The sequence below is a fragment of the Sus scrofa genome, chromosome 17 (assembly GCF_054392235.1).
Source record: "Sus scrofa isolate SSC_HxYL_T2T_F1_AM1 chromosome 17, Sscrofa_HxYL_maternal_Yorkshire_Landrace_v2.0, whole genome shotgun sequence".
Lineage (NCBI taxonomy): Eukaryota > Metazoa > Chordata > Mammalia > Artiodactyla > Suidae > Sus > Sus scrofa.
In genome coordinates, this window is record NC_139399.1 from 28,386,608 (window position 1) to 29,265,811 (window position 879,204).

General features: G+C 40.8%; 1 protein-coding gene, 1 long non-coding RNA gene and 2 pseudogenes across 3 annotated transcripts; all 4 read left to right on the plus strand.

The window, feature by feature from the left end:
- The first annotated feature begins 9,281 nt into the window (after positions 1-9,281).
- LOC110257460 (large ribosomal subunit protein uL1 pseudogene) lies at positions 9,282-10,078 on the plus strand (annotated as a pseudogene).
- Positions 10,079-34,637: 24,559 nt separating this feature from the next.
- LOC110257461 (uncharacterized) lies at positions 34,638-625,451 on the plus strand. Of its 2 annotated transcripts, XR_002340074.2 has the most exons (5): positions 34,638-34,803; positions 130,997-131,087; positions 198,395-198,511; positions 344,861-344,925; positions 624,152-625,451. It is a non-coding gene; the product is annotated as an uncharacterized LOC110257461 (long non-coding RNA). The 2 variants fall into 2 exon arrangements; XR_014831931.1 differs by lacking the exon at positions 130,997-131,087.
- Positions 127,391-128,213, plus strand: LOC146395198 (small ribosomal subunit protein uS2B pseudogene; annotated as a pseudogene).
- Positions 625,452-701,588: 76,137 nt separating the features above from the next.
- SPTLC3 (serine palmitoyltransferase long chain base subunit 3) lies at positions 701,589-834,237 on the plus strand. Its single transcript, XM_003134257.5, has 12 exons — positions 701,589-701,991; positions 730,267-730,449; positions 738,499-738,653; positions 739,252-739,400; positions 749,649-749,773; positions 753,312-753,405; positions 767,711-767,816; positions 778,311-778,530; positions 785,946-786,072; positions 817,956-818,091; positions 824,778-824,910; positions 830,559-834,237. Exons 1-12 carry the CDS (start codon positions 701,887-701,889, stop codon positions 830,670-830,672), a joined length of 1,647 nt encoding a protein of 548 aa, XP_003134305.1. The 5' UTR covers positions 701,589-701,886; the 3' UTR covers positions 830,673-834,237.
- Positions 834,238-879,204: the final 44,967 nt, after the last annotated feature.

Here is an 879,204-nt window from a genome sequence, read left to right on the forward strand (position 1 = left end):
GAATAGAAGGTGGGGTTTTTAGGGGATGAGAATGATAAGGGTTTTGGAGATAGCCTTTGAAGACCTTGATTGCCATGCTGAAGATTTTAGACTGGGGAGTTCCCTGGTGGTCTGGTGGTTAGAATTCAGTGCTTTCACCACCTTGGCCCAGGTTCAATCTCTAGTCTGGGAACTGAGATTCCCACATCAAGCTGCTGCATGTTGTAGCCAAAACAAAAGAAGATATTTTAGATTTTATTGTATACGCAAAGGATCCCATTTGAAGTTTTTTCAAGAGGAGTGTGACATGATGCAGCTTGAGTTTTTATGCTTAAAATAAAAACCTCTGGAGGCAGAGAGAACTGTTTTGAAGAATAAGAGGCTTGGGAGTTCTCATTGTGGCTCAGCAGAAATGAATCTGACTAGCAACCATGAGGATGCAGGTTCGATCCCTGGCCTCACTCTGTTAAAGGATCCCGTGTTGCCGTGAGCTGTGGTGTAGGCCACAGACGCCACTTGGATCTGGCATTGCTATGGCTGTGGCCAGCAGCTACAACTCCCATGTGACCCCTAGCCTGGGAATCTCCACATGCCGCAAATGCAGCCCTAAAAAGAAAAAAAAAAAAAATAAGAGGCTTGAGGTCAGAGAGAAGTTATTCAGTTAGTGAAGCAGAGTAGCTGAGAAAAGATGGATCTGGGTTGTCTGTTGCACTTTAAAAGAAGAAAGAATGGAACTACTGGTAAAAGTCACAGAATTTCACAATGGTTGGTCATGGAAATAATCAAATAAAATGTGTGGTTCTGAGTCAGAGGATTTTTCATAATTTCCTTTTCTTCTCTGGAAACTCACTGGTACTCTCTAAAATTTCAATGTATTTGTTTTAAGAGAACTATAGACCCTGGTACAGTTGATGTACAATATGTAAGTTACAGATGCACAGTATAGCGATTCATAATTTTTAAAAGTTATATCCCATTTATAGTTATTATAAAATGTTGGCTCTATTCCCCGTGTTGTGCAGTCTATCCCAAATCTCTCATGTAGAATCTTGATTGACCCCAATATGTGGGGCCGAAAGGAACGCATGTATGGGGTCCAGCTCTACCAGTCAGGTGGGGGAGGGGAGAGGAAGTCCAGCCAATGGTGAGAAAGCCCACAGAAAGTAACAAACTCTTAGAAGGAACAGAGGGTAAAGTGAAGAATGGAAAAATGAAAACAAAACACAAATATGGGGTAACTTCTTGTGTTTCAGTGGCTGACTGCATGGTTGTCCTCCATTCTGCACCCTCCCCCACATGCACACCTTGATATGGCTTCATAGCAGAAGATATTTCCCACCCCTTGACTTGGGGCTGTCCCACATGTCTTGCTTCAGCCAGTGGGGTGGGGATAAAGTGACCTCATGAAAATTCTAAGTCATGAGAGGCCTTACGTATTTCTTATTTATTTATTAATTATTAGTTGATTTATAATGCTCTGCAAATTTCTGCTGTACAGCAAAGTGACCCAGTCATTCATCTATCTATCTATCTATCTATCTATCTATCTATCCGTTCCCTTTCTCATATTATTTTCCATCATGGTCTATCCCAAGAGACTGGATATAGCTCCTGTGCTGTACAGTTGGACCTCATTGCTTATCCATCGTGACTGTAAAGCCTAAGTATCCAATTCCCTCTTGAGCCTTGGAAAGAAGTCATTTGTTGATATAAGAATGAAAAGCACAACAAGCAAAGCTGCATCAGCTTCCTCATAGATTTACAGTTGAAGGGCAGAGGCACCTTGATCCATGGTCTGAGGCAGAGTTGCCCACCAGCTGAAGCTGGTCTATCATCACCTGAACATCGGTGGCATAAAAAAACAATTGTCTTAAGATACTGAGTTTGGGGATGGTTTGTTAATGTATCACTATTCTGGCACCAACTAACTGATACAACAGCCATGACATGAAACCTCAGAAGTATTTTTTTCAGTTTCAGGAAAGCTTTCTAATACAAATATGACAATCTACTACTTATACAAGAATGTACTTATGTGGTGACTCAAGGGTTAATACTTCGCACAGTTTCAGTGGAATGTCAATATTAAGGTATAAAATTCTGGGGAAAAAAAGAAAAATTAGGAGTTCCCTTGTGGCCTAGAGGTTAAGGATTTGGTATTGTCACTGCTGTGGCTCCCATTCAATCTCTGGCCCAGGAAGTTTACACCAGGGGTGCAGCCAAAAAAAAAAAAAAAAAAAAAAAAAAAAAAAGGAAAATTCATATGGCATGTCCATTTGGAAAAAATGCTGCAAATTAAAACTAAGAAAAGATGCTGAAGTTTTTGCTAATTTTTAATTTTTTGTCTTTGTAGGGCTGCACCTGCAGGCTTGGGGTCAAATGGGAGCTGTAGCTGCCAGTCTACACCATAGCCATCCCAATGGGGGATCCAAGCTGCACCTGTGACCTACACAACAGCTCACAGCAACACTGGATCCTTAACCCAGTGAGTGAGGCCAGGGATTTAACCCGCATCTTCATGGATAATAGCATCTGTTTCAGCTGAAACATGAAGGAATCCTCTGTTTTTTAAAGATACCCATTTTAGTCATTTTGAGCTGCTCTAACAAAATACCATAGACTAAGTGGTTTAAACAATGAAAATTTATTCCTTACATTTCTGGAGGCAGGAAAATCCAAGAGCAAGGTTTAGGCAGGGTTTAATTTCTGGTGGGGATTATTTTCCTGGCTGGCAGATGGCTACCTTCATGCCGTGTTCTCACAGGTGGAGAAAGATACATTTCTGGTATCTCTTCCTCTATTGTAAGGAGACAAGTTTTGCTGGATCAGGACTCCAACCTTAGGACTCCTTTTAGCATTAATGACCTCCATAAATGTTCTATCTCCAATGTAGTCTCAAGGAAGTTAGGAAAAAAAAAAAAAAAGGAGGTCCTGCTGTGGCACGGTGGGTTAAGGATCTAACTGCAATGGCTTGGGTCACTGCAGAGGTGGCAGTTTGATCCAGCCTGGTGTAGTGGGTTAAGGATCCAGCATTGCTGCAGCTGTGGCACACGTCACAGCTGTGGCTTGCATTCAACCCCTGGCCCAGGAACTTCCATATGCTGTGGATATAGCAACAACAAAAAAGAAGGTTAGAACTTCAGTATATGAATCTGGGGGGACACAGTTCAGTTCATAGCAAGACTTTAATCTGGGCTCAGTGGTTCTGAATTCTTCTCAAGTAGTAGCATATAGAAGAGAAATAACTAATAGCAATAATGATAAAATAGTGACATGATATTGTATATTTTTCACTACTTTATTTCCATAATAATTAATGTTTTATACTAAGGTGGCAATAGTTCCTGCCTTTAATGTTTAAATGAGGAAATTAAAATATTGTATAAATGAGGAGAATAAATGATTTGACAGGAAATAATTATGATGACCCAAGGAGAAGCTGAGAAAGCCTGAGAATTCATCCCTATATTTTTTTTATGATGATAATCTTTAGGATCAGAGAAGGGGAAGTTGGGACTTAACTTATGTAAGCCACTCCCATTTGGACATTAGATTTGAGAAGTCCTTCATGTTCCAGATGATCTATGAAACTGGTCATTCTAGAGATAAAGATACTGAGGTGCAAATTTGGGTTGGCTTGTTCTAAGTCACACGTAAATGGAAACCTGCTCCATCTTGCAAAGAACCTCCAGCTCTGACGCCTTGAGCAGACATTAAGGTAGTAATAACAGCTGTTAAAACTATCAATTTTCACTAGAAAATTAGTGAAAATTAGAAATAGCATCAACTAAAGACTGGTAATGAGTTCATATTTTAATGGAGACTGGGAGGTGAACGAAAGCTGAAAGAAAGGCATAAAGAAATACTGTGGGCATTTAGAAGTGAGAATAACAGGAGTTGTAAGACTAAAATAGGCTCATTCCTTCTGAAATTAAAAACTTTTGAAAAACTTTATACTGCATTCAATGGACATTGTCCATTCATTTCTCTGAACGTTGGAAATGACTTCTGAGAAAAACTAATATGTAAAAAAATAGGAAAAAAAATCTGGAAGAAACAAGTTTCAAGAATTGAAAAATCTTCGCATGGAATATACTATCCTAATTTATAATCTTATAGAAATTAAATATTTTATTTATTTATGTATTCTTGTATTTATTTATTTTTGCTTTTTAGAGCCATACCTGCAGAAGATGGAAATTCGTAGGCTAAGGGTTGAATCAAAGCTACAGCTGCCAGCCTATACCACATAGCAACTCAGGATCTGAGCCGTGTCTGTGACCTACACCATAGCTCACGGCAACGCCACATCCTTAACCCAGTGAGTATGTCCAGGGATAGAACCTTCATCCTCCTGAATACTAGTCAGAGTCATTACTGCGGAGCGATGACAGGAACTCTGAAGTTAACTATTTTTAGATATCTATATCCATATAATTTTGACCCATGCAACCATACTTTGGAAGTTACTATAGAATGTTCACCTGTATAAGAAGAAATGACAGTGTGGTTGACAAGTATAAATATAATAAAATTCATTGAGTTAAAAGAAAAAGAAATGACGCACTGACAGGAGACATTAAGATCCAAGAAGAAGGGGTCATGACAGACACGAGCTGTGGACAAAAGAGCCAGAAGTAAAGTCTGTCCCAGGATGACAGACCTAGAGAAAGGAAACCAGGTTGGAGCAACAAGACAATAGCTCTGGGGAAAGGTCTCCAGGAAGGAAAAATAAGTGATTGCTAGATTATCTGTTATGATATGCCACGTGGCGTAAAGAAAATTTCTGAAAGGTATATAGTAGATCTGATGGAATATTTGGAAAGGTAATGAGGATAAATACAGAGATAACTATGTCTAGTAGAATAATGGCAATTATTAATTCCCGGAAAAAACCAAAGTTGTATAAGGAAGGACATGAAATTATGATACAATAATTGGCTTAGTGAATAACATCTACTTAGGAATAATGAAATAAACAGATGTCATTGATTAAACGTCAGATAACTATATTAAGCATACGGAGAAAGTGGTTTTAAAGGACTTTATGAGTTATCTATTGTTGCCTAACAAATTGCACAACTACAAATGTAATAAATTCATTGAGTAATAAAAAACCCAATTACCCTCAAACTTTGTATCCTAACACAAATATTTATTCTCTTCACACTTCCTGTAGATCAAGAATTAGGGAGCAGTTTAGCAGGATGGCTCTGGCTCTGGGTTTCTCATGAAGTTAGAGTCTACGTGTTGGCAGGGTCTGCATCATCTGAAGACTTGGCTGGGCTGGAGGGATCACCTCAAGCTCAATCACAGTGTCAGAAATCTTCTGTTCCTCAGTGGATGCTGAAGGGTGCACCGTTCCTTACCATGTGGGCCTCTTCTCACAGCATAGCAGCCAGCTTCTCCTAGTGCCAGTTATCCGAGAGAGAGAGAGAGAGAGAGAGAGAGAGAGAGAGAGAGAGAGAGACCCTGATGGACGCAACAGTGCCTTCATGATACAGTCTCCAAAGCTGGACACTATCACCTGTTTTATTTCATTTGTCAGAGGTGAGTTACAGATTCCGGCCCACACTCAAGGGAAGGTGGATTAAGCCAAGTGAAGAACACCATAGAATCTGTGGACATAGTCTTTAACCAACTCCCTGCCTTCCTTCCTTGCTTTCTCTTTTTAGGGCCGCACCTGCAGCATATGGAAATTCTCAGGCTAGGGGAGAATCAGAGCTGCAGGCGAATGATACAGCCACAGCAACGCCAGATCCAAGCTGCGTCTGCTACCTATACCACATCTCACGGCAATGCCGGATTCTTAATCCACTGAGCAAGGCCAAAGATTGAACCTGCGTCCTCATGCATATTAGTCAGATTTGTTATGACTAGTATAAATGAGGAACTCCTGTGAACATATTTTTTAAATCCATGTAAACTTTTGATCAATTATAAAGTGTCGAGATAAACTCTAAATTTGATTAATCAAAGTAGTATAAGCCTTTTAACATGTAAGTACTATTAAAAATAGTTAAAAGAGATAGTGGTTGTCTCTGAGGAGAATTGGGGAGGTAAGGAGGGGGCAGAGATAGTGAATTTTTTTTTTTTTTTTGTCTTTTTGTCTTTTCTAGGGCCGCTCCCACGGCATATGGAGGTTCCCAGGCTAGGGGTTGAATCAGAGCTGTAGCCACTGGCCTATGCCAGAGCCATAGCAACTCAAGATCCAAACCACATCTGCAACCTACACTGCAGCTCAAAGCAACACCAGATCTTTAACCCACTGAGCAAGGCAAGGGATCAAACCCGCAATCTCGTGGTTCCTAGTTGGATTCGTTAACCACTGAGCCATGATGGGAACTCCCTATTTTTGTATTATTATTTTCACAGCTCACTTCATCACTGTTTTATTAAAAGCTTTGTAAAATTGAAGGCAAAGAAATAAAATGGAAAATAGATAAACCTTCTCACCGTGTATCCAGCATCATGTAATGCCATGTCTTATACCATCCAAAGCTTCCTTGTATAACATTAGCTTCAACTGTTCCATTGTTTGAGAATGAGAGGTCTAAAGAAAGAAAAGGGGGAGTTCCCATTGTGGTGCAGCAGAAACAAATCCAACTAGGAACCATGAGGTTGCGGGTTCGATCTCTGGTCTCAATCAGTGGGTTAAGGATCCGGCATTACCATGAGCTGTGGTGTAGGTCGCAGACACAACTCAGATCTGGTGTTGCTGTGGCTGTGATGAAGGCCAGCAGCTACAGCTCTGATTGGACCCCTAGCCTGGGAACCTCCATATGCTGCAGGTGCAGCCCTGAAAGACAAAAAGAAAAGAAAAGAAAAGGAATGTTAGAGAGATTCTTCTCCCCAACTGATTTTTCTGAAAGGAAGGGAAGGGGCAGGAAGGAAAGAATAAGGAAAAGAGAGGGGCAGATAGGATAGGGAGGGGGAGGAGGAGGCGAGAGGGAAGGGAAAATAGATACTGTACTGGTACTTGTGTTCTCCTTCAAAGCCACCATATATTGCAGCCCTTCAGTATACTGTGAAATAAGGTAAACATTTCTCCAAAGAAGATATACAGATGGCCAACAAGCACTTGAAACAATGCTCAACATCACTGATTATCAGAGAAATGTGAATCAGAGCTACCATGAGATACCACCTCATACCAGTCAGAATGCCCATCATTAACACGTCCACAAATAGCAAATGCTGGAGAGGGTGTGGAGAAAAGGGAACCCTCCTGCACTGTTGGTGGGAATGTAAGCTGGTACAACCACTATGGAGAACAGTGTGGAGGTACCTTAGAAAATTATACGTAGAACTACCATATGACCCAGCAATCCCACTCTTGGGCATATGTCCAGACAAAACTCTACTTAAAAAAGACACATGCACCCACATGTTCATTGCAGCACTATTCACAATAGCCAAGACATGGAATCAACCCAAATGTCCATTGACAGATGATTGGATTAGGAAGATGTGGTATATATACACAATAAATACTACTCGGCCATAAAAAAGAACAAAATAATGCCATTTGCAGCAACATGGATGGTACTAGAGACTCTCATCCTGAGTGAAGTAAGTCAGAAAGAGAAAGACAAATACCATATGATATCACTTATATCTTGAATCTAATATATGGCACAAATGAACCTTTCCACAGAAAAGAAAATCATGGATTTGGAGAAGAGACTTGAAGTTGCCAGTGGGGAAGGGGAGGGAGTGGGAGGGACTGGGAGCTTGGGGTAATATATGCAGAATGTTGCCTTCAGGATGGATTAGCAGTGGGATCCTGCTTTGTAGCACTGGGAACTCTGTCAATTATCATGGAACACATAATGTGAGAAAAGAGAATGTATACATGTATGTGTAACTGGGTAACCATGCTGTGCAGTAGAAAAAATATATAAAGAAATTTAAAAAAACAAAAAATTTAAAATGAATCTCGAGGGCGTTTCCATCATGGATCATAGGTAACTAACCCAGCTAGTATCCGTGGGGATGTGGGTTTGATCCCTGGCCTTGCTCAGTGGATTAAGAATCTGGTATTGCTTTGAGCTGTGGTGTAGGTTGCAGACATGGCTTGGATCTGGCATTGTTGTGGCTGTGGTGTAGGCCAGCAGCTACAACTCCAATTCAACTCCTAGCCTGGGAAATTCCATATGCACAGGTGCATCCCTAAAACAAAACAAAACAAAATAAAAAATAATTTAAAAATTTAAAAATAAAAGGAATCATGATAAATCAGTTATCAAGGAACTTGATTAATCTTTGTTGAATGAATTAATGAATTCCCAAAGACCTAAAGCTCAAATGCTTTCAGTTCGCCAATATTATGGATTTTCCCACAAGGATATGGGAAAGCAATTGCTATATTCCTAGGGAAAATTTTATCTGCAGTCTTTCTTGTTTCTATATCTATTTTATGCACATTTTTTTGGTTATGCCTGTGGTATGTGAAAGTTCCCAGGCCAGGGATGGAACCTGAGCCACAGCAGCAACCCAGACCACTGTATTGACAGGGCCAGATCCTTAACCCACTGAGCCACTAGGGAACTCCTGTTTTGTGAATTTTTTTTTTTTTTTTTTTTTTTTTACCATTTCTTGGGCCGCTCCCGCGGCATATGGAGGTCCCCAGGCTAGGGGTCGAATTAGAACTGTAGCTGCCAGCCTACACCAGACCCACAGCTAAGCGGGATCCAAGCCGTATCTGCAACCTACACCACAGCTCCCAGCAACGCCGGATTCTCAACCCACTGAGCAAGACCAGGGATTGAACCCGCAACCCCATGGTTCCTAGTCAGATGCGTTAACCACTGAGCCACGACGGGAACTCCCTTGTGCACATTTTTATCTTTGTTTCCATGGCACCAAATACTCCTTAGGGTATATAACTTGAAAAGGCATCTGTCCCTTGGCTAGGCTCTAGAGCAGGCAACTGTCCTGCTTACCCTAAGTAGATCCATGTAGGCTTTTCTCTTTCCCAGCCTCTCATCCTTATTCTATTCAGTGCTCTTTCTTCCTTCAGGCACCTGTGGTGACCAGGGAAGCCTCTTGGAAAGATGTGGGTTTTTTTGTTTGTATCTCTCTCCTATATGGCCACACACCTTTGTAAATATGTTAATTTTACAAAGTTTCACGCACCAAGGCATGCCATGTATATATTTACATTTTTTTTTAAGTGAGAATGTATATTCAGCACTGAGTGACAAAAATGAACTAGAGTGGGTTAAACAAATTGGGGGTTATATTTTTCTCATATAAGAATTGATCAGGCTCTTTTCTGGTTATCACTGCTCCAGGCATCATGAGCAGCATGGATGAGCATCACAACACCCTGTACGAGGCAGTTCGGGAGGTCCTGCATGGGAACTACTGCAAGTGCTGAAAGTTTCTGGAGATTGTGGAGCTTCAGATCAGCCTGAAGAACTATGACCCTCAGAAGGACAAATGCTTCTTAGGCACCGTCAGGATTAAGTCTACTCTCCGCCCCAAGTTCTCCATGTGTGTTCTGGGAGATAAGCAGCATTGTGATGAGGCCAAGGCTGTGGATGTCCTGCACATGGACACTGAGGCACTGAAGAAACTCAGCAAGAATAAGAAACTGGTCAAGAAGCTGGCCAAGAAGTACGATGCCTTTTTGGCTTCAGAGGCTCTATTCAAGCAGATTCCAGGGATCCTGGGCCCTGGCCTGAATAAGGCTGGCAAGTTCCCTTCCTTGACCCACAATGAGGATATGGTGGCCAAAGTTGATGAAGTGAAGTCCACGATCAAGTTCCAGATGAAGAAGTGTGGTGTCTGGCAGTGGCTGTTGGCCACATGAAGATGACAAATGATGAGCTGGTGTACAGCACCCACTTAGCTCTCAACTTCCTGGTGTCATTGCTCAAGAAAAATTGGCAGAACATCTGGACTTTGTACATTAAGGACACCATGAACAAGCCCCTGCACCTGTACTGAGGATCAGGTCAATAAACCATCTGCCACCATTTAAAAAAAAAAAAAGAAGAAGAAAAAAGAATTGATCAGGAAATAGGCTGTCTCTGTCTGCTTTTTCCTTTCCATGAAGCCATCTTAGGATGTAGTCTTCCAAACTCATCACTGTTGCCTCAGGGTTTCAGAATGGCTGCTGCACCCCTGCATTGCCTCCACATTCTATAAAAAGGTGGAAGCCAGTCAAGTCTCTCCTCCATTGAGTGCCTTTCTGAGAAGCCCCAACTTGTGACTTTCATTTCTTTCTCTTGACCAGAACTGTGTTATCTGACCACCCCACTCAATGTAAGAAAGACTGGGAGATATAAAGTAATTGTTTATGCAGGTATTGCTGTTTGTTTGTTCATTTTTAACCTGGATTAATTGCTGCTATGGCAACAATATGCCAAGACCTCAAGAACCACTCACTGAACCAAACCCATGATGCTGACTCAAATCAGGAATGATGATTGATTGTTTTTTAGGGCCGCACCCTCAGCACATGGAAGTTCCCAGGCTTGAAATCAAATTGAAGCTGCAGCTTCTGGCCTATGCCACAGCCACAGCTACGCCAGATCTGAGCCCTCTCTGCGACTTATACCATGGCTCAGGGCAACGCAGATCCTTAACCCACTGATCAGGGCCAGGGATTGAACCCTCATCCTCATGGATACTAGTTGGGTTCATTACCACTGAGCCACAACAGAACTCCTGTTTAAAGCCACTGAGTGTTAGGATGGATTATAATGCATCAAAGGTTAACTGGTGTAGTAGCTGCCTTAAATAAAATCAAGGCTATGTGTTTAGTAATGGAGAGCATAAAAAAGGCTCTTAATTAGGCAGCTAGTCTTCGTCATAGAGTAGGCCATTATTTTCCAACTCTATGGTATTCTGGGAGCTCAGATGAACTGATGTCTTTCTTAATTGATTTTTTTTTCAAAAATTCAATATAATGAGTTCCCGTCATGGCGCAGTGGTTAACGAATCTGCCTAGGAACCATGAGGTTGTGGGTTCGATCCCTGGCCTTGCTCAGTGGGTTAAGGATCCTCCATTGCTGTGAGCTGTGGTGTAGGTTGCAGATTCAGCTCAAATCCTGTGTTGCTGTGGCTGTGGTGTAGGCCAGTGGCTACAGCTCCAATTCGACCCCTAGCCTGGGAACCTCCATATGCCTCGGGTAGCAATCCTAGAAAAGGCAAAAAGACAACAACAAAAAAGAAATGAATATGATGATAATTATTTAACTATTATTTTATATTAAACTGAGAGATTCGGGATGCATATTGAGTGGGCACGTTCTACCGTTAGTGGGCAGGAGAGGAATGTACCAGCCTTGTGCCACCACAGGTTCTTACTCAGAGGAACCCCACCAACCATCATGGTGGTTTGGGCTATCATCCAGTTTAGGTGTTTTCATTTTTAGTCATATATTGCTCAAATCATGCCTGGGTAAGACTGGTATTTAGCTGGGAGGATAAAGAAATGCTGATTGGAAAAGCGTCAAGAGGTACGTAAAAATCCCATTAAGATTGTCTTTGACAGATCTGTGGGCTACAATAACATGTCTTTTTCTCATATAGCCTGGGAACTTTCCATGGCCTTGTAGGAGCCAATGCTAAAAAGGAAAAATAGAGCAATGATTATTATATCCATGTTGGCATATTATTTATTGAAATAAAGACAGCATATTTCTGCAGTGTTTTAGAAAGAAATATGTCTAAAGATGAGTCAGAAACCTCTCATATTTGTTCATTTTGAAACAACATGAAAATTGTAAACATAAACCATTAGATTTTTTTATGCAAAATGCAAGAATCCCAAATATCAGGTCCAAAAATTAGTGTTTTGTGGTGTCTATATTGAATTCTCTGATATGAAATTATATTTTAAGCTATAGTTTTATATATAGTTATTACCAAAACTAATTATGCTATATCTTTTAGATTAAAATATGTCAGTGTGTCTTTTAGTAAATGAGGAAATTTAAAAGTACTTTATATATAATCGATTAATATTTCAAATGCAATATATATGCATATGTGTACATGTATCTATACATATATCTAACTATGAGATCTATCTATATCTCATAGTTACTTAACTTGTCATTTGCTTAGTGTTGCTTCTTTAACACAAATGCATGAGGGTAAGAGATGGCTCCCTGGGTGACAGGGGGTATTGCCAATAGGACAGCAAAAATGTAACTCATGAAAGGAATTCTGTGTGGAGATGTGTGGCTTAAAGGGTGCTGGTGTCTTCTCAGACTCTGCCCTGTTTATCTCATTCATAAGCTGGGTTCTGCTTCGGTTTCTTGCCCTTGACCCAGGATGAGGCATTTGCTGTGTTAATTAACCCCCTAGGCAGCAGTAAGTCCACTGGCTGCCTACCCCCTTCCCCACCCACCACTCAGGGCTCAGTTTCCTCAGTCTTGGAACCTCACTTCCCCCACCCCCCGGCCGAGTCTTGCAGCAATGTGTTTCTCCTTCATTTCCAAAATGCCCTTCCTTAGCAAATCCTTTTTGTATTGTAGACTCTTCGGGAGTTGAGGGTAAAATTAATTTGGCAGGCATGATTCTTAGGAGAATTTATTTCCAATAAGCTGGCATCTGATAAAAAGGGATTAATCCAGTGGAGAAGTGCTGACATTTTCAGAGGGTTAAACAGGACAAAAAACTAAGATGGCCATCTTCTCGGTCTCGACCAGATGGGTGATGGACATCTGCAGTTCCAGACTTCGATGTTCTTAGCCAAAGGCCCATTTAAAATTAATTAGTATAAAACAATGATGCTCTGTCCAGATGCAGAAGGGCCTTCAAATAAGGAATTCCACAAGCTTCACATCTAAGTGCTGACCTGATTCACGATGGCTCTGCTCTGGGAATATCCCATCTGTAGCAGGCCTGATTTCCTTTTTTAGTACCAGGCTCTAGAGCAGAGAGGAGTCACGTGGTTTCTTCAGCTTCCCACCAAGCTGTAAAGAATAATTAATGAAGGGCCAGCCCTGGAACCTATTTTCAGCTTACTTAATATATAGATGCACAGCTGAGATTTTCCAAATAACAGTAAATTTACTTTCTTCAGCTAATTGGCTGTTGCTTTAACTAAGATTATTGCTGGTTAGTAATAATGCCCCGTACTACCAGTACTCTTCATTATTACAATGTGCCATCTCCAAATGCACACTTGTGTTGTTAATAACAGAGTATGACTGTGATTTCACAGCTTTTTAAGGGTCCAGGACCTGGAATTCAGGCTGCTGGTGTTCAGATGCCTTTTTCTTTCATTTTCTAACTGAGTTTAAGCCGGTTACCAAGCCTTTCTCAACTGGAAATGTCATCTGGAAAATAAGCATCATACTTGTTTTGCAATCATTAAGGAATGATATGGACAATTTGAAAAATTATTTCTGGAGTTCCTGTTATGGCTCAGTGCATCAAGAACCCAACCTAGTGTCTGTGAGGATGCAGGTCCATATCCTGGCCTCACTCAGTTAGTTACAGATCTTGCATTGCTACAAGTTGTGGCATGGTTGTAGATGAGGTCCAGATCAAGTGTTGTTGTGGCTGTGGTGTAGGACTGCAGCTGCAGCTCCAGTTCAACCCCTAGCTCAGGATCTTCCATATGCTGTGGATGAGGCCCTAAAAAATACAATAAAATACAATACAATAATGATTTCCTGTTCCACTGATCTATATTTCTGTCTTTGTGCCAGTACCATATGGTTTTGATGACTGTGGCTTTGTAGTATAGTCTGAAGTCAGGGAGCCTGATTCCTCCTGCTCCACTTTTCTTTTACAAGATGTCTTTGGCTAGTCTGGGTCTTTTGTGCTTCCAAACAAACTTTAAAATATTTTATTCAAGTTCTATGAAAAATGTCCTTGGTAATTTGATAGGGATTGCATTGAATCTGTAGATTGCCTTGGGTAGTATGGTCATTTTGATAATATTGACTCTTCCAATCCAAGAGCATGGTATGTCTTTCCATCTTTTTGTGTCATCTTTGATTTCTTTCATCAGTGTCTTATAGTTTTCAGAGTACAGGTCTTTTGTCTCTTTAGGTTTACTCCTAGGTGTTTTATTCCTTTGGATGCAATGGTAAACAGGGTTGTTTCCCTAAATTCTCTTTCCTATCTTTCATTGTTAGGATATAGAAATGCCATCGATTTCTGTGTATTAATTTTGTATCCTGCGACTTTGACAAATTCATTGATGAGCTCTAACAGTTTTCTGGTTGAGTCTTTAGGATTCTCTAGGTATAGTATCATGTCACCTGCAAATAGTGATAGTTTTACTTCTTCCTTTCCAATTTGGATTCCTTTTATTTCTTTTTCTTCTCTGATTGCCATGGCTAGGACTTCCAAAACTATGTTGAATAGTAGTGGCAAGAGTGGAAATCCTTTTCTGCTCCTGATCTCAGTGGGAACTCTTTCAGCTTTTTACCATTAAGAATGATGTTGGCTGTGGGTTTGTCATATATGGCTTTTATTATGTTGAGGTAAGTTCCCTCTATGCCCACTTTCTGAAGGGTCTTTATCAGAAATGGGTGTTGGATTTTGTCAAAGGCTTTTTCTGCATCTCTTGAGAGGATCATATAGTTTTTATTCTTCAGTTTGTTAATGTGGTATATCACATTGATACATTTGTGGATATTGAAGAATCCCTGCATCCCTGGGATAAATCCCACTTGATCATGATGTACAATCCTTTTAATGTATTGTTGGATGCGGTTTGCTAGTATTTTGTTGAGGATATTGCATCTATGTTCATCAGTGAAATTGACCTGTAATTTTGTTTTGTTGTGGTATCTTTGTCTGGTTTTGGTATCAGGGTGATGGTGGCCTCATAGAATGAGTTTGGGAGTGTCCCTTCCTCTGCAATTTTTTGGAATAGTTTCAGAATGACAGGTGTTGGCTCTTCTCTAAGTGTTTGATAGAATTCTTCTGTGAAGCCCTCTGGTCCTGGACTTTTTTTTGTTGGAAGTTTTTTAATCACAGTTTCAATTTCAGTACTTGTGATTGGTCCACTGATCTCTTCTATTTCATCTTGGTTTAGTCTTGGAAGATTGTACTTTTCTAAGAATTTGTCCATTTCGTCTAGGTTTTCTGTTTTATTGGCATACAGTTGCATGTAGCAGTCTCTTATGATCCTTTGTATTTCTGTGATGTCCGTTGTTACTTCTCCTTTTTCATTTCTAATTTTATTGATTTGAGTCTTCTCTCTTTTTTTTCTTGATAAGTCTGGCTAAGGGTTTATCAATTTTGTTGATCTTTTCAAAGAAACACCTTTTCATTTCATTGCTTTTTTCTATGGTTTTCTTCATTCCTATTTCATTGATTTCTGCTCTGATCTTTATTTCTTTCCTTCTACTAACTTTAGGTCTTGTCTGTTCTTCTCTCTCGAGCTGCTTTAGATATAAAGTTAGCTTGTTTATTTGAGCTTTTTCTTGTTTCCTGAGGTGGGCTTGTATTGCTATAAACATACCTCTTAGAAAAGCCTTTGCTGCATCCCATAGGTTTTGGAGTGTGGTATCTTTGTTGTCATTTTGCTTCTAGGTATTTTTTAATTTCCTCTTTGATTTCTTCAGTGATACATTGGTTGTTTAATAGAATATTACTTAATCTCCATGTGTTTGTGTTTTTTGCAGTTCTTTTCTTGTTGTTGATGTCCAGTCATATAGTGTTTTGGTCAGAAGAGATGCTTGATATGATTTCAATTTTCTTAAAGTTGCCAAGGCTTGATTTGTAGCCCAGGATGTGATCAATCTTAGAGAATGTTCTGTGACATAAATGTAGATCAGTGGAACAGGATAGAAAGCCCAGAATTAAACCCATGCACCTACAGTCAACTAATCTATGATAAGGGAGGCAAGAATATACAATGGAGTCCCCTTAATAAGTGATGCTGGGAAAACTGGACAGCCGCATGTAAAAGAATGAAATTAGATCACTTCCTAACACCATATACAAAAATAAACTCAAAATGGATTAAAGACCTAGATATAAGACCAGATACTATAAAACTCTTAGAGGAAAACATAGGCCAAACACTGTCCGACATAAATGACAGCAACATCTTCTCAGATCCACCTCTTAGAGTAATGACAGTAAAAACAAAAATAAACAAATGGGACTTAATTAAACTTAAAGTTTCTGCACAGCAAAGGAAACCCTAAACAAAACGAAAGGACAACCCACAGAATGGGATAAAATATTTGCAAATGAATCGAGTGACAAGGGATTAATTCTCCAAAATTTATAAACACTTCCTACCACTCAATACCAAAAAAACAAGCAATCTCATCAAAAACTGGGTAGAAGATCTAAACAGACAATTCTCCAAAGAAGAGATATGGATGGCCAAAAAACTCAAGAAAAGGGGTTCACCATCACTCATTATTAGAGAAATGCAAATCAAAACCACTATGAAGTACCACCTCATACCCGCCAGAATGGCCATCATCAGAAAGTCTAAAAACAATAAGTGCTGGAGGTGGTGTGGAGAAAAAGGAACCCCATTACACTGTTGGTGGGATTTTAAATTGATGCACCCATTGTGGAAAACAGTGCAGAGATTCCTCAGAAAACTAAATATAGAACTACCATTTGATTCAGCAGTTCCACTCCTGGGCATCTATCCAGAGACAACTGTGACTCAAAAAGACACATGTACTTCAGTGTTGATTGCAGCACTATTTGCAATAGCCAAGACATGGAAACTACCTAAATGTCCATCAACAGAGGAGTGAATAAAGAAGATGTGGTATATATACACAATGGAATATTACTCTGCCATTAAAAGGAATGAAATACCAGCATCTTTAGCAACATGGATGGACCTAGAAATTATCATGCTAAGTGAAGTCAGTCAGACAATGAGACACCAAAATCAAATGCTATCCCTTACATGTGGAATCTGAACAAAGGACAGACTGAACTTCTTTGCAGAACAGGTAATGACTCATAGACTTTGAAAAACTTACGGTTTCCAAAGGAAACAGGTTGGGTGGTGGGGGGATGTGTTGGGGGTTTGGGATGGAAATGCTATAAAATTGGGTTGTTTTGATCACTGTATAACTATAAATGTAATAAATTCATTGAGTAATAAAAATAATTATTTCCTTTTGGGTATATGATAGGATTCCACTTCCCCATCTTATCTGAAGTCAGGTGTGGTCATATGGCTTGAACTTGTGAGTGGAAGTGATTAGTGTACCTTCCATGCAGATGTTTTAGAAGCCATTGAACAGATTACTGTGTCTCCTGTCCCATGTCCATTCTCCACCCAGTGTAGGGTCATAACCTGAGTCCCTGAATGATTGTGTTGAACAGACTCCTCAGACCACCCATGATGGGCATGTAGCTTGAGTGACAAGTAACTTAGTTGATTCAAGCCTTTGAGGTTTTGTTTGTTTGTTTGTTTGTTTTGCTTTTTAGGGCTGCACCCACAGCATATGGAAGTTCCCAGGCTAGGGGTTAGAGCTACAGCTGCTGGCCTATACCACGGCCATAGTAATGAGGGATCCAAGGCGTGTCTGTGATCCACAGCTCATGCCAATGCCAGATCCTCAACCCACTGAGCAAGGCCAGGGATCAAACCCTCATCCTCATGGATACTAGTTAGATTCGTTTCCACTGAGCCACAGTGGGAACTCCCAAGCCCTTGAGATTTTGAGTTATGTGTTATTATAGCATAATCTAGCCTATCCTTATCTAGCTGTGGAATAACCCAACCAGTCAGGGTTGGTTTAATTATGTTGCTGTAACACATATACCCGTAATGACATTGTGTAGTTTCTTCTGTACGTACATCATGGGTTGACTGGGAACTCTTCTTCCGGGCATCCTCACTCAGGGACCTAGGCACAGAAGAGCTGGCATCTTGAAATGTCCTGGTGGTCATGGTAAAGAGGAAAGAGCATGGCAAAACCACTCATTAGCTCATGAAACTTCCTTTTTTTTTTTTTTTTTGCCCAGTAGCATTTATGAATATGGTTATCTTTTTAAAAATTTATTGAAATAATAGTTGATTTACATTGTTGTGTTAATTTCAGGTATACATTAAAGTGATTCAGTTATATATATACATATATATATATATATATATATGTCTTCTTTTTGACATTCTCTTCCAATGCAGGTTATTACAAGATATAATTTCTTTGGGCAAATAATGCACAGTACTTTCGCTCCCACTTGAGGGCCTCAACTAAGAGAGTGCAGGGAAGGGTGATACTATTTATACTTGGAGAACTGTTAAGTACTAGAAGTAATATATTATTTGGAGTGGATAAGCAATGAGAGCCTGCTGTATAGCACAGGGAACTATATCCAATCACTTGTGATGTAACATGATGGAGGATAATGTGAGAAAAATAATATATACATGTATAACTGGGTCACTTTATAGCAGAAGTTGACCAAACATTGTAAATCAATTATAATAAATTTTTTTTCAAAAAGCAGTAATCTGTTACTTACAAATCTTACATCTTTTGTCCATTATCTATGTCACCTAACATGCATATTACCTTTTCTATTACTAATTCAAAATTTTGTATGTTCATGGTAAATAGCCTGGGTACAGAATGTGATTTGTAAGCAACTTATATCTTAGTTCCACAGTTAAAAATATTTGATCATATATATCTCCAGGTGGAAATTTTTGTGATTTGGACAACTTTTATCAACTTATATAGAAAGTATTCATTAGAAAGAAGAAAAAATTGTGAACTTTATTTTCTAGAATATTTAATTATCAAGACCCTTTTGGAAAACATTAAGGCTTAGGATTCCTTTACTTTAAGATCAAGGGCATTTAAAGGAAAAGCAGTACAACTTCTCTAGTTTCCAACTTCCTTTATTGTAGTTTATCCAAAAAAGAAAAGCTCATTGTGATTATGTTGTAATGGAAGCTATAATCATTTGTGTATTGCCTGCCATGTATACCTCATTACCACTCTGCAGAGAAATGACTGTACACATTATTAAATTTGTAAGATTGACTTAATTGAAGTTTGGCCTGATTTCAAATATAAACGTTATTAATATATGCTCAAACTTATTAGCCGGTTATACATGTCACATTGGCTACTAATTTGATTTAAAAAAAAAAACAGAAGAAAAGTTAAAGGAATACTGTTCCTGATACCATTGCCATAATTTTTTCTATTCTGATGATGAATCCATCCAGTGATTGAATGTGTTCCTGTATATAACCATTCATCTAGAACTTTCGGTAATATGACTGTGATGCCTACACACAGAACCCTAAACTAGCTGAAGGCCAAGTTGCCTGTAGAAAATTGAATTCTGCTTCTTAGAAAATAGCAGGGACAAGCAGAATGTGAGGATCAAAGATTAATGGAGTATTGCTTGATACAAATGAAAACAGACAGGGGAAATGTAGTCTTTTGGGGTTCCTAAGGGGCTTATCAAGGTCCAGACTTTTGCTCTGAAATCCAGCTCTGGTACTTCTGCTCTGAGGTGCAGATGTTGCTTACACAGCCTTGGCTGGTTGAAAGTGACAGAGGTGCAGGTGTGGTAGAGTTTTATGGAGTTAATGAAGGGAAACAAAAGATACTTTGCCAGTGGTCACCAAGGTCTTGTAATATTTTTCACATATTAGTGACAGGAAAACCTGTGCATGTCTCCCAAAAATCTTGTGGCCAGAGTTCACACATGGTCTCATGCATCTTGTCAGTGAATTGTTTCCTTCTTGCCTTTGCTGCTTGGAAGCTCAAAATTGAAACTGTAACACAGTTTAAACATTTTTGCCCAACTGAAAACATTCTGGGGTATGGTTCAACCTTTGCTTTGCTTTATCTAACCTCATATACCACCTTTGTTAATCCTTTCAAGATGTTTTATGGAACCGTGCAGGGAATAAAAGAATGCATGGATTAATTCATTGACATTCTTAAGTGAAATACCAATCTTTAGGGTTCCAGTGATGAGACAAAGACTTACCAGGGGCCAAAATATTTCATAGCCTGGAGGATACACAAAGCGATAGCTATTGAGGAAGTTGTTGAAGTGGAATCTAGTTGGATTGACTGATTGAAAATCTCAGTGAAGTTTTGAGCCAGAAATATATCAGATTTTCAAGGAGAGAGTAAGAAGTATGGTCTAAATTTTTTTTTAAGAGAGAAGAGAAAAGGCCATTTGATTTAGGGGGAAAATATGTTGGAATATGAGTGGGAAAATATCTTGAGCATTAGCTTTGAAAGTGGAAACCAGTGTTTCATGGTGAAGAGAAATTGGGAGATGTTATCAATATCAATGAGCTACTTTGGGTAGCCCACAACTGCTGGAGTCCTGATGCAGCCTAACTAACTTGCCTAGTGAATTGGTTAGGGTGGGGGACAGAGGTGGATTTTGGGTGGTGGGGTCTATGACTCATTCTGAGTAAATACATTGTACTGAGGTGGGAAGAACACATCGTTATCTGCAGCCACTATGGCAATAGAGTTAAGCTCCTGAGGCTGGTGTTCCACCTACCTATTAGTCCATTGGTGATAGAGAATTCTCAGAGGTCTTTTGGACCATGCTTCTCAGAGATGGGAAGCTGGCTGGAGGATCTGATTAGGGACCAGTGGTTGGGAGGTTTGTAGACAAGGCAAATATTTTTAAGAGTCTGTTTTTAATAGACTAAGTGGCCATGGCTTGGACAAGGAACAAGTGTGTGTGTGTGTGTGTGTGTGTGTGTGTGTGTGTGTGTGTGTGTGTGTGTTGGTCGAGCCTCAAACCAAGGTGGAATTGTGATTTTGGAAGGTAGGCAGAGATGGAACCCAATCTCTGTATTTGGTCAGGAGATGGCATAGCAACTCTTGGTCCAACCACTTATTAGAGTACTTTACATATATTAACTCATTTAATATTTTTGATTCTGTGATGTAGATGCTACTGTCACCAGTTTGCTGAAGAGGGAATTGAGACATTAGAAACTTACAAACTTTCTCACAGTCACTCTGCTTCTAAGCCCAGGAATCTGGCTGTGGGACTGTCAACATCGCTGCCATACCACATCAGCCTTGCTCTCCTGAGTCCCTGCTCAGAATGGCATCAGTGCCCATGTGCTGCTCTCAGGATGTACCAAGGAGGGACAGAGTTCAGAAGATCCACCAGCAGCAGATACAGGCCGATCTCAGAGCAGCCCTTCCGCTCTCCACTATCACCTAACACCTAGGCCCTGTTCTTAAGCTTGGCTCTCAAACACAGAGTGAATTCCCTTTTCTGAAAAACAAAACCAATTTCATTGGTGGAGACTGACTACCTTCATCTTCCATCTAACTGGTCCATGAGGAATGGGTTCCTTCACTTATATATCTCATGATCAGAGATGGGGTCTTGGTCTTTTATTTAGGTTGACTCCTTTCTTCTGCTGTAACCTTCATGGCCACGAGTACGGCATCTCTGGTCAAGCTTCTAAAGAATAGTAGATTCCCTTTCATCCCATTTCCAGGGAAATGGGTCCCCTACTGACCTTATACATGTATAAGGCAGGGAAGAGCTCAACAGATCTTCTGCAGGACAAGTCTGTCTCTCACTTAAAACAAAAGTCAACAAAAATCTGTACCCAGTTCGTAGTTAAGCTGGCAGAAACTGGACTCATTAGAGCCCCTAAGTGCTGAGAGCATCACCAATTATCTCATGACTCTCAGAGCCTTGCTTTTGTCACTGACCACGGCCAGACAACCACCTCCTCGGCAGGGGAACCTCCCTCTGTAATAACTGGCTGTAAAGACCACTAGTCTCTGATCTGCAATGTACTCCAATTACCATTGACAAGATATCAGAAGAGGATCTACTATCAGTCAGGGGTATTGAAGCTTCAGCTGTGCTGTTTGAAAAGGTAAAGTTTAGAAAATGTTGATTTTACCCAATGAGACAACTGAACGGTAAGGTAAAAACAACGGAGGTGTAAATGTGTCAAGAGAGTGGAAAAGAAGAGAATAAGGTGACAGTGCCCCAAATGATATTCTTTCTCTCTGTTTATCTTCCTCTCTCTCTCCCTCCCTCCTCTCTCTTTCCCTCTTCCCTTTCTCTCTCCTCCCTCTGTCTCCCCCCGTTTCTCTCTCCCCCACTTCTCTCTCTCTCTGCCTCCCCTCTCTTTCCCACTCTCCTTCTCTCTCTCTCCACCTACCTCTCTCTCCTTCCCCTCTCCTTCTCTCTCTGTCTCTCTCTTTCTCTCTTTCTCCCCCTAAATTACTCTATATCTCTCTTCCCCTATGTTTATTTATTTTCTTTTTTCCCCCCTTTCCCCCATCCCAGGTAGATGGGATATATTCAGCATCATACACATCATTTCATCATTTTCTTGTGAGCCCCCTGTGTTAACTTTAAATTGTCTTTATCTTTCCCAGGATTCAAGATAGCAATTAACACCTATAACAGAAATTTAAGGGATGTCAGTTACCCAGGAATTCTAACAGCAATTAAAATGTTATCAGGATAAATTTAAACTCCAACTGAAGAAAAAGAAAAACAATATCCCTTAAAAATCTTCAGTGACATTTTCATGCTGGAAACCAAAAAAAACCCCTTCCCAGATCTCACGGGTGATGCTCTGTGCATAAAGAGACCTTTTTAAATAAATGTCACATAGGGCAGGGAGGGCCCACCTGTGTAGTAGAGCAGACCAGACAGTTTTTCAGAAACTCCAGGCCGCAGCACCGGATTCTCAGAAGAACAAGGATTTATATATGGTGCCTGCCTGGACAGTTGTAGCAGTTAGGATTCAGCCAGAAAAACAGAGCTACTGTGAGTTACATGAAATGAAGACTTTATTGTGCACATCAGACCTGATGCAGAAAAAAAAAAAAAAATGTGGCAAGGCTGGGGAAATACAGATCTGGAGGAGGAACCGGAGAATCAGCTGCTAACTATCTGTGCAGTGCTGGTGTGGATGACGGCAGAATTTGAAGGAAAGTTCTGTAGCCATGTTCAGGTCACAGGCTAGGATCCTAAAAAGAGCCCATGGAGGGGTCCATGGGAAGATGTGCTCCCTCGTAGACCTCACCTCTACAGCTGATGCTGGGAGCGGGGCAGAGGAGCAGGGCCAGGGGCTGGGGAGGTGGTGACAAAGCTGGGCCGGCCAGACTGTCTGCTCTGACAGCTGCCTCATCTCACCATCCTGACCTTTGATGGGTAAGGGCTTCCGTTTCATTTCCTGCTTCCAAATCTCACACAAGTTCTCTTTGGCCAACTCTAGGTGGAATCAAACAGAGGGAGGAGTCTTGGAAACACAGTTCCTGGTGTTAGACAGACTGACCCAGCATGCACCAGCCCTCTGACCATACGGTAGCTCATTGACCTCAAGCTATCTGGCTCTTTAGTATTTTAATAAACATGCCATGAGTTCTCATCACAAAAAGGCATGGTTTGAACTTTAAATAGCTCCTAGTTTAGAGGAATTCCCATTGTGGTACAGCAGAAACAAATCTGACTAGGAACCATGAGGTTTCAGGTTCGATCCCTGGCCTTTCTCAGTGGGTTAAGGATCTGGCGTTGCTGTGAGCTGTGGTATAGGTCGCAGATGCAGCTTGGATCTCGAGTTGCTATGGCTGTGGTATAGGGCAGCAGCTGTAGCTCCGATTAGACCCCTAGCCTGGGAACATCCATATGCCTCGGGTGTGGCCCTAAAAGGACAAAAGACAAAAAAATAAATAAAAAATAAAAAATAAATAGCTCCTAGTCTAGAGCGATTTGTGAATAAAAACAAAAAAATTAATTCAATGTATAGATATAGTATTTCACTTATGAACAAAATTATCAAGGAAGCACTGCCAAGAGGCAGACTCTAAGGGAGTCAGAGAGGGCTTTCTTGAGGTATACAGTGGTAGTTAATACAACTCAGCAATTCAGCCCTTAGAGAAATTAAAACATGTGCAAAGACTTGTATGTAACGGCATCAGAAATAATACCAAGTCAAAAAAAGTATAAATGTACTTAACGTGGTGAATGGAAAAAACACCTTTTAGTATATGCACACAATCAAATACGATGCAGCCATCAAAAATAACAAGGTACTGAGGAACGTAACAACAGGGGTGAACTGCGCAAGCATTACGCTGAGTGATAAATGGCAAAAATACCACACACAAATTGGTCCTTGCCTGGGGCTGGGAATTTGGAGGTTGAGAGAAATATTCTTACACAATTGTGTAAATGTATTAAAAGCCATCAAACTAGGAGTTCCCATTGTGGCTCAGCGGATTAAGGACCTGACTTTGTGAGGACCCCTGGCCTCGCTCAGTGGGTTAAAAGGATCCTGTGTTGCTGCAAGCTATGGTGTAGGTTGCAGATGTGGCCTGGATCTGGTGTTACTATTGCAGCAGTATAGGCCTGGTGCTGCAGCCCCAATTCAACCCCTCACTCAGGAACTTCCATATGCCACAGGTGCAGTCATTAAAAGAAAAAAAAAAAAAAAACACTGAGTTACACACTTACAATAAGGGATTTGTATAATATGTAAGTTTAACTTCAATAAAGCTGTGAAAAATGTTACTCTCACTTGCTAGACCATGGCAGAAACCCTGAGATGATAAATACATCCCAAACATGCTGTTGTGTGAATTCTTTGAAAACCTGGCTCTAGTATTTGGAGACCCACTCTGTTAGTTATGCTAATGCTAGTGGCTGTTACAGATAAGTTCCAATATCTCAGCGATGTAATACAATAAAAGGGTATTTCTTTATTGCTCTAAGTCTGAAATAGATGCTGCCCATTGGAAGTCACCTCTCCTTCAAATGCTTTGCAGGGACCTAGACACTTCCCATCTTGCAATTCTTCTAGGACATAGGTTCTAAGTCTGCTGTTCATTGGCCTCCAGCCGAGGGAAAATCAAGAGCACGTGGAAGTGACAGGCTTCACTTCCATTCACATTCAGTTGGCTGAGACTCCATCATCTGGCCACTCTTAAGAGCAAGAAAGTCTGGGGAAGTCATCTAACAGTGTGCCCAGGACAAAGAAGAAACATTTGATGAAATGCTGGCTGTGTTCAACCTCATCAGCCAGCTGCATTCCCCTTCTTAGCTCTTTTTACTTTGCTTTTTGGAGGTTTACATTTGTTGCACAGAGACACACTGGGCAGACTCTCCGATGCCCTCTCCAGTGACTGACAGATAGCCACGAGCATGGCCAGGCTGATCAGATAATACATTTTCTTTTGCCACATCATTACGCACAACTCTTACCTTTATCTGGAGTGGGCAGCAGAAGCCCAGGAGCAAGCTTGCCCTGATACCTAAACTGCTCTGTATTATAAATTAGACAGCAGCAGAAAACTACAAGCATCTGACCTCTCTGACACTTTCTTTTTCTTTGGGGACTTGGGGGTTAGGGTGTTAGGCTTGCTACTCTAACAATTGAAAGAAATGAGTGAGCTTAGCAGTTATAGAGCAGGCGTGATGATGACAGAACCGAGCAAAGTCCCTGTCTGAGCAAAGGGATGACTGCTATTTACAGAGCAGATCGATGCTAAGCGCATATGTTATCAATATTCCAGCTAATTAGAGTTTTCCACCCAGGGACCACTGGGAAAAGTCGTAAAAACAATGGTGCCCCCTTTGTTGACAGACCCTAACCTATTTCATGCTTGGCTCTACTAATTCCCTGCCTCATAAAGAAATTATCTAAGAAGGTTTATTAAAGTTTTCAGCATCCTCATAAAACAGTCTTAGTGTGGCGTGAAGAGGATATTGATGGATGGTCCATTATCAGCTGTGCGTGGGATAGCAAAAAAAAAAAAAAAAGCTAGATGCTTGTTGCATCTTCATGATGGAAGAGCAGAGGTACTTAATTACACTGAAGCGCTATTATCCCAGCAGCAATTCTGTTATCACTATAAACACTTGAAATCTTTAGGATGAACTGCCCTGACTTGATAGTGGTAATTGACTGGAAAGGAACATTGAAATCTGGCTCTGCTTGTATATTTGCAATTGTCTTAGGACCTCAAAAATCCCTGACTAAAACCTTCCAGGGTTGTCTCTCCAGCTTCAGTCCTGTGTGATCAGGCCCCGCCTTCCTCCCCATCCTGACCCCAGCTTCCCCTCAGTTATCACATCCCGGCCACCTAGGCCTTTTCTGTTTCTGAAGCACAACCCAGGGTGGTCCATCCCGGTGTATTTTGAACTTGCCTTTCTCGCCATCTGGAGTCACCTCCCCGGAAATTGACAAGACTGGCTCTTCCTTACCTCTTAGTTTTCAGTTGCAATGTCACTTCCTTGAGGTGACCTTTCTTTACTACTCAGTATAACATTATCCACCCCCCCCATTACATCATCCTGACTTATTTCCTTCATAAACAGTCTACCTTGCTTCTTGTCAGTCTCTCCCCAAAGAATGTTAATCTCGTAAGGGCAGAAGATCTTTTCCTGCCATGGTCACCATTATTCCTTGAACCCAGAACAGTGCTGGGTACATAGAAATATGGAAATAGACCAAGACCATCCCAGTGAGAATAAGCGAAGCCTATTTATTCAGAGCTTGTTATTGTAAGACAGTCAGACTCCATCACTTGAATTGGCCAAGACTCAAAGGCAGGCAGATGAGCGGGAATACTTGATAGTGGGAAAACAACAACAAACAAAAGAACCCCAGGAAGGCATCAGCTGTGCCCTGATCAAGGGTGTCAACATGGGGAAGCCAGAGGTGAGCTAATGAGCAATGGGGCAGCTTATGTGATAGGCTATGCTGGCCTCTTTGGCTTTCTCCACTTATTCTCAAGTTGGAAGAAGAGGCAAAAATTAGGAAAGCTGTCGATTATTGATCAAGTCCTGGATGTTTGTGGTCAGTGGCTGCAGAGGTTGTGGTTTGGCGTCCTGGGCTGGTTACTGTAAGTTGTGGGTTAGAGTTCTATCTTTCTACATGGTCTGGTCATTATCCATTAGAATTTTCAGTCTCTCAGCTTCAGCTCAATGCAAATTTGCTACCTTAAGGTCTCTCCCTGCATCTTCTGCAGTTTTCTTACAGCTCACACCTTTCATTTGCATACCCTCCTCTTTGTCCAGTAATGTCGCTGCTTTCTCTCTGGCCTCATCTCCGCATTAGGCTGCTGTTTATCTCAAATGTCTGGGGGCTCCCACAACAGCCAATACTATCTCACTGTTCCCCAAATGGGGAGGGTACCCAGGCACTAGTCAGTCTCCAATCTCTAGTCCTAGCCTTCCTCCTCATTTAACACCCAAGATTTCCCTCTCAACATCTATCTTCCTTCATACCTTCTCCACTGGTATCCCCTCTGCCAAATTCTTACATCCCTGCTATGCATGGAATTTCCATTGCATTTTTGTTTTTGTTTTTATGGCTGAGAGATGTGGCATATGGAAGTTCCTAGGCTATGGGTTGTATTGGAGCTGCAGCTGCTGGGCCTGCACCACAGCTACAGCAACACCTGATCTGAGCTGCATCTGGGACCTACATCACAGCTTGCAGCAATGCCAGATCTTTAACCCACTGAGTGAGGCCAGGGATCGAACCTGCATCCTCATGGATATTATGTCAGGTTCTTAACGCACTGAGCCACAGGGGAACTCCCTTCATTGTTTCTTTGCTGGGACTACAGCAGCTTTGGGTCTCTTCATAATGTTCCTGAAACTAATAGCATTTATGACTTGAACCTAGCTAGAACCCAGATTGGGACTTGAACCCATGGTTTTTAAATTAGAATCACTTACCTTCTGTCTGGACTTACTGAGGTTTGGGTGCCTTGTGTCTCAGCACAGAAGGAATTCAGAGAAAGAGAAAGTGATAGGCAAGAAATAGATTTATTAAGAAAAGATGCTTGTGAGAGATGCAAGCGGGTAGGCAAGGAGGCTCTGCCCCCAAGATTAGATAGGCAACATTTTTTATAATCCAAAGGAAACGGGGGTGGGAAAAGACCGCCTCTTCCTCTTTTACCAGTAGTAGCTCCTCACTGGTATCTTATAAGGTCAAATTAGGACTGTCAAGGTGCTTATCCAAATCAGCAGGCGGTTGGTCCTTAAACTCCTGCCCTTGGTCTGACCCTGAATGTAGGCTTCACCCCGTCCCCCACCCAATGACCTGAGGCCTATCTCATGCCTCCATTAATCAAGCAAGCCTGCCTCATTCTGATGGCCCTCCCAAGTGATCACCAACCTACAGTGATCTCCCAAAGCTCCCCAGGCTCCCCCCCTCCATCCCTACAACCACAATCACCACAACCACCCAAGCAACTATCCTACTCCATCCCTATCATTCTGACCACCCCACCATGCTTGGCCTCTTCTCATGCAATCCCCCACTCCATCTCTTGCTGCCATCTCAGCAAACATCACTGAGGATCTCCAAATTACAAGTAATTCCAAGTTCTAACAATTTGCTTCCCTGATCCTCTCTTACCAGCAAAAATAAAAGTTTCTCATAAAAGAAACTAAGTTCCTTTGAATTCTTGAGACTTGATGGTCCTCCGTGAGATATTAGCATAGCGAGCAGCCTTTTACTCACTCTTCCATGACTTCCTTGGAAGAGACCCTCTTTCTCACAGTAAAAGAATCTCTATGCTGTTAGAAAGCAAAAGCTTTAAAAAAGAAAAGAAAACAATACAAAAACATGCCAGAAAGGCTTAAGTTTCCTCACAGCCTTCCTCACCCCCCAGGCTTAAATGGCTTATTGCCATGGTTGGCCAATTAACTGAGCATGGCTTAGTCATAATTATTCTGATGTAAACTGTATATATGCTGTTCCTTGTTCTCTTTAGGATGTGAGGACAGCAATGTAGTCTGATATAGTTTATTTATAGAGCTAAGTCAGTGCTGGCTCACCAGGAGCTCTTAAATGCTATTGATAAATAATGCACCGATGGAGCTCTGGTTTGGAACTGGATTCAACCTGGAGTTCAAACACATTCTCCCTCTGGTTATAACCTCCTCATATGCTAGCAAAACGCATCCGTGAAGTTCTCCAGGAGTGACTAGAGAGTGAGAAACAGCCCCAGAGAAATAAAGTTTGTGCTTTCTGAGCTGTTGAGAATCTCTGTCCTAGCAACATCAATTTTCAGCTTAAGATGAGGCTTCTGTGGAAGGCACAGCCTGTGCCTTCTTTCAGCTGATTTGGAAATACAAAGACGGCTTCATAAAGAGGCTGATCATGGCATTGTGAGCACCAAGTGTGCAATTTATAGCTGGCAATTCAGAAGGAGTGATGTATTAGGTCGACTATGAGGAAGATGCAGTAGTTCTTATCCTTAATGAGCTTAGAGTTTAAGGTCCAATGAAACTACTGTCAAGTTCCAGAAACCTTAAAAAACTCCCAGAGTTCCTGCTGTGGTGCAGTGGGATCAGTGGCATCTTGGTAGAGCTGGAATGCAGGTTTGATCCCTGGCCTCACACAGTGGGTTAAGGATCTGTTGTTGCCTCTGGTGTAACTAGGGCTTGGATATGATCCCTTGCTGGGGAATGGCAGGGCAGCCCAAAAAAAAAAAAAAAAAAAAAAAAAAAAAACCCAAAAAACTCCCATGGCTTGTTTTTACTTACCTTTTATTGTCTTATCTCTCCCTGTTGCTGAGCTTACCATTTAGGATTGAGTGACATTCATCAAAATCCTACTTGCTTTTATTTATATTGTCAGTTCTACCAGGCGTGCTCTGTTTTCCCTCTTTCTCTAAGTGACTCTTACTTAGTCTATAAACTGCAGCTTGGGTGTACCATCCTCTAGGAAGACTTAGACTGAGTCAAGTGCATTTTTTTTTTTCTTTCCAGATCATTCTGAGAATGGTGCCAATGTGATCCTCAGCTCAGTGTACCACTAACGTTATCTTCTTGCTTTTCTTCTCTGGACTGTGAGATTCTCAGGGGTGAGAACTTGATCTTACTCATCTTTGGGCATTCAGGACCTGGTACAGAGCTTTAGTGATTGGAGGCTTCACACACTGTGATGAGTGGATGAACTGCTGGTTCTGGTGGTTGCTCCTGTAGGGATCCACATGCTCTCATAGGTCCACGTAACTTCCAGAGGTTTTACTTTACTGGCAGAATTGCCTCGGATAAAACTATATTCATTGCCATTGTGGCTAATATTTGGAGTCCTGAGTCACTTGTGCTATTTGAGAAGACAATCCAAGTTTTGCTTTTAGACATTTAATCTTGCGGAATATGACAATAACTCAGATGAGGAAAGATTGGAATTAGGATGATCAATAAGAGAGGGTAGGTGTTCCCACCATGGCTCTGTGGAAAACGAATCTGACTAGCATCCATCAGAAAGCAGGTCCGATCCCTGGCCTTGCTCAGTGCGTTAAGGATCTGGGGTTGCCATGAGCTGTGGTGTAGGCCGCAGATGTGGCTTGGATCTGGCGTTGCTGTGGCTGTGGCGTGGGCCAGTGGCTACAGCTCCAATTTGACCCCTGCGGGGAGCTGAGAAAAGGCAGGGACTCAAAACAAGGACCTTGCCTGATGGCAAAAAAAAACCTGAAGGCAGGTTCCTAACCAAGGAAGGGAGCTCACCTGAATGGTACAAGCCGAAGGTGGGCCTCTGGTCAGGATGAAAGCCTGCCTGCAAGGTACAAGCTGAGGGCAGGCCTCAGGTTACACAGCTCTCATTTTGATATTGATGGGGAAAAATTGGGGCTTTCCTGGGAAAACAATTTCCATGTTTGCGCTGGAGAGCATGGATTGTTTCTTGGGTGACCTAGTCTTTCCTGTTGTTTTATTTGTTATTCAGTTTTCCTCAGTCTTTCCTGATTATTTACTTATTATTCTTATTTCCCATTCTTATTTTCCTGTGGTGACTTGTGATTTAACAAAATTACAACGATAATATAATAAGAATTTCATCCTGAAGGACTTTCCCCTATTTAAATCCAACTTAGTTAAAACATAGTGTTTATCTAATAAATAGTTATATAGTAAACTTTAGAGTTAGGATTTTAATGAGCTTCATAAAAGTTAGACATATATCATCCAAAAAACCTAACTGTGAGTTTTGTCCCTGATTTTAAAAGCTTTTAAGTGATAGCTAGTTTAGTTAAGTTGGTTTATATTTACTCACACTATCTCCCTGCCATAATGCTTTGAAGATAAGCACCAGTCTACAGACAAGGTTTGTGAATGCCAAATTCTTGTGTCTATGGCCTCTTCAAAGTACTCACTAAGTTTAGTTAAGATAGAGCTCTTAAAACAGGATGCATAGCTGCTATACCATGTAATAGTTAACCAATGTACTTTTAACACTGGGATGTAATCTGTAGTGAAAAACTGTTTGTATAATCAACCACTGTTGCCAATAAAGTTTGAGCAGTCCAGCGCCCTGAAAGAAGGGACAAAGAGGCTGTCTCCGTATTTGTACATTCGCCAACGCTGTGTCCCTCTCCTATGGGGAAAAAGTGTACACTCCCTGGCTGCCGGAGCTGGCCTCTGGGAAGAGACCCCTGGCCTGGGAAACTCCATATGCCGTGGGTGCCGCCCTAAAAAAAAAAATAAGAGAGGGTAGGGTTCTTAAGTATCATTGTGACCATAGATTTAGAAAAATAAGTAAGCATAGGATCAAAAATAAGCAGATACATAAAATACATATAACACATTATATCTATAATAAATAAACATAAATAGAATATAGAAAGATAATATGTTTGGCTTCTTTTTTGTATTTTTTCTCACTTTCCTATAATTTATTGTTCTTATAAATACTTTGAGAATATTAAGGATACTCTGTTATGTTTGTGAACATTTGCTAAATTATTTGTCTTTTAATCTTATTTATAATTTTTTTTGTCTTTTTTTTTTTTTTTTTTTTTTTTTTTTGTCTTTCTAGGGCCTCACCTGTGGCATATGGAGGCTCCCAGGCTAGGGGTCTAATTGGAGCTACAGCTGCCAGCCTATGCCAGAGCCACTGCAACACCAGATCCGAGCCACGTCTGTGACCTACACCACAGCTCACGGCAACACCAGATCTTTAACCCACTGGGTGAGGCCAAGGATCGAACCCGAAACCTCATGTTTCCTAGTGGGATTCATTTCTGCTGTGCTGTGACGGTAACTCCTAATCTTGTTTATAATTTTTAAATTAAAAATATTTAAATGTAATTGATTGACAACATGGTGTTATATAATTTTTTTTACATTCTTTATGATTTTAAAGTATATTCTATAATGTAAAGGCCTTTGCATTTAAGACCCACCTTGCATGAAACTTTAGGATGAATTCCTCATTTTCAACTGGTCTGAGTCTTAAGGTATTTGCTTTGATTTGAGAAAGAGGAAACTTAGGAAGTCAGGATAGGCAAGAAGAAGAGTGTTGTGAAGTGCCTGTGATTGTTGGCTAGAACATGGGTATTTTCCCATTCTAGGAGAATATATATATATTTTTTTACCAACAATTCACAGAAGTTTCTATTCCTAAAGGAAGGCTAAATTTTATTGTTTTACCCATTATATGTTAAGCTGATGATATATATATATATCTTTTACTTCTCTGACCTATTGCTGTATTTTATCAGTAGATTTCCTAATAACAAGTCATCCTTGTATTCTTGGGATTAACTCTATCAAGGAAAAGTATTTTTAAAATATAAATATTGGCTGATATTTTATTTGGATTTTTAGCATCAAATATTTATGAGCAAAATTAGTAAGTGTTTCCTAAATTGGCATTATATGGCAACAAGTATTAATAAGGGGGTCTTTTTTGCAAACATTGTTTCTATGGTCAGGTAAGTATAAGAAATATATGCTGGAGTTCCCAGCATGGCTCAGTGGTTAGCGAATCCAACTAGGAACCATGAGGTTGCGGGTTGGATCCCTGGCCTTGTTCAGTGGGTTAAGGATCTGGCGTTGCCATGAGCTGTGGTGTAGGTTGAAGACATGGCTTGGATCCCGAGTTTCTGTGGCTGTGGCATAGGCCAGCAGCTATAGCTCTAGTTAGACCCCTAGCCTGGGAACCTCTATATGCTGCAGGTGCTGCCCTAGAAAAGACAAAAAAAAAAAAAAAAAAAAAAAAAGAAAGAAAGAAATAAAAAGAAAAGAAATATATGCTGTCAGTGATCTGAAATGATCAATTCTGTAGGCAAGAATTCTGATTAATATTTTTATAATTTGGAGGGTTTTTTGTTTTTTGTTTTGTCTTTTTAGGGTGTACCCTCAGCATATGAAAGTGCCCAGGCTAGGGGTCAAATTGGAGCTGTAGCCACCGACCTATGCCACAGCCACAGCAACGCCAGATCCAAACTTCATCTATGACCTACACTACAGCTCACAGCAATGCCAGGTCCTTAATCCACTGAGCCACTGAGCAAGGCCAGGGATCGAACCTAATCCTCATGGATGATTGTCGGGTTCACTACAGCTGAGCCACAGTGGGAACTCCAACTTGGAGTTTTTTTTAAATTGTTGGAAGATCTTTTTTTTTTTTCTTTTTTCCCCTATAAAAGTTTTGTTCAAACAACGTGTTAACAGAACTGTGGCAATAATGACAAAAGAAATAGACATGATCCTTGCCCCAGGTAATGTGGAAACAATTAGGTAGGTATATAGACCAGGAAATAGGCAATTGTGATACATTTTGATAAATGTTACAATAAGGGAGGCCAGGATGCTGTGAGAACACAGAATTTCCTATTCAAATTTGGTGTGTGTGTGTGTTTATGTATGTGTGTAGGAATATTTGGGGGAATTAATGTAGTATTCTCAAAAATATTAAAGCTTAAATTTTTTAATATTCCATAGTTCTAGTGCAACTAGGAAACATCTTTTGAAATAGGTTGGCTCAAAGTGTTGTCCATGTAAGGTTTTGCTATATGGGTTAATTATGCTTGGTCATTGAAGAGGAAGAGCTAAGTGGTTTTTTTTCCCCAGTACAGATTACATGAAAAATTATGTTTCCTTAAAGGATGTTTGAGCAGTTTTCTTGTCAAATCCTAGCAATTTATATTTTTTCCAGAAAATTTTAAATTTTTTGAAGTTTCTTTTTATTGTCATGTACATCTGACATAATGTTATCTCATAGGTTTAAATATCACTCTATCTATTGTTACGGTGCTTTTTGTTTGTTTTTGTCTTTTTAGGGCCACACTTGCGGCATATGGAGGGTCCCCGGCTAGTGGTGAAATCGGAGCTGTAGCCACTGGTCTATGCCACAGCCACAGCAACTCAGGATCTGAGCCTTGTCTGTGATCTACACCACAGCCCATGGCAGCAGCGGATCCTCAACCCACTGTGTGAGGCCAGGGATCAAACCTGCGTCCCCACGGATGCTAGTCAGATTTGTTCCCGGTGAGCCATGATGGGAACTGCACAGTGCTCTTATGTCAAATTGTGTTTGCTTGTGTTTTTCTCTTGTATTTCTTAAGCAGATAGAATAAATACTATATATTGAGTACTTACAATATATCAGGCAGGGGGGATTAATTGGCTGTCACACAGTTTATCTTCCTGTGAAAAAAGGTACTCTCTTTATTGCCATTTTTGAGATAAAGAATCTGAGGATCAGGGAGGTTAAGCAACCTGCCTCAGGTCACACAGTTTTGTAAGGGATGGAGCAGGGATTCACAGCTAGAAACGTGTGGACTTAGATATAGTTCTGATGTATCTCAAATTTATAAGTTTTCCCTATGTTTTCCCCAGTTGGAGGAGGTCATCAAGAAGACATGACCTCCTGCTACCCAGGCAATTAATCAGAGGCTCCTCACCCACTCCGTTGTTTTTGAAATGTACATTCTCGCCCACTGTTCCCGCTGTGGGAGCCATTTTTGAGGATGCAGCCTGGAGAGAGCATGTATTGTTGAGACCGTCTGGATGGAAAACGGGATGAACTCTATTAAGGCCTCTATACAAACCTTAAGATGCTGGCAGCAGGTGCTGAGAGCAACTCATTTTGTGACTGACGCTCAAGACAAGCCACGCCAGGTATGTAAGTTCCCCTGCTTATTTACCCTGTCCACCACCAATCTGAAGTGTCTGCCTCATGCTTAGGTCTCTCCTTGACCTCTGTGTCCAGGGACTAGTTTTTGAGCCAACACACACGCACGCACACACACACACACACACACGGGCACAGGCACATGCACACGCACGCACGCGCGCGCGCGCACACACACACACAATATATCTCTTGACTGTATTTATTAATTGTACTTTTTTCTCATACATTAATTGCTCTCTCTAGTTCTGTTATTTGTTCCTTCTGCTTTTCATCATATTTTTATTTTTATTAATTTTTTCACTCTTTCTCTTTTAATGTCAATACCAGTAAAGGATTGACTATATAACTGAGTGCAAATTGCAGTATTTCATATATTTGCATCTGAAATATTCTCATGTGTTGTTCTATGATCTAAATGTCCATGTGAAATGTTTATTTTCTCTGAGAAGCATGCAGAGCATTATTAGATTTCAAAGAATTGAAAATCTTTTTTGCTTCTTTAACAATTTCTAGTTTTATTGTAGTATACAACTTTTTATAGTGGTGAAAGAATGTGGTTTGTACTTTTCTGTTCTGTTGAATCTGTTGAGTTTTATTTTCTATTGTTTTCGGTCGTTTTCTTAAATAGTTTCTGTGGTCTTGAATATGCTATTGGCTATGGTCAATTTTTTTATTAAATCTAAAACTATTTACTTTTCAAAAGGAAAAATTAACCTCTTTATATTGCTAAGAAAAACTAGTACTTGGCTCAATTTTTGTTGTTGTTGAACTTGCCCTATGATGACGTTTGGCTGTTTTTTATTTATCTCGAATTTAGTGGTTGTTTTAAAAATAGTCATATTGTTTTAAATTATACATGTGGATAACTTTAACCTTATAAAATCTCTTCTTATCAGATAGATTGGCTCTCTTTTATACGTATATGGAAAAGGAATATGGCAAATATTTGTTTTCTCCCCTACATCCTGCACGGAACCTTTCTTTTTTTTTTTTGTCTTTTGTCTTTTTATGGCCGCACCCACAGCATATGGAGATTCCCAGGCCAAGGATCTAATCAGAGCTACAGCTGCCGGCCTACACCACAGCCACAACAATGCCAGATCTGAGTCTCATCTGCGACCCTACACCACAGTTCACGGGCAACACCAGATCCTTAACCCACTGAGCGAGGCCAGGGATTGAACCTGCAACCTCATGGTTCCTAGTCGGATTTGTTTCTACTGCGCCATGACGGGAACTCCCATATAACCTTTTAAAATTGTTAAAGACTAAGGTCATTATTCAATGATTACCTAGTTTGACCAGAAAGGCTTCCTCTTCAGAAATTGTTTAGTTCCAATATTCAATTGTGAATTGTTATTTAACAGTTGTTATTTAATCGATATGATTAAATTGTTTTAACATTTATCACAACTTATATCCCAGAGTTTGATTCATGCATCTTCTTAGTAATATTTTGAAGCAGGGTTCATACCTGTTATATTTTCTGAGTCATACAGAGCTGAGAGGGTCTCCCGGAAAATATCATATGCTTTAGAGATAGAACTCTGCTGAGTATGGAATACAGAAAATGCAGTGTTTGCGGACACATATCTAATCTGATTTACTAATCTGATACATGCAATATTGTAGAGATGTTTAACACCAGTCTGCCTGATTTTATTTGTTGATTTTGCCTTGCCTGAATGCTCCACGGTGTTTTGTTCCCCCCTCTTTATTCTAGAAAATAAACATCTGGTGTTGGTCTAGATGTAGTTTCTTTTAAATTCCCCTAGAGTTCAAAGAGGGCTTTCTAGATATTTAAAGTTGTGAGGTAAGCTTTATTTCAGAAAAATGTTTCTTCTTTTTTAATTGAGATTATTTCATTTGTTCTGATGCTCTGTTTTCTGTCCTAGGAACATTCTTGGCTTGAATTTATTTCCTCTACGTGTACTCATTTTTTTCCGTTCATATTTTTATTTTTATTTGCTTTTCGTCTTTATTCTGAAACAAGCTTTTTAACTCAATCCATTAAACAGTGCTTTGACTTTTTGCAGTGACCATAACATTCTTTACTGCTTTGCATTTTAATTGCATGAATTGAATTTTCCATTTCCACTTACTTTTAAATTTTATTTTGGTCAGCCTTTCTTGGATTTTTTTTATTTTAATTTTTATTAGTGTCCAGTCGATTTATAGCATTGTGTCAATTTCTGCTATATGGAATAGTGACCCAGTCATACATAGTACATTCTTTTTCTCATACTATTTTCCATCATGTTCTGTCCCAAGAGATTGGATATAGTTCCCTGTGCTGTACAGTAGGACCTCATTGCTTATCCATTCTAAATGTAATAGTTTGCATCTACCAACCCCAAGCTGCCAGTCCATCCCACTCCCCTGCCCCAACCTTGTAAACCACAAGTCTATTATCTATGTCTATGGGTCTCTTTTTGTTTTGTAGGTTCATTTGTGCCATATTTTATTTATTTCTTTATTTTTTAGGGTTGCACCTGCAGCATATGGATGTTCTCAGGCCAGGGGTCGAATCGGAGCTGTAGCCACTGACCTTCACCACAGCCACAGCAACGCCAGATCTGAGCCGTGTCTGCTCAAGGCAACGCTGGAACCTTAACCTGCTGAGCAATGCCAGGGATCGAACCCGCAACCTGATGGTTCCTAGTCAGATTCGTTTCTGCTGCACCACAATGGGAATTCCTGTGCCGTATTTTAGATTCCACATATAAGTGATATCATATGGTATTTGTCTTTTCTCTTTCTGACTTTTACTTAGTATGAGAATCTCTAGTTACACCCATGTTGCTGCAAATAGTGTTATTTTTATGGCTGAGTAGTATTCTATTGTATATATGTACCACTTCTTCTTATTCCATTCATCTATTGATGGATGTTTAGGTTGTTTCCATGTTTTTGCTACTATGAATAGTCCCGCAATGAACATAGGGGTTCATGTATCTTTTTGAATGAAAGTTTTATCCGGATATATGCCCAGGAGTGGGACTGCTGGATCATATGGTGGTTCTATATTTAATTTACTGAGGAACCTCCATACTATATCTAGTTTTCCATAGCGGTTGTACCAATTTACATCCCCACCAACAGCATAGGAGGTTTCCCTTTTCTCCACACCATCTCTGCATTTGTTACTTGTAGACTTATTAACGATGGCCATTCTGATCCATGTGAGGCAGTACCTCATTGTAGTTTTGATTTACATTTTTCTAACAATTAGGGATGTTGAGCATTTTTTCATGTGCCTACTGGCCATTCTTATGTTTTCTTTGGAGAAATGTCAATTTATGGCTTCTGCTCATTTTTCAATTAGGTTGTTTTGTTTTTTTTATTGTTGAGTTGTATGATTTGTTTGTTTATTTTGGAGATTAGGCCCTTGTCAGTTGAATCATCTGCAAAGATTTTCTCCCATTCTGTGGATTGTCTTTTCATTTTTTAAAAAAATGGTTTCCTTTGCTGTGCAAATGCTTTTGAGTTTAATTGGGTTCCATTGGTTTATTTTTATTTTTATTGTCATTATTCTAGGAGGTAGATCAAACAAGATGTTGCTGAGATTTATGTCAAAGAGGATTCTGCTTATACTTTCCTCTAGCAGTTTTATAGTATATGGCCTTACATTTAGGTCTTTAATCCATTTTGAGTTTATTTTTATGTATGGCATTAGTGTTCTAATTTCATTCTTTTACATGTAGCTGTCCAGTTTTCCCAGTATCACTTATTGAAGAGACTATCTTTCCTCCACTGTATGTTCTTGCCTACTTTGTCATAGATTAGTTGACTGTAGGTGTTTGAGTTTATTTCTGAGCTTTCTATCCTCTTCCATTGATTGATATTTCTGTTTTTGTGCCAGCATCATACTGTTTTGATGGATTTCTTTTGATCCCCCTTTTTGTACTTATTTTCCTAGTTCTGACCTATCGATACTTGCCTTCTTCTTGAAAAGAAATGAAGATATATATATTATATACTAAATTTTAAATTTTAGTATGGATTATAGAAATTATATATATATATATATATATATATATATATGAGTAAAAAAAAACACTTACATTAGTGTTTTCAGATTAATTGTCCTTGAATGAAGTGTTTAAGTGTTTACTAACTGAAAAAGTGATTGACTATCTTTATGGCCTACACTGTCCTTCCATAAAGCACAGCCAGAGATTGATTCAGACACTTCTCCCTGTCCCAAATTATTTTTTACTACCCCCATGCCCCACCTGGCTTATCTTAAAGGGACTCCTATTTCCACCAGTCTCACAAAGCCTATCCTTCTGCAACTAAACACTTGAGGACACACCCGTCTCTAAACCTTCCACTTGGCCTTCTGCACAGTGCATGCTGGGAGCTGTAGTATCCTAAGCATGCAAAAAAGAGGAAGCTGAAGGGGCCAGAGATGGAAGGAGGACCCTCAGGATGGCTCGGGAAATGATTTCTTAGCATTAGAGATATGGCCTCCCATCTTTCTGAGAGTGTAGTGCCTCCATCTAGGATGTCTGTAAAGGGTGAGGATGAATCTGTGTTTTTTGTGCCTTCTCAAAGTCTGTTTTTGAGGTAGGAGGTAGATGGGCTTCTGAGCTGAGAACAGCTAGGACTTATTAGGCTGAATACATTGGGCCTGGTTTCTCTTTTACACATCCGGGGGGAAAGTTAATGGCAGGAGCTGAGCTCTGCTGGAATAAAAAGATAAGATGAACACATCAGTTCCTCCTGGGGTCAAGGAGGCTTCCCTGACTATACATGTGCAGAAACACTCCTGGGGGTCAAAAAGGGAGGGGGCACCAGGCCATAATAAGTCCTGATAACCATCCCAGAACCGTTTAATCTAGAATCCATCTTGGCCAAAAGATATGCACACATATCAGGGAGAGCCCTGGGTCCTGTTAGGTATGAAAAAATAAAACAAGATAATTGGCCAAAGGAAACAAAGACCCAGAAGAACTGTCCTGTATAAGTGATTTAAATCACCTCTCTGGCACACTCCTCATTTAGAAGGATGCCCACACCTACGCTCCTTTGGGTGTGTGTTACTGCTTTGCTTCTGCCTTAGATAAATAGACTAACTCTGGGAGTGCTCTCCCACGTGCTGTACTGTGTCATATTGTACTATGTCTCTAATAATAAATGTCGTACCTGCTTTTACAGTCTTTGCCTCTTTAAAACATTCTTGCTTTCAACAGGGCAAGAATCAGGGCAATTCCACTTCCAGCCTCTAGCTGGTCTAGTGCCTAGGATTCCTGGCTAGGATACCTAGAATTCAACCATGCTGCCCAGGTTCAGTTCGTGAGCAGAGACTTAACATCTAGCTTCAAGCCATCACTCACTGCGGTCTTACTGAGATCATTTTGAATTTGTTCTGAGTGCAGAGTTAGTGTGGTGTAGTCTAAGAATAAAGCCCCCCCCCCCCCACCACACACCAGCCCCCTGTCACTGTAGTCGGTAGAAATTTCTCTCCCACTTGGTGTCACCTTCTCTTAACTTTTCTTTGTATTGCTACTGTCATTTTCCATCTTTTCCTTTAACTTGTTCCTACCTTTGGATGCGCTTATAAATGTAGACGACGTGTGGCTGACTACTTTACTTAGCTTGGAAAGCATGATCCAAATATCTTGGAAATCACATATGTATCTTCTAAGGAAACACTCCATAGAGAGAAAAATGTTAATTACATGCAAGCAGTAGCATTTGGATGGTCCCCTCCTTTACTGAATGTCACTGTCACTAAACACTGGGGAGGCCAAACCAGCCATTCACCCTCCTGTCAAAGAGCTGTTCGTCAGTCTTCTCTGATGGGCTGATTCTTTCTGCTCACAGTTTATTTATACTTCTGAACACCTCGAGTTTTGGGTACCTATTTTGGTAGACAGAAATTCTTTCCTTGGCCCCAAGGAAAAGCAGTGTAGTGCAACGCTTAGGGTTCAAATCTTGGTCTCTACACATACTGAAGCTCTGGTTTTCTAATCATTCTCTGTAGTGTTTCCTCAGCTGTAAAATAGAGGCAATAAAGTACCTACAACATGTGGATATTGTGATGATTTACTACCATTATTGTAAGTAATTCAACAGAGTAAAATGCTGAGAGGAGTATCTGGCATGTTGTAAACACTCAACATATGTTCCTTGATCTTATTAAGAGAACAGACTTTTTTTCTTGAATATTTTAGAAGTTATATACAACTGAAAACTTAAAAACCCAATTAAATGACTTTTGTCTGGAATACCTGCTCTAGTTTTTATTCTACCTTCTTTGCTTATTTCCAGTAAAGCTGTTGCCAAAGGCACTTCCCAATTTTTCTCATGATTTGCTATTTCTTGGGGTTATATTTCTCTCAAGCTCAAGTGGCAGCAAGGAGTGGTTCCTCTTTCCCTTCCTTCCTTCCTGCCATGCCGTGGGTGTGATGACTATCAAGTTTTCATAAAATGGCTCATTGTCATTCCTAGGACACCCACAGCAGTGATTAACCCAGCGTGAGTGTCTCATTGCCAGATACCCTGATGAGACGTATGCAAAACTTACAATAACTCCTTTCCTCTTCTCCAACCAATGCCCCCATTAGACAAGAAGAGGCTAGATGGTGCTGAGGAGTGGATGGTTGGGGAGTATTTAGAACTGCTCTGATATTTTAAAGGAGTTTATTGTCCTCTTTTAGGTTTGTATTTCTTTTTTTTAATTTTGTTTTTATTGGCATATAGTTGATTTACAGTGCCATGTCAATTTCTGCTGTACAGCATAGTGACCTGGTCATACGCATATATGCATTCTTTTTCTTATACTATCTTCCATCATGTTCTATCCCAAGAGACTGGATATAGTTCCCTGTGCTGTACAGTAGGGCCTCATTGCTTATTCATTCTAACTTTAATAGTTTCCATTACCAACCCAAACTCCCAGTCCATCCCTCTTTCTCCCCCCACCAGCAACCAAAGTCTGTTCTCTGAGTCTATGTCCGTTCTGTAGATAGGTTAATTTGTGCCATGTTTCAGATTCCACATATAAGTGATATCATATGGCACTTGTATTTCTCCTTCTGACTTCATATCATATGGCACTTGTATTTTGTTCTTTTTTATGACTGAGTAGTATTCCATTGTATATATTTGTATTTCAAAGGAAGTCCATCAAACCATCTGGCACTTAATGTCATATATAGAGAGCTGCTGGAGGCAAGTGGAGTGATAAGGGTGATTCGCTACATCTGTAGGACACAGGTTAGTAAGAATGACTTACCTTAGGGCTCTGAGAAAGGGCAAACCCCAGAGTCCTGCTCTGGCTTTCACTTGGTGGTAAGCATACCTGCCATGACAGTAAGTGAACATGGGATTAGATTTAACCACATACCATGGTTTGACTGAGACTGACCTGCTTTGAGCATTGAAAGTCCCATTTCTTGGGAACCCCCTCCATCCTGAGCAAACCAGTAGTGTCGGTTCCTCTGTGTGGAACTAAGCTACAGCTTTGTCATTTAGAACAAGCTACATCAACTTGGACACATCCCATGGCCTCCTAAAGCCTGATGCTTCTTTTATACAATGGAAATAACAATATCTGTCTCGTGGTATTGCAAGAATCAGTATGGCCCTGTGTCTTGTGTGGTACTGTGCTAATATCAAAGTGCCATCATTGAAGATGTCATTTCTTTGGACCACAAGGAATTACCTGGAGAATTCCAGAATGGAGGTGGTCATACAAGGCTGAGAGCCTGTGTCCTCGAGACATAGTGAGCATGGCTCCAGAACCAGCTGAGTTGGCAGAGAGATTTGAAAGAGGTTTGAGTGTGAGGGGATGAAAGTGAGGGGTCACAAAAATCCATAGCTTGGGATCCTCATGACTCCTTTTCTTTTTTTTTAGTTTTATTTTACAGTGAATTTTATTTATTTATTTATTTATTTATTTATTTATTTATTTATTTTCTGCTGTACAGCATGGGGACCAAGTTACACATACATGTATACATACTTTTTGCTCCCATTGTTGTGTTGTGATGTAAGTATCTAGACATAGTTCGCAATGCTACACAGAAGGATCTCATTGTAAATCCATTCCAAGAGCAATAGTTTGTATCCATTAACCCCAAGCTCCTGATCCCTCCCACTCCCTCCCCCTCCCCCCAGTCAGCCACAAGTCCCTTCTCCAAGTCTATGATTTTCTTTTCTGTGGAAACATTCATTTGTGCTGTATATTAGATTCCAGTTATAAGTGATATCATATGGTATTTGTCTTTCTCTTTCTGTCTTATTTCACTCAGTATAGGAGTCTCTACTTCCATCCATATTGCTGCAAATGGCATTTATCATTCTTTTTTATGGCCGAGTAGTATTCCATTGTGTTTATATACCACATCTTCCTAATCTAATCATCTGTTGATGGACATTTGGGTTAATTCCACGTCTTGGCTATAGTGAATAGTGCTGCAATGAACATGCAGTGCATGTGTCTTTTTTAAGGAAAGTTTTGTCTGGATACATGCCCAGGAGTAGGATTGCTGGGTCATATGGTAGTTCTATGTATAGATTTCTGAGGTACCTCCATACTGTTCTCCACAGCAGTATTTGCAGGGGGCTGTAGGCAGAGGTGTCCACCCAAACCTTTTCCTGGGGCCTAATTTGGCTTTTCTGTCAGAACCTTTCACATGTAAAAGGAAGGACCATTGTATGTAGAATCAATGGTATTTATTTATTTTTTGGCTTTTTACCGCCGCACCTGTGGCATATGGAAATTCCCAGGCTAGGGATCAAATCGGAGCTACAGCCGCTAGCCTATACCACAGCCACAGCAACGCAGGATCTGAGCCACATCTGTGACCTACACCACAGCTCACAGCAACATCAGATTCTTAACCTGCTGAGAGAGGCCAGGGATCAAATCCGCATCCTCATGGATACTAGTTGGGTTCATTACCATTGAGCCACAATGGGAACAGCCCCCCAGATACACCGCACACTCTTTTTTTCTTGTCCTATCACAGGTTGTTAGTATATTCTAAAGTAAAAGATGGTAGTTTATCTAGAGTATGAGTGTGGTGAATTCTCCTTCTTCAGTGCCAGGGAGTTGCCTGCCCTGACCCTCCTCTCTCATTCCTGCCCACCTTCATCCCAGTCCCACTATAAGATGTTGATCAGCATCCACATTGGAGGAGCAGCAGCGCAGCCACCAGCAGGGTAAGGAAGAGAAGGGAGGGTGTGTACAGCTCTCAGATAAGGATGCTCCCTCTATGTGATACTCACCAGATGTTATCTGTTAAACTCAGACAGCTGATCCTTGATTTAAAGATAATGTGTTTATTATTACACTAAACAAAGCCCATAAATCTCTATCAGAGGCTGATGAGATTTGAGGACAATAGCATATGTTGGAAACACCAAGGATCTGAGTTTTCTTCTTCCCCATAATCTGAAATTCTGATAAGAAATGGTGACCTTTTCAGAGAGGTTTCTGAGCAATGAACGATGCAAGTTTTGTTAGCCATTATCTGTGTCTGGAGTTATAGTTCCAAGTGGAAATCAGGCTCGACTTGGATAATCTACCAAGCAATGTGTTTTGGAGCTGGCTAAGTCTTGTCCTGAAGGCCTGTGTTCTTTCAGGCTTCTTGGGGGCCTGCAGTTGCACCAGGTCCACGTTCTGAGAGAGGGAGCTGGATGCATGTGGAATAGAGATTGCGTAAGGCCTCTGAAGCCCCATGATGGCTGTTTGCACAGCTGTAATCATTACAAATAAATGACTTCATAAATTTCAACAAATGAAATCATGTTATTTTATTTTGTCAGCCCTGTCTTTTCCTTGTGCCGCCAAGTTGCCAGCGTGTCATTTATTTTGGCTTATTTTTGTTGAAAGGAGATTTAAAGATGAGCCCAATTACAGCATCTGAGAGCACTGCTCTCTCCTACCCCAAACCTGCTTTTTTTTTTTTTTTCCTGTCAAAAGAAAAGAAGCTGAAAATATGAATAGTTAATGACCTGAAATAAGAGCAAGTCTGTATTAAGTTCCTGGAGCACATTTCTTTTCTTTTGTCAGGAATATTGAGGCATAATTTACATGGGATAAAATTCACATTTTATAGGAATACAGTTCTTGGAGTTTTGACAAGTAGGTAGTCATGCGAATATGTCCTTCACCGTCTCCCTTAAAAGTCCTATACATCTTTGCAGTTGATGCCAATCCCTATTATTGCTGTATTTTCTGTCCCTATAATTTTATCTTTTCCAGAATGTCATACAAATGGAATCAAACTGTCTGTAGCCTTTTCTGAAATCGAAATATAGTTGCTGTATGGTATTGTATAAGTTACAGGTGTACATTATAGTTATACAAATTTTAAGGATTATACTCTATTTATAGTTATTATAAAATATTGGCTATATTCCCTGTGCTGTACACTATGTCCTTGTAGCTTATTTTATACCTGATAGTTTTTACCTCTTCATCCCCTACACCTGTGTACCCCTGTCCCTCTCCTGACTAGTAACCACTAGTTTGTTCTCTGTATCTGTGAGTCTGTTTCTTTTTGTTTGTTTGTTTTCAGTATATAGGCTTTTGAATCTGGCTTTCTTTACTTAGCTGGATGTTTCTGAGATTCACCCATCTAGTACATGTATCAGTATTTCATTTTTTCTAACTGCTGAATACTGTCACAGTTTTGTATCCATTCCCAACTGAGGGACTGAGTTAACTTCAGTTTTGTATTATGAATAAAGCTACTCTTGGGTAAATACCTAAGAGTGGGATTGCTGGCTTAAATGGGAACTCTGTTTAGCTTTATAAGGAGCACCAAACATTTTCCAAAGTGTCTGTCCCCACTAGCAAATGGATAAGAGGTCTAGTAACCTGTGCCTTCTTCCCAGCTCCTGATGTTGTCAGGTTTCTTTTCTTAAAGCCATTCTAATTGGTGTGAAGTGGTATTTCACTGGCATTTTTTTTTTTTTTTTTGTCTTTTTTCCTTTTCTAGGGCCGCTCCTATGGCATATGGAGGTTCCCAGGCTAGGTGGTCTAATAGGAGCTATAGCCGCCGGCCTATGCCAGAGCCAGCTCACAGCAATGCCGGACCCTTAACCCACTGAGCAAGGCCAGAGATCGAACCCACAACCTCATGGTTCCTAGTTGGATTCATTAACCACTGAGCCACGACAGGAACTCCCCTTACTGGCATTTTAATTTGCGTTTTCTTAATGACTAGTGATGCTGAAGATTTTTATTTTTATTTTTATTTGTCTTTTGTCTTTTTAGAGCTGTACCTACAGCATATGGAGTTTCTCAGGCTAGGAGTCGAATCAGAGCTGTAGCTGCTGGCCTCCGCCACAGCCACAGCAATGCCAGATCCAAGCCATGTCTACCACCTACACCATAGCCCATGACAACACCAGAACCTTAACCCACTGAGCAAGGCCAGGGATTGAACCCGTGTCTTCATGGATACTAGTCAGTTTTGTTGATCACTGAGCCACTATGGGAACCCCTGAACATTTTAAAAAATGTGCTCATTGGCCATTTGTATATCTTCTTTGCAGAAATATAAATTCAAATCCTTGGCCCAGGTTCCTTTAAAAGTTTAGCAAGGAATTACCATAATATCTGGCAATTCCTTTTGTATGTATATATTCAAAAAAATGAAAGCAAGGACTCAAACATTCACTTGTACATCAGGGTTCATAGTAACATATTACAGACAATAGCCAAAATGTAAAAACCAACCAAATATTGATGAACAGGTGAGTGGATAAATAAAATGTGGTATATAAGGACAATAGAATATTATTTGACCTTAAAAAGGAATGCAGAAATTCCTGTTATGGCTCAGTGGGTTAAGAAACTGACTAGTATCCGTGAGGATACAGGTTTGATCCCTGGCCTCACTGAGTGGTCTAAGGATTCTGCATTGCCACAATAGAGCTTGGATCCCATGTTTCTGTGGCCGTGGTGTAGGCCAGCAGCTGCACCTCTGATTTAACCCCTAGCCTAGGAACTTCCATATGCCTCATGTGCGGCCCTAAAAAAAATAAAATAAAATAAAATAAAAACTGCAATTGTACAACATACATGAATCTTGAAAACATTATGCTAAGTAAAATAAGCCAGACATATAAAAATGAATATTGCATGATTCCACTTATATGAAGTACCTAGAAGAGGCAAATTCATAGAGACAGAAAGTATAATAGAAGTTACCAGAGGCTAGGGAGAAGAGCGAATGAGAAGTTATTGTTTAATGGGTACAGAGTTTCTGTTAGGGATGATGAAAATATTCCGGAAATACTGGTGAGGGTTATATGACATTATCAATGTACTTATTGCTCCTGAACTGTGCACTTAGGACTAAAATGATACATTTCATGTTATGTGTATTTCACCACCATAAATTCTTTGCCCATTTTTAAATATGTTGTCTTTCTATTTTTCAGCTGCAGAAATTCTTTATATATTCTAGTTCCTAGATCCCTATCCATCTGAAAGTATTTGTTGTCATTTTGTGACAGCATCCTTTGATGTGCAATTTTTCAAAATTTTGACGAAGCCTGGTTAATCTATTTTTTTCTTTGGTTGGTTGTGCTATGGGTTTCATATCTAAAAACCATTGCCTCATCCAAGGTGATGAATATTCACACTTATGTTTCCTCTAAGGAGTTTTAGTTCTTACATTTAGGCTTTTGATCCATTTTGAGCTGCTTCTTGTATATGGTGTGAGGTAGGGGTCAAGATTCATGGTTCGCATATGGCTATCCAGTTGTCCCTGCACCATTTGTTTGGAAAGGCCATTCTTTTTATATTAAATTGTCTCAGTGCCCTTGTTTGAGTTCAATTGACCGAAGTGTGTGAAAATATTTTTGGACTCTCAAGTCTATTCTGTTAATTTACATGTTTGCTCTATGCCAGTATCACATAGTCTTCAGTACTGTAGCTTTGTAGTAAATTTTAATGGAAAGAGTGAATCCTCCAACATTGTTCTTTTTTCTGTATTGTTTTGGCTATTCTGGATCTTTTGCACTTCCATATAATTGTAAGTATTAGCTTGCCAATTTCTATAAATATGGCAGTTGAAATTTAGAATCAAATTAGTTGACTCTATAGATCAATATAGGTAGTATTGTGATCATAACAGTATTGGATCTTCTAATTTGTGAACATGGGTTTTATTCTATTTATTTAGGACCTCTTTGATTTCTTGCAGTAATGTTTTATAGTTTTGGTGTATAAATTTTGCACTTTGTTGATAGACTTTATTCCTAAGTTTTTTATTCTTTTGATGCTACCTTAAATGGAATTGTTTCATAAATTTTATTTCTTGGAGGGTTCATTGCTAGTGTATAAAATAATATATGTTGATATGATTATGTATACTAATTATGTAAATATGATTATGTATATAGATCTTATATCCTGAAATGTGCTGAATTTATTTATTAGCTCTAATTATGTGTTTGTGACTGACTTGGGGTTTTCAACCCACTACCAGGTATAGAACTGGAAAAGCCACAAGGCCAATAATTCCATGTTATTTTGTAGATCCCCAGGCCACGCCCTCTGTAGGATATGAGCTACCCCAAGTAATTAATGCTCCACATTAAGTACTTATTTCTTTGACCACTAGATTCTCCCTTAAATTATTTGAGGTCTATAGGCCTTAAAAATAAAGCTGGCTAGAGTTTCCTTGTGGTGCAGTGGCTTAAGGATCTGACTTTGTAACTGCAATGGCTTGGGTTGCTGTTGTGGCATGTGTTCAATCCCTGGCCTGGGAATTCCACATGCCACAGGTATGGCCAAAAAATAAATAAAGCTGGCTAATTCAACTTGATTATATAATGCAAGAATTTGAATTTAGATATAAATGCAAAATTGAAACCTAACAGTGTGATTGGATTTCGTCAATTAATTTTAGAAGATGGGTGGATGGATTACTCTAACCTAGGCAGGGTACTGTCTGAATGCCTGACCACTCTCCAGAAGACTTAGAATTGCACTCCATTGGCTCCTTAAAGAAAGACATTCCTGGAGTGCCTACTATGGTACAGTGGGTTAAAAATCTGACTGCAGCAACTCGGGTTGCTATGGAAGTGTGTGTTCGATCCCCAGCCTAGCTTGTGGATTAAAGGATCCAGCATTGCTATAGATGTGGCACAGGAATTGAATTTCATTTGGGTCTTGTTCTCTGCATCTTCTCACCTCTTTTTCTGATCCTTATCATCTCTTTCCATTCCATGCTCTGTCCATTATGGTGGGAAACTGTGGCCCTTCATTTAACTCTTTGGTTAATGGCCCTTTTCCTTCCCTGCTGGGTCTAGGGGAAATGGGATGTAGCTAGGAAGCTTATTTTTAATCATACCTATGAGTGCATATTTTTGTGTAAAGCCCTATCACTTGGGGGAAGGGAAAAAACCTTCTCCTTGCCTCACTTACATAACTAGGAATTTATTCCTAAATCAGATTGTCTTTGCAAGGGTGACTTATTTCATGAAGTTCAGAAAACATGTAAAAATCGTGCAGAGTGGGAGGCTCTACTCTAGAAAGTAGTGGAACTACGCATAAAATACATGTGCTAATAGCTCTGGGCTGTCTTGGCCCACATTTATGAAATGATGGCTCTTCATATCTGGTCTATCAATTGACTGAATTTAAACTCTGATTAATCCAGACATGGATAAATTACATTCATCTTGAATCCAGATGGCAAATGTGCTTATGACTTCTGGTACTTGACTGCATTGCCATTCTAATAAAGTTGCATACAGCTGTTCACTGAATAATGTTGTGTTTCATATATGGGAGAGATGCGAAATATCTGGGATGTGAAGAATTTATTTGGAGTGTAAGTTCTTTGTGTGCCATTGCTAATGTCTAGCCAGAGGATATTCTAGCCATGATATATTTAGTTCAATAAGTGTGCCCTTCTCAAAAACTAAATCATATTGATGCATAATTTCTATGAATTACTGTTTCTGTTTCACTCTTGGTTACTTGTATTGCACCATGTTCTGAACTAGGAGTGAGGTCAAATCATACTATATATGGCAGACCTAGCTCAGGTGGGCAGAGCACATACCATTAATTTATTTATTTACTTAGTGAATATTTATTAAATGCCAACACTGTGCCAATAGCTCTGATTGGTGCTGCAAGATAGTAGCAAGGATAATGGACTCTGCAAAAACAAAGCTTTGCCTTGTGTTTGGATCAGAAGCTGTTAGAGGAACCATCAGTACAAATTTGGTAAAAAGCAGTTTCTGCAATGCAAACTAAAATGCTTTCTCTCTCACCAGAATTTTAATATATTATATAGAGATTCTTTGCCCAATATGGTAGCCACTAGCCACATGTAGTGCTTAAAATTGAAATAAGTTAAAATTAAATAACTTTAAAATTCAGTTTGTCAGTCATCCTAGCCTTATTGTAAATATTCAATAGTCACATATGTCTGGCGGCTACTGTATTGGATAACACAAATGTGGAACATTGCTATTATCACAGGACGTTTTCTATTGAGCAGCCCTGAAAGAGAAGATGGAATGAAGAAAAAAAATCAAACTAATGACTTCATTTACAGCTTAACATCTTGACACTATGTCCTACAAGAGACACATTTATGAGGGCAAGAAATTTTCTAAAACAGGTTTTACAAGCTTTTAAGTTACAAAAAGACAGACTTTGCATTTAATTGGAAAAGTTGTTACCTGGCATGTCCTCATTTTTTTTTTCTTTTGAGTGGTAGAAAGGATAGTGTGCCAATGCAAAACTAATAGTACACATTATGGTGGGGATTGCTGACTCCTTGCCAAAATCCATTCTCATCGTTTTTTTTTCCCCCCAGGGCTGCACCCATGGCATATGGAGGTTCACAGGCTAGGGGTCAAATCGGAGCTGAAGCCACCAGCCTGTGCCACAGCCACAGCAACACCAGATCAGAGCTAAGTCTGTGACCTACACCACAGCTCATGGCAACACCAGATCCTTAACCCACTGAGAAAGGCCAGAGATCAAATCTTCATCCTCATGGATGCCAGTCAGATTCGTTTCTGCTGAGCCACAACGGGAACTCCCATCGTCTTTTTTTTTTATATATACAATAATATAATAATATAATACTTCTTGGCTAACCATCTCCAATGCAGTGCCCATCCTCCGTTACAGCTGGGTGTGGTGATTTGATTCTCACCGTTGGAATGTGGGCACAAGTGACATCATTTCTGAACAGAGCCTTTCAACGGGCTGATGTGCTTCCTTCATATTTGTTTTTACTTGGCTACAAGCCACCTTCAGTAGCACGGCTTCTAATGTGTAGAAAAGAACACCAACCTAAGTAGGGCATGGAGAAAAAGGCTGAGAAGAATCCACGTCTTTAAGATTGTGTGGAGTCGAGTGGTCCAATAACTGAGAAGTCCAACTGGTACATAAAAGATCAATAAATTTCCACTTTATTTGGCCCAGTGCATTTTGGGACTTGTTTGTTACAGCAGCTAATACTACCCTGAAATACATTAGAGCAGATGCAGACTTAATTTTGCTTGGAAATATCCTTTCAGCTGCACATGTCAGCAACAACCACATTGTCATTAAAAAAAAAAAAAAAAAAAAAAAAGAGAGAGAGAGAGAGAGAGAGAACAAACTATAGCACTCTCCCTGAATAAACGTCACTTTTATCCACAATGAAATTGTTTCCTGGAGTTCCTGTCGTGGCTCAGCAGGTTAAGAACCTGACTAGTATCCATGAGGATGCAGGTTCGATCCCTGGCCTTGCTCAGTGGGTTAAGGATCCGGCGTTGCCATGAGCTGTGTGTAGGTCACAGACGCGGCTTGGATCCCACATTGCTGTGGCTATGGCATAGGCTGGCAGCTGTACCTCCGATTTGACCCCTAGCCTGGGAGCTTCCATATGATTTATTTAGCTGTGGCCCTAAAAAAAAAAAAAAAAAAAAAAAAAAAAAAGAGAAAAGAAATTGTTTCCTATCATTATAAGGGTATTGTCTTAGATTGGATTTCCTAGAAGTGAAGTCTGAGTTGGTATTCTCTTGTATGAATGAGGATTCTCAAGAGAAAAAAATGTAAAGAAAGCAGTGAGGGGAGTGAAATGGGGAAAGGGAAACAGCCCAGGAAAGATAAGGATTCAACTGGATACTAGCTTCAGCTCAATTCCACAGAGAGAGCTCTACAGGGTAAATCTCACCAGAGTTGTCCCTGCTTGAGGCAGTGTCAGTTTTTTGAGCCTCTGTATTAGTCATTGGTTGGTGGAACCCCCCATGTGTTTCTAGAAGGGCAGACTCTTCAGTGAAGGAAAACCTGTCATGAGAAGGTCAGTTGTGAACTGATTCCAGCCAAAACTCCCAAAGCTGGGGCGAGGCTGCACCAGCCAGGATGGGCACCTGTACAGCCCCATCACTGTCCACTACAGCTCCTTATCTTTAAATATGTGAATATAGACGTTCCCATCGTGGCTCAGTGGTAATGAACCCAACTAGTATCCGTGAGGATGTGGGTTTGATCCCTGGCCTTGCTCAGTGGCTTAAGGGATCCTGAATTGCTGTAAACTTTGGTGTAGGTCACAGATGAGGCTCAGATCTGGCATGGCTATGGCCTTGGCATAGACCAGCAGCTGCAGCTCCAATTTGAACCCTAGGCTGGGAACTCCCATAGACCGTGGGTGCAGCCCTAAAATGACAAAAGTAAATAAATAAATAAATCTGTGAATATGTGACCTGTGGTTCCCTCTCAGACAAGGCTGATGGAAAGATTCTCTTTGCAAAGGGAAACTATAATTTTTATGACTCCAAAGATAGCCCCGAGTTTTATAGAGCAAATTCTTTCATAGGAAGATGGACAGTCAGAAAGTTAACTTTCGGCATAAACCTAAAAGCTTGGACTATGGTCTGCATAACGAGGTGGAGGGTAACAAGGGAAGGACAGAAGAGCTTTCCCTGGGGATGCCGCAAAAGCCTGTCCCTGATGTGAGCAGGTGACACGAGAGTGATGGTGTGTGATGCTCCAAAGCCTGAATTCTAGAGCCAGAAGGCCTCTGTGGCAATCAAGGTTTGGTCTCTAATGTGCTGGGTAACACTGGAACTTGACCCTGTGTGTACCTCAGTTTCTTCTTCTATAAAATAGAGATAATGGAGTTCCCGTCGTGGCTCAGCAGAAACAAATCTGACTAGTATCCATGAGGATGCAGGTTTGATCCTTGGCCTTGCTCAGTGGGTTAAGGATCCGGTGTTGCTGTGAGCTGTGGTGTAGGTTACAGATGTGGCTCGGATCTGGGATTGCTGTGGCTGTGCTGTATGCCAGCAGCTACAGCTCCAATTCAACCCCTAGCCTGGGAACCTCCATATGCTGAGGGTGCAGCCCTAAGAAATAAATAAATAAATAAAATAGAGATAACGATGGACATTAAGATATAGGCTGTTGAGAGGGTGAGTACTCAAGTATGCAAAGGTCTTTGAATGCTTCTTGGAACATAGTCAGTGCCATGTAAGGGAGGCTCTGATTGGGAAGCTGGGTCTTGAGATGCAAGCATACGTGTCCCAGGTGCAGAATAGGAGAGGGCAAAGGTTAAACAAGCTCTGGGCCTCTGGAGGCAGATATTCTAGGATTGAACCCCTATTCCACCACTGCATAACCTTGGGAAAATTACTCAAATTCTTTACACCTGAGTCTCCTCATCTTTAAACTTGGAATAATGAAAGAACTCTTAGAGGTATGGTGAAAACTAAATAAGTAAACATTTTAGAATTCTGTAAACAATACCTACTATATAACATACTTTAAATGTTGTTATGTTGTTATTATCATTACATAGGGGAAGGTAAGAGAATCTTTTCAGAGGATGGAGAAATGTCCATGGGGACAGATTCACTGCTTATATTCAGGGGTTTCTGAGGTGAGTTTGAGGTTCTAAAGATAAATAGAAGATGAGGTAGAAATTCCTACCCTGTGAAACTAAGGTGCTATAACTTGGTCCCGTATGCATCATAAACCCATTGGACATTAAACATGTTTTCCCAAGTTTTTTTCAGAGTAAGGAAGTGGAACCAGCCAGCTATTGCTGTATAACAAATGATCCCATAATTTAGTGCCCTAAGACAAGTATTCATTTAGACCCCAGACTGGGGTCTGCTAAGAGATTGTCTGAGTCTCAGGCAAGCTCCTTCATGATTCAGTGCTTGTTTTCAGCTCAGCTTGTCAGCTCTGGTTCCAGGGCTGGAGGGGTGTTGGTTTGGGCACCTTGGTTCCCCTCCATGTGGTCTCTTATGGAAAGAGCTTGTTCTCATAGCAGAGCTAGGGTTCCCCCTGAGAATGCACAGAAGCTTCTGAATTCACTTCTGATGATTTTGATTGGCCAAGCTGAATCCCAGGGTGGAGCCTGGAGTCAGGGTAGGTGGGGCTTTTAGAGTTACAGAGGAATGTGTATGGATACAGGAAAGCCATTACTTGGGACTCTCAGTGAAAAGAGTCTAGCAAATTCTCCAAGGGTCACCTCTTTAATTCAAGAAAATGGGCAGAGGCAGAGCCTTGCTATTCCCTTTTGAGTGATCTACGTTTGTAAGGTCCTGGAAAGGGATGGCTTTTAAACACTCCAAAGAAGTGAGTCACTTTGATCTTGCAACTTGCCCTCTTGTGCCCCAGCCTGTCTTTTCTATATGTTTCAAAGATTGGTAGTTGGTGCCAGGAGGAGCTCTAGTTGGGGAAATGCCTACATCACAGAGGGCAGAGAGGCTCACACTTCCACAAAGGATTGAAAAAGAGGCTGTGATACTGAGGCCAGGAGAATCCATTGTTAAAAGGAAGGGGAAACTTTCACATCTAAGAGCAAAACTTTTTCTTTTTATGGTCACACCCGTAGCATATAGAAGTTCCTGAGCCGGGGGTTGAATCTGAGCCACAGCTGTGGCAACACGGGATCCTTTAACCCACGGAGCTGGGCTGGGGATTGAACCTATACCTCCAAAGCGACCCGAGCTGTTACAGATTCTTAACCCACTGTGCCGTGGCAGGAACTCCAAAAGCAAGTCTTTTTGAAAAAAATATTTAGTCCTCTCTATTCCACCTTTATCTCTTTATTTGGCAAGTTAGAGAATTAATATGACTTCTCAATTTACAGAACCAAAGAGGTAAGCTAGATAATGTTGACTAAATGCCAAATACTTAATAAAATTCAAAGTCATAATATTTGAACTCTGTATTAAGCCATACGTGCTTGATGTAATTTATACATGTTGTTAATTTTTTTTCTTTTTTGTCTTTTTGGGCCTCTCCCATGGCAATATAGAAGTTCCCAGGCTAGGGTCAAATCGGAGATGTATCTGCCACAGCCACAGCAACTCCAGATCTGAGCCGTGTCTGTGACCTACACTGCAGCTCATGGCAATGCCAGATCCTTAACCCACTGAGTGAGGCCAGGGATTGAATGTGAATGGATACTGGTTGGGTTCGTTACCACTGAGCCATAATGGGAACTCCAACATTGTTAATTTTCATGTAACTGTTTGAAGATATATCAGGATTGTGTATTTTATTGGGGACCACAACTCTGTAAGAATCAATTGAAGATTTAAAAAAAAAAAGATCAATGGCTTTGTTATACTGATACTTAATTGAGGAACCAAAATTAGGTTTTAAATCCAAGTCTCACCTGTGTCCCATGAGTTCCTCACTTGAACTCTTTAAACAACAATTTACTCATTTGTTACACGGAGGGGTTTCTATCACTGGATTGTTGCTTTTACAATATTCTTAGAATTTCTTGTCCCCTCAGTAAGAAGTCATTCTTTCAACCTTTAATCATGAAAAATAATTCAGTTTAATCTTTAAAGAGAAGAAAAAACTGTAAAATTTTTTTGGGAAAGAAAGTATAGCATTTTTTCCTTTGAATGCCCAGTTTTGGTCAGTGCATTCAGTGTCATCGGGCTATGTCTTGGTTTGGGTTGGCCCAGAAGCTGACCTGGAGAGAAGGATTTGAGTGAAAGGTATTTATCTAGGAAGAGAGCCCAGGAAACATTGGAGGGCTGTGAGGCAGGGAAGGGAAAGCAGCTAATAACAGGTGCATCATCGGGCTGGTTATCATCTGAGGTTACCTAGAGCTTAATTGCCCTGGAAGCCTGGGAGGCCGGAGAGATCCTACGACTGAAACATCGCACCTGTGAGGTGAGGGAGCTGCTGCATTTATACTCCCACTGCCATCGTCTGTGGCTGAGCACTGCTTCTAGCCTGTGTGTCAAAGCAGGTTCCTGCAACCAGAGAGAGATTTCGGGTAGGCATATGTGATTTGGAACATGACATGGCATAGGAACATGACAACTCAGAGAATATGGATTTTGACTTGCAACATGTGTTCCAGACTCAATCCTGATTTCCAAACCTCTGTTTTTTAACTAGCTGCTCAAATCCTTTTATGGAATATGAAATGGCAGATAAAACTGGTCAAAAATGGAGCTACTATGATTCCTGGGATGCTACATGTGTGTGTAAGCCTAGTCTGCTCCCTGTGGCCCTGAGAACCACCCCAGAGCCACCGCTGAGGAATGCAGAGGGCTCCCCAGAAAATAGCTTGAAAACACCCACTTTAGATTGTTAAAGGCTGCTTCTAGTTGTAGCCTCTGGTTGACATTTTTGTATTGAGCTGCCTTCTGCTGATACCTTCTCTGCTTCCTTTCCCCCTAAAAAGAAAACCAAGACAAGATCCTTCAAAACCTCATAGGGGAAAAAAAAAGCAATTAGAAATTGGATTTCATAGTGATAAGAACAACAACAAAAAAAAGACCGAGTGGGGGCTGAAAAACACAACAAAATGAAAAAAGCCACAGCTGATTGGAAGGCTATTTAAAACCCACATCAACTATTCAGAAAAGGGTAGCCATAGTAACATACCCAGGAGTACCATTCCCTGGGTGTGACTCCAGCTGGAGGAGGATGGCGGGGTGTGGGGGGCAGGGTTCTGTGGGCCAGGGGGCTCTCCCGGCACCCCCCCGCCCCCCGCTGAGACTGGGAAGGAGCAGCCTAACAGAAGCTGCGAATCTCCTTGGTGAACATAGAGGCTGAGCTATATTTTTGGCAACTTCCTTTTGGATTCTGAAGTTGGATTCTTTACGGATGACTTTAAATGGAAGCATAAAAAAAAAAAAAAAAAGCTTTGATAAAACTCACACCAGGGGGGAAAAAGCAGAAGACCACATGGAAACTGTGGGCGGGAGCTGCGATTGTGCCTTTTCAAGCAGTTCCTTAGATACTGCTGTGGGTCTGGGCTCTTATCAGATTGATAGTTGCATGAAGTCACCGAAACTGCCAGGGAGCCCATGAAAATCTGTAGAAGGTATGGGGGCCCACCCGGGGCCCCTGTGGTTGTCCCCTCTACCAACTGCTGTGCGTGTTGGAAGATAAGGACTTGTAGATGCTTCCTCTTCAGAGACCTGCCCTTGACCCACAGGTAGTGTCTCTGCAGGAACTGCCTGGGAAGCTCTGCCTTCCCTACAGCCCCAAACCAAGGACTGGTTGATACTGGATCTTGGCCCCTTACCTCAATTTAGGATATAACTGGGTTCCTTTCAAACTTCCCCATGGGCACAGCCTTAAACCAGATACCAAAGGAGACCATTTCCTTGCTCAGCTTCTTTTCTGCTCTACTTGTTTGCCTCACTTTCTTAGAGGTTTCTTCCAAGACCACCCTCTCAATAAAACACTTGCAAAATAATCTTTTCAGGATCAGTGTCGAGGGAACCTCTCCTACAACAGACATCATGAGAATAGCTCTGGAATAGGCATGAGTTCACCCTCCATCAAGCTCTGGTCTACGACCAGGGTGCTATGGGGCTGTGGGTGAGTGTCTGGATCTCTCAGAGACACAGTATACAAGAGTCAAGTTCAACTAGATCATTGTTCTTGTTTGTTTGATCTGAACCCACATCCCATCTAGCTCCTTCCCTTCCCCATTCTGCTTCCCTGCCACCCACTTCCAGGATTCCTCTGAGACCACTCCATCATTATATCACTTGCAAGAGTCCCAGACCGAGCCTTTGCTTCTCAGAACTCTGACTTAAGACACAGGCTAAAGTTGGAGGAGAAAAGGAATTCTTGTAGCCCAGTGGAAGCCACCAATGGGAGGTATTCAAATCCACTCCACCCTCTAGTCCCTTTCAGGAGAGCTACACATTGGATGTCCATAGAATTTCTAGAAAGTTCTTTGATACCAATGTCTGAAAGCCGTTGGACCAGGTCTCTAAAGTTGGGTCTAGTTCAACAGTTCTGAGAGAACTTTCTTTACTACTCACTGAATAATTGTTCTCCAGATGGTCTTGGGATTGGAGAAGGAATGGGGTCAGGCCACATATTAAAGAACATATGGTTGGTTGACGGAGGCCTTGAGCCCCACTAAGAAATTCTTCAAACCATTTCTCTAGAAGGGATATTTTCATCCTTGAGCTTTTCAAAGTCTGCCACTTTGAGGCTGTTTCCCTGAAAAAAACAACAAACAAACAAACAAAAAATACAGGGATTTTTTTAAATGCCAGAGTAGATGCTCTCGTTGCCCTGCCTAGATCTCCTTTACTGGACTTAGGCATCCATCCTCCAGTGGTCCTTAGCTGATGAGAGCCTCACCTGTGACAATGCTTGGGTACTTATCCCTTAGCCTCCATAACCCATCCACCAGAGGTCAGAAGTAGCCATGGCCAATGGATGAATAATGTTGAAATTCTCAAGCCTACTCCTTTGCTCCAGGTGAGACCATTTTTCCATGGTGGAATTCACACTCTGGGGCTCCTCATAGGCTTAAGCTGAGGCTAGACTTCAGTTGCAGCCACTTTGCTATGAGCTCCTTTCCCTCTTCACTCCTGCTTCTCTCTCTCCCTTGCTGGTTTCGTTTGGTAGCACTTCGCCAACAAATGATTTGCAAAACTGCTCCTGGGTAAGTCTTTGCTGCTAGAAAACGTGGCATGCTAATAATTCAGCTGGCTGAAGGCCACAGAAGGTGAGATTTGACTGGGGATTGAACACTACTGGATAACACTGAAGTCCACAGTTAACAAGTTGGGGGCCTTTGATTTAGAAATGCTTGGATTTCATTCCCTTTTCAAGTTTCCCAAATCTCTTTTCAAAGAGGGAAAATAAAGAGGGCAAGTAAGTAAGATTTCAAGTGTGTTTTCTTATTTAAGAAATTGGAGGTTTTTTTTTTTTTTTTTTTTTTTTTTCCTGCAGCCTTGTCCTTGGTGTTTGTAGCAAAAGGTGCTCAAATACTTATTTAATGTATTTGAATAAATATTCCAAAACATCTCATTCATGGACTTTTCTGAGTGTATTTGGAATACAATAAAGACATAAAAAATGGCTGGTTTAAGGGATAAGATAGAAGATTAACCTACTTTTAGGTTTATTAACTTCTTTTCATTGAAGTGGAACAAGTCTTGTTAAATACTAATTATCTTCCCCATTCTTTCACATTATGGTTATTTTTTTTCTTTTATAGAGTAGGATTCCTATAGAGAAATTAGCTGTTTTCAGAATTGTGTATTCAAATATCTATCATATCTAAGCTACAATTTCTAGGAACTGCATTATTACTGAATTCTAAATGCCCTTTTAAAACCTAGCTTTGACGTTTATTTAGACCATCTGCCGTCTCCCATCCTCTGGGAAGACCATGTGTGCTGCTGAATGACTAATGTGAATTCCTCTACCCTTTGCATGGTTTTCGGAGTGAGATGTGATATCAGGATCTTTGAGATGTTCAATGTGGCTGACAGTGTCTTTGCTGGCATCTTTCCCATCAAGGGCTAAGTATTTGTATTTCTTGGTGGAACAAGAGAGAAGTGAAAATTTCATTAGAGAAATTTGACCCCTTTTAACACCCAGAATATTTTTATTTTAATTCTCTTCCCACCACTTCACTTATAACCCTTGGTTGGTAGGGGAGGGACAGAGCTGGGTCTAGGATGAGGCCTCAAATGCAAAATGTAAGTGAGTGCCACAAAAACTCAGTGATAAAGATAAATAATATTTTAATGCCGTATTTTTATTGTAGTAAAAAACAGATAATGTGAAATTTACCATCTTAGGCGTTATGAAGTGTACAGTTCATTGGTGTTAAGCTTATTCACAGCATGAAGAAACAGCTCTCCAGAAATTTTCTATCTTGCAAACAAACTCTCTACCCAGTGAACAACCCCCCCGCCACACACAAACCCTTTGGTTACCGTTGCTGCTTTGTTTCTGTGAATTTGACTGCTTGAGATACCTCATGTAAGTGGAATCATGCAGTAGTGGCACCTTTGCAACTAGTTAATTTCACTTCATTTCATGTTCTCACGGTACATTCGTGTTGGAACATGTGACAAAATTTTCTCCTTTTTAAAAGACTTAATCATGATCCCTTGTATGTATATACCAGATGTATTTTTTTCATTCATCCATGGATGGACATTTGTGTTGCTTCCACCTCTTGCTTGTAAATAGTGCTGCTTTGAACATGGGTGGGAAGATATCTCTCTGAGACCCTGTTTTCAAATATTTTGATGTGTAGCCAAAAATGGGGTTGCTGGATCACATGGTAATTCTATTTTGAATTTTTTGAGGAACCTCCAAACTGTTTTCCATAGAGGTTACACCATATTACAACCCTACCAACAGTGCCCAAGAGGTCTGTTTTCTCCTTATCTTTGGCAACGCTTGTTATTATCTGCTTTTGCTTTGGGTTTTGATAGTAGCAACCCTAATGGGTGTGAGGTGATATCACATTATGGTTTGACTTACATTTCCCTGATGATGACTGATTTTGAGTGTCTTTTTATATGCTTGTTGACCATGACCATTTATGTATCATCTTTAGAGAAATGTCTTTTTAAGTTATTTGCCTATTTTGTAATCACATTATTTGGTTTTTTTCTTCTTGATTGAGTTGTAAGAGGTTTTTTTTAAAATGTATTCTGTATGTTAACCACTTATCAGATCTATAATTTGCAGATATTTCTCCCATTCCATAAACTGTGTTTTTACTCTGTTTATTGTAAATTTTGATGTATTATCATTTTTAAGTTTTACATATTCTCATTTGTCTATTTTTGCCTTTGTAACCTATTATTTTGGTGCTGTCGTATGCAAGAAATCATTGCCAAATCCTATATGTTTTCTTCTAAGAGTTTAATAGTTTTAGGTCTAACATACAAGTCTTTAATCCATTTGAGTAATGTATGTACCTTTTGAAAGATAAAGGTCCATCTTAAGTTTTTTGCATGTGGACATCCTATTTTCCCTTGTAAAGATGAGCAAGGCCAGGAATTGAACCTATGTTCTCATGGATACTGGTAAGATTCATTTCTACTGAGCCACAACGAGAACTCCTTTGTCTGGCTTTGATATTAGAGTAATACTGCCCTCATGGAATTAGCTAAGAAGTATTCTATCATCTTCATTTTTTTTGAAGAGTTTTTGGAGGATTGGCTTAATTCTTATTTTACTTTTTAGAGCAGCTTAAGTTTCACAGCAAAATTGAGAGGAAGGCATAGAGATTTCCCATATACTTCCTGTCCCACACATGCATAACATACTCCATTATCAATATCTCCTACCAGAGTGGTACATCTGTTACCAAGGATGAACCTACATTGACTCATCATAATAACTCAAAGTCAGTTGTTTCATTTGTGGCTCACTCTTGGTACTGTATGTTCTATGGGTTTAAACAAATGTACAATGACATGTACCCATCATTCCGATATAATTCAGAGTAGTTCCACTTTCCTAAAACTCCTATGTGTTCCACCTAATTGTCCTTCCCCATTGCCACCCTGCCCCAACCCCTTGAACCCGCTTATGTGTTGAGTTTTTTCATATTATTTTCCTTTTTATTTCTGTAGTATTGGTTGTAATGTCCTCCTTTCACTTCTGATTTTACTTATTTGAAAATTTTCTCCTTTTTTCTTAATCTAAATAAGGTTTGTCAGCTTTGTTGATATTTAAAAAAAAACTTTTAATGGATGTAATCATCATGTTTAATTTTACTGATTTTTTTTGTTTTTATAGTCACTATTTCATTTATATCTAGTCTAATCTTTATTATTTCCTCCCTCATTCTAGTTAGTTTTTTTCTTTTTCTAGTTTCATGAAGTGTAAGTTTACATTGCTGGTTTGAGATCTTTTTTCTTTTTTTAATATAGACAGTTGGTGCAGTAAACTTCCGTCTTAGCACTGTTTTAATTGCCTAAGTTTTGCTGTGTTGTGTTTTCATTTCCATTTCTCTTGTGACTTTTTTGACCCATTGGTTCTTTAAAAAATGTTGTTTAATTTCAACATATTTATGAACTTGCCAGTTTTTCTTATATAATTGATTTCTAGTTTCATTTCATTGCAATTAGAAAAAAGACAGTATATGATTTCGATCTTGAATTTATTTAGATTTGCTTTTTATCCTAATATATGATCTATCCTGTAAAATGTTCCATGTGCACTTGAAGAGAATATACATTCTGTTGTTGGGTGGAGTGTTCTGTGTATATTTGTTGGGTATTATTTGTCTGTCATGTTGTTCAAGTCCTCCATTTCCAAGTTCATTACTGAAAGTGAGATATTGAAATTTTATACTATTACCATGTTATTATCTATCTCTCCCTTCAGTATGGCTGAAGTTGCTTCATATATGTGGAAGCTCCAAGGTTTTATGCATAAATAAATATTTATAATTGTTTTTTCCACACCCATGGCATATGGAAGTTCTTGGGCCAGAGATCAAATCTGAGCCCCAGCTGCAACTTATGTCACAGCTGCAGCAATACCAGATCCTTAACCCACTGTGCCACAGTTGAAACGCCTATAATTGTTCATCTTCTTAGGGGATTGACAATTTATCATTAAATATTCTCTGTCTCTTATAATAGTTTTTGATATAAAGTCGATTTTTTAGTATAGCTACTCCTGCTCTGTTTTTGATAACTATTTTCATGGAATACTTTTTTCATCTTTTCTCTTTTGGTCTTCATGTGTTCTTATACTACCCTGGATGTTATAGCTTCTCACTTGGTCTCTGGAACACTCACAGAGGTATTCATGTGCTGCTGGTAACTTGGTGTCTCTGTGGGAGGAGAGTCTATAACCTCCTAGTCCACCATTCCACCAGTGTCTGAATCAGCATCTTTTTCAAATCTCCTTTCAGAAAGGCTTCAGCTTAGTAAGAATATCAGGCATAGCTCTCCCTTACCTGGGTCTTGCATTTAAACTTTATTTTGCTGTGAGAGTGAGAAGAATGAACAATATTTTAAAAAATCAAAATTCTTGCAGAAAATCTTCAAAAATTCAAATACAATATCAGAGTGTTTGTTATATTTTTAAGACAAAATTCTGAGACCACTGACCTCTTATGGGGAACGAATGTTCAGTGCAAGGGGTAAACAATTTGTGTGACTTAGTGAGTGGTCACTATTTGAGACTCACAAGCTAAAATGGTCACAACTGCTTGAACCTGGAATGGATGTAATCATCATGTTTAAAACAAGTGTGATAGAGGTTGCCATGCAAAGGTCGAGAAAGTAGAGAAAATAGATGCATTTACTAAAATACCAGAGGTACCCTTTTTCTTACTTAATATGTACAGACGGCCTATGGTCAATAGATAAGGAAGAATGAAGAGAAATCTCAAAGAAAAAACATTACAGATCCAAAGTGTAGGTTACACTGTGCATTCATGAATTTAATAGAGATTTTTCTTAGTCTTTGTACTTTTTCACTCAAAAATGAGAATGTAAATTTTGAAACCAAAAGGCAACTTTTCCTTTGGAAAAGGCATCTTCCATTTTGTAAGACGGTTTGGAGACAGGTGGTAACTGAAGATTTAAAGAGCAAACTGCAACTGTGTAAAAGCTATTGTGTGTTTAAATTGCCCCTAAATGGTAGATAAGGCTGCAGTTTTGTCTCATCCTCCCCAGGCCCTTAGGCCTCCGGGCTTCCTTTCTCTGGTTTCAGATCTCCTGAATCTGTTCACCTTCATCTTTCTCAAATCTACTCTCAGGAAGACTCCACCTTAGTTAGAATATAAGCCATTGCTCTTTGCTGTCTGGGGCCTGGCTTGTTAATCTTATTTTGCTTTGAGTGAAAGAATGGATTTTTTCCCTCTTAAATAGATTTCAGGCCTCTCTGAGGAGGCGATTACTGAGGGAGGGGCTTGCATGAGGGCAGGTGGGAGATGGCAACAAAGACCAACTTTGCAAAGGCTGACCTTGGGGCATTGGTGATATCGCAAGAACGACTTACATGAGATAATATTGGATATTGAGATGATATTCATAAGTTGACTTGAGGAGACTGTAGAGGGAGAAAATGTGGTAATTCTGTACCATTTCTGAGGCTTGTTTTCTAAATGATCTGAAGAAAATGAGCAATGGGTGTTTTCTAATAACTCCATGGATAGTTCAGTAGCAATGGAGGTATTTAAAACTGACAGCTTTTTAGGTGTTGTTAATGGTTCTCCCTGGCATAAGAACCATTGCTCAAAACATCTATCTATCTATCTATCTATATATATATATATTTTTTTTTTTTTTTTGTCTTTTGTCTTTTTAGGGCCACACCCACGGCATATGGAGGTTCTCAGGCTAGGGGTCTAATTGGAGCTATTGCCGCCAGCCTATACCACAGCCACAACAATGCCAGATCTGAGCCTCATCTGCGACCAAAGCCACAGCTCATGGCAACGCCAGATCCTTCCTTAACCCACTGAGCGAGTCCAGGGATTGAACCCTCAACCTCACAGTTCCTCTTCAGATTCGTCTCTGCTGTGCCACAACAGAAACTCCAAAACATATTTTTTGAACATAACCATTCATTCTTCCATTCAGAACATACTTAATGAGCTTTTAATATGTGCCAGGCACTGTTCCTGGCTCTTGGTTTACAGAAGAAAACAAAAATTTGTGGAAATCTATGTTACATGAGTATCATGAAAGATATATATATCTTTAGAAATATGATCTTTGATCTAAATAGTAGAGAATATGAAAAAATTCTGGAAAGAATGGAGCTGGGTATATTAGATTCTAAAAACTGTTTTATTTGCAGTATCAACTGGAGATCTTGCTTAACTGGCAATTGATTTTCCTAATAATGATGATTAACATAAGAGTAAAAATTTCCCTCTGAATCATCAAAGAAAATTAGATTGTTTAACACAGAACCTGTGTGGGATATATTTCTTAATTATTCAAAAATCTGTGTGTCTCAATTAATAAGGCAATGTGATTAACTAGAGAAGCTTGTTCCCTGGCCTAATGGGATAACCCTGAGTTTATTGTAAGGTGATTGCTCAAAGCCAGCAAGTCTGTAAAAATGTCTAGGAGGGTGCAAGAGGCAAATATATTTTAACTCTTTGTAGGTTGATATAAAAACCAATTGTAGGAGAAATTAAGACCTTCAAAAACTAGCCAGACTGGTCCTTAATGTTCAGAGCACTTATGCTAAAATGTGCAAAGCTACAAATTACAGAAAGCTACCTGGGTGTTATTTCTTTTTTTGATGAACCAGCAGAAAATTCTTCCCCCAAAAAGCCTTACCTTGGAAAAATAAGGTTTAGAAGAAGAGTATAAGCAGGTTGCTATTGCTCCAGGCTGTCTGGAAATAACCAAACGGAACATCTAGTTCATTGGGTAGCAAGCCAATCAATATCTTTTTTAGTTCAAAGTCCTAAAAGTTAGGAAACAGAAGCTGTGCTATGAGCAATGGGCCCACTGGGGACATAAAAACAGCAGGACTTGGGTTCAAATGGCCATAGCAATTTGCTCATTTCTTTTGTGTCCTGTAAGTGCAGCATATGCCTCATAAATCTTTGAAATTATTATGTGGTGTGTCACCGTATAGACACAGAATTCCTGATGACCGAGTCACTGTGACAGGTTTCTTTATAAGCAGGGTGAAGCGAACACTTGAGATGTTATCATGAGTTTTAGGCCCAGGGTACTTGGGGTAGAGAAGGTTAATAACAATAACCACAGGGAAGAAAACATTAGTGAAAGAAGCCACTTGTAGTCAGAACAACAAACATGGCTTTGGCTTAGAAAAGTTTAGAATGGAAAAAGAAGAATAAAAGGGCAGGGGAGAGAAAGGAGCAGCCTGTAGAACTCACAATAGAAACATATAACTCATTTAAAAAAAGGTGTGAATTCCCATCTTGGCTCAGTTAATGAACCTGACTAGTATCCATGAGGACACGTGTTCAATCCCTGGCCTTGCTCAGCGGGTTAAGGATCTGGCGTTGCCGTGAGCTGTGGTATGATTTGCTCAGATCCCTTGTTGTTGTGGCTGTGGCATAACCCGGTGGCTACAGCTCCAAGTGGATCCCTATTCTGGGAACCTCCATATGCTGCAGGTGCAGCCCTAAAAAGACAAAAGACAAAAAAAAAAAAGTGTTCTTGGTTTCTGTCCCAGAACGTAGGGAGCTTGGAAGTGATCACTCCATCCCATCAATAAGTAAAAAGCTGAACAAACTGAAAATCAACAACTCTTCTTAGCTTTATTAGAAAATTGAGGTTGTAGGGCAAACCACTGCCCCTGACATTTGAGAGATGGACCGGCAGATAACAGAGAATCACCGCTTAGCAGATCATTAAGCTATGAGCAAAAAACTTCTGCGGGAATAGGAGTTCCCACTGTGGTGCAATGGAATTGGTGACATCTCTGCAGTGCCAGGATGAAGATTTGATGCACAGCAGGTGCAGCAGGTTAAAGGATCTGGCGTTGCAGCAGCTGTAGCTTAGGTTGCAACTGCAGCTTGGATCTGATCCCTGATCTGGGAACTCCAGATGCCATGCCATGGGGTGGCCAAAAAAGAAACAAAACAAAAGAAAAACCAAAAAACCTCTGCAGGAACCAGTACTGGGGCAGAAAAACCTGAACTGCAATTTATGAATTGCTGGAGGTTCAGGGTGGACAAGCCTGAGAGCTAAAAATCCCAGGGGGACAGTCATGGGGATGAGGGTGGTGTACATTTGTGAGTTTTATCTCCAGGAGCCCTACCAGATCCCCATAGTGAAAATGGGGGAAAAAAAATCCCCTTGTACAGGAGGAAATAGCCAAAACATTCTGTTCTTCTTAACAAGGTCTGCTTTTAGGGCAAACTATTTTTTACCAGGGTCCCCATTTGATGAAAGTAACCTGGATTGCAAAGAGCTTAAAGAACGGTTGCCCTGGAGGGTTACCTAACTCACATTAACATTTGTTGGAGAAAGCCAATGATTTTCAGGGAGATATATATAGATACCCTGAACTTAACTTTGAAGAGTTAACTGAAACCACTGCAACACACACACACACACACACACACACACACACACATATATTTTTGCAGTGGCACAACTTAGCTTCAGTGTAGACAAGCTAACACATGTGCCAGTTCCAATTGTTTGGAAATGAGAATCTGGATTTTTTTGCTTTTGGAAAAACTGTGAAAATAAAGACGAGCTCCAAGGATTGCATGGCATGATTAGTATGCCTGTTCACCAAGAATAAATGGAGGAGTGTCTTCCACGTGGTATTTGCCAACCATGAGATCCTAGCTTAGTGCTATCCTATAGAGCTTTTTTGCAGTAATGGAAATATTCTATATCTGCACTGTCCAATATGGTAGCTACTAGCCATATGTGCTATTGGGTATTTAAAATATGGCTAGTGCAGTTAAGAAACTGAATTTTTTTTTTTTTTTTTTTTTTTTTTTTTTTTTTTTGGCTTTTTAGGGCTGCACCTGTGGCATATGGAGATTCCCAGACTAGGGGTCGAAATGGAGCTGTAAGCCACTGGACTACGCCACAGCCACAGCAACTTGGGATCTGAGCTTCGTCTGTGACCTACACCACTACTCACTGCAACGCCAGATCCTTACCCACTGAGCGAGGCCAGGGATTCACTCATGGTTGCTAGTCAGATTTGTTTCTGCTGAGCCACAATGGGAACTCCAAGAAACTGAATTTTTAAAAAACTATTTTATTATTTTGTTTTTGTCCATGCCCACACATGTGGAAGTTCCAAGGCCAGGGATCAAACACATGATAGCAGCAACCCAAGCCACTGCAGTGACAATGCTAGATCCTTAACCTGCTGCCCCATGAGGGAACTTCCAAGAAACTGAATTTTTAATTTTATGTAATTTTAATTTAACCATAGGAGGGTAGTGGCTACCATATTGGAAAACACATAGTCCATAGTCTAATTTCATACATATTCTAGACTTAGAGTGAAGAAACAAAGAATGCCCAGATCCCAAAGAGGATGTTTAACTAGTGTTCCCATCTTTTAAAAATGATTATTTTGAGGAGTTCCCTCATGGCTCAGTGGGTTAAAGATCCAACATTGTTACTGCTGTGGCTTTGGATACAGCTATGGCTCAGGTTCGATCTCTGACCCAGGGAACTTCCGCAAGTTCTGAGTGCAGCATGCAGAAAAAAGAAAAAAAAAAAGATTATTTTGAATTGAGTATTTATAACATTCTTTGGGTGGCAGGGCCTATTTCTTGAAATTTTTGAGACTGTGAGGTAAGGAAAGTTGGTTGATAATTTTTTGCTTCAAAATAGAATTTAGTAAAAACAAAACAAAACAAACAAACAAAAAAAACTGTAGAAATTGGGAGTTCCTGTCGTGGCACAGTGGAAACAAATTCAACTAGGAACCGTGAGGTTTCAGCTTCAATCCCTGGCCTTGCTCAGTAGGTTAAGGATCTGGTGTTGCCCTGAGCTGTGGTATAGGTCATAGACTCAGCTCAGATCTGGCATGGCTGTGGCTGTGGCATAGGCTGGCAGCTGCAGCTCCTATTTGACCCCTAGCCTGGGAACTTCCATATACCATGGGTGCAGCCCTGAAAAGACAAAAAAAAAAAAAAAGTAGAGTTTCTACCTCCCATGGTTCTCTGAGTCTCCCAAAAGTAGGTCCCACCGGCCTTCAGAGCCAAACATTCTGGGGGCTCATCTTCCAGTGCAGGACGCAATATGGAGCTCAAACTCATTGGTCCTTGGGGAAAACCTCTGCAGTTGTAATCATCCTCCTGTTTGGGGGTGGTCCACCCATGTGAGGGGTCTTGATTATTCTGCATCTCTCTCCCTCCTACCTGTGTCAGTGTGGTTCCTTCTTTCTGTATTTAGTTGCCAAAGACCTTTTTTGCTAGTCTTCCAATCTTTCTCAGTAGTTTCTCTGTAGTTGTAACTTTGATGTGCCTGCACAGGTAACTGAGCTCAGGGTCTTCCTCCCCCTCCATCTCAGCCATTCTGATTGCCAGTTCTTTAAATGAATTGATAAAACTTAGGTATTTTCTACTGGAAAATTCATAAAAGTGGTCTTTATACAAGGAGGAGGCTATTCACCATGTGAAAGTAAGATGTTTACCAAACCCTACATAATCTTAAATTACTCTGAATCTCTTTCACTTCAACATACAAACCACCTAGGGGTAGGATACTCAAATGAAAGTAAAGTATCTTTGCCTTAAGACTAAATTTTCAGCTACCCCCATGAATAGAATCGAGGCGCCAGAGATGGAAAAGTGGTTTGGGATTGTCATAAAATTGATTTCAGGCTCGACAGGGGCATGAACTAGCAAGAAATGTTCTCTGTAATATCAGCCAGATGCCCAGAGGAAATTAATATGTAGATGCCGAAAGCACAGCTAGACGCCTAATACTGAGTCAGACACAGAATTCTGGTGGCAGAGTGACTGGACAAGAGATTCTAATTAGGAAATGAGAAGAAAGGAAATGAATATGTTCCCCTGAGGACTTGACTGAAGGGTGAAGTTTCCATTCATTGCTTTGGGTATTGTAGTCAAAGCTGGTTTTGTGCCACCAGTCAGGGGAGAACTAGGGATGTGAGTGGGGTTGAAATGTGTTTGGGGTGGCATTTCCTGTACTCTCTCTACATTGTCTGATTTCACCGATATGTGAAATATGTGAAGAAAATTGGTTACAGGTTTTAAATTCTTTGGAAGAATAAATTGCGTATATTTGGAGAAAGGCAGCTCGATGCTTTTGGTTATTAATATTATCAGCAAGTTTGTGTGAGTCAAATGAAAATATATGCTATAACTCTTGAGGATGTGTTGTCCAGAATATATCACTGATTTACGTTCATACAGGCACTTCCTGGCCACTTTAATTCATCCAGCAAATATTTTAAAGCTCTTATTGTAGAATTCAGTGTTAGAATTCAGGGAGACCTTACCATCTGATAAGGAAACAAAGGTACAAGTAGGCTCCAAATCAGATGCAAAGGGTTGTGTATTAAAAGGCAAACATGAAATGCCCTGGGGATTAAGAAGAGGGGAAAAAAAAAAATCTTCAGCTATAGTGACTCCTGGAGAAAAATATGGCACTGTACCTAAAATCATTACCCACATCATTGTAGATATTATTGTATTTTTTCTTTTTAGGCCCACACCCATGGCATATGGAAGTTCCTGGGCTAGGGGTCGAATCAGAACTGTAGCTTGCAGGCCTGTGCCACACAGCCACAGCAATGAATGGCCACATGCAGAGCCACATCTGTGATCTACACTGCAGCTTACATCAGTTCTGGATCCTTAACCCATTGAGTGAGGCTAGGGATTGAACCCACATCCTCGTACAAACTATGTCGGGTTCTTAACCTGCTGAGCCATAATGGGAACTCCCATTGTAGAAGTAATTAGATAATTAGAAATAATTTAATTAGAAATAATTAAATAATTCTACCTGTTAAATCGGGACAAAGAGGGCTCTTATTTCATGAGTTAATTTTAGTCTTTATATACTAAAATCACTTTTCTAATCTTTTTAAGTACTAGAAACCTTTCACAAAGACTTTGAGAATCCAGAAACTTTTTCTTTTTTCCTAGAAAACTTCCAAGAATTTTAGAAAATGACTCACTAAATGTAAAGTGCTCTTCTAAAATTTCTGGAGACAGATTCCCAGGGAAGAGTAATTTTAATGATATCCAGGTATTAAAATAATGCTTTTTCCATCATCTTTAAAAATGAAGAATCTTATCTTGAGGATTTTAGGTTTTCAGGGTTACAGGTTTTCGAAAGTCATAAAAAAATAAAGGAGTTCCCATTGTGGCTCAGTGGTAACAGACCCACTATTATCCGTGAGGATGCAGGTTTGATCCCTGGCCTCGTTCAGTGGATTAAGGATCTGGCATTGCTGTGAGCTGTGTGTAGGTTACAGATGTGGCTTGGATCCCACATTGCTATGTTGCCATGAGCTGCAGTAGGTCATAGATGCGGTCACAATCCCATGTTGCTGTGGCTGTGGCGTAGGCCGCCAGCTGTAGCTCCAATTCCACCCCTAGCCTGGGAACTTCCATATGCCATGAGTGTGGCCCTAAAAAGACAATAAATAAATAAATAATAGAGAGTGACAGTGAGGTAGGTTTTACAGCGGATATAAAATATCACCAATACCAGAAGGTTGACTTGCACATTCTCCTGTTTGAGTTCTGAAGTAGATTTCCAGAGTTCGTTTCTCAGCTGTGAGTATAGCAGAGCTATATTACAAAACAGAAAACTAAGAGGAACTGGTCTTTGCACTCAATGTCCCCATATCATTTATTTATTCATCAACTATTTATTGGACACCTACCATGCCAAACACTGTGCTAAGCTTCAGGAATACAGAGATAAACAGGATTCAGTATTTATAACTTTACAATCTGGTTAGTTTTTAGAGAAATAAATATAATTCATTCATCAATATTAATAAAACTAGCACATAATATGTTCCAAATACTCTACCAAGGACCTTCCTTTCATTTATGAAGAAGATGGGATCTTAGCTTTCTCATAGGTAAATGAACAGGCACCTTGGGAAGTTACTTAAACTTGTCCATCATTCCGATTGCAGAGACTGGGCTCTTAAGCATCACACTATTTGTACATTTAAAAAAATTTATTTATTTATTTGTTTTTGTCTTTTTGCCTTTAGGTCTGCACCCACGGCACAGGGAGATTCCCAGGTCAGGGGTCCAATCAGAGCTGTAGCTGTTGGCCTACATCACAGCCTACGTCTGCGACCTACACCACAGTTCATGGTAAAGCCGGATCCTTAACCCACTGAGCAAGGCCAGGGATCAAACCCTCGTCCTCATGGATCCTAGTTGGGTTTGTTAACCGCTGAGCCACAATAGAAACTTCTATTTGTACATTTTTAAAGATTTATGTCTGGCTGTGATTATTTTTGCAGAGCAAGTGAGAAATTCTGCCTAGAGCTGGAGGGAGGAAAGAGAATTGGTTGAAGTTCTCCAGCATTGCTAGTGTTTTAGGTGAGCCTGAAAAGAGGGGTGGATACAGGCAGAGAGAACTGAGGTAGAAATTCAGGAACAGGAGCAAGGAGCAGGGAGCTTGGGATGGATCACTGAGGAAGCTGGCAAAGGAGGCCAGAGATAGGCTGGGAAAGTCAGCAGGATCCCAGTGATCTGACATGTCTTGATGAGCCATGCATTGAGCCAAGGCTTTGGAATTCTTAGGCAAAGTGTTTCACTGAAGCAGATGCTGAGACAAGGATTCAGGTGTAAATGACTTATTAAGGAAGCACCCCTAGAAGAAACTAATAGATTCCCAGGAGGATGGTGACAGAACCCCTCCCCCACCCCCCCGCCCCACCTTCCTCCACCTCAGAATGTGGCTGTTTGAATGGGACAGCAATAAACAACGGCCTGAACAGATTGTGGAAAACAACTGCCTGAATAGATTCACCACCTACAAAGATTACCTGCCCTCTGTATGTCAATTCCTGGTGCAACAATTGCTGGGTCATGGGACTTAACCCCTCCCCTCCCCTGAACTGTATAACCTTCCCTTTCTTTTTATTGTTCCTGCCACAAATACCCTCCACAAACTCCCATCACAGATTCCCACCATGGATCCTTTATAAGCTAGCATCTCCTTGCAGTCAGCACTGGCGGCATCTTGAGCTCAGCCCATCTATTTTAGATGCTTTAATAAATCTCTCTTGCTTGACCATCTTGGCCTTGGGTATTCCTTCTTTGGCAAACCTAACAGATGCAAGGTGGATGAAGAAGGACAGAGAAGGGAAAGAGGCCCATCAAGAGCTCATTTTCAGGGAATTCCCTTTGTGGCTCAGTGTAAACGAATCTGACTAGTAACCATAAGGATTTATGTTCGATCTCTGGCCTCACTCTGTGAGTTAAGGATCCTGCATTGCCATGAGCACGATGCAGGTTGCAGATGCGGCTCATATCCCACATTGCTATGGCTGTGGCATAGGCTGGCAGCTGTAGTTCTGATTAGGCCCAGAGCCTGACAACTTCCATGTGCCCCAGATGCAGCCCTAAAAAGCAAAAACAAAACAAAACAAACAAACGAAAAAACCCACTTTCAGATAAAACCCCAATCTCAGCTTAATCCCATGGAGCATATCTCAAAGTAAATTATGCATAAAGCCATATAATCTAGGATTTCTACGTCTCCCTGTAAGTCTTGGGCTACAAGCTGCCCTGGGGACATGAACTTCTAGTTCTCTGGGAATATGGGTGAAGCAGTTCCTATAGCCCAAATGTGGGCCTCTGGGGTACAGAACATGGGCAGAGCAAAGCAGTTGTCATCAGAATGACATTAGAATTAAAAATGTCATTCAAATGACATTAAAATGACACTGACTCAAAGACACTGAAACTCTTGAATTGAAAAACACTAAAATCTCCAGACAAAAGTAGTCTATTAAGCAGTGGTAGCAACACAGGCAGAGATGAAAGGCCCATAGAATTATAGGAGATCAGAACAGAAATCAACCAGAAGGTTCAACATTACCTAACCTGATGATGATATGAAGATGAAGAAACCCTGCTGCCCACATCATTATCAGAACCAAGTGAGAGTCCTTTTCTCCTAACTTCAAATAGAGCCTACTTTTCAGCCCACGTCTATAGCTTTGGAGAGGCATTCTATTCAAACCTTAATTTGGGACAATAAGGCAAAGGATTTCTTTCTTTTCTTTTTTCTTTTTAGGGCCACACCTGCAGGATATAGAAATTCCTAGGCTGGGATTGAATCAGAGCTGACAGCTGCCAGCCTACACTGCAGTCACAGCAACGCTGGATCCGAGCCACATCTGTAACCAATGATGTAGCTGGCGGCAACACTAGATCCTTAACTCACTCAGGGAGGCCAGGGATCAAATCCATGGCCTCATGGGTATTAGTCAGGTTCTTAACCTGCTGAGGCACAATGGAAATTCTGACAAAAGATTTCTTGATCACTGAGATTTAAAATTTTCTAACCTCCCTTGCAGTTGGATGTGGCATGTGACTGATTCCTGGGATGTGAGTAGAGGTGATGTGCCTAGAAGCATGACTTCCAGGACATAAACACACACACACACACACACACACACCCCTACCTCCTGCGTGGCCATCTATGTTATTTTTTTGTATCTGCTGGCCGTATAGGGAGGAGTCAAAGGACATAGAGAAAGGTAGCTGAACGCAATGGAAAGGTGTTCAGCTTGAGTCACTAGATGACTGCATGGAACAGTTCCTCCTTCCCAGCTCAGCCACCAGTTATCCCCATCGGACAATATCATGAGTAAGAAATAAACATTTACTTTAGTCACTGACTGAAATTTGGGAATTATTTGCGATAGCAGTGAGCCAATCCTGACTAATATATCAAATCATTGATCAAGCTTTATCAAGTGGTTTTGAGACACTGTAAGGCACCAGGCAGAGAGTAAGCAATCCAAAGATAGATAAAACACGGCCCTGCTGTAGGGTATTCTTTTGCATCATAGCAGGAGAGAGGGGACTTGAACAAATGAGGACAGGTCAAGGCCACCAGGGCTGTAGCAATTGGGAGCAGTAATAGAGCACTTCTGGTTACGTATGTCATGGAACGCTTCATGGAAGAGATGGCAGTGTTCCTACACTTTAAAGGGTTAATCAAGACTTTGATAAGGTGGTGGAATGAGGGTCCTCTACTGAATGAGGGATGGCCTGAGATAAGACAGAGTCCTCTTGGGATAAAACCTAGGAGGGTGGCAAGACATTGGCACCAAAGCTTTGAAGATTTTGTATTTTAAGCGAAGTAGTTGAATTAATTAGCTGTTGCAGCACAACAAGCAAACCTGAAATGTAGAGGCTTCAAACAACATGAATGATTTTTTATAGGCCAGGAAAATTTTTTTGCAATGGTTCAGGCTTGGCTGATCTTGGTTGTTTGTTGTCTTAGGCATCTGCCTCCGTCTGCTGGGGCAGTTGTCTCCAATCTCTCTTCCTAAAATTTCCTGGTAGAGTAGCTGGGATTATTCTTACAGGTAGCAAAAGACACAAGAGAGAATGCTCAAATGTGCATTTACTTTATAAACATGCTGCTTTCATCACATTTGCTTTTAGCATGGAATCATGTAGGTCACAGGGTCAAACCCAGAATCTGCACTGGAGGGCACTACCAAAGGGTATGGAAAGGAGGAAGAGTGAGAAACCGGGACTGTTAATGCCAGCGCCAGCCATAATTGGTATATCCACTCAAGGATGTGACTAAAGGACTCCGAATCTGAAACTGCCCCAGATTCAAATCCCATCTCTGAAAATGTCCGGGCTTTGTGGTCTTGGTTAAATGCCGTTTGACCTTTCTGTTCCCCAGCTGTCTCCTACAAAATATTGAGATAAAAATATGGCCTTTGGGGAGGGCAATATTTGGCTTGTTTGAGGCTTCAGTAAGCTAATGTCTGTAAAGTGTTTAGAGCAGTGCTTGTTATATGTTAAGCTTCCTCCTTTTAAATGTCAGTTGCTGTTGTCAGGTCAATTTGAGAAACGTGGTGCAATGAATATATTTCTAAATGTGAACCTAAGGAGATAAGGAGGTATGGGTCATGAGGTGTCCTAGAAAAAGATTTCCCTGAATATACCATTTTGCTTTATATTATTCTCGATAACAGTTACAATTTCTTTATTAACTGGTGACATCTCTGTAGACTGTCAGAGCAAAGATGGCCCTGGAGAAAGTGAAATAGGCAAGAAAGACTTTATTTAAGGCAACTGCAATAGCAAGGAGCCCAGAGCTGAGTCTGAACCCAGCTCTGATGAAACAAAAGACAGTAGGATTTTGGGGAGCTGGAGTGAGGGGAAGATCATGGTTACTAATTGGGCTTTATATGAAGGAAAATAAACTTTCTCATGTCTTCATGACAGGAGGTAATTTTACAAATTGGAACTCAGTTTGCCATTTTTATAATTTTTGCGTATATAAAAATGGCAAACAGGGAGATGGTATGGTGTTCTTTAAGAATTTGCTGCGGGAATTCCCGTTGTGGTGCAGTGGTTAACGAATCCGACTAGGAACCATGAGGTTGCGGGTTCGGTCCCGGCCCTTGCTCAGTGGGTTAACGATCCAGCGTTGCTGTGAGGTGTGGTATAGGTCGCAGACTCTGCTCGGATCCCGCGTTGCTGTGGCTCTGGCGTAGGCCGGTGGCTACAGCTCCGATTAGACCCCTAGCCTGGGAACCTCCCATATGCCGCGGGAGCGGCCCAAGAAATGGCAAAAAGACAAAAATAAATAAATAAATAAATAAAAATTTGCTGCAAAGAGAAAAGTATATCTCCTGCTATAGGATGTATAAGATATATATGAGTCTGTTTATGTGTGGTTGTGTATACTTTGATAATAAATATATAGATTGTTGTATGACATATAATGAATGATATATACTAATATATATATAAAACATGATCTGCAAGCAAAAAAAAAAACCGCAAAAAACAAATTGGAACTCAGGCTTCTACTCTTCCCACAGGGACTAGGGCATAGGGGAGCTCTCTTCCTGGTGGATTACATTTAAAAGAGAGGTTCCCCCTCCCACTCAGTGGGTGGGAATGTAAATTGTTACAGCCACTATGGAAAACAGTATGGAGGTTCTTTAAAAAACTAAAAATAGAATTACCATATGATCCTACAATCCCACTCCTGGGCATATATCCAGAGAAAACCATAGTTCAAAAATATACATGCACCCCAATGTTCATTTGCAGCCCTATTTACAATAGCCAAGACATGGAAGTCAATCTAAATGTCCAATGACAGATGAATAGATAAAGAAGATATGGTACATACATGCAGTGGAATATTAGCCACAAAAAAGAATGAAATAATGCCACTTGCAGCAACATGGATAGACCTAGAGATTGCCATACTAAGTGAAGTAAGTCAGACAAAGACAAATGTTTTCACTTATATGTGGAATCTAAAAAAAAAGAAAGATACAAATTTATTTATTTACAAAGCATAAATAGATTCACACACACAGAAAATAAATTAATGGTTAAATTAAGAGTTTGAGATTAGCAGATACACACTACTGTATATAAAATAGAGAAGCAATAAAGTCCTAAGGTATAGCACAGGGAACTATATTCAATATCTTGATATCTTGTAATAAACTATAATGGAAAAAAAATCTGAAAAAAAAATTTTTTTCTTTTTTTTTTTTTTGGCTGCCCCACAGCATATGGAGTTCTCAGACTAGGGATCAGCTCTGACCCACAGTTGTGACCTAAGCTGCAGTTGCAGCAATGCCAGATCCTTAACCCACTGTGCTGGGCCAGGGATTGAACCTACGTCCCTGTGGTCCCAAGACATTGCCAATCCCATTACACAACAGCAGGAACTCTTGAAAGTTTATTTATACGTAAGATGTGAATCACTTTGCTGTACACGAGAAACTAACATTATAAATCAACTATACTTCAATGAAAAAAAATTAAAAAAAAAAAAAGAGATGGTTCCCAGATCCTTGAGAAAGACATTTCTGGGTTGGAAAACTGGCACAAGGCTATTTAAGAAAAGATTTATATACCAAAGGGGAGAGAAAGGATTGATAATTACAAGTTTCAGAAGTCCATGCTTTAAGTAAAGGGAGGTCAGTGGACTCAAGTCTGGAAGAAGCCTGTCTGTAGTTTAGTCAAGCTGAAGAGAATGTTATGACCTTCTTGGTCAAGACAGTCCTTTAGAATTGCTATGTGCTCTGCCGCTTCCACCTTAAACACAGCAATTTAAACTCAAGTTCAGTAGCTGGCTAGTCAGCAAATTTATTTAACAGTATTTCTGGTGGGATTTTAAGCCTGTGATGAGTTACTACTTTAGACCCTAAACAGGGCCCTGGTGTCTATTGAAAATGCCTACTTTCTGGCCACAAGTTTTGTAAGCAAAAGTTTTATGTGAATCAAGACAAGGGCATTGAAAATTTTTAGACCAAATAGCATAAATCAGAACAATGAGCCAAAGGGAAGAAGGTATAACTTTTTTTTTTTTTTTTGCATTTAGTTGTAATGCATCTGTACATTCCTTTCTCAGCATAACATGTTTCTTAGAGCATATTTGGATTTGGATCTGGTGGTGCAGATGGTGTAGGGAAGTGCGATTCCTCTGGGGGTGCTGAGAAAATAAGGGGGTTGGGATCGGAATATAAAACGAGGAAGAGGGTTCCCTCTGTGGCACAGTGGGTTAAGAACCCGACAGCAGCAGCTCAGGTTGTGGTGAAGGCGAGGATTCGGCCCCCAACCCAGTGCAAGTAGGTTAAAGGATCCAGCATTGCCACAGCTGCAGCTGCAGCTGTGGCTTGGATTCAGTCCTTGGCCCAGGAACTTTGGTATGCTTTGGGTTCAGCCATTTCAAAAAGAGAGAGAGAAAAGCTCATGTGGATGGTAATGGAAAAAAGAGAAGCAAAAATAATATAGGCATGCCCCGCTTTACTGTACTTTGTTTTAAGTTTCACAGATACTATGTTTTTTACAAATTGAAGTTTTGTGGAAATTTGGTGCCATTTTTCAGTGTTTACTCACTTTTTGTCTCTGTATCACATTTAAAATTCTTACATTGTTTCAACCTTTTTCACTATTATTATATTTGCTATGATGATCTCTGATCAGTGATCTTCCATGTTACTGCTATGACTCACTGAAGGCTCAGCTGATGGTTAGCATTTTTAGCAGTATTTTATTTATTTATTTATTTTTAGGGCTGCACCTGGGGCATATGGAAGTTCCCAGGCTAGGGGCTGAATTGGAGCTGCAGCTGCCAGCCTACGCCACAGCCACAGCATCATGGAATCCAAGCTGCGGCTACCACCTACACCATAGCTCACAGCAATGCCAGATCCTTAATCCACTGAACGTGGCCAGGAATGGAACCTACATCCTCATGCATACTAGTCAGGTTGTAACCCACTGAGCCACAACAGGCACTCCTAGTAGTAATTTTTTAAAATTAAGGTATGTACATTTTTTTTTAAGAATAATGCTATGGAACACATAATATAGTGTAAGCATAACTTTTACAAACACCAGAAAACCAAAAATGTGTGTGACTTGTTCTATTGTGATATTTGCTTTATTGCAGTTTTCTGGAACCAGCCCACAATATCTCTGAGGTCTTACCTGTATTGATGGTGAGACCTAAGGAGTGAAAAAGGTTCCTTAAAGAGTAGAATGTACATCAAATTTTATATACATATTTGTCTCCATTCAAGTCTTCCACCCCCCAACCTGTACCACTTCTTTTGGAAAACCCAGTACCATCCCCCTCATTCATTTGAATAATTCTTCCCCTGGATTCCCATCAAGTGGTTCCCATGGATGTGGGCAACTCTAAGACCTGAATCTCCTGAGAGGGTTGTTTTTACCACCTAACATAATGCAAACAGAGTGGTGGTTAAATGATACGGAGAAAGATGAATGGGGCTTGGTAGGGTAACTAACTGTCCTGTGATGCAGGGGTTTCCCAGGAAGTGGGATTTTCAGTGCTAAAACCAGGATAGTCCCAGAAACATAAAATCGGGACAGTTGATCACCTTTGAATTCCAGATGAGTGATTCACAACCAAAATTATTCTGACTAGTAAGGTAGGAAATTATGGTGATCACCTTGCAAATAAAAATCACCTAAGGAGAAATTTGGAGATTTTTGCTTTGACACCTCACCCTCAAACCAATTAGTTAAGAAAAGCATATGATTTTTGGATGCCAAATGAAGAATTATAATTGTACAAAATGCAAAGGGGATGTGTCCAATAATCTCTATTTAAAAAAAAAAAAAACAAAAAAAAACAGAGTTCCTGTTTTGGCGCAGTAGAAACAAATCCTACTTGTAACCATGAGGTTGCAGGTTTAATCCCTGGCCTCGCTCAGTGGGTTAAGGATCCGGCATTGCCATGAGCTCTGGTGTAGGTTGCAGTCTCTGCTTGGATCCTGCATTGCTGTGGCTGTGATGTAGGCTGGCAGCTGCAGCTCTTATTCAACCCCTAGCCTGGGAAATTCCATATGCAAACTAATTAATTAATTAATTAATTAAATTATTTTAAAAATCTTCATGGGGATTCCCCTAGAAAAGACCACATCACACACTGATTTTCTCATATCCTCATCTCTTGATCTAAACTTTGCAGGTATACATAAACAGCTGTTTAGAAAGTATCACAGGAAGGAGTTCCCACCATGGTGCAGTGGGTTAAGAAACTGACTGCAGCAGCTCCAGTCACTGCAGAGGGGCGGGTTCAATCCCTGGCCTGGCACAGCGGGTTCAAGGATCTGGCATTGCCACAACTGTAGCATATGTTGCAGCTGTGGCTTGGATTCAACCCTGGATTTATTTCTTTCAACTTCCATATACTGCAGGTGTGGCCATTAAAAAAAAAAAAAAAAAAAAAAAGCACCACAGTAAATTGCAAAAAAACTGCTTTAAGGAGTAAATGGCGTATAAGTGAATTGCTAATATGTTGTGTGTCCACCTAGTTCTGTATTCAGATGGTAGCACTTCTCTAAAGCCTGAATCTTGCTTTGGGTTCTTTAAAAAGCAGAGCCTGAGATAAGGAGTTCCCATTGTGGCTCAGCGGATTAAGAACCAGACATAGCATCCATGAGGGTGCAGGTTTATTCCCTGGCCTCATTCAGTGGGTTAAGAATCTGGCATTACTGTCGGCTGCGGCATAGGTTGCAGCTGCAGCTCTGATTTGACTCCTGGCTTTGGAACTTTCATGTGCCATGGGTGCAGCTGTTAAAAGAAAAAAAAAAGGATTCTAATAAAATATTCCCCAAGTGGGACTTTTTTGAGGGTCTGTGAACCTGTGAGTTCTACATCCCTAGCTCAAAAGAAGAGCATGGTATGGTGGGATGTGCAAAAAAGGCTAAGGGGCAGCAATTGGAAACCCACACAAAATGATGGTTAGTATAACATGATGTTGACTATTTGACTAGAGCTTAGCACATGAACAATGCGTTAGCTAATACATACCGACCAACCAAGAGAAGGGCATCCATGGTGTTTCACAAAGAGTTTTGAAACAGGACTTGAATCTTCTGTTCTTCTGTTGTTCAGAGTGCTCTGTAGGGCCCAGAGGTTTTGCTGTGGGTGTATCTGTGTGCCTTTGTGGTTGACTGCACAGCAGACCACGGAGACTGAGGGAGACCTCCTGTGGCTTTATTGAAGGCTGTCTTCCCTGGAGCCCTCAAGAATAGCTTTAATAATCAGCTTTGACTTCATGCTTGAAAAGAGATCAGTACTGTTCTTGTTTGGCCCATCTTTTTTCTTTTTCCTTCCAGTTAAAAATGCTCTATTAAGTCATATGCAAAAAATTTTTTTACCCCGGGGCAGACAGTTTTCAATGAAGAGGGGAAAACAATTGCTGAGTGAAACTCACTGTTATAGTGGACTCAGACTTTCTAGGTGATGATCTCTATAGTCAAAGTTCAAAACCTTAGCTTTTGTTAAGCAGCCTGTGGGCAACTCCACTGATAAAAGCCTCTTATCTACATTCTCTGTAAAAGTTCACAGGGATGGTTCTCAAACATTAGCATATGCACAGTTCATGAAGATTGTTTTGAAAAAAACGTAGATTTATTTTCTGGTGGTGGTGGTGGTGGTGTGGAGCACACACTCGCACTCTGATTAACTCCTGGAGATTCTGCTGAGGATGAGCTTGAAGGATTCCTTCTTTTCTCATAGCCAGATTTACCCTAGTTGAGCCTCAACATCTTTGGAATTTCCCATCCTTGACTTGTCATTCTGTCCTTGTATTTGTACATTTGCTTAACTGACACATTGACAATCTGAACTTGACCATCTAGAGCCCTTGCTAAGAGTGAAAGACCAGCAATAAAAAAGACTGTGAAAGGGAAACATGCACCAATGTGGATGCCTCTCATAGATATTTTGTGGAGTATTTTTTGGAAAGAAGTCAGACCCAAAAGACCTCAGGGTCCATGATTCCATTTATATGCAGTTCAAGAGCAGTAAAATGAATAGATGGTAACAGAAAGCAGAAGAGTGGTTACCTCTGGCTGGGTGACTATACACTGGGAAGCGGCACAGGGAGCCTCATGGGATGTTGGAGATTATATCTTGATCTGGATTATGATATAGGATGTGTATATATATATGAAAAATCATGAAACTGTACATGTAAGACTTCAGTCGTGCACATGTTATTGTATATATGCCATATTCTAATTGATTTACACATAACACCCTCTGAGTGACCCCAGGTGGAGCAAATAGCCATGACCTTTTCATACTACTTTGAAGGGCTTCCCTGCTGAATTAAATATATAAATAGAGCAGTAGTCAATATCCTGTGATAAACCCTAATGAAAAAGAATGTGAAAAAGAATGTATATATGTATAACTGAACCATTTCTCTGTGTAGTAGAAATCAACACAACATTGTAAGTCAACTCTACTTGAATAAAATATTTTTTTTTTGAAAAAGGAGAGCAGATTATAACTGATAACTTTAGTTTACCCACTGGCTGATCCCTGAAATTATACTCTCATTTAAAAAATTTAACTCTTTCTTAAAGGCTGCCACAGAGCTGGAAAAAGTAATCTTTGGCATTAGCATTTGATCGCAAAATGTTAGAAGTAGCCTACAGTTTCTCAAATCTGGCTGTGTGTCAGAATTACCAGGGGATTATGTTAAAAATACAGATATGTAGGCTGTATCTTAGCATCCTGAGTCAGCACCTCTGGGAGTGGAGCTCAGGGATCAGTATTTATATGTCTTTATGTATTTTTATATATCTTAAATTTAATTTTAAAAAATGTGCTTTCTAACAGACTCACAGACATAGAGAACAGACTTGCGGTTGCCAAGGGAGAGGGGGGTGGTGGATGGATACAGTGGGAGTTTGGGATTAGTAGATGCAAACTTATATATTAGAATGAATAAACCACAAAGTCCTACTGTATAGCACAGGGAAATATATTCAATATCTTGTGATAAAACACAATGGAAAAGAATTTTAAAAAGAAATATATAAATATATATCTATATACATTATATAGATATACACACATATGTTTTATATATATGCATCTTAATCATTTTGCTGTACAGCAGAAATTTACACAGCTTTGTAAATCTACTACGTTTTTTTTTTTTTTAAAGTGCTTTCTAAAGTATGGAGTTCCTGCTGTGGTGCAGCAGAAACGAATCAGTCTAGGAACCACAAGATTGCAGGTTCGATCCCTGGCCTCACTCAGTGGGTTAAGGATCTGGCATTGCCGTGAGCTGTGGTATAGGTTGCAGACACGGCGTGGATCCTGTGTTGCTATGGCTGTGGCATAGGCCGGAAGCTGTAGCTCTGATTTGACTTCTAGCCTTGGGACCTCCATATGCTGCGAATGCGGCCCTAAAAAGACAAAAAAAAAAAAAAAAGTGATTATGACATGACCACGCTGGCCCCTACCTACTTGAGGCATTTGTAGTTGGAATTTGTCCAAATGATCTCTGGTGTGTAACAATGATGACAGCAGCTCCCAACTTCCTTGTATAGAGATTATTTTTCCAGAATTCCCTCCATGGATTGTGTCATTTGAGTCTTAATTCCATGGGGTAGGAAAAAGTGGCATCGCTCCTCTTTTTTGGTTGAGGAGATCAAAGTTCAGTGAAAGCAACAGACCTGCCCTTATCTCAGTGAAGGAAGAGCCAGGTCCCTCTTCCAGATCTCCACCTACTCTCCATTCTGAAGGGCAGGCTCTGTCTGGCCGCCCCTTGAAGACTCTCCTTCTTTTTTCTTTTTATGGCCGCACTTGCATCATATGGAAGTTCCCTGGGATAGGGGCAAATTGGAGCTGCAGCTGCAGGCCTATGCCACAGCCACAGCAGTACCAGATCCTTAACCCACTGAGCCAGGCCAGGAATCAAACCCATATCCTCATGAACACTATGTCAGGTTCTTAACCTGCTGAGCCACAACAGGAATGCCAAAGACTTTCTTGAATAGACAGTTTAATGCCTCCTGTGATACTCTAGCTTAGCTCAATCTTTCTAGCTATTTTTGGTGACAAATCAGCTTTTTTAAAAAAATCCTTTCTGTGTAAGTACTGTGCGCTAACCGATTGCACCACTATAGCACTGGGAACTATGTCTAGTCACTTATGGAGCATGATAATGTGAGAAAAAAGAATGTATGCATGTATGTGTAACTGGGTCACCTTGCTGTACAGTAGAAAATTGACAAAACACTGTAAACCAGCTATAATGGAAAAAATAAAAATCACTATAAATGAAAAAAAAATCCTTTCTGTTGGGAACCAATGCTTTTTCAAAATACAATAAAAATAAAAGGCTAGAAAAACAAAATGAAAAGGCATGTAAAACACAAGTGCGCATTTGAGTAAACAGTTATAATTGCATTTCAAAGAAATGGGTAAACATAACAGAAAAATCTCTTATAAAATTTCTAAGTGCTCACTCTCAAGATTTATACAGACTGGTAACCACATTTGTTGAGCAGCACTGGTCTTTGGACCACACTTTCTGTAGCTGTCGTTTGTTTCACCAACAGTCTTTGCAGCTTGAACATCTTTCCCTATAACTTCTCACCAACAGGTTCAAGTTCTGTTTTATGGAACCATGAGGCACAAGTCAGGCCCTCTTACATCACAGCATTCCTGATACATGAAGACAGTGGCTGTGTCTCCTAAAGAGCCTATGAAATTTTCCCAGTTTCTAGTTATTGATTTTTCTTTTCTTTTTTTTTTATTTTATTTTTTGGTCTTTTGCCTTTTCTATGGCTGCTCCCACAGCATTATGGAGGTTCCCAGGCTAGGAGTCTAATCGGAGCTGTAGCCTCCGGCCTATGCCAGAGCCACAGCAACACAGGATCTGAGCCGTGTCTGCAACCTACACCACAGCTCACGGCAACGACGGATCCTTAACCCACTGAGCAAGACCAGGGATGGAACCCTCAACCTGGTGGTTCCTAGTTGGATTCTTTAACCACTGAGCCACAAAGTGAACTCCAGTTATTGATTTTTCTAAAATGGAATTCCCTCATATTCCATTCACTTCCATGGTCTACCCACTTCTATTTCATCTGTATTCTCTAAAAAAAGCATCAGGAGTTGAATGGAGAACTTCAGATGTGGGAGTCTGTGCACTGCTTGTGAGAACTTTGGCTTTTTCCTCCTTCCAGCTTTCACAGTTTGGAGGCCATTCCATGTCTTGGATTTATGAGGACTCTCCTCACCATACCCTATACCCGCTGTCAATGTCAGTCACCTTAAGAAGCTCAGGTCTCGCAGGTAATTTCCTACTTCTCACCTGACTCCTAGAAAATAGCTCTTCATCACTTTCCTGATTGCACCACTTTCCTGATTGCATCTCTCATTATCCTCAAACACACTTGCTTTGTTCCAGCTACACCGGGATTCGCACTGTCAGGCATCTCTGCCTCAGGGCCTTTACCCAAGATATTTCTTCTCTCTGGAATTTTCCTTCCTGTGATATGCATGGACCACTCAGTTTTGTCCATCATATATTTTCTCAAAGAGCCCTCTCAATGAAGACTTCCCTCCCACCACCTCTCATTCCCATAATTTATTTCTCTTCCTTCCTCCCACCCCTCTTTCTTTCCATCCTTCTCTTTCTTTCCTTTTCTTTCCTTCCTTCCTTGCTTCCTTCCTCTTCCCTCCCTCTTTTTTCTCTCTAGCACTTTGGTCTGTCTCATTATTTGTACTTTGCATTTGAATTCAGGTTTTATACGGATATGATGTTTGCTCATTGCTATATTGTCAGCGCCTGTGACAGTGCCTCACCTATAATAGGAGCTCAGTAAACAGTGATGATTGAGCAAATGAATGATAATTGAATTGAAGAGATGTTGGGCTTTTACTTTGCATAATATGAACACTGTATACCATAAATACACCTTAAATGTAGACCAGCTTCTTGTTTTTTTTAAAGCAATCATATCTCACTCTCATGCATATCATACTTATGATCCACTGAAATTCCCAGCTCTTTTTCATAGGAACTTCTGCCAACCCAGGAGTTCCCTATTGTTTATTCATAGAATTATTTTTAAACTCCCACACATGGCCCTTTATAAACTTCATCTTGTTATTTTTGACTCAGCAGTCCAAGTCTGCCAAGAGATGATTCTGGATATTGATTTTGATATATCTTACATTAACATTCCCTACTAGCTTTGCTAAACTCTTTTATGTGACTTCATTTGTGTTCATTATAATGTTTAATCAGACAGGGCAAATTGCAGAGCTCTGTGGGTTACCAAAAGAGAAGTTGTGACAGATTGCATTTTCCAGAAACAGCTGCACCAAGACACAGACATGCTCTTGTACCGTGATGCTGACACTCCTCCCTTTAACCTGGACAGATCTTCAACTGCCTCAATCAAAAAAATAAGGGGGAAATAATGCTATGTGACTTCTAAATTTAAATTAGAAATGATTACATTGCTACTGCCTTGTTCTTTCTTGAGATGTGCACCTTGGAACCATGAGTTGACCTGTAAAAAGTTCTACACCAAAGCCCCCATTCTAAAGAAACCACATGGAAAGACCAGAGGGAGATAGAGAAGGAGCCCCGGATATTCAAATCTCCAGTTGTTTAAGTCTCTGCAGCCCTGTCACCAGACATGTGAGGGAAGAAGGCTTAAAGGTGATGCTAGTCCCCACTACCACCTGACTGCAACTTCATGACAACCTTAAGCTGGAACCATCCAGCCAAGTCAATCCCAAATTCCTGAACTACAGGATCCATAACAGAAAATAAATGATGATTATAGCTTTAAGCCACTAACTTTGGAACATAGCAATAAGTGACTTAAGCCTTCTGTGTTATGCAGGGTACCTGGATGAAATCCAGTTGTGTGGCAGTCTGTTCTTTAGACTCAGGTGTTGGGTATTAGGTTTGAGGAGCCCTCAAGGTAGGGAGAGAAGTTAGCATCCTCTGGAAAAACTTAATGAGTTGACTTTAAATTTGTGCTGAGTAGTAAATCATCAAAACATAGGATTGTCTGAGATAAGCTAGAATGATATAAATGAATTGAGATTGAGTGAAGATGATGGGAAAGCAAGCTTTAGGAGGTTGGGGTAAGAATAGAGATGGGTGAGTTTCCTGATGGCTCAGCAGGTTATGGATCTGGGACTGTCACTGCTATGGCTCAGGTTGCTGCTGTGGCAAGGGTTCAAATTCCTGGCCCAGGAACTTCTGCATGCCATAGGTGTGGCCAAAAAAAAAAAAAAAAAAAAAGAAATGGGCTCTGGTTCATGATTTTGCTTCATATGCTCCTACTTGCCGATTAGGGAGAAACTGAAATTTCCCTACTTCCAATTTGAGGGAAATTGTAAGAAACAACTGCTTTTGCACAGTGTTGAAAAAACTCTGCTGACACCAGCTCAATTTCTATATTATTTGAGTCTCTCCATGACCCAGTGCCTCCTGCCCACTTACCTCTGATTGTCAATAGGAAGATCATAGTGTGGTAACTTATGAGCTATACAGCAGAATGTTACCTTTCAATGTCTTTGCTCCAAATTTACATCCTCACATTTGAATGAGGGGAAAAAACCCACGTCTATCATTTACTCTGCTAATGTCTGATATAGCGCATCCTTTGGATCCCTGACATTTTATATGGGATTTCAATTGATTTCTTCTTGCATTTTGATTGTAGGCAGCCCAGGTGTATTCAAAGATACAAAGTCTATCTCAAGCTTTTCATTTAAAGTGATATTTTTCTCCACCTGTGTGTCTTTGCTCATCTTGCTGACATAACACCAATATTTTAAAGTCATTTTATTCATATTAATCACTTTCTCAACCCAAACTACAAATCTTCTAAATGTGTACTCTCCAAGGATAGACAATTTGTTAATGTCTTTTTACTCCCACATCTGTATGACAGTTTTCTAACCCGATTTAATCTCACTGTCTGAAAATGTGCCTGTTGGACATTTATTTAAGGGGTGGGACCCACAGAATAAAGGAAAGTAGTCACAATTGAGTTTAAATCCATTTATATTATGTTTAACAAGCTGTGACGGGTTGGTGCGCTCTTATTCTTTCTTTCCTGGTAGGTCTTGACTGTGCAAAAAATGTACACAACGATCAGTAGGCAAAAGAGAAGCAAAGAACAATACTGTTGATTTATGGCACTCAAGTGTCAGACAGCTTAATCCCATATTCAAATGAAAGCTGAGCTGCTCTTAGTTCTAGAGCCACAATGTGTTGTCACCCAGGTCCTATTCAGAATCTAAATGTTGATGCAATGAAGTGACTCTGATAACTCTTCCTGTTGGCCAGATGTCTGAGAATGGTGCTCACCTCTGGAAAGCAAGCCAGTAGTAGCCTTTCCTTGTGTGCTTAAAACATGGTAACAGTAAGCAGAATCAGCTTATTCATGTAGAGCATTAATTGAAGAGAGGGGGTGGAACCTTATACACTGCCTTTTGTAGCTAGATTCCCTGTGCCAACAATGCCTGACCCAATGTCATACTTTGATCCATCTCAATATCAACTTCTCCTATTTCTGTGGGAGGAGGAAGTTATTGAGTAGAGAGGACCAGAAACTCCTTTGTAGGCATTCTCCTGAATGGGGAGGGGGGGGTGAAATTACCTTGGGTGGGCCAAGATAACTCCTTGAGAAATGGGGCATGCCATTGGCCAGTCAGTTTGGGCTGCCATAACAGAATGCTGTAGACTGAGTGGCTTGAACAACAAACATTCATTTCTTATTGTTCTGGAGGTAGAAACTCAGAGATCAAAGTGCCACCATTGTTGGCTTCTTGGAGAGGCTCCTCTTCTTGGTGTCTTCACATGGCAGGAGGTGGGAGAGATTGATGGAGAAAGGGAGAAAGGGAGAAAGAGAGGGAGAGAGGGGGAGAGAGAGAGAAAGAGAGGGATAGATAGATAGAGATATCTCATGTGTCTTAATATCTTAATATAAGGGCACTAATCCCATCATGAGGGATCCACCCTCATAACCCAATTATCTTCTAAAGGCCCCAGTTCCAAATAGCATCCAGTTGAGTATCTGGGCTTCAGCCTATAAATTTGGGAGGAAACACATGCAGTCCATAACACCATCCTTCTTTTTCCCAGACTTCCCCAGATTTTTATTTCCTCTTATCTAAATGAGTTGAACAACTGGGTCAACAGTTGAGCTTGATTTTGACTGATTCTTTAGGACAGTTATAACAAGCCATCCCAGACTTAGTGGTTTAAAATCATAACTCTTCACTATCTCTTGTGAGTCAGTAGCTCAACTGGGTGGTTCTGCTGATCTGGATTGGGCCTGCCCACTCATTCCCCTGTAGTCAGTTAGTGGCTCAGCTAGAGGCCAGCTGGTCTAGGATGGCTTCTTATGGGACAACGTGGGGAAGTTTCAGAGAAGCAAGCACAAGAAAATCTCTGCTTGTGTCACATTTTCTCTTGTTTCATTGGCCAAAACAAGTCATATAATCAAGTTCAAATTCAGAATGGGGAGGAAATACACAATTCCAGTACATGGAAAATTCAGGGATCCTATTAATTGGGGCTGTGTATACAGTCAAGAGAAGCAATGTATCAGGACAGTCATGCTCTCAGCTCCTTGACTTTAGTGTCATCCCCATAGAATTTTATGAGATAATAGAAATGTTCTGTATCTCTGATGTCCAATATGTTAGCCTGGAGCCTTATCTGTCTATTTAGTTTACATCTAATTTAAATGAAATAAAACTAGAAAATGAGTTTAGTTATAATAGCCACATTTTGTGTCTTAATAGCTAATGGTGTTCTAATTACTGTTTCCAATACTTCACCCTAAATCAGTGAGGTGAAAAATTGTACTGCTCTACTTAGAAGTTCCTATCATGGGTCAAAATGGGCCATTAATTTAGTGTATTTGAAGCACCACTGTGCCCTATTAGGAACTGCTTTAAATTGATGAGGTCAAGCTCAGCCAGTTTATTCTTTGGAGGGACTTTCAGCAGCTACCACCGTGGAGAAGGTGATAGGTTTTCTCTCCATAGACCTGCTAAAAAGTTGCAGAAAAGCCAAGTCTCAGATCTGGTTAGCTCTGCCTCACCTACAGACATTAGCAAGCTGACTTAAGAGTCTATACACTCTGCTCTGCAGTCTCAATAAAAGCTCATCTCTACTTTCTGGTTATTTAATAGTAGCTTCCATAAAATATTCACCACAACGAAGGCAGCAATTACAGCTAGGCCTACAATAGGCTCATGCAACCAAGGGTCCTCTTTATTATCTGCTGAATGCAGAATCATTTTACAGATCGAGCTTAGGCTGCCATTCCTAGTTGAGAGGACTCCAGAGACCCTGACTTCTATGCCCTCTGTATGTAAGGGTCTGAATGGCTCTCATTTATTTCTAACCAACCCAAATATCCTGTGCACAGTTCATATCACCAGCATACACATTTCTAAAATCCATTGTGGGAGTTTCCATCGTGGCTCAGTAGTAATGAACCCAACCAGTATCCATGAGGATGCAGGTTCCGTTCCTAGCCTTGCTCAGTGGGTTAAGGAGCTGGTATTACCATGAGCTGTGGTGTGGGTTGCAGACATGGCTCGGATCCCGTGTCGCAGTGGCTGTGGTGTAGGCTGGCAGCTGCAGCTCCGATTCAACCCCTAGCCTGGGAACTTCCATATGCCATGGGTGCAGCCTTAAAAAGAGGAAAAAAATAAAAATAAAATCCACTGTGATCATTAAGGAAATTACTAGACTTACTAAAGAAAATTCATTTCTAACATCAATTCATTTCTAACCTAATTAACAAAACTTTAGGTGTTGTTCTGGTCTATCTGCATTGCTGCAGAACCAGTGGTAATCACAAAACACCCTAGAGGGTGGATCATTTCTAGAGGTACCAATGTCTGATGGTCAAGATTAAAATGAACATATGTGCATATATTCTCTCTTTGTACTGCAGTATCTTAAAAGCAAACTTCAGGCTACAAAATTTAAGGTGAAAACTCACAGTCCTACCTAGGGCTCAACTAAAATTATGTCAAAAATCCATCTTTTCCAAAAGGCTGGTTTATTTTTATCCTGTTTAAAATTTTTACGGGCAATTTGCAGTTTTAAAACATCTATGCTAGAAATGTGACAAATGTCAATTTTGTTAGTTACAAGTTTCAAAGTGTGGTTGGCGTTGTTTAATACATAATCAATTTTTGTAAAGGTTCCAAGGAAAGGTGGAAAAGAGGTGCATTTGTTTTTGTTTACAGATAATCTTTCAGTCCTTCTCTACACAATTTATTTTAGATTATTTACATTTTAGATTTTATTTATTTCTTTATGAATTTATTTACCTCTTTACACTTTGTGTTCTTCATCTATCAAAACCTTGAACACCTCGTTTAAAGTCTTCTCCATTAGTTGTAATTCTGTCCGTTTCATCTTAAAGTTTTTAATTTATACATTGGGTGAACTGTTATTTTATGCATACCATTTTATGACTGCTAAATTTACATAGCAAGTATATATTTAAACAATAAAACATGACACTTTAATTTGAGTCATCTTTCTTTCAGCAGGAATGTAAACTTTTGGTAATTTATTATTAATATTATTCAGACAGGGTACAGGATTGATATAATTTTGGAAGTCTTGCTGCTTAAGATCTTATTTTTTCTTCCTTCCAACAAATAGTGACTTGCCTGTATATAAAATGACTGGTTTACTGTCCTTGCCTTTTCTAGACTCTCCACCATTATCTTACTGGCACTTAGTTTCCTTTCTTTTGATGTAATTTGTGTTTCTAATCTTATTATGTGAATTTTTTGTTTATATATTTTTTATATTCTACTCATTCAAAAATGCATCTAACAGGTGTCCAGTTGTGGTTTTTTGGTTTTTTGGGTTTTTTTTTTACTGTTTTTGTTGGAATATGTGAGCTTTTTAAACCTTCATATTTGGGTAATTTCTTGACCTCATTTCTTTTAAACTTAGTCTTTATTGTATTTATTTCGATTTTCCTTTGTTTCCTCTCAGCAGATATTTTTATAACTCTGAAGCTGGATTTTTATTCTTTAGCTCCTTGTATGTGATTTTCTACCACATTGTTTTCATCTCTTTGTCTTTTTACTTTAAATTCTGAGGAAAAAAAAAAACCCCTCTCAATTCTGTCCTTTGCAGTCTCTGCCTCATCATGGATTAAATTCTCAGTGGTGCTGGATCTGCTCCTTTCTCTGGAGTGAGGATTTTTATTGGATTTTTCTATCATGAGTGTCCTTAAAAGCCTTCCCTATTTCCTCACTCACCTTTTGTACCCTATTCTGAAGTTTTTCCTTTGTCTTTTTTATTATGACTGTCTGTTACTGTTTTTTATAGATGAAGACATGACTATTGTGTCAACAGGGATTCAGTCATTCACTCAACTGTTATCTGCTGGATACCTATTTCATGCTCAGTAGCATCTTTATCAGTTACAGGCATTAGAATAATGATACAAATAATTATATATGACAAAAATCATAGGGTACCCTGAGAGTTTATAATCTGGGGGTAGGGAATGGACTTCTTGAGAAAGTAACATTTAAACTAAAACCTGAGTGAAGTGCAGGAGTGAGCTGGTGATAGAGAATTTGGCTGAGAGCCTTGTAGGCAAAGTGGGCACAAGAGGGAAAAAATTTGCTCCTTCCACTATGCTCATCCTCTTTTTTTTGACCTGCACCTTTGGTATGCAGAAGTTCCCCTGCCAGGGACTGAACTTGTGCGACAGCAGTGATAATGCTGTATCCTTAACAACACTTTTTTTTTTTTTTTTTTTTTTTTTTTTGCTAAGTCCATGGCTTGCAGAAGTCCGCAGGCCAGGAACTAAACTCAGGCCACAGTAGTGAAGGTGCCAAATCCTAACCACTAGGCCACCAGGAAACTTCTGCAGAACTTATAAAGGGATCATGTGTTGGCATTTTGTGTTTACTCTTGAGGAGTGTTCTTCTTTGCATCTGGGCACAAAGCCTGCAGATTAGCCTAAGCTCAGCTTTCTGTCCATGTTGGCGGTGGGGAAGCTCTTTCTCAGGTCAAGGGTGACCCCTGAGCTAACACTATGTGTGAAGCTCCCGGTCCTGATGTATGGATTTCATCCCATGTGACATTTCTGGACTGGCTGGTATCTCTTCCCCATGTGGCCTTCTCACTAAAATGGGCTGCAGCTTTGCTGGAGGGCTAGATACCAAGGCTCCAGGAAGCAGAGTGAGACTGATGAGAAGCATTTTTCTCTTCTTCTTTCCCATCAAGTAGAGCTTCTCTGTCTCAGGAAGCAACGCATGAACAACCCACTCTCAGTGTCTTTATAGAGAGAGGACATTCCTCCCAAATTCTGGAAGGAATTCTAGATCACTAGGCACCATTTATTTTGGTGACACGTGATCATTTTGTTTTGTTTTGGCTGCTTTATCTTCTGTGTATTTCTATATGCTTTAGTGGCATGGAAAATGTCATAACAAATGCTATTTTAAAATGGAAGCCTTTGCATGTATTTTTTATTCTGCAAAACTTCTTAGAACTAGTTGGTTTTAAAACCAGAGATTCTTTTGGATAACATCTTAGCAGAAACAAAAAAGCACGCATGTAGGCTAGGTCAGCATTTTTATTAACTACCACTTTAATTGTCAGATATGAATGTGTGAGGAGTTGAGTCAGAGTGAGAGATGGGGAAGAGAGGACATTGATGGGTATGCGAGTGGTCCCAGCCTGACCTTAAGGGTCTCACCTTCCTGGAGTCACAGCTCTTCTTTGCAAAAGGAGGTACTGGGAAAAGTCAGTGATTTTTGAATTCTGAAATGTTCTGGGGCTTTCCCAATTGAAGTGTGCGCTTGCATCAGCCACGTTATAGCACCTGAGAGCCTGTGAGAAATGCAGAATCTCAGGTCCCATCCAGAGATATTGAATCTGAAATTAACAAGATTCTGGGTGATACATTTGGTCAAGTTTGAGAAGCATTGATGTAGGCGGTCTGTGGTGCTCTAGGTTCCTCTGAGGGCTGTGGGAGAGGGAAAGAGAAGCTCCAGAGAAGAGGGGTTTTCTTCACTGTGATCCCCTTGACCTGTACCAAACAAGAAGTCTTGGTTTTTGCCTTAAAAAAAACAAAAAACAATGAGGAGTTCCTGTTGTGGCACAGCAGAAGCAAATCTGACTAGAATCCATGAGGAGGCAGGTGGGTTAAGGATCCAGCAGTGCAGTGAACTGTGGTGTAGGTCTTAGAAAAGACTCGGATCCCTTATTGCTGTGGCTGTAGCATAGGCTGGCAGCTGTAGCTCAATTCAACCCCTAGCCCCTACACCATGGATGCAGCCCTAAAAAGCAAAAAAAGAAAAAAAAAATTAATGACCTGTGTCCAGATATTTCCTTTGGGGAAAGATAGGTCCTTATACAGATAAGGAAATTGTTTGACTAGATGATCAGCAACATTTCTTTCAGCTTAAAACTTTCACAGGAGTTCCCTGGTGGTGCAATGAATTAGGATCCTGTGTTGTCAATCCTGCGTTAATTTCAGTCCCTGGCCTGGAAACTTCCACGTGCCGCAGGTGCAGCCAAAAAAATAAAATAAAATAAAATAAAGGAAAATTCACAAATACATTTTCTCTCCAAGACAAGAGAAAGGCATATTTATTATAGCAATAGAGGAAAACAATTAATATAATATCAAGCATGCAAATTTGATTTCCTGGAGCCTGGCAGTGTGAGATTAGCTTGAGCTAGGGCTGCCAAAAAGCCAGGAGAGTGCCCATGGCTTTCTATGGAGGGGAAGAAATTGATGCTGTCTAGCCCAAGACCTAGGACACAGGTTCATACCTGGATGCCCCCAGAACTCAAGGGAGGGGTAGGGCAGCTCCAACATTCCTGCGCTCCAGGCCAAATTTTAGGGAATGTCAGATTTTGGCATAAGGTGTAGGATTGTCAAATGGCAAATTATTTCATCAATGGTAAGATGTATTTACACTCATTTGGCAAGATGTATTATTAGTTCTTATTCAGTAACAACAACAATAAATTCATATATTCACTTATCACCTTTCCTTCTTCTCAGCTATGGCCAGAATAACATTGCAAAACCATCACTCCAAAACTCAGTGTCTTAAAGCATTATTATTCTTTTTAAAAATTTCTCACAAGTCTGTGGGTTTCCTGGGAGACTTGCTGGTCTGGGCTGGGCCAGCTCCTTTTCTGAGACGTGCTGGTAGGTAGATGGGGACTGGCTGGTCTGAGGTGGCTTCTGCTGAGGTGTCTCTCACATTTCTCCACTAAGCTAGCTTGTGTGTACCTGTGGCCCCAGAGAGCTCCAGAGAAGCAATAGAGGGAGCAGAAATGTCCCAGGCTTTTCCAGGCCTGGGCTTCCCTCACTTTGGTTACTTCCTATTGACCTAAACAAGTCACATGGCCCAGTCCAGAGCTACAGTGGGAGGGGCTGGAAAGTTACAGGACAGTGTAAGGAGGGCCTTGATTCATTAAATTGCATTTAAATGATTCAGTTAAGTATCAAGCTACCACACCCAGCCTTAAACAGGAATTGGCAGGAATTCAGCCAAAGAAATACAGCTCTCACTGCAAAATGGAGTCCTGGCACACCTCAGAGAGATGAATCTCAATGAACTGAAGCAAGAAATGATGAGTTCAAAGTGGATAAATGGATGGCTTCTTCGTATGCTGGTTAGATTAGGATAAAAGGGGGAAAAGCATATGGCACAAGTTCTATCTCTTCCCATTTCTGGTTTGGGAGACACCATGACCTTTGTCTCCTATTAGCCAATAAACAAAAGCTAAGTTTATGGTTGCTCAGCTGATTGATGACCAATTCCACTTTACTGGGTACCAGTGCGGCATTTACCAGTGACCTCTTATCTCTCTGTCAAGTCCATTGCCCAGACCTCCTGTCGTGTTCTGCCTTTAGAGTGCTTTTTATAAGCATTTGAGAAAGCTGTGTGGCTGGTGGGTGCTCTGCAAGGCACCTTTGTCTTTTGAATCTCTGATAGTCAGAAATAAGCAACCTGACCCACCTGCCCCTTTATTCCAGAGAAGGCTTTGCTGGAGTGGTCCAGACCTGGGAGGGAGAATCAGACTGAGATCTGTGACCTGCCCTAAGTGTGTCACAAATAACCCAAATTAATTTGAGTCTTGTTTTCCCTCCTCTCGGAGCCTGGAGCCTGTTGGGCAGGAAGGTTAATGCAGTGCAGTCTTATCTCTTCTGGGCAATTCTGCCGACCTGGAAGAGTTTTGCGTCTCCTCTCTGGGAAGGCAATGTGCTTCGCCACAGTGATAAGGAGGATGGGAAAGAGGTCAATCCAGGGAGATTAGGATGCCTACCAATGTCTGCCTGTGCCTTGCAGGGTTATTAAGAATCTGGGAAGAGAGAGGCTGCAGTTAATTTTCATTCAGAGTAACTCAGTCTTGGAGGGGTTCTTGTGAGCGATGCAAACAACTCTAAACAACCTTGTTAAAAAGACTTCATTCTGTGCATCCGGGGAGAGGGCCTGCGCTTGGTTTTCACCCAGGAGACAGCTCAGTCCCAATTCAGTCAAAAGGAAAATCAGATTTCTGTACTTTTCAAGAATCTATTGTAGGGAAAGGAAACATTTTCTTTGACTCCCTTAAGGTCTCTGGCTGGGTCTGAAAATTAAACTGACAAGAACAGATTAGCAGGAGAAAAGCATATAAGCTCATTTAGTACACATTTTCTGTGCCCTGGGAGGCCTCTGAAGGAGAGGAAGACCCAGAGAAACAGTTGAACCTGTGATGCATTTTTTTGGTTTTTGGTTTTTTTGGGGTTTTTTTTTTTTTTTTTTGGCCATGCCTGCAGCATGTGGAAGTTTTAGGGTCAGGGATCAGACCCGCACCACAGCAGTGACAACTTCAGATCCTTAACCCACTGAGCCACCAGGGAACTTCAAACCTGCATGTTTCTATGCTACATTTAGTGAAGAGTGGACAGCTGAGGAGAAATATGATGGCTCAAGGAGTGTGAGGTGAGCAGACTGAAGTGAGGGAGACCTAACAAGGCCAGTGCATTCAGAGTTTTCTCCTTTGTCATCAGAGATAAAGGTGCCCCTGGCCTCTAGGGGTAGGGGTTTTATGTCCTATTTCAGGAGAGAAGGGAAGAAGGAAGGTCAGAATATCCTTCCTGCCTCTGCTGTTTTCTCAAACTCCTTAAGCTTATATTCCATAGGCTGAGGTGAGGTGCCACAGTTTGGGGTACCACGTCCTGGACCCTATTACTTGTGAGCTCATCTTCCATGTGTTTGCTAAATTAGAATGACTTTTATCCATGACTTGGTTAAAAAAAGGGGGGGGTAGGAATTTATAACAACTCCCTCCTAACCTTTAAATTTTTTTTATTTTTTTTTGTGACAAACAGAAATTCCCACAGGGTTTGAATGCTAATGAGGTGCCAGAAAGTGCTGACAGGAGCAGTGTGTAGTTCACATCTAACTTCTGGGCAAACTTTTCTCTACAAAAGCCTTCATGGGAGTTCCCATCGTGGCTCAGCAGTAATGAACCTATATTAGTATCCATGAGGACTAGGGTTCAATCCCTGGTCTTGCTCAGTGGTTTAAGGATCTGACGTTGCCGTGAGCTGTGGTATAGGTCACAGATGCAGCTCAGATCCCGAGTTGCTATGGCTGTGGTGTAGGCCAGCAGCTGCAGCTCTGATTTGACCCCTAGCCTGGGAACTTCCATATGTTGTAGGTGCAGCCCTAAAAAAAACAAAAAAGGAGTTCCCATCCTGGTGCAGTGGAAACGAATCCGACTAGGAACCATGAGGTTGTGGGTTCAATCCCTGGCCTTGCTCAGCGGGTCAAGGATCCAGCGTTGCCGTGAGCTGTGGTGTAGGTTGCAGACATGGCTGGATCTCGTGTTGCTATGGCTGTGGCAACAGCTCCAATTAGACCCCTAGCCTGGGAACCTCCATATGCTGTGGGTGTGGTCCTAAAAAAACAAAAAGATCAAAAAAAAAATCCAAAACAAACAACAACAAAAAGCCTTCCTGTTCCATGTGCATAAAAAATAAGGAGGAGGAAACTCTTGGCTAGAAGTTGAATGTTGGCCCCTGACTCGATGTCCCTTCTCTACCTTCTATGACCTCTTTTCCAGATGTTTCTTCATAGCTTAGGATGTCATCCACCCTCCTATTAAATCCTATCTTCAGAATTTTAATTGTGGCTCAGCAGGGTCAGAACTTGACTAGTATCCATGAGGATGCAGGTTCCATCCCTGGCCTTGCTCAGTGGGTTAAGGATCCAGCATTGCTGCAAGCCGTGGTGTAGGTACAGATGCAGCTTGGATCCAGTGTTGCTGTGGCATAGGCCTTAGCTGCAGCTCCAATGCAACCCCTAGCTTTCCATTTGCTGAAGGCAACCCCTTGCCCCCCCCCCCTTCAATGGTAAAGATTAGTCTAGAGCCCTCAACAACCAGATCAACTGGAAACTAAGGGATGATGATGTTGGCCTTTTCTGACCCTTATGACCTCAATCAGCCAAAGCTTGGACCACCCAAGACCCTTCATGAGCATGCATGTACCCTTGTCATAAAATTGGCCCAATTTTGCTGTTTGTGGAGATATTTCTTTGGGAAAGATCCCCAGTGTTCTCCTTACTTGCTACAGGTACTAAATCCTTCCTTCTCTTGATCTTTGGCTTGGTTGTGTCTATTGGCTCAATACCCATTTTCTCAGGTAGCACCGTCAAGCTCTCTGCTTTAGAGGGCTTCCAAAAGAATGAGATGGAATGTGAAAAGTGAATGACTGAATGAATGGATGAAGAAGCGAAGGAATAAAACGTACTCTACCCTTTCTACAGCCAACTCCCACCAAATAAAAAAATAAAAAAGGAATTTCTATTACCTTTAGTACGGTGGTCCTCTAATCTCAGCTTAGGTCCAGGTTTCTCAAAGGATGATGAGAGGAGTTCCCACTGAGTCCTAACTAGTATCCATGATGACACTGGTTTGATCCCTGGCTTCACTCAGTGGGTTAGGGATCCGGTGTTGCCATGAGCTTTGTTGTAGGCTGCAGACTGGGCTCCGATCCTGCATTGCTGTGGCTGTGGTGTAGGCCTGCAGCTACAGCTCAGATTAGACCCCTAGCCTGGGAACTTCCATATGCTGTGGGTACGGCCCTAAAAAGAAAGCAAACAAATAAACAAGGGATGATTGGAACCAGGATCATGCTATTCAATAGGATAGTGAATTTTCCCATTACTGGAGTTTCAGGAAAGCTCATAACTGCATTCCCTCCACAGTCTCCGTGTGCATCCTTGGCCCCCACTAGACTGTTGGAGAGAAGCAATTCTAGAGCAGCATGATTCAGTAGCCAAATACTGTGAGCTACATATGTGGTTTTACATTTTCTAGTACACTTTTACTCTATTTTTTTAATTTAATTTAGTTAAACATTTTTCTTTGTCTTTTGTTTTTTTAGGGCCTCACCCTCAGCATGTGGAAGTTCCCAGTGTAGGAGTCCAATTGGAGCTACAGTTGCCAGCCTACACCACAACCACAGCAACACCAGATCTGAGCCGTGTCTGCGACCTACACCACAGCTCACGGCACAGCTGATCCTTAACCCACTGAGCAAGGCCAGGGACCGAACCCGCATCCTCATGGATATTAGTCTGGTTTGTCAACTGCTGAGCCACGATGAGAACTCCTAAGTTTCTTATTATAGTTGATTTACAATATTCTGTTAATTTCTGCTGTACAGCAAAATGACCCAGTTATACACATGTATACACATTCTTTATATTATCTTCTATCATGTTCTGTTCCAACCGATTGGATATATTTCCCTGTGCTGTGCAGTAGGATCTCATTGTCTATCCATTCTAAATGTAATAGTTTGCATCTACTATCCCCAAACTCCCAGTCCATCCCACTCCCTCCCCCTCAGCAACCCCAAGTCTGTTCTCCATGCCAGTGGGTTTTTTCCTATTCTGTAGATAGGTTCATTTGTGCTATATTTTAGATTCCACATATAAGTAACCTCATACAATATTTGTCTTTCTTACTTACTTCACTTAGTGTGAGAATCCATCCATGCATTCTGTCCATCTAGTTCCATCCATGTTGCTGCCACTTTTAAACAAAAGAAAGATTAGCAGTGTGTTATAGATTGAATTGTGTCCACTCCATGGTATGTTGGAATCTAACCCCCAGTGCCTCAGAATGTGACCTTATTTGGAGATAGGGCATTTACAGAGGTTATCTGATTAAAATAAGGTTATTAGGGGGCCTAATCCAGTACTATGCAGGCACATATGCATAGACGGAAGATGGTGTAAAGAGGCCCAGGAGAGAGGCCTGCATAGACCTTTCTTCATAGCCTCTGAAGGAACAGTCCCACTGACACTTTAATCTTGGACTTCTAGCCTCTTAAACTGTGAGGCAATCCATCTCTGTTGTTGAAGCTGCTCAGTTTGTGGTCCTCTGTGAAGGGCAGCCCTAGCAAACTAACGTGTGCAGTGAAAAGATTTTCTTTTTTTCCTCTTTCTTCCTTTCTCTCTTCCTTCTTTCTTTCCTTCCTTCATTTTTTTTTTTTTTCTTTTTATGGCCATACCTGTGGCATATGAAGTTCCAGGCTAAGGGTTGAATTGGAACTTCAGATGCCGGCATACACCACAGCCACGGCAATGCAGGCTCCAGGCCACATCTGCTAACTATGCCTGTGACAATGCTGCATCCTTAACCCACTGAGCAAGGCCAGGGATTGAACCCACATTCTCATAGACACTATGTCAAGTTGGGTTCTTAACCAGCTGAGTCACTGCAGGAACTTCAAGATTTTCTTTATAACTTATTTTACATTACCCATGTATCAAAAATATTATCATTCCACAGGTATTCAACATAAAAACATTTTACATTCTTTCCAAATCCACACTGTGTGTCAGACACAGCACATCTCAATTTGAATTCACCACATTTCAAATACCCAGGTAACGTGTAGCCTGGGGGTCCCACAGTGGACAGAACTGAGCTAAGCCCTGAGGAAGGGTCCTGTGCCCCCTCTTACGAAGCGGAGTAGGAGCTGGGAGCAGACTCCCCATGCCAGGGTGCTGACACTGGGAGACAGTAGGATTGGGGGACTTCAACTTCATGTCTGAGGATGCTACCAAACTTAGGTTTGGCTGCTTGCTCTTGAAAGCCAGTATTCAAGAGATTTCAGGAGGCCAACAACCTAGGGAGATGGCAGACTCATGTCCAGAACCCAACTCTGAAGATGCTGCTTGATCTTGAAAGTTTTTCAAGGGAGAATCAATTGGGGAGGGGGTCAGGCTCTTCGTTGTCTTTCACTGTGTGCAGATTTTCTTCGCATTGGCTGGTGATGGGGTAATAGGGAGGGGCTCCAGGAATCTTGTGCTCAGCCTGAAGTACCGTCCTCCACCTGGTGGGAGCCTTAGCTCCTGCAGAAGAACTCAAAGATATCCTTGAGTATATTTCTTGAGGAGGAACCCGAACCTTGCCCAAGGCTGCACTATTTTTTTTTTTCTTTTTGATTACTCCTCCTTTCTTTCTGCCTTCCCTGATAAGAAACTCTTTGAATCTGCCCTTTGGAGCTCAGGGAAGGTCAAGGAGGCCTGATGAAGTCTTTTTCCTACAAATAAGAAATGGGGCCAGAGAAGGGGTGGTGAGAAAGCATTCTTTCCTGGGAGGGTTCCACAGGGTCGTACTCTGTTTCAAGGATGGTAAATTTAAACAAAAAACTGGAATGAATATATATATATATATATATTCTACTTACAAAGGGTGCCTGTATTGTAAAACCCAGCAGCGAGCGCATTTCCTACTTGGACAAATTGGCCAATTCAATGTTAATACTTTAATCATACAAATGCAGACTTTGTACTAGCCATTTACCACAGAAACTGAGAAAAAGCCTGCCTCCTTTCAACTAAAAATTATAATAGTCTCTATATGAATATGTACAACCATTTGACAAATGTTTTCTATGGCACAGTGCTACATTTTATTTTCTCTAGTTAAGTCAGTAGGGTGGGTCTAGATCACTATTATATAGTATGTCTTCCTCATTTGTGTACCCAACTCAGGCCAACTGGCCAGCATCTTTATGCTTGGGTTAATCCATCATCTCAGATTTTTATTTGTTGAATGATGCTGGCATAAAGGAGCAAGGAATAAGACATTTCTAATGCTTCTTTTCTGTATCTTAAAAACAAACACTGACAAATTAATAGGGTTGATTTTGTCAAATTCTTTCTCCAAGAAAATAAGCACTAGATGGTGTTGACTTTAAAAAATTACACAACTTGAAAGTTTAGAGTTAAGTTTTATTTGGGGCAAAATTAGGACTTAAGCCTGGGAGACAGCATCTCAGGTAGCCCTGAGAAACTGCTCCAAAGAAGTGAGGGGGGAAGCTGGGGTATACAGGGTTTTTGCAACAAAGGGAAGTACTAAGAAGGAAAGATTTACAGATAACCAGATATATAGAGAAAGATTTATGGAAAACTGGTTTTTATGGGCTTACAGGAATCACTCCTTTGATATGCACCTCAGCTGTGGGCTAGTATCTTTTGTTTCATTCCCGAGTTCCCTCAGGGCTCACTGGCCCACCCTTGGGAGCAGCTGACTGTGACATCTTTGGTTTTGTCCACTCATTTACAGCCCAGGAGGCAGTATTTCAGACAGTTCTGAAATATCACCCCAAAGGGGAAATAATAAGATATAAATAAGTGATGAAGGTGAAGGGGGCGGTGCCTGCAGCCATGCAAGCATTTTACAGAGTTGGCTGCTGGTCTCGTGAAGGTTACTACTAGTCAATGAGGAGCAGACATCACCATGAAGGGTTTTAGTGTTTTTCTAGATATGAGGAGATGCAAGAAGTAGGCTCAAAAAATCTTCTCCTAAAAATATCTAACTATCTGAAGACCTGTTCTTCCAGTTTTCCTAGAGCACAGAGTGCCTCCCTCCGGGTCTCCACCCTGAGATCTGCTCAGAGGGTGCTGCAGATTGGCAGCTGCAGTGGCTTATATTTTACTCCATGTAGAGGCTGATGGCAAGTGCCAAACTTCAGTTCACAATGGAGTGTGATCTTGTGCTTCATAATAAGAAATATATATTTGGTTTTCATCTTATTTCTGTTGCAGAAATTCCACCCTTGTAACCTCCTAAGTGTGGAAAGAGATAAGGTGTCTTTTATTATGTGAATGGGGTGACTTTTGGACCAAGTTTAAGAATGGGGACTGGTTGCCAGTGGGCCAACCATGTGATTAGGGGGCTGGAACTTTCAGTTTGATCCCTAGACCTCCAGAGAAGGCAGAGGGACTGGAGGTTCAATCAGTCACTGATGGCCATTGAGTTGATTAATCAGTTATGGCTGTGTGATGAAGCCTCCATTAAAAACCCCCAAAGGGGGGGCAGTTGGGAGGAGCTTTCAGGTTGGAAACCAGAACACCTCTAAGTGTCACTGTAATGGGTCCCAAACTCCAGGAGATCAGAAGGTCCTTTTCTCCAGGATTGTGTATCTCTTCATCCAGTTGTTAACTGCATCCTTTAAAGTTCTTGGTTATAAATCTGTGATCTAGTAAGCAAATAGATTTCCTGAATTCTGTGAGCCATTCTGGCAAATTAATTGAATTTAAGAAGGGGGGTCTTGGCACCCTCTGATTGACAGCCGGTTGCTTGAAATCACAGGTAACAACCTGGGATTGGCATTTGAAGTGGGGGGCCATCTTGGACTGAGCCCTTCGCCTGTGGGATCTGATGCCATCTCCAGGTGGGTAGTGTCAGAATTGAGGCGATTGTAGAATACCAGCTGGTGTCCGAGAATTTCTTGGTGTTGTAGGAACCCCACCCACCCTTCCCCACATGGGAATTGGTATCAGATCCCTTATGGAACAACTGGCAAGGGGAGGGGGGAGTGGGATGATGGGGAATTTGGGGTTACTAGATGCAAAATATTACATTTAGAATGTATAAGCAATGAGGTCCTACTGTATAGGACAGGGAACTCTATCCAGTCTTTTAGGATAGACCATGATGGAAGATAATATAGGGGGTATAAGGGTTCCCCCTATGGCTCAGTGGGTTAGGAACCTGACTAGTATCCATGAAGATGCAGGTTTGATCCCTGGCCCCACTCAGTGGGTTAAGGATCCTGTGTTGCCATGAGCTGCGGTGTAGCCACAGAGACAGCTTGGATTGGGCATTGCTGTGGTTGTGGCCTAGGCTGGCAGCTGCAGCTCCGATTTGACCCCCTAGCCTAGGAATTTCCATATATCCACAGGGGCGGCCCTAAAAAGACAAAAAACAAAAAAACAAAAAAAGCAAAAAAAAGAAAGAAAGAAAGAAAGAAAGGAGTATATATACATGTATGAATGGGTTACCTTTCCGTACAGCAGAAATTGGCATAATATTGTAAATCAACAGTATTTCTGGAGTTTCCATAGTGGCACAACGGAAATGAATCCAACTAGGAACCATGAGGTTGCGGGTTTGATTCCTGGCCTCACTGAGTGGGTTGAGGATCCAATTAGACCCCTAACCTGGGAACCTCACATGTTGTGAGCGCAGCCCTAAAAAAGACAAAAGACAAAAACAAAAACAAACAATACTTCAATAAAAAATAAAAAATAGACCCCCCCCCTCCAGTAAATACCCATGCTCTCCGGGTTGTAGTCTAGCAGGGGAGGGAATTGTGAGAGAAATAGAATTCTTTTTTTTTTTTTTTTTTTTTTTTAAGGACCACACCTGTGGCATATGGAATTTCCCAGGCTAGGGGGCGAATTGGAGCTACAGCTGCTGGCCTACACCACAGCCACAGCAACACAGGATCCAAGCCGCATCTGTGACCTACACCACAGCTCGCGGCAACGCCAGATCCCTGACCCATTGAGTGAGGCCAGGGATCGAACCCACATCCTCATGGATCCTAGTTGGATTTGTTTCCACTGCACCACAATGGGAACTCCAGAAACAGGAGAATTCTAAGGCTGTTGAGAAGCGAGCTGAGACCAGCACAGGCCTTGTGGCTGGAGGGCCCTGGGCATTAGCCCTCTGCCTGCCTTCCCTCAGGCCTCTATCCCTGCTCCTCTTTTCTTCTTACTCTGTGAAATCTTGGCATAGACTTCACTTGCCATGTGTATTTCAGCTGAAAATTCTTTAACTTTTCTCTGGCCTGGACTGAACTCCAGAGCCCTCCACCAGCTTCAAACTGGACATTCTCACCCCAGGTCCCTCCAGCAGAGCAAAATCCTGGTGCCAAGAGCCTCAGGGTTTTCTCTTGAGCTTATCCTCCTTCTGGCTTTTTTCCTCCCTTGGTAATGTGGTTCCATTTATGGCTGGAAACCCAGCATCACAAATAACCCCATCCTCTTCCTCAAGTACCACCTTCAGCCAGCTGCTGAGTTTTATACACGCTATTGCTGAAATAGCACCTGAATATCTACTTCTTCTCAGTCACTGGAACCCCACTTCCACCTCGACCCCAACATTCTCACCTGGATCTCCCCACCCTCACCTCGGCCCCCATCATTCTCACCTAGATCACCCCACACCCACCTTGACCCTGGCCCCTCATCATTCTCACGTGGATCACACAGAACTTCTGCCCTTGGTTCTCATCCCTTCCAGTTTGTTCTCCACACTTCCAACAGAGGGATTTCCAAATGAGGTGGATGGGATTTAGTTCCTATGTCCCTCCTTCTTCGATAGTACCTGAGATAAAAGTGTGAACTCCATGGGCCTTCACATTCTGGCCTCTGCCTTCATTGTCTGGTGGACCTGTCTGATTCTGTGTGAGTGGCTCTTAAGTGAGGTACTGGATGAGCAGGATTCAGCATCACCTAGAAACTTGTGAGAGATTTGAGTTCCAGGGCCTACCCCAAACCTGAATCAGATACTGACCCAGAATCCTGTGTTTTAAACCAGGCTTCCAGGGGTTCTGATGCAGCTCAAGTTTAAGAACTACTCTCAGAGAACTCTATTCTATATCTTGTAATAATCCATAATGAAGAAGAATATAGACAAAAAAAAAATATATGTACATGTAACTGAATCACTGTACTGTATACCTAAAACTAACACAACATTGTAAGTCAACTGTGCTTCAATTAAAGGAAAAAAAGGAGTTCCCGTCATGGCGCAGTAGAAGTGAATCCAACTAGGAACCATGAGGTTGTGGGTTTGATCCACTGGCCTCGCTCAGTGAGTTAAGGATCTGGTGTTGCTGTGAGCTATGGTGTAGGTTGCAGACTTAGCTCGGATCCTGTGTTGCTGTGGCTGTGGTGTAGGCTGGCGGCTACAGCTCCGATTAGACCCCCTAACCTGGGAACCTCCATATGACTTGGTGTGGCCCTAAAAAGACAAAAAAGAAAAGAAAAAGAAAAAGAACTACCCTCAGTTGTATGAAGGGCTAGTACACATGCTTGGTCATGTCAACTAAAAAAATAAATCAGGACTTTGTAAGCAGAGACTTTCTTCTAAAGGATTGTTTCGAAGGGGAGAGGGACCAGTGTAATAGGGAAAACACTCTGTCCATAGAACTGCAAACAGCTCAAGGGTTAAGCAAAAAGGACGTTTTTTTTTTTACAGGCATACTTAGTTTTATTGGGCTTCATAGATAAATGCATTTTTTTTACAAATTGAAAGTTTGTGCCGACTCTGTGTTGAGAAAGTTTACTGTCACCATTTTTCCAACAGAATTATTTTTTAATTAAGGTTTGTTTTTTGAGTCATAATTCTATTGCACACTTAATAGACTATAGTGTAGGATTTCTGGTCGTGGCTCAGCGGTTAATGAATCTGACTAGCATCCATGAGGATGCAGGTTCAATCCCTGTTCTTACTCAGTGGGTTAAGGATCTGGTGTTGCTGTGAGCTGTGGTGTAGGTCGAAAGTGCAGCTGGAATCCTGCGTTGCTGTGGCTGTGGCATAGGCCAGCAGATGTAGCTCCGATTTGACCCCTAGCCTGGGAACGAACCTCCATGTGCCAAGGTGAGGCCCTTAAAAGGAAATAAAGAAATAAATAAGTAGTGTAGTGTAAACAAAATTGTTTTTTTTGTTTGTTTTTTGTTTTTTTGCCAAGCCCTGGCATGTGCAAGTTCTTGGGCCAGGGATTGAATCCACACTACAATGGTGAGCTGAGTCACTGCAGTGACAATGATGGATCTTTAAGCTACTGCACTACAAGGGAACTCCTTTTTTTTTTTAATGTGACTTTTATATGCACTGGGACACCAATGCATATAAAGCATGTGGCTTATTTATTACAATATGTGCTATATGGCAGTGGTCTAGAACTGAATCTGTAAATCTCTGAGGTCTGCCTGCTTAGAGAAGAACAGACAAAGCTGGACAGAACCTGGAGTGGGCAGGGGGGCATGGGCTGAAGCGGGAGGCATGACAAGATAGTATATCAGAGCATGTTCTATTCTCAGAAGGGGCTGTAAGGGGGGGGGTATCTGCTGATTCATGTTGAAGGGGGATCAAAGTTCAGGGCCCCAGGGGAAGGTGAGAATCTTTTTTTAAAATTTTTTTAAAATTATAGTTATTTACAATATTCTGTCAATTTCTGCTGTACAGCAAAGTGACCCAGTCATACATTTATATACATTCTTTTTCTCATATTATCTTTCATCATGTTCTATAATATGTGATTGGATATAGTTCCCTCTGCTATACAGAAGGACCTCATTGCTTACCCATTCTAAAGGTAATATTTGCATCTACTAACGCCAAACCCCCAGTCCATCCCACTCCCTCCCCCCTCCCTCTTGGCAACCACAGTCTCTTCTCTATGTCTGTGAGTCTGTTTCTGTTCTGTAGATAGGTTCATCTGTGCCATATTTTAGAGTCTTCACATAAGTGATATATAGTATTTGTCTTTCTCTCTTTCTGATTTACCTAAGTATGAGAATCTCTAGCTCCACCCCCGTTGCTGCAAATGGCATTATTTTGTTTATTTTTATGGCTGAGTAACATTTCAATGTGTATATATACCACATCTTAATCCATTTATCAGTCAATGGACATTTAGGTTGTTTCCCTGTCTTGGCTATTGTGAATAGTGCTGCAGTGAACATAGAGGTGTATGTATTTTTTTGAAGGAAAGTTTTGTCCAGATATATGCCCAGGAGTGGGATTGCTGGATCATATGGTAGTTCTATATGAAGTTTTCTGAGGTACCTCTGTACTGTTTTCCATAGTGGTTGTACCAATTTACATTCTCACCAACACTGTAGGAGGGTTCCGTTTTCTCCACACCTCTTTCAGCTTTTGTTATTTGTGGACTTATTAATGATGGCCATTCTGACAGGTGTGAAGTGGTACCTCATTGTAGTTTTGATTTGCATTTCTCTAATAATTAGTTATGTTGAGCATTTTTTTCATGTGCACTGAAAGGGGTGTTCACTGCAGGAGGCCATTCTGGAGGAAAAGAGAATGGGAGGGGGGGCCATTTCCTTGTTTTCCAGGAGCTTGAGGCTCAGGTCAGTTCTACGGGGTCCACTCTGAAATCTGACCCTTCACCCTGGCTCTTTCTGCTGTTTGGAGCATTCATGGCTGGTTCTCTTCACCCCGCCATGCAACTTCATCTGGGCCAGATATCATCTTGCTGAGTCTTCTTTCCCAGGCTACAGATGTCTTCTCTGCTCTACATCTCCAGCCCTGACGTGGTGCCCAGCACATCTATACATACTCAACAAACGAAGGAAAGTAGAAATGCTTCTTGGAAGATATGTCAGTTTAAGAAACTTCTCTTAGTGCCCCTCAAGAACGTTTGTCTTCTCTGTCTGCATTGAGAAGGCAGTCAGATGTTTCACATCCCCCCCTAAGATTGCCTCATCCAGTTCCTAAAAACCCCTCCATTTTATTGACCCCTAGTAGAGCTCTCTTTTTCCAAGCTCAGCTGCTTGGTTGATTTTTTTTTTTTTTTTAATTTTCTGTGTGTTCTGCAGGGCACGCTAGAGGTGTTACAGCGTTTCTAATGCACTACCTACGAGGCTGCAGATAAAGAATTTAACAGACCATGGGAGGGCCAATTAGAGTCAGTTAGAATGTAATTGAATTGCCTTGTATTTCTTGTCTGCATAGAACTTCTTTCTGGAAAGGAGACTGTGCTTCTCTTCAACCATGACTGGGGGAGGTCCCAGCCACAAGGACTCACAGGAGAGACCCTGATGCTAGATCTTGGGGGTAGAGTGTGAAGGAGGCTCCAGCTTCTTGGACGATCAGGGCACAGAAGCTCACTCATCTCAGCTCTGTCATTTCAGAAAGGCTGAGAAGGTGCTGACTTTCCTATTTCTTTTCTTCCTTTCTTAAGATAAGAGAGCTACTAAATTTTGACAGAGAATTTGTATCCATGTGAAATATCTCACCGTCCATCTCTAGGAAGTTGGAACACTCAACCTCTTGGAAAAAGTGAAAGGAGAGAATATGAGGGTCACATGTTCCTCTTCTAGGTCTCCAGAGTTTGGGGTTAGAGGCAGATGATCTATGGGAGGATTGATTCTGCCCTCTTTTCCTACCAACCATCCCCTGGAAACTGGTCTTTGGACCATTGGTGACAGGAGCCGGTGGTGACATAATTTCTCCTCTCTCACTACACCCAGTTTCCATTAGTCTGAGGACAGAGCTTATATGGGTCCCCAGAGGTTCAGTGGTTCATGACTGAGTAACTAGCCTCCCTCCATAACACAGCCTCCTATTGGTGCTCCCTCCAAGTCTTCTGGACATTTACCTCATGCCCCCCGCATGTTGGAGTCCCTGGGGCTCAAGTAAAAGATACCAGGGCTTGATCCTCACCCTGGGAAATTCTAATTTACTGAGTCTGATCAGGGGCTTAGTGGCTTAAAGTAACACACACTCACAATTTCATGGTTCCTCTGGATTAGGAGTCTGCTTAAAACTTAGGTGGAGCTTTTGCTCAGGGCCCCACAAGGCCGTAATCAAGGTGTTGTCTGGGCTTGTTCCTTTTTGGAGCTTAGGGATCTTCTTTCAAGAACACATAGTTGTTGGCAGAATTCCATTTCTTGTGGTTGTAGGACTTAGGTTTTCTTGCTGGCTCACTTGGGTCCACGCTCATGCTAGGTGATACCTGCAGCTCTTTGCTGTATAGCTCTCATATGACAGCTTACTTCTTTTTTTTTTCCCCCCTTTTTACAGCCACACCCATGGAATATGGAAGTTCCCAGGCTAGGTGTCAAATCAGAGCTGCAGCTGCCAGCCTATGCCACAGCCGAGGCAATGCCAGATCTGAGCCACATCTGCAAGCTTGCAGCAGTGCCAGATCCTTAACCCACTGAGGGAGGGATTGATAGCTGCTTACTTCTTGAAGGCCAGGGGGATAATCTCTGGGTTCAGGGGTGGCTCAGTCTTCCTTTTAAGGGCTTTGATTAAACCAAACCTACCTGATTAATTTAGGCCCACCCTGGAGAATCTCCTTTTCCAAAGAATCAACTGATTTGGGGTTTAAATTCCATCTGTAAGATCACTTCACCTTTTCAATACTGTATGAGCTAGAGGCAGGGGACAGATCCCACTCTCACACAAGAGGGAGGAATTATACAAAGACAGAGATATCAGAAGGTATGGTCATTGGGGGTTATCCTGGGGTCTGTCCCCTATACTGATGGGAGGGGGACATGGTCGAGGGTTGAACATGACATCAAGATTTGGTCACAGGAGGAGCACTGGTAAAGACAATGGCGTACTACTGGGCCTAAGGCCTGGCTGTTTTTTCAATTTCCTGGCTTCTAAAAGGCCATGCTTCTTACATGAACCCACAGACAAGCAGAGACAGATGCAGTAATGATGAGTTGTAATAAAAAATTACTCAAAATTTAGACAAAAGCGGACAGTAGTGGGGGCCTTGTTTCTTCAGTGCCCTATGGAGGTGCAGACTCATCCAGGGATTAGGCGAATGCTTGTCCTTTAACTCATGGTTTGCTATTGGTTAGCAGTCTCAGACTTATTCAAGGTACATACTGTCATGGAGCAGAATTATGTTCAGTGGAGATGAAAATGATTTCTGATCACTTGAATAGGTCACCTCAAAGGCTATGGTTTATAACCAGTTTTATATCTATCCCTGAAATCCTATCTTAACCTTGCCTTTATTAACTTACCTATACATACCTATCTTCTCAAATGTTCTTTGGGTTCTTTTCAACACTCTCTCAGTAATTAATGAGTTGAAAAAAATCTTTGAGATGTGTTCATTTTATTTATTTATTTTTTGCTTTTATTTATTTATTTACTTATTTATTTATGGGCTGCACCCACAGAATATGGAAGTCCCCAGACCAGGGGCTGAATCAGAATTGCAGCTGCCAGCCTATGCCACAGCCACAGCAACACAGGATCCCAGCCATGTCTGCAACCGACACCACAGCTCACCTGCATCCTCATGGACACTAGGTGGATTCATTTCCACTGCACCACAACAGAAATTTCCTGACATGTGTTCATTTTATATTTGCCTGAGCGTTATTATGTTATCTTGGGAAGATTATGCTTTAACAATGAGATGGAATGCTTCATCCACCAAGCAGGAAAATAGAGTTTAGTATTTGATTCTGAGAAATCAAGAGAAGTGAATTTTTAAATCCAATATTGTGGGGTGTAGTTCACAGCCTCCAAAATCCTCTCAAATTCTAAGAGGAAATAAATTTCCATGCCATGCCATGTTCTTTTGGGGAAAGGAAGGAAATAAATCCACTAGTAGCCACCAAACTTCTTTCTGTACACTTATAAAAGCCTGATCTATGGCCTGGAGGATTGAAAGAATAGTACTTAACTACCAGGTGTGGCAGTGATGGTAGCAGTGGTGAAAAACAGACTGGAGTCAAAGATTCATTGTGAGGGCAAAGCATACAGGTCAGAGCCCCTGTCACAGAAGCTCTGCTGAGAAATATCTCAGATTGAATGCTCACTGATATGGTGAAATTCCAACAGAATTCTTGAGTGGTGTTCAAGTATGATCTGACCTGGTTTTTGACATATACAGTATAATCCAATTAAATACAAATTTCATCTAGTAAATTTATGTATGAATGTATATGCCCTTTATTTTTTATAGTTTATACATTATATATAAAAAATGTATAGACACACACACACATGATTCCTATGAGTCAGGAGTCCAGGAAACCATGTTAAAATAGAATTTTGTTTAAAATAAGGGCATGCAAGTTTTGAGAGAGACTGTCTCTTCTAAGAAAAGTCCATGGATGTTGTAACATCTTATTTCATTGCTTAAAAGCCTCTTATTCTTAGCTCTTTTCTTAGTTGAGACTTAGGGAGTTAAGGACCAAAATAGTCCTTTCTATCTCAAAGTATAACTAATGTTAAGGAATCTAGAATGAATATCTAGAGTTAAAATGTTTTATTCAGCTAATACAGGATCAGGTGAATTGTAGCACAGAGGCTGAATTCAGAACAAGAAGATTTTGATTGTATTTTTAGTTCTACATTTTGGTTAATCATGTTAGTTCAATGCTTATTATTAAAGAAGTTTCTCCCCCTCACACCCCTTTTTAGGGCCACACTTGTGGCACATAGAAGTTCCCAGGCTAGGGGTTGAACTGGAGCTACAGTTGCTGGCCTACACCACAGCCACAGCAATGTGGGATCTGAGCCATGTCTGTGACCTACATCATAGCTCATGGCAATGCCAGATCCCTGACCCACTGAGCGAGGCCAGGGGTAAAGCCCTCATCCTCATGGATACTAGTTGGATTTGTTTCTGCTGTGCCCCACTTAACTCAGTTAAAGAAGTTTCTTAATCCAAGCTACAGTGGTAGATGCTAGTGATACTAGAGAGGCTGTAGTAAAATAACTTTTCAGCTATCTGCTGCTATAAAACCACCACTCATCTCCAAACTTGGTGGCTTAAAGTAGTGATCATTTTATTTCCTCATTAATGTGTAATCTGGGCTGGGCATGGCTGGGCATTTCTTCTCCTGGTCTCACTTGAAATATTTCATAAGGGTGCGATTGTTGAAGACTAAACTGGGGCTGGAGGATCCAGGAGGGCTCCACTTAGGAATCTGATACCTCCACGCTCCTCTTCATGGTCTCTTTTTTTCTCATGATCTCATCGTAAAGCCCAGCCCAAGCTTTATTACAGCATGGCAACCATTTCAAAGAGTGGGAATACCAAAAAGCAAGACTGTATCTACTTGCATCATGCCTGTTAATGTCCCATTGGTGATGGCTAGCCACATGGCCAAGGCCATACTCAGTGCCGGAGGAGAAAATACAACAGTGGGAGTTTCATTGGCTGCTACCAAAGGAACAAACTACCACAAATGGTTCTTTGGAACCTCTAGAACTCCAAACAACCCTTCAGGGCAAAGTGCAGAAGTCTTGCTTCAACAACAAGAATTTCACTTACAAGTACTGGGCACTAACAGTTAAGATTTCTATTGAGGAAAGTGTTTCACTGCCAGGAGAATATATATATTTTAAAATCATTGAACTAGATGATCTCTTGCAAGTAAAACATTTTATTATTTTATGACTCCAGGAGTTCTCAGGCCACTTAGTTGATCTGTCCTTGGATGACAGCAGACATTCTTATCTACTCCACTGGATACCTGCCAAGATGGATGCAATAATGTCTCACATCCTTTAGAGGTCTTCAATAGAGACACTGAGAGCATCCATTGAATTTCAGTTTGCTTTCTGCATCACAGCCTGCGTAGGAAATACCTCCTGCATTTAGAAAGTTAATATCCATAATTATGAACACTTATGAATTTAGAGCCAGGTGTTAACATTAAAGAAATCAGTACTGTGAACATACATTCATTTGATACATGCTCTCCTATGTATATGACTGTGGTGTCATTGTTCCTCTGTCAATAGCATGCACTCTGTTTTATTTCTAAAATTGTAGGTTTTTACGGATAACTATAACAACTCTCAGTTATCAAACCCTTATCACGTTTCAGGTGCTGTGCAAAGCACTTTCCATCTCCTCTAATTTCAGACAACCCTTGCAAAGTTGATATTATTATTATTCCCACTGAGTGAACAGGAAGGAAAATGAGGCTTGGAAATTGATCCATGTCCATGCATTAAAAAGTTAGTGACAGAGCTGGGATATGAAGCCAGAGCTTTCAGGCTATAAAACCAAGCTGCTTTTCCTCTGCCTGGCTGTGGTCCTCTAAGCTTCATCCCATTCCCCTTGCGATCAAGGAACTAAGCTGAGATGTGGGGTCTCAGTACACAGAGAAGGGATGCACCTGTCTGAACAAAGCTGGACTCTGCAGCTACTGTCTACAGCAGGGGTTCTCAAGCTTGGCTGCCCACTGAAATAACCCAGGGGACTTTTAACAAATGCTGATGCTTTGTCCCATTCTCTGCATGCCTGATTGAATTGGTCTTGGTACAGCCTGGGCACTGGGATTCTTAAAATCTCCCCAAATAGTTCTAACTAAGCAACCAGGACTGAGAACCACTGACTTAGAATGATCACATGGGGCTTTCAGGAGCCACTTCTGAGACCCAGCCTGTTTCATTTCATTAAAGATAAATTCTTTTGTATGGAATGTTCCCACTTTACTCCTTGAAAAACTCCTAGTCATGGCTCAAAACCCTGGCCCAGTGAACGAGAGGAAAAGAAAAGCCTGCAAACATTCAGACTGACATTATTGAAGAATCTGGACTTAGGATCATTAACTGCCCTTCCCCATGCTGACAGCTTATACCTGAAGGATACCAGCTGCTGGATTCTTTTTTCTTTTTTGCCTGTTCCATGGCAAATGGAGTTCCCAGTTCGGCTCTGCCGGATCCTTTAACCCACGGTGCCAGGCTGGGGATCGAACCTGTGCCCTGGTGCTGCAGAGACATTGCTGATCCCATTATGCTGCAGCAGGAACTCCCAGCTTCTGAATTCTTAGTCTGTGCTGTCTTCACCAGGCCTTGGTGGGCCTCCCACTTGCAGAAGAGGTGCTCCAGTCACACCAGTTTCTGGGGAGCCACTGGCAGGTGACTGGGGAGGTGGGAATAATGCCGCTCCATCAGCTTCATCATTTTTTCTGATCTGCTCCCATCAGACAAATGTAGTGAAGATGCAGGGGGCTGCAGAGCCAACAGCTGATAGACCAGTGAGCTTCATGCATGCCTTTCCTCATAAGAGGAGGTTGCCCTCTGTTTCTTAGGATGAGAACAGCTTACCCTCATCACTATATCCCAGAAAAGTGGCTGAAATTTAGTAGCCATGAGAAAGACCCAGACAAATGTTCAAAAAATGTATGTATGTATGTATGTGTGTGTGTGTGTGTGTGTGTGTGTGTGTGTGTGTATTTTTTTACCAAATATACTTAAATGAATGTTAAGTTCTCCCAACTTCTACCTTTTTTATTAAAACCTGTTGGGACTTATTTTTAAGAAATCAAAACCATCAGGTTAGCATTGGAAGCTTCTCTGTTTGGCTTACCATCATTTCATCTCATAAATAAATTACAAGCTTCTGGAGAAATGTATTCCCTTCTTTGTGATTCTGTCAACATCATTTTCATCATCATCATCTTGTCATGAAGAACTTACCATCTGCTGGACACCCTTCTAAGAATGTTAAACGTACATTTTTCACTTATGTTTTATATTTCATAACAACCCTAAGAGGAAAGTTACTATGATTATCCCCATTTTGCAGATTAGAAAACTGAGACATAGAGCATTGATTGATTTTATTTACCAAAGAGCCCTTTGTAAATAAGTTAATAAGTGAGAGGATATTGTCATCGGGTCCCAGGAGTCTAACTCTGAGGTCTAGGGTATTAACCTGAGCACTATGGCATTTTCTGGCATATTTGTAAGGGGCAAAGGAGCTATAGTTATCAACAGATGATGTATGATTTCTTTTCATTCATTACCCTCAAGAATTATAGACAGTTAAGCTTCTTTGCTAGGATTTCAAAAAGCAAATGTAGGAAAAAGAAACCTTCCATAAACATGTATATGTAATATGTATATCTAAAAATAAAAATTGAATGTCAGTATGGTTCACCTAAATGTTGACAGAGGTCATTTGGGGGGGGATGGGGTTATGGATGGCTTCCATTTCCTTCTTTGTTCTGATTTGAATTTTAAAAGATATTTGCTACACTTAATATGCTGTATCGCCATACACTATGTGCTGCTTTATTATCAGAAGGTACAAAGGCAGCTTATAAGAATTTCAGTCAAATATAAACTTTTCTGTAACCTCTTCTCAGGCTCTAATCCTAGATAGGTCAGAAAGCAAACAGAGAGAGCTGTGGAAGGAGGCTATGGAAAGGAAATAAACTTCCCAACTGCTCCCCCCTTCCTTAAGGCAGGCTTCTACAGGGGCAGCAAGCCCTGGCAAAGGCCTCTAACAGTTACAAGGACTGGACATTTTCATTACTGTTCTAATTTAAAGTCATGGGACATGTTATGACCTGGCTTTGACCAGATATGTCATGGGGCTGGCTAAGGTTTTTCATCCAGGGGCAAGGGAAGAACCATTACAGAATAGATTTTAAAAGAAAATAAGAGAGAGAAAAAAATAGTAACTTTCAAGATTAACCTACTCCTGCCACGAGTTACACTTTTTATATAATATTTATTATTTGTTTGAAATAATATATATGTGTATCTATATCTATGTAGGTCACTCTCTTCATATATATATATATAAATATAAAAAAACTACTTGATGTGTTAAAATATTTCACATTAGGTTTAATGAATACAATTTGCCTTTGGTATCTTTTAAGAGCCTACAAAAGGTCTTGGCTACTTTTATACACTTTCTGGATATGAGATCAGTATTTCTTCTGATTTTGGCAGTATGTTGAGATCAGCCTTGCAGAGACTATGATTGACTCGGTTATGTATCTCCAGTTCTTATAGGAGATGGAAAAAAATCACCAAGTTAGCTTATCACCAAGGAAGTCTCCTTATAACATTTGAGCTTGGCCTTGAAGGATGACCATACAGGTGGTCTATCAGAGTAAGAATGTGCCAGCATAGGGGCCTGTTTACGAGGCAGTGGGGTCAAAAGTGGAAAGCAGCTTCTACCATCCCAAACTGGACAGACCATAAAGTAGGGGAGCGAGCTTCTAAGCAGAAGAAAGAGCACAAGGATGTGTGTTTATAACGGGCAGATGATGCCATGCAGAACCCAAGAGGAGAAAGCCCCCTGCGGGATGCTCCAATCGATGGGATGGAAAGCCGGCTAATGGATGTGGTGGCGCCCGACCTGAGTGCCGATCTTCCGCATCTTCATCTGAGTCTGCGCAGCCTCCTCTTTGGTTTCATGCGCCTCCCTCCAAGACCGCCTGATTGCACGTTATAAAATCTCCCAAAGCAGATCAGGATGGCATGGAGAGATGAAATGGCTCCACCAATTGTAATGATGATTCCCCACATAGCCTTTTACATTGGAGTTAATCTTTTATTAAGAGACTACTAATGCTCGAGGGTCTTTCAGCTCGCGGTTACATGAGCCATAGGAAGCCCAAGCCCTTCTTGTGGGCCCCCGTCAAAAGCAATTGTCGAACATCTCCTTTGGAAGCTGGGACTCTCAGGAGGCTATAGTATTATTTTTCTTCTTGGTTGTATGTGATGAGACGTTCAGCACAAACTATAATGTTGGCTGCTTACTAAATCCCCTCTTTTTGTGCAGGCTGCTGGAAGAAACTCAAAGTTTGGGTGAAGCAGAGAGGGCAGGCTTCTGCCAGGAATTTAGAAGTTTGAGATAAGCTTGTGCTCTTTCAAGAAATCAGAGCAGTGAATGAAGATCAGGGGAGGGAAGGTATCTTGAGCAGGGAGGCTGGGAAAGGTATGCTGCTCAATGTTTCCAAAATACACGTGTCGAGGGCCTGTTGTTTGCAAAGCTCTACGCAGAGTCTGGACTCTGACCTTGAAGCTCTCATAGTCAGAGGAAGGTGAAAGCGCTCCGAAGTCAGAAGTTCAGAGGCCAAGCGTGTTTCTTGGGCTGAGAGAAGGTATTGAGTTAGAGGTGAGGCTGGGCACAGGAAGTGATCTCTGCAGTACCGTGATAGGGCCGGCTGGCCCTTGCAGGCCTGAAAGAACAGGTGCAGACATCACAGGATAATGGGCACAAGATCATCCAGCATATTTTGTGGCTGCTGGACACCTTCCCTGCAGGGGTGGAGAGCTCTTGAAAACAGGAATAAAGCTTTGGCACTCCTGGGAATTCAAAATATAAAGCTGGCGGTTTTCCACTTCCACTGTGGTGCAGTGGATTTAGAATCCAGCTGCAGCAGGTTGGGTTGCTGTGGAGGCACAGGTTGGATCCCTGGCCTGGTGTGGTGGGTTAAAGGATCTTGCATTGCTATAGCTGGCGTAGGTCACTGCTGCAGCTTAGATTCAATCCCTGGCCCAGGAACTCCATATGCCATGAGTGCAGCTATTAAACAAAAACAAAAATAAACCCCCATACTGGCTGGAATGGAAAGTTAGGTACAGTGTTCTTTTGGAAATTAAATGCTGCACACCTGTAAAGGCAGGGCTGAGTAATGGTTGAGAGTACTAGGAAGGAAGATTAATAAAGATTCCACCCCTGACAGTGTCCTTTCTGAGCAGGCTAACCCTGGGCATATTTCCTAAAGTCTCAGCATGTGTGTGCACGCACACACACGGGCCAAAGTAGCTTTCTTGCAGATGCTGAGAATTCAGGGAGATAGTCCCTTATAAGTACTTGCACATTATCTACACATGATAAATATGCAGTAGATTGTTCGCTAGTATCATCACTGTCAAACTCCTCTCCCATCCCTAAGATAAAGTAACAGAGTCATAAAAATCTAGTTCATGTATAAGCATTCAAAATAATCCTCCGTCTCTAATATGTGTTCCTGATTTCCAGTTTGTAAACCATGTGTGTGAGTTTGGGGAGATATTTGGAAGTTGGGAAAGGAGAGGTGTGGAAATTTGGTGGAATCTGGGAGAAGAGTGTCCCACAAACCAAATAGACTCTGAAGGGCTCTGAGTCTGAGAACTGCATGCACACGCACACAGGCACACACAGGGAGATTGGAGAATTGGAGGGAATGGAGCTTTAGCCACAATAGTCGTTCAAACAAATTAAGTTGTTTTTATTTTTTATTTATTTATTTTTTAGGAAAGGAAGGGATAGAAAGAGGGAAGAAAGTATAAAGAGTAACGATGGAAAGAAGGAAGGAAATGAAGGGAGGGAGATGGTAAGGGAAGGTGAAAAGGAGACAAAGGAGGAGGAAGACCAAGAGCGGGCATAGGAGTGAGGGGAGGAGGGAGGGAGGAAGGAGGGAAGCAAGGAAGGAAGAAGCAAGGAAGGAGGAAGCACGGAAGGAAGTAGGGAGGGATGGAAGGAGGGAAAGAAGGAGGGAAGGAAGGAGGGAGAGAAGGAAGGAGGGAAGGAAGGAACGAAGGAAGGAAATAAGGAAGGAATGGAGGAGGAAGAACAGTCCTGGCCTGTAATAGAGTGAGATTTCAACAAATGACCCAATTACCCTTCTCCCACAAATATCTAAGCCAAGAATAAATACCTGTCTGGAATTCTTATATAGACAGGAAACTTGGACTGAATGGCATTTAAAGTCTTTTCTAAGTTCATCTTTTTAATGAAACTTCAGATTTTGAATGATGTTTCTGGCTAGAGAATGCAAATATGTAAAGCGAACACTTACTGTTTATTTTTTTTTATTTTTTTTTAGCTATACTTTCAAATCCCAAAAAGGAAACAAAAGTATTTTCCAAAGTTGTTATATGCACAAAAATTAAGGGATCATTACTGCATGTCCAAGGCTGACAGACTGTTTCTTTCCACCAAATTCTTATTAACACATGACATTTACGATCTGATCCCTCTGGAATCCAGCCCTCACGGAACATTGAGTGATAGTTTCTTTATCAAAAATAGCAACCAAATGAAAATGTTCACTTAGTGCAATTTAGTGCTGCAACATTAGCCATAAGTGCTTTTTTTTTTTTTTTTCCCATGGAATTTAAAAATACCGCTTGTTTGGGGAATCTAGACCTTTCCAACATATGTGACCAATTACATGCCTCTTTTCTACACAGTTTGATTTTTCTCTGTTTAAAAGAGCAGCTTTAATTGCCACCTAGGTTTGGGGTCTTGCGGGTCCTGTTAATGTGGCTGTTGAAATTTATTATTATTACACTTAGAACACTTGTTACAGTATTGCTTTGATTGAACTTGCATTTGCCAACTTTACCCCACAACTCAAGGATAATGTGTGCTATTGATTCACTCAGATGGCTTTATCCAGAGAAGCACAGCTCAGATCTCTGTGTAGACTGGAAAGTTTACCATCTGGCATGTTTAGATTCTGCTATTGACCATGAAGCTCTGGGAATGCTTATAAGCACTGCTGTTTATTGTTGTTTTATCAATTTGGGTTGGTATTTTGTTTATTCTGGGATTCTATGGCTAAGGTTTCTCGAAGCCCCATCTCCCTGGCTTTGTGGTGGTTCTATATTCTGAATAGAAAGACTTTCCATAGGTGTGGTCTATTCTGTTGTTTTTCTCACAAGTATGATTTTTTTCTTTAAAAATTTACAATGATAAACAATACATTTTGCATAACTTCATTTAAAGATATTCGTTCACGTAGATCGAAAGCTGAGACCCACCACAGAAGAGCTTTCGGCACCAAAGGAACGTGGGTCTGAATTTGCTGTGAGTCATGAAAATTGATGAGGTGGAGAATTTCTGCTGGATTTTTATTTAACAGAAATACAAGGTGGCTAATTTGAAACAAATAAAAAATAGGAAGGTTGCTTTATGGGCCTTGCAAATGGGCAAATGACCTTTAAAATGAGGAATGACTTTGCCACGCTGGTTAAAGGCAGGACCAAAGCATTTTTGGACCTTTTTGAGGGAACATGTTGGATGAGTGACGTTTTTGAGGAGGTAGAAAATTCCCCAAGGACTAGTTCCATCAAATGAGGGTTGGGGAGTTTCCATGGTGGCTCAGTGGTGATGAGCCTGACTAGTATCCACAATGATGTGGATTCCATTCCTGGCCTCGCTTAGTGGGTTAAGGAAGCAGCATTGCCATGAGCTATGGTGTAGATTGCAGATGCTGCTTGGGTCCTGTGCTGCTGTGGCATAGGCCGGCAGCTGCAGATCCAATTGGACCCCTGGGAACTTCCATATGCTGCAGGTATGGCCCTAAAAAGCAAAAAAGAAAGAAGAAAAGCAAAGAAAGAAAGACAGAGAGGAAAGCAAGCAAGCAAGCAAGCAAACAAGCAAAAGAAAAGAAAAGAGAAAAGAAAAGAAAGGGTGAGTGTTGGGGTTTTGTCAAAGGAGAGTTTGTAGGGTAAGGCTGTGGACAATCTCAAGTTTGGTCTCCTTCCATTTAGATAAAAAGGAACGGAGTGGTATTGGGAGAGGATGGGAGTCCTGCCCTCCTGAACTTTAGCTCAGTTGCTTCCCAGCCCACCTGATGCAGAATTCCCTCAGATGTTTCCAGGACCCCACCAGGTCACCTGACTCAGCTGGGGTGGACTCCCTGACTCCTTAGAGTGGACCGCGTGTGAAGCAGAGTAAGGGCTAATATTCGCCTTTGGGGGAATATCACTCAGTTCTGACCTAAATCAGGCTGGAGCACCAAGAGATCAATGAATTTTGGAAAGCTCTCTCCCTGGTTCTGATACCATTAGTGCTGGGTATGCAGCTGGTATTGAGTGAATATTTGTTGAATGGTTGTGTCCCTGTCCATCTTGCCCCTCTCTTCTGTTATGTTGATCTCAACAAATCAGTGCTTTTATTATATAATATCCCCATATTAATCTCTATAACATCTCATTTTATGCAAGGTCAAGTTCAAACTCCCTTCCTTCACCTTTGGTATAGCGTCACATCCCTTAGTCCATCATTTATCAAAGATGGAGCAATCTTTCAAGCCCTGTATTCAAACCTGGCTTTTTATATGAAATTTTCTCTAAGATAATTTCTTATCTCTCTCTCTGAAAAAGTCACAACCAGGGCAGCCAGGCTGGGCTGCAGAGTTAACACCTCCCGACGAATCCTCATACAAAGTTTGGGAGTCTGTGGCCCAATTCTGGGAGCATTTCTCAAAAATTTGCCAATGGAATTAGTCTTGTTTGCTCAAAGTGGTGACCTAAGATCCAAAGGCTGTTACTGCAAACAGCTCACAGTCTGTTTTGGAATAAGCCTTTTCTCCCTTCCCTATCTCACCCTCTCTATCCCCCCCCCCCATACCTTGTGCTTCCTGGAGTTACTTCCCAGATATATTACCTGTGTACAAGTCCTTCTCTCAGGATTTGTATTTAAGGGAACCCTAAATAAGATGCATATACTGAAATACTTAAAAAAACCCCATAGATTGCCCAGCTTAGAGTTGTACCCATGACAGGGGCTAAAATTATATGTATTCAGTCAATATGGATAGGAGTTTCCTGGTGGCCTAATAGTTAAGGATCCAGCATTGCCACTGCTGTGGATTGGGTCACTACTGTGGTATGGGTTTGATCCCTGGCCTGGGAACTTCTGCATGCTGTGGGCATGTCCAAAAAATATATAGATACATAAATGGAAAATATACCCCATATCAATATCTGCTTTTGTCTCCTATGAGGCACTCAGATTTTATTGAGCTTTGTATTTAATTAATAATAAGAATGTGTTAGAGTCACTGTCCACTCCCAATGTGATTCTCTTGTAGCCCTGTTAGTGCCCCGCCCAGATCTCCTTTCCCAGCTGATGCTTACCTCTCACACCTGTTCTGCTGGCTGTCACAGGGACCCTTCCTGGAGAGTCTCCCTCAGCCAAGAGGCAACAGCCTCACCCACGAGGTCACATTTACCCTCCAGAGGTGGTCAATAATTGATTGACATGGAGCCACTACAGGCTAGTCCTTTTGCCTCAAAGGGGGCTCCATGGTGAAATCCACACACCAGAGCTCCTTGGGGGGTCATGTTGAAGGTTGATATGACACAAACTCATTCCTCCCCCACCCTTCTCCCCTTACAGCTCTCTGCCCTGGCACCCTCCCTCCATATATCACCTGAATCCAAATCCCTATTTCAGGCTCTGCTTTTAAAGCACTGAATTTAAGGCCATTCTTGATATCCATTCATCCTTTTTTTCTTACAGCACCTTTTCTCCCAAGACCCCTGGACAACTTACTAATACATTTCTCATATAATGTGATAACTCATATATACAATAAGTTTTAGAAATTAAAAAAAAAATTGAGTTCCCATTGTTGGCTCGGTGGGTTAAGAACCCGAGCAGTATCCATGAGGATATTCAATCCCTGCCCTTGCTCAGTGGGTTAAATGATCCAGCATTGCCGCAAGCTGCAGTGTAGGTCATAGATGTGGCTTGAATCTGGTGTTGCTGTGACTGTCGTTTGGCCTGCAGCTGCAGCTCCAATTCAGCCTCTAGCCTGGGAACTTCTATATGCCACAGGTGTGGCCCTAAAAGACCAAAAAAAAAAAGGGGGGGGAGTTCCCATAGTGGTGCAGCGAACCGAATCCGACTAAGAACGATGAGGTTGCGGCTTCGATCCCTGACCTCGCTCAGTGGGTTGAGGATCCGGCGTTGCCGTGAGCTGTGGTGTAGTTTGCAGACGTGGCTCAGATCTGGCATTGCTGTGGCTGTGGCTGTGGCTGTGGCTGGCGGCTATAGCTCTGATTAGACCCCTAGCCTGGGAACCTCCATATGCCGCAGATGCGGGCCTAAAAGGAGAAAAAGACCAAAAAAAAAAAAAAAAAAAAAAGAAGGAAATTTTATTTATGAAACAAGGTAACGCCTGCACCTGCAGCCATGCTTATCATTTTTCCCTCTCCCTCTTCAAAGTCTAAGAATGACATTTGGCATCTCTTTCAAGAAGTAGCCAAAGAAGATGTGGACTATGTTCATTATATGGAATTTCTCTAGGAGGCATATTTAAACATTCTTGGGGAAAATAGTCTGACTTTTCTGTTTCTCACCGTACAAATTTTACTGCAACATTGTACAGAGTGATAGTTAACATAGCTCAGCTAATAATTTATAAGAGGCCATTTTGAGGTTAGAATATTTTAGCTGCCTTGTTGCTTTTGCAATTGAAGGCAGCAGAATATCTAGAAAAACCAAAAACACCCTTTTAAATTCCCCAAGGCCTTGTTTAATGGAGTGTATACAATCAAATTTCAACAATCCATGGCTAGATTATCTATGGCAGTGCTTCTCAAACTTTAATGTACACATGAATCACCAGGGGCTCTTGTTTAAATGTATATTCAGGTTCAGTAGTTTGAGGGGAGTGCCTTACATTTTATATATAGGAACATCTCTCATAAAATAGTGATGCCATTGTCCATGGACTGAACTTTAAATAGCGAGGAGCAAGATCTTAAATTTTCTTTCACTGCTATGGTACTCTCCCCCATGCCCCCATAACCATATAGATACTATAATCTAAATGTAAGACTGAAAGTCTAACACTGAGATCCTTCATGACTATGCAGCATAAGCCAAGTTGTCTTCCTGACCTCTGATGATAAGCTCAGAGTCCAAGGACCTACAGTAATGTTGTACAAGATCTAAAATAGGAAAAATGTGGACTTTTAATCATTTAATTTTCCAGATGAGAGCAGGCTAAGGATAGATTTCTCCTGAATAATGTCCTTATCTAGCTTACAGAAAAGCACATCACCTTAAATGGTAACAGAAAGAAAATAAAAATATCAGAATCTGATTCAATACCAAAATCTGAATAGATTTATGACAAGGAGAGATTTAGTTAGTAATCAACAAACATCTCACAAAGAAAAGTACAGGATCAGATGGCTTCACTGGTGAATCTACCAAATGTTTAAAGAAAAATTTAGGAAAGGAAACTTTACAAACTCTTACAAAATATAGAAGAGGAAGAAACACTTCCCAACATTGGAAAAGATATTACAAGAAAAAAAAAACTAGATATGCATATCTATTAGGAACATAGGTTCAAAAATTCTCAAAATATAATACCAAACTGAATACAGAAATATAGATACATAGAGGATTATATACCATAATTAAATGAGATTTACCCCAGAAATGTAAGGTTGATTCAACACATGAAAATCAATCGAAGCAATATACCACATTAAGAGAATAAAAAACATGAACCACCTATTAATAGACACAGGAAAAGCACTTGACACAATCCAGAAGAATTTCATGATAAAAATATTCAGCTTACAAGGAATGTAAGACACACTGGTAAAGGAAATCTATAAAATCACCACATAGCATTATACTTAATACTGAAAGTCTGAAACGTTTCCCCCTGAGATCAGGACGATGACAAGTGTTCTTGTGCTCCTACTGAACACAATACTGGGGATTCTAGTCTGTCCAATTAGGCAAGAAAAAGGAATAAAAGGCATACAGAATACAGAAGGTGGTCACTTCTGTATTTGTAGAAGACATGATCTTTTCTAGAGAAAACACTAAGATAGAGACAAACATCCACTAGTGTTAATAAGCAAGGTCAGCAAGTTTCCAGGATACGAAATGAACATACAAAAATAATCTTATCTCTATACAGTAGCCATGAGTGATCTGAAAATCAAATTGTGAAAACAATTCCATTTATAATAATACCAATAAGAAATACCTAGGAATGAATTTCACCAAAGACATGTGAAACTCATACGCTGAAAACTTCAAAACATAATTGAAAGAAATGAAAGAAGGCATATGTAAATGTAAAGATAACTTATGGTCATGGATAGGAAGACTTTATTTGTTAATATGGCAATATTTCCCAAGCTGATCCTAAAAATCATGGAAATTTAAGGGACTCAGAATACGTAAATCTATCCTGAATAAGGACAAAGTTGGAAGGTTCACATTTTCCAATTTCAAAACTTAATCCAAAGCTACAGTAATCGATACTGTGTGGTAGTGGCATAAACATAGACAAGTAGGAGTTCCCTGTTGGCTCAGTAGGTTAAGGATCTGGTGTTGTCATTGCTGTAGCAAGAGTTTGATCCCTGGCCTGGAAAATTCCACATGCTATGGTGGAAAAAAAAAAAAAACAATAACAAATAAAAAATAGATAAATAGCTAAGTGGTATAGAAGTAAGGGTCCAGAAACAAACATGCATATTTAAGGTCAATTTATTTTTGTTAAAGGTGACAGAACATTTCAAAAATTGGGTTTTCCACAGGCGGTGCTGACACAACTGTATATCAGCACTGAAAAAAAAAAAGTTGAGGAGTTCCCATTGTGGCTCAGCAGTAAGGACCCCAACTAGAATCCATGAAGATGCAGGCTCGATCCCTGGCCTCACTCATTGTATTAAGAATCTGGCATTGCCATGAGCTGTGCTGTAGGTTGCAGATGTGGCTCAGATTCTGTTTTGCTGTGGCTGTGGTGTAGGCTGGAACTACAGCTCCGATTCTACCCCTAGCCTGGGAACTTCCATATGCTGTGGGTGGGGCCCTAAAAAGACAAAAAAAAAAAAAAAAAAATTTGGACCCCTCCCACACCCCATATACAAAATTTAACTCAAAGTAGATCAAAGATCTTAATGTTAAAACTAAAATTTCAAAACTTTCATAGAATCAGTAGTATAAATCTTCATATCTTGAATTAGCCAGTAGTTTCTTAGATATGATACTTAAGGCACAAGCAACCAAAGAAAAAGATAGGTGAATTAGACTTCATTAAAACAAACAAACAAGCAAAGAAACAAAAAACAAACCAACAAAAAACTGTGCTGCACAGGGGACATCATCATTAAAGTGAAGAGATATCCTACAGAATGGGAGGAAATACATGCAATTTACCTGTTAATGACCTAGTATTCAGAATATATAAAGAACTCTTGCAATGCAGCAACACAAAGACCATTATGGGGAAAAGATGTGAAGAGATGCTTCTCCTAAGAAAATATGCTAGTGGACAATAAATTTATGAAATGATTTTCAACATCTCTAGTTATTAGGGAAATATAAAAAAAAATCACAGGGAAATACCATTGCACACCAAGTAGCTTGTGTATAATAAAAAGCAAACAAAAACAAGTGTTGGTGAGGATGTGGAGAATTTCAAACCATCATACATTGCTGCTTGGAATCGAAAATGGTGTAACTACTGTGCAAAATAGTGCGGCAATTCCTCTAAATGCTAAATGTGGGGTTACCATAGGACCCAACAATTGCATTTTGAGGTATATGCAGAAGAGCATTGATGATGTCTGTTCACACAAATACTTGTAAAAGAATAGTCATCCTTTCCATGCTGCCCAAGCAGGTGTTCATACAGCATTGTTATGGGTTCCCATCATAACTTTAAGGGAAACTTTCACAATGTTGGGGGCCCCAAATGTCCTGCAAAGGAGGAAGATGTCCTCAAATTCCTTACAGCAGGAACCCACTTAGGTGGCACCAGCTTTGATTTCCAAATGGAACAGTTTATCTACCAAAGGAGAAGTGATGGCATCTGCATCTTAAATCTGGCGGGAATGTGGGAGGAGCTTTTGATGGCAGCTTGTGCCCTTGTGGCCATTGAAAACCTAGGTAATGTCAGTGACCTATCGTCTAGGAATCGTGACCCGCTAACTGGGCTGCATTTGCTGCTGCCTCTGGAGCCACTCCTACTGCTGGGTGCATCACTCCTGGACTATCCACTAACCAGATCCAGGCAGCCTCCTGGGAGCCCAGACTCCCAGTGGTTACTGATCCCAGGGCTGCCCACCAACCTCTCTCAGAGTTCTCTTATGTTCACCTGACCGATGTTGCTCTGTGTAACTCAGACCCTCCTCCACATTATGTGGATGTTGTCATCCTGTGCAACAACAAGAGGGCTCACTCAGTGGGTCTGGTATGGTGGATGCTCACCCAGGAAGTTCTGAGCATGTGTGGCACCATCTCCCATGAACACTCATGGAAGGTCATGCCTGATCTCTACTTCTACAGAGATCCTAAAAAGATTGGAAAGGAAGAGCAGGAGGCTGCTGAGAAAGTGATGACTAAGGAGGAATTTCAGGGTGAATGGACCACTCCACTCCTGAGTTCACTGCTGCCCAGCCTGAGGTTGCAGACTGGCCTGCAGGTGTGCAGGTGCCCCCTGTGCCCATCCAGCATTTCCCCACTGACAATTGGAGCCCTCAGCCTGCCACCGAAGACTGGTCTGCTGCTCCCACTGCTGGAGAGGAGCAATCACTGAGTGGTCTTAAGCTGTTCTTTCACAAACTTTTAAAATGCAAATAGGTTGATGGAAAAATCAACAATTTCTACAATTGAAAAAAGAAAAAACAACATTCACAAAGCTTTACTCATAGTAGTCAAAAAAAAAGAGGCAACCTAAATGTCCCTCAACTAATTATATGGATAAACAAATGTGGTATATCTATACAATGAAGTATTATTCAGCCATGATCTGAGTAATGGATGCACCTTGAAAACATGATACATGAAAGAAACTAGACATAAAAGGCCACATGTTGAATGAGTCCATTTATATGAATGCCCAGAATAGGGAAATCTGTTGAGACAGAAATAAATGTTGATCAGGAGCTTCAGGAAGGAAGAATGGAGGGTGATTGTTCTTTGGCAGGGAAATGAAAATATCCTGGAAATGAGATGATGAGGGCACAGTCTTGCATTGAATTGTACACTTTAACAGGGTTATATTTTTTGTACATGAATCATTTCAATTAAAGAATCAATGTGAGTTCATAGAAAAGCAAACATACCAAGCTTTCCACAAATATAAAGAATATTACAAAGCCTGTTATAACTAACGTTGGGGGGCATTTTTTAACCTACTGTTGTGTTAATCTGATGCCAACCATGGGCACAAATATTTGAACCTGAGGGCAAAAATCATCCCCATATTAGTGAAGCTGCATTATTCAAAAAGAGGGCAAACAGAATTTGTGTGCCCAGAGCTAAGAATTTATGAGGAAGAAATGAAACCCAAGAAATAAATGATATGAACATCAATATTATGGTTTTAAATTAGTTCAGCACTCCTGCTTGTGGTCAAAAAAGTTTGAAATCACAGTGAGTAAAATGAAAGAGAAGAACAACAATGTACAAGTTTAGATTTTACTTTGAGAAAATTCTCATTGTTACTTAATAACTTGTATACAAGTTCTACTTCCTTAGGTTGATCCAGATAATCATGGCTGTATCATATATCAGGGCTTCTCAAACCATCAACCTGGGGACCTTGTTAAGATGTAGATTAGATAAACAAATGAATAAATGATTGTTGAGAATCTCTGATTCTCTGTTTGGGGCATTGCACTTAGGCAGATGTTAGCATTATCCTATTTCATATCTCCTGCAACATCATAATGAGTCCTTGGAGTCAGAGCTTATCATTGGGAGCCTGGGGTGGGAGTGGGGGGTTCATTTGGCCTGGGCTGCACAATCACAAATCAGTCTAGTATGGGGCTTTCAGTATTATCTCCAAGTTACATTATCCATAAGATTAGGAGTGGGGTGCAGGAGTGCAAGCAAATATCTATCAACAACTTTAAAATTGTATCTCATGAAGAGACCACATCCCTAGTTCTGTATTAGTTTCCAGCCGCCACTGTAACAATTTACTGCAGACTTAGTGGTTTCAGAAAACACAAATTTATTAGTTTACAGTTCTGGAGGTCAGAAGTCTGAGAATGGGTTTTATGGGCTAAAATCAAGTTGTCGGCAGGGCTGCATCTCTTCTAGGAACTCTAATGGAGAGCCATGGCTTGCCTTTTCCACCTTCTAGAGGCTACCTGCATTGATGTGTGGTTCTTTCCAGCAAGGTCATCACTGAAACCTCTGCTCACCCCCCTTCTTCTCTGACTCTGACCTGACCCTCTTGCCTCTCTTCTGATTACACTGGGACGACCCAGGACACTCTCCCCATTTCTGGGTCCTTAATCACATCTGCAAAGTCCCTCTTACCAGTAAGACATTATATTTACCACTTCCAGAAATTAAGCCATTTTAGGGGCCAGTATTTCTACTTTGCTTTCTTTCTTTTTCTTCTTTTTTTTTTTTTTGCTCATCATTGACAAGTAGAAGTTCCCAGGACAGGGATAGAACCCCTGCCACAGCAGCAACCTAAGCCACTGCACCACTAGGAAACTCCTTGGGAGCTGTTATTTGACCTACAAGTACCATGATTGAAGGTGTAATTTCATTGCATGAGGCCCTTTATAAATGATAAATGATCTAGAAGTAAACCTTTAAAATATACCAATTTTTAAACAAGAATTTGTGGTATTTCTTCATTTTTAAATATCCTTGGTGTCTCTTTTGACTTTTGAAAGGTCCCACTTGGAGCAATGTGATTTCTTATCTCAATAATGGGAGAATTGCACAGTTGGGTAGAGCAAACCGGTGGTTCTCAATCTTGGCTACACATTTGAGTCAACTGAAGGGTTTTTTTTTTTTTTTTAAGTCCCAATGCCAAGGCTGTGTAGCAAATCAGTTAGGTCAGGATCCCTGGGGAATGGAGCCAGGCTTTAGTAGTTTTAAAAGCTCCCTTGTGATTCCAGTGTGTCCCAAACTGAGAAGCATTGTGTGCTATGTTCACCTTTCACTGCTAGGCTAACCTGTTTCTTCCTCTCCTCCTTCCCCATCTCTTCTTCTAGCCTATTTTTCTTGTTATCTGCAATTTTGTCTGTCTCCTTTATTGTAGTGTGTTATTTTGGTTACATCATATTCAACAAGGAAAGACATAAAGATGCTCTCATTCCAACTGATATGGTGCTGCTTAGTGTGGACAGTGCTGTTCTGGGAACAAAAAGATGCTTTGCCTTACTCCCAGGAATCAAATTCTCTTCTCTGGCCCTCAGTTTCCTCATTGGTAGAATGAGGGATTTGGAATAATACTCTCTATGATCTTTTCTAATTTGAACCCCACAATTCTAAATATAGAAAGAAGACTATGGTCTCATGGAAGGAGCTCTGGATCTCAAACCTAAAGGCTACATCTGATTTAATTGAAAGCAGCTTCTATGCATCACTCTTTGCATTTGTTTTGTTTTCCCTAGAGGCAGAATATGAGACACAGATTCAAGAACAAGTGATGTATTTAGGAGGGAACCTCAGGAAGCACCAGGGCAGCAAGGAAGGTGATTCAAGGTACATTCTTTTTTTTTCTTTTGTCTTTTTTAGGGCTGCACCTGCGGCATATGGAGGTTCCCAGACAAGGGGTCTAATCAGAGCTGTAGCTGCCAGCCTATGCCAGAGCCACAGCAACACAGGATCTGAGCCGAGTTTGCAACCTACGCCATAGCTCACGGCAATGCCAGATCCTTAACCCTCTGAGCAAGGCCAGGGACTGAACCTGCAACCTCATGGTTCCTAGTCAGATTTGTTAACCACTGAACCACGATGGGAACTCCGAGGTAGATTCTCAAGTCAGTGTCACTGTGGTAACTGGGGCTTAATTCTGCTGGGAACCCTGGAGTCCATGTCGAACATGAGCCTCAGAGTTACCCCACCAGAGGGGAGAATGTGCTGCAGGGAGAGGGCGCTGTATATGCATTTTCGGTTGTGGTCAGTCATTGCTTGATATCTGCTCCTGAGAACTGCTAATTCTCCAGTCCTTTCAGCTTGCTATGCATAAGGGCAGAGATGTGTGGGGGCAGGAGAAGCCCTCAGGCAAAGAGGTGCAAATGGAGACATTTAGATGCTGGGTCAGTGTGTACCACAGGGTTAGGGCCAAGGGGTTATGGACAGATGCTAATGTGGCTCTTTTTTTTAATGGAAATAAATTCTTCCTCTTTATGCATTAATTAAGGGCATTTGAGGAACAAATGTATTAACATTTCTGAAGTACTTTGGGAACCCTCCTCACCCTTTGGGAAAGCTACTGTAGGCAGGCAAAGTATTGCAACAAAGATATTCTCCTTGTAAAAAAGACTCTCTTGGATTCTTTTAGGAAACATGAAAAATGTAAACCTATTTGGGCGACATTTAGTTACATTCTGTTTCAGGCACTGATATTTTTTTTTCCTCAAATATCAGGAGATTAAGAAGCTAGATTTTTCAATACTGAAAGTAAATGAAGATAGATATACTTCAGGTATTGACAAATCCCTATGTAGGTATTAAGGAAAAAAGATATTGCTGGCATGCTGTGGGTCTTGTGTCCAAAACCAAAGGGAGAAAAGTATGCTTTTCATATCTATGCCAGACAGAACCTATAGACACCTTCCAGGAGCACACAGATTTACTTTCTCCCCCCTGAGTACAGAATGTCACAGCTATGCTCAGGCTCACCATAGTTATGTTCTCCTGACACCATGGACTCCCTTCCATACCTTACTGTAGAACCCTTAGCAAGAAGGGCTCACCATCTCTCCATCTAACTGTTCTAGAACGTACATGGTATCAGGACGTTGTTTTGTTTTGTTTTATTTTAGGACCACACCTGCAGCATAGGGAGGCTCCCAGGCTAGGGGTTGAATTGGAGCTATAGCTGCTGGCCTATGCCACAGCAGTCACAACACCAGATCCAAGCCATGTCTGCAACCTACACCACAGCTCACAGCAACGCTGGATCCTTAAGTCACTAAGAGAGGCCAGAGATTAAACCTTTGTCCTCATGGATGCTGGTCAGATTCATTTCCGCTGAGCCACGACATGAACATCAGGTGATTTTTTTTTTTTTTCAGTAGGATAACTAGCATAGATTTATCTCCACATTGGAAATCTCACTCAGAATTCCTACTCTATAGTTAAAGAATGATCAATGTTTTGGCTTCAGATCTATTATTCTTATCTCTTGGTATCATTTATCAGTTTTCACCAAGACACTGCTGGAAGGGCAGAGTCCATGAGCCGGATCCCACTTAATGCAGAATAGAAGGGGTGGAAGAGACTAGAAGGGGTGGAGAGGGTACAGTGGGTGGAGCATATACCCCCAATATGAATGAATTTGTGTCTTTAGACTGTCTGCAAATATGAGCATATATTCAGGGCCATCAAAACCACTCATCCTCATTTGAGTTGCATGAATGAGCCCCATCTAGACCAACAGAACAATCACTCAGTTGAGCTCAACCCACATCGCTTGTCCATAATTGCTTATTATGAGTAAATAAATTGATGATTATGAGTAAATAAAATGGTGAAGTTTATGGTGGTTTCTTACACAGAGATAGAACTCGTAATATGCTTTTTTAGTCAAAAAATAGGGGAAGACTTTGACATTTCAAATAGATTTCAAAGGTTATGTAGCCTTAGTTAAAATGTCTTGAAGGTTTGTTATAAATTCTTTGTCACATGTTAGGCCCATTGTGTATCAAATAGTCAGGGAATAGTGACACCTTTGCTTATGGAGACCCTGAGAGTGAGGTGCCTTTTCTGATCTTCTCAGCTTTCCCACAACAGCCAAGTGTTCAAAATCAACCTTCTTCACAAGGCTTGCCTTGGCCATCCTGGCTCTAATTATTTCTTCATGCACTAAACTCATACAACCATGAATAGCATCTACTTAGATGTTAAATTCACAGCCTCTCAGTCAATTTAATGTCTTACCACCCATCTAGATAATAGGCTTCTTGTAGGAAAGAAGATGCCTACACCTAGTATGGTATCTTTTATGTGGTTCAGTAGGTGGGAGGATCCACTCAAAAATGTAGGCATTTCAATGATCTACTATTTATTGTTCTTTAAGTTAACACATGGCAGGAAGGAAAGAATAAGGAAACAATGAAAAGTTCTAAGTCCATGGGTCTTTTCCTTTTGACTATGCATCTGTGTTCACTCCTTTTTTTTGTGCCCTTTAGTTTTGTAGTTTCCACACAGATTTTAGGAATGGTGGAGAAATACTCAATGAGTATTATCCTTACAATCATTACGAAGTGTCATTGCAATGCTGAAAATGGTTGTAGAAGTTACAGTGAAGTTCAAAAAGAAGACAGTGGGGTTGATGCCCTGGTACAGCTAAGTGAATAAATGCAGAAGACCTTCAATGCATTTTTGGGACTGAGTTCCAATGAGTTAACCTCATCTGCACTTTCTTGTTTTTCTTGGTTTCCTTCCTCGTTACACCACACTTGGGAGGCAGATGGAAACTTTAGTCCTCCTCATGGCCAATAATATCAACCCTACACAGAAGGATTTCCTTTCAATGTAGAGACACAATCTTGAACTTCAAGACAATTGGGTTTCAGGGATATTACATTTCTGGAGGCTGAGGCTTTATTGTCGTTGATCATTTTAAACCCCTCTCCTTGGTGGAGAATCTCAGGCACCTCCCATTGGGACTCAACGGGGTCTCTAGGAAGATGTAAACAACAAAGTATGAAAGTGCAAGAGGAATGTCAGTCCCCACTTTTCTCCATGGAATAAGATGCAAAATCCAGAAAATTTCCAAAGCTGACCTGGAAGAGAATCTGAAAACAAAGACAGAATTTCTTTAGACGATTAAATCCAGAGGCTGAGATGGATGCCTCTTGGAATAAGAACTAAATGATCTTCTTTCACACTTTCTTGATTTCAAGTTCAAAGTTTCAAAGATTCAAAGGTTCAAAGATTCAAAGGTTCAAAGGTGGTGGCTGGTTGAGAATCTGGGCTTTCTTACCCAACAGTTTGAATCAAAATATTCTTGATTAACTAATTAGCTGCATGGCTGTGAGTAGGTTACTTAACCTTTATTAGTATGGGTACCTTATCTATAAATTTAGTCCATAGATACTATAGCTTGTAGATTGCTTTACACATTTCCTAATAAATAACAATGATGCAGAAAATGTTATTTTTTATTCTGCAGTGTTACTAGCTTGCCTCAGTCCTTCAAGTTGTTAAGAAACTCCTTTTTTTACTAATGTCTTCTTGGCTCAGGCCTCCAGAAGCCAATCCTTATATAGAGATTCACTTAGAAGTGATTTATTATGGAATTACTCCCAGAAAAGCTGATGAAGGAATAAAGGAAGGTAGACAGGGATCAGGAAGAAGCTGATGAGGATGGGGAAATTTCAGGCAAATTCCCAGCTCAGCTTGAACCCAAGGGGACCTCCACAGTTCATCCCACCTTAGGACAAGGGAACTGGGGTTTTATGGTTCAGTGCAAAACGTCATTGTGAAGGCATACCCTGGGTGTGCTGGCATAATGGCTTTAGTGGCTTGAGATGTTCTTCCAAAATGAGGCACAGAGTGCTTCTTTATTAGAAGCAAAGGGCCCAGAATGAGGAAGAAGAAAGATGGACAACTGCCAAATATTTTTGAAAAAGAATAAGGTTTGTTCATATGATAGATTTCCATTCTACCATGTACTTGGTATGTTTAGGATGTTTAGGGACTTAGTGAGAGATGATAAGACTCTGTTTTCAGACAGAAATATGAGACTAGTCAAGGTGAGAATGCTTTTTTTTTTCTTTTTTTTTTTTTTTTTCTTTTTAGGGCTGTACCCTTGGCATATGGAGGTTCTCAGGCTAGGTATCCAGTTGGAGCTACAGATGCTGGCCACAGCAATGCAGGATTCGAGCCACATCTGTGATCTACATCACAGCTCATGGCAATGCTGGACCTTAGCCCACTGAGCGAGCGAGGTCAGAGTTGGAACCCACAACCTCATGGTTCCTAGTCAGATTTGTTTCCACTGCACCATGATGGGAACTCCAAGGTGAGATGTTTCTGATTCAGCTTTGCTTCCATGTGAATGCAGCATCAGGGATGAAGACCTTTTGAATTGTCTGATCTTTTATATTCACATTTTCAAAACAACGCTGACAAATACATGACAGGATCATTTTCATTTCTACTCTTTAATTCTAATTGATTTTAGAATTCAGACTGCCCAGAAATAGATCCTTAGGTACCAAATGACACAGCGTGTAAACACACAGCCTAGAGTTTATGTGATTCCTCAGGCAGCCTGAAGGGAAAGAATCAAGCACATGTCCTCTTTCACGGCTCTGCTCTGGTGGATGTGTGACTCTTAAGCTGCTTGCTCACTTTCTGCAATAATAATTATTGTAAAGGTCTCACCACTACAAGTTATGTTCCTACTAGGCATGTTTGCCAAGTATTTCATTTAGAATTCATGAGTTCCCATTTTGGTTCAGTGAGTTAAGAACCCAACATAGTGTCCATGAGGATGCAGGTTCTAACTCTGGCCTCACTCATTGGGTTAAGGATCTGGCATTTCAGCAAGCTGTGGTGTAAGTCACAGATGTAGCTTGGATCTAGTGTTACTGTGGCCATAGCTGTGGCATAGGCCGGCAGCTCAGCTCTGATTCGACCCCTAGCCTGGGAATTTCTATATGCTATAGGTGCAGCCCTTTAAAAAAAGAAAAAGAAAAAGAGTTTATAAATCAAATAGCCCAATAATATAGATATGATTCTCATTTTACAGTTGAAGAAGCCATCCTTACTGATTGGTCATGAAATATGAACAATCAGTTCATTAACTCTGAGGGAGCACAAATTCTGTGGAATGTAAGTTATGCTCCACAGCTCCCTTTGGGATCAGGCTGACATTGGGAATTTACTGGAATATTCTCTCTCCTTGCTTGGCTTCTTTCCTTCCACCAGCTTTCCTCACTCACCAGCCTTTCTAGAGCATGACTCCTTGGTAAATGATTTGCAGGGTTCCCATTGTGGCTCAGCAGTAACAAACCCAACTAGTGTCTATGAGGACGAGGGTTCGATCCCTGTCCCTGCTCAGTGGGTTAAGGATCCAGCATTGCTGAGACCTGTGGTGTAGGTCCCAGAGGTGGCTCAGTTTTGGCATTGCTGTGGCTGTGGTGTAGGCCAGCAGCTGTAGCTCCAACTCAACCCCTAGCCTGGAAACTTCCACATGCTTTAGGTGTGGACCTAAAAAGACAAAATTAACAACAACAAAATTAACAAAAAAGATTTGCACATGAATTCTCATCTTAGGGTAGCCGACCTAAGCCATTAGCTCAGGAGGATATTGTTACCGGTTGTAAGACCCAGGGAAAGTGGGTGATGCAACTTATTCAAGGTCACAAGTTTAGTTAGGGTGACAACTCACATATCAACTTAGGTTTGGCTCCTTCTCAAAGTCCTGTTTTGAATGCCACCACAGAGTGTCTCCCAGCAATCTGAGGTTACACCAACTGAGGTGTAACGTAACAGATAATGTTCCAGTATCATGACTCTGATCAGGTCTGCCCCATCCACCCCCTTCAACTCCACAACAGCTCTCTGATCAGTTACTCAAGAGACTGAGGCTTTCTGAGCATCTCTTATCAGAGTCAGCAGGATCTGGAAAGAGTGGAAGCAAACCGCCCTCCCCTGTTAGTCCGTTTCTGGCATCTCAGGGTTTTATTGTTATTATTTTTTATTTCTCCATTTGGGGAAAGAGTTTAGACATGGCCTCATAATGTAGAGAAGAGATGGCTATGGGAGGAGGGAGACTAAGGCAGGTATGGAAGGTGAACAGTTAGGTCCTACGTGGAAAATACAGACTCTTCTGAGATAAAACTGCGTTCTCTGTGCTCTGGCTTTGTCTGCAGGATGTGCACAGCTTGGCCTTCCTTTCCTTATACCCAAAAAGGAAGAGTGAGGGTTTACACCAAAGGAATAAATCTGAGGGAATTTCAGACTCTGTGGTCTCTAGATTGAAATTACTTAAGCACCCCCAACCCCAGCACTTTTACCTGTAAGAGATGATATTAAACTGCTTATGGATGTGGCTGATTCAAGACAAACCATTTTCTTGAACTACAGGAAGTCACCAAAAGGATATAATTCTAGTCCACCAGGAGAAAAATTAACTAAACTTGTTGAGAGAGAAAATAAGGGTTAGCTAATTTCCACATTAATTTGTATTCTGATCACATAGCCTTATCTCTAAATTGTATAATTAGGTCTCTAAATTCAGACCATCCAGGAAGCTATCTCAGTGCCCTCTCTGCAAAGAGAAAAGGGTAGGTTGCAGCCAGAATTGCTTATCTTGCTTTTCCAAAAAATTAGAAGAGTATCTTCTGTGAGAAAATGCAGGCAGAGGGGTGGTTGGCATTTTCTTGCCTCGCATCACTCTTCTCCAGCCCAGAGCAGCCTTCAGAAAGTCTATCAGCGCATCTACACCCAAGAACAAGGAAGCCACCACACCCATTTAATGTGCTCTGCAAAACATCTCCAGCTGCGTGAGACTCAGATCCAAGTTGAAACCAGCAGTGGAGTTCCCTGGTGGCATAGCAGATTAAGGATCCAGTGTTGTCACTACGGCAGCTCAGGGCAGTCCTGTGGTGCAGTTTCCATCCCTGGCCCAGGAACTTCCACATGCTGTGGGCATGGAAAAAAAAAAAAAAAAAAAAAAAGGAAAGAGAAAAAAAAGAAATCAGTACCAACTGTGGTGCTAGAGAGGTTTTTTTTAGAGTACAGTTGATTTACAGTGTTATGTCAATTTCTGCTGTATAGCATAGTGACCCAGCTACACACACATATATTCCTTTTCTCATACCATCTTCCATCATGCTCTACCCCTAGAGACAGGACATAGTTCCCTGTGCTGGACAGTAGGAGAGAGATTTGTTTTTCCTTCTAGTGCCTGCTTCTGTGCCTGCTTTCCAATCTGTTCCAGAAGCAGCTTCATCTCTTAATCACAAAAAGGATATGAATTCTGATCATTGGCATTGACACACACATTACTTGTATGGAAGTTACACCTACATACTCCAGTCATTTAGCGAATCATTATACATCTTGAATGGATTCCTGGGTGACTTAGAGATATCACATATGCACAAGACATATAAAAAATGTACTTATCTTAGCCAGACTCACCTGGAAACAGAGCCTGAGTCAAGGATTAAGTACTAAAGCTTTATTTGGATGATGCAACCTCAGGGCGGTAAGGATGAAAACAAAAGAAAGTGAAGCAGAGAAGGATGGAAAACAAAATGACTAGGTACTGTACTAGTCATTGCTTCCTAATGACCTGTGAACAGAGGCAGCACATTGCCTGGCAGACATGCCTGTTCAGCCCCATGCGGTGTCTCTGGATAGGATTTATAGACTCTTCCTATGGAACAGTCCATGGGAAGGAATAAGGAGAGGACACTTACTTGTCTGCTTCTTCTTGTGTTTTATTTTCCCCATAGATGACCCCAGAGGGGATCGGCTCACCCACACATCCAGGTTTACTTACCCAATGGCTTTTTTTTTTTTTTTTTTAAGGGCCGCACCCACAGCATATGGAAGTTCCCAAGCTAGGGGTCAAATTGGAGTTGCAGCTGCCTGCCTACACCACAGCCACAGCAACATGGGATCTGAACCGTGTTTGCAACCTACACCACAGCTCACAGCAACACCAGATCCTTAACCCACTGAGCAGGGCCCAAGGATCAAACCCGCATCCTCATAGATGCTAGTCTGGTTTGTTGCCACTGAGTCACAATGGGAACTCCTCCAATGGCTTTTCAGCCCCTCAGGATGACAGACCTCATACCCCGCAATGTGACTTTTCTCATTCAGCCAGATGTCATGAGATAAACCCAAAGCTCAGCTCTGTAGAATACCTGACATCCCTCTTGCAACTTGTGGTCAGGCCATCAAGGTCCAAGCAAAGTCAACCATTTGTACCATAACTAAGACAGAGCAAGTGCCTAAGGATCTGGGAAAGGCTGGCACCAAAAGAATATGAAGATACACATAACGTGTCAGATACAATAGTATAGAGTTAATAATTAATAAGGAATAAGTAGGATTTATGTTATGCTTGTTATAGTTTTAGCAATAGGTATATTCTCTTGAGCCATTTGCTGTGTGCTGGGCACTTTTTAGCCCTTTAAAGAGTGATGTATTGACTTTGTGAAAGATGGGCCATACTCCTTGCTCCTGTGGTTCTAGAGCAAAGCCTTCCAGCAAGAGACAGAGTTTATCCTGAGCACTTGACTTTGAATTTGGCCATGTGGCTTGCCAAAACCAATACAATGCAATGTGAGTGACTGTGTAACCACTCCAACCCTTAGGGGGCCCTGTATGCTGCACCTCAGCTCTCTCTCAGACCCTTGCCCCCAGGAGAACAAGTATGAGGCACAACTGGACAATGAGAGACCGCTCCAGAGCACAGATGAGCCATACTAGTTGATGCCATCCTAGACCAGCCAGACCTGATTGGCCAACCAGCTCATCAAAGATGAATAAGCACTGGCCAATATTTCCACACCAGATCTTCGCAACCTTCCAGCCAGCCCACACATTCATCAGCAAAAATACATTTTGATTGTTATAAATCACTGTGGTTTGGGGCATGCTTTTTGTGCTGTATTATTCTGGCCACAGAAGACCAGTCAGTCCAAAGCTTAACAGCAATCCTGTGAGGTAGGCATGCATTTAAAAATTTTAACAAATGGGAGAAACAGGAGAGGCTAAATGACTTGACCAAGATCACACATTAAGCACTTTTTTTTTTCTTTTTATGGCCACGCCTGTGGCATATGGAAGTTTCCAGGCTGGGGATCAATTCAGAGCTGCAGCTGTCAGCCCACACCATAGCCATAGCAACACTAGATCTGAGCTGTACTTGTGACCTACACTGAAGCTTTAGGCAATGCTGGATCCTTAACCCAATGAGTGAGGCCAGGGATAAAAATCCACATCCTCACGGACACTATATTGGGTTCTTACCCTGCTGAGCCACAAGGGGAACTCCACACACATTAACATTTGATTAGAACCCAGGTATATCTGATTCCATGGCTTTAATTGCTACACATAACTCTTATGTTTCTCTGGACCCTTTATCTGTACTCTTTGCTAACTAATGGCTTGGTAAACAATTTGACCATGTTGTCTTATTCCTTATAATGCTATAATTCCTCTTAATTCAATGCTTGGAGGGGCTGGGATTTTGTAATTAAGTATGTATTAAATAGACGAGACATTCAGAATGGAGATAGTATCAGAATATATGGCACAGCAAAGACATCAAAGGAAAGGCAGTTAAGCGGAGTTCCCAGAGTTCCAGTCATAGCTCAGCAGAAATGAATCTAACTAGTATCCATGAAGATGCAGGTTCAATCCCTGGCCTTGCTCAGTGGGTGAAGGATCTGGCTTTGCCATGAGCTGTGGTGTAGGTCATAGATACATCTTGGATCTGGTGTTTCTGTGGCTATGGTGTAGGCCAGCGGCAACACCTTTGATTTGACCCCTAGCCTGAGAACCTCCATATGCTACAGGTGTGGCCCTAAAAAGACAAAAAAAGGGGGGGGGGTTGTTCCCATTGTGGTACAGCAAAAACAAATCCAACTAGTATCTGTGAAGATGTGGGTTTGATCCTTGGCCTCCCTCAGTGGGTTAAGGATCTGGTGTTGCCATGAGCTGTGGTAAAGGTTGCAGACATGGCTCAAATCTAGCATTGCTGTGGCTATGGTGTAGGCTGACAGGTGTAGCTCTGATTTGACCCCTAGCCTGGGAACTTCCATATGCCATGGGTGTGGCCCTAAAAAGCAAAAAAAAAAAAAAAAAAAAAAAAAAAAAAGAAGAAGAAGAAAAAAAGAAAAAAAAAGCAATTAAGTACACATTTTACCCCAAAAAAGAAAGATGGGTGAGGCTTGTAGTGGAATGATGTGGACAATGACACCATCAGGCAACAGCTGCTCCCCTGGGTAGCACATGCCATGCTAGTCTGCAAGGGGTGTGTGGAGGTCTTTGAGGCTGAGGATTTTGCATCTCCTTTCTGGGAAAACTGATATCCCTCATTTGCTGTATCTGCTCTTTGAAATATGTGACCATACATTGATTGGTCTGATGTTTATATGTGGCTTAGGGGGTCGGTCTCATGCATTCATTTAAAGCCTTACCCCATGGACTACCAACTGGCGGGGTGAAGACCCAGTATTCTATTCAGTCAGGGGCCTCTGCCATGCTTACCCAGCTGGATTTGAAAACAAAGGAAACTGCATTTGAGTGTGAGGTCAGGCAGCAAGCCTGGACTCCTGAGGCACCAGGGTTTGTGTATCTGCCCCATCAGTGCAGCGGGGAGACGGGGCCTCATTCCCATTAGTGTTAATGGAGCCAATCGTATGAATCCACCACACAGTAATGTGGAGCCTCTTGTGTTTTGATATCTTAATGCATGAAATGACATCTCTAGGGAAAGGCTTGCCTCCTCTTAAGTGCTCGCAATTCCCATCAATGATAATGGAACAGAGACACACACACATACCCACTTTGCCCAGAAAAGTAGGCAAAATACAGAAAGTGATTCAGATGGGGGAGTGTCACAGGAAACTCATAGAAACTGCAGGAAGGGTCTAAAACATTCCCTCTTTCTGGGTTTGGTTAAGCAGTTTCATTGGACACAGACATCTTTCTCAGAACCTTCAACAGATAACTGGCTATGCTGTCCTCTCCAGGAGAAGGCGATATTTATACATGTTTGAAAATACCCTTTGGGACCTGGGGTGTATTTATGAAAAAAGGGAATGGATCCTAGATTGGATCTAGTTTTAGCTTTGCGTTGTATCGCTCTGTTTCCTGACAACAACTTGGAGATGCTCCTGTTTTGCCCCTCTGCTGCTCGGAGTCCTTTGATCCCACCCATTCTTTCACTTTAAGAAAAAACAAGTGATTGTTGCAGGACTCTCTATATTTTGCAGGTGCCCTTTTGTAAGACGCTTTTTTCCCAAATGAAACAATTTTCAAAACAAAAGAAAGAAAAGAAGGAAAGAGGGAGGGAGGGAAGGTGGGAAGAAAGGAAGAGAAAGAAGGAGGAGGGAAGGAAGGAGGGAAAGAAGGAGGGAAGGGAGGGAATGGAGAGGGAGCTGGGAGTTGCAGGTGTTCTCAAGAGACACTGAGGTTGGCGGTGGGGGGGCGGGGGGGTGGGAGGGTAAGATGAGAAAGGCCAACATGGGGCTTCCTTCCCTCTGTCCCCAGCTATGGAAGAGGTGACACACTCTCAAGGCTGCTCTGGGCAGGAGAATTTCAGTGCCAGACAAGAAAGTGCCCACTACGCCTCCGCCTGCCCTTCCTTCTGGAACATGCTTTTCTGTCTTTTAGGAAAAGCAAGATAACCAACTCTGGTCCTTTTTTTTCCTCTCTGCAGAGAGACCACTGATATAGATTCCTGGATGTTCTGAGGTTATTAATGAGACATAATTATACAATTTTGAGATAAGGCTGTGTGATCAGAATACAAAGTAATGTGAAAATCAGCCAACCCCAATGTAGTCTCTCAACAAGTTCGTGTGATTTTTCTACCAGTGAACCAGAATTGTGTTCTTTTGGCACCTTCCTATAGTTTAAGAATATGGTTTGTCTGGAACCAGCCATATATCTGTAAGCACATAATATTATCCCTTTTGAATGAGATTGGAAATGTGCTGTTGGGGCCCTTAAGTAATTTCAATCCAGAGACAACAGCATCTGAAATTCTCTCAGATTTATTTCTTTGGTGGGAAATCTCTGACTTGTTTGTTTCTTTTTAAATGTGGAGCAAATGAGTGCTGGGAGAGCTAATCGATTCTGTCGTTAACACCCACGAGGGGATACATTCAGCAGAGAGCACCAGGACATGATTCAGAGTGGGCCAAGGATGCTTCAAGGGGACAAGACAGTGAAGGGAAAAGAAGAAGCAGAAGGGGCATGTAGAGACAGACCAAGATGAGCTTTGCCCGACATTGTCCTTAGCGATGTTGAGAGGACAGAATGAGGTACATGTATCGTTCAGTTGAGTATGCACCACCGCATGATTTCTTCTGGACAGTGGTTTTTGCCCTTTTGAAGCTTAGGAACCTACTCTGAGACCCTCATAAAAGCAATGGACCCTCTTCTTGGGAACACACACTCACATACATAGCCAAGCTCCCACACAGTTTCATTATGTTAGATGTTCATGGGTCCCCTGATGTCCATCCATGAGCCCCAAGTTCAGAGAAACAGCCAAACAGAAGAGTTCAAGGTCTGAACTTCAGTCTGACTGGGGATGTTGGATCATGGAGAACAATGGTCTGGGCCTCTCATTACTAACAATCTCATATAGAATGTGAGTTTTTTGGTAGCAAGGACATATTGAGACTGGTGGAAATAGTAAAATACACCAATACAAGTTGCAATGGTTCTTGTTGAAAAGGTTATATCTCTGGGTGTGGGTAAGGATATTTTACGTTGACAGGCCTGTGTAGTATCACACAGAATGATTTTGGAGGTATCCCAACCTTTCCTTTCCATCCCTGTCTTACACACACACACACACACACACACACACACACACACACACAAAATCAACCTTCTTCCATGCCTGTTACTTCAGAATCACTTAAGCAGGATAGAATCAATAGGTCTTTAACCACATTCCATTATTGAAACATCAACTGCTTCTCCATGCTTAGCAGCCTCTCAATTGGTCTGGTTTCTTCACAGAAAAGCACCACCTTGAAATAGTACCCTCTGCTCTCACACCAACAAGGATTCTTCTTCCCAATCTTTCCATCGGCAAATGGCAGGCCTGAATGTTAGACCTATAGGGACAGAAAGAGAAGATTACTTTTACAGCTTTGAGAAAACAAAAATACAACAATTCAGTCCTTTATTTCATGACACCCCCCCCCCCAGAAATAAGCAAAATCTCTGCCACGTGACAATAGAGTGGCTATTTTTAGTAGGTTGTTACCTGTCAGATGTTAGGGAGAAGTTCTTCAAAAGGGGACATATTCTGATTCCTCAATCAAATAGATGCATTCTTTAGTCTGAAAGATGCAAACAACTGTCATATCAGTTATTACTTGTGTTAGTGCCATGTTTCCTAAAATAAAGAGTAATTTCTTGGTAAAAGTGGGTAGATCAGATGGAATAACTTCCTAAGTGCTTTTTATTTAATTTTTTAAAAATTTTGCACGTCACCATTTGAGTCTAGATCAAGACCAGCCTTGAATTACAGTATATTTGTTCTTAAACCAGATGAATTTCACTCTTGAAAGTCAGAGCACCGTTAGTAGTAGCACCCATAGGCCCACTTTAAAGTCCCCTAACAATTTAATCCCATCATTTCAGCCTGTCCATTTGCTCTAAATGATGGAGCAGGATACAACTGAGATAAGGGCCTTGCCCACAAATCCATTGTTCTTAACTGTGCTTACAAATGATTGTACCCGAGGACCCACTTTGTGACAGTCGCAGAGGTCTGATTATTCCTGTGGCCTTGAGTGGTAGCATGTGGGCCCTTGAATGCACCCAATTTGTGAAAATTAGTCACTATTAAATTCTTCCTCTGTAAACATTTCCCAATTCAATATGGACTCTTTACCAAAGATACTTAACCATGTGCCTTGCAGATACCGGACCTCTGTAGGTTATACTTAGTTACCTGGCATGGCTTAACCTCATTTATTCTTTTTTCGGCATTACTTCAAACTCTTTGTTGTGAAATATAAACATTAGTCAGTGCTCACAGGCAAGGAGCTCTTATTTTTATTTCTTCTTCTTCTTTTTTTTTTTTTTTTTTTAACATTTAGGGCTGCATACTCAGCATATGGAAGTTCCCAGGCTAGGGGTGGAAGTGGAGTTACAGCTGCTGGCCTACACCACAACCACAACAATGCCAGATTTGAGCCACATCTGCAGCCTACACACAGCTCATGGCAATGCCAGATCCTTAACCCACTGCATGGGGGCCAGGGATCAAACCTACATCCTCATGGATACTAGTGAGATTCTTAACCAGTTGGGCTACGACATGAACTCCTTTTTTTTTTTTTTTTTTTTTTTTTTTGAATAGCTGCACCTGTGGCATATGGAAATTTCCAGGCTAGGGGTCATAGGGGTTGAATTGGAGCTGCAGCTGAGGCCTATGCCACAACCACAGCAACACTGGATCCAAGCCACATCTGCAAACTACTCTGCAGCTTACAGCAACCTGGATCCTTAACCCAATGGGTGAGGCCAGGAATTGAACTTGCATCCTCACAGAGACAGTGTCAGATTCTTAACCTGCTGCGCCACAACAGGAACTCCAGGCAAGGAGTTTTCTGATGCAATTCTGGAAGATTTCCTGGCCCAGAAAACAGGGTATGCATTTCAAGGCACTTTTCATAAGAAAGACAAGACACCCATTCCAGGAGGTAACTGGTTAGAAATTTAAGTTAACCAGAGTTTTTCTCTTAAGTACTCCCTCCTTGCTTGGCTTCTGATGTGGCGAAGTGACAGCTGATGCATAGGAAACCATAAGATTTGATTAGCTGGTAAAGGTGGATGATGAACATCCAAGGTAGCTACAAATATCTAATGATTCTAGTACACTGTGATCTGTTAATGTCCATTGAATTTCTCTCCAGCACCACTCATCAACTTTGCTTTTTGTGGTCAGTTTTGTAGGGGAAAATGCCAAGCAAAGATCTATAGTTCTGTTTACCTGGGGTTCCTAATTTGCAGGTAGACTTGGCTTTGGAAAAGAGTCCCCAAGAGACTATGACCAGTACAGGTGAAGCTTGCAGTTCTAGACAGGGCTGCTGTATGTCTGCATGTGGATAGTGAAGTTTCTATTGTAGATCATACCATTTTTGATAAGAAGAAGCCGATGCCTTACATCCTGTAGATGGTTTGTTTCTAAGGTCAGATCTGAGGCTGTGAGCCAGTGGTAGAAGCCACGGCCTGTATTCAAGCTAACGTGCTTGCACTGGCTTCCAGCCAACACCGCCATGCTCTTGATATTTTTTTATGCCATATCCTTTCTAGGAAATGTTGGGTGTTCCAGAGTGATCTGGATCACTGAGAAGACATTGAACCATCCTAGTCAAGATACACATGAAATGACATTTTAGAAAATCAGACATTAAAAAGGAGAACTTGATAAATCATCTAATTCACGACCAAGACTGCAGCAAAAACACCCAAGCTGATAAGTTGTTGTTGACTGTCTCTGTCACTACATGTGTGCCTCTGAACACCCTCCCTTACAATTTTCAGCTTTATTCTAGAAAGAAGAAACCCTGCTTGAATTGTATTTAAAATAAGAACTGTGAGCTTGTAAATGATATTCTGAGGGATTCATCTAAGAGAAAAACCCATGGAGGAGCTTGGAGGATCATTTGACATGCTCATACCTTCTGCCCTTTGGACTTGTTTAGTCGTAATTATTCTAGCTAAGTTAAAGTTACTGTATTTGGAGCCCTTGTAGATATAGGTTAACATTTATTACTCAGCTGAAACTGTCATTAACAGTTAGTCCTGGAATCTCAGTGTTTGAGCCCAAGGAAGGTGTATCTCTTGTTTGGGCAGGGTCCACTGAGTGTCCACAAAATCCCCCAGGACAGTGGTCCTCCAGATAGTAATTTGGTGGTGCAGGCAGATGGGGGCACCATTTTTATTTTTTTATTTTTAAAATTGTTTTTATTAAAATATAGTTTATTTACAATGTTCCTTCTGTTTCTGCTGGATAGCATAGTGACCCAGGCATACATATATAGACATTATTTTTCTCGTATTATCTTTCATCATGTTCTGTCACAAGTGATTGGATATAATTCCCTGTGCTATGCAGTGGAACCTCATTGTTTATCCATTCTAAATGTAATAGTTTGCATCTACCAACCTCAAACTCCCAGTTCATCCCACTCCCTCCCCCTTGGCAACCACAAGTCTGTTCTCCAGGTCTGTGAGTCTGTTTCTATTCTATAGATAGGTTCATCTGTGTCATATTTTAGATTCTGGATATAAGTGATATCATATGCTCTTTCTCTTTCTTTACTTCACTTAGTATGAGAATCTCTAGTTGTATCCATGTTGCTGCAAATGGCATTATTTTGTTCTTTTTTATGGCTGAATAGTATTTTATTGTATATATGTATCACACCTTCTTAATCCATTCATCTGTCATTGGACATTTAGGCTGTTTCCATGTCTTGGCTATTGTGGAGAGTACTGCAGTGAACATAGGGGTGCATGTATTTTTTTTTTCAATGAATACTTTGTCTGGATATATGCCCAGGAGTATGATTTCTGGATCATATGGTAATTCTACATTTAGTTTCCTGAGGAACCTCCACACTGTCTTCCATAGTGCTTGTACCAATTTACATTTCCGACAACAGTGTAGGTGGGTTCCCTTCTCTCCATACCTTCTGCAGCATTTATTATTTGTAGAGTTATTAATGATGGCTCTTCTGAGAGGCGTGAGGTGGAGGGCACCACTTTTAGCTGCAGCATCAGGAACCAGCAGCCTCCTGGTTCAAGAGGCAGAGGAAGAAAAACACACACAGACTTTTCACTTCTTCACACACATCTCTGTCCCTTGTCCAGAACCATTCAAACACTTCCACCCACAGCAAAGGGGCAGGGATGTTTTACCCTTCCTGTGCTTCTGGAACCAGGAGGGTGAGGGCTAGAAATCACTATAATCATAACCCCAAAGTAAGATTTTTAATTCACTCTGGAAAACAGTTTAGCTTTCATCTTGTAATTCCTACATTGCCACAAAGGAAGCAAGAAACAGCACTACATTTCCTTTTGTTTGTGATAAACAGGACAGTGGCAGGTGCTTCCAGGTCCGGATTTATTGGTTCAGCCAGAGCTACTGCAATGCTGCATCCTTCCAGAACACTCAGCATCTCAGCAGGCCTTCTGAAGAATCCCAACTGGCTCCCACGCTGAAAGGAAGAAAAGGGAAAAGTAACATCCCAGCTAGCTCTGGTTGAAATGGAAATCTGCTCAAACTGAAAATAGAACTCTCCTGGGGGTTGTCTTTTAAAAAGAACGGCAGGGCCCGGTAGCTCTGGGTGACATATGTTGAATCATTTGAATTTTCTTCCTCTCTGCACAGCTTAGTCAGAAAGTAAAGGGGTTTGGAGCAGTAAAAAAAATAACAGAGAAAATGGAACTTTAACTCAAAAAGACAGCTCAGGAATTTCTCCCAAACCAGGGCAGCTATGGTATTTGTCAGCCCAGGCTACTTTCCTCTCTCCCTGTCTTGGTCCCGGAATATCATTTTCTAAAACTCTATTAAATGACAATCCTATAATATCCAACGCTATTATTGTCCCCCATCCCTCCTGCTTCATCTGAGTATCCTCTCTGGAAATGCGGATCTAGTGTTTGCTATTTGCTTTTTCTATCTATAGGACATTCAAGGTCCTTTTTCAAAGCTCTTAGCTCCCCAAGGCTTTCTCTGCATGTGCTCTGTGCTGTGCAATTATCACTTTGTAAAATACCATCCTTTTCTCTAGTAGCTCCTCTATGTGGCTGAGAACTTAATCACACATGGGGCTCGTTCAATAAGTGTTGCCAAGTCTGTTAAGTCATGTCTTCCTGGAGAGGTCAATTGGTCCTTGACACACCGTTTCTCTTTCAGACTCAAGAATCCCAAGTTGACGTTGCAGTTTCTGTGCTCAATAGCTGTTTGTTGGTTGGTTGCATAATGGTACCCCACCCATTCCAACTGGGGGTAACATGGCGTTTCTGAGGCATGTGTGTTATACATGAGGGTGCTTTCTGGTAATCAGTGATGGTGTGGTCCCATCTATTCCCTTCCAAATGGCTGCTGAGGCTGAGTCCACATGGGAGGCCAGGGGCAAAGCATGCATTGTGCTGTTCTTTTCCCTCGTTGTGTGGGGACCTCACTGCATATCTATCTCTGGGGCATTGAAGAGGTCTGGAGAATGGATCACCATTCCCATTTTTTCAGTCCGTCTTAAAATATAGTTATACTTCCATGTTCCTTTGCCACATGATCTTTCCTCCCATAAGAATAGGCAGAATACCCATCCCTGTCCTGTTCATTTTAGGTTCATATGACTTGTTTTGGCCAGTAAAGCATCAGCAGAAACACCATGGGGCAGAAGGCTTCAATATCTTTTATAGTTAGTTTAGCCTCTTGTGAAGAACTTGTCTGTGGTGTTTATCTGGTCTCAACATTAGGAAAACAGGTGGAACAGACATGAATGTGTTCTGAAGCTAATTGTCCAACCTAACCCACTTGAAGCAGCTGATCCCAATCTGGATTTACCAGAACACAGCTGAGCTTAGAGAAGCATAAGAGAGCACCTTCTTTTAAGCCTCTGAGATTTGGGGGCGGTTGTTATAAAGCTTGACCACAGTAAAAATCTAAGAGAGGGAGAAGCTGGGTGGTGACACATCTGAGTTCTGAGGTCCTCGCAGAGAACTGGTTGCTGGATGGGGGAAGGCATAGAGAAGACGCTGGAAGAAGGCCGTGTCCTCGCTACAAAGACCCCAGACAGTAAGAGAACATGGTCTCCTGAGAATGACCAGGTGGGATGGCTGCCCTTTGACATTGACTCTTCAAGTGATACATCTTCCCTGTTTGCACATGACCTAAGAATACAGTGTAATTGTTCATAGAATGTGTTTTAGAGTCCAACTCTCTGGGTTCTCTCCTTGGCTCTTCCACTTAGCTGGCACTGGAATGTTCTTTGGCCTCTTTTTGTCTCAGTTTTATCTGGGAAATGACTAGGAATAGCATCTACCTCATAAAATCAGTGTGAAGATTGAATGTTTTCATTTGTATCAAGTGCCTAGAATAGGACCAGGAAATTAGTTACATCCTCAGTGGAGTATTTAGCTATCATTATCATTATTATTATTACACCAAAATGGAAGGCACAGAAGCTGACTGCATCATGCTGAGTATCCAGTGGGAATTCAGCTGCATACAAGACATGGCCAGTGCCCTAAAGAAATGTGTACTCCAGGAGTTCCTGTCATGGCTCAGTGGTTAACAAACCCGACTGACATACATGAGGATGCAGGTTTGATCCCTGGCCTCACTCAGTGGGTTAGGGATCCGGCATTGCCCTGAGCTGTGGTGTAGGTTGCAGACGTGGCTCAGATCCTGCGTTGCTATGGCTGTGGTGTAGGCTGGCAGCTACAGCTCTGATTCCACCCCTGGCCTGGGAACCTCCATATACCGTGGGTGTGCCAAAAAAATCAAAAAGACAAAAAGACAAAAAAAAAAAAAAAAAGGAAATGTGTAATCTGAAATGGGAAGTGATATTGTACAAGTACTACCTCGGATACCCAGTGCTCACACCCAGCGCTCAGTGGTGGGGAAGGACTCACATGCACTGAGCCCAACCTTACTGAAGGCTCATTTGGTCTGATACTGAGACAAGTCAGAGAGATAAACTATGAGTTTAGAATTGAGGTATAAACATGGTTATGAGAATGTAGAATGAAGAGCGATTACACATGTCAAGGAATGCACTCACAGAGAAAAAAAGGCAAGAACAAGGGAATTCCAATCAGAAAAAACTTTTGTAAAAAATTGGGCAATGGCAGTTATTACAGACCACACTGAGGGGAGCTAATGAGGTATAATAATATAACCATCCTTTTTATCATCTTATTTTATTTTATATTATTATTTCCTTCCTTCCTTCCTTCCTTCCTTTCTTTCTTTCTTTCTTTCTTTCTTTCTTCTTTTTTAGGGCCACATCCATGGCATATGGAAGTTCTCAGGCTAGTGGTTGAACTGGAACTGTAGCTTTCAGGCTGTGCCACAGCCACAGCCATGTGGGATCTGAGCTGCGTCTTTGACCTACACCTTAGCTCACAGAAATGCCGGATCCTTAACCCACTGAGCAAGGCCAGGGATCAAACCCGCATCCTCATGGATACTTGTTGGGTTTGTTACCGCTGAGCCACAATGGGAACTCCCCCCCCCCCTTTTTTTTAAACAAATGAAAGAAAGGGGGGAGGAACTTACCTATCTCACACAACTCAGAGCTAGGTGGGAACTCAGGTTCTTTATGACCCCAAAGCTTATGTTCTGTTATATCACCTTTTGCTGTGAATTTCAGTAGAAGGTGAAGAAGAAGTACCAATTTGGGGTCGTATTTGGAGGGTCTTGAAAGTCAAATAAACCGAGTTTGATCAGTGTTCATTTTTTAACTTGGGGCCCCAAAAGCTTTTTTGTAGAAGAGAGACACCCCCTTAACTCTGCCTCCATAGGGTAACTCATTTTATGTGTGATGGCCAAGGAATTGGAGAGAAAGAGTTTGAGAGCTGAGAAACCACTTTGGAAGCATCAGTATTGGTCCACATGCCAGGTCACAAGTTGCGTGTTGAAGTCAGATAGATAGAATGGATTCCATTTTATTCAGCTCACAGGGAATACTTTTGGCATAATGATACAGATGCAGATGTTGATATATTTGTATTGAGATGCCGCTACCTTTTTCCAACGTTATAGTTATAAATCACTTTGTAGTTAGAAACTTAAAAAAAGCTGCAGCAGTAAGACAACCAACATCTAGATTTATCTATTCTTAAGATTTTGACTTCTTGTTTATTTGCCTTTTCTCCTCTAAACATACACATGTACATAAGTATATTTTTTGGTAAACCACTAAGGAGTAGGTAGCATACACTATGAGTCTTTACCCCAAGATTTCTTAAGTATGTATTTCCTAAGGAGAAGGTTCTTCAACCAACTGCGATCACTTGTGAATGTCAGGACATTTGTGGCATTGTTTTCCTTCTGTTACAAGATCCAGTCTTGGATCACACATTGTTTAACTTTCATGTCTCTTTGCTTTGCTTTAATCTGGAACTATTCCTCAGCCTACAATTTCAATTATGACACTGACATTTTTGAATAGTACCACTGCCTTCTTTTAGTTGAACATTCCTCATTTGGGACTTTCTGAGAATCCCTCATGCATAGATTGAGTTCTGTAGTCTCAGCTGGAATATTACACAGTGTGCCCTCATCAAGATACCACATTTGGAGGCATAGGATGTCCACTGGCCCCCTCATTGGCCATGTCAATTTTGATCACCCAAAGTATTATCCAAGGACTCCCTTCAAGGGGTTGTCCAGCTGCCTCATGGCGTAGTTAATATGCTCCATTTGCAACTCATGAAACAGTCTGTTAAAGACACCCAAGACCATGCAACTGTCTTGCTCCTCACCAGAATTTCTCCATGAATTAAGCATCTAATCTTGCCTAATCCTATCTTTTCTGTGGCTGCAAAATAATGACATTCTGATTCTAGTTCTTCTGCTGCATCTACCAGCCAGTAATCAGCATTCTGTTTTAGCAGGAGCCTTCCTTCTCCCCTGTTTATTTATTGATCTGAGTAGCTATTTTTGGTATGGACTTAACGGATTGCTTTCCTTAAGTGTTATAATGCTCGCATTGTCCTAGATTTGGCCAGCCATAGCTCTTTCAAACTACTCCTGTCATTATGATATAACCCCAAGGTCTATTCTTTTGAATACTGAAATTTTTTTTCCTGGTTTAACAAACAACCCTTGGACAAACTATTTTCTGTGCTCATGTTCCAGAAGCTCACAAGCTCACTAAGTGATCAAATCTACAACTACTGCCTGTATTAATTCTTTGTTTTAAGCAACAAAGCTATTAATCCTGCCTTATCCTGAAAGTCATTACTTTTCAACCACACAGAACTCATCTAAAAGTCCTTCTCCTTAGTAATGGCCTTGGTTGATTCGTAATTTTAGCACCAAAGCCTGGCCACTTGTTTGTATTCTTATGTAGTGCTCGCTCTATTTCTGGGATCAGGTGTTTCCTGGAATTTGAGATCATTGGATGGTTCAGGTAAAATGTTCCCAGGCAACAAAGAGCATGACTCACAAATTCAGACAAGAATATATCCTGACCATGACACTCTGTGGGAAAAAAAAGAGAAGCTGGGGTTAGACATGGAAGAAGTTTCAGAGAGCATGGCACTCTTTTGTCTGATTTCTTGCAGTCTCTAGGACCTTGGTTCAAGGTATCCTCATTAGAGATATGGTTGGAACATATTCTTTTCTAGCTCATCCTCTGTGGAAGGCATAAGGGACAATTGCAGAAATTATGAGTTAAAAATATCCTTTATTTGCAGTACACTAGGATATGGTTATCTGAGGTAAACATCCAAACCCATAGGTAGTGGGCACAATTCCTGTCTTACCTTGATCCCCTATATGAGGACAGTACCTCCATGCCCAGCTGCTGTGAATGCTGGCAACCTAAGGCTCATAGCTGCTGCCTTCTCTAGAAAATTACCCTAAGCCAATGGGAGTTTCTGTGTCCAGGAAGGGAGGCTCATCTCCTTGGACTCAGGACATTCTGACACCAATGACTGATGGATTCAGCTGATCCTTTTGCCTTAAATTGGGACCAACTCTGTGGTACTATTCCTATTCCAAAGACGCCCATGGATCAAGTGGGGGCTGGACTCCAGAGGATCCCAGGGTCTTGCTTAACTAGTTCTCTCTCATGCGCATGCTTTTTCTTTTTAAATTGTTTTTCCTTTCTTTTTTTGTCGGGGGGTGGGGGGCACCTGTGTCATATGGAAATTCCTAGGAGCTGCAGCTGCTGGCCTACACCACAGCCACCATCTGTGACCTACACCACAGCTTGTGAATGAATGAGGCCAGGGATCAAACACACATCCTCATGGATACTAGTCAGATTCTTAACCCACTGAGTCCCAGTGGGAATTCCATTAACTTGTTCTCTTGCCACATCTTCCTTCTTTCCCAAGAGCATGCTTTATAAATCATGCATCTTGGGAGGAAGATTCTTTTCTCAGGCTCTGCATTTGGGTAACTTGGCCTAAATAACCCAACCAAATTAATAGGGCAATATTTTGAAGTTATAAAGAATCTCATATGTGAGTTTCAAAGTAGGCAGAAATGTCTGTCTTTGACATAAATCCTTTGAAAAAAGTGGAAAAGATATTGAAACCTGTCTCACAATATCCTAATACTAATACCATTTTAATAAGCATTACTATGTCCCAGAAATATTGGTTGGAAATGTTTATACCATCTTTGACCCTTTTCCCTCTGACCAGCCTCCAGGCAGATGCCACTCTCTGCTTGCAGAATCCCTGGCTTCTGTATCTCCATCAACACTAGCAGGCAAGGACCTCATAACTTCTCTCTGACCTTTTCTCTTGGACATTTTTCCCTCTGCTCTTCGGACATGCACCGCTCTGGTCACTTCCCTCCCATCTCCTCCACCCAGTCTAGGCCCACATTGGTCTAAGCTGATCTTTCCGTCTTCTTCGCAGGCTCACTGGTCTGCCAGGCACCAGTAATTCTCTCTACATTCTAGTGATGCATTCCAAAGGTGTTATGTATAGTTCCATCTTTCTTGCTTTTGAACTTGCTTTTCCTCCACTCAGAATGTTTTCTCCTCACCATCTCTTCTTCTTGAAATGCTGTCTGTCTGTGCACATCCAGTTCAAATGCTTCTTCCACCATGAAGCCGTCCAAGATTCTCTGAATCAAAACCGATGTCTCCCCTCCCCCCCTTATTCCTTCAGGTCTTTATTGGTTTCTCTAGCAAGGCATCTTCCATATTCTGCTTATTTTATTACCAGTGAATACATCTCTCTTCTCCATTGCTCTTTAGCCCATCTCCTTTCTGATCTTTTCACCTTAGCCAGCTTGCCTACATTCTTCACAGTCTGTATTAGACAGCAGCTGAAAACAATGTCTGCCCTAGGTAATTCCCCACCACTCCCATAGGCACACTACACCCTGCTTCTTAAATTCCAGGCTTTGTACCTACTCACTTTTTCCTCCACTTCCTCCCCTTTCTAATGTACCATTGCCACTTGTCCCTTTGAACTTTCATATTTGGTTTCTAATGTGGGCTCAACTCTTTCTATAACCCCTGCAGTTTTGGGTGACAGTTGCTTTCCCAAGGCATGTACCTATCCGAGGCTTCAGTAAATATGTGTGTGTTGGAGCCTCTGGGCATAACTGTGCTATTTGCTTTCCAGATGCACTCAGTTTATCTACAGGGAGTCACAGAGAATTGAGAAGCTGGGTCACGGTAAGTTTTACAACCAATTACTGGGAGGCCGTCACCCAATGGATGGACTCTAGCTCACGCAAATTTGAGCCATTACCTTTTACCAATGTTTGGCAGATGCAAGTCTTGTTCATACCTTTAACTTTGTTCCCTTTTCTAAAGCTCACATACAAGTTATCTTAGAGAGTGATGGGATTTGTCAGAGGGAGTCCAATTTTCTTTGGAGTCAGTGGACTCAACTGGACCTAGACAGGCTTTTGCTGATTGGTGGGAAAATGTCCATGCAATTCTCTGTTCCTAGTCTAATAGCTTTTAGTACTATTTTCCATACTGTCTGAGTGACCACTAAATGAAGCTTTCCAAGTAAAAGTGTGTTAGCAGTTGCAAAGCACTAAGACCATGTTAGTTTTAGCAACTAGAATTTCAAGGCAGGAAAAAGGAGTTCATTTGACTGTCCTTTTCTTAAAATTGAGAAACTCTGAACTCTGACACTTAATTGTCCTCATGATTACAGCAAGGAAGAGGGAGAATTAAAACTAAAATTCAAGCAATTACATATGCAAGGGCACAAGCAGCTATTATGTTAAAATGCATAATCCATTTTCATTTTACTTAAGATGACTGTTAAAAAAAGGATCTGAGATGAAGGAAGTGGGGGGCAGTGGTAGAGCCTATATACTGAGATCTTGATGTCAGCCCCATAATTGCATTTTTAATTCCTTCAGCCTCAAATAGATATCTTAGGTTAAAAACTATTATGCATGAGATACAGTGTAGTTTTGTGGCTTAACAGAAAGACAAAGAATTTTCTTTAGTAAAGGTTTCTAGATTTGTGCCGTGTTTACTTATTATATCCTTGTATACCTAAGTATTATATACCTAAGTACAGTTATCAGAAGCCTAAAAATTGTATATATACCTAAGTACACTTATCAGAACCCTAAAAATGTCCCATCATTCCCCACACACCCACAAAACTATGTTTAGTTAGAACTAGCCAAAATAGAGGGTAGGTTTATAACTGATGAAATCTTAGTAGCATTTGGCAATATAAAGTAGAGAAAACATATTCTCAATTGAAAGGGACCTACCTCTCCCACTCCTATTGTGGGTAATGTTCTGTTTGTTGATTTGCTCATTTATTCATCCATCTGTTCCTGCATCTTTTCAATTCTTTTTTTAACCTTTTATTGTGAAGTAATTACTGCTTCACAAGACGTTGCAAAGAAATGTGCAAGGAAGTTCTCTGTTCTCTTCACCCAGCCACCCCCAGTGTTTGCATCTCGCATAACTTTTGAACTCTGTCAAATTCAGGGAATCATTATTGGCGCAATTCACAAAGCTTATTCAGATTTCACCAGTTACACAACCACTTGTGTGTGTGTGTGTGTGTGTGTGTGTGTGTAGCCCTATGTGATTTTCTTACTACTGTAGCTTTGTGTAAGCACCCTCACAACCAAAACACAGAACTCCTCTTCACCCCAATCTTCATGTTATCCTTTCATAGCCATGCCTACCCTCTCTCCCCATATCTAATCTCTTCAATCACCAGCCTGTTCTCTGTTCTAATTATGTTATTTCAGGAATGTAATAGAAATGGAATCACACAACATATATCCCTTTGAGATCGATTATTTTCATTCAGCCTAATTTCCATGAGGTTTACCCAAGTTGCATATAATAATACTTCGTTGTTTTTTGTTACTACATGGTAAGAATGGGATGGATGTACCACACTGTTTTAAACTATCCATGCACTGAAGGACATTGAAAGACAAAAATTTAGGGATTTCTGTGTATATATTTTAATTGAGTGCTTCACTCGCCTTGGACATGAAGAGATGAAGCGCTGAGCTGATTGATTATGGAACAGGATTCGGTCTCCAGGGGCACTGATTACGAATTAAGAGAATTGGGATGAGGCAGTGCTCGGGGTTACTTCATGCTAAAAGACCTGATCATGACTCCTCCTGGGACCTGGTGGATGCTGCTTGGAAGAGTGAAATCAGAATCAGGTCCTTGACTGAGTTACTACATTGAAACCTCGGGTCTGCAATTTATAGAACAGTGATAGATTAGCTGTGTACTTTTCCAAATTTAAGGTCCATATGAGTCACCTAGAGATCCTGTGAAAATGCAGGTTCTAATTCAGAAGGCTTGGGAGATTCTGCAATTCAAACAAGCTCCCAGGTGCTGATGCTGCTGGTCCACAGACCTTTCCTGGAGCAATGGTGGACTGGGTGATCCCTGCAACTCCCTTATAATTTATAGTACTTTTCCTTCCTTCTTTTAGACCGGGTTATAGCCTGAGGAGTGAAGAGCTGGGGATGGAAGGTTAAATGGCAGGAATTCAGTGACTTGAAACATGCCATTGAGAGGATGAGGGACCAGAGTGCCAGCCAGTCTCTGATCCACATGGGCTCACCTGGGATTGCCAAAGGGGGGCCGCATTTATCTCCTCTCGGCCACAGCTTTGGCCCCTGTGACTGGCTGCAGCCAGAGCACACTTGGTGCGATGTAATGAGTCTTTGTGGTCCCCAACTCTTGCACACCGTAACTCTCCTGACTGTCACTGAGAGTTAGCAGTGAGGAAAGTACTAGAATGCCCTGGAGGCTCAGTAGTGTTGAGCAGCTGATAATATCTCGCATGCAGTATAAATGAAGAATTTTCTTCTCATGTCCTTTTGCCTTCCTGCATGGAAGGGGGTAGACTTATTCTAGGTTATTCTAATACCACCTCATTAGGCCAGGTGGGCTGGAGGTTTGAGTTCAACTAATAATAATCTTGAAGAGTGTTGCTGTCAGAGTTACTGATTGACTTGTGGAGCTGATGAACTTCCTGATGCAACAGGCATGAAGCACAAAGACAGATGATGGTTTCCTGGGCTTCTACAAGGATTGACTGAAAGGGTGGCCCAGGTCAAGGGTCAGCCAAGTTTTTTTCTGTATAATATGAGATGATAAATATTTTAGGCTTTGGGGCCATACACTTCTTACCACAACTACCCAACCCTGCTGTTGTAATCCCAAAGCAGCCACAGACTGTACATAAATGCATAAGCATTCATGTGTTATAATAAAACATTGTCTATGGGCCCTGAAATTTGCATCTCATACAATTTTTACATCTCATGGAATATTGTCCATCTTTTGACTTTCCCCCCCTACCATTTAAAACTGTGAAAATATTTTTGAATTGTAGTTTTGTCTGGATATATGCCCAAGAGTGGGATTGCTGGATCATATGGCCATTCTACATTGAGTTTTCTAGGGAACCTCCCTACTGTTTTCCATAGTGGTTATACCAATTTACATTCCCACCAACAGTGGAGAGTTCCCTTTTCTCCACCCCTCTCCAGCATTTGTTATTTGTTGATTGTTAAATGCTGGCCATTCTGATCATTAGAGGTTGTACCTCTAATGTAGTTTTGATTTGAATTTCTCTAATAGTGATGCTGAGCATTTTTTTCATGTGCCTATTGGCCATTTGTATGTCTTTGGAGAAATGTATGATATCACTTATATGTATGATATCACTTATGGAATCTAAAATATGGCACAAATGAACATATCTAAAAAACAGAAACAGCTCACGGACATGGAAAGCAGACCTGTAGTTGTCAGAGGGGAGGGGGAAGGAAGTGGGATGGACTGGAAGTTTGGGCTTGGTAGTTGCAAACTCTTACAGTTAGAATGCATGAGCAATGAGGTCCTACTGTAAAGCATAGGGAATTATATCCAATTTCTTGGGGTAGAACACGATGGAAGTTAGTATGAGAAAAAGAATTTATATATGCATGACTGGGTCACTATGCTATACAGCAGAATGTAATACCACACTGTAAATCAACTATACTGTAATAAAAATAAATAAGTAAGTAATAAAAATATGAAAATCATTCTTGGTTCACAGACTGTATAAGAACATGTGGCAGGCTCTTTTGTGGCCCTTGTTGGACAACCTCTGGCCTAGATGAATATCCAAATGTCACGAGTCTGGAGGTGCAAAGATTCTGGCCTTGCTTGGAACCCTCTGCAGGTGGCTTCCTCCAGCCAAGAGGAAAGGGGTTGCCTTCTGTAGGTAAATCTTTGTCTTCCAGAGGCAATTGTGTTTCAGAAAGAGATGGATGTTTCACTGAATCGCACTCTGCTGTAAGAGTTTTTGCTCCTCCCTGCAGAATTTAGGACCTGTTCTGAAAAGGGTGGCATTTCTCAGGCTCTAAGCAGTAGTTTCAGCCCACAGCTCTCATCCTGTCTCAGATGGATTCACCTTTGTGTGTTGCTGTGAGTTCTTTTATCTGGTTTCATCTAGAGAGCAGGCTGATTGTGCCTGCGGACAGCAGCCCTTAGGAATAATCCTTGGCTTAGTTAAGACTTTCTGAGGCTGCACTCCGAGGCTTTCAGTTATTGTAACTGTCTGTCAGTGTGGTCCTCAGTTACTGGGCAAGCATCTTGAACCCCGCCCCCGCTGCCTGCCATGCTTATGCTTTGTGCTGCAGACATCAATACGCCCCCCTACCTGATAGTCAATATTAGGGTTATTGCAAGCACAAATATTCCCTGGGTAGATAATTAAAATAGATCTGTTCCCAACTAAAGCTGTCTTTTGTCATAACCTTTCAGCTGCTTTTATCTCATCAGTGAAGTTTCATGGATAGACCAAGGAGATATAAAATGGTTTAATCCCTAATTAAAGAAGAAGAAATGGAAAAGGCAAGGGGTTGAGTAATTTTCTGAGGTCCCTGAGCAAGTTCATGGCTGAGCTGGAATGAACATCCACAGGTGCAAAATTCTCCATTTCTATCAGCCTTTTGACCACATATTTTTATCCCTATTATTTTTTTTTTCAGAAATCTGTATACATGCTGTGGACTTAAATGCCTGTATTTCCAGGTATAGTACTTGCATTCCCAGGCAGTGAAATGGACTGAAGACTATAAAATACAAACCAGGAAAAAATATACCTAGTTTCAGAGGAACTGATAATCCATAAGAGCAAATAGTGTGGTTCTTCCATAGGTGAATAATGAACCACACATCATCTCAATAGAAAAACAGTAGTTTATGTATTATATGCATATATGTTTATGCATTTTAAAATTCTGAAGATTCTATTCAGAATTTTTAAAACTCAGTGTTGGCTCAGTTAAACCAAATGACCTGACAAAGAGTTGAAATAGACTTAGAATTCATCTCTTAGGGTATAATGGCCATTCAAGGCTTTGGAATAAAGCTTTATAAGAAAGTTAAAACATTAACTTGCTCAAGTCATTCCAGTGAAATCAAGAAAAGAATTAAAAAGCTTAGGATTAATATCATTAATATATGAAAACATGACATATATTTAAAAGCACTACAAAATAAGACATCAGAAAAAGCACATGATCTGTAATTTATAGAAGAAACACAAATAGGTAACATACCTGACGAGTATCCGTTAGGACGTGGGTTCAATCCCTTTTTTTGCGTGTGCTACACAGAGAGGGTCACTGTTGAATGAAAGAAGACAAGGATATGCTTAGCCTCCAGCACTGACCAGTGACCTTGGCTTAATCATGAGCTTAGTTATTTTTGGGGAGGGGGGTTGTATCTTCTAAATGACAGGAATTGGGTATTGTCTTTTCAAAAGTGTCATGTGGCTGAAGGTAGTATCAGGAGAGATATCCTAAGATCTAAATTGCAAGACTTTAAAAATCCTTAATAAGAATAGCTAGAGAACCTGAATTTACTCAATAAAACAATAGCTGTATCTGGAGGGTGAAGGAACGTCCAGCTAGGAATAAGTAAAACATTCTCTTACAAAGCAAACCATTTTTTTTCTATTTCCCCAATACATTATTTTTCTTTTTACCATACAGCATGGTGACCCAGTTACACATACATGTATACATTCTTTTTTTCTCACATTATCATGCTCCATCACAAGTGGCTGGACAGTTCCCAGTGCTACACAGCAGGATGTCATTGCTAATCCATTCCAAAGGCAATAGTCTGCATCTATTAACCCCAAGAACCCCAGGCCATCCCATTCCCTCCCCCCTCCCCCTTGGCAACCACAAGTCTATTCTCCAAGTCCATGATTTTCTTTTCTGTGGAAAAATTCATTTGTGCCATACATTAGATTCCAGATATAAGTGATATCATATGGCATTTATCTTTCTCTTTCTGACTTACTTCACTCAGTATGAGAGTCTCTAGTTCCATCCATGTTGCTGCAAATGGCATTATTTTGTTCTCTTTAATGGCCGAGTATTCCATTGTGTATATACACCACATCTTCCTAATCCAATCATCTGTCAATGGACATTTGTGTTGTTTCCATGTTGTGGCTATTGTGAATAGTGCTGCAATAAACATGTGGGTGGATGAGTCTTTTTTAGGCAAAGTTTTGTTCAGATAAATGCCCAAGAGTGGGATTGCTGAGTCATATGGTAGTTCTACGTATAGTTTTCTAAAGTACATCCATACCGTTCTCCATAGTAGTTGTACCAGTTTACATTCCCATCAACAGTACAGGAGGGTTCCCTTTTCTCCACACCCTTTTCAGCATTTGTTATTTGTGGACTTATTAATGATGGCCATTCTGACAGGTGTGAGGTGGTATCTCATGGTAGTTTTGATTTGCATTTCCCTAATAATCAGGGATGTTGAGCATTTTTTCATGTGCTTGTTGGACCTCTGTATATTTTCCTTGGAGAAATGTCTCTTCAAGTCTTTTGCCCATTTTTCCATTGGGTTGTTGGCTTTTTTGCTGTTGAGTTATATAAGTTGTTTGTATATTTTAGAGATTAAGCCCTTGTCAGCTGCATCGTTTAAAACTATTTTCTCCCATTCTGTAAGTTGTCTTTTTGTTTTCTTTTTGGTTTCCTTTGCTGTGCAAAAGCTTGTCAGTTTGATCAGGTTCAGTTGGTTTATTTTTGCTTTTATTTCTGTTGCTTTGGTGTTTGGGAGACAGACCTGAGAAAACATTTCTAAGACTGATGTCAGAGAATGTTTTGCCTATGTTCTCTTCAAGGAGTTTGATGGTGTCTTGTCTTATATTTAAGTCTTTCAGCCATTTTGAGTTTATTTTTGTGCATGGTGTGAGGCTGTATTCTAGTTTCATTGATTTGCATCCAGCTGTTCAGGTTTCCCAATAATACTTGCTGAAAAGACTGTCTTTTCCCCATTTTATATTCTTGCCTCCTTTGTCAAAGATTAATTGACCATAGGTATCTGGGTACAAAGCAAACCATTTGTAAAGCAATGAGATATCTTGTTTAATTGCACAATCCCAATATATAAACAAATACAGGTAATATTTTGATCAATTAAGTGTATTTTCTAGTCTTAATTTCTCTTACTATGCCTTCAGGGATATCAATATTCTGATCAAATTAAACCTAAAATTGAAATTATGGATGTCAGTTATAGTTAAATATGCCCTCTGTGCTCTAATTTATTTTTTAGCTGGAACATCACAAAAAGTTTGATTCAGTAAATTTAATAATTATAAATGATTACAAAACCACGGGTTTTGTTGTTTTGTTTTTTAAGAGCTTGTTGAGATAGTCTTAATTAAACTTGTAAACTTGAGAAAGTACTAAGATGTTTTGTTAACATCTTAAATTAAATCCCTACACTATTCAATAACCACTTACATCATAGTCTCTGTAGCTCTTTTTTTTTTCTTTTTAATCCTTTATTTTTTTAAAACCTTTTAAATTGTTATTTCTCCAATATGATTTTTTTTCTACTGTACAGCATGATGCCCCAGTTACACATACATGTAGACATTCTTTTTTCTCCCTTTCTTTCTTTCTTTTTTTTTTTTTTTCTTTTTTAAGGGTCACACATGCTACATGTGCAGCATATGGAGGTTCCCAGGCTAGGGGTTGAATTAGAGCTACAGCTGCCAGCCTATGCCACAGCCACAACAACACAGGATCTGAGCCATGTCTGTGACCTATACCACAACTCATGGCAACACTGGATCCTTGACCCAATGAACAGGGCCAGGGATCAAACCTGCAACCTCATGTTTCCTTGTCGGATTCATTTTGGCTGCACCATGATGGGAACTTCTCTTTTTTTTTTTAAATTTTGAAAGTTTAAGATATTTAGAAGGATGCAGAGAAAAATATAAAAGACTCTTATGCCTACCACTGAGAATTAAAACATATCAGTATTTTATCTTTCTTCCTTAAGAACTATTTTTGTATTTATACACATGGCATGATAGACACTTGAGGTCTTTTGTTCAGTTCCAACTCCAAAACCAACCACTGTCAGGCAACCTCTTTATAGTCCTCCAGCTATCTATACTATATTTTTAGTAAATGCATATCTATGTAATCTGCATAACTACAACACATAGTTATCAAGCTCTTGCAAGCATCAGAATCCACTTGAGAACTTGTTAATACAGGTTGCTAGATACTACCCTCGAGAGATTCTGATTCATTAGGTCTGAGATTGAGCCCAGGAAATTGCATTTCTAATAAGTTCCCAGGAAATGCTGATGCTGCTGGTCCAGGAGCCAAATGTTAAGAACCACTTATGTATGTTAATTCTTACTTTAAAAAATATTCTTTATATAATTTTGTCACCTGTTTATTTTAAAATTGTTTTCCCATGGTCTAGCCATGTGAAGCATATCTATATCTATATACACCTTATTGATATTAACTGCTCTGGAGCAATTATGTATCCATTTCTCTATTGTTGGTTATTACAATTTCCCCAATTTTTTGCTATTTCAAACTAGACTGCAGTGAACTCTTTTCTACATGTCTCCTAGTGCATATATACCAGGAAGCAAAATGATTAAATATTAGTGATAGATACTTTCAGATTTTCTAGATTTTGTGGGATGGGTCTTCGAGCTAGTGGTTCCAGTTTGCTTGCCCACGAGTAGCTTATAAAAGCTCTGAGTTACCCTCATCTTCACCAACCCTCAGTTTTGTCACATTTTTGTGGGGCTTTTTGTGTAATGGATTAAATTTATTGGTGACTGCTTAATGTTGTAATTTTCAGTTCCTCAATTTTCAAGAAGATGGGACATCTTTTCATGTTCTGTGGTTATTCAAGTTTCTACGTCTATAAATTACATGTTGAAAATTTTCTCTTTTTATTTTGCATGTAATCTTTTTTATTATTTATTTTAAATGGTTATATTTATATCCTCTTTATTAATTCTTAGAGATGTACATGCTATGAATATTTTTATTTTTCTAAAACCCAAATGAGGATAAAACACACTAATTTTTAAAAATAGCAAAAGACTTATATCTATATTACAAAAGAATAAGTATGAGTAGCTCTTGAGGGCATGAAAATCTACTCATCATCATTACTTATCAGAGAAATTCAAATTAAAACACATTGAGATATAATAAACTTACGGGGGTGCTTAAAATTAAAAAGACCATCAATATCAAGTTTTGGAACAGGTTAAGAGCCATGGAAATTCTTGTATATTTCTAAGAGAATACAAAGTGGTAAAACTACTTTGAAAAATCATTTGATGATTTTAATTAAAGTTAAACATGCACCTACTGTCTGTCCCAGCAATTCCGCTCCTAGGTTTATGCCCCACCCAAAATGAGGGCATATGTCTACCTAAGCTACACATAAAATGTTCATGATGGGGTAATTAATAAAAGCTCCAAACTGGAACAAACCAAATGTCCATGGGTGAGAGATGGATTAATAAATTGGGGGTTTATTCATAAAATAAAATACAATCAATAATATAAAAGAATAATTTACTGACATGATTTAAATTAAATCTCAGAAACATAATGCTGAATAAAAGAAGCCAGGCACAGAGAAACACATATTTTATGCTTCCTTTGATTTAAAAAGTTCAGAAATTGTCAGGATAGTGATTACATTGGGGCATGTGGGATATTGACTCAGCAAAGGCCTGAGGGAACTTTTAGCACTGTTGGAAATATTCAGTGTCTCCACCTGAGCAGTGGTTACTGGATTGCTTACATAGGTAAAATTCCTATAACTGTATGCTTAGGAGTTGTGTATTTTGCCATATATAAATTTTTTCTTAATTAAATAAATTGTAAAAAGTGATTTAAACTGTCTAAGGGTCTCATTGTATTGAAATGTGAATTATGGAGGAAAAGAATTGCTTTGTGAGGGGAAATAAGTTATACCTTGCTTTCACATAATGGAGAAATTTTGTTGGATAATGAGTGCTGGCATGTTGAAGATAATCACCACAGGAATAGAAACTATACTTTAATGCATGTTTTGTTTGTTTGTTTGTTTGTTTATTTTACAAAGAAAGAAGGACAAAAAAATTGAGAAAGCAAAAAAAAAAAAAAGTAGAAAACGTGGCAAATATTTTTGTATAAAGAAAAGTGGCAAAAATAGAACCAATACTTCAGTTGTTACGTTAGGTGAAAATATGCTGAATTCTCCTGTGAAAATAGATGATGAAATTTGTTTTACAAAATATAGTCCTATCTTATATACAGGATATAAAAAATGGAGACAGAAAAACTACTAGCAAATAAAAAAAGATAAAGGGGGGAAGAGGACAAAAAAAGACAGTGTGCAACCAGCAAAAGGTGTGATGTGTGAAGAAAACACCAGTCCTGCACTTAGACTTATTAAACAACACAAATTATATACACATATGATTTATACATTTTATGTAAGTTACTGCCTTTTAATTTTCATATATTACATTTTAAAATACATGAAATGAGAAAAAATTTTTAATTTTGAAAATTTTTATAGCAATACCTGCAGCACATGGAAATTCCTGGGCTAGGGGTTGAATTGGAGCTGCAGCTGAGGCCTACAGCGACAGCCACAACACCAGATCTGAGTCTCATCTGCCACCTACGCCAGAGGTTGCAGGTAATGCAGGATCCTTAATCCCATCTGGGAGACCAGGGATTGAACCCAGATCCTCACAGAGATAATGTAGGGTCCTTAACCTGCTGAGCTACAACTGGAATTCTCCCGAAATGTGAAAATTGAAGGCATTAACTTACACTGAAGGAAGCTGTTAGCTTATTTTATTGTTCATAAAATTTCTGACAACATTTAATTGTTTGATTTATGATAAGTGAGGGTGAAGTACTAATTTTTAGGCAGAACTTATTTTGATTAAAAATTATACCATTACCTCATAGGACTAGCTATAGCATTGTTTGGCAAAAATGACTGTAAGGCAGTTTTGCAGAAATTCTAAAGGTGAGCCACGAGAGCAAATAACCTTTCTCACAGAATAACCGGCAGGGAAAGTTACCTGGCTTCTAGCATCTGCAAAGGAATGAGATAGTCCCTCCCTCCATCTGGGTCACAGAAGCCCCTCCATCTACAGTTCACTCAGAGAGCTTGCGAGGCTTGGACCCTGGAAGTAGTGAAAGGCTTTGCTTCCTGTTGTTTGCGTTTCTCTGGCTTCAGGGGAGAAATGACAGTTTCTGTGTTGGAAAGTTTGGCTCTCATGGGTCCTAGAGCTATACTGTCTTAGAGGATAAGAGACTCCAGGGCAAAGGGGGGTGAGGCTGGACCTTCTTGGACAACTGAGACAGTACCTGGGCCATTGTCATGGAGCCTCCAGTTATGGGGGGCAGGGGAGCAGAATCCAGGACCCCTTTGGTCAGGGTTGTGTGCAGATAAGCTGGGACTCAGCCATTCTCCTGGATGGGAGACCAGCACTGAGGACGATAGAGTGTATGTAGCCAAGGAAACAATAGGAAATACCGTGAATCTCACTACCACAACTTGGAGTCAGATTAAATTTAATTTAGAAAATCATTTAAAGTTCATACTCTTTTAATTTTTTGTTGTTGTTTTTTATTTTTATTTTTTTTTTGTCTTTTTAGGGCTGCACTTGCAGCGTATGGAGGCTCCCAGGCTAGGGGTTGAATCTGAGCTGTAGCCGCCAGCCTATACCACAGCTCACGGCAAAACCAGATCCTTAACCCACTGAACAAAGCCAGGGATCGAACCTGTGTCCTCATGGATGCTAGTATGATGTGTTTCCACTGAGCCACAATGGGAACTCCTTATAGTCTTTTCAAAAAGTTTATCAGAGTATGGTTGACTTACCATGTTGTGTTAGTTTCAGGTGTACAACAAAGTACACTTGATTCTTAAACCTGATTTGGATTCTTTTCTCATATAGGTCACTACAGAGTACTGACATTATTTTTTAGTTAAAAGTCACTGCATGAGGGTTTTGTTTTTTGTTTTTGCACATTTGCTTTCATACATTGTTTTCAGTGTGGGTACCACCAGCCCAAGAATCCACCTGGTGCTAATAGATTTCTAGCTTCTTCTTGAGCATTTTTGATCTTGTCCCTTGCATCATCAAGCTTTCATTTCAGATATTGCTTTTAATCAGTGATCCAATTCTGGCTTAAATAATGATTGCTTTACCCCAACTGAAGAAAGGAGTGTATTAAAAATGAAATAGGTAAGAATCATATTAAATGCATAATGAATACAAAATTTTGCATAATTTATTTCCACCCTCACAGATCACATTATGCTAAACCCATATGTCTCACTGTATTTAATAGAGTGTGGTATCCTTATTCTCTAGCTTTGAACTGTGCAGTTTTCAGTAGATAGGCATGCACAGGTCTGAAGTCACAAAAGGTCAGTACAGAACAGCAACCTTTCAGATCCACAACACATTTTCACCAAGTCCAAATACATGGGGAATCTTTGCAAACTCAGGCTACACTTTAATGAAACTGAGAGAGCAGGAGGGCCTTTATCTGGAGAGTTGCAAATGGGTTGCCACAAGCATAAATTAAAACCTTGATAATCCTCTGGCTATTTAGTGTATTTCAATGTATATGGTTTTCTTTAACCATTTTAACATGAGTTCAAAATATTTTAAAAGGGATGTTCCCATTGTGGTTCAGCGGGTTAAGAACTCGACATCGTGTCTGTGAGAATTCGGGTTTGATCCGTGGCTTCACTCAGTGGGTTAAGGATCTGGAATTGCCACAAGCTCCTGGTGGTGTAGGTTACAGATGTGGCTTGGATCTGGTGTTGTTGTGCCTGTGGTGCAGGTCTCAGCTGAAGCTCTGATTCAACTTGTAGCGTGAGAACTTCCATATGCCACAGGTGCAGCCATAAAGAGAAAAAAAAATTTTTAAAGGAAAATTTGAAACAGAAACTTGGGGAGCCTAGAAAAATCTCTCCAGAATGCTAAAATGCTTAGAGAAGTAAGTTGAAAACTATTGATCTAGGGGACACTTCAAATTCTTTGGTCCTTTGAATCTGTATTTTAATTGAGTTCGTATTATTATTAAAGGTCTCATCAAATAGTAGGTCTAAGGTTGAGCTACTCCAAACTCAAGCAACATATAGAGTAGAAGTCCACGTAGAATCTGCTCTTATCTTCTGCAGCTGAATGTAGTGACAAGGACATTTCAGAGAACATATCACGCCAGTGGAACTGGTTGAATCCACATGCTGTCTCTCAGGTAAAGGCATCTTAGAAATCACAATGAGAGAACAGGACTTCTTCATTCAGTATCCTCAAGCGATTATTTTCCCCATAGAAAATTACCCTCTGTGTTTCTCTGAATTATAAAAATATTGAATAGTTAAGTCAATATTTTGCAGTTCTGAGCATTATCATTCATTTCATATAGACATTGTTTGGCAGTGTGTCTGAACTCAACATTCCCAAAGAGAAGATGAAAATTATGTCAGGGGAACAGCATTTCCTTTTTGAAAATGGCTTTATTGAGGTATGATTGACATACAATAGACTGCACATATTGGAATTTGATAAGTTTTGACATGTTATAATGTGTTATCCTTTTTGAGTATTCATGTCCGCCTTTTTTACTCTATATGTAATGTATCTTTTTTACCTGGATGCTTTTAACATATTCTCTTTTTCACTGATTTTGAGTACTTTGATGATAAAATACCTTGATGTCATTTACTCTGGTTTATTGAGCTTGGGGTCTTTGAGCTACTCATATTTGCAGGTTTTCATCAAGTCTGGAAAATTCTCAGCCATTACTACCTGACTATTATTTTCTGTCTCCCTCTTTCTGCTCTCTCTGGCCACTTACCTCACACATGTATTGGGAAGATATTCCACTGCTTACCGATGGTCTGCTTTGTTAGTGTTCTCTTTTTATTCTGTTTCATTTTGCATCACTTCTATGGCTATGAGTCCAAGTTTACTAATGTATTTCTGCATATCTAATCTGCCATTCATTCCATCCCATGTAATTTTCTCCTAAGACTTTCTAGCTTCCATTTCTAGATCTTTTTTCCTATCTGTGCATTGATCAAGACTCAGCTAAAAACAAGTGGAACTTATTTCTCTAGTTCTCTCCTTTTTAGGGCTGCACCCACGGCATATGGAGGTTCCCAGGCTAGGGGTCTAATCAGAGCTGTAGCCTCCGGCCTACACCACAGCCATAGCAACACAGGATCCGAGCTAAGTCTGCAACCTATACCACAGCTCACAGCAACGCTGGATCCTTAACTCACTGAGCGAGGCCAGGGATCAAACCCACAATCTCATGGATACTAGTCAGATTCATTTCTGCTGCTCCATGACAGGAACTCCCAATGAATTTTTTATTTTATTTTATTTTATTTTATTTTATTTTATTTTATTTTATTTTATTTTATTTTATTTTATTTTAATTTAATTTAATTTTATTTTATTTTATTTTTTTGTCTTTTTGCTATTTCTTTGGCCGCTCCTGCGGCATATGGAGGTTCCCAGGCTAGGTGTCGAATCGGAGCTGTAGCTGCCAGCCTACACCAGAGCCGCAGCAACGTGGGATCCGAGCCGCGTCTGCAACCTACACCACAGCTCACGGCAACGCCGGATCGTTAACCCACTGAGCAAGGGCAGGGACCGAACCCGCAACCTCATGGTTCCTAGTCGGATTCGTTAACCACTGCGCCACGATGGGAACTCCAACCAATGAATTTTTTAAATGATTTTTTAAATTATAGTTGGTTTACAGTGTTCTGTCAGTTTTCTACTGTACAGCAGTGTGATCCAGTCACACACACACACACACACACACACACACACATTCTTTTTCTCACATTATCCTCCATCATGCTCCATCGCAAGTGACTAGATATAGTTAGGATCTCATTGCTTATCCATTCCAAATGTAATAGTTTGCATCTATTAACCACAGATTCTCAGTCAGTCCCACTCCCTCCCCAACCCCTTGGCAACCACATGCCTGTCTTTCAAGTCTGTGAGTTTCTTTTCTATGGAAAGGCTCATTTGTGCCATATATTAGATTCCAGATATAAGTGATAGCATATTATATTTTGACTGCACTGGTCTCCCAAGACTCTGATCTCTGTTTTCACAACTCAGAGTCTACTGTTGTCATCTTGTGTACCCCCTCCATGTACCATGGATTCGGAATTCTCCAGGTAGTTAGCTGGGAAGGTCATAGGGTTAGCCATGTTTTTTTTCTTGTCATTTGGGGAATCACTGTCCTTTATTACCTGATACTCAATTTCTTGACATATGTTGCAGATATTTTGTCTGTTTTCTGGTTATTTCAGGTGGTAGCATAAGTCTGGTCCGGATTATTCCATCTTGCCAGGACTAGAAGTCCATAATATTTAGGTTTTGTTTGTTTTTCTTGGAGTATAGTGCTTTACAATGTTGTGTTAATTTCAGGTCTATAGCAAAGTAATATATATATTCATTCTTTTTCAAATTCTTTTCCTGTATAGTTTATTACATATTACTGAGTAGCGTTCCATATCATTTAGTTTTAATTTCTTTTCAGGCAGGACATTTTTGGATATGTGGCCCCAACATGTGAGATTATGAAACTTAATCTTGTGTTTGAAAACTTTTAATTGGAGAAAATGATTATGCATGGTCAATATGCAGTGCCACCATTTATGGAAAATTTTTTATTATTTAAAATATTTATATAAATACTTAAGCACTCACATATGCATGTTTGAGAGAATAATTGAAAAATACAGCCACAAATCTTTCTCCTTCTCCTTTGCAATGTGACTTTAGAGTTTCTTTCATCAAGAGGAGTCTATTTCCCCACTTTTCAAAGCAGAGTCAGATTTCTTATTTGCTTTGGACACTAGAATGTGGCAACAGTGACAGTGAAGTGAGTTCTGCACCTAGGCCTCCAGAGGCCTGGCATAATTCTGCTCCTTCTAGGCGGTCTGTGTGAGAGAGAAGTCTAGATTGGCTTGCTGGAAGGTCATAGATCTTATGAAGCTGAAATCAGCCATCAGATTGAGGTTTCCTAGACCAGGGTGTTCTCATGGAGTTCAACTGACTGTAGGCACATGGGTAAGCCCAATCAAAATCACCCAATCCCTGCCAAATCAGTAGAAACACACAGTTGATCCACAGAATTGTGACCTAATGGATGCCATCTCTTTAAGCCACTATATTTTCGGGTGGCTAATTAAGCATCAATAGCTAAGTGATACAGTATATGTAGAAATAGATATATACATTTCTAGAGTCCAATCAACTTTAGCCACCATTAAATACTATACTAATAGCCACCAGGGCTATTAGTATAGTATATCCACACTGTTTTGGTTAAATTCTAAATCTTTTAAGATAGTGGTTAAGCTTTACCACTTTGAATAAAATTTTAAGTGATTCTCCAAACACGAACTAATGCCTTTTTAAAGTGATGTGTAGGGATTCTGAACATTTTTTTTTTTTTTTTACCATTCACACTAGGTGCAGTTTGCTTAAAAATAAATTGGATATATTAGGATACTGATAGTTAATGAGTTCCTTTAAATTTTTCTCATTTTTCATAAAAATTTGCTATTAAATTCCTGCCTTACAGCTGCAGTTTCTCTGCTTTAAACATTTTTATATCTAGGTTTTGTTATAAATACTTCATTTTAAGAAGATATAAAACTTGCTATGCACAGATTGCTCTGAAGCACATCTGTTAAGAAGCTTCAGTAGTCCAAGGGGAAAATTGGAAAAACTCTTGACAAACTGTGAAATGACTGGGCGATGGTATGTGCTGGATTGTGAGCTGGAGTCCTGCCAACATGTTTTCCAATCATGAGAACCCTTTTCAAGGTGAATGACCCTGGTAGCCACAGAGAATAAGCCTTGTTTGCACACCTGGTAAGCTGGTGGATTTTCTGCAAAAAGGTTGGTCCATCAAGTGTTTAGTTGAACAAAATATTTGAAGTGAGACCAATAATTTTTTTTTTTTTTTTGCCACCCATCGGCATATGGAGTTCCTGGGCCAGGGATCAGATCTGAGCTGCAGTTGTGACCTACACTGCAGCTGTGACAATACCAGATCCTTTAACCCACTACGCCAGGCTGGAATTGAACCTGCTTCCTGATGCTACAAAGATGCCAACTATCCCTATTGTTCCACAGCAGGAAGCTCCCCAGTATTTTTTTTTTTATTAGAGGAAATTATGCCTGATCAATTTATCTGCTCCCTTTAGAAAATAAAAAGGCAAGAAAGAATTTGCTAATAGAATTTACTTGGAGTTTTAAAAACCTGTAAAACAGTAATGGTTACCCTTCAGGAGACTCTGACTTGGAATACACAATGGAGGCATCTGGAGGACTGGAAACATTGCAGATCTTATTCCAGGGGTGGTGGTTACCAAGGTATAGGCATATGTATAAATCAATTGAAACTTAAGATCCGCAGACTTTTCTATATACCTGTTATTATCAAAACAAATTTTTTTAAAAGGGGGTGAATTCAAGAAAATAAGGTATGTTGGTCCTGAAAAGGCATTTGAATGTTCACAAGGTAGATAGCACATTTTGTATTTTTTAAAGGCTGTCATGGAGTTCTCTTTGTGGCTCAGTGGGTTAAGAACCAACATAGTGTCCATGAGGATGTGGGTTCCATCGCTGGCCTTAATCAGTGGGTTAAGGACCCAGAGTTTGCTGCAAGCTGCAGCATAGGTCATTGATGTGTCTTGAATCTGGTGTTGCTATAGCTGTAGTGTAGGCCTCAGCTGCAGCTCCAATTTGACCCCATGTGCTATAGGTGTGGCTATGAAAAGAGAGAAAACAAAACATCATAAAATAACAGGCAGTCATTTAGAAAGATAATATCAAACATATTATGTTCACAATTAGTAAGGATACTAAAGTCAAACAAAATTCTTTTAAAGTTGAACAATACAGTTTTAGTAACAAATGGAAGAAGTAACAATGTATGTATTAAATGGTGAAATTCTAACTTATTATTAGATAATACCAGTAATAAAACAACAGCTAAAATTATGAATAAATTCATCCTCATAGGGAATCATTAAGGAGAACTTGGGACTTAGGAATTATTGCTTAATGTTTGAGGTTGGCATCATATGGGACCATTAGGTTTCCTAACTAAATATTCTCTATTGCCATGGTCAGAGAAACTCTATACTAAAGGCCAACAAACTATGCCCCCAAACCAAATATAGAATGTCCCAGGAGTTCCTGTCGTGGCTCAGTGGTTAACGAATCCAACTAGGAACCAGGAGGTTGCGGGTTAGGTCCCTGCCCTTGCTCAGTGGGTTGGGGACCCAGTGTTGCTGTGAGCTGTGGTGTAGGTCGCAGACATGGCTTGGATCCCGTGTTGCTGTGGCTCTGGTGTAGGCCGGCGGCTACAGCTCCTATTCGACACCTAGCCTGGGAACCTCCATATGCCGTGGGATCGGCCCAAGAAATGGCAAAAAAAAAAAAAAAAAAAAAAAAAGAATGTCCCTTGCCTGTGTCCCAAATTTGTATATTGAATACTAACCCTCAAAGGTAATGGTATGAAGAGATGGGATCTTTGGGAGACCATGAGGTCATTAGGGCAGAGCTGTCATGACTGAGATTAGGGCTTTTATGAACAAAGCCCCAGAGAGGTCCTTTGTCCCTTCCACCACGTGGAGACTCAGTGAAAAGGTACCAGCTGGGAACCAGGAAGGGGGCTCTCAGCAGAATGCAACCATGCTGGCAACTTGATCTCAGACTGGGAAAAGCAGTGTCTGTTATTTATAAGGTAGCCAGTCTCTGTTTTTTTTTTTTATTATAATGGCCAAAAGGGGCTGAGACAACCCCCCCCTTTTTTTTTTTTTTTGCTTTTTAGAACCTGTGGCATATGGGAGTTCCCAGGCTAGGGGTCAAATCAGAGCTACAGCTGCTGGCCTACACTGAAAAAACAGCAATGCAGGATCCAAGCCATATCTGCAACCTATACCACAGCTCCTAGCAATGCCAGATCCCCAACCTACTGAGCAAGGCCAGGGATCAAACATGCATCCTCATGGATCCTAGTCAGATTCATTTCCACTGTGCCACGATGGGAACTCCCACCACTTATTTATTTTTTTAATAAAGTTTTATTGTAACACAGCTACACCACATTCATTTAGTCTTGTTTTGGGCTGCTTTCACATTGAGCCATGGTGAGTGGTGTGACAGAGACCACATGGCCAACAAAGGTTAAAATTTATTTATTCTCTTGTCCTATATTTAAAAAATTTGCTGACCTCTGGTCTCCAAGAAGTGTTACCCATAATTACCATCTTCTATTGTTCTCATTGTTCATAGAATGGGAAATGCAATATATTATATTCACACCGTGGTGTAGGCACCTATGTGGAAGGAAAAGGGGCCTGCAAATATTTTTGTATTTATTTCTCAAAGCACTTTGTGATATAAATGCCAGTTTGCTACTTTCCTGTCTTAGCAGGTTAAGCAAAAGTATAGCAGAAAAAGTAAATAACCAATAACTTTCCTAAAATCTCCTGTTTAAGTGGCTAAATCTCAACTTGAACTCCTGTTTCACCCCAACCTCTTTCTAGTACTTCGTGGAGCTTCTAGTTCATATTTGCATGGTATGAAACCTTAGGCTAGAGGGGGTAAGTTTGGAAATTTTGTTTAGGTGGTAACACCAGTGATAGTCAATAAAAGGCAATAAACAGGATTGTGAAACCAAGACTTAAGAAAATTTACCAAAGTTGAGGTATTTTCTGAGTCTCTTGTCAGAGCCATTGGGGTTGGGTTTCTCCAGAAAGGCACTGACATTTCCTTAATCAGTTATCCTGGTAATCAGTCACCCAGGTAAAGCCTTTTACTTTCCCTTTCCACTATGTAGGAAATCTGTAAGAAATAACATTACAATCTCTTTTAATCGTAAGTTCATGAAAGGATTAATGCACACCTGGGCCTTTTGTTTTTACTTTGCATAATTTTTTTTTCTTTTCTACATGCAAGTGCATCATTTTGTTTTGAGTAACATTTATATCTCTGATCTTTCCTTCCTTGGACATAAAAGTTGGGACCATTTGTGCTACATTAGAGAGCATGGAATCATACCAAAAATGGGACAAGAGCTGAGATTAATTTAAAACAGTACCAACCCAGAGTTCCTGCTGTGGCTCAGCAGGATAAGAACCTGACTAGTATCCATGAGGATGCAGGTTCAATTCCCAGCCTCGCTCAGTGGGTTAAGGATCTGGCATTGCCACAAGCTGCAGTGTAGTTCACAGATGTGGCTCAGATCCATTGTTACTATGGCTGTGGTGCAGCCAGCAGCTGCAGCTCCAATTAAACCCCAAGCCTGGGAACTTCCATATGTCGAAGGTATGGCCTTAAAATGAGAAAAACAAACAAACAAAAACAGTACCAACCCCTGGCTTTTTGAGTGATGGAGGGGCAGACAGAGCTTTGAAAACTTCCCCAGGGCCCTTTGCTCCCTCTGCAGATGCCAGACATATAGGATGGTCTAGCACATGGTTTTTGCACACAGTTGAGGCAGAGGAACTCCAATATCTGCCTACACAGAACCTTATTTTATTCTTTTCTAAATAAAAGAAACAACACCTAAGTTTTTGCTATTTTGAAACACTCAGACAACCTGGGCCTGTTACTGACTTGGGTTCTTGGCCTTTCTTAACCAATAGAAATTGATAAGAATCCAGGCAAGAAATTCAGGCAAGGTTTTATTAAGGTCCCTGCTGCAGCAGGAGGGGGCAAAATCAAGTAACAAATTCCCTTGCTCACTCTCTGCCCCAGGGCAGGTGAGCTGGTTCCTTATATGTGGTGAGGGTAGGCCCAGGGATCAGGCCAGAGGGGTGGCTTAGGTGGTTTGCACACCCCTTTGGTTGTGTTTTGTGCAGGGGGCATGCATATTACCCTGCTTTTGCTCTCTACTCTTCAGAAGTTTCAGTTGGTATTTTTAGTTTTTTTGTATCTTATTGCCCATAATTTGCCTCAGCTGTGCATGCACACATTTATTTTTAATCCCTCATGGCTTCTTTGCATCAAGTTGCTTAAGGAGATGTTCCTCCAAGTGCAAGCACTGCAGCCATTGCAGCAAAGAGTCCTTGTCCCAGCCCCTCTCAAGCCCTGCCCATACCAGTTCAGGGTCCAATGAAATTTCAGTTCATAAGAAATTGCCCAGCCCCTTATCCAGAGAGTGTTGAACCCTGCCTCTGTTCCAGAAGAGTTAATCTCAGGGAAAGAATGGAAATTTAGGGAGGCAGATTGTATGTATTTCCTAGGACTGCTATCACAAATTACCAACACCTTGGTGGCTTAAAATTGCAGAAATGTTTTCTCCCACAATTATGGAGGCCGGAAGTATGAGGTCAAGGTGTTGGCTGGGCTCTCTCCCTGCAGAGGTGTGAGGGGAGATTCCTTTCCTTGCCTCTTCCAGTTTCTAATGTCATTGGCTTCCCTTAGTTTGTGGCTGCACCACTCATCTCTGCCTCTGTGGTCATATTGTCTCCTTTTTTTGTGTCTTCTCCTTCATGGGTCTGTCTCAAAACTCCCTCTTTCTCTCCCTTATAGGGATACATATTATGATATTTAGGGCCCACCTGGATCATGAAGGCTAAGCTCCTCTTCTCAGGAGCCTTATTTTAATCTCATCCTTTGCCATAGAGTCAGATTCCAGGGAATTAGGTCGTAGATCTCTCTTTGGGGAACACTCTTCAGCCCATTACATAGATTTTTTTTTTCTTTTTTCTTTTAAAGGCCACACCCATAGCATATGGAAGTTCCCAGGCTGGGGGTTGAATTGGAGCTGCAGCTGCCAGCCACAACCACATCCACAGCAAAGTGGGATCCTTAACCCATTGAGTGAGGCCAGGGATCAAACCTGCATCCTCATGGATACTAATTAGTCAGGTTTGTTACCAAAGCCGCAATGGGAACACCCATTATACAGATTTTTAAAAAGGGTATGAGAGAATCTTCCTGTCCCTAAAATTCAAATTTTGTTTGTTTGGCTGTGAAGCCTAACAAGAAACCTATGCCCAGCCACGTTGAGATTTTAGATGGTTTAGAAGGAACTATCCATCATTCTATTAGGGTTAGGGTTATAGCTGCCTGGAATTGTTGCCATTTTTAGATGGTTTAGAAGGAGTTGTTTCTGTTGATGGAGTTGTTTCTGTTGATAGAGTTGTTGTCATCAATTTGTCTGTGGTCCTGCTCCTTCCTCTTCCATTATTTTCAAACTTTAGGGTCTCTTTGTTAAACATTAAGCCTGGCCTCTGGTGTGCTTCAAGGAATCAGGATAGGGCCTCTAGAATTCCTGTTGTGTCTCAGCAGTAATGAACCTGAGTAATATCCATGAGGGTGAGGGTTCGATCCCTGGCCTCACTCAGTGGGTTAAGGATGCATCATTGCCATGAGCTGTGGTGTAGGTTATAGATGTGGCTTGGATCCCACATTGCTGTGGCTGCGGTTTAGGCTGGCAGCTGCAGCTCCAATACAACCCCTAGCCTGGGAACTTGCATATGCCATGAGTGTGGCCCTAAAAAGACCAAAAAAAAAAAAAAAAAAAAAAGATAAGGCCTGTTCCCCCCTTGGATCAAAAAGATATGGAGATGGCTGTGTCTCAGACATCGGAGGGATAGCCTCACCCAGCCCATATTAGAGTATGGGGTTATTCTATGAGGAGTTCTGGGAAAAGAGAAACTGCTAGATGGCTCCATGGGGAAGGCAGGGAGCAGGAACTTAAAGGCTCTGGGCACCCATGAGGCAGTGCCATGGGAATATCCAGAAAGTAGGGAGGGGGCATTTTGGGGTGAAAGGCGAGTCTGCTCACTTCCCATAAACATCCTAGCCAGTGGGTGGGCTCAAGCCATGATAATCCTCATGCTCTTACTCGTAAGCCATTGAGTTACAATTCATAAAGGAGGCATAAGAAATGTTGCTATTTGAGGATGGAGTGGGGAATTCCAAGGCAAACTTCACTTTTGGTTCACTTTAACTAAAATACATTGAATCCATTAAAGTAGTACTATTACCAGAGAAAGGAGGCTTATTATTTGAAATAATAGAGCTTAAATTTTTTGTTTATCTATGCAATTCGTTATGTGTCATTGGATCAGCTACACACATTCTATTTCCTTAGTGGAAAAAAAAAATACGTAATTTCACAATTGAGAACAGTAGGCTCAGAGAACACAAGCACATTGTGCTGGTATTAATCCAGACCTACTACAGGGCCGTCAAATGCAAAAACTGAATGGTAAAGCGACAGGGAAATTGAAACAGAAAAGAAGCCAACCTCCTTTTGTAAAATTAAAGTAGGATGAAAAGGCAATTTAAATACAGAATTGACCCGGGCGAATAATTTGGCAAGCTGTATCGGCTTCTTTTAGGCGCAGAGTTTGCAGGCAGATTAAATGCAACAGACAGGAAATGGGCAGGAAGTGGATGTAAAGCTCAAGACACCGGGGCCCTTTATTCACACATCACCGTGATGTTATTTTTTAGATTTTATATGTCATAATGGAAGGAAAAGTGAAGCAAGTTGGCAATAGAATATGCCAATATTTTCCATCTCCAAAATGTCAACAGCAGTTAGGAAACAGCAATTTCAGTCACAGATCTCATGTACACTATTTGTATTGTAAATAGGAGGAAATTTAAAAATACATTGCATATTTTAAATTTATGTTGCCGAATTAACCCGAGTGTATCTTAAAATTGGTATTTATATTAAAAGGTGTCCAAGTCAATGTGTGCCATAGCATGTAAATAGCCAGGGAATTTCACTTATATTTGGGAGGGGTAGTGATGGGGAAGTTCATTGCCTGTTCTGGATATTGAGAACTATGCTTCCATACCCACCTCTGGCAGAGTTCATGGAAACATCCCTTATCAACCTGGGAAACAGTAATTCAGAACAACAAGGGAAAAGTTGACAAAAGATTTTTTTATAATGATTTTTATTTTTTCCATTATAGCTGGTTTACAGTGTTCTGTCAATTTTGTACTATACAGCAGGGTGACCCAGTCACACATACATGTATACATTCTTTTTTCTCACATTATCTTCCATCATGCTCCATCACAAGTGACTAGACAGAGTTTCCAGTGCTATACAGAAGGATCTCCTTGCTTATCCATTCCAAAGGCAATAGTTTGCATCTATTACCCCCAAATTCCCAGGCCATCCCATTCCCTCCCCCTCCCCCTTGGCAACCACAAGTCTGTTCTCTGTGTTCATGATTTTCTTTTCTGTGGAAAGATTCATTTGTGCCATTTATTAGATTCCAGATATGTGATATCATGTGGTATTTGTCTTTCTCTTTCTGACTTACTTCACTTAATATGAGAGTCTCTAGTTCCATCCATGTTGCTGCAAATGGCATTATTTTGTTCTTTTTAATAGCTGAGTAGTATTCCACTGTGTGTGTGTGTGTGTGTGTGTGTGTGTGTGTGTGTGTGTGTGTGTGTATCTCACATCTTCTCAATCCAATCATCTGTTGATGGACATTTGTGTTGTTTCCATGTTGTGGCTATTGTGAATAGTGCTTCGATGAACATGTGGGTGCATGTGTCCTTTTCAGGGAAAGTTTTGTCCAGATATATGCCCAAGAGTGGGATTGCTGAGTCATATGGTAGTTCTACGTATAGTTTTCTAAAGTACATCCATACCGTTCTCCATAGTAGTTGTACCAGTTTACATTCCCATCAACAGTGCAGGAGGGTTCCCTTTTCTCCACACCCTTTTCAGCATTTGTTATTTGTGGACTTATTAATGATGGCCATTCTGACGGGTGTGAGGTGGTATCTCATGGTAGTTTTGATTTGCATTTCTCTAATAATCAGGGATGTTGAGCATTTTTTCATGTGCTTGTTGGACCTCTGTATATTTTCCTTGGAGAAATGTCTCTTCAAGTCTTTTGCCCATTTTTCCATTGGGTTCCTGGCTTTTTGCTGCTGAGTTGTATAAGTTGTTCGTATATTTTAGAGATTAAGCCCTTGTCAGTTGCATCATTTGAAACTATTTTCTCCCATTCTGTAAATTGTCTTTTTGGGTTTATAGTTTCCTTTGCTGTGCAAAAGCTTGTCAGTTTGATTAGGTTCCATTGGTTTATTTTTGCTTTGGTACTTTGGGAGACTGACCTGAGAAAACATCTATAAGATTGATGTCAGAGAATGTTTTGCCTGTCTTCTCTTCAAGGAGTTTGATGGTGTCTTGTCCTACATTTAAGCCTTTAAGCCATTTTGAGTTTATTTTTGCACATGGTATGTGGGTGTGTTCTAGTTTCATTGATTTACATGCAGCTGTCCAGTTTTCCCAGCACCACTTACTAAAGAGACTATCTTTTTCCCATTTTATATTCTTGCCTCCTTTGTCGAAGATTAATTGACCATAGGTGTCAGGGTTTATTTCTGGGTTCTCTGTTCTGTTCCATTGGTCTGTATGTCTGTTTTGGTACCAGCACCACACTGTCTTGATTACTGTAGTTTTGTAATGTTGCCTGAACTCTGGGAGAATTATGCCTCCTGCTTGGTTTTTGTTCCTCAGGATTGCTTTGGCAATTCTGGGTCTTTTGTGGTTCCATATAAATTTTTGGATGGTTTGTTCTGATTCTGTGAAAAATGCCATGGATAATTTGATAGGGATTGCATTGAATCTGTAGATTGCTTCAGGTAGTATGGCCATTTTTACAATATTAATTTTTCCCACCCAGAAGCTTGGAACATCTTTCCATTTCTTTGAATCCTCTTTAATTTCCTTGGTTAATGTTTTACAGTTCTCAGCATATAAGTCTTTCACCTCCTTGGTCAGGCATATTCCCAGGTATTTGATTTTTTGGGTGCAGTTTTAAAAGGTATTGTATTTTTGTATTCCTTTTCTAATATTTCACTGTTAGTATACAGAAATGCAACTGATTTCTGAATGTTAATCTTGTATCCTGCTACTTTGCAGAATTTGTTGATCAGTTTGAGTAGTTTTTGGGTTGAGTCCTTAGGGTTTTCTATATATAGTATCATGTCATCTGCATACAGAGCACTTTTACCTCTTCTCTTCCAATATGGACACCTTTTATTTCTTTTGCTTGTCTGATCACTGTGGCTGGGATTCCAATACTATGTTGAATAAGATTGGTGAGAGTGGGTATCCTTGTCTTTTTCCAGATTTTAGTGGGAAGGCTTTCAGCTTTTCTCCATTGATTATTATGACAAAAGTTTTAACATTTATTGATCAACTATTATTTATGAGACATGTGCTAAGATCTGCCATGTATAATATTTAGTGTACTTCTCTCAGTATTAATAGTTAGGGATAATTACTGAATATCTTAATGGAGGAAGATATTCAGAAGAAGAAAAACTTGAATAAGGTCAGATAATAAATAAATTTGAGTCTTTCTGACTTAAGGATCCTTTCAATAACGTATTTCTTCTGAAATTAGTAGAACACTTAGTAGTTGAGTAAGAGATTAATATTTTAAGATGATTAGTTCCTTACAAATATTCACAAACTCCTCTCCTGCAAACTCTTCAAGGTGATAAACATGCAAGGACTTCCTTATTCTCAGGTGGTTGTTAGCTTATCATTCTAGATGATATCGTTAATCATTTAAATCACTGGTGTACTTGTATTATTAACTATGCAACCTATTAGTAAAAATTAGTACATATGTATATACTATAATTATACTTGCTTATTTATAAATCAAATATTATGACTGTCCCTATACAATAAAGTAAATTGTACATTACAAAGCTAAAACAAAATAGAAATACGAAAACTGAAAAAAGAGGACATAAATATTTTAAGCCATTATTTCATGTTTTATATGCTGTTTTATTTTTATTATGTACTGCTGCCATTATCATTATATATTATTTGTTTTATTTATGAATAGGGCACACATAAAAGTATTTCTAGTAACAATGAGACTAAATATTCCTCATAATTTTCTTAAATATCAGCCTAAAACTAGTAATAACACAATTTAAGTTTTACCCTTGGAGTTCTAATTGTTTCTCAGTGGAAACAAACCCAACTAATAACCGTGAGGATGCATGTTTGATTCCTGACTTCACTCCGTGGGTCAAGGATCAGGGGTTGCCATAAGCATGGCATAGGCCAGCAGTTGCAGCTCTGATTTGACCCCTAGCCTGGGAACTTCCATATGCCACAGATGTGGCCCTAAAAAGCAAAAAAAATTAAAAAATAAGAAGACTTTACCTTCAATTCAATGTATCATTTTATTTATACAAATGCATTTTTACATTCTCTTTAAAGTATGCCATCCATAAGGGAGAGTGAACAAGTCATACATGTATGGTTTGATGTATTATCACAAAGTGAACATACTCAGGCCCTCAAATAGAATAGGACCACATCCTACAAACCACTTTTTTTGACTGTTAGAATAACCATGTCTTCAGTCTCTCCTATCTTAAAATAATGTTTTTAACTTTCCATAAAGAGATAACATAGCACGTTCTCATTCATGAATAGTTTCTTTTGTTCATCTTTGTGTATCTGATTCATCCCATTTGTCACAAGAAATGATAGTTTGTTTTCATTGATAAGCAGTGCTTACTGATATGGATATAAATCAAATTATGTATTCATTGTAATATCAATAGGCACTTGATTCACTTCAGATTTGGGGATATTACAAAGAATGCTACAATAAACATTTTTAACAAATCCTTTTTTTTTTTTTTTTTTTTTAAGGGCTACACCCACAGCTTATGGAAGTTCCCAGGCTAGGGGTCAAATTGGAGCTGCAGTTGCCAGCCTACACCACAGCCACAGCAACGCCAGATCTGAGCCATGTCTGCAGCCTACCCCACAGCTTCTTAACCCACTGAGTGAGGCCAAGAATTGAACCCACTTCCTCATGGATACTAGTCGGGTTTGTTGCTGCTGAGCCACAGCCGAAACCTCAACAAATCTTTTCCTGCATCTACATTTCTATTGAGTTTTAGGAGTATGATTGCTGAGTCATAAGGTAAATATATGTTGAATTTTATAAGAAAATACCAAACAGATTTCCAAATTGATTGTATCATTTTGCATTTCCATCAGCAATGTGTGAAAGATCCAGTTACTCCATATGTGTATCAACATTTGATACTGATTTTCTGGATAATTTTAGGCTATCTGATGTGTATGTAGTAATAAGTATTTTTATATAATTTTAATTCATATTTCTACAATGACTAATGAAGTCACATACTTTTTGGATAGCCTCTTTTTTGTGAAGTATCCATCAGAAGTTCTTTTCCATTTCTTCATTGGATTATTTGTTTAATTGATTTGTAAGAATGTTTGTGTATTTTCAAAATATAAGTCCTTTATGTATATATAACTGAACTAGTGCCCTGTGGGGCTTCTAGGCATACAAGCCTTTCTGTGTCCTCTATTTCTTATTTTTAGGGAATAAGCCTCAGCATCCATGAGGCCACTAAACACCAGCTTTGAAAGAAAATACAAGCTTGCCTCTCCCCTGATCCTCATCTTTGGCCCTATGTTCCATTCCCCAAACAATAAAACCACCTCCTAATCTGTTCCAAAGGGGGCATAGTCTTTAAGGCATTAGCCTGCTGTGACCCCCTTTGCCTGACAAAGCAATAAAGCTATCTTTTCCTCCTTCACCCAAAACTCTGTCTCCATGTTTCTATTCAGCAATGGTGGACAGAGACCAAGTTTTAGCAACATATACAAGTTGTTTATTTTTCAAAAATCTTTCCCCATCCTCTGACTTGCTTTTTTATTCTCTCTCTCTCTTTTTTTTTTTTTTTTTCCCCTGTCTTTTGTCTTTTTACGGCCGCACCCGTGGCATATGGAAGTTCCCAGGCTAGGGGTCTAATCAGAGCTGTAGCTGCCAGCCTGCATCAGAGCCACAGCAACACCAGATGCGAGCCACGTCTGTGACCTACACCACAGCTCACGGCAATGCTGGATCCTTAACCCACTGAACGAGGCCAGAGATTGAACCCAAAACCTCATGGTTCCTAGTCAGATTTGTTTCTGCTGCGCCACAACGGGAACTACTTGTGTATTTTGATGAACACAAGTTTCCAATTTTAATCAATTTCCATTTTATGCATCTACTTCTTTATGATTAATGATAATTAATTTTGAATTATCCTTTTTTTTTCACAGTTAGTGCTTTTAGCTTAACAAATCTTTCCCTCTCCTGGTCATGTGAAGGCATTTTCTTATATTACATCTCAGAAGTTTTTTTGGTTACCAGTTATATTTTGTTCTACTGTCATGATCAGCCTGGACTTGATTTTCTGTAGCTGGTAATAGGGGAAAGTTTAGGATTTTTCTATCTAGATAGTCAACTGACCCAGAACCCCTAATTGAAAAACTATCCTTTATCTGTGACTCGACTGTGTTACTTTAGCCATAAATCAACTGTGTGCATGGGTCTGTTTTTAGACTCTAAATTCTGTTCCATTGATCTGTTTGTCCGTCTGTCAGATGATCCCACTTTGATTAATTTGCTGGGGTTTTAGCTTGATAACAGGGAGGATAAGTCTTATACCTGACTGTTTGGTCTTACAGATTGTTGATCTTGCTCCTACTCATATGTAAATTTCAGTACCAGCTTGTTAATATCCTCTAAAAATGTGGCAGCTTTTAAAGGGATCTTTAATTTCATTGGACCCATCAATTAATGTGGAGACTATTAGCATCTTAAATATGTTGAGCCTTTCAATATAAGAAGTAATCAGTCTTTCCATTTTTGAAGGATTTCTTCAAAAATGATAAAGGATTGATGGCTTTTCTGTAGAGGTTTTAAAAATCCTTCATTACATTTTTAATAGGTGTTTGTTTTTTTAATGCTATTACAAAGTGGCATCCCTTTTTTGATTGATTAAATTTCAGCATTTATTAGCACTTTGATAAAAATACGTGTGCTTTTGACGAATAACGAATAAGTATGTGCTATGTAAGTAAAACCTTAAATAAACCCAGGAGAGTGAACTGTGTTCACATCAATCCCATGATCTCCTCCATCACAGAGAGAAAACTAATCTAGTAGGAATTGTATAGAATCTTCAATGTCTAAGTGAAAGATATTCATTAAAATTATTTTCTAATTCTTTCTTGATGCAATATAGGATTAAATGAGTCTCCTATTTGATCTTGCATAGAGTGACCTTGTGATTTTTAGGTTCTTTTTCTTTTCCTTTTTTTAGGGTCGCACCCAAGGCACATGGAAGCTCCCAGAGTAGGGGTCAAATCAGAGATGCAGCTGCCAGCCTACACCACAGCCACAGCAACAAGGGATCTGAGCCATCTGCGACCTACACAGAAGTTCACGGCAATGCCAGATACTCCATCCACTGAGCAAGGCCAGGGATCCAACCCACATCCTCATTGGACACTTTGGATTCATTTCCACTGCACCACAATGGGGATGCCTTATTTTTAATTTTTAATTTTTACTTTGGATTTTCTACATATGTAATCACTTCATCTACAAATAATGACAACTTCATCAACTTTATTCTTTTATGCTATTTTATTTCACATTTTATGTTTTATTCTTTCTTTCTTTCTTTCTTTCTTTTTTTTTTTCTTATTCTTTTTTTGTTTTGGCTGTGCCTATGGCTTATGGAGGCTTCCAGGCCAGAGACTGAACCCGTGCCACAGCAGCAACCCAAGCTGCTACACTGACAACCCTTGAATCCATAACCCAGTGTGCCACAGGAGAACTTATTCTTTCTTAGTTCAGTAGCAAGGCTTCCAGTAGAGCAATGGTTGAGAGTTATGGCAGTGTTGGGAAGACGTTTTCCTCTACCATCTAGGTTCTTGTGGCTGATCTAAGAATAAAATTGACATGAGACAGATCAACAGGAAAAAAATTCAAACAAAATTTTAATAACGTGTATATGGGGAGAGACCCAGGAGAACTGAATAATTCACCATAATGGCTGAAGCCCTCACTTTGAAACTAAAGAGGAAAAAAAGACTAAAAAATGTTGAGGGTGGGGAGAGTCAGTCCTGAATTGGGACCAGGGAAAGCACTGCGCTGTAAACAGGGCATAGGTTGTCATGCAGATTTAAGTCCTCCCTTCTCCACCTAGAGATTCTGGTGATCTTCCTCTCCTTAGTACATCCAGGGAGACACCCTTACAAATGGAAATTTCCCCTTATAAATGGACATGTTTCTTACAAAAGGATAACCCAGACTCAGTTTCCAGAGTTTTTCCCATGTCTGCTGTTTCTTAGGGGGGAAAAAAAAAAAAAAAGCTTGAGATAATGAATATGCCAAAGAGACCTACTTTAGGGTGGCAGATCCTGCTCCCCCAGGCAGATATTTTTATCTCCTTCCCAATATCATAGGAAAGCAGCTTGTTTACACCTTCTTTATCAGATTAAGAGAGTTCACTTCGATCCCTAGTTGCCAATGATTTTTTTTGATGTGAATATTGAGTTTCACCAAATGCTTAATCCTTTATTCTCTCCATGTGGTAAATGTTATTGATTGAACTTTGAATGTGTACCATTCGTACATTCTTGGAATAATCTCCAACTTGCCATGACATATTATTACTCTAGTTGTATTTTGCTAGGTTTTGGTTGTTAATTTAGGTGTGCATCAATGTTTATGAGAGTAATTGTCCCATAATTTTTCCTTTCTTATAATGTCTTTAGGTTTTGATATTAAGGTTATTCTGGCTGCATGAAAAGAAACAAGGTGACTTCCTTCTCTTTCTATTATCTGGAATAATTTGTGTAGTAAGGATCTTATTTTTTCCTTAAACATTTGGTAGAAATCACAGGTAAAGCAATTTGTAGTCCAGAGTTGTGTGTTTGGGTGGAAAAGTTTTCAATTACATATCAAAAATTTAAAAACATCAGAATTGGTAAGATTTATATTTCCAGGAATTTACCCATTTTGCCATACATTTGCAGCAACATGGATGGACTTGGGGGCATTATGCTAAGTGAAATAAGTCAGACTGGAATTCCCATCATGGCTCAGTGGTTAATAAACCCAACTAGTATCCATGAGGATACGGCTTTGATCCCTGGCCTTGCTCAGTGGGTTAAGGATCCATTATTGCCATGAACTGTGGTGTAGGTCACAGATGTGGCTTGGATCCCAAGTTCCTGTGGCTGTGGTGTAGGCTGGCAACTACAGCTCCGATTTGACCCCTAGCCTGGGAACCTCCATATGCTGCAAGTGTGGCCCTAAAAAGACCAAAAACAAAAACAAAGTCAGACAGAGAAAGACAGATACTATATGATATCACTTATGTGTAGAATATAAAAAATAGAAAAACTAGTGGATATGAACAAAAAAGAAAGAGACTCATAGATATAGAGGACAAACTAGTGATTATCAGCAGGGAGAAGATGGGGTGGGGGAGTGGGAGGTACAAACTGTTGGGTGTAAGATAGGCTCAAGGATATACTGTACAACACAGGGAACATAGCCATGTAATAACTGTAAATAGAAAGTAACCTTTAAAAACTTTATAAAAATAAACACTTTAAAAATAGTAATAATAATAAAACCCACTTGGATACAGAGAACAGAGTGGTGGTTACCAGCCTGGAAGAGGTGGAGAACAGTGAAATGGGCAAAGGAAATCCACTTAATGATGAGGGATGGAAAACTAAATTGTGGGTAGTGAGACCACTATGAGCTGTATAGAAATCAAATATCACGTTGCACACATCAGACTTACATAATGTTATAAAGCAATGTCATCTCAATAAAGAAGAAAAAAATCAGAAAAGAGAAAAGCAAAGCAAAACTTTGCCCCCAAGTTCTTCATAACATTCGTATATTATCTTTTACTTTCTGCAGTGGTGCCCTAGCTTTCATTCTGTGTATCGGTGCTTTGCACCCTTTTCTTAGTTTCTTGATCTGTTTTGACAGGGGTTCATCAATTTTGTGTTCTTTTCGAAAAAGCAACTTTTGGCTTGGTTGGTTCTATTTTATATTTACTTTTTCTTCTTTAATTTCTTCCTTAATCTTTACTCCTTTCTCTATTTTTTCAAGTTTAGTTTGCTCTTCTTTTTGAACTTCTTGACATAAATGTTTATTAGATAATGGATTTTCAGTATTTCTTCTTTTCTGTCAATCTGTGGCTGCAAAGTTCCCTCTAATCATAGTTTGAGATATGTCCTACAAATTTTAATTTGCCTTTTTTTTTTTTTTCTTTTTTTTGCTGCACCCAGGGCATATGGAAGGTCCTGGGCCAGGCGTTGAATCTGCCACAGCTACCACATTGTCAAATCCTTAACCCACTGTGCTGGGCCAAGGATCAAACCTACACCATAGCAGAGATATCGCTGGATCCAAGGAACTCCTTGTCTTATCTTTATTATCATTTATTTTAAAATGTTTTGATTTTCATTTACCCATTTATAACTTAGGAGTCAATTTTTAATCTCCGCTGATAAAAGAATCTCCTAGTTTTGTTTATTTATTTGTTGGATTTGGTTATTGAGTTTCACCTGAATTTTAGTCTGACCAGAGAACAAACTAAGTGTGATTTTAGTCCATGAACTTTGTTTAAATTTGTTTTATAGCTAATCATATGATCCATTTTGTTATGTGTTTTGTGTACACTTGAAATAATATTAATTTAGATGTTGGGTATAGTATTCTAAACATGAAAATCAGGTCAGATATATTCATCAAATTGTTTACATTTTCTATATTCTTACTAATTTTTTGCCCAATTGTTCTATCATATACTGAGAGCTATATCAAAATCTTATTATGGGTATGTGTTAGTCTGTACTATATTTTACATCTGTCAAATTTCCTTATATAATTTGAAGCCATATTATTAGGTACCTGGTACCAACTCACTCATTACAAAACTTTATAAGTATTATATGGTTTTGACTCTTTCAGAGAATATAATCCATAAATCACTGTGGCCAGAAATACATAAAACTACAATACATCATAAAAAATGTTTACAACTAAATGGGGACCAAAGTTAGCCTCTCTGAATCTTGAATCTCCCTCTTTTCCCTCATGAGCCAACAAATATGTGATCCATTGTCATCTGGGCCAGGAAAAGACTCCAGCTTCAATCTCCATTTTAACTTAGAGCTTTATAGTATTTAGCATGTATATTTTTATATTTAATTTTAGTATTTAGCATTTTGTATTTTTCTGTTTTATATTTTTAAATCATTATTCAAAGATCTTTTCTAATTTTCACTTTTGTTTTGATCTTAAAGATTTTTGTGGACTCATTTTAATATCATTATACCAGACTTATTTCTGTTAACCTTTTTCTTATATGTTTTTTCCTGATGTATTTATTGTGTAGGGGGCAATATTAAAGGACATGGAAAGATAATAAATCTCAGTGCAGGAAATACACCCTAGTGAGTGGAAAATAATCAAAGAACTAGAAAACTACCGGGAACCACGTGTCTCCATTTTCTGGGGTTTATATTTCCTCACCTCTGCTTTGCTTTGCCTACTATCTCTGCAATTCTCTCTTCCAACTTTTTTATTCTGTTTAGAGTTCTGCATGGCTTCCAGGCCCATCTCTTTCATCAGCTGGCATGGGCTTTCAACTTCTGAGTTGGTCTAGTGTACCTTATTTAAGCCCGATATTTAGTATTAGATTTCTAGTCAAGCAATGAGAACCATCTCTAGTACAATACATGGACTATGGTGTATAGGCTGTAGCCCAATGAGAACTCAACAGTCAGTCTTGCAGGAGGCAATAAGAAACACCTTGCCAACTGTCAATGATCATTGGATCTACAACTATTCTTTGCAAAGACTAAACATAGTCCATAATTTCAAAATCTACTTTTATTTTTATTTTATATTCAATTTATTTAAACTTAAAAAAAATAAGAGTTCACCTATTTCTCCATCCATCCCCACCAATCTGTTTTCTGCATCTATGAACTTAATATTATATATATATATAAAATCATACATATATGAGTCTACAATTTAAGAGAGATCATGTGGTATTTGTTACTTTCTGTCTGATTTATTTCACTTAACACCCTTGAGGTCTATCCATGTTATCATCAATGAGGTCTATCCATGTTGTCATCAATGAGAAGATTTTTTTCTTTATTTATGGCTGATAATATCTTATACACATTATATATATATAATTGTGACAAATATATATAATTATATATATAATTGTGAAATATGTGTGTGTATGTGTGTGTGTGTATATATACATATATATATATATATCAATCACAATTTCTTTATCCATTCATCTGTCTCTGAAAAATTAGGTTATTTCCATATCTTGGCTAGTGTAAATAATGCTGCAGCTAAAATGGGAGTATATCTATCTTTTTAAATTAGTGTTTTATTTTCTTTGGTTAAATATGCAGAAGTGGAATTGCTGGGTCACCTTGTAGTTCTATTTTTAATTTTATGAGGCACTTCCATACTGGTTTTTATAGTGGCTGCACCCATTTACATTCTTACCAACAGTGCACAAGGATTCTATTTTCTCCACAATCTCAGCAACACATTTGTTATTTCTTGTTTGTTTGTTTGTTTTTTATAATAGCCATTCTAGTAGGAGTGAGGTGATATTTCATTGGGGTTTTGATTTTCATGTCCTTAATAATTAATAATGTAGGGCATCATTTCATGTGCTTGTTGGCCATCTATGTGTCTTCTTCAGAAAAATGTCTATTTAGAATTTCTGCCCATTTTAGAAATCAGTTTTTTTTTTTTTTTTTGCTATTGAGTTATATGGGTCCTTTATATATTTTGGATATTAGCTCCTTATCAGATGTATTATTTACAAATATTTTATCCCATTCGCTAAGTTGATTTTTTCATTTTGTTGATAGTTTCCTTTAGTTTGTGGAAGCTTTTTATTTTAAGGTAGCTTCACTTGTTCATATTTTTGCTTTTGTTGCTTTTACTTTTAGTATCAGAATCAAAATAAAAATCTTTGCCAAGTCCTATGTCAAGGGCCCCACTGCCTGTGTTTTCTTCTAGAAATGTTATGGTTTCCAGTCTTACATTCTCATGTTTAAATCATTTGAATTAATTTTTGTTTGGTGTAAGATAGTGGTCTATCTTTCCATTATTTGTGTCTTCATCAATTTTTGAATGAATATCTTATAGTTTTCAGTATACAGTGGTTTTATCTCCTTGGTTAAATTTTCTCCCAGGTATTTTATTGTTTTTGATGCAATTATAAATGGGATTGTCTTCTTAATTTCTCTTTTTTATAATTCATTATCAGTGTGTATAAGCACAACAGATTTGTGCATATTTATTTTGTATCCTGAAACTTTACAAAATTAGTTTATTATTCTAATAGTTTTTTGATGGAGTATTTAGGATTCTCTGTGTATAATATTATGTAATCTGTAAATCATGACAATTTTACTTTTTCCTTTCTAATTCAGATGCCTTTTATTACTTTTTCTTTCCTATTTGCTCTGGCTAGAATTTCCAGTGATATATTGAATAAAAGTGGTGAGAACAGGCATCTTTGTCTTGTTCATGATCTCAGAGGAAAAGCTTTCATTCACCTCTTCATTTTTGAGTTTGATGTTAGCTGTGGGATAGGTTATGTATGGTCTTTATTATGTTGAGATGCATTCTGTCTACACCTGCTTTGTTAAGAGTAAATATAAATGGATGTTGAATTTTGTCAAATGCTTCTCTGCATCTGTTGAAATGATAAGATGATTTTTATCCTCCATTTTGTTAATATGGTGTATCACATTGACTGATTTGCAGATGTTGTAATAGGCTTGCATCCCTGGAATAAAATCTACTTGATCATAGTGCATAATATTTTTGACATATCATTAAGTTTGTTTTGCTAAATCTTGTTAAATTTTGTTGTTCATTTATGTTTCTTAGAGATATTGGCCTGTGATTTTCTTTTCTTGTGAAAAGAAGAAGAGTTTGAGAATTGGTATTAACTCTTTTTTGAAAGTTTGATAAAATTCACCAGTGAAGTGGTTTCATTCTGGACTTTTGTTTGTTGGAAAGTTTTTCATACTTTTATTATTGTATTTATTATATACTTCATCCTTTTAGAAGCTGATGCCTGAGGGTCTGGTTCCAGTCAGCCTACCTCTAGGTTCTCAGATCATGCTCTTGAAACACTGATAGGTCTTGTCACATACTCAACTACTAGGAGCTATTAAAAATATAATAGGCTGCTTGGACAAGCACAGAGGTTTGAAAGACAACCAGGAACTGAAGCAAGGTTGAGTGAAAAGGTTCATTTCCTACATGTGACCACTCCTTCAAGACCAGGAGAGGTGACTCTTTTATCTAGTGTATGAAAACCCATATAGAAAGTTGAGCAAGATGAAGGAAGAGAAATATGTCTCAGAGGAAAGAACAAGATAAAACCTCAGAAAAAAAATTGTAATGCAATGGAGATGAGTAATGTACCTAATAAGGAGCTCAAATTCATGGTGATAAAGATGCTCACTGAATTAGGGAGAAGAATGGATGAACATAATGGGAATTTCAACAAAGAGATGGAAAATATAAGGAAGTACCATATAGAAGTCATGGAGGTGAAGAATTCAATAACGGAAAATACACTAGGAGGGCTCGACACTAGAAGGGCTCAACAGCACACTAGATGAAACAGAAGAAAGAATCAGTCAACTAGAAGACTTTTGAAGTTAGCCCATCAAATCAGCAATAATTTAAAAAAAACTGATTAAAGGTGAAGACAGCTTAAAAGATGTACGGCACAGCATAATATGGACTTTCATGTCATAGTGTACTAGAAGGAGAAGAAAGGAAGGGGAAGAAAACATACTTGAAGAAATAATGGGCTGAAAACTTTTCTAACCTTAGGAAGGAACTAGACATCCAGATTCAGGAAGCTCAGAAAATTTCAAATAAAGAGAGCCCAAGGAAACCTATACTAAGACATATTATAGTTAAAATGTCAAAAATTAAACACAAAGAGATTGCTAAAAGCACAAGAAGAAAACAATTTGTTACATACAAGGGAATCCCCATAAGACTAGCAGAAGGTGTTCTCTTGTGGTGCTGCAGCAGGTTAAAGCTCCAGTGTTGTCACTGCAGCAGCTGTGGTCATTGCTGTTGTGCAGGTTCTATTTCTGGCCTAGGAACTTATGCATGCCACAGGCATGACCAAAAAAAAGGAATAAGAAGACAAAGATTTTTCAAGAGAAACTTTGCAGGCCAAAAGGGAGTGACATGATATATTTAAAGTTCTGAAAGAAAAAACTTCCAACCAAGTATCATTCAGAAACAAGAACGAGAGAAAGTGTTCTCTAGACAAAAACAAAAGGAGATTACTAAACTGGCCTTACAAGAAATGTGAAAGGAAGTTCTTTAAGCCGGAAAGGGTGCTAATTAGTAACAAGAACACATAAGAAAGAATAAATCTCCCTGGAAAGGTAAATACATAGAAAAGATAGTGGGTTAATCACTTTTAAATCTAGTCTGAAGGTTAACATTTATAAATACTGAGATAGACCATAAACATCCAAAATTCTAGGTCCTCTTAATCAGAATTCTTGACATCAGTAGATAAACATTCCTACATAGAAATAATGTCTGTGCTTAATAAAGCTGGATTTCCCCACTCAGATGGGTCCTGGGATCTGCACACACCACTTGGCCAATTCTTTTGTAAAGGTGCTTTTGAGTTTGAGATTTTTTTTCCTTTTTTCATTTTTTTTTAGGGCTGGACCTGCAGCATATGGAAATTCCTAGGCTAGGGGTGAAATCAGAGCTGCAGCTGCAAATGTAGCTACAACCTATGCCACATTTGTGATCTACACCACAGCTTGTGGCAACACTGGATCCTTAACCCACTGAGCAAGGCTAAAGATCAATCAAACCTGTGTCCTCATGGATACTAATAGAATCCTTAACCTGCTAAGCCACAATAGGAACTCATGAGTTTGAGATATTTGATAAAACATCTGACCATAAATGCTTATTGCTTTTGGAAAATATTTTTTATGAATTATCTTTAAGTTACAGCATTTTGCAGAATATTTAGTCCACATACGGTGAACAATTCAGTGTCAGCGAAACAGTTATATTAGAGCTTTAAAAATTATCAGTATATATACCAAACTTGATTGCTGGTAAACTGGATTTATTTTAATTAATGCCTGAACTCCACAGATGCCCAAACACCTCAATTTATCCAATAATTTCTTCTTAAATCAAACTTTTGAAAAAAATAATTAGAGGTGCTAACGAGTAGCAAAACCGACTGTGAACAGAATTGGCTTTTTTTTTTGGTCCAGTGAAGGAAAGTAATTAGCAGGAAATGGCCAACAGATGAGATGCAGAAAGACAAAGCTGGGAACAGGAAGACACTCTCACTGAGGACGAAAGACACTGGGAACATTGCAAATTGATTTCATTACAAATCCCAGCAATTGCCATTAAGAGCTTCCTGGGACAGGTAGTTAAAGTAGGTCACACATATAAAATGAAAATGCCTTGTTTGATACAATTGGAAGAACTGAAAACCATACAGAGTTTTATGAGTCAGTCTCTTGCTAATCAATGAACACCTTTGAATTGAATTTAAAGCTTTTCCAACTCCTTGAACTTGTTATTTAATGCAGAGGTGATTAAAAATCTCTGGGACTCTCACAGGCTGTCGACAGAGAGGCCTCATTTCCACATCTCAGCCAGACACAAATAAACAAGACATCTGTGTCCAAAAGTTTGACTTTCACTCTCTGTATTGGATGAAGCTGAGAGTAAATCCTCCTTCAGAAGAGGCTGACCTCAGAAGACTCTGGAACATGTGGATTCTGGGAAAGACTAACAGGATTTATATGTTCTGATAGGAAAGGGCCACTCAGCACCTGGTGATAACACTGCATTCAATCAAGGGAAATTAAATCCTAACAGGATTAAAGGAGTCAGCAGTTAATACATAGGAGCAAGATTTTCCCCAAGCCGACATGCACATTGAAAGCCTATCTTATATGGGAGAGACTGCTAAGAACATGACACAATGCATTAAGGAAGTAGGCAGCTTAAAATATGGGCAGAACTTCCAGCATTTCATTCTCATATGGCAACACAGATTAGGTATGAATCTCCTAAGATTTATTGCCCTGTTTTCTAGCAGGGAATGCAAAAACATGCATTAATGTAACACTGTGGAACCAACCCAAATAAAATTATATATCAAGTTTGTTGTGTGACTATCACACATGGACATACACACACTAAAACAATAAAAGGGATGTACCAAAATATAAAATATGAAAATCATGAGGACATTTTATTACCCCACATCAAGGCTTTTTAGTATTTATTGTTGTGCCTCAGAAATCTAGCTGCTCCCTTGCAGTGTATCTGTCCTTCTCAATTTCCAATTTTTCTAAAATTCAAAGGAGATGTCCACAGCTTATGCAAATCAAGGATCAACACTTCCCAACCAGCGGTTATCAGAGACTTGCCTTTTTCCCCAAAGCTCTCTCTATCCCTGAGAAGAAATATATCTTTATAGGCATTGCCACTTGATTGTCTTCCTTTATGTCATAAATGCAATGTTAGACAAAGGACCTTGCTTCTTTGTGGTTGCTTCTTTCTCCTTGTAAAAATTGATGCAAGGCAATTAGATGCTCCAGCTGTCAGGGGACCATTGACTAAAACTGCCCACCTTGGCTAGATATGATAATAGCCCCTTGAATGTGTTGTGTCACAACAGGAGGCCCTGCTAAAGAACATGGCGCTACCCTGAAGAATAACCAGGAGGATTTGGGAGGGACCAGTAGGAGGGAAATGACCAACCTCCCAGGATCCTTGGCACTGGAATCCATCTTGGCTGAGAGCCACATGTACCACTGAAAAGTATCTTGAGTCAGACCAAGTATGGACTGAACAAGATGATTGGCCAGAGACCACCCATAAACTAACCCATTTCCTATGATTGCAAGCCATGTGGCAGAGCAGTTCTCCTGGGTTCTCTTACCCTGCTGCTCTCCATCCAGACACCCCTTCCCAATAAAGTCTTTTGCTTTGTCAGCAGGTGTGTCTCCTTGGATAATTCATTTCTGAGTGTTAGACAAGAGCCCATTCTCGAGCCTTGGAAGGGGTCCCCCCTTCCTGCAAAACAACTATCGAAAAGCAAGCTGAGGTTGGTGAAGACTCAGGTTGAGGACAAGCTGTCCTTCAAAAAGTTCATGGCTTGGGTGAAACTTTCTGAGGATGATGATTCCCTGTCAGTTTCTCTGGAGGCAAGTTTTGCTCATATCCTCTATTTTTCAGGGTCCAGGAAGAAAATTGACCTTTGTGGCAGGTTAATTGCATTATTGGCCCCACTAATTCCTCCTGTCTGACTCTTATTATATTATATGACTTATTTTGGCCAAGGGGATGTTAGCAAACTTCATGCAAGAAGAGGTTCCAAAAATGCTGGTGTATGTGAACAGGTCCAGGCAAGCCTACTGGAGGATGAAAGATGAGAGATGTGTAGAGTAGAGCTAAAGCAACCCATCCAAGCCCATCCTAAGTCACCCAGTAGTCAGTGACACCCACCTGCGTGATGAGCCCACCCAAGACCAGAAGACATCTTTTGCAACCCACAAGCATGAAGCCTTTGTTTCCCTATGGATAATCTCATGAGCCTAGACCTTCAGAATTATCCTCGAATGATCTTTCCAATAGGAGGAAATACCTTCCTGGTGAGAGGGAGGAGGAGGGGACATCTTTCAAAGGCTGCTCTAGTTACCCCTGGGCCTTTTCCTGGTTAAATTGCTAAATGCAATAAAGAATAAATGTGATTAAGTAATTAAGTATTCGCTCTGCTTATATCAGTCTGCATTAGGGCCAATTACTAAATGAGATTTGATAGGGCCATTTTCGTTTCTCTGTGGGTGTAGCCATTTAAAAAAAAAGAGAAACAAGAGACAGAGAAGGAGGGACAGGAAGAGAGAGAGTTTGAAAGTGAGAAAGAGGCAAAAGAAACAGAGAAGAGAATACACTTAACAAACACTACACTGTGGTGTAATAAATAATGCTCTTTAGAATTATTTTTATCCTACCTGCCTCCCTAAAATGATATAGGAGGGACTCAAGTTGGATTAGAAGCATTCTTGGCACTTGCTGTTCCGAATGTATTTTCCACCCTGAAGTTACTGTGCCCTAAGCCAGGAGCAATTACTTTTCAAGTGGAGACACTGTCACCACCTTTCAATGTGTCATTGTCCTGTATTTCATCAGAGCTACTTGAGCCAGCTAGAGGTTCACATACCAAACATTACCAAATAAATAGAGAATTGGAATTCTTTCCATCTGTGAATCAAGGAAATTGCAAAACTTAGCTCTGACTAAAGAGGCACTCCCCCTCCTTCTGAGAAAAGCATGGATTCCCAGTTTCCTTGTGTGTAAAGCCTCATTTTAATGATTGTCTTTTCTTTTTATGATTCTTATAAAATGTTGGCAGTTCAAATATCTGCTTCGCAAAAATGTTTTCCATCTTTTTAACTGAGGTTCTTTCTATTCAGAAACAATGGATTAACCATTTTCCAATGGACTTCTTTTTCTTGCCAGAAATCATGATGAGCAGTCAGTTGTCCAAAGCTTGATGTACTAGGTCTACAGAAGATCAACTGTGCCCCTGTGAACAATCTGTATGGACCGATGGTTTCTCAGCCAGGTGTTTTTCAGGTATGTGGTTACCTAAGTGTTTATATACAGAACTGCTTGCATTCATTTTGCCCACAGAAAATTCAAATGACTCTTCAGTAATTTACTTGTCTAGAAATGCTATGTGTTTTTTAACTCACCTCCATCTTGACCCAAGCAAGTGTGGCTTCAAGGTTTTTTTTTTCTTTTAATATGTATTTAAAGTGTACAATGATATCACATATGTGGAATCTAAAAAAAGGATGCAAATGAACTTATTTGAAGAACAGAAACAGACTCACACACTTTGAAAACAAACTTATGATTACCAAAGGGGGCAGGTATGGGGGAGAATGGACTGGGGGTTTTGGACTGGCATATGCACACTGTGGTATACGGAATGATTGGTCAATGGGGACCTGCTGTATAGCACAGGGAACTCTACCCAGGATTCTGTGATAATCTATATAGGAGGAGAATCTGATAAAAAGAAATGGTTGTATGCATATGTATATCTGAATCACTTTGTTATACAGTAGAAATTATCACAACACTGTAAATCAACTATATTTCAATAAAACTTTAAAAAATGAAAAAAAGTACAACTTGATTTGATGTACATATACACATTGTGAAATAATCACCACAATCAAGCTAATTAATATACTATCACTTCACATAGTTCATAGTTACCTTTTTTTTTTTGTATGTGTTGTGGTGAGAACACTTAGGAATAACCCTCCTTGCAAATTTCAAGTATACAGTACAGTATCGTTACCTAGAGTCACCACACTGTACATTTGAGTTCTTGAACTTGCAGAACTGAAACTTAACCAACCCCTGTGCATTTCCCAATTCCTCTACCCCTTAGTAACCAGTGTTCTAGTTTCTGTTTTTAGGAATTTGACTATATTATATTTCTTTTTTTTTCTTTTAAAAAAATTATTGGAGTATAGTTGACTTACAGTGGTATATTAGTTTCAGGTTTACAGCAAAGTGAATCAATTATAAACATAAATATATCCATTTGCCCCATACAGTTATTACAAAATAGAGTAGATTTTCCTGTGCTATCCAGTAGGTTCTCAGTAATCATTTATTTTATTTTATTTTTTAAAAATTTATTGAAGTATAGTTGATTTTGTATTAGATTTCACATGTAAGTGAGATTGTACAGTATTTGTCCTTCTGTATCCGGCTTGTTTCAGTTAGCACAGTGTCCTCCAGATCCATCCATGTTTTTGCAAATGGCAAAATGCCCTTTTTTTTAAGGCTAAATAATATTTCATTGTTCATATATATATCACATTTTCTTTATCCATTTCTCCCTCAATAGACATTAGGTTTTTTCCATATCTTGGGTTTTGTGAATAATGCTGCAATCAACATAGGAGTGTGGGTATTTCTGCCAGATTCTGATTTCAGTTTCTTCGGATATATACCTAGAAGTATATATACTTTGCAGGGTCTTATGATAGCTCTATTTTTAGTTTTTTTGAGGAATTTCTGTACTATTTTCCATAATGGCTATAGCAATTTACATTTCCACTAACAGAGTACTATAGTTCCCTTTCTTCACATCCTGGTCAACATTTGTCATCTTTTTTTTTTTTTTTTAAATAATAGCCATCCTAACAGGTGATATCCCACTGTGCTTTGATATGCATTTCATTGATGATGAGTGATGTTGAGCACCTTTTCATATACCTGTCGACCATTTGCATGTTTTCTTTGGAAAGTGTCTATTCATGTCCTTTGTCCATTTTTAAGTCAGGTTATTTGGTTTTTTTGCTGTTGGTTTGAATGAGTTCCTTATATATATTGGGAATGAACCCCTTATCAGATATATGGTTGGCCAGTATTTTCTCCTATTCTGTAGGTTGCCTTTTCATTTCATTGATTGTTTCCTTTACTGTGCAGAAGATTTTTTGTTTTAGTTTAATGGTGTCCCACTTGTTTACTTTTGCTTTTGTTTCCTGTGCTTTTGGTGTCATATCTGAAAATTTGTTGCTAAGACCAATGTCAAAGAGCAATCTCCTCAAGGGTATTTTTGGACATTTTGGACACTAAAAAGGATCTTAACTTTCCCCAAGAATGCCAAACTCCTAGTGGGTCTCAAATTTAAAACTGGATTCAATGCATCATTTTCCATGAGATTGTAATAGCTTCAAAGAAATTACAATTCTATCTCCTTTGTGGATTTTAGCTGGGGTGCAGTGTGCACAATTCAATACACAAAAGAGAGAATTATTGAGCCACACGTACATTCTGTTGTGTCAGTTAGAAAAACATAACTGACCTACTTTACACACACACACACACACACACACACACACACACACACACACACTACTTAATCTATTTAAAAATATGTTCCTAGCCTCTAAATTCTTCAGACCTTAGGGAAATAAATCCAAGGTCAGAGCTATATAATTGCAGCGATCCAACTGTGTCCTATTAACCCAATCACTTCATGAGCTAATTCAGGGGCCATGTGGCTTCACAACCTCAGTGTGTTTAAGATTCATAATTAAATTTGAAAAATGAAAGCTCATCTTGCCTGCTTTGTTTAAGTATCCATGAAGCGTGTGGCTATCACACAGAATCTTATGGATAGGATCTATCTTTCTTAAATCTAGCCTTTTCTTTCCGTTATGATGCCAGTTTACTGGATGTGGCACTACTTTCTAGAAAAAAATCCCAGCTTGAAACTCAAGAGATTCAAAAACAAATTCTGAGCATACGCTTGAGGAAGTTCTATGAATTTCTCTGTGTTCCTGGAAAAAATAAATCTCAAAAATACAGAAAATTTCTATCTATGAATATCTGTGATTTAAAGATGCCCACCAGGGAACTCTGTTCCTGAGTCTGGTAGGAGAACACCAGCCCAGGTCCTCTGAGAAACTTACCAAGAAAGGATTAAACACAAAGGCTTTTTTAAAGGAGGGAAACAGCTGTGAGAAAAAATGAGGAGGGAGCTGAGAAGAGCTCAGAGAGCTGTCAGACAATGATGCACATCTGACCTGGAGAGAAAGAGTGAATAAAAAGTGGGATGAAAACTTCTGAGACTACTTTTCTGCCTAAGTTTCAGCAAGGCCATCTGGGTATTTCTGAGCCAAAGCAAGTCATCACTGGAGGAGGAGTCTTGTGTCTCCCAGGAAGACCCTGCCTTAGTATGAGCTGTGATTGGCTGGGAGCAGCCCTGAGAGGAGTGGCCTTATTTCTGACTCAGTGATGGAATATAGAACTAATTGTCTGGGATCCTGGGATTTCAACCTTATGCCATAAATATCTTCACTTGTCAAAAACAAGAAGCAGAATAATATAGATGACATTTATAGAAGATAATTTCTTTTTTAGCTTGCTACTACAAAATGCTGTGTAACAAACAACCCCAATGTCTGTGTATTGCCTATTGGCATGCCTTGTAACTTTTTGTTGAAGGATGCACCTATGAAAGTAACTTAGATAATGAGAACTGAAGTAAGTAGGCATTTAGGGTGAGGTTTTAGGTCAGCCTGGCTAAGAATTGGGCTATGCTTAATGTTTGCCCTAGCTATAAGTATTAAAGATTTTAAGTTTGTCATACCCATGGCCTTGTTTTTTTCTCCCTTGTTGACTTTGGGATTCCCCAAGTATTCCTCTTCAGAGAGAGGCTGTGCCAGCTCTTTCAGCTGTGGTTGACTGTTGTTCTGGAGCCATGTTGATGTGATTGTGAAGGGTAACAGAGGGGAAGTATTCCATAATATTATAATTAAATCTCAGTCTTTTAGCAGGCTTATATCTCTGGGCTGTGACCTTCACAAGTGTTTCTCCAGTGGAATAGCTTCCTCTCTCTCTCTCTCCTTCCCTCCCTCCCTCTCTCTTCCTGCCACCTAGTCCCTTAATTGGCTACAGCATTCCCAGTTGATTTCTTTGAAGCTTGGTCTCCTGTTGACTAGGTTTCTCCCTTTTAGGTGAGGAAGGTAGAAGGGACTGGGGTGGGTGAACCCCCCATCTCCCAGGTGGGAAAATACTTTGGCTAATACTTCCAATAGAGAGGGTTCTGGGCATATTTCAAAATGATTATTCTTCTTCCAGCCAGACCCATGAGGGGACCTGTCTTAGATCCTCCCTGTGACAGCCTAGTGGAGCTCCTAGAGGTAAATCCTACAAAAATTCAGGGCCCCTAACATTGGAGGCTCCATAGTCTCTGACTCTTAAACTAGTCCACACTCAGCCTCCTGGAATTCATGAAAATGAACCTCGAACATGTCCTACCATCATACAGCTCCAGTGGCTTCACTGCAGGTAGCAGATCTCGGCTGTAACGCTGGGTTTGACCATCTCTTCAGATTTTTGGATGGAGGTTTATCCTGAAACCTCTGTTCTCTAATGGGTCCAGGAAAAGTCATTACTTTTCAGTTTGTGTAGCTTTGTCTTCTCAGAATGGAAATGATACTTTCCAAGCTCTTTACATAGAGGAGTGAAAACCAGTGTGTTCTTAAAGCAGTTTTACTTACAGTGAAGTGATAGTGAAGTCAGTATTTTTCACCTTTTATTTGAAATCATCATAGGTTAATGAGAGTTTGAATAAGTGCCTTTCAACCAGTTTCCCCTCATGGTAAGCTCTGTTTAACTATAGTACAATAAGAAAGCCAGAAAGCTGGCATTGCTTAATCAGGTTTCACCTGTTTTACATGAATTCATGTGCTTGTAGTTCCATGAAATCAGATTAATGTTTAGGAAAAATTGCATTAATGTATAATTTTCATACACTTATGTCTATATATAGATAGGTTCATATATATATATATATTTATAACACATAATAATAGCCACTATTATGATTAATACTGAAACACTAGGGCCTTTCCCATTTAAACTAGGAACAAAAGGAGGACAATTGCAATCACCACTATTCTTTATAATTGTTCTGAAAATATAAGCAATAGAAATACTGGAGGCAGGATGAAAATAATTATTATCATTTGCACATTATATGATTATCATTCAAAAAATCTTAAGAAAAATAATGACAATTAGAATTAGGGGAAGAATTCAGTACTGTGGCCAATCACAAAATAAATAATCAAAGATAGTTTTCTTGTGTAATAATAATAATCCTTTAAAAATTGTAATAGAAAAATTATTACATTTAAAATAATAATATTTTAAGAACCAATGGTATTTCACAAATATAAAATAATAAAAGTATCATAATAAATGTACAGGCATTATATGAGAATATTAAAATCTATACAAGGACCCAGAAAAAGACTTGAGTAAATTGAGAACTATATCATATGTGGATATAGATATAATTCTGGAAATAAGTCAATTTTCCTAAAGTAAACCAATACATTCAATTCAATTTACAAAGAAAAACAAGTATAATTTTTTTCTTTTTTAGGGTAACAAAATTTTTCTAATATTTATTTAGAAAAAATAAGTATGCAAAAGTGGTTAGAAAAAACCCTGACAGTAGAAAAAGTGTAAAGAATTTGGTTTACCAAATGCTAAAATATGTTGCATGACATCGCAAAAGATGACAGAGTAGAAAGCTTCAGGAATTGGTCCCTTCATCAAAATAACCATTGAGCTGGCAAGAACTATTAGAATCAAGCATTTGGGAACTCTGGCCTCTAGTCATATAGGCATAGTGCCTGAGAGAGTCCTTGAAGAGAGAGAATGATAAATTTCAATAGATTTTAGGGTTTTGCACAGCAACTACAACCTCCATCTCCTAGCCCTGTGGAAACAGCCGTGGGGTCTCCATCTGGGATCCTGGTGTAGCTTGCTGGTGCCAGAATGAGGAATAAAGACCTTGTTCGCTAAAAGTTGAAAGTGTGTGTTTATCTGCCTTGTGGATCACTGGGGCCGGCTAAAACCTATCTGTTGTTTAAAACTCACGAGGCTAAAGTGGCTCCCAGGCAGCATCTGTCGAAGGTACTAAGACAGACAGAACACCTACTCTTCCCTCTGTCTCTCTCTTGGTTTCTCTTATTGTATTTAGGCACTCAAGGAAATTCTTTAAGGTTACTGGTTCAGCATGAGATAACTGAACAAATATTTGAGTGTCCACACAGACACATGCACATTTAGATGGGGAATTGGAGGAGAGTTGGTGGCACAGCAGGTTAGGGATCTGGAGTTGTCACTGCTGTGGCGCAGGTTGCCATTGTGGCGCAGATTGGATCTCTGGCCCAGGAACTTCTGTATGCTGCAGGGGCCAACAAACAAACAAACAAAGAATATATATGTGTTTACAAAATTGTGTACAGAATGAAGGGAAACCAACAAGGAAGCCCCCCTATGAAGCTGGCAGTAGTGAGGGTTCTTTATCACTTCTGGGGGGAATGGACTGACTGAGAAAACAGCAGCTAGCACCCGGGTACTGTAGCTGTCAGTGGAGAATCTTAACTCACCTGCAAAAACCTGGCAAGAGGGAGCCGAACCCCACTTTCCCAAGTCCTGTTGGTGTTGCCCAGATGAATCCAACAGGAAGTTGGGGGAGGGGGCAAGGAGCTTGGTGATTGGTCCATAGAGTTAAGTTTCCTTTGCCCCAAGCAGAAAATGGCCAGAGAACAACCAGCATATGGATAGTAGAGTTTCTCAAAAAAAAAAAAAAAAAAAAGAAAGAAAGAAAAAAAAGAAAAACTCATTTATTTAGATCATGTCCTTTTTTTAAAAAAATGCAGTGCAAACCTAGGAGTTCCCTTGTTGCACACGGGGCTAAGGGTCCAGTGTTGTCACTGCAGCAGCTTGGGTTGCTGCTATGGCATGGGTTCAATCCCTGACCTGGGGATCTCCCACATGCCTTGAGTGCAGCCACAAAAAATACATACCTATTGTGCTGTTATTGTTTAATGTTCATTAAACACTTCTAGCTCATTAAGCATTCATTAATTAGGGCCTCATTCTGCAAGCTCCTTTTTCTAGCTATGAAAATCAGCAGTTTTTTTCTTAGCTGCTTTTGAAGATGTTTAAACCAATGTTTAACCCTAGAGGGTTAGGTAAAACTCTGAAAAAAAATATCAACAATCAGCTGCAAGAAGAGAACACAAAATTTCCTGAAGCATCTATAATTATATTAGGAATTTACAGAGAAGATGCTCTCAGTTAGCTCCACACCTGTATTTAGGAGCTAAAATACCTGGTTGTATCTTGTTCAGTACCAGCTATTGATTTAGAAATTCATAGAACTATTTATTCTCCTGCTCAATAGAAAAGATCGCTTACCATAGCAACCCCTGCATTAGCATTCAGGTTCCTGGTTACAAAGCACCTTCCTAAGGAGGATGTACATCAATGTCCAAAGTGAGCCCAATTTTTAAAATGTAATTTTAAGGAGGGGAGGCTTTTATATTAAAATGCCTAACAAAGAGGACAACCCAAGTTGGAGACCAGCAATTGTTTAAGGCTTTTATGCAATTACTGAAGTCTGCATCTTTTTCCTGATCCCAGGCATTCTGTTCTACTTGCCCTTTGATAAGCCAAAATGGGTGAGAAATAATAAAATATTATGCATAGCCCACCACCAGCATACAAATTTGCTGCTCTCTGTGGGGAATTTCAACTTCGGTCAGCTTCACCCGACTGTTCTTAGAATTATCTTTCTTTTGTGAGAGTAAGGCAAATTTCTGGTCCTGCCACTCAAAATCTCAAAGTGAAAATATTTAGGCAAATTTTCAAGTGAGTTTCCCTGATGTCAATCAATTGTCTGAAACACTAGTGATTGTTTTTACCTCGTATTGTGAAGGGAGGTGGCATTTTAATTAGGAAAGAAAAAAAAAATGACTTGTGCTCATAAGTGATAGTCACAGTTTTTGACACTGAGCTCAAAATGAATAGAGCCTGGGAAGTCGTGATTTGTGTAGCAAGTATCAGGGCATCCAAGATCTTTTTTTTTCTTTTTCTTGTTTTCTTTTCTGAGTTTCTCTAGTTAGAAGGGCTATTTCACAGAATTGTTACAACACTAGTTAAGGCCAAAGACAATACCTGAAATTATTAACAACCCTGGAATTGTTAGTGACTTGGATGTTGGGTTCCAGCTCTAGGACAATTTTTACCCAAGGGAGACAATGGTTGAATAGAAAATGAAATGTGGGGGTTCAGAGGACCTGGCAGATTATAGGGGAGGGGTCAGGAGAGAGGGAGCAGGGGAGCCCTAGTTAAAATCCAGGGAAGCATGTTGGAGGAAGAGGGACTGGAGAATGGGATTGAATTTTGGGTCCAGGTAGAAGCTCTTTTGTCTGCTCTGTGTCTGGAGCCCTGTGTGGGCCCCATGAAGCCCCTAGAAGCTTGAGATAGAATGGTGCCTGATTAAAGCTGGGGCAGATGTGCTGGGCTCCCACATACATTTTTATCCTGGGATCTTCCCTCTGAACTGCTATGGGCTTTGCTTTCAAATTATACTCCCCTCCTCCAGCCTTGGTGAAAAATGAGAATCTGGATCCTTGACAGATACACCATGGTGTTACTTTTCCGAGACTTGGCTTAACCATAGGGATTTTCACCTTCCCAGGTGACCTCAGCATCTGTTGCACTGTCTTTGAAAATCAGAAAGGTTCATCTGGGGGGATAAGGTGAGATGAGTTATCACAATGGATAAATTAGGAGTTTAGGATTAACCTATACACACTACTATATATAAAATAGATAACCTACTGTATAGCACGGGAAACTATACTCAATATTTTGTAATAACCTATAAGGGAAAAGAGTTTGAAAAAGAATATATATATTCTGTAATATATAATATACATATATTCTTTTATACATGTATAACATTATATGTATACTCTGAAACTAACATAACATTGTAAATCAACTATCCTTTAACAAAAACAAACAAATGGACTTAATCAGCCCTTCTACAGTTGTCAGAGTGTTGTGGAATCCAATGATAAATCAGGCAGTTAATGGGTGATTTGAATATTAGAATTGCTTGAAATACTATTGTTGAATGTTTTCAGCTGTCTTCATTGTTAGAGAATTATTACTTACCAGCTTATTTAGACCAGTGGTTCTCAAACTCTTGTGACCATTAGTAGCACTTGGAGAGCTAGTAATCCTGAAGATTCAGGAGCTCCATCCCTGGTGACTGGGTCCAGGGTGGGACCTGAGAATGTGCATTCTAATAAGGTCTTGGGTGATGATGCCATCGTGCTGATGCTGACTGAGGGCCACAGCTTGAATAACACTGAGGCAGTCATATGCGAAGCAGTGGTTGGGTAGTTGAGCCCAGGAGTCTGTTGTAAGAAGACTCCAAGTGATACTGATGCTCCCTTAGGTCAGAAAAGAACTGTTTTAAACTACTTGTTTTCAACCTTAGCTAGACACTGGACCCACCAGATGAATTGCTTAAATAATATCAATACCTCTTACCCAGCTGATTCTATTGAAATTGGACTAGAAAACAGTCTGACATGGGGATTAGTCTAAACTGCCCAGATTTTGAAATGTGCATCCAAGGTTGAAAACTATTCCTTACCCGTACTTTCATTTCTGTGTTGCACAAAACTAGAGTATGTGCAATTTGTACTTTTCAGTGTGTTGATAGGGCAGGAAAAGAGACGGATAAAAAGTCTAGCATCTGAAAGGAAATAAGCTTTTCTAGTCTTGTGCGAAGTCAATCCCAGCTTACCTTACATACTGTAGAGAATGTGAGTAATGAAGGGCTTGATTCAAAAGTTCTGGGAATGAGTCAACTGGAAGAGGTAGAAATTTGGGCAAAAGAGCAAGTTCTATAAATCTGGAGAAGTGAAACCCATTTAGTTACCTCCAAAGGACCAAATGTGCTATTTAAAATGCTCCAATAGAGCATTCAATTTCACAGCTGTCTGTAGCTTTGAGGCCAAATTCTCATTCCCTAAAGTTAGGAAACAGAAGTAGGAGTGCTAGCAAAAGCCACATGTACTACTGAGATTATAATTAAACCCAAAGACTTCAAGGACTCCTGTCCAGTCCTCCTAAATGCATTATTCCTTGCCAGCAGATGCAGGCAGACTTCTCTTGACCTTCATCACATTTGAAGCAGATCTCTAAGTTTGGATATCATCAATATAAAAGGTTGTTAAAATTTTCAATTCCGGAGAATAGATTCTTCCAAAGGGAACCCACAACCTTTTATTATTTCTGCAAGATCTTAAACATTTTTTGTTTGTTTTTATTAAATGGTCTCTTATTGAATTTGAATTTGTTAAACAAAAGAATAAGATTCTTTCCATTTGAGAAATCCAGCTTGAGGTTTAGGCAATGTATTGTGCCAAGTCAGATCACTAGGCGGAGAATCAGAAACACAGGCTCCAGTGAACATTGGGGTGCACGTATCTTTTTTAATTATAGTTTTCTACAGATAGATGCCCAGGAGTGGGATTGCTGGATCATATGGTAGATCAATTTTAGCTTTTTGAAGAATGCTTATACTGTTTTCTATAGTGCTTACACCAACTTACATATAACCAAGATGTGGAAGCAACCTAAATGTCTGTTGACAGAGAAATGGATAAAGAAAATGTGGTATAGGAGTTTCCATCGTGGCTCAGTGGAAATAAATCTGACTAGTATCCATGAGGATGCAGGTTTGGTCCCTGGTCTTGCTCAGTGGGTTAAGGATTTGGCGGTGCTGTGAGCTGTGGTGTAGGTCACAGACACTGCTTGGATCTGGCGTGGCCGTGGCTGTGGTGTAGGCCGGCAGCTGTAGCTCCGATCCGACCCCTAGCCTGGGAACCTCCATATGCTGTGGGTGCAGCCCTTTAAAAAAAAAAAAAAAGACAAAAAAAGAAAATGTGGTGTGTATATATATATATATATATATATACATAATATAATGTTACTTAGCCATAAATATGAATGAAATAATGCCATTTGCAGCAAGATGGATGGACCCAGAGATGATCATACTAAGTGAATCAAATCAGATAAAGACAAACATATGATATCACGTACATATGGAATGTAAAAAAAAAAAATAGACAAGTGAACTTATTTTTAGAGCAGAAACAGACTCACAGACTTTGAAAACAAACTTATGGTTACCAAAGGGGATAGTGGTTGGGGGGAGGGATGGACTGGGGGTTTGGGGTTAGCATATGCACACTGTGGTATATGGAATAATTGGCCAGTGGGAACCTGCTGTGTAGCACAGGGATTCTACCCAATATTCTGTGATAATCTATATGGAAAAACAATCTGAAAAAGAATGGATATGTATATATGTATAGCTGAGTCACTTTGTTGTACAGTAGAAATTACCACAACATTGTAAATAAACTACAATAAAACTTAAAAATAAAAAAGAAACACAGTTTCCTCCTTTGGACCTTATCATGTGACCTTAAGACTATTCTGAACTGTCATATGGCAATAACTTCTGTTCCCTTTTGATTTTAATAATGGAAACACATCTTAGTAAAAGATGGGAATCTGGAGAGTTCTTTGTGATCACAGTCAACTGAAAATCTATGGTGTTAATTTTCAAACTTTAAATCACTGAGTAGATCTTTGCCTCTTTGCAATGACACAGCTTCAGTGCTGGCTCCTCCCTCCTGCCTTTCCTTTCCTGCTGTGTAATGGCTGTTGTTTTTCATTGATATAAATTAAGAGACTGGAAAAAGCAAGTCATAGCCTCCAATTCATTCCTCTTATGGTGATAGAAAATAAACTGTTTTCCCTATAATCTGCTTCCAAATTACTCTCACCAGCTGTGAATCTCCGGTTCATAGAGAGTTATCAGTTGAAACTTCTTTCCTCTGTTGATTTGTACTTAGCCATCTTTTGGAAAGAAAGTTCCATTCACTTTTTTGGGTCCAGGAAAACATAAGCTATTTCAATGCCTATTTCTGTTTCATCCTGACTGGAATGAGGTGAGGGGGGCGGAATTAAGCTTCTCAAATTTGCTGGTAAATGGATAAATATTCCAAAGACCCTTGTTTGTGTCTCTTGAGTAGATTCTTCTCTGTCAACAGTTACAAATACCTTCCTCGTGCTTTGCCAACCATTGTACCCATGTCAAAGTTGAGAATAAATTAATATGAAAGGATGCCAAAACTGAAATCATTGCAGACAAGAGTTCCAGCCATACCTGGCATTAATAATGGACATTGATAGCAACAAGATTAGTAATAAGTGGTTATGGAGATAAAGTTGTCTGTTTTGCCTAAAAATGCACCAAGGGAAGAATAGAAAGTGGGAGAAAGATATAGTTCTGGAATTTCAGAACTTTGGGCTTGAGTTTTGGTCATCAATTAAGTAACTATGAAAACTTGGAACAATTCCTATTCCTCAGTTGCTCCAGGTGTGAAATGGGCCGAGACGAGTGCTTCTTGAACTTTCATGTGTATTTAAAGCCCCTGAGATATTGGTAAGATGCAGACTTGGATTCAGTTAGTCTGGGTTGGGGTCTGAGATCCTGCACTTCTAGTGTGATGCTGATACTGTGAAATCTGAGGTCACACTATGAGTAGCAAGGACACAGGTGATTCTCCCCAAGTTACCTTCCAGGTCTGAAAGTAAGTAAATAAATGATGATAGAAAGAAGAAAAGAAAGAAAGAAAGAAAGAAAGAAAGAAAGAAAAGAAAACGAAAGGAAGAAAGAAGAAGGAAAGAAAGAAAGAAGGAAGGAAAGAAGGGAGAGAGGAAAGAAAGAAAGAAACTTTTAAGCCATTTAAAAGGACTCTATGAAGTGTAATGCTGAAGTTCAAATTCCATAATATCACCATATCAGTGTGGTTTGGCACCTGATGGATTCTCTGTAATTTCATACCCTTATTGCAAGAAAAACGTCAATCCCAGAAGTAAGAGCTTTGGAGTAATGCTCTTCCTATATTCCCCCAAATAGTATATTCTGCCTATAAGACATCTTGGAATCCTCCTACAAAACAACCCAGAAGAAACTTAGTATTGCAAGCTTACTGATACGGTATATCAGCCAGGGAATTATGCTTTTAGGTTTTTTGCTAAATTTATGGTACATAAACAGTGGATTTCATTAATGTCTTAATTGCCAAACCAGTTATTTTCTTTTAAACTGCTTGTATTGGAATATGGGTTTCTAATTTTCATCTTGAGACCAACTGAATCTGTATTCCAGGCAGTGGCGCAGAATATTAAAGTTTACTGGCATGCTGCTAATAAGAAATGCTCATATGAAATTCTAACCCGAGCTACGTGGACAAATCAAGAAACCTCCATAGTGTGCCTGACATGTGTGAGTTGATTTTCACATGCTCATAAAATTAGCAAATATGATGGTGGAAGAAAAGCACGGATATGAATTTGGCTTTCCACTGTTTTATTTTTAACTGGATAGTTTTACAAGGTTTCCAAGCGTTCCGGTTTTCACTCAGAAATGTGGGCCCTTGTGACAAGAGGGAGCCTGCTGGCAGAAACAGCAAAAGCAAGCTGCCAGCTCTCCTGAGGAAGTCATTTCCAGATTTCATTCCCTGAAGACTAACATCTGCAGAGAAGTCAATGATACAGCTTCCTTGCAGTGTGTGCATGGGACACACTCACTTTGATGAGATAGGAAGAGGTGAACAGAGGCAGCCCAGCTTCTGTCAGAACAGGGAATAGGAAAGTACCAAAGAGAGCTTCATTTGCAATGAACATTAATACCTTCCTGTTAGGTGCCAGAAAAGTTTTTTTTGCTTAGAATATAAACTTATTGAAGATATTAAAATAGAAAAAAACTTTATTTCTAACCTAAACTCCCTGGGCAAGATATAAAAATTTCTTTGTTGTCTTGAAACACATCAGAATCCTCTAAAATTTGAGCTCACATAAATCTTTATATGGTGCCAAGTTAATGGCAAAAGCAATTTACTTGAAATCAGAAAGTACAGATTTTAAACCTGACTTTGAATCACTCAGACTCTCTGGGTCTCACATTTCTTTTGTATGAAATGAACTATTAGGTATTTCCCATGGCCCCTAAGAGCCCTGCAATTCCTTGATCAATTTCTCAATTGATATTTGGTTTTTCCTGTTTCACCCCAAAATATGTTTATTGCCTTTCTTCACGTGTTTTTCCCATTTAACATATTTCAAAATGTTGCCACTTTCCTTAAAAAAAAAAATCATGCACTGAGTTTCCTCTTTGACTTTGGGCTTTAGAGCCTAGTGAGGCCCTGATGGTCCAGGAGAGGAAGAGGTTCTCCAAGGAGTGGACAGGCAGACTGAGGCAATGTGGGTAGTCTCCTTCTGTCTTCTATCTCAATGAGTTTCTCTTGTCAGGGAGCTGTGAACTTGGAAAGGAGCTTTGAACTGACCACAGGAATTGTTTTCCTGTAGCCACTTTTAGAAGGTGGGCCATTGGCTCAGGGCCACTCTCAATGGGACAATAAATCTAGAGACGTATTGGGGCTGGCTAGGTTCTTATAGACTTGAGATCAATTGTGTGTATCTGTGCCCAACCCTTGGCTACAATGAGGATATTTTTACACCATGGAAATCAGCAAATGCTACACATTGGGGTGTTTATTAGAGCTACTTGTTAAACATGTATGAGCATTCAACTGGATGTGACACATACACATAAACACTCAAAAATACATACCAACACCATTGATAAATTTGTCAATGTCTTTGCCAAGGCAAAGAATCGGACTAGAACTTCTCTTTCAGGTGCCCTTCTCTTATCATTTACTCCAAGTTAGGATTCCTTGCTGGTGATTTTCTAAAATGGGTCCAATGCATCATTATTTTATATATTTATTAAAGGAATATATATTAAAATGGATTATGAATGGAAGGGAGATAACAATAATCCATATTGCATAATCTAAATGATTATAATTAGTAATATTAGCGTATTACTATTAGTGTATGTTTTTCTATATACAGCCCTATGAAAAGAGAATAAATTGCTTAATCATTAGTCTGATTTAGGTTTCTTCTCAATTCTCCCTTGTGATAAATAATACTACAGTAAACAGTTTGATATGACTTAAAAGGTGGAGAAATGCTGTGGGGTAGAAATATAGGGTGTTATTTTGTTTGGCCCTGAACCCCCTGAATTGTTGGCATGGTGGGGGAGAAGTTAACATGAACAATGTAATCCCAGCCAAGGAAAATTCAGCTGTCCATAGAGCAACTTGGAGAACCTGGAGGTTTATGAAGTTCTATAAAATGCCAACCAACTGGCATATGTGGGCGTGTTGAGATTTGCTGCCAGCAGGGTTTGAAAAGATCTTGACAGGGCTTAAATCAACCCTATCATCAGGATCAGAGCAGATGCCAGCTATTTTTTCTCATACCCTAAATCTGGACCTGACTGAGGACACCTGTTAGAAATATCTGGCACCTGATGCATGTGGAGGCAAGCAACACCATCAGGGAGAGTTTGGTATCAGCAAAGCTAGAACCTTTGGTTTTTGGATGAGGTCACGGGTTTCTGTGTACCCTCATTTGCCAAGTCTACCTCCAGCTTACTGGGTGAGTATCTTTCTGAACTGACCACACCCAGGCACAAATCAAGTCAACTTAGCTGGTACCTCATGTTCCCTGATAGTTCTTTGAATATATTTGTCTGTGTCTTCACCTGCTCTCTTTACCCAACATAAGTTTCTGTTGTTGAATGCCTTCGGTTCTGAATTTTTTGAATTCTTCCCTTAATTCATCAGACATTTAGTATATAAGAGGCCACTGCAATACAGGATACAGTGGGGGTCCCCAGTTTTTCAGACTGATGTCCTAGTAGAAGAGATCAGAGGAGTTCAAATACCCAGGAAGTAAGTTGCATGAGATAGGGGCTCTCATACAGATGGACCCTAAGCTACAGGGACAGAGAGAAAAGGGATAAATTTGGGTGAGGAAATGGGAAAATGACTTTGTGGGGAGGGTGGCATGATTAATTTTTCAATGAGTGAACATAGACTAATGTGGTTTTAGGGAGAGGGAATTTCATAGATGACCAAGAGGCTAAAAACAATTGTGATTATTTAGTGCTTTTGGATCAAGGGCTTCCATATATTTTATTATGGTTACTCAAAGTAGGAGCAGAAAACACCTGGAGCAGAAAACACCTGGAATTGACCCAGCATAGGTTTGAAGGGCAATGGTGAGAGTATTTCTCCAACAGTCAATTGCTGCTGAAATCACAAAGGACATCTTAATTTGGGCTCCTCCAACAGCAGATCCTAAAAGACTTTAGGCAGTCTATTCGGGAAGGAATCCCAGCATGGAGGGGGAGAGAAATGGAGAATGAGGCAGGAAAGGAAGAAAAGTCAAGCAAGGGAGTGATGAGTGAAAGAGTGAGCAGATGGTACCAGGGCCAGGACAGGGCGAAGTGAGGGAAGCGCTGACCTTGATACAGAAAGTAAGGGGTGCCAAACACTCAGCAATCAAGATGAAATCTACCTATCTATCTATCTATCTATCTATCTATCTATCTATCTATCTATCTATGCCTGCATCATGTAGAAATTCCCAGGCCAGGGACTGAACCTGAAATACAGCAGCCACCTGAGCCGCTTCAGTGACAATGCCTGATCCCTAATCCACTGGGCCACAAGAGAACTCCAAAATGAACAATATTTTAATGAGATGCTTTGATATTTAAAACATTAAAATTAACACAAAAAAGTGGTAAAAGTATCAAAAATTTTTAAATAAAAAAAATCAAAATTTTTTTACTTGAAAATAGAATCTGACAGCACTGTGTTGAGCCATATTGGAGCCTGAGGGAAAAGGAACAAAAATATGTTAAAAATACATCATAAATGTATTTTTTTAAATGGAGAATTTGCTTCAGAATGTAAAAATAACTGGAAAAAAATGTTGAAAAGTCAAAAAGTTGGTATGATGTTTAAAAAATCATTATTTTATATAACGATTTTAATTTTTTTCCACTATAGCTGGTTTATAGTATTCTGTCAGTTTTCTACTGTACAGCATGGTGACCCAGATACACATACATGTATACATTCTTTTTTCTCACATTTTCAGGCTCCATCATAAGTGACCAGACATATTTCCCAGTACCACACAGCAGGATCTCATTGCTAATCCATTCCAAAGGCAATAGTCTGCATCTATTAACCCCAAGAACCCCAGGCCATCCCATTCCCTCCCCCCTCCCCCTTGGCAACCACAAGTCTATTCTCCAAGTCCATGATTTTCTTTTCTGTGGAAAGATTCATTTGTGCCATACATTAGATTCCAGATATAAGTGATATCATATGGCATTTGTCTTTCTCTTTCTGACTTACTTCACTTAATATGAGAGTCTCTAGTTCCATCCGTGTTGCTGCAAATGGCATTATTTTGTTCTTTTTAATAGCTTAGTAGTATTCCACTGGGTGTGTGTGTGTGTGTGTGTGTGTGTGTGTGTGTATCTCACATCTTCTCAATCCAATCATCTGTTGATGGACACTTGGTTTGTTTCCATGTCTTGGCTATTGTGAATAGTGCTTTGATGAACATGTGGGTGCATGTGTCTTTTTCAAGGAAAGTTTTGTCCAGATACATGCACAAGAGTGGGATTGCTGGGTCATATGGTCGTTCTGTGTATAGTTTTCTAAAGTACCTCCATACTGTTCTCCATAGTGGTTGTACCAGCTTACGTTCCCACCAACAGTGCAGGAGGGTTCCCTTTTCTCCACACCCTTTTCAGCATTTGTTATTTGTGGACTTATTAATGACGGCCATTCTGACGGGTGTGAGGTGGTATCTCATGGTAGTTTTGATATGCATTTCTCTAGTAATCAGGGATGTTGAGCATTTTTTCATGTGCTTGTTGGACATCTGTACCTCTTCCATGGGAGAATGTCTATTCAGGTCTTTTGCCCATTTTTCAATTGGGTTGTTGGTTTTTTTTGCTGTTGAGTTGTATAAGTTGCTTGTATATTCCAGAGATCAAGCCCGTATCAGTTGCATCATTTAAAACTATTTTCTCCCATTCTGTAAGTTGTCTTTCTGTTTTCTTTTTGGTTTCCTTTGCTGTGCAAAAGCTTGTCAGTTTGATTAGGTTCCACCAATTTATTTTTGCTTTTATTTGTTTCTTTGGGAGAATGACCTGACAAAACATTTGTAAGGTTGATGTCAGAGAATGTTTTGCCTATGTTCTCTTCTAGGAGTTTGATGGTGTCTTGTCTTATATTTAGGTCTTTCAGCCATTTTGAGTTTATTTTTATACATGGTGTGAGGGTGTGTTCCAGTTTCCTTGATTTGTATGCAACTGTCCATACAAATACTTGCTGAAAAGACTTTTTCCCATTTTATATTCTTGCCTCCTTTGTCAAAGATTAATTGACCATAGGTGTCTGTGTTTATTTCTGGCTTCTCTATTCTGTTCCATTCGTCTGTATGTATGTTTTGGTACCAGCTCCACACTGTCTTGATTACTGTAGTTTTGAAAGTTGCCTGAACTCTGGGAGAGTTATGCCTCCTGCTCAGTTTTTGTTTCTCAGAATTGCTTTGGCAATTCTGGGTCTTTTGTGATTAAAAACATCATTATTTTAAATTTAAATATTTTGTTTACCTCAAACACAAATTTCATTTTAATTTCACTTTACTGGTTTCAATGGTAACAAAGTCATCAATATTTTTCTTAAAACCATTCACCATTTTAAAATATCTTATAATTGTAAATAGGAGTGTATCTGTTTCTTTAACCTCAGATTCCAGTATGGCTTGGCATGGCACATGTTACCATGATGGGCTTAGTCCCATCATTGGAGGTTCTCTGAGATATATATCCATTAACTCCTGTCCCTCATTAGTCCTGGGCTCTTCCTGTGGTGATCGCAGCATGCTCCTGGAGTCGGCTAAGCCCTATAGGATGGGTACCAGCATCATCTGCTATGGAGGGGTTGGATGTGCATCTGAGGACCATAGGCTTAATTGTAGAGTCTGGGAATGTGCTAAAGGCTTTAGAGAAGGTGCAGGATAATCATCATTAGGATCTGGTTTAGAAATCGTTTTCTGGAGTTCCTGTCATGGCGCAGTGGAAATAAATCCGACTAGGAACCATGAGGTTGTGGGTTCGAACCCTGGCCTCACTCAGTGGGTTAAGGATTCGGCTTTGCTGTGAGCTGAGGAGCTTGGTGTAGGTCACACATGTTGCATGGATCTGGCATTGCTGTTGTTGTGGCTGTGGCATAGGCTGGCAACTGTAACTCTGATTGGACCCCTAACCTGGGAACCTCCATATGCCAAGTGTACAGCCCTAGAAAGACCAAAAAAGAAGATTAAAAAAAAAAAAAAGAAATCATTTCCTGAACCTATACTGTGTATGTAGCAGGTTGGAGAATGAAGGGAAAAGGGAGCAGGACATCCAATTTGGCTGTAACTGCCATAATTCGGTTGGGAGATCATGTGGGCCTGAATCAGGAGTGTGTCTATGGGGCAAGGAAAAAAAGGGGAAGAGTTAGAATCCATGGCTGGACTGGAATTCCTGGGTCCTGACCACCAAATGGATGTGTTGAGCTGAGTAGAGGCCAGGGTTTCCCATCAATGTCTGGGGTAATCACAATCTCTTTACAGAATCCATAGCTTGAGAAAAAGAACAAACTTGATGAGGGGAGAGATTTTAATTTGAACATGGGTTGGGGGCAGAGATCCAAGGTGGACCCACACATCTATGAGTGTGAATAGTGACTTGGGGGCCAGGAAACTGCAGGATTCTTGTTCCTGTGTTGAAGTTCATGGAAGAATCACAATGGGAATGCCCTAAACATGCACAATCTTGAAGGAGCTTGATTTCTTCCTCCAAGTGCAGTTGAAAGCCACGGGATATTGTAGAGTGAATAGTGCTCTGGTTTCTGCATTTCTGGAGTTCCCGATGTGGCGCAATGGGATCGTCGGTGTCTCTGGAGCACTGGGACACAAGTTCAATCCCTGGACCAGCACAGTGGGTTAGGGATCCTGTGTCGCAACTGTGGCTGGACCCTGGCTGGAGAACTCCATATGCCTTGGAGCAGCCAAAAAGAAAAAAGGAAAAAGAGTTTCCTGTTGCTATCAGGAGAAATGGAGGCATAGTGGAAGCAGGGGTGTTAGGTGGGAGGTTGCTGCAGGGCTTGAGGTGAGTAAGGAGGGTGGTTGGTGGCTACAGTTTCTGAGTGTAAGATGCCTCACCTTGGCTGTTGGTCTTTAGAAATATTGGGTTATTGTGCTCATTGGACAGTCAAGTGGGATATTGTTCAGGCATTGGGAGCTGCTAATTTTAGTCCCAGAGAACATTAGTGCAAAACAGCAAAATTTGAGAAAAATTGCATTGTTTGGGGACTACCCACGTGGTGGTGCTGTTTATAGCTGTGAATCAGGTATGAGAGTAGAGAGTAGGATTTCAACACTGTTATGGGTTGAACTGTGTCCCCCTCAGGATGAAGTCCTGATCCCCAAGACCCCAGGATGTGACCTTATTTGGAAGTGAGTTTGTTGCAGGTATGGGCAGTTAACATGAGGTCATCCTGGAGTGAGGTGGGCACTTGTTCCCATATGACTGGTGTCTTTAGAAGAAGAAGGTGTTCCCACTGTGGCTCAATGGTTACCAAACCTGACTAGTATCCATGAGGACAAGGGTTTGATCCCTGGCCTCACTCAGTGGGTTAAGGATCCGGCGTTGCCGTGAGCTGTGGTGTAGGTTGCAGACACGGCTCAGATCCTGCATTGCTGTGGCTGTGGTGAAGGCCGGCAGCTACAGCTCCTATTCAACCCCTAGTCTGGGAACCTCCGTATGCTGAGGGTGCAGCCCTAAAAAAAAAAAAAAAAAAAAAAAAAAAAAAAAAAAAAAAAAAGTAGATTTTGGACATAGACCTAAAAGGGGGAATACCATGTATTTACAGAGGTAGAGGCTAGAGCCAAGAACTTCAAGGATGCACCAAAAGCTAAGAAAAGCAGCAAGGATTTTACTCAGAGTCTCAGAGGGAGCAGGGCCCCGCTGACACCTTGATTCCAGATGTCTAATCTCCAAAAATGTGAGAGAACTAAATGCCTGCTCTTTTCAGTTAGTAGACATTAGCAGCCCAAGGAAATGAATACCAAGACTTGCTTTAGAGGTGAGGGGAAAGAGAATGAATAGGATCAAGGATGGGCAAAAAATCTGGAAGTAGAAACTAGAAAGGTTAGTAGGGCACCCCACAAAAATGGAGCATTTTGAGAGACCAGGATTAAGTGGAGGAGGGAACACGTGGGTGAGCAGTAAAGGAAAAGGATTGAGCCAAGGCTCTCTGCATTTGTCTAACATACAGAGGGCGAGAGAGGGCAGAGGAGCCCCAAGGTGGGTGGAGAAGGACAGGCAAGCACCTGGAGCCAATGAGGAAAGGCTCTTTATTGGAACATTTGGGGACAGGAACAAGATGATTTGGGATGAAAATATGATAACAATTGAAAGTGGAAGACTTTTTTTTCTTTGTTTTTCTTTCTCTTCTCTCTCCCTTCCTCCCTCCCTCTTCCTTCTTCCCTCCTTCCTCTCTTCTTTCCTTCCTTCCTTCCTTCTTTCCTTCCTTTTTCCTCTTTTCCTTCCTTCCTCCCTCCCTCCCTTCCTTGTTTCCTTCCTCCCTCTGTCCCTTCCTTCCTTCTTAGAATTCTGAAAAGAGAATTTTCCACATGGAGTAAGTTGAGTGTTGACTCAGCAAAATTTCAGGGGCCCCTTTGGAAATCCACCTGCTCTTGAAGGGGGGTCTTCCATGGGTGACAGCAGGAGGAACAACTATCCAATTTGTCCATCAGAGGAAACGCTCAGGGCTCACTGCAGTCCCCGGGGTGGGGGCTGCTCTCTGGAATTTCACTCCTATCTCATACAGTGACTCAGGAGGAGAGAGATGGTACTGGGTGGGGGGTGCATTCCTGACCCAGCCCCCGCCCTTGCCTGTGGGAGTTCACCATGCTCCCCATCTGAACTTCCACTCTCTCTAACTTTCCTTGTGCTCTGGGAGTGACTTACCATTTAAGGAGGGAAGCCTTTCTTCCAAAGCTATGGCCTCTGGTTTAAGTTTACTAAATTAAATAAATAATCCAGAACTGAATCTTCTTTTTTTTTAACTTCTACATTTTCTGCTGTCTCATGCTTTTCCTGAGGCCACAAGGGCACACTGATTAGCTGACTGGACCGAGGGGTAGAAAGAATCAATAAGAAGAAGAAAAAAACAAAACAAAACACAAAAACACAGCTTAATTCTTTAAATATGTTCTTTCTCCACATACGCATTAAAAAGTTTATGGAATCCAGAAACTATTTATGATGCAGTCATTTCTATAAATGGTCATTGATAAATAATTCATGCAGTTTGGGGCCCTTAAAGTGATGAAATCCTGCGGCTTAGCTGTCCCCAGATAGTCACTGAAGTCAGAACATCCCGATTTCTGTACCTCGAGTTTCCAGGGGCCCCTGGGACTTACCCAGGGATAATAACAATAATTGCTGCTATTTGTTGAACACTGATGCCCTGCAAGACCCTGTGCCAAGGACTGCATGTTTCTTTTTTGTTTTTTTTCCACTATAAATATCCCCCACACGTGCAAAGCAAATATTATTTTCCCATCTTATAAATGAAGAAGCTGTAGTTCAGAGGGGTTAAATAACTAGTTTGAGATCTCCCAGGAAGTGGCAGAGCGTGGTCGTTCTAGTCCGCCATTAGAGTAGCGTAAACTTCCCCCTGAAGTGGGGCCTGAGGCCAGAACTTGTGTGCAGGTAATTTATTTATAAGGTGACCCCAAAGATGAGGAGAGAGAAACAAGGGAGAGTGAAGGGAGGAAGGGAGGCCATGTGAGAGTGCATTTCATTGAGGTCACTGCTGTGGGCCACTTGGATTCAATGTGGTTTTTTTCTTGTTGTTGTTGTTTTTGTTTTGTTTTGTCTTTTTTAGGGCCTCGCCATAGCATATGGAAGTTCCCAGGCTAGTGCTTAAATCGGAGCTGTAGCTGCTGGTCTATGCCACAGTCACAGAAATGCAGGATCTGAGCTGCATCTGCGACCTATAAATGCAGCTCATGGCAATACCAGATCCCCCACCCACTGAGCAAGGCCAGGGATCAAACCCTTATCTTCATGGATAACAGTTGGATTCATTACCACTGAGCCATGACAGGAACTCCAGATTCCATGTTTTTGAGGGCTTCTAGATGGTGCTCAGAATTTTTCACCTGAGAATCAATGGGGAAAAATGTTTATCCATCACCTGCACATGTTTTAAGGATGGTCCCTGGGGCACTGCTAGCTCTGCACTGTTGGGAAGTGAATTTATGCCTGAGGAATGGACTGTTGCCTGCTTTGGGAGCATCAGAGAATCCCCAGAATAGAAAGGCAAGCATGGGAGTTCCCATCGTGGCGCAGCAGAAATGAATCTGACTAGGAACCATGAGTTCTGGGTTCCATCCCTGGCTCTCAGTGTGTTAAGTATCTGGCATTACCGTGAGCTGTGGTGTAGGTCACAGACATGGCTTAGATCCTGAGTTGCTGTGGCTGTAGTGTAGGCCAGCAGTTACAGCTCTGATTTGATCCCTAGCCTGGGAAGCTCCATGTGCTGAGGGTGTGGCCCTAAAAAGGCAAAAGACAAAAAAAATAAAAAAGGGCGGACACTCACAGGGCATCACTGAGATCAGACTGGGTGGGTGTGAAGTAGGTCACACCCTGTAAGGACCTGCCTACAGCAGCCTGAGCTGGATCAGAGATGAGGCTGGGAAAACATGAGCTAGGGCACAAGGAGCATCTGATACAGTCGTGCTTCCCGAGATTCAGCCCTTCTGGGTCACAGTTACACAAGATCCTTCAGTTGCATTGGTTTAGCAAAGACAGTAAAGCCTGAATATGCCCAGTCCCCCCAGCTCCACCCAAAGTAAGTGCAAAAAGGAAGGTATGGATGGAAATGATTTTCTTTCTCTTTAAAAATAGCAGCTAGAACAAGGGATACTTTGCTGTTGAAAGAGGTGCCATTTTCTAATGGAAAATTGGAAGCGGGACAAATTTGGTTAAAACAATCTCCTTTTCAAGATATTTTAAAAAAAACTTTTTGGCAACCAGTATGGTGTTGCCATGAGACAAGGTGAACAAATGTACAGGTTTGAAGCAAAGAGTATGAAGGAGCTGAGATTGTGGCCACTTGCAAGCTGATGCATTAGCCTGACACACTCTTGTGGAAGCCTGCAGAGTGTAGGAGGTGCCTATGCCAGGCACAGAAGACTTTATACCCCTAAGGACCTCAGGCAGCATGAGCATCAGCCTATGTGTCCATTCTCCTTACCCTCCATTCTTGCAGAGTTTACAGGATGGGCTCCTATAGATGCTTGTTCATGTAGCAGATTGGATTACAAAACAGGAACCTTGGGCTTAAGGATCCTAAATTGCCTGTAGGGAAGATACACCCTCCATTTGCTCAAGAAATACATGTCTTATTTATTCTGGACAGTCAGGATGCCTACCCTTTCCTCTGGAAGGAGGTACTATATCTTCCAAGGATGTAGGCTAACCTGTTTTTAATTTCAGAGGAGGACACTGTCTCTGTCTTCCAAGGCTGTTCAGCATGCAAATGTCCTTGAAAAGATACTCAGGAACAAAGGGCACTTAGTGCCTTACTCATAAAATGTGTAGAAATGTGAGAGGTCCATGGATAATTTTCTTTAATACCTTGTCGTTCATCAAGTAGCAGCAAGGTTGACTTTTACTTGAGCCATATGCAGATCTTTTACTGGTTTAGGAAGTCATATACCTTCAACACATGGGACACATTTCTTGACCTTGGGCAGGAGGTAAGGATATGCTTAAAATACCTGGATGAGCAGCATATTGAATGAAGAGAAAGAAGGAGAGGAGATAGAGGGAGAGGTGGGCTGGGGGAATGGAAAAAAAGTGACAGCAGGAGAGAGGAAGGGAGAAAGATTCAGTGAGAAAAATAGAAAGTGTATGACAGATTCATAAAAGTATATGGGACTATAGACATCATGAATGGGTGGATGGAGAGATGAATGAAGAAATAAAGACAAGTACATACATGTGTGGATATATAAATGGATACTTGATATATAATTATATAGATCGAAAGAGTGATGGAAAGAAAGAGAGGGAATATGAAAAAGACAAGAACAGGGCTGAGACTGAGTCAGAGAGTTAGAAAGTACACAGAAAAAACAGAGACAGCTACATGAAGATGCAAAGAAAGAGAGAAAGAGCATGGCTAGATGGACAGATGAACAGAGGGATGAAGAGTGGGAGAGATGGATAGATGGATGGATCAACACATGCATGAAAGACAGATAATTAAAGAGAGAGAAGAGGTAATGTGATATGAGTTTGTGTTCTGTATTCAGATCTAATGTTTGGTTCCACCATGGCCTAACTGCATGATTTAGGGTAACTTACTTCATTTATCTGTCAAATGGGGATATTACTAATACTACTGACCTCCTAGGATCATTTTAAAACCCAAATCAAAATAATCTTCAGAAATACAAGTCAGCAGACCTGTGATAAGGCCCTTTCCAGAAAGAGAGCTTATTCCATCAGCCGAGATGTCCATCCCACCAACCTTATCGGCTGGAACATTTTCAGCACTCACACTACACGGTTGTTTCCCATTGGAGCTATCGCTGGATCTGGCAGATGTGTCAAACCCTGATAAAACAAACACTGGCATCCAACATTCAAGTAGCAATTTTATGCAAACGGGATCTTCTCATTATGTTCTCCTTCTGCAATCCATAATTATGGCTTCTGAATGAATCGGAGGTTGTCTTCATCTCCGTGAAAGGAGGTCACACTACTTATACAGTAAATTAAAGGCAAATTGAGCAGATGATATGTATAAAATAAGAAACATGCAGTTTTTAGAGCCATTGACACTGCGCTAAATGAGTTGATTTTCAATCCAAACCAAGTATTTGTATAATTTGGTTCGGCCTCCCAACATTCACATGGAAACCTACACTCTTTGCAGACTTGTTACTCTTTTACTCTTTACAGAGTTTGCATTTATGATGGGGAATTACTTCTTGAGCTCTATGATTTCAGTTTATTTCCAAGCATATAATGTTTCACAGTTCATTCTTGCTAAAGAAAAAAAAAAAGAGAGATTTTCATGCCTAAGTTATTTTGGTATAGCACATTATGGCGAAGTATTTCCAAATGAAGTGACATGAAAAGCACAGCCTAAAATGTTTGGCTACATCAGAATGCATTAAGGACTCTTTCTGGCCTGCTTTTTAAATTGTCTTCATGCACCCAGGCATTTACATTTCAAAGGACAGTCACTATAATTTCTAACACACACTTAATTCAACTAATTCCTCACCTTTAATAAGAGTAGGATAAATAAAAATTATCCCAATTTAGGAAAAATTATGTATTTTTCCTCAGATGATTCTCTACCTCCCTCTTCTCTTACTCCTGTTCACAGACGGTGTAATTTACAAAGCAGTATGATAATGCGTGTGCAAATACTTCAAAATAACTTGTCTCTTTTCTCTTGTTTCCTCTAGTCAGAAATTCCACCATTAGGTAGTCCTTTGTTTGAATTAAGCAGCCTTCTTTTACAGGTCCTCTACTAAAAGGTGAAAGAAAGCTTTGGAACAGTTTGGGTTACATTTTAAATAAATTTATTGTCTTTAGATCAATTTATTTCTAAGCTTTCAGATGCAGTGAGCATTACTGACCCTGACTTTAGTGGTGAGTTGGGTGGAGTGACTGCAGAGATGGGAGACCCGGCACTCACCAATTCACTCATCAGTTTTTTTATTGAGCTCTTACTATGTGTCAGACACCATTCTATGCTCTAGGTATGTAGTATAGGGTTTTTCTTCATGGAAAAAGTGCATTGATTGAGGTGATTGGTGTTTGCATAATCACAGAATTAATGACTGTAGATGGCAATAACTTCAATGAAGGAGAATTTCAAGAAGCTGTGATGGCCTGAGCAGATTCTGCAGGAATGGGAAGGCCATAAAAATCAACTTTTATAGGGCTATGGTGCTATCCAGGACAGCTGACTCATGTTTAAACAGGGGGTTATTCTTGAACAAGAAGCAGAAGCTCTTGTAAACAAGTAGCCTAGAGCAGCAATTTAATGGGCCAGAAAGCTAAGTACTGAGAAGGAAGTTTACTTGGAAAGTAGGCTCTAAGTTTTGCTTTTCTCTGGCCTAGGTCATGGCTCTGGAATCTTGCAAGCTGTCTTCCTGCTCCCCTATAAGATGCTATCTCTCCTCTTCAGCCCTTTCATGCTCTTGTTCTGAAGTTCTCCTGGTATTAATCACATAAATAAATTTAGTGTTGAGTGATAGTACGTGTGTATGCCTTATCCCTTACTGGACATTAAGCTCCTTGAACTCAACAATACATCCTTAGGAAAGCTCTTGCAAACAAAATGAATGACCGCAACAACCTCTTAGAGTGATAGTATTAAACCCATTTGTCAAATAAGGAACTAAGATCAGAGTGGTTGAATAATTTCTCTAATGTCACCCTTAAAATATGTGGTTGTTTCCAAATCTCAAGTCAAATTCCTTTAGAGTAAAAACTCAATGTTAGAAACTCGGTTAATGGAGTTCCCTTTGTGGCTCAGCAGAAATGAATCTGACTCATATCCATGAGGATGCGGGTTCGATCTCTAGCCTTGCTCAGTGGGTTAGGGATCCGGGGTTGTCATGAGCTGTGATATAGGTCACAGATGTGGGTCAGATCCTGAGTTACTGTGGCTATGGTGTAGGCTGGAAGCTGTAGCTCCAATTTGACCCCTAGCCTGGGAACTTCCATATGCAGCAGGCACAGCCCTAAAAAAAGAGAAGAGAAAGAAACAAGAAACTCGGTAACTCACAAAACAAAGGCATAGTACAACACCCCAATAGCACTTGAAATCATTTCTGTTCACTCTAAATGTATGTCTTATTTGCATATATGCAAAGCTGAGATAAGGTATAGGTTGGGTTAGGCTTCAGTAACAAACAGCCCCTAAATCTCAGTGGTTTAAAGCACCAACAATTGGTGTCTCATGCATGTTATATGTTGATTGCAGGTCAGCAGGAGGATTTGCTCATTGCTGTTACCCCTGGAGCAGTCTTCATTGCCAGTACTGCCTGTCACTGTGCCAAAGAGAAAAACAGAGCTCTAGAATGTCTGGCAGTTAAATGCTCCAGCCTGAAAGTGACACACTGTCACTGCAGTTCATAATTCATTGATCAGAACTGGTTATATCTTTATACTCTCTGTTAGAAGATGCAGAGGCAGGACATTTGACAAGCTAATGGCTCCCACAGATAAAATGATTCGTATTTCTTTCATGTGGTCATTTACTCATCAATTATTTATCAGGTACTTGTTATATGCCAGGATCAGTGGATATAATAGTATATTATTCAGTTATTAGTGCATAAAAATCACAGCATCTCAGTGATGTAGATATAAGCATTTATTTCTCTTTTGTGCATGTCAGGTGGGTAGAGTCTATCTGAGTTAGCTTGGGCTCAAGTGAGCAATATATAAACCTATAGTTTGTGCTGGTTGTATGAGTCTACTCTAGACAGCCTCTCTCCTCCTGAGACCATCTACTTGAGGCAAGTGCTTCTCATAGCAATGGCAGAAGTATAAGGGGAGCAAGTGGAAATATACAATGCCTCTTATTTAAAGTCTAGGCTTGGAACTGCCACTCACTCACTTATGCCACATCCCATTGATCAAAGACAGTCTCATGGTGGTGCTGAACAGCCATGGGGCAGAGAGGAATAATCAGCCTCTATTGGGATTAAACTGCAAAGCACATGACAAAGGACATGGATTCAGAAAAAGGCAATGAGCTGCAACAGTAGTGCCATCAATGCAATCAGTGATCAAACTGAAATCTTAACTTTGTGTAGTTTTCTTTCTTTCTTTCTCTCTTTCTTTCTTTTTTTAAATTTTTTTTAGGGCCGCACCCACAGTGCTTGGAAGTTCCCAGGCTAGGGGCTGAATCAGAGCTGCAGCTGTGACCTACATCACAGCTTGCAGCAATGCCAGATCCTTGAACCACTGAATGAGGCCAGGAATCAAATCCACATCCTCATGGATTCTAGTCATGTTCTTAACCTGCTGAGATACAACAGGAACTCCTGTGTAGTTTATTTTTTATAGAAAAAGGATTGATAAATAAAATATGTAAAACAAGATAGATATAATTGCTCAGGAGAAGAAAATAAGGCAATGAAGGGGGTTAGAAAGAAGAAAGGTAGTTATGGTGGCTGAAATTTTAGAAGAATGGCCAGGAAAAGAAAATGACAAAATAATATGATAATGGAGTAAATTTTGTAAAGTAAGTGAGAGAGACTCCTGTGAAGATAGCCAAAGAAAAGCAGAGGAAGAGAAGAAATTTAAAGGCTGATGTTGAAGTCTACCTGGCATGTGTGAAGAGCAGTAAGAGGGTCCTGTGAATGAGCCAAACAAGGGAGAAAAAGACCAAAGAGGTGAAAGCAGGTTGTTTGGAGCTAGTGAAACATTTTATCTTTTAAGTCTGAATGAGGTGGATGTTCACTGGAGGATTTTGAGAAAAAGAATAGTATGTTTATACTTTTTACTGGATAACCCTGGCTAACCTACTGGAATGGAATGGTTAGCAGTGCAGAGACAAGCTAAGAACCCATTGTGTTATTACAGGGGCTGGACAGTGGTGGTTTAGATAAAGGTTGTAGCAGTCACTGAATAAGTCACTAAATGTGTTTCATTCTGATAATGGTAAGTCATCGAATGTGTTTGATTCTGGAAATATTTAGAAGTTGAGTCCATCAAGTTGGTTGACAGCTCAGATTTGCAGCATAGAAGAGAGGATGTTTGGGATGATGGCAGATTTTGGCCAAATCAATTGGGAAGAAAGGGGGTTTCATTTTCCTGAAATGGAAAAGGCTCTGTGAGGATCATGTGATAAGGAAGATGGGGGTTCAATTTGGGGCCCTTTATGTTTAAGATGCCTCTTAGTCATGCGATGAAGGTCAAGTGGGCCTTCAGCTAGTGAGATGAGTGGAAGAGGGGTCCAGGCTGGAGAAATGAATTTCAGAGCCTTTTTTTATATGCTCCTGTGTATGAGTGAAGCTAATCAAATCATGAGATAGAATGAGATCACCAAATGAGAGAGTTTAGATAAAATAGTGACAAAACACCACCACTTGAACCTTCTAATTTCCAATGTCAAGAAGATGACGAGGAACCAGCAACAGAAACTTAGAATAAATGGCTAAAATAGAAAAGGGAAAATGGAGAGTGGGATGTAATGGGAATGAAATGAAGAAACGTTTTCAAGGAGGAGGGGATTTTCAACTTTATCCAATGTGGCTGAAATGTCAAATAGGATAAGGACAAATCATGTTAGATTGAGTGACATGCAGCCCATTAATGATCTTATGGGGAAAAGACTGGAATAGTGGAGTAAAAACTTGATCAAAATGTGTTTAATAGAGAAAGGGACAGGAGACATTGGTGGCAGTGAGTAGAAATCTCACCCTTCCAAAGAGTTTTATAAAAGGAGAAATTAGAAGTTTGTGTGGGAGTTCCCGTCGTGCTCAGCAGAAAGGAATCTGACTAACATCCACGAGGATGCAGGTTCTATCCCTAACCTCACTCAGTGGGTTAAGGATATGGTGATGCCATGAGCTGTGGTGTAGGTCACAGATACAGCTCAGATCCTGCATTGCTCTGATTATGGTGTAGGCCAGCCGCTACAGCTCTGATTCAACCCCTAGCCTGGGAACCTCCATATGCCACAGGTATGGCCCTAAAGAGACAGGAGAAAAAAAAAAAAAAAAAAAAACTTGTTTGCTGTTTGCTGGAGGCTGATGGAAGATTAAGGGGGAATCATTTTCTTCATAAATGGGAGAAACATAATCATGAGACCTATTCAAGCAATAAAAAAAATAGTAATGCAGAAGAGAGGGAAAATTGCTGAATCGAAGGCCTTGAGTGTTGAGAAGGATATATTCTGTGCAGAATGGAAGGTTTGTGCTATATTTAGAAGCACGGATCCTTCACCCACATGGTCTGGAGGGAGGGCAGAGTAACTAGGGACAAAAGCAGGTGGGTGAGAGATGCAGGCAGATGGGAGCTGGGGGTTTCTAGACCCTCAGTGAGGAGGGAAATATCTGCCCATGTCTATGGTCAGTCCTCTTACCTCCAACTAAGATAGCCCCAATCAAGCAGCTTCTTAAGGCCAACTGCTACTGTAGTTCCAAACAATGTTGGGAAATCCTCAACGCAGGGAGGAACAATGGGCCCCTGCAGAGGTATCCAAGGGCACCCATAGCAAAGGTGACCTGCAGACAATTTTGTGACTTGGGACCAGGTTCTTAGTCTTCCTTCAGGAAAAATTCTTTCATACCTAAGTTGCCTGGTGCTTAGATTCTCATTTCTTTGCTGTTGGTGGCTCTAAGAAGAAAGTTTGCTTGCTTGTTTAAGGAAATTCTGTTGGACCTCTAAAGGGAAATATGAGTTGCTCTCCAATCTAAAATTGTCAACAGTCCCCTTCCCAAGAGTTGCTAGAACTCAATCCACTGTTTAAAATATAGTTATGAAGAGAGTTCCTGTTGTGGCTCAGGGGTAAGAAGCCTGATTAGTATTCATGAGGACACAGGTTCAATCCCTGACCTTGCTCAGTGGGTTAAGGATCCGGTGTTGCTATGAGCTGTGATGTAGGTCACAGAGGCGGCTCGAATTCTGCATTGCTGTGGCTGTGGCAGCTGCATGTCCTGTTTAACCCCTAGCCTGGAAACTTCCATATGCCATGGGTGTGGCCCTAAAAAGCAAAATATGTATGTATAGTTCCCCCCATTGGTTGCTTTGCTTGTAGCTTTGTATGGCCCCAACCTCTTTCCCCATATCTTTCAGTAATTCAGATACCACCTCTTTGAGAATGCCCCCTTTTCCGTATGCCAATTAATTAAAAATGAACAATTAGTAATATTTTGGAGCACTCATCTCTCCTTCTAAATGATCAGGTAGTTGAGAGTAGACTGTCCTATTCTTTGAGGCATCCTATAAAGGCCCATCTCATACAGACAAAGAACTTAATAAATGAATGAATGGATAACTTTTTCCCTTCCCCTCTGGCATCATTAAAATCTGGCTAAGAAAAGACTGTGTTAGCAAAGTGTTAAAGGTTAACAGCAAGTCTGTTTAGAACAATGGCACATGTTAACTAATTATGAAAAGACATCTTTTAATTTAAAAGTCTGGTTTTTAATTATTTTTATGACAGTTTATGTTTAATTTTACCTGCTTCACCCCTGACTGGCAATAACAGATTTCTATTTTAATTATGCATCCCGTGATTACGCCAAATGTATTGAGGCCCATTATTTATTTATTTGCTTTCCCCTTGCTCTCTGGGAATTGGAAGTGAGCAGTCGTTGGATATTATCAAGTTCTCCTGGAAATGGCAGTGATACATGGTCAAATAATTAGTGCCTGCTAAGCAACAGATTCACGTGTCTCTCTGCAGCCTTGGCATATGAGGAATATTAAACAGGGATAAAGTCTCTGGGCAGAAACACATGAGGGGATTGCCCAGGCTTTGCATATCTTTATTATCTGACCCAGCCCATGTGGCAAGAGCTAATCCACTCTCTTGCAGTAGTTCATTCTGATGGCTCAACAAAGCATCATTTTGCTTAGTGTCTTAACAGACATTTTGTTGGCTTGTGATTCGCTTGTGATTTGGGCTGGGCTTAGCTGGGAGGTTCTTCTGGTCTTGGCTAGGTTCGCCTCTTTGTGATCAGTAGCCAAATTGGCTAGGGATGACCATTGATGATCATAACTGCCTTCTAAGGCCAAGACTCAGACGGGACATGCTCTTACTATTGATCAAAACAGCTGAAAGCCAGTAAGACTTAGAGGGAGAGGAGATAGTTCCCACATTTTGATAGGAGGAGCCAGAAAATTATATCCATGGAAAGGGCCTAGATACAGGAGGATCACTTTTGTAGTGTACTATAGCAGCTAAAATATAATTTATTTAAAAATCTACATGAGCAAGATAAGCCTATTAGTTGAGTCTCCTGCTGTCGAGAACCCTAAACTGCTATAGATTTTGTACCGGAGTCAGAAGTAGGGCCCAGATTTGCTAAGCAGCATGTACTGCTTTTTGAGATGAATGCTAGGCTGTGACTTCTGAAGTGAGAGCTCTTTGTGTTGATGTTTATACCAGTTTGGAGGTAATGGTGAGACTCTAGCAAGGAAAACCAACCAACATGATTAGAGAACGGCTCCCACAGTTCTGAGTGGAGTCAAGCATGTCTTCCTCCGTCATTTCTTTTCCCTCTGAACATGTGATGCTCCACATCATCACATCTCTGTCTCCAGACGACTTGAACATAGTCATTACTGTGGTGCCAGCTGATGGCTGAAGTACTAAGAAAAAAAAATGTTAAGTGTTTTCCCATTTTTAGAGAAGTCTATTGACATTCCCAAGACTTAAGAAGTCAAAGTCATAAAGCTATGATGGTGGATGGACAGGAAAAAGTGCTCAATGTTTTGAACAGAGTACTCCACCCAGCTTGTGGAAAAATACTTCTGCTGCTTTTCTCCTAAGCGTTGAAGATAAATGTCTTCTTATTGTCAATTCTAAATGAAGATGGGTTGTGGCTCTAGCTTGTGGCAACACTAGATCCTTAACCCGCTAAGCAAGGCCAGAGATCAAACCTGCATCCTCATGGATACTAGTTAGGTTCTAAACCTCCTGAGCCACATTGTATAAGATATTTCCCACATACATTAAAGAGAAGGGGATGGTGGAGACAATGGCAGTATGGTGTCCAGTGCCAACGGTGCTGATGTTGCCCCAGTAGCATCTTGTTTAGATGATGTGACCTTAGGCTATGTTTCTTTCTATCCTGCTTTCCATGATTCCTGCCATTTTTGCAAGCTCTCTTTTCCATACTTCCCAGCCATTCCTGGAACTACTTAATAATAAAAATTCTTCTTGCTACTCATCCCCTCTGCTAATAAATCCCTCTTCTGCTAAGGTAACCAGAATCCCACTTAGTTGCTTACAGCTAAGAACATGATTGATTTTTAAATGTTTTCCCTTTAATTCTCCTCAGGCTCTCTTAATTAGTAGTCAAAAATATTTATTTTCGGTGGGGGTGGCAAGCTGGGGATTGAAGTTGCAATAAAAACAATTTTTTTTTCTTTTTAGGACCATACATGTGGCATATGGAAGTTCCTGGGCTGGGGGAGAATTAGAGCCGCAGCTGCTGGCCTACACCACAGCCACAGCAACATCGGATCCAAGCCGCATCTGCGACCTATACCACAGCTTGTGGCAACGCTAGATCCTTAACCTACTGAGCAAGGCCAGAAGTCAAACTTGCATCCTCATGGATGCTAGTCAGGTTCTAAACCTCCTGAGCCACAGTGGGAACTCCCACAATAATTTCTAACACAGGTAAATGAAAAGCAGTGGGGTCCTACCCAGATTCCCCATTCCCAGGCAGATCTCCCCATCCCCTGTTGCTATGTGTATTGACTGCTAAGGTCTCCCCACTCCTTATCCCCTGGTGGGAGAATTACCCTCAGTATTCAGAGCCATGTATGCCCTCCCTCCTCCCACCCCCACGCCAAGGCACCTCATGGCCAATGATGAACTGATACGAGGATAGAATGGCCAATGCCCATGCCTCAAGGGGGCACAACTCAATAGAGCTTCAGAAGCCTTCAGGCATCAGGGCAAGGCCAAAATCCAGTTGAGACCATGCCTTTGCTCAGCTCCTTCCCTGCTCTCTTCTTAGACCCTTTCCTCAGTGGACCACATGTACCTGAATCCCTGGTTTGGGCTCTGCTTCCAGGAAAACCAGGCTGAGGCTGCCAACTGGGATCCAGGGGAGAAGTGTATTAGTTATAGAGCCTAATTGGTATAGCCATTAGCCTCAGATATCAGTGTCTTAAAATAATACAGGGTGATTTCATGCTCACTTCTGCTCGGTGTAGTTTTATAGGCACCAGGCAGTCATTCAAAGACCCAGCCTCTTTCTCTCTTATGGCTCCTCCTTCCCCAGCCTCTTTCTCTCTTATGGCTCCTCCTTCCCCCAAGCATCCTCTCTTCTTGGGGGAAGCCAGAGAGGCTTGGACTAAGGCCGTTTTATGGGCCTGTTCTGGGAATTCTGATCTTACCTCCACCAGCATTTCACTAAGCAGAATTCAGACACATGTGCCAACGTGGTGAGACTGTGTGCCCAGGCAAGGGAGGAGAACATGAGGGAGGTCTTTGGGACTCAAAAACATGAGAGATCTATGGGGAGGCAGAGCTGGGAAGCTTTTGTGCTTGAAAACACCCCTTGGCTATAGCTCAGGTAACCATATTAACCAAAGCCTTTTTGAGGAATAAAAGGATGTAGTTTTAATAATGAAGCCAAGATCCCAGGGGTAAAATGGGACTGTTTCAGGAACATAGGGCCATCTGATCTGTAGCTGACTCACAAGCAATCAAGAAATGGCTGATTCACACCCTCCATGGGGGATGAAGAATGGTTTACATTTCTTCCTACTGGAAAACAAGACAAAAACCTGGGTTACAGGGAAAGAGAATTAGAAAGCAGAGTTTGTAACCTTCACAGGTAGTGACTGAGGTGTATCCATCCAAGCCCCTTGGAATATTCATTGTCTAAAGGGTACAATTTCTCGTCCCACCCAAGGCCCTTTCCTGATTTCTCTGTTCATTTCCTTCAGTGATGGGGTGAAATTAATACCTGCTCTGTGGCCCTTATTAGTTCCCCTTGAGCTCCTTTTAAAAAATCTTTTATTAAAGTATAGTTGATTTACAATGTTCCTTTAATTTCTGCTGTACAGCAAAGTGACATAGCCAAACACACACATAACACATACACATATACACACACATTCTTTTTTTTTTTTTTTTCATTCCCCTTTAGCTCTGTGATTTGAACTAGGAATGTGTGTAGCAAAACTCTGGGGCTCTTCTACTATAAACATTCTCTGATTCTAAGGGCTGAGAGGCTCTCGGAACAAGAGAGGATCTAGCCACACTGTTAAGGGCTGGGGATACAGGAGTGGGAAGGAGCAGTGGGAGATCCAGCCTGAGTTGAGAGCCGGCTGATGGCCCAACAGAGTCCTGATAGTGGTTCACAATCCTGAGATGTGCTCAGATAAATCATGCACAGACTGCTTCCTGCCTGGCTCACATGAGGACCAGGCCCAAGAACAGGAGGAGGAGGAAACTGGTGAGAAGGGTCTGTTGGCCTCCAGACTCTCCATCAATGAGTTCTTATTTTAGTGATTGTGTGGTCAATGTCATGGGGGTACCACCACTTAGATCCCCTCTTCAGGGCCATCCTCCCACTCTCAGCTATCAGGAAATTCAGCTGTTGAGTGCTCATAATGCCCTCCTCCCGAAATTCAGGCTCTGGGGACCACCTTGCTCAAGGTTAGGCAGCCGCCACCATCAATGCCTATTAGGGGCCCAAGGGCCTGACCCCTTGGGCTCAGTTGGGACAACCAAGAAGTCCACCCCAGCCCCAGAACTCCCTGCATGGTCGAAAAGCCTCCCCTGTAACTGCGTGGGGGTCATATTTTCTGTCTATTCCCACCTTTTTCACTTCCTTATTGGTATCTCTGGAATGTCCTACTCCCTGACTCAGAATCTGTTTCCAGGGGATGCAAGTGAACAAAACATTTGTGCTGGGAACATGCAAGTTCAAGGCAAACTCTAAAACCCCATTCCTAGCCCCAACCACCGTTGCCTAGTTTCTTCTATCCACACACCTCCCAATGTGAGGATTGGGAGAGGTCTGGAAGGGGGACCACCGGGGGCTCTGAAGCAGCCCCCCCCCACTTTCTTATCTGCGGCTGCTGCTGCTCTCACATTTCCTCCCCCTCTGCCTTCTGTTAATGCTAATTTGAAGTCTGAAAATAGATATTTTTTCATCTTTGCTAAGGCCTGTAACACACTTCATCATTTTCTTTGCTCACACATTTTTTTTTTTTAATTTCTCCTGCCTAACTGGGGTTTCCTCATGTTGAAAGAAAAAAGCATGTGTGTGTGTGTGTATTGATATTATATAGCCTATCTCTTATCTTCTAGGCATTTGGAACTCAGAGCATCAGGCAGACAAGTGTGTGGTATGGTGGGACTTCCAGTCTCTTTCCATATTATAAATTATCCAGGGACTTCTGTGACCCAGGTGTCCCCTGGCTATGACCTTGACACTCTCTGAATCCATGAGCATCTTTCTCAAATTCTCCAAGATTCTTTTTACTTTTCCTTTTGCATGACTGCACCTGCAGCACATGGGAGTTCCTAGGCCAGGGGTTGAATCTGAGCTGTAGCTGCCAGCCTATGCCACAGCCATGGCAATACTGGATCCAAACTGCACCTATGACCTACACCACAGCTTGTGGCAACACCAGGACCCTAACCCACTGATTGAGGGCTGGGATCCAATCGAATCTCATAGACACTATGTCAGGTTCTTAACCTGCTGAGCCACAACAGGAACTCCTCCATGTTTCTTTAAGGCTCTAGGGACCAGGGACCCTGCCCACAGGCAGAGGGCCCATCTTCTGTGGCAGGTCACCACGGGCACACAACCCACAGACAGCCTTTCCTTGGAGGAGTTCTCCCAACTAAGCCATTTTACAGGGGAAAGAATAAGGAAGAGTGATTCAGGTTATTGGAAAAGAAAGTTGCTGACTCCCAGCTCACGAGAAGCCCAACACCCTCACAGAGGGAGGATGTAAGACATATATTCATACACCATTTTTGGTCTTTCACAGTCTGCTGCACAACTGTCAATTCTATGGTTTCCATCCTTTTGTTAAGAGTCTATTTCTGGAATCATATATTTAACATCTCCATTCAAAGTGTGCTTTGCGTTACATAGGAGTGGTGTTCCTGAACAAGGGCACACACATCGACTTTTCCTGTGACCCTGCCATCACCTGAAACTTCCCTGCCCTCCAGAGAATTTGGAAAATGAGATTCCGGACCCCTGGGCGCATGGTTTCTGTGCATTTCTCACATTGACATGGCCCCTGTATCCCTCATGCTGTGGCTGTTTAAGAAGGTCAGTTTGTTCTTTCCTTGTCTGGGTGCTGTTCCTTCTCCAGCTTCTAGGAGAAATGCAGTTACACCAAATGCATTGAAAGCGTGGATCCACTGACCCCTGGGATGGGATAGCAGGCCCACTATCTCCCTGGCTTTATTTTATTTATTTATTCTTTTCTTTCTTTTTTAATGGCCATACATGTGGCATATGGAAGTTCCCAGTCCTGGGGGTGAATGGAAGCTACAGCTGCTGGCCTACACCACAGCCACACAATGCAGGATCCCAGCTGCATCTACAACCTACACCACAGCTCATGGCAACGCCAGATCCTTGACCCACTGAGTGAGGCCTGGGGTCAAACCTACATCTTTTGGATATTAGTTGGAGTCTTAACCCACTGAGCCACAACAGGAACTCCTTCCCTGACTTTATTCTTGTTGCTGTTTTTCTCTTAGAGTTTCCTTTTGGCTTTGTATCCCTTCCAAAAACCCTGTCCCCCAAAGGTGACCACAGAGGAATCGTCCTAGTTGCCTATTATCTTTGCTGCCTTGGGGAGACATACCCTGACTTTCTTCCCTACCTGCTTTGGAGTTTTAGGAAGCTTCTTCTTTATGTCTGGTCATTGCCTTCAGTGAAATTTAGCCTTCATGATTTGCCGCATTAACTGTGTCTCTCTCAGGTTTAAGAGGTTTTTTGTTTTGTTTTGCTTAATTTTGTTTTTTACCACTCCCGTGGCACATGGAAGTTTCCTGGCCAGGGATCAAACCAGACATCACTGAATCCTTAACCTGCTGTGCCACAAGGGAACTCTCAAGGTTAAGAGTTTTAAAACAGGAGTTTCCATTGTGGCTCGGCAGGTTAGGAACCCAACTGCTCTCCATGAGGATGCAGGTTTGATCCCTGGCCTTGCACAGTGGGTTAAGAATCTGGTGTTGCTGTGAGTTGTGGTGTGGGTCTCAGACACAGCTCAGATCCCATGTTACTCTGGCTGTGGTGTAGGCCTGTAGCTGCATCTCTGATTTGACCACTAGCCTAGGAACTTCCATATGCAGCAGGCGTGGCTCTAAAAAGAAAAAAAAAATTTTAATTTTAAAACATTCATGAATACAAGTGAACTCAGATTTCAAGGAATTTCCAACATATACGGAGGCCCCTTCTAGGACAAGTTATCTCTTATTCATACTTAGGGCTTCACTACCTAGTAGATTTCCTGGGACAAGGTGGCCATTCATTGGGTTTATTGAATTAATAACCATATAGAGAATTACCTTTATAAGGCAAAGTACCTTCTTTAATGAGAATGATAAGCTCGGTTTCAAATGTGATGATACATGTGTGTTTTTATATTTGGGGATTTTCTGAAGTATGGTCAGATGAAATGGACTTAATAACCTGTATCTTTTCCACCTGGAGGTTGGCTGTGAATTTCTCTCTGGAGAGAGGCTTTGCTTGGGAAGCAACAAGGGGTCAGGGGCAAAAAAATCTGCTCTTGTGTCACAGACAAAATTGTAAAAGATGAGATCTGAGCTCTGGGCAGCCAGCCAACACCTTCTGCCTCCTGAAGCTTAAAAACCATGCTCTGATTTTTATTTTTGTTTTGCTTCCAGTGCCAGTGCTCCTGGGTCAACATGCTAATTGGAAAACCTATTGCATACATTTGCATACTGTGCATATTCTTGACTCCATAGAGCAGAATTAAAATTAAATAGAGTTCTCTGTCTTTTCACTCATCTAGTATGGTTTTAAAATTCTGCAGAAAAATTCCACTTTGCTGCATTGTTCTCAAAGTCCTTGAAATTGCAGAAATGATAATAGGATTTAATAGTTATTATCTTAATCTAGTCAGTATAAAAGAAGATTGGACTTTCTTGGCATGAATTATTTAATCTAGTGACCAGGTCACTTTCAGTGCTGCTTGATCTGGAGTCCACATACCAAGATTGGGTGATTTAGGAGGAGGGTCCATGAATTTTTTAGGGAAAAAATTTAACACCCTTCTTTCACTGAAATTTTGTATTCTCTTCAATTATGTATTTAGGCAACCAATTGCAACAGTATAACAGGAGCTGACTCTTTGGCTTCAATAGAAATTGCTGTTTTAATATCACAATGCAATTGTTTCATATCTTAAAATGCCATTTGCTGTAATCACTACTTGTAAATCATATTAGATTTTCCACTAGTTCTTGCTTTTTAATATGCTAATACAGAAGCATAAATATTACTATATCATAAATTTATTTTTTTTAATATTTAGGTTCCTAAATTTCAGTATAATTCATTTATGACTTTGTCTTCCTGTGCATCTCACTTTGTGCCTTTAAAAGCATTAGCCTGAGGAGTTCCATTATGGTTCAGCAGGTTAAGGACCTGATGTTGTCTCTGTGAGGATGTGGTTTCAATCCCTGGCCTCACTCAGTGGGTCAAGGATCTGGCATTGCCACAAGCTGCCATGTAGACTGAAGTTGTGACTTGGATCTGGCATTGCTGTGGCTGTGGTGTAGGCTGGCAGCTGTCACTCCAGCTCCGATTTGACCCCTCTAACCTGGGAACTTCCATATGCTGAACGCGAGGCCCTAAAAAGAAAACAAAACAAAAACAAATGTTAGCCTGGGGTAGGGTCTGTCAGCTCATCAGGATCTAAGAGGTTAAGAACATGGGATCCACCATTTTTTCTTCGTACCCCTCCACTTCTTATTGTGTTCATGCATCTCTGGCTCAACCATAGTCTAAGGCATCTGACTCTCCTCACCAGGGCCCTCCTGGGGCCTTCAGTTATTTGCTAACAGACCTTTTCCCCACTGCTACTTGAAGCTCAGTGAACTATTTCTGAAGAACAGAGAGCTCACTCAGGCATGCCTTGATGCCCTAAAAAGAGTCCTTGTATTTTAGAACAAAGGTGATATTTTAAAAATATCTATAACCTCAAGTCTGATCAATCTGTTGGGATCTAAAAATAGCAGCCCTCTCATTGGGCCCCTACCAATCCCACATCTTTAGGACAGATTCTAAGTATAGAATCACCTTTTCACTTCCATTAGAAGGACAAAAGCCAGTTTAAATGATATGTCTTCTACTGATAAAACGTAAAAGAGAATCATTCTGAATGTAGTGTGTTTGGTCCCTGCAGAGGCAAAGCTGAGGCTGGGGGTGGGCGGGGGTGGGAGGGAATCCAGGACACTGTAGCATTTGGAGGAAGCTTCATCCGGCTTGGAGTAGGTATCTAACAAATAGGACGATTCGAGACACTGGCTTAATTCCTTTGTGAAGGCTGAGTGTGACTGTACTCTTTATTTTTCCAGCCTAAAGTCAGTTTTTCCAACTGCAGTAATGACAAATCAGATTGTAGTCTCAGTAAGATTTGTCAAGGGGGCAAACTGAAATGCTTCTCTCGGATGTCCAAATAATGTGGAGTGGTGTGTTTCCCTGGCTTTGAGAACATGGGTGCTGTCACCCCACTCAGGCCTGGTGGCCATCAGATAGGTTTCCATCCCCTGCAGCTCTGCCTGTGTCATCTGAAACCACCCTCAGTTGCTGTGTTGTCACAAAGGAGCATTGCCACATCCAATGCAAATCAGCCTCAGGGCCTTCATCCATATTTACCCAGCACTTTTTGGGAGGTATACCAGAGCCAAGTATGGGCCTCAGGCACCTCCGTTCAGTAGGCACCTTCTGGGACTACCAACCCCACTTCTGTTTCTCAAGGTTTTTCTAACCCTCTAGCATCCGTTGTCCTCAAGCATCCTGGGCCTGCATGCTGCTGTCACCCTCCCCAGTGGCTGGTGTACTTGTTCACTGCATAGTAATAGCAAACCCATGTTGGTGGGGGGCAGAGGTAGCTGTCAGCTGGAAGAAGCATCTTAAAGGGATGGAAATCTGAACGTCAACTGTCAGTGGCAGGTGCTGAAACCTGCAAGCTCTCCCCTCCAGGCTCTTCCCCTTCACTGATTTTGAGTGAATCAAGAGGGAGATTATGTTGGATGGGACTGGCCTAATCAGTTGAGGTCCTCAAAGAGGGTTTATAGGTCAGACATGGGAGCTGTTAGAACAAAGTCAGCTCCCTCTGTCCTAGAAGGAGGCAAACTTGCATGTTGTGGCGAGAACCACACCTCGTGGGGAACACCATGCTGCCTTGAGATGCTGAGAGCCTCAGACCCACAACAGTGGCAAGGAACTGAATTCTGCCAATGACCTGAAGAAGCTTGGAACAGCAGCTCTGCTCCAGATAAGAACCCATCCTGGCCACCAGCTTAAGTTCAGGCTTCTGATACCTTAAGCAGAGGAACTGGCTACACTGGGCCCTGGGTCCTGACCCACAGAAACTGGGAGATAGTTTGTAGTCTTTGAGGCTCTAAGTTTGTGCAGTTTTTTTCCCACAGAAATAGAAAACCAGCAGGACTCCAGAGAGTCTTAACTTTCCTGTGTCATGGACCCCAAGGAGGAGCCTGCCCACTTCTGCTCAGAATTAATTTTTAAATGCTTACAGTAAAGACATAAGGTTACAAAGGAAAAAAGGCTTTTATTGAAATAGAGTAATAAAAATGTTAAAAATGTATCTGGGTCAGCATATACTTACTTCTTAACTCATTCAATAGTAAGGTCTTGTGGTGGATATGATAACTTCCCTAATATTGAGGAAATAATGAATACAAGCCATCTTTTTCAATACCTCCCGCACCAGTAATGCAATAGGAAGTTACCTATTATCTCTATGGGTGTCAAGGAGTCAAGACGGCTTTGTGTTCTTGCAGTTGGTTGTTTTCATTCACAGTTGAAGGAACTGCGTGAATATAAAAGATTTTTTTTTTTTTTTTTCCAATCCCGGCATATGGACCCCTGCGTTCTGCCTAGGTTAAAATCCCAGATGAGAAAGTTCTTGGGCTTCTTCCAACCTCCGTACTTTCCAAGCCGGCAGGTTCCATCCAGTAGAGCCACTGGCATTGGCTCCTTGTTCACATTCTCAGAAGGGCTGCCCTCTGTTTATCGCCAGCTCATTTTTCTTTAATTACATGGATTACTCGATTTGCATGTGTGATTCATGTCTTTTTGATTATGCAGAATTAACTTTAACAGAACACAGCTGCCCCAAGATAAACTGTGGGTGTATCTGTCTGGATTTACAAATGTCCGTGTGTTGCAGACACCCTCCTGCGGGGAGGCCAAGGCTCATAACTCGAGTGGCAGAGCCAGGGTTCCCGACTGTGACCCTCCTTTAGTCTAGACCTGCCCATCCCTGCTCCTCTCTCTTTTCTGCAGTCCCAGTATGGGCTTGTGAAACCTGCTTTCCACCCACTGCTCCCTGCACTGTCAGAGTTATAAATGGATTCGCTCTGTTCTTGGCTGAGCTGTAAATCAATGTGATGCGTGTTTCTCAGTTATTCCTTTACATTATTTACTCTTCGATAGTTCAAAAGAAAAAAATTACAAACATGTGGTCTTAAAATGCAAAAAGTCTTTAAGAGTGATGATTCTTTCCTTGCCCCAACTTATGTTTCTATGTTCTTTTCCTCTGTCAGTTACTTCCCTAACTTTACATAACATACATATTATTTCTTGATGTATTCACTAAGACACGAAGACCATTGATTCTCTTTTAGGCAAAATGAGGGTTTCATTCACTTTGCACCCCATTTCCTATGGATGGTGATTTTTTTGTCTATGCAATATGAACTTGCTTTTATCATAATTCTATTTATATCAACTTCAGCATATGCACCTACTCTTCTTTCTCTATTTAATTTTCTTTCAGATATATATTTGCTCTCATGTTGGCAAGTTTAGCATTATTTACCTTTTCTTCTTAAATCAAAATTCGGTCTTCCGTAGTTTCTCTACAGATTAATTTTAAGAGTAGGAAATTCACAAACTGCTTTTCTCTAACTTTGACTATCAAAATATCATTCTTTGTAGGACCAAGTGGTACCAGGAACACAGGTATAAAGTTTTGATTTCCTGGACCACTTGGGAAAGAAGATGCCAATCATCAAGGTCAAACAATACTCATGTTGTTTATACCATCAAGTGATTAAACTCATGTCTAATTTTTGTTTAGCTTTTTTTCGGCCATGCCCATGGCATGCAGAATTTCAAGAAGGGTCTGCAGTTGAACCTGTGCTACAGCAGTAACATTGGATCCTTCACCTACTGAACCGCCAGAGAACTCCTTGTTTAACATTTTGATGAACATTTTATGTGGAGGACTTTTTTCTTTGCTTCCTGTGTCTTTGAGTTGTCAGTTACTTTTTTTTTTTTTTTTTTTTTTTGTCTTTTCAGGCCACACTCACAGCATATGGAGGTTCCCAAGCTAGGGGTCAAATCAGAGCTACAGACACTGGCCTATATCACAGCCACAGCAATACAGGATCAGAGCTATGTCTGCAACCTACACCACAGCTCACAGCAATGCCGCCAGATCCTTAACCCAGTGAGCAAGGCCAGGGATAGCACCCGCATCCTCATGGATCCTAGTTGAGTTCATTAACCACTAAGCCACAAAGAGAACTCTGAGTTGTGAGTTACTTTTATTTTGTTGGGTCTTCTTGGCAAAAGAATACCATGATTTCAGCCCCCAGTTTTGCAAACCCTCCTTATACCAGTTAAATCAGTGTTTTTGCTTCTGGAACTCTAGCATAAGCTGATTTCAAATCAAAGTTTTCCTAAACAAAGACAAAATTAAACCTGATTGACTTAGGAGAAGAAGGATAATCATTGCAGTTATAGATCCTACTCACACCATATTATTTCCCAACTCCAGGAAGAGGGAGTTCAGTGGATTTTTCCCTTGGGAAGAAACATCAAAACATTATCCATCGAGGGGTTCCTGTCATGGCGCATCAGAAACAAATCCGACTAGGAACCATGAGGTTTTGGGTTCGATCCCTGGCCTTGTTCAGTGGGTTAAGGATCTGGCGTTGCCATGAGCGGTGGTGTAGGTCACAGACGCGGCTCCATTCTGGCATTGCTGTGGCTGTGGTGCAGGCCAGCAGCAACAGCTCCAATTCGACCCCCTAGCCTGGTAACTTCCATATGCCTCGGGTGCAGCCCTATAAAGACAAGAAAGACAATAAAATAAAATAAAATAAAATAAAATAAAATAAAATAAAATAAAAAACATTATCCATCCAGATAACAAGTGGAGCTCTATCTCCAATAAGAGTGTTAGAGCATGCGACTCAGTCCTCACCTCTCCACACAGTTCCATCTTCCTTTTAGGAAGCAGGTATAGAGGCCGATTCCTGATTCCACTCAAAAGCATTATCATAATTACAAAGAAATTATGTGGTAACCAAAAATCAGTAGTGTGTACTCCATAGAATCTAAAAACTCTGGATCCTCCATTTCAAGACAATACTACAATGCTCCATTCTTCAGGTAATTCCTGAATTTCTTCTGAATTCCTTTTGGTAAGAAAACTTCTAGAAATTGAGTCTTCACTCTCTGTTCCTAAGTGAGCTAATGGGTTTCTTTCTTCAACCCAATTAATTTCTGTTGCTGAGGTAGAGGCTTACTCTTTGGATCTGAACACTGCTGTCTAGTTTCTAAATGATCCCTGGGCTGAAGTGAAACAGAACTGTTAATGTATTTTTGATGAATATTAAAAATTCATGAAAAAAAATAAAAAGTGTGATAAATATTCAAAGGCGTCTGGTTTAGGTTTACTTGCCTTAAAGTCATTCTCTCATCCTCTCTCTCTTACTCTACAAAGAATGTCATGAAACTTCCACGTCTTTCTACATCATGGAAAGTCAATTTGATAAGAATGCTGTTGTGGCTGTAACCTGTCAGGGGTAAATTGAGTAGAAAATTATGCAGTACCCTGGTAAAACCAAATGTTAATATGGAAATTCTCATTAAAAGCCCTAAGAAGCTACAGATGTTTGAGTAAATTCTACTGATTGCTTTGACCTGACTTTTTTTTTTTTTTTTTTAAACTGCCCCTTCCACATTGTACTGAAATCCTTCAGCTGATCTCACTCCATGTTATCAGTTTCAGACCAGAAGGCTTTTTCAAAATGATTGGCCATGGTCTTCACTCATTCTCTCCCCACCTTTCCCTCTTCTGTCCGCCACCTGCTGACGACAGCTCTCTGTCCAGGGCTGTGGGCAGGAAAACGCAGCTAATTTCTCCTTCATTATATATAGGACATCCCATTCAGGTCATTCATGCAGCTTATTTAAAACAAATTGAATCAACTTATGCCTATTATCTGCTTGTCCTTGAACTAAGATAACGTGGGTTGTTCAGGGATCGCTCAAAGGAAGAATTATGAGGGTGACAAAATTTGCTGAGTGCTCCAAGGCCAGTTTTTACAGAACTTTACTTGGGTGGGACTGGGGAAGAGACCTGCTCTGGCTCCTAATCAAGTGGCATGTTGACTGTTAACAGTGTGCTATGCCCTGGGAGAAAAGTCTCAGAAATTTGAGGGAATTTTTCTTTTTAAAAAATTTATTATTTATTAGTTTTTTGAAAGTATAGTTGATTTTCAGTGTTGTGCCAATTTTTGATGTACAGCATAGTGACCCATAGTCATACATATTTTCACTCAAGTTTTATTCTTGTGAAATGAATTAAGTTAAGAGATGGTGTTTATCCCAGGAGACTGGCAATGGCCAGGCCCTTCCCAGAGGACCTCTTGTCAGAGGACTTGCCCTCAACAGAATCAGCAAATCAAGTGAATCAGCAACTCATATTTATATTTAGAAGTTATGTGAAGAGTAATAGGTTGTTTTATTAAAGAAAGGATTCAATTCAATTGAAGTAAATCATCTCTGAGCTTCCCTTCTTTGATGATGGATCTGTTGTAGTAATTTTACACCCTATGGCTTTTTAAAAATTTTTATTTTATTGAAGTGTAGTTGCCTTACAATATTGCATTCGTCTTTGGCTTTTTAAATGCAGGTGGAGTCTTTGTTTATTTAAGTCAACTTTGCTGTGGTTATTACTGTGACTCACCCATATTTTAAGTTCCTCTTCCAGTCCCGTCACTGGACCTTGTTCTTCTGCTCCCTTCAAGTTAGGCAGGACCAGGCAACTTGTTTGGCCAATGAAATGTGAGTAGAAATGATGTGCGTGGCATCTAAGATGTAGCACATTTTTTTAAACTCAATAAATTTTATTACATTTATAGTCATACAGTGATCATCACAATCCAATTTTATAGCATTTCCATCACAAACCCCCAACCTATCTTCCCACCCCCCCAACCTGTCTCCTTTGAGGTTTTTCAAAGTCTGTGAGTCAGCATCTGTTCTGCAAAGAAGTTCACTGTCCTTTTTTTAGATTCCACATGATAGCATATGACATTGGTATCTCACTGTCTGACTAACTTCACTTAGCATGATAATTTCTAGGTACATCCATGTTGCTGCAAATGCCATTATTTCTTTTCTTTTAATGGCCAAGTGATATTCCATTGTGTATATGTACCACATTTTCTTTATCCACTCCTCTGTCGATGGACATTTAGGTTTTTTCCATGTCTTGGCTATTGCATATAGTGCTGCATTGAACACTGGAGTACATGTATCTTTTTGAAATACATGTTTGTTTTTTCTGGATAAATGCCCAGGAGTGGGATTGCTGGATCAAATGGTAATTCTATTTTTAGTTTTCTGAGGAATCTCCATATTGTTTTCCACAGTGGTTGCACCAATTTACCAAGATATGGCACTTAATCATTGACACTTGACTTTTGAGCTCTGTCTTCCTTTATGCCTATGACATGGAAGCAGAAGCTGGCATGGAGGGGCCAGAGGGTTGATGCAGCTGAGAGGACAGTGGTCATGACTGGTGGCTGATTTATGATGAGAGAGAAATAACTTCACAGTATGCTGAGCCGCTGAAAACTTGAGGTTACTTTTCCTGTGGCACACCCTAGCCCATCCTTATTGAAATAGGCTTCATGTTTAAACTTACTGAAAGAGGCTCCTTTCAGCCACTGTTTCTTTATTTCCAAGGCATTTGCCTGGGTGGTTCTTCATGGATGCTCTAAGATATGTTGTGAAATGCACTGCTGCTGGGAAAGTTGTGAGCCAGAGGGTCCATATATTGACATGCCAGCTGACAAGTGCATGCTTCACAAGCTCCTTTCATTAACGGAGAGGAGCCATATGATACAATCAAAGCCAGGCTTAGCCCAGGGCTCTACTGGGAGCTCTGCTTGTGACTGTCAAAAGAAAAGGATACCTTGTTTAATTGGCATTTATTAATTGCTCCTGGCTACTTACATTAACTCACCTCTGTGCTGATAATGGCTTAGAGGGATAGTCTTGACATGAGTAGTTAATGAAGAAAGGCCTCGGTATGGTTTCAGTTTCTGGAATACAGATACTTTAGAAATGCTGAGGTTCTAAAAGATGGTTTCCAAGCCCCTGTGTTGTAAATCCAAATGAGCACCATCTATTGGAACTGGGTAAAATGACCACTACTCCTCCAAGGCTCAGGCATGATGCTTGCCTATTTTTTTCTTCTTTTTTTAATTGAAGTATATTTGGTTTACAATGTTGTGATAGTTTCAGGTGTACAACAAAATTATTCATATATAATTTTGAGATTCTTTTTCAGATACTTTTCCCTTATAGGTTATTTCAAAATATTGAGTATAGCTCCCTAGGCTATACTGTAGGTCCTGTTGGTTTTCTATTTTCTTTATAGTAGTGTGTGTCTGTTAACCTCAAGCTCCTAATTTACCCCTCCCCTCCCCCATCTCCCTTTGGCAATCATGTTTGTTCTCTATATTTGACTCCATTTCTGTTTTGTAAATTAGTTCATTTGTATCATTTTTTTTTAGATTCCATACATAAGTGATATCATATGAATCTGTCCTTCTCTGGCTCACTTCAGTTAGTATGATAATCTCTAGGTCCATCCATGTTGCTGCAAATTTCAAAGTTTTTTTTCTTTTTTTTTTTTGCTTTTTAGGGCTGCATCTGCAGCGTATATTGGTTCCCAGGCTAGGAGTCAAATTGGAGCTGCAGCCGCCAGCCTACACCATAGCTCACAGGAACACTGGATCCTTAATCCACTGAGCAAGGACCAGGAATTGAACCGGCATTCTCTTGAATACTAGTTGGATTCGTTTCTGCTGTGCCACAATAGCAATTCCTTCCCTAGTTTTTAAATTCAACAAAAGCGGAGAATTTTTTTTTTTTTTTTTTTTTTTTGCCTTTTTTTCTTTAAGGGCTATACCTGCGACATATGGAAGTTCCCAGGCTAGAGGTCAAATCAGAGCTGTAGCTTCCAGCCTACACCACAGCCACAGCAACTCCAGGTCTGAGCCATGTCCGTGACCTACACCACAGCTCATGGCAATGCCAGATCCGTAACGCACTCAGCAGGTCCAGGGATCTGACCTACAACCTCATGGTTCCTAGTCGTATTCATTTCCGCTGAGTCACTATGGGAACACCAGAGAAGCATTACTTTAATAATACCTACACTTTTAATTTCTTGAAACATGGGACTACATTGATTAAAACAGCCCTATTGTAATAGGCATGAGCACTTAATGTTTAAACAGCTGTATTTCCAGAAACCAAAGTGTTGAGGAAGAGGAAGTGCTTTGCATGGTGCTTCATAAATTACTTGGTAGAATAAAGAACCTTTAAAATGTAGTTTCAGTATTTCATTCCATCCTCCACCTCGGAAATTCCATTAATAATAAACATAATGCTGATTTTATATTTTTCTCCTATAGCAAAGAACCCTTTACTTTCCTTTGAAGTGGATTCGGCCCCCTAAAGCATGCTGCTTTTGAATTAAGTAGCTATTGAATTGTGAAGAGGAAGGAGGCATATTTTGCTAATGCCTCATGGAGGCTCAAGGAGTAATAATGAAGCTTCCATCTGCATCTTTATTGCTGAGACATAGGAATGTGTCTACGCTGGAGGGGCTCTAGTGTCACTGATGTTTGTGAAGTCCTTACAGAAGGGTAGGCAAGCTCACTCTCTCCTCTTTCTTCATTTCTGTCCTCTTTTACAGACCCCAGGAAGGTGCAGTCCTTTTACTGTGTGCCTTGTTTAAAACAACCGCTGAAATGATTCCATCTCCTTTACTGGTGCTAGTTTGTAGATTATACCTCTGAATGATGAGTGTAGTTCTTTTCAAAATTTCTTTTGCTCCTCGGATTCTGCTAAGTGATTCTTTTGGAGATCATTTGATATGCATTTTCCTCGCTAGCAAGGGGAGCTGTCTTTAAGGTGGTCTCTCTCTCTTTCTCCTATTAAAGATTCCCGTAGCTGATTCTGAAGTTGAAATTGCCATTTGTGTAGGTCAAAAATGGTTGACTCTCAGAAATTGCATATCGTTCCGGCTTTAATTGCTGAGAGTCATGGAGAACTGGTGAGTGTGTAAACAACTTTCTCTTTGTCATTTTATTTTCTGTTCACCTACAAAGGGAGCAGACAAGGGATCGAAAGAACAACATTAGTAGCATCTATGAAATGTGACATGAGGTTCCTGTATGTGTGGAGCACGCTTACCCCACCCTGGCCTTGCTCCTGGCCGAGGAGGTGAGAAAGAAGCGCAAAGGAAGGGAAGAGATGATGGTTTGCACTAGAGATCCAGGTGGCCTCGGGCAATAGCTTTATTCTGCTGCCTCCCAATAATGAAATGAGGATAAATTCTCTCTACATTAAAGAGGTCTCTTGGTAGAAAACAGGATAGCATGGAAGTCTTTTATACTTGGCACATCAAAGGAGCAGGGCACATCTTAGACATCTGTAAGGATATTTGTGAAGTCACTCTAAACCATCCCCTCCCAGACAAAAGCAGATAGAAAATACAAAAACAATGATCACAAAATCTCAGGGGTCTAAATCACCCTCCCCCAGACAAAAACAGATAGAAAATACAAAAACAATGATTACAAAACCTTAAGGGTCTGTACATTTCCTTGGACCATAATCTCGGAGAAGAGGGAGCCTTTAGGAGAAAGGTAGGAGGAAGGAGGATGCCTGCTTTTCTTCCTTGCCCCCTCGACTGCAGCAAGCACTTTACTTGTGTTAGTGGATGAAACCCTCCCAGCCCTGAGCACTGAAGCTTAACTCTCTCTTAGGACCACATGGACAAAGGCTGAAGGACTGTCACTGGCCCCACTGTCATCAGCATGTCTTTGGCATTCTGCTTGGGGTTCTCAGAGTTTGGAGTGTGAACGTGTCCTATAGGATTTTTTTAAAAAAATGGAAGTTGTGGAGTTCCCGTCGTGGCGCAGTGGTTAACGAATCTGACTAGGAATCATGAGGTTGCGGGTTCGGTCCCTGCCCTTGCTCAGTGGGTTAAGGATCCGGCGTTGCTGTGAGCTGTGGTGTAGGCCAGTGGCTACCACTCTGATTCGACCCCTAGCCTGGGAACCTCCATATGCCACAGGAGCGGCCCAAAGAAATAGCAAAAAGACAAAAAAAAAAAAAAAAAAAAAAAAAATGGAAGTTGTGATTCTTTATTTATTGTTATTCATTTTTGTTTGTTTTGCATTCTTCCTTGACTTGGGCATTGTTTGTAAGAAATAACCAAAAAGTCAGAGTTCCAGCTATGGCATTGTGGTTTAAGAATGCAACTGCAGCAGCTTTGGTGCCGCAGAGACTCAGGTTCAATCCCTGGCCCAGAGGAGTGGGAAAAAGGATCTGGTGTTGTGGCAGCTGTGGTTAGGTCACAGGTTACAGCTGCAGCTTGGATTCCATCCCTGGCCCCAGGATTTTCCATGTGCCACAGTTGTGGCCATAAAAATTAAAAACAACAACAACAACAAAAAACCCCAAACCAAACCAAAACAAACAAACAAAAAAACCCAGAGAAATACCCACTGCACACTCCTTTTTTCCATTTAAAAAGAAATCTAGGTATAATTTACATATAGTAAAAGTCACTATTTTAGGTATATAATTCTGTGAGTTCTGACAAATGTAAAGTTGTGTAACCACTGCCACAATCAAGACACAGAACAGGAGTTCCCGTCGTGGCGCAGTGGTTAACGAATCCGACTAGGAACCATGAGGTTGCGGGTTCGGTCCCTGCCCTTGCTCAGTGGGTTAACGATCCGGCGTTGCCATGAGCTGTGGTGTAGGTTGCAGACGCGGCTCGGATCCCGCGTTGCTGTGGCTCTGGCGTAGGCCGGTGGCTACAGCTCCGATTCAACCCCTAGCCTGGGAACCTCCATATGCCGCGGGAGCGGCCCAAGAAATAGCAACAACAACAACAACAAAAAAAAAAAAAAAAAAAAAAAAAGACACAGAACAGCCCCAACATTCCCCCAGTACCCTCATGCTCTTGTTGTTAACTCATGCCCCTACCCACAGCCCTAAAAACCACTGTTTTTTTTTTTTTTCTATTTTCTTTTATATAATGTACTACTAGTGGAGTTATAGCCTTTTGAGATTGGTTTCTTTCATTCATCATAATGGATTTTAGGGTCATCTTTGTTGGGCAATATATCAGTAGTTGGTTCATTTTTCTTGCTCAGCAGTATTCCATTGAATGGGTATTCCATATTGTTTAATCATTTCCAGTGGAGGGACTCTTGAGGTGTTTCAAGTTTGGGGCAATTACAGATAAAGCTAATATGAACATTTGTGTGCACTGTGTGTGTGTGCGTGTGTGTAAACTTTGGTTTTCATTTAAATTGGGTTGCTGGGTCATACGGCAAATGTGTCTTTTCCTCTATAAGAAATTGCCAAGCTGTTATCCAAAGGGCTCTACTATTTTGTGTTCTCACTATTGATAAATGGGAATTTCAGTTGCATTAGTTCCTCGCTAGCACTTTGATGGTGTCACTCCCTCCCACCCCATCCTCGTAAGTACATTTATACTCATACATTCATGTTTTTGAGGTATCCATTTTATACATTATTTAAAAAGTCATGAAATAAGAAATATTAAAATAGCTTAGCTAGACACACTCCCTGTAAAATCAATTGCTAGAGTGACTAAACTACTGAAAAAAATATCAAAGACCTAAAATTCTCAACTCATAAGCACAAGATATTGTCAGTGTATAAAGTACTTTGATTCTAGGGATACTATTCAGCCAAATATTATTTTTGAATTCCTCTAATCCTCACAAAAACTTTAAAAATAATTCAACATTGTAGGGCTAGTAACTCAAATAACTAGAGATCATGTTAAAATTAACAAGCAAGTGTAAAGTTGATTCTTTCTCTGAATATCTTTCTAATGCTACATAAACTTCCCCTAAGTTAATATTATTTTTAAAAATTTGGAATGGCTAGTGGTAATTCAAAATAATTGTATTTTTGTAATGACTTTATGCTGTATGGTTGTTGAATAACATTGCCAAGTTTTAAACTGAATTTCTATCTCCTTTTTAAAACATAGTTTTATTGAAATATAATTCACATATCGTAAAATTCACCTATTTAAAGTATACAAGTCATTAGTTTTAGTGTAGTTGCAGAACTGTAAATATAACACATTCTAATTTTTCTATTTGCTTCTCAAATGGCAAGGACTTTTTATATTGAGGTATGTGATTCCTGGTCTTTATTTTGGAATATGTATGACTTTACACACATTGTAAGACTTCACACACACTGTAAGACTGTCCAGTGGTGAGACATTCAGAACAGCAAGGGTGTAATTTTTTTCCAGGCATACACCTTTCAATGATTAATGTTAAGGTTTTTTGCAGCTAAATAGATGAATGATATCATGCTAAATATACTGATAAAATTTTATTTGGCACTTAAAAACTCTGAAGCTTATTTTTAATAACACAGTAATTGAGTTGAAATTAAGTTCATTAAAAACTCCTTTGAAGCAAGCAAATTTAAAAACAATGAATGTAGGAGCAAAACTTTATTAGGTCTAAGAAAAGCTTAATTTATCTTTCTCCTCACTAGTTTTCATCTTGTATGTCATAGTTTTTCCAATAACATCATTGCTTTAAATGCTTTAAGTCAAATTTTCATTTATTTTGTTGGTACAGGTACATCCAGGCCAATTGCCATTGAGAATGTTGATATAGATTTATCTGTTCAAAGTTGAGGAATTATTTCAAAATATCTATTAAGAAAGTTCCTGTCATGGCTGAGCAGAAACAAATCTGACTTGTATCTATGAGGATGTGGGTTTGCTCCCTGGCCTTGCTCAATGGGTTGAGGATCCAACAGTGCTGTGAGCTACGGTGGAGGTTGCAGATGTGGCTCAGATCCCACATTGCTGTGGCGGTGACATAGGCTGCCTGCTGCAGCTCTGATTTGACCCCTAGCCTGGGAAGCTCCATGTGCCACAGGTGCAGCACTACAAGAAAGGGGAAAAAATGTAGTGAAAGGAAGACATCTTTCCACATCTTTCCTCTTTTTTAGGTGAAGGATATTTATAGGCTAAGAGAATTCCAAAGAGGATATCTATTTTTAATGCAAGCTATTTTTAATGTAGCATTTATAAATTCATTTCAATTCAACTGATTCCTCTGACTTTAGTTTTTAATTTGAAGTTGTGACATCTGAGCATCAGTATCCAGCCTCATATGTTGCTGCCCAAGACCTCTGGGGCCCTCATTCACTCAGCCAATGCTTATTTGAGGGTTTCACTCTGTCCTGGGTGCTGGGAAATTCAGAAGTGAGCAATAGAGATGAGGTTCCCTCCTTGTGAGGTCATACAAATGACAAACACATAATCCACTAGATCCAATAAGAGACTATCAGATGGGTGTGAGTTCCATGAAGATTCCAGACTTTAAAAGCAACTCCTCAGAGAATGTCCTAAGTTGAATCAAGCCTTCTGTGGAAAGTGTATGCAAAACAGAAGAAAACTTTATGTCCTGTTGGCAAAAGTCTGGCAGAAGCATCAAAGAGGAATAACACAAGGCCTGATAAAATGCCCTTTGAAAAGATTTTCCACCATTTTCTTGCCATCTCACCCTGTCTTTCCTATCTTTGCTGGCAGCTGGGCAGATCCCATAAGGATGCTGAGTGCATGGTACTGGGACGCTGTTGAACCTTTGGTGACCAAATGCATAAAAGCTCACCATATTTTACAACTCTGTTTCAACTAGGTGAAAAATGATCTGAAAAGAGTTTTCTTCAGAAAATGTGAAAAGTGGAAGAGAGTTGCCTGTTTCTAATCATCAGAGGCTTTCTACTTGAGAGCTTGGAAAGTCATTTTTGATGCGTTTATAAATGGAATGATCTAATCCCAAAGAGCAACTCTTTTATCTATGTCTTGCTAACATCTCCCTGCTATAATAGACCTTTCCCACCCACAGACCATTGTGGGAAGCACCTACCTAAAACTGTCCTTACTCTTCTCTTCCTACGTTTTTCTTGCCTATAAAATACTCCTTGGGCATGTCCTTAAGCCAGTTCATTCCCTGTACTCTGTGCCTTAAAGTGACCTGTGTTATGGAAATCTTTGATCTACTCTTTCTCACCCAAAACAATCAGAAAAGCTGTTAATTAGGGGAACAATTGTGGTCACATTTCACTAAATCTTATTGGCATGTTAGTCATTAGAGTGGACTGAATGGTGACACCAAAAGACAGATCCAGGTCCTAATCCACAGAACATCTGCTGTGACCTTATTTGGGAAAAAAAAAAAGTCTTTGCAGATGTAAGTGAGCTCAGTGTTTCACAATGAAATAATCCTGGACCCTAAGTCCAAGGAAAGATATCCTTATAAAAGATACCAGAATCTGAATAAAAATTAATATATATGTAAGTATCACTGACTTCCTTTGATATGCACCTAAAGCTAATACATTGTCAATCAACTGATAGTTCAATTTAAAATATTTAAAAAGATGAAAATAAAACAGAATAGGAGTTCCTGTTGTGTCCCAGCAGGATAAGAAACCTGACTAGTATCCTTAAGGATGTGGGTTCGATCCTTTGGCCTTGCTCAGTGGGTTAAGGATCTGGCATTGCAGCAGGCTATGGCATAGGTTACAGATGTGGCTTGGATCAGGCATAGGCCTGCAGCTGCAGCTCTGATTCAACCCCTAGCCTGGGAACTTCCATATACTGCAGGTGCGGCCCTACAAAGAAAAATAAAACATTAAAAAAATGAGACATATAGAGAAGAAGAGGCCATGTGACTATGGAATCCTATGGCCACAAACCCTAGAATGCTAAGAGCCATCAGGAGCTGGGAAAGGCAAAGAATAGCATCTCCCCTAGAGCCTCTGCTGACACCTTGAATTTGAAAGTCTGGCCTCTGGTATTATTTTAAGTCACCAACTTTGTGGTCATCTTTTACAGCACCCCTAGGAAACTGATATGGTCATTATAGGTTGTGAATTCCATAAGAACAGTACTTATGCAATGCCCTGGAACACTTGTCTTGTACACAGAAAGGGCCACACTGATGTGATTTGATCAAGTCAGCTTGAGGATGGAACTCTGTTATAAAAGTGATTCTGATAGAAATATCCCAGAGTTCCCTGGTGGTGCAGCAGGTTAAGGATCTGGTGTTGTCACCACTGTGGCTCAGGGCACTGCTGTGGTATGGGTTTGATCCCTAGCTCCAGAACTTCCATATGCCACAGGTGTGACAAAAAAAAAAAAAAAAAAAAAAAAAAAAAAGACATATCCTGATTTCTCACACTCATTTTGCATCTTAGGCAAACAGGGACAGCCATCTTCCTCTGTTAGAAGAAAAAAGAAACCAATGTTTACTAAGAGTTGTTCAGTTGAGTGACAATAATCATAGTCATGATGGTTTGATAGCAAAACCAAGATATTAAATAAGGCCAGTTTATACTAGGAATGTAATGCACAAAATAATGTACATACTAAAAATGAAGTGTACACCACTCTCAGCTTTCATAGATAACATATAGCACTGTTATGCTATGCAACTTTCATATAGCATAGTTACTGTCTGCGTGTTATCTATGAAAGTTGAGAGTAATCCTAGAAGTTCTCATCATAAGGAAAAAAATGTTCTTTTTTGTTTTTTTCTTTTCTTTTTAGGGCCACAGCTGCAGCATATGGAGTTTCCCAGGCTAGGGGTTGAACTGGAGCTACAGCTGCTGGCCTACACCACAGCCACAGCAATGCAGGATCTGAGCTGAATCTGTGGCCTACACCACAGCTCACAGCAAAACCAGATCCTTAACCCACTGAGCGAGTCCAGGGATTTAACCTGCAACATCATGGATCCTAGTCGGGTTCTTTAACCTCTGAGCTACAAAGGGAACTCCAAGGGAAAAAATGTTCTATTTCTTTAATTTTTTATCTGTATGAGATGATGTCATTTCATGCTACAGGAAAGTCAAATCATTAGGCTGTATACCTTAGACTTATAGAGTGTGGCATGTCAATTCTATCTCAATAAAACTGGAAGGAAAAAACAAAGTTCAGGGGAAAAAAAGAAAAATGATCTAAAAACTGAAAAAATAAATAAATAAGGCCAATGTACACCCACATTTTTCCTGCAGCTGTTCCTTCCTGCATAGAGATGTCCTTACATACAAAATGCAATTTCTCACTCCTGTACTTAGTGCCTCTCAGACGGTTTAATCAGCCCAAGGATGCTATGTGGATACACTGTTCCCTTCACGCTGAAAAGAAAGCGACCTTGGGACTCTGGCACTGGAGCCACCATAAATTTTCCACGGAGCCAGAGAACAGCACAGGCCAACTGTGGGGAGCGGCTGTTTATTTCTCCAAATACTGATGAAAAGCTGTTGTCTTGTGGTAATTCAGCTTCAGATTTGCCAGGAAAAAAAAAAAAAAGATTTCCTCTCACTCCTCAGTAATAAAACAAGGCGGCTGGAAAATGCAAAGACACTGAAAGAAACATTCATCAAGGTATAGATGCTATTTCCTGAAAACAAAATATGCCAAACCAGCGACCCTGAATCACAAGGAGCTCTTTGATTTTGCTTTTGTCACTGAGTGCCGCTGCCAGCATAGGCAATGTTCTCAGGCTGTATCCCCCAACTGCTATAAACAGACATGAACAATTGCATGAGAGTTTCTCTTTCCTCTGTCATTCTTTTTGGACCAGGATTCTACCCTGTTTCAGGCTCTTGCAGGACCTCAAGTCTTCTCTGGGATTTAGAAAGGCAACAGACTGTGAAATGAGACATACTGACACAGCTCAAGAGAGACACAGAATCCAGTCCTCTTGCCCCTGGGTCAGGCTCTGGTGGAGGGCGGCAGTAAAGCAGAATATTGCCAAATAAGCTCCAAGAAATCCTCCGTGAATATGATTCATTGCAAATGGTTATCCATACCCTTAAAATGCATCGATGAGGATGATAGCCCAGATGAATAATCTTACACATCCTGATGTTTGAGTCTTATTGGAAAGAAATCCTCCCAAAAGCTAGTGGAACTGCATTGTAACAGAAGAATGACTCAGAGATATTTCAGGATCGAATGCAAATTTTATACTCCCTGAGCAGAACCATCCTAGGAAGTATAGCAGTTTTGGAGAGGAAGTCTCACAGTCAATAATATTTTACAAAATTCATTTATTCTCTATGAATCATCCACCCTTTACCCAGAAGTACACACGTGCTTTGGAAGATAAAATGTAATATACATTTCCATCTTCTACACGAGACAATCTACTAAAGACTAACAAACAGAGTTCCTTGAAAAGTTAAAAAAAAAATACAAGAGCAATCACAAAGCAGAAACTGGCTAATTGTCTAATGAATATAACATATAGGTTATGTCTTTATAGGTGAGAAAGAAGTGTCTCTGTAGAGTGGAAAGAACGGGGACCTTGTTTCAGGCAACCTGAGTACAACCTCCCCCCTTTTTTTTGTCTCTTCCTAGATAAAGGATTGGGGCAAGTAGATAAACAATCTCTGTGAGTCCCAACTTGGTCAGAATGTCTGTGCTATATTCTTAAGGTGTTTGGAAAATAAGATACAGTGTGTATGAAACACCTCATAACTAAAAGGCATTTGAATGTGTTGTTGCTTCCTTATCAATGTTTCTTCACTCTTGAGGCCCAACTTTCCCAAGAAGGAAGTCTCAAATGCTTGATCAGATTCTCATGAGTTGGTTCAAATTCCCTGGGATAACTTACATTTGTGACACTACTGGATGTGGTGATTGGAGAACTGTTAATTGAAGAAGTAAGATGTGCTAAAAAGAGTGTTCTTATCACTTGGTTGCTCCAAAAATATGGCTGAGTTTCTGGCTTACTATAGAGCTCATGGAATTCATAACTGGACCCCAGATAGCGGCATCAGAAAGGGTTTATATGGAAAATTCCCTTCCCCAAATCCAGAACCTGCCTCCTTGGCTAGGTTAACTATGTTTGAGCATTAAATTAGCTCTAAACTTCCTGGTATCCAGGTGAAAAATGGAAACATAAATCATATCATTTTGAATGATAAAGACACTTGGAATCTTTCTGGAGATTAAATTCTAAGATTTAAAAGGTGTGGCCATAAAGGAATGAGAACACGTTTATAAGCTGCATTTAAAAAATGTGCACTATCTCTTTGCTTCACAAGTGTGGCTTCCAAAGGTTGGGACTGAAGTAGAAAAATACTCACTTGGTCTATACAGACTTTAGGACATTTTGACTCAGGAGGAAACCTGGGAAAACAGGGATGTGTGTACCCAAGAATGAAAATGTCAGTGAACAACTTTGGCATATGTGAGAGAAATGGAGAATGCAGAGACAACTGGGTAAGAGAATCCATCTAGAATGGCTCCTCTTAAGATAGTCTTCATAAAAGGACCAGATATAAACAGCAATGGAAGTCCAGAGGTTGGGATAAGGCCAAGGACATTGCCTGGATGGTATGCCTAGATTTGGGGATAGAATGAATTGAGATAGGCAACTGGTTGAATTCTGGGTGAATATTAGAAAATTTTGACCCCCTGTTACATCCAGCCAATATTACATCTGAATTCAACCATAAGGAATGTTAATATCCATGAGAACACTTGCTGGGTTATATGGTAGTTCAATTTTTTTTTTTTTTTTTTTTTTTTTTAGTTTTTTGAGAAACTTCTATACTCTTTTGCTCAGTAGCTGCACCAGTTTACATTCCCATCAACAGTGTATAGGGGTTCCCTTTTCTTCACATCCTCACCAGCTCCTACTAAAATGCTGACTGCAACTTCATGAGACACTCAAGCAAGAGTCATCCAGCTAAGCTGCTTCCAAATTCCTGAGCCATAGAAACTATAAGGAAAATAAATGGTTCTTATTTTAAGTCACGAAGTCTTGGTGGAGTTCCCACCGTGGCTCAGTGATAATGAACCCAGCTAGGATCCATGAGGATGCAGGTTTGATCCTGGCCTCACTCAGTGAGCTAAGGATCCGGCGTTACTGTGTAGGACACAGATGCAGCTTGGATCTGGTGTTGCCATGGCTATGGTATAGGCTGGGAGCTGCAGCTCTGACTTGATCCCTAGCCTGGGAACTTCCATATGCTGGGAGTGCAGCCCTCAAAAGACAAAAAAAAAAAAAAAAAGTCACTTAATCTTGGGGTCCTTTGTTATGCACCAATAAGCAACCACTACAGGTGTCTTTAATTTTAGGTGAATTGCCCCTGATAAAATAGGAGGGTAATTCAGCATCTAGAATTAAAAATAAAGGAAAGGAGTCAATGGCATGATGGTGAACTAGATAAATAGTGCTTTATAGCCTAGGGAAGTGGAAAATTGTATGTCTATTAGAAGTGCCAGGTGGTCATCCAACAAATCATATTTCTATCTAGGAACAGAATTCTGTCCTGTTGCTGGTGAAATTGGCCACTAGATGACGATTATAAGGCTTCAGCTTTAAAGACGGGAAAACTGCAAGTTAATTGGCTGACCATTACATACTCCTCCTGGGAACTACAGAGACCACTTTAAAATGAAGGAAAAAAATAGCATAGAAATTCATCTTAAGAGGTGATGAAGAGAAATATATCATTTGGGGACCAAATACCAACTAAGGCTCAAGCTATGAAAGGGAAGGGAGTAGGGAGAATGAAGAGAAGGATTATGCCACAGAAGCAGAACGGAGAAAAAGAGGGAAAAAAAGTCATAATTGAGGAGAATAAAGTTAGAAAATAACTATGCTTTTTTTTTTAAGTAAATCATTTAAAAGAGTTTTGTCCTTCTCTGACTGCTTTAACTATAACCAAGCATGTCACAATCTATAATACACCAGGAAAAACAGGGGAAAATATGCATGTACAATAAAATCGAATAGCTTCAATGACGGATGCTTATGTGTAAATTTCAAGTTTTTCTAAAATGTCTTAAAAGAACAGCCTGCGTACAAGGAGAGTGGAGAAGACAGGAAAAGTGCAAAGAATAGCCACTAAGTAGAGGCAAATGAGCTAAAATAAATAAACATTAATTCACCAAAATAAAAGGTCTATGAGCTACGGAATGTTATAGTGAGACACATCAGTGTCGGTGCTTTTCTTACCCAGAAGGAATAGTTAATTACTGAATACTGAGGGAAAACACAACAAGGTGAGATTGCTGGATTTTCCACCTCACTTCCCAAGATCATGTCAATCAGGGGAACAAGTTTTCAGTTACACAAGATGAGTAAGTTCATAAGATACAATGTGCAGCATTGTGATAGTTAGAAACACAGTACCATGTACTTGAAATTTGCTGAGAAGGTAGAACTTGTGTTCCCCCCTCCCCCACACACACCCATACAAAGAAATTAAAAGAAGATGGTAACTATGTGAAGTGGCGTTATGTTAATTTGTGTGGTTATGGTGATTAGTTCACAATGTACAGGTCTATCAAAACATCAAGTTGTACACCTTTACCTATATACAGTTTTTATTTGTCAATTATACCTCATTAAAGCTGAAAAAACATTGTGTTGCAACAAAGCGCCTTCTCATGAGGTAGAGGCCAAATAGAAATATTCCAAGAGGAGTTCCCATCGTGGTTCAGTAGAAATGAATCTGACTAGTATCCATGAGGACACAGGTTCAATCCCTGGCCCTGCTCAGTGGGTTAAGGATCCAGCATTGCTGTGAGCTGTGGTGTAAGTTGCAGAAGTGGTGTAGGTTGCAAATGGGCTCAGATCCCACGTTGCTATAGCTGTGGAGCAGGCCAGCAGCTGTAGCTCCAATTCCACACCTAGCCTGGGAACCTCCATATGCTGCAGGTATGGCTCTAAAAAGACCAAAAAAAAAAAAAAAAAAAAAAGAAGAAGAAGAAAAGAAACATTCCAAGAGGGTATCTATGAATAAATGAAACCACCATAAAAAAATAAATGAAAAAATAAATTGGAAGTGAAGGGCAGAAAGATAAAAACAAGAAGCTGTTACAGGAATATGCATCAAAGGAGGAATTAATCTGGTTAAGCAGAAGAACATTTGTTTATATGTATTCTTTTGAAGAAGCAACGTGATTACTGGTGGAAAAATCAATATTAGACTCCAGTATGTCTGAGTTCAAAGTCAGTGCTTTTAACCATCATGCAATGCTACCAAATAAAAACAGAAAAAAAGGTCAAAACAAAGACAAACTAAAAAGCTAATGCATTAAGAAATAGAAAATGTGCTGTGTGTGTGTGTACACATATATTCAAAATTATTTCTTTGAATAATTCAATTACATATATAAAAACACTAATACATACAAACTGGAAAGAAAGCAAGGAAAGTAAATGTACTCCAAATAAGAAGAACAAAGAACAGGTCAACATTTAGAAGATATTAAGAAAATCAAAAAGGAAAAACTTGCTCAAATACACAAATAAATTTGAAAGGATGATTGAACTTGAAAATATGAATTATTACAAACTGATTTAAGATAGAGAGAAAACCTTAAGTAGACTGGTGGCCATAGGCTAAAGTGAAAGTATTCTATAATATATATACCTCCGGGAAAAAACACCTGGCCCAGATACTTTCACAGCTTCAGTTCTAAGAATAGTTCAAGTAACATATAAATGGAATCTTATTTAAACTGTTTCAGGGAATACAAAAGAAGAAAGCCTTCCAGTTTTTTTTCCTTTAGTCAGGATAACTTTGATGCTATCCTCCCCCAAAAGGTAAGAATAACATGTAGAATCACGCAATGGCATACCCAAGTCCAGATTTCTCCAATAGATCCCTGTAAAATCCAGGGTCCTTATGATGGCCCAAGGAATCTGCTTACCTCACTCCATTTCTAGCTCCATCAGCTACCTCATTCATAAGCCTTTCTCCTTCTTCTACCTCCTCTAGAAGAACATTTTCCCCTAGGTCATCTTAGTTAGCCTTCCTTCAAGTCTTTGTCAAATTTTACCTTTTGTAAATGTGGCCTGCCTCAGTGACCAGTAGGAATTCTATTTATCTTTTTATTTTTTAAGATTTTTATTTTTTCTATTATAGTTGATTTACAATGTTCTGTCAATTTCTGCTATACAGCAAAGTGACCCAGTCTTATATGGGTTCCCTGTGCTATACAGCAGGATCTCATTGCTTATCCACTCCAAATGCAATAGTTTGCATCAACCAACTCCAAACTCCCAGTCTATCCCACTCCCTCCCCCATGGCAACCACAAGTCTGTTCTTCAAGTCCATGAGTTGGTTTCTTTTCTATAGATAGGTTCATTTGTGCCATATATTAGATTCCAGATATGTGATATCATATGATATTTGTCTTTCTCTTTCTGACTTCACTCAGGATGAGAATTTCTAATCCCATCCATGTTGCTGCAAATGGCATTATTTTGTTCTTTTTTATGGCTGAGTAGTATTCCATTGTGTATATATACCATGTCTTCTTAATCCATTTATTTGTCAATGGACACTTAGGTTGTTTACATGTCTTGGGAACATGACTGTTGTGAATAGTGCTGCATTGAACATGGGGATGCATGTATCTTTTTCAAGGAAAGTTTTGTCTGGATATATGCCCTAGAGTGGGGTTTCTGGGTCATATGGTAGTTCTATATTTAGTTTTCTAAGGTACCTCCATACTGATTTCCATAGAGGTTGTACCAGTTTACATTCCCATCAACAGTGCAGGAGGGTTCCCTTTCCTCCACACCCTTTTTCAGCATTTGTTATTTGTTGACCTGTTAATGATGGCCATTCTGAGTGGTGCGAGGTGGTATCTCATGGTAGTTTTGATGTGCATTTCTCTACTAACCAGGGATGTTGAGCATTTTTTCATGTGCTTGTTGGCCATCTGTACCTCTTCCATGGAAGAATATCTATTCAGGTCTTTTGCCCATTTTTCGATTGGGTTGTTGGTTTTTTTGCTGTTGACTTGTATAAGTTGTTTGTATGTTTTAGAGATTAAGCCCTTATCAGTTGCATCATTTGAAACTATTTTCTCCCATTCTATAAGTTGTCTTTTTGGGTTTTTTTTTTTATGGTTTTCTTTGCTGTACAAAAGCTTGTCAGTTTGATTAGGTCCCATTGGTTTATTTTTGCTTTTATTTCTGCAACCTTGGGAGACTGACCTAATAAAATGTTTGTAAGGTTGATGTCAGAGAATGTTTTGCCGATGTTCTCTTCTAGGAGTTTGATGGTGTCTCATCTTATGTTTAAGTCTTTAAGCCATTCGAGTTTATTTTTGTGCATGATGTGAGGGTGTGTTCTGATTTCATTGATTTACATGCAGCTCTCCAGTTTTCAAAGCACCACTTGAAAAGACTGTCTTTTTCCCATTTTATATTCTTGCTTCCTTTGTTGGAAGATTAACCACTTCCCACATCTACTCTGGAATTTCTCTTCTCTTTTGTTTGCTTTTTTTGCTTGTTTCTCATAGCACTTACCAGCTGGTACCATGTTAGGTAACTAACTGGCATGATCTGTTATTGTCTCCCACTACCAGAGTGTAATTCTAGAAAGAGCAGTCATTTTATGAGTTTTGTTTGCTAGTGTGTTCCAAGCACCTAGAAATAGTGTCTGGAATATGATGAACTCTCAGTAGTTATTTACTGAACTAATTATTTTTCTTTTAGAATTTTTATTTCTTTTTTCTTTTGGAACTACTAGATTTACTTGTTTATCTTTGTTAAGTTATAGTTGACTTACAATGTTGTGCTAATTTCTGCTACAGCAAAGTGACTTGGTTACACACATATATGCATTCTTTTTAATATTCCTTTCCATTTTGGTCTGTCCTAGGAGATTGGATATAGTTCCCTGAGCTATAGAAGGACATCACTGTCTATACATTTGAAATGTAATATTTTGAATCTACTAACCCCAAACTTCCCTTTCATCCCACTCCCTATTCCCCCCACCCCCCACCCTGTTCCTTGTATCTGTGAGTCTGTGGGAACTACTATACTTAAATTGCATCTCCTGGATTGATCTCCTAAGTTTCTTATCTTTAAAAAACACATTTACCATCTCTTCTTATTCTACTTTCTGGAAGTATTTTTGAAGGCTCTCTCCTCTAGCCTTTGAATGAGTTTCAAAATTTCTGATATTTATTTTTAAATTTTCATTGACTTTATATTGCTTTCTGATTTTTCTTATTGAGCATTCTATTCCTATTTTCCCTTATCTATCTGAATATATTAAATGTAGGGTTTTTTTAAGCTTTTTATACTCCATCTGATAATTTTAGAAACAGATAACAAACTGATAATGGTAAAATCCTATTGGAAGTAGAAACTAGGGGAGGGGAAAATTCCTTAATTTTTTATTTTATATCCTTTGGTATTATTTGGCTCTCTCACAATTGGCACATGTTATTTTTTATGATTATATTAATAAAATGAGGAGGAGGAATAGGAGAAGAAAGGAGAACAGTCATTAGATAAGCACCTTGACCTTTGACCAATACTTATTGCAGGCATGCAGCTCAAGAAAAGGACTGTCCTTAAAATCACCATAGACCCAGACAAAAACTCAGTTTCATCAGGCAACTTAATGCCCTTCTGCATTCTATAGTAGCTCTTTGATGCATAATTTAGAGTCCCTGTAATGAGTTCCACTAACCAGTGTGCCTACTCATCCTTATATCATCTATTGCAAAGAAGGACTTTGATGAAGGGCCTTAATGTGATCTGCACTGTTATTCATCTTAGTTATGCTCCTTGCATCTTGCATGGGTCCCTTTAATCCTGGGTCTCTTTAACCTACCTCACAGCAGTCAAAGGGTAAATATTTCAGTTTTCCATATTCAGTAGTTTCTCCTTTGACTATTGGGCCTCTGCAAATGACCTGTTTCCTTGCATAAACCTGAGGTGTTTTCTTGGCAAACATGAACTGGGAGGCTGTGCTGTCCTTTCTAAATGAGAATGAAGCAAAGGAAAGTGACTTGAGCTTATGTATCCAGGTTGGACCGTTTGGGCCAAACTTGTGTGTACCATGTTTGACACACAAAGTTTGGGGCAGACCCTTCCTGGCTTAGGCCAGTCTTCGACATACCATTTTCCTTAGATAACTACCAAGAGCACAGACCATGGGCAGAGGATACCAGGGAGATGGCTCCTGAAATTCTGCACCTATTTGAGGGACGCCCAAAGAGGACAGGTTATGAGTGCTGCCAATAGGTGACTTTTCACTAAGATTCTGCCAAGAATCTCAGATCCTTTCCTATCCCCACATCCTTAGCTTTCACTTGCCCTGCCTGTAACCATAGCCCAAGACTTTAAGAGGTCTGACACTAATTCTAAAGTACCCTCCCATCCCACTCCTTTCTGTTCTGCTCTGCTTTCTTTAGTAGAATTGTCAGAAAGTTTCTCCATCTCATCCCTGAGGGGCTTACTTACATCTATCACTGGCAACAGCGAGAAGTTGAAACAATTTGTTTATGGTACCTTCCCATTAGCAAACTCAACCAAAATTGCTGCTGTCTTTTGAAATCTTGATCTCTGTCAACTGTTCATTCATTCAACAAGCCAGGTACCCTTCTAAGCACTGGGGATATTTTGGTGAACAAAATAACATTCTGCTATCATGAAGCGTATATTTCACTAAGTGTTCCCTCTGATTGAAAAGCTTTTAGTAGCATACAGTATTGACCTCAAAGTATCTTTACCTGGATGACTTGAATGCTCAGAGAGTCTTCAAGATATTAAGGAAGTAAATAAAAGGATAAAAAATGTGGGCAATTTAATTATAATCTCTTTTAGGAAATGTGGTGGTGGAACATAACTTTAAAAATAAGAAATGTTTCATGTTAAATTATTGCTGTTGTCCTAAAGCAACCTGTTATAAGGGGAGAAGTCCCAGATTGGGCACTATAAGATTCAAATTATCTCTGCTCTTGGTGTGTCTTTTGGCGAGTTATTTTACCACTCTGAGCATTGGTTCTTTCCCTTACTCCCCCCCCAACCCCCTCCATAAAAGGAGATTCTAATATCCACTGGGATAATATTAAGATATGTCAGCAGCCTAGGCTGGCTTGGTGTAAAATAAGGGCTCATTATAGGGGTGACTTCTCTGTGGAAAGAGCAAGGGTTGGGTGCCCTTGTCAGAGCCCTTGATCCTCACAGGGGAGTGTCCCATTGCCAGATCCTGCAACTCCAGGGGGACGGTGCATATACCATTGGTTTGGAGCAGACAGTGCTACCCACTCAGCTCCATGGCCAGCAGGATGTAGGGGCAGGAGGTCTGGGGGCTGGCCACTTCACTGCTGACTCTCCTGAGGCAGGAAGCCCTACATGTGAGCCATTTTCTTATGAAATCACCTTTATTTGACCACTGCAGTGTGTTTGGAATGAAAACCTGTGCTAACTTTCTTCAGATCCTTTGAATGACGAAGCCCAACATCCTCATGAAAAAGACAGAGGAAAAAAAAGGAAAGGCCCCATGCTGAATTATGGCGGGGGTGTCTGAGGATGCACACATGCATTGTAGAGCAGCTTAATTTATTTTTCGCTTTTAAAAAGTGAATTACATCCCCTTGGTTTCCCTAATTCAGAGGGAGAAGAATTGTTAGACACAAAGCCAAAGGTCCATCACAATAATGGTGCTGTGGGCGACTCCCTCCAGCAACCCTTAGAGAGGTTTATTTAGGATGATGTAAGAAGGGGGAGGACCAGAGACATAAATTTGGAGCCTCCTGAAATGTACTTGTAGCTGGGTTCACAGAAGGCCAGGAGGAGATGTGATTCCCGTAGCCTTCCATGGGAAGTTTGTGCTGATCAAAAAAAGAAAATGCAGATAGATAGTGGAAAGTAGCTTTCATTGAAAAGAGATGAATGATACGTAGATGAAGTATCTCAAGGCAGGGATAATGATTGAAGTGGTCCTTTCTACCCTATCGGAAAAGGAGAGAAAGAAAGGGGAAAGGGAGAAAAGCAAGATCTGGGAAAGCAAAATTCTTCACATGAGATTTATTTTGTGCTAAACTTTGGGGGAAAAACCCTGTGGTGCAGGCACTGCACAGAGTTCCCATTGTGGCTCAGTGGGTTACAAATCTGACGAGTATCCATGAGGATTCGAGTTCAATCCCTGGCCTTGCTCAGTGGGTTAAAGATCTGGTGTTGCTGTGAGTTGCTGTGGCTGTGGTGTGGGCTGGCAGCTGCAGCTTCAATTTGATCCTAGCCCAGGAACTTCCATATGCCACATGTGTGGCCCTAAAAAGCAAAACAAAACAAAACAAACAAAAAAAATCCCACTGCAGAGGCTCAGGTTGCTGCTTAAGCATGGGTTCAATCCCCACTGCATAGGTCACAGCTGTGGCTCGAATTCAATCTCCGGCCTAGGAACTTCCATATGCCATGGGTGCGGCCATAAAAGAAAAAAATAATTGAGCATATTCCCCCCAACACAGGTAGACATATTTATTTATGAATTGTATATGTACATAATTATACTAATACATAATACATACAATAAAACATATAAGTAGAATTTTTAATAAAATATGTGAACAAAAAAATGAGGGAAAATCATTAAAGATATCTGTTCATCCCAAGGATCGATAGAATTATTGAGGCATGTTGATAGCAACAATATGTGTTTGTTGGAAATTTAAGCTTTGTGTTGATGGATATAAATGGGGCTCCAGGACCTAACTCCAATGTGTGTGGAGGTTTTCCCACAGCAAGCAATTCTCGGACACCAGCAGGGTATCTAAGAATTCAGCTCAATTCTGACATTATTTGCCCCAAAATAGAATCAGATTCCACAGATAAAGGGCTCAGTTCCATAAGACTGCCCCCCACTTCAGAGGCCCTCCTTGTTACCTGTACTTCTGACAGACTGGTTATAAATCAGAGGTTCCCATGATTCAGGAAAACCTATTGTTTTAAAATATTTTTTATGACTGTACCTGTGGCATATGGAAGTTCCCAGGCTAGGGGTCTAATCGGAGCTGCAGCTGCCAGCCTACAACACAACCACAGCAATGCAGGATCCAAGTCACATCTGCGACCTATGCTGCAGCTCACAGCAACACCAGATCCTTAGTCCACTGAGTGAGGCCAGGGATGGAACTCGCATCCTCACAGATGCTAATTGGGCTCTTAACCTGCCTAGCCACAACAGGAACTCAGAAAACCTATTTACTCATTAGACTACAGATTTGTTACAAAGGATATTAAATGATACAAATCAGATGAAGGGATACATAGGGCATTGTCCCAAACAAAGGGACTTCTCTCCTTGTGGAGCTTGGGGCCCACCAGAGTGGCACTGGGAAGCATTCTGGTTCCCCAATATGGAAGCTCTCTGAACCCTCTCCTTTGGGGTTTTAATGGAGGCTTTATTATATGGGTACAATTGATTAGCTCATTGGTGATTGGTAGCTGATTCACACAAAAATTAAGAGATTAGACTGAAAATTCCAACCCTTTGTTCATGCTTCCCCTGGCAACCAGCCCCAATTTTTAGGTGCTGTGCAAAAGTTACCTTCATTAATATAAGCCCAGTTGTGATGGGAAGGTTTTGTTATGAATAATAGAATACTCATTTTAGCTTTATGGTATGGCAAGTGTTTTCTGGACCAGAGAACAAGAGTCCAAACAGTATAACAAAAGACATTGCCATTGCTCAGGAAATTCCAAGGGTTTTAAGAACAGTGAGCTAGGAACTGCAGATGAAGACCAAATATATATAAAAAATGTATTTTGGTCATCTGATATATGGAGGCACATCCTAAAGCACTAGAAATTATTTTTCTGTACGTTATCATAATGGGAGCTAATATCCTTAAGAGGGAAAAATATATTCCTTGAAAGCAATCTTTCATATAAGATTAAGAAACCAGAGTAAATTAGGCAAATATAATTACTGAGTTTTATTGATTGGCTTCTGAAGGTTTCAGTCTGAACTACTGAACTTACTTGGAAGGCAGCCTCAGAAATGGAATTCAGTGGAATTTCCTGATAGCAGAGTTCACCAGTTAGCCGTCTTCATTTGGGGAAAGATTTTAGATCAAACTATTAGAATTTAGAGTAAAAGCAAAGAAGTAAACATCTCCTTGCTATACATAATACAAATATGTTTTTAAATGATTTGACTAGTTATAAAAAAATTTGTAGTCATTGCTTGTCTGTAATTTATTAAAGTGGTGGGTGCAATGGAAAATTAAGACCTAAGTATGATATTTATGCATATATGTGCATATGTGCATATGTATATGTTAATACTTGGTTGCTTGCTTCTGCCCTGAGGTGTGAGGGTCTAGGGTTGTTGCATGATTCCTACTGGTGAGAAGTTTGATTACTCTTCTATTTTCTTCCACTTATTGGGGTTTATGGGAGAGAGAAACGGCACCTTTAACCTTCCAGTGCGTAAAGACTTCTCAGCTGCTAGAGAATGAGTGTCCAGAATGGATAAGTTTTTGTCCAGTCAGCACCTGTGAGAGGTTCGGATATGCAAGCTGAAGTTTGTTTAGTATTGTGTGTCTCAGGGGTGTGGTCACAGAATGCCAGGTGAGCCTCAGGGGTGTAGCAAATTATCCACAGAAATTTTTCAATTTCACAAGAAAAAGCAATATGATTATTTTGTTCATGCACAGTTTACAAGTTTGAAACCTTAGGTTATTTTTAATTTTTCACTGAAATCCTTTATGTACTTAGTATTTTCCTCAAAGGTATTGCATGGGCTTGAAGAACAGATTGGTCAGTTCATCTTGACTAACACTATATGCATAGAACAGATTTTTCTCTGCAGTGATATTTCCAATATTCAAATAATAGGGGTTCCCTGATGGCTGAGTGGGTTAAGGATCCAGCGTTGTCCCTGCTTTGGCTCTGGTTACTGCCATGCACAGGTTTGATCCCTGGCCTGGGAACTTTGGCATACTGTGAGTGTGGCCAAAATTTTTTTAAAAATTCAAATAATGAAATCAGTTGCTTGTGTATTGTTTTCGTTTGTGAAATTGTCTCTTACCCTTATTAGTGTGTACTGTTGTATCCTCAATGGATGACAGTGACGGATGACTCAGAAATACTTCATTGAAGATAAAGTGCTATTAGCAGCAACAAAAAAGATTATACTCAGATAAAATTATTAGGTAAATAGTAGGTCTTCTGTCTGAATACAGGATGTGAATCTATATGTACTGACAATTTCCCACATGTAGCTACAAATTAAAAGTGCAGATGGGAAATATAATTGTTAATGTCAAATATTAAAATTTTATTGGACTGGTAAAGCTTCCGTCTCCAAATATGCCTCCCCTGAAACTTTTGAAAGTTATATTATGAAGCTGTCTGTCTTCCTATCATTTAAAAATAAATGAAAGAAACTTGTACTTATTTTTCAAAACAAATGCAAACAAATGGACCAGGGCAAAATGGAAAATGTTATCTCTTAAAGTCAAAGAAGAGAAAAGAATGAGAGATGCATAGATTCAGTTTTCATAGCAAAAACTAATATAAATCTTATTATTGACAGAAATGCTGTAAAACCAACCATAAAATTAATGACAAGTTTAATGCACAGAAAGGAAGCTGAACAAGCTATTACTAAAACAGGCCATTACCCAATTCCTTTATACACTGATGTTGTTGGATAATCCTTTACAGCATGGGCTATTGTGATTACGGTAACCCCAATTTCCCTCAAAAGTATCTTCAAAAGAGTTCCTATAGCCCCACTCTCAGGATGATGTGTTCCATATCCCAAATAGTTTCACATGTTTAGCATATTTCCCTGTGCATATTTTGCCTGATCTTCTATCTCCTAGTGTCACAAAGTCATCATATTGCAAGGGCCAAGGTTTGGTATCCTCAGTAAATTTGTTTGAACCTGTTCAATCCTTTCTAATAGGTAACCACCATGCTAGTTGGGTTTCTTCCAAATGAGTACAAATCACATTATACCTTTGTGACCGAAATGATGCAAAAATCACCTGCTTTTTTTTTTAAGTGAATTTTATAGACACCAATTGGGATTAAACTGCTCTCTCTGTTCCCCAGACCTTGTTTATTTGATTTAAGGTGAAAGCCATTTGTCTTCATTTAGTTATGTCTATTTATTTTAGAATATTATTTGGACTTGAACATCCTGGTGCATTTTATTGTTCCTGTGTTCTGCACCATTATAGTTACTCTCTAATTATTGTGAGTGTGCTAACAAGACCAATTTACAGTTGGATGAATCCAGAAATGTAGAGCATGTGAATCAGTTCTTCACAGAGGAGACATTCTCAACAGGGAGAGAAGTAAATGAAAATTTTTTGTTTTGTATTATGCTAAACATTCAAGCTAGAGAAGATAATTTCTGTTTCACTGATTGCTTTGCTGGCAGTGATGTAGACTAGGAAGCAGGCGTTGACATAAATGTTAATGCAGGATCCACCAGATGTTCAACAAAGAACCTGCTAGTGTTGCTGTGCCTGGATTCCCAGCCACTAGGTGATGTATCACAGGGAACAGTTAGCAGCCAACAATTTCCCCCCAGTCAAAATTAAGATTGGAAGAACATAGTAAAAGTTGTCAATATAATTAATGGTAATCAGTAAACATGTAAACACAGATAAAACAAGATTTACTTTTCCACACTGAAGTCCGTTGGCTTTCAAGAGAAATGGTGAGCACGTGAATCTTTGAAATGAAGGTTGAGATAAAAGCATTTCCTTGTACCCTAGACCAAAACACTGCTTCCTCACAATACACTCCCTCATAGTGTTAAGGTCTTTAGGAGCATTAAAATATTACCCCAGGGCCAACAGCCCACAGTTTACAAATTAAAAATTAGAATACATAAGGTTTTGGTTTTTTGTTTTTTTTATGGAAACCCAAATTTTGATACTAGGGTTCTGTTACTAAAAATTTAACTTTTTCTCCAACAATTAATACTTTTCTTCACTGCATTCCTAAGAAGGAAACTGATGTTCCAATTTTGTATAACAATTTGATGGTTCAAAATTTCTCTCTCCCTCAATTTTATAACTGTATTTACTTTTTGTGAAAGAATTTGATGACCCAAATGGTGCAAGAGAAGATGAAAACAAATGAGCAATAAGTAATACTTTTCAGATCTGAATTCATCCAGCATCATAATGAGGAATCCATTTGCAAGATGAACTATGTAACCTTTCAGAATTTGAAGGTTGATATGACTATTGATTTAGCACCAAAAGCGTTGAAATTAATCTTAAGTGAGATCCACAATTATATGTTCATCATATGCTTTGTTAGAAGTAAATTGACAGAGTTATCTGTCAGGCCAAACATGGACCACCTTCTCTCTTGACAGCTAATCATGGCTTAAAGTTTCCTAATTTCATTTAAAGTAAATATAATAATAATAATAATAAAAGAAACAAATGAATGAATAACAGCCTACTTCTCAGGTTATCCATTGTTAAGCTAAATATAAAAACACTGATAAAAGTTTGCAAGCAATTCTGGATTTAAAAAAATTCAGGGAATTTGAATTAGAGACTCTAAGATATAGGAAATTTTTTAAGAAAGAGAAGATGCTATGTTTAAAATCAGTGGTCACCCTTAGATAAGTTAGTGTGATAGACACATGACTGCCATTTGTATCCAGATGCTGTTCTTACCACCCCATTTTTTACCCTGCCTTGACATCTACTCAGCCCAAACACATTCATTCACTTGCTTATACACAAAACATTAGTTGATCACCTACTATGTGCCAGACATTGTTTTAGGTACTGGTATAGACATTGAACACAATAGGCCAATGTTTCTACTCTCATGGAACTTATATCCTAGAAAGGAGAACTAGAAAAAAAAAAAAAAAAAAAGGGAACAGTCCAAGGGCTGACTTTTGAGGCATTATCACATTTAGGGGTAGGGGAGGAAAAGGGAAACTAGGAAAGGATATTGACAAAGGAATCCAAAAAGGTAGGAAGAAATCCAGTCAAGAGTGGTGGCCTGGAATCCAAATGAAGCAAATGTGTTAAGAAATAGAGTGATCAGTTGAAATCCAAGTGAGTGTGGACCTCTGTGTTTAGCTTTAGCGACTCAGAGGCCACCAGTGATCTCAAAAAGCACATTTTTCAGAAAAGGGTGAGGGAAAAACCAGATTGGAATGTATTCACAGAGCATTTGGAAGGACATACTTTGGATTAGTAAGGATGAATGAACAACAACACAAGGGTTTTGCCGTACGGAGAGCAAAAATGGATTATTATTTTTATTACTATTATTGCTTTCTAGAGATGTATGGGGTCAAGTATTTAAGGATGAATAGCAGTGACACACAAAAAAATGGAGTAATGGATAAATGCTAGTTGTTTAATAAACTCTAAAATATCATCAACTGAAACCAATAATGGTTTATTTCTTACTTACATAACTGTCCGATGTGAGCATTCCTTTTCAGTCGACAGCTGTCCTATACCTAGTGAACTGAAAGGTACAATGCGTTTGTGAGGACCCTGGGCAAATACTTTTTTGTTGAGAAGTAATTGACATGTAATGTTGTATTAGTTTTGGGTGTATTCTGTAATGATTTGATATATGTATATACCGCAAAAAGATTAACACAATAAGTGTAGCTGACATCTCTCACCATACACATTTAAAAAAATTTTTTTCCTGGTGATTAGAACTTCTAAGATCTAGGGTTTTTTTTTTTTTTTATAATTGGAGAAATAACAGGATATTTTTATGTGATGGGAATGATCCAGCAAGAGGAATATATTGAACACCTATCTTAATCCATATTCCCCACTCCAGGCACAGATATTAACAATAAAGTGATAGCCAGTGATAAGGTAAGGGTTTTCTTTAGACCAAACTCTGAATAATTTGTATTACAAAACAACTGCACAAAAGCCACCATTTCCCACCATTTCAATTTGGCTCCATCAAAACTGCCAAATCAAAGGTCCTATAAATCCAACGCTTTCATATCTTTTTCCTTTTCTCCTTTTCAAACACTTAGAATGTCATGGAAAAGCATTCCTTTCAAAATGCTTTCTCTCCTGGAAATTTTTGTATTTTAAATCTCTTTCTTTCTTTCTTTCTTTCTTTCTTTCTTTCTTTCTTTCTTTCTTTCTTTCTTTCTTTCTTTCTTTCTTTCCTTCCTTCCTTCCTTCCTTCCTTCCTTCCTTCCTTCCTTCCTTCCTTCCTTCTTTCCTTCTTTCTTTCTTTTTTTTTTAAGGCCATACCCACAGCATATGGAAGTTCCTGTGCTAGGGGTCAATCAGAGCTGCAGCAGCTGGCCTACACCACAGCCACAACAATGTGGGATCCAAGCCACATCTGCAACCCACACCACAACTTGCAGCAACACCAGATCCTTAAGTCACTGAGTGAGCCCAGGGATCAAACCCACATCCTCGTGGACACTGTGCCAAGATCCTAACCCACTGAGCCACAGGGGGAACTCCTTTATTTTAACTCTTAAATCTAAGTTTAGTATGACAAGTTTGTTTCTCTTTAAGTAGTTTGAACAACTAACTTTTGAGCTGCAGCGTAGAAATAGTGTGGAAGTTCAGGGATTCTTATTGCCTTGATTCCAAATCAGACCATATTTTCAGCTTAGTTTAACTAAGCTGCTCCCAACAGTGATAGTTCTACTGGGTCATCACATAAGACTGGGCCAAGAAGGATAGCCATCTTCATCGACGTTCCCAAGAGGAAGAAGCTGAGACAGATTCTTGTGGATGTTATTTATGGAAGATGAAATCTCAGGAAAAACCTGTAAAGAAGTAAGGGAACAGGATAGAGCAGAGGAATAAGCTAGCAAAGAGTGTGCTTAGCTAATGACCAATTTCAGTCGGAACCCATAGGCAGCTCAGCCACATGGATTTTGCTAGCGTTGTTGCTCCCTGAGATGAAGGGGGTGGGCTTTTGTACCACTTGCCAGCCAGACATTGTCTGCATTCTTCCCTCAGTGCAGCAAGGAGGAGGTTTGCCAAAGAGCAGTCACTTTCCAGCCAAGGCAGCTCTTGTTCTGCCCGGGCCATGTCTCAGGAGAAGGAGGCATCTGGGATCCCTTAGCAGCAGCTAGAGATGGATGTGTCACCCCAGGCCAGGAGATCAGGATGGGTCAGCAGCAGTGACTCCTGCAGTGGCCTCAGTACTTGGCATCCAGATACCTTCAGTTCCTCCTAGGAAGGATGGTACAGGTGCAAAGGCTGCATGGATGTTATTGGTATCTACTAGAGCAACAACAAAAGGAAGTGAAACTTTCTAAAAACTTAATTTAGGAGTTCCCGTTGTGGCACAGTGGAAACAAACCGAATTAGTATTCGTGAGGATGCAGGTCCGATCCCTGGCCTCACTCAGCGGGTTAAGGATCTGGAGTTCCTGTGAGGTATGGTGTAGGTCACAGGCATGGCTTGGATCTGGCATTGCTGTGTCTGTGTTGTAGGCCAGCAGCTGTAGCTCCGATTGAACCCCCAGCCTGGGAATTCCATATGCTGTCCCGAGACATGTTTCTCTGAAAACTCCATCTTGTCCTTCTTTACTTTATCCCATCTTCATTCTTTACTGTATCCAATCTTTCTGCTTGAAAAACAGTCACAGTGCTGGTAAATGACTTAAGCTTAAGAACAAAGACTGTTATGTGCCTAAAGGTCAGAGTAAAAGCTTAACCTTTTACCAGCTAAGTGGCTTTTAAAATAGTAAAAGAACTTATAGTAAACAAACCCTATATCCTCCACCTATAGCCTCTCCTCACTTGATCTCATCCTAAAGAGCACAGTGAAAGCAGTGTGGTTTCTTAAGCCAGGGCTCTTGGTCCCAGAGACCTTGAGTCCCCCGGTTCCCACCTTTACTTAAGATAAATGTTTCTGTGTCTTGTTTTATGTTAACTTTTTTCCATGAGTTTCCAGCACCCTTTCTTCAGCCCCATCCTGCTGAGCTGGTCTTGGCAATATGCCACACCTATGGCCCTAAAAAAAAAAACAAACAAAAACCTTGATTTTCTTCAAACATGTTAGTATACTGGCTCCTTGCCAGTTTTCCTATGACCACCTTATCATTACTATCCAGGCAAGCTGATCAGGATCAATGTTCCCTCTGCCTGTGCTGACTGGGCCTGCCTCCTGGAAATTCCTGGGAGCTGAGGTTTAGAGACACCTTCTCTGCTACCTGCTGTAAGGAGCATTCCAGTCTATTGAGCAGCATGGATCATGGCCCTTAGGCGATATTCACAGTAAATGACTGTGAATGACTCTGCACTTGACATCTAAATTCCATGTGGTTTTTCTTTTCCTGTCAGAGAAAATGCTCTCATTTTGCTGGTGGCTCACAATAATCACTATCATTGCATCCTTGAGGTATTCATACAAGCCAACCTGAGGCTTTGAATTTGTGCCTTTAAACATGCTTACAAAATCTGTCGTATGTACAGAATCATAGACTTTTTAAAAATGCAATTAAACATTTTCGCAGGGCAGTTTTAGGAGTTAGGGACAACTCCTGTTCAGATTTTGGTCTTGCTGCTTTTATAGCTAAATGTGGCCAAGTCATTTAACTTCATTGAGATTCAGTTTTCTTATCTCTAAAATGGGAATAAGGAGTTCCCTGGCAGCCTCATGGTTAAAGATCCAGTGTTGTCACTGCTGTGGATCAGGTCACTGCTCTGGTGAGAATTCAGTTGCTGGCCTGAGAACCACATGCCATAGGCACAACCCCCACCAAAACAATTTAAAAATAAAATAAAATAGGAATAAAACCAATCCCAACCCTCACCTTTCAAAGGGTTTAAATGATGCCTCACCTGATAAGACAGACAAGATGCCTTGGGCAACATCTGGCTCCTTGAATCCCCCCCTTTTCTGTCCCTTCCTCCTTTCTCTCTTGTACAGAAGGTGGGTTGGTGTGTTTTCTTCCTCCCCACCCCCCTTCCTTTAGAGGATCACATCTGTGCTAAGTTCTGGTGCCTGGCTGTCGTCCTGTGATATCTGTTTGCAGCCTGTCTTCCCCTGTTCCCAATCTTCTGTACATCCTTACCGTCCTCCAAAACGAAGAAAAAAAAAATTACACCCTCGCCAAATACATTAGAGAGAAATAGGACATTCCTTGTACCTTCCAAAAAGACAACGTAGCAGCAGCACATTTGCTTTCTACACCCCCCACCCTACCCCCAGCAATTTGCTCCAGATCTCTCCCTGTAGGACTGTTCTTCAAAGCCCTGGCCGCTCCCTGGGGCAGGAAGGGGGGTGCCCTGGATACGCCTCCGCAGGGTCTCCATCTGGCTTCTATCATGCTCCTCCTTGTGGGATTTTTGCTAACACTCCAAATACTTATTAAAGTGTTTCTTTGCAACAAATGCAGTTCTCTAGTGAGAGGACCTCTAATTAAAAAAAAAAAAAAAAAGCACATACAGGCGCGTGCAAGAGAGAGGGAGAGGGAGAGACCCTTATTATTGGAAAGCAGGCAAGCGGCAGGGAGGGTGTTCTTAATACAAAACAGCTTCCTTTTGCTTGGTAGCAAAACTCTATCGGTAATTTGTGATCTGGAGCTCTTCTTGCTTTCAGGGTCTAAATCATTGTGTAAACATCATTTCTTTCATTTGGAACTTGGCTGTCATTTCCTGTCAGGAGGAAAACAAGAGAAACTCCCACTGAATGTTCATCCCCTGATCACCTGTCAGCCTCCCAGGAACAAGCATCTTGCAATTTGTCCCTGCCCAGGCACTTCATCTTTAAACAGAAACTGCATCTTAATTATAGCCTTTAATGGGCTGTTTCACTCCAGGATCAATATGTCTGACAAAACCTGAGCTCGGCTAAAAGCTCATTAATTCACATCTGACTAATTCGGGATTTGTGATTATTTTGGCAGGGACCAAGCTGAAGTTTACCTCTTGTCTTGCCCCTTATAAAGGTTTAGTTTGGCTGATTAATTGGGAAGAACAGAATTGCCAGGGAAGGATTGAAGAGCATGTATTTGCATGGCGCTAAGAGGCTGATTGTAGCTTCTAGCTACTCATTTCCTACCAGGCAACCCCAGTTAACCACTATTTTGTAGTAGCCTCCTGGCCTTGGAAGCTGCAAAGTGCCTCACGAAATGTCTACAGACCTACTAATTTTATTGCCTTGTGGTCGATGCTTTTGGTATATTGTATCACATCCCTCTTCCCACCTCTGACTTCCGCTGCAGCTGCAGTGGATGTTTCCATGGGCAGTAAACCTCACCTCTGCAGGCAGAGTCCACTCTGCAGCACGAGATGTGCGTGTTTCCATGACCTTTGCTCAGGACCTCCTCTGAACCCACAGGCAGGGTGGCCAGAAGTTTAGGATGTCAGTACCTCTAGAGGATAACACTTCACTAATGGGATGTGCTGAGTCTCTTGATGGGATGCTTTGGGAGGCCTTCTGGAAACTTCTCAGAGGTTTTGGCAGGGGAGAGCCCCTATGGCTGACAGCTGTGACCTTGATCATGCGTGTGCTTGAATTGCCTCTTACTGCTTGCCTGTTTCACTCTCCCTGCTTCGTAGCATCACTCTTCAAATAAACTACCTGCCCCCACTCTGCTCTGGGGGGAAACCTAAACTAAGGTACCCACACCTTTAAAATTATGTATGACAGTATATGTGTGTTTGAGATGCTTGCTTATTCCTTAATGTGCTCTTACCTTGCTAAATTCCTCTCCTGGGCTTCATGGGGTTTGGACAGTTCCTTGGCAGTAATGTCGGATGAGTGATGTCTCTCTTCTTTTTCCTTTTCTGCACTTCCAGAACTCCTTCCCTTCTCCCCAATGTTCTTTTCTTGAGTTCTCACTGTCCCCTCCATAACCCTCTACCCACTTCTGATCTATTCCTCTGCCTCCTTCCTTTCCCCAATATCAGCATAAATTATCCCCCTCCCACTCTCTTCTCCCCAGTGTTCTGTTTCTTAGCACTGTAGCCTTCACGAACTAATATGGTAGATGGGTCCATGTCAAAAGGGCTCACGTGTTTTTATATTATTCGAGGCTGAGAGGTGTATGGTTTAACCAGGACTTTCCAAGGCAATTAGAGTCTATTGTCACTCAAACCACATCTAGATTTGAGCAGATTTAGACACAACAAATATTCCTGCCTTCTTAACCTTGATTGTCTCAGATTTTGGCACGTCACTATCATCTGGTTCTCCTTTGAGCTTCTTGGGTTTTCCTCCATTTTTTTAGTTGTCTCGTCTTCCCATTCTTCAGCTCATTGTCACTCTTAGTGTGATCCAGTGACCAGTAACACATGCCACCTGGAAGTCTTCTAGAAATGTTGAATTGCAAGTCCCTATAGTACAGTTATTGGATCCCAGAATCTGCAGCTTTAAAAGACCCTCGAGTGATTCATATGCACGTTAGGATTGGATAAATATTGAAAGTTATTTGAAAGTGATGGTGGTTCCCTAGGTTTCCAGACCTGTTTCTCTTCCTCACTTTCCACACTCTCACAGCGCCGGCTACTGGCCATGAATTGATGACTATGAAAACCTCTTTCCAGCTCTCTTCCCAGCTCATTCTCATTCATGCAGTGTTGGGTTGCCTCCCCCATGCCCCGCGGCACCCCCGCCCCCAGCATCTACATCTGGGTATCTCACAGTTGAGCCCAGTTCAAGATATGAAAGTATGAACAATCCAGTGTGGCTGTTGCAGATGGTCTAGCCTAGATTTTGATGTCAATTGGGACCAATTTAAAACTAGTAAACTAGTTCAGATGGTTGCTTGTTGCTGTGGTTAAAAAAAAAAATTGGTTTTGTCTTTCCTTGTATTTGGAGACTAGGAATATTTCTTTTAAATTTATTTTTAAACATTTTTATTGTAGTTGATTTACAATGTGCTGTTCATTTCTGCTATACAGCAAAGTGACCCAGTCATATGTATATATATGTACACATACAAATTCTCTTTCTCGTATTATCTTCCATTATATTCTATCACAAGTGATTGGATATAGTTCCATGTGCTGTAGAGCAGGACCTCAATGCTTATCCATTCTAATTGTAATGGGAACATTTTTAATTTCAAAAATGAATGCTTTCCTTAATCCTAATCCCATCAAAACAACAACAGCAACCTTGTGGTTGGGGGAGTGGTACCCCCCTCTAGACCCCCTCTCCAGAGTCAATGCAGCTCTCCCTCTGATGCTGAGGATATCCATAGCTGTCTCCCTTGCTGGAGCTTATCCTAGGCTGTAGTAGGAAACTGATTTTTCTCAAAAGTATGCCCCATCCCAGGGGGTGGCGTGACCAGTGATGGGCTTATATGGAGATACGGAGATCTAGAACAATTCTGAAGGGCTTGCTCTCACTCTCCTGGGATCAACTGAGGACTCAATTGCAACCATGTTGTATATCAGACTACCACCCCCCTCTTCCTAGTACCACCACTGTCTCTCCTCTCAGGTGTATCTCCTGAGAGAACTTCCCAGTACAGATGGGTTTTTTTTAATTTTTATTTTAATTTTTATTAGAGTGAGTTGATTTGCAGTTTTTTGTCAATTTCTGCTATACAGCATAGTGACCCAGTCATACACACATATGTATACATTCTTTTTCTCATACTACCTTCCATCATGTTCTAGCCCGAGAGATTGTATACAGTTCTCTGTGCTATACAGTAGGGCCTCATTGCTTACACACTTTATTTTATTTTATTTTATTTTACTGTCTTTTTGTCTTTTTTAGGGCTGCACCCGCAGCACATGGAGGTTTCCAGGCTAGGGGTCTACTCAGGGCTGTTGCTCCTAGCCTACTGTACCAGAGCCACAGTAACACTAGATCCGAGCCGCATCTGTGACCTACACCACAGCTCATGGCAACGATGGATCCTTAACCCACTGAGTGAAGCCAGGGATCGAACCCGAAACTTCATGGTTCCTAGTCAGATTTGTTTCCACTGTGCCACGACAGGAACTCCTGTTTATCCATTTTAAATGTAACAGTGTGCTTCTACCAACCCCAAACTCCTTGGCCATCCTGCTTCCTCCTTCCTCCCCACTGGCAACCACAAGTCTGTTCTCTAGGTCCATGAGTCTGTTTCCATTCTGCAGATAGGTTCATTTGTACCATATTTTAGATTCCACAAATAAGTGATATTTGTATATCTCTTTCTGATGTACTTCACTTTTAGTATGAAAATCTCTAGTTGCATCCATGTTGCTTCAAATGGCACTATTTTGCACAGAGAACTCCACCCCAGAGCCCATGGTCAGGGAGCCCAACCTATGACGCTGCTGCTCCTCCTTACTCCCTGGGTTATTGAGTGCACTAGTGTTCATCCTGCTGCCCAAACCTGGCAACTGGGAATGAGTTTTGACTCTTCTCTCCCTATTTCAGGTCACAAACTAGGATGTCAAAATTGCATGGATCCCTCCTTTGCATCCTTATAACTATTGCCCTAGGAGAAGCTTCCATCCATCTCTTACCCGGATCATAGCAAACAGCCTCATAGCTCATTTCCTCACTGCAACCTTAATAATACTTATAGGATTTTTAAAAAATGATGATTTCATTTACAATTCTCCAATAACCTTCTCTTCCTTCGGAATAAAATCCAAACACCTCAAGACACCATACAACACCTCTTTGGCTCAGTCTGCACCAGGCTGGCCTCTCTCAGAGGGCTCCTTTCACTTGTGCGACCACCAGCTATCAGATTCTCTCCATTATTAGAAGTTCCCTCTTTGGTGCCAAGGATGCGTTTTTCTATCCCAGTATCCCTGCAGACAACTTGTAGGACCTTGAATGAAAGTTTCCTGCAGACGTCTATTCAGTTCCCCTGTGTGAGTTATTTCTCCAGTCTCACACATTCTACATTCATGAAATGAAATGATTTCACTGTTTGCTTATATATCTAACCCGTCTCTTACCTTTACTTCTTAAGAAAAACCATTTAAACTCGAGGACATGATGATCCAGGAGGAATTTGCTGGGGTGACTGGGCAACTGGGATTGATAGCACTCTGCTGATGTGATTTTTTTTTTTAAATGCATCCTGTAAATTTTAGTTATACCTACACTTGTCTGTGGCCAATGTGGACAAGGCTGGCTCCTTTTTGTAATTTCATAATCACAGTAGGGTCACAAATCTCAAGCTGCTTTTTTTTTTTTTTTTTTTTTTTTCCAGTAGCCTATTGCCTAAAGCAAGACAGTGGACTTTCAGAGGAAAATGTCAGCATTAATAGACAGCCACTCTAAATGAGCCAAGCAGTGTAATGTCAAGGCTATGTGATGTTTATCCCCATCTTTTGACCGAAGGCTCAGGATTGAAAAATGGTGAGGATTTTCTCTGTGACCAAGTGACCATATCTTTGCACAGCTATAGGACAGGTGTGCAGATATACAGATGTTGGTACCATCCTTATGCCTCACCCAGATGGTCACTAGTCTCTAGAAGAACCACACAAGTAGTTTGACATCATGGAAATTTGCTCAGCCTTCCTAGATATAGTGGCCATCGTTATGTTACTACCATGTAAGTCTGTTACAATGACTCAGTGTATGCTTGCCCCAAAATTATTCCCAGATATTGGGATTTAAAAAAAGAAAAACATATTTTGGAGTTCCCTGGTAGCTCAGTGAGGTAAAAATCCAGCACTGTCATTGTTGTGGCTCAGATCACTCCTGTGGTGTGGGTTCGATCCCTGGCCCCTGGAACTTCTACATGTCAAGGGCACAGCCAAAAAGTAAAAAATAAAATAAGCATATTTTAGAAAAGTTATAGATCTTACAGTAAATGGATTTCCTTTTATGTATCTTGGACACAAAATTTCTTTTGGTTGTTTTGTTTTAACTGTCAAACTGACAAATAATGTGCTCTCATTTATTAAGTGGAGATATGTATTTAGTGACTACACAATGCACTAAATCAAATACAAGGTGAGGGTGAAAACTTTGGGTTCTCTACGTTAATTGTTGAACGGTAACTGACAGACGGTTTTGAAAGTCAAAAATGAGACTGATCATTATTACCACTTTTCTAAAAATGTTGCCTAAGTGAAGAAAAGAAATACAGAATTGTAGGGTTGGAAATGAGAACTGAAATCACCATAATTTCTTGTCTCTATTTTAAATAGTACTGAGACGGGATATTCTTCTCTGTGCTAAACAGTACTGAACACAACCAGAATAACTTAGTTCCTTGCTCCAGATATACTTCTTTGAGGAAGATAAGATTGTAAACAACAGAAGTTACTTAAATGTCATGACTAAGACCCACACCAGCTTTGCTCAGCCATCCAGCTGTTATGTCATAACCTCTGTCCAGGCCCAGTCAGTTCTGCACCTCCCAAAACTCACCCCAAACTGACCCTCCAAATTCTAAAACCCTATTCATACCTTCCCTTTATTTTCCTCTACTGAGACACTATGAAGTCCTGTAATGGTGGTATTCTACTTTCATGCAATGTGTAATAATCCTAGCTTTGCCTGATCAATACCTGATCAATAAGTTCTTCTGATCATCCTTTGGGGAACTGCTGGTTGACAATGGGCCTGAAAAGGAAATTGAATGCACGACTTTAGGAAGCCTTTGATGTAGTTTACATTGTGAACGCTAACATAGATCTTGCATTTAAAACCTTCTCTAGTAACAGAAAACTAAGATTATTTTTTGTTATTTTCTCCTTAGACAAATCTGTCAGAAGGTTCTCTCTTATTTTGGCCAAATTCCATCTCCTTTTCACATTTACCACTGAAAAGCTCTTGACAGGCTCAGGAAGGATCTGTGATTTGTGCTTTTTTGTGTGCACTTTCCAGAAACACAATTGCAATAATTCTTCACTTGAGAAACTTAAAGAAAAAGAGAACTTACAGCTATTCATTCTAATATTTCTTTAAAGTATGGATGACTCCTTAAAGGCCTCAAATTGACAAACTCTTTTAACACAATCTAAGAAGATATTTATTACCAAAGATCTAAATTCTAGTGACAACCATTAAAAAAATTGAGATCATTATAAATTAAGTAAGTAATCTACAGTCAGGGACTGGGAAAAGCTGTCCCATATCTCCACTTACTTTTTTCCTTGTCACTTTTTTCCTTGTCATCTCTTCCCAAAGACACACAGCACAGAGGGCTTGGGAAATGATTTTTCTGTCCATGGATAATGGTATAGTCTTATGAGATAGTAGTAAATAATTTTCTCAAGCTAGGGAATTTGTGTTATGCCATTGATAAATATAATCTGCATTTCTTTCTTTTATTGTGGTAACATATAAATATATATATAACATAAAATTTGGTGGCTGCATTTTTAAGCCAAAACACACTTTTTGAAAAGTGCTGGGAATTCCCTGGTGGCCAAGCAGTTAAGGACTCAGCTTTGTCACTGCTGTGGCTCTGGTTACTACTGTGGCTCTAGTTACTGTTATGGCTTGGGCTGGATCTCCAGCATGAGAACTTCCATATGCCTCAGATCTCAAAAAAAAAGGCTTAGCTCAAGATCATTTGGGGCAATCTGAACTTGGCTAATATTTGGCTGCTGTGGGTGACCATAAGGCATCTGCTCACAGTGAGGCTGATTAGAAGGACAGCTGAGGAGGGACATGCAGAATTGCCATTTAACATAAACTAGGAAGGACAGCAGTTTGTATGACCTGTCTACCTCTTTAAAGAGCATCACTCAGTCTGCTATCACCAAACCTCTTGGTGTTTCCACTTACAAACTTGTGGACAGGGCAGTATCCTCCTGGGGAATGGAACAAGGACTAATACAGAGGATTTCAAACTATGTTCCATGAAGAACTGGGCATTCAGGGAGAGACCATGAGTGAGCACCTCTGAGACCTTGACTCTACTTCAACCAAAGAAGTGTTGTATATTCATTTTAGCATAGTAATAATAACATAGAGTTACTTTAAATAAAAAAAAAGGAAAAGTGTTCCTGAGGAAATGTTTAGAAACTACTTCTCTATTTCCATACTCTAGTATATTAACATCAAATTCCATTTAAGCCTTTTCCTAACCAAACTCATGGTTGCCCTCAAGTCTATTTGGAGACCCAGGTGGTACACATATTGTGAGTTTCCTGGGCAGTTTCTCTGGGTCTCACCTGGGCTCAGACAAGCAATGGCATTTACCTGGTGGCTTGGCTGGGTATTGGCTCAGCAGGGACAGAGGACGTGAGATCTCTCATGATGCAATCTTTTATCCTGGGCTTCTTCTCAATATGGTGGTCATAGGAAACAGTTTCAAAAGGGCAAAGACTTAAGCCGTATGCCTCCAAACGCCTACCTTTGCTAGTTGTACATCACTTCTATCTTATTCTGTTGGTCAGAACAAGTCCTGAGGCCAGACCGGGTTCAAAGGATAGGAAAATAGACTGCATTTGTTGAGAAGAGACCCCTTCAGTGGCTCAGTCCCATTACAAAGGATTGTGGACACAGGAAGGTGTGGTTCATTGGTGACCTTGTTGCAAAAATTTGCAATGAATCCTGTTGGGCAGTTCTAGGATAACCCCCAGGGCCTGATGACCACTGTTGGGCTCTTCCATCCCCACTGCTGTCACACTTCTCTTGCTTAATCCTTGGGGAGTGTAGCCCTTCCCTCATCCTGAATCACCTTTCCTCATACAAAAATTCTCATGGAATAAAAAAGAATCCCACTTATCATGCATCTCACTAGAGGTCTACACCTGTATGAAAGTATGTGGTGGTGCGCTTTGTGTTTTTAGGTTTGATTGATTCTGTGGAAGTAACTTGATTTTCTCATGATTAATTAAATTCTATATCCCAAACCTAAGTTCTGTGTTGATCATAACACAGATGGTCCTTGCATGAGTGTAAAGGGTCTGGGAGAGAGAAATTCTCTATTTCACTATACATTTCACTATAGATAACTCAAGAGAGAGAATCACTGAGTTTTCACCAAAACATTTATGTACTTAAGTGGCCCCGAATCCCTAGGATTTTGTTGTGTTACAGTTAGAAACACTACTGCTTTAAGTAAAATCAAATGAAGGATACAGTCAACCCAGAACTGAACAAGAAAATGGAAATCAATAGTTTCCTATAGAACAAGGAGGAAATCAATAAAAATCGGAAAGAAAACTCATTATCTATGTTCAGAGTAATCAGAGTTGAGAAGGAAATCCACCATTAGTTAATTGACAAGGGCAAATGATTTGTCTCACGGATAGAACCATTATTTATGATGTGAAACATCAAAGGGTATTAGATTCAGAGCATCCAGTTATAAGGCCCAATAGAAAGTGGCATCAACACTCATTTTATTTTAATTGAATTTCATGTTCAAATAGAGAATAAAAGTGAATACTATCAAAAGACCTGAATTGTTGGTCTGAGTCCAATAACAAGGCTAATGCATGCTCCCTTGTTACCCTATGTTTTAATGTTCTCTATTTGTCCTTACTTCCATGCAAATGGAACAGCGGTTTCTACTTGGGTCTAAGTCTCCCCAAGAGCTAATCTAGCAGGGATTTTGCATGGCCTGCCTCATTTGTCTTCCAGACACAGCATGACAAAAAAGTGGAGTCACAGACAACCAATGGAGCCCCAAGCAGGTCTGTGCTCTTAATTACTTTTGAAACTTTGAAATCAGGATAACCTTTCCAAGGAGAAGCATCCTTCATTTTAAATTATGTTAATATTTTTCCATGATACCACACTTCATTTACATCCTCGCCTGAAAAACTGAAACCCTTTGATATAGGAAATGAAAAAAGCCCTCTGCTTTCATTCTCAGAGTTGGGGGGGATGGGAGTAGTGTCATTTCTACTAACTGCTAGTGCAGTGAAAAGTGACAGGGTGAAGATGTAAATGATTTTGATGAAATAAAGCTCTTGGTGCCTGGGTACATAGACTTGAACATTGTTTTGAATATTACATAAGTGTGTGCTATTCATTAAGGAAACACAATGAAAAAGTGTTTCCAACAAACAGTGGGGAGAAGCCAGGACTAGTTTTTGACCAAACAGAAATAAGAGGATTGCCAAGTGGAAACAACAGGAAATTTTAGAGTAGGAAGATCTGGGTCCTCCACACTCTTTTTATAATTTGGGCATTTGGACCTCATTGAGCCTTGTTTTCATTTCTGTAAAAATGAGCATAAAAAGGTTTTTACCTATATTTTATTAGAAAGGCTGAGATAAATAATATATATTTGTTGCAGGTGTGACTATTACTGTTTTTACATGGAAAAGTTGAATAATGCTAGAAGTCTCTGCCTTTTGCCATTAAGGCTCCCCAGTTTGCCTTTAAGCATTTCTAGAGTCTCACATTTTATCTTCATTCTGTTGTGGAGGCTTCTTTCAGTATGAAGAATTAAGACTGTCATGAATTACAGGAAAGGTTTTATAGACAAAGCATGATTAAAAGCTAAAGCGACTTAAAAAAATACTTACAGCAAGACGTGACTATCCAAAATATATTCCTTTCTTGGAGAACTAGGCACACATTTCAGTGAGCTGTGAGCTTTTAACAACTTCAGAATTTCAACTTTTGAGAGTAGAATTCTCAGCTATGGCCAGTCTTTCAATAAACACTTATTGAGAGCCTTCCTTGTGCCCAGAGCTATATCAAAAGAAGCTTGTGATTGGAATACAATGAAACTGATTTTTCTAACTGGGACGGTACATTTAATTCAAAGTCAGTTCCAGACTAAGGAAAAACTAACATTTATTGAATACCTGGTATGTTCCAGTCATTGTATTTTCCAGGCATGATTCCGGTAAGTTCTTTCAAAATTCGTCGTCTCTGCTTGTCAGGGAGACTAATTTTCAGAAGACCACATTATAAGATGTAGTAGAAGCAGATTCAATCTCAAGTCCCTTCAATGTCAAATTCAGAGACCATCTTGTCTCAGTTAAAGCAGTTGCATAGCCCTGGGGATTTCAAATGTTTTGTAGACAATGGTCATAAAGTTGCCTATGTATATAACATCCCAAGGGAATCACTTAGAAAGTGCATGGTACCAGTAATTTTAGAATCATTTACCAAAGAACATCAGTCTTCTTGGTTAGCACACCTTATATGTCCATGCAGTAAGGAGATAAATTCCTATTTGGACAAAGGCAGCACATTTTAACTTAAGGATGATGAGATGAGATTTACAGTGGATTACTCCATGAGAATCGCCAACCAGTGGCTCCAATATGATATAAGCACAAATGCTTAAGCACCTCAAACCCATAATTGTTTGTTACTTTAACCATTTGTCTTGTCTCACTGCCAAAATCTTGCCCCCAAGTAAGACTCTCCTCTAAATCCTCTTTGTTATAATTCCAGGTTACATGGCCAGAGCACAAAATCTCCCAAAAGGGTGATGTGTTTATTTGAGCCTTCATAGCATTGTCAACACTAAAACCCACTCAGCCAGTCCCTGTACATGGCCTCTCTTGCAAAAATGTTTAGGTTAAAGAATTATGCTGTGTGGGTTGACAGTTCACACTGCTCGAGAAGTATGCAGATGGTTTGGGTGAAATATCTTTAATTGACAGAACCATTGCCAACACAAAGAACTCAGTCAGCTAAACAATATTAGGATTAGGCTTTGCCTTTCTTTGGAGCATTTCCCTGTAGGAAACAAGTTTCATCGATCATTTTTGTCAAAGTCAGGGACAGCCATTTTGTCAACCAGACATGTTTATTTAATAAGCAGTATGATGTTGCCTCATAATCATTGGAAAATACAAGCACTATCTCTAAACCCCCTTGCCCACTTCCCTCATTTGCGTGTTGTTCCATCATACTTATAGCCAACCCTTTCAATTAGGGAGTTTAGGAATAGAAAGGAGCAGCCCCCAGGGCTGAGGACAGGATTGGTGCACCTCTTGGCACTGGGTCCCTAAGCAACCAATCAGCAAACATATACTGAATAGATTCTATAGGCAAACCCTTCCCTCTGCTCTGAGCAATAGGAGAAAGAATGTCACCCATCTACACAGGCAACTTTCTTAGAATAAAATTGGGGGAAAAATTACAATAGCCACCATTTATTATAAATTCACTACTGAAATTATTATATTTAGTCCTCCCAATATAACTCTGAAACTATGTTATTACACCCTTTCTTAAGATGAGGTTTATCTTAAAGGTAGGGGAGATTTGCAACATCACCCAGTTAGTAAGTAATGAATGCAGGATTTGAACTCAGCTTTACCTACCACAAATCTTAATTTTTATCTATTATACTATAATGTCAGTATCAATACAAGAATTTTTTAAAGAAATTAACAATATAAATAAGAAATAAGATCAGTAAAGGAGATAATTATCAATGTAGTACTACTAACTCAAAAAATGGACTTATCAATACCAGATATGTGGGGAAGTAATGAGGGCTGCTGGGGTTTGGAGAAATGTCTAGGCCAGTGTTTAAGGAGGTCCTCAAGAAGACAGGAGGTTGGTGGACCCAGGAACTGGCCCAGGGCAGTTCCCTTCCCCAGCATTTGTGATTTGTAGACTTTTTAATCATGGCCATCTGACCAGTGTGAGGTGGCACTTCATTGTAATTTTGATTTGCATTTCTCTAATAATGCAATGATGAATATCTTTTCATGTGCTTATTGGCCATCTGTATGCCTTTTTGGGAGAAATGTCTATGTAGATCTTCTAGCCATGTCTGGACTGGGTTTTTGTTGTTGTTGTTGTTGTTATTGAGTTGTATGAGCTGTTTTTACATTTTGGAGATAGAGCCTTTGTGGGTCGGTTCGCACCATTTGCACGTATTTTATCCCAGTCCATAGGTTGTCTTTACCTTTTGTTTATGGTTTCCTTTGCTGTGCAAAAGCTTATAAGTTTGATTAGGTCCCATTTGTTTATTTTTGCTTTTATTTCCATTGCCTTGGGAGACTGACCTAAGAAAACATTGTTATGATTTATGTCAGAGAATGTTTTGTCCATATTCTCTTCTAGGAGTTTTATAATATTGTATCTTATATATATGTCTTTACAGAGGCTCCCCACCTTCTCACCTGTCCTTGGAATGTATGCTCTACACATTGTTTCCACAGTAGGGCCTGGTAGACATGCCATGGTAGAGTAAGGTGTTCTGAAGACCATCTAGATAGGGTACCATCAAGAAGGGATGTCTGGTTGTCCTGTGAGCTGGTCCTGGGCAATTGCCCTCTCCTGCATTTGTTATTTGTAGGCTTTTTATTTATTTATTTTTCTTTCTACCATTTTAAACTTTTATTAAAGTGTAATAAAAAGTAGTTGATTTACAATGTTTCCTCACTTTCTGCTGTAGAGCAAAGTGACCCAGCCACACATACACATACATTCTTTTTTTTTTTTTTTTTTCATACTATCTCCCATCGTGTTCTAACCCAAGAGACAGGGCACAGTTCCTTTTGCTGTATAGTAGGACCCCATTACTTATCCATTCTAAATGTAATAGTTCGCATCTACCAACCCCAAACTCTCCATCCATCCCCTTCTCTCCCCCCTCTCCCCTGGAAAACACAAGTCTGATCTCCATGTCCATGATCTGTTTTTGTTTTATAGATAGGTCATCTGTGCCATATTCTAGATTCCACATACAAGTGATATAAGTGTATGTCTATTGAGGTCTTCTGCCCATTTTTCTGTTGGGTTGTTTAGTTTTTTTGGTTGTTGATTTTTAATGGTGGCCATTCTGACTGGTGTGAGGTGGTACCTCCTTATAGCTTTGATTTGCATTTCTCTAATCCTTAGTGATGATGAGCATATTTTCATGTGCCTATTAGACATCTGTATGTGTCTGAACCCAGTGACTAAACCCAGTTAAGGCCTCTACATGAACTTTTAAGATTCTGGTAGGCTAGTACAGAGATATACTTGTCTTTGGCCACCCAGCTTAGGCCTCGTATTTATTATCCTTTGTATATTCACTCTACCACATACCAATCTGGAGCACCCTGACTCTTTTTTTCCTTCTCTCCTTACCTTCTATGTATTGAGGCCAGTTTGCAAACCAACAGCCAGACTCTGGAGCAAGGAGAGCAGGGTATTGAGAAGAGTTCCTGTGCTTAACTAAAATAATAACATTCATCACATTTCACACTTTAATTTAAGACAATTTTTTTGTCATGAATTAAATGACATTATAATTGTTCTTTCTTTCAACAAATAGCAAAGAAGCAGGAGTGCTAACCTGTTTTCGTGCCATGGCCTGTGAGCAATTGACCTCTTTCGTCCCACTTAATTCTTCTTTTTCTTTATTCAAGAAAGGAGTCATCTAGACAATGGAACTCACAACACTCAAAGGCTGAGCTAGCCTTTGTTAAGCTCTCGTGGGTGCCAAGCATTGTGCCAGTCCACCCCCCACCAAACATCATCTCAGTGAATTTTCTCAGTAGTCCATTATCTTTATTTTCCAAGTGAGAAAACTAAAAATGGAACACCTGCTAATCACTTAGAAGATTAAGAAAGAAGTTTGCTTCCAAAATTTCCTTCCCTGACACATTGTGAACCTTGTCTTAGAAATGGTCTAGAAACACCTCTTTCAAGGTGCCAGAGAGAAGAACTCTCTCCCTTTCAGATTCGTGTATGAGACCGTTCCCATTCTGCCTCACACACTTCACTTTGGGAATGACTTGGTCATATCCTTTCCCCAGTTAAATCATGGCCAGCCCATGTGTTAGCTTAGAGGCCAAAGCAATGGAAATCTTGCCATATTTTGTTTCTCTCCAGTTCCAATCTGCCTTGGGTTATTGTAGTTATGGTTGACCAAACTTATTCCTCCTATGCTTTCATGAACACCAGTAAAGTCTCCCAAGCCTGCATGAGTTTCTTGCAGGTGGAAATAATATCTTACTGAATTGCATTCCCCTAGCTCCTAGTTGAGTGTCTGGCACATACTCTCTATACCATAAATGTCTGGTGAAATGAGCTTAATTCTACAAAACTCCTACTTGATTTGAGTGCTTAAAATTAATACTGAGCAAGGACCTTCATTTTATAGTAAAAGATAAGGCTTAGAATGATTAATTATCATAGAAGTCAGGGTATTTGTTACCTTTAAGGGGATAAAACTCCCACTGGCAAGGGGATCCAGGAGGCTTTGGAGGTGCTGGTAACATTTTATTTCTTGATTTGTATAGTAGATACACAAATTTTTAATTGCTAATTATTCCTTAGATTTTTTTCAGGCACTTTTCTATATGCTTTATGCATCTTATGAAATATAACATGCATGTAGAAAAAGTGATACAGCAAGCAGAGAAGTGCTTACACATTGTAAGGAAAATTACAAACCAAACACTTGTGTAACCACTAAACCATTTGTGTTACCACCAAGCTAAAAAGAAAAAAAAAATAATAATGACTTACAATACAGCTTGATGAAGTAATAATGCCTCTTAAATTCCTGTGTCAATGCACATGATAGTTTCTCATGAGCCCAAGGAAAGGAGAGGCCCTGTGGAGAAGGAGAAAGAGCATCAGTAGTGAAATTGAAGGATAAGACACAGAAATTCTTGGTACACGGGTTTGAAGAGCAGATACTCTGTTCCTGTGAGACATGGAGGATATATTTCCCACTCGGCAGGATAATTCTCTCTACTCGTAGTGGAAAAAAAGAATGGAAGTCAAATTTGGGGGAGGGGGAGGTACCATGTTGGATGAGGATGTTGGTAGTAAACCTATTGATTATGATGCAAAACCGTAGATCTGCCAAATTAATACTCTTTCTACCTGAATAAGACTATAGTATTACTTAAATAAAAGAAATGATAGGAAGCTAAATCTTGGCATGAGTCACACAAGAATTATTGATGTATTGATCATCTTAAAAGGTTACTCCTTTTATAAATCAAACATGATATGTCACCATGGAGCAAAAATGCCAACTGGCATTTAATAATGGCATTGATTAACTCTGATGGCTTGGCATTTGGCTTTTTGTTCTTCTGTATGAATTCTTTCATACAGGCTGTGATCGTAAAGGTCAGAGCTTTGGCGTGAAGTAAGGAAAACAGCTGTCCTTCAGTAATAACGTGTTCACCCCTATTTACTGAATGAATCCTTCCTGGGAAGGGACATTTCTGAAGGGGATGATATTCCTCTTGGAAACTTAATAGTTAAGCACTTTTTCACTAGTAGATCAAGACCCATGATTGGGGATATGATTATCCCCTACATAGAATTTGTTCCGTGTTCCCATGTTTAAATTCAGAAGGCCAATGAAATGGAAACATAGAATTAACCTGATTGCAGCAGAAAGCATTCTGGAGTGAAAACCTCTCATTCTCTTGGTCTGTCTTAATGGGGAATCAAATGTGATTTGTGTTGTGTGGAGATGATTACTGATGGGTAATTATTCTAAAATATCTCTTTTCAAATCCTTTGCATGGCAATCAAGGAAGAATGTGAGAGGTTAGGCATTACATTACCAGAGTTATCAGCAGCATATAATTTCTTAATTATGCATAAAAACGAATAGCAAATACCTGCTGGAGGAGTTCCTGAATTTTCTTTGTGAAATGAAGTTGGAGAGCACATGGTCTCCTGAGAGTCTGTGGTTTAAAAGCCATAAGCCGAGATTCTTCGTTGGCTCTAAGAGCTGTGTGACCAAACCTCAGTTTCCTTTTCTCTAAAATAGGAGTAGCCAATAAGAAACACTTTTTTCTCAAGGTTGATGTATGAGTTACTTTGGAGAATATCACAGGGTGCTTATTGTGACGTCTGGTATATAACACGAGACACTCAAAGAAGAATGGTAGCTTTTATTATGCTGCTTTTATTATGATCAATGTTAGTAATACTCTTACTCATACTTGCTTTCCTCAAAGCCACTCCTAATTCAAGTAGAAGTAAATTCAATTGAAATGAATGTCACTTCATATGTCATTTCATTTTAGAATTAAATCATGGACACAGAAGTGAAAATGAACATGGATCATTAAGATCATTATTCTAGGAGTTCTTATTGTGCCATGGGTTAAGAACCTGATTAGTATCCATGAGAATGTGGGTTTGATCCCTGGCCTTGATCAGTGGGTTAAGGATCCAGTATTGCTGTAAGCTGTGGCATAGGTCACAAATGCAGCTCAGATCCCGTGTTGCTGTGGCTGTGGCTGTGGCATTGGCCTCAGCTGCAGCTCAGATTTGACCCCTGACCGGGCAACTTTCATATGCTGCAGGTGCAGTCCTTAAAAATAAATAAATAAATAAATAAATAAATAAATAAATAAATAAATATTTTACAGATTAAGGAGAGAGGATCTGTCACCACTTCTTTCTAAGAGGATCTCTTATTTGACTTGAGCTGACTTGTTTCTCAGATTTCCTTTCAAGTGGCACATGCCGTTTGAATGCAGCAACCACCTTAAAAATGAAGTAACATATTTGCTTACAAATTCCAACCCTGCATTCTCTAATTTTGGGGTAGGGGGAATGATGTATATTTGTGATCTATTATGAAGGCTTGTCAAGACAGATGAAGGGGTGAGAATTGTTACTATTTGTGTTAATTTTCTTCTCAAAGTAAAAAGAGTACTTCGCCACTTTGTATCCCTTCCTAACTATTCCTACAGAGCCAGGGTTTTGTAGGACACCTTCAACTCTCAGTGACATGAATCTCTGGATTTTTGGAGTCATATCTGTGGTCCGTGACAAGACAGAGCCATTTATCTACCCAGTCCTATTGCAATGTTTGATTGGGGGAGGGGGAGAGCTAATAAAAAAGATGCTTTGTGTGATAAGGATGGCACCGGCTGGAACATGTTGTTACCTGATTATAGAATCTCTCTGCCACTCCTTCCTACCCAGAAAGCTGCATGGAGGCCAGTGTGGACAAAATGGCATCAGTCAACTTTTCTATCTATGGGTCAAAACCTAGAGTACGACAATCTGTAGTCTCCTATGGTAAATGCCCAGTGTTTGAGGCTATCAAGTTATCATAAGTGTCACCATTTACAATTTGCAAAAGCAACCATGCCATGCATCTCTCCTCCACTGGAAGAATACTTTCCTATCTCAGAGTAGCTTGCAATGAGCTGTGGCTATAAGAACAGGAGAAGAAAGCTTGAGAATGGGAAGTGGTAGTATTGTCCACAGAAAAACTGATGATTTAAGTCATAATTTCTCGTGGAAAAATAATTGAGCCCTAGAGGATGTGACTCTTGACAACCCAAAAAGTCAGTCTTGATAAGTACCATAGTTTCAGATTTTATGCTGCTCTGAAAACACATGAAATAGTAATGACTTAATACAAGAAAAGGGAAGTGAGCATTTAACAACACATAAGAGAAAATCATCATGCTTTGAAAACTGAATTTCAACTGGTTCAGTAGAACGCATTATGGTATAGATATTTTACATAAATAGGAATCCACTGGAATATTGTTTAGAAACACTGAGCTCCAGTACCAATTATCTGGAAAATTAGCCCAGGAGGAATGACAACATATTAGGACATTTATGCCTTAGGGGTGAAATACCTTCTACTTTATATGTACATTGCAATTAGACCCTAAATTGGAAAGTGGTTCTCTGGTGACTGCAAACCATATATATTGGATCTTGGATCAAGAACATTTTTGGAAACAGATGACTACTGTACATTTATTGCACCCTAAGTGTCTGCAGTTCTCCTTTGCCTGGAAGAAAGAAAATAGTTTGGATTTAGATGCCTCTTACAACTTCTATTCAAAGTGAAAGTTCAAATGCTTTGAGAAAGTATGATAACATTTTTTTGGTAGGGTTGGGAAAGCTGTTTGTTCATTTATTCTGGTTGCAAGAATCCGACCCATTTTTTTTCCTTCTCAATTTTCTCCTGTTTTGACATCGTCTTGTAGAGGTCAAGGTCAACATAAAGGGCAAAGTAATCCTCTATATCTATTGCAACTCTGCAAATTGAAGGTAGCTGGAAATATATTGGTTTTGAGTGTTACAAAAGAACCGTGACATGTACACCCACTCTCATCTCCACTGAAGGAGAAAGATGAATATGTGAGTCCTTGAATATGTGAGTCCTTGGTGCAAAACGAGTGGGTAAAGTGACCTCAGCCCCTCTGGGTTAATGTCTCTCTTTCATTTCTAAGTCAAATCAAGCAGGATTGGGAAAGTTCATTGCTTCAATTTCTTGCAAGGTCATCAGGGCTGTGGGTAATCAGAAAGTATCAGCCCCTTTTGGAGACAGGCTATTAAGTTGGCTTTGCCCAATAGATGTTGTCAGGGACAAGTTCTCCTTCTGTGAGACATTCATCACATTCGTGATGCAAACTTTCTACAAAGATGGATTCACAAAAATAGGTGCAGGTGGCTGTTCTGCATCAGACAGCACTCACATGACCATGAGTCTTTGAACCCTTGGAAGAATGAACAGCCACAGCTTTGCATGTGATCTTGCAGTAGGACATAGCATGATGGTTCTTTATGCCACTTCCTGTAGCAAAGAGTTTATGCTCTTGCTATTTGGGCAGTGTTGTAATTACATTTTCCTGTTTTCTGAGAAGGACCAGGTATACAGAGTTGCTGAGGTGAATGTTCAAAGGAAACATTTCCCATCCATAGTCTAATATCTGTCTACCATATTCTTTCTCTTCCTTTAGTCTCGTACTCCTCCTTTTGGCTACAAAGGATCCAGTTTCTATCTATGATACCCCTTTAACTCGATTTAGGTTCTTGTTTCTCAAGGGGCCCCACTGAGAATCTAGGATGGAAGTCCTGATGAAGGCAGCAAGGAAGAAGAGGAGGAGAGGTGGTGGTGGTGGAAAGCACATAGACAAGGGGCACAGATATGGCTCAAATTGTAGCCTTAGGGCTTACTCCCAGAGCCACCTGGAGTTACTGGCTTGATCAACAGGCATCTCCATGGCCTGCCATAGGAATCTGAGGATGAAATGCCTCCCTCAATGTTAATTCCAAAGGAGGTGAGGACTATGAGAACTCAAAGCAACTTAATTCATCTCCACTTTTTTCCTTTCTTCTTTCTCCTGCCACATCACTTTTGCCTTTAGTGCCAGGATTGGACTTAAGAAACAACACCAGATTTCCTGCCTCTGCTCAAAAAAGTGTGTCATCCTTTGATTACATATGGTTTTATCCTTGATGCCCTTCTGATAATTTGTTTTCTCAGTGGCCCTTAGGGAAAAAAATTAAAGAAAAGGAGTGGGGAAATAGGAGGATTCATCATTCCTTGTTTATTTTTCCAATGTGGAAAGTTAATGGTTTCACATTAGAAATTATCATTGGTGGAGTTCCCGCTGTGGTGCAGTGGCTTAGTGATCTAGCATTGTCTGTGTGGCAGTGTGTGTTCTATCCCTGGCTCGGCACAGTGGTTTAAGGATCTGGTGTTGCCATAGCTGCGGTATAGGTCACAGCTGCAGCTTGGATTCAGTCCCCAGCCCAGGAACTTCCCTATGCTGTGGGTGTGGCTGAAAAAGAAAAAAAAAGAAAAGAAAAGAAATTATCATTGGTTTTAAATCACTACACAGACAATAACAAATACCATTAATTGCAATTGTTTATATCACTGCTACTAGTGTTTAAAATTTTGTGAGCAATTACTTTGTGCCAGACACTATACCCAGTGCTTCATACAGAAGCAAAGCTGAATGGTGGGCCCAACTCCCTTGAGATGGCATTGTACTGAAAACCTTCTTCTCTATTGGCTCTCATTTTTCCTTCACCATCATCACCTCCCTTGTTGACATAAGAAAACTGAAATTGAACTTAGGAGGACAGGCCTATAGAGGAAAGTCTGTAACATTTTGATTTATCCATAAGGAGACTATGGATCACGGCATAGGTAGTGATTATGAATGGAGAGGTAGGGGGCTATGACCTTCAGAAGAAAAGAATCGGCAGCGAGACCCCTACCAGCCTGCACAGAGCCCCGACATTGCTCCCAGCCCAAGACTTCTCTTGCTTTCAGCTGTTCCTTCCACGTGGTGCCAAGTCATCAGATCATCATAGACATGCTTCTAAAACTTGGCCTCTGTCCACTGATGCCAAACAGAAACTTGAAGACAAGAGTTTTGGGTGAAGGAAAAACGAAAAGCTTTATTGCTTTGCCACATAAAGGAGGGCACAGCAGCCTAATGCCCTAAAGACCGTGCCCTTCTTTGGGAGAGAATAGGAAGGGGTTTTATACTTTGAGAGTGGGAAATAGGACCACAGATAAGGATAAAGTAGATGAAAGTTTTCATTCTTTTTCAAAGCTGGTGTCAAGGTTCCAGGACTGGTTCTGGTGGTCCTTGAGGTTATCCCATCTAGACCTTCTTTCTGGAATGAAGAAGACTTCATCAAGAAGTTAACATCTTCCAATTGCCAGGGGTTTTAGTTCTGCAGAAGAACTCAAAGATATTACATGCACCCCTTGGAGGTGAATCAGGACTCTGCTCCAAGGCTGCAGCATTCTTTCTTGACTGCTCCTCCCTTGTCTCTGCATCCCCTCCCTTCCCTGATTAGCAATTGTTTGAACCTGCACTTTGGAACTCAGGGAAGGTCATGGAGGCTGAATGAGTCCTATTTCCTACAAACAAGAAATGAAGGACACAGAAGAGCTTTTGTGCCTAGGAGCCCATGCATTGAACTTGCATCCCGGTCTGGTCTGACATGTGGCAGTGGGAAACTTGAAGCTAGAACCCTAAATGATTCAATCACAAATATTGGGGAAGGGGCATAAATAGTTCAGTTCACTGATGTGATTAGTACTAGGGATATAATGGGTTTTCTAGAAATCTAGGGTCTAGTGAATGTTGTCTTCAAGACATGGAAACAACCCAAATGTCCATTGACAGATGACTGGATTAGGAAGATGTGGTATATATACACAATGGAATACTACTCAGCCATTAAAAAGAACAAAATAATGCCATTTGCAGCAACATGGATGGAACTAGAGACTCTCATACTGAGTGAAGTAAGTCATAAAGAGAAAGACAAATACCATATGAAATCACTTATATCTGGAATCTAATATACAGCACAAATTAATCTTTCCACAGAAAATCATGGACTTGAGGAATAGACTTGTGGTTGCCTTGGGGAGTGGGAAAGAGTGGGATGGATTGGGAGCTTGGGGTTAATGGGTGCAAACTAATGCATTCAGAATGGATAAGCAATGAGATCCTGCTGGGTAGCACTGAGAACTATGTCTAGTCACTTATGACAGAGCATGATAATATGAGAAAAAAGAATGTATACATGTATGTGTAACTGGGTCACCATGCTGTATAGTAGGAAAAAAAATGTATTTGGGAAAAACAAAAAATTAAAAAAAAAAACAAATAAGTACCTAAAAAAAAAAAAAGTGCAGATTTTAAAAAAGCAAACTTACAGGCAGAATTTTGATACATGATATTTGAGAACTGCTTGTATCCTTTCTTTCTTTTTTTTTGGTACATAAAATTTATTTTTATTTTCTCTTGTATAATTTGGTATAGTAAAAGTAGGAGTGGACACTAATTCTTCTGCCAATCTGGCCATATGGTAGCGGGGATCATGCCTTTGAATACCAACCACAGAGGCTAGTGTTATGTTTAATGGGTTGTTTATACTTTAGAGCAGGATTTGTAGACATTAGTGTGCATCAGAATCTCCCCAGAAGCCTGTCATATCTGACCTGGGTCCCCCTCCTGGAGAAAGTGTGGATGATGCCTAGGATCCTGCATCTTTAATGAGTTCACCAGTAACACTGAGGTTGCTGGTCTTTGGACGCTACCTTGAGTAACACTGTCATAGAGTGCTGCTGCAGTCTGCAATTTTCATCTTTACTTTCTTCAAGAAGATTCCAGTCTCAGTTACACTGTATTGTTTGGGCAGAGAAAGACAGCAGATTGCAGCACACGAGCCCCCAGGCCCCACAAAGACCCGCTAGCATTTCTTAGATGTCTGCTATTCTTAGAGTCCAAAGCCAGTGTGACCTGAGAGACAGGCATAGGCTTGCTCAACATTCCTGGGAATAAGAGAGAAAGGTGTGCCTGGATAACCAAATCCCAAATGTGGTTAGAAGTGTTTGGCAAGGGACACAAGGTATCAAATTACAGGCCTCCTTGGCCTCACCAATACAATTTCATTTTCGTTTTCAAGGTTAGCCATGCCCACAGAATGAGACGCGGCTAAATTCAAGCTGCGTAAGGTACAGACACCTTTCTGATCTGGCTAGATATGCAATCATAGTCTAATCCATTCACAGCTCCATTCCAGGCCTGGCTCTGGCAAGCTGCTGAACACTGAAACTTTGATGGAACAGGTGTAGGGTGAAGTTGGGGGAGGGATGGCTATGGATGTCAAATATGCTTTTAAGTAAATACTTTAGGTCCTCTGTTCTCTTATCTAAAAAATAGCAATGTTGGAAGTTCCCTTATGGCTCAGCAGGTTAAGGATCCAGGGTTTTCACTGCTGCATCTTGGGTCACTGCCATGGCTTAGGTTTGATTCCTGGCCCAGGAACTTCCACATGCCTCAGGCGCAGGCAAGAAAAGTAAAATAAATGAATAAATAAATAAATAATAGTAATGTCGATGGTATTTACCTCACAGAGTACTTCTAAGGATTGAAGGTGAGCATGTCTAAAAGCAGCCACATGACATCTAGAACATAGTGATGCTCAATTAACATTAGTTTTCTTCTATTTTTCTTAGTGTGTCCTGCCTGTAAAGTTAGGAGAGGATAGGGACTGGGGGAAGAGAATAAATATTAGGTTCTTAGAAATAGCAGAATGGTTGGTCTCTTGGCACAGAGCTGAATTAGACTTATTCTACGTTTGTAAAGGTTAGGGGAACTCCAAGGACTGGCCTAGAAATCTAACAACTCTTGGTGACAGAAAATCTATAAAATGGCATCATGTTCTCAAAGTAGAAGACATGCCTTGCGTTTTAAAGAAAACAGGTGGAATGTGAATGGTAAATATTCATATAAAGACTTTAGTGATTGACAGTGGACTATAGCAGCACCTAAAAATCCCTATTAAGTTGCAAATTATACATAATTGAGTGATTACCAGTCTGACATAATGCAGAGTATGGAAAGGGAATGGAACTGGGGGCTCATTTTTAATTTCGGCTCTGTCCCTAACCAGCCTTGTGACTTTGGGAAAGCCACTTAAGCTCTTCTTAACACACACACACACACACACACACACACACCCCATTCTCATCAAGGCTATATTTTTAGATGCTAAATGTCCCCATATAGATAAGCATTTCAAAGGTAAAATCTGGGGGAAATAAAGCTTTGCTACTGGGGTGCTTATCTTTATGACTGTGGGCAACAACTCTGAAGACAGAATTTTTCTGAAACTCTACAAATGACTTGGTTCCTAGGCTCCTCTGGTCACAGCAGGACGTTGGAAGAGAGGCGGTCAGCAGATTCTCCCTGGAAGGCCCAGCCCCACTATACTAGTGCCATGAAAGTCACTGCTGACCCCACTCCCACCTTGCCATGTCATAAGAACTCGATCAATATTTGTAGCCTGAGGGAGTTCCCATCGTGGCTCAGCGGTAATGAGCCTGACTAGTATCCATAAGGATGTGGGTTCAATCCATGGCCTTGCTCAGTGCATCCAGCATTGCCATGAGCTATGGTGTAGGTCAAAGATGCTGCTTGGATCTTGCATTGCTGTGGCTGTGGTGTAGGCCAGCAGCCATAGCTCTGATTTGACCCCTTGCTTGGGAACTTTCATATGCCGCAAGGTGCGGCCCTAAAAAAAGATTTTATATATATATTTGTAATATATATTTGCAGCCTGAGTGAGAAAAGGGATGGGTTAGGCAAACAATTGAGGTGATCCAGCCTCAAGAAGGCTGTCCCAGGGAGCCTGCACAAATCAAATTGTGACAATTTCCATCTTCCCTCATCCTAGGTAGACACAGCCCCAATTTCTGCCAGTGCCTGAAAGATAATTACAATAATCATTCTTGTCTCCTTGTGGAAATAAGGTAGAACATTCATACTTTCCCAAGATGCATTATCACACTTACTTCATTTGGGAAAGATTGATATGGAAAATTAGCAGCTCCACCACAAAGATAAGGAGAAAAAAGGCAAAGCATATGAAGCCATGGAACAGGAGACATTTACTCCAACATGATCAATTAAAGGTATACCATAGAAGGCCATGTGTGGAACCACACTCCACGTCAAGGAGCATCAAATCACCACAGTTTATTCAAAATAATCTTCTTTGTTTATTTCTTTTTTTCCTTTTTTTTTTTTTTTTCACACTTGCAGCCCATGGAAGTTCCCGGGCTAGGGGTTGAATTGGAGCTGCAGCCGCTGGCCTAAGCTGCAGCCACAGCAACACTGAATCCAAACTTCATCTATCTGAGACCTACCCTGCAGCTTGCGGCAACCCCGGATCCTTAACTCACTGGGTGAGGCCAAGGATCAAACTACCATCTTCACGTATGCTAGTCAGGTTCTTAACCTGCTAAGCCACTACAGGAACTCCATTTCTTAATTCAATTTTTTGGCCTTTAAAAACATACTTTGAGTGCAAATTGTATGCATGATATTATGATAAATAGTATGGTGATAGATAATGTATAAGGCGTTTTCTTTCTTTCTTTTTCTGTTTCTTTTTTTTTGGCTTTTTCTCTTTTTGTCTTTTTAGGACCACACTCACAGCGTATGGAGGTTCCCATGCTAGGGGTTGAATCAGAGCTATAGCTGCTGGCCTATGCTACAGCCACAGCAATGCAGGATCCAAGTCGTGCCTGCGATCTACACCACAGCTCATGGCAGCACTGGATCCTTAACCCACCGAGTGAGGCCAGGGATTGAATCCACATCCTCATGGATGCTAGTCAGATTCGTTTCTGCTGAGCCACGACAGAAACTCCTGTATTTTCTGCTTATAAGAACTGCACAGTCAGTTGAGAAGTAGAGAATGCATGCAGATCTACTCATGGCAAGTCTGATGGTGCCCAGACTAAGTAGAGAGAAGCCTAATAACAAAGCTTTCTGAAATGTGCAATTTAAGAGTAAACTGCTAGAATGGTGAGTTAAGGAAGACTGGGGAGGTGAAAAAGTACATCATAATGAAGAAAATCATTATGTTGAAGTAGAACAAATATGGATATTGTGGGATCAATTTAGTCCAAGAATCATAACATGGAGAGGATCATGGATCATCTGGAGATGCGGCATTTATAGTAACTAACAATAATGGTAGCTTTTAGGTACAGGAAAGGGAACACTAGTTTTGGGGTTCAGAGATGTACACTGGAGACTTTCCATTGTGGCTCAGTGGGCTAAGAACCTGACACAGTCTCCATGAGGATGCAGTGGGTTCAATTCCTGGCCTTGCTCAACGGGTTAAAGATCCCAGAATTGATGCCAGCTGAGGTATAGGTCATAGATGCAGCTCTGATCCAGTGTTGCTGTGGCTGTGGTATAGGCCAGCAGCTTCAGCTCCAATTGGACCCCTAGTCTGGGAACTTCCATCTGCCACAGGTGAGGCCATCAAAGGAAAAATAAGAAAAGATATATATTGGAACTCCAGCTTTGCCACTTACCAGAGCCTAATCTGTGAGCCTTTGTTTTCCAGTCTACAGAATGGGCATACAGGTATCAATCTCAGAGGGCTCTTCAGAGGAACCAATGTAGTAATATATGAAGCAAGAAGTGCTTTTCTCCCAGCACACAGGGTAGAAAGCAAATCCTAGCATGCTGGAGCATATGAATGGAGCTTACATCTGGCATGAAAAATGAAGGCAGAGTGAGAAGGCGACAGGTTTGGCTGAGGTGTTCAGTTGAATCATTTTGGACAATATTGAGTCAATGACGTTACCTGTCTCTCAAAATTGTATAGGACAGATCATCAAGAAGCCAAATAATCCTCACTTCCATTCCTGCTCTGTTTCAACATAAGGTGTTTACCTTCCATTTGAATAGTTAACCTGCTCATTGTGGAGAACTGCATCAGATAATCCAGCCTTTTTTATTTTTATTTTTGGACTGATTCATTTTGGCTGGAGCTATTGAGAAAAGTAAGCAAACAACTGCCAAATTTCCACTTAGTGTGGTGGAAAGATATGCACAGATCCTAGCTGTGAATAAGGGTGCATTGGGGAGGGGACATATTGCTAAGTGATGGGAAATTTTCTAGGAGAAGTAGAGGTCCCCTGGGTTGTCCTAATTTTGGAGAATTTCCACTGTGTGAAATTGGAAAAAGGTATACATTGGTCTTCGTTTCCTGCTAAAGTCATGATGTTATTATTTGCAAGCTCCTGGGATGCAGTTCCACTCCTGCCTTCTCCATGACTTCTGAACCTGGCTCATACTTTTCTTCACCATCTAATAACAATGATAACAATATCTACCAACCAAGGCATTTTATTTTACAGCGTACAAATTTTTACTTAATTATTCATCTGCGTCCCCTAAGAGACCAAGGAAGAAGGGCATTGTTGTTTTCACTTTACAGATGAAAAAGAGGTTTAGTAGGCTTGGGGGAAATAGGGAAGGGGAAGAATGTAAATCAAGGGTGGATAGAGGAGGGCAGGCTCTTTTTTTTTAAGTTTTTTTTTTTTCATTTTTTAAAATTGTATTGAAACATGGCTGATTTACAGTGTTGTGATACTTTCTGCTGTACCACATACTGATTCAGCCACACATGTACACACATCCATTCTTTTTCAGATTCTTTTCCCGCCTAGATGATCACAGAATACTGGGTAGGGTTCTCTGTGCTGTATAGCAAGTCCCCGTGAGGGCAGGCTCTTTTAAGTGAAGGAGACCATGAAAAGTCAGACAGTTCAACTGGGGGGTGGGGGAGCTGTGTATCCATGACCATGAATTGTGTGGTAGATCCTAAGCATGGGCTTTGTTCCTTCTTTCTTGACAACCCCAAAGGCTCAAAACTTCATGCGATGTTAAGTTGCCTAGAAAATGACTGAGTCTGGGGTCCTACATCACACCATCTCTCTGTCTCACCATCCCTGGGAACTTCCCCCTCTTATCTCAGCTAGATCCATCTTCATCACATCTCACCCTTGGGTATAAGAGGGGCAAAGGGATATGGAAATACATCAGAGATTTTTTTTTTTCTATGGCCGCACCTGCAACATATGGAAGTTCCCAGGCTAGGGATCGAATTGGAGCTGCAGCTGCTGGCCTACACCACAGCCACAGCAACACTGGATCAGAGCTGCCTCTGTAAGCTACACTGCAGCTTGGGGCAATGCCAGATCCTTAACCCACTGAGTAAGGCCAGGAATCAAACCACATCCTCATGGATACTAGATGGGTTCATTACCTATGAGCCAGAGTGAGAATTTTGAGAAAATTTTGATTGTAGAAAAAGAATAACAAGGGCAAGGAGTGGTGATAGGAGCAAGAAAAAAAAAAAAAAAACAAATAAAGGAATGGGTAGAATGATAATCTATTGCTGCTCAAATGCCCATCTACAAATGTGTTGCCATGGGCATTCTCACACCTAACAATGCTACATCCATCCTTGTGGCTTGTTTCTTGAATTCTTCTGATAGCTTCAAAAGGTTTAAGAAATGAATTATCCTTCTGTAAACACCAAGGGCTGCTGTGTCCGGGGGAAAATACTCACTGAGCATGATCTAAAGCAGGGAAATCATGATCTCCTAATCTCTCATTGTCTTTGCATTAGTCTTCAAGGCGTAGATTTTTCTTTGAGCTCATGCTTCTCACTCAGAAAGTTTAAGGAAGACCCTTGTCCCCTGGAATCCTTACCTCACCTCTGTCCTCTTCTGTTCTCTGGTTATAATATAAACTTGGGAAGATGGGGGACCATCCTGCCAATCTTTATGGCAGAATCGGTTTATGTATTCAGATATGTCTTCGTCCCTTAAGCTGCCTTCATAAAATACTAGAAGCATAGTGGCTTTAGCTTAAACAAGAATATTTATGTTCTCACAGTTTTGGAGGCTTGAAGTCCAAGATCCAAGTGCTAGGAGCAGTTTTTGGCCAGACCTCTCTTTCTGGCTTGCAGAGAGCCTCCATTTCTCCCTGCCATTCCCTCCCATGGCCTTTCCTCTGTGAAAAGTGCAAGATTTCTGGTGTCTTTTCCTCATCTTATAAGAACAGATCTATAGGATTAAGATCCCCCTCTTATGACCTCATATCACCTTAGTTGCCCTCTTAAAGGCCCTATCTTCACCTATAATCACATGGGGGCATTACGTCTTCCACACATGAATTGGGGGGGGGGCACAATTGTTCAGTCCATTAGGACATCTGAGAACAAAAACGTGACCCACAGATGACCCTTCCTGAGTATTCCATCTCAGAGAATGCCCACATGTGTCCCTTTCCCCCTTCCTTCCACCCTTCCCTTTCCACCTCAGTTTTCCACTGAGGTCCATTTCATCTTCCACAGTATCTACCACACCTTTTAAGTCTGAAATAGCCCAGAGGTGGTTGTTCCCATGGGCCAACCTAAGAAGTGCTCCTGGAGGGAAGTGAGGACCATTAGGTCACCAGAGGAGAAGACACAGGAGCTATGAAGTTCTCTGAGTTCTGAGGGCTTGGGTATTTATTTTTTCACTTATTCATTAAAAGAGAGGGAGAGAGATTAAGGCAAGATGGGACCACTGGGTGTCCACAGTACTTGGTGGAAAATGGATCCAGACACGATGGGGAGTAAGAGGATGGAAGGTGGTGGGTGGCTCTGGGGGTGTGTGAGGGTGTGAGGAGGCTTCATCATAGGCTGTGGTCTGGAAGTCATTCATTTGATTGGACAACAAGACTCTTTCAGGGAAACGATGGAGAAGCCCATGAGCAAAAGCATTTTCTCTTGAGGAGAGAAGAAGGGCTTGTTGTTCTAAGGGCAGCCAGGAGCCCTGTCAAGGGCAGCAAGGTCCCCACAAATAAGTGTAGATGTCGGCTGCTACTACGACCTTGTACCAGCCCAAGTCCAAATCCTACCCTTGAGGATGCACACAGTCTCTGATGTGTGGCTCTCTGGTTTCTAGCTCTCACTACCACTAAAAAAAGAGAGGAAAGAGAAAAACTTCTCTCTCTCTGGTGATAAGGATTATGGACCTCAAAATCCTCCTTTCTTCACTTAACCTTGGAGTGATAAAGAAAAAATGTTGACTTTAGCAAATGTATGGAAAGAATTGTGAGACAAGAATTCAAGAAAAGTCTAGTTTAACTTCACTCTTGTGTTCTTGTCGCAATGCTACCTCATTGCTGTGATCAGGATGCTTTGGAATCCTCTTAAGATGGCAGCATTTATTATTTAACATCCTTTCTAAAATGCATGACTCCATTTTGGGCAAATAATGAAATCTTTGATCATTTATGTACACATGGAGGCCCAGAATCAATCCTTCAGAATACCTTTCTTGCATAGTACTGTGACCATAAATAAAATAAATGCAGTGTTTAAGCTGCAAGTCCATGCCTAGTTGAGCATAGAGTTTCCTGTTTCTTATGTCTAAAATCCTTTAGATGGGTTTATTCTACTGACTCATTTAGGACTGATTTTTCTAAAATAGAGAACAACACATTTTGGTGGAGAGCTCTGGATTTTTAGCTAAGGAAGTTTTGATTCTGTTGTGTTACATTTGTACACTTTTTCCACCAACTCCTCATCATGACTTTACTTAAGGACCTGATTCTTGGTCAGATCTCCTTCTACCCCTCTGGATGCTCCTTGTTAATCTCCTTTGCTCTATTGCCTTGTCTCCCTGAATTGCAAATACAGGAGTCTCCCAGGGGTCACTCCCATGACAGATTTGATATTAATACTATTTGTTTGATCTCATTCAGTCCCTTTGCTTTTTGATTGTTCCTGCAATTATATTCCCAGTCCCAATTTCTCCTACCCCCATCTTAGGCTCATTTTTCTTTTTTTCTTTGGCTGCACCTGTGGCATATGGCAGTTCCTTGGCAAGTGATCAAATTTGAACCACAGCTGCAAACTGTGCCACTTCTGAGGCAACACCAGGTCCTTAACCTGCTCTGCCACAGTAGGAACCCCTGATTGCCTCATTTTTCCAACTGCTTGTTTGGTGTATCCACTTTGAGAGCTAAAACTAGTCACAATTAAATGATCAAGTTCCCTCCTGTGGTGGTCTGTGCATGTGGGTCTGAAAGAAGAATTTTCCAGATTCAAAGCAAGGTAAAGAAAAGACAAGTTTATTGAGGTGAGAGACATTGTTAACACAATGGGCTGACTTCCTGATACTCAGGGAGAGCATAAGCTGAACACATGGTCATGTCTGTTTTTATAATCCAGGGAGAAAGGAGGGGTCTTATAATACATATGCTGACCTGCTAATTGGTTGGGGAAGAGGGGTCTTCTGATACACTTGCTGGTTGGCTGGGGGCATGTAAGGCACCTAGGGAGGTGGGGTGAGGAGTGGGCCACTTACCTTTCCCAGTAGGGGGCAGGAAGGAGTAGGCCAGATTGCTCAAGCTAGGGGAAGGGGCATTACTATGAGATGGGTGGGGCGATGATAAGGGTCTGGTAATTCTTCTCTTGGACAGAAATATTGAGTTCAATCTCCTTGAAGGGGATTTGTAGCCCAACACCTTCTGCATCTGTTTCTCATGTCATCTCATCCATATCAGTAAATAGCAAGTCCATGCTTCCATTTGCTTATATCAAACTCTCAGGCTTATCCTTGGCTTTCTCTGACTCCTCACAGGGAATTCATCAGAAAAACACTGTAACCTTATCTGCAGTGTTTATCTAGACTCTTAACCTTCTGCCCTTCACTGTTATGAGCTGAGTCTGCACCATCAACAACAGATCCATAACTCCCTCTCCTTCTCTAACCCTAGCCCCTTATTGCCTGTACACAAAAGCCAGAGTGATTCTTTTAAAATATAAGTCATATCATTTCTCAGACCCTCCACTGATGTCTCAATTTACTTGAAATAAAATCCTAGGGTCCTACAACTCTGGTTGCTTGTTCCCTTCCTGAGTTCAGCTCCTACCACCTTCCTCATCACTTCCTCTAGTGCAGCCTGGGTGATCTCCCAGTTGTTCCTTTAACATAGCCCTGCCTCAGGGCCTTTGCAAATATGTATACTCTCTGCAATTTCTTCTCCAGGATCATGCTTTGTTCTTTCAGGTCACGTAAGTGACTGCTCAAAGGTCTTCTTATCAGAAATACTTCTTATCAACCTATCTAAAGTAAAATCCCTGCCCCACCCTCTCCATTCCTTCCCTGTCTTATTTTACGTTATTTCCACCTGATGTACACTTTTTATTTACTTGTTTACTGTCTGCATCGCCCATTTGGGTGTCAGATCCCTGAGAACAGGCACTTTGAGTGCTAATTCATTGATAAATCTCCAATGCCTACAGGAGTGCCTAGTTCATAGTAGTTAATCAGTAAACTGTCAGCCACAGTATTCTAACTGTCAATAAAGAAAAATCCATGAGTTCCCATTGTGGCTCAGCAGAAATGAATCTGACTAGTATCCACGGAGATGCAGGTTTGATCCCTGGCCTCACTCAGTGGAGTAAGGATCCAGCATGGCTGTGAGCTATAGTGTAGACTGCAGACGTGGCTCAAAACTGGCTTTGATGTGGCTGTGGCATAGGCCAGTGGCTACAGCTCTGATTTGACCCCTAGCCTGGGAAGCTCAATATGCCAGAGGTGTGACCTTAGAAAAGCCAAAAAAAAAAAAAAAAAAAAAAAAAAAGAAAGAAAGAAAGAAAGAGAAAAATCCATGGGAAAGGGAATCATGGGGAAATTGGAAAAGGAGGTTTTTGTTTGTTTGTTTTTTGTCTTTTTTAAGCCTTGTTCCTCAATTTGTGTATCACCTAGGAACTTAGCTTGTTAGGCAGAATTTGGGGCCTCATCTCAAACCTAATAGTTCAGACTCATAGGTTAAATTAGGTAATTCAAAGCAAGAGATCATTTTAATTTTTCCAGGCCTCAGTGGTGTTATTCGATCCATTTTTTGTGGGCCTCTGGATGTCTGTGTAGACCTCCCATGTACCCTGGACCAGGGGTCGCATGCAGGGTTGAAGTGGGTAAAGCCCAGAAATCTGGATTATAACAAGATTCTGGAATAGTGTATGCACAATGGTGTGAAAAGCACTGCTCAGAGACCCTGGTACACCTCTCTTCTCTTAATGATATTCCCACCATCCCGTTTGAGGAAGATTGCAGCTTGCCTAGTATCTGACATTAAGCATCTTCAGTATTGTCCACCTTGCAGACCTGTGACTTTTAAATGGTTGATAAATGAGAAAAGTGACTTGCATCACAGAATCTAATAAGACAAGGTACCCTGCTGTCATTCCATTTTGACATGGGAAAGATCCTGCCCGGGAGAGTCTGCAAGGGCAGAATTATCACTCGCAAGATCACGGTCCCCTGTCAAGAAGCTGGTAGACAATTTAAGACAAAACAAGTGTCCACTGAGAACTGCCACAGGCACATCTTTCCCACTGGAATGATCTCGGAAGACAGGTAGCTCATGCCACAGAGCTGGATGTTCAGATCTGCAAAAGGGAGATGGCTTCATAGCTTTTACATTTTCCTTGGTCCTCCTTCAAGTTGTCTTGCAAAGAAGCATCTCCTCTTCTGGTAGCTGCTGTAATTAATATACTTTTATCTTGTCATTGTTCAAACTTGGTTTGCCAAATCATTCTGAACTTTCCCACCAGGGTGGTGATGCAAGGTCAGAAAATAATGTTCCAGGCTTATCTTAGGCCAGTTTTCTAGAAGCAAAGCCTGAAACAGGGATTTGAATGCACTAATTAATTGGGGAATGCTCTTAGGAGAAAGGAAGGGAGGAGTGCAGGATGGGTACAGAAGAAAAAAACATGCAAATATTGTGGATTTGAGACTGGCTGGGACCTGGCACCTAGCACCCTTCGTTGCAGTGCTTTTTGCACCTGCACAAATGTCTCCTCGAGCAACAAAAGACAAATAAACTATTTGGGACTGAAAATAACTGTATGTGTGCACACTGGGGCAAGTTATGGCCAAGCACAGAAAGACCAAAACCCTAAATTTCCACTTCTGAAGAGCTGGGAGCAAAAATGGGGTACAGGGAGCAAAAGCAGGGTACTAAGCATAGCCACTGCAGGTAATACCACCAAAGGGGTGGGCAAATCACCTAAGCCCCTCTCCAGCCTGAGTCCTGGATCAACACCTACCCTCATTCCATATAAGGAACCAGCTTGCCTCCCTTTGGGGAGGGAGCAAGAGACACCTACTTGTTTCTATCCAGACCTATGACTTACAAATGGTTGATAAATGAAAAAAGTGCCTTGCATCACAAGAAAAGTGACTTTCTTGTCCGGCCTTTTATCAATTTCTATTGATTAAGGAAGGCCAAGAACCCTGGTTGGTAGGAGGTTCAGCTGAAGCTTAGACTCAGCCTGACCCCACACAAAGCAGTGGAGGGTACAGGCACCAGAAACTAGATTTCACCTGGAGGCCAAAAGGATCATCACAATTACCTTCCTAGCAGTCAGCTCCAACTGTCCCCAGAAATTGTGTGTAAACTCCCAGATATTTCCCAGGGAGGCGACTCTTGTAGCCCATGAGCAATTCTCAGGATAAGGAAGGCATTAGTGAGCTGTGAGAAGTCAACACTTACAGCAGCTGGGAAATAGTACAGAGAGTACCGTGGGGAAAGGGGACCTTAGAGTTCTTATTGATTATCCATTCACAGACACTTTCTTGGGAATATTTCCTTTATCTAGATTGGAAATCTGCCTGGTATTCCAAGCAAAGACAGACATTTTTCCAGTTTTAGATATTAACCTCTTTAATCATCATTTGCTGTTTCAGAGGCAGTGTAATTACTAGGTATTTAGCCCTAATAACAACCCAGCAATGTAAGTGCTATTGTTCTGTTTTCTTTTAATTGGTGAAAAAAATGATGCACTCATAGGTTAGGAAATTTGCCCAAATCCACAGCAGAGGCCTACTTGAATCTAGATAGTCTGACTCCAGATTCCTTATTTGTAGCCACTAGGCTATGAGATACCTACTGAATGACTACCGCTTTGAGGGCAGGCATGGCACCATAAAACCTCACTCCTTGGTTGACACATTGTCAGTGCCCATATTATGTTGGCTAAATGAATCATAATGAACCAAAAGAAACAATATTAGATAACTTAGAAACCAAATCACTGCTGTTAACTGATTTAAAAAATTGATGTACACATCTGAAACAAGAAGCCTGCCTCTTTTTAAAAAATTTTTAGGAGTTCCTGTTGCGGCTTAGCAGGTTATGAACCCGACTGGTATCCGTGAGGATGCGGGTTTGATCCCTGGCCTTGCTCAGTGGGTTAAGGATCCGGTGTTGCCATGAGCTGTGGTGTGGCTGTGGTGAAGGTCAGCAGCTGCATCTCCGATTTGATGCCTAGCCAGGGAACTTCCAATATGCCACAGATGTGGCCCTAAAAAGAAAAAAAATGTAAATGAATTATAGTTGATCTACAATGTTGTGTAAATTTCTGGTGTATAGCAATGTGATTCAGTTACATATATAAAATATATATGTGGAGTTCCCGTCGTGGTGCAGTGGTTAACGAATTCGACTAGGAACCATGAGGTTGCGGGTTCAATCCCTGCCCTTCCTCAGTGGGTTAATGATCCGGCATTGCCGTGAGCTGTGGTGTAGGTCGCAGACGTGGCTCGGATCCTGCGTTGCTGTGGCTCTCGCATAGGCTGGCAGCTACAGCTCCGATTCGACCCCCAGCCTGGGAACCTCCATATGCCGCAGGAGCAGCACAAGAAAAGGCAAAAAGACAAAAAAATAAAATAAAAATAAAAAAAAAAATATATATATGTGCTTTTTCATATTTTTTCTCATTGTACCTTACTGTAAGATATTGAATACATTTTCTATACTATCCAGTAGTTTCTTGTTTGTTTTCTATATAGTAGTGTGTATCTGTTAATCCTAAACTCCTGGTTTATCCCTCCTTGCCTTTCCCCTTTGATAAACATGTTGTTTTCTTTAATTGTGTATCTATTTCTGTTTTGTAAATGAGTTCATTTGTATCATTTTTTTTGATTCCACATCTGAGTGATATCATATGGCATTTGTCTTTCTCTTTCTGATTTATTTCACTTAGTGTGATAATCTCTAGGTCCATCCATGTTGCTGCAAATTATCTCATTCATTTTCATGGCTGTATATTGTATATATACACCACATTTTCTTTATTCATTCATCTGTCTATGGACATTTAAGCTGCTTCCATGTCTTGGTTATTGTAAATAGTGCTGAAAAAGCCTACCTCTCGATTCTATTTTTTTTTTCCTTTTTATTCCTCTGAAAATATATTTAAAAAAATTTCATCAGCAGCTCTATAGTCCTATAATAAATCTCTTTTTTGAGCAAGGTTAAAGTAGATTAAAATGTTATGCAGTGAAATTTGAGTCTCCCATCCAACCATCCTAAGACCTTCTCTTACTTCCAGAGGAACCAATGTCAAAAGACATCTGTATGCATTACCAGACATTACGTCTCTGAATGCAAGTGTACTATACATAAGGTCTTCCACTCTGCTTTTTTGGGCCACACCTGAGGCATATGGAGGTTTGCAGGCTAGGGATTGAATCAGAACTACAGCTGCCAGCTTATCCAAGCTACAGCATGCAGGATCCGAATCTAAGACCTACACCACAGCTCGTGGCAACACCAGATGCTTAACCCACTGAGCGAGGCCAGGGATCAAACCCGCAACCTCGTGGTTACTAGTCACATTCGTTTCCACTGTGCCACAATGGGAACTCCCACTTTGCTTTTTTATTGAGCACCATGTCTTGAAGATATTTCTCTATTAGCATAAATCATTTTAACTTATTAAAAGTCCAGTAGTTCCTCTGAAGTCACAGATAGGTCATAGATAATTTTTTTCCCTTGTAGATGGTTATTTTTATCGCTTCCAGATTTTCTGCTCTTACTTAACAATGCTGGGGAGTAAATTCTTTTGTGTATTTCTTTGGTTTCATTTATGAGAGAATATCTAGAAAAAATTCAAGAAGTGGAATTTATTGGTTAAACATAGCCTTCTAAAATTTGAAAAAATTGCTAGGATTAATTACAAGGGTATGCCAAGTTTACCAATTTTAGACTCCTGGAAACAGCACATGAATGTAGGGTTTTTCCACATGCTCATGGACAGTATATGTTAGCAAATATTTAAATTTTTGTCACTGCTCAACTATTGCCAATTTTAAAACAAGGTTGCCTAATTTGTGTCCTTTAAAAGTAAATGAGGTTGGGAGTTTCCACTGTGGCACAGTGGGTTAAGGATCTGGTGTTGCTGCAACTGTGGTGTAGATCACAGCTGCAACTTGGATTTGATCCCTGACCCGGGACCTTCCATGTGCCCTGGGGGCAGCTAAAAAAAACCCAACTAGTAAATAAGGTTGGATCAGTAAGTTAAGGATCTGGTGTTGTTTCTGCTTCTGCTGTGGCATGAGTTTGAACCCTGGCCTGGGGAACTTCCACTTGCTGTGGGCAGGTCAAAAATAAATGAATAAATAATAAAAAATAAAGTGAGGTTATATATCTTTTTATTTATTTATTTTTTTTACAGTTCAGTTTTGGGGTTTTTTGTTTGTTTGTTTGTTTGTTTTTTCCCCACTGTACAGCAAGGGGCTCAAGTTATCCTTACATGTATACATTACAATTACATTTTTCCCCCCACCCTTTGTTCTGTTGCAACATGAGTATCTAGACAAAGTTCTCAATGCTACTCAGCAGGATCACCTTGTAAATCTATTCTAAGTTGTGTCCGATAAGCCCAAGCTCCCGATCCCTCCCACTCCCTCCCCCTCCCATCAGGCAGTCACAAGTCTTTTCTCCAAGTCCATGATTTTCTTTTCTGAGGAGATATTCATTTGTGCTGGATATTAGATTCCAGTTATAAGTGATATCATATGGTATTTGTCTTTGTCTTTCTGGCTCATTTCACTCAGGATGAGAGTCTCTAGTTCCATCCATGTTGCTGCAAATGGCATGATGTCATCCTTTTTATGGCTGAGTAGTATTCCATTGTGTATATGTACCACGTCTTCCGAATCCAATCATTTGTCGATGGACATTTGGGTTGTTTCCATGTCCTGGCTATTGTGAATAGTGCTGCAATGAACATGCGGGTGCATGTGTCTCTTTTAAGTAGAGTTTTGTCCGGATAGATGCCCAAGAGTGGGATTGTGGGGTCATATGGAAGTTCTATGTATAGATTTCTAAGGTATCTCCAAACTGTTCTCCATAGTGGCTGTACCAGTTTCCATTCCCACCAACAGTGCAGGAGGGTTCCCTTTTCTCCACAACCCCTCCAGCACTTGTTATTTGTGGACTTATTAATGATGGCCATTCTGACTGGTGTGAGGTGGTATCTCGTGGTAGTTTTGATTTGCATTTCTCTTATAATCAACGATGTTGAGCATTTTTTCATGTGTTTGCTGGCCATCTGAATATCTTCTTTGGAGAAATGTCTATTCAGGTCTTTTGCCCATTTTTCCATTGATTGATTGGCTTTTTTACTGTTGGGTTGTATAAGTTGTTTATATATTCTAGAGATTAAGCCCTTGTTGGTTGCATCATTTGAAACTATTTTTTCCCATTCTGAAAGTTGTCTTTTTGTTTTCTTTTGGTTTCCTTTGCTGTGCAAAAGCTTTTCAGTTTTATTAGGTCCCATTGGTTTATTTTTGCTCTAATTTCCATTGCTTTGGGAGATGGACCTGAGAAAATATTCATGATGTTGATGTCAGAGAGTGTTTTGCCTATGTTTTCTTCTAGGAGTTTGATGGCGTCCTGTCTTATATTGAAGTCTTTCAGCCATTTTGAGTTTATTTTTGTGCATGGTGTGAGGGTGTGTTCTAGTTTCTGTGTGGATATAAGTTTTCATTTCTCTTGGGTATATACCTAGGAGTGGAACTTCTGGGTCATATAGTAACTCTACGTTTAAGCTTTTGAGGAACTGCCAGACTGTTTTCTGAAGTGGCTGTACCATTTTATACTCCCACCAGTGTATAAAGGTGTTAATTACTCTACATCCTTGTCAGCATTTGTTGTTATCTTTGGTTTTAGCCATCCTAGTGGGTGTGAAGTTGTATCTTGTTGTGGTTTTGCTTTGCATTTCCCTGATGGTGAGTGCTATTGAGTAGCTTTTCATGTGTCACTAGACCAGTAGACCATTTGTATATCTCCTAGGAGAAATGTCTCTTCAGATCCTTGGCCCATTTTTCAACTAAGCTAGTTTTTTTTTTTTTTTTTTAATTGAATCATGTAGCCAATGTAAATTCTTAATGAGATATTTTATACTGGTTTTTAATTAATTTTTAAATCCGATGTTCTATCTATCTACCTATCAATCTATCTACCTACCATCTATAACATAGTTCAGACTTTCAAATTTCCTGTTCTGAAGAGCTAGTTGGCTAGTGGCTACCATATTGGACAGCCCTTTAGAAGAAAAAATAGGAGGATATTTCCTTAACCTTGCAGTAGGCAATGCTCTTTTTTAAGCAGTATAAAATGAAGCACTAATCATTAGTGAAATAATTTTAAATTTGACTAATAAAATAAAGTATTTCTATTCATCAAATATATTCTTAGGTGAGTGATTATTAAAACACATCGTAGACTGGGAGAATAATTTCACTACATAAACTCAACCAAGGACTCATATCCAAAATATTTAAACAGATAGCTCTATTGTTTTTTATAAGATTTTTATTGTTTCTCTTGTAGAAGATGTACAACGTTCTGTCAATTTCTGCTGTACAGCGAAGTGACCCAGTCATACACATATCTATACATTGTTTTTCTCACATTATCCTCCATCATGTTCCCTCACAAGTAACCAGATATAATTCCCTGTGCTATACAGAAAGATATCATTGCTTATCCACCCCAAATGCAATCGTTTACATGTTTTTTAAAGAGTAAGTCTTGACTGAGGATTTCACAAAAGTGTATGAAGCTTTTCTTAATATCATGTCATTATCATGGAAATGATCATTAAAACACAAGAAGGCACCACTATCTAATACCCCTCCCAAATGGAAAAAAAAATGGCAATACTAAGTGTAAAACAACTGGGATTCATACATTACTTGTAGGAAGCGTAGATTTGTACAACCGTTTTGGAAAAATTGTTTGGCAGTGTCTATTAACACTAAGGGTTTGTTTTCTCTCTACCACTCCTAAGTATATACCAAAGAAAAGAGTATATATCCAGCAAAATAGCTGTAAAAAATGCTCATTTCCAAACAATTAATAGCTGACCCAAATTACAAAGTTCCCAACACTCAACAATACCATGGACAATGATATAGTCACAAAAGGAGTATTAAACAGCAATGAAAAGGAAGATAGTGTGTATAGATAGAAGTATGAATAGCACATACAGATACAGCATTCAGGAAAACAAGCCAGGTATACCCATGTATCTATTGTATCAACACATTTATATGAATTAGAAGCAGAAGCAAACATTCTGGGATAGTAGCTGCCAGAATGATGAGTATTTTGTGGAGGGTTTGGAGCAAGAGAGGGCGAGGGAGAACCTTTTACACTGCTGGAAATAGTCTGTATCCTGAAGTGTGTGAAGATTTCACAAGAGTAGGCATATGCAAAATTTCATCGGGGGTGCACCTAAGATTTGCGTATTTTACTGCATGCACATTACACCTCAGTACAATTTTTAACAATTTAAAAAGTATAATATGAGTCAGTGAAAGATTCCCGTAGGTCAAACAACCCAGGGGTGATAGGAATAAAAATTTAATGATGTAGAAGATAAGTCTTTTCAAGGAAATAAAGATTGCTTGGTCTAGAGCATGATACAGACTTTTCTAAGCTGTTTTATCTATCATTTTTAAGTCGATTTGGTTTGAATTTTTATATTATGGCAGTTTTGATAGCTAAATTGCTTCCATGATTTGAAATCTCCAGATATATTTAAGGGCAAGAAGAAAATAATTGCTGTAATGAGTGAAAAAGAACTCTTTCTGCCTCGAGCTTACAAAGATAAGAGGGCATTTAATGGAGCTTTTCGTTTAACTTTAAAAGCACCCTGCATGGGGGAACCCTCTTTCCATATAATTTAATGATCCAGGAAGAGTATTCATGAATAGCAAACTAGAGTGCTGTCTATAGGGTAGGAAGGAAGCAGAAAGAGTAAGCAGGGTTTCTTACGCCATGAAAGACCCAGTAATATTTATCCCATCAGAAATGGGCTGGGGGAAAAAAAAAAAGGCAGGCAAAGGAATACACATTAGGAATGACACTAAGAATGCAATTAGTACTTCATTGTGGACAGTAACTCTCTAAAGAATCCACTGACTCTTACATATGACCTGACAGGAAGGACAAAATTGAAGTAGGTCATATTGTTTACAAAGACCCAGGAAAGTATAGGGCCACTTTTCTGTATTCCCTAAGGTAATTATTTAAGCCTCATGTCTTAGATCAGATTCCCTACAAGCAGAACTTGAACAGGAATTCCTTTGCTCATGATTTCTGTTGTTGTTGCTAGAATCATCATCATCATCGTTATTATTTTTGGTCTATAATGTGATGTTTCTTTTTTTGAAGAGTATAGTCGATTTACCATGTCATGTTAGTTTCATGTGTACAGCACAGTGATTCAGTTATGCATCTACATATATATCTATTCTTTTGCAGATGTGTTTCCTTTATAGGTTATTACAAAATATTGAATATAGTACCCTGTACTTCTGGAGGGAGTACTATCCAGTGGCATTTGTAAGGGACTGTGGGAAGCAGAGTAAGAAGGCAGGCAGAGTTTTGGGTCCAGCAGAATTAGGACTAGCCTCAGCCTGCTCCCATAAGGAGCACTGGAGTGGGAATCTGCCCCACAGTTGCCCTTACTAGAAGCAAGGGGGTGCATTTTGAACTCTGATATCAATCCATCCTGGGGTCTGGCATGGGAGAAGGGACAAGGATGCTGATTTTCAGGAGAAGGGGCAGCAGTGAGCTATTGGCAGCAGCTGAGGAAGGGGGACACAGGCCAGATAAAGGGAAAGTGTGAGGGATGTCAGCCTCACCTATATACTTTCCAGGAGGGTGGGAGTAGGGGTCTTAGCCTCATTCTCTTGTTTACTTGTGGCAATTGAGCAAGAATCTTCCTGGCTTTACATTTAGGTTGGCCTTACTCAACCTTAAGCAATTTGCAAAAATAATATACAATTACTATCAAATTACCTAATCAATACTTTTCTTTAATTTGACTCACCATTTTTTTTTTCAAATAAGTTATCCTTTTGCTCAGTAGTAAGGTCTGTGAAACCATTTTATGTTTGAGTTACTACATTCTTAATATATAGCCCCAAATACCTAAAACTCTTAATATTTCAGCACAGGCTTTTAGGTATGATCTAAAAGCCTCTCTCAGGACACCAGTGGTCCAAGTACCGTCCTTGAATAGCATTGGTTTAAGGGGTACCCAAAGGCACACTTGATCTTAAAACATGGTTTTTATTATAGGAAACTTGTTGTGGTGTCTGAAGTTACCATCAAGGAAGCTAAATTTTTGCATTAAGATTGAAAAATGTAGTGTGTTCCCCTTGTGGCTCAGTGGTAACAAACCCGACTAGGATCCGTGAGGATGTGGGTTCAATCTCTGGCCTTGCTCAGTGGGTTAATGAGGATCTGGTGTTGCCATGAGCCATAGTGTAGGTTGCAGATTTTGGATCCTGCATTGCTGTGGCTTTTGGCTAGTAGCTGCAGCTTTGATTCAACCCCTAGCCTAGGAACTTCCATGTGCTACAGGTATGGCCCTAAAAAGAAAAAAAAAGATTGAAAAATATAAATATGCCAGTTGAGAGTGAAAAATCATTACCAGATGTCTTCACAGTTAATCATACTCCTTGTATACAGCAGGGCTCCCAAGAAATGGAGTACTAAAGAGGTAATTTTTTTTAACTTTTAGTGAGATATAGTTAATTAAAATGTTGTGTTAATTCTTTTTGAATTAGAGATTTCAGTTACCATATGATCCTGCAATATATTCATATATATATGAAAAAGCTAAGTCCATTCATGTTGCTGTAAATGGCATTTCTTCATTCCTTTTTATGGCTGAGTAATAGTCCATTGTGCATATATACTACATCTTCTTTATCCATTTGTCTATCTGTGGACAGTTAGGTTCCTTCCATGTCTTGGCTGTTATAAATGTGGCTGTTGTGCTGCAGTGAACATTGGGGTGCATGTATCTTTTTGAATTTGAGTTTTCTGTTTCCATATGATTCTGCAATCCCATTCCTAGACATATATCCAGAGAAAACTCTAATTATAGAAGTAAATTTTGATATTTGACATGGGGAGGCCATAGATCCTATCTAGGAGAGTTAGAGGAGAAGATTATATATATATACATATATAACAGGGAGTTTGAAGAAAAGTGATCAGGATGTCAAGGAAAGTATCAAAATTCAGCCTGACTACATTCCAAAGATCAGAGATTAAGACACATCATTATTAGTGAAAACAGGGGCATGTAGATCAATGGAACAGGACATAAATCACACCTACATAATCAACTGGCTTTTTATAAAATTACCAGCATAATTGAATGGGTAAAAGAAAATCCTTTCAATAAATGATCCTAAATCAACTGATATTCATAGGCACCCCCACATAGAACCTCGGCCATTATTGACTCTATACATAAAAATTAACTCCATGTAGATTATTGCCATAAAAGTAAACTTAAAACTATAAACATTCGAGAATAAAACAGGAAAATTATCTTTGTGATTTTTGGCTAAGCAAAGATTGCTTACAACGCAAAAGCATCAACCATAGAGAAAAACAGGGTAAGATGGAATGCATCTGTTTTTTTTTTTTTAAAAAGCTCTTTAAAAGGCATTATTAAGAAAGAAAAAGTGAGAGTGAGAAAAATACTTGCAACACACACACACATATATATATATACATTTATATATCAGACAAAGAATCTGTATCCAGAATGTTAAAAAAAACAACAACAACAATTCAATAAGAAGACAAACAAGCTAATAAAATATGGGCAAAAATTTGAACAGAGACTTCACTAAAGATGATATGCAAATGGCCAATAAGCACATGAAAAGATGTTCAATATCATTAGTCATCAGGGAAATGCAAACTAAAACCACAAAGAGATTCCAATACAGACTCCTGGGCAAAGGGGAACCAGAGTGTCCTGATTTAACTTTTGGAGGGTTTCTTTCTGTATTTTAATAGCAGGTCCTTTCAATTTCAAGGGCAAATGTAAGCAGGAATCATTAAAAAGTCAACCCCAGGGAGATGTGGGCTACATGATTAGACCAATTTGAAAAATGATAATTCCAAAATGCTATTTTTTCATCTTTTTCATAATGACCTTGGGAGGCATAGGAAACTCAGTTTTGTGTGTCATTTCAAGCTGGGGTAATGGGCCCCCCTGGGTCCTGTCCTGGTGACGCTGCCTCACTTTCAGGCATGAAAACAAATGACACCAACTTGCATACGTGACTGTATCATATCCATGCCTGAAGATGCTTTTATGTAGGTGATAGTGGAAATGTGGGAATTTAAGTTCCACTGCTCAAATAAGTATCTCAGAGAAGTGGGATTTTTCGATGTTGGATTGTGAGGTTGAGAGGAGAGAGAGGATGAAGGCTCTTGCTAAATTAATGTCCTGAGTCTGCTGCTAGGATACATACATCATCGTCCCAGCTGTCACTGGTCACCACTAAATGAGCCTGCATTTGTCGCACTTCATTTAGGGGGCTTTTAGGACTGGCTGAACTCACTATTGACTGTTTAAAGTCTCCAAACCAGAGTTCATAATAAATCCCCCTGCAAAGCCAGAGCCAAAAGTGAAGGGGACCAGGTTATTGCAGGGCTTTGTGAAAAGGATAAAGGTAGGATCAATACTGTACAAAAGAGCTAGGAAAGGAGATCAATTTGCACAGATTTTTCTATTTCTATATGAGCTTCGGTAGCTGCAGGCAAATCACTCTCATTACCTCCATAATCATCATCAACCACCACTAAAATGATGGAAACTGTGTAAGAGTCCAAGAATTGTGGTAGAGCAGGGTAGGGTAGGTTTGCAAGGGGGCTGGAGCAGGAAGTAAAAGAATTAATGTTGCGTTTTAGCATCATTACCACCCTCCTCGTTGATGAGTATATGTCTGTCGTCTGTGGAAAGAAGCAGTGAGGTATTAGAGGTATGGTGCTTTCCTTGTAATCATTTGGAATTGTCTGGCAGTCAAATGTGTAAGTACCTATTACGAAAACTAAATAATATATATATATATATATATATATATACACACACACACACACACACACATATATATGTGTGTATATATATATGTATATATATATGTATATATGTATGTATATATATGTGTATATATATATGTGTATATATATGTGTGTGTATATATATATATATATATATATATATATATATATATATATGCACCAGGCAGTTGATCTCATCCTGAATGGTCTTCTGAGCATTCAGAATTAGGAGAAACCCTCTTCTCAAACGCATCCTCTCTGATTGGTCTTGTGATGTGGATGTCAAAAAAGTAGCGGCACAGTTTCAGGGTGCCTGCTGGAGAGTGTGGATGAAAGCCAGGTTCTGGTCTGTGAAGCAGAAGGGAAGGCAGATATAAATAGGCAAAAATGATATGGTGTCACAGGGTCTGGAAGAAAGCTGAATACAGGGAACTGTCCAAACCAAGTCTATAGGGAGGATGAGTCAGAGTAGAGAGAGATATGTGTGAGGAACAGATGGCACATAGGATGCCAGGAGGAGAAGATGTAAAGTGATCCTGGAGAGGTGGGAAGAAGTCAGTTCATGAAAGGGCTTCACATCCATGCTAAGGAGTTTCAACTTTATGTCGAAGATAAGAGGGAGATATGGGGACGTCTCAAGATGGTGGAAGATCTTAAGAGTGTTATGGAGATGATTGTACTAAGAGTATGAAGAATGGATTGGAAGGGAGCAAAACAAAAGGCAGGGATTTAGTGACGATGACTACCCTGGCCCAAATAAGCAATGATGACAAATTGATTTACTGGACAGAGGTGGAAAAATGGAGGAAAGAAGTAAATGGATTCCAGGAGGCAATATTGGCATGAAGGTGTGATTAGTTGACTGATTACAGTGTTTCCTTGCTTTGCTATTTGGAGTTTCACAGTGCAATATCTCAGCCTCACATTGGCTCACTTACAGGAAGTCCAATGCTTCTTCATAAGTTGTCCATTCACTGATATGTCCAACAGTCTTTAGGGAGCCTTGTCATGCATCTATGGTTGAATTTGATAGACTATATGGTACCCTTATGAGAAGTTGGGTCATCTAGTCTAGGAGAATAAATTATACCACTAAGCTCTAAGGCTAGAGGCTTAGAGATTGCAGATGAAACCTAGTCAAGAAACCTAGTCAAGAAAGATTGTCCTGCCTCCATGGCTGCAGCTCATGTCATCTTTATGTCATCCCCTGTTGTGTCCAAAGCAAATGTGAGCATTTACTCTGTCTACCATAACCACTGGTGCAAACTCCCCTGAGGGTACAGTGATTTTTCCTAGTCTTTCACCAACCTCAGTGGTAATTTGCTCAGTGGAGGATGCACCAGATGGAATTGTCATGGGCCCCTAATGTTACATTTATTCAGATCCAATCACAGTGGTTCTTCTGCAGAGTATAGAAATGTCCCACAAAGTAGAAGAGGTTCTACCCTCCACCATCTCAGGAAGCTAGAGCCACAATTTCTGTACAACACACATGTCTTGGGTCAGATTCCCAGAAGCTGACCCTGAGGTAATGATTCACCAGCAAGTGTTTTATTAAGAAAGTGCTTCTAGAGAAAACCTCTAAGAGAGTAGAGCAGGGAAGAGGGAAGAAACAGAGCAAGAATGTGGTTTTAGACAAAGCCCTGGTCTCAGCCTGATCCTACAGGAAGCTGTTAGTCCCATCTCAGAGTTTTCCTTGACTCAAGGCAAGGGAGCTGGGCTTTTCGACTCATTGGCCAAGTTCCATTCAGAGAGCTGTAAATGACCAGGCACTTCCTGATCTCTCCTAGTGATGGGCAGAGAAGCCTCAGTAGTACAAGGACAGTCATGCAATTGATGTTTGCAGGTGTGAGCTTTAAGGCTGAGGGATGAGAATAGAGAGAGGGTAGGAGAGATCTGAGGGGACCTTAGAAGAATACCCACAATGCTCAAACTATACTTGGTTTTGTGATGCAGAAAGTGGTTCACTCATATTTTTGTAATTTCCTGATGCTTTTTTCATAGGTGTTTCATTGAATTCATTGGCTCCAAGGTTTTTGTTGTGTCCAAATATTTTCCCATCCACTCACATTATAAAGGTTTTGAACTTGAAGGGAGGATATAAGGGACTCTTGATTCTCCCTTCCCCCAACACCCTGAATTCTTTATACAGATTTCCCTACAACTAGCAATTTCTACATTTCAGTATTGTCTCTCTTATGTACTACGTAGCCCAACATTGAAGTTTCCAGCTCATCAGAAACTCTGTTACCATTAAACTTGAGGCTAGAATGGTATCCAAAGTTTTTACTCTGTTCACTGGGCCCCAGAGCACTGGCTTCTCTGGGCATGCCAGCAACCAACAAGCAGCCTTGGGAGTCTGAGCTCCTTGTAGGCAATTTCTCTGGTTCATGCAATTTAAAGGGCAAGGACAGAGTTCTTGTCATGGCATAATGGAAATGAATCCCACTAGGAACCATGAGGTTGTGGGTTCAATCCCTGGCCTTTCTCTGTTGTTAAGGATCCGGTGTTGTGGTTAGCTGTGGTGCAGGTCACAGACATGGCTTGGATCCCACATTGCTGTAGCTGTGGCGTAGGCTGGCAGCTGTGGCTCTGAGTAGACCCCTAGCCTGGGAACCTCCATATGCTGTGGCCCTAAAAAGCAAAATAAATACATAAATACATAAATAAATAAATACAGGCCAATAAATTGACTGGTTGGGAGATATGGGCTTCCTGAAGAGCATGAGAAAGCTGTGGGTAAACTTGAAAAAGGACCTTCAACCTAGATCCTTTCCTGACACTAAGGACATAAAGAGAATTCAGGTATATTTGTTGTCCCAAGATGCACATTGCCTGCAGTCATAGAGTAATGGAGCTAAGTCAGAACTATGAGATCATCTGGTTATCTCCTTCATGTTGCAAGCTCAGAAAAGCTAGACGACATGCCCTGAATCATCCTGTTAATTGGTTGCAAGGCCAAAGCTAGAATCAAGGTCCTATGATTTCTATCAAGGTAAATATATTCCTGAATATGAAGATGAAAATGGCTATTAAAACTCTCTAGACTTTACTGCCCCCAATTTATCATTTTATTCCACTGGCTTTTTACTTCCAATCTTCCTATTTCCCATGAAAACCTTTGAACCTTCTTTTAGTTGATTTCAGTTGGTTTCAAACACTATTGTCCAAATATATTGAGTCTCTCTTTGCTGTTTGTCATTAGTTGGCAAGTGGTTTATAAATATTTACTATTCTCATGAGCTCAAAAGAGTTCAAAGAATTACTCTTTCAAGGAAAGTTGAGGCAAAATTCAAGCATATGCACCCATAAACAACAACAACAACAAAATTGCATCTTTCTGACTGTATTATTCCAGTGCATTCAACCACCCCAACCCAGGAACCAGATGCACTTCCAAGGTCCTATTCCTGGTAGTCCCAGTTCTACCCTACTTAGCTCTGTGACCCTGTAGAAGTCATTTAATCTTTCTAACTTCCAGTTTCTCATCTGTAAAATGGACTTAATAATAGCATCTTCCCCTTATAGAAGATTTGTGCTGCATATAAAATCCTTAGCAAAATACCTGGTGTATGAACATCCTACTTTCAGCAAAGAAATAAAGTGCCTGGAGTTCCTGCTGTGGCTCAGTAGTTACGAACCCAACTAGTATCCAGGAGGATTGTTATTAATAACGAGGCAGTTATTATCTTTGACTTTATTCCACTATTGAGATATAAAACATATCATTTAAAACACATCATTTAAAAATGTACAATTCGGTATCTTTAGTAGATTCACAAGGTTTTGCAATCATCATCATTCTCTAATTCCAGAATATTCTCATCATCCATAAAACAATCCCCATATCCTTTTCTTTTCTTTTCTTTTTTTGTCTTTTTAAGGCTGCAAACTTGATATATGAACGTTCCCAGACTAAGGGGCAAATTGGAGTTGGTCTATACCACAGCAACAGCAACACCAGATCCAAGCCGCATCTGTGAACTGCACTGCAGCTCGTGGCAACACCAGATCCTTAACCCCCTGAAGGGGGCCAGAAATAGAACCTTCATCCTCATGGATACTAGTTGGGTTCGTTACTACTGAGCCACAACAGGAATTCTGTGCACTTTATTTCTTTGCTGAAGCCAAATAACATTCCAATGCGTCTGTCACATTTTGTTTATCCATTCTTCAATTGATGGGCATTTAAGTTGTTTCCCTTTTCAGCTATTATGAATAATGCTGCTATGAACATTCATGAATGAGTCTTTGTGTGAATATGTATTTTCAGTTTCCTTGGGTTTATGCTAAGGAGTAGAAATACTGGATCATACGCTAATTCTATGTTTAAAGTTTTGAGCAACTGACAAACTATTTTTCAAAATGATTGCACCACTTTCCGTTTTTGCCAGCAATGTAAAAGGTTCCCATTTATATTCTCATCCTCTTCAACACTTGTTTTTATCCAGCCTTTTGATTATGGCCATTTTAGTGTATGTGGAGTGGTGTCACATTATGGTTTTGGCTTGCCTTTCTTTAATGATTAATGCTGTTGAGCATCTTTTTGTGTTCTTCTTGACTATTTGGACACTCTTTGGAGAATTGTCTCTTTAATTCCCTGCCATTAATTGAGTTTGTTTGTCTTTTTATTATTCGGTTGTAAAAATTCCACACACTTTTGTTGGTTATTTTTTATGGACCACGTGACATTCCAGAAGTTGCAAATACAAAGATGAAAATATAGATAAATCCCTGCTTCTGTGAACTTCCATTCTATAGGGCATATAGTTAACAAAAAAGTAAACAAGTAAATGAAGAATAAAAATGCCTGAGAACAATAAATGTTATAAAGGAAAGAAAATGGGAGGTATAGTAATGATAGGTACAGTAGGACAATGTAAGAGATGATGGACAGGGAATATACTTTGAGTTGGGAACTATAGCAATGGAAAGAACCTATCATAAGAAGATGGGCTTCTATTGAAAAAATGTACTAAGATTTCAGTAGCGCAGGCCAAAAAGAAAACCATATTCAGAAATAAAGTGTAACCCATAGCTAAAAGAGTCTCCCCGTTAGCTTAGATACATTGCCAGTAGAATTTTTGGTCAACTTGGCCCTAAATCTGAAGTTATATGACAATACATAAATTATGCTCAGAAATCTTCTCACTTGTTATCAGGTAGGTAAGTATTGCCTTGATATATTTTAAAATAATGTATCTCTTGAATTCAGGACCCATTCAATGCTTTTTACAGTTCATTGGGTAAGTACGAATTTATTAAGTATGTACAGTTCAGGACTAGTTCCCACTACTTTACAGTAAGGAGGCCAAAGGGCAAGGTGTAATGTTAAACTATCTTCTTATTAAGAAAATAGATGGCATGGGAAAAAATCAGACATTCAGCAATGTTAGAGCTGAGTTCCATGCTCCTGATATTGAACTTTCTTTGAAATCATTTTCCAAAGCAAATCCATAAAATATGAGGTGACCGTGTTTCCTATTTGCAAACAATGCATAAAACATAAAGTAACAGGCACAATATTCACATTTTAAAAATGCAATATGGGATGTAGTGCTCCCTTGCTTGTTTTGAAGCCAGCTGCCAGAGGAAATGAATAACAAGATCAGAAAAATCCAATAAAGGCTAAGTGCGCTTGTGGGTAATTTCCCCATCATTTGGGTGTAGTTCCACTTAGATGAAGGGCAGATACCTGAAACCACTGCACACATTTCAGTGTAATCTAAGAAAAAAAGGCTCTGTTCAAAAATGCAATCTAATGCAGCTGGAATTATTCCACCAAACATCTAGCAATCCCTTATTATGAAGGCAGATGCTTTTGCTAAATTGATTAAGGAAATCAATTCAAACTAAAAGTTAATAAAAATGCCTCAGGAATAACTAAAATATGAAAAGTAGTATCTATTATTGGTGGCCATTAAACATCCACTTTTATTTTTATTTTATTTTTTGTCTTTTTAGGGCTGCACCCATGGCATATGGAAGTTCCCAGGTGAGGGGTGAAATTGGAGCTGCAGCTGCTGGCCTACGCCACAGCCACAGAAATGCCAGATCCATACCACCTTTGTTACCTACACTGCAGCTCATGGCAACACTGGTCCTTAACCCACTGAGCGAGGCCAGGGATAGAACCCGCATCCTCATGGATACAAGACGGGTTCATTGCCACTGAGCCACAATGGGAACTTTCACACATCCACTATAAAAAGGGCTATTTATTGGATACCTACCATGTACCAGATAACCATTTGTTGGTGCTGGGCACAAAGATGAGAAAAAGAGACAAAACCTTGTTCTTAATAATATTTGCATTCTAGTGAAGGACACAGATAATAAACACATAAATAAGAGAACTTTGGAATGTAGTAAATGCTACAAAATAAATAATAAGGTTATAGACACTGGCAGGAGGAGTTGAATAGGGCAACATTAAATAGGATGATTAGTAAAGATTTCTATACGATTATAATATCTGATCTGAGACTTGAAAGACTAAGCTTGAATAAATGTTTCATATATTTTTGTAAGTCATATTTGTGTATTGTTTAACCTTCTTTGCAACAATTAAAGAATGAATTTTTAGGAGTTCCCGTCATGGCTCAGTGGTTAACGAATCTGACTAGGAACCATGAGGTTGTGGGTTCAATTCCTGGCCTTGCTCAGTGGGTTAAGGATCCAGTGTTGCCCTGAGCTGTGGTGTCAGTCGCAGACGCGGCTCAGATCCCGCGTTGCTGTTGCTCTGGTGTAGGCCAGTGGCTACAGCTCCAATTCGACCCCTAGCCTGGGAACCTCCATATGTCGTGGGAGTGGCCCAAGAAATTGCAAAAAGACAAAAAAAAAAAAAAAAAAAAAAGAATTTTTAATTTCTGGGTTTTTTTTTTTAATTTATTTCGTTGAAGTATAGTTGACTTACAATGTTGTGTTAATTTCTGCTGACAGTAAAGTGACTCATTCTTTTCATATTTTTTTCCATTATGGATTATCACAGGATATTGAGTATGGTTCCCTGAGTTTTACAGTAGGACCTTGTTGTTTATTCATTCTATACATAATAGTTTGTCTCTGGTAATCCCAAACTCCCAAGCCATACCTCCCTTACCTCTCTCCCCCTTGGCAACCACAAGTCTGTTCTATATGTCTGTGAGTTTGTTTCATAGATACGTTCATTTGTGTCATATTTTAGATTACACATATAAGTGATATTATATGGTATGTGTTTTTCTCTTTCTGACTTACTTCTTAGTATGGTAATCTCTAGTCCATCCATGTTGCCATAAATGCCATTATTTTATAATTTTTATGGCTGAGTAGTAGTCCATTGTATACACCATATCTTCTTTATTCAGTCCTCTGTTGATAGACATTTAGGTTGTTTCCATATGTTGGCTATTGTAAACTGCTGCTATGAACACCGGGATGCTTATATCTTTGTGAATTATAGTTTTCTCTGGATATATGCCCAGGATTGGGATTGATGGATCATAATCACAACTCTATTTTCAGTATTTTGAGAAACTTCCATACTGCTTCCCATAGTGGGTGCACCAATTTTCATTCTCACCAGCAATGTAGGAGTGTTCCTTTTTTCTCCATACCCTCCCCAGCATTTGTTATTTGTGTATTTTTTAATGATAACTAAGAATGAATTTTAGTTTATGTTGTTTTTCACTATGTTTCTAACCCTACTTTTAGTATTGTGCATTATTTAAAAAGGCTCAAATGAATTTCTATTGCTGAGAAAATATTGGCATATCTAATACTTTGCTGAATCTAACTCTATCATAGCCAATATTTTCCTGTTCCGATACTTAAAGGATTTGTTTGCTTGTTTTCTGGATCAGTTAGCTATGTTATAGTGCCGTGTGGCAAATCACCCCCAAACTCAGTGCTTAAAATAATCATTTATTACAATTAATGTTATCTATTGGTAGACTGATCAAGGATTGACTTAGGGAGATCCTGCCAAGGCTCAGTGGTAATGAACCCAACTGGTATCCATGAGGATGCAGGTTCAATCCCTGGCCTCACTCAGTGGGTTAAGAATCCAGTGTTGCTGCAAACTATGGTGTTGGTTGCAGACACAGCTCAGATCCTGCCTTGCTGTGGCTGTGGCATAAGCAAGAAGCTACAGCTCTGATTTGACCCCTAGCCTGGGAGTTGCCATATGCCACAGGTGTGGCCCTGAATAAGACAAAAAAAAAAAAAAATGGATAGACTTAAATAGGTTTGGCTCAAAGCTGCATAGTGCATACAGATCTGCCCCTTATATTTTTCATTCTCCTTAAACCAGGAGGTACACTTCAGGCAGAAATGCACAATCACAAGAGACCAGGTCTAAATGTGAAACACATTTCAAGCATCTGCTGTGTCACATGTACTAAGATCCCTTTGAAGAAAGCAAGTCCCTTGGCTGTGCCTTAAGTCAAGTGATGGGGGCTACATCCTGCCCATGATATGGACTGAGGAAGTCTTATTTCCAAGCCCAACATCAGTGGGGCACAAGTAACCCCTCCCTTGAAGTTAAAGGGAGAATTTGCCATAAAACAGCCTAGTCTACTGCATCTTTCATTCACCGACCAAATATCAGGCATTTAGTACATTTAAAATATTGTGTTATATGTTCATGGCAGCACTATTTACATTAGCAAAAACATGGAAGCAACCTAAACGTCCACCAACAGAGGAATGGATAAAGAAGATGTGATATATATAAAACTCAGCCATAAAAAAGAGCAAAATAATGCCATTTGTAGTAGCAAGGATAAACCTAGAGATTATCATACTAAATGAAATGTCAGAGACAAATATTATCTGATATCACTTGTAGGTGGAATCTAATAAAATGATACTAAAGAACTTATTTATAAAACAGAAACAAACTCACAGCTTTCATAATCAAACTTATGGTTACAAAAGGGGAAACATAGGAGGGAAGGATAAATTAGGAGTTTTAAATTAAAATAGACACACTACAGTATATAAGATAGATAGCCAACAAAGATCTAATGTACAGCACAGGGACATCTACTCAGTATTCTATAATAACTTATATGGCAAAAGAATCTGAAAAGGAATGGACATATGTATATATATATATATATATAACTGTTTCACTTTGCTTTAGACCTGAAATTAACATAACATTGTAAGTCAAATCTAGTCCAATTAAAAACTTTTAAGTATATTGTAGAAACAAATATAAAAAATAAAACGCATTCTACATGCAAAGAGACTCATTTTGGTATGCTTATTTGAGTCAAAAACTTAAGGTAGCCAGTGAGAAGTATATTTTCAAAGAATCAGGTAAAAGGTTTTGAACATTCAGAGAAGGACAAAATTACAGACAATTCTCATCTTACATTGTCTTTTCATTATAGAAGATCTTAAGCTGAAAAAAAAATACACATATTCACTATCATTTCTATACATAAATATACATACACAAACTCATGCACATTTAATATATTTCATTGGATGTTGAGTATATATTATAATCTTCTGTGTTTATAGAAGATGCTGTCAGTACCCCATCAACTTTCCCTTGTCTGACACTCACCTTCCTGTAATTACCAATGGATTCACATTGCAAGAAACTGCAGCCCTCAGTCTAAAGGCTTTGTCTGCTCCTAGGTACACATACAGCCTAGACATGGAATTGGCCAGGTGGGCCCGGGTTTTAAAACCCTGGAAACTTTTCTCAGCCAGTGATGGACCAGAGTTGATGGAAAAATACTTCAACTCCTTGCTCTCCTGGCTTACTAAGATATCTCCAGCAGGATGAAGCCACAGCTACTCACAATGGAACCTCATTTATTAACATATTCTCTGTTGGCTGCTTTCTCTTCCCTGTCTCATTTCCCAGTCCTTACCAGTGTGCTTTACAAGACTGCCTTTCAAATAAATTAATCGCTACTTGTCACTTGGATCCTTGTTTTGGGGTCTGCTTCTGGGTATTCCAAACCAAGATCATTAAATCCACTGAAATAACTCAAAATGATGGTGTTGGAATATATTTGAGGCAGAAACATCAAAACAAAATCAAAAAGCCTTGAGGCAACCAATGTTTGAATCAGTATCCGGCTTCAAGGTTTTTATCTGTGCTTATTTTCCGTATAAAAAGCAGAAGTTCCCATCTCTGTAGAACACATCATCTGCCTTATCAAGCAATGAACTTCAGGTTCAATTTGCATCATCCAAGGAAGGTTATACACATCCAGCTGAAGAGATCGAGGATAAATTCTTATGTAAACAGCTCATTATTCATGAGATCCTGATAAAATTAGAACCATGCCTCTTGTAGGATCTGACCATTTCTTCCCTATCACTATTAATTCTACAAACATTTAGTAAAAATTTATTGTGTGAATGATATGATTCTCCTTTTTTGAGATTTGATATTTGATTCAGGCCTGGTTCCACCTGCCCTCTAAGTGTTTATAGCCCAGTTAAGAGTCAAGCATGGAAGAAGATCATGAAAATTAAGCTGTATTATAAACTATGGCAAACGCCATAGTTAAGGAATAAGCAAACTGCTCCCTGCCTGCACCTGACCTCGTTCTAAAATGAGCATTAACAAGATAATCTCACATGAACAATCAAATATACATTGGAGTGGACTTTTCAAAAGACAGAAAAGCCACTGCTGAAAAGAAAAAATATAGTTTAAAATAAATGTGGAGTTTAATATTAATTCCTTTTTTGTCAGCAAAAGACTATTTTATTTCATTTTATGTATTGTATTGTATTATATTGTATTGTATTGTATTGTATTGTATTTTTTTATGGCCAGATTCACGGCATATGGAAGTTCCTGGGCCAGGGATTGAGTCCCAGCTGCAGCTGCACCTTTGATCCACTGCACTAGCTGGAGACCAAACCTGTACTACCACAGCAACCTGAGCTGCTGCCCTTGGATTCTTAACCTGGTGCATCACAGTGGGAACTCCAAAAGACTCTTTTTGAGAAATGGTCTGGCATTAGACCCAACTTTGTGAAATCTGGTTCAGGCAAAATTTAGCCAGGAGAAACAGATATTTTATTCCCAGTCAGAGACCTGGTTACACAGGTGCTGAAGAACAGAGGGGTCAAAGAGGAAAATAGTGTCTCCACTGACAGCAGGAGGCCTGCAGCTCTCCCAGGTGACAGAGTCCTGGGGAGGCTGGCCTTGAGGCACCTGCCAGCAGTAGGTAAGAGGTACCCATCTTGTCCTCCCTCCCATCCTCCAATCTCTCTTTGGCTGAACCAGTGAGAAACTCAGACTACAGGAGCCTGAAAACAGCCCCACTGCCCTGGGAGCTGAGCCGGGGCACAGATGAGAAAGGGACAAGAGGAAATTGCAGCCCAGGACTGGCATGGGGACTAAATTTCACATCTAGGTTTTCTCTGCTAATAGAAAATAATGCCACATTTTCCCTGAGATATATCTATATTTATGATATATAATATAAATATCATATGTATGATATATACAATATATATTTATATGCATGATATATATATAATGTATACCTATATGTCATATGATATTTATCTATTACAGATATATGGTATACATATCATATATGATATATATGTTTTATCTATATATGAGATATATACATATATACATACATATACACACACATATGTATATATAACATATATATTTTCCTTTTTATGGCTGCACCTGCAGCATATGGAAGTTCCTGGGCTAGGAGTTGAATCAGAGCTGCAGCTACAGGCCTACAGCACAGCCACAGCAATGCCAAATCTGAGCCGCATCTGTGACCTATGCCATAGCTTGCAGCAACGCTGGATCTTTAACACACAGGACAAGGCCAGGGATCGAACCCACATCCTCAAAGACACTATGTCAGGTTCTTAACCCACTGAGCCTCGACAGGAGTACACATATATATGTGTATATTTAATGTATATTTATATATTTTATTTTTTATATGGGTGTGTAGCCTGAAATCCTGGCATTATAACATCTGTCATCAGAAGTTAAGAAATAACTATTACCTGAAATTCGTACTGTGGCTGGAGCAAATGATACTTAATCTTTCTCAAATAAAATTTTTATAATAAATGTAAGCACGTTCATATCTTTATGTATTGGTGTTTTGATCCACTTTTTATTTTGAGTAGAAGTTGTGTTAGCCTTCCTGGATTCTGCCTTGTTCCCAAGGCAATCACTTCTCTCCTGCTTCTTTCTTTCCTTGAGTTAATTACTTGTCAGGCCTAGGCAGGAGATGCCTCCTCCAGTTCCCCTGGGCACATGGAAATAATTGTGTTTTTTTAACCTACAGTAGAAATGCAAGAAGGTGGGGTAGGGGAAGCAGGGATGTTCAAGATAAATGGTTGTTTAAAGGAGATCCAGGAGCAGAAAATCAGTTGCAAGCAATTTCTGGGTCCCTTTATATGACCAGTACTAGCTTTGTGCTTTTGTGGGCTCTAAGAGATTTTATGACAATCAAAGTTGTTTAAATCTCATTGCTTCCTCCCTCTCTCCTTCTTTTCCTCCTTCATTTCCCTTCCTTAATTTGTCCACCCCATCTTCCTCTTTCTCCCTCCCTTTCTCATTCTCTTCCTTCCTCCCTCCTTCCCTCCCTCCCTTTCTTTCTCTCTCTCTCTCTTTTTTTTTTTTTTCTTTTTTTTGTCTTTTTAGAGCTGCACCCAAGGCATGTGGAGGTTCCCAGGCTAGGGGTCCAATCGGAGTTGTAGCTGCCAGTCTACACCACAGCCACAGCAACACCAGATCCAAGCCACGTCTGCGAGCTATACCGCAGCTCATGGCAACTCCGGATCCTTAACCCACTGAGTGAGGCCAGGGATTGAACTGTCATCCTCATGGATACTAGTCAGATTCCTTTCCGCTGAGCCATCATGGGAACTCTGCTGGGGTTTTTTTGGGTTTTTTTTCTTCTTTTTGTCTCTCTCTCTTTTTCTATTTTCTTTTTCTTTCTCTTTGTTTCCTCTTTAATACTTTCCAAATTTCCATGAAATATTTGAGATTATGAATTTATAATCTAGTTAGAGACAAGTTAAATTGTTAGAGAGCAATAGAACATATGATAAGATGATAATTATGCAACCAGTATAACTAAGGGGAAAGAGGAAGGAGGCTGTTCAGGTAGGAGCAATCAGATTTCACACACACTCTGGGATGGGAACTGAACCTCGAAGTTTGGAGAACTGGGGCTAAGGTGAAGACTGAGGGAGAGCGTGGCAGAGCACAGCTGGATGAGCAGAGCCACAGAAAATGGAAAGAAGAGATGAGGGCAGGGAAGGCGGACAGCAGTCTTAGGACCCTTCTTTCCTGATGCTCCTGTTGGCCACCTGTCCTCTAGCTTGTTTTTATTTCTATTAACAAGCCAGGGAACACTTTTCACCCAAGCTTCACTAGCCAGTGAAGTTTCATGAACTCCAGACCATCCATTTGAAGGACAGATTATTCTTATTGCTTATTTCTGAAATCTTCAAAGTTTTATCCTCAGCTTTCTTGCAAATACCTACTTACAGAACTCACAATTCCATGATTTGCCCAAATGTGGCCACTAAATTGGGGCAGAATCAGGTTTTTACCTCCTCCATCTGGGAACAGCAGGGAAATTGATGATCAAAGTACCAGCACAACTAGATATAATTCCTTGGCCAGAAAGAAAAGTTACCTTTTTAATAATAATTATCCCCCCCAAAAGAGAAGGAAGAGATATATTTTAATATAATAGAGCTGTCCCCAAACTTTATTAAAATCAAAGTCCAATTGAACCTTGGAATGAGCCTTCTTAATACTTTCTGTTCATCTTCTCAGCTTTTATAACTGTTGTTTTTTAAGAATCGTTCTTGAGCAAAGATTTTATATTTCAGTCAAGGGCAGGTACACCTGACTCTGTCATCATTTTACAAAGATGTGCACTATATATTCAGTCTCTAATTGTTGAAGATTCTGCTTTCATAATGGGATCAAAAGTATTCAATGGCATCTCAAGTTAAACTGAAATTTTCATCTCAACTTTGGCTTTGATAACTTAACAAACGCCAAGCAAATATTTTAAGCATAGATCTGGCTTGGACCTGGATGTATAGTCTTTTTTTTTTCAAAAAGAAGTCATCCATTTTTTATCATTTCATCAGTACTTAATCACCTATAGCATGAGTGACAATGGGACACCCCTTCAGTGCCATGGAGGGTGTGTCACTCACTTGTTAAGCAAAAGATCCTACCTGCCAGCCTGATAGTAAACTTTATTCATATTTTCATTCCAGCAAAAATACAAATTACTACTTGGGAGAGACCTTTCAGGGAAGTTCTTGAATAGGTAACATTAAATATTAAATATTTAAGTACTAACGTGCTATTATGCATTGACTCAATATTGCCTCCTTCCTTCATTCATGTGGTGATTAAAAGCATGGGCTCTGGAACAGATTGCCTGGCTGTGAATGCAGACTACACTAATTACCAAATACGAGAGCTCGAGCAACTTTTATCATTTCTCTTTGCCTTTGTTTTCCTTATGCAAAGCGCTGATAATAATAATAATACCTACACCATAGTGTTGTTATTTGGAATAAACGTGAGAATACATGTAAAAGACATGGAAGAGTACTTGGCTTATAATAAGCACGTAGTAAATGCTAGTTTATTATCTCTCCCCATTAATTAACCCCATTCCATTTCACCCTTGGGTTGAACATCATTTACATGATTTTCTAATGACTATTTCCAAAGCATGTTATCATGCAAAATAGATCAAATGAGCTCTGTTTAATGATTTAATTAATTAATCATTTGGGCTTTATTTAAATTAAGTCCTAGACATTTTTATCTAAGATATATTAATTTGCTTGGCCTATTTCCTAGGCTCTTGTGAATAAAGGATGCTTGAATGGAATATACCCTTTATACTTGCTCCAAATTATCCTGTCTGGAGGCCCTTTGAAATGGCACCACTGTCAGGCAATTCAACAAACAAGCAAGCAGTATAGCCCAGCTGGCTGTATTTTACATAATCAATAAATGGGACTTGAGTGACCTTATCTTGAGTTAAGATACTTAGTACATTGTGGCTTCTTTAATGTCCATCTGAGATTTTTAGCAGCTTTTATTTAGATTGGAAGGCAGTTTTCAGACCTTGGGGGAAAACTGAAAGCAGAAGCAAAACAATGGGTTTCCTTCCTTGGTGGGTTTTGGGTGTGGATTTTCTTTTCCTTTCCATTTTTTTGTTCTTTTTGGTAATGAATCCAAAACATTTATGATTTGCCAAGATTATGTTCTTTGAATCTGGAGAAGTAACACAATGTAACAGAAGTAATATTCCAATCCACTGACTAGCCTGTATGATGATACTTCAGAAAGCAAAAAATGAGGGACCTCTTTCCAATTTGCTTCAGTTTTTTTAAGACACAAAAGGAAATTTGTATCCCTTTTACAGCCTTTGTTCTTTTAATTTTCTCTTATTATTATATGTAACTTATAATTTAATAAAGCTAGTTGAAAAGCATTTTTTTTCCCCATAAAGATTTATCTTGAGGGAGAGTTTGAGAAGGCTAATTTCTTTTTCTTTGTTTTTGGAGTGAAAGATGTTTTAGTTCATGTATTTGACAGTCTTCTCATTTATTTGGAGGATATATTCTTTATTTCAATACCATCTTCCTTCTTGAGACATTCAAGATGGTTCCAAACAGTACTTTAGAAAAGGGATAGATATGAATTTATGGGTGGGAGGAGTTTGGGGGCGGGGGGAAGAGTCAAAGATACAAAAGAAATGCTCTTTTTTTTCCTATAAAAAGGATAGAAGGTGAGTGGTCAATGAGAGGTTTCCATTTTAAAATGTTAAAATAGTGTCATATTGTCTACTCTTCTGAAGTGTGGAGTTCTTAACTTCTTCCCAAATGGTCTAGTATCCAGGCCAATGATAACTTGATCATGGTCTACTGCATCTCAAATTGTCTGGTTATCATCCTTGCATTGTTCAATCAAAGCAAAGCAAAATCCTGGGTCACATTACTCCTGCACCTTTGGAAATGATATTTATGATCTAAAATTGAATGTCATGTCCACAGATTTCCTGGAAATTTGCGATCACATCCTCTCATTGAAAAGAGTTTAGTATAGACCAGCCCAAATCAGAGAATGTCTCCAACAGAATTCTCTCGTATAGAATTATTCTCTTTGAGGTAAATGATGTCTATATTGATCAAATTCATCATTAAGGGTTTCAAGGAACTATTTGTTTCAGGAAGGCAAAGCATGACCATCCAGATTTCCTTCGTGAAGTGACTGGGATCCACAGAAATTATGGGCTTTATATGAAATCCCCCCTCTTATTAGATATGAAGTGAAGGGCTGTAAGTTAAAAGAGATGGGATGGTAAATACCTCCAATGTTCTTTCCTCAAAACATAATTATTGAAATGACACTTTTTCTTTTGTCCTTTTATACAGTTTTAAAGGAATATCATCTAGCATTGTTTATATTATTTCCTTGACAATAAGTACTATTTAGCCCCACAGAGCTTCTTATTCAGTTACTATTTTTTTCTCATATCATTCTCACAGATGTGTGTTTGTTTCCTTTCCCTTTCCTACCATTTTGAAGATACTAATAATAGAGAAATACTCTAGTATATGTTTGTACTTCCCTGAATACTTAACACTATGCCTTCCTATAGTTGGTTCTAGTATGGGCTAATACTTATTGATTGATCAATTTATAAAGTTGAGATGAGTACAATAGATAGATCATTTGCAATTTAAGGTTCAGGTTGTAAGTCTTTGTCTTGTGATAGGTGAAAAAGTGACCTAAGGCAGGTCACTTAATGTAGGTGAGCCTCAGGTTCTTTGTAGCCCAGCGGGTAACCAGGCAGATCAACTTAGGTAATGCGTGTGGAAATGCCTCAGCAACTGTATTCCTTCACGTCTTCACCCCCTGTGCTCTCTACCTTGCTTTGGTCCTCCCTAATTTCTCAGAGATTGAGTTAAATCAATTAAATTTGTATTGCATTGGGTAGAATGTGGGAAATTTAAAAAGCAAAGGATAACATGGACTCTGGGGGTGAAAAGCCAACATGATACAGTGAATTTAAGTTAACCACAAATGGAAGTGCCAGTTGATTGTGACTATACAACCTACAGCTTTGGCATAATAGTTTGGATGTTGGAGAAAAAATTACACCGTTTCTCCCCTTCCACTCTCATATAGAATTATTCTCTTTGAGGTAAATGATGCTTATTTGTAATTAGGAATATGCAGGAAAGCTGGATAGGAAGAACACATAGGGCTACTGAGGAATTCCCAGAGGGGACAACCACCATCATTTCTCTTGGTTTATATCAAAGCTGCCTTAAGAGGAATGCAGTGATGGTCACCTGATTTATGGTGTCCATGGGGAGGGTAGATTCATTACTCTTTTGAGTGTGTATTGAGTGACTCTCTTTTAGGATTGCTCATCTTGATTTGGGATGTTAGACTTTACATTTAAAAATGCTTTATTTTTATTGAGATATTCCTTTGTGCAGGTCCCATTCACAATGAGTGTAATACGTGGCAATGAACAGATAAATCATCCCCAGCCAGAGTTTTAATGCCAGGTTACAGTAATTTTGCCCTGGGTGCTGAAATCCTGGCACTTTCAGGGTTGTAACCCTGTAATGTTATTTCAGTGAAGAAATAATCACACTTTTCTCTATCTCTTAAATGTATCTTCTGGCATTTTCCAGGGCATTAATCATAAAATCTGTATTTGATAAAAGTAGAAATAGGAAATAAAAAGAAATGAATTAGATTCCAAACAGCCTTAAAGGAAACTGTGTGAATGCAGAGTATGTTGAGAGGTAAAGTCTTTGGACTTTTGACATGTTAAATCGAAAAATCTTAATAGTGAGATATTTCTGTGTGCCTTCAGGATAAGAAATGTTGAATAAAGGTGAGTGAGGTAGATCCCATCTTCTTTTTATTTTTTGTGCTTTTTCACATCATCATTTTCCTTAAATTGTGCATTTTAAAAAATGCATTTTTTAAATGCATTTAAAAACAGGAGTGCATCTTCTCTTCAATACTTAAGTGAAATTCTAATAGTTTGAAAATAGCCATGGGAAGGTAGTAAGTGGATTTAATTCACATTTACAGGATGGAAATTATTCAATTAGCATGGCTTGCATGGCTCAAATCTTTACATACTTGATGGAAAGACAGATTATTAACAATAAGGATGAAGCGATGTATTTAGGAAACTGAATATTATAATTACATAAATAATCTCAGATCTTTGAGGTGTCTCCTTTTATCATACTCAGTAAAAAGTTAAGGGTCACAAAAGACAGGTGTGCCTGAAAATGGTTCAAATTCAAATGGAAAAGTACAATGCAATACAGTAAAGTACCCCAGATCAACTTTTATATAATCTATGTCTTGTTTTTGTTCCCTAGACCATTTGCTAGGTCTAGGGTGACATGGAGGTAAATTATTTAACCTTCATTTTTAATTTAACCTTTTTAAATTTATTAACCTATTTTTTTTAATTTAACCCATTCTATTTAACTTATTTCTTATTTAACCTTTATCATCGGTACTCTCATTTTTTTTTTTTTGTCTTTTTGTCGTTTTAGGGCCACACCCAAGGCACATGAAGGTTCCCAGGCTGGGGGTCCAATTGGAGCTGTAATCGCTGGCCTACACCACAGCCACAGCAACACAGGACCTGAGCTGTGTCTGTGACCTATACCACAGCTCATGGCAACTGAGCGAGGGTAGGGATTGAACCCACCCATGGATGCTAGTCTGGTTTGCTGACCACTGAGCCATGACAGGAACTCCTCATTTTTTTAACATGGTGAAAATATTAGCTTCTTGCCTCTTCTTGAGTGATTGTGAGCATCAAACATAATTATGGGTGCAATTGCACTTTGTAAAATGCCTCCCCATACCAAAGTAAAATAGTATCCATCATCTTTGCTTTCTTTTGGTTCTACTTCTCAGCATAGCAGTTCTTACCAACACAGTTTTAGGGTTCTGGGAACTTACAAATCAGACAGATATAACAGACTTGTAATCCTGTCCTCTCTATCTCATGGCCCTTTAGGGCTGTTCAAGAACATCTCTTACCTGCTGTCTAATTACAGACACTTTGAAGAGTTCCTTTCCTCAGTAAATTATCCAGATAATATGAATTCTAGATTAAGTGGAATATTGCTATTGGAAAAATTCCTTGAGAATAGCACAATGCCTCCTATATATTAGGGCCTTAATATACATTTGTGGATTGATTGAGCGGACTTGTGGATGAATAATAGCAAGTGATCTGAATGTGACCCAATGTGCAATACCACGACTGCATGTTGGCGCTTTGTGTATGTTGTTCGTAACAGCAGTGATCTCTCTACTGGTCACCTGGGCTCTCTTGGGCATCTCAGCTCACATTCAGTCTATGCATTCAAAGACTCTCTCGTCTGATCGTATTCCAAGAAAGGGTTGATTCTCCAATATGCCACTAAAAATTGGTAAAATCAGAAAAATGAATCAACGGTATTGAGCAGCTACTATGTATAAACATTGCCTTAAGAGTTGCTGTTCTAGCTACATAGTGAAATGAGTAAAGTGCATCTCTAAATGACCATAAACGCAAATTAATGCTGTGAAATTATAAGAATGAAAATGTTCAAGCCCATAATTTGGCTCAGAATATAAAAAGCCTTTAAAAAAAGAAAGGGAAACCATAATTTCCAGTAATGAACAGGACCACATAAGCATGTAAGTAAATATACCAGTTGATGCTATAACTGTTGGCCAGGTTGGGTGCCCTCCAGCTGGAGTCTGGAGCTTTAATCCCCATCTGGGACATGACATAGGGACCACAACCCTGCCAGATAGAGGCTCAAGCATACACTTCTGCATAAGGCCAGGCCCTGGAAAGCTTTCTACTTAGCCCACCGGTATGGGAAAATGGGAAGAAAGCTTATCTCTGGTTTGATAATCTGGGTGACAATTTTAACTCATGTTAACAATCAGGATATAGATATCTCACTATGTCCCACCCCGCAAAAAATCTCTTGTGCTATCTATTTGTAGCTACACTCCTCTCCTTCATCTTTAACCACTGGTGATCTCTTCATCCTCCAGAATGTCATACAGATGAAATAATAAAATGCATAATCTTATATTGGCTTCTTTCTCTGACCATAATGCCTTTGAGATTAATCCCATGTAAATATAATTCCTTTCTTAACAATGTTGAGTAACTTTCCATTGTTTATTATTGAGTTGTTATTTATCCATTGAGTCGTTGAAGGACTTTGGGTTTTTCCAATTTGGGGTTGACAATGAATACAGCTCTATAAACATCGATATACATTTCTCTAGAGTATATCTCTGTAAGTGGGGTTGTTTTGTTATATGATAAGTATAGGTTTAACTTTAAAAGTAACTTCCCAGCCCTTTACAAGGTAACAATATCATTTTGCATTTGCACCAGGAACCTATGAGGATTTTAATTGCTCTGCGTTGGCACCAAGTCTTGGTCTTTTCAGTATTTTTAATTATTTTAGCTTCTCTAATAGATGTGTATCTCACAAAGACTTTACTTTGCATTTTCCTGAAGGCAAATAATGAGAAACATCTTTTCATGTACATGTTGCCTTTTGTATATCCTTTCTCAGGAGGTATCCCAGTTACTTTACTCTTTAAAAAAATTTTGTTTTCTGCATGTTGAGTTTTAAGAGTTTTTTAGTTTTTTTGCATATTTTGGGGAAAAAAGCCTTGTTTTTTGTACTTTGAAAATATTCTCTCCCAGTTCTCTGGTTTGTCTTTTCAGTCTATTTAATAGCAACTTTTTCAGAGCAACTTTTGAAAACGTTCAATTTATCATTTCTTTTCTCTCATAAATTGTGCTTTAGGCATCATATCTAATGCCTAATGCAAGGTCACAAATACTTTTTGTTGTTTTCTTCTAAAATTTTATAGCCTTTTATTTCAGATTTAAATCTATTTTAAGGAAAAATTTTGTATTAAATTTAGGTCAAAGTTTATGGTTTGTTTATGTTTTTAGTATTAGATTTTTTTCAAAAACATTTATTGAAGAGATTTGTTTCCCCATTGAATTTCTTTTGCATCTTTGTCAAATGTCAATTGACCATATTTATGTACATCTATTTCTGGATTCTATGCTGTTACATGGATCAATTTCCAATATTACACAGTCTTTTTTAATTTAATTTTATTTTATAATGATTTTTATTTTTTCCATTATAGCTGGTTTGTAGTGTTCTGTCAATTTTCTACTGCACAGCAAGGTAACCCAATTACAAATACACGTATACATTCTTTTTTCTCATATTGCCATGCTCCATCGTAAGTGACTAGATAGAGTTCCCAGTGCTATACAGCAGGATCTCATTGCTTATCCATTCCAAGGGCAATAGTTTGCATCTATTAACCCCAAATTCCCAGTCCATTCCACTACCTCTCCCTCCCCCTTGGCAACCATAAGTCTATTCTCTATGTCTATGATTTTCTTTTCTGTGGAAATGTTCACTTGTGCTATGTATTAGATTCCAGATATAAGTGATAGCATATGGTATTTGTCTTTCTCTTTCTGACATACTTCACTCAGTATGAGAGTCTCTAGTTCCATCCATATTGCTGCAAATGGCATTATTTTGTTCTTTAGTATGGCTGAGTAGCATGCCATTGTGTATATATACCACATCTTCCAAATCCAATCATCTGTAGATGGACATTTAGGTTGTTTCCATGTCTTAGCTATTGTGAATAGTGCTGCAATGAACATGCGGGTGCATGTCTTTCTTAAGGAAAGTTTTGTCAGATATGTGCCCAAGAGTGGGATTTCTGTGTCAAATGGTAGTTCTATGTATAGTTTTCTAAGGTACCTCCACACTGTTTTCCGTAGTGGTTGTACCAGCTTACATTCCCACCAACAGTGCAGGGGGGTTCCCTTTTCTCCACATCTTCTCCAGCATTGGTTGTTTGTAGACTTATTAATGATGGTCATTCTGACTGGTGTGAGGTGGCATCTCATGGTAGTTTTTATTTGCATTTCTCTAATAATCAGGGATGTTGAGCATTTTTCCATGTGCTTGTTGGCCATCTGTATATCTTCTTTGGAGAAATGTCCATTTGCCCACTTTTCCATTGGGTTGTTGGCTTTTTTGCTGTTGATTTGTATAAGTTGCTTGTATATTCTAGAGATCAAGCCCTTGTCAGTTGCATCATTTGAAACTATTTTCTCCCATTTTGTAGGTTGTCTTTTTGGGATTTTTTTATGGTTTCCTTTGCTGAGCAAAAGCTTGTCAGTTTGATTAGGTCCCATTGGTTTATTTTTGCTTTTATTTCTGTTTCTTTGGAAGACTGACCTGAGAAAACATTTGAAGGTTAGTATCAGAGAATGTTTTGCCAATGTTCTCTTCTAGGAGTGTGATGGTGTCTTGTCTTATATTTAAGTCTTTAAGCCATTTTGTGTTTATTTTCGTGCATGGCATGAGGGAGTGTTCCAGTTTCATTGATTTACATGTGGCTGTCCAGGTTTCCCAGCACCACTTGCTGAAAAGACTACCTTTTTCCCATTTTATATTCTTGCCTCCTTTGTCGAGGATTAATGGACTATAGGTGTCTGTGTTTATTTCTGGCTTCTCTATTCTGTTCCATTGGTCTGTATTCTGTTTTAGTACCAGTACCACACTGTCTTGATTACTGTGGCTTTGTAGTGATGCATGAACTTTGTGAGAGTTATGACTCCTACTTGGTTTTTGTTCTTCAGAATTGCTTTGGAAATTCTGGGTCTTTTGTAGTTCCATATAAATTTTTGGACTGTTCTAGTTCTGTGAAAAATGTCATGGGTAATTTGATAGGGATTGCATTGAATCTGTAGATTGCTTTGAGTAGTTTGGCCATTTTTACAATATTAATTTTTCCAACCCAGGAGCATGGAATATCTTTCCGTTTCTTTGAATCCTCTTTAATTTCCTTGATTAATGTCCATAGTTCTCAGCATATAAATCTTTCACCTCCTTGGTCAGGTTTATTCCCAGGTATTTGAATTTTTTTTGGTGCAACTTTAAAAGATATTTTATTTTTTATACCTTTTCTAACAGTATTATACAGTCTTAATTACTGTAGCTTTACAATGACCTTATGTTGACTAACTCACCTTTGTTCTTTTTTTTTTTTCTTTTCATCTTTTCAGGTATTCCAGCTCCTTTGCCCTTGAATATAACTGCACCATATTGAGTTTTCCAATTCATGAACATGGTAAGTCTCTCCATCTATTTCAATCATATTTGATTTCTTTTGCCAGTATTTTGCAGTTTCCAATGTGCATATCCTTTATATGTTTTTTTTTCAATTTCTACCTAAGCATTTCAGTTTTTATAACTGTGTAAATGGTACTGCTTTTTAAAATTTTGTTTGGCAATTGTTCATGATATTATGTGAAATAATATTGATTTGTGGGTATTGGTTTTGTATCTTTTGACCTTTCGAAACTCATGTTAGTTCTGTGTGTTGTTTTTGCTGTTTTCTATGATCTTGGGGCTTTTTACATAGACAGTTGTGTCTGCTGAATAGCATTGAGAACTATGTCTAGATACTCATGTTGCAACAGAAGAAATGGTGGGGGAAAAACTGTAATTGTAATGTATACATGTAAGGATAACCTGACCCCCTTGCTGTACAGTGGGAAAAAAAAAATAACGACAATTTTATTTCTTTCATCCAGTCTGTATGTCTTTTATGTCTTTTTCTCACTTTATTGCACTGGCTAGAACTTTCAGTATAATATAGAATAGAAGTGGTGAGAATGGATATCCTTTTTTTTTTTCCTGATCTTAAGGTAGAAAGATGTCGTCTTTTACCACTGAATATAATGTTTTCTGTGAGTTTTTTCTTAAGACTCCATCATTTTGAGGAAATTGCCTTCTATTCCTAGTATGCCAAATGTTTTTATTACGAATAGGTGCTGAAATTTGTCAAACACATTTTATATTTTGATTAATATGGTCATGTGGTTTTTATTCTTTATTAATATTATAGATTATGTTGTTTAATTGTTTGGAAACATATTGAACCAGACTTGCTTTTTTCGATTGGGTTTCCCATAAACCCCAATTGGTCATATGTGTTATTCTTTTATACATTATTAGAATTGATTTGATAATGACTTGAGGAATTTTGTGTTTATATCTCTGAGGGATATTCATCTGTATTTGTTTTCTTGTACTATTTTCATCATTTTGGAATTAAGGTAATGCTGGCCTCATAAATTTAGTTGGAAATTGTTCCCTCTTCTTTTCTTTACAAAAGATATTATGTTATTTGTGTTCATTTCTTTTTTAAATATTAGAATGTACTTATAAAATCTGAGGAGTTCTTTCTTCAGATGGTTTTAATTACAGGACTATTCCAGTGATCTGTTTCATCATGAATGAATATTGTTGGATTGTTTTTGAGGAACTTGTCAATTTTATATAAGTTGCTTAATTTATGTGTGCAAAGATGTTTTTCATATTCCTACCTTTTACAAACTTTAAGGTTTTAGTGTAAAAAATTTAAGTTGATCAGGCCCATAGCTCTTTTATTTTAGAGGAAATTCAGGAAACATAGAATATATTAATAGACACAACAGTGAGGTATTCAGAAAGATTTGGATATAAGGAAATTCTATGATACAAATTCCTGGTTTCTTTAATTTAAAAAAACACAAAGAGAAAAATGAAAAGGGAAAAGAAACCTACTGATTAAAAAAAAAGAAAAATCTCGAAATAAATAATATATGAACAATATTTCATTTCAGATTTAAATAAACACACTGCGAAAAAAGTAAAGATTTATGAGATGGTCAGAAACATTTGAAAATGACTAGATATTTTGTAATATTAAGGAAATATTTTTAAATTCTTTAAGTGATAATGCTAACATTAAATTACTTTAAAGATTGAAAGATGCACCTTGTTATAAATTGGAAGAATTACTATAATTAAGATTTTAATTACAGATAGTTTAATCCATAAAATCAATACAATGTTAATATAAATTACATTATCTTTTCCCCATGGCATCTTACAAAACTTTTTAGGGAGATATGCTTAAAGAGTTGCAAATGCAATATTTTAGTGGGTCACATATATTACAAAATAATTCAGTGGGTAAGAGTGGAAAGGAAGTAAAGACACAGTTGAAACAAGAATAGCCATGACTTCATAATTTTTGACATTGAGTGTTGGTCATCTTCTCTACATTTTCCATAATAAATTTTCATTATAAAATATTTTCATCATAAATATAGTCTGTAATAAAAAACTTTTAAAGAGCCTTTCAATAATGTACAAAACAACTAGTTAGTTAAGAAACCTAATTGTAATACAAATACTTATGAAAAATTGATAGCAATTAAGATATTCTCCAACACTTAACAGACATAGAAAGACCACTTAGAGGAAAATGCATATATATATATATATATATATTTTTTTTTTTAAAGATTAACAATGAATGAGCTGGACATTATTTTCAGTAAATTAGTCAAAGATTACCAAAATTGATCATCACCTCCAGCAACAAAACAAACGTTTGGAAGTAAATAATGAAAAAGTTTAGAAACTGATAAATAAAAAACAAATCTACAAAACCAAAAGCTGATTATTTAAAAATACTATGAAAAGCTCTGGCAAGATCTAGGAATAAAAAAAGATGCAAAAGATACAAATAAATAATATTCAGAATAAATAAGCTTCAAAAATATTTCAAATGAAGATATTATTATAAGACATTTCATGCAAAAACATTTAAAAGCATCCTAGAAAGATATATTAATACAATTACCTCATTAGTAAATAGAAAATCTAGGTAGACCTAAACTCTTTATTCAGGGCCAGATTTTATTATATTTGAACTTTATTGAACCTTCAGGAAGTAATCAATAGCATGTAAAATTTCTAGAAAATTTCAAATGCAGAAATATTTCCCATTATTTAATGACAAAAAATAGCAAATAATAATAGGAATACAAATTATAGTCCAGTCTTATTTATGAAAAAGAACACAAAAATGCTAAATCGAATACTAACAAAATGAATCTAACAATAAATATTTAAAAATCATTATAAATAAATTGAGTTTACCCCAGGAATGCAATAATTGTATAACATTAGAAAAGCTATGTAATAAGGTAACACCCATTCATTATAGAAACAAGTTATAAGAAGCCTAAAACAGATATAACAGAAAGGATATAAGACTTTTATGAGAAAAACAAAGAATTTAAATAAATTAACAGATGTTTCAGTTATCAATTAAAAATGCAATATAATAAAAATGTTTATCTTATGCCCATTAATCAAAATTATAAAATTTATGGAACTTTAGAAGCAATTCTAGTATTAATATGGAAAAATGTAAAGAATAGCCAAGATAATTTTCAAGAGAAGCAAGTTATTGGAACTTTACTTGATATAAAATAAGAGTAATTAGGAATTCCCATTGTGGTTCTGTGGGTTAAGAACCCAATGCTGTCTCTCTGAGAATCTGGGTTCAATCCCTGGCCTCACTCAGTGGGTTAAGGATCTGGCACTGCTTAAGCTGCAGGGTACATCACAGATGAGGCTCAGATCCAGTGTTGCCGTGGCTGTGGTATAGGCCTAAGCTGTAGCTCTGATTTAACCCCAGCCCAGGAACTTCCAAATGCCACCAGTATAGCCATTTTTTAAAAAAAGGGAGTAATTAAAACATCTTGAAACAAAAATCTGCTAAAATAAGGATTTCAAAGTTATGGAAAAAAGATTTATTAATTTACTACATTAAAGTTCAAAATTAGATTATGTTAAATTTAGATAACATTGAAATTTACATAAGAGAAAAAGCACGATAAATAGGTAAAAAGAAAATCTATATACATAATAGGAAGATATACTAATGATACATACAATGGAGAAAAGAATTAGTATTGAGAATAAATAAAGAATTTCTAGGAATTCCCATTGTGGCACAGTGGAAATGAATCCGACTAGTATCCTTGAGGATGAGGGTTTGATCTCTAGCCTTGCTCAGGGGATCAGGGATCTGGCCTTGCCATGAGCTGTGGCATAGGTCACAGATGTAGCTCAGATCTGGCTTTGCTATGGCTGTGGTGTAGGCCAGCAACTGTGGCTCCAATTCAACCCCTAGCATGGGAACTTCCATATGCCATGGGTGCGGCCCTTAAAAGCAAAAAAAAAAAAAAAAAAAAACCAAGTAAATTATATTTCCATAATGATACTGTATAGCAGCTGAAATGAATATGTTAGATCTAGAAATAACACTGTAGCTAAATTTCAAACATATGACTTTATGTAGCCAAATCGCAAACATAGGACTAAAATTGCAGTGTGATGGCAGGTATGTAAATTTTTAAAACACAGTGCAATGTTGTTTATGGATAGTCATATATATGTAGCAAAATATGAAAACATGGATGACAAAGATATACCAACTGCTTTTTTTATGGCAGCCTCTGAAGAGGGATGGAAGCAATAGGAAGGGAAGAGAGGGCTTCAATATTGTAGTAACACTTTATTTCTTTCCAAAAGTAAAGACTTGCAATGAACTATTTTAGATCAGAATAGAGGCTTTCACAGTATGTTTGAAATATAATATTTGGGGGGAAATCCTATCTCTGGCCCTCAACTCTTATAGCCTGCTGTGACAAGGGTAGGAGGTTTTATAGGCATGAATGGTTTTTTCCTGAGCTATGACAGTGATATGTGTGAAGGCCCTTAAAGGGACAGTCATACTCCAAGCAAGCCAGGGAGGGCCTCATATTCCATGATCTCTGCATCTAGTCACTGGACCCAGAGTGTCCCCTGTGAAATTCAGCGGCTGTCACTCTGGCCTCACTCCACTCATAAATGATTATAGTGCCCATGTTCAAGTGCCATGTCTTGCTTTTGTCACACACAAAAGCAGGGATGCCAAAAGGAGCCACCTAAGGTGGATGTCAATCTTGAGCCATCACAGGGAAGGTGGCAGAAGCAAGAGAAGACGCAATTGCTCTGCTAACGGCCACACTCATTTCCTTTCTTGATGGGGACTAGCTTCACTGAACCAGTTTGATCTGGAACCCAGGCATCTCCAGGCACTGCTTGTCTCAGCAACAGAGAATAAAAATCACCATTTAAACTTGAAAGAGACTCACAGTCTTTGAAAACAAACTTACAGTTACCAAAGGGAACAGGTGTGGAGGAGAGATAGACTGGGGGGTGGGTGTTGGCATATGCACACTAAGATATATGGAATGATTGGTCAATGGGAACCTACTGTATAGCACAGGGAACTCTACCCAATATTCTGTGATAATCTATATGGGAAAAGAATATGGGAAAGGAAAAACATTAAAAATAAACTTGAAATCTGTCTGTACATGGATGGACATTCAGGAGTGAGAAATTTCATGAACCCCTAGAATGTTAGGATTCAGAGTTCAATTAAGTCATTCCTTCCTTCTTCTTCCAATTCTGCTTCTTCTTCTTCTTCTTTGGGCCATACCCACGGTGGAAGTTCCTGAGCCTGGGATTGAACTCATCCCACTGCACCATCCCTAGCTGCTGTAGAGCCACTCCTTCTTTTAGGTGAGGAAACTGAGACACACACACACACACACACACACACACACACACACCCCTCCCCCTGAGTGATTAGGTGTCCTGCCAAACATCTATAGTGGAAAGACAAAGTCCAGGACCCAAATGATTTAATTAGGAGCTGAGTGCACTTTACACAACTGTAAAAAATTTTTCCATAGCAAAGCTTCATGGATGATTGGGATTCTCTCTCTCTTTTTTATTCTGAGATAAAAAAAAAAGAAAGAAAGAAAGAAAAAATCTGGTGAAAATCCCACAGGAGCTGAAATTGCTGAAGACAACTAGCTCTTTAATGATGATGTGCAGCCAGCTGCCTTTACTCTTCACTTATCTCTAAAGCTGGATGGCCAGGTCCCTCAGAATGCTCCCTGACAGGTCCCTGTGATTTGTATCAGCTCACAAAATTAAAAAAATGCAGACTTGCAGCTCTAATTTGGCAGAATCCTTAAGATCTCTTTTATCATGCCCCACTGCCTGGGTGGAAAGCAGCATTCTCTTTAGTGGCAATCTGCTCTTATCATTTTTTATTCAGGTGGCAGGCACGGTTCAGGTAAAACATGAGAGAGAGTGATTGGAGCACAGCGTCTTCCAATGCCTCAGACCGCATCACTCAGGCAATTTTGATCCTTTTTTTATTTGGCCACGTTTAAACAGGCTTCTTTTACAGCTCAGGAGACCAAACCATGGCCCAGGATACAAATAAGGTGCATCAGAAAAGAACATGGCATTTGGAATCTGAAGTTACTCCGTTCTAGATGCCTTTGACCTTGGGTTTCTAAATCTTTCTGAGTTTTCTTTTCCTCATCTATGAAATAGGGAATACAAAACCATACTCATGACTGGATTGCTCTAAAGGGGAAATGAGCTTTGAGGACTGTATATGTAAGTGCTTTATATATTTTAAAGTGTTCCACAAATGTTAGCGCCACATACTCATTTTCTATGTGAATTTTTAAAATGCCATCTTGTCTAGAAATCAATTGCTAAAAATTTAGACACATTAAAATTTCCCAGTAAATATCTAACCACTCATGTCCTTTCTGAGTTATAAAAAAAAAAAACCCAGTATAGATTCTGGTTTTAGTTTTTTTAGTCATGCCATTCTGAAAAGTAGATGTAAGGACAAATTGTGCAAGAGGCAATGGTCTTATTTACTACAAGATTCTGGAGAGGAGAGAGAAATTGCTTTTTTGCTCCAAAACCATGGCTATTTATTTTACTTTATGAGAAAAAAAATCATTGAGAAAAGGGGAGTTCCCATCGTGGTGCAGTGGTTAACGAATCCAACTAGGAACCATGAGGTTGCAGGTTCGGTCCCTGCCCTTGCTCAGTGGGTTAAGGATCTGGCGTTGCCGTGAGCTGTGGTGCAGGTTGCAGACGCGGCTCGGATCCCGTGTTGCTGTGGCTCTGGCATAGGCCAGCGGCTACAGCTCCAATTGGACCCCTAGCCTGGGAACCTCCATATGCCGCGGAAGCGGTCCAAAGAAATAGCAAAAAGACAATAAATAAATAAATAAATAAATAAATGTCAAAAAAAAAAATCATTGAGAAAAGAAGATAGCTGCCACCAGAAAGAAATTCAAAATGGCAGTTGGTTTGGGCATCTTTGCAGTTGGTCTAAGAGTTCGTTTAGAGAAATCTTCATCTTTTTAATTGAGGAAGTAGAGCTCAATTTATTAAACTTTTAAAAAGGCATTCCCCTGTGGCTCAGTGAACTAAGGATTGGGCATTGTCACTGCTGGGACAGGTTGCTGCTGTGGTTCAGGTTTGATCCCTGGTCTGGGGAATTTCTACATGCCTCAATCATGGCCAAAAAGAAAAAAATAAAAAGAAATAAAGAATAAAGAGCACCTAAAATTGACAGGGCTTAAAATGACTGTTGATATGCCAGCTTGAATGAGGTCTGGTCTCTACCTCCATGTGCTACTTGCTTAGCAACCATGGTATTTCAGATTCAATTTCCCTTCACTGTGTGAACAGCTACAACTCTCACTACTCACTATCCAAAGCTCATAACTGGGACATATTAGGGTAGTCAGAGGTTTGTTTGGGTTTTTTTTAGGTGTTTTTTTTTTTTGGCTTTTTTTGGGGGGGTGTTGTTTGTTTGTTTTTTTAGGGTTGCACCTGCAGCATATGGAAATTACCAGACTAGAGGTCAAATCAGAGCTATAGCTGACAGCCACAGCCACACCTACAGCCACGCTGGATCCAAGCCATGTCTGTGACCTACGCCACAGCTCACAGCAATGCTGAATCCTTAACCCACTGATTGAGGCCACATCCTCTTTGATACTAGTTGGGTTTATTACTGCTGAGCCACAATGGGAGCTCCAGAGATATGTTATTCATTCAAGGAAAACAGTGCTACCACTCACCTCCAGATTCTACTAATACTTAACTGTTCTACTCTCTCCCTGACCCTAGATCCAGATAAGATAGCTCTCAGGTTAAAAAAAGTACCAATGCAAAAAAGAACGTACATATGTATGTGTGACTGGGTCACTTTGCTGTACAGTAGAAAATTGATAGAACACTATAAACTAACTATAATGGAAAAAATAAAAATCATTAGAAAAAAATAAAACTGCCAGTGAAATCCTGTGGTTCCATGGAACTCCTAGCACACTGCTTGATAAATGTTTGTTGAATTTTATTGAATACCCAAAACTTTATGTAAGTGTATGAGATGGGGAAGTTCTTTATAACACAGAACATCCTTATGACATAGGAAGACATTCCTAATCAGGCCCCAGGACAATAGTTATTTATTGATTACTATATTTCTCAGCCATGTGGTTGAGGAAAGTACTGTTTTCACCTTCATCTAGAGGCATGAGAATAACCCCTTGAGGACAGGCACTGTGTCTTCTACTTTTCCCCTCATTTCTATGTAAAGGGCCTGACAAAGTGATGAGCACGCTTTCCAGGCTCAGAATCAGAGGATTACATCTTTGAAACTGCAACTTAGAGAGTCCTCAATTTACACATGAGAAATCTCTGGAAATAGGACTTGCAAGAAGATACAGCTTAAACTAATGCAAGAATTCAGGCATTTCTAGGACTCACAGTTCCCAGCTTGGTGCCTTTCCAAAGATCATGACTGATGCATCAGCAGATCAATGGTTGGAAAAAGTCAAGACCACTGTGTGTATTTCAGGTCAGTGATGACACAGACATAACAGTCTTCATGAAACTCCACCAGGAATCCGAGAGGCAGGTTCTGTTCTGATTCTGCCATTGGCTTGAAGCCCCAGAGAGAATGCGTATATGAATGGACAATAGCCAGACAATTTATGACAGTAGAACTTTGATTAGCAACCTTTGCAGCAGCCAGTCAAGGAAGCCAAACCACAAGTTCTGCAGCAGTCAGCCCAGAACTGTCTTGGTCAGTGGCTGCCAGCTTTCTGGGTTTTTTCTCCCCTGCTTTCAACTCAGGACCAAGTAGAACAAGCCATAATTATGCTTCCCAAACCAACCACAAAATGTGTCCTTGTCTAGTTAGTCTGACTCCCTTCCTCCATGCCAGCAACCTCCACTGAGGGCACACATGAAGCCTTCCCTTTGTCTCCCAGTCCCCTGCCTGCCTTTGAGTCTCTGCCAACACAAGGATTGAGGGCTGACCCTGCTGCTACAGGAAGCTTTGTTCCATTCTCTTTGGGTTGATCTTTTATTTCCACCTTTCCCACTCGCTGCTGATTATCAAATCTGTGGGTCTCCAACTCCTGATGGGAAACAGTTATTGTCTCTTCTCAATGAGGAGAATAATGAAAAACCAGCTACTCCTACTCTCTACACACAGGCTGCCCCAGGCTTTTCATTGACTCGAATGTCTATCAGCTGCCCGAAGGGGTGGTTTCCACCACTCCTCTCCAGATTTGGACCCCCAATATCTACCGTGTGGCTGCTGCAGTTGGTGGCTTCTGGGCATGAGAGGAGTATCAGTTTCCCTTTCACATTGTTCCCTTGTCCAACTGGTGTGCACTCAGGGAGCATTGTGTCCATTGCCTGGTCATACAGTAGTTACTCTTAGTGTTACCATCATGATCAAAAATTGCATGTGTGGCTCAATGGGTTACAAACCTAACTTGTATCCATGAGGATGCAGGTTCCATCCCTGGCCTCGCTCAGTGGGCTAAGGGTCTGGTGTTGCAATGAGCTGCAGGGTAGGTGGCAGACTCTGCTTGGATCCCATGTTGCTGTGGCTGTGGTGCATGCCAACATCTGCAGCTCTGATTCGACCCTGGGAACTTCCATATGTTGTGGGTGTGGCCCTAAAAAGCAAAAAGAAAAAAAAAAGGAAAGAAAGGAAAGAAAAGATAAAAATGCATGTATAAAAGAATTAAAGCAGTCAAAAATTATTATTATTATTTTTGGCTTTTTAAGGCCACACCCACAGCATATGGAGGTTCCCAGGCTAGGGGTCTAATTGGAGCCTATGCCACAGCCGCAGCAACACTGGATCTGATGTCTGTGACCTACACCACAGCTCACGGCAATGCCAGATCCTTAACCCACTGAGTGAGGCCGGGGATTAAACCCGCAACCTCATGGTTCCTAATCAGATTTGTTTCTGCTGTGCCAGGACGAGAACTCCAAAAATTATTTTTAAAGGCTTACACTGGGCTTACTTTATGTTTATTTGTGGGCCATGTTTTATCTATGTTTTGCTGGGGTTTGCCTAGACTTGCAAATATCTATTTCCCCATCAATCTAGACCAAGTAAATATGATTGCTTAGCAATAGGTGAGCATTCATATATGGATTGGCCTCTGTATTGCAGTAAAATGTAAGGGAGGCCCAAAGCACTTACAACAGATGGAAATATTATGATTACAAATAAACTTTTTAACAGAAAACCTTAAAATCTTAGCCCTGGAGTCATTTTTTTTTTCCCTTTAAGTACAATCTGGCCCTCCATATCAATGGGTTTTGCCTCTTTGATTCAGCCAACTGTGGAATTCAAAAATAGGGATGGTGGACTGTATTATGCCATTTTATACAAAGGACTTAAGAATATGTGGGTTTTGGAATCCTTGGGAGTCCTAAAACCAATCCCCAGTGAATACAGAGGGATGGCTCTATCTCTTTACCAAGTAAAATGAAGCTGAGGGCAGTTCAGGGTGATTTGCCTGAAACCTGATACATCTCTTAGAAAAAGCTATGTCCATCCTAACCACACCATATGTTTAACTCTGTTAAAATGTGAAAAGGGGCTCACCTCCAGAGTCCTCTCAGCTCAGAGGGAAGCAGATGCTACTATTCACAGGTTTTAAAATCAGACTAATTTGCCTAAACTTGGTAGTATTTATAGGAATCTATTTCCCTTCATTTGTATTTATTTCCTTATTCACATATTCAGATGTCCATTCTTTGCTAGGCACCCTGCTATGTTCAGAATATAGTGTTTAACATGACTTAATCCTAGTCTTCAGTGTGCTTTGAGCGTATTTAAGGACATAGAGAAGATGAAACTGAAAGGATAAATGTGTACATATTGCAGCCTGTCTTCCCCTTCCCTTGGCTCCATCTTCCCAACTGAAGATTCTTGCTTGACAGGCATCTCCACATTTCTCAGTAAAGCAAAAAGCAAAGGAAATGCAAATAATGTGGGGATGTCAAGTGGATTATCACAATAAAATTCTGCATTATATGAGAGAGAAGAATAAGGACAAACCACATGGGCTAGGTTTGGGAGAGTTCCAGGGACAAGAAAGACACAGCAAAGGAGATTAACCCAGTTTTGCTTTTGTTGTTCCTGTTGTTTTAAGCATCTCTCAGGCATGAGAAAGATGTTGAAAACAAAAGATACAGCTAAAGAAAATGTTTGAAGTTTTTTTTTTTTTTTCCCCACCCCCTGGTACCCCTGGTATTTTTGCAAGTGAGGAACATTTTGAATTGCTCTCAGCAGTTATCTTTGAAAAAGTAATGCTGTTCAGAGACTGGACCATATGGAGCCCCAGTTATATTCTAGTTACATAGATAAATGAGCAATTACAATCCAGAATTATCAGTACTCTGATCAGGGAAACATAAGGTGTTATAGCAAAAGATAGGAAGGCATCTGATAGCTCAAAGAAGGATTCTCAGAAGAATAATATCTAAGCTGAGATCTGAAGCATTAGATATCCAGACAAACACAGACATGGTAGGGGATCAGCAGTGGAGTTAGCAGAGCACAGGATTGCCAAGAACTGATCATTCTTCATCATGGCTGGAGCAGAGTATATGTGGGAACAAAGGGAAATAGCACCTTGGGAGTGGCATTTTCTATAGATAACTTTCTGATTAAATCCAGCATGTAACCTGATGTTTCTTTAACAAGTTCTCCTTTCACCGGTGTAAAATGCATCTCCTCAATGAGACTGTAATTTAACTTCCACTTTGCTTAAATTTTTAGTTATAGATCCCAGGGCTCTATAGTGTCCAGGGAGTAGGCTCAGCAAATAATCAAACTAACTAATTGTCACTTTTTATATCTACTATGTGCCTGGCCCAGCACATATTTCATCTTCAATCCTTACAATAACCCTAAACATACGGTTTTATTCATTCATACTTAAGGAATGAATAAATCAATGCTCAGAGTCCATTAATTTGCACAAGATTCCACATCAAAGTGGAGACAGAAGCCACACTGGTTTTCACTATACTAGGGTGCTTTTAACTTCTGTAAATACTCGAGGTCTCAGTTTTGCCATGAAGTTCAGTACAAATATTAATCTTTCTTCCCCACACCCCACATAGTTGCTCTTCCTCACACTCCTCCAGCCAGTGTGTCTTGCTACTTTACTTGTTCAATAGCTTCTAGCATCACTTAGTACGAGTAAGGATCTTAGAGGGTTAGGAAGGCTTTGCCACTCACAAAATCTGTGCCCTTGGAAATATTAACTTTAATCTCCCGAGGACTCTGTCCCTCATCTGTTACATAGGGATTGGATGGGTACCTATTTCATGGGTGGTAATTAGAATTCCATGACCTTACTTAGAAGAGTAAGCTTAGTACTTGGCATCCAGCCAGACAGCACTGCATTTTAAATTCCTTTCGTGGGCTTTCTCAACCTCAACCGTGTTCTAAACTTTTTCAAACACAAAGTATTTAGGACCTTTACCTTCATGGTCACATCCACAGAGTTTATCATTTGAGATAGCCATGGATTCTTAAATTAACAAAATGCCAACTCGTTATCCATATGGGTGTGTCTATCTTATGCATTTGACTGTACACCATCATCATGTGACATTAAAAACGTATTCAGGATTTCCTTCTCCCAGAGTTCCCGTCGTGGCACAGCAGAAATGAATCTGACTAGGAACCATGAGATTGTGGGTTCAATCCCTGCCCTCGCTCAGTGGGTTAAGGATCCGGCGCTGCTATGAGCTGTGGTGTAGGTCGTAAATGCGGCTCAGATCTGGCATTGCTGTGGCTCTGGCATAGGCCAGCAGCTGCAGCTTCAATTAGACCCCTAGACTGGGAGCCGCCATATGCCATGGGTGCGGCCCTAAAAGGACAAAAGACCGAAAAAAAAAAAAAAATTTCCTTCTCCCTCACTTTCTGAAAAGAAATAAATCCTTTGCTCTCCCAAGACCCTTATGGTAGAAATAATCAAAAGATTTACATCTTCCAGAAAGTAGCTCCATGCTGACGTTTAGAATTTCTGTTCCTTTACACAGCAAGTAAGTGCAACTCTTCCAGTGGCACCAGTCAGCTCTGAGTCACCCTTATCTCCTCCTTTCACCCAATTAATAATCAAAAGGCCAATAAAGGGAAGAATTGCACATAAAGGGAACATTGCACCTTTAAGAAAAATCTCCCTGCTGGTGCCTCTCAGGATGTCAATTTTGATCTTAAGACTACATTTCCTCGAAAGGATGCAGTATGCAGAGGCAAATGTCACAGTGAGTAATATGCGGATTGCCTCTTGATACCCTGAACACCAGGCTGAGACCCCAGGCATTTCTCTCTTATGATGCTCTAGAGGAACTTCCAGGTCTAGCAGAGCCGTATTGAAAGATGAATTAGGGAATCTTTCTTTTCCCACGGACTGAATTCTTTCCACAAACTCAAGTGGAAAATGTCTTTGGGACTGAAGGTTGGTGCATAATGACAGTATAACCAGCCAATGTGACTCAGGAACAGGGCATCGGTATTTTTGTCCTGGGCAAACACACTCACATATACACACACCTGTCTGCAGATTTCAATATTCAGGAAGTTGAATTCCAAGTTAAGTTTGTGAAAAGATGTGAAAGTATGTATGAGGTTTTTGGTCAGTTTCCCTGGAAGCAGTGCCTGAGATGGACATTCTGATGCATGTGGTTGGTTGAGGAAGGGATACCAGGAGAAGAGGAGTCAGGGGAGTGGGTGAAGCATGTGGAAGAGCTGAGCAAGAATGGGGTCTTCTTTGGAGAAGAACCTCAGCCTGATCACACAGGGAGCTCCGGATTTTGAATTAAACCTGTGTTGATCCCACCTGGAGGCAAGGGGCTGGGCATCTTGTATCTTTGCAGGTCACCCCAAGGGTGGTGATAGAGAACCTCTCCAGTGAAACTGCTCCCTTATGGCACAGACCAGACTCCAAAGAAGTGCACAGCTTGCAGTTTTTTAACAGAGAACACTTCAGCCAGGGGATGGGTACTCTGTCTGGGTAAAGGGAATCTGGGTGGCATCCACTGTACTTGGAATAGCTTTACCCTTTTGATATTTGTGGATATTTTGATATTTGTACCTCTATAACTGCCTCTCTAAATGACATTATTTAAAGCAAATTAAAGTGTAGCACAGTTAAATTACACAGTTGTACAGTAGGCTTTTAGTCCTCTGTTATGCTCAAGGTCTCCCCCCGCCCCGCAATGGAAGACTTGAATGTTGCACATCAGCTAATAGGTCAGAATTGCTCTGAGGAGAAAATTTACCCTTTTCTGGATTGTCAAAATTATCTTGAGCATTTGATCTGGAAGATGTTATAGCCTAAAAAGGACTATTTCTATGAGCAAGGTGAAGCTATTAAACAATGAAATTGAATTTCAAAAGCTGTATGCAGAAATCAGCCTTAAGGAGTTCCTGTTGTGGCACAGCAGAAACGAATCTGACTAGTATCCATTAAGACTTGTGTTTGATCCCTGTCCTCGCTCAGTGGCTTGGGGATCTGGCATTGCCTTGAGCTGCAGTGTAGGGCACAGATATCTTGGATCCCGTGTTACTATGACTGTGGTGTAGGCTGGCAGCTCCAGCTCTGATTTGACCCCTAGCCTGGGAACCTCCATATGCTGCAGGTGTGGCCCTATAAAGCCAAAAAATAAAAAAAAATTTAAAAAGAAAGAAATTAGCCTTAAAAATGTGATACTCTCTCCATGGTCCTGGCCTGGGAGTAAGGAAGTGGTCTGCCCTTCTCCTCACTGCTCTTTCCAGCCTGTCCTCTCTCCCCACTCCTGAGAACTCGAGGAGTGAAGTCTGTTGCCATAACTGTGCTGCATGACAAGCCATCTCAAACACCAGAGACTTAAAGTAATGGGCATTTTTTTAGTTATCAGGTCTTCAGTTTTCTAGTTTAGGCTGGTGTATTCGTTATTTACTTCTGCATAACAAGTTACCCTCACACTTAGCAGCTTAAAGCATTACTTGTTTACCTTTCTCTGTGTCAAGAATCTGGTGCAGTTTCGCTGGGTCCTCTGGCCCTGGATCTCTCACAGGATGCAGTCACCATGTTGGCTGGGGCTGCTGTCATTTCAAGGCTCCTCCATGGGTTGATCCACATCCTAGCAGCATTAAGCCACTGTTGGCATGCTTCAGGTTTTGCTGGAAACTTCACTTCCTTACCAGGTGGACTTCTCCATAGGGTTCCTCACCACAGAGTGGCTTTGCTTCTGCCAGGAGCAAGGGCCACAGGAGAGAAAGCAAAAGAATGAGCATGATGGAAGTCAGTCTTCTGTAACCTGATCATGCAAGTGACATTTCATCACAGTGCTGTATTCCCCTCATTAGAACCAAGACACTAGGTCCAGCCCACACTCAAGGGAAGAGAGCTGCACAAGGGCAGGAATTCCAGAATCATGGGAGGCAATTCAAGGTACGGCCGAATCACAGCCGTGCTCAGTTCTGTTTGTTTCCCTCTGGGCTTGATTGGACTCATCGTATATCTGGGGCTCAGCTGCTACTGGCTGATCAAGATGGGTTTGGCTGTGGTGACTTTATTTTGAGCCCATGTCTTTCATTCTCCAGAAAATGAGCTGGACGTATTCTCTGGGTGTTGGCAGAGGCATTAGGAGAACAGGCAGAAATGCCCCCAAACTCTTGAGATTCAGCCTCAGAGCTGCTATACCATTTCTTTCACTTCATCCTGTGGGCAAAACAGTTCATGAGACCCAGCCCCGATTCAGTGAGTGGGGAGAGGATCCATACTTGACAAGGAAGCTACAGGGTCACATTCAAAAGGACTTGAATACAGGGAGAGCTAGAAACCTAGGGCCACTAAGGCCATCCAACTGGTACATGTCAGCAGAGTCTCCTCCTATTCTTTTTATTGTCTTTTGATTTTTAGGGCTGCACCCATGGCACATGAAGGTTACCAGGCTAGGGGCTGAATCGGAGCTATTGCTGCTGGCCTACACCACAGCCACAGCAACGCAAGATCTGAGTCTTGTCAGTGGCCTACACCACAGCTCACGGCAATGCCAGATCCTTAACCTACTGAGTGAGGCCAGGGATTGAACCCACATCCCCACAGATACTAGTCAGGTTCGTTACTACTAAGCCACAACAGGAACTCCTCCTCTTATTCTTGAAGCCATCATTCATCCACCTAAAGGGCACTCCCCTTATGTCTTGAAGTTTTGTCATTCATTGTCACTCTATGCAATGACATTCCTGTTGAAATTCCTGGGGATGTTGATGTCCACATAATTAGTGTTTCCCAATGGGGACACCAATGTCATTTGGGGGAGCACATTCTTCACTTATGTGAAACTATCCCCTGGATTGAAGGGCATTTGACTTCCCTGAATCCTGTCCTCTAAATGCCAATAATGCTTCCAGGTGTGAAAATGCCCCCACAGAGAGAAATGTCACAGTTAAGCAAGTGGAGGAGGCTAGAATGAGCCATATGCTACTGATTTAGAGTCAGTGATGTCAGTATGAATTCATGTGTACTTAGTGTAGATACAGATGGCTGCATATAGCAATGCTTATAGATATGGTTGTATATATATTGGTGTGTGTATATATGTATGTAAATGTGTGTATTGGTATATACCTGTATGTGTGATGTACATGCATATGTGTATGTCTGTATACATGTGTATACACATGCACACATACATATATATATTGTCTTTTTAGAGCCACACCTGAGGCATATGGAGATTCCCAGGCTAGGGTCTAATCAGAGCTACAGCTGCTGGCCTATGCCACAGCCACAGCAATGCCAGATCCTACCCACATCTGTGACCTATACCACAGCTCATGGCAACACCGGATCTTTAACCCACTGAGTGATGCCAAGGTTTGGACCTGTGTCCTCATGGATGCTAGTCAGGTTCGTTTCCACTAAGCCATGATAGGAACTGCCACACATATTTTTTTGCTTTGTCAGCTGAGTTGCCCTAAAAGCAACAAACTGTAGTAGCAATGAGCAAACCTAGTACTCAGATTTTTTTTTTCCACATCTGCAGCATGCAGAAATTCCCCAGGCCAGGGATCCAACCTGTGCAATGGCAGTGACCATACCAAACCATTAACTCTAGGCCAGCAAGGAACTTCTAATTTAATCTTATTTTTTCCCTCATATCTTGATTTCTAAAGCCATTGTGCAATGAAAGGAACCAGAGCTCCTTTGAAAAATGGCTGATTTTAGACCTGAAACAGGAAATATATAAGATGAACCTGGAGCATATTTGAGTCCTAGAAAGTACATGCTAAAAACAAACACAAAACCTCCCTGATGATGGGGGATTGTCAAAGGAACACAGGAGCGAAACAAAAGAGCTCCAAGACCAGAACAGTCTGAATAACGAAATAAGCAAAGTAGTATTGGAGTTTAACTCAAAATATAAGTATCTGCCAGCTCATACTGATATAAATAAACAATGATAATAATCATATAAATAAACAAATGAACAAACCTCCCATGCAAAATTCCAAATAATTTATGTCACTATTCTGTGCTCCAGTTGTAACTCCTTCTTCCTTAAGTGTGGGCTGCAAATAATGACTTCCTTCCCAAGAGCAGAGAATGTTAAGGGAGAGAAAAGAATCAATCTGCAATGGAGGAATATAAGAAACACATCCTCTGTCAGTTTATCCGGTCTACATCAGCAGTGATCAGCCTTTTGACAATTTGCACCCAGGATGGGGTGTGCAGAGAAGGGAGTTTTATTGCTGCCAATTGGGTCTTCCCCATAAAACCCATAACAATCCCATTCTTTTTTTTTTTTTTTTTTACTTTTTTTTTTTTTTTATTATTATTTTCCCACTGTACAGCAAGGGGGTCAGGTCATCCTTAGATGTATACATTGCAGTTACAGTTTTTTCCCCCACCCTTTCTTCTGTTGCGACATGAGTATCTAGACATAGTTCTCAATGCTATTCAGCAGGAACAATCCCATTCTAATCATGAGGAAGACATCAGACAAATCCCTCTTGAGGGAGGTTCTAAAATGTCTGTTGAGTATTCCTCAAGGTTGTCAAGTTCAGCAAAAACCAGGAAAATGAGAAACTGTCACAGCAAAGGGGAACCTAAGGTGACATGATGACTTACGGTGATGGGATCCTGACATAGAAAAGGAACCTTGGGTCAAAACTAGGCAATATCAGTACAGTGTGAACTTCAGTTAATAACACCAGTTATCAACACTGGTTCCCTAATTGTGACAAAGATACCATAGTAATATAAGATGCTGATAATAGGGGGAACAGGGTGTGGGGTAGATAGAAACTGTACTAGTTTCACGATGTTTATATAAATCTAAAACTACTCAAAAATTTTTTGAAGTTTATTTTAAAAAGGTCCTAGGACATTTTCAAGATACCCTCCCCCAGATGAGTGACTGCACTCTCTATTTGAAAAATACTAACAAGTGCTGGAGGGGCTGTGGAGAAAAGGGAACCCTCCTGCACTGTTGGTGGGAATGTAAACTGGTACAGCCACTGTGGAGAACAGTTTGGAGATACCTTAGACATCTAAACATAGAACTTCCATATGATCCCACAATCCCACTCTTGGGCATCTATCCAGACAAAACTCTACTTAAAAGAGACACATGCACCTGCATGTTCATTGCAGCACTATTCACAATAGCCAGGACATGGAAACAACCCAAATGTCCATCGACAAATGATTGGATTCGGAAGAGGTGGTATATATACACAATGGAATACTACTCAGCCATAAAAAGGAATGATATCATGCCATTTGCAGCAACATGGATGGAACTAGAGAATCTCATCCTGAGTGAAATGAGTCAGAAAGACAAAGACAAATACCATATGATATCACTTATAATTGGAATCTAATATCCAGCACAAATGAACATCTCCTCAGAAAAGAAAATCATGGACTTGGAGAAAAGACTTGTGGCTGCCTGATGGGGAAGGGAGGGAGTAGGAGGGATCGGGAGCTTGGGCTTATCAGACACAACTTAGAATAGATTTACAAGGAGATCCTGCTGAGTATCATTGAGAACTTTGTCTAGATACTCATATTGCAACAGAACAAAGGGTGGGGGAAAAATGTATACATGTAAGGATAACTTGATCCCCTTGCTGTACAGTGGGAAAAAAATAAATTAAAAAAAAAGAAGAAAATTACTGACATCGATATCCTTCCAATGCTTGTCAGTTCCTTGACTTCTTTTTCTCCAATGATCCTGTCCTCTACCCCATGCCCATCTCAGCCAGTCACACTGCCTGTCACACCTCAGACATTTTCATCACTCTTAATGAAAAGACTTCATGACCACAGTCCCAAGCATCTCTCCCCTTTCTCCAGTATTTCTCTCTAGCACCCCTGCTCCAACAACTCTTCAACCACTAGGTCATGACCTTTGTTCCTTCCACCTTGGCACTGTCCCCAACCCTCCTCATGACCTCATATCCCTCTTTACCTGGCTTAAATTCTAGAATCAATCATGAGAATTGCTCCCGGGGTATACTCTCAATACTTTTGTTTTCTCTTGCTTTGACCTATTCTCTTGGTGAAACTCCCGCCATAACTTAATTAGATTCTCCGTCAATTCATCTTAGGTACCCATTTAGCCAAGCACAGCTGGCTGTAATGTCACCTGGCAAGGGTGCCTTGCTTGCCTGCTCAGTGTACTCTCCTACTCTCTTAGACAACTGTTTTATGCTTTCCCCTCTCTTCTCAAGCCTCCAACAGAGCTTTCCTCATCCTCACTTGCAGCTGATGTTCGATCTCCTTGTTTCACTGAGAAAGCAGAAGCATTCAAAAGGGAACTTGCACAAGCTTCCATCATCACATTTACCATCTCACTGCATCTGTGCCCATTAATCCTATTTTCTCCTCTGTTATAATAGAATAATCAATCAAATTGTCAACTAAGGCTAAACTATATCCTTAGGTACCATATCTTTTCTTTAAAAGTATGAGGGAGTTCCCTGGTGGTGTAGCATATTAAGGATCCAGGGTTGTCACCACTGTGGCTTGGGTTGTTGCCATGGTACTTATGGGTTCAATGCCTGGCTTGGGAACTTCTGCATGCTGTGGGCATGGCCAAAAAATTTTTTTAATAAAATGAACTAAAAGTATGGGGGGCTTATTTTCTCCCCTCCTGATTCATAAACTTTTTCTTTTCTACTGGATCTTCATCATCAATGTTATTTGTTAACCAAGATGTTATTTCCTCCAACTGAGCAACAAAACTCTCTTGAGTGACTTCTACCTTCAGCTCCTGCCCCATTTTTTCCCTTCCCTTAATAGCCAAAGTCCTTTCAAAAGTGTCTAATACTCTATTTCCCCAATTGTTTGCTTCTTATTCTCTCCTCAACCCATTCCTGGGAGACTTCTCCTCTACTGCTCCACCAAGGTCAAATTAAGGTCCATGTCACCAGTGACCTCTGTATTCCCAAACCGATGGTGGATCCATGGCAAATACTTGGCACATTTGATCACCCACCCCTCCCTGAAACTCTTTCTTTATTTGTCTTCCAGGATTTCACATATTTAGGGTTTTCTTCCTACCTTATTGGCAGCCCCTTCTCAGCCTCTTATGCTTGTTTTCTCATATCTTTCCAATCTCTTAATCCAGAGAATCCCAAGGCTCTGAACATACACCTCTTCTCTATCCATCTACACTTAACTTTCTATGTGATCTCATTCTCTCTAACCCATTCTTCTCCACTAAGCAAAAGTTCTTTCTCTTCCCTAGTATTCCAGTTGTGCCTGAATATATTCTCTTGTGCTTTGTTAAATGCATTTTTCCTATCTGCCACCTACACCCATTGGTCTCACTCGTATAGTTCTCCTCTATTTCCTAAAGGGGATCCCTAGATCAAATAGTTATGTAGCATGATTAATTGGGGGGAAACTTCTACAATATAAATATTACATCAGTAACAATCCGCTTTTTAAACCCAGTACATGCATCTGTTTCTGAAAGTGAAACTTTGTGACAATCTCCAAAGACATTAGAAAAAACAAACAAAATGGTATTTGAGGATGATTTCAAAATGGTGACATAACCCCAGTCAATAGTAAATACAACAACTGATTTATAATTAAATGTAAAGCAACTCTAATTGTCTTAATAGGCATCTGACTGGAATCCACCAGTTTCTAAGACTCTTAGAAAAGGTGTTTTCCTCCTCCAATTGCATTTTCCTCTTTGGCTATAAAACATCAAGGGGAGAAATATGAGCTCTTGCTTTATGATCATTGGCAAGCATCATTTCCTTTTTCTGTCAAGGGATGCAGTGGCATTCTCTTGGTAGCACTTGTGGCTTTGCAAAGTTTGGCTTAACTCTCTTGATCTCTGTATATATTTACAACAACACAAACATGCTATGTTTTTAGAACTATGTCATCTGTTGCTCTTGTTTGAGCTCAGCTGGGGAATAGGAAGGGAAACCAGGTTTTGAAGAAAGAACACAGCACCATTTGGACAGCTGCAGGCATGAATCCCTGAAGAGGACACCTGGGCTAGGTTATGCCTGCGATTCTCAGATTCTTTGGCCTCAAATAGAGGCCTAGACATAAAAAAGCAGGGCCCGTGAGATCGTGTTGGTTGTGTTGTGTTGGTTGTGTCCATGCTGTACTGAAATCTCTTGCTTTCCACAGTATTAGATTGAAGGTTTTTTACAGCTATTTCTGGGTTTCAATACACTACCACTGTTAGAGGCTTCAAGCCATATAGGAATGAAAAATATTCTCTCTACACTTAGCCCAGAAAACACTGAATCCTTGCCTTGCACCAGTTACAAGCATGCACAATAGCCATGAAGTTCTTTAACCATCTCATTTCTGTCCCCTGAAAAAGATATCACTTAAGTCAGCCTGATTGACACTTTGGATTGATATCAATTTACTTAAGTGCTCCTTTCTTTAAGAGCTTTTACTGTATTCAAATACAGTTCCTTGAGTCCAGCTAAAAAGCACAGGATGTTTATTAACTGCTTAAAGGGATACATCTTTTCAAATTAAAAAAAAAAAGTGTCTACTAATTTAAACACGCAGAGTGGCATTGTTTCCTCTTGACTACTCAACCCTCCTCTCCATATTAACCCTGCTCTTAAAAACATGATGAATCTCTCTTTTTTTTTTAAATCCATAAACATCAATTAACCGATTGGCTGTGCCATTTTATTACCAAATTCAGAAACTATAAAGAACACAAAAGGAAACCCAAATCTTTGGCCCATATCCCTGACCTGGCTATGAAGGTGAGGAATTTGGCTACTTTCCCCAAAGCTCTTTTCACTTTTGCCAAGGTGATGGGGTTGGTCAGGTCTGGCCAGTTCCCACAAGCAGGCAAAACTGGTTGTCAGTGGAAAATGGGGATGGGGTTATTCTTTTCTTTATTTTTTGACTGCACTCACAGTATGCAGAATTTCTTGGAGCCAGGGATCAAACCCACATCACAACAGTGACCTGAGTCATAGTAGTTAGTACACCAGATCCTTGAACCACTAAGCCACCAGGAACCACCCCCCCAAAGGTTTCTTGACTGAGTTTGCAATAGGCTGCATACCATATCTCCTTGGAAACGTCATAGTGATACACAGCATATTACAATTTTTGAAAAGTCCTACAGTGCCTATTTTAATTTGTTTAATCTTGAGGTTCTCACACTTCGTTGACCAAAGAATTCCTTCCTCCTTCCATAGAGGAATTTCCTTTATGCTTGGTTGCTGGGGGAGGGCCATATAGGGATGGGTAAAATTCAGGCTTTTATAGCAGGATGAGAAACTATTGGAGGGCTTTGAACAGAGGAAGAACATGATTTGATATGATTTATGAGGCTTCCCTGCCTGCTATGTGAGATGTGACTAAAGTCATGGGGAGTCCAATGTAGGAAGAGGAGATGGGAGACTGTTGCAATAATACAGGTGAGCAAACAACACTAATTTGAACCAAATGATGAAGATGTAGATAATGAGAGGGCATCAATTTCCAGGTGAATTTGAAAGACAGTTTTCCGTATTTGCTGATAGATGGATGTACAGGAGAAGAGAGAAAAGTCGAGGATGATTCAAAGTTTCTGCTTGAGCAGGTAGAAGACTGTAGGAGGAGCAGATTTGGGCATTTGGGGGGTAAATCATGAGTGTAGTCCTGGAGATGTTAATTTTAAGATGACAATCAGATGTTCAGCAATAGCCAAGACATTCTCTGGAATCTTCTTTTTGAACTTGACTTGGTTCAGTGCTGTGCTTCTCAACTTTGGCTGTTCATTAGACTGCCTTGGGAGATTTAAAGATTCCCTGGTCGAAGATGCTCCCAAACCAATTACTTAAGAATCTTTGATGTGGACCAAGGCATCAATACCCTCAACACTCTCCAGGTGATCCCAATGCATGGGAAGGGTTGAGAACCACAGGTTCAGTGGTGCCCGTGGCTTCTGGGTTTGGAATGGTCATGGGACAACTCTATTAGATGTAGGGGCAGGATGACTGTGCTCTCTGCACATCAGGAAACAGGAAACAAGGTGGGCGCTATTGCTCCCACGTTCTCGCTGACTCATCAAGCTCTCTCCTTTTACTTTCTCCAAGTTTCAAGAAATGTCTGGACTTCTTGCTGAGGCACCTCGTTTCACACATTCTTCACTTAAATTAGGCAGCCTTTATGGTGCCTGGAGTTTTCTGGCCCAGAGCCTGAGCCTTTCCTCCTGGCCTCTGGAGGCCCATTACTAAGTTACCTGAGAACATAATAGTGCTTCAGAGCCTCCCTCACAGCCCAGCCAGCAGCACTTACAGTGGAAGCCAGTCTGAAAACAGCAGGAATTCAGCAGCACTGGAGGGGGTGGGGGTGAGAGAGCTACAGAGAAAGACAGTTTAAAGGCCTTCTGGTTACAGTCACCAGGTCCTTAGAGGAGAAGGTAGAGATATTCTTGGAACCTGAATATTTGCCTCCATTAGTGAAACCCACGCATACGGGTACCACTTTAGTGGCTAGAGTCTATATAAACACCTTCACACACACGACACACACATCCAACACCCAGGCTGCTCACTTACAGATACAGCAAATGCCACACGTGCTCCCATCACATGCCAATACTCCTCATTTACAAACCCTCTTAAAGCAAACCTCTCAGGAGAGAGTTTCAGTGTGCTTACTCACACTGCAGATGAAAGAAAGTTAGGGTTTTTTTATTGACTTTCTCTGCTCCAGATAATTCATGAGTTAACCAGTGAACTTTGGGATTTCAGGCCTCATGGCCCCAGAAGGGAGAACCTATAAAACAAATGTCCTTCCTGGTTCCCTGGAAGCAGATAGGGCATCAGTATACCCCATTCAGTTACAAAGCCACTCCTGAGAGAGGGAGACAATGAGGATGAAGACGGCTCTCCAAACCCCTTGGCCAGTGGATGGCTTTATCTAAAGCTCTGCTTCTTAAGTCAGAGCTGTGGGAAGCCCTGGGGTAGCACCAATTCCTCTTCGAAAGTGTAGCAGATGTAGTCAGTACTTGCCTACATTTTTGCCATGACCTCGCTGGTGCACTACCGCTCAAATGTCAAAATCCACTGTCTGCACTGCTTTGCCAAAGGGTTTTCTTTGGACTAAGAAGCCCTCTTCGGAGTTCCCTACTGGCTCAATGGGTTAAGATCCGGTGTTGTCACTGTTGTGGCTCTGGTTACCTGCTATGGCAGAGGTTTGATCTTCTGCATGCCCAGGGTGCAGCCCCCACCCCCCAAAAAAAGAAAAAAGAAGCCCACTTTGCCACTCCTGCAGCAAACTGGAAGTTCTAAGGACCTGATGCCACAAAAAGGAACTCTCCATCTATGAGTGGTGGGAACTGGCTCCCTGTTCTTTGAGTGGGTTCATTCTGATGCATGCTCTGCTCTGGGCTTCTACAATTCTCCATTGGGATTGAGCCTACCTGGCTTGATAATGCACCCTCTTTTGGCTGCTTTTTTTCCTACCTCCTTTCCCACAATCCTACCAAGGTTACCAGGCTCAACCCTGAGATAAACTATTTACACTAAAATTTCTATTCAGGATCAGCCTCTGGGGGAACTTGACCTAAGACACACCAGCAAGTCCCCTGCAACTGTAAATGACAAAAGATGGACAGAGGGCAGTTTACGCAAAAGTGATCTGAATCACCAAAATGTCTGTAAAACTGTCCTGTTATCTAGATTTGATTTATAAGGACAATTTGGGAAATTTGCCTCTCTGCTGGGGTTCCAACCGAAGTGACCATGTAAAGGAGAAGCAGATGCACTCGGCCTGCTGCCTCATGCATTGGCTGGATGAGCAACAGCTATAATTTTGCAGGAGGGAGACAATAAAAAAATTCTCATAAAACTTTTTATTGTGTAAGTGACACTGGTTGTTATAGTCAGCAGTCAGAAAGCTACCCGGAGGACAGAATTTTTCTGCCTATTAATGTGGAGAAAATGGCTAGCCTACTTCCCAGTCTCAGTGTAACACTGGAGATGCTAGGATTCATTCCAAAGAAGACGGGTATTATACCGAGAAAGAGTAGCAAGTGTGTGTTGCAGGGAAGATAATAAAACCTAAGCATTTCAGAACTCTTGGGGCAAATCGAATCCCTGGGAATTGAAAAATAAAGGCTTGGTAAGAAAAATAGACTTTTTTTTTTGGTCTTTTTAGGGCTTCACCTGTGGCATATGGAGTTTCCCATGCTAAGGGTCAAACGAGAGGTGTAGCTGCTGGCCTCCACCACAACCACAGCAACTTGGGAGCCAAGCCACGTCTGCAACCTACACCACAGCTGATGACAATGCTGGATCCTAAACCCACTGAGTGAGGCCAGGGATCAAGCCTGCATCCTCTTGGACTCTAGCCTAGTTTGTTAACCTCTGAACCATGAGAGAAAGTCTGAAAAATAGACTCTTTTTAAAGTGGACTGGAAAATCACGTCTTTCTCCATCTTATGAAGGGAAAGTTTGTCTGGACCCCAAAGTTACTGCTGAAACCATTCCAAAACAACCAAAAACAAAAAACAAAAAACAAAAACAAAAACAAAACTTAATGAGCATCTACAGTTTTAGTATTTATAAATCGGGCCTTTGTCTAAAGATGTCCTCTTCAGTGTAGACACATGCCAACACAGGAAGTAACTATGAACAATCCTGATGTAAAAAATATACCCAACATTCCTCTGTACTTTCTCCCTTCTCCCATCTTTTCCTTCAGCGTTGATGTCACCTCCTTTACAGCCAGCCAGCCTCTGTGGGGCCAGCCAGGGTACAGTGTCACCCCTCACTCCACATCCTCCACTCCAATGCAGCTCAACCAACTGGGCTCTGCATCCCTCACATGGTGTGGAGAGCTTTGAATGATTCAGGGGTCAGCTTTACTGTATTATCAGTACCGGAGCTTAAATAATTTTTGTGGTGTGCTTAATGTGTTAGTGCAGAGAGCCCAACCTCAGTCAGTAACAAAGGCCAGCATCTGCAACTTCTCTTCTCCCCCCCATATCTTAGATATTTAACAAAATGAAAATATATTTCTTATATAGACTGCAATCCAATGCACGTCAGTGGAGGGTCCAAGGGGATTAGTTCACAAGGTCATTCAGAGACCCATGCTCCTTCCATTTATTAACTCCACAATCCCTTAGACAGGACTGATTGCTTGGTTGATTGGCTTTACTTTATAGAGCAGTTTTCGGTTTGCAGAAAAATCGAGCATAAGGTAAAGAGATTTTTCATGTCCTCCCTGTCCCTACCCAGGCACTGTCTCCCCCACTATCAATATCCTCCACCAGAGTGGTACATTGTTATACTCTATGAACCTATGTGGACAAATCACAATCTCTTAGAGTCCCTTGTTTACATTAGCGCTCACTCTTGATGTCGTACTTTCTATGGGTTTGGACAAATATATAATGGCATGTTATAGTCCACCTTCATAATATCAGTTTTCACTGTCCTAAAAACCCTCTGGGCTCCATCTATTCATCCTTCCCTTCTCTCTAACCCCTGGCAACCACTAATCTTTTTACTGTCTCCGTAGTTGTGTCATTTCCAGAAGGTCACACAGATGCACTCGTACAGTAGTAGCCTTTTCAAGATTGACTTCTTTGACTTAATAACCTGCATTGGCAGTTTCTCGTGTCTTTTCATGGCTTGATATTTCATTTCTCTTTAGCAGTGTATCATGCGCCATTGTCCGAATGAACCATCTCCTTAAGAGTGTTTTTCTTGCCTCCACATTTCTGGAAGTTGGCAAATTTTGTTTTTAAAAGGCCACCTAGTAATTATTTTCAGTTTCCTGAGAGATCCAATCTCTGTGTTAACTACTGTCATTTTGGTGCAAAATTTCCATAAACAATGCATAAACAAATGGACTAGCTGTGCTGTAATTAAACTTTATTTACAAAAACAGGATGTAGAATGCAGATTCCTACCCAATGCCCTTGGAGTCCTCCACTGGTTCTCATCAGCAGACAAGGGAAAAAGAGACAGTGGAGGATCTGGATCATGTGGTTAGTATCTTTAGAGGATAGGCTCTTATCACTGTAATCCTTGTTCCTTGGTCAGATCACATGACCTCATCAACTACAAGGATGTCTGGGAAATGTAGTTTACTGTGTGCCTGGCTGAGAGGAAACAGGGTTTTGTGAGCTGACAGCATTCTATGCAAGCGAGAATTAATCACTTTGTATAATACAGTGTCTCTGGAAAGGATATTCTGAGATTGTAAATGGTTTTAAGTGTCCTGGAAACACAATTCCTAAGGGAATTGAAAACTTCCTAAATCTACTATGAAAGAATTTTGCATGCAAATTATGCTATGTTTGAAAGGTTCATTGTTTAAGCAATGTCAGAACAACTATTCTTTTGTACATTAAGAATACTCAGTGTTGAGAGTTCCCGTTGTGGTTCAGTGGTAATGAATCCAACTAGTATCCATGAGGATGTGGTTTCGGTCCCTGGCCTCACTCAGTGGATTAAGGATCTGGCATTGCTATGAGCTGTGGTGTAAATTGCAGACATGTCTTGGATCCCACGTTGCTGTAGCTATGGTGTAGATTTGCAGCTGCAGCTCCAGTTCAACCCCCAGCCTGAGAACTTCCATATGCTGCAGGCGCAGCCGTCAAAGAAAAAAGCTCAGTGTTGGAGTTCCTTTATGGCACAGCAAGTTAAGGATCCAGCATTGTCACTAACAGTAGCTCGGGTTGCTGCTATGCAAAGGGTTTGATCCTGGGCCAGGGAACTTCCATATGCCATGAGCACAGCCAAGAAAGAGAAAAGAATACTCAGTGTTTCCATGTGGGTGAATTTTGCAAGTCTTAATTACATATTAAAAGGGATCCTGCTGGACTTCTGCTTGTAAACATTTGGTTAATAGGAGTAATAAATCTCTATGTCTTTTTAAATTTAATAATTTTTATTTCCTTTAATGGATATTGGTCTTCCCCCAAATCCTGTGAAATTAAAGAGATTTGACTGCAGTCATAAGCTTGGCTAATAAGTTTTGTTTTCTTATGTAGCATGAGAGGACAATATTCTAAAATTAAGGGTTTACTTCTCTGCAGTAATTCCTCAGATTGGTTATTTTCCTGGGATCCGATAACAGAAAATAGTTACTTTTTAGCCCTCAAGGTCTGAAAGGTGACCATGTTTAGTAGCATTAGCAAACCCAAGGGGCTGAAAGGATATAAATGAAATTTCATCAGACACTCTTGCCATGAGGAAAAGAAAAAGAAATCCACCGTAATTGTTCTGGTGTCTGTACTGGGTCAGAAGAAGTAAAAACGAAAGAAATAAATCTAAAGCTCTTGTCTTCACTTTTCAGCCTTCAAGCCCTTCTAATGAGGCAGAGCTGTGCAGATAAATCTAAAATTTTAATAAGAAAAAATGAAAAATATATGGCAGTTACTTCTCCAGTGCCCTTCTAGGTCACCCTGGAGTTCTTAAAGTTATTGCTCCTGATTCTGGGTATATTTCGTATACTTTGAAAGAAACTTGTTCCAAATATCAAATCACATTTAAAATTGCCTTTGTTATTTTGCTTTGTTTTTTTAGATGCTGATTTTTTAAAAATTTATTTTACTGATGATGTTGGCCCCTGGCAGGTTAACAATGTATCTATTGGGGCAGTTAATCTTGAACTTCAACATGCAAAAGAACCAGCTGGAAGGCTGGTGCTTTTCTGAGCCTCACTCTCAGAGATTTTGAATCAACAAACGCTGAGGCAGAGCGTCAGAGTCTGCATTTCTGACAAGCTCCAGCTGATTGATGCTGCTGATCTGGTACCACCCTCTGAAGAAAATCAAGTCAAAAGTCTTTCTATTGGAAATCAGACTCAAACTGGCATAGCAAACAGAAAATGCATTGACTTACAGAAATAAAAAATCCAGGGAGTTCTGTCTTGGCTCAGTGGTAATGAATCCTACTAGTATCCATGAGGATGCAGTTTCCATCCCTGGCCTTCTCAGCGGGTTAAGGATCCAGCATTGCCATGAGCTGTGGTGTAGGTCGTGGTGGTTTGGATCTGGCATTGCTGTGGCTGTGCTATATGTGTAGGCCAGCAGCTGCAGCTCCAACTGGACCCCTGACCTGGGAACTTCCATATGCTGCAAATATGGCCCTAAAAAAAAAAAAAAAAAAAAAAAAAAAAAAAAAAAAAATCCAGGCTGTCAGCCTGACTTTGGACACTACAGATTCCATTTTTATCTCAATAGATAACCTGAGGACTCAGTTTTCATCTGTTCCTCTCCAGAATCCATTTTCCCTGTGCTGACATTTCCTCATGATTGCAAATGGTTAGATGTTACATTTTCTTCTTTTCCAAGCCCCATGGAGAACAGAGAATTGTGGTGGGGGATTGGTTTGTTTTTTTGTTTGTTCATTTGTTTGTTTGTTTGTTTTTGTCTTTGTTTTTGTTTTTCCTTTCTCCAACTTTAACTCTTTTTTTCTCGCCAGTATTGGCTTTCATTGAATCACACAGTCATCTTGTCTATGGATGTGAGATATAAGTTTAGGTTAACTCAGACCCACTCCTGAATTTAAGGGTCTCAGGGGGCTGCCATATCTGTTTTTTTGCATGGGGTTCCTCTGAAGTGGAAGCCATGGGGGCTCTCTCAGCTTGAGCGTAATTGCAGCTTAGACCTGCATAGGCATTGATGTCCTTACACCTCCCAACTAACAGGGCATGGAGTTCATGAATGGCAGCCCCACCTCCCAGCTTTCAGACAATAATTACATGTACTCTGTAACATTTAGAGGCTCCCTGTAGAAGTTTGTCCCATCTGCACACTCTGGAAATCAGCTGTGTACTGTAGACTCTTTTTAGATGTTTCCTCTTTTTCTGTCTCTGTCTCCCTACTCCTCACCCCACTCCAGGAATCACCTCCCAAATAAACCACCTGCACCCAAGTCTCTGCCTCATGTGCTACTGATAAGGACAGAGTAAAGGGACAAAGTGGGTGACTAAATTATTAAACCCAGTAGGGGATTGTAAGCAGGAAAAAAAGTATGGGACACTCCTCTAAATTAATGATCACTCAAGAAAGCAGGCTTGCTTAGCAACAGAACCCATGCAACAGAGGCATGAGACATGCCTCCAAACAATAAAACAATGGTGAAATGAGACCCACATCCTGCCCAGTGAAGTTAGTAAGTTAATGATTCCTAGGGCTTGCTTCTTTGCACACACTAAAAACAAAAATATAGGAAAAGCTGATGTGCTGAGACCTAAGATAATTTACCATATTTAATATACCTCACCTCTTTTGCTCATTTCCATTGTGCTATGACAGTCCCAGTTAGACCATGTAGGGACCAAAAAAGTCCACTGCCCAACATGGAGGAGGAGCTAATAATGGAAGCTTGAAGTGTACTCAAGAATAAGAAAGAAGGTGGTTTTCTCTGCCTCCCTATTCTTCCTTCAATTGTAAAACTGTAGCTACGAAGTTCTCAGGGTGAAGCCCTCCCTTGCCCACCTGCTTGTGTTTCTCACAAGTGTCCTGTACTAATAACCTCTTCCCTTACGTGTCACTCAGCATCCTGCTGAATTCCTTCTGTGCTGAGACACAAGAACTTACACTTTCCTAACTCCCAAGTCACATTCTGCCAGTTCCACTGCTTTGGGGAAAATCCAAATTATAACCCTGCCTAGATCATGTGGGTTGACAGTGGGGGAGAGGTGGTTCTTAAGAATAACTCTGGAGTTTTGTTTTATCAAAAGAGAAGTAGGTGAAAGCAGACATGGAGAAGAGACTGTGGTTGCCAGGGGGAGGGGAAGGGAGAGGGATGGACTGGGAGTTTGGGGATTACATTTAGAATGGACAGATAGTAAGGGTACTAAATACAAACTCCTGGGATAGACCATGATGGAAAATAATATTTAAAAAAAAAGAATATATGTACATGTATGACTGAGTCACCTTGCTCAATAGCAGATATTGGCACAACATTGTAAATCAACTATACTTTGATAAAAAAATAAACAATAGCTAGAAACAAAAAGAAGGATGGATGGATGCTGAGAAGGAAAAACAGTATATTTCCTCTAAAAACCAGTTAATTTCTGGGCCTGGGTAAATACTGAATTTCAACTCAGTCAGAATATGAATTGGGGTTGAAGTACTGCATACAGTGGTTGGATGGCCATGGCACACCAGCTGTAGACACCACCCATCCAGCAGATAGGTAGATGGAGAGAGAAGGATGGCAGCATGTATCCCATGTTAATTTGAGATGTGGTTTTGGCTAATATTAAGTTTAAGACACCAGATCTGCTTGGCTACCCTCAATCTCAAGTAATCCTAAAATACCTCTTTCAAATTCCTAATGATGCCACCACCCTAACTTGCCTAGAACTGTATGTTCAAGGCTTTCTACCATATGATGTATCTCAACTTTCTAGTTCTTAACTAAACTCCAAGTCTCAAAGCTTTCCTGTCATGTGTCCCATCTGCTAAGGGCAAATCTCCACTAACACTGGCTGTTGGAGTGACCACCCTATAGTTATTAACAAGTGAGGAATTCCCATCGTGGCTCAGAGAAAATGAATCTGACTAACATCCAAGAGAACGTAATTTCGATCCTGGCCTTGCTCCAGTGGTTTAAGGATCTGGCATTGCTGCAAGCTGTGGAGTCGTTTGCTTATGCGGCTTGGATCCTGCTTTGCTTTTTCTGTGGCTATGGTGTAGGCCAGCAGCTACAGCTCTGACTAGACCCCCAGCCTGGAAGCCTCCCTATACAGCAGGTACAGCCCTAAAAAGACAAAAAAAAAAAAAAAAAAAAAGTGAGAATATACCATGCGTTCTGTCTTTCTTCAGCCAGGAAATAACTTCATCATCACACCCTTCTGGAAAACATTAGCCAAAGATTTTACAAAAATGTATTCCAGGGACCTTTTCACTCATGAGAGGTGCTTTCACCCAATCTTTGAAAATGCTATGCATTGCCTTTCCTTTCCGAGCATCACAGTAAGCATTAGCTTAGTAGGAGCTCTGAGATCATTGGGCTGCAAACAGTATTATCTTTATTTAATCCAGATTTTTCCCAACTTAGTTGATTCCAGCTGTGTTTGGGATTTTGTTGTTGCTGTTTCTATATCTGTTTGAATGTGGAACTATCAACATCTCAAGACTCTCCAGCACCTCTGGAAATTCTTCCCTCATCTAAAAGTGACACTAGAAATGGGAAGTTCTGTTACTCTTGTAGACAGAAGGAGGATACAGTTTGGAAATTCATCCTGGCAGAAGCTGAGACCCAAATCTACTTGGCTACCCTCATGTGGGTCTGGGTCTATACTGGCTTCCAGGATTGTCCAATACTCCCACGCCTCCCCCTGGGTGTGGCCACTGTCATCACTTCCCTAAAGGCAAGAGGGGTATTGACAACAAGAGTCATTTCTTTTTTAAAATAATTTTATTGAAATAGAGTTGATTTACAATGTTGTGTTAATTTCTGCTATAAAGTACAGTGATTCAGTTATACATATATACATTCTTTTTCAAATTCTTTTCTATTGTGGTTTATCACAGGATATTAAATATAGTTCCAGTGCTATAAAATAAGACCTTATTGTTTATCCATCCTATACATTTTTTGTGTGTCTGTTAATATCAACCTCTCACTCCTTACCAACCCACCCCCTTTCCCCCTTGGCAACCACAATGTTCTCTTATGTCTATAACTTTGTTTCTATTTTGTAGATAGATATATTCATTTGTGTTGAATTTTAGATCCCACTATAAATGATAGCTTATGGTATTTGTCTTTCTCTTTCTGACTTACTTAGTGTGATGATCTCTAGGTCCATTCATGTTGCTGCAAATGGCATTTTTTCATCCTTTTTTATGGCTGACTAAAAGGATCATTTCTTTTATGATCCTTTTCTAGTATTCAATGGAATCAGAATTTGAGCCATCATGTCTGACACTGTTTTAGCATCAAATGTGCAGATGTATTATTTTTTGTCACACGTTACCTGGGCAACTCGGGTTATTGAGCAGAGCCCCTGCATTTGGACTAGACCGAGTGCTGATGAAGTATGCATACCCTTCTAGCTGTAGATGATTGAAATACATAGACTTTGAGTTATAGTACTTACTTTAAACATAGGAATCACCATCTACTAAACCTGAAAACTACATGTTATATTTGTAATGGTGGAGAAGGAGTATTAAGTTCATCAAGGAAAAGATTTGCATGTGAATAAAACTAGAAAGTTCAGCAGTAACTCCAAGGGTGCTTTTTTTTTTTTTTAATGTGTTGTAGTATTTTTTTCTAATACAGTATTATAATGTAACATACATTAAAAATCCAAAATCTGGAGTTCCCACTGTGTCGCAATGGGATCGGTGGCATCTTGGGAGCGCTGGCATGCAGATTTCATCACCAGCCCAGCACAGTGGGTTATGGATCCGGTATTGCTGCAGCTGTGGCTCACGTCACAACTGTGGCTCAGATCTGATTCCTGGCCCAGGAACTTCATAGCTTCAGGGCGGCCAAAAAAGAAAGAAAATCCAAGATCTCTGAACCACATAAATTTTCTCTTATTACCCATCTCAAATGGTAGCATCTTCTCTTGTTAAATCTAATTCCCCCTTTTCTGCTTTGCTTTTCTTCATCACATCATCACAGTTGTCCAATCATACATATATTTGTCTGTCCATCCTCCCTTTGATACAATAGCACAAAATATGCCCCAGGCTTGGTGTGTTCATGACCCATAGTAGGCCTGATATAAATAATTCTTGAATATATGAGCACAAGTATTAGCTGATTATCCTACTAGTTTTATTTTAAGAACTCATACACCTAATTTGTCTTTCTCAGATAAGTAGATAAGTGAATGCATTTGGCAAAGAAATTGAGGTTATACTCATGATTTTTTTTTTTAATTGTTATGGCCGCATTGATATGGCCACAGCATATGAAAGTTCCTCAGCAAGGGACTGAATCCAAGTCACAGCTGTTGCAATGCCAGATCTTTTAACCCACTGCACTGGGACTGAACCCATGCCTCTGCAGGGACCCAAGCTGCTACAGTCAGATTCTTAACCCACTGAGCCAGGGTGAGACTTCTTAGACCCCTGATTTTATTTCCCCCTTTCTCCTTTTATTTTATTTTTCTTTCTAAAGCCGCACCTGTGGCATATGGAAATTCCCCGGCTAGGTGGCTGAATGGGAGCTGCAGCTGAGGCCTACACCACAGCCACAGTTATGCCAGATCTGAGTCACATCTGCTACCTATGCTGCAGCTTACAGCAATGCCAGATCCTTAACCCACTGAGTGAGGCCAGGGATTGAACCCATATCCTCACAGACACTGTGTTGGGTTCTTAACCTGCTGAGCCACAACAGGAACTCCACCCCTTTTCTCCTCTAAGGTTTTAAAGCTTTTATAAAGTGGTGGGTTTTTTTTTTTTTTTTTTTTTTTGAAGAGGATTTGAAATTTCAGTGCATCATCCTGTCAGTGTACCTGGCAAGTTTGAGGTCCAAAGGATGAGGAAAGTTTTACTGGGTAAGTGCAATTTAATGGCAGCAGAAATTGTGATTGGCTGTCACCCCCCCCAAGCAAATATTCTATAGGATTATACTTTTTATTATTATAGAGAAAATTTGAAGTTATACAGAGAATTCATTGGTATAACTATAGATATGTTTCCATTTGTATAGTTTTGCTTATTCTCCAGTCTTTGGTATTGTCAAGACCAGGCTCAAATTTCTAAGCACATTAAATGGGCCCCTTGGAAAATTATCTTGGCTTGCATTGCTGCTTCTTCATTCATGAGTAAAGGTGACAGTATCCACTACTTGGGATTGTGGTAAAGATTAGAAAGAAGATATGCAAGAAACTAAATTCAGCAGACAATAAATTGTCATTATTTTTATCATTGAATCAGCTTATTTCATGAATTCTGTTTTCAGTTCCTAGGGCTGCAGTAACAAAGTACCACAATGAGATGGCTTAAAACAGCAGAAATTTATTATCTCACAATTCTGCTGGCTAAACGTCCAAAATCAAGGTGTCAGCAGGGCCATGTTCCTTCAGACAAACGTAGAGGAGAGTTCTTCCTTGCTGCTTCCTGACTCTGGTGCTGGATGTTAATACTCAGTGTTCCTTGTTTTGCAGCTATTATCATTGTAAATTCTGCTCTGTCTTCTCATTGTATTTTCCCTGGAAATGACTTCATATGACGTCTTCTAAGGACACCAGTCTTTTTGGATTAAGGGTCCATCCTAATGACCTCATCTTCCCTTGATTACATCCACAAAGACCCTATTTTCAAATAAAGCCACATTCACAGGGACCAGGGTGAAGATACAACATATCCTTTGGGGCAACACAATTCATCCCATAACAAATTTAGATGAATGGATTCTCCTCCTAGCCCACTGCCTGTCTTTGTACTTCTGCTCTAATCCTTTTCAACTCAGCAACTTGTTGCCACTGCATTGCATTCTCAGCAAGGAAAGTTTTCTCCAATTCAGAGAAAACTGCAAGAACAGCAACTTGCTAAAGCTTTCAGAAAGAACAAGGGAGCCTGACACTGCCAGGTCCTAAAAGGCAAACAGCTTGGGGAAAGAGATTTAAAGCTCATAAATATCAAACAGCCTCTGGAATATTGGGGGCAGAAGGAGCAATCCTAAACACAGTGAAACATAAATAAAGTTGCATTGGGTTCACTGGCTTGACACCCAGGACAAAATTATCTTCCCTTCCAAAACTAGCGTTTAGCACACATTGGTCTGGAATGGCTATTGTCTTTGTGGAATACAGTATTTTTGTACAGTTTATGGCAGGAGTTGACCCTCAATGTTGCATTATTCTCTGTTTCCACTCAGATACAAACATGTACATTCGAAGCCTCAATAGGCCCTTTTTTTTTCCATTTTTTTTTTTACTCAAATGAATTTATCACATCTGTAGTTGTATAATGATCATAACAATCTGATTTCACAGGATTTCCATCCCACAGCCCAAGCACATCCCCCCACCCCCCTCAATAGGCCTTTTGAGGCTGATCTAACCTGACCCGTACCTAAAACAAAGTCATTTACCTGCTCCCAACATCTTTATCTTTTCTTATTAGAGAAAGAATACATTGCCATTTTATACATAGAAAATAAATACATTAATTAAAATACCCTACTCACTCATTGCTTTTAAAAAATCTATTACCTATCTTTAGAAACCATGATTTTTAATGACTTCCTAGTACTCCATTGTCCAATTACCATAATTATTTTAGTCAATACCCTGTTATTGACAATTTATGTTGATGACATCTTGTATTCTTACAAAAATTGCCATCATGACCATCTTTGTACCCAAATTGTTATGTGCATTGTAGCATTATTTTAAATTCTGTATCTTTAGTTCCAAAATTTATAGAGCCCGAAAGCCAAAAATCCATTTTTTTTTTTTTTGACATGGAGCTGTGCTAATCTTTTATGATGAAATTATAATGGGATAATCGCAGTTCAAGCAGACAAAAGGAGAATTGGGCAGCCATTGAGAACGTAGTCTCAATTACATCTTTGCACCACTGAGACTTTGAACCTTCTTTGAACTATTCTAGATCTAATGACACCACCAGCCATATTCGGACAATACCTGCCAGGTGCAACCTTATGGTCTCAAGGTCTTCTTCCCCTTACAACTGTGCAACCATTTCAGACCAACCAATCTTTGCTTAATAAACAACCTTACTTCTTGCCAGCTCCAATTATAAGTCTTAACAAACAATTCATGTAACCAACTGTAACCTTGCAGCTTTTGCTATTATAAGCCTTCCCCATTTTGTAACGTAGCAGGATACACTTTTAGTGTTTCTGAAATCTGTGTTTCCCTGACTACAGTCCTAATAAACTCCAAATAAGCACCTTTTTAATTTCAATCAGGTCTCCATTTCTCAAATTTTGGTTGACACCTAGAAGAGGGAACTAAACACACCTGCAGCCACTCAGGTGCCAGTGGCTTTGACCTGTTCTTTTATGATGGTCCATGCATGGGGTCACTGATAAGGGAGAGAGAAACAGGCACTTTTTGCTTCTGTATTCTTAGACTAATGTTCACTCATCTTCCTACAAGCACGGATGAGAGAGTCTTTCTGGGGCTGTTTTCTGGCTTCTGAGAGGATTGGAGGTAATTTCCTCATCTCTTATTCTCAGAGGTCTTGGAAAGAGCCCTTAGGAAAATCTTGGACTTCAGCCCACATTGATTTACTATAATCAGCCAGCAACCCGGTCTGTGGTAGACCAGACAGTGTGTGGTGTATAGGTGATGCTCCTCTCAATCACTGTGCCTTGATCAATCAGGGCAATTAGAGGTCATGCTGTTTTATCTCCTCCCCAAAACTCCCATCTTTCAGACTCAATCAAGAAGCAGGAGGTGGGCTTCTCCTTACACAAATCTATCCTGGCTGTGTTCCAATCAAACTTTTTTATTCTTTCTGGCTCCCCTCCTCCTTAGAGGACATCCATTCTTCAATCATGTCTTTGGCAATCTAAATGACCAATGGCTTTTTTGCATGTCAGTATCAGAGCTTGAAGAGAATGGTAACCGCACAACCCCTCTGATCGAGACAATAAGGTAAAGAATTTATCCGGACACCATTTTGCCAGATGACAGAGCATAGGCCAAAGTCAAGGTAGAAAACTTCTAATCCAGTGATTGCTTTTTGGAAAGAGTTTTCCCATCTAAGATTATGACCAAGTCTGGTAAGAAAGAACAAAATAGATTAAGTGCATTCTGCAACAAAGGGGGATTCATTTATGCTTTCCTGAAGATGACATTTTGCTCTTCATAGTGTGTTGCCTGGAAAAGTTACCTGGGTGCCAGTTAGAAAAGCAGATTCTCTGGCCAAAACCAAGCATTCTGAACCAGAATAGGCATTTTAAACAAGAACCTCAGGTGATTCATACGCACATAAGGCTTGAAAAGCTCTATTATGTAAAGGGTATGTGCATTTAGCTGCCTGGAAGAAGCTCTTTCAAAAACTGACTCTGCTTATAAGACAGAACAAAATGAAAACAAGCCATTAAAAACTTTTTCTACCAGGAAGAACATTTGAGTTTTTTCCAGGACCTACTTGTACTGTTTATGAGGATGGGATTAATGTTAAGGGATGTGATTTATTTGCCTGGATCTACTTCTATTTTTAATTACATACTTTTAGGTAGTTTTATTTATTGAAAAGTAATACAGGCACTTGGTCAAATTTTCAAAGAGCATTAAAAATGTATATATTGAAAAGTAAGACTTCATCCTTAGAACTTAGTTTCATTCTTAGAGGCAATCACTGCTAATAGTAATTTTTTTTATGTTTTTATATAATCTTCCAGAAACATTCTAATATGTACAATAGTCCATTATATATATCATGTTTTCTTTATTCATTCTTCTGTTAATAGACACATAGATTGTTACCATGCCTTGGCTGTTATAAATAATTCTGTGATAACCATGGAGGTGCATGTATCTTTCTGAATTAGTGTTTTTGTTCTCTTTGGATAAATACCAAGAAGTGGAATGGCTGGATCATATGATAGTTCTGTTTTTAATTTTTTTGAAGAAATGCTATATTGTTTTCTATAGTGGCTGCCTCATTTTCCATTCCCACCAATAGTGCAAAAGAGTTCCCTTTTCTCCACATCTTCACCAACACTTGTTATTTCTTGTCTTTTTGATAAAGTACATAAACACTTTCTCATAAATAATCCATGGATACTTAGGGAAAATGTAACCTCATTAGTTTTTTTACTTAAAACGTCTATTTTCTTATTTATTTTAGTGTCTCCTAAATCTGTCCAAAATTACAGAAGTATAATAAATCCTCCTAAATCTATTGCATGTCTAGATATATCTCTTGTTTCCTCAGTTGGGGCTGTATCTGTTTTGTTCTTCTGTTTTCCAGCGTACTTAACCTCATGAGAATTATAACTTTTATCAAAAACTATCCGTGTACTGTTTTTATGCCTTCTGCCTTCAATTTGCCTTTGTCTACCATTAACATTGCCGTTCTTACCTTAGATTGTATTTCCCTGATTAACTTAACACATCGCCCTTTTCTAACCTTTTTGAATCATTTTCTTTTATGTATAGGTTGTAGGCTACAACTAGTTGGGTTTTTGCTTTATGACCTATCTGTGAATGGCTACATTTTACTATAAAAGCCAGACTCCATTGTGTTTATTGGCAGAATTGATATACTTCTTATGCTTGGATGCTTTCTTTCTGCTTATTTATTTTTATGTTTCATTGTGGTTTCATTTGCTTTCTCTTCCTTGCTATATGCCTTAGTTTCCTTTGATTTTATCTTTTCCTCTTTTTTAAAATATACATCTCCTATGTGATAATCCTCATGGTTACATTTAAGGTTTTCAAAAATATTCTTCAACTTGAAATCCTTTATGCATCAAAGTTAAAAACAAAATAATAAACTCTGGTTTCCTTTTTATACAAGAAAAGCAATTTTCTTGTATAAAAAATACTTTTACATTATTCTGCTTGCTATCCCCCAATATTCATATATTTATTTTTGTTTATTGATTATTTTTATTTTTTATTTATTTTTATGATATTTATTTTCAGAGCCAGGTAATTATAACTAAAATATATTTGAATATTAAAGGATTATCTTCGAGAAGACACATTTGAAATTGTCATCCAATTGTATGTCCAAATTTATCACAACTTTATAAGCAATTTCATTTAAAATTGCCTGTGATCATCACCCATATTTGAATGTAATGACTTCATTCTTGAATTTTTGATACTTACTTCTCTCCTAGCCATCTGGAGCCCAGGGTCAAGTTATTTTTTTCAAGAAGGCCACTTTGGCATTATAGTATCCCATATGGTATTGAACCTTCAATAATAATGAACATCTTTTTGTAGCATATATACATTCAATAAATAGTAGCAGTCAAATACAAATTAGATAAAAAACAATTTCCCACAAAACTAGATAGATGTGATTGCATTACTTCCTGTCATTTGTGTTGCAGAAAAGAATTTCTTGTTCCACCTTTTTGTGTGTGTGTGTGGTAGGGGGGTGCACACCCACAGCCTGTGGAAGTTTCTAAGCCAGGGATCAAACTTGTGTCACAGCAGTGACCTGAGCCACAGCAGTTACAATGCTTGATCCTTAATGCACTGATCCACAAGGGAACTCTAGCTTCTTGTTCCAGTTTAAAGAGACAAAAACTGGAACTCTTAGGCTAGTAATTATTAACCTTGTATGCATTTTGGAATCACCTGGGAAACTTAAAAAAAGTTTGGAGTCACCCTCAGAGAGCCTCGTGCCCTCTTAAATTGGAAATGGCCAGAACATTTTTAGAAGGATGCTGGCCCTAGCCACCTGCAAGTAATGCTTCCTGATCTGTTGCTACCTTCGTTTTTCAAGGTTTTATATATTTGGGATGCATAGCACAGCACCACTCATATTATGAATACATACAGTAACAGTTTATAATGTCTACAAATAATAAAATGAACGTTTGTGTGTCTATCATCCATGTTAAGAAACAGAAAATTCTCAAAGGCTTTTAAACTTCTCACCATTCCCTTTGGGACCAGCTTCTTTTATTCAGTATTATGCTTTTACTGTCCATCCATGTCAGTGTGTCTGTAGGTAATTATTTCATTCACACTGCTGTATAGAATTCCATATGAATATACCTCAATGTATTTGTTCATTCTGTGGAATGGATGCTAAAACAGAGTAGTTAGAAGTGTTTTGCTTTTGTAAACAATATTTCAATAAGTACTTTTTTTTTAATGTTTGCCTGGTGTATTCAAGTAATAGTGTCTCTGTTTGCCTACTAATGGGATTTCTGGATAAGGAGGTATTAATATCTTCAACCTCAGTGGATAATTCTAAGAAATGTTTCTAGATTGAATTGAATAGTTTATATTCTCTCTACACTGTCATCTTCCAGCCAAATCTTGCTGCACTATGTCTTTCTACTTTTTGCCAAATTGTGGGTTGTACAATATTTTACTGTGTATTTATTTTACATTTCCTAGATAATTATTGAAAATGATCATCTTTCCTAATGCTTGCCCCTAATTTATGATTCTTATTTTGTGAAATGTCCATGACTCTTGAGCATCTTTTAATTATGCTAGTTTTCTATTTTTAGTACTAGGAGTTAATAATAACTAATAACTTCTAGATATTAATCCATGGAGGATTTGGGGGGGTATGTATAAAATTTTTCATACCAATTTTTCATTTTTCTTTGTACTCTTATCAAGATGTTTTTGATAAGCAGATGGTCTAACTTCAGCACAGCATAGAAATTTTTTTTTAAGGTTTGCAGGTTTATTTTTTTGTTGTTGTTTTAAGAAATTTCCCCTTACTCCAGAATAAGAAAGGTATTGTTATTTATTCTAAAAGGTTTTAAATGCACCTTTAATTTTAAGGTCAGAATCAAAGTTGCCTCCGAATTGAGGTAAAAATCCAATTGCACTCAGTTTCCATATCGAGAAATTGTTGTGTGAGTGCCATAGATTGAAAGCCCCATCCATTCCTGAAATCTGCAATGACACCACTGTCATAGAGCAAGGTCTGTGCTTTATGTCCAGTTCCTCTGTTTGACTCTTTTTCTCAATGGCCCACTGTCTTAATACTCTAGGTTTATAATGTCTTCATTTCTGGTAGGATAAATTTCTTTGTTTTTTCCTGGGAATATTTTTGTTGTTGTTGTTGTTGTTGTTGTTGTTGTTGTTGTTGTTGTTGTTGTTGCTATTTCTTGGGCCGCTCCCGCAGCATATGGAGGTTCCCACGCTAGGGGTTGAATCGGAGCTGTAGCCACTGGCCTACGCCAGAGCCACAGCAACGCAGGATCCGAGCCGTGTCTGCAACCTACACCACAGCTCACGGCAACGCCGGATCGTTAACCCACTGAGCAAGGCCAGGGATCGAACCCGCGACCTCATGGTTCCTAGTCGGATTCGTTAACCACTGCGCCACGACGGGAACTCCTCCTGGGAATATTTTGATTATTCTTGGTCACAGACACTTTAAAATTTGCTTGTTAAATGACACACACACACACACACACACACACACACACACACACACACTACTCTGAATTTTGATATTCAAATTGCACTAAAGAGAGATTATATAGATCAGGAGCTGACAAACAACAAACCATAGGCCAAACCTAGTCTGCTGTCTTCTCTTGGCCTCTGTTTGTAAATAATATTTTATTAGAACAAGCCCTGTCAGTTCCTTTAGCTATTGCCAACCACTGCTTTCAAGATACAAAGGCAGAGTGGTGTAGGTGATGGCAATTCTGTAATCTGCAAAGTCTAAAATACTTCCTGTCTGAGTCTTTATAAGGTTTGCTGACCTCTAATATAGATCATTTGGGTGAATAATTCTATTTTTATGATTTTGAAGTTTTATATCCAGGAATGTGATCTAAATCTGGCTTGCTAATTCTACTTAAATATTTCTTAATAAAGATCTATAGTTTTCCTCACAAGGAGCTTCTACATATTTTGTTAGATTTATTACTACTTTGTATTTTATTCTAGCAATTATGAATTGTATCTTTTAAAAATTATAATCTCTAATACTTTGTCACTTGTGAATAGAAATGCAATTATCTTTTGTATAACAATGCATAATGATTTCATAGCCAGATAATTTGCCAAAATGACTTTAATTTTAATGTTATCTATACTATTTGTATTTTCTAACTTCACATATGAACTGTGAATAATGAATGCTCTATTTCTTCTTATAAATCTATATACAACTGTAGTAATTTTACTTGTTTTAAGAAACAAGCCAAGATTTTCAACGCAGTATAAAAATAAGTAGTGATACTGGGCAAGTTATCTTCCTTCTGCTTTAAAAGAAAATGCTTTAGGAATTCCTGTCATGGCTCAGTAGGGTGAGAAACTGACTAGTGGCAGTTCCTGTCATGGCTCAGTGGAAACGAATTTGCCTAGTATCCATGAGGATGCAGGTTCTATCCCTAGCCTTGCTCAGTGGATTAAGGATCCGGAGTTGCCATGATGCATAGGTTGCAGATGCAGCTCAGATCTGGCATTGCTGTGGCTGTGATGTGGACTGGCAATTGCAGCTCCTATTCCACCCCCAGCCTGGGAACATCCATCTGATTCTGGTGTGGCCCTAAAAAGAAAAAAAAGAAAATACTTTAATTTTAACTAATGTGTGTGATAGGTTTTTAGTAGATAAACATCTCAGATTAAGGATTTCTCTTGCAGTGCTCATTTGCAATGAATTTTATCATAAATGGGTATGGAAATCTACTAAAAATATTGCCTGTGTCTTTTGAAATGCTCATCAGCATTTTGTTGTTATTGTTTTGGTCTTTTTAATATTTTAATTTGTCAGTGAATAGAATTTCAAGTGTGTGTCTGTGTATTTATATGTGTGTGTGTGTGTATTTTATTTCATATTTTTCTCTCTTTGCTTGGTAGGTATTGTGTTTATTACATTCTTTTAATAGGTCCTCCAGGCACCTTAGCCCAATGACTAGCTTAAGAATGTCTAAAATTAGTCAATATTCTTATCCACTTTCTCAGAAATGTAAAGACCTCAGAGTATTTTAACCTGAATCAATCCTCATTCCCATCTATTCTCTGTTATTAGAACTAAGACACAGAATGACTTAATTTATTGTATTCTCATAGATTAAGGTATTGTCATTAGTGTTTGGAAACAATTTTTGGTAATATTTACCCACATCTTGAACAATTTATTTATCCTTTATTCCTACTTGTATTTTCCTTCTTTCCAAAGGCCAAGATTCCTTAGTAAGAGTCTTTTAGTAATAGGTTAAGTTTTCATAAGCTTTTAAAATACCTTTATTTTGCCATCATTCTCAAAAGGTAATTTCACTGTATAGAAAGTTCTAATTGAGTTATTTTTCTCTCTCAATGGTATCTTGAAAATATCATTATTCCCTATATCTGACTTCTACTGGTAATGTTGAACAGGCAGGTGCCCATCCCAATTTCTATAATTTCCCTTTTCTCGAAAGTTGTTTTCTTTCTTTTTAATTTTTTTTCCCTGCAGTTTTAGTGTTAAGGGGTTCAGGTGATAACATGTTTTATTTTCTTTTTAATCCTTCATTCTAGTGTGGATTCACTGTGCTTCATGAATCTCATATGACTATTGGGCTTTCATTAATTCTTGAAAATTATCAGATTTTATGTCCTAAGTATCACCTTTCTATTATACTCTCTACTTTCCCCCATTTTTAAAAACATCTCACCACATCCACCATGTTGGCTTGTTGTGTAACTTCTCTGATACCCTGTACTGCATTCTGGATCATTTCTTCAGACCTATATTCTCAAGCACTATTTCCCTATGAAGCAGTGGCTAAGCCTCTGTTTCCCAAACTGAGGTGCCCCCTGACCCTGACTTGCCTTAAAGTGACACGTTAAACTCTCAGGGTCACTGAATACTTTAAATGTCTGAGGGGAGCACAGCAAGACTCAACCCTGCATGGTGCTAAGACATTGTGCTACTCCCTCGAAGTAGTTCAGTTTCAGCCTTCCTCTTGATGAGGTTGTGACTTTTGCAGGGGTTGTGATCCAAACACATAGTACACAAAACAGTGGGAAATGGGAAACGAGGCTGGTCAAGTCCAGCATGAATCTATGCTTTAAAAAGTTGTGCAGTGCCCACCACATGCAGGTATTTTGTTAGTTAAAAATGGTTATTTAGGAATGAAATAAAACTGTTATGTTTTATTCAATTTATTATTAATTTTCAAATGAATCCTAACTTCCAAGGATATGTATTTGTTGCTTCCACCTAACTACTTGTAGATGGAACAGTACGCTATTTCTTTGAACCTGAGAACATCTTAGGAAAATTACCAAGGGCACCATGAAACATGAAAGTTTGAAAACCCTTTGTTTAATCTATTTTTAACCTTTATCTTTTGATCATGATGCTTTCTTTTCATCTCTATAAATGTAATTTAGTTCTCTTTTCAAAACCACTTGACCATTTTTCATAGTCTCTTGTTTCTTGCTCATATTTCCCCACTCTTCTATTTTTAATAAATAAAACATTTTGCATACTCATATGTATATGCTTCTAAGCAATCCTGTATTATTTTGGTACTTCTAATATTTACTTTTTAGATATCTAATTGCATATGTATATATTTGGTAATGATGATGAAGATTTTATTATTTTTGAACTGATTCTCAAGCATAGTGTCCCATTTCATTGAGTATGGTTGACATTGCTTCACTACAAATTAGAGTCTTTGGTGTTTTATTTGTGACAGTTTTTGACATCTAGCATGAATACCTTCATTTACAAGGTATTGGTGTTATTCCTGGTTCAAAGGAGTTCTACCACCCCTGGATGCCTTTAAAATAAATTCTTAGCTTGATTTTTTTTTTTTTTCAGGCAACATGGGAACTATGAATTCCTTGTGAGGAATGATAAATGGTTACTATTTCTCAAGGCATTTTTCTCCTACTTAGCAGCACCCTTAAGACAAGCAAATCTCCTAGCCACTACTTTATAGGCGAGAGTTTTGCTTTTCATAAATCTAACTTTTCAAAGGACGGTGTAGGCCTTTGGCATTCTGGCCTTATTCTGGCTTGAGTGGTCTGTAGGTTTATCTTCCTTCCCATGCTGACATTAAAATAAAACTCAGGGGAGTTTTTCAAACTGGCTTTACATGAGAGGATGTTCATTATATTAGGGTGTTTAGGTTATCATATTGCTGGGAAGGGAAAATTGTCTCCTCCTTGAAAAGGGATCCATCATGATTGTGTTCTATTGATATGTGTACAAGGGACATGGATAGAATTCCATGAATGGTCCCTACATTTCCATGTGCTTAATCCCTAGCCAAATTCCACAGTCTAGTAGGCATTCATCCGGCTTGGCATGGCTGCATTATGTTCTCTGGCCACCTCAGGAGCAATTCCCTGTAAGAGAGGGGACATCATGTATCTCATCTCTAAACTAAAGATGGGAAGTGGTACAGACTGAGCTTCTTCTTGTCTAAGTCAACTGCTGATCATTTCCCAATTAAATCCTTTCCTCCTCTTTCCTCAGTTAGCAGAATCCCCCAATACTGGAAACATATCATAGTCTTGTACTTCTAAAACTACTGTAAAGTCATTCCCTTCTTTTCTTTGGGAGGGGACTATTTTATTTTTAATATTATCTCTCTCTTTTTTTTTTTTTTTTTTTTTGTCTTCTTGCCATTTCTTGGGCCGCTCCCACGGCATATGGAGGTTCCCAGGCTAGGGGTCAAATCGGAGCTGTAGCCGCCGGCCTACGCCAGAGCCACAGCAACGCGGGATCTGAGCCACGTCTGCAACCTACACAACAGCTCATGGCAACGCCGGATCCTCAACCCACTGAGCAAGGCCAGGGATCGAACTCGCAACCACATGGTTCCTAGTTAGATTCGCTAACCACTGAGACACGACGGGAACTCCTCATTTTATTTTTTAAGATTTCTATTTTTTTATTATAGTTGATTTACAATGTTCTGTCAATTTCTGTACATTCTTTTTCTCACATTATCCTCCATCATGTTCCATCACAAGTAACTAGATATAGTCCCTTGTGCTATACAGCTGGATCTCATTGCTTATCTACTCCAAATGCAATGGTTTGCATCTACTAACCCCAAACTCCCAGTCCATCCCACTCCCTCCCCCTCCCCCTTGGCAACCACAAGTCTGTTTTCCATGTCCATGAGTCTGTTTCTTTTCTGTACACAGGCTCATTTGTGTCATATATTAGATTCCAAATATAAATGATATCATATGGTCTTTTTCTTTCTCTTTATGACTTACTTCCTTCTCTAGTCCCATCCATGTTGCTGCAAATGGCATTGTTTTGTTCTTTTTTATGGCTGAGTAGTATTCCATTGTGTATATATACCATATCTTCGTAATCCATTCATCTGTTGATGGACATTTAGGTTGTTTCCATGTCTCAGCTAGCCGAGACATGAACATACGGGTGCATGTATCTTTTTCAATGAAAGTTTTGTCTGAATATATACCCAGGAATGGTATTTCTGTGTCGGGAGTGGACTACTTTAAAGAGGTTTTAAAAATAATTCTGGAGAAGAGCCATCAGTGATGATTAGCCTGACTAGACATGCAGTCAGGAGCCTTTGCCTATCAGTTACTGGAGCCAACTGAGAGCTGATACCAGGCTTTTAGTATGTTTCTTTCTTGGCCTAAAATTTAAATCTTGTCAATTGTTGGGGTTGACAGGAAATGTTCTGGCTTTGTCCAAAAATTTTGAGATATTGACTTTGGTTCCAAGTCCCGCCCCATACATCAAGCCAGAGCATGAGAGAGACCACCTTCAGACATCTTATTCCCTCCCAATCCAATGCAGCTGGATTGCCCACCTTATGGGATATTAACCCTGGCTGAAATTATTGGGCACATGAGTGTTCTGAGTTCTATGGATCTAGGGCATATCAATTGGCAAACAGCTCTAGCTTTCCCAAAATAGCTGAGCTTAATTGAATGTAGAACAATTGGAGTATATTACATAACTTTTTTATTGCAGACAAATGAATAATAACTGTGAGAGTTGCTATCTAGTACAGATTTCTTCCAAAGCTCTGCTGAAGGATCCAACACTCTCCTCATCCCAGAGGGTAATGTGAATCATAAAATGCTGCATTCTCTAAATTATCGAGATGCAGAGGAAATAAGAAAAGAAATTTTATTCAAAGCTAGGTTGGATAAAAACAGATTCTAGGCAAAATAAAAGTTTAAGCTTTTACTTGTCTACAGGAAAATGTTCTGATTTAAACAAAAACCAAAAACACTGTCTGTAAGAAAGATCAAGCTAGACAAGAATTTTTTAGGCACCTTGAGTTGGGGAGAAGGGCAAAAATCTATATTATCATGAGACAGCTACCATATATATGGAGGATAGGGTTTAACCCACATTATCACCATATTTGTGATGTATCCTAACATCTCTGATTGTTATGATTTAACATCCATTTTCAGAAGGGGAAGTGGAAACTCATAGATGTTAAGAGTTTTGTCCAGTTTCCCCTTGTGTGCCGAGGCACTTTGAAGAATGGTCATCCTGAATCCTTGTGCCAGAGGCTAAGACAACCAGGTTACAGTGCCTGCTTGGCCCAGTTTCTTCTATGCCTCATGGCGAATAATCAAGAAATCATGAGTTTGTTTTCTTTAATGAGTTCAATCTGGTACAATGAAATGTGCTTTTGGGAAGGAAGATAATTTTGTGGCAGCTAAAGTTGGGTGTGAAATAATGAAATATTATTCCAGCTTTACTTATATATTTTTATTTTTTAATTTAATTTTTTATTATAGTTAATTCACCATATTCTGTCAACTTTATCTGTAAAGTGACCCAGTCATATATATATATGTATATATATATATGCATTATTTTTCTCACATTATCTACCATGTTGCATCACAAGTGACTAGATATAGTTCCCTGTGCTATACAGAAGGATCTCATTGCTTATCCACTCCAAAAGCGATAGTTTGCATCTACTAACCCCAAACTCCCAGTCCATCCCACTCCCTCCCTCTCCCTTGACAACCACAAGTCTGTTCTCAATGTATGACAGTTAGTTTTAAAGACAAGACTTAGTTCTGAGACACAGACAAGACTCCAAATGATAGATTTCCTGGAGAAAGGCCAGAAGGAAGGGCAGTCATAGGAATGATTTACACTAAATGCTCATCCCAGTTCTGAATTAAGTTCTACCTTCAGTGTAACCAAAAAGATATGTATTGAGCATATGGGAATTATATATTTGAACAAATAGAGCCCTCCCAAACCTTACAGTGTAGTATAATTAATGTCTGATTCTTGATAGGCTTGAATGGTTTCCTGCTTTGTATGAATGAGATAGTACTTCTAAACTGTGGTAAAAACAGTTGAGACAGTTGTGCCTCAGGAAGTAAGAACATCAGTTTCCAAATAACTCTACAACACACCATTTTCTATATTTCTTCATACTTTGGTAGTGCTAGACACATGGTAAATGGCTTCAGTTCTCCCTGAGTGGCTTAGGGGAGAACAGCCAAATAAAAATTCAATGAAGCTAAACAAGTGATTTTTACCTCATGTTCTTACACATACTTTGTTTTGCTCTCAAGTTATAATGGAATTTATCTCTCTCTACCTAAGTGCTTTGACAAACACTCTATCTAAATATTTAGATCAACACACACACACAACTGGGCTGGAAGGCTTCTTATCACAGCACTCAACTCTTTATTTCATTCTTTACAATGACAGGATGGGGAAAAAATGCATTGAAAATAAGAGTTATAGAGTAAAGAAGAAGAAAGATGGTATTTTTTTCCCTGTCACTGAGGGTGAGGAGAAGGATAAGGGAGTGTCTCCTACATTGCCAGCTGCAACTTCTCTTTGTCACTGGGTTTTAAATTCCCTCATCAATGGCAGCAACAAAAACAGCAACAAACTGTGCCACTCATTTCAGCACCTAATCATAGGTCAAATTCTGTTGTTCTCCTTTTTTAAATATTTTAACCTTTTTTTTTTTCTATTATTATGCAACGTGGACCACATGACTCATTATGGAGTCAGTCAGACCTTTGCTTGTATTGCGTGGGCCAACATTCCATTGGCCAAACTAAATCACATGGCCAAGCCCCAAGTCAAGGGTGGGGAAAATCAAGTCGGCCTCTGGAGCAGGGAGCTAAAAAGTCACATGGGAAAGAAGGTGAGGACAGGAAGGAGTAATTCCGAACCTTTTCAGTCAAGCTACCTTCTCTCTATATAATCTCAGGCAAGTTATTTAAACTCGCCACATTTCAAATTACTCATCCATAAAGTAAAGTGGACAATATCTCCTTCTTAGTCATAAGGTTTTTTTTTTTTTTCTTTTTTCTTTTTAGGGCTATACCTGTGGCATATGGAAGTTCCCAGGCTAGGGGTCGAATTGGAGCTGTAGCCACTGGCCTACACCATAGCAAAAGCAACACTGGAGAGTTTGCATCTACTATGTGCCTCAGGTCATGGCAATGCTGGATCCTTAACCCACTGAGCAAGGCCAGGGATTGAACCCACATCCTCTTGGATAATGGGAGGGTTCTTAACCTGCTGAGCCACATGGGAACTTCTTAGTCATGTTTCATCACATAGGATAATGAAATAAAAGACATAGCATTAGGCCTGGCTCTTCCTTTCAGTAGCACCCAGTATGTAAATTACCTTACTAGCACTATATTAAACTTCCTAACACTGAGAGCTCTGCATCCAAAAAATAGACAGCTTCACAAAGTGTGAAAGAGGAACTAGAAATATCACACTGGAGACTGGGCAGTACAGGAGGAAACCCTGGCCTCTGCCACATCCATGATGATATGATTATTTCCATATGGATTTTGAGCTCCCTCCTCCCCTAAAAGTCAAAACATGCTGTATGCTTATTTTACCTGCCCCCCCCCCAAAGCTGGGACTTGAATGTATTGTGAGCCTCTGCCAATCTCACCCCTCTTGTAGGTCTTTGACTCTAAAGCTAAAAATAAATCTCACGAAGAGCACACTATCAGACAGTGGGAGCAGCTGTAGCATTTCTGAAGCAGCACTGACAGTCTTATGAGCCATGGAGGTGGATACAAGAAAGTCAAGTTTTCTTGCAATAGCAGCAGTAACACTAACAGCAGCAGAAGGAACTTCCAGGTCAAGGGCATTGTGATAGCTATTGCTGTGTGGTTTGAGGACCGCCCCCAGCTGCAAAGCTTGAAGTATGATTCTGCAGTATTTCATGTGCTCTCCAACATTCTATTTTATTTTCTACCTAAATTAGATATTTTCTACCTAATTCATCCAGTTGGTATCATAGCCTGCAATAAAGAATACATTGATATGAAAATTGGTAACAAAAGTGGGCAGATAGCAGAAGGAGATAATCAAGACACTCTCCAAGACATTTGGGAAAGAAGAGATTGGCTGGGCCTATTGGCAGCAAGGATTCAGTTAGTATTCAAGGCTAGGCTCTGGCAGAGCTTGGAGAAAATTTAATTTAAGGCTTATCTGTGGTTAATAGGAATGATGTCACAGCTTTGGTAGATCAGTTGGCTACTTCAATAAAACAGTATAAAAATATTCAAGGACTGAGGCATAAAGTACTGTTTAATGGTATTGGACTTGAGAGAAGAGATCAACAAAGTCATATTTCTTCATTTTCGCTATAGGCTGAAAACCAAAGAGACTTTATTTCACTAAAAGAGTCACTACCATTTTCTATGATTTCTCTTAATCTCCTTTCTCTTGCAACTCCAGGTCTAGAAATAAAACAAAATTTTGACACTGGCAGTTGATACAGGACAATATAATTATATTATATGCCTGCTGAATTTGTAGTCTTATGGGGTCTTTTAGAGCTGGGCTATTGAAGATGAGAACTGGAACAGAGAAACATGGGAGACTTCAGATAGTTTGCAAGATTTCAAATCCTCACTCCCTGCTATGCCTCCCTGGCTGGCAGATAGAACCTTTCACCTCTGTCTGATAAGGCTAGTTAGACACATTAAAGATCTTCCACCAAGAAAGTTCCCTTGAAAGGAGATGTAAATTCTCTCATTTCACCCAACATCTCTCATGGTCTCTAGATTTCAAGGAGAGTCAGATTCTTGCATATCTTGGAGACCACTTCTGAAACATATATAGGAAGAGATGGCTGCTTAACATATGAGGGGTGAGAGATGCTAATTTTTATCAATAAAAATGGCAAATAAGTCTAAGAATTTATTTCAATGATATGCGATCAGAGAAACAAAAACAATTTTTGGTCTCCCTGACTTTATCAACATCGATGAATGTGCCAGAGTTGCTGACTCACTGCACTCATGTAGCTGCCAGGGTGCTGATGGTTTAGTTGAAAGAAATCTGAACTTGAATGTCAAATAAAATTTATCGTATAAGACCTCTTGGACCCTTCCAAATGATGGCCCTCAAAAGATCCCAGAAGGGTCTTCATTTGCTGACGGGTTGAAACATTCACTTGTGAGATAGTCAAGTATAGGGGATGATCTTGGCCTATGGGCAGCTGGTGGAAGGTGCTGCTGAAGCCAGGATCCTGGATGGCAGAGGTCAAATTTAGGTGAGATGATCAAAATCTAGCATAGTTTTCCAGGTGCTACATGATAGATTGATACTATATCCCTCCTCCCCCAGGATAAAGCAGTTCATTAATGCAGAATGTTTTAGGCCAGGTTCTTGGTAAGCAGAGCTCGAGATGGTGGAATAGGAAAGTGATTATTTAAGATGTTTCTTTCAGAAGAATGGGACAAAGGGAAACAGTGTAGGTAGGAGGAGGAGCTAAGCAAACATATTATTGGGGTATACTGATGATCCATTCCCATATATGTGTGTAGTGGTGGGGTGGGGGTGCTCAGTGTAGACATTATCCACCTGGAGATAGCATTGGATTCCTAAGTTAAGGGCTCAGCCCTACAAGATTGTCCCCTCCTCCCCACCCTACCTCCATTCCAGTCGCAAGCCCAGGTTATTATTGCCTGTGCTTTTGACCCACCAGCTACAACAAATTGGATATTCCAATGACCTCCTCCAACTCAGGATGCCAATTCCAAGCACAGGTTGTGACCTGTACTTCTGTCAAACAAGAGGTTCTCATGAGCCCCTCCTTGGGTTCTATTAAGTTGCTGGAGTATAGAACTCAGAGCATAGAACTCAGAGAAATAACATATTTACTAGATTATCAGTTTATTATTAAGGCCTATAACTCAGGATCAGCCAGATGAAAGAAGTGCACAGGACAAGGGATGGGGAAAGAGCTAGAGCTTCTGTCGCCTCTCCAGGACATCATTCTCTCAGCATCTCCTCCTGTTCACCAACCTTGAAGCTCTCTGAACCCTTTTCTGGATTTTTATGGAGGCTTCATTACATAGACATGATTGAGTAAATTGTTGGCCATTGATAATTAACTCAGTCTCCAGCCCTCTACCTCCTCAAAACTTTCAACCCTCTAATCACCTGATTTGCAGTCCTGGAAAAGATTTTCCATCCTTAGGAACTTTCCAAATTCACTCCATTAATATAACAAAATATACTATTATCACTCTCATCACTTACAAAATTCGAAAGGTTTTAGGAACTTTGAGGTGGAAACTGGGACAAAGACCAAATATGAACATTTGACCCTTAAACAACTAAGTATTGAAATGCTTGGGTTACTTCATATGCTAATGTTTAAACATACAGTCGATTCAGTTTCCCATGCATGGGTTCAACCAAACATGGATCAAAATTTCCATCTAAGGCTGATTGAATCCCAGGATGCAAAACCAGTATGCCTGACTGTCCTACACAATTTTACATGAGGGACTTGCACATTTCCCAGATTTGGGTATAACTGGGGGCTCCTGGAACCAATGCCCCTTAAATACTGAAGAATAAATTCATTTTTTTTTATAAATCACAATATCAACCACGTGGGCTCAGCTGGAGTCCATCCTGATCACACAAAGAGCTCTAGAAGGTAAATTGCAACAGAGTTGATTCCACTCCCAAAGACAAGGAATCTCATCAGTCTCTTGTATCTGCAATTCCATCTGTCATTGGCTACAGGCTACCCTAGAGGAAATGCTACCCCCCAGGCAACATAGCTCCTATATACCAAAGGCAATTCTTGGCCCACGTGGTCAGCTCCGAGCTACTTGCAGCCAATAATCTCAGAGGCCAGGGGATTGAAACGCCAGCCCAATAAAGCAGATCTGGGCAGGGAACCAACAGCATCTCTATAGAGCCTAACAGAACATTATTTTCTGTCAGTTGTATCACATTTTTTATTTATATTGGCTTTCCCATCTACTAAAATCAATAAGTATTTGTCCATACCTGCTGCTGCTCAAAGCTATATACCCCTTTCTGCTATGTACAGATTAGTTTTCCAACCTCATTGGAAAAATTACATTCCCCACTAGGATGTGCCATCTCATTACATTTTCCCCTTCTAACCAGCCTGTCTATTTCATTTCAGATGCTACCATCCAATACTCCTAAACCACCTGATTTCATGGGAATGCATGTTTGCATTCTGGTTAAAAATAGAATGATTCTGTCAGCAACATATGGTGTTTGAGTGTTCAGTCCCATCTACCAACGCCCTAATATCCAGAATGTCAAGATCAAACCTAGCTAATGTCTATCACTTTGAAATCAATGTTTTGCTGTCTCACAAATGTTATACCTTTGAGGATAAAAGGTTTCATTGGTTCAAAGAAAATGCTTCTGAATTCCTCAATCAAAGGTTGTTAAAGAAATGTTTGTGTTGTCCTCCCCACCCTTATTTAGAATTTTATTAAGGGACATCCAGGACTTAAAGCCAGAACTGAAAGCCAGAATCCAATACCTAAAGTCTTTTGCTTTTGTTATTTTGGCTAGCTTATTTTTGATCAGGTGTCTGATCAACAGCAAAATGAATCGTTCCTTTCATGGAAACCCTGAGTCCTCAATGCCTGAGAGGTTAATGCAGACAGTGTCTGGTTGCCCTGAGGTCCAGGCTGTACTTTCTGGCCACATGGGTGGTTAATGCAATCAAGGATGAGAGTAATTAAATTAAAAGTCTGCTTTTATTGCTCAGAAAAGGCAGCAAATCCAATACTCTTTGACAGCCTGGAGCTTGAGGCCTGGGTCTAATGTGATCAAGGCTAGATTGGCTCAACTAGACAGCATGTCATTTTGGGAAGCAAAAAGCCTCCATGCTGGTCACAAGCTGCCTCTGTCTTGTGTTTAGAAGCCTTTAGTAAGCAGTCAACAAAATCTGCATTCACTTTCACAGGTAATTTGAGCCTGGTACCTTCCTTTTTCCTAGTTAACTAGCCTCCTGCTCAGTTAACTCAGTTAACTAGTCCCCTGTTGCGGTTAGCCTACAGTTGCTCTTGTACTCAGGAAACCTTAGGTGCCTGATCTTTTCCTCTCTCCAGACCTCTCCCACTCTGACCCACTTTAGGAACTGCCTTCTTGAGTTCCTATTATGGCTCAGGGGGAATGAATCTGGCTAGTATCCATGAGGATGCAGGTTTGATCCCTGGCCTTGCTCAGTGCGTTAAAGATCTGACATTGCCATGAGCTGTGGTATAGGTCACAGACAAAGTTCAGATCCGGTATTGCTGTGGCTGTGGCACAGGCTAGCAACTGCAGCTCTGATTCAATCCCTAGCCTGAGAATTTCCATATGCTGTGGGTGTAGCCTTAAAAAGACACCCCCGAAAGAAAGAAAGAAAGAAAGAAAGAAAGAAAGAAAGAAAGAAAGAAAGAAAGAAATTGTCTTCCAAGAAGGCAAGTGTGTAGAAGTCTTTCCCACTGGAGTGTTGAAGAATACCTATTTACTCAGCCTGTCTCTACTATGAAGCAGACACAATATATGCCCTTGATTATTATGCTTTGAATTAGGTCTTTGGTTGGGGCGGGGTCATGGTGGATAAAACAGAAATAAAGAAACTCATTAGAAGCTATTGGCCAATTATTTAACCTCTCAACATCTCTAAAGTGGGACTCATTATTTTTAACCTCGAGACTATCTGAAGGTTAAAAATAATGTAACTTGCATTGAAAGTCTGCTAGATTTACTTATTTTTGTTGTTATTACCACCATTAATCCAAGTACAGATGATAGAATGTCAAAGGGATCCGATGATGAGCCAATGGAGGGACAGTTCTGTCCTTAGCCATCCCTTTATCAAAAATAGCTTCTTGTGAAAGTAACTTTCCTGTAATATGAATTTCACCCTAAATGTGACTCCTCTCAGATGTTAACATACCTTAAGCTGGAGGCTCTCAGTATTGATTTCACATAGGAATTATAGAGAATACTTTATGGCTGGGTCTCACCTCTATGGGGACCCTGGCAGATTACAATTAGTCTGGAAGCCACTTGGGCACAAGAGTATTTAAAAGGTCCCAGTGATTCCACTGTGCAGCCAAGATGGGGAGCCATGGTACCAAGCCATTCCCAACTGTGGAAAGGAGGACTTTGGTCAATGTTCGGGAATTTAATGAAGGGCTCTTCACATAGCAGAAACCAGGAAAGAGTATTGCCTACTTGAGGAGCAGCTGCCTTTTTAGGAACGCGGAGAGGGAGCTCCATGAGAACCGCATGTGATCTCCTAGGAAGGGAACAGACCCTGCAGGGTAGGAATTCTGGAGTACTCTGTGGCTGTGCCTACTCTGTGTGAACCCTGGCCCCAGCTTGCACTTGTCGTGGTGACCCTGGGGGGAATGAATGGGTTGGCTCCAGGAGGGCTCACCTGCGGTTCTGGGTTGTAACTTACTTTCCCTGTGCCTGTCTCCCCAGCTACACTCTGAGCTTCCTGAGGGCCAGAAATGTATTTAACTTTTCTCAAATACCCAGTTAAACTTCAAGAAATGGACTTGGAAAATTCCATCGAAATTTAATTTGGAAGTGTTTGATTCTAAACACCTATAGAGTCTCATTGAGGGTAGGATAGAGTCTCGTTGAGGGTAGGACAGAGTCCTGTGAACTTTAAAACTTTAAATGGAGTTCCCATCGTGGCTCAGTGGTTAACGAATCCGACTAGGAACCATCAGGTTGTGAGTTCAATCCCTGGCCTTCCTCAGTGGGTTAAGGATCCGGCGTTGCCATAAGCTATGGTGTAGGTTGCAGATACGGTTCGGATCCCGCGTTGCTGTGGCTGAGGTGCAGGCCAGCAACTACAGCTCCAATTAGACCCCTAGCCTGGGAACTTCCATATTCCACTTGTGTGGACCTGGAAAAGACAAAAAAAAAAAAAAAAAAAAATTTAAATAGGCACAGGAAGAAGAATTTTGAGACATATCACCAATTTCCATAGGGCAATGAGGATCTTTTGCCTTAAAAATACAAACAAATGTATATGCATATATACATATAATTTGTATTTTTGTATATGTATATATGTTTATGTATATATTATATGTGTGTGCATATATGCGTGTGTATATATACACACACATGTATATTATATGTGTGTGCATATATGTGTGTGTATATACACACACATGTATACATGCACATGCATATATACATATATATACACATATACATATATATACACATATATACACACACATATGTATACATGCAGATATACACATATATACATACAACATATACACACACACATATACAACTGAGTCACTTTGCTATAACCTGAAACTAACACAATATTGTAAATTAGCTATAATTCAATAAAATATGTATTTATAATAATATATAATTCAACTTCTATAATATACATAAATAAATTCATAGGTCTTAGTAAACTAAATGGTGGGGAAGTTATTGGATAGATCATTTTATCATGAATTCTTCTGTCACCTTAAATCTTTTCTAGAACAAGTTATGAAATAAATAATTTAAGTTGGCAGCTAAAGAGAGAGATGAGTAAATTAATAACACTGAGATCACTTTTTTGTATATAACATGGTTAAAGGAATCACTTAAAAAGTATTCCTTCTTCTAATGTTTGCAGGACTCTATAATTTGTCCCATCCAGCCTTTGGCAGAATGTCCCTATACTAAGACGTTAGAACTTAACATATGAATATATTGGATAATTGTTCTTTAGAAAGAGGCATTAAAAAGCATTTTTTTATTAGTATCTGTCAAAAGATTCTTTATTTCAGCTAAAGTGGATGTGTACTACCGCATAAGAATCATGGCATTTTAGAACACAAATGGACCTTGGAAGTTTTATCAATCCAATTCACCCACTTCGTAGATGAGCAGGTTAAAAATCAGAGATGCTGAGAAACTTGCCCAGAGTTGTCCAGCAATCTCCTAAGAGATTAGGGTGCTTATTCAAGCCTTCTTGAAACCCTGCCTTACCCACTTCAAAGACACATATGGGCAGTTATTTTCAAGTCTTTTGTCTTAAAAAATCCTGGGGTGGGAGTGGAAGCAGGGAATGATTTCATTTATGATGCCAGGTTACTGAATCATCCTCTCCCAGATAATCATCTTTAAGAACGTCTCTAATTTTTTTCTTTTTCTTTTTTCTTTTTAGGGCCATAGCTGCAGCATATGGAAGTTCCCGGGCTAGGGGTCAAATCAGAGCTGCACCTGAGGCCTGCATCACAGCCACAGCAACACAGGATCCAAGCTGCATCTGCAAGCATTGCTGAAGTTTGCAGCTACGCCAGATTCTTAACCCACTGAGTGAGGCCACGGATCAAACCCACATCCTCACGGACACTATGTTGGGCTCTTAACCTGCTAAGCCACAATAGGAACTCCACCTTCCCTGATTTTAAAACACCTGCATTGTTTCCATCCAGCCCCAGCCTCTGGGGCATCCATCTTTTCCTTCCTTTTCTTCCTCATTATTACATCTGCCTCCAGAATGTGGTCCAGGGGATGGATGGGGAGAGAAGGGTACTGAGGGGGGAAAAAAGGAGGAATGAGGCTGGAACACGTCTCTCTTTTTTTTTAGGGCCGCACCATTCCAAGGCTAGGAGCAAAATAGGAGCTGCAGCTGCTGGGCTGCACCACAGCTACAACAACACAAGATCCAAACTGAAGTCTATGACCTACACCACAGCTCACCACACATGCCAGATCCTTAACCCGCTGAGCAAGACCAGGGATAAAACCTGCATCCTCATGGATCCTAGTCAGGTTCTTTAACCACTGAGCCGTAATGAGAACTCCTGAGGCTGGAGCACTTCTAAGTGAGCTCAGTGCTGACCTAATTGGTGAATCCGTGCCATTTCCACCTCCTCTCACCCCATCCTCATCATTCTCCTCCAGCTCCTCCTGGGTACACAGCCACATATACCTCTGAGGCCGTTCCTCCAGCTACTGTAATTGACGGGGTAGACTGACCAGGGGATCTGCAGAAATTGACAGCCTCCCTTGAATAAGGGGTGAAGCCAGCCGCAATGCCCCTTCGGTCCCATCAGTCACTGGAAACAGAGCAAATATTCTCCCATCGGACTTAATGAGTCAAAGGGATGTTGTCTAGCTGATTAAGGGCAGCCAGAAAGTGTTTCTATTTGTTTCTATTATAACTTGTCATCAGCCATTGGTCTAAACAGGGAAACATTGGGTTGCAGCAGCCTGACTAAAGATCAAGGCAGGTGTTTTGTTTAGCCCCATGGAGAGATGCTGATTTGGGAAAGAGAGAAATGAAGGCTTTGTTCAAGATGGTCTGTTATTACATTTAATATGAAGTTTTTATCTGTGCCTCCACAGAGGATCTGTGGCATTAGAGTGGAGATCAGAAAAAGAGACAGTGTGTTCCTTAATTGGATGTGGGAGGAGGAAGAAGGGAATCTTTGTCCTTTCCACCAGGCATTTCTAGCTCATTCTGGCATTTTTGCCTGGCATGCAACTCCACACCTTTCCCCAGAGCTGCCTCCTCCTCCTGGGCAGAGTCCTTCTCTGAACACTATGTGTGTGTTACATTGGCCACAGCCATTCCTTATCACATCGCCCTCTTTCCTTTGCTTTATACTGTTGATGGTCATCCAGAATCATCGTCTCTTTGTTCATTGATTTACCTGTATCTGCTTCTAGAAATTCAACTGCTTGGGTGAACAAAAACCCAAGCTTGCTCGCAATATCCTTCCCACCCATCCTGGTACCTAGAGGGCAATAGGGTCGCAATGAATATTTGGTTAGTCAAGTAATTTTTCACATGCAGTAGCTCAAATCTTTTTAAACAGGTATAATCAGATTTAGCTGTGGAAGCAACGGGAGGAGATTTGCAGAACCAGAGAGACCTCAGAGTTCAGGTAACAAGAGATCCCAAATACAGGAGAACCACGTGGATTCAGACATCAGAGTACAGAGTGGTCAGGGTTTCCTGAGAGGAGTATGGGTAGTTCTGTAGCAACTGGGACAAGAAAAATCCAGAAAGTAGGCAAACTCCTTCATCTTCCTAGAAGGTTTCTCTTTTTATCTGTCCTTTGAAAACAAGAATGTATCTCTATGTGGTACGCATATACAATGAATTAGTACTCAGCCATAAAAAATAACGAAATGACGCATTTGTAGCAGCATAGGTAGACTTAGAGATTATCATACTGAGTGAGGTAAGTCAGACAGAGAAAGACAAACATCTTATATCACTTATATGTGGAATCCAATAAAAAACAATACCAAAGAACTTACATATAAAACAGAAACAAACTCACAAATTTTAAAACTAATGTTATGGTTACCATAGGGAAGCCATGGGAGAGGATAGAGGAATCAGGAGGATGGGAATAACATACATACACTACTGTATACAATTAATGATTAACAAAAACCTACTGTGTAGCACAGAAAATTCTATTCAATAGTTTGTAATAATCTATATGGGAAAAAAGTATGGATATCTGTACGTGCACAACTGATTCACTTTGCTGTACACTTCAAACTAATACAACATTGTAAGTCAACTCTACTCCAATAAAATTAAAAGGAGGAAAAGAAAGTGTATCTCTAGAATTCATTAGTTTTGAAGTTTGTCTTTGTCTTTGAAGGAAAATTTTGGCTAGGAAGGGAAGGGAGATAGAGAAGGGAGAGGAAATTCTGATAAAAATGCCCTTGCTAGTCTTAGGGCATTGAATAGGCTTTGAACAGCCTCACAGGCCCTGGGTTCACAGACTTTTGTGAATAGACACTGAGGAGGATTCAAATAAAAGGTAATTTAAAGGATGTATGGAGTTCCCATTGTGGCTCAGAGGTTAAGGACCTGATGTAGTCTCTATGAGGTTGTGGGTTCAATCCCTGGCCTTGCTCAGTGGGTTAAGGATCTGGTGTTGCTGCAGGCTGCAGTGTAGGCTGCAGGTGCAGCCTGGATCCAGTGTTACTGTGGCTGTAGCATAGGCTGTGGCTGCAATTCCTATTCAATCCATATGCCACAGGGGTGACCATAAAAAGAATTAATTAATTAATAAAAGAGTATAAAGCATGTTGATTGCAATGAATTTGCGCCTTAGAATAAGGCATTCAGGCAAATGATCAGCAATGATACAGGACCTTCAAATTAAGAACATTTCCTTGCATCTTAAATTAATCATCATCACCACCATTTGATAACTGTTTATTGAACATTTAGAAGTATGCTTCTTAAACCAAGGAAGGTAACTCCTTGGAAAGGCACATGGTGTGCTCAGATCTCTCCCAAAGAATAGGTGTGAGTCACTGACTCAGTGTTTGTGGAATGGAGCTGAAGTTTTATATTTTTAATTTTAGAGATAAACCATGAGACTTTCAAGAAATGTGGTACTAGGGACTGGGCTGTTTGGGAATAAGTCTCTGGGCTCTGTTAACTCTTGCCACAGTACTTCCATTGCCATTTAGAAGCAATTCACATCATCCGTTATCTTTATCCATTTGGTACCTCTTTTCTCTGATGCATTTAGAGAGTCTACATGTATAACATCTTTTTTTTTTTTTTGTCTCTTACCTTTTTAGGGTTGCACCCATGGCGTATGGAAATTCCTGGGCTAGGAGTTGAATCAGAGCTGTAGCTACTGGCCTATGCCACAGCCACATCAACACCGGATCTGAGCCACATCTGCAACCTACACTGCAGCTCACAGCATTGCTGGATACTTAACCCACTGAACGAGGCCAGGGATTAAACCCGAATCTTAATGGATACTAGTTGGGTTTGTTACCTCTGAGCCACAACAGGAATTCCCATCTATACCAATTTTGAATGAGATGTTTAGGTTCAACAAATATTCCATGAATTTCCCAGGCTTTGCCATTAGGTTGGGGCTATAGTGTAAGTTTTGGTCAATGGATCCTAAGTAGAAGAGATGGATGTTGCCTCCAGCTAAGCCAGTTAAGTGCTGATGTGTCTCCTTCTTCTCCTTCTCCTCTTCTCAGTAAACCTTGGACCGTGTGTTGAGATGTTGGAAATCCTACATGAGGGAACCTGGATCCCTGGGTTACAAGATGGAGGCAAGCCTCCATCATCCAGCATCTGATTTTGCATGAGACAAAAGAAATTTTTATTGTGCTAAACCACTGGGATGTCAGGATTGTTTGTTACTATGGCATGGGCTATGACATCCTTACCTAATGCCCCACTCACAGTCATTTCAGAGTAGGGATTCCAGCTGAGAGTGGTAAATATCTGTTTCTGACTGAACACAAAGACGTTGGATGTTACCTTGTCTGTGTATTCAAATCCACAAGGCTCTGGCTGAGGACACAAGAGACTGGTCAGGTTTGCTCAGATGTTCTGGCAGGAATTTCAGGAGATCCTAAAATTAAACTTAAGCTATTCCTTGTTTAGCTTCTCAAACTAAGCCTGACAATTCTCTTTTTAAAATTTTGTTGAAATATAGTTGATTACAATTTTATATTAATTTTTGCTATACAGCAAAGTGATTCAGTTATACATATGTATGTACTTTTTCATATTATTTTCCATTATGGTTTATCACAAGATATTGAATATAGTCCCCTGTACTATACAGTAGGATCTTGTTGTTTATCCATTCTATATATAGTGGTTTGTATCTGTTAATCCCAAATTCCCAATCCTTCCCTCCCCCACCCTGTGGCAACCACAAGTCTGTTCTCTATGTTTGTGAGTCTGTTTCTGTTTTGTAGATAAGTTCATTTGTGCTGTAGTTTAGATTCCACATATAGTGAGAACATATGACATTTGTCTTTCTCTTTCTGACTTACTTCACTTAGTGTGATAATCTCCAGGTCCATTCATGTTGCTGTGAATAAGCCTGACAACTCTTAAATGTTAGTTGAAATTCCATGAGTATTAGAGTCCTGGAGATTTGAGAAACAAAATAAAACAAGTAATGAGGTACCAAAAGGAGCAAACTGTGCCAGGACTACAGTCACCGAAAGTCCTCATCTCAAAAGAGCTGAAAAGGCAAGCAGACCTTCCCCATAACAAGGGACTCTAAATCATGCTCTCACTAGTGAGTGTTCCAATTCATTCTATTGAACTGCTGCTATCCCCAACAAGAATATTATATTGCCTTTCATGTTAAATTGTATTGCAGGAGGCTGGCAAGAAACTCAGTGTACAAATCAAGGTTCAGATGAACACACTTGATAGAATGGAACTGAAATGGGGCAAAGGTCAGGAGCTTTAAAAGTGCTACAGTGCTTTGGAAACCCAAGACCCTCCAATATTTCATCATTTGTCAGAGGTGATAATGCTGAATTACACACTTTAGAAAATGAACACAGTGAGCTAAGCCTCCTATTGAGTAGTGAATTACTTGCTCTTTTTTGGATGCTGTATTAACTCTCTCCAGACATGAGAATCCCCTTATAAACAAAGGCTGTGTCTTAAACATTTATCTTTGCTGACTTTAACCCAATACCAGAACTATACTGATAATAGAAACTAGTATTTATAACACTCAACACAAGGCAGTTTTATTGTGTGCATCATATGCATGTTAACTTACTTAATCCTCAGAATAAACCAGTGGAGTAGAGATTATTATTAGCCCTAGTTTATAGGTAAAACAAACAAACAAAACAAAAAAACAACAACAAAAAGCTAGAAACCTCAAGTACAGGAGATTTAAGCAAAGTGCCCAAAGGCATGTGTTTAGGAAATACTGAATCTGGGTCTGAATCAGGTAACCTGAACAGAGTGTGACATTTAATCATCCTGTCCCAGTGTCACTTTTAAGAGTATTCGTGAATGGTAGAAGGAAAGAAAGAAGGGAGCCTGGAAGGGAAAAGACATGAAAAAAAAGTGATAGAAGAAGGATGGAAGGGAGAAGGCAAGGATGAAGTGATACTGGAAGAAGGCATGAAAGTGTGAATGGAAAGAGGTGTGGAGGGAAAACTTAAGAGAAGGATGAAGCAGATGGAAAGAAGAAAGAGTGGAAGAGGAAAGAGAAGGCATTATGGATAGATGGATGGATGGATGGATGGATGGATAGAAAGAAAAGCAATTTAACTGGATGGATAGACATAAAAATAGAAGTCTTCTTTTCCTCTTAACAGCTTCCAATGTTGCTGTTGAGAAAGTTCCTGAAATAAAGATTCATGGCAAAGGTGATCTGAGCTTTCCTGAGAGTAAAGTGGTTTCGTTATCAACTTTTCTCAACCTTTTCCTTCTCAACGCACGCTGAAGGAATGTGCTTCCCCTGTGCTCTCTCCTAGCCCAGGATTTCTTCCTTTTGGCCTACCCTGGATTTTTGTTTTCCTGAATATTACCTCCATTAAAGGCATTTGGAGATGTCAGGGTCCTATCTTCCTTGTGCTCCCCAAGGTTGCACAAAAAGCATCAGTTGGGGTTGTTTCCGAGTGAGATTGTACACCCCTCTGGACCTGGATGCTGCTATTGAGTTTTTGTTGTGAGACTGCATTCTTCATTTGGCACCCAGAGCCTTTGAGTCCCTGTTCAGTCCTCTCTCCCTTTCCTCATGCCAGATACCCAATATACCTATTTTTACAAATGATATGGTGTGGACATCATGCATAAGGGCTCAGAGATTTGCAGGGAAAAAAGGAACAGAGAGTATGTTGTTGACCATGTAAAGCTGCTTAGGCTGGTTAAGTTGGGTATTGAAGGGCAGAGGTGTGTCTTGACAAATTTAGTAACCAAATGGACCTCCAGGGGTTGGAAGATAAACCGTGCCTGGTAAAGCAGAACCACTTATCTTCCTCACTTTGGCTCTTTGTGGAATCCTAGTATGGGCATTGTTTTAAGTTGTGTTCTCTGGGGATCAGACCCTGAGACAAGAATGCAAGTACCAAGAGAAGATTTAGGAGATTGCCCTGGGAAACACTGCTGGAGGATAGATGGAGCTAGACAGAGATGAGGAAGCTGGCAAAGGGTCAGTTATCAGTCAGCTTACACTGTGAGCAACTGGAGATGAACCCCTCTAGGGAACTCTGAAAACACACATGGACTATCCCACCTGAGGGGCGAGGGAGCTGATGTATTTATACACCAAATGCTGTTAGTCATTGCTTGAAGGCTGCTCTGGTGGGAGCAGGTGCATTGCTTCCGGCACCTGCTGTGTGCTACACAGATGCCAAGGTAGTGCCAGCCATCAGAGAAAGGCCTGCAGCAAAGACTGCAGGGGCTGGAGGTGGATGGGACTATGTGCCCTGAAATGATAAGCAAGACTGATGGGTGCAGACAGGGCTTGCCCAGCTCCATTCAAGACTAAACCAAGAAGGGGAATCATCATACCTGTATTTCCTTAGTGTCTTTAACCAGTTAATCTCAGTAAGTGTTAGCACAGCAGTATGAACCCTAGATGATTAAATCCACTTTAAATGTGTGGAGACTGTGTCTTGGAGGAATTAGTTGTCTCACCCCAGATCTCATAACTGCAAAGAAGGCAGGGTCAAAACGGTGGCTTATAGCTTCTGCCTTTGCCTCCAGGACTCTTTTATATTACGTTGTAATGTCTCCCTGTCAGAGTTAAATGCAACACGGACCAGAGCTTTCCCTCCCTCCCTAAAATCTAAATATGGAAAAAGACAGAGAGAGAGTTAAGTCCACGTACTTGCTGTGATGGTTCCAGATGCACAGGGCGTCTGGTAGGTAGTGAGGCTCTGGATTGTTCCATCTCAGCGGTGATTGATTTCCCACCTCTTAGTAGAACATACTCTTACAGCTCTGAGCAGTTTGGGGGAAAGATTTCATTTCAGTTTACATTTTAGATAGAAAGGAAAGTAAAAAGGCTGTGAAATTGAGACATGAGCCACATTACATCTGTGGTGATTTATCAATGTTATTTCTAGAGGACATTGAGCAGAGCTGCTAACAGATAATAAGTGATGTGGGGAGAGAAGGCCTGGGGTCATGGACTTGAAGCCAAAGAGAGGAGCTACTAGTAGCCCCACTCTCTCTTGACCACTGGGGTGATCTCCCAGACAGTCCGTTTAGGCCCGTCCCACTCCCAGTCTCCTTCCAAACCCTCCTCCCAACGCACCCATCCATTCCCTTCAGAGACCTTGCTCTCTGCTTTATAAATGGACTGCCAGCCCATGTGCATCACCCACTGCTGGGTTTCCCTTCCTAGATAGACAAAGTCTTTCCTGACACCTTCTAGAGGTGCAATGACTCCACACCAAATAAGGAGCCGATCAAGACTTTAGGCGCAGGGAGAGAGCTTCTCTCTGGAGGATAGGTGACCTTCAGCATCTTTGCAACCAAATCACTTCCTAGACTGTAGGAACTCATTGCATATCTCAAGGTAATCTCTTGTTTCCAAATTCCCACACATTCTAAATCTTGAGTAATTGTGCTGTTTCAATAAAGGTGATTTGTTCCATGTATAATGTGATGGATTGATCTTCATACTTCTGTAAGTCTTTTGATGAAAAAAGAAAAAAAACATATTAGCAAAGATTCTTTAAGCAGGACACATCTTGATTTATAGATGTGTAGAAAATAATTTTGGATACATAGGTCAACACACGAGGACATTGCCCTTTCCTCATCTTTCAGATTTAATTGCATGACTCAGCTTTCCCTCAGCTCATGAGTTACAGAAACCATGAAAGTCTGGCATGATGGAAAGCAGCCCCTTCTGTTGTTCACCGGGGCATGGACTGCCAGAGGCTAGCCTCTCAGCTTGTAGAGACTGGACTAGCAAAACACAGTGTCCCTTCTGTATACTCAGCAATTTCTAACTGCTAAGAGGAGGACAGGTGTGTGAGCCATGTTTCCCCAGTGCTACAAGTAAGGAAGGCAGGGGAGGGGGGAGAAGAAGAAGAAGAGGAAGAGGAATAAGGAGAAGAGAGGGGGGAGGAGTTGGAGGAAGAAGAAGGATGGAGGAAGAAGGAGGAGGAGAAGAAGAAGAAAGAGGAGGAGGAGGAGAAGAAGAAGAAGAGGAAGAAGGAGAAGAAGGAGAAGGAAAAGAAGGAGAAAGTATTATCTCCATGGCAGTTCTCAAACACCAATTCTTAAAACAGGATTTGCCTCAATTATCTTCTCAGGCCTCATTTTTAAAATCTTCCTTGATGTTTTCTTTCAAGAGATTTGCCTTGAGGAGAACAGGATGTCTGCAATGTGACAGCTTGCCAAGGGTCTCTGGCTGAGTCATGGAACAGGTGAACCAAGAGTATCCCACCTGGGGATGAGCTTGGCTTCTGATGTCTAGTTTTACTCTGTCACCTTGAGACCTTGACTCTGTGATTGTTTTCTTCTAGCCACACCCTCTCTTCTTCATGGGAGGGGACTGGTGGAGAAAGAATACAGTCATGTGAAGCTCAGAGTAATAGCATGCTTGAAAAAAAGCTGTTTCAAGAAATGTACTTTCCAGTTACATTCTGCTTGACAATCATTGTTACTGGGAGAATCCTGATAATGGTCAGAGTTGCCTATAATGGTTCTCAGCCAACTACAGACACATATGCTGTAAGTCTTCCCTTTGCTCTTCTGATAGCACAACTTTGGGGTTTCTTTACCAGCGTGCAGTCTGACTCTAGAGATCATTTGCCTTGGGACAGATGCTGAAGCCAGGTGTGAAGACAGCCATCCTTCTCTGCCTCATTCCTTTTCCTCTCACTGGAGAGCTGAGGACATTCACATTCCTTTCAGAAGCAGGTGGAAGAGGAAAAGAAGAAATACCACCAGCAACAAAATCTTCCCATGTAGCTCTGGGCACCAGTGGAAGAGGAGCTGCAGTGTCCACAGCAGACAGGCAGTGGGCCTGGCTTTGTTTCCATTTTTGTATAATCCCAGGCACATTGATGAGTAGGAGGACAAGATAGGGTACCGAGGGGAAGGGGAAGAATGAAGTCAGCTAAGTAAATCAACATGGGCTATTCAGAAAGAATAGTACCTCTTCTTTCTCCTCTCCCTGATTAAAGCACCAGAACCTGAAGTAGTGAGAAGGGAAGTGGAGGCAGGGGAGGAATATGAGCTGTGATTGTTCTGGGCTCGTTGTGGGGAAACCAGGGGTGTCCAGCCCATACCACCTGCAAAGACCACCACACTTGTTTTTACCCTTTGCAATGCAGAGGGGAAGTGATAAAATTTGAAATGATCCTTGTGTCGACTAAGACATTGACCAAGCCGACAACTGAGATGCCACTTAAAACTTTCCTGACCCTCCAGCAGTTGTGCTACACTGATTGTGGCCCACTGAGATTGTGAGAAAATGAAAAATAAAGATGTATTCCCTCTTTGGGGTTGTTAAATACTGTCATACTGAATGAAGTAAATCAGACAGAGAAAGGCAAATATCATATGATATCACTTATTTGTGGAGTCTCAAAAAAAAAGGGTACAAATTAACTTATTTACAAAACAGAAGCACACTCATAGACATAGAAAACAAACTCATGGTTACCAAAGGGCATAGCATGGGAAACTATACTCAATATCTTATAATAATCTATAAGAGAAAAGAATCTGGAAAAGAATATATACATATATATGTACATATGCATGTGTGTGTATATACATGTATGACTGATTGTGCTGTACACCTGATCTTAAGACAATATTGTAAATCATCTATATGCCAATAAAAGTCTCTGGCATTTGAGGAGAGTTAGGGTTAAATTCCATTTACAGTTTTACTGTTGGCATTTAGGAGTTAAAGACTCTTTAGGATCCACTATTTAAGCAACCTGGACTGCATAAAAATGATACGAGTTCCGATATTTTAAACACATGTGCTCTATTTGCCTTTATTCTGGAATGATTTAGGTAATGAGGGTGAACTAAATCACCAGATTGACATTCCAATTCAGTGCCTGTTGCTGAGGGACGCTGTGTGTTCCCGAACCTGCAGCTGCTGTTATTATCTGATCTGCCTCATGGACTTCAGTGGATAGTTGCCCAAACTCATAAAAAATGTCTCTGCAAGGTCTATTGAATGTCGCTGGTATCTGTAACGTAATAATCAAAATGAATTGTCGCTCTGGTGGTAGAATGAATACACAAGGGCTGATTAATCCACTTGCAGAAACCCTGAAATGAAGATAAAAAACACAGTAACAGCCACCCTTAATATTAACCCCGTGGGGACTCTGTTATTAATTGGTCTGCATGTGAGCACAGCTTTTAATCAACTGGTGGAGTTTGAAAGCTTACACCCCCCGCCCCGCCCCAGAACTGCTCATTCATCTCTGAGCTGTGAATTAAATGTTGAACAAATGTCAGGGAAGGTCCTTTTATGAGCTCATCTTAGGACATTTCATCTACATCCATATCTGGTAATAAAGCAGTGAAGCTGCTCACCTGACTGAGCCCATGTCTGGAGAGAATTTGCCTTCAATTTTTCATAGAAGAAGGATAAAGGGAGAGTGCTATGCTGCAGGGTAAACAGAGTTTTGAATCTATACTTGGGTAATTGAGGCCAAAGTAAGCATTCTTATGGGAGGAAGGGAAAGGGATCTTAATAAATGAAAATGGTGGATTCAAACACTGGGATGATAAACACGTCTGCTATGTTGATCTCAGCAGAGATCCTTAAATATTTGCATTTCAGGGAATTTTTTGAAAACTTTCCTTAGCAATGAACATATGAACATGTGTGTCCCCCAGGTGTAAACAAAATCCAGGAGGTTCATGTACCCTCTAATGGCCATCCTCGGATTCATAGGGAAGAGCCACCAATTTAGATGCTTTCATAGTAACAAATGAGTTTTTTTGTTACCCTCTCTACACCTGCTATGATTGGATTATGTTTGTTTCCTGCCTTTCTTGGTGTCTAGAACCTCTGTCATGTCAGGAGCCATGTAGATCTTCATTGCTAAACCCCCAACATATAAAGCAAAGCCTGGGACACAGGTAGAACTCAATAAATATTTATGAAGTTAAAAAGCAGAATTCTCATCTACTGAATGTTTAATGTTCTTGTCCAAGTCTTAATAATGCTAAGTTAAAAAAAAATGGAGAACAATTTTTCCAAAATGAGGAGAATACTGATTGCTTCCAGGCCTCCAGTCTTCGTGACCAACCTTTCATCATATATTTCATTGACTTAATGGATTTGTGGAAAGCACTGTTTGTGATTATATTTGATTCATTTAGTTCTGTAAAGCAATGCTACTCCAACTTTAGGCCACGTGGGGGTCACTTGCAATGTTTGTGAAAACTCAGATTGCTAGGCTCCATCCTCAGATAATTCTGGAGGACTGGCTTTGGGAGCTGAAATCCTGCATTTCTACTCTAGATGATGCTGACACGGCTTGTCCGTAGACCACACTCTGAGGAGCAAGATTCCAAAAACCCTATGAAGTGATTCTAATGATCTCATTTTCCATATAAAGAATCCTGAGAGTCAGATTAGCCCCGGCTCAACAGAGCTAGAATCCTGAAGTTTAGACTGTGGGTTCTGTTTTTGTACTATTATGTTAGGATGCTGCTCCACACATGGGCCAGAATAACATCCTTATCACATCTCCCCTTTATATTCCTCATTGGATTCTTTTTCAGGAGATATGACTCCAAAGTAATTAAGTTCTTAATTTGTTTTAGTATGGAAATACTGTTCTACTAGCATTAATCACATTTTTCAGGAAGGAAATTCTCCTCTAATGCCTTCATTTTATCAGAGGTTTCCTTTTGCAGTTTTATCATGAGTGTGTTAATTTTTAAATAGCTGTGATCATGATGGATGGAAAATTTGTGTTCAGTTTTTATTTAACATATTGAGCATTTTAAATAAAATTCTATTTTTATTATTTTAATGATGGTTAAGTGAATATACTAAAACGGACATGTTCTACTGAGTAGTCCCTAAGAGAGGCTCTATCTAAGTCTACTCCATTGCAAGGGAGTGGCTCAAATATACTTGGGATGACTCTTTTGGAAACCGTCTCCAAACTAGATTTAAAGAGATTTAAGAGAAGGTTTATTCAGCCTCAATCTGGTTACCCAGCATCATCCCTCACTGTTAACCTTAGTTGTCTCTATAAGACTTTATCTGTTTCTAAAAAAAGCAAATAGGTTTTTAAAGGATTAATACCAGTCCCCGCTGAGGGGCATGAAGGAGATGGACAGGGCTTGGTGATGGAGGCTGGCTGTTTTGTGCTGTCATTCAATTCCTGCTGAAATGACCTATAATTCCTGTAAAAACACACTTTTTCTTTTCCAGTAGACTAGTCTTAACTTCTTATGGGAATATAAATATGTAAGATAATAAATATAATTCTGAGGAAAAATGGGTAATTAAGGGGTCTAAGTCCACCAGATTTTATGATGGTATAACAATTAAACCAATTTGGTATAGGAGTATGAATAGAAGAAGTAATAACTGAAGAGAAAAGAATCCCAAAATGGGTTTAAATACAGGATTTCAAAAGACCAAAATTTTAAATCGATGCGAACTAATGGATTTTTCAACTCATGGAACTGAGATCAATTAGTTAGATATTCGAAAACCATAATTTAATGGATCTGTATCTAAATTGTTGCATCAAAAAGATCCAGAAGGAGGAAAGATTTAAGTATTTAAATAAAGCTAACCTACAAAAGCACTCAAAGAAAATACAGAAGACTGATTAATTTGAATTGAAAATGCAGAAATTCTATATTATAAAAAAAGGCTAAAAGAGAAATGATCAACCTGGAAAAAATATTTTTAGTGCATAAGAAAAAAAAAGGCATAGTTTCCTAAATTTGTAAAGTACTCTTTCAAATCAATAATAAAAGACCAGATTTATAGTGGAAAAATGCACAATACATCTAACCAGAAAACAGAACTTTAAGTAATTGATAGACATGTAAAAAGTTATGCAACATCATTCCTATTAAGAAAAGGTACATTGAAGAGTTCCCTCATAGCCTAGCAGGTTAAGGATTCAGCAATGTCACTGCTATGGCACAGGTTTGATCCCTGGCCCAGGAACTTCCTCATGCTATGGGCACAGCCAAAATAAAAAAAAAAAAAAAAAAAAAGAAAAGGTACATTGAAACAAAATTGAGCTATTTTTTGCTTCTCTAATTGGGGGGCTACCAAAAGATTTAATAATTCATAATATTATTAACAGTGGTTAAAAATCCAGATGGTCTCATATACTCTTGATGAGAGTATAAATTGCTATGACTTCAATTGAATTTCAATGTGATAGGTAAAAAATCGATCACAAAATAAAATGTACATACACCTTAAGCCAGGGTTGTTACTTCTAGGAATGTAACCCACAAGTACACTCACAAATGTGCGATGATTATATATATACATATCAGTATATTCATTATATAATGATCTGCTGTCGTTTAAGAGATGAGAAGCAGCCTTAAGCCCATAGGTGGGAGAATGGCTACATAAATTATGAAACATCCTTGCAATAGAACACTAGAGAATTGCAAAGAATAAGGCAGACCACTGTGTGCTTTGTCAGGAAAAATCCTTGAGAGAGATATTGTCAAGTTAAAAAAGAAGAAGAAAGGCAAATTATAGAATAGCATATAGAATACATGTAGTATGCCTCTGTCTTTTTAAAAAACTTAATGCTAAAAGTTTAAAAATAGTACCTAATATGATGGATGTCCATGAAACTTATTGTGGTCATCACTTCATGATGTATGTAAGTCAAATCATTATGCTGAACACTTTAAACTTATACAGTTCTATATGTCTATTACTTCTCAATAAAAATGGAAGAAAATGACAAAAAATAGTATCTAATATTAAGTTGTCCCCAGGACTAAGTACATAACTCATTAGGATATTCTAAAGATGAAATGAGATAATGTACACAACAACCTATGGGGTACATTCCAGTTATCCATTGCCCCATAAGACGGCACCCTAGCCCTTAGCAGTTTAAAACAGTTTAGTAAGAGTTTTCCTGCCACAAAAATAAAAAGTTCATTCTTCTTTGTATCTGGGTAGTATTCCATTATATGGATATGCTGCAATGTCTTTGCCTATGTACCTCTTTATGGACATTTATATTGTTTCTAGTTTTTGTCTATTACAAATGAAGCTGCTGTAGACATTCATGTACAGGTTAGGAGCATGAAATAACAAGCCACAGATGAAGAGAAAATAATTGCAGAGCATCTGAAAAAGAACTTGTATCCAGAATGTATAAGGGACCCTCAAAGCTCAGTAATACAAAAATAAACAACCTAATAAAAAATGGGGAAAAGATTTGAATGCACACTTCACAAAAGAAGACAGCAAATAAACAGATCAAAAGATGCTCATTGGTCATTTGGAAAAATTTGAATCAAGATGAGCTATAACAACATGCCCATTTTAAAACAGTTTGGAAGTTTCTTAAGTTAAACAGAATGGATGTGTATACACGTATAACTGAATCACTTTGTTGTACAATAGAAATTATCACAATGTTGTAAATTATCTATACTTCAGTAGAACTTTAAAAAATGAAAAAAAAAGTTAAACATATCTCTACCATATAATTCAGCTATCCCACTCCTAAGGATTTATTCAAACTGAATTTTGATTTCTGAGTTATTGCAATGTTCCTTTTTCTATAGTGTAGACGTAAGCAACTCGAGTTTGGAGATACTGTTTTTTAATGCTCATTTTATCTTTCTTTTTTTTAAGTTTTATGGAAGCATTATTGATTTATAAAGTTGTGATAATTTCTGCTGTACAACAAAAGGATTCAGTCACACATATATACACATCCACTCTCTTTCAGATTCTTTTACCATATAGATTTTCACAGAATACTGGGTAGAGTTCTCTGTGCTATACAGCAGGTCCTTATTGGCTAATCATTCCATACACCTTAGTGTGTATATGCCAGTCCCAAACCCCTAGTCCATCCCTCCCACCCACACACCTGTCCCTTTGGTAACCTTAAACCTTTCAAAGTCTGTGAGTCTGATTCTTTTCTTATGTTCATATCCTCTTATGTTTTTATTTGATTCAGCTCTTCCTGGCATCAACTATCAGGTCTGGAACCTGATAGTTCTGTAAATGGAATCTTGTGAATGAGAGGTGGGCAACAGAAAATATTCCTGGATCTGCTTGTTGCTGGAGGCATATAAAACAACACAAAAGTTGTAGGGATTTATTTATTCCCCTAATTCTGCAGGTTGACTGGGTGGTTTTTCTACTATGCTCACTGGGGCTCATTCACAAGGCTGCCCTCAGCTGCACATTGGCCGAGATTCTCCCTCCACATGGCCTGCTGTGCCTCACCATGTCATGGCAGTCTCAGGCCAGCTTTGCAAGGGGCAAGCCCCAGGGTTCAAGAACTTTGCTGGATTCTGCCTATATCCTATTCCCAAGTCACATGACTAAGTAGCAACATCAATGTGGGTCCATATAAAGCCAGGGAGGGCAGGAGGGGGCATCTGATGGGAGCCATGACTGTAGAAACTATTGTATATACATTGTGCATAATCATTTCACCAAAGAAGAAACTGAGCGTTAGAAGCAAATGACTTACCAAAGGTCACATGGCTAGTGGAGCAGAGGAAAAAGTTCTCTCCTGTTCCCTTGACTCTACAGCCTGTGTTCTGATCGCCACTTTATGTAGAATACCATTGTTTTCCCTACTCCAAGCAATTTTCTTTATTTTCTTTTTCCTTTTTAGGGCCACACCTATGGCCTATGGGATTTCCAGGCTGGGAGTTTAATCAGAACTGCAGCTGGGGTCTACGCCACTGCCATAGCAACGCCAGATCTGAGCCTTATCTGCAACCCATGCAGCAGCTTGCAGCATTGTTGGATCCTTAACCCACTGAGTGAGGCCAGGTATCGAACCCACATCCTCATGAATACTATTCAGATTCTCAACCCACTGAGCCACAACAGGAACTCCTCTCCAAGCCATTTTCCACATTCTCTTTGTCTCTTTAATTTTAACTTCAGTTTTCCTTAGGTACCATTTTAAACTAACTAGCTTTCAGGCATGCCCAGATTTCTGCTTGCTCTCCCACTCCGTTGGTCCAGTTAATCTTTTGGCAGAGCCTTTTTTGGAGAACCCCTGCCTTTCCCCATTTCTCTCCCTTGAACTGCTTCCCAGATTGTCTTCTCACTTTGTCACTGCCTCTCGGAGTCCCAGAAATACTTCAAAGTCTAGGCGGCATATCACACCTTAAACTCAGCTTTCCTCAAGCACCTGAAGTAAAACTGGTTGTTGCTAATGACTTCACACTTTATCTTAACTCCTTTAGCACACACCGCAGTATTTAGGTATGCAGTTTCTATGTGACTTTCAGACTGTAAGTTTGCAGTGGCCTGAGAGTAGGAGGCTTGAATAATAGCTCTGTAGGCACCACTCAGTAGACCATAGCATGTGTGAGGCATTATTGAATAGTAAAGCTTCGTTTTCTTCTCATTAGTATTTCTTCTTTAAATGTCTTTTTTAAAAAACTCAATTTTATTTTATTTATAGTTGTGCAACCATCATCACAACCCAATTTTGCAGCATTTCCATCCCAACCCCCAACCCATCCGTCCCCCCATAATACGTCTCCTTTGGTAACCATAAGTCTTTCAAAGCCTTTAAATATCTTATACTAGTGCTTCTCAGACTTCAGTGAGCATAGGAATCACCCAGGGATCTCATTCAAATGCCTGTAGTTTCTAATTCCTTAGATCTACCTTTGGGTCTGAGATTCGGCACATTTGAAAAGATTCCACGTGATACTGATGCGTTTCCTCTGGGGAATTTACATTGAGTAGTAATATCCTATAAACACAATTCTGAGGGTGCCACATTTAAAGTAACAGAGCAGGAGTTCCTGTTGTGGCTCAGTGAATTAATCTGACATAGTGTCCATGAGGATGTGGATTCATTCCCTGGCCTTGCTCAATGGGTTAATCATCTGGTGTTGCTGCAGTTTGTGGCATCGGTGGCAGATGTGGCTCAGCTCCAATGTTGCTATGGTTATGGTACAGGCCTCAGCTGCAGCTCTGATTCAACCCCTAGCCTGGGAACTTCCATGTGCTGCAGGCGCAGCCATAAAAAGAAAAAATAATACAAAATAAAATAATCGCAAGGGTTTTGTTAAGCAAACAAATACTTATAAAACAACAGCAAAACAATTAAAGTCAGAGTATCCTGATGCATTTCCTATCACCAATTTCAAATCTATGTATTTGGCCATGGAACCCTCCACCAATCCTGGTTTCTGTTTTAATATGTTAAACCGAAGAAGTACAAATTAATCATATAAGTTGGAGTGTCTCTGCAGCTTAAATATCCTCTTAATTTATCGAAGAAGACTTCAGAGATGATTCTGTTCCTCCAATATCTTCGTTACATTCACCTCAACATCAGTCTTGGTTCTGTTCTTGTCTCTTATCCTGACTGCAACCAATGGATCACATTAAAATACAAATGTGATTGGCTCTTTCAGTTGAACCTCATACATGAGTAACATCTGAACTTTGTAAATGGTTCCTATGGCTCCTGCCTACCTCTCCAGGGCTTTATAGTCTATAGAATCCTGTTATACCATATATGATCATTTAGATTTGTATTCAATAAATATCCATCCAGTGAGGACAGGGTATATTCTCCAATCCATTCTTTGGGCTTTTCCATGTAATTTGCTTTGGCCAATGGGGTGTTAGTACTCATAACATGAGCAGGGACTTTAAATATGCTTGGGTAGTTTGACTCGATTTTTGACTCAGGTGGCCTGCCCTGAGAAGAACAAGCCTGGGTAGCTGCTTCCCCATCCACAAGGTCCTCAGAATAAACACATAAAAGAATACATGAAACTAATCCACATTTTGTATCTATGCCCAGTTTCGCCACGACTTGAACCTGAACTATTCTTCTGAGCTCACTGTAAATCAGCCAAACTATAGTCAGTCTCTAGATTCTTAAGTATGAGAATCAAACTTACAGTAGAAAGTCATAAAATTCTGAGGTGGCTTGTTGCACAGCTTTTTTTTTTTTTTTTTTTCATTTTTTAAAGTTGTATTTAAAGTATAGTTGATTTATAATATGGTGATAATTTCTACTCAGTTGTACGTATACACATATCCATTCTCTTTCAGATTCTTTTCCCTCATAGCTGATCACAGAATGTTGGGTAGAGTTCCTTGCGCTGTGTAAGAGTTCCTGCTGTGGTGTGGTGGGTTAATGATCTGGCTTTTCTCTGTGACACAGCACTTTTTTATAGAAATAGCTGGCTGATGGATCACAAATCTTTAAGTTCCTCTGGTTTTCCAATCTTCTTTTTTCCTCAGGACTTCCAAAATGTACCTTTGGTGTGATTCACTCTCTTTCTCATCACTCCTGGTTTGGCTGTCCACTACATGTTTTCATGGTCTCAGTGCAGAAGAAACTTCCTTCCATGAAAAGACTTCCTTGCTCCCAGATTTGGCTAGCATACCCCCCTATGTTCTTCAGCATCATGGTTCATTTGCCTAATAATAGTTCCTAGACCAAATAGATAAATAAATAATAAGGCGTTCCTGTCGTGGTTCAGTGGAGGCGAATCCAACTAGGACCCATGAGGCCATGGATTCGATCCCTGGCCTTGCTCAGTGGGTTGGGGATCCAGCGTTGCCATGAGCTGTGGCGTAGATAGCAGGTGAGGCTCAGATCTGGCGTTGCGGGGGCTTTGGCTTAGGTCGGTAGCAACAACTGCGATTAGACCTCTAGCCTGGGAACTTCCATATGCTGAGGGTGTAGCCCTAAAAAGACAAAAAGACGAAAAATAAATAAATAAATAAATACATAAGTACATAAATAAATAAATAAAATAATATTTCTTAGCATCTATAACTGCATAAGTATTTATCTTTCTTTTTTTTTTTTTTTTTTTTTTTTTTTTTGTCTTTTTGCCATTTCTTGGGCCGCTCCTGTGGTATATGGAGGTTCCCAGGCTAGGGGTCTAATCGGAGCTGTAGCTGCCAGCCTACGCCATAGCCACAGCAATGCGGGATCCGAGCCGCGTCTGTGACCTACACCACAGCTCATGGCAATGCCGGATCCTTAACCCACTGAGCAAGGCCAGGGATCGAACCCGCAACCTCATGGTTCCTAGTCGGATTCGTTAACCATTGCGCCTCGACAGGAACTCCCTTTATCTTTCTTTTCCACTTAATTTTAAACTATCAGAATTCAGGAAGAATATCTACTTGTTAATTTTGAAACCCCAGTACCTAGCACTGTGCGGGAACATTTTAGAACCCTCGATGAAATTTTGTTAAGGAGTTGCCGTTGCGGCTCAGCTGGTTAAGAACCAGACATAGTGTCCATGAGGATGCGGGTTCGATCCCTGGCCTCACTCAGTAGGTTGGGGATCTGGTGTTCCTGCAAGCTACAACATAGGTCACAGATGCAGCTCAGATCTAGTGTTGCTGTGGCCGTGGTGTTGGCCTGCTGCTGCAACTCCAATTCAACCCATAGTCCTGTAACTTCCGTATGCCACAGATGCAGCCGTAAAAAGAAAAAAATAGAAATGATGTTGAAACAACTCAGTTTAGGGTATCAACATTTCATTATGTGAGCTTTTTGTGTTCCATGATGTTTTGCTCTTACCTGAGATTAAGGCCAGGTTAATAACTGCTCATAGAGAGCAGAGTTGTTTGAGCTCCAACACACACACAAGAAAAACAACAAAAAATAAGTAATGGATTTGAATAATTCTATACTGTGTGCTTTATACTTTCATATAAGCTGGGAAGGAGGAGAACTATCAGCATTGATTTTTTTGAAAAAATATGCTTGATGCCCCGGAGATGCTTGTATTTCATGATGGCTGAAAGGGACATTTTGAGCAATGAGGTTCATGGAGACAAGAGTTAATTTAATTTCTGTCAAAAGATGGTAAGATGAGAATGTAAGCACGTCTAGAAAAAGAGATGGTGACACCTTTGGAGGAGACAGCAATGGACTGAAACATCCCACATTTGGTTGAGAGAATCTTCCCTTTAGCTGGATATTAACTTTTTACAGGAATTTTCATTGTTATGTGATTACGTGATATGTCAAGTATCTTGGACATTTTCTCCGTTCTAATTTTTAGTCCTGCTCTTTGTATTGAATTTCTATCTCTTTAAGTCCCTTTGGAGCTGTTATTATACCCATGAAACATGCTGTATAACCAATAATAACCACAAAAACCATAAGTTTTCTATTTATTTATTAAAATATTTATTTATTTATTTATTTATTTATTTATTTTTTGGTGTGGACGTTCCCAGGCCAGGGATTGAAACTGAGCCACAGCAATGACAATGCCAAGTCCTTAACTACTAGGCCACCAGGGAACTCCAAGTTGCCAGTTAAAAGAAAAAAAAAGGAAATGTTACAAGAAAGACTGTGCAGCTGTTCCAGATTAAGATCTAAAGAGAAATAAAACTGAAAACTGTACATGATGTATAACTAGATCCTATACAAGAGTTAAATGTTTCACAAATGATATTAGTAGGAGAATTATTGAAATTGCATGTGGACTGTAGATCATATGGAGATATTATATCTATAATGTTAAACATCCTGATTTTGATAACTGTTCCATAGCTATATTAGAAGCTATCCTTGATTTTAGGATCAAGTGTTAGGGAATAAAGGAGCATGTTATATCCAACATACTGTGTAATAGTTCAGAGAAAAAGAGAGGATGATAAAATAAATGTAGCAAAACATCAAACATTGATAAATTTAGGTGAAGAGTGCATGACATATCTTTGTACTATTCTTGTAAATTGTCTTTAAACTTAAAATCATCACAAAAATTTTATGAGTTTTCATTGTGGCTCAGTGAGTTAAGAACCCAGTGCAGTCTCCACAAGGATGCAGTTTTGATCCCTGGCCTTGCTCAGGGGTTAGAGATCTCGTATTGTTGTAAGCTGCAGCATAGGTCGTAGATGCAGCTTGAATCCCATGTTGCTGTGGCTGTGGTGTAGGCCAGCAGCTGCAGCTCCAATTAGACCCCTAACCTGGGAACTTTTATATGCCATAGGTATGGTCATAAAAAGAAAGAAAAAAATTACACAAATTTTAACAATTTAAAAAATCAAATGGTAGGATTTATTACCAGGTCCTACCCATTCTGATGGGCTTTCAGCATTTAGAAATCTTGGGAACACAAGCAGGCACTAAAACCTATGTTCAAACGCAACTCCAAAATTTGGGACACCCATATGGAGATCTTTCGTGGACAATTTCAATAATTTCCTGTCCTCTATTACTGGGATAGTTCGGTTATTTTCACCTAGAGGGGGCATTGCAGGACGGTTGCTATAATCCGGAGTTTATCTTGGGACAACAGAGAATAGATCCAGAAAACAGTGGTTCTAGAGTTTCTGTCTGATGAAAGTTCGGGAACCACTTTCTGCCTGGGGAGACAGCAGTGGGCTAGTGTTAAACTGTAGACACATGTGTTATTTTTATTTATAGTGGGCAGTTCTTTGGATATACATTTGGAAGTAATAGTAAATAATGAATAATAGTAAATAATAAAGAGGAGAAAGTCCTCGCAGACCACTTAGTGCTGCCACTTCATACGTCAGATTGGATGTCATTTCCTTTGCTCAGATATTACTGCAAGGTCCAGAACAAAGAGCAAGTGCTACATGGTGTTCGGAGTAAGAAACAAGCTGAGACTGTCTGACATAGAGTTCCCTCAGAAGTAATTTCATAAAACAAAACCACAGAACAAAACATTCCTCCAAAATGAGCAATAAAATATCAAATAAGCTTAGCTCTCATTTTTTATATATGCAAATATCCCTGCCAAAGAGGACTCTAAAAGCTACGTGCAAATCTGTTCATGAGTAATTTACTTTTTTGTGAAACGGATCTGAAAAATTATTTAGCTCTCAACCTTAACTGTTTACTTTCTCTAGGGCTTTTCTGCAAATAAACATTTTTCTTTTGTAGTACTTGGCCTGCAATTTTCAGGATGCATTATGTATTAACATAAAAAGTTCTACATTGTCCTTATAGAGCATCCGTTTTACTTTTCTTTCAGATGGGATGATTTATTTATTCAAAACCTACTCTAGCAGATATATTAGTGCCATATCCCTTTAGCCTTCCAGGAGGATATCTGTAGATTCATTAAACATTTCCCACTTGAACATCTGGGACCCTCTGCCTAAAGGCTTTTTCCTGCAGCTGGCACAGAGTGAGGGACAGACCAGAAGTGCTGAGGAGTTAATGTTCCCAATAAGAGTATCAACCAATGAGAAGTGAGAACTTGCAGATAAATAGCCCAGCTTCTCTACGCCCTCGGTAGAATAATTCTGAGGTGAGAGCTACACAGTCTCTCAAAAGATTCCCAGTGGTTTTAAGTCCCAGTTGTACCCTGCAATAACCTCCTCAATGACAACCTTTATTGGCCACTTTCTCTTTGCTTTCTGAATTTTTTTTTTTTTTTTAGGGCTGCACATGTGGCATATGGAAGTTCCCAGGCTAGAGGTTGAATTGGAGCAGCTGCAGGCCTACGCCACAGTCATAGTAATGTGGGATCCTTGTTGTGTCTGTGACCTACACTACAGCTCACGGCAACACCAGTGATTGGGGCCAGGAATTGAACCCACATCCTCATGGATAATAGTTGGGTTCATTACCACCGAGCCGCAACCAGAATTCCACTTTGCTTTCCATATTTCCCTAACTCTCCCCTGTATTTCCTATGATACAGCCAAAGAAATTACTGGAGCTGAAGTTTTTGTCTCTGTGTGTTCACATCAAGATAACTTCTTTGCCTGAGAGACTGGTCTAGACAAGGGGGGAGATAGTGTAACAAGGCAGAAAAAGCTCATTCTCTCATGGAACTTACCTTCTTGTGGAAGCAGAAGAGATGAAGCAAGTAAAATTCAGACATGGGCTACATCAGGGGGACTGTAGAGTAAATACGTAAAATAGGATAGTGGAATAGAACATGGGTATGGAGAGTCTACTTGAAAGGAATATTTGATGAACTTTTCCACAGAAAAGAAAATCATGGACTTGGAGAATATACTTGTGGTTGCCAAGGGGGAGGGGGAGGGAGTGGGGTGGTTGGGGAGCTTGGAGTTAATAGATGCGAACTGTTGCCTTTGGAATGGATTAGCAATGAGATCCTGCTGTGCAGCACTGGGAACTGTGTCTAGTCACTTATGATGGAGCATGATAATGTGTGAAAATAGAATGTGTACATGTATATGTAACTGGGTCACCATGCTGTACAGTAGAAAAAAATTTGTATTGGGGAACTAACAATTAAAAAAATTTTTTTAATAAATTAATTAATTAAAAAAAAAAAGAAAGGCATAATTGAGCAGAACTAGAAAATAGAGAAAGGGTGGGGTTTGCCAATATCTTTGGGAAAGCAGACCAGGCAGAAAATCTAGAAAGAGAATAGTCCTGAGGCAGCGAGGAGGCAAGGCAATCCATGAAACAGAAGGAAAATCAGTTTGACATGATAGTAGAAAACAAGAAAACTCTATGACCTTAAAGACAGAAACACTAGAAGCAAAGATAACTTGGCAAAACTTTTTAATATTATATATTTATATTTTGGTTGACTTGTATGTTTCTATGTACAACAAGTACAATATTAACTCACTGGGAAATATGTATTCATTCAACAAATGTTTACTCAACGTTTAGCAGGCATAACTTCTGTGTTAGAAGTATAGGATATGGAACTAAGAAAACTAGAATCATTGTTCTTATGGACCAGATTTTCTGGGGGGGGCGGGGAACCATGGAAACCTTTCTTTTCTTTTCTTTTAAATGACTACTATTAACCATGATTTTTAAAATCATCTTTTACTATACCAGTGAAATTTTGACTCAATTTTATAACTTTTCTATCAAGTTTCAATTATTAGAACTTACTACAATCCTATATAATACTTCAATGCATAACTTATCTAAAGCTGGGAGTATAGTATTTTATTTGTCCTTCTCAACTTTGGGAATGATTTATAATTTTGGCTCATCAGGAAAAGTTCCCCTCAATATTAATATATTTATTTATGTTCACAGTTGCATTTGTATTTCTCTACTCATGTAGATACATAAATATGTCTCATATATCTGGACATGTGGACCAAAATAAAATATCATGTAGCACTTCAATCTCAGGGCTTCACAAATATTTTCTTTTTTCTTTTTCTGACTTTTTTTTTTTTTTTTTTTTTTTTTAGGGCCGCACCTGTAGCATATGGAGGTTCCTAGGCTAGGGGTAGAATTGGAGCTACAGCTGCTGGCCTACACTACAGCCACAGCAACACCAGATCTGAGCCACATCTGCGACCTACGCTACAGGCCACGGCAATGCCAGATCCTTAACAAGCTGAGTGGAACAGGGGATCAAACCCACGTCCTCGTGGATTTGATCATTACTCATTACCATTGAGCCATAGCAGGAACTCCCTTACACATATTTTCCAGTAGTTTATTTGTTTGTTTTTGTTTTGTGTTTGCATCGTATTGTCCTCATCTGTAATAGGGCCTTTGGACTTTGTCATGTTCCATGCGTCTTCCAACAGTTTATTCAACTCAATGAAAGCTCTGGAACTAGCATCACAAGGGGCAGAAAATTAAAGTATCCCTTTGCTGTAACATTCCTCCAAGATTCAATGAGATGAAGAATTGGAGGAAGGAAGAGAGGTAGAGGTCTTCCCTCCAGCTTTAGTGACTTAGCAAAACCAGCCCTATGGATCAGTGGACAGATAGTCTTTGTAATATTTCTGATGTTAGGAATGACTAGGCAAATGGTTTCTGTGCCTTGATTTTCCTTTAGTACACAGTCTGATTCAATGACTTCATACTGTATCAGTGTGAGATATGACAAGAATTATAAATTTTTAAGGACTTATAACAGTAAGCAAAAAGACATACCCTAAAATCCTTATTTTGCAGCATCCTTTTGGCCTATCAGGACACCAATCACAATGACTGGGCTATGCTGCATGTATTCTCAACCTTGAAAGGAAATTCAGAAGGGTATTAGTGCCAATTTTGCCTTTACCTAAGAAGACAAAGCCAAAAACACTCTTGATTTAATTGGAAAAGCCCCAGGATGAAGGGCAGCTGTTCATCCCAAGATCAAGCATTCTTGCTTTATTCTGCATCTTCAGCTTCATTCTCACAAAGTGATTACTTTTTCCTGCCCATCGAGAGCCTTGGCACATGATCAGAGTTTTTGACTCTCAAAGCTGTTCATATTCATGATGATTTTTACAGCCCATCTTGCAGACACTGGGAATTATCCACAAGCATCTCATCTGCCCCGGAACAATGTGGAGCATTTGAGTAGTGCTCCGTGAGTCAAACGTCCTTCCTTATTTTTAGAATCAAAGCCCACAGTCTTCCCACTGTGTACTGACGTGATTTCATATTTAATACTTTTTCTAATGGAAATTTCCAATATTGATCTGTTTCATAGCAAATGACTTTCATTTAAGACTATAGTTAACCAAAACAACCCAGCAACCATGATTCCACTGTTGGGGGAGGAGGGAATTGCCCCCCTCGACTTCTTGTGGCTGAGCTTGTAACAAAACTGACACAAGATGGATTAACAGAGAAAAAGAAACAAATGGAGGTCTTATAGAAATGGGACCTAAGAAGTGGCCAAAGCAGGCAGGTTTGATGTTTTTTAGACAAAGAACAACGAATTTGTGAGGAATTGATTGGACAAAAAGCTTAGGTTTTGGGTGCTTAATTAGTGAAGAACTTGAACGAAGTTTGGGCTTGAGGTAGCAAATTAAAGAAGTAATAAGCAGTTCCTATTGTGGCTCAGTGGTAGCAAACCTGACTGGCATCCGTGAGGACATGGGATCCACCCTGGGACCCACTCAGTGGGTTAAAGATCCCGCATTGCTATGAGCTATGGTGTAGGTTACAGACATAGCTCAGATTCCATATTGCTGTGGCATAGGCTGGCGGCTACAGCTCTGATTCAACCCCTAGCCTGGGATATGCCACAGGTGTGGCCCTAAAAAGACAAAAAAAAAAAAAAAAAAAAAACAATTAAAAAGAAAGGAAAAAGAAAGAAATAACAAAGTTTATACAGGCTTCTTCGTCCTATATTCTATATCTTTGGGGATAAGGGTGTCCTTCTATCTTCAGATGCAGGGAGTGTACTTTTCAAAAGGGAGATTTATTTCCTGCTTTCTGGGAGACAGAGAGGAGGGCCAGAGTGTCCCTATCATGTTGGCCATTTCTTAAGTAACTTTAGTTCAAAATAATCAATATGCCATCAAGGCACATTTGGGGCAACCTCCCTTTGGCCCCAGCACTGCCAAGGAAATGGAAAAATTAGAGGTGAGGGCAACTGTTTCAAGCGGATAACATGCTTTGGTTTTTATTTTATTTTTTTAATATTTATTTATGTATTTATTTATTTATTGTCTTTTTGCCTTTTCTGGGGCTGCTCCTGCAGTATATGGAGATTCTCAGGCTAGGGGTCTAATCAGAGCTGTAGCCATCGGCCTACATCACAGCCACAGCAACTCGAGATCCAAGCCTTGTCTGCAACCTACTCCACAGCTTACGGCAACGCCGGATCCTTAACCCACTGAGCAAGGCCAGGGATTGAACCTGCAACCTCATGATTCCTAGTCAGATTTGTTAACCACTGAGCCACGATGGGAACTCCTGCTCTGGTTTTTGAGCAGTTTATTTCTTATGACCCAGGTAGAGGCAAGCTGAGATCAAAATATCTCACCTGTCCTCAAAGTCTGAAGTCGTAGCAAAATATCTTGTAGAAGTTCTCATCGTGGCTTAGTGGTAATGAACCCAATTAGTATCCATAAGGACGTGGGTTCCATCCCTGGCCCCACTCAGTGGGTTAAGGATCCAGCATTGCTGTAAGCTGTAGTGGAGGTCTCAGACACAGCTCAGATCCTACATTTCTTTGGCAGTGGCATAGGCCAATAGCTGCAGCTCTGATTAGACCCCTAGCCTAGGAACTTCCATATGCCATAGGTGGGCCTTAAAAAAATTTTTTTTTAAATAAACAAAACTATCTTGTAGATCTTCTACCCCAAGGGTTTCACAAGTACAGATTCCAGAACTAGTGAAGCTTGAAGCTTTTGATGAGGAAGTAAATAGTCACCTGAAACACCAGACTTGGTTCTCAATCCCATGGAAACCTATTTACGGAGGAAGCAAAAGAAAGGGAATTTTTGTTCCCTTTCTCAATCCTTCTTCCTGAGGCCCCGATATGAAAATTCTCCTGATGGCTGTGACCTACAACCTACAGCCAACTTGTGACACTGAACTTAAGTCCCTCATTCAAGGTCTCCCCAGATGACACCTTCCAGGATTACAGTTTCCTCTGTTTTGGGTGTCAGTGCCCTGACCCTACTACCAAAGTATTCAGGTTCCGGATTGAAGGATAAGAGGTACTAGAGGTTTTGTACAGAACTTCACATCGTTCATGTAGCATCAAATCTATCAACACCAAAGCCCAGTATTCCCGTTCTCAGTCAACAACACCTGTTTCGTCCTGGCAGCAACAACCAAAGAAGGAAAGAATAAGGTCCAGAAAACAAGCGGCAAAGCCCTATTGCTGATGTTGCCACCCCAGCTGTGTCGTTCTTAAGACACAACGAAGGCAACAGAATCCTCGAACCCAGAAGTGGCATCAGACTGGAAATACCAGGATGTGGAAGTGGAACACTGTTATTTTTTTTCTAAATTTGATATTGCTCTTCCCCCAGGGGAAAATATCTTTCCCTATTCTGAGCAGCCCAACCTGAAATTAACCCATTTAGGAGCATATCAAACAGGACATGATTTTTTTCTTTTTTTTTTTGAGTGTAAAGTATTTCTATTTTACGTGAACTAGGTTTAAAATGCATGGGGAAAGATACAATTATACAATGTAGCAATTACAGAGGAATCCTTCCTGTGAGTTTTGGCAAGCACTGGGTTGCTTTGGCTTGTGCCTGGATGCCCCACCTGGAACCATGAATGGTAGCACTCTCAGCTTGGAGGCAGCCACCTAGAGACAGAACTAAGACACCTAAAGGCAAGGGGAGGCCCTTGGGAACTGGCAGTCGCTCTGAAAGTGCTTTTGCAGAGAGAAACAGAGGATACCCACACCCCAGTAGGGCTGTTTAGGAGCAATAGTGGGCTAATTACCAAGGATGTGTCGCATAAGGTAAATAACCTCAGATCTCAAAGAAAAAAATAGAGCTGAGTAGAGAGCAATGCAAGATCCATCAAGAGAGTGAAAAGAGCCAAAAGGCCCAGGGAAAGGACCCAACAGAGTTGGTCCTTCTCTGTTGACACCCAACAGAGAAGGCAGCTGGTAGGCCAGCACGTCAGCATTTGAGTGAACATTGCCCTGAGTGGTATACCAGTTACCTCTGTCTGCTTGGTCAAAGAAGTAATGCTGGAGTTCCCATAGTGGTGCAGCAGAAACAAATCTGATTAGGAACCATGAGGTTGCAGGTTCAATCTCTGGCCTCACACAGTGGGTTAAGGATCCGGCATTGCCATGAGCGCTGGTGTAGGTGGCAAAGGTGGCTTGGATCTGGCATTGCTGTGGCTGTGGTGTAGGCCAGCAGTTGTAGCTCCAATTGGACCCCTAGCCTGGGAACCTCCATATGTGGAGGGCAAAACAAACAAACAAACAAAAAACAAGGAACGCTGTCTGTCCAGATGGTAACCCATGGCAGTTGGAAATTCCAAAACAGATCAGGGTGCAAACGACCTGCCTAAACTCCTCTGTAAACTGGTTCTTCCAGTGAGAAGGAGCCACAGGGGAAACTCACTGAAAGTGCCTTTGGCTAAAAGATTGGATTAGAGGACAATGCTCACAGGTACCCTGCTGCGACCAGCTCAGCAGGATGGGGCTAAAGAACGGGTGCTGGAAACTCACGGAAAAAAGTTAACATAAAACAAGACACAGAAACATTTATCTTAAGTAAAGGTGGGAACCGGGGGACTCAAGGTCTCAGGGACCAAGAGCACCGCCTCAAGAAACCACACTGCTTTTATTACGCTCTTTAGGAGGGGGCTATGGGTGGAGGATATAGGGTTTGTTTATTATTTTATAAGTTCTTTTATTATTTTAAAAGTCACTTAGCTGGTAGAAGGTTAAGCTTTTACTCTGACCTTTAGGCACATAATAATTAGCATTTGAGTTAGCTATCTATGCATAGCATTCCAGAGAATCCTCACTGTACTTCCGCAAAATGGTAAGCCTATTTGTGGCAACCTGGTGCCTAGGTTTGCACCTTGGTTCTCTTTGCTAATGCATATTCTGCTAATAACCGCTCAGAAACCACTTGGCCATGAGGTTCCTCTTTCTCTTATTCCTTAGAGGACATATCATGCTTGTGTAAACGACATGCCAGTCTGCACAGGTCTGGCATGCCTAGACCAATGCATTATGTCCTCATTCAGCTGACCCTATGAATAACTTATGCCTTTAGGTCTTTGTTCTTAAGCTTAAGTCATTTACCAGCACTGAGACTGTTTTTCAAGCTGGAAGGTGGGATAAAGTAAAGGAGGAAAATGGGATAAAGTAAAGCAGGACAAGATGGAGTTTTCAGCAAAGAGGCCAAGAAAATATTGTAGAAACATGTCTCACGACAGTACCCCAGATCTTCATCTCAGTGACAGCTCCTTATTGGGGTTTAGGAATAGTTCGGGGGGGGAAGAAAAGAACTAAAGCTCTTCCTTCCGTAGATCATTCTTTCTCTTTGCCAAATAAATTAATGAAAAGCAGAGAGCTGACATTCATCTAAGTTAAAGGAATAAATTATGTTCAAGTATTGTGACATGTTAATTTTTATTTATCCTTGTATATTTTTCACAGAGAGTTACCTCTAAATCAATACTTCAGTGCCCTAAGTTTATCTTATGTACTTGAAACGACATTAAACTGTCTTTCTAGAGCAACTTGTCCATAAGTCAGATGTTACCCTGTCACAGTGTAACAGGATTTTATTGTAAGGACTTAACAGCTCAGAGGGGCACGAGCTATTTTAGGAAGGTTACCTCCTAGCACCCTATCCAGAATATTCCTGGATTGACAAGTATAAAATTTCCCAAAGTGGGCCATCGCCTCCCTTCCTTATCAGCCATTTAAGATGAGTCCCACTCCCCACTCTTTTCTGTCTCAACAGGAAAAAAAAAAAAAAATTACCTGCAAACATCTCAGGGTGAGATGCCCCAGCGTTTCAGGATTAGAGTTATAGAAAATAAGAATCAAGTTCATTAAACATTTCCTCCAGTGTATAAGGTCTACTATCAATCCGTCCCGAAGCAAAGAAGCAATATTTGAAGTTATATGGAATGTAAATACTAAGAGCCGTGCAGAACAACCAGCCTCACCACACACACGGGTCTGAAGGGGCCCGAGCTGAGCTGGGGTTATTGCTTTGTTTGCCTGGGCAGGATTGCAAGCATCACGATGATTATATTCAAAAATCCCTTGTCAGAAAATGACAGGACCCCATGCCCCCCACAACTTGACATGATTACCTTCTGCATCCAGCTCTGCTTCTTTTTCAAGGTCTGTTGGTAAGAAAATCTATACTTATTTACAGACGCTCACATTTTACTAAATGAATAGACTTTCTTTGAGAACACACATATGTTCTCTTCCAGATAGACACTGTAATTTTTTTAACTGAGTAAACATTCTACAAGCTTTCTTGTGGTCCTATTCTTTTATTCTAGTCATCCCTTCAAAGCAAATGTCAAAAGTTGCAAACCCCAGAGGCAATATTTTCTTCTACACCAAGGAATATGACTTTTTCCTCTGAAGCTGGCCATGCTACATTTTATATAAGATTCTGCAAAACATTCACAGAAATTCCAGATCCTGAGACTTTTATTTCTCCACCTGTAAAATGAAATGGGCTAACTTAGAATATACTTAGAGATCCTTTTCAAATCTTGGAGTTAAAAAAAAATGGTCTTTGGGAAGATACGAAGTTATTCTGAGTTTTCTGATGGCCTAGCGGGTTGAGGCTCCTGCGTTCTCACCACTCTAGCTCTGGTTGCTGCTGTGTGGCATAGGTTCTTCCGCATACTGACTATGTGGCAAAAAAGGAAAAATACAAAAAAAAAAAAAAAAAAAAAAAAAGTAGAAGAAGAAACTGAAATAAACGTTGCAACTCTCATTTAAAAAAAAAAAAAGGTGTTCTGTCCTCACATCAATATGCATTTTCTCATGAAATGAACCCAAGATGGATAAAGAATTCTTCAAAAAAATTTGATTCCATGACCTTGATGAGACAACTTCAGAGCTTTTTCAGAGTTCCCTCTGTTGCTCAGCAGTTTAAGAACCCAACTTGTATCCATGAGGATGGGGGTTCAATCCCCAGCCTTACTCAGTGGGCTAAGGATCCGGCATTGCCACAAGCTGTGGTGTAGGTGACAGATGCACCTGGATCCTCTGGTAGTTGCTGTGGCTGTGGTGTAGACCAGCTGCTGCAGCTCCTATTCAACCCTTACCCTGGGAACTTCTATACATCCATATGCTGCAGGTGCAGCCCTAAAAAGCAAAAAAAAAAAAAAAAGGCTAAATGAGAAGATCTCACCAATTCTCTTGTCAAAGAGACTGTCCTAGTTTTGAACTGAAGTTTATGCATAGTTTCAGGCTAAAGTCTTTTTGTTAGGTCACTCAAGAGGGAGAAAGAAAACCAATGACAGACACAGTTTAGAAATTTCTCCTGGAAATGGAAACAGTAGAATTCAGAAACAGAGAGTGCATTTCTCAAGTTCACACAGTGAGGGGACAGCAGATTTGGGACTTGTGACCCTACACCTACTCGCCTCCTAATGAATTATCTAGTGAATCCCTGTTTTGCACTAGGTGCTGTGCCTACTGATAGGAATCCTAGGGATTTAGAAGAAAAGATCTTGCTCTGAATCAGGGTTTAGGAGAAGAGACTTCACAACAACAAAATGATGGGCAGTTGTCATTGGAGCGTAAGTGTCTTAATAAGGTGAGCCCAGGGTTCAAAATTGCCTATCAGTGGGGCACCAAAGATGGCCTATAGGGTCAAGGAAGACCTCTCTGAAGGGTCACATCTGAGTGAGTCCTGAAGGAAGAACAGGATTGAAGCAGCAGAAGACAAGGGCACCATGGTAGAGAAGCCACAAGCCCAACAGAGAAAAGCAATGCCAGTACTAGGAATAACTGTTGGGAGAGATGATTGGAGTTAAGTATCTTGAGGTCTCTGTAATTCAGGAGGAGGGTAAGCATATTAAGAAATTTTAGACTTTGGAGTTCCCATCGTGGCTCAGTGGTTAACGAATCCGACTAGGAACCATGAGGTTGCGGGTTCGATCCCTGCCCTTTCTCAGTGGGTTAACGATCCGGCGTTGCTGTGAGCTGTGGTGTGGGTTGCAGACTCCGCTTGGATCCTTCTTTGCTGTGGCTCTGGCGTAGGCCGAAGGCTACAGCTCCGATACGACCCCTAGCCTGGACACCTCCATATGCCGTTGGAGTGGCCCAAGAAATGGCAAAAAGATAAGAAAAAAAAAAGAAAGAAAAAGAAAAAGAAAGAAAGAAATTTTAGACTTTAATGTAGAAATAGTAACATAACATATATGCTTAGGACAACCACTGGAAAAAGTGACATACAGGCAGATCTTTTATTTGCTTTGCATTATTATTGCACTTCTTGGGTATTGTACTTTTTACCAATCAAAGATTTGTGGCAACCCTGAGTCGAGCAAGTCTGCCACTGCCATTTTTCCAACAGCATTTACTCACTTTGTGTGTCTGTCACATTTTGGTAATTCTTCCAACATTTCAAACTTTTTCACTATTGCTATATGTGTTATGGTGATCTGTGTTCAGTGATCTTTGGTGTTAATACTATGATTCAACATTTTTAGCAGTGAAGTATTAATTTAATCAAAAAAAGCAATGCCAGCCAGTGGCCATAAGGGGGCCACCCTGTGCACAGGATGAGGGGGCCGGCAAGTGCCACATAGCCCTGGAGATAGACCGGGCAGTGTAGACTGTGGGCATCCTTGCTTATCAGCTGCACTGAAAAGCTTCTCATCCCCTGGACAACCCAACTCTGCCCACAGCGATCATATCTGCTACCTCGCTGTTTATATTTATGGCTCCACCCAGGGGGTTGGCAGCAGTGGGTAAATTCCAAAGATGCTAAGGACAGATTTTCCAGGTGTAGGTGAACAATTACATGGAAGAAATGGGGAACAGAAGAGTGTAATTGAGGAAATCCTCAGAGTAGGTACAGGAAGGTAAAATGTCTTTGCTGTCCCTACCAATTTTCATTTTTTCACTGAAGTGAGTAATGAACTTCCCTGTGGGTTAGCTTGGGTGGGAAGGGGAATGCAGAGCCTAAAGGAGCTAATTTGGGCATGGCTAGAGCGAGCTGAGTGGAGAAACAAAAACAGGGAGTTCCCGTTGTGGCTCAGCAGAAAATGAATCTGAATAGCATCCATGAGGACGCAGGTTTGATCCCTGGCCTTGCTCAGTGGATTAAGGATCCGGTGTTGCCATGAGCTGAGGTGTAGGTTGCAGACATGACTCTGATCTGGCATTGCTATGGCTGTGGCGTAGGCTGGCAACTACAGTTCTGATTCGACCCTTAGCCTGGGAACCTCCATATGCTGTGGGTGTGGCCCTAAAAAGCAAAAAAAAAAAAAAAAAAAAAAAGAAAAGAAAAGAAATAAAAACATTGAACAGCTTGATCAATATGGGAACTAGGAAAGTAATTCCTGGAGCAGTATTTCATGGGAAGCCACTGGGATATATTCACGTTAAGTGCAATGGAAAACAAAGCAGGGAAGGCCAGTTTCCCGCCCCTGCACCATGGACTGGCCAAACTCATCCTAGACCATGAAGGTCTACTAGCTACTTCCAAGGTGGTAAGACATGAGGAGAGCTATTGCTCAGTAGGACATGTTTTTGTTCGCTTATTTATATATTCATTTGTTCAATAAGATGATAGTCACCAGCTACAGGAGTCAGGTCCCCCACACTTACTCTTAATTACATTCTATAAATTCCCCCAAGGCACCAGGCTTAAGAATAATTCCTGGAAAAATCTTTACAAGAGACATGTCTTTGGTGTTCCCATTGAGGCACAGCAGAAAGGAATCCAACTAGTATAGCAACCATGAGGTTTCAGGTTCTATCCCCGGCCTTACTCAGTGGATTAAGGATCCAGCATTGCCGTGAACTGTAGTATAGGTTGCAGATGTGGCTTAGATCCTGTGTTGCTGTGGTTGTGGCATAGGCCAGTAGTGGTAGCTCCGATTTGACCCCTAGCCTGGGAACCTACATATGCTGGGAGTGGGTCCCTAAAAAGCAAAAAAAAAAAAAAAAAAAGACAGAGAGAGAGACGCACATCTTCCTCTTGAGTGAGGAAGGGCTCCAAGTGTCCAAGTGACAGAATATTTACTTGGCAGAATGACAGGGAAGTGGTGAATATAATATCCCCAGAAAGTTCCAGCTACGGCACAGTGACTGACATCCTACTGAGTGGTTTTTTGCAGGGGGCGTTCATGCAAATGCAGAAAGAGGGACTGTTGCAGGGCTAATCAACAAAGTGATATGCCAGTAATTAGGTTTCAACTGACTCACATCCCTTTCTAAACATTAATTGGGGGGAAATATGCAGATTGCTGGTTAATAATAGAACATTTTTCATTTCATAGTCATTTTCTTCCTGTTCATCAATTTGTTTGATTGCTTGTGTGGCAAACACTGAATCTTCCCTGTATGTGTTTAGCTATTTGAGACTTAAAAAAAAAAACAAAAAACAAAAAAACCCAGCCATTTATTAATTAGAGGTGTCTTTAAAGCACAATGGTAACTCCTTATGGCCTATGAAAGATTATTTTGAAAATTGGGAGCTTCTAACAGTGACACAGTGTTTTCACAGTGTGACAGAGGGGAGAATAGTGTGTCCTCCATCTGTGTGAGGGGGTAGGAGAGGCAAGACTCAAATTCTTGAAATAAATATGTGTTAAAGGTTTGGACCATAATGTACCCTACAATTTACCCACTTTGTGATAAAAATTATCTGCCTAGTCAAGTTACAGAAAATTCTATCCACCCTCAAATCCCATACACCTCTCTTCTTTCCATATTTGTCTTTCTGATGAATTTAACACAATAGGTTTTCTCTTCTAACTTTCTGGCCCTTTCTCTTCCCAAGAGAATTAAAAAGCTTTTTTCTCTTGCCTGGAATTATTACTTGGCTATGACTCCTAGCTGGATCGGGGTCTATTTTTGTGCCTCATTTTGTGCTCAGGAATTATTCATATACTGTAGGTACATGGCAGGTTTGTGAATGGTACAGAAAAAGGTGGGAATAGACATCATTAATAAGAATAATAAACCAGGGATCTGCCCCGTCAACAGCCTTTAGGTGATGTGAAGGAGAGAAATAAATGCAGTAAGAAGAGCAGAAAATGAAATAATGGAGTGAAAGAGTGCAGGGGGTTTCAGATTTAAGTCTGAATCAGAATCACCTGGCTCCCCAATAAAGCCCAGGTACTGGGCCCTTAGAGACTCTGCTTCAGTAGGTCAGGGGCAGGCCAGGAACTTGCCTTCATACTGGTTTCAGGAGATTCCGATGCTACTGGTCCTTAGACCACCCTTTGAGTAGAAAAAAATTAGAGAGCCCATGCTTCACAAAAGCGTTTAGTGTATACAAGTCAAAAGTTTTAACCAAAACACAGTTCTGTAACACACACACAAGATGTGCAGGGGAAGATTAGATTCATCCGCTTCCTGTTTATGAATACTGATGTAAACAAAATTAGGCAGGGGAGTTATGAACAACCAGGCAGCAAGCCTAAAACAAATTTTGTTATTCTGGAACTGCCTTCTTTTATCATTTCCTTGTCCCCAGGGAAGCCCCAAGGAGAGATTTAAGAATCGGTGCTGGATATCATGTCTGTATCACAAAGGAGGCAAGGACTACAGTAAGAAAATATTATGAAACTCTCTACACCCCCTATTTTTTCAAAGGTGACATCGAGTCAGATCAACTATTCATCATAAACAGCAAGGGCACGGTGAGAAGTTGCCAAAGCCAAATCTCAGGGGTTTAAAAAAAGAGAATATGCAGAGTCCATCTTTGCCTGAAAATGAGAAGATAAAAGACTAAATCTAGCGGAGGGCCTTCTTTGTTGGGAAACATATTTTTTTGTTTGTTTTTTTACGGCTGCACCTGTAGCATATGAAAGTTCCTGGGCTAGGGGTCAAATCGGAGCTGCAGCTGCAGACCTACACCACAGCCATAGCAATGCTGGATCTGAGCCACATATGCAGCATATGCCACAGTTTGCTGCAACACAGGATCCTTAACCCACTGAGCAAGGCCGGGGATCAAGCCCATTTCCTCATGGACACTATGTGGGATTCTTAAACCACTGAGCCACAATGGGAACTCCCATTTTTAAAATTTATCTATTTTTTATTTAATTTTATTGACTTACAATGTTGTATTAGTTTAATTTTATTGACTTACAATGTTGTATTAGTTTAATTTTATTGACTTACAATGTTGTATTAGTTTCAAGTGTACAGCACAGTGAATCAGTCATACGTATAAATATCTCCATTCTTTTTTTCCCATATAGGTTATTACAAACTATTGAGTCAATTTTATTGTGTTATACTCTAGGTTCTCATTAATCATCTATTTTATACAGTGGTGTGTATATGTTATTCCCACCCTCCTAATTCTTCTCTCCCATCAACAGTTTCTCACCTGTGGTAACCGTAAGACTGGTTTTGAAATCTGTGCGTTTGTTTTTGTTTTATAAATAAGTTATTTTGTATCATTTTTATTAGTATATATGATAATTATCTTTCTCTGCCTGACTTACTTCACTGAGTATGATAATCTATAGGACCATCCATGTAGCTGCAAATGACACTATTTCCGTTTTTTATTGAGGGAACACATTTTGATTTTGTAAAGTCAGTGTTGCCATAATGAATGTGTGTTATAGACCAGATATTGTATTAAGAACATCACTTTATTTAATCCTAATAATAACCAAATAATGTAAGCATAACTATTATTTCACTCTACAGAGTAGAAAATTAAGGCTTAAGGAGGTAATGAAATTTGCATATAAAAGGACAGTATGTGGAATTAAAATCTTGTTCTCTTGGGAGTTCCTGTGTGACTCAGTGGTAATGAACCTGACTAGTATCCACGAGGACACCTGTTCAATCCCTTGCCCCGCTCAGTAGCTTAAACATCTGGCATTGTCATGAGTTTGAAGATATGGCTCAGATCCGGTGTTGCTGTGGCTGTGGTGTAGACTGGCAGCTACTGTTCCGATACTATCCCTAGCCTGGGAACTTCCATATGCCATGGGTGCAGCCCTAAAAAGAAAAAAAAAAAAATCTCGTCCTCTTTCCTACCATCTCAATGATTTAACTCCTGTGGTATATCCTCCCTCCCCTCATGTGTTCATGACAATTTTGAGATTCATTGCTAGCATCTCTTCCTCCTGATTCATTTTCTATCTTCAAGCAACATAACTGCCCCCCACAAAACAGGCTAGGAGGGATGCACTCTATTAACTGTATCCTGGGGGAAATCTACACTCTAGCTAAAGTTTCCCACTATGAGGAAATTGCCCCAGGAGTGAAGATGAAGCTATAAAAAAATCTAGTGTCTGTTTTTGAGTTCCTGATAATTCAGGAAAACTTATAGGGACTGTACAGCTTTGAGACGCAATTCTTATTCATGTCTCATGAATATTAGTTTCACTGAACATCTTTATTTGTATACTTAGGGTAGCATTGTGTCCTTTAGGATGTGGTCAATCACAAGTAATGTTAAACTTGGCCAAGAGTGTCTTAAAATAAAAAGTTAGCAGAGTTCCCACTGTGGTGCAGTGGAAATAAATCCAACTAGGAACCATGAAGTTGCAGGTTCGATTCCTGGCCTCGCTCAGTGGGTTAAGGATCTGGCTTTGCTGTGGGCTGTGGTGTAGGTCGCAGACATGGCTTGGATCTGATGTTGTTGTAGCTGTGGCTGTGGTGTAGGCCCACAGCTGTAGCTCCAATTGGACCCCTAGCCTGAGAACCTCCATATTCCACAGGTGCGGCCCTAAAAAGAAAAAAAAAAAAAAATTAGCAAGTGGAAAACACGATGTCCAGAGGTGTGGTCCAGGACAGAGTTAATGGCTCAGTGATGCCATCCAGGACCCAGGTTCTTTCTAACTTACAATGATCCTCCAGCCCATCGCCATCACTTCTTATCCTCTTTTCAGATGGTTGTGAGGTGGCCTCAAAGGCTGCAAAGCAACTCTGCTTCGGCATGCCAAAAAGGAAAGAAAGGAAGAGCTATGTTGGGAAAAATGGGTTGTCTTTTTTTCTGGGAGTAGAATCTTTCCAGGATGCTCTTTTATATTGGTAGTTAGAGTGGAAAAGAGCAAAGAGGTAGAAGGTAATCAGGACCCAACTATGCTGGGCACATAGTTAATTTGGAAAGAATCTGAATTATGTTACAGGGTTGAAGGAGGGCATGGCTGTGGATAAAAATGCCACTGTGTCCACCACCATGGCTATTTCCTCCCAATATCAAGCCTTTTCCCATATAAAGTCCTCGGTTGAGGGCTAAAGAGAATATATTCAGTGGGATAGCACTTGCCTTCTAGAAGATCACAATTTAATCCAAATTTAAATGGTACTACATAGATGAAATAGATGATGATGATGAAGATGACCAGAAATCACAGTTAATGGCAAAGTTTTATGAAAAACTACATATATGGGAAAGAGAACATCCCTTATTCCATCTTCCCAGATTTCATCTTGTGTGAAGTGCGTATTCGTGAGAAGGCTTTGATTTGTCCAATGAATATCTGATTGCAGAATCAGAATATAGGCAAACTATACATTTGCATTTGTTTTCATTTTTGAGAGTTGTTCTACTAAACGATAGAAAGAATTTAATTTCATTCTAGCCCTGAAAATTATTATGTATGGCTCACAATGAATGTTGCATCACTAAATATTAAGAATACTTTTTTAAAGTAAGCCTGAAGGCTGGATCTTTATTGGATTCTCTTCCAGGGTGATTCAAAGTTATTGAGAATGCTGGCTTAAAAGAATGTTCATGAGTGGGGAAGAGTCATGGGCCACAACACGGATTCTCTGTGTTTTTGAGTACTTGGATTTAATCCATAGTTTATGCTGCTAATCCTGTTATATTCCCAACTGCATCTCTGATTATGGGACTTTTGATGACTTTCGCTCAGGCACTTCTTTTCTGTATCATTTTAAGTAAATACCCAAGTTCATGACTAAGGAAAAGTCATTTTTCTAACCTGTCTCTTTTGTCCCCAGTAAAGAGTCCATTTCAGGCCATCAGGCTCATTTCTGCTCCTAGGCAGCTGCCCAACCTGCATCACCTGTCCAGACAATTTATTTAGATGTCTTAGTAGGACACCTGGCAGAGAGCCTGAAGAAGTGCTAAATAAATGCTGGTTATTATTAGTTTTAAAGTTATTATTTTATTTATATTTATAATAAAATAATAACTTTATTTTAGGTTAAGATTCCTATTACCTCCAAAGCTTTACCCAGGTACTCAAGTGGTAAGTGTGCACACTCTGAAGCTAGATTACCTGGACCAGGTATCTACCACTTACAGGTACTTTGGACAAGTTCTTTCATCTCTTTGCACTTTAGTTTTTCCCCCTGTAAAATGAAGATAACAAAAGTACTATCCTCAGTTTCATTTTTTAAGGGTTAAGAGAGAGAACATTCTGTGACTCTTAGATTAGCTGTGTTAGCTACTTACTAATTCTATGACTTTCTACCATCACTATGAATGCTGCTGCTACTACAAAAGCTACTACCACTTGTACTAAAACTATTCTGTAGTACTCCTTTTTTTTTGGTCTTTTTAGGGCTGCACCTGTGGCATATGGAAGTTCCTAGGCTAGGGGTCGAATTGGAGCTACGGCCGCCAGCCTATGCCACAGCTACAGCAGTGCTAGATCCAAGCCACATCTATGACTTACACCACAGCTCATGGCAACTCCAGATCCTTAACCCACTGGGCGGGGCCGGGGATTGAACCTGCATCCTCATGGATACTAGTAGGGTTTGTTACCACTGAGCCACTATAGGAATTCCAGTTACTACAATTTTTGTTGGACATTTATTTCATCCTATCAACCTATATTCTTCCTATAGTCCCAAAGTCCTTAAAGGTTGTGTAACAAATTATCCCAAACCCTTAGGGGTGTTAAACAAGGTTTTACCATTTTCTTTTCCTTTTTTTTTTTTTTTTTTTCTTTTTATGGTCACATCTGTAGCATATGGAAGTTCCCAGGCACAGGGTTGAATCAGAGCTGCAGCTGCATGCCTACACCACACCTGCAGCAGCAACAGATCCAAACTGCATCTGTGACCTATACCACAGCTTGTGGCAATGCCGGATGCCTAACCCACTGAGTGAAGCCAGGGATAGAACCTGCATCCTCACGGACACTATGTCAGATCTTAACCCACTGAGCCACAATAGGAACTCTTGGTTTTAACATTTTCTTAGATTCTCTGGGTCGGGAATTTGGGCAGAGAGCACTGTGAGGACAGCTCACCTCTGCTCAATAAAGCGTAGGTCCTGAGCTGGAAGACTTGAAGGCTGTCTCCATGGGACATTAGCTAGAGCAGCCCAAGGCTGGGGATGGACTCACCCAGGCTCATTCACTTACACACCTGGCACTTGGACTGCAAGGACTCAAACGATTGGCTGGAACAGCTGGAACTCTTTGGGCATCTCTTGGCAAATGTGTGATCTCCTCATATGGTCCCTGCTGTGTGGTAGCTTCAGGCAGGTGGATATTATATATAACAGCTTGGAGATTTCCAAGGCGTGTGTCCAGAGATAAAGAAGAAGGGGGAAACTCAATTGCTCTTTGTGATCTTGCTTCTGAAGTCATACAGCAGCAATTCAGGCTGCCAGTTTTTGTTTTATTTTGTTTTGTTTGTTTTTTAGGGCCACCCCAGCAGCATATGGAGATTCATAGGCTAGAGGTTGAATCAGAGCCGCAGCTGCTGACCTTCACCACAGCCACAGCAATGTGGGATCCGAGCCACATCTGTGGCCTACACCACAGCTCACAGCAATGCCAGATCCTTAACCCACTGAGCGAGGCCAGAGATTGAACCCACATCCTCTTGGATATTAGTTGGGTTCATTACCGCAACAACAGGAACTGCAGGCCCACATATTTTTAGGAGAGGAAGCACGGGTCCCATCTCGCCATGGAAGAGCGTCAGTTGTCTCATTGTAATAGACATGGGAGAGCTTGTGACATGGGAGTCATAGGTGTGGGCATCCTTGGGAACTAAAAATCTGTTGTGCCCCAATCAAATTCAGTCTTTAATATGGCGAACAACTGTTCTTTTCCTTGGAAAATCTCCTTGTTTCTCTCACCTAGTCCATTACCTTAGGGAAAGGAGGGTTTTTCCCTTAATCAGTGGCCTCTTAGTCCAGGTGTCCTTCAAAGGGAGGACGGGCTATGTTTTCTAGAGTGGATCCCCCAAGGCCTGGCGCAGAGGTGAGAGTCCTGGAGGAGATCAGTGTTTCTTGCTGATTATTTGAAGGCAGGTTTTTGTTTTTCCTGCTTAATGACTAGGATGCTTACTTTTCTGTTTCACAGTCATATCCGTGAATAGAGTCCTTATTTTCCTCATTAACTGGATTTTATAGCACTAGTTCCTAGGCTTCTAGTCTTCTGGAACTTCCTTTCTATCATTGGCTGCTGTGTTCATCTGACATTTTTAATCAAATCAGCCCTAACCCCACAAATGTCTCCTTATTATCTAGTGTATATAATCCAGATGTCTTAGCCTCCTTGTAAGAAGAGCCACTTACTCCTTTTTTAGTCTTTCTCTTTGGTCTAGAGTCTTGTTCCTTCCCCAATAAGATTCTCCAGAATCACTTCTCCAGCCTTTACTTCCACTGCAATGACCCCCCTGTTTCCTCCTTTTTACAACTTCTAGTTCTTTGTCACTTTCAAACCAGGTTCAAGACTATTACCCGCCTCTGCCCAAGGAAATCCTATCATTCAATTGGCGCACTCATTGGCACTAACACACACACACACACACACACACACACACACACACACACACACACACACACACGCTACTTACAGAGTCATTTTAGGAGATATTTTTATTGTTTTATTTTTATTCTGGGGGGGCTGCAACCATGGCATGCAATAGTTCCCAGGTTAGGAATCAAACCCTCACTGTAGCAGCAAACCAGCAAGGACAATGCTGGATCCTTAACTAGCTAGGCCACCAAGGAAATCCAGAAGATATATATAATTATTTTGTCTTTTTTTTTTTTTCAGAGCCACATCTGCAGCATACAGAGGTTCCCAGGATAGGGGTCAAATAGGAGCTGCAGCTGCTGGCCTATACTGCAACCATAGCAATGTGGGATCCCAGCCATGTCTGTGACCTACACCACAGCTCAGAGCAACGCCAGATCCTTAATCTACTGAGCAAGGCCAGGGACCGAACCCACATCCTCATGGACACTAGTCGGGTTTGTTAACCACTGAGCCACGATGAGAACTCCAGGAGATATTTTTAAATGCCTAAAATGCTGCAACAAAACTGGAGTTCTTCTGCCTGCATACACTCATCCTGGTCAACCTGACCATAGGATTATTGCTTTCCAATGTGTCTTTGGTATTTTTCATGACGCAAACACCTCAGATTGGTTCATATATTGTACACTATCAAATGTGTATTTACTGCCCAAGGGATTACACTGCTGGACAGTTTGGGTTATAAATGGCCAGTGTTATAAAAGCCTCCAAATCAGCTGATATAAATATTTTGCCAGAAGTTGAGACCAGAACTTGGCCTAATTATAAACCTCTAGAAGAAAAATGCATAATGTCTGCAAATGTCACTAAAAAAAAGTGAACTGCCGACATGTCTCAGAGAACTTGGATATGTTTTATCTCCCTTCCCATTCTTAATATCGGCCTATTCTATGAGTGTCTGACAATGGCTTAAGATGTGTATTTTATGCCCTGGTTTTAGAGAGAAAATCAAGGAAGCATTTTTGGGAAGAGGAGGCATGATGGATTTTTCTTTTTAATTTTTGATTATAGTTAATTTATAATGTTCTGTCAATTTCAGCTATACAGAAGAAATATATATATATTCTTTCCTTCACATTATCCTCCACCATGTTCCTTCACAAGTGATTAGATATGGTTCCCGGTGCTATACAGCATGATCTCATTGCTTATCCACTCCAAGTGCATGATGCATCTTGAGAACTGTTGTATAGATACCCAGATGAACCAACCATGGGTATCTTCTTGGATTTGGCCATGCCACTTGCCTTAGGTTGCTAGAATCACTCCCTTTCATCATTCTGCAGCTCAGCCCCTGGCTTTAGAGTATACATTGTAGTAAGAGACAGTGTGCTTTCATGAAGGTGGGTGTGATGGCTTTGTCATGTAACAACTTGGCTAGGCTGAACTACACCACCTAGAATGCTCTTCCTCGATTGTCCTGGTTAGAATTGGCCATCAGAGATAATTTCATGAACGATTTGGAGGTTGGAGATGATTCACCAGCAATAGGCTTCTATATTTGGAAGATAAGAGAAGATGCTTTTGTTGCTCACACCTGCCATTAATCTACTGGTTCACCTTGTTTCTGGGGGGCAGTGGCTAGGCTTACAACTTCTCCACCCTCCTCTGAATATATTCCTTCAACTTCTCCAACTCTCTGGCCAAATGTGTGTTCAGCTCATGACAAAGCTCCAGCTTCTGCAGGACACCCGCACCACCAAGATGAGAGGCAGTAAGACGGCCATGGTCCCAGCCCTTCCTTGTGGGCTCTGCTTGACCTTGATCTTCCCCACTTTGCCTTCCTCTTCCTTTCCCAACTGCCTCCCTATGAACTTCAAACTTGTTTAAAATCAGATGTAAAAACAGGTCTTTACAGAGACTGTTTAATGAGCTTCCACATGAGTTGTTCCAGGTCACATCCCTGTCACAAATCCACATATATATATATATGGATACATATAATCCTAGTGGCTCTGCTTCCCTGATTAAACCCCAATGGATACAGTGGGTTTTAAGTATTCTTTTTCATAGAATAGAAAACATGTCAGGTTTCAAGAAAAATATGCTCTTTCTGGGTGAAGAAAAGAGAATGTAGAGTTTGGGAATTGGGCCAAATGTGGAGGGCTCGAAGCCTTCAGATCATAGGCCGGCCTTTCAAAATATCCCATTTTTTTTTTAATCCATATGTGGCAAGAACAAAAACAACAAAAGTTCTAGGTAAACCAAGAAGTTTACTAAATTTTGGTGATTCTCTTTAGATTTGATCCTCAAGAGATGGAACTCTTTTTCACTGGAATTTTTTTATTCTCCCTGAGGAAACTCAGAGAGATATCTTCCCAAACTCTGTCTTATTCCTTCTCATATCAAACTGCATATTAGAGAGGTCCCATCTATACATTTATTTATCCAGGCCTTGGCTTTTGAATTGAAAGAACTGTTCAGTTTAGAAATATTATTTCTGCCCTGCACCCTGAGGAGAGAACTCAATCTCAGCTTCTGAGAGAAGCAGGGAAGTTTTTGCTAAGCTGGTGTTTGTTGAGGGGGGGATTCTCTGTTTCTCCCCTCATGAAAGACTATTGCAGAAACAAAAATAATATGCCCACTAGCTTTCCAAATCTATTACAATTTTCTGTAACATTGAAGACAGTCGTGAAAAGGCAAATTTTCCTTGCCCTCTTCACATTCCATGACTGGTGGCTACGGAGGCATGCATGGCAGCCTCTTGCTGGACTCTCCTTACATGTGTCAAATTCTTTTTTTTCTTTTTTCTTTCTAGGATCACACCTGTGGTATATGGAAGTTCTGGGCTAGGGGTTGAATTGGAGCTGTAACTGCCAGCCACAGACACAGCAATGCCAGATCCGAGCTGCATCTGTGACCTACCCTGAAGCTTGTGGCAACACTGGATCCTTAACCCACTGAGCCAGGGATCCAACCCGCATCCTCATGGATAGTAGTCAGGTTCTTAACCCACTGAGCCACAATGAGAACTCCCTGCACATGTTAAATTCTTATAGTCGTTAATGCCCACAGATTCCAAGCTGTCTTTTTCCTCTTATCATTTTGACAAGCATTAGCTGTTTCCAGCCCATGTCATGGTTGGAATGACATGGTCCATCATACCTCCCTTAAATTTGTCTTTTGGAGACAACTTTTATATGAGATGAAACAGTGGATGGAATTGTGGTCTGTTGTTTGTTTTTTGCTAATTTGCACATTGGTTTTGCCTGAATTTATTAATTTATAAAACTGAGATAGTAATAACCATGTTTAGGGCTGTTGGAATGATCAGAATCATGGTGACAGAGTCATCTGGCTTAAGGTCCACACCTCCTAGGTTGGGTTGTCGAATTTGGGTGAACTTATCAAAAAATTTGTTTGCTGTGGTTGTCATGTGGTGAAGGCCCTTGAGACTGAATGGGAAAGGATGAGAAGGAGAACCTGGAAGAAATTTCTGAGAATCATAAGCAAGAATCAATGCCATGAAATGACAGTAGATCCATCAGTATTCATCTCGTTTCGTAGAGTGTGTATTTGGTGTTTCCTGCCCCTCATCATGTTCATCTGCCTCTCTCAGCTGTTGGAAATAGTCAAATACTGTTGACCCTTGAACAATTATGGAGGTTAATCCACGTATACTTTATAATTGGCCATTGGTCTCCACTGTTTCTCTTCAACTCCCGATTCAGCCAACCATGGGCTGTTGCAGTACCACAGTATTTACTATTGAAAAATATCTATGTGGAAATGGACCTATGCAATTAAAACCTGTGTTGTTCAAGGGTCAGCTGTAGTCCAATGACTTCCCTAGGATTACAGTGGTGAGTAAATCAGACATCATTCTCACTTGGGAGATATATTCTTGTCTTATTTGAGCACATGGCTCGAGTCATTTATTTTTCAGCAAGCATTTGGTGAGCCTCCCTTTTGCATGGAAAAGTACTGGTCATCTATCAGTGACTCCAATGGAACATGGATGCTATCCAATCCCTAGGGCCTGAGGTGATTTTCTCCTGCCTCTCAGCAAACCCAGGTCCATCACTTTTGGGCAATAGAGGAAGGAATTCAAACCTTTTGACATTGTTCATAAACTCAGACAATAAGGAAGAAAGAAAGTATGTCTTTGAATACCCATAAACTGGTTTTGCTTTGTGGAAAATCTCTGCTTATTTCTTGCCTAATGTTTGGTAAATCAGAAAAGCATTTCGGGCATTCCCATTGTGGCTCAGTGGGTTAAGTGTTTGTGAGGATGAGGCTTCAATCCCTGGCCTCACTGACTGGGTTAAGGATCTGGCGTTGCCATGAGCTCAGGTGTAGGTCGCAGATGTGACTCAGATCCCATGTTGCTGTGACTGTGGTATAGGTCGGCAGTTGTGGCTCCAATTCAATTCCTAGCCCAGGAACTTCCATATGGTGCAGGTGTGGCCCTAAAAAGACAAAAATAAATAAATAAATAAATAAATTCATACTGACTATTGGGTCCTGTATATATCTGTCTGGTATAGCTTTAAAATTAGTATTCTTTGAGCCCAATGGGACAGATTTGACCGGTTTATTAACTGAACCATTCATTCATTCTTAAAGACCTTGTCACCTGATCAGTGACTTTTTCCTCTGCTCCATTTCTTCTTAGCATCACAGGTGACACTGATGAAGGAACTTTTCATTTCTGTTGCCTCCTTAACTCCAGTGATCATCACACCCCCGTGAAAACCTGAAGCTAAGCCACCTCTAAAACCCTATTCCTTAACCACTGTATTAAAGCTTAATATCCCTGAACTTCTTTTTATCAGTCTTTTGACCTCATTATTCTGCTAGTCCTATGCACTTCCCTGATTTCTGCCTGTCCTCCTATGACTCCATGATCTATTACTTCAGCTACCTTTCTTGTTCCTTATCTTATCTTTTTTTTCCTTATCTTTTTAGGGCCACACCCTTGGTGTATGGAAGTTCCCAGGGTAGAAGTTAAATTGGAGTTGCAGCTGCCAGTCTAAGCCATAGTCACAGCAAGGCCGGATCCAAGCCATATCTGAGAACTATACCACAGCTCACTGCAAAGCAGGGTCCTTAACCCACTAATCAAGGCCAGGGATTGAACCCACATCCTCATGGATACTAGTCTGTTTCGTTACTGCTGAGTCACAATGGGAACTCCCCTTCATCTTAACTTTAATTCCATCATCCCATCCTGCCTTATAAAATTACAAAGCTATATCCCTCCAACCTCCTCTTCCTTCTGGCAACTTGCTACAGAACACACACCACTGGAGAAAGTCTCCTAGTTCTCCTTCATGCCACTCAGCTCCTTGATAGTCAATGATCCTACTACACGACCTTCATCTACTCCGAACTCACACAAGTTCTTCAGTAAAGTCTCCCTCTCCTTCTAAAAGAACTGCTCCTCCAGAGCAAGAAATATATTATCTGTACAAGATAATGTGCCATGCTCCCAGCCCCAGCCCCTACCACAGGCCTTGGCACATTTTCAAAAATCAATTAACATTTGATGAATGAATAAAGACCCACCTATACTTCTAAACCTCTCAGAGGATAATTCCCTGTTATAAAATAAAACCAAGAGGTTCATTACAACTGTCTCAGCTGCTCCCATCCCATGATCCATCATTAGCATATGTCTATCCCCCTTCCCAAAGTTAATGATTTTTCTTGGCTGCATCTACAGTAGGTGGAAGTTCCCAGGCCAGGGATCGCACCCACGCTACAATAGCAACCTGAACAGCAGTGACAATGCCGGATACTTATCCTGCTAGGCCACCAAAGAACTCCAAAGTCAATTCTTTAATTTGCCCATTTCGAAGGCCTTAATCACTCTTATTAATTACTCATTTTCTCTTTAAATTTTCAAATATTTATTCCACAAAATCTCCTTCCTCTCAGTATATATGCACACACTCAGCTTTCTCCATGTTAAAGAAACCCTCATTTATTCCTTTATTCTGCTTTTTCATTCAGTCGTTTCTTTGCAGAGCAGGTGCTTCCTTTTCTCACCTCCACTTAGATTTTCTACCTCTGTGATGTGCCAAACATACTCAATATCCCAATTATGCTCTCACTAAGAGACCAGTTTCCTAGTTTCCAAACCACAAAGACATTGATTACCTCACAAGTTGTACTCTTCTTCCTTGGATCTCTACTATTTCTAATTCTTCATTATCCATTTACTGTGTGGATTGCTTTTATGTCCTCGAATGAAATGCTAGTGTTTTCCATATGTCTATTCTCAGCTCTTTTCTCCTCCTAGATTCTACACCCTCATCCTGGATATCCCCTCTCCAAATTTGACTGAATTTATAGCCCCTAAAGCTAAGTCTCCACACAGATTTCTATTCTTGCTATAAAGATGTAAAGCTCAAAAAAAATCAGAAATTGAACCCATCAGAGTTCCCGTTGTGGCCCTGTGGTTAACGAATCCGACTAGGAACCATGAGGTTTCGGGTTCAATCCCTGGCCTTGCTCAGTGGGTTAAGGATCTGGCGTTGCCGTGAGCTGTGATGTGGGTCACAGACATGGCTCAGATCCCACGTTGCTGTGGCTCTGGCGTAGGCCGGTGGCTACAGCTCTGATTAGACCCCTAGCCTGAGAACCTCCATATGCCGTGGGAGTGTCTCAAGAAAAGGCAAAAAGACAAAAAAAAAGAACCCATCAAATTATCCCCTATACCCCAACCTGACCTATCATACCACTGCCCAATCACCCTAAACACTTTCTCCACCCTTACACTTGTAACCATCCCCTTAATTCCATCAGTGCAAACTCCTAATGCCTTCTCAATCAAGCCTTTCCCAAAGGGTGCTCTGCATAAATAAGCTCAAAAATGCCTCATATTTCATTTTTCTTTTGGGACATCAAAGAATCTGGGAATTCCTGCAGCAAAGAAGGCTTTTTTTTTTTTCTTTTAACAGCTGCACCTGTAGCACATGGAAGTTCCTAGGCTAGGGGTTGAACTGGAGCTGCCCCTGCTGGCTTATACCACAGCCACAGCAACACTGGATCCTACTCTCATCTGTCACCTATACCGCAGCTTGCAGCAACGCTGGATCCTTAACCTGCTTATCGAGGCCAGGGATCCAACCTGCATCCTCATAGACACTATATCAGGTTCTTAACCCCCTGAGCCACAATGGGAACGCCAACGAGTTCTTTAATTTTGTTTAATACAGCACTTTCAAATTGACAATCACCACTCCCATTGCTAACACTGTAGAAATTTGACAGAATTAAATGCTCCTGGAAGCACAATTTGAGGAGGATTGTTCTTTGTCTGCCTTTCTCCACTGTCACTGTGTAATAGATAATGCTGGTACTCTGCCCAGATCTCCTACCATCTTTGTGCCAACACTGTGCCACCATTGCCTAGCTTTTGTGCTTTTGCCACTAAAAGCTCACACTTTGACCTTCCAAGGATTGTCCTTGGGCGTGGACCATTATTATGCTCCTGGTTAAGCAGACCCTAAGCAAGGGGTTGGGTGCTTCCCCTGTAGTGAGAGCCAGAGGTGTGTCAGAGTCCACATCTCCTTCGTTAAAGCTTCTAGCCAATGGCAAACGAGTATGTGATACAGAGGGAGGTAGAATTGATGCTGCAGACCTCATTTGAGGATTAAGCTGAGATGAAGCCCCTTCCTGAATACACACCCCTGTTTGGCTTTTGTACCTTCTCCATTTCTGCTTCTCATATTCCCTCCTGCATTCTTTTGTAAGCAATGTCTGTGTAAATCACTTGCATACAAATCCCGATCTGTTTCCTTCTGACCAGGAGCCACCAGCTTACTGCAGGCTCTCCCCTTCTATGATCCACGCATCTCTGCCTTCAGCCTTACCCTCTCCATTTCCTCCAGGATGAAATCCTTATCCTGGCACCTAGGGCCTCTGCCACCTGACCCAGACCTGATATTCCATCTTCAGCTCCTCCTACCCTCTCCAACAAGCCTAACTCTCACTGCACCAAGCAACTGCTGTTTCCCAAACATACAAGGGTCCGTTGTGGCATTATCACATTGCACAAGCTATATCTCTTGTCACAAGTGGCCCTTCCTAACTTTTTTTTTCCTTTTTTTTTTTTTTTTTTTTTTTTTTTTTTTTTTTTTTGTCTTTTGTCTTTTTAGGGCTGCACCCGAGGCAGCATATGGAGTTTCCCAGGCTATGGGTCAAATCAGAGTTGGAGCTGCCGGCTTACACCATAGCCACAGCAACATGGGGATCCGAGCTGCGTCTGTGACCTACACCATGGCTCACGGCCACGCCAGATCCTTAACCCACTGAGTAAGGCCAGGGTCGAACCCGAGTTCTCATGGATACTAGTCAAGTTCATTAACCACTGAGCCACGATGGGAACTCCCTTTCCCAACTTTTCTAGTCAGCAAACTCTTGCTCTTCCTTCAAAAGTATTTCCAGCTTCCCAGTGACAATTTTCTTAACACTGTCCTTTTTTAGTCAAGCCCTCCGCCCTTCACCTCTATCATGTTTATATATTATAGTTGAACTGTTTCAGTGTTGTCTGGCTTCCTTTCTAATGTTGACCTTCCTGAAGGTCAATTATTCTGAAGGAATGTTTCTTGGTTGCTTTGACCACCAGAGAATCCCGTTACGTATAGCAGATGCTTGTAAATATCCACTACCACGTGGAAATCACCTTTCCAGGAATCAGTGACTCCTCAGACTGAGGTGTCTTTGTCATAGCCCTTGTGACCTAACTCATCTAAGAGAGAAATGTGAGTTCTTAGTGGTCCCTGCCTTCCATTTTGCTGTACACGAATTACCTAAGTCAAATCATACACAGAGACAACTTTCCGAAATGGAACGCTCGATGTCTCAAATTGCCATCCAGAAGCTTGCTCACCAAATTTATTTGGGCACTTTATGGAAATTAAACATAACTTAATTCTGTGTGAAATAATTAGAGTCTGCATTCTTGCACACTGAAGTCTTTACTGTTCAAGCGTATTTACCAAAGAACAGCTGTGTTTCAGGAGGATGTTGGCGGTTCTTCTTTTCCTGATGGAGGAGTGGGTCCAGGATTTCAGCATAGGATGCCCACCTATGATCTCCAAGTACCTGTCTTTGTGGGCTTGTCAGGGGCTCTAGGAAGATAAACATTGTGTCTGTGTTTTTGGTGGCTGTTTCCTTAAAAAGCAAAATTCATAGTTTCCCCATGGACCCTCTGTTCTCAATTCCAGTACTTGGGTTGACTTTGTAGATAGATATGTAACTTGTACCATCTGCTAAGTCTTCTTAGGCTCAGAGAGGAAACTGGCACCATCTATTATTGCTTTAGCCTTGTCTATGACCTAAACACTAGATGGCATCTGCCTTTTGTTGGGAACAGAATCTGTCAAAAGGTCTCCCTTCCTGGAGGCTTCCTGAGTCTGTCCACAGACTGCTGATCACAAACAAATGAAATAAGCACCGTGCTTCAGATAAATGACTAGGATGTTCTAATTCCAACACTTCCATAAGATATAATTTATTTGGGGGGAAGTAAGTAAATGTTCATTTATGTTATATGTCATGTGTCCAAAAGACCAACACTGAATGCTTTTTTTGGAAGTAGTGAAATGTGACTTTCATTACTTTCCATCCCCCTTATCATCACTCTTTCTTTTTTTTTTCTTTTTAGGGCCCCACCCACAGCATATAGAAGTTCCCAGGTGAGGGTTGAATCCAAGCTACAGCTGCTGGCCTATGCCACAGCCACAGCCATGTGGGATCTGAGCTGGGTCTGCAACCTATACCACAGCTCTCAGCAATGCCAGATCCTTAACCCACTGAACAAGGTCAGGATTTGAACCCGTGTCCTCATAGACACTGGTCAGGTTCATTACCACTGAGCCATGAAGGGAACATCATGTCACTGTTTTCTCTTTCTTCTTTTTATTCAATCTTCTTAACGATGAAACAAACTGCCCCAACATTTAGTGGCATAAAGGATTATTTCTCATAATTCTAGGAATTGAATTGGATAGTTCTGCTGACCCAAACTGACTTGTCATGTGTCTGTTGTGTGGTGTGGGTTGTCAAGGAGATTTTGTTGATCTTGGCTGGCTTCTTTTATGTGTCTGTAGCCTCAGTTGAGGCATTTGGGCAGACGTGACCTTGCTCTCTCTGATTCATATTCTTTCAGGCCAGCCTGGCATGTTTTCATGATGAAGAGAGAAGGGTGACAAAGAGAAAAGAAGTGTGCAAAAATTTTTGAGGTCCAGGCTCAGAACTTTTTCCTAATCATTTCCACTCCATTCTATTGGCTAAAGTAAGCCACAAGGCAGCCGGAGTCCAGAGATACTCAAGAGACTCCTTCTCCTAATGAAAAGAACTGTGAAGTCACATTGCAAAAAGTGTGGACCTAGGAAAAGACACAGGGTTGGAGCCATTTTTAAAGGCATTCTCTCTCTTTTAGCATTTTGGGTGTGCTATAACTTCAAGGTTTTCATTCTCCACCCTCTCCAACATACCTTCTCGTCCTTAAAACTTGTGCTTGGAAGAGCTCCCGTAGTGGCTCAGTGGTTAACAAATCCAGCTAGGAACCATGAGGTTGCGGGTTCAATCCCTGGCCTTGCTCAGTGGGTTAACGATCCGGTGTTGCCGTGAGCTGTGGTGTAGGTTGCAGACGTGGTTCGGATCCCTCGTTGCTGTGGCTCTGGCGTAGGCCGGTGGCTACAGCTCCGATTCGACCCCTAGCCTGGGAACCTACATATGCTGCTGGTGTGGCCCTAAAAAAAAGAATAAAAGACAAAAAACCAAAACATAACAAAACATGTGCTTGGAAAATCATGTGAGAAACATATTCACAGAGATATGAAGGTCTCTTGAAGCTAAATGAGCTCTCTGTCCTTATGGAAATAATGCTAAGAACTACCTCAGCCCCAACACACACATACAACATAGACTCTCTAAATTAAAGAGAACCATATGCAAACAAGTAATTCCAAGAAGCATTCTATGTGGCAAGTGGAAATTCTCAGTAAAATTCTTTATATGAGAAGTTCCCATATAAGTTCAGTCAGTTAAAGACCCCACACTGTCTCACTGAGGATGTGGGTTCAATCCCTGGCCTTACTCAGTGGGTTGAGAATTGGCATTGCTGCAAGCTGTGGTGTGGGTCACAGATGCAGCAGCTCAGAATTGTTGTTGCTGTGGCTGTGGTATAGGCCTGCAGCTGCAGCTCTGATTCGACCCCTAGCCCAGAAATTTCCATATGCCATGAGTACAGCTGTAAAAATTTTTTAAAAAATTATTTATATCATAGTACTAATAACAAATTATACAATAATAATATCCTTGTGCATTTACTGAGCACTTCCTATGTGTCAGGCTTTGAGCCAAAAGCTTTAACTCCTGATCTCATTGCTTTGAGGAAATTACTACTGGTATTATATCCATTTCATAGGTGAGGATATTGAGGCTTAGATGGATTTAAGTAAGGTGAATTGTGTACCCCAGTTATTTGATGGCTGTGCTGGGATTTGCACCTGCACTTGCCTATCACAAAGTGGATGCTCTTCACCATTGCATGCACCCACATATGGCCTTCTCTACAAATTAAGGGTAAGATTGATGCACCATTATCCTCCACCAGTGGTCCCCAACCTTAGTCACAAACTGAAATCACCTGGCTTTTAAAAATACTGACAATTTGGTCCTACGTCCAGGAATGCTGGTAATTGTGCTAAACACGAGGATCTTAAAATCTTCCCCAGGTGATTCTAATATGCATCTATACCAGTGCTAAATGTGGTCCACGGACCAGCAGTTTCAGCATCACCTGAGCTTATTAGAATGCACATTCTCAGCCTCTCCCCAGATCTGCTGATTCAGGATATCTGGGGTGAGGCTTAGGCATCTTGTTTGGAAAATCCTCCAGGTGATTCTGATGCATGTGAATGTGTGTTAAGTACTATTTTACAACCGTGATTCAACTTTGGGCATCAGAATCTCCTGGAGAGCTTGAACCAGGAGATGTCTGGATCTTGCCCCAGAACTAATGAAACTGTACTTTCACAGATGTCTCCAGGCAGTTCTAATGTACCCAGGATTGAAAACTGTAACTTTATTCTATATAGACTGTCCTACTTTATGTATTTCCAGTGTATGAACATCAGGATCTATTAAACTTGGAGAGTTTTCTCCCTCTCATGAGAGACATAAACATAATGAACACAAATCTTTGTTATAAAAGAAAAGTCTGGTGCTAAAACTAAAAAACTGCCTTCACTAATAAGAGCACAGCTTGATATGGCAAGAATTCTAGAAATGACAGATTGATTGGTATCTCAGCTATAATTAGTAGGATATAATGTCAGAGGGACGGTTGAGCTATGAGAGCTGCTATGAAGCCACCCAAGGCCCCAGGACCCATAATGTGCATCCCAGAAGAAGCCTGACTGCAGCCATTATCCTTTCTAGAAATAAATCAAATGTCCAAGCGTAACTGAATTCAAGATTAAACTCAGAAGCTGATGCCCTGCATAGACTTTGGATTTCCCACGGCAAATAAGAAATCACATTCTACTTCTTCCCCAAATTGCCATTTTTGTCCTCCGTTGGCATATCTGAGAAATACTGGCCCATTACTAATTGGCCCCTTAGCTCTGTGTCTTCCAACAGAAGTTAGATTCAGGAAATACTTCTATTACTGCTTATCTGGAAACTTTAAAAATGCCTCCTTTAGTAACTTTTACTGAGAGTCTTCCAACTAAGAGAATCTGTATAATTTTAGAGATCATGCTTTTTATTTTTTTTTTTTTTTTTTATTTTTTTTTTTTTTTTTTGGTCTTTTTTGCTATTTCTTGGGCCGCTCCTGCGGCATATGGAGGTTCCCAGGCTAGGGGTCGAATCGGAGCTGTAGCCTCCGGCCCACGCCAGAGCCTCAGCAACGCAGGATCCGAGCCGCGTCTGCAACCTACACCACAGCTCACGGCAACGCCGGATCGTTAACCCACTGAGCAAGGGCAGGGACCGAACCCGCAACCTCATGGTTCCTAGTCGGATTCGTTAACCACTGCACCACGACGGGAACTCCGCTTTTTATTTTTTTAAATTACTCGATGAATTTTATTACATTTATAGTTGTACAACAATCATCACAACCCAATTTTATAGCATTTCCATCCCAAACCCCCATCCCATCCCCTCACTCCCCAACCTGTCTCCCTTGGAAACACCATAAGTTTTTCAAAGTCTGTGAGTCAGTATTTGTTCTGCAAAGAAGTTCATTGTGTCCTTTTCTTAGATTCCACATGCGAATGAAGCATGTGATGTTGGTGTCTCACTGTCTGACTCACCACACTTAGCATGATTATTTCTAGGTCCATCCATGTTGCTGCAAATGCCATTATTTCTTTCTTTATTTTTTTTGTCTTTCTGCCTTTTTCTAGGGCCGCTCCCATGGCATATGGAGGTTCCCAGGCTAAGGGTCTAATCAGAGCTGTAGCTGCCAGCCTACACCACAGCCATAGCAATGCACGATCCGAGCTGCATCTGCAGCCTATACTAACAGCTCATGGCAACGCTTGATCCTTAACCCACTGAGCAAGACCAGGGATCAAACCCGCATCTCATGGTTCCTAGTCAGATTTGTTAACCACTGTGCCATGACGGGAACTCCAATGCCATTATTTCTTTCCTTGTTATGGCTGAGTAATATTCCAGGGTGTATATGTACCACATCTTCTTTATTCACTCCTCTGTTGATGGACATTTAGGTTGTTTCCATGCCTTGGCTATTGTATATAGGGCTGTAATGAACGTTGGAGTACATGTATCTTTTCGAGTCATGGTTTTCTCTGGATAGATGCCCAGGAGTGAGATTGCTGGAATGGTAATTCTATTTTTAGTTTTCTGAAGAAAGTCCATACTTCGTTTCCCCTGTGCTATGATGGGAACTCCTGATCATACTTTTTATTTTATTTTATTTTTTTGTCTTTTTAGGGCTGCACCTGCAGCACATAGAGATTCCCAGGCTAGGGTAGAATCAGAGCTACAGCTACCAGCCTGCGCCACGGCCACAGCAATGTAGGATCCAAGCTGCATCTTCGACCTACCCCATAGCTCACAGCAATGCAGGATCCTTAACCCACTGAGCAAGGCCAGGGATCGAACCTACGCCTCACGGTTCCTAGTCAGATTCGTTTCCACTGCACCACAGCGGGAACTCCGCAATCATACTTTTTAAATAAGCTTTCTGTTCAGTTAAAATGTCTTCAGTTCTTATGGTCTTTGATTGGCTTATAGTGCAATAATAAACATTTACTGAGGGCTTACTGGCCAGAAAATATACTGCATACTATCAGTGATTTAAAATAACTTGAACACAGTTGAGCTTGCTACTCAAAGCATGATTCCAGACCAGCAATATCAGCATCTTCTGGGAACTTATTAGAAATGCAGATCTCGGAGTTCCTGTCATGGCACAGTGGTTAACGAATCTGACTAGGAACCATGAGGTTGCAGGTTCGATCCCTGGCCTTGCTCAGTGGGTTAAGAATCTGGTGTTGCTGTGGCTGTGGCTGTGGCAGCAGCTACAGCTCTGATTCAACCCCTAGCCTGGGAACCTCCATATGCTGCCTCGAGTGCAGCCCTAAAAAGACAAAAGACAAAAAAGAAGAGAAGAAATGCAAATCTTAGATCCCAACCCAGGCCTACTGAGTCCTCTTGATAAGATCTCCAAGGAACCTGTATTAAGATTGATGTTTGAGGGAGTTCCCGTCGTGGCACAGTGGTTAACGAATCCGACTAGGAACCATGAGGTTGCGGGTTCGATCCCTGCCCTTGCTCAGTGGGTTAATGATCCGGTGTTGCCGTGAGCTCTGGTGTAGGTTGCAGACTTGGCTCGGATCCTGCATTGCTGTGGCTCTGGCATAGGCTGGTGGCTACAGCTCCGATTAGACCCCTAGCCTGGGAACCTCCATATGCCGCGGGAGCAGCCCAAGAAATAGCAAAAAGACAAAAAAAAAAAAAATTGATGTTTGAGAAACACTGCAACTAGAAGATGCCATCCTACCTTCTCAAGGAAAAGCACTACACATGTAGATGAAAAGTTAAAAGCATATGAAAGATTAGGAATGGACCAAAATATGGTCCCTGCCCTTAAGGATCTTAAAGCTTAGAGATAAATTAATGTGATAAGTTGAATAATTATCTCAGGCCAAGTTCCATAAAAGTAGAGTTCAAGAAAGAAAGTGGGATACATGACTTATTGTGAGAGGGTTCTCCGGAGAAGGAGAGTGAGAGAAGCAGGATGGGCTGGGGAAGGGGCTAAGTAAGGATGAGGTCCCAGCTAGAGTCTCCGTGAAGAGAACATCTGGCTGCGGGCTGACCCTCAGTTGGGAGTGGAGGACATAAACTCTTGGCCAAAGTAGCTTGTATTAAATGAGAGCAACTCTCTGAGGAAGGACAGTAACTGTGAGATGTTAGCAGCCGAGACACACAGCATCTGGGGCAACAGATGCACTGGCCATTAATGGGATTCTGGACAGGGCACCAAGGGTATCCACTGGAATATAAGATTAAAAAAAAAAAAAAGGAGTTTTTTAAATACTTCAGGAGTTCCTGCTGTGGTGCAGTGGGCTAAGAATATGACTGCAGCAGCTTGGGTCTCTGCAGAGGAGGCATGGATTTGATCCTCTGCCTGGAGCATTGGGTCAAAGAATCCAGCATTGCCACAGCGGCAGTGTAGGTTGGATTGCAGCTGTAGCTCGGATTCAGTCTCTGGTCCAGGAACTTCCACATGCCACCTGTATGGCTGTTAAAAACAAAGAAGCAGAAACCAGACAAACAGAAACAATACAAGGAATGGTGCCTTGGCAAAGTATATCACTTCCAGTATCTTTTATGTATCGAGAGGAAGAAATAGCCAGTGTGTAATCAGTGATCTAGAAAGATACCACAGAAAAAGTAATATTAACTTAATATTGGAGAACCTAGTTATCCTTTTCTTTCCAATACCTGCATTTGGTGTTTAGTTCTCCTGTGACACGGTGCTTTGGGTGCCTGGCTTGTTACTGCAGGGGCTTGAGTGGCTGCTGTGGTGCAGGTTCCATCCCTTGCTGGGAACTTCCACATGCCCTAGGTGCAGCCAAAAAAAAAAAAAAAAAAAAAATCCCCCTGCATTTATGTTCCCTGAGGCGCTCTCACCTTCTCCTTCATCACCATGCATGATTTATGATGACTATACCGTGGACTTCAGAAGTGGCCATAAGACTTATGGCTACCCAAAGCCTCCTGGCCACAGGGACTGATTCCAGCAGTGGACTTGGCCAAAATCACACATATGAGAGGCCCAATATCCAGCTGGTAGGAAGGGAGAGTTCTCTTTCTTCTGGGCTGTAGAGCCCAAGAAAAAGTCAACCAAGAAGATAGCAAGACTGAAAGAGAGAAAATGAGATTTAATTAAATGAAGCATGAAGCCTGACTCACTGCTGAGAATTCTCTGGATATATGAGCTAATAAATTTATATATATATATATATATATATATTTTTTTTTTTTTTTGCTTAAGCCAGTTTTCTATCTATTGCAGTTAAAATTATTTTAGGATTTAGATATGAATTCAATTTCTCTTGCTTTTAATATTTCTCGTAGTCTTAACAAGATAAATTTTCCAGTTCTCTTTCTTTTCCTTACAAACCTTTCACTTTTATTTATAACCACTGCAGAAACACTAAATTTTTTTTTGTTGTAATTATGTTCTATGTTCAGATCATTCCTAAAACTGAGTTAAGAAAGTTTCTTACCAGTTAATTCAAAATTGTGTGCTCTTTTTGAACCCACAAACTTTATAATAGATTAAAATAAGGTGAAAGCTAATACATATTTAGGGAAAGGCTTTATTTCTTAATAGAATCTTGAGAAAAATGTCTCACTTTATTTCTTGACTCTGCAAATTAAAAGATTTAACAGAAAATATTTTTACTTGTAACCTTTCTCAAGCTCTATTTTCAAATATTGATAGAAGTATTCTCACAAACTGAAAATACATTAACTTTAAAAAGACAACTACTGAACAAAGCAGTTTAGTAAGTATTTTAAGACAGCATAACAACGAGACAATTTATTGCCAGAGTCAAAAAACATGAAGCAATCATAAATACCTTAGGGAAAAAAACCCACTGAAAATGGGAGAAAAAAGAATGTATACATGTATGTGTAACTGGGTCACCATGCTGTACAGTAGAAAAAAAATTGTGTTGGGAAATAACGATAAAATACCCACTGAAAATAAAGCAATCTGAATTTTCAATGAATTCCTAAGAAATAACTTAGGGTACATATTTTTAAAGCTTGTATAGATCTCTGATATTACTTATGGCAAAGTTCAAGAACTAGCGAAAAAGCGATGGGATTGTTCCAGTGAATTTACTTAGCGTTACTTTTTTTTTTTTTACTTTATTTCAAATTATAGCACTCACAATAACTAACATCAACTGAGTGCTCACCAAATACACACTTGACATGTCATGTCTTTCTTAACCTTATGACCATATCCAAGCTTTCATTGAGAAGATGAGATGCATTTTTTTGTTTGTTTGTTTGTTTTTAACTTTCCCAAGAACCCGAGATGAATAATACGTTAGCTTTAAAAAGACAACTATAGGAGTTAACAATGTGGTTCAATGGAATGTGTGGCATCTCTGCAACGCCAGAATGCAGGTTTGATCCCCTGCCTGGCACAGTGGGCTAAAGGATCCGGTATTGCCACGGCTGTGGTGTGGGTTGCAACTGCAGCTTGGATCTGACCTCTGGGCTGGGAACTCCATATGCCATATGCTTGGGGTGGCCAAAAAGATTAAAAAAATAAAATAAAAAATAAATTAAACGAGAGAGTTCCTGTGGTGGCGAAGTGGTAACGAACCCAACTAGTATCCATGAGAACGCTCAGTGGGTTAAGGATCTGGCCTTACGGTGAGCTGTGGTGCAGGTCAAGGACCTGGCTCAGATCCCACTTTGCTGTGGCTGTGGTGTAGGCAGGCAGCTATAGCTCGGATTCAACCCCTAGTCTGGAAACTTCCATATGCCACAGGTATGGCCCTAAAAAGACAAAATGAATGAATGAATGATTTAAAAGACAGCCATAGTAGAGCTGAGCTCCAGAGTCTCTCCATGTCCAGAGCCTGAGCTGAGAACCACCCTACACCTTAGAGCAGCCACTTCAGATCTGATTTTCCTCCCTCCCTCTTGACATAAGCCTCATCCTCTGCAATAGCTTTGAGATTGGGGTGGGGGTGACAGTGTTCACATTTACCCACAGAGACCTTTCCATTGGAGTGGGTGGTGGGCGGAGCCAGGATATTAGCACTGACAAGGAAAGGCAGTCAGATGCTCTTCTTCCGCCTTCAGGCCCCCAGCAGGCTGTGCACTGAATCCTGAAAAACAGCTCAAGCTAACATATATTGTTCAGCTTCATGCTGCTTGGAGGACATGCAAGTTTTTGCAGCAATGATTGAAGTGAGCTGGATCAGTGAAGTCAGGTGACAGGTGCAGTGGATCTAATTTATGCTTACCCTCAGTCTCACTACCACAGGAATATACATTATTCATAAAGAGGAAGAGCAAAAGGACATTTGAGGTTATCGGCCAGATACCGGATCCAGTGGTCTTGATTTGTCCCTGAATGTGTACTCGACAATAGAATAAAGGCCCCTACTGTGCAGATGGAGGATATGGTCCTAAAGCAGCATTATCATGGAGTTCCCTGGTGGCTTAGTGGTTAAGGATTCAGCTGTGGCTTGGGTTTGATCCCTGACCCCGGGAACATATGCATGCCATGGCTGTGGCCGAAAAAATTTTAAAAATAAAAAAACAGGGCATTCCCATCGTGGCACAGTGGAAACGAATCCAAGTAGGAGCCACGAGGTTGTGGGTGCGATCCCTGGCCTTGCTCGGTGGGTTAAGGATCTGGTGTTGCCATGAGCTGTGTTGTAGGTTGCAGATGAGACTCAGATCTGGAGTTGCTGTGGCTGTGGCATAGGCCGGCAGCCACAGCTCCAATTGGACTCCTAGCCTGGGAACCTTCATATGCCGCAGGTTCGGCCCAAAATAAAGACAAAATAAAAACAAACAAACAAATAAATAAATAAATAAATAAAATTAGCATTATCCTGAACCCCCAGGCTTTATACATCTTCTTGGAGCCTATAATAGAAGTCACTTTTTTAGATCACAGGAATCTTTTTGTGCCTCTACAGGTAAATAAAAAAGCAGAAGTCTGATCCCTTATAAGGCATTAATCTATTCCATTAGTTCTCAAATTTTACTCTGCCTCTGAATAACCTGGAGGGTGTATTAAAACACAGAGACTGATTCCCTAGCGCTGAAGTGGAGTCTAAGAATTTGCATACTAACAAGTTTCAGGAGATGCTGACTCTGCTTAGGGACCGCAATTTGAGAACCACTGCTGTCAACAATACCATTCATGGCACAAGTGACAATGTGAGGTGGACAACTAACACTGATGGAGAAAGGTTTTTATTTGACAAGATTCACCAGTAGAATTCACTGCTAAGAAGGTAAAATCCATTTCCCCAGATGTGCTGATTTGATCTGATTTGATTATTTTCCCTTTTTGGTGTACAAAGATGCATTTAGGTATCCTGAATGGAGCAGCTTTCCTTCCTAGCTGGGTCAAATTCCCCTAAGTAGCATATACCTATGATTTAAAGTCATCCTTGCAAAAAAAAGAAAAAAAAAAAAAGTTCCCATCATGGCTCAGTGGTAATGAACCCAACCAGTATTTTTGAGGACATGGGTTTGATCCCTGGCCTCGATCAGTGGATTAAGGATCTGGCATTGCTGGGGGCTATGGTGTAGGTCACAGATGCAGCTCATATCCCACATTGCTGTGGCTGTGATATAGGCCAGCAACTGCAGCTCTGATTCAACCTCTAGCCTGGGAACTTTCATATGCTGCAAATGGGGATGTAAAAAGCAAAAAAATAAAATAAAATAAATAAAATTGTCCCATTGCCTTTGTGACGTCCCATGGCTTAAGCAGAGTTTGCAAAGGCCAAAAAAGTCATCAGTTATGGACAAGAGCTTTTGTAAACACTAGACCAGACAGCACAGATTAGGAAATCTCCAAACTGGATAATTAGTCAAGAAAAACCAATACTCTTTAGCAAACACCATAACATCCACATCTGGGCTTCTGACTAATCAATTGACTGGACCATCTGTCTAAGAAAAGTGAACAGGAGTCAGTGCCCACTATTGGAGGCTAGGAGGAGATGGGATGGTGATGGGAACCTGTGGGCATAAAGAAACCTGAAGGAGCAAGTCTTTCACCTGTTGCCTTTCCTGCCTGAAGGCTGTCAGGAGCCCCAGCTCTCTCTGTGGGGATCCCTGGGCAACAGCTGCATACCCACAGGCCATCAGCCTGTTTGCATCTGATATAGCCTTGACCTATTCATCTTAGAATCTTCTGTTGTGTCAGCAACATTTTTAGTTGAATTTGATTATTAAAATTTTTATTTTTTTTAATTATTAAGAGTGTGGTTTTTTTGGCCAGTAGTATTTATTTTAGTCATCTGGCCTTATACATATACTAGATCCCTATATGTTTGTAATATACCTTACACATGATAACGAATGACCTGCGATAACCCTGACTTAAGGAACTTGTGGGAGGATGACTGGGATGAAAAGACATACAGAGGAAATCATCTTCACAAAGCTTCCAGCCTCAGCCCAGCTAAAATTAAATGTCCTCCATCCAGAGGCTCCCATGCATGGAAATCATCTCCTCATCTGACTGTAACTCACAAGACCAGAAGATTCTAAGAAAAGCATAAAGTGTTGTTTGGATGCTCAGTAACTGTAACAGTGCCTGACACATGGTAGACATTGATGTCTAATAATGGAATGAGAATGCATTAAAAATGCAAGGCAGGAGTCCTTGTCATGGCTCAGTGGTAACGAACCCCACTAAGATCCATGAGGATGCAGGTTCAATCCCTGGCCTCACTCAGCGTGTTAAGCATCTGGTTTGCCATGAGCTGTTGTGTAGGTCACAGATACAGCGTGGATCTTGTGTTGCTCTAGCTGTGGTGCAGGCCAGTGGCTACAGTTCCAATTCAACCCCTAGCCTGGGAACTTCCATATGCTACAAATTCAGCCCTAAAAAGCAAAAAAAAAAAAAAAAAAGAAAAAAAGAAAAAAAAATGCAAGGCAGCATATAATCCTCTCATCAGTACATAGGGCAATTCAGAAAGAGTGCTCAAGCAAAGTTTTGCTAAACATTACCTCTGTTTTACTTAAGAAAAGATGTTCTTCATGGAGGGTACAGCATTAACAAATATATGGAGGCAGGAAGATATGCCCAGAGGTCTGGGATTCAGAAAACTGCTCACCTGCCATGGTGACTTCATCTTAGAGAAGTAAGGCAAGATGATGATAAAAGTCACTCCAAGTTATTTATGTGGATTAATCCACTGGGCTCTAAAACAATCCCATGAGTTAGTTACAATTACTGGCTCTGTTTTATACATGAGAAAACAAAGGCTGAGAAAATAAGGCATCTGTTCTACATCATTCACTGCTCTAATAGGGCTAGATTTGGACTGCAGTGATCTGTACTTGAAGTCTGAACTGGAAACCACTGCGGTCCATGGCTACCCTAAGATTAAGCAAAGGCTCCTGAACATGAACCAAGGACCATTGCTCTGAAATCACCGGTGTTATCTTCCTGATCTGTTAAACAAAAGACTAGGGGCTGAAGTTGGAGGTCTCTGTAACCACTTGGAAGTCTGGTAGTCTGTAGACAAACAATGTTTTCTAGATTTCTCATTGTGAATTGTAGTAGCAGGTGATGGGAGCCAGACATGTGTGATTGCTGGTAATTCTCCTAATTTTTTTTTTGAAGAACTGTCATACTGTTGTGCATAGCAGCTACACAATTTTATACTTTCACCATCAGGGACTCAAATGTGTCCATATCCTTACCAACACTTGTTATTTTATTTTATTTTATTAATAATAGCCATCCTAATGGATGTGAGTTGGTTCTGATTTGTATTTCCCAGAAGACTAGTGATATCAAACATTTTTTCATGTTATTATTAGCTAGTTGTGTATCTTCTTTGGAGAAATGTCTATTCAAGTACCTTGCCTTTAAAAAAAAATCAGATTTGTTTTGTTGCTGTTGTGGTAAATAAACTTTGTTGTTTTTTTTTTTTTTAAGAAAAGTTAAAACTTTCCAGAAAAAATAAGCATGAATGGAAAGTACAGTGAATTCCCACATAATCTCACCTCCCCCCACCTAATTTCACCTGTTAATAAAAATCATGCATTATTGTGGTATATTTGTCACAATTGATCAGCCATCGTTAATATATTATTAACTAGATTCCACCAAGCTTGTTTACATTAGGCTTCATTTTTTGTGTTGTGCATTCTTTTTTTTCCCCCTCTTTTTCTGGCTTCGTCTGTAACATATGGAAGTTCTCAGGCTAGAGGTCTAGTTGGAGCCACAGCCACAGCAACACCAGATCCAAGCCACATCTGTGACCCATGTCTTAGCTTGTGGCAACGCTGGATCCTTAACCCACTGAGTGAGGCCAGGGATTGAACCTGCATCCTCGTGAATTAGTATCAGTTTTGTTACCACTGAGCCACAAGGAGAACTCCATAATTTATAATTTTTTTTTAATTTAATTTTTTTTTTAATTTTCCCACTGTACAGCAAGGGGATCAAGTTATCCTTACATGTATACATTACAATTACATTTTTTCCCCACCCTTTGTTCTGTTGCAACATGAGTATCTAGACAAAGTTCTCAATGCTACTCAGCAGGATCTCCTTGTAAATCTATTCTAAGTTGTGTCTGATAAGCCCAAGCTCCCGATCCCTCCCACTCCCTCCCCCTCCCATCAGGCAGCCACAAGTCTTTTCTCCAAGTCCATGATTTTCTTTTCTGAGGAGATATTCATTTGTGCTGGATATTAGATTCCAGTTATAAGTGATAATTTACAATTTTTAAATGACTTATGCTATTGAACATCTCTTTATATATTTATTTTCCATCAGCGTATCTTTGATGAGGTGTCTATTCGGATCTTTTGCTGCTTTTGAATGAAGCTCTTTGCTTGCTTTCTTATTGTTGATTTTTAAGAGTTCCTTTTTTATTTTAGATAGAAGTCCATTATCAGTTATATATTATGAAAATATTTTCTCTCAGTCCATGACTTGCCATTTCATTCTCTGAATAGTGTCTTTCATAGAGCAAAAGCCTTTAATTTTAATGAAGTCCAAATTATCATTTTTTTCCTTAATAGATTGTGCTTTTGTTATTGTGTCTAAAAAGGCACAACCACACCTAAGGTCACCTAGATTTTCTCCTAGGAGAGTTTCTAAAACTTTTATAGTTTTTTATTTTATATTTAGGCCTGTGATACATTTGGAGTTAAATTTTGTGTAAAGTGCAAGGTCTGCGTCCAGATTCTTATTCTTTTCTTTCTTTCTTTTTTTTTTTTTTTTTTTTTTTTTTGGTTCGTGAATGTTCAGTTTTTCCAGCACCATTTGTTGAAAAGCCTTGCTCCTTTGAATTGCCCTTGCTTCTTTTTCAAAGATCAGTTCCCCATATTTACATGGGTCTGTCTATTTATAGGCTTGCTATTCTGTCTCATTGATATCTTTGTCTATTTTTCACCAATAGCCCACCTGTTTCTTTATTATAACTTTATAGTAAGTCTTAAAGTGGAAGAATATCAGTCATCTATTTATTTTGTAAACTCTAAATTTTGCATTTTCAAAAACATACGTCTCTGAATCGTTACAAATGCACATTATTGCTTTCAGTGTCTACGTAGGAAACTGAGATTACCTCTCCCCCTGTCTGTCCATAAACCTCAGTCTATCACCAGAGTGTAGGGACTTGGGATCTCCAACCACAAGCTAGCTGTTGACATCAACATCAGTGGACCAAGCATTTTCACCTAACGAAATGTGAACAAATCCTATAGTATTTTCCACAGCCTTAAGACATCTTCTAAGGCCTAGAGTGTGGTACCCGGCAGACACTGGAATGACATGGCCAGAGTAGAGGTAGATTGGAGGAGGTAACAGGATGACAACCTGTCTTACTGACTCTTGAGCCATGTTCAGTGCTGAGTTCTGGGGTGGGACCTCTCAGCTAGGGGCTGCCCTCAGGCTTTAACTGGTTACCCATCATCCAAGTTCCTTCACTATACTCAGTGACCCCAGCCTCCTCAGTACTTAACTTCATTTCTTCCCGTCTTAGGATGCCACCATCCTCCTTTTAGGTCTTTTTTTTTTTTTCCTGTCTTTTTCAGGGCTGCATCCACAGCATATGGAGGTTCCCAGGCTAGGGGTCGAATCAGAGCTGCAGCCGCTGGCCTACACCACAGCCACAGCAACACCAGTTCCAAGTCACGTCTTTGATTTACACCACAGCTCACAGCAACGCTGGATCCTTAACCCACTGAGTGAGGGCAGGGCTCAAACCTGCAACCTCAAGGATACTAGTCAGATTTGTTTCCGCCGAGCCATGATGGCAACTCCTCCTTTTAGATCTTAAAGTTACATCCCTGAAAACATTCCTCCTTTGACCCACCAACATTACACACGCACACACACACACACACACACACACACACACACACACACACACATTTTCCCCTCCTGCCACGTGTTTTATAAAAAAAAAAAATAAATAGATTTCGTGTCCCAAAGTGAGCCATCATCTCTGTCTAGAACATGGCCAATAAAAAGAGAAATTTAATCTCTGATAGAGTGTGGTCCCTGCTGTACACATTTTTATTTGCTAGTAATCCAAATATAATCCATACTACATATTGAAGGACTCGTCTCTTTCATTTTCTCTGTCTCTTGAGCATACACTGCTGGCTGTCTGCAGCGCTGGTCTTATATTGGCTTTTTCAATCAAATCCCTCCCCATCAAAACTCACACAAAAGGAATAGCTGGATGGTGAAATATGTACACGTGAATTATGCCTCTAGCTAAGGTGGCCCCTCCTCAAAGCAACACAGTCTGATGATATAATCCATCCAGGCAAGAAACTCAAGAATTTTGCCCCATTAGGCAATTACATCCAAGAAAGAAGGGGTATTCTGTGCTTCTTGAAGGAAAGAACAATAGTCAGTAGTTCTGTCCCTCGACCAGGATAACACTCCCAATTCCAATGTCATTCTGGGTGAAATGCTCTATGTAAGATTCAATAGAGTCAACATATTCAGTCTTAAGCAGAATTGGACAGAAAATCAGAGTGATTCTTTTCCATGATAATTAAATACTATAGAAATCCATGTTCTCCCTAAAGTCAAGCTTTACAGCACAAGGAAATACTTCCTGCAAAAGAAGATGGGCATGGTTTTCAGATAAGTATTCCACTTCCTAAACCTAAATTACATGCTATCAGTAAAGAAACATTTTCTCTTTTGTCATCACAATGAATAGAAACTTTCTCATGCTTATTTTTTTCTTAGAAAAATAGCCATGGAGGGTTTGCATTATGTTTGTCCATAACTGCTTGGTGTCAGCAGACATTCTAAAGGTATCCATCCCCAACTTGAAGCACTGATAATTTTCTACTTTTTTAGTGACCACCAGAGTGTGAGGCAGACAGCAGGATAAGCGGCATATCTTCAGCTCACATTTTTTCAAGTATCAATTAACTAACCAGCATTTCACTTATCCACAGTTTGAACATTTCATTTTTTATCATGTCAAAAGAGAGATACAAAGAGAAAATAAAATTCAGAGTCACCAGTTTGGTCACTTTTGGATACATCTAGTTATAAGGCTAGATAGGAATAGATTTTAAGTTACTGACAAAAATTAGAGACTCAGGAATGTTTCTTTTTGGGTCTGTGTTCTCTTTCTGTCTTTGCTGATTCTTAACATAATTGTCAGGGAGTAACTTGCAAAATAAGCATTCGATAAACATGAATTGAATGAATTAATATGTAATGCTTGGGTTTGCCCTTTTCTTTTCACATCTCACCTGAATCTCTCTTCTGTCTCTCTTTTCTCCTCTCTCTCTTGCTCAGTCTCTCTCTTTCTCTCACTCATGTGCACACACACACACACACACACACACACACACACACAGTGACTTTCAAATTTTAGTGCACACTAGAATCACCTGGAAGTCTCGCTAAAACTCACAGTCATTACTGGGCACACACACAGGCATACATACACACGCAAACTGGTACACACATGGTTTTTGACACAGGACCCAACCCTCTAATGGTGTCTGCACCATGCTTTATGACCTCAAAATCTAATATTATTTCTACTTTGATGCCAGGCTCAGGCCTGAGAATACTGGTAGAAACCCAAAGTACTGGAGTCTCCTCAGGAATGCCAGTCATGGTTTTAGAGTTTCCCAGGACATAGGGCCCAAATTCAAATCCTGGATGCCCTTCACACTGGGTAGATAACCAGAGAAGACTGAATCACATCAGCACTGTGCTAGTCATCCACACTCAGACCAGGGATGCCTGTTGAAATCTTGCAGCCAGTGCCGCAGTGTTTTTATTATTATTATTGTTGTTACTATTATTATTATTTCTCTCAAACTTGCTTCATGATGAATGAGCACTCCAGGACCCTGTCAGATGATATCCAAAATTATCCCGCATTCCTCTGTGAGGAACACCAGTCAAGCCTAATGTTCCAAAGTAGACACTGTAGCAGGTGTCATGCTTGGTACATAAGTTTTGCATCTCAACACATATCCAAATAGATAATGGATCCAGCCAACTTGGGCAAGTGTTGTTAGGCACTTCTGCAAGGAAACAGATGCGCTTAAAAGTTAGCAGATGCGGGAGTTCCCGTCCTGGCTCAGTGATGAACGAGTCTGACTAGGAACCATGAGGTTATGGGTTCAATCCCTGGCCTTGCTCAGTGGGTTAAGGATCCAGCGTTGCCCTGAGTTGTGGTGTAGGTTGCAGATGCGCTCGGATCCCGCGTTGCTGTGGCTCTGGCGTAGTCTGTTGGCTACAGCTCCGATTGGACCCCCAGCCCGGAAACCTCCATATGCCGCGGGAGTGGCCCAAGAAATGGCAAAAAAAAAAAAAAAAAAAGTTAGCAGATGCAGAGCAGAGGTGTTCAATAGATTTTCTGATGGTGGGCACTTTCTGTGTTTTGTACTGTCGGGGACTGTAATCTCTAACCATTGTAGACACTGAACCCTGGAAACATAGCTAGTGAAATGTGGCAATTGAAATGTGGGACTGAGAAGCTGAATTTTTATCTTAAAAAAGTTTAATCCATATACATGTGTATTTAAATAGCCCACATGGCTAGGGGCTGCTGTGCTGGATAGTGCAGCCAGCACAAAGCATTTACAAATGAGCCCACATGGCTTTCCTGGCCCCTTCTCCCCAGAAACTGGCCATGCTTGCAGCATTTCAGTGGCATGTTCTTTTTTTTTTTTTTTCCTGCCATGTCTGTGGCCACGGCATGTGGGAATTCCCAGACCAGGGATTGGACCCTTGCCACAGCAGTGACCCAAGCTGCTGCAGTAACAATGCCAGATCCTTAACCCAATGCACCAAAGGGAACTCCTCAGTGGCATATTCCAACTCAGTCTTTTCACATAGGAGTAATGCATAGATATCTTTTAAAAGAAAATTAAAATTCCTGGACCCTAGTGTTGCCTCTGAATTTGATATGCCTTTGGGATTATATGATCCACGATGGCTCAATTTTCCCACCACTTTTCCATTATTAAGCAGCCATAAAGCCTTATTCGTCTCAGGTAATGACATTGTGGAGCCTTCGCGTGGCTCCCTGAACAAAAACTCAGGTCTTGAAGTTGCAGGACAGGGCTAATAAGGGATCATCTGGAGGACCCGAAATAAGCCTTAATATATTACTCTTTTATTCATTTGTCCAGTGAAAATCCTAATACCAAAATCTCCCCTAAAGAATTCATAAACCCCAGTTTGATAGATACTGTTCTAATATCACATTTCAACTGTTCCACTTCCTGGCATTACACATCTGACACAAGTCTCTAATTTCAGAAAATGAGTCACCCTGACCAGCGTTCCAACAGTGCTGACAGCCAGCCTTGGGGTCAGCACGGTCTAGTGTCCAGTGTATGGAATGTTCTCTCAACAAATTAGAGTCCACTGTGGAGCTGGAGCTCTTTCCCTTCTGGAATGGTCTGCAGGGACTTTCTTTAAAAAACAAACAAACAAAAAAACCTTAACCATCATTGTCAGCAACATGCAGTGTGAAATTTCACAAGAAAGTCACTTTGGTCATTCCATATCATTCTCTTGGCTATCTTATGAGCCTGGATCTCTCTGAAACATTCAGTTTGGAAAGGGCTTCCCCAGAATTTCTGGTGTCAATCTCAGAGTCATTTCCACATCTCTCCCCTAACGGACCTCCCTGACCTTGGTGATCAGTGTTCACTGTTCACTCCCTGCAAAATGAGCTGAACTTTTGTGGTTAAGATCGGGTGCATATTATTCAGTATCAGAAGAGTGATTTAGCAATGTGGTTGTACATTGCTCCTTATCACTCATATGCTGGGAAACCCTTTACAACGTAATGTGATGCCTTGTAAATAACTTGATGCCCTCCTGCTTATCTGAAATTCAGATATTCTTCTTTTGCTTTTTTTTTTTTGGGGGGGGGGCACATGTGCAGTATATGGAAGTTTCCAGGCTAGGAGTCAAATTGGAGCTGCAACTGCCAGCCTACACCACAGCCACAGCAACTTGGGATCTGAGCCACGTCTTCAACCTGCACCATAGCTCATGGCCATGCAAGATACTTAACCCATTGAGCAGGGCCAGGGATTGAACCTGCATCCTCATGGATGCTAGTCAGATTCTTAACCCACTGTGCCACAGCAGGAACTCCCCCATGGAGACCCTTGTCCCAAACTCCTACTCCACAGTTGTTTTTGTTTTAGGAGAAAAAAAATAGTCCAGCCAAGAGCCAGTTTACATGACGAGTAGCTCCATTCATTGAATCAGATTGTTTTTAAAAGGAAATGTTTCTGTAAGAACTTCGTTTCGTCTGTGCAAATTTGAAGTAAGATGCTTATTTCTTCCAGTCGCTGGCATAGGCAAGTGTCACATGGCATGTCACCTTCACATGTAAGCCTAGCTACATTAAAGCTGGCAGAGAAATATGACTCCAGAGAACACCCTGATTATGGTATTATCCCAGTCAAACGGAAATAATATCGGCAATTTGTTTGCTAGGGGATGAAGTTTAATGACTGAACTTCAATCTTTGAAGGGCATAATAGAACAGTGGAAAACATTCTGAAATGATCAGAATTACTGAAGATGTGATTTTTAAAAATATAACAGGCCTTTTCAGTGAGAACGTGTCTGGTGATCACAATTCTTTTAAAAACCTTGAAAATCACCTGACATTATTGAAAACATGTAGAGCCAGAGTACGTACAGCGTCCCACCTTACCTGTCTTCTAAATGTGCAGTATCATCTAAAATTAAGACATTTTCTGAATAAGAGGTATGATTTCAATAGGCTTGTCACTTAAGTGTTACAGAGGAGCTAATCAGTAGCCACCCAACCTTAGAAACTCATGTTCCATTATGTGGGAAGGAAATAAAAGAATTAGGAGTCACATCGGTTATGGAGTTCCTGTCACAGTGCAGCAGAAACAATCCAACTAGGAACCATGAGGTTGTGGGTAAGATCCCTGGCCTCTCTTGGTGGATTGAGAATCTGACGTTGCCATGCTGTGGTGTAGGTCACAGATGAGGCTCGGATCTGATTTTGCTGTGGCTGTGGTGTAGGCTGGCAGCTGTAGCTCCGATTGGACCCCTAGCCTGGGAACTTCCGCATGTTGTGGGTACAGCCCTAAAAAGCAAAAAAAAAAGGAGACTCATTAGTTAGCTTTTACTGTATAACAAACCATTGTGAAACTTACTGGCTTAAGGAGTTCCCTGGTGGCTCAGCAGGCTAAGGATCCCGTGTTGTCATTGGTGTGGCTCTGGTTACTGCTGTGGTGCGGGTTCTAACCCTGGCCCCAGCAAGTTCCTATGTCATGGCTGTGGCCAAAAACAACAACAAAAAACCTTACTGACTTAATATGAGAAAAAGATCACTTTGCCATACAGCAGAAATTGACAAAACATTGGAGTTCCCACTGTGACTCTGCAGTAATAAACCTGACTAGTATCCATGAGGGTTAAGGATCTGAAGTTGCCATGAGCTGTGGCGTAGGTCACAGACATGGCTTGGATCCCAACTTGCTCTGGCTGTGGTGCAGGCTGACAGCTACAACTCTAATTAGACCCCTAGCCTGGGAATTTCTACATGCCACACAGGCAACCCTGAAAAGACAAAAAAAAAAAAAAAAAAAAAAGCGGACAAAACATTTTAAATCAAATATAATAAATAATTTTTTAAAAATTTATCCCATGATTCTGTAAGTTAGTAATTTTTGCCTTTGCCCAAGAAAGTCACAGGGTCTTCAGCCCAAATTCAAAGGATGGAGAAATAGGACATCACCTCCCCTGGGAAAAACTTCAAAGCCACATGGTAAAGGGGAAGGACCCAGGGATGGGAACAATTGTGGCCATTTTTGCAAGCAATCCATCTCAAAGACATTCACCAGTTTCAAATTATTTAAAAGAGTGAGTTAAAAAAAAAAAGTCACCTAGGAAATTCCTGTAGAAAAACAACAGGATCATTGTCCATAATTGCTATTGATTAATAACAAGTTACTTGTCCTTGTTTCTCTTTGAAGAGATTTTCCACTTACTCAGTCCCATTTCTACTCCAATCACACCTGACAGCATTTATGACTTGAACCCAGCCTAAACCCAGATTGGGACTGGAACTCAAGGTTTTTAAATTAAGATCACTCACCCAGTGTCTGGACTTACTGAGGTTCAGGTTCTTTGTGCCTTAGCACAGAAGGGATTCAGCGAGAAGCAAAGTGATAGGCAAGAAATAGATTTAAGATAGGATGCTTGTGGGAGATGTAAGCGGGCAGGCAAGGAGTCTCTGCCCTGAGGATCAGGTGGGCTACAGTTTAATAATCCAATGGGAGTGGGGGTGGGAAAAGACTGCCTCCTCCTCTTTCTTTGAGTAGTGCTTCCTTCTTGGTATCCAGTGAAGAGTATTTGACCCTTTAAGGCCAAACTAGAACTGTAACAGTGCTTATTGAAATCAGCAGAAGGGTGGTCCTTAAGCTCCTGTCCTGAAGACCCAGACCTGAACCTGAATGCAGAACTCACCCCATCCCCCACCCAATAACCTGAGGCAGATCCTGTGCTTCCACTAGTCAAGCAAGTCTGCTTCATTCTGATGGCCCTCTTGAGCAATTTTTTTTGTTTTGTTTTGTTTTTTTTGGTCTTTTTAGGGCCTTACCCAAGGCATATGGACATTCCAAGGCTAGGGGTTGAATCAGAGCTATAGCTGCTGGCCTACGCCACAGCCACAGCAATACCAGGTCTGAGCCATGTCTGCACCCTACACCACAGCTCATGGCAATGCTGGATCCTTAACACACTGAGCAAGGCTAGGGATCAAACCCACATCCTCATGGATACTAGTCAGTTTCATTACTGCAGAGCCATGATAGGAACTCCCTCTTGAGCAATCATTAACTTCCAGTGGTCTCCCAAAGTTCCCTAGGTTTCCCTCTCCATCTACGGTCCCCTACTGGGACTTCTACAACTATCTGCGTAACTATCCTACTCCATCCCTATCACCTTAGTTTTCCTCAGTTTTCTAAAAAACAAAACCAAAAATGGTTAATGGTCAATTGCTAGTAATCACTGTTACTTTGAGAGTTGAGTGTTGGTGTATGTGGCAAATGTTTGTAATGTTTGACCTGGATGGGGAAGTTTTACAGCCCTAAGGGTTTTAGTAAAAGACCTAAATTCTCCCCTGCGGGATGCCATCCCTAAGATTTGGCACCCACTTGTTTAAGAAAGAAAAGAAAACTTACAAAATGTTTTTATAAACAGTACTGCCCTTGTGATGCAAGCTTCAATAAGGACTTGAGAGTCTTAGATGTTTAGACAGGAAGAATAAATGCTACTCATCAGAGACCCTGTAAATGAACTTGGGCTGCCAGTAAATAGCATGGGTAGTGAAACCCCCTTCAGGACTTTATAAGTGTGGGACTAAAATGAAGGCCTGTGGGCATAGGTGGGGAAATCCTACTAGACCATTGTTGCCCAGTAGCAGTATAATGCCAGCCTCCTGCATAACTTTTAGTTTTCTTATATGTGCAAAACTCATTTTGTGTTTGCTTTGTTGCATTTCACAGATAATACATTTTTTACAAATCAAAAGTGTGTGGTGGGAGTTCCCATTGTGGCTCAGGGGAAACGAAACCGACAAGTAACTATGAGGTTGTAGGTTTGATCCCTGGCCTCATTCAGTGGGTTAAGGATCCGGTGTTGTGGTGAGCTATGGTGTAGGTTGCAAACGTGGCTTGGATCTGGTATTGCTGTGGCTGTAGCGTAGGCTGGTGGCTACAGCTCTGATTCCACCCCTAGCCTTGGAACCTCTATATGCCACCAGTGTGGCCCTAAAAAAAGCAAAAAAAGAAAAAAGAAAGGTTGTGGCAACCCTAGGTCAAGTAAGTCTGGAAACTGAGCAGGGCCCTGTGGGGCTCCTGTGCACAAACGCTTTTCTCTGTCCCCCATTTCTTGTCTGTAAGAGACTTCATTCAGCCTCCTTAACCTTCCCTGAGTTCCAAAGGGAAGGTTCAATCATTTGCTAATCAGGGAAGGGAGGGGATGCAGAGATGGGGAGGAGCAGTAGAGAAACAATTGGGCAGCCTTGGGGCAGGATCCTGGTTCCCCCTCAAAGGATGCGCATAACAATATCTTTGAGCTCTCCGGCAGAACTGAAAGCCCCAACGAATGAAAGATGGTAACTGCTTGATGAGGCCTTCTTCATTCCAGGAAGAAGGTTGAGATGGGATAACCTCAAGGACCACCAGTACTGTCCCAGGACCACCTGATGCCAGCTTTGAAGAAGAATGAAAGCTTGCATCTACCCTGATCCCTATCTGTGGCCCTCTTTTCCATGCCCCAAATAAGTCCACCTCCTATTCTCTCCCAAAGGAGGGCACAGTCTTTAGGGTATAAATTAGCCTGCTGTGGCCTTCTTTGCCCAGTAAAGCAATAAAAGCTACTCACTTCTTCTCCCAAAACTTTATCACCAGGATTCTATTCAGCATCAGTGGACAGAGTCTCAGCAATAGTCTATTGGTGCCATTTCTTTTCCAGCAGCATTTGCTCACTCCCAGTCTGTGTCACAGTTTAATAGTTCTTGCAATATTTTAAATCTTTTTGTTGTGGAGAGCTGTGATTGGTGATCTTTGGTTTTTTGGGGAGGGAGGAGTCTTTTTTTAGTGCCATACCTGAGGCATATGGAAATTCCCAGGGTAGGGGTCGAATCAGAGCTATAGCTGCCAGCCTACACCACAGCCAAAACAACACAGGATCCAAACTATGTCTGCGACCTATACTACAGTTCACAGCAATGCCACCTCAATCCTCATGGTTACTAGTCGGGTTTGTTACCACTGAGCCATGATGGAAACTCCCAATCTTTGATGTTACTACCACAACTCACTGAAGGCTTAGATGATGGTTAGCATTTTTCAGCAATAAAGTATTTTTTTTATTAAGATATACACATTGATTTTTAGGCATAATGCTTTTGTGCACTTAATAGACTACAGAACAGTGTGAATGTAAATTTTATATGGACTGAGAAACAAAAAAATTCATATGACTCCCTTTATTCTGATATTAGCTTCATTGAGGTGGCTTGAAACTGAACTTGCAATATTGTCAAGATCTGCCTGTAGTTAGTTATAGTTTAAAAGTGAAAAGAAATCGATGGGCTTAACTTTAAGAATATACTTTAGTGCTATGTATCTATGTAGCTCACCAATAAAGTGTGACACTCATTTGGCCTTTGAAGGCAAAAAGCATGCCAGGGTCATCTCTGTGGTCTGTGTCTAGCACATGCTTGGCACAATTATCTGTAGGCTGCGTGAAAAAGTAATGCACTGTCAACTAAAAAAAATACAACCTGCAAGTTGAGGGTTAAGTTTTATTTTGAGGCTTTTGGCTTAAGCCCAGGAGATAGCATCTCAGGTAGCCCAGAGAAACTGCTCAGAGGAGGGGAGCGGGGAAGCTAGGAGTTTTTGCAACAAAGGGAAGGTAGTAGGGACAAAAGTTTTACAGATAAGCAGATTTACAGAAAAAGTTTCTTTCTTTTTTTTTTTTTTCTTTCCCTTTTGTTTTTTTGCCATTTCTTGGGCTGCTCCCATTGCATATGGAGGTTCCCAGGCTAGGGGTCAAATCGGAGCTGTAGCTGCCGGCCTACACCAGAGCTGCAGCAACATGATCCAAGCTGTGTCTGCAACCTATACCACAGGTCTCTGGAACGCCAGATCCTTAACCTACTGAGCAAAGCCAGGGATCGAACCCGCAACCTCATGGTTCTAGTCGGATTCATTAACCACTGAGCCAGGATGGGAACTCCCAGAGAAGGATTCTATGGGAAGATGTAAGGGTCTGGGCTTACTGGAATCACTCCTTTGATATTCACCTCAGCAGGGAGCCAGTCTTTGTTTCTTTCCTGAGTTCCCTCAGGGCTCACTGGCCACCCTTGGAAGTGGCCATTCTCTTGGATGACATCTTTTGTTTTGTCCACTAAGTGCAGTTCAGTATTTCAGATAGCTCCAAAGAGGAAAGGGGAAATGTCAAGATACAAGGCATAAAAGTGAAGGGGGAGGTGCATGCAGCCATGCACCATTTTTCCAGAACTTTGCTGCTGGTCTTGTGAAGGGTGCTACTAGTCATAGACATCAGTCATCACTGAAGGATTTTAGTGTTTTTCTAGATATGAGGAGATGCAAGAATTGGGCTCATAAAGACCGCCTAAAAATATTTAACTCTCTGAAGACCTGCTCTTCCAGTTTTCCCAGAGCACAGAGTGCCTCACTCCTGGTCTCCTGGTGCTGTGGGTTGGGAGCTGCGGTTGCTCATGTTTTACTCCATGTAGAGGCTGATGGCAAGTGCCAAACTTCAGTTCACAGCACAAACCAACAATAATCATTGAGTAACTGTTGTATGGTATGAGGTGATTCCATGAAGTTTGGGTCTGAAATTCTTGAAAGTAAAGGACATCCAACTAGTTTGTTTCTTTGTTTGTTTGTTTGTTTATTATTTTTTACAGCCACACCTGCAGCACATGGAAGTTCCTGGGCCAGGGGTCAAATCAAAGCTGTAGCTGGGGCCTATGCCAAGGGCACAGCAACACTGGATCTGAGCCACATCTGCAACCTATGCCACAGCTTGTGGCAACAAGGGATCCTCAACCCACTGTGCCGAGGATCGAACCCACATCCTCACAGAAACTACATTGCGCTCTTAACCCACTGAGCCACAATGGGAACTTCTATCCCAAGTAGTTTAATCATATCCTCTTAATCCTTCAATTATATAAACAGCTTACATCACCTCTAAATATCACTAGGCAGCTTATTTGAGGCCAGAAATTCCTTAGACGCAGAATAATTTCCATGTTTAGACTAGTGTTGGAGAGACAACCTAGAGAGCATCGTCAGAACAGTCCTTGGCTGCTTCAGGGGCCTTCATAAGGACAGATATGTATTTTCCAGCAAATGAATTTCATGTAGTTTATACTTATAACTCCCATTTGACTCAGTTCTATGACAGCCTTTTTTTTTTTTTTTTTTTTTTCCCTGCTATCAAAGCTCTTAGTCTCTGAACTCCGTTTGATGGGCATTTCTTCAAATATTCATAAAGTTTTCTGTAAATGTCCAAGTTTCTTTTCTGCATCCATAAATACATCAGTAAAAGAAGAATCACAAATCAAGCCGAGACAGGTTCAAACTTTAGTCTGAGGTTCTCTCTGAAGTTAACAATCTCTACAGTATGAGTTGCAGGGGGTTTTTTAAAAAGATTTTTCTTTTTCCTAGGTAAGGGGAGATGGGGTCTGAAAGGAGAGGAAGTGTGAGCCAAAGAAAGAATTCTCTGTGGCTGGTAGGCTCTAAAACTGGACCCACTAACCTGATCAACGCTAATGTTATATTTAATGGGCATGAATCCACATGAACTGAGACTATCACCAAGAGACACTTCAGCTTTTTGTGTCCCCATTTAGTCAATAAACCAAAAACTATTGAACATTTACTACTGAGCAGAGCTAGGTGAGGGGCAGTAGTGCTGTAGGAAAAGAAGTCATGATTTCTTCCAACACAATGCTTAAATTTTATCTGCTAAATAAGCCCAAGGTCACCTTGAGCCACTATTTCTCATTTCCTTTTAGTAAAAATCCCTTCAGTGGAGTGGGATTGCCTCCTTATAAGACTTTCCTATCACACCAATAGTATACTATGTGATACTTTGTTTTATTATGTTTAATTATTGTATTACTATGTTATGACCTAAAAAAATTAAATTATATATAGAGAAAGAGATTTAGCTAGGGCACTTTCTGTCTTTAATTTGGCCAGGACCCAAAAAAGCTGGGAAGAAAATAATAAGTAGCCAGTATTTGCACTTTCCAAAGTGAGATGTTAGATTACAACATGCAGAAGACATCGAAAATAAGAAGTTTTGTGGCTTGAGCCCAGTACTCACCTCAAGTATGTGAAAATGTTAGGACAACTCAGAGAACGAGAATGTGGGGAGAGTTGTTGGTTTGCTGTGAATTTTCCCTCCATCACCAGTTTTTGTTTCCAATCTGATGGAGACTTCAGGGAATCTTTCGGAGACTGAACCATATGTGGTGCAAAACACTTAGTGGGAAAGTCTCATGGTGAGAAATTGATTGTGGCCGCTCCATTAGCTGCTAAAGGGAGAAGCTTTGGCTCTAAATGAAAATAAGAGTTTTGAGAGTCCCTAGGACTGGAAGCTTTTATTACTTGAATGAAACTATTTTGTGCCTAAAAGTGATTAGGGCAATTTTTTTATTGTTGGAATCATGACATGAGCTAAAGAAGGGCCAACATTTCATCCAAGTGAAAGTAATAACCAATTTCACCAAGAGTTGATAAAAGTTGAGGAGAGAAAAAAAAAAAAGTGTTCTTTTATGATTGTTCCTTCTAGATCTTTCTCTTTCACCACACCAGTTATGTACATTTATGTGCTTGTTTATTTTCTGTCTTCTCCATTGGAACATAAGCTCCCCAAGGGCAAGGACTTTATCTCTCTTATTTGTCATTGATTCTGCTGAACCTAGAAAAATGCCAAGCATGTTGTGAAGACTTAATAAATATTTACTGAGTGAGGGCATAAGTGGGTAACCATGCATAAAGGATTGGAAACATTTCTACATGATTTTTTTTTTTTTTCCTTGAGGAGAATGACTTGGCTGCATTACTTTTAAAGTAAATATAAAAACCCTTATCTATCCTTAGATAGAATGGGAACAGTCCCTTTCCAGTCTAGCCGTAATTTACACTGGCTCCAATGGAGGGGGCTCAAAAGTCACATGTCGTCTTCCCTTGTATAAAATCACAGCTGCCTAATGATATTCAGCTTGTGTAACTAATTACTTCCATGGCAGCTTTTCTTCCTCCTTTGCATTTTCTTCTGTGATATTCTACTGCTAATAAAACTGTCAATTTTCTTTTACTTCAATAAAAGGTCACACATGACAACAACCCCCTTTGCCTACTAACAGCGAGAGCCTTTATTAATATTTTAAATGTACACAGTGATATTTCCAAAAGGTCAGATTTTTTTTAAGAGACACAAAATGTCAGTCCAAATTCTTTCCCCTCCTTTTCTCTGCCCCGCATCACTATCACTTTACTCTGCAGCCTCAGATATTGTGCTTATTATAAATTGTGTTCAACCAGGAAAACACCAGGTAGGGTACCAGGTAAAGGGCACAGCATGGGAGGCACATGTGTTTACCACCCATATTTCTCTCACAGCTAAATGTACAGCTCTCTGAATATAAAGATTCTAATGAGCCATCACCAATAGGTCTTATAATCTTAGTCCTTTTTCCAATACTGTATTAGTTACCTATTACCATGTAACAGACTACCCCCAAATGTAGTGTTTTCAAACAGAAACAGTTATTTTGTGAGTCAGAAATGTGAGCGTGGCTTAGTGGGTCTTCAGGCTTTGGGTCTCTCAAAAGTTTCAGTCAAGACGTTGGCTAGGTCACAGTCATCTCAAGACTTAACTGCAGGAAAAGCTACTTCCAAGCTCACCCACGTGGCTGTTGGTGGAATTCAGTTTCTCACAGGTGATTTGTCTTCAGATTAGATTTTGGGCAGCAGCTTTCCCCATGGACATCTCCATAGAGTAGTTTACCATACAGCAGCTGGCCTCCCTCTGAACAAGCCTATGAGAGGGCAAGAGAAGGCAGGCAAGATGGAAGCCACTGGCTTTTCTGTCTTTAGTACATTCAAATGAGAGTGTCACCCCCACTGCAGTATCAGTGGAGTCCTTGAGGGGAGCCGATCCAGTAATAACAAAGAATACCTCCCACCTCACTAGTACAGAGGTCAAATGGAGAACTGGGAATTCTATCTCCATCTGACAGTAATGAGGTGGTCCTCCTAACACCTTGCACTGCTGGAGCTGTGTAAGAGAAAGCCAGCTGAAACAGGAGGTTCAAATGAGATCCAGAGTCTCATGACATAATGCAAAGGTATGCAGCATTCAATCAAAAAATCATTTGTCATACCTACAACCAGGAAAATCTAAAGCTGAACTAAGAAAGACAATGAATAAATGCTACCACCAAGAATGCAGAGATGTCAGAATTATCTTTTAAAAGATATTTTAAAATATTTAAAAATTTTTAAGATATTTTTAAAATTTTTAAATATTTAAAAATTTGAAAGTTCTATATCAAAATCATTTAACAAGCAATGATAAATATGACTGAAACAAACAAATACATAGAAACACTCACTAAACAGGAAATTTTAGAAGAGAAATATAATGAAGGATCAAGTAGAAATTTCAGAACTGAAAAATAAACAAAATATGGTCCAGTGAACAGCAGAATAGAGGTCAGAGAGGAAAGAATTAGTGAACCAGACTATAAAACAATAGAAACCACCCATGTAAACAACAGAGATAAGATAGAATAAAAATAAAAATGAACAAACCCTCTGGGACCTGTGACACTAAACGAAAAAAAAAAATCTAATATTTATGTCATTAGAATCCTGGAAAGATAAAAGAAAGAGCAAAATTCAAAAAATATTCAAAGAAATAATGGCTAAAACTTCCCAAATTTGACAAGGACATGAGCCTGCAGACTCAAGAAGCAGAGTGAATTTTAAACAGGATAAATTCAAGTAAATCCACACCAAGGTACATCACAATTAAATGTCTGAAACTGAAGACAAAAAGAAAAAAAAAAAATCAAAAAAAGCAAAAGAAGTGGCATACCTTACCTATGGGGGGAAAAAAAACTTGAATGACAGTGGACTTCTCTTCAGAAACCATGGAGGCCATATGGAAGAATTACAATTTTCAAATGTTGAAAGTAAAGAATTGATAAGTCACAATTCCATGTCAAGGAATTCCATATCAAATATCCTTCAGGGAGTTCCCATCATGGCTCAGCAGAAACGAATCTGGCTAGCATCCATGAGGATGCAGTTTTGATCCCTGGCCTTGCTCAGGGGTTTAAGGATCTAGCACTGCTGTGAGCTGTGGGAGGTTGCAGATGTGGGCTCAGATCCCAAGTTGCTGTGGCTGTGGCATAGGTCAGCAGCTGTAGCTCTGATTCAATCCTTAACCTGGGAACCTCCATAAGCTCCAGGTGCAGCCCTAGAAAGACAAAAAAAAAAAAAAAAAAAAGCAAGAAAGAAAGAAAAGAAAATATCCTTCAGGAATGAAGGGAACTTAAGGACTGTCTCAGATGAAGGAAAAGTAAGAGATTTGTTGCCGAAACACACCCTAAAATAACAGTAAATAAAATTCTATAGACAGAAGGGAAATAATAAAAAAGAAATCTTGGGAAATCAGGAAGGAAGAAGCAACACAGTAAGCATAAATGTGGGCAAGTATCGTTGACTTTCCTTCTCCATCAAATAACAGGACCTAATTGACATTTATAGAACACACCACCCAACAACAGCAGAATACACATTCTTCTCAGACATTTACAGAATGTATACTAATACAGACCATATCTTGTTCCATATAAATAAACATCAACGAGTTTAAAATAATTCAAAAGATGCGGTGACCCAAATGGAATCACACTAGAAATCAATAACAGGAAAGATGACAGATAACAGGATAACAGGAAAATCTCCCAAACTTGGACTAAACAACACACCTTCTCTTTAGAAGTAATGAACTTGAGGAATTTAGACATCACTGAAACTAGAACCTCACAAAATGATAATGTCGATATAATTGCCAACCTAGAGATACCTTAACAGGGATTGTAACTAAAATTCGGTACTTACAGAGATTCAGTAACTACGCATTATTGCTATCTTCCATGTTCCCTTCTTTTATGGGACATCAGCAAACCCCAGTTTACAGAGAAGTAACCACTATGCTTGGCGGCTACAGGACAACTATTAGTCACTCCAGGCTATTGGGACCTGCTAGCTGGTACCATCTAAGGATCACCTTGAAAAGAATTTAGAAATATGTTGAGATTGAGACTCAGATGGACAACGTGACTCAGTTTTTGACATCGAAGGGAAGACTTAAAAGAGAATGGTTTTTATTAAGCATGTATATTTCAAAATAGGATTTAAGGTAACATGTTTCAGAAGAAATGTGGAAATAGTCAGCTTACCTACCTCAATCAGTGTGGCAGAGAGCTAAGATCTGAGTCCAGTTTCTTTTTTTAGTCCCATGCTCTTTTCACAGTACCACACACTTTCTTTCCAGAGCCAATAGAAGGTCATATACCATGGCTGTGTTAACCTTATTTCAGTTTATACTGCCTCATATTTGAGAATAATTTATTTAAAAATAAACAGATGAAAGATATGTATCCCATACCCTGACATACAGGAAACAAACAAAAGAAATGAGTAACAGGAGATCTGGAATGAAGTTTCATTAATATTAGTAATATTTGTATGACTACTTTAAAGTCCACTATCATTCAGAAACCTTGACTCTTTGAGTGGGATTCTTGTTTTCATTTCCTATTGTTAAGAGTTCTTATTTTATCATATGAAACAAAATAGAGATGCAATTTGAAGAGTTAAAAGCACCAGAAGTGAGATACATCTATCTTAAGTAATAGTCATTGCAATAGAGGGAACTTAACACACCAGACATCAATAAAAAATGGGTCTCCTGCCTAAACACACCAATTCCAGATCATGCCTGAATTTCCCTCTTTCTCTACCTGCCTTCTAAAATCTCTCAGTTGTAAATCTCAATAAAACCTTCAGAAGGCAATTTGGTAGAAAAATGTTTTAGCTAAATGCTTTCTGTAATGATATGTCTAGAGGATTTAATTCCTCCTGCTTATACTTCTCTCATCTTACAAGAATGTTGAATACCCAAATGTCCCCTTCTGGATGGTTCCTCAAGCAGAACAGTGTTAACTTCCAGTTGATGATCAATTTAACTCCCATGCACACTAAAATGTATTTTTAAGAACTGCACTAAAGTGAAAAAAAAAAAAAAAGGTAGAAGAAAAAAGGATAGATAGAGGAAACCTTGTAAGAATTAGAGTTCTTGTTTTCACTCATTTCTCAAGAATCCAAATTTGTTTTCATGAGCAGTGTTTAATGGAAGTGACATTGTATGCCTTGCTAGTTTTGCCACCCATGTTACTCAGAGCTAAAATGAGCCAAATCATCAATGCTTAATTCAATAGAACCCTAGGAGTCTGAAATATAATTCTCCAAACACAGACTACGAAAAGGGGGTGGAATAAACCAATTAGGAAAAATACAGAAGGCAAAGTTAGTGCATTTCAAGGTTGCTGGGGATAGAAATGAAAGAAACAGAGTTTGGAGAGATAATCAAAAAGTTCTATTTTCCTGCACCTCTCCTTTGCCTTGGGCAAAGATGTAGAGATGTCTAAAGGTTTTATACAGTCTTTATTCTCTTTGGAAGAGTCCTGAGTAAAAGCATCAACCCAGAAATGTGAAAATGGTAAATGCTGCTGTGCATTTGCTAATGGAATGATTACGATGAAGACTTTACAAAGATGGACGGTGCCAAGTAGACTATCAGAAAACGACCTTACTGAGTAAAACCCAAGAACTGGATGTTCCCCAAAATGGAGTGACGTCACCTTGTGCTAGTTCCTTTCTGGTTCTTCGCTGCTGAATGCCCATTCAGTAGTACCACTACTCCTCCAGAGATAGAGAAAAGGAAGTTTTTCCCCAAATGGGCCAAAATGGATGTCGTTCCTTCCTCTCACTGACGCTTTGAATTTGTGCACAGAGTAAGTCTACCATCTCCTCTGCATGGTAATGTTTTAAGTATTTGAGAAGAGCTGTCACCTTCCTTTCTGATGTTTTAATTTCCTCACAGCTATATGAAAAAACAAAAAGGTATAAATGTTATAATTTCAACTACATAACATAATTTTCATAAGAATAAAAGAGACACTAAAATATAATGGAGAAGATAAAGATGATCTTTTTCCTCTTCTATATTTTCCAATCGTTTTCTAAGTGTGTGAAATTGTTTAGGTAATAGAGGGGAAAAAAAGTATAAAAATGAAAAAGAAATTATGATCTTTCCTCCTGGGGAAAAAAAAAAATGTCAGCAGAAAGAGAAATAAGGAGTTCCCATTGTGGTTCAGAAGAAACAAATCCGATTACTATCCATGATGATGTGGGATTGATCCCTGGCCTTGCTCAGTGGGTCAGTGATCTGGCATTTCCATGAGCTGTCATGAGCTGTGGTGTAGGTTGCAGAGGCAGCTCAGATCCTGCATTGCCGTGGCTGTGGTGTAGGCTGGCAGCTACAGCTCTGATTCGACCCCTAGCCTGGGAACTTCCATATGCCATGGGTTTGGACCTAAAAAGTAAAAAATAAAAAATAAATAAAATAAAGAGAAATGAATAAATTTGCTAAATTTGGCCAAAGAAGAGATCATATAATTCAGACATCTACTCATTTATGTGGTAAATCTGAGGCCAGACTGACTAGGTGAGGAGTAAACCACGGTTATTTCTCTTGATGAAAAGCCAGTCACGGGCTTAAAAATGTTTTCTAAGCCCCAATCTAAGGCTCATTTTATCACTCTAAATCCCCAAGATTGCCTTAAAGTAATAGTATAGCAGTTGATTCAATTTCCTTACTCCCACTGGCTGGTGTTCCTTAGATTGCCTTCCTAGATTCATTCTTTGATGGTCAAAGTTAAGTAAAAGGAATTTGGAGGGATCACAAAAAGGTTTTGTTTCCCCATATCTCTCCTTTGCTTTGGATACAGCTGTGAAGAGGTCTAAAGCTTTTCAAAGTTGAGTCCTCTCTCTCTCTTCAAGAGTCATTAGTAAGTGTATCAACCCAGAAAAGTCAAAATGCCTTGAGTTTAACAAAAAGATAACATTGAAGCCTTTGTAAAGATGGAGATGGGAGTTAGTTAAAACTGCTCATGTTTCTATGGTTTGAGTTATAGAGATATCCCTCTTAACACCCAGTGTCAAGAAAGTCAAGGAATAACCCAGTCATTACACTCACCCTCCATTTAGTTCTGACTCATCCACTAACCACAGGTTTTCAAACTCTCATGTCCCCTGAGAAGACAGGTCAATGCAGGCATGAAATGGCCTGGATATAGAGTGATGTTAAGGTGCTTTGGTGAGGATTACCCTGAGCCACATGCTCTACACTGGCTCTACACTACCTAACTTTCCCAGCAGCATTGAGCTCCAGTGGTCCACAGTGATAATCTGCTCAATGAACCCTTTTCCTTCCCTTACTCACTTCCTTACTTCCCTTCAAGACTTCCTGGGATCACATCCCAAATAAGCTGATGGCACACATGACTTTGTTTTTGGGTCTGCTTCTGGGGAAACCAAATCTATGACAACCCCATAATACACACACACCTAAAAATGAAACAAAGTAGGACCCTATGGTTCTTCCCCCATGTCCTCTACCTGCCTTTGGTCTGCAGAAAAACTTATATACAAGGAACAAATTTAATCAGAGAAATGAGAAAGTGCAGAGACAAAGGAAAATGAGTCAAACAGGACAAAATAATAGTTTAGTCATTAAGCAAAATCAAGGACATTTAGTTCCCCCTCTAGGGCTATAGATTATATTTTGAGTCACATCCTTTGAGCTGTCTTGTGGACACTGAAACCCCCACCATGTGGAAGAAGTTGCATGACTATAGCCATGACATCAGTTGTCACAATTCTAAGAACTGACCTCAAAGAAATGGGAACAAACTGACTCTGGAACTGAAGATTAACCATACTTAAAAAAAATCAAAATAATGCTGGTCAGACCATTACACAACCAATTTCAAAATGTCAGAGCTGTGTTGCTTTTACATGTGGCCCCCGCTTTCCACTTATATACCCCTAAACTCCCTTTAAAAGCTCTTGTCCCCTGAATGTCAGCAAGGGAATTGGCCTTTTGACATGAGTCCACCCTCTCCCCAAGTTGCTGGCCTCAGAAACAAAGCCAACTTTTCTTTCCACCAGCTTTGCCTCTCCAGTACTGGCTTTCTAGCCGCAAACAGCCGGACACCACTTTTGGTAACAAACCCACACCTGGGACCTGAAGGTATGTTATTGAGTACATCAGTTAGATGTAATCCAGAAGGCAACTGGGGAATAAATGTCTCATCTATTCCTGAACACGACTGAATAGGACCCTCTCTTGAGTCAAGTTCCACTGGAATTTGACTGGGAAACAAATGTCTCCTGTGAGTTAAGCCGATCCAAAATTACATCTTTGGTAATTCTGTCATCCCTTACAGGTTTATCCTCTTCCGTAGGTACCATGAAACAGCTCTATTTACTAACTTGTGTGGAAGACAGATTTAGCTTGTCAAAACTGTCATTATAGGAGCCTCAGTGGAACTCACAGGAGTATGTTACTTATGTAGCAACAAACCTTGTACTAAATAGTGACACACTATCTTTCCTTTGTCAGGGTGTGTGACTTTATAATGAATGATTCGTACACTACTTCTCCAGAGTTTCCCGATAAAATCCTGGGTTTAGAAGAGAAGTGAACCCACTTGCCAGAAGCAAATCCGTAACCCACACCCAAAGTAACGAGGGTGTTGGGCAACCCCCTGAATGAGGAGAACATCAGAGATGTGATTTAGATCACTTATATATGACAGTTCTTCCAGGTCTTTGTTTCCCTTTAGCCAGTTATCTTTTTTTATCTTTCACGCCTGACCAGACCCAGGGCCCTTGCCAATCTGCGTGTGCATCTTTGGCCAAGATGACTGTCAAAGCAAAGCATTGTGGTAAGGTTATCTAGACTTATTAGATAACCCTTGTGCCTGTTGTTATTTCTATCTTGAAGTATAGATAGGTGGCTGGTTATAAATATTTATTCTGAATCCCACCTATCTCTTGCTTCAGAAGGTGTAAACAAGAGGCTAGCTGTAAATATCTAACCTGGAGCCCATCTGTCTCCTGCCTCAATGGGACAAAAATAAGGCCCAGGTATCTTTCCCAATTAGTTGAAAGCCCCTGAGACTCAATTGAGTACTGCCTCTTGCCTCCTGTTATCAAGCTCCCTGACCTCACTGGAACATCTTGGAACTCAGGCTGTCCATTTTATGTCCTGTCAGGACCCTGCCAGTAACCCACTTTCACCCAATAACATTATTCTTGCATGTACTCCAAACAGCCAACCATTTTGTTATTCTTTTTTTCTGAGATTCTCAAAAAGAACACTTGAGTAAAAACATTTCTGGGCAATAGAATTTACTGAAGCAAGTGTCTTAACAGCAACTATATAGGAAATAATGTAATAGATGTGGGGGTCTTCTTTGTCCTTGACCTCCCCCACACTCACTGCTCAACTGGCTGTTCCCTCCTCTTCCCACAAAATTATTCAAGACCTCCTCTGTTATGTAAATGCGGAGGCTGGTCTGAGCCTGATTTCCATACTATAGCCACACATCAAAGGCTTTTTCCAGAAGAGCTAGCCCTTTGCCACAAAGGAATTTCTTGCATCTGTTGCTAAGAAGATAAATATTTTTTCCTGTTACTCATGTGAAGTTAAGGAGGGATATCTTTATTGGGTAAACAGAGCTCCATTGATTTCTGACCCCCAGAAAATGCAGATGAGGGAGATGCATGGCTGCTTGAAGCCAACAGAAGACCCTGCTACCTCTTGAGATGCCCTACATATGAAACAAAATAAAGATCAACTTAGGGTTCAAAAATAGTGGTCAGTATGTTGCAGGATTCTTGTACAGAGAGACGGGACACCAAGGCTTTTTGCCAGGAAGCAGCATTTATTCACGCCAGCACTGGCTCAGCAGATTCACATCCAAAGGCTGAGCCCCGAATGTAGGGACATGCTGCCTTATATATTCTCCATTATTTTCCCTTTTACATTTTGGTCCCTTTTTGTACCCCTTATAAGATAACATACATTCTGTAAATACTGGTTGGATGGCCTATGTTACAGCATTGCACATGGATACTGGTTTTGTCTTGCTGCAGCAGAGTTATGCATGCGCATACAGATGCTGGTTATGCCACATTGATTTCCCTTTGTTCTGGGAGGGCCCTTACCACAAGTAGGATATTATTGTATTGAAAAAAACACCCAAGGAGTTCCCATTGTGGCACAGCAGAAACTAATCTGACTGGTGTCCATGAATGTGCGGATTCGAACCCTGGCCTTGCCCAGTGGGTCAGGTATCTGGCATTGCTGTGAGCTGTGGTGTAGGTCGCAGATGTGGCTCAAATCCTGAATTGCTGAGGCTGTGTAGGCTGGCAGCTATACCTCCTATTTGACCCCTAGCCAGGGAACTTCCATATGCTGAGGGAGTGACCCTAAAAAAGAAAAAAAGAAAAAACTCCCAGCTTTAAATATACACACATATGCACACAAATGCATCACAATATAATCACAGTCACACAATTTAGTTTTAGTTAAAAAAAAAAAATTGTCACATACTACAAATTTGTGTAGTGGTCAGATTGTGAATGCAGGTTTAAAGATGTATGATGATTATTTTTTTCATTGGTGCTAGAGCATCTTTCTGAGTATAAGTATGACCTCATTTGGGAAGATATCAGCTCTAAATTTAAGACTTTCCATGAATGTGAAGTGCTCAGTGAACCTTCCTCTGCCCCACCCCCCTCATCCCACTACCTAACTCACTATAATATGTCTTGGGTAAGTACCAGCCCAAGCAGGTGTGAAATAAAATATCACCTTCCATAGCAGTAAACAAATGAAGAGTGTCTGTTGTAGCTTAGCAGGTTAAGGATCCAGTGTTTTCTCTGTGATGATACAGATTCTTGATCAGTGGGTTGAGGATCTGACACTGCCTCAAGCTGCGGCATAGGTCACAGATTTGGCTCAGACCCTATGTTGTCACGGCGGTGGTGTAGGTGGGCAGCTGCATTCAACCCCTGGCCTGAGAACTTCCATACACTACAGATTTGGCCATAAAAATTAAAAAGAAAATGATGTCCAGTCATCAATGATTGAGGCTACCTCTGAGGGTGAGATATTCCCTAAGGGAACTCAGGAAGGAAACAAAGAATACCTGCCATCGAGCAGCCATCTGACTGTGGCCATCAGACTGTGCATCCTGTGAACTCGGGATGTGAAAACAGAGGATACTGGCCCCAGAGAGCTGAGATGCATATCAAAGGAATGATTTCAGTGAGCCAAGACCCTTGTCTCTTCCCATAGATAGAAAAGTGTTAATTTCCTTGAGATATCTGGTTTTCTTTTATTAATGGTAATTTTTTATCCATATTACCTGCCCTTTGTTGCAAAATTCCTATTATATCCTAGCTATCCCTTTACCTCCTTGGAACAAGTCTCTGGGGGTTACTTGAAAGGCTGCCTCCCGGATTTAAGTCCCTAGTTTTGTCCACCAAATAAAACATAACTCTTAAATTCCAGGCTGTGCATAGTTTTTTAAGTCAACACAGCAAAACCCCTATTTGAGTAAAACATCTCTCGCACATATATATCAATTAGTATATGAGAAGACATGCATAAAATGCAGAGCATTAAGGTGAAAATATACAACCTGGCTAAATAGATGGAAAGGCAGATTAAATAGATCAATTGCTTTCAGAACTGCCCCTAAGCAATGAATCTCTTTATCCAATTATTACTTTTTTTTTTTTTTTTTGTCTTTTTGCCATTTCTTGGGCCACTCCTACGGCATATGGAGGTTCCCAGGCTAGGGGTAGAATCAGAGCTGTAGCCACTGGCCTATGCCAGAGCCACAGCAACGCGGGATCCGAGCCGCGCTGGCAACCTACACCACAGCTCACAGCAACACCAGATCCTTAACCCACTAAGCAAGGCCAGGGATCAGACCTGCAACCTCATGGTTCCTAGTTGGATTCATTAACCACTGCACCACGACGGGAACTCCTCCAATTATTACTTTTATTCAATTGTGTAAACAAATAACCCCTGAATAACCTCCCCCAGTAAGTACACTGTCTTGCTGTGTGTACTGCATGCATGCATTTGCAGAATCACATAAATTTCGAATTAAGGAAACACTCTAAACCATATCGTCTAGACTGTATAATATCTCACAGTTGGTGGGTTATATAAGACATTGAATTACTTGACAAGAAAGTGCCACAGAAAAATAAAACAATTACAACCTCAAGCCACCCTAAATGTAGCTCCTCTTAAAAGGCTATCAGAGTATGTCCAAGTTGGCAGTTTTCACTTTTCCTCTAGAAACTGAGGAGCATCAATGCTTTGTTGATGAGATATTAAAAGAGAAAGTACCATCCTTTTATTAATCATAGGTTTGGAAAAAAAGAGCTTCTTAGATGACTAGGTATTTATAGCCACAAAGTATGGCAGGTAGACTCCAAAAACAATGGGAATCAATTCCTTCTTGCTCATGCTGCACCTCACATCAAGAAATAAGACCTGGGGAGTTCCCGTCGTGGTGCAGTGGTTAACGAATCCGACTAGGAACCATGAGGTTGCGGGTTCGATCCCTGCCCTTGCTCAGTGGGTTAACGATCTGGCGTTGCCGTGAGCTGTGGTGTAGGTCGCAGATGCGGCTCGGATCCCGCGTTGCTGTGGCTCTGGCATAGGCTGGTGTCACAGCTCCGATTAGACCCCTAGCCTGGGAACCTCCATATGCCGCAGGAGCGGCCCAACAAATGGCAAAAGACAAAAAAAAAAAAAAAAAGAAATAAGACCTGGAGTTCTTGTCCTGGCTCAGTGATTAATGAATCCAGTTAGGAGCCATGAGATTGCAAGTTCAATCCCTGGCCTCACTCAGTGGGTTGAGGATCTGGCATTGCCATGAGCTGTGGTGTAGGTGGAAGATGTGGCTTGGATCCTGCATTGCTGTGGCTCTGGCATAGGTCAGTGGCAACAGCTCCAATTAGACCCCTAGCCTGGGAACCTCCATATGACATGAGTGCAGCCCTAGAAAAGACAAAAAAGGAAAAAATAAATAAGAAGACCTAATCACCCTCCCCTTGAAAGTGAGTTGGCCCTAGTGACGTGCTTGACCAATAAACAGAATGCTTTAGAAGTGAGGCTCCAAGCTTCCAAGGATAGGTCTCTCAAAGATTTCCCCCGGATCTCTTGGATGCTCACTCTCTGAACCCAACCTTCATGCTGTGAGAAACCCAAACTTCACGGAGAGACCATCTATAGGTGTTTTAGCTGATGGTCTCAGGTGAGCTCCTGGTGACCAGCCATGTGAGCAAGTATCTTGGATGTCCAGCCCAACCAAGTCTTTAGGTGGTCATATCCTAATGAGCCATCTGACCACGGCTGGATGAAAGAGTTGGAGTGAGAACCGCACAACTGAGCCCAGTCCATCGGTATAACCACATGACATACTAATGTGGGGTCATCTTACATTGTTGTTTCAGGCCATTAACTTTCAGGGCAGTTTGTTACACACAAGTTAGAGGGGAAGAGGAGGGAAGAAATCAAAAAAGAAATTTCTAGAAGATCTATCAGATTACATAAAGAGGGCCTAAGCCACACCTACAAAATTTGCATCTCAAGAGGAAGGCTCTAATGGAGGAGTGTGTGTTTTGAAAAACTTTCTCAGATTCAGTGAGTTTTGACATGACCCAGTTAATACGGGGCAGTGTTGTAGCTTGCAAACCTCAAGTATTTAAATTACCAAATAATTCTGAAACTCTCTCCTTTAGCAAAGAAAGAGCAATCTCAATCTGTGTGTATATATATATGACTATAAGTGCTGGTAAGTGATTCTATGAGGATAGAAATATTCATTCAGTGTAGCATCAAAGTTATTTTTGAGTTATTTCACTTAATTAAAACTCATCTTTATTTTATCCCATAAAATGTTGCTTCTTGATGTGGACTCTAAATTTGAGGGTTTAAATCTGTAGGAGCTGTCTGAACCTTCTAATCTTTTCATTGCCATGCTTTTCATTTGAATAATTCAACTTTGAATTATTTAGAGGAGTGTTTAAAATGAAAACTTATTACCTCATTTCTTTATGTAATTTGTAATAAGTGGTATATCTTTATTTACTTGCAGTGTCTTAATATTTTTGGTTTAGAATGACAGGGGTAGAAAAACTTTATCTGGAAAGGGCAAGGGAATAAATATTTTTAGAGTTTGAGGGTCATGTAAGGCTCTTGTTATACAACTTTTTTTTTCTTTTAAACAAACTTAGCTCTGGGGTGTAAAAAAGAGGCTTGTGGATGTACTTGGTTCTTGTGCTCCAGTTTGCCAACCACTGATTTAGAAAAAAGTTTATATGCAGAATGCGACATGAATTTAAAAAATATATATCTAATATATAAAAAATATTTTTTAAATGCTGGATTAAACAAAGTTAAGCAAGTTTTTTTGTTGCAGAACTTCTCAGATCCTTTACTATGTGAATGTGTATTGAACGTCAACAAAGGCTAGATGTACTGTCCTACATTTCCAGCACATTCTTAACCTGGAAATAGCATTTGCAAAGTTTATCTTAAGCAACTAATGTTTTCCATACACCTCTCTTGGAAACACACATTTAGGTTATGGAATAAAATCTGAATTCTGAGAAAATTTCTGAGAGGTGTACGTGAACTAATGAGCTGAAACACCAACTTTCTTTTAGTCTAGCAAGCAGTAGGTTCTGGTTAATGTGGTTCAAGGGGGAGTTGTTTCCATGTTGAAATATAGTTCCTGACACCATCCTGGATTAAGTGCCTGTTGGGCATCACAGTAAAGCCCACTTTTTTACAGGAAAGTCTTCTGAAAGGTGCCTGCCAATTTCTTATGGATGGTGTGTGGATATTTAGGTCAGACCGAAATAGCAGCATCCACACTCAGGCACATAACTGCCTACTAAGAAAATTACCTCTCTGACCAGGAAGTTGCTAAGAACAAAGTCATAATTTTCCTTCCTTCCTTTTTGTTAAATGTGTTTGACAGCTTCAAAATAGAAACTACTAAGAATGTTATTTCCCCCCTGATGTGATAAAAGTCTTGCTAAAAGAGGAATTAAAATGATTAACAAAGATGTGAAATTTTGGTGACCTCAGCTTTTGTTGCCCATGGAGTTTCTTAACCCCTTAACTTGTTGGGATCACTCCTATTTCACTCTACCAACAAATGCTTCTATTTCTTTCCAGCTTTTCATTTTGTCATTTGAGTTTCAGGATAGTATAATGGAAAGAACATTGGTTCATATTGCAACTCAGTTATGCATTCATTATATGACTTTAGGAAAGTTACTTAACTTCCCTGAATCTGTTAGTTTGTCAGCGAACCTAAAAAAGAAAAAAAAATTAAAATGACACACAAAAATTAAATAACACAGCATAGGTAGAGTTGCTATTAGGCCATGTCATAGCAGGTGATTAAAAATTATTGTTTTTAACTTTTTTCCTTTCCTTCCCCATTGCCTAATTAACTCTCAATTCTAAGACTGTGCAGCAGAATGCACGTTGTCTTTTTTTTAGGGCTGCACTTGAGGCATATGGAGGTTCCCATGCTAGGGGTTGAATCATAGTTATAGCTGCCAGCCTACATCACAGCAACTCAGGATCTGAGCTGCATCTGCAACCTACACCACAGCTCATGGCAATGCCAGATCCTTAACCCACCAAGCAAGGGCAGGGATTGAACCCGTATCCTCATGGATACTAGTCAGGTTTGTTAATCACTCAGCCACCACAGGAACTACCAGGATGCACTTTGAATAACACACACAGACACACACACACGGGAGTAAGCCCAAGATCTGCGATAATAAGCAGAGGAAGCTGTGGCTGGGGAGGGTCATTTTTCTACATTATCAAGGATATACCAAAGCTTGTGAAGGAGATTCAGAACCTAGTGATCCCCAAGGGTGAGAAGCTGTGTTGCAGAACCATAAGTAGTGGGGAGATTGGTTTTCTCCAAACAACTTTCTCAGAGCTGAGACTCTTATTTTTGTGAGCTCTGAAGCATCTGAAAATCTTCCAACAACCCCTGAAAACCTTCCCTGCCTTTTCTGGTCACTCGAGTATTCCTGCCAGTTTCGGCGACTGGAAGTCTGTAGAACATACATAGTCAAGACACTCTCCTCTACTTGTTTTAACCGTTTGTGTGCGTGTGTGAAAACATTGTGCATGTTTCGAATTTAAATTTTTATATCACTACTGCTATAAAATCTCACCCCCCAAAAAAAGGAAAGTGCCTAAATAGTTCCCCACATGCTATAAATAGGATTTCTCTATAGTTAGCATATTCTCAGGGCCCATTGATGAGCAAAATTTGACCAGAATCAATTCTAGAAGAGATAGAGAATCCAAGAAATCCAGCTGCTGTGGGGGGAAACACTTCAAAAAAACCACCTCCCTGCAAAAGCATCAAGCACAGAATTGGTTTCCCAGGGAATTTAAGCTAAATCTTTAAAGATCAGATCATTCTAATGTTCATTGTTTTGGGTTTGTCTAAAGTACAGAAAGAAACAAAAAACTTCAGACTACTTTTTCTTGGAAAATACAATAACATTGCTATCAAAATCTGACAAAGTTAGTACAATTAAAAAACAAAACAAGGGAGTCCCCATTGTGGCTCAGCAGGTTAAGAACCCGACACAGTGACCATGAGGATACAGGTTCAATTCCTGGCCTTGCTCAGTGGGTTAAGAATCTGGCATTGCCATGAGCTGTGGTGTATGTCAAAGATGCAGCTCAGATATGGCATTGTTGTGGCTGTGGAGTAGGCTGGCAGCTGTAGCTATGATTAGACCCGTAGTCTGGGAACTTCTATATGCTATGGGTGTGGCCTTGAGAAAAAAAAAAATGATCTTCCAAATTAATTGCATAACGAGAAATGATACTGTTGCTGAAACTCAGCCTCTGTCCACCATTGCCAAATAGAAATGAGGAGAGAGAGTTTTGGGTGAAGGAGAAAAAGATAGCTTTATTGCTTTGCAAGGCAAAGGGGGCCACAGTAGGCTAATGCCATAATGATGTATCCCACTTTGAAAGGGATTAGGAGGTGGTTTTATAGTTTGGGGAGTGGAAAAATAGGGCCAAAGATAAGGATCAGGGTAGAGGCAAGCTTTTATTGTCTTTTTAAAACTGGTGTTTAGTGGCCCCCAGGACTGGTTCTAGTGGTCCTCCTTCTTCCTGGGGTGAAGAATGCTTCATCAAGTAATTCTATCATTTGTTGGGGGTTTTAGTTTTGCAGAAAGGCTCAAAGATATTGTTAATGTATATTCCTTAAGGAGGAACCAAGACCCTGTCCCAAGACTGCATTATTGTCTCTTGACTACTCCTCCCTGGTCTCTGCATCCTCTCCCTTTACTGATTAGCAATTGCCCTTTGGAACTCAGGGAAAGTCATGGAGGTTCAGACTTATTCCCTAAAAACAAGAAATGGAGGACACAGAAAGGCTTGTGTGCCTAGGAGCCACACAGGGCATTAGCTCTGTTATAATACAAAAAGCCCACAAAAATAGTATAAGGGTTAATAGAGCACTATGGTAAAAAAAGAAGGAGGAGGAGGGGAAGGAGAAGAAGGAGAGGAAGAAGAAGAAAAGGAAGAAGACGAAGAAGAAGAAGAAGAAGAAGAGATTTAATACAAAAATGAAAGAAAGTATTGACATAGGAATTTTACTAATATAATATTAATATAACTCACCATATAAACAGACCAGAAATGAACAGTCATCATCATATGTGCTATAAATTTCTTTAATAAAAATCAAAATCCAGTCATGGTCTCAAAATAAAAAATTGCAAAGTAGGAATAAAATAATGTTCTGAAATATAAATGATCACAACCCAAAGTCAGCACCAGGTCTATTAGGGAAACACTAACAAGCATTTTCATTAATGTTAGAAAGGTGCCATTATCACCATTATCACTTAATGGTGCTCTAGAACTACCAAAAATACAACTAAACAAAATAAAGAAAAAGTTTATAGTGAGAAACCAAGAAATGAAATGATCACCTGCAGATATTACTATGGAAAATTATAAAGAATCTGATTGAGGAGCTCCCTGATGGCCTAGCAGTAAAGGATCCAGTGTTATCATTGCTGTGGTGTGGGTTCAGTCCCTGGCCCGAAAACTTCTGCATAACTTGGAGGGGGCAAAAAAAAAAAAAAAAAAAAAAAAAAAAAAAAAAGAGAGAGAGAATCTAATTAAAAGCTACCAGAAACAATACAAGAATTCACAAAGTATCTGGGCACAAAAGTAATACACAGAAATCAGTAGTTTTCATGCTTTCAAATAATCATAAGATATAATGGAATTAGAGACAACAACCAAAAAGGGTAGGTTATCAACCAAAAAGAAAAAAAAAAGATACATACATGAGTTTAACAAAAATATGCACAACCATAAAAAAAAAAAATGCAACACTAGTGAGATACAAAGAAAGGAGAAAAATGAAAAATAAATCCTGTGTTCTTAGCATTTTTATACTATTAAGCTCTCTTGGGTTGGCTCTAAATTGAAGTTGGTGATCCATATAAAAAACTGAATAGTATTTATTTGAAACTAGATAAAGTCACTCTAAATTTCATATGAAAAATAAGCAGGCAAAAATAACTGGCTATCCTGGGGAGCAATAAGTAGAGAGGACTAGAGCTATAAATACTGAAGCATATTTTATGGCCAGTAATTTAAATAGTGTGGTACTGACACATGAATAAGAGATGAATAGCAGAAGTCCAGAAATATCTATATACACATGGCAAAATAAGATAACATTTCAATTCCAGGAGTGGAGAAAAGAAGGCTTATTCAACAAACACCTTGGAATAGCTTAATAGCCTTCTGGAAAAAAAAAAAATATATATATACACATATATACCCTAAACTCCATAATTTAACTTTAAAATGAAACACATTTCAGATTGTTTTTTTTAAAATTTTATAGCAAATAAAACAGAAAACTGCCAAAAGAAAGTGCATGAAAAAATTCATATAATTTTGAGGTAGACAAGACTCTTTCAGTGTGAGAAAATAGAGAGAGAGCATACAAAGAAAGATTGGTAAGTTAAACTATATTATATTTTTCCTTTAAATGAAAAATAACTATATTATTAAAATTATTATTTATTAAAATAATTATATTTAATATAACTATATTATATTTTTCCTTTCAATGAGTTCCCATAGTGGCTCAGCAGAAACGAATCTGACTATTATCCATTCGATGTAGTTCTATCCCTGGCCTCACTCAGTGGGTTAAGGATCCAGCATTGGCGTGAGCTCTGGTGTAGGTCACAGATGTGGCTCAGATATGGCATTGCTATGGCTGTGGTGTAGGCCAGTGGCTCCAATTCAACCCCTAACCTGGGAACCTCCATATGCCACAGGTGCAGCACCCCCCCCAAAAAAAAATTGTGTTCCAAAGCACTATATACAAAGTCTAAAGTCGAACAATAAATTAAAAAAAAAAAAATCTGTGACTCATATCACAGAAAAGAATTCCCTTACATGCAAAGAGTTACTACAAATCAACTTTTAAAAACTCCAATAGAGGAGTTCTTATTGTGGCTCAGCGGGTTAAGAACATGACTAGGATCCATGAGGATGTGGGTTTGATCCACGGCATAGCTCAGTGGCTTAAGGATCAGGTGTAGATCATAAGCTGCAGTGTAGTTCGCAGATGTAGTTTGGATCTGCAGTGGCAGTGACTGTGGTATAGGCTGGCAGCTGCAGCTCAGATTTCACCCCTGGCCTGGGAACTTCCATATGTCATAAATAAATAAATAAACAAATATAACAGAAAAAGTAAACATAGGGTTCATTAAAAAGTGTCAAATATAGTAAAAATTTTAGCTTCATTAACAGTAGAATGTCGTTAAACTTTGACATTTAACTTTGCATATTAAACTTTGACATTAACATTAGCAGATTAGGAAAAATCGTAAAGTTTGAAAACATTTTATTAGGATCATTGTGAAGAAAGTCAATATTTTTCATTACCAGTGAAAGTGTAAATTGCAACAACATCTATGCAGAGCTACTTAAAAAGATGTATCAAAATCAAAAATGCATATGCCCTTTGAAATAACAATTCACCTTCTAGGCATTTATTCTATAGATATGCAGTTGTCAAATGACAGATATGCAGCTTCATTCCTTGGAACATTGTTTATAGCTGCAAAATATTATAAAAACCTACTTGTCTCTTAGCAAGGACAAATTAAAATTTCAAGAAATTCATTAAAATAAAATGCAACCTGGTCATTAAAAAATAGCAGATCTATTTGAACTGATTTGAAAAGATAACCTTTAAAAGAATCAAAGTGCAGAACTGCATGTAAAATATGTACTGTTTGTGTGATTACAGAAAAATAATAGAGATGATCTCCAGAAGGATATGCAATTGACTGGTATTTGTTATTGCCTCCAGGGAGGGTGAGCTGCAGCTTCAGAAAAAGAAGGAAGGTGACTTACATCAGGTTCTCTCCACTGCTTTTGATGCCCTCTCCATCCACTCTAATTCAACATCTTTTTTGTGTGTGTGCTTTTTAAGGCCACATCCAAGGCAAATGGAATTTCCCAGGCTAGGGGTTGAATCGGAACTACAGCTGCTGGCCGACGCCACAGCCACTGCAATGCCGGATCCCCAACCCACTGAGCGAGGTCAGGGGTCAAACCCTCATCCGCATGGATACCAGTTGGATTTGTTTCTGCTGCACCAAAATGGGAACTCCCTGATTCAACACCTTAATTACCCCAAAGTGTGTTTAATGTGGACTTTGTTTTTCTGTTCTTCCCTCTTGTTTTTTCTTCTTATTTGGGGGTGATTTACAAAAGGAGGGGAGGGTACATGGTACCTTTATTCTATCATCTTCAAGCCAGAAATTTCTATTCCCTTTTGTGCCTTTTGAATTTGTAACCATATGCATCTAACATCACCTATGAAAAACTTAGCCAAAAAAAATTTTAACAAAACCAAAATTAGCAAAAGTCACATGTTTAATTTAGGTTAATGAGCCTGCCTAAGCTTGGTCACAATTATGTTCTAGCAAAGTCCTTAAATGGTACCCACCATGTAAGACAGAGAAGAGGAAAGAGGAGATGGTCTTTAAATCCATTCATATTTTCAGTTAAATAAGAGTGTTTTGTTCAGGTTTGCCTATGGGTGTTCTGAGGGGAAGATTTCAATAAGCATAACTTCTGCTGCTTCACACTGTTGAAGACCCATTGAAATATTTTCCCTGCAGTTACTAGCCCCATGGAGGCACTTGTAGATAACTGGTTATCTGACATTTACGGCAACTGAGCCTAAAATATAATTTCACTATTTTAAATTATTTGTTGTTATGTGTTTTCTGTTACCACTAATTTTGATGGTCTTTAGAGTTACTCAATGCTGAGCCTTTGATGGGAAATGCAACTCCAGTTTTGCTATTACTTTTGAAACTTTATTCTGCTTGCTTTCATTTCATTTACTACTGAGGCTTCCTTGAATACCTGGTGGTAAAATTGGTAAATTGCTTTCATAGCACCTAAATTTTGGAAGAAAATCCATGGTTCACAGAGATATCCAATATAGCCGTAAATCGCAGTTTTCTGGCTCTGTACTTTTCTTGGTATTTGGCTTAGTTGCCTCAGCAAATAATTATACATTTGCTTTATAGTTATACAAGACAGCCAGCATTTTATGGATCGCTATGTTCTGGGGAAACACGCCAAGCAGACTTCTTAAGTCAATGTGAAAATTTGTAGAACTCAGCAGTTTCAACCAAAGAGTAAATATTATGATGTCAATTGCCAATCAGAAAATTAGAGGGGACAAAATTCACTCTGAATTAAAAGGTTTTCCACTTGCTACTCCCTAAAATCCTCCAACAGGCATGAAGTCTGGAGTCGACCAAGGAAGCCGAGAGCAAAATGGGGTTTGCATATACAGCTCCTTTGATTCCTCATGACATGCTAATTGCTTCAGGTTTGGTGTTGCAGGTGAGGACCAACAAACAGGCAGATGTGGCATCTCTTCTTTCCATTCTATGCTGCTATTAGTTCCAGTGTTCATAACTTATGCACTGTGGATGGAAAGCATGCCAGAAGTGGCTACACTCTCCACTGAAAAAACAGAAATCCAAAAGACCAGTGGAGTGAGAAATCTGGGATGGACTTGAAGATCCTTGGTTTCAAATAACTGTCTTCTTTTATCCCACTTATTCCAACAATAAACATCCTTTGAGCACCCACGGACCATGTGGAATTGTACCTACTAGAGTCTACCTGAGTATGGTGACGGCACAAAGGGGAGTATCTGGGAGTCTACTGCCTGGGAACAGAGAGGGAAATCTTGCCAAAAGGTAAAATAGATAAGCTGGACTTAGAAGAGTAGACATATGATATAGAGAAGTATCTAGGGCCACCACTAAATGACCTCAGAGAGAACTTTTTGATTTTTTATTTGGGCAGAGGCATAGGGAGTTTGCACAGAAGCAGGAGGAAGTGAGGTCAGAGGGAGGGCAGGGCCAGACTGAAATCTGGTCAGGTCTACACCACCTATAACAGGGAAGTTGTAGGATCTGCTTTAGTTCCTCTCTTACTACAAGGCAGTGAGAAAAAATGGTAGGGGTTTTCACTTCCCCAATTAGCCTATGCTCAGGTGTTATTGCACTTCTGAAACTCTCTGGCATGTGTATACCCAAGAGCCTAACGTTTTAAATTCTGGAACTAGTATCAGCATGATATAGAAAAGAGAGCGAGAGAGATCGAGAAAGTGAGATGTTATCTTATATGACCTTTATTAATCATCATGGCAATACCAACCTGGGAATTTTAGATTTGATTTATTTGATGGAATCTGCAGACCTAGAAACACTGCCTGCAGACCCAGTCTTGCACTCAGCTTTGTGACTCAGCTTCACACATATTTGGTGGCCATAAAGCAATGACTGAAAAACATGTAAAAGAAAATTTTATTTACCTCCAATTTTCTAATTTTCAGTCCATATCGTAATATTCACTCTTTGGTTGAAACTGCTGAGTTCTGCAAATTATATTTTTGCAGATCATCTTTTTAGAATGCACATTCAGTGCTTTCATCTTAGGATCCACCCAATATTAAGTTCAGTTGTTTTTGCAAGCCCCAATTTTAATCACCATTTTTCGAGATCTGTAAATGTACCTCTCAGGGTGGATTTACCAAATCAAATATCCCTGTTCCATCAGCATATTTTCATATGTGTGTGGACTGTGCATTGTACTTCATTGGCATTCTTCTCAGAGCCCATAAAAGAGATCTTTTGCACATAGCAGGGATTTAGCAAGTTGGAAAAAATGATGCAAATGGTGTTCCTAGTGAAATAAGTTAGTCATGTTGAGTTAAATATATAAAACCATCTGGATCCAGAATTAACCATCCAGTGTAGACACTTAGAAGCTATCAGTTTAACCCCTGTAGGAGTTCCTGTTGTGGTTCACTGGTAACAAAACCGACTAGTATCCATGAGGATGTGGATTCAATCCCTGGCCCTGCTGGGTGGGTTAAGGATCCAGCTTAGATCTGGTGTTGCTGTGGCTGTGGGGTAGGCCGACATCTGCAGCTCAGCTCCCATTCAAACCCTAGACTGGGAACTTCCATATGCAGTGAGTGTGGCCCTAAATAGATAGATAGATAGATAGATAGATAGATAGATAGATAGATAGATAGATAGATAACTCCTGTAATGAGGAGAGGGCTCATTTGGGGACTTGTCAAATCAGTTTCTAAATTCCTTAACAGGAATAAATGTTACCAAAGCTGTTGCCCCAGAATCCTACCCCTGCCCCTTTCTCAAACAAATGAATTACTCTTATCTGTTTCAGGAAGAAACTGCAAAGAGAAAAAAATAAGAACCAGTTAGAACTAAATAGGCCCAAGAAGACAGAGAATTTGACTTCCATTAGACCTTGAGCCTCATTATATGCTCATAGTAATACATTAGCATCTAAATGACATGCCCTTGGGCAACAGGACAGTAGGTAGTTGCCACGACAACAACCAGAAAAGCCCATACAAGGACTTAAAAAGAGAGTTGCATCAGTTCTGGGCTCTAATCACACATCTGTTCTTAGATAATTTAAGAATACTCCCCCCTTCTTTCCAATTCCCTCCTTTTTACCTCGAACCTTCTATGTATTTGCTGTCTCTGCCCAAATTGGGTTTAGCAGTTTGTTTGCTAACTAGGTTCCTGCTTCTCCATTCTTTGCTTCTCCATTCTTTGACCATCAAATAAACCTTGTGTGTCTCAGCATCCAATTTGTTACTGGCTCTCAAATCCTTTTGGAAAAATAACCTCCCTGGCTGATACAGGGGGTCTTGGCCTTGGCTAGAACACCGGTGTAGGTCTGGTTGACCAATCTGGTGACATAAAGACGGAAGTGTGTTTTGTCAGACTGGGAACTTCCATATGCAGTGAGTGGATGAAACTTTGAAAACTATACTTATGAGCTGCATTTCCCAATATATTATGCAGACATTACAAGCATCTGTGGGTGGCTTTGTTTTCTCGCAGGAGAAAGAGAAGCTAACTGCAGCAAAGCTGTCTCCAGTTATTCCAGCCACCTCCTCCAAGGAGTCTGGAAAGCAGCTGACTTGTAAAAGTCCAGCCAAGTGACCACTTGAGAAGCGATTAGGGATGGATGATAACTGTCTCTCAGTAGTTCTGCTGAGCTCAGCTAATGAGATTTTGCTTGGATTTAAAATCAAATTTTAGTCTGTCCATTAGGAGATAAGAAGCTAATGTATCTTAAATCCGGCTTGCCTTCCTCCTCCCATCACTCTCACTGCTGTCTTAGCCAAGATTCCTCTATGGTAACAGGGCAAGAGTCAGCATTTATTATATCAGGTGCTGAGTTCAGACAAAAGTTCTTTTCCTTTGTTCACCAGGCTGCTTTCATATTTGGAAAGAACTCTGCCCCCAAAAGGCAGTTTGCCCATCTGTCCAACTCTCATTTTTCTCTCCATGAAGATGCTGTCTTCTTACTCTATGTCTCTTATAGACACTCATCCACATTTATGCCCATGGCATAATAGAACCCATGTCATCTCCTAAGTCTTTCCTCATGCACTTCTTTGTCTCTTAAAATGATATTAAAACTTTAGGAAAAAACTTAAAAAGCAGAAAATGAGTTCCTTTGCTTTATTATTTTATAATGCAGTTGCTGTGATATATTAGAATATTTATGATATAGTTACTCCTGTAGCCAATTACACAGTTCCAAAGGGTGTCTTAATTAAAAAGAAAATGTCGTTGTTTTCCATACCAATTATACAATTATAATAAGAAATGTTTGATAAGAATGTGAACAAAAAGTTGTCAAGAACTAGTGCTAAAGCTTAAAAACTTTACAAACGCTTTCATACAAATATAAATTCTTTGTGGTAGAGTCCATCTGAATATTCATTAAAATAATGTGAGAATGTGAAAAGTTATTACCTACCGTGAGTAGTATATCTGTCATTTGTGCCTAAAATTATGTTAAGTTCTTTGACTACTTTATTTATTTGTTTATTTGTCTTTTTGCCTTTTCTAGGGCCGCTCCCGAGGCATATGGCGGTTCCCAGGCTAGGGGTCTAATCTGAGCTATAGCTAATGGCCTATGCCACAGACACGGCAACGAGGGATCGGAACCTGAGCTGCCTCTGTGACCCATACCACAGGTCACGGCAACGCCGGATCCTTAACCCACTGAGCAAGGCCAGGGATTGAACCCGAAACCTCATGGTTCCTAGGCGGGTTTGTTAACCACTGAGCCATGACGGGAACTCCTGACTACTTTATTTATTTAGAAAATACTTCTTCACCTGTTGTAATACATACAGACCAAGTAATTTAATTAGAAAGCATTGTTTTAGAAACTCAATTTGGGAAATTTCCAGCTATATTAAAGTGTGTTTCATCTAATTCACGATAGAACCTATATTTCACCGTAACTAGTAGCATTTATTGTTTCCTTAGTAATGGCAGACCTTGTCCTATTACTATGTGTCTTTTTGCATCAACCTGTTGAGGTAGGTGCTAACACTACATTGCCCATTCTATAGATGAGTATATTGAGACCCATAGGTTTGAGTAACCCATAAAATTTCTAATGCTCAGCAAGTGACCATGCTGATAGACCCAATCTCTAGTCCCAGCCTGTGTTCTAATCCACGTGAATATCCCATCCATCTTTCAAATGCAACCTTGCTAAGGAGTGACCTCTAGTCATTATCATTGGTTTGCTGCACCTTGAATGGTGTAAGGAATACCTCAGTGGGTGAGGCTAATGGTTCCAGGACCCTGGGTTTCTCATGCTGGCAAAATATGTTCACCTTTTTAAAGTTGAGAGCATGAGGGTTCTAATTCTTCATTTTGCTTTGAAAGAGTATTTTTTTAAATATTCATCTATTACCACTATTGTTGCATAAAAGAAAATTTTAAGATCAAAATTTTTGAAAGATGTACTCTTTAAGTAGATTAAGTCATAGATTAAGCTTTATCAACACTTGACATCACTGCTATTTAATTTCTCTTTCCTTTGTGGACTAGGAGGAGAAAAAGTTATCACAGTTTAGCAGTGATCCATAGATTCACTTTCCAAAACTTCTGATCTAGGTTACATAATTTACATTGTGTTTTGCTCCCCTCTTCCCTTTTAATATTCTTTTTTTTTTTTTTTTTTTTTTTTTTTTTTTTTTTTTTTTAAGGGGCCGCACCCATGGCATATAGAAGTTCCCAGGCTAGGGATGGTAGAATCTGAGCTTGGCTGCTGGCCTACACCACAGCCACAGCAACATGGGATTCAAGCCACATCTGTGACCTACACCACAGTTCATGGAAATGCTGGCTCCTTAACCCACTGAGAGAGGCCAGGGATTGAACACAAATCCTCACGGATACTAGCTAGTCAGATTCGTTTCCACTGCGCCACAATAGGAACTCCAATTTTCTTCCTCTTCTTTCTCCCCCCCCCCCCCCTTCTGTGCTTTTCTACCCCTGAGAGTCATCAGGGACATAGTCAAATAGAAGCCAGCCAACAGGAAGAAACAAAGACCAATGCCTGGAAAACCCACATGGAGAGTGATCATTCTGAGGATACGTAACAATTAATAATGATGGAAGGTCATTATTAACCCAAGTACCCTGCTTCACTTGAGAATTAATGTATCAAAAGTTTTCCCATCCCTGGGATATCTTTTTGGCTCCCTCTGCTTTATCTTCCTATACATAGGATTTCCTCTTGCCCTTCCCAAATTCTAATCTCAGGAGTATTTTCCTAAAATCAGTGCATTCATCCCAATGTCATCATCTGTCATGGACCCTGTCCCTGCCTCCTATTGGCCTTCTTCTCTGACCCTCCTTGCCCCTCATGTGGGGTATCAATGAGGCATAGTCCATGCCATTTTCACAAGCTTTCCAGTGAGTGCGTGCCTTCAGGGGTAATTTATTTTACAATCCATGTTTTAGCAGTTTCCCTACCCCCATGCTTCAGTTTTTCCTGGAATTACTTTCCCAATAAAACCTCTTGCTCTTGAATCCTTATCTCAGAATGTGCTTCTGGAGGAAGCCAAACTTAAAAGACTATCTTAATTTATTTCAGAGTGATTTTGGTCATTGCTAAAATCACATCTGGAGGAAACGAGTGCCATACTAAAACAACTCTGTAACAAAAAAAAAAAAAAAAAAGAAAAGAAAGAAAGAAAAAGAAACAGCCTTCCTAGGGAAGCTGAACAGAAATCTACAGAGCAGGCTGGGACCCAACCTGGTCTTTTGGCAGCTACCTACAAATCACTGCTCTTTGCTGAGTAACTTACCCTTGCCTCTTATTGTTATTTCATTTTAGGCATTACATAAAGAACCAGTTTGTGAATATTGAGTTTAGACCATATGTTGGCGGATGTAAAATGCTCCAGCTGTGTTAAGATGGTCCCATATAGTCTATAAGCACTTCAGAAAGTCTGGTGGCTATGAATATGAATGTGTCCTTAAAACTTTTCTAATATTTTTGTCCAGAGTGATTCATAAAAGACCTTACATAAGCCTTGATTCATTTTCCTTCAAGGATGAATTTTCATGATAGATAGAAGTCATTTTGGTCTAAAACACTGATTTTTCTGCTCTAAATGAGCTCAATGGGTTTCCCATCTCTGGAAATACTTGGTTATGTAAGAACATAAATTGTGATACGCCTGTTGAAATTCACTGTTGTGTTGTGAATGGTACATTTTGTCTATGTGAAATGGGATCCATCCATCCAAATTTCACCTGGGGTTGCTAAGTTGGAAAAGGTCATATAATACCTCATCTTCTTTGGTTTTGAACTAGATAAACTAAGAGTGAGATTGTTCAATAAGAGTAAGAGAATCCCTAAAGTGTTGGCGGAAAGAGCAAATCTTCCCTTTTCTCTTGACCAGTTATCATTCAGTTTGGATTTTCTCCTATAATTTCCAATACATAACATCTCATTCAAAACAAATGCCTGTCTTGTCATTTTTTTTACCACTTTTTGGCCACTAATGGACTTAACTACTGACCTGAATCTCCATTCAAATGAAAAATTTCCCTATCAATAAGAAGTCACTCTGTTGATAAAGAATAGAGTAAAACAAGTGATAAGACATGCCAAACCTGGGAGTTCACATCAGAGCTCAGCATTTAAGGAACCCAAAAGATCCTTGAGGATGCTGATTTTATCCCTTTCCTCACTCAGTGGTTAAGGGTTGCCATGAGCTGTGGTGTAGGTTGCAGATGTGGCTCAGATCCCAAGTGGCTGTGGCTGTGGCTGTGGCTGGAAGTCATAGCTCCGATGACCCCAGCCTGGGTACTTCCCTATGCTGTGGGTGTGGCTCTAAAAAAGCAGAAAAAAAAAAAAAAAAGATAAATTGCCAAATCTGTAATAAGGCTGGAAGGATGCAGACAAAGGAAGAAGGCACTGAAGTTCGCTTCATGCACAGTGGAAACTAATCTGACTAGGAACAATGAGGTTGTGGGTTTGATCCCTGGCCTCACTCAGTGGGTTAAGGATCCAGCGTTGCTGTGAGCTGTGGTGTAGATTGCAGATGTGGCTCAGATGTGGAATTGCCACGTCTATGGCCTAGGCTGACAGCTACAACTCTGATTGGACCCCTAGCCCTGGGAATCTCCATATGCCACGGGTGTGGCCCTAAAAAGCAAAAAAAGAAAAAAAAAGAAAAAGAAGAGGAAAGAAAAAGGAAGATGGCACTAACCTGGTTCCTACTAAAAATCCCCACTTCTGAAGTTAGAGACAAAAAGGACTAAACCAAATTTTCTGAAAAGTTGGCTTGACACCTAATCCTGATTTAGTCATTGTACTTTCTCTTTGGCATGGTGTTTAGGTGAAAAGTCAAGCTTATATTAAGAAGCAACTAAAGAGAATTCTAAGACTATGTAACTGAAAATGAGGTGGTCAAAGAACTGTAATATGACCGCTTCAAGCCTTAGCAAATTACTTCCCACAATTGTTCTAAATTCAAATTGATCACTTATGACAGATGAGCAATACTTTTGAACCAGTTTTGTTCTCTTTTATAAAAATCTATCTGACTTTTGAGATTGTGATTAGCTAAATAGTCTCCGACTCAAGGGGAAATTATCTTGTTAGCCTTGACATTTGAGCATTTGGGCGAAAGGAGGCTTCGTGTTTCGCAATTGTCAGAGGAATAAAACAAACCACTTAGTTACCAGCTAGAATCTGTTATAATCATCACAATCTTTTGTAAAAATCAAGTAAATGCAAGGCATTTGAATTCACTATCTCTTATCCTTATGGCAACCAATCAAGTGGGTATTATTATCACTTTGTCTTAGAGAGAAATCAAAGTTCCAAGAGGTTACAGGCTCCACATCTCATAGCTGATAAATACTGGCGTCTATATATGAAACCAAGTCTTATTGGTTCTAAAATCCATGCTCAATGTACTACTAACTTTTAGTGTTCTGGCTTTGATTTAAAGCACGTTTTAATGAAATGAAATTTACCTGGAGCCCTGATAGGCAAAGCAGATAAAAAGCAGAATGGTCTGGTTAAACTGGGAAGAGAAAGCCTGGAACCTTACTGCTGAGATTCCTTCTCCATTTCCCAATCCTCTCTGCAGGAGTGCCAGGTGCTTTCATGGAAAGGCAGGGCTCTATGGAAGCCCTGTGTTAGGTCTTCTCTCAGCAATAGCCCCACCATAAACATGAGCTTCCAAATGCATATCAGAGATCAGATTGCAAATTCAGATGCCTGCATGTGCTCTCAACACAACACCCCCTCTATAATTTTAAAGTAAGTCAAAGATTTGTTTTCTCTCTCTGCCATGAGCTTTAAAGTCGTAAGTCTCTGTGGACCAATGTGGTTGTTTTAATTGAGTTTTAATTTCTGATTCCAAACTCAGGCTGATAAAGAAGAATACTGATGAAAGGTCATGTAAACATGATAATCAAGAAAAAAAGATGGAGTTCCCGTCTTGTCTCAGTGGGTTAAGAACCTGACATAGTGTCCATGAGGATATGGGTTCTATCCCTGGCCTTGCTCAGTGGATTAAGGATCCAGCATTGCTGGAAGCTGTGGCTTAGGTCACACACAGATGCAGCTCCGATCCCAGCATTGCTGTGGTCACACATAGACATCAGCTCTAGCTCTGACGCAACCCCTAGCCCTGGAACATCCATATGCTGCAGGATTTGACCCCTAGCCCAGGAACTTCCATATGCTGCAGGTACAGCAGTAAAAAGAAAAAAAAGAGGAGTTCCCATCTTGGCGCAGTGGAAACAAATCCGACTAGGAACCATGAGGTTGCGGGTTCGATCCCTGGCCTCTCTCAGTGTGTTAAGGATCAAGCATTGCCATGAGCTGCGGTGTAGGTCACAGATGCGGCCCAGATCTGGCATTGCTGTGGCTGTGGCGTAGGCCAGCAACAACAGCTCCTATTAGACCCCTAGCCTGGGAACCTCCATTTGCCACGGGTATGGCCCTGTTAAGACAAAAGACAAAAAAGAGAGAGAGAGAGAGAAAAATCCCATTGTACAGCACCTAGCAAGGTGACACTATTTACATTTTTGGATATTTCATACCAACACATGGTATATGTACTACATGTATGTCAAGTTACATTACATGGGCCTGCAAATATAATAAGTAAAATTAAACTCCTATATATTTTCCTATGTATTAAACATGAACATGGAAAAACTTATGTATCCACTGAGGAATTCTCCCCTGGCAATGCTGCTCAGGGCAGAATGATGTTATTTTAAATTCTTCTCTCATTAAAAGAAAAAGGAGTTTGCTTCTTCAGAGATTGTATGTATTTATACCAGAGCTTAACTGGCATTTCCATCGTGGTGTTTATGAATTGTAATATAGTTTCACTGCAGTTTCTGACACACTCATTAATTTGTTCCCAGCGGCTATTCATTACCAACATCACAAGCAAAACCCGTGTTCTCCATGGGCACTGAGGGTCCACCGGAAATTAAGCAGACAGGGCTGTAGCACATCTCAGAGCAGAGCCAGCCAGCTTCATCTCCCGCAGCAGGCTGGAGGCAGCAGAAATGAAAGGCATCTGTGCCTTCTGAGTTTTGAGCTGACATGGAGCAGTGATGCCTTGAAAATGATGGGATTTTGCTGTCTCGATGATGTGCTTCCTCTGATCAGCCTGCTTCGGATGGGTTTCAGACACAGCTTCAGAGTTTTAAGGCAGAGAAGACTTAAGAAACTTTCCTTTCTTTTGACCGGGATTCTGCTTCCGGTGCTGACCCTTCCTGTCAGGGGGGAGTTTTGAGCTCTGAGCTGGACTCTGCCAAAGTCTCCTTAGAGGTGTTCACTAGCAGATTCCACCAGAAGAAACAGAGCCTCATTGAGTTCGGCTCCTCAGCAAGTCCTGTTTTTATTTATTTATTTGCTTTTTAGGGCCACACCCAGGGCATACAGAGGTTCCCAGGCTAGGGGTCTGCAGGCCTATGCCACAGCCACAGCAATGCCAGATCCGAGCCAGGTCTGTCACCTACACCGCAGCTCATGGCAACACTAGATCCTTAACCCACTGAGTGAGGGCACGGATTGAACCCACAACCTCATGGTTCCTAGTCAGATTCATTTCTACTGCACCATGATGGGAACTCTGGAAAGTCCTGTTTTTAAAGGAGCTCGGTATTTGAACAAGCTGGAAGGAACCTCCACATTCTGCAGGTGCAGCCCTAAAAAGACAAAAATAAATAAATGCATAAATGAATAAATAAATATATTTAAAAAAAAAGAAAATAACAAAACATGAAAACACGAAGCATTGGTCTGTTCATTCTTTGTGCTTGTCACCTGTCCCCCAGGTCCCTGGGCGAAGACACTGTATTGAGTGTCAGGAAACCTGGTTCTCACTGTGACCAGAGGGGCATGTCTCTAGGCAGCTCAGGAAATACTTCTGAGCTTCAATTTCCTGTTCACACTGTAGTGCTGTTTATATCTGCTCCACAGACTGGTAAGGTTATTGGGAAGCATGGATGAGGCAGGATTTGGTGGATGATTTGCCAAGGTCTTGTGGACACTGCGTGCTAAGGGATGGAGATCAGAGGGGTTCAAATCAGAGCCCTACTACACAGGAGAAACCCAGTTAGCCCTTGACTCTGAGACGTTTCATCTATAGAATCAGGATAACAAGAAGTTTCAGGATAAGAAGACCACATGGGGTCCTTCTGAGTAGTAAATGTATTATTTGAATGCTGTCCACTCTTGTTCCATTCTAAAGTGAAATACAGGAGTTCCCATTGTGGCTTAGTGGGTTAAGAGCCCAACATAGTGTCTGTGAGGATGCAGGTTCAATCCCTGTCTTTACTCAGTGGGTTAAGGATCCAATGTTGTCACAAGCTGTGGCATAGTTCCCAGATGAGGCTCCAATCTGGTGTTGCCATGGCTGTGGCATAGGCTTCAGCTGCAGCGCCAATTCATCCCCGGGAACTTCCATATGCTGTAGGTGCCACCCTAAAAAGAAAAAAAACAAAAGTGAAATATAAATGTGAGTTTGTGATCAGCTTAGGGCAGAGCTGGAGGAGAGAGGTCTAGTGCCAGATGTAGACATGAGGAGACAAACCTTCTCCAGAGCTCACCCAGAAGTCTGGAGTGCAAAATTTCCACCCTCTTCTCATTCTTGTGGCCTCAGCATGTAGATCGGATTAGAAATAACTGCAAAAGGAGTCTTTTGGGAGCTCAGCCCAAACCAAGGGACTTTCCTCCATTCCCTTCTCTTGCCTCACTTCTGGGATGTCAGCATTTGGTCAGCTCCATCTTCAGAAAGTCCCAAGTTGGGCCAATGTTCACTGCCTCCAACAGCTTCCATCCCAGACTAAAGCACCATAATCTCCCACTGCACCTCTGAAAGGGACGTTGAATAAGCTTCTTGTTTCCACCTTTACTTCCTCCTGTCTGTTCTCTTCCCAGCAGCCAGAACCACTCTTGGTAAAATGTTGTGAGACCTTATTAGCCTCCTGCTCAAAAACCTGGGTGGCTTCAAGCAGAGTGGAATCAGAAATCCTCATCAGAGCTGGAGGGAACTTGGCGACCTGGTCCCACACTGTCCCTTAAACCACCCCGCTCCTTCTACTGCAAGGGCACTGGCCACCTTGCCCCTCCCTGGGAACACAAACATACATATGCTTCTGCCTTTATAACAGGGAAGAAATAAGTCTGACTCTATATTGGATCTGTTTCTCTTACTTTTTTTTTTTTTTTTTTTTTTTTTTTTGGATTTTTAGGGCCGCACTAATGGCATATGGAAGTTCGTAGGCTAGGGGTCAAATCAGAGCTGCAGCTGCCAGCCTACACCACAGCCACAGCAATGCCAGATCTGAGACGAGACTGTGACCCACATAAAAGCTCACAGCAACACTGGATCCTTAACCCACTGAGTGAAGCCAGGAATTGAACCCACATCCTCATGGATACTACTCAGGTTCTTAACCCACTGAGCCACAATGGGAACTCCTATTTCTTTCACTTTAACCTTTAAGTATTCTATTGCTTTTGCTAAAGTTAAGAATGTTGCCTATAGCCTAAAATATACAGGATAGCCCACTCTCAAGGCTCTGATCTTTAAAGGTATAATAGTTTGCCATTCATAGAGAGATTAAAAGTTGCAGAACAGATGATAACATTTATCTTGCTGGACTACATGAACTGCAAGAACAATGAATCACAATGGCAAGAAGTTTGCAACTATCAACCACACGCTTTTGGTATAAAAAGAAGCCTGAATTCTAACATGGGTAAGATGTTTAGGACACTAGTTCACCATCTTCTCATTCTATTGGCTTTCTGCTTGTTATTCCTTGACCCAACAACTTGTCTCTCTAATTTTTTGGCCTGTGGTATGGCAAGCAGTACGAGCTTGGACTCCATAACAGCTTGGAATAGATTCTCTCAGTTTCCTCTACTTAAAACACTTTCCTAGAGAAGTGTCCCAAGAGTCTATGTTCTCCCTTAGCCAGAGTCCTGCTGAAATATCATCTTTGCAGAGAGGTGCACCCCTAATTAAAATAGTGTGAGTACATGCCTGCACCACTATGTGTGCCTAGACACACACACACACACACACACACACACACACACATACATACACATGTATGTACTCTCCATTTCCTCATCTGCTTTATTTTTCTTCACAATCTTTATTATCACCTTCTACGTATTGTTGTGGTTTCTGCACATGGGTGGAAAAAGAATTTTCTGTATTTAAACCAAGGTGAAGAAAAGACAAGTTTAATGAGGCAAGAGACACTGTTAACACAGTGGGCTGAATTCCTGATAATCTGGGAGATCCAACTCTGGGTACATGGTCGTATCTCTTTTTAGAGCCCAAAGACAAAGGAGTGTGAGAAGTGGTCTTGCCGTAACCCGTGATCTGCTGATTGGCTGGGGAAGAATGAGGTCTTTGGATACACTTGCTGGTGGGCTGGGGCATATGTTGCCCCTATAGAGGTGGGGTAAGGAGTGGGCTACATACCTTTTCTAGTAGGGGGCAGGAAGGAGTAGGCAAGGTTGCTGGGGTGGGGAGGTCCTTAAGAACATTGTAACAATTACAGTGAGACAGGTGGGATGATAAGGGTCTGGCAATTCTTATCTTGGCCAGAAGCTTTTGAGTTTTATTTCCTTGGAGAAAGCTTGAAGTGCCACATATATCCTTCATTTAATTTTCCAATTTTATGTGTTCTACCCCCTGCCCCAATTAGAAAACAAACTTAAGTTCATAGTTTTTTTTTTGTTTTTTGTTTTTTTTTTTTTAGGGCCTACCAGCAGCATATGGAGGTTCCCAGCTAGGGGATGAATCAGAGCTGTAGCTGCTGGCCTACACCACAGCCACAATAATGCCAGATCCAAGCTGCATCTGTGACCTACACCATAGCTCATGGCAATGCCAGATCCTTTACCCACTGAGCGAGGCCAGGGATTGAGTCTGCATCCTCATGGATTCTAGTCAGATTCATTTCCGCTGAGCCACAACAGAAACTCTACGTTAAGTTCATATTCTTGATCCCTTTGATTCACTAATCTATCCCCAATGTCCAGAATAGGACATGATATATATCAGGTGTTTAATAAATACATGAAAAAACAATAGCATGAATGAATGAGTTCAGTTATGAGAATACATCAAAGGGCACCAGAATGAAGCTGTTGGAAAAGTGACTAAGTGACTTTAAGGATGCAAAAGTAGTCATAGCCCCAGCTGGCAGTTCCCAGGGGACAGACAGCCACATTAATCTTGATCTCATGAGGACAATGTAGGCTGTAGGAGGACAATGTAGGAGTTACCCAGTAGGAAGAGCCATCCCTTAAAATTCATAATGAAGCATCCAGGCTAAGTGAATTAATTTATACACTATCTGTGTTCTTCTCCATTTACTGCTGATATGCTTTCCCTGATAGTCCACCCCTCTGGTTTCCTCAGCTATGTCCCAGGCAGCAGTTTCATGCTGGTAGGGATGGAGTAGGCACAGGTAGTTGTAGAAGTCCCCTTAAAGGATCATAGAGAGGGACATCTAGGGGATGTCGGGAGATCACCGTAAATTAATAATTGCTCAAAAAAGCCATCACAACAAGGCAGGCTTGCTTGACTAGTGGAAGTTCGAGAATTGCCTCAGGTCGTTGGGTGAGGGATGGGATGAGGCTTGCATTCAGATTCAGACCAAGGGCCAGAGTTTGAGGACTGCCTTCTGCTGATTTGAATACACACCTTACAGATACTAAGGAGGAGCTACTACTCTAAGAAAGAGGAAGAGGCGGTCTTTTCCCACCCCCACTCCCCTTGGATGATAAAATTATAGCTCACCTAATCCTGGGAGCACAACCTCCTTGCCCGCCCACGTGCATCTCTCACAAGCATCCTATCTTAATAAATCTCTCTCTTGCCCATCACTTTGTCTCTCCGAATTCCTTCTGTGTGGAGGCATAAAGCACCTGGACCTCAGTAAGTCCAAACATTGGGTGAGTGATTCTAATTTAAAACGTGGGTTCAAGTCCCCAATCTGGGTTTAGTCTGGGTTGGAGTGGGTTCTGGCTAGATTCAGTCATTAGTGCTATCAGTTTCATGCTTCACAGAATATAATTTTAACAGGTTAGTTTCCATCCAGGGCTCAGTTCTCTCATGACTGATGTGAAGGGAAATGTAAACAAAACTATAGTAAAGCCTTCTTTTTGAGGCTGAGAACAGCCAAGAAAAAAAAGCAAGAGAGAGTTGGAAAAACTTATTTGGGAGATGGAAAAATAAATAAATATCCCTAACTCATTTTCTTTAAAAGTTGCACAACATTCAATAGAGTGTATGTACTATAATGTATTCAATCTCTACATTGCTGATGAATTTTTTTCAGCTTACTTTCCATTTTCTTCCTCTGCAAAACTGCAATAAACACTCTACTACATAATATCATTATCTTCTCGTGCTTTTATTTCTGTAGGCAAGAGTCCCTGAAGTGGGATTTCTTGGGCAGAGGGTATCAATATTCTCTTTTTAATTTTCAGCAGTATTTCTAGGTAATGTTCCCAAATGTGGTAGCAATTTAGTCTCCCACCAAAAATGTGGGACAGCATCCCTCACTTGCCTTCCTGGGGCGGGGGCGGGGGGAAATCTCATTGCATTGGACTGCCAAAGTGATGACTGAAAAAATGGTGCTTTGATTTTAATTGCATTTTTCCTGCTTGTGTTTGAGGATCTCCTTCTAAACTTACTGACTTTTTCTTCTTCTCTGTGTTGTCTATTCATACTTACTGACATGGTTGGTCTTTGATTTTAATTTTATCAATTGAAAGAGTTCTTTGAATAGTAGAGCCAGTACTCTTTTTTTGGGGGGGGGGGCACTCTGTGGCACATGGAAGTTGCCAGGCTAGGGGTTGAATCGGAGCTACAGCTACTGGCCTATGCGACAGCCACAGCAATGCTGGATCTAGCCACATCTGCGACTTACACCAAAACTCACAGCAATGCCGGATCTTTAACCCACTGATCAAGGCCAGTGATCAAACCCACATCCTCATGGATACTAGTTAGATTCATTTCCACTGCACCACAGTGGGAACTCCCCATTACTCTTTTCTTATAGTTTCTTTTATAATTGTGTTAAAAATCCATATAGTTTGTGTTTTCACTTTACTAGTGTTATATTTACCATACACTTCAAAAAAATTTCTGTCATCAAAAAAAAAATCTCTATTTTATGATGGTTTCTGAGATTCCTGTTTTGTTTAAGCATGCTCCTTCATCCCAAAGTTATGAAAGTATTCTCCTATAATTTGTTCCAAGATTAACATATTTTTATTTATTTACCTCTTTCATGCATCTGTAGTTTACATCAGTATGTGGAGTCAGGAAAGGATATCCCATGTTTTCCCATGGAAGTAGCAATTATTACAGGATATAGTCAATAAACCATCTTAAACTAGAATACAACCTTTGTCACATGATAAATTTCCAAATATACCTGGATGCAAATTTTTTTTCAATTCCCCAAGTGCTTTGATGGAATCAGCTTCTCTGGAAGCCATTAAGATCATCTAAAACGCTGACAGAACTGGACTAGGTAATGGTCCACATACTTCAATAAACTTCCAAGCAGAAAATTCTCTTACTTTAGTTTTAGTTTTGTGCCAACTTGAGTTCCTTGATCGTCTAGACACTCAGTGAACCCTTACATGCACCAGGCACACTTCTAAATATTTTTTATAGATTTCTCCTTTTATTCCTTAGATTAACCCTGTCAGGCCATTATTACATTAATGCCTATTTTCAATATTAAAAAGCTGAAGACAGGGAGTTCCCGTCGTGCTGCAGTGGTTAACGAATCTAACTAGGAACCATGGGGTTGCAGGTTTGATCCCTGGCCTTTCTCAGTGGGTTGAGGATCTGGCATTGCCGTGAGCTGTGGTGTAGGTTGCAGATGCAGCTCGGATCCCGCATTGCTGTGACTCTGGCGTAGGCTGGCAGCTACAGCTCCGATTAGACCCCTAGCCTGGGAAGCTCCATATGCCGCGGGAGTGGTCCAAGAAATGGCAAAAAAAAAAAAAAAAAAGATGAAGACAGAGACTTTAGTTACTCAGGATTGCAAAGGCAGTAAATATTGGGGCTGAGGTTTCTAGCCTCCAGCAAGATCCCAGAGTCTGTGCTCTTAACAGCTCTTCTCTACAAACAGTGTTCTTTTGTTGTTGTATCTTAAACACTCCACTTATCAGCATATAGAAGGTACACAGTGAATATTTGTTTGACTGGATTGAACTGAATTCTTCTCCCATAATCCATTAGAATAAATTTGTCTTCATCTACTATCTTTGATGGAGACCCAAATGGCCTCTGCCTTCCTTCATGTGCCTACAAAAAATTCCACCAGAAAATAAAATAAAGTGAGTGGAATTTAAATAACAGAATAAGTGTTCAAACCCTCGTTATTGGACTAGAACTTTGACTTAAAAAAAGTAAAATAATTTGTTCATACTACAGTCTTATAGCATTTAGAAATAATGACTCGAAATGAGTTTGCTTCTTAAAAACCCTGAGTAATTTCAAAACAGGGTAATTTCAGTAGCTGCAAAGGAAGAGCTCTAATGAGTTCTGCTAGAGAATCTTCTTCTCACCAGGAAATGATTGAAGACAAGGAGATAACCTCTCATTAATTCCTTATTAACTGTTTTAATCAGGATTACATCATTGTCTCACTCCATGCACGGACAGTTGCCAGCAGGCTTTGGTACTCAGATTCATTAAGCTGACAAGGTGGAAAGGTCTGGACTGCCGGAGAGGTTGGTCCTGTGTCCCCACCCCCACCACAGCAGCCATATTTGTTGAAAATGTGACATCCTCATTTCTCAGAGTAGCAATTTCCACTTCTAGATTATTGCCACACATCCCTCAAAGCCCAGCACAAAGAGCTTCTTTCAGTGAGTTCTCAAATGCCTGCACTGTGGCTCTGAGAAAGAAAGCCTGGTAGAGAGCTTGGGTAAGCAGACACAATCAGCTCCTACCCTGGAATGGAGGGACCATTCACCTCCAGGCAGGGAGTGCCCCCAAGGACAGGGTCATAGAGGATTCAACCTCTTCAGGTCCATCACTCTGTGACAGGGACTGGTCTACCCCCACCGCCCAAAGCTTCAGGAAACACTCCATGTGCTTGTATGTGGGGATGGGTGCATTTTGGCCCAATGAAAATCACCAAAAAAGGGAGTTCCCATTGTGGTGCAGTGGTTAATGAATCCGACTAGGAACCATGAGGTTGTGGGTTCAATCCCTGGCCTTGCTCAGTGGGTTAAGGATCTGGTGTTGCCATGAGCTGGGGTGTGGATCGCAGACACGGCTCAGATCTCACATTGCTGTGGCTCTAGCGTAGGCTGGTGGCTACAGCTCTGATTAGACCCCTTGCCTGGGAACCTCCATATGCCACGGGAGCAGCTCAAGAAAAGGCAAAAAGACCAAAAAAAAAAAAAAAAAAAAAAAGGAAGACAATACCAAGAAAGAACAGAGCCCCAGATGACTTGAGATTCCTCTGTAGTCAGCCTTGCAGTTTTCACTGTACTCAACTAATAGCCCTGCAGAGACCCACCTAGATTGCATTTTCAGTCCATGCCAGGTGGACAGGGCACCACCCTCCAACTTCAGGATGCCACAGATGACTGAGGACTGAGCACCCACCACCATGGTATTGGCTCCAGGACTGGTGCACGGGGCCCAATCAGAGCCAATAAGATGCATATAAAGGGCTTCTGGGAGGTCACATGTTGTAGTAACCCCCCACCTCCTCCCCAGAAACTCACCTCTGCAAGCAGCTGCTAGGTTCAAATCTCCCATCACCAAACTGCTCTGTGTGTGGCCTTGACAAGTTATGCAGTTTCTTTCTACCTTAGCTTCATTATTTCTAAAATAGGAATAATCTAAGTACATGTCTCACATGGATGATGTAAAGACTAAAGGAGTTACTATAAGAACTAACCTATTATTTTGTTCTTTTTTTTATTGCCACACCTGTGGCATATGGACATTCCTGGGCTGGGGGTTGAATAAGAGCTGTGGTCTACACCACAGCCATAGCCATGCCAGATCTGAGCCGCATCTACACTGCAGCTCATGGCAACACCAGATACTTAACCCACTGAGTAAGGCCAGGGATCAAACCTGCATCCTCATGGACACTATGTTGGGTTCCTAACCCACTGAACCATAATGAGAACTCCACTTAACAAATTAAGCAGTAAATTAAAAGCCAATTTAAGTATTGTTTATTATTATCTTCATTTTTTTAAATTCCCTGAGACTTTTAGGAAGGAAATTTTCATCCTTGTCCCCGGGATTTGAGGCCCAGAAAATGTAAGGTCTAGAAGTGCCATAGTCAACATAGGGAGACAATCGTCTGCGAATAAAGCCAAGATGGAGCTCTCTTATGTAAGAGATGCTAAGAGACATGAAGAGAATGAAAACTGGTCCTGCTGGTATCATTTGAGGTACAGATCTAGCTGTACCTAAAGCCAGCCCTTTTCCATGACATGAAGCCAGTTTGATTTGGGTTTTCTGGAAATTTCACCCTGAGTCTTAGCTGCCTTTCTTTCTAAGGTGGGGCTGCAACTAATTCTGGACCAGCTTTGTGCTCTGTGTGACTCAATGGACCAAAGCTCAGAAAAGAAAGGCGGGAATTGCCCTTCCACAGTTGTACCTCTGGAACAAAAGTGCCTGAAACCGCTGCAGGAGGGGTGTGTGGTTTTGAGAATAATACAGAGTAGCCTGGGCCTCCATTTCTTCAAGTCTGGGAGAATACTATTTCACAGCATTTAAAATTTCTGCACAAATTGGCATGTGGGCAGAGTAATAAGAATAATCCAAAAAGACGTAACCTCCCCAGGAACTGTAGCTGAAACACAGCCTCTGTACACTGGCACCAGTTAAGTCTCAGAGACAGAGTTTTGGGTAAAGAAGAAATAACAGCTTTATGGCTTTGCAAAGCAAAGGAGGACACAGCAGGCTAATGCCTCAAAATTGTGTCCTGTCCTGAGATGAGAGGGGGTAGCAAGGGGTTTTATAGGTTTAGCTTGAAAAAAAAAAAAAAAAGGCTGTTTCTTGTTTGTTTGTTTGTTTTTTTGCTTTTTGGGCACTCACGGCATATGGCATATGGAGGTTCCCAGGCTAGGGGTCGAATCGGAGCTACAGCTGCTGGCCTACATCACAGCCACAGCAACACAGGATCCGAACCACATCTGCGACCTACACCACAGCTCACAGCAATACCAGATCCTTAACCCACTGATTGAGGCCAGGGATCAAACTCACAACCTCATGGTTCCTAGTCGGGTTCATTTCCGCTGCGCCACAATGGGAACTCCGTGGTCTGTTGATAACAATACGGGTGGCTGCATTCTTCTCCCTCTATAGGTCATTTCATAGTCATCAAAGCTGGAGACAGATGGTCTGGTGACCGTTTCTAGTGGTCTTCGGTGTGATCACACCTTGACCTTCTCTCTGCAGTGAAGGTTGCTCACAAAAGGAAGGGGATTTAGGGGGTCTTCCATTTACAAAAGAAAATACTAGATGCAATATAACTCTAACTAGAAAGAAACCATTAGTAAAAGAAGGTGTTAGGACCATAGAGTTGAGAGAAACAGAGGCTGGAGCAGTGAGACCGTGAGCAGGTTTATCAACCAACAGAGTGGCCGGGAGCACTGAGCAGAGAGAACTCAAGCTCCCCGCTATTGGGGCAAAGGCTTTTTTATCATTAGGGTTTCCTGTGATAGGTCATGTAGTTTCAAGGAGAATAGGGGAAGGGAGCTTGGGAAACAGGGAAGGAGGATTTTGGTCATTAAGTGTGAATTTTAACAGTCCTTTTGGCTCTGTTTATTTTGAGGTTTAACAGCTCCTTAAATTTTCTTGGTCCTGGGGCCTTCATCTGTGCCAGTGTCTGTTTCCTGTTTGTTTGGTCAGCTGAAATCGTGTCTGGAGCCTGGGCGGAGTCTTGATGATGTGGCTGATTTCACGTCCTCCATGGTGAACTCTCTTGTATTACAGATACCACTTAACAGAAGGCAATTAAGCCAGGAAGAGATCGTTTGTGAAAAGCCAGACACTAGTTTATATAAATATAAATCTAACTAGAAAGTAAAAATTAGTAATAAGTTAGTGGGCCAAGGCAGGGCATAACATAGTGGAGACTGTTTTAACTAGTTTCCTAGCTGTAACAGTATTTCCTATCATTAACTCTTGAGTCAGTCTTTTGAGATTGAGGGGAGGCCTGGGAGGCTAAAGAAAAAGACTTTTACTTAAAAACACAAAGATTTAAGGTCTGATACATGGTTTCAGAACCACAAAGGCCTGGCGCAAGTGCTCACCTAAGGGGTCATAACTGTGGGCCATAATGACCTGCAGGAGGCACATAAACACTCAGATGGTCTCAGAGGATGAGGAGAAGAAGGGGCTGCTGGGCCACCTCTGTGCTGATTCAAGAATCATGGCGCCAGCAAAACACTTGTGGGTCCACATGCATTAATCTGCTCAGAAACCCAGAACTGTGCTAAAACCTCAACATCAGCCTGCAGGGATCAATCTCCTCCCTCTCTACCTTTCTGAACTACAAATGTTTCCATTCAGAGACCCAAATTTCATTTGAAATGTCCCATTTTTCATTCCTTTTCTCGTGTGGTTGCTTTGACCAAAAATGTACACATGCATGCACACACACACACAGTCCACTCCTTTCTGATTTCTAAGGCTTCCAAAACTCTTAAGAAATATTCCACCTTCTTCAAATCTTAAACAACTTCAGCCTACAGCGTTCTGCCCTTTTCATGAAACCCCATCCGTTAAATTACTATTTCTTCAGAAATACGTATGTGTTAGAGTCTGTTTCTGTGAACACTGAGAGAACAGCAGCAAAAATACAAGGTCCTGCCAGTAGAGTGCTGGTGGTATTTAAGACTTCCTCCAACTCCTGCAAAAGGAAGCCCTGATTTATAGCATTTGCCAATTTCCATGGTGTAAAGACATCCAGTGGGGCCAATTTCAAACTAGCAACAAAAATTGGTAAAAGATGGGTAGTAGTATCTTTAGGGTAGTAGTATTTCTACCCTAAAGATACATTTGCTACAAATAATATCTAGAACATGGAGTTCCTGTTGTGGTATAGTGGAAATGAATCTGACTAGGAACCATGAGGTTGTGGGTTCGATCCCTGGCTTTTCTCAGTAGGTTAAGGACTCAGCATTACTGTGAGCTGTGGTGTGGCGGGAGCACGGATAAGAATAAAATGTAAAAATGCAAGTGGACTATGATAAGGACTACATATTTATTACCTTTGCTTTCAATGTCAGGCATTTAATTATAAGGTCGTATACTTTAATTTGAATGATGGCTGCGTTTCAAAACCCCCTCACAAAATTCCTGAAAATTTAAGAGTTGGCTCTCACCACCCAGTACAATCTAGATACAGCAGACCATTGTCCCTTCTCTAATGGTGCCTACCTTCTAGAAGAAGATATTGAAAACAGAGAGATGAATAACATGTTAAACAATGAATAAAACAACAAATATAAAATAAAGATATATTAAAATATCTGAAGGTACACCTGAAATTCATATAATGTTATATGTCAATCATATCTCAGATAAAAATATAAATAAATTATTCTCACTGAAATATATACTGATGGCAATAAATATTATGAAGAAAAGCAATCTAGAGAAGGAGATATTGAGCATCAGAAAGATGGGAGTTTATTTTAGGTAGAATGAATAAGAACATCTTCTCAGAAGAGTGGCAGTTGTTCACTTCCATGCGTAAGGAAGCAATAATTCGAAAATTAAGAAAAATACCTTCCAGGTGAAGAGGACAGCATGTGCAAAGGCCCTGAGGGAGAGGTAAGCTGTGTGTATTCATAAATAACAAGGCTAGTGTGGCTAGAAAGGAGTGCACAGTGAAGGATGCTAGGAGAGGTCTTTGAAGAGACAGTCAAGGTCAGGGTCGCACAGAGCTGTGCTAGACATGGAGAGGAATTGCCCTTCCAATCTGAACAGGCTAAGCAGCCCTTGGAAGGATGTCCATTAGAAATACAATGTGGAGAGTTCCTGTCGTGGCTTGGCGGTAGCAAATCTGACTAGGATCCATGAGGACACAGGTTCGATCCCTGGCCTTGCTCTGTGGGTTAAGGATCTGGCATTGCCATAAGCTCTGGTATAGGTCATAGATGCAGCTCAGATCTGGTGTTGCTGTGGCTGTAGTGTTTTCCCACAGTTGCCCCTCCAATTTCACCCCTGGCCTGGGATCCATTTGCCACAGGTATGGTCCTAAAAAAAAAAAGTAAAGCAATGTGGGCCAAGTATGTAATTTTAACTTTCCCAGTTACCACATTAAAAAAGCAAAAAGAAATAGATAAAATTAATTTTAATTATATGTAACACAGTGTTTCCAAAACATTTTTTTTTATTTCAACGTTGTTATGAATGGTGTCTTGACAAAAAAAAAAAAAAAAAAAAAAAAAATTTTTTTTTTTTTAAATACCCCTGTGGTATGCAGAAGTTCCCAGGGCCAGGGATGGAACCCTCGTCACTGCAGTGACCTGAGTCACAGCAGGGACTATGCTGGATCCTTAACTACTAGGCCACCAAGGAACTCTGGGCCTTGACAAATTTTAATTGGTATTTGAAAGAGAAATAGGTCTTTAACTACTTTATAAATGATAACTTTTTTCCCTTCATGAACAGAATTTCAATTCTATGCAGAGGATTTCAGTTCTACCAGTTAATCCTCATTGGAAAACCTCTATTGATTTTATTCAATATATTCCTTCCACAAGAAATCTAAAAACTTCAGAGGCAAGATTTTCTGCCCATATTGTACCAAACTATTGCAATTTGCAGCAATAAAACCCCGTTGGAGGGAACACAGTCATTAGGCACTTTTAGTCCCCACAGTAAAGCTGCGATAATGGGCAGTTATCACTCTCTGATCTTATCATAATGTCCTTCTTTCTCAGGGTCTCACTCTCTCAGAGTCTCATTGGAACATGGCTCATGTACAGGAGCTCACATCCCGCGTTTATGGCGTATGACAGCAGATGCTTGACTTAAACAGCCTCTTTATTCTCTTCTTTATAAAAATACAGTGCCTTGGCACCCATCTTTCTATTGAATTGTTGTCAAGTAAAGCTTTACCCAAGGTCAACATAACAAGCCTCTCTGCCAGCTACGAAGGCTGACTTTAATACATTCAGAGGATTTATGTCAGCTTCCAATTGCTAAAGATTGAGCTGATAATCGTAGGTATTCAGCAGAGGCATTAGCATTTCTGTCGGTGCAGATTTCAACGCCCTATTAACTATTCTGAGGCATTATTTACCCAGTGGGGAAAAGCACCAAGTTGAGTTAGGGATTCCACATTGCCCACCACAGGCAATGTCATAGAAATCTCTATATGGAGAAATTAACCAGGGTGGCACATGGCTCCTAGTGAATATGAATGCCCGAACATGAAGATTTCAAAAAACAACAGTAAAGCCCAGAGAGAAAAACACATTTCCATGTGAGAGCCTTCTGTGAAGGCCCTTGTGAATGATTTTCTTGGATCACAGTGAATGATTTTCCGTACTTTCAAAGAACCTAAGATCTGGCCCATCCTCCAGAACGCATACCAACATTAGCTACAGTCTTGACTGTCTTTGGGAAAGTTGCTCTTCCTTTTTTTTTTCTTTTCTTTTGGCTGCACTCATGGCACATAGAAGTTCCCAGGCTAGGGCGTCAAATAGGAGGTATAGCTCACAGCCACAACCACAGCCACAGCAACACAGGATCCGAGCCACATCTGCAACCACCAGAGCTCACAGCAATGTTGGGTCTCCTACCCACTGAGGAAGGCCAGGAATCTAACCCACATCCTCATGGATACTAGTCAGATTCATTTCTGCTGTGCCACAGCAGGAATTCCAAAGTTGCTCTTCCTTTAGATGCAAACTGCTACAAAAAGAAAACCACACTGAGATAAATAATAACTCAGAAGAGGGCGTGGCGCTCAGTGAAAAGGAGATGGAAAAGGTTGATTTTCTGGGGGGAAAAAACTAGCCAAATTAACTATTTAAACTGAAATACAGAGCTCTTTTAAGCACCAGAGATGAAAATGGATCATGCTTGGTTTGCTGACTCCCAATGTACTTTGTGATTATCAAATGTTGAGGCTAATACTCAATTCTAGCCACTGAATTCTGCAAGATAATAGGAGCAGCTACTGCAATAGTAATTTTATGGTCAATAAATATACAACACTTTTTAGGAAAAAAAAGTAGTTAACTTTTTCCTTAAAATGTCAAATAACCATCCAAATCACTAAGAAAGAATTAATATACTTGAAATGGTACCGTTTGGAGGGTAAATCAATTCTCAAAGGTCACCAGGCTGACCCCACAGTGGCCCTGTGCATTTCTCAATGAACTTGATGTCCCATGAGACTCTAAGCTCCCGAGGAATGAAGGTGAGAATCATTTACTGTGTTTTTACACTTTTCAAACCTCCCAACATATTACAATGGACAAAGTTAATCCTCCCAAATAAGTTTAACAGAATTACTATTATTATGAAATTTCCCAAAGATATTGTAAGAAACTTAGATCTGATTTTTAATGGCCGAGCATTTATTAAGGCCTCTTTTTTCCACCTGCACTCCTACTCTTTATTTAAAATTTCTATTTAAGATCCTAAGCCTGACCATGAACATTCTCTGTTCATCTTGTTATCAGGGATTCCAAAGGATGTAGAGAGTTGCTGTCCTTTGCTACAAAAATGTAGCCACCCATGGACTTCCCTTGTGGCCTACAGTCAAACTACTTGGCATTGTCTCTGCAAGGCCCTGGGATTGATCCCTAGCCCTGGAACTTCCATATGCCATGGATGCAGAAAAAAAAAAAAAAAAAAAAAAAAAAAAAAGGGAAAAGATAACTGTGGAAAGCAGGTGTTTCTTACATATTTCTCACCAAATGTAGAAATGTTTACTCTGCCTTTAATTTCAACACAACACAGCACAACACTCAAGTGTGGTTTTCTTCTAGTGTTTCAGAGTCGCCTGAGGACTCTACCTTCCACTTCATCAAATACTTATTGAATCCCTGTTATATGTAAGTCAGGATGCCCTGTGCTGTAGCACACTCAGAGCTGTGCACACAGAGCCCCAGCCTCGTAAAGCCAAACATTCCACAGAGGGAATAATATGTGAACTCATGTTACTCTGAATATAAGGCCATTTGGCAAAGCATTTTTCTGAGCAAAAGAAGACTGACTCAAAGTGTTTTATATTATATAGTCTATTAATATGATGAAATTAATGGGGCAAAATTAATCAATGGTTAAAAATACGAGAGCAGTGGTGGATTTCCCTTTGTGGCTCAGCTGTAATGAACCCAACTAGTATCCACAACTCTCATGCAGTGGGTTAAGGATCCTGCATTGCTGTGGCTGGCAGCTGCAGCTCCAATTCAACCCCTAGCCTGGGAACTTCCATACACCATGGGTGTGGTCCTAAAAAAGCAAAAAAAGAGAAAAGGGTGGTATTCTCTGAGGTGCAGATGTGATTGGTTAAGGGCATAAAGGCACTTTCTATTTTCTATCTTGGAAGGAATTTGGGTTACACAGGTGCATGCATTTGTTAAACTCATCACATGATATACTTTAGATGTGTGCATCCCCTTGCATGCAAATTTCACCTCAAAAAAAAAAAAAGAGCAACTATGAATAAATCTGGAACTATGGTTAACGATATGCCACTGCAGTATTTAGGAGGAAATTTGCTAACATCTGCAATTCTCTTGAAAATGCATAAAAAAATAAGATGAGTTGATGGATGGAAAGAGGACAGATGGACTGCTGGTAGATAAAAGGTGAATCAAATACAGTAAGTGTTCAGGGTGGACACTAGGTGTGGGTTAAGAGGGTTCACTATATAATTCTTTCAAATTTTCTGTATGTTAGAAAGTTTTAATAATAAGTGGTGTGTAAAAAAACAACTTCCTAGACGAGGAGAGATTTTTTACACGTTTCTTGGAAGAAACAAGAAGGATTTTTATAGTAGAAACATCGATGGAGATCATCTGCTGCTGAGGAAACAACAGACCAGAGGGCTAAGAAAGTAACACGCGCATACAGGGAACGGGGCCGTGGTAGAACATTATAGGGAGAGAGTGAGGGGGAGGGGAGGAGCACGACTGAGGTCATGCCATGGAGTCCTTCATGCCAATCTGGGGCATCTTGACTGTCTGGGTACAGTGGACAGCCATTCTGGGGGGTCTTCTGAGTAAGAAGATCAAGGAGATCAGCATCTCCATTTAAGAAGGGCCTTCGGCAGTGGAAGAAGAATAGGGGCAGAGAGTCATTTGTTGGTGAGTAACGGGAGTCTGAACCAAGAAGAAAACAGAGGAGCTAGAAAGGAGGTGACCTGGAAATCAAGAAAACAGTGGGTGGGGATGGACAGGTCATGGGGTTGAGTCTGAAGGAGGATTCCCAACATGAGCCCAAGGTTACAGCAGCCCTGTGACAAGAGGGGATTTGCTGATGCCTTGCCTCCCAGAAAAAGAGAATTAAAAAAGCTAAGTTGCAGAGAAGGCAGCAATGAGCTTGATACAGGCAATTTACTCAAGAAGCACCAAGGGGCAAAAACGCTATGAAAAGTGTAATCACTTAGTAATCAGGGAGATGCAAGATCAAATAATGTGAAAACATGTTCCCCCATCCTACTGGCAAAAAATGAGTTCCCATGGTGGCTCAGTGGGTTAGAACCTGATATAATGTCCATGAGGATGCAGATTCAATCCCTGGCCTTTCTCAGTGGATTAAGGATGTGCTGCAAGCTGCAGCATAAGTCACAGACGCGGCTTGGATCCAGCATTGCCGTGGCTGTGGTGTAGGCTGGCAGCTGCAGCTCTGATTCAACCCCTAGCCTGGGAACTTCCATATGTTGCAAATGTGGCTGTAAAAAGGAAAAAAAGAAAAAGAGAAGAGCAGGATAATAATCCGGTGCTGAGGAAGGTGAAAGGCAAAGGGATGTTTAGCACACATGTTTATGAGAGGGTGAGTTGCTAATGATGGTCATGAGGAAGTTTGGTAATCTGTATCTCTGTCTCTCCCAGATAGAGGTAGAAAGAGAAGAGAAGAAAATGCTTGTTTGATAAAAAAGTAACCAGGCTGAGAGGCCAGTGTCAAATGCTTCTGTGGTATTTCCCACAACTGTGGAGTTTTTTGTTCATCCAGTCTGTTTTTTTCGTATAGATGCTTCAACTCAACCTCTCTCCCTGGGGCCCAGGGGCAGTCTATGCTCCCAAATGGCCTCCTGTTCCCTTAGCAGGCTGTGAACCAAAATTGTTTACATTCTTCGCTGGAGACGCTCTGAAAGAGTGGAACCTACTTTAAACTGATCCACCAGGATGTGATGAGGCATTTATTTTCCAATCCCTAGTTCTCTCAGAATGAGAGTTATTCCTAGGGCCAAACTCCCCAGCTATTGTGGCCCACTTCTTCAGCCATGCAAGTTCTTCCAGCCAGGGAAATCCATCTGACAGAGATACCCAAGAGTTTAAAAGTGTCAAGACACTCTAGTGTTCTAGAACTGTCCCCAAAGCTGTGATGACATACAAGGTGCACTGAGATCATGATGGGGGTAGCAAGTCACTGACAGCGTCTGTTAAAGTTGGGTTTAGGTGCATGGCAATAGAAGCTGAGTTTCTTGAGTCTTCACCAAATGAGAGAACCAAATTAAGAGAAAGAATTCCATTTTATCGGCTATGGCCCCCAGCTCTTCAGGTGGATCATCCAGATTCCTCAGTATCTTTGATAGACAACACCTCATCCCATCAGGCATGGACCCATCTGCTGGCTGCTGCTGCATGGGTACCAGAGTCATGCACCTCTTCTTGGAGAATTTTTAAGCAATAAGTCCTGCTTCTTTCCATTTTTACTCTGGCCTCATACCCCCACCCTCTCCTCACTGCAGGTCCTCCTAGATTTTATTTGAGAAATGCATTTTGATTGCTTATATTGATTTTATACCCAAATCTCTGGTTTTCAGAAATGGACGAGACTATTTAAAGCTTTAACTATTGGCTGGGATTAGACGGCCAAATGGATTAAGCTTGTAGAGAAATCATTTGGCCTCCTTTAAAAAACAAAACAAAAATGTCCTACTGTTTACTTAATGGAACAAAATAGTCTCTACCCAAAAGATCTCTCATGGCCCAAATAATGCATATAATAGTATGGGGATTCTATTGACCCAGCTGGACACAACTATATGTTCTAAACCTACCTTTTTTTTTTTTTTTTCCCTACCTTGAGCCATTTAAAGACACAGCACCATTTAAAGTTCCAAATTTCACTAACTGTGTCAGTTGGAACACATTACTCAGCCTCTCTGAGTATCTGACAGAGATAAATAACTAGGGATCAGAGAGCTAATGTCAGAGGGTTATTGTCATGATTAAATGACAGTGTACTCACATGGAAAGAGTTGGGGACAGTCTCTGTTGCTCAGTTAATATCCATTTTCCCAATGCTGCATAATTAATTTATTTCCTAGACATCATTCAAAATCTAGCTTAGATGAAACCCCTTTATAAACTCTTTATTCACAAGGTCAGCACATGTTAAACTCTTTTTTTTTTTTCCCCTTTTACTTATTCAAGCGAATTTTTGAGCCTGAGCTGGCCCCAGGGACACTGGCAGGAACAGAACTGTCCCTGCTACATGGAGAGATATATAATAAACAATAGAGTACACGTTTAATTCAATTCATTATGATGTGGGCTACCCAGCATCCTTTTGGAAACTTATGGGAGTATAGAACACAGAAAAATCAGAGAAGGCTTCTCAAATGGTATCATTGAAACCAGGATGGAAGTGGCAGCAGGGGTTAAACATGAGCTAGAAAGAGTCAGGACCTTAAGTTTGTTTCCTATGTCTGTGAGTCTATTTCTATTTTGTAAACTATATTCAATACCTTATAATAAACTACAATGGAAAAAAATCTAAAAAAATCTAAAAAAAGAATCATATATATATATCACTTTTCTGTACACCTTAAACATTGTAAATCACCTATTCTTCAAAAAAAAAAAAAGAAAAGAAAAGAAAAACAAAAGTGGTTGACAAATTATACCAAATTTACATGATGTAATGGGATTGATGGTGTCTCTGGAGTGCTGGGTCACAGGTTCAATCCTCAGCTCGGTACAGTGGGTTAAGCCCAGCATTGCCACAGCTACATCACAGGTTGCAGCTGTGGCTCAGATCTCATCCCTGGTCTAGGGACTCCATATGCTGTGGGTAAGCCAAAAAAAAAAAGTGGTTGACAATTTTTTCTAAAAGAGCCTATTTCTATCCATCTGGCCTCTGATTTAATTTTTTTCCAAATGTAATAAATATAATTGTTGGTGCTTCAACTTCATACTGATCTATGGAATTTTCTAATAGGTTCATGTGGCTTGTCTCCCCAGTTAGATTTTATACTCACTTGGGGCAGGGCCCATGTGTTGTGCTTTAAAAATTAAAAAAAAAAAAAAAAAAAAAAAGTCCTTTTAAAGCCTATCAGTGTCAGGCAAACAAACACTGATGTTCAAAAAATGGTTGAATGATTGATAACAAAAGACACTGAAATTACTGACTGTTCTTAATTTATAGCTCACCAAAAGTGCCTTACAAACTAATGAGCATTTTTAATTTTTTTTTTTTTTTGAGGTAGAGCATACATACAGAAAGGAACACACATCATAAATGTACATACAACTGAATGAATTATCACCAAGTGAACATACCCAGGTAACCGGAGCCCATTTCAAGAAAAACATCACAGTCTTCCAGAAGCTCCTTGGGTCCCCTCCAGTTATTACAATTCCAGTGTTAACTGCTACTCTGACATCTAACAGCAGGGCTTTGTTTTTTGAAGTTTATATACATTATGTACTCATGTGTGCCTGGCTCCCTTTAATCAATGTTTTGCTTTGGAGATTCATCCATGTGCTTGCATGGAGCTGAAGTTCTTTTGTCCCCATTAGCATAGAACATTCCATTGTAAGGATTCAATCTATCCATTTACTCTTTTAACTGAAGTAGAGCTGGTTGACAATATTGTGTTAGTTTCAGGTGTACAGCAAAGTGATCCATTTACTCTTGGTGGCCACTGGTACACTGCTCTGAACACTCCTGTACACATGTAATTGTAAAGATATGCATCCATTAGTGTTGGATGTATGGGTAGAAGGAGAGTTGCTGAGTCATTCGGTGTATATGTTTGTCCTGTCCTTAGCATAGAGACTGCTAAAAAGATTTCCAAATGAATTGTTCTAACTTTTGCTTTCACTAGCAGTATGCTGCCAAGACCAGCTCAGTAGGATGGGGCTAAAGAATGGGTGCTGTGAAACTTAAGGAAAAAAGTTAACATGGGAGTTCCCGTCGTGGCGCAGTGGTTAACGAATCCGACTAGAACCATGAGGTTGTGGGTTCAGTCCCTGCCCTTGCTCAGTGGGTTAACGATCTGGCATTGCCGTGAGCTGTGGTGTAGATTGCAGACTCGGCTCAGATCCTGCGTTGCTGTGGCTCTGGCATAGGCTGGCAGCTACAGCTCCGATTAGACCCCTAGCCTGGGAACCTCCATAAGCCACAGAAGCGGCCCAAGAAAAAAAAAAAAAAAGACGAAAAGTTAACATAAAACAAGTCACAGGAGTTCCCGTTGTGGCTCAGTGGTTAATGAATCTGACTAGGAACCATGAGGTTGCAGGTTCGATCCCTGGTCTTGCTCAGTGGGTTAAGGATTCAGCGTTGCCGTGAGCTGTGGTGTAGGTCACAGACGAGGCTCTGATCCTGCGTTGCTGTGGCCCTGGTGTAGGCCAGCGGCTACAGCTCTGATTAGACCCCTAGCCTAGGAACCTCCATATGCTGCTGGAGCGGCCCTAGAAAAGGCAAAAAGACAAAAAAAAAACAAACGGAAAAAAACCCAAAAACCAAAAAACAAGACACAGAGACATTTATCTTAAGTAAAGGTGGGAACCGGGGGACTCAAGGTCTCAGGGACCAATGTTGGAAATTACAATGACTCTGGCTCCGGTTGTCAGTGTCAGAAAGTGAGACACATGGACAAGGAGAAATCTCGACAAAGCTCTTCACTTCTGCAGAAGGGCAGGGGCACTCCAAAAAGTGTGTGCACTGAACAAAGGACCCCCCCCCCATTTATCCCTTACACAGGTGATTTACCTGTCCCCTTCCCATTGGTCAGGTCGGGGTGCACACTCTTCCCTGTTGGCTAATTTGAAACACATTGTTACTGGGAGAAGAGGGAATGGGGAGGGGTGGGGGTCACAGGAAGGCATTTCAGCAAAATGGAGTAACCAAGATTTCCTTTGATAGAAAAGACATTATGTTACTTCCCACACCAAGAGCACCACCTCAAAAAACCACACTGCTTTTATTGTGCTCTTTAGGATTACATCAAGTGAGGAGGGGGGTATAGGTGGAGGATATAGGTTTTTTTATTATTATTTTATAAGTTCTTTTATTATTTTAAAAGTTACTTAGCTGGTAGAGGGTTAAGCTTTTACTCTAGCCCTTAGGCATTTAACAGTCATTAGCATTTGAGTTAGCTATCTATGCATAGCATTTCAGAGAATCCTCACTGTGCTTTTGCAAAGGGCATGCCTACTTGAGGCAACCCAGCAGGCCTAGGTTTGCACCTTGGTTCTCTTTGCTAATGCATATTCTGCTAATGACCACTCATAAACCACTTGGCCATGAGGTTCCTCTTTCTCTTATTCTTTTGAGGACATATCATGCTTGTGCAAACAGCATGCCAATCTGCACAGGTCCAGCGTGCCTAAACCAACGCATTATGTCCTCACTCAGCTGACCCTATGAATAACTTATGCCTTTAGGTCTTTGTTCTTAAACTTAAGTCATTTACCAGCACTGTGACTGTTTTTCAAGCAGGACGATGGGGTAAAGTAAAGCAGGACAAGATGAACTTTTCAACAAAGATGCTAAGAATATATTGTAGAAACATGTCTCGCGACAGTATGCCAAAATATTTATCAGATCCACCTGCATTATAGAGCAAAGAAGTGGTGCCCTCAGTGCCAAGTGGTTAAAAAAATACCTGTGCAACTACAGATCTGTGTATTTTCACAGTCAGCTTACTTCCCTAGCCCCACCCATCTCTTAATAACCGTTGGTGGACAAAGGTCACAAAGTTTCGTAACAGTGCCTGTTTTCCAAAACAGTGCAAGTTTTAAAAGGAGTCACTGTTCTTTGGTGTGACTTGTAAAGATAGGCTCTTTCTCCACTACCTCCCCCATTTATTTTGTTAAGAGAAGAAAATGCTTGTTTCCAGGAGATGGAAAGATAAAAAAATAACCAGGCTGAGAAGCCAGTGTCAAATGCATATGTGGTATTTCCCACAACTGTGGAGTTTTCTGTTCATCCTGTCTCTTTTTTTGTATAGATGCTTCAGATCAAGTTCTCTCATCAGGGGCCAGGGCCAGTCTATGCTCCAGAATGGTCTCCTTTTCCCTTGGCAGGCTGTAAACAAACAGACTTCTGGCTCAAATGATGTTTACTGCCATCATCAGCAACTTCTTATTGCTGGCAGCCCATGTCAGCTGCATTAAGAACACACGCAGTTATTAAGTAAGAGGCTGATAGTCTGTTGAGAGTAGAACAGATAGCAAATGCTGGCTTGGCAGCCCTTGAATTTTATAGCCATGTATTTGGAATTCATCTGTTTTCATGTTCCTTACACACAGTAGGAACTCAGGAAGAATGAATTGCATTGACATCTTGCCCTTCACACCTGGGAGCCAAGTTTATAACATCACAGCTTGAGGAAGATGCTCTATATCCCTTCCCTACACTGTCAGGCCTCTGAGGGAAATGCCCCATGGCCTTGCTGGCACATTGCAGAGTGCTTGACAGAGGCTCCCTAGATATGCATCAAGTCTTCAGTAATATATGTAATTAGGACCAGGGGGAAACATAAAATGGTCTGGATAACTGAGAGCTAAACAGCTCAATGGATGAGTCGCTTCAAGGATCTTCTTTCCTCCCCCTGTGATGGTAGCAGGCATCACAGCCTTTGGTTCCAACAGGGGCACAGGGTTTATCTCCACATATGTTTTGAAACAGAAACACAATGCAGCAAGCATTACATCTATTATAAAAGTGACTTCTTAAAATAACATAGTGTCAGTCATGCTTTTTTGGGCAATATCTATGCCAATTAGATAAGTTTATAGAAGTTTTTGAAGGAAGGACTTTTCCCCCAACTGGCTTCTCTCTGCTATTCAATAAAACCAGCTTACTTATACTCCAAAATGATCTTAAACCAGATCACAAGGGTCCTTTGACTATTTAAAAGTGATAATATAATCATATGTGATTCAATCAAGTTAATGTCAAGTTTATTGCTAAGGGATACAAAGACTGGCCATGTTCCTCAGGCAGATTCTAAAATGTCAGTTTTGGCATGTCGAAAAGAAAAGCAAAAAGCAAAGGCTGTCTGCGATGCCCTCCCTTGAAAAAGTAAAATTAAAATGTGTCTTAATTTGGATTTCCATTTGAGCATTCTATTTGAGATTTTCCTTTTCACCACCCAGATATTCTGTAAGTGAATGACATTGGTACTTGCTTAAAAGAGGCTCAGAGGGGTTCCTGGACCTGTGTGTGCACCACCCAGGCTCTGCCTTCATTATCTCATGGCTCTCTTCAAATTATTGGACTGAGATTTGTTCTTTTGGGATCTGGATTATCTTCTGTGGGCATGTTCTTTTTTGAATCCAAATTACTCTGGGAGAGGAGTTCCCTGGTGGCTCAGTAGGTTAAGGATTTGGCCTTGTCACTGCTATGGCACAGGCTGGATCCCTGGTCCAGGAACTTCTGCACGCCATGGGCACGACCGAAAAATAACATTACTCTGGGAGGGAAAACAAATAAGTTACTAGGACTCTAGTGTGAGTGGATGTATCTCATTCTTAATTTTAAAAATATAATAAGAGTTCCCATTGTGGCACAGAGGAAATGAATCCAACTAGTACCCATGGGTTCGATCCCTGGCCTCGCTCAGTGGATTAAGGATCCAGCGTTGCCATGAGCTGTGGTATAGGTCACAGATGAGGCTCAGATCCCATGTTGCTGTGGCTGTAGCATAGGCCAGTAGCTCTGATTGGTCCCATAGCCTGGGAACCTCCATGTGGTGCAGGTGCAGCCCTAAATATATATATATATATAAATAAAATAAAATAAAAATATAACAATAAAAAAGAGGTATTTTCCCTTTCCCATACTTAATGTTATATTTTCCCTTTAAGATAACTGTAGGTTGTGACACTAAAACTGTTACATCTGGAGCACTTCAGAATGAAGATAGCTGTGACAGTACTGCTCTACAGAGAACCTAGGAGCTTCAATCCCTACACCTCCATTATCAGTGTGTCATGAACCATTGACCACCCACACCTCTTTTCCTAACCTTGTTTTGCAAGGTGATTTGTCCACACTTATTTATTGAGGATATTACACTATTTACAGCTTGTACATCGACAGCCTGTCTCCAAAAGTGACAGAAAAACAATATAATTTGTTATCCTTAGTAAATATCTAAGGGGAGGGGAAAAAAAAGATATTATGCAAAGCTTCTTGAAATTCATAAATGAGCTGGGTTAAAAATCTCTGCAGAATTTATAACGTCTGCACAATGCCTTGATCTTGATGTATTACAACCCCACCCCCACTCTCCCATCCACAGTGATGCCTTCAATATTTCACTGTGCTGGCCTAACACACAGCTTACCATTTTAAACTGACAAATCTGAGAGCATAAATTTTAGATGCTTTTTTGCAAAACAGCAAGGCTGAGGACAGACTGTACATTCAGAGGATTATAGCCTGTTCTAACTCATGCCATTTCCACACACTTTCCCTCCCCCAACCCCTTCGGAAGCTTTTAGGGCATATTTCAAACAAATATCAGAACTTTGTGTTTATGCCATGTAATAAAGAATATCTGGGCCTGTCTGTCGGAGAATATCTGTTTTCCAAATCATCTCGGTTATGGAGAGAAAATGGATTCTATTTTGAGTCCAAATAAAAGAGTAGCCCCACAAATAAACATTTAACATCTGTTTGTTTGGGATTTGTTAGGAGACTTCAAGCTATTTATTAGTAATGTAAACTCGATCCACAGGTAGATGCAGCATGATGGGGGATATAGGGAGTGTGTTGCTTGTCTCCAAATATTTCCTCTCTCCCTGACACCACTTTACCCCTCCTCCCAGGAAGTCCATGACATGTAACTCTTAGAAAAGGTAGATTTAGGGAAGAACGTCTCCAGAGTTACTTCTGTACCATAATGTCAGAACCCCTGGGAATTATTTCCTACTCTTTATGGCAATGGCTTAAATTAGTTGAAAAGTAGATTTCAGATTTCATTTAAAGAAGATAGGATGAGAGTGCCCATCGTGGCTCAGCAGTAATGAACCCAACTAGTGTCCATGAAGACAAAAAAGTTCGATCCCTGGCCTCGCTCAATGAGTCAAGGATCCAGTGTTGCTGTGAGCTGTAGTGTAGGTCGCAGATATGGCTTGGATCTGGCGTGGCTGTGGCTATGGTGTAGGCCGGCAGCTGTAGCTCTGATTTGACCCCTAGCCTGGGAACTTCCATATGCTGCAGGTGCAGCCCTAAAGGACAAAGACTAAATAAATAAATAAATAAATAAATAAATAAATAAATAAATAAAGGAAGTGCCAGAGCATGAGGTAGGAGTAGGGAGAGATTGAGGGAGGATAGACTCAGTGGTTGGAGACCTCTGAGCAATGTGAGTAGAGTTGGTGTGGAAGGCAGAAATGACGCATGTGTCACCGTGTCACCATCACTTCTCCCTTGCTTATGGGAGAAGTTCCAATCAACCACAGCATACCTTCTTGCTAAGGTTTGATGTGGCCTCAGACTCCTGCTGACCCTCCAGGCAGCCACTACTGACCAGTGGAAGTTGGCAGGTAGTTGAAATTAGGCACCACTTCGGGTCATCAGAAAGGACAATGGGGAGAATACCAGTGGATTTGGAGGTTGAAGGATGGGGAAAAGAGATTTGGAACTGGGCTTAATTAAAAGCTAGCTCTGCCTCTTGGGCAATGCTAATAAGAACAATGACCAGGATAGTTACTAAAAGCTACCATTTATTAAGTCCTTACTGCCTGACTGATATTCTGCTGGATGCTTTGCTTAATGCAGTGAAGGATGATTACTAAACTGGGATGCTCTAGAGTCATGTTTCAGAGCTTGAATTTTAGTAGCAGGAGGTAGGTACCAAGAGATCAAGCCTTAGCTTCTCATCTAGAAAGTGGGGATAGGAACGGTGATCACCTCATTTTTTGGTTGCAAAGATAAATGAAATGATATATTAAATTCCCTCAGCATAGCTCCTAGCTTACTCTTGACAAGTAATCAACACTCTATAAAAGATTGCTATGTAGCAACATTATTTCTTAAATTATAAATCAGAATATTTTCTGTATTTTACTCCTCTCTCTCCTCTCATGGGTATTTTATAAGCAAAGAATCCTTCTCCAGGCACACAAAAATAGGAGCAAGCATTTTATTTATTTATTTATTTACTTATTTTTGCTTTTTTAGAGCCACACTCAAGGCATATGGAAGTTCCAGGCTAGGGGTCAAATCGGAGCTAGAGCTGCTGGCAGATGCCACAGCCACAGCATCGTGGGATCCACGCCCTGTCTGCAAACTATACCACAGCTCACAGCAACACCGGTTCCTTAACCCCTGAGCAGGGCCAGGGATCAATCCCACATCCTCCTGGATACTAGCTTGATTCGTTTCCGCTGCCCCACAATGGGAACTTCCGTAGCAAGCATTTAAGGACCTAAGTTCCTAGTGAATATCCTATTTTCCTCTTCTGGTGACAAAGTAAGACTGAGGCTGCTGGAAAGGCAGAGAAGCATCTGTGGGGTCACTTGATCCAGAAAGAAAATGGGCCAGAGGGATTAGGTGCACTCAAAGGGGGAAACGGAAAAAGAATCTTCCATGAGGAGGCCAAAGAGTAGGAGGGATAGTGTGGATGGTCCTCTCCTGATTCCCTTATGCGTCCCTGCAGAGACAGTGGGTGACTTGGAATCTTCTTTGTGGGAGATGGGGGTGTAAAGCCTCTCACCCTTTCCTCGGCTTCCTTTGATGCCCTAACAAAATGGAACAAGCAGAACCTGCAACTCTAAGTGGGACAGTGGTGAACTCACAACCATGAATACGCCTGTTATAAGCTATAACCTATAAGAATGCCTGTCCAAGGAGTTCCCATCGTGGCTCAGTGGAAACAAATCTGAGTAGCATCCATGAGGACACAGGTTCGATCCCTGGCCTTGCTCAGTTGGTTAAGGATCCAGCATTGCCATGAGTTGTGGGGTAGGTCGCAGACACAGCTTGGATCCTACATTACCATGGCTGTGGTGTAGGCCAGCAGCTGCAGTTCTGTTTCAACCCCTAGCCTGGGAACCTCCTCCATGGGTGTAGCCCTAAAAATTTTTTTGACAAAAAATAATATTGCCAGTCCAATATAATATAAATCACATACATAATTTAAAATTTTTCTCATAGCAAAATATTAAATAAAAAGGGAATGTATATATAAGTATGACTGGGTCACTTAGCTATACAGCAGAAATTGACACAACATTGTAAATTATACTTTAATTCACAATAAAATAAAAAGAAGATAAAAATAATTTTTTCTATGTCCACATTGTAAAATGTAAAAAGAAATAGGTGAGATTAAATTTAATAATGTGTTTTACTTAACCCAAGGTATATAAAATAATACCATCTCAATATGTAATCAACATGAAATCAATTGCACTAAATCTTTAAAATTCAAGACATAAGTTAAACTTACAGCAGATCTCAGTTTGGACCAGCCATATGAGCTAGTGGCTGCTCTGTGGGTCAGCACAGGCCCATAACCTTCAAAAGATCCAAAGGATTGAAGGCATCATCTCTATTTTACTGACAGAAAACTATGGCACAAAGTCATATAACTTCACCAGGAACTAATATCTAAAGCCAGTCCTGTTTCACTCCAGCCTCTGTATGATTTTGTCAACTTGCACTGATTTTTTGAGCATCTTCATGAAGAAACTTGAGTCATTCAGACCTCTCTCGGATGGTCAGCCTGAGACCAGTGAAATTAAGGAAGCACAATTCCATACCAATATTCTACCATGATCGCCACTTAAATTTTATTTTTTGCTCAGGATCTTCTTTGCCCATTTTGAAATAATCTATTAAGCAAGGGTCCATATTGCTGTAGAAGCTTATTTTGGCAACAAGATGACAACAGTCTGCTTCTTCAAGTCCAGCAGGAAACGGCCAAAGTCACAGGTAGAATGTTTAGGAAGTAAGACTCCAGCAGAGCAGACCTGGGAAATGGTCATTCTCATCCTTCCTTTTATAGTACAGAATTCTTCAAAGCGTCTTCCTAAATGGCTAGAGATTTAGAGGAGGAAGAAGGAGAGACTGGTATGTCCTACAGTGCTGCTTCATGTGTCCACCGCATGTGTCTGGTGGCTCCTTTTCTCCCTCCCTGTCCAGTTTGAGCCTGCTTAGGGGGAAATCTCAAAATTTCCATTTAGAACCTCTCTTGACCTTGGCAAAAGGATGTATGTAAAACAGGCCCAAGAGAAAATTAAAAATTAAGAAATCAAAGTGTCATTTTACTGATGAGAAAACCTGGATAAAGAAAATAGATGGATGTTCCAACATCACAAAGCCTGTAAGTCTAAGAGGAAGAAGTTGTCAACCCAATAAGAGAAGTTATTTGCATACATATATCTAGTGAAGGACTTGTGTTCAGGATTTATAGCTCCTATTCATCAATCTGAAAAAGACAGTCCCCCCAATAAAAAGGAAAACGAGCAGAAGACATGAATATAAACTTCATGAATGTGACTATATTAATTAGCAGTAAATAATTTGGTGGGCTACGCTCATGAATAAAAATTTTCATAGAAGCCTTTTTGATAATTGCTAAAACCTGGAAACAAACCAAAAGTCCATCAGCAATAGGATGGATTGAAAATAGTTGTGATGTGTTCACACAATGGCAGTGAGAAACAATAAGGAATGAACTACTGTCATATGGAACATAGATGAAGCTTATGAACAAAAAATTGAACAAGAGAAGCCAGAAACAATAATATATGTACAGTTCTATTAATTTCATGTTCCCAAACAGGCAAAACTAATCTAATCAGCATTAGAAGTCAGGATAGAGGTTAGCCAGATGGGAGGAATAAATAGTGACAAGAAGTGAGTGAGGGGTGTATGTGTGCATAGCCGTAGAGGGCTGAAAATGCTGGAGTTTTGTTATGTTTCTTTTCTTTCTTCCTTCCTTCCTTCTTTCTTTTTTTTTTTTGCCTTTTTAGGGCCGCACTCGTAGCATATGGAGTTTCCCAGGCTAGGGGTCTAATCAGAGCTGTAGGTGCTCGCCTACACCACAGCCACAGCAATGCCAGACCCGAGCCACATCTGCAACCTACACTATAGCTCATGGCAACACCAGATCTTTAACCCACGGAGCAAGGCCAGGAATGGAAGCTGCATCTTTATGGATGCTAGTCAGATTTGTTTCCACTGAGCCATGATGGGAACTCTTTTTTTTTTTTTTTTTTTTTTTTTAAAGGGTTGTGGCATATGGAAGTTCCCAGGCTAGAGGTCAAATTGGAACTGCATTGCCAGCATACACCACAGCCACAACAACCCCAGATCCAAGCTGCATCTGCAACCTATACTGAAGCTGGTAGCAACGCCAAATCCTGAAACCAGTGAGCAAGGCCAAGGATTGAACCTACATCCTCACAGATACTGTGTCCGGTTCTTAGCCCACTGAGCCACAATGGGAATTCTTGAAAATGCTGTTTTTTTTTAATCCAGATGCTAGCTACATGGATGAGTTTTATTTCTGAAAATGTATCAAGCTATACAGTTATGACAAATGTAATTTTCTGTATGTAAAATACACTTCAATAAAAGCTTTTGCCAAAAAAAAAAAAAATCAAATTGCTAGAATTCTCCCAAAACTAGATGCTTGTCTTAGCTAGTACATTTGGAGAATTTCAACTTTTCCCCACTTCCTACCCTTCACACCCACCTCTGTCAGCCATGGCCATGATTCAGGAAAATATCTTCTGAGTGGTTGGGAGCTCAATTTAATAAAATACTTCAATAAACATTTAGGACAGGAGTTACACTAAGGTCACTCAAGCCTCAAACTTCCGTTAAAATAATATCAGGGAGATGCTCATATATAGAACATTTTTTCTTTCCTCTCCTTTAACCCAGAGCTCTCCCCAGGGTTCCCAAGCACAAGTCTGTACCAGATATTTTGCACTAATAAAGCAATAAGGATTAGTTTTATCACTCAATTTTCTGTATCTTATATATAGAGGAATGTCAAAATGGCATTCAAAAGGAAGGCCAACATCAGCTTTGGGGTTTTATAATCTTAGCAACATCCCCACGATGTTTCAAACACAAACTGTCCTGCTGACAATATTCAGGAGAGCTCCCAACCCAGAGGAAGTTCTGCAGTGCTAAGCCAATCCTCAAGTCTAGTTCTGGAGGCTTCCAACAGTGACAGGACCTTGATGTATTTATTCAAGAAGGTTTAGTAGCTGGTCCTCAACCTTGCAGGAGAAAATCAGTGATGGAATGATATCATAGAAAAGAAACTGACTTGCCCCCATCTCCTTTTCCCACCATCTTTACCCCCACCCTTAGCACATAATCATTTCTTCCTCTTTGTTATAATTGTAAAATGAGGAAAGAAAGAGAGAACAAGTAAATGCTGTCTTCATTTTCAAAACAGCTTGGAGAAGAAGGTAGAGTGACATCAGTGGGTGCCCTAGAGCTGCTACCATGCATGGCTACCCATAAGAGTAATGCTGGCAGGTGCATGTTACAAGCAGTTCCTACACCAGCTGTGGATGAGCCAGTAGAAGGCTCTGCTGAGCCACCTGAGGCTATAAGGGAGTACACGGTTGAAGCCTCCAAGGCCACTAAGATGGGCAGCTAGAAGATCAACCAGACTCCTCATCAATAAGATGGCCAGTGAAGTGTGAGTCTGTTCCCTTCCCTAAGGCTGGTTGGAAAGATGCAAGATGAGTACCTGTATACCTACCTCCTCACCTATAGCAGAATGTACAACTCAGCACAAAGATGCTTTCTGATGTGTGTGTCAGAGATAGATAGACCTGACTTCTGTGCAGCCCACCATCACGAAGATGACCATGAACAAAGACACCACAGCTTCCATGGACCAGTTGTCGCAGAGGCTGTGGTTCACTGCAGTGAGCCTCAGCCCAGCAGACCCTGTCCCCGCAGCTGTCTGAGAAACTGGACATCATCAGACCCAGAATAATAAGTGAGGTTTTGGTGGTAAAAGGGAACTCAGAGGGGCACTACTTTTGAGACCAGAAGGATGGCCTTTGCTAAAACAAGGGCCATGCATGGTGAGGATGTGGTTGGGACAGTAAGTTCAGACAGACTAGGATCTCTCCAGCCCCGTCCCCATGGCCCAGACCTCTCAGTCTACAAGCACAAAACCATCTACTCCTCTCTTCATCTCACAATCTTTATGTAGAATTGAAAAGAAAGAGCTTTTTCCCTTTGTCCATGAAGTCCATTACAGATGGACTAGAACAATGAGATGCAGAAGCCAAGAGACACATCTTCAGTGGTTCCCATGTTACTGCTTATGATAACCCCACTGCCCTAAGATCCTATCTTCAACATTCAATTTCTGACAGCTTTATTGAGTTATAATTGACATGGGTATGCTGCATATATTTAAATCATGCCATTTCATGTGTTAACCTATGTAGACATGCACGAAACTCTCATTTCAATCATAATAATGAACATGTCTTTTATCCCCCCAAATTTCCTCATGACCTTTCAAAGTCACTCTTTTTTGTCTCATCCCTTGCACAGACAGTGTTGTGCTTTCTGTTCTATAGATTATTTTCTTTGTCTAGAGTTTTACATACTGTCCAATAGGATGTTAGCCTACAAGTCTGCTGTGGAATTTCTCCACGATGCTGCATTTATCAGTAGTTTCTTCTTTATATTGCTCATTACCCTCTGATTTATACATCTCTCTCTCTCTCTCTCTCTCTCTCTCACACACACATACACACTCCTTTGAAGCCTGAGGCAGAGATGTAAAAACAAAAAAACAAAACAAAAAAAAACCCCAACATGTGAACTCTTCCATCCTTCACCAACCTGGGCAAGGATTCCACAGACAAAGGGTTTTCCAATAGTAAAACCCTCTAGGAAAATCAGAAGGATTAGGCCAGTGGTTTCTCTGGGACCAAGGTCAAGGTGAAATGGGAACAGATGGGAGGAACCTCAGATAGGTTTGGTGACCCAGAATACAGGGGATCAGTGTCCGAAGTTCAGCTAGAAAGGCAGATATTTTAGTGACACCTGCATGCGGCAGCAGTGACAGCCAAGTACACCCATGATAATGCAAGCAAGGGGTTATGAAACTTCAGCCAGAAATATCCACCATGAGAAGAAGCAGGCAAAGTCCCTAAATTGAATGAGAAAGCCCAGAACTGCCTTAGAAAATGCTATATGTTTAAATTTACCCTGGGATTAAATTTAACTGGGAATAATGGTTCCCTAACTCGAAATTAAATTTATTTATATAAAAGAACAAGCTGCATCTTGCGTAAGGGAGCACTTAACTTAGAAAGTTGTAGCTTGATGTCCCATTGTGGGTCAGTGGTAACAAACCCAACTAGTATCCACGAGGACGTGGCTTCAATCCCTGGCCTTGCTTAGTGGGTTAAGGATGGGTGTTGCCATGAGCTGCAGCGTAGCTACACTGGGAACTTCCATACACTGAGGGTGAGGCCCTAAAAAGACAAAAAAAAAAAAAAAAAAGTTGCACCTGCTATAGGATCGGGTGGTGTTTCTAAATGATTACAATATGGGTGTTGATTCCTATTGGCAAAACTCATGAGATACTGTTCTACAAAATCAAAAAAATGAAAGAAATTTTCATTTATATGTACTGGCCTGTTCCAGGTATCATCTTTGCTCTGTAACAACTTCCTCCCTGGCTTTCCCACCTGTACCTCATCCCCTGTACAGACAAAGGGATCCTGAATTCTGTTCAGCCCTTAGATCACATTCTTTCTCTGCTTAAAATCCCCAAATAGAAGCTCATGCCCTGGCAGTGAGTGTGAGTCCTACAGGAGCTGTTGTTCTATTACTGCCTAGTCCAGAGCTCTTGGCCTTCTTAAACAATGGAAATCAGTAAAAGGCCAGACAGGAAAATTCAGGCAAGGCTTTATCAGGGCTCCTGCTACAGCAGGGGGCAGAGACAACAAGCAATGCTTTTCCTCGCTTGCTCACTCCCTAGTCCAGGGGTCTGGTGAGAAGGGTGGCTTAGGTGGTCTGCCCAACCCTTTGGTGATGTTGTATGCAGGGAGTATGTGCAGCCTTCTGTTTCTGCTTCTGACACCCTGCTTTTGCTCTGGGCTCTTCAGAAGCAGCAATTGGGTTTTTAGTGTTTTTTTCTATCTTCTTGTCCGTAATTTGCCAAGTGTGCATGTATGCAATTATTTTTAGTCCCCTATAGTTTCTTTGTATTTTGTTGCTGGAAATGTTTGTCTAGATGCATAAGCATTGCAGCCACTGCAGAAAAATATCCCAGGTCCCAGCCTGTCGCCGTTCTGCTCTATCATGCAGCTGCAGCTCCCAGGAGCTCCACCATGGCCCAAACTGCACACCCACTGTTCCCTGCTTGCATTTCCTCCAACAGCTCTCAAGGCTCACTCCCTTACTTCTTACAGGCTTTTATCCCCAAATCCTCTCCTTAAAAAAAAAAAAAAAAAAAAAAAACAAACTTCCTGGCCACTCTTACCTTAAATCTTAACCTTGGCCTTCCCTCAGCCCCAAATTGATAGATGGATAGATGATTTATTGCCTGACCCCCAGACTGGATAATTTTCCTAGGACGCTATGGACTCATTTTTTTTAAGTAAAGTATAGTTGATTTACAATTTTGTGACAATTTCTGCTGTACAGCAAAGTGACCCAGTCATACATATATTATTATTTTTTATTCTTTTTTTGTTTTTGCTTTTTTTTTTTTTTTAGGATTGCCCCGGTGGCATATGGAAGTTCCCAGGATAGGCATCGAATTGGAGCTGCAGCTGCCAGCCTACACCACAACCACAGCAACTCAGGATCTGAGCCAATTCTGTGACCTATGCCACAATTTTTGGCAATGCTGGATCCTTAACTCACTGATTGAGGTCAGGGCTAGAACCCAAATCCTCATGGATACTGGTCGGATTTGTAACCTGCTGAGCTACAATGGGAGCTCTTCTTCTTCTTCTTTTTTTTTTTTTTTGTGTGTTTGTTTGTTTGTTTCAATCATTCCTTTATCCTTGGCTGATAATATAATGCTGCTTATAGCCTGGGCCCTCAGTAAACACCTATTGAGAGGATACAGTGGTACGTATCTTCCAGGAATATGGGCACCCCATACGCACACCAACACTTTCCCTTCACTGGTAGGTGAATAACCATGCATGGGAGGAGTTTGCTTTGGGGTCCAAGATCCAACATGAGATTCAAAGGTGGATGAAGAATGAGGCTCTGAGCATCACAAACATCTGTCACCACCTGGCATAACACTCTGCCTACCTCTTCTGGTTGTACCCCTGTATGGGGGCCTCCCCTCCAGGAGGGTCCTGAGAAGATAGCACTACACTGCCATCTCTGCTCCACCCCAGTCCCAGACAATCAACCCCTATTTCCAAAGGGGGAGACCAACTGTAGTTCCAACACCAGGACTGGATTCTGTGTTTGGTGTGTTTTCTTGAACTGAACTCTCCTTTTCTGATGCATCTGAGATAGACCAGCATCTCTCTAGTGGAAAAAGTCTTTCTTTGGATATGTCATCATGTTTAATCAACTGCCAGTCATATTTGGGAGCTCCAGGCATGTCAAAAAGTTGGTGGGGAATATCATAGCTCTCGCGAATGTTTCCTCTAACTACCAAGAAATATACTTGCAGATAATGTAGGGAAGCAAGTATAAGGGTTAATGAAAACAATAATAATTGAATTTAATCAGTGCCAACCATGGGTTAAAAAGTGCTCTAAACTTTTACATGCAATAACTTAATATAATAATCCTAAGGGGTAAGTTCCATCATCCATTCCATTTTACAGACAAGGAAACTGAGGCATAGATATATTAGGTAACTCACTAAAATCACGTAGTAATGAGTGGTAGATCTACTGTAGCACCATATATAATAGTAATAAGAAGAAGGAAAAGAAGAAGTTAGGAAAAAATCCAAGAATAATATTTAAAAGACTTAACAACCAGCACAGTAATATAAATTATTATATAATTCAATTTATAAGTCAAAACATATTCCCTTTTATTCTCTAAACTAAATTAAATTTCTTTCTTTTTTTTTTTTCTTTTGCTTTTTAGGGCCACACATGTGGCATATGGAAGTTCCCAGGCTAAGTGTCTAATCGGAGCCACAGCTGCCGGCCTACTATGCCACAGCCACAGCAACGTCAGATCCAAGCTGCATCTGCAACCTACACCACAGCTCAGGGCAACGCCGGATCCTTAACCCACTGAGTGAGGCCAGGGATTGAACCCACAACCTCATGGTTCCTAGTTAGATTTGTTTCCGCTGCACCACAATGGGAACTCCTAAATTATAAATTTAAATAAAATCCTAAAAATGCTTGTTAAGTGATATAAATTATAACACAAGCTGCTCATTAAATTTACCTAACAGTTCTCTAATCATGAGTTAATTCTAGAAAACGTTGTGTGATTTTTGTGGGATAGGGCCATCCCCAGCTAAATCTATTTGATGCTATGGTGACCAGATGCTGCATCAAGTGCTCCCAATAATTTCCTCAATAAATCAAGAGTGACGCGATTTCTAGTGCCCAATGCTTTGACACAGCCTCAGGACAATGGGGTCTGTGCCTTGATGCTTTTACCCATTGTCCTAGACCCAAAGAGTTGACACCTCAAACCCCACCCCGCCCCCAAAATGTTACTACCAATACCACCTGCCCCTGCTCTGTGACATCTTAGCAGGAGCAGGACTGGAGTGGTACCCTATGGGGCAGTTTCTGTGGATCACCATATAGGAATACCACACAAAGAGAAAAAAGATGCACAGAAAACTTGATAACATGGGTTACCTCTGGAGATTAGTATAAAAATTATGTCAGACCACCCCCCCACACACAAAAAAAAAGGTTTTAAAAAGATGTCAGACCCCTCTAAAAACATTTAAAAGCAACAGCTTTCATGTATTTTTAAATAATATTTCATAGATGAAGATATTTCATAAATTTAAAATTCCATTAAATATTGCTTTTAATGAGCTGGCTAGTTACCTGGAGGAAAATAGATTTTTCTTTAAGTGAAAAATATTCAATCTTTAACACTATATTCTTTGCATGGACCCACATTTTCCTCCTCTAATATACTTTAATCCAATCTAATATAAGATTTTTATCTGGATAATAATTGAACTTCAGCACCCAATATTAATGTGTAACTTTCTTTCCTGCACTCAGTTGTTGATTCATCTTAAAATAATGTTTTACTGAGCATCCTCTACTGCCTGGCATGGTGCTAGGTCATGTGAATAAGGAGTGAACACAGCACATGCAGCCCCTGCTCACAGAACCGTGAATGGAGAAAAGGAGTTTTAGAAGTAGGAAAGGAAAGTATGTGATGTCCTCACTGGAGAGTCACAAACAGAAAAGAATAATGAAGTTAAGAATTAAGGGGAAAAATCAGACCTGAACTCACAGGACATTGCTGGCCGATAGAGGATTCTAGCCTAATTCCAGGAGCAACATGAAGCCACTGATGAGTTTCTAACAGCTAAGCCACCTGATCAGATTTGTGTTGTTTAAAAAATCACTGATGCAAGTAGATTTGAAGAGAGCAACCTACACCAACCACCCCAGGTTTTCCAATCACAGGATTAAAATGTAATAAAATGCAGTCAACATCAACACTCGACTAGAAGTGATTTAATCCCCAATAATTAGGAAGTAATGAAAAAGGAACAACTCTCAGCCAATAGGGAGCAAGTAAACAGAGTTCACCATGGGTTCAACGTGGAATCAAAGTGTTACCAAATGCAAATTCATATGCTTGATGCACAATGAGGCCAAACAATACTGAAATGTTGGAGTTTGAAACAGAGAAAGGTTTATTGCAGGTCCAGGCAAGGAGCAAAGTGGTTTGTGCCTCCTCAAAGGCCAAACTTTCTGAAGGGTTTTCAACAAAGCGTTTTTAAAGTCAAAGTGAGGGAGGGGCATGGTTGGTTATTACAAACTTGGTGCAGGAATCCTTTGTTCTTACAGTAGTCCACCTAGGTCAGGTTCCTATAAACCTCCAACAAGACAGATATTATTCTCCATTCTGCAGTTTTTTTTTTATCTCTTTATGATGGTAAAGTGTTTTACCCTTAAAGGTCAGAGCCTTGAGAATGGGCTATCTTGTGTATTTCAGGCGATAGGCAACATCCTTAACTTGTAGCAAAAGCATAGAATACAAAGGTTAAAGTAAAAGAAACACATCCAATGAGAAGCCAGGGTTGGGAGTTCCCATCTTGGCGCAGTGGTTAACAAATCCGACTAGGAACCATGAGGTTTTGGGTTCGATCTCTGGCCTTGCTGAGCGGGTTAAGGATCCAGCGTTGCCGTGAGCTACAGCTCTGATTTGACCCCTAGCCTGGGGACCTCCATATGCCGCGGGAGCAGCCCAAGAACTGGCAAAGAGACACACACACACACAAAAAAAGAAGTCAGGGTTGTTCTTCCCGATTAAGATAGCAGTTCAACTCCATCCTAGATTTTTCCATTTTAACCAAAAGACAATTTAAAGAAAAAAATGGATCCCTCCCTTTTTTAGTCAAAAGAGATTTATTAAGAACAAAAGAGAGTAACTATTTTAAGTCTACTTTAAACTTATCTGTAGCCTCCCCTCTTGGTAAGAAAAATATGCAAATGGCCTTTTAACCATACAGTAGAGGCAAACTAACAAAATTCAAGGTGCACATTTTAAAAATGCATCACATCAAAATACATGTGGGAACATTGATAAGGGACATGTTTAGCTAACATTTATCCAAGAAGAGAGAGAAATGGAGAAACTTAAGGACATTTAAAACCTGATTTTTGGGAGATCCCATTGTGGCATAGTGGAAACTAATCCAACTGTATCCATGAGGATACAGGTTCGATTCCTGGCCTCACTCAGTGGGTCAGGGATCCAGCATTGCCATGAGCTGTGGTGCAGGTCGAAGACGGGGCTCAGATCCTGTGTTGCTGTGGCTGTGGCTGTGGCCAGCAGTTATAGCTCTGATTCAACCCCTAGCCTGGTAACTTCCATACGCTGTGTGTACGGCCCTAAAAAGAAAAAAAAAATTTTAAATAAAAACTGGTTTTTGTAAAATGGATCCCATATAACTAATTCTTTGCTTTATCATTTGTAGGGATCTGGCTGATTGCTTCTCCTGGTTACTCCAAACTCCCCTACTGAAAACCTCTACCTTTGATAAGGTGGATCTTCTGCAGGTTCTCTGGGATGCTCACTTAAGGGTTTTTGTTAATGTATCAAATCACTTCTATCTTTATTAGCAGATGTTTACCTTCTGCAAGTTTCCTATTCCTGGGGTCTTAACATTATACGTCTTCATTTCTAATTCAGTAACTCAGCCAGTTGTCACTTTTTCCCTTTTTTACATTGGTGAGTTTTCTGATAAACGATCTCAGAAGACAGCAGCTCAGAATTCCGCATGAGGCTTCTGATCAGGGAGTGCTACCCAGTGAGTCAGAAATAATGTGCTTTTATCACACAGCTGGCAGGTGAAACTCTGTGCTTGTTTATAATAAACATCATACTCAAAACAAAAGGCATTTGCAGCTCTGAGGAGCAATAAGATCTCTTCCTTTACCTAAACCCAGACGTCCATCTCACATGCTCCTCTTTAATAAGGAAGTCTATCACAAATGGTCCTGTCTTGCTAAATCAACTCCAATTAGAAAGTTGGACACACTTTAGTATTTTCTTGCTTATCCCCATTTTCATTTTACAAGGTTTAAAAGAGATGAAAACAGTGTAAACAGGAAGGGCACTACGTAACCACTGAAAACCCTCCTGTTTTCTTTCCACTGGAGTTTCAATAAAAGAGTATTGGAGTCTGATCCCAGCATTGTCTTGGCAGAGTGCCCGGCATGGTAGCCGCAGAGGTGGCAGGTGGTCAAGTGGTGGTCCAGGGTAAGGCCCAAGGTGAAGGAGAGGAGACCTGGAACAGGACAGATCCATGGGCTCTGTGCAAAATGAAATGCAAAATGTGCTCATTCAAAAATGATGAAGACCCTCAAGAGAGTTCTTGTAAGCGTGGAGTCCTGTGGGACATCCTGGCCCCATCTGGAACACAAATCCATCCATGGACACACCATGCAGGTCAGGACTCTGCCTGGCATTGAATCAAAAAGGATGAGAACAGTCCACTGTGAAAAAAGATTTACATCAGCCTTCTTTAAATAGGCTGGTCAGCCTCTAAGCCTTTATTTATTTTTGTCTTATTTTTCATTTATGGACAGAGAGGCAGAAATAAAAAATACATTAAAGTATAAACAGGGTTTCCATCTAAAGGTATTTACTCTTGGTTAAAAAAAAAAGCAAAACAAAACAAAACTAGAGAAGATTCAGCCAAATGGTTAAAAAGAACCAATCTGGGTGGGAGATTGGGGGAGGGGGAGTGGTTGTAAACAGCAGATTTTCAGTTGATAGGAGGAAAGGGGATAACGCTTCTCTAGAAACAGCTGGTTGCCATGGCAAAATGGTAAGAGAGTGTTTCTCCAGCTTTTCTCTTCTGATTTGGAAACACAGAATGGAGGAGAGGGGCTCAGAGGGAACTATAAGTGAAAGAGTAGCACTTTGAGCTCAAGTGAAGCTGTAGGAAATGATCTCAGAGCTGTCAGCCTCACCCCCACGCCCTACAGAGAAAGTAAGTAAGAATGCAAGCCTCCCAGGAACCTCCAGTATTTGGGACAGGCTTATAAGCATGATGATCGAGCACAGATCCAATATCCAGAGCTGTGCCAGACACCTCCTATACATCATTTCATTTAATTAGTACACTCCTCACAGCCTGTTAGCATGGCACATATTATCATCCTCGTTTTGCCGAGGAAGAAACTGAGGTCAGAAAGGTCACATAATTTGGCCAAAGTCATTGTGCTATTAAGTGGCAGCTCCAGCTCTGAATCTTGACAGGACATGGTCTGTAAAAAAATGCACAAATGCAATAAGATGAAGCCAATAATCTTAGACTTTGTAGCAGTAATGCTGGTGTAGTAAATAATGGATGTAATGAACTAGGTTAAAAGTTGAATTGGAAATAATGATTTGACATTAATTCCTGTGCCTTAAATATTTTTAAATTGATATTTCTGTTTTCTTGCATCTATTAGAATGAGTTGTATAGGGTGACTGGTAAAGCTTCCTATCTTAGTTTTTCATCAGAAGAGAGACTGTCTACTTTTTTGAAGGATAAAGAAGCAGGTGCTAGATCTAATGGCATCTCAAACAGATGCTAAAGGTGTGTCATCCTTTCAACGCATAGGAGGCAGAATAAGGGAGTGTCCAGGGAGGCTAAGTAGCATATAGTAAGTGCGCAATAAGTGCCTTTTGAATGAACGATCACGAAATGGGGAGTGAGGGGAGGGAGGAGGGAAGGTGCATGTAGTAAGAAGATTTAAAATTCTTATTGCTTCCATATTTGCTAGTATTTAACTTGAGTAAGGCCGATTTGTACTGGGCCTGGTCGCTGGGTACTAACAAAGGTTATGAATCTTCACACAATGATAGGTCCTCCTCAACCAAAGATATATTTATAAACCTACTACTGTTATGGGACTTGCATTTTATGGTAGGAAGAAATTTAGTAACCGTGAACATATACTACAATTTCTTCATGTCTATGAAGAATTGCCATTCATGTTGATGAAGAATTCTCTGTGGGAACAAAAGATTTTCCACCTTGCTGTCCTCTGGGTCACTCTCCTATCCCAAAAGTGAACCAAGGGAGGTAAATATCCATTTTCCTCCATTATGATCCAACAAGGGACCTTCGAACCACCACGGAGTGAGGCAAAGAGGGTTTCTGCAATGCCTCACTCCTCTTCCTTCCCTTTCTACCTTCAAGCTTGCCTCAGGAGCTCATCACCATGGCTGATTGGCATTCCTCAGAATGGTTGGAAGGGAGCTAATCGAGTGACTGGTCCATGGCACCTGCCCAGCAAATGTTAAAAACCTTCCTTTAGAGTCATGGTCTATACACAGGCCCTCTCTCCACCATCTCTCTGACTATAACTAGAATTTTACATATTATTCTCTTGGGGTTGTATTCTCAGGCACCTGCCATAGATGAAAAAGAATCTACTAAGCTAAAACAGATCCCCCATTGAGGTGTTCATTGTTGACAGGCGCATAATGTGTAACCTGCTCAGAGATATTTGCATTTTGTCCAGGTCTTAGAAACAGACAAGTCTTACCTGGTACATAACCCAGTCACTGTTTCATCAACAGTAGTCAATAAATTGTTTGAATTAAACTAACCAAAGGGGTAAATCTCTAATAGTAGAACTTTAGGCACCAGTGTAAGCCAGTAGGGAAGACATTCTTGGACAAGGAGGTTTTCCAAGAGTAACTCAGATCTCACTTAGAGCTAAGTCCAATTCTGACCCCCTCCATTAAGCAGAAAATCTTTGCTCTACATCTGGATGAAATTCCTTCTAACAACATTTAAGCCAAATTCTTCCCAACACTGCTGCATGGAGAGTGAGCAAAATGCATTGCTTTCCTCCATATGAAAATTTTCATATATTTAACAATTATAGCACTGGGGCAAGGATGTTAGGAAGAGATTGATTTATTATCCAAGTAAAATATTTATCCACCAGACTTTCTTCTATGAAGTATATGGAGCAATCCAAATATATAAAGCTAATATTGTTTCAGATTAACTTGTACCACATATTTAATTGCTTATGCCTTTCCACTAATTAGCTGATAGTAATGATACCAAAAAAAAAAAAAAACCTTCTAATCTTCATTATAGAATATATCTAAAGAAAACATGGGCACTTGGGTTGGTGTTTTTTTTTTTTTATTTTTAATTAGTTGAAATGTAAAAAAATCACCCTGTACTTGGGTTTGCAGTTCTAAAATGTCTCCGTTATATGACCTTGGTCAGTGAGTTTAAACTCATTTTGCTTTAGCTCCTTTGTTGGCAAGATGGGCATTTAATTATTTAACATTCTATAGCACCTATTTGGGCCAGGCACTGGTCAGAGTGCTTTGCATATGTGAACTCATTTAATCCTCACAGCAACCACAAGGAATAGTACTATCAGCAGACTTGTTTTGCAGATGAGCTAACTGGGGAAGAGAAAGGTTAAATAACATGCCCAAGGTCACAGAACTGGCAGGTCATAGTCAGGACTTGAACCCAGGCACCCTGGTTCTAGAGAAAATGAATAAGCTTGGAGGCTGCTGCAGTGATCCCAGGGACAGATGAATGGGGAGGCTGGCCCAGTGATAGCAGTGGAGATGCTGAACAGAATCAGAATCTGACCATATTCTTACCATAGACAGAATTTTCAGAAAGTCTAGATAAGGCATGCATGAGAAACCTGGACTGTCACAGAACATAAAGCCTTGGAACTGGAACTCTAGTCCCAGACTCTCATGTCACAACTGAGGGATCTGAGCTAGAGTTACTTGCCCAGCAACATACAGCTGAGCTGGGAGAAGATGCCAGGACTCCTAGCTTCAATGTCCCCTGACCCCTACTGAGGCCTTCCAGTGACAGAGGCCAGCCGGTTCCCCCCAAGAGGCCACAAGTAAATGACCTGGAAGAAGTGTGCACCCCCATCGGGCCTCATTCCTGCCACCACTGCCCCTTGGCCCTTAAGAGCAGTGATTTTATTCTTGGCAAAGGACCCGGTTCCAGCTAATAGCCATGTTCTCACAGAAGCTTTGCACAACAGACTTGCCTTTTAATTCATGGGTATATAGTAACCTCTCCATGATGGAAGATATTATAAGAAAGGGAATATCTATCTATCTATCTATGCCCAAGGTCATACAACAGTCATACATTCATTCATACATACATACATACATATTATATATATATGTATGTACGACTGGGTCACTTTGCTATACTGCAGAAATTGGCACATTATAAGTCAACTATACTTCGATTTTTTTAAATATGTAAAAACAGGTAGTAACCTCTCGGGGTCTTCTCAGGACAGTAACCGAGCATGCTGATTGGAACTTGGTCAATCACGATGAGTAATGTGCCAGTTTCCCCTCTTTTTGGTTATCGCTTTGACACCTCTCACAAACGCACCTTCTACTCCTCTAAGAATGACCATGGGGCTGGTGGGCTGTCGGCAGGAAAGCTCCTTTGATCTGAAAACCCTGAAGAAACAAAACCTTCATTACCCACTCCTCTCACAGTCAATTTGGGATCAGTAGAGACCTTTGCCAATAACAGCTCTGTTTGATAAATTATTACAAAAGAATCCTCCGAACAAATACCTAAAGACAGATTTTTCCGCTCATACGGGGGCGAATTCAGGCTACAGGCTCTGGAATGAAACCAAAGTAATTTGAAGGAAAGGCCATTCTCTCTCCCCCGGGCCCTGGCACCGACATGCATCCTTTCCTCCCTCTTATTAGACATATTTAATTGCTAGGAGCACCAATGAATCAAATTTATGTTATATTTGCATACAGAGTGCAATGTGCACAATTGTTCCACATCGTGTCCAGGTGACTGGTTGGGTTTTGCTTAATCTAATAAAAGAATCAGTTTGCATTCTCTGAGCATGTATCTATCAGCTAGCAGGAGAAGACTCCAGAAGCCTGCTGAGAGACAGGAAGAAGTCTGTCTTGACCCAAAGCCAGCTTTGTTCCTTCCATAAAGCTGCTCATTCAGCTTTCACAGTGTCTTTAATATGGGGCCTGTCTATTCCAAGTATTATTTTGAATATCACATATTATTCCAAAGACTAAGTTCAGGCTCTCTCTCCAAATACTGATAACAACACAACAACAACAAAAACCCACCAAATTTGAGTTTAACAGATTTTTCCAATTATTCTTTCTAGCTGTTTCCTTTAGCTCTAACACCCTTGTCATCACATTCTTTTCTGGAAGCTCTGAAGTCACTAAACTGTCTTTATCGAGTTATGGGTACTGAGTCCAATGCTCCTAAAGTCCACATTTGCTTCTTAAAACACAAATAGTAGGCTCCCATCCTTATCTTCCATCTGTCACTCAAGACCTAGAGATGGGGTTTAAGTGGAGATGTTGAAGGCAGCTCTCATTTACCTCTGCTGATAAGAGATTTCCTTTGGACAGAGTGATGTCACCTCTGCTTGGCTAACTCCTTTTTTAATTTTTTTTTCTTTTTATGGCCACACCTACAGCATATGCAATTTCTCAGGCTAGGGGTCCAATTGGAGCTGCTGCTGCCAGCCTACACCACAGCCACAGCAACTTGGGATCAGAGCCACATCTGCAGCCTATGCCACAGCTCATGGCAATGCCAGATCCTTAACCCACTGAGTGAGGTCAGGGATTGAACCCTCATCCTCATGGATACTAGTCGAGTTCTTAACTTGCTGACTCACAATGGGAACTCCTGCTTGGCTAACTCTTGATTAGGAGAAAGAAAACCAGAGAGATTGGAGAGGATGTGCTATAAAATAGAAGGCATGCTCAGTCTCCACACAAAAAGTGATTTTGACAGGAAGAGTTTATGAATACATCGGGGCAGGATCTGGATTTGAAAGTGACATGTTTACCGGGAGATGAGACATTCATGCTTGCTTAAATACTTCCACGTGGTTATTAATAAACTCCAAATATTACCAACTCACTCAACATATGTTTCAGTCATGGTGGAACCAAGTCACTGCATCATCAGCCTGGGTAATATGCAAAGCTTATTTTGAGTCACATGGCACTGATAGGAAGCAGCCACCTTCTGATCCAGGTATGCACTAATGCTGCTCCTGTTCCCAGTGCCAGAACCCAGGAATCTGGCACAGAAGGAAGGAAATAAATGTGATCACAGCCCAGGTAGGATAGTCATTCTGTTGGGCAGCCGGATGGACCTCAGAAATGTGCATGTTCCGTAATTCTGCTGTGTCCCAGCAGAGATAGGCTATGTGGTGCTAAATGCTTCCAATAAGACAAATGTGTGATTCAAGAGTAGTACCTGCTATATAAAACAGGGAACTCTACCCAGTATTCTGTGATAATCTATAAGGAAAAGAATCTGAAAAAAGAATGAAAATGAGTATGTGTATAACTGATCAATTTGTCTTACAGCAGAAATTAGCTCAACACTGTAAATCAACTATATTCCAATATAACTTTAAAAAGTGAAAAAAAATAGGGGGAAAAGAGGATTTCAAGATGTGCATCATGTACCTGTTGCATTTGGTGTGAGTCTGTTTACCTACCTTTGCATTGGCTTCATGCATGGCCCCTCAGCTCCCCATCAGTGGTCCAGCTTTTGGCTTAGCTTTTTTTCTTCATTCAAAAAAGGATGTTATCTGCAAAATAGTGGCATAGTCAACAATCATCACTTTAAGCAAGGTGACGTGCTAGAAGATAATTTCCATTGGGTGGGAAGATCTGGGAACTTAACATGATCCTAATTCTAAGTCCCCGCTACTCAGAATATGATCCCTCAACCAGGCTCATCACGGTCCCCATGGGACATATTGGAAACGCAGGATCTTAAGTCCACCCCAGACTTGTTCAGTCAGAATCTGCACTTTGACCAGATCCCCAGGGGATTCATGGGTAGAGTGAAGACTGAGAAGTGGTGTTCAAGGTGCCCTGGGATTATTGGGTTCCAGAAAGCTCTCCTCAGAATCACAATGTTGGAAGTGACAGAAAACAAAGTGTTCCTACCTGACCGTTTGGCTTTGGGGGACAGACATCTGCTTAGTTCTATTATTCCACTAAGTGACGCTATGTCTCAGGAATCTTTTGGATATAAATGACGGGGGAGAAAAGGAAAATTGTGAAGGAATAAATGAAAGAGAAAAATTAAGAATAAAATAAAAATTAGGGTGGTTAAAGCAAAAGTAGGAATTTGTTAAATCATATGATAAAATGTCCATGGTCATATGTCTTCAAGCTTGGCTGAATCAGAATTTGTCATTGGGAATTTGTCTCTTTTCTCTTGCAACTTTTCTTCTATGTAAATATCGTATGAAAGCAGACTTTTTCAAGAGGTAGTAGGATTTGTGGCCATTAGCAGGTCCAGACTTGTCTTCTGGCAGTTTTGCTATAGTAGCAAAGGAATAAACTTTTCCAATTATTTCATCAAAACCCCCACAAAAATCCAAGATTCACTTTCACAGACCCAGTGAGGCCATGGATCCATCCCTAGACCATCATTATGAATCTGATAGGCCAGGTCAGGTCATAGGCATGCCCCTGAGCCAAGGCATCAATGAGGGTCAGTTCCTGTGACCTTGAGTTAGGAAGATGTGATTTTTCAAAGGAAAAAAAATCCAGATTCTCTTACTTGAAGGAGAGGAAATGGTTGCTAGATGGGCAATGATGGCAGATACAGAGAATTTTGGCATCTTACAAATGAACATTTCTATCGTCATTTACTGAGGTCCCACTTTGTGTCAGGCAGCTTGCTAGGAATTGTGAGTTACATCAAAAGAGAGGGTTAGAAGACTCCTAATTGTTGTGCAAAGCAAAGTGGAAGCACAAGCCTTGTGCTGTGGATTCTAGAGAAAGGAGTGATTCATTCTGCCTGAGACACACACTGAAAGGCTTTTGGGGGCTTCCTGCTGTGGCACGGTGTATTGTGGCTCAGGTTACTGCAGAGGCATGGGTTTGATCCCCTGTCCAGGAACTGGCACTGCTGCAGCTGTGGTATAAGTTGTAACTGCAGCTCAGATTCAACCCCTGGCCCAGGAACTTCCATATGCCGAGGGTGTGGCCATTTAAAAAAAAAAAAAAAAAAAAAAAGGCTGGGCTTCCGACACTTGGAGGCCAAAGGAAAGCAGATGTTAAGGTTTGGAGACGTGAGCAAATCTTAGCATTTAGGAAGTGAATCACTGAAGGACCTGCTGAAGAATTTAGACTCTAAGAGGAAAGGAATCTGATAAAGGTCTGAAGAGGGGAATGACACCCAGAGAGTGTTTTGAGAAGAAGGTAGCTTGACAACAATCATGTGAGGATTAATAGGGTGGATTCAGGATGAATTTAATGTGCTTAATGACCCCTTAGATGAAAAAAAAAAAAATCTAGGTTCTCTAGCCTACATACCCTGTCTAAATTAACTTCACTCTCAGTGGCCTCAAACAGTGACGCATTGGTTAATAGTTCAAGACAGTTCTCTATTGGGGAAGAAGTTAGTTAAAAGTCACCCCTTAATGCCTGCTAGTTGGCTGAATAAATTTTATAACACATTTGAAACACAGTCCTGCTCTAAACAACTAGACATCCAGCTGGTGTGGATTATATTTTAGTAGAGGGCTGGCCTTTACTCTTCCTCCTGGAATATAATACAATAGCTTTTTCTGATCTTAATTTAAAAACTCTAAAGACTGGAGTTCCCGTCATGACTCAGTAGAAATGAACCCGACTAGTATCCATGAGGACAAGGGTTTGATCCCTGGCCTCAATCAGTGGGTTAAGGATCTGGCATTGTCTCAAGTTGTGGTGTGGGTTGCAGATGCAGCTTGGATCCTGCATTGCTATGGCAGTGAGGTAGATGGGCAGCTGCCACTCCAATTTGACCCCTAGCCTGGGAACTTCCATATGCTGTGGGTGTGGCCCTAAAAAGACAAAAAAAAAAAAAAGGTGGGGGAGGCTAAAGCCTGTACAGGGAGGAAAGGAGTATAGGAAGGAAGGAAGGAAGGAAAGAAAGGAGGGAGGGAGTTTGGGAAGGAGAGAGGGAGGAAGGGAGGAAGGGAAGAAGAGGGGAAAAGAGCAAGTAGGTGGATAGGATGGAAGAAAAATCAAAGGGAGACAGAGCAGAAAAGTTACTTAACTAGTCTGGTAGGGTTCTCAGTATTTTCCAGGAATCGATTTCCCCTCAGAGCCAACTTGACAGCGCTTACACTTGTAAAGTCAGATGTCACTCTAAGTTCAAGCCTCCCCTGCATTTGACCTTCACACTCAGCTCTGGCAGCAGTCTGCAATGCAATTAAAACTTTTTCTGAAGGTGATGCTGGGGAAAGTCTGCTCCATAACAGAACAAGAGTATGTGCTGCGGTTCCCGAGGGGATGCCTGGGCTTCTGTTGAGAAGTCTCCCTTAGAGTGTGTTGACAGTCCTTGGAGCTTTCGCAGGCACTGGGCTGGACTCTGGCCTCCCCAGGGACCCACTGGTCACTCCCAGGGGTGAGGGCTCTTGGTCCCCAGTGAGCAGCATTCCTGGCGGTGCTGGTCTGTCTAAGTAATCAGTTGTCAGGAGGCTAGAACTCCAGAACAACCCAGAAATACCACAGTGCCAAGGGGAGCCCTAGAATAAGGCGCCATCCATTCTGGAGGGCATCCTAAGCAGAACGTCTCATCCTCCTCCGGGACAGACCACCACAGATCTCCTTCCTCTCATAACACATGACATGTGCCAAGTTCATTCTGGGGATATGTTATGTGTTATTATACATGATCTTACCCTCTGCCACTGCTCCATGGACACTGGTGCACATGTATGTGTATGTGTGTGTGTGTGTATGTGTCTTGGGCAGATACTCTGATTTCATTCTTGAACATTTGGCCATGACCTTTCATTTATTCTAAGAAGACAAGTGTCAGAGATGAGCACAGAGAGGGCATGGCCCACAAAGGAAAACCACTTCATGGCCCCCCAAAACTGAGTTTCTGTAAAGTTACTAAAATTTCTGCAAGAATTTTTTTTTTTTTTTTTTTTTTGCCTTTTAGGGCTGCAGGTGCAGCTTAAGGAAGTTCCCAGACTACAGGTCAAATTGGAACTACAGCAGCAGGCCTACGCCACAGCCATGGCAACACCAGATCCTTAACTCACTGAATAAGGCCAGGAGTCGAACCCACATCCTCATGGATACCAGTCAGTTTTGTCCCACTGAGCCACAACAAGGAACTCCCTCTGCAAGGATCTTAAACTCCATTCCAAAGTATTTCCCAATATATGTTCCAATATATATTTCCTCGTGTACATTCTTTTATCTTTTTAAGGCCACATCTGAGGCATATGGAAGTTCCTGGCTAGGGGTCGAATCAGAGCTGCAGCTGCGGGCCTACACTACAGCCACAGCAACGCTGGGTCCAAGCTGAATCTGTGAAATATGGCACAGCTTGCAGCAACACGGGAACCTTAACCCACTGAGTGAGGCCAGGGATCAAACTCATGTCCTCATGGGTACTAGTTGTGTTCTTAACTCGCTGAGCCGTGATGGGAAATCCTCCTCCTGTACACTTTCATTTGTGTTTATTTATAATTCTTTTCACTGCTGTTTTTGGTGGGTTAATATTTTCATTCATCTTCACTCTGCAGGCTAATCCTATGTGTGTGTTTTGTGTAGATGTGGAGTGTCTGTGCACATGAGTGTGTATGCAGTGCATGTGTATATGTGGAATGTGTATATTCATGTATATGTGTGTATGCTGTGTTTGGGGGGAGTGAAATGGGTGTGATTATGGTGTGTATATGCATGTGTATTTGAGGTTGCATATGTGTGTGTGTGTATGCGTAGTGTGTATGTGATTGTATCTGGTGGTACGTGTGTGCATTGAAGTGTGTGTATTCATGCACGGTATGTGTGTGGTTTACATTTGGAGGACTGTGTGTGTGTGTGTTGATATACATATGTGGTGTGGGGCTATGACGTGGAGTGGTATGTGTTCGTGTGTATCTATGTATATTATGTTTGGGAGAGTGTATAGTGTGTATGTGAAAATTGTGTGTCTATGAAATTGACACTCACTGAATTTCTTGACTATGTTCTAATCTAGTAAAGAGATAGCTTGGGAATGTAAGAGGACATTGCTCTATTCCTTTTTTTAAAAAAATCTGTGTTTGAAATAGACTTTGAATATTTATTTTCATACACAAAGCAGTTATTTTTGTTCATAGCCAAAGGCAGCCATCTTGGACTTTTGGGACAATGCCCAAAATAATATTTCCTAAAAGCAATTTACAATTGGAACGGACATGCCATTTTTATATGTCCAACAAGATGACAGAAGATCATTGATGCTATTTGAGAGAGAGAAAATCTATTAAAATGTTTCTGACTGTAGCAACAATAAAACACTAATGAACCAGAGGAACAGATGGAAATTGAAAAGCATGTGCAATGTCAAAACCCAAAATACAGCGATTTGTTAAATTACAGGGTTTGTTCCCCCAAGAGAGGAGCTGCAGTTTGCTGATAACTCCACCACAACCAGGACCCTACTGTAACACAGCAACGCCATTTTCTGCCTGAAACCCACAAAATCAAACTTATTATGCAGATTTGGTTACCAGGTTAGAACCAAACTTTGCTGTCCTGTTTCCAAAGCCTGAACTTTCTAAATTGTCAAAAGAACCACATTTTCCTAATCGTCTCCTGACTAGATAGTTGCAAAGACTGCTATAAATTGCCATTAGAAAAATGCCCCAGGATAAATGCTGTTTGCTTTTTGACCATTTGGAAGGATTTTTCTACAGCCTTTAAAATTCTTGCATCACCCGGACTTCTTTGGAGAACTGAAATGCGTTGTGTTGCGTTGTACCTCAAAATAGAACCCGTGATCCAGGAGGGCAAGTGGCTCCTAGGAAGGGTTTTGCAATTATGCCAGCTGGGTGTACCAGGCTAGGTAGGTGATGGGGAAAAAATATGGTTCTCTCTGTTCTAAACAAAAGACCCCAGGCTACTTCTTAATAGAAAAGTGAGGTTTTAGAAGGTTCCTGAGCACAGACAAATGGGAAACAATGTTCTGTCCATTATTTTAAAGAAGGAATCTTTTCTGTGTTGATTTTTTTTTCCCCAGAAGTAGTTGGGGGTTGGAAACCAAAAGGAAAGCAGGGGGTGCAATGGGAACTGCAAAGGAGCAGGCACTTGCACTGAGTCTAGGTGGTTCTCAGGGCCTTTCACGTCTCTGAGCACTTGCTGTGTTCCTCCTGCCGAAGAAGCAAGCCCTCTCATGGTCATGGGAATGTGAATGGATTCGAGCCATACTGGAGAACATGTTTCTATAATCTACTAAAACTGTGACCATGCACTCTCTATGCCCAGTAAGTGTATTTATCAGTATCTTTCCTAGAAAAATACTCCTCCATGAGCACCAGGAAGGTGGTCCTAAAGTGGCCAGTGCAGCCTTGTGTGTCACAGCAGAGAATTGGAAGGGAACGTCATGTTTACCAACAGCGGAAGGGCTAAGCAATAGACAGTGGACTTAGGTTTTTGAATTATTGGCAACACTTTATATAAGATGGATTTACAGTAGGGACACCACAAAACTCCCAACATGCAGCACTGAATTTAAACAAGCAGCAGAACAAAATAGAAAAAATCAAAAAAAGAGCAGATCCTCATTACTCGTGGATTCCATATTTGCGAATTCACCTATTCACTAAAATGTATTGTAACTCTAAAATTAACACTCAGGGAACATTCACAGACGTGTACAGAGTGGTGAAAAATTTAAGCTTCCTGACACGCATATTTCCAACTGAGGTCGATCAGGATAACTCTGCATTCTTGTCTCAGCTCTGCCATATAAACAAGTGGCCTTTCCACGGTCTACCTAGTGTCATTTTTTTCCACATTTTTTTGCTTTCTGTTGGTAATTTTGCTGTTCAAAATGCCCCCAACATACTGCTGATGTGCTGTCAAGTGATCTCAAGTGCAGGAGGGCTGCAATCAGCCTTACAGAGAAAATATGTGTGTTAGATAAACTTCATCCAGGTACCGCTACAATACAGTGCTGTTGGCTGAGTTCAGTGTTAATTGATCAACAGCATGGTACACCCAGAAAATGGAGAAAAAACCCACCAATGTGTACATGAGGCCACTCCAGAAAGTTCTTTTTTTTTTTTATTTTTTTTATTTTCCCACTGTACAGCAAGGGGGTCAGGTTATCCTTACATGTATACATTACAATTACATTTTTTCCCCACCGTTTGTTCTGTTGCAACATGAGTATCTAGACATAGTTCTCAATGCTATTCAGCAGGATCTCCTTGTAAATCTATTCTAAGTTGTGTCTGATAACAGAAAGTTCTAAAGTTAATGTCTACACGCTATGAAATAGATGGAATAGATGCTACATGCTATGGAATAGATGGAATAGATGCTACATGCTATGGAATAGATGGAATAGATGCTACATGCTATGGAATAGATGGAAAAGCAGCTAAATTTGTGAATTTGTGAAGTTGCTGAATGATAAAAGATGCAGAGTGAGAGTTCCTGCTGTGAAACAATGAGATTGGTGGTTTCTCTGGAGCTCTGGGATGTAGGTTTGATCCTGGGCCAGCTCAGTGGGTTAAGGATCTGGTGTTGCCCTAGCTGTGGTATAGGTCATAGCCGTGGCTCAGATCTGATCCTTGGCCTAGGAACTTCCATATGCCATGGGGGTGGCCAAAAAAAAAAAAAAAAAAAAAAAAAAAAAAAAAAAAATGCAGGAGTTCCCGTAGTGGCGCAGTGGTTAACGAATCTGACTAGGAACCATGAGGTTGTGGGTTCGATCCCTGCCCTTGCTCAGTGGGTTAACGATCCAGCGTTGCCGTGAGCTGTGGTGTAGGTTGCAGACTCGGCTCGGATCCCGTGTTGCTGTGGCTCTGGCGTAGGCTGGTGACTACAGCTCCGATTCAACCCCTAGCCTGGGAACCTCCATATGCCGCGGGAGCGGCCCAAGAAATAGCAACAACAACAACAAAAGACAAAAAAAGGCAAAAAAAAAAAAAAAAAATGCAGAGTGAACAGCACTGCCATGAGGCTGGGAGCCAAAGGAATTCATGGTCCTGTCACTTAGGGTCAGGAAAATGTCAAACCCTTCTCGGCTAGCTAGGGGCTTGTGCATTTCAAAAAGCAATGCCACATGAAAAGTGCTAAATTTGCAGAGTGTTTTTTTGTTTGGTTGGTTTTGTTTTGTGCCTTGCTAACTGTTATACAGGAAAAGAGGTAAGTGGAGAATCGGTTTTCAATGATGAGGAGATTGGCTTGCTTTACAAGAATGATGACAAATTAACATGAGGGACGCTTTGGTGGATCATCAAGTTGTGACCAGAGGCATGTAGGAATGTTACCTTGATTTTTCTCTAGGAGCATAAGTTCAATATCTGCTAATTCAGTGTCCATGGCACCTTATAGAATATAATTTCAAATAATATCTAACTATTTGGAGTTCCTGCTGTGGTGCAGTGAGTTAATGATCCCTATCTCTGTGGAGGTGCCTGCCAGTTTGATCCTCTGCTGGGCACAGTGGGTTAAGGATCCAGCATTGCTGCTGCTATGGCATAGGTCTCAGGTCCAGCCAGGGAACTTCCGTAAAAAGAATCGACAATTATCTATGTGGGTGTGCATATCTAGTACTAACATAGAAAAGATCTCCTAATAAGCAAGTTTCAATTTAATTGCCCCCAGTTTCTCCAATCACATATTTAATACTTCCAGGTCAGTTAATATTTCCATTTCACATGTTAGCCATGTGGTTATTTTCATTGGCTTTCTGTTTATTTTGGTTTGATTTGAAATCCTTTCATCCTTTGCCATTTTCAAATCAGCTTTTAACATCAGCCGATGTGGGAATTGTGGCTAATAATCTTTTTTTTTTTTTTCCTAATTGCTTAAGCTATTTTCTTGAGGTTTTAAAGCGTTTGTTTTTAGACATTGGCTTTCCTGATAAAAATGGAAAGTAATTTGGCACTGACTGTATCCCTTTATGAATTATCGTAATTGGGGGACATACATTCAAGTCTCAAAGGACGGATAAGAATTTGTTATTTCCTAAATGAAAAATTGGATTTTTCTTTCTTCTGTGAAAATCTCATAGGGCTCTTTGCAACCTTTTCTGGCATTGCAGTGTGTGTGTGTAATTAAGGCAAAATCTGATAAATAAGTAGGCCTCCTCTTATCCACACAGATCCTATTCTCTTCTAAGGATCTAAGAATTATTATTATTATTTTCTTTTTAGGGCTGCACCTGCAGCATATGGAATTTCCCAGGCCAGGGGTCGGATCGGAACTGCCGCTGCCAGTCTACACCACAGCCGCAGCAACACCAGAACCGAGCTTCTTCTTCGACCTACACCACACCTCATGGCAAGGCACGATGCTTAACCCACTGAGCAAGGCCAGGGATCAAACCCATACTCACACGGATATTAGTTGGGTTCATTACCATTGAGCCACAGTGGGAACTCCCAGGATCCAAGAATTATTATTTTAAATCATCCTGGAATAGAAATTGAAAACTGAAGAGTAATAAAAAATAATAATTTCTTCTTTCCCTCTGCACAAATTTCCCATCTCCAGCTAACTCTGACTGTAGTTTAGAATACTGTGCAACAGTCTAATTGTTCAACTTGATTGCAAGTCACGGGACATGCAAGGAGAAGATGAATCTGCCTTGGCAAATGTATTATTAAAATATTTTAAATATGCTTGCACAGAGTGATGGAAATGTTACTGCATGGCTGGGAAGGAAATGAAGAGAGAATGCCTCTCTGGGTTGCTATGCCAGTAGGGCTGTCATAAACCTGCAGTTATCCTGATAGGCATGGTAAACGGAATGGTGGCTGGACCTTCTGAAATGAAAGCAAAGATTTCATAGATATAAATGAAAAGCAACACGCTGCCACTCTATGTGTTGAGACTAATAGGAATGAGGATTCTAGGGACCAGAGACCCGGGAGCAAACGTGGACTAGATCCATGTGGCAGCCTATGTCAGTGCCTTCCTGGGACCACCCGGGTTTTGCACATTCTACTGCTTGCCTTCCAACTGCAAGTATCAGAGAAACCCTCAGATCCCTAGAGCCCACTTTGCTTGCTAGTACAGCTGGCCAGAAGTCCTGGGGAGTGAGCCCCTGCCCTCCCCCAGCAGTCCTCAAGCAGTGAATGGGGGCTGCCCACCTCTGCTCAAGTGACAAGCCTCAAGGGTGTGTTCCACACTGGCCCCCAGAGCTTCTCGCTGGGACAGAGCTCCAGGTGCTCACACCTGCTGTCACTTTCATTTTTTTGTTGTTGTTTGTTTGTTTTTTGTCTTTTTGCCATTTCTTGGGCTGCTCCCAAGGCATATGGAGGTTCCCAGGCTAGGGGTCAAATTGGAGCTGTAGCCGCCGGCCTACGCCAGAGCCACGGCAATGCAGGATCCGAGCTGCGTCTGTGACCTATACCACAACTCACGGCAACGTGGCATCCTTAACCCACTGAGCAAGGCCAGGGATCGAACCCACAACTTCATGGTTCCTAGTCAGATTCGTTAACCACTGAGCCACGACGGGAACTCCTGCTGCCACTTTCATTGGCTTCTTTTCCTTTCCTGGCCCTCCTTCCCCACTCCCAAACTCCTTTCCTGGGATCAGCCCCCCAGATGAACTAAATGCACTGAACTCTTCATCTGACTCTGCTTCCAGGGAAGCCAAGGGTGTAGGGTTCCAGATTCCGGAATTCTCTAAATGAGTAGTTGTGGGGCCCTTGTAGTCACCTCTGGTGTCGCAAATCAAACAAACAAACAAACAAAAAGAAGCAAAGGTCAAGAAAGTATCTGTCATCACTGAATGAAGCAAGTGGTTGGGCACTGTATGAGTTCCAGGCTGCAACTAGAGCCAGCCAGCTAAATTTCATTTGGCAAAATGACCCGTGATTTGCCGGATCCTCTTAGAGGAAATCTGATTTTTTGTAGGATTTTTTTCCTCCTGATTAAAGTTCTGTCTCTCTTTAGTTTGTTTCTCTACGCAGTGGAAATTTGATTTTTAAATACTGAACGCTCGCTCAAACCTTAAAAACTCCACGCACAATAGAGCAAACTTGGAAGACCACTAGGTGGCGTCATTGATTACGCATGGAGGATTGGGGATCTCCTTTGGGGATTTGTGGTGCACCCCAATCACGTCATACAAACACGTATCCACCTACTGAGCTAGGCTCAGCTTCCGGTCCCACCTACAGGGAGAGGCGTTTTCCTAAGGAAGTAAGCCTGCTGACCCACAGTGAAGACCAGCTGGCCCTGTGTCCTAGGGGACACAGCCAAATCCCCTGCCAAGACATTTGGAATTCAGTGTGCTCCCCTTTTAGCCACAATACAGTCATGGTCCTGCCTTGTGGATTCCACAGACAGACATGCTAACCAGACTCTACAGGCCAGTTGTCTCCCTAGAGAATTTCCATCCTTCCTGGAGAGCAACACAGAGTGGGGGAATCAGAGCTATTTCGAGAAGAGGGTGCTTGTTCTCAGGATAAGAGCAAGGAGTTTTAGGCAGACTGCTGTGTGCTATGCGCTCAAAACGAAGCACTGTCTTGGAACTCCTGACGGGACAATGGGCTACTGACTCAAAAGCTCTGAGCATCAAGCCCCATATGTGCATGAGAATAACTCTCACCACTTCACAGGTTGCTGTGGGGATTAAGTGTTATGATACCTGTTCCTTGCACACTGTGCATGCTCAGTTGAAGTCATATTTCTTTTCAAACGATCAAAGCAAGTCCCCACTATCATTCTAAGAGTACAGAAAAAAAGAACATTTGAGATCAGAGTTCTCTCTCTCTCAATCTATTTTTTGGGCTTACATATTTTTCAAAAGTATTGTATGAGCCAGCAATATAAACTTTCCTTGGAAGAGCCAGCTAGTAACAGCAATGTGTTTTATCAAAAACAGAAAACTCCCCTGTTCCTTACCTTGCTCCCTATGTTGGTTTTTACCGTTGCTCATTCTTATGCTATATCTACCCATTCACGACCTGTTAGACCGCACTGCAAAATCTGCCTTCATTCCTATGCCACGTGATTATTTTCTCTTTGGTTGCTCCCTTAAGGACTCTCCTAGTCTTTCCTGATATCAACGGAAAACGTGTCTTCCCCTCCCCCATCTGTTTGTCTTAAATTCAATCTCCCACTGCTGTGATTTTTCTTCGGCAGCTGGGTTGTTTAACTTATCGCAGGCCATGGGGGACACAGATGTGCAGCAGATGCCAGGCTAAGTGGAAGGAGAGTCGTGTCAAATGGAAAATGTATTCAGGTTGTCATGGGCGTGGTAGTGTTCTTTTCCTTAAGACCTCTGGCCCTTACGCTTTGTTGAAAGTTAAAAATTTTTTGAACATGTTACTGAAGCATAACACCCAAGAAGAAAAAAAAAAAGTGCACATCAGGAATGCATGGCTCGATGAATTTTACAAACTGAGCATACCTGAGTAACCAGCCCCCAGATCAATAAGAGAACCTTGTCAGAACTCCACTTACCTGCCCACAAAGATAATTCTGACTTCTACCAATATAAATTAGTTTTTGAATTTTGTGTGAATAAAACCATACATGATGTGTTCTGCTCTGTTTGCCTTTATTCCTTGAATATTGTTTATGAAATTTATTCATATCTGCTTTATGTCATAGTAGTTCATGTTTTCTCATTGCTGGATAGTGTTTCATCATATATGGCACAATTCATTTTCGATTCTGTTATCAATGAGCATTTGGGAAGTCTCCAAAGTGACACATTTTTGAAAAGTCATGCTCAGAATAGTACTGTACATGTCTTTTGGTGTACACATGTGTTCTCCTGTGTACATATCTAGCAGTGGAATTGATGGGTCCCAAGGTACGCATACATTCAAAGTTAGCAGACTGCAATTTTCCAAAGTGCTTGGACCATCTTATGCTCCCATCATCCCAGTGTAAGTGTTCCAGTTGCTCCACATCATCGCTAACACTTGACAATGTCTGTGAAGTTTTTTGTTTTCCCTTGACTGGTTTTTGGTTTTTAGTTCGTGTGTGTGTGTGTGTGTGTGCATGTGTGCGCGCGCGTGTGTGTGTTTGGCCTTCTAGTGGATGTGTGGTTGTATCTCACTGTAGTTTTTATTTGCATTTTCCAAATGATGCATGAAGTTGAGCATATTTTCACATCCTTCTTGACCACTTGAGGGCCTCCTGAGTACTCTCTTTTGTAAAATGTCTATTCAAATATTTTGTATATTTTAAAAAATGTTACTATCTTTTTCTTATTGTTTCAAAGATTTCAGGTTTTACATGAGACTAAAGTTGGAGAGTTGGCCCCACTTTGATGGACATTTCTACCATTCATCCTGAGTGTATAATAACCATACATGTCTTTAGTCATCTCTAATGGCCTCTCTAATGTCAGAAGTTTCTCCAAGCAATTTAATTTTATTTCAAGAAGGTAGCGTATAGCACCTTCTTTGTAGCAATGTATGGAGATTTAGAAAACTTGTTTGATGATTTCACTCTGTGACCCTGGGCAAATCTTTGTATTTGAAACATTAAACAAAAGAATTGGATCTGAGATCTGTCAGATCTCATTTGAAAAAAAAAATTAAAAATATTGGATCTGAGATCTGCCAATTCTAAATGTCTATAAAATACCAATATGTCTATAGTTTGGAGGGATGAGGAAAAGAGAAAAAGGAGACTATAAACTTACACAACTTACTGAAAATTGGTAACCCCTGCTTTGATTTATTTTTACATTAAAAATATATGTAGTTGATTTACAATGTTGTGCTAAATTCTGCTACAGAGCAAAGTGACTTAGTCACACACATATATACATTTTTTGTTTTAATATTCCTTTTCATTATGATTTACCCCAGGAAATTGGATATAGTTCCCTGTGTTTTACAGTATGACCCATAACATTTTTACAGATAGTCCCCAAATTTATATGGAACCATAACAGCCCAGAATTGCCAAAGCAATCCCCAGGAGGAATACAAACAGACCAAAAAACCCAGCAAACTTCTGCTTTTAAATTAAAATGACATGAAATACTCTAACCTTAATTTCATAAATCTTCCATCCTCTTGAATGTCTTTAATTTTAACCTGAATTGTGAGGTTTCCTTGTTAAAGGAAGAGAAATTTTATATCAGTAGGCTCTATTTATCCTTTTCCTTTTCTCTTTTATGGAAAATATTACCTAAGTCAAAATGACATATATAAACATATGATTTATGTACCTATGACATACATATAAATGTATATTTATATACAAAAATGACATATTTATAAATACACACACACACACACACACACACACACACACACACACACAACAAAAGCCCACAAAACTTCTTTGTGTGTGTGTGTGCCTGAAACGGAGCTAAGAGATTCTACACTTGCTATTGGTCATGACCCAACCATAAGTCATCTCTCAAGAACAGCCTATGGCATTTCCCTCCTTTCCCTCTATTTTTCTTCCATTAACAGACCCTCATAAGCCATCTAAGTTAAAGTGGGTACCACAGGCTTGAAGCCTGCATCTCCTTTCTCCCTCTTCTCACTAGCAGCCTAGTTCCAGATGCGAGATGACTAGCTCTGTTTTAGCCTCACTCTAATCTCCAGCTTAGAGAAACTAATATAAAAAATGCCTTCACAATCTCAGAGAAAAGAAAGGTTTTATACAATAAGATGCAAAGAGCCCTAAGCATAGAGGAAGTTATTAATAAATTAGACATTAAAATTAAGAATGTATGCTCTTCCAAAGACATAATTAAGAGAATGAAAAGGCAAGGCACAGCTATCTGATACATGTATAACAAACAAAAGGGCTTATATCCAGATGATGTAAGAAAAATGGGCAATTTCTTTGGACAAACACTGATAAAAAGGGGTAAATAGATTTATAAACAGATTCAACTTCATTAGTAATCAGAAAAATGCATATAACACATCAAAGTTGCAGGCACACCAGACTATTTGATATTTAAATATATCACGGTATTGAATGTTGACTAGGGTATAGAACAGCATAAAACTTCATACTTCGCTAGTGGGAGTATAATTCAGAACACCCTCTGAAGAAAAACAAAAAAACAAAAACAGGAGTTCCCTTGGTGCCATAGCGGGTTAAGGATCTGTGTCATCACTGCTGTAGTGAGGCTTCCATCCCTGACCCCAGAACTTCCACGTGCCACAGACACAGTCAAAAAGAAAGAAAAAAGAAGAAGAAGAAGAAGAAGAAACAGTTTAGTGGTATCTGCTATGGTTAAAGATACACAGACACTATGACTCTGAAATTCTACTCTTAAATATACAACCTATAGAATTGTAGAGCCATGTGCACCAAAACATGTGTACTTTTTTATAGGAGCATTATTCTCTGGAGAAAAAGGTTAGAAACAACTTAAATGCCTGTCATACTACAAGATAAATTATTATGTACTAATAGAGTACTATATAGTAAGGAAAATGAATGGCTAAAATAAAATGGAATAAGATGGATAAGTTTTTTAAATATGATGTAGGCAAAAATAAGCCAAATATAAAAGAATACAAATTATTTAAATCTACTGGCATAAAATTAAAGAAGGCAAAACTAGACTGTATATTTTAGGGATTATTAAAATATAAAGTATAGAAGTGACTGCCCAAACACTAGAATAGTGGCGACCTCTAGTGGGAGAAAAGGAGAGGAAGAGGTATGCAGTTCAGTTTCAGGGTTCCTAGCAATGTTCTGATTGTGGACTCTGTTAATCCACGTGTCACATTCACAATGAGTTCTTACACTGTTTTAGGAAAGTTTTTGTATGTGTTTTATTCCAAATATAAAAATTTAAATAATGTGTGTGCGTTTAGCACTTGGTAAGAGCGCAATAAATATCAATTCTTACTGTCATAAATATATATTAATGCTAATTTCATTTTTATCATACTTTATACTTGACAAAATGTTTTTCATGAAAATGACCTCATTTTAGTCCTGATATTGTTATTATTGTTACTTCTCAGATGAGAAAACTAAGCTTAATCTTCATTCACACACACACACACACACACACACACGCCCCAGGATGGAGTACAGCTGGAACCACAGCTCTAGTCTTCTGGTTTCAAATCCCATCCCTGTTTTCTAGACTCCTATCTGACATGTTGTTTAATGGAAGGAAAATGAACAGAGAGCTTGATAATCCAAAACTCCACCCATAGCTAGTGCTATTTGACTGTGGGACCTGATGTTCCTGTGCCTTGGTTTCCGCATCTGTCAAAGGGACATGAAGACCCCCTTCTCTGCACAGAACTGCATGAATAGAAGCTGAAAGGATAGACCTGCATCTGTGTTGAACTGTGTGTGAGAATGCAGCACAATTTACATGAGTATTATTTGGATGTACTTTGACCTGTGCTTAGAGCCTAAGCTGATTTTAACTGTCACTGTGAAATCAGCATTGATGCCAAGGTCACTCTCTCCTCTCACCCATCCACCCACCAAAATAAATAAATAATAGAGAGATGAATCTAATTGGAAGGCTTGCACATTGAAGCTCATTGTAACCAAGCTGCTGAAGCCCCACCCAGTCAAAGGTAACTGGAAGCGGCAGAAAGCATACTTCTCTTCTTTGTTGCAAGTTGACACAAAACATTTTCTCAATGCATCAGCTTGAGAGAGGTTAGAGTTCACGGTCGGGGAAATTAAGCTTATTCTCAGTCTGCTTTCACAGAAAACAATCTCTAGGACTATCTCATATGCCTGCTGACAGCGGGGCACCCATTGGGAAGATTACGTCTGTTATCAAGGAAAGCAATGAACTTTCCATTTACATTGGACTTTTATAATCTGATGAGAGAAAAGATGCATTTATCTAGTCTTTTAAAAGGGAAAAGAAAACCCTGCAAATTCGTCCATTATACCTGCCGAGAATCTAAAGCGAGGTCAAGACAAAAGCAGATTACTTTGGATGGTGTTAATAAGAGTTTATTGCCAGGCCTGCAAGCCAGCTCTCCCTCTGTGGGTTTCTGAATGGCTTTGGGAGTTGAGCTGTTCTTACAGTAATGAGAAAGAGCCTTATCTCACACCATAGGAAATTCAAAGATTCCTAGGGCTTTAAAAGTCTTATTGATGTACTTTCGTAGAACTAAAAGCCAGGGTGGTGACTCATCACAAACACCTCTCCATTGTGGGGGAAGCTGGAGTCACACACATGCAGTCGCCAAGATGGTGTGTTAATAACAGGCCCCCATTCTGACACAAGGCCCTCATCTGACTATTACCAAGACTAAATCACTTGCTACGGCAGTATTAGCAGTACAAGTGTTAGTGAGTGAGAATTATTGATGACGGGTATCAGACACTGATTCTGACTTATTTAAGTGATAGGGACTATAGTGGAAAAATATTGAGCGCTCAAAGAATGAGTGAGTGGTTGGTTTGGGAGGAGGATGGAGCCAAGAGAGTGACAGCAGGAAGCAAGAAGCACACCAGTCGTCTCCTACCTGGAAAACCCCCATCAAGACATCGCCTTTATTATGTATCATATGTGGTTACTATTTTCTTGGGTCACTACCTCAAGGTTAAAAGTCCCAGAAGAGACCATTTGATTGTTTAAGGTTGGGTCATTAGTAATCTCTCTCCCTTCGTCTTCTTCTTTTTCTTTTTTCTTTTTTTCTTTTTTTTTTTTTTAATTTTATTTGGAGTTCCCCTCGTGGCGCAGCGGAAACAAATCCAACTAGGAACCATGAGGTTGCGGTTGCGGGTTCAGTCCCTGGCCTTGCTCCATGGGTTAAGGATCTGGCTTTGCCTTGAGCTGTGGTGTAGGTCGCAGACTTGGATCGGATCTGGCTTTGCTGTGGCTCTGGCACAGGCTGGCAGCTGTGGCTCCGATTAGACCCCTAGCCTGGGAACCTCCATATGCTGCGGGTGTGGCCCTAAAAAGACAAAAGAAAAAAAAAATTTAATTGTGGTAAGAACACTCAATGTGAGATTACTGTATTATATTTTTAAGTGTACAATATAGTATTGTTGACTACACAAGTGTAATGTTGCATAGCAGATCTCTAGAACTTAATCATCTTGCTTAATGAGACAGTATGTCCATTGATTAGTAACTCCCCACGTTTCCTTTCCCCCAGGCTCAGGCAAGCACCACTCTTTGTTTTTATGAATTTTATTGTTTTAAATATCTCATATAAGTGGGATCATGAAGTATTTGTCTTTCTGTTACTGGCTTATTTCACTTAGCATAATGTCCTCAAGATATATCCATGTTACTGCATATTGTAGAATTTCTTCCTTTACAAAGTCAGAATAATAATCCATTCTCTGTATATAATATATCTTACCCATTCATCTATTTGTATTTTCGCATTTGTTTAGTTGCTTAATGTGAATGCTTAGACCTGGAACTGCTGGGTCAGAGGCTGTTTATATTGTATGTCCTCCCTTCTAAATAAACCTATAATGGGAGACAAGAGGGATGAGATATGGCCCTACTCAGCTTAAATATAGGCACTGGATACCTGTTTTTAGTTCCTCCCACCAAAACTATACTTGGCCTCTTAGGGAAAGAAATTGATTCTGTATTGGTCAGTTTTGTTTGTTTTTTGTTTGTTTTTGTTTGTTTGTTTTTGCTTCAATCATGCTGAATAACAAGCATTCCAAACTCCAATGGCTTATAGCAATAAGCATTTATTTTTTCTTGCTCATGGGTCTGTCAGTAGACAAGGATGGCTTTACTTCTGATGACAGGCTGGCTGGGGTGGCCTCCCAGATCCTGTCTGTTCCACACCTCCTCACATCCTCCTTGGACCATACTCCTAGCATGTTATTTTCTCAAAGAAAATCACAAGAGCACAAAAGGGTAAGTGGGTACTTCGTATCTGCTCACATTCCTCAGTGAAAGTCCATCACATGCTCAAACCCAAATTCAGTAGGGCAGTCAAATTTACCCCACTGCAATAGGGAGCAGGAAGAAAGTGAATAATACTATTAACAATAATGCAGTCTCACACAGATATTAAGTAAGCATCCTCTACTCATAGGTCTTAAGTCACCTCCCTGACAACTCCCCCAAGCCTCCATGTTGTATCTAGTCCAAATCCTCAGATAGATAAACATTCATAAAAAAGAGCTCAGTCACTGTTGCTGGAGGATACATACTAATTGTCCCTGCATGTGTCCTTCAGATCTCAGCCCCACATTCTTGGCTAATTATAAATGTGCTTTATTTTCACTTTTAGATAATGAATGCCTTTAGGGGAAAGCATGCATCTTTGTGAGGATCCTTGCAGATGCTTGGTTTGAAGCTGTGTTCCTCAAACTGCTGGTGAATGAAAGAGTGGGTTTGATGGGACTTTTGCTAGTCACTGCTCTCCAGGGCCTCCCCAGCCTGAAAAGATGGTGGAAATCTTTGGTCCAGGGCAGAACCAGTGGTTGGGATCAATGTTTGTTTAGACTTAACACTCAGTTTTCATGAACCCCAGCATGAAGGAAAGACAATTACCCCTTCCAATCTCATGTCTTGTTCCTTATCCCCACAACTCCTGACCTCATTTACTCCCAGTCAAGGTTGAGGGCACTACGTAAATGAAGGGAATGCCTAAACCCATTCTTAAGGAGTTATTTCTAGTTTTGTCTTTGTACTTCTGTCTCAACATCATTGATGTCACTAACTGGCTTTCTTCTTCCTTTTTTTTTGTCTTTTTAGGGCTGCACCCGAGGCATATGGAGGATCCCAGGCTAGGTGTCCAATCAGAGCTGTAGCCGCCGGCCCACGCCCAAGCCACAGCAATGTGGGATCTGAGCCATGTCTGCGACCTACACCACAGCTCTCGGCAATGCCAGATCCTCAATGCACTGAGCAATTCCAGGGATCGAACCCACCACCTCAGGAATGCTAGTTGGGTGTGCTAACTGCTGAGCCATGGCGGCAATTCCAGCTTTCTCCTTCTTGAAGGCATGTAGCATGCTCTCAATTAATGTTTACTATGAATAATATTCCATACCAGGTACTAACTTTAACATGAATTAATATTTAATCCTCACAACCTCTACATTAGGCAGGAACAATCACCATTTATGACCACTTGGCTTGGCAGCTCAGGACTGGATTAGACTTCTTCTTTTTTTTTTTTTTGGTATTTTTGTCTTTTTGTTGTTGTTGTTGTTGTTGCTATTTCTTGGGCCACTCCCGCGGCATATGGAGGTTCCCAGGATAGGGGTCGAATCGGAGCTGTAGCCACCGGCCTACGCCAGAGCCACAGCAACGGGATTTGACTTCTTCTGTGCTATTTGCCTTGTTGGAGAGGTATAAAAGAGTGAGTGTTGAAAGTGCAAATTCAGAAACCAGACGGCTTGGGTTCAAATCCTACTCTCAACATTTATTATCTGTGTGACCTTGGACAAGTTGCTTAACTTCTATAGGCCTCAGTCTCCTTTTCTACATGGAAGTTGTAATAGCACTTAACTTGTAACAGTGTTGTCAGTATTGGATGGCAAAAACCACCCAGAACAATGCCTGAAATGTTATAAGCATTTCACAAATGTTTGGAAGGGCAATTGACCTCCTATCCATTTGCTTGGCTTAGGACTCATCTCCTCCATTGAGGATGGATTCCAACAGCCAGGACTAGGACATAATTCTGGCCAGGGGAGACTGGAATGGGTCCATACAGATGAGTCTGTACCATCTCATCAAGAAGATCCATACCCCATACCCACTCTCATCTTGACAAAAAGAAGAAAAATCCCTTTGGCTTTTCTTTCTTTTTTTTTTTTTTTTTAGGGCCACACCTGAGGCATATGAAGGCTCCCAGGCTAGGGGTCGAATCAGAGCTACAGCTGCTGGCCTACGCCGCAGTCATAGCAACACAGGATCCGAGCCTCATCTGAAACCCACACCACAGCTCACAGCAAGCCGGATCTTTAACCCACTGAGCAAGGCTGGGGATGGAACCTGCAACCTCATGGTTCCCAGTCAGATTCGTTTCCCCTGTGCCATGACAGGAACTCCTCCTCCTTTGGCTCTTCTGTACCTTTTTCTCTCTTATATCAGAGCAGTTTTGTTCACTCCCCTTTATCAACACCTATCTAGAAGATACCTAATTTTTGATTATGGATTTGATGACCTACGCCAATTTATTTATTTATTATTATAAATGTGACTGCTTGGAATATTTGTCCTTAATTTTGGACATGTGTATCTCATTTTCTTTATGAGAAAATCTGGGGATTATGGTTTTAATGTTGTAGTAAGTAATATTAAAATAAATGGAAAGCCACACATTGGGGAATTAAAACACCTAATAATTGGATTGGAGAAATATAAAAATGCTGGATTCAGTGAACCAGCACCAGTCTAATTTAAATGTCTAATTAAATGTAATTTGAAGGCACCACATGTAGAATCTGCACTGCAGTCTTCTATGGCTGGGAAGGAAGCTGGGTAACCAGAAGAAAAATCAGAATTGCATGAAGAAATGGGAATGGACTGTAATCTTTAAGCAGAGTGCTCCATTTTAATCAAGGCATGTCCAACTCTACATTTCATTACCACCTCATTAAAACATGCTGTCCTTGGTGCTGAAACTGCTGTTCGTTGTTTAACAGCAGAGCAACCATGCTTCGAGCCAGGAAAGCAGGTCGCAATACCAAACTGCAGACAGGAATTTTTGTTAGCTGAAACACTATTTGTCCAAAGTTGCCTGAGATTTACAGAAGAAAAAGAAGAAGGTTTGTGATTAGACGTGTTTAGATGAAGACTAATTTGACAAGAACAAGCCTGCCAGTCTGCAAGCTGATTCATACAGAGGGCTATTCATAGCAGAAAGCTATTTAACACATTGTCAAATATGACATTCAAAAATGCAGCATGATCATTGGTACAAATAACTAATGAACAGTGACATATTTAGATTGCTTGTGTAAAGCTGGCTGGAAGTGTGCAGATAGGCAAAAAGAACTTCATCACCATATGGGGGTGGGGGGAGGGAAGAAGAAATTAAAAATAGAAAATGCCAAAAATAAAATTCTAAAATTGGGTTTGTTTTCAGTGTTTACCACTTCTGGCACTATCAATTTGTCACTGTCACCTTTTGTCTCTCAGTTTTCTCATCAATAATATGGGATAATAATTGCACTTAATTTGCAATCTTGAAGGAATTAAATTGAGATTAAATGGGTTAAGATATGTAATGCAGTTAGGATATTAACCTCTCAAAAATATTGATTGTTATCATTATTACTACTGACATATTTTTCTCCACTAAGGAAGTATGAAGTATAATCATTTGTATAGATATCACTAAAGTGAACCTACATGCTAAGCTAAACATCATTTATAGTGTTAGTTAAATGGTACTTCTCTTTGTAAAAAAGATAAATTTCTTTCCCTAAATGGTTTTCTTATGTTTAAGAGGTCAGAAATTGGCTTATTTATTTTATTTTATTTTTTTATTTTTTTGGCCTTTTTAGGGCCTTACCAGCAGCATATGGAATTTCACAGGCTAGGGGTTGAATAGGAGCTGAAGATGCAGGCCTATACCACAGCTACAGCAACTCAGGATCTGAGCAGAATCTGTGACCTACACCACAGCTCATGGCAACACCAGATCCTTAACCCACTAGGTGAGGACAGGGATCAAACCTGAGTCCTCATAGATACTAGTCGGGTTCATTAACCACTGAGCCACAAAGGAACTCCTGGCTGTATTCTTTCAAACACTTCTCACTTTTTCCTTTCCTCCCAGTTTCTTAGTATCATCAATTTAGTTCATTCATTTATTCATTCATGCATGCATTTCAAAAAGTCCTTTTAATGTATCAAGCTCCTTTAATGAACCAGGCATTGTTCTAGACTAGGTTGATAAGAGAGGCCAATCAAGGAATTCAAAGATCTTCTGTCGTGAATGCAAAGAACTATCATAAATACAACAATCTATAGTATATCACACGTTAACAGTCACAGGTTCAGTAGGTTTTGTTATTAAGAGGAGGGAGGATCAACCTTAAGGACTGACTCTGTCTTAAGGACTCAAGGCAGATAATGCAAAGTCCAATCTGTACTCACATCTCCTTCAAGGGATTTTTGACCTTCTCTTCCTTTTCTTGGGACTCTATGAAGAAAACAGCTTAAAGAAATGGGTCTCCTTTGGGACTAGGAATTCCCAGCCAAGGAAAAAGTCCAAGGTCCTCCCTCTTCCCCATGAAATACTGTCAACAAAAAGAAAAAATCTCTGCTGTCAAAACAGAATGTAGGAGTTCCCGTCATGTCACAGCAGAATGAATTGACTAGTATCCATGAGGATTCGGGTTTGATCCCTAGCCTCGCTCAGTGGGCTGGGGATCTGGCGTTGCTGTGAGCTATGGTGTAAATCACAGACATGGCTCAGATGTGGCATTGCTGTGGCTGTGGGCATAGGCCAGTGGCCATAGCTCTGATTCGACCACTAGCCTGGGAATTTCCATATGCCACAGGTGCAGGCCAAAAAAAAAAAAAAAAAAAAAGGAACGTACACAGCAGATGAATTATCCTTTATCTTTAGCTCCACTTCCCTTCCTAATGAATAAATGAGTAAATCAATACATCCCTATGTTTGAGGTGCCCGTTTTTACTCTGAGCAAGTGTTATTTTTGCTTTTTTTTTTTTTTCTTAAGCTAGCAACCTAAATAACCAGAGGCCATTTTCACAGTTTATCATCTAACAAAACACAGCAGTGGTAATTAAAACAATCTGGGGGTAGGGAAAGATGGAAGGAAAATCTGTCACCACTGAGACTATCAAGCAGAGGAAAGAGGGTTCTGGGGAATGAAGCAGAAACACTGACAGTTTGTTAGATCTAACCTCAGACTGACACACAGTGAAAGGATGAGGCAGAGATGGTTGTTGGGAAATGTCATCTTTATGTGAGCAGCCTCTGGAAAGACTCTGAAAAGGCACCCGCAGTTTTCATCTGCTGCCAAAGCCAGGAAGGAACTGAGTTCCTTTTGCACAGATGGGAAATAGCTACTCTGTTGTTATGTGCCTAGATTAGCTTTGGAAAGGAATGACCCTGTCCCTATGTCAGCTTAAAATCAAGGGTAACCAAAAAAATGTCAACTCATATCCTGACTTTAAGTATTGTAAGTTTTATTTATTTATTTTGCCTTTTGTCTTTTTAGGGCCACACCTGGGGCATATGGAGGTTCCCAGGCTAGGGGTCTAATTGGAGCTGTAGCCGCCGGCCTGCATCAGAGCCACAGTAACGCCAGATCCGAGCCACATCTGCAACATAAACTACAGATCACGGCAATGCTGGATCCTTAACCCACTGAGCAAGGTGAGGGATCCAACCTGCAACCTCACGGTTCCTAGTCGGATTCGCTTCCACTGTGCCACGACGGGAACTCCTGTAAGTTTTATTTTTACTGGATTTTGAGAACACTGTAAATCTTTCTGGTTCATAGTTAGTCTCCTTTTCCTTGTTCTAAGGTATTTCACCAAGCTCCTATCCCATTGGCTGAATCCTTTTAGCCCTCTACCTGGGGTGAAATTGTCCAAAGCTTCCTGCCTCCAAACTGAACCCTATAAGGTAAAATCAGTGAAAAGACTCTGCAAGATCCACTATTGCTCTTGACCCATTTTGCTGAAAAGGTTTATCCAGTCAGGTATAAACCATAAAATCCAATCAAAGATTTTGGGTGCTCTGTATCTCACATCGTTGCAATCTTATGGGAACAATATCACCAGAGATTTGAGAATTCTTACCCAATAGGAAAAATAATCATTGAATTTGGAGCAATTCTGCTAACCTGATTTCTCTTGTCATGCTGGTTGGTTAGAGGACATAAATTGGACGGAGAACAATAGTGGAGTTCTCCTTGAGGCTCAGCACGGTAAGAACCCAACATGGTGTCCCTGAGGATGCAGGTACGATCCTTGGCCTCGGCTCAGTGGGTTAAGGATCAGGTGTTGCCGAAAGCTGTGGCATAGGTTGAAGATGCGGATTAATTACCTTTATCTAGTTCCATTTTGAATCATTTTTGAAGGACAATTCTAGTCACAAGAAAACCTTCTCAACAGCAGCACTGGATAAAGAAATTGGAGAACAGAAAATGCCAAGGGATCGGGCTAGAGGAATATGCATCCAAGAAGTAAAAGTGGCAACCTGGGGGGAGTGGGAGGTGAAATTATATATGCCTCTTTCCCACACATTTTCTAAATATTTTGTTTAAAAAAAGACTAAGAAAAATGCAAAAGGCTATAACTTTTCCAAAGAATGTCTGCTTCTGAACAGGCAGTTTATGCCTTTATACTCTAGAGTCTAGAGTAAGTGCTTACTAGGATGCACTTCTTAGATATCTGATGTTTCAATATAGCAAAAATGCCAGTCAGTTCTCTGAAAACTGATGTACAGCTTTAACAGAACTACTATCAAAATAGACAACAATTTTTGTAGCTACAAAGATATTATCTGTGTGTATATAGGTATATAAATAATTTATATATATAAAGATATTGTAAGTAACTTTTTTTTTTTTTTGTCTTTTTGCTATTTCTTTGGGCCGCACCTGTAGCATATGGAGGTTCCCAGGCTAGGGGTCCAATCGGAGCTGTAGCCACCGGGCTACGCCAGAGCCACAGCAACGCGGGATCTGAGCTGCGTCTGCAACCTACACCACAGCTCACGGCAACGCCGGATTGTTAACCCACTGAGTAAGCGCAGGGACCGAACCCGCAACCTCATGGTTCCTAGTCGGATTCGTTAACCACTGCGCCACGACGGGAACGCCCTCCAACTTTTAAAAATGATGTAAAAATTAAAAATTTTTAAATTTGGAGATAGAAAAACAAAGAAAAAAGTTGCTAAGAGAGTGTACGTTAAAAATTCTCACCACACACACAAAAAGTTAATTTTGTGAGGTGATGGACGTATTAATTAACCTTATTGTGGTAATCCTTTCGCAGTATATACATGTATCTAATCATCACATTACATTACATTAAACTTGCACAGTGTTATATGTCAATTGTAAAAAATAAAGCTGTAAGGTATAGCCAATCTTTAAAAAAAGATACTGTAGCTATAAAGGTACATAAAGCTAATGTTCATATGGAAAAGCAAAAAAAGTAGAAATAGTTAAAATTTGATAAATGGCAATATAAGGTAAGGAATCAATTTTCCTGAATTCAAGACTTATTATAGACACTCAGTAAGACTATAGTACTGGCAGAGGGACATAGATCAATGGATGAAAACAGAGAACCCAGAAATAGAACCACACAATTACATCCAACTGATTTTTGGCAAAGGTAAAGTATGAAAACAACTCAATGGATAAAAAGTAGTTTTTTCAATAGCTAGAGTAAATGGACAGTCAGGCAAAAAACAACAGTAATCAAAAAAAAAAAAAAAAAAAAAAAAAAAAAGAATCCCTCAATGTAGGTCTCACACTTGGTACAAAAATTAACTCAAAATGTGTCCCGGACCAGTTGTGCCTCAGTGGTTAATGAATCTGACTAGGAACCATGAGGTTGTGGGTTCCATCCCTGGCCCTAGAAAAGGCAAAAAGACAAAAAAAAAAAAAAAAAGTGTCATGGACTTATTAATAAAACATAAAACTATAAAACTTTAAAAACAATAATAATAAGATAAAAATCTCCCAAATCTACGGCATTCTCCCAAAGCGTTCTTAAAATTGACAGCAAAAGCATGATCAACAGGAGATCCCGTCATGGCTCAGTGGTTGACAAATCCGACTAGGAACCATGAGGTTGTGGGTTCGATCCCTGGCCTCGCTCAGTGGGTTGAGGACCCGTTGTTGCCATGAGCTGTGGTGTGGGTTGCAGGCGTGGCTCGGATCTGGCATTGTTGTGGCTCTGGCGTAGGCCGGCAGCTGCAGCTCCGATTGGACCTCTAGCCTGGGAACCTCCATATGCAATGGGTGTGGTCCTAGAAAAAGACAAAAAGACAAAAAGACAAAAAAAAAGAAAAAGGCATGGTCAATAAAGGAAAAAAGATAAATTATACCACATCAAAATTAAAAATTGTCACTCCTTAAAGGACTGTTAAGAAGATAAAAAGACTGGCTGTGGACTGAGAAAATACTGGCAATTCACATATCTGTCAAAGGACTTTAATTAGAATGTATAAAGGACTCATAAAAATCAACAGAAAAAAATCCAATTAGAAAAGGGGGAAAAAAAACATTAAAAGCCACTTCACTGAAGAAGATACATAGATGGCAAATGAACACATGGAAAGATGCTTAATATCATTAGCCATTAAAGAAAAGCAAATTAAAACCACAGTGAGATATCACTGGCCACTTATCACAATGGCTAAAAAAAAAAAAAAAGATGACAACACACACTGGTAATAATGTGGAAATTTTAGATCATTCATACATACATTGCTCGTGGGAAAATTAAATGGTACAGCCACAATGAAAAACAATTGTCAATGTCTTTAAAAATTAAACATGCAGCTACCACACAACCCAGAAATTGCACTCTTGAGCATTTATCATAAACATGTTAACACAGATGCCTGTAAATGAAGATTGATAGCAGTTTTATTCATAGTAGCTAAAAAGTGAAAACAACACAGCTGTCTTTCAGTGGGTGCATGGATAAACAAATTGTGGTACATCTATACAATGATTAGTGCTCACTGATGAAAGGGAACAGACTATTGATACACTCAACAATCTAAATTAATTCCCAGAGAATTATGCTGATTAAAAAAAAAAACTGTATGATTCCATGTATATGACATACTTGAAATGACAAAATTACAGAAATGGAGCACAGAAGGATCACGGTCAGGGGTTAAGGAGTGGGTGGAGACAGGAGGGAAGTGGGTGTCTGTCTATATACAAGGGCAAAATGAGGGGCCCTTTGGTGTTGGAAATACTCTGCGTCTTGGCTGTATCAAAATCAACATCTTGGGTGTGATATTTTACTACAGTTTTTTTTTTTTAAGATGTTGCTATTGGGGGAGTTCCCTGGTAGCTCAATGGGTTAAGAATCCATCGTTGTTGGGGAGTTCCCATCCTGGCTCAGTGTAAATGAACCCATCTAGTATCCAAGAGGACTCTGGTTCTATCACTGGCCTCACTCAGCAGGTTAAGGATCAGGTGTTGTCGTGAGCTGTGGTGTAGGTTGCAGACACAGTTCATATCCAGCATTGCTGTGGCTGTTGGGTAAGCCAGCAGCTGTAGCTCCGATTTAACCCCTAGCCTGGGAACCTCCACATGCCATGAGTGCAGCCCTAAAAATATAAAAAATAAAATAAAAAAAAGAATCCAGTGTTGTCACTGCTGTGTCTAATGTTCAATCCTTGGCACATGGGCACCAGAACTTCTGCATGCGGTGCATGCGGCCAAAAAGCAAAACAAAACAAACACACTAAAAAACATTACTACTGGGGAAAACAGCGTAAAGGGTACGTTGGATCCCTCTGTATTTTTTCTGTGTACTATTATTATTATATGCACAAGTACATGTGCATCTTATCTCAAAATTAAAAGTTTAATTTTAATAGAACTGAACATGGGCTCATTAGTCATAGTTCTGCAGCTGGTCTTTGAAATGTACATGCTCAGCTCTACCATAAGCTGTTGGGGGTGTGCCTCCTCTGTCAGCTCATTGGGATGTGAAGAGGATCCTCGTCATCTGTACAGACGTCGTTGTCCAGGGTGCCCACACCCTTGCCAGTCTTCCTTCCAGAAACAGAAGGTTCTGATTCACCACTTGCTTTTGCTCTTTCACTTATCTTCAGTAAACATAACAAATGCTAAGTCACGTATGCATACATATAAATGCTCAGTCATCACAAGTCCTATTTTCTTCTCAAATAAAGTTTTAAATCAGAATTATAACACTGCCAAACATTGAGTAGCTACAGCAGTGCATATGCCATGACAGATGGCTCACAAGTTAAGATTTTTGTCCCCAAAGTTCTGCCTGGTAAACTTAGCAGTAAGCATGTTACAAATTGTGTGCAACAGGGAGAAGAAGCTAGCAGGTTTGGTTGGGGAATAGGATCTCAGAAAATGGAGACATTCCAAAAATTTCTGACTAAGAGCCAATAGTATCCATTATATAGATCAAGAATCTTTAGCTTCTGTTTGGTGTTTTGGGGGGTGTCTTTTTGTTGTTTGTGTGAAGGGAGTACAAATATCTCAAACACTATTGAGAATAGAAGGAAAGTTTTGGACCTTGTACCCAGCCCAAATAAACACATACACTTTTGTTGATTGATCAAAAAAGTAATCACTGCTGAAACCATTTTCTCCAACCTGACTATTTTAGACAATGCTCGAACATTTAAGATACGGTATCATCCAAAGTGCAAATGTCAAATGCATCTCTAAGTCCTTGAGCCTGTGATTATCAGATATACTATCTGGATTTTTAGAGACAGTTGTTAACTATAAATATTTCTACCTTATTGTATTATTCTATTCCCATAGTCAAACTGTTACTCTTTCTTACTTATTTAGGTCCATTCAATATGCAGCAGACTTAGTATATGTCTTTTCTATGTATCATGCATAAATCAGCCATTACCATTGCTACAGTAATGCTATATAACCAACTCTCTCAAAATGGAGTGGCTTATAACAACTAGCGTTTATTCTCATGCTAGAGATTTGTATCTGGGCTGACCTTGGCTGGCTCAGCCAGGCAGTTTTTCTTTAGGCTGCACATCAGCTGTGATTGGCATGGCTTGGCTTGGCTTTGGGTCTGATCCAGTGTCACTTGCATCCCTGGACTAATGGATTTTTAGAAATGAGTCTAATAGCAAATGGCATAGAAGTAAAAGGTAAACCAAACCACCTAAGCCCAGGTAAAGCCCCTACTTGCATCACATTTGCTAACATTCCATTGGCCAAAGCAAGTCCCATGACTGATTCCAGCATCAATGAGGTGGCCACACATGTCTACAGGAGAGGATGGGGGCTGCGTTTTTCTGGACACTAAATAAATATTGCATATATCACAAACATCTGATATTTCCTAAAAGCACCGAAAATGCTCTGGAGATCATATCATATTCAAATGCCTAAACCAACAGGTCAAAAAATATTGTTATAACTGAGACTAATTTTTCTGACCTAGGTCTTAGAGCATAATTTCTCAGCCTGGGTACTATTAATATTTTAGATGGTATAATTCTATGGGGGAAGGGGCTGTTTTGTGCTCTGTGAGCTAATTAGTACCACATTCCTGGCCTCTACTCCCTAGATGCAAACAGCACCTTCAGGTTATGAAAATCAAAGTTGCCTCCATGGAGTTCCCATCGTGGCGCAGTGGAAACAAATCTCACAAGGAACCATGAGGTTGTGGGTTCAATCCCTGGTCTTGCTCAGTGGGTTAAGGATCTGGTGTTGCCATGAGCTATAGTGTAGGTCGCAGAGGCAGCTCGGATGGTGTGTTGCTATGGCCATGGAGTAGGCCTGCAGCTGTAGATCTGATAGACCCCTAGCCTGGGAACCTCCATATGCCTCGAGTGCGGCACTAAAAAGTAAAAACAAAAAATAAATAAATAAATAAACTGCCCCCAAACTTTGCTAAAGTTTCTCTTGGTGTCAAAATTTCAATCATTTATAATTACTATTTAAGAGAAATAGTCAAACATTTAAGGTATGGCAAACATACAGTGGCCAAATAGAAAATGTCAGTAATGTAATATTTTCTATATTTATATAAATAAGTTTGCACTCAAATAAACTTGACTGGGTCCTTTTATCCAGTAGACATTAGCTAATCCTCCTCTAATTCTTAGAACTACTCTGCCAGGTGGATATCATTATTTCATGCAAACTAATGTTGAAATTGAGCTGCAAGTAAGTGAATTGTTCAAAGGTGCAAGGATAAAAAGGAACAAAATTGATTTTTTAAATTTTTTTTTTAATTATTTTTTTTCATTTTTAAGTCTGCACCCACAGCATATGGAAATTCCCAGGCTAGGTGTTGAATTAGAGCTACAGCTAAGAACCTACACCACAGCCACAGCAATGCCAGATCCTTAACCCACTGAGCAAGGCCAAAGATCTAACCTGCCTTCTCATGGATACTAGTCAAATTCATTTCCACTGAGCCGCGATGAGGGGAACTCCGATTTTTTTTTTTTCTTCAATTAGCTAGCTCTTTATCCACTGAATTATTTTTTGTTTTTTTTTTTTATTACTCGATGAATTTTATTAATTTATAGTTGTACAACGATCATCACAACCAAATTTTATAGCATTTCCATCCCAAACCCCCAATGCATCCCCCCACCCCCCAACTTGTCTCATTTGGAAACCATAAGTTTTTCTAAAGTCTGTGAGTCAGTATCTCTTCTGCAGAGAAGTTCATTGCCTCCTTTTTTAAGAAGGAATCCACTGAATTCTGCTTTGAAAACAGCAGTTGAAAATCTCATTGAATTGTGTTCTGTTTTATTTCTCTGTGTTTAGATATACCCTTGAAACCACCAAAACTATCTATGCCATAAACATATCCATCATCGCCAAAAGTTTCCCACAGCCCTTTTTATTATTATTTTTGTGATAAGAACACTTAGCATGATACCACTTATACAGGAGTGTAATATAGTCAGATTCTTAGAAACAGAGTAACATGGTGGTTGCCAGGGCCTGAAGGGAGAGGGAAAGAGAGGTGTTTGTTAAAAGGGTACCAAGTTTAGGTTATACAAAACAAATGCCCTCTAGCAATCTCTCATGCAGCACAGTGCCTATAAGAAACAATACCCTATTGTAAATGTAAATTTCACTGAGGCATATTTTATGTTAAAACTGAGATTTGAACCAAAATTCTCCAAGTTAACATCAGCTTTGAGTAATAACACTTATCCTTAGAGCATCTATAAGAATTCCTGATTATTGTAATCATTCTCATTCTGCTTTATTAGGTGTTTATTTTATATAGAAATCTGTGAAACCATACTCAATAGAAAATAAGCCAACATTTATGCAATATTTTTATTAGGCCCCTTTATTCCTCACATCACAAACACTGAATAATAGGAGTTCCTGTAATGGCTCAGCAGGTTAAGAACCCTACATAGTGTCCAGAAGGATGCGGGTTTGATCCCTGGCATCACTCGGTCTGGTGTTGCCACAAGCTGTGGTGTATGTCGCAGATGCGGTGCATCTTATAAACTACATCCTTAATTATCATCATCATCAGAAGTATGACTTTCAAGTTCAATTTACCTAAAGTGTTAATTTACATTTTCTGGTTGATCTACAGACCGTATCTCCAATCAAAACTCCCACCTGAGTGATTTTCATTGTTTGGAATATGGCCTGGGGGTGGGAGAGGGGGCTGTAGAGCACTGCCTGATTTCTCCACTAAATTAGATTAATCCACTAGATTTAGTAGATTTCTCTACTAAATCTCCCTTCACCACATAGCCTTGGTCAAAAAACTTCTGCTTCCACCACTGTGGTCGCAGTTCAGTCTTCTGTCTCCTAGGCAATACTGTAGACCCAGCCTATCTCCTCCATCTTTGCTCGCCACAGGCTATTCTATGCACAGTAGCCAGAAAGAGACTTTGAAAACGTTAATCAGTAGATGTTCATCACATTCCTACTTAGAACTTTCCAAGCGATTCCTGCCACACTGAGAATAATACTCAAAGTCCTTTTTGAAGGTTGCAGAACTCTGCAAAGTAGACTCACAGCCACAACTCTGCTCTCACAGCCAGCTTCCCTGCCGCTACTTGCTGTTTGTTCTTCAGGCGCATCCAGGAAACGCCCAACCCAGGGCCTTTGTTCTGGCTGTTTCCCTGTCTTTTCCCCTGGAATGCTCTTCCCAAGATCTTTTTTTTTTTTTTTTTTTTTGCCTTTTCTAGGGTCACTTCCCTGGGCACATGGAGGTTCCCAGGCTATGGGTGTAATCGGAGCTGCAGCCACTGGCCTACGCCACAGCCACAGCAACTTGGGATCTGAGCCGAGTCTGCGACCTACAACACAGCTCACGGCAATGCCAGATCCTTAACCCACTGATCAAGGCCAGGGATTGAACCCGCAACCTCATGGTTCCTTGTCAGATTCGTTTCCGCTGCACCAAGATGGGAACTCCATGTCTTCCCAAGATCTTTATTCAGCCTCTGTTCAAACACTCTTTCCTCTGAGAAGTCTTTCCTCATCACCCTATGTGGAAAAGCATCTCCTAAGTGTCAACTCACTTCCCTTGCTTTACTTTATGTGGCACTTCTTAATAACTGAGATTATCCTATTGCCTTTATTTTCTGCTATTTTTGTTTATTAACTGCTTTTCCCACTAGAATGTAAGCTCTACACAGGCAGGGATTATGATTTGTTTATTACTCTATCTCCAGGATCTAAAAGAGTATATGGTAGGTCTTCAATACATACTTGGTGACTAAATGAATGAACAAAACCTAATTTTTTTTGAGGACCTCACTCATGGCATATGGAAGTTCCCAGGCTAGGGGTCTAATCAGAGTGGCAACATCGGATTCTTAACCCACTGAGCAGGGCCAGGGATCAAACTCACGTGCTCTTGGATCCTAGTTGGGTTCATTACCACTGAGCCACAAGGGGAATTCCTGAAACCTATATATTAACAAGGGACTCTAAGTCTTTTGAGATTGAGGTCAAGTTTTCCTAAGTGGCCCTACTACATTCCCACCATGACACATACATACTCTATAGATTCCAGAACTCTCCCCAAGACTTCTGAGAGTTTCAAAATCCCTGTGTTTTCAGGGCACCTCTAGTTTTGGCTGCTTCCTTTTTTGGCTTCTGAATCATTTTACCATTCTATCTATGCCATCTTGGTCCCCCAAAGAGCCTTCTCATATGAGCCAACTTTTCTGTTTGGTAAACTTTGCTAAAGTTTTATGGATAGCAAAAGGAAAGGCTTTTTAAAGAGACATTGTAAAGAAAAACTTTGAAGTACACATTAAACATTCTTCTTAAAAAGCTTCAGTCACCACCCCATGGGGGTTTTTCATAAACATGCTACCCCATACGTTTCCCTAACCCCACACCTTGGTCCCTACTCCACTCCCTCCCGTCATTCTCTCCAGAGTAAAAGCAAACTTCTTTCTTCGGTTCATACAAAACAACTAGGTCCTCTCTCTTCCTGCCTTTGATGTTTCCAGCTTCATGCTTTAGTGTCTCTCCTTCCATCCCAAAAAATCTCTTAAAGGCATTTTCCTAAACGAAGACTCCTCTCTTAAATGTCTGATGTCAGCTGTTAAGATGATACATCTATTGTTCCTAAAGCTATGAGAAGCTCTATTCCGCAGGGACACCAAATATTGCTACTTGAATAAACACATCTCAGATATGCTAACATTTTTACCTATACATATATGTATACATTATATATACTACTGTGATTCATAAAAGAAAAAAATATCAGAAAGTATTACTAAATTCACATGAACTCATGGAAACTTTTGGTCATTGGGTATTTTGTCAATCCATCAGTGTTTTTTTTGTGGGTTTTTTTTGTCTTTTTTAGGGTACATGGAACTTCCCAGGCTAGGAGTCAAATCAAAGCTCCAGCTGCCAGCCTGCACCACAGCCACAGCAAAGCAGGATGCGACCTACACCACAGCTCACAGTAACGCTGGATCTTTAACCCACTGAGTAAGGCCAGGGATTGAATCCGAGTCCTCATGGACACTAGCTGGGTTTGTTACTGCTGAGCCATGTCAGTAACTCCAATCCCTCAGTTTTAAAAGATCAGCTTCAATCAATCAGATGTCCATAAGCCTTTCTGATGTTAAAAGCAGTCTCTGCATACCTGAAAAGACTGAAATTTTATCACCTGTTCAATATCTACTTTTTCATGCAGAAACTGAAATTTAAGCATGGAAAGGGACAAAGGAAGCCATACTTGTAGATTCCCTTCATGCTCATCAAATATTTTCATCATAGAAATTGCCACAAGGATGAGAAAACACAAGGACTGTTCATTTATCTAAATTACATGGACATATTACTAAATAAAAAAAAAGTTCAGAATTCCCTTTGTGACTCATCTGGTTAAAAACACGACATAGTGTCCGTGAGGATGCAAGTTCGATCCTTGGCCTCACTCAGTGGGTTAAGGATCCATCATTGCTGCAAGCTGCAGTGTAGGTCACAGATGTGGCTTCGATCCGGCAGCTGTAGCTCCGATTCAGCCCCCTAGACAGGTAACTTCCATGTGCCACAGGCACAGCCCTGCAGAGAAAAATAAGTTATCTGCAGGATTTTCCTGATGTCTCAGTGGGTTAAGGATCTGGTGTTGTCACTGCGGTGATTCAGATTCAATCCCTGGCCTGGGAACTTCCACACACCACAGGGGTGGCAAAAAAAAAAAAAAAAAAAAAAAAAAAAAGTGATCTGCAAAGCAATATTCAGTGTTTGTCATTTAAAATAAGAATATGGGAGTTCCCGTCGTGGCGCAGTGGTTAACGAATCCGACTAGGAACCATGAGGTCGCGGGTTCGGTCCCTGCCCTTGCTCAGTGGGTTAACGACGATCCGGCGTTGCTGTGAGCTGTGGTGTAGGTTGCAGACGCGGCTCGGATCCCGCGTTGCTGTGGCTCTGGCGTAGGCCGGTGGCTACAGCTCCGATTCAACCCCTAGCCTGGGAACCTCCATATGCCGTGGAAGTGGCCCAAGAGATAGCAACAACAACAACAAAAAGACAAAAAAAAAAAAAAAAAAAAAAATGTTAGCATTGTCTTTTGATTGTGAGACATAAGGTCTCACTTACCTGAAAGAAGAAGCCTGTTGCCTGGTAGGATGAGAACACCTGAGATCTCAGGTGGTTGTAGGGGTTTTGGTGGTGAAAGGGCTAGGGCCCACCACTTGCTTACATGGATCCTCCAGGAGGATTGTCATAGAGGCAACCCTGCATTCTTGATGGCATTTCCACCAGTTGGAGGTCTCTAATCTCTCATGCTGTTGTATCTACTCCACTGTGCTGTGTCTTGGGAAGAGATGGTAGCCATGACCATGTCCCCTAAAACACCACTTCTAGGACCCCCAGTATCCTGGCTGTCTATTGAATTACATCATTTAGTACTTACCAGTGAAGCTAATTGTCACATATGAATCCTGGGTCCTAAGGCCAAGCATGCTACACTAGTAGAAACGTCCCCTATTCTAAGATGACATCATCTCCGTAGTTAGTAGAAAAGGCCTGAGATCTATTCTGCAGGCCTAGATTAGATATTCCTGGCCTGAGAACAGTAACCACAGAGGCCAATTTTGGCCAACTCCACATGTTGCTTACATCCACCGATGGGAAGAAGCACTGCTGACTGATCCCAGTGATTACATATGACACTTTCCTAACCAAACAATTCACTTCCCTGGGCTGTTATTCCCAAGTTAATCAACAGACATCCCCTTACTGCCTCAGTTGAATGTAACCTAAGTTCAAGATACAGGTGGTCATCCAGCCATTCAGGTTTTTCTAGACCTTTTCCAGGACTCTACCTGTTCCTTCCTGGCCCAAGTGTCAAGAAACAATGTCCTCCGAGTGTGGCTGTCAGTTTGGAGCCACCAGGAAGCAGACACCAAGAGAGAGTGAGAAGTACAAGCAATTTATTGAGGGTAACATCTATGAAATGTGCAGGGGTGAAGAAATGCCTTCAGATCAAGATGCAGAGCTGATAGTGGTGAATGAAGAAGAGAAAGAGGGATTAGCTAGGAAGTTGTACAGACACCACCACCAATAGTACCATCGTTAATGGGGAGTCAGTGTCCCACATATGGAACAGAAAGAAAGGTTGTCTAGAGCTCGCAGCAACCTGAACCTCTCCTCTGGACTGGATCTGGGCTCCTTGAGCATCTACATGTGGAGAGAGCTTCAAATATTATTTATGGCTTTCATTTTCCTGTTCAAGTCCTAGTCATCCTCCAGGGACTCCAACAGCAATACCAGAGACTAGTCTCTTGTGTTTACAGATTGAAATGGTGTGGGGGAGTTCCCATTGTGGCTCAGGGTTAGTGAACCCAACTAGCATCCATGAGGATGTGGGTTTGATCCCTGGCCTTGCTCAGTAGGTTAAGGATCCAGCATTGCCGTGAGCTATGGCGTAGTTCGCAGATGGGGCTCGGATCTGGTGTTGCTGTGGCTGTGGTGTAGGCCAGCAGCTATAGCTCCAATTGGACCCCTAGCCTGGGAACCTCCATATGTCATGGGTGTGGCCCTAAAAAAAAAAAAGGGTGTGGGTTCTTGAGTATGACATGCAGCATTTCTGCCTTGGGATCATGTCATGGTGAGCTGAAAGAGCCATCGATAGCTCTGAGAAAGCCTCTGCCATCCAGTGGGGAGTTCCAGGGCAAAGAATGGCCATTGAAGAGCCCAACGTTGGGCAGAAAATCTCAGGCCCTCATACCCCCAGGATGGTCAGGTATTGGCTGGGAGCAGCCCAAGGACAGTGTGGCTCAGCTGATATGCCAGAGCAGATCTTGAAAGTGTTGGAGCTGGGCCCTAGCCACAGATGATCTGCATTTCTTGCTGCAGCTTCTTTCTTGAAGAACAATCTGAGCAGTAGGTATCCATGTTTACCTCAAGAGGAGGTATAGCATAATACAACCTTGATTATTCCTGGGCAGAGGATAACTGGGCTGATGACAAAAATATAGAGAAAATGAGTTAAGTCATTTTGGAAATTTTTTGGAAGTATCTACTAAGGCCAAACATACGTCTACTCTGTAACTCCTAGACAAGTACCAAAGAGAAATGAATGCTTATTTCCCCAAAATACAGAAACAAAAATGTTGATAGCACCATTACTTACAATAACCTCAAACTGAAAATGACACAAATGTCTATCAACAGTAAAAACAATAATATATCGAAGTTCCCATCTTGGCTCAGCTGTAACGAACCCGACTACTGTCCATAAAGACTCGGGTTCAATCCATGGTCTCACTCAGTGGGTTGAGGATCCGACATTGTTGTGAGCTGTGGTGTAGTTTGCAGATGTGGCTCAGATCTTGAGTTGCTGTGGCTGTTGTGTAGGCTGGCAGCTATGGCTCCAATTCGACCTCTAGCCTGGGAATTTTCATATGCCTCAGGTGTGGCCATAAAAAAAGACAAGAAAAAAATAATAACTTATAAACAGTAGTCTGTTCATATAATGGTAAACTATACTGAAACAATTAAAAAATAACTTCATCAAACATCCAGGCTAAGTAAACAGCAAGAGTCCCCATGATTCAAAGGCCCAGCAAATTAGCCTTAAAAAAATTTTTTTTTGTCTTTTTTAGGGCTGCACCTGGATCATATGGAGATTCCCAGGGTAGGGGTCAAATCAGAGCTGTAGCCGCTGGCCTATGCCACAGCAACACCAGATCTGAGCCATGTCTGCAACCTACACCACAGCTCACAGCAATGCCAGATTCTTGATCCACTGAGCAAGGCCAGGGATCAAACCTGCGTCCTCATGGGTACTAGACAGATGCATTTCCACTGAGCCACGATGGGAACTCCTAGGCTAAAATTTAATGCATCTTGGACTGCAGAATCATTAAATTATCTATTGGCCAGTTAGGGAGCATCTTAGCCTGGACCAATACACCACCAATAAATGTACCATCATTAATGGGGAGTCAGTGACCCATGTACAGAACAGAAAGAAAGGTTGTCAAGAATCCCAATAATGTGAACACTCTCCTCTGGACTGTATCTGGGCTCCTTGAACATCTACGTATGGAGAGAGCTTCAAATATTATTTATGGCTTTCATTTTCCTATTCAAGTCCCAGTCATCCTCCAGGGTCTCCAAGAACAATACCAGAGACTAATCTCTTGGGTTCACATGTTGAAATGGTATGGGTTCCTGAGTGTACCACGACATAAAGCACCCACTACTTTGGATCATGGCAACCTGAAAAGTGAAGTTTAGCCTTTTTGATCCCCCGTAGGCTGGCCCCTCAGAAAAGGTTATGGTCTCCCTTAGGGCAGCACAAAAACCTGTTAGCATAAGACAGTTGATTCTGGAGAGGACTTAGATGGAGTATTTGGTTCTGAGGCCATTGCACTATTGCTACATAGCCGCAGCTACAAGGTTTAGACCCCAGCCCTCTAATTATGCCAGGGGAGGGGAATCATGTAGCCTATACTCAAGGGCTGGAAACGTCTCGTCAAGTCTGACCATCAGCTTTTCTAGACCACTGTCTGCCATCTCCGAGTAATGAGTAATGCACCTGCTAACTGCTAGGTCTCTAGGACTTTCTCTCTCAATAAATGCTTTTCCAGGTGGCCTGCTATATGTGCTCTCTGGTCATGAATCCTTGTTTGCTGGACAGCCTCCTTCTTTTTATAAGCAAACCATGGAAATGTACACAAGAAATTGAATCAATAAAAGCAGTTAAACCAGGGAGTTCCCCTTGTGGCTCAGCAGTAACTACGTGACTAGTATCCATGATGACTTGGGTTCAATCTCTGGCCTTGCTCAGTGGTTCAAGGATCCAGCATTGCCATGAGCTATGGTGTAGGTTGCAGACAAGGCTCAGATCCCATGTTGCTACAGCTGTGGCACAGGCTGGCAACTGCAGCTCCAATTCAACCCCTAGCCTGAGAACTTTCATATACTGCAGATGTGTCCCTAAAAAGCAAAAAAAAAAAAAAAAAAAAAAAGTTTAAACCAAAAGGAGTTAGAGATAATGGCTACATGTGCAGAGGGGTAGAAGAGACACTTCTCAATGTCAATGTCAAACATATTTGATGTTTGAACAAAATAAATACATTACCTATTTTTTAAAAAAATTTACAATGAAAAGAAGAAAGGTTAAATCAATAATTGGTAGAAAATAAATATAGAAATAAATACATCACACAATTTCCACACAGTTTTCCTTTCCAAATTTTTTTACATGAACTTGAAAATGACATCATCAGCTACAAAAATGAAAGCACACCATGTACAACAGAGAAAACATCCCCAAAGTAAAATAACATCATGATGGCAAAAGAGTGGTACATAGATTTTTCTCAAATAATATGTCAGGATGCAAGTTTGATTTAACCTAAGAAAACATTTAAAATCCAGAGAGGAAACTTAACTAAAAGTAAGAAAAATTTGCACTATGTGAAGGTGGTAGAAACTAAACCGCAGACAGATTGTTAGGAAGATGCAATTGACATCCTTCCTCCTAGCTCTTCACGGCCTAGCCAGGGAGACAGACAACTAAATAGATAATTAAAATACAGTGTGATATTATACACAAAAAAGAAAGTTCCATGTAGATTGTTGATCTAAATGTGAAAGGAAAAGCAAGAAAACTTCTAAAATAAAACATTCAAGACCATCATCTCTACTTTAGGGCAGAGAAATTTTTCTTTTTTCTTTTTCTTTTTTTTTCTTTTTACAGTCTCGTCTGTGGTATATGGAAGTTCCTGGGCTAGGGATTGAATTTGAGCTGCAGCTGCAAGCCTAAACCACAGCCACAGCAACATCAAATCCTAGCTGAATCTGTGACCTACATGGCAGCTCGCAGCAGTGCCATCCTTAACCCACTGAATGAGGCCAGGGATTGAACCTGTGTCCTCAAGGAGACACTGCCAGGTTCTTAACCCACTGAGCCACTATATGAACTCTGAGCAAATTTTCTTAAATAGAGCGAAAAACAATGACCATAGAGGGAAAGAACTAATACACTGGCTGTCATTAAAAATAACTTCCATTCATCAGAAGACACAAAAGGTGAAAATGTGGCTCACATGGTATGAAAAGATACATTCATCACAGGTACCCAACAAGTCATGTCTACAAATCAATAAGAATAAGAAAGACACTGAAGTAAATGAGCAATAAGATTCAACTGACATACACAAAAGAGGACACCTACACAAATACTTAACATCTGTGAAGTACCAAAAGAAAGAAAATTCTAACCACAATAAGATACCTATGCAACCACCAAAATGACCAGCCACTGACAATGTCCATTTTTGGCAATGATGGGGAAACTACATGCAGTGCTATGGGGAGAAAATTGGTAAAGAAAATTTTGGAAATGTTTTGGAAGTATCTATTAAGGCTAAAGATTCACCTGCTCTATAACTCCTAGAGCTCCTAGACTGGTACCCAAGAGAAATGTGTGCTTATTTCCTCAAAAAATAGGAACACAAATGTTCATAGCACAATTAACTCGTGATAACACCAAACTGGAAACACCAAATGCCTATCAACAGTAAAATCAATATATGTACAAATAGTGATCTCGTCACACAATGTTATGCTACATACTAAGGTTGATAAAATAAATACAGGTATACCCAATGACATAAAAAATCTCATAAGCATATTATTGAGAAAAATATGAGATGCAAGAAATTAGATGTAAAATTGTATGTACCACATGATTCTATTTATACTAGTTCTGGGGCAGGTAAAACTATTGTATTAGAAGCCAAATGATGACTACCTTTGGGAAAAAGGAAGTAAACTGATTGTAAGAAAGCATTAAGAGGGTTTCTTGCATGCTGGTTATGTTCAATTTTTCCACCTGAGTAAGTTCACTTAGGGATAAATAAGGTGTACCCTATGAGTTGTGCACTTTTCTGTGTAAATGTTATATTTATTTATTTATTTGTATTATTATTAAAGTATAGTTGATTTACAATGTTTCTTCAAGTTCTGTTGTACAGCAAAGTGACCCAATCACACACGTTTTCCTGCGCTGAATAGTAGGGCACCACTGTTCATCCGCTCCAGATATAATGGTTTCCACCCAAAAAACCTTCCAAATGCCCATCCATCCCACTCCCTCTCCTTTCCCCCTTGAGAACCCCAAGTCTGCTCTCCTTGGCCATGATTTGTTTGTTTGTTTGTTTGTTTGTTTGTTTAAGATGGGATCATCTGTTCCATATTTTAGATTCCACAAATAAGTGATATCATATGGTATTTGTCTTTTTCCTTCTGGCTTACTTCATTTAGTATGAGAATCTCTAGTTCCATCCAATAATGCTGCAAATGGCATTATTTCCTCTTTTTATGGCTGAGTAATATTCCATTGCATATATGTACCACATCTTCTTAAGCCATTCGTCTGTTGATGGATAGTTAGTTTGTTTTCATGTCTTGGCTATTGTGAATAGGGCTGAAATGAACATGGGGGTGTGTGTATTTTTTTCCAATGAAAGTAAATGTTATATTTAAATGAGAAAGTGAAAAAAATGGGTATACATTTTAGAACCCACTAAGGGAACACACAAGAGGAAGTCTCGACACTTGTTTAGATGATTGGGGTAAAGAAAACTTCCTAGAAGGCTACACTGAACCCCAGAAGATGTTTTGGAGTGAACTTGATCAATGGAGGTAAGAGAATGTTCCAGAACAGAAGCTGGAAGGTGAAGGAGAGGCAGAGCCTTCTAGGATCTGTATCTGTTTCTTATGGCTGAAGCACAGCATTTTGGGGTTATAAGGGAGGAGAGAGAGAAATGGGAGAGCTGAGGGGGTCCAGGTTATAAGTAGTCTCAAGCTCTGTTAAGGAATTTTACTATTTTATTTTATTTTATTTTATTTTATTTTATTTTATTTTATTTTATTTTTTTTAGGGCCACACCTGTGTCATATGGAGGTTAGGGGTCAAATCGGAGCTGTAGATGCTGGCCTACACCACAGCTATATCAACAAGGTACCCGAGTCTCATCTGCAGCCTACACCACAGCTCATGGCAACCCCAGATCCTTAACCCACAAGCAAGGCCAGGGATCAAATATGCATCCTCAAGGATACTAGTCAGATTTGTTTCTGCTGAGTGACGATGGGAACTTCTGTTATGGACTTTGGGTTTTGTTCTTGGAACTGGTTTGAAGAGCTGGTTTTAAATAGGGAGTAATGTAATGTAATTACACTTGCATCAAAAACCGTGACTGTGGAGTTCCCGTCATGACTCAGAGGTTAATGAACCCGACTAGTAGCCATAAGGATGCGGGTTCGATCCTTGGCCTTGCTCAGTAGGTGGCAGACACAGCTAAGATCCCGAGTTGCTGTGGCTGTGGCGTAGGCAGTGACTTCACCTCCAATTAGACCCTTAGCCTGGGAACCTCCATGTGTGACCCTGAAAAGACAAAAGCCAAAAAAAAAAAAAAAAAAAAGACTGTGGCTACAATGAAGTACTGGAGAATACAATATGAAGTTTATTGGAAAAATCTAGACTAAAGGTATCAGGAATAACTTTCTTTGAAAGAAAAGACAAGTAAAGGCTGTTGAAGGGGTAGTTTGACCGCAGCACTTGTCAAATGTTGGAATATGTGTGAAGACACAGAGAAGTCCAGGATAAACTCCTAGGTGTTTTCTGAGAACACCTTGTTTCTCAGAAACAAGATTCTCAGCTTGTTCCATTTTCTGAGAAAAGAACACAGAGGACGAACAGTTTATGTGGGAAGATGGAGTTAATGGACCAGCTGTAACAAATACTTCTGGAGGGCAAAACGGCAGTGAGATTCTCAACATCCCAAGTGGGACATTTTACGACACTTTCCTACTTTTCTTAGGAGTTTCATATCTGTCATCTTATGTCAGTCCCTTGGTACCCTCCCACGTGGTCCACAGAGGCATTATCATTCCCAGGAGCAACCCCTGCCTCACTCAGATCCGTGTAGCCACTGGGAACTCCCTACACCTGTCATAGGACAAGGAAGAATAGAGAAGCTCTATTCTTATCTCTCAGGACACAGTATATCTCATTCCATGGCTCTTACCTGGACCAAGTGATGATAAGCCAGGGCAATGAATTCAAAACGCTCTCAAAGATGGAAGAAGTATTATATCTGAAGTGAGCCCTGAGTCATCTTCCCATTTCCCCATAGCCCTTGCCTTCTCTCCTCCAATAATCATCTAAGCCAATCTGAGATCATCCCTGGCACTGGCTCTTGGGGTTATGCTCATTTGCACAGCTTCTGAGGTCCAACTATTGATCTTCTGTAAGGGGCAGCTGTGTTCAGACAGGTAGGTGGCCCAGCTATTTGTCCAACAGCGTGAAGACAAACTCCTGACAGCTTTATCTCTTTGCCATGAACACCTAGACTCGGGGTCTCATCAAACACTGGGGACGCTTTGGCATCTCATGCTTGATGTCTCCCATTACCCCACAGATACACATTAAGGTGATGAATTCCATGTCAAACCACATTATTTATCACCTCTGAGACAAGCTGTTAAAATCCACAATTGTTAAATTTCTCATGTATCTGTCACAAGCCAGATCGTCAGGAGAAGTCCACAAATAGCTGACATTTGAATGTTTTCTTTCTGGAGGAGAAATAAATGAAAGTTGTCATTTCTCTAAGTTTAACAGGAAATAAAATGGAAAACTACATATTTTTCTGCTAGTAAACAGCAGACTATACTCTTTTACATATTAAGTAGGAAATTTTAGTATCATTGGAGATATTTGATTATAGGCTGATGAAATGAAATGAGAGGAGAGATATAGTTTATAGTTCATTTCATCTAAAAGAAATTTAAGATAAATTAAGAGTCAAAGAACTAAAATGGAGATTTAAAATGTCCAAGCACAAGTGTCAAAAATCTCAGGAACCTATCTACAAAACAGAAACAGACCCATGGGCATAGAGAACTTGTGGTTGCCAAGGAGGAGGGGGGAGGGAGTGGGACAGATGGGAGTTTGGGGTTGGTAGATGCAAACTATTACATTTAGAATGGATAAGCAATGAGATCCTACTGTACAGCACAGGGAATCTTATCCAGTCTCTTGGGATAGATCATGATGGAAGACAATATGAGAAAAGAAAAAGAAAAAGGTCCATATATATGACTGGATCACCTTGCTGTACAGCAGAAATTGATACAACACTGTAAATCAAATATATTCTAATAAAAAAAATCTCAGGAATATTAGTATCTGTGAACAATGTGTCCTCTCGAACAAAGAATCTGAGGTTTGTCACCAAAATGCATGTTATTTCTACATTTCCACCCATTGTTTGAATCCACAGACATATGGTACGTGAGGGAACTTAAAGGGAATTAATTTTATCATCTGTCACCTATAAACCAGTAGCAGAGGCAAAATTACAAGCACAGAAACAGCTTTAACTGAGATGCAGCAATTGATAAGTGCCAGGCACGGTAGACCATTTCAGGAGACTTGCAGCAGGACAGGGAAAGAGACTCCCACCAGGTAGCCATAGACCAGAGGGAAGATGTACCTATGGAAAGCCTGACATCGGAAATGTGCAAGATTAACTATCAAGTTTCAATTAAAAGTTCCTGGGAGTTGCCATCGTGGCTCAGTTGTAACGAAACTGACTAGTATCCATGAGGATGTGGGCTCAATCCCTGGCCTCATTCAGTGGGTTAAGGATCTGGCGTTGCTGTGAGCTGTAGTGTCGGTCACAGACACAGCTCAGATCTGGTGTTGCTGTGGTTGTGGTGTAGGCCAGCAGCTACAACTCTGATTCAACCCCTAGCCTGGGAACTTCCATGGGTGTGGCCCTAAAAAGATAAAAATAAGAATAAAATAAAATAAAGGTTCCCAATCACAGAATGCACTCCAAGGTCACTATTGAGCTAGAAATGACCCTAAATATTATGTAGCCATGTTCCTTCATTTTACAGAGGAAGCATCTAAGAACTGAGAGACCAAGAGACTGAGCCAGGGTGACATAGCTGCTTAGGGACTAAGGTGTGAATAGACCTGGGGCCTCTCGATCTCTGAGTATCCATCTTTCTTCTGCCTTCACCTCATGCCTTATGTTCACTGACCCCATAAATCTCTATTGGATGTTATGTGTGATTCAGGTATTGTACTAGCTTCCATGGGAATGATTTAACACCATTCGCTCTCATTTTGATCAAATAAATCAGCTCATCTTGACCAAACCCTTAGTTATACACTGGGAATTTGACATTTCTGAGAAGCATTCATTTATTCATGTCACTCCTCTCCATAAATGACACTTCTTAACATCCTTTCCATAACACCCATCTACATTTCCTGGTGTAGATGCTCTTGGCAAGCAATGTCCACTGGCACCTCCTACTCTCAAAAAATACGATGGAATATAGCTCTGCTTCCAAGGAGGAAAAGGGGGGGCCGCGATGTTTTAGACTGTATGTTACCAGAGTAATTTTTTGTCTTCAATGCTCACGGTTGCCCCCCATTTATGCAGCCACGTTTCAGTTCTGGGTCCATCTCGCTGTGTCCTACCTATAAGGCAGAAAAGAAGGACTTGTGGTCACAGGGAAAGCCTGAGGGGCTGTGGTAAGCCTGACCATCCCAATATATCCCAGCTTCTGAATCCTGCTATTCTATCATTAAAATACTGTGGAATCCTGTGATTATATGATCATATCTATCTTTATTTGTGTGAAGGGTTACCCTCTCCTTTTAACTGTGAATACCTTTGAAAGGGTTAATGGAACAGTAGAGTGACCTGTTGAAGATTTTCTTTTCTTTACTTTTGTTTTGCTTTTTAGGGCTATACCTGTGGCATATGTAATTTCCCGAGCGGGGGTTGAATTGGAGCTGCAGCTGCTGGCCTGCACTGCAGCCACAGCAACATGGGACCCAAGCTGCGTCTGCAACCTACACCACAGCTCACATCAATGCAGGATCCTTAAGCCACTGAGCGAGTCCAGGGATCAAACCCTAATCCTCATGAATAACAGTTGGGTTCATTTCCACTGAACCATAACAGGAACTCCTGAAGATTTAGATATAACATCAGTTCCTGAAATGTTCAGTTTCTCCTCTACCGGCTACAATGTAAGTTTTGCTCCAGTGACCAATATGTGCTATTTCTCCCATGGCCAGACCAGATGGGTCCAAGAATCATCAAGGATAGAAGTGGGAGTGGCTTTTCTCCACATTATACCTACTTAGAGATGATTTGGTTCCTACTCTCCCAATTTTTAATTCTGCAGGTTTGGAGGTCTTAGAGGAATATTTCCGCCAAGGGACACGACAATGATGCCAGTGAACTGAAAGTTTGAGAATACTACCTGCATTTTGATTTCCTTATGCTACAGTATTTTTTTTTTTAGTCAAAAAAAAATTTCCTGCAAATTTGCTTTAATAAATGTCTCTCTTTTTTTTTTTTTTTTTTGGCCATGCCTGTGACATATGGAAGTTCCCAGGATAGGGGTCAAATCAGAGCTGCAGCTGCCAGCTTACACCGTAATAGCAATGTGGGATCCAAGCTGCATCTGTGACCTATGCCATAGCTTGTAGCCATGCTGGATCCTTATCCCACTGAGCAAGGCCAGGGATCAAACCCAAATCCTCATAGATACTAGTCAGGATTGTAACCCACTGAGCCACAGTGAGAATTCCCTTAAATACATCTTTTTAAAAAATAAATTTTGTGGGAATGTAAGCTTATACAACCACTATGGAGAACAGTATGGAGGTACATTAGAAAACTATGCATAGAACTACCATATGACCCAGCAATCCCACTCTTGGGCATATATCCAGACAAAACTTTCCTTAAAAAAGACACATGCACCCGCATGTTCACTGCAGCTCTATTCACAATAGCCAAGACATGGAAACAACCCAATGTCTGTCAACAGATGATTGGATTAGGAAGATGTTGTATATCTACATAGTGGAGTACTACTCAGCCATAAAAAGAACAAAAGAATGCCATTTGCAGTAACATGGATGAAACTAGAGACTCTCATGCTGAGTGAAGTAAGTCAGAAAGAGAAAAACACCACATGGTATCACTTATATCTGGAATCTAATATATGACACAAATTAACCTTTCCACAGAAAAGAAAATCATGCACTTAGAGAATAGAACTGTGGTTGCCTAGGGGGAGGGGGAGGGAATGGGATGGATTGGGAACTTGGGATTAATGGATGCAAACTATTGCTTTTGGAATGGATTAGCAATGAGATGCTGCTGTGTAGCACTGAGAACTCTGTCTAGTCACTTACAGTGGAGCATGATAATGTGCGAAAATAGAATGTGTACGTGTACGTGTAACTGGGTCACCATGTTGTACAGTAGAAAAAGAAATTGTATTGGGGAAGTAACAACAAAAAAATCTTTAAAAATAAATTTTATTGGCGTCTAGTTGACTTACAATGTTGTGTTAGTTTCAGGTGTGCATCAGAGTGAATTACATATATATATATATATATACCTACATCTCTTCTTTTTTCCCACATAGGCTATTACAGAGAAAATCCCTAATATAGAGGATCAGATTGTGTCTCTCCTCTATAGGAGGGAGAGTGGAGGAGGACTGGGAATCTAAGGCTGCAGTGAAGTAATCACCATGGTGACCGCCGACGAATCTCATCCCATGAAGAGGGATGAGAATTGAGGGCCAGCCATTCTGGGTGGGCAAATTGGCTCAGTGCAGCCTTCGCTGGGGTGATAATGACCATAATCGTCATCATAATCATTAAAGCAGCTGATATTTATTGGAGGCTTATTATGTTCCAGACATTTAGCTGAAAGCTTGCTGCTTTTGAGGCCACAGACAGGTTCCTTTGAGAATCTTAAACCTTCGCTCCTGACTCCTACTAAGCTGCCAAATGATAATGACAGAACTTAGGATATATAATTTGCTTTCACCTCCAGAAGAAGTGACTGATTGTCCCCTCGGAATTGCTGTAATAAAATATATTACAGGTGATGCTTAAACAATATAGGTTTGAACAGCATGGGTCTACTTATATGGAGATATGTTCAGTGGGAAATACTGCGGTATTCCACAATCCTCCGAGGAACGCCGATACAGAGGACTGACAATAAATTATATGCAGATTAACCTGAGTTGTTCAAGGGTCAGCTGTAATTGCAGACATGGTTACTTATTTAGTTTGTATAAATTTATGCCTTCAGACTCAAGTAGTCATACGTATCATTTTCTTTGCCAACCACGCTCAAGCACGGATCCTAGAGCTAAAGTGTCTAGGTTTGAATCCTGGCTGTGTGGCTTCAGTTTCCTCATCTGTAAAATGGGTTGTAAAATGTCACCTCATGGAGTTTTTGTAATGATTAAATGAGTTAGTACTTGTCAAGAAATTAGAACTGTGGCTAGTATATAGTGCCTACAATCTAAGAGCTAGCTTTATTTGATAGATCGATCGATCAATAGATAGATAAATAGTGATGCTATAGTCATTATTCTGAAAATATTGGCTAACTACATATGTGTTGAGCCTTTTTTTATTTTTTTAAAGTTTTACTGAAGTAGAGTTGATTTACAATGCTGTGATTATTTCTGCTGCACAGCAAATTGATTCAGTTATACATATACACATATCCATTCTTTTTCAGATTCTTTCCCCATATATGTTATCACAGGATATCGAGTAGAGTTCCCTGTGCTTTACAGCAGGTCTTCCCATTGACCAGCCATCCCACATACAACAGTGTGTACGTGCCAATCCTAGACCCTCAATCCATCCCTCCCCAGGATCTGTTCCCCTTGGTAATGATAAATTTTTATTTATTTATTTATTTATTTATTTATCTATGCTTTTTAGGGTCACACCTGCGGCTTATGGAAGTTCCTGGGCAAGGGGTCCAGGTGGAGCTGTAACTGCCGGCCTACACCAGAGCTTACAGCAACATCAGATCCTTAACCCACTGAGTGAGACCCGGGATCAAACCCACATCCTCATGGATACTAGTCTGGTTTGTTACTGCTGAGCCACAATGGAACTCCAATAAATTTGGAGTCTATGAGTCTGTTTCTGTTTTGTAAATAAGTTCATCTGCATACTTTTTTTTAAGATTCCACATATAAGTAATATCACATAATGTTTGTCCTTTGGTCTGATTTAAGTCTTTCATTTAGTGTGATAATCTCTACGTCCATCTATGTGGCTGAAAATGGCATTGTTTCTTTTCTTTTCTTTTTTTTCTTTTTTTTTTTCTGCACCCACACCATATGGAAGTCCCTAGGCCAGGGATTGGATTCAAGCCACAGCTGTGACCTATCCCACAGCTGCAGCAATGCAGGATCCTTAACTCACTGCACCAGGCCAGGGATCCAACCTGTGCCTCCGCAGCAACCTGAGGCATGGCAGTCAGGTTCTTAACCCACTGCACCAAAACAGGAACTCCTATTCCATTGTTTTTATGGCTAAGTAATATTCCATTGCATATACACACATCTTCTTTATCCAATCCTTTGTTGATGGACATTTATGTTGCTTCCATGTTTTGCCTATTGTAAATAGTACTGCAATGAACATTAGGGTGCATGTGTCCTTTCAGTTACGGTTTGACATGGCAAAGGGTTGGAAGGGACAGGGTCTTTGTGTACAGGTTAATTCATAACAGTTCCCCTTCGTCAACAAGGCCATTCAGGTCAACAGCTTGCTGTCTATGAGCCCCACCAGGGATCCAGGAAGCCAGGATCTGTCTCCTAAATGTGCATAAAGTCACTTTTTCTAGAGCAAGGGCTTTACCACCTTCCAAAAGCATTCTTGGAAGCCTTCCTACTATTTTTTCTCTTTTGGTTCTGGACCAAGGGAAATACTTTCTACTCTGAACATGGGAACAAAGCTCTAGTCTTCTTTCTTTAGCTTACCTACAAATCTTCATTTTCCCTTAAGAGGATAGGGCTTTAAAACATAAAAACCTTGGAGATCTGTAGGCTATTTCTGGTTTCCTGGCCTTACCATAGCCATCCCTCCACTGTGGCAACATTCACCCACATGACTAGAGGGAAAGGGGGAAATGCAGTGAAAGAAGAAAGATTTTAAAAAAAGAAAGATGAATACCTCCATATATCAGCCTTCCTACCTGAACAAGAGAATGTTCCTTAACATGTGATCAAGAATTTCAGTAACTGGAGTTCCCATCATGGCTCTGCGGAAACAAAACTGATTAGCATCCATGAGAACATAGGTTCGATCCCTGGCCTCTCTCCATGGGTTAAGGATCCATGAGCTGTGGTATAGGTTGCAGATGCAACTAGGACCCTGCATTGCTTTGGCTGTGGTGTAGGCCAACAGCTGTAGCTCTGATTTGACCCCTAGCCTGGGAACCTCCAAATGCCACAGGGCGGCCCTAAAAAGAAAAAAAAAATGTCAGTAACTCAGCAGAGGGCTATGTTCCCATGGCTTGTTCACTCCTGAGAACCCTGAAAGGCACCCTCCTGCCACTGCTGGGCTTTCATCCTCCCCAGTACTGGCCCCTGCTGTGTCCAGGCAGGGAAAGCAGAGGCTGGTGAGCTGCAGATGCCTAGGAGGTGGATGCAGATGGTTTCCGTCCCTGCTAGAAGCCAAAGCTGGGTTTCTGCAGCACCAGGATCTAACTTCTCAAAGTGGCCCCCAAATACTCAGTCCCTCCTCTCACCACTGCAAAACAAGGAGGCACAGGGACACCAGCTACTTCCTGACCATGAGGCAGGTCAAGGTGCCTCTAATGTTGGTAGAAATACTCTAAGTCAGGAGGTCATTCCTTTCTTCCACCAAGAAATAGAACTCCAGTGAACTGAAGGCCTTGTTCTTCATTTCTTGCTGCAATGCCTCCGTGTGTGTGTGTGTGTGTGTGTGTGTGAGAGACCGGTCTCAGTCTGATGCTGGAGGAGCCACAGGTGTGAGTTGGAGGCCACAATAATGGGCAAAAATCTTTATCACATCTAGTTGCCTCTGACCTTGGAAGTTGGATGTCCCACAGACGCCAAAGCCCTTTGTCATGTTGCTAAACCCATACATCTGACCCCTGAGTCAGAGGAGCAGCAAGAGGGTCACGGGACAGTGGAGCAGTTTCAGGCCTGGCCGCTGCCTCCACCGGTGAGTTGAGTGAGCTCCTCAGAGAAGGGGTATGAACCACAGCATGGCTGCCCCCTCACTCCCCACCCCACCTCTTACCCGGGAGGCTCTGGGGAGGCACATCCTCTCCAGGACCATCCAGGAAAAGGAATTCTTGGATATAGTTCAGCCTGGTCTGGTGGACGTATTGTTAAACCACTATAGTACTGACCCCTCAGGCTGCATTCCCCAGATATAAGAAGGGTCTCACTGGGGCTAAAGCCAGGGATGATTTACAAAGAAAATACTAAGTGTGTGTGTGCACCTGTGTGTGTATATGTGAGTGTATGTGTGTGTGTGACTACATAGATAGGGTGATGGCATGAAAGAGTCCCTTGAAACTGTTTTACAGCCATCATCTTCACTCTACCCAAGACTGCTTATGTGTGGGGTAAGATTATACCCATCCATCTATTAAGTAACAGCCTCCGAGGGGGCAGGTGTCTATAGAAACTAACAAAATGACACGTCTCTCTCATCCCCTATTCCAGATTATAACTATACTGCCAACTGCCCTTTGAGATTTTCTTTTTTTTTTCTTTTGTCTTTTTAGAGCCACACCCATGACATATGGAGGTTCCCAGGCTAGGGGTCTAATTGGAGCTACAGCTGCCAGCCTATGCCAGAGTTACAGCAATGCTGGATCAGCAATGCACGTCTGCGACCTACACTACAGCTCATGGCAATGCCAGATCCTTAACCCACTGAGCGAGGCCAGGGATTGAACCCACAACCTCACGGTTTCTAGTCAGATTCGTTTCCACTGCGCCATGACGAGAAGTCCCCTTTGAGATTTTCTTAGAGCTTAAATCTCAGGAAGACTTACCAAAGAGCGATTTAAAAAAGATAAAAAAGAAAAGAATATAAATCCAGACAGAAGGGCTTCAGAGGCCCTGGGGACTGTCAGGGAAAGGCCAGGACCAAAGTTCTGCTGTTTTATAAGCTTTCAACCTGTTCCGAAGTTCTCTGCCATTTGGAAGCCAGAGCTCAGCCAATTTCCTAGTGGCTATGATGGCTGTATCACTCAGAGTCCCAGCAGGAGACAGGTGGATATTTAAAGTATGGACAGAGGATGTTTAATAAAAGGACTTCTTACGGAGGTGGCAACAGGTTTCCAGAAGCCAGCTGTGATTGGCCAAACACACAATGATTAGAAGCCGAGACCATGTAAAGAGGCCACAGTGAGAAGGAGCGTGACCAGAATGCTGGGAGAACTGCAGCTGGGGAGACAGGCCACCCTATTCTGGCGAGAGTTGTAGCCCCAGGCTCTCCTTTCCCACCAAGTGAACCCAGCAGGAAACCAGAAAGCAAGGTTGTCCAGGGGAAGAAATCTGTTGAGGTTGGATACCTGGAGCAAAGAGGAAGATAGGAAACAGATCTGCGCAGACAAAGGGAGCCCACTGGCTTCTCAGTTGTTAATTCTCTTTAAGAATCATCAGATTTCTGGGAGTTTCTGCTGTGCTCAATGGGTGAAGAACCAGACATAGTGTCCATGAGGATGCGGGTTCAATCCCTGGCCTCGCTCAGTGGGTTAATGATCTGGTGTTGCCACAAGCTGCAGCATAGGTTGCAGACATGGATCAGATCCAGTGTCGTCGTAGCTGTGGCACAGGCCTACAGCCGTGACTCCGATTTGACCCCAGCCTAAAATTCTATATGCTGCAGTTGCAGCTGTTAAAAGAAAAAAGAAAAAAAAGAATCATCAGGCCTCAATGACTGAGGATACATGGTGACCAAAGAGCAGAAAGGCAGAGAGACATGAGGAGGTCAGGTCACAGCAGCACAGAACAGGTATCAGGACAAGGGGCCATGTGACATAATCCCCTTCTAGCAGTTATGAAATATACCCTACAATGCCAAAAACAGAGACCAGGCCATCTCCAAAGTTTAAGTAGCAATTCAAAATGGGTGTTCCCTGCATGCTGATATAAACTTGATTTCCTTTTTGCTCTAAGGCTGTCAAAGTCCTTAAGGACTGAGAAATGTTTTAGGCTCTTGAGTCCCCTGCCAATCTCCTGGTAGATACATTTACATCTCCAAGTTGCCACCAAGCAGTAGCATTATGTTGGTCCTTCTATAGCTAGAGAGGCATAAAAATACATAAACAGTAAAAGGGTACTGCAGTCTATTAGCAATGTAGCTGATTTGTGGGGCTGTGCCATCCATACTGTCCACCTGCGCTGGCAGCCCTCAGCTAGGGCTTCCCAAGACAAGGATGGGCAGAGCAGCCTGAGGTCTTTAGCCCTGACAAAATGGCTGGGACCTACCCAGGGAATAAGCCACTTCCTCCAGGTAAAGTATGTGCTTCTAGACCTATGAAGGCAAATAGGGATGATAGAGAAAAATACAGAAAAGCACACCAGAGCTAATAAGAGAATGATAGATAGATGATAGATAGATAGATAGATAGATAGATAGATAGATAGATAGATAGCTCTATATAGAGAGATGTGGATGCTCTATCTATCTATTGAGAGAATTACAATGTAGCATAAGGAAGTCCCCCTTGTGGCCCAGTGGGTTAAGAATCCGACATAGTGTCTTTGAGGATGTGGCTTTGATCCCTGGTCTTGCTTAGTGGGTTAGGGATCTGGTGTTACTGCAAGCTGTGGCATAGGTCCCAGATTCGTCTCAGATACCGAGTTGCTGCAGCCATGGTGTAGGCCTGCAGCTGTAGCTCCAATTTGACTCCTAGCCTGGAGGTACAGCTGTAAAAAAAAAAAAAAAAAAAATGCAGCTTTATAAATACTAATAAGTGGAGGAGTGCAGGATCCTAGGGACCCCTTACTCCACCTTGAAGTCATATGTATATACAGTGGCTGGAACATAGACTTTCAATAAATAATTTCTAACTCATTCATTGTTGTTTTGCATAAACTAAATATGACATGAAGTACTAAACTGAAAAGTCTCAGGCATCAGAGTCCCCTTGCCTGCCATCACTGGGCGGGGATCCAGGTGGAGGTGACCTGGGAAGTATGCCCAGCACTTCCCCAGACACAACCACAGAAATGGATGGATGGCTTATCCCTGACAACATCACTAGGTGAGAGATCTGGGCAGGTGCCTGGCCCACTCCATCAGACTGGGGCTTTGTCCAGCTCTAATGTCCCATCTTCGTTCCCAAAAGAAAAGGAAAGGGTTTGATATTTTTATTGCATCTAGGACACTGATCACTCTAGACACTCAATGTTTTGTCAGAGCTGCATGTCACTTTTCTTATTTATTTTCTCTGTCTTGCTAGGCAAACCCCTTTCCTCCTGTGAAAATCAAACCTGGATGGAGAGACTAAGGAAAGACCTGACTGATTTTTCCTGTGATACTTAGCTCTCCACCCCCCCATCCCCACCCTCCATGTCACACACACACATTTTGTCGTGTGTTTTATGACTTTTTCAATTAAAAATTAAGTTAAAAAGCCCATGATTAGCAGCGCTGGCTTTGCAGGAACCAGACTGGCAGCAGAGAAGGAAGACCTGCTTTGATCCCAGCCTCTGACCCAATCCCCTTTTCTGCTACAAGTAGGGCAGATACGGCAGCAAGATTGGACTCCTTTGCTGTGTTTATTCCACTGCTGCAAAACCCTGAGCTTCTTGAGCTGCAGAAGGACCATTGTGTAGGACACAGCTCTGGGCTGCCTCCCTGCTGAGTGATTCTCTGACCCTTTGGCAGAGGTTGGCTGAGAGGGACAGATGGGAAAAGCTAAGCTTCATTTTGGCTTCTCTTACTGGCACCTGCTTCGTAAACCTCTTTCCCGAAATACTGAGTAGAAAGAAGCAATGTGGTTTTAGAGAGTAAACTGCCTAAGGATGACCCATTCTTTCACTTGATCTAGACGTTTCATATCTGCGCATGCTCACAAGACTTCCGTTCTTTAGGAATTGGTTCCGGGATGTTTGCTCATGGACTCTGCATCCTGCTACACCCTCTTAGTTCTCTACTCCTACTTAGTTCTCCACTGGTCCTTGCTCACAGTCTCTCTGCTCACTAAACCCGTTTCCTCCCCCAAATCAGTAATGGAGCCAATTATTTACTCTCCCTGGATGGTCAGTTGCAACTCCTGCACTAAGAACAACCGTGGGGTGGAAGGAAGCAGGTGGATGGTTCAGAATCGGTCACAAGAAGCCAGATGGGAAAGTGGAGGGAAAGAAGAATGGAGGAAAGTGAGGCAAGCACTCTCTCCGGCTGGCAAAGTGTATTAGGAAAATGGGCTCTAATTTAAATAGTGTGAAGGCAGGTTTCACTAGAAAAATCAAGGCCATTTTCTGAAAGTCATCTCAATTGAAGTTGGCCTCTCTGAAAGTAAGACCTTGTGGAAGCTCGTTTTTATATAAATATTTTTAATTAATAGATGACTTCATCAAACATGAGAAGAATTAAGCATTACCACTCACTAGAGACCCTGAAATAGATTGATTATCTGCATCTTAATTTGCTTTTTCGACATCACTAATTTATTTTTAATAGGTCTGTAATTTAGTATTATCTATTCCTTATTCTGCTTGGCAGACTCGAGACCGCTCCACCAGTCTGCATCTATAACCTTTAGGCACTGCTGTCTGCACAGTATATTAATTTTTAAGTTTTCCAACCCAGTGTGAGGAAGAAGTTCAATTAATTTCTGTATGGGAGCCAGACTAATACCCTACCCTCCCCGAGAAATAATAAAATTTAAATAAAGGGGAAGGCCAGTCACAGGGGGAAGCTAGATAAAAATAGTAAATTCTCGTCCTTATATTATAGAATATGCTGCCCTTGAAATATTTTCCATTTTGAATTAGTGGCACTGATCACTGATATCAAAAATAAATGCTTCTCTGTTGGCACCTGTTATTGGCAGACTGACTCATGGAATATTGCTGAACAGAGGGCTGGGACCTTTCAAAGGACCGTTTAATTTCTTCCCATTTTTTAATGATATGTAGGTTGCAGACTCGGCTCAGATCTGACGTTGCTGTGGCTGTGGCGTCGGCTGGCAGCCTAGGAAGGGAACTTCTATATGCCAAAAGAAAAAAAGGTAGAATCCCAAAAAACAAAAACAAAAATGGAAAACAGTTGTGTTTCTGCATGGCAGGGGCAGGGTGGGGGGTTGGGGGGATGTTAAACAGGAGTTCCCTTGTGGCACAGAGAGTCAAGGGCCAGGGTGTCACTGTAGCAGCTAGGCTGCTATTGTGGCACGGATTTGATCCCTGGCCTGGAAACTTCCACATTCCTTGAGTGTGCCCCCCCAAAAGAAAAAATTAAACAAAAGAGGTATTTTTTTTTTCTTTTTGCCTGAAGTAGAGGGGTGGATTTAAGTAAAAGCGCACCGTTGGATATTGGAGGGACTTAGGTAGGGTGAAAATAGCACTGTGACATCTGCATGCTAAGACGGATGCTGCAGGGTGAGCAGGCAAGGCAGGCGAATTAACCCAGATGAAAATCATGATTGTCACAACCAAAGGCATGCTGAAGAAGATGGTCAGATTCAAGACATTTATTGAAGATATCCACTAGGATCACTGATGATCGGATGTGGGGCAGGGAAACTCATGAGTGAACCCCTGGCCTTCCGGCTTGAGCAACTGGGTGTCTGGTCATTAGAACCGATGCTGAGAATGGCAATGGCAAGAGTGAGTTGGAGCAGAACTGCAGCATTCCATTTTAAAAGAGTATGTCTCCGAAGCTCGTGAGAAATCCAATGGAAATAGCACACAGACAGTTGGAAAAGTAAGACTAAAGCCCAAAAGAAGGTTCTGGTTTAGAGAGCTATTAACAGTCATTATAAGATGGCATTTATATTATGAAAATGGACTAGGGCCTAGGAAAAGGAAGAGAGAGAAAGCAGCCCAATTCTTAGTCTCTAGGAATCTCAAAACTAGATTGAGTGAAAGGGCTCCTCCAATGAGGAGAAAGGAAAGGCAGCCCAGAAAGGAAAGAGCGACCGGGAGGGGGCGCTAAGAGAATGGAGACAGCTGCTCCCTGGAGGGGTATCCCTGAAGAACCAAGGAACAAAAAGGTCAGTTTTACCTCAATCAGTCTGTTAAGTATTTTAAGCCTTTTGAAGGCACCAGGAGATTGAATGCTGAATTTTGAGGTCAGGACTGGGCCTTTGATGGCATGGCAATAAAAGGAATATATTTAAATGCCGTATAGGGATTCCTGAGTGTCTGCAGAGCATCTCTTCCCCACAGGCAGGGGCTCTCTGAGCCAGGAAGCCGCTAATGATCCCACTTCCATGTGCCTCAATACATTCGCAGTCCCCTTAGTTCCAAACCCCAGGGGCACTTCATGGGCATGGGTCCATTGCAGGAATCTGTGGACTCCTCTAAAAGAATGTAGATTCCTTGAGGGGATAAACAACGCCTTACTCAACTTCTCTTTCTGTGCATCACCCAATACAGTTTCCAGCTCAGAGTAAGCTCTCAATTCGTGTGTTTCAGTTGTGGTCATAGAGAGTTAAAAAAAAAACAAAAACAAAAACAAGCAAACATGTTTCTGATAACTTCTTACCATGATCGGTATATTATAAAAGATGGGAGAACCTAGCTCAAAAATTAGTAAGCTCACAATTGAATTAATCTATAAACACATTCCTTTTCTAATTTAAGAGAAGATGCTCCCACCGGCTAAAAAATAAAAATAAAAGGTGTTAGTTACACAAGGGACAGGGCTATCTGATAATATATTGGTGGTTGGATAGGAGGAAATCTCAAAGCTAAGCTCTGTACTTCTTCCAAATTGAAAGAGCATTAAGCAGCATAGGTCAGAAAGCAGAACCCTTAGTGTTTGCAGAAAATGTACTTTAAAATAATTTTCTCTGGGGCTCTAAATGGTAATGCTTGCTCGTGACACAAAAATCTGGAAATTGGGAGAGGGCTGTCTCTAGATAATGCTACTTTTGTGTCTCCTTACAGAGTAACTAACCAGAGCCTTTCATTCTGAGCATATCACCCAGTTTTATCCTCTTAAAAGTATCAAAGTCGTCTTGGGATTTATAGGATGGGTTTATGCAAAATAAATGAGGCTGGAGGTAAGAGGGAGATTTAGAGAGACGTCTGGAAAGGACTAAGAAAAGGTGAACAGGCAAGTGAGACAAGCCTATCTTAACAGTCTCCAATAAAGTAGGATTCAACATCCTGTCCAACTAGAAAGGAAAGTCAGGGGCACCTGAGAAATGACCAAGAGGTGACCTCAGTTACTGACTGTAGATCTCATACCTCATGGTGTTTTCTGAGCATAGTCACATGCATCCCTTAACCCATCACTTTTCAAAGACCCATAACCGGAGTCCTCACTTTCTCCAGCCAGAACAAGACAACCTTCCTTTACTGTGGTTCCCCCAGGTCCTAACAGTGGAGGCTCCAGATGGCGCTTTGGGCTCCCTCTTGTGCTGGGAACTAGCTGCACCTGTTCTTCCAAATGCTCCGTGAAACTCTGAGGGTCATCTCACCTCTTCTTCTGCAAAGAAACCACAGAATCTGTAGAAAATACTTGGAATATTAGAGTCCAGAACCTTCTTCCCAGAATCCATAGGAATCCTTTCCAATTAACTCATTTGACAAAGGAGAAAAATGGGTCAGGGATAACCTGGGAATTGGAACAGATCATACAGCTAGTTAGTTGCAGAACCAAGACAACTGCTAACCCAGCATGATGTTGTGGATTAAGTTTCTCACCTTTTGTCTCAATTTGCATCTCTGTAAGTAGGGAATTATGATCACCTTGATGGGTAGTGGGGGACAAAATCAAGCATGTGTGCAAAATACCTTGCGAGGTGATCAGCATGATTGGCGTATGCCCTTCCCCATGTCTAAAGAATTATTCTCTCCTCTTTAGCCCTTTCTTGCTACTCACGACATGATGCTTAACCTACTGCTATCACAAAACAACAGATGAAAGAAAACCCAAACCTTTTTACGGCCGTACCCACGGTATATGGAAGTTCCTGCATCAGGGATTGAATCCGAGCCGCAGCTGCGACCCGCACCAGATCCTTAAACCCACTGGTCTGGGTTGGGGATCAAACCCTTGCCTCCACAGAGACCTGAGGCACTGCAGTCAGATTTTGAACCCACTGTGCCACAGTGGGAACTCCCCCTTTTCCACTTTTAAGGACACCTAGGGGAGGGAATTTTCAAACACTCCGCTTCATATTTAAAATGCAGCATGTTTCCCTGTGTTCTATCCACATGGTGTTAAATAGCTTCGAAGCTCTTTATGTTGCTTCTTAAATATTGCTGTAAAATCTACCGTTCCCTGAACCTTCTCCCATAGCTGTGATATCCCCAGCTTTGTTAGGAGGCTCTGAGTAAGAGCTCATGGCTCTCAGGCTCTCAAAAGTACCCTCATTACAATCCATTTGCCATAAACAAAGAGAGGAGATTGTTTTACTCCAGATGAGAACTGAATTCGCTTCTTTCTGCAATTCTCCAGGGTCCAGGGTGAAATGAATTTCAAGGATGCTCAGTAGCCATATGCACCCACTAGTTGTTTGATATTTCTATGTGGCCAGTTGGAACAGCAGAAAAATGAGAAATGTGTTTTATGACTATAATTTTTCCGAGAAAAAATGAAGAAAAGAGATGCAGGGCTGGGAAAAATATAGATCTTGGAATCCATACACGGGACAGAGAATGGAGTTTTATCTCTTTGCCGGATTATTTCTCTTCTATCTTGAATATATCGTTCTCCAAATCTCAGCATCGCATTGGCTTCCCTCGAAATGCTGCTTACCACTTTTCACTCTTTTCTTATTGCTGAAAAATATAAAAGCTAATTAATAGGCTAACGAATAAAATACAAATACGGAGTTCCCATCGTGGCTCAGTGAACCCTGCTAGCATTCATGAGAACATGGGTTCGATCCCTGGCCTTGCTCAGTGGGTTGAGGATCTGGCATCACAGTGAGCTGTGGTGTGGGTTACAAACATGGCTCAGATCCCACATTGCTGTGGTGTAGGCCAGCAGCCAAAGCTCTGATTGGACACCTAGCCTTGGAACCTCCATATGCTATGGATGCAGCCCTAAGAAGACTAAAAAAAAAAAAAAAACAATAAAATACAAATAAATGCTTGTAGAGCTTAATTCAAGTTTAAGTATGTTTCCTATAAGGAATCCCAAAAGTTGCATTGCAGGCATCCAAGCAAAGAAAATCCCCCAAAGATAAAAGTTGAAATAACTTACTCCTAGTTTATTGTAAATCAAAAGAGGAAAGGGAAGGTTTTACCAAGGTTATTTAAGTTTCATGGAAAGCATGTTGGCTTCAGGTACATCTGGTTTTCATCTAACTTGAAAAAGAGTTAGATTTCAAAAATGGAACTATGCAAATGATTAGCTAGTCATTTTGGGTAAATGCTTTAGACTTTAGATGTTACTGTGGAAAATAAAGTGAAATAAAACAGCTTTAGCCCAGCCCCAGTAAGCATCTCCACGGACAGCACATTAAATCCTGAATTACATACTCTACCAAACACTTCCTAATGAGCCATCCAAGTCTCTGATGTATATAATATGCCTTTTTAAAAAATGCATGAATACATATTCCACCCACAGGTTTGGATGTCTCCTTTGGGTTATTTAAGTTTCAAAGGAGTCCATCAGTCTCTGAGGCATAACATTCTGTGAATGCCTTAAAAATGAAAATTCTTAAGTTAAAAGCTCAAAATGCCTTAAAGAAAAACTATACATCAGCCCCCAAACCAGGCTATTCAAAGGCAAGTCTGGTGAAGCATCGGCCATCCTGAGTTTCCCATCTTTTGTCGTTTAGGGTCAAAACCCTTAAAATAGCTGTAACTCTGGTCCTTCCAACCTAACTCTACAACTCCAGCTTGTTTTATTTATAACTAGAATCCAGTGACCTTCTCTGACTTGTGTCTGTGCTGCTGTTACATGCCTGTCCATGGATGCTAGGATGTGATTGTCCTGAGCTGGGAGGGACAAAGTGTTCAAAGCCCCAGGATGGGGGCCCCATGGGCTGTTCTGCAAAGAAGGTGAAGCTTGGGGCTTCCCAGCCTAAGGAAGTTGGTGAATCCAAAAAGGAAATACTCGGAGTTCCGTTGTGGCTCAGTGGGTTAAGAACCTGACTAGTATCCATGAGGTTATGGGTTTGATCCCTGGCCTCACTTAATGGTTCAAGGATTTAGCATTGCTGTCAGCTGTGATGTACATTGCAGATACGCTGGGATCTGGACCCCTAACCTGAGAACTTCCATATGCCTCAGGCGTGGCCCTAAAAAGAAAAAAAAATTTTTTTTAAAGGAAATAATTGTGGGTAGAAAAGAGAGAACAAATCACAAGAAGGGCTTACACAGAGGAAGCTAATATAACCTTTCTCCTAGAAAAGCCTGAGGAATAGACAATGCATGATGAGAAATAAATGCAAGCAAAGGGCATCAGGTGGTTGGAAGAGAGGGAATGGTGGGAAAATAAGGTGCAAGGCAGGGAAGAAAGCAGTTTACTTGGGAAACTTCATTGTGCCAGACACTCTCATTAATCCAGTTAGCCCCCATTGCAACTTGACATGTAAACGGAATTACCTTCATTTTATAGAAAAGGGAACTGAAGTTCAGAGAGGTTCAGAAACACACCAAAATTCACACAGCTAGCAGTAGAGTCAGAACTCATACCCAGGATTATGTGACCCCGGTACCTGTAGCCTCTGTTCTTCCCTTTGGCTAAAGAAGGATGTTGTGCAACCAAATTATAGACATTGTGGCGATGGGAGTGTGTGTTTGAAGAAACCCAGAGGCACTATCCAACACAGCCTGACTGCCCATGCGCAGTGTGTTTTGTCAACTGTAAAAGATAAATCTCATTCCTTAGGGTGGTTGTAAGGATTAAAATAGTTAGTACACATTCAGCACATGACATGTGAAAGCATCGCATGAATTGAAGCTAATTGCTGTTATGTTGCTCACCTAATGATTCATCTCCTCAGTCAGCTTGTGGAGGTTTATGTTATGGGCCCATTGCTATGGATCCATGAGAGCAAGTGTTTGATGTTTTTTCAAGTTTCTGTAGACACTACTCATATTTTTCCGAACAGTATGGAAATCATAGATTAAGATGAGTTGGATATAACTTGAACAGGATGAGCTGGTCACAAAATTTCAGGTCATGACCCAGGTTTGATAAAGTAAGACCCAGAAAGCTTGATTGATTCCAAAGGTCGAGGTCTAATATGGAAATGCATTTGTCATCCCTCCATAATTTAGATCTAAAAAGAGCTGATGTAAAGTAAATCTCAATACTGATGGGGGAGCAGAGGGAAAATGAGCTCATCTAATCTGATGACCTCATGGACTTGGTGGCCCAGAATAATCCATTATGTCATAGCCAAGTCTGGACATCTCTTTCTGGTGTCTGGGCAGGGCTCATTCCACTATACTAGTGTCCCAATGGTGGTGATGGTCACCCTACAAGGACGGGAATGATACACTGTCCTTGCAGTCATCAATAAGACAGCACAGGTTTTCATGGCATTAGTCTAGTTAGTGGACCAGAGGACATCAATGAAAATAGACATCCTTGGTCTCCAGGATCATCCTTTTCAAGATTACTGAGATACAGAATGACAAAGAACTGCCTCACAGAACTCAGACACATCCCTATAAGTTCAGGAGGAAACCTGAGAGGGGGCAGTTCTGAGTCTATGTGCTGAGAGAGAACTTCCCATCATAGTACAATCTCTGCTTGAATGGGATGGTAGAGAGAGTGTCCATGTTTCCTCTCTTGGCTGCAGTACTGCTTGTCAAGAGGATGCAAACTGCTTCAGAGTGCCCATTAGTCTGCGAACTTCCCCCTTCACCCTCTCCACAATTTTTCCTCACTCTTTCCATGACTCCTCTCTCTAGAGAAGAAGATTTTTACATTGAGGCATAAGGATGAGGAGGAAAGTAAAGAGCTGTCTTTTCATTTGTTTTTTGTTTTTCCAAATCCTAAGTCTTGGACACAGATGAGGTACCATTGCTTCAAGTTGCCCTCATCATCTTGAATTTTGCCTTGTCCAGGTTGGAATCCACAAGCCATCCTGCATCCCGGGACTGGACATTCATCAAGCCATCATATGCCTTCCGTGAACCATCCTGATGTTGCAGTGGGCATTACAGGAAACCAGAAAACCCCAGACACTGTCACAGTTGGGTTGAGAGACAAGGAGAAGCATCCCCAAAGATATTCTTTGTAAGGTTGATCTGATGTAATTGCAAAATTCTGACATGAAGCAACCCAGGTTTTAAGTGCTAAGATTAAAGATGAGAAAAGGGGAAATATTCTCCTCACATTGAATCCACTAATGTCAGTGGGATTAACTGAAATTCGTAGTAACTGCAGATGTCAGCCTGCCTTCCTAAAGGTTGTGCTCTTCACTTGGGCTCACATCCTGCTGGCCCTGCCTTGACCTTCTGGGCTAGAGGACCCATTAGGATGTTCTTGTTAACAGCCCACCCCTACCCCAGGATGATTCCCTGGGTTCTGAGAAGTTCACTGATGTCCAGACAAAAATCTTCCCCAACTGTTCCCCAACTGGTGCTTGAAATCCTTCTATCAAGAGTATGGAGAAACTTTACACACAAATGCCCCCAAGAGCAGCAGACCAATTCATAAGGTAGGAGTAACAGAGAGAAAAGATCCCTGTAGACACAGAATTTCTGGGAAGTTCAGAGAAGATGGTGGAGATAGGTAGTGATGCAGAAGGAGAAGCCAGGACCATTCGGAGAAACTTCACCTCATGGCTAATGTATTAACCATCGACGGGCCTCAAGGCACTGAGTAGTTCTCCTGTCTTTTTTGCTACCCAGGGTTCTGCCCTGAGAGGCACTGCCTTAAGTGTTATGCTCAGATTCTGTCATCTCAGCAGCACTCCTGCACCCAGTCCACTTCTGGAATGGGAGGGTCTTGAGAAAAAAGGGAAAGAAGTTGAGCTGTCAGTAAATCTTGGCACCATTTGTCTGTTTGTTTGTCTGTCCTCAGCTTAGTTTGGATTGAGTTTTCTTTCTCTCTTCTTTTTGGGCATAAGCCTCACTCCTCCAAAATGAAGTTGTTTTGAAATACAGTCCAGCCTGTTCTGAACCATAAAAGATTCAGTTAATTAACCTTTCATCAGCTGATTACTTCAACCTTTTGGTTGGCACATTGGGGAAATGTACTAGTGGTTACTAATTAAAGGTATTTAATATAACTTTACACTTCTTCAAACTGTTAGACTCCTGGAACTAAGTTGATTAACAAGAAAAGGGAGACGTTTCTGTTGAATTTATCCTTGAAAATGGCTAAGAGAGACTATAAATAAAACCAGAAAGAGGGAAGCTATGACCTTATTCTGTAACCTCTATTTGTAATTGAGTTTTGGGGTTTGGGATCATTTTGCCAGCATGATAACAGCAGAGATTTACTGGGTGCTTATTATGTGCAAGAAATAAAATAATGACTTCACATATCCCATCTTATTTAACGCTCACAATTCTAGGAGATAGATTTGAATTCCAGTCCCACAAAAAGCTAAGAAGTCAAACAATCTGCTCAAGATCACAAAGTTAGTGCACAGCAGTCAAGAGTCTTAATATGGGGGATTTTATCTCCAAAGGCAATGTATTTAATTTAATAATGCTGACCTATGTGATGATGCCATCATTATTTTTGGAGTTGAAAGAGCCTAAAAACAAAAACAAAAACCACTTGCAATTCCAGAGTGCATCATGTCACCTTACAATTCTTTTCTGCACTGGTGATTGATTGCTGTACTATCTCAAACATTTATTATCTCAACCCAGCAGCAGCTAAGCTGGATGGTCTGGCTCTGGGTCCTTCACAAGGTTTGCCATCAAGCTGAAGGCTTGACTTGGGCTAAGACACTTGCTTCCAAGCTAACTTTTGTGGTTGTTGAAAGCTCCTTGCTAAATGATGGCTGGAGACCTCAGTTTCTCATCACAAGGGTCTCCATGTGTAGTCTGAGTGTCATCATGACACAGCAGCTGAAGATGACCCAAAAGGGGCAGAGCCTCCGATGGAAGCTCAAATCTTGTAGAGCCTAATCTCAGGAGAAACACCATCAGTTCTGTCCCATCCTGTGGGTCACACAAATCAGTCCTGGGGCAATGTGGGAGGAGAGGACTGGAAGTCACACAAGGGTGTGTGTACCAGGAAGTGAAGATTCCTGGTGGCTCTCTTGGCAGCTGTCTACCACCCTTGCCTTTCCATACTGCTCTCTCAGCACAGAATGCCCTTTATCCATCTTGTCTGCCTGCCTCAGTTCTACTCATCCTTAAAGACTGATTCAAATTTGATTTTTTTTTGTAAAGAAAGAATCCTCATTCTCATGACCTTGACGATTATTGACACATTGACCACATTATACTGTAAATACCTGTTTTCAAGTTATCTTTAGGAATCTCCTTTCAAAAATCAGGGACAAATCTTGCCCTTGGGGAATTTACTTTGGGAAGTGATCACAAGGAATAGGTGTGGGGACTGGAAAGAATGGGAGAAGGCAAAGGCAATCCAAGAGCTAATTGTTGAGCTGATCAACACTATAGGCAGCTGGGTTCCATCCACTGGACTGCTATTGACTCAGGTCCTTTGATCAATAGAAATTGATGGGGCAAGACCAGAAATTCAGGCAAGCTTTATTGGGTCTCTTGCTACAACACAAGGGGACAAGAACAAGTAATGGGTTTCTGTGCTTGTTCCCTGATGGGGAGGGAAGGAGGGAGCCAGGTGAACTGGTCCTTTAAATGGGATGAGTATAGGGGAGGCTCCAGGCTTCAGACTGGAGGGGTATCGTAGGTAATCTGCCCACCCCTTTGGTGGTGCTGAGTGCAGGGATTGTGCACAGTACCCTGCTTTTACTCCGGACACCTGAGACATGACAGTTGGGTTTTTGGTCTTTCTGTATTCTCCAACTGCAGGTACTCAGTTTATTTGCAGTCCTTTATAGTTTCTCTGTATTTTGTTGCCTGAGGAGTTGTTTGTCCAGGCGCAAGCACTGCAGAAGAGGGTCTCAGGTCCCAGCCTGCCTCAGGACCCTCTGAGGTACTGTGTAAAGCACACCTAGAATCATCTGCTTGGAAAAAAAAAAGAAGAATATTTACTCTCCAAGTCTTCTCCCCACAATGATCAAGGGTGGATTCAGAGAATGTTGGCAAAAGTCAAGAGATAAGGGTTATAGCAAGTGCCCCTGCGATAGACTGGTTTGCAGCAAGTTGCACAGCAATGGCCAAAACGCAATGATGAGGTGGGAGGATGTCCAACACACCTGTATGGATCCCAATTAAAGCCAGGGACAGTGCATCATTCTTCTTTGAATCCTAGTGCATAGAACATCCTACCAGCTGGAATACCCATGCCAAACCATGCAACAACCATCATGGAGAGACTTAATTTATTCAACACATTTGTAGTGCACATGTACTAAGAGGTAGGCACCATGCAAACTACTGATAATCCCATCAGAGTTATGGACAAAATAGTTAATAACTGGTAATGCACAGGTACCGACCAATCAAAATGAACCCCAACATTTCACAAGCAATAGGATTATCCTGGAATTTAATGCATTTTTTTTTTTCTTTTTTGGCCGCCCTACAGTATATGGAGTTCCCAGGCCAAGGATCAGATAAGAGCCGCAGTTGTTACCTACACCACACCTGCAGCAATGTTGGGTCCTTTAACCCACTGTGCAGGGGTGGGGATCAAACCTTTGTCCTGGTGCTACAGAGATGTGGCTGATTTTGTTGTGCCACAGTGGGAACACCTAGAAATCACTTCTGTAATTCAAACTTGGAACCAATTGAAAAAAGAGGCATAAACCAAAAATATTTACATGTCCAAATGATGGGCACTTTTTGGATTTGGGGGTGGAGTATGGAGGAAAGAGATGTCCTAGGCTTCCTCCAAGAGAGGAAAAGGAGAATTGTCATTGAATACGCATGGGAGGAAAAGACACTTCCAAGTAGGTGGGAGAATGGGGAGAAATAACGTACATGTAATCACAGAACCTTTTCAAAATGAATGGAATATTGGAGTTCCCATCATGGCACAGTGGAAACCATGAGGTTGCAGGTTCGATCCCTGGCCTCTGTCAGTCGGTTAAGGATCTGGCCGCAGACTCAGCTCGGATCTGGCATTGCTGTGGCTCTGGTGTAGGCCGGCAGTTAGAGCTCTGATTAGACCCCTAGCCTGGGAACCTCCATATGGCGCTGGTGCGGCCCTAAAAAGACAAAAGACAAAAATAATAATAATAATAATAAATGAATGGAGTATTCCTTTACACAGCTGAAAATAAATCAGAAATACAAATAATAAAAAGTCTCAAGAATTATCAAGTATCAATATAGAGAAGTACAAAGCACAAATAGCATGTAAAAATGAGATTTCAGGGTCAGATTAAAGATGGAAAACTTGACGTTTCATTGTGGTTCAGTGGGTTAAAGAACCTGACTGGCATCCATGAGGATGAAGGTTTAATCCCTGGTCTCACTCAGTGAGTCAAGGATCCGGCCTTGCTGTGAGCTTTGTTGTAGGTCACACACGAGGCTTGGATCTGGCATTGCTGTGGCTGTGGTGTGGGCCAGCAGCTGCAGCTCCAGTTTGAACCCTAGCCTGGGAACCTCCATATGCCACAGGTGCAGACCTAAAAAGAAAAAAAAAATGCAAAACTTTATCCTAAGAAGTAACTAAAAGGAAAGTTCTGTGCTTCTCCATAATTTGCACACTGAGCTTCTAGAAGGCATGTTTAGAAAAATTTTTCCTTTTTTTTTTTTGTCAAATAAATAAATGGAGTTCAAAAGTCTCATTTTTAAATGAACAAACCAAATCCTGAACTTCTGTTTCAAGTTAGACATGTTGCAAGACACTGTCAGTCCCTCCCTAACCAAGAATGCAAAAAGGAAAAGCTCTAAGATCACTTTTTGCAAACCCATCAGAGATCTGAGAAATCTAAATGAGCTAAAAATGTAGAAAGAAACCATCTTCCTGGGAATGAAGAGAGCTGTGGCTGCTCCATCCCCATCAGAGGAAGGAAGAGGCTCCTCTCAAGCACAGAAATGAAATACTAGACAGCAATGAAAAGAAAAAATGACATATGCATACAACATGGAAGAATCTTTAAAAGATATTATGTTAACCAAAAGGAGCCAGACACAGAGATGATACTATATGAACCACAAGAATGGGCAAAACTAAGCTGTAGTGCTAGACATCTGAGAATGGTTGCTCCTTGAATAGGGAGGTAGAATTTCTGGAAGGAGACATGAGGGAATTTGCCAGAGTATTTGACATGTTTTTTGGGTTTTTTGGTTTCTTGTTTTTTGCTTTTTAGGGCCACACTAGCAGCATGTGGAGGTTCCCAGGCTAGGGGTCTATTCGGAGCTGTAGCCACCAGCCTATGCCACAGCCACAGCAATACCAGATCCGAGCCACGTCTGCAACCTACACCACAGCTCATAGCAATGTCGGATCCTTAACCCACTGAGTGAGACCGGGGATCGAACCCACAACCTCATGGTTCCTAGTTGGATTCATTTCTGCTGTGCCACGACAGGAACTCCAGAGTATTCGAAATGTTTAATAGCTGCTTTGTGGTGGAAATGACGTGAGAATATAACATTATCAGAGTTAATTCAATACAGTAAGAATAGTACCATCTGTTCATTTTATTATGTTCAAATCATACCTAAGACACCCCCCCAAAAAAAAACCCACCCCTAAATCCAAGAAAAATTAAGGAACTTGAAAACCTGATTTTGGAGTTCCTGCTGTGGTGCAACAGGATCCTTGATGTCTCTGGAGCACTGAGATGCAGGTTCAATCCCCTGTCCCACCCCACCCCACAGGTTAAAGATCCCGTGGTGCCACAGCTGTGGCTTGGATCTGATCCTTGGCCAGGGAACTCCATGTGCCAGGGAGCAGCCAGAAAAGAAGAAGAAGAAGAAGAAAAGATGTTGCTGCAATAATGCCTGGTACCAGACAACTCCAAAACTCAGTGGCTTGCAACAGCAAACATTTGTCTTCTTGCACACAAACACGTGGTTTGTCTGGCAGCCCTATAGGACTTGTTTGGTCTGGAGTTTCTAGAAGCTTCCCAGGGCAAGTTCTTTTCATTGCTGACAAAGACAAAAGCACACTGGGCAGTGAAAACCCTAAGACCCTCAGCTTATAAATAGCATCTGTCATGACCACCTTCCATTGGCCCAGGCCAGTCACCTGACCAAGGCTAAAGCCAATAGGGTGGGAAGGATATGCCACCCCCATGAACTATGACGAGGGTGGTGGTGAGGGAGAAAGTGAGGATACCTAATCTCCCAGTCTCCAGGTAGCTGTATGAGAGAGGACAAAAACCAGGGCTCCTGAGAGGAGCCCAGCACCTCTGCATCAGCCCACACTGTCTCTGCAAGGTCCGATGGTCAAGAGACCATAGCTGTGTTCCCAAGGGAAGTTCCAGCACATCTTCACATCGACTGCCAGAGAGGCGTGAGGAAACCAGAAGGACAGTGCTCCATGCAGAGCTGATAGAAAGCCTCACTCTGGTTTCCCTGGTGTTTGGGAAGCTACCCTTCCTCCAGGGAGCCACAAAGCTCTCTGCACTGAGAGAAGAAACATCTGTTCATGGAAAGAAATGCAATACAGCCATCTAATGGATCCTGGCTGTCACAGGCTGGCTGCTGCTTCTCTGGGAACATCCAAAGTGGACAACAGCATAAAGTTTGAGTAGAGGTGTCCACAGGCAGATGGGCACCTGCAGGGGGCGGCGGGGGGGCAGGGCTGTCACTGGCATGCCAAATGATTTTCACCAGCTGCTATTGGACTCTTGGCGGAGCAGTATTCCTTGATTTGAGCCCCATCCCAGCATAAACACCCTAGAAGATTAGACATAACTCTGATCCAGAAAAAGGAAAGAAATGAGGCCAAGTTTTTCTCACCTCCATCTGGTTAGAGATCAAGCCTGGGGTAGCCATTTCTGCCACATGTATTTAGATAAACCACCTGGAAAGAAACTTCACCCTCCTTGTTCCTTCCAAGCACGTTAAACCATTTTCTCCCAGGCTGACCGTGGTCACAGAGTCAGCACAGCAGGAGCCCTCTGAGTTCAGTTCCATTCCACAAATCTGTGGTGATGTGAGCTTCCCCAGGTCCTTCTGCCTCCAGGCATTTGTCCACGACTCCAGTCAACTGAAGAAGTCATCCAATCTGCTCACCCAGCAGACAATGACTGCTCACCTGCTCTGTGTCACGAACTCTGTTAAGTCCTGAGGATAAAGCTCTGAATGAGAAAAAAGGTGTCCCTTCCTGCCCCAGAGCTTACACACAATAGGCAAGATAGACATGGACAGAACAGGTTAAGTGTGATTTGAGGTGAACAGAGTTGCAAGGCGGTCCTCAGAGCCTCAATAGCTGCATAAAGGACTCGCACGTTATCCCAAGGGTGGTCAAATCCATTAAAGGGGCAGCACTGCACAGCCACGTCCTTTGGCTGCAGTGTTTTTCTTGAATGCTTCAAATGCGACATCCTTCTGCAGGCTCTGTCCTGCTTTGTAGGGTTTCAAGCTGCAGACCATTTGAATGGACTTGAATTTTTACAAATCTAAGTAAGGAAGTTTGTCTCTAGTCACACCCCATGGAGAACAGAAATAGCTTTGGGGATATCAGTGGCACTTGACTGAGGCAGCAGTGATCCCAGAGACCACAGGCAGACCCCTCTTAATTTCTCCCATCTATTTCAAGACTGAGAGGAATATTGAGCATCTTTTCAGGTTGCTGTTGGCCATCTGTATGTCTTCGTTGAAGAAATATCTATTTAGGTCTTCTGCCCATTTTTTGGGATTTTTTTGTTTGTTTGTTTTTATTTTTTAGCTGCACCCATGGCATATGAAAGTTCCCAGGCCAGGGATCAAATCTGAGCCACCTCTGCAACCTACACCATAGCTTCAGCAATGACTGGTCCTTAACCCACAGTGCCACATAGGGAACTCAGGTTGATTATTTTTTTCACATTAAGCTGTATTAGCTGTTTATGTATCTTGGAAACTAATGCATTGTCGGTAGCATCATTTGCATGGTGCTCAATATCACTAATTGTTAGAGAAATGCAAATCAAAACTACAATGAAGTATCACATCACACCAATCAGAATGGTCATCATCAAAAAGTCTACAAACAATAGGGAGTTCCTGTCATGGCACAGTGGAAACAAATCTGACCATGAACCATGAGGTTGTGGGTTCAATCCCTGGCCTCGCTCAGCAGATTAAGGATCTGGTGTTGCTGTGAACTGTGATGTAGGTCCCAGACACAGCTTAGATCTGGAGTTGCTGTGGCCATGGTGTAGGCTGGCAGCTACAGCTCCTATTCGACCCCTAGCCTGGAAACCTCCATATGCCACAGGTGCAGCCCTAAAAGAACAAAAAGACAAAACAAAACAAAACAAAAGCCTACAAACAATAAATGCTGGAGAGGGTGTGGAGAAAAGGGAGCCCTTCTACATTGTTGGTGGCAATGTAAATTGGTGTGGCCACTATGGAGGACAGTATGGAGGTTCATTAAAAAACTAAAAATAGAGTTACCATATGATCCTGCAGTCCCACTCTGGGGGAAACTTTAATTCTCTAATTTGAAAATGTTCATAGCAGCACTGTTTGCAATAGAAACAACCTAGAGGTCCATCAACCGATGAATGCATAAAGATGTGCTACACACACACACAGAGGAATATTACTCAGCCATAAAAAAGAATGAAATCATACCATTTGCAGCAATATGGATGGACCTAGAGATTATCGTGCTAAATGAAGTAAGCCAGACAGAGAAGGACAGATATCATATGATATCACTTATATGTGGAATCTTAAAAAAAATGATACAAATGAACTTATTTATGAAACAGAAATAGACTCACAGACATAAAAGACAAATTTATGGTTACCTAGGGAAAAGGGGGATATAAACTAGGAGTTTGGGATTAATGGATACACAAAAACAACAGATATACAAAATAGAAAACCAACAAGGGCAGGGAATAATATTCAGTATTGTGTAATACCCTATAATGGAAAAGAACCTGAAAAAGAATATATCTGAATCACTTTGGTGCACAGCTAAAGCCAACACAACGTTGTAAATTAAATGTACTTCAATTTTTTCAAAAGGTTATTAAAAACATAGAAAAGACTGGGAGGAGTCCATTGTGGCTAAGCAGGTTAAGGACCCAGCCTTCTCTCTGTGAGGATGCGGGTTCCATGGCTGGCTTCCCTCAGTGAGTTAAGGATCTGGTGTTGCTGCAAGCTGTGGTATAGGTCACAGATGAGTCTCAGATCTGGTGTTGCTGTCATTAGAGCTGTGGCTTAGGCCTGCAGCTCTGATTTGACCCCTACCCAGAAACTTCCATATGCCAAAGGTGCAGCCATAAAAAGAAAGGCTGGGGAGTTCCCAAGTGGTCTAGTGTTTAAGACTTGACACCTCTATCACTATTGCCTGAGTTCAATCCCTAGTCTGGGAACTAAGATCCCACATCAAGCCTCTGCACACAGTGCAAAAAAAAAAAAAAAAAAAAAAAAAAAAAAAAACTGAAGATGGAAAGGGGAAAAAACATTCTAGCCTTGGGATAAAGCACATCTTTGCTAGGCCATTGCCAAAGCAATTTTGAAAACCACCAAGGGTGCATGGAGATTGCTGGTTAACACTCAGGCTCTGCGCCAAGCTGCTGCAAGCAGTTCAGTTTTCCATTACTCGAATGATCAGAGGGCAAACCTAAAAATCTAGGTCTAGCTGACGTTCATAAGATATCATAGGGGCCAAGCAATGAGAAAAAAAAAAAGTAAAATGTAATTTCTACAGAATGTAACTGGAAAAAATATCTTCTAATTTCAATCATTTATTCCTCAGAAGGCTTTTCCATATACTAGCTTAGAACCAGGGCCACACACACACACACACAAAAGTCAGCAACAGTGTTGTTTGTTATTCTTTGGAGAGGAAGAGGAAGTGGGTTTTCTTCTCTCCCCACCTGCCCCTGGGATTGATTGTTATATTTAGCGGAAACTGTCATTAGCAAAGTGTGGCCTTTGGGCAACACGGCTTTCTGTTTATAAACAAACACACATTTTAGGCATGTTTTTGTTTAGCCCCCTAATTACAAATGGAATTGCCCCAGTCAGGTTTGGAGGGTGATCCGCTGTGCCGTGTGCAGAAGGAGGGGTGGGAGGGTTGCTGTGGGAGCCTCCAAGGGGCTAGGGATCTTGACTGGAACCAATGGAATGAGTTAGATTTTGTTTCTTCTGACTGTGTGGGAACTCCAGCAAGAGAGGGCCTTTGAGGAAATGATTCTTCTAATTTGTCCCCAGGATGAGAGTGGTGCCCTGTGGCCAAAATTCAGCCCCTTGAGGAAACACCAGACCTTGGGGAGAGGCCCTGCACATCATCAGGAGGGCGTGAGCATTTTCTTTGGGCTGGAAGTGGGACCTGCACAAAAATGCAGGACAGGAGGTCTGGGCTGGGGCTCCCAAGCTCCCGGACCTCAGCGCTCCGCAAGTCAGCAGCGTGGAAGAAGCGTAGGAGGAGATTGATCATATCTGCCAAGGATTGACCCCAGATAAATCACAAGCCCTTGCTTTGACTTAGACTTCAGGCCAGTCTCACCTCTTGGTTTATATGCAGGGGTCACGCTGACGTTAGAGAAGGTGAGTGTGAACACACACATCTGCACAGGCACACGCACAGGGCTCCACCATTAACTACTTTCACCACCATGGCCCTTTCCTTCTTCCATCAAATATTTGGGAAACTCCTGTTGTATGCCAGGCACTTGATCTGAGAGTCAAGTTGTGGATTTGGAACTAGTGGTTGAAGTGGGTGCAAACCAGCTCTCAGTGGGAAGTGACTTGGACCAGTTGGAACTCCTCTCGGCCACATGGGAATCAGTGGGAGAATCCTGTGGGATCTTAAATGGGTCATTCCAAAACTCGGGGATCAAAGACTCGGAGCCTTTTATTTTCCCTCTTCTGACTTTGTTTTTAAACCAAATAGAGAGACATGTAGGACAACTTATTCTATTGAAAAAGGAGAAAATGTTTTCTTGTTCTCTTTACGGCTGCACCTGAGGTATTTGGAAGTTCCCGGGCTAGGGGTTGAATCAGAGGCTCAGCTGCCAACCTACACCACAGCCAAGCCACATTGGATCTAAGCTTCCTCTGTGACCTACACCACAGCTTGCAGCAATGCTGGATACTTAACCCACTGAGGGAGGCCAGGGATTGAATCTGCATCTTCATGAACACTATATTGGGTTCTTAACTGGCCGAGCCACAACGGGAACTCCAAGAAAATGTTTTCTGTAGAAGACATTTGTCCTTTCATGGCTGGTCAGTGTCCACGTCCCCTTCCTGACATCCATTCCTGCCACTGGAAAAAGGCTGGCCAGTCTGAGATTTTACCTGTCATAGTAGGTGGAATAAAGTTCCCTCAAAGATGCCTGCATCCTGGAGTTCCCATTGTGGCTCAGTGGTAACGAACCTGACATGGATGGTAACAAATCCATGAGGATGCAGATTTGATTCCTGGCCCTGCTTGGTGGGTTAAGGATCCAGTGTTGCCACAGTATAGGTCTCAGATGCAGCTCTGAATTGACATTGCTGTGGCATAGGCCAGCAGCTGCAGCTCCAATTCGACCCCTAGCCTGGGAACTTCCATATGCCTCAGGTGCAGCCCTAAAAAAAAGTAATAAAAGATGCCTGCATCCTAATTCTTGGAACCTGTGGATATGTTATCTCACACAGATGGATGGAGTCTTTGCAGATATCATGAAGATAAGGACCTTGAAAAGGGAGATTCTCTTTGGTGGAACCAAGATATCACAAGAAGGGAGGGCCAGAGTCAGAGGAACAGACCATGTGATGACAGAGGTGGAGGGATGCAGAGTCAGAGGGAGATGATGCTACCCTGCTGAAGATGGAGAAATAGGCCATGAGCCAAGGAATGTAAGCATCTTCTAGAAGCTGGAAAGGCCAAGGAAATAGATTCATTCTTGAAGCCTGCGACAGGAAAGCAGCCTCTCAACACCTTGATTTTAGACTTCTGACTTCCAGTACATAAATGTGCACTTTTGAACATTAAGGTTTTGGTAACCGTGAAATTAATAAGGAAATAATAGGAGTTAATAGGAAACTAATACGCCATGTTAGTGCAAGACTGCTTGACTTCCAGCTGTCAGATTCTGCTTTCATTTCCCAAGACCACTCCACTACCACCTGTGGCATTCCTGAAGTGCCTGAGGAAGGACTCTCACCATCTCCCTCCACAGCTATCAAGCCATCACTGAAAAGAGCAGGTGGATGTAAACCCCAGCTCCCTTGCTCTTGGGTGGGATACTCTGCCATGTGGGGTCCACATAAGTTCCCAAGTTCTCCTATGAGAGAAAGCCCAGGTGCCCAGTATAGCAGCCAAACTTTTTAGGCAACTGGCTGCCTTTCCTTCCCTGTGTCTCTTTCCCACTGCCCTCTAGATTCCTCCTGGGTTCACCTCCCAAATATACAGCATGTACTTGAATCCTTGCCTCATGGTCTGCTTGCCAGGGAATTCAAACCAAGATGAGGTGTGATGAGTGCCTTGCTTTCCTGAGCTACAATCACTCCCTTGAGTCAAATGATTCAAGTCAAATCCACCAGGCAGTTGCAGCTGGGAACATCAACCTTCAACAGAAAGACAAGGCATCATAAAGCAAGGAGTGCATACTGCATTCTGGGCAGAACTGTGACCTCACTGCTCCTGCCAGCATCTCGGTCTCCATCTGCCTTGGGTTCAGGAGCCCCTTCCAAAGAATCATTTCCTCTTACATTAGCCAAAGTTGGTTCCTGAAACCAACGTTGCCATCAAAGAAGCTTGACAGATATAGAATCTCAGAGAGGAGCAAAGGGAGGAGGTATGCTCCTTGAATAAAACAGGAAGGGAAGATACCCTGAGAGTAGAAGGGTGACAAAGCAGGCTTGACACCAGGAGCCTTCCTTAAACATGGGCTTTCAGTGTTTCTCAAATAGAAGACCCCAGGGCATCCATTTTGTTCTCTCTGTCAGCATCAGCCCCTTTCTCAGGACAGGCAGTGTCTAGGTGTGGCCATAGGATGCTGCTGTGAGGGTTATAACCAAACTAGAATTTGGCCCTTTGAACCTGGGGGAGCTCTTTCAGGAGCAAAGAGACAGGAGACCATGAGACCCACATTTGGCAGCATTCAAGGCTTGGAGGTGACAGGGACCCCTCTTCTGTTGTTCTGGGAAGATCCATGATGAGCTGAGCCCAGCATGTGGAAAACTTGAACTTGACATCAGAAAAATATGAGGAGATAGAATCACAGCCAAGAAGGAAACTCATTCAACGGTTTACGGACAACAGAATGTGTTGATACGGTGAAAATGACAGTTTGATTCCATGAATCGGTGACTAGTTCTCATTCTTCAACTGTGTCACCGTAGGCAAGAAACTTCTTCTCCTTGGATCTCCATTTCCTTCAATTATTAAATGAGAGGATTGGACAAGGAGGTCACACTCTGGCCTTGTAGCTATAAAGGAGCATCATTCTCAGATGATCTGGTACCAGCCAACTTATCATGGCCAACTGTCATGGGTATGAAGTTGAATAGATGTATTTCCTTCTGGCTGTCTCATCATAAGCTGCCTCCAGCAATCTGGGAGTGTGAACAAGGGAATTCAAATTATTTTCTTTTAACATAAAATAGAAGCTAAAAGAATAGGGGTACTGCTCTGAGCTTGATTTCATGTCCAGTGTTGTAAGTGAACCCATCGGCTTTAAAGGGGGAAAAAGTCAAAAAAAGTCTTATTCCTCTTAAGGCACAAAATGAAAATGTCTGTTTCCCCCATAACACAAGAGCATTTTTTTTTTTTCATAAAGCTACTTTAAAAAGAAATATGGTCATTTGGGGGATACTTAAGCTTACAGTTTTCCATAAAACTGCTACTTCTCAGGATTCTCTCGAAAACTGATAATCTACTGAACCAATTCATTTAGCAAATGTTTTGAGCACTTGCTATATGCCAGACACAGGTAAGCAATGGAAGTGCAAAGCCATTTAACATATGTCCCCTTTTATGTAAAAACTTATCTTTATTCATTTAGTCCATAACTGTATTCTGGATACCTATTCTGTTCTAGAGACTACCACTGGAGAAACAAGAGTGAATTAGACAGCCGCCACCTTCATGCAGCTCCCAGGCCAGTGATGAAGAAGGTCAACCAAAATGGGCTACTCTGATATTGTGCAGAGATAGACTTATATATGCAGGGAATTGACAGTGAGGAGCGGCTGATGCTATGTGGAGGGGTCAGGAAAGGCCCCAGAGGTGCTCAATCTTCAGCCAAGGAACCAGATTGCTGGAGAGTTGGTTGGGGTAAAGTTGATGAGGAAAAATCCCGGGCAAGGAGTGTGAAAAAGGAAATCTGTTTCCTTCTTAAGGGTTACAAAGACCAAACTGAGAGAGAGATTATCTGCCTAATCTGTCTTTCTTTCTCTCTTCCCTTGGATGAAAAAAACCATTTAATCAGCCCCCGAGTGGATGAGAAAACGCAATTTACAAACATGAAAGTCTGAGTGGACAGCTGTCTTCTAGCACAAGGAAGGAAGGGACAAGAGCTATACTCTGGGACTTTGAGATCTCTGGGATTTGGGTTTAAACCCAGCTCAGCCATTTTCTAGCTCCAGGACTTTGGGCAAACTACTTAACTTCATCTGTAATGTGATATTAACAGGAGAATTCTCCCCAAATTATTGGAAAAATTAAGTGAGAAAATAACTATAAAAGCAACTACTAATTAATCAATAAAAAAAGGTATTTAAAATTTTTCTTTTGATCTCTTATAATGAGCAACTTCTTGGTCCCAGTGACAAATGTTCATAGTTATTAAATGTGGTGAGTAATACTTTCTATATCACATGGGTAAAGAACAATCTTTACACAGTGTGTTGAATATGGAGTCAGTCTTACTGTTCAAAATATATAAACAACCATTTTTAAAACAGATCCTAGGAGTTCCCATCATGGCTCAGTGGTAACGATCCTGACTCTCATCCATGATGAGGCAGCTTGGATCCCTGGCCTTGCTCAGTGCGTTAAAGATCCAGCATTGCTGAGAGCTAGGTGTAGGTCACAGACACGGCTCGGATCTCGAGTTGCTGTGCCTGTGGCATAGAATGGCAGCTACAGGTCTGATTCGACCCCTAGCCTGGGAACTTCCATATGACAAAGGGCGGCCCTGAAAAAAAGACAAAAGTAAATAAATAAATAAATAAATAAAACAGACCCTAGTCTAAATTCCCGGGAAATTTCATTTAAAATGTCCACAAATGAAGAACACTGATGTGAATTTCTCCTTTCCAAGTGGTAGTACCTACTACCAAGTGGTAGTACCTACATTCTTGTGTACAAATCCCACTTTTATTGTAAAGTCCCACCACAGTTCAAAAAAAGATTCAGTATGAGTCTGTAATTTTAGACTTGATAGAATAATGCATTACTTTTTTTTAACTCCTCATGTATCACTTTCTAGCTGTGTGACATCAAGCAAATTATTTCACCTCTCTGTGCTTCCTTTTATGCATATTTTAACATTGAGACTATGGGGTTGCTATGACAATGAAATAAGTAAATTCATGCAATGCACTTAAGACAATGCCTGACATATACCAAATTCATGATACAAGTTAGATAATGTTACTATCACAAAAAAAATTTTATATATTATACCTGAGTTTATGGCACACACACACGAAAAAACCCTCACACCAGAATTATTTGGAAAAAAAAAGGATGTTTTTAGGATTTGTTTTCATGGACAAAATCACTTAGGGGTAAATCCAAAATGGTAGATTTGTTCAAGTAAGATATGTATGATCTGAGCACATCTTTGAATTGATAAATAAATATGAATATGTTGGATGCTGAGAAGCCATACCTCAGGGAAAAAAATAATTGAAACTCAACTGCGAGAAGGTCAGGAGGTGCAGGCTACCCTACTCTCTTCAACTCATCCATGACTAGAAACAAATTGCTTTCTCTCAGCCCTTCTCTACTTGAATGGCTTCCCAACTCATCCAAGAATTGGAATTCTTTTTTCAAAGAAAACTTGACATGGAGCGCCAGGTACCAAACAGGTTTTGGCAGGGCAGCCCTGGGGAAGAAGGAAAGGACTTGAGAGCCCACCTCCAACTCTTCTTCTGCTATTAACCACCCCCCGACACACCACCAGGAGCCCCCTTACATGTGCCCTGGGTGTGTCTTGGGACACAGTTTGAGTGTTGGCACAAATACACAGATATAGGCTGCCTAGAGGGAAATACGTTAAGGAGCTTCCTTTACACTTCTTTTCTCAAACCTAATTGTATAAAAATAACAATATATCTTTCCCAAGATAACATTAGGGGCTGCTGGAAATAAGAGTCTTTGAATTTTCAAAGCGTATGTGAATTTTACAGGGAATCAGACTTCATTAATATTCTCAAAAACTAACAGCTTTGTGTAAGATTGGCCGAAAGGACGAGAGACACAAGTTCAGGCATAAAAGACTTTATTATCAGGGCATAATGCCGGGCTGACTCACAACAGGAGGTAAGCAGTCAGTCTTTCCAGGAGGGAGGTTATATGTGGGTGCCAAGAAAGGGGGTTGCTGTGCAGAAGCTGATTGGCCATTTCTTATGTAAATAGGGTGAAAAGGAACAGACCAATCTGTGTACTTTCAACAAACTATGTAAATAGGGTGAAAAAGGAACAGACAAATCAGTTTGGGAGAATTGTTAGTAGGATATGAACAGAAGTTTAGACCTTCTCCTGGGTAGTGGGGTAGTATTTAAGATTGGGTCACATGATTTGGGGAAGGCTTAGTCATGTCTTAGTCATGTCTCTCCAGGGAGCCAGGTAAGAGCCTAGAGCTAAGTCTTGTTTTTCCCAGGATGAACCTAACACTTTGGGCAAATCAAAACCCATGCTAATATGCACTTTTGAATAACCATCATGACACCACAGGATAGATGTAGTAATCATTGTCTCTATTGCAGACACTAACCTATGTTTAACTGTTATTCGTGAGGTAAGTGGGCTAGTGGACAACTCATAGTCATGGAAGCTCCTCAACTTCCTTGAAAGAGGAAAGAGGCTTAGAACTGCAGCTTCACTCGTTGGTATCAGCTAAGAAGATGTGCCAAAGAGAGTCAAAGACACCAGTTAGAATTACTAGAAGAGACTGAGCAAACCACACCCACCGAATGACTAGTTCAGACCCCTGCTGACTCTGAGCCATACTCTTTCTCGAGTCCCCAGGAATCAGTGCAGGGTGGATGCATTTCTTGTGAGTTCATTCAGAACTCGCATAACAACAACCCTGACATACACCACATGAGGAAATACACTCCATATTTAACAATAATCTGTAAGGGAAAAGAATCTGAAAAAGAGTAGATGTATATGAATATATGCATGACTGAATCACTGGACTGTACACCTGAAGACTAACATGAAGTAAATCAATTATACTTCAATCAATAATCAATCAATCAATTACAAAAGAATAATCCTGACACTAGGCAGCTGGAGATTTCTCTCACAGTGACAGTGTGGTGATCATTTTGTTCATATTTTCATTTTTTATTTTTACTTTTTGCTTTTTAGGGCTGCACCAAGGCTAGGGGTTGATTTGGAGCTATAGCTCCCTGCCTATGCCACAGCCACAGCAACTCAAGATCTGAGCCACGTGTGCATCCTACACCACAGCTCATGGCAATGCCAGATCCCTAACCCACTGAACGAGGCCAGGGATCAAACCTGAATTCTCACCAATCTTAGTTGGGATTGTTAACCACCAAACCATGAAGGGAACTCCCTTTGTTCATATTTTTAATCTCTTATGAATTATATGAAGGCAGAACCACTTCATTTAATGGGAGAGGAGAAAGATATCAATCTGGTTACCTGTCAGTAATTCATCAAACTGTTAGACAATTCATAGTCTATTGACCCACTCTCTTATGTGAACTTAAACGAAAGAGTTAACATAGTGGGCAAATCAAGTACTACAGTTGGAGTCCTGGGGGCCTGGGCTCAAATTTCAGCTCTGTCACTCACTCAGTGTCCCACCATAGACCCCAGCAAGCTACTCAAACTGCTCTGAGCCTCAGTTTCATCACCTGTAAAGTTCTGCAGAACTATTGCCTGACAGTGGCCCCAGCTGGGTCTCCCCAGAGTGGTCAGTGGTACGTACCACTTAGGCATCATTCCTACCGCAGAGGTTCCATACCTAATCCTCTTGCCCTCTAATATACTGTGAGCTATCTAACAACTTGGCATAAGTTTATTTTATTACTCAACTAGTAGAGTGGATCCCATTATTTGCAACCAAGAATACTGCCAATTGTCTGCCCTCAAGACCACCATGAATCACAGCCTGGAAAGGTGCACTCAGTAAATACTTATGGGCTAAAAGAATGCTTACAAAAATAAATCACCAAAACAAAGAGAGTTTGAGTTCAGAAAATTGGGGTTCTAAAGGTATGAAGCATTATGAAAAATTTTCCACTTTAGAAAATGGTTAATGCAAAAGTTTAGGGACAAATAAATATCAGTCAGTGCTTTGTATTCAGTATGCTCCACCACATCAAACTGACTTCAGTATATGGAATTTTGTGAACCAAATACCACCTACTCATTGGTTTTAGTCATGATACACACACTGTTCTTTTTGTCTCCGCGTCCCCTAATCCACCTGTATTCCTTTGTATAGATAGAAAATAGATGCATAATGCAGCTTTGGAGCCAGGCCTCCCAGGTGTGGACCCAGCCCTACCCCTGACAAACCACATGATCTTGGCTGAGTTCCTCCCCCTCTGTGGGCCCCAGTTTGCTCACACAGCTCAGGACAGCTAACAGTTGTTATAAGAGTTAATGTGTTCATACGCATAGGGAACCCCAGCACATAGTTAATTAACATAACATAAACAAGTGTTATAAATGCAGAACAGCCTGGTTACCCTATTTGTCCCATTACCTGGACTAACCCATGTCCTATATTCTGGCCTGAGAAAAGTCTGCAACAAATTTTCCTTCCATAAAAGAAAAGCTATTTCCATTTGCTAAGATAATATTTGTTATTGGCCTGAGTGTAAAGGCTTACTTAGCAATACAGCTCAAGGTTTTACCACTTTGTTTTGAACACTGATAGCCTGGATTTAAGCCTGGTATCACTTCTTAGGAAACTTTGCCCTTGTGGGCAACTTGTAACTCCCAGTGCCTCAGTTCCTTCATCTATAGAATGGGCTAAAAACGCGACCTATTTCATAGAGATGTTGTGAGGATTTAAATAATTACATTTTGAGAAAGTAAAAATTAGCTTGGACTAAGAAAGAAAATATCTGCCTGGCCTTTCATCCGACTTGGAAAACAGTCAAGAGAAAACCAGCTGCAAAGTTAATAGCAAACAACAATTCTCCCAAGGACACACTACATTTATAAAGTGTCATAAAATATCCTTCATTGGGTGACAGCAGCTTTCTCATTCACTGAGAAACTTGTTCTGTAAAATAATAGACTATTAGAAACACTGCTGTTTGAAATCAGATCAGTAAGAAAAGACATACTATTCTTTATGCTTGGTTTAGTTTCACTCCTTTTCTTTTTAAAATTATTATTATTATTATTATTATTATTATTATTATTATTATTATTATTATGGCTTTTTAGGGCTGCAACTGTGGTACATGGAAGTTCCCAGGCTAAGGGTCAAATGGGAGCTATAGCTGCTGGCCTACACCACAACACCACTAGATCCAAACCACGTCTGCAATCTACACCACAGCTCACTGCAACACCGAATCCTTAACCCACTGAGCGAAGCTGGGAATCGAACTCGAATCCTCATGGATCCTAGTCAGGTTTGTTGCCCCGAGCCACAATGCAACCCCCCTTTTCTTTTTTTTTTAAACACACACAGTTCTGAAAGTCAGAAGCCTGGATGAGCTCACCTGGTTCCTTTGCTAAGAGTCTTACAACCCTGAAATCAAAGCGTTGGCAGAGCTGAGTCTTCTACTGAGTCTCAGAGTGTCTCCAAGCTCCTCCGGGTTGCCAGCTGAATTTGCTTCCTCACGGTGGCAGGACTAAGGTTCCCTTGCTGGCTGTCAGCCAGTCTGGTCTCTGCTCTGGAGGCTTCCTACAAAAGCATTCTAACTCTTACCTCAAGAATCTACATCATTTTGACACAGGAAAACAGCCTGGACTTAGAATTCATGTGTGGGTCTTCAAATAAAAGGCTTCTGGCCATCACACTTGCCTTAACCTTACTGTTACCAAGGGAAAGAACCCTGGGTCTGCTTGGTGTGCAAACCAAATGCTGATCCCTTACACACAGTCTGCTTTGCTTGGAGTCCACTGTGAATGGGAACTTGGCACTTGCCATCACTTTCCATCTGCCTCTACATGGATTGAATCAAGAGCCACTGCAGCTGCTGACCTGCAGCACCTCCTGAGTGGAGCTCAGGGTGGAAAGCAGGAGTGAGGCACTCTGTGTCCTGGGAAAACTGGCAGAATAGGTCTTTAGATAGTTTGATATGTTTAGGAGAAGATTTTATGCACCCAATTCTTGCATCTCCTTGTATCTCAAAAAGCATTAAAATCCTTCATGGTGATGTCTGTTCCTCTTGACTAGTAGTAACCCTCAGGAGACTAGCAGCAAACTTCTGCAAAATGTGTGCCTGGCTGCTGGTGAGCCCTAAGGGAACTCAGGAAGGAAACAAAGAATACCTGCCAGCTAACAGCCATCAGACCGCAGCCACCCCCAACAGTGAGCCCTGAGGAAACTCAGGCTGTGAAAAACACAGGATACTGGCCCCAGATAAGTGAGGTGCAATATCAAAGGAATGACTTGAGTGAGCCCAGACCTTTTGCATCTTTCCATAGAAAAGCCTTAAATTCCTTGAGATATCTGGTTTGCTGTTAGTAGCCATAATCTTTTGTTCCTATTACCAGCCTTTTGTTGCAAATATTCCGGTATATCCTAACTCCTCCCTCACCTCCTTGGAGCAGTTTTTTTCAGGGTTATTTGAGATACTGCCTCCCGGGCTTAAGTTCTCATTTTGCCCCAAACAAAACTCAACTTTCAATTTTACGTTGTGCATTTTTTTTTAAGTCGACAGCACCAAGATGCTGTTCAGTTACATTTTACCTAAATTACTCTCTTCTCCAAAATTCTATAACATCTGCATTTTTTCCTTCTTTTTGCATTATACTTCCTCCAGTGCATGCTCATTATTGTTGCAATGAAAGGATCATCTGACCGAATAGACCTAGAGGCTTGTCCCCAGTGGTCTTGGGCCAACTGGACTAGAACAGCTTAAAGTGCTTAAAACAGAAGCTGGCACAGTACAATACTTGATTTAATCTTGTCTGTAATAATAAATATAATAATCATGATGATTATTCTATCATAAACTCGGTGGGTAGATGCAAATAAAAGAACAATGACCCAGTGTTAAGGATATAAGCTGTGAAGCAGCCTATTGGAAAAAACAAAAACAAAAACAGACAAATCACCACACATTGCGCCCACAGAAACTCTGGTAACTGTGGAAATTTCTGGAAAGCAAATTTCCACTTCAGAAACCTCACTTGCTGTCACATGGCAGTGCCCTTAGTGCAGGCAGGAGCGGTTTAGTCATTTGAAACGCTTCATGCAGCCTGGCCTCATGTTCACTCCCCTGGACTTTGAGTTAGAACAACTAAGCCACAATGTGTTAAAACTTTTAAATTGTTTTGGAATCGTAATAGAGGAGATCCCAGTGGGGCCCTCCCAGAATAGATCTCCATCCATGTCCTTCATCTGCCTTTTGTCTGTTAAAGAAAAATTTTAATTGAAGCATAAATTTAATCAGAGAAGTGAGAAAATGCAGAAAGAAAGGAAAACTGTCAAGCAAGACAAACTAATAATGGTTCAGCAATTCAAGAAAGCCAAGGACCTTTAATTCTTCCTCAAGAACTATAGATAATTATTCATTGTTCTTTTATTTGCATCAAGAACTATAGATAATTATTTTGAGCCATGTCTTTGGAGCTGTTTTGCAGATACTAAAACTCCCACCAGGTGTAAGTTAACTGTCTGCTGCCCACAAGCATGTCGACTCCAGACCCTTTGGAACCAGAAGGTTGATGACACTGACTCCCAATTTCCTCACCACCAACCAATCAGAAGAATATCCATAAGCTGACCATACCCTGCTCCTTGGACCATGGAAGACTCCTCACTACACGCTCCAGGGTGGGACAGTTTTGAGGGCATTAGCCTGCTGTGGCCCCTTTTGCCTGGCAAAGCCATAAAGTTTTTCTCTTCCACTTCACCCACAACCCTTTCTCCAGTTTTTTATCCTCCACCGATGAACAGAGGCTACATTTCAGGCAACGAATTCCGCCCTGTGACCAAAGTTAAGTGGAAGGACAAATTGACCTTGGAAATGTTTCTCACTTTTTCCTACTAAAAATGTTAAATGTTTGTTTGTTTGTTTGTTTGTTTGTAATAATCATGGTAAACCCAGCATAATGTACAAAGGTTTGAGAGGATCTTTCAGAAAACATGCCAGGCACAAATTTGAAGTTCAAGGAGAACCTGATCAAGATGGAGAACATCAGGCATCAGAAGGAGGCCCCCCAAGAGTTCTTCTGTGGCTCAGTGGGTTAGGGACCTAGCATTGTCATTGTTGTGGCTTGGGCTGCTGTTGTGGCATGGGTTCGATCCTTGGCCTGGGAACTTCCACATGCTCTGCATGTGGCAAAAAAAAAAAAAAAAAAAAAAGAAGAAGAAGAAGAGGAAGAGGAGGAGGAGAAGAAAAAAGAGGTTTCTCCAGAGCATCTTCATCTTTCTGACTCACCTATGTACTATCTCTCATTTGAGTCATTAGTATTCAGTAAAATAGATTCCAAAGCCATCTATCACACATTCAACTTAAAAGAGTTGAGGCGTTCCTGTTGTGGCTCAGCAGTAATGACCCTAACTAGTATCCTTGAGGACACAGGTTTGCTCTCTGGCCTTGCTCAGTAAATTAAGGATCCGGCGTTGCAGTGAGCTGTGGTGTAGGTCGCAGACATGGCTTGGATCTTGCGTGGCTGTGGCTATGGTGTAGGCCGGCAAATGTAGCTACAATCCAGCCTGGGAACTTCCACATGCCACAGGTGCCACCCAAAAAAATAAATAAATAAATAAATAAAAAGAGTTGGATCAGTATCTACCCATGTTTGGCACATAATAGATTGTCACGTGTTGATTCAACACATGGGCTCTACTATGTGCTTCAGACAGAATACAACCCTCTAGAAGTTGTAAAGAAGAGAAAATGCTGATGTGGAGATGAGAAAGGGCATCCAGAACAGCTGAGTAAAAATAGCTCAGATATGAATGGAGAAAGCCTGCCCTGGGGCCACAGGACACAAAGGTTTGTAAAATTCAGGATACACAAAGCAATTCTGCTCACTGACTGGCAAAACTAATCTCCTTTCTTTATGTCTGTGGGTGCTTCCTGGTTGAGTACTGGATACAGGAATTTTCAGTATGCGGCTTGGTTCAACAGAGACTCAACAGACTCAAGCTCTAGCCAGGCTTTTGTGTACAAACACACCTGATATTCAAGTTACAAAATCTTATTAAATGAAGAAACAACTCTTATACACAGGAAATACATAAAAAACACCTGGTTCACTCATATGTTATGTGTTCTTTTCCATTGTTATTTGCTAATTTATTGGAGGGAGTGATATTTAGGATACAGCAAAAGACATAAAAAGTGCATAGAGTAGAGTGAATAACCATTTAAGAAATAAAACAACCGTTATCCAATCAAAATTTCACCAATAATTACAGAACCCTCTGTCCCCAATAAAGGAATCAACAATCCAGAATTGGGGGATTTTTATTTCCATATCTTCTTTAAGTTTTTTAAAGATTTGTAATTATCCCTTTTAAAGTATATACCACTAGGTCACTTTGTTGTACCACAGAAATTGACAAAACATTGTAAATTAACCATAATAGAAAAAACAGGAGTTCCCGTCGTGGCTCAGTGGTTAATGAATCCAACTAGGAACCATGAGGTTGCAGGTTTGATCCCTGGCCTTGCTCAGTGGGTTAAGGATCCAGTGTTGCGGTGAGCTGTGGTGTAGGTCACAGACGTGGCTTGGATCCCTCGTTGCTGAAGCTCCGGCATAGGCCAGTGGCTACAGCTAATCAGCAACTGCTCGGATTAGACCCCAGCCTGGGAACCTCCATTTGCCGTGGACATGGCCCTGAAAATACCAAAAAAAAATGTTAAAAAATAAAAATATATATATACAGTATTGCTTGCATATTTTAGCCTAACTGTAAATTTACTTTGCTGAATTTTTTTTAAAAAAATCAATGATAATATTGTGGCACAAGGCAGGCCACCCCCAACATGCCTCGAAAGTATGTTGATTATTTTGAATTAAAGCTAGATAAGAAATGGCTGGTGCAAAAGGGACACTTTGACCCTCTTGTTTACCTGAAAACAGGAAATAAGTCTGTAAAGCTGCCCATTCTGTACAGGGAGGTAGAAAGGCAGGCTTATCACCAGATATAGGGCCAAGAAGTCTATATAAACCTGTCACTTCTTTACTGCTTTACTACCCAAGCCCAAACTTTGCTTAAATTTCTTACTATTTGAGCACTGAAACTGGAGGGGTTTTTGTCTCTATAAATTCCTCTCAAATTTATTGCTTCTTTCTCTAAAAAGTGTAAAAGCTACCCTCTTTGGCCACCTTGTCTAAAATGTATGAGATGTCTTGTGTGCAGGAATTAAATTTCTTTTTCTCCTGTTAATCTGCCCCATCAGTTTTATTAGTCCAGCCAAAGGAACCCAATTGAGGTAAACTGGGAAAGGGAAATTTCCTCCTCTCTGAAAAAAAAATTTTTTTGACTGCGCCCACAGTGGCAAATGGAGGTTCCCAGGCTGGGGTCTAATCCGAGCAGTTGCTGATTAGCTGTAGCCACTGGCCTATGCCGGAGCTTCAGCAACGAGGGATCCAAGCCACGTCTGTGACCTACACCACAGCTCACCGCAACACTGGATCCTTAACCCACTGAGCAAGGCCAGGGATCAAACCTGCAACCTCATGGTTCCTAGTTGGATTCATTAACCACTGAGCCACGACGGGAACTCCTGTTTTTTCTATTATGGTTAATTTACAATGTTTTGTCAATTTCTGTGGTACAACAAAGTGACCTAGTGGTATATACTTTAAAAGGGATAATTACAAATCTTTAAAAAACTTAAAGAAGATATGGAAATAAAAATCCCTCAATTCTGGATTGTTGATTCCTTTATTGGGGACAGAGGGTTCTGTAATTCCAAAGCCGGAACCTGAACCTCCTCAGCAACTCAAGCCACTACAGAGACAATGCCAGATCCTTAACTGGCTGTGTCACACTGGAAACTCCTGACAATGTATTTTTGAGGTTCATCCCTGTTGGTTTAAGTACTGACTATCTAGTATTCTATTATGTGAACATACCACAAAAAATTTATCCATTACTGTTTTGAGTTATTTTTTCTTTTATTGATAATTGTGACAATTTGGTATTCTAGATATATATATGTGTGTGTGTGTGTGTGTGTGTATGTATGTATGTATATATATATATAATTTTTTATTAAAGTATAGTTGATTTACAGTGATGTGCCAATTTATGCTATACAGCACAGTGACCCAGTCATACATATATATGTATATATACATACATACATTCTTTTTCTCATACTATTTTCTATCATGTTCTATCCCAAGAGATTGGATAGGTACCCTGTGCCATACAGCAGGACCTCATTGCTTATCCATTCTAAATGTAATAGTTTGCATCTACCGACCCTGAACTCCCCATCCATCCCATTTCCTCCCCCCTTCTCCCTGGCAACCACAAGTCAGTTCTCTATGTCTGTGAGTCTGTTTCAGTTTTGAAGATAGGTTCATTTGTGTCACATTTTAGATTCCACATATAACTGATATCGTATGGAATTTGTCTTTCTCTTTCTGACTTATTCACTTAGCATGAGAATCTTTAGTTCCAGCCATGTTGCTGCAAATGACATTATTTTGTTATTTTTAATGGCCGAGTGTATATGTACCACACCTTCTGTATCCATTCACCTGTCAATAGATATTTAAGTTGTTTCCATGTCTTGGTTATTCTGAATAGTACTGTGATGAACATAGGGGTATATGCATCTCTTTGAATCATAGTTTTGTCTGGATATATGTCCAGGAGTGGGATAGTTGGATCTATATTTAGTTTTCTAGGGCCCCTCCATACTATTTTCCATCGTGGTTGTACCAATTTACATTCTCACCAACAATGAAGCTGGGTTCCCTGTTCTCCACACCCTCTCCAGCATTTGCTATTTGTAGAGTTATTATTGATGGGCATTCTGGCTGTGTCAAGAGGTATCTCATTGTAGTTTTGATTTGCATTTCTCTATTAATGAGTGATCTTGAACATCTTTTCATGTGCCTATTTCTTGATAAATAAGTTGTTTCAAACATTTTGCTATTGTAAACAATGATGTTATAGGTCTCTTTGGGGATATACACAAGTTTTCTGTGGTACCGAGTTAAGAAGAATAATCAAGCTACTATTACCATTACTATAATTACTTCTACTATGATATTAAGAGCTAATATTTATGTCTGTTTTATTGTTACTAAATTATTAAATGCTAATAATTCTGTGAAGTAAAAACATTATTAACTCCATTCACCAATTAAGAAAACTTTGGAGGGAAATTAATGAGTTATAGAACACAAATTTTCTACCTTATAAAATACTACCAAATTATAAAAATTTATATTCCCAACAGGCATATATATAAGTCTCTGTCAGTGTTCTCTGGTGACTCACTGGGTTAAGGATCTGGTATTGTCACTGCTGTTTACAGCTGTGGCATGGGTTCGATCCTTGGCCCAGAAACTTCTGTATGCCATGAGTGCAGTAAAAAGAAAAAGTTCCTGTTGTTCCACATTCTCACCAAAACTTGGTACTGTTAAAATTTGACTTCACATTTATTTATAGAGATTGATAATCTAAGGACTATATTCATGGACTACTTGAAATACAGATCAAGAAAGATTGGGCAACAGAGACTGACCGAGAAATCAGAGTAAAGACAAGTCTATTTACAGAATGAGGAAAGGCAGTCAAATAAGTTGGGTGTTGAAAACTCAGCAAAAACAACCTAACTGAAGCATTAAGCCTGACTGATAGTCTTGTGCACACCCACTAATCCTTTTAGCCAGTGCTCCTTTGGCCAAAAAGACTACAGGGGCAGATCTAAATGAAAGATCAGAGAATTGAAAATTCCTTTATTTCTAACTCTCAGTTCTCCCCTACTTTTAACGTTATGACTTTTCCATAAATGTGTGTCTCCAAGCCCCTCTGCTTTCTCCTTCTGGTTATGAATAATTTATATAGCACAGAGCAAATCAATAACACTCTTTTTAACCTAAAGTTATCACTTTTCACCAGCATTCAATCATCTTCTTTTGTCTCCTCTAGGAGGAAAAATCTTTAATATATATGCTTGATTGATGGGGAAACACACCCAAACTATGAACAGTAAGATTAAAAATCTTTGTTGCAAATCAGATCATCCCTCCTCCCTATCACGCTAAAATCAAAACAAGACAAAACAAAACAAAACAAACCACTGTACAACTTACTAGACCATAGGAGACAGCAATTTTCACTATTTCACTAGCATTAACCCTTTAAGGCCACAGGGATTTAAAGCGGCACCAACTGGAAAATATCCATAATGTGGAAAGGGGGGCTTCTCATCACAGCTATTACACATTTCTTCCTCATAAAAGGGATTTCTGTGTTGTGCATATTGCAGAAATTTGGGCATTTTTTTTATAAGATAGCTATGAAAACATGTGTGACTGACTAAAAGGACATGCCTTGTTTTACTAAAAAACAAATGCAGGCCATAAAAGGTTAAGATAGGCTCTAACAACAAAATAAATTATATTTTATTTACACATCCTATGTTTTTATGGCCAACTCCTTCCTCCACAAAAAAAAAAAAAAAAAAAAAAAAAAAAATTCAAAGTACTATCACTGCCATAAAATACTACTCCCTAATTCTCAAAGAGAGAATTGCAGAATTCTGAAAATTCACGATCCCTATTAAATTTAAGAATTTTTTTACTGGCTATGAACCATCTCATCTGATTTTGCAGCTCCAGTAAACATGTCAAGAGTAACCAAAATATCTCCCCTTTTATGTCTCTCAGTCCCATCCATTTTGAAACAACCTGAATTGTTTAAATACCAGCCTGAATTATCCAGTGGGAAATACTGAGACAAATCAATATCTCTCCCTGGCATTTCAGTTTCAAAGAGAAGCCCAGGCTTGTTGTTACTGACAAAACCACTTAGGCTCAGGGTTGGTGAGAATGTCTTGTCCCTCCTAACCTTTCAGAAGCAAAGTAAATATGTTTCATGGTAGACTGTTGGTTACTAAAAGGATTTTCAAGGTATTTAACTGTTATAAGCTAGGCTTTAGATGAATCTTCTTAAAGATGGATGGTATCTGCCATGATTTACACACAAGCAAACATTAATAAAAAGGAGTACTGGTACATTTGGAGTTCCCGATGGAAACGAATCTGACTAGGAACCATGAGGATGCAGGTGTGACCCTTGGCCTTGCTCAGTGGTTTAAGGATCCTGCGTTGCCATGAGCAGTGATGTAGGTCTCAGACTCGACTCAGGTCTGGTGTTGCTGTGGCTGTGGTGTAGGCCAGCAGTGGTAGCTTCGATTAGACGCCTAGCCTGGGAACCTCCATATGCCGAGAGTTCGGCCCCAAAAACCCCAACACCCCCCCCCAAAAAAGAGTACTGGTACATTTTAAAAGATATTTCTCTTCATCTAATTCTTCATCAAGTCCAGTTTTATGTATTCCCCATTAGGAAAACTATGTCTGAAGGCTTTTAAGTTACTGAAGACTTTCAACTTCTAAATAATATCCAACTAGCAGTCCTTGAACTCTTTGTTTTTTTTTGTTTTTGTTTTTGTTTTTGTCTTTTTTGCTATTTCTTTGGGCCGCTCCCGCAGCATATGGAGGTTCCCAGGCTAGGGGTTGAATCGGAGCTGCAGCCCCCGGCCTATGCCAGAGCCACAGCAACACGGGATCCAAGCCGCGTCTGCAACCTACACCATAGCTCACGGCAATGCCGGATCGTTAACCCACTGAGCAAGGGCAGGGATCAAACCCGCGACCTCATGGTTCCTAGTCGGATTCGTTAACCACTGCGCCACGACGGGAACTCCCTGAACTCTTTGTTAAAAAATAATTTAGCAAGATATTAAGATAGGGGAGGTGTATGATTGTGAAACTAAACACCTCTAACTTGAACCCAGCCTAAATCCAGATTGGGACTTGAACCCATTTTTTTTACTTTTTATTTTTTATTTTTGCTTTTGGGCCACACCTGTGGCATATGGAAGTAACCAGGCTAGGGGTTACTAATCACAGCCACAGCAATGCCAGATCCAAGCCAATCCTACACCACAGCTCATGGCAATGCCGGATCCCTGAGCAAGGCCAGGGATCGAACCCAAATCCTCATGGATACTAGTTGGATTAGTTTCTGTTGCACCGCAACGGGAGCTCCCAACCCACGTTTTTTAAATTAGAATCACTCACCTGGTGTCTGGTCTTATTGCAGTTCAGGATCTTTGTGTCTCAGTGAAGAAGAAAATCAGCGAGAGACACAGTGATAGGCAAGAAGTAGATTTATCAAGACAGGAGGCTTATGAGAGATACAAGTGAGCAGGCAAAGCACCTCTGCCCTGAGGATTAGTTAGGCTACATTTTTATAATCCAAGGAAAGTGAGAAATGGGAAAAGACTGACTTTCTCATTCTTCCAGTAGACCTGAGGCTTACATCATTAGCATATCATGTAAGACAGTATTTGACCCTATGAGGTCAAACTAGGACTGTCAAGGTGCTTATTCAAATCAGCAAAGGAGTAGTAACATATGCTAAAATATGTTGAATCATCTCAGGTTTCTGTATAATGAGGGTCATTTACTTTGGAATGTCATCTTTCCCTTAAACTCCTCTCCTGGGTCCTAAGGATCATTAACTTGCTGAACTTGAAAGCAGCATCCTCACTCCATCTTTCACTTAATGACCTGAGGCATATCTCATGTTTTTACTTAGGGTTTTCTAGTTAGGCAAGCCTGCTTCATACCATGAATATTCTGATGGTCTCCTGATTGATCATTAACTTCCAGTGGTCTCCCAAGTTCCCTAGGCTTCCCTCTCTATCTATGGTCCCTACTGGGACTTCTACAACTTCATGTGTAATTATTCTACTCCATCCCTATCAGTTGTGGGGAAGGTTGCTAGCCCTGAGGCAAATGTCTATAACTTATTTCTTTCTAAGGTATCTGCATAGGGTGGGAGGGGTCCAGAAAAGACCATGTGTAGGGAAGGAATGGAAAGTGACCAAAGGAGGAGAGAGGGGCCAGGAGGACAAGAAACAACAGAGAGAGAAGGACAAATATTTGCTGTATTTCATCTCTTATAAAATCCCAGTTCTCCCTGAGAAATGAAGATGGTAAGAAATCTGAGTATTTTCTTTAAGGAAACACACAGTTTTTATTTGTTTTGTTTTTATTTCTTTAACCCACTTTAGATTTATTTCTTTGGAGCTACACTAAACTCCAGAATATTAGTAGAGAGATATCAATATTCAGAATATCAGTAAGGACAAAGCTGCCATGAAAAATGTTAAAGGAGGAGTTCCCGTTGTGGGTCAGCAGTACCAAACCCAACTAATATCCATGAGGACGCAGGTTTGATCCCTGACCTCACTGAGTGGGTTAAAGGATCCGGCATTGCCATGAGCCGTGGTGTAGGTCACAGACCAGGCTTGGATCTGGTGTTGCTGTGGCTGTGGTGTAGGCTGGTAGCTGCAGCTCTGATTCAAGCCAGCTGTCACCAGGGTGACTCTGGGAAGTCTGGGACCAGTACAGAACATAGTACCTCTGAATTAATCCAGCTGAGGGGAGAGGGAGCAGGAATATGTTCACATCAGATCTTGTAAGTCACTGGTTGAGGCTGCTGGAGTGTGGTGTTAATTTCCATCAACTCCAGTGAGCAAAACAGATTTCAGTGGCCACAGACAGCCCTTAGACAAAGAGATGAAGGTACTGGCAGGTGAAAGCCAGTGGACCGAAGCTGTCAGGGCAAAGAGATACTGACCAGCACCAGCTCCACCTAGGGTGCTCCAATTCCATCTACTTACAGTTGAAGGACCCTGTGAGGCTCCCAAGGACACATACTTTCTGTGCCCTGTTTCTTGTAGGAAATCAACTTTAGCCTCCTTGACTCTTCCAGAGTTCAAAGGGCAGATTCAAAGAGTTGCTAATCAGGGAAGGAAGGGGATGCAGAGACAAGGGAGGAACAGTCAAGAAACAATGGCTCAGGGAGTTCCCATCATGGCTCAGTGGGTTACAAACCCAACTAGCAACCATGAGGATGCGGTTCAACCCCTGGCCCTGCTCAGTGGGTTAAAGATTTGATGTTGCAGTGAGCTGCGGTGTAGGTTGCAGAAGAGACTCAGATCCTGCATTGCTGTGGCTGTGGTATAGGCCAGCAGCTAAAGCTCCAATTTTGACCCTTAGCCTGTGGACTTCCATATGCTGCAAGTTCAGCCGTAAAAAGCAAACAACAGCAACAACAATGGGGCAGCCTTGGGAAAGGGTCCTGTTTCCCCTTTAAGGAATATACACAACATCTCTGAGTTCATCTGCTGGAACTCCAGCTCCCATCCCAGGTGGAGGATGGTAACTTCAGGCAGAGTGTGAGATTTCTAGAACACTGCCCTCTTACCTCACCTCCAGCCAATCAGAAGAGTCACACACCTTGAAGTCCTCACCCCAAAATTTGACTATAAAAATGTCTCTCCACAAACCATCATCGTGTTGGCACATTGATCTGTGATCATCATCCAGTAAAGCTCACTTGAGATTCCTTGTGTCTGGACTTTTAATTGGGATTTCATGCTGTGGGCCCGATTGATTGAATCATTAGCCGCATGATTGGATTTGGTCCAGCTCCCTCCCTTTCCAAAAGGTCATGCTGATATCATGTGACCACCCATTTTGAGCATGAACCACCCATTCTCCTTAACTAGCCCACAATAAACCTTTCTCTGCTCCAGACTCCACTGTTTTGTTGTGGTTGGTCTCACTGTGTCAGGTACTTGAACTTGCATCCTGTAACACAATCAGGAAGGAACTCCACAGTGCTGACTATGAGAAAAGGATTATCTGGCCCTCACACTCCACAGAGCATCTGGCTGAAGTGCCTACAGAGCCTCTCCTTCAAAGGCAGGCTATTGAAGCTGTTGTCCACAGTCAGGGAACAGTTCAGCTTCATGTGGCCAACTTGGTTTCCTTTTGACAGGAGCAGGATGCCCAAACAGAGCATGATGAAGATCCACTCAGGTTACTGAGCTGTGTCTTTTTTTTTTTCTCTCTCTAGTTGGACCTAGACTCAGGAAAAGGTGTCCTTTGTTCTGAAATTCGTCTCATTGATATCTTCACATCAACAGCATGTGGGCAGACAGCTTGCTATATGATCAGGATTTTGCTTGCTCTTTGCCCTTCCAGGAAGGAGTCAATAAACCCATGGAAGTTTCTCAGTAACAGGAGTGCATCTGTTGTTTATGGTGGGGATCATTGGGCCACACCTGTGTTTATGCTAATGAAGTGACTTCAGGTAGAACCCGAAATAGTTTCAGGATGGGGGTTGTGTTAGAGAGATGAGCTGAGCTCTTTAAGGGTCACATGATATCAGCATGACCTTTTGGAAAGGGAGGGAGCTGGACCAAATCCAATCATGTGGCTAATGATTCAATCAATCGGGCCCACAGCATGAAATCCCAATTAAAAGTCCAGACTCGGAATCTCAAGTGAGCTTTATTGGATGGTGATCACAGATCAATGTGCCAACACGACGACAACATGTGCTGAGAACACACAAGTGTCACATCTGGGACCCTCCTAGACATCGCTCTATGCACCGCTTCATTTAGTTGCTCCTCATTTGTATATTTTTATTTATTTATTTTTCTTTTTACAGCAAACATATGAAAGTTCCCCGGCTAGGGTCAAATGGGAGCGGCAGCTGCTGGCCTATGCCACAGCTTGTGGCAACATTGGATCCTTAACCCACTAAGCAAGGCCAAGGATTGAACCTGCATCCTCATGGACACTATGTCAGGTTCTTAACCCACTGAGCCACAAGGGAATGCCACAAAAACACATTTTGAGCATGCTTTACTTACACTTTTAATGTAGAAATGAAATGTGTATTTGGGGTTGGGGGCCAACTTTCTTACTTTTTAGAGGAGACATTTTAAGTGAGTCATTCGGGTGGTAAGCGAACCCCCAAGTACCAACACTCAACAGGGGAAGAAACCTAACTGAGATGCGCTGCCGGGAAAACAAGTGTCCTGTTTGAAAAGAAGAAGCCACCATCTTCTCAGAACAGGGCTCCTCTTAGAAGTTATCATGATGTGAATTGATATTTTGTTTCCTGGGCAGGGATCAGAAGCAAGGGTTGGAGGTTTGCACTCTGGAGGATCCCGAAAATTTGGCCTCTTGAAATGGGAGGCAGGGAGGGCCCCAGAGAAGATGTAAGTTGATGAATTCTAGGAAAAGTCTACCTGGTATTTAAAGTCTCCCTTTTCTGCATTGTGACTCCCTTATATTAGCTTCAAGCATCAGTAAGGCCTGTTGAACTCAAAAGGCAATGAAAATTGTTCTTTGAGGAACATCCTTGTCCATATTCTTTGGCAAAAGGGACCAGATATATGCCAACCAAATGAGAATTCTTCCAGTCTGACATGCTCCCTTTAAATCCTAAGGGCTTTCTGTGCCCAAAACCTCCTTATCTATTATAATGTAAATGTCCCTGGGAAAAAAAAAAACAATAATTCTTTATCAGCCAATATTTCAAGGAGGACCACAGCATCAAAAGCTAACAGCAACCCAGGGATACAGGAGAGGTGTAAGTAGGCTAGAGAAGAAGGGGTGGGGAGAAGGGCAACATGGATGGGTTATCTCTAAAAGTGGAGGCAGTGAGAAGAATGGGCTTTGGAAATGGGTAGAACAAGGTTCAGATGGACACAGAGCCAGTGTCCATCGCACTCAGTTTCCACTTCCTCATCTGAAAAAGAGAGTAAAAATGTGTACCTTACATGGTGGATTTAAGCATTAAATGAGACAACTGGTGACCTTCCTTGCCTTCCAACATATTAGAAAGAAGTGATAACTATAAGCTCCACTCTGGGAGTTCCCGTCATGGCTCAGTGGTTAACAAACCCAACTAGTATCCATAAGGATACGGGTTCAATCCCTGGCCGCACTCAGTGGGTTAAGGATCTGGCATTGTTGTGGCTGTGGTGTAGGCTGGCAGCTACAACTCTGATTTGACCCCTAGCCTGGGAATCTCCATATGCTGTGGGTGTAGCCCTAAAAAAGACAAAAGACAAAATAAAATAAAATAAAATAAAATAAAATAAAATAAAATAAAATAAAACAAAATAAAATAAAATAAACATAAATACATAAGCTCCACTCTGGGCTCTGGGGTCTGAAAGATCTGTGTTCAAGGCCTCTTCCTTGGCCACTTGCTGACTGTGTGATATCAGACACTGCTTGACCTCCATCAAAGTAAAATGGGGACACATCCTACTCATAAAAGTTATTTGTGAAGCATACTTTTCTTTAACTCCAAGTTAGAAAACCACATGAATTACTCAAGCCTACTGCAGTATGTTGATGATTTAAAGAAAGGAGTTTCCACAGTGGCTATCAGTAACAAACCCAACTAGTATCCATAAGGATTTGGGTTTGATCCCTGGACTTACTCTGGGTGTTAAGGATCCTTCGTTGCTGCAAGCTGCTGTGTAGGTCACAGTTGTGGCTGGGATCCCATGTTGCTGTGGCTGTGGCACAGGCCAGTTTGACCCATGCCTCAGGAACTTCCATATGCCACAGGTGCCATATGCCACAAGTGTGGCCCTAAAAAAAAAAAAAAAAAAAAAGAAATAAAGTAAAGAAAGGAGACATCAGTTGATATTAGGCAAATGGATATTCATCTGAAACATAATTAGTCACAATAATAACTTATTAGCCAGAAATAACATTGTCTGTAGTCATCATAATTAAAATATTATCATTCTTACAGCTATTCTGAAAAAGACTATTGAAAAAGCTTGACATCTAATAAAAAGGTAAATGGAGGAAAAGTGAGGGTGAAATTTAAAAGGTTCAAGTTTCTTATTCTCAGACCCCATGCTTTCCCTGCCCAGAGATGCCCCCAACTACTCCATTAATTTCTTGGCGAAACTGCCTTTTTCCGGCTTAGCCACAAGATGTCAGCCTAAGCTTAGTCATTGTCTGCTTTTTTGCGCCTAAACCCATTTCTTTCCTTTCCTTCCCTTCCTCTGCGTTTTCTTCCTTGACTCTGAGCAGGCAGAGCATCTACGGATGGCGGGCACCAAATAAACCATCGCTACCTTGAGCAATGAGCACCTCAAAGGGCCTTCGCTCACCGCAATTGGCGGCCTCGGGAAGAACCACACTTCCCACCGCGTCGGAACCCCGAGGCCACTGGGCTGGGCGAAAGCATCTGCCGCGCTTCCCTCGCAGGAAGACGACCCGATGTCCTGATCCGCGAGGAGGACCCAGAGTACCTGCCTCCCAGCAAGTACTCGGAGGCACCTCAGGGGCGGGCTCAGCATCTCTGCCATGCCTCCTCTGATGACAATGGCTTTCCCTCTAGCAGCCTGTTCTCCCCAGTGTGTCAGCGAAATCTTCCCTGTGGGTGCAAGATGCGTGAGGCAGCTTCTAGAATCATGTTCTTGACACAGGGCAGAGAAGACAAAGGGAAACAAAAACGCAGCGTTTCTTTGCTGTGGGCCTGGGAAGGATCTCCCTACCTTGAACACATTGTTCATGGCAGAGATTGATAATCTTGGGCCAAATTCTAGGGCCCAGGGTAATGAACCTGAATTTAGGACACTGGCTTGTCTGCCTGGGGCTGGAGGGACCCAGTCCAGCTGTAGCTTCAGCCAGTACTGAAGGGCTTCTGTGAAGCAGAACAAGGACTCTGGCTGTTCCCCTGGGCCACCAGAGTCATGGCAACCAGTAATTTCCAAGCAAATCTATGTTTGTGTAAATACTGGGGGAGCACAATCCAAATGAAACATTTTCTACCCTTTGCTGGAGCTGATCTGCAGGGATAAAACACCCAGACACAAAAGCAGGACATCCTGAGGAAGTGGAACTGGGAAGGACAGGAACTGCAAGGTCCTTGATATGCATGCCTGTAAAATGGGAGACACATTGTTACATTGTTCATGGAACAGAAAGGTTTGTATAAAAAGTATTCAAATGCCATGCCCTGGATGTACCACCTTCAAGATCACCGTCAACCCCAGGGAAAGGAAGGAGAAGATAGCAAAAAGGATTGCATTTTGGTTATTCTAAATTTTTTCTCTTAAAAAGCACTTGTTTTCTGTATACAGAGAAAAACATGTGGTCTGTTAGGAGACTGGTGGTAGCACATAAATAGTCAAGGCATCCTTGGAGCACCTATCCATGGGGTTGAGGGCCTCAGGAACTCTAGAAACCACAAGGGAGCAGACTTAACTGACACAATCCTGGAGTCAACCCCAGAATAACTTCTATGGGCAAAGAAGGAAAGTGGGCATTTTTTGTCAGGGAGCTATGCAAATAACACTCAACTGAGTAAAAGCACAGAATTTGTTTTGAAAAGAAATAAAATTTTAGGCCATAAAAAGTGAGGAGATGCTCACAGCAACAAAACCAACTTTTTAATATACAGTCTATGTTTTTATGCTAAACTGCTTTCCCTACAGACAATTTAGGGGTATGATCAGCTCCATAATATCTATAGCCTCTAATCCTCAGAGAGCATTTCAGAACTCTGAGAATTCTGATTCCCTATTGATTTTTTTTTTTTTTTTTTTTTTTTGCTTTTTTTTTAAGGTGGCACCCACAGCATATGGAGGTTCCCAGGCCAGGGGTCGAGTCAGAGCTATAGCTGCTGGCCTACACCATAGCCATGGCCACAGCCACGCAGGATCTGAGCCGTGTCTTAGATGTACACTATAGCTCACAGCAACACCACATTCTTAACCCACTGAGTGAGGCCAGGGGTCAAACCCACAACCTCATGGTTACTACTTGGACTCGTTTCTGATGAGCCACAACGGGAACTCCAGAATTATTATTATTTTTTTTAGGGTTGATGTCCTCATGGATACTAGTTGGGTTTATTAGCACTGAGCCGCATGGGAACTCCCCCTATTGAATTTTACAAAAGAAGGTGAACGGGGCCATGAACCATCCCTCTGATTCTTTAGTTCCAGAGTAAATATCAACTGAGGCAACAAAAGCTTCCTACTTTTGTTTCTTGGCCCTACTCACTCTGAAAAGGTCACTAAGTTCTTCAAACATCAATCTGGATTATCTAGAAAAAAAGAGAGAGAGAAAAACAAAATAAAATAAAATAAAATTCCCATCGTGGCTCAGTGATAAATGAAACCATGAGGTTGTGGGTTTGATCCCTGGCATCATTCAGTGGGTTAAAGATTTGGCATTGCTGTGAGCTGTGGTGTAGGTTGCAGATTTGTCATTGCTGTGGCTCTGGCATAGGCTGGTGGCTACAGCTCCAATTAGACCCCTAGCCTGGGAACCTCCATATGCCTTGGGTGTGGCCCTAGAAAAGACAAAAATACCAAAAAGAAACAGGAAAGAAAAGAAAAAAGAAAAACATCTTTTTCAGCATTCTAGCTATAAAGAGAAGCCCAAATTTAGTGTCACCGCTATTGACCAAACGCCCTGGCCTCAGGGATGGAATGTCTTCTTTTTTTCTTGCTTAGAACAAAGAAAAAATATTTCATGGGAGACTCTTGGTGATGAAGGGTTTGGATTTAGTGATTATAAGCCAGTCCTTATCCTCCCATGAAGCTACTTGAAGGTAGATGGATTCTGCCATGATATTCAAATTGGAAAAAAAAAAAAAAGTGGTTCTTTTTTTTTTTTTTTAAATAGTACTCTTTGTCTATGTCTTAAGTCATCGTGTGTCTTTTCTCCATAAGGAGATCTGTTTATGAGCTATATAACATAGCTGAGATCTCAGACTGTAGCATGTGACTTCTGGAGAACACGTCCCACTAAAGAATATTCTAATTTAGCAAGAATTCAGCTCATGAAGTACTTAGATGCCAATGTCTTTGGGAGGTGAAAAAAACATGGGTAAGGCAGTGAGAAAGGGGACAGAGATGGGCAGTCACCCCATAATGATATCAGGTCACTTACCACTGGAGTCACCAGTGGCTCTCAATCCCATTGACATCTGGAAGGCAATGTAGAACCTACACCTCAGTATCATCTGTTTCCAGGGGCAAGGGAGTGGGGACATTGGTTGGGTGCTGCTTCCAGCACCTTCCATGAGCAGGCAGAGCCAGCCTTATTCTCTGGAGAAAGCCCTCTGGCTAGTGACACTGAAGCTGGGAGCTGGAATCCATGGGTGTGCACTGAAGTGGTGGGAGGCAGGAAATGGTACGGGCACCAACCATGTTAGCTGTGATGGTGCAGGGCTGCATGGAAAGGAGGGATTATAGTACAACTGCTTTTTATTTTACCCACAGAGCCAGGTAGCACAAGCTATTTTATAGATACGTTGCTTTGCATAGCAGATTATTAAGCATCTTTAATCAGGGGCCAATTGAGTGTTAACATTGCTAATGCTGCCTCTTCTAGGACTCCTAACGAGGTAACAAAGCCCTGGAAATATGAGGTGACCATGGAGTCACAGGGCATGGATGTGTTCATTCTTTCAGGTCTCAAGACAGATCTGCCATCACTAAGAGGTGCCCCGTAAATGCAGTTTGAACTTCCTTTATTCTCACAAGGCAACGGGGTGGTCAGGCCTAAGGATTAACTCACTGATGAGGAACTCACGGTTCACTGAGAGAGTATGTCATTCGCCTTAGGGCCGTGGAGAGGTAGGGGCTTGACCCATTTCATTCTCTTTTCTTTTTTTCATGAGGACTTGCTGTCGTATACAACTAATGTCAGTTTGGGGAAGAGCATAGTTATAGTTCATTTAAGATCACCAAGGACATTGGGAAGTGTGTGATAGTTCCAAAAATATATCAAAATAACAATAAAATATAAGAAATGAGTTTCAGCTACTAATACATAGAGTGTGATAGTACAGGCAAAGGTCCTTTTATTGGGCTTCAGGTTATTGAACTTCACAGATTCATTCCTTCTTTCTCTCTCTCTCTCTTTTCTCTTCTTTCTTTCTTTCTTTCTTTCTTTCTTTCTTTCTTTCTTTCTTTCTTTCCTTCCTTCCTTCCTTCCTTCCTTCTTTCTTTCTTTCTTTCATCTAATTGAAGGTTTATAGCAACCCCACATCAAGCAAGTCTATCAAGACAATTTTTCCAAAGCATTTGCTCACTTTGTGTCTCTAGGTCACTTCTTGGTAATTCTCACACTATTTCAAACTCTTTTCATTATTATTTTATATTTGTTTTGATGATCTGTGATGAGTGATCTGTGCTGTTACTGCTACAAAAAGATAACAACTTGCTCAAGGCTCAGATGATGGCTATCACTTTTTAGCATAAAGTATGTTTAATTAAGGTATGTACATGCTTTTCTGGTATAATGCTATTTCATACTTAATAGACTGCAGTGTAGTATAAACATAACTTTTCTATGCACTGAGAAACAAAAGAACTGACATGACTTGCTTTATTGCAGTGGTCTGGAACCACACGTGCATAACCTCTGAGGTATGTTTGATACAATGATGACTAAATCTCTTCTTCAATTTCTGCCACCTGAAATTGATCCTCTTTAACTTACCATTCTAGAAGTTCCCGTCGTAGCGCAGTGAAAACAAGTCCAACTAGGAACCATGAGGTTGCAGGTTCAATCCCTGGCATTGCTCAGTGGGTTAAGAATCTGGCATTGCCATGAGCTGTGGTGTTGGTCACAGATGCAGCTCGGATCTGGCATTTCTGTGGCTGTGATGTAGGCTGGCGGCTACAGCTCTCATTAGATCCCTAGCCTGGGAACTTCCATATGCAGTGGGTGCAGCGCTAGAAAGACAAAAGACAAAATAAAATAAAATAAAATAAAATAAAATGAAATGAAATGAAATGAAATGAAATGAAATAAAATAAAATAAAATAAAATAAAATAAAATAAAATCTTACACTCTAGAGAGTATTAAATATAGAACTAGTCTTCAGTTTTCCTTGCGGCATCTCTGCCATTTGGGGATTCTGCCATGTTGGTGGATTCTGATCCACTTTCTTTGGAAAAAGCCCATGAAATGAATTCACACATTGACTCACACTGAACTCAAATGTATGGGAAAAGGTGACATATTTATTTCTTGAAAATTGACATCCTGCTTCTCACAAGTGCCACCTGCTGGGACCTATGTGTGCCTGTCAACATATATGGAAGTTCAGAGGCACCAGAATTTTCAGGCAAACATTTTTGTTGAGAAACAACATACATAAGAAGACGTGCAAATATTTTTAAGGGGACAGCTGCACAGATTGTCACAAAGTAAACACACCCATGAAAGGAACACCCAGATCAAGAAGTAGAAATTGCCAGCACGCCCAAACACCCCCTCATGTCACCTTCCTGTTACTAAACCTGGAGAGGAGGAAAGGGGTTATGGATACAATTCAATATGATAATCTTGGTCTGTTTCAACATTTTAAACTGTGCATAAAATTGTTCATTATATAAAATGCTCAGTTTGTCACCTGGCACCCCTTTCTCTCTTCTTTGTGCTCAGCAAGAGAGCATCTAATTACAGTGACTGGATCTGAAGGCAAGAGGGTCTCAGATCTGCATTTAGAATCCAACACTGGTTCTGAAACAAGAGTCAACTCTCATCCGGCTGTCATTAGCTGTTGGCATCTGTGTGACTCAGGTAGTGCCATAGTTATGCCTGGTTACTACTGCCCCTACTAACCTGGCCCCCATCAGCACATCAGCTCTGGATGGCGCTGTGTATCCTTTCTGGAGTCATTTCTTAGTGACACGCCTATTTCATGCTCAACCACCAGATGTCAGCCCAAGCTCAGTCCTTAATAAAAAAGAAACCCGTTTTCCTGGCCCACGGAATAAAGTTTCTCTTTTCTCTTATCCAGGAGGATCGGGACCCTCTGGGTCAGTACAGTGACCACAGAAGTCACCGGAAGCTCTTCACAGGAGAGACCCACGGCCTTGGTGGCTCCGAACAGATCAAGCATCTCTGGGAGGCGGGCACGAGGTAAACCACAGCGTTACCTTGAACTCTGTGCTCTTTAAAGAGCCTGGCCTCACAGCCGTTCGCAGCCTCCGGAGGAACCGCCCTTCTTTCTCACGGTGTCCGGAGCCCCAGGAGGCCACTGGGCTGGGCGGGCGAGCGCATCCCCCGCGCTTCCTGAGCAGGGATAGGACCCGCTGTCCTGACCTTCGGGGAGAAGGTCACAGAGTATCTGCCTCCCAACAGGTGCGTGGAGACGACTCTGGCGGGCTCAGCATCTCCGCGATACCTTCGCGGATGACGGTGTCTTTCCCTCTTGTAGTTTGTCTTTCCCAAAGCGTCAGCAGAACCTTCCTTGTGTTTGCAAGATGCTTGTTGCAGCTCCTAGAATCACGTTCTTGCCACAGGACAGAGAAGACAAAAAAGAGGCGAGAGGGGTACTTTATTTTCCCTTGGGTTTTTTTTTTTTTTTTTTTTTTTTTTTTTTTGCCGGGGGGACGGGGACGGAAATAACCTTTCACAGACACCTCCTTGCAGAAGTAGGCTTACAACTCCCTCCCGGCCAACCTGTCCCTGGAAAGATCACCAGCAAGAGGATCTAGGACACCAGGACGGGTATAGATGGGTTAGACTCATTTCCAGGGTGTGACACTGCCCCAGACTTGAACAAAATGGTGCTCCATCATTAAGGCTGCTGGGAGGCGGCTAGCAGAATCTACTTCACGGGATAAAAAAACTGATCCAAAACAAATACCTGCCAAAAATTCATATGAGAATACACTTTCTTCTCAGTAAATCATTTAAAAATGTGTACACTGTGTGGGTAACATATAGTGAAACCTTTTAAACTCTCTGTAGCTCTGTTGAGCAGCTGCAAGGGTAATTTGTGAAAACTTAATTATTTGGAATGCACTTTTGTCCAGTTCATTAAATCTCATGATAGTGGGCTAAAAATAAGAGAAATGGTTTTTCTATTCCTCACACTTTTATTTTCCTTGGAGCTCTGCTGGATCCTCTTGTCTAGTCCCTTAGGTACATCTTGGATGTATTCCATGATTTTTCTAGTCGCTTTCAATTACCAAGATTATATTTATTTAAAAATTTAACCTAGGGAGTTTCCATTGTGGCACAGCAGAAATGAATCCGACTAGTATCCATGAGGGTGTGGGTTTGATCCCTGGCCCTGCTTAGTGGGTTCAAGAAAGATCTGGCATTGCTGTGGCTGTGGCGTAGGCCTGCAGCTGCAGATCCAGCTCCAATTAAACCCCTAGCCTGGGAACTTCCGTATGCCATGGGTGCATCACAAAAAAGCAAAATAATAATAATAATAAATGTAATCTAAATATCTATGTATGTGATATATATATGCATACACACAGTATAATATTACTCAGCCATAAAAAGAATGAAATATTGCCATTTGTAGCAACATGGATGGACCTAGAGAGTATCATACTACATGAAGTCAGACAAAGACAAATATTACATATCACTTATACGCAGAATCTAAACATTAATATAAACGAATTTATTTACAAAAGAGAAACAGACTCAGACATAGAAACCAAACTTATAGTTACTAAAGGGGAAATGGGGGAAGGGATGAATTGGGAGTTGGGGGTTAACAGGGACATACCACTTATATAAAAGAGATAAACAACAAGAACTTATTGTACAGCACAGGGAACTATGTTCAGTATCTTATAATAATCTACAATGGAAAAGAATCTGAAAAAAAAATGTATATATACAAAACTGAATCACTTTGCTGTACACCAGAAACTAGCACAACATTGTAAGTTGGAGTACTTCAATAAAGCCTATATATATATATATATATATATATATATACACACACACACACACACATTTATATTTCTATATATTTACATATCTAGAGAATGGATGAGACTGTGGTCCTCTCTGTCTTCTACTCTGGCATCTTGGAGTTGATGAATGGAAAGACACAGTTGATCTCTGGCATCACTCTTGGTCCTCTCTCTTCTAGCCTCAAGCTACTCTGATATTAGGTGAGGAAGAAGGGAGCAGGGAAAATGGTAAAAGCCTTTTTTACCAGGTAAATTTGCCATAGCTTCTCTGTGGTGGCTGCCACTTCTGGCCACCAAACACTCCAAATGAAATGCTGAACCCTCTCACAGGTGACAGACATGGAATCTTTCAAAGACCTAATTGAGGTCTCCCTGTCACACAATTTGCTGATGTGGTGGCTCACTTCAGCCCCTTTCCACTTTCTTTCATCTTCCTTTGGTGAAAAATATTGCCTTCATTCCTGGTAGGCAGCTTAGACTTTTTCTTTTTTTCTTTTTTTTTTTTTTGCTTCTTAAGGCCACACCCACGGCATATGGAGATTCCCAGGCTAGGGGTCCAATCCCAGCTACAGCTGCCAGTCACAGCAACTCAGGATCCGAGCCACGTCTGTGACCTACACTACAGCTCACAGCAATGCCAGATCCTAAACCCACTGAGCGAGGCCAGGGATCAAACCCGCAACCTCATGGTTCCTAGTTGGATTCGTTTCCACTGTGCCACAACGGGAATTCTGGTTTTCGTTTTGTTTTGTTTTTCTTTTTACAGCTGAACCTGCTGCATATGGAAGTTCCTGGGCTAGGGGTGGAATTGGAGCTGTAGCTGCCAGCTTATGCCACAGCCACAGCAACGCGGGATCCGAGCCGTGTCTGCGGCCTACGGCTTGCGGCAATGCCAGATCCTTAACCCACTGAGCAAGGCTAGGGATGGAACTCACATCCTCGTGGATACTATGTCAGGTTCTTAACCCACTGAGCCATAATGGGAACTCCCAGCCTTTGCTTCTAAGCAATCACTTTCAGTGAAGAATTGATAAGATGACACAAAACTAACTCTTTTCTGTGATGCCACCACAGGCAACTCCGAATTCCAACTGTGGATGTGCAAACCTTTCCCACTCTAGTCCTTACTCTTTACCCTGCCCACCTGTCTCTTCTCTTTCTCTTTAGTGAGTCTGGGGCAGATGGGCAAGCCTGCTGTCCTGGGGGGGTGCCCACCTGAGGAAGAGAGCCAGCCTCTCTCGTTTTCAGGTACCCCGAGTCCTTATGTGTGATTTTCTTAGAAATCCCATCACCTGGCTTTGGAGATGGAAGAGCATCATTATCATGAATACTTGCTTCCCCAGGCTGACCCCACCCTTCTTATGAATCCCTCACTTCTCCCAGTGCTGCTTCAGTAGGCTGGTAAGGGGCACTGGCTAACTTTCATGGATTGTAGGAATGATGTATCTCCTCCTGGTAAGTCTGGAGCAGGGTCTGGCCCCAGCGTTTTTTAAAAAGATGGGTATGTCCCTCTCTTTGTCCTTAGCTGTGCTACATTAAAGAAAAGATGATATCTCTAATGTGTTTTGAGTACTTACTTCATTTCTGCTGTCATAAGACAATAAAGTAATATGATTCTCACTTGATAAATGAGGAAAATTTAAGCTCAAAGTGTTCAGTGACTTGCTTGGGGTCTTTACAGCTGGTAACTGGGACAGAAACACAGGTCTGTCTCATTCCAAAGCCCATACTTGGACCTCTTCTGCTGGTTTTTATACAAACAGTTTCTGGTAAGTGGATCTGATAACCTCCCTAAATAAATACTTTTTTTTTTCTTTTTACCACTGCACTTGTGGCATAAGTTCTCAGGGTAGGGATCAAATTGGAGCTGCAGCTGCCAGTCACAGCCACAGCCACAGCCACAGCCACAGCCACATCCAAGCCTGTGGCTGGATCCAAGCAGCATCTGCAAACTACACCACTGCTTGAAGCAATGCCAGATACTTAACACATTGAGCAAGGCCAAGGATCGAACCCATCCTTACAGACACTATGTCAGCTTCTTAACCTGCTGAGCCAGATGATTAGTTTTAAATAAGCTGACACCAAAATAAATTTCAATTAAAAAGGAATGCCTACCACCAGTCATAAATAGCACTCACCATTTTCATTACAACTCATTAACCTTATTCATTCCTTCATTTAAAGTGAATGGATAAAGAAGATGTGGTATATACATGTACAGAGTTTCCCATTGTGTATATAATTTTCATATATATATATATATACCACAATGGAAAACTGCTAGGCCATAAGAAAGAATGAAATTTTGTTATTTGCAGCAACTTGAATGGAGTTGGCAGGTATTATGCTAAGTGAACTAAGTCAGGCAGAGAAAGACAAATTCTGTATGATAGCACTTAGATGTGGAACCTAAAAAAATACAACAAACTAGTGAATATAACAAAAAAGAAGCTGACACAGACATAGCAAACAAACTAGTGGTTACTAGTGGGAAGAGGCAAGATAGGGGTAGGGGAACAAGAAGTACAATCTATCAGGTATAAAATAAGTTATAAGGATATATTGTACAACATAGGAACTACAGCAAATATTTTATAACTATAAATGGAGTATAACCTTTAAAAATTGTGAATTGTGATTGTGTAACACCTGTAACTCATATAACAACTACATTTCAGTTTATTTATTTATTTTTGTCTTATTAGTGCCACATCTGCAGCATATGGAGGTTCCCAGGCTAGGGATCAAATTGGAGCTGCAGCTGCCAACCTACAACACAGCCACAGCAATGCAGATTTTGAGCTGCGTCTGAGACCTACACCAGAGCTCATGGCAAGGCCGGATCCTTAACCCACTGAGCAAGGCCAGGGATAGAACCTTCATCCTCATGGATGCTAGTCAGATTTGATTCTGCTGAGCCATGACGGGAACTCCCTATATTTCAATTTAAATGTTGACAATTTTGGAGTTCCCTTGTGGCTCAGTGGTAACAGACCTGACTAGTATCCATAAGGATGTGGATTGATCCCGGGCCTTGCTCAGTGTGCTAAAGATCTGGTGTTGTTGTGAGTTGTGGTAGAGGTTGCAGACATGGGTGGGATCCCACGTTGCTGTGGCTTTGCTGTAGGACAGCTGCTGCAGCTCGAACTTGACACCTAGCCCGGGAACCTCCATATGCTGCAGGTACAGTCCTACAAAGAAAAAAATTTTTTAATTAAAAAAAGTTAAAAATTCTTTAAAAAGAGTTATTGAGGGCTTACTGTGAACTGAGAAGAAACAGAATGCAATATGTTTCTCATCTTCAACCTAGTTTTCAATCAGGAAAGGACTTTAAGGCACAGAGAAAATAAACTACAATAAAAAGTGAAAGTGACAGATACTAGAACAAAGGTAAAAATCAAATTCTAAAGGAATTATGAAATTCAATTTCATGTTTGGGGGAGTAGATGTCTTAGAAAGTTATAGTTTGAGCTGGACTGAGGAATGGAGAGTCTACAGAGATACGAGGTGTCATGGACAACTTGAGGGTGGAGAACAGCATGAAAAAAAAGCAGAAATCTTTCAGGTTTGGAGGCAACGAGTTTAGCTGGAATGTAAGCTGTGTAGAATTTATGTATTAGAGATTGGGAGGTAAAAAAATAGAGATTGGGAGATAAAACTAGAAATTTAAATCAGGGTCAGATCACAGAGGACCTTCATTGTCAGGCTGACATTGTGACTTTGGGACATCACTGAAAGAATTTCAGCTGAGTATTGTTTCACTAGGGTTGAACCTGAGGACAGTGAGCCTTGGAGAACCATGTAGGATTGATTAGAGTGGGAGAAACTGAAAAAGTAATAATAAAAAGTGGAACAACTTGGCAACCATTACGATTTTCATGGGATACATTATAAAAGTAAATATTGGCAAGGATGTTTAGCACCTGGAATCTTGGTACACTGTTGGTGGGAGTATAAAGTGAAACAATCATTTTTTTCATAGTTGTTTGGCAAATTTCTTACAAAGTTTAATCCTACCTTATGGCCCAGCAAGTTCGCTCTTAGATACTTAACCAAGAGAAATGAAAATCAATATCCACAAAAAGACTTGTATAAGAATATTTCTAGCAGCCTTACTCAAAATATTGAAAAACTGGAAACAACCCAAATGTCCATCAACAACAAAAATAAGATGAACAAATTTCAGTTTATTCATATAATGGAATGCTATTTCACAATAATAATAAAAGAATGAGCTACTGATAAACACAATGGCATGGTTGAATCTTAAATATATAATGTTAAGGAAGCCAGATAAGTGTATACGCTATGTGACTCCATTTACTTGAAATCCAAATTCAGGGAAAGTTAATTTACGGCAATAGAAATTTTAAAAAGTAGGTTGCAGAGGGAGGGAAAGAAAGGAAGGGGTGGGAATAGGCTGGGAAGATGCATATGAGGGAGCTTTCTGGATAGTGCAAATGTTTTGCATCTTACATTTGGTGATGGTGACACATATCATACACTTGTCCAAAATTCATCAGAACATGTGACAACATTGCATTTTTTTATGTTACTTATATCTCAGTTGAAAAAAATGAAGGCAGAGGTCCCGTCATGGCTCAGTGGTAGTGAACCCAACTAGTATCCATGAGGATACAGGTTCCATCCCTGGCCTCACTCAGTGGGTTAATGATCTTGTATTTCCTGTGAGCTGCAGTGTAGGTGGCAGATGTGGCTTGGATCTGGTGTTGCTGTTGCTGTGGTGTAGCTACAGCTCCAATTGGACCCTGAGCCTGAGAACTTCCATATGTTGCAGGTGAGCCCCTCCCCCGCCCCCCCACAAAAGGCATTGAAAATGTAGCACCCACTCAACCTCCTTGGAAAAAAACACCTAACAAATCAAAATACTTGTATACATTATCTGAGGAATTAATCAAAATAAAATGGCAAAAATGATGGAAAAAACCTAAGGGTGGGTAAAAAAATCTAGTAACAACCTGTAGGAAAGATAAAATCATATGCTTAGACTTTAAAAATTAATGAGTTAGTAGGAGATAGTGAATGTTATAAAATTAATACTTTAATTATAGCCTATATCTAAAATGCTAAATTATGGCCCCACATTCTGAAAAGGGAAAAGATAAAACAGCATATGTTTAAAGAAATTAAAGGGACTAAAGTCCTGCTGCAAAAAAGCCAGTATTATGCTCAATGTTATATTGATATATTCAAAAGTATTCGCTGTAAACTCATTTTGAGGAACATTTTTTCAATTAAGTTCATGGTTCATAAAATTTGCCTTAGGAATAAAAACGATTTGGCTGCATTTATTTCTTACACTGAGAAATAATATAGCGCTTGCAGAGTGTCTCCTTCTATCTGTTGGGTAAAAAAGATAGCATATAGTTTTATGTAGCTAGCTTAGGAAGCAAAATTAAATTACTGCTCATCATCTTTCACCTAGATAAGTTCTAAGAAGTGTATTCTTAAGCTCACCTGTTTGAGAAGTCCAAAATCATATTTCCTGTTCAAAAGCAAGATAGAAGTCTGCAGAATCTGTTACTCTCATGAGCTGCTTGGGAAGTAAAAATGAGTTAAGGGCAATAGACATTTCATTTATGTATTCAAAAAAATATAGCTTTACATGATGTTTAACTCATGCACCTCTTTTTAGAAGTAAGCTAAGCTGTTACGAGTATATTTTCCCGTGATAAACACATAATGTTTCTGTGTAGAAATACCAGAAATCTGTGCAGATACCATGTAAAAGAGTTGAGAGTAAGTCAGAGTGAAACACAGAATGCAAACTCTTGAACTACACCAGGATAATTTGGGCCTCCCTGGATCCCTACTCTGGATATTTGTTAATTCTTTTTTACTGCTCTAAGAGACTATCGTGCGATAATCCTAGGTTTTTACCTAGTTCACGTTTCAGTATTATAGACTAAATATATAAGATGATATAAAATATACATACATGTGCATAAATATAAATGCACATTTGTATTTATATCACTCAATTTAAGACATTGAAATTGAAGACATGGTATTTTAGATGCTTCCCATGTGGCTTTTCCAGATCACATCCCTGGCTCACTCCTGATCTTGAATTGTGTGCTAGTTATGCCTTTTTTTTTTTTTTTTTTTTGTCTTTTTACCATTTCCTGGGCCGCTCCCATGGCATATGGAGGTTCCAAGGCTAGGGGTCCAATCGGAGCCACCGGCCTATGCCACAGCCACAGCAACGTGGGATCCGAGCCGTGTCTGCAACCTACACCACAGCTCATGGCAACGCCAGATCATTAACCCACTGAGCAAGGCCAGGGATCGAACCTGCAACCTCATGGTTCCTAGTCAGATTCGTTAACCACTGCGCCACAATGGGAACTCCAGTTATCCCTTTTTTTAAGCCATCTATACATCTCTAATATACGTATTATAGACATATATCATTCATATATAATTACAGAAAAATATTACATATGAGTATATGACTTTTGTTTTGTTTGGTTTTAAATTTAATAAGGAGAACTACACTATAAATATTCTTCTAAGTCTTGCCTCTTTCATTCAACATTATGTTATAGCTTGTAGCTAAACGTTGAAGCTTGTAGCTGTTATTTATTCATTTCCACTGTTGAAATGAAATTTTTGTTCCATTTATAATACTATAATGATACTATACAGCACTGTACTATACTATACTGTAAAACTATAGTATGCTACAACTTATTATTCAGTCTATTTTTGTGAAAACTAGGCTGTCTTCAAACAGTGATTGACTATTATGAATCATGCTGCTCTTACAGTCTTACATATTCTCTCATGTAAATGCATAACCGTCTTTTGAAGTGGATTATTGTGTTGCAGAATTGCATAGGTTCAAAACCTTATTTGAGGCTAACTGGTTTCCAATGTTGAACCATTACACACAAATCAACAGTGTAGTTCCTGTACAGCTTAGAGACCATTTGATATAAAATATTTTAAATCTCACCAAAGTGGTAATGTACAATGGTGTCTCATTTTGGTTTTGTGTTTCTGAATTTGAGCATTTTCTTTGGTATTATGATTATACCAAATCATACCACCAAAGTGGTAATGTACAATGGTGTCTCATTTTGGTTTTGTGTTTCTGAATTTGAGCATTTTCTTTGGTATTATGATTATCTGACTGTCAGCTGCTAATTTTTGTCTGAAATTTTGTCTGTGGGTTTTTTTTTTTTTAATGTGTGTTCAAATTTGAAGCCTTATGGAAAGAATGTCCATTTTCTTTTTCTTTTTCTTTTCTTTTTTTTTTTTTTTTGTCTTTTTGCCATTTCTTGGGGCGCTCCCACGGCATATGGAGGTTCCCAGGCTAGGGGTCCAATCGGAGCTGTAGCCACCGGCCTATGCCACAGCCACAGCAATGGAGGATCCGAGCCGTGTCTGCAACCTACACCACAGCTCACGGCAACGCCGGATCCTCAACTCACTGAGCAAGGCCAGGGATCGAACCTGCAACCTCATGGTTCCTAGTCGGATTCTTTAACCACTGCGCCATGATGGGAACTCCAGAATGTCCATTTTCATCTGCCAGATGCCTAAGAGTATTATTAAAATGGTGTCACTTAACTGATTGAAATTTTCCAGACCACAAGCGTAGTGAAATACGAATATAGACTAAAACCCATGTGAAAACTAGCTTCCACATTTTTAGAGGAATTTATTTTTTCTATCCAGTACCAAGGTCAAAAAAGTCAAGTTCTTTTCGATAGCCCCTCCTGCAGGATGAGGTTTCTTTCTAATTTGCCTCACCTCCAAGGGCACAGCCCTTCAGAATCCCAGCATTGTAAGGACACGTCCTAATGGACTGCCACTTAGGTAAGCCCAAAGATTTACCTTCTGTGTCCTCTATCCCGTAAAACCAAATCAGAAGCTAAATTCTCCATGTTTCTTAGAAGCTCCTGGAGAAGTTCCAGCTGTGGCATTTAGCCTAATTCGCAGGGTTTGTGCTTTCACTTCAGTTTGGAAGTTACAGATATCTTTTTTTTTTTTTTTTTTTATGCTGGCTTATTAAGACACCTAAATTTTTTTTTTTAATTTTTCATCCAACATTTTCATCATCTCAATCACGAGTATCCTTCAGCCTATCTAATATAATCTGGCAAGTTATATAACCCCACTTCTTTAATCTTTACCAAACAGACCAGCACTGCCTAATAGAAAGTTCCATGATAATGGAAATTATCTCCACTAGCCAACATGGAAGCCACTTAGCCACATGTGGCTGTTGAGAACATGAAATGCAATTAAAGAGCACATGTGATTAAAGAAGTGAATTTTTATTTTCATTAATTTTGAATTGTTTTAAATTTAAATAGCCACTTGTGTCTAGTGGCTGCCATATTGAAGAGAAGAGAAATAGACCTTTATTCATCCATACATAAGTGTTCTTCTGAGGTATAAATATTAGGATTATATACAAACCAGGAGATGGAATTCTTGGCTACATGATTCAGAATATCATAGCCAAGGATAAACAGTCTACAAGGAAGTTTAAAAGAGAGCCAGTCTTGGAGTTCCTGTTGTGGCTTAGCAGGTTAAGATCTGAGGATGCATGTTCGATCCCTGGTCTCACTCAGTAGGTTAAAGGATCCGGTGTTGTAGGCCAGCAGCTGCAGCTCTGATTCGACCCCTGGCCTGGAAATTTCCATATGCTGAGGTGCAGCCCTAAAAGGCCAAAAAAAAGGAGTTCCTGTCGTGGCACAGTGGAAATGAATAGGGCTAGGAACCATGAGGTTTCGGGTTTGATCCCTGGCCTCGCTCAGTGGGTTAAGGGTTTGGCATTGCCATGAGCTGTGGTGTAGGTTGAAGACAGGGCTCAGATCTGGCATTGCTGTGGCGTAGGCTGGCGGCTACAGCTCTGATTTAAGTTTTGGTCTCATTTTCTTCCTTCTTTTCTTTTCTTCCTTTCTTTCTTTCTCCCTCACTCCCTTCCTTCTTTCCTACCTTCCTTCCTACCTTCCTTCCTGCCTGCCTGCCTAGCTCTCTCTCTTTCTCTTTCCTTCTTTTGCGTTTTTGGAATGAATTCAACATGCGTGGTGTTCACTTGACTACATCACAACAAAGGACTTAGCGTAGCTTGTGGGATTGCACAAGTCAACAACATAAACAGTACAGGAAAATGGCATGAGGCACTCCCCTGAAGGTTTCATTAGGATAAATCTTATCTCCTCTTTGATGGCCTTGCCCATCAGCCCTAATGAGCCAATCTGACTCACACTGGCTCTTGAACTCATACCAAAGCCAGTACATAGTCACAGCTGAGCTCTTACCCTACAGCCTCTTGTTTTTATTATTTGTGGCACTGAGCTTCTCCTTGAAATCTCGAAAGCAGGCATGTAGCACAAGAACAAAGGATGGGGGACTGCTCCCAAAATTATCACCACTAGACACACAAAATGTATATTTCCTTTTAAGAATATAGATGGATGTTTAAACCATTCCTTTTTTAGATTTATATTCTACACAGCATAGGAAGAGTCTGTGAAAAGAGCACTGGACTTAGGGTCAGGAGAAATGGATTCCAACCCCAATTCTATCATTAGCCAAGTGTGTTCTTCCTGTGCAAGTCACTCAACTGCTCTAAGCCTTGGTCCCCTCCCAACCCCCTGCAAAAGTGGGGGTATTCTGTGAGTTGGCATTAGGATACCTTACTGGGGTCTGATGGAAAAGGGCAAGTTTACTTAAATAGGTAGGAGATGGGAGAGACTGATGTTTTTTGTTTGTTTGGTTGGTTTTTTTTTTGTTTTGTTTTTTTAGGGCAGCACCTGCAGCTGGATGGCTGCAACATTCTTTGTTTAGTGATATGGCAGCAATCTGTTTTTTTCTCTTTAGGGCAGCACCTGTAGTACATGGAAAGTTCCCAGCCTAGGGGTCAAATCAGAGCTACAGCTGCCAGCCTACACCACAGCCACAGCAACCAGGGATCGAATCCACATCCTCAGTGATACTAGTCAGATTCGTTACGGATGCACCACAACAGGACTCCTAGACTGAAGGTTCTGTTTTCATGCTGCTGGATCCTCATAATAGGTCATCTCTGTAGAAGGAAAACCAACTTGCCAATTGGTGACTTGATGCTGTTAGGAACTTTGAGGACACAGTCCCATGTCCAGATTACATCACATCTCACCATATATCAGGACACTCCTCACTGATGCCCTGTGTTGAAGAAACTCAACACAAGTCCTGGCAGCCTGATGGGGATTCTGTAGGCAAAGGGAAGCTGGAACATCTCAGCCGGGTTATGGTCGATGGCAGCTTTGAGCTCTCAGTGTTGCTATGGGCATCTTGCTTCCTCACCCACCATTATTAACCCTACTTACCTTTGGTTCTTTCACTTTGTCCTCATTAGCTTATTCTCTAGTTTAGGGAGGATTCAACGCTCATGGTTCCTCAGAGTGTTTCCGGGTCATTTGGAGGGATTTGTGTCCTCTCTGTAAGGACAATATTTTATTTCCCATTATCTGCATTTCATTTCCACAAATGGAAGCCCTTTGCATCTACAGGATATCTGAAAAGGTTGAAATCGTAGAATAAACATGTTTTAAAATAGCATGTCAGTTTCATTTTCCATTCATAGGCATACAAATTTAAACAATGGGTTTAATTGTAGGTTGGAAAAAGTATGGTAAGTACATTACAGAGTGTCCCAAAGTCTGGAAATACAGGGGAAAGAGTACATTTATTGTATATTGTAGAGATGGGGAAATTGAGTCTCTGAATGGCTGAAAGCTCAGAGTTGATGAAGAGTGGATCAGATCCAGAATCCAGGGCCATCCATATGGGTCCATGTATCTTATCCCACATTATGTACAAGCATCTCAGATTAGAACTCACTTCCTAATGCATTTGTATATTTTTTTCCTCACTGAAAGCTTATAAATTCCAAGACACCAACCAATTCACCTTGAAGATGATTCAAGACTTAAAAAAAAAAAATTCATTATCTTTTCATTAATTTACCTAAAGAATTTTCTACAAATATTTGCGCACTTTGAAAAAGAAAACTTTTTATTCTGAAGCCCATTCTATGTATAATGAATGTGAATTCATTCTGTGACATTAAATATATGTGCATATAAATATTCTCCGCTTAAAGTAGAGAGCTAATTGCAGGGTGTGTCTTGTCTAACCTGTTTATACAACACGTGACACAGTATCTGAAGCAGCTGCCATGAGAAAGACTTCAAGAATCTTCAAATGTTTGGACCTAACAAGAGGCTATAATAGGTCACTGCATCTCCTATCTACTGGGAAAAAAAAAAAAAAAAGCATGTCCTAAAAGTTAGTAATTATGTTTTATTCGGTGGACATTCCAAGGACATCAAATCCAGGACGCAGCGTCTCAGATAGCTCTGAGGGACTGCTCTGAAGAGGCAAGGGAGGAGCCAGGAAACACAGGAGTTTTGCAACAAAGACCAGGTAGTCTAAACTTCAAAGGATTACTGTTAATTAAAGAAAACCGGATATCTCAAGCTACTGCATTCAGTGCTTTTCTGTGTATGGAAAAATGTAGAAGTTTAGGCTCATCAAAACCATTTCTTTGAAATGCACCTCAACTACCCAGGGCCAATATCCTGAGCTTTCTCATCCTGGGTCCCTTCAGGGTACACCGCTGAGGGTGGGTGCAGTGGCTGATGGCTTGAAGGTGGGCATCCTGCTTCCACCCTGAGTCCCCTCAGGGCTCACTGTCAGGACTGTAAAGTGACGGCTAGATGTCAGCAACATCCTTTGTTTACTGATTTGGCAGCAAATTTATTTATTTTTTTATGCTTTTTAAGTCACACCAGCAGCTAGGGGTTAAATTGGAGCTGCAGCTGCCAGCCTATGCCACAGCCATAGCAATGCCATATCTGTGACATACACCACAGCTCCCAGAAATGCTGGATCCTTAACCGACTGAGCGAGGCCAAGGATTGAACACACATCTTCATGGATAGTTGGGTTCTTAACTCCCTGAACCACAACAGAAATTTTTTTTTTTTTTTTTTTGGCAGCAACCTTTTTCATTCACACTTCTCATGTCACAGCTGAATAAACCAAGGCCCATTTATTCACTCAGCACACCTTTGTTGGACATCTGTTGTGTGCCTTTCATAGGATTTAATTTTACAATAAGTCAGAAAAAGATGAATCATCCCAGAGAAGTCAAATGGCTCACAGCTGCATGGCACATCCAGGACAATGACTGTTGGGGAAGTGGTGATCAGAACAGCTAGCACATGTCTGACTTTATTTATGAAGGTACTTGTGGTAAGGGGCCCAATGGATACAAACTCTGTGAGTATTTAGGGAAGCAATCCGGGGAATGTTTGAAAATATGAAGATCTGAGAACTTGAAAGAAAGGTTTCCAGGCTTATCTAGCAAAATCACTTGTGTTGGACAGACATGACCTGATGGAACAGTTGAGCATTTGACATAGTATTCTTCAGAAAAAGCCAAGCTTTGGGGTGGTTTGATATTCAAAAGGTGTAAGACAGAACACACTGGGCCTTCCAGCCTCCAGAGAGCAAAAATTCATTTCTGCTCTGGGTGGCAACAGATGCTCCAGACTCATCTTTCTCTCTTCCACTCTACCCTGCAAGTGAAATCGAAGGGCCTTCCTAACTAAACAGATACCAAATTACAAACGAAGGAGTTCCCTTGTAGCTCAAGAGGTTAAGAACCAGACAGAGTCCATGAGGATGCAGATTCAATCCCTGGCCTTGGTTGGTGTGTTAAGGATCTGGCATTGCCTTGAGCTGCTGAGTACGTAGCAAATGCGGCTTGGATCTGGCATTGCTGTAGCTGTGGCATAGGCCAGCAGCTGCAGATCCAATTCTACCCCTAGCCCAGGAACTTCCATATGCTACACCTGCAGCCCTAAAAAAAAAAAAAAAAAAAAGAAAGAAAGAAAGAAATCAAGCCTCCTTGCGAAAACCAGGAAGTTACAGGAAAAAAATTAAAAGCAAATCCATTTCTACACCACTTCCCAGCCAAGGCAGCAAACCCACAATAAGAACATAGAACATTGAAGGTTGTAATGAAAACCTCCCATACCTGTTCTAGAAATGACTAGAAGAGGCATCCCAGGCCACCAGAGCCCTCAAGACATCAGTGAGTCCCCCAGGATACCCTTGGCCCCTGGGCTGACCAAATTTACTCTTCAAGAAGAATGAGATCATAAAAAGACTAACTCACCATTGTTGAGGCCTCCAAAGTCTTCTCACTACTGATTCTGGGGAATAAAACCTCTACCTGGGAAATGTGTCCTTAAGATTATTTATGGCCTCAAGAAGATTGTCTTTGGAATGGAAATGTTTCCAAAGATTGAAAATCTAGTTCCTGGAGAAGGGGCCCATTTTGAGTATAAACTAGATCTAATTCTAAGGACTCCAGTTTAGCTGTACATGTTTGGAGGGATTTTAAGGTGGGACCACAAAGACATACATCTGTTTATTTATTTATTTTTATTTTTGTGGCCACACTCATGATATATGGATGTTTCCAGGTCAGGGATTGAATCCAAGCCACAACTGCAACCTACACCACAGGTATGGCAATGCCTGATCCTTAACCCACTGTGCCAGGCCTGGGATAGAACCTGCATCTCCACAGGGACCTGAGCCACTGCAGTCGGATACCTAACCCACTGTGCCACAGTGGGAACTTTATAATAGAGATCTGAGAAGTCTAAGTCACAACTTTCCTTCAAGAATAATGGAGCAGGAGTTCCCATTGTGGTGCAATGGAAATGAACCTGACTAGTACCCATGAGGAGGATTTGGGTTTAATCCCTGGCCTCATTCAGTCAGTCAAGGATCTGGCATTGCTGTGAGCTGTGGTGTAGGTCGCAGATGAGGCTCGGATCCCAAGGTGCTGTGGCTATGGTGTGGGCTGGCAGCTGCAATTCCGGTTTGATCCCTAGCCTGGGAACTTCCATGTGCCACAGATGTGGCTGTAAAAAGGGGGGAAACAAAAAAATAAACGAAAACAAGCAAGAGGATTTATTTGCAGAATGCATGGGAGAAACCCGCAAAGATGTCTCAAAAATATTCAGGAGGAATTTGAAAGATGTTGTCTTACTTGCAGAGACAATAGGAAGTGGAGCCACAAAAATACTGTTTAGTGACTTTTAACATGAACATTATTTATTCCTGTGCTGTTGCAGCCTCTAAACTACAAGTTAAGTAAGAAAAATCTGTGCTGTTTTTGAGGAATTCTGTAGTTGGATAAATTATAAAATATCATCTCCATCTTTCTGGTCTCCTTCTGGCTCTTCCTGCATCTTCTCTGTGTCTTGCCATGTGAATTTCCTCACAAAAAGAGCCAGTCTGTATGAGAACAATAATTCTTTGAACAGAGCAATGTCAGTGGGTTCCAAAAATAAGGTACATAGTCTGCTGCATTGAGCAGTCACACATCAAAAAAACCATGTAATTTATTCTGTCTGTTACAGTCAAAATATATCTGCTGCCCTTTAAACATCTCACTTAAAAATCACCTCTGGGAGTTCCCTGGTGGCTCAGTGGGTTAAGGATCTAGCATTGTCACTTCTGTGGCTCTGGTTACTGCTGTGGCTTGGATTTGATTCCTGTGCTTGGGAATTTCCACATGTTGCAGGCACGGCCAAAAAACTAAAAATAAAGAAGCAACAACAATAACAAAATGATCTTTGAATATTGCCTTTACCACCTCCCTGATTAGGGTCAGTTTTATGTGACTATAAATGTATATATGTTTGAGTGAATAAATTTCACATAAATACTGCTATTTATATTTTTTCCTTTGGGGAGTGTGTTTAGCCAGGCAGTTTCCAACACAAACTACACTGCAAACAATGAATATATGAAACAGGGAGATTCTGTGTGGAATGTACTGTTGTTAAATGTTCATTTTAAATAGAAAAGCTCACATGCCCTTATTGTGCCCATCAGATTTTTATTACAATAACAGTTTTACAACATAGCAGATATAGAAAGCAACCAACATCTGTCCACAAATATTTTCTAGTTCCTACCCATACGCATTTGGGTTTTATAAAGATATGTTTCTAGCATAGTAAAAGTTTACCCTTATAGTTTTTACCGGACATTATGAGAGAAATACTTTCCCTGTCTTCCCTTTTAATAGCCACTTCATGTTTCATGTTTTGTATCTATAAACTTACGAATGACTCACCCTTTGTTGAATGTCAGAGCTACTTTCCGGTTTAATAATTAGAGATACAAAGTGCAAATATTCATGAATATGAAAGTGAAGTGCAAACATTCATGAATATGAAATCATCCTTTCTTAAGCAGATTTTTCTTGGATAAATTTTCAAGAACAGATCAGAATAAACATGTTAAGAGATCTTGAGGCACAGTACCCAAATTTCTCAAAAGTGTAGTACCTCTTTTTGTATTTGGAACACAAGCGAAGGATTAGATTTCTGAATAACATGTAAAGATCTCTAAATAAGGACCTGGCAATCTTTATTTTTCATCAGGTTTTGTTTTTTTGTTTGTTTGTTTTTGTTTTTTGTCTTTTTGCCTTTTCTAGGACCGCTCCCATGGCATATGGAGGTTCTCAGGCTAGGGGTCTATTCGGAGCTGTAGCCACTGGCCTACACCACAGCCACAGCAATGGAGGATCCGAGCCACAACTGCAACCTACACCATAGCTCATGGCAACACCGGATCCTTAACACACTGAGCGAGGCCAGGGATCGAACCTGCAACCTCATGGTTCCTAGTCAGATTCATTAACCACTGAGCCACCACAGGAACTCCTCATCAGGTTTTTTTTTTTTTTCAACATTTTAAACTATGCTATTAGAAACAATGGCTGGAGTTCCCTTTGTGGCTCAGCAGGTTAAGAACCAGCTAGTGTCCATGACGAGGAATGCAGGTTTTATCCCTGGCCTCATTCAGTGGGTTAAGGATCCGGCATTGCTGCAAGCTGCTGTGTAGATCACAGATGCTGCTCAGATCTGGTGGTATTGTGGTTGTGGTATAGGCTGACAGCTGCAGCTCTGATTCAGCCCCAGCCCAGGATCGTCCATATGCCACAGGTGTGGGAGTAAAAAGAGAAAAAACAAACAAACAAACAAAAAACAAATGACGAAGAAGCCATTCACAAAATAACAAATACTGTATGACCTCATTTGTATGTAGTGTCCACAAAAGGTAAAATGATAGAGACAAAAAGTAATGAGTGGTTGTCCAGCTGTAGGACAACAGTGGGAAGGGAGGGGGGAGGGAGAAATGGAGGAGGAATGAAGAGTGACTGCCATTGGGTGTGGAGTTTCTTTTCAGAGTAATGAAGATGTTCTAACATTGATTGTGGTGATGATCGCACAATTCCAAGTAGAATGAAAACCACTGAATTGTATCCTTTCAATGAGTGAAACCCTTTCAATGAGTGATGTTCAATGTCAAAACATTAGAAGAAAATATTTGACAACATGCGTTTGCATTCAGATGAAGCTCAGCTGTAATTGATGCCCCTATTGCTTGTCATCAGTTTCCGTGAATTTCTCCATCTTGCATTATGTACGTGTGATTTCTTCATTTCATCATCATACTAACATGGCAAGAACTGGACAATAACTAGTTAGAAATGGAGTGAAGGAAAGTTGTCAGGTCACCAGAACTGGACAAACAGGTTGAGTATAGATTTGGTATGTCACTAGCTAAAGTTTCCTACACTAGCTCACTGACAAGAAAAAAAAAAAAAAAGTAACCATTTGGAAGAGAAGATGAAGTGAATAAATGTGTCGACCAATATCTTATGGAGATTTAACCAATCGTGGTTACTGGGCAACCAAAACTCTATCCAAAGGTCAAAACTCAGTTAATATACAACCCTTCTTTCCCCACTTCCATTCAGAGTAGACTGAATTCAGCACTATGTCTTTGTATATGTACGTGCATGACAGAGGAAGAATCTGGAGGCAAAGGAAACTTACTATAATAGTAGTAACAATTTTAAGGTTCTATAAAATGAATGTTAATGAGCAATAAGAATGAGCAAATTATAATTACATGTAACTACATGAAAAGATCTAAACAATCACAATTGGGGGCAAAAAAAAAAAAAAAGCCAGACATGAAAGAGTACATTCTGCAAGGTTCCATTAATATAAAGTCAAAAAGAGGGCAAGTTAATCTGTGCTGTTAGCAGTCGAGATAATGGTTACCCTGGGAAAATTATGCCTGGATGGGGCATAGGGATAAGAGATTGCCCTTAGATCTACTTATTCTACATATTTGCTCTATCTGAAAGTTCAAGAAGGAATATTTACAATAGCTCTGTGAAATGTCATAAACCACAAGATATGGTAGGGAAAAAAAAAATCAATGAGGACAAGCCAGATGGCAGAAAGCAAGAATTCTTATATATAAGAAGTACCTCAGAGTTCATTGTCATTGTGGCTCAGTGGTTAACGAATCTGACTAGGAACCATGAGGTTGCAGGTTCGATCCCTGGCTTCGCTCAGTGGGGAAAGTATCCCGTGTTTCCATGAGCTGTGGTGTAGGTTGCAGACGTGGCTTGGATCCTGAGTTGCTGTGTCTCTGGCATAGGCCGGCAGCTACAGCTCCGATTAGACCCCTAGCCTGGGGACCTCCATATGCATGAGTGCGGGCCTAGAAGAAGACAAAAAAAAAAAAAAAAAAAAAGAAGTGCCTCAGTCCTGGTACCATTTGGCTTTGAACCATGCCTTCCTGGTGGTTTGCAGAGGTGAGAAAAAGAAAAATAATCAGGACTGATTGACCAATTTTGAATCTGAATACCAAACTGGTTAATTATCTTTTTTTCCCCTTATTTTATAGCCACATTTTAAGCATATGGAAGTTCCAGGCTAGGGGTCCAATCAGACCTGCATCTGCAACCTATGCCATAGCTTGAAGCAATGCCAGATCCTTAACCCACTGAGCAAAGCCAGGGATCAAACATGGATCCTCCTCACAGAGACTATGTCAGGTTCTTAACCTGCTGAGCCACAATGTGAACTCTTAAAGCATTATCTTTTGCCTTTTCTCTTTCTACCAGGAAGAATAATTCAATAGATCACCGATTACTAATTAATTCTGATGTCACCTATTTCTTTCCTGAAAAACGTTGCTTAGATCTTTTCATCTTAAGGGATATATTCTATTTTATATGTCCATTCCTTGCCTTCCAACTTTATTTTTGTTGGTTAAACACATAAATATAATACATTTTCCATCCTACTGACATATATTCCCCAGTGTCCTACAGGCCACCCTCTATAAAGTAGAGATGTAAAAGTTATCAGCTCACCAGTTATGATTTATTATCAAATGTTGCTTTGAATTTAAACCTCCGAAGTTAACAGTTTACTTTTTCTTGAAAAGGCTTAAAATGTGGACTACTTTTGTTTTTGTTTTTGTTTTTAACTTTAAAGTAGTTCAGCAGGATAGAAAGCCCAGAATTAAACCCACGCACCTACAGCCAACTAGTCTATGACAAAGGAGGCAAGAATATACAATGGAGAAAGGACAGCTTGTTCAATAAGTGGTGCTGGGAAAACTGGACAGCCACATGGAAAAGAATGAAATTAGAACACTCCCTAACACCATACACAAAAATAAACTCAAAATGGATTAAAGACCTAGATATAAGACCAGACACCATAAAACTCTTAGAGGAAAACATAGGCCAAACACTCTCCGACATAAACCACAGCAACATCTTCTCCGATCCACCTCTTAGAGCATTGACAATAAAAACAAAAATAAACAAATGGGACCTAATCAAACTTAAAAGTTTCTGCACAGCAAAGCAAACCCTAAACAAAACGAAAAGAAAACCCACAGAATGGGAGAAAATCTTTGCAAGTGATTCAACTGACAAGGGATTCATCTCCAAAATTTATAAACACCTTCTGCAGCTCCATACTAAAAAAAACAAACAACTCCATCAAAAAATGGGCAGAAGATCTAAACAGACAGTTCTCCAAAGAAGACATGCAGATGGCCAAAAAACACATGAAAAGATGTTCATCATCACTCATTATTAGAGAAATGCAAATCAAAACCACAATGAGGTACCACCTTACACCAGCCAGAATGGCCATCATCAAAAAGTCTACAAACAATAAGTGCTGGAGAGGGTGTGGAGAAAAAGGAACCCTATGATACTGTTGGAGAGATTGTAAATTGGTGCAACCACTGTGGAAAACAGTATGGAGATGCCTCAGAAAACTAAAAATAGAACTACCATTCGATCCAGCAATCCCACTCCTAGGCATCTATTCAGAGACAACTGTGACTCAAAAAGACACATGTACTTCAGTGTTCATTGCAGCACTATTTGCAATAGCCAAGACATGGAAACTACCTAAATGTCCATTGACAGAAGAGTGGATCCAGAAGAGATGGTATATATACACAATGGAATATTACTCAGCCATTAAAAGGAATGGAATACCTCCATTTTTAGCAACATGGATGGACCTAGAAATTACCATGTTAAGTGAAGTCAGTCAGACAATGAGACACCAAGATAAAATGCTTTCACTGACATGTGGAATCTGAAAAAAGGACAGACTGAACTTTGCAGAACAGATACTGACTCACAGACTTTGAAAAACTCATGGTTTCCAAAGGAGACCGTTCGGGAGGTGGGGGGATGTGCTGGGGTTGTGGGATGGAAATCCTATAAAATTGGATTGTGATGGTCATTGTACAACTACAGATGTGATAAATTCATTTGAGTAATAAAAAAAATGATAAAGTAGTTCAGGAGAATAAGGGTAAAGGGGTTTGAAATATGCTCCATAATTTTTGAAAACACAGCTGCCTTACAGAGTATTTTCTAACTACCTGGGATCTACGGTTATACAAGCCATTCTCTGACCCTAAGCTTTTCATGTGTAAAATGGATATCTTATTGCCTATTATTGCAAAGATTATTTTGAAGAAATGTGGAAGAGGAGTTGTGGCTCTTCCACAACTGAGCCATTGTGGCTCAGTATGTTAAGAATCCCATGAGGATGCAAATTCAATCCCTGGCCCTGCTCAGTGAGTTAAGGATCTGGTGTTTCAGCAAGCTGCTGGTGTAGTTTGCAGATACTGAGCAGATCTGGTGTTGCTATGGCTGTGGGGTATGTCAGCAGTTGCAGCTCTTATTCAACCCCTAGCCTGAGAACTTCCATATGCTGCATGTGTGACCCTAAAAAAGAAAAAAGAAATGTGGAAGAACCCACAGAAACCATTTGGAATATTACTGAGAGAGCAAGGAGAGGATGAGCGTGGCAGTTTAGACATCAAAGAAACAGTTTATATGACAAATGGCTACAGTATCATTTTCAAAAGTAAAGAACTTAACTTTCGAATAAACATAAAATGAACACATCAAGGATTTTACTCAGCTTATTCATTAAGAATCAATAGTACTTTGGAATTCCCACTGTGGCGCAAAGGAAACAAATCCAACTGGGAACCATGAAGTTATGGTCTCAATCCCTAGCCTCCTCAGTGGGTTAAGGATCTGGGGCTGCCATGAGCTGTGATATAGATCGAAGACACAGCTCAGATCCTGCGTTACTGTGGCTGTGGCTGTGGCTGTGGCTGGCAGCTCTGATTTGACCCCTAGCTGGGAACCTCCATATGCCATATGCCGCAAGTATGGCCCTAAAAAGCAAGAAAAAAAATCAACAGTACTTTATTAACTGGGTCAAAGGAGACTTTAAAGAACAGATAGATATAGACAGATATATACAGAACTGAATTTTCTAATAAATAGTAAATGGAATAGTGTCCTCTAAGGCAATGCAATATAGTGTTTGGCATTATCTTTTCAAATTGGCAGAAATCGGTTGTATCTTGACCAGTCAGTATTCATTTGCATTGCTAGCCACAAGAAGCATCATTACCCTTGATATCAGTTTTCTACACATTAAATTCTATGCTACAGAATTGTAAAATAGTCAACAGAAAACCCAACTCAAAAACTCTTGCAGAATCAACTGATCTCCCCAGAGTTCACCAGACTGTGTCTTACATTCCACTGAAAGGACACTGTATGATTTTTTTCTCAATCATTTCCAAGTCATGACCAATTTTTCTTCTTGAAAATTTATTTACAGTCTAATTCAGTGTATGTGGATATGAAGCTGAAAACAATTTGGAATGCGTAAGCTTACACACGTCCATTTCAAATACTGTAGTGGGATATTATATTTGCTTTTTTTGTAGATATGTGTGTTTACATGTTGTAAGGTAGGTAGGTGAATTATTGCTGTAGAGTATAATTCTGATATATATGGATTATTATTAGAATAATGTATTAACTAATAGCCATCATCACTCTCCTTCTCATCCCTCATCCTAGATGTTAAAGTGCTCTCTTCACATTAAACTAGAACGGGTTACAGAACAGGATACAGAAGAATAAAAAAAAATTACCTGTTCTAAGGAGTTCCCATTGTGGCTCAGTGGGTTATGAACCCTACTAGTATCCATGAGGATGCAGTTTCAATCCCTGGCCATGCTCAGTGCATTAAGGATCTGGTGTTGCCGAAAGCTGTGGTGTAGGTCACAGACTCAGTTGGGATACTGAGTTGCTTAGCTGTGGTGTAGGCCAGCAGCTGCAGCTCTGATTCAACCCCTAGCCTGGGAACTTTCCTATGCCGCAGGCATGGCCCTAAAATAAAAATGAAAAAAAATAATAATTACCTGTTCTGGAATTCTGTGTTTCAAAAGTGAAGTATTTGGGGGGGAACACAAAAGACCCACAATGACAGTTTTGGGGAGAGAGGCGTGTTCTGAGGGATCAGAAGAGAGATGTTTCCAAGTTGGGGAGAGAGCAAGAAGAAGGCAAGTAAGGAAAGACAGCTATGTATGCCACCCACCTCCACAAGACACATCGTAATAAAATAAAAGTTGAGGTTCTTTCATGTGACAGAGAACATCCAGGCCACTATCTCTTCACAAGTCACTCTTTGTTCCACCTTCTTTACTTGCAGGCAAATTAAAACTACACAGCACACTTGCTGTGTGTAGCATCATGACGTGTGTGTGCCAGGGGCCTGGATGAGAATGTATTTTCAACAATGGCAATCAATACCTGGTGGTGCGTGACTCACACGAGAAAGAGACAAGAGCTGGGAAAAAGAAGGGAAGAGAGAGTTTTGAAGGCTGAATGCTCTTGAGTTAATTCTTATCACATACTTGTGGTTTGGCACCATCAACAAGATCTTGGAGCCAAAAAAGAAAACTCTTACGGTGCCAGACTCCTACATAATGTTTCTGAGACTCTGACTTTCCTTTTCTTGAAAAAAAGTCCCACGGGTCAGTAGGTGAATGAGTAACATATACTGACTCAGTTGGTCCAGTAGTCACCAGAATTAATTAGGTGCCTCCCTGTGCCTCTTTAGTTTTTTTTGATTTTTGATTTGTTGTTGTTTTTTGGGGTTTTTTTAAATAACTTTTATTTTTTCCATTATAGTTGGTTTACAGTGTTCTGTCAATTTTCTACTATACAGCAAAGTCACACACACATATACATTCTTTTTCTCACATTATCGCACCTACGTATATACACACATACATATATACATTCTTTTTCTCACATTATCCTCCATCATGCTCCATCATAAGTGACTAGATATTGTGCATTTCAGTATCTGAAAAGGCTACCTTAAAAAAAAAAAAGAAAATGACAACAAACAAATCTTAATGAGATACTGCTATACACTCACCTGAAAGGTTAAAATATTTAAAAGACTGACAACAGCAAGGGTTGGTAAGTTGTAGAAGCATAAAGAATGAAATAATGCCATTTGCAGCAATAGGGATAGACCTAGAGATGATCACATTGTGAAGTAAGTCAGACAGAGGAAGACAAATATCATACGATATCACATATGTGGAATCTAAAATATGATACAGACATCATACGATATCACATATGCGGAATCTAAAATATGATACAGATGAACTTATTTACAAATTACGGACGTGGAAATCAAACTTATGGTTGCCAAAGGGTAAACTGTAGGGGGGAGGATTTGTTGGGAGGATGGGATTACTCTACATAATCCCATTTTTTTTTTTTTTTTAGGGCCACACCTGCAGCATATGGAAATTCCTAGGCTAGGGGTTGAATCAGAGTTGTGGCTGCCGGCCATACAGGATCCAAGCCGTGTCTGCAGTCTAGCCTATGGCTAGAGCCCATGGCTCACCACAATGCTGGATCCTTAAACCACTGAGCAAGGACAGGGATCAAACCTGCATCCTCATGTATGCTAATCTGGTTTGCAACCTGCTGAGCTACACTGGGAATTCCCCCAATTGGATCTTTTAAATGATCAATATCAGATTGCTCTGAAGATTAGAAGAGAAAGACTAGGAAAAAAGCTCAATATATTTCAGGAGAGAGATAGGATGGCTGTGCATTTGTGCCACCCATAGGAAAGGTTTGTGGGATATATGTGAGAAGAGGGTCTCTATATCCTAGTTAGGGGAGGGAAAATCCTGAATTCTGAGTTATAATATCATAAAAGTGCTAAACCTTTGAATGAGCAACAGGTGACACACATTCCTTTTAGAGCAATGTTTTATTTGCAGAAGAAGTAAAACTAACTTATCCTTTCCTTCAAGCTTTGCCAGCAAGAAATCTTATTTTTAGCTAGCAAGGGGTGATCAATGGAAATTATATGCTCAGTATCTTTATTAGTTTTCTATTGCTGTTATAACCAGTTACCATAAACTCGGTGGAAACAACACATATTCATCATCTTATAGTTCTTTACGTCAGGAGTCTGATCTGGGTTTCACTGGGCTAAAATCAAGTCATCAGCAGTGTTGCATTCCATTCTGGAGCCTCTGGGAGAGAATCTATTTCCTTGACTTTTCCAACTTCTAGTGGCCACTTGCATTCTTTGTCTTGTGGCCCTCTTCCTCCATTCCAAAGCCAGCAATTTCTTCAACTTTCATTCAGTTGTTAAGTCTCGAACTATAGCTGGGAAAGTCCTCTGCTTTCAAGAAATCATATGACTAGGGTGTGGTGTTCTGGAAACAGTCTGTCCTTATCTTGTCTCCTGACCCTCACCTATTGGTGTTTCAAGGCTAATTCAAGTGCTGCCTTGGACATGTGGTTTTCCATGACTTTGCAAAATTAGGTGCTCCCTTATCTGTGCTGCCTGGTTCTCTAGCCCCCTTCACACTGGACGAGAGCTCTTGACACATCGATCTTGCCACAGTTGTTTGAAGGCAGAGACTGTCAGATCCATCTTTATTTCCTAAGGGCTAAGAACAGTGATTGGCCCATTTAGGCAATCTTTATTCATTTGGAAGAAATCTAACTGAACTGCATCTAATAGACACATCTCAAGAGTTTCTTTATTACTAGAAATATGCTTCTAAATGGGATACATAGGTTTCACAGATATATTATCCATCTTATTCCAACCATTAAAGAGATAACAAAGTAAAATTTTATCAAGACACCACATCAGCACTGTCCAGTTATTTGGTTATGGCATCTTAATTTTAAATTAAAAAGCAAATATAATTAAAATAAGTTTATCTCAGGGATTTATTATGACACAAATTTGATATCTATTCAGTTCAGTTACTTATGCCCATGTAAACTTGACAATGAGCCCTGAGGTTGTAGATGGTCTAAGGGACCTAAAAATCTCTTGACTATCACAGTTCTGCTTTATTAAATACATTGAACTTATACTATGTGAGCTAATGAAAGAACTTGATATCTGAAGTATGGCAGTGCATGTAGCCAAAATTGAAACCATCGGCAGCTCTTAGAATAACCCAGGAGTTCCCGTCGTAGCGCAGTGGTTAACGAATCCGACTAGGAACCATGAGGTTGTGGGTTCGATCCTTGCCCTTGCTCAGTGGGTTAAGGATCCGGCGTTGCCGTGAGCTGTGGTGTAGGTCGCAGATGAGGCTCGGATCCTACGTTGCTGTGGCTCTGGCGTAGGCTGGCAGCTACAGCTCCGATTCCACCCCTAGCCCGGGAACCTCCATATGCCGCAGGAGCGGCCCAAGAAATGGCAAAAAGGCAAAAAAAAAAAAAAAAAAAAAAAAAAAAGAATAACCCAAAAGCTGGGCCTGAACACATAACAAGACACTTGTGTGAAAAAAAACAAGATGCATCAAGATGCTGTGAAATGACTTTAGATTTTTTAATTGAGAAGAATGTGAACACATTGCAGGGTACAACACAACAATGAGGGGACTTGTGGTGAGGGAGTACAGAATTTGTTCTTTCCAAATAAGCAGCTAGAAGCAGATCTCAGGGCAGTGTGAACTTGGAACTCCCTGTTGACATGATAGCAAAATACAGAGCCAGACAATCCCTAGGGCTCTGCTTCAGCCCTTCTGGATTCTATGGCCCTTGGGGCTCTCATACCTGTGTCAGTTCTCTTTCCTCTTAGGAATGCCATCAGGAACCTCAACTTTGCCGAGAGGGTACATTTGTTCCTTAAAATTGGGTGATTGCATTTTTAATCCTGAGAAAATTGAAGTTAATGGGGACATGATAAAGAAAATCAAATGCGTAGTATTAATACTTGGCTATTAAGTTTAGCAGTAACCTATGTGTGTGAATGAGCTAAAGAATCTACAATATTTAAGTTAATATATGTAATAGAATATTAACGAGTTTATAGACAGTATGGGGATATTGAGGAGAACTTGATTTGCCATATAAATTCATTTAAATGTATTAAAATTATATGGCTTATTTTTGTGCTTTACAAAGTTTTGCTTGCTAAGGCTACAACTTTCCCCAATAGTTGTTTGAAGTACTTGAAAGAAAATAAAGTATATTCTAGTGTTTTTATGTTTAATTTTTTTTTTTTTTTTTTTTTTTTGGTTGCACCCAGCATGTAGAAATACCTGGGCCAGAGATTGAACCTTTCCACAGTTGCAATCTGAGCCACAGCTACAGCAACACCAGATCCTTAATCTACTGCATCACAAGGGAACTTACTATGTTTTAAATTTTAAAGATATGTAATTGTCTTAAATGTTTTAAGGCAGTGCATGAACCGAGTTTATAAACAGCCCTGTCTCTTTAAGAATTTATCCTTCTCAACATATGTCAATCACATATAAATCAATTAACAATCATAAAAGTAATTGTTCTAATTTCATACAGCAATTATAAGGTTTATAGACTGAACTTTACTAGGTTCTCCACTTGTAATTGAATATACCAAACATTAATTTTAAACCCACTTATGTAAAACCTCATTGCCTTATACAACAAACACCCTTAGGAAAAAAAGAAATTCATGTTGTGGTCTCTGCATGCGGGTGGAAAAAGGTGTAGAAAAGACAGGCCCAGCTTCCAGGTAATCAGAGCTGAACCTGAGCATATGGTCATGTCTGCTTTTATAGCCCAGAGACAAAAGAGAGGGAGCAGAGGTCTTACCACACACCTGTTGACCTGCTGATTGGTTGGAGAAGAATGAGGTCTTCTGATACAATTGCTGGTTTGTTGGGGAAGGGTGGAGGCTTTGGACATACTTGCTGGTTGGTTGGGGGTGTACATTGCCTCTCTAGGGGAAGGGGAAGGAGTGGGCCACATACTTTTCCTAGTGGGGAGCAGGAAGGAGTAGGTCAAGTTGCTAGGGTGGGGAGGTCCTTAGGAACGTTGTAACAGTTACGGGAGACAGATGGGAATGATGAGTGTCTGGTAATTCTTATCTCAGCCAGAGCTCTTTTGAGTTTTACCTCCTTGGAGAGGCCTTGAAGTCCCACAATGTTGACAGAAATAAAAACGTATGGTTGATTAACAAAATCAGGTAGTTGCACCCCAGTGGCTTTGAGAAGCTCAGACCCAAGGATCTGGAGTTATAATTGTTCCGCTCATTACTTCTTAGAAGTCCTGGCTCTGAGAGTCTGAGCCCTGAAGGTTTCACGTTTTCTTTAATAGATGTTTGGTTTCACAGGCAAAGAGTTGAGATATCACAGTGTCAACTTAAAAAAAAAAATGCACAACTGTGGAAAACAGTATGGAGATTCCTCAGAAAACTAAAAACAGAACTACCATTTGATCCAGCAATCCCACTCCTGGGCATCTATCCAGAGAAAACCATGACTCGCAGAGACACATGTACTCCAATGTTCAGTGCAGCACTGTTTACAATAGCGAAAACATGGAAAAAACCTAAATGTCCATCGACAGAGGAGTGGATCAAGAAGAGGTGTTACATATACAAAATGGAACATTACTCAGCCATTAAAAGGAAAGAAATAATGGCATTTGTAGCAACATGGATGGACCTAGAAATTATAATGCTAAGTGAAGTCAGACAATGAGACAGCAACATCAAATGCTATCACTGACATGTGGAATCTAAAAAAAGGATACAATGAACTTCTCTGCAAAACAGATACTGACTCACAGACTTTGCAAAATTTATGATTTCTGAGTGAGACAGCTTGGGGAATGGGGGGAGGCACTGAGGGTTTAGGATGGACATACTCTAAAATTTGGTTGTGACGATTGTTGTACACCTATAAATGTAATAAAATTCATAAGTATTAAAAAAAAAAGCACAACCTGAAAGTTGAGAGTTAAGTTTTATTTGAGGCAAAATTAGGACTTAAGCCTGGGAGACAGCATCTCAGGTAGTCCTGAGAAACCACTCTGAGGAGGTGGGGGCTGGGTAGCTAAGATATACAGTTTTTGCAACAAAGGGAAGATAGTAGGAACAAAAGATTTACAGATAACCAGATTCACAGAAAATCAGTTTCTATGGGGAGATATAAAGGTCTGGGCTTACTGGACTCACTTTTTTTTTTTTTTTTTTTTTTTTTGGTCTTTTTGCCTTTTCTAGGGCTGCTCCCATGGCATCTGGAGGTTCCCAGGCTAGGGGTCTAATCGGAGCTGTAGCCGCTGGCCTACGCCAGAGCCACAGCAATGCGGGATCTGAGCTGCGTCTGCAACCTACACCACAACTCACAGCAACGCAGGATCCTTAACCCACTGAGCAAGGCCAGGGACCGAACCTGCAATCTCATGGTTCCTAGTCAGATTCATTAACCACTGAGCCAGGACGAGAACACCTGGACTTGCTCTTTTGATATGCACTTCAGCTGTGGGCCAGTATTCTTTGTTTCTTTTCTAAGTTTCCTTGGGAGTGGCTGGCTGTGATATCTTCTGTTTTTTCCACTTAACTACAGCCCTTCAGACAGCTCTGAAGTACTGCCCCAGAAAGAAATATCAAGATATAAGTGATAAAAATGAAGGGGAGGGGGTGCCTGCAGCCATGCACACATTTTACAAAGTTTGCTGCTGGCCTCGTGAAGGTTACTACTAGTCATGAGGAGTAGACACCACCATGAAGATTTTAGTACTTTTCTAGATATGAGGAGATGCAAGACGGGGCTCATAAAATCTTCTCCTACAAGTATCTAGCTATCTAAAGATCTGTTCTTCCAGTTTTCCCAGAGCACAGCGTGCCTCACCCCTGGTCTCCACCCTGAGCTCTGCTCCAGGGTTGCTGAGAGTCAGCAGTTGCAAGGGCTCATGATTTAATCCGTGTAGAGGCTGCCGGCAAGTGCCAAACTTCAGTTTACAATATGAAGAGGGCAATTGCCTGTTCTTTGCTAAGGGGCATTATGAAGGTAACTGCTACTCTAAGGACTTGAGTGAACACTGTCTCTGGAGGATTATACTATGAAGAAAAGCAGAATTACTCCACTGTTGTGACATTGGGGTAAAAGTTATCAATAACAGGGCTTTTTCTAACTTAAAATAACACGCCATCCTGTTAGCAAATGCCTTGATGGAAAGATAAAAACCAAACTAACATCTGACATAAATAATGTTGGTATCTGGCTTCCTTCTCTCATGGTGTTGTAACTGAGCTAGTGCCCTATGGGGCTCCTAGGCATGCAAACATTTCTGTGTTCTCCATTTCTTGTTTTTAGGGAATAAGCATCAGCCTCCATGACCTTCCCTGAGTTTCAAAGGGCAGTTGCTAATCACGGAAGGGAGGGGATGCAGAGACCAGGGAGAAGCAGTGCAGTCCTGGGCCAGAGTCCTGGTTCTTCCTCACGGAATAAAACCCCCGACAAATGGAAGAATGGCTTGATGAGCAGTCTTCATTCTGGGAAGAAGGACCATCAGAACCAGTGCTGGGGCACTAAACATCAGCTTGCCTCTACCCTGATCCTTATTTACAGCCCTGATCTTTATTCCACTCCTCAAAATGTAAAACCACCTCCTAACCCCTTCCACGGGATCACAATTTTTAAGGCATTAGCCTGTTGTGGCCCCCTTTGCCTGGCAGAGCAATAAAGCCATCTTTTTCTCCTTTGCCCAAAACTCTGTCTCTACATTTCAATTTGGTACCAGCAACCAGAGGCCAAATTTTGGCAGCAGTATTTATGAACTACTGATGAGACAAGCTTTGGAACTAAATTGTCTCCACACGAAGAATGCTTGCAGAATGAATTCTTTGAAAAATGTTAAATACTTCCTTGTCGAGGAATCTCAGACTATCAAATTCTAGGAGATACTGAGATGTCATTAGACCCTTGTCTCTTCTTAATAACTTGTAGGGTTTTAATGGGTCAGGCAGGCAAAATATTTTTTTTTTATTAGTTGACCAATTTTGTGAAATTTCCTAAGTCATAACATTTTCTGTTATTTCCTTTCTTGGCGGTTGATGATTTTCAAGACAACACAAGCTCAAGGGGAGATATCATGATAGACGTATGTTCTAGAATTCAGAACATACTTCTGCCACATATTCTTGTGGCTTTGAAAAAGTGACGTAGCTTGAACTTTAGTTTTTACATCAGCATCACCCTGTATTACATAAGTAAAGATCGAATCACTGAGAATAAATGGATTACTAGACACTATAATTCTGACCATTTGTTTTGTTTGTTTCCTTCCTTTTCTGCCAACTTGTCATCTCTAAGTGGTTCCCAGAGCTTTTTTGGAACACATCACCAAGGCTCTGAACACCCTTACTTGTCTACACCCAAGAAGGCAAGAAGCTGGCATCTGGGGGAAAAAAAAAAAAGAAGTTATTTCAGCAAATATCAGAAGGCCATCATTAACTAATGAGATCTTTGCCTTTAATATACTCATGGGCAGGTTTATTTTCAGCTTCACTAAGGAGATCAATTGAGTAGAAGATATGCAGGTACTGCTAGCTCTTGTTCTATAAGGGTGGAGACTGTGTCTATCTTGTTCACTGCTGTGTGAAAGGGCTTAGCAAATAACCTCATCTAGAGTAGTTATTCAAACTTTTATTATTTTTTTATTTTTTTTACTGCTTAGGGCCACAACCTTGGTACATGGAAGTTCCCAGGCTAGGGTTTGAATCAGAGCTACAGCTGCCAGCCAAAGCCACAGCCACAGCAACTCAGGATCCGAGCAGCATCTGCAACCTACACTACAGCTCACGGCAACACCAGATCCCCAATCCACTGAGCAAGGCCCGGGATTGAACCTGCAACCTCGTGAATACCAGTCAGATTCATTTCTGCTGCACCACAACAGGAACCCTCTATTCAAACATCTTTTTTTTTTTTTTTTTTTTTTTTTTGTCTTTTTTGCTATTTCTTGGGCCACTCCCACGACATATGGAGGTTCCCAGGCTAGGGGTCCAATCGGAGCTGTTGACGCCAGCCTACGCCAGAGCCACAGCAATGTGGGATCCGAGCCGCGTCTGTGACCTACACCACAGCTCACGGCAACGCTGGATCATTAACCCACTGAGTAAGGGCAGGGACCGAACCCGTGACCTCGTGGTTCCTAGTCCATGATTCGTTAACCACTGAGCCACGACGGGAACTCCTCAAACATCTTTTGAGTTGACTGGTTGATCTGAAATATGTTTAGTGATTGAGAGACACTTAAATCATACTCAATATTTAATTTGTGTTTTAGTATTGATTTTTAGTCCATTTGCCACTCTAACAAAATACCATAAAATGGCTAGCCCAAAAACAACAGAAAGGATGGAAATGTTCTAAAATTAGGTAGTGAAGATGGTTGTATAACTATAAATGTAATACAAAATTATAAATATATTATAAATAAATATCCAGTTCCAGCCACAATTGTTAAAAGAAAAAACTAAAAAATAAAACAGCAGGAATTTACTTTTCATAGTTCCAGAGGCTGACAAGTCCAAGATCAAGGCACTGGAAAATTTGGCCTCCTCCAGTAAGTGTTGGCCTCCTAGATGGCCACCTTTCTGATGGAACCTCATATGGCTGAAGGACCAAAGGAGCTTCTTGGGCCTCTTTCAAAGGCACTAATCCCATCACAAGGGCTCCGCCCTCTTGACCTAATCATCTCTCAACATTTTCATGCCTGAGAGCATAACCTTTGGGAGTTATGATTTCAACATGAATTTTTAAGGAACACAAACATTCAGACCAATAGCGATCGATAAACTCAAAGCTACCACTCACTCAAACAGACCTCCACATTTATTACGACTGGAGAGGATATGAAAAAATAGCCACCACTGACTCTACATATCCACAATACCTGATGCCAGATGGTCAGTGTGTTAGGATAATTCTGTGTGCAGAGAAATTCACATATTCCAGTGTGGCAACCAGACAAGTTTCAAATGTGAGAACATGTAGTAGATACTCCCTGAAGGTCAATATATGATTACCTAGACTTGGCAATTGAGATTAGGAAGGAAAGAAGAAGATTTCTGCTGTGTTTTGACATGTTTCTTTTATATATGGTTTTTGACCCCTTGGGGAAAAAAAAAAAGAAAGGAAGGAAGGGAGAGAGGGAGGGATGGAGGGAAGGAAGGAAGGAAGGAAGGAAGGAAGGAAGGAAGGAAGGAAACTGAGAAGAAAAAGAGGAGCAGGAGGAGGAAGAGTAGGAGGAAAGGAAAAAGAGGCCAGAGACCGAGAAGAAGAGAGAAAAAGGAGGAAGGATGGAAGCATTCAATGTTCAGAAGTTTTATCTCAAAATCCTTATTCAAAAAATAACTTTGTGCAGGTCACTACAGTGCAGTCAACACAACAGCATGTCTTCAGTTTGTTTTTCTAAGTAAGTGGAGGCAATTATCAGCACTCTCTCTTCCCTCTTCTTCCCTCTTTTGTGTGTGTGGAAGGAACACATACACAGGTTTAGCTCCCAAATCCTGGTGTAACAGCCACAAAAGATACCAGTGAAAAGCTAGTTCTGTTCTGTTGACAAAGGTTGGGAGAAATGAAATACAAATTCTACTCTTGAGCCACCAAAGGGAGGGCACGCTTGATGTTAATCCCATCGTTTGGCCAAAGACCTTATTTTAGTCTTTGGGCTCTCTGTGGGGTGGGGAAAATGGACACCTTCAAGGTAAATCCTGGTTAGGAGAAGCATTTTGATCACCTCCTCTGCCGAGCACACTTTCCTGGAGGGGAAACAAGCTCTGCCCACGAGAACCAAGAACTAGGAAATGAGACTCTGACAAGGGCTATTTCTGTCTTTGCTGTGGTTTTTTTTTGTTTGTTTGTTTGTGTCCATCGATCCAGTAAATGGATTTCTTTCCAAGTGCCTGATGTTAAAAACAGATGTCTCGATTCACCAGAACCATGAGGGTAGGTTTGGGAGGCCTCAGCAGGCTGTTAATGATTGACACTGTCCAACAAACCATGTCACCACAATGGTTTTAGGCGGTGAGAGGAGAAAAAAGACCTCTGGTGACTGGTGCATCATGAGGATAAGAGTAAATGAGTATTTGTCTTATTTCCCAATACTGAATTAGATCACTCAATATGATCATCTCTAAGTTCAAGATATCACTTATACATGGAATCCAAAATATGACACACATGAACTTATCTACAAAACAGAAACAGACTCACAGACATAGAGAACAGACTTGTGGTTGCCAAGGGGCAGGGGGAGCAGGGGAAAGGATGGACTGGGAGTTTGGCACTAACATAGGCACACTATTATATATAGAATGGATAAACAAGCACAGGGAACTATATTCAATATCCTGTGATAAGCCATAATGGAAAAGAATAAAAAAGAATGTACACATATATATAACTGAACCACTTTACTGTAAGCAGAAATTAACACAACATTGTAAATTAACTTATCCACCAAAAAAAAAAAAAAATTGAAAACAAAAAAGGTAATGAGTAAACCAGAAGTGTCAGGACTGGAATACTGCTGTTACCATGTGATTCCCAACGTCTGTCACAAACCCAAACCACTATCTATTACGCCACCAGATATTAACTTACAAAAACTGTTTTATTTCATTTTATAGCTAGAGAAACTGAGGCAGAAAGAGATAAAATAGCTTTCCTGATAAAGGAAACAAAGCCATAATAAGAAACCAAATATTCTGTCTCCCAGATTTTTGGCTTACTAGGATTCTCTCTCTCTCTCTTTTTTGGGGGGTGGGGTGGGTGCTGTGTGTGTGGCATATGAAAGTTCCCAGGCTAGGGACGAATTGGAGCTGCAGCTGCCACCCTACACCACAGCCACAGCAATACCAGATCTGAGCAGCATCTGTGACCTACATCACAGCTCACCACAACACTCGATACCAAACCCACTGAGCAAGGCCAGGGATCGAGCCTGCATCCTCATGGAGACTATGTTGGGTTCTTAACCTGCTGGGCCACAACGGGAACTCCCTTACTGGGATTCTTAATGAGTTAGTACCTTTCATTGCTCTCACTGGTGTCAATATTAAGTGGGTTCTGATTTTTTGGGACATTTTTATATTATGGTAAAATATACTTTACCTCAAAATTCACCACTTTAGCCATTTTTCAGTGTCCAGTTTCAGTGGCATTAAGTACATTCACATTGCAATCATTGCCGTCTTCCATTAACCCCAGTGTTTCCATCTTCTACAAGAGAAACTTGCACCCATTAAAATGTAATTTTCCATTCTCTTCTCTCTCTTGCCCCTGGCAACCACTTCTGAATGTTATTTTGCCACCAGTCAAAAGAAGTATTTGACTCGGAGCTTGGTTTACAACCAAAAATGTAATTAGATGCGGGGCAGGGGGAAGCAGGCAAGGGAGGGATAGAGGCAAACTTGGCACTGACTCTCCAGAGATGACGACTCTTGAATGTGCAGTGCTGTGTGTGTGTGTGTGTGTGTGTGTGTGTGTGTGTCTTTAAAAGACTCTCCACCTCCCTGCCAGCCTCCTCTCTGTTCACACAGGCTTTTGCAGCCTCCTGGTTGCCTCAGTTCTAAGAGGAGTCAGAGCGGAGTGAGCAATCTCCTTTGTAGTTTCAGGCGCAGTTTTGTTGCTATGGAGGCCACATTCTGATTTGAGGAGTATAAAGGTAACCATTCGCGTTTAGTTTCAAAGATCTGCCCAAAAGATAGTCTGTGGCTCTTCTTCTGGAAAAGCCTGATTGGTAGGATTCCTTCAAGTGTTCTGCCCGAAGTGCTTCATCCCATCCCCTCACCAATATCAAAACTAAAGCTTGTCAAGAGCCTCTGGAGGGAAACCAGCCACCTCCTTCCATCATTTCCCACAAATGGCTGATCCTGGAGGTGGTGCTGTTTGCAATGGATCTGTTGACATCCAGAGCGACTGTCCCAATGAAAACTGCCGGAGAAACGGGATCGTGAAAGAAGCCCAGGTAAGAGGCAAATTGCTGCCCCTCTCTCTGACCTGAATGTTTCCATGTTTCTCTGTAGAGCTGTTTGAAGCTGTCCTAACTGAAGTTCCTTTTCAGGAAGTGTTTTTCCTGTGTCTCGATTCTTCCCTTCAGCCAATTTCAGATGCCTGGTGACCAAAAGGTTTTAGGTGTGGGTGAAGTTAGGGATTTCTTTTCTCTACAAGGCAGGACAGATGCAGACCCAGGAGCCTTTCACCCCTAAAGTTCAAACATCCCTGCTAGACTTTTGTTTACACTCATGCATGGGTGGTAGCAGAGTTGTGAAGGCTGAGACTTTGCTAAATCTCAGTTCCTCGGGAGATCACAGCAGGCTGCATGCATCACACTTCGTAAGATGAAGTGAAAGTAAATGCTGCCGAGATCCTGGGGGTGTAGATGGCATTTTTTCCTCCCCTGGCACACAAGGAGCACCTTTCTGGTACAAAAGTGACTTCTTACTAATGTTTAGTGGAGCATTGTCATAGCCTACAGATTGATTTGGGGCCAGAGTCTTTGAAACTTGACATCACAAGCATTCCTTTCTGAGGCACTTCAGAAAGCCATGGCTTATTGTTACATGCAGCACACAGGAACTAAACAGACCTCTAATTGTTTTCTAATTTGATACTTTTTAAAAAGTTTTGGCTCCTGCTGTGACACAATGTTTGAGAGGAATTTACTGAGGAGGAGGAGGAGGAGGAGGAACTCAAGACATGTTGTCAGTTTATTCAAAGAGGGAGCCAGGGGTCTGCCAGCTACTTATAAGCAGGCAGTTCCCAGCTTCCCACTTGCTGCCCAGGCCCTCTGCTTTTAGCAGCGAGGCCAAGTTCACCTGCTTAGGAAAAGATTAGCAAAGCCAAACAGGCAGCTTCACTGTTGGGAAATGAGAAGCTGGGCAAGAAACCTGAGTGGTCCTCCCTCCCTCATCCCTGCCCGGAGAACCAAGGAAAACATTAGATGGTTCTAAGATCTGCAGGACAGGTGGGTCTGGCTGGGGCCAACTTACCATTCAGTGAATTAAATGCATGTATCCAGTGGAAGGAAAGAAATGGGGACATTTGTTATTCTGGTTTTAGTTTTAATTAAAAATCAGAGTAAATACAACTAAAAACAAAAAATCAAAAAGGAAAGGAAAGAAAAAAGAAAGAGGTGGGGGAAATGTACTCTGGAACCTGAGCTGTGTGTGCATAGGCTGTGGTCCTCAAAATGTGTTTGCGTCTTCACAAAAGGCATAACCCTAACCTTGGAAGTGTCTACCCCAAACCTCAGCTTCTTCCAGATAAGTATAATTGGAAATAAAGTATTCAACTCTCATCATTTGCCTAATATCCACCATCTATTTGTCACCGTGTTGATACAGACTGCTACCACTCAAGATGCTCTTTGGAGTTCCCGTTGTGACTCAGTGGGTTAAGAACTTGACCTAGTCTCTGTAGGGATGAGGGTTTGATCCTTCCCTAGCTTCACTCAGTGGGTTAAGGACCTGGCATTGCTGCAAGCTTCAAAGTAGGTCACAGATGCAGCTCAGATCTGGTGTTGCTGCGGCTGTGGTATAGGCTGTCAGCTGCAGCTCTGATTCAATCCCTAGCTTCCATATGCTGCAGATTTGGCTGTAAAAATGAAAAAAAAAATTTTTTTAAAGATGCTCTTTGCCTCTGAAATGCCTGGAAAACTGGCCACTGGCTGGCTCACCCTCTGAACCATTCTGACCCTGAGAGCTCTCGTTGGGACAGAAATACCCTCAAAGCCTTTCTCCCCTCTCTCTACTTTGTCTTGGTGTCTAAGTTAGGGACTTAGCTAGATGGTTACAACCACTCCTAAGGCAAAAGTCTGGGTCCTAAAGTCCATTACTGTGTGATCCTATAAAACCGTAAATATTTTTGGGTACTGAAACCTCCCTAAGAGCAGCAGGAAATATCAGGGTGTCCATTGCCTTTTCCAAAAGCTCTTTTTGAAGGGCCATCCAGACCCTGTTTGCTTAGATCTATTTAGGTGTTACGAAGTTGAAATTGGCTTCCACTGAGAATCTCAATTATGGCTCATAAAGTATTTTCCAAAAAGAAGAAACCCTACTGAGGTCTTAGGGCAGGAGGGCCAACAAAGACCTGTTTTTCTCTCCCTGATGTGGATGAAGTTGTCTTTACAATCAGGATCCTCAATCACTGGTTTTAATCCATTTTGCTTTGAGGATCTTAAACAAACTGAGTCTTGACCCCAAACTTTGCAGCTTAAATCCAGTCCTCATAAAATACTCACTCTTGAAACCTAGGCACTGTGTTTGAAGGAAGCCCAGGCAGCCCAGGAGAAACTGGAATACAGAGAAACAAAGTATCCTTGCTGTTCTCCTAGCACAGATACAGCACCAACTTCTATATTGGGAGAACTATCCTAGAAATGGATCCTCCAGCCCATGGCCTATCTGTTCTTACTGATACTTCATAGAGTATAGATGACCTGTGAGCCCTGCCTAAATGACAGATTCTTTTTTTTTTTTTTTTTTTTTTTTGTCTTTTTGCCATTTTCTTGGGCCGCTACTGCGGCATCTGGAGCTTCCCTGGCTAGGTGTCGAATCGGAGCAGTAGCAGCTGGCCTACACCAGAGCCACAGCAACCCACACCACAGCTCACGGCAACGCCGGATCCTTAACCCACTGAGCAAGGCCAGGGGTCGAACCCGCAACCTCATGGTTCCTAGTTGGATTCGTTAACCGCTGAGCCACGACAGGAACTCCAATGACAGAGTCTTGAGCAAACCAATAATTATTGTTTTTGTATGGTGGTAGTTTGTTAATCAACTCTAATTTAGTGAACATACAGATATTCTATTTTTTTTAATGTCTGGAAAAATCATTCTGCAATCTCATCATAACCATTTTCAGGCCTCATATTTACATTTTGAGGAAAGCGTTTGTTTTGGCCATCAATCTTTGGCAAAGATGCCTTCCCCTGAGCTTTACACTTTGGTTTTCTTTTGTTTTATGTCTTACATAGGAATTGTATACTTAAGATGAGTGTCTGGCTAGTATTGCCAAATACAGTGAACTCAAATAGCATCACCCGTGCAAAAACACGATCATTTGAATGCTCTCAAACCTGAAACATAATTATTCAACCTGAGGACATCTGAAACTTTTTCAGTTATCTATGAAAAAGTAGCAGGCAAAGAAGCATGTGTGTGTTCATGTTCAGAAGTTTTGTTAATTAAAATAATACATATTTTGAGTATATTTAATATCTTCTAAGTATAAGTTAATTGTAGCTGTTTGCTAAAGTGCCCTAGAAAATGATTCTCTTCAGAAACACAAGTAGAAGTGGATTGACATTGACTTAATTATTCTCAAGGAATCCACTGCCTTTATTTTGAAATATGCTTAATTTAATCTTTTCATTGTCACCTTTGTCTCATTTGGCCTGAACTATGTAGTTTTTACTATGACAAGAAGTTGTCCCCACCATATTAGAAACAAAATTGCTGACCTGGTAATTTCAGAATTTAGATTAATCACTTGGGGGGAAAAAGTGCTATGAGCACAGCTCAGAGAAGTAATCTACTACACCTGTCCTAGTTCCTTCTAAATCCCGCTTCACTCAAGGGTTTGGCCACAATGAAGATCATTTGATTACAGCAGAGGTTGAGATTACCAATTCCTAGGAGACTAACAGGGCCTGGTATGGACAATAGGAAGTGGTGAGAATGGGTTTACGTTTTCTCATTTTTTTTAAGTTTTTTTGAAGTATAGTTGATTTACAATGTTGTGATAATTTCTGCTGTACAGCAGAGTGATTCAATTATACATGTACACATATCCATTCTCTTTCAGATTCTTTTCCTATAGAGACCATCACAGTCTGTTGGATAGAGTTGTTTGTGCTACACAGCCTGCCTTCATTGACCAATCATCCCATATACCACAGTGTTCATAAGCCAATCCCAACCCCCAGTCCATCCCTCCCCCAACCTGTCCCCTTTGGTAAAACTTATGGTTACCATAAGTTTGTTTTCAAAGTCAAAGTCAATGAGTCTGTTTCTGTTATGCAGATAAGTTCATTTGCATCCTTTTTTAAGATTCCACGTATAAGTGACATCATAGGATGTTTGTCTTTCACTGCCTAACTTCGTTTAGTATGATAATCTCTAGGTCCATGCATGTTGCTGCCAATGTCATTATCTCATTCTTTTTATGGCTGAGTAATATTCCATTATGTATATGTACCACATCTTCTTTATCCAGTCTTCTGTCAATGGATATTTAAGTTGCTTCTATGTCTTGGCTATTGTAAATGAACATTGGGTTGCATGTATCTTTTCTGATTACAGTCTTCTCTGGATAGATGCCCAGAAGTGGGATTGCTGGATGATATGGTAGTTCTATTTTTAGTTTTCTGAGGAACCTCCACACTGTTTTCCATAGTGATTATACCAATTTACATTCCCACCAACAGTGTAGGAGGGTTCCCTTTTTTTTCACACCCTCTCCATGAAGAATTGGTTTACCTTAACAAGGCTCTTTGTCACAACTGGAAAGCAGGTCCTGTGTTGACAGATCTTATGATTTTCCAAATAAGGTAGAAATCCATACGGAGTGGGAAAGGGAAAGAATCTCCTGATTTTTAAGTATTAGTATCTAACTTCAGAATTCTAATAATGAGATTTCAAGGAGACATTGCCATCAGTCACAACCATAATCTCTGAACTATAGGCAAATGGAGTGAGAAAAATAGAAGGTCATAAATAGACTGCTGTTTTGTCATATACATTTAGGAAGAATGATTCAGGGAATTTGGATCATCATCATTTAGACAATTTATATTTTTAAAAGCAATAAGTGTGTCTGACATCTTAATTTTCCTGAATTGTTATATGAACACTTGATCCTGGAGTTTGCAAGTTTGAGGAAGAATTATGACAGACCACATATACTAGATTTCCTTGACTAAACTGATTTCAAATATTAGGTTCCAAAATGCCATAGAACTGACACCATTTTACTGCTCAAACTTCTCAGACTTCATAGGAAGTGACAACACACAAGCCTTTTGTAACACAGTGCATTCGTACAGCTTGGTCACCATTGTTGTTCTCTAGATAGGGTATAACTGAGTCTTCAAAAGTTGCCCAGGAAAATGACTCTGTGCAAATCATGATTACCCTGCTAACTACAAGTTATTCCTGACTGTAGTTTCTCTGCCATTTGGAGCCTTTTGGAAGTCAAGGATCCTTTGAAAAGAGGTAGATAATTTCTATAGAAAAGTAAGTCTGTCCATATTGGAAAAGGTTCCATGTGGAGGGTTCATGTATTCCTGGACTTTATAGGATTCTCCAGGTTAAGAGTCTCAGCTCTCACAACCCAATCAGGAAAAAATAAGTAGTCTTTCCAGAGAAGATAAGGTAAAGGGATTCATAAACTGATCTGTTAAGGAATGAAAACCATACATAAGCCAAAGCGACCCAGACAATAAGCCCACATGTTATTTATTTATTTATTTATTTATTGTCTTTTTGTCTTTCTAGGGCTGCACCTGTGGCAGACGGAGGTTCCCAGGCTAGAGGTCCAATCAGCTGTAGCTGCTGGCCTACACCAGAACCACAGCAACACGAGATCTGAGCCCCATCTGTGCCCTAAACCACAGCTCACAGCAACGCCCAATCCTTAACCCACTAAGCAAGTCCAGAGATCAAACCCACATCCTCATGGATGCTAGTCAGGTTCTTTAACCATTGAGCCAGGGAGGGAACTCCTATTCATTTATTTTAATTTTTTTTTTTTTTGCCTCTTTTTTAGGGCCGCTCCCTCAGCACATGGAGGTTCCCAGGCTAGTAGTTTAATCAGAGCTTTGGCTGCTGGCCTACATCACAGCCACAGCAACATAGGATCTGAGCCGCACCTGTTACCTACACCACAGCTCAAGACAACACCAGATCCGTAACCCACTGAGCAGGGCCAGGTATTGAACCTGCAACCTCATGGTTACCAGTCGGATTCATTTCCCTGCGCCACAATGGAAACTCCTACTTAAAAATTTATATTAGGAGAAAAGACAAAGAAACAAAATAATAAAAATTTATATTAGAAATTTGCATTCCACTTTATAATTCATTCATATTTCTTTTTCTATAAAACTACTTTTATATCCTCCCTTAAAACCTTGAGTAAAATTGAACTCCCCAGAAAGAGATATCTTTTCTGGTGGCTTTTCACACTCCAGCACCCCTCAGGATTTCCCAGGGAACCATTTAAGGGTGAATGAGGAAGGTGAGCTTTGATATCAGCTAGAATTGTATTAGGGTCCTAGCTTTGCCCCTTTCTGGCTGTACCACACTGGGAAGGTAGCTTCATGTTTCTTAAGTCATGATGTCATTATGCTATGGTAACGGTAAAGTTTAAATGAGATAGCACATGTGAGGCTTCCAATAACTATCACAAATATAGTAAATGCTTAATTATGGTAGCTACTATCTATAAAACTTGGCTGGCAGCTAATTCGTACTCCTCTGTTGCTATTATAGGAGTGTTCAGCATCTAAGAGGTGCTCAAAAAAATGATAGTCTTAACTCCTTGAAGTCCCTCATCCAATGATGTCTTCTCAGTCCTCATTTTCTTTGGCCCATCACCAGCACTAGACACAAGTAATTACTCTTCCTCCTTAAAGAACCTTTTTCTTTTGGCTTCCAGGTTCTGACCTTCCTATAGCACTAGCTGTTCCTTTGCAGTTTCTATTCCTGGTTTTGCTCATCTCCTTGAACTTTAAGCAGTGCAGGGACTGAAGGCTTAGTCCTTGTACCCTTTCTCTTTTCTACCAGCAGATCTCTCATGAAGATCCAACTTGTCAGTATATGTGTGTGTGTCTCTGTCCGTCTGTCTGTCTGTCTATCTATCTATCTATCTATCTATCTATCTATCTATCTATCTAATTTTTAGCTGCCTACTTGATCTTTCTATTTAAGTGATCAAAAGCATCTCCAACTTAACATGTCCAAAACTAAATTCTGATACTTTCCCCTCTGTCCCAAACCTTATAACTTTCACATTTCAGTAAATGACAATGCTATCCTTCCAATGGCTCAAACCAAAAACCTAGGCATGGTCCATGATCTTCCTCTTTCATTCTACACTCTGAGTCAGCAAATTCATGATCCCACCTTCATACGCTATCCAGAATCTGACCACTCCTCACCTCCCCACAGCAACCACTCTGGTCTCAGCCACCACTGTCACCCACGTTGATTGTTATGGGAGCCTCCTCCCTTTTCCCTGTGTCCCAGTTATTCACTGCTGTGTAACAACCCATCTCGACACAGAGTGGCATTAGACAACAACCATGTTGTTTCTCTCATGGATTCTGCTGAATAGGAATGCAGAGAAGGCAGAGCGGGGGGTGTCAAATCAGAGTTGCAGCTGCTGGCCTATGCCACAGTACCACAATGCAGGATCAGAGCCATGTCTGCAACCTCCACCACAGCTCCCGGCAATGCTGGATCCTCAACCCACTGAGTGAGGTCAGGGGTCAAACCTGCATGCTCATGGGTACTCGTCAGGTTTGTTTATTCTAAGCCACAAGGGGAATTCCTCGATGGGAAGCTTCTTAAAGGATACATGGGCGTATTTCTAAATTGCCATACCTTTTTCTTCCTCTGCCTCTCCTCCACGACCACCAGCAAGACTGTTCTCAACACAGCAGTCAGAATGATCCTGCTGAAATGATATCGAGATCTCACTCTTCTGCCCAAATACTTCTTCTGGCTCCCATTTCACTGAAATCCTGAGGTTTCATGGCTTGGTCCTTGCTGACTCATCTCCTATCCCTTTTCTCAACGTGTACCATATTCTAGCCACATTAGAGCCAGCGGCCCTGAGTGCCCCCACCTGGGGACACTGGCACCATCCTCTCCTGATGGCACTTCTTAGAAATCCACATGCCTGTGCCTACTTCCTTTCAAGTCCTAACTCAAATGCTACCTTCTTTGTGAGATTAAATTTGCAATCCTATTATAATTGCAAACCCCATCACTTCCTGCCTCCCTTCTTTACTTGTTTTCTTTAATAATTAATACACACACACACAAATTTATTTCCTATCTGTTGTCTGCATCTGGCTCTAGAACATGAACTCCACAGGGGCAGAGATTTCTATCTTGCTTACCACTTAATCTCCAGAACCTAGACAAGACCCTGTACATGGTAGATGCTCAATAATAGCTATGGAATGAACAAAGCCCATTGTTTTTGCTAACCTATCTATTCTTTGTAAGAGTTCTGATGGTGGCTTGTTTTTTTTTTATTTAAGCTGTCATTTGCTGTTCACATGCCAGGTTCTTTAAAAGACTGAAAAGACTGCATGCAAATGATACACAGGCTTCTTTATAGATTTCAAACTGTATAAACCCTTATTAATTAATGTTAATTAATTAATAGTTTAATAATTAATGATTTTTTTTATTTTTTGCTTTTTAAGGCTGCTCCTGCGGCATATGGAGATTCCCAGGCTAAGGGTTGAATCAGAGCTACAGCTGCCTACCTACACCACGGCCACAGAAACGCAGGATCCAAGCTGCATCTGCAACCTACACCATAGCTCATGGCAATGCCAGATCCTTAACCCACTGAGCAAGGCCAGGGATCAAACTGGCAACCTCATGGTTCCTAGTCAGATTCATTTCCACTGAGCCATGATGGGAACTCCTAATGAGTGATTTATTATTAGTCATTTAATTAATTAGCAATCAAAGCTTTCTCATCCTTTGTTGGAGAATATGACTACTGTTCACTACCCTCTTTAAAAAATCACCACCTCCACCTGGAGTTCCCACTGTGGCTCATCAGGTTAAGAACCTGACATAGTATCCGTGAGGATTGGTGTTCAATCCCTGGCCTCCCTCAGTGGGTTAAGGATCTGGCCTTGCTGTGAGCTGTGATGTAGGTTACAGACATAGCTCAGATTCCAAGTTGCTGTGGCTGTGGTGTAGGCTGGCAGCTGTAGCTCTGATTGGACCCCTAGCCTCGGAATCTCCATATGCCTCTGGTGTGGCCCTAAAAGACAAAAGAAAAGAAAGAAAAGAAAAGAAAGGAAGGAAGGAAGGAAAGAAAGAAAAAGAAAGAAAGAGAGAGAGAGAGAAAGAAAGAGAGAAAGAAAGATGTTATAAAACTGTTCACTTGACATTGAAGAGTTGTTTAATCTCTGGACAAAAGAATTGAATTATGTGTAAGTTTGCATCTAGTGGGATACAAGAAAAGTTCAGCAGAAGTCTGTCTCACAAGAGAAACTCTCCTGCTATATACACCTATAATCCCAAAGGGATCAAAAGCCATTTTCCTTTTTTTGTCTTTAGAATAATCCAGCTACCAGAAAGGGAACTTACTTTAGACATTGTTAGAATTCCACCCCTGGCTTCTTACACACAGAGAAATGAGGCTCAACAAAGCTAAGTGACCACCTCTGAGGTCACACCAATGTGAGATACTCTCCCCCACCCCTCTCTTGATATCCAGACCGAGGCCCTTTCTGGAAAGGTTTCTTTGAAACCTCCAACCTGTGAAAGCAAACAGCCAAAGACTGCAATATTTGATGACTCAGAGTGGTATCTGCTATTGCAAATTCTTTAGCCTTGATTTTGAAATTAATAATGAAAAATTGCAATTATCTCACCTAAGACATAAGAACATCAGTTCTCTGGGAGTTCCCTTGTGGTACAGCAGGTTAAGGATCCAGCATTGTCACTGCAGCCACTCAGGTTGCTGCTGTGGCATGGGTTTTATCTCTGGTCCAGGAACTTCCACAAGCCACAGGCACAGCCAAAACAAAAACAAAAACAAAAACAAACAAAAAAACAACTCCTTCCATGTTTCCCCCAAAAAGAACCACAGGTAGAGAGCTTCCTTCTTTGCATATCTTAGAACTGCATCAAAGAAATCAATATTAAATTTCATGTTTGCTGCCACACACAAGGTCCTAGCATGTGCTTTTGCTTTTTGAAATATTGATAATTCCCACCTATTGCTTTCAAATTTCTCATCTTATATCATCATCCTTATGATCCAAGTTTCAAAGAAGTCAGATAATCACTCACTTGGCTGAGTAATAGAAGGATTTTCTGAACCCTAATGTCACATAAACTGTCACCACACTCCACAGCCCTTCTGTTCTAGTAAACTGAACCATCATCATATAGAGACTGGGAGCACAGCTTGTCTAGGCTTGAATTCCAGTTTCATATCAGTGACCTGGGACAAGTGACTTAATATCTCTGTGCCTCGGTTTCCTGTAGAAGATGAGGATACTAGTAGTGCCTACCCGGTAGAATTGTTGTAAGAAAAAAATAAGATGGTCCATGCAAAGACATGGAATTATTTCTCAAAAACTTAACCAATGTTTTGCCCGTTTACCTTCAGCATCAGCTATAATAAATAATCCTTATATCCAAGATCTTGTTGAACTCTTACAGCAATGCCATGAAGTTTGGAGTCTTATTGACCGTTTTCCAGAAAAGCAGCACTCAGAAACATAATGAGACCAAAGCCATATGGATGATGGGACAGACTGGGCCAGAGTTCCAGACATTTTGACTCTAAGTTTAGGGATGTCTCAAAGGACTGGACGTATGGACAATTATCAAGCCCTTAACTGGTGCATACAACTCCATCAACTATGCCTTATAAGAACAGGTGGAAGACTTTTAAAAAATCAGTGCTTCTATTCTTCAGTAGTTTAACTCACAGCAAGAAAAAAAGTACTATGCTGGTTACTATACTTACTCAAAAGAGTGGCTTTGGAGTGGTCTTAGTAAATTTTTTAGAAATCCATGACTCTAAAAGTCTTGCAAAAAGGTTAATTTCTACCTTAGATTTCCATAGCCAGGGCAGCAAAGTGATTTTATATGGTACATGCGATAGCACAACTTCCTAAAAACCTTTCTTTAAAAATCCTTGACCTTTGTCTTCACATCCTTATGTTATATAGCATACGTATTCCTCAGAATTACCTTCTTTTGAGTCCTTGTTCAGCCTCAACTTTATTTTCAAACTCATGCCATCATGAGTGCTTGCTTCCGGACCCAGCAGGGGAATACCAGTCAGTTCACTTCTTGGCGCCTATGCTGAGCTTACCTGAGGCAACAGACATTGGTGACGTGTTAAGGATTCTTAGGTCTTGCAACAGGACATATTTCCCATTCACCAACTCTGATGGCCCTAAAGAAACTAGGCTCAAAATAGTCTCAAACTCTTGAATAATCATGGCAGAACTGACCTCAGATCTCAGATTTCATGTTATCTCATTTTCTAGATCTTAGTGATATATTTCTCAATAGGCAACCAAGACTCACTTGCCCAATGTCTCCAGGTGGCCATTCTAGGGCAAGACACACCCCTGTCCACATCAGCACCTCTACACAACACTGCCTTTCACAGCATAGGACCAAAAACAAACCCCATAGGAGCTCTTGGCAATGATACATTTTGCCAAACCATGCAAACAACATGAGGGCACCCAGGAAAATCCCACAACTGACCTACCTCAGGATTTTCATTGTAAGTTTATACATGAGGGGCTGGCATTTTCTCTAAGGGGCCATGCTTCCCATTAGTCAACTCTTTGCAAGACCTCTGAATCATATGCCTACAGACTAAGAAACAGAAGTTCACGTGTGGGTTGAGAAAATGACTCAATGACGAAGTAAATAGGTCATGAATATCAGTTTTATTTTTTAAAATGTAATAGCAAACTTTATACCAGTCAGATGACTCATCCCTTGCACCCATCCATTACTTAGAGCTGATAAATTATAATATATATATATTTTTTAAATGCCTGGAATTACTCAATGGTTAATTCAGGAGTACAGTAAAAACTAATCAAGACTAGCCTTGCTCTGGGAAAGGTAACTTTTTTTTTCCCCTGTATTGTATGCCACATAAGAAAAAAAAATCATGGAGTTCCCATTGTGGCTCAGTGGAAACAAATCTGACTAGCATCCCTGAGGATGCAGGTCTGATCCCTGGCCTCACTCAGTGGGTTAAAGGATCTGGCATTGCCGTGAGCTGTGGTGTAGGTTGAAGATGTGGCTCAGGTCTGGAATTGCTGTGGTTGTGGTGTAGGCCAGCAGCTGCAGCTCCAATTCTACCCCTAGCCTGGGAACTTCCATATGCCACAGGTTCAGCCCTAAAAAGACAAGAAAGAAAGAAAAAAAGGAAGGAAGGAAGGAAGAATAATCAGATAATATAGCTGTGACCATGAATATCATCAGGTATCTTGGAAGTCAAGAAACCAGTGGTTGTGGTGTGATATTCTTGAGGAATTTGTTGTCTGGCAACAAAATATTTCCATCTGTTTTTCCAAAACGAAAAAATTTTTCATGAAAAATAAAATGATCTCTGCTGTCTTCCATGAAAACCAGAGATTCCTGCCAGAGAAACTGTATACATTCAACAAAGCATCAACTTTAAGTACACATTCTGCCTTCAAAGGCAAGAGAAAGATAAAGCAGGTTATGAGTTCCTAGGTTACTCCTGACATGCCTACAATGTGAGTGGTTTTATAGGGTGACAGACAGAGAAAGAGGGAGGAAGGTAAGAAGGGTAGGTCCATCCAGCCATGAATCAAATCCTAATAAAAGCACAGAGAAGGAAGAAGGATGGCATTCTTGTCAAGTTTCTCTCTTTCTGGGCAGTAAGTCTTTCTGCTTCTTCAGTTTGCTGAATGGCAGGCACTGTTTGGTCCAGCTTCAGGAGACAAGAAGTTTTTGCTGGGGCCCAGGGATGGTAGTTCAGCATCATCAACATGCGAGAAGAAATTGGTTCAGTTTGATTCAAAGAGAAAAACCATTGTTTGTAATCCAAGTTCAGCCCCTGAGCTCAGCCGAGTGACTCTCTCAACCCCATTTTGTGTGCTTCCAGAGCCCCACCCTTGTTATACCTCAGCTATGACTCATAGGCTGCCTGGCACAGTCAAGAAATACCACAGGACACACCTCACTTCCATGGCAAAGTACATCTCCAGTGCTGGTTCATTCTCATGCACTTTAGGAGACACTTGCCTTTTCGTTTTTGGTCATTGGTTCACATTTTCAGAATCAAGAGAAATCACTGGCTTCATCACATACTTTTCCACCAGAGATACAAGGGAGACCTTAAAAGGATCAGCACACAGCCAAGAATCACTGTGAATCACTGAATGCAGTGGCTTCCCAAAGATCCATTCACATGGCTTTGCAGGGGCCCTATAGAAAACTTCTCCGATCAGGTTTTTAAGCCACCATTTGTGTGTAACTTGGTCAGTGGCTTCCCTTGTTAGGACCTAGGTTGTTAGGACCAGTGTCTGAGCTTTGCACTGCCTTCTTAGCCTACTTGATGCATCTGCTTGATGCATCAAATATTTTTTGGATGCTACAATGAATCAGACACCATTCTAGGCACTGAAATTTCAACAATGGACAAAGTGCACAGAATCCCCCTTTTAGAACGAATGCATGGCCATGCCTGCCCCTACCAGCCAAACACAATATCTGTTATGTAACTGAACTATTTTGCTATACACCTGAAACTAACACAATACTGTAAATCAACTATATTTCAATTAAAAAGTTAATAAAGGAAAGGGAAAATGAACAAATGTGTAAATATAGAATGACACTAAACTTCTGGTTTGCTTTCTACATAGCTATACCCTTGATTAGGTGTTGCCACTGGATACTTCTTGCTCTCTGGTCCTAAAAGATTCTATTTCTGTATGCACATGTTATCCCTCCCTTAGCCCATTAGTTCCATGAGGATGGAAGCCATAAAAGAAGCTGTGAAAAGGGGAGTTCCCGTCGTTGCTCAATGGTTAACGAATCCGACTAGGAACCATGAGGTTGTGGGTTCAATCCCTGGCCTTGCTCAGTGGGTTAAGGATCCGGCGTTGCCGTGAGCTGTGGTGTAGCTTGCAGACGTGGCACGGATCCTGCATTGCTGTGGCTGTGGTGTAGGCCGGTGGCTACAGCTCCGATTTGACCCCTAGCCAGGGAAGCTCCAGATGCCGCAGGAGTGGCCCAAGAAAATGGCAAAAAGACAAAAAAAAAAAAAAAAAAAAAAAAAAAAAAAAAAAAAAAAGAAGCTGTGAATGACCCTTCCTGTGCCCAGCACAAGGCCACACATAAGGTAATCAGCCTTCCCGCAGTGTGCTCACAGCTACCAGTACCCATCTGGGAAGGAAAAGAGTAGCCCCAAAGCACTTTTATTTCTGAAATATGTTCCAATCCATCATGTCTCGAAGGCCTAACTTAAAGCTTCTTTCTGCTGCAACCCAGGTGTCATCAACTTGAGAAGTGCAACTTAGTCCTGCCTTTTCCTGCTTTATAACCTTGGGGGGAATTTCTCAAGGCCCTATGTCTGTCTTATTATGTGAAAACAACTCTAATTCTATTACAGCTACCCAGCCCTGACCCCTTAGGGATATTATGTCAATAAATAAGTTCACGGCCACAAAAACATTGAGCAGTTCAGAGATAAGCACTATTCTCACCTGGTCTGAGAACATTATAACTAAACAAGACGACAGTAGGTGGTAGTTAATCTCAGTGCTATTTAAACACCGGTGCACTGTTTTCTCTGGTTTGTCAAGATAACATAATAAAAGCTCTGTGCTTCTCAAGTGATCCAGCCAGTTTTAAGTTAGATCAGAAGAATGCAGTCATTTGCAGGGTGATGAAGGACGGTTACTTTGTTCCCAAGTTCAATTATGTCCAATTGACTTTAGAGCCTCCACCCCAGCTGTCATGCCAGGGAGTGTCCTGGCATCCTGCCCATCTTTCTTCCCTGCATTTCTTTCCCTGATCTCTGAAACAGAACATTTGGCCTACCCTGCATAGAAGGCCTAGTCAATTCCAGCCAGCTCTCTGCATCTCATCTCCAAGTAGGCCACGCATGTGGTCCAGTCAGATGGCCTTGTAAGGGCCTGTGCCTCTCGTTTCCATTCACTAACAAGTGCCCCTGCTAGTTCTCCTGTCCTGAAAGACCCCCCACCTGCTCCCTCAACACTTCCTAATCTTCTCTCTCTTTCATTCACTCATGCCTATGGTGGGTTTTCATTGGGCACGCTGTTAGGGACTCTGTAGCCCCCTCCAAGCAATTCTGCCTTTTCTGTGAATCCTTCATGTCCCAATCTGGAAATGTGGATGCTTGGGACGCTCCTCATGGGCTGTCCTGACTTATTAGCTAACTTGACATGTGGTGAAAGAAAAAGCCAGGACAATGGGAAAGCAACTTAACCCCTCAACAACTGAATGTGTGCATCACCAGAAAGAAAGGTTGGAGAAGCTAATACATACCAACCTCATCTCCTCAAAAAGTCCCATGTTGGAGTTCCCTTTTGGTGCAGTGGCTCAGGTCATTGCTGTGGTGTGGGTTTGATCCCTGGCCCGGGAATTTCCACATGCTCTGGACACGGCCAAAAAAAAAAAAAAAAAAAAGTTTCATGTTTGTAATCTGTCTGCCTATCTCTCTCTCTCTGACATCTGTGGTCACTGAAGCCTAAATCTTGTAATGCACTTCCTTCTATCACGCACCACCTAACACACAGAGATGATTAATAAATCAAGAATTGACTCAGTGACTCAGTTAATTTTCTGGCATAAACTTCCCCAGATTGATTGAATGATTATCTCCTTCCATTTTTTAAATAGAAATATAGCTGATGTACAGTATTGTATAAGTTTTAGGTGTCCAACATGATTCAATATTTTTATAGATTATACTCGATTTAAAGTTATTATAAAACAGGTTATATCTCCTGTGCTGTAGGTTACATCCTCACATATTATTTAGTTTACACACAGGAGTCTGTGCATCTTAATCACCTTCCCCAATCTTGCCACTCCCCCCACCGATAACCACTACTTTGTTCTCTGCATCTATGCGTCTATTTCTGTTTTGTTATAGTCACATGTTGAATTTTTTGGATTCCACATATAATGGAGAATATAAAGTATCTGTCTTTCTCTGTATGACTGACTTCACTAAGAATAGTACCTCTAAGGTCCATCTATGTTGCTGCAAGTGGCAAAATTTCCTTCCTTTTTTAATGGATGAATAAAACTCCATTGTATATCACACCTTTATCCATTTATCTGATTGATGAACCTTAGGTTTCTTCCATTTCTTGGCCATTGTAAATACATCTGCTGTGAACATGGGGGTACATATGTCTTTTTGAATCAATGCTTTCATATTCTTCAGATATATATATCCATGGGTAGAGCTGCTGGATCATATGGTAGTTCTATTTTTAATTTTTTTGAGGCATCTTCATACTATTTTCCGTGGTAGATGCACTCTCCAGTTGTAGATTTGAATTTTGGTCAGCCCAGACAGGTCCTGATGTACACTTTTCCTTGGGGAGGTAACATGGTTCTGACTTCCTCCGTATACTTCTAAGTAATATTTAGATATAAAAGCATTTTAACATACTTCCTATAGTATGTATTTAAGGCAATGCTAGCTGTCATAATAAATGAGCCACCAAATCTCCATGGCATAACCCAATAGAAGTTTATTTCTCACCCATATTAATTCTAATAGGTGTGATGGAGTTGGAGGGGGAGATGGTGAGAACCCTGCTCCACATGAAATTCAGGGAACCAGGCTGACAAAAGATCTGAAGATGATACTGCATGGTTTCTAAGGTCACCGTGGCTATCAGAATTCAGATGGCAACAGGGGAAAGTGAGAAAGATGTGGATCATGAGAGGGGCTTTTGTGGACAAACATGGAAATGGCACATTTGACTTCTATCGACTTCACCTTGATCAAAACTCTGTCACACGGCCACACTTGTCTGCCAGGGACTCAGGCCATGTAGCCCAGCTGAGAGTGGGGGGAGGGAAGTGGTCAGATGAACAGCCAGTCTCTAGCACAATGGACAATGGTGTTGAAATATTTGAAATATTCGAAAGGCCTGAGTGAGAGATAATAAAAGCTATTATTTCTTGCAAGTGATCCTTTATTTTCTGTCCTTTTAATAACTAACTGGGCCTTTAAAAATATTATTGTAATACAGTGTGGTGAGGGTTATAATGATGAGGTGAGAACATCCCTCCTGGATCTTTTTAGAAAATGAAGCCACAGTTGGGTCTTAAATAGTGGATATTAGGTAGGTTTGGCAGGCAAAGCCAAAGTACAGAGGTGGGTGGCATGGAGGTGAGGAAGAAGGGGCAGCAGAGGACAGTTAGAAAAAAGAGCAGAAACTAAAGAAACTACAGGAAAGTGGGAGCGTAAGGAATGATTTGGAGGGGATAAAAATCAGAGTGTGAAAGTCACTCACTACTTGTGGCAAGAAGGCAAGAGTTAGACTTGACTGAGTCATGTGAGTTTCATGAAGAATTTCTGAACATTTACATCTATGATACACATGACATAAGGCTGTGATGAAAATACTAATTTCTTAAAATCCCAGATGAGTTCAAGACATTACTACCCTTCCAACTAGCAGACTGTGCACTCTCATCATTCTTGCATATTTCCTCATTCATGAGCTTTGGTGCTGCATCGTTTGTGTAACTTTTGTGGATCTGATTGACATCTCAATGTATTTTCTTTCTTTCTTTCTTCTTTGGCTGAGCCCGTGGCATTGCAGACATTCCCGGGCCAGGGATCAAACCCGAACCATGGTATTAACCCGAGCCACAGCAATGACAACACCGAGTCCTTAACCACTAGGCCACCAGGGAACTCCCCAAAGTCTTTTAGAAGAGAAAGAATGGCAACTTGAAATCGATAAGACTTTCAAATGTTTCAGAGTAAAAGAAGAGGATTCTATGGGGGGAAAGGGCATCTTTGAATTTTACCTGCCATTAGGGATGAAAAATTAAATATACACAGATACACATGCTGTAAAGGAATATGTCTTTATCAGCTAGAACAAAGCACTCTTTAACCAGTCAGAATGGATGCTAGGGAGAGACAGCAGAGGTGAATATATCAGTGTGTACTAGATGAGCACTGATCCTGCCCTCCTCCAGCAGCATCTCATCTAGTCTACAATTCTTTTTTTTTTTTATGGGGACCCAGTTACAAATACATGTATACATACTTTTTTCTCCCATTATCATGCTCTGTTGTAAGTATCTAGACATAGTTCTTAGTGTTACACAGCAGGATCTCATTGCTAATCCATTCCAAAAGCAATAGTTTGCATCCATTAACCCCAAGTTCCCAATCCAACCCATTCACTCCCCCTCCCCTTAGGCAACCACAAGTCTATTCTCCAAGTCCATGATTTTCTTTACTGTGGAAAATTTTATTTGTGCCATATATTAGATTCCAGATATAAGTGATATCATATGGTGTTTGTCTTTCTCTCTCTGACTTACCTCACTCAGTATGAGTCTCTAGTTCCATCCACGTTGCTGCAAATGGCATTACGTCGTTCTTTTTTACAGCTGAGTCATATTCCATTGTGTATGTATACCACATCTTCCAAATCCAACCGTCTGTCAATGGACATTTGGATTGTTTCAATATCTTGGCTATTGTGAATAGAGCTGCAATGAACATGCGGGTGCATGTGTCTTTTTTAAGGAGAGTTTTGTCCAGATACATGCCCAAGAGTGGGATTGCTGGGTCATATGGTAGTTGTATGTATAGATTTCTAAAGTACCTCCATACTGTTCTCCATAGCGCTGTACCAGCTTACATTCCCACCAACAGTGCAGGAGGGTTCCCTTTTCTCCACAACCCCTTCAGCACTTGTTATTTGTGGACTTATTAATGACGGCCATTCTGACTGGTGCGAGGTGGTATCTCATGGATGTTTTGATTTGCATTTCTCTAATAATCAGGGATTTTGAGCATATTTTCATGTGCTTGTTGGCCATCTGTATATCTTCCTTGGAAAAATGTCTATTCAGGTCTTTTGCCCATTTTTCCATTGGGTTGTTGGCTTTTTTGCTGTTGAGTTGTATATGTTGTTTGTATATTTTAGAGATTAAGCCCTTGTCAGTTGCATCATTTGAAACTATTTTCTCCCATTCTGAAAGTTGTCTTTTTGTTTTCTTTTTGGTTTCATTTGCTGTGCAAAAGCTTGTCCGTTTAATTAGGTCCCACTGGTTTATTTTTGCTTTTATCTGTGACTTTGGTGCTTTGGGAGACTGACCTGAGAAAACATTTGTAAGGTTGATGTCAGAGAATGTTTTGCCTATATTCTCTTCCAGGAGTTTGATAGTGTCTTATCTTATATTTAGATTTTTCAGCCATTTTGAGTTTATTTTTGTGCATGATGTGAGGGTGTGTTCTAGTTTCATTGATTTGCATGCAGCTGTCCAGGTTTTCCAGCAATTCTTACTGAATTTTCCCATTTTATGTTTTTGCCTCCTTTGTCAAAGATTAATTGACCATAGGTGTCGGGGTTTATATCTGCATTCTCTATTCTGTTCCATTGGTCTGTCTGTCTGTTTTGGTACCAGTACCACACTGTCTTGATGACTGTGGCATTGTAGTACTGTCTGAATTCTGGGAGAGTTTTGTCTCCTGCTTGTTTTTTGTTTCTCAGGATTGCTTTGGCAATTCTGGGTCTTTTGTGGTTCCACATAAATTTTTGGATTGTTTGCCCTAGTTCTGTGAAAAATGTCATGGGTAATTTGATAGGGATTGCATTGAACCTGTAGATCACTACAGATATTAATTTTTCCAATTGAGAAGCATGGAATATCTTTCCATTTCTTTACATCTTCTTTAATTTCCTTGATTAATGTTTTATAGTTCTCAGCATATAGGTCCTTTGCCTCTTTGGTCAGGTGCATTCCCAGGTATTTGATTTTTTGGGGTGCAATTTTAAAAGGTATTGTGTTTTTGTATTCCTTTTCTAAAATTTCGTTGTTAGTAGACAGAAATGCAACTGATTTCTGAATGTTAATCTTATATCCTTCTACTTTGCTGAATTTATTAATCAATTCAAGTAGTTTTTGGGTTGAGTCTTTGGGATTTTCTGTATATAGTATCATGTTGTCTGCATACAGTGACAGTTTTATCTCTTCTCTTCCTGTTTGGATGCCTTTTATTTCTTTTGTTTGTCTGATTGCTGTGGCTAGGACTTACAGTACTATGTTGAATAATAGTGGTGAGAGTAGGCATCCCTGTCTTGTTCCAGATTTTAGTGGAAAGGCTTTCAGGTTTTCTCCATTGAGTGTTATATTTGCTGTGCGCTTGTCATAAATGGCTTTGATTATGTTAAGGAATGTTTCCTCTATACCCACTTTGACGAGAATTTTTATCATAAATGGATGCTGGACTTTGTCAAATGCTTTTTCTGTATCTACTGAGATGATCATATGGTTTTTGAATTTTCTTTTGTTAATGTGGTGTATGATGTTGATTGATTTGTGTACGTTGAACCATCCTTGTGAACCTGGGATGAATCTCACCTGGTTATGGTGTATGATCTTTTTGATATGTTGTTGAATTCGGTTGGCTAAAATTTTGTTGAGAATTTTTGCGTCTATATTCATCAAAGATATTGGCTGATAGTTTTCTTTTTTGGTGGTATCTTTGTCTGGTTTTGGAATTAGGGTGATGGTAGCATCATAGAATGTCTTTGGGAGTGTTCCTTCTTCTTCAGCCTTTTGAAAAAGTTTAAGGAGGATGGGCACCAGATCCTCTTTGTATGTTTGGTGGAATTCGCCTGTGAAGCCATCTGGTCCTGGACTTTTATTCATAGGAAGTGTTTTTATGACATATTCAATTTCATTTCTAGTGATCGGTCTGTTCAATTGATCTATTTCTTCTTGATTCCAGTTTTGGCAGGCTGTTAAGATTCTAGAAAGTTGTCCGTTTAGTCTAGACTGTCAAATTTGTTGGCATATAATTGTTCATGGTATTCTGTTATGGTTTTTTGTATTTCTGCCCTGTCCATTGTGATTTTTCCTTTTTCATTTCTTATTTTGTTTGTTTGGATTCTTTCTCTCCTCTTCTTGGTGAGTCTAGCCAGAGGTTTGTCAATTTTGTTTACCTTTTCAAAGAAACAGCTCTTGCTTTTATTGATGATTTCTATTGTTTTTTGAATTTCTATTTTCTTGATTTCCTCTTTGATTTTTATGATTTCCTTCCTTCTGCTGACTTTAAGTTTTTTTGTTCCTCTTTTTCTAATTCGTTTAGGTAGTGGGTTAAGTTGTCAATTTGAGATCTTTCTTCTTTTTTGAGGAAGGCCTGTATTGCTATGAACTTCCCTCTGATCACTGCTTTTAAGGCATCCCATAGATTTTGAGTGGTTGTGTCTTCATTAGTCTACAATTCGTGTTATTCCCTTAACTGGGAATGAACTGATCTGATGGGATTCTTCGAGCTGCACGTAGTGGAAGACTCAACTACAGGTAGATTAAAAATGAGATTGTGTGGAGTTCCCTGGTGGCTCAGCAGGTTAAGGATCTGGCATTGTCACTGCTCTGGCTCAGGCCACTGCTGTGGCGTAGGTTCAATCCCTGGTTGGTGAATTTTGCATGCTGCAGGCACAACCAGAAAAAAAAATGTTATTCCTACACAGTAAGAGTCTAGAGATGGAAAGAGTCTAGATTGGTGCAGTCCCTGGGTTGGTTGTTTCAGACTCATAACAATGACTACAGGACTTTTTTCCACCTCTTCTTTCTCTTCAAAGCATAACTAAATACTTCCCCTTGTGCTGCAATTCCGGATGTCCCAAGCATCATGGTTCTTCTCACTTCAGGCACCATGCCTCTAACTCCTACCCCTTCCTCCCCTCTCACAGTTACTGTCTCACTCTCCTGCTGTTCCCCATGCATGGGTACTGGCCAAGGCCCTATATATGTTCTTTTTCTTCTTTTCCAAATATTTCTCCAAAAGCAGCAGCATCCATTCTAATAGTTTTCTATCATCTTTACTCAGAAGATTTCATGAAAATTAGAACCTTGAAAGAATGTTTACTCTGGGGTAGGTACTTTGCATACATTATCTCATTTGATTTTCAAAACAAACACTCCTAACTCCATTTTACACTTGAGGCATTTGAGAGCAAGGGGAATTAAGTCACTTGCATAAGGTCATAGAGTCAAAACGTGAAAATGTCGGGATTTGAACCCAGGCACTCCCTCACCCCCCACCTAAGCCCTCTCCATCACACTCTACCTCCCACAAGACTGGGCTCACATGCCACCTCCTTCAGGAAGCCACTCGTAATCACCCAAAGTGGTATGATCCCTCTGTTTGTGTCTCTCTTATGACATTTACTTTTACTCTGTGTTATGCATCCTGCGTTATGATTATGCTCGCTCCCCTCCCCCCACCACATACACCACGACACTATGTTTCTTATTCTGGGAGAAAGAGACTACAGTTATTGCTTTCACAGTCTCTTAATATTAGCCTAGGACAGTGCACAATAGGCAGCCAGGAAAAGACCTGCTAACTTGAATGGAAGTGTAATTATCCTCCCACCACGTGCCGACACTGTAACAGGAATGCAAGAAGTAAACACTCCCCAGGGGGCCACAGCATCCCAAATGACCAGGAACTCTGGGAAAAGTGGCTCTATTTATTTTTAATTCTATGAAAGAAAAAAGAAGAACATAGAAAGAAAATAACCAATAGCTGGGACAAACAAAGGAAGTATATTACAGATGAACATGTTAGGTGAGCCATGGCCAACAAACTTATTATGCAAGTTTTCAGGCCTTGTTTACTTTGATAAGACAGATTTTCAGATATCAAAAGAACCATCCAACCCCAGATTGAGACATCCTTCCCAAGAGGCTTGACTGACTTCCATTCTAAATGAAGAAATTTGGCAAGTCAGTCACTTTTTATCTATTAAGTAAGACCTATACATTTCCAAATAACTGTTCTCCATGAAGGCATCTCATTTTCTCTCTACCAAATAAAATTACATTACATTAAATTAAAAATAAATAAAGTTATATGAGAAAGTAGAGCAGATACTGGTTTGGGCTGATGGACATTGTTGGAAACTTCTCCTTTTGTGATACAACTGTCTTTCAGAACAAGCCACAGGGGCCCGGGGCAGGGGAAGAGTTCCTATTGTGGCTCAGTGGGTTAAGAACCAGACTAGTATCCATGAGGATGTGGGTTTGATCCCTGGCCTTGCTCAGTGGGTTAAGGATCTGGCATTACCACAAGCTGCAGCGTAGGTCACAGAAGCAGCTCATATCTGGCATTGCCCTGGCTGTTGTGTAAGCTGGCATCTGCAGTTCTGATTTGATCCCTAGCCTAAGAAATTCCATATGCTGTGAGTGCAGCCTAAAAAGACAAAAAAAAAATAAAAAAATAAAAAGGAAGGAAGGACAGAGGGAGGAAGGGAGGGAGGGAGGAATAAAGAAAGAAAAGGGAAAGAAAAGAAAAGAAAGTTACACAGGCCCAGTCTGTGCATACAAATGAGGATTTTATGTGCATTTATACAGTCTGTTATACACAGTGCAGGTTTGCTTTAGACCAATTCAAGCAGAAAGTTCCCATAAATTTTCGTGGGGGAGAGGGGCTGCTCTGCTTGATTTGGCCACATAATAGAGCTCAGAAGTGACTATAGGTGAGGGAAAAGGAAAAACTCTAGGGTCCTCACAGGATGGCCTTTAATATCCTGGAAGTCCTGTATGCCTAGGTGACTGAGGCATCCTCTAAGTCAGCCAAAGTGGTTCATTTGCAAGCAGGAGAAATCAAGTTTCTGAAGTCACCCACCTGGGGCACCCTTCACTCACCCTTCCTCATCTGTGATGCTCTTAAAAGCAGGAAGTCCCCAAAATTTGGTCCTAAGCATCCTGCTCTTCTTTTGATTTTGTCCTTTATCACATTCACCTTCAACCATGGTTTTCACTGGGCCTCAGAGTGGTTGAGGATCAGATCCTATGCTTCAGCCAGGCCTTTCTGTTTTCCTGCATCTCTAACTGTCTGCAGGGTTCTACCCCCCAGTCAGCAGGTCCACATGTATTCACCATCTCCCCCCTTATAAGAAGTTTTCCTTCTAATTCCCTCTTTCTGCCTATCAACATTCCTATAACACTACTTGAAGATACTTCTCATTTCTCTTCCTTGACCTCAAACCTAACTAACCATGACAAAATCTTCCTGAGGCTCTCATTCCATTTTGCAAGAGTTTGGGCAAATATAGGAAAGAAGAATGCCCTTGGATGTTAACTGGGTCAGAAGGTCACCAAGGATGCTGGAGATAGTTGCTGTCCAAAGGTCATGCACAGAACAGAACCAAGGAAGGGAGCCAAATGGCACTAGACCAGGAAGGTCAGCTGCCCATCAGAACTACAGGATTGGTGTGAGGACATAGAGGGAGGTCAGGAAGTCAGGGGCAGGGTCTGTCTCATTCATCTCGGAATTTCCAGACTCTAGCACATTGCTGGTTCATGGAAGATATCCCCTTAGCACCCTATATTCCCATATATGAGGCATTTGTTATAATCTCTCCTTCACTTTCCATTCAAGACCTCATCTTAAGCAATGCTCTCTCACTTTTGTTAACTTAAATCACAAGGGTAGCATTTGGAGAAGATATCAGACAAAAGCAATTAGCCATTAATGTTAGTTTGGGTTCGAACCTGATATAATGGATAAATAAGAACTCAAGGAATTTTAGTAATATTTAGTAATATTTTATGGTATTTTTGACTTGTCAATTCAAATTTAAAATGTCATCATAAGAAGTCTTTTTAGAAATTGGTTTAAAAGCAAGTAATTTAAATTAAAACTATTAATCCCCTAGATAGATTTTTGTTTTCTTTTTATGGCTGCACCTGTGGCCTATGGAAGTACTCAGGCCAGCTGAGGCCTACACCACAGATATGGCAACACTGGATGCAAGCTACATCTTCATCTTCAACCTATACTGCAGCTTGTAGCAACACTGGATCCTAAGCCCACTGAGCAAGGTCAGGGATCAAACCCGTATCTTCACAAAGAAAACATTAGGTCCTTAACCTACTGAGTCATAATGGAAGCTCCCCAGATAGATTTTTTTTTTTTACCTTGATTATCACATATTTTGTGGCTTAGAATATTACTTTCAGGGACTCTATCTCATAAAGATTCCAAAAATACTGCATCTCAAACAGTGTAGAGGAAATGAAGGCAATGAAATAGTCTAGAAAACTGTGTTGGTGAAATCAAATGATGCTTAGAGTATGAGTAGCAGAAACAGTATTTCTAACTAAGATAATTTTATATAGTTCATCATTCTAAATATATATGTGTAAGCTAATAAATTAGTAGACATTTGACCATTTCCTATAAATCACTAAAAGTGGTCAAAACCCTTCTTATGGATTATCTCATTGGGAAATGGGGAATCTGAGGCTTGCATTACATTTGTTTAATTAAGAAATGAATGAATGTAGGAGTTCCCGTCGTGGCTCAATGGTTAGCAAATCTGACTAGGAACCATGAGGTTGAGGGTTCCATCCCTGGCCTCGCTCAGTGGGTTAAGGATCTGGCATTGCCGTGAGCTGTGCTGTAGGTTGCAGACGCGGCTCGGATCCCTCGTTGCTGTGGCTCTGGCGTAGGCCAGTGGCTACAACTCCTATTAGACCCCTAGCCTGGGAATCTCCATATGCCGCAGGAATGGCCCTAGAAAAGACAAAAAAAAAAAAAAAAAAAGAAATGAACGAATGTATAAATATTTATTAAAGACAAAAACTTAGTAGCATTAGGAATGATTTATTCACTAATGCACTGAGCAAACACTGAGCTACTGTATGCAAATCAACTGAAAAGGATTAAGAATGGTTTGATATTAAAAGTCTACTTTCCATTGGAATGTCGACCCCTACAATAAAAGAGAGGAATATTTCCTTTTCGTTTAACTTTTTACTATGAAAAATTTCAAATATTTAGAAAAGTGAAAAAATAAAATAACTACCATCCATGTAAGCTCCATCTAGATTCAACGGTTACTAATATTTTCCCCAAACTGCTCTGTCTATATGTTTAATTTTTGAAGAATGATTTGAAAGAAAATTGCAGCTATTATAACACTTCACCCTCCTTAATACTTCAACATGCATCTACAAATATTAAAACATTTTCGCACATACCCATACTACTACTTTGACTCCTAACAAAATTAACATTTCCTTAATAACATATATTTCCAGTTCACATTTGGATTTCCAACAGTTGTTCAAAATATGAATCTTTTATCAGTTTTTTTACAAAAGAAAAAAAAAAAAAAAGAGGATCACTTGGGTGTTTTTTAAGTCCCCTCCCCCAGGGGACTTTTTCCCCAGTTTGATTGAGGGGAAATTGATTTGATTTTTCCCCAGTTAATAAATAATAATTGTGTGTATTTGAGGTATACCATGTGATTTGATATATGTATACATGAAGAAATTATTACCACCATCAAATTAATGCCTCCGTCACCTCACCTAACTACCTTCGTGTGTGTGCATGTCCGCTTGTGTGATAAGAACACTTTAGATCTGTCTTAGCACATTTCAAGCACGCTAGGCCATATGACCAACTACAGTTACCGTGCTGAACATTAGCTCCCCAGAACTTCTACATCCTTCAACTGAAGGCTTGTACTCTTGACATCTCCCCATTCCTCACCCCCACCCACCCCCAGTCCCTGGCAATCACCAGACTCTGTTTCTACTCTCTGTTTCTGTGAGCTCAGCTTTTTTAGATTCCACATGTTAAGTGAGATCACTCACAATTTGTCTTTCTGCGTCTGGCTAATTTCACTTAGCATAATGTATTCTCAGTTCATCCATGTTGTCACAAATGACAGAATTTTCTTTTGTGTGTGCGGCCGAATAATATTCTAGGTGTATATGTGTGTATATGTGTGTGTTTATGTATATACGGAGATCACATTTTCTTTATCCATTCATCTATCAATAGATGGTTTCTGTATCTTGTGAATAATGTTGCAGTGAACATGGAAGTACAGATATCTCTTTAAGACACTGATTTCATGTCCTATGAATATATGCTCAGAAGTGGGATTGCTGGATCATGTGGTAATTCTTTTAGTTTTTGGAGGAACCTCCATACTGTTTTCCATAATGATTGTGCTAATGAATGTTCCCACCAACAGTGCACTAGTGTTCCTTTTTCTCCACATCCTTACCAACACTTATCTCTTTTCTTTTTGATAGCAGCTATGCTAACAGGTATCAGGTGATACCTCATTTTTTTTATTAAAGTATAGTTGATTTACAATGGTGTGCCAATTTCTGCTGTACAGCAAAGTGACCCAGTCACACATACATATACTGTCTTTTTCTCATATTACCTTCCATCATGTTCTATTCCAAGAGATTGGATTAGTTCCCTTTGCTACACTGCAGGACCTCATTACTTATCCATTGTAAATGTAATAGTTGGCATCTACTAACCCCAAACTCCCAGTCCATCTCACTCCCTCCTCCCTCCCTCCTGGCATCCACAAATCTGTTCTCTCATTGTGGTTTTGATTTGCATTCCCTAATGATTAGTGATGTTGCACACTTTTTCATTTGGCTGTTAGCCACTTGGATGTCTTTTGGGGAAAATGTCTATGCAGGTCCTTTGCCCATTTTTAATTAGGTTATTTGGTATTTTGAGCTATATGAGTTCCTTATATATTGGGTATTAACCCTATATCAGATATGCAGTTTGCAAATATTTTCTCACTCTGTAGGTTGCCTTTTTCACTTTGTTGCTCTTTTCTTTTGCTCTGCAAAAGGTTTTTGGTTTGATGTAGCCCCACTTGTTTATGTTTTGCTTTTAAAGACCAGGCAGTTTTCATACAGAAAATCCCGCATTGTGGATTATCTGATTGTTTCTTCCTGAAGTCATTTACCCGATATTTCTAGTGAAATGGAAGTTAGATGTTAGAGCTTGACTAAATTCAGGTTAAATATTTCATCAGAGGAGGAATATTACATTGTGATAAGAGACCAGAGTGGTGAGTTCTTCTAACAGCTGTGACGTAGTTTGATCACCTGGTTAAGGTTGTGACCTCAGGTTGGGGAGTAACCTCCAGGGTGATACTTTAGCATCTTGTAAAAGCCTCCTCCTCATTAACTTTTTACTTAATAGATTTAGAATCTATTGAGACTTTTTACCTGAATCAATTTTTTTCATTAGGAGTTGTGAAATGAAATGTACATTGCTGATTACCCTTTTCAATGGTCAATTTCTAATTTTCTCCAAGCAGCTTTAACATGATCTGAAATACGTTATTTGAAATGTAAAAGGTTGAAAGTCCAAAATTTTAAGTGTCAGAGTTTTATTCCAATGGGCAGACAATAACCTTTAATTTTCTTTTGCTTTTTTAGCAAAATGGAAATTCAAATTTCTATAAGCCAATTGTTGAATCCTTTGAAGAAGCGCCCCTTCATGCTATGGTATTCACTTACTTGGGATATGGAATTGTAACGCTGTTTGGCTATCTCAGAGATTTTTTGAGAAACTGGGGAATAGAAAAATGCAACGCAGCCGTAGAGCGAGAAGAACAAAAGGTATGTGTGAATACCTCCCGGGGTTTTTGTCAATGCCTATTTTTCTATAGAGTGTTCACACAAATGATGATGTGTGTACAGATCCTAAAAAGAGTGACACACTCAGGACCTACTCAGGGAAAATTCTGTTCCTCTGCATTGGCTAAACTTTTTAAACACTCCCTGTGCCTTCATAGACTTGAGTTTTACAAATATTTATTGAGCAACTATTACTTGCCAGACACAACTACAGTTTTTTTCTACATTATCATATTTAATTTTTATAGCAGCCCCATGCAGTAGATATTAAAATGTCATTTTAAGTCAAAATATAAGAGCAAAGGCATGAGTGGGATTATATTCTGGTCTTCTGAGTAAACGGAGTAATGTTATATTCTATTATGGACTAAGAGAGTGTGTTTGAGTGAAATATGAGATTTTTATTTCATCTATGTCAGCGTTTCTCAATGTTGGTACCACTGACATTTTAGGCACTCTTTGATGTGGGTGGTTGCTTTGTGCATTGCAGGATTTTTAACAACACCTCTGACCTCTACCAACTAAATGTAATTAGCACTCTCCCACATATTTGTGACAATCAAAAATGTCCCCAGACATTGCCAAATGTCTCAAAGAGTGGAAAATCATCCTCACTTTAGCACCACTGATCTAGATACTTTCAGTAGTTGATCCATGAGAGCCCACATCATCCCCTTTTCACAAGGAGCAAACAGGACAACCTGGAAAATATTCAGAGATCTGTGAAGAGCCTGAAATCCTATTAACATGTTTTCCAAACTGTGTCAAATGATTTGTGATACCATAAATCTCTTTTTTCTAAAAAATGCTTTGGGATATGTGATTGTGGGGATGGATTATTTCACATGTTGGAGGCTTGAACACATCTAAGCAAAGAACAGAGGTAAGGCAGGAAGTTTAATGTAATGAGAGAACCTCAAATCCCTTGACTTAATGACTAGTTGCCATGGTGAGCTTAACTCTTGTTACAGTGACATAAACATGACCACATCTTGCAGAATTCTTATTTTGGAATGACCTTAAGTGAAGTGTACCACCTGCAGAAGAAAATCAGGCTGAGTTTGATTATTACCCTTCCTTATACCTTGAGCAAGTATTTGAACATAGGCCCACACTAAGTAATGGGTTCTAACAGAGAGGAAAAGATAGGTCCTTCCATCAGAGAATTGATCTGGTGTGCAAAAATAGACTCACAAGAAAAACAATTGATAAAAATGATGATGGGGAGGAAGGCAATAATAAGAACAGTGATTTATGCCCTGTGATTCCCTTAGGAAGTCATGAAGGCATGTGCTGGGGCTTGAGTGGTGGGCGAGAGTTTGCCTCGTGAGCAAGGGTGCAAAGGAAGACACCCTTAGAGAAGGGCACTCTGTGCCAAGGCAGTCATTAACTCATTAATTAAGCTGGATTCATTTTGAGCATGTGTTTTGTGCCCCGCACTGTGCTACAGTCTGGGAACATAAGAATAACGAAAGCAGATACAATTCTTGCCTTCAGAGAGTTGACCACAGAAAAGGCAATTGCAATAGAATTTGGTAAGAGGTACCGTAGAGGTAAATAGATGACATCAAGGGAGCATAGAAGAGAAACAATTAACCTGGAATTGGTGTTCTGTGAAGGTTTCTGGGAGAAAGAGGAGGTTAAATTGATATCTAAAGGCTGAAGAGTAAGTAGGAGGGCACAGGAAGAGGCAAGGCGGGCTGGAAAGAGGATTCAGAGAGAGGAACTGTGGTGTGAAATGGCTCAGAGGTAAGAGAAAACATTGTGCATTTGAGGAGCCAAAGAATTCTATGGATCAGAATGTCGGGAGTGGGAGTATGTGGGGAGAAAGATTGTTTGGGAGGCAAGCAGGGACCATAGTATAATGGGTTTTTATAAGACATGGACATTTAGTATAAGAACAATGGGAAGGCATTGAAGGATTTCAGGAAGAGGAATGCAGAGCTGCAAATTAGATAGATTGTATTCATTGCCCTATAAAAAAATGGATTGTGAGAGGACAACATAAGGACCCCCCCCCAAAAAAAAAAACACCAAAAAACAAAAAAACCCCATCAAAAACCAGTTCAGAAGTTGATGTAGAAAGCCAGGTTGAAAAAACCTAGATATGACCTACGCCACAGGCACAGCAACAATGCAGGATCTGAGCCGTCGGCCACCTACACGACAGCTCATGGCAATGCCGGATCCTTAACCCACTGAGCAGGGGCAGGGATGGAACCTGCAACCTCATGGTTCCTAGTCGGATTCATTTCTGCTGTTCCAGGGCAGGAAATCCTTTCCCCTTTCCTTTTTATTATGGAAATTGCCAGTAAAAGCAATCTTTTTGTCCATGCTTCCTTTTTCACGCACTTTGTTACACATAGGTTCCTTTGCACTTACTCTACCCTTTCCTAACATAAATGGGTTCATATCAAACATACTATTGTGTGACTGCCGTTTTGTTTTTGTTTTTTTTTCCCCCTAACTATATACTGGAGATCTTTACATGCCAGTGGGGGATTACCTCATTCCTTTTAATAGATGCATGGTGGTGTTCCATAAATGGTTGCATGATTATTTGTATTCCCTTTTTTTTTTATTGAAAATCATTCTTCTAGGAACAGCATATGCATTTATTCAAGGATAATTCCTAGAAGTGTCTTTCTGGGGCCAAGGGATGTATATTTCAACACCAAAGTATTGGCAAATTATCTTTTAAAAAATTTGCCTAGCTGGACTCTAGTCAGTATATGACAGTGCTTGCTTTCTTGTTGGTACTTGATATATTGATATGGTCAACTTATATTTCATTTTCGCCAATCTGATAAGCGAACATTTTTTGTTTGTTGTTTTTTTAGGGCTGCATCTGTGGCATTAGTAAGTTCCCAGGCTAGGTGTCAAACTGACACTATAGCCAATGGCCTACACCACAGCCATAGCAACACAGGATCCAAGCCACATCTGTGACCTACACCAGAGTTTACAGCAACACCAGATCCCCAGCCCACTGAGCGAGGCCAGGGATCAAACCCACATCCTCATGGATGCTAGTCAGGTTCTTAACCCACTGACCCACAGTGGGAACTCCACATTTTTTATGTTCTTATCTTTTTCTGCATTTCTCTTTAGTAGTGAGACTGAGATTTTTTTATATGATTATTATTCATTTATAATTTTTCCTCTTGCATGGCTTATTTGTAGCCTTTGCTCATAATTTTATTAAATTGTTTTTTCTTACTGATTGAGAGAAGCTCTTCTTACATACCTTTATATTGACCATTTGTCTGTTAGTTTTAAATATTTTCCAATTCTGTTTCAAGGCTTTTAATTTTTTTCTCTGTTATATCTAGCCATATATATATGTTTAAATTTTAAGTCACATATATCAAGCACTTCTTTTATGTTTACTTTGTTGTTATTATTTCTATTTTTGCTGTTTTTTTTCTCTTTGGTTAATCATGTTAAGAAAGGCTTTTTATTTTCATCTTATAGTTATAACAAATGTTCCAATAATTCCATTCAGTACTTTTATGATTTGGAGTATTTATATGTTTAATCTACAAATCCATCTAGAATTTATTTCTATGTGTTTTTTGAAGTAGGAGGACTATTTTTTTAAAGAAATGTTTTAATTGTCTCGGTATCATTCATTGGAGAGTTCAAAAAAATTTTACCCACTTATTTGAAATAGTGGTCAATCTGTCAATTCTGTTATGTGAATCTGTAAGTTTTTAGAATTAGCTTACCAGGTGAATTTATTTATTTATTTATTTATTTATCTATTTATTTATTTATTTTTGTCTTTTTGGCATTTCTTGGGCCGCTCCCACGGCATATGGAGGTTCCCAGGCTAGGGGTCGAATCAGAGCTGTTGCTGCTGGCCTACACCAGAGCCACGGCAATGCCGTATCCGAGCCGCGTCTGTGACCTACACCACAGCTCACGGCAACACCGAATCTTTAACCCACTGAGCAAGGGCAGGAATCGAACCCGCAACCTCATGGTTCTTAGTCGTATTCGTTTACCACTGTGCCACGACGGGAACTCCAGCCAGGTGAATTTAAAAATGAGAACTGTTGCTATTTTAATTGGAAATGTATTAAATCGATACATATTACAGGTCAATTTTGGAAAATTTGGCGTCAATAATATTATATTTTCTCATTCAGAAAGGTGAAATGTCTTTCCATTTATTTAGATATTTCTTTTGTCCTTTAATAAAATGTTATAATTTTCCTTATTCTAAAATCTTATTGTTTCCTCTTGTGATTATTATATGGTACAATTTTTTTTAGGGTGGTGCTATTTGAATACTACCTTTTCCCCATCCAACATTCAAATTAGTTGTTAATGGCATATATGAAAGCTATTGATATTTTCATATTTGAATTTCAAATGCTACTGCTTTAATGATTTCTCTCCTTAATTGTTACAGCTTCTTAGAATCGGAATTTCTTGTAATTTTCCACATATGCCATGAAAAACCATATTGTCTTTTAGGTCTATTGCAAACTAATTAATTACGTCATTTGAATCCTCTAGACTTATTTTTTGTCTCTTCAAACCTATAATTTCTGAGAAATGTGCTTTCTACTGTGACTGTGGGTTCTTCAGATTTTTCTTATTTATTTCAGGGTAACAGTCATATACACCGATGGCTTTTATAGTCTTGGTAGATTTTTTCCTTTTTATCATACTTTATTTTGCCTGATATTAACATTTATATATCTGCTGTTTCTTCAATAGTCATTTGTATTTTCCATCTTTTTTATTTTTAGGAATGTTTTTCTCTCATTAGAAACATATAGATTTACTTTTAAGACAAATATGAAAGTTTCTATGTTTTAATAACATGAGCTAAGAACAATTACTGACTTGAACTACCTGAAATCATTGTTTTTAAAGGTCAAAAATAGTCAAACAGCAATTTCAAATGGTTAAAACCATTTAATTACAAATTTGTTCAAGCTTATTCCTACCATCCTTATATTTTACATTCACAATTTCTGGGTTTTGTTTTTTTTTTTTTTTTGCTTTTTAGAGCCACACCCGAGGCATGTGGAGGGTCCCAGTCTAGGGGTCTAATCAGAGCTACAGCTGCTGGTCTATACTATACTACAGCCACAGCAATGTCAGGTCAGATCCAAGCCGTGTCTGCGACCTACACCACAGCTCACGGCAAGGCTGGATCTTTAACCTGCTGAGCAAAGCCAGGGATCGAACCCACAAGCTCATGGTTCCTAGTCGGATTTGTTTCTGCTGCACCACGATGGAAACTCCTGTCGTTTATTTTTAATTTTAAATATTTCTCCTTTCATATTTTTGGTACATTTGATTGAGTTTTTTTTGTTCTGCATTTTCCTCGTCACTGTTACATACAGTATATCCCTTACTCTTTAATGGATATTTAACATGTATATTTAGAATTTAGCTACCATTATTTAGTAAGTAGAGTCATCCCCTAATCAGGACAAGAATTTAATAAAGTTTCACTTTTCACAATACTCATTCTCAAAGTTGTCATTTATTTATAAATTTTTAGTTTCTGTTTCTTTATATTACATATATAAAACTACTTGGGGAGTTGGTGTCATTGATCAGTGGTAACAAACCCAGTTAGTGACCATGAAGACGAGGGTTCGATCCCTTGCCTTGTTCAGTGGGTTAAGGATCCAGCATTGCTCTGAGCTGTGCTGTAGGTCACAGATGCTACTGGATCTGGCATGGCTGTGGCTGTGGCACAGCTCAGCAGCTGCAGCTCTGATTCAATCCCTAGCCTGGGAATTTCCATATGCCGCAGGACATACGGAAGTTTGTCTTTCTCTAAAAAGACAAACAAACAAAAAAAAACCTGCTTGGGCTAAACCATATTTCATCAGTCTCTTCCTTCACTATTTTTTTCTGGCATCTTTCTTCCTCCATAGCTATTTCGTTGTTTTATTGAAGTGCATGCTCAGTTATTACTGAAAAGACCCGTGGGAGTTAAACTCATGGCTCCTTTCATAGACTGGAATGTTTTTATTTAAATTTCTGACTTGATGGCAGGCTTGGCGGAACATTGGATTTTAAGTTCAAAATAATATTCCCTCATAGTCTTTTACACCCCTGTCACCTAAGAAAAGTCTGAAGCAATCTAATTCTTATTCCCTGTTCTATAAACTGCCTTTCTCCCATCTCTGAAGACTTTTGTGATTCTTCTCTTTATCATTCTGAAATGTAACCAGGACATAGCTTGGTGTAGGTTTTTCCTTATTTGCTCTATTCAGGACCTGACAGACCACTTTAGGGGCCATACCTTTCTTCCTCTCTGGGACTTTCCCCTCATCCTTCTTCTTTATTCCCTCTTCCATCTCACCTCCTCCTTATCCTTCCTTCAATCTTGCAAATCCTTTTAGAGATGCCAGAGCTTCTGAATCTGTCCTTCATATCTCTTGACTTTTTATTTTTTCATATATTCTCATCTCTGTTTTTTCATTATGTCCTGGAAAGATAGTCACCTTACTGTGCTGGTTTATTAATTTACTTCTCAGCTCTGTCCATTATGCTTTTGAACTTTTTAATTTTTTTAAAGAATGGATTGTTTTTTGTGTCTTTCTAAACATGTCACCTATATATTTTTGAAATTATTTTTCTGTTTGCTGTATTAAGTATTTTTGTTAAATGTTAGTTCTGCTTATTGTATTTGGTGCCTCTTTATTGTACCAGTTTTCCTGAAATAGTGCTGATGTGTGCTCACTTTTTTTTTTTTTTTTTTGGCTTTTTAGGGCTGAACCCAAGGTATATGGAAGTTCCCAGACTAGAGGTCAGCCTATGTCATGGCCACAGCAACATGGGATTCAAGCCACATCTGTGACCTACACCACAGCTCACACCAATGCCAGATCCTTAAGCCATTGGGCAAGGCCAGGGATTGAACCTGCATCCTCATGGATGAGGTGGGGTTTGTTATTGCTGAGCCACAGTGGGAACTCCTATTTTGTTTTTCAAATATCTGGGTTTTTTTGTCATTTCATAGGACTTTCAGTAGAATCCATACAGGCACTGATCCTGCCACCTTTATTCAATCTCCCTCTAATTTCTTACTAGGAAAAATTAAATGTCTCCATCTTTACTTTGTGTTTCTCATACTTCAAAGAACTGTGGCTCACAATAATATAATACAATGATCCTATCCAACAAAAAAGAAAACACAGATATATTTTATAATTATTCTGAGCTCAGCCCTGGGTAAGAGAAACAGTTGTTTCTCAAAAGGAAATAATAATATAAAATGAAATATTAGGCGAGAATTGTCAGTGAAGACACAAAAGAAAAACTGTTTGATAATGATTCTTTCTCTCTCTACAAATTCATGATGCTATTTGTTACTGAATGGGCATGTGGTTAAATCAAATAAGAAGGGACATGCTTCTAAATTGGTGGGTTTTTTTTTTTTTTTTTTTTTTTTTTAGCAATGGATATATTGTCTTTACTTCCTTATGAACACCTAGCCCTGCAACAACAGGTGTCCAGCCCTTGAGTTCTCAGTGGTTCACGTAAATCAGAATACATGTTGGGAGATCTTCAGCTTGATTTCTAAGCCCTTAGGCATCCGCCAACAGTTATGCCAACAGAGCCAACCATGCAAGCTCCGTGACCTTTCTAAAAAGATAATGAGTGGGGTCAAAAAAGTTAAGACCTAATTATCATCCAACCAATTTTTTTCCCAAATACACTGCTTTAGGCACAGACGCATTTTGTTACCCTTCAGATAGAGTTCACAGGGATTTATTGTCTCCAGTACTCATTTGGGGACCTGTATTGTGCTGGCTGTCATCTTTGTCACCTTGATTTGCCACATGTTTTACTTCCCCCTTTAAAAAAGTTACCAGGAGCTGGAGGCTCACAGAGTTATTTGTCGACCCCACCTGTCCACCTACCCACAGACCCTTGCTCAAAATATCTCAGGTGGAATATTTTCATAGCTCCTCCAGGTCTTTGAGCATCAGATTGCAAATGAACTACAAAAAGCAAGGGACCAAAGGTAAACTTCTGCCTCTGTTATAACAGGATTTTGTGCCGCTGTATCAAAACTTTGAGAATTTTTATACACGGAATCTTTACATGAGAATTAGAGACAACTGGAACCGGCCCATCTGCAGTAACCCGGGGGCTCTGTTTGATGTGATGGAGAGGGTGTCAGATGACTACAACTGGACATTTAGGTGAGGCAGCCACCTGGAGGGGCTTGATTAAAAGAAAATTCTTTCAAGGAAATTCTAGCATGGGCACCAGATTAGAGATCTGAAAAAAATAAAGCATGGCACAGCTGGTCCTCCATCATTTGGCCCTTGGCAAAGCCCTTATGATGCCAGTGGGGAAAGTCAGAGTAATTAAGTTACCATGGGTAGCTCGTTTGTATTGAAATTAAAGAGCAATCTGTGCCAGGAGGTGAGGCTACAGAAGAGTTCTTTTCAGCTTTATCGACAAATTGTAACCGCCTACTTCTTGCTGAAGGAGACACTGATGACCATGGCTCTTTCTCATTTAGAAAATTCTTGCTGAAATTTAAACCAGCATATCACAAAAGCAAGTACCTAAGGAAAAGTAGGGCTGAGTCATACTCCGTGGTCCCGATACCGTTTTCCAATGCTCTGCCCAGCTTTATTATGGGGTTACTCTCCCCCAAGGGCAAATAATTTTGTGATAACAATGCAGAACAATTTGGGCCAAACTGAAGGTCTCTTTGAGAGGCTTTTATAGGATACTAGGATGATATTACATGAGAAAGCTCTGTATGTTCACCTGTCCTTCTCTCTGCAGGTCTACTGGAAGAATCATTAAAGATGTCATCAACATGGGTTCTTATAACTTCCTTGGCCTGGCAGCTAAGTACGATGAATCCATGAGGACAGTAAAGGATGTTTTAGAGACCTATGGCATAGGTGTGGGCAGCACCAGACAGGAAATGGGTAAGTACCTTTGCAGTTTTTCAATTTTGTCTAGTCAGTTCTCAGATTCCTTCTGGCTACTTCTCAAATCTAGATCATATTTAGACTGAGTGCCTTAAAAAATGGTTACAAAATGCAGAAAGAAAAAAGTATATGATGGTCTCTTGGAAAATTCAAGCGTTATGCTCTTAGAAGGCAATTTTAATTAAGATTTTAATTCTCCAGAATAAGTAAAAATGGGTCCTTCCTGACCACAATATTTAAGTAGAAGCTGTTATGCCTCTTCCATCTGGTCCTTTTCTGGGTCTTTTCTCCCACTTCTCTTTTTTTAAGAAAACAATTTTATTGATGTATAATTGCTATTCACAGAAACATACTGTACCTGTTTAATGTGTATAATTTGGTGAGTTTGGACATATGCATACACCTGTGAAAACATCACCACAGTTGAGTACTAAACATATCTGTCACCTCAGAAAGTGTCACACTGTCCTCCCTTTTTTGTGATAAGAATGCTTACCATGAGATCTACCTACTCCCCCCCCGCATTTTGCTGAAACAAATTTTATTTTATTCTTATTTATTGAAGTATACTTGACATATAATATTACATTAGTTTCAGGCATACACCTAATAATTCTGTATTTAGAGATTTACCCTTTTAATGAATTTTTCAAGTGCACAATACAGTATTGCTAACTATAGACACTGTGTGGGAAGGCAAGTCTCTAGAACTTATTCATCCTGCATCATGGAAGCTTTGCACCCATTGAACAACAACCTTTCATTTGGATTTGGCTCTTTCTCTCATTTTATTTTTATTATCTATCTATCTATTTATTTATTTTGGCTGAGCCTGTGGCATGTAGAAGTCCCAGGGCCAGGGATCAAACCCGCACCACAGTGGTGACAATGCCAGATCCTTAACCCTCTAGGCCACCAGGGAACTCCTCTCCCACTTTTCTTAATAATGTCCATCATTGATCTTGCTTTTGAGCTTGTATATTGCCCATGAATTTGAGCTTCATAAAAGGAGGAATGAGTTGTGTTAACTGTTGTGTTGAATCAATGAATGAGAAGGGTGGAACAGAATGTCTATTTATTTTAGCTGAAACATTTCCTCTTATTCAGGAGAGTAAAGTCTGTGAAGAGGACACATCTGCTCCTCCCATTTCAGGGAAAAGGAGCAGAGCAAGCTTGTTCCCATAGAGCACTTTGTGCTTCCTGGCCTGTTTTCTTCCCATGTATCATCTCACTTATTCCTCACAAAACCCTGTGCTGTAGCGGGCAGCCCCAATGATGGTCTTTCCATCTTCTAGAGGAGGAAACGAAGATCACAGTGATTAAGGGATGTGCTCACGGTAGCCAGTGACCCATCCTAACACCCAGTCTAATTCTGCTTTTCTACTAAGCAGTTTTCCATCCAGGATAATACATGTGAGGCTCACCAAGTCAGTTTTAGGCCAGTCTAGGAATCCAAGGTACATCTGCTAAAGATGGCGTTACCATGAATGAAAATTGAGCCACAGGCCCCTCTTAGATAACCAGTTGGCAGAAGGGCTTTAAAAACATCAAATTATTCAGACTTGTGCAATAAATAACAATTCAAATGGAAGTTACTTTTAAAATCCACATAGCCCGTAAATACATAGCTAAAACTCCAGAGGGTGTAAAAGTTGCCCAGGTTTCTTAGGAAAGACACTGTATCTCCTTTTTTTTTTTTTTTTTTTTTTCCTTTTTAGGGCCACACTTGTGGCATATGGAGGTTCCCAGGCTAGGGTTTGAATAGTAGCTGTAGCTGACAGCCTACGCCACAGCAACAGGGGATCCAAGCCACTCTGTGACCTACACCAGAGCTCATGCAACACTGAGTGAGGCCAGGGATCGAACCCGCATCCTCATGGATACTAGTTGGATTCATTTCCACTGTGCCATGACAGGAACTTCCTGTATCTTTATTTTAAGGCATGAGACCTGGAGAAATGAGCAGGGAGCAAAAGAAAGAGAAGAAAAGCTGTCTGACCCCCAGGGCCCCATTAAGGGATGGGGAAGAGACTGGAAAGGTACCCCTGTCATCAGAGACATGGAGTCAGTAACTCTTGGGGAGGTTGCCTCTGGTGCTGGTGGCACCAAATACCAGGACTGTCAATCAGGAAACACATTCCTAAGATGATGACCCCCACCTCACTGAGAACAATCCCCAGTCACAGCCATGAGAACCTGAAGGAGACAGGTTGACACAGGCGATGATTTGTCTTCAGTGAAGACAGATAAGGGAGACTGGTCCCCGATTCTGCAGACTTGACAAACCTAGAGAAACCAGGCAGAGATGGAAAATCTGGTTTGGACAACCTGCAGCCTACATTCTTTCTCCACCTACTTACTCATCTTTCTGAGTCGCTGGGCTTTTAAAACTTACTTGCTTCATTGAACTCTCCAGCTCAAGCTCTAGGAAGATGTTAACAGTTTTTCAAGCAAACATCAAGAGAGCAAAATAAAAGCCATCCACATTAATGTTAGGCAACTAGAAGAACCGAAAACAAGAATATAAGCAGACAGGAGTTCCCGTCATGGCGCAGTGGTTAACGAATCCAACTAGGAAACATGAGGTTGCGGGTTCGATCCCTGGCCTTGCTCAGTGGGTTAAGGATCCGGTGTTGCCGTGAGCTGTGGTGTAGGTTGCAGACGTGGCTCAGATCTGGCCTTGCTGGGGCTCTGGCGTAGGCCGGTAGCAACAGCTCCGATTGGACCCCTAGCCTGGGAACCTCCATATGCTGTCGGTGCAGCCCTAAAAAAAAAAAAAAAAAAAAAAGACAAAAAAAAAAAAAAACTTACTAATGGGAGTTCCCTGATGGCTCAGTGGTTTAAGGATCTGGCATTGTCACTGCTGTGGCTCTGGTTACTGTTTTGGTGTGCATTTGATCCCTGGCCTGGGAATTTCCCTATGCCTCAGGCACAGCCAAAAAGAAGTTACTAATCTTCTAAGGGGAGAAGAACACAAAACCATATTAAAAATAGAAAAATTGAACAACAAAGAAATCAAAAGGAAGTATTTAAAATATGGTAAAAAGATAGAGTCGCATATAATTTTTTTTAGTACTTCTTTATCTTTTTTTTTTGGCTATACCCAAGGCATATGAAAGTTCCTGGGTCAGGTATTGAACGCCACCACAGCAGCAACCCAGCCACACCAGTAACAGCAGGATCCTTAAAGAATATACTGAAGTTTCCTGCCATGGCAGCAGTGAGTTAAGAATCTGACTGCAGATGTTCGGGTCACTGAGAAACTGTGGGTGAAGTCCCTGGCCCAGTGCAGTGGGTTTAAGGATGCAGTGTTGCCATGGCAACAGTGTAGGTGGTAACTGTGGCTCAGATCTAATCCCTGGCCTGGGAACCTCCATATGCTGCAGGTGCAGCTATAAAATAGAAAAGTAAATAAACAAATGACCCAAAAGTGTGGTGCAAACAAAAACAGAAAGGAAAGCAGAGGTTAAGCTTAATCCATGAATCATTAAGCATAAGAAGAGATTCACCTTATAAAAATTATGTAGAGAGCCTCTAATAAAGATTGAGGCAACCCCTAGCACTTCTGTGGATCAAGTAACACAGCTAAGACATCTATGTCTGTTTATTTTTCTATATAGACTGGAGATTAGTAGGATAATGAATTATTGGAGGCCTTGAAAATCATGTGGGTCAGCTTAATATTCCTGATTAAAAATAAAAGTGAGAAAAATAAAAAATGAAATAGTGATAGGAGACTAATAAAGTACCTCCCAGAAATACACAGTGAAATATTTAGGGGTGAAGGGTACATCATGATTGCACTTTATTAAGTAGTTCAGAAAAAATTACATATAATTGTATATGATTTTTATGATACCATGTATATTATTAAAATCATATATAATTTATATAATCACATATATTATATATAATTATATATATATATGTGTGTGTGTATATATATATGTAGAGAGAGAGGTGTTTTTTCTTTTTCTTTCTTTTTTTTATGGCCACACCATATGGAAGTTCCTGGGCCAGGGACTGAATCTGAGCCAGAGCTGTGACCTAAAAGTACTGAATGGAATTATAGGAAAATGTGCTATAAGATGAAAAGAAAAAGCCTTCCTAAACATAATTAATCAGTGCCTGATCCTTAACCTGCTGTGCCAGGCGGGGATCCAACCTAAGCCTCCACAACCACCAGAGCTGCACTAAAATGATAACATTTGGGGAACCTGGGTGAAAGGTATTTGGGGATTCTTGGTACTATTCTTGCAACCTTTCTATAGGTCTAAAATTACATCAGACTAAAATGTCTTAAAAAAGAGAGAGAATCTCATTGCTAATCCATTCCAAAGGCAATAGTCTGCATCTATTAACCCCAAGCTCACAATCCATCCCACTCCCTCCCCCTTGGCAACCACAAGTCTATTTTCAAACTCCATGATTTTCTTTTCTGTAGAATGGTTCATTTGTGCCATATATTAGATTCCAGATATAAGTGATATCATATGGTGTTTGTCTTTCTCTTTCTGACTTGCTTCACTCAGTATGAGAGTCTCTTGTTCCATCCATGTTGCTGCAAATGGCATTATTTTGTTCTTTTTAATGGCTTAGCAGTATTCCACTATATATATATTCCACATCTTCCTAATCCAATCATCTGTCAATGGACGTTTGGGTTGTTTCCTTGTCTTGGCTGTTGTGAATAGTGCTGCGGTATGTCTAGTTACTTATGATGGAGCACGATAATGTGAGAAAAAAGAATCTATAATGTATGTGTAACTGGGTCACCATGCTGTACAGTGGAAAAAAAGTAATAATGTATTGGGGAAATAAAAATAAATAAATAAATAAATAAATAAATACATGAGAGAGAAGAGTGCAACATGAACTATGAACATGTGGGCAGAGGTGAGTACAGGTCATTGTTTGGTCCAGTTAAAAATTGGGGGTTAACAGGAGTTCCCATCATGGCTCAGTGGTTAACGAACCCAACTAGGAACCATGAGGTTGCAGGTTCGATCCCTGGCCTTGCTTAGTGGGTTAAGGATCTGGTGTTGCCATGAGCTGTGGTGTAGGTTGCAGACACAGCTCAGGTCTGGCATTGCTGTGGCTGTGGTGTAAGTTGGTGGCTACAGCTCCAATTCGACCCCTAGCCTGGGAACCTCCATATGCTGTGGGTGTGGTCCTAAAAAGCAAAAATAAATAAATAAATAAATAAAATAAAAATTGGGGGTTAACAGATGCAAATGATTGCCTTTGGAATGGATAAGCATTGAGATCCTGCTGTATAGCACTGGGAACTACGTCTGGTCACTTATGATGGAACATGATAATGTGAGAAAAAGAATGTATATATGTATGTGTGACTTGGTCACCTTGCTGTACAGTAGAAAATTGATAGAACACTGTAAACCAGCTATAATGGAAAAAATAAAAATCATTTAAAAATAAAAAATAAATAAAATAAAAATTCTTCTCCTATCAAGATTGTCTGTGACAGGAAAGCTCATTCATCATAACTATAAATCCATGCCTCACTGAAGGTTTTTATTTTGGATCAGAGTCTAATTATCTATTCATGTTTTAAATTGACAAGAGGTGGCAAATGATTGGCTAAAAATAAAGGCCTGGGAAGGTGGGCAAATAAAAGTTATTTCTATTATTTTACTGGACTCAGTCAGGATGGGAAATCTCTTAACCCAGCAGCAAAAGCCTACATTCAGTGTGACAGTGTGTTCCAGACCCATTTCAGACACCACATCTGGCTTCTAGAATTTTCTTTGAATGTTTCACAGGAAGACAAAGCTACTCAAGAAGCTTTATAGCTCCATGACCCTGACCAGACTGGACACAGGCAGAATAAGCAGGAGGGCAGAGTATGCTAAGAGCTTTTGGATTAAGGGCTGAAAATCCTTTAAACAGAAGGGTTGATGCCAGTTTTAACACAGGAATCACCAATCCCAGCAGAGTGGCTCAGAAGTGGGCTGAGAGCCATGACACAGTGGGAATGGCCAGATGAGACCAGCTGGCAGGTTGCCACCATAAATGTCAGCCTATTCCTAAGTTGAGTCTAAGGAACAATCGACAAACAGGATATTCTGGATGAAGGGTGACTACAGTCAAAGTTTGGAAAATAGTCTTCACATGTGCTGAGCAGGGGAGGAACAGGCAGTTGGGAAACGGGCTTATTAATAACACCCATACTCTTTACTACTAATCGGTATCAATGTGAAGGCCAGGAGTATTTCTGTTCTGACTTAAAAAGTATGAGCCGGTCTATATCTTAAACAATCAGCTGAAATGCGCAGTTCATAAACATAGTATTGCTGCTTTTTCCTGAATCTGATTTATTGATTTGATTTATGGTGGTTTAACCCGATGCTTGGCACGTGAAAATACTGCAAAGAGATGGCCAGAGGATACACCTAGCTTGTACTTATCCTTTTATTCACAGAGTAGGTTTTCAGTATCCCACTGGATAATAAAACCTTTGGGATAAGAGCAAATGTCAGTATATGCACAACATCACAAATTGGAGAGCCACTGCCACCAGCCTATGTTACTGATCTAACATTGTAGAGAGAAATAGAAATAAAAATTATTGTGGATTGATGCATACCTTCGGCCAGGACTATAGATAGCTATGCCTTCTTGGGATTACAAAATACATATATTGATACACCAACAAGGAAATGTTGACTATCATTTCTAGAACCACTCAAGTACTCAGACCACCAACTGCAACTTAACATGATTCAGGCATCTCAGTTCACTGTGGGTATGGCCTGAATATTGGTGGAAACAAGCAAGTTAAATTTCTAGTGACTGTTTTGTTTCCCCAAGTTCCATCTACATGTTTGTTTCTTGAATTCAAGGAGCAGGAGGAGGAGAGCAAAATTAATATGAAGGAGCCATAATTATTTACTTTTCCTTGAAAACCTCACCCTATTACAGAGAATCCCAGGCTAAATTTGAGAGTGTGGCTTCCTGGAGTAGAAAATGTTCAGCCCACTGCTGTGGCATGGGTTCGATCCCTGGCCCTAGGACTTCCACATGCTGTGTGTTGCAGTCACGTCCAAAAAAAGAAAAGAAAAGGAAAAAATAGAAAAGAAAAGAAAATGTCTAGCCCATCCTGGGAATCTGGCCAAATATGTTGATGAAATATGAACTAAGAGCTCTAAACAGAGAAATTCTATGATCATGGGGGTTGGGTGTGGGCACTGTTACTTTCCAGAAATCAAGGGAAAGCCCCTAGATGCAAAACCACTTGTAACTACAACTCAGCTGTGAGACATTTGGTCATAGAAATTGATCTACTTGAAAACTACTTTATTAAACCTTTGACCACTGGAAATCCAGAAGAAGGCTGGTTTCCGGAAACCTACTATGGTCCCCTGCATTTCCTCCCTTCTCCTTCCCTTTAAGTCAAGCTAATGAAAGAGACCTCCCAGATGGCAATTTCTCAGGCAATTCTTAGACACACCCACTTCTCATTAGTTGATTGGCTATTTGATCATTTACAACACATCCCATATCACCCTAAAGAATGCTAGCGATGCAACTGCTCTAGATAAACCTCTGGAATGGCAGATTTGGGAAAGGTGTAGGTGTCGGAAGAGATCATGGAGATTCATCATTAACTTCTACTCATGCACATGCTTCTGGGAGACTGAGCTAGGACGTGGTTGTCCCCTGACCTCTGGGCTGGAAAAGCTCATGGGGAAAGATAATTAATTCTAATTTGAGAAAAAATGCCACCAGACATCAGTTGTGACCTCTTAGGAAGGGCAAAGTTAGACCATCAAATGTCCTCTTTAATGCAGAATAAAATTTTGAACTCACCATTCAATGCCTTCTAAAGTGTAATCCCTCACCATTTTAGCCCAATAAGCAAACTAATTTACCAATTTAAATAAAATTCTGATATCATACTCTGTATAGTAAAACATTTTGATTAAAAGAAGCATGTTTAGGAGTTCCCTTTGTGGCTCAGTGGTTAATGAATCTGACTAGCATCCATGAGGATGCAGGTTCAGTCCCTGGCCTTGCTCAGTGGGCTAAGGATTCAGCGTTGCCATGAGCTGTGGTGTGGGTTGCAGATATGGCTCGGATCCTGCATTGCTGTGGCTGTGGCGTAGGTGGGCAGCTACAGCTCCGATTGGACCCGGAGCCTGGGAACTCCATATGCTGTGGGTGCGACCCTAAAAGGCAAAATAAATAAATAAATAAATATAAAAGAAGCATGTTTATAACTGTCCTGAATATGCTAACAATATTCCTCTAACTTAAATCAGAGTTAAATCTGCTCTTAACAGTCTACAGATGCAAATTACAGCATCTTTCCACTTGTACATTTTTCTATTCTGTTAAGTGTATCATCTGGAGCAATAAAAATATAATTGAAGACAGGTGTAATTAAAATTTTTCTATTAGCCACATTTTAAGAAGTTAAAAAAAAACTCAGGTAATCTTAATTCCATAATACATTTAATTTGATCCAATATATACAAAGTATTATCTTTTAAACATGTAATCATTATAGAAACAATGAACTACACTACATTATTTTTTTTGGCCATACCCATGGTATGGGGAAGTTCCCAGACCAGGGATCGAACCCAAGCTACAGCTGTAGTCAGAGCCACAGCAGTGACAACACCAGATCCTTAAGCCACGAGCCACGAGGCAACTCCTATACTACATTATTTTTTGTTATTTTGTGCTGTCTTCTGAAAATGGTGTAGTTTTACCCTTAGAGCCCATGTTAATTCAGACACCAAATTTTCATTGGTTAAAATGAAGTAAGTGGAAAATAATCCTACCAAAACAGTAAGATTGTGTTTAGTGGAGAATATTTTACACTGCTTGTATTAACAATTAAATTCACCACAATTAAACAAAGTTTAAAACTAAATTGCTCTGTTGCAGGCACCATATGTCATTGCTAGCTGCCATATAGGACAATATAGATCTAGAGGTTAGAGAGATGATAAACATAAAACTATGGGGAGCATTAACATTAACACTCCGTAAAGCATGAGGAATTATGTATAAGGAGGCCTCGGAGAGTAAGCATAGAAAGGCAGGAGAGTTGTAGAAATATGAACTTTGGAGTTAGACGATTATCTCAGTTGCTTTTTATCTGACCTCTTCACACTTCAGTTTTCTTATCTGAAAAGTAATAATACCTGCATTATTGGGCCCTTAAAATTAAATGAGGTAACCTAAATATCGGACTTTAAAACCTAGCACATTCCAAAAGCTCAATAAATTAGAGCTAGATGCATAACTATCTATGGGAGTCATGAGTTTTTTTTTTTTTTGCCTTTAAGTGTGGGGAGCTTCTGAGGGAGTTACAATTTAATTCATTATTCCCAGGAAGTAGGATGGGAGGAAGGAGGAACTGTGCTATTTTGTAAATTTTATTACATCATAAAGTTTATGTATAGAAATTTGCACCAATCATAAGTATGTAGTTTAGTGGATGTTCACAAAGCAAACATACCCACAAAACCAGAACCCAGATCTAGAAACAAACATTTAGAGCATCTCAAAATTCTCTCCAAGCTCCTAACAATAGAAACCACTTTCCTGACTTCTAACACTGTAGGTGCATTTTGTCTACTTGTAAACTTCACGTAAATGGACTCATACAGCCTGTATGAGTGTATTTATATATATATATATATATATATACCTGGCTTTTTTCACTCAACCCCGTATGTGTGAGATTTTCCATGCTGTTGTGTGCAACATTAGTTTGTTTTTCTTTTTTCTTTTTTTCTTTTTACAACCACACCTGTGGCATACGGAAGTTTCCAGGCTAGGGGTGGAAATGGAGCTGTGGCTCTGGTCTACACTACAGCCATGGCAACACCAGATACGAGCTGCATCTGCGAACTGCATTGCAGCTTGTGGCAATGCCAGACCCTTAACCCACTGAGTGAGGCCAGGGATCGAACTTGCGTCCTTATGGATACTGTTAGGTTCTTAACCTGCTGAGCCACTATAGGAACTCCCTAGTTTGTTTTTCTTGTTGCTATGTTGAATTCTACTATATAAATGCCCTCCATGATGTATTTATCCACTCTACAGTATATGGATATTTGGGTTGATTCTAGATTGGGGCTGCAGCTAATAGACCTGGCACATGCACCCTTGTACATGTCTTTTGGTGATGGGCAAGTACTGGAATTTGAGTTTTCAATCTTGAACTTGTAAGAAGGAGACTCACCCATCCTATCATTTCATGTGCAGGAACCTTGGATAAACATAAAGAATTGGAGGACCTTGTGGCCAAGTTCCTGAATGTAGAAGCTGCTATGGTCTTTGGGATGGGATTTGCAACTAACTCAATGAATATCCCTGCTCTTGTTGGAAAGGTGAGACTTTATTAACATAATTGTCTTCTTCTATGTTATTCCTAAGAAATTTAACTCTGAGCAGGTCCTTTACTGTAAGTTTGAGCAGAATCTTTTCTTAGGAAAAGTTGATTGGATGCCCATGTACCAGCTGAATCCAGTGAATCTCTTCATTGTGATATTCTGTTTATAGAATTGCAGCCCTTGATGTAAGTCAAAATCTATCTTCAGTGACAGTTTAGCAAAATCAATTAAATTTTAATTTCCCAAGTCACCACGTTCAACATAGCAAATGCTTCCTAAGCATTTGTTTTGATGAAACATTTTGCTCCTGAAATTCATTCATTTAGTCATTCAATAAGTCACTTATTGAGAATCTACTATGTCCACATATGAGGCAAGACACAGGGCATACAAAGATGAACAAGACCTTTGCCCTGTAAATTCACGCAGTTTACAGCCTAGTGCAAGAAACAACACACCAAATAACATACGATGAATACCACAAAAAAAGGTATGCTTGTAAACGGAGAAGGACAAAAGAGTTGTCCCCTAACTCTTCTTGGGAAAGGCTGTGATGCCTGTGCAAAGTTAAGTGACCTGAGAACAGAATCTGTTAATTATCTCTTTAGATAAGTAAGTTATTTCCTTAAGACAAGGAAGAGGGAGCGGCTTGTATAAAGCACTGGGTGTGGAGGATTAGAACACCCGCAGAGTGGATGAAAAAGAGACCAGAAACAAAGGCAGGTACCAAACTGTAAAGAGCCTCATAGTGGAAATCATGCTAGAGTTTGAAATTCTTCCCAGAGAAAAAAACGGAGAGTTGGTGGGTTCATTTTAAGTAAGCAAGTGCCATAATCAGATTATGTTTTTTTGTTTGTTTTTTCGTCTTTTTTAGGACCACGCCCACGGCATATGGAGGTTTCCAGGCTAGGGGTCCAATTGAAGCTGTAGCTGCCAGCCTATGCCGCAGCCACAGCAACGCCAAATCTGAGCTGCTTCTGCAACCTACACCACAGCTCACGGCAACACCGGATCTCGGCCCACTGAGCAAGGCCAGGGATCGAACCCATTATCTCATGGTTCCCAGTCGGATCCGTTAACCACTACACCACGATGGGAACTCCCAGATTATGTTTATAAAAATCTGACCCATGACAATGAAATGCAATATAAGATCTTGGATTGCAGTCTGAATTGAAAAAGAAAAAAAAAAAGAAGTAAAACATATCTAGAAGACATCAAGACATTTTTGGGGGACAGTTGGAGAAATTTGAATTTGAACTGTATTTTAGTTGGTACTGTGGTATAAATATTTAATTTCCAGGGAGTGATACTTGCATTGTGATCTTGTAGGAAGATATCCTGTTCCTAGTAGATGAGTATCAAGAATTCCAGGGAGTTCCTGTTGTGATGCAGCAGAAATGAATCCAACTAGGAACCATGAGGTTGCAGGTTTGATCCCTGGCCTTGCTCTGTGGGTTAAGGATCCTGCGTTGCTGTGGCTGTGGTGTAGGCTGGCAACTACAGCTCCAATTAGACCCCTAGCCTGGGAACTGCTATATGCCACCAGTGCAGCCCTAAAAAGACCAAAAAAAAAAAAAAAAAAAAAAAAAAAGAATTCCAGAGTGACATATTGTGAGGTTTACAAGGAATTCTCAAATGTTCACCGTAAAAAAATTATAAATGTACACATAATGGAGTTCCCTGGTAGCTCAGTAGGTTAAGGATCTAGTGGCAAGGGTTTGATCCCTGGCCCAGAAACTTCCACATGACTTGGGCAAGGCCAAAAAATAAAAAATAAAAATACACATGCAATGTCTGGAATATGGAGATGTGAGAATTTTGCTGGATCTTGCCTCAAAAATTTCAAATGTATCATGTAGGATCTTTCTAAAATATAAGGGAGAACTCAAAGATTCTGGGTGACCACAGAAGAAAAATATCTTTTTTTTTTTTTTGCATGTCTCTGCATTTTTAGTATGGTTGGGCAATTTCATAATTTAGAGATCTTCAAATTAATAAAGAAAAATAATTTTACAAAAAGTAACTTCTAAGCAGTAAATTAGACGCTTGCCTCACACTGAATTTCCATCTATATTTTTCCAGAGGCAAAGTTTTTAACTGTAAAGCAGTGGTTTTTTTGGTTTACTTGGATGTTAGTATAGTGGGGAATGAGAAACAGAAAACAAGAGGGAAAAAAACCCACTTTCTAGTAAGAGTGCCCCCAAACCATCCCAGAGAATCCAGCATGGGATCGAAGAGCTCCAGCAAATCCACCACCCACCCAGAAGCTATTAGTTTTCCTGCTAACCATCAATCCTTTAGATGCTTCCTGGTGCTTAACCAAGATCTTGGATGATTTCCTTTGCTGAAAACTATGTGCAAATGTTTCCCAAAGATGTTACCCTTTAAGAGAAAGCCTATCTCCATCAGCTGATGGTTAGAGAGGATTTTATCCATGGAGACACTCTTGGCCCTTTAAAATTAAAGAGAGGAGTTTCCATCGTGGCGCAGTAGTTAACGAATCCGACTAGTAACCATGAGGTGGCGGGTTCCATCCCTGGCCTTGCTCAGTGGGTTAATGATCCGGCGTTGCCATGAGCTGTGGTGTAGGTCGCAGACGTGGCTCGGATCCTGCGTTGCTGTGGCTCTGGCATAGGCCGGCAGCTACAGTTCCAATTGGACCTCTAGCCTGGGAACCTCCATATGCTGCGGGAGCGGCCCAAGAAATGGCAAAAAGACACACACAAAAAATAAATAAATAAATAAAATTAAAGAGAGTTGGGGGAATCTGTGTTAAAGGTCCTGAAGTGAGTCCCTGATTCCACATGTTGCTGTCCCTTCATTATTATTTTTTTTATAATGATTTTTATTTTTTCCATTATAGCTGGTTTACAGCATTCTGTCAATTTTCTACTGTATAGCAAGGTGACCCAGTTACACATGCATGTATGCATTCTTTTTTCTCACATTATCATGCTCCATCATAAGTGACTAGACACAGTTCCCAGTGCTATACAGCAGGATCTCATTGCTTATCCATTCCAAAGGCAATTGTTTGCATCTATGAACCCCAAATTCCCAATCCATCCCACTCCCTCCTCCTCCCCCTTTGCAACCGCTAGTCTCTTCTCCATGTCCATAATTTTCTTTTCTGTGGAAAGGTTCATTTGTGCTGTATATTAGATTCCGGTTATAAGTGATATCATATGGCATTTGTCTTTCTCTTTCTGACTTACTTCACTCACTATGAGAGTCTCTCGTTCCATCCATGTTGCTGGAAATGGCATTACTTTGTTCTTTTTATGACTGAGTAGTATTCCATTGTGTATATATACACCACATCTTCTTAATCCAATCATCTGTTGATGGACATTTAGGTTGTTTCCGTGTCTTGGCTATTGTGAATAGTGCTGCAATGAACATGTGGGTGCATGTGTCTTTTTCAAGGAAAGTTTTGTCCGGATATATGCCCAAGAGTGGGATTGCTGGGTCATATGGTAGTTCCCTTCATTATTTATTTGGCCTGTGTTTCATAGGCTTGTTTTCTCCACAGGGATGTCTCATTTTAAGCGATGAGTTAAACCACGCATCTCTTGTGCTTGGGGCCCGACTCTCAGGTGCAACCATAAGGATCTTCAAACACAACAGTGAGTATCCATGTTTTCATCCAATAGATACTGCTTGCTTCTAGACAAAAGTAGAGGTTATTGATGGGGCTTTGTCCCTGCTCTTCAGACTGGGAGCTTAGCCTAATTAAACACAGTTATGTTTATATTCACTCCTGGCTTGTTAACCTCTGGTGACCTGGAACAAATGGTTGAACTGCATTAAACAGCCAGATTGCTAAGTGTAACCCAAACACATTAGTGTTGCTGTCATTAGTGGTCTTTCAATGTGGCCTCTGAAGCTCAGGCTGCGTGTAATTATCAGATGTGTGAAAGCGCTTCCTTTTTTGCAACTCTGCCTTGGGAAAGTTGGAAGACTTAAGTTTTGTGCTAGAGTCAGATTAAAAAGTGATCACATTCCCTTGCATAAATACCTCCTTTCCCTAGCCTTTCACCCCCCTCCACCCCCGCATACACAAATCATTCAGTCAATGTTATTGAAGTGCCCTTTCAGGCTCTAGGTTGTAAGGTTGGATGGTGAGGTCAAGGCAGCATGGAAGTACTAAGAAATATTTAGGAGGTGGTGGTGGACGCCTTAGTCCTCCCATCTAGTTTTACCCCTGTATTGTTGCATCACCTTGCATATATTTTTTCATCTTTCTTTTTTCTTTTTTTGTCTTTTTGCCTTTTCTAGGGCCGCTCCCACAGCATATGGAGGTTCCCAGGCTAGGGGTCCAATCAGAGCTGTAGCCACCAGCCTACACCAGAGCCACAGCAATGCGGGATCCAAGCCGTGTCTTCGACCTACACCACAGCTCATGGCAATGCCGGATCCTTAACCCACTGAGCGAGGCCAGGGATCGAACCCGCAACCTCATGGTTCCTAGTCGGATTCATTAACCACTGAGGCACGACGGGAACTCCTTTCATCTTTCTTGTGCTCAGTTTTCTATCTGTAAAATGAGAGTGTTGAGTTACATGATGTGTAAGGTTCCTTCTAGTTGAAAGTTCTTGATCCTAATTCTTCATTATTGTTGTCAGAACTCTCTGTTCTTGGATGAACTGGGACTTTGGGGTTGGTAATGCAAACTGTTACATTTGGAATGGATAAGCAATGAGGTCCTGCTGTACAGCACAGGGAACTATATCCAGTCTCTTGGGTTAGACCATGATGGAAGATAATTTAAAAAAAGTAATGTGTTTATGTATGTATGACTGGGTCACTTTTCAGTAGAGCAGAGACTGGCACAACATTGTCAATTACCTATACTTTAATACAAAAAAGAGGAAATAAGTAAAAGCACTCTCTGTTCTTACTGTGCATATGCTCAAGTGCACACACAGTTTTCTCTCTCTTCCTTCTCACCATTGTTCTCTCCTCCTTTGTCTTCCCCTCTGTTTTTCCATGTTCCTCTTCCTTGGCACTCTTCTTTCATTCTCCAAGGAAGTAAATATTGAAGTAAGGAGAAGAAAACAAAGAAATGAGACTTTTCCTCCTGTTATACCAACTTCAAATCTCAAACCATGGGGCAGTGGTCCCATAGGAGGGGAAAGCAAGTACATAAGAGCATTCTAAAGTGAACTCCCTTTTCCAACTTGTAGAGTCAATTCTCACGAAAAATCTCACTGAGTGGGGTGAGGTATGGCTATGCCTTTACTGATCCCTCTGCATCAGCCTTTTGAGATGAACACTCTGGAGGGAAGTTCAGGGCTGGGACCTCTGCAAGAACCAGACTTGAGGCCCCTCAGACCTACAGCTCAACAGCTGAATGCTAATTCAAACTATATTGACTCCACTCACATCAAATGCTATCACTTACATGTGGAATCTAAAAAAAGGACACAAGGAACTTCTTTGCAGAACAGACACTGACTCATGGACTTTGAAAAACTTAACGGTTTCCAAATGAGACAGGTTGAGGGGATGGAGGGATACACTGGGGGTTTGGGATGGAAATGCTGTAAAATTTGGTTGTGATGGTTGTTGTACAACTATAAATGTAATAGAGTAGTTTAAAATATGTTGTTAAAGAAACCCAAAATATATTGACTCCATTTCTTCAACTTGAGTCAAACACTCAACCTTGACTTTGGTCTTCGATAAGCCAGGTTCCTCCAATTCTATTTCATTTGTCATCAGTTGTCACATCTGGATTCAAATTAGCTTCACAGTGTTGGAAATTCATGTTTGGAGTGGACATCTTTTAGGGGTTCAAGAGCTGAATTTATTGGGAGATGAAGGAAAGTGCTTTTGATGTTAGCGCAATGTCCTCTACCTTTTTGATTCTTTGGCAAGGCAGGTATTTGCTGGTCAAAGATTCTGTCTACCTGGGGAAGGGGAAAGGAAATAGTTGATAGTTAACTGTAGTTGCAGCCATGGCTATGGTTAAACAGGATAGTCTCACTCTTTGGAGGGAGACACCTATCAATGTCAATCTCTTATTTCTTCACTCCATTCTACTCAGGGCAGTGGGATTCCATGGCCCTCATTGCACAATAGAAGCTTCTAGAGAATATCTATGAAAGATCAATGACGTGGTCTACTTCCAGACCAACTAATTCCAAATATCTGGGTTTGGACTAAGGCAGTTGTGTTTCTTCAGAGCTCCCAATGTGATTCTGATGCCTAGTGAGGACTAGAAGCCCTGGAAACTTATTTCTAACCTAATTTAGTCTAGACTAAGCCCAGGTCTTGCCTGTGTGCCCCAAGATATATCACCAGACACACACTGTTGTATTAGCTACCCTCATGCTCCCTCTCACCATGATGAGCACTCTTTTAGACTCGTGGTCTAAAGTTGGCAAAGCGAGTCACAAAATGCAGAAAGAGGTGTCCTAGGCCAAAACTTTCTGAGCCTCTATCGAACATCTTTTCCAGTTTAGGGACCATGTTACGCCTTCGGAGAACTATCAAAATGGTAAGGTAATAGCTAATGGAGAGCTTGCAATCTAGTAGGAGAGGCAGATACGTATAAAGGAAGTTATGGGTTGAAGTGAAAAAGGTGATGTTACCATGATGGTAGCAGGCAGTGGTTAAGAGTAAAGGCTTTCTCCGCTATTGTGTTTGCATAAAGAAAACTGCCACCTTGGGAGTTCCCTTCATGTCTCAGTTGTTAACAAACCTGACCAGGATCCATGAGGGTTCGATCCCTGGCCTTGCTCAGTGGGTCAAGGATCCAGCGTTGCTGTGACCTGTGGTGCAGGCTGGCAGCTATAGCTCTGATTTGACCCCTAGCCTGGGAACTTCCATATGCTGCAGGTGTGTTCCTAAAATAGAAAAAAAAAGAAGAAAAAAAAAGGGAAAAGAAAACTGCCACCTTGATAGCCAGGCTGCTTCCATGGTCCTTTGAATGATTTCTCCTTGTAGAGATGAGGGAGTGAGATGATATATAGAGGGGAAATAATTAAATGGAGTCATAGTAGATAAAGCATCAGTTGCTGCCAGTTCTCTTTCTTGTTTTGCTATTCCTGAGATTATACTAAATACCTCCATAAACAATGATGCTTGAATCCTTAATACGCTTCCATGCAGATTAGAATGATAATGTGGAGATTTTTGGAAGGGTCTGCAGATGTCAAGTTGCCTCCCCGTGTGTGTATGAGGCATGCACCCAGCCCAGATAGGAGCTTATAACGTAGGAGATGGATTCTTAAAGATGATCACCTAAACTGGAATTTTCTTAAACACCAGGATTATAGGATTTCATACAGCTGCACTTGTTCTGCTTTCCTGGATTTTGCTCCACCTTTGTCCTCTGCTTACACCTTAAGAATACTCCCTTGACTTTTGGGGGAGAAGAGGTCTTATTTTTGTGTAGATCAGTGTCAGAACATTTAGAGTAACTGTAAATAAATCAGAATTCTGTACCCTTGAATTTTTGCATTCTGTTTGGGAAAATATATCTGAAGTGTAGTGAAATGTATGCAGCCTGCCGTAATAACCTTTGAATCCTATGTGATCAGCCTTGACCAATATCTTCAAGCTATTCATCATTTCTCTATTTCTCACGAAATCAGAATGAGGAACTTAAAATGTGAAAAGAAAGTTCTGAAAGGAAACAAAATCAGAGTACTCAAAGGCTACGTCTCTCTAAGGAACAGTAGATGACTCAGAAGTACATTTTTAGCAGAATTTATCACCAGGGATTAGTTCTTCCTAGAGAGCGAATGTGGACAATTACTATCTGCCCTCCATTTCTGCATATTCCACATCCACTGGATTCAAACAACCAGACTGAAAATTTAGACCAAAAAAATCTCTAGAAAGTACAAAAAGCAAAACTTTAATTTGTCACACTCTGGCAAATATTTGTATAGCATTTACATTGTACTAAGTATTGTAAATAATTGAAAGGTGATTTAAAATATATGAGAGGATGTGTATAGGTTATAAGCAAACACTATACCATTTACTTTTTTTTGTATTAAAGTATAGTTGATTTACAGTGTTGTGCCAATTTCTGCTGTATAGCACATAACCCAGGCATACATATATATACACATTCTTTTTCTCATATAATCTTCCATCAAGTTCTATCCCAGGAGATTGGATACTGTGCTGTATCTAGGACCTCATTGCTTATCCATTCTAAATGTAATACTTTGTATATGCTCGCCCCAAACTCCCAGTACATCCCATTCCCTCCTCCCTCCCCCTTGGCAACCACAAGTCTGTTCTCTATGTCTGTGAGTCTGTTTCTGTTTTGTAGATAGGTTCACAAAATCATGTTTTAGATTCCACGTATAAGTGATATTATATAATGTTTGTCTTTCTTTTTTTGACTTACTTAGTATGAGAATCTTTAGTTGCATCCATGTTGCTGATAGTGGCATTAAATCATTCTTTTTTATGACTGGTTAGTATACTTTGTGTGTGTGTGTGTGTGTGTGTGTGTGTGTGTGTGTGTGTATACCACATCTTTTTTTGTTTGTTTTTTAGGGTTGCACCATGGTATATGGAAGTTCCCAGGCTAGGGGTCAAATTGGAGCTACAGCTGCCAGCCTACACCACAGCCACAGCAACACCAGATCCTGAACCCACTGAGCAAGGTCAGGGATTGAACCCGAATCTTCATGGATCCTAGTCAGGTTCTTTATCGCTGAGCCATGACGGGAACTCCTATGCCATATCTTCTTAATCCAAGCATCTGTTGAGGGGCATTTAGGTTGTTTCCATGTTTTAGCTGTTGTGAATAGTGCTTCAGTGAGCATGGGGTGCTGTATGCAAACACTGCCATTTTACATAAAAGACTTGAACATCTGCAGATTTGGGTATCCACAGGGGCTCCTGGAACAGATCCCCCAAGGATACCAAAGGATGACTGTACTGAGATCGGAATGATCATTTACTCAGCTTCATTGCTGCCAAGCACGACGTGAAGCCCTTTATATAATCAATTCATTTAAAATAAATAAAAATCTAGATTCATATTTCTCTTCCACTATTATTCCTACTTACTAAAAGAAAACCCATCCTCAGAGTGATTCAATTACCCGTCCAAGGACCCTCAGATGACATAGACTGAGAGTCAAATTCAAACCCAAGTCTGCTGCTCTGGTCTTGCTTCATTTCTCCCAGGAGCAGACCTGAGATGTGAACATGGAGGCAAGTCATTTATTTAGGACATGATCCCAGGATGCAGGCAGATGAGCAGGGGACTGAGACAGAGAAAGACAGGCAGCCAATAAAGGGGATGTTGTCACAATAGACAACTGGAGCTCAAGCCTACTAGGAAACTCTTGGCCCTCCTTATAAGATGGGCCTGTGTTATCCCACATGAGGGGTAGGAGCTGGGATATTTATTTTGTGATTGGTTGAGGGGCTGTTTCCTACTCAGGCTGAGTAGGCTCCCAAAGCCAGAAAATAAATAAATAAATAAATAAATAAATAAATAAATAAATAAAAATTATTGGACAAAGAATATCCCGTGTTTGCAATTAGAGGCTGAGAAGATACAGCTCTGGCTAAAGCTCTTACCCAGTCGCTCAGTCCAGCTACAGCCAGGCCACAGGCAGGGCCCAGAGAACTGTGTGTTCTTATGTGAAAATCAATCGAGAGTGATGGCTTATCCTGTTAGTAACCTGAATTTCAACCCAGAAGCTAAAGCTGGGCCTCTGAGTTCCTCTGGCTCCCAGCTAAGAATACCTCCTTGCACTTTCTACTGTGGCAGCTTTCATGAACTAGGCAACCCTTCGTTTGCCTCTGTGACTCATGGGTACCGTGAAACAGACTCTCCAGACAGCTCACAGCACAAGCTAAGGCATCAGCTCCAACAACAGGCCTGTTCTCCTCCGTGATTCTGGTGTGTTTGAAGAAATGGTCCGAGCACCATGGGGCGACTGAAGGCCTTTGTTAAACACGTCCTCTGGACTGAGTATAACAGCACCCTGAGTGCTCCAGGACCTCAAACTCTGGGTGAATTTTTTTTTTGCTTTTTTAAGGGCTGTATGTGTGGCTGTGGAAGTTCCCAGGCTAAGGGTCAAATCCGAGCTGTGACTGCAGGCCTACACCACAGCCACAGTAACTTGGTATCAGAGCCGCATGTGTGACCTAAACCACAGCTCATGGCAATGCTGGATCCTTAACCCACAGAACAAGGCCAGGGATCAAACTGGCATCCTCACTGAATCTTAGTCAGGTTCATTAACCACTGAGCCACGAAGGAAACCCCCTGGGTGAATTTTAACTCTCTGGAAAGGTCAACCTCTTCTTTCAGAAATTTGGGAAAGCAGAACTAAGTTTTTTTTTTTTTCCCCTGAATCTGCTCACTTGAGGGGTAAATGCATGTAATACAGATTCTAGTTCTCAAACAAGGTTTCTGAGACTTTGATGTACAGGGAGTCACTGTGAGGGGGTCTTGCTAAAATGCAGACTCTGAGTCAGTAGATGTGGGCGGAGGCCTGAGCTTCTGCATTTCTAACAGGCCCTCCGGTGACGCTGAAGCTGCCAGCACAGCACCACACTTGAAGCAGCCAGGCTGCAGGTAATTGCCACACTCCAGTGAGTCACAAAGGGCTTGTTGAGCTGGTCGAAGAGGAAAAGCAGTCTTTTCAGCTACAGAGTTGCCATGAGGTCAGAAGGCTGGGCAGGCCAAGAATTTGGAGTGGTTTGGAAAAAAAAAAAAAAAGAGAGAGAGAGAGGAAGAACCAGGATTCTATCTAGAGGCATTTAAAGGCAGGGAGCAGGGAAAACAAAGCATGCAGTGTTTGTGGGAAAACTCGGAGCCCTACCTTTTCTGTGGAATGAGGGCTCAAGGGTGTCTTTGAGTGGAAGATCAAACCTGTAAATGTGATGTAGACTACTTGACAAGCCATGACCTTTTAGATCTCGAGTTATTTTTTTTAAGTGTTTAAAGTCATGTTTATTGAAGCAGAATTTACAGTCACTAAAACTCACTCTAAAGTTTGATAAATGCAATAACCACCATAATCAAAATGTAGAACAGTTCTTCATGCACATCCTCCTCCAAACTTATGCAACTACCTGATCCTTAGGTATCAGTTGATCTGTTTTCTGTCAAAGAGGTCAAAATTCATCGCTACCACCAGGAGAGGGATAAAGCGAGCAAAAACCTCTATTCTTTATGTATCAGTCACCACATGTTCAAATATACCATATCTCCTTGAAAAGCTTCTTTCAAGCACCAGCCCTGAAGTCTGCCCTCATCTCGAACTGGACCCGAGTCACACACTGTGGCCAAAAAGCTAGCTCTCCGGTTCTGACTTGGGCTCCCAGAACCAGGTGGTTTACTTTAACAAATAAAGCAATTGTCTCCATATCTATTAACAGTAGCATACTGAATCCTGGCTGCGATGAAATATTCGCATGCACTCACTCATTTTGGCCTTACAACTTATGCAACGAGGCTTCTGCCAATTATCCCCACTTCACAGATGAAGAAACCGAGGCACAAAATGGTGAAGTGACTCACTTAGAGACACAGAGCTGGAAAGAAGCCAGAGCTGGGGTCTAAACCAAGGAGGTATGACTCCAGGGTTCCTGTTTCTAAACACAGTGAACTTTTACCTCCTCCCCACCCCTGCCTCCCCCGAGGATAGCGTGACAGGTGCAATACTTTGTACCCTCCATCTGGCGGGCAGCTCACCTGAGTTGGGGCAGCTGGGTGGGTCAGGCAGACATAGCCAGCATTCACTGGATACTCTTGCTGCACCCTGACCTGAGATGGGATCCAGGTGCTGACCTCTGGGCCCTGGGCTCCCACTGTGTTCTCTGAATCACAGCTCATCTTCCTGTACTGACCCCGCTCACTCCACAATCCCACAGGCCCTTCACTATGGAGCTAAGCCCTCTCTGTGGCATGGGGCCGAGAGGGTGAGCATGTGGGACACTGTCCCCAGGCATTAAGCTCCGCCTCCCCTTCATCACATGTGCCCAAGGTCAGAAGTTTCTAGCATGACCCTCTCCCCTGATAAGTAGGACCTGCCCCCAGCATCTGCCTCGCCCTCTGCCCAGTCCGGCTCCTCTGTGGCCAGCTGCCTTTTGCACTCTTCCAGGAAGCTCACCTGGCTTCTCTGACTTACAAAAAGGCCCTGTGACACCTGCCCACATATTTATAGACCCATCCAGAAAACCTGAACCAAAGTATGTATTCCAACTGCTTGGCAAAATTGGAAGCACCCAATTGTCAATGCATCAGAAATGCCCTCATTGATCTCATGGAGGAGACTGTATAAATGTGACTTGGAGAAAAATATTTGCTTTGCTTACCAAAATTGGCCATTGTGATTATGTTTTGCCCCAAAGGCTACACAAGGGGGCAGTCCCCCCCAAACCATCTTAAAAGTAAGAATAGGAGTTCCCGTCGTGGCGCAGTGGTTAACAAATCCGACTAGGAACCATGAGGTTGCGGGTTCGGTCCCTGCCCTTGCTCAGTGGGTTAACGATCCGGCGTTGCCGTGAGCTGTGGTGTAGGTTGCAGACGCGGCTGGGATCCCGCGTTGCTGTGGCTCTGGCGTAGGCCGGTGGCTACAGCTCCAATTCAACCCCTAGCCTGGGAACCTCCATATGCCGCGGGAGCAGCCCAAGAAATAGCAACAACAAAAACAACAACAACAAAAGACAAAAAAGAGAAAAAGACAAAAAAAAAAAAAAAAAGTAAGAATAATGTCTTTGTCATCATTCATAGTTATTTAAACAGCTATTGCTTAATAGTTCTCATCTGGACTCAAGATTGAAGGATGAGGAGTTCCCTTGCGGTGCATGAGGTTGAGGATCTGGTGTTTTCACCACAGTGGCTTGGGTTGCTGCTGTGGCATAGGTTCCATCCCAGGCCTGGGAACTTCCACATGCCATGGGCGTGGCCATGAAAATAGATTGAAGGATGAAACTGATTATCTCAGAAGGAACATGATGAAAAGATGGGAGGCGAGGAATTAGAGTCACAAGTAGCATTTCTTCATCAGCCAACCATCTTTCCACTTAAGAAATAGCTCTTGAGTGTCGGTCATAGGGAGGCATGAAAACATTTTTGGCGAACAGCCCACAGAGCAGGGAACCAGAGGATGTGTCTAAATGCACCTGGAGGTGGGTTTCCTGGAGGTGTGAGGGACTAAGAGTGAGCCAGAAACCACCCTGAGAAGAACAGGGCAGTTGCCCAAGAGATAAAGAAAGAGGCAGCCAGCAAGGCAGAAGAAACAGTGTCTTTCTTGCGAGGGAAGTATGAAGGAAGCCAGAGAGCGACTTCTCTTTAGGAAGACACTCTTTGAACTCCACCCTTCTGAGAAGATTTCTGGCTTCTGGGTTTATTCTGGGCCCTCTTTTCCAGGGACCATATGTATAGTTTCCCCAGATCCCAAAGGCTTGTTCATATGATCAGGACTAGGACTTTGAGGCCAGGGGCAGGAACAGGTTCATGGAATGTAATTGTCACCGAGGCTGGATGGAAGCTCTGGGCACAAAGCTGGGCTGTCCCCAGTATTGAGTAATTCCATCATCCATGTCAAACCAGGGTTGCTTTGGCCCAGACTCTAGCCTCTAGGCCACATTTCCTCATCCTCCTCTGCAGCTCCCCACTCCCAGGCCTTCACAAATGGAAGGAAAGGGCCCTAGTGAGCCAGATGTGGTGATGACAGATGTTTAAGGCATTGCTGATACTCAAATTCGTGGCGATCACAAGTCTCTAGTGTGTCATTATGACTTTATAACGACACTGTACAAGTGCACTGTGTAGGTGCATCTTGATGGTGGCAAATTTATTCTTTTATTTACCATATCTCAGAATTTTCTTTACACTCCAACAAGAAGTTGGTTTGTTTGGGCTTAGGAGTGTGTGTGTGTGTGTTTGTGTGTGTGTGTGTGAGTGGTTTTTGTTGTTACTCGTTTTACAAACCTTCTGGTGTGTGGTTTTTGTTGTTACTCGTTTTACAAACCTTCTGGCATTAGTTTGCTTATCTGAAAAAAAAAATAGAACTTGGTCAGTCCTCCCTACTTCTCAGGGGTGTCATGAGAATTATCATAATGCAAATATAAGTGCTTTATTTATTTTTTTTCCTTTTTAGGGCTGTACCTGCGACATGTGAAAGTTCCCAGGCTAGGGGCTGAATCAGAGGTGCAGCTGCAGGCATATGTCTTGGCCATAGCAACACTGGATCTGAGCTGCATCTGTGACCTACACCGCAGCTCTTGCATCCTTTAACCCACTGAGTGAGGCCAGGGGTCGAACCTGCATCTTCATGGATACTTACTAGTCAGGTTCTTTCCTGCTGAGCCGCAGTGCGAATTCGGTATAAGTGCTTTAATAGGCATCATTATTTAAAAATCCCTTGCAGATGTTAGGGTGTAGTTTGCTGAAACAGTAGAGCCTCATAAGGCCTGCAGGGCAAAAACCACAATCCCTGAATCCTACAGGTCTGTAACCCCCAGACTGTGGAATTATAGAGCAAGGCCATACAAACCCAAGAGAAACTACCAGATGTTAACATGGGTCCAGAATCCCACAGTGAGCAAAATCATACCTTTCTGGGTCTAACCTCTGTGATTCTAAGAGAGTTTAGTGAGTTTGTCCCCCAAGGAGGGAAAAATGGCGAATCGATTTTTCCCCTCTGCTCAAGGATCCCCATGCGTGGACACCAGGGGTTTTCTGAAGTTCCAATAAAAGCTTCTCCCCGTGGAACACTATTCACAACAAACATGACGAGTTTCCAGCCACCAAGGGCCGGGGTGGGGGGGTGCTCTCACTTCTATCTGCAAAATGCATAAAGAATATCAAGGTCATTTTCAGGCTTGTTTTCTGTTCTGCCTGATATTAAAAGAATGGAGAGAATGAAGTTCTCATTGTGACTCAGTGGGTTACAAACCCAACTAGTATCCATGAGGATGTGGGTTAAATCCCTGGCCTCGCTCAGTGAGTTAAGGATCCGGTGTTGCCGAAAGCTGCAGTGTAGGTCACAGATGTGACTCAGATCTGGCATTGCTGTGGCTGTGGCATAGGCTGGCAGCTGCAGCTCCAATTCGACCCCTAACCTAGGAACTTCCATATGCATTGGGTGCAACCCTAAAAAGACAAAAAAAAAAAAAAAAAAAAAAAAAAGAATGGAGAGAAATATTTCTCTTTTCTTTAGTGGGATGAACTTAAACTGCATAACTCAGCTTCTAACATGTATGTAAACTTTTTTTTTTCCTTTTGTTTTTTCTTTTTAGGGCCGCACCTGCAGCACATGGAAGTTCCTGGGCTAGGAATACTTACATTCCTCAAATCTTTATTCTATTGAGAGACTAACAGAACTGTGTGGATTATATAAAAGGGAATTTGTTCCCCCATCATATGAATTCCTTCAACATTTTAGGAACCCAGCCTAAAGCAACATGTCCTTACAAATGAAGGTTTATTATCCCTGAAATTAAGTTGCTTTTTGTTTCTTTGGCTGCCATCTAGTGGTCAAAGGTGTAATATCAATAAGACACAGCACATCTTTACATGTTGACTGAGGTCTTCCTTTCTTTAACATAAAAGTGATTTGGGGAGTTCCCGTCGTGGTGCAGTGGTTAACGAATCCGACTAGGAACCATGAGATTGCGGGTTCGGTCCCTGCCCTTGCTCAGTGGGTTAAGGATACGGCATTGCCGTGAGCTGTGGTGTAGCTTGCAGATGTGGCTCGGATCCCGCGTTGCTGTGGCTCTGGCGTAGGTAGGCTGGTGGCTACAGCTCCGATTGGACCCCTAGCCTGGGAACCTCCATATGCCACGGTAGCGGCCCAAGAAATAGCAAAAAAAAAAAAAAAAAAAAAAAAAAGTGATTTTGGAGGCAAACTGCTTATATTTGGAATGGATGGGTAAGAGGGCCCTACTGTAGAGCACAGGGAACTGTGTGTGATTGGGTCACTTTGCTGTACAACAGAAATAGAAGAAACATTGTAAATCAGCTATACTTTAATAAAAAAAAAAGTGAAAAAAATAAAGCCAAAAAAACACAGCTAATTAAATAAATACTTCTTTTGGCCTTTTTTTCTTAAGGGCTGCACCCACGGCATATGGAGGTTCCCAGGCTAGGGGTCGAATCTGAACTACAGCTGCCGGCCTATGCCCAGCCACAGCAACGCCAGATTGGAGCTGCCTCTGCAACCTACACCACAGCTCATGGCAATGCCAGATCCTCAACCCACTGAGCAAGGCCAGGGATGGAACCCGCAACCTCATGGTTCTTAGTCAGATTCGTTTCCGCTGTGCCACTACTGGAACTCCTAAAGCAGTATTATTGCAGGCACTAGGCAAATATTCTTTCCTCTAATTCCTATTTAGATTCCCTTTCCTGTAGCCTGGTCTACAGTCTTCCATGAAAAGACACTTCTCAAGTATCTATTTAGCACTAATACTCTACATTAGGACCAGGGTTAAAAAGGATGCATAAGATGAGGTTGTTGGCTTCCAAGATGGGGAGACAAGAGCTCAAATGCTGAGTGCTTAAAAACAGAATAGATGAGTCACTAGGAAGAAAGAAAATCTGTTTCGTTGCCCCAAAGAGTTTGAGTGATGTGTGGCGTTTCTTGTGGAGGGACAAGCACATGAGAAAGGCGGAAGGCTGCATGTGGGGGACACTGATAAGTGCTATCGGAAGGAAGCAGAAGCAGGGGCTAGGGCAGGAAGGGCCTTTTGAGATGGCATTCCTTAGCTATTCCCATAGCAAACAACCTGGGAACCTCAGTAGCATCCAATAAATAGCCCTTATTTCTCACTGGTGACTGCAGGTGGGCTGGGCTAACTGTGCCCTACTTGTCTCGCAGCCTCTCCTGGGCCCCTCCTGGGGCCAGTGGGCTAGCCTGGGACTGTTCTTTGCATGTTACTGGTAGAAGTACAAGAGGAAAAGCAGGAACAGGTAAGGCCTCTTAAGGTCAAGGCTTGGAACTAACCTCCTCTCTCTTCCCTGAGGACTCTTAGCCAAAGTGAGTCACTTGGCTGAAACCAAGTCAGAGGCAGAAAATACCCTCCACCCCTTTAGTGCCTTTGGTGGGAATGACTATGAGGTCACATGTCAAAAGACTGGGGAGTGGGGCAGTGTGGAAATTGGGGCCAATAATGCAATCTGCCACAAGTTCTATCTCGGAAATGCTGGATTTGACATATCCGTGTGTTATCATTACGTAGCTCGAAACAAAGGTCTGCTTTTGACTGATAGACCCAGGAGTCCCAAACTCTTGTGGACCCCATTCCACATCAACTGGTCCAGAATCTCTATGAGTGAGACTAAGAGTCTCCCTTTAACTAGTTCCCCAAATGATGATTCTTATTCTCTGAAGTCTGAGACCCACTGGTGGATACATGACCCCCCCCTCCAAAAAAACAGACACTGCCTTAAAGTTGTGAAACATGTCAGGACTGCTTTGTATCCAAACCTGGCTTCTATAACATGTTTCAGCACCCACCTCCCAGAGCTTAGGCAGCAAGACCCTTGCCACCAGCTTGGATGCAAACCCAGCTGGACTCTAATGTACTGGCGGCTAAACAGTCGATTGTCAAGTATTAGTTAATGGTATCTCTCAGGGTTAATTCTAACCTGGCAACAAAGCCTAAGCCTAAGAAGAAAGGCATTTAATGTAAGGTTTCAATCTCTGCTAAGCAGGAGAGCTTTGAAGAGCCTGTGAAACCACGTGCCTCCACTCGAGGTTTATCCTGCCTGCTTTACAAACCCGAACTAGTCATCTCCTCAGAGTTAAATTTTATGAAAAAACAGACTTCTCTCTCCCCCCAGGAATTCTCTGATTCCCAGTTTATTCTCTGAATGTTCAGGTCCGAGCCTATGAAATCTGATGCTTCTTCAAGAAAAAGAGGAGGAAAAGAAAAACCCTCTCATGACTCAATTTTTTTTTTTTTTTTTTTTGGTATCATTTAAAGACGTTCAAAGCTTAGAGAAGCTCCTGAGAGATGCTATCATCTATGGCCAGCCTCGAACCCGCAGAGCTTGGAAAAAGATTCTCATCCTAGTGGAGGGCATCTACAGGTATGTAAATAGCCAAGCCATTCCGACACGTGGGAGGCCCACAGCAGGCTGCCAAGTGGGGCAAGGCTGACCCCTCCTGGCTAAATGGAAACATGAGTTAGATACAGGTCCTATGAAGGGATCTGTGCCAGAGCCATCAACATGAGCCGTCAGTCTCGCATTGGGTCTTGGGTCGCCCGTCTTTTCAATGACCTCGCCTATCGTGGAACACCTTGGAGGCCAGTGAGCTTGAGAAGATGTCATTAGACATGTCCTCACAGGGCACTGCTCCCTTGCATTGATTTTACCTTTGGCTGCACCACAATTTCAAAGGCGGTCAGGGGCTGGTTATTCAACAGAACACTCTTTGCCTTTAAGACAGTAATAGATGTTGCCAATGGCTACCTGGCTGCCCCTAACTCAACAGAGCACCCAGACTCCAGTGCTCGCTGAACTTGGCCAATTGTTGGCTTCAGAATACAAAAGGCCTGCACATATTTTCCTCACGATATCACTCATCTGGAGTGCGATTCTCTTTTTTATTTATTTATTTTCATTTTAAGGCTGCATCTGCGGCATATAGAAGTTCCCAAGCTAGGGGTCTACTTGGAGCTGCCTCTTCAGGCTTACACCACAGCCACAACAACACCAGATCTAAGCTGCATCTGCAACCAACACCGCAGCTCATGGCAACACAGGATCCTTAACCCACTGAGTGATGCCAGGGATCAACCCATATCCTCCTGGATGCTATGTCGGGTTCTTAAACCATTTCGACACAATGAGAGCTCCTGGAGTGCATTTCTTTACCCAGAGCTGGAAAGAGGGTTTTAGCACCTGAAGGTAGGCTGGGTCTTCCTGCAGCTTTTAGGCTGAGCAGACAAAACATCCACTACACTGATCAGAGCTGCGTTTTTATACTTCAGGTTGTGATGGAATTTGCTTCATTCTCTGTCTGAAGTGATTATTGTTACTAACATGGAAATTGCCTCTGAGCCTGTCTTCTGTCACAATGCCCTAGCCCATGAACTGAGGGAACATTACTCCAGAGTTGCTCACTCCTCAATCAGTTCTCAATCCTAAAGTGCAAAGAACCAAGGGTGATGTTTCCTAGGAAACGGTTCTAGAAAAGCGAACATTATGAAAAGGAAGAGAATGAAGGCTTAACTTCCCAACAAGGAAGGGTGTGGCTGCAGAGGAGACTGGAGATCAGAAGCGGCATCATTTCTTTTTTTTTGGCCACAGCCAAGGCATATGGAATTCCCAGGCCAGGGATCAAACCTGCACCATAACAGTGACAAAGCTGGATTTTTAATCCACTGAGCCGCTGGGGAGCTCCAGAAGCAGCCTTTCTTTCAGCAGCTAATCGAATCACCTCCCAGACACATTTGGTCGTGCGCAGTTGTCACGACCACAGTGGAGTACTACTGGCATTAGTTGGGCTGAGTCCAGGAGTGCCTTTAAACCTCCATCAGGTTCAAGGGATGGTCCCCATGACGGAGAATTACTGGGCTCGAAATGTTAACAATGCCAAGGTTGAGAAGTCCTACTCTCCGAATAACTGAACCACTCACTGCCCTGAGCTTGCTCCTTATAGGAAATAATCTCATCTCAACTTCGGGCTGTCCTAACCTCAAGCATGGATCTTTCTCCCTGTGATTTGTGCCAGATGCCAGCCTGTGAGGGGAGCCCTTAGCTAAACACCTGTCGGTCAGGCCTGGATGGATGGGAGCACAGATCAACTGAGGGAGAACAGACGGGCATCTTCCTTAAGCAGAGTAAACAGAACCCGACTGCAAATAAACAGAACTTGGCTCCACTCAAGGGAAGCTGTGTTCTAAGTACTTTGATCACGGCTGAAATTAAGTGGACCACCAGTGTTTCACTGTCAAACATCCCTATCAGTTATACAGGCAACCACCGGGGCAGCAGGGCTTGTTAACAGCTATACTGGGCCTGGGTACTACTGTGATCTTAAGATGACAAGGGAGCCAGGTGTGGACTTTGGCTCCAAGTCAAGGTGGCACCCATCACAGTTTAGGGTTCACGAGCAGTGGTGACGACCCAGTGACCTACTGCTGTTAAACAATCCACCCCAAAGTCCCATAGCTTATACAGTTATTCTTTCCCAGTCAAAGCACATCACAAGACAATCACTGATTCAAGGGGAGGAGAAAGAGACCCCACCTCTTGATGGCAGGATTGGCTTGAAGGTACAGGGATGGGAAGACTTGCAGGTAGCTGTCTTTGGAGGCGACTCCATCGCCCTGACATGTATACAGAGAGAAGCCTCCACTGTCCATGCACCTGCCTTCACAGAGAGGTTCCAGAGTTCCTGTCATGGTACAGTGGAATTGAATCCAACTGAGAACTGTGAGGTTGCAGGTTCAATCCCTGGCCTCACTCAGTGGGTTAAAGATCCGGTGTGGTGTAGGTCACAGATAACATCTCACATCTGGCATTGCTGCATCTGTGGCGTAGACTGACAGCTGTAGATCGGATCCGACCCCTAGCCTGGGAACTTCCATATGCCGCCAAATGTGGCCCTAAGAAGCAAAATAATAATAACAATAATAATAATAATAATAATAATAATAATTTTAAAAAATGAAGTAAAAAAAAAAAATCCACACAGAGGTTCCTTTCATCTCACCTGCACAGGAATGTTGTCTCTAAACCAGGCTGTAACCTAAAAGGCCTCCTTCATCAAAAGGACACAGGGGGCCTCGGTACCTCCTGGGGCCTCTGTTTCTTCATCTGTAAAATAAGGCTTGTCCAGAGTGGAATTCTGGAACACCTGGACATTCTCCTTTGCTGCTTCTCACCAGAAAATGAAATCATTTCCCACCAGATTTTCCAAAGGGCCAGGGTTTGGGATGTGAATTCACTAGTTCAATGTGGGAGTTCCTGTTGGGCTTCAGCGGGCTAAGATCCATGAGGATGCGTTCGATCCCTGGCCTCACTCAGTGGGTTAAAGGATCCAGCATTGCCACACACTGCGGTGTAGGTGGCAGGCAAGGCTTGGATCTGGTGTTGCTGTGGCTACGGCATAAACCAGCAACTGCAGCTCCAGTTCTGCCCCTAGCCTGAGAACTTCTCTGTGCCACAGATATAGCCCTAGAAAGGAAAACAAAAACAAAAACAAAAACACGTGCACGTTGACTTTTTAGAGAAGTGTTATGGACATATACCTTGTTGACGTCCACACAGACCCTCCTTAGAGTTTTTGCTCCCAGATCTTTTTTTATCTCTGGCTATAGTTTGCCCCCATGGGCAGAATCTGACCCCCCCCCCCAGATAGCTCACATGAATCAATTTTTTGCAAAAGTCCGGAAAAGAGCAGTCAGCCAAATCAGACCAGTCCAGGTAGCATCAAGGTAGAAAAGGCTAGATACCAATTCCAAGAAGTCAGTAAATGCCACAAAAGCAGTTGTGATAATGGTCAGAATAGTAACAACAATATCATCATCGATAGGTCAAGGAAATTTCTCAATCGCAATGAATCGGACACCTAGGCTTCTCAGAGACACAAAACTAGGAGACTCTAAATAGTGCTTGGAGTCCCCTGGTGGCCTAGTGGTTAAGGTTAACAGCCTACAATGTTGTCACTGCTGTGGTACAAGTTTGATCCCTGGCCCCAGGAATGTCCGCATGCCATGGGCATGGCCAAAAAATAAATAAATAAATAAAAAATAAAATAAGATAAAATAGTACTTAGGAGTTCCCATTGTGGCTCAGTGGGTTAAGTATCCAACAGTGTCTGTGAGGATGTGGGTGAAATCCCTGGCCTTGCTCAGTGGGTTAAGGATCTGGTGTTGCTGTGACTGTGGTGTACGCCTGCAGCTGCAGCTCTGATTCAACCCTAGCCTGGGAACTTCCGTATGCCACAGGGACTAGAGTAAAAGGAAAAAAAAAAAAAAAAAAAAAGAAGAAGAAGAAGAAATAGTGCTTAAAGGAAATTGCAGATGCAAAAGAGTACTATTGTACTCTTAAACCCAAAATCATGGCATTACAGAGTCAGGGGAATCAGGATCTGGAGGAAAGCCAGGGACATGGTCTCAAATCCAGTGTCATTGCCTACAGCGCTGTGCTCTTCAAGAGATTCTTTGGTAAGAATTAAAGGATATCACTTAAGCTAGTGTTTGGCAGAAGTCCAGCCCATAGTAAACCCACAACCAAGGTCAGCTGTCTTTATCATTAAATTTATTTTCAGTTGAGGAAGTTGCAACTTGGAACATGATAAGCCATCTGCGTAGCGAAGCTGCAGATAGAGATTGGAGCACAGGACACACACTTATCATGCAAAGCATCTCACACGGGCCATCTTGAGTAGGTACCCCTGGTACCCTTGAGGTTATTGTGAGGATAAAGACATTGAGGTGTGAGACCCCAAAAGCTAGCCCCAGGGCAGAGAACTGAGATGAAACAATCGAACCAGGTGGCCCTGCTGGGACAGAGGCCCAGTGTCAACTGAAGGGACAGCGCATGTGTCCACATCCATCGCAGTAAACATGGAAAATGCAAGGTCATCCATGTGCCTTTCACCATGAACCTCTCTAGGGCTTAGTTTCTTCATCTGCAAAATAGAGAGATTAAAACTTGAAGTCTAAAGTTCCATGATTCCATGATTTGGGGGCATAAAAGTATAATAATACCATTTTAGTGTTCTCATCTGCATTTTCCTTGAAGCATTGCTTTAAAGTCCCTCCCTTCTAGCTTTTTTGTCTCTGAGAAGTCTAGTGACCAATTTATCATGGTTGAGATATCTCAAAATTATTAAAAAGTACACTGGAGATGGGGAGAAGGCTCCCAAATAAACCTGGGATATAAACTAGCATAGTTGGAGCCCAAACTTTCAAAATAAAATTAATCAAGAACTGTGGACTTCCCACTGTGGCTCAGTGGGTTAAGAACCCAACATCATGGCTGTGAGGATGCAGGTTTGATCCCTTGCCTCGCTCAGTGGGTTAAGGATCCAGCATTGTCGCAAGCTGCAGCATAGGTCACAGATGCGGCTCAGATCCAGCATTTCTGTGGCTGTGGTGTAGGCCTTACCTGCAGCTCTGATTGGACCCCTAGTCCAGGAATTTTCATATACCAGAGGTGCAGCCCTAAAAAGAAAAAAGAAAGGAAGGAAGGAAGAAAGGAAGGAAGAAGGAAGACTGCCCAACCCTTTCAAAAAAAAAAAGACATATATAAACAATTTTTGAAATCCCAGAATGCCAGTTTCTCTAAGACTATAAGCCATTCTCTTGCCCCAAATAATGTCAGTGTAAGGACTGAGAACTTCAATGGTAAATTCTAATCTATACCTCAGTGGTTTAAACAAATAAAGACAAAGAAAAAGAGAGCTCTAGTTACTTTGCTTTTAATTAACCTTAGCGCCTTTACAGCCCTCTCTTTCCACCTTCCTTTCTTCTCTTGGATTATACTCTGGGCCCACCAAGGAGGTTTTTCCACCATGTAAGTTGGCAAAGCCGTGGTTTAATTCCCAGTCCTGCCAGTGGGTATTATGGTTTATATGTGGAGGAGAAGGTGGTGAGAGGGAGATTTCAAAGAGGAGTCTTGTCACTTAGCTAATACATTATGTAATATAAAAGATATAAAGAAATGTTTCACTGGCTTGCCTATTTAAGAATGATACACGTCTCTTCAAATTAACTAATGGAATTATCTTTACCTATGGTTGTGTTTTAGTTGTTTTTCTTTTTCTTTCTTTCTTTCTTTCTTTCTTTCTTTCTTTCTTTCTTTCTTTCTTTCTTTCTTTCTTTCTATTGAAGTCAAAAGAAAACACAAAATGTTCCACTCAGGAAGAAAGAATAAAACACTGTTTCTGAGCTTTTTTTTTTTTTAAATAGTTTTTGGCACAGTGTTCTTTGACAGCAATATGCAGGCATAACATCGGTAGCTTTTTTAACGTACACACAAAGCTCAATATCCCACTATAGGAAAAGGTTCGATTCAAATTTGGTCACATGGAGAAAAGAAAAACTTAGAGTGAATATAGCTCTTTATAAAAACTGTGTTGTCTCTTGGACTCACATGTGCCCTGCGTTGACTCCAGAAATCAACAGTCTCGTCGAGTCATTAATCTTAGAGGAAGAAATATAAACCAGGTGGGCAGGATCCTAACATCAACTGGACCAGCCCCAGCAAAGATGGCTAATTAGCTGCCCTGAGTGTCTGCAAACTGTTCAATATTAACCCTGGCTCCTGTGCCAAATTCAGTTTTAGAACAAAGAAGGGCTGTTTGTGACATGTCAGGTTTTCAGCATGTTTGGGTTACCAACTTCTAACATTTTCAAAGATGAGAAGAAGATTCTAGAATTTGGAGGGCATGCAGCCATTTATTATGTATGCCACCCATATGTCTTCCTCCCGGAAGCTTCCATGCAGACCTCCCAGTTTCTCATATTAGGTCCCGTGGCCACCATTTCCTCCCAAGCTCCTCCTGAGAACAAGAACAGCCCGATACACGCATTAGGTGTCAGACACTTTATCAGCATTATTTCTTGTCATCCTTAGAAAGACCTTACAAGCAGGGTGCCATCCTCTTGCCTATTTTACACTGAGGAAACCAAGGCAGAGAATATCAAGGTGCCAAGGTCCTCGGTTAGTAAGTGGCATTGGGTCCAATTTCAGCTTAGGCAGTCAGAGAGCTGACCCACGTCCCCTTCAACAGAAACAACTTGATTAGGAGATCAGGGTTCATAGATGCAAACTATTGCCTTTGGAATGGATTAGCAATGAGATCCTGCTGTGTAGCACTGGGAACTCTGTCTAGTCACTTCTGATGGAGCATGAGAATGTGAGAAAAAAGAATGTGTACATGTATGTGTGATTGGGTCATCATGCTGTACAGTAGAAAAAAAAATTTTATTGGGGAAACAACAATTAAAAAATTATGAAAAGAAACAACTTGAACTAACAATTACTCTAAGAAAATGCTGTAATTTAGGTTTGCAAGAAAATGCTTGCAAACCTTGATAAGAGAAGATGACTCTCTTTGGTCTTCATTTCATTAAAATCTGAAAAGAGCTTTCAAATGGCCTTGTGAGAAGCATGCATGCAATAAGCTGCCATTAACCTTAAGAACATTTTCTGTGCAAGACAACGTCAAGAGCATTAGAAGACTCATCGATATACACAATGGAATACTACTCAGCCATAAAAAAGAACTACATAATACCATTTATAGCAACATGGATGGAACTAGAGACTCTCATACTGAGTGAAATAAGTCAGAAAGAGAAAGACAAATACCATACGATATCACTTATAACTGGAATCTAATATACAGCACAAATGAACATTTCCACAGAAAAGAAAATCATGGACCAGGAGAATAGACTTGTGGACGCCCTGGGGGAGAGGGAGGGAGTGGGAGGGATCAGGAGCTTGGGGTTATTGGATACAACTTGGAATGGATTTACAATGAGATCCTGCTGAGTAGCATTGAGAACTGTGTCTAGATACTTACATTGTAACAGAACAAAGGGTGGGGAAAAAAAATGTATACATGTAAGTGTATCTTGGCCCCCATGCTGTACAGCGGAAAAATAAATAAATTAATTAAAAAAAAAAGACTCATCGGGTTAAGAATCTGGTGTTGTCGTTGGCACAGTTTCAATCCCTGGCCAGGGAACTTGCATAAGCCATGGGCACTTCCCCCCCCACCCCCCAAAAAAGACAAACCACAGATTGCAAAAGATACATTTGATAAAGGACTGTTATCTAAATATTCAGAGAACTCTTAGAACTCAACATTAAGAAAACAACCAAAGACCAGGATCCCAGGATCGGCAGCCTCTCTAAAGCACTGGAACGCAGGTTCAATCCCTTGCCTGGCACAGTGGATTAAGGATTCAGTGTTGCCACAGTTGCTGCATAGGTCACAACTGCAGCTCAGATCAGAGGAACTTCCTTTGCCTTGGGGCAGCCAAAAAAGAAAAGAAAGATAAAGTGAGAGAGAAAGAGAGAGGAAGGAAGGAAAGAGGAAAACAACCAGGTTGAGAAATGGGCCAAAGACCTTAGCAGATACCTCACTGAAGAATATGTACAGATGGCAAAAACATGTGAAAAGATGCTCCACATCAGATGCTATCAGGGAAATGCAAATGAAAACAGTGAGGTACCACTATGCATCTATTAGCAGGCCACAAACTGGAGCCCTGACAGTAAGTGCTGGTTAGGCTGTGCCGCACCCTGGAGGTCTCCTTCATTCACTGCTGGTGAGAATGTGAAATGGGACTGCCGCTTGGGAAGACAGTTTGGTAGTTTCTGACAAACATACTCTTAACATACAATCTAGCAATCATGCCACTTGGTATTTACCTAAAGGAGTTGAAAACGTGTGTCCGTGTAAAACCCTGCACACAGATGTTTATAGCCTCTTTGTTTATAATTGCCCAAACTTGGAAGCCACCCAAATGCTCTTTGGTTGGCAAATGGATAAATACACAACTAGATAATGAAGTATTATTCCATGTAAAAAGAAATGAGCTATCGAGCCATGAAAACTCATGGAGGAAACCTGAATGGATATTCCTAAGTGAAAGCAGTCAGTCTGAAAAGGTTAAATAGCATATGATTCCAACTACATAATCATGTTCTGGGAAAAGGCAGAATTATGGAAACAGCAACAAGGTCCCTGCCTGCCCAGGGTTCAGTAGGGGGTGGGATGAATAGGTGGAGCTCCCTGGATTTTTAGGGCAGTGACAATAGTTATATGATAGTGATGGACACATGTCATTATGCATTTGTCCAAACCCATAGAAGGTACAACACCAAGAGTGAACCATAATATAAACTATGGGCTTTAGATGGTGATGTGTCAATGTCAGTTAATTGGTTTTAACAAATGTACCACTGTGGTGGGTGATGTTGATAAGGGGAGAGGTTATGCATCTGTCAGGGAGAGGGTACACAGGAAATTTCTGTAACCTCTGCTCAATTTTGCTGTGAACCCAAAACTGCTGTGCAAAATAAAATCTTTTAAAAAAAAGCACAAATGCTACATCCAATACCCGTTGGTCTGGGTAACTACATACCAGCAGGACTGTTTGACTAAATCAGCCTAAGGCTCAAGTTATTTTTAATACATTAAAGTGACTAAGTAAACTAATTAAGAAGAAGGGAGAAGTTCAACTCTCTGTTTGCATCGATTGACTAGTTCATGAACTAAATTGACAGGTGGCTCGAATTGTTTGACAAGGTCCTTTGTGGCATGAGAGTGTGAGTCTGTGTGTTTTCCTAGAACTTGCCTGTCAGTGCAGTCAAAACTATGTGCCATGTAAATGCAGCTTACAGAGTGTTCTGAGAACTGATTCAAGATAAAAGGTCTCTTAAATCCCTTGGGTTCCAGAGGTGCCACGTCAATCTGAATGTTAATCTTCCTTGCTTATTTACTTCCTGTTTTTCCCTCTGTTGGAGGACTTGAAGAGTTTTTTGCAAATTACAAAACCATGGACATTTACGATAATACCATGAAAAATTAAGCATTTCTGGCTAAATCAAAAGTTGATCTATAGCAGTGGTTCTCAACCAGCAGTGCTGGAATCTCCTGGGAGCTTGGTAGAAATGCAGATTCTCAGCCCACCTCAGACCTAATAAATCAGAAACCCTGGGGGCGGGGCTTAGCAATATGTGTGTTAACAAATCTTTCAAGAGATTCTGTTGCTCACTCAAGATTGGGAACCATTGCCCTAAAGGAAAAGAAAGGACACCATGAGGTGCCTTAAGTAAGCCTTTGACTTCAGTGAGGACTGAATTAAAGAGCCTTGGCTTTAATGACTACTAAGATGTCTTCAAGTTCTTTTGCATGTTTTGAATTCCTACTTTTATTTTATTTTTTATTTTTATTGCTGTGCCTGTGGCCTATGGAAGTCCTTCAGAGGAAGCTGAGGCCTATGCCACAGCCACGTCTGCTACCTATGCCACAACTTGTAGCAATGCCAGATCCTTAACACACTGAGTGAGTCCAGGGATCGAACTCGCATCCTCATGGAAACAACATCAGTTTCTTAACCTGATGAGCCACAACAGGAACTTCTGAATTCCTTCTTTTAATTTCCAGTAATTCAAGTACTGGGTTTAGGTCAAACAGAACTGGGCAAATAGGAGCAGGCTGATAAAGATGCATTAGTATAGAGCAATTTAATTAAAACTAGCAAAGTACCTAGAATCCAACATGGTGGTTTTAGTTACACTAGTCAGTTTTACCGATACAATTGATCACCAATGCCATGAGCTAATAGTTCACCCGGGAATTAGCTGTAACAACTCAAAGGGCTTAAATCCATTGGATAAAAATGACTATTCCAAGTGCAATAACACCAGAGCAGCCTGATAGAGAGGGTGGCCTCAGCACAATAAAACAAGCCTTGAGAAGAAAAGAATGGCCTGTGTCTGTCATCCCTGTCTGGTGTCTGTCTGGGCAGGCTGTCTGCAAGGGGCAGTGACCCAGAGCTGCCCCAGATGGCACACCTGCTGACAACATTTCTCCTTCTGCTCTAGCATGGAAGGTTCCATCGTGTATCTGCCCCAGATCGTGGCTCTAAAGAAGAAATACAAGGCTTACCTCTACATAGATGAAGCTCACAGTATTGGGTCCCTGGGCCCCACTGGTCGAGGTGTGGTGGAATTCTTTGGAATGGACCCCAGAGACGTCGATGTGTGCATGGGCACTTTCACCAAAAGCTTTGGAGCCTCAGGGGGCTACTTAGCTGGAAGAAAGGTAAGTATGTTATGTCTGTTTAGAACCTGAATGCCCTGGGAACGCCACCTGAGGGGCTCTCTGGTGTCCTCCAGAGTGTCTGTGCAGCTTGGCAACCCAGATCCATCAGCACAGCCTAGTGGGTGTGTTCACAGCCAAGGGAGGCCCAGGTCAAGAAGCCTGATGGTGCGAGAGGCATGGGATGCATGATGACATGATCAGAAAAAAGACAACACTGGCTGTGCACCCAGGCCAAGACTTAGTGCAAAGGAGAAGGATGGCATACTCTGCAGGGCAGCATCTAAGGAGTCATAGAATGAACATCAGTCTTGCAGACACATGGCAGGAAGGGGCAGGGCCTCTAAGAAGTCTTAGAATGAATGTCAGTTTTGTAGACACATGACAGGAAGGGGTGGGGCATCTAAGGAGACTGAATGAATATCATTCTTGTAGACACATGACTGACAGGAGAGGGCAGGGTTCTTTTTCAGAAAGAGGGAATGATGGATATATCAGGCCAAAGAAATGATGCTACGAAACTGTAAGCAGTTTGGCTTTGGTGGTGTGAAGAAAGCAAGGTGGGCAGTAGAAACAGTGGGTAAAAGTCAGAGGCTGAGGGCGTTGAGCTACACGTTGGGGGTTTTAAGAATTGTAGCAAGATCGGAAATGTCTCTTCTTTTTTTTGTGGGGGGCGGCTTTTTAGGGCCTCACCCTCGGTGTGTAGAAGTTCCCAGGCTAGGGGTAGAATCGGAACTGAAGCCACTGGCTACAGCCACACCCACAGTCAGCCAAATCAGAGCCTATCTGCAGCCTATACCACAGCTCACGGCAATGGTTGGATCCTTAACCCACTGAGTGAGGCCAGGGATGGAACCTTCGTCCTCATGGATGCTAGTCAGATTGCTTTCCACTGAGTCATGATGGGAACTCCCTGGAAATGTCTTTTTAAAAGATTTTTCTCTCCCACAAATGTGGGTAAGTTGTGGGTCAGAGCTTGTCATCCTCTAATGTCTTTTCCACCTGACTTAAGATTCTGATCTGATGGGATGAGACTAAGGAAGCGTTAGCCCCGTGCTTCTAGTGCCAGTATTACCAAGGGCACTGCCAACATAAAACAAATGCTATCACATTTAAAATGGATAAGCAACAAGGTTCTGCTCTACAGCACAGGGAACTATATCCAGTCTCTTGGGATAGAACATAATGGAAGATAGTGTGAGAAAAAGAATGTATATAGATGTATGACTAGATCATGATGCTACAGAGCAGAAATTAAACAACAATGAGTATAGTAAATCAACTATACTTTAAAAAAAATGCTTAAAAGAATTTTAAAAGAAGAGGGAAAGGAAGGAGAGAAAGAAAATGAAATTAAACCCAGGTTTGGTAGTTCCTGTTGTGATTCAGCAGGTTAAGAACCCAACTAGTATCCATGAGGATGAGGATTCGATCTCTGGATACACTCAGTGAATGAAGGATCCGGTGCTGCTGTGAGCTGTGGCATTGGTCTCGAACATGGCTCAAATCTGGTGTTGTCGTGGCTGTGCTGTAGGCTAGCAGCTGCAGTTCCAATTTGGCCCCTGAGAACTTCCAAATGCCACAGTTGTGCCCCCCTGCAAAAAAGGGGAAAAAATGGGTTTGAGGTTTTAAAAAGTCAGTTATCTGCTCCCTTATATGAAAATTTTATCCAAATCCTAATGGCTACACCTCCCACAGGCCTACACCTGTCTCAAAGAGATGATGAGGGGGTGTTGGCTCCACTCAGGGGGACTCAGAAGACCCAAAAGCAAGTGGCTCAATGATTTCCCTAAATTCCGGATTCCTTACTTGTTGTCTCCAGCAGAAACAGGAGTTCAGACTACCGGTAAATCGTAAATCGTTTAGACAAACCAGGGAGTAGAGCCGAAAGTGATCTAGTCATTGAAAGCCTATGATTTAAAGTAACAGTTTTTAATGCAGCTGATTGCCCTGCCTTGAGAGGTACAAATGCTGAAAACGCTTAGAGCTTTCAGTGGTCTTTACCCTTCAATAAGCATTACTTTCTACCCAGCTCAAAGTTTTGCTCTTTATGGTTCCTCCACGGGCCTGTGGGAATTAGCTGGGTGATGCTAAAAACATAGGGAATGCCCAGGATCTTACACAATTTTAAAGCTAAATCTGTCGAGAGGTTAACAGTTCTCTTCCTTGACTGTCACAGCAATGGGATGAGAGCATCTTTAATTCAGGAGCACTCTCACACAGGCTACTTGGCTTTGTGAGCTTGTGGTTTTGTGATTACTTTAACAGCAGTTCTGAACTACAAAATTTTTAATCAAGCGTAACTCTGTTTCCTGAACCAAAGGCACCTGAATAAACGGAAGTCAGCAGATCTTTGAAATGTGTCAAATTTGGGAGCCGTCACAAGGTTCCACTCAGATTCCCCTTTAAACCAAGGCTCCCGACCACCAGAAGTTAGGACAAGCTGAGTATGGTTCTCCCTCAGACTCTATTTGCCCTTGTCGGGGGAACTGCTCTTGATTTGGGGAAGATACTAAGCAATTGTGAAAATTATTATTTACACTAATTGGGATGAAGAAAAAGTATGTAGATCTTTTTTTGCTCTTTAAAAAACTCATTCCGTGCATACTTGGACCCAGAGGGCTGCATCATTTCCCTTTCTCCCCCTCTTCTCACCCTCCCCCCTTACTTTCCCCTCCCCTCTTCCCTGCCCCTCCCTCCTCCATATTACACTGCAGCCTCTGAATTTACCACTAGATGGCAGCAAGAATTAGAGAGTGTTTGGCTGAGACCCATATGTCTTTACTGAGACTTGCTGCCCTGAAACAGCAAAATGCAAAATAGGGCAGTTTTCAAGACCGGGAGAGTGTGCAGGAAATAGGAGGCCATTCAAAAAAGTGTCTGGGTGTTTAGTCTCCTGATGACTTAAAAATCAGATAAACACCCATTTGGAATCAATTTGATGAGACTGTGATAAATCCAGGTAAACTGTGGTTTCCTTCCAACCTAATGAACCCGTGAGTTAATGGAACGTATGTATCTGCTCTTCTGTACATTTAAGTTGATAAATTATGTTAATTTTAAATTATGTGTAGTTTCCATTTAAATCCAAGTTTTTATTCCCCTGGACATGGATTTTGAGAAGAATTTTCACTTTGAGCCTTTTTTAAAAACTATACTTCTTAATTGGTAGGTCATAGAATTGGGCAAATGCTAAAGATCTTTGTTTGAAAAAAAATCTCCCTGCTATCCATTTAAACATTTTGAGTTCAGTTTTCAGAGTTACATCATCATGTTTTTTCTGGATATTTGAAAATATTTCCATTTGGGGGAGTACTGCAAAAGCCCCAGCATTCTAGATACTAGATACTACAAAAGCCCAAACACATTAATCACAAAGGATGTTAAACTGCACAATAGGATCTTACATTTTTCTGAAATCTTAATAATTTCAAGTTCACTACATGGATGGGCTTCCTAGTAAATCTTGATATTTAAAACTAATCACTTGGGTCCAAAACTCTAGAGAGGGACAAAACCGTTCACCTTATCTTAATAATTCTCTTTTTAAAGTCAGTGTCAGTGGTAGTGGTAGAGGGACTATATTCCCAATAACAATTTCTAGAAGGTTCTAGAAATCCTTTTGGAGTAGGTCAAGGTCAGAACTGCATGCCTTAGCAACCAGATGCGTCACAGAAGAAATTATACTTAGAAACGCACAAGAGAAAAATTGGTTTGGTGCTAAGATACAACCACAGAGAGAAGAGATTTTGGTTGTGGCTTCAGCCTTCTCTAAGAAAATGTCCTACAAATTCATCTCCACCCTTGGAGTTGACTGCCCTGGCCAGACCTACTCTCCCCACCTCAGGGAAACTGCTAAATCAGTCTCTCAAGAGCCAGCAAGGATTTACTGTTTTGCCCACTGTGGATTTAGAACTGCTATAGATGATCTGTGAATGGCCCATCTTGAAGCTTTTGTTCTTTCATAACCTTCAGTGGAACATCAGGTACTTCTATCCACCTCTCAGAGCTCCATGAATGGAGGCTTCTTCTTCTTCTGTTTCTTCTTCTTCTCCTTCTCCTCTTTCTCCTTCTCCTTTTCCTCCTCCTCCTTCTTCTCCTCCTCCTCCTCCTCCTTCTTCTCCTCCTCCTCCTCCTTTTATTTCAGCCATGCCTCCAAGCATGCAGAAGTTCCCCAGGCCACAGGTGGAACCCACAACACAGAAGTGACAAGATCAAATTTTTAACCTGCTGAGCCACCAGAGAACTCTCTGAAGAAAACCTGAGCTGGATAGTTTCCTTATTTTTATTTTTAAATTTGCGTCAATTCAGTTGCTGAGGAGACGGGTTCAACGTCATAGACTCTAGTTTTGGCGGGGGGCGGGGGGGGTGTCCAGATTTTTTAACCAGCATGGATCCTGTGTCCTTTCACATGCCTGGGGATGACACTGGCTTTCACAGCCTCCACAGACTGACCAGAGATTTGCAAACGAAGGAAGGAAAAATAGCCCTCAGGCCTGATAAGCTGCCGGGTTGAGATTCTGGAAAAGAAGTGGGGCAGGGCAGGCAGGATTGGTGGGAGTGTTAGACCCAGAAGTCTGGGTGCCAGAGGGAGGCAGAAGCCAGTTCTGCTCTGTGTGCTCAGCCCAGGCTGTCTTTACCAGCCCTTTGAAGTAAATGGGGGTCATGGAATAAACTCCAAGATGTTTATTCTAAGAGCCTCCTGTCTGATTTCCCCAGAAAAGCCACCCTTGTCTTTGAACTCCAGGCTTGGGGTTTTGCACTTACTAATGGCCTTAGAAACTCAGTCTGAGGAGACCTCTAACCTGCCTTGAAGGAAAACACAACCCTGACTCTCCTTGTCAAAGAATGAAGCCAACTCTTAACTACGGCTCATGGCACCCAGTGGACAATAATAGGAAGGAATCAGAAACCAGGAACTAAGGTTTCCGAGGCTCTGTGGGAGTTACTCTAGGAGCCCCACTTTCTGTACCAAGCAAGCAAGTGAGCTCCCATTCACGCACTCCAACTCTGAGAGAAATAAGATTATGGGCAAGATAGTCTCAACGTTAAAGGGAAGAGATACTATGCTGATGAAGCACTTATAAAACTAAGGGTGCACATGACCTTGGCTTTGTGAAATATCTGATTTGCAAAGGGAAATTGGAGTTTGGAGACATAAAGAGCCCGTTAGGGATCAAAGGCAACTTTGTATTATTTCTTCGGTTTTTGTCAGTGATGCCCCAAGGCTACACGAATATCACTACACCTCTTCCTAAGAATGCTGCTTAGTACTCCCTTCTATACACCAGGGACCTTCACCATCCTTCCTCGGTCCCTAAAACCCCTCTGCTTTCCACTAGACCATCAGTATTTTACCAGGCCCCCTCTAAATAGCCACCACTATGGATTTTAAGAGAGTGTATAAGAAAGTATATAACTCAAGAAGGTTTCAGGTTTTTTGCAGAAGTAAAAGTTAATAGATATGAAAGAGTTTGAGACTGATGCAATTCTCTGGTTTAGTACCATGAACACGGGAGTGTAATAGGAACTCTCCCCTTCCCCTGCTTCTCCAGAAGCACAATCTCTGTGGATTAAGGAAAGCACAACAGGGGTAAGGAGCTGTGAAGGAGGCTTGTCTGTGCTCTCCTGGGTCCTCCCTCACCCCATGCCAAGCCAACTCCTCTGATCTGAAGAAGTAATATAGTATAGTGCACATGGCAGAGGGATGCTAGAGCCAAACTCTGTGGGTCCACATCCTTGTTATCCAGCCAGTTTGGGGCTGGATCATTTTCTGATCTGGTCTGTAATTCAGTGATCCCACCTATCAAATGGAAATTAAAATAGTACCTACCTCAAAGCATTATTGTGAAGCTAAAATGAGTTAATACATAGAAAGTTCTTCAAATTGAGACTTATGCAGCTGATGAACATTAGCTTGGGGTCTATCAGTGAAATCATCAGCTCTGCTACCTCTGTAGTCATGTAGTCTGCCACAGGTCTGGGTCCTTTCTTTATTTTTTACTTATGTATTAAAAGTTTGTTTGTTTTTGTTTTATTTTTGCTTTTTAGAGCCCCACCTGAGGCATATGGAGGTTCCCAGGCTAGGGGTCTAATCTGAGCTACAGCTGCCGGCCTATGCCACAGCTGCAACAACGCCAGATCCAAGCTGCCTCTGCAACGTACATCACAGCTCATGGCAATGCCGGATCCTCAACCCACTGAGCAAGGCCAGGGATTGAACCTGCAACCTCATGGTTCCTAGTCGGATTCGTTTCTGCTGAGCCACGATGGGAACTCCCTATTTATTTATTTATTTATTTATTTACTTATTTATTTATGGCCTCCCTCATGGCATATAGAAGTTCCTGGGCCAGGAATTGAATCTGAGCTGCAGCTGGAATCTAAATGCCTCTCTTTTCCTTTTCACTCTTACCCAATAAGGCAGTTCTGGGCTTAAAACCTTTGGTTTGTTGTTTGGGTCTATTAATATGAGTCACATAACCTAACAGCATTCCCCTCTGCAAAAGGAGGGAGCTGCAATAAAGACAGTCCAAACTTTTATATTGTGGTCCTCTCCTCCCACCCCATGCTTCCATTTTTAAGAATCTCTGAGTTGGCAACCCATCAACAATAATTGCCAACAGCACCAGGAATTCACTTTACACCTGATGCTTTTTTTAAAAAATTAATTAATTAATTAATTTTCTACTTTTTAGGGTCCTTATCTGAGGCATATGGAGGTTCCCAGGCTAGGGGTCGAATCAGAGATACAGCTGCCAGCCTACACCACAGGCACAGCAACACCAGATCCGAGCTGCGTCTGCAACCTACACCACAGCTCATGGCAATGCCAGATCCTTAACCCACTGAGCAAGACCAGGGATTGAACCCGAAACCTCATGGTTCCTAGTCAGATTTGTTTCCACTGTGCCACAATGGGAACTTGTCATTTAAGGGAATCTCCCTTACCCACTCATGCTGGCCAGACCTCCTCTCTTTCCTCTGTATTCTGTTCGCCCTACTGCATATACTAGTTTGCGTGGCTTTTTACTTTTCTTGCCATTACTTCTCCATGGGCAGGAATACATCTGATGTAATATGTTAAGGGCAGAAAACACATCCCTTCAGACACTTCTGAACACTCAACCAGTGCTTGGATAGGCTAGGTACTCAAGCAAATGTCTAGGAAACCATTTTTCTTTTGCACATCTGGTTTTGCCTTACAGCTCTCAACTCCAAATTCTCAGCATCCCATGTTTGTATACTTTCTAGGTTTTTGAAGGAGAGATGAAGAGGAAGGGATAGAAAAAAAATAGTTTGGTGATACCCACGGACGATCTAACTACATTCAAGAATTAACTGTCTTGGGCTATAATGGATGGAGATGGGATCACCAGCACTGAGATTTATTTGCCTTCTCTTTGGATTTCTTAAAGGACCTTGTGGATTATTTACGAGCTCACTCACACAGTGCTGCTTATGCTACATCCATGAGCCCTCCAGTAGCAGAGCAAATCATCAGATCGATGAAATTAATCATGGGACTGGATGGGACCACGCAAGGTAAGAGAGTCCATGGCTAGCACTCCTCCTGTAAGCTCCTTTCTTAGGCCTCTCTGTCTCCCTTGTGCCCCAGCAACCTCCCCCTTCTCTAATATACACCTTCATCTCAACATAACCAATTTGTAAATCAAGCCATGTGTACATCAACAGTACATAGTACAGAATAGTACATAGTAGAAGTTCCTACTGTGCTGCAATGGGATTGGAGGCATCTTGGGAGCTCTGGGATGTGGGTTCAACCCCTGGCCCAGTTAAGGATCTGGCATTGCTGCAGCTGTGGCTGAGGTTGCAGCTGCTGCTCAGATCTGATCCCGGCCTGGCACGGGAACTCCTTATGCCAGGGGACAGCCAAAAAAAGAGAATAGTACAGAGAACATAAATGTACTAAAACTGCTATCACCACAAAAGAAGGGAGAGGATGCTTTTTGAAAGCAAAGGTGCCCTGGCAGTTCATCTCTCAGCCCACCTGTCCTGCTCACAGCCCGGGACCCTCAGGGTGTCCTATAGAAAAGCGAGTGGGCCTAAAACAGCTCTAATTCACCTCTTAATGTTATCAGTAAATGTGGATACTTTTGTTTAATTGGTTGTGTTAAAAGGAAGTTGACCTTGGTGTATGTTTGCTGTGCTTTCTTGGGACTGTCACTTGTGTTTCCCTTGAGAACAATCTCGCCAACTTAATACTCATTTTTTTCATCCATCCACCCATCCATCTATTCATTCATTTGTTTACTCATTCATTATCAGCCAGAGATTGGGGAGAAGAAATCCATTGCTGCCCATTTAAGGATATATGGATAAAGCACCATGATAACTTTCCTGTCATTTCTTAGACGTCAGGTTACCACAGGCAAGGTGTGCTACTTTGTTCCACTCAAATGAGCTTAATCTTCTTTTTGAAAAACTATTTCAGAGTTCCTGTTGTGGCTCAGTGGTTAAGGACCCAACATTGTTTCTCTGAGGATGCAGGTTCGATCCGTGGCCCTCATGGGTTCATGCTCCCGCATTGCGGCAAGCTTCGGCGTAGGTCATAGATGCGGCTTGGATCCAGTGTTGCAGGGACTGTAGCTTAGGCTCAAGCTGCAGCTCTGATTCAAACCCTAACCCAGGAACTTCCATATGCCACTGGTGTGGCCTTAAGAGGAAAAAAAAGAAAGAAAGAAATACTGTTTCATCAAAGGCTCTAGGAACTCTCTATCTTTCAGATACAGTTTATAGAGTTTCTGCTACATATCACAATGGGGGACAGTGATGGACAGGGCAGTTCTTGCTATCAAGCAATCTAGTGAGTGTGTTTGTTTATGAAACAGCAAATTATCCTGGCTAAGACCTGCCCCCTGGGCTGATGTGAAGCCCTACACTGTTTAGTACATCCGTCCAGGCTGACTCTTTCAGTAGAAGTATGAAATTTTATTAAAGCAGCAGAATAATTTATTTGCATACAAATTTTACCCAGAAGGCTACTACATAAAACAGACTAGAATAGGGCTGGTCTGGATGACATAGTGTCTCCACCTACCTCCAAAGTGCTGGTCCCTGAAGCCCTTCCACTGAGCCCCAGTGCTCCCCAGGGTTAAACTGAAAGGACAGAACTTTCTTTTTCACTAAATCATGAAAGGGGCTTTCAGGGTGATTCTGTTCCTCTATGTAGATGCAGTGATTGATTGATCTCTAAGGTCCTCTCCAGCTTTGACATTTGGGTTTTATGATTCTGTGCCTTATTGAGTAGTCTGTGTGCAAAAGGAAATAAGAATTCAATCTCTCTATGGTGCAGTGGTTAAGGGTGCCTGGACTCGATTCCTGGAATACCACTTAACAGCTGCCTGGACTCGATTCCTGGGATACCACTTAACTTGCTGTGTGGCCTTAGGCAAGTGACTTACCTTATCTGTTCAACCCTGAGCAAGTTCCTTCTCTGTGTTTCAGTTCCTCCAGCTGCAAAATAAGGAAGAGAATATGGATAAGTTATGATACTTATGAGAAATAGGTCAATGAAGGCACACAAAATACTTTAAATTGTGACTGAAAACAATTCTGCATATAAAAAGAACTATATAATCACTAGCTGTTACTTATTCCTGAGGTGTTGAAGAAGTATTTGGACCATGTCTCAGAGATGCTATAGGAAGGATTCTTATGATGGTGATGAGGTAAGACTAGATTTCCTTCAAGGTCCTGGATTAGCCATGAGAAGCTACATTATGGCCATGTAACAATAAACCTTGAAAATGGTGTAAGTCTCAGTGACTTAACTGAACCAGGTTTATTTCTTCCTCACACCAGATCTAATACAAAGTGAACAATCCCTTGCACACTTCCCTTCTATAGGAAGTGACTCAAGCTGCTGCCAGCTTGAAGTTTGACCATCTCAACACATGACCTCCGTGGTCACCAGGGAAGAACGAGCATCAGCCTAGAAGTGACTTATCACCTTGTTAATAGTCCATTGGCCAAAACTAGTCACATGGCCCACCTGAACTGGGGGGAGCGGTGGTGGTAAATTAAGGGCATCAGGATCTCCTTGACTGCATGCATTTCTTTTTCTTCTTCTTTTTTAATGGCTGCACTACAACATATGGAAGTTCCTGGGCCAGGGATTGGCCTATGTCACAGCTGTGGCAACACCAGATTCTTTAACCCACTCTCCCAGGCCAGGGATTGAAACCTGCACCTTTGCAGCAACCTGAGCCATTGCAGTCAGATTCTTAATCTACTGCATTATAGCAGGAATGCCTGCATGAATTTCTTAGTAGAAAATAATTATTTGAGACTTAAGCTAAAATGCAAGGAAATGAATTGTCCTATAATGACCAGAATTAACCATTGGACTTATTTTAAAGATGAATAACTAGAAAAAAAAAGTTACTCTGGAAATTAGCCTATGTCTCAATAAGGATCACTAATTTCTCGGAGTTCCCACTGTGGTTTAGCAGGTTAAGAAGCTGACATAGTGTCCATGAGTTGCAGGTTCAATCCCTGGCCTCGCTCAGTGGGTTAAGGATCTGGCATCACTGTAAGCTGCAGCATAGTCATAGATGCAGCTTGGGTCTGGCATTGGTGTGGCTGTGATATAGGCTGGGAGATGCAGCTCCAATCCAACCCCTCACCTAGGAACTTCTATATGCCACAGGTGCAGCAGTAAAAGGAAAAAAATTTTTTTTGAAGAACCACTAATTTCTTAAGCCCTATAGTGTACATTTTATTAGAATCAGTTGATCCGCATGTACCCAACTTGACAATCTTTTCTTTTCTGCCTCTGGATGATTTTACCACCTCATCACATACCTAACTCACTCTGCTTATCTGATCGAAAAGATGTGCAGGAAAATTACATTTCAGAATATGATCACAGGTCCTTTGATAGCCACCTAGTATCAGTTTTTCTTCCCCCAAGGTGGGCACAATATTACTCTGGCTTCCCTCTCTTAGCCTTAAAATTAAAGAATTCCTCGGTTATGATTTTTAACCTTCTAGGTTTTTGTTTTGTTTTGTTTTTTGTTTTTTTGTCTTTTTTGCCTTATTTAGGGCCCCTTCCCATGGCATATGGAGGTTCCCAGGCTAGGGGTCTAATCAGAGCTGGTAGCTGCTGGCCTACGCCAGAGCCACAGCAACGTGGAATCCGAGCCACGTCTGTGACCTACACCACAGCTCACAGCAATGTAGGATCCTTAACCCACTGAGCAAGGCCAGGGATCGAACCCACAACCTCATGGTTCCTAGTCGGATTCGTTAACCACTGAGCCACTACGGGAACTCCCAACCTCCCAGTTAAAAATTTCTCACTTCATTCTTCTTACCACCTTAAGAGAGAAAAGAAAGAAGGATGAAGGAAGGTAATGTGTATGGTCTGTGTTCCTAGAAGCAAGATATATGAGAATCAGGAAGAAAGATTGGACAGTTTCTATTCAAGGGAATGAAGAAAAGAAAATGGTAGGAAAGAAAACTGACAGAATCCGCAGCCAAGTTTCAGATGGTTCAGCCTGACACAGCTTTGGAAGGGTTCAAAGACACTGAGTGAATGATCATGCTGGCCTCATTTACTACAATGCCTGCTTTAAATAAAATCAACAGGAATGGCAGGGAACATTGCATTCCCTCACTGCAGAGATAGACCAAATCTCAGGGTAAAGTTGCCCAAAGCTCAAAGGGCTGTACTACGTCAAGCCAGAGCTGCTTACAGGGTCTGAGAAACTGCCCAGCCCTGAGCCTTCATCTTGGGCCCACTCCCCTGCCACTGTGATGGGAGCCTTTCAAGGCTTTGTTTTGGGTTGAGTTGGGGGCGAAGTTGGCCAGATCTGTTCTTTGATGAATGTCTTCACTTTAATCTGCAAGGCAAAGCCATACGCTTCAAAGAAAGGCAGGCTGCAGGAATAAGGTCAGTGTTCCTTTGAAGCCAAGGTTCAAAGATGAAATAGCAGTCCCAGTGAAATGACAATGTTTATGCACAAACAGCCTCCTTCACTCTGCAGCCAGGCTGCTTGAGGAGTTAATGCACAGGCGCTGAGGGGCTGCCAGTCCCCCAGGTCTTCCACAGGCACCAAGACCCTTTCCATCTCCTGTTCTGTCGCTCTGGGTCACATAATGAACCCAGAGTGGAGATTTCGTTTCTCCATTCTGATGGGTGTTGGGTAGTCCACCAGCCAAAGCAATGCTGTAAGGCCCTCAAGGGCAAGAACTGTGCCTTGAATTCATTTGCTGTTGAGTGTCAGACCCAGCACTTGGCTTAATGAATATGTCATGACTCAACCTCCCTCTTACAGTCCCCTTGACTTCAGATCAGTGTTTAGAACCTCTTATCTAAATAAGATGGAGGGAATTTTTTTTTTTTTCGTCTTTTGTCCTTTTCAGGGCCGCACTTGTGGCATATGGAGGTTCCCAGGCTAGGGGTCTAATCGGAGCTCTAGCCACCGGCCTACGCCAGAGCCACAGCAACTCGGGATCTGAGCTGCGTCTGCAACCTACACCACAGCTCATGGAAACGCTGGATCCTTAACCCACTGATGCAGCCAGGGATTGAACGTGCAACCTCATGGCTCCTAGTTGGATTCGTTTCCGCTCTGCCACGATGGGAACTCCGATGGAGGGAATGTTGATCCCACAGGACTGGGCGTCAGTCCCACACCAACTGTGGTGGCAGAAGTCACCCCTCAGATCACCCCTTAGTGATGAACCCCACCTTTGAAGAGGTTCAGAAAGATGGCAGCTCTGTAATTTTCTCCAGTGAGACATGGCAGCAGAAGCCACAGGGGTGTGGGCCCCAAACCACGCCAGCCACTCCCCTAAAGTAAGCATCCTCAACATTTGGCTTATGATTATTTATTTACATCTTGAGGCACATTTTTCAATTAATCATCAACATTCTTTTTGAAGCTCCAGTTTGGGCTCTCTGTTCCTACCTTCCCTTTTCCCAGCTCTGGGGAATCTTTTACTTCTCAGAGAAAATACAAGTTGTATCATGGGGAGGATTTAGGGTGTGGGCCTTGCAGCCAGACTGCATGGGGCCAGGTCCCAACCAGTCACTTGCTCCATGAATGGTAAGTGGCTTAACCCCCTCCTAGCCTCAGTTCCTTCATTGTAATTTGGGCTTGTAGGGCGGATTAAGTGACATAATATAGATAATGAACTTAGCATGCCACGCTCGACTACTATGCTTGACTACTACGTATAATAAACATTCAATAAAGGTGAACAATTATTGTTTGTTTTTGTTTTTGTGGGGGTTTTTTGGCTGTACCTGTGGCATGTGGAAGTTCCCGGACGAGGGATCAAACCTGTACCACAGCAGTGACCCAAGCCATAGCAGCGACAATGCCAGATCCTTGACCCACTAGGCCACCAGGAACTCCCAGTTACTATTATTTTTAACTCATCTGCTTTCTCCCCTTCCTCCTCCAGTTTTTCTAATAATCTTGATGGGTCCTAGAATCTTCCTGTCCTTCAGGCCTTACATCTACTCCATCGGCAAATCTTAACAACACTGCTTTTGACATATACCCAGAATCTGGTCCCCTCTCAACCTCTCCACATGGCCTCCATCAGCCCTTACCTGGATCAATGGTGTGGCCTCATGAATTTCCACCTCACTCATGCCTTTTGCCATTTCATGACTTGTTCTCTACCCAGAAGACAAAATTATCTTTAAAAATGTAATTCAGGGAGTTCCTATTGTGGCTCATGGATTGTAACCCAACTAATATCCATGAGGATGTGGGTGCGATCCCTGGCCTTACTCAGTGGGTTAAGGATCCAGCGTTGCTGTGAGCTGTGGTGTAGATCACAGATGCAGCTCAGATCCTGGATTGCTGTGGCTGGGATGTCAGCTGGTAGCTGTAGCTCTGATTCCACCCCTAGCCTGGGAACTGCCGTATGCTGCACATGCAACTCTTAAAAAAAAAAAAAAAAAAAATAGCGGGGGGGAAAAATGTAACTCAGACCAAATCACCGCTGCACTCAAATTTTCCATTCCTTCCCCTCTGAATTCAGTATAACGTCCAGTCCGAGCCCTTCAAGGCTTCTCGTGATGTGGTCTTCCAAGTTTGCCAACTCTCTCTCCCTCACTCCAAGCAGCTGGCATCTTTGCTTGTCCCAGAATGTGGGGAACAGCTCCCACAGAAGGTCTTTGCACTTGCCAGCCAACACCTACACAACCCACTCCCTCACTTTCTTCATGTCCTTGCTAAAAATTAGCTTTATGAGGAGACAAGCTGTATCCTTAACTGCACACGCCCCCCTTGTCCCTAGAATCTTCCTCACCTTGCTTTAGTCTTCAGAGCATGTATGAACACCTGACAAAGGATGTACCCATCTGCTTATTTTACGGTTTCCCTCACTCAGATGTAAACTCCAGGAGAATAAGCACTCTATCAGACTCGCTCATCACACTGAGAAGTCACAAGCTCTCAATGATTATCTGTTGAATCCTTCTCTCTCTCTCCCTCTTAGATCAGCAAATAAGCAACCCTTATCTCCTTCTCATCTCCGTGCTTGGTTCTCTCCCCTTCCCACCTTCTAAAGGCATCTGCCCCTTTACTCAACCATGAACTTGTTCATTCCCTTCATCCTAAAGAGCTTCATTCTGTTCCGTTCTGCCCACTTCCCCTTCTCCCCCCTCAGCCATCAGCCCTCATTCTCTTCCTGGTTCCACAGACTCTGCTGGCTCAGAGGTTGCCCCTGTCCACCTACCCTGCTGGCCCTCTTCAGCCAGATTTGACCTCTCTGCCCTCAATCCTTGAGAACCGTCTGTCTAACCTTCTTGGTGGAAGATGGGCAGATGCTCTTCTTTTTTCTTCCCTTTCTTTTTTTTTTTTTTTTTTTTTTTTTGGCTTTTTGGTGGCATATGGAGGTTCCCAGGCTAAGGGTTGAATTGGAGCTGCAGCCACTGGCCTACGCCACAACCACAGCAATGCAGCATCCGAGCTTCATCTGCGACCTACACCACAGCTCACTGCAACGCTGGATCCTTAACCCACTGAGCAAGCCAGGGATCAAACCTGCATCCTCATGGATGCTAATCAGATTTGTTAACTACTGAGCCATGACGGGAACGCTGATGCTCTTCTTTTTTGGTTCCTTTTTGTTTGTCTGTCCTTCCTCTCCTTTCCTGCTCAGTCCTCTTCCCCATCTGCATCTGCCAGAATCCCATCCTCTGCTCTCTACTGTCTCCTCTGCACAAGTATGCCCTCCTTTGTCTGTTGTGTAGAAATATGCTTCTCAAATGTGAGCCTAAATCAGAGTCACCTGAACAATGGATCACTTCTTGGCTAACACACTCTTTAAAAAACAAAACAAAACAAAACAAAACAAAACAAAACAAAAGTTGTATTAGTTTCAGATGTACAGGAAAGTAATTCAGTTATACATACATCCATTCCTTTTCAGGTTCTTTTCCCATACAGTTTTTACATAGTATTGAGTAACTCTCCTTGTGCTATTCAGTAGATCCTGTTACCCATCTATTTTATATGTAGTAGTGAGTATATGTCAGTCCCAACCCCCTAATTTATCCCTTTTCCATATTACCCTTTTGGCAACCATAAGTTAGGTTTCAAAATTTTGAATCTGTTTCTGGTTTGTAAATTCTTTTGTATCATTTTTTAAAATTACCAATTAAAGTCCATTCTTTATTCAGGTTTTCTTTTTTTTAATTTTTTGAACCATATTTTATTTTATTTCTCTTTTATTACTGTGAGAAGAAAAAAAAGAATGTATACATGTCTGTGTAACTGGGTCACCATGCTGTACAGAAAAAAAAAATAATGTATTGGGGAAATAAAAAAAAAATAATGCACTCTTTATCTCACCAAAATGGCTTTAGGAAAAGGGAAACTCTGATTTCATCAGTTTTTCCTGCTGTTACTTCAGGACTAGGCTGATGGGATAATCACCAACTTTATAAGTCACAAAACTGTTTTTTGCTATCGTACGCATGAAAATGGTTGATCTGTTTATAACTGAGTGGCCAATAGCATTTCCCTAGAGAGAAAAACAGTAGTGGAGATTTACTTACAAGTGAAAATAAAGACAGAGTTCTATTTCCTGATGTATAATACCCAACTTCAGTAGAATAAGCCTTCATCATTGCTAATAAAATCTCCTATGCTTAAACAATAAAGTTCAGAAAAATAAGATTTTCTATTTTTCTTTGACACCATGCTTGTCCCTCTTTGCCCCTAAACAGAAAGATTTTCTGGGTAGCAGGGGATGATGTGTCTAGATATTGTATAGGCAGTGAAAACTGAAGGTAAAGTAAAATCAGTATGGAATAGTAAATTGTGACCTTCATGGAAATAAAGCCGTTAGCTATACAGGACTCTCAAAAACATAGGGAATTTGCCAGAATGGAATACAATAGGGTTTTTTGTGTGTAACATTTTAGGATTATTCCCACAAAAAGATGAGATAAATAGTATCACCACCATCAATTATTTTAGATATTATCAATTGAACTCAGATATTATCCAGGTAATTACCTCAGTTCTCCACTTTCAATAGGAAGAAGCAGCTCAATAAGCTTATCAGAGTATGGAGAGGCAGGTTTTGCCAAACATTAGCAGGAAGGCTAATAAGAGAAGGATGAGGAGGAGTTCCCTGGTGGCTCAGTGGGTTAAGGATCTGGTGCAGTCACTGCTGTGGCTTGGGTCATTTCTGTGATGCAGGTTCGATCCCTGGCCCAAGAACTTCCATATGTCACAGGCATGGCCAAAAGAGAAAGAGAGAGAAAGATGGGGAAACTGAGTCAAAAATTAGCACTAAGTACCCCCAGCCATTGTCCAGTACAGGAATTCTTCCTCAGAGCTTCCTTTTGCCTTTTAGCAAATGAGAATTGTGACAGGGCCAAGATCTGAGGAGGAAGTATTCAATAGACACACTCCCCAACAGACGGCCTCCTCCCACTAACCCTTTCTGAGGTTTTACTTCCTGCCTGACTTGAGGGGTATTCAAAACATTCCATCTGTGAAGAAGCTGCCACCTCAGCCCTAGAATTCTGCTTGCCCATCCTTTGGCGAGGTTGGGGAATGAAGACTAGCATCTAATAGAATCATTCTGCTTTTTCCCTCTGAGGATCAGCCTCTGGGATGGAGAGGCTCTCCATTTCCGAACTGGACAGATGATGTCTTTTAAATCCACCTTGTTTGTATTACAGGGTCACTACTTTATACTGATGCTGCCCATCTTAAAATTAAAACTGAGTATTCTGAAGTTCCTGTTTTGGCTCAGTGGTAACGAACCTGCCTAGTGTCCATGAGGATACAGGTTCGAGCCCTGTCCTCACTTTGCTCAGTGGGTTAAGGATCCAGCATTGCCATGAGCTGTGGCGCAGGTCACAGACACGGCTGGGATATGGTCTTGCTGTGGCTGTGGCCCACAGCTTGGGGTCCAATTGGACCCCTAGCCTGGGAACTTCTGTATGCTGAAGGTTTGGTCCTAAAAAGAAAGAAAGAAAGAAAGAAAGGAATAAAGAAAGAAAGAGAGGAAGAAAGAAAGAAAGAAAGAAAGAAAGAAAGAAAGAAAGAAAGAAAGAAAGAAAGAAAGAAAGAAAGAAAGAGAAAGAAAGAAAGAAAGAAAAATACTCAGTATTCTGTCCCTTTGCTATGAAATCCCTGGTGCTATTTGCTGAGAATATCTAGGGGCTTAAAGATGACTGGTTTCTACACAAAAGGGAGCAGCATTGGAAAGAGGGGAGTTCATTCTGTTCAGGGAAGTTCAGATCATGTCCAAAAACACAGATCAATCAAAATTAAACAAAACAGTTGGAGTCATGTCCAATTTTCAGCAGCTTGCCACCTTCGCTCAGTTTTGACCCCTTGACTACCACCTCAACCTCTTTGCTCCTGACCCAGACACAAATGCCCTTGTGGTTTCTGCAACTCCAGCTCATCTCTCAGAATAGACTCAGACCCGAACTTGGAGACCAGGTGAAATTTAGACTCAGGACAGCTTGGAATGGGGGTTCATGATGGTGTGACCCTTCTAGCTCCTGCCACCAACCCAGAGGGACCATCCCTCACCACCCTTTCTAAAATATCACCCCCTTCCTTGTGGGTCACTCCATCTACACCCTTATTTCTGCACCATTTTTCCTGATAGTCTTATCACCACCTGGAATTATGTACTTGTTTCCTTGGTTATGGTCTGTCTCCCCTAGAAGAATACAAGTACCACGATGACAGGGACACTGTCCCCAAGTTCAAGCAGTGTATATTGGCTGAATGAATGATCCCATTCAGTGTAAGCTTCGGCCATATCCCATCAACTATTCACAAGGCATTTGTACTAACAACTGGCATTTTATCTATCTAGAAGAACCTCATCTGTCCCCACAAACCCACTCCACCCATTCTTTATCTCTTGAAACCCTATTGAGCCTTGTAAGCCCAGTCGATGGTCACAGTCAGGAAGCAATCCTTCCCTCCTCTCTCATGAAATCTTTTGCTCCCATATTAGTCCCACACACCTTAACACAGTCCTCCAAATAGGTAGTGATTAGTTAATTAATTGTGCCTTAATCATCAAGTATGTGAATGAATGAATACTGAATGACTAGATTTGAGGTTAAGCGGATTTCCTGACCAAGGCTTGGAATCTAAGCACCCTCTATAAACAATTAAAATATCATTTCTTTAGTGATTTCTTATAGAATTATTTTGGTTCAAATACTGGCATTATAGGGAGTTCCCATCATGGCTCAGTAGAAATGATTCTGACCAGTATCCATGAGGACACAGGTTCAATCCCTGGCCTTGCTCAATGGGTTAAGGATCTATCAGCAGTGAGCTGTGGTATAGATCAAAGACATGGCTCAGGTCTGGCGTTGCTGTGGTATAGGACAGCAGCTACAGCTCTGATTTGACCCCTAGCCTGGGAACTTCCATATGCCCATGGTGTAGCCCTAAAAAAAGACAAAAAAAAAAAAATACTGGAGTTATAATCCTTAGTAAGTATGGGCATAAGTCAAAGTCCAGATTTCCTTTTCTATTTTTTGATAAATGAATGGTTTTACATCATTACATAGGCTAAGGCTTTGTCTAGACACCATCTAATATAGAGGTGAGTAAGCCAGATAATTCAAGCCAGTGCTACCAAATAGCAGAAGCAAACGTGGAGTTTTTCCTTTAATTATCCTAGCAGTTAGATTTCCTGTGGAGACACCATCCAAAGCTCTTTTATACATAGTAATCAGCACAGACTGGGCACCAGCTAATTCTCTCTGTTCAAGTTGAAGTACATTTCCAAAATAGAGGCCAGTAGGTTTTCTTAAGTATCCAAAATGGCATTTTTTTTTAACTGGGTATCCCACCTCTTCCCCAGTCTTAATAATGATTTGCACTTTTTCTCTTCCTTCCTTTTTCTTTCTTTCTTTCTCTCTCTCTCTCTTTCTGTCTTTCTTTCTTTCTTTCTCTCTTTCTGTCTTTCTTTCTTTCTTTCTTTCTTTCTTTCTTTCTTTCTTTCTTTCTTTCTTTCTTTCTTTCCTTCTTTCTTTCTTTCTTTCATCTTTCTGTATTTTAGGGCCATATCTGTAGCATATAGAAGATCCCAGGCTAGGGGTCCAATCAGAACTGCAGCTGCTGGCCTATGCCACAGCCACAGCAATACCAGATCCAAGCCATGTCTGTGACCTACACCACAGCTCACAGCAATGCCAGATCCTTAACTCACTGAGGGAGGCCAGGGATTGAACCTTCATCCTCATGAATACTAGTCAGATTTGTTTCTGCTGCATCACAAGGGGAACCCCACTTAGGATCTTTCTCAATCAAGAAACATCATATTTTCATGACACTACTTGGATACTAGTAATGAGAGGTTGTGAAACTAAAATTCCCACAGAAAAAGTAGATTGTCCCTTTGCATCATTACCTCATGAAAAATAAAAGGGCATTGGGATTTCGAATTCTTGAAAGTTTTCCCTGGTATCTTTCTTTATGAAGCATCTTATTAGTGAAGGTAAATTGGTTGTTGTAAGAAACTCCAACATATACCACAACAGACATTGATTTGTTGCTCAGATAAAGTCCAAAATGGGCATCCTGTTGGGTGGGGAGTTGTCTTCTAGGAACTCAGCCTCCTCCCATCTTGTGGCTCCTCCAGCTTCAACATGTGGCTTTCAAGGTTGCCACCAAAGGGATGAAGAGCATAGAGGATGGTGTGTGTGATGTTTTCAGGGTCCATAACTGGAATGGCACCTGTAATTTCTGCCCACATTCTATTGGTCTAACTCAGTCACATGACTTTACATAACCACAAAGGATGCTGGGAATGCAGGTAGCCTTCTGCAGTTAACCGTCTGCCTAGGAGAAGGAAATGGTTGGGAGAATAGCTAGCCAGTCTTTGCCACAGTACTTAACCATGGTCCAGGACATTCTTTCCCCAGCCTTTCTGATGGACGTATACTGTGGGAAGACATGGTATATTTTAGACATTTCCCAATTTTTCTCTATTGACTTAGTAAATAAACGCTTGACCTGAAATGGAATAAAAGGAGCCAAGGAAGAAAGAAAAATGTCCAAGGATTGAAAATGAATCTCTTCCTTTTATAGGGACTCCCATGGATTCTAGTCTGGCTTTTACTACAACCACTTCTGCATCTTTCTCATAGGATCTAGTCCCAGGCTATGGTAGGTGTTGAGATCAGTACCATTATTATGTTGCTATGTTCCCTAATTCTGTGTACTTTTTGGAAGCAGAAAAATGGACCCTGGGCATAATATTTCCCCAGAAAAAAAGACAAAAAAGACATGAAATTGGAGGGAAGTCAGGTCAGAACAGGAGATAATGTACATTTTGGAAGTAGCAACACACTCTCAGAAATTCAAGACTTTTTTTTTTTTGTTGTTTTTTTTTTGGCTGTAGCCACAGCATATGAAAGTTCTAGGGCCAGGGATCACACCTGTGCCACAATTCGACCTGAGTCACTGCAGCGACAATGCTGGATCCTTAACCCACTGTGCTACAAGGGAACGCCCCAGGACATTTTTTCAAAAGGAAGAATGTGATAAGACATAAAATTATAGATTGCAATTTAAAATGTGAAATTTAAAAACATGGCTGTTTAGGTTAGTTATCTGAATTGGGTGAATTTATTTTGAGTGACCCCAACTCTCTCATTCAGTTCATTGGGGACCATAGACTAAAAGGAGGCTAAGAGGCTTAAATAAGTATCAAACTTCTGATGTTGATCACATCAGCGCCCAGCATGTGACTAATCAAGGTAAACCAGTCACAAGAGAAAACTGAGTTCTCAGCCCCGGTAGAAAAATAAAACAGGAGTTCCCGTCGTGGCGCAGTGGTTAACGAATCCGACTAGGAACCATGAGGTTGCGGGTTCGATCCCTGCCCTTGCTCAGTGGGTTAAGGATCCTGCGTTGCTGTGGCTCTGGCGTAGGCTGGCAGCTACAGTTCCGATTAGACCCCTAGCCTGGGAACCCCCATATGCCACGGGAGCGGCCCAAGAAATAGCAAAAAGACAAAAAAATAAATAAATAATAAATAAAAGAAAAAGAAAACTAGTGACTTCATATCAAAATTGAATTTATATGAAAATATGATTCTATTCAACATTAAGTGTTTCATCTACTTTGGGAAGCACTAAAAGCTAGATGCTTCTGTTGTTATGTCCATGTGGGCACATTCACTTGACATTATTCATTCTGTGCCATCTTGCATTTTTATAAATTTTTTTTTCCAAAGGCTTACCTTTCTGTTTTTTATTCAGTTTAGGAGAAAGAGGTGTATACAATGGCAAGGTCTTTCAAGTAACGTTATTAATTTATGAACCTCTGCCATTTTTCTTTTCTTTACCCTCTGAAGAGGAAATGTAAAAGAAAAAAAAAGGAGTAAGACAAAATATAATGCATTCACACTGGAAAATACAACCATGCCCCATTTTGAAATTATTTTGTCTGGATTATTTCATTCATCCTGATCATTTGGGAAATTTTATCATGAGATTGGCAGGTGAGGCACTGACCTTGTTTCTAACCCGACATGGACTTGGAGAAAGTGGCCTCTTGCCTTCCAGCTGTGACCTTGGACCTTTGCTCTGGTCCCTGGAACAGGGCACACATATTTTTACACTTGAGTTTGATAGGTTGAAAACAAAACAAAACAAAAAAAACAGGAGTTACTAACTGGGAAGATTTAGGGCTTTGAAGGGGCCATGAAGGGAGTACATTGGGTGATAGCAGTTCCCTCTCTAGGGTGGAATTTTCTCACTTTCCTTCTGTTTACATTTGACATAAGATCCATTCACCAACTTCTCTCCTTAAGATGTTGCTTTTCTGCGGGGCAAGCTGTTTGGGGGCTGCAAACTGCACTTATCCAAGGTTTGAACCATCAACCTTGGCTTGAGACTGTTCTTTTTTATTTATTTATAATTTTTAGAGGCTAACTTTTTTTTAACCTATTGATCTGGTTGTACATAGGCATGTCTTGTTTTATTGTGCTTTGAAGATACTGCTTTTTTTTTTTTTTTTTTTTTTTTTTTTTTTTTTTTTTTTTTTGGTGGCTTACTTTTTTGCCCAGAACCTCTGTGAGGGGGAGGCAGTGAAAACCAGAAAGGACTGTCACGAGGGAGATGAAACCTTGATAATTAGTCTTAGAAAGATCTTCTTGGCATCTACCTTGTCAGAGAGTTCAGTGAGTACAAAACTGACTTCTGACAAGTTCTTTCTCTCACCCCAGACCCAGCAACACGTTGTTAGTTCTGTCCCACTGATGTTCTGCAATGAATGCTGAGGAGTTCTCAGAGAATTCCACCCAAAATGGGCCATCAGAGGCTGCTGGCATCCCAGGCCCCAGGCATTTCTGAGGGAGGAACCAGCCGCTGCTTCCTAAATATATTTGCCACTTGGTCACCAGCTGGAGACGCAGAAAGGGGCCCAGAGAGAGACAGAAGGCAGGGAGAGCCGCGTTTTCTAAATGGTTTCAAGCCACTGGCATTTCAGCAACAGCTAATGCGGAACAGATGGTGGATGCCACGCTCCGCTGGCTTTCAACAGAGGGACTGCCTCCATCCATGATTAATCACCTGTGCTGGCGTTGGGGGGGGGGGATTTCTACCTGGTCTTTGTGCATGTGTGGACCTCAGGTTGGGGTGAGTGAGCAAACCGACAGGCGTTGCCTCCTTGCCCAATTGCTGCTTCCGTGCTCTCGGGACCACTGGGGTGCATCCAGTAAACACAGAATTAGCCAACCTGTGGAACCCCGACCAGGAGGGGAAGTTTGTCTGGTTGTGCAGAAATGGCTCGGAAAATGTTCCCTAATGTTCTCTCTCTCCTTTTACTTCACCTTAAGAGTTAGCCAAGGGTAGGGTTTTATGACAGTGCAGCAAATTCTGCACTGGCTTTGAGGTCTTAAAAAAAATTTTCCCCCGCCAGAGTGTAAAGACAATCTGTTTGTCTTTTCGATGGCACTGGGGCAAAAGGATAATGTGGCCACTTCCTTCCTCCTGTCCTACAAACAAGATATCCTTTTACACCATGAGTGCTACAGAAGTTTCCTCTTCACTTTGGTTTCCTCTGGGTGGATGGATGCTGAGATGGGGGAGTTGTGATGTAACCCACATGGAATTCTCTGCTGGTTCAGTCCAACCAGAGAAGGAAAGGACATGACTCCAGCTGTGGGATCTTTGAGGGTGAAGGGGAAGCTGCTGTTTCATCTTGATCTTTGTTTTCCCCGTCATGGGATCATTTTCAGCTAAGCAGCCAAATTCGGCAGGAGCCTCCTCCAGCCCCACTCTTGTTTGGAGAAGTTTGGGGAGAAAACCAGCTATCCCACCAGCCACATCTGGGGAGGATTAAGCAGGTGGATTTGTGGCTGGTGAAGGCCAGCGTGTGCTTTGGGCTAGAGAGAATGTATTAGTTCTTTATTTCTGCTAACAAATGACCACAAACTTAAGGGCTTTAAACAACGTCCATTTATTATCTCACAGTCTCCTGGGTGGAGAGTGTGGGCAGTTTCTTCTTTGCTCTGGAAAGGCTGAAATCAAGGTGTCAGTAGCTGCGCTCTTTTCTGGAGTTCACATGCCTCTCCCGAGTTCACGTGGTTGTGGCAGAACCCTGTTCCTGGGAGTTGGTGGAGTGAAGTCCCAGTTTCCTTGTGGACTGTCAGCCAGGGTCCCTTTCAACTCCTGGACACTTGAATTTCCTACCAAGCGGCTCCCTCTATCTTTGAAGCCACAGTGGAGAATCTCCAAGTCAGATCCCTTTCTCTTTCCCTGAATGTTTTTCTTCAGGAAGAACTTAGTCCTTCTAAGAACTCTCCTGATTAGGTCTAAAATTTATTTCACTTTTATAAAATAGAAGAATTTTATGTGGTTCAATTTCCAGTGATCATATGCTTCAACTTGAATACTGAGAATAAAAATTATTCTGGTGGGAGTTCCCATTATGGGTCAGCGGTAATGAACCCAACTAGTATCCGTGAAGACGCAGGTTTGATTCCTGGCTCCACTGAGTAGGTTAAAGATCCAGCATTGCCGTGAGCTCTGGTGTAGGTTGCAGGTGCGGCTCGGATCCCAAGTTGCTGTGGCTGTGGTATAGGCAGGCAGCTGCAGCTCCCATTCAACACCTAGCCTGGGAATTTCCATATGCTGCAGGTGCAGCCCCCAAAAGACCAAAAATTTTTTTATTCGGGTGAACACTTCATTTGGGGAGACAAGAAAATACCAGAAGGCATGTCCTGGGCACCAAAGAAACAAAAACTGAGGAGGATACAGGAACAATCATACTAGCTTTAGACACCACAGGTCACTTCCATTGATCACAGCAGCCCAGCCTTTGAGGGCAAATTCAAATCAGTCAGTCTAGTCTTTGGTTCAAATGAATGATTTTCTTTTTCTTTTTCTTTATTTTTGGTCTTTTTGCCTTTTCTAGGGCCACTCCTGTGGCATATGGAGGTTCCCAGGCTAGGGGTCCAATCGGAGCTGTAGCCACCAGCCTACAATAGAGCCACAGCAATTCGAGATCCAAGCTGTGTCAGTGACCCACACCACAGTTCACAGCAACACCGGATCCTTAACCCACTGAGCAAGGCCAGGGATTGAACCCGCAACCTCATGGTTCCTAGTCGGCTTCGTTAACCACTGAGCCACGACAGGAACTCCCAAATGAATGATTTTTGATATTTTTGAGTCGCAGATTTTTTTCAAATGAAATGTACATGGAAGTCTGTTTTATAAAAAAAAAAAAATGTTTTTAGGAGTTCCCTGGTGGCTCAGTCCCCACCTTAGTAGGTGGCCGGGCTTCTGTGCACAGTGAGCTCTTTTCATTTGTGAACTGTGTGAATCCATGAATCATGGGGCTCATAGCTCATAAGAATGAGTTTCCCAGCTTTGTTCAAAGAGCTTATAACTCACAGACTCATAGGCAGAGCCAGAGTCCAGGTTAGCTGGGTAATGCATAATGATCTCCCAGCCTCCATTTCCTCATCTGTGAAGGGGGCCCAGAAGCACAGCCCCTGGCTCATAGTGGGTGCAGAGGAGAGGTCCATTCTCACCTCTCCTTGGGGATTAAGCCCCTAAGGGTGTCTTTGAGCAGTGGGGTGGGCAGGTGGAGGCAGCTGGGTGAGGGCCCCCAGTGCAGACAGCCATCCACCGCTGACATCCAGTTTGTCTTGCTGCTCAATCTGATCTGTGCCCTGTTCCACACAGGAGCACAATTGAACTGCCTGGACAGTTCTTGGAACATGTGAATGTGGCTATAAATCATGCCTCAACCTTGGAATCCGGACATCAAAAGGGAGTGCTTCAGTGCCTGATAAAAATGTGTGTTCCTCTCCCCAACCAACTCCCAGTGCTGTTTTCTCCATCCCACTGGAAAGCTTGTTACTGCTAATGTGATTCTTAGGATTCTTGCTGCTCTCTAGCCTCTTGATCTTTCCTGAGATCTCTCTGCCCCAGAGTGAGTTGAAAACAAAATGTCCTGTCTGGTGTCCAGAGCTTAAAATAACAGACGCTGGGTTCCTGCTGCCAGGTTGAAACTTTACTCCAAGGTCTCTCCCCACGACCGCCCCTGCCTCCCTCCGCCCCTTCCCCCAGGTCGCAGGAGTGAGGGGGTGGGGGAGGGTGGGATAAGGGTGAGCATCAGACAAAGAAGAGGAAGGAGGCAAGGGAGGGGGCCCTTCTCAGACCACTGCAAGTACTCTTTAGGATCAATTCGGTTGTTCCGAAAAATCGACTTCAATTGTGAGGCATGTTTTACGGAAAATCTTCACTCCTCTAAAGAACACCACCAACCTTTCGCAAGCATCGATGCCTAGGAGCATGTTTGAGGTCCCAGTCTGGATACCCTGGTGGAAGGAGGGTGGTGTGTATTTCTGCACGTGCCTTTTTAAGCCTGAGGATTAATCAGAAGTGTCCCCCGCCCCCCGCCGCCCTCCACCTCTGTGGCATCCGGGCCTATGTACCTCTCCTCTGTTAGAGAGTCAGCCTTCAAAGTCTGCAGAAAATGGAGAGTGGCTCTGCCCTTGGCTCACAAATGCATCAAATCCACCTCTTGCCCTCCCTCTAATGGGGGAAATGCCTTTCTCCTTTTTCTGCCTGCCCATGGTTTGATGGAGAAGAACTTTTCCTTCTTTAGCTTCTGACAGGTCATTCTGGGAGTGTTCGCTGTCCGGGCTCCTAATGGTCCACTGAAGACCGAGTCGATCCAAGCATATTTTTGGAAACACCAAGTCGATTGTTTTTATGGAGGGGACTGTCCAGCTTTGGGGTGGGATGCTTTGTGTTTTATTTGTTTTCCTTCCCCTGCCCCAGCTGGTTTTGTTTTAACAGTATTGGAGAGAGGGCTAAACCCAGTCCAGCTCTTAAGTAGGCAGAGCTAGAAATCCGGGTGGGTAGAATGGCTACCCACTGGGTTGAGCTATGAGTGAGAGGGGCGGGCTTGACATTGGGGTTGGTCTCAAGTCCAGTGAATACTGTGGAGTTAGTCACTCTCAGGGGAGCAAGTCACCCCACAGATGTACTACTGGAGACCCCAAGACCTCAGTAACTGCTGAGGTGTCATCCTGCCAAACAAGAGGCTGGAACATATACCATCTTAATTCCATGTCCAGCCAAGGAGCACTTGGGGGTCCCTAACAGCTGCACATGGCCATGGTGGTGAACCATGACAGCTGTTTCTGAGATCTCTGAGTCTCTTTGGCTGCACCTTGTGAAACAAATTCATGCCTGGTCTCATCCCCAGAGATCCTGATTTGTTTCTTTCTTTCTTTCTTTCTTTTTTTCTTTTGGTCTTTTCTAGGGCTGCACCCATGGCACATGGAGGTTCCCAGGCCAGGGGTCTAATCAGAGCTATAGCCACCGGCCTACACCAGAGCCACAGCAATGCGGGATCCAAGCCGCATCTGTGACCCACACCACAGCTCATGGCAACGCCGGATCCTTAACCCACTGAGCAAGGCCAGGGATGGAACCCACAACTCCATGGTTTCTAGTCGGATTCGTTAACTCCTGAGCCACGACAGGAACTCCCCGATTTCTTTAGACTGGGCATAGAACTTTGCTGAGCTCACTAGGTGTTTCTGAGGTACCACTGAGGCTTCCGAGAGCTACTGCCAGCGGAAAAATGGAACTAACCTTTCAAGTACCTATGGCCCAGGCACAGGACTTAGCGTGTTCCTGCAATAACTCCTTTATTCCTCCCAAATCTCCCAATCTTCCTGTGAGATAAGCTTATTTATCTCTATTTCACAGGCAAAACTGAAGTTTTAAAGCCTTAAGTTGTCCGCGTGGAGTTTGGTTCCTAGTCCAGTTAACTCCAAAGCCTTTTTGTTTTCCAGAGAACCCGGAATATGGCAAAATAAGTCACTTGCATAAGCTCTGCGTAAGAGATCAGATCACTTGCTTATTTATTTGTGCTGGGCCTTCCCTGTCTCCTAGGTAATAAGTGGAACAAAGATCAGAAACTATTTAATTAGGGGTTTTTAGTGTTGCAAAGGGAAAGTCACTATAGTGCCCAATCTCCACGCCATCCTGGCATGGCCCTCCCCATACAAAAGGACAAGTGCTAAAAGTCTCTTCTACTTTTACAAAGCACGCTTCAAACACAGATCTCAAAGCATGACATAATTAATAAAATCACTCACATCCTGTCTAGATGAGTAGCGTTTTATATGTACAAATTTCTCTCTGCCCCCAGGCCCTCCAAGAGTAGGAGAATGTTTCCAATTTTAAGAGTGAGCAATAGAGTAATTGAAAGTAGCTGTATCTTGGCCAACTCAAAAGACCCCAAAGGCATTTATAGTGACCCTATATGAGAAAACATGGTGACCATGAAGTGTGTCATAATGGCTTGTCAGCCATGCTGTGCTAAACGGTTCCAAGACAGAAAAGACTGGGCAAGAATAAAACATTCAGTTCTTAAAAGTCAGCTGTCCCTGGGATCGATATTCTAATCTGCTTGGTCAACTCTCCAAAGGATCTAGAAGCAGTAAAGTGATGACATGAGCTGGTGATCCAGTTACTTGGGTTAATCAAGGCAGAGGGGACAGACGGGGCCAATTAAGTAGCTGGGGAGCCCAATGATGAATGAATCATTATGGGCAAGTGCAAAGATAATGCCATTGGGAAAAGCAATTTAAATCATTCATGCACTTCCAGGCCAGGAAATCTTTCTAGTCTTTGAGGGGAATCATTTAGGAATCATCAGACCCAGCCTGATGAAGTCATCAATTCATTGTGCAGCTAACAATCAACAAAAGAGCTGAACACACAAGGGAACAAGCCATATGGAATACATTTTGGTGGCTGGGATGTATATTGGTGCCTTCGTGTGACTCACCTTCTTTAAAATGTCTTACTCCAGCCCCTTTTCTTTCCCTTCTCTAGTCCTCAAATTCCCCCTACTCCTATATTTCATCTTTCTAAACACACAGTCTCAATGTATGGATGCAATTTTAGGGGAAAATAATGACACATATTTTCCCCCCCTCATTTCTATGGTTGTCTTCAAATAGGTTGCTCTCTGTACACGTACAAGTTTCTTTTTTTCCTTTCTTTCTCTCTCTCTCTCTCTCTTTCTTTCCTTCTTTCTTTTGTCTTTTTGTCTTTTTAGGGCCACATCCATGGCATAGGGAGGTTTCTAGGCCTAGGGGTCTATTAGAGCTGTAGCCAACGGCCTACCCCACAGCCACAGCAATGCCAGATCCGAGCCACATCTGCGACCTACATCAGAGCTCACTGCAACGCCGATCCTTGACTGGATAAGCGAGTCCAGGGATCGAACCCACGACCTCATGGTTCCTAGTTGGATTCTTTGCTGCTGTGCCATGATGGGAACTCCACATGTATGAGTTTCCAAAGGACACGTCAGCATGTCATCACACAGTTCTTTTTTTTTTTTAAGCATAAAGGAAGATGTGTTTGTGAAACAAAATTTATGCAAATAGTTCTACATCTCTCAAAATCCCTTAGTTGTATGCATGTTGCAAATCTGGAATTTTGGGAGAGAGGGCTTATCTTTTTTTAATGAGGTAGGTAGGGAACTAAAAGCCCATATGAATTAAAGTAAGCTGTATTTGTAATTACCTGTTTCTTTAAATCCAAAAGTCCCAAGCAGGAACCCCAAAGAAAAGGTTATCCTGGACTGCCATGTTCATAACTCCAATGAACTCTAGTTCTGACTTATTTTCTCCCTCCCTAATTGTTCCTACCTGTTTCCCTTTTATTTATTTTTATATTTATATTTAAGTTTATTTTTATTTTTTATTACTCAACGAATTTATTACATTTATAGTTGTACAATGATCACCACAATCCAATTTTATAGGATTTCTATCCCACAACCCCAGCGCATCCCCCCACTCCCCAAACAGTCTCCTTTGGAAACCATAAGTTTTTCAATATCTGTGAGTCAGTTTCTGTTCTGCAAAGAAGTTCAGTCTGTCCTTTTTTCAGACTCCACATGTCAGTGAAAGCATTTGATGCTGGTGTCTCATTGTATGGCTGACTTCACTTAGCATTATAATTTCTAGGTCCATCCATGTTGCTACAAATGCCATTATTTCTTTCCTTTTAATGGCTGAGTAATGTTCCATTGTGTATATGTAACATCTCTTCTTGATCCACTCCTCTGTCGATGGACGTTTAGGTTTTATCCATGTTTTTGCTATTGTAAACAGTGCTGCACTGAACATTGGAGTACATGTGTCTCTGCGAGTCATGGTTTTCTCTGGATAGATGCCCAGGAGTGGGATTGCTGGATCAAATGGTAGTTCTATTTTTAGTTTTCTGAAGAACCTCCATACTGTTTTCTACAGTGGTTGCACCAATTTACAATCCCACCAATGGTGTAATAGGGTTCCTTTTTCTCCACACCCTCTCTAGCACTTATTGTTTGTAGACTTTTTGATGATGGCCATTCTGGCTGGTGTAGGGTGGTACCTCATGGTGGTTTTGATTTGCATTTCTCTAATAATGAGTGATGTTGAACATCTTTTCATGTGTCTTTTGGCCATCCATATTTCTTCTTTGGAGAATTGTCTGTTTAGATCTTCTTCCCATTTTTGATGGGGTTGTTTCTTTTTTTTTTTTTTTGGTATTGAGCTGTAGGAGGTGTTTATAAATTTTGGAGATTAATTCCTTGTCAGTCAATTCATTTGCAAAGATTTTCTCCCATTCTGTGGATTGTCTTTTTGTGTTGTTTAGGGTTTCCTTTGCTGTGCAGAAACTTTTAAATTTAATTAAGTCCTATTTGTTTATTTTTTTTTTTTTACTGTCAATAAGAGGTGGATCTGAGAAGATGTTGCTGTCATTTATGTCAGAGAGGGTTTGTCCTATGTTTTCCTCTAAGAGTTTTATAGTGTCTGGTCTTATATCTAGGTCTTTAATCCATTTTGACTTTATGTTTGTGCATGGTGTTAGGAAGTGATCTAATTTCATTCTTTTCCATGTGGCTGTCCAGTTTTCCTAGCACCACTTATTGAACAGGCTTTCTTTTCTCCATTGTATTCTTGCCTCCTTTGTCATAGATTAGTTGGCTGTAGGTGCATGGGTTTAACTCTGGGTCTTCTATCCTGTTCCACTGATCTATATTTCTGTCTTTGTGCCAGTGCCATATGGTTTTGATAACTGTGGCTTTGTATTATAGCCTGAAGACAGGGAACCTGATTCCTCCAGCCCTATTTTTCTTTTTCAGGATGTCTTTGGCTATTGTGGGTCTTTTGTGCTTCCAAACAAACTCTGAAATATTTTGTTCAAGTTCTGTGAAAAGTGTCCTTGGTAATTTGATAGGGATTGCATTGAATCTATAGATTGCCTTGGGTAGTATAGTCATTTTGATAATATTAACTCTTCCAGTCCAAGAGCATGTGTTGTCTTTCCATCTATTTGTGTCATCTTTGATTTCTTTCATCAGTGTCTCATAGTTTTCAGAGTACAGGTCTTTTATCTCTTTAGGGAGGTTTACGTCTAGGTATTTTATTCTTTTGGATGCGATGATAAATGGGATTGCTTCCCTAATTTCTCTTTCTGATCTTTCATTGCTAGTGTATAGAAATGCTGTTGATTTCTGTGTATTAATTTTGTATCTTGCAACTTTGCCAAATTCATGAATGAGCTCTAACAGTTTTCTGGTAGGGTCTTTAGGATTCTCTAGGTATAGTATCATGTCATCTGCAAGTAGTGATAGTTTTACTTCTTCCTTTCCAATTTGGATTCCTTTAATTTCTTTTACTTCTCTGATGGCTGTGGCTAGGACTTCCAAAACTATGTTGAAGAGTAGTGGTGAGAGCAGACATCCTTGTCTTGTTCCTGATCTCAGCGGAAATTCTTTCAGCTTTTCACCATTGAGAATGATGTTAGCTGTGGGTTTGTCATATATGGCCTTTATTATGTTGAGGTAGGTTCCCTCTATGCCCATGTTCTGAAGGGTTTTTATCAGAAATGGGTGTTGGATTTTGTCCAAGGCTTTTTCTGCGTCTATTGAGAGGATCATATGGTTTTTGTCCTTCCGCTTGTTAATGTGGTGTATCACACTGACTGATTTGCAGATATTGAAGAACCCTTGCATCCCTAGGATAAATCCCACTTGATCATGATGTACAATCCTTTTAATATATTGTTGGATGCAGTTTGCTAGTATTTTGTTGAGGATTTTTGCATCAATGTTCGTCAGTGAAATTGGCCTGTAGTTTTCTTTTGTTGTGGTATCTTTGTCTGGTTTTGGTATCATGCTGATGGTGGCCTCATAGAATGAGTTTGGGAGTATCCCTTCCACAGCCATTTTTTGGAATAGTTTCAGAAGGATAGGTATTAGCTCTCCTCTAAATGTTTGATAGAATTCTCCTGTGAAGCCATCTGGTCCTGGAATTTTGTTTGTTGGAAGTTTTTTAATCACAGTTTCAATTTCAGTGCTTGTGGTGGGTCCATTCATCTTTTCTCTTTCATCTTGGTTTCATCTTTAAAGACTGTACCTTTCTAAGAATTTTTCCATTTCTTCTAGTTTTTCTGTTTTATTGGTATATAGTTGCATATAATAGTCTCTTATGATCCTTTCTATATCTGTGACGTCCGTTGCTACTTCTCCTTTTTCATTTCTAATTTTATTGATTTGAGTCTTCTCTCTTTTTTTCTTGATAAGTCTGGCTAAGGGTTTATCAATTTTGTTGATCTTTTCAAAGAACTAGCTTTTTGTTTCATTGATCTTTTCTATGGTTTCCTTTGTTTCTATTTCATTGATTTCTGCTCTGATCTTTATGATTTCTTTCCTTATACTAACTTTAGGTCTTGTCTGTTCTTCTCTCTCTAGCTCCTTTAGATGTAAAGTTAGCTTGTTTATTTGAGATTTTTCTTGTATCCTGAGGTGGGCTTGTATTGCTATAAACTTTCCTCTTAGAACAGCTTTTGCTGCATCCCATAGGTTTTGGAGTGTTGTATCTTTGTTGTCATTTGCTTCTAGGTATTTTTTAATTTCCTCTGATTTCTTCAGTGATCCATTGGTTGTTTAGTAGCACGTTGTTTAGTCTCCACGTGTTTGTGTTTTTTGCAATTTTTTTCTTGTTGTTGATTTCCAGTAGTATAGCGTTGTGGTTGGAAAAGATGCTTGATATGATTTCAATTTTATTAAAGTTACCAAGGTTGGATTTGTAGCCCAGGATATGATCAGTCTTAGAGAATGTTCCATGTGCACTTGAGAAGAATGTGTATTCTGTTGCTTTTGGATGGAATGTCCTATAAATATCTATTAAGTCCATCTGGTTTAATGCTTCATTCAGGGCCTGTGTTTCTTTATTGATTTTCTGTCTGGATGATTTGTCCATTGCTGCGAGTGGGGTGTTAAAGTCCCCCACTATGATTGTGTTATTGTCAATTTGTCATTTTAAGGTTGTTAGCAGTTGCCTTACATATTGTGGTGAACCTATGTTGGGTGCGTACATATTTAAAATTGTTATATCTTCTTCTTGGATTGATCCTTGGATCATTAGGTAATGACCTTCCTTGTCCCTTAAAATATTCTTCATTTTAAAGTCTATTTTGTTTGATATGAGTATTGCTACTCCAGCTTTCTTTTGATTCCCGTTTACATGGAATATTTTCTTCCATCCTCTCACTTTCAATTTGTATGTGTCCCTAGAAGTGAAGTGGGTCTCTTAAAGACAGCATATATATATGGATCTTGTTTTTGTATCCATTCAGCCAGTCTATGTCTTTTGGTTGGGGTGTTTAGTCCATGAACATTTAAGGTAATTATTGATATGTATGTTCTTATTGCCATTTTATTAATTGCTTTGGATTTGCTTTTGTTGCTCTTTTTTCTTCCCTTCTTCTCTTGTTCTTCCTCTTGTGGTTCGATGATAATCTTTAGTGTTGTATTTGAGTTGATTTTTCTTTGTTTGTGTATCAATTGTAGATTTTTGGTTTGCAGTTATTCTGAAGTTTTGATATGAGTCTATATATATATGAGATTGTTTTAAGTTGTTGGTCTCTTAATTGCAAGTGCATCTCCAGTGTCCTACATTTGTACCTACCTCTTCTCATGATTTCTGATTTTTGTGGCATAATTGTGTGTGGATGATTTACTGCATATATTCCTTTACTGGTGAGCCTTGTCATTTGTGGTATTTTTGTTTCCTGTTGTGGCCTTATCTTTTCTGCCTAGAGAAGTTCCTTTAGTATTTGTTGTAAAGCTGGTTTAGTGTTGCTGAATTCTCTTAGCTTTTGCTTATCTGTGAAGCTTTTGATTTCTCCAAATCTGAATGAGAGCCTTGCTGGGTAAAGTAATGTTGGCTGGAGGTTTTTTCCTTTCATCATGTTAAGTATATCATGCCACTCCCTTCTGGCCTGCAGAGTATCTGCTGAAAAATCTGCTGATAACTTTATCAGGATTCCCTTGTATGTTATTTGTTTCTTTTCCCTAGCTGCTTTCAACAGTTTCTCTTTGTCTTTAATTCTGGTCAGATTGACTAATGTGTGTCTTGGGGTGTTCCTCCTTGGGTTTATTTTATATGGTACTCGTTGTGCTTCCTGGATTTGAGTGAGTGGTTCCTTTCCCATATTAGGGAAATTTTTGGTTATTATGTCTTCAAATATTTTTTCTGTCCTTTTCTCTCTCTCTTCTCCTTCTGGCACCCCTACAATATGGATGTTGCTGCGTTTAAGTTGTCCCAGAGTTCTTTGAAACTCTCCTCATTTGTTTTCAATCTTTTTTCTCTTTTCTGTTCCACATCCGTAATTTCCACTAATCTGTCCTCCACCTCACTTATTCATTCTTCTGCCTCCTGTATTCTGCTGTTAGCTGCTTCTAGTGAATTTTTATTTTAGTTATTGTATTTTGCATCTCTTCTTGTTTAAGTTTGATATCTTGTATCTCTTTGTTCAGTGTTTCCTGTAAATTACCCATCTTTGCCTCCAGTTTATTTCCAATGTCTCCCATCATCTTCAGCATCAACAGTCTAAAGTCTTTTTCCTGGAGGCTGAGAATATCCTGATCACTTAGCTGTTTTTCTGGGTTTTTTTTCTTTCTCCCTCATCTGAGTTATAGTTCTCTGTCTTTTCATTTTTATAGGTTTTTGGTGTGGTGACCTTTTTACAGATAATAGAACTATAGCCTCTCTTACTTATGGTGTCTGCCCCCCTCATGGCTGAAGTTGGTATGGGGGCTTGCTGTAGGCTTCCTGGTGGGAGGGACTGATGCCTGCCCACTGGTAGGTGGAGCTGATTCCTATCCTTCTGGTGGGTGGGACTTTACCTTTGGATGGAATTAGAGGAGGCTCTGTGCCTGGGGGTCTTTAGGCAGCCTGTTTACTGATGGGTGGGGCTGTGATCCCACCTGGATTGTTGTTTTGCCTGGGGCTTCTCAGTGCTGATGGGTGGGGCCAGATTTTCCCAAAATGGCTACCTCCAGGGAAAGGCATGCTGCTCAATATTCCTGAGAGCTTTTTCTTCCAATGTCCTTCCTCCACAACAAGCCACATTCACCCATTTTTCTCAGGATGTCCTCCAAGAACTGCAGTCAGGTTTGACCCAGATTCCTATGGAGACTTTGCTTTGCCCTGGGACCCAGTGCACATGAAAGTCTGTGTGCACCTTTTAAGAATGGGGTCTCCATTTCTCCCAGTCCCATGGAGCTCCTGAGCACAAACCCACTGGCCTTCAATGCCAGATGCTCTGGGGCTCTTTCTCCCAGTGCCAGATCCCCACACATGGGAGTTTGATGTAGGGCTCAGAACTCTCAGTCCTGTAGGTGAGTCTCTGTAAACCAGTTACTTTCCGGTCTGTGGGGCTTCCCACCCGGGAGGTATGGGTTTGCCTATATCACGTAATCACACCACCTACCTCTTGATGTGGCCTCCTCTTTGTCTTCTGGAGTAGGGTATCTTTTTGAAAGTTTCTGGTCTGTTTGGTTTAAGATTGCTCAGCATGTAGTTGTAAATTTTGCTGTTTTTAGGAGAGAAGTTGAGCTCCAGTCCCTCTATTCCTCCATCTTAATCCCATCTACCTGTCTCCCTTTTAAGCTCATCCTCCTCTTACTAACCATTCAATGTTGGATTCTCCAATCCTTGTACTCCTGGTTTTTTTAGACAATCTATTCATTGTTCCTTCTTACTTTGCTCCACCCTCAACCATATCTCACTGGTTCTCAACCTCTCTGGGTTTCTACAAACCATTACACCTGTTCCCCATGCCAAGAATTCTCCCCTCTCATTCTTTATCTGTTGACATATGTCCATCCTTCAGATATCAGCTCAATCATCACTATGGACTCTCCTAATACCACTTAGCATTCTTTACCCATCAGAATTGTAATTTTACATTCATTTGTGTAATTATTTGATTAATGTCTGCCTCCCCCATGGACTATAATCTCGTCCCTGTTTCTTCTCCTTCTATTGCTACTGAATGACCTTGCACTGCCTGCCTCTCTTATTCCTGGGCTACCATAGCTTCTATTGACAAATGGCTTCATCTGTCTCACAGATATGGATAATAAGCTTTTCTCTCAATGCCCCTCAATTTCTAGTTGTCTGCCACTTTCTGGTTCTCTCCAAATTTTTTCCCTTCACACTCTACCAGTAAGACAGCCTTCTTGGTTTAATTCATATTTATTATCTCTTTGCCAAACTTCTTATGATAGACCAACTCATGGCTCCCTGGCCAATATCACATGAACTTCTCTTAGGTCAAGTGTGTCCTCCATGCATGGATTGTGGCTAGCTTGGTTGAGAGAGCAGCTTTCTTGAGAAAGTACAATAAAACCAGATACCTTCTCCATCACAATATGATTGCTAAGAACTTATAGGGTTGGGGAGGTATCTTGCTGGATAGGTAGGATTAAGTGGAAAAGAAACAGGGAGAGTTTAAGCATTCAACCTCCTCCTTGGTTGGTGTTGCCCTCAACCAAATCTCTATTCCTTGGCATGTGCTGTTAACAATTTAAGATGTTGCAGAAGTCAAGTGCATTTAGATCCGATGAACAAAGTAAAACTCTCAAAGGAAGAGCTAAAGTATTTGGGGATTGATGGAACCTAGGAAAAAATGTCATATGATTAGATTAAAAATACCTGGTAAGGGTAAGGGCTGCCTAATACTTGTTCATCCTTAATACTTGGGGGCAGCCCTTCAGGGCCCCACACCTGAAGTAAGGGGTTCACTAGTCTTCTCTCTGGCCGGCCCTAGACTCTAGTCCTTGATGCTGCACACTATGCTCTTACAAAGTGAGGTTGTCAAAATCTTGTCCAGCCCTCAACCACTCAACTGCCTATACTAGAAAAATGTGGTGTAACAATGACTATAACAGCTGTTGGAAGTGAGTTTTACTGAGCTTGAGGAGAAGAGATGGCCACCATCCATTATGTAGGTGGACATCATCAATCACTTCTACTGGACAGAGGACCATAAGGTAGGGGGTTAATGGCACAGATTCCAGAGCCCAACTACCTAGGTTCAAAGTCTGGCCATGCTATGTGACTTGCCTCCTCTTCATGTATAACATGAAATTACAGCATCTACCTCAACCTAGTTGTTGTGAGGACTAATAAACCATTGAATGTCAAGTGCTTGTAACAAAGTTGACATTATATATTTGTGAGCTACAATTATTACTCTTGATATTATTCTTCTCCTTAGAGGTCACCTCATACATTTATTGCCCACCTGGATTAGTGGCCAGGATACATTTGGTTGTAAGTAGTATAAATTCAGCTCAAAGTAGCTTAAGAAAGAAGCAAGTATCCATGAGGATGCAGGTTCAGTCCCTGGTTTTTCTCAGTGGGTCAGGGATCCGGCATTGCCACAAATGGTGTTACAGGTTGCAGATGTGGCTCAGATCCTTCACTGCTGTGGCTGTGGAGTAGGCTGGCAGCTGCAGCTGCAGCTGCAGCTCCAGTTTGACCCCTAGCTTGGGAACTTCCACATGCCATGGGTGCAGCCCTAAAAAGCAAAAAAAAAAAAAAAAAAAAAAAAAAAAAAGATTCTGCTGTCTTGTGCCTTGGCTTTCTTTTCTTCTGAGGAAACATCATTCTCAAGTGGGTTTCCTCTCTAAGGTGGCAATGATGCAGCTTTAAGATGACCTCGTTTTTACATTTCTTCCTTCCTCAGTATATCTGAATGACAGGTTGTGTTCCATCATTGAGCTAATTATCAGGGGCATGAAGTATTACAACAGGCCAGACCCTGGTCACATATTACCCCTATAGCAAAGAGGAAAGATAGACCAACTCTACCTGAACATCATGGTCCCCTGGAGGAAGGATGCTGAACAGGAGATACACACTGCTCCACTCTTGTCAAGGCAGTTCTTCAATAAGAAACTAGAATACCATGATTGACATAGCTACTGAAATTTTTATCCATTTTCCATTCTAAATAGTTACAAATACCCAGGGGTGATGTTCAAAATATTGAATAACTGGTAGAGTAAGAGATGATCAGTTTGAATGGATGCCTGATCAATCAGAATGGAGGTCAACTGTATCAGCAAAATTCCTGCTGAATAGCAATTTGCATCAAATGCAAACACTGGACTGATTTCTAGAGAACTTAAATATCCAATCCTATTCCATCCTCCTTATTGAGCACTCTAGCTTTGGCTAGTTTACTCATTACCTTATTAGAGGCAGAACTGAATAGACAGAGGTCTCCAGAACTCTTTCTGGTCTTCAGTTCCTTTTGGTCATCTCATAATGTGTGTGACTTCCACACTGGGACCCACCCTTGGGACAAAAGCCAAGCTTTTGAGCTAAAGCATCAATAACCTCTAAATGGAAACATGTATCTTGCTGTACCTTCTGCTGGGGGCCAACACTGTCATTTTTATGCCTGGGGAAAGCAGAGGTCCCCCTCTTCCCCTCCCGCTATTACTCTATATGCCAGATACCTCACAAAACAACCCTGGTCTCTGCTGGATCTATTTTGTCCAGGGATGTGCTACCCTTTTAAACTCAGATTGGTTGGCATGTTCTTTGAAAAGAGACCTAGATGAGGGGCAACTTAATGGGCCATTTCAACTTGGCTAAAAAGCCTCAACCAACCACTGGTATGGGATGGAGAGAGAGAGAGAGAGATGTCATACTCCCTTCTGATCTAACAGGTTTATAGTACTTAGTGCAGAACCCACATACAGTAGGCATCTAGTAAATGATAGTTTATCTCCTTTCTTCTTGCTGGACACCCTTCCTACTCCCCTCCCACTCTGCAGCCTGGCCTGGCTTCAGCTGCAAGCAGAACCTAGCAACACCATCCCCTCTGGACCCTGCTTTTCAGGCTTAGGGCATGTCCCAGCATCAGTGCCCACACTGCTCACCAGAAGATATGTCCCACCCTACTCTGACCCTCTTCCAGCCATTAATATGCAAGCCTGCATAAAGATTTAGGAACACTTGCCAAGACAGTCTGACTTTTGCTTCCCTTTTCCAGGTGGGAATTGATGGGTTTCATGCCTGTCTCCTTTCAGGGTTGCAGAGAGTACAACAACTTGCAAAAAACACAAGATACTTCAGACAGAGACTGAGCCAACTGGGATTCATCATCTATGGCAATGAGGCATCTCCTGTTGTCCCCCTGCTCCTTTACATGCCTGCTAAAGTGGCGTGAGTATCCAGCAGTCTCTCAGAAGAACACCTCAGGCCCAAGGTCATTTGACAGAGTTGGGAGTTCTGACACCAGGCGGCTCCTTCAGCACAGGTGCTACTTATGCACTTTGAGCGTGGTGCTGAGCTCAGAATTCACTTGTCCAGCTTCTCAGAAGCCACCTCCAGTCCATCAGCAAGGCTTTTTCACAGGTCTTATGGGTAGAGAGCACCCTGACTTCCAAGTTCTGTGAATTAGGGGGAGTCACTTACCACCCCACCCCCACCCCTACCAAGGTCTCATCTGTAAATTAAGGATGATCCTATATCACTTCCTGCCCCAAGATCTGTCTCAAGGAGAACTCCAAAAGGCCATCTCTCCCAACATTCAAATCAACACTATCAGGCTCTGTGCTTTCTTCTACTTTGTCCCATTGAACTCTCATGGCCATCCTCAAAAAAAGGCAGCTTGAAGTATCTGTCCCCTAGACAGATACTTCTAATTAAAGATTATGGGAGTTCCCATAGTGGCACAGTGGAAATGAATCCAACTAGGAACCATGAGGTTGTGGGTTCAATCCCTGGCCTTGCTCAATGGGCTTAGGGTCTGGTGTTGCCATGAGCTGTGGTGTAGTCGGCAGACGTGGCTTGGATCCTGTGTTGCTGTGGCGGTGGTGTATGCTGGCAGCTTAGCTCTGATTCCACCCCTAGCCTGGGAATCTCCATATACTGCAGGTGCAGCCCTAAAAAGCAAAAAAAAAAAAAAAAAAGATTATGGCAGGAGGAGGAACTGCATCTTGCTTGGATTAAAAGATAGAGACCACCTATTTCTCTTTTCCTTTTTTTTTTTTTCTTTTAAGGCCACACCTATAGCATATGAAAGTTCCTGGGCTAAGGGTTGAATTGGAGCTACATCTGCAACCTACACCACAGCTTGCAGCAATGCTGGATCCTTAACCCACTGAGCAAAGCCCAGGATCAAACCAGCATTCTCATAGATACTGGTCAGGTTTTTAACCCACTAAGCCACAATGGGGACTCTGAGACCACCTAGTCCTTGTTATTGAGGTCAAGGAGACCTCCAGAACTACACAGTGGCAGAAAGACTCCTCAGGGGACAGGGAAGGGATGGGCACTAGACTGTTATTCATCCTGCCAACTTCCCAGAGACCCTAGTGCTAGAACCCATCTTGGCTAAAAGATGCGCATGCAGGGGAGGGCCCTGAGTCAGAGATGTGGGCTCAAGGCCAGACAAAGCAAGATGATTGGCCAGAGGAAGTCTGGAAGGACTGCCCCATACAAGTGATTTAAATCCCCTCCAAAGCATGTGTCGCTCTCTTCCTCTCTTGCTCTTTTTCTTTCTGTCTCTGTCTCTTTCGCTCTCTACTGCCCCCAACCAGAGCCTGCCTATGCTTTCTTCACACCTATCTTCCCTCTCGCCTCTCTTAATAAACACTTTGTTTGCAACACACACACACACACACACACACACAAACACACACACACACAGAGCAGATTTAAGTGTGGAGAAACTGAGGCTGAGAATAGTTAAATAGTTTTCCAAAGTCATGCAGTTCAAACAGTAGAAAAACCAGGAGGCAAACCCAAACCTAGGCTTCACTCCAAAGCTCTTGCTCTTAGCACCAAATTCTAAGGCCTCTCCCGCAGGCCAGTTTGGGGTTGTTTTCCACTGATTGCAGCTCTGAAATTGAGCATTAGTAACAACTGGAGAAAGAGAAAAAAATAATGACTTTTTCACAGTATGGCATAGATGATGTACACGTAAGCCATTCTCCAGTCCACTGGAGACTCATTAATAACTCATCTGTTATTAAGAGGAAGTTAATTAAAATCCTTTCTAAAGCTCAGATGTGCATGTCTGACCAAGCACATGGTAGAAAGTAATTTTCAGCATATGTTTATCAGATTCTAGATGCCTTTTAACACAACCCAATTGTTGGAACTTTCTGTTCGATTCTTTTGGTCTAAATAGACTGGCAGAGGATTAGTTCTGGGGCTATTAGTTGAAAGCTCATGATGGGTGGAAACGTCACATGTCCCCCAAAGATTGATTCTTTGGAGTACACTCTTCTGTCATTTCAACACAGCAAAATAACAAGCAGTTAAAATACACACATGAGTTGCCTTGTGCAATACAATCTCTCACCCCTCAGCTTTTTGTTCATGGTTCTGGGTCAAGTGGCTGAAAAGATAGTGTGCTTCAGAAATGCCATGGGATACTCTTCTGTGCTAATTACAGGGAGAGGTGACAATGGTGATTCCAAGTGAAAGATGACCTGAAACTCCTTATGATCTGATCTTGGATAACTTAAAAGAACACCCATGTTTAGTCAGAGTGGTTGGGGAAATGGTGTGTTCTGACACCACACTTATCCCATGCCTATCTAATATTTTATGATTAGCCCAAATGAAGACACTAGAAGTAAACCTGTGTCATTTTTTATTAGAGTGTCAAGTGTACTGCATGGAGGGATGGTAGCAAGGAAGTGTACTGGATAGTTCCTACTTGGAGGATGGAAGCTGGGATGAGACTCTTATTTTATTTATATATTTATTTTGTCTTTTTTTTTTCTAGGGCCACACCCATGGCTATGGAGATTCCCAGGCTAGGGGTCGAATCAGAGCTATAGCTGGTAGCCTACACCAGAGCCTCAGCAACGAGGTATCTGAGCCGCATCTGTGACCTACACCACACCTCACGGCAACGCCAGATCCTTAACCCACTGAGTGAGGCCAGGGATCGAATCCACAACCTCATGGTTCCTAGTTAGATTCGTTAACCACTAAGCCACGACGGGAACTCCGGAATGAGAATCGTAATAGGCTGGGAAAATGAGTCCATCCAATGAGAAAAGTCCATGAAGAATGAAAACAAATGCATTTCAATGCAAGAATTCAGCCACATGATAACAGAACAAGAAAGAGAGTTCCCCTCCTCCTTTATATGCCAGGAGTCCGGACTAGACAAAGCCAGTGTGAAAAATGAAAATAAACCTGAGAGGGAATTTCCTGGAAAAGATATGCTCTAGGGTATATTGAGATGTTTGGAATGAAAAAGAATTTTGACCCCATGTCATCTTAGCTAGAGGATCTAGGACAAGTCAGACAACCTTCTAAAGCCCTATTTGTTTCATATTGAAAATGGGATAGACTAGGAGCTCTTTCATAAGATCATTTGAAGACGAGGTCTATCAGCATTTAGCATGTTGCCTCTTGGAGGGGAGCTACTCAATATTGGCTCTTTATTATTAATAGTATTAATAATGTATATAAAGCACTTACTGTAGTTCTTAGTATACTGTAAGCACTCAGTGATAGCCATTATTATTACTGCTACTACTACTGCCACTGCAAAGATGATTATTATTAGTTTCAACTGTGTGTAAGATTGAGTCATCATGGTTGTAAGGCTTTTCAAAATAATTATTGCAATCTTTAGAACTTCCAGGAAAGTGACAGGAAAAGATTCTGTTGTGTTCTGCATCAGTTATGCTATGTTGCACCCTGGATGATGTGTCAAACTACGAGTGCCTTCCAGTGTAAGATAGTTTCAAGGAGAAGCCAATATTGCTGACTGTTAATTCAATGCTAAGGGAGGCTTTTTTTTTTTTTCTTCTTAGGGCCACACCTGCAGCATATGGAAGTTCCCCGGGGTCGAATTGGAGCTGTAGCTGCTGGCCTACTGCACAGCCATAGCAATGCAGGATCTGAGCCCCATCTGCGACCCATGCTGCAGCTGGAGGCAATGCCAGATCCACTGAGTGAGGCCAGGGATCAAACCTGCATCCTCATGGATGCTAGTCAGGTTCTTAACCCGCTGAGCTACAAGGGGAACTCCCCAAGGAAGGCTCTTAATCCCAGTGATCACCCATGGAAGGTAGGGTGCTCAGCCCTGGTTTACAGATGAAGACCCTGAGACACACTAAAGTCAAACTACTTTCTCAGGATCACTCATGTTGTAGGTACTAGAGCCCAGAATTCGACTCCTAAACCAAAGCTCTTTTTTCAGTGCTCAACACAGCCTCTTAAGTTTTTGTCCACAGGGGAAAAATACACATCTCATTAAAGCAATGCAGAGTATAATTTAACTCTCCTCAATGTCATCATTGGTGAATCAAAAGGCATTAATCACTATAAAAAGAAAAATATCATTATTTGGGTTGTCTAAGGAAACTTAGAACAGGTTAGTTACAAAAGGTCATATTATCTATTGTTGGCAGGAGTTGCTGGCTGGAGCTTGCCTCCTGCCTGCTCTTGTTTCCATCTCTGCTATTTCTTTAATGGAAAGTTTACACGCAGAGAGGCTTTTGAAACAGATTTAATTGTCTAAGCCAGTGGATGAGCACTGTTTTCATTTGCTCATTTAAAAAATCTTTGATTTTATTAAAGAACTGTGATTTCTCTGCATTGCCACCTACCACAGATTGAAAATATTATCTCTAGCCAGGGATCCTTCTGAACAAAGTCCTGTTGCAACTGTACCACCATGGAATCTTCTATGGAGTTTTGTATAATGTGGTTTCACCCAGAAGACATTTACTTAAATTATCAAGAGTGTATTGTATTTACCATTTGGTACAAGGTTTACATTTTCCATCCACAGGCCTCATCATACCCTTGGGGGATGGTGGTGCTCAGAAGGCAGTGATGCTACATGCAAGGCAGTGCTAATGTTTTATTATTTATTATTATTATTCACAAGGTTTCATTCCAGCCTATGCTGGCTCTAATTTGCTTTGGGGAGTACAAACCCAGAGGTTCATTATATGTTGGGGGCACTCACAGACATTAACTAAAGGAGGGTAGGTTTAGTTGTGTAAGTTTTAAACTCAGAAGTGCTCCGGGGAGGCCTCAGATCAGCCTAATGAATCAACAGTCATATCTTTCACTCTACATTCTTTGGCAAAACTCACTTCCTCTGGTACAAAGAGAAAAGTGCAGACAGCGAAAATGGCCTTTTGGGAGTCCTGAAAACTGGCCCGAGATCATGGGTCAGGTGGTTTGTCTTCCAGCAATAGAAGCACTCAACTTGTTTCTCAAACAATTACCAACTCTTAGCCTGTGTAGTTCCGTGGGCAGCCTTCCATAGGGTGATCAAGAAAGAGAAAGAATGGCCTGTTTTCAAGCTCCCTTGGTTAGAAAGCTCCCTCTGCTCGTAACCTTCCCAGTGCAAATCAAAGGCTGAATCTCGCCTTGCCCGAGCCAGGGGGCCAGGGAGGGATGTGTTCGGTAGTCCTTGCAATCTCCATCCCTTCCTTTGATGACCTGCATTCTGCAACCAAAAGGCAGACAGCTGAACGGGAGGGAAGAGAAAAGACCAGTGGCCTTCCTCTCCACATTCGCGGCAAAGATTCTTCCTGAGCTGTGACTGGCAGGTTTCTGCGGTGCTGTCAGCTCCCAGCCTAAACTAAGACACCAGCCACCTCTTAATGCTAAGAACAGATCTGAGATGTTTACCTCTCTGGCAGGCAGAGCCTCCCACTGATTAAGGATTCCTGCAGAGTGACAGAGCACAAAGGGGGGGGAGACTCATTTGGGGGTGCAGGCCTGTGTCTGACTTGGGACCTTAGCACAAGACTTTTACAGACTTTGAAAGCATGATATGCTAGAATTGTTACTGAGATGAGCTCTGGGATAAAAAGAGGCTAGAAGCTGTTAAATGGAAGAAATCATAGCTTTAAAGAGTTTTACTTTGTATCAAAGAGCTTTGTAGTTCTATGACCTATATCCTATTGGCTGAATCTATCCACCACCTCTGTGTGTGCATATTTCTTTCCCTGACTCCCCCATTTCCCCATAATCCAGCCAATGAATTTATTATCCCCAAACATACACATAAAAAATTGAGAAGACTTTTGCTATTTCCTATCTTTGGTTTGATGGAAAATTAGACCTTTATCTGTGGAGTGAGAACATGGCTTGGGGTTGGCTCCAGCAGACCCTCTGATGCTGGTCCTAAAATTATAGTCATGAAGTACAGCCTTAAAATTTCCACACCATGTTATTGGCACTAAGTTTTTAAAGAAGGAGTTCCTGTTGTGGCTCTGCGGAAACCAATCTGACTAGCATCCATGATGATGCAGGTTGAATCCTGGCCTTGCTCAGTGGGTTAAGGATCCATTCAGTGTTCCCATGAGCTGTGGTGTAGGTTGCAGACAAGGCTCAGATTTGGCATTGCTGTGGCTGTGGTGTGGGTCAGTGGCTACAGCTGCAATTCAATCCCTAGCCTGGGAACCTCCATATGCCACGAGTGCAGCCCTAAAAAGACCTCCCAAAAAGTTTTTAAAGCATATAAAAGTTTGCATCTAATAGATTTCTTTCTTTATGTAATTGCATTGTGTTATGGCTTTTTTATTCCTTAGAAAGCCTGCAGACAAAAGATGTAACATGTGTACACACTTGTATAACCAGGGTCACGTGTATCAGCATTTTTTGCTCAGTGTCAAAGACTGTACGTGCAATTGTCTAATAAGTGTGCCAGGCCCCACAATATACTCAGTTGTGGGTGCCATCAAGGGACTGGTGGCCACATTTCCTTGTGGCCACAACTCCTTGACAGGAGTTCCATTATTTTAACCATCTCCTACTTGCTATTTTTTAAAAAAGTAAAACTAGCTATATTCCTTTTTTTCCCCTGTGTAATTTTGTCATCTCTCAGTTAACCTCCTTTTTCACCTTCCCCTTAGGGCTTTTGCAAGGCATCTATTGAATAGATATAAAATCGGTGTGGTGGTCGTTGGATTTCCAGCCACTCCCCTCGCGGAAGCCCGGGCTCGGTTTTGCATTTCAGCGACACATACACGGGAGATGTTAGACAAGGTGAGTATCACAGAAGCAGCAGGACTGGGTCCTCGGTTTCTGAGCATGTTTTTTGGTTTTTTGTTTGTTTTTTGTTTTATTTTATTTTATTTTATTTTTATGGCCATACCCACAACATATGGAAATTCTCAGGCTAAGGGTTGAATGGGAGCTGCAATTGCCGGCCTACGACACAGCCACAACAACACCAGATCCAAGCCATGTCTTCGACCTATACCACAGCTGGCGGCAACACCAGATCCTTAACCCACTGAGTGAGGCCAAGGATCGAACCTTGCATTCTTATGGATACTATGTCGGGTTCTTAACTGGCTGAGCCACATTGGAAACTCCTGAGCACATTGTTTTATTGAGCTCACTTGAGCTTTCCTGAGTTTCTCTTGGATGGCTTAAGAAAACAACACTAGGGAGTTCCCGTCGTGGCGCAGTGGTTAACGAATCCGACTAGGAACCATGAGGTTGCAGGTTCAATCCCTGGCCTTGCTCAGTGGGTCAAGGTTCCGGCGTTGCTGTGAGCTGTGGTGTAGGTCGAAGACACGGCTCGGATCCTGCATTGCTGTGGCTCTGGCGTAGGCTGGCAGCTACAGCTCCGATTCGACCCCTCGCCCGGGAACCTCCATATGCCGCAGGAGCGGCCCCAGAAATGGCAAAAAGACAAAAAAAAAAAAAACCAAAAAACCTAATGACACTCAACTATTTCAGAAAAAAACAAAGAAATCCTAACAATGCCCAACAATGAATCAACTCACCAGACAGAAGAGAAAATCAGCTCAGTGCCTTGATTCAAGTCCATGTTTCCCTTTCATAGCAAAGGCTGAGGGACGAGCCAGACATCCTGCTCTTTCCTTGTTCTTAAATGGAGATGCTGATCTTAGGTGTCATTGCAGCATGAACTGCATGCATCCTGACATTACTCATAGTCACCACATCCATAAAGCATCCAAAAAGCAACCTGTTGGAAAACCAACAACAGAGGGACGTCTATCATCTAAGCTAGTCCTACATGAGGTGTAAATGATTCTAAAACCACATTGTATTGCCCTTTGATTTCAGTCTCTATGGGCATGAGTAATTCCAGAGAACAAAGCCAGGTCAGTCAGTTCAGGGTTGATGAAACTATCTTGAAAGATTAATGCAGTTGAGGAAACACCATTGGCTGTCTGCTATATGCAAAACCCTGGGGCAAAAAGTCTAAGAGGACTTACTATAAATTAATACCTCCTAATAATACCAGTCAGAATAAATTCATCTCGGAAAAGACATACAGACAGTTGCAAGAGCATGAAGATGGAATGAGTTATTACATAAATGAAGCTATTTGAACAAAACAAGAAATGACAAGGTCAAAGGCAATGGAAACATAAGACATGGATCTAGGAACAGATGCTATAAATGCATGGAGCTGCCAAGACTTGGCAAATATTTGGGTGCAGGGCACACATGGGACAAAGCAATCAAGGGTAATTCAAGGTCTCTAGCCCTCCAGAGAATGGAAGAAGGGCAACACTAAGCATGTCTCTGAGATAAGGTCTACGGCAAGGAACAGCAAATCATCAACAGGATTAGGGAATGAAATGAGCTCAGTTCTAGACATGTTGGGATTATATGTCAGTGGGCCAGTGGTAGAAAAGAAAATCAGATTCTAGAGTTTAGGGCAGTATGAAAGGCTGGAGCTGCTGTAATTTGAGGACCTAGTGGGATCATTAAAGTCAATGATAGAAGATATAATTGTCCAACTATAGTGAATGGGTCAAAGGCAGATTCCAGCAGAGTGCCTACATCCCAGGGTGGACATAGGAATCAGACAAGGAACTAGACTTAGATGGAGTGAGAACAATTGAAAAAGCCATGAGCTAAGATAGTGCTAAACACAGTAAAAAGGAAAAAGCTTCAAGGAAGGGGAAGATCAAATGTCCCCACAAAACAGTAGAAGGTTTAAATGGGGTGAGAGAAGAGAAGAAACTATTGGATGAGCATTGGTAGGAGCTTGATGTTCCTCAGAGCAGACAGTTTTAGGAGAATGCAAGGAACAGAAATAAGAATACAAAGAATTTTAAAAATGAAAAGGATACTTTGAGCTTTAATTATACATGCGCACATGCACACACACACACACCCTCCATATCTTTCTGCTCTGCCATTATATTAAGACTTAAACCAATGTGTAGTACATAGTAGGTACACCGTAACAGTTTATCAGATGACCTGTTAACAACTGAGCTAACTCTAGGTTTTGAGATGATGGGAGAACTTTGCTGGTTTTGTTCTTTATACTTTTCTGTATGGCCCAGGTTCTGTAAAATGAGTATATATATTTTAGTGCATTAATTTTAACAAGTTGTTTCTCTTAAATGTAATGCTTCAGGGGTAAGACATGGTAAACGAGTCTTTCAAGATGTTTGTAAAGGCAAGAAAAATAGGTTTAGAAGAAGCCCTTGAAAGTGGGGAAGACTTGGAATTCCCGTCATGGTCCCTGCTTCCTCACAGTCATCTTGGGCACAAGTCCCAATGTAATAAGCAGCCCTTCTCCACTCCCTGTGATGAAGATGGTTCTTTTGGAGTATATATTCCCATGCTGAAGCAAGCTGAACAAACCTAACTTTGAGTATTGGTGTGTTCCAGGTGGTTTATCAGAGGGACTCAACATAAATCCATTTAAGACTATATACACATTACCCATATATTATGTACATTTCATAACAGACTCACAAAGAATAAGTTAAAAAGGTTGAGATATCACTTCACAACTATCCGAATGACTATTATTGAAAAAAGCACAGATAACAAATGCTGATGAGAATGTGTAAAAGATAGAATCCTTGTACACTGTTGGTGGGAATGTAAATTGGTGCAACCACTGTGGAAAACAGTATGGTGGGTTCTCAAAAACTAAAAATAGAACTACTATTATGATCTAGCAATTCCACTCCTGGGAATATATTAAAAAAAAAAAAACACTAATTTGAAAAGACACATGCACCCAATGTTCATAGCATTATTATCTTTATTATTATTTGGTCTCTTTAGGCCCACACCTGAGGCATATAGAGGTTCCCAGGCTAGAGGTCAAATCAGAGCTGTAGCTGCTGGCCTACAACACAGCCACCGCAACGCCAGATCCATGCCGTGTCTGCGACCTACACCACAGCTCATGGCAACGCTGGATCCTTAACCCACTGAGTGAGGCCAGGGATCAGACCTACATCCTCATGGATACTAGTCAGATTCGTTTCCGCTGAGCCATGACGGGAAGTCCAAGAGCATTATTTATAATGGCCAAGATATGGAAGCAACCTGAGTGTCTATCAACAGATGAATGGATAAAGAAGATGTTTTATACACACACACACACACACAAAGTATATGAGATATTTACATACAATGGCATGTTAGCCATAAAAAAGAACATTTTGTCATTTGCAGCAACATGGATGGACTTGAAGGACATTGTGCTAACTGAATGAAGTCAGTCAGAGAAAGACAAATACTATGATATCACTTATATGTGGAATCTATAAAATATAACAAACTAGTGAATATTTAAAAAAAAAAAGAAGAAGAAGAAGAAGAAGCAGACACAGACGTAGAGAACAAACTACTGGTTACCAGTGCGGAGAGGGAGTGACAGACAATTCAAGGGTGGGAGAGTGGGAGGCACAAACTATTGGGTGGAAAATAGGCTCAAGGATGTACCATGCAAACAGAGAATAGAGCCAATATTCTGTAATAAAAGTATTTTTTTAGAAATGTTGAGATAAAAATGAATTGAAATCCTATGTTTTCTGCTCACTACGTCCATGAATTGTCTCTCATCACCCCCAGGTTGTGTTTTGTTAACTTTCTTTTCTTTTTCTTTTTCTTTCTTTTTTTTTTTTTTTTTTTTTTTGGCTTTTGTCTTTTTAGGGCTGCACCCTCAGCATATGGAGGTTCTCAGGCTAGGGGTCCAATCAGAGCTGTTGCTGCCAGCCTACGCCACAGCCACAGCAATGCCAGATCTGAGCCGCCTCTGCCACCTACACCACAACTCATGGCAACACTGGATCCTTAACCCACTGAGCAAGGCCAGGGATCAAACCTGCAACCTCATGGTTCCTAGTCAGATTCATTTCCACTGGGCCACTACAGGAACTCAGGGTCCTTCACTTTCAAAACCATACTTGCTACATCCCCCACCTTCAACAAAAGCAATAGAAACTATCCCAGATCGATGTCATTTAAAATGTAATTTCTAGGAAGTTCCCCAGTGGCACAACGGGTTAAGGATCCAGCATTGCTGTAGCTATGGTGCAGGTTGAAACTTTGGCCCAGTTTTGATCCCTGGACAGGGAACTTCCACATATCATGGGCGTGGCCAAAAATAAATAAATAATTAAAATGTTAACTTTCGTTACTTTTTCTTCTTGCTTATATTTGGTATAAAAGCGAAGAAAATACTTTGAAGTAAAAAGAAAATTTCAAACGCCCGTAATCCTACCACCCAGAAATAAACTATACTTAACAGGTTAGCAGAGATCTTAACTGATGTCAGTTTTTTGGGTTTTGTTTTTTTTTTTTTTTTTTTTTTTTTTTTGGTATCTTCAGGGCTACACCTGCAGCATATGGAGGTCCCCAGGCTAGGGGTCAAATCGGAACTGTAGCTGCCAGCCTACGCCAGAGACACAGCAATGCAGGATCCGAGCCGCGTCTGCTACTACACCACAGCTCACGGCAACACTGGATCTTTAACTCACTGAGTGAGGCCAGGGGTCGAACCTGCAACCTCATGGTTCCTAGTTGGATTCATTTCTGATGCACCAGGACAGTAACTCCTGATGTCAGTTTGAAAGACTTTCCAAAGCGGAAAGTCCATAAGCCCCAAGAGTCATTCATTCTGATGTTAATAGCTCTCCCTTAACCTTTTTCAAAACAGTGAACTCTAATATCATCTTCCTTCTTTGACTGGTTGAGAAAAACAGGCTCAAAAATTTAGAAAGACATGCCCAATACGATGGATTTAGACTAGAGGAGAAAATTATGTTTTGTATATTCTGGATCTCAGTTGTTTCATTTGTAGAATTGGGAATATACATTTACCTGCCTGGATTAAGAGAATTGAAACAGATGTATTCTTGGTCTCTTGTGGTTTTAAATTCTTTTATTCTATGGAGCATAGAGATGAGTATTTAAAAGCCTGGGATGGGAGAGGTGGAGGTGGGGGGAAGCATGGAAGAGACAGGGGTGCTGATCAGCTGCCATGATGTTCCATTTTCTTACTGGCCAGGTTGGTTTGCTGTGTCATGAAGACATAATTCAAATGTAACCTGCAAACTTTTCTTTTTCTTCCACAAGCTTGTACCATTAAACTTTAAAATAAAGCCTTCAAGGGTAAGCAGAGATCAGAGGCTTTTATTCCTCTCTCCACACCCCACAAATAAATTAAACATCCGTAAGGTGAAGTTAGGCTATTAAAGAGTAGGAAATAAAATGCATTAGCTTCTCACATTCCTCTAGGGCTGGTTTATGAACCATAGCTACCTGCTTTTTTATCTTTCTCCTTTTCTTTAAAATTCAATAAGCTGGCCAAAAAAGATGGTGGTTCTCTGTGAGGCTGCAGAGAACATGGTTACTTGGGGGTTTAAAGGGGACTGATGCAGGCCATCTCTTTGCAGGTTTTGGAAGCCCTGGATGAAATAGGTGATCTCCTGCATGTGAAATACTCCCGGCACAGGAAGTCAGCGCGCCCTGAACTCTATGACGAGTCAAGCTTTGAACTTGAGGATTGAGTCTCCTGGTCCTGAAATGGAACCTCCAAACCCTGCCAGAAAGACCTCCCTCTTTGCCTCGGAAGGCAGATAAATGGATTTCTCCTCCTTTCTAAGAACAGTTTTTGTTTCCAAACCAGCTTCATTGGACCAAGGGAGACACAGTCATTGTTGTGTTTTTAGTGTCTCTGCAGAGACAAAACTATGGTTTCGGGAGATTAATGTTCTCCTCTTCCTGCTACAAATGCATGCACTTCTTAGAAAAAGTTTAATGCCAAAGAGCCTGTGTCTTAGCTGCTACTGTGCAGCCTCTTTGGTCCAGACCCTTTCAGGAGTTCCAACCAAATGAGAGGGTTTAGGGTTTTAATTTAGTAGATCTCACAATGTGTTTACTTATTTCCTCTGCAGACAGGGGCAAGGGTGGTAGGCAGGAGCTAAACTCTTTATTACCCAGGAAAACACCAGCTAGAACGCATCAGGGAAATTTCCAGGCAGGAGGGTAAAAAAATGTTGCTTCTACCACTTGCCACATTTGGGCTTTTTCCAAGGACAAGTGTCAAGAACCATGGTTAATGTTTCAAGGGAGAGAGCCGACCTGACCAGCATCAACCAAAGACATCTTTAAAGGAAACTTTCCTTTTCCTCTTGCTGGTCTCCTACAGTTTTATAGCTGCGCTTTTGAGGTTTGGAAAATTCAAGACTTTTGTTTCATCAGGAAGGGGGCAGAAGGCAAGCCAGCCAATTGTAGGCCTAGACTAAAACTGTAAATTATAACAACTTGAACGCCATTGGTGCCGTGTGGAGTGAATGGTTAGTGTGCATACCTTTAACTAATTTAAGGAGTGATTGTCATTTCCTATTGAATTTGGAGTAAATGGTGAAATTCAAACTCATTGAGCGTTAACTCCCAAGACTACCCTTGAAGAACAGACTGATTCCAAAATGACATTTAAAAGTAAATGTTATTAAACTTTTCAATTTGGACACCCCCCCCTTCAGATCTATTAACTAGTACTGTCATTTGGCATAAGCACTCCGACTAGGTGCTAAGTAGGCTTATACACTATTGGGCAATTAACTGTAATTTACTTGAGTTCTCTTTGTCTCTGGATGTCTGTCTGCCTATTGGTCTGTCTGTTTCTCTCTTTCTCGCTAAATGTGAACACACACTTCTCTGTAAATTAGCCCTTTGCTAATTGGATCTAGTTAGTATGGAAAAAGCCCGTGGAAAACTTTATCTTTAACAAGCTCCCAGATGGTGCCCAGATTGGGAAACTCTAAAAAGCAGGGGTGACCTTTCAGCAAAGCTTCTGTAATAGTTCGAATGAGTTACAGAACATTCCACTCCATCAAATGACACTATAAACAAATCACTTCAAGAGAGGCTTGACTTTGCATGACACAGATGGACCCAGGCTTTCATGCTGTGCCCTGAGATAGAAACTCTACCCACAGCCTCAGTGTTGGATGGAGCAGTGGGCCCAGATGCTCAGAGCTTATTAAGGGCTAAAGGTAATCAGTGTGCAAAACTTTTTATGGGGAAATTATAACCCCCAGTAGATACATCACTTTAAAAGCGGATCACATGTTAAAGTTCCTCATGAACATTTGCAAGGAGTCCCACAAGCAGAAGAGGAGAGGAGGTGGGTTCTGAAAATGCAGTGGCCCCATCCAGTGACTGCTCTTGATAACTAAATTCCAAAAGGGACTAAATTCCAACTCTTCTCAGTGAACAGGTGCAGGATTCCTTGTGCAAAAGAAAATTTATGTTCTATAAATGTGCAAAGAAATAAAAGACAAATAGGCCTTTTCTCTTGAAAACTGTGCATTTAAATGACATTGATCTTAGTTAATTGTCCAAAATGCATCTTCGTCAAGATCTCAGAGGCCTAGGTGATTTATTACATTCTCAACTCAACAAAGGATAAAAGACCTGTCTCTGTCAGAGAGCCTGTGTTGAATGTATACACTTATGAGAAGAACTGAAATCCAAGCGAAATATTTCCTGAGGGGCACAGGTTCCAAAAGATTGGTTATATAAGAATATATGTCATATAGAATGAAGTTGGTTAAGAGGGTGCTTGTGAGAATTTTTAATTTTTATAAGAAAAAAAATCTATCGCTAGGTTAGTAAAAACCATGATTTCAATTGAATAGGGATTACCGGACTTCAATAACTATACCAGAGCCAAAAATATCCCTTTGGTTGGTTCTGTTTGGAAAGATGATTTTCTAAATGAACTGTAGTGTTATGCATGCCCAAACCTCCCAATTGCAATGCGAGTGTGTGTGTGCACACATGCATACTTCCCCTTCCTTTACAGAGCAAGCAGGAATATAAAGGTACGGAGATGAGAATCTGCTTGACTGATGGATAGATGGAAGATGTTGTTTCTAAAAATGACCTTCAGGGAAGCAGAAGATAAGGGATCCAGATCTATATTTGTAAGGAGGGTATATTTGCATAATGAAATGATGTAGACATCTTCCTAATCTTACGTGGTGCAGGTTCCTGACTGTTTGGCTGTATTTGCCTTTCAGCATGTTTTGGTTTGAGAGAGACTATGGGCTTTAGAACTTTCAAGGAGGCTTTTTTAAATGCAGATCCCTGGGCCCACGTCAGACCTCCAGTGAATCAGAATAGCTGCACTGCCAGGAAGCTGCATTTTAATCAGCTTTCCTAGAGGATTCTAATCAGGTCAGAATTTGAGAACCACTATTGGAACTTCTGTTTTGGTAGGTGGGTCAGCTCCAATAACAGGCCAGGAAGTTTGTTCTGATTCTCTGTTGATAGCTAAGGGTATTTATACTACTAAAATAAAATGAATTATTCCAAACTTTTCAATGGGACATTTTGTTCCCATTTTCCAGGTACCTTCTCTTTCTACCAAAATGGATCCAATATTGCAGAATAATCTGCTACTCGTTTAGACAAAATTTTCCCATCTCCAGTTCTGTGTTTCATTTCCTACAAGATGTTCCCTTTCCTTTTTGTGACCTTGTTCCATTGAGTGTAGCATCTTGTTTATTTTTTTTCTTCCTACTCCTTCAAACCCCTTAAAAAACTTCAACCTCTGATTATTTATTTATTCCAACAACAGCTCTTGAACAAGGTGAAAGTCTTATTTGTTCTTAAAACATGCAATGCTCCTCTGTATTTTTCTTCAGTGATAAGATATTATAAACAGGTTTACTCTGAATTAAAAGTTCTGATGAAGAAACCTTAGCTCTTTTAAATATATGCTTTGATTTATGGCAATAATAACAATTGTAATTTGAATTTGTCTGATGATCTCTTGGCAATTTTTCCTAGTCTCGGTAAGAACAACATATCTGAAAGACTGTTTTCTCAGAATGCAACTGTGTAATGTTTAGAAAACTAAGAGGAGTCTGTATTTTAAATGTTTGTAGGCAGTTATTGTGGGACCTTGTGTTATGGTGTTTTGGTGTGTTGTGTGTGTGTGTGTGTGTGTGTGTGTGTGTGTGTGTTTCACTGAAACATTTGAGTTGACTGATTTCATTTCATTCTGCCTGTAATACGTTAGTTTCTTTAATAAACAAATCACTAAAATTGGCAGTATAAAAATAACTGATGATTTTTGTGTTTAGTTTGGGTTGCCCTAAAAAAAGACTGAGGTAGAGATTTGCTTTTAAGAATTTCATTGAGGAGTCCCTGCTATAGTACAATGGGATTGGGGGCATCTTGAGAGCACTGGGATGCAGGTTTGATCTCCAGCCCTAGCACAGTGGGTTAAGGATCTGGCCTTACAGCAGCTGCAGTTTAGTTTGCAACTGTGGCTCAGATCTGATCCCTGCCTTGGGAACTCTGTATGCCAAGGGGCAGCCAAAAAAGTAAAAAAATAAGAAGAAGGAGGAAAGGGAGGGGGAGGGAAGGCACAGGAGGAGCGGGAGGGTTGGCACAGGAGGGGGAGGAGGAGGAGAAGAAGAAGAGGAAGAAGAAGAAGAAGAAGAAGAAGAAGAAGGAGAGCAGCAACAGCAGCAGCAGAAGCAGAATTTCACTGAGGAAAATTGGCCAGGGGTGGCTAGCCCTGGCTTGCACCATGTCAGAAGAATCAGTTGTGCTCACACCTTCTCTACTCTGCTTTCAGTGACATTGGAGCTTGAAATTGGTCATGTTGGGAATATTTACACCATGAAAATTGGCAAACACTGCAAATTAGTGATCTGCAGAGCTGGCTATTAAACATTTACCAGCATACCACTGAGACCACATCCAATGCCGCAATATCCAGGTTGGAGTGAGGGAACAGGATTGGAAAAAGGAGAAGCTGAACTGTATGTCATCATAATCTAGGCCTCAGTCAGCCCCAGGGGAGCTATGCAACTGAGACGGGCCTTTTAGAGGTATCTCAAAAGAATGCAAGGGAGCCAAGTCTTTTCTCCCCATCCACCAGTCACTGGATGCAAGCTATCAGGGTAAAGGTATGGGGGAGAGTGTTACCTTGTGTGAAACAGTTCTATTGAGTTGAAGGCAATTCTTGGGGAGGAATTCAGCTTTGAGCTGACAGCAGTCCATCCACTTAAAAATGTTATTTCTTGAGTTCCTGCTGTGGTACAATGGGCTCAGCAGTGTCTCTGAAGTACCAGGAAGAAGGTTTGAACCCAGGCCCAGCACAGCAGGTTAAGGATATGGACTTGCCACAGCTGCAGTGTAGGTCACAACTACAGCTCAGATCAGATCCCTGACCCAGGAACTCTATATGCTGTAAGGAGGCCAAAAAAAAAAAAAAAAAAAAAAAAAAAAAAAAAAAAAAAAAAACCAATAAAAAAATTTATTTCTAATCTATACACTTAAAAAATTGTTATAATGAAACTATTTAAACATACAATAAAATAGAATAGTATAATGAACCCACACGTGCCTGTCACACCACTTCAAACATGATCAATTCACAGCCAGTCTTTTTCACCTACTTCTCCTGCTCATTTCGCTCCCCCTCTTACAAGATTACAAGCCCCAGAAATCCTATAATTTTATCAGTATGTATTTCACTGAGTCTCCTAAAGGGTACAGTTGTCTTAATTAATTCCCTAATTGGTTTCAACTTCATTAAAAGGTAAGTCTTCAGGATAACAAAGGCATCGAAATTAGTCAAATTTTCTATCTCATACCCTACACGAAAATTTCCAGGAGTAAGACTGGAAGTTATTTCTAAAATAGGTATTGGGTGTCTTGAAAGAGAATAAATCAATAATTTTTGGACATTTATCATCTTCCAGATATGTACCAAGAAGTCTGTCATACATTATCTTCTGGGGACTCTCAGAGGTGAATAATGGACTCATCTTGAATGGCAATGGTACTGAAGGTGTTAGGGGATTGGTAGTGACTAAAGAGGATCCCCAAGACTCTGACAGGGTGTTGCTTTTTTTCTGAGCATGATTTTTTTTTTTAAGAGCCACAGCCTTGGCATATGGAAGTTCCCTGGCTAGGTGTCAAATCAAAACGGCAGCTAATGGCCACGGCCACAGCCACAGCAACACCAGACCCAAGATGCATCTTCGACCTACACCACAGATCATGGCAACACCAGATCCTTAACCCACTGAGTGAGGCCAGGGATCAAACCTGAGTCCTCATGGATACTAGCCAGGTTCACTACTCTACTGCTGAGCCACAACGGGAACTCCTGCCTTCTTCTTCATTGAATCAAGTTTCTTAAAACGTTATTTCTGCTAACTTTATATATTAGCAGCAGTAATTCAAGCAGTAATAAAAACAAGTGAGACCAGCTCACTCATGTGGAGAAGGATGATGCCTGTGACAGGGTTAAAGGTAGGACTTATCACTGTCATTCTCATTGCATCCCTTGGTCCAAATGAGAGGTTGAAATCTGATGGTTGCAAGTCAACGTCTCTGAAAAGTTATCACTGGTACAAATCAATGAAATGTCCAATAAAAGAAGGTCAGAGAAGAAGAGAAGAAGATAAACTTTTTTTTTTTTTTGCGGGTTTTTGTTGATGTTGTTTGTTTTTTGCTGTGGCCTAAAACAGTGCTCCTTTTTATTCAGCCCAGATGCTAATTTTTATATCAAAAACATTGTTTGAAGGGGCTAGGGATTTTGGCTATCCCCCAAGTTTATTCAGGATCTTTCTTAATTAGGTTTGGGTGGACTGCGGTGCCCGTGGCCAGGGTGAGGTCTGGCTCCAATCACCACATGCTCTCTACTTCATCACCCGCCAAGGAATACGGCAAGGAAATTGCTGCTTCTTTGTTTCTCCAGCCCAGAAGTCTATATTTTTCCACATTTGAAGCTTGCATGGAGCAAATGTGCAAGGAAGACTGAAAGAAGTGTAATGGCTTCGCTGAGATGAGCTCAATCTAGCCTACTTAACTAGTGACCCCCAGCGTGAATAAGGCTCTGTGTGTGAAAAATAAATGGGTAGCAATGTGAGATCATGGAAAAAGGTCTTGGCATCTTTTGAATGAAAATTTTTCTCCAGGCCGATGCAACCAATCAGGCTATGAGTTGTTAAAAAGGGAAAAATAATCTCTTTTGCCAATAATGCATGATTTCCCCATAATGTGTCTATTGTGCACACAATTGTAGTTGTCATGCAACTATTTTAATAGTGTTCATATCCATTTCATATATCAGTCTTTTAAAAACATCCCTGCATACATGAAACATTAAGAAATCTGGGTCACAAATAATAGGCACCTATGACAGAATATGTTTTTTTTTCTTTATACATAAAATTGTATATTGATATTAAAAAAATATAATCTGGTTACCCTAAAACATTTTCAAGTAAATATGTACAAAGAGTTTTTAACTCAAAAAGGGCTTAGACAAAACTTCAAAGTATATAGCTATAAAATGCTCTGTTAAGGAGACAACTCATTAAGTTGGAGACACTAAGTGGGATAGACCGAATGTTAAAGATTTCTTACATAGATACTTCTATAAATTCTATAGATAGCCAATGTTACAGACACATTTTATAGAAAAATTAAGTATTTTATTACAGTGGGTCTATTGCTAATAAAATGAAGACTAATACTTTTGAAAATTACATCTTTTGCTGTGCATTTATTGTTTTATAACAGTCAAGGAGAGAAGAAACATGCCATCTACTCAAACCAGTGACCATGGACTCAGTTGTCAATGTAGATGGAAGATGAGGAATTACCAGATGTTTGAGAACCAACACCACCAAAATGAGTGGCCCAGATGGACAAATAGAAGAGCTTTCACTAAAAGAAACAGACAATCATGGAAAAGAGAACTTTTAAAATAGCCTAATTATTATTCTTGTGGGTCAACCTGATGGTATGAAAGTATCACATCCACAAAACAAAAACAGGTTGATATGAAAAGTAACCAGAGTTCATGAAAATTAAAAATGCTTATTATTTAAATGTTTGGTGAAAAGAAATCAATAAAAAGCAAAAAAGAAAAAAATTTAAATCTCTCTTAGACTACAAAGCAAAGGACAAAAGACATAGACAACATGAGAGAAAACTTTAAAAATCTAGCCGGAGGCCCAATATTCGTCTAATAAAAAGTTGAGAAAGAAAGAATTAGAAAAACTGAAGGCAGGGAAGAAAAATCAAAGAAATAATAGGACTGTTTCCCTGAAACTGGGATAAAACAGAACGTCAAAAAAGCCCAGTAAGTACTGAGCTGATGAATAAAAATAGATTTTCACCTAAAGGCATCCTCATGAAACTTGGCTACTTCATGGATAAACAGAATGAAAATGTTTCCAACTAGAAAAAACAAAATGATCTCACCTACAAAGGTAAAAGTAACAGATTGCAATATTACAAACATGTCCTCAAGAAAGCTCATTCCAGTTTTTACACCTATCCAGCAGTATATAAAAATAGTCACTTCCCTAATCTGTGCCAAAGCTGAATATTACCATTTTAATAATCTTTGTCAAACTGACAGAGAAGGAAATGGACTCTTATTAATGTCTGATTCCCACTGTGAGTGATACCTTTTTTCATGTGTGTACAGCTATTTGTATTGATCTTTTGCACATTTTTTTTTTGTATCCCTCCCTGGCTGCTTTTTCTTTTTCTCTTTATGCCACACCCACAGCATATGGAAGTTCCCAGGCTAGGAATCAAATCTGAGCTTCAGCTGCCAACCTATACCACAGCCACAGCAACACCAGATCTGAGAGGTATCTGTGAGCTACACTGCAACTTACAGCAACAATGACCCGCTAAGCCAGGTGAAGCCTGGAACTCACATCCTCATGGACATTATGTCGGGTTTTTCACCCGCTGAGTCACAAGGAGAATGCCCCCTGCTGATTTTTCTATCATGTATGTCTTATTAGCACTACTAGATGATGGAAGACAATGAAGCAACGCCTTTGACTTCAGAGGGAAAATACTTTTGTGTCTAATACCCAGAAAAATGCATCGAATCAAAGAAGGGAAAAATGGGGACTATTTTTTACCTAAAAGGTTCAGAAAGTTTGTTTCCTTGGTGCCTTTTTCTTTAAAAATTTCCTTAATCAATACTCCAGCAAACACCTCCAAGCATAAGAAAGACATGGTATCCAGAAAGGAGCAGAATTAATCCAGGAGTTTAATGAAAAAAATCCTCAAATGATAATTTATTAGTTAAAATAGATTGAACTTTTGGAAGAAAAGGCAGTGGGATGTTTTTTGCTCCAATCGGAGTTGAAATTCATGTCTCTGGGTGGCAAGCACCCCCCTCCACATGGTGTTTGAAGGACCCAGGCTATTTTCCTACTTGTGGCTCCACCAAGCCCTAGGACTTTGTCATGTCTTGCATGGTGGTGGCTTCAGATCTCAACCCGTGACAAAGGAAAGTTGGGAAAGTTGAGCGTGGAGGAGGCCCACTTTTAATCCTGTCTGAAGACTGGCTTAACCCAGACCTCTTGGACACTTTCCAAGGAGAATGACAGGCTCTGATTCTACAATCCCGAAGGGAGCATCCAGAGATCTATAAGAAGCAGATTTCCTGCAGATAATGCCGATTTTTTAGTTCCCTAGCCCTCCTCCCCCAGGACTGCTCCAGCACCAACCCCATGCTCCCTGGATGACAGATGAGACCTTGTAAGCCCCCTCCATATTCCAATACTAGAGCCCAGAGTCTGGAATCCATACCCCTGGTGAGCAGGTCAGCCCATCACTTATCCCAAACTTCAACTCTTATCACCTCCTCTCATGTGGATGCCTTTGCCTCATTCCTTAGAAACAATATGGGAAAGATGGCTGTCATCTCTGAATGCTCTCATCTAAAGTATCCTTGAAATGGCTGGGCTGGGCCAGGCTGGAGAAGGGGGTGTCACAGCAGTGCCCATCTACCTGCAGCTCTCAGGCAGTGAAAATTCTGTCTTGGCCACCAGAACTTTGAGTGTGCTAGGTCTGGCCCATATGCTCCTCAGGGTGTGAAAAAAGAGGTGGTAGGTTTCTCACCTCTGTGATCTTCACTCTGCCTCTCTAATTGTCACACCTCACCCCGGCACCCTCCTGGGTTTCATTAGTGATGGGGAAAACCAACCAACTGGGGATCACTATAGGTTTGTTTGGGGTTGGTTCTTTAAAATACCGCTTTCACAGGGGAAGAGCCTGGGGTCAACTCTTCAGTGAAGCACTGGAAATGAGAACATACGGTGCCCTTGTTATGGCTTGTTTATCCATCTGCATCTTTCCTGGTGCACGTTCCTGGGGTCTCTCCCCTCCTGGGTTATGACCTTTCAGGGTTTTGCAGCTTGTTCAAAACTACTCTTCAGTGACAGTTAAGAATAGCAAGAGGTAATCACTAAAAATCACAGCAGGCACTGCAGTTCCTTCCTGCCCCATCCCTCTGTGGCATCTTCCTCCATTTTCACCATTCAGCCTTAACTGTGAATATAGGTGAGTGATGTGAAGACAGAATTAAGAGACCAGGTCTTCACATGGCTGAAGAATGGGGTGATGTGCTTTTAGAAAACTCTTGTTCATCATAATTCCAGGAACATTCATGTTCAGTTCTTTTAAATCTATACCTTCAACGTTCGTGATGAGACAGATGTTCTTTTAAAAGGGAAAAATACCAGAAACAAAAATCTAACAGTGAGCTTCACACTTTGGAAGTTGCTGTTTTTGCCTCTGAAAAAAAGTTAAATTTTAATTAAAAAGATGCATAAAAGGAGAGACAGTCAAGTTGAACACAGATTTAGTTACCCAAAGAGTAAAAACATTATTTAAAAGCGATCCTGTGTTTATTACTCCACTCTTGATTTATACTCCATGAGATATTCCAAGGGCAAACTTTAGTCCTGGCAACATTATGGTTTAAGTAACCAGACACACTCTCAGATTTCTACCATGAGCACCTGCATCCTTCTGTCTAAGGGTTTTTTGTGGACCCAAGAGCCCCATCCACGCAAAGCAAAAATTGATATCCTAAGAGCAGCCTTCCTCTTTGTGAGATGGAGTTGGCAGAGAAGCACTTCAAGCTCTTTCCCCCCTGGGGGCATAATTTGAAGGCAAGTTCTACACAGTCTCTCATAATGTCCCCAACAGGCTAGGGCCCCAGATGCTCACAAGGGTAACCAGCTCATCAATGAGCCCTTTACTGGCTGTTTTCTTCCATGTCTCCCTTCCCCACTCTCTCACCATGCTTCTGGAACTATCTGCCAAATCAACTCCTAGCATCCAAATCCTTGTCCCTGGGTCTGCTGTCAGGTGAATCCAAACCAAAAGATAGCTCTTCCCTTTGATCCACCAACATCTCATCTTGAGGACTATGATCTTATTGGAGTCACAAGAATCTGCCCAGTCACCTAGGACATTGTTACAACCTTCTCCAAGAAAACAAATATTGACCTTTCCAAAGGACCATCTTGCCCTAAATGTTATCAACTACACAGAAAGTTCTCTGTTAGGTCAGCTGAATCTCATCTCACTCACAGATGGATGAATGAAAAATAAATGCTTGTTGTCATAAGCCAGAGTTTTCATCCCATCAGGAAGACCTATACATTTAAAATAACTGAGTGGTAAGAACGAATTCTTTTTAATTGAGGATGATTTTTTTCCTCAAATAGTAATAATATCACAAAGAACTAATACATAAAAGACATGTGATAATAATTTCACATAAATAAATAATGAAAAATGTTGAATTTGGACAGCAATGAAAAGAAATACAAAATAAATTCATAGGAAGTCACCATTTCTAATTTTCTACTTATGAAATATGTGAATGATAAAAATTGAGTTTTGGAGATGCTAGTCTACTGCTGCTGCTGCTTTTTTTTAATGGCTGCACCTGCAGCATATAGAAGTTCCCAGGCTAGGGGTCTAATCCAATCCAAGCTGCAGCTACAACCTACATATCTTGCAGCAATGCTGGATCCTTGACACAGTGAGTGAGGCCAGGGATCAAACACACATCCTCATGGAGACTATGTTGGTTTCTTAATTCCTGAGCCACAGTGGGAACTCCGAGTCCACTGCTCTTAAAACAAAGTGCAAGCACTGTTGTGGCTCAGCAGAAATGAATCCACCTAGTATCTGCGAGGATTCTGGTTCAACCCTGGCCTCACTCGTGGGTTAAGGAACTGACATTGTGGTGAGCTGTGATGCAGGTCACAAACTCAGCTTGGATCTGGCACTGCCATGGCTGTGGTGTAGGCCAGCAGCTGCAGCTCCAGTTTTACCCCTAGCCTGGGAACTTCCATATGCCACAGGTGTGGCTCTAAAAATAAATAAATAGGAGTTCCCATTGTGGCGCAGTGGAAGCAAATCCAACTGGGAACCATGAGGTTGTGGGTTCGATCCCTGGCCTTGCTCAGTGGGATAAGGATCCAATGATGCCATAAGCTGTGGTGTAGGTCATACACGTGGCTTGTATCCTGCGTTGCTGTGGCTGTGGGGTAGGCTTGCAGCTACAACTCTGAATAGACCCCTAGCCTGGGAACCTCCATGTGTTTCAGGTGTGGCCCTAAAAAGCAAAAAATAAATAAATAAATAAATATTAAAATTAAAAATAGAGTCCAAGCACTGCACAATGACCACAAGGCCTCCCCTCTGGCACTATCTCCCACTTTCCTTCCCCTCCAGCTCCACTGTCATATTTCTTAATAAATATCCTTAGCTTCTTCCTTGTCTGAGGCACCCTCTCATACATTTCTCCCTCTGCCTGGAACTTTTCCTTCCTCCTTCTCCTCACTCGCTCCCCAGCCTTTCACTGCTCCTTTCTTCTAGTTGATACAAGGGTACTATGGTTTGACAGGCAGAATTGTCCACATAATTTAAATGATTTACTCTCTACTTATTAATTTTTATTTTGAGCACATCTACTTGATTTCATGTAATTTTAAGTGTCTGTGTAGTTCCACTCCACTTTGTTTCTTTATGACAGTGGAATTCCCTCTAAAATTTAAGTACAGAATTCCATTTTATTGATCACCTACTCTGGATATTACATGATTTTCTCATAGATGATATAGTCTCATAAAGTCATGGAAATAACATTGCAAAGTAGCCCTAAATATACATAATTTTTATAGATGAAGAAAATGAGACTGAAAAAAGAGATGGAGGGATGTCAGGTTTGGCTCTGACATGTAGGGAACCTGGAAATTGTCACTTCCACCCTTGCATCAAGAAATGACTGAACAAAAGTTCCCTTTGTGGCTCAGTGGTTAACGAACACAACTAGAATCCATGATGATGAGGGTTCAATTCCGGGCCTCGCTCAGTGGGTTGGGGATCTGGCATTGCCGTGAGCTGTGATGTAGGTCACAGACTAGGCTCAGATCCTGTGTTGCTGTGACTGTGGTGCAGGCCAACGTCTGCAGCTCTGATTTAACCCCTGGCCTGGGAACTTCCATATGCCACAGATGCAGCCCTAAAGAGCAAAAAAAAAACAAAAAAACAAAAAGAGAAATGATTGAACAAACTGAAAGTTAATTATTTTTCTTGAAGCCATCAGAGAACTGAGGTGGCAGGACAAACAACCACCCTGAAATCTGGAGAGACAGAGGCATTCAGAAAGTCACGGTGAAGAACCGTGCTTACCTGGGTCATAAGATGCTAGAGCCATAAAGCAGTACACACACTCACATGGTAATTTTGATGAATGGTTGGAGGCTGAGTATGGACTAGCAAGGGAATGAGAAATATCTGGGGGTCCCCAGTCTTAGAAGAGGGGCAAATTTCATGTGTTTTTACCCCCAGGGGCCCCACCAGGCCCTCACAATGAAGATCTGAAAGTGACCTCCTCCTGGCTTTGGCCAGGGAGTGAAAGAGTAATCCTTATGAAAACATATCCAGAACATTTTCCACCACAAATACCAACTCTTCATGGGAAAAAAACACTGCAAAAGCCTTATCCCATCTGGGGGGAGGGGGCTTGTAACCCATGCCAGTCCCCTCTTGCCTTCTTGGTCTATCTAATGGGGGAGGGGCAGGATGGCAGAGTCAACAGGGGACAGGGCTCCAAAGAAATGGATTAGGAACATTACATCTGGGGAAGGACGTAGAGGACAGAGGGGAAAATAACTGTACTACTGACTAGTGACTCACTCGTGAAAGTCACAGCCCCAAGACACAGGCCAACTTAAATATTGAGATTTAACTGCAAGATTATAACACATTCTCCAGTCCCAACATATTATCAGCACACCAATACATCTTCAAAATACTAACAGTTACAGCTGAAAATGCTGAGGAAGAATTTCTTTGAGAAGAATCGCTTAGGGAAACCTAAAGTCAAGGCAAAAACAAGGACATCAGAGGAATTTAAAATCTCTCAAACCTATAGCAAACTTTAAACAAGAACAAATACCTAACCACAAAAACATAAATCCAAACCACAAAAACATAAACTAGAGGCTGTTACCCCAGGTACTGTAATCCAAGAAAATGTACAAAAAGAAAAAACACAGTGTGAAGAAACAAAGCAATCATCACAAACAGAACCAGATATAACATAGATATTTGAATTATAAGACAGAGAATTTAAAATAACTATGACAAATGTATTAAAGGTGCTAATGAAAAAGGTAGACAACATACAAGAACAAATGGGTAATAGAAACAGAGAGATTAAAAACTCTAAGAATCAAAAGGAAATGTTAAGGGGGGAAAATAATTGTCACAAAATAAAGAATACCTTTGGGAGGTTCCATTGTGGCTCAGTGGTAAAGAATCTGACTAGTATCCACGAGGAGGTGGGTTTGATCTCTGGCCTTGCTCAGTGGCTTAAGGATCCAGCATTGTGGTGAGCTGTGGTGTAGGTCACAGATACGGCTTGGGTATAGGCCAGCAGATACAGCTCCAATTCGACCCATAGCCTGAGAACTTCCATATTCTGTGGGTGCAGCCCTAAAAAGACACACACACATGCACACACACACACACACACACACACTTTGATAGGTTCACCAGTAGACTTGACATGACTGAGGAAAGAATCAGTGAGCTTGAAGATAGAACCTTCCCAAAGAAGAACATCCAAAAACTAAAGGGCAATTTTGAAAAGAGTAACAGACAAATAATTAAAATAACGGAACAAGAAAGAAATGGTGAAGCACAAAAAATATTTGAAGTAACAGTGGTTGAGTACTTTCAAAAACTAGTGATGAACACTAAAATACCACAGATCCAGGAAGCTCAAAGATGAAAGGATCAATACAAACAAAATGGATGAAAACCCTACGTATGTCATATTCAAACTGCAGAAAAAGACAAAGAAATTCTTGAAGAAGCCAGAGGGGGAAAGCATCTTACCTAGAGAAAAACTAGGATAAGGATTACTGTGGACTTCTCATCAGAGATCATGCAAGCAAAAGAAGAGTGATGAAAATATTTGAGGTGTTGAAGGAAAAAATAGCATCAACCTAGAATTCTATGTTTGGTGAAATTATCCTTCAATAAAGAAAGAGAAATAAAGACTCTCTCTGACAAACATAAATTGAGCAAATTTGTCACCAGTGGAACTGCTCTGCAAGAAATATTACAAGAAATTTTTCAGGCAGAAGAAAAATAATGTAGGTTGGAAACTTCAATCTGCATAATATCATGAGTGATGGAGAAGGAATAAGTAAAGTTAGAATAAAGTATTTTAATCTTACTATTTTTAAACTAGTCTGAATTATAACTTTTAAAAACAATAACAGTAACAATGTGTTACAGCGAGTATAGTGTATAGGTAAGTGAAATAAACAGCATCAGTGTAACAAGGGATAGGAAAGATGAAGTGGGAACATTCTGCTAAAAGGTACACTTCATGTGAAGTGTTATACTGTTATTTGAAGATGGACTTAGATTAGCTTGAAAAGAAAAGAAAAGAAAAGAAAAGAAAAGAAAAGAAAAGAAAAGAAAAGAAAGAAGAGAAAAGAAAAAAGATGTATTTTACACTCTAGGGAAACCATGAAAAATGTTTTGAGTATAACTGATATGCTAAGAAAGAAGATAAAATAGGATCAAACATGTAAGATGCTCAATTAAAACTGAAGAAAAAGAAAGGGGGAAAGAAGCAAAATCATAATACAATGAAAAGAAAACAGTTACAAACAGGTAGATGTTAATCCAATTATATCAATAATCACTTTAAATGAGAATGTTGTAATAAAATTAAAAGACAGAGATTGTTGGAGTTCTGTTGTGATTCAGCAGGTTAAGGACCCAACATAGTGTTCATGAGGATGTGGGTTCCATCCCTGGCCTCCCTCAGTGGGTTAAGGATCTGGTGTTGCCACATGCTGCAGCATAGGTCAAAAGCAGCTCTGATCTGGTATTGCTGTGGCTGTGGAATAGGACTGCAGCTGCAGCTCCAATTCAGCCTTTAGCCTAGGAATTTCCATATGCCACAGATGTGGCTATAAAAAGGAAAAAAAAAAGCAGAGATAGTTATAGTGTTTGAAATACCCAAGAGGTGGAAAGTGGAAAAGATCAGATAGCCTCCCAAGATAAAAAACCACAACAGAGGTTCTTTCTGCTTTACCAGAGCACTTGGGCATTTCTTTCATGGAAAAAAAAAAAGAAGAAGACTCAGCACTGACATGTTTGATATACAAACATCTCCTGAGTTAAATCCATCAAACATAAAAAAAAAAAAACCACAGAGTAGAAATCTCTCAGAGTAGAATACCCTCAGTATTCAAAATGTTGTTAAAGTGACTGCATGTACAAGCTGGGAATGCATTAGGCTGCAAGTAAGAAAATACTCAGTAGGAGTTCCCATTGTGGTGCAGCAGAAATGAATCCAACTAGTATCCATAAGGATGTGGATTTAATCTCCGACCTCGCTCAGTGGATTGGGGATCCAGCATTGCTATGAGCTATAGCTCTGGTTCAACCCCTAGCCTGGGATCTTCCATATGCCAGAGGTGCAGCCCTAAAAACCAAAAATGAATGAATAAATAAATAAAATACTCAATAAATATTTGCTTAAACAAATAGAGTTTAGATTGCTCTCCTAAAAGAAAGTCCAGAGACAGGCAGTTTCTGGGATAGGTTGCACTGCTCAAGGGTGCCATCAGGGAGCCAAAATACTTCCATCCTTTCACACCAATTCCTTGGCTTTTGTTCTCATGTCTGCTACCTAATTATCATAAAATAGTGATGACAGTTCTGGAGTTTACATCATCATCTGAAGCAGGGAAAAGAAGAAAGAGGCGTGCCACTAGTATATGTCCCATTTTAAAAGGAAATAAAATACTTTCCCTGAAATTCCCTCAGAAGAACAAATTAACATCTTTTGGCTGTAATAGTATCACATAACCACCTGTAGCTGTAAGAGGCTAAAAAAATAAATAAATCACTTTTCCAAGCTGTATAAGTGAGGCAACTATGGGAAAAGAAGGTAGACAAATCCCCTTATAGTGGCTCCCATTGCATATCCAAATAAAAAATAGAAAATTTGATTTTCTAGCTTTCATTAGTCTGCCTTTTCTTCTTTTCTATTTCTTTTTACAGGTGCACCTGCAGCATATGGAAGTTTCCAGGCCAGGGGTCGAATCAGAGCCACAGCTGCAGCCTATGCCACAGCCAGGGCAACACGAATCTGCAACCCACACCACAGCTTGTGGCAATGTCAGATCCTTAACCCACTAAGGGAGGCCAGAGATCAAACCCGAATCCTCACAGGGACAGCATCAGTTCCTTAGCCTGCTGAGCCACAATGGGAACTCCTTTTGTTTTCTTGAACTTAAGATTTCTCAGAGGAAAAAAAAAAAAGGCTTTCAATGACTATTCACCATCTGAGCTACAAATTCACTGAAAACTGAAACATCTTTTTTTTTTTTCATCTGCTTAACTTTTTTGCTCTTCATTCTCTAACATAGAACTGGTCTCCAAGATATAACCTGGACTGTACCAATGCTTCCACAGATTACAACATACACTTCAAATGAAAAGATAAGATTTAGGTGAACATATTCTGCAAATGATAAGTAGAATCTCTCTATGTTTTGCACTCAGGAGTGTGCTAGTGACTGCTCTAGGATGAAGTGGGGCACTTGGTGTGGAGCCCCAAGCCAGATGCTCTCAGAATGTTCTCAACTGCAAGTGTTTGAAAATCCGAGTCTAGATGGCTTTCTTAAATAAAAACGAGGTTTTTCAGCTTCTGCAGTTTTATCCAGGGAATCAAGAATGTTGCCAAGGACTCTGTCTTTGTATTTTGCTTTTGGGTGTTGTGTTGTTGTTTTTTTTAATCTGTCTTTTCTGCCATTGATGACATTGGCTTCATCTAAGGTTGGATTGCCTCATGCTTACATGATGGCTGCCAAGAACTACAGGGCAACATATTTTCTCACAGACACGTAAAATATAAAAGAGATAAAGAGGAGTTCCCATTGTGGTTCAGCGATTAGGAACCTATCTAGTATCCACAAGGAGGCAAGCTCAATTCCTGGCCTCACTCAGGGGGTTTAGGATCCGCCATTGCAGTGAGCTGTGGTGTGGGTCACAGATGCGGCTCAGATCCTGTGTTGCTGTGGCTGTGGTGTAGGCCAACAGCTGCAGTTCCAGTTTGACCCCTACCGTGGGAACTTACATATGCCACGGGAATAGCCCTATGGCCATTAAAAGAAAGGGAGAAAGAAAGAAAGAAAGACAGAAAGAGAGAGAGAGAGAGAGAGAGAGGAAGAAAGAAAGAATGAAAGAAAGAAAGAAAGAAAGAAAGAAAGAAAGAAAGAAAGAAAGAAAGAAAGAAAGAAAGAAAGAAAGAAGGAAGGAAAGAGGGAGGGAAGGAGGGAAGGAAGGAAGGAAGAAAAAAGAAAAGAAAAAAAGAGAGAGGTATCTTTCTCTTATCTTGGCCATTGAGTTTGCTACAGTCCTTCACTTTGCTCTGACAGAACTGAATCAATCACTGCATCAGTTAAGAACACAACAATCTGCTTGGCTTCAACTAATCAAGACCCATCCCCATAGCTGGGGATGAGGTCAATCCCATGCAAAGTGAAAAGTGCATAGTTGCATGGTGGCCGAGAGAGAAGAGGGATGCTGGAGAGGGAACCACAATTCCTACCAGATCTGGATCCCTGCATTTCTTCCCTACCATCTGTGAGCCTGGGTTTCCATGAACCTCAGGCCTCTCCTCTATAACATATAAATAGTAAAACTTGTTCACTGGCTCAACCCACCTCTGAGGCTTCTTGTGAGGAGTGAGATAACATAAATGAAGACCCTTTGTAAAGTATTCTACAATACAAGGTACACATATTGCAAAGCGCTAAAGGTAAGCTTCTGGATGAAACTCCATTATTCACATTGAGCAGCCACTGTCATTGACCTGCTTCACTTGGTTTTTCCCCTTCCTGTTCACATCATTCACCTTTCAACTGCCAACACCTGCACCCCTTGGCCTGAGGTCTTTCTCCGGGCACTGGAGCCCTTTCTACCCATGTGGGTGTCAGGTCACAAGGGCTTGGGAATTAACATCCTTCTCTCCAGCCCTGAAGCAGCCCAGCCTGTGACTGAGAGAGTTGGGGAATAAATTCCTTGCTTCTGAGGTGGGATAATTCTGGGGCATGTTCTGCACAAATCGCAGAGTTGTGTATCTAGTTATCCGCTATGGTAACTGACTGGCTAATGTACCTTGTATTGGCTTTCTTCCCTCCCTGTCTCATTCCTCCCATAGGTCCCTGCTTCCTGGGATTACTTCCCAAATAAACTCCTTGCCCTCATATCCTTTTCTTGGAATTACCTGCAAAGGGAATACAAATAAAGACATACATCAAACTAGCATCGGGCGAATATAAGAATGCTTATTGGACATGAAAAGCATATTCCAGACACTGTATTTTAAAACACGTCCAGTGATTCTTTTAAAGTGATTTCTGTGTGAGTTTTCATTTTCTATGTATAGCATACCTTTGTTGCTAATCAATTCATTATGTTGCTGGGCTAACTGAGGGGTCAAACATGGCCTGACTCCAGAGAAAGATGAAACACAAGCAATGGTCCCCAGATGTATTTTTTCAAAGTCCTGCCCTGAAGATAGATAATGCTATTAGAACCCAGAATCTATGATTAGTATATCAGTAAAATACACACTAGACTGTGATGAATTTGCATGTTTGAAGGCAAAAGAAAAAAAATATGTTCAAGATGTTAAAAAAAAAAATATGTTCACTTAGCCATTACTTTCTTTGTGAGAAATTGTGTTTTGCGCTGAGTTCATTTTTATCATAATCAAGTGATTAAACTAAGTTGAACAGATTATTTTATTTAGGCTCTTAAGAAATGATGGCCTGTTGTGTTATGTGAACATTTTGTAAAAAATAATTCAGTTTTAAACCATTTAGCAGATCTGCATACAAGTATTATAAATTGATATCTAGCTACATGTGTTTTATTATTTTCCAATTGAATTCAAATTTGTTTAAAAACTTAGCCATGCCTCAGGCCTTTGCACTTGATCCATCTATCTGCAGTGCACATCTCTGCATGGTTGGATTTTTCTCGCAATTTGGATGGGAGAAAGTCCCTCTTCATCCAGTATCTAAATGGTGCTGTCCCATGTAGTAGTCAAACACTAGCTGTATGTGCCATATACATAAAACATATACTGGATTTTAAAGACTTAGTATTATACACACACACACACACACACACACACACACATACACATACATAAATATATATACACATATGACATCTCATTAATTATTTTTATATTGATCATATGTTGAAATGTCATTTTGGGTATTTTTAGTTAAATGTACATTATTAAAATTAATTTTGCCTGTTTCTTTTTATTTTTCTTAGTGCGACTGCCAGAAAATTTAAAATGTTATATGTGGCTCACATTTTGGCCCACATGATATTTTTGCTGTTCAGTGCTGACCTAAAGTCAGGCCCACACCAACCTAGGCACTTGGCTTTATTGTCATCACAACACTTCACAACACTTTATCACCTTTGCACATGTCAGTTCTTAACTAGTTATTTGTAAATAATGCCATCTTCAGCAACATGGATGGACTTAGAGATCACCATACTAAGTGAAGTAAGTCAAATGGAGAAAGACAAGTATCATATGATATTACTTATATGTGAAATCTAAACAAGGGATACAAATGAACTTATTTTACAAACCAGAAATAGACTCACAGACATAGGAAAAAAAAAAAAAAAACAATTTATGGTTACCAAAGGGGAAACTCTAGGGGGAGGGATAAATTAGGAGTTTGGGATTAACAGCCACACACTACTATACATAAAATAGGTAAACAACAAGGACCCATTATACAGCACAGGGAACTCTGTATTCTGCAATAACCTGCATGGGAAAAAAACTTGAAAAAGTTATATATGCAGGCAGATAAAGTTTTTTAATTATGCATATAACTGAAACACATTGCTATACACCCAAAACATTGTAAATCAACTATTCTTCAATTTTTAAAAATAAAAAATAAACTCTTACTCATTTAATGGAATTACACAAGTGAATTCTATCTTTCTTTTTTTGTTTGCTTTACCTGCAGCATGTGGAAATTCTCAGGCCAGAGATTGAACCCAAGCCACAGCAGTGACAATGCTGAAGCTTAAACTGCTAGGCCACTAGGAAACTCCACAAGTAAAATTCCAAATTGTTTCCTTATATACTGTAAGATCCAAGGATCTCATTGGCCAAGCTTACCCTACACCAGGACCTGGCACAGCAGAGCTGAAAACATACATTATGAAATGAAGAGTTCAAGGAATAAAGGACCACGTGGGCCAGTGCTCTGTGTCCTGAGAGCTCTTCTGTCAAGAACAACTCAACCTCTTTCAGTCTCCACCAGGTTGATAAGCTGGACCACATCCCTCTGGAGGGAGAGAAAGGGCAGGCACACAAAAGAAACAAAACCTGCTCGCTGGCCATTTCTTAATTATAGTGTATGGTTTTCTTTATGAGATTACAATCAAAAATAGAAGACAATTTGGCTCATCTGGTAAGAATGACCAACACACCTAAGACAGATCTAGCTGAGCAGAGGATTTACCGGTATTAGGAAGCTAATGACTCTGTAACTATGGCGATTGACTGGGATCAAAAAGGCTTGAACTGACCTTCTGCTTAGTGAACAATCATTACAACAATCAAGACACTGGAGGTATGTCGCTGGGCTACAAGTCACCACTAATTGCTGGCCTCTGAGTTCCATAACTGCCATCAAATGGCTACAAGTGATATAATTAAACTTCATCGTGGACAACCCTATTAAGATAAATGGGAAAAGTTCACACTTTACCACTACTATTATTTTTACATTTGTCTGTCTGAGGACTCAAAGACTGTCCAGACCAAGTCCAAACCTACTTATACTTTGCCCACTAAATTGGCTCTGTCCTATACATAAAGTCAAGAGCCGGGCGTTAGGCAACAATTGTGTTCTGTAAGTGATGTGATGCATTGAACTTTGTCCCCTTATTGTCCTAGAATAGATTTCTGTATTCAAAGAACATAGAAAATATGTAGTTTTCAGCTCACATTCAGAGAGCCTAGGGTTCAAACTTTATCTTAGCCAATAGTTTACAGAAAGGTTTTAAACATATTTTTTAATCCATTTCTGTCCCATTTTCCTGAATTTCAGTATGCCCACGGCAAAATACTTCAGCTGCCATGAAAAGAAAAAAAAAGAATTTGAGGAGTTCCAGTCATGGCTCAGTGGTGACAAATTCATGAGGACGCGGGTTCGATCCCCGACCTCACTCAGTGGGTTAAGGATCCAGGGTTGCAGACACGGCTTGGACCCCACATTGATGTGGCTTTGGTATAGGCCAGTGGTTGCAATTCCAATTCAACCCCTAGCCTGGGAACTTCCATATGCTGCAGGCGGGGCCTAAAAACGACCAAAAAAAAAAAAAAAAAAAAAAAAAAAGAGAATTTGAGTTTCATGCAAAAACTAATTATGCCTTTTTAAAGGCACAAATTATTTCCAAAAAATTAATTAAAAATATCATCTAGTATGAACATGTATATATCAAAGCCTGGAAATTTTCATCCTGATGAATATTTTTATATTCTTCTCCACATATCACAAATATTCAGTTATTTGGGAGTGTCTGAATTTTTAAAATTTTTTAGTTTTAATTAGATTATCATTATTATGTGGATTTGACCTAATAAAGTACACCTCTGTCTACCTACCTCATGCCTAAAGGCCTAGAAATTGGCCCCATTCTCTGTTCTTTTTTTTTTTTTTCCTGGCCACTAACTCCTATATATTTATTTTCATTTTTATTCTTGTCATTTCCCTCCTCCAGAATGATCCTGCTTTTCCCTTCTGTTTCTCCATCCTACCCTTGGATGACCCTCAATGCTTTCTCCTCCCTTAAACCTGCCCTTGTTAACTGGCTTCTCTATGAATAACACCATGGATAGTTTAATTCATTTTCTTCCTTCTTTTTTTCCTTCTTTCCTTCTTTCTTTTCTAAAAGAAAGATGGTTGCACATTTATAGTTGTGCAACCATCATCACAATCCAATTCTATGTTATTTCCATCCCAAACCCCCAGCTCACCGCCCCCACCAACCTGTCTCCTTTGGTAACCATAAGTTTTTCAAAGTCTGTGAGTTAGTTTCTGTTCTTCAAAGAAGTTCATTGTATCCTTTTTCAGATTCTACATATAAGTGATAGCATATGACATTTGTGTCTCACTGTCTAACTTCACTTAGCATGATAATTCCTAGTTCCATCCATGTTGCTGCAAATGCCATTATTTCATTCCTTGTTGTGGCTGAGTAATATTCCACTGTGTATGTGTACCACATCTTCTTTATCCACTCCTCTGTTGATGGACATTTAGGTTGCTTCCACCTAACTTCTTTCCTTCCTTCCTTTCCTCCTTCTTTTCTTCTTTCCTCCCTCTTTTCCTCCATGCATTCAAAAAAATATGTATTATACTTCTACTAGTACTCACTAAGACCCAAACAATGAATGAAACAGACCTGCCTCCTGCACTCATAAAGCTCCTCTAGTAAGAGACAAACTCTATAGTTCGCTCACCAGCCTCTTGAAGCAAGGAACACTTTTCATTCTGTAGGTCTGAGAAGATTCTGAGGAATGCCTCTTAAATTGATCAAGACACTATAAGTGAATTTAATTTTTTGATTCATAAGTGATGTTTGCATTGCCTCTCATTCTCTGATTCTGGTATTCAGTGAAGAGGAGCCCACCATCTCTGGGGCAATATCCTCGACCTTTTTCTTTCTGGGGGATACAAGGAAATGATGAGGGGAGAGCCTGTCCTCAAGAAGCTGCCAAGATGGTGCCCAATCTAGGAATTTATAAATCAAGAGACTGCTTATTCCAGTTTTGGGGACTCTTCCTTTCCCGGGCGTGGGTGGCCCGTGATGTAGATAAACTCCTTTAAACAAGTGTGTTGACTCTACTCTGTGCATGGCCCAGTCCCGAGGCTCAGTTCCAGAACTCTCACACTTAGGTGTCTTTACCAGCAGTGATAAAACCCAATTTCACTAGCATGTGAATTTATCCTTCCATGATCTTTTCAAATTATAATGTCTCTCTTCAATTCCAAGGATAGAAAATAGCAAGTTTCTTCTACTTGCACAAATATGAGTTGATTTCCCAAAACTCAAATAATAAATCATTTTAAAATAATTCACAAAAGGCAAGGTGGTTCCTCCACCAATGTTTTTTGCATTTACATCCTTCATCATCTCCAAAATCAAGCCAACAAGCTGGAACATAAACTGTAGACATGAACAGAGTATTTTAAAATTGTTATTTGCACCCTAATATGTGTTAAGAAAATGGGGTTCCCTTTGAACACTTTTGGTGTTGAGTTTCCCACTTGGAGATGCATCTGTTGGATTAAACTGTAATTACTCCAGAGTAGAGACCCACCGAAGGTGTCTCCTCTACTGTAATGAGCACTCCATATGTTCCTGGAAGTTGGTCAACCCCAAGACTAAATAATAAACCTCAATGTCATAAGAACCATCACTGTAAACCTAATATAAGGTTTCTTTCTCTCTCCTCTCTGTCAACCTCTCCAACCAAGAGAACAGTGGAAGCACAGTATCTGAGGCTAGAGAAAACCATTGCACTTAGAACATGTTTTGCTTATTTTCCCATAAACCCACTTGACTTGATTCATCTACATCCAATTTGTAGTTACAAAAAGAAGGGAGATTAAAAAAAAAACCTGAAAACATCAGTAGGGTGACCAAAGAAGAAAAATGACATTTGAGTTAAAATTCTACCTTCTCTGGATTATGTTACCCAGGGCAGCTCCCCACTCCCAGTGGGGACGGGGCGGGGGGGGTTAGCATCGAGCTTCATTAGCTGTAATGATAATTACACACACTTTCAAAGAGGCTTTTATCCTCAAGACTTGAAGTGCTCTATAAACATTAATTAATTTAATCCCTGGGTAGCTCAGTGCCCTTATGTCTTTTGTAAAGAAGAGTAAACAGAAGTGCAGTAAGTTAAGTGGTTTCACTAGGCTCCTTCAGCTAGCGGGCTATAGAGCTGTGAACAAAATTGGGTCTGAAAGACAGCCTCTCAGGCCAGTCACAGCTAAGGGAGGCTGGGGAGTGGGGAGAAAGAAAGGGAAGGGGTGAGTCTACAAAATGAGGTGAGGTGAGGAAAAGGCTAAATGTTAACCAAAGTAACAGGTAAGCAGTGCAGCACAGCTGATAAGGTGAACCTCAGTATGTAGATCAAATTTTTTTTTTAAGATGGGTCTTTCCTAAACTTAATGAGCAGACAAATGTCCTGGGGCACTTTGCTTACCCATGGATCCTGTTCAGCAGGTCCCTGAGGGTCTGTACCTCCAAACAAGCTCTCAAGTGATGTTCATGGATGCTGCTGGCCATGGACCACATTGTGTGATAAATGTCTTTGTCATTGTTTTTTTTTTTCCTCTTTATCCAATTCCCTCTCTCCCTTTCCCTCTCCCTCTCCCTCTCTTTCTCTCTCTCTCTTTTTTAGTCAAGGTATAAATATATACATACATATTTTACCTACACACATATCCATTTTCTTTAGCTTCTTTTGCCACATAGATTATCACAGACTACTGGGTAGAGTTCTCTGTGCTATATGGCAGGTCCCCGTTGGCCAATCATTCCATATACCTCAATAGGCAGTTGCCAGTCCCAAACCCCAAGTCCATCCCTCCCACACCGCAACCTGTCCCCTTTGGTAACCATATGTTTTTCGAAGTCTGTGTAAGCTCATTTGTATCCCTTTTTTTAGATTCCACATGTAGGTAATACCATATGATGTTTATCTTTCACTGTCTAACTTCACTTAGTACAATAGTTTCCAGGTGCATCCATGTTGCTGCAGATGGCATTATTTCATTCATTTTTATGGCTGAGTAATATTCCATTGTATATATGCACCACATCTTCTTTATCTGTTCCTCTGTGGATGACATTTAAGTTGCTTCCATAGTGCTGCTATGAACACTGGGGTCCATGTATCTGTTTGAATCTTTATCCATTTCTGCACTATTTGACTTTTCCTGGTACCTATTCCTTTAAAAATTGTTGTATGATATTTGTAGGGGAAAGTACACGGGTCTTTAAGTGCTTGATTCTATGAGTTCTAATAAATGCATGCATCAGGTGATCCACAGTCCTATCAAGGGGGAGGGAGTGGGAGGGATCAGGAGCTTGGGCTTATCAGACACAACTTAGAATAGATTTACAAGGAGATTCTGCTGAATAGCATTGAGAACTATGTCTAGATACTCATGTTGCAACAGAAGAAAGGGTGGGGGAAAAACTGTAATTGTAATGTATGCATGTAAGGATAACCTGACCCCCTTGCTGTACAGTGGGAAAAAAAAAAGGTAGAGATCATTGCCATCACCCCAAGACATTCACAACCCCTTTCTTTGTAGCCATATTATAGAATATTTCCCTAAAAGATCAAAATAAAGAAGGATATTGGAACTTCTAAAAAAGAAAGGCATACTACTTTTCTAAGCCTTTTAAGTTAAGAAAATGGAGTCATAACAACCCCACTCATTTCCCTGTGACCCTCTTTGGAATTTGGAGGCAGAGCTGCAAACACATTAGGCTGCAAATATCAGGCTGGAATCTAGGTCACTTGCCCTTTGATCCCAGTGTAGAGAGACTGCCAGGACTTTGAGCAGGTCTGCCTTGGCTCCTCCTACAAAATGTGCAAAAGGAATTTAACTTCATGACATTTATTATTCAGTATTAGCATTAGTAGTGTTTCTCAGCCTTTCTTCACAGAGGAAACACCAAATTTTTTAAAGAAGATTTTTAAAGAGGAAGCACTTGACTGAGGCAAATTTGTGCTCCTGGAGCAAGGGCAAGAGCCTAGGTGAGCTGATCAGAAACAAACCAGGGGATTGTGTTTAAACAATTCTAAACCACAAAGATGAAAAGGAAGATATCTAATCAGTCATTCAGGGTTTTCTTTTTCCCTACATGAAGACACACATCTGGATATTTGGAAACATTTGTGTAATTAACTCAGTTTTTCATCATAAAGAAATTAGTTGATCAAATTTTACAGAGGGCAAGGTTATCTATGTATAAAGCATGCTGCTAGGTTCCTTGGGGACGTAGGGTTGTTTGGGCTTTGGAAAAGTTTATATCCCACCTTGACAATCCCATTCGGCAAGGAAAGCACCTATAAGAAGGCATCAGAGAAGAAAGGAAGGCTCAATAAAGGGCATCACATCAGGGAAGCCCAGAGGAAAGCTCACAGAGAAGAAGCTTTTGAGATGGGACCTTATGGACAAGTAGTCATGGGGCATGCTGCCAGGCAAAGGAAGCAGACAAGCAGAAGCATTAAAGTGGGAAGAAATACATAAGAGATTGGGAAACAAATTCTTGTGATTGTGTCCAAAGAGAAAAAAAGCAAAATGAGGCCTATTTTCATTCAAAACTGCAAGTTATAGCAAAATGTAACTCTTGGCTTAAAGAAATTCACCCATGAGCACACTTGCATCTTCCATTCAGTAAATGTTATGAGTGCCCACCATGCAGCCAGCACTGTTCTAGGATTTGGGTGGGCTCTGATGGAACAGACCGAGCCCCTGAGCTCGTGGAGCTTATGGACTAGTTAGGGGAGCAGGCAAAGACAAGTAAGTGAACAAATAAAACACACTGACAAATGATGGGAAATATGGTTAATGAAGGAGCTACAGACCTGTGGTGAAGGCATGTAAGAGGAAGAAACTATTTTATACAAGCTGATCCAGGAAGACCTCTCTGAGGAGGTGACATTTCAGCCAAGATCTGATGGACTTGAGAATTGAGAGTCTGAAGTAGAGTAGCTTTTCACTGGCTGGGTTGTGATAGTCTCTCATTGTCCAGGCTAGAAGAGGTCTTTCTTCTTTCTGTTGGGCTCTGCTACTGTTGTCCTAGGGTGGGAGAGCTCCCTCTTCTGGCCTCTGACTAGTTTAATTGAAGTTTCTGTTTATTCATTGTTACAGCTCCAAGATAGAAAAGAATGGATGTGTTCCAGGAAATGTCAAAAGAACAAGGACCCTGGAATTTAGGAAACCAGAGGGAGAGTGGCCCAAGATGAGGAGGAGAAAACAGGCAAAAGTCTATGGGCCATGGCAAGGAATTTACACTGTATTCTAAATGCAAATCGCAACTGAGGATGGGAGACTAGGGAGAAAGGTATTGGGAGAAGGGCAAGAAAGAAAATGAGGTCAAGATTGTCAGAGGAGCTTTGATGAGAGCTGATGGAGATCTGGCTGAGGGATTGGCATTAGAAGTTGGTGAATTTTAGATGTATTTTTGGAAGTAAAGATCCAGCAGGGCTTACTGATGGATAGGCTGTGGAGAGTGAGGGAAAGGAGAAATATGAGGAATCTGGTAGATGGTGGAGACTCATTCAATGCCATTTTGGCTTTTCCATGCCATAGCTACCAGTATTAGTACACGTCTTCAAACTTTATCAATCAATTTTAAAAGAGAAAGAAATGTAATATCCAATTCTCATGTGAATTCCTAAAACAGCACTCATATGCCACCAAAATTAATCATCTAAATGTTTATGTACAAAGAAAGAAAATAAGGGTAAATACATGCAGATTTTTCATTCCGAGTGATCAGAAACATCACAGATATGGGTTCTATTTTCCCTGATGTAATGATCTGTGAAAACTTATATGTGAAGAAAAATTGGAGGAGTTCCCATTATGGCTCATAGGTAACAAGCCTGACCAGTATCCATGAGGATGCGAATTTTATCCTTGACCTCACTCAGTGGGTTAAGGATCTGGAGCTGCTGTGAGCTGTGTTATACAGGTCATAGATGTGGCTCAGATCCTGTGTTGCTGTGGCTGTGGTGTAGGCTGGCGGCTACAGCTCCAATTGGACCCTAGCCTGGGACCTTCCATATGCCACACGTGAGGCCCTAAAGAAAAGAAGAAGAAAAAAGAAAAACTGGGGATGAAGCAATAAAAAATTGTGAACTCTTGATGGCCAATAGGGACATGAAAAAATGATCAACATCACTATGTGAAAATCAAAACTACAAGAGGTACCACTTCACACCTGTCAGAATAGCGATCATTAACAAGTCAACAAATAACAAATGCTGGAGAGGGTGTGGAAAGGGGTACCGTCCTATACTCTGGGTGGGAATGTACATTGGTACAATCACTATGGAAAACAGTATGGAGGTACCTCAGAAAACTAACTATAGAACTACCATATGACCCAGAAATCCCACTCTTGGGTATACATCTGGACAAAACTTTCATTGAAAAAGATACATGCACCTGTATGTTCATTGCAGCACTATTCACAATAGCCAAGACGTGGAAACAATCTAAATGTCCATTGACAGATAAATGGATTAAGAAGATGTGGTATATATGCACAATGGAATACTACTCAGCCATAAAAAAAGAACAAAATAATGCCATTTGCATCAACATGGATGGAACTAGAGACTCTTATACTAAGTGAAGTATGTTGGAAAGAATGACAAATACCATATAATATCACTTACATCTGGAATCTAATATATGGCACAAGTGAACCTATCTACAGAAAAGAAACAAACTCATAGGCATGGAGAACAGACTTGTGGTTGCCAAGGAGGAGGTGGAGGGAGTGGGATAGACAGGGAGTTTGGGGTTAGTAGATGCAAACATGTGCATTTGGAGCCGCTAAGCAATGAGATCCTGCTGTATAGGATAGGGAACTATATCCAGTCACTTTTGATGGAACACAATGCAGGATAATGTGCAAAAAAGAATGTATATATATATATATGTATGACTGGGTCACTTTGATGTACAGCAGAAATTGACAGAACATTGTAAATCAAATATAATAAAAAAATTGTGGACTCTCTTAGATGATAAAGTTTTTGAAGCTATCCACCCCTCCCAACTTCTCCTATAGGCCAGACAGAGTCTAAATATGACCTGCAACTATGTCCTCTGTGGCTGATTGCAGTCTCCCAACAAAAATAACGTAACTAAACACAGAACTGTGAAGGGACGTTCAAAAGCACACCACTAAGAAGTATTTCCAACCATCGGCAACAGACATGAATAAATTTGAGAGCATAGGTAATTCTAAGATGGAAAATAATGAGGAAATAAGTTTTGAGCACTGCTTTTAATATAACTTATTTAATTGTACATTTATGTAATTTAATTCTTAAAAATTGCTGGGTTTATGGGAGTTCCCATTGTGGCTCAGCGGTTAACAAACCTAACTAGCATCCATGAGGACATGGGTTCAATCCCTGGCCCTGCTCAGTGGGTTAAGGATCCAGTGTTGCCGTGAGTTGTGGTGTAGGTTGCAGTCATGGCTCGGATCCTGTGTTGCTGTGGCTGTGGCATAGGCCGGCGGCTACAGCTCTGATTGGACCCCTAGCCTGGGAACCTCCATATGCCTAGGGAGTGGCCCTAGAAAAGGCAAAAAGACAAAAAAAAATAAAAAATAAAAGGCTGGGTTTAAAGGCAACTCACAAAATCCCTGGAAATTTAACACTGATTCTCAGAAGTAAGTCTCTTTCTCCAACACACCACTGTTCACTGTAACTTAGGACATGTACCAATGAATGTGTGTTGAATAAGCTTCACTGGCACCCCTGGACTAGGAAAACACTGATCTTGTTCAAATTCAAGGAAAGATCTATCTTAACAGAATATTCACTAATAAGCAATTACTGAGCATTAGCTACAAGCTCGGGAACTAACATTTGGGGAATATAAGTAACATATAATGACTGTTACTGTATGCCAGTCCTTGTTATAGATTCTTTAACTGAACTTATACCTGCAACACTAGTAACTAGGAGTAGATACTATCATTGTCCCCATTTTATGAAGAAAATTGGAGCACAGGGGGGAGTAGGTTGAAAATGTGACTATTTGAACTTTTTCTCTAAGGTCAAGATAAATAAACAAAAATGAGGCTGGAGTTCCTGTTGAGGCTCAGTGGGTTAAGGACCTGATGTTGTCTCTGTGAGGATGTGGGTTCAATCCCTTGCCTTTCTCAGTGAGTTAAGGATCCGACATTGCTGCAAGCTGCCAGATGCAACTCCAATTCGACCCCTAGCCCAGGAACTTCCACATGCCACAGGTGCAGCCATCAAAAAAAAAACAAGCAAAATCTCTCCTTCAGCATAGGGATCTATTTCATACATAAACACTCATCTTAATGTTCCCAAGATCAAACTTTCATATCTTGTTCAAATACTAGAAGTATTTTTTTCATTTTCAGCTGCCTCAGTGCCCTTGAAATAATGGTCTATTTTAATAAATGTGCCTTTGTGGATAAAAAAAGAATTTTGTTAAATGGCAATATAAAAACACAATTCGTTGATTCAGTTAACATGGTCAATACTTGCATTTTTAATCAGCAGGGATTTATCATACATTTTTTATAGCCCATCAATTATTTTTCATCATGCCACAACTCGTAGAGATTTAAGTTATAAAAATAGTTTATATGCCTATAAAAACCAGAAGCTCTGTTCAATGGAAAACAAAGAAGGTAATTTGTCCTGTCAAACCATCTTTTTAAACTTTAGAGTAGGGCCTGGGGGCTGAGAGCTTCAGGCTAAGAAATGCAAAAACTACAAGGATAAGCTCACCTTTTAAAACCATTTCTCCCCACTTCTTTAAATCCATTTCAAAACTACAATAAATGGGCCTCTCAGAGGGAAAAAAAAAAAAAGTGTTTATCCAAGTGCTTGTCACAAGGGCACACACCAAAAACAGCTTTGCAAAATCACTTCGCATAAAACTTAATGACGCCATAAGACTTCTCAGAATCCTCATGAATATAATAACTCAAATAATATTACTCAAGCATCTATACCTTTAAAGACAGACTTAATCAGTCTTTTGAGTACTGATTGGTTTTGGATTTCCATAGTTTTATTTCAATTTTGAGGTGTCTTAGTTCCAAGTCTTGAACAACCTAATTGCTTTCACAACAGACTTCCCTACCTTTGAAGGGAATGGGGTGACAAAGGCTCCCCCCAGAGCGTTGAGTTATTCTGCCTGTCTGGGCCACTTTCAACTATTTTACATCTATAGCTCGCAATTTTCCCTGGCCATGTCTAGGATCCCCTTGTTGGCATTTTCAAGGGCCCATTCTGTCCACCTTTGTAACAGAATTCTTCCCCTGGGCATGGAAGTATTGCTGGAGCCTCCTTTAACAATTTTCACAGGATGTGGTACAAAAAAGATAATTATTTCTTGAGGGGCAAAGTGGGGGAAATGCCTTTTTAATCGTGGCTCATATTTTCTTCCCCGTTGAATTAAGTCCACTTTGGATTAGGCATGAGGTAGCTGGCATTTTAAAGGGTTTAAGACAGAATAGAGCCCAAAGGGTCAGGTTAGAAATTGGTGGGGTAACTTGACCCATCCAGGGCCACTTTTACTGCCCATTCTAACTGGAAGGAGGAATAGACAGATCGAGGTGCAAGTGGAAGGCAGAGAGCAAAGGGATGGTCAGAGCACGTGGAGGCACTGGACGCCACCAGCCCAGCTTCCCGTCCAAGAAGGGCTGACATCTGAGTAGCTGTTCATGTCTCCTGCCACCAAGAGCCAATGCCTTGGTTCCCACAGTTTCTGGAAAGGTCTATTATTGATCCAGAAACATAAATCAAGTTAAATCGTTCCTCTGCTTAAGACTTTTTGCTGGTTTTCCATCTTTCTTAGGATAAATTTGTGTTACTGTTGTTCTTTTTGCTCTGCTCGATTTAACCCTTGTTCATATTTGTTGTAAATTCAGATATATTTTGTAAATATGTTACATGGAAATAACACTTTTTATTTTTACTTTTTAATTTTATTTTTTGGCCACATCCCATGCCATGTCCCAGCTTTCGGGCCAGGGACGAAACCCTTGCCCCCGCAGTGATTCAACCTGCCGCAGTGACAGCGTGGGATCCTTAACCTGCTGCACTACTCCTTTCCCAGGATCAATTCAAACCTCTGTGCAGGGCTCCAGCCCAAACCCACCTCTCTCAGAAGCCCCCCCCACCCCCCACCCCATTACCCACCCACTAGCTTCCGCAATCCTGTTTCTGCCCTGGGCATGCCAAGCCCTTCCCACCTCCAAGATCATTTTAAGTGTCTAAAACTCTCATGTCTCTCCTAAGATTCTTATCTCTGTTTGAAAGTCACACCCTCCGAGGTGCCTCCCCTTGAGCTGTCATGTAGAGGAAGGGGAAATCAGAGTGAGGGGAGGGAGTGGAGAGGGGTACTAAAGAGCAGGTTACCCCTGTGGCAATGGGGGCTCAGCCCCACTGGGAGACTGTAGAACAGGCCTCCAAGGAAGAAAACAGTGACATTTGCCTGCCAACCCCTGTGCGTGGTTGGTAGAGGGACACCTGTCCCCAGGGCATCCATCACTGCATGCAAGACAGACACACTCCTGTGGCCAGGGGACACCCTCTCAATGGGGAGTCCTTGGCATCCATCAGTGGTACCAAGGCAATATGGGGCATCGGCAGCATTGGTTACAAGCCAACAAATAATCCTACGGGGACTAAATCCTTGGGCAGTGTTCCAGTTTGAGACTTGAGCTCCAGCTCACTTGGGTGGCCCCTTCTCTCTCTATAAAGTAAGGATTTGGATCAGAGTAGTGTTTCTAAAGTGGGGTAGATGGATCACAGGTGGTACAGAGGTAAGCTTCAGTAATAAATGAATGGATATGTTCTCATTCTAGGGGTTATACATTTTTATTAGGCAGGTCACTCTAACAGCTAAGATGAATACCTACTGAATTTCCAGTAGCTTAACACAGTAAGCATTGATTTGGCACCCATGGATAGTCCAGTGCCAGTTGGTGGGGTGGGAAGAGGGATGGAAGAGAGTCAAGGAGACCTCTGATCTACATGGTGGCTTTAAAAATCAAGGTTCCTTCCCTCTACTGACTCTGCCATTTTTAAGGACCCTAAAATCCTGAACTATATTCTTTGCATCCAACTAGCAGACAAGAGAAGGGAGAGAACGAGAGAGAGAGCAGGAGATTTCCTGAACCAGGTCTAGAAATGAGTAAATCAGTACCACTGGCCCAGACTAGTCTTGATCTAACCATTCTTGATCAATCAGATGGCCCCACCTAGCTTGGAAATGCAATCTTTCTATGTGCCCAGGAAAATAACAAAGATTTTCCTGAAATATTTAGGAATCAGTTAACTAGGTCTACAATGATGTTGGGTGACACCCTAAAGTTCAGTGACTTAAAACAATAATCATCTATTCACATGTCTCCAGAGCATTGGGTGACATACATGGGCCCAGTTGGCCTTGGCCGCAGGCTGCCGGTTGGGTCCAGAATGATCACTGCCAGCGTATATGTACATGTAGATACACAGATATAAATACAGGTACACACATAGGTATGAAAAATTTAACACATCAAACTTTAATCTCATCAATGCTTTTACCTGGATATGGAGAGGTAGAAATGTGGCTCAAAATAATTGATTTAAAATTAAGTCAAAGAGGAGTCCCCTTCGTGGCTCAGAGGTTAATGAACCCAAATAGGATCCGTGAGGATGTGGGTTTGATTCCTGGCCTCGCTCAGTGGGTTAAGGATCTGGTGTGGCTGTGAGCCATGGTGTAGGCCGCAGACAAAGCCAAGACCCCACATTGCTGTGCTGTGGTGTAGGCCAGCAGCTATAGCTCCAATTCTACCCCTAGCCTGGGAACTTCCATATGCCAAGGGTGCAGCTCTAAAAAAAGCAAAAAATGAAGCATAAAATAGAATTAAGTCAAAGAAAAGGATTAGATTAGTACTAATGGTGGAGTTACGGATGTGACAATTCTAAAGGTGGGATATCAATGTCTTCCAACTACATAATTTTTAAAGTTATTTTATTTTACTTTATTTTGGCTTTTTTTAAAGGCCGTACTTGTGGCACATGAAAGTTCCTAGGTGAAGGGTCAAATCAGAGCTTCAGCTGCCAGCCTATGCCACAGCCGTAGCAATGCCAGATCTGAGCCGAGTCTGCGACCTGCACCACAGCCCACGGTCATGTCAGATCTTTAACTCACTGATCAAGGCCAGAGATCGAACTCACATCCTCATGGATACTAAATAGTCGGATTCGTTTCTGCTGAGCCACAATGGAAACTCTACTAACTGTATAATTTTTAATAGAATTTGATTATTCAAGGTCTGTGTCGGAACCTGAGTCAAGAGCAAACAATTCAGGTCATTTTCCTGGAACGTTTAGGAATCAGTTAACTATGTCTACAGTGATGCTGGGTGACACCCTAAAACTCAATGGCTTAAAACAATAATCATCTATTCACATATATCCAGAGCAGGTGGGGGTTGGGTGACCTACATGGGCCCAGCTGGCCTTGGCCCCAGGCTGCCGGTTGCATCCAGTTTGCTCCACACACTTCTCTCTTCCTTAGAACAGCTGCTGTCCCAGGGCAGAAGCACAGGAGGGTGAGAAGAAACATACACTCTCTCTTAAGGCCCAGGCTCAGGAGACACAGCATTGCTTCTGCCCACATGCCACAAGGCAGAGCAAGTGCACAGCTAAAGCATGTGTAACAGAAAAAGACTTTTAGGGGAAAAAAGAGGCTACTTAACTCAAAATAGCATAATTTTAGAAATTATGAGATTATACTAAGGAATAAGAAACATAGGCAAAACCTATCTTCATAGATGTATCACACAGTATTTTTATTTATACTTCTGTTTATTAAGGTACAACTTACTAGCATCCAGATCAAATTATAAAACATTTCTAGGACTCCAAGATTTCCTCCTGCCTGTCCAGGCTACATTCCTCCAAGGCTCTTTTCTAATCTCTCATCACCTTAGATTGGTTGCAACCTGTTCTTGAATTTCATGTAAGTAGAATGATATAGAATGTATTCTTCTGTATTTATTTCCCCATTAATCATCATGTCTTTGAGAATCTCCCATATTATTACATGTAACAGCCAGCCATTAATTTTTTTTTCCATTGATAACTAGTGTTCCATTGCATTGATATATTGAAAATTGTTTATCCATTCTAAAACTGATACACATTTAGGAGGTCCCGTCATAGCGCAGTGGTTAATGAATCTGACTAGGAACCATGAGGTTGCAGGTTCGATCCCTGGCCTTGCTCAGTGGGTTGAGGATCCGGGGCTGCCGTGAGCTGTGGTGTGGGTCGCAGACGCGGCTCGGATCCCACGTTGCTGTGGCTCTGGCATAGGCCAGCGGCTGCAGCTCTGATTGGACCCCTAGCCTGGGAACCTCCATATGCCTCGGGAGTGGCCCTAGAAAAGGCAAAAAGACAAAAAAAAAATAAAATAAAATAAAATAAATTAAAATAAAATAAAATAAAATTAATAAACATTTAGATTGTTTCCATGCAGATCATTAGGAATAAAACTGTTATGAATATTCTTACTTATGACTTTTTGTTGATATAAGTATTTATTTTGTTGGGTATGTCCCTCTTAATGGTATTTTAATTAAGGAAATTTTGTACAGCATAAGTGTCCAAAAATAGAAGGTAAGCTAATTAAATTTCAACATAGTCATACAAGATAATAAGCTGCAGCTATTAAAAGTTTTTTTTTAGAGGCTATTAACAACCAGACGCAATGTGGTTTCAATTATGTCCCCAAACTATGTAAAAATATCCAATAGGTACATGGGCTGTGTATATTCATGTGTGCATATATATTTGTTTTTGGTATGTGTATATATGTGTGTAAGCAGAAAAGAACTAGACCAGAAGGCTAACAATAATTATCTTTAGATGGCAGAAAGAGACATACTTTCAATTTCAATTTTTTTTTAATTGTCCATATTTTCAACAATGCAAATATATTACTTTTATCACTATAAAATGCTTAGTAAAAGAAATGATTAACTGTAACAACAGAAATCTGCTCATTAGTAAAATCTTATACCACCAACCACATTTTTGCAATGCTTCTTTTGATTTATTACATTTACTTAATCTAAATGATATATAAAATCTTACCCGTTCCCATACCAGCTAATGAGTCAGGACTGAGGTGGTCAGACCAAGCAGACATTCTTCTCCTTGACTCTGCCTAGACTTTTCTTCGAGTCCAGTTTCCGATTATTATTCAGTTGTACGACAATCAGGAAAAATAACCATCCTAACACTAGGATAGAAGAAAGAGAAGGAGAAAGGCAACATTTGAGTGTTGAATTGCCATAATAGTACTAGATGAATCTCAATATATAGAGTCATTACAAAGTGCCTGGAAAATACTGGCATCATATAACCATGCATTATATTACAGAAGCAAACGCTTGTACAACATATAGGTTTCCTACATTTTGAAATGTAACCTACTGTTTCCCATTATCTGGTTTCTAGTAAATGTGTTTTTCTTTTTTTCCTTTTCTTTCTTTCTTTCTTTTTTTTTTTTTTTTTTTTTTTTTTTTTTTTTTTTTGCATTTTAGGGCAGCACCTGCAGCATACGCAGCATATGGAAGCTCCCAGGTTGAATTGAAGTTGCAGCTGGAGCCTACACCACAGCCACAGCAACTCAGGATCCCAGGCGCATCTTCGACCTATACCACAGCTCACGAAAATGCCAGATCCTTAACCACCAAGCAAGACCAGGGTTCAAACCTGCATCCTCATGGATACTTGTTGGGTTCTTAACCTGCTGAGAACAGTTTATCCTTTGATCTTTGTGAGTAACAAAACATGCCTTGAAAACATTATTTGGCTTTCATATCCCCAAAGAATAAAAGCTTTATTCCCAAACACGACTTTTGTTGCCTATGGATAAAACTGAACTACAACTTCAGAACCAAGTTAGACACCAGGTACATAAAGGAAAATCCAAACTTTTGTAATATAACAACCATCCCAAATTTTAGCTCCAAAAAAATGTGTCATTAGCTCTTCCACGCTTATTTCTCCACGAGACCATTTCACATCGAGTTTTCATCATCCTGTTTACTAAGTGAGAATTTTCATATTTCAGTTTAGACACATCTGGCTCACAAATGAGGCACGTTCCCCCACCCAATCATTGTGAAATCCTTGCCACAAGCATCAGTGGTGAGATCTTGTGTTTATTACTAAAGATGTGGGAACCAGTCAGTCACAAAGCTATTTTGAGTGGAGACATCTCTGATGTGGCATTTCAAAGGTGTCAGTTTGATCTTTCTCTGTTGAAGAACTGTGGTCGTTAAAATGTACCAGTTTTAGCTTTCTTGCAAATACAGCCTCACCCAGAGCTGTTGAAAAAAGTATTTCAACCACACTTTAGTTATTAAAAAAAAGAGTTAACATGACCAACCTGTTGGTTTTTTCTTCATCTGACTGAGTTTTTTTTTTAACTTCCCCAGATATATTTAGAGTCCTTGCAATTTTTTAAGAAAATGTATCACAAAGCTAAGGCATTTACTATTTTTAAATCTTTGAAGTCAAGTGTGATTAATAACCAATTTCTTCCTCTCCTGTCTTATACCAATTCTGGCTCACTAACAAAGAGAAAGGGAGAAAGAGAGATTGAGGCTAAACCATTAAGAGGGAATTGGTAATGACTTTTTTTTGCCTCACCCAGGCACATGGAAGTTCCCCGGCCAGGGATCAAACCAGCACCCCAGCAGTGACCAAAGCCAAAGCAGTGACAACACTGGATTCTTACCCACTGAGCCACAAGGGAACTCCAAATAATGACTTTTGATTACAGCAAACAAAAAATAACTGATTCAAGAATATATATATATGTGTGTGTGTGTGTGTAGATATGTATAACTGAATCACTGTGCTGTACATTCGAAACTAATAACACGTTGTAAACTAAAAATATGTCAATTTAAAAAAATCAAACCTGTTCCCCCTCTGACCCCCTACCAAACAACTCCAGTCAACATCATGACATTAAGAAGTTCTTATTTCATGTAGTTTTCAGACAAGAGAAGAAGTTCTTATTTCATGTAGTTTTCAGACAAGAGTCTTTATATCCTACAGAGTTTTCAAGATGTTTGACTGTGACCATTATAGGGCATATTTTGACAAAATAAATAAAAAAACAAATAATTGATTCATGTAGGAAAGTCACCCTCTAATGGGGTCACAGTCCATTGTCCTGAGGGGGCCGGACAAGGTTAACAAAGAAAGTGGAGCAGGTTCCTGGGAAATTAGATGAATTCTCACATAGGAAAAATATTAACACTCCAACATAGTCTCAATAAAGTACTCTTCCCATTTGCTCAAGATCTCTGCATTTTGAAATCGATTCCCCAGACAACTGGGCAAATTAGTACCATGGACCCTGTGATGCGATGTATTGGGAACATCACATCATCTGGGAAGTTTTCCTGCCCAAGGTACAGAACCTGAAATTAATCCTGGAGAAACAACCAGCCAAGTACAAACTGAAGGTCATTCTGCAAAATCAACTGGCCTAGCCTTTTAAAGACCAAAGACCTTGGAGTTCCCATCTGGCCAAGTGGTTAATGAATCTTGCTAGAAACCATGAGGTTTCGGGTTCGATCCCAGACCTTGCTCAGTGGATTAAGGATCCAGCACTGCCCTGAGCTGTTGTGTAGGTCACAGACATGGCTCAGATCTGGCATTGCTATGGCTGTGATGTAGGCTGGCAGCTACAGCTCTGATTGGACCCCTAGCCTGGGAACCTCCATATGCTGCAGGTGTGGCCCTAGAAAAGACAAAAATAAACAAATAAAGACCAAAGACTAAAAGAAAAAAGGGGTAGGGACATTCTCTGGTGGCACAGTGGGTTAAAGATCCAGCCATTGTCACTTTAGCAGCTGGGGTTGCTGCTGTGGTGCAGATTGATTCCCAGCCCAGGAACTTCCATATGCCATGGACTCAGCCAACTATATATATTTTTCATTTTATATATATATATAAAATGAAAAAGGGGATGGGGAGGAAGGAGATAGGGATTGTTCAAGACAGAAAATATGAGACATGATGAGGACAACTAAACGCAGTAATTCTCACCTGAGTCCTGAGTAGAAAAAAAAAAAAAAGGCTATAAGTGATATTGTAGGAACAATGAGAAAGTTTTGAATATGGATTGTAAATTAGATGATAGAATTGTATCAATGATAAATGTCCTAAGCATAATTACACTGTGATAACACAGGAGGATCTTTTTACTCTTAGGAGATAGACACTGAAATATCTGGGGTAAAAGTATTGAGCAGCCTTTTCTGTGTGACAAATACCCAGAGAAGAGCAACCATGAATTTAGCTCATGTTTCTATTTAGCTGGGGCCCTCCTGGGGGTGGGGAGGTTCCTGGGACCTCTGTTGGGATCCCTCACTTGGCTCTGCTTCTGGAGCTAGGCTGGTGGCTGGCTGCAAGTGACTAGGACCCTGGCTCTATTTCTCCAGCAAGCTAGTTCTGGCTTATTCACACAGCAGAGGCCAAATCCAAACACAGATACACAAAGAGAAAGGAGGCCTGTGAGGCGTCTTGAGGCCTGACCACAGAACTGATGCAGCCTTACTTGGGCTGCATTTTCCTAGTCACAGCCAATCACAAGACCAGCACAGAGTCAAAGGGTGGATGCCTCCACATCATGGTGGGATAAGCTCCAAAGTCACATTGAAAAGGCCTGGATTCCATGAAGGAAAAAACAGTGGATATTTGTGCCATCCACCACAAGGATGTATGGGTGTTCCTTCAGTCACACCTGAAGTGTTTCCATGGGTTTGAGCTTTTACAAAATAAAAAATTCAGAGAAGGATGGAAGATAGTACAAGAAGACAGATACCAAAAGAATATCCTTTAAAATTAAATGTATTAATTTTAAGGCAATTCAAACATATGATGAAGTCATAATATTAGTAACATTTGTATAGCCATTATGGAGAACAGTATGGAGATTCCTCAGCAAACTAAAAGTAGAGGTACCAGGAGTTCCTGTTGTGGCTTAGTGGTAACGAACTCAACTGGTATCCTTGAGGATGAGGGTTCCACACCTGGCCTCACTCAGTGGGTTAAGAATCCGGCATTGCTGTGAGCTGCAGTGTAAGTCACAGACACAGCTCAGCAGCTACAGCTTGGATTGGACCCTTAGCCTGGGAACTTCCATATGCTGCGGGTGTGGCCCTAAAAAGACAAAATAAATAAACAAATAAAAATAGAGCTACTACATGATTCTGCAATCCCACTCCTAATTCAAAAAGATGCATGCACCCCAGTGTTCACTGCAGCACTATTTACAACAGCCAAGACGATGAAGCAACCGGTGTTCTACGGCAGGTAAGTAAGTAAAGAAGATGTGGTATATATATACACAATGGAATATTACTCAGCCATAAAAACGAATGAAATAATGCCATTTGCAGCAACATGGATGGACCTAGAGATTATCATACTAAGCGAAGTAAGCCAAAGATAAATGTCATATATTGCTTACATGCAGAATCTTAAAAAAAAATGATATAAATGAACTTATTTACAAAACAGAAATAGACTCACAGGCACAGAAAACAAACAAATGGTTACCAAAGGGGAGCAGGGAAGGGATAAATTACAAATTTGGGATTAAAATATACACACTATTCTATATAAAATAGACAACCAACAAGGCCCAACTGTACAGTACAGGGAATTATACTCAATATCTTGTAATAACCTATAATGGAAGAGAATGTAAATATTTTAACAAATAAAATTATAATTTTATTTAAAAATAATACCAGTAATATCTGGGTATATATAACTTTGTAATTGTACTAATTATAATTATATATTTTCTTCCCCAGTTATATGTCCCTGGGATTTTATTTTGCTTTCCAAAATTTGCACAGAAATAATTGCAGTGACACCAGATCCTTAACCTACTGATTGAGGCCAGGGGTCAAACGAGCATCCTCACAGACACTCTACCAGGTTCTTAACCTGCTGAGCCACAAGGGGAACTTCCAAGCACATCACATTTTAATATCACTCTGGAAATGCAGTAAAAGTCCCAGTCACATGAAGAATACCATCCATAACCCTTTCAGAAAGCCAACCTTATTTTGCCTGGGAAGGACACCTCTCACTGGCCAATGCAGCTTCTCCACCTCCTAGGTCATACACTCAGGGGACTCTTGAGTGCTTTGTTCATTTAGGGGCTCTTAGGATGAAATGGAGAAACACACAAGCATCCCCTCTATCCTCACATGGGCTTTGAGTTGTGTTAGAATCTCAGGAATTAGAACAATCCTGGAGATCCAGGTGTCCCACAAGCCTAGCTGTTGCTTTAGTGGACAGAGCTCCCAGGAGCACCTCTGAGCCTCTGTGGGTGGTGATTTTCTCACTTGTGAGCACTGTGACCCCTGCACAGTTCAAAGGACTCTAACGGAACAACATTTTGGACGTTTTGTTTGTGTTTCCTTGAAGGCTTAGAGTGTGCCTCTAGGGCTTCTTACAGCTACAGTTTTCAGTGGTTTTCTAAAAGTTGCATCCATGGAACAAATATTTATAGAACAGCCACTATGTGACTTCAGAAGTGAATGAGACAGACCAGCTCCCTGCCTTCATGGATACAATGTGGGGTCCTTCATCTGGGGGTCAAAAAGACCAGGAACTATGTCTCACCTTGTTTCCTGTGGGAGGGATGGTTGAACTTCTACAACAGCCCTAAAGTTGGCATTCTTAGCTCCAGTTTACAGAAAACGAAAGTGAAGACTCAGAGAAGTAAAATAACTGAGAGATTACAAGGCTAGTAAGTAGAATCCATCCAACCTCATTACAGTAAAATTCCTTCATAGATGGCACCTGAGAGGAGGTAGTAAAGTATGCTCATCTCTTAGAATAGAGGTTGGCAAACTAAGTCATGTGGTCCAGCTGCCTGTTTGTACAAAGTCTTATTAAAACACAGCCATACCCATTCTTTCATGTATTTTTCTCTGACTGCTTTCCCACTGCAACTGTGGAGCTGAATAGTTGAAACAGAGACCTGACAGCCCACAAAGACAAAAATATTTGCTCTCTGTCCCTCCAAAGAAAAGATTCACCACCCCTCCTTCACAGAACATATTACATTGGTAATGTAAGTGCTTGTAGCAAACCCTCCAATTTCAGTGGCTTAACACATTTTTTGAAGTTTACTTCTCCTTTAAAAAATTAAAAACTGAGTTTCCATATGATCTAGCAGTCCCACTTCTGGGCACATATCTGGAGAAAACTCTAGTTTGAAAAGATACATGCACCCCAATGTACATAGCAGCCCTATTTACAATAGCCAAGATATGGAAACAACCTAAATGCCTACTGGCAGACGAATAGAAAAAGATGTGGTGTGTATATATATATACACACACATATACACAATAGAATATTACTCAGCCACAAAAATGAATTAAATAATGCCATTTGCAGAAACATGGATGGACATAGAGATTATTATACTTAATAAAGTAAGTCAGACAAAGATAAATACAATATGATATCACTTATATGTGGAAATATGAGGAAAATGATATGAATAAACTTATTTACAAACCGGACTTGCAGACTTAGAAAACAAACTTATGGTTATCAAAGAGGAAAGAGGTGAAGGGAGGGAGAAGTTAGGAGTTTGGGATTAGTAGATACAAACATCTATCTATAAAACAGATAAACAACAAGGTCCTACTATGTAGCTCAAGGCACTATATTCAATATCCTGTAATATACCATAATGCAAAAGAATATGAAAAATATATATACATAAACTGAATTGCTTTGCTGTACACTAGAAACTAACACAACATTGCAAATCAACTATACTTCAATTAAAGGTAAAAAGTTTATTTCTAGGGTTCCCACTGTGGTGCAGAGGGTTAAGAATCCAACTGCAGTGGCTTGGGTTGCTGCAGAGGCCCAGTGCAGGGTAGTTAAAGGATCCAGCAATAGCACTGGTGTAGCTGAGGCTCCAGTTAAATCCCTGGCCTAAGAACTTCCATATGCCACTGGTGTGGCCATTAAAAATAAACATTTATTTCTAATCACACAATAGCCCAGCCAGAGTTTTCTGAACAGAGCTGGAGTGGGGGGTGGGGAGTGGTCAGGGCTCTGTGCCAGGGATCTAGGCTAATCACTGCTCTCAGATCACCCTGGACAGAAACATCCAGCCAGCAGACGGGGGGAAAAGGAGAGGGTCACACACAGGAGATTTCTATGGATTATATATGGAAGTGGCATAGATCACTTTCATCCACAGAACTCAGTCATATGGCTGAATCTAAATGCAGAGGATGCTGGGAAATGTAGTCTACCTGTATGTCTACAGGTATGTGAAGGAAGAGGAGGAAACAGGTTTTGCTGAAGGTATAGCAGCCTCCACCACAATCCCTAAATGCTAATCATTCTTACACCCATTAAAAGGCTCTGGTTTTGACTCCTCAAATCTGTATTATACCTCACATAGAGTATGCTCATGTTTAAATTTTTTTTGATTGAGTCCTTATCTTTTTGAGGTACATACTGAAATACTGAAATACGTGCAAGTGAAATAATATGACATCATGGATTTGCTTCAAAATAAGCAAATAAGTAGGAAGTGAGAATACAGATGAGAGGAGATTGGTCATGAGTTTTGTCGAAGCTGGATTATGTGAGGATTCATTATATTCTCTTTACTTTTGTATATATTTAAAATGTTCCATTGGAGTTCCTTGGTGGCCTAGTGGTTAAGGATTTCTCATTGTCACTGCTGTGGTTAGTTGTCACTTCTGTGGCTCAGGTTTGATCCTTGGCCTGGGAACTTCTGAGTGCCATGGGCATGGCCAAAAAAATAAAAAATAAAAAATAAATAAAGGGAGTTCTCTTCATGGCTCAGTGGTTAACAAACCCAACTAGGATCCATGAGGATGTGGGTTCGATCCCTGGCCTCACTCAGTGGGTTAAGGATCCAGCATTGCCATGATGTATGGTGTAGGTTGCAGAGGCAGCTGGGATCCTGCATTGCTGTAGGCTGGCAGTTGTAGCTCTGATTTGACCCCTAGCCTGGGAACTTCCATATTCGGTCCTAAAAAGTAAATAAATAAATAAATAAGATGTTTCATTAAAAAAAGTTGTTTTAAAGAGTACACTGAAATTACTCTTTTGGTTTTATTAGTAAAATAAAACTATAGTAAAAACAATCAAATCCTGAACTTAATAGACTACAAGCTTCTGTCCAATGATATTTACCACAGGTATTCTGGATTATTAATTTCTCTTACTTTACCCAAATATTCCACTCAAATAAGCTTATCCAAAAAAACAAACAAACCAACAAACAAAAACACCAACAATAAAATATAAAATCTGTGAGAGAATAGCACAATTAAGAGGCAGAAGAGTTAATATTCATAGGTTGGCTACTTATGGTAGGGACACTCTAAAGAGAATTAATCTATGATGTGGAGTCTATATAAAAACCACATTTGCTACATTCATTAAACAAACACTGATTGAGCAACTACTCCATGCAAAGCATTGTGCCCAGCTCTAGAAATACGACAACAATGAGGCAGCTGTCCCAGTCTTGAGGACTGTACTTATCAGGAAAGGTTGTACCAGCTGCGTAGCAAACATCCTCAAATCACAGTGGCCTTGACCAACAAAGTTTATATCTCACTGTGCAAGGTTAAATGCAGGTATTCCTGGTCCAACAGCTCTCTTTTGAGCAGTAACTCAGAGATTTGGGCTCCATTTCACCTCACAGTCCTTAAGCCATGTAGAAAAGAAAGAGAGTGTGAGTGGTAGATGACCAAGTAGGATGTTTTATGGCCAGACCTGGAAGCGACAAAGCTCTCCACAGCCCCACCCAGACCCAGTGTTGCTGGAGAATGTTCTCTAGCTATAACACAGGAAGAAGAAAACTGGATCCTGGGGTATGGGTGGTGTGTTCTAGAATGTTATACCACAAAGGTGACCCAAGTCTGGTGAAAAGGCAGACATGCAAACAGACATATACTACCAGGGCATAGTAAAATCAATAATAAAGTACTGTGGGACCAGAAGGAGGCAGGATTTTTTAAAATTTTCATCAGCTATTTGTACGATTTCCTTCCGAAATATGCTCAAAACAATTTGCTTGGGCCATTAAATGTGTCATTCTTTTTCCACAAAAATTAATCCAGTTTTCCCTAACTCCCCCAAAGCAGTGCACTGCTGGTAGCCTTGTATCTGGCAACATTAGTCACAGAGCATGGAAGTTTATCAGTAGTAGTTATGTGTGCTTAATAGAATAACTCACCTGGAATTTAGATCTCACGGCATGAAAGGATTTTAATAGGACTCATTCATACATTTGTTCAACATGTTATAAAGACTTCTGTCCCCCGAAATTCAATTTATGATTTTTACATTTTAAAGAGACTTTGATCTCCAACTCTCCTTTCACAAAGTTACAAGAATTTACACTCACTGTAAAGATTTCTTTCCAACTTTTTTTTTTTTTTTTTTACATTTTTTTCCCTAGGATTCCAAAATGTTAATTTTAGATGAGAGGAGAGGCAGTAGAGGCTCACATGTGGGGACTGTGTGTGATGGAAATGAGGATACAGCAGCAGTGCCTGGATTCTAATTTAGATCAGCCTGCCTCAGGCAATAGGAAAGTCATTTGTCCCCGTGTGACCACATCACAATCTGGCACAACTGGGGCTTAGAGCCAGCATTAAACTCTCCCTGGATACAGGATTCTAGTTTGCCATCTTAGTTTATACATTCCATTCCTGTTCTGATTCTCCCCCCACCCCTCTTCTAAGTGATTCTAATTAGAAAACACACAGGAGGATCCTTGTGGCATCTCAAAGCCGCTGGGATGCCCTCTTTGATCTCCCATCTGATCAGGGACCATCTATTTGTTTCAAATTCTCCCCCAGCGCTCCAGGTGAAAATTACTGGCATTTTAGAGCCTGAGGATTGCCACAAGATGCCTTGTAGAACCTGCTGACTAAAAGTGTAAAGCAAGCACTCCCTCCAAACAGCTCCCTCTTCCCCCGCAAAAACACTTACTGAAAAGGAAAAGGAGTCTCAAATGCTTTATAAAGCTGTCAATTTATGAATAAGATGCTAACGGGGCTTGGGAGTTGAAAGACGCTAACAAAACATCTCTAAAGGGACAGCTAGCTCTCTGCCCCTGACACAAATAAACCCAACCAGCGTAGCATACCTTAACCACCGTCATTTAAATACTGCAAAACGCCGCGGTGATCCGAGGAACTTTCGGAAAGATGAAAGTGTTTTTTTAATCTTAATAGGGCTAAGACTTGGCTGAGGAGCCTTGGGTCAAGACATGAACTCAACTTGGAAGGCGGTTGATTTAAGAATCTTCAGTTTGTAGGGCGGGGCGCTTGTCAGAGAGAAAGGTTTATTGATTTAATTTCAGTCCCCAGGGGAGGGTGGAGAAGATCCATTTCAGGGGACTCCAGATTCCAGGATGCGAGATGGGCTAGGAAATCAGTGAAATGTGTGAGCGCCTAGGCTGTAGGCTCCGCTCGCAGGGAGCAAAGGACTGGGCGGGCACAGGGGAGGAGGGAAGGAGGGAACCGAGTGGGAGGCGGAGGAAGACTGGTATAAAAGGGTTCAGCCAGATTCAAGCGCCCTCCACTCCGAGTCACTTGGAGAAGGCGGGAACCAGGGCAAGACCGAGAAGGCGGGAAACGCGCGGTGCCACTGCAGTGATTTGAGCCCAGCACTGGAGCCGGTTCTCTCTTGCATCCGAGGCGAGGACCCTGTGCCCTCTGCTGGATTCCCTGAGCCCTTCCACTCGCCGGCTGCGGTCTGCAAGGCATGAGAGGCGCGCGGAAGCCGGAGGGTTCAGCGCGGTCATGACGCGCTGGCCCGGGAGCGGCGACTGTGCGACAGCAGCTCCCAGGTCCCCTCCCGGCGCGGCGCCTCCGGGATGAGCCCCCCGACGCGCGACTTTCTGAGCCGAGATTTAGCCCCAGTGCCCCATCTACGTTCTGTGTGCCTGAGCCGCGGGCACCTGGCCCCTGCAGCTTCCTGCCGCGACACCTGCGCGCTGGACCAGACCGACGCCTAGCGAATCGGACTCGCCTCCCTTCCCAGGCTCTATCCGGAGCCACCAGCGCGTGAGCAGCGGTGCTCAGAGAGCAGGCAGCCCACTGTCCGGGAGTGTCAAGACCTTTCTGGAACGACACTCATCTCCCCGCTTATACATACGCACGCCAGCTTCAGGGAGGGGCGCAGACAGACACACCTGGCTGGTCCAGCGCCCTCTCCGTTCTCCATCACAACTCCCAACTTCACTTTGTCAATAAAGGTTTCTAAAGTCGCCCAGGCACCCCCCACCCACCTACAGCCCCGAACCTCAGTGCGCACCGGGTGGCGCGGTGGCGCGCACTTGGCACAGCCGGGCAGGCGGACGCGGACTTCGGAGGGGCGAGCAGGTCACCTCCAAACAGTGACAGACCCGGTGTACCGGGGGCCCCCTTCTGGAGCCGACTCACCCTAGGACTTGGCGGCCGGGCGGCGCGGCCCTTGGCCCGAAGGAGCACAGGGAGGAGGGGAGGTGGCTCGTCGGGTGAGTGGCTCCGGGCGGCAAGGGCGGGGGGAGCCAAGCGTGGAGGTAACTCTGGGCCGCCACTGAAGCCCTCCTCCTCCTTCTCCTCCTCCTCCTCCTTCTCCTCCTCCTCCTCCTCCCTGCGCTCCTCTGGAGGCCGCTCCCGCTCCAGCTGCGGCGCCGCGGCCAC

What these genes read in the sequence shown, in the direction of transcription:
- SPTLC3 (XM_003134257.5), top strand. Translation starts at nt 701,887, where the DNA reads ATGGCTGATCCTGGAGGTGGTGCTGTTTGCAATGGATCTGTTGACATC. An exon ending in AAGGATCTTCAAACACAACA is followed by an intron (nt 753,406 to 767,710) that starts GTGAGTATCCAT and finishes TATCATTTAAAG; the next exon opens with ACGTTCAAAGCTTAGAGAAG. An exon ending in CACGGGAGATGTTAGACAAG is followed by an intron (nt 824,911 to 830,558) that starts GTGAGTATCACA and finishes ATCTCTTTGCAG; the next exon opens with GTTTTGGAAGCCCTGGATGA.